General features: G+C 44.4%; 2 protein-coding genes, 1 long non-coding RNA gene and 1 pseudogene across 6 annotated transcripts; 3 read left to right on the forward strand and 1 right to left on the reverse strand.

The window, feature by feature from the left end:
- The first annotated feature begins 2,215 nt into the window (after positions 1–2,215).
- Positions 2,216–130,927, forward strand: HK3 (hexokinase 3). The gene is made up of 19 exons (XM_073651366.1): positions 2,216–2,302; positions 10,061–10,129; positions 81,160–81,322; positions 92,235–92,377; positions 101,818–101,937; positions 107,932–108,027; positions 108,107–108,206; positions 108,310–108,493; positions 111,567–111,722; positions 112,631–112,864; positions 119,397–119,701; positions 119,786–119,934; positions 120,817–120,936; positions 121,014–121,109; positions 121,198–121,297; positions 122,964–123,147; positions 126,609–126,764; positions 127,368–127,601; positions 130,644–130,927. The coding sequence occupies exons 2-19, from the start codon at positions 10,097–10,099 to the stop codon at positions 130,792–130,794; spliced, it is 2,724 nt and encodes a 907-aa protein (XP_073507467.1). The 5' UTR covers positions 2,216–2,302; positions 10,061–10,096; the 3' UTR covers positions 130,795–130,927.
- A 39,547-nt stretch (positions 130,928–170,474) lies between these two features.
- Positions 170,475–768,834, reverse strand: UNC5A (unc-5 netrin receptor A). Of its 4 annotated transcripts, none has more exons than XM_073651368.1 (16): positions 768,226–768,834; positions 481,470–481,721; positions 406,027–406,170; positions 334,826–334,929; positions 325,013–325,193; positions 298,305–298,472; positions 297,437–297,601; positions 263,916–264,101; positions 260,737–261,012; positions 260,148–260,235; positions 259,523–259,691; positions 201,939–202,172; positions 199,214–199,363; positions 197,664–197,828; positions 186,580–186,758; positions 170,475–171,581 (listed from the first exon to the last, which is right to left on the reverse strand). In XM_073651368.1, the coding sequence occupies exons 1-16, from the start codon at positions 768,323–768,325 to the stop codon at positions 171,416–171,418; spliced, it is 2,727 nt and encodes a 908-aa protein (XP_073507469.1). In that variant the 5' UTR covers positions 768,326–768,834; the 3' UTR covers positions 170,475–171,415. The 4 variants fall into 4 exon arrangements, with proteins under 4 accessions (XP_073507469.1, XP_073507468.1, XP_073507471.1 ...); XM_073651367.1 differs by having other exon boundaries at positions 263,916–264,108; positions 297,435–297,601; XM_073651370.1 differs by lacking the exon at positions 481,470–481,721 and having other exon boundaries at positions 263,916–264,108; positions 297,435–297,601; positions 768,226–768,833.
- On the forward strand, positions 495,117–540,706 carry LOC141165598 (polymerase delta-interacting protein 3-like; annotated as a pseudogene).
- Positions 768,835–950,040: 181,206 nt separating the features above from the next.
- Positions 950,041–951,010, forward strand: LOC141165008 (uncharacterized). Its single transcript, XR_012251027.1, has 3 exons — positions 950,041–950,146; positions 950,263–950,477; positions 950,858–951,010. It is a non-coding gene; the product is annotated as an uncharacterized lncRNA (long non-coding RNA).
- The last annotated feature ends 202,423 nt before the right edge of the window (positions 951,011–1,153,433 follow it).

Here is a 1,153,433-nt window from a genome sequence, read left to right on the forward strand (position 1 = left end):
CTGGGGAGGGGAGCTCTGACCAAGCTCGACCCAGAGAAAAGCACGAGAAACCGGACACCGGAGTCCGTGGTTGTTCGGGTACTGAAGTCCCGGCAACTAAGTGCGGAAGGCAGGAGACTGCAGGTCTCCTGGCCCCACAAAACACCCGGCCGCTCAGCAGCATACTAGAGCCTGGAGCTGCCACGAAGGAGCAACACCTGTAAAAGGCTCAAGGTGCCTGCCATACCGGCTAGGATTTAACGATTGCTCAGGAAAGAGGGCCGCAGCATAGCTTTAGGCAGCAGGGCCAAAGAGGACAACGAAGAAGGAAGGCCTGCAACTCCACCTGGCGAGGTGGATCACCAAATTGCTTCTAGGCCGCCTGTACCTCCATTACCTTCTGTTATCCCGGTCTACACCATCAAACCTCAAGTAAACGTAGAGGAAACCACCATTCTTGTGTCATCTGGTCGTTATCTGCACCCTCAGTCCTGCACCCCAACATCCACAGCCCCTCTACATAAACCGTACCAGCAGCCCTGGGGCCCCGCTCTACCAGTGGTGAGCAAATCCATCCCAGCTGCGTCACCAATGGCCCCAGCGGTCTCTTTCAGCAGTGGCGGCCACCTATAGCTGCATACCACTGGTGGCGTCACAAAACTTTTCCCCTAAACAAACTGTCCTTGCTTTTTAATGACCGCCTAGGGCCCCGGACTGGGTCAAGCCCAAGGAACCGACCGACACGGTGGCGAGTACCCCATGGTCCTAGGGGTTGTCATTATCACAAAATAAAATCTCAGAATATTTTAAGTTTATGATTTTGCGTTGGATTGGGCCACGTTCATACCCATCCTGAGCTGCAGGTTGGGCACCCCAAAAACAATCGGGGCTATCCGATGAGCAGTATGTCTGAACTCGATGATGTACATTAGGGTTAGGAAATAAAACTGGCATGCTGATGAATGAAAAGCGTGCGAAAGTGAACAGAGAGAGAAGAGGCTGCTGGATCTGGGAGATGTTGGAGTTCTAAATAGTTAACGTACATAATCCAAAAGTGGATACCTAATCCAAATTATAATGGAAGCACTCTGTAAGCAAAAGTGAGCATTCTAAAAAAACATTGACAAGGTTTTCTGTGGATTATTGTTTTCCTTCCTATCTTCCCAGCTTTACAGTCTTTTTCTGATCTTTTTACTGATCCTAGACTTTATCTGGGATGTGGGTTTTGTGATAATTGTTTCATTAGGTCTCTTGTAAACGACAATACTGACATTAACATGATAACCATCTGCCAATCCTATCTTAAAATGACCAGTGGTGACATGTGAAATAATCTTTCTTTTCGTGCTGTATCTCAAAGTAGGTAGACTGTCTCCTGAATAAGTGTATGCTAACTACACTACATTGTGATTATCTGGAATGCTCATATCCCAATAATCGCGCAGTGTAAACAGGCTGCCGATTACCTGTCAAACGAACAAGATGCTTGTTCATCAGGTGAAATGATCTTTTCGATTGCTTAAAATCATCTTTCTCTGCAGCAAATTGTCCTTTGTAAATAAGACACATGCTGTTGAAGACAATAATAGCCTATGTGCACAGAACGATCTATTAACAATCGTTCTGTGCGCATCAGAAATGCAGATCTCATTTTCTAGAACTGGCTATTAAATCAGATTATATGTGGCCGAGCTGCGGGCGCTTGCAGGTCTGCCAGTGTAAACAAGTGCTAACTCTTAAACTTAGATTTAACTATGCAAAAACTTTTTAAATGAATATTTCAAGGTAACAATCTAGGTTTCATATATAAAAAGCAAGCGTAATCAAAATAAAGAAATTACTAATGACAACCAATTAGATAACTCCATTTTTCTTCTTGTTTGTGTTAGAAAAACAGAAGATGTAACCTAATTGGCTGTTTTATATGCACTTTCTTAGATGAAATCTCATTTGTTCATGCACTTTTGAGAAAATCATATTAAAAAAAAATGGTATCACTATTTTATACTTCCCTTCCAATGATCTGCAGTAGGTATGACACAGTGACTCATTTAGGTGGACTATTATCCAGTCCTCTAAATCTAGATTCTTTACTGTTCAGCACATATTAGTATAAGTGTGTACACAATCCCTAGGTATTTGGCTTTGTTCCTTATTTTGGTGCCAGGGGTAGGAGTGATCCATTAAAATGTTGGAGGGAGGAGTGATGCATTGTGATACAGAGAGAAGAGGATGGCACAGCACAGAGGGTGTGTATGAGAAAAAAGTATATGATGAAAGAAACTAATCCTGCAAGTATAACTCACATTCCACTTGGCTGTAGGTAGGTATCAGTACTGGAGGATCCTCTCTTCCTCTGCTTTCCAGCTGATGTTTTGTATTACTTACTGCCTAAAACTGTTTATTTTAGTAGGGTGCTTATAAACTGTGGGGTGTTGTGGATTTCACTATTTGTTTTTATTGCACGTGTTATACTTTTAGTTTGTGAACTTGGGAGGATATGAATCTAGCTGTGTATAATTTTTCTAACAGCTGGTTAGCTGTGTCACATGTTTTACAACATTTTATTATTATTATATTATCTTTTTTGCTTCTCAATGTTATTCAATATTTCCTCTTGTTAGGCTCAGTTCATACCACTTCTGTGGTGTTTGTCCGCATATAAACCGCATTGTATATTGCATATTTATTGTACATTAGTAGCATTTTCATTTGCAGCAGTATGATAATGTCAATCATTAGATTCAATTGATCGGTGGGGTTACAGCTATGGTATATACACTGTATACAGCAGGTTTCAGAAAGGCAGTTTTGTCTAGTGTTTGATGTAAGGCTCCTTTTACAAGAAGTTACCAAATATTCTGTATGGTGCAGGAGGTGAACAGAGAAGCATATGGCAAAGGATAATGAAAATCTAGAAGAATACTGCTTGTGACTTCTGTGCATCCAAATGGAAATAATTATAGCATAATATACGTATTGGGATATTCAAAATCTTTAATAAGCCTCTTCAGCTGCAATGCAAGCTTTAAAGGCTTCTGCAATTTTAGGAGATAATGTTCATTCAACTAAGCACAACTGCTGGGAGCTTGTTATGTATGTCTTCTTGTCAAAATTCAGTCCTGATGCTGAAGTATCAGGGAATGGAGCTGCAGACTCAGGGCTTGCTCACATTACACGGCCAAGTGCTAGCAATGTTTTATTGGATACCACTCGGACCAGTATTAAACTATGGGGCAGTGCCGACTAGCGCTTTCTTTCTCATGCCAATTCGGCATGAGAAAACAATCGCAGCATGATGAGATAATCAGACCATGCGCACCCATACAAGTCCAATTGATGCTGGCACTGACAATGGAGAAGATGGAGCTTTGAAGTTGTCCCTCTTCTCCACTCCTGTGATATGATTCTCTTGTGAGAGGGAATCGGATCACACCCAGGTGACACTAGGATCAAACTCTGACAGAGCTTGAGCAGAGTGTCACTTGCATAATCGATCGGATTCTCTCGCATGAGAGAACATACAGCCGCCTGTGTATATAGGATGTGCTGTGTAACTGGCCACCTAAAATACTATAAGGTCAACACACACTTATGTATTGGAGTAGCCAGTGGCCCAATTCATGTTAAAGGGAACCTGGCAGCTGCCTTAACTCCATTAAACCACTACCATATATTTATAGCAACCTTTTCCTGCATTCTAGCAACAACCTATATGTGGCTTATCGATTGCTGAATTAATATAAAATCAACTTTGAAGTTGCAATCGCACTATGCAAACTAGTGGTTGACTAGTCAGGGGATGTGCATTGATTTCCCCAGGTTAGCCCTTTCTCTCAACATGTAAGCACTCCCCTGTGGGTGTGAGCAACATAATTTGCGAGAGCAACATCCCTGCCAGCTCCTTGCTAATCTTGCAATGTTCCCCCTCTCCTTGGGAATGCGCAGCAAAGCCGAGTGTAAGTCCCAAGCTTCATCAATGCACTGCACATTGACAGCCATGGAGGAGCTCTACATTTACCAGCCAAAAATGAAAGGCTTGTCTTAAAGCCCTCATATGCTACTAATGAAACACATGAACCATCAATACTTATATTTAAAATTGAATATACTTATCTTGGCATGCGCAGTGCGCCAATGAAGCTGGGGAAATACACCCAGCTTCATTGCGCATTCCCTGTGAAAGAGAATGTGTAGCACATGCTCGAGATCTCCAAAGTGCTGGCTGTTACATCGCTTTTCCAAATCATATTGCTTATGCCCACAGAGGCGTGCTTACATGATGAAATGGAGGATTAGTCCGCTGAAATTGATCCCCACTCTCCGTTTCCGACTATTCAAGAACTAATCTGCATAGTGCGAACACAGCTTCAAAGTCAATTTTATATTAATTCAGCAATCAATAAGACACAAAAAGGGGCTTGTTAGATTACAGAATTACTTTCTTATAAGTGATAGTGTAGCACCCTGAGGATTCGGCTGCTACAGGGGTATTGCACCTCAAGCCAGAGGTGTGATATTCCACTCCCGGGTAAGGATGGAGTGTGGAACTGAGCTCAGTAGGCTGCATACACTACATACATCCCATTTCCGGGGGACAGATCAACGGTACTCCCACCAGTTTATGTGCAGGTACGATAGTGTCTGTCCCTGGCTGGAGTGGGAGGGGGGTGGAACATCCCAGTAGTGTAGGGGCAGATAGGGGGAGCAGGTTGGGTAATGCTAGGAGCTCATTGGGTGCTGGTCACCTGAGCTCACACATAGAGGGAGTATATAAGGTGGGAACCATCTTAGATCAGGCTCAGACAGGCAGACAGCTACTAGTCAGTCTGTTGTAGAGGGTCAAGCAGTCCTGAAAGAAGAGAGAGAGAGGAGTCAGAAGGACCCAGAGGGGAAGAAGAGGGAACCCCAAGAGCCCAAATACAAGCAACAGGGTGAAGGGTTGGCACAAGGGTACCGGATCCCAAGCTGGTGGAGGGCACTAATCCTCAGCCAGAGACCGGAGGTTGTGGGCAGGATCTGCCACGACCCCCCACTAAATCCACCAGGAAGGCAGACCAAGTATAGGGTCAGGGAACCCAGAGGAGGTGTACCCACCAAGAGACCCGAGGGAGCCGGACATAGGTGGATCCCTGGTGGGGAAGGCCAGAGAAAAGGAACGTCAGAAAGGGAGCTCAGGATCACGCTCCAGAATTACCTGGGGGTTGGCCGAGTCCAGGACCTGGTGGACGCAGCACGGCTCGGGCGGTCACTCAAGGCCGGAGTGACCAGAACAACAGCAGTAAGTAAACACCCTGAACTGCACAGCCCGACTCTAAGTCTTAATACCATCCTCACTGCACCACCACAACCACCACCCTCTACAACTGACCCCCTGAGGCTATACCCCTCCCGTTGGGGGTTATACCACCAGAAGCTGCACACACACCACCAGCCTCAGCGGACCCTTCTGCAGCAGCGGCCGTATTGACCGCAAATCAACGGGTGGCGTAGTCGACACTAAAGAACATCCAGCAACATCTGTAGGACTGCCACACACTGAGCTTGACACCCTGGGCACGGACCGGGTCACCGCCACTCGGAGACTACAACCCCCATCTGATCCGGCTCCGGGTATCCCCCAAACAACACTGGCACAGGGGGCGCGTCAACTTTGGCGTAGTCGGCAGGATCACGTGCCCGCAACCACCGGGTACTGCGTGCCTGAAGAAAAGTTCACCGTTACCTCAAAAAGAAGTCTCCCGCCGGTTCCGGAGGGTCCCCGCCAACGGACCCCATCACAGGTCGTTTCCCGCCGGTTGTCCGCCATTTGCAGCTTTTTCCCGCCATCCATGGAGTTTCCCGCCACTGGGAGACGATTCCCGCCATTTCCAAAGATTTCCCGCCTTGGAAGAGCGGACGCCATTATGGGCGTGCCAGAGGGTGGCAAGAGGCCACCTCCCATCGTGGGCCAGGTCGAAGAATGGCGCCAAAAGCGGAAACCGCGCCCACCAACAGAGACTGTGATGCTGGAAGTGTCCATCAGCGTAAGAGAACTGCCCCTGGAACTGACAATCACAAAGTTGCCCCGGGACCACCCTCAATGTGGGCGGAGACAGAAGAAAAGAACGAAGATGGGTGCAGCCTGGAGGAGTCTGGAGAGAGCGCACCCGGAGACAAGAAGTCTGGAGAGGACTCCGGAGAAGTCGTACCCGAAGATGGAGGGAGAGACAGGCAGCACCGACCCAGTGGTCAGGAGCCTGCTGCAAGCAACAACGCCACTAGGCTTAGTGGAAATCCTAGCACAGCTCCCCCGAGACCGGGAGTGTGCACAGACCGCGCTGGAGGGCCTCGCACGGAGGATGGCCCAGGTGCAGCAAGACACGCTGACGGAGTGGAGCCGTGAGATGGCCCAGCAGACCGGAACCCGTCAGCGGAGCATGCCACCCGAGACGAGGAGACAGACCGCCTCTGAGGATGGTGCAGGAGGAGTGAAGGCCGGAGACGGCGCCGAGAAGGGAGCTGGACAACTGGAGGCAGGTAAAGGGGACGTCTCTACCCCGAGCCGAGAAACCGTGTACCTGTCCCGGCTCCCCGTCGCAGAGCCCGAAATTCCCCCTGCCATGCCCGTCGCTGCATCGTCACCGTGCCAGACTAGGCCTCAAGTAGAAGCCGCGGCCGCGACCCCTGTGACGTCACACGCCTCAACCCTGAGCGCGACCAAACAGGAAATACCAACGGCCTGGTCGCAAGGCCTAGTATCCCCGGGCGCCGCAATTCCAACAGCGCCCCCTACCTCCGCGGAGCCACCGGCCTGGTCGCAGGGCCGAGTAACCCCGGGCGCCGCCGTCCTTACGGTGCCCTTTACCTTTAGGGTGCCCCAAGCCTGGTCGCAAGGCCTGGTCAATCCGGGCGCCGCTTCCATCAACGCGCCCTCAACATCTCGAGTGCCGCACCTGGGCGAAGATCTATTTGCCCAGCACACGTGCCCGGATGGGCAGCCCTTTGTATGGCCCCAGGAGCACTACCAACTGGAACTCCAAAGAGCAAGGCCCCTGTGCGAGCCCCTGATTCCGGCTCCGAAGCCCGTCAGGAGAACCCCGCTCCCGCTAGAAGAAGCACAATTCGAGTGGGACCCCACCGGAGGAGATCTCATGGGGTTCACTCAAGAAACGCGGGCAGCCGCAGCAGAGCGAGTGGAGTGCTGCCGCCAGCAGTTGGCAGACTTCGAGCGAGAACGGAGAGAGAGGCGGGTCCGAGAGCAGCGGCTGCAAGAACAGAGCGCAGGGCAGAAGAGCCGGACCAGGAGGAACCCCCGTGTAGCTCATGGTCCCCGTACCACCGGGACTGTGATTAAATTCAACCTGCAGCATGGGTGGGGCTTCATAAAAGACCATCATACCCCCGGCGACGTCTTTGTAACTCGCAGAGACGTAGAAAGCCATCTGCCGGAGGGACACAGAGGTCGTGACCTGTACGTAGGGGACGAGGTCACGTTCACCCGGCACAAATGTGCCAAAGGACCCTACGCCCTCCATGTGCATCGCCTGACGGAGGAGGAGCTGCGGTGTGAAGAGGAGCAAGAGGATCCGGACGGGTCTGAAGGAGAAGCAGGAGTACGCCGTCATTAAAGTACGGTAAAGAGACTGTACATAGTTACCCGTCAGGGTATATGCCATGCTGCTAACTTAAAATAAGGTCCCCGTTGGGACAAGTGTGAACTGTTCCAGTGTGTCCCATCTCCCCACAGGCTGAGGACTGTGAGCAGCCATCCCTTTTCCCCACTGGCCGAGGACTGAGAGCGGCCATACCTTCCCTTGTATATAGTTGCGCTTTCTAAGGTGCCCCCTACCGGTTTTATAGGAAACTGTTGTTTTTCTTGAAGAGACTGTCGCACTTTTCCCGGTCACAAGTTGCACCGTGGCCGGAGGAACAAGAATGTTATTTATGAAAAGTTTATGCTGATATATATATTGTTTTATATGTTTATGTTTTATGAAAAAAATTTGTATGTTTTGGATGTTTATTCTCTTACAGCCCGAGGACGTGCTGTGATTTACCAGGGGGGAATGTAGCACCCTGAGGATTCGGCTGCTACAGGGGTATTGCACCTCAAGCCAGAGGTGTGATATTCCACTCCCGGGTAAGGATGGAGTGTGGAACTGAGCTCAGTAGGCTGCATACACTACATACATCCCATTTCCGGGGGACAGATCAACGGTACTCCCACCAGTTTATGTGCAGGTACGATAGTGTCTGTCCCTGGCTGGAGTGGGAGGGGGGTGGAACATCCCAGTAGTGTAGGGGCAGATAGGGGGAGCAGTCTGGGTAATGCTAGGAGCTCATTGGGTGCTGGTCACCTGAGCTCACACATAGAGGGAGTATATAAGGTGGGAACCATCTTAGATCAGGGTCAGACAGGCAGACAGCTACTAGTCAGTCTGTTGTAGAGGGTCAAGCAGTCCTGAAAGAAGAGAGAGAGAGGAGTCAGAAGGACCCAGAGGGGAAGAAGAGGGAACCCCAAGAGCCCAAATACAAGCAACAGGGTGAAGGGTTGGCACAAGGGTACCGGATCCCAAGCTGGTGGAGGGCACTAATCCTCAGCCAGAGACCGGAGGTTGTGGGCAGGATCTGCCACGACCCCCCACTAAATCCACCAGGAAGGCAGACCAAGTATAGGGTCAGGGAACCCAGAGGAGGTGTACCCACCAAGAGACCCGAGGGAGCCGGACATAGGTGGATCCCTGGTGGGGAAGGCCAGAGAAAAGGAACGTCAGAAAGGGAGCTCAGGATCACGCTCCAGAATTACCTGGGGGTTGGCCGAGTCCAGGACCTGGTGGACGCAGCACGGCTCGGGCGGTCACTCAAGGCCGGAGTGACCAGAACAACAGCAGTAAGTAAACACCCTGAACTGCACAGCCCGACTCTAAGTCTTAATACCATCCTCACTGCACCACCACAACCACCACCCTCTACAACTGACCCCCTGAGGCTATACCCCTCTCGTTGGGGGTTATACCACCAGAAGCTGCACACACACCACCAGCCTCAGCGGACCCTTCTGCAGCGGCGGCCGTATTGACCGCAAATCAACGGGTGGCGTAGTCGACACTAAAGAACATCCAGCAACCTCTGTAGGACTGCCACACACTGAGCTTGACACCCTGGGCACGGACCGGGTCACCGCCACTCGGAGACTACAACCCCCATCTGATCCGGCTCCGGGTATCCCCCAAACAACACTGGCCCAGGGGGCGCGTCAATAGATCTTGTGTCTCAGTTGTGACAATGGCTTTATAGTATATGCTAGCTGTACATAATTGGTGACTTGATTTGTTCTGTACACTAAGAAAAATATTTTAAATGCTCAGAATGGATAAGAATAATTATCCACCACTTTTATTCCAATACTGCCTGATCTGCCACCAGTGTATACACCCTGTATTGATGACATCATGACATAGGCACGTGTGACTACTGCAACCAATCAATGGCTGAGATGGGTCACCACTGCAGCCAGTGATTGGCTGAGAAGTCATTTCTTGTGCATCAAGAGGGATCAGAAAGTAAAGCCCTGGGGTTGTAACCAGGGACAGGTACGAATGGGAACAGCGGGGGGTCACTTATTCTATTTATCCATTCTATGAAAAAATAAAATTGCAGACAACCTCTTTTTCTGGCAGACTATTATGTTTGGAGATTGTTGTAATCTAGCCAAAAGCAAAAAAAAAATCCTAATACCTGCCTGATAATTTCTTGGCTATATCACCATCCTCTTGTCAATCCCTCATCTCTGGTCCCTGTAGGTGGCTTGTTAATACAATTGTTTCCTTTCAGCTGAAGGTCATGCTAACTCATCTTATTGCTCCATTTCATATATGAAGGCTTTTTTATTATCACTTCCTCTTATGAAGCTGTAGCCATGCCTTGTGATTGTGTGACTTACGGGAACTGCTCTAGGAATTGCAGCCCATGTGATCACTATTTAACAGTTGACACTTATAGTTTGCATAATTTGTGCTATTGCCAATATTTCTTGGTGTATCCTGTTTACACCAGTGACTTTTTCCTGCTCATTCTGCACTGTTTCTTTTTATACTAGAAACATAAAGCTATAGAAAAAACAGAGGCAGGTTCAATGGAGAACGCCCAGCAGTCAGCCTGTGAGGAGGTGAGCACAAATCTATACTCATTGCCTTTAATTCCATACATTTTCACTTTATGTCTTTATCTTTGTGCAAAAAAACAACAACATAGGGACGTGACATATGTCACCATGTCACAAGAACACTTCCCTTTTTTCATGAGATATATATGAGCTATCATTACTATGAGGAAAATGACATAATCAGTTAAAGGGGTTTTCCACTTTCATATAAATAAACATGGGTTTGCCAATTTAAAACCCTTTATTTTTAGCCCCATTTAGGTTCCCTAATGATAAGTTGTCCCCTTCTTTTGATTGGTTTATAATAACCAGAAAGCACAGGTAATCATTTCATAATGAAGACTGAGATTGCAGACTTTGTGCTTTCATTTCTTTTTTTTTTCAACATCTCTGTTTGCTGTTAGGGGTATTCTTCTTTTCTAAATGCTGAAACCGTTCAGAACTCAGACTCTTAGATCTGGGATTTAATCTACCACCTATCATCTGTAAGAAATATTAGGTATGTACAGGTTTTCAGTATCAGAATGCAAACAAGGATCTTGAAAGATTAGGGCTTTAAAATAATATATATTAATATGCAGTAGACATTTTTTTATTCAATGATTTAAGTAGTTAAAGTCATAAACTTAAAGGGAACCTGTCGGCGAGATACACAGCTTCACTGCGCACTCGCGGGGAGCATAGCGCGTGCGCAGTGAAGCTGTATATTTCGCCGCTTCACTGTGCATGGGCTACGATGCTCTGTTCCCCGCGCGTGCGCAGTGAAGCTGCGAACTACACAGCCTCACTGTGCAGGTGCGGGACCCGCGGCCACGCACGTACAAATGCGCATGCGGGCCACAATAATAGCGCTTGCCAGGACCAATGTTCAAATACATGGGCGGCGCCAGCAGTAACTGAATGTGGCGCCGCACATGACTGAATAAGAGAATCACACCCCTATCACTGAATACGAGCAGGTAGGACAAAGTGTATATAAAACATTATAACATGATTATACTACCACCGATTTTAATGAAAAAAGCTTGTTAGTGATGCACATTGCATCACTAGCATCGCTATGGGGGCAGTATACAAAGCAACTAGGATGTGACAGGTTCCCTTTAAACATGAAAACTTAGGAACCAGCAAAATACCTTTCAGATGATAGGTGATAAGTGTCTGATTGCTGGAAGTTTCACTATTCATACACCCTCCGACCACAAGAAAGGGGGATCTAAATGGAACATAAGTCAAGCATGTGTTCTGCTGCTGTATTCAATGTCTAATTATTGATTAGACCACCACTTCAGCGTTTTTTTTTTCAGTGATGGAGTGGTATCACTAGTCTAAATTCCCTGTCTCTAGTCTTATACTTATCAGTCGCCATCTTCAGCTGTTCCCTGCGCCGCTTCAGTCACCTCCAGCAGTTTGTGACCTACTGATTTCTCCAGTGACAACTCAGTGTAAGTGTCATGCAGTGACTTGGGACTGATGGCGCTAACCAAGTCCCTAGAACTAGGGGCGCCATAGTCTTTCCCTGTCCCCGTATTACTCATGAAGGTGAAGACGCCGGGTTCATGTGCCTTGCTATGCTCCTATAGCAACCCTTATCTGTCCCCTCCCCTACACAGGGAGGTGGGAAGCCAAAGTGTATAGGATAACACTAACCAGACAAACAAGGGAAGATGGACAGGATAAATGAAAATAACTATCATACAAAAAAACACTCACCAAACAACAGAGTGGAACACAGGGGAGTTAAAGGAAGGAGAAACCAAATAGGAGATAATGAGGATGTGCACACAAACAAAACTCTAAGCAACAATCTCCTGAACAAATCTCCAAACGCCAACTCCAACCCCGAACTACACCTCCAACTCCTAACTAGGCAGTAAGAACTAACACTGGAAATCCCTAAGTGCCAGAGGAGAGCATATATAGCAGAGGGGAGCGGCCAATGCTGAACAGCTGAGACAATCCAAGTAGGAAAGCTCCAGGAGCTTCAACTGAACTAACCCTTGCCTTCCAGCAAGATAAAAACCTGCAGTTTAATAAGGTGGTGAAGTACTTCTAACCAGTGCAGGAGTTCGTGAAACCAGACACTGCGATCTTCTGGCCCCTCTCTGTCACGGTATCCTCATGACTGTAAGTTTATAAGAGTCAAAACAAGGCCAAAATGAGGCTCTCATAACATTTAGAGCTTGTGACCGTTAGCTCTGACCTCCGTTCAGGCAGACGTTGCATTCACAAGATGGCGCCAGGAAGAGCTAAAGACAGCGACCGGTGAGTATATTACTTGTATCAGGGAACTTAGGTTAGTGGCACCACTCCAGCGCAGCAATAAAAAATTGCGGAAGTGGAGCTTTAATGATTTAATGGAGCTAGTCAATTGATGTTCTTGGATATCTCAGTCAGTCCCCGTAGACTTTGAATTGAAGGGTAGCACTCATGTTGAACTGCCATTCTGTTCATACAGAGGAATAACGGACATAGTATCACCTTTTCAACATGTCACGGTATTTGAAGGCTAACATACGAAGAGATCTTGGACTTTTCTTATCTCTGTTGCAGATGAGGGGGAAAGAGTATAATATAGAGTATAAAATATAGAGGTGGAATTCATTTATACACAGAATATCTATAGAGAGGAATATATTTGTGTTGGAGTACATTATTGCTATTTCTTTAATACTGTAAAGTAATACTTATCTTAGTCAAGGTTGGGGATGGGAGGAGGGATTGTAGAGGGTATTGTATATGCTTACTTATTATTTATAACAACAATGTATTACGTTTTGCCTTGATTTTTAATTGTTTGTCTTGTATACATAATACAATTTTCTACTAATTAAAAGAAAAAAAATTAAAAAAGGAAAAAACATCCATCTGTCAATTGCAGTGATTGCAACATGGAAACGGATTTCTGAAAGACATTTCCATAATAGGAAATAGAAAGGTGTTACTTTAGGACCATTACAACATATGAGGAAGAAGAGAATATCTGTTGTCGTAAATGTCTCAGACCAATTTAATAATCCGTAAAGCCCCCCCATACACGTTAGACTAATTTCGGCGGCACCCACCGATATCCACAGGTTTGGTGGACACTCTAATGTGTATAGGGCATTGGCTAACTAATTGAACTAATTGTTGGGGGAATGTTGATTGGGCATGTCCAATGTCTCATAGAGAACACAGAAGCATTCAGCTGATGAAGTGCTCCTTTGTATGGGACATGGCCAAGAGAGCTGTAGGCCGATTAATTATTCCGATGACAGCCTTCTAATGTGTATAGGGGGCTTTACATTGGTCTTATTGGGCAGAAATTAGCCAAATATCTGTAGCCAGTCTTTAGGGATAAAAAGTTGAGCAGACCTTTAATGTCCATTTACACTGCAAGATTATTGTGAACAAGTGCTCCTAGGAACCCTCGTCCATGATTATCTTGCAGTCTAAGCAGGCTACCAATCATTCAACGAACAAGCGTTTGTGCTGCAAAAAAGAACATTGTTCTCGGCAGCTCATCATCCTGTGTAGACAGGACTAATGCTGCCAAGAACAATGGCAACCTATGCACATTGAATAATCTATTCTAGATCGTTCAGTGTTCATCTGAGCAAGGTTGGCCTGTGTACGCAAGGTAGTAAATCAATAAGCAAACAAGCAACTGATCGCTGATCATTTAGCATCCCAAGTCAAGGGATCATTAAGGCCCCGTCACACTTAGCGACGCTGCAGCGATCCCGACAACGATACGACCTGTCAGGGATCATTGCTGCGTCGCTATGTGGTCGCTGGTGAGCTGTCAAACAGGCAGGCTCACCAACGATCAGGGGAGCAGCGACATCGTGGACAGAATCTTTCCATGATGTCCTGCTCCTGGTTGCCAGCCTGCTGAAGCAGGAGCAGGCTGGTAACCATGGTAAACATCGGGTTACTAGGGGCACACGCGCCCCTAGTAACCCGTTGTTTATCATGGTTACCACTCTGCTACGGTGAGCGGGAGGTTACCGCTCACTTTAGCAGGCTCGTAACCATGATAAACAGCGGGTTACTAAGTGCGCGTGTGCCTCTAGTAACCCGCTGTTTATCATGGTTACCAGCCTGATCGCTGCTCCCGCTGATCACACACAGCGATGTGTGCTGACCAGCGGGAGGGCAATGACCAAAAAAAGGTCCAGGACATTCTGCAGTGATCAGCGACCTCACAGCAGGGGCCTGATCGCTGCAAAGTGTCACACATAGCGACATCGCTGGTGAGGTCGCTGTTGCGTCACCAAAACCGTGACACAGCAGCGATCTCGCTAGCGATCTCGCTATGTGAGACGGGGGCTTTATATATATACAGTTGAAACCAGAAGTTTACATACACTATATAAAAAGACACATATGCATGTTTTTCTCAATATCTCACATGCAATCAGAATAAACCTTTCCCGTTTTAGGTCAATTAGGATTGCGATAATTTTTAATATTTGCCAAATGCCAGAATAATAAGAGAGAGAGAATGTTTTAAGGCATTTGTATTACTTACTTATATACTTAACAAAAAAGTGTGAAACAACTGAAAATATGTCATATTCATCAAGAGAATGTCAAGAGTGTGCAAAGCAGTCATCAAAGCAAAAGGTGGCTGCTTTGAAGAACCTAGAATATAAGACATATTTTCAGTTGTTTCACACTTTTTTGTTAAGTATATAATTCCACATGTGTTAATTCATAGGTTTGATGCCTTCAGTGTGAATGTACAATTTTCATAGTCATGAAAATACAGAAAAATCTTTAAATGAGAAGGTGTGTCCAAACTTTTGGTCTGTACTGTACATATATATATTAGAATACTATCATGTATATATAATTATAGATAAAATCATAAAAAAATATTTTAGTTTATAATGTGAAATCTGGTAGCTTAAAAAAAAAGAATATTAAAAAAGAAAATAAATCAAAAATAGTTAAAAATATCAGAAAATTCAGACTGTGGGGGTTAAAAAAACAAGCAAAATGTAGAGTTCAAGTATAGAACAGTGCATAAACAAAAATGTTTCCTTTTTCCCTTACAACAAAAAATATGCCTTTTGAGAAGTGCATCATACTTATCTACTCTTTTGATAATGAGAACCCCTGCTGCCTCACCAGATGCGCCATCAGCAGAATACAGGCACGGGCATTGTTAAACTGTACTTATGACAGCTTAGTTCATATTATATGGATTCATAATACACTGGCCATAGATGCATAGATAATTCTGTATGTATTATTTTAGTGTTTATGGTAACAAATAATAAAACAAGAAGCATTTTTTTTCATATGTCATCTGAGGCATTTAAAGAGGAGGTTTCACCAGTTTTAGCATGTTAAATTGGCCACATGAGGGTCTGCAGTGCTTAGTAAAACTTAGTTTTAATTTATTAATTTATACTCTCTCATTGCAAAGATATTCGGTTGTAACATTTAGATTATAATTTATGTTATAGTTCAACAGGATGTTACCAGAGATTTGTCTCTGGATGGATCTACTTCTTCCCCTGTATTAGGATCACCAATGATAAGCAGGCAGCATCATACAGGTGAGAAAAGAATATGTCCTCCTCTTCTTACTGATCTCTGCAGCTACTATGCAGAGTTACAGCAGAGCTGAGTTATGAATAATTACAAACCCTTCCAGATCTCATCTCGCAGTGCTGTCAGCTCTCACCCACCCCCACACGGACTGCCATGAGATGAGATCTGGAAGTGTTTGTAATGATACTCAGCTGTGCTGTATCTCTACACACTAGCTGCAGAGATCAGTGAGTAGAGGAGGGCTTGTTCTTTTCTCCCTTGCATGATGCTGCCTTTTTATGATTGGTTTACCTAATGCAGTGGAAGAATTACATTCCCCAAGACAAATCTAAATAAAAATGAGCTATACAGCCACTATTGCATGATGTGGCCAGTGTAACATGGTGGGACTTGGAAAAGGTCCTATTGAAATGGAACTTGACATAAGATTCATGCTATGCATCTTAGATGACTATTTTAAGGCAGATCCATTTGCCCCACTTCCCTAGACTCAGAGGCCAATCACTATAGGACTCTGTCAAGGTACTATCACTCAAAGTGATCAAGACAGGGAAAAGCCATCAATGACTTGCTTTGGACCAGTTATCTCAGACACATATGCCCCTTAAGGAGATGCATTCAGGAATAAGACGCGGCAAATTTATTGAGAGACATACCTCACTTAATTCAGTGCATCTTATTAGTGGTGTGCGCCACACCAGAAATGTTACTCCAGTCAATGACTGAAGAAATATTTCTGATGCTCTGTACGACACCATTTTTAATTAATTTGTCAGGCAGATGTTGCCACACCATGGCTCCTCCCCAGTTCCACCCATTTTAGTGAAGCTGGCCAAAAGTGGAATGAAAACTCCAAAAGTTGCAATTATATTTGAGAAACTTCATGTTGCGCCAAAAAATTGGAACTTTTGAAAGAGTTTTATTCCAGAATTCTGACATAATTGGGGCCATAGTCCTCAGGTTGCTTTACAAAGTATATTTGCTCTGAAACGCTGTACTGTTTCAGCGTACAACACACATGGCTGCATAGTGCCAGTGGTTCGGGCAGCATAAATCAGATGATAGGTTCCCTTTAACAACAAAAAGTTTAATAAACTTGAAGAACACAGAGCTCTCCCAGTAAATAATAGGGATATTAAATTATGTCACGCAGTGCTGCACTGATCCTGAGGAGCAGTAGACATTACGACCATGAATGATATTTGGATCTTTGATATTTGGATTTAATGGTTACAGACAGTGATAAGAATTCTTTCTTGTAACACATTTCTTTTGCAGTCAAATCCCTAAGAGTGTTGTGTGGATTACATTGGGCTTAATCATTAAAATGTTCTGCAGCTTTTTAATATACTTAGTGTTTCATTTTTTCATAATCTACAGGATCTATATATTTTGAATTATGCAGAAATACAATGTATAAATTTGTTTTGCATATATGCATAATATGACACTCATCAGTGGGTCAGTACTACATCTCTGTGAGCATCTGTGTAATGCACACGCCCGGAATGACTGGCGTGTGCGTGTTTATGTAGTGATTCCACTGTGCCATGAACCGGAGAGTGCCTGGAGGGGCGTAACTAAGCATCTGCCCGATCCGACCAAGGTCGCACGACGGCATACGACGCCAGTGCACCAGGGAGGAACCGAGCAGAGGGACCAGGGTCTACTCCTGGTCAGACTCCGGACACGGCTGTTGACCCACACCGGGGAATACAGGAACAGGCAGACTAGAGCGCAGGCTGGGTAGGGTTCAGTACAGACTGGGAGACAAATTCGAAACCGCAGACGCGGTGGACAGGACTGAGCAAAGCGAAACCGCAGACGCGGTGGACAGAGCTGAGCAAAGCGAAACCGCAGACGCGGTGGACAGAGTTGAGCAAAGCGAAACCGCAGACGCGGTGGACAGAGCTGAGCAAAGCGAAACCGCAGACGCGGTGGATAGGGTTGAGCAAAGCGAAACCGCAGACGCGGTGGACAGGGCTGAGCAAAGCGAAACCGCAGACGCGGTGGACAGGGCTGAGCAAAGCGAAACTGCAGACGCGGTGGACAGGGCTGAGCAAAGCGAAACCGCAGACGCGGTGGACAGGGCTGAGCAAAGCGAAACCGCAGCCGCTGTGGACAGGGCTGAGCAAAGCGAAACCGCAGACGCGGTGGACAGGGCTGAGCAAAGCGAAACCGCAGACGCGGTGGACAGGGCTGAGCAAAGCGAAACCGCAGCCGCTGTGGACAGGGCTGAGCAAAGCGAAACCGCAGACACGGTGGACAGGGCTGAGCAAAGCGAAACCGCAGACGCGGTGGACAGGGCTGAGCAAAGCGAAACCGCAGACGCGGTGGACAGGGCTGAGCAAAGCGAAACCGCAGACGCGGTGGACAGGGCTGAGCAAAGCGAAACCGTAGACGCGGTGGACAGGGCAGAGCAAAGCGAAACCGCAGACGCGGTGGACAGGGCAGGGCAAAGCGAAACCGTAGACGCGGTGGACAGGGCAGAGCAAAGCAAAACCGCAGACGCGGTGGACAGGGCAGAGCAAAGCAAAACCGCAGACGCGGTGGACAGGGCAGAGCAAAGCAAAACCGCAGACGCGGTGGACAGGGCAGAGCAAAGCGAAACCGCAGATGTGGTGGACAGGGCTGAGCAAAGCGACACCGCAGACGCGGTGGACAGGGCTGAGCAAAGCGAAACCGCAGACGCGGTGGACAGGGCTGAGCAAAGCGGAACCGCAGACGCAGTGGACAGGGCTGAGCAAAGCGAAACCGCAGACGCGGAGGGGACAGGGCTCTGTTCACACGGAACAGACTAGAAGGGAAAGGCAGAACCAGATACCCACAGGGTTCTTTCAGAGAAGTAGCGAGTGGACCACAAACTCACAAACGGAAGTACAGTGACAACGAGCAGGAGTTAGGTACGAGTTCAGACTCTGCAGAAAAAGGGAAGGTACGGACATAGAGAAAAACAAAACAGGCTAGGAGAGTATTCAGACAAGAACAGACACAGCAGCAAGATACAGGAGCGGGTCTAGGTATGCGGCCCCTAGAAGGCAGAACGAATAGGCAGGAGTGAGTTCACACAGGCCTGGAAATACAGCCTCCGGGATAGGCAGAAGACAACAGGCTAGAAGATAATACAGACAGGACACAGTTCAGACACGGGAACTGATACCGAAGGCAGGAAACATAAACGGGACCTGGCATATCAGTGACCAAAGGCCAACTGACAGAACACAATGCTCAGGCAGGGATTCATTGGAGCAGCTGGGTTAAATACCAGATGACAGACAGCAATAGGCTGAGGACGCACAAGGGGTGTGCCTGCAGCAGGTACAAAAAGCAGGAAGTGATCGGGTGCCGCCCTTAAGCAGCAGACACAGAGGCAAACAGACAGCATGGAGGGAAGCCAGGCCAGCAGACTGGACCGGAGATCAAGTGCGCGCTCTTGTACAGTGGGAGATGGACCACTATGTAAGGACGCTGCCAGGTATGTTACAGTATCCCCCCCCTTACGCCCCCTCTTCTTCAGGCCTGCCAGAATGTTCCGCAGGGAATTTGAGGGCCAATCTTTTACTTCAAGGAGATCACTTCCACTGTCCACCGGAAAAACTGGTCTCCTCTGGGTAGCTAGGATGCTACCTCCTATCCAGCTATCCTCAGCAACAGACGAAACGGGTGAAGTACCAGGAATAGCACACAAGGAAGTCTCTCTCCACTTATTATCAGGTAGCACCCCAGAGGGTTCAGGAGACAACTGGAAGCCCTCCACCGGGTTGGAGGGGTGCAGAGACTCGGGGGTAACCTCTGCTTCGGGGTACATCTTGTCAAGCTCACAGGATGAAATGGGCGAGGTATCAGGTACAAGGTGTAGAAAAGTCACTGTCTCTTTGTTATCAGGTGGTACCCCGGAGGATTCAGGAAACAACTGGGGGTCCTCCGCTGGGTCGGAAGAGTGCAGAGACTCGGGGGTAACCTCTGCTTCGGAGTACACTAGGTCGGACTCACTGGAAGAAGCGGGCGAGGTATCAGGTACCGAGTATAGGAGAGTCTCTGTCCATTAGCTATCAGGTAGCACCCCGAAGGGTTCAGGAGACAACAGGAGGTCCTCCGCCTGGTCGGAGGGGTGTAGAGACTCGGGGATAACCTCTGCTTCGGAGTACACTAGGTCGGACTCACTGGAAGAAGCGGGCGAGGTATCAGGTACCGAGTATAGGAGAGTCTCTGTCCATTCGCTATCAGGTAGCACCCCGAAGGGTTCAGGAGACAACTGGAGGTCCTCCGCCTGGTCGGAAGGGTGTAGAGACTCGGGGATAACCTCTGCTTCGGAGTACACTTGTTCAGACTCACTGGATGAAGCAGCCGAGGTATTAGGTACCGAGTATAGGAGAGTCTCTGTCCATTCGCTATCAGGTAGCACCCCGAAGGGTTCAGGAGACAACTGGAGGTCCTCCGCCTGGTCGGAAGGGTGTAGAGACTCGGGGGTAACCTCTGCTTCGGAGTACACTAGGTCGGACTCACTGGACGAAGCGGGCGAGGTATCAGGTGCAGAGTATAGGAAAGTATCTGTCCATTCGCTACCAGGTAGCACCCCGAAGGGTTCAGGAGACAACTGGAGGTCCTCCTCCTGGTCGGAGGGGTGTAGAGACTCGGGGGTAACCTCTGCTTCGGAGTACCCTTGGACAGGCTCACCGATTAAAGTGGGTGAAGTTTCAGACACCAGGTGCAGAAAGTCCTCCTGTGTGGATTTTGGGTGGGCAGCAGTCTCTTCGGGCAGGAGAACTGGTGCGCTACCCACGCACATTACCCGTCGGGGCTGCTCCGGGATACTGGGAAATGAAGCTTCCACAGGGACTTCAAGATTGGGATCAGGAGGTCTTTGGGAGGACAGACCCTGGCGTGACTGCTTGCCTCTACGCCTAGCACGTCTGGACTGCCTCTTGAGGTTGGGAGAAGTATTCCGGAGAGCGTAGTCATCCTGTGTGGATTCTGGGTGGGCATTAGTCTCATCGGGCAGGAGGACTAGTGCGCTACCCACACACATTACCCATCGGGGCTGCTCCGGGATATTGGGAAGTGAAGCTTCAGCAGGAGCCTCCGGATTAGGGTCATCAAAGACCATTAGAAAGGCCACGAGGAGGGCCTGAAGGTCCAGGAGGATAGGATCCTGTGTTTCCCATAGGGGGTTGATCCATTCCAAGGCATCACCAGCTAGGTTAGACATCATGAATCCCACCTTAACCCGATCGGTGGGAAAATAAAGAGGGTAGAACTTGAAGTATAGCAAGCATTGCTCCACAAATGCACGACTCAGTCTTGGATCCCCATAGTACCATGGCTGATCCACAGGAACAAATGCTGATAGATCCATCTGAACAGGTGCGTAATTCGCCTGGGCCATAGCTAGAGAAAAAAAAAAAATAAATAATTTTTTTTTTTATTTATTTATTTTTTTTAATTAATTTATTTTTAATGCACGTATTCGCTAAAAAACGTCTCAGAGAGCGAAGGCCATGGGGCTCAACGGGAACCATGGCCTGAGCATACTGTAATGCACACGCCCGGACTGACTGGCGTGTGCGTGTTTATGTAGTGATTCCACTGTGCCATGAACCGGAGAGTGCCTGGAGGGGCGTAACTAAGTATCTGCCCGATCCGACCAAGGTCGCACGACGGCATACGACGCCAGTGCACCAGGGAGGAACCGAGCAGAGGGACCAGGGTCTACTCCAGGTCAGAGTCCGGACACGGCTGTTGACCCACACCGGGGAATACAGGAACAGGCAGACTAGAGCGCAGGCTGGGTAGGTTTCAGTACAGACTGGGAGACAAATTCGAAACCGCAGACGCGGTGGACAGGGCTGAGCAAAGCGAAACCGCAGACGCGGTGGACAGGGCTGAGCAAAGCGAAACCGCAGACGCGGTGGACAGGGCTGAGCAAAGCGAAACCGCAGACGCGGTGGACAGGGCTGAGCAAAGCGAAACCGCAGACGCGGTGGACAGGGCTGAGCAAAGCGAAACCGCAGACGCGGTGGACAGGGCTGAGCAAAGCGAAACCGCAGACGCGGTGGACAGGGCTGAGCAAAGCGAAACCACAGACGCGGTGGATAGGGCTGAGCAAAGCGAAACCGCAGACTCGGTGGACAGGGCTGAGCAAAGCGAAACCGCAGACGCGGTGGACAGGGCTGAGCAAAGCGAAACCGAAGACGCGGTGGACAGGGCTGAGCAAAGCGAAACCGCAGACGCGGTGGACAGGGCTGAGCAAAGCGAAACCGCAGACGCGGTGGACAGGGCTGAGCAAAGCGAAACCGCAGACGCGGTGGACAGGGCTGAGCAAAGCGAAACCGCAGACGCGGTGGACAGGGCTGAGCAAAGCGAAACCACAGACGCGGTGGATAGGGCTGAGCAAAGCGAAACCGCAGACTCGGTGGACAGGGCTGAGCAAAGCGAAACCGCAGACGCGGTGGACAGGGCTGAGCAAAGCGAAACCGCAGCCGCAGTGGACAGGGCTGAGCAAAGCGAAACCGCAGAAGCGGTGGACAGGGCTGAGCAAAGCGAAACCGTAGACGCGGTGGACAGGGCAGAGCAAAGCGAAACCGCAGACACGGTGGACAGGGCAGGGCAAAGCGAAACCGCAGATGCGGTGGACCGAGCAGAGCAAAGCAAAACCGCAGACGCGGTGGACAGGGCAGAGCAAAGCAAAACCGCAGACGCGGTGGACAGGGCAGAGCAAAGCGAAACCGCAGACGCGGTGGACAGGGCTGAGCAAAGCGAAACCGCAGACGCGGTGGACAGGGCTAAGCAAAGCGACACCACAGACGCGGTGGACAGGGCTGAGCAAAGCGAAACCGCAGACGCGGTGGACAGGGCTGAGCAAAGCGAAACCGCAGACGCGATGGACAGGGCTGAGCAAAGCGAAACCGCAGACGCGGTGGATAGGGCTGAGCAAAGCGAAACCGCAGACGTGGAGGGGACAGGGCTCTGTTCACATGGAACAGACTAGAAGGGAAAGGCAGAACCAGATACCCACAGGGTTCTTGCAGAGAAGTAGCGAGTGGACCACAAACTCACAAACGGAAGTACAGTGACAACGAGCAGGAGTTAGGTACGAGTTCAGACTCTGCAGAAAATGGGAAGGTACGGACATAGAGAAAAACAAAACAGGCTAGGAGAGTATTCAGACAAGAACAGACACAGCAGCAAGATACAGGAGCGGGTCTAGGTATGCGGCCCCTAGAAGGCAGAACGAATAGACAGGAGCGAGTTCACACAGGCCTGGAAATACAGCCTCCAGGATAGGCAGAAGACAACAGGCTAGAAGATAATACAGACAGGACACAGTTCAGACACGGGAACTGATACCGAAGGCAGGAAACATAAACGGGACCTGGCATATCAGCGACCAAAGGCCAACTGACAGAACACAATGCTCAGGCAGGGATTCATTGGAGCAGCTGGGTTAAATACCAGATGACAGACAGCAATAGGCTGAGGACGCACAAGGGGTGTGCCTGCAGCAGGTACAAAAAGCAGAAAGTGATCGGGCGCCGCCCTTAAGCAGCAGACACAGAGGAAAACAGACAGCATGGAGGGAAGCCAGGCCAGCAGACTTAACGGGAGATCAAGTGCGCGCTCTTGCACAGTGGGAGATGGACAACTATGTAAAGACGCCGCCAGGTATGTTACAGTACCCCCCCCCCCTTACGCCCCCTCTTCTTCAGGCCTGCCAGAATGTTCCGCAGGGAATTCGAGGGCCAATCCTTTACTTCAAGGAGATCACTTCCACTGTCCACCGGAAAAACTGGTCTCCTCTGGGTAGCTAGGATGTTACCTCCTATCCAGCTATCCTCAGCAACAGACGAAACGGGTGGAGTACCAGGAATAGCACACAAGGAAGTCTCTCTCCACTTATTATCAGGTAGCACCCCAGAGGGTTCACGAGACAACTGGAAGCCCTCCGCCGGGTTGGAGGGGTGCAGAGACTCGGGGGTAACCTCTGCTTCGGGGTACATCTTGTCAAGCTCACAGGATGAAATGGGCAAGGTATCAGGTACAAGGTGTAGAAAAGTCACTGTCTCTTTGTTATCAGGTGGTACCCCGGAGGATTCAGGAAACAACTGGGGGTCCTCCGCCGGGTCGGAAGAGTGCAGAGACTAGGGGGTAACCTCTGCTTCGGAGTACACTAGGTCGGACTCACTGGAAGAAGCGGGCGAGGTATCAGGTACCGAGTATAGAAGAGTCTCTGTCCATTCGCTATCAGGTAGCACCCCGAAGGGTTCAGGAGACAACTGGAGGTCCTCCACCTGGTCGGAGGGGTGTAGAGACTCGGGGATAACCTCTGCTTTGGAGTACACTTGTTCAGACTCACTGAATGAAGCGGGCGAGGTATCAGGTACCGAGTATAGGAGAGTCTCTGTCCATTCGCTATCAGGTAGCACCCCGAAGGGTTCAGGAGACAACTGGAGGTCCTCCGCCTGGTCGGAAGGGTGTAGATACTCGGGGGTAACCTCTGCTTTGGAGTACACTAGGTCGGACTCAATGGACGAAGCGGGCGAGGTATCAGGTGCAGAGTATAGGAAAGTCTCTGTCCATTCGCTACCAGGTAGCACCCCGAAGGGTTCAGGAGACAACTGGAGGTCCTCCGCCTGGTCGGAGGGGTGTAGAGACTCGGGGGTAACCTCTGCTTCGGAGTACCCTTGGACAGGCTCACCGATTAAAGTGGGTGAAGTATCAGATACCAGGTGCAGGAAGTCCTCCTGTGTGGATTCTGGGTGGGCAGCAGTCTCTTCGGGCAGGAGAACTGGTGCGCTACCCACGCACATTAACCGTCAGGGCTGCTGCGGGATACTGGGAAATGAAGCTTCAACAGGGACTTCAAGGTTGGGATCAGGAGGTCTTTGGGAGGACAGACCCTGGCGTGACTGCTTGCCTCTACGCCTAGCACGTGTGGACTGCCTCTTGAGGTTGGGAGAAGTATTCCGGAGAGCGTAGTCATCCTGTGTGGATTCTGGGTGGGCAGTAGTCTCATCGGGCAGGAGGACTAGTGCGCTACCCACACACATTACCCATCGGGGCTGCTCCGGGATATTGGGATGTGAAGCTTCAGCAGGAGCCTCAGGGTTAGGGTCATCAAAGACCATTAGAAAGGCCACGAGGAGGGCCTGAAGGTCCAGGAGGATAGAATCCTGTGTTTCCCATAGGGGGTTGATCCATTCCAAGGCATCACCCGCTAGGTTAGACATCATGAATCCCACCTTAACCCGATCGGTGGGAAAATAAAGAGGGTAGAACTTGAAGTATAGCAAGCATTGCTCCACAAATGCACGACTCAGTCTTGGATCCCCATAGTAGTGTGGCGGATCCGCAGGAACAAATGCTGATAGATCCATCTGAACAGGTGCGTAATTCGCCTGGGCCATAGCTAGAGAAAAAAATAAAAAAATAATTTTTTTTTTAATTTTTTTTTTTTTTTAATTATTTTATTTTTAATGCACGTATTCTCTAAAAAACGTCTCAAAGAGCGAAGGCCGTGGGGCTCAACGGGAACCATGGCCTGAGCATACTGTAATGCACACGCCCGGACTGACTGGCGTGTGCGTGTTTATGTAGTGATTCCACTGTGCCATGAACCGGAGAGTGCCTGGAGGGGCGTAACTAAGTATCTGCCCGATCCGACCAAGGTCGCACGACGGCATACAACGCCAGTGCACCAGGGAGGAACCGAGCAGAGGGACCAGGGTCTACTCCCGGTCAGACTTCGGACACGGCTGTTGACCCACACCGGGGAATACAGGAACAGGCAGACTAGAGCGCAGGCTGGGTAGGGTTCAGTACAGACTGGGAGACAAATTCCAAACCGCAGACGCAGTGGACAGGGCTGAGCAAAGCGAAACCGCAGACGCGGTGGACAGGCCTGAGCAAAGCGAAACCGCAGATGCAGTGGACAGGGCTGAGCAAAGCGAAACCGCAGACGCGGTGGACAGGGCTGAGCAAAGCGAAACCGCAGACACGGTGGACAGGGCTGAGCAAAGCGAAACCGCAGACGCGGTGGACAGGGCTGAGCAAAGCGAAACCGCAGACGCGGTGGACAGGGCTGAGCAAAGCGAAACCGCAGACGCGGTGGACAGGGCTGAGCAAAGCGAAACCGCAGACGCGGTGGACAGGGCTGAGCAAAGCGAAACCGCAGACGCGGTGGACAGGACTGAGCAAAGCGAAACCGCAGACGCGGTGGACAGGGCTGAGCAAAGCGAAACCGCAGACGCGGTGGACAGGGCTGAGCAAAGCGAAACTGCAGACGCGGTGGACAGGGCTGAGCAAAGCGAAACCGTAGACGCGGTGGACAGGGCAGAGCAAAGCGAAACCGCAGACGCGGTGGACAGGGCAGGGCAAAGCGAAACCACAGACGCGGTGGACAGGGCAGAGCAAAGCAAAACCGCAGACGCGGTGGACAGGGCAGAGCAAAGCAAAAACGCAGTCGCGGTGGACAGGGCAGAGCAAAGCGAAACCGCAGACTCGGTGGACAGGGCAGAGCAAAGCGAAACCGCAGTCGCGGTGGACAGGGCTGAGCAAAGCGAAACCGCAGACGCGGAGGGGACAGGGCTCTGTTCACACGGAACAGACTAGAAGGGAAAGGCAGAACCAGATACCCACAGGGTTCTTGCAGAGAACTAGCGAGTGGACCACAAACTCACAAACGGAAGTACAGTGACAACGAGCAGGAGTTAGGTACGAGTTCAGACTCTGCAGAAAAAGGGAAGGTACGGACATAGAGAAAAACAAAACAGGCTAGGAGAGTATTCAGACAAGAACAGACACAGCAGCAAGATACAGGAGCGGGTCTAGGTATGCGGCCCCTAGAAGGCAGAACGAATAGGCAAGAGCGAGTTCACACAGGCCTGGAAATACAGCCTCCAGGATAGGCAGAATACAACAGGCTAGAAGATAATACAGACAGGACACAGTTCAGACACGGGAACTGATACCGAAGGCAGGAAACATAAACGGGACCTGGCATATCAGTGACCAAAGGCCAACTGACAGAGCACAATGCTCAGGCAGGGATTCATTGGAGCAGCTGGGTTAAATACCAGATGACAGACAGCAATAGGCTGAGGACGCACAAGGGGTGTGCCTGCAGCAGGTACAAAAAGCAGGAAGTGATCGGGTGCCGCCCTTAAGCAGCAGACACAGAGGCAAACAGACAGCATGGAGGGAAGCCAGGCCAGCAGACTGGACCGGAGATCAAGTGCGCGCTCTTGCACATTGGGAGATGGACCACTATGCAAGGACGCCGCCAGGTATGTTACAATCTGTTTCATACACATATGAATCCATGAAAAACAAAATTGGAACATAATCCATAGCATGCTGTATTCCTAGAGAAAAACACTTAATGATCTCATTGTGTCAAAAGAATTAAAATAAAATAATAATTTATAGCAGTTTATGGATGCCCTATACTTGGTAACTTATGATTTGATAATTTGTCAGATGTAATGAGCAGGTCAATAATTTGACTTTTTATGTCCAATGGTGCCATCAGCATAGCATTAAATATCACACACAAAAATTATGGTAAACTTGTCCGCTGATAGCTGTTTACCTACTCCTTGTAGCCAATGTCCAATACTCTTCGCTCTTCTTGACTTCTATGCTCTCCACCTAACTTCTTAAGGAACATTCTTGTACTAAATTCAAATACTACTCAGCAAGTCACTGGAAAATCTACAATATTTAAAAGGTTATTCTCATTAGAGACATTTATAGCACATCCCATTCTTGAAGTCCCCAAGCACCTTGTTATGTGCCCACCTGATGCCGGATCTAGGGAATAAATGGCGAGGTGGCCGCTCATGTGTTTGCCGATTTCTGTTTGCCGAGAGTTATGAAAACTACCTAGAAGGCTTCCTGTGGGCACTATTATCTTGGTACTATACAACAAAGCTCCAGTCCCAATGTTCCCCAACTCCAGTCCTCAAGAGCCACCAACAGATCAAGTTTTCAGTATTTCCATAGTATTGCACAGGTAATGTATCATCATTTCAGGTGAAGTATCATCATCTCTCTTTACCTTTATGGACCAACTCCCTGGTCTAGCCTTCTCTAAATATATTTGCAACCCAGTGGGTCCCACCATCTGTCTGTTGGCCAATTCCACATAACCATCAGTTCTGACTGTTGTAGATTTAATTTGGCTGTGACTGTTTTTCTTAGCGCAGCCAAGATTTTTAACAATAGTCATCTATGTCGGTTCAAGCCACAGGAGATGACAATCTCTGGTTTCCTTCCAGTGGAAGATAGCTATTTCTGTGAAACAAAGTAGGTTTTAGCAGAGGTTTGACTCAAATCAAATTCTTTCTTGTGTACACCAACTTCTTGAAAAATACACAGCAATAAACAATAAATTTAGTTATCACCTATATATTACCCCTGGGCAATGCTACAAATGATCCTGCAGCCATCTCCTGACTGCAAGGCAATGAACAGTAAGAACTTAGTATTTCTCCACAGTGTGTGGACAGGGGAGTGCGCCATTAATTAATTAGACTGGCCTGAATCCTAAATCAATATGACATGTTTCTGCTTGTTAATTTCATCAACTAAAATCATTTGTATTAAGTTCTGCGATTTGAGCGCCGCTTTCACGGCAATCCTTGTTCAAGCTGGTATTAATTGTGACACTTTACCTTTACGTCGTCCTTTTTTCTCACAGTTCATTTGTATGATTACATGCATCACTAGCTGAGATTTATTCTGATTGGGCAGACCTCTGACCATTAAACACGATTAATATATATCATATGTGTGTGATTCGAAATCATGTAAATGTCAGTATTATTTGGATACACGAACATTGCCCAAGGCATTGAGAGAAGCTGTTAAAGGTTTACATCTGGACGAAGGTATTCTCGGTCAGAAGCATGGCTTTCTGGCAGAGGATGTCTTCGTACATAGGGACAGAACTTGTTTGACTTGCTATCAACTTGAAATTAAGTCTTGTACCGTTGGATGAAGTGTACAGGTTGTTAATGGATCCCTAGCCCATAATTGAAAGGACGCTACTATGGATTGTGCTAAAAATGACACACAAATAAGTGATAAAACAAAGACAAATATAACACAGGTATGCAAAATTTGGGTTTCTGAAAATGTTTTCAAATCCAATGACTGTTAAGTTTTCTTATGCCCTGTTTTAAAAGAAACATTTCTTTATTTAACTATCACGTATGGATATGGCACAAAACGCGCGTGAAATTGCGTACATGTGAGATGAGCAGGAAAAATTGTAGCCAAAAATGTACACAATATTATATATAAATATTGTGTATCTTCAAGTTTCCCCGGAAATGAAGGAACAAGTATTACTGAACCGTGAGGCACAGGGCAAATCTCTGATGAAGGGCCCAGATATATAATTTCCTTCTTGTTTTTTTACATTGAATCCCTCCACGTTGCATATACAAAATTAGCAGTTTTCACTATGATTTTGCAGTTCCCTCCAGATCATAGGCACACCAAAATGAAAGCTCTCTTGACTCCAGTATTGTAGAGGCTTCCCCTCCAACTGCCCAATGCTACCACCCAACAATTTCACACCACCACCCCACTCCCACGGATCTCATCCCAGTGAACATTCATACCACCGTTCTTTGGATTAATTAGCCAAATCGATCTTCTATACAAACATCACAATAATAAATAACTTGAAAGTAGGTTCTTGGAGCTCCAAAACCTGGTGGAAGCCAATATTATTATATTAACCCCTTTCCGACGTGGTACGTAATAGTACGCACCACGTCGGCACCCCTGTTCAGTGCGGGCTCTGGCGCTGAGCCAGCACTGAACCAGGCACATGTCAGCTGCCCGCAACAGCCGCGGGTGGAATCACGATCCACCCGCGGCTGTTAACTAGTTAAATACCGCCGGATGTGCGTCACTTACCCTGGCCATCAGTGACCCCATCATGTGATCGCGGGTCACCGATGCGTGGGCATGACAACCCGGGGTCTGCAGCAGACCCCTGTGGTTGTCATGTAAAGATTGCTATGAGCACCACCTAGTGGTCGACGCTCATAGCACAGGAGCATTTCTACTACATAGAGGCGATCTGGTCATCGCCTCTATGTAGCAGAGGTGATCAGGTAATTGCTGCTTCTAGTCTCCTATGGAGACTATTGAAGCAAGCAAAAAGTGTAAAAAAAATGTTTTTAAAAATATTAAAAAAATGTAAAAAATATAAAAGTTTAAATCACCCACCTTTTGCCCCATTCAAAATAAAATAATAAGATATAAACCCCACATACACATATTTGATATCGTCACGTTCAGAATCGCCAGATCTATCAATATAAAAAAATAATTAATCCAATCGGTAAACGTCATAACAAGAAAAAAATTCCAAACACCAGAATTACGTTTTTTGGTCGCTGCAACATTGCAATAAAATGCAATAACGGGCGATCAAAACATTGTATCTACCCCAAAATGGTATAAATAAAAATGTCAGCCTGGCACGCAAGAAATAAGCCCTCACCTGGCACCATATCACAAAAAATGGAGACGCTACGGGTCTCGGAAAATGGCGCCATTTTTTTTTTTAAGCAAACTTTGAAATTTTTTTTCACCACTTAAATAAAAAGAACCTATACATGTTTGGTGTCTACGAACTCGTAATAACCTGGAAAATAATAGTGGCACGTCAATTTTATCATTCAGTAAACGTGGTAAAAAAACAAAACAAAAAACAACTGTGGAATGGCATTTTTTTTCCAATTTCACCGCACTTGGAATTTTTTTTCCCATTTTCAAGTGCAAGATATGGTAAAACTAGTGATGGCGTTTAAAAGTACAACTCGTCCCGCAAAAAATAAGCACCCACATGGCCATATTGAGCAAAAAATAAAAAAGTTCTGGCTCTGGAAAGAAGAGGAGCAAAAAATGAAAATGCAAAAACGGAAAATGCTCCGCCACAGCGAGCATTACCTGACTCCTCATAATGCGAGTCACCCCACCAGACCCATAAATCAATCCAAATTGTATTCAAGTGCACACCATTGTGCCGCCAAAAGTTTCCCTTCCCAGATTTCAAATCCGTGAGCCTCACTACAACCGCTCAGCTCCTTGCAATAAAACTTCCAACTGCCCTGTTCACTTTTATACTGGTCTTATTAATCCTGTCCACAGACCGGGCAGCGTGGCAAGTTTTTCTGAGCATGATATCCAACCACAGTAGCTTCATTTTAAGTTGTCCATAAATGCAAAAAATCATGGCGGATGTCCCTAATCAAATCCCTACCCAGATCATTTCCCCCCACATGCAACACCAGCACAACAGGGAAACGATCTAACCAAGCAAAACTGAAAATCAGGCAACACCTGTCTCCAATTCATGCCTCGAACTCCAATCCATCTCACTACAAACTCATTTCTCGGAAAACCCAACTGGTGCCCGTTTTTTTTTCATGTCAGCCCTCAAAGCCTCTCAATACACAAAAGGCCGCCCCAAAATCCACACTAACTGTGCGCCTCCTATGGGGAAGAAAAGAGAGAGGACGGGAATTGTCACAAATAATTTGGAGATCTGTGGCAACTCTGGTTATGTTGTAATTTAAATGTAGTTTTTTCCTGTTGGTCCAGCAAGGGTTAATATTAGTCTCTTGATGGTAGCCTTTTGTTAATGGTCAGCTGATGTTGGTTGGTGCTACTCCCACCTCCCTTTAAATAGCTACATGATCCATCAGCTGACCACTGGTTATAGTTCATTCTATGCTGACCTCTTTGAAGGAGCCTGTTTCTGGAGAAGCTGTGGAGTTGCAGTTGCAGCTGAAGTTTCCTGTTGGAAAGCTAAGTGTATTTTATGTTGTTATCTTCCCATTGTTTGTCTTACCTTTCTCGTGTTGTCCTATTGTAGTGGTGAAACTAGTGTCTCGCTGGCCTGCTCACTAGCCAGGCTAAGTCCAGGACCAGCGAGGGCTGAGGAACGTGATCGCACACGGGGGGAACAACCCATCTAGGGACATTAGGGGGCTTAGGAACAGACACAGGTTGGTGTCAGGAGGTGTCCCTTCCATCATTCCCTACTGCTAGGGCTCCCCTTCCCCCTCTATTATCCCGTTGTATCCGTGTGTTGTGCCATCCGCCGGACATCACCTTGTCATTCCGTGACATGAGGGGGAGGGAAAAAGGGAGGTGAAAACAAAACAACTAGATCTGTATGCATGAATATACATTTTAAATCCTTAATATAAAAACAAGAGTCTCCTATTCAACCATGTCCCCACTCCACCCCTCCATCACTCCAAATGAGGACGTACATAAAGTTAATGATCTCCTAGACTCCCCCTTAACTGTCTTTTGAACTACCTCAGCCGGGAGTCTCCATCATTCAGCCTCAGTTGTGGCCCTGATATAGAAGGAATGAGAGAAGAACCTGTCCACCTCCAACCACAAAGATTCCAGACACTTCCTGAAAATTGCCTGATGCCGAGACAGAAAAGACCCGTCTTTGTTCTTTAACAATGGGCCCGAACAATCCACTCCTAAACCTAAATAGCTATTAAAACACTCCAGCAGACACATAGGGGACCCCCTCAACACCCCCAAAATAGCCCTTTTCCCTCTTCCAGCTTGATCTGTTTTGGACCAATGCACCCAAAATTCAATGGAATCAATGAAATCAACCGCATGCTGACCCAATACACCACCCCCTTTAACCGAGGATGGAGACACCAACTCCCCTAGTCTCATGGCCCCAAAAAAATGACCATGAAAAAGTCAACCGAAACAATGTAACCTCAAACTGAGAGCTGCACAGTTGCACCAGACGGACCCCAAATTCCTCCAGAAGCTTAAATGAAATTGGCCTACGAGTGTCTGTCCTAGTGAGCCCCTTCCTAAAATCCTTCAGTGCCTGATCCGCAAGGAAATGCTTTGTGATATCCACCAAACCCCTATACTTACAACCAAATGCTATCCCCGCCATAAAAAAGATTAACTTTTGATATAGATCACCTTTCCGTCTCCACCTGACTTAGCCAACGAAGCAATGCACCAAGAGGTCTTCCTAGGACCTTAACTTGCCAAATTTCCCCCTCCAGGCCTTCCATTCCCTCCAAGGTGCTTCGTACCCTACCCATGTACTGTCTGCAAAGTCCGAAAATGGTCCCACTGCAACCGAGAGAGAAAATCAGCAATTGAATTCTTGACCTCTGGTACATGAACCGCCACCACCCATACATTGAGGCAAAGACACCACAAAACAAAATACGTCAGCAAATAAACCACAGGGGGTGAAGACTAGGATAAAATATTGATTGCCATTACCACCGACATATTATCACAGTGAAAGCGTGTCTTCCTATTGCTGAATTGCTCACCCCAAATTAACAACACCACTACTATTGGGAAAAACTCCAATAAAGTCAGATTTTTTGTGAATCCTGCCTCTATCCAGGACCCCGGCCATTCGCCAGCACACCATTGGCTCTTGCAATAGGCTCCGAAACTTGTACAGCCCACCGCATCAGTAAACAACTCACAAAGTCCTCTACCAACTCATCATTAGTGACCATCCATTATACTTATCCAGAAAACCTTCCCAAACTGACAAATCATCCCTGAGTTCCCTTGTTAAACCAATATAATGCCTAGGGGACGATGCTCTTGCCATTGACGCCACCAGGCTACGTGAAAAAACCCAGCCCATGGCCACAATCCGGCAAGCAAAATTAAGCTTCCTCAGCAAAGATTGAAGGTTCTTCAACTGTTTTTTTTTAAACCGGGCTGCATTACGGACCTCTGTGCACAAAGCCACAATTTTTTCCTTGGGTAACCTGCACTCCATCCGTATGGTATCCATGGTGATAGAAAAAAACGAATACAGGTACAGGGAACTTACTTCTTTTCTTGTACTAAAGGAACTCCAAAATGACAAGCTATCCATTCAATAGATCTCAACAATAACTGGTAAATCGTGGAACCGGGCAGTTCAATGAAAAGAAAGTCGTTGAGGTAGTAAGTAACCGATGTTATCCTTGATATATCGCATACAAGCAATTCCAGAAAATAACTAACTGATTCAAAATAAGCACAAGAAATTGAGTAGCCCATGGAAAGATACCTATCTACAAAATAAGCACCCTCCCAAAAGCAACCAAACAAATGCAAACTCTCCGGGTGTACCGGCATCAAACAGAAAGCAGACTCAATATTGGTTTTAGCCAACAACTGCCTTTAAGGAATTTTTTTCCCCAATGTGAAGCTTAGTGTTTGCCACATGGTTTTTTTTGCCTTCCTCTGGATCAACATGTTAGACTATGGGTTGAACTAGATGGACTTAGTCTTCCTCCAACCTTAAAAACTATGTTACTATGTTATCCCGCTTCTGATACCTATTTAGACAAGGGGCCATCGCAGGAATACTCACTGAACTCGTTCCCTTTTGCTGAATCCCCTTCAGATCTACTTTTCCCTTTTTTTGAAACAACGAATGTGATGAACCACCACATCTGGTTCTTAAATTTATAATTCCCCCCCAACTTGCACTGGCCCTTGTTGAACTTCCAACTTGCTACCAGCTTTGGTCCTGCAAGCCCAGTTTGGGGCATACACCCTCCTGAAAAATGTTGGCCGGATACCCCGGCCCACACCTGAAATGACTGACTGTAACTGGAAGGTGCCATCACCTTCAGCCATAGATCTATGCCTTTCTGGTCCCAACGTATGCTATTCCTTACTGAGTTCCTCTGCCAAAACTACTTTTTGTATTTTAACCAAGTGTGCACTCCATAAGTATCATGGGTCTCACCTATAGCACCATGTAGCAGGAAAGCCCAGAGAAATGTTCTGGAGCCTTCTCACCTATAACACTGGCTAAAATGGCAAGAGCCTGGAGCCAATTAACAAAAGTCTAAGGAATTACCCGCCACCTCCGCTTTTCTGCCTCTTCCTTTTTACTTTCATCTTTCTTTCCCCTATCCAAGTTAAATTTTTCTAAGGGAAGGATGGAAAATATTTCCATGTACTCATCCTTTAAGATCTCATCTTTCACCTCCTTTTTTAAATGGGCTCCGAAGGGACCAGCCATACATCGAATAGATTTCCAAATTCCCAAGAACATGGGGAATGTCCGCCTGGGTCTCAACCCTGCCTATCACATAGGGAGATACACGGCACAGCCATCTGGAAATCCCTAGGACCATTGTGTTTAGTCTCCACGCATAGCAGGGGCTCATCTGGACTCGATGACACTAGAACCGGCTCACTAGGACCGTCCATTCAGGAGCTGTGACCCATATTCATTTCTGGAGTTCATAGCTTCTAGAAGCCAGGGATGGAGATTTGGAAAAGATATATCTGCTTATATCTTTTGTGCCACTACTATTATGCTTGCATCTCTGACAATTATGTATGTATAACCCTTATGTACTGTTTATAGTGTATTGTCTAGTGTGCCCTTAAGGTGATTAAATATATAATTTAACCTTGGGCTGCTCTTTTATCTCGATCCACGAATCCACGTGTCTGTTGCTTGGTTCAACTCACACACTTCCGGGGCTGGTTTCTGGCCCAATATAATTCCCTTTAGGGACCAGGGCTTATGTCTAATAGGACCTGGCGGCAGCTCTACCAGGCTGATAAGGTTCTGTTTCACTGGGGTCAGTGAGAGGGGCCTCTCAGCCTGTCAGGGGTGTGAGTGAGTGAGGTGCCACATCAGTGACTGAGCAGGCCACCTCTTCTCACTCTCGGTACCTTCCTGAACCCGTGAGGACAGGGGATGTCTGTAGAACTGTACCAATATGACCTTATGTCACGTTGGTGCAAAGTACGGATTCATATTTCGTGATCCGTCTGACGTAATAACAACGTCAGGCGGGGGCACGGTGGGGATTTTTCACATGTGGTGGCAACAGTGGGATTCTGTGAGATCTCTCTGGTGCCAATCGTCACATGTGGTGGCAGGGGAGGGATTCTGTGTTATCTCTGTGGTGCCAATCTTAACACAGGCTGTCCCACTGACAAGAGGATTGCTAGGAAGGACCGCCGTCATCTTGTAGCAGCCTGAAACACTTGAGGCAGCAGGCCCAGCTGGGGGCCTGCCCACTGCCGCAGGCCTCGACTGCCTGGAAAGATTCCTCCCACATCCAGACCTGCAGCTTGGAGTAGAAGACGGCAGGTCCTGACAAGAAGAGTTCCCAGAGGGGCTCATGAGGGCCTGCTGAAGGCTAGGAACCGCGTCAGGGAAAAGTCTCTCTGGTGCTCTCACCCTGCGTGCGCTCCAGGCCGACGGAAGCGCTGCCTCGCCTCCAGCAGCCGGACCTTCCAGGATCTCCTGCATCAGTGCCCTGACTGATGCTGCATCCACACCATCAGCAGCAGCCTTCAGCTGCTCAAGCATGTCCTGGATCATTGCATTCCTGAGGCAGAATAACGGAGACCAGATGAGGAGGGCACAGGAATCTTTTGACTTGGTGCCTGTGTGCCGTTTAGGAGACCCAATCCCCTCCCCTAAATATATATAGGACTGCTCTGTCAACACCCTCCCGCCCTTTTTCCAACCCCCTTAAACTTTTGACCCCACAAAGCCCTCTCTTTTCCCATTTAATTTATTTAACCCTTGCTTGCCTTACAAAGCAGAGTCATGGGTCACTACATCCATGGCTCTGCTGGGGGCTTCGTTTATCCTTTCTTCCCTTCAGACCACTGTTGTAGTTCTTCTACACAAACTGAACACACTACATGTGGAGCCCACAACTTGTCCTGATCACCTAGTTTTACATCAAAGTACGCATAATACACTTTTCTAACAATGTCTGTCATGTTACTTCATTGTTTCTTCGCTACAAAACAACCGCAAATGTAGCAAAAGTTGTCTGATGAATTACGACACCCTCTTGTAGCCATTTCGATCACGTTGTTAGAAGCAGAAGCTTAATTCACCACAACTGCTAAATACTGAAAGGAGGCATGGTAAGCACTCCACCACACTCTTATGAACTCTGTCTAAAAGAAAATTTGCCTTTGCTCCCGATAGCAACCAATCATAGTGCAGCTTTCAGTTCTTAAACTGCGGAAGTAAAATGAAAACTGTGCTCTGATTTGTTGCTATAGACACCATCACACTAGTGATGAGCGAGCACTAAAATGCTCGGGTACTCGTTGCTCGGGTCGAGCACATTGGAATACTTAGGTGCTCGACCCGAGCAATGAGCCCAATGTACGTCTATGGGAAACTCGAGCATTTTTCAGGCGGCTCCTCCCGGCGGTCTGCAGAGGGCCTAAAAATTGCCCAAATCGATGGGAACAATGCTCAAATGACATGGGAACAGCATGTGGAAGACCCTGGAAGCATCTCTGACTCCCAGATCACTGCTGTCAACAACGTTGTCAGAGTATTACGCCACTTTTACGGACTCACAATAAAACATACAAAAACGAAACCAAAATGGATTTTCCTGAGAAATATGTTAAGGAACATCCTTTCCAGGGTAATGACTTGTATATAAGGCAAAATAAATAACCAAAAACAAAAATACTCCTCCACACTTTGGGCTATGTTCACATGTAGCGTTTTTTGATGCATTTTTGCACTTTTGCATTGCTTTCAACCAAGACAAATGCATTCACCAGGAAATGTCATTTTAACATTTTACAACCTTATCTGGCCATGTGGTGTGTGACACATCATCAGACACACGCATACAGTGCTGAAAAGACATGGGAACAGCATGAGGAAGACCTCTGGATGCATCTCTGACTCCCAGGTCACTGCCTAAAAGTGTGCCCATCATAAGTGATCCTTGGCGCATGCGAAGATGCCTCCTGCCATGCACTTGTCATTGCAACAATCACCGTCCATGTCCTTGTCCCAGTGCAGTGTTCAGTTGTCCCTACCCCATTCCTTGGAATGCAAGTGCAAGTATGCAGCCAGCCACCCACCAACCCACAGGCTGCAATACTATACTGACAAATTTTTGACAGCTGCTTGCACATGAAATGTGGCCTTTTAGGCTTGTGGTCCCCAGCCGCCACTATTTGTCCCGGTCTCGTCTCCGCCTTCCACAAGCACGGGTCCACAACATTACCTGTGCCCTCCCCAGTGCACTTACTGGGAAGGACCGCCTAACCACAAACACGTGGACAGGGGAATGTGGCCAGGGACGGTACGGAGCCAGTCCACAGCTTTTTTTGCTGAGTTGTATTTCACCACAGCCATATTCTTTAGCTTGATGAAAGGACTTGGGAAACCATATCTACCCAGCTGTCATTTCTCCCTGGAAGTCCTCTAAAGCTGCTTTCACTTGAAATGTGGCCTTTTAGGCTCGTGGAGGTGGAAGCTTTTCATAACCTCATGCCGTCAGCGGCCGGGTGTCCATACTCGGTCTCCAGCCGCCACTATTTCTCCCGGTGTCGTCTCTGCCTTCCACAAGCAGGGGTCCCACAACATTACCCATGCCCTCCCCAGTGCACTTACTGGGAAGGACCGCCTAACCACAAACACGTGAACGGGTGAATGTGGCCAGGGACGGTATGGAGCCAGTCCACAGCTTTTTTTGCTGAGTTGTATTTCACCACAGCCATATTCTTTAGTTCGGTGAAAGGACTGGCATAGAGGGAAACCGTATCTACTCTGGGTGTCATTTCTCCCAGTAAGTCCCTCTAAAGCAGCTTTTGCAAAAGCAATGGCAGCCCGTTCAACATCAACTCGCACTTCTCGGTGGTGCTTTGACACACAAACATCTTTCTTTGCTCATTTAATTTCATGACTACAGAGTTGGGCAATGGCCTGATCTGCAATCCGGTTTGAGAAATAACATGCATTAGCATGTCCGATCCACATTAAAAAAACAGCCATAGAGTGTCCCGGAACCTTCCCCCACACTTTTCTTAGCCAGGGCTGCTGCCCAGCAGGGTTGGACGGACCCACCAGAAAAACTCCTCCGGTGGGCCCTGGCTTCTCCTTCAGGAGTATTCATAGTGCCGAAGTGAGGCCAATGATGATGATAGAGGCCATCATCTGCTTAGTTTTCTGTTACTTGGAATGCAAGCGCAAGTATGCAGCCAGCCACCCACCCACAGGCTGCAATACTAAACTGCCAGATTTCTGGGCAGCTGCTTGCACTTGAAATGCGAACTTTTAGGCTCATGGAGGCGGAAGCTTTTCACAACCTCATGCCTCATGCCTCATGCCTCGTGTCCATACTTGGTCCCCAGCCGTCACTATTTCTTCCGGTGTTGTCTTCGCCTTCTACAAGCGCGGGTCCCTGAACATTACTGCTGGTACTTTTCTGTGGGAATTTGTTTGCCTCCTACCAGCCTGAAATATTTCCAGTAAACTATGGTACGACGCCATGGTATTAGCACTGTCCCCAGTACCAGTAGCGAAGCCATCCCCAATTTCCTTCTCAGGAATTTTATTTGGTAGACTGAGTGGCTGCCCAAATACATTAGTTTCTCACAAAGGAGCTGACGAAAGTGGCAGTAGGTGCAAGTTTCTCCAGCCTGTTAGATATTAGAGGGTGAACGGCAGCACATTGGATCAGTGGTTAGCACTGAAGCCTTGCTGCGCTGGGATCCTGGGTTTCCCATCCCAGCAAGGACAACATCTGCAAGGACTTTGTATGTTCTCCCCATGTTTGTGTGGGTTTCCACCTCAGTAAAAAAGCAGCCATAGAGTGTCTGGGAGCCTTCCCACACACTTTTCTTAGCCAGGACTGTTTCTTGGCAGGGTTGGACGGTCCCACCAGAGAATCTTCTGATGTGCCCTGGCTTCTACATCAGGAGAGTTCATGATAGCGCTAACTTTGCAGCTGCTATGGGGCTCTTGAGTGGGGGAGAAAGGTAAGCCCTCAGAATCAAATTCTCTGGTGGGCCCAAAGTTTTTCAATCTGAAACAGCTTCTCAGTGGGAGTTGTATTTCACCACAGCCATATTCTTTAGATCAGTGAAAGGGCTGGCATAGATGGAAACCGTATCTACTCCAGCTGTCATTTCTCGGTCACCAGGTTCCGCCCATTGTCACACACGACTATGCCTGGCTGTATGTTCAGCTGTGAGAGCCACAGATCAAGCTGCTGTGTTACAGCTTTCAACAACTCTGCAGCGCTGGGCGGTTTGTCACCTAAGCAGTAAGCATGTTATCTTCAGCACAGCCTGTTGCCGCTTGGCCAAGGCAGTGCTGCAGTACTTTCAGCTTGTGACTGATGTGGTCATTTCGGAGATGGAGGAGGAGGTGCAGGAGCTGAACAATGTGATTACATTGAGGTTACATTGGCGACTCTGTTTTTATACTAAAAAATGATCCTACTGTTTTTTTTTTTACGTTATTTTTTAAGGCAAATGCATTCACCGGGAAATGTCATTTTAACATTTCACAACCTTTTCTGGCAATGTGGTGTGTGACACATATTCAGTCACATCCTGTTTCATTGATGATGGAGGGACTCTGAAAGACACATAGAGCAAGGCCGCAGTAACGAGTACGACATGTTCTCATTAGAAAGGAGAGAGTCTGCTGTACAGTTATAGGGTATGCAGTGAGTCCAACGGCTGACCAAATTTAGGAAAAACCCCACTAAGAATTTAAAGACACATAGAGCAGGGCCACAGTAACAAGAACGACATGTTCCCATTAGAAAGGAGAGGGTCTGCTATACAGTTATAGGGTATGCAGTGAGTCCAATGGCTGACCAAATTTAGGAAAAACCCCACTAAGAAATTAAAGACACATAGCGCAGGGCCACAGTAACGACAAACTCCCATTAGAAAGGAGTCTGCTATACAGTTATAGGGTATGCAGTGAGTCCAACGGCTGACCAAATTTAGGAAAAGCCCCACTAAGAAATTAAAGAGACATAGAACAGGGCCACAGTTTTGACAAATTCCCATTAGAAAGGAGAGAGTCTGCTATACAGTTATAGGGTATGCAGTGAGTCTAATGGCTGATCAAATTTAGGAAAAACCCCACTAAGAATTTAAAGACACATAGAGCAGGGCCACAGTATCAAGTACGACATGTTCCCATTAGAAAGGAGATTGTCTGCTATACAGTTATAGGGTATGCAGTGAGTCCAACGGCTGACCAAATTTATGAAAAACACCGCTAAGAAATTAAAGACACATAGAGCAGGGCCATAGTAATGACATATTCCCATTAGAAAGGAGAGAGTCTGCTATACAGTTATAGGGTATGCAGTGAGTCCGCCGGCTGACCAAATTTAGGAAAAACCCCAATAAAAAATTAAAGACACATAGAGCAGGGCCACAGTAACAAGTACGACATGTTCCCATTAGAAAGGAGAGGGTCTGCTATACAGTTATAGGGTATGCAGTGAGTCCAACGGCTGACCAAATTTAGGAAAAACCCCACTAAGAATTTAAAGACACATAGAGCAGGGCCACAGTAACAAGTACGACAAGTTCCCATTAGAATGGAGAGGGTCTGCTATACAGCTATAGGGTATGCAGTGAGTCCAATGGCTGACCAAATTTAGGAAAAACCCCACTAAGAATTTAAAGACACATAGAGCAGGGCCACAGTTTCGACAAATTCCCATTAGAAAGGAGAGAGTCTGTTATACAGTTATAGGGTATGCAGTGAGTCCAACGACTGACCAAATTTAGGAAAAACCCCACTAAGAAATTAAAGACACAAAGAGCAGAGCCACAGTAACGACAAATTCCCATTAGAAAGGAGAGAGTCTGCTATACAGTTATAGGGTATGCAGTGAGTCCAACGGCTGACCAAATTTAGGAAAAACCCCACTAACAATTTAAAGAGACATAGAGCAGGGCCACAGTAATGACAAATTCCCATTAGAAAGAAGAGAGTCTCCCATAGTGTTGGCCTATGCAGTGAATGCAAAGGCTGCCAAAAATTTGGAGGCACTCCAATGCCCCTTGGAAGAGACGTGTTGGAGGGCCTCATAAAAAATGTTCCCATTAGAAAGGAGCGGGCCTTCTATACTTGTAATGCCCATGAACTAAGTGTATGGGCTGATAAACATTTACCCCTGGGGGGTATACATGAACATACTGTCTAAAAAATTTTTTTTACCGGCATCATAAACACCCTTTAAAAATATTATGTGGGTGTTGCATCACGGACCACGGTCACCCTGGTGATATGGTGGTGGAGGATGAGGAGAAGGAGGAGGACAAGAGCAAATAGCCAAAATCAGGAAGCGTATACCCATGTCTGGGTGTGAAAAGGTGCATGGGAATACACCTCCCAAGAAAAGACACTGGATTTGAGTTTATGTTATGCTGCTATCATTCGTTGGTGTTGAGAAGTCTGGCCCAATCGAGCCCTTGTTCATTTTTATAAGAGTCAGCCAGTCAGCATTTTCAGTTGACAGGCGGATGCGCTTATCAGTTATAATTCCACCAGCGGCACTAAAAACCCTCTCTGATAAAATGCTGGCGGCAGGGCAGGCCAGGACCTCCAAGGCATAGAGACTAGAGCCAGTTCATTCCACGTATCCAGCTTGGATACCCAATAATTATATGGCACAGAGGAATCACGGAGGACATTGGTACGGTCGGCAAGGTACTCCCTCAGCATCTTCCCAAACTTTGCACTCCTTGTGAGAGTACCCCACGCCTCAAGGCCTGTGCGATGGGAGGGGTTGAGAAAACTCTCCCAGAACTTTGACAGTGTTCCCCTGCCTCTGCTGGATTGAAGTTGTGTCTCTCTCACCTGTACTCCTTGGTTGTCCAACGAAGTGTGCCCTCTGCCGCCAGCGTTTTCAGATGGGAATTTTTTTAATAGTTCCACAACAAGGGCCTTCTGGTACAGCCCCATTTTTGTAAACCTGTCCACCTCAGGAATAAGAGATATAAAGTTTTCCTTGTAGCGTGGGTCTAGAAGTGTCACCAACCAGTAATGACTGTCACCCAAAATTTTGAGAACGCGAGGGTCCTGGGAAAGGCAAGGTAACATAAACTCAGCCATGCATACCAGACTACTAACAGGCAAGACTTCCGTGTCCTCACCAAGAGGATGACTGACCATGCTCTCCTCCTCCTCCTCCTCTCTGTCCTCTGGCCATCCACGCTGAACAGACGGTATGACAGCTGTGCAGGTAGTACCGTCTATAGCGCATGAAACTAGCTCCTGTCCTTCCTCCTCCTCTTCCTCATTGTCACCCAATCCACGTTGGGATGAGATGAGGCTGGGCTGTGTGTAATCACCCGGTATGGTTCTTTGCTCCATCTCATCGTGCTCCGCCTGCAATGCATCCTCTTTGATTGTGAGCAGAGAGCACTTCAGAAGACAGAGAAGCGGGATGGTGATGCTAATTATGGCATCATCGCCACTCACCATCTTGGTGGAGTTCTCAAAGTTTTGGAGGATGGTACATATGTCTGACATCCCTGTCCGCTCCTGAGGTCTTATGTGTGGAGTCTGAACTGAATACCGACGGCCTTGTTGATGCTGGTACTCAACAACTGCCCTCTTCTGCTCACAAATCCTTCCTAACATCTGCAGTGTAGAGTTCCAACGCGTGGGGACATCACACACCAGTCTGTGAGCCGGAAGCTGCAAACGCTGCTGAAACACTACAAGAGCGGCGGAAGCTGTATCTGACTTTCTAAAATGGGCACACAGGTGGCGTACTTTAACAGGCAGATCCGGGTAGGATTTGAGAAACCGCTGAACCATGAGGTTAAGCACATGGGCCAGACATGGTACGTGTGTGTGCTCGCCTCGCCTCAGAGCCGCCACCAGGTTCCGGCCATTGTCACACACGACCATGCCTGGCTGTAGGTTCAGCTGTGTGAGCCACAGATCTTTCAGAGCTGTCCACAACTCTTCAGCATTGTGCGGTTTGTCACCTAAGCATATTAGCTTCAGCACAGCCTGTTGCCTCTTGACCGAGGCAGTGCTGCAGTGCTCCCAGCTTGTGACTGATGTGGTCATTTCGGAGATGGAGGCTGAAGAGGAGGAGGCTGAGGAAGATGAGGTGCAGGAGCTGTAGATCGTGGGGGCAGCCCTGATTGACCTAGGGCCCTCAATCCTTGGCGTCGCGAGGATGTGTTCTGTCCCAAGGTCCGACTGGGTCCCGGCTTCCACTATGTTAACCCAGTGTGCCGTCAGCGAGATGTACCATCCCTGCCCACAAGCACTTGTCCACGTGTCCGTGGTTAGGTGGACTTTCCCGGTAACTGCGTTGCTGAGGGCACGGCTAAAGTTTTGGGACACGTGCTTGTGTAATGCGGGGACGGCACACCGGGAGAAATAGTGGCGGCTGGGGACCGAGTACCGAGGGACGGCCGCCGCCATCAGGTTGTGGAATGCTTCTGTCTCCATGAGCCTAAAAGGCAACATTTCGAGCGCAAGCAGTCGTGAAATGTGAGAATTTAGTAGTGTGGCCTGTGGGGCATTGGCTGCATATTCGCGCTTGTGTTCCAAGGACTAGGGTATGGACAACTGAATGCTGCGCTGGGACAAGGACATGGACGTGCTTCCTGATGCTGCTACTTGAGAGTGCGCAACGAGAGGTGCAGGGCAGGAGGCATCTTCGCATGCACCATGGACAGGTGATTGGCTTGCATGCACAACAGAGGAAGAAGCAATGGTGCTACCTGCAGACACTGTTCCTGGACCTTGGGGTTCGGCCCACAAAGTCGGGTGCTTTGCTGCCATGTGCCTGATCATGCTGGTGGTGGTCAGGCAGGTTGTTTTGCCACCCCTGCTGATGCTGGCCTGGCAGGTGGTGCAAATGGCCTTTTTGGGGTTATCGGCAGAGTCTTTAAAAAACAACCAGACTCGGGAAGACCTAACAGTTGTACTGGCAACTTCCTTCGTGTTGGTGTTACGGGGATCGGTTGCCTGCCTTTTGTCTGCGGCCACCACACTGCTTCTTCCTGCCTGTTGGGGTGCTCTGCCTCCCTCCCCCTGTGTGCTGCTGTCCTCGCTCTGCATGTCCTCCTGCCAGGTTGGGTCAGTTACTATATCATCCACCACCTCGTCTTCCACTTCCGCACCCTGGTCCTCCTCCTGACTTTCTGGCAATTGTGTCTCATCATCGTCCACCTCTTGTGAGACTTTCCCACCGTCGCCTTCGTGTGACCGTGGCTGCTCAAATATTTGGGCATCACTACACGCAATCGCCTCTTGCCCCGCTTCAAGTGGACCGGGCGAGAGGCCCGAATCTATAAATGGAAAAGTGAACAGCTCTTCAGTATCCAAGTGTGGGATGAGTTGTCTCCGGGCACTCGGCATGGTGGGAGGAAGGAGGATCAGGGTGAGGAATATGCGGTCCAGACTCATGGCTACTGAGACTTGACCGTGTGGAAGACAGGGTGGTGGTGGTGGTGTTGGCTAAGTGACTGGAAGCATTATCCGCTATCCAGCCAACAACCTTTTGACACTGCTCTGGGTTCAATAGTGGTGTGCTTCGAATTGGGACCGGAAGGTCGGGCGAGAAGATGTGGGTGTTTGTTGTGGCACAATTTCAGCTTGCCCATGGCCTTGTCCTCAGCCTCTGCATGCACCATTACCATCACGTCCAGTTCCCCGTCCCTTGCCACGTGCCTTGCCCATTTTAAATGGAGGACAGTATCTTCCACGCTCACTACAAATGACTGAGTTTGGAGCGAACTTATATGTGATCCGTGTGACGGAGAAAACAGAGTTTTAAATACCTGGCCTGTAGGTAGCTAGTTTGAACAGCAAACTGGTGTCAAAAACTTCGCTGACACAGTGAAAAAAATTGGAATGGAGGCCAAAATGGCAGATCCGTGTGACGGAGAAAACACAGTTTTAAATAGGTGGATTTCTAGCCCTGTAATATGGAAAGGACCTGGCTGTATTCTGCCGTGCCAACAAGCAAATGCCGCAGAAAAACTGTGTTCTCTGGATTGCTTTTTAAGAAAATAATGAGGATTAAGATCCAAAAAAAAGTATTCCTGGCTCCTGAGACCTGGGCCTTTGTATAGAAATATCTAACAGCAGCAGAAGGCAGAATTGGAATGGAGCCTCTTGAGCTATATGCACTGCAGTCTGCTATATACCCTGCCTGCCTATATACACTGCCTGCCTAATATCTCTGCAGATGGATTAGTTAGTCCTCAAAAGTTCTGTTTGTTAAGATGGATATGTGTAATATACGGTTTTTCTCCCTACACTACCTAATACACAAGCAAATCTCTCCCTGATGCAGCAGCACCTCTCCCTACACTGTCTGATTCCAGAGTGACTGTGACAAGCACAGCGGCGCCAGGTCTGATATAGACCTGATGACGCTATGCGGCCATCCAATCACTGTAATGCCACAACCACCATGGCTGCGGCCTTACAATGAGTGGCAGGTAGTGATGAGAGAGTATGTTTTGTTAACCCTTTCGCCGAGTATGCTCGGCCGAGCACCGAGTATTTATAGCGTGCTCGGTGATATGTTTGAATCACTCCCGTCTGCATGATTTGCGACGGTTTGACAGCTTTAATACATGTGAGGAATGTGTAAGAAGCAGACATTTCTCACATGTATCAAATCTGTCAAAAAGTCGCAAATCATGCACACGGGAGTGATTCAAACATATCACCCAGCACGCTATAAATACTCGGTGCTCGGCCGAGCATACTCGGCGAAAGGGTTAACAAAACATACTCGCTCATCACTAGTGGCAGGCAATCCCTGCATTTTGATTGGTGCTCTAAAGAGCGCCAAACATGCAGGGAGGGGACCCGAGCTCCCGCCGAGCAACCCCGGAAATACTCGGCGAGCACCGAGCAATAGCGAGCATGCTCGCTCATCACTACATCACACTATTATGAACTGTGACTAAAAAAAATCTGTCTTTACTGCCCATAACAACAAATCACAGTACAGCTTTCATTTCTTAGACTGCTGAGGTAAAATTAAAGATATGCTATGATTGGATGCTATGTACACCACCACACTCTTTGGAAGCTGGGCTAAGAAAATCTTCTCTGCCCACATCAACCAATCACAGCACCCAATTTCTAACCAATCTAATGACACAAAAATCCATAGCTCCCAACCGTCCCAGATTCAGTGGGACTGTCCCACTTTGAGGGCTCAATCCCGCCACATCAGAGCTTTGTTCTGGCTTCTAAATACTCACCTCTCTCTGATGTCTTCACTCCATAGCTTATTTTCCTTCTCGGGGGGCAGGGGACCCTCCTCTCTGCTCAGTGTATAAATTAAATTATATATTCACTGCTTCTTCTCCTGTGATCAGGCTCCTCGAGAACTCAGATTCACATCTCAATGCTCATAGGCAGCAGCTTTATTTATGAGCCACAGCTCGTAATGATGTAGATAGGAGAATTTGGCAATCTTGACCTATATTACAGGTAGTAAACCCAGAAGCAGATTATGTATGTACATAGAGATACATTGTATATTTCATTGTATTTTTATGTTCCCTGTATACTGAGGTGAAGAAAAAGTCAGATTTTCTTTGTTCCTATAAGGCTATGTGCCCACGATGCAGAAATGAAGCAGAAAATTTCTGCAGCATTTCTGCATCTCCCTGGCAGAAAAAAATGCATGCAGATTGTGCATGGGGATTGTGCATGCATTTTTCCTGCAGAATACATGCGGAGTACATGCGGATTCACATGCGTACCCACATGCGTTAACGCATGTGTTTCCGCATGCGGACTGACAAGCACTTTCCAGGCGATTAGCATCACTTAGAAAGTGCTTGACAACTAGGTCACATTATATAAATCCATGCAAAAGGCATGGATTTATATAGTGTGACTGTAAAAATAAAAAAATAAAGCTATACTCACCCCCGATGCCCCACCGCGTGTGCTGTCGTGCTCGTCCTGGCTTCTTCCGGGTTGCCGGCATCTCGCGAGACAGCCTGCGGTCACATGACCGCGACGTCATCTCAGGTCCTGGAAGGTAAGCGCTGCAGGGGCCGCCGGACAGGTGAATATAAACTTTATTATTTTATTCTTTTTTTCACAGGTACAGTGGTACCCAGGTCTGGATGAGAGTCTCCTCTCCTCCAGACCTGGGTACCATCCGCACATAAAGACGCATATAATCCGCTTGTACAAATGTACAGACACGGATTCTATGCGTCTCAATGCAAGTCAATGGCGGTGCTTCCGCTGCGCTTTCGCAAAATTAATGAACATGCTGCGGATTTATTTGCGCTGCAGAAACGCTGCGGAAAAATCCGCAGCATGTGCATTGACATTGCGGAATTCCATTGGGGACCATGGGGTGCGGATTACCATGCGTTTTTGATGCGTTTCCGCTGCGGAAATTCCGCAGCATAAACGCATGAAAAACGCATCGTGTGCACGCAGCCTCAAACTGCTAAAAATAATAAAAAGCAATTACTTTTTTTTTTCTGTGAGTCTCCCCTGTAATCGAATCCACAACCCTTAACATTTCAGGCAGGAGTTAAAGCAATTGAGTCTGCAAGTTCTGGTGGTGTAATAGGGAGAATTTTGTGTATGTGATTGATATATTGCAGGCTCTGATTCCACAGGCAGATTGTACTGATACATTGTGCACAGCAGTGTTTCTATATGTATTTTTATTCCAGAGTGAGAATAAAAGAGATTTTTTTATCCTATAAAATTACAAAAAAAAATAATGAAAAACACCTAAAATTTTTAATGCGCTTATTTAAAAAATAATGAACATCACAAGTCAGCAAATAACATGGACATATTTGGTGTCCCTGTAATCGTAACAACCTCCACTTCACAGTGATTAAATTATTTACGGGCATAGGTAAATAGTGTAAAAAATGACATGATTGATATTTTTCTCTATTAAAGTCATTAAAAATGTAATAAGAATGTTACTTTGAGGCCATGTTCACATGTAGAGTAAATGCTGCATTTTTTCTGCATATGTCCTCACCACACAACGCAATAACAATCTTCTTTGATTATTGCGTGTTTGCTGCGTTTCTTTTATGTGTGTTCCCACATATTTGATGTGTTTTTGGTGCTTTTTTTTAATACTACAGGAAAGTGTTTTTTTTCAGAAGAAGCCTGTAGAGAAAAAAATGCACCAAAGCTGCAGAGTTCAACAGTGACGTACCTAGTGTGGAGATTTTATGAAATCACATCCTCTTTGCTTAGACATTTAGACAGTGTTTACATGTAGCATAAGGCTGTGTGCTCACGATGCAGATTTAATGTGTTTCCGCAGCAGCATTTCCACCGCGGAAACGCATTAAAATCGCTTGTTAAGATGTTTCCCAATGATAATCCGCTTGTGCTGTGCACATTCTGCGGAAATTTCTGCTGAGGATTATCAATGCAGAAAAATCCGCAGCACAGCCAATTTGTATACATGTATACATGCGGATTCAATGCGCAGATGGTACCCGGGTTGGGAGAAGAGGAGACTCTCATCCAACCCGGGTACCATCGTACCTGCAAGTTAAAAAAGAATTATAAAGTTTAAAATAAAAAAAAAATATTCATACTCTCTGGTGGCCCTCGGTCTCCTAAAGGCAGCGATCCTCTCTCCTCGGCGGCCCGTGGAGTTCTGCCAGGACCGGCAGTGACATCATTTAGTCAGCTGATGGTCAGGCAACCATCAGCTGACCGCTGACGTCAGCGGTCGCGTGACCATCAGCTGACTAAATGACGTCACCGCAGGTCCTGCCAGTACACCGCGGGACTTTCTGCTGAATTTCTCTCACTACCACCATCCCTGTGACATCTCCTTCGGCCGGGTGAGAAAGAAAATGTAAATGGGCGTGGATTGGGGTGTGGCCATGGGCGTGTATAATTTATCCCTCTTTCTGATCTTCAAAAGTCTGGAGGTATGCCAAAATCATCCACCAAAGGTCATGCAAAGGGGTTACAGGATAGTGCAAGAAAAAGCCTATGGAATCAGTGTTTGTGAAAAACTGTACGATATATAATTTTTTTCGATAGCGATCGAAAGTATATAAAAATCACTGCTTACTTTTCAAAAATTTTACGCTTGCAGACCTGTGTAATCAATCTCTGCTAACACGGCCATTTATAAACACTAGATAATAGTCAACCTAGTTAGCATTTTTGTGCATGAATTTCTCAGTATTTACATAAGAAAAAGGACACTGGTCATACATATAAGATAGCTGCTGGTCAAATGACAGTTATCTTACTCATTCACATGGGCAGCTGGGTAGGGCTGAGTGTTCACCTATTTATAATGGCTAGAGGGGAAATAGCTGCTGCCAGACATCTTTGGCAGTAGCTTACCTCCCTGAAAAAAAAAGATTTTCCGTTAACATTTCAGCTGCCCGATCCATCTTCTCCTTGACATGATCTCTCGGGGAGAGTCGGGAGGCCCCATACACATCTGATGGCTAGCCGGCCCTGCCGAAATCAGCAAGTTGAGATAACTCTCAGCTATTCTGTATTTGAGACTTTAGTATGACAACTCTGGGGAAACCCTTCACATTTTAATTACCAATTTAATTTACCAATATAAATTACTGCCATCACCTTTACCGCCTTTTTTACAGTATCCTTAGATGTATATGAGTCTCCAATCCCCTCTGCATGGCCCCAAAAATATATTTTCTAATGACACCATATGTCGCAGTCTCGTCTGATGGGCGTCTTTGGTCTTGATCCGATGCCTCCTCTCTGGCTGCAAATGTCGTCCTCTTTCTTGCTTCATGCAGATGATGCACCCTACGTCATCCACACAGTGGATCACGCTCCTACGCAGGTGTACTTACCTCTGCCCTGCTGAGTGCAGATCAAAGTGCTGTAGTCCGCATGCACCGGCTTTACTTCTGGGTCATTGGTGCTCTTGGGCCTTCCCGGCGCATGCACATTACAACACATTATAGTACTTTGCTCTGTCCTACTGAGGGCAGAGTGAAGTACGCCTGCACAGGAGAACAATACGGGATACTGTGTGGATGAAGTAGGGCATATCATCTACATGAAGCAGGGAAGGAGGACGGGGTTTGTGATCGGAGAGGAGATGTTGGTTTAAGACCAGAGATGCCCATCTGATTGAACCGCCCGATATGGGGCATTATAAAAGATATTTTTGGGGCTATGCACTGGGGGTTTTAGTATTCCTAAAATATTGTAAAGCAGGCAGTAAAGGTGATGGCAATACTTTGTATTGAGTAAACCTGGTGACAGTTTTTTTTTAACCCTTACATTTAACAACACATACTTTGTATAGATGAGCAGACTGATCCACTACGAATTGACTTAGAGACAAATTTTCTGAAATTCTCAGATCCTAGCTAATTTTAATACTTTGCGATTGGGTTAGTGAGGACCAAAAAAAAAATGTCCTGCACCATTTTACACACTGATGACAATTGAATCAGCCAGAGAGCAGGCTCATAATGTCAGGCGTCGCCATGCAGATTTCCACATAATGCCTTACATATATCACATCACATGGTCAAGCGCAGTTAATCAGGTGGTACTATCAAAAGTACTCTAAAAGAAGAGGACAGGGAAAGCAATAGCCGTTTTAGGATTTTACAGCCTAGGGATAGGAAGTCAGTCCTCACAGCTTATTACACACAGGAATAGAAAAAGGCATAAATCTGATTGTGGTATAATACTTCAGTGCTGAAAAACATTGAAAATCAGAGTGGTAGTCACAGTCTGTGAATAATAATACAAAGATTCAAGTGATTGGGAGGTGCAGGACTTGTAGAGTCAGTGTGACTGTGGAATGATTGATCTGTAATAAATTTCAGTACAGCACAGCCCCACTATCAGTATTTGTTCAGTATTCGGTCAGTATTTTTTCTCAAGAGTGGGAGCTAAAACCAGGAGTGGGTGATAAATGCAGAATTGGTGACTTGTTTCTATTATACCTTTTCTCTGATTGTTCCTCACCTGGTTTTGGCTCCCACTCCTGAGGAAAAATACTGACCGAATACTGACCAAACACTGATAGTGGGGCTGTGGCCAGGGCCGGCGTCAGCACCCGGCGCACCCGGGCAAGTGCCGGGGCCCTGAGCAGGCAGAGGGGCCCACTGGCGGTTGCGCACCCCGGCGGGCTATGGGCAGAGGAGAGCGGTCTCAGCGCCCGCTCTCTCAGGGTCCCGGCAGCCGGATACTTACCTCTCCCCGTGCCTCCGCAGATCCGCTGTCTTCCTGCTCTGCGTTCCCTGTGACGTCTCAGGTCAGAGGGTGCGGTGACGTCTTTCCACTGCGCCCTCCCCTGAGCCGTCACAGGGAGCGCAGAGCGGGAAGATACCGGCGACGCTGGAGTCCGGACCCGAGCAGCTGCAGTAGGTGAGGAGGAGTGAGGTGAGTATTTGATTTTTTTTTTTTAATGTATGGAGGCATGGGGCACAATATGGGGGGGGGGCAACATCCTGCATGGGGCATAATATGGGGAGCTGGTGACATCCTGCATGGGGCATTATAAAGGGGGGGTGACATCCTGCATGGGGCCTTATAAAGAGAGGGGGTGACAACCTGCATGGGGCATTATAAAGAGAGGGGGGGGGTGACATCCTGCATGGGGCATTATAAAGAGAGGGGGGGTGACATCCTGCATGGGGCATTATAGAGAGAGGGGGTGACATCCTGCATGGGGCATTATAGAGAGGGGGTGACAGCCTGCATGGGGCATTATAGAGAGAGGGGGTGACATCCTGCATGGGGCGTTATAGAGAGAGGGGTGGTGACATCCTGCAAGGGGCATTATAAAGAGAGGTGGGGTGACATCCTGCATGGGGCATTATAAAGAGAGGGGGTGACATCCTGCATGGGGCATTATAAAGAGAGGGTGGTGACATCCTGCATGGGGCATTATAAAGAGAGGGGGTGACATCCTGAATGGGGCATTATAAAAAGAGGGGGGTGACATCCTGCATGGGGCATTATAAAGAGGGGGGGTGACATCCTGCATGGGGCCTTATAAAGAGGGGGGGTACATCCTGCATGGGGCATTATAAAGAGGAGGGGTGACAGCCTGCTTGGGGCATTATAAGGGGGGAACAGCCTTCATGGAGCATTATAAGGGGGGGGGGACAGCCTGCATAGTGCTTTATGTGGGGGGAACAGCCTGCATGGAGCATTATAAGGGGGCGGGACAGCCTGTATGGGGCATTATGTGGGGGGTAACAGCCTGCATGGAGCATTATATGGGGGCCAGTATCCTGTATGGATCGTTATAAGGGGACCAGTATCCTGTATGGAGCGTTATATGGGGGCCAGTATCCTGTATGGAGCTTTATAAGGGGACCAGTATCCTGTATGGAGCGTTATATAGGGGCCAGTATCCTGTATGGAGCTTTATAAGGGGACCAGTATCCTGTATGGAGTGTTATATGGGGGCCAGTATTCTGTATGGAGCCTTATATGGGGGCCAGTATTCCGTATGGAGCCTTATATGGGGGCCAGTATTCCGTATGGAGCCTTATATGGGGGCCAGTATTCCGTATGGAGCCTTATATGGGGGCCAGTATTCCGTATGGAGCCTTATATGGGGGCCAGTATTCCGTATGGAGCCTTATATGGGGGCCAGTATTCCGTATGGAGCCTTATATGGGGGCCAGTATTCCGTATGGGACCTTATATGGGGGCCAGTATTCCGTATGGGGCCTTATATGGGGGCCAGTATTCCGTATGGGGCCTTATATGGGGGCCAGTATTTCGTATGGGGCCTTATATGGGGGCCAGTATTCCGTATGGGGCCTTATATGGGGGCCAGTATTCCGTATGGGGCCTTATATGGGGGCCAGTATTTCGTATGGGGCCTTATATGGGGGCCAGTATTCCGTATGGGGCCTTATATGGGGGCCAGTATTCCGTATGGGGCCTTATATGGGGGCCAGTATTTCGTATGGGGCCTTATATGGGGGCCAGTATTCCGTATGGGGCCTTATATGGGGGCCAGTATTCCGTATGGGGCCTTATATGGGGGCCAGTATTCTGTGTGGAGCGATTCGCCGGTTTCTGAGCTATTGTGGAATTTACAATAGATATCGCTCATGTAATGTAAGAAGTGAAATCTTTGCATTGTACTATGTATATATTTCTCTGCGGTATCTGTGCATCATGAATCGTGGCATGTGTTAAAGGGGCCCATTGAGACTCTTTCGCCCGGGGCCCAGAAAAACCTGGTGCCGGCCCTGGCTGTGGCCATAGGGTGTTATACACATCTCTTCTGGGCAATTATATGTTTTCCAGTTTTGAAATTCCGAGCTAATTTATTCGCTATAAATACATTTTGGGGGGAAAATTTGGCAAAGCTGCTAAATTTGAATTTCCAAAGATCCGCTCATAACCAATACTTCAATAAAGAGCAATTTACATTGAACAAACAATCAACACATTTAAAAAAGATGATTTCTATAATATCAAATGTTTGCAGTGCCTGTAGTGTGGATTATTTGTCTGCATTTCAAAATGAACTTCAGCGACATCTATTTAGAAGTGGAGTGTCAGCTTAGGGCCATGACCCCACTATCAGTATTCGGTCAGTTTTCAGTCAGTATTTTTTCTCAGGAGTGGGAACCAAAACCAGGTGAGGAACAATCAGAGAAAAGGTATAATAGAAACAAGTCACCAATTCTGCATTTATCACCCACTCCTGGTTTTGCAATAGTCCAGCAGTGTGTATGAGGCCCTATGGTGAACATTTGAGTACTAAGCTTGTATTCAGTATAAGAACGTCTTAATACATTATTTTGTCTGAACCGTAAACTAATTTAACAACAAAGCAAAAAAAAGCTAAACATTATTCATTTTACTTGTCATTTGCAACTGTATTTATTCAGATGTGTGGCAGCTTGAAACCCCTTTTTCAATGAAACAGGGAAGACGTCAGGTGTCATAACGCAACGTACATTATTGCTAAATGACCTCTAAGTGAAAGTTACTGAACCATAATTATTCATCTCCTCAGTTTCAATCTCCTTCCTTCCTTCAAGTCATAAAGTAGGTTTCGTGTGGAGGTTCCCTTATGTTTTATTTCTGATGAGAAGGGACGGATGCAAATTTCTTAGAGCTGATAAATTTGCCTCACCGACTCGGAGGCTCTGAAATAAAAGGTCAATCTCATAAGTTGTGTACAAGGCAATACGAACTCTTAAAACCCGACTGCCACATTACATAATGGAAGGCATCAGTTTAGATGTGTAGACAAAATATAAATGATGCGGTGACTGTGTTAAAAATATAAGCAGATCGTATTTGTTACAGAAGCTGGAAACAGTACAAGGCTGCCATATATGGAATAGGTATATTACCATAAATCTGTAAAAGTATGCAAAATGTATGAAGACATTCAAACTCCAGTGGTCATTTACTTATTGTCAGTGCATGTGTCAACTTGTCCCGAATATATGGTCACCCACAGGTTGACCTCTATAGACTGCGCAGTGTGGCCGGAGACAGAAAGACACATCCCAGACAGGGAGGAGGACAATTCTGGAGGAGGAGTGTGGCGCCAGAGATAGCAGTATGCGTAGGCGCTGACCCATACCGCGATCTCCAGCACCAGTGGAACATACCGTGATCTTCAGAGACGCCGGAGGAGGAGAGTGGCGCCAGAGTCCGCGCCTGTGCATAGCGCAGACAATACAAATAAAATGGCACAGGAATCAGCGGGTGCGCATACTGCGCTATCCGGTGCCATTTTGTTGAAGATGCTACAAATTTGTTTTCAACAGAATGGCACCGGAGATTGCACTATGCGTAGGCGTTGATTCCGGCACCACACTCCTCCTTTGGCTTCTCTGGAGATCACAGTGTCTTCAACAAAATGGTGCCGGATAGCACGGTATGCACACACACTGATTCCGGGCCCATTTTATTTAAATAATGCAGGCGACGTGCTGCAGGTGAGTGGTGGAAAGGGGAGTAGGAATGTTTTTTTTGTTATTTATGGATGGATGGATGAGGAGCCTATACCAGGATGGAGGACCAGGATTGGGGAGCATATATCAGGGTGGGGGACCAGGATTGGGGACCATATACCAGGATGGGGGACCAGGATGGAGGAGCATATACTAGATGGGGGAGCATATACCAGGATGGGGACCAGGATTGGGGAGCATATACCAGGATGGGGGGAAGCATATACCAGGATGTGGGAGCATGGAACAGGATGGCGGAGCATGTATCAGGATGGGGGACTTGGATTGGGGAGCATATACCAGAATGAGGGAAAGCATATACCAGGATGGGGGAGCATGGACCATGATGGGCGACCCGGATAGGGGAAAAATATACCAGGATAGGGTAGGATGAAGGAGAGTGTAACAGGATAGGGGACCAGGATGGGGAGGAGCATATACCAAGATGGGGGAGCAAATACCAATATGGGAGATCAGGATGGGGGAGCATATACCAGGATGGGGGACTAGGATGGGGGAGCATATATCAGGATGGAGGACCATATACTAGGATGCGGAACCATGTACCAGGATGAGGGAGCATATACCAGGATGGGGGCATATACCAGGATGGGGCCATATGCCAGGATTGGGGAGCATATATCAGGATGAAGGAGCATATACCAGGATTGGGGACCATATACTAGGATGGGGAACCATATAACAGGATTGGGGAGCATATACCAGGATGAGGGAGCATATAACAGGATGATGGACCAGGATGGGGAGCATATACCAGGATGGGGAAGCATATACCAGGATGGGGAAGCATATACCAGGATGGGGGAGCATATTCCAGGATGGGGGAGCATATACCATGATGGGGGAGCATATACCATGATGGGGGAGAATATACCAGGATGGGGGGAGTATATACCAAGATGGGGGACCAGGATGGGGGATCATATGCCAGGATGGGGGAGCATATACTAGGATGGAGTACCAAGATGGGGGAGCATATACCAGGATGGGGGAGCAGGATGGGGAGCATATACCAGGATGGGGGACCAGGATGGTGGGAAACTTATACCAGGATGGGGGAGTATGGACCAGGATGAGGCAGCATATACCAGGAAGGGAGACCAGGATGGGGGAGCATATACTAGGATGGGGGAGCGTATACCAGGATAGGGGGCCAGGATTGGGGAGCATATACCAGGATAGGTGACCATATACCAGGATAGGAGACCATATACCAATAAAAATGCTCACCATTCGGGCGTAGAACGGGTTCAATAGCTAGTTAGATGATATTGAGATTAGGGCTCTGTGGGAGCCATATCATCACTTGAAGGATTCCTTGTTCTTCTTTATGGTGAAGTTCTTAATAACATTGGATATATGTTTGGGGTAGCTGTACTGAGGCAGAATAAATTTGGAGCCAAACTGACACCTCCCTGATGTTACTGCATGAGTTCTATATTTTTCAGGATTGAGGACACCACTAATCCATTACTAACATTTCACATTTTTACTCATCAGCCCAGAGCACCTGCTGTTGTTTTTTTTCACCCAGTTTCTGTCTCCATGCATCCCATGGCCTAGTTTCTATGTATAAGGTATGTTTTTTTTGGCTGCAGTTCTTCCATGAACACCACTTCTGGCAAGAATTCTCCACACAGTAGATGGGTGTAGCTGGGTCTCCCTGGTTGCTGCCAGTTCTGAGCTGATGGCACTATTAGACATCTTCCAATTTTAAGGAAATAAGCATAATGTGTCTTTCATCTGATGCACTAAGTTTACTTGATTAACTACTATATCAAGGGTCCTCCTGTGACATGAAACTGAAACCTCACTTTTGTAGCAGAGGTTTGCTGTTCTTCACTCAGTTTTAAGCCTCCTACACAGCTGTATCTGTTTCAGAAAATTAATGTGTAACGCCGGTGGATGTGGACCCACTGCAACACGGGCCGGGCTTACACTGGAGAGGCATAACTAAGTGACTACCTGGTATTCACTAGAGCCTCTGGTGGTGATAATAGACTTGGCTGCAGCTAGTCAACAGGTGTCACTCAAGGGCAGTCCCCAGATGACAAAGTACAGGAGGGCGAGACATAAGCATAGTCAGACGGTCCGAGGTCAGGATAGGCAGCACGGGTTCACTATACAAAGCCAGGGTCAGGAATAGAGAGATCAGAATAGATGAGTAGACAAACTGGATCGATAACACAGAACACTAAACAGAGGTACACCTTCGCAGGAAGCTAGAGACCTAAGCTCAGGCAAAAATGAGGAGGGAGGAGCTGCCTAATATATCCTTTGCATGTCAGGGGATAGGCTAGGGAAGACAAACCCTGCAGGACACAGCAGGGTTAAATTCCTGCAGGTTCTGGCCGCGCCTTCCTATAGCCAGGTGGAGACAACATTGATATGCAGCAGAGCTTGGAAGTGCTGCATGAGAACTCAGAGCGGTGAACACAGTGAGTAGGGTGCCGCTGAGAAGGCGTGAGACAATATGATTCAACCTGCATTTGAAAAAAAAAAGGTTATTATAAACAGTGTGGTATAATTAGTTACTCATAAGCTTAGCTATAGTTTTTTCATTCACTTTGCATTTTGTTAATTGATAAAAATAAACTATTAACATCTCTATTTTTATAGTTTTCTTACTTTGCAGAATTTTTTCCCATGCCTTTCTAAAACTTTTGCACAGTAAAGCACAGTATTGCAATACAAAGCATTGTCATGGTGAAAAAAAGCTCCTCGGACACTTTGGAGAAATTTTCGTACTGCTGGTTTCACCATCAAATCAATGCAAAGTCAAGTTGTTAGTGTACCTGGAATGAAGACTAGAGGTGTCTAATCAACATACATTATATCACCCCACACCATCAGCAGGCATTTGGCTGACATTGGCCTACAAGCCAGCTATCCAGCTACAGGTGTTCCATTGGCTACACGCCATCGCTCTCAAAGGCTATCATAATGCAGAACAAGATGGCAATGGAAGCTGAAATGGAGGTCTACCCTTTTCTTTGGAGGGTCCCGCTTTTGTCTTGGATGCAATGATAAAAGGAGATTTTGTCTGAGACAAAAGCGAGACTCATTGCTGAAGAGGATAGACCTCCATTCTAGCCTCTACATTATGATAACCTTTGAGAGCGATGGTGGGAAGTCAATGGACCTGTAGCTAAACATCTGGCTCATAGCCCAATGTTAAGTTAATGCCTTCTGATGGTTTGGGGTGGCATAAAATATGGTTGCCGGATCCCTCTACTCTTCCTTTCAGGTACACTAACAGCTTGACGTTACTTTGATTTGGTCGAGGAATCAATGATGTCCTGGGAGACATTTTTCAATACCATAATGGCAAGCCGCATGTTGCTTGTGCTACTGTCAGCAGCCCGTGTGGCCTAAACATGTGGACAACCATTAATAAACTCATTGATGGCATGCCAAGGTGTATAAGTGTGTGCATTTCTGCATGTGGCGCTTTTACTCAATACTAAATAAATTGAGATGTTTTTAAAATTTTGTTTCTATTTTTTTATCATTATAATATCATAGAATATATATATATATATATATATATATATATATATAAATACATGTATACATTTACATTCTTTTAAAATATGATTTGAAAAAGTTTTCCTTTTACAAATATTTATGTAAATGTCTTTAAAAGTTAATTTTTCATTGTAATAGAGGAATTAACAAGTACCAGTTGCCGTAGGAACAGAAAAATGCAACCTTGCAATAATAGCATTGACAGTGGTGTAGGAATGCAGGAAATGGATACTATCTTCTATTCATGCCAACTTTTATTTGCTCTCAGCACTTGAAGCACACCAGTAAGCAACATTGACTTATGTACCCAGCACATTGTAAGTTTAACACATTAATTGACTTCCTATTTGCCACATATTACTTATTTGTTATCCTTGTTGATCACTGGTGATACACAATGAAAATATACCTTCTCTATTTATCCTTTTTTCATGCAAGGGTCCTTGCCCAAAACAGGTAAATATTGAGAAAGATGAATGAAGCCGAAAAAAAGAAATAGAGGTATAGCCCAGAATTGTAGAATTCTAACACTTTAATAAACACAATTATACATATAAGCAAAACAGTACATTAAAAAGTTGAAAAAGGTGAAAAAATGAGAAGATGGGATATAATAGCTATATAATAGCTTATATATAGGGAGACATATTAAGTGGCATAATAGACATAAAAGTCGATGAGAGCATCAGTAAACACATATGAAATAGATCATGATCATTAGTGTTGATCGAGCACTAAAATGCTCGGGTGCTTGAAGCTCGGGCCGAGCTCACCGTGATACTCGGGTGCTCAGCCCGAGCAATGAGCCCAATGTTAATCTATGGGAGACCCGAGCATTTTTGAGTGGTGGAGGTCGCAGTGGAATAAAAAGACAATATCATTGCCCCTTGGAAGAGACGTGGAGGTCACAGTAGCTTAACAAGATGATTTTAATGCCCCTTGGAAGAGACGTGGAGTTCAGAGTGGTTTAACAAAACAGTTTTAATGCCCCTTGGAAGAGACGTGGAGGTCACAGTAGCTTAACAAGACGGTTTTAATGCCCCTTGGAAGAGACGTGGAGGTCCCAGTGGAATAAAAAGACAATATCAATGACCCTTGGTAGAGACGTGGAGGTCACAGTAGCTTAACAAAACAATTTTAATGCTCCTTACAAGAGCCATGCAGTACAGTATATTAAAAACATTATTCCCATTATTGGGGAGTGGGTCTCCCCTAATCTTTGCCTATGCCTTCCAAGCAAAAGCTGCCAAAAATTAGGATGGAGGAACTTGCAATGCCCCTTACAAGAGCCATGCAGTACAGCATATTAAAAACATTCCCATTATTGGGGATTGGGTCTCCCATAGTCTTTGCCTATGCCTTCCAAGCAAAAGCTGCCAAAAATTAAGATGGAGGAACTTGCAATACCCCTTACAAGAGCCATGCAGTACAGCATATTAAAAACATTATTCCCATTATTGGGGAGTGGGTCTCCCATAGTCTTTGCCTATGCCTTCCAAGCAAGAGCTGCCAAAAATTAGGACGGAGGAACTTGCAATGCCCCTTACAAGAGCCATGCAGTACAGCATATTAAAAACATTATTCCCATTATTGGGGAGTGGGTCTCCCATAGTCTTTGACTATGCCTTCCAAGCAAAAGCTGCCAAAAATTAGGACGGAGGAACTTGCAATGCCCCTTACAAGAGTCATGCAGTACAGCATATTAAAAACATTATTCCCATTATTGGGGAGTGGGTCTCCCATAGTCTTTGCCTATGCCTTCCAAGCAAGAGCTGCCAAAAATTAGGATGGAGGAACTTGCAATGCCCCTTACAAGAGCCATGCAGTACAGCATATTAAAAACATTATTCCCATTATTGGGGAGTGGGTCTCCCATAGTCTTTGACTATGCCTTCCAAGCAAAAGCTGCCAAAAATTAGGACGGAGGAACTTGCAATGCCCCTTACAAGAGTCATGCAGTACAGCATATTAAAAACATTATTCCCATTATTGGGGAGTGGGTCTCCCATAGTCTTTGCCTATGCCTTCCAAGCAAGAGCTGCCAAAAATTAGGACGGAGGAACTTGCAATGCCCCTTACAAGAGCCATGCAGTACAGCATATTAAAAACATTATTCCCATTATTGGGGAGTGGGTCTCCCATAGTCTTTGACTATGCCTTCCAAGCAAAAGCTGCCAAAAATTAGGACGGAGGAACTTGCAATGCCCCTTACAAGAGTCATGCAGTACAGCATATTAAAAACATTATTCCCATTATTGGGGAGTGGGTCTCCCATAGTCTTTGCCTATGCCATCCAAGCAAAAGCTGCCAAAAATTAGGACGGAGGAACTTGCAATGCTGGCAACACGGACCACGGTCACCCTGGTGGTATAGTGGTGGTGGAGGCTAAGGATAAGGAGAAGAGCAAAAAACAGCCGAAATGAGGAAGCGTATACCCATGTGTGGGTGTGAAGCGGTGCATGGGAATACACCTCCCGAAATAACACAGTGGATTTGACTTTGTTACTCTGCTGTCATTTGGTGGTGATGAGACGTCTGGCCCAATCCAGCCCTTGTTCATTTTGATAAGGGTCAGCTTGTCAGCATTGTCAGTTGACAGGCGAGTGCGCTTATCAGTTATAATTCCCCCAGCGGCACTAAAAACACGCTCCGATAACACGCTAGCGGCAGGGCAGGCCAGGACCTCAAAGGCGTACAGAGCGAGTTCATTCCAAGTGTCCAGCTTGGATACCCAATAATTAAAAGGCACAGAGGAATCATGGAGGACGCTGCTACGGTCGGCAAGGTACTCCCTCACTATCTTTTGAAACTTTCCACTCCTTGTGAGAGTACCCCACGCCTCAGGGCCTGTAAGCTGGGCGGGTCTCAGAAAACTGTCCCAGAATATTGACAGTGTTCCCCTGCCTCTGCTGGATTGGAGTTGCGTCTCTCTCGCCTGTACGCCTTGGTTGGGCAATGAACTGTGACCTCTGCCGCTAGCGTGTTCAGATGGGAATTTTTTTAACAGTTCTGCAGCAAGGGCCTTCTGGTACTGGCCCATTTTTGTAGACCTCTCCACCTCAGGAATAAGAGAGTGAAAGTTCTCCTTGTTGCGGGGGTCTAAAAGTGTCACTAACCAGCAATGACTGTCACCCAACATTTTGACAACGCGAGGGTCACGGATAAGGCAGCGTAACATAAAGTCAGCCATGACTGGTAACGGGCAAGACTTACGTGTCCTCACCAAGATGATGACTGACCATGCTCTCTTCCTCTTCCTCCTCCTCCCCCCTGTCCTCAGGCCACCCACGTTGAACCGACAGTATGACAGTTGTACAGGTACTACCGTCTACAGCGCATGATACCAGCTCCTGTCCTTCCTCCTTCTCCTCCTCCTCTCCCTCATTGTCCCCCAATGCACGTTGGGATGAGATGAGGCTGGGCTATGTGTAATCGCCCGCTACGGCTTCTTGATCCATCTCATCATATTCTGGCTGCAATGCCTCCTCTTTAATTCTCTGCAGAGAGCGTTGCAAAAGACAGACAAGTGGGATGCTGACGCTAATGATGGCGTCATCGCCACTCACCATCTTGGTGGACTCCTCAAAGTTTGTCAGGATGGTACATATGTCCGACATCCAGGTCCACTCCTGAGGTCTTATGTGTGGAGTCTGACCTGAATATCGACGGCCTTGTTGCAGCTGGTACTCCACAACTGCTCTCTTCCGCTCACAAATCCTTTGCAACATGTGGAGGGTAGAGTTCCAACGTGTGGGGACATCACACACCAGTCGGTGTGCAGGAAGCTGCAAACGCTGCTGCAACACAGCAAGAGCGGCGGAAGCTGTAGCCGACTTCCGAAAATGAGCTGACAGGCGGCGTATTTTGACGAGCAGATCTGGCAACTCGGGGTATGATTTAAGAAACCGCTGAACCACGAGGTTAAGCACATGAGCCAGGCATGGTACGTGTGTGATCTCGCCTCGCCTCAGAGCCGCCACCAGGTTACGGCCATTGTCACACACGACCATGCCTGGATGTAGGTTCAGCGGTCTCAGCCACAGATCTGCCTGCTCTTTCACAGCTGTCCACAACTCACCAGCAGTGTGAGGTTTATCACCTAAGCTTATGAGTTTCAGCACAGCCTGTTGCCGCTTGGCTGAGGCAGTACTGGAGTGCTTCCAGCTTGTAACTGATGTGGTGATATCTGAGATGGAGGCTGAACATGAGGAGGAGGAGGAGGATGATGCACAGGAGCTGTACACTGTGGGGGCAACTCTGACTGACATAGGGCCCGCAATCCTTGGTGTGCGGAGGATGTGTTCCGTCCCAAGGTCCGACTGGGTCCCGGCTTCCACTATGTTTACCCAGTGTGCCGTCAGGGAGATGTACCGTCCCTGGCCACAAGCACTTGTCCACGTGTCCGTTGTCAGGTGGACTCTCCCAGTAACTGCGTTGTGGAGGGCACGGCAGATGTTTTGGGACACGTGCTTGTGTAGTGCAGGGATGGTACACTGGGCAAAATAGTGTCGGCTGGGGACCGAGTACCGAGGGACGGCCACCGCCATAAGGTTGTGGAAGGATTCCGTCTCCACCTGCCTAAAAGGCAGCATTTCCAACGCAAGCAGTCGTGAAATGTGCGAATTTAGGACTGTGGCCTGTGGGGTGTTGGCTGTGAATTTGCGCTTTGGTTCAAAGGTCTGGGATATGGACAATTGAACGCTGTGCCGGGACGTGGACGTGGACTTTGATGCTGTTTCTTGAGAAACTGCCATAACAAGTGAAGACTGAGAGGAGGGGGCATTTTTGCATGCAGTATGGACAGGGGATTGCCTGGCATGCACAACAGGGGGTTCTCTTACACGCACAACAGCGGAAGAAGCAGTGGTGACACCCGCTGACACTGGTCGTGGACCCTGGGGTTCGCCCCACAAAGTCGGGTGCTTTGCTGCAATGTGCCTGATTATGCTGGTGGTGGTCAGGCTGGTAGTTTTGTCACCCCTGCTGATGCTGGCCTGGCAGGTGGTACAAATGGCCTTTTTGGGGTTATCAGCAGAGTCTTTAAAAAAATTCCAGACTCTGGAAGACCTACCGGTTGTACTGGCAACGTCGCTCATGTTGGTGTTACGGGAAACGGTTGGCCGCCTTCTGTCTGCGGCCACCACACTGCTTCTTCCTGCCTGTTGGGGTACTCTGCCTCCCTCCCCCTGTGTGCTACTGGCCTTGCTCTGACGTTGGGTCAGTTACAAGAACATCCACCACCTCCTCCTCTTCCACTTCCGCACCACGGTCCTCCTCCTCACTTTGTGGCAATTGTGTCTCGTCATCGTCCACCTCTTGTGACAAATTGCCAGCGTCGCCTTCCTGTGGCCGTGGCTGTTCAAATATTTGGCCATTGCTACATGGGATCTCCTCTTCCACCACTTCAAGCGGAGCAGGCGAGGGGCCCAAATATGGAAATGGACCAGTGAACAGCTCTTCAGAGTGTCCAACTGTGGGATCAGTTGCTGTCTGACGACACTCGGCATAGTGGGAGGAAGGAGCATCAGGGTGAGGAGGAGTATGCGGTCGAGACTCACGGCTACTAACACTTGACCGTGTGGAAGACAGACCGGAGGTGGTGGTGCCCAGGTGACTGGAAGTATTATCTGCTATCCAATTAATAACCTGTTCACACTGATCAGTTCGCAATAGTGGTGTTGTGTGCTTCCCTAGTAATTTGGTCAAGAACTGGGAGCGAGAAAATGTGGCTGTTGGTTGTGGCACATTTTCACCTTGGCCACGGCCCCATCCTCTGCACGCACCATCACCAGAACGTCCAGTTCCACGTCCCTTGCCACGCGCCTTGCCCATTCTAAATGAAGTAAAATAGCCTACACTCACACTATCAATGGCAAAAGGGTAATAAAAAGGAGATTAGAACCGTGGAAGAGGAAAACCACAGTTCTATTTCTCTGGCCTACACCAGAATCTTTTAAACAGATATATTTGTGTCTGAACAGTCAGCAAGGCACTCAAACTATTTTTTTTATGGAAAAAAGGCAAAAAAGTGGATAATACAGAGATTTGAACCGTGGAACTGCAAAACCACAGTTCTAGTTATCTGGCCGAAACTAGACTCTTTTAAACAGATATATTTGTGTCTGAACACTCACAGACACACTCAATTTTTTTTTTTTTTTGGGGGGGGGGCGATTTTTCCTGGCCCCTGAGACCTGAGGCTAAGCCTAGAAATTTGAGAAGCAGCACACAGGACTGTAATGCAGTGTTTGTTGGTATAACCACTGCGTCTCCTATACAGCCTGCCTGCCTGCCTGATATCTGGGATGGATATTAGTCCTCAGAAGGACTGTTTGTTTGATTTTGCAGGCTTTAGAGACCCTACACTACTTATTTCGCAGTATAAATCTCTCCCTAGCTCAGCAGCAGTCTCCCTAAACTGTCTGATCCGGAGCGACTGTGTCCAAGATGGCGGCGCCCGATTTTAAATACTCGAGGTGACACTGTGCGGCCAGCCAATCACTGTAATGCTCACAACCAACATGGCTGCGGCATTACAGTGACTGGCTGGCAATCCCTACATGTTCATTGGCTCTGTAAAGAGCGCCAAACATGCAGGGCGGAGACCCGAGCTTCCGCCCGAGTAACCAGAAAATGCTCGGTGCTCGCCGAACATTCCGAGTAGTGAGATGCTCGGGCGAGTACCGAGCAGTGTCGAGCATGCTCGCTCAACACTAATGATCATGAAGTAAACTCAGTAGTTATAAATTAGTACAAGTTAAATGTTATTTGTATATTTAACAGCACTCTGAAAGCCATCTACTATAGAATACCTGTTGTCAAAGTAGTAAAGCTATGTCAGCGTCTCCCCACCCAAATAAAGGAAACCTAGACGAGCGTTTTGTTGTATTAAATAACTTTGTCAGGAGGTAGAGAGTGCTATGACAGGGGGATATATATATATATATATTGGCGTGCTTACCGATGGCCACAATTGGTGCGCATTCATCATGATGTTCCTCGGCATGATGGCCAGAAACCCAGCACCTGGAGGACTCACGCAAGTGGAGTTGACAACATAGAAATGACATTTGTGGTGGATGTGCTTTTCTCCTCCACCTTCTTGTCTGATACACCCTCAAATATCCATACCTGATTATGTGGTCAGGAATCAACCATATGCTCTCAGTCATCCACGTGAGTGCCAACTCAACTCCTATCCATTCCAGTTGCTGGTAGTGCAGTCGTAGCCGCCAGGGGTGGATTAAGAGTAGCAAGGGCCCATGGCAGTTTAGAAGGCGCGCCCCCCCCCCACACACCTGATGTATCACATGACATGTCACATGATTCCCTGTGATAGATCATGTGATAGTTCACGTAAAATTAATTTGGCACAATATTAATATATTAATTATAATATTTTTTTTTTTACATTAATTGTATGACTTAATATTGAGCACAATTAAGTATGCTGACATCCCCTATATACAGTATGAGACCCTACACACAATATGAGCTGCCACAATCCTCCCATACACAGCAGGAGGCTGCACGTAGCCATCTATACACAGCTGGGGGCCACACGTAGCCATCTATACACTGTGTTCCAAATTATTATGCAAATAATATTTTCTCAGATTTTCCCAAATTACCTATATGAATTGCAGTCATTGTAATTTTCCAGTCAAATAACTATTAGAGTACAATTGAAAGGTTTTTGTACAAACTGCCTATGATAACAGTATATTTTTAAAAAAATAAAACACTCAAACTGCACTCAAAATGCATGCTCCAAATTATTATGCACAGCAGAGTTTTCAACCTTTTCATTTTAATAAAGATAAAAAAATGGTCATTTTTGAAATTATAAGCATTAGCAGGTTATTACAAACTGAAATCAAACAGTTTTCAACTCAAAACTTTATTCTAGGTGATGTTACATTTGTACATAGGACTGCTTGTTCGAAAGGAGCTTCTGAACTCTCTCATTCATTGAATTTGTCAGGTTTTGGATGGTTTCTGCTTCAATTGTTTTGCATGAGGACAGAATACCCTCCCAGAGCTGTTGCTTAGATGTGAACTGCCTCCCGCCATCATAGACACTCCTTTTGATGATGCTCCAGAGGTTCTCAATGGGGTTGAGGTCAGGGGAGCATGGGTGCCACACCATAAGTTTGTCCCCTTTTATGCCCATATCAGCCAGAGATGCAGATGTGTTATGTGCAGCATGAGACGGGGCATTATCATGCATGAAATGATCTCGATGGTCCAGATGGATGGAGTGGAGGATGGCTGGTTGATGGACACCCCATGCAAACACGGCTATGGCGCTAACAAGGAGGAGGTGGAGTAATGTTTTGGGCTGGAATCATGGGGAGAGAGATTGTCGGCCCCTTTAGGATCCCTGAAGGGGTAAAGATGAACTCCATAATGTATGTTGAGTTTCTCAAACAGCACTTCCTTCCATGGTTCAGGAAGAAGAACCGTGCATTCCGCAGCAAGATCATTTTCATGCATGATAATGCCCCGTCTCATGCTGCATGTAACGGGTCCGGGAGGCGGACTGTAACGGGTCCGGGAGGCGGAACCTCTGAGCTACTATACAAGGGGGCGGCCCTTGTAAGGGAGCGGGTGGCAGTCTCTGGGTGAACGGACAGGGAGTTACGGCAAGTGATCAGGGCAGTCTCTGGGTAAGGGGTAGGTACGACCTGTGATGGCTGAACCTCCGGGTAGGCTAGCAGGCAGGTGGTAGATGTGTGCTCCCAGGTGAGCAAGCGAGAGTCTCTGGAATAGCAGGTGGTCACGGCACGTGACGGCGGAACCTCCGGGCTGGCAGGCAGGTAGGTAACGGAGAAGCGCTCCCAGGTGAGCGGGCAAGAGTCTCTGGAATAGCTGATGGTCACCGCACGTGACAACGGGACCTCCGGGCTGGCAAGCAGGCAGGTAACGGAGATGCGCTCCCAGGTGAGTGGGCAAGAGTCTGGAGTAGCTGGTGGTCACAGCACGTGACAACGGAGCCTCCGGGCTGGCAAGCAGGCAGATAACGGAGAAGCGCTCCCAGGTGAGCGGGCAAGCTGGTCCATAGACAGACTGACCGGAGTAGTAAGGCAGACCGTCGGACCTCAGGCAAGCAGGCAGGTAGCTGATATGCGCTCCCAGGTGAGCGGGCAGGCTGGTCCTTTAGACAGACTGACAAGAGTAGTAAGGCAGACCGTCGGACCTCAGACTGGCAGACAGGTAACAAGTATTCAGGCAGGAATCAGGCAGGTAACTGGCAGGTACTGGCAGGTAACTAGCAGGAAACTGGCAGGAAACTGGCAGGTAACTGGCAGGTAACTGGCAACGGGACCTGAGGGCTGAAGCACAGGTGAGACACAGGTGCAAACAACAGTGCTCGGGCACCTCCATTTTGGAGGAGGTGCCTTATATATGATGAAGTCCTCCGGCCATTGGCCGGGGACTCTTTAGGGCGGCGCGCGCGGTCCCTTTAAGAGGAGGGGAGCGCGCGCGCGCGCGCCCTAAGCACAGGGGCCGGTAAGGAGCGCGCGCTGAGAGCAGAGCAGGAGGAGGACGCCGGGACGGAGCGCGCGCTGACAGCAGAGCGGGGGGAGGAAGCCGGGCACGGAGCAGAGCGGTGAGAGGAGCAGCGTCCCTGCCTAGCAGAGGGCAGGGACGCCGGCACTACATTACCCCCCCCTTTAGGCCCCCCCTTTTTTAGGCCAGACAGAAATTTAGCTAGGATGAGAGGGGCATGGATGTTCTCCCGGGGCTCCCACGTTCTCTCCTCAGGACCAAACCCCTTCCAATCTACCAGGAAAAAGGTCTTTCCTCTTACCCTTTTGGTGGCAAGAATGTTCTCTACCTCAAACTCGTCCTCAGCAGAAACCGGAGCAGGAGGCGTACCTGTAGACTTGGAAAAAGAGTTAAGTACAACAGGTTTGAGGAGAGACACATGGAAGGAGTTAGGGATCCGTAAGTTGGCCGGGAGTTTCAATTTATAGGCCACCGGGTTGATCTGACTGATGACCTCCAGTGGGCCGATGAACCGAGGCCCTAACTTATAGGAAGGGATCTTGAGCCGGACATATTTGGACGAGAGCCAGACTTTATCCCCAGGGCGGAATTGAGGAGGGTCCAGACGTTTTTTGTCAGCGTGTCTTTTCATACGCTCGGATGACAGAAGGAGTGCGGACCGGGTACTCTCCCATATGGAGGAAAATTTGTTAACAAGAGATTCCGCAGCCGGATTGTCCGCCGAGGTGGAGACGGGAAACGGGATCCGAGGATGCTGACCGTAGACTACAAAAAACGGGGATTTGGAGGAAGACTCGCTCTCGTGATTGTTGTACGAGAATTCGGCCCATGGCAGGAGATCCACCCAGTCAGAATGGTGGGCATTAACGAAGTGCCGAAGGTAACTGGTCAGGTTCTGATTGATCCGCTCCACTTGACCATTAGACTGTGGGTGGTAAGCGGAGGAGAAGTCCAGGGTGACGTCCAGCAATTTACAAGTGGCTCTCCAGAAACGGGAAGTGAACTGTACCCCACGATCCGACACGATGTGACGGGGCAGGCCATGAAGACGGAAGATGTGGCGGATAAAGTCTTTAGCCAGCTCGGGTGCAGACGGAAGACCTGGCAGTGGAATGAAGTGAGCCATCTTGGAGAAGCGGTCAGCGACCACCCAAATGACCGTACAACCGGCAGAGACGGGCAGATCAGTAATGAAGTCCATCGCTATATGCTGCCAGGGGGCAGCAGGTACTGGCAGAGGTAGGAGGCGGCCGGCCGGCAGGTGTCTCGGAACTTTGTTGCGGGCGCAGGACACACAGGCAGAAACAAAGTCTATTACATCCTTGTGCAGGTTAGGCCACCAGTAGTGCCGGGTAATAAGCTGGAGGGTCTTTTTCTGACCGGCGTGGCCAGCTAGTTTAGACGAATGACCCCAGTGTAGAATCTTCTCCCGATCAGGTACTGGTACGAACGTCTTACCAGGAGGAAGACGATTTAGACTCACGGGAGCCACCTGCATTACTCTGGCGGGATCGATGATATGTTTCGGATCCTCCTCGAGATCAGACACCAGAAAGGATCGAGACAAGGCATCCGCCTTGACGTTTTTGTCAGCCGGGCGAAAATGAAGGACAAAATCAAAACGAGCAAAAAACAAGGACCACCGGGCTTGGCGCGGGTTAAGTCTCTGGGCATGCTGGAGGTAAGCCAAGTTCTTGTGGTCAGTGTAAATTATTACCGGGTGAAGAGCCCCCTCGAGCAGGTAACGCCACTCCTCCAATGCCAGTTTGATGGCCAATAACTCTCGGTCTCCTATGGAATAGTTGCGCTCAGAGGAGGAGAAGAGTTTAGAGAAGAAGCCACAAGTTACCATCCTCCCGGAAGATGATTTTTGAGTAAGTACCGCTCCGGCTCCAGAGGAGGAGGCGTCAACTTCCAGGAAGAACTGCTTGTTGCCATCTGGGCGATGCAGCACCGGGGTGGAAGAGAAGGCCTGTTTAAGGGAAAGAAAGGCCTCCTCTGCTTCGGGTGGCCACTCTTTGGGATTAGTACCTTTACGGGTGAGCGCAGAAATTGGGGCCGTCCGGGAAGAGAAGTGTGGTATGAAGAGGCGGTAGTAGTTGGCGAAGCCCAGGAAACGCTGAATGGCCTTCAACCCCTCCGGTCGGGGCCATTTCTCGATGGCAGACAGTTTCTCAGGATCCATTTGAAGGCCGGTCTGAGAGATAATGTAGCCCAGAAACGGAAGCGAGGTCTGCTCAAAGAGGCACTTCTCAAATTTAGCGTAGAGATGGTTCTGCCTTAGCCTGAGCAGGACCTGACGAACGTCCCTCCGGTGAGTCTGGAGATCCGGGGAGAAGACCAAGATGTCGTCCAGGTACACCACTACGCAGGAGTAGAGAAGGTCCCGGAAGATGTCATTGACCAACTCTTGAAAGACGGCAGGAGCGTTACAGAGACCAAAGGGCATTACCAGGTATTCATAGTGGCCGTCCCGGGTGTTGAATGCCGTCTTCCATTCATCCCCCTGACGAATACGAACCAGGTTGTACGCCCCACGAAGGTCCAGTTTGGTGAAGATCCTAGCCCCCCTCAGACGATCAAATAATTCTGGAATGAGCGGAAGGGGGTACTTATTCTTCACCGTGATCAGGTTTAGGCCTCTATAGTCTATACAGGGACGGAGAGAGCCGTCCTTCTTTTTGACGAAAAAGAAGCCTGCTCCCGCCGGGGAGGTAGATTTCCGGATGAATCCTCTGGCCAGATTCTCCTCAATATATTCGGACATTGACCGGGTCTCAGCAGCGGATAAAGGATAGATACGCCCACGGGGAGGAGTAGTACCGGGTAGCAGATCGATGGGACAGTCGTATGGTCTATGTGGTGGTAATGTCTCTGCCTCCTTTTTATTAAAGACATCTGCATAAGACCAATAAGGAATCGGAAGTCCAGGTAGATTAGCTGGGGTAGGAGAGGGACGGACGGGATGGACGGGAACCAGGCAGGTTTTATGACAGTCTTGTCCCCAGCGAAGGACCTCTCCGGTTTGCCAGTCTAGCACGGGTGCATGTCTCTGGAGCCAGGGCAGACCTAGCAAGAGGGCGTGAGAGAGTCCAGGCAGAACATGAAAGGAGATACTTTCAGAATGCAGCATTCCCACCTGCAGGGTAATGGATTCGGTGATGAGTTGAATGGGGCGAGGTAAGAGGCCCCCATCCACGGCAGCGACAGACAAGGGTACAGCCAGAGGTTTGGTGGGGATGCGGTATTTCTCAACCAGGGACTGTGAAATAAGGTTCCCGGCTGCTCCAGAGTCAAGTTGGGCTAGTTCGAAATAACGGTTCTCCCCGTAGATGATCGAAACTGACAACAGCAGGGATGGAGAGGATTTATTCTTGTCTAGGTGGACCTCTCTGAGCGAACCTAGACACAGGCGTTTCCCGACCTCTCCGGGCAGGCACGGATCCGGTGCTCCTTACTGCCACAGTAGAAGCAGCTCCCCTCGGCACGGCGTGAGTCCTGACGGGTTTTGACCATCTTGGTCTGGTCGACCTGCATAGGCTCAGGAGAGTGTACTTGGGGAGAGATGGAGGGAATGACGGGTTTCTGGAAAGTAGGAGCTAAACGTGGAATCCTTCTCTCACGGGTGACCTCTTTGGCACGCTCCTGAAACCGTAGGTCAATTCGGGTGGCAAGAGTTATTAAGTCATCGAGAGTGGTAGGAATGTCCCGACCGGCAAGTTCATCTTTAATACGGCCGGACAGACCCTCCCAGAAGACGGAAACCAGAGCGTCGTTATCCCAGGCCAGCTCCGAGGCAAGGGTACGGAACCATATGGCATATTGGCCCACGGTGAGACTCCCCTGACGGAGGCGTAGCAACGATGATGCAGATGAGGTCTTCCGTCCGGGTTCGTCGAAGACTTTCCAGAAAGCCGTGAGAAAAGCAGGCAAGTTGGACACCAGGGGGTCTCCTCTCTCCCATAGAGGATTCAGCCAGGCCAGGGCCTCCCCGGTGAGATGGGACATGATGAAGGCAATTTTGGCCCGGTCGGAGTTAAACTGGTAGGACAAAAGTTCAAAATGCAGGGTGCACTGATTCAAGAAGCCCCGAGCCTGGACGGGGTCGCCTCCGAAGCGAGGAGGTGCAGAAAGCCGGGGTCCGGGGTAGGATACCATAGTATTAGTGAGCAGCGGAGCCGCCGGATTGCAAGATATGGCACTGGCGGAGGTTGTTGGTGGATCAGACAGAGTGTTCAGGCGAGTATTAACATTCCGCAGGTGACCCAGGATGGCCTCCTGTTGGGACCTCTGACGGGACAGTTCAAGACCGAGGTCCGAGAGCGAGGGAGCTTGGGTGCCACCGGGTTCCATGGCCCGAGCAAACTGTAACGGGTCCGGGAGGCGGACTGTAACGGGTCCGGGAGGCGGAACCTCTGAGCTACTATACAAGGGGGCGGCCCTTGTAAGGGAGCGGGTGGCAGTCTCTGGGTGAACGGACAGGGAGTTACGGCAAGTGATCAGGGCAGTCTCTGGGTAAGGGGTAGGTACGACCTGTGATGGCTGAACCTCCGGGTAGGCTAGCAGGCAGGTGGTAGATGTGTGCTCCCAGGTGAGCAAGCGAGAGTCTCTGGAATAGCAGGTGGTCACGGCACGTGACGGCGGAACCTCCGGGCTGGCAGGCAGGTAGGTAACGGAGAAGCGCTCCCAGGTGAGCGGGCAAGAGTCTCTGGAATAGCTGATGGTCACCGCACGTGACAACGGGACCTCCGGGCTGGCAAGCAGGCAGGTAACGGAGATGCGCTCCCAGGTGAGCGGGCAAGAGTCTGGAGTAGCTGGTGGTCACAGCACGTGACAACGGAGCCTCCGGGCTGGCAAGCAGGCAGATAACGGAGAAGCGCTCCCAGGTGAGCGGGCAAGCTGGTCCATAGACAGACTGACCGGAGTAGTAAGGCAGACCGTCGGACCTCAGGCAAGCAGGCAGGTAGCTGATATGCGCTCCCAGGTGAGCGGGCAGGCTGGTCCTTTAGACAGACTGACAAGAGTAGTAAGGCAGACCGTCGGACCTCAGACTGGCAGACAGGTAACAAGTATTCAGGCAGGAATCAGGCAGGTAACTGGCAGGTACTGGCAGGTAACTAGCAGGAAACTGGCAGGAAACTGGCAGGTAACTGGCAGGTAACTGGCAACGGGACCTGAGGGCTGAAGCACAGGTGAGACACAGGTGCAAACAACATTGCTCGGGCACCTCCATTTTGGAGGAGGTGCCTTATATATGATGAAGTCCTCCGGCCATTGGCCGGGGACTCTTTAGGGCGGCGCGCGCGGCCCCTTTAAGAGGAGGGGAGCGCGCGCGCGCGCGCCCTAAGCACAGGGGCCGGGAAGGAGCGCGCGCTGAGAGCAGAGCAGGAGGAGGACGCCGGGACGGAGCGCGCGCTGACAGCAGAGCGGGGGGAGGAAGCCGGGCACGGAGCAGAGCGGTGAGAGGAGCAGCGTCCCTGCCTAGCAGAGGGCAGGGACGCCGGCACTACACTGCACATAACACATCTGCATCTCTGGCTGATATGGGCATAAAAGGGGACAAACTTATGGTGTGGCACCCATGCTCCCCTGACCTTAACCCCATTGAGAACCTCTGGAGCATCATCAAAAAGAGTGTCTATGATGGCGGGAGGCAGTTCACATCTAAGCAACAGCTCTGGGAGGGTATTCTGTATTCATGCAAAACAACTGAAGCAGAAACCATCCAAAACCTGACAAATTCAATGGACGAGAGAGTTCAGAAGCTCCTTTCGAACAAGCGGTCCTTTGTGCAATTGTAACATCACCTAGAATAAAGTTTTGAGTTGAAAACTGTTTGATTTCAGTTTGTAATAACCTGCAAATGCTTATAATTTCAAAAATGACAATTTTTTTGTTCTTTATTAAAATGAAAAGGTTGAAAACTCTGCTGTGTATAATAATTTGGAACATGCATTTTGAGTGCAGTTTGAGTGTTTTATTTTTTTAAAAATATACTGTTATCATAGGCAGTTTGTACAAAAACCTTTCAATTGTACTCTAATAGTTATTTGACTGGAAAATTACAATGACTGCAATTCATATAGGTAATTTGGGAAAATCTGAGAAAATATTATTTGCATAATAATTTGGAACACAGTGTAGACAGCAGGAGGCTGCACATAGCCATCTATACACAGCGGAAGGCCGCATGGTGCCATCTATACACAGCGGGAGGCCGCACGTAGCCATCTATACACAGCGGGAGACAGCACGTATCCATCTATACACAGCGGGAGGCCCCACGTAGCCGTCTATACACAGCGGGAGGCCGCACGTAGCCATCTATACACAGCGGGAGGCCGCACGTAGCCATCTATACACAGCGGGAGGCCGCACGTAGCCATCTATACACAGTGGGAGGCCGCACGTAGCCATCTATACACAGCAGGGGGCTGCACGGTGCCATCTATACACAGCAGGAGGCCGCACGGTGCCATCTATACACAGCAGGAGGCCGCACGTAGCCATCTATACACAGCAGGGGGCTGCACGGCGCCATCTATACACAGCACGGGGACGCATGGCGCCATCTATACACAGCGGGAGGCCGCACAGCGCCCCCCAGATACATCGGGAGGCCGCACGGCGCCTCCCAGAGACAGCGGGAGGCCGCACGCAGTCTCGCACACACACACAAACATATACAGACATATACATACATACACGCATAAACACATTTGAAACACAAAAATACATATAAACATACATCACACAATGATATCTGCACACAAACACTCACACAAACTCACACACACTCACACACACACACTCACTCACTCACCATCCCCCGGCTCCCGTCGTCCAGCTCCTCTCCGGTGGTAAGTAGCAGTGCAGGGAGCTGTGTCTCCGGGCCAGCACACAGGGAAGTTAGCAGGTGCAGTGCTTGCCCAGCCGAAGAAGAAGCAGCGGCAGTGCGCCGCTGCTGGGGGAGTGGTCCAGGGGCCCCCCGAATCTGATTGCCTGTATGTGCCGCGGCGCCGCACATATTATAATCTGGCCATGGACCCCCTGGGTAGGTAGCCCAGATTGCCCTCATTATAATCCGCCTATGGTGGCCGCCTTACCACTTAGTGGGTTTCACTGCCTTTTGTGAAATTATGTGATGAGTTCAGTCTTTCTGGAAGATACCGTTTCTATAAAGGGTGCACGATCTGTGTGGCTAGCTTGAGGAAGAAATCAGATCAATTTTGAAACACGTTGCTCTCATTTATCAATGGCTGATTCCAATGATTAACTAAGTCGTAACATCTGCCGGCATTTCCTGCCTTTATGGTAAATGTTGCTTATGACAAGTAAGCACACCATGTTTGACTGACACTGATTTCAGATGGTTTATTTCTGTGGCTTTCTCTTTCTAGTGCATTAAGGATGAAGAAAAAATGTGTAATTGTAATTCTAATGCAGCAAGACACATGGCAGCTACATTATACCACTGATCAATCACACTGACTCTTGGCACTTATGCTGGCACCTCTCCTTTCTCTTTCTCCCCTATCAATTGAATCTATATATTATGTGCAGACTACTACACTCGACTTCTTCACTGCTGCAATTGTATAACACAATACTGTCTGGAGTATTTGTCTAATGTTATAGAGCTTTCTCTTTCTATCTCTTTTGCAGAGCTGTGAGCTCTGAAGTCCTCTCACTATTCTAAATCACTCTAAAATGGCTGACTCATTTCTTGCCTTGGCTTTTTATCCAAAGTAGACAATCCTTCCTGATTGACTGTGCTATAAGATTTGATGTGATAACTGCAAGGCATTATGGGGATGCCCTCACAGTCTGAAGTCACCTGAGCCTTCTGTGGCTGAAGCAGTCTTCTGCAATGTGTAAAATGGTAGCTAGTACTTGTTGGCATTTCACAAGAATCAAATTGCAAATTGTTCAAATTTGCTGGGACCTGCTAATTTAATAAAATTTGGAATAAATTTGATTCTCATCAAATTGTTTTGCTTATTTCGGGTTCTTACCATTTTCTTTCATAGTATTTCTCTTTCATAGACGAATCCAGCAATACTTTTATATGTCCAATCCATTCTTAACATCACTGAGAAATCTGTGTTTGAATTGATATGAAAATGAGGCTGAAGAGCTATTTGTACATCTGAAGCCTTTGTCACTCCAGCTTCATTCCCCACCCAGTGCCACCACCTCCTGCTTGACTGACAGCCTCTATGTTGTGTGACTTCAGATAAAGGAGTCATCAGTCAAGCAACGCTGGTCGAGAAATAGAGCTGGAGTGGCAGAGGCTTCAGATCTATCATAGCTCTTCAGCCTCATTTGCATATCAATTTAAACACTGATTTCTCAGTAATGGAGGAACGTACTGGTCATGTAAACTTATTCCTGGACTTGTCTTTGAAAAAGTTACATGCACATATAAATAATTTGGGGGGTGAAATCCTGCTGACAGATTACCTTTAATAGATGACACTATTTGAGATAAAGTTATATATAGGCACATAAATTATACCACCCAGTGAGCAACTAAATGCAAAACTTTTGAAAAATACACAGATACTATTTACTGAGCTGTATGACTTGCTGGGATGTTATTGGATTTATGATGCAGTATTTAGCCTAAAATGTCTAGAACGCTAGTGAATAGAAAACATGCATCAGTGTGAGTGCGCATAGTCTGTATTAATGAGACCGTAATTTTATATATTTTTTTATAATTACTTGAGCAGGAAAAAGAAAACTGAAGGCAGTCTTTGTGGCTTAGTGAGCCAGATTGCTTTTTCCCCTTGGTAGGTTTTTGATAATCAGTGTTCAATACTCAGTTATTGTTGCCAATTGACAGTGTGCGATGGAAAGCTGCCAGTTTCTCAGAATAATACCAGCAGTTAAGATTTTGTGTCAATATGCCTTCCGAATTTCTTGGCAAATGAGACAGAGCAGCAACTCTTTTATTTATCCTAGGTATAGTTCAGTGTGACTGCATTGAACAGCATTGGGCAGTCTGTCATATTTAACTCCTAAATGACCAGGCTTGTTTGAGAACTACTTATTATTTTTTCTTTTTTCCGCAGCCATAACAGTTTGATTTTTCCTTTAGTGTGCTCATGTTTTATATGGAAGAAATGGTGTTTTTTTTACTGGACTGGTTAGTGGTGCATATACAGTATATAACTGTGTAATTGATTTAATTTTTTTGTTATTGCGTAACTTTGAAAAGTAAAGCAACTTTTTGCCATCATATTTTTCATTTATTTTTTTATAATACTTAACCTATTAAAAAAGAATATCAGCAGAAAATGACTGTTCAAACCAAGCACAGATGCTCAGTGCACTATTGGTGTATCCAAGCCGCTCAGCGCACATTCACACCTACTTGTTTTACATCAAACTACGTCCTTCTCTTCCTTGATTGTCTGCTCTGGCTTTATAAGAGTGAAAGAATGGCGGAGATAGTTGTAAAACAAGTAGGTAGGAAGTTGCACTGAGCCGTTTGGCCACACCAAGGGTGTACTGAGCCCATGTGCTTGGTTTGAACAGTCATTTTGTGCTGACAGACTCTCATTAAAATTCTACTTACTACAGTCCTGTAGAGGTTTGTTGTTTTTAAGTAAGGTATGTGCAAGGTATACTGCTCCTTGGGACACTTAGAAATCACCTGGAATCTGCAAGGAACTCTCTAGCAACTGTGAATAATTTCCTTGACTCACCAAAGGAAAAATGAAGCATTACACAGTGCCCATATTCAATTAATAAGCTCTCCAAATGGTGCATGGACAAGTTGGGCTCCCAAAAGAAAAAGTGGAACCTGCTAAAGACCGCATTCTATATCTCTGAATTCACAATATAATATATTAAATTGGGGTTTCTAGACCAGACAACCTCATTTTACAGTAATCTGAATTATTTAATTTTGATATCTTATTAAAATGTATGGCATATTAGGAAAATGAGATTAGATCAAACGAGACTTACATATATTTTTGTGTACAATGTACAAATTACCACTTATTACAGTAAAAAAAAAAGTTAACATTTTTCATAAACTTCTCTGGTGCATGAACCAGAGTACTGCGCTGTGGGTTCAGCCTGGACTATTTTAATAAGTAATGCAATATTTTAGTTGTATTTGACCCATAAGCTCATATTTAGGGACATAGCTGGAGGCATACACGTTCCTCCAAGGTCCCATAGTTTGACTTTTCAAGAGGCAACCTAAGGCAAAGGAAAATCTATATATAATTCATGTAAACTGTGTCTAGTTAAAAATCAACATTTCAGCAGTGGTGATTATCCTAGATATTACTTATGAGACAGTAGAGGCCCTTTAGCCGTTTTGGGGCTTATTTTATAATGTGCATTGCTAATGAAAAACACTTTTTGAATACTGCTGTACACAAAAACTCTGATGACAACCTGATGGACCAAGTAAACTCCAAGAAGTAGACTTTTTTCTCAGGCTTCGGTATACATTAAAAAGTACCTATCACCAGGCTGAGGTTGTAAGTTTTATTTAATAAAATAGTGGGCAGACCCACATTGGTGATAGGAACTCTTTAGTCTTTAATACAGTGACTTGGCTGAGAACATACTTTAGGCTCTTGTCAGATGATGGACACAATTGGTCCCCAACAGATCCCATTGACTTGCTGTGCTATTGTTCCTGTCATATATGATAGTCTTCAACCACACCTCTGATGAAGATGTTAATACAATCTTACACTGTAATTGAGTTGTTGAATTTGAATGCTTTGTACCTCATCTTATTCTAGTTGATATATGGACTCAGTGACGTAATTTGAAGCAATGCTAAAATCTCCAACAGGGACTCCAACTATCACGGGTCTTCAATAATATCGATCTTCTCATATGAGCCAAAGGGACATTTTGGGGCATCTAGTCGACAGCACCCATGTGTGTCTGCACCCCTGCACCCACTATAGCTATGCCCCACATAGGGTAACTTAAGAGAAAGGCTTTACTGCAAAAACTATGATGAAACTGACAATCCTTGGACAAAGCCCCACTGTCTTTATTGGCACTTATTGGGCTACTAGAAGGTTAAATTATTATTATTATTATTATTATTATTATTTATTATTATAGCGCCATTTATTCCATGGCGCTTTACATGTGAAAAAGGGGTATACATACAAAAACAATTACAATAATCTTGAACAAAACGTGACGGCGACTGGTACAGTAGCCTGCCTGCGAGGGCTCACAGTCTACAATGGATGGGTGAGGATACAGTAGGTGAGGGTAGAGCTGGTCATGCAGCGGTATTGTGGAGCAAGGGTTACTGCAGGTTGTAGGTTTGTCGGAAGAGGTAGGTCTTCATGTTCCTTTTGAAATCATCAAGCAATGTGAACTGAGGTCTAAGATGGTACACATGCAAGAAATAAGAGCATGTTCACACTAGCAAAAGGATACAAAACCAACAAAAGACAAAAATTATATCACATACCCTACCATCATTATATATATAAATGTAAAGCAAAGTAGCATATGAAATATAGGGTACTTAGTGAACTATTTTTGATCAAAAAAAGTATACAAGCCGTCCCACCAGCGACAAGGTGACCCTAATTGGGACGGTCCTACACTGTCTACATTAAAAACCTTACTGTATATCAGAGTTGAAGTAATGTATATAAAAGAGTAGACAAATAGAACCGGGTCCCAATATCAGACCACCTGAGCCCGTGGTAAGCTACATATATACTGACCAGCTCAACAAGGGGATTGCCACACCCCTAATTTGCACAGAATGCAAACAAGACAAAAAACCAAGCAATGTGAACTGAGGTCTAAGATGGTACACATGCAAAAAATAAGAGCATGTTCACACAAGCAAAAGGATACAAAACCTACAAAAGACAAAAAATATATCACATACCCTACCATCATTATATATAATTGTAAAGCAAAGCTGCATATGAAATATAGGGTACTTAGTGAGCTATTTTTGATCAAAAAAAGTATACAAGCCGTCTCACCAGCGACAAGGTGACCCTAATTGGGACGGTCCTACACTGTCTATATTAAAAACCTTACTGTATATCAGAGTTGAAGTAATGTATATAAAAGGGTAGACAAATAGAACCGGGTCCCAATATCAGACCACCTAAGCCCGTGGTAAGCTACATAGATACTGACCAGCCCAACAAGGGGGATGCCACACCCCTAATTTGCACAGAATGCAAACAAGACAAAAAAACAAGCAATGTGAACTGAGGTCTAAGATGGTACACATGCAAGAAATAAGAGCATGTTCACACTAGCAAAAGGATACAAAACCTACAAAATACAAAAAATATATCACATACCCTACCATCATTATATATAAATGTAAAGCAAAGTTGCATATGAAATATAGGGTAGACAGTGTAGGACCGTCCCAATTAGGGTCACTTTGTCGCTGGTGAAACGGCTTGTATACTTTTTTTGATCAAAAATAGTTCACTAAGTACCCTATATTTCATATGCAACTTTGCTTTACATTTATATATAATGATGGTAGGGTATGTGATATATTTTTTGTCTTTTGTAGGTTTTGTATCCTTTTGAAATCATGTATAGGTTTATTTTAAGGCAGTTTACAGATCTCATGACACAAATTTCTTCTTTTTTTGCAGGTTCAGAAATGTCTGCAGCCATTATTTCTGACCCAGAAGCAGCTAGAAGCTGTGAGGGATCTCATGGCAGTCAACATGGAAAGAGGACTAAAAGCAGAACCAGACCACCCATCAACACTGAGAATGCTCCCTACATATGTCCGCTCAACTCCACATGGCACTGGTGTGTTGCATTATTCTTTCACAGCCTTTAACATGTTGAAATATTTGGGTATACAATATATTCCATTGTAGTCTTATCTTGAATATACAACAGTTTCAACAGCTCTTCTAGGAGTGCTGAGTGAAACCTGTGCTTTGCTGAAAGGGCAGCTGTGGATTTACAATTTGCCTTATTTTTCTCCATTATATATGACTATATTTGTGGACATTTAAAGCCAGCCAGCATTATGGATATTAAGCTTTTATATAGGGTTAGCCGGGTTCAAATGATAGTAGGTATAGTTTTCTTTGCTTTGTGAATAAGTCTTTGGGTGTGCAGCATGCCAGTTGAAAGTCGTGGTCACATGTTTGTTTGAGAAATACTTGGAATGGATCCCAGATCCCTCTTCATTTCTGGGATCCATTCCAAGTATTCTAAATAAAAGAAAATATTAAATGAACATTGTGTAGACCTAGCCTATAGGTAAAGAATAGTGTTGAGCGAGTATGTTCTATTAACCCTTTCGCCGAGTATGCTCGGGCCGAGCTCCGAGTATTTATAGCTGCTCGGTGATATGGTTGAATCGCTCCCGTGTGCATGATTTGCAACTGTTTGACAGCTTTATTACAAGTGATGAATGTGTAAGAAATAGACATTCCTCACATGTAATAAAACTGTCAAACAGTTGCAAATCATGCACATGGGAGGTATTCAACCATATCACCGAGCAGCTGTAAATACTCGGAGCTCAGCTCGAGCATACTCGGACAGAACATACTCGCTCAACACTAGTAAAGAATAAAAGCCTCTAGAATTGACAAGGACAGACCTGTGGATGGATGGCACTTGATCATGGACACCAACATGCTTTTTTAAAAATACAGAGAGAAGCTCCTGCGGTGGTTATTAAAAGTCTACACACCCTTTTAATAATCCCAGGAGACTTTTTGTAATTTATTTATATGTGAAAAATACTAATGGCACACTGACCTTGATGATGTACTGATCCAAATCCCTGATGACACCGGTACCATTTTTTTTGCGTACGTGAAAAATACTGACGTCTGAATGAGGCTTGAAGCTAAGGGCACACTGTGTCAATGGACAACCATTTTAAGTTGAAATATAGCAGTAAAATATGAACTATGAGGCAACGTTGACATGTTCAGTATTTGGTCAGTATTTTACCTCAGTATTTGTCAGAGAAAACCAGGAGAGGAACAATCAGAGGAAAAGTATAATAGAAACACGTCACCACTTCGGTATTTATCACCCCCTTATAAATACTGATGTGAAATACTGACCAAATACTGAACGTGTGACCGTGGTCTAAAAGTTTCTGGGGCAGCGTGAACTCCTGGCTGGCTTTTCTATGGATAGGAGCGATCTTCCAGCCTCCTTCATACACAACACTGGTCACATCCCAGGGGTACTCAGGCAGAAGAGGGCCCCTTATGCAAGAAACGTACATGGACCCTTTGCAGTCATAGTGTAAGGAAAAACTCTGGCCAAGGAGTGTTTCTGTGTCCCTAAACACCAGATACATGGGTCCCTGGGTTTGTGTGCCTGATGTTCTTTCACTTGGACTGACTTTCAGACTGACTGTACGGCAGACAGAGTCCACAGGATTTGATTACATAGTTACATAGTTAGTAAAGCCGAATAAAGACTTGCGTCCATCAAGTTCGACCTGTTAGTTCTGTAATTGCTAAAGTTGATCCAGATGAGGCCAAAAACCCCAAATGATTTGGCCAATCTTCACCTGAGGAAAAATTCCCTCCCGACTCTGAAACCAGCAGTCAGAATAAATCCCTGTATCAACCTACTATTTTATTCTATTTTTAAGTATATGCAGAAATCTGCCCGGTATCTAGAAATGCATCCAGTCCCCGCTTGAACTGGTTTAGTGAATCCGACATTACCGTCTCCTCACTCAGTGAATTCCATATTCTCACTGCTCTTACCGTAAAGAACCCCTTCCTATGCTGGTGCTGAAACCTTTTCTCTTCCAGTCTTAGTGAGTGCCCTCTTGTTACCGTAATATCCCTCCTTTTGAACAAATCCCGGGCAAGATCTCTATACTGTCCCCTAACATATTTGTACACATTTATTATGTCCCCCCTCAACCTTCTCTTTTCCAGGCTGAATAGTCCTAGTTTTGCCAACCTCTCTGGGTATTGCAGTCCCTCCATTCCCCTTATTAATTTTGTTGCCCTCCTTTGTACCTTTTCAAGCTCATTTATATCCTTTCTATATATTGGGGCCCATAACTGAGCACAGTATTCCAAGTGTGGTCTGACCAGTGCTTTGTACAGTGGAAGAACAATGTTCTCATCCTTTGCAGCTATACCTCTTCTGATACATCCCATTACCCTGTTTGCCCTTACAGCAGCGGCCTGACTTTGGGCACTCCAATTTAGTTTGCTATCAATCAAGATGCCCAAGTCCTTCTCCATCTCTGAATTCCCCAATGATTTCCCATTCAGTGAGTACTGGTGACTTCCATTTTTCCTTCCCATATGTATGACCTTACATTTCTCCTCGTTAAACCTCATTTGCCATTTAATGCTCCACCTACCCAGCTTATCCAAATCCCTTTGTAGGTCTTCACTATCCTCTTTTGTATTAATTGTTTTACATAACTTTGTGTCATCTGCAAATATTGATATTTTACTATTTATCCCGTTGACTATGTCGTTAATAAAGATATTAAATAACATTGGCCCACTAGTGACGCTTACCCAATCTGAGTATATTCCATTTATAACCACCCTCTGCCTTCTATCCTTTAGCCAGTTAGCTACCCACTTGCAGACATTTTCCCCCAGCCCCATCATTCTCATTTTGTATACCAAACTATTATGTGGCACGCTATCGAACGCTTTTGAGAAGTCGAGATACACGACATCCACTGGTTCCCCCTGATCTACTCGAGAGCTAACCTCCTCGTAGAAGTCAATCAGGTTTGTTTGGTAGGAGCGATTCCTCATGAATCCATGTTGGTTCGGGGTTAATAGATTATTAGCATCAAGATGCTCCATGATTGCCTCATTAATAAAGCCTTCAAAAATTTTGCCCACAACGGACGTCAGACTCACCGGCCGATAGTTTCCGGTGTTACTTTTTGCTCCCTTTTTGAATATTGGCACTACATTCGCCTGTCGCCAATCAAGTGGTACAGACCCAGTCTCAACAGAGTCCTTAAATATAAGATATAACGGTCTGTCTATCACATTACTTAGTTCCCTTAGTACCCGTGGGTGTATGCCATCAGGTCCTGGTGATTTGTTTATTTTAATGTTACTGAGGCGTTTCTGTACCCCAGCTTGGGTTAGATTTGTCATACTTAGTGGAGGATTAAGTTTGTCACTTCTCATTTCGCCTGTTAGTTCTTTTTCCTTTGTGAAAGTTGACGAAAAAAATTTATTTAATAGATTAGCTTTATCCTCATCTTTCTCTATGATTTTGCCTTCATCACTTTTTATCGGTCCAATATTATTCGATTTAATCCTTTTACTATTTATATACGTAAAGAACAGTTTGGGATTTGATCTACTTTCCCTAGCAATACGTCTCTCTGTTTCCTCCTTCGCTATTTTTATTTGTTTCTTACAGGTTCTCGTTTTTTCCTTGTAACACATTAGTGCCTCCTTGCTGTTTTCCTGTTTTAATCTCTTGAATGCCTCTTTTTTGCTATTTAACGCCCCTTTTACGTTCTTATTCAACCATATTGGTTTCCTCTTATTTCGGGCCCTTTTATTCCCATACGGTATATACCTCTCGCACTGAGTATTCAGAATTCTTTTGAAGGTTTCCCATTTACTATTCGTATTTCCTTGATTAAGAACTTTGTCCCAGTCTATAAGTTGAAGGTTTTCTTTCAGCTGATCAAACTTCGCCCTTCTAAAGTTTAATGTTTTAGTTGTTCCCTTATTGATAACCCTACTGAAGGGCATTTTGAAATTGATAATATTATGGTCGCTATTACCTAGGTGCCCCCCTATCTGTACCTCAGTTATTCTATCAGGCCTATTAGTCAATATTAAGTCCAACACTGCCTTCCCTCTCGTTGGTTCCTGCACTAGTTGGGAGAGATAATTATCCTTGATATTTGTCAAGAACCTTTTTCCTTTCTGCGATCTACAGGTTTCTGTTTCCCAGTCAATATCCGGGTAGTTGAAGTCCCCCATTACAATCACCTCATTATGTTTTGCTACTTTGTCTATTTGTCCTAATAGCAGTTTCTCATTCTCCTCTGTTATATTAGGTGGCTTATAGCAGACCCCCAGTAATATTTTATTATTATTTTTTGCCCCCTCTATCTCTACCCACATGGACTCGACCCCCTCTTCTCCCTCTCCTATATCTTCCCTTAGTCTGGGCTTTAGACGTGACCTTACATATAAGCAGACTCCTCCGCCCTTCCCCTGTTTCCGGTCCCTTCTAAATAAACTATAATCTGTTAAATTTACCGCCCAGTCGTAGCTATCGTCTAGCCAAGTCTCTGTTATACCTACGATGTCATACCTCTCCTCCGATATAAGCGCCCGCAGCTCATCCGCCTTATTGGTCAGGCTTCTTGCGTTGGTCAGCATGCAAGATAAAACTTTGGGGTTATTTAGCATCCTATTCTTCTCTAACGATCTAACTGTACTATCCCCACCCCCCTCTCCACCCTCATTATATTCACTTCTCCCCTTCCCCCTTGCTTGCCTCACATCCCACCTATTTCCTTGGTTCCCCCCCCCCGTCTCTAGTTTAAAAACTCCTCCAACCTATTAGCCATCTTCTTCCCCAGCACCGCTGCACCCTCCCCATTGAGGTGCAGCCCGTCCCTACGGTAGAGCCTGTAGCCGACAGCGAAGTCGGCCCAGTTCTCCATGAACCCAAACCCTTCTGCCTTGCACCAACTCTTTAGCCACTTATTCACCTCCCTAACCTCCCGTTGGCGCTCCTGTGTGGCTCGCGGGATTGGTAGTATTTCTGAGAAAACTACCTTGGAGGTCCTTGCCCTAAGCTTCCTACCTAGATCCCTGAAATCATTTTTAAGGACCCTCCATCTACCACTCACTTTGTCATTGGTGCCAATGTGGACCATGACCGCTGGGTCTTCGGCAGCCCCACCCAGTAACCTGTCAACCCGATCCGCGATGTGCCGGACTCGAGCGCCAGGGAGGCAGCACACCGTTCGGCGATCCCGGTCTTTGTGACAGATTGCCCTGTCTGTCCCCCTAATAATAGAGTCACCCACTACCAGGACCTGTCTAGCCTGCCCTACACTTCCCCCCTCCCCCTCATTACTGGAGCATACACTCCCCCGGCGGTCAGAGGATCTGTCGTGCTCCAATAATGCCGGTTCTGAACCAGCCTTCCTATACTTCTTCCCTCTATCCCTTCTAACTGTTACCCAGCTCCCTGCCTGTTCAGCCTGCGCTTCCCCACTAAGCTCCACCCCCAGTGTTGACCCATTGAGTGTCTGCTCGGTGAGCAGCAAACTCCGTTCCATGTTGTCGATGCTCCTCAGTACCGCTATCTGGGCACTTAGATCCAGGATTTGGGCTTCCAAGTGCACGATATGCTCACATCTCTCGCAGCAGTATGGATCCCTGAGCGGTAGCTCAGGGAATGCATACATTGCGCAAGATGTACACTGCACGGCTCCGGCCAACATGGACGTCATTCTAAATATGGGGATACAGTCAGTATATATGTACAAGTACAAAACACAATTATTTATATATAGGTGTATGGACGGGGATCAATTAGGGATGTGCAAGTGTATCGATTAGATATCGGCGCGGGATCAGTTAAGTATGGACGGGGGATCAATTAAGTATCAATTAAGTATGGACGGGGGATCAGCTGAGTGGGTCAGGTGGATTAATTAAGTATGGACGGTGTGTCAATTAACTATGGACTGGGATCAATAAGTATGGACTGGGGAAATAATTAATTGTGGACTAGGGAATCAATCAATTAATTATGGACAGGGGGTTTAATTAAATAGGATGGGGGGTAAAGCAAATAAATAGGTATGGACGGTGGGTCAATTAACTAAGGACTGGGGATCAATAAGTATCAATAATATCAATAAATATGGACTGGGGAAATAATTAATTGTGGTCTGGGGAATCAATCAATTAATTATGGACAGGGGTTAATTAAATATGGTGGGGGATAAGGCAAATAGATAGGGACTGGGGATGAGTAAAAGTGGACAAGGGGAATCTATTAAATAGGACAAGGGGGATCAATCAATTATGGGCTGGGGGGGTCAATCATTTAAATGTGGTCAGGGGGATCACTTTAATATGGACGGGGGGTGGTCGGGGATCAATTAAATGAGGACGGGGGGGGTCAATTTAATGTGGTCAGAGGGATCAGTTAAATATGGACGGGGGTGTTCAGGGGAATCAATTTAAATATGGACGGGGGTGATCAATTAAATATGGACGGGGGGTAATCAATTAAATATGGACTAGGGAATACAATACAATTACAATACAGATACAAATACAATACAGTACAGTACACACTTGGGTTCAGTAGGGCCGCTTATCGCGGCCTCCTGCCCCTCACTCACCTCCTCTAGGGACGCTGCACGCTATCACAGCGCGCTTGTCACTCCGGTCGCCTCTTACCGGTCCTCCTGATCACCTCCTGGTCACCACCACCTGGCACCCTCCGCTGGCCGGCACTGCACAGTGCCACAGCGCTCTCTTGCGCTCGTCCCTCCGGTCGCCTCCTACTGGTCCTCCCGGTCAGCTCGGTCACCTCCGCCTGGCTCTCCTCCCTTCCCAGGGGATTCTGGGTAAAATCCGTCAGAAAAAGATTGGAGAGGTGGAGAGTTTTTTTGAAAACTCAGCAAAAAAAAAACCTTAGGGTATGTGCACATGGTGTTATTTAGCCACTGAGTTTTCCCAGGCAAAGCCACTTCAGGAAAAGTAATTTTCTCAAGGCAGCTTTACAGTCGTTTATGAGATGGCATCACCAGCTATACTGTTAAGTATACGAAGAGACCAGAAGAATGAGGATGTCACTTTTAGGAAACGTTCCCACAATGAGCTTTTGGAGCATTTTTGATGCTGCGTAATTTTGCTATGTCAAAAACGCAGAGTCTTACAGTTTCATCAAAGTGGATGAGATTCCTAGAAATCTCATTCTCACTGTGCTTCTTTTTAATTCTGCGTAAACTGACCTGCGTTGGGTTTTTTAAATCCACAGCATGTCAATTTCTCTTTCTGGTACGCAGAGTTTTCTGTATGGATTTTCCCCATAGACTTACGTAAGATGCAGAAAATCCACAGTAAAAAAAATTCACATGCGTTTTTAGTATGTGCGCATAAAAAACGCATGTAATCTGCACCTTATTATGTGAATAAAGTTTTGTCACAACAAAAAAACAGGAAGTATCAAAAACAAAGCAGCTGTATTTAAAGCATGAAACATCAACAAGAGACAAAAACTGCAGCATCAAAAATGCATGATAAAAAACGCACACAAAAACGCAATGAAAAAAACGCAAGCAACCTAATTTACATAATTGGTGCAGAAATTTTGCTACATCATATACGCAGCGAAAGCTCATTGCTGAAACGTGGCCTTATTTGCCGCTATTCACCCTGTAGCGGTTAAAAGAAGTGAAAAGCGATGGAACATGTGCATGTTGTTTTGACATTGCTGTCCACTAAGTTCAATTTACAGGGAGCTCTTGATGTACTTTTTCCTGGAGATTCTGGGTAAAATCCGTCTGAAAAAGATGCCATGTGTACACCCCCTTAGGGCTCTTTCACACGTCCGGATATTTCCGGCACTGGAAAAGCCAGTACTGGAGATATCCGTGTCCATGTGTACCTGTGTGGCACACGTGTGGCAACTGTGTGCTGCCTGTGTGCTGCCCTTGTGCCGCATCAGGAGCACACGTACCAGCGTTTGGGAATCAGCGGTACAGTTTGCACTGTTCCCAAGCGCAGGGTGAACACTGCCCTCATCATTGTTCCCTGCTGGCGCTGCGATCAGCACCAGCAGGGGACCATGATGAGAGCAGCATTCTGCTCATGCAGTGTCCACCTGTAAAAATAAAATAAAATAATCCATATACCGTACTCACCTGTCCTAAGTGTCCCCTGCTGTAATCCATGCGACCGATCACACTAAGGAGCCAGGGAGCGAGCCCCAGACCTCCACTGAGCTCAGTGAGTGACAGGACACTGCTCGCTGAGTGCAGCTCCGGGGCCCACTCGCTGCAGGAGTCATTCTCCCCGGATCCTCGGCGTGAGCGGTGATGAGCGTGCATGCTCGTTTAATCCTTTAAACGAGCATGCTCGGGTACTCGCTGAGATTTTGCGGCGTGCTCGGCATCTAGGTTTGATCCGCCACTGCGGCATTTGTCGCGGCTGTTAGACAGCTGCAACACATGCAGGGATTGCCTGTTTGTTAGACTGCAATGTCTGCAACATGGTAATTTCTCTTGCTGGTACGCTGAGTTTTATATGTGAATTTTTGGACATAGACTTGATTTGGATGCAGAAAATCCACAGATAAAAACTGCACATGCGTTTTTAGTGCGTTTCCACTGAGAAAACGCATCAAAGCTGCATGTAATCTGTACATGACTGTATCAATACAGTTTTGTCAAAGCCAAATACCAGGAAATATAAAAAACAAAGCAGCTTTATTTATACAAATAGCATATGGACAAGAGATATAAAATGCAGCATCAAAAGCGGGATTAAAAGGTATTTAAAAAACGCACTAAGAGGTTTTGAAAAATGGCTGGTAAAAAGAAAAGTGCATGTCACTTCTTTTTACCGTCTCCTGGTGGAATCCATTCCAAATTATGCATTGTCAAATCAAAAGGTTGCAAAAAAGGTTAATGGAAAAAAAAAATCTTTTAAAATTCTTCAAAACCACTTCAGGTAAAGAAAAGCTCCTCCGAAATCTCCCCAAAATGGAGTGTTTCATGAAGTTTAGTGGTTTCCACTTGACAAACATGTAATTTTTGAACCCCTCAAAAACTATATGTGAGCATAGCTTTGGGATGTATTTACATTTTTTTCTGTTTTTTTTTTCATTGCTTGTTTAAATTGTTACTATAGTTCTGATAAACAGCATTTTTTTTTATCAAAAAAGTTTTCTAGCAATCATGAAAAATACATATATCTATCTCCCTCTCTATCTCTATCTGCTTGTCTATCTATCTATATGTACTTTTTCATGATTGTTGGAGAATTTTTTATATAAAAAATGCTATAACAAAGCTATTTAAATATTTAAAGCCATGTACAGTATATAGAAGTTTTCATATATATATATATATATATATATATATATATATAGATATATAGATATATATATATATGAGATATATATATATATACATATGAGAGAGATATGTCTACATATATATCTATATCTATAAATATCTATTAAAATAGGCAGCTCTCCAAAAATAACAAAGAGAAAACGACATTTAATAGCTCACGTAGCATGTCAATTATTGGTAGTATTCCATTATATATATATAATTTATTTATTTATTTATTTATTATCTATATATACACATATATATACAGTACAGACCAAAAGTGACTACCTCTTGAAGCTCATCAAGAGAATGCCAAGAGTGTGCAAAGCAGTCATCAAAGCAAAAGGTGGCTACTTTGAAGAACCTAGAATATAAGACATATTTTCAGTTGTTTCACACTTTTTTGTTAAGTATATAATTCCACATGTGTTAATTCATAGTTTTGATGCCTTCAGTGTGAATGTACAATTTTCATAGTCATGAAAATACAGAAAAATCTTTAAATGAGAAGAGGTGTCCAAACTTTTGGTCTGTACTGTATATATATATATATATATATATATATAACTTATATATACATAGCTTTAAGTAGCTTTGTTATAGTTTGGCAATCATAGAGTTAACGTATAAATGAGATTCACTAATTAAATAGGGCTTTTCCGGTCTGGTGTGGAGACAAGTGAGTACTTGTTATGCCGGTCTCTTTATGGTAAGGTGATTCACTGAGGGTTGTTATTAACAAGGGATATAAGGAACTAGAGGTTCTCCATACAGTATATGTCCCAATGGCTTTAAGGATATGTGGCAAGTCATTTCCTCTTTTCTTGCGCAGCATAGTGTGCTACAACTAGTGGCCTACGTGGCTGTTGCCATAGTTGGACTTCTGTATATGGGTCTGAGAACTGAAATATGAGTAATGAACATCCAGTAAATGTATACGTGACTGTCCCAGTTATTGGGAAAAACCGGTGCAATGAGAAATTGGAGTCTTTGCCCATTAGACCTGCATTGTGACCCTTAGCGCTACAGAATAATTTTTAACTAGAAGTGGCAGCTGCCGTCCACCCAATTGCATACAACTCAATGTGTTGCGTTGGGCTGTAGCTAAATAGTTAAATCAGTAGCGCTACAAAAAGTCCAAGGGTAGCACAGACCTAAGGCCACGTTCACATGTTCGATATTTGGTCAGTATTTTACCTCAGTATTTATAAGCCAAAACCAGGAGTGGAAAAATAGGGTTCGGATAGAAGGCTGGGATTCTCTGATATTTGGCTCAAATTTTATGGTTGGATTTTGAATGAAGGAATGAAGGCCAGAAAGAATTGTTCCACCTAGCTTATGTAAAACCTAAAAACGCTGTGTGGTTGTAATAATTCTCACTTTTTTATTCTTTATTTATGAGTGACACTTTGCTGCTGTGGCAGCCTCGATAGATAGATAGATAGATAGATAGATAGATAGATAGATAGATAGATAGATAGATAGATAGATAGATAGATAGATAGATAGATTGGGACTCTGGCGCATATCATTTATTAACTTTAACCGTTTGTGCTGACAGCCTGATTACATAGTTTGACTGTTCAATATGTCTTTCATTTTTCTCCATTGTTAATTTTGTTACAGAATGTGGTGAATTCTTGGTGCTGGATCTTGGAGGAGCCAAATTCCGAATTGTTTACGTCATACTGGATGGCTCTCGTGGAGTAGAGATGGATAATGAAGTGTATGACATTGCGGAGGATATAATAACCGGAACTGGACAAAAGGTACATTTTAAAAGCATTAAGAAAATGGGAAAATCCTGCTTCTAGTAGTTCTTTGTGAAGACAATGTCCAATTTTTACATGAGTGGTTTTCATGACTAGCGCTCATACCTGTGATAGTCTATGGGGCCATTCATATGTCTGTGATTTCACGGAGTGATGTCGAATCAAAATCGTCAATGCAAGTCAATGGGTTCGTGAAAAAAATCACACAACACTCAGATGTAATCCAAGTGTGGCCCTTTTTTCACGGACTGTTAGAAAAGAGAAGATGGAAAAACTTTTTTTTTTAAAATTTCTCCATGTACGATAAAAACTGGTGACACTCAGACCACACTCTGATGAAAATAGTCTGTCCACCTCTACGTGAGAAAAATCGGATGTGTGAATGAGCCCTTAGGCTACATTCCCACAATGAGCTTTTGGTGCTGTATATTTTTGCTGTGTCTAAAATGCACGGTCTTACAGTTCCAGCAAAGTGGATGGGATTTATAGAAACGCACATGTTTTTAGTGCGTTTCCAAGGCGCAAATTCATCAAAAGTGCATGTAATCCACACCTAAGTATATCACTAAAGTTTTGTCAAAGCCAAATACCAGTGCTCCCATGGGGCGTGGGGAGCACTGAATATTCATGCTCCTTAATAGCGGCACACAGTGTAGCCGCGTTGAGGCTCCTGCTGCTGCCGGAATCGCCTATGCCCGCTGTTAAAGGGTATGAATATTCAACCTCTCTCCACGCCCATGGGCGTGGGGAGGGGGTGAATATTCATGCCTTTTAATGAGTGGGCACACAAGATAGCCGGCAGCAGCAGGAGCCACATTGCGGCTCCGCTGTGTGCCGGCTATGAAGGAGAGTGAAGTCACTGCTCCTCGCGCACACAGTCCCTGATCTCTCCTTGTGAGCCGCACATGGCAGTGACGTCATGCGCGGCTCACATGTAGATATCAGTGCAGGCAGACAGGATGCAGCGCTGGAGGAGAGAAGAAATTTGAGTAGGAGTGTTTATTTTTTTTTTATGTGCAGCATGATTCGGATTAGGGGGACCATGCATACTAGGATAGGGATTAGGGGTGTCATGTATACCAGGATAGGGATTAGGGGTGCCATGCATGCCAAGACAGGGATCAGGGGTGCCATGCATACCAGGCCAGGGATGAGGGGTGCCATTCATACCAGGATAGGGATTAGGGGTGCCATGCATACCAGGATAGGGATTAGAGGTGCCATGCATACCAGGATAGGGATGAGGGGTGCCATGCATACCAGGATAGGGATGAGGGGTGCCATGCATACCAGGAAAGGGATGAGGGGTGCCATGCATACCAGGATGGAGAGGTGCCATGCATACCAGGATGGAGGGGTGCCAGGCATACCAGGATGGGGATGGGGACCACGTATAAAAGGAAGGGAGGGGGCATATATACCAGGATGGGGGATATTGTCAGAATTGGGGGAAATTACCCCTATACCAGTGTCAGCAGAAGACCCCCTCCCCCTTTAAAGTGCATCATGACCACATTTTTTGCTTAAATTTTTTTTTTCCTCCTCTAAAACCTAGGTGCGTCTTATAGTCTGAAAAATACGGTATATTAAAATAATATAATTATATAACTTTCAGAAATGACAACAGTCGCTGACTAAGTAGCTATTAGGCAAAGATTTGTGTTCTTGTTTTTATACTAGATTCCTTAAACTAATAATATATAAAATCTGCCTCGGCATGAAAGTAGGGCTATCATGCTGGCTCGTTAGGCCTCAATTACCAGTATTAAGCTTGATGACAGACATGCCATTATTTATAAAGGCTTTTTTTTCTTTTGCAATAATTTGTGTAAGTAGAAGTGTACGTCGACTCGAAATTTCACAACGCTTATGTTAATACAATGGTGAAATGCCAACGACCTATAGTTCAGTAATTGCTAAATTGTAATGTGTTTTATGAGAGATAAAAAGAAACTTCTTATTATTGTACAGTCTTAAATTACATTTTAAGTGAAATTTTATGGTTTTGCAAAAATCCCAAGTTTGTTTATTTAGATGTATACATTCTTCTTTCCCTTAAATTATACGTATAATATATTTATTAAACCAGGGGCGTACATGGAAATCATGGGGGCCCCATAGCAGAAGCTCTAATTGGGTTCCCCCACCAAAAAAAAAATAAAAATTTGTCTGTGTCACAGAAGAGCAGATCTCACACCTTTCCAGCCTTTACTTAGTAATTCTCCTCCTGCTGAAGTACTAGATCCCCCTTTCATTGCCCCCATAAAGTATGATGGCAATAAAAGTGCCCCCCAAACACAGTTTGATAACCCCATGGTGCATTCCTACACATTAGCCTCCACATGCACAGTATAATGACCCTATCGTACCCCACTTCAACTCCCAAGGCAAAGTATGGTGACCCTAACACAGTATGATCCCCCAACTGTGACTCACACACAGACCACCATACAGTATAATGGCCCGTTAGCCCTCCAAACAGTATGATGGACTTCACACTGCATAATTGCTTTCATACACTATAATGGCCCACCACATAGCCCTCAAAATATTATAATGGCCCCACATAGCCTTCCATATAGTATAATGCGCCCCCCATAATCCTCCATATAGTATAATGCCCCCCCCATAATCTTCCATATAGTATAATGCACTCCCCATAGTCCTCCAGACAGTATATTACACATCCCATAGGGTAAAATGCAGCCACCATATAGTATAATGCACCCCACAGTCCTGCAGTATTATGGGCACCACGTACTCGCTGATTTAAAAATACCGTATATTTTAAATAAGCCGACCCGAGGCCCCTAATTTTGCCACAAAAATCTGGGAAAACTTATTGACTCGAGTATAAGCCTAGGGTGGGAAATGCAGCCGCTGCTGGTAAATTTCCCCATCCTGGTATGCTTGACCCCCTCATCCCCCAATCTTGGTATGCGTGGGCCCATTACTGCACACACAAAAAAATAAACACTTATACTCACCTTCCTTCCTCACTTCTGCTCCAGCGCTGCTGTGTCCTGTCTGCCAGGCAGCTCATGTCAGCATCTGAGCAGCGCGCGCTCTCAGATGCTGAGGTGAGCTGCTGCCGGCATATTCACTCCTCTTAACGCAGGGACTATGGGCGAATACACTTTCTCTTTAGCAGAGGGCACTGTCAGCAGGAGCTGCGGCTGAGTGCTCCTCAGTGCCCGCTGCTAAAGAGAATGAATATTCATTCTTCTCCACACCCATGGGAGTGGAGGAGAGGGGATATTCATTTCCCATTAGCAGCGGGCACACGTGGTAGGTGCCTCAGCGGCTACTGTGTGTGCACCGCTCCACCGCCGCAACTCCCCCCCCCCAATGCTCGCCTATCTTTCTCGTTCCCCTGCTGCTTTGGGGCCTTCCAGGCTCACGGGTCCCATAGCAGTGACTATATGACGTTGGTATTTCACCATTGCATTAATATAAGCATTGTGAAATAATAACTTTGATTGGATGGCATCCTAAATCTCCTTCCTTAAATAGGTCCTAAATCCTGTAAAGGGTGAATGGGGATAAAATGCTAAAGAGATGAAAGTTTCCAAAATATACATGGGGATGGGGGGGGGGGGACATATATATTTTCAAAGAAGATGTTCTTAAATTATTGAACTTTACCAGATTCTGTCCAGAAGTAGATATAACTTTGTTTTTCAATCTTTTGATCTTGGGGACCCAGCATGGGGATTTCCAACTGATCGATATTTTGAATTACCTGGTGGCACCCACAATGTCATAGTAATACTGACACTTGGCAATACAGTACATATACAGTATGTGTATAATATATACAGTACAGACTAAAAGTTTGGACACACCTTCTCATTTAAAGATTTTTCTGTATTTTCTTGACTATGAAAATTGTACATTCACACTGAAGGCATCAAAACTATGAATTAACACTTGTGGAATTATATACTTAACAAAAAAGTGTGAAACAACTGAAAATATGTCTTATATTCTAGGTTCTTCAAAGTAGCCACCTTTTGCTTTGATGACTGCTTTGCACACACTTGGCATTCTCTTGATGAGCTTCAAGAGGTAGTCACCGGAAATGGTCTTCCAACAATCTTGAAGGAGTTCCCAGAGATGCTTAGCACTTGTTGGCCCTTTTGCCTTCACTCTGCAGTCCAGCTCACCCCAAACCATCTCGATTGGGTTCAGGTCTGGTGACTGTGGAGGCCAGGTCATCTGTATTTTTTCTGTATTTTCTTGACTATGAAAATTGTACATTCACACTGAAGGCATCAAAACTATGAATTAACACTTGTGGAATTATATACTTAACAAAAAAGTGTGAAACAACTGAAAATATGTCTTATATTCTAGGTTCTTCAAAGTAGCCACCTTTTGCTTTGATGACTGCTTTGCACACTCTTGGCATTCTCTTGATGAGCTTCAAGAGGTAGTCACCGGAAATGGTCTTCCAACAATCTTGAAGGAGTTCCCAGAGATGCTTAGCACTTGTTGGCCCTTTTGCCTTCACTCTGCAGTCCAGCTCACCCCAAACCATCTCGATTGGGTTCAGGTCTGGTGACTGTGGAGGCCAGGTCATCTGGCGTAGCACCCCATCACTCTCCCTCTTGGTCAAATAGCCCTTACACAGCCTGGAGGTGTGTTTGGGGTCATTGTCCTGTTGAAAAATAAATGATGGTCCAACTAAACGCAAACCGGATGGAATAGCATGCCGCTGCAAGACGCTGTGGTAGCCATGCTGGTTCAGTATGCCTTCAATTCTGAATAAATCCCCAACAGTGTCACCAGCAAAGCACCCCCACACCATCACACCTCCTCCTCAATGCTTCACGGTGGGAACCAGGCATGTAGAGTCCATCCGTTCACCTTTTCTGCGTCGCACAAAGACACGGTGGTTGGAACCAAAGATCTCAAATTTGGACTCATCAGACCAAAGCACAGATTTCCACTGGTCTGATGTCCATTCCTTGTGTTCTTTAGCCCAAACAAGTCTCTTCTGCTTGTTGCCTGTCCTTAGCAGTGGTTTCCTAGCAGCTAATTAACCATGAAGGCCTACTGCACAAAGTCTCCTCTTAACAGTTGTTGAAGAGATGTGTCTGCTGCTAGAACTCTGTGTGTTATTGACCTGGTCTCTAATCTGAGCTGCTGTTAACCTGCGATTTCTGAGGCTGGTGACTCGGATAAACTTATCCTCAGAAGCAGAGGTGACTCTTGGTCTTCCTTTCCTGGGGCGGTCCTCATGTGAGCCAGTTTCTTTGTAGCGCTAGATGGTTTTTGCAACTGCACTTGGGGACACTTTCAAAGTTTTCCCAATTTTTCTGACTGACTGACCTTCATTTCTTAAAGTAAATATGGTCATTTGTTTTTCTTTACTTAGCTGCTTTTTTCTTGCCATAATACAAATTCTAACAGTCTATTCAGTAGGACTATCAGCTGTGTATCCACCAGACTTCTGCACAACACAACTGATGGTCCCAACCCCATTTATAAGGCAAGAAATCCCACTTATTAAACCTGACAGGGCACACCTGTGAAGTGAAAACCATTTCCGGTTGACGAGGGTCAGGATGCTACTTGGACCCTACTTCATCCTGCCCCGGATCCAATCTAAAAAAATTTTGGGCATCGGTAGTAGATGCTTTCCTCCTCTTGACTCTGTGAATGTTTGGAGTACGCTTCTAAGGCCCATGGTACAGAATGTGTGAACAGCTCTGTAGACGCGCCCATCTGTGGTTCCCTATAGTCAGTTGGGCAGTTGGAAAGTTGTGACGTGGGGGGGGGGTGGAAACAAGGGCATTTGGGGTGCCACCTCTGTGGACTGTACAGTGTGTGTGATTTTGAGGTGGAGGAAGAGGAGGATAGGCCACTTGATGCAGTGCTTACCATCCACTGGAGCACATTCTCTTTCTGGCCCTCATCTACAAGGTGTACTGCTGTGCGGCTGCCAAAGAAAGGGAATGGAGTAGCCGTCCTGTAACAGAAGTTGTCAGCTGTCTTTGGCTAGGACGTGATGGTTCACTAGTGCTTTCACTAACATTAGCACCTACCCCACATATACCTTGAACACCAAGCTTAATCCCCCTTCCACCACAACCTCGCTTTTTCCCACTCATGTTGCTCAGATAGTGTGGTAGGAGCACGCTATTAGCAACAAAAAAATAGATTTTTTTACTCTGCACACAACTGAATTTCAGCGCCACTAAATGAGAAGGCGAGCTATAGCTTGCTGAATAACATTAGTAATGGAAAAAAAATAGATTTTTAAAGGTGTACTCCTGCATGGAGTACAATAGAAGCAGTGCATAACAGAGTTCTATAAAAATGTGCCCTGCTGTTTTTTTGTCTGGACCTCACTAATGTTCCAACATATTATATATATATATATATTTTTTTGTAAGGTCGATTTCACATCCACACAGGACATGAACTATGTAAACTATCTGACTTGGAAGCCACCGCCTAGCTCATTAGCTAAAATCTGTCAGTATCCAGGAGCAGACCGAGAGCAGCCTCTCTGACCTGCTATAGTAATAAAATGTCGCTAAAACCACATGTCTTTTCTTTATATCGAGAGGGACATGTGATTTCAGCAGCCAATGGCACAAGCCCTTGTGTATGGACATTGTGGATGGTTCCTGTACCCTGATTGGCTAGCACACATTTGCACACATAGTTAGGAAAAAAAAAATTACAAGCACGACACTCCTCCGAACCTCTCCCCCCTCCCCTCTTCAAACACGTCCTCCAAACCCTCACTCTCATCATACACCACCACTATCCTAGGCAAAGTGATAAAAAAATACTTTAGTGGTAAAGCAATCATTTCCCGGACTTTTACCGAATTTTGCAGATTTTAAGAAAAAATGCTTAAGTGCCCGATCACGAATCCGAATGTGCCGAATTTGAAATTGGCAATCGTTTTCGAACATATTCGCTCATCTCTACTTGTTACCTTTATAAAAGACACCTGTACACACACCCAATCAATCACACTCGAACCTCTCCACCATGGCCGAGACTAAAAAGCTGTCTAAGGACACCAGGGACAAAGTTGTAGACCTGCAGAAGGCTGGGATGGGCTACAGGACAATAGGCAAGCAGCTTGGTGAGAAAGCAACAACTGTTGACACAATTATTAGAAAATGGAAGAAATACAAGATGACTGTCATTCTTCCTCGGTCTGGGGCTTCATGCAAGAGCTCTCTTCATGGGGTTAAGGGTGATTCTGAGAAGGGTCTGTAATCAGCCCAGAACTACATGGGGGGGCGGCTCAATGACTTGAAGAAAGCTGGGACCACAGTCTCAAACATTACTGTTAGTAACACACTATGCCGTCATGGTTTAAAATCCTCCAGGGCACGTAGGGTCCCCCTGCTTACGCCAGCACATGTCTAGGCCCTTTAGAAGTTCGCCAGTGACCACCTGGATGATCCAGAGGAGGCATTGGGAGAAGATCAGATGAGATCAAAATATGACTTTTTGGTATCAACTCCACTGGCTGTGTTTGGAGGAAGGATGAGTACAACCACAAGAACACTGACCCATCCGTGAAGCATGGTGGAGGAAATGTCATACTTTGGGGGTGCTTTTCTGCAAAGGGGACAGGGCGACTGATCCGTATTGAAGGGAGAATGGTTGGGGTCATGTATTGTGAGATTTTGACCAACAACCTCCTTCTCTCAGTAAGAGCATTGAAGATGTGTCGTGGCTGGGTCTTCCAGCGTGACAATGACCCAAAACACACAGCCAGGGCAACTAAGGAGTGGCTCCATAAGAAGTATTTCAGGGTCCTGGAGTGACCTAGCCAGTCACCAGACCTCAACCTAATAGAAAATCTTTGGAGGGAGCTGAAAATCAATGTTGTCCAGCGACAGCCCCGAAACCTGAAAGATCAGGAGAAGATCTGTATGGAGGAATGGGCCAAAATACCTTCTGCAGTGTGTACAAACATGGTCAAGCACTACAGTAAACATCTGACCTATGTAATTGCAAACAAAGGTTTCTGTACAATTAAGTTCTGTTTTTCTGTTGCATCAAATACTTAATTTGCATTTTATTGCATGAAATATGTAGAAATAATACAGTGTGTGTGTGTGTGTGTGTGTGTGTGTGTGTGTTACAGGGAGTCTATCTGTTCAGACAAAGCACAAGCACTCATTTCCCTTGTAACGGGGCACAGGGTGATTGCCATGGGCGAGATACTTGTCTTCAGCGCCCCAACATGCTGCATGAAAGTGGGGGCCCTGCCTGAATGTGGTTGTGCTGCGGACACCTTCAGGTTCAGCTCTGCCACGATTTGTGCGGCGCCGGACCCCTTTAACCCCACGATAAGGAAACCAGACCAGCTTGTAAAAGTGAAGTCCTTTTTACTGACACTAAAACTTGCGTACAGAGGGTAGCAAGAAATAAGCTTGGTGTTTTGTTATGCACAATATAGAGACACATTCTTGGTGGTTATGGACAGCGACACAATGCTTGAAATGAATGTTACTGTAGAATTGCAAGTTAAGCTGAGGACCTCCATCATCCCAGTGCCACCTCGGTTGATATGTTTCACTATGACCACTACGCTCAAACTACACTTCCTAAGAACAACGTAAAGAAGCTTCTCCGGCTGTCGCCTTACTAAATGTGCCCCAGCCTAGCTGACACTGCCTCACTGATGGCAGCTTCCATGTCTGGCCAACACTAAAGACGTTCCTAAAAGTCTTTTTGTAGGTACTCCGACTTGCCTGCTAAAGGATGAACACTGCTGCCACTGAAGATCCCTCGCTCAAATTTGCACGCTTTTTCTGGTCTCAACCACATACACCAGGTGTGGATCATCTTCCTCTAAGGGTGTCATTTCTTTTCTCTCCCTTACTATCAGCTCCTTCCCAAAACATGAACTGATAACACAGGTCCCAAATCCTCCTCCCCACTATGGGCTGGCCCTACAGTTAACCCCATCACCTCTGACACACAGGAACTGCAGACTTCAGGAGAATAACATACAATACATTTAAAACAGAGGTTTCCATAGAGATGCCATGTCATCCTCTACCCTCTCCTGCCATAGCTGAACCGCTCAGGGCTCTCCCCACCTACTTGTTTTGCATCTATCTCCACCTTGCTCTTCCTTTGAAAACTCTGTTAAAGGACCAAAGAAGGGTGGAGAAGGGTGGAAAGAGGCTGAGAGCTATTTGGCAGCACCAATAGGTGCCAAACTATGCTTGAGCCTATGCTTGGTTTGAAAGTAATTTTGTGCCGACACCATAATATCTGCATGTCCTATTTGAAAGTTGGATAGAAATAGTTGGGGCCTCTGGTGAGTTGTGTACATGTATTACAAGGACGTATTGTAGTCAATCTGGTATTTTCATTGCCAAAACCAGGAGTAGATCTTAAACATAACAAATATAGTAAGTTTCTTTTATTGGCTGTTTTCTCCACAGCTGTTTGATCACGTTGCTGAATGTCTTGGCCGGTTCCTTGAAAAACGAAACCTCAAACACAGAATTTTCCCACTTGGATTCACTTTTTCATTCCCTTGTCAGCAGAGTCAGTTGGACAAGGTAAGTGGGTTACATAGAAATGTTCCTAGTTTAAGGCTATGTTCACATGACAATATTGTGGAAAGCGTTTGCAAACCATCTGACTTCTTAATAATCAGTAGGCCCTAACCGCCTGATAATAAGGTTAATTAATGGCCAGAATTGTGTGGAAATACCACCTTAATACCCAACTTGCTTTAATGCTATGGAAATGCCATTATTTTTCCATATAAAATCCAATACCATACATGACATCTGTAGATTATAGTGTTAGTATTTCAAACAATCTAACAATATATAGTTGCATGTCTTTTTACTTTGATAAGTTTAGCAATGCCAACTATTTATGCGATGTATAAGATGCAACAGATTTGCTGTACTGCAACCATATGAAAGACCTGGACTTTCAGCTCTATCAGTTGAAGTCAGACCCATGCAAAAGAGTAGTGCTGTCTAGAGGAATACTTATGCCATAGCTGGATAGCAAATGTATGAAGGGGGTGAGTAGTACTTGCTATTAGGGCTGTAAAAGTGCCAAAGAGAACATGAAAATGGCTCCTGCTTGAACTGCGGTCAATGCTGATTACTTAAAGGGTTTTTCCCATGAACTAAAGTTCATTTTAATCAATGGCTGTGTCTGACCGTGTACGGAACATGGTCTGATCATGCCACAGCTCCTGGGCAGGGGAGGACGCAAAAGAGTATACAGACACTATAGCATGGGATCACAGTTTAGTATTTCTTAAAGCCCTAAAGTTGCCATTTGAAATGACTTTAGTTTTGTGCCATGTCTGTGATCTGCTTTTTTTCAACAACATTAAACAACTGAATGAACATCCTCCGAGCTCGGTGATTCTATAATTTTTGCCCGGGGTTGTATATTGAGTGGACTAGTGCCTGTGCAGGTGGTGCAGAGGTGTGAGAAAGTCACAAGTGAAAACACACTCAAGTGGTGCTTACTTCTGTAACTTGTTCAACGAGCAATAGACCAAATGGCACATGGCACACATCAACTAAAGGTACCACGTATAATCAGCAGTTCATTCCTTCTAGCCAACTTTTTTTCTGAGCCAGGGATGGTCTGAGGTGCAGTATTACTACCCATTGTAAGTTGTACTGAGTGTACATGTGTAGCACCCCGAGGGCTCGGCTGCTACAGGGGTATTGCACCTCAAACCAGAGGTGTGATATTCCACTCCCGGGTAAGGATGGATTGTGGACCAGGACTCGTTTAGCTGCATGCACCACACACACCCCATTTCCGAGGGACAGGTCAACGGTGCTCCCACTAGACAGAAGTGCAGGCACGACAGCATCTGTCCCTGGCTGGAGTGGGGCGGGGGGTGGAATACCCAGTGGTGTAGGAGCAGATAGGGGTGGGTTTCTGGGCATAGGTAGGAGCCCATTGGTTGCTAGTCACCTGGGCTCGGGTGTTAGAAGGAGGTATATAAGGTGGGCACCATCTTAGATCTTAGTTCAGTTCAGTCAGTGTTAAGAGTGAGAGGAGAAGACTGGAAGCAGAGCCTCTGCATGGGCTCTGCTCCGCAGGCAGGCCTTGTCAAAAGGCTGGAGCCTGAGAGAGAGAAGAAAGAACAGAAAGGAAAGTAAGAAAGGAACTGGAACAGAGGAGAAAGGAAGCAAGGAACACAGAGAAAGGCCCAGAGACACGAGGACAGAAGGAACCCCATATGCCCAGAAGATACAGGGTGAAGGGTTGGCAGAACAGGGTACCGGAACCCAAATTGGTGGAGGCAATAGATTCCTCAGCCAAAGACCGGAGGTTGTTACCACATCTTGGTGCGACCCCTCACTACATCCACCAGGAAAGCATACCGCATAGGGTCAGGGAAACCGGAGATAGGTTTCGCCAAGAGAAGGCCCAAGGGAGCTGGACAAAGGTGGGTCACTGGTGGGGACGGCCAGAGAAAGGAAAGGAAGAGAGCCCTGTGCCACGCTCTGGAATTGCCTGGGAGTTGGTCGAGTCCCTTGCCTGGTGAACGCAGCACGGCTCAGGCGGTCCCTCATGTGCACAAGTGACCAGAATAACAACCGTGAGTAAAGCATTGGAAACTGCAATTACAAGTCTCTGTGTTTCATCGCCGCACCAGCACCATCAGTACTGGGACGCTCACACCATCATTCTCAGCATCCACACTAGCTGCCCTGAGGCAATACTTCTCCCGTGGGGAGTTATTCCATACTTGGCTGCGCAAACTACATCAGCCTCAGCGGTCTGCAGCGCAGCGGCGGTCCCCACTGACCGCAATCCACGGGTGGCGTAGTCGGACACTTAGTATAACACCAATAGACTGCTGCTGGTTTGACCACCCTGGGCACGGACCGGGTCGCCGCCACACGGAGACTACAACCCCCAGCATCTTACAGAAGGCCCGGCTCCGGGTATCCCCCTGCACAACACTGGCCCAGGGGGCACGTCAACTTTGGCGTAGTCGGCAGGATCTTTACCAACCCGCCACAAGCGGGTATTGCGTGCCTGAAGAAGATTGTGCATGTACCTTGAAAAGAAATCTCCCGCCATTTCCAGAAGTTTCCCACCGTCCGGAGTCGTTTCCCGCCATCCGGAGCCGATTCCCGCCATCAGACGCCATTTTGGACCGTTTCCCGCCTTCTTCATCCGTTTTTCCCGCCCTGGCAGAGTGGACGCCATTATGTGCGCACCAAAAGACAGCAGGAAGCCGCCTCCCATCGTGGGCCAGGTCCCAGAGTGGCGCCAAAGGAGGGGCCCGCCCCCAGCAACAATGAGTGCAGCAATGGAGATGTCCATCAACGTGGGGGGGCTGCCCCTGAAGGTGATTGTCAGCAGATGCCCCCAAGATCACCCCCCATGGGGGCGGATAGGAAAGAAAACTGTGGGGCCGGGCGCAGCCTGGAACAGTCTGGACCTGCTGCACCCGGAGATGGAGGGAGCAGAGAACTCCACCAGCACCCTGGCCCGCAGCCTGCTGCAAGCTGAGCCACCCTGCAGCCTGACAGAGTTGCTAGCCCAGCTGCCCAGGGACCCGGACAGTGCGCGCGCAGCGCTGGAAGACCTGAACAGGAGGATGGTCCGGGCGCAGCGGGATGTGTTTGCCGGGTGGAGAGAGGAGATGCCCCGGCAGCACGAAGGCAGCCAGCAGAGGACCCCGCAAGGACCGAGTAGCGCGCTTGCAGCTTGGCGCGGAGAAGAGGGACCGGCGGTGGCAGACAACGCCGCGGAGGAGGCCGTCAAGACCAAGGCAGGTAACGGGGATGACACCACCCCAAGCCCTGAGGCCGCAAGCCTGCCCCCACCCTCCGTTGCGGGACCCGAAGCCCTGGGGACCGTACCTGAGACCACGCCTCCACCGCCACCAGCTAGGCCTCAGGCAGCAAGCACCGTCGTCACGCCCCGCCCCGCGCTGTGCCCTCTGAACCCGGGCGCCGCTGCCTCACTAGCGCCCCCTGCCTTGGCGGTGTCATCCCCGGGCGCGACCAACAGACGACCACCGGCCTGGTCGCAAGGCCGAGTGCACCCGGGCGCTGTCACACGCCCGAAGCCCGTGGTGCCACCCCTGGGCGCGGACCTCTATGCGCAACATACCAGCCCGGACGGGCTACCCTTCGAGTGGCCATCGGAGTTCGTCAACCCCCGTCTCCGGAGAGAACAACCCCTGAGCGAGCCTCTGATCCTGGCCCCGGAGCTCGCCAAAATCGCTCCACCCCCGCTGGAGGATGCCCAGTTTGCATGGGATCCCACCGGCGAGAGTCTCATGGGGTTCACCCAGGAGACCCGGGCGGAAGCAGCCTGTCGCCTGGATTGCTCCCGTCAACAGCTGGCCACCTTTGAAAGGGAGCGGCGGCAGAGGCGCATCAGGGAGGAGCGACTCCAAGCCCGGAGCGCGGAGCAGAAGAGGAGGGCCCAACAAGACCCCCACGCCATCCGCGGTCCCCGAGCCACCGGGACCGTAGTAAAGTTCCAGCTGGAGCACGGCTGGGGCTTCATCAGAGACCCGGAGGCTGACACCGACGTCTTCGTCACCAGGAGAGACGTAGAAAGCCACCTGCCGGAGGGACATCACAGACGTGACCTGTACCCCGGTGACTTGGTCACCTACACCCGGCACAAGGGCGCAAAGGGACTGTACGCCCTCCATGTCCACCGTCTAACGGAGGAGGAACTGCGGTACCGCCCAGACATGGACTACCCTGACGATCCGGTCGGAGCTGAAGACTACCCGGAAGAGCGAGGAGGACACCGTTACCAGTAAACGGTAAAATGGAACTGTTCCCGTTTGTGAAAGTGCGGTCCCCGTTGGGACACATAGTGAAACTGTTGACTCTGTGAACGTTACCTGTGTGCCCCTAATCCCTAACCAGGCTGAGGACTGTGAGCAGCCACTCCCTTATCCCCACTGGCCGAGGACTGAGAGCGGCCACCCTTGTAAATAGTTGCGCTTCTTAAAGCGCCCCCTACTGGTTTTATACAAAAACCGCAACGTCTACCTCAAGGCGGATTAAATGGACTGTTGCACCTTTACCTGGTCGCAAGTTGCACAGCGGCCAGAGCTCAAGAATGTTTTACTTGAAAAAGTTTTATATTGAAAAGTTTGATATGCTGCTAAAAGAGTTTATGGTATTTTATGTGTGTGAAGAAAATCTTATAATGTTTATTAATGTTAATACCAGAAACGTTGGAAAGAAAAGATATTCTAAGTGTGTTCCAGCTGCTGTGGTGAGCGGTAACTTAACTGATGTCACCGCTCATCACAGCATCCTGATGTAGTAGAGTCGGGGATCGTCCATATTATGGATTACAGCGGACCCTTTGGATTTATTTTTTTATGGTATTAAATGGGTAAGAGTAATTTTCGGGGAGTGCTTTTTAAAATTTAAAGGACTCGTGTGTCTGTGTGTGTGTTTTTTTTTTATCTATACCTTACAGGGTTAGTAATGGGGGTGTCTGACAGACTCCTCTCCTCCATTATTAACCTCTGGGCTTGAATTCAGCAGACATTACGCAGTTGACATCAACCTCAAAACCCGATTGGCAATGCACCAGGGCAATTGGGAAGAGCCAAGGCTAAGCGCCATTTCTGGGGTGGCTGAGTACTCGTGTTATTCGTCTGGGAAGGGGCAATATCCATAGCCCCCTTCCGGCCTATTAATGTCAGTCCGCAGCTGTCTGCTTAGCCTTTGCTGGTTATTAAAGACAGGAAGGGGGCCCACGTAATCTTATATATTTTTTTCATTTATGTTTATATTTATTAGCTAAATACATGTACAGTAAACTACATACGCACTGAAATATCTCATTATCCTCTTTCTATCTATTCTGACGATTCACACTGTGAACTTGCTGCACTTGGCTGATGAAATGTCGAGTTCCCTATGAGATGTGTGCGTAAAAATTGGATGGCATACGCAGTTTCCATGTGGTGTGCATTGTCATTGAATAACATTGGTGTGAGTGCAATGATTTTTTTTTTCTTCTCACATTGGACTCACTAATTTTATACACAGATATGAGCGAACCCTTTATTGTTTGCGGTTTTTAGCCGCAGTAGCTTTCAGTGTCTGCTACTCTAGGGCTACTGTATGTGCATAATATATTACCTGGAGGTTAGTAATAATTTCCAATATAAATTTAATCTACTTATTTATTCTACACAACCCTTTGATGGTTTCCTTTTGTATAATTCTTCAAATTTTATGTACTTATTATTTATTAAAGAAAAGATCAATTTGTATGGTTTGGTTAATAGTCCTGGGTCAAACACTGAAGTCATTGGCTATCTCTGCTATAGTTGTTTGTGTATTTGTCTAATATTGTCTTTAGATTGCGTTTTCTATATGATGATCTGTTAGATTATTTTAATTCTTCCTCCCTCCCTTACAATCCCAATATACTGTAATCAACAGTGCTACTACTGGACATCTTTTAACGGTACATAGTAATAGATTACTTGAATGCTTTGAATGAAAAAAAAAAAATCCTAGTGAGTTGATCTGGTCTAACCCTATGATTGATTTACACAGAGCGTTCTCATTTCTTGGACCAAGGGATTTCACTGTTCTGGTGTGGAGGGACAAGATGTGGTTCAGTTGCTAAAAGATGCTGTTCATAGGCATGGGGTAAGTCTTGCATGCAGCCCTCTGATAGTATTAGACTTCTTCTAGAGTGTTAACTTTAATTATCTTCTAACTCTTCCAGGAATATAATGTTGATGTTATTGCCATTGTCAATGACACTGTTGGGACAATGATGAGTTGTGGCTACAAAGATCATAGCTGTGAGGTTGGCTTTATTGTTGGTAAGTTACCTGGGAAATATTTTATTATAATACATAATATATATAATTTTTTTTTCTTGTGGCATCAGATGTACAATTCATGATTAATGGTGCTTTTTCTCAGGTACTGGTACTAATGTCTGCTACATGGAAGAAATGGGTAATGTAGAGTATGTAGAGGAAGATGAAGGTAAAATGTGCATTAATGTGGAATGGGGAGCACTTGGTGACAACGGAGAGTTAAGAGAGATTGAAACAGAGTATGACTGTCAAATAGACCAGATGTCCCATGCACCTGGAAAGCAAAGGTAGGCAAAAGGCAGAGCGTATTATAATCTTTTAACGTTCTGTTCAAGTTTGTCCAGTTAATTAAAAACTTTTAAAATATAGAAAAAAAAAAACAAAGAAAACTTTTAATGACTGTTGCTGGAACAATTTTCATGTTTTTAATTTTTCTTTTTTTGTGTAGCAGTTGCATACACACGGAATGAAAATGATTGATTTTTTTTTTTAGGAATTGGCAGTTCAATATTTATACTGGTAAAGACGCAAGTAATTAACTTCTATTCCCTACCTATATATTTATTTTTTGAAGAAATCAACTTGGGTGGTTAGATCAGTAATTGCAGCTTTAATGTGTACTAGAAAATACATATGCAATACAGTTGAGTAAACCTTCCTTTAGAATAATTTACACTTGTGGGTCCAAGGATACTCCATCCCAACACTTAAGGGCTCATTTGTCACGCCGGAGCAAGGAAATGCCCAGCATGCGGTGCAAAAGAGGGAAAGAAAGTAAGGGGTGCCCTGATGATGGGGAGAGGGGACCCCTAAGCACTCACTTGACTTCACCCTGCGCTCCCTATTGTCACTAGATGGGTCTACCCTGTACACAATCACGTGCCCAAAGGCAGAGCCAGACGGCTGTGTTTCTCATGCGAGGATCGCATTGTAAACCTCGTACTGGCTGGCACCTCTCCTGACCTGAGCTTGACAGCTGCATAGAAATCCATCATGGTGTCATGCTCGGGTCAGGAGAGGTACCGACCAGTCCGCTCAGTGTGATGCGATCAACGCACAAGTTATACGGCAGTCTGTCTCTGCCTTTAGTCTTGAGCTAGCCCTAACTAGTGAGTAGGGCAGCAAGACACTAGTCTCACTACTAAAGTAAGGAAACGCAGGTAGAAAACAAACAACAAATGGCAGTCCACAGCTTAAACTGGAACTTCTCCAAGGAGGTCAGCATAGAAAACCTATAACTGGCATAGAAGTTTAAATAATGGAAAGGAGTGACAGCAAAATGTAGCAGCTGAGATAAGAGCCATATGGAATCCCAGCAGGATCAAAAGGAGCTCTTAACCCCTTCCACACCAAGTGAAAATCAATCGGCTCCACTCAAGTTAAACGCCGAGCAGACTCCAAAGAGGACCTGCGATCTGCCAATCACTGCGACCTTCTGATCCCAGAGACCCCAAAGATCTCAGCAGGATGCAGCACATTTGTGACATCATTCAGATGAGCATATTACACGTACGTGTTCTGTCTGTGTTAAAAAACGCATAGCACATGGTCCAAATTTATGTTTATCAATAAGGCTGATCACAGGAGGTTTTTTTCACACCGATTGAGTAGCCATATAGAAAAAAAAAAAACAACAGCATGTACTATTCTCATCTATATTTTTGCATGAGACTTGCCTATTCAAGTCTATGGGCGTGAAAGAAAAAAAAAATCAGCTCCCATATCCGTATCCGTATCCGTATTTCATCCAATTCTTACAGCTGCATTGCCATTATTAACCTAGGAAACTGTATTTGATCATGTACAGTTTGTAAAGGGAACATGACAGCTGATACATCCGGTCCATGGCCCGGGCAGCATGCATCAGCCACTGGGTGTAGTATCCCAACCACGTAGTTTTACTCTGAAACACTTCGGTGTTTCAGAGAAAAACGTGCTTTAATAGATGCTGGGGACCGAGACATCGCTGTAGATTAAACAGGCGGGTCCCCGGCGGCTTCTCCCTACCCGCTGCCAGTGACTGGCAGGTTTCTGCCTATACACACAGACACAGGCGGGGAAGCTACAGTCAGTGGCTGATGCATGCCGCCCAAACCATGAGCAGTGTGCATCAGCTGTCATGTTCCCTTTTTAAATTGTTGTATAAATATGGATGCAATACAGTTGAAAAGTGTGTTTTTTTTTTTTTTTTGACACTATTTCATACGTTCATCTGAACCACTGCATCCGAAGACATGTCAGAAGACAAATGTTGCCCACAAAGTTGTAAAATGTTAGAGCATGTTGTATTATTGTAACCTAAGAACTTTGATTTGGAAACCCAGTTAGTTCAACCAAATACCTTCCATACTGTGCAAACTGCAAGGGGCGATCAAAATTCCAAAACCTTCATCTTCAAATGTGGAGAATAATACGATAGAAAGACTTTGCTAGGAGTATAATTATCTCTTAGATGTTCACATATTTTATACCTCTCCAATAAGATGTTGATCTCCAATTAACTGTAGCAAAATGATCTAAGTAGTGTGGGATGTTACTGTGTGAAGACACTATTATGGAACATCTTTGTTTTAACCTCAAAAGAAAATGTAATTATGCAGGTGGTCAGACAGGGAAACAAAGTATTGGACAGAGCCATTCCTTTGCTTTAATTCATTAAAGTTCCGCATATTCTTTAAGGAAAGCTTTTAGCAAGAATGTGAAAAATAACTTCTTCAAAAATCATCTTTTCTAATAACTCATTTTAACTCTGGGAAGTATAATTTTATTCTAATGGTCCTCACATTTTCTTAGTAGCCTAGAAAAAGCTCATTGGTAATTGAAAGTGGAACTGGTTTCGCGCTTAGTGGGGGTGGATTTTTGTTTTGTGGGGGTATTGAAAGGCTTTTAATGAGGTTTTCTGGCCTTAGAGTCACTGCAGACTTGTAGCCTAAGTGACTGCAGACTTATGAATCCTTACATCACACACATTTGGAGCTTGACCGCAAGTATGTGATTTTTCAGAAAAGCGGTCACATGCCAACTATATGGGTACAGCCTCACTCAATGCAAGTGTTTTGAGCGAGGCTGGACATGTCCAGTCTGAATGTGGTTGCAAATATGCAAATCACATACCTGCGGTTATATTACTGCCTGCTACTGGAATAATAATAATAATATTTATTATTAATTTTTTTTGGCAATGTGTGAATGGGGTTTTGAAAATCTGATTCACTTGTATTATAATTTCATATGGTTTCAGGCCCTGAATGTAAACCTGTTTCCATTCATCAACAGCAAGTATTGTTTGAAAGGTGAACTAATTGACATGGCGTTATAAAAGGCACTTTACATATTTGCCCTTCTCTTGTTTGCATGTAGGTTTGATAAGATGATTAGTGGACTGTACATGGGAGAAATTGTACGTCAAATAGTTATTAAACTGGCAAAGAAAGGTCTACTATTTGGCGGCACAACGACACCTCAACTACTTGCCAAAGAAGCAATACACACCCAAGATGTATCAGACATTGAGAAGTAAGTATTTTAACATGCATTTCATTATGCTGCAGTTACTCATTTATTTCCTTTCACATTTTATTTTCAGAAAGCCAGATATTGTAAAACTGTTCATATGTAGAGGTTTTTGTTGCGTTTTCTTTTCTGCATAAAATACCGCAGGGTATAGCCATGAAACTACAATGTATGTTGCGATATATTTTGGTGCTAAGCCATCTTGATCTCAACAGGGGAAAAACTGCAGTAAAAATTCTGAATGAATTAACATGCGGAATTTCTTTTTAAAAAATCACGATAGGTAAAACACAAATTTATTATACATATAAATATATATATATATATATATATATATATATATATATATATATATAAATATTATTTTTGGGGGCATCAGAAAAGCATGTTTAGAAGAGGAAATAAAAAAACACAGGTCAGATCCTAAAGATTTTCAATGACGTCTTTTTTCAGACAGATTCCGTTTGGAACCTACCTGGAAAGAGCATAAAAAAAAAACTCCAAAAGGAATCAACACATGCACTGCATCCATAAAAACAACTTGCTGTGCATATGTTGGCTTATTGAACTTTTTTTAACAACGTCAGGCTTTTGAAGTTGTTAAAAGAAGTGACTTCTGCTTGGAAGTCGCTCTCTATGAAGATGTGAATTTAGAATAAATTGCTGGCAGTGGAGCCACAGCAAAAAGTGTCAAACACGTCAAAAAACCCTCCAGGAAAACCACTTCATTGCCCTGAAGAGTCTCCTACTTCAAAAGTCAGTGGGTATGCCGGCATCTAAGGCTCCATATGCACATACCCTAAGGTTATCGGGGAGTTGCCATTATTCCAATATTCAATATTTCACAAATATTTTCTGCTTTTAGATTCTAAATGTTCATGTAAAATTGTGTGCATTTTTTTTTTGTGCAGTGATTCCTCTGGTCTAGGAAAAATTAAAACTCTCTTGGTTTCCTTGGGATTAAACCCGACTGAGCAAGACTGTGCCCTGGTGAAAAATGTATGTAGTGCTGTGTACATGAGATCTGCAAAGCTGTGCGCTGCTGGCCTTGCTGCAGTTGCCAACCGCGTTAAGAATAATCATCATGACCCAATGGGATGGATCACTGTTGGAGTGGACGGTTCTGTTTACAAGACAAACCCAAAGTAAGATACTAAAATGTTTGTCAGACATTATGTTCTTTAGTATAATACCATAGCTTCACTATTGGACACTTATCTATTGTCCAAAAAAAACAGAATTTGTACCACTTGGTACTAAGCAAGCTACCATTTTGTCCTTCGTGGATGCAGTTCTGAGTCTGAATGCAGACTGGCACAAATAGTATTTTCAGAGCCCATATGAAATTGCAGGGCATAGCTGACTTTATTGGTCCCATGTTGACTACAATCTTCTTTTCTCCAGATCAGTAGTACAGGCACAAGTCTAAATTTTTTTGCATTGAGCCATCACAGAATAAATTAGTAACACAAGATCTATTGTGTGATAAGAAAAGATTAGAGGAAGATCTTTAAAAACATTTGGTATAATAGTGGGGGCAAACAGCGGCAACTAGTATATGGGCTACTTGAAGGGGAAGGTATATGACGCGCCCCCTGGGCCTGTGTTGTGCAGGGGAACCCGGAACCGGGCCTGTTGTAGAATGCTGGGGGTTGTAGTCTCCGTGTGGCGGTGACCCGGTCCGTGCCCAGGGTGGTCAAACCAGTGGCAGTTTTAATGTATAGCAAATGTCCGACTACGCCACCCGTGGATTGCGGTCAGTGGGGACCGCCGCTGTGCTGCCGATTTCTGAGGCTGATGTTGTTTGCGCAGCCGAGTATGGGATAACTCCCCACGGGAGAAGTATTGCCTCAGGGCAGCTAATGTGAGAGATGATGGGAGTGATGGTGTGAGGGTCCCAGTGCTAATGGTGCTGGTGCGGCAAGGAATCACAGAGACGTGAGGTGCAGTTCAGGGTCTTTACTGATGGTACAAGGCAGACCCTCCCGGGAGTACTGGCTAGTATAAGGGGCCTGGTCAGTCTGCAAGCAAGCAGGAGTTCCCCTGGCCAGGTGGAGTTGTAGGCCTCCCCGTTTATCTGCACTCTTCCTGGCTACCTTGCTGTCAGCGGTTACAAGTAGCCCACGTCCCTGAGTATACCGTGTGGTGCTCACCCGTATGGCTGGTGACTTGGGGCCTTCTGTTAGCCTCCGCTCCTGGATGGCGGCGCTGGTCCCTTCTTTGTGACTGAGCCTCCGGGCTTCTATGGCCAGAGGACCTGGAATCCCCTGCCGGCTGGTTTCTGCTGCTGGGTATATATCAGTCCCCACAGCCTCGGACTCCTGTGTCCAGTTTTAGTAACTTCAGCCAGGGCGAGCTATATCTCTGCTCACAGCCCCTGGCCTTCTGCCTCTGCTCCTACAGAGCTCCTGATGTATCTTTTCCTGTGTCTGTAGCTTCACTCTAGGCTCTGACTGCTCTGCTTGTTCTGCAGGCTCTGTCTCCGTCTAACCTAATCCCGCCCCAGACCCAGTTTATAAGGGCAGATTCCTCCCCTCCCAGGTCTGGGTGGGCCGTGTTGCATGCTTAGGGCTCCTGACCAGAGAAACCTCCCACTTGCTCTCAGACATAATATCTCTATTACTGTGGCAACCAGACCCCTGGGGTGTCACATATACTCAACTGGTGTTTTTAAAGGAGAAGTAAGATAGATATATTATATACACTGCTCAAAAAAATAAAGGGAACACTCAAATAACACATCCTAGATCTGAATGAATGAAATATTCTCATTGAATACTTTGTTCTGTACAAAGTTGAATGTGCTAACACCAAAATCACACAAAAATCATCAATGGAAATCAAATGTATTAACCAATGGAGGCCTGGATTTGGAGTCACCCCCAAAATTAAAAACACATTACAGGCTGATCCAACTTTGATGTAATGTCCTTAAAACAAGTCAAAATGAGGCTCATTATTGTGTGTGCGGCCTCCACTTGCCTGTATGACCTCCCTACAATGCCTGGGCATGCTCCTGATGAGGTTGCGGATGGTCTTCTGTGGGATCTCCTCCCAGACCTGGACTAAAGCATCCGCCAACTCCTGGAAGTCTGTGGTGCAACGTGATGTTGCTGCGTGGATTGAGACATGATGTCCCAGATGTGCTCAATCGGATTCAGGTCTGGGGAATGGGCGGGCCAGTCCATAGCTTCAATGCTTTCATCTTGCAGGAACTGCTGACATACTCCAGCCACATGAGGTCTGGCATTGTCCTGCATTAGGAGGAACCCAGGGCCAACTGCACCAGCATATGGTCTCACAAGGGGTCTGAGGATCTCATCTCAGTACCAAATGGCAGTCAGGCTACCTCTGGGAGCACATGGAGGGCTGTGCGGCCCTCCAAAGAAATGCCACCCCACACCATTACTGACCCACTGTCAAACCGGTCATGCTGAAGGATGTTGCAGGCAGCAGATCGCTCTCCACAGCGTCTCCAGACTCTGTCACGTCTGTCACATGTGATTAGTGTGAACCTGCTTTCATCTGTGAAGAGCACAGGGCGCCAGTGGCGACTGCCAATCCTGGTGTTCTGTGGCAAATGTCCTGCACGGTGTTGGACTGTGAGCACAACCCCCATCTGTGGACGTCGGGCCCTCATACCACCCTCATGGAGTCGGTTTCTAACCGTTTGTGCAGACACATGCACATTTGTGGCCTGCTGGAGGACATTTTGCAGGGCTCTCGCAGTGCTCCTCCTGTTCCTCCTTGCACAAAGGAGGAGGTAACGGTCCTGTTGCTGGGTTGTTGCCCTCCTATGGCTCCCTCCACATCTCCTGGTATCTGCTCCATGCTCTGGACACTGTGCAGACAGACACAGCTACCCTTCTTGCCACAGCTCGCACTGATATGCCATCCTGGATGAACTGCACTACCTGAGCACTTCTGTGGGTTGTACTGTAGACACCGCCTCATGCTACTGTACCTCTAGGGATGAGAGCAATGGCAAAATGAAAAAGTGACCATAACAACAGCCAAAAAGGATGAGAACAGAGAAATGGTGTGTGGTCACCACCTGCAGAACCACTCCTTTATAGGGGGTATCTTGCTAATTGACGATCATTTCTACCAGTTGTCTGTTCCATTTGTACAACAGCATTTGAAATTGATTCACAATCGGCGTTACTTCATAACTGGACAGGTAGATTTCACAGAAGTGTTATTGACTTGGAGTTACATTGTGTTGTTTAAGTGTTCCCTTTATTTTTTTGAGCAGTGTATTTTTCTGTGTGATTGCGTTCTCACAATTACCAGCAAGAAAAGATATATTGAGTTATAAGGTTGTACTTGTAGTTTCTTTCATCCTGTGAAAAAGTTTGTATAAAATTCATTAGTGTTACGCCCACCGGTGGCACACATGGATTAGTAGACCCACTGTGCCACAGGGCTGGGCCTGTCTAGGTAGGGGCGTAGCTAAGTGGCTACCAGGTGTTTACTGCAGCTCCACATGGTGGAGACAGACTGGGCTGCAGGTAGCAGCCAGGTACCACTCCTAGACAGATGCCTGTACTGCAGCAGCTGACCTCAGGGGTCAGGTTAGCTGACACTGATTAGGACTCTGTTTAGACACATCGGTCTAGGATATTTGATCAGGGACTTGCTGCTTACAGACTAAGGGACAATGTTCAGACCCTGGCCACACCAGGACTAGGGGACAATGTTCCGACACTGGTCTACCAGGGACTTGGGTTCAGGACCTGGCCACACCGGGACCAGGGGACCTCCACAACTGCACTAGTAGAACACCACACTACCTAATGACTAAACTTAAAAAAGGGAGAAGAAATGAGTATTGCGGCATAACAGACATGATTTTATTAAGTGAAAATTACATAATGACATGTGCACAAATTTTCATTAGCATCACAAAGGGAATAAAGTGCAAAGTGCCGGATATCAGAGGATAGCATGAGTGATAGGGCAAACGGACTAAATAGGTGTATATAGCCACACATGTATGCTGGAGGTGAGCATGGGTAGATACATCAAAAAAGATTATAATGACAGGAACCACTACTAAGTATTAAGCTGCTTAGTGCAAATAGTATGAAATTAGACCAGAGTATATGAATATAAAAGCGGTCCCACTTGTAACCCAGTCCACCCCTCTAAAATCAAAGCAATATCACATGTGAAACTCACCCACATTATGTCCGCAAGGCCCTCGACTCACTGAGACCCCCCAACACAGGTAATGATGAAGGCAGCGCGCCCCGATGCGCATTTCGCTGATCTTTATCAAGATGTATCTTCCCATGCTCACCTCCAGCAAGGTGTACTTGACGCGCCCCCGGCGCCGTGGGGTACTCTGTGCCGGGCCGGTCGTTGCTAGGGGAGATGTCACAGTGGCGGTGACCCGATCTGTGACCCAGGGCAGTCAATCCAAAGGGGAATATTTACAGGGGATTTATAGTTTTTATATACAGTTTGTGACGCCACCTGTGGTATGCGGCTAGAGAGAGCCGCCACTGCGGAACCGGTCCTCTGGAGCTGATGTCAGTGCAGCAGAGTTGGTTTAGCTCTCCACAGGTAGAGCTTAGCTCCAGGGCAGTGTAGATGTTGCGGTGTAGTGCAGGGGGTGATGGCGCAGCAATAATTTCGCAGAGACAGTGGGGTGCAGTCTTCAGAGTTTACTCACAGTTGATAAGTTCCTCAGGTTACACTTTCCGGATTGCGACCTCCCACGTTGCGCTGCATTCACCAGGCAGGGGTTCAGCAAACTCCCAGGTGTTTCAAGAGTGCCTGACAGGACCCCCTTCGATATGCCCTTCTCAGCCGTCTTTCTGAGCTGGCCCTCACCCTTCTTGCCCTGCGCCTCGCCAAACAATGTCCCAAGCCGGTATCCTCGGATCTTTCTTGGCAACCTGGAGTTTCCTGGATCCTATGTGGTTACCTTTTTGGCGACTTGAGTGCGGATGTGGCAACTGCACCCTGAAAGTACAGAAGCCTCCGGTTTCCAGTTGAACCTTGTAATTCTCACTGATTAGGGGCCAGTCCCCTCTGCGGCTTGATCCCTCCACCGCCTGGCAGATTCGGGCGTACGGGTGGCCTCCAGCACTGCCCATACCCCTGGGATCCCTTCTTCGTTCCTGGAGCCTTTCTCCTGCTCCTCTCCTCCTCAGTCTGTCCTGGGCCTCTCGGGCTAGGCCCTCCTCCTGAGCAGAGCTCCTACAGAGCTCCTGCTCCTCTCACTTTTCTCCTCTGACTGAACTGAACTCCCAAGATGGCTTCTCTCTATATACTATCCCTAACAAGTGGCTCCCCTGATTTACTTCCTCCACCCACACCCACTACATGGTTGCCCCCGCTCCAGCCAGGGACAGGGCTCAGCAGGAAAGCAACGCATCTTGCCCTTCCTGCTGGTCTGGAGTAGTGTAGTGTTGGATGTAGGTGTTAGGGTCCCGGGCAACACTCTATCCTTACCTGAGAGTGAGATATCACACCTCTGGGTGAGATGCAGTACCTCTGTGGCGACTGAACCCTCAGGGGCGCCACATACTCATTATGCTGAATGCTGCTCTGCAACAAGCTGAGGGCATTTAGGATATGCTTGCACTGCCCTTTTAAGAGCAGGGGAGCATGTGCACTAGGCACTGCCGGGAACTGCGGCGCCAACATCAGCAGATCACAAGGAGCATGCCAGGGACCACGCCAAGGGCTGGGGTGTTGAGTAAGCTGATATCCCTGCATGGAGGGAGGTGAGGACACCATGCAGGGGTGCCGTCCATAGTGCTACAATTAGCACAGTGTATTAGGGCAAGGCCGGTTGTGGTGGCCATTGTGGAGCGAACAAGGAAGCAGAAAAAAACTGTCATGCCACATTAGGACTTTCTTGTGGATTGGCAGCATAGTTTTACTCTGCAAAAGATGAAATCTGCTACAGAATTTTAGATCGAAAAAGAGTGCAGTACTGGTGCATCTCTTTGATTTTTCAGTATAAGTGGGGGTTCCAGATATTGACTCTGCAAACATCAGTTGATTGCATGTTCTATAGAAGTTGCATCACTTACTGGCTGGGAAATATTTAACAGACTTTCAGTATGTTCTCCTTTGGCTCATAATAATTATTTATATAGCACCAATATATTCAGCAGCACTTTACAATTAAAGTGCTGTTCATTCTTCAATTATGAATTCATTAAAAAAAAAGGCTAGAAGTGCTTTCTCGCTTGATCAGCACATTTAAGTAAAAAAAAACATAAGTGAATATGTTCACTTTTATTTAGTATTTCAGAACTGAAGCAGTGCAAGAATTATACACGCGAATATACAGCAGCCATGTTACATCATTCCTGGATCTTCTGACCTAACCCAATGGTCTCATAGGTATACATAAGAAGAATATTTTTTACATCAGAAGACTCTCTGTTGGACTGGGAATATCGGCTGTAAAATGGCTGTTTATACATTTGTGTGACGAAACCTTTATTCAGACATCCGTTTTTTGTAAGGCATTTCATTGGTAATCCCAAATTTTTTAAACACTTTTTTTTTCTCATTTTGTTGATTTTACTTCTGCTCTTGCCTTACAAATACTGATGTGTGGGAAACGGCTAACTTTGATGCTGGCCATGTTCTTCATGATGCTAAACAGACTGTAGTTGATACAATCCAAGGACTCTATTTGTTTTATTTCAGGTTTGGTGAACATCTCAATCAGACTCTGGAGAAGTTGGCTCCAGGCTGCAAAATTAAGTTTCTAGTGTCTGAAGATGGAAGTGGAAAAGGCACAGCAATCGTAACGGCTGTAGCACAGCGTCTTGCTGACCAAAGACAATTAATTGATAAAATCTTAGAACCCTTTATTATGACCCAGGCAAAACTAAAAGGGATTCAAAAACGCATGCGAAATGAAATGGAAATTGGTCTTCAAAAATGGACACAACCTGAAGCTATTGTCAAGATGCTTCCCACATTTGTGAGGGCTACTCCAAATGGAACGGGTAACTAATAAACTAAATATCTTCTGCATCCATATAGCAAATTGTTGCAAACTGTAAAACTAGGACATTTTTAATCCTATATAGAAAGAGGAGAGTTTCTAGCTCTCGACTTGGGAGGAACAAACTTCCGTGTTTTGTATACCCACGTGGGTGTAAAGAATGACGGGGGAGTACAAATGAAAAGCAAAACTTTTGCCTTGCCGACTGAAAAAATCCAAGGAACTGGAGAAGAGGTATGGGTTAATGATTTATGACCTCCTGCATATGGTAACCTGCCACATTTTAATAACCTAAATTGAATTTATTAATCACTACTACGTATAACTGAGTAAGAAGAGTCTCAGGACCATGGTCTGGCATCCACTTTGGTAATTCAAGTCCAATGCAAATGTAGTGACATCGCATGAAGCCTAGTTATCGTTGCCCTGGTCTAGCTGCCATCCTATGCTTGGTTAATTGCACCAAGTCAGAACCTTTATTTTTGTGGTAGTACTGTATTTTATATTTGAATATTGGAGAATGTTCACAAAACGGCATAAAAGCCACTATGAATTTCTCCATCAGAAATACGAGATTGACATGTGAATTTCTACTTCTGAGTGTGCAACAGATCTACATGACCATTAGTCCCAAAGGCGTTCATTGGGGCTAATTTTTGGCATTTCTGTCCAAAAATTGAATATATTTTTTCCTATTGCATGTGAACAGAAATGCAGAAACCCCATTTACATGTATAGGATGCAGATACCAAAATCCAAATCTCAACATGCCTTTAGTGGACCTTTTTCAGATGTTATAAATGTTACCTTTTGAAGTACTTAAAATCCTCGCTAAATTAGAGAAGTTTTTCTTCTGCTTGATATATACTATTGTTAATTTATACTCATTTGCACATTTATATTAGATGCTTGCAACCATTTTGGTTGAAAACTAGTTGTGGGACATTGTATAAATGGTCATGCATAGTATCTTTCTGTCCTGGAAGGTAAAACCTGACCTCAATCTTTTCATCTTCACCACTAGAAATATAACGCATTAAAAAGTATGGGACTGTGAAATTGCTGATCTTGAGTTTTCTTTCAAACTAATTATTTTCCCTTTTCCTCTCTTCTCAGCTCTTCGATCACATTGTGAATTGCATCACAGAATTTCAAAAAGAGAATAATCTTCAAGGGAAAAGATTGCCCTTGGGTTTTACATTCTCCTTTCCTTGTAAGCAGAACAGTCTAGATCAGGTAAGATACTAAAAAAAGATGTGCTTGTCCCTAAACCAACTGCACTGGTATACTTAAGAGTTTTCTTGCCTAAATAGGGCATCCTGATTTCTTGGACAAAAGGTTTCAGTGCTTCAGGATGTGTGGGAGAGGATGTGGTTAGGCTACTCAGAGACGCTGCAATACGGAAACAGGTAATGGCAGTTTGATTAATGCATTCTGTCTTGTTCAGGTTCCCTTTTTTCCCCCGCATGGTGATTATTTGAGCTCTATATTTTACAGAACTCTGACTTCTATGTTATTGCACTTGTGAATGATACTGTGGGAACAATGATGTCCTGCGGATATGATGACCCAGCCTGTGAAGTAGGCCTAATAGTAGGTAAGATATACTAGAAGAACAAAAGTATTGGGACATGTAAACATTGCACTTTCAGGAGCTCTTATGACACTCCAATGGGAATTTTCTCTAAGTTTTTTGAGTGTGTCTCAGGGAATTTTTGCCCATTAATCCAAAATGTCAGACACTGATTTTGGACAAGAGGGTCTGGCTCTTAATCATGTTCAGGTTAATCCTAAAGGTGTTTGATAGGGCCAGTTAAGATCTTCCATAGCAAATGCTCTCAACAAAGTCTTAATGGATTTTGCTTTTTTGGGGCCCAGTCATGTTGGAAGAGAAAAAGGAAAACCTCCCACAAAGTTGGGAGCATAAAATTGTTAAAAATGACTTGATATCCTGAAGCAATAAGATTTTTCCATCATTGTAACTAAAGGGCCTAGGCCAACCTCTGTGAAAAAACAGCCCCATAGCATTATCCCTCCCCCCTCAAACTTTACAGTTGCAAAATGCAGTCAACCAGGTAATCTTTGTGTTCGACAAACTTGTCCATTGGGGTAGTATCATTGGTCACTCCACGGACAGCTCGGGAGTTGAGTATGTGGCATGCTTTATATCACTACATCAGACACATGGCAATTGTGCTTTGTGATGAACAGCATGCAACTGCTCACCCATGGAAACCCAAGGCTATAAGCTCCCAGGACAGTTTGTGCCCTGATGGTAATACCAGATGAGGTTTGTAACTTTGTAGTTATTGGGTCAGCAGAACATTGGTGACTTTTATGCACCCTGCGCCTCAACACTTGGTGACCCCACCCTGTAACTTTATGTGGTCTCCTCTTTGTGGCCGAGTTCCTTTCGGTTCCTAAACAGTTCTATGCTTCAATAAGCTCACTCAGTTGATGATGAAATATTTTAAAAGGAAAGAAATTTCACAAACTGACTTGTTGCAGTGGTGTCATCCTCTTACAATACCATGCTCTATATCCGTGAGCTATTCAGATCAAACAATTGTTTCACAAATGTTAGTAAAGTCAAACTGCCGTGGTAGGTGCTTGATCTTCTACCCTTCAAATGGAATTCAGTGACTGAGGTGTGTACTAATATTTTTGTCTACATGGTGAACATCATACTGTTTCCAATGTCATCCATTACATTGTGCCACAGGTCCTCATCTGATAGTGTTGATGTATCCTGAATATAAAAAATGATCAAGTTTATCAAGTATGTATCATGAACACAATACCCCTGAAGCAGAGGACAAGTCACTATAAGGCACCCCAACCGCCACCCTTGTCAACGGGCTGCATAGTCATTTTGTTTACTGTGACCCACAAGAAACTGAGCCTGACATCTGTAGAAATGTTAAGGGATTGCCTCCTTGTGGCCATTCTAGACTTTCCCTGTGTTAAGTCAAAGCATTTTGTCTGTTTCTTTATCCTTGTCACTCTGCCACCTCGGCTTACAGACTCCTCCTTGGATGGCTGGCAACCCTAGCTATTTCTGCCATTCAGGCAAGCAAAAAGTCGTTCCATTCTGATATGCCAACTAGAAATGGTGAAGCCAGGTCGTGTACATGTAGAATAAAGGATTTATTCTCTTCCTAATCCATTTTCAGATTGTGTCTTGTCTAGAAGATTGTTGTAGTAATATTGAATTACAAATTACATTTTATAATGGTCTAAGCTGCATATCCTATATTTTACAGGTACTGGCACTAATGCTTGTTATATGGAAGAGATGAAAAATGTGGAGCTTCTGGATGGAAATGATGGACTAATGTGTATTAATATGGAATGGGGGGCGTTTGGAGACAATGGATGTCTGAATGATATCATTACATCTTTTGATCAAGATGTTGACAACCACTCTATAAATCCTGGAAAACAAAGGTGCATGATCAATCTTATCCAGTATTTCAGTATTGTTTATTCAAAAAAAAAAACTTTCTACAGTTCCATGTGAAAACTATCTTTTAAGGTTCATTTAAACTGCAAGATTATCATGAATGAGCACTCCTAGGAACACTCGTGTCACGATACTTTTGCTGTTTAAGCGGGCTACCAATCCCTTGATGAAAGAGAAAAATGCTAGTTTGTCAGACTAATTTTTAAGCTGGCTTAAAAATCTTCATTCTCGGAAGCTCATCATCCTGTGCAAACGGGTCTTACGCTGCTGAAAACGATGGAAGCCTATGTGCACTGAATTACCTATTACAGATCATTCAGTGCACAATGGCAGGGTAGTCTACCTGCATAAATGGGCAATTAAACAGCTGATCAGACAAATTGCTGATTGCCGTTAAGTGCCACATCAACTAATGTAAATGGATTCTTGGCTTAAAGGGAATCTTTGTCAGCAGATTTTTACTCTGCAATCTGAGGGCAGCATGATGTAGGGACAGAGTCTGATTCCAATGATTTATCACTTACTGACTGCTTGGTGTAGTTTGGATAGAATCCCTGTTTTCTCTGCTGTAGAAATATCAGTGGTCAGAATACTGAACTATGTATAACTGCTCCCACACCACCTTGCTGACAATGTACAGTGCACACAGGAAGCTTTCAGTAGGTGGTGGTGGGAGGGTGGGGGGTTTACACAGATTACCCTGACTGGCCTGCATGTAAGATCTGGTCCTCTAATGACAATCTCTTGCTGATAAAACACTGATTATATTGAATCTATAGCACATGGCCTAGAAAGTAACATATTGCTGGAATCAGGCTCTGTCCCTACAACATGCTGCTCTCAGAATGAATGGCAAAAACCTGATGACAGATTCCCTTTAAGGCTGTGTGCCCACAATGCGGATTTAATACATTTCCGCGGCGCCATTTCCTCTCCGAAAACGCATTAAAAGCGCATTCTAAGTTGTCTGCCATGTTTCCCAATGATAATCCACATGTGTGTGCACATGCTGCGGAAATTTCCACTGCTGATTATCATTGCGGAAAAATCCGCAGCACAACCATTTCTTGTGCGGAATTCGCCGCCATTGACTTGCATTGAATCGCATAACATCCACATGTATGCATGCGGACGTTATGTGGGTCAATGAGTGTATGGTACCCGAGTCTGGAGAAGAGGAGACTCTCCTCCAGACCCGGGTATCATTAGTAAAAAAAGAATAAAACGTAAAAAAAAAAACATTATACTTGCCTCTCCAGCGTCCCCCAGTCTCCTCTCCGGTGGCGTCCTCTATCATCAGTGTCCCGCGGTGTTCTGAAAGGACCTGCGGTGAAGTCCTTTAGTCATGTGATGTTCACGTGACCGCTGACATCGGCGGCCCCATGTCCTGTCAGCTGACTAAATGACGTCAGCGCAGGACCTTTCTGAACACTGCGGGACGCCAAGGACAGAGCACGCCACCGGAGAAGGAGACCGGGGGCCGTCGGAGAGGCAAGTATAATGTTTTTTTATTTTTTTATTTTTTTACTATTGATGCATTTAAAGCAGCTTAGTTGGTCACACACTATAAATCCATGCCAGTTGTCAAGCCCTTTTCCAAGTGATGCTCAAAATCGCTTGGCAAAGCACTTGAAAAAAAACGCATGCGGAAATGCATGTGAAAAACGCTTCTCTCTGGCAGAAACAACGCATGTAAAATCCGCATGCTTTTTTCTGCCAAGTAGATTAAGAAATGCTCAGAAATTTCTACTTCATTTCTGCATCGAGGGCAGATAGCCTAAAAGGTTATTGGAAATTCTAAAAAAGCAGCATGTGTTTTTTTTTTTTTTTATTATAATTTTGTATAAAATTGTTTACACTCTCCCTCTGCTCCCTGCAGTTCAACAGTCTCCAAGTGATTGTGAAAGCTTCCTACTAGTGATGAGCGAGTATTCTTCATTAACCCTTTCAGTGAGCATGCTCCGGTGCTCGCTGAGTATTTTGGCGTGCTTGATGCTTCATACATTGTCGCCACGTCTGCAAGTGTCACGGCTGTTAGACAGCTGTGACACATGCGGAGATAGCCTGTTCACCAGGCACCGTGACACTTTCAGGTGTGGCGACAATGAATGAAACGCCGAGCACCCAAGCGTGCTTGCTGAAAGGGTTAATGATGCATATTCGCTCATCACCTCTTCCTACTTATTTCTGTATTGAAGTACATATAGGTCATGTGGTTTGGTGTAAAGAGTACCAAAGCACAGACTCTGCACCAGTTTGCTTGATCCCTGTAGCTAGCCATACATGATGGTTATGGCTCGCTTAGATGAGCCAATAATCATGGAGCAAGCACTCATAGAAATGTTCGTTTCAAGCTATCAGCCTATATACACAGGCAGCCCAACAAACGAGCAAAATGTTTATTCATCAGGTAATTGATTTTTAAGCTGGCTTAAAAATGCTAGTGATGGGCTGCCTGATGCCCCATGAACACAGATGATGTGGTGCCGATAACATGGCATTCTATGCGCACAGAACGATCATAATAATGATCGTTCTGTGCACTTAGTGTTCGTTAGCCTGTCTGGACTGACCAGCAAATGACCACTGCTAATCATTTTGCATGTAGCTGATTGGCAGTTGTTCAACAATGATTGGCTATGTAAAAGAGGCATTATTCACTTGTAAAATGAAGAAAAACTGGGAAAAAAAACTAAGCACAATAGGGTCTTATCTGGTGTAAAAGGAAATCGGGGTGCTGCTAATTACTCACCTGATCGAGTTACGCGAAACCCAACAACTCGAGTAGCTTAGAAAGTCTGCTTCTACAGACCCATCGTTAGATCCAAAAGGAAAAGAACAATATAAAATAGGGTTCACTGCACTGCGGTTGTTAACCGATGGATGAGACCAAGGATATTTTATATGCGATTTATTATCAACTCGTTTCAAAGTTATCAAACGTCTTTATCAGGACAAACCACGATGGGCAATGTAAAAGAGCCATTATTCCCTTGTAGATGAAGACCAATCGTCTCATGAGTTGTCCAAAGAGATGGCAAGAATTAGTCATATTGGGTTTTAGCCTACTAATACGTGCACTTGCCTATGTGACTTTAAGTTGTATTTTTAGTTTTTTCATCCATGTATGAAAGAAGCATTGATGAAATCAACATCTTGATCAGCAGAGACATTCAGTTAGGAAACTAACAATTAAAGTCAGCAGTACTGGTCTGGAAAACACGGATGCCAATATTGCCAGCATATTATTGAAGCTTTGAGTCTATTTAGATTGTTCTATCAGAAAGCCTGAGCTCAAACCAGATTAAAGATCCAAACAAAAATAATCTACACTGATTTATAGAGCTAAAAAAAATGATAAAATGGTGGAGACACAATTCAAGTTACAACCACCGGCATCATACACTCAGTAAAAGTGACTGTTTCCATATGCCTAATTTTTCAGATACGAGAAGATGATCAGCGGAATGTACTTGGGAGAGATTGTGCGCCAAGTTCTAATAAAACTCACCCAAGAAAAAGTTCTCTTTGGTGGCAGAATCTCTGACAAACTGAACACGAGAGGTCTCTTCCCTACTAAGTTTTTATCAAGTATTGAAAGGTATGTCACTTTATAATGTATGCAATAAATTTTCCTTATTTTGTTTCTCCTGAAATATACTATGTATCTATTTATGTATGAGATGATGGAAGTGCAATGGTGAGCACCCCCTAAAACTAAAAAAATAACAGCTTTTAGCGCTTTTTTTCTTTTTTTAGATATGCATTCAATTGCTTATAGTAAGTGTTAACTTTAGAACTTTTTTTTCAACTTTAACAATATTGAACCTACCGCAACATCACACTTCTGTAAAAATGCAAGACCATGTAGATTGACTGTTACAGCAATGGACGGGTTAATGAAAAGTGAGCATAATGTTTATTTTTAATCAAATTCTCAGCTAAACCATTCTTACGCATTCCAAAAAACAAGCAAACACTCAATTTTGTGCACGTCTGTGTACCGCGATGTGTGCTTTTGTTTTTGATTGACTCTAAAATAAACCACAGAAATGATTTATTTTTCTGTCATGCCATATTAACATATTTCTGATTAGTTTCCTCCTTTGAATTATGTCATGCTGAGATTGTTGTTTTTCTGTGAATTGTGCCGGAGGTGATACAGACTTGTAGACATTTACATAGGCTTCTGTTTCCTCGGCAGTGATACCCTTGGCCTGCTGCAGGTTCGCTCCATTCTAGATCAGTTGGGTCTGAAGAGCACATGTGACGATACAGTGCTAGTGAAGGAGGTTTGTATCACTGTATCAAGAAGAGCAGCTCAACTATGCGCTTCTGGCATTGCTGCTGTTGTAGAGAAGATCAGAGAAAATCGGGGCCTTGAGCATCTCAGAATCACAGTAGGAGTGGATGGAACCTTGTACAAGCTGCATCCCCAGTAAGTGGATAGAAATTAAAGGTAATCTGTCAGTAGGATCAACCCTCCCTAATCAATGTACTTGGGCATGTAGGGCATAGAAAGCTAAATAAAAATAATACCTTGATATCTGCGATCCAATGTCTTATTAAGAAAAAAGTGGATTTCTCTGGAATATGTAAATGAGTTCTTAAGCTCTATGGGCTGGACAAAGATTTCCCTCGAATCTGCCTCTAGCGCTTATTTTATATGAATAAAGGCATTACACATGGATCAGGAGAGAAGACTGTCAGTCATTACATGTCTCCCACTAGTAACACTCCCTTTCACTTAAAGTAAGGCAAACTCTCAGAAAAATCTGTGTCTGGCCAATAGAGCTTAACAGCAAATTTATACATTAAGAAAAATGTGAAATTTTCTGGAATAAGAAATCGGATCGCAGAGATAAAGGTATCATTTTATTTAATCTTTTATGCCCATGAATATTGAATAGGAGGGTTTATCCTACTGACAGATGCACTTTAATATATTAGGCAGTCTCTTAATAATCAAATATATGTTGAATTTAAAGGGAACCTATCAGAGATTGACATGTTTAAATTAGGTTTTTAGAATGTGTGTATAATGTATTTCACATTGTTTATTAACTCCTTGTTACACTGCGCATACAAAATCTTTTCTGACCTTCCCCTTTACACTGATCACTTGAGCTATTTTTTCCTGCTCTTTAGCCCATTTGTTGCTGTGTAGACTTGACCAAAGTCAGTAGAGAACTAGAAAATGTAATGGTTCTATGGTAATTCTGGAGACCTACATAAGATAAAATGACAACACTTTACAGACAAACAAGGCAATTTAAATGGGGTTGTCCAGCCTTGGGCCACAAGTCTACAGTCACTTTATGTGATTGCAAACTTGTGAAACCCCATGTCTTGCGTGCTGTGAGGATTCTCCAATCCCGGGAGCAGCGGGCACGTGACCGCAAGTATTCTGTTTGCATAAATGCGGTCACATGCCAACTAGATGTGTGTAGCCTAGCTCAATGAAAGTGTATTGAGCGAGGCCCAACAAGTCTAGTTGGAATGTGGCTGAAAGTATGCAAATCGTGCAGGATGTGAGGATTCACAAGTCTGCAGTCACATATTGCAATCCCTTCAAGGATTTCCTCTCAGTCACTGATGTGGGAATTGGCTGTACCATTGCAGACATCACATCTTGAGAAATGGTATTAGTCTATAGACTTTTCTGTGACCATTGACCATCACCGTCTCTTCTTGCTGACTTTTTGGCTTAGATTATAATTGTAAATATTAGTAGTTATTTGAGCCATGTAGTCATGCAAAATGAGACTCTACTATGCCCAGTTCCTGTGTGTGCACCACTGGGGATAGATGCTGTCGGCACTTACAGGCTTGGTCATATAGTTTTATATCTGAATATTCTGACTGCGATCCATCGTTTTCTGAAATGGGTTATTTTTACTGCAATCCTTAGCCTGAATGTAAAACTGACATTTATATTACTGTGCTTGGAGCTTGGCTGGACTGTGAAGCTGGAATTATTTAGCAGTCCTTTGAGAACAATGAGTCAACTCTCTATCTAGATGTTGTGACTTGTAGACTTGGAGTTCAGTTGCTAAAAGTTGTACAGATTGCTGTTTATTTTTTTGTCCTTGTCATTTTATAATGTACAGTGCATTTGTTTTGAGAAACGTGTGCAATAAAGTTTCCCAGGTCTTCTTAAGGAAGCTCATGTTCATATTATGAAATGTTAGCAAATTCCCTTCTTTGATTAAATCTTGATGTTTTGAAAGTCTCCAGTGATATTATTCCTACAAACCACAACTCCATCGGACACTTTAGACTTAAAGGAAAAAATGACATCAGAAAACTACCTACTGTTTGATAAGGTTTAAAAAATAAAAACTTAATTTAAAGTCTGTCAAATTTTTACTTATTTTATTTTTAGAGGATTTTTTTATCATCTGTATTATCTTGCAATTTTCATAATAGGTGCTAGGCCTAATATTGGACTTCTGTTCTTTTCAGCAGCCCAGGAGGTCCTAAGCAGCTTTAGATGGGGTCTGATCCTTTTGGAGGTTGTTTTGGGTAAAGGTCATTGTTGAGGGAGGATGAGGAGATGAGATTTGACCATCGGCTGTTGTAAATGGTGGATCCTGTTTTATCTACATTTAATTATTGTAGGTATAATGTATCCTTAATTGTAATGATAATGAGACTAATAAAGTCTCTTGTAAAGAACTGCAAGAATGAGTCTAAAATTAGGCCCAGTGCCCACTGTGACGATTACAAGATTTCAGATTTGTTTTCTTATTATTAGAGTGATTAGAAAAATTGAAATGAAAAACATAATTTTTATTAAAGGTAATCTGTCACCCCCCTGGGATGTATATAACCTATTAATATGGGCATATAGGTGATAGAAATTTTAGTCTAGTCCTACCTGTGTGCCTCATATTAGTGGTCTTTGTGGTTAAATCTTATATTATATCTTTGTTAATCATTCTTTCCAGGCCCCGGGGCATAAGGGGCCCAGAAAAATCCCCACTTCCTCTCCATTATAAATGTGCTGTGTCGTGCAGTTGCGGCGCTGTAATCCTGCGCCTTTGAACTCCCTCCACGATCTTCCCTTCTATGGGAATAAGTCTCAGTGACTCACTGGCGCCTGCGCAGAAGATCACAGAATACCCTAATCAGTTATCTTCTGCGCCGGTGAATCAAGGAGACTTTCTCCCATAGAAGGGAGGATCGTGGAGGGAGTTCAAGGCGCAGGCTTGGGATTACAGTGCCGCAAATGCACGTCACAGGACACTGACGTGCAAGGGAGGGGGGTACTATTATAATGAAGAAAGGTGGTGGGGATTCTTTCCGGGCCCCTTATTCCCCGGGGCCTGGAAAGAATCCCAGGGGGTGACATATTCCCTTTTAAATACATTTTAACATTTAAAGCAATAGGTAATTTTCTGAGGACACGTACCCTTTAAGTCAGTATGCTGTCAAAGGATGCATTGATGAGGTTTGTCTTTTTTGTCTCAATTTGTAGCTTTGCTGGAGTGGTTGAGAAAACTGTGAAGATGCTGGCCCCAGAATGTGAGGTTACGTTTCAGCTTTCTGAAGATGGGTCTGGAAAAGGGGCGGCTTTAATTACTGCAGTTGCCTGTCGTGTTGCTGGTGCTGAGCCACTGCCAGCGTAAGAGGGAACAAGAGACCCAAGTACCAAGAGACCCAAATTGTTGAACTATTGCACTTCTACTAATTAATAAGCGTTTGTCTTTTAAATGTTCTATTTATATGGCGTTAGAAAATAAAATATTTTTGCATGGAGAAGTTTTTCCATTGTATTCAAATGGGTGCAATATCTGTTAATGCTGAATACTTAGCGGCACCAAAACAGAATTGGAGCACATCATGGGAAATGTTTTCATACATTACAATAATGACCTCTGATCCCAGTTTTGACCCTAAATATAAGGCCTTGACTCCCAGGAATATGACTCTGTGAATAAAGGTACCAAAGAACAATTTAAAGTACTGTGCAAACCTTGCCAATTGCACATTAGGGTATATTGTATTTTTGTCACACTAATATTTTATATATCTATGTTCCCCCAACTGCAGTCCTCAAGAGCCACCAGCACATCATGTTTTCAGGATTTCCTTATTACTGCCTGTGCAATACTAAGGAAATCCTGAAAACCTGATCTGTTGGTGGCTCTTGAGGGCTGCTGTTTGGGAATACTGTTATATATTAATGCAGAGGCGTAACTAATCCAGTGGGCTGCCAGGCAAAATTTGAACCTGGGCCTCCCAATCACTTGCATGCTGCTCAGATGCATGGCATTCAGTAATGTTTCTATAGTCTCTATAAAGACGTGTTTAGTCCCCATAAAAGGGGGGGGGGGGGAGTACAGATAAAATATAGAAATCTCATAGAAAATGCTGCAACATGATCATTTGAAGTAATACTTTTAAATAGTCATACAGTTGCCAAATGATGATTTTCCATATTTAACAAATTCCATAATACCACCATAGAAGGCAAAAAAAAATAAAAAATGGCACAACACCATGACTATTACCGCCGCATAATGTCTGATCATAACTACCCTCCTGTTACTGAACAAAACCTGCTTTTTAAAAAAGACCAATATACCACACACAAGCAACACATACTGTCACACCATGACCTCCATTATCAAATACCAGCTTTCCTTACTGAAAACCACAGTACGAAGACCAATATTGCACCAATACAGTGACCTTCTAGTGTTATAGTGCAGTTCTATAAAGGAGCTCTGTAGCTAGTATAAGTCTATGTTCCCACAACGAGTTTTTGGTGAGTGTTTTTACATTGCATATTTTCGAAAAAATGCAAGTAACCTATTTTACTTAATGGGTGCAGAAAATCTGCAACATCAAAAACTCACCAAAAGCTCACCGTGGGAACGTAGCCTAAGCAAATACAATGCAGGTAATTTCCAGTGACTTCTCCAGTCGGAGGCACTCATTTTAAATTTACTAATTCATTCCGCGCAAACCAATATGACTTCCTCCAGTCATGACTTGTCTCTGCAGAATGTTACACAGACCTTTATGGCTGATCACTTCTAGAGCACTCTAACCCCAATTGGTCACTGAAATAACTTGAAACCAACAAAAGTAATTTTCAGTTTAACCCCTTCACCCCGAAGCCTGTTTTCACCTTCCTGACCAGGCCATTTTTAAAATTCTGACCACTGTCCCTTTTTATGAGGTAATAATTCTGGAACGCTTCAACGGATCTCACTGATTCTGAAATTGTGTTAATAAATAACATTTACCACGTGTCTAGAAGGGTTAAAAGTTGACCAGCAACTTCTCATTTTTACAACAAAAGTTACAAAACCATTTTTTTAGGGACATCATAACATTTGAAGTGACTTTGAGGGGGGTCTATATGACAGAAAATACCACAAGTGACACCATTCTAAAAACTGCACCCCTTAAGGTGCTCAAAACCACATTAAAGAAGTTTATTAACTCTTCAGGTGCTTCACAGGAATTAATGTAATGTGGTAGGAAAAGATGAATATTTTACTTTTTAGTCACAAAAATTATTTTTCAGCCCCATTTTTTTTATTTTCACAAGGGTAACAGGAGAAAATGGACCCATAAAGTTGTTGTGCAATTTCTCCTGAGTACACTGATACCCCACATGTGCAGGAAAACCACAGTTTGGGCGCACTGCAGGGCTCAGAAGGGAAGAAGTGACATTCTGAAATGCAGACTTTGATGGAATGGTCTGTGGGCGTCATGTCGCGTTTGGAGAACCCCTGATGTGCCTAAACAGTGGAAACCCCCCACAAGTGACCCCATTTTGGAAACCAGACCCCCCAAGGAATTTATTTAGATGTGTGGTGAGAACCTTGAACCTCCAAAATTTATAACGTTGAGTTGTGAAAATAAAAAATAAAAAAAATCACATTTTTCCAGAAAAAAAAGTGATATTTTAGCCCCAATTTTTTATTTTCACAAGGGTAACAGGAAAAAATGGACCCTAAAAAACAGTTGTGCAATTTCCCCTGAGTATGCCGATGCCCCATATGTGGTGGAAAACTGTTTGGGGGCTCTGTAGGGAAGGAGTGACTGTTTGGAGCGCAGACTTTGATGGAATGGTTTGCAAGCATCATGTCACATTTGGAGAGCCCCTGATGTGCCTAAACAGTGGAAATCCCCCACAAGTGACCCTATTTTGGAAACTACACCCCTCAAAGAATTTATCTAGAGGCATAGTTTTATAGTAATGATTGCAATGCTTTTTGGTTTTACTGGTGTATGAATTTATAATGTGGTGTTGTGAAGAATACATCAGATTATAAAATTGTGTTGTGTCTAGTGTTGAGCGAGCACTAAAATGCTCGGGTGCTCGAAGCTCGGGCCGAGCTCACCGAGATACTTGGGAGCTCGACCCGAGCAACGAGCCCAATGTTAGTCTATGGGAGACCTGAGCATTTTTATTGCGGCACCCCCGGCAGTCTGTAGAAAGCCTAAAAAGTGCCCAAAATGATAGTGACAGTGCTCAAATGACATGGGGACAGCATGGGGATCGCCCCAGGAAGCATTTCTGACCCCCAGGTCACTGCTGTCAACAATGTGGTCAGAGGTATTAAGCCACTTTTACGGGCTCACAATAAAACGTTCAAAAACGAAACTGAAGCGGTTTTCCTGTGAAATATGTTAAGGAACATCCTTTCCAGGGTAAAGACTTGTGTATAAGGTAAAATAAATAACCAAAAACAAAAATACTCCTCCACACCTTGGGCTATGTTCACAAGTAGCATTTTTTATGCGTTTTTGCACTTTTGTATTGCTTTCAACCGTGACAAATGCATTCACCGGGAAATGTCATTTTAACATTTTACAACCTTATCTGGCCATGTGCTGTGTGACACATGCATACAGTGCTGAAAAAACATGGGAACAGCATGGGGAAGACCACATCTCTGACACCCAGGTCACTGCCTAAAAGTGTGCTCATCAGAAGTGATCCTTGCCGCATCAGAAGATGCAGACTTGCAACTATCACCGTGTAAATCCTTGTCCCAGGGCATTGTTCAATTGTACCTCCCCCATTCCTTGCAATGCAAGCGCAAGTATGCAGCCTGCCACCCACCCACCCCCAGGCTGCAATACCATACTGCTTGCTTGCACTTCAAATTGGGCCTTTTAGTCATGTGGAGATGGAATCTGGCCACCACGTCATGGTTGCGTCGGCAGCCTGGTATCCATGCTCAGTCCCGAGCCGCCCGGCGGCCTGGTGTCCATGCTTGGTCCCCAGCCGCCTGGGGGCGGCCGGGTGTCCATAAACGGTCCCCAGCCGCCCCTATTTGAAGGACAGCCTAACCACAAACACGTGGACAAGTGAATATGGCCAGGGATGGTCCATCTGACTGACGCCTTCACACTGGGTTAATATTGTGGAAGCCGGGACACAGTTGGACACTGGTATGCAACACGTCCTCCAGACATAGAGGATTGCGGGTCCTGGGTCAATTAGGCTTCAACACAAAGTTCAGAAGGTAGACAGCAGCAGTGGTCGGCCTCCTACACAATGAGTAAATTATTCATGATCATGAGGCCATCCATCTCCTTTCTGTTCCTTGGAATGCAAGCGCATGTATGTAGTAGCGGCTAGGCCTGAGGTGGTCAGCGTTTTGGCGCATATCCTACCTCCTCCGAGGATTGCTGGATGTTTTCCTGCTACTATCCCAGTTCTCCCGTTAAAACAAAGCTTCAGGTGATGAATGATGGATGAGGTGGTGGCAAAGGAGAAAGAGCAGGAGGAACAGGGACCATTCACATCAATATCAGGCCAGTCAACCTCACATGTCTTGTAGGATATGTTTCTGTACCAAAAGGAGCGGTTCGGCTACACAGTTATAGGGCATACAGTGAGTGCAATGCCTACCAAAAATTTCGGGGCACTCCAATGCCCCTTGGAAGTGACATGGAGGTCAGAGGGCCTTAACTAAACCGTTTTTTCCATTTATAGCAACTGGGTCTCCTGTACACTGTTGGCCTAAGCAGTGAATGAAAGGCTTTCCAAAAATTATGAGGAACTGCAATGCCCCTTGAAACAGACGTGATTTACAGCGTACTAAAAACCTTCTACCCATTATTGGGGAGTGGGTCTCCCTTAGTGTTCGCCTATGCATTGAAAAGCAAAAGCTGACTAAAATTAGGAGGAAATGCAATGCCCGTTGGAAGAGTCGTGGAGCTTAGAGGTAATTAAAAACAACATTTCAATGCCCCTTGGAAGAGACGTGGAGGTCAGAGTGGTTTAACAAGACGGTTTTAATGCCCCTTGGAAGAGTGGTGGAGGTCACAGTAGCTTAACAAGAAGGTTTTAATGCCCCTTGGAAGAGTGGTGGAGGTCACAGTAGCTTAACAAGACAGTTTTAATGCCCCTTGGAAGAGACGTGGAGGTCAGAGTGGTTTAACAAGACGGTTTTAATGCCCCTTGGAAGAGTGGTGGAGGTCACAGTAGCTTAACAAGACAGTTTTAATGCCCCTTGGAAGAGACGTGGAGGTCAGAGTGGTTTAACAAGACGGTTTTAATGCCCCTTGGAGGAGTGGTGGAGGTCACAGTAGCTTAACAAGACGGTTTTCATTGCCCCTTGGAAGAGTGGTGGAGGTCACAGTAGCTTAACAAGACAGTTTTAACGCCCCTTGGAAGAGACGCAGAGGTCAGAGTGGTTTAACAAGATGGTTTTAATGCCCCTTGGAAGAGTGGTGGAGGTCACAGTAGCTTAACAAGACAGTTTTAATGCCCCTTGGAAGAGATGTGGAGGTCACAGTAGCTTAACAAGATGGTTTTAATGCCCCTTGAAAGAGTGGTGGAGGTCACAGTAGCTTAACAAGACAGTTTTAATGCCCCTTGGAAGAGACGTGGAGGTCAGAATGGTTTAACAAGACGGTTTTAATGCCCTTTAGAGACATGGAGGTCAGAGTGGTTTAACAAGACAGTTTTAATGTCCCTTGGAAGAGTGGTGGAGGTCACAGTAGCTTAACAAGACAGTTTTAATGCCCCTTGGAAGAGACGTGGAGGTCCCAGTAGCTTAACAAGATGGTTTAATGCCCCTTATAAGAGTGGTGGAGGTCACAATAGCTTAACAAGACAGTTTTAATGCCCCTTGGAAGAGACGTGGAGGTCAGAGTGGTTTAACAAGACGGTTTTAATGCCCCTTGGAAGAATGGTGGAGGTCACAGTAGCTTAACAAGACGGTTTTAATGCCCCTTGGAAGAGTGGTGGAGGTCACAGTAGCTTAACAAGACAGTTTTAATGCCCCTTGGGAGAGACGTAGAGGTCAGAGTGGTTTAACAAGACGGTTTTAATGCCCCTTGGAAGAGTGGTGGAGGTCACAGTAGCTTAACAAGACAGTTTTAATGCCCCTTGGAAGAGACGTGGAGGTCAGAATGGTTTAACAAGACGGTTTTAATGCCCTTTAGAGACATGGAGGTCAGAGTGGTTTAACAAGACAGTTTTAATGTCCCTTGGAAGAGTGGTGGAGGTCACAGTAGCTTAACAAGACAGTTTTAATGCCCCTTGGAAGAGACGTGGAGGTCCCAGTAGCTTAACAAGACGGTTTAATGCCCCTTGGAAGAGACGTAGAGGTCAGAGTGGTTTAACAAGACGGTTTTAATGCCCCTTGGAAGAGCGGTGGAGGTCACAGTAGCTTAACAAGACAGTTTTAATGCCTCTTGGAAGAGACGTGGAGGTCACAGTAGCTTAACAAGATGGTTTTTATGCCCCTTGGAAGAGTGGTGGAGGTCACAGTAGCTTAACAAGACGGTTTTAATGCCACTTACAAGAGCCATGCAGTACAGCATATTAAAAACATTATTCCAATTATTGGGGAGTGGGTCTCCCATAGTTTTTGCCTATACCTTCCAAGCAAAAGCTGCCAAAAATTAGGATGGAGGAACTTGGAATGCTGGCAACACGGACCATGGTCACCCTGGTGGTATAGTGGTGGTGGAGGCTGAGGATAAGGAGAAGAGCGAAAAACAGCCAAAATGAGGAAGCGTATACCCATGTGTGGGTGTGAAGCAGTGCATGGGAATACACCTCCCGAATTAACACAGTGCATTTGACTTTATGTTACTCTGCTGTCATTTGGTGGTGATGAGAAGTCTGGCCCAATCCAGCCCTTGTTCATTTTGATAAGGGTCAGCTTGTCAGCATTGTCAGTTGACAGGCGAGTGCGCTTATCAGTTATAATTCCCCCAGCGGCACTAAAAAGACGCTCCGATAACCCGCTAGCAGCAGGGCAGGCCAGGACCTCCAAGGCGTACAGAGCGAGTTCATTCCAAGTGTCAAGCTTGGATACTCAATAATTAAAAGACACAGAGGAATCACGGAGGACGCTGGTACGGTCGGCAAGGTACTCCCTCACCATCTTTTGAAACTTTCCACTCCTTGTGAGAGTACCCCACGCCTCAGGGCCTGTAAGCTGGGCGGGTCTCAAAACTGTCCCAGAATGTTGACAGTGTTCCCCTGCCTTTGCTGGATTGGAGTTGCGTCTATCTCGCCTGTAAACCTTGGTTGGTCAACGAACTGTGACCTCTGCCGCTAGCGTGTTCAGATGGGAATTTTTTTAACAGTTCTGCAGCAAGGGCCTTCTGGTACTGCCACATTTTTGTAGACCTCTCCACCTCAGGAATAAGAGAGTGAAAGTTCTCCTTGTAGTGGGGGTCTAAAAGTGTCACCAACCAGTAATGACTGTCACCCAACATTTTGACAACGCGAGGGTCACGGTTAAGGCAGCGTAACATAAAGTCAGCCATGTGTGCCTGACTGGTAACGGGCAAGACTTCCGTGTCCTCACCAAGATGACGACTGACCATGCTCTCCTCCTCCTCCTCCTCCTCCCCCCCTGTCCTCAGTCCACCCACAGTTAACCAACGGTATGACAGTTGTACAGGTACTACCGTCTACAGCGCATGATACCAGCTCCTGTTCTTCCTCCTCCTCCTCTCCCTTATTGTCCCTCAATGCACATTGGGATGAGATGAGGCTGGGCTGTGTGTAATCGCCCATTATGGCTTCTTGATCCATCTCATCATACTCTGGCTGCAATGCCTCCTCTTTAATTCTCTGCAGAGAGCGTTGCAAAAGACAGACAAGTGGGATGCTGACACTAATGATGGCGTCATCGCCACTCTCCATCTTGGTGGACTCCTCAAAGTTTGTCAGGATGGTACATATGTCAGACATCCAGGTCCACTCCTGAGGTCTTATGTGTGGAGTCTGACCTGAATATCGACGGCCTTGTTGCAGCTGGTACTCCACAACTGCTCTCTTCTGCTCACAAATCCTTTGCAACATGTGGAGGGTAGAGTTCCAACGTGTGGGGACATCACACACCAGTCGGTGTGCCGGAAGCTGCAAACGCTGCTGCAACACAGCAAGGGCGGGGGAAGCTGTAGCTGACTTCCAAAAATGAGCTGACAGGCGGCGTACTTTGACGAGCAGATCTGGCAACTCGAGGTACGATTTAGGAAACCGCTGAACCACGAGGTTAAGCACATGAGCCAGGCATGGTACGTGTGTGATCTCGCCTCGCCTCAGAGCCGCCAGCAGGTTACGGCCATTGTCACACACGACCATGCCTGGATGTAGGTTCAGCGGTCTCAGCCACAGATCTGCCTGCTCTTTCATAGCTGTCCACAACTCACAAGCAGTGTGAGGTTTACCACCTAAGCTTATGAGTTTCAGCACAGCCTGTTGCCGCTTGGCTGAGGCAGTACTGCAGTGCTTCCAGCTTGTAACTGATGTGGTGATATCTGAGACGGAGGCTGAACAAGAGGAGGAGGAGGATGATGCGCAGGAGCTGTACACTGTGGGGGCAACTCTGACTGACATAGGGCCCGCAATCCTCGGTGTCGGGAGGACGTGTTCCGTCCCAAGGTCTGACTGGGTCCCGGCTTCCACTATGTTAACCCAGTGTGCCTTCAGCGAGATGTACCGTCCCTGCCCACAAGCACTTGTCCACGTGTCCGTTGTCAGGTGGACTCTCCCAGTAACTGCGTTGTTGAGGGCACGGCAGATGTTTTGGGACACGTGCTTGTGTAGTGCGGGGATGGCACACCAGGCAAAATAGGGTCGGCTGGGGACTGAGTACCGAGGGACGGCCACCGCCATAAGGTTGCGTAAGGATTCTGTCTCCACCAGCCTAAAAGGCAGCATTTCCAACACAAGCAGTTGTGAAATGTGAGAATTTAGGACTGTGGCCTGTGGGGCGTTGGCTGCGAATTTGCGCTTTCGTTCAAAGCTCTGGGATATGGACAATTGAACGCTGCGGTGGGACGTGGACGTGGACGTTGATGCTGTTTCTTGAGAAACTGCCATAACAAGTGAAGACTGAGAGGAGGGGGCATCTTTGCATGCAGTTTGGACAAGGGATTGCCTTGCACAGGGGGTTCTATTACACGCACAGCAGCGGAAGAAGCAGTGGTGACACCCGCTGACACTGGTCGTGGACCCTGGGGTTCGCCCCACAAAGATGGATGCTTTGCTGCCATGTCCCTGATCATGCTGGTGGTGGTCAGGCTGGTAGTTTTGTCACCCTTGCTGATGCTGGCATGGCAGGTGGTACAAATGGCCTTTTTGGGGCTATCAGCACAGTCTTTAAAAAAATTCCAAACTCTGGAAGACCTACCGGTTGTACTGGCAACGTCCCTCATGTTGGTGTTACGGGGAACTGTTGCCCGTCTTCTGTGTGCGGCCACCACACTGCTTCTTCCTGCCTGTTGGGGTACTCTGCCCCCCCCCCTGTGTGCTGCTGGCCTCGCTCTGCGTGTCCTCCTGCCACGTTGGGTCAGTTACTAGATCATCCACCACCTCCTCCTCTTCCACTTGCGCAGCACGATGCTCCTCCTCACTTCGTGGCAATTGAGTCTCGTCATCATCCACCTCTTGTGACAAATTGCCAGCGTCGACTTCCTCTGGCCGTGGCTGTTCAAATATTTGGGCATCGCTACATGGGATCTCCTCTTCCACCACTTCAAGCGGAGCAGGCGAGGGGCACAAATATGGAAATGGACCAGTGAACAGCTCTTCAGACTGTCCAAGTGTGGGATCAGTTGCTGTCTGACGACACTCGGCATGGTGGGAGGAAGTTGCATCAGGGTGACGAGTAGTGTTGAGCCACCCCCGTAGTGTTCGAGTTCGGTTCGGTTCGTCGAACACCCGTATGTTCGCCGAACTGTTCGTCGAACTGTTCGTAGAACACCTTCGAACACTGTTAAAACCAATGACAGGCAAACAAAAACACATAGAAACACATAGAAAACACCTTCAAAGGTGTCCAAAAGCTGACAAACTGCTCAGAAGACACAACTAACACATGGAAAAGTGACAAGTACATATAGTCATGCGAAAAGAAAAGAGGTGGAGGAGTAAAAGAAGGGGGAGACACAGATAGAGGCATGTCATGCCCTTCTAAAACCCAAAAAGTGCGAAGCCGACACGGCCAGTCCGTTCCTGTCCGTGCGACCTCCGTGTCGCCGGGTTTGTGCCAGAGCCGCGGTGGACCCTGACGGCCAGCCCTGCTCTCCCAATACTGGTGCCCGTCCGCTGGTGGGTCGAGCGAGCCCCCCTGCGGTGGAGGCAGGTCTAATCTTTTTAATTTAAATTGTCTCTCTAATTTGAATGAGTACACTTTAAATACATTTACAAGGATCTATTGGAGGGCAAGTCTCATGACAGCAGCCGCGTAATTCCAGCTCCAGTAGCGTCCACTAAAGCTGCTGCAGTTAAAAAGCTTTTATAAGGATCGAGCTCGGCGGTCCACCGCAAGGCGTCCTACCGCCAGTCCCAGCCCCTATACCTTGGGGTGCCTCCCCGATGCTCTTCACTGAGTGTCCTGGGGGCCCGAACCATTTCCTTTGAAAAAATTAAGTGTCCAAACTACAGGTGGTGTAGCTTGCTTAACAGCTGGGTTAATCCGCTGACTAGCAGACACTGCTACTAGGCACAAAGTATTTCCTGGGCTAGATGCAGTTAAAAATTTGTAATTAGATACTCTCGTTGGATGCTGAGAAAGCATTCCATAGGGTCTCCTGGCACACCATATATTATTCTGTTAAAAAGCTTGGGGTAGGGGTCTAGGGGACCCTTTTATAGCCAAAATCATGGCCCTGTATCGCAATAAGTCACCTAAGCTGAAGATAAATGGAACATTTTCATCACCTTTCATAATCACCAATGGGACAAGGCAGGGATGTCCTCTGTCACCTCTCTTATACATCCTAGTGACGGAGCACCAGTCCTCATCAATTCGCCATAACCCCAATATTAGGTGGATTGAGGTGGGAGGCACCGAGTACAAGTGCTCTGCATTTGCTGATGATGTCCTAGTATATATCACTCAATCACATATATCCATCCCTGCTGTTATGGCTGAAATAGATCACTTTGTTACATGGTCAAATTTTAAAATCAATGCAGCAAAGTCTGAGGCCCTCGATGTCTCCCTTCCCAAATGCATACAGGATTCCATCCAATCCAACTTTCCCTTTGCCTGGCCCTCACAGGGTATAAAATACTTAGGAATTCGTATTCATAGAGACCTCTCCCATCTATTTAATCTAAATTTTGGGCCCTTTATTGAACAACTCCATACAGACCACGGTTGGCAAGTTAGAACTGTAAGATTCACTAAGTGAACCACTGGTGTTTTGTGGAAAAGCACATGTACACTGTGTTCCAAATTATTATGCAAAAAGTGTTTAGGAGTGATAAGGTAAGAATTTTTTTGTTTGTCAGTTAAACTCATTGATGGTGATGTGTGTCAGGGCTCTTTATATCACTGTAAGCAATTGCAGACACCTGTGCTAATTAGTTTGGCAGGTGTGTCCAATGAAAGGCAAGACTACTTAAGAAGGCTGTCCCACATTATTAAGCAGCCTACATTTTCTGCCAAAATGGGAAAGAAAAAGGATGTGTCGACTGCTGAGAAGCAACAAATTGTGGAGTGTTTAGGTCAAGGCATGACTACAATCAACATTGCCAAGACACTTCATCCTGATCATCGCACAATCAAGAAGTATGTAGCTGATTCACAGTACACACGTGTGCGTGCTGATAAGAGAAAATTGAGGACTCTTTCCTACAGGCAATTACGTCAGATTAAAAGAGCAGCAGCAAAAAAGCCTTGTCATAGCAGCAGACAAGTTTTTGAAGCTGCTGGTGCCTCCAGCGTCCCCCGAACAACAAGATGCAGAGTACTTAAGAAGTTTGCAGCTGTGTGTAAGCCATCCTGTCGACCTCCTCTATCCACTGCACACAAGCAGAAACGGCTCCAGTGGGCCAAACAATACATGAAGACTGACTTCAAAACTGTTTTACTCACCAATGAGTGCCATGCAACGCTCGATGGTCCAGATGGATGGAGTGGAGGATGGCTGGTTGATGGACACCCCATGCAAACACGGCTACGGCGCCAACAAGGAGGAGGTGGAGTAATGTTTTGGGCTGGAATCATGGGGAGAGAGATTGTCGGCCCCTTTAGGATCCCTGAAGGGGTAAAGATGAACTCCATAATGTATGTGGAGTTTCTCAAACAGCACTTCCGGCCATGGTTCAAGAAGAAGAAGATCATTTTTATGCATGATAATGCACCGTCTCATGCTGCACATAACACATCTGCATCTCTGGCTGATATGGGCATAAAAGGGGACAAACTTATGGTGTGACCCCCATGCTCCCCTGACCTCAACCCCATTCAGAACCTCTGGAGCATCATCAAAAGGAGTGTCTATGATGGCGGGAGGCAGTTCACATCTAAGCAACAGCTCTGGGACGGTATTCTGTCCTCATGCAAAACAATTGAAGCAGAAACCATCCAAAACCTGACAAATTCAATGGACGACAGAGTTCAGAAGCTCCTTTCGAACAAGGGGTCCTATGTGCAAATGTAACATCACCTAGAATAAAGTTTTGAGTTGAAAACTGTTTGATTTCAGTGTCTAATAACCTGCTAATGCTTATAATTTCAAAAATGACCATTTTTTTGTTCTTTATTAAAATGAAAAGGTTGATCGAAGAGTGTGGGGATCTAAGAGTGTGGCAACCCAGTAGTCAGGATTATTAAGAATTCTGACAATCTGAAGGTCATGTTGCAGGTAGTGCATCAAGAAGGCACTCATGTCTCTTGCGCATCTAGGAGCCCCAAAATTATTTTCCGGGCTAGATGCAGCTAAAGATTATTATTAATTTGAAAGCTGGTGGAGCTTAGTATAGATGGCCTAATAGGATCAGTGCTGCAAACTGCTACAAAGCCCAAATTATTTTCCAGCCAAGATACAGATAAACATGATTAGTAATTGGAAAGCTTAAAAAGGTTGGTGAGGTGATTTTAACCAATCATCAAGCTTTTACTCTCCCCAGGATGACACAGGGGTAGAAAAGTCGTTTCGGATCCATGATTTGTTCATCTTTATGAACGCGAGTCTGTCTACATTATCAGTGGAGAGCCACGTGCGCTTTTCTGTCAGCACACCACCAGCAGCGCTGAACACACGTTCAGACAGAACGCTGGCTGCGGGGCATGACAAGATCTCTAGGGCGTAAGTGGCGAGCTCCGGCTATTTATCAAGATTGGAAGCCCAAAAAGAGCAAGGGTCCAGTGACACAGTCATGGCTTCAGTGTTTACTTGGAGATACTCCTGTACCATCGTCTCTAGGCGTTGACTATGTGTCAGACTTCTTGTCTCCTGTGGCCTTGCAAAGGATGGGCTAAAAAAGTGGTGAAATGATTCCGCAAAATTGAAGCTACCAGCAAATACTGTGTTTCTGTTACGTTTTGAGTGCTGAACACTCGACGGTCCTCCGGTTGGCAAGTTGGAACTGTGAGATTCACTACGTGCACCACTAGTGTTTTGGGGAAAAGCACATGTAAGATTCTGCAACAGTCTCTGCTGATACTCCTGCATGCGTGCATCTCTTTCTATGGCAGGAATAATTTCTGCAAATTTAATTTTGTACCGGGGATCTAACAGTGTGGCAACCCAGTAGTCAGGATTATTTCTAATTCTCACAATTTGAGGGTCATGTTGCAGGTAGTGCAGCAAGAAGGCACTCATGTGTCTTGCAAATCCAGGAGCACCAAGTCCCTGTTGTGTTGGTGGCGAGGTAACAATCATGCTTCCTTCCTCTGCCCTCTCCCCCCAACCTCGCACAACAGAAATGTGATCAAGGTCTCCCTCATCTGATGAATCTTCCATTAGTTCGTTCTCCACTTCTTCCTGGGCTACTGCACCTTCCTCACTAGTTTGGCTGCTACCATGCGCCCTGGTAAAACCATCTCCCCCACCCTCACATGCCTGCCGCCTTGGTGCTGCCGACCGTCTGGACCTTGCAGATGTTAGCCATTCCGCATACAACTCCTCCTCTACTTCCTCCACCTCCTCTTGTGCCACCACCTGACTCCGAATTCTGTTTAACATGTGCTCCAGCATGTAAATCACCGGAATAGTCATGCTGATAATGGCATCGTCAGCACTAAACATCTTCGTCGCCATTTCAAAACTGTGCAGAAGGGTGCATAGGTCCCTGATCTGAGACCACTCCTCCAGCATGATTTGCCCCACCTCTGGATCTCGTTGGCCCAGGCTACACGTCACAACGTATTGCACCAGGGCTTGTCGATGCTGCCACAGTCGCTGCAACATGTGCAGAGTTGAATTCCACCAAGTAGGCACATCACATTTTAGCCGATGAAGTGGCAGGCCCAACGACGTCTGTAGAGATGTAAGTCGCTGAGCTGCGGGATGCGAATGGCGGAAGTGAGCACACAGCGACCGTGCCCTCTACAGAAGGCCATCTAGTCCGGGATAGTGGGCTAAAAATTGCTGGACAACCAGGTTCAACACGTGAGCCATACAAGGCACGTGTGTGACATTGCCCCGGCGAAGGGCCGCACCGCGGTTTGCAGCATTGTCGCACACGGCCTTCCCTGGTTTCAGGTCCAGTGGAGACAACCATTCATGAAACTGGTTCTCCAGAGCTGACCACAACTCCTCAGCTGTGTGACTCACATTTCCCAGACGTTTAAAAGTTAAAACCGCCTGATGACGTTGAGCCCTGCTGCCAGCATAGTAAGGAGGTGTGCAGGATCCCTTCTGCGCAGTTAGAAAGCTTGTGGCTTGACCAGGCAGGCTTTGGGTGCAGGTGGAGGACCGAGAGGAGGTTGAGGAGGCAGAAGCAGTGCAGGAATTTTGAGATAAAGAGGATTGACGCACAACTCGTGGGGACGGCAAGACTTGGACAGCAGCCCCTTGTTCTGCTGTCACCATAGTTACCCAGTGCCCAGTCAGCGACATGTAACGCCCCTGTCCATGCCTACTCGTCCAAGTGTCTGAGGTGCAATGCACCCTGTCACACACAGAATTTCTCAAAGAAGCGGTGATGTTGTGTGCGACATGCTGGTGGAGCGCAGGCACACCTTTCTTTGAGAAGTAGTGCCGACTGGGCATCTGGTACTGGGGCACTGCGACGGACATAAGGTCTCGAAAATCCTCTGTGTCCACCAGGCGGAAAGGAAGCATTTCTGTAGCCAAGAGCTTGCAGATGGTGAAATTCAACCTCTTAGCTTTCTCATGGCTAGGAGGAAATGGTCTTTTACTTGTCCACATCTGAGGGACCGAGGGCTGGCTGTTGTGCTTAGACGGGGTTGAGAAGGGTGTCCCCGGCAAACTGCCGGTCTGTGAGGAGGATGCAGGCGGACATGTTAGGTTGCCTTGATCCAAAGGTGGTGCTATCGATGCTGGACAGCGCTGAAGACTAGCTGGTGTTTCCACCTCCAAAGAAAATGATGACCTGCCAATCACGCTGTCTGTTGCGGGTAAAGAGGTGGCAGGTCTGCGTCCCAAAACAGGTGTGACTGCTGTTCCCCCAGTCACAGAGGATGAAGAGGCCGCGGATGCACAAGATGTGGCAGACGGTGGTTGGCCCGGCCGGCTAGGCCGCATTGTAGCACATTGAGCTTCCCACTGCAACTTATGCTTCATATCCATGTGCTGGTTCATGCATGAAGTACTCAAACTATGTATTTCTTGGCCTCTACTTAGCTTTTGCTGACAAATCTTACAGATAACACGAGTTGGGTCATCTTTATCGATCTGAAAAAATGCCCAGGCTATGCAAGACTTAGCACCCATGCGACCTGAAGAGCCACCACGACTTGTGGTGAGAGGCTGAGTTGTGTTTGAGGATGCAGTTGTTGACGTGCTTCCAGTACTACGTCTCTGTCCAGGAAGGCGCAACCTGACCTCGTCGTCACTAGCATCCTCCTCCACCTCCTCTGCTGACCTCATCTCTTGGCTGACTGTGGGTTGACAGTAAGTGGGATCTCCAACCTCGTCATCATCACCTTGTGTGTTATCACACCCGTCGTCCTCAGAGCCAACCTCTTCCTGCCCTGACAAAAAACTAAAGTTGTCGCTCCAATCAGGTATTTGAGTCTCATCATCATTTTCCTCATTGTCTCCACCAACAGGAGTTACAGTTTGGGAACGAGGGTCTACATTATGGTCAGAACCTTCTGCATCTGGTCCTGGATCCGACTCATAAAGATTCTGGGCATCAGTGCAGATCATTTCCTCGTCTGGATTCACAGAAGCTCTGGAGCCGACCTCTGATTCCCAGGCTATAGTATGAGCAAACAGCTCTGCAGACTCAACCATCTGTTCTACCCCATACTCAGACGGGCAGCTGGAGACTTGGGAGCTGTGAGGAAGCAAGTGCGATTGGGGTGAGACCTCTGAGGACTGGAGTATTTGTGATGTTGAAGTTGAGGTGGAGGAGAGCCCACTTAAAGGAGCACTTGATATCCGTTGAAGCACCTGCTGTTTTTGTGCCTCATCTGGAATTTGTAGCGATTGGCGTGGCCGTAAGAAAGGGATCTTATCACATTGTCCGCTAAAAGAAGTAGACATCTTAGTTTGGCAGGAAGATGGTCTTTCTTCTGCAGATGTTACTGTTGCTTTAACACCTACCCCATGGACACAACCTTTTTTTCCCTTCCCAACACGCCTATTCCCCTTTCCACCAGCAGCAGGCCTTTTTCCACTCATTTTGGTGGTTAACTAATTCACAACTCTGGAGTTGTTTGCACAAAAAACAATGGATGGGAGCCGAGCAGAGCTGAGTGGCCAAACTGTAGTATTAGCCCAAAAGTATTGGCTGGGTTAGATGCAGATAAAAATTAGATTGAATTTGCAACCTGGTGGAGGTTAGTATAGATGGACTAATAGAACAAGTCCCACACACTGCTACAAGCCGAAATATTTTTTCAAAGCTAGATGCAGATAAAAATTAGATTGAATTTGCAACCTGGTGGAGGGTAGTATAGATGGACTAATAGAACAAGTCCCACACACTGCTACAAGCCGAAATATTTTTTCAGAGCTAGATGCAGAAAAAAATTTGATTGAATTTGCAACCTGCTGGAGGTTAGTATAGATGGACTAATAGAACAAGTCCCACACACTGCTACAAGCCGAAGCCCAAATATTTTTTCAGAGCTAGATGCAGATAAAAATTATTTTGAATTTGCAACCTGCTGGAGGTTAGTATAGATGGACTAATAGAACAAGTCCCACACACTGCTTCAAGCCGAAATATTTTTTCAGAGCTAGATGCAGAAAAAAATTATATTGAATTTGCAACCTGCTGGAGGTTAGTATAGATGGACTAATAGAAAAAGTCCCACACACTGCTACAAGCCGAAGCCCAAATATTTTTTCAGAGCTAGATGCAGATAAAAATTATTTTGAATTTGCAACCTGCTGGAGGTTAGTATAGATGGACTAATAGAACAAGTCCCACACACTGCTACAAGCCGAAGCCCAAATATTTTTTCAGAGCTAGATGCAGATAAAAATTATTTTGAATTTGCAACCTGCTGGAGGTTAGTATAGATGGACTAATAGAACAAGTCCCACACACTGCTACAAGCCGAAGCTCAAATATTTTTTCAGAGCTAGATGCAGATAAAAATTATTTTGAATTTGCAACCTGCTGGAGGTTAGTATAGATGGACTAATAGAATGATGCTATGCCCAAAAGGTTTTACTTCACTAGGTGCAGTAAAAAAATTGTATTCTATACACAGGTGGTGTAGCTTGAAACACAGATAGGCTTCTCCACTGATTAACACACACTGCAAGAGGACAAAAAGGATTAGCTTTGCTAGATTTAGCCAAATGCTGTGAAAAAAACTTGCACAGCACTGGCACAGACCTGCCTGGCAAAAAGTGATAGGAACTGATGTAACCTTGCCCTGAAAAGGACTGCAATTACAATTAGTCTTTACTCCCAACCTATCTATTTAAGAGCACAGACCTGCCTGATAAAAGTCATTGGAAATGATGTAACCTAGTCCTTAAAAGGACTGCAATCACAACTATTCCCTACTTCCAAGCTATCTGTAGATTTGTGCGAAAATTGGCTGGAAATTAACAAAGTATAGCGCACACAGCAACAGCGGTGCCGTCTAACACGCAGCTGCAGCAGTGAGAAAATGGTGGCGACGGGGAAAATGGCTGGGTCTTATAGGGCAAGGACATGTGACATACACTGCCAATGACACATGTCCTTGCTTGTGTGAAAAAAAACATTTCGCTCTGTGTGTGCGCTGCTGATAGGCTGACAGATTGCACCTCCCCACTGTAAATGCGGGAAAGAGAAAAAAAATGGAGATCTTCATTATTTCTGCAGAGATCCATCCCCTGCCCCTCCCCCCACCCCGCTGTACACTCAAACTGCGTATTAACATTCATTTTCAGCATTACTGAGAAAAAATCCAGTTATGATTTTGGTGCACGAACAGTTATCGAACATAACCTCGAACAGCCGAATTTTTTTCAAATTGTTCAGGTTCGCCGAACGGCTCGAACACCGCCCAAAACAGCTCGAATTTGAGATTGGCGAACAGTTCGAGTCGAACACAGCTCATCTCTAGTGAGGAGGAGTATGTGGTCGAGACTCACGGCTACTAAAACTTGACCGTGTGGAAGACAGACCGGAGGTGGTGGTTTCCAGGTAACTGGAAGTATTATCTGCTATCCAATTAATAACCTGTTCACACTGATCAGTTCGCAATACTGGTGTTGTAGTGTGCTTCCCTAGTAATTCGGTCAAGAAGTGGGAGCGAGAAGATGTTGCTGTTGGTTGTGGCACATTTTTACCTTGGCCACGGCCCCGTCCTCTACACGCACCATCACCAGAAAATCCAGTTCCATGTCCCTTGCCACGCGCCTTGCCCATTGTAAATGAAGTAAAATAGCTTACACTCGCATTATCAGTGTCAAAAGGGTAACAAAAAGGAGATTAGAACCGTGGAAGATGAAAGCCACAGTTCTATTTCTCTGGCCTACACCAGAATCTTTTAAACAGATATATTCGTGTCTGAACACTGAGCGAGACACTCAATTTTTTTTATTTTTTATGTGAAAAAGGCAAAAAGGTGGATAATACAGAGATTTGAACCGTGGAACTGCAAAACCACAGTTCTAGTTATCTGGCCTACACCAGACTCTTTTAAACAGATATATCTGGGTCTGAACAATCAGGGAGACACTATTACTGTTTTTTTTACGGAAAAAATGCCAAAAGCAGGATAATACAGGGATTTGAACCGTGGAACTGCAAAACCACAGTTCTAGTTATCTGGAATACTCCAGACTCTTTTAAACAGATATATTTGCTTCTGAACAGTCAGGGAGACACTATTACTGTTTTTTTTTACGGAAAAAATCCCAAAAGCAGGATAATACAGAGATTTGAACTGTGGAACTGCAAAACCACAGTTCTAGTTATCTGGCCTACACCAGACTCTTTTAAACAGATATATTTGTGTCTGAACAGTCAGGGAGACACTATTACTGTTTTTTTTTACGGAAAAAATCCCAAAATCAGGATAATACAGAGATTTGAACCGTGGAACTGCAAAACCACAGTTCTAGTTATCTGGCCTACACCAGACTCTTTTAAACAGATATATTTGTGTCTGAACAGTCAGGGAGACACTATTACTGTTTTTTTTTACGGAAAAAATGCCCAAAGCAGGATAATACAGAGATTTGAACCGTGGAACTGCAAAACCACAGTTCTAGTTATCTGGCCTACACCAGACTCTTTTAAACAGATATATTTGTGTCTGAATAGTCAGGGAGACACTATTACTGTTTTTTTTTACGGAAAAAATGCCAAAAGCAGGATAATACAGAGATTTGAACCGTGGAACTGCAAAACCAAAGTTCTAGTTATCTGTCCTACACCAGACTCTTTTAAACAGATATATTGGTGTCTGAACAGTCACAGACACACTCAATTTTTTTTTTCGGGGGGGGGGGGATATCAAAGGGTTAGTAAGACGCGTATTTGTACAGTCTGACTGAGGGAAAAAAAATACAGGATTTAGATGAAAAAAAAAAGGATTTTTCCTGGCCCCTGAGACTGGGGAATAAGTCTAACAATTTGATCAGCAGGAGCACACAGGACTGTAATGCAGCATTTGTTGGTATAACCACTGCGTCTCTTATACAGCCTGCCTGCCTGCCTCATATCTGGGATGGATATTAGTCCTGAGAAGGACTGTTTGTTTGATTTGGCAGGCTTTAGAGACCCTACACTAACTATTTCGGAGTATAAATCTCTCCCTAGCTCAGCAGCACTGACCCTATACTGGCTGATCTGGAGCGACTGTGTCCAAGATGGCGGCGCCCGGTTTTAAATACTCGAGGTGACACTGTGCGGCCAGCCAATCACTGTAATGCCAACAAACAACATGGCTGTGGCATTACAGTGACTGGCTGGCAATCCCTGCATGTTTATTGGCTCTGTAAAGAGCGCCAAACGTGCAGGGCGGAGACCCAAGCTCCCGCCCGAGTAACCTGGAAATGCTCGGTGCTTGCCGAACATCCCGAGTAGTGAGATGCTCGGGCGAGTACCGAGCAGTGTCGAGCATGCTCGCTCAACACTAGTTGTGTCAACAGGATAAAAACAAATTTTTATTAATTTGTGGTACGCTTTAAAGCAATCCTTAATGCAAAGGTCAGGTTTCTCAGGGCAGGTTTCCAATGGTAAATTGTCTTTTCGGATTCCTCTCTTGGAGCATGCTATGCACTGCTTCTGTGATCTTCCCTTCTTTGCTGTTTGAGGAACTTCTCCTGGAAAATGTTGACCTGGGACGATACGGGCACTATCTGTTTCAGTACTGGGACCCTCACCTTCCTGAGTGCCAAACATTAGGACCTCCTGAAACTGAAGGAAGGTCAGAGATAATAACCCTTATCCAGCAGTGGGTGCAGCAATTTATACACAATTTTCCCAACTTGACCCCAGGACAGGGGAGCATTCAGGGGGGGTCAATCTGGGTGTCCTTCACGTCGTAGACCCGAAATCTGTGGGTGTACCCTGAGGTACTCTAGCACAGCTTGTACAGTTTAATTCCATACCTGGACCTCTTGTTGGACAGGTATTGTCGGAATTTTTGCCTCCCTTTGAAATGAACCAGAGATTCATCTATAGCGATGTCTCTTTGGGGGTTGCACGCCTCAGCAAATTTTCTGCTGAAGTGTTCAACTACTGGCCAAATTTTGTATAGACAATCAAAGTTCAGATGCTCTCGGGGAGGACACTGCTCATTATAATGCAAAATTTTTTGGTTCACTTCACATCATGTCCTTGTCATGGCCATATGGAATACCAGTGTGCTTTAGAGAATATCAGTACTCCAGTATTGCCGAATCTCTGGTTTTCTGACTATGCCCATATGCAGCACAATACCCCAAAAAATGTCGTCCTCTCTGCTGCATTTACAGAGGTCCATCTGAGGTATGATGACATGGGATTTTGGTGAAAAATTGATGGCCATACAAATTTGTCTAGACCACCAGAACATTTATTATTTCCTGAAAAAGAATTTGAAGAAGTCAATTTCAGTGAGGCCTGTAACGTCAAAGTGGATTCCTGAGCTAAATCCGGAATAACAGTCTAATAATTTTTAGGGGGGAGTGGGGGTACAGTCCATATGGGATCGATTGCTGTGGGGGTTGCCTAGGTCCTGGGACGTTTTGCTGGGGGTCCTTCCTTGCTGGATGAGAAGGAGTGTGGGACCTTCCTCACTGGCTGAATCTGTGACTGAGGCAAGGAAGGTATACACCTCCTCTGGTGAATAGCGTCTTCTTGACGAAAGAGCCATTTTTATTTTTCAAAACACTGGGGATGTGCGTGTAAGTGGTGCTTTTACATGTGTATTGTGTGGGGCTTGTGTACAGGGTACTATTTATTATAAAAAGCAGAGAGGTAAAAAGGGAACAATTTAGAAGAAAAAAACGAAAAGAAAAATCAGATGTAGAAAAAAAAAGTTTGTACAAAAAAAATTAGTGACGATCACTACACAAATGCCCTACCTATAAATTTACTCAGCTGTAACTTTTTTCTTTTTTTTTTTTGCAACAGGCAAACGAATGTCACTAACAATGCGCGTACGCTCCCCTAATGCACTACTTAAGAAAATTAAACAACGATAACAATTTTTTTTTTAATGCAAAAGAAAGATGCTACTCTGTACTATTTTTTTTTTCTCTAAAACACAATCTGATGTCACCTAACACTGTGACATCCGCTATTCTAATTCGCTACCTATGAAGCTACTCTGTACTTTTTTTTTTCTAAAAAATAAATAAATAAATAAATAAATCAGACGTTACTTACACTACTCTAACTAAAAAAGTTCCTTGGCGCAGACTCTGATCTGCAGCAAAACTGATCAGAGCACTACGGCCACGGGAAGAGCACAAATGCTCGGCGCAAGATGTCGTGCGCATGAAAAAAATGCCAAAAAGTGCGGCAAAAATTAAACTGGGAGTGGGAGGGGTGGAACAGGGATTGGTGAACTGCTGCTGTGATCACAGATCAGTCACACAGCAGACAGCACACAGCACAGCAGGAGATCACCGCACAGCAGTATATCGCAGGAGGCACAGATCGCAAAAGGATCACACTGGTCACTATCCCAGGTACACAGAGGGGGTCTCACAACCACTCTGCATGCCAACTCTGAGGTAAAGATGGCGTGCAGAGTGGTGATTGCTATTTTAGATTAACCCCTATGGCGCTGATTGGTCTTAATCAGGAGAGGTGACGGTCGCGATCAACCCACCCATTGTGACTACTGTGGTTGGTGCGGTGCCAATCACAGCGATTGCCGATGCGGTGGGTGGTACAGGGATGGCCATCTTAACCTGGTCACCGAGCTGCAATAGCGGAAGTAGCAGCACCATATATGTACTTCTCTTTGCAGCTCCTGCAGAGTGGTATATTAAAGGCTCATGTTGGGAAGGGGTTAAAATGAACTGAATTAACTTATGAAAATCATACAATCATAGATTGTTAGAGTTGGGAGGGACCTCCTGGGTCATAGTGTCCAACTCTACTACTCAATGCAGGATTCACTAAACCATCTCAGACAGATGTCTGTCCAGCCTCTGTTATAAGGAGAACTCACCACCTCTGTTCCACTCATTGATCACCATCAATGTTCAATTTTTTTTTCTAATATCTAATCTGTATCTTCTCCATTTCAGTTTAATTCCATTTGCATCTTGTGTTTCCTTGTGCAAATGAGAATAAGGATGATCCCTCTATACTGTGACATCCCTTCATATATTCGTAGACCGCTATTAAGTCTGATCTTAGCCTTCTTTTTTACAAGCTAAACTTTCCCAGATCCTTTAACCGTTTTTTTGTAAGACATACTTTGCAGTCCGCTCACCATCCTGTAGCTCTCCTCTGAACTTGCTCCAGTTTTTTGTCTTTTTTTTTTTAATGTAGTGCCCATAACTGGACACAGTATTCTAGATGAGGTTTGATCAAGGAGGAGTAGAGGGGGATAACTACTTCACTTGATCTAGACTCTGCTTCACTTAATACATCCCAAAACTGTTTGCTTTTTTGCTGCTGCATTACACTGTTGACTTATGTGCAGTCTGTAATCTATTAGTATACCCAAGCTTTTTTCACACGTGCTGTTACTTTCTTCTATACCCCTACCTGGCTTCCCATAATTGGGCAACGTTGTAACAGCATCCTGTTCTACACCCTAACACAGTTGAGCAGCAGTATTACACTCACAGTTCGGTAGCGCTTAGAAGAAATTCTGGTAGCTGCTTGGTCCTGAAGTAGTGGAGCTCAGTTGTTGTGTTGAGCTCTTCCTTCAGGTTAACTGATCCATCTTCTTCCGGATCCCGGCAAGTCTCATTCCCACTTTCAATGCTGAGAGATTACTGGTACTACAGCGGTGTTTCCTCTCTCAGGTTACAGGTGCTCGGGGAGAATTACCTTGGCTGCCTGGCAATCGATCCTGCGTTAACCGGGTACCATCTTCTCTCTTGAAGCCGTTAGTTTATTTACCAGCCTCTCGTTGTTGGGACACACTTATTGTCCTGCCTGTCACTCACAGGCACGAGGCTCCCTCGCTACTTCCTGCTTCTTTTTCAAAACCAACACACAGCAAGCTGCAGGGGAGAAAGGACTTTGTCCAAGTGCGCACAAATCAGAGGGTAGCATTGTCACAGTGTAATTCAATTCTTAGCAGGGGCTGACCCCTACACAGATTCCAGACACCTTGTGCCAGATCCAGTAAACCATCCACAAAATGTAACAGAGTCACCTCCCATGCTTTACAGTAGGTATAATGATTATTTCTTTGTATTCTTCATTTTTGTGTCTGCGAACATACAGCTGATGCGACTTGCCAAAAAGCTCCAGTTTTGTCTCCTCCTTCTTTTCAAAGCACATTCTCCCAGAAGCTTTGTGGCTTGTCTAAATGCATTTTGGCAAATTCCAGTCTCCGCTTTTTTTTAATGATTTTGCTTTCCTCCTCAGTCATGTTCCATGAAGTCCACTTTGGCCAAGACTGCAAAGTTTGGTGAGATATCATGCGTATGTACACTGATGTTTCTTGAATCAAGCGTACACCTACAATATTTTTGGAAGTTGTTCTGAGTTCTTTTGTTACCATTCGTATTATCAATCTCTTCAATCTGTCAATTTTACTCTTCTTGCCATGTCCAGGGATGTTGGCTACAGTCCGATAGACTTTAAACGTCTGAATAAAATGTGCAACTGTAGTAATGGGAACATAAAGCTGCTTGTATATGGTCTTATAGCCTTCATCTGTATCATATTTGTCCTATAATATCTAGTTTCCTAACACAACTCTCTTCTTGGCTTTCTTTTGGTCCATGTTCATTGTAATACACATCATGATACCAAACAGTACAATGACTACTTTTCACTAGTGTTGAGCGAGTATGTTTCATTATCTCTTTCCGGCGAGCATCTGTCGAACACACAAACTCTGCATGTGTCACAGCTGTTTAACAGCCGTGAACCTTGCAGCTGCGGCGACAGTAAAAGAAATGGCGAGCAGGCTAAAGTACTCGACGAGCACCCGAGCGTGCTCTCTGGAAAGGGTTAATGAAACATACTCGATCATCACTACTTTTCACCCTTTAAATAGGCAGACTGACTGCAAGTTTGAAGACACTTGTGATACTAATTACAGAGCACACCTTAGTTTGAAGGGAACATGCCAGGTCTGATAACCCTATTCACTTACAGATATAGGATTAATCTGCAGGTTAATGGCGTTATGAAGGTGCCTGGCTGCTTTACTAACAGCGCGGCATCTGGGAGAAAATAAACTTAATTTCTCTTGGGAGCCGCCAGCTTTCACTCATGCAGCTGTGCCTGGAATAATTAGTCACTAGTGGTGATAGAGCATGTTCTATTAACTCTTTCTGGCGAGCACCCGAGCGTGCTCGCCGAGTATTTTGGCGTGCTTAGGGTTTCATTCAATGTCGCTGCGCCTGCAAGTGTCACAGCTGTTTGACTGCTGTGACACATGCAGAGAGAGCCTGAAGAACAAGCTATCTCTGCATGTGTCACAGCTGTCAAACAGCCGTGACACTTGCAGGCGCGGTGACAATGAATGAAACCCCGAGCACGCTAAAATACTCGAGTTAATAGAACATACTCGATCATCACTATTAGTCACCCCTCACAGCACTGAGAGTGGTGGCTTTAAGCATGTTCCGGCACTGACTGACACCCATCTATGCAGTGCACAGGGCAGAGTAAGAGATCAAAAACTGCCAGGCATGCTTTCAGTCACGATTCGCAGTGCTGAGTGATGATTGTAATTGCTCCAGACATGACTGAAAGCTGGTGGCTTACAGGAGAAATAGTTAATTTTTTAATGTTGTTAACCTGCAGATTAACTATATATCCGCAGGTTAAAAAGAACATGTTGTCTCTAAAAACGCTTTTAACCTGCAGATATGGGGTGATGCACTACGAAGATGGATGTCAGTCAGTGTTGGGGATGGTTACAGTTGCCACTCACTATTTACTGAATGGTGACTGAAGCAGCACCTCTATGACTGAAAGCCGGAGGAATAAAATTAATTTGCTCCTGGTAGCTTGGCTTTCAGTATGGAGGTCGCACAGCTTTAGAATGATTTTAATCTACAGATTAACCACATATTTGCAGGTTAATAGCATTATTGGACATGACAGTTCCCTTTAACATGTCCCTATGGTGAAATTGTTTCAATATTTTCTAGGGTTACTATCATTTTTGTCCTGGCCATGTTTGTCAATTATTTTTTTTTCTTTTTATGTTTAACCACAATTAAAAAGAAATGTCTGATTTTCATTAGTTGATATTCAGTAAATTTTAATTGAAAATTACTTTTGTCATTTTCAAGTTATTTCACTGATTTCTTTTTCTTCCGTCTTTAACAGGTTACCATCAATATTATCCACATGTGTAGTAATGATATCCATCTTTGTGCGCAAACATATTGGCCGTGGGCCTCTCCCCTGTGGCACCTATGCAGTAGTAATTTACAGCTTTTCTGTCCTCATACAGAATAGCGTTTAACCTTTATTCAGTTGTAACATCCCCCATTATGACCCCAGACGCTAATGTTCCCCAATGTGGTCCCCATCCAGTAACAACCCCTCCCCACACCCCCACATTAAGTAGTCTTCCCTAGCAGTACGTGTGGTGTTCATTTCCACACGTACTGGAGACACTGACACACGTGGACCCATTCCAATGAATGGGTCTGTGCACATGTCAGTGTGTTTCCATGGACCGTGTGTCCGTGGGCAAAACACGCTGACATATCTGTTTTTTACCCGCAGCATGGGCCACAAAACGTCGTGCACACTGATGACACACAGATGACATCCGTGTGCCATCAGTGTGACACGTACCGGCGCCTGGGAATCAGTGGTACACTTAGTGTTGTTCCCCTGTCGCCGAGTGCTGCAGTTATCTGTCATCATTGTCCCCTGCCGGAGCTGCGATCAATACAAACAGGGGACAATGTTGAGAGTAGTATTCTGCTATGGCACACGGTTCTCACATGTATAATACACACAGACGTGGATATCTCCAATACTGTTTTTTCCCGTACCGGACGTGTGAAAGAGGCCTAATATAAACACAGCCTTAGTAATATCAAAGTGAGCTCACCATTGAAACGGATGGTCATCCTATAATAACCAACAGCCCATTTGATAGCACAGCTAATTGACAAACTTTTCACGTGTTTTTAAAAAAATTATTCCTCTTACTCATCTGTGATCAGCTAGAACATTCTGTACAAAGCACTAACCCAAACTGACGGGGGTCACTGTTAAAGATAATATAATCCCGCTGTGACTGAAAGGAATGGGCCATATATTCCATAATGTCCTCTACTTCCTGCCCATTAATATGCTTGCCATAGGCAAAAAGGAGTCCAATTGTGACCTGCGTTGGGTTGAACTTTTTCCTTGACAGCTGGTGCCAGTGGCTCTTTTGCTTTTAGTTGCTTACATATGCTCTCATATTCAACAATTATATGTTTATTTGTTTTTTCTTTTAAACTACCCCATTCATTTTTTTATTGCCACTTTTTCTTTTACCCTAGATCTTGAACAACACTTTTGATAATCTTTTCAACACTTGCCAAAAAGGACATAATAAGAAATGCTAGGTAGATACATGTACAGAAAGCACAATGTGTTAGCAGGCCGCAGTATAGGTGTTGAGTGCATGGTTGTCAATTTAGACTAGTAAAACACGTGTGCAAAATGTCTACACTTTTTTTTCCAACAAATTTCAACCATTTTCCCAAAATGAAGAAATTTAGAAATGATAGGTGCTCATCCAAAAAGTCAGCACCTGGAACAAGCTCCTGTATTAGTGTGGAGTGCATGTACTGTAAAATTTGACAGGTAAAACAGATGTGCAAAAAAAATTGTTTGCTACTGACTCGTCCCCTGGGCTGCGTGGGGAACCCGGAACCGGGCCTTTTGTGGGATGCTGGGGTTTGTAGTCACCGTGGCGATGGCCCGGTCCCGTGGCTCAGGGTGGTCAAACCAGTGGCAGTCTATTTATGGGGTTTTTATGGTTTAATGTCTGACTACGCCACCCGTGGATTGCGGTCAGGATGAACCGCCGCTGCAGGGCAGACCGCTGAGGCTGGTGTTGTGGGTGCAGCAGAGTGTAGTACAACTCCCCACGGGAGGAGTATAGCCTCAGGGCAGTGTAGAGTGATGATGGTGGTTGTGGTGCGGGGCGTCCCAGTACTAGTAGTGCTGACGCGGTGAGAAAGCACAGAGACAAGGTGTTGCAGTTCAGGTTCTTTACTCACAATTCTCATCCAGGTCACTTGTGCACAGGTAGGACCGCCTGAGCCGTGCTGCGTCCACCAGGCAGGGGGCTCGATCAACCCCCAGGCAATTCCGGAGTGTGGAACAGGACTCCCTTCTATCCTTTCGTCAGCCGTGCCCCACCAGTGACACTACTTCTGTCCAGCTGCCTTGGGTCTTCTCCTGGGAGGACTGGGTGCCCACTTCCCTGACCCTATGTGGTGTGCCTTCCTAGTAGGTGTAGTGAGGGGTCGCACCAGTAAATGATCACGACCACCGGTTCTTGGTTAAGGATTAGTCACCTCCACCAACTTGGGATCCGGTACCCTGTTCAGCCCGACCCTTCACCCGTTATCTCGTGGATTCTTAGGGTCCCTTCTGCCTTCTTGTTTCAGGAGCCTTTCTACTCCTCTTTCTGTCCTCCTCTCTTCTCTCGGGCCCCGGCCTCTACTCTAGGCCTGGCCCTGGAGCAGAGCTCCTGCAGAGCCTCTCCTCACAGATTGCACTTCTTCTCTGCAAGACTGAACTCCACCTAGTCCTAAGATGGTGCCCACCTCTTATACCTCCCTCTCTGTGTATGAGCCCAGGTGACTTGCAACCAATGGGCTCCTACCTATGCCCAGAAACCGTCCCCTCCTGCTCCTACATCACTGGGTTTTCCTCCCCCCTCCCCACTCCAGCCAGGGACATGATCTGTCGTGCCTGCATTACTGTACTAATGGGAGCACCGTTGAGCTGTCCCCCGGAAATGGTGTGTGTGTGATGCATGCAGCTGAGTCCTGGTCCACACACCATCCTTACACGGGAGTGGGATATCACACCTCTGGGTGAGGTGCAATACCTCTGTAGCGACCGAACCCTCGGGGCGTTACACTACAATTTGTGAGATAGTCGCATTCTTGCCTTTTAGTTTGGTTAATAAAACCTATAGCATTACCTTTATCAACTAAGCCTGTGGTGAGCCCCTGCCAATAAGACCTAGGCTCTAAAGTATGAACTGGAAAACTGGTTCCCATTCTGGGGTTCATGTTTGAGTTATGTAATCGTTAAAACCCCATAAAAATCGGTGGGATCGGCAAATCCTCTATCTGTAAAGCCTCATTAACACTTCCGTGTTTAAGCACGTACATAACCAAAAAGATATTTTTTTCACAGACAGATAAATAAATTACAAATCTTCTCTTATTATTTGCAATGTTAAATATGGACAACACACAAATGCCATCCGTGTGCTGTTCGTGTCTTTTATAGACCCATAAGTTTTTCACTGACAAAGAAAACAAACAATTTACTAAGACCATTATTACCACGAATTATACACGTGCTCTGGAAACTGTATAGCTGTATACCGTACAGGTATATCCAGTGATTCACCGGTGACCTATCCAATTGGATTTACTTTTTCTTCTCTTCATCCAGTGCAGATGGATATGACAATCCTCATTTCTTTGCCAACTTCTATGCAAATTCCATAGTTCCCTACACCATAACAGTAGACCCCTCTCCCCCAACAGTAATATATAAACTGTCTGCATTGCACACAAATAATGTTTCTCTTAGCGCCCTACTAATGTACACCATGGTACCAATTGCATAGTAAAATGCCTCTTGTGCCCTCTAGGTGGTAAAATTTGCCCTCTACCAAATATTAATACACCGTACAAGTGTCCTAGAAAATAGTGCCCACATTCCTCCCCTGAAAGTAATAATGCCCTATGTGTATCTTTGACATTCACAATACCCTGAGTGTCCCTTTAACAATGATTTCTTTTTTTGCTACTTAACATTTTAGTAATGTGCCCTGAGTCCCCCATTTGCAATAATAATGTTTCCTGAGTTCCCCACAAACAGATTTCTTATACATCGTGTGATGCCCCTACAACTTCCCAATGCACTGTATGATGTCCCTACAACTCCCTGTATATACAATTAGATGTCCGCACAGCTCCCCTATGTGCAGTATATTGTTTCCACAGCTCCCCTAAACATAGCATGATTTCCCCACAGGTCCTCTATACATAGTGTAATGTCCCCACAGCTCTTTTTTGACAATTTGATGGTCCCACATTTGCCCTATACAGCGTATAGTGTCCCACTGCTTCCTATATACAGTATCATGGAGCCACAGCTCTGATATACTGTATACAGTATGATGTCCCACAGCTCCCTATGTACAGTATGATGGGTTCACTCTTCCCATGAACATAGTATCATGCGCCCTCAGTTCCATTTTACACAGTATATTACCCGACACACCATACGATGCTTTCACAGTAGTCTCCACACTGTATGATACCTGCACAGTAGTCCCGACACTATACGATGACCACAAAGCAATCCCCATATTGTATGGTGCCCCCACACTGTATTATGACCTCTATGGTAGTTCCCACACTGTGTGATGCCCCAACAGTACTCCTACAAGTACTATTAAAATATAAAAAAAAAATAAAAAATAAACATCACATACTCACCTAACTCAGGATCTTGTCAAATCTGCTAGCGGACAACAGCAAGGTGCAGGTGGACCAATGAAGTGATCTCATTGCGCCAAAGCACATACAGGTAGTATGTCATCATCACGTTGCTCTACACCTGTCTGATGCTCACCCTATGCATCACCCTGCCGTTCGGTTGGCTACAGGCCTAAAGTGATCTGCGGCCTACAGAATGGAGAGCGGTAATGCAGGGAGACCATGTTTCCCTGAACTACTGTAGAGTTTAATTGTGTTTGGTGTGCACTGCAAAGAGTGGCGTAACTGTAACTGTACTGGTGTGTAGTTAAGATTGGCGGTTGGTCTGAGTGGGACAATCGGAGAAACTAACCCATCTGCCCTCTGATAGCTATGCTACTGACTTCTACATTTAATTTCCCCTTATAATAGTAGTGTCCACTTTTCTGACCCCATATCAAGTAGTAATTATCCCTCTTTGTGGCCCCACACAGTACCACAGTTTGAGCATCTGTAGCACCCTGAGGATTCGGCTGCTACAGGGGTATTACACCTCAAGCCAGAGGTGTGATATTCCACTCCCGGGTAAGGATGGAGTGTGGAACTGAGCTCAGTCAGCTGCATGCACTACACACATCCCATTTCCGGAGGACAGACCAATGGTACTCCCACTTAATAATGTGCAGGTACGACCGAGTCTGTCCTTGGCTGGAGTGGGAGGGGGGTGGAATATCCCAGTAGTGTAGGGGCAGATAGGGGGAGCAGCCTGGGTAAAGCTAGGAGCTCATTGGGTGCTGGTCACCTGAGCTCACACATAGAGGGAGTATATAAGGTGGGCACCATCTAAGATCAGGGTCAGTCTGTCAGTCTTTTGTCAGAGCAGAGCAGAGGAAGAGAGCAGAGGAGCAGAGCAGCCCCAAGGCCAAGAGTGAGAGAGGAGAAAGAAAGACCCAGAGGGGGAGAAAGAAGGAACTCTGAGAGCCCAAACTAAATCAAAGGGTGAAGAGTTGGCAACAGGGTACCGGATCCCAAGCTGGCAGAGGCTACAGCACACCTTAGCCAGGAACCGGAATCTGCCACGGCCACCCACTATATCCACCCGGAAGGCAGACCACGCATAGGGTCAGGGAACCCAGAGACAAGGGTTTACCACCAAGAGGCCCGAGGGAGCCGGACATAGGTGGATCCCTGGTGGGGAAGGCCAGAGACGAGGACAGGACAGAAAGGGAGCTCAGAACCACGCTCCAGAACTACTTGGGGGTTGGCCGAGTCCAGGACCTGGTGGACGCAGCACGGCTCGGGTGGTCACTCAAGGCCGGAGTGACCGGTACAAGAACAACTGCAGTAAGTAAACAAACCCTGAACTGCACAACCCGACTCTGACTCTCATTACCATCTTCACTGCACTTCCACAACCACCATCCTCTGCACCTGACCCCCTGAGGCCATACCCCTCCCGTTGGGGGTTATACCACCGAAGCTGCGCAAACACCATCAGCCTCAGCGGACCCTGCTGCAGCGGCGGCCGTAGTGACCGCAATTCAACGGGTGGCGTAGTCGACATAAAGAACTTTAGTAACATCAGTAAGGACTGCCACACACTGAGTTTGACACCCTGGGCACGGACCGGGTCACAGCCACTCGGAGACTACAACCCCCATCTGATCCGGCTCTGGGTATCCCCCAAACAACACTGGCCCAGGGGGCGCGTCAACTTTGGCGTAGTCGGCAGGATTACGTGCCCGCAACAACCGGGTACTGCGTGCCTGAAGAAAAGTACATCGTTACCTTAAAAAGAAGTCTCCTGCCGGTTCCGGAGGGTCCCCGCCATCGGGCCCCATCACAGGTCGTTTCCCGCCGGTTGTCCGCCATTTGCAGCTTTTTCCCGCCATCCATGGAGTTTCCCGCCACTGGGAGACGATTCCCGCCATTTCCGAAGATTTCCCGCCTTGGAAGAGCGGACGCCATTATGGGCGTGCCAGAGGGTGGCAAGAGGCCACCTCCCATCGTGGGCCAGGTCGAAGAATGGCGCCAAAAGCGGAAACCGCGCCCACCAACAGAGACTGTGATGCTGGAAGTGTCCATCAGCGTGAGAGAACTGCCCCTGGAACTGACAATCACAAAGTTGCCCCGGGACCACCCTCGATGTGGGCGGAGACAGAACAAGAGAACAAAGATGGGTGTCGCCTGGAGCAGTCTGGAGAGAGCGCACCCGGAGACAAGACGTCTGGAAGAGAGTCCAGAGGAAGCACACCCGGAGATGGAGGGAGAGCCAGGCAGCACCGACCCAGTGGTCAGGAGCCTGATGCGGGCTGCCACTCCAGGCAGCACCGACCCAGTGGTCAGGAGCCTGTTGCATGTCGCCACTCCAGAAGGCCTGCTGGAGATCCTAGCACAGCTCCCCCGAGACCGGGAGTGTGCACAGACCGCGTTGGAGGGCCTCGCACGGAGGATGGCCCGGGTGCAACGAGAGACGTTGGCGGAGTGGAGCCGAGAGATGGCCCAGCAGACCGAAATCCGTCAGCGGAGCACGCCACCCGAGACGAGGAGACAGACCGCCTCTGAGGATGGCGCAGGAGGAATGAAGGCAGGAGACGGCGCCGAGAAGGGAGCTGAACGGACGGAGGCAGGTAAAGGGGACGTCTCTACCCCGAGCCGGGAAACCGCGTGCCTGCCCCAGCTCCCCGTCGCAGAGCCCGAAATTCCCCCTGCCGTGCCCGTCGCTGCAACGTCACCGCCGCAGACTAGGCCTCAAACGGAAGCCGCGACCCCTGTGACGTCACACGCCTCGACCCCGAGCGTGGCCAAGCAGGAAGTACCATCGGCCTGGTCGCAAGGCCTAGTACCCCCGGGCGACGCAATACCAACAGCGCCCCCTACCTCCGCGGAGCCCCCGGCCTGGTCGCAGGGCCAAGTAACACAGGGCGCCGCCGTTCTTACGGTGCCCTTTTCCTTTAGCGTGCCCCAAGCCTGGTCGCAAGGCCTGGTTAACCCGGGCGCCGCTACCACCACGGCACCCATAACACCTAAAGTACCGCACCTGGGTGAGGACCTGTTCGCCCAGCATACGTGCCCGGATGGGCAGCCCTTCGTATGGCCCCAGGAATACATCCAGCTGGAGCTGCAAAAAGCAAGGGCCATGTGCGAACCCCTGATCCTGGCTCCAAAGCCCATAAAGAGGATCTCGCCCCCGCTAGAAGAGACCCAGTTTGAGTGGGATCCCACTGGAGAAGACCTCATGGGGTTCACTCAGGAGACTCGGGCAGCCGCAGCGGAGCGTGCAGAGTGCTGCCGCCAGCAGCTCGAGGTCTTTGAGAGGGAGCGGAGAGAGAGGCGGGTCCGGGAACAGCAAGCGCAGATAAGGAGCGCGGAGCAGAAGAGCCGGACCAGGAGAGACCCCCGTGCAGCGCATGGTCCCCGTACCATCGGGACTGTGATAAAGTTCAATCTGCAGCATGGGCGGGGTTTCATCAGGGATCACCGCACCCCAGGCGACGTCTTCGTGACCAGGAGAGACGTTGAGTCCCACCTACCGGAGGGACACAGAGGTCGTGACCTGTATTTAGGGGACGAGGTCACCTTCACCCGGCACAAGTGTGCCAAAGGACCCTACGCCCTTCATGTGCATCGCCTGACGGAGGAGGAGCTGCGGTGTGAGGAGGAGCAAGAGGACCCGGACGGGTCTGAAACTGAAACTGTCCACAAACAAAGAGCAGGAGGACGCCGTTGTTGAGTACGGTAGTGAAGAGAGTGTATAAAGTTACCCGTCAGGGTATAAGAACTGCTACGTAGTTAAAATATAGTCCCCGTTGGGACCAGCCAAGAGTGAACTGTTAACCCCGTGTGTCCCTATTCCCACTGACCGAGGACTGAGAGCGGTCAATCCTCCCTAATACCTGGCCGAGGACTGAGAGCGGCCATATCCCCTTGTATATAGTTGCGCTTCCTAAAGCGCCCCCTACCGGTTTTATAGGAAACCGTGTTTCTTCAAGAGACTGTCGCACTTTACCCGGTCACAAGTTGCACAGTGACCGGAGGAACCAGAAGACAAGAATGTTTTTATGAAAAGTTTTTATGAAAAGTTTTATATGATGTTTTATTATGTTGTTTTATGAAAAAAAATGTATGTTTGTGGATGTTTATATCTTACAGCCCGAGGACGTGCTGTGATTTACCAGGGGGGAATGTAGCACCCTGAGGATTCGGCTGCTACAGGGGTATTACACCTCAAGCCAGAGGTGTGATATTCCACTCCCGGGTAAGGATGGAGTGTGGAACTGAGCTCAGTCAGCTGCATGCACTACACACATCCCATTTCCGGAGGACAGACCAATGGTACTCCCACTTAATAATGTGCAGGTACGACCGAGTCTGTCCTTGGCTGGAGTGGGAGGGGGGTGGAATATCCCAGTAGTGTAGGGGCAGATAGGGGGAGCAGCCTGGGTAAATGTAGGAGCTCATTGGGTGCTGGTCACCTGAGCTCACACATAGAGGGAGTATATAAGGTGGGCACCATCTAAGATCAGGGTCAGTCTGTCAGTCTTTTGTCAGAGCAGAGCAGAGGAAGAGAGCAGAGGAGCAGAGCAGCCCCAAGGCCAAGAGTGAGAGAGGAGAAAGAAAGACCCAGAGGGGGAGAAAGAAGGAACTCTGAGAGCCCAAACTAAATCAAAGGGTGAAGAGTTGGCAACAGGGTACCGGATCCCAAGCTGGCAGAGGCTACAGCACACCTTAGCCAGGAACCGGAGGCCGTGGGCAGAATCTGCCACGGCCACCCACTATATCCACCCGGAAGGCAGACCACGCATAGGGTCAGGGAACCCAGAGACAAGGGTTTACCACCAAGAGGCCCGAGGGAGCCGGACATAGGTGGATCCCTGGTGGGGAAGGCCAGAGACGAGGACAGGACAGAAAGGGAGCTCAGAACCACGCTCCAGAACTACTTGGGGGTTGGCCGAGTCCAGGACCTGGTGGACGCAGCACGGCTCGGGTGGTCACTCAAGGCCGGAGTGACCGGTACAAGAACAACTGCAGTAAGTAAACAAACCCTGAACTGCACAACCCGACTCTGACTCTCATTACCATCTTCACTGCACTTCCACAACCACCATCCTCTGCACCTGACCCCCTGAGGCCATACCCCTCCCGTTGGGGGTTATACCACCGAAGCTGCGCAAACACCATCAGCCTCAGCGGACCCTGCTGCAGCGGCGGCCGTAGTGACCGCAATTCAACGGGTGGCGTAGTCGACATAAAGAACTTTAGTAACATCAGTAAGGACTGCCACACACTGAGTTTGACACCCTGGGCACGGACCGGGTCACAGCCACTCGGAGACTACAACCCCCATCTGATCCGGCTCCGGGTATCCCCCAAACAACACTGGCCCAGGGGGCGCGTCACATCGACTTCATACTGTAGTAATATTTAGGCGCCGCAGTGGAGTGACCTCATTGTGCCACCTGCGACGGGGGACTGATATACTCTTGTGCTGAGGATGTCCATCCAGTTGAAAATAGAGCTAGTCACCAGCAGGCCAATTCCTCCTCCATGCAATGGGGGACTGACATACTCTTGTGCTGAGGATGCCCATCCAGTTGAAAGTAGAACTGGTCATCATGAGCAGGTCAATTCCTCCTCTATGGACCAAGTTGCAGAGCCTGCAGCCACTTTAATTTTGTCCTGCCTTGGGTTACATCTTTGCAGAGTCCTGGTTACCTATCAGCCCAGAATCTAGCCAGTTCTGATTTTAAAATGTGTGGAGTGGAGTTAATGCTCTGTTTTTAACTAAAAGGGTTGTCATTAGTGTTGAGCGAGTATGTTCTGTTAACCATTTCGCCGAGTATGCTCGGGCGAGCACCGAGTAGTTACAGCTGCTCGGTGTGATGTTTGAATCACTCCCATGTGCATGATTTGCGACTGTTTGACAGCTTTAATACATGTGAGGAATGCTTAAGAAATAGACATTCCTCACATGTATTAAAGCTGTCAAACAGTTGCAAATCATGCACACGGGAGCGATTCAACCATATCACCGAGCAGCTGTAAATACTCGGTGCTCGCCCGAGTATACTCAGCGAAAGGGTTAACAAAACATACTCGCTCATCACTAGTTGTCATCATTCTGTAAAGCAGAAGTGCACCTCTTTCTAACCTCCTGATTACTGTGGGCGTGGAAGCTCCTGTTTGAAAACCAGTCCACGTCAGTAGTATCGTTGTGCCACTAGCCTGAACTGTCTGCACCCTGATGCTGATGGATCTATATATATATAATGATCTATTTATAATTTATAGATCTATGTATATATTATATAATGTAGGCTTAGCTGGAAAAAGCGTGTAAGAATTGCACATCATCAACCACTCGTAAAAGTCCCATTCATTGTACATTTTGTGCAGTCGAGTACAGGAGCTGTTTTCAGTTTTTGGGAAAAAACATAAATAATTTGAGAAGATTGCAAATGAAAATTCTCTTTGTATATTCCATGCATGATGGTTGAAGCTTCATTTAGATCTAGGTAAGGTAGGTTGCCATTTGCATGCAATGTGTTCATCCTTTTTTGTTTTATTGTGTGGCAACATTAAATCAATGGATTAAGTTTGGATTTTTCAACACCGACCGCAGAAAAACTCATTAAAGAAAAACTAAATATGTCATGCACATTTATTGCAGTCCGGCATTTAATTATCCTATGGTTTATTGCAGTATAAATACACCTGTAATGAGATGGTCTAACTGAACCGACAATGAATCTTTCTATAGTAGGTTAATAACTACTTCTTACAACAGCATGACAAAAATATATTGAAAAGTATAAGATTGCATTCACACATCTGTGTGCTACCATCCAATACAAGTGAACCTTTTTTTTTCTCAGGTGCCATCCTAGTTGCATCCATTTTTCTTTTACTGAAGCAGATAGACTATCTGAACTTTTTTTTTTGTTAATAATGGATAAGATACATGTGACGCTCTCAGCCCTCCCCTGGGAAAAGATGGTGGGGGTACTCGGAACCGGGTCAGATGTTAGCGGGGATGCAGTCGTGGACCGGACCCGTCCCGTGCCCAGGGCTATCACATTAAAAATGATGTTAGGGCATTCAGGCTTGAGTGGTATTAATGACTACGCCACCTGTAGTGTCTGGTGATACGCCACCAGCGCTGCTAGCAGTCCTCTGAGGCTGGATGTGTTGGCACAGGCGGAGCTGGGCCTCAGGGCAGATGTGACAGGAGGATGGGGAGAGTAGTCCTGGGTGGCCTAGGCGCAGTGTGGTGCAGTGCGTAATAAAGAGTCCGGAGGCCGCAGGGTTAGTCTTCCAGGTTTTTTTTACTCACAGTTCTTTTAGCCAGCGGCAAGGCTTCTCCCTGCTCCTCACGGATCACTGCGGCCACCAGGGATGAGGGCTCAGCGCACGCTGGTGCTTCAGGTGCCTGGATCAGGACCCGCCGAGTGTTCCTAACAGTCCCCTTTGAACCTCTCCTGTCCGTGTGCGTGCAAAGGCTGGGTCTCCCTCTGGACTATGCACAGATATAGGGTAAGGCGGCAATTCCCTTCCGCCTGTCACCCGACAGGATCCACTGTAGCCTACCGGGCTTCTCTGACAGAGACGTGAAGTGGCAAAGTCAGATGTCGGGGGCCGGTACCCCTCTTGCAGCAGGAGTCCCTCTGGCAGGGCCAGAATGGAGAGTACAGGTGGCGTACGCCGCTCCGTCCGTGCTCCCTGGGATCCTTTTGCTTGTGGAGCTGTTACCATAGCTCCCGACCTTCTTAAGCAAGGGAACTTGACCGGGGTAGAGACAACGTTAACTCATACCCGCTCCTCGTGTCAAGGTCAGAGCACGAGGACCGTGCATCTTCAACATGCTGCAGGCTCCAACACATGGCCGCTGCCAGCTGTCAAGATCACACTCCAAGAACTAAGAATCAAGAACCAGGAATCAAGAACCTTGTGCTTAAGATGGCTGGCTATTATATATGAAACTATGTGTGTAACTAAAAGTGTGTTCTACACCCTTCACCCACTACATGGTTCTCTTAACTTTTGGTTCCCCCACTCGTGATCCTGCTGAGGCAGCACTATGGTGCATACTTGCCTCCCATAGGTCAGGAGTGTGTAGTGTTGAATGTAGATTCAGGGTCCTGACCAGTGCACCTTCCTTACCTGGGTGAGGAGACACTACACCTGATGACAGGCTGCAGTATCCCCCCTTGTGGCGACCGAACCCTCAGGGGCGCCACATTACACATGGATGGAACTCTGAAGCACAAAGTATATCTTCTGTTTTAAAAGGATCCCCGTAGTTTTTAATTGCCTAATCTGATCCACAAATTGGATAAGAATTGGATATGCTCTGAGCCTCACGGGCCGGTGACATGGACCTGTTTTGAAAACTAATTTTAAAACTCTATATACAGTGTCACACAGAAAAAGCCAGTTCTAAGCTTTTCTGGAGGCGTGTTTTTTTTTCCCCTGCTTGACACCTCCTACTTATGATTGGTCAATGTTATATAGAGGAAAAAGTCAATATCAGAGATTTATCTCTCAGGCTAACACCTCCTTGGTCATATCATAAATTACAATCTAAACTTTACAAGCTTTACAAGCTAATACAAGAGAAATTAAAAAATAAAGACTTATGTTTTATTCAGCTCTGCAGTCACTGTTCCATGATGTGGCCATTTTATCATGCTAAAAAGTCCTTTTTAAATAAGAATTTCAGAATGTTCTATTGGTAAAATTAGCATTAATTCTTGTATACGTTTCATCTTTTGTTTCATTTCTGATTCTTGCACAGATGGCAACGACTTAGCCAAATATTTTTCAACTCAATTGTTTCACAAGAACGATGCTTAACAAAAAAACTCCTGTTTGTTAAGTAAAACAAAAGGAAGCTTGCTGAGAGTAATTGTTTAGCAAAGGATTCGATAAAATTCACTTTATTTTAACATTGTCACTATTTGCAATCTGCCCCAGCTCATTATCTGTACACACAACAAACCAACATCGCAAAAGAAGTCTTAGAAAAACGGGCAATGATCTTTTCTTTCAATCAAAACATATAGACTGTTTAGCAATATATATAATTTATTTACATTCAAGTCACCTAAAAGTACTATACACCTTCAGCGGAATGAACAGAATATATACATAAGGCCAAGTGTAAATACTTGAATGCACTTTAATACAGAATGTAGAAAAAAAACACTGATCATTACACATTTTTATTGTTCAAATGACTTTTTCTTGGTCTGAAAATAAAAACAACACTTGTGCACACGCGTCCACAATCAAACACACGCATTCATCCACTTCTGGAGCAGGGAGTGCTCTCGTTTTGCATATACAGCTGGCTTGAGGGGTGAAAGGGCCAATGAATTCTATTTGGGAGTTCTCCCTTGTTTGGGTAAAAAAAATGACCTCTGATGCACCCTCTAAGGTTTGTATGGCTATTAAGTAGGGGATGGATCTATGTTTAGTGGCAATCATTTCTTTTTAATATTGTACCTGTCTTCACTTACCTGGGTATGGGTGGAACAACAGAACAACACAAACACTGGGTGTCACTGTCGCACCTTCACTGACAAGGTAGCAATACAAGACACTTGGTTTAGAGAGAGAGAGAAAAGGAATGTCTTTAGTGATTGAGAAGTTGACTTCCAAAGGGTCTGTGGTGCCTTTGCTCTCCAGTGCAATATATACCAGGTGGTGTTGGTGTTCTTTAGTAGGGTCCACAGAAATTAACAAAAAAACATTATGGACAATGCCTCCTTCAAATATGGGTGTCAGTTCAAGTTTGACCTAATGAAAAATGATGAGAGCAGCATTTTTTGTTAATGCATTTGGCCTCACACAGTTGATTGTGGCGTCAGGCTCCTTTTCTGATCATCCTGCTCTGCATAAAGGAGCGGGACAAATCATTAACCCTTTCACTTGCAGAGGGGATAAAACTATGAAAAGATATGTTTCAAGCCCTCTAACCCACAGTCGCCAGGGAAGGGCCATTTTCTTGAGTAAGCCCACAGACCGATGATGGGAGTTTGAGCCCCTTGGCCAAGCTTGGACATGGGACTTGCTGGAATAGAGCAGGTGTCTGGTAAACCTTCAGCACTCTGCTTCTGACATCATGTACATTAGAGAGTCTTGCTTTCCGATCTCCGCCACAGCAGATGCCAGTCGTGCCAGGTTCCCATTAGGGAAGTTCTGTGCTTCCCAAAAATTTAGGAGAATGGCAGTTGGGCTTGATTTGGAGATGAAGAAACCTAAATGGCTGTGAAGTAGAAATGAAAGAACCCATTAGAAATCATTGAAATTATATGGTAAAGTTCTCACATTTGGATAAGTGAAGAGGAGGGATAAGACGCAGGCTGAGGGAGACGTCAGAAGAATCAATGTAAAGCTGGTTATACACATTAGATGGCGTTTGGCTAAACGATGTATCAGCCAATTGTTCAGCCGACAGCCATCTCAGCCAACGCTACCATACACCATTATCCTTCTTTATACACAGGAACACTTATTCATCAGAGGGCTCCTATGTTCTCCACGAGAAAGACTAGTCGCCGGCAGCTTATCTCCAGGAGAACAATGTAATTGGAAAATGGACATGCAACATCTACCCCGACCAACAGTCAACTGGTGCCCCCATACACATTAGACCATAGGCCGAACATATCAATATTGTCAGGTTGGGCCAACATAAGGCTAATGTGTATATGGCTCTTTAGTATTGGTGGTGCATACCCTGCTAAAGCACAACGTCTCTACTAGATATAGCTGAGAGTTTATCTGAGCTGTGATATACAGATATTCTCTCCTATCAGGCTCCTGTCTCTTCTTATAAATAATGGCCAGAATAGGATTTGTGTTCAGGAATGTGATGGCAGACATTTTGAAAAAAATCATAATAATTGCTCACTAGACAAGATGGGTGCCAAGAAATTATTAAAAGTATTTTGCAATTTATAATAACATATTTTTTCATGTATTCGTTTTTTCTATTTCCCAGAGAACCCCTTTAATAATATGAGTATTGTAATCTATTAATTGTAATCGAATAGCCGTAGATGGGTAAATTTAATTCATGATTAACCAAATGTTTAAAATCATGGACGACTAGAAAATGAAGATCGAAATCTTAACAATTTCACGCCTCTCATGATTCATCTACAATGAACAACCATGTCCAAAGCCAAGAATAAATGCATAGGATCCATTTAATCGTAAGTACAGTAAGCATTGACATGGAGAACTCTTCACAGTAATTTCAAGAATCTTTCTATATCAATTTTGTGATCATTCTTCGAGCTCAGGGTTAAACAGAGTAAAGCAAATTGGCCATGTAATGGTACAAACATTGATTTCTAGATTGAGGCATGACTCAAATAGACTTACATTCACATGAATTATTTTCTTATGCCCCTGCAGGCACTCATTCACCTGCCTACATAGCACAGTATGACTTCCTGTTCACATAATAGACAAGTGTACTTTCTGACCATGGTCCCTGATAAATGTTTGTACATAGTGAATAAGTACAATAGGGGACAATGCTTGTACATCAGACATCAGGAGCATGTCACGTGAAGCACACTTGCTGCTCACACTCCATTACTTGCAATGACTGCATTGTGAAGGGTAGTCATCAAAAATGGTGTTCTATATTTGTTTACTGTTAGTACCATTTGCAGATAAAATTAAAGCATTAATCTCATCTAAGTGGATAATTTCGGACAGTGCTTGAAAATTCAAGCAATTTTGAAGTTTACTGACAGATATTAACACTTTTTCTTATCTTTTGTTTGAAGCTCATTGCCTTGGAGACCAACGCCTGTGGCTAGACAGCAGAACATGCACAATGCTTACAAGCTCTTGTCTCTTGAGCTTGTAAGCACTGGTTTGAAGCCAGAAAATATTACTGGAGAGCATCGTTATCTCCTAATCTCTACCAGCTTTACCACAGTGATCACAAGCTAGACAGCAGCAGTGGTCGGTCTCCTAGGAAACAAGTTGTAAACAGTAGAAAGCAAAAGTTTTAAAGGGAATTTCTCATCAGGTTTTTGCCACGTAATCTGAGAGCATCATAGTGTAGAGACACAGATCCTAATTCCAGTGATGTATCACTTACTGGGCTGCTTTGATAAAATCACTGTTTTAACAGCAGGAAATTATCATTAGAGGACTAGTAAACCTACTGCCAGGTAGTCAAGCATATTCGGGAGCTCGGAATAACCCCTCCCCCACCACTGATTGGCAGCTCTCTGCACATGTACAGTATGCACAGAAAACTGCCAATTAGTGCTGAAGGCGGTTACACAGAACTCAGCATTCAGAGAACTGCTAAATCTGCAGCTGATAAAATAGTGATTGTTTTTCAAAATGACAGCAAGCAGCTCAGTAAGTGTTCACTAGAATCAGGATCTCTGCCTCTACTTTATTCTGCTCTCCTATGGAGTAGCAAAAACCGAGTGACAGGTTCCATTTAACATCTCAAGAATGACTGCAAAATTTCATAAACAAACTGCAAAAATGCTTGTTTTTACAAAAGCTATCCGACAATAACAGTCTATGAAGATGGGAAAAACCATTTTAAGGGACTCTATCAGCACAGGACGACTATTATAAGCAAGTACAGGCGCTTGTTGCATTATGAAGTGGCCAAACATTTAACTACACCTTCCCACCTGCTTGTTTTCCCTCTAGCTACACTGCAACTCTGATTGACAGTTCTGACTTTATAGAGCCAGAGAAGGGTGGAAACAGATGGAAAACAAGGAACTGGGAAGTTGTATTTAAATGATTGGTGACGCCTTGATGCACAGAGCGCCTGTACTTGATTGTAAGCACAGATTGACCGTTCTAACCAGAGTCCCCTTAAGAACGGTTTTGGTTAACCCCCTATTTTCTTGGAAAACATCTATTTTGCCCCAATAACAAATTTTAAGATTCTAATTAGAGATTGCATACATTAGAAATATTTTTTTCTTAGTTTTGTGTACTTACAAAAAAAATATATGTCAGAATGGTTATATAATCCTGGATTCCACAGCCATTCTGACATAGATTTTTTTTTTTTTTTTTTTAAAAAGTACATCAGCCTCATCAGGACCAAAAATCTATTTGTGTATGCAGTTTGTATTGTGAAATCTAGTGACATATTAATTTCAAATACACGAAAAACATTATCTATGTCTAAATCTTTGATGTTTACAGAAAAGGCTATTTTTTTAAACATTAGACTAACACAAAAAAAAGAATTTCCTACTCTGAATCCACTTTATCTTTATTTTAACAAATGTGTTGGGCGCATGAATTTGCTCCACTTATATAACCTAATACTACAAGTCCTTCTCTTCCACTTATTAGTACAGCCTTCCTCATAGTCCACCCAGGTCTACTTTTGTCAAAATGGTTGCTGAAAGAAAGGCATGCGATTAGATTTGTCCATCATCCACGATATGAACATGATGCATGGGTATATAGTGGGCACTTAAAGGATATCTGTCAGCATGATTTTGTAATGTAAAAGCAAATACAAGTCTGTAATCACACTTGTGGTTCTTCTTTAACCACCATTTGAAGTTTTCTGTTAATTAGATTTTGGTGCACAGGGGACAGACTTCTCCTCCCTGTCTGTGATTCCCGGCCCCTCCGCCTGCTCCCTTAAAATGACAGTTCACTATTGAGATCTCAAACAGAGGAGGCAGGAGGAGGGTCAGGAATCACAGACAGGAAGGAGAAGACCCAGTGCCCAGTCCAGCCCCTATTCACCAAAATTGACCCGTACCTGTTCAATTTTCAGTCGATGGAACTGTGTGAGGGTTTATTTCTTTTTTCTTTTATTGATACCTTTTTTGGGTACATACGATGTTTTGATCCCTTCTTATTGCATTTTTTTGCCCTACTGTGACGGCCGAACAACTGTAATTTTGACGTTTTCATTACCAATTGATTTAATTAATCTTATACTTCGATTGATCAGACTTTCACAAACATGAATACACAACATGTGTATTTTTACAATTTTTTCATTTCCTAATTGTTAGTCAGGAAAAAGCGAATGATTTCAACTTTTCAATTTTTTTAAATTTTGCTCATATTTTTAAAAACTTTTTTTTTTTTTTTTACTTTTCACTGTACTTTACTTTCCCCTTACAGAACTTGAACCTGTGATCATCTGATCACTTGTACTGCATACAGAAATATTACAATATGGCTGTATATAGCGAAAATCATGGTCCCCTATGAAAACCAGTCGCAAGCTAGCTTTTATAGTAGTATAATCGTGACAGGCATGTTTTTTTTTAGCAGACCCTCAGTTACCATGGCAACCAATCAACATCCCGCAATTGTGTTGTGCAGGTGCCAATTGGCTATTAAAAGGCAGATATTGTCTGAGGAACACAGCCATCATCTGCCTGCAAAAATGCGGGCTCAGTTTCTGAGCCTGTATCAAAGTCAGAGAGCCGACATATAATGTAACTGTACATCGTATGTCAGTAATGGGTTAATTTGAAATATTACTTTCTGGGGAAGAATGCCCAAATCAGTCTTCACCCGGAGTGGATTTTTTCCTGTTTTTTTTCTTCATTAAAGGAATGTTTTTATCTTACAATAGGGAAGTACTGATATTTCAGACATATAATTTTTCATTTATCAAAACCACTATTTAGTTCCTTGAATATTTCTTACAATTATTTTGTTTGAATGGAAGATATCAGCACTTTTATTCTGCTCTGAGGACAGAATGAAGAAAGGACAAACACTAATTTGTCAGACATTTTTCATTTATGCGTTACTGTACTTTTGTAGTGCTTTTTTATTACCTTACAAAAATCACACTATGCTGCAACTAGTAAAAAACAAGTTTCTCAATATATTATATTATATTATATTATTATTCACAGATAAAAAACCACATGGCTGAAATGAGGGTGCCTGTCACTACTTCACACTGACCTAAGAGAGGGCAGTATAAACATGTCGACAGGTTCTCCTTGATTATGTTAATATTTTCTAACGTATAGTAAGTAAATGTTTCCTTTAACTCTAGTATGAATAGCTAAGGGTCTCTGCAGATTCTGCACTCATTATCTGACAGTACAAAATTTTAAAAAAATTAAACTTACTTAATTCCTGAAAGCAAGGGTGGACATAGCTGTCCAAGACTTTCAGTGGCAAACTATGAAGTGCTATTATTTACTAAGCATCGGCTTGGACCATCAGCGTCAAGAGTCTACTTGAGAAGTGCTAGAAATAAAACATGGATCCTTTGATTGCAAAATGTACAGCCATTACACACGGCATAATTCTTAAAGGGGTTATCTGGTGTAACAGGCCAAATTAACCCCTGTCCAGATTAAACCGGGTATAGTTTGGCCCAGGCCAGAGTATACCCCGGGGAATAAACTGCCTTAGGCCAAACTATACCCAGGGGTGTAAAATAGTCTAGGCCAAACTATACCCTTCCAGGCTACAATATACCTCTCTATTTTATGAGCCCTTGTAAATGAGAGATTTTAGAAGCCATTTTTTTAATAACTTAAAACTTGAGATTACTGTCATGCAGTGTGTGGGAAAGACTTAGTACAACACAGAGGGAAGAGAGAAAGAGAGTCCAGACACTAAGGAGAGGGGGGAGTGGAGACCACCTAGTCTGGTCTAGTGTCACCCTGTCTCAACTAATGTCCCTATATTGGCTCTTCACCAATCGCCACATGCGTGCCTCGCCCTGACTTTCCCTGGCTAAGGCTAGAGAAGGAAGGAGATGAGCACTAGTCGATCTCCACTAAACTCTATAGACAACAAGGGTAGGCAAACAGGGGGGAATTGCTTAGCTTTAGATGACTCCAAACAAATGCACACGTGGCCTCAAGCTTCACAGAGGACGAAGTACTGCTCTTGCTAAAGCCTCACAAGTAGTAATGAATATCGCTGGCACCTCCCTCTCAGACACACCAGGTATTTATACACCCAGGCCAGGGAGCCAATTAGCCAGAGGGAGGTAACACAGGGAATTCAGTGGAATCGAGACAGTTTGTGCCACAATTCGGCAGTCTGCAGTCACATAGAAAGACTGCAGCTTCTTCATGTCAGCCCAAAAAAATTATTTATTAAAGCAAACAGATTGCATGGCAGCATAACTATAATAACACAACAAATATAATTCCCAAATTGGGGGACTTGGCAACTTTGGATGCTTTATTTATGTTGCATTTCAATTGTTTCATATCTATAAGAACCTGTCGCCATTGTTTTGCATATAGAAGTAATGTTATGGCTGTGTAGGCGCTTGTCCCCCAATAAAAATGAAACCTGGGAGTCCAATGGGTGTTTGTCAGTGCACTGAAGATGCATGATTATTGAGAACAAGCAGCAGTGTAAACAGGCAGCAAATCACCTTATGAATGAGCAATTAAAATCGTTGTTGTCAGCAGCAAATCGCCTTGTATAAATAGAACACTGTGCTGCAGAGTACAATGACCGCATATGTGCACAGAACGACATATTAACAATCTTTCTGTGCGCATCTTAAGAGCAGTCTGCTTTTCTAAACAGACTATTAAATGACCACCGATAGGAAAACAAGTACCTGCTCAACAGCCATTTATAGCCTCAAGTCGTCTAATGTAAATGCATCATTCAACTACTTATTCCAAGAGCATTAACACTCTCCCAGCGCACTTCTACTCTGAATTACATATGGCTTCTACTCTAAATTTTTCGATTGGCATATCAGAGGTCTACAAAAACAGTATTATTTTACTTGGGGATAAGTACCTACACAGCCAGACCACTACTTCTTTATGTAAAACCATGCTAACAGGTTCTCTTTAAAGAGGACTTTCCTCAAAATTTTCACTATGTATTAGTGGCTGCAGAGTGGAATAAAGCTTTTTTTTGCCCCTCTGTTGCAGAGACATTAGCAATAAAAGTTTTGGCGTCTAATAAATCAACGTTTTCAAAGTCCAAGTGGGTGTTATCAAACTTTTCACTGGAAGTGTGTACTTCTTCTCCCTGTAAGATGCTGACTAATCATAAGAAAGAAGCAAAACTCAAAGGAAAGATTAACACGTCCCCTCCATAACTTATAACCAGGGAGATGTAATGCGGTGCAGGTGAGTTTAGCTGTGTCACATTGCAAACCCTTCTATCAGCTCTCATTGTGATGTCAACTTTGCTGCACTGCCCCTCCCCGACAGTACTTGTCCATAGATGAGAGCTCAAAGTGTCACTATCACAATTATGTCTGTTGTGTTTAACTTGTAATCACTCTGCAATGAGATGATAGTCATTACTCCTCACACAGGAGTAGTCCACAACAGGCTGCTCTTGTGTGAGCTATAATGATAGTCCTGATCTCACTGAAGAACAATTACAAGTTGCCTGGGCACAGCAGATATAAGTGGGATTACTGACACTCAGTAATCAGGAGAACTGATAGAAGGGTTTGTAATTTGACACTTCGAAACTCAGCTGCACCATCCCTCTACCACACTGACTCATGCAGGAAGTTACACCAGGAGATCAGAGCTGTATCATCACATTTCACACACTGTGAAATATACTGTAATCTATTGTGGCATTCTTCTTTCCTTTGAGTGTTGCTGCTTCATGCAGGGAGAAGAAATACACGCCCCCAGTAAATACTTTTTGTTTACACCCAATTGGTCTTTGAAAAAGTTAACTCATTAGGAGTCAAATACTTTGATCGAATAAGTTTATTCCACTTTGCAGCCACTATTACATTGTGTGTCCATTTCAACATGAACAATTTGGTGAAATGTTCTCTTTAAAGGGACTCTATCAGTAAAGGATGACTGTGCAAACCAAGTACATTTGCTCGATGCATCAAGGCATGGCCAATCATTTATGTGCATGTTCCCATCTGCTTTGTTTCCATCCATCCCTGACCTTCTCTGGCTTTATGAAGTCAGAGCTGTAAATCAAAGAAGAGGGTGGTGGAGACACAGGGGGGAAAAAGACAGGTGGAAGGGTGTACTTAAAGTGGGTTTCCCAACAACAAAGTACATTTTAATTAATAGACCTTTGAATAAAAATAAGTTCCACAATTTCAATGTGTTAAAAAAATATTCCTGTGCTGAGATAATCTTGTGAATGTTCCCCTGCTATGTACTGTCTAATGATGTGTCTGACTCTGCAGGAACATGGTCTGAACATACCATAGTGCCTGGGCTGGAGAGGACTCCAAAGAGAGTATACAGACAGGACAGCATCGGATTACAGATAATTCTTTTTCTGAGGCAAAACATTTCACTGCCTGTTTTTAAGCAATGTTTTACCTGTATACTCTCTTTTGCATCCTCCCCTGCCCAGGAGCTGTGGAATGTACAGACCATGTTCCAGCCCTAATTAACTTTATTCATGGAAAACCCCTTTAAATGTTTGGCCATGTCAAAGGTGCACCGAGTTCCTGTGCGTGGTTAGAGCAATCATTCTGTGCTGATGAAGTCCCTTTAAGGATTTGTACTATCACTATTTTAAGGCACCAGTTATCTTTCTCATTTCATAATTTACAATGTGATGAATGATCTTTTTCTAGGATATACAGTATCTTCCTTGCAAGCAATGAGATATGGAAAACAGCCATGTCTATTAGACCTTTTATGTGTAAAGGGCGTTTTAGATTTTTGTGAAAATGTTTTTTTTTTTGTGGGTACATAAATTGATTTTAATGGGAACCTGTCATCTCAAAAAACACTAAATACCTGCAAATGTCATGATAATCTGCAGGTAAATAGTATTTTAAAGGGGTTTTCATATGAACAAAGTTAATTTTAATCAACATTTTAATCAATCAATTAATCAGCCATTACACGGTACATAGCAGGTGCACATTTATAAGATTATCTCAGCACAGGAACATTTTTTTAACACATCCAATTGTGGAACGTATTATTATTGCAAAATTTATTAATTAAAATGTACTTTGTGGGAAAATCCCTTTAATCATGACTGGCTGGTTAACTGGAAGAAATAATACAGGGAGAAAATGAAATTATAGCTCGCGTGCAGTCATCATGGTGGTGCAGGGGGCAGTTACGATTTCCACTCATTACACAGTGAGTGCACTGCAATCACTCCCTGACACACTGATTGACCGTCTGCTCTGCACACACATGCTGCACAGCACGCTGTCAAAGTGCCAAGAGTGATTACATAATGACTTTTCCTTCTTGGTGTTGCAATGGTGTACAATATTATCATGGAAACCAACATATAATATACCACAATAACACATTGGATATTTTCATTATATCTCTATCATAATTGTAAGTACATGGGAACCTGAGCTAGAACAAAATCAAAGGGTAGTAATTATCTGTAGTAAATCTATTTAATTGCATTTATATATTCTTATAATAGTGAGGGATTTTGTACAAAAAATCATTTGTGTAATTTTTTTACTTTTCTCCCCTCATATATTATAAGCGATGTTTACATGAGGGAATATGCTGATGGCAAGCAATAGTTTTTGTCTGCATAATAGAACTGGACACTTCTACCTGGTGACAGGTTGGAACTCCTTAAAGGCGGACATATTATTCAGTCAGGGTAATTCTTTAGATAACAGGGTAAGGCTAAGATGTAGACACTGCTGGTGTACAGTCGAAAATAAACTTTAAACTATTTCATAGTGCCAGTAAAAACCGTGTCTGTCAGCACAAGTAAAATTAGAAATCCATCATAGGTGATATGAGATGTAGACTGTATAAAAATGAATCTGTGCTAATCCATGAGAGCTAGTGAAGGCAGCAGCATCTTGGAGTCAGGGTACTTCAGGCACAGCATGTCTTACTAGGAGGGAAAACCTCACATAAGCAAAGTCTGAAATATGAACTTAAACAAGCCCTTCCATGACTTTTCCCCCCCTAAACATGTGTATATGTGCATGTGGTGTACTGTCAGTGTGCTAATACACTCACCCTTTGCCATCTTCTCTGGTACCTAGTGCCATTCCAACATTCTTTCTGAGTGACGTCACTGCTCTTCAAAACAAGGCACAGAGTGATCTAGATAGCCTGAAGAGTGGTGACCTCCTTGAGAAGAGGAGCAGAATGGCGCTAGATACTGGAGAAGGCGGTGGTAGGTTAGTATGTTAACACACATTATACTACATACATATATACACATGTTTAGAGGCAAAATCCGACAAGGGCTTCTTTCATTTCAGTCAATCTGAAAATAATAAGGTAATGAAGCTAGAAACTTTAAATTTTACACTCATGGTAGCCACTGACATTAGTTAAAATCAGTTTTCAACATGAAAATATGTGCATAGGTTTAAAGGGCGGTCCGGTATCTAAAATGTATTTTCTAAATACCTATCCTTACACCCTAACCACATTTGTAATTTTCTTTATTACACAATACCCTACACTTTTCCCTATTTTGCTAATCCCTAAATGTGTTTTTTTTTCACTGTATTTCCTATGACGTTTAGTTTGAGAGGAGTCTCGAACTTGATATCACTGGAGGCTGGGGCTGCATTCACTCCCCGCAGCATCCATCGCCCCTCCTGGAAGAGTATGTCACAATGTCACAAGGGGCAGTGATGCAATTGTTCACTAGTTACTTGTATCGCGGCCCCCTCTGAATATGTCCTGGATCCTGGGTGATAGACACTGTGGGAGATGTGATTGCAGCGCCAACGCTCTGCTTCTATCTCCGCCTCTGAGATAGAAGTAGTGAGTGACACCAGCACTGCCCCACAACTTTTAGCACCGCCCTCAAATGAGTCGTCAGCAGGGGGTGGTGATACAAGCAGTGAGTAATACTAGCGCCACCCACTGATGACGATTCTTTTGAGGGCAGTGCTAGAAGCTGTGGAACGGCACTGGGGTCACTCACTGCTTCTATCTCCACCCATTGACGTCTTCTTTCAATTAGAAGGTATGGCAGAGATAGAAGCAGTGTGCCGACACTGCACTCACATCTCCCACAGCATCCATCACCCAGGATCCAGGATATCTTCAGAGGGGGCAGCAATGCAAGAAACTAGTGAGTAACTGCTGTGCTGCGACCTGTGACATACTGTTCCAGGAGAGGAGATGAATGTTGTGTTAACAGGTATGTGGATGCAACAGCTCAGAAAATGAGGATACAGTGGTAAGTAAACCAACAACTATTTACTTGATTAACACAATCAAAGGGGTGCCTATGGCACAATATCAGGGGATAATGCAAATGGCGAAAATGAAGCAAGTTATGTTACAAGGAAAATACAGCTATTCGGATAAACAAGATATTAACACAATGCTAGTAACACACTATTGTTCTATTATTGCAATTTAACAGCTGTAATCATCAGTGATATCTTAGTCCAGAGATGCACAACTCCAGTCCTCAAGGGCCACCAACAGTGCATGTTTTCAGGATTTCCTTAGCATTGCACAAGTTGTTTGAATCATTACTTGTGCAGGTGATTAAATTATCAAAAAAAATCCTGAAAACATGCACTGTTGGTGGCCCTTGAAGACTGGAGTTATGTACCCCTGTCTTAGTACCCTAACCTAAAGGGCACCGCCGTCACTATCAGGCCCGTCACTGTCGTCACTCTTTAAGCAACACAAAACGTAACCCAGGCCCTAACAGGGGTCAACAATACTACCCTTTAGGCTGCAAATCCCAGAATGATGAGTCACTTGGCACACCCGCCCCGCTGGCTACCTTCCTTCCCTCAAGCATGGCCTTGGTCCCCACTTTGTACCGTATGACTACACTGGAAGTGATGGCCCACACAAAAGTGCTTCTGCTGTGGCCTGGTCGTCTTTCTCTCGCCCCTGACCCTGCTCACTCCGGCCTCATTGCCTCTGGTTCTGGTCACCCGGCTCTGGTCTTTCGGTTCCTCACTTTGATCTGGTCTTTCAGTGCTTTCAACCGGATCTGGTTTCTTGGTTCCTTCACTTGGATCTGGTCTCTTGATTCCTTCACTCAGATCTGGTTTCTTGGTTAATTCACTTGGATCTGGTGTCTCGATATCTTCACTCAGATCTGGTCTTTTGGTTCCTTCACTTGGATTTGATCTCTCTGTTCCTTATGCTCAAGCCTTGTCACTGGCAATGGCGGCTATAAGCCAACTCTGCTGCCTAACACATCTGTCCTGCTACAGGTCCAGGCGTCGACTCCTCCCCTTGACTATCCTCAATAAACTTTTATAATTATTAACTGCGCCACAGCTGTCATCTGACCTTGTGTCTCTTCGAATCTCTCCCGCTCATGAACCATGTATTTTATTTTGAAGTTCCTGCTGATGCAGCTCTTGCTACTTTCTCTTGTCCTTTGATATTTAACCAGTAGATGATGGTGCAAGCTTGCAGACACTGTGTTAGGCCTCACACTGTGAGAATCTCTCATCTGTCCACCTCCTTACAGTTGTGGGGAGTGAGTGCAGCCCCAGCTTCCTATGGTATTATGTTTAAGACTCCTCTCAAACAAAACTTCACAGGAAGTACAGTAAAAAAACAACATTTAGGGATTAGCTAGATAGATGAAAGTGTAGGGTGTAACGATGGATATTTAGAAAATACATTTTAGGTGCTGGAGTATGCGTTTGAGGCTTTGTGAAAGCAGCTGTCTGCTTTACTGGGTTTTTGTGGACTCTAGGGTGTGAGTCTGTCTGTTGTGATATATAATATAATAATTACCAAAATTATCAAGTAATAAACATTGCTCAAAAATTCCATTTGTCACAATATTGAGCTTTGTTGCAGGCAGTAATTACACAAGTCTGTAATCAGTTGTGTTTTTGCATTTGTTTTGCATTGTACTTTTGGTGAAAAGTTTGAAAATTCTTTTAGGCTGCCAAGAAAACAAAATAATTTTGGAGGGATATCTAATAACTGACATTTTCATTTACAGTTTTGCTGCACAAGATACATGCTGGGCCAAAGAAATGACTGGTTGCTATGGTTTTTGAGCTGGAGCTCTTATCTGTAGATTGTAAAAGTGATATAGGTGAGAAGGACAAGCATTTCACAACAGAAAAAAACTTGTTTGATAAAGCGGAAGTGTGGTGTCACTAAATCAGTGTCTAACAAAACATTTTCAGACAAATGGTAACAAGTACAAGTGTGAAGATTCCCCAGATTTACAGATCCAAAGTCTGCTAAATGGTAACAGTGAGTGTGGTATCCTTAGACGTTCTAGTTGAGGTTCACAAGTACTGACAATTACACTAGAGATATAATAAAAATATACTATATCTTAATGCGGTATCTTTTTTATGTTTTTTCCATGATAATATTGTATATATGAAATTTATAGGTATCAACTGTAGAGCAATGACACAATGGACACATACACTAGTCTATCCATTACTCTGTCTCTATAGCTACTTCTTACTAAACACACAGATGCTTGTGTAACACCTGCAGTGAGAGCAACGTGTACAGAAACTACTGCTGCTGCTGGGATTCCACAGACATTCACAGCAGTAGACAATGCTTATTTTGCTGCACTGCCCTGGACTACAACTCCGAGCATACTTTACTCTTCTTTACATCCTGGAAGAAGAGGAGTAGCAGAGGAAGAGACTGATTTGCTGAGCAAGTTGGAGAAAAAGGGAGGATCTAGCTGGGAACAAGGACCTGTGTGTACTTCTCTATTGCCGACTGAGGAGAGCCTGATACTGGAGAGCAGAAAACAGGGTCACAGAGTGAGTGCTGACAGCCCAGCAGCTCAGTGTGTGAGGAAGGAAAAAGATCCTGGAGCTGAACCATGTCCGCAGACCAGCCAGGTTACCAAGAGATGTTTACAGCCCACTTGTCTACCCCAGATAAGGATCCTGCCAGCACTCCATGTGTTGCCAGGTATGTTAAAGCTGCAGCGTCAAGCTGGAGATCAGTGTGATCAGAGAGTTGCTGTATCAAGAAGTGAGTACATCCTGCTGGGATTTGTGGTTCCACTACTTAGGAATCTATAACAAAACTGTTGTTGAGGGGATATTACTGGAACTTGTGGTTCTACTGTTAAGACGTTCATGAGAGAACTGTTATTAAAGGGATTATGCTTTGATTGTGACATTAAAGTGCATCCATGGCTCCTGTGCTTGCACCAACATCCGCGGCAACTGAGCCACAATCGTTGAACTGTGTTACTTGCACTGCTGCAGCCATTTCTGGTTTAAGTGTTATTAGCTAAGAGTGTGTTTGCCGTCACTTAAAGGGAAAGTGTTATCCTTAACTGTGGGCCAGCAGCATATGTAGAATTTGGGAACTTATGATCTGTTAGCTATACTGTTGTAGCCCCTAGGAATTGTCCTGTGCAATCACAACATTCAGGCCTGCTGCAAAGTATATTCTTTACTTTTAAGAATGTCACACACTGTATCTGTTATGTTTGTGTGATATCATTTGTTTTCTGTTCCTTGTTATGCCCCCTGCCTTTTGCACCTTTTAACCCATGTACAATAAATCTGCTGGGTTGTTTTAATCTCATCTCTTGTGAGTGTGTAGAAGCATGGACAGGGGTTTCCCGAGTCGAATACTGGCAGAAGAGGAGGACCCTCCTGCATTCCCCTTCAGCTCCCAGCAAGATTCAGGTTGAAGCACTATGCAATACTAAAGTAAGAACTACTGGAAACACTGTCCACAGAGGCAGCTTAAAGGGATGTTACACTTGGATCAACGCATCCATGTCCGTAAAACAGTACTGGACATAATAATTACAAAATTAAATGAGTGCCCATATAACTAGATTTTATTACCCCATAATAGTAACAGACAGAGTCCTGAGATTGGATACTGTACTGATAATGAACGTACCACTAATATAAGACCAGGTACTAAATTTAATCTTTTGCTTGTTATCACACAAACATACTGTCTGCAGTCACCACTAGCGGGAGCTCACTGCTTAGAGATTAGCAAAATAGTATAAGGTAACTCTATGACTGTGTGAAAGGAACAACAATAGGGGACTTAGGGCTCTTTATTAAAATTGCTGCTCTCACCTAAATTCTATATCTTTTCACAATTTTCTTTGCTAATAAAAATGATAACAAAGAGACAAAGGATTTTTCATATGGCAAGGCTGTTAATTTGCTTTCTGCGCCTTTGCTAAATATTAGTAAATAGCATTTTGGCCAAGGTTCTAATATTTTGGCAACAGAGGAATCACTTCTGGATTTCATTGGCAGACTGAAGACTATTGCAAACATCTCTTCCCGACAGACCGTGGTTACCTTGTTGTAGGTTGTCAGGTCATTTACAGTAAATTGCCCACAATGTAATTTTTAATTACTCTACCTGTCCAAATTTAGCTTTTGAGCTAACACTCTCCATTCGGCACCATGGGAAGATGGCTCATCTAAGCTTGTTATGATCTTCTGTCTCATCAGGAAGGGGATCTTGAATGCGCTGGGACCCACCAAAGCTACTGCTTCTTTCTCTCCTTCATCTAACTGTATTTCTGATGGACGATTTTCCTAAATTAAACACATTTAAATCACATAATTGATAGCAAAGATATCAGTCACAATAGGAAACATGGTGTAATTAAGGTGCGGGTGAGGCACTTGCCTTGGAGACAGTTAAGTTAAGATGTGGATGGGGGCAAAGGATGAGGGTGTCTTGAGATCCAGGCCTTACCTCTTCCACTACTGTGTTAATCAATTATAATATAATAACAATCCTTTAAGGGTTATTCTTATATTATAATTAAGGAACACAGTCAGGAGTTCTCCTTTGGAAGAAAGGTATTTTCTTACCTCCATCCTGGAATATTGATGGGCATGATTAACCCTTTCACCCCCAGCCTGTTTTCATCTTCCTGACCAGGCCAATTTTTTTCAATTCTGACCAGTGTCACTTTAGGAGATTATAGTTCTGGACCGCTTCAACATACCCCAGTGATTCTGAGACAGTTTTTCGCAACATGTTGTACTTCATGTTAGTGGTAAATTTTGATCCGTATGATCGAATTATTAAAATATCGAAAATTTGACAGAAAAAATTGAAATGTTCAATCTTTGAATTTTAATGTCTTTAAACCAGATAGTTATATCACACAAAATAGTTAATAAATAACATTTACCACACATCTACTTCACATCAGCATCACTTTTGAAACATCATTTTGTTTTGTTAAGAAGTTAGAAGGGTTTGTCGGCAATTTCTCATTTTTCCAAAATTTACAAAACCAATTTTTTTAGGGACCACATTCCATTTGAAGTGACTTTAAGGGGCCTATGTGACATAAAATATCCAAAAGTGACACCATTTTAAAAACGACACCTCTCAACGTGCTCAAGACCACATTCAATACATTTATTAACCCTTTAGGGGCTTCACCGGAATTAAAGCAATGTAAGGAAAATATTAAAATTTAATTTTTTCCTGAAAAAATGTTGCTTCAGCCTCAAATTTGTCATTTTTACAAAGGTAACAGGACCATACAATTTTTTGTGGAATTTCTCCTGAGTACAAAAATACCCCATAATTACAGTTTGGGGGCATGGCAGGGCTTGGAAGGGAGGGAGCATCATTTGAATTTTTGAGCGCAAAATTGTCTGGAATAGATTACGAACGCAATGTTGCCCTTACAGAGCCCCTGATGTGCCTAAATAGTTGAAACCCCCCATAAGTGACCCCATTTTGGAAACTATATCCTTCAAGGAACTTATCTAGAGGTGTGGTGAGCATCTTGAACTCACAGGTGCATCACGTTCAGCCGTGAAAATGAAAAAATAAATTTTTCCCCCATTTTTTTCATTTTTCACAAGGGTAACTGGAGCCCACAATCTGTTGTGCGATTTCTCCTGAGTACACTGATACCCTATATGTGGTGGAAAACTACTGTGTGGGCACACGACAGGGCTTAGAAAGAAAGGAGCACCAATTTAATTCTGGAGCGCAATTTTGGCTGGAATAGATTGTGGATGCCATGTTACATTTAAAGAGCCTTTGACATGCCAAACCAGAAGAAACTCCCATAAGTGAAACCATTTTGGAAACTAGGAAATTTATCTAGGGGTGTAGTGAGCATTTTTAACCCTCAGGCAATTCATAGAATTGTATAAACATTGGGATGAGTCATTGGAAAATTACTGTTTTTTTCCACTAAAATGTTGCATTGGCCCCACGTTTTTAATTCTCAAAAGGGATGGTAATAAGAGAAAATAAATGGTACTATTTGTTGCGCAATTTCTCCTGAGAACACCAATACCTGATATATGGTCGAAAACTACTTTTAAGGTATAGTGCAAAGCTCAGAAGGGAAGGAGCGCCATATTGGAGTTCAGATTTTGCTGGAATGGTTCGAGGTTGCCATATCACATTGGCAGAGCCCCTGAGGTGCCAGAACAGCAGAACCCCTCCAGAAGTGACTCTATTTTACAAACTACACTTCTCAATGAATTCATCTAGGGGTGCAGTGATTATATTGACACCACGGGTGTGTCACAGAATTTTATACCAATGGGGAGTGAAGAAAAAATAATTACATTTTTTATCACAAAAAAATTTACCCAGAGATTTAAAATTTTCACAAGGGGAAATGGGTAAAAATGGCAACAAAATTTGTCACACAATTTCTGCTGAACGTGGCAATACCCCATGTGTGGCTGTACGGTACTGCTTAGCCACACGGTGAGACTCGTAAGGGAAGGAGTTACCCCATTTTGGAAATTAAACTCCTTTGGGAATTTATTTACTCTTGACTCTGGGGATTTACGGGGATTTTGACTCTGTGGATGTTTTCCAGAAACAAGCAGCAATGGATGTTCCTGAGTGAAAATTGTAAATCTGCCTTTGTAGTGACTAGTATGCTGTAATGCCTGTACATTTTAGTGCCCCTACATTGTTGTGCCCACCCTGTGCTTCTGGAGACATGAACCCCATAAATTAAGCAGGCTGTCATTGCTACAGAAATGCCGAACATGTTGACATTAAATGTGGTTTAAGAACATTGTGGGGATATGAAGGGAGGGAGGCATTTGGAGTTGTGAGTGCAGAAGTCACTAGATTTCTTTTGGTGGGTGAGGAGCTATAGCGATTTTTCATAGCATTTGTGCCACCAGTAATGTGGAAGCCACCTATATTTGATGGACCTGAGCAGCGAGTTGCTTTTTTTGTGAATTGGGTCAAAGCTGGTATTGGGAACATTTTACATAACATTTTGGATCACATTAATCCAGCGCTCTACATTTATCCAGCGCTGAGCACATACATCGGGATTTCTATCAAAATCTCCAAATGACGTGATTCAGATGAACCCCCAAATGATCCATTCACTATAATGCGGAAGCAGAGTTACTTGGGACTCAGTCTGGTCTTTGTTCTGTGGTGTCCTTTTTTTCAGAGCTACACAAAACTGTGGCTGACCGCGCTTTTAAAAAGACGGACACCACAGGATCATAGGCCAGACGGCGACCAACAGTGTCGCCATCTGCCTCATTATAGGGCATCGTCCACCAGGAGTGCTGTCTGAATCACATATTTCAGAGATTTACATGGAAACCTCGGTGTAAGCATTCTGCATAGAGCGCAGGATAAATGTGAGCCGAGCCTTACTACGATCTTTGGGAGACAGAATGAACAAATCAACAGCATGTCAAGATTTGGTTTTATTTATTTTTTATGCCGTTCACCATGTGGTATAAGTGATTAGATGGATTTATTCTTCGGGTTGGTGTGATTACCAGATTTATATATTTTTTTATATTTGGCTGATATCACACACTAAAATACGCTTTTTTTTTGCATCGCCATATTTTGAGAGCTATAATTTTTCCCTATTTTGGCTGACAGAGCCATGTGAGGGCTTGTTTCTTGATGGACGAGTTGACTTTTTTTTTGGGACCATTTTCGGGAACATAACATTTTTTGATCGCCTTCTATTGCGATTTTTGGGAGGCAGTATGAACAAAAACCAGCAACTCAGGAATTTTTTTTTTTTTTTTTAAATATTTATGCCATTCATGATGTGTTCAAAGTGATAAGGCAGCTTTATTCTTCGGGTCAGTGAGATTACAGCTATACCAAATTTAGGTTTTGTTTTTTTTTTAGATATTTTGCTGCTTTTACACAATGAAATCTATTTTATAGAAAAAAATAATTATTTTTGCATTGCTATATTCTGAGAGCTATAACTTTTTTATTTCTCTGTCGATAGAGCTTTATCGAGGGTCAAAATGACATTTTTGCCACGTTTTTTATTTTTAATTTTTTACGGTTTTCACTGAAGGGGTTAACTAATGTGACAGTTTTATGGGTCATGCTGTTCTACATAGGGCAATACTAAATATGTGTACTTTTGTTTATTTTTGTTTTTTATATAACTCTACCTATTTATTGGTATCATTTTTTTTAATTTTTTTAATTCTGTAATTTTTAAAAAAAATTTTTTTACTTTTTTCTTAGTCCCTCTATGGGACTTTAACTTTTATTATTCTGATTGCTGGTATAATGCATTGCAATACACCAGAATTGCAATGCATTATACCTGTCAGTGCTGAACTGACAGAAGCGTCTTAGACCATGCTCCTCCTGGCATGGTCTAAGCAGGCTACCATAGCTGGGAGACCTGAAGGTCATCCTGATGACCTCAGACGATCGGTCCTTCACGATGAAGTCTCAGGGGGTCCTGATCAGAAGGGAGAAGGAGCTGCCTCCCTCTCCTAGCCTCACAAATTCTATGATCATTTAGGGGGTTAAACAGCCAAGGGCAGTGCGGACATCGCTCCTGACTGACAGGGGCTCAACCATCATGTCAGTCGAGCTTCCGGCGGTAACCGCATGGGCACAGCTCCTGTGCCACACATGATCGCTATAATGTACCTATACATCAAGGGTCAGGAACCCCTACCCGACCATGACTTAAACATATGTCAAAGGTCATGAAGGGGTTAAGGAGGCTTACTGTCCAGAATGCTAGGAGGGATCACATGGACCTATTCCCACACTTGAAAATTTAGGTGAGAATATTCCATTTTTCTTTATGAGATGGGCGGTTGCCATATGCCATCTTATGTATGATTATTTTGGAGATGAGTATTTCCTATCTTGTCCCTGAAATAGTGTTCACTGACATGAGTAATTCTGAGGCATAGAAACCCCAGTTATTAAGTGGCGGTCTGATACTGCGGTGTGTAGAAAATAAGTGGAATACTGCTGTATCTCATTAGATAGATAGGTACTATTGGAATCAACATAGACATGACGGCAGTGACCCATGAGGAGGGGCGGTCTCTGATCTTCCCGCATGCGCCATGGTAGGTCCATCCTGATGACGCATTGCATACGTGTTTTACCCTGTGATACTTGATTATGTGGGCTGTTGTTGTAATGGTATCAACATCTGTAGGTATTCTGTACCAAGATCTGAATGAGCCGATAAATTTGAACTCTGTGTTTTTACATGTATCATTTGTTTCATGTCGTATATCAAAATATTAGGCCATATTTCAACATTGAATTTAATAAAAGTTAGTTTTTAAATTATCCCACTAATTACTATATCACGTTTTGACAAGTGGACTACTTCTATTACCCTTTCTATATAGATGCCCAGCTATCTTTATTTCAACATTTAATCAATAGAGGATAATTTTGCTGCAACCTGAATTTCTTGGCAAAGTCCACGCAATTTGGAAAATTCAAAATTTGCTAGACCAACTCATGTCTAGTGCTACTGAATGTGTATTACAATACTTCGGGCACTTTGCAGTGTTCTTACAGAGCACAAGATACCATCACCACATGGTAGCACCATCAATGCGTATTTGAACTATAATGTATGTATATATGTGAGTTTTTTCATCTTGATGATAATTGCTGACTATTAAACTTTATACATTAAAAAGTAGAGAAGCCCTTTAATTTGTACAAGCTCTTCCTACTTATAACTTCCTAGGTATTCACATAAACTCATATACAATTATTTTCCATGGTTTCCTGAACATATTAAGTCCATATAGATCTATATCAACCTTTTTCCATGAATGAAATAGCTTCTATAATTATACTTAAGTTCAAATGGTATCTAAAATGTTACCATAGATATGATGCGCCCCCTGGGCCGCGGGGTACTTGGTAGCGGGGCCGGTCGGTGCTGGGGGTGTCACAGTGGTGGTGACCCGGGCCGTGACCCAGGGCGGTCAATAAAAGGGGAATAAAGAAAAGGGAATAAAGTTTTTATATATAATGTTCATGATGCCACCTGTGGTATGCGGCTACATGGAGCCGCTGCTGCGATGCAGATCCTCTGGAGCTGATGGTGACGCAGCAGAGTTGGTTCAGCTCTCCACAGACAGAGCTAAGCTCCAGGGTGGTGCAGTGATGATTAATGAGGTAGATGTTGCTGTGCAGTGTAGTGCAGGTGATGGCGCAGATAATAATTCTAGGATACAGTGGGGTGCAGTCTTCAGATTTACTCACAGTTGTTGGACTCCAGGTTCCCAGTACCAGGGTAACCTCCCACGCCGTCCTGTGTTTACCAAGGCAGGGGTTCAGCAATCTCCCAGGTGTTTCAGGAGTACGTAACGGGACCCCATTCTGTGTGCCTTCCTCGGTCGTCTTCCTGCGCTGGCTCTCACCCTCCTGCCCTGTGCCTCGCAACCAGTGTCCCAAGCAGGTAACCTCGGATTTTGGTGGGCAATCTGCAGTCCCTTGAATCCTATGTGACTACCTTTTTAGCAATTTAGTTGCGGTTGTGAGCAGCAGCACCCTGAAAGTACAGAAGCCTCCGGTTTCTAGCTGTGCCTTGTAGTTCTCCACTAGTTAGGGGCCAGTCCCCTTTGCGGCCTGATCCCTCCACGTTCTGGTATATTCGGGCGCACAAGTGGCTTTCGCACTCACCGTGCCCCTGGGATGCCCTCACTCCTGGAGCCTTCCTCTGCTCCCTTCCTCTTCTAGCCTGTCCTCCTGGGCCTCTCAATCTAGGCCCTCTTCTCTGAGCAGAGCTCCTACAGAGCTCCTGCTCCCACTCCTTCTCCTCTCAGACTGTCCTGAACACTCCCAAGATGGTTCCCTTTTTGTACTCCTACTCAAAGTGCTCCCCTGTCCTGCTTCCTCCACCCACACCCACTACATGGTTCCCCCTCTCTCGGTTCCCCCCACTTCCAACCAGGGACAGAGCTCAGCATAAGCCAGTGCATCTTGCCCCGCCTGCTGGTCTGGAAGGGTGTAGTGTTAGATGCAGGTGGGTGGGTCCCGGGCAGTACTCCATCCTTACCTGAGAGTGGGATACCACACCTCTGGGTGAGATGCGGTACCTCTGCAACGACTGAACCCGCAGGGGCGCCACAGATATACCATGTTGAACAAATCACCCTGTACGTTTACACCATGGTGACAAATATGCCCGCTAAAGAATTTTCATGTAATTTACAGTATTGACTTTCATGTTATTCAATATTTAAACAGTTTACCATTTTTTTCTTTTTGTCTAAGACTGGTTAGTATTTTCAGGAAAAAAATATGGATGATCTACAGTAGAGTTAAAAAGTGTTTGCCCCCTTCCTGATTTCTTATTCTTTTGCATGTCTGTCACTCTTAAATGTTTCAGATAACAAAACAAATTTAAATAAAAGACAAAGATAACACAAGTAAACACAAAATGCTGTTTTTAACTGAAGGTCTTTATTATTAAAGAAAAAAGATATTCAAAACTACAGGGCCCTGTGTGAAAAAGTGCTTGCCCCCTAAACCTAATAACTTGTTGGGCCACCCTTAGCAGCAACAACTGCAATCAAGCATTTGAGATAACTGGCAATGAGTCTTTTACAACGCTCTGGAGGAATTTTGGCCCACTCATCTTTGCAAAATTGTTGTAATTCAGCCACATTGGAGGGTTTTCAAGCATGAACCGTGTTTTTAAGGTCATGCCACAGCATCTCAATCGGATTAAGGTCAGGACTTTGACTAGGCCACTCCAAAGTCTTAATTTTGCTTTTCTTAAGCCATTTAGAGGTGGACTTGCTGGTGTGTTTTGGATCATTGTCCTGCTGCATAAGCTAAGAGCGCTTCACCTTGAGGTCACGTACAGATGGCTGGACATTCTCCTTAAGGATTTTTTGGTACACAGCAGAATTCATGGTTCCATTTACCACAGATAGTCTTCCAGGTCTTGAAGCAGCAAAACAGCCCCAGACCATCACACTAGCACAGCCATATTTTACTGTTGGTATGATGTTCCTTTCCTGAAATGCTAGATGTAATGGGACATACACCTTCCAAAAAAGTTCAACTTTTGTCTCGTCAGTCCACAGAGTATTCTCCCAAAAGTCTTAGCGATCATCAAGATGTTTTCTGGCAAAACTGAGATGAGCTTTTATGTTCTTTTTGCTCAGCAGCGGTTTTCATCTTGGAACTCTGCCATGCATGCCATTTTTGCCCTTCTTATGGTGGAGTCATGAACACTGACCTTAACTGAGGCAAGTGCGACCTACAGTTCTTTGGATGTTGTTGTGGGGTCTTTTGTCACCTCTTGGATGAGTTGCCTCTGCACTCTTGGGGTAATTTTGGTTGGCCGACCACTCCTGAGAAGGTTCACCACTGTTCCATGTTTTCACCATTTGTGGATAATGGCTCTAACTGTGGGTCGCTGGAGTCCCAAAGCTTTAGAAATGGCTTTATAAGCTTTTCCAGACTGATAGATCTCAATTACTTTGTTTCTCATTTGTTCCTGAATTTCTTTTAGTCTACTTCACTTTGTCAAGCAGGTCCTATTTAAGTAATTTCTTGATTGAGAACAGGTGTGGCAGTAATCAGGCCTGTGTGTGGCTAGGGAAATTGAACTCAGATTCCCAAAGAGGAGATAAACCACACTTAATTTATGTTTTGAGGGGGGGTGGGGGCAATCACTTTTTTCACACAGGGCCCTGTAAGTTTGGATTTCTTTTTCCCTTAATAATAAGACCTTCAGTTAAAAACTGCATTTTTTGATTACTTGTGTTTTCTTTGTCTTATATTTAAATTTGTTTTGTGATCTGAAACACTTAAGTGTGACACACATGCAAAAGAATAAGAAATCAGGAAGGGGGCAAACACATTTTCACACCACTGTATGTTTTGGATAGTAGAAGAACATAACCACGGCACTCCAAAAGCACTCAATAGATCAGAAAATGAATTTAAACTTTGTTGAAGTGTCATCATAAAGCTCCAATATGTATAATAGCCAATGTTTCGGTCATCTGTGGACTTTGGTCACGGCCTGTCTTTATTAAGGAGCTTATCCTGCAGTGCTGACCATAAATATTCTTAGGGATCTTTATGCTGACACTTCAATAAAGTTTAATTTCATTTTCTGATTGCATCCCTTGGAATAGATATTTTCTTCTACATTTTGGTGGACCTCCACTACCACTGTAGCACCCTTAGTGAACCGGTAGTGCCCAACTATGATATCTAGTGATCTATGTTTTGTATAGGCCATCATTGTGTGATTGGTGGGAGTTTTGACATCTGGACTCCAACCGATCAGTAGTACAGAGGGGCTTCTATGTACTGAACTCAAGCACATTGGCTTGATTTTATACTTAGTTGAGCCTGCTAGTGTTAATTAGTGGGTGCCACAGGGTTTGGATCTCCAGTTGAAGCCTACTCTACATCCCGTGGCACTGTTGCATTGGTCATCGACATTCATTGTATAATGAACAGGCAGAATAGACAAAACCTGCTTTTGCTGTCTTCGAGGCTGTTACTTTATTTCATGTAAAAATAAAAAAAAGAATAATAGGACATACAGTACAGACCAAAAGTTTGGACACACCTTCTCATTTAAAGATTTTTCTGTATTTTCATGACTATGAAAATTGTATATTCACACTGAAGGCATCAAAACTATGAATTAACACATGTGGAATTATATACTTAACAAAAAAGTGTGAAACAACTGAAAATATGTCTTATATTCTAGGTTCTTCAAAGTAGCCACGTTGTGCTTTAATGACTGCTTTGCACACTCTTGGCATTCTCTTGATGAGCTTTAAGAGGTAGTCACCGGAAATGGTCTTCCAACAATCTTGAAGGAGTTCCCAGAGATGCTTAGCACTTGTTGGCCCTTTGCGGTCCAGCTCACCCCAAATCATCTCGATTGGGTTCAGGTCTGGTGACTGTGGAGGCCAGGTCATCTGGCGTAGCACCCCATCACTCTCCCTCTTGGCCAAATAGCCCTTACACAGCCTGGAGGTGTGTTTGGGGTCATTGTCCTGTTTAAAAATAAATGATGGTCCAACTAAACGCAAACTGGATGGAATAGCATGCCGCTGCAAGATGCTGTGGTAGCCATGCTGGTTCAGTATGCCTTCAATTTTGAATAAATCCCCAACAATGTCACTAGCAAAGCACCCCCACACCATCACACCTCTTCCTCCATGCTTCACGGTGGGAACCAGGCATGTGGAGTCCATCCATTCACCTTTTCTGCGTCGCACAAAGACACAATGGTTGGAACCAAAGATCTCAAATTTGGACTCATCAGACCAAAGCACAGATTTCCACTGGTCTAATGTCCATTCCTTGTGTTCTTTAGACCAAATTTGTCTCTTCTGCTTGTTGCCTGTCCTTAGCAGTGGTTTCCTAGCAGCTATTTTATCATGAAGGCCTGCTGCACAAAGTCTCCTCTTAACAGTTGTTGAAGAGATGTGTCTGCAGCTAGAACTCTGTGTGGCATTGACCTGGTCTCTAATCTGAGCTGCTGTTAACCTGCGATTTCTGAGGCTGGTGACTCGGATAAACTTATCCTCAGAAGCAGAGGTGACTCTTGGTCTTCCTTTCCTGGGGCGGTCCTCATGTGAGCCAGTTTCTTTGTAGCGCTTGATGATTTTTGCAACTGCACTTGGGGACACTTTCAAAGTTTTCCCAATTTTTCGGACTGACTGACCTTCATTTCTTAAAGTAATGATGGACACTCGTTTTTCTTTACTTAGCTGCTTTTTTCTTGTCATAATACAAATTCTAACAGTCTATTCAGTAGGACTGTCAGCTGTGTATCCACCAGACTTCTGCACAACACAACTGATGGTCCCAACACCATTTATAAGGCAAGAAATCCCACTTATTAAACCTGACAGGGCACACCTGTGAAGTGAAAACCATTTCTGGTGACTACCTCTTGAAGCTCATCAAGAGAATGCCAAGAGTGTGCAAAGCAGTCATCAAAGCAAAAGGTGGCTACTTTGAAGAACCTAGACTATAAGGCATATTTTCAGTTGTTTCACACTTTTTTGTTAAGTATATAATTCCACATGTGTTAATTCATAGTTTTGATGTCTTCAGTGTGAATGTACAATTTTCATAGTCATGAAAATACAGAAAAATCTTTAAATGAGAAGATGTGTCCAAACTTTTGGTCTGTACTGTACATTATACAAAATGATTAATCTCACCTTATTTAGGTTAATATTGATGTTAAAACTCTGACCATCTCCTTCCACTTGCCATATCCAAACCCTGCAGGACAGGTCACAAGTGCTGAGACTGAAGCGCTCCAATGTGAAAGTACAGTGAAGATTCCCATGCACTCCATTCCAGATATGATAGAACGGGATCTCCTGTATAAAGACAAAGAATCATTACGAGGTGATAAGCAATCCCATAGTTATTGTGCTTTCATCTCATTGGCAGATCTAATCCGAATTATGGACTCCTGAGAATTATATGATTTGAATCGCATGATCACAAGCTCTTGATTCATTTTCCACTACAACATATAGGTCATGTTGTGAAAATATGTCCAGTGGGGGTTGGCTGATTTTATCCAATGGAGCAGATCTGTGACCAAGGCTTGGCACCTAGTGCTAAAACTGAAGCTATCATGTCAGTGATATTTGCAAAATGCAGAAATGTTAAAGAGTAATTCCCATGTCAGTCATCCAGATTCTGACCAATAGAGGTGAGAGAATCAGAGCTATGTTAATATTTCAATAACTCCCATTCATTTATTGAGTGTTAGAGAAACAGTAGCTCCGAAGTTCTCTGCTGTTTCTGTCAATCCACGTCCAGTGGTCGGTGCCTTTGTGGAGTTACTTCTGTCTTAGACAGGAAGACTGAGATGGGAATAACTGTTTATGACATGCTATATATCCAGAATTCTGTTAGTATTTATTCTTGGAATCCTGCAGATATTCCACAGACAACGCATGCATATGGGATATTTTATACTCCATTCATATACTCCAGAAGTAGTCAGGGTGGAATGATGACATGTTTATTATTAATGTGGACTCCGAGCAGAAAAGTTGCAAATTAACCAGACGGAATTGCAAGGGACTAATTTGCCCTCTGGTCTGCTGGCCAATCTGTTGTATAAGCCAAATATAAAGTATGGATTTCTGCTACACATTTTCTATTACACATAGTTTGATAGTATTAAAGGGGTTTTGCAGATGATGGATGACTTGTTAAAAAAAACAAAGCCAATCAGTTGCTGTGGGCTAATGCTGAGAGGGCTTTTCTTGTGTATAGAGGATAGGACTATTATTTAATATGCTCACTTATATAGCATCATTAATTTCACAGCACTTCACAGATACTAACATCACTGTCACCATTGGGGCTCATAATCTAAAGTCCCAATCTGTATGTTGTATGGGTAGAAACCAGATTACCCGGAGGAAACCGAAGCAAACATGAGAAGAACATACAAACTCCTGGCAGATGTTGTCCTTGGTGGGATTTGAACCCAGGACCCCAGGCTGGAAAGCAACAGTGCTAACCACTGAGCCACCGTGCTGCCTGGTGGCTGAGGAAGAAGAGACCAATTGACTACAAAAGTGCCAGAAAAGGATATCAGCTATGGTGACTATAATTTTAGATACTGTATCATTTTTAACTGGTTTAAGTCCTTTTAAGACTAAATTTCATTTGCTGCAAAACCTGGAAAGTGAAGTATAAAGGCTTGAACCCTTTCTGATGCAGAGTAAGACAACGATTATACCTGGTAGCTGGCCAAGAGCTTGCTCTTCCACATGGTGCTGTGCATGTCATGCACAGAAAGGCGTAGATTGTGATAACTATCCTTAAAATGTAAGATTCGCGGCTCATCTAACATCTGCCCCCCCTGTTGTTTCTCCAGCTGTATGACCTCCTGTGGGAAAAACACACACAATTATAGAGATAAAACATGTTGTACATGATTAATGCATTTGAAGAAACTGGTCCGATAGCATAGCCGTATTATTACAGCTACATGCACCTAGCTCTTTGTCTGTACAGGCAATTTGCATCCATCATACATAGCTTGATGTATTATGTGGTGCTTACATCTGTTTGTTTCTAAGCTTCCAGTGTGTGTTGAGGGTCAGTGACCCTACAGTGGAGTCTGGCTACCATCCTCGAGGGTACAAATGCCTGTTTGGGCACAGCTGCTTTTCTTACCCAGCTGATAAACAATCTTGAGTTGATGAGAAACAAAGTTCAAGTGAGAACTATCTAAAGAGGCCAACAATGCACATCCTAATAGACGGATGTAACTGAGCTTCTGCGATAAGTGGTTTCTTACATTCATAAACAATGAAATGCAGCACAGTACCATTGAAATTGTAAGGATTAATTCAAGGAGTTTACCATTTCCTTGTCTTTACTGAAGAAGGGCACTTTTGCTTTCTATATATTTTTGCTTTCAAAACCTGAAAAAAAATGGTCTCTACAAGGTGAATAGGTAAAAGGCACACCCAGGCCCGATGCCTTTTTGAGCCTTAGACCATGGCCCCAGGTGAGGAACAATCAGAGAAAAGGTATGATAGCAACAAGTCACCAATTCTGTATTTATCACCCACTCCTGGTTTTATCTCCTACTCCTGAGAAAAAATACTGACCGAATACTGACCAAATTATTTGGTCAGTATTTGGTCAGTATTTTTTCTCAGGAGTGGAAGCCAAAACCAGGTGAGGAAAAATCAGAGAAAAGGTATAATAGAAACAAGTCACCAATTCTGTATTTATCACCCACTCCTGGTTTTGGTTCCCACTTCTGAGAAAAAATACTGACCGAATACTGATAGTGGGGCCATGGCCTAAAAGGGCTTTTCTGGTACAGAAGTGGAGACCACCATTGTGAATGGCACAAGGAATAGGCAGACATTGGTAGGGGCGGACCATGATACACTTCCATTGGGGCCATAAAGGTTCAAGTTATGCCTCAGTGATTTAGCCGTTATGTTTTTTTTCAAACAATACTTTAGAAAAAATGCCCACATAATTGTGTATAGTGTATTTTACCCCTGTATAAAGAAAACCTGACAGCTGATTCATGCTACCAGGTCCAGGGGAAGCATGTATCAGGCACTGGCTCCACAAGCTCAGCCAGGTATTTTTGACTTTACCATATTTTAAAAGCCGCTGGGGACCAGCCTGTCCAATTGGTCTCCAGCGCGGCTCAATCACCGGATGCTTCTTCCCTCCCACAGCCAATGAGTGACAAGTCTCTCCCTATATGTGTGTATAGGGGGAGACCTGTCTCTACAGGGGAGCAGGTGCAGAGAAAGTATCTGACTAGTCCCCAGCGGCTTTTAAAGTACGTTTTTCCCTGAAATGCCGCAGCAATTTAGAGTCGATCATACAGCCAGTGTCTGATACATGCTGCCCGTGGATCGAGCAACATGTACATGCTGTCAGTTTCTCTTTAAGTGGCAAATATAAGTAATGACACAGAGGAGATCTATGTCTTTGTTAAATGCCATCAGATGTATGGATGGGTACCCCATTGTTACAGACCAATAAATCTTCATTTTTAAAAATTAAATCATGCTTCATAGCTACAATTTGGTGGCGGGATGATGGTTTAGCCAATGCTTGCTCAATGAAAACAACATGGCAGCACTCCTTTTATGCAATCAATTCCTATACACTTATTACAACACAGATGGAATAATGTATAATAGAATACGTACAATAATGTATAATACTAGGATAATGTTACGCCATGTTTATAAAATATTCAACATTGAAATTGCAATGCCTAGAAGGAAAAGTCAAAGAATTAAGAAAATCACAGGATCCACAGACATATTAATGATATGCGAATGCTGAAAAAATGTAAGCAACATCTGCTAAACCTCTCGATTTATTAAGTATTGAGTATGATACCAATTGCATTCAGTGTAACATAACATTCATCAGACAACCATTAATAACCTTGAAAACATGCCAAGACATGTAAGTGCGTGTATTTCTGAGCATGACGCTCATACTCGATGCTGAAAAAACGAGGTGTTTTGAAAATTTTGTTTCCATTTTTTCCTAATTTGGACATCACTAACATGTCTATCGATCCTGCATTTTCCATAACTCCATGACGTTTCTTTCTTGGTATAACAATTTCGATGTTGAGGAGTGTATCTTCTATCTTCTGTAAATTGGTTTAATGCGTGATACACCAATTAAGAAGTTTGGACGATGTACATTGCCAAAGTTTCATTATTTTTCTTTTCTTTTTTAACAAGGCCAATGCTTTGACTTTGCTTCCCTAATACCTACAACCCTCGCATTATTCTCCTAAGCGCTTAGGTAGACCATCTCCCTCAATGGAGCAAGTAATGAATTATAGCTTTACATCATGTTTTATGGGCTCCATAATCAACAGTCTCCTGTCGTTACAGTCAGTGAACCACATCCCTTCTTTAATAGTTGTGCTTTATGTGTGGCTTTCCCCTTTCACTCACCTTCATGGCATCTTGTGTGTCAGGGATGCAGTACACTCGCAGGCTGTACTCCAGACTCGTACATGAGGTGGGGGCAAAGAGCAGCAGCTTTAGGCGCTTTGTGGCTACCATGCTGAGAGACTCTCCCACCAGAGCAAAGCGTCCCAGCTGCTCTGTGAATAGGTAACAGTTGTGGGACTCCAGGTGGCAGTAATACGTGTGCGATGGACTTCCCCCGTCAAGTTGCAAGACATCCTGTTAAAAACAAGTCATATACTCAACATCAAGAGATTATTTAGGGCTCTCAGGCCAAGTTGAATATTTTGTGAGTTTTTAGTAATATTTGCACTAGTTCAGTATTTGGTCAGTATTTTACTTCAGTATGTGTAAGCCAAAACCAGGAGTGGAACAGTCGGAGGAAAAGGTATAATAGAAACACGTCACCACTTCTGTATTTATCACCCACTCCTGGTTTGACTTACAAATACTGAGGTAAAAAATTCACCAAAGACTCAACATCTTCATGTGGCCTAAGGCTACGTTTCCACAATGAGCTTTTGGTGCGTTTTTGACCCTCCATATTTTTATTGCATCAAAATGCAACGTCTTACAGTTCCAGCAAAGTGGATTTATAGAAATCTCATGCCCATTGTGCTTTTATTTTACTCAGTTTTAAGCAGACCTGCGGTGCGTGTCTCAAATCCGCAGCATGTTAATTTCTCTTGTGGGTACGCTGAGTTTTCTGTGTGGATTTTTCCTATAGACTTGCATTAGAAAATACGCAAGTAAAAAACACACGTGCGTTTCCGAGGCAGAAACTGATCAAAAACGCGTGCAATTTGCACCTAAGCATATCAATAAAGTTATATCAAAACCAAATAGCAGGAAGTATCAAAAATAAAGCAGCATTTTTTTAAAAGCATGACTCGACAAAAAGAGACAAAAACCGCAGGGTCAAAAACGCGATGAAAAACCGCAAGTAAATAATAGGTGCAGAAATTCTGTATCGTCAAAAACTTACCAAAAGCTCATCGTGGGAACATAGCCTTACAGTCATCCGTGTATGCGATGGAACCGGCATATCACTGATCAATCACTCATCTTTTCCAGATTCAGATTTAAATAAGAAATGGATGAACAGACTTTTAACAACTTCATACAAGAGGACACCACAAGTGAATATATTTCCTGGGATTTTTTCTTATTTGGTCTACATAGGTCGATATTCTTTCGTACTCTATATGCATCCAAATTTAGAAATGAATCCAGCCACAGTATTTTTTTCATCACAATGACATACAGAATCTGTAAAAGCAAAGCTCCATACGTCTCGGTATAAAATGGAAGACACATGCAGACACAAATAGTCTATGACAGCTGTACTGCAGATCTGTCCAACACAGGTCTGTAAAACAGCCGTTTGCATCTTGGAAGATGCCCAGAAAAAGAAGATTTGCTTAGGTTATGTTTTAAGGCCGAAACCCAAAGTCTTTAGTAAATCAATAAAATGCAAGGTATAATCAATCCTTATACTGCAATAATAAACGCACTTTCAGTCTCCTCAGCTTCTTCTCCGCTCTAACATGACAGGACACCATGTTCAACGTAACCTACAGTCTTCCTCCCGGCAGACAGAAACATGTCTTCTCTACATAAACTTGGGAGCAGATGGTCAGTGTTTGACAGTCTCCATACAGATTAGATTGTGAAAAATCTAAGTTACATAGCAGACCAATATTTTCTATTTCTACCGATGGTATAAAATCTAAAGTGTAGCTATAGTTCACATTTTTTTCCAATAAATTATTACTGAATGAAAAAATAACCTTTGCATTATAACTGGTTCAATAGCTCTTTCTCTACTTATAAGACATTTGTCTAATTCCATAATGGCTTTTGTGTCATCTGTAGCCATTCTGAACTCACTGAATTAGACAACTACTGTATAACATGCAAAATCAAACTTCTTATTGCATGCTTGTATTACATACAGAATAGACAGTGTGGCTTAGACTGTCCCACAGGAGAATAGGAGAATCCTCCGGTGGGCCCCTGTGCAAGAGTGGGCCACCACCCTCTTATATGAGCAGTACTTGGCACAATATACTTGAATCACTATGTACAGACAAAGGCAGCATCTTATTCATGTAACAATCTACCAGTTCATTGTTATATAAATTTGTGATTGAGGATAATGTCACATTTGCATGTAGCTGAAAAGTGGGGCCTTGGAGTAGGTTACTGGTGGGCCCTTGGCACAGTGTGTGTTGGTGGGTGAGACAGGGGTACACATATTAATATAGATCATCTCACTCTAAGGATCGATTGAAAGCAGAATTTTTTTATTGGAAGTTCCAAATACTCAACTGCTGTGATATATGTGAGACCAGATGATCACAGCATTGAGGCTGGGAGAATATGGGGAGCTTATCCAGGATACTTGTAAGAATTTTGTGCTTGTTCTTTAGAAACAAACACATAATTGTAAAAATGCAAATAAATTTATCTAATTTATACAATGTGATTTTCTTTATATTTTTTTCGGATATTCTATCTCTCAATGTTAAAATTAACCTACCGTTAAAATTATATTATATTCATGTCTTTGTCAGCGGTCAAACTTACAAAAACAGCAGCATGATCAAATAATTATTTCCTTCACTGTAGGTCTGGAGTTTGACTGGTTCTGGCTTTGATCTAAACCATTCCATTGTAGCTCTAGCAGTATGTTTAGGATCTGTATTCTGCTGGAAGGTTAACCTAAGCTCCAGTCTCAAGTCTTTTGCAGTTTCTAACAGGTTTTCTTCAAGGATTGCCCTGTATTTAGCTCCATCCATCTTCCCATCAACTCTGACCAGCTTCCCTGTCCCTGCTGAAGAAAAGCATCCCACAGCATGATGCTGCCACCACCATGTTTGACGGTGGGGATGGTGTTTTCAGGGTGATGTGCAATGTTACTTTTCCTGCAACACATAGAGTTTTGCAATTAGCTCAAAAAGTTCTAATTTGGTCTCATCTGACCAAAGCAATTTATTCAATATGCCATGTAGGGGATACAGCTAGCTGTGGAAGAAGGTGCTCTGGTCAAATGAGACTAAAGTAGAACTTTTTGGGCTAAATGTAAAACTTCTGCTGTGGCTCAGGTTGAGCCCGGGTATACTGCATGCAAGTATTCACTGTATACAGATATTCTGCTTGCTAAGTACAAACTTGTCCTATCTGAAACTCCTTGGTCCCCACCCCATAGACAAAGAGAAGAGAAGTCACGTGCAGTGTATGAATCTTCCTACAGTGGCTTGCAAATGTATTCACCCCCTTGACTTTTAACCTATTTTGTTACATTACAACCTGTGTTTAAATATTTTTAATATGATTTGTGTGTTATGCATTAGCACTAAATAGTCTAAGTTGGTGAAGTAAAGTGAGAAAAATATAGGCATAAATTAAATTTATGGGATCAAATAACTAAAAATTGGCACGTGCATATGTATTCACCTCTTTTATGATTAAGTCCCTAAAAAAATTTCTGGTGCAAGAAATTACCTTCATAAGTACAGGCTTAGTGAAAGAAAGTTCACCTGTGGACAATCTAAATGTCACATGGTCTGTCAGTAAATACACACCTCTTCTGAGAGGCCACAGAAGCTGCAACCCCACTAAGCAAGAGATACCACTAACCAAACAACACAATTAAGACCAAAGAGATCTCCAAACAAGTTAGGGAGAAAGTTGTTGAGAAGTACAAGTCATGTTTGGGTTATAAAAATATCCCAGTCTCTGAGGATCCCGTAGAGCACCATCAAAACCATTATCATCAAATGGAAAGAACATGGTACCACAACAAACCTGCCAAAAGAGGGCCGCACAGGCAGAACAGAGACCAAAGGTAACCCTGAAGGAGCTACTGCGTTCCCAAGCAGAGACTGGAATATCTGTCCATACGACCACAATAAGCCATACACCCCATAGAGTTGGACTTTATGGAAGAGTGGGCAGAAAAAAACTTTCACTTACACACAAAGATTGTAAGGCTTGTTTTGAGTTTGCCAAAAGACATGTGGGAAACTCCCCAAATGTATGGAGGAAGGTGCAATTGAACTTTTTGACCACCAAGGTAAATGCTATATCTGGCACCAAACCAACACCGCTCATCACGCCAAGAACACCATCCCCACAGTGAAACGGGGTGGTGGCAGCATCATGCTTTTGGGATGTTTTTCAGCAGCAGGGAAAGAGAAAATGGTCCAAGTCGAGGGGAACATGGATGGGGTGAAATTCAGGGATATTCTTGAGCAAATCCTGTTTCAGTCTGTCTGTGATTTGAGATTGGGACGGACGTTCACCTTCCAACAAGACAATGACCCAAAGCATACTGCTAAAGCAACACTTTGAGTGGTTAAAGGGAAAATATGTAAATGTTTTGGAGTGATATAGTCAATGCCCAGACTTTAATCCAACTGAGAATCTGTGGTCAGACTTGAAGATTTCTATTCACCAGAGGAAACCATTTAAGTTGAAGGAGCTGGAGCTGTTTTGTCTTGAGCAATGGACAAAAATCCCAGTGACAAGATGTGGAAAGCTCAGAGACTTATCCCAAGCGTCCTTCAGCTGTAATTGCCGCAAAAGGAGACTCTACAAAGTAGTGAATTTAGGGGGTGAATAGTTATACACACTGAAGTTTTCATATATTTTGTCCTATTTGTTATTTGCTTCACAAGAAAAAGAAAATCAATTGTTCACAGTTGCAGACATGTTCTTTACATGAACTGATCCAAACCCTCAAAAAAAACCCCAGTGAAATTCTAGGTTGTGAGGTAGCAAAACACAAAAAAAAGCCAAGGGGTGAATACTAAAGCAAGCCACTGTAAGCATGAACTGAACAGTTAAAATGGCTCTGAAGTATGGAGTTTGGGAGAGCAGTAAGGTAATGACATATACTACAATAATTCATAACTTTGTAATGCCTGAACAATAATTAGATTTGATAAATTATTTACCCTTTATTTGTTGAGTTTTCTTATAATAGTATTTGGATGTACTTGAATGTACTTGGTTGATGTGGGCTCCATCACTTTTTGTAACGCCTTCACATATCTGTCTTTCCGAATCCATTAGATTTGTGTATTTGAACAATTTGTATCATAATGGTCAGCGAATACAATAGGTTGTAGCAAACAAAAACAATCTTATTGGATCAAAGTATTTAATTGCTACTCGAAAATAGAGAATCAAAGAAAGGATAAGCGTTAAAGACAAAAGCAGTGCCGCCACACAGTCCTGAAAAGCTGACAATTATTATATTAATACAATTTAACCTGTGGGCACCAAATGACAGCTTGCAAATACTGAAAAATATTACTTTTTAAGTAGCCGGAAGCCCATGTCAACTGTCATCAAACTTAATGTTGAACCTAATGTCTAGGCATCATTATCCAACAGCCAGAACATGACGTTATAAATGTGGAGACTGCACGGTACATTTTCTGCATCCTTCAAATCCAGTGTCTATGTGATTCATAGTATGCACTGTAAACCTGCAGCCTGTTCAATAAACACCATCAGCCAGGGACCTACGCTATTCTCTGGGAATGTCTCTTATCAAAGTACAGCCGCAAGACATGAAGCGTTATTATTATAATGACATTCCGTAGGCAAGACATCAACTTTGTGTGCCTTAGACATTCAGCACTTGTGTCCTTACAATCTTACATGCAGCACACAGTCAAAAATCTCTATGGGACTATCTCACCAACTATGCAAATACACAATTTACAGTTAAATGGAAGCTATCATCAGAAAATGACTTATTGTTTAAATCAGGTTTTTATGGTACATGGTATTCTTTTAAAATTTTGGTAATTCTTTTATTTCATATCACATGCTTTATTAAAAAACTAAAATCTTGCATTTTTCACACTGGCCACTCGGGCTATTTTAGGCTGTCCTTTGAGGAAGAGTTTGTAGCGGTTTCCTTATCATCAGATACAGGACTACCATGACAGGTAACTAGTGTTGAGCGAGTATGTTCTGTTCCGTGCATGCTCGGGCCGAGCTCCGAGTATTTACAGCTGCTCGGTGATGTGTTTGAATCGCTCCCGTGTGAATGATTTGCAACTGTTTGACAGCTTTATTACATGTGAGGAATGTGTAAGAAATAGACATTCCTCACATGTAGTAAAACTGTCAAACAGTCGCAAATCATGCACACGGGACTAAGTGCCAACTCGGACTGACCCTGGCCACACGGCGGCTTAATCGACTCCGTAAACCAGGGAGGGACCGGGCAGGTGGACCAGGTGCTACTCTGGGACCGAAGTTGTGTGAGAGCAGGTGACTCCCATGGGTCAGATGGCTGAAGCTGACCGGTACAGCGAATGAGCATGGCAGGTAGCTTGACAGGGGGGTCCGGGTAGGCAGGCAGGTGGGCTCAGCAGGAAGCCAGACAGGTGATCCAGGTAGGCAAGCAGGCGGACACGGCAGGTGGCCTGACAGGTGATCCGGGTAGACAGGCAGGCGGGCACGGCTGACAGACTGGCTAGCGGGCACGGCGGATAGGCTGGCAGGCACGGCTGATAAGCAGGCTGGCGGGCACGGCTGATAGACAGGCTGGCGGGCACGACTTATAGACTGGCTGGCGGGAATGGCTAACAGACTGGCTGGCAGGTACTGGAACCTGAGGGCTGAGGAGAGTGTTAGCACACAAACAACAACCTTGCACAGGCACCTCCATTTTGGAGGAGGTGCTTTATATAGGATTGGTCCTCCGGCCATTGGCCAGGGACTTTTTAAGACGGCTCGCGCAGCCCCCTTCAGAGGGAGGGAGTGCGCGCGCGCCCTAAGCACAGTGCCCGGGAAGCTGTGCGCACAACAGCAGCAGCAGGGGAGCTGGAGGACGCTGGACCGGGACCGCGGCAGGGAGGGGAACGGTGTCTCTGCCCGGCAGGAGGCAGAGACGCTGACGCTACAGTACCCCCCCTTTACGCCCCCTCTTCTTTAGGCCCCCAAGAAATTTTTCAAGAAGACGAGGGGCATGAAGGTTCTCCCTGAGCTCCCAAGATCTCTCCTCAGGACCAAACCCCTTCCAATCCACAAGAAAGAAAGTCTTTCTTCTTACCCTCTTGATGGCCAAAATGTTCTCTACCTCAAAGATGTCCTCAGCGGAGACAGGAGCTGGAGTGGTACCTGGATCGTCAGAGAAAGAATTAAGGACAACAGGTTTGAGGAAAGACACGTGAAAGGAGTTGGGGATCCGTAAGGAGGCCGGGAGTTTCAGCTTGTAAGCCACTGGATTTATTTGATTCAGGATCTCGAATGGACCGATGAACCACGGACCCAACTTCTATGATGGAATCTTGAGACGGACATATTTGGAGGAAAGCCAGATTTTGTCTCCCGGACGGAATTGAGGCGGTCCAGACATCTCTTATCAGCATGCTTCTTCATCCGCTCGGAGGACTGAAGAAGCGCAGATCTAGTGTCCTCCCAAATTGCAGAAAATTCACTGACGAGAGACTCCGCGGCAGGATTGTCCACTGAAGTGGAGACGGGAAACGGAATCCGAGGGTGTTGACCTTAGACCACGAAAAACTGAGATTTAGCAGAGGACTCACTCACATGGTTGTTATAGGAAAACTTGGCCCAGGGCAGGAGCTCAACCAAATCGCTATGGTGAGCGTTGACAAAGTGCCGAAGAAATCTGGTAAGGATCTGTTTGATATGTTCCACTTGACCATTGGACTGAGGATGGTAGGCAGAAGAGAAATCCAAAGAGACATCCAGCAGCTTGCATGTGGCTCTCCAAAAGCGAGAAGTGAACTGAACTCTTCAGTCCGAGATAATGTGGAAGGGTGGGTAAGCCGTGGAGACGGAAGATGTGACGGATAAAATCCTTAGCCAGCACAGGTGCAGATGGAAGATCAGGTAGAGGAATGAAGTGAGCCATCTTGGAGAAGTGGTCGACGACCACCCAAATGACAGTACAACCGGCCGATACAGGAATATCCGTGATGAAATCCATTGCAATATGTTGCCACGGAGAGGAAGGAACGGGAAGAGGCAGAAGACGATGGGCTGGAAAGTGCATGGGTATCTTGTTATGGGCACAAGAAGAACAAGCCGCAACAAAATCTGCAACATCCTTGCGCAGGGTGGGCCGCCAATAGTGCCGGGAAATAAGCAGAAGTGTCTTCCTCTGGCTGGCATGGCCAGCCAGTTTGGACGAATGGCCCCAGAGTAAGACCCTCTTCTGATCCTGAGCCGCTACAAAGTTCTTACCAGAGGGAAGATGAGACAGGTCAAATGGAGCAACAGTCATTATTCAGGAGGGATCAATGATGTGTAGACGCTCCTCCTCCAGGTCGGAAGACAGAAAAGAGTGGGATAGAGTGTCGGCTTTAATGTTCTTGTCTGCCGGGCGGTAATGGAGGTTGAAGCAGAACCGAGCAAAGAATAAAGACTATCTGGCCTGACGCGGGTTTAGTCTCTGGGCGGTCTGCAAATACGGAAGGTTTTTGTGGTCAGTGTAGATGACCACTGGGTGCAGAGGCCCCTCAAGCAAGTAGCGCCACTCCTCTAGCGCTAATTTGATGGCCAGCAGTTCACGATCTCCTATGGAGTAATTACGCTCAGCCGGAAAGAAGAGTTTGGAGAAGAAGCCACAGGTCACCATATGCCCGGACGAGGATTTCTGGGTGAGCACTGCTCTGGCTCCGGAGGAAGAGGCATCAACCTCCAGGAAGAACTGTTTATTGCCATTAGGACGGTGTAGCACAGAAGAGGAGGAAAAGGCTTGTTTTAGAGAGATAAAGGCCTTCTCTGTCTCGGGAGACCATTCCCTGGGATTTGCTCCCTTACGGGTAAGAGCAGATATGGGAGCTGTCCGGGAGGAGAAATGAGGAATGAAGATGCAGTAATAGTTAGTGAATCCCAGAAACCGCTGAATGGCCTTCAACCCCTCAGGTAGGGGCCACTTTAAGACAGCAGACACCTTCTCGGGATCCATCCGCAGTCCGGTCTCCGAGGTGTAATACCCCTGAAATGGCAGGGAGGTCTGCTCAAAGAGGCATTTATCTGGAGCCTCAGCAGTACCTGACGAACATCCCTCCGGTGAGAGGGCAGATCAGGGGGGAACACCAAGATATCGTCCAGGTACACCACCACGCAGGAATACAGGAGATCTCGAAAGATATCGTTTACCAACTCCTGGAAGACGGCTGGAGCATTGCAGAGACTGAAGGGAATCATGCGGTACTTGTAGTGACCATCCCAGATGTTGAATGCCGTCTTCTATTCGTCTCCCTGGCAGATCTGCACCAGATTGACGCAGGTCGAGCTTAGTGAAGACCTTGGCGCCCTTTAGGCGGTCAAACAGCTTGGAGATGAGAGGCAGGGGGTACTTATTCTTGATGGTAATCTTGTTTAGACCCCTATAGCCGATACAAGGACGAAGAGAGCCTTCCTTCTTCTTGAAGAAGAAGAATCCTGCTCCAGCCGGAGAGGTGGATTTCTGGATAAATCCCCTAGCAAGATTCTCTTCAATATATTCAGACATGGCACGGGTTTTGGCCAGTGACAAGGGGTAGATTCGCCCGCGAGGAGGTGAAGCACCAGGTATTAGGTCGACGGGGCAATCATAAGGCCTATGAGGTGGTAGTGTCTCTGCCTCCTTTTTCTCAAAAACATCCGCATAGGACCAGTAGGGTGCAGGCAAGCCTGGTAGGTTAGCCGGAGTAGACGGGGGTCGAGCAGGACGAACTAGAACCAGACAGGTCTTATTGCATTCCTGCCTCCAACTGAGCACTTCTCCCAAGCTCCAATTCAGGACGGGCTCATGTTTCTGTAACCAAGGCAAGCCAAGCAAGATGGGATGAGAGAGACCGGACAGTACATAAAAGGAGATCTTCTCCGAGTGCAGCATTCCTACCTGAAGAGTTACCGGCTCAGTGACCAACAAGATGGTCTCAGGGAGAAGTTTTCCATCCACAGAGGAGACAGCTAAAGGATCCGCCAGATGTATGGTAGGAATCTGAAAACGCTCCACAATGGCCTGTTGAATGAGATTCCCAGTGGCTCCGGAATCCAGATGGGCAGTCTCGAAGAAGCGGGTCTCACCACTGGTAACGGAAACGGACAGAGTCAAGGGTGAAGAGGAAGAACTCTTGTCTAGGATGACCTCTCCGAGTGGTTCTAGACACTGGAGTTTCCCAGTATCACAGGGCAAGAGCGGACCTGATGCTGTATATTGCCACAATAGAAGCAACTCCCCACGGCACGAGGGGTCTCCTGGCGAGACTTGACCATCTTGGTTAGGTCAATTTGCATCAGTTCTGGAGAAGACACTCGGGGGAGTGCAGGTTGCGAGACTTGACTTTGGAAGACGGGAGCGAGACGTGGAGGTCTCCTCTCACGCGTCATCTCCTTAGTGCGTTCCAGGAAACGGATGTCAATCCGGGTAGCTAATGACACCAGTTCATCCAGGGAGGGTGTATGTCATGACCGGCTAGCTCATCCTTGATACCTCCGGAAAGGCCCTCCCAAAAGGTTGACACCAGGGCCTCATTGTTTCAAGCAAGTTCAGATGCGCGTGTTCAGAAAAGCACGGCATACTGGCCCACAATGAGACTCCCTTGGCGGAGATGGAAAAGTGAGGAGGCAGTAGAAGATTTTCATATGGGCTAATCGAACACCTTCTGGAAGGCAGTGAGGAAAGCCTGAAGATCGGACACTGGGGGATCCCCTCTCTCCCACAGAGGGTTAAGCCACTCCAACACCTCTCAGATAGGACAGGATAGTATTCTGTTGGGATCTCTGGCGAGAGACCTCTTGGTACAGGTCTGAGAGCGAAGGAGCCTGGGAGCCACCAGGTTCCATGGCCTGTGCAAACTGTTACGGGTCCGGGTGGTGGAACCTCTGTGCTGAGATGCAAGGAGGGACCAGAGGGGCATAACTAAGTGCCAACTCGGACCAACCCTGGCCACATGGCGGCTTAATCAACTCCGTGAACCAGGGAGGGACCAGGCAGGTGGACCAAGTGCCACTCTGGGACCGACCTTGTGTGAGAGCAGGCGACTCCCATGGGTCTGATGGCTGAAGCTACGGTAGGTAGCTTGACAGGTGGTCCGGGTAGGCAGGCAGGCGGGCTCGGCAGGAAGCCAGACAGGTGATCCAGGTAGGCAAGCAGGTGGACACGGCAGGTGGCCTGACAGGTGATCCGGGTAGACAGGCAGGCGGACACAGCAGGTGGCCTGACAGGTGATCCGGGTTTGACAGGCAGGCAGGCACGGCTGGCGGGCACAGCAGATAGACAGGCTGGCGGGCATGGCTGATAAACAGGCTGGCGGGCATGGCTGATAAACAGGCTGGCGGGCATGGCAAACAGACATGCTGGCAGGTATTGGAACCTGAGGACTGAGGAGAGTGTTAGCACACAAACAACAACCTTGCACAGGCACCTCCATTTTGGAGGAGGTGCTTTGTATAGGAGTGGTCCTCCGGCCATTGGCCGGGGACTCTTTAGGACAGCGCGCGTGGCCCCTTTAAGAGGGAGGGAGCACGTGCACACCCTAAGCACAGTATTCGGGAAGCTCCGCGCAACAGCAGCAGCAGGGGAGCTGGAGGATGCTGGATCGGGACCACGGCTGTGAGGGGAGGCAGGAGGCAGAAACGCCGACGCTACAATGTCACTGCTTTCCCTCCCTTCACAATGACCTTTGCACTTGTTCATTAGATGCTTCAATTCTGAGTCTGTTCACTGCTGCTAAAATACATGTAAATTACCTGAAACAGGAAGTTAAATCTATACAAGTCCAAATGACCTGTGTGAAAATTGCAAGATTTCTAATTTGCATTTTTAATAAAGATTGTTATATGTGTAAAGTGCCAGAGAGCAGTAGCCGTGGGTGAGTTGCTGCTCCATGTCGCCCTGGCACTTTACAGAAAAATCATGTCTCAATCCCGATGTGCTGGCATCTGGGGTTTACGTTACATTCATCTGTAGGGCGCAGACCTTCGCTGTTTCCAGGTCTCCATCTTCCGGAGCCACCGCAGATAAATCAGGGGATACCCAGTTCATTTCAACACACAGAAGTTTGCTGGACAGTTCAAGTTCATCAGATTGTAACATGCAGTATAGGGCACAACACTTCTCAATTCTTTTTTCCTTAATACAGTACATTTTCAGCATTTCTATCCGTTCTTCCCTGACTATCCCTACGCCCACTGATCCTGTTAACTCCAGTTCCATATTACACCCGAGATCCGTTACCTTCCCCACATACAGTTCCAAGTCTATCTTCCTCTGTTTGCCAGGGGATGAGGTACTCTTAGTAGCAACTATATTGAGCCTTGAGCTCCGGACTTTGCAGGAATGTCTGCAGGGGATTCTATAAGGCCTCGTGCTTCCCAGAACATTAGGTCCTCGCTTTTGATATCTGCACACTGCACCTTGAACTTGACCCTGTCACCTTAGATAACGGATTCCCTATCTAACCAACTATCAGGAAGCAGTCTCTTTTTACAGGAACTAGCCCCTCTCACTATGGGCTAGATCCGAACTTTAACTATATCTGTCCTTACAATCTGTAACTGGGCAGATCTCCCTCATAAACTGTATGCATTACATTTCTATACATTTACAATGCTTACCACACTCTATCTTACTGTATACTTATTCCATACTGCACACTACTCACACACATGCACACTTTACATTACCTACACATTATATCACAGGATTACCCAATACATTGCAAAACCGCAGGACTTAATTTACACTTCACAAAACACTTTACAGTGGTGGCCAAAAGTATTGGCACCCCTGCAATTCTGTCAGATAATACTCAGTTTCTTCCTGAAAATGATTGCAATCACAAATTCTTTTGTATTATTATCTTCATTTAATTTGTCTTCAATGAAAAAAACACAAAAAGAATTGTCCTAAAGCCAAATTGGATACAATTCCACACCAAACCTAAAAAACGGGATGGACAAAAGTATTGGCACTGTTTGAAAAATCATGTGATGCTTCTCTACTTCGTGTAATTAACAGCACCTGTAACTTACCTGTGGCACCTAACAGGTGTTGGCAATAACTAAATCACACTTGCAGCCAGTTAACATGGATTAAAGTTGACTCAACCTCTGTCCTGTGTCCTTATGTGTACCACATTGAGCATGGAGAAAAGAAAGAAGACCAAAGAACTGTCTGAGGACTTGAGAAACCAAATTGTGAGGAAGCATGAGCAATCTTAAGGCTACAAGTCCATCTCCAAAGACCTGAATGTTCCTGTGTCTTCCGTGCGCAGTGTCATCAAGAAGTTTAAAGCCCATGGCACTGTGGCTAACCTCCCTAGATGTGGATGGAAAAGAAAAATTGACGATAGATTTCAACGCAAGATTGTGCAGATGGTGGATAAAGAACCTCGACTAACATCCAAACAAGTTCAAGCTGCCCTGCAGTCCGAGGGTACAACAGTGTCAACCCGTACTATCCGTCGGCGTCTGAATGAAAAGGGACTGTATGGTAGGATACCCAGGAAGACCCCACTTCTTACCCCGAGACATAAAAAAGCCAGGCTGGAGTTTGCCAAAACTTACCTGAGAAAGCCTAAAAAGTTTTGGAAGAATGTTATCTGGTCAGATGAGACAAAAGTAGAGCTTTTTGGCAAAAAGTATCAACATAGAGTGTACAGGAAAAAAAAGAGGCATTCAAAGAAAAGAACACGGTCCCTACAGTCAAACATGGCAGAGGTTCCCTGATGTTTTGGGGTTGCTTTGCTGCCTCTGGCACTGGACTGCTTGACCGTGTGCATGGCATTATGAAGTCTGAAGACTACCAACAAATTTTGCAGCATAATGTAGGGCCCAGTGTGAGAAAGCTGGGTCTCCCTCAGAGGTCATGGGTCTTCCAGCAGGACAATGACCCAAAACACACTTCCAAAAGCACTATAAAATGGTTTGAGAGAAAGCACTGGAGACTTCTAAGGTGGCCAGCAATGAGTCCAGACCTGAATCCCATAGAACACCTGTGGAGAGATCTCAAAATGGCAGTTTGGAGAAGGCACCCTTCAAATATCAGGGATCTGGTGCAGTTTGCCAAAGAAGAATGGTCTACAATTCCAACAGAGCATTGTAAGAAACTCATTGATGGTTACCGGAAGCGGTTGTTCGCACTTATTTTGGCTAAAGGTTGTGCAACCAAGTATTAGGCTGAGGGTGCCAATACTTTTGTCTGGCCCATTTTTGGAGTTTTGTGTGAAATGATCAATGATTTGATTTTTGCTTCATTTTCTTTTGTGTTTTTTCCTTGCAAGCAAATTAAATGAAAATGATAATACCAAAGAATTTGTGATTGCAATCATTTTCAGGAAGAAACTGAGTATTAACTGACAGAATTGCAGGGGTGCAAATACTTTTGGCCACCACTGTATATACATGACATTATTCACATGATGCGATTGATGTCTTCAGGGGCAGGAACGCAATAGTACAGTCCACCACCCTTACATTCGGAAAAAACGTTGCCAAAAATATTTAAAAATGTTTAAAAATACATTTAACACAAAAAAGTGTATTTAAAGAACAAGTTATTTTCTGATGACAAATTTGACTAAAGTGAAATAAAACAAATATCAGTAAGTTCAGTCCATCAAACTGTTACAAATTCTATTCTTTTATACTTTTTATCCATTTCTGAGAACCAATATGGTTCATCTTTCTGCTTTTTTTAAAACTTTTTGTGACAAAATTAGCTTGTTTATTCAACAATATTGGAGGTTGTGAATATATCAATGAATAACAAGGGAATTTGCCATTCAGAAGTTTATAAAAGTTGGAATAGCTGTGAGATGCAATGCCATACTGGCTGTCACCCAATCAATGATAAGCTGTAGTATCTTGAGTCCATCAGGGAAAATAATTCAGACTTTTATGGCATTTGTAATTAATAGTTTCATATTAAAGCCACAGTTGCAATCGCCTGTTGTAGGTCTGGTACCTTACAATGCCTTTTTGTCTTTACATTACCCTATGGGAGATTTAAAGAGATAAGCCACTTTGCATTTATTTTAACAAATGTGTCGCATTCATAATTTTGTGACACTGATTAATATAAAGGTATTACACATTTAGAACTAATTAGTTCTCACATGCAGTGTTTTTCAATTGGGAAGTCTGGTCACATTCTCCTCCATCAGTAGCCACTTTGAGAACAGGAGAGCTATGCTGGCTGTAAGTCGACTGCATTGACAAGTGAGTGGCGCTTCACAAAAGAGATTAGTGCTGATCCCGTAATACCTACATGTTAGTAGGTGCCTAAATCATGTCAACATATTTTTTATATTGAAGAGAAAGTATGGGGTGGCACCCCAGTAGACGTAAGGCAAGGGGTGGGAACCCCAGTAGACTGTTGTAGACATTTTTGGTGCAAAGCACAAGGTAGATATTTTTCTTATGCAGAAACACAATATTATCTCTTTAAATTGGTACATGATGTTTAAAACGTTATTCCCATCATTATTATAGGTTATCTTTGGGTAGACATTGCAGAAAAAAATGTATTTGCTATTTATTTGCTGTTTAAATTCCACTTTGATCTCCAAAAATGTTCAGTGCCATCTAAGAGTAGGGGGCAAACGTGTGCACTGCTTACAAGTTATTTTCTGCTGAGCTTGTAAGTGCTGCACTTACTGTGCATTCTGAAGCTTCAACCCAAAACCAGGGGAGGAGTCCTGAGGAGATAATTTGCATATTCCCACTGCATTTTGGGGTAAGTGAAGAGTCTCCGCGAGCTCAAAGAACACTGGATTTTGGCTGTTGGAGCTGAAAAGAGGACATCGGTAAACCAGGGGAGGAGTCCTGAGGAGATAATTTGCATATTCCCACTGCATTTTGGGGTAAGTGAAGAGTCTCCGCGAGCTCAAAGAACACTGGATTTTGGCTGTTGGAGCTGAAAAGAGGACATCGGTAAACCAGGGGAGGAGTCCTGAGGAGATAATTTGCATATTCCCACTGCATTTTGGGGTAAGTGAAGAGTCTCCGCGAGCTCAAAGAACACTGCATTTTGGCTGTTGGAGCTGAAAAGAGGACATCGGTAAACCAGGGGAGGAGTCCTGAGGAGATAATTTGCATATTCCCACTGCATTTTGGGGTAAGTGAAGAGTCTCCGCGAGCTCAAAGAACACTGGATTTTGGCTGTTGGAGCTGAAAAGAGGACATCGGTAAACCAGGGGAGGAGACCTGAGGAGATAATTTGCATATTCCCACTGCATTTTGGGGTAAGTGAAGAGTCTCCGCGAGCTCAAAGAACACTGGATTTTGGCTGTTGGAGCTGAAAAGAGGACATCGGTAAACCAGGGGAGGAGTCCTGAGGAGATAATTTGCATATTCCCACTGCATTCTGGGGTAAGTGAAGAGTCTCCGCGAGCTCAAAGAACACTGGATTTTGGCTGTTGGAGCTGAAAAGAGGACATCGGTAAACCAGGGGAGGAGTCCTGAGGAGATAATTTGCATATTCCAACTGCATTTTGGGGTAAGTGAAGAGTCTCCGCGAGCTCAAAGAACACTGGATTTTGGCTGTTGGAGCTGAAAAGAGGACATCGGTAAACCGCGCGCCTGCTGGCGCGCGCATTTTGAAGCTTTTTTTTTAAGCTTTTTTCACTGTTTTCAGAACATTAACAATAAGAACATGGAAGAGTCCAGGAGCCATTTGGTGAGCTGCATATCCTGCTACATGTTCACAGACTTGCCAGTGGAAAAGCCAGACTTCACATGCCAGAAATGCAAGCTTGTGTCCCTGTTGGAGGAAAAGTTGCGAAATCTAGAAGAGAGGTTAACTACCTTGAAAATCATTAAGGAAGGTGAAGAGTTCTTAGACAGAGCAGAATTATCTCTTCATGATTCAGAAAGAGAAGAAATTCGAACTGCACCTGACGAAAAAGAGGAATGGAAGCATGTGACCCACAGAAGCAGGAGGATCGAGAGGCAGTCAGCACCCATACTGCTCAGGAACCAGTACCAGGCTCTCACACAGGAGAACCATGAAGAAATACAGCAAGATAAGACTTTGCCAGCAATGAATAACCTTGTAAGCCCTCAGAATCCTCCTGGATGGAGAAAGAAGAATGTTGTGAAGAAAAAACGGAGAGTGGTGGTCATGGGGGATTCCCTGTTAAGAGGAACAGAGGCCGCTATCTGCAGACCAGACATAACCTCAAGAGAAATGTGCTGTCTTCCAGGAGCAAAAATTAAAGATGTGTCTGACAGGATATCAAGACTCTTCAGACCTACAGATCACTACCCATTCCTGCTAATACATGTGGGGACAAATGACACCGCAAGAAAGGACCTGGAAACCATCTGCAGTGACTTTGAAGACTTAGGCAAGAAAGTGAAAGAATTGGGAGCGCAGGTGGTCTTCTCATCCATCCTCCCAGTGGATGGCCATGGAACAATGAGGTGGAATAAGATTCTACAGGTGAACAACTGGCTACGTCGATGGTGCCGTCAACAAGGATTTGGATTTCTGGATCACGGAATGAATTACCTATACGATGGACTACTTGCTAGAGATGGGGTGCACCTTACGAAGACTGGAAAACATGTATTTGGAAGTCGCCTTGCTACACTCATCAGAAGAGCTTTAAACTAGAACAATGTGGGAAGGGAAGCAAAAGGCCAGAAAAAGCCATACAGCTGACAAATACTATTGAGATCTCTGCTACTGGAAGTGGAAAAGAAGAACAAAGACAAAAAAATCTAAATAATAAAAATATGGGAGGAAGAGAAACCAATCACAAACTAAAATGTTTTTATACAAATGCACAAAGCATGGGCAACAAACAAGGAGAATTGGAACTACTAATGCAGGAAAAGGAATATGATGTCATTGGAATCACTGAAACTTGGTGGGACGATACACATGATTGGAATAAAAGGCTAAAAGGATACAACTTATTTGCAAGAAACAGACTTGATAAACGAGGAGGAGGTGTTGCATTGTATGTTAGAAAAGCGTATATCTGCACAGAGATTGAAGCTTCAGAGACTGGGAGTTCTGTGGAAACTGTTTGGGTAAGAATACAAGGAGAGAACAATGGAAAGGACACCATTGTAGGCATTTACTACAGGCCACCTGGGCAAGCTGAAGATATGGATGAACTCTTTATGTATCAAATGACCAAGTTCTCCAAAAAATATGACGTAGTGGTCATGGGAGATTTCAACTATCCAGACATTTGTTGGGAATCTCTCTCAAGTAAAACTAACAGGTCAAGCAAATTCTTATCCTATCTTGCTGACAACTTTATCTTCCAAAAGGTAGGGGAGAAAACAAGGGGATCTGCTACTTTGGATCTAATTCTTATAAACAGGGAGGAAATGGTTGAGGAGGTAAAGGTGGCTGGGACCCTAGGAGGCAGCGATCATGCTATTATAGAATTTTGGATAACTAGAGGAGGAAGACATGTGAAGACTCAAACTTCAAGGTTAGATTTTAGAAAGGCAGATTTTAAGAGACTCAGAAAGAGAATAGGAGGGATCCAATGGCTGGATGTCCTTAAGGACAAAAATGTCCAGGAAGGATGGGAAATTTTTAAAAATGAGATTCTCAAAGCACAATCGTTAACAATCCCGAAAAGTAGGAAGAATGGGAAGCATTTAAGGAAACCAGGATGGATGAACACAGAACTTAAACACATGCTAAAAAGAAAGAAAGAAATGTTTATTAAATGGAAAGAGGGAGGCATATCTAAAGAAGATTATAATGCAGTCTGCAGATCCTGCAGGGCACGTATCAGGTTAGCTAAAGCTGACAATGAATTAAGGCTTGCAAGAGATGTCAAAAGCAATAAAAAAGGATTTTGGGGGTATGTCAAAAGTAAAAGAAAAGTCAAAGATGCTATAGGATTTTTACAGGATGAAAATAGAGAAATGGTAAGAGAGGATGTTGAGAAGGCCGAACTTTTTAATTCCTATTTTGCATCTGTTTTCTCTCAGAAAGAAAATGTAACATCAACTGATCTTCACTGTCCTTTTAAAGAAATAGAGGAATCCAAGTTATCAGTAAACAGAAAGATTGTGAGGGAATATTTAGCTAACATAAATGAGTTCAAGTCTCCAGGTCCAGATGAATTACACCCCAGAGTACTGAAGGAGATTGTAGAAGAAATTTTAGAACCACTCTCCATAATCTTTGAAAATTCTTGGAGAACAGGAGAAGTCCCAGAAGACTGGAGAAGAGCAAATGTTGTTCCTATCTTCAAAAAGGGGAAGAAGGTGGACCCAGGGAACTATAGGCCGGTGAGTCTGACTTCTATACCAGGAAAGATCTTTGAACAAATTATTAAACAACATGTATGTAAGTACATGGATAAGAATGAAGTGATTAACCAGAGTCAGCATGGGTTTGTAACTAACAAGTCATGTCAGACTAACTTAATTTCCTTCTATGACAGAATCACTGACTGGGTGGATCAGGGAAATGCTGTAGATATAGTATATCTTGACTTCAGCAAAGCATTTGACAAAGTATCTCACATCATCCTTATTGAAAAAATGACCAAGTATGCAATGGACCAGGCAACTGTTAGGTGGATTCATAACTGGCTTAGTGATCGGACTCAAAGGGTGGTTGTAAATGGCTTCACATCCAGCTGGATGAATGTCTCAAGTGGGGTACCACAGGGCTCCGTCCTGGGACCTGTATTGTTCAACATCTTTATCAATGATTTAGATGAAGGAATTGAGGGTAAACTGATTAAATTTGCTGATGACACAAAGCTAGGAGGGATAGCTAATACTAGAGAAGAGAGAGAGGATTCAAAAAGACCTAAATAAACTGGAGCAGTGGGCAGCAACCAACAGAATGGTTTTTAACAGGGAAAAATGCAAAGTACTACATCTGGGCAATAAAAATGAAAAAAGCATATACAGAATGGGAGGAATAGAGCTAAGCAACAGTACATGTGAAAAAGACTTAGGTATACTAATAGATCATAGACTGAACATGAGTCAACAGTGTGATGCAGCAGCAAAAAAGGCAAATACAATTCTGGGATGTATTAACAGAAGCATACAGTCTAGATCACGTGAAGTCATTATCGGTCTTTACTCCTCTTTGGTCAGACCTCATCTGGAATACTGTGTACAGTTTTGGGCACCACATTTTAAAAAAGACATAGACAAACTGGAGCAAGTTCAGAGAAGAGCGACCAGAATGGTGACTGGTCTGCAAACCATGTCCTATGAGGAACGGTTGCAGGATTTGGGAATGTTTAGCTTGCAAAAAAGAAGACTGAGAGGAGACTTAATAGCTGTCTACAAATATGTCAAGGGCTGTCACATTGTAGAAGGATCATCTTTATTCTCATTTGCACAAGGAAAGACTAGAAGCAATGGGATGAAACTAAATGGGAGGAGACACAGGTTAGATATTAGAAAAAACTTTTTGACAGTTAGGGTGATTAATGAGTGGAACAGGCTGCCACGAGAGATGGTGAGTTCCCCTTCAATGGACGTCTTCAAACAGAGGCTGGACAGACATCTGTCTGAGATGATCTAGTGAATCCTGCTTTGAGCAGGGGGTTGGACCAGATGACCCAGGAGGTCCCTTCCAACTCTACCATTCTATGATTCTATGATTCTATGATCTCTCTCCAGCCCCACTGTGCTTCCGATGATGCAGAGGTTATCAAGGCTGCCGCCTAGAGTGAACTGTCACTCAAGCAGGAAGGGCTGCCCACACAGCAACCAGGAATTCAAGAGGCTGGGGAACAGTGTACATCTGCATCAGAAGGCATATTATTGGCTGCAGGTTTTGTATGATGGAAACAGGTGACAACGTATAACAATATCTGCTGTTGGCACACACTTTATTCTGACAACCCTTTAATATTTAAAAAGGAATTAGTTGCACAACTCCAATATCCCTCAGTACTGGATAAGGCAGTTTCTTTACTGGGACCCATAGGACTATGCACCGCACCAGACTGATGGCTTCTTCCCTAACCCACTGTGCCTCTATGGCATACTGAGGCTGTCACCTACAACAACCTGCACCTCTTATGGTTCAATATCAAATAGTCCAGTCATCTGTAGACACTACATCTTATTCCTTCCTATCTCACACATTCGTTTTAAGAGCTTTTTGCTATGGCCTGTGACCCATCTATTATGATACGGAATGCACAAAAGACAACTAATGGTATGGTTCCTATACAACAAACTCAACAGCACTCTTGCTTCACTCAATGAAGCCTCAAGAGCCCCAATATGCTTGCTTTTACAAGCTATCCAGATCAACAGGTCCCTTCAGACAGAACACATGATGGGCCCTCAGCATAACTGCTTGTCAGGACCTTTACAATTTACAACTGTTCTCAGGCTTTCTATCACACTCTTTCAGCCCATCGGCATGCTCTTTGATGGCTGGCACACAGGCTAAGACTTCTGTATGTTTAAAGGGAACCTGTCACCAGGTTTTCCCCATATGAGATACGGCCACCACCACATCGAGCTTCTGCGCAGGCGTACTCCTCTGCCCAGTAAAGGTCAAAGAGCCACATGCGCACTGCAGTACTTTACTCTGCCCTAGTCAAGGCAGAGATGTACGCCTGCGCAGGGGCGCAATGCCGAGGACCCAGTATGGATCATGTAGGGATGCATCATCCACACGAAGCACAGAAAGAGGAAGGCTTCTCAAGAAGATTGGAGGTGCCAAACCAAGACCAGCGACACTCATCTGACCAGACGGCCCTGTAGGAGAGTAAAATAATAGGTGTTTTTCTTTTGTTGCAGGCCAGATCGGGAGCATATACACAGCATATTAGTATGCTGTATATGAGGGCTGAAAGGTGGTGGCCGTATCTCATATGGGGCAAACTTGGTGGCAGGTTCCCTTTAAACAGTAGGTCCTTCTACAAGCCATGCACATCACCACGCACACACTCACTTACTTGGCACCAAACACATACTATTAAGATGCTCCTCACCACTCCACCATAGGGCACAGTGCCCTCACTAACACCAACAATAGCAGGATCTGACAATACCACCGCACATGGCAGTTCTCCAACCCCTTTAAAACAGGTGAAAGTTGTATACATATAATACTACTTGTAAGTGGGCATATGAAGGTTACTTAAGGTCCACTTGCATTAATAACTGCATTACAATGGCTGCTGAGCAGATTTCCATTCTAGCTTATAGAGTTCCAAGTTAGGGGCTCCCCTCGATGATGGGTAAATGCCCCAAATGATGGCAAACATAGCAAAGCACCGGAAAGCTTTACAGAAACCCAGATAGCACCTGAACACAAAAGGAAAGCAGGGGACCGTGTATTGTGCTAACTAAAAGTACACTACAATAAAAGATGACCTTCCTTCATGTTGTCAGTGTTCATCTCCTTCTGAAGTATGCCATGTACAGCTGCGGCTCTAAGGACAAGACAGCCCTCGCTGCCACGTTCTGATATAATATGGTATGAGATTTAATAAAGCATCTGTGACTGAGTTGTGCAATCTTTCATTGGCCTAAAGACTAGTGGCAAGATACAAATCTACCATGATGACCGCTTTGAGCATTCATTTCCTCCAGGTTATTATTATGTTTATTCATTTGACAGACATTTTATGTGTAAAGAAAAAAAAAGAAATGAGACGGTGATATTATTATCAGATAAAAGGAGAGCATTGTCGGCAGCTGTGAATGGATGCCACTTCCATTGTGTTCCTGGTGGCCAAGGCCAAATAAAATACTCTGCAGAAAGACAGAAACACTATGCACAGCGAGATAATGAAGATGAGCATCAGAGGAACATCTTCTCAAAAGTAACGGCAATTTAAGCCACTCTGTTTTGTCCCTTAAACAATAGACGTGGCAGCCACATCATAGTGTGACTCCTTGGAAGCCGCGACTGCAGCTTGTCCTAAACTGCTAATTAGTGTTGTCCTTTTTATTTATGCCACTATATTATTACACGAAGTGTTCAAAGATATTTCCAGGATCTTTGGTAAATGCTGTTGGATATGGAGCTGACTTGGAAACTGTTAGATTTAGCAGTGCTGGAGTTAATATAATGCCGCTAGCTATTGAACCCGTTCTATGCCCAGGTGGCGAGTATTTTTATTGGTATATGCTCCCCCGTCCTGTTACGTGTTGCCCCCATCCTGTTACATGCAGCGCCCATCCTATTATGTGCAGCCCCCATCCTGATACGTGCAGCCCCCATCCTGAAATGTGCAGCCCCCATCCTGTTACGTGCAGCCCCCATCCTGCGCCCCCATCCTGTTATGTGCAGCCCCCATCCTGCTATGTGCAGTTCCCATCCTGCTCCCCCATCCTGTTATGTGCTTCCCCCATTCAGAGGACGAGGGAGGAATGTGGCGCCAGAGTATGCGTGTGCCCATACTGCGCTGTCTGGCGCCAATGTGTCTTCAGTAAAATGGCGCCGGACAGTGCTCTAGCGTTATATTATAGATGGGTTGGTTTCCAAAGGGTTAATGACTAACGGTCCGATTACACACAGTGACCAGTGGTATGACACGTAAACTTTTACCTATGAATGCCTGTTTACATTGGTAGACCAAAGTAAACCATGAGCACTGAGCGATTTATACTTGATCACTAAGTGTGCATTGTTCTTGGGAGTGCAAGTCCTGTTAACAGAGGATGTTACACCGCCTAGAGCGTTGATATTTTATGCTGCATAAAAAATAATTTCATCCAACGAGCAAGAGTTTTGCTCGTTCATCGTGTGCTCGTCAGCTTGTTTACATGGCAATATAATAGTGAAGCAAGCATTTTTTGACAACGCTCATCCACGATTATCTTGTAGTGTAAATGCCTCTGAAGGGTGCATTTTAACTTCTGTGAAACACAGTCTGTGTAGGGCATATATGAGAATGGTGAGTTCAGAATGGAAGTCTCCTAGTCATCATTAAGTGAAGTCAAATGTTATCCCTTATTGTGATCTCTTACCTTTAGAGGAGTTGACCGAACATAGCAAGTTGTCACCTGCCCACAGGATAGGTGATAACTTGATAATTGCAGAAAGGATCCCACCACTGGGACTCCCTGCGATCTTGTGCAAAGCCCCATTTGAATAGAATGATGGGCGCACATTCAGGTACCCTCTCTATTCATGACCAGCTCATTCTATTACACACATGGACTATACACAGTAGCATGTAAAAGTTTGGGCACCCCAGATCAAATAATACTGTTATTGTGAACAGTTAAGCAAGTTGGAGATCAAATAATCTCTAAAAGGCCTAAAGGTAAAGATGACACATTTCCCTTGTATTTTAAACAAAAAAATATGTATATTGTAATTTTTTACATTTTAAAAATTACAGCAAGGAAAATGGGCGAATACAAAAGTTTGGTCACCCTTGGAGATTTGTGTGCTCAGATAACTTTGACCAAGGTTTCAGACCTTACTTAGCTGGTTAGGGTTAAGGCTTGTTCACTATCATCGGTAGGAAAGGCCAGGTGATGCAAATTTCCCAGCTTTATAAAACCCAGTCTTCTCTAACCTTGTGCCAAAAACAGCAGCCATGGTTTCTTCTAACCAGCTGCCTAGCACTCTGAAAATGAAAATAGTGGAGGTTCACAAAGCAGGAGACATCTATAAGAAGATAGCAAAGCATTTTCAAGTTGCCCTTTCCTCAGTTCGAAATTTAAATGTAAGAAATGACAGCAGGAACAGTGGAGGGCAAGATAAGGTCTGGATGACCAAGCAAAATTTCAGTGAGAGCTGCTCGTAGGATTGCTAGAGAGGCAAATCAGAACTCCCACTTGACTACAAGAGACCTTCAGAAAGATTTATCAGACTTTGGAGTTGTGGTACATTGTTCTACTGTTCAAAGACACCAGCACAAATATGGCCTTCATGGAAGAGTCATCAGAAGAAAACCTTTCCTGCGTCCTCACCATAAAATTCATTATCAGAAGTATGCAAAAGAACATCTAAACAAGCCTGATGCATTTTGGAAACAAGTCCTGTGGACCGATGAGGTTAAAATAGAACTTTTTGGCCACAATGATCAAAGGTATGTGTGGAGAAAAAAGGGCACAGAATTTCAGGAAAAGAACATCTCGCAAACCATTAAGCATCAGAGTGGATCAATCATGCTTTGGGGTTGTGTTGTAGCCAATGGCACAAGGAACATTTCACGGGTAGAGGGAAGAATGGATTCAATGAAATTTCAACACATTCTTGATGCAAACATAACACCATCTGTAAAAAAGCTGAAGTTGAAAAGAGGATGGCTTGTACAAATGGATAATGATCCTAAACAGACGTCAAAATCCACAATAGGACTAACTCAAAAGGTGCAAGCTGAAGGTTTTACAATGGCCCTCACAGTCCCCTGATCTGAACATCATTGAAAATCAGTGGCTAGACCTCAAAATAGCAGTGCATGCAAGACGACCCTGGAATCTCACAGAACTGATAGAATTTTCAAAGGAAGAATAGATGAAAATCCCTCAAACAAGAATTGAAAGACTCTTGGCTGGTTATAAAAAGCATTTACAAGCTGAAATACTATCAAAAGGGTGCTACTAGGTACTAAGCATGCAGGATGCCCAAACTTTTGTATTCGCCAATTTTCCTTTTTGTAATTTTTAAAAGGTAAAAGATGAAAAAAAAGTATATTTTTTGCCTAAAATACAAAGGAAATGTGTCATCTTTAACTTTAGGCCTTTTAGAGATCATGTATCTTCAACTTGCTTAACTGTTCACACTAACAGTAATTTTGATCAGTGGTGCCCAAACTTTTACATGCCACTGTATTTGAGGCATTTTGACTCTGATATTAGGGCAGTAGCACTCCTTGAGCTTTTGAACAGTTTTATCTAGACTACACCCAGTATAAACATGTCTTGAGTAGGCACTCTGTGCCAAAAGTAAAAGGGTTAGGTTATTTAACACTTATTTCTCTCATTTTTACTGTTTGACACTCTTTTCCTCTACCTTGTTTATGTGACCGTGCTTCAAATTGTGTACATGCTTATACTACCTCTATATGGCTATGTCTGGTTGTGTTGCCCCAACCTGTTGTACCTGTTAGTGACTGTCACAGTCCAATAGATCCCAACCCACTGAGGACGCAGAAGCACGACAGGGAGGGTTGGTTTAGAGTGTTAAACAGGGGAACTAATTGCCAGCTCTTGTAAAACAGGTATGTATTACAGACATAATCATACTGGATCATAAGAATTTAATGAAGGGATGGGTATCAAAAGTGAAGTTTTAGATTAAGTAGGTGGAAATTTGGCATTAATTTGTCTTTAGGCAATTGGAATTATCTATCTTCTCTGCATTATGCTGTCCAAAATTGGGGCTCTATTCAGGTGGGGCATCACCGCAGACCGAAACAAAGTCAGATACTTACAGGGGTGTAATATAGTGAGGCTGAGGAGCAAGAAGGGGGGACGGAGATGCATAGAGTACAGCAGGCCTGTTATAGCCCCAGAACCACGAACCAGTGGGCTGAAGACAAAAACTTGGACTAAGTGGTGTGGAAAGGGGATTTTCCACTATTTGGCCTAGGACCATTCTCCTATTGTTGCACAGAAAAATATGACACTTGTACATTCTATGTTTGCAGCTAAATTTGTGTTCTATGGAAGCGTAAACCATTTCAACACAAAGTGACTGGTGCACTCCGTGTATTGGCATAGTAGGCTGTAGTGTGTGCAGGGTAACCTCTGAAAGACCCATAGTAGCATGCTAGGATAGGCTGTGGAGAACATAGACAAATTGGTTAAGCCTAACTGGGTGATATCTCCTGGGAGTTTCAGATTCCTGATCACAGATTAAGGACAGCTGTATGTTGTCTTCCAACTTGATAACAAAAAGATGTTAATCTACAACATCTGTCAAACAAGTTCACACTAATAAATTGTTCTTCTGTGTTCTGTACTGAGAAGGGGTGGAAACTAAAACCAAAAATCTAAGGTAAAATGTATGTAATTTCCATTAGCTGAACTTAGAAGATCAGACGAAACCTGTACTATTCTGTATTCCATAGATAAGGGTCAGTGTTCAGGGGTTGATGCAGGATCCATCACTCACAGCCATTGCTGTCCAGATGGAAACTACAAGGTCAAGTGCTCTGCATATTAATTCCTTTAGATTTTTAATCATATATGACATAGCACGCATACTGGCATTTCTTTTTCTGTTAACAGTTGTCAGGTCACCAATGTTCAGTATTCTTTTCCACATACAGAAAAGGGCCCATGTGCAAGAACATTATGCGGGCTCTTTGTAATGTAATAATGTGTCTGTAACATGCAGCTTTGGAGTTAGAAGTGTGCTCCTTTACCTTTCGGGCCCCTGTGCAGCTACACAGGTTGCACTAATTGTATGTCCACCCCTGATATGTAACCCATTGAATTCATATTGTTATGAAACAACTTCGTATTGTATTTAGATTCTTACACAGATGTCTCGCATGAATTGAGATTACATGTCTTTAGCCTACAATAGGACTGATGTATGCCTTAAGAGTGCATTTTTGGCATTCATCTGGCTAGCATACTAATTTTTTTTTAGTAAGTGTTGTGTGAAAGATGAATGGATCTTTTGAAATTTGAATTCACCAGGTTCACTGAATTTGTTCCCAAAAATTAGATTGCATTTAATAAATTCACCGCAAATCACAATACTGAAAAACCACTAAATGCCCAGAATAAGAGGAGGTGGTGAGAGAGAAAGAAAAACAGAGAAAACAGAGAACTGAGGGGTTTAATATTGCCCTCCTTGTTTTTATAGAGGGTGAAAAATAAAAAAGGCTAAACAGGTACAGCACTACCCTTTACTACTTGAATTTTTGGATTATTATTCACATTCTCAGACTACCACTCCCATTTTCAATGTATTTCAGCACTACAGTAGTACACCACAATCAGATTAGGTCTTTTTGTATCCCTATGTGGAATGAGCTGTTCAGTCTGACCTCCTATCCCTACACTGTACAAGCATAAAATTGCACCGTTCAGCTGGCCATCATCTTTTATACTGACTGTGATAGCCTTCCTGATTCACTGCACTACAACCATGTGATACCATGTCTACAGGGCATTAAGATATAGTCTGGCTGCACAAAATGTCATTAACCTACTCACTGATGCTTCAGCATTGTGTGAAATGGCACCAGTCATTGTTTTCATAAAGTGTTTGAATTTGCTGGGACCTGCAAATTTAAGGAAATTTGAAGCAAAGTTGATCCTCCGCTGATCGTTCAGCTCATTTCTAATTGGAATGTGTAACCAGCTATTCATACCAATGCAAAGACATCTATTTAAATGTGTAGCAGCTGCAGCTGAGAAATAGAGGCTAGGGTCTAATCAAGAGTTTAGGAGCTAATAATTGCTGCTTGTTAGGGTGCTGGGTGATTGATGCCCACCAAACTTGTATCCTATCCAGTAGATGACCTATCCGGAGGATTGTAATCAATATTTTATCCCCGGGCAACCCCTTTAATATAACGTTAAGCAACTGCAACTATACAGATGACCAGTGAAATATCTACAAACACTAGACCAATGTAACCTACAGGTCAATTTGTGCAAAATGATTTCAATTTTCCCCAATTCATTCAAAATAAAATCTTTGTTTCAATTCTTATAGAAATTGTTATACTTAGCACAAGTATATAATACAAATAGTTGATTTAATGGTAATTTTAAGAATATTTCACACATTTAATGTGTAGGTATAGTTAAGAAAATTTGCCAGTAATTTATTTTGGATTATTTTCTTTAGTTTTTTTTTAACCATCACATAGATATTAACTTTCATCCTGCTAGTTGCTCTTGGAAACTGGCAGCAGGAACACTGTTATCTTAGAAATATAGTGAAATCTGTAGTCATCATTTATAGAGTAGGTCAGAGAAGATGAATAGATACATAGTTTTGTAGAATGAGATTTGTTATACCTTATTTCATAGATTTGAATTCCTGCTTTTCTGGGCACTGAAGTCCAGTGGGCGGTTCTAATCAGTGATTGACAGCTTCACTCTATAAATGTGCATACAGAATTATTAGTGAATCAATAATTAGAACTGCCCACTGGACATCGATGCTGAGAAAAAACAGATATTTCAATGCATAAAATACAACTTATACTAAGTTTTGACTCACAAGCCTGTATATTAATCAGCTCAGCTCCACTTGCTCTATAACATGCTGTTTATAAATTGCACAGTATTTCACAACTGACAGGTTTCCTTTACCTTCTGTCACATGTCCACCAGGACCTGCTTCTGTGACATCTGCTTCTGTGGCCAAGTGTCGCCATATTCATTCTGGTGACAAAAGAAATGTTGGAACCAGAGGATCTTGATGATGTAGGCTCTATCTAGCCACTAAGTTTAGGGTGGTTTGCTGTCCAATTGGAGTTATCAGCTACCTTCTCCAGCCAATTGGAAAGCACCCCAACCTACCTAAGCTTCCAGCTTATTGCTGGAAGCTGCAAGATATAACCTTGGGTTCCTCTGGTTTTGTCATATCTGTTCAGCTCCTGTGTACGTAGAGTATTTGTTTCCTGTTTTGACCTCAGCTTGTTTTACTACTTTTGCATCTGCTGATTTTGTACTTTTTCTGCCCTCTTGATTCTGACTTGGCTACCTGACCACTCCTGCCAGCTTGTACCACTGAACAGTAGCTTATTCCATGGCCTCAGTCCATTTGCCCTTGTTTAAGTCCAGATTCCTATACAGGGTTGAATGGGTGAAGTCCTGGGATCTGGTATGCGAAATAGCTTGAGCTAAGCTTGTCCATGGTAGCCATTTTAGAGTTGTCACACATAGAACCTAATATTTTAGTTGACACACGTTATAGTTTAGAAAATTGAATTTATATCATCCTGCTTTACTTACTCCAGATATAACTGGCACCAGAAGCACCAGCTGCTTATCTCCTTCCCTCTACTGAAATAAACATGTTCAGCTGGGTTAGAAAAACTTATCAGGGAGCTAGAGTGCATAGTCAACAGCTCTCCGAAGTCCCCACATACATTAGACTGGAGTCAACTGAACCTGTCTATATTGGTGGAATCAGGGTGCTTACTAATGTGTATGAGGTCTTTCGACTCTCTTCCAACAGATGATATCGGAGAGTAGGATCTAGCCTAAAGAATTTTAGTGGCTGACCTGTTTGTCCTGCAAGCAGATAAGATGCTGTTAGAGGAGTCTGTCAGCAACTCTCACATAGAGAACTCTTCTGTGAATGAGGAGTTGGGAGAGATAGCTATTGGCCAAACCACCATTTGGCCGACCGCTCTCTAATGTGTAGGTAGGCCTTAATTTGTGTGGCCATAAACATAAACCTGAGTTCCTCCACCAGTTATTTTGTCTGACAGCTATGTTTCCTGACAATCCATAAAGATCCATACCTAGATCAGCTAAACATGCATGATTATTTCAGTGAGGAGATGGAGATTATCTGCTTATACAATTTCTTGCTTGAAATTCAACATTGTGAACCTTGTTCCCTGTGGCATCTCAAGGGCAATCAAAGACCACCATAAAGATTAGATCAGTGCTTTTCAATTTTATTACTGAAGGGGAACCCACAAAAAAGGTTTCCATTCCTAAAGCTAGCCTAATACTAGTATGACCTCAGAGATGCTTGCTGTGGGGGCAAGTAAAGTATTCCATAATTCTTGCCCAGTGCTTTCATTTGGCTAACATACAGTATGCTTACTGCTTTGCAATGCATCTTGAGCAGATGAAATCAGTTTGCATTCTCGACTGTAAAAGTGACAGGTCTTGATGCTGTGTTCTGTGGAATGGGATCAGGTCTCAAGGAACTCCAGCATTTCTAGAATTCCTGTTTGTGAAACATTGCATTAGATTGTCAGCAGATCCTAGAGATTTGAAATGAGATCCAACAGCATTAATCTCATGGAACTCAGAATCAGCAGATTAAAAAAAGCAATAAAGCATAATCGCTCTGCATTTTATGTTGTTTCTAAATGTATAACGCTGTAACTTGGTTAATCACAGAGCTTATTTTAAAATACTGGATTTCTCTCTGTGTTCTGCTGTTTTTTAGATTTCCGATAGATTACATAGTCAGTCTTCCCTTCTTTTTTTGTTATTGTTAACTCTCCCCTTGTGAACTTCATTTATCCTTTAATGAATGAGCCTGGAGATATAACCACCTTAAAACTTATTTCTAGAAATGTTGAAATCATAAAAAGGAAATTGTATCATTGAAGCTGAGAGTACCTACTCTAAAATTCCCATGAATTATTGACAGTTATTATATTAGTTTAGCATTACCTAGGGACATCCAACAATAGATTACAACTAGTGATATACAACATTACAACTAGCCTCTGGCCTATGTAAGCCATCATCAACCTTTATTGTGCACCTGCTGTCTAGACATCATTATCTAACAGCAGAACATGGCATTATAAATGTTGAGAGTGCACAACACATTACCTACAACCCATCATAGATGCCTCAACTTGCAGCCTGTTCAATAAATACAACTAGCCAGGGACCCAGCACACTCCCTGGAAATATCTATATCATGCCACAGCTTCCAAATGTTATTATATCAGCATGACCAGTCTTCACGGATGAAGCTATTTTCTGGTCATTTTACCAGTAAAAAGACGCAAACAATATACACCTTGATGTGATAAACCACAAATAGACAAATAGGTTGTATGTTGTTTTTTTAATGATTAACATTTTGCAGTGGTCAATTAAAGGGAACCTGTCACCAGTAGTGTTGAGCGAGCATGCTCGACACTGCTCGGTACTCGCCCGAGCATCTCACTACTCGGGATGTTTGGCGAGCTTCGAGCATTTCCGGGTTACTCGGGCTGGAGCTCGGGTCTCCGCCCTCATGTTTGGCGCTCTTTACAGAGCCAATGAACATGCAAGGATTGCCAGCCAGTCACTGTAATGCCGCAGCCATGTTGGTTGTGGGCATTACAGTGATTGGCTGGCCGCACAGCGTCACCTCGAGTATTTAAAACCGGGCGCCGCCATCTTGGACACAGTCGCTCCGGATCAGACAGTGTAGGGAGAGTGCTGCTGAGCTAGGGAGAGATTTATACTGTGAAATAGGTAGTGTAGGGTCTCTACAGCCTGCAAAATCAAACAAACAGTCCTTCCGAGGACTAATATCCATCCCAGATATCAGGCAGGCAGGCAGGCAGGCTGAATAGTAGACGCAGTGGTTATACCAGCAAACACTGCATTACAGTCCTGTGTGCTGCTGCTCAAATTGCTAGACTTAGCCCCCGGTCTCAGGGGCCAGGAAAAAAACTTTTTTTTTCATCTAAATCCTCTTTTTTTTTTTTTTCCTCAGTCAGACTGTACAAATACCCTTGTTATTAACCTTTTGGTATTTCCCTTCCCCCCAAAAAAAAAATTTAGTGTGTCTGTGAGTGTTTAGACACAAATAAATCTGTTTAAAAGAGTCTGGTTTCGGCCAGATAACTAGAACTGTGGTTTTGCAGTTCCACAGTTCAAATCTCTGTATTATCCACTTTTTTGCATTATTTCCATAAAAAAAACAGTTTGAGTGTCTCGCTGACTGTTCAGACACAAATATATCTGTTTAAAAGATTCTGGTGTAGGCCATAGAAATAGAACTGTGGTTTTCCTCTTCCACGGTTCAAATCTGGGTGTAATCCACCTTTTTGCCTTTTTTGCATAAAAAAAAACAGTTTGAGTGTCTCGCTGACTGTTCAGACACAATTATATCTGTTTAAAAGATTCTGGTGTAGGCCAGAGAACTAGAACTGTGGTTTTCCTCTTCCACGGTTCAAATCCAGGTGTAATCCACCTTTTTGCCTTTTTTACATTAAAAAAACAGTTTGAGTGTCTCGCTGACTGTTCAGACACAAATATATCTGTTTAAAAGATACTGGTGTAGGTCAGAGAAATATAACTGTGGTTTTCCTCTTCCATGGTTCAAATCTGGGTGTTATCCACCTATTAGCCTTTTTTCCATAAAAAAAAAACAGTTTGAGTGTCTCGCTGACTGTTCAGACTCAAATATATCAGTTTAAAAGATTCTGGTGTAGGCCAGAGAACTAGAACTGTGGTTTTCCTCTTCCACAGTTCAAATCTGGGTGTAATCCACCTTTTTGCCTTTTTTACATAAAAAAAAAGTTTGAGTGTCTCGCTGACTGTTCAGACACAAATATATCTGTTTAAAAGATTCTGGTGTAGGCCATAGAAATAGAACTGTGGTTTTCCTCTTCCACGGTTCAAATCTGGGTGTAATCCACCTTTTTGCCTTTTTTACATAAAAAAAAACGGTTTGAGTGTCTCACTGACTGTTCAGACACAATTATATCTGTTTAAATGATTCTGGTGTAGGCCAGAGAACTAGAACTGTGGTTTTCCTCTTCCACGGTTAAAATCTAGGTGTAATCCACCTTTTTGCCTTTTTTACATAAAAAAAACAGTTTGAGTGTCTCGCTGACTGTTCAGACACAAATATATCTGTTTAAAAGATACTGGTGTAGGTCAGAGAAATATAACTGTGGTTTTCCTCTTCCATGGTTCAAATCTGGGCGTTATCCACCTTTTTGCCTTTTTTCCATAAAAAAAAACAGTTTGAGTGTCTCGCTGACTGTTCAGACACAAATATATCTGTTTAAAAGATACTGGTGTAGGTCAGAGAAATATAACTGGTTTTCCTCTTCCATGGTTCAAATCTGGGTGTTATCCACCTTTTTGCCTTTTTTCCATAAAAAAAAACAGTTTGAGTGTCTCGCTGACTGTTCAGACACAAATATATCAGTTTAAAAGATTCTGGTGTAGGCCAGAGAACTAGAACTGTGGTTTTCCTCTTCCACGGTTCAAATCAGGGTGTAATCCACCTTTTTGCCTTTTTTACATAAAAAAAACAGTTTGAGTGTCTCGCTGAATGTTCAGACACAAATATATCTGTTTAAATGATTCTGTTGTAGGCCAGAGAACTAGAACTGTGGTTTTCCTCTTCCACAGTTCAAATCTAGGTGTAATCCACCTTTTTGCCTTTTTGACATTAAAAAAACAGTTTGAGTGTCTCGCTGACAGTTCAGACACAAATATATCTGTTTAAAAGATACTGGTGTAGGTCAGAGAAATATAACTGTGGTTTTCCTCTTCCATGGTTCAAATCTGGGTGTTATCCTCCTATTAGCCTTTTTTCCATAAAAAAAAACAGTTTGAGTGTCTCGCTGACTGTTCAGACTCAAATATATCAGTTTAAAAGATTCTGGTGTAGGCCAGAGAACTAGAACTGTGGTTTTCCTCTTCCACGGTTCAAATCTGGGTGTAATCCACCTTTTTGCCTTTTTTACATAAAAAAAAAGTTTGAGTGTCTCGCTGACTGTTCAGACACAAATATATCTGTTTAAAAGATTCTGGTGTAGGCCATAGAAATAGAACTGTGGTTTTCCTCTTCCACGGTTCAAATCTGGGTGTAATCCACCTTTTTGCCTTTTTTACATAAAAAAAAACGGTTTGAGTGTCTCGCTGACTGTTCAGACACAATTATATCTGTTTAAATGATTCTGGTGTAGGCCAGAGAACTAGAACTGTGGTTTTCCTCTTCCACGGTTAAAATCTAGGTGTAATCCACCTTTTTGCCTTTTTTACATAAAAAAAACAGTTTGAGTGTCTCGCTGACTGTTCAGACACAAATATATCTGTTTAAAAGATACTGGTGTAGGTCAGAGAAATATAACTGTGGTTTTCCTCTTCCATGGTTCAAATCTGGGCGTTATCCACCTTTTTGCCTTTTTTCCATAAAAAAAAACAGTTTGAGTGTCTCGCTGACTGTTCAGACACAAATATATCTGTTTAAAAGATACTGGTGTAGGTCAGAGAAATATAACTGTGGTTTTCCTCTTCCATGGTTCAAATCTGGGTGTTATCCACCTTTTTGCCTTTTTTCCATAAAAAAAAACAGTTTGAGTGTCTCGCTGACTGTTCAGACACAAATATATCAGTTTAAAAGATTCTGGTGTAGGCCAGAGAACTAGAACTGTGGTTTTCCTCTTCCACGGTTCAAATCTGGATGTAATCCACCTTTTTGCCCTTTTTCCATAAAAAAAAACAGTTTGAGTGTCTCGCTGACTGTTCAGACACAAATATATCAGTTTACAAGATTCTGGTGTAGGCCAGAGAACTAGAACTGTGGTTTTCCTCTTCCACGGTTCAAATCTGGGTGTAATCCACCTTTTTGCCTTTTTTACATAAAAAAAACAGTTTGAGTGTCTCGCTGACTGTTCAGACACAAATATATCTGTTTAAAAGATACTGGTGTAGGCCAGAGAACTAGAACTGTAGTTTTCCTCTTCCACGGTACAAATCTGGGTGTAATCCACCTTTTTGCCTTTTTTACAAAAAACAAACAGTTTGAGTGTCTCGCTGACTGTTCAGACACAAATATATTTGTTTAAAATATTCTGGTGTAGGCCAGAGAATTAGAACTGTGGTTTTCCTCTTCCACGATTCAAATCTGGGTGTAATCCACCTTTTTGCAGTTTTTACATAAAAAAAAAAACAGTTTTAGTGTCTCACTGACTGTTCGGACACAAATATATCTGTTTTTAAAAGATTCTGGTGTAGGACAGAGAAATAGAACTGTGGTTTTCCTCTTCCACGGTTCAAATCTGGGTGTAATCCACTTTTTGTCTTTTTTACATTAAAAAAAACAGTTTGTGTGTCTCGGTGAGTGTTCAGACAAAAACATATCTATTTAAAAAAGTCTGGTGTAGGCCATAGAAATAGAACTCTGGTTTTCCTCTTCCACAATTCAAATCAGAGTGTTATCCACCTTTTTGCCTTTTTTCCATAAAAAAAAAACAGTTTGAGTGTCTCAGTGACTGTTCAGACACAAATATATCTATTTAAAAAAGTCTGGTATACGCCAGGAAATTAGAACTGTGGTTTTCCTCTTCCACGGTTCAAATCTGGGTGTTATCCACATTTTTTGCCTTTTTTTACATAAAAAAAACAGTTTGAGTGTCTCGCTGACTGTTCAGACACAAATATATCTGTTTAAAAGATTCTGGTGTAGGCCATAGAACTAGAAATGTGGTTTTCCTCTTCCACGGTTGAAATCTGGGTGTAATCCACCTTTTTGCCTTTTTTACATAAAAAAAACAGTTTTAGTGTCTCGCTGACTGTTCAGACACAAATATATCTGTTTAAAAGATTCTGGTGTAGGTCAGAGATCTAGAACTGTGGTTTTCCTCTTCCACGGTTCAGATCTGGGTGTAATCCACCTTTTTGCCTTTTTTACATAAAAAAAACAGTTTTAGTGTCTCGCTGACTTTTCAGACACAAATATATCTGTTTAAAAGATTCAGGTGTAGGCCAGAGAACTAGAACTGTGGATTTCCTCCCTCTTCCACGGTTCAAATCTCCTTTTTATTACCCTTTTGCCATTGATAGTGCGAGTGTTAGCTATTTTACTTCATTTACAATGGGCAAGGCGCGTGGCAAGGGACGTGGAACTGGACGTTCTGGTGATGGTGCGTGCAGAGGACGGGGCCGTGGCCGAGGTGAAAATGTGCCACAACCAACAGCCACATCTTCTCGCTCCCAGTTCTTGACCAAATTACTATGGAAGCACACAACAACACCACTATTGCGAACTGATCAGTGTGAACAGGTTATTAATTGGATAGCAGATAATACTTTCAGTCACCTGGGCACCACCACCTCCGCTCTGTTTTCCACACGGTCAAGTGTTACTAGCCGTGAGTCTCTACCGCATACTCCTCCTCACCCTGATGCTCCTTCCTTCCACCATGCCAAGTGTCGTCAGACAGCAACTGATCCCACAGTTGGACACTCTGAAGAGCTGTTCACTGGTCCATTTCCATATTTGGGCCCCTCGCCTGCTCCGCTTGAAGTGGTGGAAGAGGAGATCCCATGTAGCGATGGCCAAATATTTGAACAGCCACGGCCACAGGAAGGAGACGCTGGCAATTTGTCACACGAGGTGGATGATGACGAGACACAATTGCCTCGAAGTGAGGAGGAGGACCGTGGTGCACAAGTGGAAGAGGAGGAGGTGGCGGATGATCTAGTAACTGACCCAACATGGCAGGAGGACACGCAGAGCGAGGCCAGCAGCACACAGGGTGAGGGAGGCAGAGTACCCCAACAGGCAGGAAGAAGCAGTGTGGTGGCCGCAGACAGAATGCGGGCAACCGATCCCCGTAACACCAACACGAGGGACGTTGCCAGTACAACCGGTAGGTCTTCCAAAGTCTGGAATTTTTTTAAAGACTCTGCTGATAACCCCAAAAAGGCCATTTGTACCACCTGCCAGGCCAGCATCAACAGGGGTGACAAAACTACCAGCCTGACCACCACCAGCATGATCAAAACATCTGCCGTGCCCTCAACAACGCAGTTACTGGGAGAGTCCACCTGACAACGGACACGTGGACAAGTGCTTGAGGCCAGGGATGGTACATCTCCCTGACAGCACACTGGGTAAACATAGTGGAAGCCGGGACACAGTCTGACCTTGAGACGGAACACATTCTCCCCACACCAAGGATTGCGGGCCCTATGTCAGTCAGAGTTGCCCCCACAGTGTACAGCTCCTGCGCATCATCCTCCTCCTCCTCCTCATGTTCAGCCTCCATCTCAGGTATCACCATGCCTGGCTCATGTGCTTAACCTCGTGGTTCAGCGGTTTCTTAAATCGTACCCCGAGTTGCCAGATCTGCTCGTCAAAGTACGCCGCCTGTCAGCTCATTTTCGGAAGTTGGCTACAGCTTCCGCCGCCCTTGCTGTGTTGCAGCAGCGTTTGCAGCTTCCGGCACACCGACTGGTATGTGATGTTCCCACACATTGGAACTCTACCCTCCACATGTTGCAAAGGATTTGTGAGCAGAAGAGAGCAGTTGTGGAGTACCAGCTGCAACAAGGCAGTCGATATTCAGGTCAGACTCCACACATAAGACCTCAGGAGTGGACCTGCATGTCTGACATATGTACCATCCTGACAAACTTTGAGGAGTCCACCAAGATGGTGAGTGGCGATGATGCCATCATTAGCGTCAGCATCCAATTTGTCTGTCTTTTGCAACGCTCTCTGCAGAGAATTAAAGAGGAGGCATTGCAGCCAGAGTATGATGAGATGGATCAAGAAGCTGTAGCGGGCGATTACACACAGCCCAGCCTCATCTCATCCCATCGTGCATTGGGGGACAATGAGGGAGAGGAGGAGGAGGAAGAACAGGAGCTGGTATCATGCGCTGTAGACGGTAGTACCTGTACAACTGTCATACCGTCGGTTCAGCGTGGGTGGACTGAGGACAGGGGGGAGGAGGAGGAAGAGGAGGACAGCATGGTCAGTCGTCATCTTGGTGAGGACACGGAAGTCTTGCCCGTTACCAGTCAGGCACGCATGGCTGACTTTATGTTACACTGTCTTAACTGTGACCCTCGCATTGTCAAAATGTTGGGTGACAGTCATTACTGGTTGGTGATACTTTTAGACCCCCGCTACAAGGAGAACTTTCACTCTCTTATTCCTGAGGTGGAGAGGTCTACAAAAATGGGGCAGTACCATAAGGCCCTTGCTGCAGAACTGTTAAAAAAATTCCCATCTGAACACGCTAGCGGCAGAGGTCACAGTTCGTTGCCCAACCAAGGCGTTCAGGCGAGAGAGACGCAACTCCAATCCAGCAGAGGCAGGGGATCACTGTCAATGTTCTGGGACAGTTTTCTGAGACCCGCCCAGCTTACAGACCCTGAGGCGCGGGGTACTCTCACAAGGAGTGGAAAGTTTCAAAAGATGGTGAGGGAGTACCTTGCCGACCATACCAGCATCCTCCGTGATTCCTCTGTGCCTTTTAATTATTGGGTATCCAAGCTGGACACTTGGAATGAACTCGCTCTGTATGCCTTGAAGGTCCTGACCTGCCCTGCCGCTAGCGTGTTATCGGAGCGTGTTTTTAGTGCCACTGGGGGAATTATAACTGATAAGCGCACTCGCCTGACAATGCTGACAAGCTGACTGTTATTAAAATGAACAAGGGCTGGATTGGGCCAGACTTCTCATTACCACCAAATGACAGCAGAGTAACATAATCCACTGTGTTATTTTGGGAGGTGTATTCCCATGCACCGCTTCACACCTACACATGGGTATACGCTTCCTCATTTCGGCTGTTTATTGCTCTACTCCTTATCCTCAGCCTCCACCACCACTATACCACCAGGGTGACCGTGGTTCGTGTTGCCAGTATTGCAAGTTCCTCCGTCCTAATTTTTGGCAGCTTTTGCTTGGAAGGCATAGGCAAAGACTATGGGAGACCCGCTCCCCAATAATGGGAATAATGTTTTTAATAAGCTGTACTGCATGGCTCTTGTAAGGGGCATTGCAAGTTCCTCCATCCTAATTTTTGCAGCTTTTGCTTGAAAGGCATAGGCAAAGACTATGGGAGACCCACTCCCCAATAATGGGAATAATGTTTTTAATATGCTGTACTGCACGGCTCTTGTAAGGGGCATTGCAAGTTCCTCCGTCCTAATTTTTGGCAGCTTTTGCTTGGAAGGCATAGGCAAAGACTATGGGAGACCCACTCCCCAATAATGGGAATAATGATTTTAAAATGTTGTACTGCATGGCTCTTGTAAGGGGCATTGCAAGTTCCTCCGTCCTAATTTTTGGCAGCTTTTGCTTGGAAGGAATAGGCAAAGACTATGGGAGACACACTCCCCAATAATGGGAATAATGTTTTTAATATGCGGTACTGCATGGATCTTGTAAGGGGCATTGCAAGTTCTTCCGTCCTAATTTTTGGCAGCTTTTGCTTGGAAGGCATAGGCAAAGACTATGGGAGACCCACTCCCTAATAATGGGAATAATGTTTTTAATATGCTGTACTGCATGACTCTTGTAAGGGGCATTAAAATCATCTTGTTAAGCTACTGTGACCTCCATGTCTCTTCCAAGGGTCATTGATATTGTCTTTTTATTCCACTGCGACCTCCACCACTCTTCCAAGGAGCATTAAAACTGTCTTGTTAAGCTACTGTGACCTCCACGTCTGTTCCACGGGGCATTGATATTGTCTTTTTATTCCACTGGGACCTCCACGTCTCTTCCAAGGGGCATTGATATTGTCTTTTTATTCCACTGGGACCTCCACGTCTCTTCCAAGGGGCATTGATATTGTCTTTTTATTCCACTGCGACCTCCACCACTCTTCCAAGGGGCATTAAAACTGTCTTGTTAAGCTACTGTGACCTCCACGTCTCTTCCACGGGGCATTGATATTGTCTTTTTATTCCACTGTAACATCCACAACTCTTCCAAAGGGCATTAAAACCGTCTTGTTAAGCTACTGTGACCTCCACGACTCTTCCAAGGGGCATTAAAACCGTCTTGTTAAACCACTCTGAACTCCACAGCTCTTCCAAGGGGCATTGAAATGTTGTTTTTAATTACCTGTAACATCCACAACTCTTCCAACGGGCATTGCATTTCCTCCTAATTTTAGTCAGCTTTTGCTTTTCAATGCATAGGCGAACACTAAGGGAGACCCACTCCCCAATAATGGGTAGAGGGTTTTTAGTACGTTTTAATCCATGTCTGTTTCAAGTGGCATTGCAGTTCCTCATAATTTTTGGAAAGCCTTCCATTCACTGCTTAGGCCAACAGTGTACAGGAGACCCAGTTGCTATAAATGGAAAAAACGGTTTAGTTAAGGCCCTCTGACCTCCATGTCACTTCCAAGGGGCATTGGAGTGCCTCGAAATTTTTGGTAGGCATTGCATTCACTGTATGCCCTATAACTGTGTAGCCGAACCGCTCCTTTTGGTATAGAAACATATCCTACAAGATATGTGTGGTTGACTGGCCTGATATTGATGTGAATGGTCCCTGTTCCTCCTGCTCTTTTTCCTTTGCCACCACCTCATTCATCATTCATCACCTGAAGCTTTGTTTTAACGGGAGTCATAGAACTGGGATAGTAGCAGGAAAACATCCTGCAATCCTCGGAGGAGGTAGGATATGCGCCAAAACGCTGACCACCTCAGGCCTAGCCGCTACTACATACATGCGCTTGCATTCCAAGGAACAGAAAGCTAAGGATATGGATGGCCTCATGATCATGAATAATTTACTCGTTGTGTAGGAGGCCGACCACTGATGCTGTCTACCTTCTGAACTTTGTGTTGAAGCCTGATTGACCTAGGACCCGCAATCCTCTATGTCTGGAGGACGTGTTGCATCCCAGTGTCCAACTGTGTCCCGGCTTCCACAATATTAACCCAGTGTGAAGGCATCAGTGAGATGGACCATCCCTGGCCACATTCATTTGTCCACGTGTTTGTGGTTAGGCTGTCCTTCCCACTAAATGCACTGAGGAGGGCACAGGTAATGTTTTGGTATGCGCGCTTGTGTATAAGGCGCACCGGGACAAATAGGGGCGGCTGGGGACCGTTTATGGACACCCGGCCACCCCCAGGCGGCTGGGGACCGTGTGTGGGCAACCGGCCGCGGGCGGCTGGGGACCGAGTATGGACACCCGGCCGCCCCCTGGCGGCTGGGGACCAAGCGTGGACACCCGGCAGCCGGCGGCTGGGGACTGAGTATGGATACCAGGCCGCCGACGCAGCCATGACGTGGTGGCCAGAATCCGCCTCCACATGCCTAAATGGCCCAATTTCAAGTGTTCAAGTGCAAGCAAGCAAGCAGTATGGTATTGCAGCCTGCGGGTGGGTGGTTGGCTGCATATTTGAGCTTGCATTGCAGGGAATGGGGGAGGTACAATTGAACACTGCCCTGGGACAAGGACTTGCATTGGGATAGTTGCAAGATCGGCATCTTCTGATGCGGCAAGGATGACTTCTGATGGGCACACTTTTAGGCAGTGACCTGGGTGTCAGAGATGCTTCCAGGGGTCTTCCCCATACTGTCCCCATGTCTTTTCAGCACTGTATGCATGTGTCACACAGCACATGGCCGGATAAGATTGTAAAATGTTAAAATGACATTTCCCGGTTAATGCATTTGTCACGGTTGAAAGCAATACAAAAGTGCAAAAACGCAAAATGCTACTTGTGAACATAGCCCAAGGTGTGGAGGAGTATTTTTGTTTTTGGTTATTTAATTTACCTTATACACAAGTCTTTGTCCTGGAAAGGATGTTTCTTAACATATTTCACAGGAAAACAGTTTCAGTTTCGTTTTTGAACATTTTATTGTGAGCCCGTAAAAGTGGCTTAATACATCTAACCACGTTGTTGACAGCAGTGACCTGGGGGTCAGAAATGCTTCCTGGGGCGATCCCAATGCTGTCCCCATGTCATTTGAGCACTGTCACTATCCTTTTGGGCACTTTTTAGGCTTTCTACAGACTGCCGGGGGTGCCGCCGCAAAAATGCTCGGGTCTCCCATAGACTTACACTGGGCTCGTTGCTTGGGTCGAGCACCCGAGTATCACGGTGAGCTCGGCCCGAGCTTCGAACACCCGAGCATTTTAGTGCTCGCTCAACACTAGACACCAGGTTTGATCGATATGAGGTACGTCCACCACCTTTCAGCACTCATATACAGCATTCTATAATGCTGTATATACGTCCCCAATCCGATCTGCAAGACAAGCAAAAGAGCTTTTATTATACTCACCTGGGGGGGCAGTCCAGTCCAAGGGGTGTCGCAAAGAGCCTCGGCGCTTGTGCACTGCAGTAATTTGCTCTGCTCTCATTAGGGCAGAAAAATACGCTAGCGCAGGAGCTCAATTCCGGGGTGACTGTGTGGATGACGTAGGACACGTCATTCACATGAAGCACAGAAGGAGGACAGCATCAAAAGAAGACGGGAGGCGCAGAACCAAGACGAGCGACGCCCCTCGGACCATAGTATGCTGTATATGAGGGCTGAAAAGTGGTGGCCGTAACACATATCGGTCAAACCTGGTTCCCATTGAGTAAAAATGTAATAAGTAAATTTAGTATTCTCCAATTCAAGACACCTCGATCATCATCCATGGTTGATGTCTTTAGACTGAGTTTTCTAACATTTAGTAAACATTATTCCATGCCAGGCTGGACTCCCATTACACCTGGAATGGAATAGTTAGTATGTGTATGACTACTGTCACTGCTGCAGATGTATTCATGTGCTGAGTGGCGTGCAGCAGAAATAATAAAAATATGATGTAAATGTTTGTTTTCTACTCTTTCCTTATAAAATAAGGGTTTATTGTTGATTGCCGTGGGCATAGGCGGATTATAATGAGGGCAATCCGGGCGACAGCCCGGGGCCCCGAGCCTGCAGGGGGCCCGCGGCTCCGGGCGGGGTTTCTAATGCCGGATTGCCCTCATTATATGTGCGGGCCGCCGCGGCACATACCGGTAGCAGTGGCGGGGCCCCGGACCGCTCCCCCAGCAGCGGCCGCTGCTACTTCTTCATCGGCCGGGCAAGCACTGCAGCAGTTAACTTCCCTGTGCTGGCCCGGCCGCGTCACTGCTAGGAGACACGGCCCTGTTCGCGGTCGTGTCTCCTAGCTGTGACGTCACGCAGTGCGCGCCCGGCTTGTACTGCTACTTACCACCGGAGAGGAGAGAGAACAGGCAGGAGGAATGGAGCCGGGGGATGGTGAGTGTGTGTGTGTGTGTGGGCAGATGTGTGTGTGGGCAGATGCGGGCAGGTGTGTGTGTGTGTGGGCAGGTGTGTGTGTGTGTGTGTGTGGGCAGGTGTGTGTGTGGGCAGATGTGTGCGTGGGCAGATGTGTGTGTGGGCAGATGTGGGCAGGTGTGTCTGTGTGGGCAGATGTGTGTGTGTGTGTGGGCAGGTGTGTGTGTGTGGGCGTGTGTGTGTGTGTCTGTGTGGGCAGGTGTGTGAGTGTGTCTGTGTGGGCAGGTGTGTGTGGGCAGATGTGTGTGTGTGTGGGCAGGTGTGTGTGTGTGTCTGTGTGGGCAGGTGTGTCTGTGTGGGCAGGTGTGTGTGTGTGGGCAGGTGTGTGTATCTGTGTGGGCAGGTGTCTGTGTGTGTGTGTCTGTGTGGGCAGGTGTGTGTGTGTGTGTGTGTGTGGGCAGGTGTGTGGGCAGGTGTGTGTGTGGGCAGGTGTGTGTGTGGGCAGGTGTGTGCGTGTGGGCAGGTGTGTGTGTGTCTGTGTGGGCAGGTGTGTGTGTGGGCAGATGTCTGTGTGGGCAGGTGTGTCTGTGTGGGCAGGTGTGTGAGTGTGTCTGTGTGGGCAGGTGTGTGTGGGCAGATGTGTGTGTGTGTGGGCAGGTTGTGTGTGTGTCTGTGTGGGCAGGTGTGTCTGTGTGGGCAGGTGTGTGTGTGTGGGCAGGTGTGTGTATCTGTGTGGGCAGGTGTCTGTGTGTGTGTGTCTGTGTGGGCAGGTGTGTGTGTGTGTGTGTGTGTGTGGGCAGGTGTGTGTGTGGGCAGGTGTGTGCGTGTGGGCAGGTGTGTGTGTGGGCAGGTGTGTGCGTGTGGGCAGGTGTGTGTGTGTCTGTGTGGGCAGGTGTGTGTGTGGGCAGATGTCTGTGTGGGCAGGTGTGTGTGTGTGGGCAGGTGTGTGTGTGTGTGGGCGTGGGCAGGTGTGTGTGTGTGTGTCTGTGTGGGCAGGTGTGTGTGTGTGGGCAGGTGTGTGTGTGTGGGCAGGTGTGTGTGTGTGTGTGGACAGGTGTGTGTGTGTGTGGGCAGGTGTGTGTGTGTGTGTGTGTGTGTGTGTGTGTGTGTGTGGGCAGGTTAGAAAGTCTTGCCCTGTTGAACACTACACCTGACTTGAGGCCACCACCTCTTGGTTGTCCAATGTTCTTGCTTCTCTAGGGCTCTTCTCAGATATTCATTATACCAGCTCCCCAGAATACCAAAGCTAGGGTGGGTGACCGCGAGCCCTGGTGGTGGTCATAACTGCGGCCACCCAGGGGCAATACTCCATAACAACAATACCCTGAGGTGGTGTAGGATGTAAGGACCTATTCACACTACATCCAGCGCTGCATTCAGGTCTTTACACAAGGCTTACAACTGAATCCCTGAAATTCAGGATTGTGCTGTCTGAAATTAGACATCTGAAAGCAGAGCAAATGGAGCCTAAAGATTCAGACTTTAGCCTCGGTTTGCCTTTGCTCAAATCAATGACTATGTCAAGGCCCATCTGAATGCCATTTTTCAGGGATTTAGATAGAAGCCTGGAAAGAGGAGATGAATGCATTGCAAAATTCAGTGTGAATAGGCCCTTATATCTGGAGTCTTGATATTGATGCCACATGCATTTTACTTGTTTTTAACTTAAAAAAAATACACACACACAAATTATACACACACACACACACACACACACACTATACATACACACACACACACACACACAGATGTGTGTGTGGGTAGGTGAGTGTGTGTGGGCAGGTGTGTGTGTGTGTGTTTGTGTGTGTGTGTGGGCAGATGTCATTGTGTGATATCTGTTTGTATGTATTTTTGTGTTTCAAATGTGTTTATGCGTGTCTGTATATGTTTGTGTGCGTGCATGACTGCATGCGGCCTCCTGCTGTGTATAGTTGGCGCCGTGCGGCCTCCTGATGTCTCTGGGGGGGGCGCCGTGCGGCCCCCCGCTGTGTATAGATGGCTACGTGCGGCCCCCCGCTGTGTATAGATGGCTACGTGCGGCCCCCCGCTGTGTATAGACGGTGCCGTGCGGCCCGCCGCTGTGTATAGATGGTTACTTGCGCCCCCCGCTGTGTATAGATGGCTACGTGCGCCCCCCCGCTGAGTATAGATGTCGCCGTGCGGCCTCCCGCTGTGTATAGATGGCTACGTGCGGCCTCCCGCTGAGTATAGATGGCGCTGTGCGGCCTCCTGCTGTCTCTGGGGGGAGCGCCGTGCGGCATCTATACTCAGCAGGAGGCCGCACGTAGCCATCTATACACGTATACTCAGCAGGAGGACACACATAGCCATCTATACGGTGCCATCTATACACAGCGGGAGGCCGCACGGCACCATCTATACACAGCAGGAGTCTCAGTGCTTTGCAAGAGCAGTCAATAAATTCTGCTTGACTAATTCTGAGCACCTTCTCACCTGCTGTCTTCATTTTCAGCTTGCTGAATTCTAACTCATTTACTATCATTCGAGACGATGCCTTTGCTGGTCTCTTTCACCTTGAATACCTGTAAGTGCTCCACTTAATGTCATATTTTTTATTCTGTTCTTCTTCATCTTTTGGCATGTGCAATTGTATGAGCAAGTATTCATATGAATTTATGACCTACTTAAACCTTCGAGGACCTTAAATTTTATTCAATCAAATTTTTTTCCAGTTTAAAACTATGGAACATATATGTGCCTTGGTCCTCAAAGGGTTTTTAAAGGGGCTGCAAACATAAATACGAAAAAAATAATTCAATTAGTGCTTTTTGTGTTCATTTAATTTTTATTTGAAGTCCATTTTTTATATACCTTGAAATTAAGCCCTACCCCATGGAATGAAGCCCTACCTACATGACATCTGAGAGCTACATGGATCCCGCTTGTGAGGTGCCTGTCCGTCACTACTATTCAGTTTTAGGGTCCACTCACTAAGCCATATACTCTCTCATGCAAGAGAATAGGGCCAATTATGCTAATGACACTCGGCTCAAACTCTGTCAGAGCTTCAACTGAGTGTGATCTGATTCTCTCGCAGCACAGATATGGAGAAGATGGAGAACTTAATTTCTCCATCTTCTCCATAGTCTCTGTGAGTGTTCATCGGACTGCACTTGGATGACATCCGAGTGCAGTCCAATATTTTACGTGCACCCATAGACTTGTATGGGTGCGCATGGTCCGAATATCGAATGAGATTATTTTCTCATGCCAATAATCGCAGATCTGCACTGTCCCATAGTATAACATAGGGCCGAGTCCTATCCGATAAAACATCACATAGCATTCGGCCGTGTTATACGACAGTGTGAGCGAGCCCTTAGAGTCAAGGAATATTTACATGCAGATGATGATATTACTCTCCAAGTGTATATTTTTTTAAGCGAGTTCATAGTAAATGCTTTGCCTTTTTGACATGTGATCAACTAAAGAGCAAGAAAGATTTAGGACCTCCCCTATAGAGAAACGGAAAATAGTTTGGAGGACTTGCATGTCCTTTTTTATTTATTATGAGAAAATCATAAAAGATCCCGTTTTTTAACCATGCTGTGACTTTCTGCTGAGGGAGAGGGAGAGAGCTGCCCTATTAAGAGTCTGTAATAAGACCTGCTGACAAAAGTGTTGAAGATACAGTCTAATGTGAATTAACAATGAAAAAAAGTTAATTTCACAAATGGCTTGTATTTTTTTAATACAAACTTTTTTTGTGTTTACAGCTCCTTTAAAGGGAATCTGTCATCAGGTTTTTGCCACCTAATCTGAGATCAGCATAATGTAGGGTTAGAGGCACTGATTCCAGTAATGTGTCACTTACTGGGCTGCTTAATGTTGTTTTGATAAAATCATTGATTTGTCAGAAGGTAATTATCACTAGATGACTAGTAAGTTCTGTAGGACCCCACCCCCATCACTGATCAGTAGATTTCTGTGTACACTGAGCATGGGCAGAAAGCTGCCAATCAGTGGTGTGGGTGGGGCTATACAGAGCGCAGCATTCAGAGAGCTGCTAGAGCTGCAGCAGATAAAACGGTGATTTTCTCAAAATGACAACAAGCAGCTGAAAAAGTGACACATCGCTGGAATCAGGGTATCTGCCCCAATATTGTGCTGCTCTCAGATGAGGCAGCACAATTAATATTGTGCCAAATTAATTTCCCGTGAACTATCACATGATCTATCACAGGGGATCATGTGACATGTCACGTGATAAATGAGGTGGGGGGGGGCCCGCGCCTTCTAAACTGCCCGGGGCCCTTGCTACTCTTAATCCACCCCTGGCCGTGGGTACTGTTATTTCAGCACTGTTGGTAACAATTTTATGTACCGTATATACTCAAGTATAAGCCGACCCGTGTGTAAGCCAAGGTACCTAATTTTACCACAAAAAACTGGAAAAACGTATTGACTCGAATATAAGCCTGGGTGGGAAATGCAGCAGCTTCTGATAAATTTCCCCATTCTGGTGCACATTGCTCCCTCATCCCCAATCCTGGTATACATAGTCCCCTCATCCCCAATCCTGGTATGCATGGCACCCTCATCCCCAATTCTGGTATGCATGGCACCCTCATCTCCAATCCTGATAATGCATGGCCCCCTCTTCACCCAATCCTGGTGTGCATGTCCCCCTCATCCCTCAATCCTGGTACGCATGGCACCCTCATCCCCCAATTCTGATATGCATGGCACCCTCATCCCCAATCCTGATATGCATGGCACCTTCATCTCCAATCCTGGTAATGTATGGAACCCTCATCACGAATCCTGGTATGCATGGCCTCCTGATCCTCAATCCTGGTATGCATGGTCTCCTCACCCCCCAATCCTGGTATGCATGGCACCCTCATCCCCAATCCTAGTATGCAGGGCACCCTCATCCCCAATTCTGGTATGCATGGCATCCTCATCCCCAATCCTGGTAATGCATAGCTCCCTCATCCCCCAATCCTGATATGCTTGGCACCCTCATCCCCAATCCTGAAATGCATAGCACCCTCATCTCCAATCCTGGTAATGCATGGCACCCTCATCACCAATCCTGGTATGCATGGCCTCCTGATCCCCAATCCTGGTATGCATGGCCTCCTCACCCCCCAAATCCTGTATGCATGGCACCCTGATCCCCAATCCCGGAATGCATGGCACCCTCATCCCCAATCCTGGTATGCATGGCAACCTCATCCCCAATCCTGATATGCATGGCACCCTCATCTCCAATACTGGTAATGTATGGCCCCCTCATCTCCCAATCCTGGTATGCATGGCCCCCTCACCCCCAATCCTGGTATGCATGGCCTCATCATCCCCCAATCCTGGTATGCATGGCCTCCTCATCCCCCAATCCTGGTATGCATGGCACCCTCATCCCCAATCCTGGTATGCATGGCACCCTCATCCCCAATCCTGAAATGCATGGCACCCACATCTCCAATCCTGGTAATGTATGGCCCCCTCATCCCCAAATCCTGGTATGCATGTCCCCCTCATCCCCAAATCCTGGTATGCATGTCCCCCTCATCCCCCAATCCTGGTATGCATGGCACCCTCATCCACAATCCTGGTATATATGGCACCCCTTATCCCCAATCCTGGTATGCATGGCACCCTCATTTCCAATCCTGGTAATGTATGGCCCCTTCATCCCCCAATCCTTGCATGCATGGCCCTCTCATCCCCAATCCTGGTATGCATGGCCTTCTCATCCCCCAATCCTGGTATGTATGTCACTCCTCATCCCCAATCCTGGTATGTATGGCCTCCTTATCCCCCATTCCTGATATGTATGGTCCCATCACTGCACACATAAAAGATAAACACTTATATTCACCTTCTTTCCTCACTTCTGCTCCAGCGCTGCGGCCTGTTCAGCTGCAGGAGCTCATGTCAGTATCTGAGCAGCACATGGCGTCACAGCCATGCGCTCTCAGACACTGATGTGAGCTGCTGGCATATTCACTCCTCTCCATGCCGGGACTATGTGCGTGGAGAGGAGTGAATATGCATTCTCTTAAGTAGGGGGCACTGTCAGCAGGAGCTGCGGCTCAGCGCTTCTACCCTGCCCGCTACTGAAGAGAATGAATAATCATTCTTCTCCACACCCATGGGAGTGGAGAAGAGGGAATATTAATTTCCCTTTAGCAGCAGGCACACGTGATAGGTGCAGCAGCGGCTACTGTGTGTGCCCCGCTCCTCCACCGCCGCAACCCCCCCTCTGCTATCCACCAATGCAATATGTATATACTCGAGTATATACCCGAGTATAAGCCGAGGGGGGCTTTTTCAGCATAAAAAATGTGCTGAAAAACTTGGCTTATACTAGAGTATACACGGTATTTATCTTATATGAACCCAAATCTAACCTCTAGTTTAACTTGTCTGTCTCAATTAACACACGTTTAATTTACAGTGGAATTATGACTTCTGCTGGAAGAATAGTCGCCTGCCCTGAATACTATAAACCTTGCTCAGATTTTCATAAAAATAAATTTTGCTGGACAAACTCTTTAACAACTAAAGGAATATTAAAAAACAAACAGACCCATCAATGTGCCTTCATCAATAATGGAAGAATCTCATACAGCTAAGTCTGTCCCACAAGGCTCTCCCTTAAAACAAATCTGTCAGAATAGTGTCCCAATCCACAGTGAGAGGAATTTATCTAGACTTGCGTTTCACATGCCAACCTCGAAATTATAGACTACTATAATATGGTGCATTATATTTATTAAAAGGTGCACCCCTACTAATAAGCAGGGTTGCCAACCATCCAGAAAATCCTGGACAGTCCGTAAAAATAGGGCATTTTTTTTCCCTTTCCGTGAAAAAAATTTGAGCCATCTGTGATTTTTTCGAAACTGAAGATATTTTTACAGATTACTTTGACTGTAGTTATCATTTTACAATTTACAGTGAATGCAGCTGATGTCTTCATATCAGAATTATAGGCTGTAGACATGTATCACTTATAATCATAATGATTTATTATGGTTTTCCAATGTATCCATAAAAAATATTGTCTGTCCGCGATTTTTTGATAAGCTGTCCAGAAAAAAATGAAAGTCAAATTGGCAACATTGCTAATAAGTTTGGCGCATCTTTGCACCACCAGAAAATTAAATATACATAAGCTATGAACTGGTATAGATTTCAGCTACAAAGTATAAAAGTTTTGTGCTAGTAAATTTGTCCCTTAGTGCAGGGTTCCCCAACTCCAGTCCTCAAGGCCCACCAACAGGTCATGTTTTCAGGATTTCCTTCGTATTGCACAGGTGATGGAATTATTGCCTGTGCAGGTGATGCAATTATCACCTGTGTAATACTAAGGAAATCCTGAAAACATGACCTGTTGGTGGGCCTTGAGGACTGGAGTTGGGGAACCCTGCCTTAGTGGTAGACCATACCCCCTTTTGCTAACTTCCACCACTTTTTGAAAAAGTTCCAACAGGGGAAAACAGTGTGCAAATACAACTTGCGATAAATTTTGCAACTTTTTGACCCCAGAGGATTAAAAATTGTCCAAAATATTGACAGCAGTGCCTGCTGCCATAGAGTTCAACAGGAAATTCTGCCTTAGTTCGAGCTCACGTGATATATCTTTATACAGCTTGTGATCATTATAAAGTCATATGTACCAATCGCTGCCTAGTGGTAGCTGCCAACAGTATTTTGCAGATTTGCCTGTAATACCTGGAGTTTGGGACAGCTAGAATATCTTCCCTGTTTCTAAAAACTATAGAAAATCCATTCCATCTGGTTTTCATGCAATGGCAAAAGAAAGCATGGACTATGGCTGATACAACCAGTTCCTCCGTGAGCGTTTTACATTTAGGCTTAATGTATTTAGTAAGACTTGCAGATCAGCATTTATATATTCAGGCAGGAAAGTGTGTGAGAATAGAAAATCCATTAGATGTAATTGTTGTCTGCTGAACAATATGAAAACTAAGTGCACGCTTAATAAAATGTCACCATTGTCACCCAATCTTTAGTAGAACAGTAGTTTCTTATACTTAAACTTCCTGCTCAGCATTACAGCCTGTAAATGTTTCCTTCCGAGACATTCATTAGTAGATGTACATTAAACAGTTACTACCCTACTGTGTATATGCAAAGGTCACAAATGCAGGTATATGTAAAGGTTGTGGGAAATGATCTTCCCTGATGATATTTAAAAGAACCTTTGTGCAGAGAAGATTTTATTCTAGTCCTTTGTGTAACCACATCTTGTTGAAAAAGAGCTGAGTTAAAGGAAGCCTACCAGTCGATACATGTTGCCTTAAACAAGGGCAGCATGAATCACAACCTGGCTGCAGTCAGGTATGTTTTTCTCTAAAAAGCTCTGGCATTTCAGAGAAAACCTATTTTGAAGACCCGGCTGGCTGCTACTCACACTGCTGTAGTTGATTGACAGGTCTCTTCATTGTGAGTTCATAGGGAAAGACCTGTCAATCAACTGGAGCCAAGAAGGGAAAAGCCGGCAGGAGGTGGTGCAGGACTGATCTCGTCTCTGCCTATGGACCCCGGCCAGATCTTTAAAGAAGATGTCCAGTACTTTTTACTATGGCCCAAATGTCCCCAATATATTTACCCTGTTCAGATAAGGGTTTTTGCAAATACCTTTCTTTGTTCTTCTTGAATATATGAGAAAAAAGTGTTTTTTCAGCTCACCATTAGATGAATTCCTGTGGCTTTGGGTGTGGACTCCAGGATGGTGCTCGGATAAGGCGGCTGTGGTAATCAACAAAAAACAGGGATCCAGCGACAAACATCCAAAAAGGAATCTGAATGTGTGTTAAAACTTCATATTTATTTGAATTCCTTTAAAATCATGCTGTTAAAATTATAAATCCAGGGGATTACGCGTTTCGAACAAAAATGTTCTTAGTCATAACCATTGTTCTTCTTGCCTGTGAGTGGCGCTATCACTGGCCACTCACAGGCATCACGTGACCCCCGGCTGCAACCGACTGTGACATCAGCTGATGTCACGTCAATTTTTGGCTGCAGCCGGGGGTCACTCACTGCTGCGTTCCACGGTGAGTGATGGGTTGTGGGCTGGGTAACCCCACCCACAACCCAGCATCCAGCGCGTCACTGATGTCACGCCTCACTTGACGTGACATTAGCTGAATAAAACGGCGGGGGTCACGTGATGCCTGTGAGCGGCCAGTTATAGCGCCGCTCACAGGCAGTAACAGCAACATAAGGTATTTACAAATAAACTACTTTTCACCATAAAAATAGATTGAACAATTATTAATAGTAGTGGACAACCCATTTAATTATGGGTAGCACTAATAGGAAAACTCTTTGATATTTGAAACAAGAGCCAGCTAAAAATGTTCATTGTCAGATTTGAATTCAGGAGGTCAAAATCATTAACAAACGGCTCATTTCATAACTGAACCTGACAACTTTTGAAAATATGTAGAACAGTGTTATTTGGTATAATTGATAGGTATAGTTGGAGTCAATGGTGTAGGTTGGATATCCAGGACTACAGTGATAATGACTTCAATAACCAATATCTTATATGATGTGTATAACTTTAGAAATACATTGCAATACTTAAAGGGAAACTGTCTGTTGGATCAATCCTCCTGCAATCTCCCAGCTGTGGAGTCTGCTTAGCTTGCTGATTGTGAATCAGTGATCGATCATGTACAAAATAGTTTTTAGTCATTATGGATATCATTGGCCATGATATGGGACATGAAAAAAATGACCTTCTGCTGATCGTAACAATAATAGATGGTTTATCTTTTACAATTGAAATTGCTTTGTCTATGACCTGCTCAATGACTTGCTCAATAAAATAGCAAGAATGATAAGGTCCACTTATTGAGTCTTTTTTTCCAGACCTAAAGATATTCCGTCTTTATGTTTCTTTTGTTAAAATAAATAAAGTTATTCCCTAGAGTTCTGAGTATCGCAGGGAACTCTATAGACGTTTCTCACAAAACATGTCAACAATCGTTCTTTTTGAGGGAGAAGCCTCTTTTCAGGGACTTAAGTAGTTTTTTTTCTCAGTCTTCCAAGATGCCCTCAAGCAAGGTGAAAGGAAGGTTGATCCTTTGTTGGCTTTCTTAATGGATAGTTCCCAGCAGACGGACAGTTCTAACATTCATCACCAGAGTGGTTTCAGAAAAATTGGAATCAGAAATCATACCAACATTTAAACACTATATATTTGGCAACTAAACTGATGAAACTATCATCTTTGACTATACGGAAGCCCTTGAGAGGTCATCAAGAGATCAGCTTTCTTTTCATGCTTGACATTCATTGTTCATTTGTGCTCTCACATTTTTACAGACTGTTCAAAAACAACAATAATGTCTACAGACATCTGGTTGTCACTAAAATGTCACAGAGAAAAACTGAATTTATACAATGACTTGCATTTATTTGAGCCTGTAAGTCTTTTTTCTGCCAAAGTGACAATGATTTTACAATGAAATCCAACTGGACAATACATGTGATTGCCAAATGTAATTAGGGCTGGTTATTTTGTGCACAGACTGCTTTGCCAGAGTAGGAGGCTTTCCTGTACTTTTACTATGGATTTGCAGATGGTCTTCCATACACCCTGATCTTGATTAACATATAAACCAACACATGAGCTTAAAAGACATAAATCAAGCTTAATGATTATTATCAAAGAAAACATTTTATTGATACACAAATATAAACAATAATAAATAATCCAATACACAAAACACACAAAAAAAAACTTTTTTTGTGTATGTTGTCTTGTGTGGTCTGTTTTGTTTATTGGATAATTAATTTTGAGTATAATTGTGCATGAATAAAGTGTATACTTTAATATTAATCTTTAAGAGTAATTTATAATAATTTTATGTATTTTTGTGTATCAATAAAGTGTATACTTTGACATTAATCATTAAGTGTGATTTATGTTTTTTTAAAGCTAGAATGCAGATATATATTTACATATGTTGCTGGCTTGTTTTGAAGCTGTTTTTGGCGGATTGTAGGAAATATATGGACTGGTATTGCAATTTCTTATGAACAATTTTTCTTTTAAAAAGGCAATCAAGTGTTAATACTACTTTTTTTAAGTTAAAATGTTTAGACTAACTAATAAGAACTATGACACAAAAACTCCATGAACAGAATCGGGCTGGTTACATTGCAGTCTTAAAGGCAAATCTATATGTGATGGCAAATCTATATGTGATGTCAGAAGAACATCTTCTTGTAGTTTTAATTAGAAGTTTTGTGGAGAAGGAATATTGACGAATGCAGCAGCAGTATACAGTTGTGATTTTCTCCCTTTTGGATATATTAGACTAGTCGTATCCAAGTCTTAGCCAAATCTTGTCTACCAAAATCATTGCCCAACTTAACTAATTTTCTTCTGACTGAATAGACAAGAATGACCATCAGAGTTTCTAAGACAGATACAGTAGATATTGTAATAAAAGTAATGCCATGCATGGTTTGCTCTGATAGTAACAGGTAATAAATTAGTAATCACCCACATAAACTACTCTTAAACATTCTTTAACATGACTACTATTCCACCATTTGAAGATGACCAGGATCTATAAGTTAAATTATCAAGGCTCTATCAATAATGAAAGTGATTGTTTCATTTGTCCATTTGTCGACACCACTGACAATAAGTTGATTTTGCTTGGGGAAACCTTTTTTTTTGGCTTCTACAAGAAAAAATGTAGTATTACATAGTGGCCATTTTAGGGACTCTCTACGGATAGTCAAAGAAAGGAGAGACAAAAAGAAAGAGAGAGAAAGAAAGAAAGAAAGAAAGAAAGAAAGAAAGAAAGAAAGAAAGAAAGAAAGAAAGAAAAAAAGAGAAAGAAAGAGTGGAAGAAAGGGAAAAAGACTGCAAGAAGGAAAGAAAGAAAATGTTATGAAAAAATTACTAAATACCTTTAATTAGCAAATTTATTTTGTATAAGGTGTTACTCACAATAGTACATTAAAATGGCCCCCTTCTTGTTATACTGACAGAAATTAAAGTTGTCATAAAATGTTAATAAGACAGGTGCTTGTGAGCATGTGCAGTAGGAAGCTCTTCCCCAAAGGATGTGCTATTAGTGGATATTCTGTTCTAATATTGGAGAAATCAAACGTGCTCAGGTAAGAAGAGGCTGCTCACACTGCTGTCTACTCTGTCTTTCTGATCTAATACTGGAGATACCAGGGGTGCTCTGGTAAGATGAAGCTGTTCACACTATTATTCATCCTTTCTATCTGATCTAATACTTGAGATAGCAGGTCTGCTGTCAAAAGAATAGGCCACTCACTCTGCTATCCAGCCTGTCTATCTGTTCTAATACTAGAAATTCCAAGGGTGCTGAGGTAAGAAAAGGCTGCTCACACTGCTGTCCACCCTGTTTTTCTGATCTAATACTGGAGATACCAGGGGTGATGTGGTAAGAAGAGGCTGCTCACATTGCTGTCCACCCTGTTTTTCAGATCTAATACTGGAGATGCCAGGGGTGATGTGGTAAGAAGGGGCTGCTCACACTGCTGTCCACCCTGTCTGTCTGATCTAATACTAGAGATACTAGGAGTGCTGAGGTAAAAGAAGCTGCTCCTAGTGATGTTTCCTAATTCTCTCAATGCAGAATGGCGGCTGAGACTTGAAGATAAGGTGACAATATGTGTTAAAGGTTGTCTCCAGGTTAAAGCCACGGAGCTTCCTTTTGCACAAGCTCACAGGCACCTTGTTTCTGTCAGTGTAACAAGATGGCAATAATTTTATATACTTTGCTGATTATCTCCCAAGACAAAACAAAAGCTAATTACAGGTATTTAGGAATTTTATCATAATTACATTATCTTTCTTTATATTTTTCTATTCTCTGAAAACCCTGTTAGGATAAATGGCCATTCATGTAAAAAGTACATCTGGTGAAGCCGCTCTCACAGAATGGCTCTCTGTTCTGTGTCTAAAAGGGTATTCTTTAGTGGGAAAACCCTCTATGATACGATATGCCCTAGCATTGTGTAAATGGATGGCGTTATTTTTATTAGATAATCCCTGAAGAGGGTTATCAAATTATGGTTTACTGTCTAATATGAACACCCCAGAACATGCATCAGCTGCTCACTTGTGACAACATATCATAATTAGTTTGGGTAAAATGGCCTGGTGTTTTCCTAACTCGAACTTGAAATAAATGGACAGGAATAAAGAAGGAATAACGTTATACAATAAAGGAATAATTGTATTACCATCATTTGTAAATTGCTTTTACTGTTGCAATACTATTCTATTGTGGTGCCCTCTGCCAGTTAAAGTGGAAACTATTTGCAATAGTGTAAAATGTGAAAGCATGGGATAGTGTCTAGAACAGGGGTCCCCAAACTGTGGCTCGGGAGCTGTGTGTTGCTCACGGGGACATGTTGTGTGGCTCGCAGCTGTGTATCAGCTTGATGTGTTAGCACCAGGTTTAGCAAACAACTATGAAGAGAAGGTCATTAGATGGTGACTTTTATGGGAAGCCCTGCACATAAGAGCAGATCTGGATGTGTGTATACTGATGGGGAAGGGAGCATAAGTACATTAAACTGGAGATAGGCTGATACTTCCATTTAGAGGGGTGCTTGAATCTAGGTGCAATAGTTCAGTGAATGGACTTGATGCAAGAATACCAAAAAAGGAGTAAAGCAAGAACTGCTGGACATAAATTTTGTGCCAATAAGAGAGTGGGGCACAAGGTTTTGGGGTGCTTTCTATGAGGAAGCTTTGACTTTCATTACATCAGGACTATGGGGTTCTTGGTGTCACAATGGTGTAAGTGGTAGTGGTCCAGCTGAATGTTGGTCATGACCATCTGTCAGACTTGAATATGGTTCTCAAGGTAAGAATGTTTGGGGACCACTGGTCTAGAGCCATATTGACATTTCAAGTTGCATGTATGTGTGACTGGCGCTAGGCCTGTTATGTCTAGTGCGCTTGCACCCAGTTTCCTGTCATTGTCATTGTGCTGCTGTAACCTACCTCCCAGCTACCTTCACAAGACTGTTTCTTCAGGCGCACAGTCCAGTTCTCAGGGCCGGGTTCTAGGCAGTGGTCCATTGACAAGATAACAGGCTGTGTAAGTAGGACTCCAGGGGGTCCACAGCTGACGATGGGACCCAAAAGGGTCTGGCAGCCAGCTAGAGGTAACCTCAAAAAGAGAAAGGAAAGGTAGATGAAAATGAATCACCAGTTATCCCTAATGAAACTGATGTACTATACGTCGGACACTTACTACAGTACAAACTAGCATAAATCAAGAGGTAAATTCTGGGTTTAAGGTGAAGAGGGGAAAGGAAGCATGACTGTAGAATCAGACTACACAGGGTTTGTTTGTAGTCTGTAACCATGGAGACACATAGGTCTGTAGTAAGGGATTTTTAATAAAGACTTTTTACAAAGATGCTTCATTTTCTAATTTTAATTACACTGAAGTTTATTAAAACTAAATTTTTACTGTAAAAAAACAGATGGATGGCTTTAGCTTTAATCTTATTCAGTGTTTCAGATTCATGACAAAATATTAGCATAATGTTTAATACTTCCCTTTTACAAAACGCAATTAAAAAAATGTGAGATAAATTATAAAATGTCTTCAGGGACCTACCTTACATCTTCCTGTTTGTGAAGTGTCAGGTAGATTTCATAGATTTTTCCCCTGGGAATGGCATCTGGAGGTATAAGTAAACTGAGGCCTGAGGTAAAGCAGAGTCACTATTACAAATACACAATCCCAAATGTTTTAGCGATCTAATTAAATACAAAAGGAGTCACATCACACTAATATTTAAGAAAATATATAGAATACTACACAGTTGTGAAGAAAGCCTCAAATTGTACGACAAACTGATCATTTAATTTGGCCAAATCTTCACCACATTACAGACTAAGGCAATAAAGTTCTGGCATACTCATAACAACTTCTCAGATCTACTGCAGATCAATCAATTTACTAAGTATTCTGTATAAATCTATTAAAGGGATTGTCTCATTAAAGATAACCTATTTCAGAAAGTGGGGGCAACTGCACTCAGCTGGCAACTGCAAGTCCAGTTCAAAGAGAGGTATTCCTCAATGACTTCAATATTTCTAATAGCATATGGACATATATTAAAAAAAAAGCATTATATCATGGTTCAAGACTATTTCTAGAATGTCAATTATGCATGAAAAGCATAAAATAAAAGTGAAATTACCAGTATTTGGAATCTTAAGACGTCCTCCTAAAAAGTTGAAGGTACCATACGCCATATTACTTGATCCGCGTGGCAGAGTACGGAAATAGTTTTGGGTGGAGAGTCTTGGTAATGTGTGACTATGCTCCCTTGGTAGACCAGGCCCCATAGGTGGAAGAAGATGTCCATTGGTTAGCTGGAATTTATTGCCACCATCTTGTCGTAGGCACAAGGATCCCTGATAGGTCATTGTTGCTGTGCTGAGATCAGGCTGAATAGTCAATAGATGAGCTTGACCTAAAAATATAAAAAAAATATGCTTACATTACAAAAATGTGATCAAGTATTCCAGGGTTTAACATAATTCAACGATGAACCGTGTATAAAGAATTAGTTATATATTGATCTGATAATTAAATCCAATCCTCTGGTATACTTAGAAGAAAGTTAATGTAAAATCTTTGAGGAAAGATTTGTGTATGTAAATGAGCGCTTTACTAAATACTTTGCGTAATTCTTGTTGTACTACTTTTTTGAAATACAATGATAATTACTATGATAATTTCTAACTGTCGCATAAATGTATGAATATATTAAAATAAATCTACAGAAATAAAATGTATCAACAGCAGTCAATCATTTACTCTCAAATCTTTCATGCCTATTGTCTCAATATGCAGAGATCATGAAGACACTTCCTACGGCTTTTCTTTTGGTCTCAACACCAACTGGTAATCTATGGAGTGTTGTTCTGGTCCTAGGAGCATAGCCTGGGTGTAGCTGTTGGGACATCTGCCAACAAGTCACGCTCAATGCTGCAAGTTTTATAGAGAACCTACAAGCCTTACCAACAAGTCAGTTTTGTTAAATACTTGTATCTCCTATGAAATAAGGATACTGAACTACCTCTTCTCAGAACTGTGCATTGTGCTCTTCTTCTGTAATTCATCCTGTAAATGTCTGAATGTATTGGTAACTGGGTGCTTTCATCTCCTTGTCAAAAGAATGTGCACCCTTCAAAGTTTGATAGTGTCAACCTTGATTGAACAGTGTCAGAGAGTCCACTGAGACACAACCAACTGCAAGGACCCGGATGACAATTTATTCCTACACTTTCAAGAGGAATAACAAGGGAACAGCACAGGGCAATGAAAAACAGCTCCAGAATTGTTATTTTATGGGGAATACTAGTCTTAATTTAAGGCTGCAGCTGTCGTAGACTCCAACAAAGGGAGGTCTATCCACTCTTTCCCAGAGCTCCTTTTCTCTGTAATGTTGATTAGATGGTGAATTTATTTATAGAGAGAACATGCATACCATGACCCTACTACTTACTGATGCCAATGGCACCATAAGCTACAACAAGTGGGCAAGGAGAAGGCTATACTCGATGTATTATCTAACTTAGCAGCATGTTAAGGAAAAGTATTATGATTTTGGTAAGGGAATGAAATTGAATGCAAGTAGCAAGGAGTTGTGAAGCAAGTTTATCTCTCCACATTCCTTTGGTTTTGTAAATGGTGGTGGAAGCAAAACTTTCCTTACATTACTCTTCCTTCCTTGAATAAATTCTTGGTCATACAGGAGATCCTGCAAAAATTATGTGTATATTTTCTAACTCAAGTTTGCTGAGGGTGCTCGGGTATGCAGCGAGTATCGCGGGTGCTCAAGTGACATGCTCGAGTCCCCACGGCCCCATGTTTCTCGGCTGTTAGACAGCCATAAAACATGTGGGGATTGCCCGACAAACACGGGCAATCTCTACATGTTTTGTGGTTGTCTAATAGCCGAGAAACATGCGTCCACTGGGACTCGAGCATGTCACTCGAGCACCAGCGATACTCGCTGCGTACCCGAGCACCCTCGGCAAACTTGAGTAATGAGCACTTGCACTCATCACTAATAAGGAGTTAATGGGCGATCTATCAATTCAGTTGCCTTCAGCTGCATATTTTAAGCTGTGGATATAGGTTCATCAAATGCATCAACATTTGGCAAGATCAAAATCTGAGCAGAGTTGTATGTTCTGGAAATTATGTATATTCACTTGTCCAGTATTTTTTTCTATTTTTGGTTCCTTTTTTGGGACCCTAAGTTCAGAAATAAAATGTTCCTGTACATGACCCATTCATTTAAATTGGAATGGAAGTCAAATAAAACGTCTTTTGTTTTCCTCATTCCCAGCTGCTATCTGCTTTTTAGCTAGATCAAAAAACTTAGTACAACTTTTTTGTATGACCAAAAGAATCTGATAGGAACTGGATCCATTTTTTTTTAACATTGAAGTCTATGGGAAGCAGGTAATAATGGATGGTTATCTGTTATACAGTCCGTTAACAGATCCGCTTTCAAAAAACAGATGGTTTCCATTGAGCATCTGTTTTAGTTCAGTTTGTATTGGGTCCAATTTTTTTTAAATACTAGAGAAAACATAGTTTGAAAGGCCGACTGGAAACGACAGAGAAAGACCTGACTGGCTGGCTTCTCCTTGCTCCACTCCAGTTTATTGATAGGTTTCACCCAATCTCTTCAATCTGATAAGGATGCTGTATTTATTTATGATCCATGTTTGGATGGCTGTTTAAGACTTTGTGAAAGTTTAACTCAATCTCTGCCCACCTAGCCAGATTGACAGCTCCTCAATGTCCTTCTTCCTGCTGTGATCTCCCACTGCTCAGTACAAGCTGCAGTTGTCAGTCAGGCTCTGCGGATGGAGATTCAATGCATTTGGACATACATTTCACATATTTCTTTCTATAGTTGGACTATAATTGGATTATTCAGATATTCTGACAGGGATTTTCAATGTAAGCACACTGACCTCATTGGGTCTAAAGATCTATTCCATAATGTTTATAGTTTGCATTGTGAAATCTGGTGGCAGATCCGCCTTAAAGGGGTTGTCCACCCTTGAGTAAATCTTTGGCAACCTGTATGCGATTTGCATACTCGCTGTTATTTGCTGACTAGAGTCTCAGCCACTTCGCTCATTGTTCTAGGGGCAGAGCTCTAGTCGGCATGTGAATTCACATACTTGTAATTGTATGATGATTGCTGGATCTGGCAAGTGGAGCTGAATCATAGATGTGTACACATTCCACAATGTTACTATACAAGCTGAATGGCTTCTAAAAATTTACTGAGGGGTGGACAAGCCCATTGACATATATTTTGTGCAAGCTTTTCTTATTAGTTCTTACCTGCTTTGCCAGGTTTGAGACTGACAGGCTGGAATGCAGCCGTTAGGATGGAGGAGTCAGCCACATCAGCATCTAGGCCTTCCTTCCTGCGCCAGCATACCAGTATCACGGCTAGTAACAGCACTAGGAAAACCGCTACGGCCACTACTCCTACATATAGGGCCACGTCCTCGGGGGCGCCTACCGCTGCAGCACCCAAAGAAAGAAAGAAAAACTCAAATGAATAATCGTGTTTGAAATAACATAAATACGTGCAATGACTCATTTATCTGTACTGGGTGTAAGGTTCCTGCACGCATGCTGTCATAGGCTTAGAACAAGGTTACATTTTGAATGGAGTCACCATTTATAGTATTTAATTTAACTCTGTTTTATCCAGGTAATGATTGATTGTATATTTGCTTAAATATTAATGACATCAAACTGGTCATTTTGGAACCAAAGACATTCTCTAGTAACTAATATTTCCTCAATTCTATCTATCTATCTATCTATCTATCTATCTCCCATCTATCTCCTATCTATGTCTTTATAGCTATGTCATATACATGTATCTACCGTAATATCTATCTATCTATCTATCTATCTATCTATCCATCTATCTATCCATATATCTATCTATCCATATATCTATTATCTATCTATCTATCTATCTATCTATCCCATATCTATCTATCTATCTAACCAATATCTATCTATCTATGTATCTATCTATGTATCTATGTATCTATCTATCTATCTATCTATCTATCTATCTATCTATCTATCTATCTATCATCTCCCATCTATGTCTTTATAGCTGTGTCATATACATGTATCTACCGTATTATCTATCTATCTATCTCAAATCTAGCTCCTATCTATGTCTTTATATCTATCTGATATATATGTATCTACTGTATTATCTATCTATCTTACATCTATCTATATGTCTCGCATCTAGCTCATACCTATGTCTTTATATCTATCTCATATACTGTATATGTATCTATCGCATTATCTATCTATCATCTCTCCATCTATTTATGAATTATTGATTTCTCATGTATTCCATCACTATATTTTATTGTGAGGTTATTTATTTAGAAAGCTTCATTATGGTGATGACACGTATAAATATATTTTGTTACATGATATATACTCCGCTATCCTCATCACTTCTTATTGAACAGTAAATCCTTCTTGTTGCTCACATAAGACAAATCTGATACATACAAATTACACACAAAAACGAGAGAGTTCGTTCACAATGAAATTATTTTTATACTTTATGTGCGCTGTCTTATTTGTGTTTATATTTGACATCAGCACAAAGCTAAAATATACATCTCCCTTGTGCCTAATGTACGTGTGACTGCTTTGCCTGAGATGGCAATTGTACCCTGTAGGTACTGCCAGTCTGGTTTCTTTGCATAGCTCTCATGTGCCAGAGCAAAGTCATGTCTAATTACTGCCTACCTGCGTTCCATTAGTCAACCCTTCTCATTAAATCACCATTAATGTAATATAGACATTAGATGCATCTACTGACTGCACAGAAAAACCCACAGTGTGCCGGCCCATTCCTGTCTCCATCCACCTGTACACACACAGCAGAGGACAGTATTGTACTGGATATAAAGAACACATAAATTCTGTACCTCTATGTCGTAACCTTTAAACCACATTTCCAGTTACAATACCATTAAATAGAAATTATTGTTCTTTTTTACAAAACATATATTGGTGTAACAGATGGGTTTTCATTTCATAGGTAGCAACCATTAATAGCAGCCATTAGCAGATTTGGATTACAAACCATAGGTAAAATATAAATCAGTATTGATATGCAATTTAAAGGGTTATACCTTTTATTTTACTATAATATATATAATATTATATTTAATTTTTTTATATTATTTTACTCATTATATAACATTATTTTCATTTGAAAAGTCGTGCAACTTTTTAATATCATTTGATCATTTGTGTATGAATTCCTGACCGCTTTCAAGATATCTGCTTGCTGGATTGCACCTTTGTGATCATCACATGACTTGACACATTTTAAAGAAGAAAACAAGGAAGTCTGCCATTTATTACCATCTAGAATTGCTATTTATCTGCACTGTCTCCAAAGGGATTTCATAAAGAGGCATAGTGCGTCTGTGCTAAGCCGCCCGTTCTAAGACGTTAATAGTAGTTTCATACATATCACACTTTTGACGCAGTTTTTTAAGCCCAAGAAAAAAATAACAGAATAGGAAAAATATAGAAATCACATATACTTCTCATTCTTGCTGAATCCACTTTATGCTTGCGCTCATAAAATTGTATCAATTACTACAGTGACATTCTCAAAAAAAGCCTGTGTGTGAAAGCACCCTACAACCTAGACATAATAGTTTCATATTTCTGCCAGGAAATTAGTTTAAAGGGGTTTTTCAATGAACAAAAGTACATTTTAATCAACAGATCTTGGAATAAAAATAAACTCCACAATTTGATGTGTTTTTTATTTTTTTTTCCTGTACGGAGATAATCTTATAAATGTGCCCCTGTTGTGTACTGTGTAATGACCGTGTCTGACTGTACAGGAACATGGTCTGATCATACCACAGCTCCTGGCCAGGGGAGGAGGGAAAAGAGTATACAGACAGGACAGCAGGGGATCTCAGCTAATTCTTTCTGTTAGGTAAAACATTTCTTAAAAACAGGGAGGGAAATGTTTTACTCACAAAAAGAATCAGCTGTGATCCCCTGCTGTCCTGTCTGTATACTCTTTTGCTTCCTCTCCTGCCCAGGAGATTCCCTTTAAGGTTGTGCCATGATCACCCATAGGTGGAAAAGGGTCAAGAACGATGTCCATTGGTTTGTGTTTTAATTCTTATGATTAAAATATTTCTAACAATTGGTATATCACAAGGACTCCTTTACTCACAGATTGGCTGCCTCAGTGATAGCAATCACTGGGATTGACAGTTATAATTAAAGGGTTGCTTCATGAAGACAACTACTTTTCGAAAAGAAACAGTTACCGCAATTGGCTGGTAACCACAGGCGAGGCTTCTTCCCACACTGGCAATTATGTTATCACTGGGGAAGCAGTGCTGATTTAAATTAATGGGTCTACCCTGATAGACCAATCCATTAGACCATAAATTAAATATTGTTAAAACAAGTACGGTATGTCTCATCATCAGTATTGAGAGTAAATCTGTAACACAAGGTGGCCTTCTGTTATAGAGTTCTTACGCAGCAGTCATTTTATTATTGTATTTTTTTTCCGTTTTCATCTTAATTGTTATTATATGTTATAGTTGCATGAAGGCGGAGAAAAAAAAGGTAAGTACGTCATGGTCCAGGATACACACATATATATTATTTCTTAAGTATGGGTAAAAATAACATAATTTAAGGGCTTGACAGCTGGCAGGTTTTTTTAGTTTGTATAAGGGATTTTAATCCATTGGAGCTATTTTATAGCAGATCATTTTCATAACCTCATTTATTCTCCCAAAATACTGTCTTAACATTGTGGGATTAAGAGACCTCCAGTAGACTGAGACACAGGCTTTAGCAGCATTTAAAAGTTGTCAGAGAAAGGACTTCTATTATCTCAAAGTGCTGAGAATAATGTAAAATAAATAAGGCCGATTGTCCGGCAGATGGCAACCAGTAGTCATGAAAATAATCCCAACTGTGGACCAGAAGGGCTTGATATTGGAGCAGCTCCAGAATACGCAATGAATTGCGCTTTCATCCACTCCACAGCTCGAGCAGAGGCAACACATAGGCAGAAAAATTATTTGTGATCACATCTCCCCTACTGTAGACCAGAAGTCCTGATCTTGGAGAATCTCCAGAAAACGTGAAGGATAGTGCTTTCCCCAAACAGAAGTGCCAGCAGAAGCAAGACATCTTCCCAGGGAATGGGAACTTGATACTACCAAAAATAAGATTTTGCAATTTGTTCTCTTATTGTGAATAGTTGTTTTATAGATTTATGGATGACTTGTGGGCAATTAATATGATAGAAATGATTAGTATGAATGGATACACTGAACAACCTTTCCCATTTAAGAAAGAAAGAGGACATCTCATGTTAAGATCAGGAAATAAAAAGTTTAAAAATAACGGAAAGAGGATCTTGAAACATTTCAAACAGCATATTCGGTTTGAATGAAAGCTTGAGTTGATACAGGGCGTGTAAGAAATGCAACAGGTGGTGCTTATGCCAATGTGACAGACAACAGCTCCAAAGGGTTTGAGAGACTTAAACCCCCACTCACCCCCATCACCAGGCCCGGATGGCAAGTACCACAGGAATTAAGTAATGTGATAGACGGACCATTGTTTAGATTTTTCAAAGATTTCGTAATAAGAGGGTCTGTACAAGAGGACTAGTGCTGGTGGTACCAATATTCAAAAAGGGGTCAACAATTGAACCAGGAAACTATAGGCCTGTTATTTTAATCTGTGTTGTGGGCAAAATCTTTGATGGTTTTCTGAGAGATACTGTCTTGGAGTATCTCAATAAAAATAACCTCATAACCCAGCATCAACATGGGTTTATGAGGCATCGGTCCTGTCAAACTAAATCGACAAGCTTCTATGATAAGATAAGTTCCAGACTGGACCATGGTAATGTCATGGCTACCTGGACTGTTCAAAGGCATTTGATACAGTGCCATATAAAATAAGAGCAATGAGACTATGGGGAAAGACGTGTAATTGGGTAAACGATTGGATCCGTGATTGGAATCAGTGATTGGAAAAAAAAATGGTTATTAATGGATCACACTCTGATTGGGTTACAGTGAAGTACCCCAGAGGTCAGTAGAGTGAGACCTCTCCTTTTTAATATATTTATTATTGACCTTGTAGGGGACATGCAGGGTAGAATTACAATATTTACAGATGATACTTAACTGTGAAAGGTAATCAACACAGAGGATAATGTAATATTACATAGGGATTAATAGAAGCTTGGGGCTTGGGCTAAAAGATGGCAATTGAAGGTTAATGTAGATAAATAAAAGGTCGTGCACTTGGGCCAATAAAATAAAATGTATACTTATATTCTATATTGTAAATCACTGGCTAAAATGCTTACTGAAAAAGACTTAGGTGTATGGGTGGAAAACAATCTCAACTTTAGTGACCAGTGTCGAACATCTGCTGCCAAGGCAAATAAAATTATGGGATTTTAGATGCTCATGACGAGAACATAGCTTTACTGCTATACAAGTGCGGCCACACTTAGAATACTGTGTATAATTTTGGGCTCCAGTGTATAAGAATAATATGGATGAACTAGGTGCAGAGAAGAGCGACCAAGCTTATTAAAGGGCATCTGTCAGTAGGATCTCCCCTCATAAGCCGTCTATATGGCAAAATTTGACGGAGGTCATAGGAACTGAATAAAATGATACATTGATATCTGCGATCTGGTGTCTTATTCCACATTTTTATTATATGTAAATGAGCTGTTCCAGGCTATGGAGAGGATGCTACCTGGAAGATAACTCCACCTACAGAGATTGTTTAACATGAAGGGGGAGTTACCAGTGTGAGACAAGTAACTAACACAGAACAGGAGAAATTAAATTTGTCTTCTTGTAAACACATTTTTCGCAGCTCTCTGAGCTCTGCTGTTTTGGAACAATATTACAACCCTGTCTGCCTGTGAGGTGGAAGCTCAAGCTGAGAGGAATCTGTAGATGTGTCAGATATAATCACACACAGCTCTGCAGTGGGATCAGGAGAGCAGAGAGCGGCCATCACACATCACACTGGTAACAATTACATATCACACTGGTAACACTGGCAACCATTACACATCACACTGCTAACACTAGTAACCATTAAACATCACACTGGTAACACTGGTAATCATTACACATGACACTGGTAACCATTACACATCACACTGGTAACACTGGTAACACTGGTAACCATTACACATCACACTGCTAACACTAGTAACCATTAAACATCACACTGGTAACACTGGTAACCATTACACATCACACTGGTAACCATTACACATCACACTGGTAACAATTACATATCACACTGGTAAAACTGGTAACCATTACACATCACACTGGTAACACTGGTAACCATTACACATCACACTGGTAACACTGGTAACCATTATACATCAAACTGGTAATACTGGTAACCATTACACATCACACTGGTAACACTGGTAACCATTACACATCACACTGGTAACCATTACACATCACACTGGTAACAATTACATATCACACTGGTAACCATTACACATCACACTGGTAACACTGGTAACCATTACACATCACACTGGTAACACTGGTAACCATTACACATCACACTGGTAACACTGGTAACCATTACACATCACACTGGTAACCATAACACATCACACTGGTAACAATTACATATCACACTGGTAACACTGGTAACCATTACACATCACACTGGTAACACTGGTAACCATTACACATCACACTGGTAACACTGGTAACCATTATACATCAAACTGGTAACACTGGTAACCATTACACATCACACTGGTAACAATGGTAACCATTACACATCACACTGGTAACACTGTTAACTATTACACATCACACTGGTAACATTGGTAACCATTACACATCACACTGGTAACCATTACACATGACACTGGTAACACTGGTAACCATTATACATCAAACTGGTAACACTGGTAACCATTACACATCACACTGGTAACACTGGTAACCATTACACATCACACTGGTAACTATTATACATCACACTGGTAACAATTACATATCACACTGGTAACACTGGTAACCATTACACATCACACTGGTAACACTGGTAACCATTACACATCACACTGGTAACACTGGTAACCATTACACATCACACTGGTAACACTGGTAACCATTACACATCACACTGGTAACCATTACACATCAGCTGTAGGCGCTTATATCGGAGGAGAGGTATGACATCGTAGGTATAACAGAGACTTGGCTAGACGATAGCTACGACTGGGTGGTAAATTTATTAGATTATAGTTTATTTAGAAGGGACCGGAAACAGGGGAAAGGCGGAGGAGTCTGCTTATATGTAAAGTCATGTCTAAAACCCAGACTAAGGGAAGATATAGGAGAGGGAGAAGAGGGGGTCGAGTCCATGTGGGTAGAGATAGAGGGAACTAAAAATAATAATAAAATATTACTGGGGGTCTGCTATAAGCCACCAAATATAACAGAGGAGAATGAGAATCTGCTATTAGGACAAATAGACAAAGTAGCAAAACATAATGAAGTGATTGTAATGGAGGATTTCAACTACCCGGATATTGACTGGGAAACAGAAACCTGTAGATCTCAGAAAGGAAAAAGGTTCTTGACAAATATTAAGGATAATTATCTCTCCCAACTAGTGCAGGAACCAACGAGAGGGAAGGCCGTGTTGGACTTAATATTGACTAATAGGCCTGATAGAATAACTGAGGTACAGATAGGGGGGCACCTAGGTAATAGCGACCATAATATTATCGACTTCAAAATGCCCTTCAGTAGGGTTATCAATAAGGGAACAACAAAAACATTAAACTTTAGGAGGGCGAAGTTTGATCAGCTGAAAGAAAACTTTCAACTTATTGACTGGGACAAAGTTCTTAATCAAAGGAATAGTAAATGGGAAACCTTCAAAAGAATTCTGAATACTCAGTGCGAGAGATATATACCGTATGGGAATAAAAGGGCCAGAAATAAGAGGAAACCAATATGGTTGAACAAGAACGTAAAAGGGGCGTTAAATAGCAAAAAAGAGGCATTCAAGAGATTAAAACAGGAAAACAGTAAGGAGGCACTAATGTGTTACAAGGAAAAAACGAGAACCTGTAAAAAACAAATAAAAATAGCGAAGGAGGAAACAGAGAGACGTATTGCTAGGGAAAGTAGATCAAATCCCAAACTGTTCTTTACGTATATAAATAGTAAAAGGATTAAATCGGATAATATTGGACCGATAAAAAGTGAGGAAGGCAAAATCATAGAGAAAGATGAGGATAAAGCTAATCTATTAAATCATTTTTTTTCGACAACTTTCACAAAGGAAAGAGAACTAACAGGAGAAATGAGAAGTGACAAGCTTAATCCTCCACTAAGTATGACTAATCTAACCCAAGCTGGGGTACAGAAACGCCTCAGTAACATTAAAATAAACAAATCACCAGGACCTGATGGCATACACCCACGGGTACTAAGGGAACTAAGTAATGTGATAGACAGACCGTTATATCTTATATTTAAGGACTCTGTTGAGACTGGGTCTGTGCCACTTGATTGGCGACAGGCGAATGTGGTGCCAATATTCAAAAAGGGAGCGAAAAGTGACGCCGGAAACTATCGGCCGGTGAGTCTGACGTCCGTTGTGGGCAAAATTTTTGAAAGCTTCATTAAAGAGGCGATTACGGAGCATCTTGATGGTAATAATCTTTTAATCCCGAACCAACATGGATTCATGAGGAATCGCTCCTGCCAAACAAACCTGATTGACTTCTACGAGGAGGTTAGCTCTCGAGTAGATCAGGGGGAACCAGTGGATGTCGTGTATCTCGACTTCTCAAAAGCGTTCGATAGCGTGCCACATAATAGGTTGGTATACAAAATGAGAATGATGGGGCTGGGGGAAAATGTCTGCAAGTGGGTAGCTAACTGGCTAAAGGATAGAAGGCAGAGGGTGGTTATAAATGGAATATACTCAGATTGGGTAAGCGTTACTAGTGGGGTACCACAGGGGTCTGTACTAGGCCCAATGTTATTTAATATCTTTATTAACGACATAGTCAACAGGATAAATAGTAAAATATCAATATTTGCAGATGACACAAAGTTATGTAAAACAATTAATACAAAAGAGGACAGTGCAGACCTACACAGGGATTTGGATAAGCTGGGTAGGTGGAGCATTAAATGGCAAATGAGGTTTAACGAGGAGAAATGTAAGGTCATACATATGGGAAGGAAAAATGGAAGTCACCAGTACTCACTGAATGGGAAATCATTGGGGAATTCAGAGATGGAGAAGGACTTGGGCATCTTGATTGATAGCAAACTAAATTGGAGTGCCCAAAGTCAGGCCGCTGCTGTAAGGGCAAACAGGGTAATGGGATGTATCAGAAGAGGTATAGCTGCAAAGGATGAGAACATTGTTCTTCCACTGTACAAAGCACTGGTCAGACCACACTTGGAATACTGTGCTCAGTTATGGGCCCCAATATATAGAAAGGATATAAATGAGCTTGAAAAGGTACAAAGGAGGGCAACAAAATTAATAAAGGGAATGGAGGGACTGCAATACCCAGAGAGGTTGGCAAAACTAGGACTATTCAGCCTGGAAAAGAGAAGGTTGAGGGGGGACATAATAAATGTGTACAAATATGTTAGGGGACAGTATAGAGATCTTGCCCGGGATTTGTTCAAAAGGAGGGATATTACGGTAACAAGAGGGCATTCACTAAGACTGGAAGAGAAAAGGTTTCAGCACCAGCATAGGAAGGGGTTCTTTACGGTAAGAGCAGTGAGAATATGGAATTCACTGAGTGAGGAGACGGTAATGTCGGATTCACTACACCAGTTCAAGCGGGGACTGGATGCATTTCTAGATACCAGGCAGATTTCAGCATATACTTAAAAATAAAATAAAATAGTAGGTTGATACAGGGATTTATTCTGACTGCTGGTTTCAGAGTCGGGAGGGAATTTTTCCTCAGGTGAAGATTGGCCAAATCATTTGGGGTTTTTGCCCTCCTCTGGATCAACTTTAGCAATTACAGAACTAACAGGTCGAACTTGATGGACGCAAGTCTTTATTCGGCTTTACAAACTATGTTACTATGTTACCATGTTACACTGGTAACAATTACATATCACACTGGTAACACTGGTAACCATTACACATCACACTGGTAACACTGGTAACCATTACACATCACACTGCTATCACTAGTAACCATTAAACATCACACTGGTAACACTGGTAACCATTACACATCACACTGGTAACCATTACACATCACACTGGTAACAATTACATATCACACTGGTAACACTGGTAACCATTACACATCACACTGGTAACACTGGTAACCATTACACATCACACTGGTAACACTGGTAACCATTATACATCAAACTGGTAATACTGGTAACCATTACACATCACACTGGTAACACTGGTAACCATTACACATCACACTGGTAACCATTACACATCACACTGGTAACAATTACATATCACACTGGTAACCATTACACATCACACTGGTAACACTGGTAACCATTACACATCACACTGGTAACACTGGTAACCATTACACATCACACTGGTAACACTGGTAACCATTACACATCACACTGGTAACCATAACACATCACACTGGTAACAATTACATATCACACTGGTAACACTGGTAACCATTACACATCACACTGGTAACACTGGTAACCATTACACATCACACTGGTAACACTGGTAACCATTATACATCAAACTGGTAACACTGGTAACCATTACACATCACACTGGTAACAATGGTAACCATTACACATCACACTGGTAACACTGTTAACTATTACACATCACACTGGTAACATTGGTAACCATTACACATCACACTGGTAACCATTACACATGACACTGGTAACACTGGTAACCATTATACATCAAACTGGTAACACTGGTAACCATTACACATCACACTGGTAACACTGGTAACCATTACACATCACACTGGTAACTATTATACATCACACTGGTAACAATTACATATCACACTGGTAACACTGGTAACCATTACACATCACACTGGTAACACTGGTAACCATTACACATCACACTGGTAACACTGGTAACCATTACACATCACACTGGTAACACTGGTAACCATTACACATCACACTGGTAACCATTACACATCAGCTGTAGGCGCTTATATCGGAGGAGAGGTATGACATCGTAGGTATAACAGAGACTTGGCTAGACGATAGCTACGACTGGGTGGTAAATTTATTAGATTATAGTTTATTTAGAAGGGACCGGAAACAGGGGAAAGGCGGAGGAGTCTGCTTATATGTAAAGTCATGTCTAAAACCCAGACTAAGGGAAGATATAGGAGAGGGAGAAGAGGGGGTCGAGTCCATGTGGGTAGAGATAGAGGGAACTAAAAATAATAATAAAATATTACTGGGGGTCTGCTATAAGCCACCAAATATAACAGAGGAGAATGAGAATCTGCTATTAGGACAAATAGACAAAGTAGCAAAACATAATGAAGTGATTGTAATGGAGGATTTCAACTACCCGGATATTGACTGGGAAACAGAAACCTGTAGATCTCAGAAAGGAAAAAGGTTCTTGACAAATATTAAGGATAATTATCTCTCCCAACTAGTGCAGGAACCAACGAGAGGGAAGGCCGTGTTGGACTTAATATTGACTAATAGGCCTGATAGAATAACTGAGGTACAGATAGGGGGGCACCTAGGTAATAGCGACCATAATATTATCGACTTCAAAATGCCCTTCAGTAGGGTTATCAATAAGGGAACAACAAAAACATTAAACTTTAGGAGGGCGAAGTTTGATCAGCTGAAAGAAAACTTTCAACTTATTGACTGGGACAAAGTTCTTAATCAAAGGAATAGTAAATGGGAAACCTTCAAAAGAATTCTGAATACTCAGTGCGAGAGATATATACCGTATGGGAATAAAAGGGCCAGAAATAAGAGGAAACCAATATGGTTGAACAAGAACGTAAAAGGGGCGTTAAATAGCAAAAAAGAGGCATTCAAGAGATTAAAACAGGAAAACAGTAAGGAGGCACTAATGTGTTACAAGGAAAAAACGAGAACCTGTAAAAAACAAATAAAAATAGCGAAGGAGGAAACAGAGAGACGTATTGCTAGGGAAAGTAGATCAAATCCCAAACTGTTCTTTACGTATATAAATAGTAAAAGGATTAAATCGGATAATATTGGACCGATAAAAAGTGAGGAAGGCAAAATCATAGAGAAAGATGAGGATAAAGCTAATCTATTAAATCATTTTTTTTCGACAACTTTCACAAAGGAAAGAGAACTAACAGGAGAAATGAGAAGTGACAAGCTTAATCCTCCACTAAGTATGACTAATCTAACCCAAGCTGGGGTACAGAAACGCCTCAGTAACATTAAAATAAACAAATCACCAGGACCTGATGGCATACACCCACGGGTACTAAGGGAACTAAGTAATGTGATAGACAGACCGTTATATCTTATATTTAAGGACTCTGTTGAGACTGGGTCTGTGCCACTTGATTGGCGACAGGCGAATGTGGTGCCAATATTCAAAAAGGGAGCGAAAAGTGACGCCGGAAACTATCGGCCGGTGAGTCTGACGTCCGTTGTGGGCAAAATTTTTGAAAGCTTCATTAAAGAGGCGATTACGGAGCATCTTGATGGTAATAATCTTTTAATCCCGAACCAACATGGATTCATGAGGAATCGCTCCTGCCAAACAAACCTGATTGACTTCTACGAGGAGGTTAGCTCTCGAGTAGATCAGGGGGAACCAGTGGATGTCGTGTATCTCGACTTCTCAAAAGCGTTCGATAGCGTGCCACATAATAGGTTGGTATACAAAATGAGAATGATGGGGCTGGGGGAAAATGTCTGCAAGTGGGTAGCTAACTGGCTAAAGGATAGAAGGCAGAGGGTGGTTATAAATGGAATATACTCAGATTGGGTAAGCGTTACTAGTGGGGTACCACAGGGGTCTGTACTAGGCCCAATGTTATTTAATATCTTTATTAACGACATAGTCAACAGGATAAATAGTAAAATATCAATATTTGCAGATGACACAAAGTTATGTAAAACAATTAATACAAAAGAGGACAGTGCAGACCTACACAGGGATTTGGATAAGCTGGGTAGGTGGAGCATTAAATGGCAAATGAGGTTTAACGAGGAGAAATGTAAGGTCATACATATGGGAAGGAAAAATGGAAGTCACCAGTACTCACTGAATGGGAAATCATTGGGGAATTCAGAGATGGAGAAGGACTTGGGCATCTTGATTGATAGCAAACTAAATTGGAGTGCCCAAAGTCAGGCCGCTGCTGTAAGGGCAAACAGGGTAATGGGATGTATCAGAAGAGGTATAGCTGCAAAGGATGAGAACATTGTTCTTCCACTGTACAAAGCACTGGTCAGACCACACTTGGAATACTGTGCTCAGTTATGGGCCCCAATATATAGAAAGGATATAAATGAGCTTGAAAAGGTACAAAGGAGGGCAACAAAATTAATAAAGGGAATGGAGGGACTGCAATACCCAGAGAGGTTGGCAAAACTAGGACTATTCAGCCTGGAAAAGAGAAGGTTGAGGGGGGACATAATAAATGTGTACAAATATGTTAGGGGACAGTATAGAGATCTTGCCCGGGATTTGTTCAAAAGGAGGGATATTACGGTAACAAGAGGGCATTCACTAAGACTGGAAGAGAAAAGGTTTCAGCACCAGCATAGGAAGGGGTTCTTTACGGTAAGAGCAGTGAGAATATGGAATTCACTGAGTGAGGAGACGGTAATGTCGGATTCACTACACCAGTTCAATCGGGGACTGGATGCATTTCTAGATACCAGGCAGATTTCAGCATATACTTAAAAATAAAATAAAATAGTAGGTTGATACAGGGATTTATTCTGACTGCTGGTTTCAGAGTCGGGAGGGAATTTTTCCTCAGGTGAAGATTGGCCAAATCATTTGGGGTTTTTGCCCTCCTCTGGATCAACTTTAGCAATTACAGAACTAACAGGTCGAACTTGATGGACGCAAGTCTTTATTCGGCTTTACAAACTATGTTACTATGTTACTATGTTACACTGGTAACAATTACATATCACACTGGTAACACTGGTAACCATTACACATCACACTGGTAACACTGGTAACCATTACACATCACACTGGTAACACTGGTAACCATTATACATCAAACTGGTAACACTGGTAACCATTACACATCACACTGGTAACATTGGTAACCATTACACATCACACTGGTAACCATTACACGTAACACTGGTAACACTGGTAACCATTACACATCACACTGGTAACACTGGTAACATTTACACATCACACTGGTAACACTGGTAACCATTACACATCACACTGGTAACACTGGTAACCTTTACACATCACACTGATAACACTGGTAACCATTGCACATCATACTGGTAACACTGGTAACCATTACACATCACACTGGTAACACTGGCAACCATTACATATCACAATGGTAACACTAGTAACCATTACACATTATACTGGTAACACTGGTAACCATTACACATCACACTAGTAACATTGATAACCATTACACATTACACTGGTAACCATTACACATTACACTGGTAACCATTACACATCATACTGGTAACACTGGTAACCATTACACATCACACTGGTAACACTGGCAACCATTACATATCACACTGGTAACACTAGTAACCATTACACATTACACTGGTAACACTGGTAACCATTACACATCATACTGGTAACACTGGTAACCATTACACATCACACTAGTAACATTGATAACCATTACACATTACACTGGTAACCATTACACATTACACTGGTAACCATTACACATCATACTGGTAACACTGGTAACCATTACACATCACACTGGTAACACTAGTAACCATTACACATTACACTGGTAACACTGGTAACCATTACACATCATACTGGTAACGCTGGTAACCATTACACATCACACTAGTAACATTGGTAACCATTACACATCACACTAGTAACACTGGTAACCATTACACATCACACTGGTAATACTGGTAACCATTACATATCACACTGGTAACACTAGTAACCATTACACATTACACTGGTAACACTGGTAACCATTACACATCATACTGGTAACACTGGTAACCATTACACATCACACTGGTAACATTGGTAACCATTACACATCACACTGGTAACACTGGTAACCATTACACATTACACTGGTAACCATTACACATCACACTGGTAACACTGGTAACCATTACACATCACACTGGTAACCATTACACATCACACTGGTAACACTGGTAACCATTACACATCACTCTGGTAACCATTACACATGAGACTGGTAACATTGGCAACTATTACACATCACATTGGTAACATTGGTAACCATTACACATCACTCTGGTAAACATTACACATCAGACTGGTAACATTGGTAACTATTACACATCACACTGGTAACATTGGTAACCATTACACATCACACTGGTAACCATTACACATCACACTGGTAACACTAGTAACCATTACACATTACACTGGTAACACTGGTAACCATTACACATCATACTGGTAACACTGGTAACCATTACACATCACACTGGTAACATTGGTAACCATTACACATCACACTGGTAACACTGGTAACCATTACACATTACACTGGTAACCATTACACATCACACCGGTAATACTGGCAACCATTACATATCACACTGGTAACACTAGTAACCATTACACATTACACTGGTAACACTGGTAACCATTACACATCATACTGCTAACATTGGTAACCATTACACATCACACTGGTAACACTGGTAACCATTACACATCACACTAGTAACCATTACATCACACTGGTAACAATGGTAACCATTACACATCACACTGGTAACACTGATAACCATTGCACATCACTCTGGTAACCATTACACATCAGACTGGTAACATTGGTAACTATTATACATCACACTGGTAACATTGGTAACCATTACACATCACACTGGTAACCATTACACATAACACTGGTAACACTGGTAACCATTACACATCACACTGGTAACATTGGCAACCATTACACATCACACTGGTAACACTGGTAACCATTACCATCACACTGGTAACCATTACACATCACACTGGTAACCATTACACATCACACTGGTAACATTGGTAACCGTTACACATCACACTGGTAACACTGGCAACCATTGCACATCACACTGGTAACCATTACACATCACACTGGTAACACTGGTAACCATTACATATCACACTGGTAACACGGGTAACCATTACACATCACACTGCTAACACTGGTAACCATTACACGTAACACTGGTAACCATCACATATCACACTGGTAACACTGGTAACACTGGTAACCATTACACATCACACTGGTAACACTGGTAACCATTATACATCACACTGGTAACACTGGTAACCATTACACATCACACTGGTAACCATCATATATCACACGGGTAACCATTACACATCACACTGGTAACATTGGTAACCATTATATATCACACTGGTAACCATTACACATCACGCTGGTAAAAATTACACATCACACTGGTAACCATCACATATCACACTGATTATCATTACACATCACACTGGTAACACTGGTAACCATTACACATCATACTGGTAACACTGGTAACCATTACACATCACACTGGTAACACTGGTAACCATTACACATCACACTGGTAACACTGGTAACCATTATATATCACACTGGTAACCATTACACATCACACTGGTAACACTGGTAACCATTACACATCACACTGGTAACACTGGTAACCATTATACATCACACTGGTAACTCCCCCTTCATGTAAAATAAGATCTGAATGCAGAGTTATCTTCCAGGCAGCATCCTCCCCATAGCCTGGAAGAGGTAATTTATATAAAGTGATAAAAGATGATTTCTCAACAAGACATGTGATATGAGTCCTTCAGGGATCACTCTCCTCAGAAGTCTAGAACCTGTATGCCCATATTAATAGTTTAGATAGGTCACATGTGGTGACAGATTCCCTTCAAGGTAATGGGTGCACTCCAATGCCAAGGCAGGTTATCAAACTTGGGGTTATCCAGTTTGGACAAACAAAGGCTTAGGGTTGATCATATTGCAAGGTATGAATATATGAAAGGACAGTACAGAGATCTTTCTAATGATCTTTTACACCCTGTAACGATGACAACGGAGCATAATCTACATCTAGAGGAAAGAATGTTAATCATCAACACATATAGCGATTCTGTGCGACTATGGAAATCTCTGACATATGATGTTGTAATGGTTGATTCACAAAAAAAAATTTCAAAGAGGGCTTGGATGCCTTTCCAGAAAAATTATATGACTATGGATTCTACACTCTGTGATGGGATTTTGATCCAGGGAACTGGATTTTTCTCCCTACAGTTACCATGTTACTCATGCGATTTTTGCCTTCCTCTGGATCAACATGTTAAAGGGAGTCTGTCAGGAGATTTTTGCCATGTAATCTGAGGACAGCATGAGGTAGGGTTTAAGACTGAATTCAACGATGTGTCACATGTCTGGCTGTGTGGTGTTTTTTAGTTAGACAGAAGCTTTCAAAACTTGGTGATTAACATGGCTGTGACTAACAGGCATGCAATTCTGAGTCCGACACCACCCCCTCCCTCTGTGATAAGCAGCTCACTGTCTATAGACAATGTACATACAAAGCCTGGTGTAGGTGGGGTTAGCTTTCTCAAAATTTACCATTCTCCTTCATGCTAAACCTAAAAGCTCTGATTTGTGTCAGAATGGCTGCACTCAGTAAACTAAGTGATACATCATTGGATTCAGCTTCTCTTTTCCTACATTATGCTGCTCTCAGGTGAGGTAGCAAAAAACTGCTGACAGATTCCCTTTAAGGTTACTTGTGTCATCTTTCAACCTTAAAGCTATGAAATTATCTCACCACCTGACATTGCTCACATCACTCTCCAACCTATGCAGCACTGAATTCAATTGTGTTGCAGTGCCAAAAGTCAGACGAGACTCAGTGAAAATGCTTTTGCTGCAAATACTTGTGGTCGTTCTTCACCAAATGAGAGAGGCTAAAATGCCGGCACACTCTTCTAGCGTTGAGCACCATACTATTCAAGCGGGTCTATTTTTTAAAAAATGTTGCATAATCCAATTGAGGACATGTGGTTATGCAGAGATCATGTATTACTTTAGCCAAGCGAATTGCAGCCACGATGTTTCTGACATTGCAAATCATTGAGTTACTCAGTTGTATAGTTGACAGGTAATTATCCAGTTTGTCATGGGATACTTTGATACAATGTTATGCTCTGTTGGTGGGGCCTGGGAGATATCCATTGAGGAAGATGTGGAGAAGGTGAAGGAGGTACATAATCACCACCTGGAGACCAGCAGTCATCACTTGGCTTGCTTAGTTAGTGCATCGCTGCAGTTAAAAAAACATATGGGTCACGAAAGACATGTACTATCCCTAGCCATAATTACTGCTGTTGCAATTCCAAATAGATGCCCATGGACTATGTATTGCGATTGTACAAAACAGGGATGACTTTGTGACCAGTGGCAAGCATCTGATGTCAAGGCAAATGAAGACACAGTGGCTACTAAGTATCCTTTATCAACGCTCAGCGCACACCATCATGTCACAGAAGGCACTAGAATCCACGTGACATGCGATGACTATGGTAAAGTTTGAACACGTGGGAGATGATTTTCCACACAGATGAATGAATGGATGCATGATGATTCCAGGCCAAATATCAATAACTGACAATAAAAGGGAGGAAGAGGAGGAAGACTATGAAAGTAGTAGATGATAATGGAAATGGGGATGAGAATAATGACCATTCATTACTTGAGGATGCTGCTCACCACCAGAAAGATGATTACAATGTGAAGATGTAGTACAGGTCATATTGCCGACCTTGCTCATATTGCCACTCAGTTTGATATACCCACATGAGCTGATGATGGTGCTTCATGTGCTAATGGAGAGATGTAGTTCCTACTTAATTTGTCCCAGCATGTCCACTGCTTATTTTGTGGCTATGCATAATGCAATAAGCTAGTCCTCTGTTAACATAGAAAAGAATTCTGACACCCAAAATGGCCATACAGACGACTCAGCATCACCACGGCGAGGACTAGAGCTTTTAGGCACAGTTGAACCTGCTCCACTAACAGCAGTTTTATCACTACATGCAATAGGGCAGACCACAGAAGAATTAGATTTGTCCCAGGAATATCTTTTGGCCGGACATCTCCCCTGCTGTTGATCACTGAGGCTACCACTCTCCTCATGTGATGACTGACTGTCGCGGGTGTCAGGTGTCAAAGACCATCGCTCTGGCTCTGGCTGTAGAAGGTCACTGCGTTTTGCATTACAGATGCCTTCTTAATCCTTCTGCCTTTAAGACCCAGCGGCGACCTCCCTCCTGCTGCTGATTGACACACCCTTGCCTAGGAGTTAAAAACACTCAGTTTGCTCTAGGGAATTACCGATGATACTTCTATGTACAGGTTTGGAGCACTAGCAATCGGCTAGCTTCTTCTCTGGTGCCCTTGGAGGACAGTTGGCATTACTCCTCTCGTGTCTGCTCAACCTAAGTTGATCCCCTTAGTTTTTCTACCTTGTTTTCTTTAGTTTGTAGTGGGGCCTGACCAGTGCTCACCCCTCCCCTCCCTATCTAGGGCCTAGCTCTAGGGATATACAGGGCTTAGGGTCCGGCTCGGCAATAGGTGTGATACCTGTATATGGATGGTAGGTTAGGCAGGGTGATATTAGAGCTGCCTAGGGGTTTGCACTGCCCCTTTCCCCAGTGTCTGGGCTTCCTCCCCCTCTTCCCTTCGTGTTGCACTTAGTCTTTCCTACACCTTGCGTGACAATGATGACATCACCTCCTCATGACCTCAATCTAGTTTTCAGGGCCCATCCACCACAAAATTATTATCATCATCCTTGACTTGAATTACTGTTGTCTCAATGTGAGGAATGTTGTGAGCCTCTTACCCCCTTCTTATTCCCAATTTCATATTTGCCCTCAATGCCACTAACACTTCAGCTGCCACTGCCAGTTTTCCTACCACCATGGTTGATAGTGCCACTACTACTACCACTACCAAAACAAAAAGGAATTTAAGCAATGTCCTCCACTTCTGTCTCATCTAAGTTCAAACACTTAGTGCTCCCATTCAATGCATCAACTCGAAGATGTTGTTGAGACATATCTTTCTTAGCACCAGGAGTGCAGTGGCTTGTGAAACTAGTGGTCAGAAAAATCAGAGTGGTCATTGATGCAATTGTAAGTCTGAAATAGAAAAGATTAACTGTTATGTCCATGGAGAAAGAGGAAAGTGCAGAAGAGTAACAAACAGATAGTATCACTGTAAGATGTACAGCCCCCGTCTCACATAGCGAGATCGCTAGCGAGATCGCTGCTGTGTCACGGTTTTGGTGACGCAATAGCGACCTCACCAGCGATGTCTCTATGTGTGACACTTTGCAGCGATCAGGCCCCTGCTGTGAGGTCGCTGATCGCTGCAAAGTGTGCTGGACCATTTTTTGGTCGTTGCCCTCCCGCTGGTCAGCACACATTGCTGTGTGTGACCAGCGGGAGCAGCGATCAGGCTGGTAACCATGATAAACATCGGGTTACTAGGGGCACACGCGCACTTAGTAACCTGCTGTTTATCATGGTTACGAGCCTGCTAAAGTGAGCGGTAACCTCCCGCTCACCGTAGCAGAGTGGTAACCATGATAAACAACGGGTTACTAGGTGCGCTTGTGCCCCTAGTAACCCGATGTTTATCATGGTTACCAGCCTGCTCCTGCTTCAGCAGGCTGGAAACCAGGAGCAGGACATTGTGGAAAGAATCTTTCCACGATGTCGCTGCTCCCCTGATCGTTGGTGAGCCTGCCTGTTTGACAGCTCACCAGCGACCACATAGCGACGCAGCAACGATCCCTGACAGGTCGTGTCGTTGTCGGGATCGTTGCAGCGTTGCTAAGTGTGATGGGGCCTTAACACAACTTTGCACCACCTCCTCCTGTAAGGATCAATCGTATGTGGAAACCTGACAGCTCTTAACAAAGCTTCCACAGACAGTGTTTATGTAAGCCACTACACTTAGTAGGTCGCAGAAGTACCCTGGCCTGTGTCCTTTAACCCATATTAAGAGATCTGGATTTACAACAAGGACCCCTGGATTGTGTCCACATTGTAGCCACTAGCTGGTGGAGTGAGTTGGAATATGAAAGTCTGGTCACAACTAGAGATGAGCGTTGTTCTACTCGAACTGTTCGCCAATCTCAAATTCGAGCTGTTTTGGGCGGTGTTCGAGCCGTTCGGCGAACACGAACAATTTGAGAAAAATTCGACTGTTCGAGGTTATGTTCGATAACTGTTCGTGCACCAAAATCATAACTGGATTTTTTCTCAGTAATGATGAAAATTAATGTTAATACGCAGTTTGAGTGTACAGCGGGGTGGGGGGAGGGGCAGGGGATGGATCTCTGCAGGAACAATGAAGATCTCCATTTTTTTTTCTCTTTCCCGCATTTGCAGTGGGGAGGTGCAATCTGTCAGCCTATCAGCAGCGCACACACGGAGCGAAGTGCTTTTTTTCACACAAGCAAGGGCATGTGTCATTGGCAGTGTATGTCACATGTCCTTGCCCTATAAGACCAAGCCATTTTCCCCGTCGCCACCATTTTCTCACTGCTGCAGCTGCGTGCTAGACGGCACCGCTGTTGCTGTGTGCGCTATGCCTTGTTAATTTCAAGTCAATTTTCGCACAAATATACAGATAGCTTGGGAGTAGGGAATAGTTGTGATTGCAGTCCTTTTAAGGACTAGGTTACAGCATTTCCTACGACTTTTATCAGGGAGGTCTGTGCTCTTAAATAGATAGGTTGTGGGAGTAAAGACTAATTGTAATTGGAGTCCTTTTCAGGACTAGGTTACATCAGTTCCTATCAGTTTTTGCCAGGCAGGTCTGTGCCAGTGCTGTGCAAGTTTTTTTCACAGCATTTGGCTGAATCTAGCAAAGCTAATCCTTTTTGGCCTATTGCAGAGTGTGTTAGTCAGTGGAGTAGCCTATCTGTGTTGCAAGATATACCACCTGTGTATAGAATACCAATTTTTTTACTGCACCTAGTGAAGTAAAATCTTTTGGGCATAGCATCATTCTATTAGTCCATCTATACTGACCTCCATCAGGTTGCAAATTAAAACTATTTTTTATCTGCATCTACAGTACCTCTGAAAAAATATTTGGGCTTCTACCTGTGTGTGGGACTTGTTGTATTAGTCCATCTATACTGACCTCCATCAGGTTGCAAACTGAATATCATTTTTTTCTGCATCTAGCTCTGAAAAAATATTTGGCCTTCTAGTAGTGTGTCGGACTTTCTCTAATAGTCCATCTATACTGACCTCCATCAGGTTGCAAACTGAATATAATTTTTTTCTGCATCTAGCTCTGAAAAAATATTTGGCCTTCTAGTAGTGTGTCGGACTTTCTCTATTAGTCCATCTATACTGACCTCCATCAGGTTGCAAATTAAAACTAATTTTTATCTGCATCTACAGTACCTCTGAAAAAATATTTGGGCTTCTAGCTGTGTGTGGGACTTGTTGTATTAGTCCATCTATACTGACCTCCATCAGGTTGCAAACTGAATATATTTTTTTCTGCATCTACCTCTGAAAAAATATTGGGCTTCTAGCTGTGTGTGGGACTTGTTGTATTAGTCCATCTATACTGACCTCCATCAGGTTGCAAACTGAATATATTTTTTTCTGCATCTACCTCTGAAAAAATATTGGGCTTCTAGCTGTGTGTGGGTCTTGTTCTATTAATCCATCTATACTGACCTCCATCAGGTTGCAAACTGAATATAATTTTTTTCTGCATCTAGCTCTGAAAAAATATTTGGCCTTCTAGTAGTGTGTCGGACTTTCTCTATTAGTCCATCTATACTGACCTCCATCAGGTTGCAAATTAAAACTAATTTTTATCTGCATCTACAGTACCTCTGAAAAAATATTTGGGCTTCTAGCTGTGTGTGGGACTTGTTGTATTAGTCCATCTATACTGACCTCCATCAGGTTGCAAACTGAATATATTTTTTTCTGCATCTACCTCTGAAAAAATATTGGGCTTCTAGCTGTGTGTGGGACTTGTTGTATTAGTCCATCTATACTGACCTCCATCAGGTTGCAAACTGAATATATTTTTTTCTGCATCTACCTCTGAAAAAATATTGGGCTTCTAGCTGTGTGTGGGTCTTGTTCTATTAATCCATCTATACTGACCTCCATCAGGTTGCAAACTGAATATAATTTTTTTCTGCATCTAGCTCTGAAAAAATATTTGGCCTTCTAGTAGTGTGTCGGACTTTCTCTATTAGTCCATCTATACTGACCTCCATCAGGTTGCAAACTGAATATAATTTTTTTCTGCATCTAGCTCTGAAAAAATATTTGGCCTTCTAGTAGTGTGTCGGACATTCTCTATTAGTCCATCCATACTGACCTCCATCAGGTTGCAAATTAAAACTAATTTTTATCTGCATCTACAGTACCTCTGAAAAAATATTTGGGCTTCTAGCTGTGTGTGGGACTTGTTGTATTAGTCCATCTATACTGACCTCCATCAGGTTGCAAACTGAATATATTTTTTTCCTGCATCTACCTCTGAAAAAATATTGGGCTTTTAGCTGTGTGTGGGTCTTGTTCTATTAATCCATCTATACTGACCTCCATCAGGTTGCAAATTCAAAATAATTTTTTTCTGCATCTAACCCAGCCAATAGTTTTGGCCTAATACCACAGTTTGGCCACTCAGCTCTGCTCGGTTACCATCCATTGTTTTTTTGTGCAAACAACTCCAGAGTTGTGAATTAGTTAACCACCAAAATGAGTGGAAAAAGGCCTGCTGCTGGTGGAAAGGGGAATAGGCGTGTTGGGAAGGGGAAAAAAGGTTGTGTCCGTGGGGTAGGTGTTAAAGCAACAGTAACATCTGCAGAAGAAAGACCATCTTCCAGCCAAACTAAAATGTCTACTTCTTTTAGCGGACAATGTGATAAGATCCCTTTCTTACGGCCACGCCAATCGCTACAAATTCCAGATGAGGCACAAAAACAGCAGGTGCTTCAACGGATATCAAGTGCTCCTTTAAGTGGGCTCTCCTCCACATCAACTTCAACATCACAAATACTCCAGTCCTCAAAGGTGTCACCCAAATCGCACTTGCTTCCTCACAGCTCCCAAATCTCCAGCTGCCCGTCTGAGTATGAGGTAGAACAGATGGTTGAGTCTGCAGAGCTGTTTACTCATACTATAGCCTGGGAATCAGAGGTCGACTCCAGCGCTTCTGTGAATCCAGACGAGGAAATGATCTGCACTGATGCCCAGAATCTTTATGAGTCGGATCTAGGACCAGACGCAGAAGGTTCTGACCATAATGTAGACCCTCATTCCCAAACTGTAACTCCTGTTGGTGGAGACAATGAGGAAGACGATGATAAGACTCAAATACCTGATTGGAGCGACAACTTTAGTTTTTTGTCAGGGCAGGAACAGGTTGGCTCTGAGGACGACGGGTGTGATAACGCACAGGGTGATGATGATGAGGTCGGAGATCCCACTTACTGTCAACCCACAGTCAGCCAAGAGATGAGGTCAGCAGAGGAGGTGGAGGAAGATGCTAGTGACGACGAGGTCAGGTTGCGCCTTCCTGGACAGAGACGTAGTACTGGAAGCACGTCAACAACTGCATCCTCAAACACAACTCTGCATCTCACCACAAGTCGTGGTGGCTCTTCAGGTCGCATGGGTGCTAAGCCTTGCATAGCCTGGGCATTTTTTCAGATCGATAAAGATGACCCAACTCGTGTTATCTGTAACATTTGTCAGCAAAAGCTAAGTAGAGGCCAAAAAATACATAGTTTGAGTACTTCATGCATGAACCGGCACATGGACATGAAGCATAAGTTGCAGTGGGAAGCTCAGTGTGCTACAATGCGGCCCAGCTGGCCGGGCCAACCACCGTCTGCCATATCTTGTGCATCCGCGGCCTCTTCATCCTCTGTGACTGGGGGGACAGCAGTCACACCTGTTTTGAGGCGCAGACCTGCCACCTCTTTACCCGCAACAGCCAGCGTGATTGGCAGGTCATCATTTTCTTTGGAGGTGGTAATACCAGCTGGTGTTGAGGGCTGTCCGACATCGATAGCACCACCTTTGGATCAAGGCAACCTAACATGTCCGCCTGCATCTTCCTCACAGACCGGCAGTTTGCCGGGGACACCCTTATCAACCCCGTCTAAGCACAATAGCCAGCCCTCGGTCCCTCAGATGTGGACAAGTAAAAGACCATTTCCTCCTAGCCATGAGAAAGCTAAGAGGTTGAATTTCACCATCTGCAAGCTCTTGGCTACAGAAATGCTGCCTTTCCGCCTGGTGGACACAGAGGATTTTCGAGACCTTATGTCCGTCGCAGTGCCCCAGTACCAGATGCCCAGTCGGCACTACTTCTCAAAGAAAGGTGTGCCTGCGCTCCACCAGCATGTCGCACATAACATCACCGCTTCTTTGAGAAACTCTGTGTGTGACAGGGTGCATTTCACCACAGACACTTGGACGAGTAGGCATGGACAGGGGCGTTACATGTCGCTGACTGGGCACTGGGTAACTATGGTGACAGCAGGACAAGGGGCTGCTGTCCAAGTCTTGCCGTCCCCACGAGTTGTGCGTCAATCCTCTTTATGTCAAAGTTCCTCCACTGCTTCTGCCTCCTCAACCTCCTCTCGGTCTTCCACCTGCACCCAAAGCCTGTCTGGTCATGCCACAAGCTTTCTAACTGCGCAGAAGGGATCCTGCACACCTCCTTACTATGCTGGCAGTAGGGCTCAACGTCATCAGGCGGTTTTTACATTGAAATGTCTGGGAAATGTGAGTCACACAGCTGAGGAGTTGTGGTCAGCTCTGGAGAACCAATTTCATGAATGGTTGTCTCCACTGGACCTGAAACCAGGGAAGGCCGTGTGCGACAATGCTGCAAACCTGGGTGCGGCCCTTCGCCGGGGCAATGTCACACACGTGCCTTGTATGGCTCACGTGTTGAACCTGGCTGTCCAGCAATTTTTAGCCCACTATCCCAGACTAGATGGCCTTCTGCAGAGGGCACGGTCGCTGTGTGCTCACTTCCGCCGTTCGCATCCCGCAGCTCAGCGACTTACATCTCTACAGAAGTCGTTGGGCCTGCCACTTCACCGGCTAAAATGCGATGTGCCTACCCGGTGGAATTCAACTCTGCACATGTTGCAGCGACTGTGGCAGCACCGACAAGCCCTGGTGCAATACGTTCTGACGTATAGCCTGGGCCAACGAGATTCAGAGGTGGGGCAAATCACGCTGGAGGAGTGGTCTCAGATCAGGGACCTATGCACCCTTCTGCACAGTTTTGAAATGGCGACGAAGATGTTTAGTGCTGACGATGCCATTATCAGCATGACTATTCCGGTGATTTACATGCTGGAGCACATGTTAAACAGAATTCGGAGTCAGGTGGTGGCACAAGAGGAGGTGGAGGAAGTAGAGGAGGAGGAGTTGTATGCGGAAGGGCTAACATCTGCAAGGTCCAGACGGTCGGCAGCACCAAGGCAGCAGGCATGTGAGGGTGGGGGAGATGGTTTTACCAGGGCGCATGGTAGCAGCCAAACTAGTGAGGAAGGTGCAGGAGCCCAGGAAGAAGTGGAGGACGAACTGATGGAAGACTCATCAGATGAGGGAGACCTTGATCACATTTCTGTTGTGCGAGGTTGGGGGGAGAGGACAGAGGAAGGAAGCATGATTGTTACCTCGCCACCAACACAACAGGGACTTGGTGCTCCTGGATGCGCAACACACATGAGTGCCTTCTTGCTGCACTACCTGCAACATGACCCTCGAATTGTGAGAATTAGAAATAATCCTGACTACTGGGTTGCCACACTGTTAGATCCCCGGTACAAAAGTAAATTTGCAGAAATTATTCCTGCCATAGAAAGGGATGCACGCATGCAGGAGTATCAGCAGAGACTGTTGCAGAATCTTACATGTGCTTTTCCACAAAATACCAGTGGTGCACGTAGTGAATCTCACAGTTCCAACTTGCCAACCGTGGGACCGTCAAGTGTTCAGCACTCAAACCGTAACAGAACCACAGTATCTGCTGGTAACATCAATTTTGCGGAATCATTTCACCACTTTTTTAGCCCATCCTTTGCAAGGCCACAGGAGACAAGAAGTCTGACACATAGTCAACGCCTAGAGACGATGGTACAGGAGTATCTCCAAGTAAACATTGAAGCCACGACTGTGTCACTGGACCCTTGCTCTTTTTGGGCTTCCAATCTGGATAAATGGCCGGAGCTAGCCACTTACGCCTTGGAGATCTTGTCATGCCCCGCAGCCAGCGTTCTGTCTGAACGTGTGTTCAGCGCTGCTGGTGGTGTGCTGACAGATAAGCGCACGCGGCTCTCCACTGATAATGTAGACAGACTCACGTTCATAAAGATGAACAAATCATGGATCCGAAACGAGTTTTCTACCCCTGTGTCATCCTGGGGAGAGTAAAAGCTTGATGATTGGTTAAAATCACCCTACCAACCGTTTTAAGCTTTCAAATTACTAATCATGTTTATCTGTATCTTGACTGGAAAATAATTTGGGCTTTGTAGCAGTGTGCAGCACTGATCCTATTAGGCCATCTATACTAAAGCTTCACCAGATTTAAAATTAAAAATAATTTTTAGCTGCATCTAGCCCGGAAAATAATTTTGGGGCTCAGAGATGCGCAAGGCACATAAGTGCCTTCTTGCTGCACTACCTGCAGCATGACCCTCATATTGTCAGAATTCGAAGTAATCATGACTACTGGGTTGCCACACTCTTAGATCCCCCAAACTTTTCGATCAACCTTTTCATTTTAATAAAGACCAAAAAAATGGTCATTTTTGAAATTATAAGCATTAGCAGGTTGTAAGAAACTGAAATCAAACAGTTTTCAACTCAAAACTTTATTCTAGGTGATGTTACATTTTCACATAGGACCCCTTGTTCGAAAGGAGCTTCTGAACTCTCTCGTCCATTGAATTTGTCAGGTTTTGGATGGTTTCTGCTTCAATTGTTTTGCATGAGGACAGAATACCCTCCCAGAGCTGTTGCTTAGATGTGAACTGCCTCCCGCCATCATAGACACTCCTTTTAATGATGCTCCAAAGGTTCTGAATGGGGTAGAGGTCAGGGGAGCATGGGGGTCACACCATAAGTTTGTCCCCTTTTATGCCCATATCAGCCAGAGATGCAGATGTTTTATGTGCAGCATGAGATGGTGCATTATCATGCAGAAAAATGATCTTGCTGTGAAATACACGGTTCTTCTTCTTGAACCATGGCAGGAAGTGCTGTTTGAGAAAATCCACATACATTATGGAGTTCATCTTTAGCGCCTTCAGGGATCCTAAAGGGGCCGACAATCTCTCTCCCCATGATTCCAGCCCAAAACATTACTCCACCTCCTCCTTGTTGGCGCTGTAGCCGTGTTTGCGTGGGGTGTCAATCAACCAGCCATCCTCCACTCCATCCATCTGGACCATCGAGCGCTGCACGGCACTCATCCGTGAACAAAACAGTTTTGAAATCAGTCTTCATGTAATGTTTGGCCCACTGGAGCCGTTTCTGCTTGTGTGAAGTGGATAGAGGAGGTCGACAGGATGGCGTATGCACAGCTGCAAACCTCTGAAGGACCCTGCATCTTGTTGTTCGGGGGATGTTGGAGGCACAAGCAGCTTCAAAAACTTGTCTGCTGCTATGACAAGGCTTTTTTGCCGCTGCTCTTTCAACCTGACGTAATTGCCTGTAGGAAAGAGTCCTCAATTTGCCCTTATCAGCATGCACACGTGTGTACTGTGAATCAGCTACATACTTCTTGATTGCCAAGACACTTCATCCTGATCATCGCACAATGTTGATTGTAGTCATGCCTTGACCTAAACACTCCACAATTTGTTGCTTCTCAGCAGCCGACACATCCTTTTTCTTTCCCATTTTGGCAGAAAATGTAGGCTGCTTAATAATGTGAGAGAGCCTTCTTAAGTAGTCTTGCCTTTCATTGGACACACCTGCCAAACTAATTAGCACAGGTGTCTGCAATTGCTTACAGTGATATAAAGAGCCCTGACACACATCACCATCAATGAGTTTAACTGACAAACAAACAAATTCTTCCCTTATCACTCCTAAACACTTTTTGCATAATAATTTGGAACGCAGTGTACATGTGCTTTTCCACAAAACACCAGTGGTTCACGTAGTGAATCTTACAGTTCTAACTTGCCAACCGTGGTCTGTATGGAGTTGTTCAATAAAGGGCCCAAAATTAAGATAACATAGATGGGAGAGGTCTCTATGAATAGGAATTCCTAAGTATTTGATACCCTGTGAGGGCCAGGCAAAGGGAAAGTTGGACTGGATGGAATCCTATATGGATTTGGGGAGGGAGACATCGAGGGCCTCAGACTTCGCTGCATTGATTTTAAAATTTTACCATGTAACAAAGTGATCTATTTCAGCCATAACAGCATGGATGGATATATGTGATTGAGTGATATATACTAGGACATCATCAGCAAATAGAGAGCACTTGTACTCGGTGCCTCCCACCTCAATCCACCTAATATTGGAGTTATGGCGAATTGATGAGAGCAGGTGCTCCGTCACTAGGATGTATAAGAGAGGGGACAGAGGACATCACTGCCTTGTCCCATTGGTGATTGTGAAAGGTGATGAAAATGTTCTGACGCACCCCCTGGGCCTTGGGACACCCGGAGCCGGACCCTTTTTGGTGGATGCTGGTGGTTGTAGTCTTCGTGGCGGCGACCCGGTTCCGTGGCTCAGGGCGGTCAAACCAGTGGCGGAACTATTTATGTGGTTTTGATGTTTAAATGTCCGACTACGCCACCCGTGGATTGCGGTCAGAGTGAACCGCCGCTACAGGGCAGACCACTGAGGCTGGTGTTGTGGGTGCAGCAGAGCGTAGCATAACTCCCCACGGGAGGAGTATAGCCTCAGGGCAGTGTATGCGGAGGATGGGGGTGATGGTGCAGGGCAGCAGCAGTAACGACACGGAGTCAGTGATGCAGTTCAGGGCCTTTACTCACAGTTCTTATTATCCAGACCACGTCTGCAGGTAACGGCTGCCCACGTCGTACTGTGCTCACCAGGTGAGGGGCTCAGACAACTCCCAGATAACTTTGGAGCACTTCACAGGACCCCCTTTGTGTGTCCTTTGTCTGGCCTTTCTTACCAACACTTCTGTCCGGCTGCCTCGGGCCTCCTCTTGGTAAACTTGGCGCCAGTTTCCCTGACCCTATGTGGTGCCTTCCTAGCGGGTGTAGCGAGGGGCTGCGCCACATAAAATGTCAGAGCCTCCGGTTTCTAGCTGAGGGTCGTTTCCTGCCTCCACTAGTTTTGGGGACCGGTCTCCCCCTTTGGCCTGACCCCTCCACGCAGGTGGATTCGGGCGTGCGGTGGCGACTCGCCCGTCCGCACCCCTGGGATCCCTTCATTCCTCGTTCCTGGAGCCTTCTCCGCTCCTCTTCCTTCCTTCTCCCTCTTCCAGGCCTGGGCCTCTGTTACTAGGCCCGCTTCCGGAGCAGAGCTCATGCAGAGCCCCTGCTCCCTGCCACTTCTGCTCAGACTTCTCTGCACTGAACTAAGATGGTGCCCACCTTTTATACTCCCTTCTCAATGCACCCAGGAACTGCTTCCTCCCTGCTCCTGCACTACAGGGTTCCCCTTCCTCAGTGTTCCCTCCCCCCACTCCAGCCAGGGACAGGGACTGTCGTGCCCATCTCAGGGGCATATTGGTCGCCCTGCCCCACGGCAATGTGGTGTAATGCATGCAGGTGTCGGGTCCTGATCCACACTCCATCCTTACCTGAGAGTGAGATATCACACCTCTGGGTGAGGTGCAATACGTCTGTAGCAACCGAGCCCTCAGGGTGCTACAGTTCCATTTATCTTCAGCCTAGGTGACGTATTGCGATACAGGGCCGTGATTTTGGCTATAAAAGGGTCCCCTAGACCCCTACCCCAAGCTTTTTAAGAGAATCATATATGGCGTGCCAGGAGACTCTATGGAATGCTTTCTCAGCATCCAACGAGAGTATCTAATTACAAATTTTTAACTGCATCTAGCCCAGGAAATACTTTGTGCCTAGTAGCAGTGTCTGCTAGTCAGCGGATTATCCCGGCTGTTAAGCAAGCTGCACCACCTGTAGTTTAGACACTTAATTTTTTCAAAGGAAATGCTTCGGGACCATGGGATACTTAGTGAAGAGCATCAGGAGGCACCCCAAGGCATAGGGGCTGGGACTGGCAGTAGGATGCCTTGCGGTGGACAGCCGAGCTCGATCCTTATAAAAGCTTTTTAACTGCAGCAGCTTTAGTGGACGCTACTGGAGCTGGAATTACCGCGGCTGCTGGCATGAGACTTGCCCTCCAATAGATCCTTGTAAATGGATTTAAAGTGTATTCATTCAAATTAGAGAGACAATTTAAATTAAAAAGCTTAGAGCTGCCTCCACCACAGGGGGGCTCGCTCGACCCACCAGCGGACAGGCACCAGTATTGGGAGAGGGGGGCTGGCCGTCAGGGTTCACCGCGGCTCTGGCACAAACCCGGCGACACGGAGGTGGCACGGGCAGGAGCGGACTGGCCGTGTCGGCTTCTCACTTTTTGGATTTTAGAAGGGCATGACATGCCTATATCTGTGTCTCCCCCTCCTTTTACTCCTCCACCTCTTTTATTTTCGCATGACTATATGTACTTGTCACTTTTCCATGTGTTAGTTATGTCTTCTGAGCAGTTTGTCAGCTTTTGGACACCTTTGAAGGTGTTTTCTATGTGTTTCTATGTGTTTTTGTTTGCCTGCCATTGGTTTTAACGGTGTTCGAAGGTGTTCGACGAACAGTTCGACGAACAGTTCGGCGAACACACGGGTGTTCGACGAACCGAACCGAACTCGAACACTACGGGGGTGGCTCAACACTAGTCACAACCAGTGAGGACAGGTACAAGATAAATCAATAGATAAAAAAACATAGTCAGGGAATAAGCTGGAGCCAGATACCAGTTGGTCAGATAAAGCCATGTCAGACTATCCAGGATCAAAAGTTAGGTCAGAATCAGGGTCAGAGCAACAGGAAAACCACTAATGAACCAGAAAAATACCATGGAATAACTGGCAACTTCCATAGAGAACTTCTCCCATGACAAGGAATGATGGTGAAGAAGAGGAACAAGAGGCCATGGCTGGTGTGAAGAGATGATGACTGAAGGAGTCGTAAGTCGATGCTGATTTTCTCCTCCTGGGCATTTTTAAATTTTGGGGCAATTAAAAGCAGGATGAGTAAGTATTGTCTCATTTCTGATTTCTGGTATAATTGGATTCTGCAACAGCTCTCTAATATATTGAGACCACACACATAATTGTGGTTTTTAAAATGTTACACAGGCATAATAACAGTCAATTAAATTAAAGAAAATCTGTGCATTTCCAAGGTACATATCTACACTGATTTTATAATGTTGAAAGGCATGATTACAGCTGCATGAAAAGAAAATGTATCAACGTGGAAAAGAATCAACATTCCACTCCCTGAGGACACTTAATCAGAATTAGATTTTAAGGGGGGAATTAATTACTGTAATCTCTAAAAAGTCATGTAACTCTTCCATTACAGTAGACATTAGCAGATGATTTATCTTGGTGGAATCAGGTTTGTTTTTTGCTGAGATAGATCATGAATTATCACTGATTAAACTGAACAAATATTATAAGAACAGCTACAAAGATAGATAACATTCGAGGAGGAACTGGTTGCCTAGGAATAAGAAACCTCAGCAAAAAGTCTACTTTCCACAAAGACGAGTACAATTTTTTTCTATTTAGTCCGTCCTTAAGATTTATAATGTTTAGATTAATGGGTCAGCCTGTAATAATATTAGCAGGTCATCTTCGAAAATGGTTTAGAACCCTATTGTACATATCTTGCTGACAGAATATCTGATATATGTAATTGGCATTTCCAAAATCTTCTATAGCACCAATAAAAGAGAAAATTACACCGAAGCTGTATACCCAGCTAACATATACCCCAAGGGATACCAGCCTGAAGATAGCAATCTCTAAGTTGCAAGGAATGCTTGCAGCAAAACAGTAGTTTGATCCACTAACATGAAACATCACCCTGTTTTTTTTGCAGATGAAATTATGTCTCTTGAGAGCTGATTCCACAGAGAACAAAGTTATTAAGTATGAAATGTTTTCAGATTCAATTCCCTTTGAAGTCAGGATGAAATATGGAATCATTAAACTGGCCAAACTAGGGATGAAAATCAACTCTACTCTGACTCCAGACGGGCAATTTGTGAATTTTGTTGACCAGTGTCATAAAGAAAAGATATTATTATATGCAGTTATTATAAACAGTGGAAATTGATATCATGCACCTATTTGTAAGGTTCGTTGAAATATTATCTATCCAATTAGAGCTATTTGTGGCTGCCAAAGTGGCAACACTTACTGTGCATGCAGAGTTCACTGGTGCAGTTTCGGGTCTCTGTGTCAGGCCCTTGACACTGTAGCCCACCATTCCTTGGGGCTGGCTGGGTACAATCTCTGCTTCTCCAGTGGGTGCAATCAGAAGTACAAGAAGACCAGTAGCTCCACTCTGCCCATCCTCCACTCACTGTGTACATATCCAACCAGCAAAATAAAAGCAAAAAATAAATACTCGTCTAAAATACCTAATATTGTCTTCCCATTTCATGCAAGTGCCAAGCATTCATCATACATTATTTCTAAATCCTCCATCTGCTCTGCCTGTATAATGGAGGTGTCCTGAGCTTGCATCTATCTACTAATAAGCAGTTTCCTCATATTCGGAAATTCAAACTTCTTATACGTTGATGACAATTCTAGCCAAACCCCAAATTCCAACTTTAAGAGATCTGTCCACTTTACTCATCACCCCACAAGTCTGAAGAAGTCTGGGATCGATAGTGTTCATACAATGCTTTGGCTGTCTCTGTGCCTATAAAACTGATACGGGGAGTATTAATGGGGGGATTGTATTGTCCAGTATTTTAGGCATAGGAAGTTTAAGCAGCACTCCACTGACGACTCTCATAGAACTCCTGAAGCTTCGGAGTGAGTGTGAGATTAAGGGTTGATATTAGCTCATATCAGTTCTAAAATGTCTCACTCTAAAGTTCATTATAAAATATGTCCTTAATCCAGATCCTTTAACACCATGCTCTTCTTCTACCCCATTACGTTTCTCTTGGCATGCTTTGACCTATCTATCCATTACCTACACGTAAACTATGCTCCCTGTTTTAAAATCTGCACTCTCTTTCAGATTAATATATTTAACATATAGTCCCACTTACCAGGACAAAGGGTTGTACAGGCTGTCTTCTGGATATTCTGACCCTCGCAAAATGATCCTCCATTTAATGGTGTGGGGTTGGTGCAAGTTCGACTTCTTTTCTGCCAGCCTCTACCACAGGTTGTGCTACATGGAGACCAATCAGTCCATGATGACCATCCTCCATTAACTTGAAAGAAACATATACAGAGGGTTACAAAGGTTGCAAAGAAATATATGAAAAGGTAAAGAAGTACTCCCATCAAAATGTTAATACTACTGTATTAGTAAACTGCAATCATCATATTATATAGCACTATGTACTTACAATTGCTCATTATGCCTTTCTGCTAAGCTAATTGTTCTCTTTTCTACTAGGTCTATGAAATCACATGATTAAAAATTGACTAGGTGAATCCTTTCACACTGTGTTTTGGCACCTGTTCGTTGGTCCCATCGGAGCTTACTTCCGAACCCCCCACAAAATGGAATTCGGGCGTATACATAAATGGGGCCATAGATTATGGCCCTTTCTGAGTGTAGGTGTATACGCCTGAAAATTATGCAAGTCAGAGTGCATGTTCGCTCTGCCATCACCATTATAGTCTATGGCCTCGTTGGCGCATGCATCCGAATCCCGTTTTGCGGGAGGTTCAGGCGTAAACCCCGATAGGACCCACGAACGTGAAGATAAGCGCAATGTGAAAGCACCCTAAGCTCTTTGTAGAAACAGGAAGATTTCCTGTGTGTGTCATAAGTCACTGCAAAAGTCCCTGGCAGGTGGAGGATGGAGCAGCTGGGTAAGGAGTTGAAGAGGAGGATGATAAATGTAGGAACAAGAGACTTCCTGTTTCTACATGGAGCAGAGAAAAAAGAAGAATTAGCTGGGTAGAAAGGCAAAATGAGCAATTATAAGTACACAGTACAGTATATTGATGACTGCAATATATTAAGAGGATACAAATTTTGATGGGAGGAGTGCTTCTTTAGTACTGACTAAAGAATCAATATGAGCTATTGCATCATATCTAAATGTTACACAAGTAATCAACTGTGTATTTCTGGTACTACACTATATAGTACAATGTACAAGAGTAGACATTGTCTCTAAAAGCAAGTATATGCTGAATACATTTTTTTAAGTCAACTTCTTTATTTTTCTGTTACCGTAGTTGTATTCCATATAAGTATACTTTTTAAAATTCATTTTTTGTGCTATACTTATTTTATTTTTAATTTCATGAAGTTGTGTGAAGGCTTGTTTTTTTGTGAAATAAGTTCAAACTTTGTTTTACAATTTGGGAAATTTGGGAAGAACATATCACTTGATGGATTGTTTTTAATTTTTTTTTTTTTGGGGGGGGGGGAATAAACAAAAAAAAACAGCAATTCAGGCAATTTTTCTTAATTTTACATTTTTACTGCATTTACCATTCTGGTTAAATATTGCAATAATTTAATTATACATAACAGTGTCTATGTGATCAGAGTGCAAGAACAGTAAAGCGCTGGTGAATTGAAGATTCCTGCCAGTGCAGTACTTGTGCTGTTGGTCAAATGACATTAACTCATTCTGTATTATTAGTCCTTTTAAAGATGAAACAATTTTTAAATGGAATGTGTTATCAGAAAACTAGCAATTTTTTAAGTCAGGTTTTGTGTTAAAAGTTTTATTTTTACATTTTTGCAATGTTTCTTTTTTCATATTACAATCAGTATTAAAAAAATAGAAATAGAAAAATAAAAGTAGCACTTTTCCATACAAAGATGGGTCCAAAACTATCAAACCATTATCTCTTGCTTAGAAAAAAATGAAAAAACCCCTGATATTTTGAGGTTTTAAAAAAAATATATATAGAAATTTTACAACTTTCACACTGGTCACTGGGCTACTCTAGACTCATGCTTCCTGTTCTTTCAATAAATCTACATGTACAGTAGCAGCAATTTTATTGAGTGGCTCTCATAGCTTGCACCTGTTCACATTTGTCTTTCTGTGTGGAAGGGACGGTCAGTTTTTTGATATTTGCATTATCAACAATAGGCCAACTCCTTCCCTTTTTAATAGAAATATCAAATGAGCATGTAGAGCATGCAAAGGTCATTGTTGTGCATTGAAGGGTAGCAGGGTCAGCTGTGACTTCACCTGTTGTAAATGGTGGATCCTGTGTTATCAGCTGTGCATATAGGTTTCACCTGTCATTGTAATCCTACCTCTGATGATAATGAGTCTACTGAAGACTAGTGATGAGCGAGCACTAAAATGCTTGGGTACTTGTTGCTCGGGTAAAGCAAATTGGAATACTCTGGTGCTCGACCCGAGCAACGAGCCCAATGTAAGTCTATGGGAAACTCGAGTATTTTTCAGGCGGCTCCCCTCGGCGGTCTGCAGAGGGCCTAAAAATTGCCAAAATTGATGGGAACAGTGCTCAAATGACATGGGGACAGCATGGGGTAGACCACTGGAAGCATTTCTGACTCCCAGGTTACTGCTGTCAACAACGTGGTCGACGGCGGCCGGGTGTCCATACTTGGTCCCTAGCCGCCACTATATTTCCCGGTATCGCCTCCGCCTTCCACAAGCACAGGTCCCACAACATTATTCGCGCCCTCCCCAGTGCACTTACTGGGAAAGAAAGCCTAACCACAAACATGTGGACAGGTGAATGTGGCCAGGGACAGCACGGAGCCAGTCCACAACTTTTTTGCTGACAGTTGTATTTAGCTCGGTGAAAGGACTGGCATAGAGGGAAACCATATCTACCCTGCGTGTCATTTCTCACAGGAAGTCCTGTAAAGCTGATTTCACTTGAAATGTGGCCTTTTAGGTTCGTGGAGGAGGAAGCTTTTCACAACTAGTGTTGAGCCACCCCCGTAGTGTTCGAGTTCGGTTCGGTTCGTCGAACACCCGTGTGTTCGCCGAACTGTTCGTCGAACTGTTCGTCGAACACCTTCGAACACCGTTAAAACCAATGGCAGGCAAACAAAAACACATAGAAACACATAGAAAACACCTTCAAAGGTGTCCAAAAGCTGACAAACTGCTCAGAAGACACAACTAACACATGGAAAAGTGACAAGTACATATAGTCATGCGAAAAGAAAAGAGGTGGAGGAGTAAAAGGAGGGGGAGACACAGATAAAGGCATGTCATGCCCTTCTAAAATCCAAAAAGTGAGAAGCCGACACGGCCAGTCTGCTCTGCCCGTGCAACCTCCGTGTCGCCGGGTTTGTGCCAGAGGTGAACCCTAACGGCCAGCCCCCCTCTCCCAATACTGGTGCCTGTCCGCTGGTGGGTCAAGCGAGCCCCACTGTGGTGGAGGCAGCTCTGAGCTTTTTAATTTAAATTGTCTCTCTAATTTGAATGAATACACTTTAAATCCATTTACAAGGATCTATTGGAGGGCAAGTCTCATGCCAGCAGCCGCGTAATTCCAGCTCCAGTAGCGTCCACTAAAGCTGCTGCAGTTAAAAAGCTTTTATAAGGATCGAGCTCGACTGTCCACCGCAAGGCATCCTACTGCCAGTTCCAGCCCCTATGCCTTGGGGTGCCTCCTGATGCTCTTCACTGAGTATCCCGTGGTCTCGAAGCATTTCCTTTGAAAAAATTAAGTGTCCAAACTACAGGTGGTGTAGCTTGCTTAACAGCCGGGATAATCCGCTGACTAGCAGACACTGCTACTAGGCACAAAGTATTTCCTGGGCTAGATGCAGTTAAAAATTTGTAATTAGATACTCTCGTTGGATGCTGAGAAAGCATTCCATAGAGTCTCCTGGCACGCCATATATGATTCTCTTAAAAAGCTTGGGGTAGGGGTCTAGGGGACCCTTTTATAGCCAAAATCACGGCCCTGTATCGCAATACGTCACCTAGGCTGAAGATAAATGGAACTGTAGCACCCTGAGGGCTCGGTTGCTACAGAGGTATTGCACCTCACCCAGAGGTGTGATATCTCACTCTCAGATAAGGATGGAGTGTGGATCAGGACCCGACACCTGCATGCATTACACCACATTGCCGTGGGGCAGGGCGACCAATATGCCCCTGAGATGGGCACGACAGTCCCTGTCCCTGGCTGGAGTGGGGGGAGGGAACACTGAGGAAGGGGAACCCTGTAGTGCAGGAGCAGGGAGGAAGCAGTTCCTGGGTGCATTGAGAAGGGAGTATAAAAGGTGGGCACCATCTTAGTTCAGTGCAGAGAAGTCTGAGCAGAAGTGACAGGGAGCAGGGGCTCTGCATGAGCTCTGCTCCGGAGGCGGGCCTAGTAACAGAGGCCCAGGCCTGGAAGAGGGAGAAGGAAGGAAGAGGAGCGGAGAAGGCTCCAGGAACAAGGAACGAAGGGATCCCAGGGGTGCGGACGGGCGAGTCGCCACCGCACGCCCGAATCCACCTGCGTGGAGGGGTCAGGCCAAAGGGGGAGACCGGTCCCCAAAATTAGAAACGACCCTCAGCTAGAAACCGGAGGCTGTGACCTTTTATGTGGCGCAGCCCCTCGCTACACCCGCTAGGAAGGCACCACATAGGGTCAGGGAAACTGGTGCCAAGTTTACCAAGAGGAGGCCCGAGGCAGCCAGACAGAAGGGTTGGTAAGAAAGGCCAGACAAAGGACACACAAAGGGGGTCCCGTGAAGCGCTCCAAAGTTATCTGGGAGTTGTCTGAGCCCCTCACCTGGTGAGCACAGTACGACGTGGGCAGCCGTTACCTGCAGACGTGGTCTGGATAATAAGAACTGTGAGTAAAGGCCCTGGACTGCATCACTGACTCCGTGTCGTTACTGCTGCTGCCCTGCACCATCACCCCCATCCTCCGCATACACTGCCCTGAGGCTATACTCCTCCCGTGGGGAGTTATGCTACGCTCTGCTGCACCCACAACACCAGCCTCAGCGGTCTGCCCTGCAGCGGCGGTTCACTCTGACCGCAATCCACGGGTGGCGTAGTCGGACATTTAAACATCAAAACCACATAAATAGTTCCGCCACTGGTTTGACCACCCTGAGCCACGGAACCGGGTCGCCGCCACGGAGACTACAACCACCAGCATCCACCAAAAAGGGTCCGGCTCCGGGTGTCCCAAGGCCCAGGGGGTGCATCAGAACATTTTCATCACCTTTCACAATCACCAATGGGACAAGGCAGGGATGTCCTCTGTCCCCTCTCTTATACATCCTAGTGACGGAGCACCTGCTCTCATCAATTCGCCATAACCCCAATATTAGGTGGATTGAGGTGGGAGGCACCGAGTACAAGTGCTCTCTATTTGCTGATGATGTCCTAGTATATATCACTCAATCACATATATCCATCCATGCTGTTATGGCTGAAATAGATCACTTTGTTACATGGTCAAATTTTAAAATCAATGCAGCGAAGTCTGAGGCCCTCGATGTCTCCCTCCCCAAATCCATGCAGGATTCCATCCAGTCCAACTTTCCCTTTGCCTGGCCCTCACAGGGTATCAAATACTTAGGAATTCCTATTCATAGAGACCTCTCCCATCTATGGTATCTTAATTTTGGGCCCTTTATTGAACAACTCCATACAGACCACGGTTGGCAAGTTAGAACTGTAAGATTCACTACGTGAACCACTGGTGTTTTGTGGAATAGCACATCTACACTGTGTTCCAAATTATTATTCAAAAAGTGTTTAGGAGTGATAAGGGAAGAATTTGTTTGTTTGTCAGTTAAACTCATTGATGGTGATGTGTGTCAGGGCTCTTTATATCACTGTAAGCAATTGCAGACACCTGTGCTAATTAGTTTGGCAGGTGTGTCCAATGAAAGGCAAGACTACTTAAGAAGGCTGTCCCACATTATTAAGCAGCCTACATTTTCTGCCAAAATGGGAAAGAAAAAGGATGTGTCGGCTGCTGAGAAGCAACAAATTGTGGAGTGTTTAGGTCAAGGCATGACTACAATCAACATTGTGCGATGATCAGGATGAAGTGTCTTGGCAATCAAGAAGTATGTAGCTGATTCACAGTACACACGTGTGCGTGCTGATAAGGGCAAATTGAGGACTCTTTCCTACAGGCAATTACGTCAGGTTTAAAGAGCAGCGGCAAAAAAGCCTTGTCATAGCAGCAGACAAGTTTTTGAAGCTGCTGGTGCCTCCAACGTCCCCCGAACAACAAGATGCAGGGTCCTTCAGAGGTTTGCAGCTGTGCATACGCCATCCTGTCGACCTCATCTATCCACTTCACACAAGCAGAAACGGCTCCAGTGGGCCAAACATTACATGAAGACTGATTTCAAAACTGTTTTGTTCACGGATGAGTGCCGTGCAACGCTCGATGGTCCAGATGGATGGAGTGGAGGATGGCTGGTTGATGGACATCCCACACAAACACGGCTACAGCGCCAACAAGGAGGAGGTGGAGTAATGTTTTGGGCTGGAATCATGGGGAGAGAGATTGTCGGCCCCTTTAGGATCCCTGAAGGGGTAAAGATGAACTCCATAATGTATGTGGAGTTTCTCAAACAGCACTTCCTGCCATGGTTCAAGAAGAAGAACCGGGTATTCCACAGCAAGATCATTTTTATGCATGATAATGCACCATCTCATGCTGCACATAAAACATCTGCATCTCTGGCTGATATGGGCATAAAAGGGGACAAACTTATGGTGTGACCCCCATGCTCCCCTGACCTCTACCCCATTCAGAACCTCTGGAGCATCATCAAAAGGAGTGTCTATGATGGCGGGAGGCAGTTTACATCTAAGCAACAGCTCTGGGAGGGTATTCTGTCCTCATGCAAAACAATTGAAGCAGAAACCATCCAAAACCTGACAAATTCAATGGACGAGAGAGTTCAGAAGCTCCTTTCGAACAAGGGGTCCTATGTGAAAATGTAACATCACCTAGAATAAAGTTTTGAGTTGAAAACTGTTTGATTTCAGTTTCTAATAACCTGCTAATGCTTATAATTTCAAAAATGACCATTTTTTTGGTCTTTATTAAAATGAAAAGGTTGATCGAAAAGTTTGGGGGATCTAAGAGTGTGGCAACCCAGTAGTCAGGATTACTTCGAATTCTGACAATATGAGGGTCATGTTGCAGGTAGTGCAGCAAGAAGGCACTTATGTGTCTTGCGCATCTCGGAGCCCCAAAATTATTTTCCGGGCTAGATGCAGCTAAAAATTATTATTAATTTTAAATCTGGTGGAGCTTAGTATAGATGGCCTAATAGAATCAGTGCTGCACACTGCTACAAAGCCCAAATTATTTTCCAGCCAAGGTACAGATAAACATGATTAGTAATTTTAAATCTGGTGGAGCTTAGTATAGATGGCCTAATAGAATCAGTACTGCACACTGCTACAAAGCCCAAATTATTTTCCAGCCAAGATACAGATAAACATGATTAGTAATTTTAAATCTGGTGGAGCTTATTATAGATGGCCTAATAGAATCAGTGCTGCACACTGCTACAAAGCCCAAATTATTTTCCAGCCAAGATACAGATAAACATGATTAGTAATTTGAAAGCTTAAAACGGTTGGTGAGGTGATTTTAACCAATCATCAAGCTTTTACTCTCCCCAGGATGACACAGGGGTAGAAAAGTCATTTCGGATCCATGATTTGTTCATCTTGATGAACGTGAGTCTGTCTACATTATCAGTGGAGAGCCGCCTGCGCTTATCTGTCAGCACACCACCAGCAGCGCTGAACACACGTTCAGACAGAACGCTGGCTGCGGGGCATTACAAGATCTCCAAGGCGTAAGTGGCTAGCTCCGGCCATTTATTCAGATTGGAAGCCCAAAAAGAGCAAGGGTCCAGTGACACAGTCATGGCTTCAATGTTTACTTGGAGATACTCCTGTACCATCGTCTCTAGGCGTTGACTATGTGTCAGACTTCTTGTCTCCTGTGGCCTGGCAAAAGATGGGCTAAAAAAGTGGTGAAATGATTCCGCAAAATTGATGTTACCAGCAGATACTGTGGTTCTGTTACGGTTTGAGTGCTGAACACTCGACGGTCCCACGGTTGGCAAGTTGGAACTGTGAGATTCACTACGTGCACCACTGGTGTTTTGTGGAAAAGCACATGTAAGATTCTGCAACAGTCTCTGCTGATACTCCTGCATGAGTGCATCCCTTTCTATGGCAGGAATAATTTCTGCAAATTTACTTTTGTACCGGGGATCTAACAGTGTGGCAACCCAGTAGTCAGGATTATTTCTAATTCTCACAATTCGAGGGTCATGTTGCAGGTAGTGCAGCAAGAATGCACTCATGTGTGTTGCGCATGCAGGAGCACCAAGTCCCTGTTGTGCTGGTGGCGAGGTAACAATCATGCTTCCTTCCTCTGTCCTCTCCCCCCAACCTCGCACAACAGAAATGTGATCAAGGTCTCCCTCATCTGATGAGTCTTCCATCAGTTCGTCCTCCACTTCTTCCTGGGCTCCTGCACCTTCCTCACTAGTTTGGCTGCTACCATGCGCCCTGGTAAAACCATCTCCCCCACCCTCACATGCCTGCCACCTTGGTGCTGCCAACCATCTGGACCTTGCAGATGTTAGCCCTTCCGCATACAACTCCTCCTCCTCTACTTCCTCCACCTCCTCTTGTGCCACCACCTGACTCCGAATTCTGTTTAACATGTGCTCCAGCATGTAAATCACCGGAATAGTCATGCTGATAATGGCATCGTCAGCACTAAACATCTTCGTCGCCATTTCAAAACTGTGCAGAAGGGTGCATAGGTCCCTGATCTGAGACCACTCCTCCAGCGTGATTTGCCCCACCTCTGGATCTCGTTGGCCCAGGCTATACGTCAGAACGTATTGCACCAGGGCTTGTCGGTGCTGCCACAGTCGCTGCAACATCTGCAGAGTTGAATTCCACCGGGTAGGCACATCGCCTTTTAGCCGGTGAAGTGGCAGGCCCAACGACTTCTGTAGAGATGTAAGTCGCTGAGCTGTGGGATGCGAACGGCGGAAGTGAGCACACAGCGACCGTGCCCTCTGCAGAAGGCCATCTAGTTCGGGATAGTGGGCTAAAAATTGCTGGACAACGAGGTTCAACACGTGAGCCATACAAGGCACGTGTGTGACATTGCCCCGGCGAAGAGCCGCACCCAGGTTTGCAGCATTGTCGCACACGGCCTTCCCTGGTTTCAGGTCCAGTGGAGACAACCATTCATGAAATTGGTTCTCCAGAGCTGACCACAACTTCTCAGCTGTGTGACTCACATTTCCCAGACATTTCAAAGTAAAAACCGCCTGATGACGTTGAGCCCTACTGCCAGCATAGTAAGGAGGTGTGCAGGATCCCTTCTGCGCAGTTAGAAAGCTTGTGGCATGACCAGACAGGCTTTGGGTGCAGGTGGAGGACCGAGAGGAGGTTGAGGAGGCAGAAGCAGTGGAGGAACTTTGAGATAAAGAGGATTGACGCACAACTCGTGGGGACGGCAAGACTTGGACAGCAGCCCCTTGTCCTGCTGTCACCATAGTTACCCAGTGCCCAGTCAGCGACATGTAACGCCCCTGTCCATGCCTACTCGTCCAAGTGTCTGTGGTGAAATGCACCCTGTCACACACAGAGTTTCTCAAAGAAGCGGTGATGTTGTGTGCGACATGCTGGTGGAGCGCAGGCACGCCTTTCTTTGAGAAGTAGTGCCGACTGGGCATCTGGTACTGGGGCACTGCGACGGACATAAGGTCTCGAAAATCCTCTGTGTTCACCAGGCGGAAAGGCAGCATTTCTGTAGCCCAGAGCTTGCAGATGGTGAAATTCAACCTCTTAGCTTTCTCATGGCTAGGAGGAAATGGTCTTTTACTTGTCCACATCTGAGGGACTGAGGGCTGGCTATTGTGCTTAGACGGGGTTGATAAGGGTGTCCCCGGCAAACTGCCGGTCTGTGAGGAAGATGCAGGCGGACATGTTAGGTTGCCTTGATCCAAAGGTGGTGCTATCGATGTCGGACAGCGCTCAACACCAGCTGGTGTTACCACCTCCAAAGAAAATGATGACCTGCCAATCACGCTGGCTGTTGCGGGTAAAGAGGTGGCAGGTCTGCGCCCCAAAACAGGTGTGACTGCTGTCCCCCCAGTCACAGAGGATGAAGAGGCCGCGGATGCACAAGATATGGCAGACGGTGGTTGGCCGGGCCGGCTAGGCCGCATTGTAGCACAGTGAGCTTCCCACTGCAACTTATGCTTCATGTCCATATGCCGGTTCATGCATGAAGTACTCAAACTATGTATTTTTTGGCCTCTACTTAGCTTTTGCTGACAAATGTTACAGATAACACGAGTTGGGTCATCTTTATCGATCTGAAAAAATGCCCAGGCTATGCAAGGCTTAGCACCCATGCGACCTGAAGAGCCACCACGACTTGTGGTGAGAGGCAGAGTTGTGTTTGAGGATGCAGTTGTTGACGTGCTTCCAGTACTACGTCTCTGTCCAGGAAGGTGCAACCTGACCTCGTCGTCACTAGTATCCTCCTCCACCTCCTCTGCTGACCTCATCTCTTGGCTGACTGTGGGTTGACAGTAAGTGGGATCTCCAACCTTATCATCATCACCCTGTGCGTTATCACACCCGTCGTCCTTAGAGCCAACCTGTTCCTGCTTTGACAAAAAACTAAAGTTGTCACTCCAATCAGGTATTTGAGTCTCATCATCGTCTTCCTCATTGTCTCCACCAACAGGAGTTACAGTTTGGGAATGAGGGTCTACATTATGGTCAGAACCTTCTGCGTCTGGTCCTGGATCCGACTCATAAAGATTCTGGGCATCAGTGCAGATCATTTCCTCGTCTGGATTCACAGAAGTGCTGGAGTCGACCTCTGATTCCCAGGCTATAGTATGAGTAAACAGCTCTGCAGACTCAACCATCTGTTCTACCTCATACTCAGATGGGCAGCTGGAGATTTGGGAGCTGTGAGGAAGCAAGTGCGATTGGGGTGACACCTTTGAGAACTGGAGTATTTGTGATGTTGAAGTTGATGTGGAGGAGAGCCCACTTAAAGGAACACTTGATATCCGTTGAAGCACCTGCTGTTTTTGTGCCTCATCTGGAATTTGTAGCGATTGGCGTGGCCGTAAGAAAGGAATCTTATCACATTGTCCGCTAAAAGAAGTAGACATTTTAGTTTGCCTGGAAGATGGTCTTTCTTCTGCAGATGTTACTGTTGCTTTAACACCTACCCCACGGACACAACCTTTTTTCCCCTTCCCAACACGCCTATTCCCCTTTCCACCAGCAGCAGGCCTTTTTCCACTCATTTTGGTGGTTAACTAATTCACAACTCTGGAGTTGTTTGCACAAAAAAACAATGGATGGGAACCGAGCAGAGCTGAGTGGCCAAACTGTGGTATTAGGCCAAAACTATTGGCTGGGTAAGATGCAGAAAAAATTATATTCAATTTGCCACCTGATGGAGGTCAGTATAGATGGACTAATAGAACAAGTCCCACACACAGCTAGAAGCCCAAATATTTTTTCAGAGGTAGATGCAGAAAAAATATATATTCAGTTTGCAACCTGACGGAGGTCAGTATAGATGGACTAATAGAGAAAGTCCCACACACTGCTAGAAGGCCAAATATTTTTTCAGAGCTAGATGCAGACAAAAAATTATTTTTAATTTGCAACCTGATGGAGGTCAGTATAGATGGACTAATAGAGAAAGTCCCACACACTGCTAGAAGGCCAAATATTTTTTCAGAGCTAGATGCAGATAAAAATTATTTTTAATTTGCAACCTGATGGAGGTCAGTATAGATGGACTAATAGAGAAAGTCCCACACACTGCTTGAAGGCCAAATATTTTTTCAGAGCTAGATGCAGATAAAAATTATTTTTAATTTGCAACCTGATGGAGGTCAGTATAGATGGACTAATAGAGGAAGTCCCACACACTGCTAGAAGGCCAAATATTTTTTCAGAGCTAGATGCAGATAAAAATTATTTTTAATTTGCAACCTGATGGAGGTCAGTATAAATGGACTAATAGAGAAAGTCCCACACACTGCTAGAAGGCCAAATATTTTTTCAGAGCTAGATGCAGATAAAAATTATTTTTAAATTGCAACCTGATGGAGGTCAGTATAGATGGACTAATAGAGAAAGTCCCACACACTGCTAGAAGGCCAAATATTTTTTCAGAGCTAGATGCAGAAAAAAATTATATTCAGTTTGCAACCTGATGGAGGTCAGTATAGATGGACTAATAGAACAAGTCCCACACACAGCTAGAAGTCCGAATATTTTTTCAGCGGTAGATGCAGATAAATATAATTTTTAATTTGCAACCTGATGGAGGTCAGTATAGATGGACTAATAGATAAAGTCCCACACACTGCTAGAAGGCCAAATATTTTTTCAGAGCTAGATGCAGACAAAAAATTATTTTGAATTTGCAACGTGATGGAGGTCAGTATAGATGGACTAATAGAACAAGTCCCACACACTGCTAGAAGGCCAAATATTTTTTCAGAGCTAGATGCAGATAAAAATTATTTTTAATTTGCAACCTGATGGAGGTCAGTATAGATGGACTAATAGAGAAAGTCCCACACACTGCTAGAAGGCCAAATATTTTTTCAGAGCTAGATGCAGAAAAAAATTATATTCAGTTTGCAACCTGATGGAGGTCAGTATAGTTGGACTAATAGAACAAGTCCCACACACAGCTAGAAGCCCAAATATTTTTTCAGAGGTAGATGCAGATAAAAATTATTTTTAATTTGCAACCTGATGGAGGTCAGTATAGATGGACTAATAGAGAAAGTCCCACACACTGCTAGAAGGCCAAATATTTTTTCAGAGCTAGATGCAGACAAAAAATTATTTTTAATTTGCAACCTGATGGAGGTCAGTATAGATGGACTAATAGAGAAAGTCCCACACACTGCTAGAAGGCCAAATATTTTTTCAGAGCTAGATGCAGATAAAAATTATTTTTAATTTGCAACCTGATGGAGGTCAGTATAGATGGACTAATAGAGAAAGTCCCACACACTGCTTGAAGGCCAAATATTTTTTCAGAGCTAGATGCAGATAAAAATTATTTTTAATTTGCAACCTGATGGAGGTCAGTATAGATGGACTAATAGAGAAAGTCCCACACACTGCTAGAAGGCCAAATATTTTTTCAGAGCTAGATGCAGATAAAAATTATTTTTAATTTGCAACCTGATGGAGGTCAGTATAAATGGACTAATAGAGAAAGTCCCACACACTGCTAGAAGGCCAAATATTTTTTCAGAGCTAGATGCAGATAAAAATTATTTTTAAATTGCAACCTGATGGAGGTCAGTATAGATGGACTAATAGAGAAAGTCCCACACACTGCTAGAAGGCCAAATATTTTTTCAGAGCTAGATGCAGAAAAAAATTATATTCAGTTTGCAACCTGATGGAGGTCAGTATAGATGGACTAATAGAACAAGTCCCACACACAGCTAGAAGTCCAAATATTTTTTCAGAGGTAGATGCAGATAAATATTATTTTTAATTTGCAACCTGATGGAGGTCAGTATAGATGGACTAATAGAGAAAGTCCCACACACTGCTAGAAGGCCAAATATTTTTTCAGAGCTAGATGCAGACAAAAAATTATTTTTAATTTGCAACCTGATGGAGGTCAGTATAGATGGACTAATAGAACAAGTCCCACACACTGCTAGAAGGCCAAATATTTTTTCAGAGCTAGATGCAGAAAAAAATTATATTCAGTTTGCAACCTGATGGAGGTCAGTATAGATGGACTAATAGAACAAGTCCCACACACTGCTAGAAGCCCAAATATTTTTTCAGAGCTAGATGCAGAAAAAAATTATATTCAATTTGCAACCTGATGGACGTCAGTATAGATGGACTAATAGAATGATGCTATGCCCAAAAGATTTTACTTCACTAGGTGCAGTAAAAAAATTGGTATTCTATACACAGGTGGTATATCTTGCAACACAGATAGGCTCCTCCACTGACTAACACACTCTGCAATAGGCCAAAAAGGATTAGCTTTGCTAGATTCAGCCAAATGCTGTGAAAAAACTTGCACAGCACTGGCACAGACCTGCCTGGCAAAAACTGATAGGAACTGATGTAACCTAGTCCTGAAAAGGACTGCAATTACAATTAGTCTTTACTCCCATAACCTATCTATTTAAGAGCACAGACCTGCCTGATAAAAGTCGTAGGAAATGCTGTAACCTAGTCCTTAAAAGGACTGCAATCACAACTATTCCCTACTCCCAAGCTATCTGTAGATTTGTGCGAAAATTGGCTTGAAATTAACAAGGTATAGCGCACACAGCAACAGCGGTGCCGTCTAACACGCAGCTGCAGCAGTGAGAAAATGGTGGCGACGGGGAAAATGGCTTGGTCTTATAGGGCAAGGACATGTGACATACACTGCCAATGACACATGCCCTTACTTGTGTGAAAAAAAGCACTTCGCTCCGTGTGTGCGCTGCTGATAGGCTGACAGATTGCACCTCCCCACTGTAAATGCGGGAAAGAGAAAACAAAATGGAGATCTTCATTATTCCTGCAGAGATCCATCCCCTGCCCCTCCCCCCGCCCCGCTGTACACTCAAGCTGCGTATTAACATTAATTTTCATCATTACTGAGAAAAAATCCAGTTATGATTTTGGTGCACGAACAGTTATCGAACATAACCTCGAACAGCCGAATTTTTCTCAAATCGTTCGTGTTCGCCGAACGGCTCGAACACCGCCCAAAACAGCTCGAATTTGAGATTGGTGAACAGTTCGAGTCGAACAACGCTCATCTCTATTCACAACCACATGCCTCATGCCTCGTGTCTATACTTGGTCCTCAGCCGTCACCATTTCTCCCGGTGTTGTCTCCGTCTTTTACAAGCGCGGGTCCCTGAACATTACTGCTGGTACTTTTCTGTGGGAATTTGCTTGCCTCCTACCAGCCTGGAATATTTCCAGCAAATTATGGTACGACGCCATGGTAATAGTACCAGTAGCGTAGCCATCCCCAATTTCCTTTTCAGGATTTTATTTGGCTGCCCAAATACATTTTCTCACAAAGGAGCTGAAGATAAAGTGGCAGTAGGTGCAAGTTTCTCCAGCCTGTTAGATATTAGAGGGTGAACGGCAGCACATTGGATCAGTGGTTAACACTGAAGACTTGCAGCGCTGGGATCCTGGGTTCAAATCCCAGCAAGGACAACATCTGCAAGGACTTTGTATGTTCTCCCTGTGTTTGCGTGTGTTTCCTCCTCAGTAAAAAAGCAGCCATAGAGTGTCCGGGTACCTTTCCACACACTTTTCTTAGCCAGGACTGTTTCTTGGCAGGGTTGGATGGTCCCACTAGAGAATCCTCTGGTGTGCCTTGGCTTCTACCTCAGGAGAGTTCAAGATAGCGCTAACTTTTCAGCTGCTATGGGGATCTTGAGCAGGGGAGAAAGGTTAGCCCTCAAAATCAAATCCTGTGGTGGGCACAATTTTTTTCAATCTGAAACAGCTTCTCAGTGGGAGTTGTATTTCACCACAGCCATATTCTTTAGCTCAGTGAAAGGACTGGCATAGAGGGAAACCGCCCATTGTCACAAACGACCATGCCTGGCTGTATATTCAGCGGTGAGAGCCACAGATCAGGTTGCTGTGTTACAGCTTTCAACAACTCTGCAGCGCTGGGCGGTTTGTCAATTAAGCATTAAGCATGTTATCTTCAGCACAGCCTGTTGCCGCTTGGCCAAGGCAGTGCTGCAGTGCTGTCAGCTTGTGACTGATGTGGTCATTTTGGAGATGGAGGAGGAGGTGCATGAGCTGAACAATGTGATCACATTGTTGTTAAATTTGTGACGCTGTTTTTTATGCTAAAGAAAGATCCTATTGTTTTGTTTTTTTTACGTTTTTTTTTTTTACGTTTTTTTTAAGACAAATGCATTCACCGGGAAATGTCATTTTAACATTTTACAACCTTATCTGGCAATGTGGTGTGTGACACATCATCAGACACATCCTTTTTTATTTATGATGGAGGGACTCTGAAAGTCATAAAGCCTATTTTTATAGGGACATCAGACGGTCCTTACTATTCTTAAAAGGCCAGCAGTCGGCTCTAGCTATTGTTAGAGAGCCATCAGCCGGCTATGCTTTGTTGTTCCTATTATTAACAAGTGGGTCTCCTATACTGTTATTGCGTATCCAGTGACTGCAAGGGCTGCCAAAAATTTGTACGCAACCCAATACCCCTGTGAAGAGACATAGAGGAGGGTCTCAGTAAAAAAAATGTTCCCACTGTAAAGGAGTGGGTCTCCTATAGTGGTAATGCCCATACTGTGACTGCAAGGGCTGCCAAAATTTTGGAAAAACCCCACTAAGAATTTAAAGACACATGGAGCAGGGCCACAGTAACAAGGTACGACATGTTCCCATTAGAAAGGAGAGGGTCTGCTATACAGTTATAGGGTATGCAGTGAGTCCAACGGCTGACAATTTTAGGAAAAACCCCACTAAGAATTTAAAGACACATGGAGCAGGGCCACAGTAACAAGCACGACATGTTCCCATTAGAAAGGAGAGAGTCTGCTATACAGTTATAGGGTATGCAGTGAGTCCAACGGCTGACAATTTTAGGAAAAACCCCACTAAGAATTTAAAGACACACAGAGCAGGGCCACAGTAACAAGTACGACATGTTCCCATTAGAAAGGAGAGAGTCTGCTATACAGTTATAGGGTACGCAGTGAGTCCAATGGCTGACAATTTTAGGAAAAACCCCACTAAGAATTTAAAGACACACAGAGCAGGGCCACAGTAACAAGTTACGACATGTTCCCATTAGAAAGGAGAGAGTCTGCTATACAGTTATAGGGTATGCAGTGAGTCCAACGGCTGACCAATTTTAGGAAAAACCCCACTAAGAATTTAAAGACACACAGAGCAGGGCCACAGTAACGACAAATTCCCATTAGAAAGGAGAGAATCTCCCATAATGTTGGCCTATGCAGTGAATGCAAGGGCTGCCAAAATTTTAGAGGCACTTCAATGCCCCTTGGAAGAGATGTGGAGGAGGGCCTCATAAAAAAATGTTCCCATTAGAAAGGAGCAGGCCTCCTATACTTGTAATGCCCATGCACTAAGTGTATGGGCTGACAAACATTTACCCCTTGGGGGTACACATGAACATACTGTATAAAAAAATTCTTTTACGGGCATCATAAACACCCTTTAAAAAAATTAGGTGGGTGTTGCATCACGGACCACGGTCACCCTGGTGATATGGTGGTGGAGGATGAGGAGAAGGAGGAGGACTAGAGCAAATAGCCAAAATCAGGAAGTGTATACCCATGTGTGGGTGTGAAAAGGTGCATGGGAGTACACCTCCCAAGAAAAGACACTGGATTGGAGTTTATGTTACGCTGCTATCATTCGGTGGTGTTGAGAAGTCTGGCCCAATCCAGCCCTTGTTCATTTTTATAAGTCAGCCTGTCAGCATTTTCAGTTGACAGGCGACTGCACTTATCAGTTATAATTCCACAAGCGGCACTAAAAACCCTCTCTGATAAAACGCTGGCGGCAGGCCTGGCCAGAACCTCCAAGGCATAGAGAGTCAGTTCATTCCACGAATCCAGCTTGGATACCCAATAATTATAAGGCACAGCAGAATCACGGAGGACGTTGGTACGGTCGGCAAGGTACTCCCTCAGCATCTTCCCAAACTTTGCACTCCTTGTGAGAGTACCCCGCGCCTCAGGGCCTGTGCGATGGGAGGGTCTGAGAAAACTCTCCCAGAACTTTGACAGTGTTCCCCTGCCTCTGTTGGATTGAAGTTGTGTCTCTCTCGCCTGTACTCCTTCGTTGTCCAACGAAGTGTGCCCTCTGCTGCCAGCATTTTCAGATGGGAATTTTTTTAATAGTTCCGCAACAAGGGCCTTCTGGTACAGCCAAATTTTTGTAGACCTGTCCGCATCAGGAATAAGAGATATAAAGTTCTCCTTGTAGCGTGGGTCTAGAAGTGTCACCAACCAGTAATGACTGTCAACCAAAATTTTGAGAACGCGAGGGTCATGGGAAAGGCAGCGCAACATAAATTCGGCCATGCGTGCCAGACTACTAACAGGCAAGACTTCCGTGTCCTCACCAAGAGGATGACTGACCATGCTCTCCTCCTCCTCCTCCTCTCTGTCCTCTGGCCATCCACGCTGAACAGACGGTATGACAGCTGTGCAGGTAGTACCATCTATAGTGCATGAAACTAGCTCCTGTCCTTTCTCCTCCTCTTCCTCATTGTCACCTAATCCACGTTGGGATGAGATGAGGCTTGGCTGTGTGTAGTCACCCTGTATGTTCCCTTGCTCCATCTCATTGTGCTCCGCCTGCAATGCATCCTCTTTGATTGTGAGCAGAGAGCATTTCAGACGACAGAGAAGCAGGATGGTGAAGCTAATTATGGCGTCATCGCCGCTCACCATCTTGGTGGCGTCCTCAAAGTTTTGGAGGATGGTACATATGTCTGACATCAATGTCCTCTCCTGAGGTCTTATGTGTGGAGTCTGAACGGAATACCGACGGCCTTGTTGATGCTCGTACTCAACAACTGACCTCTTCTGCTCACAAATCCTTCCCAACATCCGCAGTGTAGAGTTCCAACGCGTGGGGACATCACACACCAGTCTGGGAGCCGGAAGCTGCAAACACTGCTGAAACACTGCAAGGGCGGCGGAAGCTGTAGCTGACTTTCTAAAATGGGCACACAGGTGGCGTACTTTAACAAGCAGATCCGGCAGCTCTGGGTAGGATTTGAGAAACTGCTGAACCACGAGGTTAAGCACATGGGCCAGGCATGGTACGTGTGTGAGCTCGCCTCGCCTCAGAGCCACCACCAGGTTCTGGCCATTGTCACACACGACCATGACTGGCTGTAGGTTCAGCGGTGTGAGCCACAGATCTGCCTTCTCTTTCAGAGCTGTCCACAACTCTTCAGCATTGTGCAGTTTTTCACCTAAGCATATTAGCTTCAGCACAGCCTGTTGCCGTTTGGCCAAGGCAGTGCTGCAGTGCTTCCAGCTTGTGACTGATGTGGTCATTTCGGAGATGGAGGCTGAAGAGGAGGAGGAGGCTGAGGAGGATGAGGTGCAGGAGCTGTAGACCGTGGGGGCAACCCCGATTGACGTAGGGCCCACAATCCTTGGCGTCGGGAGGATGTGTTCCGTCCCAAGGTCTAACTGGGTCCCGGCTTCCACTATGTTAACCGAGTGAGCGGTCAGCGAGATGTACCGTCCCTGACCACAAGCACTTGTCTACGTGTCCGTGGTTAGGTGGACTTTACCGATAACTGCGTTGTTGAGAGCACGGCTAATGTTTTGGGACATGCGCTTGTGTAATGCGAGGACGGCACACCGTGAGAAATAGTGGCGGCTAGTGACCAAGGACCGAGGGACGGCCGCCGCCATCAGGTTGCGGAATGCTTCCGTCTCCACGAGCCTAAAAGGCAACATTTCGAGCGCAAGCAGTTGTGAAATTTGATAATTTAGTAGTGTGGCCTGTGGGGTGTTGGCTGCATTTTTGCGCTTGCGTTCCAAGGACTGGGGTATGGACAACTGAACGCTGCGCTGGGACAAGGACATGGACGTGCTTCCTGATGCTGCTACTTGAGAGTGTGCAACGACAGGTGCAGGGCAGGAGGCATCTTTGCATGCAACATGGACAGGGGATTGGCTTGCATGCACAATAGCGGAAGAAGCAATGGTGCCACCCGCAGACACTGTTCCTGGACCCTGGGGTTTGGCCCACAAAGTCGGGTGCTTTGCTGCCATGTGCCTGATCATGCTGGTGGTAGTCAGGCTGGTCGTTTTGCCACCCCTGCTGATGCTGGCCTGGCAGGTGTTGCAAATGGCCTTTTTGGGGTTATCGGCAGTGTCTTTAAAAAACAAACCAGACTCGGGAAGACCTAACAGTTGTACTGGCAACTTCCTTCGTGTTGGTGTTACGTGGAACGGTTGCCTGCCTTCTGTCTGCGGCCACCACACTGCTTCTTCCTGCCTGTTGGGGTGCTCTGCCTCCCTCCCCCCTGTGTTCTGCTGTACTTGCTCTGCATGTCCTCCTGCCATGTTGGGTCTGTTACTATATCATCCACCACCTCGTCTTCCACTTCCGCACCCTGTTGCTCCTCCTGACTTTCTGGCAATTGTGCCTCATCATCGTCCACCTCTTCTGACACTTTCCTACTGTCGCCTTCATGTGACCGTGGCTGCTCAAATATTTGGGCATCACCACACGCGATCTCCTCTTGCCCCGCTTCAAGTGGACCGGGCGAGAGGCCCGAATCTATAAATAGAAAAGTGAACAGCTCTTCAGAGTGTCCAAGTATGGGATCAGTTGTCTCTGGGTACTCGGCATGGTGGGAGGAAGGAGGATCAGGGTGAGGACTATGCGGTCCAGACTCACGGCTACTGAGACTTGACCGTATGAAAGACCGGGTGGTGGTGGTGGCGGCTAAGTGACTGGAAGCATTATCCGCTATCTAACCAACATCCTTATGACACTGCTCTCGGTTCAGTAGTGGTGTGCAGCGGTCCCCTACAAATTGGGACAGGAAGGTCAGGCGAGAAGATGTGGTTGTTTGTTTTGGCACAATTTCGGCTTGCCCACGGCCTTGTCCTCGGCCTCTGCATGCACCATTACCATCACATCCAGTTCCCCATCCCTTGCCACGTGCCTTGCCCATTTTAAATGGAGGACAGTATCTTCCACGCTCACTACAAATGACTGGGTTTGGAGTGAATTTATATGTGATCCGTGTGATGGAGAAAACAGTTTTAAATACCTGGCCTGTAGGTAAGTAGTTTGACCAGCAAACTGCTGTGAATTGCTTCACTGACACACTGAAAGAAATTTTGAATGGAGGCCAGAAATTGCAGTATTTTCTGACAACGTATATGTGAGCCTTGTGACGGAGAAAACACAGTTTGAAATACCTGGCCTATAGGTAACTATTTCGAACAGCAATCTGGTATCAATTGCTTCACTGTCACACTGAAATTTTTTTTTAATAGAGGCCAGAAATGGCAGTATTTTCTGAAAACGTATATTTAATTTGTGTGATGGAGAAAACACTGTTTTAAATAGATGGATTTTTAGCGCTGTAATATGGAAAGGACCTGGCTGTATTCTGCAGTGCCAACAAGCAAATGGTGCAGAAAAACCGTGTTCTCTGGATTGCTTTTTAAGCAAATAATGAGGATTAAGATGCAAAAAAATTATTCCTGGCCCCTGAGACCTGGGCCTATTTCCAGAAATATCTAACAGCAGCAGAAGGCAGAATTGGAATGGAGCCTCTTGTGCTATATGCACTGCAGTCTGCTATATACCCTGCCTGCCTATATATACTGTCTGCAGATGGATTAGTCCTCAGAAGGTCTGTTTGTTAAGATGACTATGTGTAATGTACGGTTTTTCTCCCTACACTACCTAATACACTATCAAATCTCTCCCTGACACATAGTAACATAGTAACATACATAGTAACATAGTTTTTAAGGTTGAAGGAAGACTAAGTCCATCTAGTTCAACCCATAGCCTAACATGTTGATCCAGAGGAAGGCAAAAAAAAAACATGTGGCAAACACTAAGCTCCACATTGGGGAAAAAAATTCCTTCCCGACTCCATACGACAATCAGACTAGTTCCCTGGATCAACGCCCTATCAAGGAATCTAGTATATATAACCTGTAATATTATACTTTTCAAGAAAGGCATCCATGCCCATCTTAAATTTTAATAGTGAATCACTCATTACAACATCATGCGGCAGAGAGTTCCATAGTCTCACTGCTCTTACAGTAAAGAATCCCCATCTGTAATTATGATCAAACCTTCTTTCCTCCAGACATAGAAGATGCCCCCTTGTCCCCGTCTCTGGCCTCAGAGTAAAAAGATCAGTAGAAAGGTCTTTGTACTGTCCCCTCATATACTAGTACATAGTAATAAGATCACCCCCTAAGCCTTCTTTTTTCCACACTAAATAACCCCAAGTGTTATAACCTGTCTTGGTATTGCAGACTCCCCAGTCCTCTAATAACCTTGGTCGCTCTTCTCTGCACCCTCTCTAGTTCAGCTATGTCTTTCTTATACACCCGAGACCAAAACTGTACACAGTATTCTAAGTGTGGTCGCACTAATGACTTGTATAGAGGTAAAATTATGTTCTTCTCATGAGTATCTATGCCTCTTTTAATGCACCTCATTATTTTATTTGCCTTTGCAGCAGCTGCCTGACACTGGCCACTAAACGTGAGCTTGTCGTCCACCAATACACCCAGGTCTTTTTCAGTTACAGTTTTGCCCAGTGTTTTACAATTAAGCATATAATTATACATTTTATTTCCTCTGCCCAAGTGCATTACCTTACATTTATCCACATTAAAGCTCATTTGCCATTTATCAGCCCAAGCTTCTAGTTTACATAGATCTTCGTGTAATATAAAATTGTCCTCCTCTGTATTGATTACCCTGCAGAGTTTAGTGTCTTCTGCAAATATTGAAATATTACTCTGTATGCCCCCTACAAGGTCATTAATAAATATGTTAAAAAGAAGGGGGCCCAATACTGACCCCTGTGGTACCCCACTGTTAACTGAGACCCAGTCTGAGTGTTTTCCATTAATAACCACCCTTTGATGCCTATCACTGAGCCAATTCTTAACCCACAATCATATATTTTCCCATATCCTCATTGTTCTCATTTTATGTATCAACCTTTTGCGTGGAACCGTATCAAAAGCTTTTGAAAAGTCCATATACACAGCATCCACTGCATTTACTTGGTCCAGTCCAGAACTTGCCTCCTCATAAAAACTGATCAGATTAGTTTGACAGGAACGGTCCCTCGTAAACCCATGTTGATATTGGGTTATGAGGTTATTCTTCTTCAGATACTCTGTTATAGCATCTCTTAGGAAACCCTCCAGGATTTTACCCATAGTAGAGGTTAAGCTTACTGGCCTATAATTTCCAAGTTCAGTTTTTGTCCCCTTTTTGAATATTGGCACCACATTTGCTATACGCCAGTCGTGTGGTACAGACCCTGTTATTATGGAATCTTTAAAGATTAAAAATAATGGTCTATCTATGACGTTACTTAATTCCTGCAGTACTCGCGGGTGTATCCCATCTGGGCCCGGGGATTTGTCAACTTTAGTGGTTTTTAGACGCCGCCGTACTTCCTGCTGGGTTAAGCAAGTGACATTTAATGGAGAATTTTTGTTATCACTAATCATGTTTTCTGTCATGAGATTTTCTTGTGCAAATACGGTTGAAAAAAAATCATTTAGCATCTTGGCTTTTTCCTCATCCTCATCCACCATTTCACCCAGACTATTTTTAAGGGGGCCAACACTATCATTTTTTAGTTTTTTACTATTTATGTAGTTAAAGAATATTTTGGGATTATTTTTACTTTCTCTGGCAATGATTCTCTCTGCCTCAATCCTTGCTGCCTTGATTTGGTTTTTACAGAATTTATTTAATTTTCTATATTTATTTAATGCCTCATCACTACCTACTTGCTTTAGTTCTCTAAATGCTTTCTTTTTGTCACTTATTGCGCCCCTTACAGCTCTATGTAGCCATAGTGGTTTCCTCCTATTTCTAGCATGTTTATTCCCAAAGGGTATATATTGTGCACAGGTCCTATTCAGGATGTTAATAAATGTCTCCCATTTGCTTTGTGTAGCTTTATGTCTCAGGATATCGTCCCAGTTTATTGCACTAAGATCATCTCTCAACCGTTGGAAATTTGCCTTCCAGAAGTTTAGTGTCCTTGAAATCCCTCTACTACACATCTTATTAAAGGTTACATGAAAACGTATTATTTTTTGATCACTATTACCTAAGTGATCCCCAACTTGTATATTTGATATGCGGTCTGGCCTATTGGTTAATATTAGGTCTAGCAGTGCACCCCTTCTTATTGGGTCCTGAACCAGTTGTGAAAGGTAATTGTCTCTCATAGTTGTCAAAAACCTATTACCTTTGCTTGAACTACATGTTTCTGTCCCCCAATGTATTTCAGGGTAGTTGAAGTCTCCCATAATAATGACTTCTCCTTAAGTCGCTGCTTCATCTATTTGCTTTACGAGGATATTCTCCACTACTTCCATTATTTTTGGAGACTTATAACAAACCCCTATCAGTAATTTATTATTTTTTCCCCCTCCCCTTATCTCCACCCACAGGGACTCTACGTTTTCATTAGATTCACCTATATCCTCCCGCAAGATGGGTTTTAAAGATGATTTTACATATAAACACACACCTCCCCTCGCTTGTTTGTACGGTCATTTCTGAACAGACTATAGCCCTGTAAAATAACTGCCCAGTCATGGCTCTCATCCAGCCACGTCTCAGATATCCCTACCATGTCATAATTATTTTCCAACAAAATTAATTCTAATTCCTCCATTTTGTTGGTGAGGCTTCTGGCATTAGTGTACATGCATTTTATGTATCTCTCTGTACCTCTATTCCTTCTTACTTTATTGACTGTTCTAACCCCACCCCCAATTTCTTTATTTGTGCCCAGGTCACTATCTGCACTATCTTCCCCACATATAAAATGAATACCCTCCCCCCCAATCCCTAGTTTAAACACTCCTCCAACCTTCTAGCCATTTTCTCCCCCAGCACAGCTGCACCCTCCCCATTGAGGTGCAGCTGGTCCCTAGCATAGAGTCTGTAGCCAACTGAGAAGTCGGCCCAGTTCTCCAGGAACCAAAATCCCTCCTTCCCACACCAGTACTTGAGCCACTTATTTATCTCCCTAATCTCCCATTGCCTCTCTGGCGTGGCACGTGGTACCGGTAGTATTTCAGAGAATATCACCTTGGAGGTCCTTGCTTTCAGCTTGCAGCCTAATTCCCTGAAATCATCTTTAAGGACCTTCCACCTACCTCTAACTTTGTCATTTGTGCCAATGCGCACCATGACCGCAGGGTCCTCACCAGCCCCTCCCAGTAATCTGTCAACCCGATCAGCGATGTGCCGGACTCGAGCGCCAGGTAGGCAGCACACTTTTCGACGATCCCTGTCTTTGTGACAGATTGCCCTATCTGTTCCCCTAATAATTGAGTCCCCCACTACCAGCACCTGCCTGGCCTGCCCTGCTCTCCTATTTCCCCCTTTACTGGAGCCGACACTCCTCCGGCTTTCAGGGGACATGCCTTGCTGCAGCAGTGCTACCCCTGTACCGTCACTCCCCTCATCTGCCAACTTTGCCAACTTATTGGGGTGTGCCAGATCAGGACTAGCCTCCCTGGCACTCTTCCCTCTACCCCCCCTTCTAACTGTCACCCAACTAACGGCCTGACTGTCCTGCAGCTCCCGACTACCACCCTCCTCCACATCTAACCCAGTGAGCTGCTGCTCAGTGAGCAGCAGACTCCTTTCCATATTGTCAATGGATCTCAGTGTTGCCAGCTGCTTATTTAGATCCAGTACCTGGGCTTCCAAATGCACAACGTGCACACATCTCGCACAGCAGTAAGCAACCCCGACCGGCTGTTCAAGGAATGCATATATGTGGCAAGATGTACACTGGATAGCATTGTCAATAACGGAGCTCATTTCCTAATGGGGATTGCAATAGACAGAATGTTAAGTAAAAAGAAAAGTAAAGAATTAATAAAATACAGACAGCAATTCAGTCCAAAGTCCTCCCTTCCAAACTCCCTGAATCCAAAGTCACTGAAAAACAAGTCACACACTTACTTTCGTTCGCACTTATGCTCCGGTCAGACTCAGCTCGTTCACACTCGCAAACTAAGAGATTTAAAGAGTTTTTTTTTGTTTTTTTTTCCCCTTTTCCAGCAATGCACCCTACAGCTCAATGCACTTCCAAATGACTGGATGCCCAACCAGCTGCCCCTTATAAACCCTTAATTATGACCCCTCCCCCTTAATTAACCCCTTGTGAGTATAGCTATACCTCAGGAATTTAGTGCAATGTAGTTAACCCTTAAATACACAGGTAGTAAACTAAGAAACTTTAAAACTGTAGTGAGAAAATAGGTTTTAAAAAGCCCAATAAAACTAAACAGGTAGAAAAGCACTCAGCAGGTCACAGTGCAGCAACTCACCGCAATTCACACAGGTATTTGCTGCAGGATTCCCAAATACCTCTTCACTGAAAAACAAGTCACACACTTACTTTCGTTCGCACTTACGCTCCGGTCACACTCAGCTCGTTCACACTCGCAAACTAAGAGATTTAAAGAGTTTTTTTTTCTTTTTCCCTTTTCCAGCAATGCACCCTACAGCTCAATGCACTTCCAAAGCAGCAGCAGCTCTACCTACACTGTCTGATCCGGAGTGACTGTGACGAGCATGGCGGCGCCAGGTCTGATATACACCTGATGATGCTGTGCGGCCAGCCAATCACTGTAATGCCCACAACCAACATGGCTATGGCATTACAGTGCATGGCAGGCAATCCCTGCATGTTCATTGGCTCTCTAAAGAGCGCCAAAAATGCTCGGGCGAGTACCGAGTAGTGCCGAACAAGTTCGCTCATCACTACTGAAAACTCTTTTTTAAAGAATAGCTAGAGTGGCCAGTCGGAAAATTGCAATATTACTAGTTTTATTTTTTTTAATACAGATCGGGATATGGAAAAAAACCATTGCCAAATTAATCTAAACATCTAACACAAAAACCTGAATTGAAAGCATGTAATTTTCTGATAAAACATTCCCTTTAGCCTATTATTGAGGGAATCAATGCCAACTTACCATAAACAGTGATAGCTGCTGAGTTACTCCTCCGCCTAGCAACTATATTTTTGGCCACACACGTATAATTCCCGGTGTCGGCTAGGCGAGCTTGTCTTAAAACAAGGCTGTGATCTGTTCCAATGAAAATATTGGAATCCGTATCAGGGTTTAATATGTCTTCATTCCTCAGCCACTCCACCTTAGGCAGAAGAAATAAAGTTTTGGTGAAATATGAGAGAAAGAAAAGCAGTGAATGATGATGTGTCATAAATCAAATATACCTAGATATAAAAAGAACAATATAAAGCTGTATAATATATATCAAAGGTATCGATATGCTCTCATATATACTGCAGTTTAGTTTGACCAATATGTTGTTGTAGTCCTCAAATGACAGCAATTATTGATTAAAGATGACTTCTAAATTTGATATAATTCTGGCTTTTTTGGAAGAAGATGGAGTTATCAGTGGCAATGGATATGCAAAGTTCGCCACACGTGTCTCCTACTGAAAAATACTTGTCTTTACAGTTTGTAAAGTTTAACTCAATGGTTTCAGAGTAAATAAGATGGTTACCATTGGAGGTTCACGGGATGAGACAAATTGCTGGACTTGATAGTACACAATATCGTACACATTTGATGCTGTTTTATGTTTCAGTATAAAGTACAATTTATAGTATAGTAATCACATATTATTATAATAAATGTATATTTTATCATAAAATATTTATCACATTGGGAGAGATTAATGAAACAGTTTAAGGCCATGTTCACACGCTCAGTATTTGGTCAGTATTTTACATCAATATTTTTAAGCCAAAACCAGGAGTGGAACAATCAGAAGAAAAGTATAATAGAAACACGTCACCACTTCAGTATTTATCACCCACTCCTGGTACTAAGCAAATACTAAACATGTGAACGTGGCCTAAAAATTAAACTTAGTCTAACCCACAATAAGCAATCATAGCACAGCTTTAAGAAGGGGTAAGACTGGGTGGGCCCCCCTTTGACCCACTAAATGGACCCCTTTCCAGGATTTAATCACTAAGTTGCCACTGTCAGCAATTCACTGTGACATCTAAGGGTCTAAAGAGCAGATGTTAAGGAATGTTGACACATGTTTTGAAGCGGGTCCAACCCAAAATCCACCTTCAAAACTGCTTCAAAAACGGATTGAAAACTGTTCCAAATCATTTCTATGGGAAATCCACTTTCGGGAATGTACACATTGAGTCTTAATGCTGACTTTATGGAGCAGAAACTGAGCAGGAACTCAAAGGCTTTGAGGAGTTTTGAGATTCGGTGGATGATTTGCAGAGTTTCTACTTAGTTTCCACTAAGATTTTGCTCTAAAAACTCAGTATAAAAACTCTGTGTACTCCGAGCCTTAGGGTATGTGCTCACAACTTCTTTTAGAAGCCGGTTGTGTTTTCCTTTTTTTTCTCCTTCATCCTTGTTGCAGTGGTTTTGCCTCTGGCACCTTTTCATATAGCGGCGCCTACCAAGCAGAAGCCATCTGAAGAATGGACTGGTCACTTCTTTTAGCCACTTTACAGCTTTCAAAGCCTGAAGCAGTTAAAAGAAGTTACCAAAGATGGCACAAATGCACAACAATGTTATTTTGACATTGGTGTAAATGTGGCGCCCCTGAGGGTTCAGTCGCCACAGAGATACTGCACCTCACCCCGAGGTGTGGTGTCTCCCTTCTCTCAGGTAAGGAGGGAGTGCTGCACGGAACCCCAACCACCTACATCCAACACAACACTGCTCCAGGCCAGCAGGAGGGGCAAGATGCAATGTAGTTTTCTGCTGAGCCCTGGCCCTGGCTGGAGTAGGGGGGAACCCAAAGGTAGGGGGAACCAATAGTGGGTGTGGGTGGAGGAAACAGTTACACGGAGCACAAATACAGTAAGTATATAATAGGAAGCCATATTAGGTCTACAGTTGAGTCAGTGGAGGACAGAGTTCAGTTCAGTCCGGGAGCAGAGGCTCAGTCAAAGCTCTGCTCCACAAGTAAGGGCCCAGGATAGAGGCCCCAGAGGGGAGTAGGGAGCAGGCTCCATTCTACTTAAAGGATCCCAGGGGGTACAGCGCGTGCAGGACGGCACCCGTACGCCCCGCTCCTGCCAGGTGATCAGGAGGGATCGGTTGCTACACTCAAAACCCCAGGGGGTCAGGTTGGTCCCGGATCCGACGTACAGGAAGGATTTCAGCATACCCGAGCGGGAATGAGAGTGAGCAGCGTAGGGCAGCAGTGAGAAGGACCGAGTGTGGAAAAGGTCAAGATAGGTACATATGAAAGTGGGGTTCCGCCAGGCATTCCTAAATTTGCTGAGAAAGGACTGAACCTCTGCTCGGTGAACGCAGCGCGACGAGGGAGGCCTTCACCTGCAAAGTGCATTTGTGACTTGCCTAAGGACTGTAAGTAAAACCTTGGATGACTGCATCGAACAGCCTCTGTCTGTTTCTTCACCGGCGTCGCTGATCCTCACCACACTACAACGCCCAGCACACCATTCCACCATCCATCTGTTTACATTGCCCTGAGGCCCGCTCCACCTGTGGGGAGCTGTACCATCTTTAGCTGCCTTGTCACCTGCCTCAGAGGACTGCTGCAGCGCTGGTGACTTTCACCAGACACCACAGGTGGCATCACGACAAATCCCCTATAAATATCCCCTTTTTGTACTGACCGCCCTGGGTCACGGACCGGGCCAGCCCCCGTGATATCCCCCAAGAGCAGCTATAAGGCCCGGCTGCCGAGCACCCCACGGCCCTGGGGGCGAGTCATATACGTGTTCATCATTTTGAACATTTATTGAGCGATTTTTCATGTGTGTTCCAGGTGGGAACCGCCTCAAAAAGATGTCATGTGCACATTACTATTAGGTGACTTATTTTAGGCTGGTGTTTCTCAGCTTCAGTCCTCAATTACTATACCACATGTAACTCATGATTGCAGTTTATCCTATGAAGAAGGGAAATATAGAATCATAGAAAGGTAGAGTTAGAAGGGACCTCCAGGGTCATTGTGTCCAACCCCCTGCTCAATGCAGGATTCACTAAACCATCTCAGACAGATGTCTGTCCAGCCTCTGTTTGAAGACTTCCATTGAAGGAGAACTCGCCACCTCTCGTGGCAGCCTGTTCCACTCATTCATCACCCTCACTGTCAAAAAGTTTTCTCTAATATCTAATTTGTATCTTGTCCCATTGAGTTTCATCCCATTGCTTCTAGTCTTTGGTAATACTTATACAAAGGAAATGACCTTCTGGAGTTATAGGGACTGCCAATAAGAATTTGCCCTAACCAACTTGCGCAAAATTGGCCTAAATTATAAAAATTCCAATCAAGGCACACATGCACATCCTTTAAGTAAAAATTAAATAAATCTACCTGACAAAAATGTTGATATAAAGTATACCAATAAATAATGCAGCAACCTAACAAATTGTGGGTCAGAATGCCATACTTATAAAGAGTTTTAGCATGCTATACAGTGGCAATAGGCATTATTGACTCTTCTCGTAGTAGGACAATGCTTATGCACTGTTGTTCTGGAGTGAATTTCTAAATGCTGGAGTTTGCCTCAGTGATCTTACTTTAAAAGGATTGTCTGCATGCATCCCATTACTTTAAAGAGCATGCACAGACAGTTTATCATGTATCACTAAAAGATTGTTTCCGTGGATTACACATTTGAGTTTCAGTCCTTTCTTTTGTAAACTAGTGGCAAAGAGTCTGGCAAAGCGCATTCAGAGAGACAGACATTTTCCTGTGTACTCGAAACCATATTTGCTGCGTGTCAGGGACTTTTTATCTGTCATAAAAGAAATAATGTCTATGTGTTTTGTGGAAAAGAATGCCTTAGAAATGAATTTTCTCTAACAGAAGACTGGAATTTGCATCAACTAGATCTCCATTTATGTGTGGATAATGTCAAGGTCTAACTACATGAGAAAAAGCCCATGTTTATGAATTCCCTAAAAAAAGAGATAAAACTATATTGAAGTACTCCAGCAATAGCTGTAAGCTTAGGTTTACCAAAGCGCTCCAATACACATTAGATAAAAGTCAGCCAAACCTGCTAATTCTGGCAGGATTCATCTACCATATAATGTGTTTGGGGCCTCCAGACTCTACCCCAACAAATTATTTCGGAGGAGAGAAGGATCTAGACTGTGGATTTTCAACTGGTCAACCTTTTTTTCATCAGGGAAGTAAGCCACTGCCAGATGGTTCTTGAGTTAGCACTCGAATTAAAGAACACAAGGACGAGCTGAGCGGTCCTGACGGTGTTGGGTGGAAAAGGTGCCGGCCAGACGATCATTCAAATGACAGTTAGCAAAAGTGTATGATCAGCTTAAAGCCAGATTCACAAGAGTATATGCAAATCATCCATTTTTCATCCAGAAAAAATTTACATTTTGTATCTGTATTGTATTCCATATGTTAGTTTTGCATATCCATACTGCATTCGTAATGTCCGCTTTTTACATCAATGTGCCATTGTATGTCTGTTTTTTACTTCCGTGTCCCATCCGTATGTCCGTTTAGTCCATGCATATGGCATACAGTTTTTACATCCACAATTTCATAAATAATAAAGGAAAACTGCAGTTTCCTATACTAATAATTATAATGGATCTGTGAAAAAATGCATGGCATACAAATGGTCCCTCGTATGTGATCAGTTTTTTGAGCACTCATTGAATTACAATGGAGTTTTTACGTGCAGACCATCGGTCCGTGTGTTAAAACGTTCTTGTGAACTACCGCATTGACTAGCATTGATCAGTGTGCTGTCCATATGCTACCCGTTTTGCATATTTACAGCAAACAGACATTTAATACGTTCATCTGAACACAAGAAACACAAGTGGCGAGCACTGCATATCCATTGCCACTGATAACTGCATCTTCAGCCAACAAAGCCAGAATAAGATCAGATCTGGAAGTCATTTGCTGTAATCTGAGGTGTATAGCAACAAAGTGATCAACCCTAACTTCAAAATTCATGAACCAACCTACAACTTTGAAATATATATATATATATATATATATATATATATATATATACAGTACAGACCAAAAGTTTGGACACACCTTCTCATTTAAAGATTTTTCTGTATTTTCATGACTATGAAAATTGTACATTCACACTGAAGGCATCAAAACTATGAATTAACACATGTGGTGGAATTATATACTTAACAAAAAAGTGTGAAACAACTGAAAATATGTCTTATATTCTAGGTTCTTCAAAGTAGCCACCTTTTGCTTTGATGACTGCTTTGCACACTCTTGGCATTCTCTTGATGAGCTTCAAGAGGTAGTCACCGGAAACGGTCTTCCAACAATCTTGAAGGAGTTCCCAGAGATGCTTAGCACTTGTTGGCCCTTTTGCCTTCACTCTGCGGTCCAGCTCACCCCAAACCATCTGGATTGGGTTCAGGTCTGGTGACTGTGGAGGCCAGGTCATCTGGCGTAGCACCCCATCACTCTCGTACTTTGCTTAGTACGAGATCTATTACTATGAACCCTGGATTCCATGATTCTATATACATGAGTTAATATTATCATGAGAGTATTATATATATATATGTTTTGAATATATGGATTATATACACATGTATAAGTGACTCTCGATAGATTATTATTCTGGTTAGCTGTATGCTGCCACGGTTTCACATGTTTTTGTATTGTATTTTTGTCTTCATCAATCTGTCCCCTTGCTGCTGATTACTTAAATATAAATTTCATATATATATATATATACATGTGTCAATAAAAATATTTTGTACAATTCTTAAATGAACTTTAGTGGCCGTCACTTTTTCTGTTATGCAGAAATTCTCCAGTAGTATTGTATGATGGTCCGTCCGAATTTTAGGTCACTTTTGCAGTAATATGGATCTATATCGATTATGTATAGTTATTTTGTGTTTATTGCTTTGCTGTTTTTCCAGCCATTTATCTGTCATATTTATATATACAGTACCGTGCTAAATTTTCAAGGCAGGTAAGGCTGTAAATAAGAAAGTTTTCGCAAATTGAAGTGTCAGCATTTGGTTAACTAATAAAACTAAACTATTAAGTAAATAAACAGAAGAAAAATCTAAATCATATCAAAATTTGATGTAATCACCTTTTGTGTTCAAAATAGCATCAATGCATCAATTCTTCTACGTATACAGTACAGACCAAAAGTTTGGACACACATTCTCATTTAAAGATTTTTCTCAATTTTCATGACTATGAAAATTGTACATTCACACTGAAAGCATCAAAACTATGAATTAACACATGTGGAATTATATACTTAACAAAAAAGTGTGAAATAACTGAAAATATGTCTTATATTCTAGGTTCTTCAAAGTAGCCACCTTTAGCTTTGATGACTGCTTTGCACACTCTTGGCATTCTCTTGATGAGCTTCAAGAGGTAGTCACCGGAAATGGTTTTCACTTCACAGGTGTGCCCTATCAGGTTTAATAAGTGGGATTTCTTGCCTTATAAATGGGGTTGGGACCATCAGTTGTGTTGTGCTGAAGTCAGGTGGATACACAGCTGATCGACCTACTGAATAGGCTGTTAAAATTTGTATTATGGCAAGAAAAAAGCAGCTAAGTAAAGAAAAACAAGTGGCCATCACTACTTTAAGAAATGAAGGTCAGTCAGTCCGAAAAATTGGGAAAACTTTGAAAGTGTCCCCAAGTGCAGTTGTAAAAACCATCAAGCGCTGCAAAGAAACTGGCTCACATGAGGACCTCCCCAGGAAAGCAAGACCAAGAGTCACCTCTGCTTCTGAGGATAAGTTTATCCGAGTCACCAGCCTCAGAAATCGCAGGTTAACAGCAGCTCAGATTAGAGACCAGGTCAATGCCACACAGAGTTCTAGCAGCAGACACATCTCTTCAAAAACTATTAAAAGGAGACTTTGTGCAGCAGGCCTTCATGGTAAAATAGCTGCTAGGAAACCACTGCTAAGGACAGGCAACAAGCAGAAGAGACTTGTTTGGGCTAAAGAACACAAGGAATGGACATTAGACCAGTGGAAATCTGTGCTTTTGTCTGATGAGTCCAAATTTGAGATCTTTGGTTCCAACCACCGTGTCTTTGTGCGACGCAGAAAAGGTAAACGGATGGACTCTACATGCCTGGTTCCCACCGTGAAGCACGGAGGAGGAGGTGTGATGGTGTGGGGGTGCTTTGTTGGTGACACTGTTGGGGATTTATTCAAAATTGAGGGCATACTGAACCAGCATGGCTACCACAGCATCTTGCAGCGGCATGCTATTCCATCCGGTTTGCGTTTAGTTGGACCATCATTTATTTTTCAACAGGACAATGACCCTAAACACACCTCCAGGCTGTGTAAGGGCTATTGACCAAGACGGAGAGTGATGGGGTGCTACGCCAGAGGACCTGGCCTCCACAGTCACCACACCAGAACCCAATCGAGATGGTTTGGGGTGAACTTGCCCGCAGAGTGAAGGCAAAAGGGCCAACAAGTGCTAGCATCTCTGGGAACTCCTTCAAGATTGTTGGAAGACCATTTCCGGTGACTACCTCTTGAAGCTCATCAAGAGAATGCCAAGAGTGTACAAAGCAGTCATCAAAGCAAAAGGTGGCTACTTAGAAGAACCTAGAATATAAGACATATTTTCAGTTTTTTCACATTTTTTGGTTAAGTATATAATTCCACATGTGTTAATTCATAGTTTTGATGCCTTCAGTATGAATGTACAATTTCCATAGTCAAGAAAATACAGAAAAATCTTTAAATGAGAAGGTGTGTCCAAACTTTTGGTCTGTATTGTACTTGTACACAGTTTTGAAGGCACTTGGCAGGGAAGTTGTTCTAAACATCTTGTTGAAATAACCACAGATCTTCTGTGAATAAACGCTTGGTCAAATCCTTCTTTCTCTTCAAGCAACCCCAGACAGACTCAAGTGATTTGAGACCAGGACTCTGTGGGAGCCATATTACCATTTCCAGGACTCCTTGTTCTTACTTACACTAAAAATAGTGTTTTTAATTCTGGCTGTATGTTTGGGGCTGAATAAATTGGGAGGCAATCAGGCGCCTCCTTGATGGTATTGTTTTATGGATAAATATCGGCCTGTATTTATTAGCATTGAGGACACCATTAATGCTGATCAAATTCACAACCCCATTTGCTGAAATGTAGCCCCAAACTTACAAAAAACATCCACTGTGCATTACTGCTGCCTGTAGATACTCTTTATTGTACTGCTCTACCACACTTTGGCACACAAACAGCTTTCTGTTACAGCTAAATATATTTAAAATTTTGCTCATCAGTCCATAGCACCCGCTGCCATTTTTTCGGCACCTGAGTCCCTATGTTTTCTTGTACAGTTGAGTCACTTGGACTTGTTTCCATGCCTAACATGTTTATTGGCCACAATTCTTCCATGAAGACCTCTTTTGACCAGATTTCTCCAAACAGTAGATTTGTGTAGCTGGGTCCCACTGATTGCTGCCAGTTGTGTGTGATAGCACTGCTGGGCATCTTCCAACTTCTAATGGAAGTAAGCATGATGTGTCTTTCATCTGTTGCACTAAGTTTTCTTGGCTGACCACTGCATCTATAGTTCTCAGTGTTGCCCATTTTTCGTGTCCTCAATCCTGAGAAATACAGGCAGATATTTATCCATCATGCAATACCATCGGAGAGTCATCTGATTAAGTCCAAATGTATTCATCAGCAGGAAAACCACCCAAGCATACAGCCAATGTCATTAAGAACTATTTTCAGCATAAAGAATAACAAATGACTCCTGGAAGTGATGATATGGCCCCCAGACATACTTGATGGCTGATACTTGATACTGATAGCTACAGAAGATCTAAGGTTGGTTCTCCAAGATGTTTGCAACAACCTCCCTGTGAGTTCCTTCAAAAACTGATGCAACTGTATCTAGAAGTGATACTTTCATGCTGTTCTGAAGGCAAAGAGAGGGCACTAGTGTTGAGCGAGCGTGCTTGTCTAACCCTTTAAACGAGCACGCTCGGGTGTTCGCCGAGTATTTGCGCCGTGCTTGACATCTATGTTTAAGCTGCGGCGGCTACATGTGTCATGGCTGTTATACAGCCGTGACACACGCAGTGATTGCCTGTTTATTAGTCAATCCCTGCATGTGTCACAGCTGTCTAACAGCCGCGGCGGCGCAAACATAGATGCCAAGCACGCCGTAAATACTCGGCGAACACCCAAGTGTGCTTGTTTAAAGGGATAAACGAGCATGCTCGCTCAACACTAGAGGTCACATCAACTATTGGTTTGATTTAGATTTTTCTATTCTTCATTTACTTTGTACTTTGTTAATTGATACAAACAGCACTATTTTAGAAATTGTTCTTACTTTTCAGCATTTTTTCCATGCCTGCCTAAAACTTTTGAACAATACTGTATATAAATGCACCAATCACTGCCTTGACTAACATTTTACCAATAGGAAAAAACATATTCAGATAATTGTAAGCACATCAAAGCAACGGTGTTAGCACTAGCGATATTCTACATATGACAACTAATTCTCTGAGCAGAATACCTTTACATACCAACATCCTTCCATTAATTCTTCATTTGTTTGTGACTATGTTATCCATGATAGCGCTGCCTCATGTGTACGCAAATCTAAGCCTAACCTATTTGAGCCTTATAAAACCAAGTAAAGTCACGTGCAGGGAGAACAAGCTAGAATAAATGTTTAGGTACTTGGCTTGACATGCAGATATGTGAAAGAAATGCGCACAGGGGAGTAATGTTTGGTGACACATTTGCAGCACTCACCTCCGCAGGAGGAATCCCCTCAGGTGGCTGACATAACAAAGTCACCTCCTGATCCAAAGACACTTCCCTCGATAATGGCTCCTTCTCGAAATTCTTCCTGAGGTCTTAATGAAGAAAAAAAAATAAAACGTGATATTACAAAGGTAAGGATAAATCAAATATAAAATATAAGTATGTGAATTAGAAAGGCTTTAACATCAGGTAAGTCAGATGCACAGCGACATTGAAACGCTGGTGGAGAAGTAGAGAAGCAGCCAGATTGCGTTGGCTCTCCGGTGCAGCTCCTGCCAGCTATGCATAACCACATATTACAGTGTGACAGTGATAGAGAGTGACACAGAAGGATGTATACATAGTGCCTTCCCCTCCCCTTGGGGTCCGCAGGTCTAAAATAAACTGAATTCCACATTCATTTAGCCTGTTCATCTACATTTTTGTTTCTCCTTGCTGAATCCCTGCTTAGAGCACACAAGGCTGGATTGCAAGTGACAGAAATTGACGTGGGGATGCACGGCCCCTCATAGCGCTGCTATACTGGCACCCTGTGGCAAAACATACCAGCTCAGTAATAACACAGGCCACCTCTTTGCTCACCTGTCTTCTCATGTTTGCTTTTAGTGCTGGAAAAGGAGCCTGACAATTTTGTTCTAGGCAGAGAAAATGCTCGCTTGTATTTACTGTTAGGAAAGAATAGGCGCCCCGCTCAAGGATTGTCAGCAGCCCCATCACGCACCCTATATCTATGATGTGATACTACGGAATAAATAGACACATGCCTTGAGGAGCTTACAGTCTGTAAGGCACTGGAGTGAGGTGACATGGTGGCAATGACATGGAAATACAGTGCAAAATCAAAGCCTGATCCATTCTGGAATAAATGTGTTGATGGCAAGGCTAAGCAGACAATACCGAATATCTGGAGGCATACATTAGCATTGATGAAAGTCATTTAACAGAATGATCTTTTAACATTTATAAAACCGAGAAAAGGAAAAAAAAACTGTTATGCAAGCCATAAAACAAGAACAAATCACAGGAAAAGCAATGAAGTTGTAGCCTAGAAACAATTAATTGGAAAACATTAATGATCGGCAAAGGTGTGATTTTCTAATTAATGATCTTATATTCTCTCATTCTTTATCCACAGAGATTGCTTTATATGAAGAGGATTCTTTTTCATAGTTATGTAGGTTGAAAAAGGCACAAGTCCGTCAAGTTCATCCTTTCACAATCAATTATTCTACATTCATCATTAGATTATTATAATTCTCAATAACATTTGCTTTAAAAAAAAATCATACAGCCCTTTTTAAAATGCTTACATAGCATTTGATGTTACGAACTATTATGGTAGGGCATTCCACAGCCCGACTAACTGTAAAGAACCCTTTCCTACGGTATATAGATGTCATCATTTATCTTTCCTCTCAACGTGTAGGGAATTATCCTTTGTCTTTTCTAAAGTTCTTGGAAGTAATAAATAATGCATTCTTTGTATTGACCACACATGAAATACATGTTGTTGCCTATGCTTCCAGCTTATCCAGTTCTTCGGTAATATACCTAATTAGGCAGAGTTTTAAATATTCTACAAAAAGATTTAAAAAAAATTGGGACTAACAGAGATCCTTGTGGTACCTATCTACTTACTTTAGCCCATTTATGGAAAGAACTATTTCCAACCCTTTGTTTACTATACCTTTAATATACAGTATATGGTCCGATCGTCTCTTGTTCTGAAGATTCAGTACAAGGCTGTTACATTGTTTAGTATTAAATGTGTTTACAAGGACAGACTCCACTATTAGAAGTGCAAATTAGAGCTTCCTCCTTTCCTCTCGTCGGTGGCCCTCTCTATAATGCTTACGTTTCATAGGATAATAAGTGCTACTCAACCCCACCTCTAGCTAGCTATGATGCAGACACTCTGCCTTCCACTTATTGTACCATGCTGGGTCTGACCTCTACTGGAGGGAAATGAAAAACAGGTCTGCGCTCTGTACAACCCCCATGGCCATACTAATGTGTTGACCCTAAACTGTCCAATTCCACTAAGAAACTCAACAAACAAAATGACCTAAAAGGGGTTGTCTCATCATCTTAAATTAGTAAAATTGCAATGTCCTCGCAAAACCCAGCAACTCTGCAATTTCTTTGCAGTTAAAAATCCTCTCTCAAGAGCTCAGAGATTTTTAATTGTATTCTTGCCTAGGTTACCAGCCACCTCTGTAGTCTGTAGCAGTGGTCAGCAAGGAATTCAGCACATACAAGCTCTTTTTCTATAGAGCCTGTAAGCACAGCCCTGAAGCTGGCAAGATTGACATCCAGACATCTCCAGTACAATTCCGCTTCCCTAGAGGCTGCAAAGGCAAAGTTTCCTATGCTTACATCATCATCAAGTGCATGATTTGGGCTGGCAGCAGAAATGTTCATTAATCAGGAGCTGACTGTCCATATGCTAACCCTGGCAACCAGAGAGCTGGAAGGCAGTGGAACAATGTCCTTATGTTCCACAACATGAGACAACCACTTTAATTATTCATTATACATTTTCAAAGCAATTTATGGCGCTCCTACCATGGATGGCAAATAGGACATTGCTAGCTTTATGCAGCATCCACTTATACTGACCTCTGGTGTCGGCGTCGTTCCAGCGGTGTTGGCATTTGCTCTTCCGGGGCTTGATTGAGATTGTTATGTCACGATAGCCCTTCACTCAATCAGCGCTGGTGTCACACCAGCAACTTGCATGCCTTCTCAGCGCTGTCCTACTCACTGCATTCAATGCTCTGCTCCTCCCCATGTTAGGCTATCTTGCTGAGCTGCCTCTTGCAGCACTTGCAGCTCCATTGCTTCCTCCTTCTGTTTCTGCCTGGCTATAGGGAGGCTCAGCCAGACTCTGCATGAATTTAACCGTGCTGTGTCCTTCAGAGTTTTGACTTTCTGACCTATCCCCTGCCAGCAGGAAATATATTAAGCAGCTCCTCCCTCCACACCTTGCCTGAACTTAGGTCCCTAGTTTCAGTACGTCTCCTGTATTCTGTCAAGGTGCATTATAGTGTTGTCTCTCCTGTTACCGACCCGGCTTGTTTTCTTGTTTTGTCTGACCTCTCCGCTCCTGACCCCGGCTTCGTATATTGATCCTATGCTGCCCGTCCCGACCTCGGATTGTCTGACCATGTTTCTGTCTGTGCTCTCTGTGCTTTGCATTGTTCCTCTGACCCGTAGGTCAGCTGCTGCAGGTTGGGCTACTCTATTGGCCCAAGCCTATACTCACCATCAGAGGCTGTAGTGAAGACCAGGCAGCTACATAGTTACGTCCCTCCAGGGTAAGCCCGGCCAGTGATGCAGTGGGTCCACACCAACCACTGTCACAGCTGACATCACTCTTCCTGCCTTTTGGAGAAATCAGACGTCAGGAGGAAATCAGACATGCGACTGGCTGCTCACTCCTCTTGATGTCTGATATGCGGGCAAATGTGCTGATTGAGAAGGGACTGTCCCAGTCATAGTACCATTTTAATGTATTATACAGTATAATTATTATGCACACTTATTGCACACGGATCTACCCAAAGAATAATTCTCAGAATTACTTGTATAATTTAGAGGCTATATATCCTTCCAGAACAATGTTGATCTCATCCTTCAGTCGAAATCAAACCGATAAAAGCTATCCATATCCTGCCACTTGATGTTCAGGACCAGTTGATACTTTTAGCTTGTATAACCCAGTACAGAAAAATCTCTTACTTTTTCATTTACCCACTAGTACACTTCAGTTTCAATTGCTATATATATATATATATATATATATATATATATATATATATATATATATATATATATATACAGTGGGTACGGAAAGTATTCAGACCCCTTTACATTTTCTCATTAAAGTACTCTCTGCACCCCATCTTGACTGAAAAAACAGAAATGTGGAAATTTTTGTAAATTTATTAAAAAAGAAAAACTGAAATATCACATGGTCATAAGTATTCAGACCCTTTGCTCAGACATTCCTATTTAAGTCACATGCTGTCCATTTCCTTGTGATCCTCCTTGAGATGGTTCTACTCCTTCATTCGAGTCCAGCTGTGTTTAATTAAACTGATAGGACTTGATTTGGAAAGGCACACACCTGACTATATAAGACCTCACAGCTCACAGTGCATGTCAGACCAAATGAGAATCATGAGCTCAATGGAACTGCCCAAGGAGCTCAGAGACAGAATTGTGGCAAGGCACAGATTTGGCCAAGGTTACAAAAGAATTTCTGCATTACTCAAGGTTCCTAAGAGTACAGTGGCCTCCATTATACTTAAATGGAAGAAGTTTGGGACCACCAGAAATCTTCCTAGTCCAGCCAAATTGAGCAATTGTGGGAGAAGAGCCTTGGTGGGAGAGGTAAAGAAGTACCCCAAGATCACTGTGGCTGAGCTCCAGAGATGAAGTAAGGAGATGGGAGAAAGTTCCACAAAGTCAACTATCACTGCAGCCCTCCACCAGTCGGGCCTTTATGGCAGAGTGGCCTGACAGAAGCCTCTCCTCAGTGCAAGACATATGAAAACCCGCATACAGTTTGCTCAAAAACACATGAAGGACTCCCAGACTATGAGAAATAAGATTCTCTGGTCTGATGAGACGAAGATAGAACTTTTTGGTGATAATTCTAAGGGGTATGTGTGGAGAAAACCAGGCACTGCTCATCACCTGCTCAATACAATCCCAACAGTGAAACATAGTGGTGGCAGCATCATGCTATGGGGGTGTTTTTCAGCTGCAGGGACAGGACGATTGGTTGCAATAGAAGGAAACATGAATGCGGCCAAGTACAGAGATATCCTGGATGAAAACCTCTTCCAGAGTGCTCTGGACCTCAGGCTTGGCTGAAGGTTCACTTTCCAACAAGACAATGACCCTAAGCACACAGCTAAAATAACAAAGGAGTGGCTTCAGAACAACTTTGTGACCATTCTTGACTGGCCCAGCCAGAGCCCTGACCTAAACCCAATTGAGCATCTCTGGAGAGACCTGAAAATGGCTGTCCACCAATGTTCACCAACTGGAGAGGATCTGCAAGGAAGAATGGCAGAGGATCCCCAAATCCAGGTGTGAAAAACTTGTTGCATCATTCCCAAGAAGACTCATGGCTGTACTAGCTCAAAAGGGTGCTTCTACTCAATACTGAGCAAAGGGTCTGAATACGTATGACCATGTGATATTTCAGTTTTTCTTTTTTAATAAATTTGCAAAAATTTCTACATTTCTGGGTTTTTTTCAGTCAAGATGGGGTGCAGAGAAAAAAAATGAACTTTTTAGAATTTACCAAATGGCTGCAATGAAACAAAGAGTGAAAAATTTAAAGGGGTCTGAATACTTTCCGTACCCATTGTAGCTGTGCTGCTGTGGCTGTATAATCAGTCTACTGACAACCATATATAATACGCCATACTGTGAAGTGCACAAAAGACAGATGCCCTCGCACGAATCTCTAGGTTGGTTACTGGTAAAATAGGTTTGTTATGATGCCATTCTCTTCATGGAGGAAGGTATCTTCGGCATGTAGAGAGATGGATACTATTTATAAGTGTGGAGCAAGTTGAAACATTAGAAAATCACTTAGGGTATCCATAGAAACCAAATGTTCTATGTATGTTTACTAACGTTTGGAATATCTGAATATTTTTATGTTTTAAACAATGGAACAAGTTGTCCTGTTGTTCTGCAAAAAAATATATCTTTTTAGGTTGTGGGTTTACCAGAATGAATCTCTTTATGCTTAAAGAGAATCTGTCAGCAGGTTGTTGCTATGTGATCTGTCTGCAGCTCAATGTAGGGGCAGAGACCCTGATTCCAGCCATGTATCACTTAGTTTACTGGGTGCAGCAGTTGTGATAGAATCAGTTTTCTCTGCTGCAGATCTAGCAGAGCTCAGATGTTGACTTGTGTATATCCCCATCCACACCACAGTTTTCTGTGTACATTGTATAGTGACAGAGAGCTGCTAACCAGTGCAGGGGGCAGGTTTGGATGAGGACACAAGTGAGCAGCTTGTCCTGTAGTGATAATCTCCTGCTGATAAAACACTAACTGTATTCACACAGCAAAACACAGCTTAGTAAGTGTCTCATAGTATATCATGGTGTTCTCAGATTACATAACAAAAACCTGGTGACAGATTCCCTTTAAACGAAGCCTCTAAGCTCTAAGCCTCCAAGACAATGGCCATATTCTTCCCTTTTCATATATTTCTAAAAGATTAGCTCTAGGATTAGGCATTCTATACAATACATTTTTTAAATTAGTCACGACCACTATGCTAATTGTCCTCTTCTAGTCATAACAAACTATAAGGGGAAGGAAAAGAGGAAAGATGTGAATTAGTGTTGAGCGAGTATGTTTTGTTAACCCTTTCGCCGAGTATGTTGGGCAAGCACTGAGTAGTTACAGCTGCTCGGTGTCATGTTTGAATCACTCCCGTGTGCATGATTTGCGACTGTTTGACAGCTTTTATACATGTGAGGAATGTGTAAGAAATAGACATTCCTCACATGTATTAAAGCTGTCAAACAGTTGCAAATCATGCACACGGGAGTGATTCAAACATAACACTGAGCAGCTGTAACTACTCGGTGCTCGCCCGAGCATACTCGGCGAAAGGGTTAACAAAACATACTCGCTCATCACTAATGTGAATATATAAAATTAATCTTTATTAGAAAAATATATTAAAATTGTTGATAATAAAAATGTTTTAATTCTCATGCATATATAGATGCATATAAGGTCACCGTCTAAAAGTAGTTAGACAGTACCCACAATATTCACAGTTGCACAGTGTGTTGAGAACGTTGTTAATGGGAATACCTAACCCGGTCCCTATTAATATATGGGTTATGGCTGTATATTATACACATTTATTATTACCTGCTTGATAAGTAATAGCTATCTCTATTCATGTTGCTATAATATGCACTGATAGATCTCATAGGACAATAGGTATTTCCATATGTACCCCAAATATATAGCAGGCATATATTGCAATAACGAACTGTCTGTTATCAAATATATTCCCACATGGGTAAAAAACTGGTTAATTGACTGGGCAAAGTCATTGTCCGTATTGGTCACTCACTATCCAGGGCACATAGATTAAATAAGTGCTTATATGACCAATACAATATATACCATGATTTCATGAATACAGATAGCTTAAATGAAATGAGCCTCTATAGTGGCGGGTTGTGCCATCTATCCACACTACAGTCTGCAGTTTGCATCTGACAGCATGAATAAAACAGCGCAGCTGATCACTGCAGGTGAGTATGTCGATCACCCGGCTAGAGAAAGTTGAGCGGTGATGGTGTCAGGGCAAGGAAGGGTCCGTAACATACCGGACCACACTGTTAGAACCTTGCTGTTAGGTTTTTTTTCCTTTGCTGGTCACATGACCTTGTTGGCCTATTTAATCCTGCTCCGCCCTTCTGGCTTTGCTGGACTTTATTGTATATCTACTTTCTAGCTAGCCTGTGCTCTGTATCTAACTCTGTTAGTTTGCTTGGTCTACGGACCTCTATGTTCTATCTATTTTGTTTGTTCGTCTGTCTGCTACTATTTCTGTTAGGAGGTGTCCCATATTCCTCCCAGTCCTTAGTACTTGTAGGGATTCCCTCCTCACATCTATAGGTCTCCGTACAGACTAGATTAGGACTTTAGCAGGTCTGATCGCAGGATCAGGTTCCCTGTTACATCGTAGGGATTCAGCTGAGTCTTATAGTAGGGACAGATCTCCTCTCTTTCCTTAGCTTTGGTAGCAGAACATAACAGTAAGTCCAGCCTGCAAATTCTCTAAGGAAAGATTTTTTTTTTTTTTTTTTTGTTCCATCATGGTGTCGGTTCAGGATTTGGCTAAACACCTGCAGGGACTCTCTCTGGAAGTGGCCGAGCTCCGTCAGCACGTGAGTAACTGTCCTGGAGCATATTTCTTGGAGCCTAAGGTATGTTTGCCGGATTTATTTTTTGGTGAACATCGAGAATTTTTTTCATTTAAAAATGCTTGCTTATTGTATTTTCGTTTGAGACCCAAGTCCTCTGGGGATGAATCCCAGCGCGTAGGGTTCATAATGTCACTTTTGCGCAAAGAGCCTCAGGAGTGGGCCTTTTCTTTGCAACCTAGTGATACATGCTTCAGATCAGTGGATAGTTTTTTTTCTGCTTTAGGACTATTATATGATGATCCTGACCGTGTGGCATCAGCTGAGACTGAGTTGAGACGTTTAAAACAAGGATCAGGTAATGTCGAAAAATATTGTACTCATTTTCGTCGTTGGTCCACTCAAACAGGGTGGAACGATTCTGCTCTGAAAAGTCTATTTCTTGCTGGGCTCAGTGAAAGGGTTAAAGACCTGCTAATTGCTTATCCTACACCTGAGGATTTGCAACAGGCTATGCAATTAGCTATACGGGTGGATAGAAGACTGCGTGCTAGGGTTAATGAGAGCAAATCCTCTGCTATGTCAGTTTCTGGTTATGATAATGTGTGTACTAACAGTGGTGAACCGATGGAGATTGGATCGGTGGTACCTCGCTCTCAAGAAAAAGACCGTCGTTTTTCAGAAGGCTTGTGTTTCTATTGCGGAAAATCTGGTCATTTGATTAAAGGCTGTGAGCTTCGTATGAAGAAAGAAAAAAAAAAGGTCAGTCACGCCCGTATTGCCTGTTTAAATTCCAAGGGTATATTTTTAGCTGCTTCCACGATTGCTCAGGAAAAATTAATGGAATTTCGGGTGTTTGTTGATTGCGGGTCTACACTGAATGTAATTGATGGGGGATTCGTGGAAAAACTCAATTTAAAACCTGAACCTTTATCATCCCCCATTGCTGTGGTTTCTGTGGATGGCTCCCCTTTGAAGAATATTACTCTCAAGGTCAGTGAATTTCCTCTCACTATTAATGGTGTTCACCATGAGAAATTGGATTTGGTAGTGTTGAATAACTTGCCTTCTCCAGTAATATTGGGTTTGCCCTGGTTAAAATTTCACAATCCTGTACTGGATTGGTCTACCAGTGAAATTAAATCCTGGAGCCATAAATGTTATGACAAGTGTTGTAACGGGCGTATTGCAGCTTTGGATAGGGGAGAATTGCCTGTTCCTATTCAGGATTTTTGGAGAGTTTTTTCTGAGAAGGAATCGCAGGTTTTGCCTCCCCATAGAGACTATGATTGTTCTATTGAATTTGTCCCTGGAGCGACTCTTCCTAAAAGTCGTTTATTTAACCTTACCATTCCTGAGAGGAAGGCTTTGGAGGAATACATACAGACAAGTTTGGCCGCCGGTCACATTAGGCCCTCTAAGTCTCCTGTGGCGGTTGGATTTTTTTTTGTAAAAAAAAAGGACGGCGGTTTACGTCCTTGTCTGGATTTTCGTGAGATTAACAAAATTACGGTACGCAATCCTTACCCACTGCCATTGATTCCTGATCTGTTTAACCAGTTATTGGGGGCCAAGTGGTTCTCTAAAATTGACCTTAAGGGGGCATACAATCTGTTGCGCATGAAGGAGGGTGATGAATGGAAGACTGCTTTTAACACTCCTGTGGGTCATTTTGAGAATCTGGTTATGCCTTTTGGTCTTACTAATGCTCCTGCATTTTTTCAGAATCTGATTAATGACATCCTTAGACCTTTGATCGGTAAAAATGTGGTTGTGTATTTGGATGACATTTTGATTTATTCGCCAGATCTGGAGTCTCATTGGCGGAGCGTGCGTGAGGTATTACAGTTATTAATGGACAATTCGCTTTTTGCTAAGCTGGAGAAATGTGAGTTCGCTGTACAGAGAATTAGTTTTTTGGGCTACATTATCTCCAGCAAAGGTTTTGAGATGGATCCGGTTAAGGTTCAGGCTGTGCAGGAATGGCCTAGGCCTATTGGTTTGAAATCGATACAGAGGTTTTTGGGTTTCGCCAATTACTACAGAAAATTCATAAAAAATTTTTCTAGTATTGTCAAACCTCTGACTGATCTCACCAGGAAAGGTGCTGATGCGGTTCAGTGGTCTTCTGAGGCCATTGAAGCTTTTGTGTATCTCAAGGAGAGGTTCACCTCTGCTCCCATCCTTATGCAGCCTGATGTTACTAGGCCGTTTTTGGTTGAGGTTGATGCTTCCTCTGTGGGGGTTGGCGCAGTATTGTCTCAGGATAACGGGGATGGATTACATCCCTGTGTCTTTTTTTCAAAAAAATTTTCGGAGACTGAACTGAATTACGATATTGGTAATCGGGAATTATTGGCTATTAAACTCGCATTTGAACACTGGCGCCACTTCTTGGAAGGTGCGAAATTTCCCGTTCAGGTTCTTACGGATCATAAAAATCTGATATATCTTGATGCTGCCAAGCGCCTGAATGCCCGTCAGGCTAGGTGGGCACTGTTTTTCTCGCGGTTTAATTTCTCCGTTACTTACATCCCTGGTACTAAGAATGTTAAGGCGGATGCCTTGTCTCGCAGTTTTTCTCCCATAGTCGGTGCTGAGAAAGAGGAAAACATTTTACAAGAAGGTGTTGTGATAGCTGCTTTAGACTCCGTTTTGGAAGATGAGATTCTTAAAGCTCAGGAGAATGCCCCATCTAACACTCCTCATGGGAGGTTGTTTGTGCCTGGGACCTTTAGGAGAGATTTGTTTGTTGAGTGTCACGAATCTCGGTTGGCAGGTCATCCCGGAATCTCTGAGATCAAGAGACTGGTGGGTCGCAGTTTTTGGTGGCCTGGATGGCAGAAGGAAGTCATTAAGTGGGTGCGCCAATGTACTATATGTGCTAGATCTAAGTCCTCACATACTCCTGCTGCGGGGTTGCTTTGTCCTTTGGAGGTCCCCAGTGCTCCTTGGACACATTTGGCTATGGACTTTATAACTGACCTTCCCTTCTCTGAGGGTTTTACTGTCATCTGGGTGGTCGTGGACCGTTTTAGCAAGATGTGTCACTTGGTTCCCTTCGTCAAACTGCCCTGCGCTAAAACTCTCGCTAAGGCCTTTGTCAAGGAAATTGTCAGACTTCATGGCGTTCCTACTGACATTGTTTCTGATAGGGGTCCTCAGTTCGTGGCTCGTTTTTGGCGTGCCTTTTGTGACAGGTTGGGAATTCATTTGTCGTTTTCGTCCGGATATCATCCTGAATCTAATGGCCAGACAGAAAGGAAAAACCAGGATGTTGAGCAGTTCTTGCGTTGTTTTGTGGCAGACAATCAAGAGGGGTGGTCTGAGTTTCTGCCACTTGCCGAATTTGCTCTGAACAATCATACATCTTCTTCTGCTGGTTGTTCGCCTTTTTTGTTGTTGTTCTGGGAGACATCCGTCGTTTGGGTCGTTCTCCAAGTTGGGATCTGCCGTGCCTGAGGAGGAGAATTTTTCCGGTGATTTGGAAAGAGTTTGGACGGATGTGCGTGGTAATCTTCAGGAGGCCAACAGAAAATCTAAAGACTACTTTGATAGGAAACGACAGGAGGTTTTGTTCGCTGTTGGTGACATGGTTTGGTTGTCCTCTAGGAATCTGCGGTTGAGGATTCCTTCTAAGAAATTGGGTCCCAAGTTTGTAGGGCCCTTTAAGGTGCTTCAGGTTGTCAACCAATCTGCTGTTAGGTTGGAGGTTCCTACCTCCTGGAGAATTAATCCGGTCTTTCATGTCTCTCTGTTAAAAAAAGCTGTTGTGTCGGATGGTGACGCCTCTGCCTCTGTTCCTCCGGTGGTGGAGGACGGGGAATATGAAATTTCTCGCATCCTTGACTCTAGACGGTATAGAGGTAGTTTGCAGTATCTTGTGGCCTGGAAAGGTTTCGGACCCGAGGATAACTCTTGGGTGAGGTCAGATGATGTTTCCGCGTCCAGACTTATCAGAGCGTTTCACAGGAGATTTCCTGATAAGCCTGGTCCTAGGGGATCCGGAGGATCCTCTTAGAAGGGGGGGTACTGTTAGAACCTTGCTGTTAGGTTTTTTTTCCTTTGCTGGTCACATGACCTTGTTGGCCTATTTAATCCTGCTCCGCCCTTCTGGCTTTGCTGGACTTCATTGTATATCTACTTTCTAGCTAGCCTGTGCTCTGTATCTAACTCTGTTAGTTTGCTTGGTCTACGGACCTCTATGTTCTATCTATTTTGTTTGTTCGTCTGTCTGCTACTATTTCTGTTAGGAGGTGTCCCATATTCCTCCCAGTCCTTAGTACTTGTAGGGATTCCCTCCTCACATCTATAGGTCTCCGTACAGACTAGATTAGGACTTTAGCAGGTCTGATCGCAGGATCAGGTTCCCTGTTACATCGTAGGGATTCAGCTGAGTCTTATAGTAGGGACAGATCTCCTCTCTTTCCTTAGCTTTGGTAGCAGAACATAACACACACCATGCATCTCTGACTCCACTACCTTTGCTTGCGGTCGGCGTACCCGACCCGAACAGCTGATCGCTGCGGCTGTGAGTACACGCTCACAGCGGCTGTGCTATCACAGTATGAGCAATGCCATTGCGTGTGCTGACATTGGGCTAATATATTAGGGTTATGATTCCCTCTCTAACATCACTGACAAACAAAGGACACAATCCCTGACGCGCATTTCACCGGTGTACTGGCCCTTTTCTAAGTCGTTTGCTATCTTTTGAGTCTCTTGGTAAGGCTCATTCTTCTGTAGATTTTAAGCTCTTATGAACAGCGGGCTGCTCTCACTTCCCTCTAGCGTGTAAGTTCTTATGGTCAACAAGTTCCTCTCTTTCTCTCTCTTCTGTGAAGTTTAAGCTCTTATGATCAGCGGGATCCTCCTCCTGTCTTTTCTATATAGTGTAAGCTTTTATGGTCAGCAGGGTCTTCTCTCTTTCTTTCTCCTCTGGAGTGTAAGCTCTTATGGTCAACAAGTTCCTCTCTTTCTCTCTCTTCTGTGAAGTTTAAGCTCTTATGATCAGCAGGATCCTCCTCCTGTCTTTTCTATATAGTGTAAGCTTTTATGGTCAGCAGGGTCTTCTCTCTTTCTTTCTCCTCTGGAGTGTAAGCTCTTATAGTCAGCAGGGTCTTCTCTCTCTCTTTTTCTCCTGTAGAGTATAAGCTCTTATGGTCAGCAGTGTCCTCTATCTTTCTTTCTCCTGTAGTGTGTAAGCTCTTATGGTCAGCGGGGTCCTTCTTCTATCTTTTTTAATGTGTAACCTCTTATGGTCAGCGGGGTCCTCTCGGTCTCTCTCCTGTAGAGTGTAAGTTCTTATGATCAGAGGGGTTTCTTCCTCCTCATCCCATGTGTATTTTCCAATCAATTGGCTTTCCAGAACAAAGATGCACAAGATTTTATTCACACTTAACCCAAACTGTTTTCCAAAAATACAGCGAAGCCTGACAATTGGACTCTCAGAAGATCGGCTCATCTTTACCTTTCAGTCCATAACGAGAACTTGACCTCACAAATTGTCTTTTGGTGTAACTGAATACAGAAGAGTAGAAACTGTTACAACTGCAAAAGGTTGCACAACAACATATAAAGACTGGTTTTGGAATGGGATGTCCATTGTGCTCATAAAGGTGATTATCAGGTGTACACATAGTGTGTACTGTATATAATTGTTTTTATTTGTAGCATTTGTGATCATGTAAAGATATTTAGGAAACCTTTTAAGAGTTTCTATGTTCTCATTAAAGTCACATTGTGCTGGTACAGCAAATCCTACATTTCAGCAGAATCCCTATCTTCACAGATTTTTCACTGTTCATTTGCTCTGTTTACATGGCATTACTCAATTAGTGGATGAATATTTATAAGCCAGGCTGCAGTGGTGATCATTCCTCTTGATGTATAAGACAACTACTCCAGTCCTTGTCAACCACTCTTCCTATACAAACCCCTTCATTCAGCTCATGCTAGCAATAAAGATGTGGTAAAACATTTATTAACATGTCCACATTATCTCAAAAACATTCATGAACCTGAGAGTGTTTCAGTCAATGAACTAGATTAATGACACGGGGAAAGATTTATTAAAGTATGTTTGCGAGTTTTCTGGTGAATTCACTGAAAAAAAGAAATATATTTATTAATATTTATTCAATTTGCCATTTTCTGTCATGAGAAGCAAATTCTCATGACGTGTTTATCAAATTGCAACCTGTTGATGAATTTGTCACATACTGCATTAAGGAAAAGAATCATGCTCCGCTCTTATAATAGTCTGGAATTGATAAATCTCCTTCAGTTTTCATCCCATATATATTTTGCATTACATTTTAGTGCAGCCTGTTTTAGTGAATCAGATATCAGTAAAGTTTAATATGTATGGTCTTGACATGAAAAGTACATAAGTTAGTGAGTGTAAATAATAAAATAATATAATAATTTTATTTCTATAGCGCCAACATATTCCGCAGCACTTTACAATTAACTGGGGACATGTACAGACAATAAAGACATTACAAAGCACATAGTTCACTAGTTACAGTGCTGGTCACCATTATTGGCACCCCTTCATTTTTTTCACAGACCGTACAATATCTTCAGAAATAAATGGAAATGTACCAAAGTTATACCCTCAGGATTTTTTAATTAGTGGTCCAAAGTAATACAACAATAAAACATTGTTTTTTAACTTCCATGTTGCAATTTCAAAGAAAAAAACAGAATAAACAGCATGTGAAGCAATAAAGCCACCCCTAATTAATACTTGGTTGCACACCCTTTGGCATTGCTGACAGCCTCCAAACATTTCTTGTAGCCATCTATAAGCTTCTTGCACTTCTCATGTGGAATTTCCCCCACTCTTCCTTTGCAGTTTGTTCAAGCTCTTGAATGTTTGCAGGGTTCTTTTTCCCAATGGCAGATTTCAGCTCACCCCAAAGATTTTCAATGGGATTGAGGTTAGGACTCATTGTGGGCAATTTTAAAACAGTCCAGTTTTTCTTTTTCAAAAATTCCTATGTACTTTTGGATGTGTGCTTTGGGTCATTGTCTTGCTGGAGGACCCATGATCTTTGACTCAAACAAAGTTTTCTTACATTGGGTAGGACATTTTGCTCTAAAATCTCTTGATAATTCTCTGATTTCATGATTCCTGTGATACAGTCAAGGCCTCCAGTACCAGATGCAGCAAAACAACCCCACAGCATTATGGATCCTCCACCATGCTTAACTGTTGGTAAGGTGTTCTTTTCCTTATAAGCTTCATTGTGCCGTCTGTAAACAAACTGTTGCTTTGCATTGCCAAAAAGCTCTATTTTTGTTTCATCTGTGCACAGAAGATTTTCCCAGAAGGATTGTGGTTTGTCAAGGTACTCTTTGGAAAAGATCAGACATTCCTTTTTATGTCTTTTCTTCAGCAATGGTTTCTTCCTTGGCCTTCGCCTATAAATCTCTGCTTGGTTTAGTGTGTGGCATATGGTACTTGTTAAAACCATGACCCCAGACTGTTCCAGGTTGGCCTTCAGGTATTTGGATGTTTGACGTGGTGTTTTTTCCACCATTCGCACCAACCTTTGAAGACATCTCTTGTCGATTTTCCTCTTCCCCACACATCCAGGGAGTTTCTTGATGGTTCCATGCTTGGCAAACTTCTTAATAACATTGCGCACTGTTGAAACTTGGATACAAGGTCTTTAGAGATGACATTATACCCTTTGGAAGTCTTGTGTTTGCTAATAATAGCAGTTCTGATCATAGAATCATAGAATGGTAAAGTTGGAAGGGACCTCCTGGGTCATCTGGTCCAACCCCCTGCTCAAAGCAGGATTCACTAGATCATCTCAGACAGATATCTGTCCAGCCTCTGTTTGAAGACGTCCATTGAAGGGGAACTCACCACCTCTCGTGGCAGCCTGTTCCACTCATTAATCACCCTAACTGTCAAAAAGTTTTTTCTAATATCTAATCTGTGTCTCCTCCCATTTATAGGAGGATTTATGTTCTCAGATAGCTCATTTGTCTTCATTGTGACAAAGGAACAAGACCTACCATGTGGCTTTTTAAAACACTGAAGTCATCATTCATTGGCTAATTCATGTCACATGGACACCGACAATTAATCACATGTGAATCTCTTTTGTTATTTACTACAGGCGAGTCAAAATATATTTCCATACTAAATTAATATAAAGGGTGCCAATATCACTAACACAGCAAGCTTTAAGTTTTTCTATTTTTCCCTCCCATTGTTTTTTGCTTTAAATTATTGTTGTTTATCATTTGCTATTTTGTATTTAACACAAGTGCTCTGTACAAAAAAACTGTTTCACTTGATTCACTTTTTTCAGGAGATTTTCCACATTATGTACTTAAATTTCATGGGTGCCAATAACGTACAGTACAGTAGGGCTCTGAAAAGGGACCTGATCAAGAGAAAACTGGTGTACTATGAAAATGATAAGTAACCAAGACCAATAGATTATATCAAGTAAGAGTCATAGTTTATTTGTATGAATGATCTTGACATGAAAAAAAATTACCCACCACCATATTACACATTTCAGAAGTCTGCATCAGTCTCAAAAGGCTGACATTACCTCAGGCATGACCTTGAGAGCGTCCAAAAAATGCTTTCAGGTATCACATCACATGGTATAATGGAGCCAGTTAGGAGGGGCTATCATTGCCTGTGTGAGGAGCTGGCCACGGGCTAAAGTCTATTGGACCACTTGTTGTATGTTAATTTGTGGAATGCCTGCTGATTACGTATTGCATCAGCTCTCTGCAGTTTACTAATCTACACAACTTAGGACAAATATGCAGGTTAATTGGATAATTGAACAATGAGGAATTACCCCCTCACCTTCCCTCAATCCTGTGGAAGAAAATAATGAATAGGAGCTGTGGGTATAAAGTCTTCGGCTCCCTCTGCAGAAGGACTCTTCAGGAACAGCCCAAGGGAACCATGGGTCCATCTGGTGGAATACAGATCTGCTTCAATGCCCATGACTGAATCCACGAAGACGTTTGGAGGACCCAAGTTGGGACACCCAGATCACCTGGCCACATACCTCATTGCGCTTGGTCAGCCTCCTAAGCTTGCCACTACCTCCTCTCTGTGGGTGTCCACCAAAATCAGGATACTTCTAGTAGGAGTAGTTGGCGCTGGATGCCCCTAAATCGCAGAGGATCGAATCCCCGGCGAGCCAGCAGAAGGGTGAGACTCTGTAATTTGCACCATCTTGTGTACTTGCTGGGACTGTACTAAATGTTATTGCTGGCTGGAGCTGGATACATGTACTATGGTCCTGGTATCCGTCATCTGGAGAAGCATGAACTGTGACTACAGACTATACTGGTGGGAGATACAAAGGCTGTAGGTCAACCAAAAGTTTGGAGACAGTGGGTATCTCCTCGTAAGGGGGCAGTGGAACTACCGGCCCAGAATTGGGATCTTGTGGACTGGGGGCATTGTAGTTTAATCATCTACCTGGAGTTGCTGTAAGACCATGGACGTAAAGAATAAAAAATAGCTGCCTATGTGATTATTATAACCCACTATCTTAGCTCTTCAAAGCCTGCATAAAACTCTAGGCAGGGAATGCAGCAGCCAGAGTGATTGATTAATAAAATGATCTAACTGACATCTGTGCTGCTGCATTTGATTTCCATTTGCACATTTTTATTTCTTTATTATTAATGCACTAAAAACCAAAAGGAAGGCAGCACAATAGTTTTCACATAAAAACAAATATTAATTCAGTGTGAGACTATGCTTGCTAGTCACAAGCGACTCTAGTGAGTTTTCCATTTTTTGTGCAATGAGTTTTGTGAAAGGAGGAATAATTGTTTTTAACCCCTTTCTGACGTATGACCTAATAGTACGTCATGGTGACCTGGGCCAATTGGACCAATGACGTATTATTAGGTCATACGGCGATCGTGCCCACACACAAGCGGTGCGGGGCGATCGCCGCCGGGTGTCAGCTGATTTTCACAGCTGACACTCGGTACTATGTACAGGGAGCAGTCCCGCACAGCTCCCAGCACATTAACCCCCTCAATGCTGCGATCGAAGTCGATCGCAGCATTGTGGTGGCATGGGGAGGTGATCAGGATACTCACCTCCTCTTCCAGCCTCCAGTGCTGTCTGCCGCGGCTTCCCGGATGTTGCCATGACGACCCAATGTCGTCATGACAACATCCGGGTCACCAGACAGCAAGAAGATTCTTTGGTCATGTGCAGTACATGACCAAACTATCTTCTCCCTGTGCAGCACTGACAGCCTGTATAGCACAGGAATGGTGCAGCATTCCTGTGCTATACAGGCGATCAGAATAAAAAAATGAAAGTCCCAGAATGGGACACAGAATAAAAGACCAAAAAGTATTAAAAAATGAAGAAAAAAAAAATTGTAAAAATATAAAAATAAAAAAAATAATCCACCAAAAATAAAAATATAATGTACCCATCAATAAATATTATTATGAAAAAAAAACAAAAAAAACAATAAAAGTACACATATTTGGTATCGCCACGTCCGGAACGACCTGACCTATAAAACTGTCCAACTAGTTAACCCCTTTAGTGAACACGGTAAAAAAAAAAAAAGCGAAGCAAAAAACAGTGCTTTATCATCATACCGGCAAACAAAAAATGAAATAACACGCTATCAAAAAGATGAATATAAATAAAAATGGGATCGCTGAAAACGTCATCTTTTCCCACAAAAAACAAGCTGCCATACAGCTTCATCAGCCGAAAAATAAAAAAGTTATAGCTCTCAGAATAAAGCGATGCAAAAAAATATTTTTTTCTATAAAATAGCTTTTATTGTGTAAAAGCTCCAAAACATAGAAAAACGATATAAATGTGGTACCACTGTAAAAGTACTGACCCGAAGAATAATGCTGCCTTATCAATTTTACCACACGTGGAACAGCATAAAAAAAAAACATAAAAAAAATTCTGGATTTGCAGGTTTTTGTTTATTCTGCCTCCCAAAAATCGGAATAGAAAGCGATCAAAAAATGTCAAGTGCCTGAAAATGGTACCAATAAAAACGTCAAGTCATCCCACAAAAAACAAGTTGTCATATGACTCTGTCGGCCAAAATATGGAAAAATTATAGCTCTCAAAATATGATGATGCAAAAACTAGATTTTGCAAAAAAATGCGTCTTTTAGTGTGTGACAGCTGTCAGTCATAAAAACCCGATATGATTCTGGTATCGCTGTAATCGCACCAACCCGAAGAATAAAGTCGTCTAATCACTTATACCGCACGAGGAACGGCGTAAAAAATAAACTCTAGGGTTAGGGTTGTGTTAGGGTTAGGGTTGGGCTAGGGATTTTTTTCAATAGTAAAAAAAAAAAAAGATGACGATATGGCGACTAGTGTTGAGCGCAAGTGCTTACTACTTGAGTTTGCATCGGGTGCATGAGTGACATGCTCGAGTCTCTGCCCCATATGCTTCGTGGCCAAAAAAACCTCGCGGGGATTGCCTGCCATGCATGAGCGATCCCCGCATGTTTTTTTTTGGGTGTGTAATAACCGTGAAACATGCGGGCAGGGACTCGAGCATGTCACTCGAGCACCCGTGATACATGGTGAATACCCGTGTACCTGATGCAAACTCAAGTAGCGAGCACTTGCGCTCAAGACTAATGACAACTTACTCAATATGATGACCTAATTTTATCAAATTCTGTGTCGTACCTGTGGATTCAAAATGTTCACTATACCCCTTGATAAAATCCTTGAGGGGTGTAGTTCCCAAAATGGGGTCACTTGTGTGGGGGTTTCCACTGTTTAGGCACATCAGGGGTTCTCCAAACACGACATGGCATCCGCTCTTAATTCCAGCCAATTTTGTGTTCAAAAAGTCACACAATGCTCCTTCCCTTCTGAACTCTGCCGTGTGCCCAAACACTGTATTTTCCCCACATATGGGGTATTGGCGTTCATACTCAAGAGAAATTGCACAACAGTTTTTAAGGTCCATTTTCTCCTCTTACCCTGGGGCTAAAACATTATTTTTGTGGAAAAAGTTTGATTTTTTTATTTTCACGGCTCCATGTTCTAAACTTCTGCAAAGCACTTGGGGGTTCAAGGTGCTCACCACACATCTAGATAAGTTCCCTGAGGGGTCTAGTTTCCAAAATGGTGTCACTTGTGGGTTTTTTCCACTGTTTAGGCACATCAGTGGCACATCCCCTAAGTATTCAAGTAAATTTTACATTCAAAAAGTCAAATGGCGCTCCTTCCCTTCCGAACCCTGCCGTGCGCCCAAACAGTGGTTTGATTTGCTTACTCAGGAGAAATTGCACAACAAACTGCATGGTGCAATTTCTTCTGTTACCCTTATGAAAATGCAAAAGTAGGGGCTGAAAAACATTTTTGTGGAAAAAATGTGAAAATTTTATTTTTACGGCTCAATGTTCTAAACTCCTGTGAAGCACTTGGGGGTTCAAGGTGCTCACCACACATATAGATAAGTTCCCTGAGGGGTCTAGTTTCCAAAATGGTGTCACTTGTTGGGGACTCCACTGTTTGTGCACATCAGGGGCTCTCCAAACGCAGCATGGCGTCCGCTAATTATTCAAGCAAATTTTACATTCAAAGGTCAAATGGCGCTCTTTCTCTTCCGAGCTCTGCAGTGCGCCCAAACAGTGGTTTTCCCCCACATATGGGATATCGGCGTGCTCAGGAGGAATTTCACAATAAATTGCATGGTGCAATTTCTCCTGTTACTCTTATGAAAATGCAAAATTGGGGGCTGAAAAACATTTTTGTGTGAAAAATGTGAAAATGTTATTTTTACGGCTCAATGTTTTAACCTTCTGTGAAGCACCTGGGGGTTCAAGGTGCTCACCACACATCTAGATAAGTTCTCTGAGGGGTCTAGTTTCCAAAATGGTGTCACTTGTGGGGGGTTTCCACTGTTTAGGCATATCAGGGGCTCTCCAAACGCAACATGGCGTCCGCTAATTATTCAAGCAAATTTTACATTCAAAAAGTCAAATGGCGCTCCTTTTCTTCCGAGCTCTGCCGTGCGCCCAAACAGTGTTTTTTCTCCACGTATGGTGCTCAGGGGAAATTGCACAACAAATTTTGGGGTCTATTTTTTCCTGTTACCCCTGCAAAAATAAAAAAATTGGGTCTAAAGTAACATTTTTGTGAAAAAAGTTAAATGTTAATTTTTTTCTTCCACATTCCAAAAATTCCTGTGAAGCACCTTAAGGTTAATAAAGTTCTTGAATGTGGTTTTGAGCACCTTGAGGGGTGCGGTTTTTAGAATGTTGTCACTTTTGGGCATTTTCTGTCATAAAGACCCCTCAAAGTGACTTCAAATGTGATGTGGTCCCTAAAAAAATGGTTTTGTAAATTTTGTTGGAAAAATGAGAAATCGCTGGTCATCTTTTAATCCTTATAGCTCCCTAATAAACAAAATTTTGGTTCCAAAATTGTGCTGATATAAAGTAGACATGTGGGAAATGTTATTTATTAACTATTTTGTGTGACATATCTCTCTGATTTAAGGGCATAAAAATTAAAATTTTGAAAATTGCAAAATTTTCAAAATTTTCGCCAAATTTCCATTTTTTTCACAAATAAACGCTAGTGATATTGAAGAAATTTTACCACAATCATGAAGTACAATATGTCACGAAAAAATAGTCTCATAATCAGCGGGATCCGTTGAAGCGTTCCAGAGTAATTACCTCATAAAATGACAGTGGTCAGAATTGTAAAAATTGGCCCGGTCATTAACGTGCAAACCACCCTCGCCGGTAAAGGGGTTAAAAATCCAAAAGAAAATTCAAGACATTTAATTGAAAGTTTCTACCTTTACAAAGTGTGTGTGTCTCACAATTTTTTTTTGCACATCTGTTTTACTATTATTTATTATTATATCGCCATTTATTCCATGGCGCTTTACATGTGATAGGGATATACATAGCAAAAACATTTACATAATCTTAACAAAATGAGTCAGCGACTGGTACAGGAGGAGCGAGGACCCTGCCCGCGAGGGCTCACAGTCTACTAGTTAAATTTCAAATCTGTGTACACTATAATAATACACAGCCCTGTTGCAGGTGCTGGCTTTTTGGTCGTGTATCTACCTAGCATTTATATTGTCATTTTGCCATCTATGTTGTGGCCAATTGCCACATTTTGCTTTCTGCACATGTACCCAAGTATCTCTCATTTCTTGTTACATACTTTTTGGCAAGGGTTAAATAATTTGGGTTGAACAATTTATCAAAAATTAATTATAGTGTTATACAAAATGTATGGTGAAAGAAAAAGTGGCAATCGATGGGGTAGAGTAAAGGAGAAAATGCCCGTAGCATGGCTAAGAATGTGGGAGCTGCTAGCAGATTCACCATCACCACCATTGGCACCAGCTCTCTGGGCAGTTGTACTATCAAACGCATGTCACAATTGTCCTCCTTTGCCTCTGGCAAGGCCTTAGTGGAGAAGAAGCAGATGGTATTATGCAGTGTATGGCACATCACTCATCTCAATTACAGCAGGCTGATGCTACTGTGGTACCCAAGTCTGTAGCGCCACAAAATGCCTGCTTGTGTAATATAATTCATATGTATTGCCAGTTATGGTGAGGATAAGTTCTCTACTGTTATAATTGCATCCACACATTGTTACCGGATACCTTACTGAAGGACTGTGCACTTTTGCCTAAACCAGGAAGTTGTGCACGTTCCCTCAGAGTGGAGAGGGGGTGCTTTAGAAATTTTAGTGTGAGAAAGAAACAAGTAGCATCATAAAGGTCCTCTGCAAGGGAGAGAAGTGTGCTCTCTGCAACGGCAAGCCGCACAATGTCGCGTCTCAGTCCCGAGAGCACAGAGACTTCCAGGGTGCGTGCGAAACTGAAAGACTGCTCAGTCTTTATGACTTGCAGAAGAGTGCTTTTTCCTAGGGGCTCAGCAGTGCATAGAATCAGGAACACTACTTAGGAGAAAGTAGGTGTTTTCCACAGAATTGAAGCTGCCTGCTCGCTAGTGATCACAGATCAAGTAACTGTTTACCTTGAACCCATGGGGATCCAAGGAATCGTCTACCAGAGGTATAATTAGCAGCAGGAAGGCTACACAACCTCACAGCTGAGAATCTGAACTCTCACCATGCAGGCCTGACCAAAACCCTGTATGTGAACTGTATAGAAGCTTCTGGAACGGTTTGCAGAACTCCAGTAAAAGGTACAAAATGATTATTATCCTGTCTCAAGCTGATTATTCCCTGCTGTGCCATTCCTGCTCCAACTACCCTGGGAGCCAGCCCTGGTTGGGAAGGGTTAATCATCGGGCACTGCTCATCACCACCTAACTCCCAGGGGCCCTCATCAGTGCCCGGCCATGCCAGGGCGAACATCCCAACTGGCTTCATGAACCTTTTTATTATTTTATTATTAACCCCTACAATTCAACATTACATTTAAAGATGACACATTTCCTTTGTATTTGAGGCAAATAAAAGTATATTTTCATCTTTTCCATTTTAAAAATTACATAAAGGAAAATGGGCCTATGCAAAAGTTTGTGCTCTTTGTATGGTTAGTACCTAGGAGCACCCCATTCTGAAAGTATCACATCATGTAGGTGCTTTTTGTAGCCAGCCTAGAGTCTTTCAATTCTGTTTGAGGGATTTTCATACATTCTTCCTTGGAAAATTCTTCCAGTTCTGTGAGATTCCTGGGTCGTCTTGCATATACTGCTATTTTGAGGTCTAGTCGCAGATTTTCAATGATGTTCAGATCAGGGGACTGTGAGTGCTATTGTAAAACCTTCAGCTTGCACCTTTTGAGTTAGTCTATTGTGGATTTTGACATTTGTTTAGAATCTTCATTATCCTTTTGTAGAAGCCATCCTCTTTTCAACTTCAGCTTTTTTAAAATGATGTTATGTTTGCATCAAGAATTTGTAGAAATTTCATTGAATCCATTCTTCCCTCTACCCGTAAAATGTTCCCGTTCCATTGGCTGCACAAACCCCAAGGCATGAGTGATCCACCCCCATGCTTAATGGTTGGCGAGATGCTCTTTTCCTGAAATTCTGTGCCCTTTTTCTCCTCAAATACCTTTGATCATTGTAGACAAAAAGTTCTATTTTAACCTCATCAGTCCACAGGACTTGTTTCCAAAATGAATCAGGCTTGTTTAGATGTTCTTTTGCATATTTCTGATGCTGAATTTCATGGAGGCGATGCAAGAGAGGTTTTTTTCTGATGATTCTTCCATGAAGGCCATCTTTGTGCTGGTGTCTCTGGACAGTAAAACAATGTACCACAACTCCAGAGTTTGCTAAATGTTTCTGAAGGTCTTTTACAGTCAATCAGGGGTTCTGATTTACCTCTCTAGCAATCCTACGAGCAACTGTCACTGAAATTTTGCTTGTTCTTCCAGAACTTATCTTAACCTCCATTGTTCCAGTTAACTGCCATTTCTTAATTACATTTTGAACTGAGGAAAGGGCAACTTGAAAATGCTTTGCTATCTTCTTATAGCCTTCTCCTGCTTTGTGGGCCTCCACCATTTTCAATTTCAGAGTGCTAGGCAGCTAGAGGAGGCTGGGTTTTTATAAGGCTAGGAAATTTGCATCAATTGGCCTTTTCTAAAAATGATAGTAAACAATGCATAACCTTAACAGGCTAATTAAGGTTTGAAATCTTACTCAAATTTTTCTGAGCACACAAATCTCCAAGGGTGCCCATTTTCCTTTTTGTTATTTCTGTACCTTTAGGCCTTTTAGAGATCATTTCATCTTCAACTTGCTTAACTGTTCACAATAACAGTAATTATGACCAGGGGTGCCCAAACTTTTATATACCACTGTGTTTTGATATTACTAGGACTGTGTTAGATGGACATCTATGGTTTGATGTCTTTGCTTGTGTTGATTGGATGGGTTTTTTTCTGACATCTGGTGAGAATTTCACGTCAATAGCACCTTTACATAGAAAATTGGTGAAGTGTTCGATGCTTATTTCTCCCCCTGTATACACGAGTATGCTTGTGTTCAGGTCTTAAGCACACTAAAATTATATATTTAGTCCATGCTGCCTCTTGTAAACTTGCATATCCTCTATTATAAAGCGCACTCATGCAGAAGCGTGAAAGAAAAATTGATAGTAATTAGCAGAGCAGAGGTTCTTAGCCTTTTCTAAACCATAACACGAATTAAGACTGGGAATCAGGTTAGGGTAGCATGGTTCCTTTTAGAAATAATAACGCGATTCATAGTAATTCATTTACCCTTCACTGTTTGTTTTTTTTCCCACAACATTTGAATGGTAATGCTTTGTGTTGTGCACAGTATTTATGTCTTCAGACATGATTATTAATTTGTTTGTTCATTTCCTGCACTACTGTATTATGTTTTTTTCAAAGAAAACAATGAGGGCACAGGATAATAGGGGTACAGACAGTATAACAATGGAGACATCTTCTAGAATTAAGCGTTACGAATCATACAAGTTTAAATATTTCTACAATATACAACATTCTTGTTATTTTTGTTGTTTAGATAAAAGCTCTTCTCTCAATGAAGCAGAATATTATTTTTTTTTAGATTTTCCCAATAGGATTCATGCAATGAAGAAACAATTATAATACATTTCTACTTAAGAGGTGATGAAAAGTAGAAATATGTTCTTTATGGTTTTCCACTGTTTTGGATTCACCCATAGTGTTGGCGCTACATTATGTGTATATGCATATTGTATATTCATTAGGATAATGTGCATATTATATGTTGCAATGGTTAGACCATTGAAACACTATCAAAAACTACAATATCATTCTTAAAAAAAAATGCAGATCCTGTTAAACATGGCTTATATCTAAATAGTCTTTTATGACGCTGCCAAATTTGCATATGTTTTGTTTAAGCATTTTATTATTATCCAAACACACAAAGCCTGGATTATGTCGGAATCAGCCTTTCCTCTGATATTATTCACTTCTTAAACTACTAAAGGATACATTCTCAGATTTTCCAAAATGACTCTGAACCTGCCAAGTTACATACATAACCTTTTTTTTCCTTTTGTTTTTCTCTCTTTCGCTAGCAAGAAGGGTTTAATATAAAAGAAACAGCACAATAAAACAAAAATAATAAGCCCATACAGTATCAAGTGGCAAGTAACCTGTAAGTAAAGACAAATAAAAACTGCATTAAATAAAATAGAAGTATGCTGGGATTGATACATTATAAAACGAGACAAATGTCTATTTGCGCTCAAGGCGTAATAAAACACAGCAAACACAACATAAAGCAATTCTCAAAATAGCCACTATGAATAATGTATAGCGAATGGAAGTACTCTTAAGTATTAACGTATTGTTTCAAGAGTGACCTTCAGATATACAGCAAACCTAAAGATGTACAATTCAAAAATTTTGCTAGGAATAAATTGTTCGATTTTTGCTTAGATGACATTGTAAACCTAGAGATTAACAATGAGCCTCCATGTGTTGTGGGTGATATATTCTATGATTTTCTCCCTCGGGGACAAATAATGCGCTACTAATAGATACATACACATATATACCATCAAAAGACTACTTTGCATCTTTCACTTGTAAGAAGTAATAATATACCACCTGCAGCCACCTATTAGAATACAGGCAGAAGGAGAATAATGGGCTAGGTAGTTAATTATGACATCAGGTCTTAGATGAATGCTCATCTACATAAATGCAGTGGAATTGCTATTGATACATTTCCTAGCATTTTAGACTATAAAAAATGCACATTTATGGTTTTGATATAAAGACTGTACTATAAATAATTTAAAACATATAAGGAAATATCTTAAAGGGATATAGTGGATGCTCTGAGCACATGAGCGAATATATACTGAATATTACTATAAGGCCGGGGTCACACGAGCGTATTTTCTTTCAACTGAGAGATTTGGGTCAATTATGGAAATCAGAGTTTGATCAGAGTGTTTGCTCACAGTGTGATCTAAATCTCTCGAATGAGGAGAAGATGGAGAGAAAAGTTTCTCCATCTTCTTAATTGTGTCAAATGTCATCTGTGTCAAATGTCATCTGAGTACTGTCCATTGTTTTGTTTAACTTGCATAGCCAAGTGCGATCTAAATATGGGATCAAACTCAGGCATGCTGCGATTTTTTCCCTAGACCGGCTCGATCCGAGGAAAAAATTGGACATGTGCACGTCCCTATAGAATAACATTGGTTCGAGTGCGATTTGATGTTTTGTTGGATGGCACTTGGACCAAAAATACGGTCATGTGCACTTGGCCTTACTGTTCTCCTGTGTTATGCCAATCTATGTTTTTAGCTACCAAGGATAATACAACAATTTTTAGCATGTTTTGCATATTCAGGCATTGTGCCTTTAAAATTAATAAAGATGAATATTTCACTGTGTGCTGGAGGATAAATAATGGTTTCTTGTTGAGCACAGATGCAGATCAATGCTAGTATGGCGCTGAACTATATAGTGAAGTGTTTTTGCTCATCCTGGGGTCAGGCAGTCAGATCCATGTGTGACACAGATAGTGAACCTGATTGTTGTAACTATGATCCCAGGTCCGTCCTTAGGCCAGTACAAGTGGTACTATAATCAGGGAAAAAATTAAATGAATGATTCCCAGATGACATTAGATCATAGACGGAGCTTAGCAGGGTGACGGGTGTCGGGCCTCAATGGCAAGTGTGTAGGGCTCATGTGCACATTGGATCTACTGCCCCAGAATAATATTCGGGTAAGTATTACAATATGATTTAGTCATGTTTACTATGTGTTCAGCTGACTTGAAAAATAGAACATGTGCCGTGTGTGTACTCTCTCTGTCTAATATCTAAGCGGTTTGTGTATGCTGTATTTGTCTAATACAGTGGCTTGCAAAAGTATTCACCCCCTTGGCATTTTTTGTGTTTTGCTACCTCACAACCTGGAATTTCACAGTTTTTTTTGAGGGTTTGTTTCAATTCATGTAAAGAACATGCCTCCAACTGTGAACATTTGGTGTTCTTTTTATCGTGAAGCAAAGAACAAATAGGACACAATAACTGAGAACTTCAGAGTGCATAACTATTCACCCCTATAAAGTCAGTACTTTCTAGAGCCTCCTTTTGCAGCAATTACAGCTGCAAGTCGCTTTGTATAAGTCTCTATGAGCTTTCCACATCTTGCCACTGGGATTTTTGCACATTCCACAAGGCAAAACTGCTCCAGCTCCTTCAAGTTAGATGGTTTCATCTGGTGAACAGCAATCTTAAAGTCTGACCACAGATTCTCAATTGGATTAAGGTCTGGTCTTTGACTACTCCAGTCCAAAACATTTACACTGTTCCCCTTAAACTACTCAAATTTTACTTTAGAAGTATGCTTTCAATTATTGTCTTGTTGGAAGGTGAACCTCTATGCCAGTCTCAAATCACTGACAGAATGAAATAGGTTTTGCTCAAGAATATCCCTGTATTTTGCACCATCTATCTTCCCCTAAACTCGGACCATTTTTCCTGTTCCTGCTGCTTAAAAACATCCCAGCAGCATGATGCTGCCACCACCATGTTTCACTGTGGGGATGGTGTTCTTGGGGTGATGAGCGGTGTTGGTTTGGTGCCAGACATAGCATTTACCCTGGAGGCCAAAAAGTTAAATTTTGGTCTCATCTGACCATAGCACCTTCCACCACACATTTGGGGAGTCTCCCACTTAAAATGAGCCATACAATTTTTGTGCGTAAGTAAATGCTTTTTTCTGCACAAGGCTAAAGGCTACCTCTATGGAGTTTACGGATTTTTGTGGTCATATGGACAGATACTCCAGTCACTGCTTGGGAACTCTTCAGCTCCTTCAGGGTTACCTTTGGTCTCTGTGCTGCCTCTCTGACTAATGCCCTCCTTGCCCAGGCTAAGAGTTTGGTGTGTGGCCCTCTCTTGGCAGGTTTGTTGTGGTACCATGTTCATCCATTTGATGATGATGGATATGATGGTGCTCCGGGGGATCCTCTGAGATTGGGATATTTTATTTACAACCCAACCCTGACTTATACTTCTCAACAACTTTGTCCCTGACTTGTTGGGAGATCTCCTTGGTCTTCATGGTGTTGTTCGGTTAGTGGAGCCTCTGTGTTGCAGCCTCTATGGCCTTTCTGAAAAGGTGTGCATATACTGACAGACCATGTGACATTTAGATTGCACACAGGGGTACTTCCTCTCACTAAGCATGTAACTTATGAAGGTAATTACTTGCACCAGAAATTTTTAGGGGCTTCATCGCAAAAGGGGTGAATACATATGTACATGCCAATTTTTTGTTATTTGATCCCATAAATTTAATTTATGTCTATATTTTTCTCACTTCGCTTCACCAACTTAGACTATTTAGTGCTGATGCATCACACACAATTCTGATTACTAAAATATTTAAACACAGGTTGCAATATAACTAAATAGGGAAAAACCCAAGGGCATGAATATTTTTGCAACCCACTGTATGTAAAGATAAATTAACATGTCCATTTAGACATTCAATTTGTATGTTCTGTGTTAAGAATAGACAAACTGTCCTAATGTCCAAAACGGATCTGGTATATGACTGATGTAAAAGGAAGGAGAGTGGCCCCATTATGATTATTATGGGGTACATATAGGCTCCATTATGTGTCTATTTCAGAACAGGAGAAAATGTTGTACATGCTATGCTTTTTCTTTCCAATTTAAAAACTGATACCAAGAAGAAATCAGACAGATCCCATAATAATGTTTATACCAGCTATGCAAGGAAACAGAAATCTAGAACTCCCAAACAGGAATGTGAACAGAGCTTAAGCAGTGAACGGTGTTTTCCCTACATATGTCAAAAATTTTAGCAGTGTGTGTGCTACATATATCTAGTGTGTAAAATCTGTGTGTAATGTGTGTGCTAATATTGAGTGGTCTGTGTAGTGTGCATTCCATATGGGAACAGTGTGTGTGCATTGTATTTGTCTAAGGTTTCGATGAGAATCGTGAATAAAAAGGTTTATGTCGGAAACTCACACGGTTGATTAGCGTCATCCAAGACACTGCGTGCACTGCTCTGCTCCTTCCAGTGTCACACCAGCTCACTGAGCTGCCTCGTGCAAACACTTCCAGCACTCCTACATCTCTATACTTTTGCTTGTCTCTGTTTTTTCTCTGTCTAGTGGCCTTATGTGAACATGCATTTACATTTTGCATGCACATCAATTTACGCTTCAGTTCAGACTCCCAGGTTTTTTCTTTGTAGTTTAGTGTGCTTCAGTGCATATAAGGGTGTGGCCGCCCTTTGTCTGAGCTGAAAGGTTCATTCTGCCTATCAAGTCTATGCTTCTACTAGGGGTTCAGTCTCTCTGCCCTTATCCATATGTATGTCACTTGACAAATGGTAAGGTTTTAATATTAGAGTTAGGACTGTCCCATAAGGGTTGCCGTGACGTGGCGGGATGGCTTGTACATTATTTTGATCAAAATTATGTTAACTAAATACCCTTTATTATCTATCATCATTTTTGCACTGCGCGATTTATCCATTTACTTTCAGTTATTTGGGTATTTTGCTTGTCTTTGGTTTTTCTCTGTCTAGTGGCCTTATGTGAACATGCATTTACATTTTGCATGCACATCAATTTACGTTTCAGTTCAGACTCCCAGGTTTTTTCTTTGTAGTTTAGTCTGCTTATGTGCATATAAGGGTATGGCCACCCTTTGTCTGAGCTGAAAGGTTCATTCTGCCTCTCAGGTCTATGCTTCTACTAGGGGTTCAGTCTCTCTGCCCTTATCCATATGTATGTCACTTGACAAATGATAAGGTTTTAATATTAGAGTTAGGACTGTCCCATAAGGGTTGCCATGACGTGGCGGAATGGCTTTTACATTATTTCGATCAAAATTAAGTTAACTAAATACCCTTTATTATTTATCATTATTTTTGCACTGTGCGATTTATCCATTTACTTCCAGTTATTTGCATATTTTGCTTGTCTTTGGTTTTTCTCTGTCTAGTGGCCTTATGTGAACATGCATTTACATTTTGCATACACATAAATTTATGTTTCAGTTCAGACTCCCAGGTTTTTTTCTTTGTAGTTTCATGCGTCAGTGCATATAAGGGTGTGGTCGCCCTTTGTCTGAGCTGAAAGGTTGATTCTGCCTCTCAGGTCTATGCTTCTACTAGGGGTTCAGTCTCTCTGCCCTTATCCATATGTATGTCACTTGACAAATGGTAAGGTTTTAATATTAGAGTTAGGACTGTCCCATAAGGGTTGCCGTGACGTGCCGGGATGGCTTTTACATTATTTTGATCAAAATTATGTTAACTAAATACCCTTTATTATTTATCATTATTTTTGCACTGTGCGATTTATCCATTTACTTCCAGTTATTTGGGTATTTTGCTTGTCTTTGGTTTTTCTCTGTCTAGTGGCCTTATGTGAACATGCATTTACATTTTGCATGCACATCAATTTACATTTCAGTTCAGACTCCCAGGTTTTTTCTTTGTAGTTTAGTGTGCTTCAGTGCATATAAGGGTGTGGCCTCCCTTTGTCTGAGCTGAAAGGTTCATTCTGCCTCTCAAGTCTATGCTTCTACTAGGGGTTCTGTCTCTCTGCCCTTATCCTTATATATGTCACTTGACCAATGGTAAGGTTTTAATATTAGAGTTAGGACTGTCCCATAAGGGTTGCCGTGACGTGGAGGGATGGCTTTTACATTATTTTGATCAAAATTATGTTAACTAAATACCCTTTATTATTTATCATTATTTTTGCACTGTGCGATTTATCCATTTACTTCCAGTTATTTGCGTATTTTGCTTGTCTTTGGTTTTTCTCTGTCTAGTGACCTTATGTGAACATGCATTTACATTTTGCACACACATAAATTTACATTTCAGTTCAGACTCCCAGGTTTTTTTCTTTGTAGTTTCCTGTGTGTCAGTGCATATAAGGGTGTGGTCGCCCTTTGTCTGAGCTGAAAGGTTCATTCTGCCTCTCAGGTCTTTGCTTCTACTAGGGGTTCAGTCTCTCTGCCCTTATCCATATGTATGTCACTTGACAAATGGTAAGGTTTTAATATTAGAGTTAGGACTGTCCCATAAGGGTTGCCGTGACGTGCCGGGATGGCTTTTACATTATTTTGATCAAAATTATGTTAACTAAATACCCTTTATTATTTATCATTATTTTTGCACTGTGCGATTTGTCCATTTACTTCCAGTTATTAGGGTATTTTGCTTGTCTTTGGTTTTTTTCTATCTCTATACTGCTGGAGAGTCTCCACCCAGCTATAGGGAGGAGCGGCCAGGCTCTGCCGGAATTTAAACCCACTGTGTTCTGCAGAGTTTTGCTTCCATGACTCATTCCCTGTCCAGCAGTGGATATATTAGGCAACTCCTCCCTCCACACCTTGCCTGAGCTTAGGTCCTAGTTGTAGTAATCTCTACACTGTGTTCCAAATTATTATGCAAATAATATTTTCTCAGATTGTCCCAAATTACCTATATGAATTGCAGTCATTGTAATTTTCCAGTCAAATAACTAGTAGAGTACAATTGAAAGGTTTTTGTACAAACTGCCTATGATAACAGTATATTTTTTAAAAAATAAAAAACTCAAACTGCACTCAAAATGCATGTTCCAAATTATTATGCACAGCAGAGTTTTCAACCTTTTCATTTTAATAAAGAACAAAAAAATTGTCATTTTTGAAATTATAAGTATTAGCAGGTTATTACAAACTGAAATCAAACAGTTTTCAACTCAAAACTTTATTCTAGGTGATGTTACATTTGCACATAGGACCGCTTGTTCGAAAGGAGCTTCTGAATTCTCTTGTCCATTGAATTTGTCAGGTTTTGGATAGTTTCTGCTTCAATTCTTTTGCATGAGGACAGAATACCCTCCCAGAGCTGTTGCTTAGATGTGAACTGCCTCCCGCCATCATAGACACTCCTTTTGATGATGCTCCAGAGGTTCTCAATGGGGTTGAGGTCAGGGGAGCATGGGTGCCACACCATAAGTTTGTCCCCTTTTATGCCCATAGCAGCCAGAGATGCAGATGTGTTATGTGCAGCATGAGACGGGGCATTATCATGCATGGAAATGATCTTCCTGCGGAATGCACGGTTCTTCTTCTTGAACCATCGAAGGAAGTGCTGTTTGAGAAACTCAACATACATTATGGAGTTCATCTTTACCCCTTCAGGGATCCTAAAAGGGCCGACAATCTCTCTCCCCATGATTCCAGCCCAAAACATTACTCCACCTCCTCCTTGTTAGCGCCATAGCCGTGTTTGCATGGGGTGTCCATCAACCAGCCATCCTCCACTCCATCCATCTGGACCATCGAGATCATTTCATGCATGATAATGCCCCGTCTCATGCTGCACATAACACATCTGCATCTCTGGCTGCTATGGGCATAAAAGGGGACAAACTTATGGTGTGGCACCCATGCTCCCCTGACCTCAACCCCATTGAGAACCTCTGGAGCATCATCAAAAGGAGTGTCTATGATGGCGGGAGGCAGTTCACATCTAAGCAACAGCTCTGGGAGGGTATTCTGTCCTCATGCAAAACAATTAAAGCAGAAACCATCCAAAACCTGACAAATTCGATGGACGAGAGAGTTCAGAAGCTCCTTTCGAACAAGGGGTCCTATGTGCAAATGTAACATCACCTAGAATAAAGTTTTGAATTGAAAACTGTTTGATTTCGGATTGTAATAACCTGCTAATGCTTATAATTTCAAAAATGACCATTTTTTTGTTCTTTATTAAAATGAAAAGGTTGAAAACTCTGCTGTGCATAATAATTTGGAACATGCATTTTGAGTGCAGTTTGAGTTTTTTATTTTTTTAAAAATATACTGTTATCGTAGACAGTTTGTACAAAAACCTTTCTATTGTACTCTAATAGTTATTTGACTGGAAAATTACAATGACTGCAATTCATATAGGTAATTTGGGAAGATCTGAGAAAATATTATTTGCATAACAATTTGGAACACAGTGTAGTCCCCTGTCAAGGTGCTTTATTGTTTTTTTTCTCCTGTTCCGGTTTAGGCTTGTATACTCATTCTGTCTGATGTCTCCACTCCTGTCCTCAGCTTCATATTCTGAAACAGTGCTGCACGCTCTGCCTCGGACTTTCTGACCACGTGTCTGTCTTTGTCCTTTTTGCTATGTATTCTGCCATCGACCCATAGGTCAGCTGCTGCAGGTCTGCCCTGGAGTGGCACCTGGTGACTACACTAACAGCTCAAGCCTATCCTCACCATCAGAGGGTCTAGCAAAGACCAGGTATTCACTTAGTTACGCCCCTTCACTGTAAGCCTGGCCAGTGGTTCTACACCCACCGCTGTCACAAGTGAAATAGTGAATATATTCAAGTGGAATTGAATATTACAAAATTCTCCATTCACCCCAAAAATTTTTGCAATTCGCTTCCGAGCGGATTCAGCAAAATGGCGGCTGGCTGGCCACCATTTTGCAGAACTGTTAAGAGACAAAAATAGGTTAAGGAATAAAAAATACTTATACTTACTTTGCTAATCACCTCTCTGGCCCCTCTGTTCTGCACAGTCTCCAGTCTGGTCTTTGGCACATTTTCTTATCACAGCCACAGAGCGCTGAATTCCCATTTCAGCGCATATGCGTGTAAGGTCTCCTGGCATCATGATGTCCTGACTTAGCATATTTGGGGCTTGGCAGCGGTGATAAGGAGATGCGCCGAGGACTGAACAGGGGAGGTGAAGAGCAGTGAATAAAAGGTAAGGAGAGTATAAGGATTTATCTAATTTTTTACATCTTATGTTTATTATTATGCTATGAAGTCTGGAGAGTCTCCAAAGCGTTATAAAGGACATTCAATGCATGGAGAATATCTTTGCTACAATTTGAATTTCTCTGGAAAATTTACGGGAACAGGGAAATTGGAATTTTGTTAAATTTACTCAATAGCACTGAATAGCGATTGTTACATTATAACATCAAATACTGTACACTGTGTTCACACAGACAGATAATCTGAAGCGTAGGTTTGTTCAACGTTCAAACCCCATAAGTGATACTAATTATTTAGAATACATGAATTCATAAAGTATTGTACAAACATTTCTGTTCTTACTATGCAAAGAAAATGTAATCCAATTAGTGATAAAATGTTCTTTTATCAATTTCATAGTTTTTTATGAACAGTAGCATTTGCAATAATAGCGATAAACAATATGACATGAATATGTACTCATTCCAATGCTCCAACTGCTACTGAGCAATTGCTTTGCAACACAAATATCCAACTGAATTCATACCTGTTTAGGACTTGAATTTCCACTCCTCCTTTTTGTCGGTCTGTTCATTGAACCAGTGAACAATCTCCATTTCCATTGCACAATTTTCAACAGATGAACGAGAATTTTTTCGTTTGCAAAGACAATTTCATGCACAATGAATAAGCGTTTTTGGACACTGTTTTCAGTCACTCAATCTATTGATATTATACAATTATCGTGAACGATCAGTGTGGTTTGCCCAACGCGCGGTTTGCTTGCAGCTTTCATGAGGGAATAAACAAGTAAGTTAGGGACTATTTATTGTTTCACTTGTGAAAGCTGCAGGCGAAATGTCCGTTGGGCACAGCACACTGATTGTGGAGGTTTGTATTCATTTAATCAACTATTGATTGTATTTCTGTGGGCATGTATGTTTGCACTGACTTATCAACATAGACTTACCAGGTTTATATACACATGATTAGTTACAGTATCTTCATATTTATTAGTTTGATGTTTCCTCATAGCATTTGTCACTTTATACTTTATTCACTAATTATGATATATATCCTCAGTGACTAACTATATACAGTGGCATGTAAAAGTTTGGGCACCCCTCTTCCAAATTACTGTTATTGTGAACAGTTAAATAAGTTGAAGATATATTGATCTCTAAAAGGCCTAAAGTTAACAATGATACATTTCCTTTGTATTTTAGGCAAAAAAAAAATATATATATATTTTCATCTTTTACATTTTAAAAATTACAAAATGGAAATTGGCCGATGCAAAAATTTGGGCACCCTGCATAGTTAGTATCTAGTAGCTCCCCCTTCTGAAAGTATCACAGCTTGTAAACACTTTTTGTAGCCAGCCGAAAGTCTTTCAATTCTTGTTTGAAGGATTTTCATCTATTCTTCCTTGGAAAATTCTTCTAGTTCTGTGAGATTCCTGTGTTGTCTTGCATGCACTGCTATTTTGAGGTCTAGCCACAGATTTTCAATGATGTTCAGTAGTCTATTTTGACGTATTTAGGATCATTATCCATTTGTAGAAGCCATCCTCTTTTCAACTTCAACTTTTTTACAGATGACATTATGTTTACATCAAAAATTTGTTGAGATTTCATTGAATTCTGAAGGTCTTTTGCAGTCAAGCGGAGGTTCTGATTTGTCTCTCTAGCAATCCTACAAGCAGCTCTCACTGAAATTTTGCTTGGTCTTTCAGACCTTATCTTGACCTCCACTGTTCCAGTTAACTGCCATTTCTTAATTACATTTTGAACTGAGGAAAGGGCAACTTGAAAACGCCTTACTATCTTCTTATAGCCTTCTCCTGCTTTGTGGGCCTCCACCATTTTCATTTTCAGAGTGCTAGGCAGCTACTTAGAAGAACCCATGGCTGCTGTTTTTTGGCACAAGGTTAGAGTAGGCTGGGTTTTTATAAGGCTGGGAAATTTGCAACACCTGGCCTTTCCTAGCTATGATAGTGAACAAGCCATAACCTTAACATTCTAATTAATGTCTGAAACTTTGATCAAAGTTATCCAAGCACACAAATCTCCAAGGATGCCCAAACTTTTTCATCTGCCTATTATCCTTTTTGTAATTTTTAGAATGAAAAAAATTACAAAATATATATTTTTTTGCCTAAGATACAAAGGAAATGTGTCATCTTTAACTTTAGGCCTTTTAGAGATCATTTCATCTTCAACTGTTCACAATAACAGTCATTTTGACCAGGGTTCCCAAACTTTTGCATACCACTGTATATAAAGCTGTAAAACATTGAAAGAAGCTTTTTTATGCTCTTAGTTCGATGTGTAATAAGACTTGAACTAAAGACCAAGACAGGTTCACACTACGTCACCACCCCTCAATGAGGTACATGTATTCTTGCTGACACCATAGAATTGAAAAAAAATCTAACAATATAGAAACAAGTTGATCAAGTTTAAAGAAAGATATATGATTGAAGAAAGTAGGCCCTCCAGGCAGGAAACTGTTAAAGACAGGGTCGTTCAATCGTTTCTTCAATATACTGAGTTTGGATGGGTTGTTTATTTGTTCTTTATGGTTGAGACACTTGCGCTTCTAATGTTAGTCCTTATTGCAGCCGCTGCTTAGGATAGTTCCCTGTGGGTTAAGTAGAAATCTTTCCACTAGAAATGCTCTTTTGATGAATGTGATGCCACTTTCTGCAGAACTTCAGTATGCATTTTCACATCAGAGAAACTTTGTAGCATGAGATTGTTAATAAGTGTGTCATCAATCATCAGCAAAACAAATTAGCCAGCTCGTCTTTTAGATCCCGACACTTAAGAAAAACACATAGCTGCATGCGAACTGTTGCTGCTTTACATTGTGCCTTCCGTCACGCCGTCACATTACTTATGATCTGGTTCATAGGCAACGGGACAAGATTCATTCGCAAAAGAATAAACATCAGAAAATATAGGTCTCTGAGTTCCCCTCTTCTATTAAACTCTAAACTCCTTAATGACCATCATTTTTGGTCCTAAATGACCAGCCATTATTGGCGTTATTATACAAGTAGTGGTCATTTTCTGTTTTGGAATTTTCTTTTTCTCTTCCCTTTCTTCCAAGAACTATAGATTTTTTTTATTTTTCCGTCAATGTAGCCGTATGAGGTTTGTTTTTTGTGGAGCAAGTTATAGTTTGGAATGACTTTATTCACTTTACCATATAATGTAATGAAAATTAAAACATAATTCCAAGTGGGGCGAAATTATGAAAATAAAGGCAATTCTGACATTGGATTTTAGGTTTTATTTTTATGGTGTTCATTGTGCAGTATGAATGACTGAGCAACATGTGATGTAAGGTCAGTGCAATTATGGTGATGGTAAATTTGTATAGTTCTGAGACCTGTACGTTTTTCATTTTTCTGTCTGTCGACCTGTGTGATATCTTGTGTCTTGTGCATCAAGCTCGAGTTTTTATTGATAACATTTTCAGATACGTATAAAGTTAAAATCGATTGTAATGCTATTTTGGTGGGGTACAGTGATCGAAAAATGACAATTTTGACATTTTTAATTTTTTATATCATTTAACTTATGGGTTTAAAAAATTATATTTTCATAGATCGTACTTGTAATACCAGAAATGTTTATATTTTGAATATCTTTAAGTTTGAATTGGGAAACAGAGGTTGATATAAACTTTTATATATGTTTTTATATTTTTTTATTGATTTTCAGTTTATTTTTAGTTCTTCCTTAGGGAATTGGACCCATACCTTCCAACTTTTGAAGAACAGAAAGAGGAACAAATCTTGTGGTGGGCGTATAGGGCTGTGGCAAATGGTTACCACACCCATAACCATGCCCAATTACCATTTCGTTCTAATCTGGCAGGAAGAGATGTCAAAGGGGCTGTGGTAGTAAGGGACATTCAGCAGATGCCCAAGACTGCAGGGTGCAGACCCAAATCTGGGACTGTCCGGCTGCATCCAAGACGTTGGGACTAGAGATGAGTGGATCGATTCATGAGACACCAATGCAGTGTCCAGATCAGTGGTACCTGGTGGCTGGATGAGAGGCCCATAAATCTCTAACCTTCCAGCATCCCCGATGAGGCTTTTGATTAGCTACGGCTGGCACAACGTCATCGGTGCATCATAATCATCTCTAGTTTAGACCTATGGATTTATTCTTTGATCATTTGACGCGCCCCTGGGCCTGCTGTGTCGCGCGGCATCGCGCGCACGGGGGCTTGCCCGGAGCCGGATCAGATGGGGGTAGTAGTCTTGTGGCGGTGACCCGGTCCGTGCCCAGGGAGTCAAACTGAGCGGCAGTATTTAGCAGTAGATGTTAGAATGTTCGACTACGCCACCCGTGGATTGCGGTCACGGAACCGCCGCTGCACGGCAGTCCACTGAGGCCGGTGTTGTTTGTGCAGCTGAGAATGAGATGACTCCCCACGGGAGGAGTATGGCCTCAGGGCAGATCTGTTAGAGATGATGATGGGAGTGATGGTGCGGGTGTCCCAGTGCTGAGGGTGCAGGTGTGACGGCAGGAACACAGAGGCGGGAAGTGCAGTTTCAAAAGCTTTACTCACAGTTCTTTATCAGATCCTTGTGCACAGTAGGACCACCCGAGCCGTGCTGCGTCCACCAGGTCAGGGACTCGGCCAACTCCCAGGCGATTCCAGAGTGTGGTCCAGAGCTCCCCTCTCTTCCTTCCTACTGGCCGTCCTCACCAGGGACCCACCTATGTCCGGCTTCCTCGGGCCTTATGGGGCAAAACCTCTCTCCGGCTTTCCTGACCCTATGTGGCGTGCCTTCCTGGTGGATGTGGTGAGGGGTCGTGCCAAAGCTTGACCACGACCTCCGGTTCCTGGCTAAGGATGATTGACCTCCACCAGTTTGGGATCCGGTACCCTTCTCTGCCAACCCTTCACCCGTTTTAGTTCACTCGTGGGATCTCAGGGTTCCTTCTGCTTGCGTCTCTGGGCCTTTCCTTGTGTTCCTCTTCTTCCTTCCCTCTCTATGCTTCAGGCCTGGCTCTGGAGCTGGGCCCAGACGGAGCCACAGCTCCCCCTCAGCCCTCTCTGGCTGAGCTCCTTTCTCCACTCCTCCAGGCTGAACAGACCCTGTCTAAAGATGGTGCCCACCTTATATACTCCCTCTGACACCCGAGCCCAGGTGACTAGCACCCAATGGGCTCCTACCTATGCCCAGAGTCCCTCCCCTATCTGCTCCTACACTACTGGGATGTTCCTCCCCCCCCCCCACTCCAGCCAGGGACAGACGCTGTCGTACCTGCACATCTATCTGGTGGGAGTACCGTTGTTCTGTCCCCCGGAAATGGGGTGAGTGTAGTGCATGCAGCTATCTGAGCTCTGTCCCACACTCCATCCTTACCCAGGAGTGGAATACCACACCTCTGGTTTGAGGTGCAATACTCCTGTAGCAGCCGAGTCCTCGGGGTGCTACACATTCATTCACAGTTGTAGCAGCCAGATCTTTCTTATCTCTATGTAGCTTCACTATACAACATCTGGCTTTTTGGCGTCTGTAAGGCCGTGTTCACACGTAGCATAAATTCAGTGTTTTTTGTTTTCTGCAGGTGTCTGCACTAAACTACACAAAACAATCTTCTCTGATTGTTGCATTTTTTATGCCTTTTTCCCATTATTTGATGCGTTTTTTTGTGCAGATGTGAAGCCGCATTTTTAAGTTTTTTTTATAGTACAGAAAAACTTTGATTCTGCACTTATAAAAGCAACTGCAGTTTTTTACATGTATTTTTTTAGGTTCCACATAGAAGTCTCTGGAAAAAAGTTCAGCAGCATCTTTAGATGCACAGGAGGCGCAGTTTTCATGATATTACATCCAGTTTGCTTGGACAGTTAAACACAGCAAGATTTCTGTGAAAAAAAGCAGCAAAAAAAGCACATTTACGCTACTTGTGAACATGGCTTAATTATCCAAGCAAAGTGGATGTGATTTCATGAAAACTCCCCCTGTGCATCTACAGATGCTTTTGTACTGTGCAGTTTTGGTGCTTTTTTCTCTAGAAGGCCAAGCTCACACGTTCAGTATTTGGTCAGCATTTTACCTCAGTATTTGTAAGCCAAAACCAGGAGTGGGTGATAAATGCAGAAGTGGTGACTAGTGTTGAGCCACCCCCGTAGTGTTCGAGTTCGGTTCGGTTCGTCGAACACCCGTGTGTTCGCCGAACTGTTCGTCGAACTGTTCGTCGAACACCTTCGAACACCGTTAAAACCAATGGCAGGCAAACAAAAACACATAGAAACACATAGAAAACACCTTCAAAGGTGTCCAAAAGCTGACAAACTGCTCAGAAGACATAACTAACACATGGAAAAGTGACAAGTACATATAGTCATGCGAAAATAAAAGAGGTGGAGGAGTAAAAGGAGGGGGAGACACAGATATAGGCATGTCATGCCCTTCTAAAATCCAAAAAGTGAGAAGCCGACACGGCCAGTCCGCTCCTGCCCGTGCCACCTCCGTGTCGCCGGGTTTGTGCCAGAGCCGCGGTGAACCCTGATGGCCAGCCCCCCTCTCCCAATACTGGTGCCTGTCCGCTGGTGGGTCGAGCGAGCCCCCCTGTGGTGGAGGCAGCTCTAAGCTTTTTAATTTAAATTGTCTCTCTAATTTGAATGAATACACTTTAAATCCATTTACAAGGATCTATTGGAGGGCAAGTCTCATGCCAGCAGCCGCGTAATTCCAGCTCCAGTAGCGTCCACTAAAGCTGCTGCAGTTAAAAAGCTTTTATAACGATCGAGCTCGGCTGTCCACCGCAAGGCATCCTACTGCCAGTCCCAGCCCCTATGCCTTGGGGTGCCTCCTGATGCTCTTCACTGAGTATCCCATGGTCCCGAAGCATTTCCTTTGAAAAAATTAAGTGTCTAAACTACAGGTGGTGTAGCTTGCTTAACAGCCGGGATAATCCGCTGACTAGCAGACACTGCTACTATGCACAAAGTATTTCCTGGGCTAGATGCAGTTAAAAATTTGTAATTAGATACTCTCGTTGGATGCTGAGAAAGCATTCCATAGAGTCTCCTGGCACGCCATATATGATTCTCTTAAAAAGCTTGGGGTAGGGGTCTAGGGGACCCTTTTATAGCCAAAATCACGGCCCTGTATCACAATACGTCACCTAGGCTGAAGATAAATGGAACTGTAGCACCCTGAGGGCTCGGTTGCTACAGAGGTATTGCACCTCACCCAGAGGTGTGATATCTCACTCTCAGGTAAGGATGGAGTGTGGATCAGGACCCGACACCTGCATGCATTACACCACATTGCCGTGGGGCAGGGCGACCAATATGCCTCTGAGATGGGCATGACAGTCCCTGTCCCTGGCTGGAGTGGGGGGAGGGAACACTGAGGAAGGGGAACCCTGTAGTGCAGGAGCAGGGAGGAAGCAGTTCCTGGGTGCATTGAGAAGGAAGTATAAAAGGTGGGCACCATCTTAGTTCAGTGCAGAGAAGTCTGAGCAGAAGTGGCAGGGAGCAGGGGCTCTGCATGAGCTCTGCTCCGGAGGCGGGCCTAGTAACAGAGGCCCAGGCCTGGAAGAGGGAGAAGGAAGGAAGAGGAGCGGAGAAGGCTCCAGGAACGAGGAATGAAGGGATCCCAGGGGTGCGGACGGGCGAGTCGCCACCGCACGCCCGAATCCACCTGCGTGGAGGGGTCAGGCCAAAGGGGGAGACCGGTCCCCGAAACTAGTGGAGGCAGGAAACGACCCTCAGCTAGAAACCGGAGGCTGTGACATTTTATGTGGCGCAGCCCCTCGCTACACCCGCTAGGAAGGCACCACATAGGGTCAGGGAAACTGGCGCCAAGTTTACCAAGAGGAGGCCCGAGGCAGCCGGACAGAAGGGTTGGTAAGAAAGGCCAGACAAAGGACACACAAAGGGGGTCCTGTGAAGCGCTCCAAAGTTATCTGGGAGTTGTCTGAGCCCCTCACCTGGTGAGCACAGTACGACGTGGGCAGCCGTTACCTGCAGACGTGGTCTGGATAATAAGAACTGTGAGTAAAGGCCCTGGACTGCATCACTGACTCCGTGCCGTTACTGCTGCTGCCCTGCACCATCACCCCCATCCTCCGCATACACTGCCCTGAGGCTATACTCCTCCCGTGGGGAGTTATGCTACGCTCTGCTGCACCCACAACACCAGCCTCAGCGGTCTGCCCTGCAGCGGCGGTTCACTCTGACCGCAATCCACGGGTGGCGTAGTCGGACATTTAAACATCAAAACCACATAAATAGTTCCGCCACTGGTTTGACCACCCTGAGCCACGGAACCGGGTCGCCGCCACGAAGACTACAACCACCAGCATCCACCAAAAAGGGTCCGGCTCCGGGTGTCCCAAGGCCCAGGGGGTGCATCAGAACATTTTCATCACCTTTCACAATCACCAATGGGACAAGGCAGGGATGTCCTCTGTCCCCTCTCTTATACATCCTAGTGACGGAGCACCTGCTCTCATCAATTCGCCATAACCTCAATATTAGGTGGATTGAGGTGGGAGGCACCGAGTACAAGTGCTCTCTATTTGCTGATGATGTCCTAGTATATATCACTCAATCACATATATCCATCCATGCTGTTATGGCTGAAATAGATCACTTTGTTACATGGTCAAATTTTAAAATCAATGCAGCGAAGTCTGAGGCCCTTGGTGTCTCCCTCCCCAAATCCATATAGTATTCCATCCAGTCCAACTTTCCCTTTGCCTGGCCCTCACAGGGTATCAAATACTTAGGAATTCCTATTCATAGAGACCTCTCCCATCTATGTTATCTTAATTTTGGGCCCTTTATTGAACAACTCCATACAGACCACGGTTGGCAAGTTAGAACTGTAAGATTCACTACGTGAACCACTGGTGTTTTGTGGAAAAGCACATGTACACTGCATTCCAAATTATTATGCAAAAAGTGTTTAGGAGTGATAAGGGAAGAATTTGTTTGTTTGTCAGTTAAACTCATTGATGGTGATGTGTGTCAGGGCTCTTTATATCACTGTAAGCAATTGCAGACACCTGTGCTAATTAGTTTGGCAGGTGTGTCCAATGAAAGGCAAGACTACTTAAGAAGGTTGTCTCACATTATTAAGCAGCCTACATTTTCTGCCAAAATGGGAAAGAAAAAGGATGTGTCGGCTGCTGAGAAGCAACAAATTGTGGAGTGTTTAGGTCAAGGCATGACTACAATCAACATTGTGCGATGATCAGGATGAAGTGTCTTGGCAATCAAGAAGTATGTAGCTGATTCACAGTACACACGTGTGCGTGCTGATAAGGGCAAATTGAGGACTCTTTCCTACAGGCAATTACGTCACGTTGAAAGAGCAGCGGCAAAAAAGCCTTGTCATAGCATCAGACAAGTTTTTGAAGCTGCTTGTGCCTCCAACGTCCCCCGAACAACAAGATGCAGGGTCCTTCAGAGGTTTGCAGCTGTGCATATGCCATCCTGTCAACCTCCTCTATCCACTTCACACAAGCAGAAACGGCTCCAGTGGGCCAAACATTACATGAAGACTGATTTCAAAACTGTTTTGTTCACGGATGAGTGCCGTGCAGCGCTCGATGGTCCAGATGGATGGAGTGGAGGATGGCTGGTTGATGGATACCCCACGCAAACACGGCTACAGCGCCAACAAGGAGGAGGTGGAGTAATGTTTTGGGCTGGAATCATGGGGAGAGAGATTGTCGGCCCCTTTAGGATCCCTGAAGGTGCTAAAGATGAACTCCATAATGTATGTGGATTTTCTTAAACAGCACTTCCTGCCATGGTTCAAGAAGAAGAACCGTGTATTTCACAGCAAGATCATTTTTCTGCATGATAATGCACCATCTCATGCTGCACATAAAACATCTGCATCTCTGGCTGATATGGGCATAAAAGGGGACAAACTTATGGTGTGACCCCCATGCTCCCCTGACCTGTACCCCATTCAGAACCTTTGGAGCATCATTAAAAGGAGTGTCTATGATGGCGGGAGGCAGTTCACATCTAAGCAACAGCTCTGGGAGGGTATTCTGTCCTCATGCAAAACAATTGAAGCAGAAACCATCCAAAACCTGACAAATTCAATGGACGAGAGAGTTCAGAAGCTCCTTTCGAACAAGGGGTCCTATGTGAAAATGTAACATCACCTAGAATAAAGTTTTGAGTTGAAAACTGCTTGATTTCAGTTTCTAACAACCTGATAATGCTTATAATTTCAAAAATGACCATTTTTTTGGTCTTTATTAAAATGAAAAGGTTGATCGAAAAGTTTGGGGGATCTAAGAGTGTGGCAACCCAGTAGTCATGATTACTTTGAATTCTGACAATATGAGGGTCATGCTGCAGGTAGTGCAGCAAGAAGGCACTTATGTGTCTTGCGCATCTCGGAGCCCCAAAATTATTTTCCGGGCTAGATGCAGCTAAAAATTATTATTAATTTTAAATCTGGTGAAGCTTTAGTATAGATGACCTAATAGGATCAGTGCTGCACACTGCTACAAAGCCCAAATTATTTTCCAGTCAAGATACAGATAAACATGATTAGTAATTTTAAATCTGGTGGAGCTTATTATAGATGGCCTAATAGAATCAGTGCTGCACACTGCTACAAAGCCCAAATTATTTTCCAGCCAAGATACAGATAAACATGATTAGTAATTTGAAAGCTTAAAACGGTTGGTAGGGTGATTTTAACCAATCATCAAGCTTTTACTCTCCCCAGGATGACACAGGGGTAGAAAAGTCGTTTCGGATCCATGATTTGTTCATCTTTATGAACGTGAGTCTGTCTACATTATCAGTGGAGAGCCGTGTGCGCTTATCTGTCAGCACACCACCAGCAGCGCTGAACACACGTTCAGACAGAACGCTGGCTGCGGGGCATGACAAGATCTCCAAGGCGTAAGTGGCTAGCTCCGGCCATTTATCCAGATTGGAAGGCCAAAAAGAGCAAGGGTCCAGTGACACAGTCGTGGCTTCAATGTTTACTTGGAGATACTCCTGTACCATCGTCTCTAGGCGTTGACTATGTGTCAGACTTCTTGTCTCCTGTGGCCTTGCAAAGGATGGGCTAAAAAAGTGGTGAAATGATTCCGCAAAATTGATGTTACCAGCAGATACTGTGGTTCTGTTACGGTTTGAGTGCTGAACACTTGACGGTCCCACGGTTGGCAAGTTGGAACTGTGAGATTCACTACGTGCACCACTGGTATTTTGTGGAAAAGCACATGTAAGATTCTGCAACAGTCTCTGCTGATACTCCTGCATGCGTGCATCCCTTTCTATGGCAGGAATAATTTCTGCAAATTTACTTTTGTACCGGGGATCTAACAGTGTGGCAACCCAGTAGTCAGGATTATTTCTAATTCTCACAATTCGAGGGTCATGTTGCAGGTAGTGCAGCAAGAAGGCACTCATGTGTGTTGCGCATCCAGGAGCACCAAGTCCCTGTTGTGTTGGTGGCGAGGTAACAATCATGCTTCCTTCCTCTGTCCTCTCCCCCCAACCTCGCACAACAGAAATGTGATCAAGGTCTCCCTCATCTGATGAGTCTTCCATCAGTTCGTCCTCCACTTCTTCCTGGGCTCCTGCACCTTCCTCACTAGTTTGGCTGCTACCATGCACCCTGGTAAAACCATCTCCCCCACCCTCACATGCCTGCCGCCTTGGTGCTGCCGACCTTCTGGACCTTGCAGATGTTAGCCCTTCCGCATACAACTCCTCCTCCTCTACTTCCTCCACCTCCTCTTGTGCCACCACCTGACTCCGAATTCTGTTTAACATGTGCTCCAGCATGTAAATCACCGGAATAGTCATGCTGATAATGGCATCGTCAGCACTAAACATCTTCGTCGCCATTTCAAAACTGTGCAGAAGGGTGCATAGGTCCCTGATCTGAGACCACTCCTCCAGCGTGATTTGCCCCACCTCTGAATCTCGTTGGCCCAGGCTATACGTCAGAACGTATTGCACCAGGGCTTGTCGGTGCTGCCACAGTCGCTGCAACATGTGCAGAGTTGAATTCCACCGGGTAGGCACATCGCATTTTAGCCGGTGAAGTGGCAGGCCCAACGACTTCTGTAGAGATGTAAGTCGCTGAGCTGCGGGATGCGAACGGCGGAAGTGAGCACACAGCGACCGTGCCCTCTGCAGAAGGCCATCTAGTCTGGGATAGTGGGCTAAAAATTGCTGGACAACCAGGTTCAACACGTGAGCCATACAAGGCACGTGTGTGACATTGCCCCGGCGAAGGGCCGCACCCAGGTTTGCAGCATTGTCGCACACGGCCTTCCCTGGTTTCAGGTCCAGTGGAGATAACCATTCATGAAATTGGTTCTCCAGAGCTGACCACAACTCCTCAGCTGTGTGACTCACATTTCCCAGACATTTCAATGTAAAAACCGCCTGATGACGTTGAGCCCTACTGCCAGCATAGTAAGGAGGTGTGCAGGATCCCTTCTGCGCAGTTAGAAAGCATGTGGCATGACCAGACAGGCTTTGGGTGCAGGTGGAAGACCGAGAGGAGGTTGAGGAGGCAGAAGCAGTGGAGGAACTTTGACATAAAGAGGATTGACGCACAACTCGTGGGGACGGCAAGACTTGGACAGCAGCCCCTTGTCCTGCTGTCACCATAGTTACCCAGTGCCCAGTCAGCGACATGTAACGCCCCTGTCCATGCCTACTCGTCCAAGTGTCTGTGGTGAAATGCACCCTGTCACACACAGAGTTTCTCAAAGAAGCGGTGATGTTTTGTGCGACATGCTGGTGGAGCGCAGGCACACCTTTCTTTGAGAAGTAGTGCCGACTGGGCATCTGGTACTGGGGCACTGCGACGGACATAAGGTCTCGAAAATCCTCTGTGTCCACCAGGCGGAAAGGCAGCATTTCTGTAGCCAAGAGCTTGCAGATGGTGAAATTCAACCTCTTAGCTTTCTCATGGCTAGGAGGAAATGGTCTTTTACTTGTCCACATCTGAGGGACCGAGGGCTGGCTATTGTGCTTAGACGGGGTTGATAAGGGTGTCCCCGGCAAACTGCCGGTCTGTGAGGAAGATGCAGGCGGACATGTTAGGTTGCCTTGATCCAAAGGTGGTGCTATCGATGTCGGACAGCGCTCAACACCAGCTGGTGTTACCACCTCCAAAGAAAATGATGACCTGCCAATCACGCTGGCTGTTGCGGGTAAAGAGGTGGCAGGTCTGCGCCCCAAAACAGGTGTGACTGCTGTCCCCCCAGTCACAGAGGATGAAGAGGCCGCGGATGCACAAGATATGGCAGACGGTGGTTGGCCCGGCCGGCTAGGCCGCATTGTAGCACACTGAGCTTCCCACTGCAACTTATGCTTCATGTCCATGTGCCGGTTCATGCATGAAGTACTCAAACTATGTATTTTTTGGCCTCTACTTAGCTTTTGCTGACAAATGTTACAGATAACACGAGTTGGGTCATCTTTATCGATCTGAAAAAATGCCCAGGCTATGCAAGGCTTAGCACCCATGCGACCTGAAGAGCCACCACGACTTGTGGTGAGAGGCAGAGTTGTGTTTGAGGATGCAGTTGTTGACGTGCTTCCAGTACTACGTCTCTGTCCAGGAAGGCGCAACCTGACCTCGTCGTCACTAGCATCTTCCTCCACCTCCTCTGCTGACCTCATCTCTTGGCTGACTGTGGGTTGACAGTAAGTGGGATCTCCAACCTCATCATCATCACCCTGTGCGTTATCACACCCGTCGTCCTCAGAGCCAACCTGTTCCTGCCCTGACAAAAAACTAAAGTTGTCGCTCCAATCAGGTATTTGAGTCTTATCATCGTCTTCCTCATTGTCTCCACCAACAGGAGTTACAGTTTGGGAATGAGGGTCTACATTATGGTCAGAACCTTCTGCGACTGGTCCTGGATCCGACTCATAAAGATTCTGGGCATCAGTGCAGATCATTTCCTCGTCTGGATTCACAGAAGCGCTGGAGTCGACCTCTGATTCCCAGGCTATAGTATGAGTAAACAGCTCTGCAGACTCAACCATCTGTTCTACCTCATACTCAGACGGGCAGCTGGAGATTTGGGAGCTGTGAGGAAGCAAGTGCGATTGGGGTGACACCTTTGAGGACTGGAGTATTTGTGATGTTGAAGTTGATGTGGAGGAGAGCCCACTTAAAGGAGCACTTGATATCCGTTGAAGCACCTGCTGTTTTTGTGCCTCATCTGGAATTTGTAGCGATTGGCGTGGCCGTAAGAAAGGGATCTTATCACATTGTCCGCTAAAAGAAGTAGACATTTTAGTTTGGCTGGAAGATGGTCTTTCTTCTGCAGATGTTACTGTTGCTTTAACACCTACCCCACGGACACAACCTTTTTTCCCCTTCCCAACACGCCTATTCCCCTTTCCACCAGCAGCAGGCCTTTTTCCACTCATTTTGGTGGTTAACTAATTCACAACTCTGGAGTTGTTTGCACAAAAAAACAATGGATGGGAACCGAGCAGAGCTGAGTGGCCAAACTGTGGTATTAGGCCAAAACTATTGGCTGGGTTAGATGCAGAAAAAAATTATATTCAATTTGCAACCTGATGGAGGTCTGTATAGATGGATTAATAGAACAAGTCCCACACACAGCTAGAAGCCCAATATTTTTTCAGAGGTAGATGCAGAAAAAAATATATTCAGTTTGCAACCTGATGGAGGTCAGTATAGATGGACTAATACAACAAGTCCCACACACAGCTAGAAGCCCAATATTTTTTCAGAGGTAGATGCAGAAAAAATATATATTCAGTTTGCAACCTGATGGAGGTCTGTATAGATGGATTAATAGAACAAGTCCCACACACAGCTAGAAGCCCAATATTTTTTCAGAGCTAGATGCAGAAAAAAATATATTCAGTTTGCAACCTGATGGAGGTCTGTATAGATGGATTAATAGAACAAGTCCCACACACAGCTAGAAGCCCAATATTTTTTCAGAGGTAGATGCAGAAAAAAATATATTCAGTTTGCAACCTGATGGAGGTCTGTATAGATGGATTAATAGAACAAGTCCCACACACAGCTAGAAGCCCAATATTTTTTCAGAGGTAGATGCAGAAAAAAATATATTCAGTTTGCAACCTGATGGAGGTCTGTATAGATGGATTAATAGAACAAGTCCCACACACAGCTAGAAGCCCAATATTTTTTCAGAGGTAGATGCAGAAAAAAATATATTCAGTTTGCAACCTGATGGAGGTCTGTATAGATGGATTAATAGAACAAGTCCCACACACAGCTAGAAGCCCAATATTTTTTCAGAGGTAGATGCAGAAAAAAATATATTCAGTTTGCAACCTGATGGAGGTCTGTATAGATGGATTAATAGAACAAGTCCCACACACAGCTAGAAGCCCAATATTTTTTCAGAGGTAGATGCAGAAAAAAATATATTCAGTTTGCAACCTGATGGAGGTCAGTATAGATGGACTAATACAACAAGTCCCACACACAGCTAGAAGCCCAATATTTTTTCAGAGGTAGATGCAGAAAAAAAATATATTCAGTTTGCAACCTGATGGAGGTCTGTATAGATGGATTAATAGAACAAGTCCCACACACAGCTAGAAGCCCAATATTTTTTCAGAGCTAGATGCAGAAAAAAATATATTCAGTTTGCAACCTGATGGAGGTCTGTATAGATGGATTAACAGAACAAGTCCCACACACAGCTAGAAGCTCAATATTTTTTCAGAGGTAGATGCAGAAAAAAATATATTCAGTTTGCAACCTGATGGAGGTCTGTATAGATGGATTAATAGAACAAGTCCCACACACAGCTAGAAGCCCAATATTTTTTCAGAGCTAGATGCAGAAAAAAATATATTCAGTTTGCAACCTGATGGAGGTCTGTATAGATGGATTAATAGAACAAGTCCCACACACAGCTAGAAGCCCAATATTTTTTCAGAGGTAGATGCAGAAAAAAATATATTCAGTTTGCAACCTGATGGAGGTCAGTATAGATGGACTAATACAACAAGTCCCACACACAGCTAGAAGCCCAATATTTTTTCAGAGGTAGATGCAGAAAAAAATATATTCAGTTTGCAACCTGATGGAGGTCAGTATAGATGGACTAATACAACAAGTCCCACACACAGCTAGAAGCCCAATATTTTTTCAGAGCTAGATGCAGAAAAAAATATATTCAGTTTGCAACCTGATGGAGGTCTGTATAGATGGATTAATAGAACAAGTCCCACACACAGCTAGAAGCCCAATATTTTTTCAGAGGTAGATGCAGAAAAAAATATATTCAGTTTGCAACCTGATGGAGGTCTGTATAGATGGATTAATAGAACAAGTCCCACACACAGCTAGAAGCCCAATATTTTTTCAGAGCTAGATGCAGAAAAATATTATATTCAATTTGCAACCTGATGGAGGTCAGTATAGATGGACTAATAGAATGATGCTATGCCCAAAAGATTTTACTTCACTAGGTGCAGTAAAAAAATTGGTATTCTATACACAGGTGGTATATCTTGCAACACAGATAGGATACTCCACTGACTAACACACTCTGCAATAGGCCAAAAAGGATTAGCTTTGCTAGATTCAGCCAAATGCTGTGAAAAAAACTTGCACAGCACTGGCACAGACCTGCCTGGCAAAAACTGATAGGAACTGATGTAACCTAGTCCTGAAAAGGACTCCAATTACAATTAGTCTTTACTCCCACAATCTATCTATTTAAGAGCACAGACCTGCCTGATAAAAGTCGTAGGAAATGCTGTAACCTAGTCCTTAAAAGGACTGCAATCACAACTATTCCCTACTCCCAAGCTATCTGTAGATTTGTGCGAAAATTGGCTTGAAATTAACAAGGTATAGCGCACACAGCAACAGCAGTGCCGTCTAACACGCAGCTGCAGCAGTGAGAAAATGGTGGCGACGGGGAAAATGGCTTGGTCTTATAGGGCAAGGACATGTGACATACACTGCCAATGACACATGCCCTTGCTTGTGTGAAAAAAAGCACTTCGCTCCGTGTGTGCGCTGCTGATAGGCTGACAGATTGCACCTCCCCACTGCAAATGCGGGAAAGAGAAAAAAAAATGGAGATCTTCATTGTTCCTGCAGAGATCCATCCCCTGCCCCTCCCCCCACCCCGCTGTACACTCAAACTGCGTATTAACATTAATTTTCATCATTACTGAGAAAAAATCCAGTTATGATTTTGGTGCACGAACAGTTATCGAACATAACCTCGAACAGCCGAATTTTTCTCAAATTGTTCGTGTTCGCCGAACGGCTCGAACACCGCCCAAAACAGCTCGAATTTGAGATTGGCGAACAGTTCGAGTAGAACAACGCTCATCTCTAGTGGTGACGTGTTTCTATTATACTTTTCCACTGATTGTTCCACTCCTGATTTTGGATTGCAAATACTGATGCAAAATACTGACCAAATATTGAACATGTGAATGTGGTCTTAGCTTCTATGTGGAGTCTAAAAAATGCATGTAAAAAAAATGCTGTTGGATTTTTAAGCAAAATCAAAGCTTTTCTTTACTATTAAAAAACGTTAAAAATGTGGCTTCACATCTGCACCAAAAATGCATCAAATAAGAGGGAAAAAACATTAAAGAAATGCAGCAAGCACACAATAATCAGAGAAGATTGTTATTGCATTGTGTGTTGGGGACACCTGCAAAAAACAGCAGTATAAAAAGCGCAGCATTTAGGCTATATGTAAATACGGCCTCAACGTTACATTTTCATGTGATGTTACGATTACAGGGACACGAAATATGTCTATGTTATTTTCTGATTTGTAGTGTTTATCATGCGCGGCTCTCATAGTGAGAGTGTCAGCAGCAGAGCGGGACAGCGCTAGAGGAGAGAGGATGTGAGTATGATTGTTTATTTTTTTTTTTTGTAGGCAGCTTGATGGAGGCTCAAAGTGTGCCATGCATACCAGGATGGGGGCTCAAGGGGTGCCATGCATACCAGGATGGGGGCTCAAGGGGTGCCATGCATACCAGGATGGGGGCTCAGAGGGTGCCATGCATAGCAGGATGGGGGCTCAGAAGGTGCCATACATACCAGGATGGGGGCTCAAGGGGTGTCATGCATACCAGGATGGGGGCTCAGAGGGTGCCATGCACATCAGGATGGGGGCTCAAGGGGTGCCATGCATACCAGGATGGGGGCTCAAGGGGTGCCATGCATACCAGGATGGGGTATCAAGGGGTGCCATGCATACCAGGATGGGGTATCAAGGGGTGCCATGCATACCAGGATGGGGGCTCAAGGGGTGCCATGCATACCAGGATGGGGGCTCAAGGGGTGCCATGCATACCAGGATGGGGGATAAAGGGGTGCATTCATACCAGGATGGAGAATCAAGGGGTGTCATGAATACCAAGAAGGGGTATAAAGGGGTGCCATGCATACCAGGATGGGGAATAAAGGGGTGCCATGCATACCAGGATGGGGGATCAAGGTGTACCATGCATATCAGGATGGGGATGAGGGCCAGGAATACCAGGATGGGATGGGAGCCACTTATACCAGGAAGGAGGGGCCATACATACCAGGATGGAGGATATTAACAGAATTGGGGGACATTACCCCAATGCCAGTGTCAGCAGCAGACCCCCTCCCCATAACAGGGCATCATGACCACATTTTTTGCTTACATTTTTTTCCCTATTTTCCTCCTTTAAAACCTGGGTGCGTCTTACGGTCCGGTGCATCTTATAGTCCGAAAAATATGGTATATAGCACCATTAATTCCACAGCGCTTTACAGAAATTATTGGCACTGTCCCCATTGGGGCTCACAATCTAGACTCCCTGTCAGTATGTCTTTGGAGTGTGGGGGGAAACCCACGCAAACATGGGGAGAACATACAAACTCCTTGCAGATGTTGTGCTTGGTGGAAGTTGAACCCAGAGCTGCAAGACTGCAGTGCTCACCACTGAGCCACCGTGCAGCCCATAATTGTCACATCAAAAGGAGCCTCAGTTAGAGAAAAAATAACTCTTTATAGTATTTCAGTCACTGGCTAAGTTGATCTAAGTATACTAAGATCCAGTAGCTTTGTCAAATGGGGGACCTGGCAATCACATTGTTCTGTCTGCTTACACGTTCTCAAGGTGTGCAATCTGACATACAGCATAAGCCTTCTCTGTCTTCCAAAATAAGCAGACCATTCTCTGTAGTCTAACTTGTTTATTAGTCAAAAGATGGATGTATAGAATCGGAATGTATGAATGTGAGGTAAAACTACAACAATACAAATAACAGGTATACGTATTGAGCTTAGAATATCACATAACTATGACATTTGCAATTAACAGTGGAAGCACAGAGCAAAATGCAGCTTGTACATGTGAACACATGACTTAATAACAATCACCTGATTTAACAACAGTTCTGAATACAAAATACCACAGAACAGAGATAGTTCCCTTACCAGATATACTTTATCCAGGATTATGGAGTTTTAGTAACATAATGCAGGAGAACGTTTTACATAACTTCTGCTAGACTGCTTCTTACAAAATGACCGCTTCACCAGGACCTTCTTACCCAAAATACATGGGTTTCTCCCACAATGCAATTGACATCTTTACAGAAAAACAACATGTAGTACAATTAAACATCACCAGATGGTGCTATTACCCCATTAGACCTCACTAACAACAGTAATTTTGACCTTGTCTTTTGCCCTAATGTGAAGGACACACATGATACAGGCAATACTACTACAAGCCACATATTAATGACTCCAATACACAGAACTCTCATGATTGTACTGAACTGGGCATCCTCATTGGATCCCAGAGTGATTCTAATATACGTACTGATGTGTTCAAGCAATACAGCCATCTTAAATCAGCCTAATGTAAAAATACATCCCTCAATCCACATTTGCTGCTTTGTTAATCAGATGTCCAATTCAAGAGTTAAGGAAACCTGAGGGACCTGCAGCTATGAGTTATACTGATCATCACCAAGTTTTATCAAAAAAGCTATGTAACTGAATTGCATTTTAATAATCTCATAGAAGAGAGGATACATAAAAATTTTATATTTACCATTGATTGTTTTTATTTTTGGTGGAAATCTGCTTTACAGGGGTTATCCGGTCACAAGATATTGGAACTGGTCATCAATATAAGATTGGTAAGGGGTCTGACAATGTTCAATTTGTTTTTATCTGGCTGCTGCCGGAGCTTATTATTGATGATCAGTGAGGGACTGGGTGTCGGGCATCAACATACTGTTATTGATAACTTAACCTCAGGATCGATCATCAATATCTTGTAACCAAACAACCCCTTTAACTGTATTTTTGAAGAAATAATAGTTTAATGTGCTAGTCTAAACCCAGACATAATAAGGTAGGATTGAAAGCAATGACAATATTGTTATTTGAGACAGAAAACCTATCCACTGCATTAAACATTATTTTGTATGTGTATACTGTCTCATACCTGCTGCTCCACCTCCCCTCTCACAGCATCCTGCTTCAGTTTCTCCTTTTCCTTCCTGTCTTCTATTTACACCATGTTCACAAACAAGCAATCGCTGCATGTGTCACAGCTGCCTAACGGAGTCTAATGGAGGCTCAAACATAGATGCCGATCACGCCAAAACTACTCGGCGAGCACCTGAACATGCTCATTTAAAGGGTTAAACGATCGCGCTCACTCAACTCTAGTGCCACGGATTATACTCATGGTTGATTTGTCTTAGGGAGATCCAAGCTAAGTAAACATGGCCTCTTGATGATTCAGGAGATTCTGTCAACATTTATTGAGAATTTGAATATGTCTCTTTTCACATTCAGAGACAGACATACCATGGTGTAAACACTGCACCAAGAGGTAAGGGGGTGTAATGTCCCACAGGGAATCATACAGTATTGTATTGTATTGTTGCTGTTGCAATTGCTATGCAATAAGGTTTGCCCTTTAGAAGTTTGTCCCCCCTCTCTCTCTGTCTTCCTCCCTAGCTCTGATGTCAGTAACATCTCCTTTCTTCCTCATTCTGAGCATGGCAGCCATGTTAAGAAGCTCATGTCTTGCATTTGTGGTTCAGAATAGCCTTTTTTACCTATTGTATTTGTGCATAACTACAAGAATTCAGCTTGAAAATAAACCTTCTTCTGGAATCTTCATACTTGCCTCTGCAGTCAAGTCAACCTATCTGATGAAATCTGTTCGTGTGAGTACTGATACATAAACACAGTCAAGAACCAGTGTCTCAAGAGCCCCATACTCACAGCCTAGTTATGGAGTCAGAATAGGGGACCCACATCCATCTCTAAAGCAGAGGTAATTGTGCATTATGGGTTATTGAGCTATGAGCTATTGGACTGCAAAGGGCCCATATATTGTCTTGCACAGAAGTTGTTTTCAGTCTGTGGGTGCTTCTGATAAGATCTATTGTAAAACGCACCCCAGCCACAATGTTTTTATGGTGTTTTGGTTTTGTGTTCAAAATAAAAGTGGTACCACTGCTGCAAAGATGAATATACTCCTCAGTACATAATATTATGGATGCTAAATACATTGTGTATAAATGACCTTTTGTAAAAAGTTTCTGCTAAGCACTAGAGATGAGCGTTGTTCTACTCGAACTGTTCGCCAATCTCAAATTCGAGCTGTTTTGGGCGGTGTTCGAGCCGTTCGGCGAACACGAACAATTTGAGAAAAATTCGGCTGTTCGAGGTTATGTTCGATAACTGTTCGTGCACCAAAATCATAACTGGATTTTTTCTCAGTAATGATGAAAATTAATGTTAATACGCAGTTTGAGTGTACAGCGGGGTGGGGGGAGGGGCAGGGGATGGATCTCTGCAGGAACAATGAAGATATCCATTTTTTTTTCTCTTTCCCGCATTTGCAGTGGGGAGGTGCAATCTGTCAGCCTATCAGCAGCGCACACACGGAGCGAAGTGCTTTTTTTCACACAAGCAAGGGCATGTGTCATTGGCAGTGTATGTCACATGTCCTTGCCCTATAAGACCAAGCCATTTTCCACGTCACCACCATTTTCTCACTGCTGCAGCTGCGTGTTAGACGGCACCGCTGTTGCTGTGTGCGCTATACCTTGTTAATTTCAAGCCAATTTTCGCACAAATATACAGATAGCTTGGGAGTAGGGAATAGTTGTGATTGCAGTCCTTTTAAGGACTAGGTTACAGCATTTCCTACGACTTTTATCAGGGAGGTCTGTGCTCTTAAATAGATAGGTTGTGGGAGTAAAGACTAATTGTAATTGGAGTCCTTTTCAGGACTAGGTTACATGAGTTCCTATCAGTTTTTGCCAGGCAGGTCTGTGCCAGTGCTGTGCAAGTTTTTTTCACAGCATTTGGCTGAATCTAGCAAAGCTAATCCTTTTTGGCCTATTGCAGAGTGTGTTAGTCAGTGGAGTAGCCTATCTGTGTTGCAAGATATAACACCTGTGTATAGAATACCAATTTTTTTACTGCACCTAGTGAAGTAAAATCTTTTGGGCATGGCATCATTCTATTAGTCCATCTATACTGACCTCCATCAGGTTGCAAACTGAATATAATTTTTTGTTGCATCTAGCTCTGAAAAAATATTTGGGCTTCTAGCAGTGTGTGGGACTTGGTCTATTAGTCCATCTATACTGACCTCGATCAGGTTGCAAATTAAAAATAATTTTTTTCTTCATTTAGCTCTGAAAAAATATTTGGGCTTCTAGCAGTGTGTGGGACTTGTTCTATTAGTCCTTCTATACTGACCTCCAGCAGGTTGCAAATTGAATATAATTTTTTTCTGCATCTAGCTCTGAAAAAATAGTTGGGCTTCTAGCGGTGTGTGGGACTTGGTCTATTAGTCCATCTATACTGACCTCCATCAGGTTGCAAATTAAAAATAATTTTTTTCTGCATCTAGCTCTGAAAAAATATTTGGGCTTCTAGCAGTGTGTGGGACTTGGTCTATTAGTCCATCTATACTGACCTCCATCAGGTTGCAAATTAAAAATAATTTTTTTCTGCATCTAGCTCTGAAAAAATATTTGGGCTTCTAGCAGTGTGTGGGACTTGGTCTATTAGTCCATCTATACTGACCTCCATCAGGTTGCAAATTAAAAATAATTTTTTTCTGCATCTAGCTCTGAAAAAATATTTGGGCTTCTAGCAGTGTGTGGGACTTGGTCTATTAGTCCATCTATACTGACCTCCATCAGGTTGCAAATTAAAAATAATTTTTTTCTTCATTTAGCTCTGAAAAAATATTTGGGCTTCTAGCAGTGTGTGGGACTTGTTCTATTAGTCCTTCTATACTGACCTCCAGCAGGTTGCAAATTGAATATAATTTTTTTCTGCATCTAGCTCTGAAAAAATAGTTGGGCTTCTAGCGGTGTGTGGGACTTGGTCTATTAGTCCATCTATACTGACCTCCATCAGGTTGCAAATTAAAAATATTTTTTTTCTGCATCTAGCTCTGAAAAAATATTTGGGCTTCTAGCAGTGTGTGGGACTTGGTCTATTAGTCCATCTATACTGACCTCCATCAGGTTGCAAATTAAAAATAATTTTTTTCTGCATCTAGCTCTGAAAAAATATTTGGGCTTCTAGCGGTGTGTGGGACTTGGTCTATTAGTCCATCTATACTGACCTCCATCAGGTTGCAAATTAAAAATAATTTTTTTCTGCATCTAGCTCTGAAAAAATATTTGGGCTTCTAGCAGTGTGTGGGACTTGGTCTATTAGTCCATCTATACTGACCTCCATCAGGTTGCAAATTAAAAATAATTTTTATCTGCATCTACAGTACTTCTGAAAAAATATTTGGGCTTCTAGCAGTGTGTGGGACTATTTGTATTAGTCCATCTATACTGACCTCCATCAGGTTGCAAATTCAAAATAATTTTTTTCTGCACCTAACCCAGCCAATAGTTTTGGCCTAATACCACAGTTTGGCCACTCAGCTCTGCTCGGTTACCATCCATTGTTTTTTTGTGCAAACAACTCCAGAGTTGTGAATTAGTTAACCACCAAAATGAGTGGAAAAAGGCCTGCTGCTGGTGGAAAGGGGAATAGGCGTGTTGGGAAGGGGAAAAAAGGTTGTGTCCGTGGGGTAGGTGTTAAAGCAACAGTAACATCTGCAGAAGAAAGACCATCTTCCAGCCAAACTAAAATGTCTACTTCTTTTAGCGGACAATGTGATAAGATCCCTTTCTTACGGCCACGCCAATCGCTACAAATTCCAGATGAGGCACAAAAACAGCAGGTGCTTCAACGGATATCAAGTGCTCCTTTAAGTGGGCTCTCCTCCACATCAACTTCAACATCACAAATACTCCAGTCCTCAAAGGTGTCACCCAAATCGCACTTGCTTCCTCACAGCTCCCAAATCTCCAGCTGCCCGTCTGAGTATGAGGTAGAACAGATGGTTGAGTCTGCAGAGCTGTTTACTCATACTATAGCCTGGGAATCAGAGGTCGACTCCAGCGCTTCTGTGAATCCAGACGAGGAAATGATCTGCACTGATGCCCAGAATCTTTATGAGTCGGATCCAGGATCAGACGCAGAAGGTTCTGACCATAATGTAGACCCTCATTCCCAAACTGTAACTCCTGTTGGTGGAGACAATGAGGAAGACGATGATAAGACTCAAATACCTGATTGGAGCGACAACTTTAGTTTTTTGTCAGGGCAGGAACAGGTTGGCTCTGAGGACGACGGGTGTGATAACGCACAGGGTGATGATGATGAGGTCGGAGATCCCACTTACTGTCAACCCACAGTCAGCCAAGAGATGAGGTCAGCAGAGGAGGTGGAGGAAGATGCTAGTGACGACGAGGTCAGGTTGCGCCTTCCTGGACAGAGACGTAGTACTGGAAGCACGTCAACAACTGCATCCTCAAACACAACTCTGCCTCTCACCACAAGTCGTGGTGGCTCTTCAGGTCGCATGGGTGCTAAGCCTTGCATAGCCTGGGCAGTTTTTCAGATCGATAAAGATGACCCAACTCGTGTTATCTGTAACATTTGTCAGCAAAAGCTAAGTAGAGGCCAAAAAATACATAGTTTGAGTACTTCATGCATGAACCAGCACATGGACATGAAGCATAAGTTGCAGTGGGAAGCTCAGTGTGCTACAATGTGGCCTAGCCGGCCGGGCCAATCACCGTCTGCCATATCTTGTGCATCCGCGGCCTCTTCATTCTCTGTGACTGGGGGGACAGCAGTCACACCTGTTTTGGGGCGCAGACCTGCCACCTCTTTACCCGCAACAGCCAGCGTGATTGGCAGGTCATCATTTTCTTTGGAGGTGGTAACACCAGCTGGTGTTGAGCGCTGTCCGACATCGATAGCACCACCTTTGGATCAAGGCAACCTAACATGTCCGCCTGCATCTTCCTCACAGACCGGCAGTTTGCCGGGGACACCCTTATCAACCCCGTCTAAGCACAATAGCCAGCCCTCGGTCCCTCAGATGTGGACAAGTAAAAGACCATTTCCTCCTAGCCATGAGAAAGCTAAGAGGTTGAATTTCACCATCTGCAAGCTCTTGGCTACAGAAATGCTGCCTTTCCGCCTGGTGGACACAGAGGATTTTCGAGACCTTATGTCCGTCGCAGTGCCCCAGTACCAGATGCCCAGTCGGCACTACTTCTCAAAGAAAGGTGTGCCTGCGCTCCACCAGCATGTCGCACACAACATCACCGCTTCTTTGAGAAACTCTGTGTGTGACAGGGTGCATTTCACCACAGACACTTGGACGAGTAGGCATGGACAGGGGCGTTACATGTCGCTGACTGGGCACTGGGTAACTATGGTGACAGCAGGACAAGGGGCTGCTGTCCAAGTCTTGCCGTCCCCACGAGTTGTGCGTCAATCCTCTTTATGTCAAAGTTCCTCCACTGCTTCTGCCTCCTCAACCTCCTCTCGGTCTTCCACCTGCACCCAAAGCCTGTCTGGTCATGCCACAAGCTTTCTAACTGCGCAGAAGGGATCCTGCACACCTCCTTACTATGCTGGCAGTAGGGCTCAACGTCATCAGGCGGTTTTTACATTGAAATGTCTGGGAAATGTGAGTCACACAGCTGAGGAGTTGTGGTCAGCTCTGGAGAACCAATTTCATGAATGGTTGTCTCCACTGGACCTGAAACCAGGGAAGGCCGTGTGCGACAATGCTGCAAACCTGGGTGCGGCCCTTCGCCGGGGCAATGTCACACACGTGCCTTGTATGGCTCACGTGTTGAACCTGGTTGTCCAGCAATTTTTAGCCCACTATCCCAGACTAGATGGCCTTCTGCAGAGGGCACGGTCGCTGTGTGCTCACTTCCGCCGTTCGCATCCCGCAGCTCAGCGACTTACATCTCTACAGAAGTCGTTGGGCCTGCCACTTCACCGGCTAAAATGCGATGTGCCTACCCGGTGGAATTCAACTCTGCACATGTTGCAGCGACTGTGGCAGCACCGACAAGCCCTGGTGCAATACGTTCTGACGTATAGCCTGGGCCAACGAGATTCAGAGGTGGGGCAAGGTCTCAGATCAGGGACCTATGCACCCTTCTGCACAGTTTTGAAATGGCGACGAAGATGTTTAGTGCTGACGATGCCATTATCAGCATGACTATTCCGGTGATTTACATGGTGGAGCACATGTTAAACAGAATTCGGAGTCAGGTGGTGGCACAAGAGGAGGTGGAGGAAGTAGAGGAGGAGGAGTTGTATGCGGAAGGGCTAACATCTGCAAGGTCCAGACGGTCGGCAGCACCAAGGCGGCAGGCATGTGAGGGTGGGGGAGATGGTTTTACCAGGGCGCATGGTAGCAGCCAAACTAGTGAGGAAGGTGTAGGAGCCCAGGAAGAAGTGGAGGACGAACTGATGGAAGACTCATCAGATGAGGGAGACCTTGATCACATTTCTGTTGTGCGAGGTTGGGGGGAGAGGACAGAGGAAGGAAGCATGATTGTTACCTCGCCACCAACACAACAGGGACTTGGTGCTCCTGGATGCGCAACACACATGAGTGCCTTCTTGCTGCACTACCTGCAACATGACCCTCGAATTGTGAGAATTAGAAATAATCCTGACTACTGGGTTGCCACACTGTTAGATCCCCGGTACAAAAGTAAATTTGCAGAAATTATTCCTGCCATAGAAAGGGATGCACGCATGCAGGAGTATCAGCAGAGACTGTTGCAGAATCTTACATGTGCTTTTCCACAAAATACCAGTGGTGCACGTAGTGAATCTCACAGTTCCAACTTGCCAACCGTGGGACCGTCAAGTGTTCAGCACTCAAACCGTAACAGAACCACAGTATCTGCTGGTAACATCAATTTTGCGGAATCATTTCACCACTTTTTTAGCCCATCCTTTGCAAGGCCACAGGAGACAAGAAGTCTGACACATAGTCAACGCCTAGAGACGATGGTACAGGAGTATCTCCAAGTAAACATTGAAGCCACGACTGTGTCACTGGACCCTTGCTCTTTTTGGGCTTCCAATCTGGATAAATGGCCGGAGCTAGCCACTTACGCCTTGGAGATCTTGTCATGCCCCGCAGCCAGCGTTCTGTCTGAACGTGTGTTCAGCGCTGCTGGTGGTGTGCTGACAGATAAGCGCACGCGGCTCTCCACTGATAATGTAGACAGACTTACGTTCATAAAGATGAACAAATCATGGATCCAAAACGACTTTTCTACCCCTGTGTCATCCTGGGGAGAGTAAAAGCTTGATGATTGGTTAAAATCACCCTACCAACCGTTTTAAGCTTTCAAATTACTAATCATGTTTATCTGTATCTTGACTGGAAAATAATTTGGGCTTTGTAGCAGTGTGCAGCACTGATCCTATTAGGCCATCTATACTAAAGCTTCACCAGATTTAAAATTAAAAATAATTTTTAGCTGCATCTAGCCCGGAAAATAATTTTGGGGCTCCGAGATGCGCAAGGCACATAAGTGCCTTCTTGCTGCACTACCTGCAGCATGACCCTCATATTGTCAGAATTCGAAGTAATCATGACTACTGGGTTGCCACACTCTTAGATCCCCCAAACTTTTCGATCAACCTTTTCATTTTAATAAAGACCAAAAAAATGGTCATTTTTGAAATTATAAGCATTAGCAGGTTGTTAGAAACTGAAATCAAACAGTTTTCAACTCAAAACTTTATTCTAGGTGATGTTACATTTTCACATAGGACCCCTTGTTCGAAAGGAGCTTCTGAACTCTCTCGTCCATTGAATTTGTCAGGTTTTGGATGGTTTCTGCTTCAATTGTTTTGCATGAGGACAGAATACCCTCCCAGAGCTGTTGCTTAGATGTGAACTGCCTCCCGCCATCATAGACACTCCTTTTAATGATGCTCCAAAGGTTCTGAATGGGGTAGAGGTCAGGGGAGCATGGGGGTCACACCATAAGTTTGTCCCCTTTTATGCCCATATCAGCCAGAGATGCAGATGTTTTATGTGCAGCATGAGATGGTGCATTATCATGCAGAAAAATGATCTTGCTGTGAAATACACGGTTCTTCTTCTTGAACCATGGCAGGAAGTGCTGTTTGAGAAAATCCACATACATTATGGAGTTCATCTTTAGCGCCTTCAGGGATCCTAAAGGGGCCGACAATCTCTCTCCCCATGATTCCAGCCCAAAACATTACTCCACCTCCTCCTTGTTGGCGCTGTAGCCGTGTTTGCGTGGGGTGTCCATCAACCAGCCATCCTCCACTCCATCCATCTGGACGATCGAGCGCTGCACGGCACTCATCCGTGAACAAAACAGTTTTGAAATCAGTCTTCATGTAATGTTTGGGCCACTGGAGCCGTTTCTGCTTGTGTGAAGTGGATAGAGGAGGTCGACAGGATGGCGCATGCACAGCTGCAAACCTCTGAAGGACCCTGCATCTTGTTGTTCGGGGAACGTTGGAGGCACAAGCAGCTTCAAAAACTTGTCTGCTGCTATGACAAGGCTTTTTTGCCGCTGCTCTTTCAACCTGACGTAATTGCCTGTAGGAAAGAGTCCTCAATTTGCCCTTATCAGCACGCACACGTGTGTACTGTGAATCAGCTACATACTTCTTGATTGCCAAGACACTTCATCCTGATCATCGCACAATGTTGATTGTAGTCATGCCTTGACCTAAACACTCCACAATTTGTTGCTTCTCAGCAGCCGACACATCCTTTTTCTTTCCCATTTTGGCAGAAAATGTAGGCTGCTTAATAATGTGAGAGAGCCTTCTTAAGTAGTCTTGCCTTTCATTGGACACACCTGCCAAACTAATTAGCACAGGTGTCTGCAATTGCTTACAGTGATATAAAGAGCCCTGACACACATCACCATCAATGAGTTTAACTGACAAACAAACAAATTCTTCCCTTATCACTCCTAAACACTTTTTGTATAATAATTTGGAACGCAGTGTACATGTGCTTTTCCACAAAACACCAGTGGTTCACGTAGTGAATCTTACAGTTCTAACTTGCCAACCGTGGTCTGTATGGAGTTGTTCAATAAAGGGCCCAAAATTAAGATAACATAGATGGGAGAGGTCTCTATGAATAGGAATTCCTAAGTATTTGATACCTTGTGAGGGCCAGGCAAAGGGAAAGTTGGACTGGATGGAATCCTATATGGATTTGGGGAGGGAGACATCGAGGGCCTCAGACTTCGCTGCATTGATTTTAAAATTTTACCATGTAACAAAGTGATCTATTTCAGCCATAACAGCATGGATGGATATATGTGATTGAGTGATATATACTAGGACATCATCAGCAAATAGAGAGCACTTGTACTCGGTGCCTCCCACCTCAATCCACCTAATATTGGGGTTATGGCGAATTGATGAGAGCAGGTGCTCCGTCACTAGGATGTATAAGAGAGGGGACAGAGGACATCACTGCCTTGTCCCATTGGTGATTGTGAAAGGTGATGAAAATGTTCTGACGCACTCCCTGGGCCTTGGGACACCCGGAGCCGGACCCTTTTTGGTGGATGCTGGTGGTTGTAGTCTTCGTGGCGGCGACCCAGTTCCGTGGCTCAGGGCGGTCAAACCAGTGGCGGAACTATTTATGTGGTTTTCATGTTTAAATGTCCGACTATGCCACCCGTGGATTGCGGTCAGAGTGAACCGCCGCTACAGGGCAGACCACTGTGGCTGGTGTTGTGGGTGCAGCAGAGCGTAGCATAACTCCCCACGGGAGGAGTATAGCCTCAGGGCAGTGTATGCGGAGGATGGGGGTGATGGTGCAGGGCAGCAGCAGTAACGACACGGAGTCAGTGATGCAGTTCAGGGCCTTTACTCACAGTTCTTATTATCCAGACCACGTCTGCAGGTAACGGCTGCCCACGTCGTACTGTGCTCACCAGGTGAGGGGCTCAGACAACTCCCAGATAACTTTGGAGCACTTCACAGGACCCCCTTTGTGTGTCCTTTGTCTGGCCTTTCTTACCAACACTTCTGTCCGGCTGCCTCGGGCCTCCTCTTGGTAAACTTGGCGCCAGTTTCCCTGACCCTATGTGGTGCCTTCCTAGCGGGTGTAGCGAGGGGCTGCGCCACATAAAATGTCAGAGCCTCCGGTTTCTAGCTGAGGGTCGTTTCCTGCCTCCACTAGTTCGGGGACCGGTCTCCCCCTTTGGCCTGACCCCTCCACGCAGGTGGATTCGGGCGTGCGGTGGCGACTCGCCCGTCCGCACCCCTGGGATCCCTTCATTCCTCGTTCCTGGAGCCTTCTCTGCTCCTCTTCCTTCCTTCTCCCTCTTCCAGGCCTGGGCCTCTGTTACTAGGCCCGCCTCCGGAGCAGAGCTCATGCAGAGCCCCTGCTCCCTGCCACTTCTGCTCAGACTTCTCTGCACTGAACTAAGATGGTGCCCACCTTTTATACTCCCTTCTCAATGCACCCAGGAACTGCTTCCTCCCTGCTCCTGCACTACAGGGTTCCCCTTCCTCAGTGTTCCCTCCCCCCACTCCAGCCAGGGACAGGGACTGTCGTGCCCATCTCAGGGGCATATTGGTCGCCCTGCCCCACGGCAATGTGGTGTAATGCATGCAGGTGTCGGGTCCTGATCCACACTCCATCCTTACCTGAGAGTGAGATATCACACCTCTGGGTGAGGTGCAATACGTCTGTAGCAACCGAGCCCTCAGGGTGCTACAGTTCCATTTATCTTCAGCCTATGTGACGTATTGCGATTCAGGGCCGTGATTTTGGCTATAAAAGGGTCCCCTAGACCCCTACCCCAAGCTTTTTAAGAGAATCATATATGGCGTGCCAGGAGACTCTATGGAATGCTTTCTCAGCATCCAACGAGAGTATCTAATTACAAATTTTTAACTGCATCTAGCCCAGGAAATACTTTGTGCCTAGTAGCAGTGTCTGCTAGTGAGCGGATTATCCCGGCTGTTAAGCAAGCTGCACCACCTGTAGTTTAGACACTTAATTTTTTCAAAGGAAATGCTTCGGGACCATGGGATACTTAGTGAAGAGCATCAGGAGGCACCCCAAGGCATAGGGGCTGGGACTGGCAGTAGGATGCCTTGCGGTGGACAGCCGAGCTCGATCCTTATAAAAGCTTTTTAACTGCAGCAGCTTTAGTGGACGCTACTGGAGCTGGAATTACCGCGGCTGCTGGCATGAGACTTGCCCTCCAATAGATCCTTGTAAATGGATTTAAAGTGTATTCATTCAAATTAGAGAGACAATTTAAATTAAAAAGCTTAGAGCTGCCTCCACCACAGGGGGGCTCGCTCGACCCACCAGCGGACAGGCACCAGTATTGGGAGAGGGGGGCTGGCCGTCAGGGTTCACCGCGGCTCTGGCACAAACCCGGCGACACGGAGGTGGCACGGGCAGGAGCGGACTGGCCGTGTCGGCTTCTCACTTTTTGGATTTTAGAAGGGCATGACATGCCTATATCTGTGTCTCCCCCTCCTTTTACTCCTCCACCTCTTTTATTTTCGCATGACTATATGTACTTGTCACTTTTCCATGTGTTAGTTATGTCTTCTGAGCAGTTTGTCAGCTTTTGGACACCTTTGAAGGTGTTTTCTATGTGTTTCTATGTGTTTTTGTTTGCCTGCCATTGGTTTTAACGGTGTTCGAAGGTGTTCGACGAACAGTTCGACGAACAGTTCGGCGAACACACGGGTGTTCGACGAACCGAACCGAACTCGAACACTACGGGGGTGGCTCAACACTACTAAGCACACAATTTCTATACTCTTTTGCAACTTAGTGCCAAAGCAAAAGTAAGTGAGTTATTAAAGTTACCCTGCCATTCTGATAGTTGTTCCTTAATTTTCTTTCCCGTTTCCTGCAGCCCATAATACATTTTTAATGTATTTTTTTAGCAGTTAATGACATTAGTGAACATTAATTTGGTTTTAAGCGTTTTGATAATTGATGCTATAATAGTATGATAATTTGCACTTAAAGGTTTTAATTGGATGGTTACATAAATCTCTGCCATCTCGCTCTTGATATAGACCTAAGGTGGCTTTGAAAACTTCACCAGTCCACCACCACTATTTTCTCATCCGCACTGATATGGTTGTTATACTTTATTAAAACATCACATCTACTTATATTTCATGAATTGTTCACTCACTCTTAGAAAGGCTTCTGGCCAGACAGTGTTTTGGGACCCCTCTATTTAGCATGCAGTCAGTTAACTTTGCTGGATATATCCCTAAGCAAAGCATTTGCATTAGGTCTTGTTTAGTGATTTCATTTTGCTTCAGCGCCAGTAAAATATTCTGTACAGATAACTTCTGTTTTGGAAATTCTTAAAGCTGCCTTCAAACTGTTGAAGTTTTCAGAGTATTGTTGGAAAAAGAAAGAAGAAATATATTGATCCTTTGAGTCCTGTGAGGATAACCTGCCTGAAGACACTGTTGAGAGCCTAGTGATTGAGATCACTCCTTCAAAACCTTCAGGCCACAATATAAACCAAAGTGCAAGATTAAAGGACACTTGAAGTAAGATGCGAATGAACACAGGTGGAATAATCCGGACGGAGTCAGTATGACCAATAGTTCTGAGATAAGAATCAGCTGCTTCCATGTAACAATATAAAGAAAATTGACTTATTACTGCTTTATGTGTATATTGGACCTTCAAGTTGTACCACTGGTATTAAACTAACTCTTCAATCTATACCATTTAAAGCAGAAAGATGAAACTGCCAACAAAAATCTGAGCTAAAAAACAAAGCTCAAAATGAGTCAGTGCGTAGATACTGTCTGCAATAGTCATGACACCACCATGTTACTACATTGTAATAATATATACAGTGGTGGCCAAAAATATTGGCACCCTTGCAATTCTGTCAGATAATACTCAGTTTCTTCCTGAAAATGATTGCAATCACAAATTCTTTGGTATTATTATCTTCATTTAATTTGTCTTCAATGAAAAAACACAAAAAGAATTGTCCTAAAGCCAAATTGGATATAATTCCACACCAAACCTAAAAAAGGGGGTGGACAAAAGTATTGGCACTGTTTGAAAAATCATGTGATGCTTCTCTAATTCGTGTAATTAACAGCACCTGTAACTTACCTGTGGCACCTAACAGGTGTTGGCAATAACTAAATCACACTTGCTGCCAGTTAACATGGATTAAAGTTGACTCAACCTCTGTCCTGTGTCCTTGTGTGTACCACATTAAGCATGGAGAAAAGAAAGAAGACCAAAGAACTGTCTGAGGACTTGAGAAACCAAATTGTGAGGAAGCATGAGCAATCTCAAGGCTACAAGTCCATCTCCAAAGACCTGAATGTTCCTGTGTCTTCCGTGCGCAGTGTCATCAAGAAGTTTAAAGCCCATGGCACTGTGGCTAACCTCCCTAGATGTGGACGGAAAAGAAAAATTGATGAGAGATTTCAATGCAAGATTGTGCGGATGGTGGTGGATAAAGAACCTCGACTAACATCCAAACAAGTTCAAGCTGCCCTGCAGTCCAAGGGTACAACAATGTCAACCCGTACTATCCGTCGGCGTCTGAATGAAAAGAGACTGTATGGTAAGATACCCAGGAAGACCCCACTTCTTACCCCGAGACATAAAAAAACTTACCTGAGAAAGCCTAAAATGTTTTGGAAGAATGTTCTCTGGTCAGATGAGACAAAAGTAGAGTTTTTTGGGAAAAAGCATCAACATAGAGTGTACAGGAAAAAAAAGAGGCATTCAAAGAAAAGAACACAGTCCCTACAGTCAAACATGGCGGAGGTTCCCTGATGTTTTGGGGTTGCTTTGCTGCCTCTGGCACTGGACTGCTTGACCGTGTGCATGGCATTATGAAGTCTGAAGACTACCAACAAATTTTGCAGCATAATGTAGGGCCCAGTATGAGAAAGCTGGGTCTCCCTCAGAGGTCATGGGTCTTCCAGCAGGACAATGACCCAAAACACACTTCCAAAAGCACTATAAAATGGTTTGAGAGAAAGCACTGGAGACTTATAAGGTGGCCAGCAATGAGTCCAGACCTGTATCCCATAGAACACCTGTGGAGAGATCTCAAATTGGCAGTTTGGAGAAGGCACCCTTCAAATATCAGGGACCTGGAGCAGTTTGCCAAAGAAGAATGGTCTACAATTCCAGCAGAGCATTGTAAGAAACTCATTGATGGTTACCGGAAGCGGTTGTTCGCAGTTATTTTGGCTAAAGGTTGTGCAACCAAGTATTAGGCTGAGGGTGCCAATACTTTTGTCCGGCCCATTTTTGGAGTTTTGTGTGAAATGATCAATGATTTGATTTTTGCTTCATTCTCTTTTGTGTTTTTTCCTTGCAAGCAAATTAAATGAAGATAATATTACCAAAGAATTTGTGATTGCAATCATTTTCAGGAAGAAACTGAGTATTATCTGACAGAATTGCAGGGGTGCCAATACTTTTGGCCACCACTGTATGTTTCAGATCACAGCATAGACTAACTTCTCACGGCATAACATAGGTTCGGATTACCCTATAAGTAAGAGAGTGTCATACAGTTCACCCAAGTTGAAGTAGCCAGCAAATCTTCAGCTCAGATGAAAACAACACTCCTGCTTGGTGGTATCAATAGGAAAAATACGGATATTCAGATGTTTTTTGAATAAAAAAATTAGTAGGGTTGTTGCACTCAGCTGGACTGTTTAAAGGGAACCTGTTATGTCCTATCTACTATCTACACTGTCCCCATCACGAACACGCTTTTTTCATTAAAATTGGTGGTAATATAATGAGTAGATAACACTTCATATACTTATATCCTACCTGCTCGTATTAATCATTGGGGTGTGATCCTGGTATTCAGTCATGGGCGGGCGCCGCATTCAGTCAGGGCTGGCACCACCTACGTATTTGAATTTTGCTCCCAGTGAGCACTGACATAAGTGGGGCGCTTGCACAGTTTTACATGGCCAGCCTCGGCTCCCTGCGCATTTGAAGTGAGTCTGTGTAGTTCACAGCTTCACTGCGCATGCGCCGTGACGAGCGGCTCCTCGCGCGTGCGCAGTGATGCTCTGTAGTTCACAGCTTCACTGCGCATGCGCTGTGACGAACGGCTCCTCGCGTGTGAACAATGAGGCTTGTAGTTCACAGTTTCACTGCACATGCGCTGTGACGAGAGACTCCCCGCGTGTGCACAGTGAAGTTTCCAGCTTAACTGTGTGTGGCCGGAACCACTCGTCACAGCACATGCGCAGTGAAGCTGTGAACTACACAGCCTCACTACGCACATGCAGGGAGCCGAGGCTGGGGATATAAAACTTCACAAGCTCCCCACTTATATCAGCGCTAGCCGGGCGCAAAATTCAAATACGTGGGCGGCGCCAGTCCTGCCTGATGTGGCACCACCCCTGACTGAATACCAGGATCACACCCCTATGACTAAAATGAGGAGGTATGATTATAAGTATATAAAATGTTACATACTCATTATATTACCACCAATTTTAATGAAAAAAGCATGTTAGTGATGCACATTGCATCACTAACAACGCTATGGGGGCATTGCAGATAGTAGATAGGACATGACAGGTTCCCTTTAACTCTCTCAGTGACCAGCATCTATCTAAAGAACATGGGTTGACCCACCTCAATCTCTTGGTCAGTGGAAGGTCAGACAAAGAAATGAGACTCACTTCAAAACACATGTGACTTACTTTATGACTACACAAATAGGAGAGCAAAATATAAATGTCAGATATATGCCAGAAATATCTGAAATGGGAAAATCCCATTTATTGATATTCTATAGACCTGTCTAGTGAAATTCCTAGTTTATAAACTATTTGTAGAAGCTACAGTAACTATAATGCGAATCTTGCTTTAGAACAATACAAACAACATTTTATTTCCCTTTGGTTCTTTTTTTTAACTTTTTGTTAATTTGATAAACTGCCATAAACATTAATATAATATCTTGTCTTAAGACTTAGATGATTTAAAATGCATTTCATATTAGTCATTCTTTATTGTGCAGCCTAGAATACTTACAGGCAATTCGGATAAATGCCTTCTGACTTTTGGAGGTTCCAGAGGAGCTCCAAGCTACACAATGACACCAATATTCTTCCAGCCCAAAAATCTTCTCCACTTGCTGCCTAGAGATGTCAATTCTCACTTCCATTACAGGGAGACCTAAATAATAGAGATAAAAAAATCATCAGTGGACAGTAACAATAAATAAATGCATACATTGTATCATAAATCTTATCCACTATACAGCTGTGTTACACTGTAACCTGTTTCTACGGCCAAAATATCCCGGGATGTATGATGCAAGATGATAAACAAACATAAAAAAGTCTTTGATTTGGCTGTGGACCAACCATTACCAAGAGGCTCCCAAGGTTAAGAAAAGTATCTGTTAATCCTTCTGCTATCCCTCAAAAAGTAGGTAGAGAGGAACCAGGATAAGGCGCTTCCACTGAAGTAATGAGGACTCCAAAGATAGGAAAATTAGCTAAATTCCAACGAAACGTGGATAGAACATGGAGTGGATAACTCCAACAGTATCAGTATATATATATTTTCATTTAAAAACCGTTACGGTTAAAAACAACGCGCTTCAGCTAACCAGCCTTCATCAGGTGTATAAAGTAAAATATCAAAATCAACCCACTTATACTTTTTCTGTTCTAAAGTGGACAGGATCTTCAAGATGTTAATTCACTCATTTGATTCTTTTTTTTTATATATACTGTGACATGCAGAAGTAGCGCTGTTGCTTTAAAAGCATTCAGCAATTATTAGAAGTAACACAAGCACATGAGACGGCAAGTGTTGTGCTCCAGAAGCATACAGCAACTAGAGGGGTTAAAACAGTCACAGGAGAAGGGGAGTGTTTTAGCAGAGCCCCAAGGGGATTGTGGGGAAGTTGTTTACTGTCTGGCTGGAGCCAAAGAGAAAGGTGGTGTGTGTGATTTGTATCTCACAGAACCGCCCCTGCAAGTAAAAAGGATTCAAGTCAGGAGTGAAGCTAAGCACAGGTCAGGTAGAGTTCCTGAACTTGCAGTGCAGAGTATTGTCAGACAGAAAGATAAGGACTGGAAGAAATGGTGTCACAGGGATCATCTCCCTCAGCAAACCCTCCCCCCTCCTCCATCTCACTGTGCTGGAAAGAATGCTGTGTTCATTAATGTGCACTTGCATTAGAACTGTGCTGTCCTGTACTACCGGGAAGATTGTGAACTGCTGTGCTGTTTGTCACTGGAGCCTGTTGCTCATAAGACTTAACTTGCACTGGGTGTGCGGCTTCTTATTAAATGCTACTGTTGTACCGTTTATGAGGACTGTTGTCAAGTGTGTCTGGTCAGCAAGTGAAACAACCTACGTGTCTGAGCCTGAGGGTCAATACCCCTGTGTGCCTGAGAGAAGCTGCAGTACATGGTCCATGGTTGATCTGAGTAACGGTTCCCCCAGGATTCCAAAGAATTCATGTAATCTGTCTCACCCCTATCTGAACCTAGCGGTATGCGTGTAACAATACAGTTGAAACCCGAAGTTTACATACACTGTATAAAAAGACACATATGCATGTTTTTCTCAATATCTGACATGAAATCAGAATAAACCTTTCCCGTTTTAGGTCAATTAGGATTACCATAATTTGTAATATTTGCCAAATGCCAGAATAATAATAAGAGAGAGAATGTTTTAAAGCATTTGTGTCTTTTTATATAGTGTATGTAAACTTCTGGTTTCAACTGTATAAACACATATCAACAGAACAAAACTATACAAACACTACTAATTAAATATTAAAGAAATCAAAAATATTTACTACAATTAAGACATAAATCCAATAGTGAATATATAGACAAATGTATGTCTGCGTTACTTTGTTGCAGTCCATATGTAAGATATGGAAACCTACAGGACCCAACAAAGTAAGGAAAGCATTGTCCCTTTTAAAAAACAGACACCCTAAATCATGAATAGATTACAAGTGTATAGGGGCATTTTTGTTTAACACAGTTCCCCTGGATACAACACACCGTCGCACAGCAGATATTCCACTTATCATGCTATAAACGGCGCCAATAAATCATGAATGGCGTACAAGTATATTGGGGCATTTTTATATAGTGCAATTCCCCTGGACACCACACACCGCACCCGGATGATGTAGTGGTGTCTCTTATCCATGTTGGGTTTGGTAGTTGATTGATCTGGACTCCGGGGTGGAACAAGTGGAATGTTGCTTATTCCCTATATTTTAAATACTACGCTTAGATAGCGCTGTCTTATAGCTATAATATATAACTTAAAAAAAGATATAATTTTTACTGATAATATTATTTAGACACTGCACACATAGAAGTCATCTAAACGTGAAAAAATAAAAAAGTTTGTTTCCATTAGAAAATGGATTAATGAATCAAACTCTGGATTTTTTTAAAAGGGATCTTGTCATGTTGGATAATGCTATTAACCTGCATATATAGGGTTAATCTGTAGGTTTGGAGGGCTAGCGCGGGCCATTATACAGTGTGAGACCATTATACTGTATGGAGGGCTGTGTGGGGGTCACAGTTGGGGGATCATACTGTGTTGGGGTCACCATACTTTGCCTTGGGAGTTGAAGTGGGGTACAATAGGGTCATCATACAGTGCATGTGGAGGCTAATGTGGAGGAATTCACTATGGGGGTATCATACTGTGCTTGGGGGCACTTCTGGTGGCATCATACTGTATGAGAGCAATGAAAGAGGAATCTAGGACTTCAGCATAAGAAAATTACAATGTAAAGGCTGAAAAGTTGTGAGATCTGCTCTTCTGTGAACCTGACAAATATATATATATATATATTTTTTTTTTTTGGGGGGGGGGCCATTTAGAACTTCTGCTGTGGGGCCCTATTATTTCTATGTACGCCTCTGCACACGCAGTATGCTGTGATTGTTTTTTCATGCCGAATCAGATCTTAGCTGCCTCATAACATAACATAACATTGGTCCAAGTGCTTTAGGATAAAACATCGCACTCGGTCGTGTCATACGCTCATGTCAGCGAGCCCTATGACTGAAAGAGGTGGCTCTCAGGAGGAATAACGTTTGTTTTCTCCTTAGAGTCACACTTTTGTATAGTGACACTGGCACCTTTCTAATGCTATTAACCTGCAGATTAACCTTCCATCTGCAGGTTAATAGTGTTATCTCACGTGACAGGTTCCCTTTAACTGGCAATCAATTTCTTTCCATTGAAAGATATAAAACAATAAAGAAAAAATGATGGACCCCCTCCCTCTAAATCATTTAATGCAAGAAGTTTGCCTAATTTTATATTATTGTAAAGTATCAAGACTTCATCCATTGCCAAGTACAAATGCAATGCTCTTTGTAGGGTCATGCAGTGGCATAAAAGGCCATCTTTTTTTAGCTCCTTACTACTCCTTGGTTGATAAAGCATTTGGATGTATTCCTATTATTACTGGAAGCAAGTCTCAATACATACATATATTCAAGATCATTGTCTGTTTTCCGTGAATGAAAATAACTGGTATTCTATCAGATGCTTAGAATCTCGACACATCTAGTCCTGTTTACAGCACAAAGTTGAATACAACTGCATGTAGTGTAGATAATCCTCTGTGAGCCAAGCAGCCTTGACTTCTGGTGTACATACTTTGTCTAAAGTGTTACATTGTGGCAAGCTAAACACCAATGTTCCCTTTATGCTGAGCAATCTGGAAAGGAAAGGGTTAAAATATACCAATGATGTAAAGAAGGCCAATTAGAAATAAAGCTGTCTGCAGTGTGTGATATGTTTTAACTATCATTTCCAGAGCTCACAGTTTAAAGGAAACCATGATTAGGACTGGACAAGATATTACACATAAAGAGTTATTCTAATAATAATAATAATATAATATGTTTTTTTATTTCTAAAGCACTAACATATTCCGCAGCACTTTACATTTCTCAGGTTGTCTCTTTAGCATAACACAGCTCCAGTCTCTTGTTGCTGGTGTGGGGGGGTGGGCACTCCTCTGTGAGTGACAGTTCTGGTTCAGTAGCTTCGTCCTACTGCTGAGCTTATGCTACTGCCACACATTATAGGTCTGTTAGTACTTGGTTGTAGTCAGCACTATTATCATTATATTTACACACAGAGATAACTGGGCCTTTGAACAAGTGAACTGTGATTAGGAGAACTGCTCTGGAAAATACCAATGCTGGGGGCTGGTGATTTGCAGGACTGATAGCAGGTCAGGAGAGGGAGGGTGAGAAATGATGTACTGCATATGAAGGCTGAATGCAGGGGATGAGGAGCAATGCATTACATATGAATGCTGTATGTAGTTGCTGAGGAGCGTGTACTACAGACAGAGGCAGTATACAGAGGCTGAAGAGCATGTACTGTAGATGGAGGCTGTATACAGGGACTAAGCAGCATGTCCTGAAGATGAAGGCTGTGTATAGAAAGGCTGAGGAGTGATGTACTACAGATAGAGGATGTATAGAGGGGCTGAGGAGCATTGTACCACAGATGGAAGAATGATGTATGGAGATGGAGGCTGTATACAGTAGCTGAGGAGCATGTACTGCATATTGAGGCTGTATACAGGGGCTAAAGAGTGAAGTACTGCAGATGAAGGCTGTATAGAGAGGCAGAGGAGTGATATGCTGAATATAGAGGCTATATATGGTAGAGTTGAGAAGCAATGTACTACATATGGGGGCTGTATATGGAGGAGGTGAGGAGTGAAGTACTGCATGGTGGGATTATATATAGAGGAGGCTGATAGGAATAAATCTGAAGCCTCATCACAATCTTTAAGATGTGGTCATGGAGCTGCACACCTCTTCATGCTTCCTACCGGAGCACAGAACTTGTGGGCAAGGAGACGGCATTGTCAACTGCTTTGACGTTTGGTAGGTGTGATTGATCACTCGTACAGTAGTACTCAGGTTGTTGAACACTGCTGCCAGTCGGCTACTGGTTTGTCTGCATCTGGTTGTTTTACACTGGTGGTATTGCTCAACTGGTTATGTATTTAATAAGACAAAGTGATCTGGATCTTTTGGGATGGAATATGGCGATTGATTTAGGTAAAATATATCTAATTATACTACAGGTGTACACTGTGTGGGATGTTATAATCTGGGGGGTGGTTAAAAGGTTAAACAAATAAAGCTATCTATTGTTCATAGAATAGGAGATAATTTGATTATCAAGGGGGTCTGACCATTGGGACCCCCAGTGATCCTGAAACCATCCTGAATGGAGCAAAGGTGCACATGCTCAGCCTTTCCCCATTTATTGTGTATGAGACTGCTGGAAATAGCTGGGAGTCTTTGTATATGCAACTACACTGTATTGAGGAGGACCGGATTCCAGAGCCCCAGTGATCGGCATGTTATCCTCTGTCTTATAGATAGAGGATAACTTCATTTTTTGGGAATAACCCTTTAATTAATTTTACAGGAGTTGGGTGATTATAATCCCAGGGGTAGAAGAATAATTATTGTAGGGAGGTATGTTACAGTCTAGGGGGTTGATGAATTATTATGTAAAGAGGGAGTGGGATTACAATCCAAGAGAAGTGGTGGCTGACTACTGCATGGGGTGGCCTGTTATAACATGGGTAGTCAGGATTAATTATGCAGGGGGGTTGTTATACTTTGGGGTGGGGGTTTTATACTTCAAGGGTCTATGTGATTGTAATGGTGTGGTGTCTCAAGTTGAAAGTCGTTCTATGTAGAATTAGAAATCAAGTGCAAATTCATTGCTTATTGTTACTGGCTGCATAATTTTGTTGAAAGTACACAGCTATTAACAACACAAATATAGACAGAAACAACTACTACCGCGCTAAACAGGGAATGTACTGCACTGCTTGGATGCATACACGGAAGTTAGGAAGGGGGTGGTGATGGATTGGGGAATAATGTAAGTGATTCCTACCAACACGTTTGATTAAAGTGTAACTGCACACTGGTTATTCGTAGTATGTGCACTATAGGTAATCCTTTTTGAAGTGCCTCAAGCCTGTGATTGAAAGGAGATGCACTAAAGTTAAGGGTTAATATTTTCTTAAACCCGCTGGTGATATACAGTAGGTGCCCAATATAGTGCAGCTAAAGAACAGTAAGTAGAATTACTTACTGTGAGAAGACAGGTCAGCCCCAAAAAAGATTGGCCCAAGTAATAGAGTCTTTGTGCGGCTGTGGGATCTAAGGCTGTGGCTTTCATCAGTAGGCGGTGCGCAATATGCCTGTGCTGGTCTTACTTGAGCCGGTGGTATGGAACAGGAGTGTCCTCCCATAAATATCCCTCCCTCCAGCTCTGCGGAGATGTTTGAAAAGCGACGCCCTACGCCAGAAAGAGCTGTCGCGTACTCGCGGGGCTGGTAGGGGGCATGTGGCAACGTGACATCACAGCCGGGAGTATGGAGTCTGGTAAGTCCACAAACAACCGACGCGTTTTGAAGGACGCGGTCCTTCTTCCCCAAGTTGTGGCTTACCCAGACAAACGGTCTATAAATAGCCTTGCTCATAAGACTGGCCTACTGTTACCCAATGGAGCCGCAAATGTGATAAAGGAGCCCATAGAGCCCCATGAAAAGCCATATAGAAGATAGTGAAGAAAATGTAAAAGGGCATACCAGAGAGGACAAACATTTAAAAGAGACATGCATTTAGAGGAGACAAGCCCTCCAAAATTGAAGACAGGATGTGCAGAATCTTTAAGCAGTCAAAGTAGTTAAAAACAGTATTTATTAAATACATTAAATTAAAACCCATTGAAATGTATGTGTGCTTTAAAATGTCCTGCAAATACAGTTCAGTGTCTGATTAATTGCAAACTTTCTTATTTTCCTGCTGTCTAACTATTCCAATTTCATAACATGATCCAGGGGGAGTTGGAAAAAATGAAGTTTATCCGGGCACTGCCATAAAGGGAGACTCGTGGGGATGAGCGGACCCGTGGAAGTTCAGATTCTGGTAACCTCCCCGAACTTTATTCCAAAGTTCGGTTTGGGTACCAGAACTGTACCCAAACTTCAACCAGAACCAGAACCCCATTGAAAAAAATGGGGACCTGGACTTTTGAGCTGCAAAATTCTCTCTCTCCCTCTGCAACAGACTTTCCCGAAACTCAGACCATTGCAATAGACTTCCGGGGAATGTCTGTGTTCAGTGTTTAGCACTAGACTGTAACTGTCTAGTACAAATGCCATACTTTTCGGCTTCGCTCATCTCTAGTGATGAGCCGGATGGTAAGTAAGAATTTTTTATTATTTTCTAATGGTAACAAGACTATGTGTTTCTGGGACGATCTGTCCCCTTCATCAGGTATAGTTAGACAAGAAGCCAGTCACTGTTTTTTCTATCAATCTGTAACATCATACCAGGAGTGGTGGATTCTTTACTTAACTTGTTCCTGACAGAAACACTATTATGAACAATTTAAAAATCCAAAATGATTCTCTACTTGCCAGCCTTTGGAACCTATCATAAAATTTCTCTGAAATCTGTTCTAGCATCAGTAATCTCAAACTGTCGGGATTCTTTCAATGTATGTGGAAAAAATTTCCTGGACAAACTATGATTTGTTACTCCATTTCTTATATTTGATCCATGCTTGTTCATTCTGATGTGAACAGATAGGATAGTACGTCCAACATATTGCAAGTTGCAACTACATTGAAGTAGTAGTATCACAATTTAAAAATTGCTTGATTAAAAAGGTTTCCCCTGTGATCATAGAAGAAAAATGTTAACACCCATGTACAACCATTTTACAACTTTAGCATTTAGATCCATCACAGTTATAAGTCCCTGTGAGTTCGGGAAAAAGGGTTAACTGGTTACTTGTTTGCACCTCAGGTCTCTTATTGCTAAACTGTAATTATATTATATTATATTTATCAAGGGGGATTGTCTTTCAAAACAATTCAGGGAGGATCACTCGCAAAAGAAGAAAAGTTCTCTAACTGACACTACTTTCAATAAATCACATGAGACAATCAAAAATTCTAGTTCTATCAAAAATCTTACCTGAAAGTCCCAATATAGTTTTTAGGAGGAATATGAACCTAAAAAAACATATTGCATCAAGCTGGATTAGCAATAAGAGACATATGGTGCAAACAAGTAACCAGTTAACAATTTTTCCCGAACTCACAGGGACTTGTGGGGGATCTAAATGCCAATGTTGTAAAATGGTTGTACATATTGGAGTTTTTTCTGTCTCTCTGTTAGGGTTCATGCAGATGGAGCTTTTTGAATGCAGTCAAAAACAACTAGTTTTCTAAAGGAAACAGCTCTAGGAAATGCTCTTCTTTGAAGAGTTCTTGGAGGAGTTTTTGGTTTCCTGATGCATTTCCTAAAATGGTTTTGAAAAGTTTTTGAAGCATTTTGGAAGAGTTTTTTTTCCCTGAAGCATTTTTTGCATCCATTTGACTAGACAGTGCCTACTTTGGAGTGGATTCCATCAGAAGATGCTTCAAAAAAGTGACATGCATTTTCTTTTTTTAACCACTGGGCGTTTTTTTTATACCTGAAGAGGAAAAAATGCTCAAAAGACTGAACATATTTACAGCAAAGCGGATACAATAGAAATGAATAAGACATTTTTTCAAGCATTTTTAAGTGATTTTTGAGGCATTTTTTGAACTCAAAAAAACTCAAAAAACTAAATATGCACAAACTATTATAATACCTGATAGAAATAGAATGTGTCATGTTTCACTGGATTCCTCCAGGACAGAAAACCTGGTATCATATTAAAACATTTGTCACGGGCATATCAGTTTCTACACACAGTTCTGCCATGTGGATGAACCCTATAAAAACTATTATTATGCTATAATATAAGAGGTAGTCCTCTCTTTAGGGCATATACACGTCAGAGAGGCTTTTCCCCTTCTATATGATTCCTGTGGATCAATCATGTTGATTGGGAGCCATATAATATTACATTTTTTCCATTCTGACCAATGTAGAGGAATAGTATGTCTGTCTACGTCCACCGTCCGCCATGTCAGCTGTTCAGTGATGGGCAAGGAGATAGATATATCAACTAATTGCTGCGCCAGTTTTTTTTTAAATAAAAAGAAGTTGTTATAAACCATTTAATCTTTATTTATATAAATCCATAAAACCACTTTTTAAGAGCAGAGGAAAATATTTAGTGCACTGAAAAAAATTATGTAGATATAGTATCCAATCTGCAAATTGCCAGGAAAATTCTAGAGGTCCGATGGAAGAGACTTTACTTATTGAAATCACTTAAAGTTGACTACTTGACAATTTATTATTTTTTAACTGCATGCACTTGAAGCCCAGGCTGAGAAGTTGAAGAATAAGTAGCTGGTACATAGATTTAGTTTAAAATTTATGCCACATAATTCTGTAGATACAACTGAAAATCCAGATTTGCCGCCAGGACTGACAGGTGAGCTGTGCTTTTGTATGAGGAGTTAGATTTAAACCTTATTTTTTGCGGAAAAGGAGACATGAAAATAAAGAGATGAGGATTAGAGTATGAAGAGCATAAATAAAATAACTCTCATGAATTTAAAGTGTACTGTGGTAGAATATAACCTACAAATTCTTAGTAATTGAATAAATGTGCTTTGATCTATTATTGCATTGTAGAAGCGGGTATTCGGCACAGTGTGCCGCCATTGTAGCTGCCGGGGTGCATCTTCTGAACTCTCCTCAAGGAAGAGTAAGCAGAGTTCAATGCGGTATTTGCTGATTTAAATACACTGCTCAAAAAAATTAAGGGAACACTTAAACAACAGAATATAACTCCAAGTAAATCAAACTTCTGTGAAATCAAACTGTCCACTTAGGAAGCAACACTGATTGACAATCAATTTCACATGCTGTTGTGCAAATGGAATAGACAATAGATGGAAATTATTGGCAATTATCAAGACACCCTCAATAAAGGAGTGGTTCTGTAGGTGGGGACCACAGATCACATCTCAGTACCAATGCTTTCTGGCTGATGTTTTGGTCACTTTTGAATGTTGGCTGTGCTTTCACACTCGTGGTAGCATGAGACGGACTCTACAACCCACAGAAGTTGTTCAGGAAGTGCAGCTCATCCAGGATGGCAGATCAATGCGAGCTGTGGCAAGAAGGTTTGCTGTGTCTGTCAGCGTAGTGTCCAGAGGCTGGAGGCGCTACCAGGAGACAGGCCAGTACACCAGGAGACATGGAGGGGGCCGTAGGAGGGCAACAACTCAGCAGCAGGACCGCTACCTCCGACTTTGTGCAAGGAGGAACAGGAGGAGCACTGCCAGAGCTCTGCAAAATGACCTACAGCAGGCCACAAATGTGCATGTGTCTGCACAAATGGTTTGAAACCGACTCCATGAGGGTGGTATGAGGGCCCGACGTCCACAGATGGGGGTTGTGCTCACAGCCCAACACCATGCAGGACGCTTTGCATTTGCCACAGAACACCAGGATTGGCAAAGTTGCCACTGGCGCCCTGTGCTCTTCACAGATGAAAGCAGGTTCACACTGAGCACACGTGACAGGCGTGACAGAGTCTGGAGACGCCATGGAGAGCGATCTGCTGCCTGCAACATCCTTCAGCATGACCGGTTTGGCAGTGGGTCAGTAATGGTGTGGGGTGGCATTTCTATGGAGGGCTGCACAGCCCTCCATGTGCTCGCCAGAGGTAGCCTGACTGCCATTAGGTACCGAGATGAGATCTTCAGACCTCTTGTGAGACCATATGCTGGTGCGGTTGTCCCTGGGTTCCTCCTAATGCAGGACAATGCCAGTCCTCATGTGGCTGGAGTGGGTGAGCAGTTCCTGCAAGATGAAGGCATTGAAGCTATCGACTGGCCCGACCATTCCCCAGCCCTGAATCCGATTGAGCACATCTGGGAGATCATGTCTCGCTCCAAACACCAACGTCACGATGCACCACAGACTGTCCAGGAGTTGGCGGATGCTTTAGTCTAGGTCTGGGACGAGATTCCACAGGAGACCATCCGCAACCTCATCAGGAGCATGCCCAGGCGTTGTAGGGAGGTCATATAGGCACGTGGAGGCCGCAAACAATACTGAGCCTCATTTTGACTTGTTTTAAGGACATTACATCAAAGTTGGATCAGCCTGTAGTGTGTTTTTCCACTTTAATTTTGGGCGTGACTCCAAATCCAGGCCTCCATTGGTTAATAAATTTGATTTCCATTGATGATTTTTGTGTGATTTTGGTGTTAGCACATTCAACTTTGTACAGAACAAAGTATTCAATGAGAATATTTCATTCATTCAGATATAGGATGTGTTATTTGAGTGTTCCCTTTATTTTTTTGAGCAGTGTATAAAGGATCTCATATTTTTGGCCCATATTCACAGAAAAAATACTATAAATATAATATATTAAGGTGGTGGATGATATCTCATGTGACATAACATATATCAGGTTACTTGTCTTCATATACATAAATGTTTCCACCTTTAACTTTTCTCGAATTTTGCTAAGAGCACATTTATATTATATTAGTGCTCAGTGCTGAGTATTTTGTTTGAAGTTTACATTTTAATACCCGAAAATTATTCAAACGTACCCCATGGTGTATCCATTCACTTTGTTGGGAGAACCTAATTTGTCCTCCCGACCAGTCCCTTTTTATGGGTGGCAGATGGCTAAGAAATGATATGTGGAATAGGCATTTGTCACAACCAGAAAGTAAAAATATTTACATGTTATTGTGTGTTTTAAAAGAGTTATTTCCCCTAAAAAACAGGTTAGCCCCTAGTTAGAATATAGAAGATAACTTGCTGATCACTGTGGGGGCGACCATTGAGACCCCCAGCAATTTCGAAAATGGCATTTATAGGATGGGGATAGCTTGTTTTTTGGGGAATAACCATTAACATTTGCATTATAGGTGATGAAAAGCTAATGCAAAAGAGAAAGAAATTCGCAGGCACCATTCAATCTCGTGTACATTAGTGCAGCCTCCTGGAACTGATTACAGCTTGCAAACGCTAGGATCAACAGGTGCACCACTCAAGTATTTCAAAGTCTCTGTGAAGTCAAAAAAGTAGAGGACAGGATGGCACTCTGAATTCCCATAAAAACTCTTCTTTATTGTCTCAATTTAAAACATGGATGCAGGGGAGCGGGTCACCATCAGGACGACGGCTGTTTCACATCTAACCAACTCTTCAATGGGTCCAGGTTGATGAATAGCTAATGAATGGCATCCGTCAAGTCGCCTCATTGAACATACACATTTTTTGTTTAGGATCTTGCACCCAATACTTGGGGATATATCAGATTTAGAAACAAAGAAAGAATTGACACACAAAACCACACACACATATTCCATTTATGTATATATTATACAGAATATACTGAACAGAGGGGGGCATGACAATTTCTTCTTTTGCTGAATGTGACCTTGAATCAATGATCAAAGTTGATTCTGCAGGTAATCAATCATTATATAATAGCATTATTTCTGCGCTAAATGGCTGAATACAACAGGAACTGTATAGAAGCATTATTTGACATTATATGTCAATATTCGGGTATAATTTTTTGGCCAAAATTATTGTCTATATTGATACACGAAATGGCCCTACTTTGCCCTCAATACAAGAAACTGAATTGACTTATTGGCTTTCTACCCTGTCTCATACATGAGTTTCCAAAAATGTATATCCCTTTATAAAGTCAACACAGATTAATAGGGCATATACAGTGCTGCTTGTCATTATTGGAACCCCTTCATTTTTTCATAGACTGTACAATATCTTCAGAAATAAATGGAAATGTACCAAAGTTATAACCTCAGGATTTTTTAATTAGTGGTCCAAAGTAATACAACAATAAAACATTGATTTTCAACTTTCATGCTGCAATTTCAAAGAAGAAACAGAATAAACATCATGTGCAGCAATAAAGGCACCCCTAATTAATACTTGGTTGCACACCCTTTAGCATTGTTGATAGCCTTCAAACATTTCTTGTAGCCATCTATAAGCTTCTTGCATTTCTCAGCTGGAATTTTCTCCTAATCTTCCTTTGCAGTTTGTTCAAGCTCTTGAATCACCCCAAAGATTTTCAATGGGATTGAGGTCAGGACTCATTGCTGGCCATTTTAAAACAGTCCATTTTTTCTTTTTCAAACATTCCTGTGTACTTTTAGATGTGTGCTTTGGGTCATTGTCTTGCTGGAGGACCCATGATCTTCAAATCAAACCAAGTTTTCTTACACTTCACTCTAAAATCTCTTGATAATTCTCAGATTTCATGACTCCTGTAATACAGTCAAGACCTCCAGTACCAGACACAGAAAAGCAACCGCACAGCATTATAGATCATCCATCATGCTTAACTGTTGGTAAGGTGTTATTTTCCTTATAAGCTTCATTGTCTGTAAACAAACTGTTGCTTTGCATTGCTAAAAAGCTCTATTTTTGTTTCATCTGTCCACAGAACATTTTCCCAGAAGGATTGTGGTTTGTTAAGGTACTCTTTGGCAAAGATCAGTCATTCCTTTTTACGTCTTTTTTCAGCAATGGTTTCTTCCTTGACCTTCGCTCATAAAGCTCTGCTTGGTTTAGTGTGTGGCATATGGTACTTGTTGAAACCATAATCCCAGACAGTTTCAGGTTGGCCTTCAGGATTTTTGACATGGTGTTTTTTCCACCATTCGCACCAACCTTCGAACACATCTCTTGGCAATTTTCCTCTTTCCCTTTGTTTATCATTTGCTCTTTTATATTTAACACGAGTGATCGATACAAAAAAACTGTTTCACTTGATTATTTTTTTTCAGGAGATATTCAACATTATGTTCTTAAACATAAAAAACAAAGGCTTAGGGGTGATCTTATTACTATGAACAAGTATATGAGGGGACAGTACAAAGACCTTTCTACTGATCTTTTTACTGATCCCCTGAGACGGGGACAAGGGGGCATCTTCTACGTCTGGAGGAAAGAAGGTTTAATCATAATCACAGACGGGGATTCTTTACTGTAAGAGCAGTGAGACTATGGAACTCTCTGCCGCATGATGTTGTAATGAGTGATTCACTACTAAAATTTAAGAAGGGCCTGGATGCCTTTCTTGAAAAGTATAATATTACAGGTTATATATACTAGATTCCTTGATAGGGCGTTGATCCAGGGAACTAGTCTGATTGTCGTATGGAGTCAGGAAGGATTTTTTTCCCCAATGTGTAGCTTGGTGTTTGCCACAATGTTTTTTTTTTTGCCTTCCTCTGGATCAACATGTTAGGCTATGGGTTGAACTAGATGGACTTAGTCTTCCTTCAACCTTAAAAACTATGTTACTATGTTACTATGTAAACTTCATGGGTGCAAATAACGATGAGCAGGACTGTATATGGAGACTGCCTTGATAAGACAAGTTTTTTAAAGAATAGTTGTATTATTTTGATTTCATAAATTGATACTACACAGGAAAATAAGCAACTTTGTAATATATCAGAGAATTTATCAGAGAAAACTGCTTCTTTCTCCTCCAGGATTGATCTTTCATTCTCACTCCATGGGTAAAATCTATTTTCAGTGAAGACGGATTTTCACATTACTTAGATGACAGTTGGTGCTCTTAAAATGATATGGATGGAGGGCGTAGCTAGAGGCAGACAGACATTCTGCTGAAAGTTCTCCTGAAACGACAGTTATGACGCAGTCAGAAGGCCATATAGCAAGGACGACTATTACATCACAATGCTTGGAATGTCCGTCAGCTCTCCTGACCCGAGCGTGACAGCTGCATAGAAATACATGAAGCTGTTATGTTCGGGTCAGGAGAGCAAATTGCCAATCCAAGCATTGCAATGCAATTGTCATCTATGTTATACAGCCATCTGACTGCACCCTTACAGTCATTCATAAAATGTTATAAGCACCAACTAACATCTCATATCTAAGTAATGGGAAAATCTGTATTCACTAAAGACAGATTTTATCAATGAATTTAGAATATTGAAAATGAAAGAACAATTCAGGAGTAGAAAGAGTCTTAGACTGGGGTACCAAAGGCTCTTCAGTAATATTGAATCCTCTCCTTAGCTACAAATAAATATTATTGGCTGGGGATGGAGGATACTATGTTGATTTTATGTCATTTCAGCCTATGCTTCCATAAATTAATGCAATGGGTAGTTTGTTAAAAATGATATGCTGCCTTTTTCTACACATAGTACATCAAGTGTTCTGTGCCAAGCATTGATCATATGGGGGGCCCACCAGGAATTTCACCTGTTTCCCTGTGGGCCAGTCCAAGCCTGAGGAGAAAGAAGCAGATTTCGCTAATAAAATATATTACAAAGTTTCCTATTTTCTCCTGTTTTATTGATTTCCGAAAAAAAAATAATTAAAAGAACGGATACTCTTTAAGATTTACTATTGAGTAAAGATGGTTTCCTTATGGAGAGCCGTTGATAGAAATTCAATTTCAATAGTGTCTGTAGTCCTGACATTATACAGATTACAACACTCCCCTCATTTCACTCATTTACATCTCTAATTAACCTTTATCAGTCTCACCTCCACTGCTCACTAGATTCACATGCTTACATGGTTGAGCAGTAAATATGTAGAGTATTCATTGAACAGAACTCTTATGTGAAGCAGCTGCTGATCTGAGGACGTAGCACGTACATCACCACAGACATTGAAATTGCTTTTTGTACATTGATACAGCCAAGGATAATTTACTTTGTCTCCTATAACTTGCTCACGCATGATCGTGCTATTTCTCTGTGGGATTGCTACTTGTCCGCTGGATGCAAGTGCCGATTGTCATTAAGTAAGAAGTAACCTCTTAGTAAACGAAGACAAAACTAGATGTGGAGCGATTTTGCTCAAATAAGCAATGTGATTTGTGAAGATTTCTCACAGAATAATATCTACTTAAATGTCTTTATGTTTCTGTGAGTGCGTTGCCATAGCTGTGTGCTGTGGGTGTATGTCTGCTCTTTATCTCCACCACATTCTGCTCTGCAATCTTGTTTTTGTGATGGTTATATAGGATTATTTGTGTAGCGCAGCTGTGTAGTGTTGGCATTTTTATTCTTTATCCAAAATCACTAAGGAAAAACAGACAAAATTAAGAGGTGACCTAATGCCCTATGGGACTTTCTGGATGATTATCACTTTTGGTATTAGAATATTTTTCTCTGGACAATGGCGTGAGCTATGTCAGCAAAACGCTTCAGGCAGAATGTCAGATGCAGTAAATCTTGGTGAGTAATGCTGTCCTAAGTTGACCTGTATTTTCCAAGATCTATTCAATCTGAAAAAAATGAAACAAGATGGATGATAAATATTAGTGTTGAGCCACCCCCGTAGTGTTCGAGTTCGGTTCGGTTCGTCGAACACCCGTGTGTTCGCCGAACTGTTCGTCGAACTGTTCGTCGAACACCTTCGAACACCGTTAAAACCAATGGCAGGCAAACAAAAACACATAGAAACACATAGAAAACACCTTCAAAGGTGTCCAAAAGCTGACAAACTGCTCAGAAGACACAACTAACACATGGAAAAGTGACAAGTACATATAGTCATGCGAAAAGAAAAGAGGTGGAGGAGTAAAAGGAGGGGGAGACACAGATATAGGCATGTCATGCCCTTCTAAAATCCAAAAAGTGAGAAGCCGACACGTTCAGTCCGCTCCTGCCCGTGCCACCTACGCGTCGCCGGGTTTGTGCCAGAGCCGCGGTGAACCCTGACGGCCAGCCCCCCTCTCCCAATACTGGTGCCTGTCCGCTGGTGGGTCGAGCGAGCCCCCCTGTGGTGGAGGCAGCTCTAAGCTTTTAATTTAAATTGTCTCTCTAATTTGAATGAATACACTTTAAATCCATTTACAAGGATCTATTGGAGGGCAAGTCTCATGCCAGCAGCTGCGGTAATTCCAGCTCCAGTAGCATCCACTAAAGCTGCTGCAGTTAAAAAGCTTTCATAAGGATCGAGCTCGGCTGTCCACCGCAAGGCATCCTACTGCCAGTCCCAGCCCCTATGCCTTGGGGTGCCTCCTGATGCTCTTCACTGAGTATCCCATGGTCCCGAAGCATTTCCTTTAAAAAAATTAAGTGTCTAAACTACAGGTGGTGTAGCTTGCTTAACAGCCGGGATAATCCGCTGACTAGCAGACACTGCTACTAGGCACAAAGTATTTCCTGGGCTAGATGCAGTTAAAAATTTGTAATTAGATACTCTCGTTGGATGCTGAGAAAGCATTCCATAGAGTCTCCTGGCACGCCATATATGATTCTCTTAAAAAGCTTGGGGTAGGGGTCTAGGGGACCCTTTTATAGCCAAAATCACGGCCCTGTATCACAATACATCACCTAGGCTGAAGATAAATGGAACTGTAGCACCCTGAGGGCTCGGTTGCTACAGAGGTATTGCACCTCACCCAGAGGTGTGATATCTCACTCTCAGGTAAGGATGGAGTGTGGATCAGGACCCGACACCTGCATGCATTACACCACATTGCCGTGGGGCAGGGCGACCAATATGCCTCTGAGATGGGCACGACAGTCCCTGTCCCTGGCTGGAGTGGGGGGAGGGAACACTGAGGAAGGGGAACCCTGTAGTGCAGGAGCAGGGAGGAAGCAGTTCCTGGGTGCATTGAGAAGGGAGTATAAAAGGTGGGCACCATCTTAGTTCAGTGCAGAGAAGTCTGAGCAGAAGTGGCAGGGAGCAGGGGCTCTGCATGAGCTCTGCTCCGGAGGCGGGCCTAGTAACAGAGGCCCAGGCCTGGAAGAGGGAGAAGGAAGGAAGAGGAGCGGAGAAGGCTCCAGGAACGAGGAATGAAGGGATCCCAGGGGTGCGGACGGGCGAGTCTCCACCACACGCCCGAATCCACCTGCGTGGAGGGGTCAGGCCAAAGGGGGAGACCGGTCCCCGAAACTAGTGGAGGCAGGAAACGACCCTCAGCTAGAAACCGGAGGCTGTGACATTTTATGTGGCGCAGCCCCTCGCTACACCCGCTAGGAAGGCACCACATAGGGTCAGGGAAACTGGCGCCAAGTTTACCAAGAGGAGGCCCGAGGCAGCCGGACAGAAGGGTTGGTAAGAAAGGCCAGACAAAGGACACACAAAGGGGGTCCTGTGAAGCGCTCCAAAGTTATCTGGGAGTTGTCTGAGCCCCTCACCTGGTGAGCACAGTACGACGTGAGCAGCCGTTACCTGCAGACGTGGTCTGGATAATAAGAACTGTGAGTAAAGGCCCTGGACTGCATCACTGACTCCGTGTCGTTACTGCTGCTGCACTGCACCATCACCCCCATCCTCCGCATACACTGCCCTGAGGCTATACTCCTCCCGTGGGGAGTTATGCTACGCTCTGCTGCACCCACAACACCAGCCTCAGCGGTCTGCCCTGCAGCGGCGGTTCACTCTGACCGCAATCCATGGGTGGCGTAGTCGGACATTTAAACATCAAAACCACATAAATAGTTCCGCCACTGGTTTGACCACCCTGAGCCACGGAACCGGGTCGCCGCCACGAAGACTACAACCACCAGCATCCACCAAAAAGGGTCCGGCTCCGGGTGTCCCAAGGCCCAGGGGGCGCGTCAGAACATTTTCATCACCTTTCACAATCACCAATGGGACAAGGCAGGGATGTTCTCTGTCCCCTCTCTTATACATCCTAGTGACGGAGCACCTGCTCTCATCAATTCGCCATAACCCCAATATTAGGTGGATTGAGGTGGGAGGCACCGAGTACAAGTGCTCTCTATTTGCTGATGATGTCCTAGTATATATCACTCAATCACATATATCCATCCATGCTGTTATGGCTGAAATAGATCACTTTGTTACATGGTCAAATTTTAAAATCAATGCAGCGAAGTCTGAGGCCCTCGATGTCTCCCTCCCCAAATCCATATAGGATTCCATCCAGTCCAACTTTCCCTTTGCCTGGCCCTCACAGGGTATCAAATACTTAGGAATTCCTATTCATAGAGACCTCTCCCATCTATGTTATCTTAATTTTGGGCCCTTTATTGAACAACTCCATACAGACCACGGTTGGCAAGTTAGAACTGTAAGATTCACTACGTGAACCACTGGTGTTTTGTGGAAAAGCACATGTACACTGCGTTCCAAATTATTATGCAAAAAGTGTTTAGGAGTGATAAGGGAAGAATTTGTTTGTTTGTCAGTTAAACTCATTGATGGTGATGTGTGTCAGGGCTCTTTATATCACTGTAAGCAATTGCAGACACCTGTGCTAATTAGTTTGGCAGGTGTGTCCAATGAAAGGCAAGACTACTTAAGAAGGCTGTCTCACATTATTAAGCAGCCTACATTTTCTGCCAAAATGGGAAAGAAAAAGGATGTGTCGGCTGCTGAGAACCAACAAATTGTGGAGTGTTTAGGTCAAGGCATGACTACAATCAACATTGTGCGATGATCAGGATGAAGTGTCTTGGCAATCAAGAAGTATGTAGCTGATTCACAGTACACACGTGTGCGTGCTGATAAGGGCAAATTGAGGACTCTTTCCTACAGGCAATTACGTCAGGTTGAAAGAGCAGCGGCAAAAAAGCCTTGTCATAGCAGCAGACAAGTTTTTGAAGCTGCTTGTGCCTCCAACGTCCCCCGAACAACAAGATGCAGGGTCCTTCAGAGGTTTGCAGCTGTGCATACGCCATCCTGTCGACCTCCTCTATCCACTTCACACAAGCAGAAACGGCTCCAGTGGGCCAAACATTACATGAAGACTGATTTCAAAACTGTTTTGTTCACGGATGAGTGCCGTGCAGCGCTTGATGGTCCAGATGGATGGAGTGGAGGATGGCTGGTTGATGGACACCCCACGCAAACACGGCTACAGCGCCAACAAGGAGGAGGTGGAGTAATGTTTTGGGCTGGAATCATGGGGAGAGAGATTGTCGGCCCCTTTAGGATCCCTGAAGGCGCTAAAGATGAACTCCATAATGTATGTGGATTTTCTCAAACAGCACTTCCTGCCATGGTTCAAGAAGAAGAACCGTGTATTTCACAGCAAGATCATTTTTCTGCATGATAATGCACCATCTCATGCTGCACATAAAACATCTGCATCTCTGGCTGATATGGGCATAAAAGGGGACAAACTTATGGTGTGACCCCCATGCTCCCCTGACCTCTACCCCATTCAGAACCTTTGGAGCATCATTAAAAGGAGTGTCTATGATGGCGGGAGGCAGTTCACATCTAAGCAACAGCTCTGGGAGGGTATTCTGTCCTCATGCAAAACAATTGAAGCAGAAACCATCCAAAACCTGACAAATTCAATGGACGAGAAAGTTCAGAAGCTCCTTTCGAACAAGGGGTCCTATGTGAAAATGTAACATCACCTAGAATAAAGTTTTGAGTTGAAAACTGTTTGATTTCAGTTTCTAACAACCTGCTAATGCTTATAATTTCAAAAATGACCATTTTTTTGGTCTTTATTAAAATGAAAAGGTTGATCGAAAAGTTTGGGGGATCTAAGAGTGTGGCAACCCAGTAGTCATGATTACTTCGAATTCTGACAATATGAGGGTCATGCTGCAGGTAGTGCAGCAAGAAGGCACTTATGTGTCTTGCGCATCTCGGAGCCCCAAAATTATTTTCCGGGCTAGATGCAGCTAAAAATTATTATTAATTTTAAATCTGGTGAAGCTTTAGTATAGATGGCCTAATAGGATCAGTGCTGCACACTGCTACAAAGCCCAAAATATTTTCCAGTCAAGATACAGATAAACATGATTAGTAATTTTAAATCTGGTGGAGCTTATTATAGATGGCCTAATAGAATCAGTGCTGCACACTGCTACAAAGCCCAAATTATTTTCCAGCCAAGATACAGATAAACATGATTAGTAATTTGAAAGCTTAAAACGGTTGGTAGGGTGATTTTAACCAATCATCAAGCTTTTACTCTCCCCAGGATGACACAGGGGTAGAAAAGTCGTTTCGGATCCATGATTTGTTCATCTTTATGAACGTGAGTCTGTCTACATTATCAGTGGAGAGCCGCGTGCGCTTATCTGTCAGCACACCACCAGCAGCGCTGAACACACGTTCAGACAGAACGCTGGCTGCGGGGCATGACAAGATCTCCAAGGCGTAAGTGGCTAGCTCCGGCCATTTATCCAGATTGGAAGCCTAAAAAGAGCAAGGGTCCAGTGACTCAGTCGTGGCTTCAATGTTTACTTGGAGATACTCCTGTACCATCGTCTCTAGGCGTTGACTATGTGTCAGACTTCTTGTCTCCTGTGGCCTTGCAAAGGATGGGCTAAAAAGTGGTGAAATGATTCCGCAAAATTGATGTTACCAGCAGATACTGTGGTTCTGTTACGGTTTGAGTGCTGAACACTTGACGGTCCCACGGTTGGCAAGTTGGAACTGTGAGATTCACTACGTGCACCACTGGTATTTTGTGGAAAAGCACATGTAAGATTCTGCAACAGTCTCTGCTGATACTCCTGCATGCGTGCATCCCTTTCTATGGCAGGAATAATTTCTGCAAATTTACTTTTGTACCGGGGATCTAACAGTGTGGCAACCCAGTAGTCAGGATTATTTCTAATTCTCACAATTCGAGGGTCATGTTGCAGGTAGTGCAGCAAGAAGGCACTCATGTGTGTTGCGCATCCAGGAGCACCAAGTCCCTGTTGTGTTGGTGGCGAGGTAACAATCATGCTTCCTTCCTCTGTCCTCTCCCCCCAACCTCGCACAACAGAAATGTGATCAAGGTCTCCCTCATCTGATGAGTCTTCCATCAGTTCGTCCTCCACTTCTTCCTGGGCTCCTGCACCTTCCTCACTAGTTTGGCTGCTACCATGCGCCCTGGTAAAACCATCTCCCCCACCCTCACATGCCTGCCGCCTTGGTGCTGCCGACCGTCTGAACCTTGCAGATGTTAGCCCTTCCGCATACAACTCCTCCTCCTCTACTTCCTCCACCTCCTCTTGTGCCACCACCTGACTCCGAATTCTGTTTAACATGTGCTCCAGCATGTAAATCACCGGAATAGTCATGCTGATAATGGCATCGTCAGCACTAAACATCTTCGTCGCCATTTCAAAACTGTGCAGAAGGGTGCATAGGTCCCTGATCTGAGACCACTCCTCCAGCGTGATTTGCCCCACCTCTGAATCTCGTTGGCCCAGGCTATACGTCAGAACGTATTGCACCAGGGCTTGTCGGTGCTGCCACAGTAGCTGCAACATGTGCAGAGTTGAATTCCACCGGGTAGGCACATCGCATTTTAGCCGGTGAAGTGGCAGGCCCAACGACTTCTGTAGAGATGTAAGTCGCTGAGCTGCGGGATGCGAACGGCGGAAGTGAGCACACAGCGACCGTGCCCTCTGCAGAAGGCCATCTAGTCTGGGATAGTGGGCTAAAAACTGCTGGACAACCAGGTTCAACACGTGAGCCATACAAGGCACGTGTGTGACATTGCCCCGGCGAAGGGCCGCACCCAGGTTTGCAGCATTGTCGCACACGGCCTTCCCTGGTTTCAGGTCCAGTGGAGACAACCATTCATGAAATTGGTTCTCCAGAGCTGACCACAACTCCTCAGCTGTGCGACTCACATTTCCCAGACATTTCAATGTAAAAACCGCCTGATGACGTTGAGCCCTACTGCCAGCATAGTAAGGAGGTGTGCAGGATCCCTTCTGCGCAGTTAGAAAGCTTGTGGCATGACCAGACAGGCTTTGGGTGCAGGTGGAAGACCGAGAGGAGGTTGAGGAGGCAGAAGCAGTGGAGGAACTTTGACATAAAGAGGATTGACGCACAACTCGTGGGGACGGCAAGACTTGGACAGCAGCCCCTTGTCCTGCTGTCACCATAGTTACCCAGTGCCCAGTCAGCGACATGTAACGCCCCTGTCCATGCCTACTCGTCCAAGTGTCTGTGGTGAAATGCACCCTGTCACACACAGAGTTTCTCAAAGAAGCGGTGATGTTGTGTGCGACATGCTGGTGGAGCGCAGGCACACCTTTCTTTGAGAAGTAGTGCCGACTGGGCATCTGGTACTGGGGCACTGCGACGGACATAAGGTCTCGAAAATCCTCTGTGTCCACCAGGCGGAAGGCAGCATTTCTGTAGCCAAGAGCTTGCAGATGGTGAAATTCAACCTCTTAGCTTTCTCATGGCTAGGAGGAAATGGTCTTTTACTTGTCCACATCTGAGGGACCGAGGGCTGGCTATTGTGCTTAGACGGGGTTGATAAGGGTGTCCCCGGCAAACTGCCGGTCTGTGAGGAAGATGCAGGCGGACATGTTAGGTTGCCTTGATCCAAAGGTGGTGCTATTGTAACGGGTCCAGGAGGCGGACTGTAACGGGTCCGGGAGGCGGAACCTCTGAGCTACTATACAAGGGGGCGGCCCTTGTAAGGGAGCGGGTGGCAGTCTCTGGGTGAACGGACAGGGAGTTACGGCAAGTGATCAGGGCAGTCTCTGGGTAAGGGGTAGGTACGACCTGTGATGGCAGAGCCTCCGGGTAGGCTAGCAGGCAGGTGGTAGATGTGTGCTCCCAGGTGAGCAAGCGAGAGTCTCTGGAATAGCAGGTGGTCACGGCACGTGACGGCGGAACCTCCGGGCTGGCAGGCAGGTAGGTAACGGAGAAGCGCTCCCAGGTGAGCGGGCAAGAGTCTCTGGAATAGCTGATGGTCACCGCACGTGACAACGGGACCTCCGGGCTGGCAAGCAGGCAGGTAACGGAGATGCGCTCCCAGGTGAGCGGGCAAGAGTCTGGAGTAGCTGGTGGTCACAGCACGTGACAACGGAGCCTCCGGGCTGGCAAGCAGGCAGATAACGGAGAAGCGCTCCCAGGTGAGCGGGCAAGCTGGTCCATAGACAGACTGACCGGAGTAGTAAGGCAGACCGTCGGACCTCAGGCAAGCAGGCAGGTAGCTGATATGCGCTCCCAGGTGAGCGGGCAGGCTGGTCCTTTAGACAGACTGACAGGAGTAGTAAGGCAGACCGTCAGACCTCAGACTGGCAGACAGGTAACAAGTATTCAGGCAGGAATCAGGCAGGTAACTGGCAGGTACTGGCAGGTAACTAGCAGGAAACTGGCAGGAAACTGGCAGGTAACTGGCAGGTAACTGGCAACGGGACCTGAGGGCTGAAGCACAGGTGAGACACAGGTGCAAACAACATTGCTCGGGCACCTCCATTTTGGAGGAGGTGCCTTATATATGATGAAGTCCTCCGGCCATTGGCCGGGGACTCTTTAGGGCGGCGCGTGCGGCCCCTTTAAGAGGAGGGGAGCGCGCGCGCGCGCGCCCTAAGCACAGGGGCCGGGAAGGAGCGCGCGCTGAGAGCAGAGCAGGAGGAGGACGCCGGGACGGAGCGCGCGCTGACAGCAGAGCGGGGGGAGGAAGCCGGGCACGGAGCAGAGCGGTGAGAGGAGCAGCGTCCCCGCCTAGCAGAGGGCAGGGACGCCGGCACTACAGTACCCCCCCCTTTAGGCCCCCCCTTTTTTAGGCCAGACAGAAATTTAGCTAGGATGAGAGGGGCATGGATGTTCTCCCGGGGCTCCCACGTTCTCTCCTCAGGACCAAACCCCTTCCAATCTACCAGGAAAAAGGTCTTTCCTCTTACCCTTTTGGTGGCAAGAATGTTCTCTACCTCAAACTCGTCCTCAGCAGAAACCGGAGCAGGAGGCGTACCTGTAGACTTGGAAAAAGAGTTAAGTACCACAGGTTTGAGGAGAGACACATGGAAGGAGTTAGGGATCCGTAAGTTGGCCGGGAGTTTCAATTTATAGGCCACCGGGTTGATCTGACTGATGACCTCCAGTGGGCCGATGAACCGAGGCCCTAACTTATAGGAAGGGATCTTGAGCCGGACATATTTGGACGAGAGCCAGACTTTATCCCCAGGGCGGAATTGAGGAGGGTCCAGACGTTTTTTGTCAGCGTGTCTTTTCATACGCTCGGATGACAGAAGGAGTGCGGACCGGGTACTCTCCCATATGGAGGAAAATTTGTTAACAAGAGATTCCGCAGCCGGATTGTCCGCCGAGGTGGAGACGGGAAACGGGATCCGAGGATGCTGACCGTAGACTACAAAAAACGGGGATTTGGAGGAAGACTCGCTCTCGTGATTGTTGTACGAGAATTCGGCCCATGGCAGGAGATCCACCCAGTCAGAATGGTGGGCATTAACGAAGTGCCGAAGGTAACTGGTCAGGTTCTGATTGATCCGCTCCACTTGACCATTAGACTGTGGGTGGTAAGCGGAGGAGAAGTCCAGGGTGACGTCCAGCAATTTACAAGTGGCTCTCCAGAAACGGGAAGTGAACTGTACCCCACGATCCGACACGATGTGACGGGGCAGGCCATGAAGACGGAAGATGTGGCGGATAAAGTCTTTAGCCAGCTCGGGTGCAGACGGAAGACCTGGCAGTGGAATGAAGTGAGCCATCTTGGAGAAGCGGTCAGCGACCACCCAAATGACCGTACAACCGGCAGAGACGGGCAGATCAGTAATGAAGTCCATCGCTATATGCTGCCAGGGGGCAGCAGGTACTGGCAGAGGTAGGAGGCGGCCGGCCGGCAGGTGTCTCGGAACTTTGTTGCGGGCGCAGGACACACAGGCAGAAACAAAGTCTATTACATCCTTGTGCAGGTTAGGCCACCAGTAGTGCCGGGTAATAAGCTGGAGGGTCTTTTTCTGACCGGCGTGGCCAGCTAGTTTAGACGAATGACCCCAGTGTAGAATCTTCTCCCGATCAGGTACTGGTACGAACGTCTTACCAGGAGGAAGACGATTTAGACTCACGGGAGCCACCTGCATTACTCTGGCGGGATCGATGATATGTTTCGGATCCTCCTCGAGATCAGACACCAGAAAGGATCGAGACAAGGCATCCGCCTTGACGTTTTTGTCAGCCGGGCGAAAATGAAGGACAAAATCAAAACGAGCAAAAAACAAGGACCACCGGGCTTGGCGCGGGTTAAGTCTCTGGGCATGCTGGAGGTAAGCCAAGTTCTTGTGGTCAGTGTAAATTATTACCGGGTGAAGAGCCCCCTCGAGCAGGTAACGCCACTCCTCCAATGCCAGTTTGATGGCCAATAACTCTCGGTCTCCTATGGAATAGTTGCGCTCAGAGGAGGAGAAGAGTTTAGAGAAGAAGCCACAAGTTACCATCCTCCCGGAAGATGATTTTTGAGTAAGTACCGCTCCGGCTCCAGAGGAGGAGGCGTCAACTTCCAGGAAGAACTGCTTGTTGCCATCTGGGCGATGCAGCACCGGGGCGGAAGAGAAGGCCTGTTTAAGGGAAAGAAAGGCCTCCTCTGCTTCGGGTGGCCACTCTTTGGGATTAGTACCTTTACGGGTGAGCGCAGAAATTGGGGCCGTCCGGGAAGAGAAGTGTGGTATGAAGAGGCGGTAGTAGTTGGCGAAGCCCAGGAAACGCTGAATGGCCTTCAACCCCTCCGGTCGGGGCCATTTCTCGATGGCAGACAGTTTCTCAGGATCCATTTGAAGGCCGGTCTGAGAGATAATGTAGCCCAGAAACGGAAGCGAGGTCTGCTCAAAGAGGCACTTCTCAAATTTAGCGTAGAGATGGTTCTGCCTTAGCCTGAGCAGGACCTGACGAACGTCCCTCCGGTGAGTCTGGAGATCCGGAGAGAAGACCAAGATGTCGTCCAAGTACACCACTACGCAGGAGTAGAGAAGGTCCCGGAAGATGTCATTGACCAACTCTTGAAAGACGGCAGGAGCGTTACAGAGACCAAAGGGCATTACCAGGTATTCATAGTGGCCGTCCCGGGTGTTGAATGCCGTCTTCCATTCATCCCCCTGACGAATACGAACCAGGTTGTACGCCCCACGAAGGTCCAGTTTGGTGAAGATCCTAGCCCCCCTCAGACGATAAAATAATTCTGGAATGAGCGGAAGGGGGTACTTATTCTTCACCGTGATCAGGTTTAGGCCTCTATAGTCTATACAGGGACGGAGAGAGCCGTCCTTCTTTTTGACGAAAAAGAAGCCTGCTCCCGCCGGGGAGGTAGATTTCCGGATGAATCCTCTGGCCAGATTCTCCTCAATATATTCGGACATTGACCGGGTCTCAGCAGCGGATAAAGGATAGATACGCCCACGGGGAGGAGTAGTACCGGGTAGCAGATCGATGGGACAGTCGTATGGTCTATGTGGTGGTAATGTCTCTGCCTCCTTTTTATTAAAGACATCTGCATAAGACCAATAAGGAATCGGAAGTCCAGGTAGATTAGCTGGGGTAGGAGAGGGACGGACGGGATGGACGGGAACCAGGCAGGTTTTATGACAGTCTTGTCCCCAGCGAAGGACCTCTCCGGTTTGCCAGTCTAGCACGGGTGCATGTCTCTGGAGCCAGGGCAGACCTAGCAAGAGGGCGTGAGAGAGTCCAGGCAGAACATGAAAGGAGATACTTTCAGAATGCAGCATTCCCACCTGCAGGGTAATGGATTCGGTGATGAGTTGAATGGGGCGAGGTAAGAGGCCCCCATCCACGGCAGCGACAGACAAGGGTACAGCCAGAGGTTTGGTGGGGATGCGGTATTTCTCAACCAGGGACTGTGAAATAAGGTTCCCGGCTGCTCCAGAGTCAAGTTGGGCTAGTTCGAAATAACGGTTCTCCCCGTAGATGATCGAAACTGACAACAGCAGGGATGGAGAGGATTTATTCTTGTCTAGGTGGACCTCTCTGAGCGAACCTAGACACAGGCGTTTCCCGACCTCTCCGGGCAGGCACGGATCCGGTGCTCCTTACTGCCACAGTAGAAGCAGCTCCCCTCGGCACGGCGTGAGTCCTGACGGGTTTTGACCATCTTGGTCTGGTCGACCTGCATAGGCTCAGGAGAGTGTACCTGGGGAGAGATGGAGGGAATGACGGGTTTCTGGAAAGTAGGAGCTAAACGTGGAATCCTTCTCTCACGGGTGACCTCTTTGGCACGCTCCTGAAACCGTAGGTCAATTCGGGTGGCAAGAGTTATTAAGTCATCGAGAGTGGTAGGAATGTCCCGACCGGCAAGTTCATCTTTAATACGGCCGGACAGACCCTCCCAGAAGACGGAAACCAGAGCGTCGTTATCCCAGGCCAGCTCCGAGGCAAGGGTACGGAACCGTATGGCATATTGGCCCACGGTGAGACTCCCCTGACGGAGGCGTAGCAACGATGATGCAGATGAGGTCTTCCGTCCGGGTTCGTCGAAGACTTTCCGGAAAGCCGTGAGAAAAGCAGGCAAGTTGGACACCAGGGGGTCTCCTCTCTCCCATAGAGGATTCAGCCAGGCCAGGGCCTCCCCGGTGAGATGGGACATGATGAAGGCAATTTTGGCCCGGTCGGAGTTAAACTGGTAGGACAAAAGTTCAAAATGCAGGGTGCACTGATTCAAGAAGCCCCGAGCCTGGACGGGGTCGCCTCCGAAGCGAGGAGGTGCAGAAAGCCGGGGTCCGGGGTAGGATACCATAGTATTAGTGAGCAGCGGAGCCGCCGGATTGCAAGATATGGCACTGGCGGAGGTTGTTGGTGGATCAGACAGAGTGTTCAGGCGAGTATTAACATTCCGCAGGTGACCCAGGATGGCCTCCTGTTGGGACCTCTGACGGGACAGTTCAAGACCGAGGTCCGAGAGCGAGGGAGCTTGGGTGCCACCGGGTTCCATGGCCCGAGCAAACAGTAACGGGTCCGGGAGGCGGACTGTAACGGGTCCGGGAGGCGGAACCTCTGAGCTACTATACAAGGGGGCGGCCCTTGTAAGGGAGCGGGTGGCAGTCTCTGGGTGAACGGACAGGGAGTTACGGCAAGTGATCAGGGCAGTCTCTGGGTAAGGGGTAGGTACGACCTGTGATGGCAGAGCCTCCGGGTAGGCTAGCAGGCAGGTGGTAGATGTGTGCTCCCAGGTGAGCAAGCGAGAGTCTCTGGAATAGCAGGTGGTCACGGCACGTGACGGCGGAACCTCCGGGCTGGCAGGCAGGTAGGTAACGGAGAAGCGCTCCCAGGTGAGCGGGCAAGAGTCTCTGGAATAGCTGATGGTCACCGCACGTGACAACGGGACCTCCGGGCTGGCAAGCAGGCAGGTAACGGAGATGCGCTCCCAGGTGAGCGGGCAAGAGTCTGGAGTAGCTGGTGGTCACAGCACGTGACAACGGAGCCTCCGGGCTGGCAAGCAGGCAGATAACGGAGAAGCGCTCCCAGGTGAGCGGGCAAGCTGGTCCATAGACAGACTGACCGGAGTAGTAAGGCAGACCGTCGGACCTCAGGCAAGCAGGCAGGTAGCTGATATGCGCTCCCAGGTGAGCGGGCAGGCTGGTCCTTTAGACAGACTGACAGGAGTAGTAAGGCAGACCGTCGGACCTCAGACTGGCAGACAGGTAACAAGTATTCAGGCAGGAATCAGGCAGGTAACTGGCAGGTACTGGCAGGTAACTAGCAGGAAACTGGCAGGAAACTGGCAGGTAACTGGCAGGTAACTGGCAACGGGACCTGAGGGCTGAAGCACAGGTGAGACACAGGTGCAAACAACATTGCTCGGGCACCTCCATTTTGGAGGAGGTGCCTTATATATGATGAAGTCCTCCGGCCATTGGCCGGGGACTCTTTAGGGCGGCGCGCGCGGCCCCTTTAAGAGGAGGGGAGCGCGCGCCCTAAGCACAGGGGCCGGGAAGGAGCGCGCGCTGAGAGCAGAGCAGGAGGAGGACGCCGGGACGGAGCGCGCGCTGACAGCAGAGCGGGGGGAGGAAGCCGGGCACGGAGCAGAGCGGTGAGAGGAGCAGCGTCCCCGCCTAGCAGAGGGCAGGGACGCCGGCACTACAGCTATCGATGTCGGACAGCGCTCAACACCAGCTGGTGTTACCACCTCCAAAGAAAATGATGACCTGCCAATCACGCTGGCTGTTGCGGGTAAAGAGGTGGCAGGTCTGCGCCCCAAAACAGGTGTGACTGCTGTCCCCCCAGTTACAGAGAATGAAGAGGCAGCGGATGCACAAGATATGGCAGACGGTGGTTGGCCCGGCCGGCTAGGCCGCATTGTAGCACACTGAGCTTCCCACTGCAACTTATGCTTCATGTCCATGTGCCGGTTCATGCATGAAGTACTCAAACTATGTATTTTTTGGCCTCTACTTAGCTTTTGCTGACAAATGTTACAGATAACACGAGTTGGGTCATCTTTATCGATCTGAAAAAATGCCCAGGCTATGCAAGGCTTAGCACCCATGCGACCTGAAGAGCCACCACGACTTGTGGTGAGAGGCAGAGTTGTGTTTGAGGATGCAGTTGTTGACGTGCTTCCAGTACTACGTCTCTGTCCAGGAAGGCGCAACCTGACCTCGTCGTCACTAGCATCTTCCTCCACCTCCTCTGCTGACCTCATCTCTTGGCTGACTGTGGGTTGACAGTAAGTGGGATCTCCAACCTCATCATCATCACCCTGTGCGTTATCACACCCGTCGTCCTCAGAGCCAACCTGTTCCTGCCCTGACAAAAAACTAAAGTTGTCGCTCCAATCAGGTATTTGAGTCTTATCATCATCTTCCTCATTGTCTCCACCAACAGGAGTTACAGTTTGGGAATGAGGGTCTACATTATGGTCAGAACCTTCTGCGTCTGGTCCTGGATCCGACTCATAAAGATTCTGGGCATCAGTGCAGATCATTTCCTCGTCTGGATTCACAGAAGCGCTGGAGTCGACCTCTGATTCCCAGGCTATAGTATGAGTAAACAGCTCTGCAGACTCAACCATCTGTTCTACCTCATACTCAGACAGGCAGCTGGAGATTTGGGAGCTGTGAGGAAGCAAGTGCGATTGGGGTGACACCTTTGAGGACTGGAGTATTTGTGATGTTGAAGTTGATGTGGAGGAGAGCCCACTTAAAGGAGCACTTGATATCCGTTGAAGCACCTGCTGTTTTTGTGCCTCATCTGGAATTTGTAGCGATTGGCGTGGCCGTAAGAAAGGGATCTTATCACATTGTCCGCTAAAAGAAGTAGACATTTTAGTTTGGCTGGAAGATGGTCTTTCTTCTGCAGATGTTACTGTTGCTTTAACACCTACCCCACGGACACAACCTTTTTTCCCCTTCCCAACACGCCTATTCCCCTTTCCACCAGCAGCAGGCCTTTTTCCACTCATTTTGGTGGTTAACTAATTCACCACTCTGGAGTTGTTTGCACAAAAAAACAATGGATGGGAACCGAGCAGAGCTGAGTGGCCAAACTGTGGTATTAGGCCAAAACTATTGGCTGGGTTAGATGCAGAAAAAAATTATATTCAATTTGCAACCTGATGGAGGTCTGTATAGATGGATTAATAGAACAAGTCCCACACACAGCTAGAAGCCCAATATTTTTTCAGAGGTAGATGCAGAAAAAAATATATTCAGTTTGCAACCTGATGGAGGTCAGTATAGATGGACTAATACAACAAGTCCCACACACAGCTAGAAGCCCAATATTTTTTCAGAGGTAGATGCAGAAAAAAATATATTCAGTTTGGAACCTGATGGAGGTCAGTATAGATGGACTAATACAACAAGTCCCAAACACAGCTAGAAGCCCAATATTTTTTCAGAGGTAGATGCAGAAAAAAATATATTCAGTTTGCAACCTGATGGAGGTCTGTATAGATGGATTAATAGAACAAGTCCCACACACAGCTAGAAGCCCAATATTTTTTCAGAGGTAGATGCAGAAAAAAATATATTCAGTTTGCAACCTGATGGAGGTCTGTATAGATGGATTAATAGAACAAGTCCCACACAAAGCTAGAAGCCCAATATTTTTTCAGAGGTAGATGCAGAAAAAAATATATTCAGTTTGCAACCTGATGGAGGTCTGTATAGATGGATTAATAGAACAAGTCCCACACACAGCTAGAAGCCCAATATTTTTTCAGAGGTAGATGCAGAAAAAAATATATTCAGTTTGCAACCTGATGGAGGTCTGTATAGATGGATTAATAGAACAAGTCCCACACACAGCTAGAAGCCCAATATTTTTTCAGAGGTAGATGCAGAAAAAAATATATTCAGTTTGCAACCTGATAGAGGTCTGTATAGATGGATTAATAGAACAAGTCCCACACACAGCTAGAAGTCCAATATTTTTTCAGAGGTAGATGCAGAAAAAAATATATTCAGTTTGCAACCTGATGGAGGTCAGTATAGATGGACTAATACAACAAGTCCCACACACAGCTAGAAGCCCAATATTTTTTCAGAGGTAGATGCAGAAAAAAATATATTCAGTTTGCAACCTGATGGAGGTCTGTATAGATGGATTAATAGAACAAGTCCCACACACAGCTAGAAGCCCAATATTTTTTCAGAGGTAGATGCAGAAAAAAATATATTCAGTTTGCAACCTGATGGAGGTCTGTATAGTTGGATTAATAGAACAAGTCCCACACACAGCTAGAAGCCCAATATTTTTTCAGAGGTAGATGCAGAAAAAAATATATTCAGTTTGCAACCTGATGGAGGTCTGTATAGATGGATTAATAGAACAAGTCCCACACACAGCTAGAAGCCCAATATTTTTTCAGAGCTAGATGCAGAAAAAAATTATATTAAATTTGCAACCTGATGGAGGTCAGTATAGATGGACTAATAGAATGATGCTATGCCCAAAAGATTTTACTTCACTAGGTGCAGTAAAAAAATTGGTATTCTATACACAGGTGGTATATCTTGCAACACAGATAGGCTACTCCACTGACTAACACACTCTGCAATAGGCCAAAAAGGATTAGCTTTGCTAGATTCAGCCAAATGCTGTGAAAAAAACTTGCACAGCACTGGCACAGACCTGCCTGGCAAAAACTGATAGGAACTGATGTAACCTAGTCCTGAAAAGGACTCCAATTACAATTAGTCTTTACTCCCACAATCTATCTATTTAAGAGCACAGACCTGCCTGATAAAAGTCGTAGGAAATGCTGTAACCTAGTCCTTAAAAGGACTGCAAACACAACTATTCCCTACTCCCAAGCTATCTGTAGATTTGTGCGAAAATTGGCTTGAAATTAACAAGGTATAGCGCACACAGCAACAGCTGTTCCGTCTAACACGCAGCTGCAGCAGTGAGAAAATGGTGGCGACGGGGAAAATGGCTTGGTCTTATAGGGCAAGGACATGTGACATACACTGCCAATGACACATGCCCTTGCTTGTGTGAAAAAAAGCACTTCGCTCCGTGTGTGCGCTGCTGATAGGCTGACAGATTGCACCTCCCCACTGTAAATGCGGGAAAGAGGAAAAAAAAATGTAGATCTTCATTGTTCCTGCAGAGATCCATCCCCTGCCCCTCCCCCCACCCCGCTGTACACTCAAACTGCGTATTAACATTAATTTTCATCATTACTGAGAAAAAATCCAGTTATGATTTTGGTGCACGAACAGTTATCGAACATAACCTCGAACAGCCGAATTTTTCTCAAATTGTTCGTGTTCGCCGAACGGCTCGAACACCGCCCAAAACAGCTCGAATTTGAGATTGGCGAACAGTTCGAGTAGAACAACGCTCATCTCTAATAAATATATGAGCAACTGACTGCTGAGACCCCCACCAATCCAGTGAATGGGGAACCCAAAGTCCCCTTGTAAATATGCAGTGTCACCGAGCATGTGCAACCATCATGTTTATTATAAACAGTGAATTTAGCATCAGTGTCACGCAAGTTGAGGGAAAGACTAAGTGCAACACGAAGGGAAGAGGGGGAGGAAGCCCAAACACTAGGGAAAGGGGAAGTGGAGACCCCTAGGCAGATCTAATATCACCCTGCCTACCCTATCATCCCTATATAGGTTCCACACCTATCGCCGAGCAGGAACCTAAGCCTTGAATGTCCCTAGAGCTTGGCCCTAGATAGGGAGGGTACAGGGTGAGCACTAGTCAAGCCCCACTATAAACTAAAGACAACAAGGTAGACAAACAAAGGGGATACACTTAGCTTGAGAGATAATGCCAACTGTCCGTTAAGGGCACCACAGAAGAAACTAGACGACTGCTAGGGCTCCAAGCCTACACAGAAGTACATAGAACTATCACTCTTGACTCTCTGGAGAAACTGAGACTATTTAACTACCCAGCAAGGGTGTATCACTCAGCAGCAGAAGGTGGAGGTCACTGCTGGGTCCTAAAGGAAGAAGTAACTATAATACGGAGATGAGGGAATTAAGAAGGCATCTGCAATGCCAAGCACAGTGACCTTCTCCAGAGGTCTGTCACACTTGACACACCCAGGACAGTACCCTCCCTTCTCCCTTCTACAAGTGGCCTCCGGACACTCAGGACCAGGTTTCTCAGGATAAGAGGTGTGGAACAAACGAACCAGCCTGGGTGCATTCACCTCTGATGCCGAAACCCACATCCTTTCCTCTGGACCATAACCCTTCCCGTGCACCAAGTACTATAGGGAACGACGCTGGAAGCGAGAATCTACAATCCTAATAATCTGAAACTCCAAACTACCATCAACCATGATTAAGGGTGGTGGCAAAAAAGAGGACTCAAGAGGTTCTAGATATTTCTTGAGCAGAGACCTGTGAAACACATTAGGGATCTTAAGGGTATGGAGAAGCTCAAGACGAAACGCTGCTGAGTTTATGACGGCGGTTATTTTATAGGGACCTATAAAATATCTAGGTCCCAGCTTCCAGGAAGGAACCTTCAACTTGATATTCCTGGTAGACAACCACACAAAGTCATTCACACTTTGGTCCGAACCTGACGAGCCTTTCCTGTCAGCCATATGTTTGCACCTGTCTCCCATGATCTTCAAATTACTCTGAACCCCCCGCCACACAGAGGAGAGCAAGAAAGGAAAACGTTCCTCCTCAGGAACTCCCGAAGCCCCGCCCCCACTAAAAGTACCAAACTGTGAATGGAAACCGTATGCACCAAAGGACGGTGACCTGCCGGTAGATTCTTGGCGATGATTACTAATAGCAATTTCTACCAATGGTAAGTAAGATGTCCAATCCTCCTGGTTTTCGGAGACAAAACATCTGAGGTAAGTCTCTAAATTCTGATTAATGCGCTCGCTCTGCCCATTCGACTGGGGATGTGTAGCGCCCCGAGGGTTCGGTTGCTACAGGGGTATGGCACCTCAACCAGAGGTATTCCACTCCCAGGTAAGGATGGAGTGTGGACCAGGGCTCAGTTAGCTGCATACACACACTCACCCCATTTCCGGGGGACAGCGCGACGGTGCTCCCATTTATGCAGGCAAAACTGACCATGTCCCTGGCTGGAGTGGGGAGGGGGGAGAGAACCCAGTGATGTAGGAGCAGAGGGGACGGTTTCTGGAGCATAGGAAGGAGCTCATTGGGTGCAGGTCACCTGAGCTCAGACACAGAGAAGCAGATAAAAGATTGGGACTGACCGGTACAGCCAGCTCGCCGGACCTGATGGAGAGCCGGTCCCTGTACCAGAGGGGTGGGTCCACCCTTATCTCCGGGTGGCCCTGTCCGCAGAGGACGGAGCCCTGCTTCGTCCACTCCTGCCTGCTCCACAGCCCGTTGATGTCCCCCAGCTCTCGATCGAAGAGGTCCAGTACGAGTGGGACCAGGCCGGGGAGGACCTCATGGGGTTCTCGCAGGAGACGCGGGCGGCCGCAGCCCACAGGCGGGAGTTCTGTCACCGACAGGTGGCGCAGTTGGAGAAAGAGAGGCGGGTGCGGCACCAGAGGCATGAGCAGCTGCAGGCCCGGAGCGCGGAACAGAAAATGCGCGCCCGGCGAGACCCCCAAACCGCACGCAGTCCCAGAATCATAGGGACGGCGGTGAAATTCCAACAGGAGGAGGGGTGGGGTTTCATCAGGGACCAGACGACGAACACGGATGTGTTTGTTACCCGGAGGGACGTGGAGAGCCACCTGCCAGAAGGTCACCAGGGGCGAGATCTGTTCCTGGGAGATCGGGTGTCCTACACCAGACACAGAGGTCTGCGGGGGTGGCATGCCCTTAACATCCGGAGGGTAATGGAGGAGCAACACTACCCCGAACCCGGCTACCCAGATGACCCCGACGGGTCTGGAGAATATTATGAGGAGGAAGAAGGTGCGCAAGGAGGACACCGCTACCAGGAGCGGCAGCGTACAAATGTATATAGTTACCCGTCAGGGTAAAGAGACTGTTACATAGAGTTACCCGGCATCGGGTCAGTTAAAACCGGCTGAGGACTGGGAGCAGCCAACTTAGTGAATTATCCGGCCGAGGACTGGGAGCGGTCAATCTTGTACATAATTGCACTTCTTAAAGTGCCCCCTACTGGTTTTATAAGAAACTACAACAACTGACATCAGAACAAAGACCCGTTGGAGGTGGCCGAAGATGAGGTCCAGCAGGTGGATCAGCTATGCCCTGCAGCCACCCCAGGGCCTACGTTGAGGGTTTACGAACGGGTCCCTCCTGTTAAAAGTTTTTGCCAAGTTTGCATTCTATGGAAAAATGGACACCTGGTCGCAAGTTGCACAGTTGCCAGTGAAAAAGAGAATTTACTTAAAAAAATGTTTTACCTGAAAAAGTTTTATATATAGAATTGTTATATATGCTGCTAGGAGAGTTACATGATATTGAAAATGTTTTGCATGATGGCTGATAAAAGAGTTCCGGTGGTATTAAAGATGCAGTATAATGTTTCGTAAAAAAAAACAAACAAAACTTTAATTCTGCATATCTTGTAAATCAATTGTTTTTACTCTTTTCCAGCCCGAGGACGTGCTGTGGTTTACCAGGGGGGAATGTAGCGCCCCGAGGGTTCAGTTGCTACAGGGGTATGGCACCTCAACCAGAGGTGTGATATTCCACTCCCAGGTAACGATGGAGTGTGGACCAGGGCTCAGTTAGCTGCATACACACACTCACCCCATTTCCGGGGGACAGCTCGACGGTGCTCCCATTTATGCAGGCATAACTGACCATGTCCCTGGCTGGAGTGGGGACGGGGGAGAGAACCCAGTGATGTAGGAGCAGAGGGGACGGTTTCTGGCGCATAGGAAGGAGCTCATTGGGTGCAGGTCACCTGAGCTCAGACACAGAGAAGCAGATAAAAGGTGGGAGCCATCTTAGTTCAGTTCAGTTCAGAGAAGCAGAGCAGAGTAAAGGAGTAGAGAGTTGACAGGGAGCCGAGGCTCAGCCTGAGCTCAGCTCCACGAGGCAGACCTAGAGAGAAGGCCGGGGCCAGAGAGGAGAAGAGAAGGAGAAGGAAGGAAGGAGAATAGACAGAGGAGTAGAAAGGCTCCAGAAACAAGAAGGCAGAAGGAACCCTAAGAGAGCAGAATGGACAGCAACCATTGCAAACCCGCATTATATCGGGTGAAGGGTCAGGCTGTGGAAGGGTACCGGATTCCCAAGTTAGTGGAGGTAAATCATCCCTCAGCCAAGAACCGGAGGTCGTGATCATTTATTGGTGCACCCCCCACCAAACCTGCTAGGAAGGCGCCATATAGGATAGCGGGAAGCGGAGGCCAACGCTTACCCGACATGGTCCGCGGTAGCTGGACAGAAGTTTGGTCACTGGAGGGGCACGAGAGGCCAGAGAAAGGACAGAAGGGGGTCCTGTGCCATGCTACTGAGCTGCCTGGGGGTTGACCGAGCTCCTCACCTGGTGGACGCAGCACGGCTCGGGCAGTCCTTGCTGACAGAAGTGACTTGGATAACAACTGTGAGTAAAAGACCCTGGACTGCATCATTGGACTCTGTGTGATTTCTGCTGCGCCTGCACCATCACCCTCAGCATCCACTTACACTGCCCTGAGGCTACACTCTTCCCGTGGGGAGTTATCCTACCCCTGTGCTGCACACCAACACCAGCCTCAGCGGTCTGCCTCGCAGCGGCGGTTATCCCTGACCGCAATCCCCGGGTGGCGTAGTCGGACATTAATAACCACCATAAACATAGACTGCACGTGGTTTGACTACCCTGAGCCACGGGACTGGGTTGCCACTACTACTCCCCAGCGACACACAGAGACTCGGTTCCGGGTACCCCACGGCCCAGGGGGCGAGTCAGATGGAAGGCAGAGGAAAAGGACAATTGCTCCCCCAGTCGAGAACAGAAAGCTTTCCAGAACTTAGAAAGAAACTGGGTCCCCCGATCTGACACCACTTTGGAAGGAACCTCGTAAAGCTTCACGAGCTCATTAATAAATACCTGAGCAACAGGCTTGGAATTTGGAAGTGCCGGTAATGCAACAAAGTGAACCATTTTACTGAATCTCCAACCACCAAAACCACAGTTTTGCCTGAAGATACCAGTAGGTCAGTAATAAAATCCATGGACAAGTGTGTCCTTGGCCTGCTAGGGATAGGTAGCCGAAGAAGAGTACCAGACAGACAGGTATGTGATACTTTAGAACGCGTGCAAATAATACAAGCAGATACAAGTTCAACCACAACCCAATGCAACCACAGCCACCAAAAACGAACAGAAAGGAGGTCTGCATTTGCCTTACCACCTGGATGACCAGCAAGCACAGAGTTGTGATGTTCCCTAATTATCTGACACACCCGTGACTATCAGTTGCACATGCTCACTACAGTTCAATAAGCACAGATGACTTTAAGACCCTTGTTCTCATGTTCAGTGGGGGTTCCAGTAGGTGGATTATCAGCAATAATACATGCATTAGCTATTCTATTTTGTAAAGAAGTAAAATATATGTTGTTTATGGGAGAGTCCCTTATTGTGATAAAGCTCAGAAAGGTAGACTTATAACAAATGCAAACATTAGTACCTGCTTTAGAACTTTTACTGCTATATTTCTGCTGGTGCTGTTTAATAATATTGGTGCTGTGCTTGTATTTTGCTTGTATTTATTAATTTTAATTGCTCATATACAAGGGTGTGAATATAATAGGTGCAGGGGTTGCAATCGCACCCAGGCTCTGGAGCCTAATGGCCCCAAAAAGTCTCTTTGGCCTTTATGAAAAGACCAGAACTATGAAGGACTTTTAATAATTAGGGGTCTCGTTGGAGCCCATGAGCTTCAAATTACACCACTGCTTATACAGCTCCATTAATTCCAATGGTGCTCACAATCTAAATTCCACATTAGCATATTTTTGGGGGGAAACCCACGCAAATAAGGGGAGAACATACAAACTCTTTACAGATGTCATTGGTGGGATTTGAACCCAGGACCCCAGAGCTGCATGTGCATGGCTACAATGTCAACAATTGAGCCATCATACTGCCTAATGGACTCCATATGCCATGCTCCTTTGGATGCTATATGTAACCCTATGAGGGCAGCATAATGTCTCAGTGGTTGGCTTTGTAGACTTCTAATGCTGGTGTCCTGAGTTCAGATCCCACCAAGGACAACATCTGCAAGGAGTTTGTATGTTCTCCCCATGTTTGCGTGGGTTTCCTCTGGGTTCTCCAGTTTCCTCCCACGCTCCAAAGGCATAGTGATAGAGAATTTAGATTTGAGTCCAAATGGGGACAGTGCTGATAATGTCTGTAAAGCGCTGTGGAAATAATGGCTATATAAGCATAATAAATAAATAGGTGATTATTTTACTTGTAGAATGCATTCCATAAAAAAATAGCAACTATGCATACAGAAAGATGCAGGTACCATATTCAGATTTTCTCACCTAAATTACTATCTAGGTTGCAAGGATGACTGGTTTTAAAGTAAAAACACATCAGAACTCATGCGGTGTCTATATAGAATACCATATGGAAGTTATACGATGCCTGTACAGAACACCACATGAATAAAATATGGAAATATGACATATGGTAGAGATTTTTCATATGGTTGTTTGCATGCTGCCTTTTCGTAAGAAAACCAGAATAGTCATTGACTAGGACTTTTCCCTCATTCTTCTTCTGTAATTAGCACGTCAGTAAGAATATGCGTTTTTTTTTTTACATATAATCTTTTTCATTATTTTTCAAATAATTGTGACTGGATATCTCATATTTCACTGTGACTCACTGTATATGTAAATGCTGGTGAATCAGCTGTATCCACTCTATGCATGATCAGATCTTTAAAATTTTCTTCTATTTTTTTTTAGATTTTCCCAAATTAAAACTTGGATCTCGTGAATTGATTCTCCTATATCTGTAATTGTGGCTTTTTGTTGTTTTTCTGTAATATACTGAACTCAGCTACAACATTTTTTTAGAAATAGTGATGCTTTAAAATACAGGTCATCTTTGAGTATGTGTCCTAAACCCCCTCACCTCATCTAATTATACTCCTGACATCGGGTTTTTGTAATTTCCCATAGATTTCAAATGGGTGGATGGCTACGAGAAAGATCCAAATATGAACCAGGCAGATGATACTGAGTGGCATACATCAGCCTCATCCAAGCCTATGGATACTGTATACAGTATTGGTTAACATTTTACATACCGTAATGGCTAAATGTGGTGTGAACATAACCTGACCAGAGTCCAGGAAGCTGAGATATAAAAGTACTAGATTTTCACACTGCATCTTTTAACCCCTTTACCCCCGAGGGTGGTTTGCACGTTAATGACCAGGCCAATTTTTACAAATCTGACCACTGTCACTTTGTGAGGTAATTACTCTGGAACGCTTCAACGAATCCCCCTGATTCTGAGATTGTTTTTTCGTGACATATTGTACTTCATGATAGTGGTAAAATTTCTTTGATATCACTTGCGTTTATTTGTGAAATTTGGTGAAAATTTAGTAATTTTCAAAATTTGAATTTTTATGCCCTTAAATCAGAGAGATATGTCACACAAAATAGTTAATAAATAACATTTCCCACATGTCTACTTTACATCAGCACAATTTTGGAACCAACATTTTTTTTTTGTTAGTGAGCTATAAGGGTTAAAAGTTGACCAGCGATTTCTCATTTTTCCAACAAAATTTACAAAACCATTTTTTTAGGGACCACATCACATTTGAAGTCACTTTGAGGGGTCTTTATGACAGAAAATACCCAAAAGCAACAACATTCTAAAAACTGTACCCCTCACGGTGCTCAAAACCACATTCAAGAACTTTATTAACCCTTCAGGTGCTTCACAGGAATTTTTGGAATGTGGAAGAAAAAAATTAACCTTTAACTTTTTTCACAAAAATGTTACTTTAGATCCAATTTTTTTTATTTTTGCAGGGTAATAGGAAAAAATGGACCCCAACATTTCTTGTGCAATTTCCCCTGAGCATGCAGATACCCCATATGTGGGGAATAAACTCTGTTTGGGAGCCCGGCAGGGTTCGAAAGGGAAGGAGCGCCATTTGACTTTTTGAATGAAAAATTTGCTTGAATAATTAGCGGACGCCATGTCGCCTTTGGGGAGCCTCTGATGTGCCTAAACAGTGGAAACCCCCCACAAGTGACACCATTTTTGGAAACTAGACCCCTCAGGGAACATATCTAGATGTGTGGTGAGCACCTTGAACCCCCAGGTGCTTCACAGAAGTTTAGTACATTGAGTCATAAAAATAAAATTTTCACATTTTTGCAATAAAAATGTTTTTCAGCCTCCAATTTTGCATTTTCATGAGGGTAACAGGAGAAATTGCACCATGCGCACGGCAGGGCTCGGAAGGGAAGGAGCGCCATTTGACTTTTTGAATGAAAAATTTGCTTGAATAATTAGCGGATGCCATGTCGCCTTTGGGGAGCCTCTGATATGCCTAAACAGTGGAAACCCCCCACAAGTGACACCATTTTTGGAAACTAGACCCCTCAGGGAACATATCTAGATGTGTGGTGAGCACCTTGAACCCCCAGGTGCTTTACAGAAGTTTAGTACATTGAGTCATAAAAATAAAATTTTCACATTTTTGCAAGAAAAATGTTTTTCAGACTCCAATTTTGCATTTTCATGAGGGTAAGGCTATGTGCCCACGTTGCATTTATGAAGCAGAAAATTTCTGCTGCATAAATGCAAGTCCTCTCCCGGAAAAACGCATGCGGAATTCCGCACGCGTTTATCGCGCATTTTTCGCACGTTTATCACGCGTTTTCCACATGCGGAATTGCCTTGCGTTTTTTATGCATTGGACAAAGGCAATTCTGCTTGCGGAAACGCAAAATTAAATGACATGCTGCGGATTTTTGAACGCGGCATAAACGCTGCGGAAAAATCCGCAGCATGTGCATAGAACTTGCGGAATCCCATTGGGGACCATGGGGTGCGGATATACATGCGTTTTTCAAGCGTTTACGCTGCGGAAATTCCGCAGCATATACGCTTGAAAAATGCTACGTGGGCACACAGCCTAACAGGAGAAATTGCACCATGCGCACGGCAGGGCTCGGAAGGGAAGGAGCGCCATTTGACTTTTTGGCTTAGTGCCCACGATGCAGAAATGAAGCAGGAATTTTCCTGAGCATTTCTGCATCTCCTTGGCAGAAAAACGCATGCGTTTTTTACATGCGTTTTTGACGCGTATTTGATGCGTATTTGCATGCGTATTTGCCATGCGTTTTTCCAATGCATTATATAGGCAAATATGCATGCAGAAACGCACAAGAATTGGTCATGTCCGTATTTTTTCTGTGAGTAAAATCTGCGCAGAAAAAATACGGACCATGTGCACAGAACTTGCAGAATGTCATAGGAAGTCATGGGATAAGGTATGCAATGCGTTCCTGGAGCGTTTACGCGCTGCAAATACGCAACAAAATACGCACCAAAAACGCATCGTGAGCACACAGCCTTTGAATGTAAAATTTGCTTGAATAATTAGCAGACGCCATGTTGCGTTTGGAGAGCCCCTGATGTGCCTAAACAGTGGAAACCCCCCACAAATGACACCATTTTGGAAACTAGACCCCTCAGGGAACTTATCTAGATGTGTGGTGAGCACCTTGAACCCCAGGTGCTTCACAGAAGTTTATAACATGGAGCCGTAAAAATAAAATTTTCACATTTTTTCTCACAAAAATGTTTTTCAGCCCCCAGTTTTGCATTTTCAGTAGGGTTACAGGAGAAATTGCACCATGTAACTTGTGCAATCTCTCCTGAGTAAGCCGATACCCCATGTGTGGGGGAAAACTACTGCTTGGGTATCCTGCAGGGTTTGGAAGGGAAGGAGCTCCATTTCACTTTCTGAATGTAAAATTTGCTTGAATAATTAGTGGATGTGCCTCTGATGTGCCTAAACAGTGGAAAACCCCCACAAGTGACACCATTTTGGAAACTAGACCCCTCATGGAACGTATATAGGTGTGCGGTGAGCACCCTGAACCCCCAAGTGCTTTGCAGAAGTTTATAACATGGAGTCGTGAAAATAAAAAAATCAAACTTATTCCACAAAAATTATGTTTTAGCCCCAATTTTTTATTTTCACAAGGGTAAGAGGAGAAAATGGACCCCAAAATATTTTGTGCAATTTCTCCTGAGCACACAGCAGAGCTCGGAAGGGAAGGAGAACTGTGTGACTTTTTGAATGCAAAATTGTCTGGAATTGAGAGCGGATGAAAAGTCGCGTTTGGAGAGCTCCTGATGTGCCTAAATAGTGGAAACCCCCCACAAGTGACCCCATTTTGGAAACTACACCCCTCAAGGATTTTATCAAGGGGTATAGTGAACATTTTGAACCCAGAGGTACGACACAGAATTTGATAACATTAGGTCATCATATTGAATAAGTTGTCATTAGTCTTGAGCGCAAGTGCTCGCTACTTGAGTTTGCATCGGGTACTCAGGTATGCACCATGTATCACGGGTGCTCGAGTGACATGCTGGAGTCCCCGCCCACATGTTTCACGGTTATTAGACACCCAAAAAGAAAGATGCGGGGATCGCTCGTGCCTGGCAGGCAATCCTCGCAAGGTTTTTTTGGCCGCGAAGCATATGGGGCAGAGACTCGAGCATGTCACTCGAGCACCCGCGATACTCAGTGCATACCCGAGCACCCGATGCAAACTCAAGTAGCGATATCGTCATCTTTTTTTTTTTACTTTTGAAAAAAATCCTAACCCCAACCTTAATACAACCCCAACCCTAACCCTAGCCCAACCCTAACCCTAACCCTAACCCTAGAGTTTATTTTTTTACGCTGTTCCTCGTGCGGTATAAGTGATTAGACGACTTTATTCTTCGGGTCGGTGCGATTAGAGAGATACCAGATTCATATCGAGTTTTTATGATTGACAACTGTCACACACTAAAAGACCCTTTTTTTTGCAAAATCTAGTTTTTGCATTGCCATATTTTGAGAGCTATAATTTTTCCATATTTTGGCTGACAGAGTCATGTGATGGCTTGTTTTTTGCGGGACAAGATGACGTTTTCAGTGGTACCATTTTTATTTATATTCGTCTTTTTGATCGCGTGTTATTCCATTTTTTATTTGGAGGTATGATGATAAAGCATTGATTTTTGCTTCGTTCTTTATTTTTTTTACCGTGTTCACTAAAGGCGATACCAAATATGTGTACTTTTATTGTTTTCTTATTTATAAAAATATTTACTGATGGATACATTATATTTTTATTTTTGGTGGATTATTTTTTAATTTTTTTTTTTATATATTTTTACAATTTTTTTTTCTTCATTTTTTAACACTTTTTTTTACTTTTATACTTTGTCCCACTATGGGACTTTCACTTTTTTTACTCTGATCGCCTGTATAGCAAAGGAATGGAGCACCACCCCTGTGCTATACAGGCTGTCAGCGATGCAGATGATACTTTGGTCATGCACGGCGCATGACCAAAGTATCTTCCTGTTGTCTGGTGATCCGGATGTTGTCATGACGACATCAGGTCATCATGGCAACATCCGGGAAGCTGCGGCAGACAGCGTTGGACGCCGGCAGGAGAGGTGAGTATTGCGATCACTTCCCCTTGCCCCCGCAATGCTGCGATCGACTTCAATTGCCGCATTGCGGGGGTTAATGTGCGGGGAGCGGTGCGGGACCACTTCCAGCACATAGCACCGGGTGTCAGCTGTGATTGTCACAGCTGACACCTGGCGGCGATCGCGCCCGCACAGCCTGTGTGCGGGCAAAATCAACAGGGCGTACTAATACGTACCTGCCTCTTAAAGTCCAGGGTGCAGGTATGTATTAGTACGCTTTGGGCTTTTAAGGGGCTAAAAGTAAAAAAAAAAAACTTTTTTTTTTTTTTTTTAACAATTATTGGCACAGATGAATCAGATGTAGGTGCAGGATTAAAAATTCTAAGATGTAATGAATCCACCAATTTCTAAACCAGCTTTCTGCATATGTGAGAATATAAAATGAAGGACAAGAAATGCTACTGTACAGTTAAACTCCCAGCTCAATTTTTAGTTTTGAAAGGCAATCTATCACCACCAGGTTTTGCCACCTAATCTGAGAGCAGCATGATGAGGGCAGAGACACTGATTTCAATGATTTGCCACCTACTGGGCAGCTTGCTGTTATTTCTGCTGCAGTGCAGATCTAGCAGTTCTCTAAATATTGATCTCTGTATAATCTGATCTCTGGGTTATACAAAGCTCAGCATTCAGAGAGATGTCAGATCTGCCACAGATTAAACTGATTTTATTAAAGCCGCAGCAAGCAACCTAATAAGTGATTCATTGCTGGAATTTGCCCATGCTGGTCTCAGATGGGGTAGAAAAAAAACTGGTCACAGAATTTCTTTAAGGCCGGGATCACATTAGCGTATAGAATCAAATGCGAGATGCTAATGGCAAACAGCTCAAACTCTGCTGCGAGACGGAGCTGAGTGTCATTGCACTGTGCTCCGATTGTCTCCCATGAGAAAATGGCAGCACAGGTGCAGAGGAGACGGAGAAAGTAATTTCTCCATCTCCTCCATTGCCGGCGTCTGTGGGAATTACACTGCACTCGGATGATATCTGAGTGCAGTCCGATGTTTTACACATAGCCATAGAATGGAATGGGTGCATGCCGTCTGATATACGCTGCCAATCACAGCATGCAGCGACTCGGCATGAGAAAATAAATGCTAGTCAGCACTGCTCCATATTATAACACTGGAGCGAGGACTATCCGATGGAACATCATATAGCAATCGTCCGAGTTATACGCTGGCTATACGCCAGGCTGAGCGATCCCTAACTGTTAAAAAGTAGACTGCAAATCATCACATTAGTTAAAAAGCGATGTGCGAGTTGTGCAACTCTTTGATTTTCCAACAGCAATTGAAAAAGCATAAACTTAGCTAACGTCCGGACGTGCTTTTTAATTGGGAAAGCGCAATCAAGTTACTAAGTCTTAAAAGAAAACCGACTGTACCACTTCAGGTCATAATATCAGTGGTATAGAAGCCTATATCTAAATAAAAAAATGACTAATTGGGTATAAACAAATTGTTTATGTTCTTCATTAGATGAAACACGACATCCAAGGTGTAAAGCTAAGGTATAGTTTTACATTAAGGAAGTAATAATTGCTTGTCTCTAGTGGCGAAGGAGTTAATGATGCAATGCTCTGCAGATTACCGCAGTTAAAACTGAGACCTAGAAATCTCCAGAGGTAAATACTGTATCTTCATGCGGCAATTTAGGATGCTGTTAATGATGCAAGACTTTGAAGATCTTCCATGAGCAGGGAAGAGGTTAATGATGCTGTAACTAACTGTGGGTGGTTAGAAGAGCAGAGGTAGGGACGCCAGAGAGAAGTAATAATATGAGGGGCGAAAAGAAGCGGAGGGAAGGTGATTATTGCTCTGAAAGTTGTTTATTAGTGCTCTTAGCAGTTCAGAGTCATAAACTGCTAATATACAAGAACATACAGTAAGAAGCACTACATTTAGATTACACTGAATTTACACGGAGTAATTGCGGTAGCTACTTACTAGCCACTAGTACTAGAGTATGAGTCCCGTATGCCATGTTTATCGAGAAGGATAAGTCTGGATTGGAAAAGTATCTACTTGTATACTGTGATGTACCCAGACTGTAAGCTGGCGAGCAGGGCCCTCACTCCTCTTTATGTGTTATTCTGCAATGTCTTTATTATCTGTACAAGTCCCCTCTAAAATGTAAAGTGCTGCAGAATATGTTGGCGCTATAGAAATAAAAAATATTATTATTATTACCTATAGCTTTATGGTTCTTTCAGCTTTATATTTGATAAATAAACGAGATGGTCCGCCAATATTGGCAAACTTTCTCTGTTAATATTTTTAGATTTTATATAGTTTATTTGCATGTCTTTGGCACTGCAAGAAGTTAGGATGCGGTACTGTTAAAAAAGCCCTCCCATGTATATTTTTTTATTAAATGTGTTTATATATGCATGTAATAATAATAATAATAATAATAACGATTATTTTTATGTCTATAGCGCCAACATATTCCGCAGCACTTTACATTTTAGAATGTAGTGTGAGTGCATTAATATACTCACCTACCGCCACCCTCTCCGGGATGCAGCGCCGTTCTTCTCCTCTTCTCAGAGATGTCACCTCTATTGCAACTAACCGGATCACTCTATGCTCTATGTGTGAGCTGGAGGTCTCTTTTACAATGAAAGCCTATGGAGCCTTGTTTTTACACTCCATAGACTTACAATGTAAAAGCCCCTTCCGGGTCACAAAGAGCTCAGTGTGACCCAGTGTAACAGACCAGACTATACCCCCGTCCAGATTAAACCCGGGTATAGTTTGGCCCAGGCCAGAGTATACCCTGGGAATGAACTGTCCTTGGCCAAACTATGCCTGGGGGTATAAAATAGCCTAGGCCAAACTACACCCTTTTAGAATATACCCCTCTATTTTATGAGCCCTTGTAAATGAGATAGATTTTCAGTGACGTTTCAGTGGTACCATTTTTATTTACGTTCGCCTTTTTGATCGCGCTTTATTTAACTTTTTGTTTGGCAGTATTTTTATTTTTTTTGTTTATTGTTTTTTATTATTTTTTTTACCATGTTCACTAAAGGGGTTAACTAGTTGGACAGTTTGATAGGTTTGGTCGTTCTGGACACGGCGATACCAAATATGTGTAATTTTATTGTTTGTTTGTTTTCACAATAATATATTTTTTTCACAATAATATTTATTTTTTATACTATTTAATGATTTTTTAAAAAATATTTTTACAACTTTTTTTTCACTTTTTTTACCTATTTACTTAGTCCACTATGGGACTTTCACTTTCTGCAGTCTGATCTCTGTTATAAGGTACAGCAGTTCAGGATCACTGTTATACCTTATAGCTGCAGACACAAGATACTTAGATCATGCACTTCGCATGATCTAACTACCTTGCTAGTGCCTGGAGACCTGGATGTCGTCAAGACAACATTAGTTCACCGTGGCAACGAACGGGACCCCACGATGATGTCACGGGGTCTCCGATTCCAAAGAAGAGGGGCTTTTGTCTCTCTGCCTGCTCTGTAAATGGTGTGATCGCAGCATTTAGTGCGTTAAAGTGCTGGGAATGGTGCAGGCAACGCTCCTGGCACTGAGTGCCGGGTGTCAGCTGTCAGAATCCGCTGACACCCGGCAGCAATCGCGTGTACAGCCTCTGTGAGCGCAAAATCGCCGAGACGTGTCCACACGTCCCAGGTCGGTAAGTACCAGGCCACAAGGACGTATGGATACGTCCTATGTCAGAAAGGGGTTAATAACTTATAACTGACTTCCACGTAGAAGGAAGGTATTTGTGTGGTTAATCACATGATGAAGATTGATCTTACAATACAATGTGACTGGGAAGTCTAACATCTGAGATGTGTCATGTTTGTTGTAATGACTCAGATGTTAGAGATCCACATCTATGTGTTTAGAACTTTAAGATTTAAGTCAGTTATCTTCTCACATAACTTACCTGACAAACCTGAATCTCCATTAAGATGTTTAAAAATTAAGTAATTCATGTGTGTATCATTGAACGCTGCTGATATGAAATGGCCTAGGCCAATTTATACCTCGGAGTATAGTCTGGACTCGGGATATACTCTTACCTGTTACATCGGGAGTCTGCAGAGAGATGACATCACTGAGAATAGGAGCAGAACGGCGCTGGATTCCAGAGAGAGCGGCGGTAGGTGAGTATATTAATACACTCCCACTACATTACATGCATATATACACACATTTAATAAAAAAAATTACATGGGACTGTTTCTTTAAGATTTTAGGTAAAAGAGTATTCACAGCATATAATGTTTTGACATTTTGCTAGGATGTGCCATAACATCATGATCTGTAGGTGTCTGACTTTTGTGACTCCAGCTATTCAGCAGCATGATAAGGATAGGGAATGTATTGTTCCCTACAAAGCAGGTGGTCAGGAGAATCATCGGTCGTCAGTCACGCAACTCCATCAGCCAAATATTGTCCTTGACGGAGATGCTCATGTGGCGCCCCTGCTGCGCATTGGTGCCACAGAACCTGGAAGGGTGCATAGATGGATTTCTCCACAAGAGGCCCTCACTACATGCAAACACCTCCACCTTCCACCTCATACCAGCAGAGGGAGCCCTGATAGGGATATATAAAGGGAAGGTGGAGCCAGACAGCTCAGTCAGTGTTCAGTCTGCAGAGAGACAGGATGTAGCTGCACGCAGGCTGCTGTGTGAGGCAAACTAGGCCTCCAGCAGCCCTGAAGCCTAGTGAGGGCCCCGAGCGGCCGAAGGCAAGTGGAACTAAGGGGGCAGAGGAGCATAGTAAGCTCACCCCTATTTATATACCGGACACCGGGTCCGCGCCTACAGGCATCTTTATGACCCGTAGGAACAACCGGAATCCCTGGAGAATTACAAGTCCCAGGTTAACCAACCACTGACCACAGCAACAGGGTTAGGTACCACTAAGGCTCCAGCGACCAGGAATAGTGGGAACCAGGAGAAAACCCTACCGCCAGGTCAGTAGGTACAAGAAGGAAGCAGTAAGCAAGCCAAGCCTAGCTCCAGGCTTCCGGAGTCACGAACAGGATTTCGTGCCTGCTGCAACGAAGGAGTATTGTGCCCGTTGCCACCAGGTACTGTGCACCTTTAATAAGAACTGTGTGTTTAAGTGTGGCGAAGATCGCCGCCATTACTGTGTTGCCGCGCGGGAAGAAGGACGTAACCGTGGGAAACTGAGAGGCATACCTGCTGAAGAGCACGAAGCCCAGGACACGCCCCATGCCGCAACGACGAACCAGGAAGCGCAAGGTACTGGAAGTAGTCCAGTGAGCGCCCTGACGTCAGACGCAAGTGACGCAAGGTCCTGAAAGAAGACCGTCGCCTGCGGAACAGCGGTCTACCGGAAGAAAAGTAAAGAAGTTAGGCCACGGTTCACTAGGGGGGCGCAGCGATGTTCGAAGCCCAGCAGAACGCCACGGCCCTCGACAATGCCCCTGCAGGAGTCTCTTCGTCCGTTGCTGCTCAGGCAGGAGCAGTCGCAGCACCAGCAGGAGCTGTGGCACGGATGGTGCCCATGGCTCTACAGCATGCCCTAAATGTTCAGAGGGTGAGGGAACTGTTGGAACCGGACACCCTGACTGAACGGGAGGATAACCAGGATGGGTCACCCACCTCCCATAACCAGGCACAGCCCAGGAGGAGGCGCCCTTGAGCTACTAGTTTCCAGGTAGATCTCATGTAACCTGAACTTGGAGTCCGGGAACTATGAGCGGTCCCACCATTGTACGTAGTTTGCACCTCCTGAGGTGCCCCCTGGTGGTTTTCACAAGACCACCACCACTAAAACCTGCTTGGCATGGCCAAACCAGTGGTCCTACACCAGTCCTGCAGCCCGCCCAGGACCTTTGTTGGGGGTTTGGAGCAGGTCCCCCACAAGCCAGCTTACGATGAGAGGGACACACCCGAGGAGGGATCTCATCAAAACTGGTCGTTGCAGAGCGTAAAGTTGTGTTGCTGCTAATGTGCGTGTGCAGCCCACAAACTGTTTCCTTGTACATAATTGCACTCCCTGGAGTGCCTCTAAAGCTACCTATGCAGTGAAATGGACACCCTGTTAGGGGACTCGCTAACATTTGCTCAAAAACTTTAACTATTGTATATATGTGTATTATTGATTATGTTTTTGCAACGTTCAAGAAAAGTGTCTCCTATAAAGGGAAGAAATGTTATTGTTAACCTGTTATGAAAGTTGCTGCAGTCCAGGAGTTCTGAGTTTTACTAGAGGGGAATGTGGCGCCCCTGCTGCGCATTGGTGCCACAGAACCTAGAAGGGTGCATAGATGTATTTCTCCACAAGAGGCCCTCACTACATGCAAACACCTCCACCTTCCACCTCATACCAGCAGAGGGAGCCCTGATAGGGATATATAAAGGGAAGGTGGAGCCAGGCAGCTCAGTCAGTGTTCAGTCTGCAGAGAGACAGGATGTAGCTGCACGCAGGCTGCTGTGTGAGGCAAGCTAGGCCTCCAGCAGCCCTGAAGCCTAGTGAGGGCCCCGAGCGGCCGAAGGCAAGTGGAACTAAGGGGGCAGAGGAGCATAGTAAGCTCACCCCGATTTATATACCGGACACCGGGTCCGCACCTACAGGGATCTTTATGACCCGTAGGAACAACCGGAATCCCTGGAGAACTACAAGTCCCAGGTTGACCAACTGCTGACCAAAGCAACAGGGTTAGGTACCACTAAGGCTCCAGCGACCAGGAATAGTGGGAACCAGGAAAAAACCCTACCGCCAGGTCAGTAGGTACAAGCAGGAAGCAGTAAGCAAGCCAGGCCTAGCTCCAGGCAGGTCTGAAACTTAGAGAGTAAAAGACAGATCAGGAGGCCTTATACCCGCTCACTGGGGGGAGTCCAGAAATGTACCCTTTGCCCTGAGTGCCCTGGACCGTACCTGCATCACCACCAGTAAAGGTATTGAAGTTTGTCCTTGTGTGTGTGCCTGTACTTCCTCTGGGACCGTCCTGCTGTCTCTCTCCTGCTTCCACCATCTTTCTACACCTCTACACTGCCCTGAGGCCCGCTCCACCTGTGGGGAGCCGTTCCATCATAGCTGTCCCTAACATCAGCCTCAGTGGACTATCGCAGCGCTGGAAACCTCTTACCAGAATCCACAGGTGGCGTCACAAATTATTCTAAAACCCCTATAAATATAATCATTCCCCATTTTGTTGACCGCCCTGGGCCACGGACCGGGTCAGCCACCGTGATTTCCCTCAAGCATCTGAAGGCCCGGCTGCCGAGTACCCCACGGCCCTGGGGGCGCGTAACTTACAGGTATTGCATGTGATTGTTGAGACAAGTAATTGGCTGCAGTGGTGATTGATGTACATAATATCACAGCAGAACCAGCTTGGAATTTAACATGTACGTATTTTTTTTAACTTATTTATACCATTTGTTTCTCTTAGGCAACATTCTTAAATCCAAAATATTCCCTTTGACAACTTTTTTCAGGATTAGGGAAGAATTATTGACGTAAAAAAAAAATATGTGCCATGTTTGAGTTGGGATTTTTTTACCCTAATAAATGATAATACAATAGAACTTGATATTATTATATTCTCTGACTTACACTGTATAAAAAAGATTATAACTGTTTTTTGGGTGCGACTTTGTCAAAATGTATACCTGGCCAATAAACTTTGACTAACATTTTTCAATTTATTGCTGAGATCACTTAACCAAGAATGCATTTAGTAAGGTCTTGTAAGAGGAAATTGATGTATCCCCTAGGAAAAATTGAACTGAAATTGCTTCTTCCAATGATGTTAGTTTATAGTCTGTTCAGGAATTAACTCAAAAGTCAAAACAACTTTGCAGTTAAAAATTCTGGACCCCTCATTGGCTTTTAAAAATATCCTGGCACACATGGCATGGAATCAGAAAGACAGCAGACGGGTCATTACTTTCTATTACAGGGGTAAGTGACCCGCATGAAAGACTATCAAAATGTTTGCCCACTTTCTAGCTTTGTTTTATATGTTAGAAAAGTGAATTTTCGACATTTTGCCCCAACCTTTAGAAATAATATGGTTCCCAATCCAACTAATATTTTGGAGAAGGCATCCAGGAATGAAACAGTGTAACATCTTACACGGAGGAAAGCAGATGTCCACTGAGTATTTAATAATTTCTGTAGTTCAAGGGAAAGCATGGCATTTCATACAGCTAATATACACGTGCATTAACCCACATAATAAAGATTCAAGCCATGAGATGGATAAGTGCCACTGTGCCCTGAAAGCCAATTAGTAAAAAAAATATTACTGTAACACCACAGATGATTGTGTCAAGATCCTACAGATCAACCTTAAATTGACTTTTTGCAGGGCAGTCAAAATCTTGTTATCTACGAAGTGAGCAAAAAATGAAGATCTGACCTGTCTCCTCTATATGGACTTCAATAAGATGATGTAGTCTGATACCTAAGTGAGATGACAATCCATCATGTCTTGAGTAAGATGGGTTTTCGCTGTATTTTACAATCTGGTGTTTGAATTCAGTCTGCCAAACCCATCTTTCCCCTGTCATGATCTGTAGGGGAAGAGTAAGGAGGCCTCCATACACATTAGATAGTTTGCTAATCCTGCCTACATTGGCTGAACTTAATCTAATGAGTATTGGGCCTTGAGGTTAGTCTGTCACCCCCAAAACTTAAATTGAACTATTTAGTCCTTTATATAGGAGTCTGAGCCCTTTTAAAATTGATACTTGAACTTGCGTGGCCAAGTGGTTGGTTGGGGCACCATTGTGCCCTCTCAATTATCATCCTCTGTTCCTACCCTTATTATTAACAGCTCTTGCATTGGAGCACTGCCTGATCTAAACCCTCAACCTTGCACATATTGACACTGAAGGGGCCAAGTGCATGTACTATGTGGCAGGGACCTTGTTCTTATCCCTCTCCTGTGTACAGCGGCCGTTTGCTGCACACAATATTACACAGCAGTTTTCGGACAGTGCTGACAGGAAGATGAGAACACGGACACACTGTCACTGTGTGTGCACGCATTCCTCCCCAGCATGTTAATGTGTGTGCTATCTCATCTCCCTGTCCTGTGTGCAGTGACCGCTCGCTGCACACAGCATCTCACAGAAACAAACACACAGTAGAGTGAGATGAGAGCACACACACAGTAGAGTGAGATGAGAGCATGCACACAGTAGAGTGAGATGAGAGCACACACAGTAGAGTGAGATGAGAGCACACACACAGTAGAGTGAGATGAGAGCACACACACAGTAGAGTGAGATGAGAGCAGACACACAGTAGAGTGAGATGAGAGCACGCACACAGTAGAGTGAGATAAGAGCACACACACAGTAGAGTGAGATGAGAGCACACACACAGTAGAGTGAGATGAGAGCACACACACAGTAGAGTGAGATGAGAGCACACACACAGTAGAGTGAGATGAGAGCACACACGCACTGACATTGTGGGAGCACTCATCGCACTCTCCTCTCAGCATCGCCGCCCACTGCTTTGGGATCTTGTGTGCAGCAAGCATATGCTACACAGTGGAAAGAGGGAAGATAATTCAACTCCTGTAGACACTGACACTTTGTGTGCATGTGCTTGGCCATTCCAGTGTCAGCATGTATAGAACTGTGGATTTAGATCAGGCAGCACTCCAAAGCGAGTGCTGTCAAATATCATAAGGAGAGGGGCAGAGGATAGCAATTAAGGGGGCAGAATAGTGCACTGACCACTTGACCACACCAAGGGTGGACCAGGGCCTTCTCATTTACATATGTATTAAAACAGTTTTTTTTACTGTATAAAACAAAGTTACTAAAATCTACTGTGTAAGGATTTTTATGCAGAAAAAAGTCATATGAATTTCTAAATAATTACATTTCAGTTTTGGGGGTAACATACCCAATGATCAATAAGAAACGATATAACCTAGTAATCTGCCAACCCTTCGACTACTTGGAAAACACCTTTCAAAGCACCACTCCAGCATTTTTGTTTTTTTAAATTTCACCACTGAAGCGAAAGACTTGAGAATAAGACCAAGGACAGGGAACTAACTTTAGAAGTACCGATGGAGTGGTGCTTAAACCCTTTTTACCTCTGGTTAATGACCAGGCCAATTTTTTCAATTCTGACCACTGTCACTTTATGATGTAATAACTCTGGAATGCTTCAACGGTTCCCACTGATTCTGAGATTGTACTTTATGACTGTGGTAAAATTTATTCGATATGACTTGCGTTTATTTGTGAAAAAAATCGGAAATTTGGCAAAAAGTTTGAACATTTTGCAATTTTCAAACTTTGAATTTTTATGCCCTTAAATCAGAGAGATATGTCAAAAAAGTTAATAAATAACATTTCCCACATGTCTACATGTCATGTTTTGGAACCAAAATTTTATTTTGTCAGGAAGTAATAAGGGTTAAAAGTTGACCAGTGATTTCTCATTTTTCCAACAAAATTTACAAAACCATTTTTTTAGGGACCACATTAATAATATATATTTATAATAATATTTTTTTATTTTTATAGCGCCAACATATTCCGCAGCACTTTACAATTTTAGGGGGGACTTATACAGACAATACAGAATAAGCATATCTCAAATCAAAAGGCGTGAGGGACCTGCTCACAAGCTTGCAGTCTATGAGGAAATGGGGGAGACACAAAAAGTAAAGTGTACATATATTGTATAATGCAGCCTTGCTATACTAAATAGGATAAATAATAATACATGGACTGGTCACCAGCCAGTATGTGTACAGTCCTGACCAAGGCTATTAAGTACATGGATGGTATGAACCTGAAATTGAAGATTTTAATATGAGGGAAAACTGGGACGAACAGATAGTGTGTTTAGGCAATACGCCAGTCTAAAGAAATGGGTTTTTAGGGTCCGCTTGAAACTGTGGGTATTGGGAATTAATCGAACTGTCCTGGGTAGTGCATTCCAAAGAATTGGCGCAGCACACGAGAAAACTTGGAAACGGGAGTGTGAAGTTCGGATTATGGAGGATTTTAGTTTTAAGTTATTGGCAGAAAGGAGGGCATGTGTAGGGTGGTAGACTGAGACAAGGGAGGAGATGTAGGGGGGTACTGAAGCATGGAGCGCTTTGTAGGTAAGCGTGATAAGTTTAAATTGAACTCTATATTGGATGGGTAACCAATGCAATGACTGGCACAGGGAAGAGGCATCAGTGTAGCGGTTGGCGAGGAAAATGATCCTTGCTGCTGCGTTAAGGACGGACTGGAGAGGGGAGAGTTTAGTAATAGGGAGACCGATTAGTAGAGAGTTGCAATAGTCGATACGAGAATGAATAAGAGCTACAGTAAGAGTTTTTGCCGAAGGTGTCAAAGGTGAGAAATGTCCTGATTCTTGAGATGTTTTTGAGGTGTAGATGACATGAACGAGCGAGTGATTTGATGTGAGTAGTGAAGAAAAGATCTGAATCATTACATTACATTTGAAGTGACTTTGAGGGGCCTTTATGACAGAAAATACCCTAAAGTGACACCATTCTAAAAACTGCACCTCTAAAAGTGCTGAAAAACACATTCAATAAGTTTATTAACCCTTCAGGTGCTTCATAGGAATTTTTGGAATGTGGATGAAAAAAATGAACATTTATTTTTTTTCACAAAAATGTTACTTTAGACCCAATTTTTTTTATTTTTGCAACAGTAACAGGAAAAAATGGACCACAAAATTTATTGTGCAATTTCTCCTGAGCATGCAGATACCCCATATGTGGGGAAAAAACACTGTTTGGGCACACGGCAGGGCTTGAAAGGGAAGGAGCGCCATTTGACTTTTTGAATGTAAAATTTGTTTGAATAATTAGCGGACGCCATGTCGCGTTTGGAGAGCCCCTGATGTGCCTAAACCGTGGAAACCCCCCCACAAGTGACACCATTTTGGAAACTAGACCCCTCAAGGTACTTCTCTAGATGTGTGGTGAGCACCCTGAACTCACAGGTGTTTCACAGAAGTTTATAACGTAGAACCGTGAAAATAAAAACAATCTAACTTTTTCCACAAAAATGATCTTTTAGCCCCAATTTTTTTATTTTCACAAGGGTAAGAGGAGAAAATGGACCCCAAAACCTGTTGTGCAATTTCTCCTGATTATGCCGATACCCCATATATGTGGATAATACACTGTTTGGGCACTCAGCAAGGTTTAGAAGGGAAGGAGCACTGTGTGACTTTTTGAACGCAAAATTGGCTGGAATCGAGAGCGGACGCCATGCCGCGTTTGGAGAGCCCCTGATTGTGGAAATCCCCCACAAGTGACCGCATTTTGGAAACTGCACCCCTCAATGATTTTATCAAGGGGTATAGTGAACATTTTGAACTCAGAGGTACAACACTGAATTTGATAACATTAGGTCATCGTATTGAATAAGTTGTCATTAGTCTTGAGCGCAAGTGCATCGCGGATGCTCAAGTAATCCCCGCTCTGCATGTTTCATGGTTATTAGACACCCAAAAAAACATGCAGGGATCGCTCGTGTATGGCAGGCAATCCTCGCACGTTTTTTTTGGCGAAACATGTGGGGCGGAGACTTGAGGACGTGACTTGAGCACCCACGATACTCGGTGCATACTCGAGCACCCGATGCAAACTCAAGTAGCGAGCACTTGCGCACAACACTAGTCGCCATATCGCCATCATTTTTTTTTTCTTTACTTTTGAAAAAATCCCAACCCCAACACAACCCTAACCACAACCCTAATACAACCCCAAACCTAGCACAACCCTAACCCTAGCACAACCCTAACCATAGCACAACCCTAACCCTAGCACAACCCTAATCCTAGCACAACCCTAACCTTAAACCTAGCACAATCCTAACCCTGACCCTAGCACAACCCTAATTCTAGCACAACCCTAACCCTAGCACAACCCTAACCTTAAACCTAGCACAACCCTAACCCTAAACCTAGCACAACCCTAACCCTAGCACAACCTTAACCCTAGCACAACCCTAACCCTAGCACAACCCTAACCCTAACCCTAGCACAACCTTAACCCTAGAGGTTATTTTTTACACCTTTCCTCGTGCGGTATAAGTGAATAGACAATTTTATTCTTTGGGTCGGTGAGATTATAGCGATACCAGATTGATATCGGATTTTTATGATTGACACTTGTCACACACTTAAAAACCCTTTTTTGCAAAGACTAGTTTTTGCATTGACATATTTTGAGGGATAATTTTTGTATATTTCGGCCAACAGAGTCATGTGGTGATGGCTTGTTTTTTTGTGGGACAAGTTGAAGTTTTTATTGGCTCCATTTTCGGGCACGTAACATTTTTTGATCGCTTTCTATTTCGATTTTTGGGAGGCAGAATAAACAAAAACCAACAATTCAGCAATTTTTTTGTTTGTTTTTTTTATGCCGCTCCGTGTGTGGTAAAATTGATAAGGTAGCTCTATTCGTCGGGTCAATACTTTTACAGCGGTACCACATTTATATAGTTTTTTTTGTGCTTTGGCGCTTTTACACAATAAAAACTATTTTATAGAAAAAAAAAATTTTTGTATCGCTTTATTCTGAGAGCTATAACTTTTTTATTTTTCAGCTGATGGAGCTGTATTGCGGCTTGTTTTTTACGGGATAAGATGACGTTTTCAGCGGTACGATTTTTATTCACATTCATCTTTTTGATCACGTTTTATTCCATTTTTTGTTTGGCGGTATGATGATAAAGCATCGTTTTTTGGGTTGTTTTTTTTTTTTTTACCGTGTTCACTAAAGGGGTTAACTAGTGTGACAGTTTTATAGGTCATGTTGTTCTGGACGCTGAAATACCAAATATGTGTACTTTTATTGTGGTTTTTTTTTTCATAATAATATTTATTTATGGGTACAGTATATTTTTATTTTTTGGATTATTTTTTTCGTTTTTTTTTAATATTTTTTTTTAAAACATTTTTTTCACTTTCTGCTACTTTTTTTTACTTTTACACTTTGTCCCACTATGGGACTTTCACTTTTTGCAGGCTGATCACTTGCATAGCATGGAGATGCAGCATCATCTCTATGCTATGCTGCGTGTTAGCGCTGCACACTCAGAAGTTACTTTGATCGCGCACTGCGCATGATCAAAGTAACTTCCTGTTGCTTAGTGACCCGGATGTCATCATGACGACATCGGGTCACCATGACAACTACCGGGACCCGGCACAGACAGCGCGGGATGATGGAGAGGAGGTAAGTAGGTCTTGCTTACCTCCCCTTGCTCTCGGAATGCTGCAATCGACTTCGATTGCAGCATTTCTGGGGTTAATGTGCCGGGAGCAGTGCTTGTGAGAATCAGTTGACATCCGGCTGCGAATGGCCCGCACCGCTTGTGTGTGGGGGCGCGATCGCAGTGCGCGTAATAGTACCTGGTCTAATAGGTCCGGGCCAGTGCGAGGTACTATTACTGAGCAAGTCAGAAAGGGGTTAAACAGTTACCAATGTACAGAAACCACTCTATATAACCATATGTTTATCACTATTAATTTATAATTAAGCTCATGTAAATAAATTATGTCAACAAAGAGAGAAGTAACTTCCTTGATTCTTTCTAATACAGAGTTCATAGCTATTCATATTTTCCAAATGGAAATAAGAGGGTCCCAACAGTATGATTCAGTATTTCTGCACTTCAAGGAAAAGCATGAAACTGCACACAACAAATGTACATGTGCATTAGCCCACAGAAAAAGGTTTCACTAAAGGCATGAGCAGGATTAGTGACCTTGTGACCTACTAGCTGATTATTTTTGAGTCAAAGCAAATATATATCCCTGTAACACCAGAGATGAGTGTGTCAGGAATCAGAACTCAGGACCCTATAGGTCAACCTCAACAGAATTTTGAAATTAACTTTTTGCTGGGCAATCAAAATTATGTGAGCTAGGAAGTAAGCAAACAAGCGAGCTGGAAAATGGGGATATCAGGGACATGTGAAGAGTAATATAGTTGAGAATGGTGGAGATTTTTGTCAGGGGAGGATTAAAAAGAGATTTAATCATGAACACTCAACCCAATAATATTTTATAGTTTTATACATTTCTTCTTGAGAAAAGAAGTCACCATTGCTGTATACTTCTGATTAAGCGTGGTTTACTATGTAACATACCATTTCCCTTGGGGGTAGATTGGATACATTCTATTTGCCTAATGTCACTTTGCTGAAGATATAGGCAACAATTCATCAAGAATGATGTTTTATACGCTAGATTTAATGAGGGATGTGCAGGAATAAAATGCGTCAGGTTCACGCCACTTAATGAAGTCACCAAATCTTAGTGGTGTGCACCTTTGTGCACCTCAGGAACTGGAGTAATATTTGTGGAGTAAGAAATGCCATCACTTCAGAAGAATCTGACAAGTAGGTGTAGTTCCATGTAGTCTTCCCACCTCAGTCCTTTTGGTAGAGCTGCCTGAAACTGGTGTAAAAATGCCAAAAGCTACAAAATTTGTGTGCAACTTTGCTTTACGTAAATATGTCATCACCTTTTAAAGTGTTTCACCCCAGTTTTCTGGCGTAAACACTTTGATGAAAGGGGACCATAGTTTTTTAAGCTTTAGCACCAACCACTATTAATGAGTAATTCTTGGCTTAGAAACTTGCCCCATTGGGTGCAATGTTTTTGTATTGCAACTACTGTTCTTTCCAATTACACGTATCTGAAATGTACAGCAAAGCTGAATAGATAAGGTATATCAGATGAGAAAGAATGAGTTAATATATTTGTCTGTTCACCTTACAATATTTTTGGATTATCAATTTTGAAGTTGCTTTTGTCCCCATTGGTGTCACCCACCATCTACCTTTTAGAGACATACTTCCTTATTACTAATATGTCAGTGTGACTGAATCACTGACACCAGAGGACTTGGCGGGATTATGAGAAGGGGTGAATATTAATTTTGTATTTACAGTACATAGGGTTGACTTGTCAGCCCGTGACTATAAATTTTCCAGGATGTACAGCAACCCAACGGGCAATGCACAGCAATAAAATTTACATATCCTGAAAGGGCTGAATTTTAGTCCAAGTCTGTCCCTGACTAGTCCCCAAAGGCTATATTATATTTCTGTCTCAAAGCACACCCCTGCTCCTCCCCAGCTCTACCCATTTTGGCCTAAGTTTTTTAAATGCCAAAAGTCACAAAATGTTTGTGCAAGTTTGTGTTGTTTAAAAAATGTTGTGAATGTTCAAAGCCTTTAACCCCAGATTTGTGGTGTAAAAGTTTTAATGAATACAACCCCTGGCAAAAATTATGGAATCACCAGGCTCAGTGGATGTTCATTCAGTTGTTTAATGTTGTTGAAAAAAAGCAGATCACAGACATGGCACAAAACTAAAGTAATTTCAAATGGCAACTTTAGGGCTTTAAGAAACACTAAAAGAAATCAAGATTAAAAATGTGGTACACAGTAAGGGTATTTTTTTCAGACCAAGCAGAGGGAAAAAATTATGGAATCACTCAATTCCAAGGAAAAAATTATGGAATCGCCCTGTAAATTTTCATTTCCAAAACTAACACCTGCATCAAATTAGATCTGCTCGTTAGTCTGCATCTAAAAAGGAGTGATCACACCTTGGAGAGCTGTTGCACCAAGTGAACTGACATGAATCATGGCTCCAACACGACAGATGTCAATTGAAACAAAGGAGAGGATTATCAAACTCTTAAAAGAAGGTAAATCATCATGCAGTATTGAAAAAGATGTTGGTTGTTCACAGTCAGCTGGGTCTAAAATCTGGACCAAATACAAACAACATGGGAAGGTTGTTAAAGGCAAACATACTGGTAGACCAAGGAAGACATCAAAGCGTCAAGACTGGAAACTTAAAGCAATATGTCTCCAAAACAGGAAATGCACAACAAAACAAATGAGGAACGAATGGGAGGAAACTGGAGTCAATGTCTGTGACCGAACTGTAAGAAACCGCCTAAAGGAAATGGGATTTACATACAGAAAAGCTAAACATAAGCCATCATTAACACCTAAACAGAAAAAAACAAGGTTACAATGGGCTAAGAAAAAGCAATCGTGGACTGTGGAAGACTGAATGAAAGTCATATTCAGTGATGAATCGCGAATCTGCATTGGGCAAGATGATGCTGGAACTTTTGTTTGGTGCCGTTCCAATGAGATTTATAAAGATGACTGCATGAAGAGAACATGCAAATTTCCACAGTCATTGATGATATGGTGCTGCATGTCAGGTAAAGGCACTGGGGAGATGGCTGTCATTATATCTTCAATAAATGCCCAAGTTTACATTGATATTTTGGACAGTTTTCCTATCCCATCAACAGGATGTTTGGGGATGATGACATCATTTTTCAAGATGATAATGCATCCTGCCATAGAGCAAAGACTGTGAAAACATTCCTTGAAAGAAGACACATAAGGTCAATGTCATGGCCTGCAAGTAGTCCGGATCTCAATCCAATTGACAATCTTTGGAAGTTGAAGAAAATGGTCCATGGCAAGGCTCCAACCTGCAAAGCTGATCTGGCAACAACAATCAGAGAAAGTTGGAGCCAGATTGATGAAGAGTACTGTTTGTCACTCATTAAGTCCATGCCTCAGAGACTGCAAGCTGTTATTAAAGCCAGAGGTGGTGCAACAAAATACTAGTGATGTATTGGAGTGTTCTTTTGTGTGTTTGTTTTTCATGATTCCATAATTTTTTCCTCAGAATTGAGTGATTCCATAATTTTTCCCTCTGCTTAGTCTGAAAAAAATTACCCTTACTGAGTACCACATTTATAATCTTGATTTCTTTTAGTGTTTCTTAAAGCCCTAAAGTTGCCATTTGAAATGACTTTAGTTTTGTGCCATGTCTGTGATCTGCTTTTTTCAACATTAAACAACTGAATGAACATCCTCTGAGCCCGGTGATTCAATAATTTTTGCCAGGGGTTGTAGCACCTTTAATGTTTTTTCACCTTTGAACATAACACATAACACTCATAGAGGGAAAATGTTGTAAGAACCTGAGGGACTACTCTTAAAGTTGGAACAAAAACACTTAAGGTTGAAGTTTTCCTCATTTCCATGTATATTTTTTGTGTATTAAGGGAAACACCTTGTGCATCTTTTTACTTCTAATTCTCCTTCACCATAAAAGTAGATATCCAACTACACTTAAAAGAGGAGTGAAATTCAGAAGAAACTCATTCCCTGTTCCATAATCATAAAGCCATGCTTCTCACAGCAGGTCTTCATTGCCCTTGTAAGATCTTTTCTGTGTTGCCAATGCAGTAGGAAAAAAAGTACTCGCATAGTATAGTAATTGTTAGAAGGGATTAATGATGATTACACCACAGGTTTTAAACTGGAGGGGATTTATAAAGCTTTAGTCTGTAGTTTGCAGAAAAAAATAGGATAAAAGCCTATAAAAATAGATCTTTCTTATCACGGCATCTATTACCATTAAGTTAGATGTTAGTGACAACTTATATGTTCAGATTTTCCGTATTTATCCATATAGAACAAAAATGTATTGTTCAGCCGTTCTCTTTTTTTGTGACAGTGCCACAGTAAGTCATGTGTGCTCAGGGTCATAGAAAATCTTCAGAATAGGAGAACCGCAGCAATATCAAAGGCTCAGCCTCACTAAAACATATAATGTTATAGTTGTTCATCATTTATACTTGTTTTACATCAATGCAAATACAATGTAATGCTATTCTAATATAGATATACCCATCTGGTACAGCATTAGGGAGGATATACTAGTAGTTCAGTAATCTTTCTAATGGGGTTTTCCATCAAAAACACAATAGGGACACGATGCCTGGTTTTGGCATTCATCACGATATCAGAGGCTTTGGGTAGAGATGAGCAGATCTTTCCGTGGAGGAACGAATTTGAGTCTAATTTCCTGAAATTCACAGTTTCACATGAATTCAAACATTTTGAGATTAGATTTGAAAAAAAAAAAAAAAGAAAACTTGCCAGGCACCATTTCCCACACTGCTGAAGCATTAGAGGCCAGGCAAATATCATTCTGTGTTGCCACGGGGGCTTCCACATACTGTCCAGCATCTATGACATCTAGCGGATTACCATACCTTGTACGCTGGTGGTCAGTACCTAGACCATCACAGATCAGCAGTTCCCAGTAGAGAACAGTTTGTACAGCAGAGTTGCTTTCCATCTCCAGAGTCACTAGGTAAGTCTCTCCTCTTATAGTGTAAGCTCTTATGGTCAGGGGGTCCTCTCTCTCCTGTAGAGTGTAATCTATTATGATCAGTGGGGTCCTCTCTATCTCCTGTAGAGTGTAATCTATTATGATCAGCGGGGTCCTCTCTCTCTCATGTAAAGTGTAATTTCTTATGGTCAGTGGGGTCCTCTCTCTCTCTCTCCTATAGAGTGTAATCTATTATGATCAGTGGGGTCCTCTCTATCTCCTGTAGAGTGTAATCTATTATGATCAGCGGGGTCCTCTCTCTCTCATGTAAAGTGTAATTTCTTATGGTCAGTGGGGTCCTCTCTCTCTCTCTCCTATAGAGTATAATCTATTATGGTCAGTGGGGTCCTCTCTCTCTCCTGTAAAGTGTAAGCTCTTATGGTCAGCAGGGTCCTCTCTCTCATGTAAAGTGTAAGCTTTTATGGTCAGCAGGGTCCTCTCTCCCTCCTGTATAATGTAAGCTGTTATAGTTAGAGGCGTCCTCTCTCTCTCCTGTAGAGAGTAAAAGTTTATGGTCAGCGGGGTCCTCTCTCTCTCCTGTAAAGTGTAAGCTCTTATGGTCAGTGGGGTCCTCTCTCTCTCCTGTAAAGTGTAAGCTCTTATGGTCAGCGGGGTCCTCTCTCTCATGTAAAGTGTAAGCTCTTATGGTCAGCAGGGTACTCTCTCTCTCCTGTATAATGTAAGCTCTTATGGTCAGAGGGGTCCTCTCTCTCTCCTGTAAAGTGTAATCTCTTATGGTCAGTGGGGTCCTCTCTCTCCTGTAAAGTGTAAGCTCTTATGGTCAGCAGGGTCCTCTCTCTCATGTAAAGTGTAAGCTCTTATGATCAGCAGGGTCCTCTCTCTCTCCTGTATAATGAAAGCTGTTATAGTCAGAGGGGTCCTCTCTCTCTCCTGTAGAGAGTAAGAGTTTATGGTCAGCGGGGTCCTCTCTCTCTCCTGTAAAGTGTAAGCTCTTATAGTCAGTGGGGTCCTCTCTCTCTCCTGTAAAGTGTAAGCTCTTATGGTCAGCGGGGTCCTCTCTCTCTCCTGTAAAGTGTAAGCTCTTATGGTCAGTGGGGTCCTCTCTCTTTCTCATGTAAAGTGTAAGCTCTTATGGTCAGCAGGGTCCTCTCTATCTCCTGTATAATGTAAGTTCTTATGGTAAGAGGGGTCCTCTCTCTCTCCTATAAAGTGTAAGCTCTTATGGTCAGTGGGGTCCTCTCTCTCCTATAAAGTGTAATCTCTTATGGTCAGCGGCGTCCTCTCTCTCTCATGTGAAGTATAAGCTCTTATGGTCAGTGGGGTCCTCTCTCTCTCCTGTAAAGTGTAAGCTCTTATGGTCAGCGGGGTCCTCTCTCTCCTGTAAAGTGTAAGCTCTTATGGTCAGTGGGGTCTTCTCTCTCTCCTACAAAGTGTAAGCTCTTATGGTCAGTGGGGTCCCCTCTCTCTCCTCTAAAGTGTAATCTCTTATGGTCAGAGGGGTCCTCTCTCTCTCATGTGAAGTATAAGCTCTTATCGTCAGCAGGGTCCTCTCTCTCTCATATGAAGTGTAAGCTCTTATGGTCAGTGGGGTCCTCTCTCCCTCCTGTAAAGTGTAAGCTCTTATGGTCAGCGGGGTCCTCTCTCTTACTTTCATGTAAAGTGTAAGCTCTTATGGTCAGCGGGGTCCTCTCTCTCTCTCTCCTGTAAAGTGTAAGCTCTTATGGTCAGCAGGGTCCTCTCTCTCTCATGTATAATGTAAGCTCTTATGGTCAGAGGGGTCCTCTCTCTCTCCTATAAAGTGTAAGCTCTTATGGTCAGTGGGGTCCTCTCTCTCTCCTATAAAGTGTAATCTCTTATGGTCAGCGGGGTCCTCTCTCTCTCTCTCTCCTGTAAAGTGTAAGCTCTTATGGTCAGCGGGGTCATCTTTCTCTCCTGTAAAGTGTAAGCTCTTATGGTCAATGGGGTCATCTTTCTCTCCTGTAAAGTGTAAGCTCTTATGGTCAGCGGGGTCATCTTTCTCTCCTGTAAAGTGTAAGCTCTTATGGTCAGTGGGGTCCTCTCTCTCTCCTACAAAGTGTAAGCTCTTATGGTCAGTGGGGTCCTCTCTCTCCTATAAAGTGTAATCTCTTATGGTCAGACGGGTCCTCTCTGTCTCTCCTGTGAAGTGTAAGCTCTTATGGTCAGCGGGGTCCTCTCTCTCTCTCTCTCCTGTAAAGTGTAAGCTCTTATGGTCAGTGAGGTCCTCTCTCTCTCTCTCTCCTGTAAAGTGTAAGCTCTTATGGTCAGCAGGGTCCTCTCTCTCTCCTGTATAATGTAAGCTCTTATGGTCAGAGGTGTCCTCTCTCTCTCCTCTAAAGTGTAAGAGCTTATGGTCAGCGGGGTCCTGTCTCTCTCTCTCCTGTAAAGTGTAAGCTCTTATGGGCAGAGAGGTCCTCTCTCTCTCTCTTTCTTATACAGAGCTGAGTTCTCTGTCTCTTTCTATCATCTCCTCTATGTCTAGTTTACAACCAATTACATGCTTTCTAGTATTGAAATTCTCTCAAATTCTGCAAAGTTGGTGAATTCAAATAGAATGTGAAAGTGTATGGCACTGATAGAGACACCCCAGTACAGTGTACAATGCATGAAGTGGCAGGGTCCATGCATAACCATTGCTCTTGATAAAGGAGTCCTCAGTCCTACTCCTCCTCAGCAGCCATTTTAGAGCCTTTGGATCTAGACTGCATTTTGTGTTTGGATTTCTTTGTGCGCAATGAAGGAGAAGAAACTTATTGGTGTTACAGCACATTGCTTGTGTCCAAGCTACAACCTGCCAATTCCAAGAAATGGCTGAACACAAGCTGATACCATCAGAACTGTATACGTCATAAGCAGTAGTGTGTCTATGATGATAAGAATAAGCTCATAGAAATGTATTGATCTTGAATATGTGACTTGGCATGACTTAGTAAGTTTCCATTGAAGCATATTGATCTAACGTTGTATAATTAAAGCTGTCAGACACTAGACTGGCAGGAACCTGAGTGTGAACCAGACTACCTGATTGAGTCTCCTTTTATTCCTCCATTGCAACAACATCTACCTGCACCACGTGTCTCTATCCGTATCATAGCAGACAATCGGTTTGCCATGACACTCTATATACATTTCCTCTAGGATGGGGACTTGAGCCCTCTATTATCGTGATCGGTGAATGTTCTAGTGTAGCCTCCAATGAACATACATTTATCAACTCCCTTAATCCCTTTCTAGCCAATAACGTACTAATAGGTATCTGGGCCCTGGGACTTAAGAGCCAGATACGTATTAGTACGTCATGGCGATTTTGCTCAGGTTGTGCGGGCGAGATCACCGCCGGGTGTCAGCTGATCGTCATCATGCGCAGTGCACGATCAAAGTATCTTCTGCTTGCAGCGCTGACAGTCTGCATATAGCAGCCTGATCTATACAGACAATCAGTCTGTAAAAACTGAAAGTCCCATAGTGGGACAAAGTGTAAAAGTAGGAAAACTGTCTAAAAGTGAAAAAAAAAAAATCCCCCAAAAATAAAAATATAATATACCCATCAATAAATATTATTATTATTGTAAAAAAAAAAAAAAAAAAGTACACATATTTGGTATCACCGCATCCGGAATGACCTGACCTATAAAAGTATCCCACTAGTTAACCCCTTTAGTGAACATGGTAAAAAAAAAAAAAACGAAGCAAAAAACGATGCTTTATCATCATACCACCAAACAAAAAATGGAATAAAACGCAATCAAAAAGACAAATGTAAATAAAAATGGTACCGCTGAAAACAAAAGAAACAATTCCTGAATTGTTGGTTTTTGTTTATTCTGCCTCCCAAAAATCGGAATGGAAAGCGATCAAAAAATGTCACGTGCCTGAAAATGGCACCAATAAAAACGTCAACTCGTCCTACAAAAAACAAGCTGTCAGATGACTCTGTCGGCCAAAATATGGAAAAACATAGCTCTCAAAATATGGCGATGCAAAAACTATTCTTTGCAAAAAAAAGCGTCTTTTAGTGAGTGACAGCTGTCAATTGTAAAAACCCGATATGAATCTGGTATCTCTGTAATCGCACCGACCTGAACAATAAAGTCATCTGATCACTTATACTGCACGAGGAAAGGCGTAAAAAATAAACTATGGGGTTAGGGTTGTGCTAGGGTTAGAGTTAGAGTTGTGCTAGGGTTAGGGTTGTGTTAGGGTTAGGTTTGTGCTAGGGTTATGGTTAGGGTTGTGCTAGGGTTAGAGTTGTGCTAGGGTTGTGTTAGGGTTAGGGTTGTGCTAGGGTTACGGTTGCTCTAGGTTTAGGGTTGTGCTAGGGTTCAGGTTGTGCTATGATTAGGGTTGTGTTAGGGTTGAGCTAGGGTTGTGTTAGGGTTAGGGTTGTGCTAGGGTTAGGGTTGCATTGGGTGCTCAGGTATGCACCGAGTATCGCAGGTGCTGGAGTGACATGCTCGAGTCTACCCCATATGCTTCGTGGCCAAAATCCTTGCGGCGATTAACTGCCATGCACGAGTGATCCCTGTATGTTTTGTTTTAGGTGTCTAGCAACTGTGAAACATGCAGGGCGGGGACTCAAGCATGTCACTCGAGCACCCGCGATACATGGTGAATACCCGAGTACCCGATGCAAACTCAAGTAGTGAGCACTTGCGCTCAAGACTAATGACAACTTATTCAATATGATGACCTAATATTATCAATTTTTGTGTCGTACCTCTGGGTTCAAAATGTTCACTAGACCACTTGATAAAATCCTTGAAGGGTCTAGTTTCCAAAATGGGGTCACTTGTGGGGGGGTTTCCACTATTTAGGCACATCAGGGGGCTCTCCAAACGCGACATGGCGTCCGCTCTCAAGTCCAGAATTTTGCGTTCAAAAAGTCACACAGTGCTCCTTCCCTTCTGAACCCTGCCGTGCGCCCAAACGGTGTATTTTCCCTACATATGGGATATCAGCGTACTCAGAAGAAATTGCACAACAGTTTTTGGGGTCCATTTTCTCATCTTACCATTGTGAAAATAAAAAATTTGGAGCTAAAACATCATTTTTATGGAAAAAGTTTGATTTTTTTTATTTTCACAGCTACATGTTATAAACTTCTATGAAGCACCTGGGGGTTCAGGGTGCTCACCACAAATCTAGATAAGTTTTCTGAGGGATTTAGTTTCCAAAATGGTGTCACTTGTAGGGGGTTTCCACTGTTTAGGCACATCAGGGGCTCTCCAAACGCGGTATGGCGTCTGCTAATTATTCAAGCAAATTTTACATTCAAAAAGTCAAATGACGCTCTTTCCCTTCCGAACCCTGCTGTGCACCCAAACAGTGGTTTTCTCCCACATATGGGGTATCGGCTTACTCAGGAGTAATTGCACAACAAATGGCATGGTGCAATTTCTCCAGTTACCCTTATGAAAATGCAAAATTGGGGGCTGAAAAACATTTTTGTGGGAAAAATGTGAAAATTTTATTTTTCGACTCAATGTTCTAAACTTCTGTGAAACACCTGGGGGTTCAATGTGCTCACCACACATCTAGATAAGTTCCCTAAGGGGTCCAGTTTCCAAAATGGTGTCAGTTGTGGGGGGTTTCTACTGTACATCAGGGGCTCTCCAAATGCAACATGGCGTCCGCTAATTATCCAAGCAAATTTTACATTCAAAAAGTCAAATGGCGCTCCTTCCCTTCTGAACCCTGCTGTGCGCCCAAACAGTGGTTTTCCCCCACATATGGGGTATCGGTGTGCTCAGGAGGAATTGCACAACAAATTTTTTCCTGATACCCTTGCGAAAATAAAAAAATTGGGGTCTAAAGTAAAATTTTTGTGAAAAAAGTTAAAGGTTAATTTTTTTCTTCCACATTCCAAAAATTCCTGTGACGCACCAGTAGGGTTAATAAACTTCTTGAATGTGGTTTTGAGCACCTTTAGGAGTGCAGTTTTTAGAATGGTGTCACTTTTTGGGTATTTTCTGTCATAAAGGCCCCTTAAAGTCGCTTCAAATGTGATGTGGACCCTAAAAAAATGGTTTTGTAAATTTTGTTGGAAAAATGAGAAATTGCTGGTCAACTTTTAACCCTTATAGCTTCCTAACAAAAAAAATGTTGGTTCCAAAATTGTGCTGATGTAAAGTAGACATGTGGGAAATGTTATTTATCAACTATTTTGTGTGACATATTTCTCTGATAAAAGGGCATGGAAATTCAAAGTTTGAAAATTGTGAAATTTTCAACATTTTTGCCAAATTTCCGTTTTTTCACAAATAAACGCAAGTGATATTTAAGAAAATTTACCACTATCATGAAGTACAATATGTCACGAAAAAACAATCTCAGAATCAGGGGGATCCGTTGAAGTGTTCCAGAGTAATTGCCTCATAAAGTGACAGTGGTCAGAATTGTAAAAATTGGCCTAGTCATTAACGTGCAAACCACCCTCGGGGGTAAAGAAGTTAAAGGAGTTTTCCCATGAACAAAGTACATTTTAATCAATAGATCTTGAAATAATAATAAGTGACACAATTGAATGTGTTTAAAAAATATTCCTGTGCTCAGATAATCTTATAAATGTGCCCCTGCTGTGTACTGTGTAATGGCTGTGTCTGACCTGTACAGGAACATGGTCTGATCATACCACAGCTCCTGGACAGGGGCGGAAGCAAAAGAGTATAGAGACATTACAGCAGGGGATCACTGCTGAGGCTTTCTGTGAGATAAAACATTTCACTGCCTAGTTTTAAGCAATGTTTTGCTTCATAGAAACAATCAGCTGTGATCCCCGGCTGTCCTGTCTGTATACTCTCCTTTGCTTCCTCCCCTGCCCAGGAGCTGTGGTATGATCAGACCATGTTCCTGCATGGTCAGACACAGCCATTACACAGTACACAGCAGGGGCACATTTATAAGATTATCTCAGCACAGGAACATTTTTATAAACACATCAAATTGTGAATCTTATTATTATTCAAAGCTCTATTGATTAAAATGTTGATCAAAATTAACTTTGTTCATGGGAAAACCCCTTTAAGGACACTTGTTTTTCCATAGGCTAACCCCTTAATGTTTGCAGGCTCCATGATAGTTAATATATTATTGTTTACAGTCTGTATAATCATCACATAAGTCTGCATAGGAATTGTATGCACAAAACACAGGATTTTTTTTTTTTTAAATCTAAACTATTTGAAAAGTTACAATAAAACAAATAGTGACAATAAAAGAAATAGTTTCTTGAGTTCCTAGGAATATTTAAGATAGCGCAGTATGGGGAATTTCTATTCACTGCTTTGATTTTTTGCAAATTGTAAATTAAGGAAAGAGCCCAGGTTTATCAAGCAAGTGCAGGTGAACTATTCAACGTCCACAGGCTGCTTGCCTTAAAGTCTTTTGTAATAGGAAAAAGGCGAGAGGTAGCTGCTGTGCCCTATATCCCCTATGCCTATCTTTCTTCTGCCTGCCTTTTGTTCTAGGCTCATTACAAGTGAGCAGCAGAATGGTCTTATTTAGAGTTTAATTAATTAACAAAAGAGAAAAACAAAAACCTGTTACTTCTTTTGCTCACCCCTTCCCCTCATTTTCTTCTCTCCTTGGTATAGCATTGTGAAATATGATAAAGAAAAAATGCGGAGCCTAGTGGCATGGCTCCCAGTTACTGTCAATTGTCAAGCTCCGAGCCATGAACCTCTGTCTCCTTCTCCCTATTGTAAGGAGAATGAGAGGTGGGAGCTGGTGGTGTGTATGGGATGGGGGGATAAAATGGATAAAAGAGAATGAACTGTCAATGCCTGGAAGACTTATCCATTGCTCAGGAAAAAAAATCTTCAGTAATGCAGCCAATTTCCAGTGAGCGGGAAAGGGTATACACAGATAACCCAGTAATCCGGAGCAGAAATTAGAGCTTATTACATCTGCTATATGCAAGCTAATTGACTGCGGTAGCTAGTGACACAGAATAATAAGTACACGCCATATATGTGTAGTGGTTCATTATTAAAGGGAGTGAAGCCACCATTGACACTAATGTGAATTAAAAGCTCCGTGGTCTTAAAGATTGAAAAATTGTTGTTCAACTGAATAATTTACATTATACAACTGAATGGTTTTATAGTTTCCTGAAGTGATACAGTGAAGTTTAATGTGCAGTATATTCACATGTGGGTGTTATTATAATATTTCTCTCTTTACTAGGGATCTAAATGATTTAGAAGATTTGGATAATAGTATGTACTGCACTTTTATCATTTATGTTCTTTAATTAAAAATATTAAATGTCCCCATGGAATGAAATATATATATATATATATATATATATATATATATATATATATATATATATATATATATATATATATATATATATACAGTACAGACCAAAAGTTTGGACACACCTTCTCATTTAAAGATTTTTCTGTATTTTCATGACTATGTAAATTGTACATCCACAATGAAGGCATCAAAACTATGAATTAACACATGTGGAATTATATACTTAACAAAACAGTGTGAAACAACTGAAAATATGTCTTATATTCTAAATTCTTCAAAGTAGCCACCTTTTGCTTTGATGACTGCTTTGCACACTCTTGGCATTCCTCTTGATGAGCTTCAAGAGGTAGTCACCGGAAATGGTTTTCACTTCACAGGTGTGCCCTGTCAGGTTTAATAAGTGGGATTTCTTGCCTTATAAATGGGGTTGAGACCATAAGTTGTGTTGTGCAGAAGTTAGGTGGATACACAGCTGATAGTCCTACTGAATAGACTGTTAGAATTTGTATTATGGCAAGAAAAAAAGCAGCTAAGTAAAGAAAAACGAGTGGCCATCATTACTTTAAGAAATGAAGGTCAGTCAGTCCGAAAAATTGGGCAAACTTTGAAAGTGTCCCCAAGTGCAGTTGCAAGAACCATCAAGCGCTACAAAGAAACTGTCTCACATGAGGACCGCCCCTGGAAAGGAAGACCAAGAGTCACTTCTGCTTCTGAGGATAAGTTTATCCGAGTCACCAGCCTCAGAAATCGCAGGTTAACAGCAGCTCAGATTAGAGACCAGGTCAATGCCACACAGAGTTCTAGCAGCAGACACATCTCTTCAACAACTGTTAAGAGGAGACTTTGTGCAGCAGGCCTTCATGGTAAAATAGCTGCTAGGAAACCACTGCTAAGGACAGGCAACAAGCAGAAGAGACTTGTTTGGGCTAAAGAACACAAGGAATGGACATTAGACAAGTGGAAATCTGTGCTTTGGTCTGATGAGTCCAAATTTGAGATCTTTGGTTCCAACCACCGTGTCTTTGTAAGATGCAGAAAAGGTGAACGGATGGACTCTATATGCCTGGTTCCCACCATGAAGCATGGAGGAGGAGGTGTGATGGTGTGGGGGTGCTTTGCTGGTGACACTGTTGGGATTTATTCAAAATTGAAGGTATACTGAACCAGCATGGCTACCACAGTATCTTACAGAGCATTGCTATTCCATCCGGTTTGCGTTTAGTTGGACCATCATTTATTTTTCAACAGGACAATGACCCCAAACACACCTCCAGGCTGTGTAAGGGCTATTTGACCAAGAGGGAGAGTGATGGGGTGCTACGCCACCTGACCTGGCCTCCACAGTCACCAGACCTGAACCCAATCAAGATGGTTTGGGGTGAGCTGGACCGCAGAGTGAAGGCAAAAGGGCCAACAAGTGCTAAACATCTCTGGGAACTCCTTCAAGATTGTTGGAAGACCATTTCCGGTGACTACCTCTTGAAGCTCATCAAGAGAATGCCAAGAGTGTGCAAAGCAGTCATCAGGAAAAGGTGGCTACTTTGAAAAACCTAGAATATAAGAAATATTTTCAGTTGTTTCACACTTTTTTGTTAAGTATATAATTCCACATGTGTTAATTCATAGTTTTGATGCCTTCAGTGTGAATCTACAATTTTCATAGTTAAGAAAATACAGAAAAATCTTTAAATGAGAAGGTGTGTCCAAACTTTTGGTCTGTACTGTATATATATATATATATATATATATATAAAACATAACAAATAGTGTCTGTCATTCTACTGAGTATATAAGATCTATAAAGTTTGGAGCTACTGTATGAACCAGCACTAACCCTGTATTTGGCCTTGTGAAAAGAGTAAAGTGAGTACACAGAACCTGTGTGGCTGAGCTTTATACTGCGGCGGAGCCATAGGCACTTCATGTGCTGCAGTATGTTGTCTCCATATGGCACTGTGCTATGGAGATACAAGCAATATGTCTAGGGGAGAATACCTTTACAATATGGAATTGAATTAAGCACATTAAGGGCTCATGCAGGCAATCATATAACTTGGAAGAGTGCAATCTATGGTTTTGATGCATAGCACTTGTCCCTATGTTATTCAATGAGGCAGTGCACATGTCCGATTTTTTCCTCAAGCATAGTGGTCTGAGGAAAAAAAATCGCAGCATGCACGATTTGCCTCCGATAATCGGATGGCACTCGCCCATTCATGTCTCTGGGTCCGTGGAAAAACATCCGATCACACTTGGATAACATCTGATAGACTGATTGGAGAAGATGGAGAAACTTTTTTTTTTACTTCTACACATCTGAGAAAATTGTTTCCCACTCTGCCTAATTGTGTGTTAAATCACCAGTATTAAATTAAGCGAAAATTGAGAAATATTCTTTGGCCCCGAATTATCAAAGTGTTTGTGAATAATACACTTTGAAAAGTTGCCAACCTCTAGTGCAAAAATGTTGTGACTTTTAGCATTTTCACGCCATTTTTCGTTAGTTCTGTGAAAATGGGTAGAGCTGTGGAGGGACTGGGGTGGAGTGGGCCATGGCAACGGCCGATTGTCTAATGCATAACAATTTGTGGTGTACGTTATGCCACAAATCTTACTCCAGTCTCTGATTTAGTTGTGTTGCGAGGTACGTGAAGGTGCATGCCACTTTTAAGAAGCGCCTGATTCATTAAGAGGCATGCATCCCTTAATAAATCAGGCGCCTCTGATTCCACCATGCCCCCCATCAAAACCTGTGTGAACAATGCTGGTCTTGATGAATCAGGGCCGGCTTTGTATTTTTGCAATGAACGATATAACTGCTTGTTTGTCTCCTGTTTTCCACTTAGGACAGAATGGCCACTAACATCGGCCAAACCTGATGATTTTGAGGAGTTTGACCAACATGTGTATGGGAGCCCGGGACAGAAGATTGTCAGGGGAGTTAAGGATTCAACAGGTCTGATTTTGGACTGCTGAACCTTTGTTCTCTCCAGAGATGTCTGACAGTGCCTCTCTCATAGAGAACATAGAAGCACTCAGCAGAACGAGTGCTCGTGTGTGTAGGAGAGACGGGCGAGATAGATGTCAGACAAATAAGTACAACCATCAGATGTATGGGGGCATCAGACATTGTGTATAGGGAACTTGTGGTACAAAATAGAAATGACTTTATTATATTATAATGGACACAATTTAAATGGAAGAGTATGAGTATTTTTACCCGTACTGCGGTCTGCACTGTGCTGAATCACGTGGTCACTCTGGTGGACCCACTCTCCATTGCATTTGAAGTAGACTTGCGTGGCTGGGGTTGCTTTGCAGCTCAGGGTCACCGGCTTGTTCTTCACAATGAAAACATCCGTGGGTTCTAGGAGAAAGTGCGGTAGCAATTCCCCTCCTTGTCCTCCCAGACTTGCTGAACCAGGCATTGGCATGGGAAAAGGATTCACTGGCCCCGAGCTCTGCTGGCATCCTGAAATCAGAGAACATGAGGAGGCTATTGAGTGTATTGCTTGGCTGCTGCCTGCACATTGTACGCATTAGCACTGCTCCACATCTTTTCTTATCTTTCTCAATCACCTACACGCCGCAAGCTATGTTACACTGCTATATTCATCTTGCTATTGATTTTCATGTTTTAAGCAATGACAAATGTTGCATTAAAAGATGCATTTAAAGCAAAGGACATTAAATTAAACTATATCCATGTTACACATTCACACACCACTGGTTTAAAAATGGTTCATTTGCTTAACTGTTTGCATCCCAGAAGCTGACCAATATACAATTTGTTCAATATAAAGGGCACCCATTTGAAATGTTTTATATATATATATATATATATATATATATATATATATATATATATATATATATATATATATATATATATATATATATATATATATATATATATACATGTATATCAGAATAGGGAATGAAAAGTAAGCCCTCAGTCTAGTTATTATTTCGCTCCTGATTGCCCAATGAGAAACAATTCTAATACAATATCCAGTCTGGATCACGTTACTCCATTAATAGTGTCGTACAATGCAATTGTAGTAAAATAGTCAGAGCATGTCCTCATCTCTATTCCAATACTGAATATAAAAGCCCCTTCTGCTGCAGCTATCCATATCCCATGTCAAGGTCATGATACCATCACTGAGATTGCGGGTATGGAGATTTGGACACACGCTCCCATAATGTCCAGAAGAATAGATTACTATGAAAGTGTCAGTGCTCCAAACATCATACTCTCCTGACAACCCTGCCCTCTTGTGACAGTTACTGGTATAATTATCACATTCTTTAAAGGCTCCAATTACTGTTCTATTGTGACTATGTTTCTTGCTTTACACATCAAAATACTACACCCTGATCTGTTGGAAATGTTGCTCATTTCCAGATCAGTTGGAGGTTACTACATTGCTGATCCGTCATCAAAGGAATCAATGGCCTCTGAATACCAGACAGCAGTCGACAGTATAAAGGATTAACTCCCACACTGGAAAAATTGACATATCTAATCGTCAACTCCAGACTGAGCTAAAGAGAATAATATAATATCCTTAGGATAGATCATAAAAGAACATAGTTTTGCCTCTATGCAATCACTAGTGTGGCCACACTTAAAATTCTGGATACAATTTTGTGATCAAGTGTATAAGAAGGACATAGCTGAACTAGAGAAGAGAAGAGCGACCAAGATTATTAAAGCAGTTATCCAGGACAATTTTTTTTCTTTATGGGCCTAACAACTACCTACATTCCAGTTTTGCCTGAGGCCAATCTCCACCAGCTCAGAGTGGTCACTGAATGCTCCTACATGCAATTCTGTGCATTCCGGTGATGTCACATCGACAAAGCAGCTGCTTCTCTTCCGCTCTGCTCTGTTGACAGGGCGTGACTGCCAATGTCATGCTGATTAACAGATGGCTCTACACTGAATAACTGCGGGGAGCCGGTTGTCAATCAGCATGATGTCTGCAATTATGACTCATTGACAGAGCAGAGCAGAAGAGGAAGAGCTGCACTGTTGACATGAAGCAGCAGTATTGCCAGCAGGAGCGGTCAGTGACCACTCTGAGCAAGCGGCGGGCAAAACAGGTAGGTAGTTAGCAACTACGTGTCTGTCAGTTCTTAGCTTAATAGGAAAAAAGTAAAATAGTCCTTGATAACCCTTGTAATTGAGTGGGTGGACTTCAATGTCAGGACAGGTTATCAAACTTGGGGTTATTCAGTTTGGAAAATGAAGGTTTAGGGGTGATCTTATTATAATGTACAAATATATCATAAGACAGTACAAAGACCTTTCTAATGATATTTTTACACCTAGGCCTGCAAAGGTGACAAGAGGCCATCCTGTACGTCTGAAGGAAAGAAGGTTTAATCATAATCACAGACACGGATTCTTTACTGTAAGAGCAGTAAGATTATGAACTATCTGCCACATGATGTCGTAATGGTTGATTCATCACAAAAGAACAAGGAGGGTCTGGATGCCTTTCTTGAAAAACATAATATTACAGGTTATGTGTACTAAATTCTAAGATGTTGATCCGAGGAACTAGTCTGATTGCCGTATGTGGAGTCGGGAAGGAATTTTCCCCTACTATGGAGCAATTAGCTTTTGCCTCATGGGGGTTTTACCTTCCTCTGGATCAATATGTTATGTCATAGTATAACCTACAGTAGAAGGAATGTAGCCCTGATCAAAACATACAAATGTGCAATGAAGCACTAAATCAAGCCGACTAATTAACCATAAACCCTAAAAACTGCTTGGAAAAATCATTAAATAATCCAAAAAGGGGTTGAACAATTAAACACTTTATGAAAAAGCATTACTGCCCGGGTTTCTAATGGAAATGCTGCTGCTGCCCCTCACTCCAACGCACGTAATCACTCCCTGAGGAAGCTTGTGTGAAACGCGCGTTGGAGTGAAGGACAGCGGCAGCAGCTCCACCATGAACCCGGGTCAGTAATGCTTTGTCACCATTTCTTATTATCCACACCTGTGGTTTTTGATCTACATCTCACTATTCCCACGTATAACCTCTACCTTTACAAACTTTTGCCTCTGGTGCACTTGCACATGATATATGAGTACATTTATTTGTTATACTGTGGATAAATGATCATGTATAGTTCATGGTGCTCATGTTCCTCTGCCTTCCAATCTTTATTTTAGCATTGCTTTTAATTTTGTCTTGTTTTATGTTTTTTATATTGTCTTGTAAAATGTATGCTTTTACATTAAAGTATTTAATTGTTCAACCCCTTTTTGGGTTATTTAATGATTTTTCCAAGCACTTTTTTAGGGTTTATGTTAGGTTATAGGTTGAACTCGATGGACTTATGTTTACCTTCAGCCTTAAAAAGCGGGGAAATATGAATGTGTGATTGGTGGGGTGAACGACCGATAAATTGCAACTCATGAATCTAACAATGTATTAGGAAAACATAAAAGGATTTTTAACACTCCTGCAGCACCTATATTCTTCTGATCGGTAGGAGTCCCCCAAGATTGGACTGTCTCTGTCCTGAGGGTAGGCCATCAATGTGTCTAAATTCGCTCTATGATATAGCATAGCTGTAGAGTTTCACAGTGACTTCTGATAACATTTAGAAGTGACATAAGGGAATACATTATGCGATATTTGCAATATTAGTTTTTTTTCCCCCGTGTATGAATCAAATCTTCACGTAAAGCAATAAGGTGATAATGATCTGCAGCCTTTCTCCTCTAGCTTTACTTAAGGCACAGACTCTTTTATCTGAAAGTGTACTCACATTTCATTTTGAAACATACACATTTTTCTGTGTGATGTCTAACATGATTTATTCTTTCATTTCTGTGCTATAATCTTCCAGTCGTCACTGCTTGTCACTTTGCACTTTTTCAATGCTTTTTTTTTTCCTTTTTCAAATAGATGATCTTGTGTCATTAAAGTATCTGGTTCACAGGTATAAGTGGGATAGTTTTGGTTTTCTATGTATAAAACTGATTGTGTCTTCATAGGAGCATTATTTAAAGGGCTGTTTCCACTATAAGAACGAATGCTTTATCGCGGGGGTATGCCATCAATTCCTAATCTCTAGGGCTCCAACTTCACACTTCATGATCCTAAGAATCACAGGTGGCAGAGCACAGTGAATTAGAGTCTGACCCTTGGGACCCCTGCTAATCTCGCAAAAGAAAGGACAATGGTTCTACCTGATTTTTTTTCTGCAGTACGGCACTTGTGTTACCTGCTTGAGAATCCCAGCCAAATACATTGTACTTTAAATTGCTGCAGTTATTTATTTGAGATTTGGAGCAAATACTACCATGTCAAAATGTGCCTTTAATGTTAATTTTTTTGGCTTTGCGGAATGTAGCTTTTTTTTGCATTTTCAAATGTTTTCCAAATTTGAATTTGTTATACCGATTGAACAAAAAGTAAGACCATCTATGGAGTATATTGACACGTGGCATTTTTGCAGTGTTTTTTTCTGCATGGCTGGCAGGAAAAGTGTTGCGCAAAATATGCCCTTTTTTACGAGTTTTTACATGCATTCTTGATGCGTTTTTACTTGCATTTTTCCCCCTATTATTTGAAAAATGCTGCAAAAACTCTGAAAGAATTGACACGTTACACATTTGAAAAAACGCTCTGATGGTTCAAATCCGCAAAGGAAAAAGTAATCAGCATGTGCATTAAATTTCAGAAATCTCATTCACTTTGCTGGTAATATAAAACATTTTTCCAAGGCAGAAACATGCCAAAATGTTGCAAAAATGCCATATGTGAACCAACCTTTATTTGGTTTGGTTTATATAAAGGAATTAGATACAAATCAACTGTTTACATAATCCTAACATTGGAATCATTCACTTAATGAAAGAAGAAATTTTGATTATAGAGCAGACAGTCCTTTGGAAAACTGCATTGATAAATGGCAGCCTGCATTCTGGATTGTCAGACTGAAATGGTCACTGGTCATATACGAATACCGAACACATCTTAAGGTAGAACTCTTGCTCTACTGATTTTATTATCAGTGCATACATATTCAGGAAACATCGCCCTTGGCTGGCTGCATCAGATAACAGATAGCAGTAGACTGCTCAGTAACTGATGTCTAAACTGATAATGATTTGTACACAGTCTCTAAACAACCATCCTTGTAGTATTGGGAACAAAACAGTTCAATAGTCTTAAGGCATGTGCACATAACATCAATTTCAGGTGGCTTATGACGAGCCCCCGGGGCAATGGGGTACTCGGCAGCCGGGCCTATGGATGCTGGGGGGGATATGTCACAGTGGCTGGCCCGGTCCGTGGCCAAGGGCGGTCAACCAAAAAGGGGATTGTAACTTGGATAGAAAATAAAAATAAAGTAAATAGTTTGTGACGCCACCTGTGGTACCTGGTAAGGTTTACCAGCGCTGCTGCAGACCTCCGGGGGGTGATGGGATGGCAGCTGTGGTGTTTCTGCTCCCCACAGGTGGAACGGGCCCCCGGGGCAGTGTGGAGTTTGGTGGGTGGTGATGCTGGGACTTGTAGTGCAGGCGGGATGGCGCAGCAGGATTAATTGACAGAGACAGGGGATTCGCTTCAATACCTTTACTGGTGTGGATGTCAGGTACGGTTCAGGGTACTCAGTAGGATGGGTGCACTTCAGGACTTCTCCCCAGTGAGCGGGTATAAGGCCTCCTGGTCCGTGTCTGCCTCTCTGTATGCACCTGGCCAGCCTGCAACTGGGCCTAGCTTATGTGTCGTGATATTCCTTCACCTGTCGCTTGGTAGTAGGACTTTCTGCTGGCAACCACTATCCCTGGTAACGCTGGGGCCTTCGTGGTTCCTGGTCCTGTGATGGGTCTAGCTTCAGGTCTGCCAGGGACTTGTAGTCCTCCTGAAATGCCGGTGGTCCCTACAGGGTATAAAGGACCCTGTAGGCCTGGACCCGGTGTCCAGTTTGTATATTCGGGGTGAGCCTATTATGCTCCTCTGCCCCCTTCAACTCCTCTCTCCTCTCCTCCTTGCCGTCGGCCACACTTGGGGCCCTCAATACGGCAGCAGACATGCTGCGTCTTCGCTGCTCTCAGCGTCAGCACGCTTTCAGACTCTCTGACTCTGTCTGACTGACTCACTGACTGCCTGGCTCCACCCTCCATACATATATCCCTATCCGGGGCTCCCTCTGGTGGTATGAGGTGGAAGGGTGGAGGTGTTTGTATGTAGTGAGGGCCTCTTGTGGAGAAGTCCATCCATGCACCCTGGGTCCTGTGGTACCTGTGAACAGCAGGGTGCCACACTTACACATAGAAAAAGCGTAGCAAAAGCACCCCGTAAAATTAACAAACTGCAGAGCAATGTCAAAACTACATTGCTGTGCACATGTTTCGATTTCAGAAACCCTGAAGTAGTTTATTAAAGAAGTTATAAGCAGAGATGAGCGAACCCGAACTGTAAAGTTCGGAGTTCGTACCATCCGGTGGTAAACTCCGAACACAGACTTCTCCTGGAAGTCCGTTTTAGTGTTCAGAGTTCCGGGAGGAGATAGAGAGAGATACCAGTCCTTACGAAGACCATTTTACAACACCAAAGTTCAGGTCCCCATTGACTTCTTCGGGGTTCGGGTTCTGGTTAAAGTTCAGGTACAGTTCTGGTACCAGAACCAAACTTTGGACTAAAGTTTGGGCGAAACAGGCAAAACCAAACTTCCACAGGCCCGCTCATCCCTAGTGACAAGCTTATTCTTCTGAGGCTTCTGCTCGGACGCCGCCTGCTCTACGTACTTCATGTTATAGAGTAAAAGACACCAGAGCCGCAAGAACGATAGCAAAACCGCCTATGAAGTTATTTTTTCTGAAGTTTACTCAACTTGACGACTGCGCCGATGTCTCACAGATGCTGTGTGTACATGGCCTCACACTTTAAACTGACCATTGGTATAGTAGGTTCCTGGTGAATATGGTGAAGGTTCAATACATATCTCTGATGGTTCTGATGACTTTTTTCCTCTGTTTTATCGGTGCAACCTCTGAGGCTATGTTCACATGTCCAATTGGGATCCATTTTGTAATGGATCCAGTTAAAAACAAACTGTAATAACAAAAGATACAAACAAATATCAAATGTTTCAATTTTTAAATGTATTAATTTGACAGATGGTTTCCATTTTGTATTCATTTGTGTTACAGATCCGGGTGGTGGAACCTCTGTGCTGCGGTGCAAGGGGGGACCCAGAGGGGCGTAACTAAGTATCAACTCGGACCGACCCTGGTTGTACGGCGGCTAACGACTCCATGACCAGGGAGGGACCGAGCAGAGGGACCAGGTACTACTCTGGGGACGACCTTGTAAGAGAGCAGGTGACTCCCACGGGTCAGATGGCTGAGACTGACCGATGCTGCAGATGGGCACAGCAGGCAGGCTGACGAAAGGTCCGGGTAGATGAACTGACAGAGACAGCAGGCGACAGACAGAAGTCTCTAGGTAGGCTGTCAGGTGGTCACGGCAAGTGACGGGAAGGAGCCTCCAGGTAGGCTGACAGGTGGTCACGGCAAGTGACAGGCAGGAGCCTCTAGGTAGGCTGTCAGGTGGTCACGGAAAGTGACAGGCGGGAGCCTCCAGGTAGGCTGACAGGTAACAGGCAGATGCTCCCAGGTAAGCAGGCGGGCGAAGCCCATAGACAGACTGGCGGACTGAACGGAAGACAGACTGTCGGGCTGGACTGATAGGCTGACGGGCAGGACTAGTAGTCAGGCTAGCAGCGGGACATGAGGGTGGAAGCAGGGGTAAGTACACTGTGCATCAACTATTGCTCGGGCACCTCCATTTTGGAGGAGGTGCCTTATATATGGGAGGACCTCCGGCAATTGGCCGGGGACTCCTTAGGGCAGTGCGCGGCCCCCTTAAGACGAAGTGAGAGCGCGCCCTAAGCACAGTGCCCGGGAAGCTGCGCGCGCCGGCAGCAGAAGCAGGAAGAGGAGCGCTGGAGGACGCGGGGCAGGGAGCACGGCGGTGAGAGGGACGTCGTCTCTGCCTGGCAGAGGGCAGAGACGCCGATGCTACAATTTGCATCAGTTTTTGCTTAGTTATGAATATCTCAGTTTTCACTAGAAGTCTCTCATAACACCTCTGATGTTGTGCGCCTACATAGTGCTTAAAAGCAGATCTGCTAAATGGATGACATATCAAGATCATAAAATTTTGCCCAAAAACGGATATTTCAGATTGCTCCATATCATTAATGGATCATGTTACGTTCGTGCTCAGACTGTTAAGTGCAAGTGTTGATCGTAGTCCCACTGTGCTGTGGACCGAGGAGAGCCTGGAGGGGTGTGACTACATGCCACACCAAGACTGACCTTGGAAGCACTGCAACTGACAGTGCCGTGATTCGAGGAGAGCCCGGGGAGGGCGAGACCAGGGGCTACTCCAGGGTATACACATGGCAGCTGACCCTCAAGGAGCTATACAGACTGGCACAGCTGATTCACACAGAGGTGGGTACAGGTAGCCATGGCTGGTATACTGACAGGCGAGTACTGGCAGACACAGCTGATATACAGGCAGGCAGATGTAGGACCCAGTTCAGATTGGATGGGCAGAAACAGCTTCAGGAAGAACTGGGTCACTGGCAGATACGACTGGAATACGGGGATAGGTAGGACCCAGTTCAGACTGGACAAACAGTAACGGCTTCAGGAGGGTTCAGGCCTGAGTATTAAACCCCCAGGGTGGCAAGAACAGATTCAGGAAGAACTGGGTCTCTGTCAAGGGGGAACTGGACCGCAGGTGCAGACAGGCAGGGAACCGCAGGTGCGGACAGGCAAGGAACCGCAGGTGCGGACAGGCAAGGAATCACAGGTGCACACAGGAAAGGAATCACAGGTGCACACAGGAAAGGAATCACAGGTGCACACAGGCAAGGAACCACAGGTGCACACAGGCAAGGAACCACAGGTGCACACAGGCAAGGAACCACAAGTGCACACAGGCAAGGAACCACAGGTGCACACAGGCAAGGAACCACCGGTGCAGACAGGCAGGGAGACCCAGGTTCCCTCTGGACATACAGGAGCAGGTTCACATAGAACAAACAGGGTCAGATTCACACAGGATGAACATAAGGACAGGTACACACAAGATAGACAAAGCCAAAGTCACACAAGGTACTTACAATGAAGTAGCAAGTGAACACACAAGCCACTAATGTTGCACAGAGGTAACAGATTAGAGATAGGTACTGGTTCAGACACTGCAGGTTTTAGAGATAGGTACAGATTCAGACACGGGGAATTTAGGAAAAGATCCAGACTTAGATACAAACAGGTTCCGGGATTGGTCCTAATTCAGACAAGGACAGACTCAGGTTCAGGGTACAGGCCTGGGTATACAGCCCCCAGGGTGTCAGGAACAGGCAAGATCAGATACAGGTACAGATTCAGGGTTCAGGTCTGGGTATTCAGCCCCCAGGGTGGCAGGAAACAGGTTCAGAGACAGAAACAGGACAGGATCTGGTAACTCAGTAGTTGCACAAACACACTGAAAGAGAATGCTGCTTAGGCACCTCCCAACAGGTTGAGGTGCTTTGAGTACGAAGTGCCTTCCAGCAATAGGCTGGGGACACATTAGGAATGTGCGCACTGTTTCTTTAAGAATCAGAAAGTGCACACGCAGGCACCCTAAGCATGCAGCCAGGATACAAGCAGAGGACAAGGAGATCTCAGCACACAGCAAGCAGAGGACAAGGAACACACTGCATGGCCTGGAGTGGTGAGTAAGTCGATGTCTCTGTATGAAGGGGGGGGGGGGGGAAGCCATGCAGGGATGCAGGCAGTGGTTTTACAAATCATAGTGATAAAACCCCATAGGAATGTTTTGTAGGAATGCTGGTTCTCGATTATGGGCCCATCTAAATAGACCGAAAATCATCTGACCACCAAGAAAAATGCTCTTTCTCCAGATGATTAAAAATCATTGTTAACGGTAGCACTTTATCTCTAAAGATATGCTCCTGATAACATGATATTCTGTCAATACGGAATCACATTAAATGGGTTGTTCTGTAGAAATAAATTATCACCTAATCACAGGATAGATCATGGAATTTTTATTCCCAACAAAGAACATTTATCCACATTACAAAATGATGTGGAAAGTCGGACGCCAGACTGCTGCTCCATTTACTCTCTAAGGGGCTGCCAGAAAAAGCTGAGTGCAGCGCTTGGCAGCCCCAAAAAATAATCAATGGAGCACTGCTGCTACATTCTGACGTGGAAAAAAGTGCCCTGTTTGGCCGATTAGTGCAGTTCCCAATGGTCGGACCCCCACCGATCACCGATCAACAAAGTTATCACCTATTTTATGGATATATGATAATTGCTTTCACCGGCTAACCGTTAACGATCATTCGGTGTGCATAGACTTCTTGTCGGCCTTTCTAAACAGGCCAGAAGCTGCTAGCTTATGGGCAGTCAGTGGTGGTTTAACGACTGTGGTCGGCGTGTGTAAATGGGCCATTACTTTCAATGAAATTCCTTAAATTAAAAGGAGAGATTCACTAAAGCCAAGCTGATACTGTAAAATCTAGTCTGTTAATCAACAACTGTCAAAGAAACAAAAAAAGGAAATTAACCTGATTAGTGGATAAGGAGACTCGGCCTATGGGGTACACTGCCCTTTCGATTGTTAGCTAGACCACTGAGATTTATGCAGATATTGACTTATAATTAGCAGGAATATATCTATGTTGTGTCAGTCTGATATTTTGAAATGACACTTTACATAAGACACAATTGAGGAGAACATATAATCACAGTACCTTCAATCTTACAGGGCTGTTCTGTTTTTACCTCTGCAAACCTTCAACTAACCCCATCATCATTATTTTATGATTTGTTAATACAAGTGCACTGGGAGCTTTATCCTCTTTATAACTATTCAGTGTTTTCTCTGCTTTCAGAAATACAAGCACCATTAATTCATAGAAGCTGAAATCTGGTTACATTAGTGAAAGAATTCAGCTGTCCTTTAGAATTGGAACACAAAGCCCAATAATGACAAGTAGGCTGTACCCAATGAATGAGTAGAATAAAGGGAAGGCTGGTTTTCTCTCCAAGATGGGGATGTGTATTAATAGCTTTCATAAATGCAACTTAAAAAAAAAGATCCGGGGAAGCATTTCTGTATATTTTTGGATATGTTTCTTAATAATTATGGAAAAATTAAATGTGTCAGCAAACATTTTGCTGTTGCAAAAGAAGTGTGAGGGCTTTAGCAACTTCTTTTATAGAGCCTTTTTAATTCATATCCAAGTAGAAGTCATTAAAAACCAAGGTGGTGCCCAAACAAAGCTTGGAAAAATGCCAATTATCCCACAAGAGTGGTAACCACTGTATCACCATAATAGTGCCAGTAAAAAGACTCATGTCGCAGCAGCTCTATACTACATTTCTTGTCCTTAAAGGGGCAGAGCGCACATGGTAAATGCCTCCAGCCAACAGATGGGAGGCACTTAGTAATGGGTTCACCTGCATGGTGTCTCCCAGCCATTAGCTGGGAGGCATCTTGTATATAACGCACACTCCCCAATAGGGAAGTGTCTGGGCAACCCCTATAGTTACTATTTGGTGGTTAAGTGTGTGCAACTGTATGTTGCCAGGTCCCCCCATCCTTATTCTGTTAAAGATATTCCTGTATCCTGTGTCCCATTAGTCCAGTATAGTTTGTCCTTGTTGCCTGCGACCGCTTCGGCGGTATCCGAATCCTGTAACCGCATCTGTGGTATCTTTAACCTGTGGCGGCATCAGCAGTATCTGAACAGTTTACCCAGTGGCCGTTCTGTCTGCACGGTCTGAACCTGTCCCAGTGACCATCCAGGCTGCACAGTCTGAACCTGTCCCAGTGGCTGTCTTGTCTGCACAGTCTGAACCTGTCCCAGTGGCCATCCAGGCTGCACAGTCTGAACCTGTCCCAGTGGCTGTCTTGTCTGCACAGTCTGAACCTGTCCCAGTGGTCATCATGTCTGCACAGTTCGTTCCTGTCCCAAGTGGCCGTCCTGCCCTGTCTAGTAATCTGAATTAACGTCTTGACCCTTGGGGTCCACTGCTACTGCTGGACACCACCCAGGAGTGGCACCTGGCAGCTACCTGCCACACAAGCCTGACCTCACCAGTAGATGCTCCAGTAAACACCAAGGTAGCTGCTTAGTTACTCCCCTCCAGGGCATGTCCGGTCCGTGACACAGTGGGTCCATGAACCATGTGCACCACCTACAAGCGTAACACTCTGCATTCTTACTATCTAGCATCATGATTATTCCAGTTAGGTTTCCACCGTAAGGCTATGTTCACATGTTTTTGCTGCATTTTTCTCTGCAGGCAAAACCTGCTCTCTTAGCAGTAAGAAAAGCACTCATAAAAAAAGCAGGTTTTGGTGCACTTTTGCTGCTTTTTTTGATGTATTATATGCTGTTTTTTATGCAGATTGCATATGTCATTTGTCTACAGTACATGTTTAATAAAGTTAGTTTTATTCACCAAAAATGCAGGGTTGCATTTTTCCAGCATTTCAACACTTTCTCGCTGTTTTTCATGGTGCAAAAGTGCTGAAAGAATTGACAGGCTGCAGATTTAAAAAAAAGCAGCAGTTTTCCAATTAAGTCAGGAAAAAAAGCAAGCGTGCATAAGATTTCTGAAATCTCATAGACTTTGCTGGTGATGTAAAAAGCAGCTTTTAATTTTCATTAAAAAACATTGCAGAAAAACGCAGCAAAAATGCAACATGTGAACATAGCCTAATGCTTACAGGAGTAGTCTCATGGCATGAAATTGTTATAGTTAGACAACATGAAAATAAGCAAGTTTGTTATTATTTTGCTTTTTCTATCTGCTGTCATTCTTGTGCTGTGAGACCTTTTATCTTTCATATTGTACAGCTTATTTCCAAGGAGATCAACCACTAGAACTTGGCCGAGTATGCACAGTAAACCAAGAGAAGGCGTTAACTCGTGAGATACCACCCACCTCTCTCCAGCCCATTAATTTCTATAGAGCAATAAGCTGCCCACCTTTCCCCACCCCTCTCTATTTTCCCCCGTATCCATCACCATGAGCAGTTTTCATTTGGCCATGCTTGTTTAAAGTCTCTGTTATCTCTGTATGAAAATATAGTGATAACAGTGAAGACTTAATAAAAAGCACTGACAGATCGTTAATGTTTTACAAAAGCATATGCTCAGCTGTATGATGAAGCTGTGGGAGAACTGTCATTCAAAGAGAAGTGCCCACTTCCCAGCAATAAGGAAGTAAAGAGACTGGAAAGCTGTGTGCTGCTCAAGACACAACCTGAGAATAACCCTTAAAAAAGGTATTCTCAAGTTATTTTTTGAACAGCTAAGAGCTATGCAGTGTCTTTACAGTCTTCTTACTTCCTGGTTTCTGGCAAGGCGGGCACTATAACATAAGTGACAGTTCTGGTTAGAAGAACTGTAGTATTAATAGAACTATAAAGCTCAGCACAAGTTCTGCTATAACTCATTCATCTATTAGCGGTTTGTTCTGAGTTTTCATTATTATCACAATATTTACACAGAGATAACAGGGCATTTGAACAAGCACACAACTGAAGACAATGAGAGCCCTTATTAGAGCAACTGCTATGGGACAAGAGAATGCTCTGGGCTGGTGATTTTGCAAGATTTATAACAGCAGCTTGTCAGGAGCTGAGAGGGAGGGGAAGGGAGTTGAGCAGATAACTTCTGTGTAAAAATCAATGGGCTAGACATAGGTGCCTGGGATGATAGGGGTTAATTTCTCTCCTGGAATATAACTATTGCACACACTCGGCCAAGATCTGGCCAGGCACTAATGGCCAAGATCCATGAAAAACAGCTGGACATCATGAAAGATAAAAGCTCCCATTGCAGGAGTATAAGCACAGATAGAAAAAGTATTTCAAGGGCAAACTTGCTTATTTCATGCTGTCGAACTAATTACAGCAAGTATTTGATAATACCCATTTAGTTATGCTATGTAAAAGTACATATTTTTTTTTAGTTGTTGCCATGTAATATGTGATCCTGCGACTGAAGTGCTACAAATGTGTGGCATATTGTATGATAAATTCAGGAGTGCCAAATACATGTGGATTACATGTTTAATGGGAAAAATACCCCAGGTAAGTGATGCCTGACAGGATGCTTATGATATAATTTATTAAGCCTGATATGCCAATCATTGGAATCAATGGTTGCAATGTGTCCTTTCAAAGTCATAGACTGATATCCATATCAGTAGTAGTCGTAGAGAAAAGAGAGAGATACAATTGGTGTTATAAAATGAAGGGGTTGGTTAGTCCCCAAAATACAGTCAATAAGGAACACATTCACGACAATCATCTGATATCTTCCTTATTGGATAAGGTGTCGACCATTAAATCCCTCTTTTTTACCCTATGGCTGCTACTCATTACCAGACTCCGACGAGGTAGTTGGCGATGAGAGGTTTGACAGCCATCCACCTTCCTACAGACTCTTCTGGCTCTTATGCTCCCAGCAAAACTTCACAAGGTTAGAGTCTCATCACTAACATTCTAATATTGTATCTAATTCTATACAGAATAGCTCTACGAAGCACATTCTTTTCATTTTCTATATATATCAGCCACATCACTGATACCTTATGGTTAGGGACTGATATACAGGGACTACATAAATAGAGCTAAGGCTTTTGCAAAATTGCCAGACACACCATAGAAGTGCATTGCTGTCTAAAAAGGTGACCGAGAGGGAGGCTGAAGCAAGCACTATGAGAAAGTGCTTTGAGAGAGACACATAGAATGTGAGGCTGTGTGCCCATGATGCGTTTTTTAAGCGTTTCTGCAGCAGCAAAAACGCTGCAGAAAAGCTTAAAAAATGCATGGTAGAAGGCCTGCCATGTCCCCCAATGATAATCCGCATGTGCTGTGCACATGCTGCGGAAATTTCCGCTGTGGATTATCATTGCGGAAAAAAACGCAGCACTACCAATTATTTTGCGGAAGTGCTGCGTTTTCGCCGCCATTGACTTGCATTAGAACGCGCCAATTCCGCATGACTGCATCTGTACTTGCGTAATTGGCACGTTCTAATGTGCGGATGGTACCCGGGTGTAAAGGAGAGGAGAGTCTCTTCCACACCCAGGTACCATTAAAAAAGCTGTAAAAAAAGAATAAAATAAAAAATAATATATACTTACCTTCTGGCGGCCCGAGCTGCGCTCCTCCTTGCTTCCCGGCACTTCGCGTTGGAATGAAGGACCTGCGCTGACGTCAGAGTCATGTGACGGGTCACACGACGCTGACGTCGGCAGGTCCTTCAATCCACCGCTGCCGGCAGCCGGGACGGTGAAGCAAGACGGCGCAGGCCATCGGAGGGTAGGTGTGTGACGCTGGAAGCCCTACCCTGGGAGATAGGGGACTCAGAGCCGGGTCCTATGTTGTCGATGGGGTGCAGCCGTGGCCCGGACCCGCTCCGTGCCCAGGGCCGTCACATTAAAAAGGGTGGTACGGGCTTATCCGGGTTGAGTGGCTGATCTCGACTACGCCACCTGTGGCACCTGGTGAAGGCCACCAGCGCTGCTGCAGTCCGCTGAGGCAGGATGTTATGGCAGCCGTCGTTGGTACTACTCCCCACAGATGGAGCAGGGCCTCAGGGCAGAGAGACAGGATGGAGGGGTTGTAGTGTAGGAGGTCTGGTGCTCCGAGTAAGTCAAGTGTTCAATCAGGACCCCGCACCAGAGTGTTCCGAGACTTCAGACCGGGTCCTTTCCTGTCTGTGTGTGTGTAGATAGGCCGGGTCTCCCTCTGGACTTCGCTGAGAAAAAAGGTACGGGTGGCAGTTCCGCTCCTTCCGTTAACCGGTGGGATCCTCTTGCAGCCAGAATCCCTCTGACTAGATCAGAATAGCAAGGACAGGTGGCGTATACCGCTCCGTCTGCATCCCCCTGGGATCCATTTGCGGTGGAGCTACACTTCTGAGCTCCCGGCCTTCTGGGTCATGGTCCTTGACCGGGCTGAGACATACATTATCTGCAACCTGCCCCTCGACCCAAGGCCAGGGTACGAGGGCCGCGTCTCCATCCGCTGCAGGTCCACACAGGATCCATGTTCAGGGCGGGAGATCACAATCAAAAGACCAAGAACCAAGATGGCTGTGTATTAAATATCAAATTTAACCCCTTAATAACATCTGATGTACTAATACGCGTCTGTGCCCTGGGACTTAAGAGCCAGACCCGTATTAGTATGTCATGGCGATAGCGCGCGCGCACACAGGCTATGCGGGCGCGATCGCCGCCGGGTGTCAGCTGATTGTCACAGCTGACACCCGGTACTATGTGCAGGGAGCGGTCCTGCACCGCTCCCAGCACATTAACCCCCGCGATGCTGCGATCGAAGTCGATCGCGGCATTGTGGGGGCAAGGGGAGGTGATCGGCGATACTCACCTCCTCTTCCGGCTTCCAGCGCAGTCTGCAAAGGCTTCCCGGGTGTTGCCATGACGACCCGATGTCGTCATGACAACATCCGGGTCACCAGAGAGCAGGAAGATTGCTTGGGCATGCGCAGTGCATCTCCAAGCAATCTTCACACTGTGCACTTCTGACAGCCTTCATGGCATAGGGATGGTGCTTCATTCCTGTGCCATGCAGGCGATCAGAAAAAAAAAAATGAAAGTCCCAGAGTGGGACAAAGTAATAAAGTGTATAAACTGTGTGAAAGTGGAAAAAAAAGAAAAAAAAATGTGCAAAAATATTATAAAAAAAGAAAAAAAAAATACACCAAAAATAAAAATATAATGTACCCATCAATAAATATTATTATAAAAAAAACAATAAAAGTACACATATTTGGTATCGCCGCGTTCGGAACAACCTGACCTATATAACTGTCCCACTAGTTTACCCCTTCAGTGAACAAGGTAAAAAAAAAAAAAAAAAAAACGAAGCAAAAAACAATGCTTTATCACCATACAGCCAAACAAAAAGTAGAATAACACGCGATCAAAAAGACGCATAAAAATAAAAATGATACCGCTGAAAACGTCATCTCGTCCCGCAAAAAACAAGCTGCAATACAGCTCCATCAGCAGAAAAATAAAAAAGTTATAGCTCTCAGAATAAAGCGATGCTAAAAAATATTTTTTTCTATAAAATAGCTTTTATTGTGTATAAGCGCCAAAACATAGAAAAATGATACAAATGTGGTACCGCTGTAAACGTACTGACCCGAAGAATAAAGCTACCTCATCAATTTTACCACACGCGGAACAGAATAAAAAAAAAAAAAAAAAAATTCCTGAATTGTTGGTTTTTGTTTATTCTGCCTCCCAAAAATCGGAATAGAAAGCGATCAAAAAATGTCACGTGCCTGAAAATGGCACCAATAACAACGTCAAGTCATCCCGCAAAAAACGAGCTGTCACATGACTGTCTGCCAAAATCTGGAAAAATTATAGCTCTCAAAATATGGCGATGCAAAAACTAGATTTTACAAAAAATGCGTCTTTTAGTGTGTGACAGCTGTCAGTAATAAAAACCCCATATGATTCTGGCATTGCTGTAATCACACCGACCCGAAGAATAAAGTCGTCTAATCACTTATACCGCACAAGGAGCGGCGTCAAAAATAAACTCTTGGGTTAGGATTGGGCTAGGGTTAGGGCTGGGTTTGGGGCTAGGGTTGTGCTGGGGCTAGGGTTGTGCTGGGGCTAGGGTTGTGCTGGGGCTAGGGTTGTGCTAGGGCTAGGGTTGTGCTAGGGCTAGGGTTGTGCTAGGGTTAGGGCTGGGGTTGGGATTTTTTTCAAAAGTAAGAAAAAAAGATGACGATATGGCGACTAGTGTTGAGAGCAAGTGCTCGCTACTTGAGTTTGCATCGGGTGCTCTGGTATGCATTGAGTATCGTGGGTATTTGAGTGACATGCTCGAGTCTCTGCCCCATATGCTTCGCGGCCAAAAAACTTTACGGGGATTGCCTGCCATGCACGAGCGATCCCCGCATGTTTTTTTTTGGGTGTCTAATAACCGTGAAACATGCGGAGCAGGGACTCGAGCATGTCACTCGAGCACATGCTGTACATGGTGCATACCTGAGTACCCGATGCAAACTCAAGTAGCGAGCACTTGCGCTCAAGAATAATGACAACTTATTCAATATGATGACCTAATGTAAACAAATTTTGTGCCGTACCTCTGGGTTCAAAATGTTCACTATACACCTTAATAAAATCCTTGAGGGGTATAGTTTCCAAAATGGGGACACTTGTGGGGGAACTCCACTGTTTAGGCACATCACGGGCTCTCCAAACGCGACATGGTGTCCACTAACAAATTGAATGGAAAATCGGCTCAAATTGTTAGCGGACGCCATGTTGCGTTTGGAGAGCCCCTGTGTGCCCAAACATTGGAGCCCCCCCACAAGTGACCCCATTTTGGAAACTAGACCCCCCAAGGCACCTATCTAGATGCATAGTGAGCACTTGGAACCCCCAGGTGCTTCACAAATTGATTCGTAAAAATGAAAAAGTGAAAAAAAAAACACTTTTTCATTTTTATGAATCAATTTGTGAAGCACCTGGGGTTCCAAGCGCTCACTATAAATCTAGATAGGTGCCTTGGGGGGTCTAGTTTCCAAAATGGGGTCACTTGTGGGGGAGCTCCAATGTTTGGGCACACAGGGACTCTCCAAATGCAACATGATATCCGCTAACAAATTGTCGGCTCAATTTGTTAGCGGATATCATGTTACATTTGGAGAGTCCCTGTGTGCCCAAACATTGGAGCTCCCCCACAAGTGACCCCATTTTGGAAACTAGACCCCCCAAGGCACCTATCTAAATGCATAGTGAGCACTTGGAACCCCTAGGTGCTTCACAAATTGATTCGTAAAAATGAAAAAGTGTTTTTTTTTTTCACTTTTTCATTTTTACGAATCAATTTGTGAAGCACCTGGGGGTTCCAAGTGCTCACTATGCATCTAGAAAGGTGCCTTGGGGGGTCTAGTTTCCAAAATGGGGTCACTTGTGGGAGAGCTCCAAAGTTTGGGCACAGAGGGGCTCTCCAAACGCAATGTGGTGTCTGCTAACAATTTGAGCCGATTTTCCATTCAATTTCTTAGCGGATACCATGTTGTATTTAGAGAGTCCCTGTGTGTCCAAACATTGGAGCTCCCCCACAAGTGACCCCATTTTGGAAACTAGACCCTCCAAGGCACCTATCTAGATGCATAGTGAGCACTTGGAACCCCTAGGTGCTTCACAAATTGATTCGTAAAAATGAAAAAGTGTTTTTTTTTTTTCACTTTTTCATTTTTACGAATCAATTTGTGAAGCACCTGGGGGTTCCAAGTGCTCACTATGCATCTATAAAGGTGCCTTGGGGGGTCTAGTTTCCAAAATGGGGTCACTTGTGGGGGAGCTCCAAAGTTTGGGCACACAGGGGCTCTCCAAACACAACATGGCGTCCGCTAATTATTCAAGCAAATTTTACAATCAAAAAGTCAAATGGCGCTCCTTCCCTTCCGAGCCCTGCCATGCGCCCAAACAGTGTTTTTTCCCCAAATATTGGGTATCTGCGTGCCCAGGGGAAATTGCACAACAAATTTTGGGGTCCATTTTTTCTTGTTACCCCTGTGAAAATAAAAAAAATTGGGTCTAAAGTAACATTTTTGTGAAAAAAGTTAAATGTTCATTTTTTTCTTCCACATTCAAAAAATTCCTGTGAAGCACCTGAAGGGTTAATAAAGTTCTTGAATGTGGTTTTGAGCACCTTGAGGGGTGCAGTTTTTAGAATGGTGTCACTTTTGGGTATTTTCTGTCAAAAAGACCTCTCCAAGTGACTTCAAATGTGATGTGGTCCCTAAAAAAATGGTTTTGTAAATTTTGTTGGAAAAATGAGAAATCGCTGGTCAACTTTTAACCCTTATAGCTCCCTAACAAAAAAAAATTTTGGTTCCAAAATTGTGCTGATGTAAAGTAGACATGTGGAAATGTTATTTATTAACTCTTTTGTGTGACATATCGCTCTGATTTCAGGGCTTAAAAATTCAAATTTTGAAAATTGCAAAATTTTCAAAATTTTCGCAAAATTTCCGTTTTTTCACAAATAAACGCAAGTGATATCGAAGAAATTTTTCCACAATCATGAAGTACAATATGTCACGAAAAAACAATCTCAGAATCAGAGGGATCCGTTGAAGCGTTCCAGAGTAATTACCTCATAAAGTGACAGTGGTCAGAATTGTAAAAATTGGCCCGGTCATTAACGTGCAAACCACCCGCGGGGCTTAAGGGGTTAAAGTGTCACTAAAATGTGAATCCTCCACCCTCACCCACTAGTTGGTTCCCCTATCTCTTGGTTCCCCAGTCTCCCAACTTCCAGTAGGGGCAGCACCTAGTGCCTACTAGCCCCCTCTGGTGGGAGAAGTGTGGTGTTGGATGTGAAGGTGGGGTCCTGACCATCACACCGTTCTTACCTCAGACGAGGAACACCACACTCCATTAGAGAAGTGCAGCATCCCTTTGGCGGTTGAACCCTCAGGGGCGCCACATAAGTATACATTTATTTTTTTATTTTTTGACATTCTCTCGGTTACACTATATAAATCCATGCCGGTTGCATGGATTTATATAGTGTGACCAAGTTGTCAAACACTTTCCATGTGATGCTAAAATCGCTTGGAAAGCGCTTGTCAACCCGCATGTGGAAATGCATGTGAAGAACGCTTCACATCCGCATGTCTCTGGCAGGAAAACGCATGTACAATCCGCATGTACAATCCGCATGCGTTTTTTTCTGCCAGGGAGATGCAGAAACGCTCAGGAAAAAATCCGGAGCATTTCTGCATCGTGGGCACATAGCCTGATGGAGGAAAACAGTGTTGTTCAGATTAGTAGATTGCCACCAGACTGTATAAATTGTTGCAACTGTCAACCCAAGGTTGTTGTGTATAACAATCTCTGTTGAAGTCACTTTCTCTTGAGAAATTGCATGTAACCACAAACACATTGCCTCCTAAGAGATTCTGTAACCATCAAACTGTCTCCTGTATATATCTGCCCTCCTTCTGCAAGTGTGGAAACCTCTCTACTATTAAGTCCCACTCTGACCTATAATTAAATGGGCATAACCCCTTCCACACAAGCCGTGCAACCACCCCTTACACCTTCATTAAGGCCAATCAGAATGTCCCCATAATTATAAGCCAGAGTATCCTCATGCATTCCAGCCATATGGCTTCTATCAGAATTGGGATATTACATATAAGCAGATATGAGCGGGTACTAACTTTTTGCTCCACCTGTGATTATAATGATTAGTGCAGGAGAGAAATTGGATTTTATTAAGTTTCAAATGGATTGCTTGGATATCACAATTTAAAGGGGCTTTCTTACAAGAAAAATATTTGCCTCTCTTCTAACAAAATATGTAATCAATGTTATATCAAGACAGATTTTTTTATGGAAGTCAACTTAAAATGTTTCAATTCACTGATTGCAAATAATTTAAATGTATACCTGATTAACATTTTATTATTCACTGGTTACATCAGCAAAATATATCACTTTAAGTTAAATTAAATCAGTAAAATAATGTTAAGGTGGTATTAATATTGTATGATTTGCAATTTTGTGAAAATGGTGGCATAAAAATGTGATATGATCGCAACATATGAAAATACCCTAATAGTATTTTAAAGCTTAAAAGGGTTGTCTTATGATCCTATCTTCAGGAGCGCTCGACTCCCCTACCTCCTGGCGTCCTGCTGCCGGGGGGCGGTGCACTCCTGAAGATTGACAGTTCGGGCCAGCAGCATCGCTGAGTCTCTTGCCTAAAACTGTGCGCTCTCCCCTGCTGCTAGCAGAGCCAGTGTTGTCTCTGCAGCATGGGGGAAGCATAGGGACACCGCGGCTGCAGGACAGCAAACAGTTTGCAAATGTATGCTACTTGCCTAGGAAACTGTGACCGGTAACCTCGCCTTTACACTACTAATGAAAAATCCCTGAGAACAAAGAAGATTTTTAATAAAAAGTAAATTGCAAAGTTGCATGTTTTTACACGCAAATTGAAACTTTACTCGTTTAATAAGATGAGACAACTCCTTTAATCTTCAGCATTTATAGTCTTCCTTAATTACAGGGTATTAATAGTTTGCTAGATACTTGTTCAAATGTAGATGATAAACTATAGCAATTAATTATAATAAAAATAATGGTATCATGGTAACTAAACCAAGATACAAACAACACCTGCAAGAAGCTGACTATTAACAGAAACTGATATTCATAATCTGTGGAAAATGAAAATAAATATCTCCTTTCACTGTATAATGTCTATTGTCATTAATGGCCATACACTGCTAAACCTTCCCCTCCCGCCTCTTCACTCTTATTTAATCCTTTGAGAGAAAAGGTCATATTTACAGCAATGCTTCTGGGTAGCCCAGCTCATTCTCCTAATTGAGGACACCTCACTGTGTTTCTTTCACAGCTAAGAATTTGCATGGAGGGGCCTGTCAATTTTTCTTGCCACCCTTTGTGATAAACGCACTAGATCACTATTGGTTTTTGCATTTAATAGAGATAGCTAGCTAAGCGATAACCCAAATGGTGTTGGAGCTCCACCACATTTTTGACAATCTAGTTATTCGTATGGTGGCTAATTCTGAAAAAAAAAAAACACATTATTTATATCTGCTTTTTATTATGAACATGTTTTTCAACATTATTTGTCTTAAAGCACATACCCTGCCACACTAAATGCACATCATGCTCCATACAGACAATACAGTAAAGACATGGAGGACACCATTATGAGAGTATTAAAAAGCACAAATAGCTACGACCATTCGAAAATATAATAAATACCTCATTCCTCTTCTATATAGAAGGGTTGTCTCGCTTTTAAAGTTAAACCAATGAAGTCCCTAATGATTAGTTGTTAAAGTGTAAAAATCAGGAGAACTTGCAGCAGAATGTTAGTGTCTGCCTGTAGCCCTTCCCTCCTCTCATCTCCATAGAACTTTATGAGCACCAACTGCCATCCCCTATCTCAGTAATGGGAAAATCTGTCTTCACTGAATACAAATTTTACTACTGAATTGAGAATGAATGATCAATACAGGAGGAGAAAGAAGCAGATTTCTGATATATTACAGTTTCCTATTTTCATATGTAGTATTGATTTATGAAATAATGAATAAAAATACAGCCACTCTTTAAAGGGGTTGTCCACTATCCAGACAACCCTTTCTCAATCTCTTAATTCCCCCTTATAAAATAATAACACCTATACTCAACTTCAGCGCCGGGTATATTCCAGCTGGGTAGACACAATGTCATGTTATCCCTGCGGACAATCAGAACTGGCTTTGCTGTGCAAGAAAAATGAACTTGTCAATGCACTGTAAATATGTGCCCCTTCTACGTTCTGGATTCATCACTGGTTCTGAGTCAAATAAAGTAACATTTTCAGAAAATCTTGCACTCCATAAAATCAATTTATTTATTTGAAAACAATAAAATAGGTATACAGTCTGTCATATGCGTTTCGAGTGTTACCGCCCTTAATCATAGACCATCTACGATAAAGGGCGGTAATGTTTGAAATGTGTATTATATATACTATTTTTACATTTTTTCAAATAAAGAAATTGATTTCATGGAGTGTCGGATATTCAGAAAACTTTGCTGGCCTCACTGTCCCCTCCTATGGACAAATCAGACATCTGTAGGAAGTAAGAAAGCGGCCCAGCTCCGACTTCCTATGGATGTCTATTTTGACAGAATGAGGGGACATTGAAGCTGCCGCTGATTGTTCGCAGGGATCGTGTGACATAATGTCACATGAGCCCCAGTAAAGCCAGTGCCAGCACCCCTGGAATATCACAGGCACCGGAGGTGAGTATAGGTGTTATTATTTTAAAAGTGGAAAACATAGTAATCGAGAAGGGGTTGCCCAAGTAATGAACAACTCCATTAAGCCACAGATAGCCTTTTTAGGAAAAGTTTTGGCGATGGACAATGTAATAAAGGGTTGTCCAAGTAATGCATCGAAGGGTCAAGTTGATACTGCCAGATTCTCTCCTACTAGATATCTTTTTGTTTGTTTCTGAGAGGGGGATTCAGAGTTAAGGACCTCCTTCATAATGTCCATATTCCTTAACAATGCTAATAGATTGGGTTCTTCATAAGGCAACCATTAAAATTTTATATATTAAGACCAAAACCTTTCTCCAATTCATGACTACATATTGTAAAATTACATCAGGTGGTCATTATAGGTGTATGTAGTGGGTTCAAGAACTCAGTTCATGACATCACTTGCTGGGGTGGCACTAGTCTCTGCTCACTCGTTCTCTTCTTACAATGAGTACTAACAGTGCGCTCATCACTTCTGATCAGAGGCAGTGAAAGAGCGCATTGTTACCGTGCACTGAGAAGAACAGTGTACAATGACAAGATCCTACTGACTATACATTGGAATTGACAACCGAACAACCAAAGAGAAAGATAGATCCTTAAAATTTTTATTTTACTAATATTTTTAAAAGTATATAGCACTCATCATTCTAAAACACATAGCAGACAGAGATACTGTAGGGTATAGATGAAATATTCTCAGGGTTAGTCTTGTTTTTCCAGGCAGCAATAGATATTGACCTATCAAGTCCCTAGTCGTCCCTTCTTTCTCTCCCTTCCTGGCAACGGAGGTTGGCACCCTAATTTTTGCCCCCGCTCAATGTCGTTATCTATCGTAACCCTATTTTACCTTATCCAGATTCAAAAAGGACACAGTACAGATAGTAAAAAGATAGAAAAAAGTACACATACAGTATGTATATCAGAAATCAGCTGACATAATTAATACCGATGATGTACAGCCACGTCAGCATTCAGATTAAGCATCGATAGAGTGTGACTGAGAAGGGGGGTTTCCTTGATTGATGCAGGGGATTGATACAATTAATGAGGCCCTATCTATTTATTTATGATTTGGTGTTGACGAATTGGCAATCGACCCATGGTCAGTAGAGCAGAGACTCGCCTAGCCCCTGAAACGGACGTCACTGATGATGCTTTGTTTTTTTTAGCTATATAGGGGTTAAACAGCAACATCAGCTAATAGATTTTCAGCTTTCAGATACTATTCTTCCCTATAGCCAATAATGCAATATTCTACATCAGTCAATGCTTACTTGTTTTCCTTATCTCATTGTTCCTCTTGCATGTTGGTTACATACATATCCATTAAATATATCTATATATTGCATTCTTATTATTTCCTTTGATAAAACTACATTACTGTTCATTCATTACCTCTCTTGATATCTTTATTATGCCTTAAGCAATCTCCATACTTTTAGAACTGCAAGCAAAAATGAATCCATCGGTCAAAAAATAAAAAATCCCTTTTACAATAGCATTCTTAGAAAAGTGATAAGCATAATGCACTTTAATGTATCATAGAGGCTTACGAATCAGTATGAGCGGCACTGAACCGAGCTGGCAGGCATGAGTCACAACACAATGGAAACAGGTAGGAGACGAACACATTGCAACGCTGGATACCAAAACACAATGAAACTACATAGGGAAAGTTTCTCTTGTTTTTTTTTTCGCTTTTGTCTTGGTTTGTTTTTGTTGTTATAGTCTTCTTACATTTTCTCTTATACAAATTAGATTGTAAATCGACCGTAATTTCCTTTTAGTATTAATTAATGAGCATGAAAGCACAGGACCCGTGTGAGCATTGATGTTTACTGCCTATATGAATTCATATTATACATTACAGCAATATAATCCACCATTATTTGTATAGATAAAGATACAATGCAAGTAGATGGTGGCAGATAACGTAAAAGGGACAGTAAGAAAAGATGGTGTACTGAAAATCAAATCAATGGGAAGTTAAACTATAACTGAACAAAATATAAAATAGGAATGAAAAAGTATTTGGGATTGGGGCTGACTTTTTTGTTTAATAAAAGAGGGGGCAGCCACAGACTGGTGATTTTTTTAAATATAAGTTATTGACAAAAGTATGCAGAACAGTCCATATTGTCTCCGGAAAGGGTCAGATTTTCTAGCAAAAGCTTATTTATTTTACTCACTTATATAGCGCTATTGATTCCACAGAGCTTTACAGACATCAGCATCGCTGTCCCTATTGGGGCTTACAATCTAAATTCCCTAAGAGTATGGAAGGAAACCAGAGGGAGGTGGGGTGGCAAAACAACTTTAATTCTGGCATTTTGATTTTTATACTCTTTACTGGTTAACTAATGTTATATCTTGATAATTTTGATACACTGGACTTTTATGGATGCTTCAAAATGTAAGCATACATATTTAAACACACATGAACACAGCACACACACGTACATGGCACACACTAATACACAAACACGTACATGGCACACACACATAACACACATTTTCATGGCACACACATACACACACACTTATACATATACGTACAAGGCACACATATGTACAAGGCACACACACGTACAAGGCACATACACACGGCACACACACGGTACACACATACACACACGAACAAGGCACACACACATGTACAAGGCACACACACGGCACACGCACGTACAAGGCACACACATGGCACACCACACACAAGGCACACACACACACAAGGCACACACACGTACAAGGCACACATACATGGCACACATGTACAAGGCACACACAAGGCACACATTTATAAGGCACACATACACGGCACACACGTACAAGGCACACATGGCACACACACGTACAAGGCACACACACACACAAGGCACACACACACACAAGGCACACACACACACAAGGCACACACACACACAAGGCACACACATTTATAAGGCACACATACAAGGCACACACATACAAGGCACACACGGCACACATGTACAAGGTACACACATGTACAAGGCACACACACGTACAAGGCACACATACACGGCACACATGTACAAGGCACACACACATGGCACACACACACGGCACACACACGTACAAGGCACACATACAAGGCACACACATGGCACACACACGTACCAGGCACACACACACATACAAGGCACACACACGTACACCGCACACACATGCTGCACAACAAATGCTCAGTAGATACACACATTACACACAGCACAAGTATGCAGGACAACACATGTACATATAAACACATACAAATATCTCACAGGCAGCACACACCTCACATACACAGACTGCTTTATAGTGCAGGAGCAGCACAGAACACAGGTGGACACAGGAGCACTTATCTGGCAGCTCAGGTTGTCTTTGGCTCCCCCTCCCCCTCAGAGGTCCATGGAGGAGGACGGGAGCACACTCCTCTTTCAATGTCAGGCCCTCATCAAAGGTCCTGAAGCTCCCCAGACTGCAAGACCTGGGGTGACATAATGGTCACATGACAAGTCACATGATCGTGATGTCACTACAGGTCCTCAATGAGTCTCTACATCAGAAGCTTCACTGACAATGCTGTTATCAGTGAAGCTCCTGCTGTAGACAGTGGGGGCCCGATGCGGGGGAGGGTCCGATGCGGTAGGGGTGGGGCTCCGATGAGGGTGCTGGCACCTGAGTGGAGTTCTGTGCCCATTACTGAACCAGTCACAAGCCCATCTATCTGGTCTCTCAAGAATCACTCATCTTAACAGTCCATAAAACCTTTAAAAAATTATTCTAAAAGACTTAAAGCCAACAGTGAGTTAGGTCTTCGTCCCAATATTTGATTCTTACTGATACTTTTGTGTTTTTGGCATTGACAGTACTTTCTGGTAATGATCTAAAGGCCTTAGTATAAAAGCAGTGAAGCTTCTTTGGTGTTGCTCTCTACTTGATATGATTATAAGTGTCCTGCTTATTGATGTCTTTTCTGAAAGGTCTTTGTGCATTCTATTAATCTTTCTTTGTGTCATCACTTAGAATTTGTACATTGAAATTATTTAGCATACATACTATAGGTTGAGATGTTCTATAAGATATTTTTTTCTATGTTTGTTCCAAATACAGTCAGGGACTATTTTCTTATATTGATCTTTCATTTATCCTATCAGATATTTGGAATTCACAATTCAGTGTCTTTTGAAGATCTTTAACTTTCTGTATTTTTCATTTTTCGCCAGTTTTTTTTTTTCCAAATCTAAGTTCTCTCTGCAATTGGTTCGTTTATAAAATCAGACTACTATCATAAATCTATTTTGATGAAGACAATGGGTATATTTTTGCCATATAACATGATAATCCTTCACGTCCTGGAGAAATCTATGTACATTGTTTACAGATTAAAGTCCAAATAATGAAATACTAAAATAAATACTGGGATCTCTACTGATACTGGAAATAGGAATTTGAGCTCCCCATTTGAATGGAACAATGCACCTGCATTTGCACCACCATTCCATTAATGGTCTTTCTGATTGATGCAGATGGCTGGGTACTAGTGATGAGCGAGTGTGTTCGTTTAACCCTTTCGCCGAGCACGCTCGGTTGCTTTCCGAGTATCTTCAGCGTGCTCATATATTAAGTTCGAGTCCCTATATCTGCATGATTTATGACTGTTAGTGAGCCTCAACACATGTGAGGATTCCCTAACAAACAGGCAATCTCTGCATGTGTTGAGGCTGACTAACAGCTATAAATCATACAGACGCAGGGACTCAAACTTAATATACGAGCACACCGAAGATACTCAGAAAGCACCCGAGCGTGCTCGGCGAAAGGGTTAAACGAGCATGCTCGCTCATCACTACTGGGTACAATGATCAGCTAGCTATCTTTGTCTGCCTCATAGGTAATAAAGCAAGTGATTCTGCACATGCTTGACCATTGCTTCATCCAAATGAGGCACTTTAGAGCCCTGGTTTTAGGATCAGTGGGAGACCTTGAGGTGATCAAAAACTCATAATCAATGGGTGCGATTCATTAAAACTCCCAAAGAGAACATGAGCTACAATTTTCCCATTATGAGATTGTATGTGGAATCTGGCAATTCTTAATAGGTCTTCTGAAAGTCTTTTTACTAGCCTCACCGTTTAGCAGGTCCCAGGGAACTCATTAGTGTTCACTCTTTCACAAGGAGCTAGACTTTACTGCAAAGGCATTTTGGATTCTGTCCACTGCTGGCCAGTGGAGCAAGTTGGCAGCAGGGTAGTTAACAAGCTGGGTCAAAAACAAAGGGACAAAATCAATCACAGAATCCACTGAAAGGGAGTGAAAAATGGATGTTAAAACTGTTTCTTTACAATTAATGTAGTTTTATTTGACATTGAAGCCTCATTAATCCATTCTTAATATCAATCAATAATGCTAAAATCCTACTTTAATTAACATTGGTAGAAGCAAAATTGCCATCTGCATAACTACATTGATTCTGAAGCTTTGTATAAGATTGTTTCTATCAGGCATATCCTCTTTACTGTTGTCACTGCTGTTGTGACACTCTGACTATTGACAATTATTGTAGATCAGTGAAATTCTATTCACTATGTTCTTAAAAGGTCAACTGATCACGGGATTGTGCCCACCATGCTTCAGCCCTATTCAACCCTAATAAAAAAAACAGCGATGATCGATCATGTCCAAAACCACTTGCCTCATTGCTTATGTGGTTGACAGAGATAGCTAGTTGAGCACTGTACCCAGCTATCTGCGTCAGCCCCAATTCTCCATTCAAATGGGGCGCTCATATCCCTATTCCTGGTATTGGTGGAGATCCCAGTAGTAGATGACATGTATTTGTTTCATTATTTGGACTTCTGTCTATAAACAATGTATATTGATTTTTTCAGGATGTGAATGATTATCATGCTATATGGCAAAAATCTGAAATATTTAATAGTTGCATTCTTTCATATGGAAATATCCCCGGAGATTGGTTTTAAACTCTGTGAATGAGGTGACAATAATACTGACTGTGAAATATTAAAGGATGTCCAAAAAATTTTTAACCAGTGAGCGGGTGTTTGATCCAGGGAATATGCGCATTTTCCAAAGGTGACCAAAGAGAGCCTTCTTTAATACATACCTAGATCTGCTATAAAAGCACAGTAGAGGTAACATTTGTTCTCTTTTGTTACACTCGGATTTAACATGAGATTTATTTTGCCCCAATATATGGATATTTTTGTCCTTATCAAGTGGTTTCTTCTTTCTGTATTTATCAGTAAAAATAAAGAACAATATCCAATTGACAAATGCAAGGTGACATTTGCTATATCATACAATGGCTGCCATGAATGCAAATCATTCCCACTATGGGTTTGTAGTGGTAAAATCAGATGACAAACTAATATTACCACAAAGTGTGACAAATGAAAATAACGACTTTCATTCATGAACAACTAATTTTAAGGAGTTTGCCAACTACGTAGACGACCTGTTCTAAAATACTGTAGTTCCCTGTGCAAAAAAACACCTAAAAACCTTAAACTCATCTCACGGACCAGTAATGTTGGCGCTTGTGTGCCACTGTTATGCCGTGTGCCCACTACTATTAATCAGAGGCTGCTGATGGACTGCTTTGCTCATACTTCCTTTGGATCTACGATGGAAGGGTGAGTAAAGCAGCCTATCAGTAGCCGCTGATTGGCTGCAGTGCTCACATCCGACATTGGTAGAACAGATGAGTATAAAGATTTCAATTTACATCGAAGACTCCAGCATTTAAGAAGGGGCTGTCCAAGTAGTGGACAACCTCTTTCATTAAGAATAAACTCAATTTGTTGAACCCCAACATTCAAGAACACGCTTTACATCTGGATTCACGTGTGCCAAGTAGTGGCTCAAAAAAGGAACAAAAAGAAAAAAAAAGGATATTTTCTTTCATATGTGTTCTCTTTTTAAATTAAATTCCCACTTCCCTTGTTATATGCATAGTGTTCGATGAAGCGCTGTGTATCTGGTGGCTGAGAACATAAATTAGTAATTGACTGCTTATTCTTTCGCTCCTGGGTGTCCGGCATCCTCTAACAGGTGGACATCAGACTCTCATCTGCGCAATATTCTGGACAGCTGTTATTTGAGTGTGCTATAAAGAGACACATTAGTGGCTATTGAGGAGTTAAGACGCCTCCCTTACAGTTATAGAGAGATATAACTGCCTTTTTATCTCATCTCAAGTCCACAGTCCATAAACCGGAATAACCCCACCAACAGTCACTTGACTACTGCCCCTCTGCCTCTTGGTTCTACTTGCACCTCCTCTTACTTGCAGGGGAAAAAACTACAGATGCTCAAACAGTACCAGTTACTGTCTGGTGTGGTCATCTGTAGGCATCATACCTGTCTTCTTCATGTCACAATATACGCTTTCTCATAATTGGGCTATACCAATCTGAACTTGCTGACGCTTGAGGATAATCTCTGAGGACGCATCTCAAGGCTCCTAGTTTGAGGACCAGTCTATTTCCCTCTCCCTCACGCTGCCTTCATATGGTACTTAGATAAGCTCCATGCCTCCTGTGGTTTCAGTCACTCCCTTTGGCCACTGCTGTGCTCCTCAGTGCCTGATTAACTCCAGACTTCTGCCCAGTATCACAGCAGGTGCCAAACACACAGGGTTATATAATAATAATGCTCTTTATTTTTATGTAGCGCCAACATATTCAGCAGCACTTTACTGACATTATCATCACTGTCCCCATTGGGGTTCACAATGTAGATTCCCTATCAGTATGTCTTTGGAGTGTGGGAGGAAACCGGAGAACCCGAAGGAACCCGGAGGAAACCCAAGCAAACACGGGGAGAACATAAAAACTCCTTGTAGATGTTGTCCTTGGTGGGATTTGAACCCAGGATCCCAGCTCTGCATGGCTGCAGTGCTAACCACTGAGCCACCGTGCTGCCCTATATAAACACACTTCCACCCTATCCTACAGATGTGTTATCCCAAAAAGAGGTTATTCCAGGCCCGTATGATGTTTGCAGTTTAATTAATAAAATATATATGTATATTTATTTTAATATAAATATACTGTTATTCATTGCTTTTTGTCACAGTGACTATGCACTTTTGTTTTGGTGGATCTCCTCAGTAGTTAGACTGGGAAATCTCCTTATTCTGTCAAATGAGTGTTGTTATGTTAATAAGTAAACTACAGCCCATAGATGAATCACAGGATTTCAGCTATCTTGCGTAGATCTTTTGCTATGTAGACACATTCCTGCACACCCCATGAAATTCTTACCAGAGTGTAACCCTACTATGAGGAGACAGAAGAGAATTGGAGAACACCTAATGATCACCTTGGTGGAGAACCACATCAGTATGTGGTGGATTCATTGCTGTTTGTAATGCTTAAGCCTGTGCCTCTATGTCAGAAGATGTAACTGTCAATCTTTATTATCTCTTCTCCGGGACTTTTATTAAAATGGGGTACACCATACAAAACACCACTTGGGGGAACAGTACAGCCCAAGAGTCACCCGCTTCTACTTAACTGTTTCTTACTAGCAAGGAGAATTGGTTCATTTACCACCATTATGGTGGTTAGTGTTATGATCTGCAGCAAGAACTAAGGAAAGATAGGGGAAAGCCGTCCCTACAATAAGACTAAGCTGAATCCCTATGATGTAGCGGGCTGCCTGTTCCTTGTGAACAGACCCGCCTTAGTCCTCGGCTAGTCTGAACGAAGACCTATAGAAATAAGGGAGGGGTCCCTAAAAGAACTAAGGACTGGGACAAAAATGGGACACCTCCTAAACAGAAATTGTTGTAGAACACAAAAGAAAAACTGACAAAAAGTACTAGTCATCCAAGAGGACCAAGCTAACTGACAGAGATAGGCACCAAAGCACCTGGCTAGCAAAACAGTCAAACAACACTGAAGTCCAGCAAAGCCAGAAGGGCGGAGCTGGAATATATAGGCAGATGGTCACGTGACCGCAAAACACAAGATAGAAAAACTAACAGGAGGGTTCTAACAGTTAGCTTCTGCATGAAATTACTTCAATAGCACCATCCCTTGGCCATATTCTCAAAACCATACAAAGACACAGCAGCAAAACTCTTCTAGCATTGGCACTTCCACCATGGTGTCAGATGCAAGGAACCACGCAATATCCCTTTTGAATAACACCTTTACTTTCTGTAGGATAACATACAGGAAAAGCTTTCCTGGTGTCATCAGTTAAAATAGAAATGATTACACCATTAAGAAACAGTTCTCTAGCTCCTACTGAGTGAGCAGTGAACTAAAGGGTGTCTAGACTTGGTTGGCACATAACATAAACAATACACTACTGTATTCAAGTAGTTCTCTGGTGGGGAAAAATTGCTCTGAAAATGCTAAAAAATGTTCAGAATGGTTAAAAAAAAATAAAAAAAGCAAACAATACTTACCTTACCACACTCCCTCCCATTCCAATGCTTCCCAGTCCTTTGCTGGCCTTTATTTCATGCTGCAGCAATAATGTCCACAAGAACATATCACCACTGCAGTCAATCACTGGACAGGGTTTTTTGTGATGGCGAGTATTACTTCTTTAACTTTTAAACTTATTGTAAAAAGGTTCATAAAAAGCTCAGAATAGGTTCGAAATAAAGAAACTTGTAGCTCAACCTTCTTGCAGAAGGCTTAGGAAGTTAATTTAAAAATGGTCTTGACTAGGGTTGAGCGAGTATGTTCTGTCCGAGTATGCTCGGGCCGAGCTCCGAGTATTTACATCTGCTCGGTGATATGGTTGAATCGCTCCCGTGTGCATGATTTGAAACTGTTTGACAGCTTTATTACATGTGAGGAATGTGTAAGAAATAGACATTCCTCACAAGTAATAAAACTGTCAAACAGTTGCAAATCATGCACACGTGAGCGATTTAACCTTATCACCGAGCAGCTGTAAATACTCGAAGCTCGGCCTGAGCATACTTGGCGAAAGGGTTAATAGAACATACTCGCTCAACACTAGTCTTGACTAAAAAGATCCTTCAATTTTGTGTATACAGTTCCTCTGCAGACCTATGTGTCTATATGGTAAGAGACTAGAAACAACCGTATGCTTAGTCACATCCTGCAATCATGTGTTATTCCTTTAAAACTGACGCCTACCCCATTCTGCTTCATGTTGACCTGCAGTAAGCCTCTAAATTAGGTTTGTAAACTCGAGTTTGGAAATAGGCTCTGCACTTAGAAATGAAGCTGTATATTCCGTTAGATTTTGTTCTCACCCAAAACCTTTTATATTTCTTTGTAAACTAAATGACTTTTTATAGTCTCTCTCCAAAGGCTGTCAAGAAATGGATGTCATCTGCTGGATGTGATACCAGAGAGGAAGCCTTGTTGTTCTTTAGTGACGGCCTCGTCTTCTTATTTTCAGTCTTTTTTCTACTCATGCACTTACTATTTACCATCTTGCTTTGTTAGTTCTTTCCCACTGTAGTTGCACTTTGACACGTCTGGTTAGGTGCAGAACCTTTTTTTTCTCTACTTTTTATTGTGGCGCTTCCTTTGATAGTATCAGTAAATGCATTTTTAATGGTGTTTCGCAGGCCAGATATGTCTTCACAAACAACCTTGTTTTTCGGCAATGAAAGAATTTCAGCATTGCTTTTCTCTAGGTAGGCTCTATAAATTTCGGCAGGTACTTGCAGCCCTGCTGCTTGCCCTGTTTGATCCTGCCAGAGGCTCTCCCACTGCCCGCAGCCTTTCAATCAGGCAAAGGCGGCTGGATGCTGAACTCTCCTCCATCGCTCATGTCCACACTTAACTTCTAATGAAAAACAAACGTAGTGTGACCAACGAGGGACATTTCTCACATCGCCAGGGGAGGAAGGTGGTCATGGCATGCTGACTTCAGCACAAGCTTGATGGAGCATAAACCCCTCCTTTATCGAGAAAAGGCCAAAGGCAGCAACAGAGACACCAAACCTTTAGGCTTTGTCTGTCCCTTTGCCTGAATGTTTGTTTCTATGTCCTGTCTTTTCCCTTTATGTCTTAACGTCACTGTCTCGAGCCAAGATCTACAGTCTGTTCCTCCTATTCCGGCACCCTAAGAATAAATTGTATCTTTCCCAAAATAAAAGATTAAATCTCCATCCATCAAGTGAAGAGACCAGTGCTCTCTGGAAAACATATGCACAAGCACGTAAGGATGATTTGTTCATGTCTCACTGTGTTAAAAGCTTAACAAATGCTCAAGTGAGACAAAGTTGCGAAACACCCTACTATTCGTGTAATTGCATTAAAGACCAATTTTTATTTTATTTTTTTGCAAATTCGCTATCAATCATAAAACCCTGGTAGTAATAAAATTCAATGTGATTATTTAGCATATTTCATATACCCCCCCTAGGGATATTACACAGATATCACATCATCGGCACCGGACAGTTGTCTTTGCCTTCCATAAACATGTTCACATGAACGTTGGATATGGAATAGTGTGCGAATCATGTGGTTGAACAAGAAAGCCATTGAAGACAAATTATATGCTAAGCGCCTGTCTCTTCATTGCAGTAAACTTAAATAGAAAGGAGAGCTATGAAATAAGTATAATTGCTGTCATCATAATGAGCCCCGCGAATATTGTTTTACATCAAGAGATAACTAGCAGAGGATCTTATGCAGAGGTGTTCGTTCTAGGTGAACAAAAAGGAAACAGCAGGACTGAGATTGGTCCAGTGTGCACTGCAAAATGAATAATGAGAAAACATGGTTAGCAAAATCTTCTCTATTGTTCTATAAAATACCAATAGATGCTTGCGGATTCAGTTTTTTTTCACTTATATGCTCCTTAGTTTTCATTGCCACTCTTTTCAAAGTGTATAGCACTGATGGAAGCAGCAAAGCGCTGTACTAGGCTATTTCTGTCAGAGTGATACAGTTTCAATGGAGCAGCCAGGTGTATGCCGTTCCATTTAAATTCCTCTTAATCATTGGTCTTAAGGCTAGAGGGAATATAGGGAGGAATATAGGGAGAAATATAGGGAGGACACTAAAACCATTTTAGTAGAGAACAGCAAATTGATTACATTTAAAGGGAACCTGTCACCAGAAATAACGTTATTAACCTGCAGATATGCAGTTAATCAGCAGGTTAACAGTGTTATTATGCTGCCCGGCGCATGTAGCCTAATGCTGCGGGGAGAAAATGAACTTTATAACCCCTCACCTGGCCCCAGATCCCGAAAAATGGAGAAGCTACGGGTATTTTAGCAAACTTTGGATTTTTTTTTCACCACTTAAATAAAAAAGAACCTATACAGGTTTGGTGTCTACGAACTTGTAATGACCTGGAGAATAATAATGGCAGGTCAGTTTTAGCATCCAGTGAACGTGGAAAGAAAAAAAAAAAAAGAAACAACTGTGAAATTGCATTTTTTTTGCAATTTCACCGCACTTGGAATTTTTTTTTCCCGTTTTCCCGTACACGATATGGTAAAACCAGTAGTGGTGTTTAAAAGTACAATTCATCCCACAAAAAATAAGCCCTCACACGGCCATATTGCCCAAAAAATAAAAACGCTATGGCTCTGGGAACAAGGGGAGCGAAAAACAAAAATGCCAAAACGGAAAATCCCAAGGTAGTAAAGGGGTTAAAACAACAAACACTACATTTAACACTAGTGGATCAGTCAATCTGGTCCTTCCAGTGCCGTTGGTATTTGTCACGCAATTTTTATTCCTCATCATGTTACTATTTATATTTTGATGTATATGGTGTATTTTATGTAGGCAACTGTATCGTTTCTTAATTGATGTTTTTATTGTATTGACGATTTAAGGATAGGATTTTGTGCTCATTTTGTATTTGGTAAATTTCTGTATTTTATCACTATCGTAGATTATTGACCCTGGTGCTAGTTTAGATAGTGTATCTGTAAATAATGATTCTATATTTGACAGGCTTGTTGAACTTAGTACAATACGAATGGGTTAAAAAGCTCCATTTCTTATGCACCCTTTGTAAATCTCTCCTCCCTTGTGTATACTAGATACACACGGTTAGAAATATTCTTCCCTGTGCACCAAAATTCTGAACAAAAAAAAATCAGCGCTAGCACTTTTTATGCTGTCGAAACAGTTTTAAAAATGTCTGAGGCTCTAAATAAGCATGTGATTACCAAAGAATAGACTAGTTACCGTGTCAGTGAATTAAACAGGGATTGTTGCTGATAATTAGCCGGTTAGAATTTATTAAGCATGCAATTAAACTGAATGGAATTCATAGCAATTAGGAGCTCTCCTTTCATCAAATAAAGAGAGAATAAAACCGCCCCCTGAGAATTCACACATGAATCCTTTACAGATCTCTGCTCTCTTACCAATGAATTGGGGCGACTAAAGATGAAACATGGGTGGGAAACATTTAAGCCCTTGTCCTTTGTTCCTTATAAAATGATTAAGGACAGGATACAGATGTGATTATTATTGTAGCTTTTCTTATAGGAAATCTCATTTACATATGAACCTGTAATTTTGATATTCAGTTTTTTGGTGCAGCTTTAACACCTAGAATTCTATGGCTCTTCAAAATCCTTTTTCAGGTACACTTATTTAAAAAGCCAAACTTGGGAACAGCTGGGTAACTTTACAAATTACATGACATATTTTGGACTTGATTTAAAATTCAATTAATACTTTGCTAATACATTTTTATAGTGAATGGCTTTAGAATCTCCAGAAAAGGATTAGCCAAAGAATCAAGAGGGAAGAGCTTTATCTTAGACCCTTTTTAAATCAACTATTGAACACAGGGAAATATTCCTGGAAAACCTATGAGAAAACATTCCCTGAAAATGAGTGTTTTTCTGCCTCATTATTTGAATCGGATGTTTCATATTTTTATATAAAATCGGATAGATTCATCAGTAAATTAAAGTTCTTGTGCCCCCCAAAAATCCGTAACAGATCCTCCAATTTACCATATCCTACTTATAATACTGGTATCCTCCTATATGGAGGATTCTTTCCTTTGTGACTGATTCTCCTGATTGCTACACCCCTGAGGAAATGCAGGACTAAGGGCCGCCCTACACATGAGATGACAATCCAATGATGAATGAATGTTCATTGTTCATACGAGACTTAATTTATACGACTCCACCATACACATGTTCGATTACATTGTTCAAATATCTTTAAGAAGATATACAATTTCAATGTACAGCGAAGGAAAACATTTGATAATATTAACTTGATACACACAAGGGTAAAGTTAGAAATAACACATCGTTCGTTTTCCAAACGATCATTCATTATGCCGCGGACAATAGTCATACAAGAAAATATTAGATCGATCTTTCAGATGACTGAACATTCGTCGCCCAAAAGTCAATTGTTTGCCATCTAAAGAACTGAACAATGAAAGATCGATTTGGTCGAAATCGTCCATTTGGTACAACTTAGGTCTAATGTCTATGGGGGCCTTTAAGAGAGGAGTATTAGTTGCATATAGCTTTCAAAGAATTTGGTCATTTAATTTTCCACGGGATCTCTGAGAAGTGGGATCTGGCATATGATTCTGGTTTCTTTCAAATTCTCCATTCACTTAAGCTTTCTTGTATGTACACATTGAGCATACTATGAGTTTTGCTCCTAGTACTTTTACACCAAAGTTGCTTGTTTTTTTTGTGTAGCTTTCTGAAGCTACCTTTTCTAGAAAGACACTAAAAATAAAAAATACTATAAAGAAATAGGTGTTGATTCATTAACATGTTTATGCCAGAATTCTGTTGTAATACGGCATAAGAAGTCAAAATATTTTTGCACAACTCAAAAGTTAAGCAAAAATATTGCGACTTTTTGGTATTTTCACACCCGTTATGGCCAGCTAAGCGACAAGGCATGGCTAAGTACGCCCATCAAATTCATGAAATTCACTTCAGTGGTGTAACTTACTCCAGAAATGTACACCAGTCCATGAATGAAGTACATCTCTGGTGGAGGCGCATGCCACTTTTAAGTCGCACTTAACTCATTAATGATTTAGGGGCATCTGACTACAGCAGTTCCATTCATTAAAGGGATTGTCTGTCCTTAGGGAACAAGTCTGGAGTCACTCTATGTGACTACAAACTTGTGAATCTTCACAAAGCGCACAGTCAGGGTGTTGGCATTGAGAGCGGTGGCCACATGAACCCAAGTATTTGATTTGCATACAAGCGTCCATGAGCCGACTAGACGTGCATGGCCTCGCTCAATGCAAGTGAAGTGAGCAAGGCCGGACATGTCTAGTCAAATTACACTGTGTTCCAAATTATTATGCAAATAATATTTTCTCAGATTTTCCCAAATTACCTATATGAATTGCAGTCATTGTAATTTTCCAGTCAAATAACTATTAGAGTACAATTGAAAGGTTTTTGTACAAACTGCCTATGATAACAGTATATTTTTAAAAAAATAAAAAACTCAAACTGCGCTCAAAATGCATGTTCCAAATTATTATGCACAGCAGAGTTTTCCACCTTTTCATTTTAATAAAGAACAAAAAAATGGTCATTTTTGAAATTATAAGCATTAGCAGGTTATTACAAACTGAAATCAAACAGTTTTCAACTCAAAACTTTATTCTAGGTGATGTTACATTTGCACATAGGACCCCTTGTTCGAAAGGAGCTTCTGAACTCTCTCTCCATTGAATTTGTCAGGTTTTGGATGGTTTCTGCTTTAATTGTTTTGCATGAGGACAGAATACCCTCCCAGAGCTGTTGCTTAGATGTGAACTGCCTCCCGCCATCATAGACACTCCTTTTGATGATGCTTCAGAGGTTCTCAATGGGGTTGAGGTCAGGGGAGCATGGGTGCCACACCATAAGTTTGTCCCCTTTTATGCCCATAGCAGCCAGAGATGCAGATGTGTTATGTGCAGCATGAGACGGGGCATTATCATGCATGAAATGATCTCGATGGTCCAGATGGATGGAGTGGAGGATGGCTGGTTGATGGACACCCCATGCAAACACGGCTACGGCGCTAACAAGGAGGAGGTGGAGTAATGTTTTGGGCTGGAATCATGGGGAGAGAGATTGTCGGCCCTTTTAGGATCCCTGAAGGGGTAAAGATGAGCTCCATAATGTATATTGAGTTTCTCAAACAGCACTTCCTTCCATGGTTCAAGAAGAAGAACCGTGTATTCCGCAGCAAGATAATTTTCATGCATGATAATGCCCCGTCTCATGCTGCACATAACACATCTGCATCTCTGGCTGCTATGGGCATAAAAAGGGACAAACTTATGGTGTGGCACCCATGTTCCCCTGACCTTAACCCCATTGAGAACCTCTGGAGCATCATCAAAAGGAGTGTCTATGATGGCGGGAGGCAGTTCACATCTAAGCAACAGCTCTGGGAGGGTATTCTGTCCTCATGCAAAACAATTGAAGCAGAAACCATCCAAAACCTGACAAATTCAATGGACGAGAGAGTTCAGAAGCTCCTTTCGAACAAGGGGTCCTATGTGCAAATGTAACATCACCTAGAATAAAGTTTTGAGTTGAAAACTGTTTGATTTCAGTTTGTAATAACCTGCTAATGCTTATAATTTCAAAAATGACCATTTTTTTGTTCTTTATTAAAATGAAATGGTTGAAAACTCTGCTGTGCATAATAATTTTGAACATGCATTTTGTGTGCAGTTTGAGTTTTTTATTTTTTTAAAAATATACTGTTATCATAGGCAGTTTGTACAAAAACCTTTCAATTGTACTCTAATAGTTATTTGACTGGAAAATTACAATTACTGCAATTCATATAGGTAATTTGGGAAAATCTGAGAAAATATTATTTGCATAATAATTTGGAACACAGTCTATGGCCGGAAGTATACAGATTGCATACTTGTAGTCACATGGCCGCCTGCTCCTGGAGACGGCACTGGAGAATCTTCATAGTGCGTAGTGCGTGCAATGTGAGGATTCAGAAGTCTGCAGTCACATTGAGTGACTGCAGACTTATACCCCATGCCACAGTAGTTTTATGGGTCAGAGGTATAAAATAAAGACCCCTATAAAGGGGTTGTTTAGTCCAAAATGAAAAGCCTGCAGTCACTCTGTGTGCATTGCCCCAGCGCGCGCACTATGCGCTGCAGGGATTTGCCAGTTTCTGAGCAGGTACGGGTGCATTATGTATACTCTCGGCCAGAGCCAAACTAGTAGGTGCAGCCTCGTTCTATACAAGTGTATGAAGCGAGGCTGCGCCCACTAGTCGGGCTCTGGCCTGGAGTATGAATAATGCATATGTACCAGTCGGTCCCGACTCAGAAGCCGGCAAATCCCCGCAGTGCACAATGTGTGCACTGAGGCAATGTACACAGTGTGACTGCAGACTTTTCATTTTGGACCAGACAACCCCTTTAAGACCCAAGACCCTAGTGTGACAGCAGCCTCTGTACTACCTATAGATGTGTCCCAATATAGCAATATGTGCTTAATTGGTGGCCACCCAGACAAGTCATGCATTTACTAGGCAACCCGACCTTCAGAATACCCTGAGCTTGCACTATGTTTCAGAAAATGCATGTGATACTAAATACACAACCTGCATACATAAACTGCAGTGCAGATAAGCAGGTTAATGACATATTGTTATTCATGACCAGTATGATATTCACAAAAGAAACTCTTTAAGAGGTATTTTGCGAATTTTCCACCATTTATTTCAGTCACAGCAGATTTTGGATAGTCTAGATTATTCCTTCATTCTGATATTTTCAATTGCTATAAGCCATTTAAGCGTAGAATGGGTTTAAGATTGTTTTCATTATGGTCATAAAGTGGTTATTAAATGTGCTCTGAAAAGACACTCTAATATTGTGATATTAATTAGAATGAAACCCTGAAAAAGATAAATGGTGACGCACAAAATAGTAGAAAGTTGCATTTATCCTTCCTAATGAAATAGATCATTTTATACCAGGAGATGCATTGATATTTACAAAAACACTATTCCATCAAAAGCAGGTCATAGAGTATTTTATAAAAATTAATATACAGCAATTTACAAAAAATTGCTCTTGAGTATTAGAAAAAAAAGCTTGAGATGGTTTATTTTAAATATACCAATGAGACTAAGATTCTGATTTTCAGAGTTTACAGCATGTTCATTCCGGATAAAATGTATTTTTATGTAATATTATGACATATGAGAGATGTTTTATGAGAAAAGTTACAAAGACTAAGTGTGGAACTGAGTTCAGGTAGAATGCAGGTTTTTGTTTCCATCATATCCACAATATGGAGAAAACTATTATGACACAACTCAATCACTGTATTCAGGTTTTCAATCAGTCTTGATGGCACAGGTATATAATATCCAGGCCCTAGCCATGCAGTCTGCCTTTACAAACATTTGTGAAAGAATAGGTCCTCCTAAAGAGCTCACTAAATTTGAGCATGGTCCTGTAATAGGATACCACTAGTGATGAGCAAGTATGTTCTGTTAACCCTTTCAGCGAGCATGCTCGGGTGCTCGTTGAGTATCTTCAGAGTGCTCAGGTGTTATCTTTTAGTCACCTAAGAAACAGACATTCCACAAATGTATTAAACCTGTCAAACAGTCGCAAATCATGCGCACGGCGTGACTCAAACATAACACCTGAGCACGCTGAAGATACTCATTAAACACCCGAGCATGCTCGTAAATCTCAAGTAATGAGCATGCTCGGTCATCACTAGATACCACCTTTGAAACAAGTTTGCAAGTGATATTATTGAAAAGCGGAAGTGTGGAACCACAGCAACTCAGCCACAAAGTGGGTTGCCGAGTATTGAGTCAAAAACTGCAGAATTCCAAACCTTCCCTGACATGGAAGAAGCACTGCTCCTGTCAAAATTTTTATCCTCTTAATATATTGCAATCACCATATTATATAGCACTATGTATTCACAATTGCTCATTTTGCCTTTCAACACAGATAATTCTTCTCTTTTCCATTAGGTCTATAACATCACCTGATTAAAACCCGACTAGCTGAATGCTTCTAAGCTCTATGTGGAAACAGGAGGTCAATTTTCCCTGTACAAGTCATGAGTCACTGCAAAAGTCAATGGCAGGGGGTCAGGAGTTGAAGAGGGGAATGATTTATTCAAGGACAAGAGGCTTCCTGTTTCCACATAGAGCAGAGAAAAGAGAAGAATTAGCTGGGTAGAAAGGCAAAATGAGCAAATGTAAGTATACAGTGTTACATAATATGATGATTGCAATATATTAAGAAGATAAAAACTTTGATGGGAACGGTTCTTTAACAGCACAAAAATTGTGCACTGGGAACTCCATGCATAAGTATTGATGCTAAATAAAAGCTTTACATCGCCAAGCATGATGGCAAGCATTGGATGGAGTGGTCTCCCCTATACACAGCAGAGAAGAGAGAGAGGCATTCCCGGTCTTCACTCCTTAGTTAGCACACAGATAGATGTAGCAGAAGTATTTAGGGCATTATACAGCAGTACTGAGCATTGTAGATATGCATCCAGCTCTATGGTGAGGCAAAATATAATGCTCAGCACAATCTTTCTGCGCCGTCTTCAATTCTTCTACACCTTCTAACATAGAGTAAAATAAGCTGTTGAACCTGGCACCACAGTGAGCTGGCAGTCTGTTTTGTTTTCAGCAAGATGTAGTTGAGCTTTTTCAGGGTAGATGGTGAGTTCAGGAAAATAATTCATAAGCAGAGAAAGAATCAGACTTCTCTGCCGATATTCAAATTTTCTATTGATTTATGCAAAGTTTGCTAAAAAGTACAGTTTCCAATTAATGTTTCAGCATAAAAATTCATTTTGGACAATTATATGCTTTCTGTTCTAGCATGACTGTGTCACAGAGCAAATAGCCAGGTCCATAAGGACATGGTTGGGTGAGTTTGGTGTTGAAGAACATGACTGGCCACACAGAGCCCTGACCTCAACCCCATAGATCTAAAACAGTTATTGGAAGCCAGATCTCTCACTCAACATCAGGATCTGACCTCATATTGAATAAATAGGCAAAAATTCCAATGCACACACTGCAAAAAGCCTTCCAAAAGGAGTGGTAACTGTTATATATAAAATGCTGGCACGTCTTTTTGTGCTGTCCATACACCAGGAAATGAAATTGATGGCAGCCATGACGTGAACTTTTATGAGCTGATGTAGATTTCAGCTACAATGTATGCAGTTTTCTGGTGTCCAATATCACAAAATTGTCACTTTTTGCTTAACCTCTTTTAAAAAAGCGAAAAATACTTTTTGGTGCCAGTTTTTCTGGTGAAGAGGGGATTATAAATTTTCTACCAAACATCAAAACACTTGAGGAATGGAGGAAAGATGCAATGCTCTCAATTATACAGCAGGTGAAGGCTTTTTGCTATAAACAATTGCAAGGTAATTAATTGTTCTATGAAGTTCTATAAAGTTTAGCTGTTTGGACTTCATGTTCTTTGGCTTATGGCACCTTTTGTGGAATAGGAAGAAGTTACATAGTTACATAGGTTGAAAAAAAGACCTAGGTCCATCAAGTTCAACCTTCTTCCACCAATTGTACATAGTTACATAGTTAGGTTGAAAAAAGACCTAGGTCCATCATGTTCATCCTTCCTCCATCAATTGTACATAATTACATAGATAGGTTGAAAAAAGACATAGGTCCATCATGTTCAGCCTTCCTCCATCAATTGTACATAATTACATAGATAGGTTGAAAAAAGACATAGGTCCATCATGTTCAGCCTTCCTCCACCAATTGTACTTAGTTACATAGTTACAAAGGTTGAGTTGTCTGCCTAGGTTTTCATGGGGGCTCATTTATCAATCACTTGGTGTCCCAGAGTGTCCCCCTCTCCCTTCCCTAGGTCTCCCTGGCAGTTCATGATTGTGATCCCCCTCATTGATTGTAGAGTAAATCTAATCTCTGAAAAGTAAAATCGATCACACTAGTAGAAGTGCGCCATGTACATTATTAACGACCGTCGATCGTCATCATGTTTGACATTTGGGGGTCATTTAATAGCCTGTTTGCACAGGCCAACCTGGCTACAGTAATAGATCCTTTTGTGTGCATGATCTTTTGTGTAGCCCATTTCTGTTAATTGCTGCTTAGACTGCATGATTATCATCAAAAAAGCCATTCCTATGAGAACTCGTCCACGATAATCTTGGAGTGTAAATAGACCTTAACATTGTGAGAGGAAGAAACTAACTTCCATTATTAGTTTTTTAATATAAATCAATATAGTGAATAACCTATGGCTTAATGTAATTCATGGGAATTTTCACAAACAATGGAGAATTTTTTGTAGTTCATCCTGAGACAGTTACCTTGAACTTATGTTCAAATTTCTGGAAATATGCTTACATTTATTTTTATAATTTAACCTCACTAATGTTTAATAGAATAAGGTTTTTCTAAGTGCCACACAACATAATGTCATTGTATCCAACAATCTAACATTTTTATTATACATTGAATATTTTATTGCAAAAACAAACTTCTTTGTTAAAGAGCCAGTCACTGTTTCCCATGCCTTGTTACAATCAGTTTATGTATATGTTTTACTCTGAAACTCTACGTCATTTTAGAAATTAGAGTATACAAATAAGACAGAGTTAGGAGTCAAGGATGTGGTTCCCCAGCAGCTTCTTCTAACCTCGTTAGAATGATTGATTGGTTTCTCCCTATATCCAAACAAGTAAGCGTTTGTCAATCAAGCCAAACTGGATGGGATGAAGCTTAGGCGGTTCTGTTCCTTTGACTCTTCTCAATGTTACCGGCTCATTTTCAACCTGTATTTTTCCAGAATTACCACAGCAGTGTGTAATGGGGCTCTGTCAGTGGTCACCGGGCAGCTCTAAAATGGCTACCACGAACTGGCTTAGTGAAAGCCACTCCACTTACCAGATCCTATGGATTACCCTGGCCTTCACATGGGGCCATGGGATAAGCTGCCGTACTTTGGTGCAGGCTAGCAAGAGTGGTCAGGTAGCTAAATGAGAACCAAGGGGGCAGAAAAAGTATAAAATCATAAGATGGAAGAACAGTCAGTAAAACAAGCTGCGGTCAAAACAGGAAACAAATACACTTCACAGTAGCTGATCAGACAAGACTAAACCAGAGGAACACAAGGCTATATCTGGCAGTTTCCAGCAGTAAGCTGGAAGTTTCAGTAGGGTGTGGTGCTTTCCAACTGGCTGAAGTATGACGCTGATAACTCCAGCTGGACAGCACATTTCCAACTGGCTGAAATATGACGCTGATAACTCCAGCTGGACAACACACACCCTTACTGCCAGACTGGAAGGCACTGCAGGTCCGAGCCACCCTAAACTTAGTGGTTGGACAGAGTCTGGGCCATTCAGAGCCTCTGATTCCAAAGTCTCTTCTATTACCAGCGCTGCCCATCGAATTAATATGGCAGCACCTGGCAACAGAAGCAGACATCGCAAGAGCAGGTCCTGGTGGATATGTGATACAGTGGTTAGGACAAGTTCACTTTAAGTTTAGATTTGGTGGCAAAAAAAGATAATAAAACTTATTTAAATAATTCATTTAAAAAATTGAATAAATGTACATGCACTGGTAAAGATATGTTTTGTTCTGTGTGTGCACCATAATTCTGAAAGTCCTTGCCATAATATGATCATTCTTGCTCCTTGACAAAAATTCCTTGCTCAGCCTCTCACATATTAGTCTCTGAAGGTATTACTCCTAATTTACAGCACAAAGATAAATGGGAGCCATAATGCCACGTTTACTACCCATCAGCATTTTTACAGTGTCGTTGGCAATTAATTCAATTAAAAAAATCCTGTCCTGGGTAGAAAGCCATTTCATATTTCACTGGTTTAACAACATGACCCCATCTGCATGCAGAGTGAGAGATGGCTGATTTATCTGCATGTTAGCGTTGGTAATGGACACTTGGGAATGCGGCTTGTAACTGCTGCTCATGACGGGACATGCTCTTTGTAGACTTCTGGCAAAAATACACTAACACTTGCTCTTAGAAATGAGACTCCTATTAACACCAGGCAAGTTTGTTAAGATGTAGAAAAGCTGGGAGCTTGACACTGTAACACACATGAGATTTGGTCGTAGACACAGGGCTGCTATTACCGCCAGAAAGATATGTTACTATGTTTGTAAAAGTGTTGCTTGACGCTGGTATATGCTTTAAACCCGCCTTGAAATATGTATCAGTTCGACTCCAATAATATCTATTGGCTAATTTCACTATGTGGTCTCATTATTCCAGCTTCATAGATCAATCTTATGGATCATTTCTAGGTAGCGTTTATATTACAGAATCTTAAAAGAAGACTTGTCATTATTCCTGGTATGAAATAAAGAACACTGGAACACTAGAGATGGTGCAAATTGATTCATAATACCCAGTTCAGCGACCACAGCAGTAATCTGTGGTCAACGGAAAGGAGCCCTGCGAATCGCATCTTACCTGATGCATTCCCAGCAGTCCCTCTCTTGATTAGCCGGCCTGGTGCAATGTCATTGTTGCAGTGTGACGCACATTTGAAGTCACGCTTGGCCGGCTAATCAAAATATGAGCCGTGGATTACTGGTGTAGCCATTGGACCATGTCCTGCGAATTGATTTGCACCATCTCTATGGAGCAACTTTTAAAAAATTTTGTACCATCTATATGGAACAACTTTTAAAAAATTCTGGGTTGTGAAAATCCTGATATTATTGCTGAATATTTCTGGATACATTGACAATTGGACATTGCCTTTCCTCTTTTCCAATGGGTCTATACAAAGTCTACCAATGTTAGCACTGATTGGACAGTGTGTGACTGAACAAAGCTCCAAATGGTGACCCCCAGTTGTCAATGTATTCATAACTTTTAAAGGTAAATAACAGAGCGACAGCACAACATAGAAATCCAGCAAAAGATGATCCAGAATCATTAAAGGGAATCTGTCAATAGGATCAACCCTCCTAAGTCGTCTATATGGGCATGCAGGTCATAGGAAGCTGAATAACATGATACCTTGATATCTGAGATTGGATGTCTTATTACAGAGAAATACACTTTTTTATGCAAATGAGCAGTTAAGTACTATGGGCCAGACACTATTCTGCATGAGAATCTGCCACCAATAATAGGGGGAGTTACCAGTGTGATATGTGATGGCCGCTCTCTGCTCTTCTGATATCACTGCAGAGCTGTGTGTGATTATACCTGACCCATCTGCAGGTTCCTCTCAGCTTCCATCTCACAGGCAGACAGGGTTACAGCAGAGCTGTGAGAGCTGCAGCTGCTAATGTGTTTACTAGGAGTCAAAGTTCAGTTCTACTGTACTGTGCTAGTTACATGTCTCACACTGATAATGCTCCCTTTAATTAAAAATTAACTCATGCAGATTCTCATGCAGATCAGTGTCCAGCCCATAAATCTTAACAGCTCATTTACATATGAGAAAAAAGTGGATTTCTCTGGAATAAGATATCAGATCGCAGATAACAAGGTATCACTTTATTCAGCTTCCTATGACCTACATGCCCATATAGACGGCTTAGGAGGGTTGATCCTACAGACAGAATCCCTTTAAAGGGAATCTGTCAGTAGGATCAACCCTACTAAGCCATCTATATGGGCATGTAGGTCATAGAAAGTTAAATAAAATGATACCTTAATGTCTGCAATCCAATGTCTTATTCCAGAGAAATCCTTGTTTTTCTTAGTATGTAAACGAGCTGTTAAGATCTATGGGCCGGACACAGATCTGCATGAGAATCTGCCTCCAGAGATTATTGTAAATGCAAAGGGTGTATTACTGATGTGAGACATGTAGATTAGGATAGCAGACTGTCAGTCATTACATGTCTCTAACTGGTAACACCCTCTTTCATTTAAAATAAGCTCTGGATGCAGATTCTCATAGAAATGTATATCTGGCAAATAGATCTTAATAGCTCATTTATTTCATTCATTGGATCGTAGATATCAAGGTATCATGTTATCCAGCTTCCTATGACTTACATGCTCATTTCTAGACAGCTTAGGAAGATTGATCCTACTGACAGATTCCTTTAAGTCATGGGAATATTGCTTAGTCATATTGTTACTTCTAACTGCAGATGGATGAAGCCACACATGTAGTCAGTAGCAGCCTGGATATCTACTAATGAATGAATCCTAGATTGCTCAATTAATTATATTACTTGGTAAACACAATAAATCACTTTCATCTTGTGTTCTCTTCAATGGTCATAACACGTGGCTTGGTTTTTTTTTCAAGCTCGTTGCTGAACCCACGCAGACCAAAAAAACGTTGATGTTGAAAGAAAAGTTAAAGGAGTAACCATCATTTTCATTTTAATTTCATAAATCAATAGTTCACATGAAAATAAGCACAATTTATTATCAGAGAGATTTTCTTCTTCCTCCTTGTGGACTGATCTTTTACTCTCAATTTATGGGTAAAATCTGTAGCAAAGACAGATTTTCGCATTACTGAGATAGGAGATGGCAGTTGGTGCTTTTAAAATTCTATGAAGAAGGGAGGAAGCTAGAGGCAGACACAGACATCCCGCAGTAAATTCTCCTGAAATGACAGTTACATTCTCCATAGAACTTTATGAGCACCAACTGCCATCTCCTATCTCAGTAATGGGAAAGTCTGTTTTCACTGAATACATGTTCTTCCCATGAATTGAGAATTGTGACAATGAAAGATCAGTCCCGGAGGAGAAAGAAGCAGATTTCTCTGATAAGATATATTACATAGTTTCTTATTTTCACATGTACTATTGAGATATGATTAAATAAATAAAATTATAGTTACGTTTTAGGCATTGGACATAAACAGTTAAATGCCCAATTGACCTCTGTCTTCATCATAGCATTTCTTAAACCCTTTTGTTTGTTTGCAAGACTTTTTTTGATTATGGAGAACTCTATTAAGGCTTTTTTTTTCTCTTAATGGCTTGAAAGTAAAATCATATCTTATGATGAAATGTAAAATCTTCCAACAAATAAATGATCAACTTTATTTTTTCATTTTCTTTATATTCAGAGAATACATATTTTACGTATTGTAATGAGTTTTTACGTTTCCATAGCCTGCATTATGAAATGTCATTAATAAAATACATTTTATAAAATATTTGTATAGTAACTGATTCCTATTTTACAATGACTTATTTGGATCATTTCTTTGCCCCTTGATTGCACATTAAATAGACAAATACGACTTTTGAACTTGACTGATTCTCATTGACACATGATGAATGCAAAGGATTTGCGAGCATTAGTTCTAATATAAGGCAAGACTATTTTCTTAGTCTTAGTATTATTAATATTAAACATCTGAATAATTCAGAGCTTGACTTGAGGAATATATCATATTAAGGGTATGTGGTTTCTTCACTTTTTATTTAGCTATGTATTTTTTTCAGACAAGGACTATAGCTTATATGCTTTATATGTCTTTGCTGCCTTATTACTGTTTGCATTTCTTCTAGAATTATTCATAATATTGTGATTTGTATCATGTGCAAAAATGTTCTTAAAATTGTCTAATAAAACATCGTAGAGACAAATGTGTTCATAAGTTGTCTTCACCTTGAACTTCCGCTGTATTTTCATTGCCCCCTTTAACTCATTAAATTAATGGTGGCGGCAGAGAAACTGTGAAACTATATGAGACACCATGTATTACACAAACACCTGATGGCATTTTCTCCTTCATTACGTTCCAGTATTGAGACCCATATCCGCTCTTTAATAGACCAACAGTATACTTCTCTATAATTTACGCTGCTTATTTTTCTCACTTCTTAGGAAGTCAGTAGTTGTGTGAAAGGTGCAAAGCACATGCTATTTATGACGTGGCTGTTAACTGAATAAATAGACTTAATACTATGAATCTTTTTAGACACTTATACCCCAATGAATATTGGATTTAGCAATAATGCATCTAAAATCCTACAATATGTATATATTTACATGGTTGTGGACTGATATGCCTGAATTATCTTGTTATAGCTTGTAATCCAACAACCGATATATGATCCCATTAAGCACTCGGTCTCTTTTCCATATATTGAATTAAAGGCTGTATACTACATAAATAGGAGGATTTGCCCATTAAAAATAAAAATAGGGCCTTTAGAGGGAAAATTGTTATTTTAAAAATATTAAAGAAAATATTAACTTAGGACAGCCATCATTTCAGCCTAGCGTGGTTTAGCTGATCTACTAGTCCTAAGGATAACCATAAACCATACGTAGGAAGTCTTCTACTCTATCTGGACTAAGAGCTCCAGGACAGAGCTATCATTGGAAGGTGATGACTCATAGACCATGTGCACAAGTTCAGTATTTGGTGAGTTCTTTACCTCAGTGTTTATAAGCCAAAACCTGGAGTGGGTGATAAATACAGAAGTGGTGACGTGTTTCTATTATACTTTTCCTCTGATTGTTCCATTCCTGGTTTTGGCTTATAAATACTGAGGTAAAAAACTCACCAAATACTGAACGTGTGACCATGGCCTTGTAGTCAAAATGTTGGGTTTCACTCCAGGTCTCAGCTGGGTGATGTACCTCTTTGATGGTCATAGTTTTTTCTATCTTTTCTTCACGTAATGTGGACAACTAAAGAAATCAACTGGAGCTTTTTAATCCCTTATGTAATGAGTCCACCCCACCTTAACCTGACATAAATAAGAATTATATTTCCTTCTTATAGTTATTTCTCCTGGGACTGAACCGGCAAGAAGGACTCCTATTTGACTGTAGTATGTCCTGCAATGGCCCAGATGACCTAGAAAATGTTAATATATAGTATGTTTTCCAACACGGACAACCCAGGCAGCTCCGCCACAAGTGTAATGACAAATGGTCACACTATAATTATTAGTATAATAATTAATGCAGCTAGGTATTGCACATTTTTCTGCCTCTCTTTGTCGGTGATAAATCCCTCATGACTTTACTTACAAAAATGTGATAAATTTTATTTATTTTTAGATGCAGACATTCAGTAAGTATTAATAGAAGACCTTATGTTTCCAGGAACAAACAGCTGCTAATACAATCAGCATATCCTGTTTTTATTACCAATTATTTTTGTAAAATGATTGGCTTTATACAATTTTTTTAGAAATTTCACTGTAGATTAAAAAAATACTGGGGGAAAAAAAGGAGCGTAATGTTACAGACCAATTCTGAAACTATTTAGTAGTTTAAAAAAAGTTTTCCTGTTTAGAAAACCCACTATTAAATGTCCTCTTTGAGATTTTTAAGTATTTTGCCTCAGTATTCATAAGCCCAAACCAGGAGAGGAACAATCAGAGGGAAAGTACACCCACTCCTGGTTTTGGCTTACACATACTGAGGTAAAAAACTCAAGTGCTCATAAATTACAGTAGATGCCCGGATGACTGATTAGACCATTCTCTACCACTGTTTCATATATTTTTAATTGTTTTTGTTGCTGCTCTTTGCCACTTTAATCTGAACAATAAAGGAAATTTTTTGTGGAATATTACGAGTGCTGGCTCCTACGTGGATCTACCCAGATTACAACATTAGATTTGTTTCATAATTATCCTGTGCTCTTTGTTGAGCACTTGAGCTATTTCGTATAATAAGACACACTGTGTTTCGCCTTAGTTCAGGCAATGTCCCGTCTTTTTTGTGTGGGCACAAAAGTCGAGTCTATGGACACCGTGCTAAATTTAGGTCACTGTATAAATATGAACCTAGCCTTACATGTGTGACAATGACAAGCCTAAGGCTAAGTTCTCACGATGAATATTTGCTTGCATTTTTTCCGCTGCATATTTTCGAGCACAAAAAAAGCCGTGTTTTCGGCCTCATTCAGGTGTCTGAGAGTCACGTATGTGTTCTTTCCATGGTTTTCACTAATAAAACATATACTCATTATAATCTATAGGGATGTTCACATGACTATTTTTCTTTTCAGACCGATTGGTCTGCAAAAATTCTAGAAGACATGTCAAAGTCATGGATCAAAATTACCTAAACAAGTCTATTGGTCCTCATGGATAGCAGAAGAATGGCATCAATATGCAGTGGAAGGAAGAAGCTTTAGGCCTTATTCACATGTCATTTTTTAATGTATGAGGGCTACCTGTTTTTTCAAAGATCGCACTCATACCTATAAAAGTCTATGGGGCTGGGCTGTTCACGTGTCCATGATTTTTTTGTGAACTGAGTGGTCTGTGCAAAATCGCAGATACATGGCTTAAAGCCTCAGTTTTTTCACTGATGAGAAAAAAAAAGTTTCTCCACCTTCTCCTATTTATAAATCAATGAAATATGGATTTCACATGGATGGCATACGAATGGTGTTAGAGTTTGTCATGCACTCATAGACTTTCACTGCTGAGGTTGATCCGACATTCGGCTCAATATTGGACATGTCTTTTTATTTTTATTTGAACCACTTGGTCCGCAAAAATTCACAGACATGTGAACAGCCTCATAGACTGTCAAAAGTTCAAGTGCTATCCATGAAAAAAAACGATAGCACTCATGTGAATGAGCACTTACACTTTTTTTATCAGTGAAAATCACTGATGAAACACTAATAATAAAAGCTGACACTGACCAAATGTTGGTAAAACTTGGAACCAAAACAGTTTTATTTAAAAAATAGCAACCCCAAAAAGAGACAAAAACTTCAGCTAAAAACATGCTAAAAACTCAAGTAAAAATGCACTCAAAAATGCAATGAAAAAATAAAAGTAAGTCAATTTAGCTTTTTAGTATTATAAGAAATTTGGGAGGGAAATGGGGGTGCATCTTATAATCCGAAAGTAGCCTACCGGGGGGGAGGACAGCGGTGGAGTGGGGTCACAGGAGGCAGGGAGACTGCTGCAGGAAGCCGGTGGAGGCAGTAGTTGGGCGAATTTGCGGGCCATGGGGGTGTGAGGCTGTGGGCCCTGGGCTTCAAGAGAATGTCAGAGGCAGGAGTAGAGTCCATTGATTTCCCGGTGATGGGCTTCAGGAAAATGGTGGCTGGAGGTGGCGCATGCACAGATTGAAATCTCAGCTCAATATTGAGCCGGGAAATCAATGGACCCCATAAGCTACCGTTAATTTGCACTAGAAGATGGACCCCCATTTTATTAGAAAATCTTTTTTCCTACTTACGTCATCAAAATTTGTGGTGTGTCTTATGGTCTGGTGCGTCTTATAATCCGCAAAATACGACAATGGTTGCAAAAATGCTGTAAAAAATCTGCAAAATCAAAAATTCACCAAAAGCTCATGGTGGGAACTTAGCCTAATGTGACCTAAGGTATTATTCATAGCAGCTACTGGCTGTGCCAAGGTGACGGGGATAGTGTGCTAAACTGCAGTATGCTGAGAGCAGGCCGAAGAACTGAGCTTATTCCTGATCACGTGCACAGATAGTCTACAAGACCAATTGTAAGCCTATGGATCCATGCACCACTCTCACAGAATGATGTCTGCCACAAAATAAAAAGTAAACAACGTCAAAATTGTTTTTTATTCATCCCACCTCCCCAAAAACATATTAATACTGATCAATAATCTGCATTTACCTCAAAAATGGTACCAATGCCGAAAACTACAGCTCATCCCACAAAAAACGACACTCATACAGCTCCACCAATGGAAGAACAGCTTCTGAGTCTTAAAATTTAGAGACACAAAAACAATTTAAAATACCATATATGCTGCTGCCAGACACTAGCAAAGCTTTTGCACCTTTGTACAAGTATGCATGTGTATGGGAAAGTCTGGAGGGATAGCTTTTGGAATAAGGCTACGTTCCCACGATGAGCTTTTGGCAAGCACTTTTGATGTTGCAGATTTTCTGCAATATTTCTGCACCAATTATTTACATTAGATTACATGCATTTTTACATGTGTTTTTATAGCGCATTTGACGCTGCGACTTTTGTCTCTGTTTGGTGTGTCATACTTTTTTGTCATTCGCCGAGGAAACACACTAAAAACACGTCGTTTTTTACATGTGGATTTTCCGCATCTAATATAAGTCTAGGGGGAAAATCTGCACAGAAATCTTAGCTTTCCAACAAGAGAAATTGACAAACGCGCCGCAGGTCAGTTTACGCAGCATAATGAAGAAGCACAGATGAGATTTCTATAAATCCCATCCACTTTGCTGTAACTGTAGGACACTGCGCTTTTGACGCAGGGAAAAGACGCAGCATCAGAAACATGATAAAATTCCCTGGTTACCGTTTGTGCAATTGTGAAATTTCCATCTCCAAAAAGCTTGTCGGCAGAGGGAAGCATGAAGTGCTCTAAAATTTCCTGGTAGACGGCTGCGCTGACTTTGGTCTTGATAAAACACAGTGGACCTACACCAGCAGATGACATGGCTCCCCAAACCATCACTGATTGTGGAAACTTCACACTAGAACTCAAGCAGCTTGGATTGTGAGCCTCTCCACTCTTCCTCCAGACTCGGGGACCTTGATTTCCAAATTAAATGCAAAATTTGCTTTCATCTGAAAACAACAACTTGGACCATTGAGCAACAGTCCAGGTCATTTTCTCCTTGGCCCAGGTAAGACACTTTTGGCATTGTCTATTGGTCATGAGTAGCTTGACACAAGGAATGCAACCCTTGTTGCCCATGTCCTGGATAAGTCTGTGTGTGGTGGCTCTTGAAGCAATGACTTCAGCAGCAGTCCACTCCTTGTAAATCTTCCCCAAATTTTTGAATGGCCTTTTCTTAACAATCCTTTCAAGACTGCGGTTATCCCAGTTGCTTGTGCACCTTTTTCTACCACACGTTTTCCTTCCACACAACTTTCCACTAATATGCTTGGATACAGCACTCTGTGAACGGCCAGCTTCTTTAGCAATGACCTTTTGTGGCTTACCCTCCTTGTAGAATGTATCAATAACTACCTTCTGGACATCTGTCAAGTCAGCAGTCTTCCCCATGATTGTGGAACCTACTGAAACAGACTAAGGGACCTTTTTAAATGTTTCGGAAGCCTTTGCAGGTGTTTTTTGTTAATTATTCTAATTTACTGAGATAGTGACTTTTGTGTTTTCATTGGCTGTAAGCCATAATCATCAACATTAACAGAAATAAACACTTGAAATAGATGACTCTGTTTGTAATGACTCTATATAATATATGAGTTTCATTCATTGAATTGAAGAACTGAAATAAATTACCTTTTTCTTGATATTCTAATTTAGTGAGAAGCACTGATATTTGACATTTGTATATAGTGTAACTAAACTATAAACAAACAATTTGTGTTTTGAATACATAAAAATCATAATGTGAAGATCAGGATTGATGTTATTTATGTAATGGTGTCAAACGGTGTGCTTATTTAGGTGAGCCATATTAGAGGAGCACAAGAAAGTCAAAAAATATATATATATTAATGAAAATAAGAAGTGAATAAAATGTATTATTTGAAAAAAAAATCATTTAATGAGATTAAATATGCTAAAATATGATTCTAAAAATATCTTGAATTGATGATTAGTGAATATATTATATTATATTTATTAGGCAATATATTAAATTACATTAATTGAAAAAAGTTGGTATTGTGCAGTATTTGTATTTTTTATTTCACTGCGTTTTCGAGCTGGGTTTTTTAAAAGTGTTTTTGAGTCTGTTTTTTTTTATTTCATGTGCTTTTTGTCTGTTTTTTTTTTGTATGTCATGTTTTAAATAAAACTGCTTTGTTTTTGATACTTCCTGATATTGGCTTTGACATAACTTTATTGATACATGAAATGAAATGTTGCAGATTTCAGTTCACGCCATGTAAGAAAATATGGAGAGTGGGTATGAGATTTCTATAAATCCCATCCACTTTCCTGGAACAGTAGGAAGCTGTGTTTTAAAAAACTCATCGTGTGAACTTAATCCCCCCGATTCATTTATATTACAATTATATTAGTCACTTTTCTATTTTAGTCTTGAATTTGGTACAAAATAAAAATGATCTTTAATGTTGCCTTTAGCCATTTTTAACTTTTTAGGGCAAAAGTCACAAATTCTTTAAAAAGTTGCAGGTTTGGCTAAAGATGAGCCAGATTAAAAACTCTCAATAAAGGACCGGATTAGAAGTGTTCCTGCGCTCTCTGGAATTATGACACGAGTTATAGTAGATAAAATTTGCAGGTTTAATGTCAACACATTTCAGAGTCCAGCGACTCCTTCCTCAGGACAAGCATACAAAAAATAAAATAAAGGCTATTTTTGTATGGTTGTCCTGAGGAAGGAGTCTGTGGACTCTGAAATGCGTCGACATTAAACCTGCAAATTTTATCTACTATAACTCGTGTCATAATTCCAGAGAGCGCAGAAGCACTTCCAGTCCGGTTACCTTTGTTGATATTTCATGGATCTTCTGCATCTGGTCTTTAGGCTCTTTAAGTGTTGTGTCTCGCACAACCTTACAAGGTGAGCGGTTTTACCTTTATTCATCTTAATTTTAACCCGGATAAGACCCTATTGCACTCTTGCATTTCTTTACAACTTAAAAGCTCTGCAAGAATCTTTACTCCGGGATGGGACTGGAGACAGATTTACCAAAAAATGAAACATTTGGTAAGAGTGGCATTTTTGGAATCTGCCTAAAACATCTGAATGAGCAACGCTGTCTAGGAAAAATATAAGGAGACGTAAAAAAGAAGACAACAAAAAAGAGCAAATTATGCCAGAAAGCTGGAAAAACAACAATGGTGAATCAGGGCCTAAATGGAACCCTGTTTCAGTGCATTCGAAAAAATTAATTATTTGGAATAATGTACAAACCCTTTCACAACCATAATACTGGACATAGAACTTTTCTTTACAAAGTCTAGATAAAAACAAGTATAATTGCTTTTTGAAAGTTTTGATCTGGTACATTCTTCCCAGCAAGACATGAACTGCAAACTTCATTCACCTTCCCAGTTCTGTTGCTGAAAGCGCAGTAGCCTAGATCAAGGTGTGATGGATCGCTATAGACTTTGAAATATTTGAAACATTGTTTTGAACAGAAATGTCAAAAACATTGCCAGGGTCATTCTGCTGATTGCCAATTACTGCCCTTTACCCTCTGCATCAGTGGAAAATCAACCCGTCTGGTGAAAATGTTCTGTTGTCATGCCTGATCCTCTGCAGATGGGGACTTAGGCTTAAATAGCTCGGATCAGAACCTGCAGTACATGTGGAGGAAAAGTCATTTATTATATTAAATATATGACTTTGAAGTGTATTTTTCTTTGATAAATCTTCAATGTTTTATGTTTCTGTTTTTTAGTTAAGCACGATTCTGTGGTTAATCAAAGCAGTCATTGAAAAAGAAAAACGAGGAATGACCCTTCTTGAGATCTTTTAATGATTGCTTGAAGAAGCAGCATGGCGTGTTTTCCTTGATAAGAATTCAGAACTTTGGGGCTAATGTGTATACGTGTATAAATTAGGACAGATCAGGCACAAAATAAGAAGAATACTTGCTTTAATTGCACAATTTACTTTACCATGTTGACCATTATTTGATTTAGGAACAACACCACTACTAGTGTGAGGACTAGGGCAACAGGCTAGGTCAGACGACATAGTTCAGTTCGAGGGACTCGTAGTAGAAAAAAAGGAAAACTCTTTGATATCATAGAAACAAGAGCCAACTAAAATTTTTCATTGTCAAATTTGAATTCAGGAGGCCCAAATCATCCAGAAATGTCTCATTTAATAACTCAACCTGACAAGGTTTGAAAATATGTAGAACAATGTTACCAGTGAATGTTTGATGTTAGGTGTAACAGATACCTATTTGAATCCAAGGATAAAAGCCGTCTGTGAGAAATTGGTTGCCAAAAATGCACATTTACTTATAAAGAGTGAATTCTAGAAAGCAGTAGGTGGCTTTTGGAGGAGAGCCGACCACAGTGATGGACACTCTTCAAAAGTTAAGCTTAAGAGGAGTGCGCCAGTCATAACTAATACCTCACCCAAGGTTCCTCTGCTATAAACATTAACAAGACTATCCAGAATTCACAGCCGGAGACAATTTCCTCAGGTGTAACTAACACTGTTAAAGGAACGCAAGTAAGTATTGTCATCCATCAACCTTGGAAACAGTTTTCCTCTTCCAAGATATACTGTTGATGATGATGATGATGATATGTAAGATGAGCTTAAACTTTTCCACATCCACTCCAGATAGTTGAAGAACACAGGTGCTAACACTGTGCAGAAAATGTGCGGAATGTCTCGATACTCATTCTCACTTGGGAAAACATTACCTTTTATTGAAGTGGTACAGAATGATGCATACACAGCTCCTATTTCTATGCAGGTCGAGACTGCATTACCTTTATTATGCACTAAGACTCTAACTAATGAGTCACAAACACTTTTCACAAAGTAGGCTAACTCTTGAGTATATCTGATTCCAAGTGAGTCAGTTTTCAGCCTTTTAGAAAGTCCAAAAATTACCATAAATAATCCACAGCCAAGAGTCACTTAGAAAACCTCCACAATTTTTCCCTAAGTACAATGTGAGTGTGTCCACTTACTGAACCCTGGAGATGCACAGGTTGAGTTTGTGAGAAAGGAAGGTGAAGTTGGTACATGAAGAAATGTTTATGGATATGTCTCCCTCCAATGCTGCTTCTAACCCTCCAGCTGAAGTCATCCCTAATAGAATCCTAAAAGCACTCTTTAAATCCTCAGTATCACCAGTGGTCCAGACAGCTGCATTCAAGATTACGATGAACAGAAATTGCAGAGAAATTTGCAACATTTTATTCTGACCTACCTTCCCATATTCTACTGCATACATGAGGCATTACATTTACATTCACTTCTTCCAGGTTTATGTTGGCCTTTAGGCATCAGTGTCCCAATGGACCCCTCTTTGTATTTGATTTTTTTCCTATTTGCTTTCCAAGAGCCCTAACTTTTTTTTTATTTTGTAACAATAGAGTTGTATTAGGCCTTGGTTATCTGAGGTATGAGCTATAGTTTTATCATTACCATTTTGGAGTCCATATGACTTTTTGATCTCTTTTTAAGCTCCTTTTATTCTCTTTTAGGTAGGTCAAGTGAACAAAAAAAGTGAGTCTGTTTTTTTTTTATTTCAGTGTTCTTAATATGAGGATAAATATGATATTTTATTATTTTGGAAAATGTTTTTTTTTAGTTCCAGGAAAAAGGGCTGATATGAACTTTTATATTTTTTAAGAAATAGTTTTATTTTTTCGTTAACCCTTTTCCGACCTATAACGTATAGGTACATCATAGGTCACCTCCCCCTCTTTGATGCGGGCTCCGACGTTGAACCCGCATCTTTTCAGGCACATGACAGCTGATCTGATCCGCTGTCATGTGCCCTTAACAGTCGCCAGTGGAATCACGATCCACCCGCGGCTGTTAACATGTTAAATGCCGCTGTCAATCTATGATTGCGGCAATTAACATGCGCGCACCAGAAGAGCATCACTAACTCCACACATCGGCGCCTCTGTGACATGATCCCATTTTCCAGTACACTATATGGTAAAATCAATGATGTCGTTCAAAAGTACAAGTCATCCCACAAATAGCAAGCCCTCACATGGCCATATTGATGGAAAAAAAGAAGTTATGGCTCTTGGAAGAAGGGAAGCAATAAACGAAAATAAAATGGAAGATCCCAAGGTGGTGAAGGGGTTAATTTTTTTTATTAGCTCTCCTAGGGGACTGCATTCAGTTGATCTCATATATAATAAACTTTAAACTATAATATTGCAGTGTATTGTAAATTTACTCTTCTATGAAGCTGGGTCACAGGTTGGGCTTCGCAGGAATATAAACACTGCAGATAGGGAGGCTATCAGTAGGATCCATGGGTGCCAAGACACTGTCATTGGCACAATACAGTCAGGTTAAAGGGGGTTCAATGGGCATCAGAAGGTACACTTTCTTGCAATTCCAAGCTCTTGAATATTCCTGTCACAATTGATATCAGCACTGTAGGACACAGACAGAAAAGGGCCCCCGTGCAAGAATAATATATGGGCCCTTTGCAGCCCAAGAGCTCCTAGAAACACAAAATTGCACCTGTTTTGATGGTAGAAATGGGCCCCCTTACCTCTTGGGCCCCTGTGCGGCCGCAGAGGTTAATAATAATAAATAATCTTTTTATTTATATAGCACTTTACAATTCAGACAATTTACAGACATTATCGGCACTGTCCCCATTAGGGTTCACAATCTACATTCCCTATCAGCATGTCTTCGGAGTGTGGGAGGAAACCCACGCAAACACGGGGACAATATACAAACTCCTTGCAGATGTTGTCCTTGGTGGAATTTGAACGCAGGACTCCAGCACTACAAAGCATCAGTGCTAACCCCTGAGCCACCATGCTGCCCAAAGTTGTACCAATGATATGTCCCCCCTGGACTGCAGAATCTAAGAGGTTGGGATCAAAATTATCTTTCTTTGCTCGCCACAGTTAGACTTGAGTACTGGCAAAATATGGAATGGTCTCAACTCCTCAGACTGGTCAGTTCCTGAGCCTGCTCCATTTCTCCAGTTCACACATCTGCTGTATATGTCCATGGGCTCTGGAACTTGCTTGGGTTTTCCAGGACCCTACCTGCTACTCTGTTATGCTTATTAAATTGATTAGGTGTCTTAGTAAATTTATTTCATTTGCTACAACTGGCTGTTTATACAGTTGTGTAATATATATAGGTTATTCAAAGGAGTACTTATGGTTAAAAAATATTCTTCTTTTATTAGCTGTTATACTCCAAAAAAAACCAACCTGTTTTAAAAGACATAGAGAATGAAGAACTGTTCCAGACTAAAAAGCGTTTCTTGAAAATGAGTTTTGACTACACGATGCACTGGTGGGTTTATTAAGGAGAACATGCTGACGCTTGGGAGAAGATCGAGCAGCTGCATGCCTGCGGAGTTCTTCAGTGTGCTACGTATTCATTCACCACAGTCTTATTGCCCTCTACCTGCTCTCGCACTCCATGATGGAGTAGACGTATTGATTATAGTGTAAGGGAAATGTACACTGTTTCTGCAAGACCAATCACTAAGCCACATACCTCCAATGACAAATGGACCTGCGGGTGTTATTTCTGGGTGCTTGCTAGGATACTGTCCTCCCCTTGTAAAGATAAGAAATCACGGAGGATCTTGACAGCAGTAAAGGAGCTGGGGCCAATTAGCCCTCACCCACTTTAATTACCCTGTGTCCAAATAATTAACTTCTTGTTTATTTCATTTAACAAAACGGATCTTTTGCTAGTAATGATTTCTTGTCTTTGTTTTTATTCATTATCTCTCCAGCTCAAGTTTCAGGGGCATTATTTCTCTTTAATGAGGTGGAGAAGAAGGGAAAGTGAAGCGAGAGTAAGAACAACACAAGGTACAAGATGCACTGTGCGCAAAGGGAGGGGGACAATAAATGAGATTGAAGTGAATTATGTTCATCGCAGGTGCTTAAAACTATTTGTGCACAAAACCAATATTAAGCTCGTGGACTATACCACTTTATTTCTGAGCATTTTCTGGTTTGTGATTCCACTTTGATGCGAAGAAGCCTAATATCAAAAATAATTCTTTCTCTTCATTGCCATCTTTTTTGTATTTTGCTTTGGTTTTAATTGGTAATTTTATACATATTTTATCATTTATTATGATAACATTTGAATTATAGAAACATAAGATTGCTAATAGAGCCATACCCCATTGTGAACTTGTTTTTCTGTAAACTGTTGATGACAGTCTCCCTGCGACAAGTTTGTAACTCTGTTAGGGATAAATTTCAGAAACTCTTTGTGGAAAAAAAAAATGTTATGGAGTAAGTATTTTCATCAGCCAACAAACCAACAAGTTGTGAAAAGTCATAAGGATTGGATTCAGGGCCATACATTAAGTGGAAGGTGCCCTTAGGAGCATAGATGTAGAGTACTGTGCAAAAGTTTTAGGCACAGTACTGTACTGTAAGAATGCGTTCAAAAGTAGAAGTGATAGTTTTTTTTTATCAATTAACAAAATGGAAAATGAATGAACAAAAGAAGAATCTAAATCAAATCAATAGTTGATGTTACCATTCTTTGCCTTCAACACAGCATCAATTTCTTCTAGATACACTTACACACAGTGAAGGAACTCGGTAAGGAGGTTGTTCCAAACATCATGGAGAACTTGGAGAACTAATCACAGATATGTGACGTGCCCCCTGGGCCTGTGCTGGTGCAGGGGATACCCGGAGCCGGATCGCTGGGGGTTGTAGTCTCAGTGTGGCGGTGACCCGGTCCGTGCCCAGGGCGGTCAAACCAGTGGCAGTCTTAGGTAATAACAATGTCCGACTACGCCACCCGTGGATTGCGGTCAGTGGGGACCGCCGTGCGCTGCAGACCGCTGAGGCTGATGTAATTTGCGCAGCCGAGTATGGAATAACTTCCCATGGGAGAAGTATTGCCTCAGGGCAGCTAATGTGGATGATGGGAGTGATGGTGTGAGCGTCCCAGTAGTAATGGTGCTGGTGCGGCGATGAAACACAGAGACATGTGGTGCAGTTCAGGGTCTTTACTGATGGTATAAAGCAGACCCTCCCGGGAGTACTGGTTAGCAGTAGGGGCCTGGTCAGTCTGTGAGCAAGCAGTATCTCCCCTGGCCAGGTGGAGTTGTAGGCCTCCCCGACTATCTGCACTCTTTCCTGGCTACCTTGCTGTATGCGGGTAGAAGTAGCCCACGTCCCTGAGTATACCGTGTGGTGCTCACCCGTATGGCCGGTGACTTGGGGCCTTCCGTTAGCCTCCGCTTCACGATGGCGGTGCTGGTCCCTTGCTTGTGACCGTGCCTCTGGGCTTCTAAGGCCAGAGGACATGGAATCCCCTGCTGGTTGGATTCTGCTGCTGGACCTGGATGTCCCCACAGCCTCGGACTCCGTGTCCGGTATTAGTGTCTTCAACCAGGGCGAACTCTGCTCAGCTCCAGTCCCTGGTATTCAGCTACTGTTCCTACAGAGCTCCTGGTTCTTACTTTCCCTCTCCAGGCTCTGATTGCTCTAATCCCGCCCCAGACCCAGTTTATAAGGGCAGATTCCTCCCCTCCCAGGTCTGGGTGGGCCGTGTGGCATGCTTAGGGCTCCTGACCAGAGAAACCTCCCACTTGCTCCCAGACATAATATTTCTATTACTGTGGCAACCAGACCCCTGGGGTGCCACATTTGATTGCCTTCAAATTTATTGCGCGGCAGGACAACGACCCCAAATATACAGCCAACGTCATTAGGAACTATGTTCAGTGTAAAGATGAAAAAGAAGTCCTAGAAGTGATGATACGGCTCCCACCGAGCCCTGATCTCAACATCAAGGAGTTTGTCCAGGATTGCATTTAGAGGCAAAGGATTTGCACAAGCCTACATCCACAGAAGATCTGTTGTTATTTCTCACTAGTGGCCTTTACTGTGGTTAGTGCCTAGGCTTGTTACTTACTGTAGCACTGATAGGTAGGATTTGTACAAAATTGAGAATTTTTTAATATCAACCTGTTACCAAATCCAAAATGGTCACATTTTGATCTAGTTTAATTCACGTTGCTCCACTGACTATCAATTTTTATTTTATTTTATTGTTGTGGAAATACAGATCTAATTTAGTGCAAATTCTGATGATCATTTTGATGGATAATTATGCAGAGCAGCCTAAAGACACACCCAGATAATCCTGTGAGCCATGCCCCTTGCTAAAGACCATAAAATTAGCACCAAATAGGCCCATATCTCTGGGACAAATGAAATAAAGGATTACTAAGGGGAGCAGCAGGAATTAAATAGGAACAAAAACTGGCCACGTTTAACCCCTTCACGCCGCCACAGTTTTCCGTTTTTGTGTTTCTTTTTTGCTCCTCTTCTTCTCAGAGCCATAACTTTTTCATTTTTAGGTCAATATGGCTGTGTGAGGGCTTGTTTTTTGTACTTTTGAACAACACCATTGGTTTTACCATATTGAGTTTGCAGATACCAAACATATATAGGTTCTTTTTTATTTAAGTGGTGAAAAAAAAATCCAAAGTTTGTTAAAGAAAAAAAAAATGGTGCCATTTTCCGAGACCCGTAGCGTCTCCATTTTTTGGGATCTGGGGCTGGGTGAGGGCTTATTTTTTGTGCGCCGAGCTGTTCTTTTTATTGATACAATTTTGGGGTAGATATGATCGTTTGATCGTCTGTTATTACACTTTATTGCAATGTTGCGGTGACCAAAAAAAACGTAATTCTGGCATTTTGATTTTTTTTCTTATTTCGCCGGTTACCGATCGGATTAATTCTTTTTTATATTGATGGATCAGGACGTGGCAATACCAAATATGTGTAGTTTTGATTTTTTTTTTTGTTTTATTTTGAATGGGGCGAAATGGGGTGATTTGATCATTTATATTTTTTTAATTTTTTAAATATTTTTAAAATCTTTTTTTTTTTTTTTTTACTTGCGTCAATACTAGTCTTTATGGGAGACTTGAAGCTGTGATTATCTGATCACCTGTGTTACACATAGCAGGGCTTCAGCCCTGTTATGTGTGACAAAGGTGCTCATCTGCTACGAAAGCTGACCGCTGGGCAGCGCTCATAGCAGATCAGCTATGACAACCACAGGGGTCTCTTGCAGACGCCGGATTGTCATGCCAACCCATCAGTGACCCGCGGTCATGTGAGACGAGCACCAATGGGTGGAGCTAGTGACGTGCTTTCGGCGCGGAGATGTTAAATGCCGCTGTCAGACATTGACAGCGTCATTTAACATGTTAACAGCCGTGGCTGTTAGGGGCACATGTCAGCTGTACAGATCAGCTGTCATGCGCCCGGAAAAGTACAAGCTCAGCGCCAGAGCCCATATCAAAGGGGGTGACATGACATGTGCCGTACACAGACGGTGCATGTCGTGAAGGGGTTAAAACACCACTTTGGCGTTTTTTTTTTTATTCTACCTCTGGAGTGGTTTTTCTAATCTGTTTTCTCTGCCCCCAGTATTATACTTACCAGTTGCCGTCTTCATCTGTTATCAGCACCGCTCCGGCCGTATTCTGCAGTTTGCGATCTGCCTGACCGCTCCAGTTTTTGCTGGGTGAGCCGGAAGTCACTACTCAATGTAAGTCTATGAGACCCAGAACGAGGATCTCATAGACTTGCATTGAGAACTTGTGATTGTTAGCTCTGACTTCCGGAAGTTGGGGTCACAAGATGGTGCTGTTGGGACCAGAGTGGTGCCCAGAACAGCTAAAGACAGCAAGTAAGTATATTACTAGGGGCAGGGAACTTAGATTAGAGTCACCACTCCAGTTCTGAAATAAATAAAAAAATGCTAAAGTGGAGCTTTAACCTGGTGGACTGATACACAATCAATTTCAACCCTGGATTTACATACATGAAATACGTTGGAGATTGCATAAAGGTGGATGAGATTGGAAAGAAAATTGCAGTGGAAATTGATTTGTAGCATGTCAATTTTTTATTTAAATTTTCATCATAGAAATCCGCAACATTTTTGCATCAATCATCAAAGATTTTTTCTCATGCGGATTTTATCAGCCTCCTGTTGCTATACCCTCAAGCAGTTAGCAGTGTATCTGTCAAGACAGTCAAGACAGTGTTGATGGATTCTTTGTGGCAACCAGCAGAAATTTCAATAGATTGATAATTGTGAAATGTCAAGGACGCGACAGAACTAGGATTTAATAGTGAGTATAATCATAACTTGAATAAATCGACAAATCGTAACAGTAGTGCCCAACCTCAACATACAGTAAAGTTTGCAATTGAAGAAGTACAAAGAATGGTCTGCGGCATGAGAAGGGGAATGGGCTTGGTATGTAGCCCATGTATATAGGAATATATTAGGTATTCTCTCGCTGGATTAGATTTCATTTTGCAGGTCACATCTAAAAGATGCTACGGGAGATTCTTCAAAGTAAATGATCATATTGACTGAGATGGTAAGCTCATATATAGATTACAGGATAAGAAAGCCAGTACAGAGAGTCGTAAAGTGCCTGCGTCCATGCAGATGGGCTCGGAAACCTTTATTAGCACAGTATCATGAGCACCGGCTTTGCTCAGTTTAGACCACTGCCTTTTCTCACCTGCTCAGCGGTTGTCATGGCAACAAGAACGATGCTTATTATGTCGCCTTGGTATATCTCAAACATTTTTCACTTCAACGAAGGGGGAGGGAGCATGGCTGCAAAAAAAACGGAATATGAAGCCTGATGGACAGAAGAAGAGGAAAATAACAAGCATCCATAAAGCGGAAAGGTAACAATAGCAGGGTAGTAATAGAACGCAATGTTTCAGGTGTGAGGATCGTTTCTAGAGTAATATTGACTCTTAGGTATCAGATCTCTTTATATTGGGGCATCTATAAAATGTTGCCATAGAATATCATAGATTAAGCACACATATCATATATCTGTATTCTCTGGCTATAGCATGGCATGGGCAGAGTGTACTTGCTTTTGCCTTCTTTTCCATATAACTTACTAGGCAAAACTTACGTTGATATTTATGGATGGAATTAATATAATTTATTATAATATAGGTAATGTTAAAGCATAACGGAAATATTTATTAATATCATTACAAGAAGGTACAGTAGTTTCAGCAGGTTCACCATTCTCAGACTATTAAGGTTATTTTGATCACCGAGAATTATTAAAAAAGACATTTTTAATATTTGCTCTGTACTCCTCATATAAAAAGTTGATTAAACCCTTGTGAAATCACTTTTCTGTAAGCGGATGAAAAAATGAAAAGATTCTGATGCATCCGTCTCCCAAACTTCCATTAATGATCATACTGTGCATGTGGTAGGCATGATAGATATCTGTAGTGGCAGGCAGTTACTCACCTGTCATACAGTGATTGTGGGATACATTTTACACCTGAAGTATATCCAGGGCTGACGTCTCTATAGTGTTGGTCCTTATTTGGTAATTCCATTTTTGAAGAAAGAAGGGCCCTGTAGGCCTAATTACAAATGAAGGCCCCAATTCATCAAAACCAGCGTTGTTCATGCCGGTCTTGATGATGAGATGTCCTGGAGTCAGACACTCCTGATTCATGAAGTCGTATGCCTCTTCATGAATCAGGAGCATCAGACGAGCGGCGTAAACCTTGGTATGCGTCTCGACACAAATTCTACAGCAGTCCCTGTTGGAGGGAATGTAACGGGTCTCATTTGCCCTGTCCTGCTTCAGCTCTACCTTCTTTGTTGGAACTAGGCAAAAATTAACTCAACAATTTCCATAATCTTTGCAAAATTGTGCCAAAATTATGAGATTTTTCAAAGTTTTTTACGCCAAGCGCTTTGATGAATTAGGCCCTAAAAGTTTGTCTATTTTCAGCAGAGCTCATGCTCAATAATGGATCAGTAATGCACATGCTCAACTAGCTCTCCAAATAAAAACTTTTCTTCATTGTAATTATGCTGGAATGGAGATTATGGCCAATCTAACACTTATCATTTATCAAGGGTTTAAAGCCTTATTGGGTCTCATGTATCAAAACTGATTCACAGTAAAATGTCTCTTCTGCTTTAGCTACATTAATCAGGCTTAGCTATTATTTTGGCATAAGGAAAATTACATTTGGACCCTTTCTTGCTAAGGACAAGAAAGCAACACATCCAGACAGGTTTCAAAATGTACTTGTATCAGACCTTCTAGGTATCGCATTGTTGCCTAAACAACTGTACTGTACCCCCCGGCATGTGCCCCTTCCATTCCACACATCAAATCTCGAGAGAGAAAGAATGTGGTTATCCACATTTGACTGCATCTTTTTGGAAAATGAAAGCACAATTCTAATTTTTTATTATTTTTGTTATACCATTAAGGCTGGGTTCACATTATGTTTCTGCTCTATATTCATGACTCAGGGGTTTCATCTGAATCCCCGAAAAATGTGACTCAAGCAGAACCCTCGACTGGGCCATTGAGTATAATGTGGCAAACTTAATACAAATTCTCCATCCTAGGGACTCCATCATGTCTCTTTTCCTGCAGTATCTGCCTTTATAGCCAGACAAAAGCGCGTAGTCCGCTATTATGCAATTTCACAACATGCAATGAAAAAGATTCATAGATGCAATTGGTTCATGACACAACAAAGTTCTCTTGGTGTATATGAGATCACTCAAATATTGGAGGTAAGAGATAAATATAAGGTGAATATATATACACTGTGTTCCAAATTATTCTGCAAATAATATTTTCTCAGATTTTCCCAAATTACCTATATGAATTGCAGTCATTGTAATTTTCCAGTCAAATAACTATTAGAGTACAATTGAAAGGTTTTTGTACAAACTGCCTATGATAACAGTATATTTTTTAAAAAAGAAAAAACTCAAACTGCACTCAAAATGCATGTTCCAAATTATTATGCACAGCAGAGTTTTCAACCTTTTCATTTTAATAAAGAACAAAAAAATGGTCATTTTTGAAATTATAAGCATTAGCAGGTTATTACAAACTGAAATCAAACAGTTTTCAACTCAAAACTTTATTCTAGGTGATGTTACATTTGCACATAGGACCCCTTGTTCGAAAGGAGCTTCTGAACTCTCTCGTCCATTGAATTTGTCAGGTTTTGGATGGTTTCTGCTTCAATTGTTTTGCATGAGGACAGAATACCCTCCCAGAGCTGTTGCTTAGATGTGAACTGCCTCCCGCCATCATAGACACTCCTTTTGATGATGCTCCAGAGGTTCTCAATGGGGTTGAGGTCAGGGGAGCATGGGTGCCACACCATAAGTTTGTCCCCTTTTATGCCCATAGCAGCCAGAGATGCAGATGTGTTATGTGCATGGACGAGAGAGTTCAGAAGCTCCTTTCGAACAAGCGGTCCTATGTGCAAATGTAACATCACCTAGAATAAAGTTTTGAGTTGAAAACTGTTTGATTTCAGTTTGTAATAACCTGCTAATGCTTATAATTTCAAAAATGACCATTTTTTTGTTCTTTATTAAAATGAAAAGGTTGAAAACTCTGCTGTGCATAATAATTTGGAACATGCATTTTGAGTGCAGTTTGAGTTTTTTATTTTTTTTAAAAATATACTGTTATCATAGGCAGTTTGTACAAAAACCTTTCAATTGTACTCTAATAGTTATTTGACTGGAAAATTACAATGACTGCAATTCATATAGGTAATTTGGGAAAATCTGAGAAAATATTATTTGCATAATAATTTGGAACACAGTGTAAATGTTCAAAATAATTTTATAAAGAAAACCTTCTTTTTTCTTCTTCACACTCATTTGTTTATTTCCTACCTCGGGCTGTTTCTGCCGCATGTGCATGTGAACCTACTAATACCAATATTTCCTGAAGTTCAAAACAATTTCTTAAAGAGGTTGCCCCAGTAAATGTTAACTTCACCTATCCACGGGAGAGGTCACCTACTCTAGTATACATATCCTCTGTTCTTGGGATTGATATGGATGCTAGAGTAATCCTCTGTGTGTGAATGGAGCACTAGTGAATGAGTAACTATTGTTGTATTTACTTCTATGGGACTGATAGAACAGCTATCTCAAATAGTCCTATAGTAGTGAGTAGAGCAGTGGTCATGTTTTTCACTAATCTTCCGTTCACATGAACACAGCTGTACAATTGAATCCAAACTTGCAGAAGTAGGACTTTCTTTGCCTAAGGGCATGGCAGACAACTATATTTTTGGTCCTAGTGCAATCCGTCACAGAAGAAAATGGCAGCATGCACGATTTGCATCCATAAATCAGATCGCACTCGGCTATACAAGTCTATGGGTCCATGGAAAACATCGGACCACACTCAGATGACATCCGAGTGTGGTCCAATTTTCACAGATTGACAGAACGGAGAAGATGGAGAATTTTTTTCCTATCTTCTCCACCTCCTAGAAAATCAGATCACACTCTGATCACACTCTGATCAAAGTCTGATCAATCCGATTCTCTCGGATGAGAGAAAATAAGGTGGTGTGAACTTAGCCTTATTATACTTAATGACCCCATCATGGGTTCAGACGGGACCTCCAACTGAGTCATGGATGTAGGGCAGAGAGTTCAGTATAATTTATTTGCCTTTACATATTGATAAAATGTTTTGTATATTCATTAGTAATACAAGATTTAGACTACAACAATAAAAATAGCAATGAACATCATTTCTATGACTCTCCACAAACTGTGATCTTCTAAGAGCTCTGTATGTGTAATCAAGTAAACCAGAGCATAGAAAGACCAGCTATTAGAGGATGCATGTGCATTAAATAGAAACGCGTAGACTAGAAACTTGTTGTCCTAGACAAAGAGAAAATGGATTATGTCCCAGAGAGAGTTCCTTAATGAATCGCCAATAATTGCATGCGCAATTAAAGCCGAGTCCAAAGAAACGAATGTGGTAACCTGGGGCGGTCTGTTCTGTATTGTCCTCTGCAGGGTATTTATTGCATGGGAGCAGCTACTCATAAAGCTGAATGGGGCTCAGTGAACATGTTGTTATCTCTGCTGCTAATGGGTAATTGGGAGTCGGGAGCTGCTATCAGCAGATATAAATTACCCACTGCAAACCCAGAGCATTAAGTCAGACTTTATTACCTATTATCCACAGCTCCTTCTCTTTAGTAGAAACTTGAAGTATATTAGGGAGAAAATGTATGCTTTGTAATTAATAGGAAGATAAGACATTCCAGTGGTCTAATATCTGACTCACCCTAATCTGTTTCGGGGATTTTTCATACTGCAAGCACAGAATGCAGTAAACTTGGGAATTTTTAATGATGCAAATATCTTTTGAAGCTCACATTTGTAACTGGTGTTAAATAGCCTTGGATGTCAATGTGTTCCACTAATTTGATAGATTTGCATTCCTCGGAGGAAAGTCTAGAAATACATTACTATTGAAAGGAAGCCTATTGGGAATTGTGCATAAAGTCGACAATGTATTTGTTATGTGTGATAAATATGATTTACCGTTGTGTCCTTGAGTGTCAAATGGAAGGACCATTTGTCACACTTGATGCCTTTAATGCATCATTGTAGCCACCGAGGAGTGACTTACGGTTTCTTGGTTCTGTACGTCTAGAACCTATTTTGAATACATTGCTTCTGTTGTTCCCTATCTACAGTAGAATCCATGTGTGTTATAAGCTATAAAGTACATTACATGATTACTTAGAAGCAAAAACAGAAAATCCATTTATTTCTGTTCTGAAAATATGCAATTAGAAAGATTCATGGATGCAATTGGTTTCTGACAGAACTTCAAGTACTCTTGGTTTTTATGGGATCTCCTAAACATTGGGGGTTAGACTTAGGTAATTATAATTCTGTACATTATACGTTCAAAATAATTTTAGAAGCAACAGTTTTCTTGTTTTCTTCTTCATGCTCATTGAAATGTGACTGTCAGAAATTTCTGCAAAACATCTACAGCATTTAAAGGGGATACACGGAAAACTAAATAGTGGCTAAGCAGTAACAGGCAGTTAGTTGCTACCTACCTACCTACCTACCTGTTTTGCCCGGCGCTGTTCTTCCCTGGCACAGAGTGGTCACAGACAGCTCCTACCGGTGATTCAGCTGCCTCTGCTGATGTCACATCTTTTACAGACCGCCCCGCCGGTGATTCAGTTGCCTCTGCTGATGTCACGTCTTTTACAGACCGCCCCTGCCGGTGATTCAGCTGCTTCTGCTGTTGTCACGTCTTTTACAGACCGCTCATGCCGGTGATTCAACTACCTCTGGTGATGTCACATCTTTTACAGACTGCCCCTGCCGGTGATTCAGCTGCCTCTGCTGATGTCACGCCTTTTACAGACCACCCCTGCCAGTGATTCAACTACCTCTGGTGATGTCACGTCTTTTACAGACCGCCCCTGCCGGTGATTCAACTACCTCTGGTGATGTCACGTCTTTTACAGACCGCCCTTGCCGGTGATTCAACTACCTCTGGTGATGTCATGTCTTTTACAGACCGCCCCTGCCGGTGATTCAGCTGCCGTTGCTAACGTCACGTCTTTTACAGACCGCCCCTGCTGGTGATTCAGCTGCCTCGGCTGATGTCACGTCTTTTACAGACAGCTCCTACCGGTGATTCAACTACCTCTGCTGATGTCCCGTCTTTTACAGACTGCCCCAGCCAGTGATTCAGCTGCCTCTGCTGACGTCACTACTTTTACAGACACTTCCTCCCGGTGATTCAGCTGCCTCTGCTGATGTCACTTCTTTCACAGACAGTTCCTGCCGGTGATTCAGCTGCCTCTGCTGACATCATTTCTTTTACAGACCGCCCCCGCCGGTGATTCAGCTACCTCTGCTGATGTCACGTCTTTTACAGACCGCCCCAGCCAGTGATTCAGCTGCCTCTGCTGACGTCAAGTCGACAGAGCAGCAGATTCTTTTCCGCCCTGCTCTGTCGATGGGGGTGACTGCTGAAGTCGTGCTGATTGACAGCCGGCTCTCCCAGTTAGGCAGTGGGAATCTGGCTGTCAATCAGAATGACGTCAGCAGTCCCACCTGTTAACAGAAAAAAGGGCATGAAAGAAGCTGCCGCTCTGTCAATGTGATGTCAGCAGAGGCAGCTGAATCTCCGGCAGGAGCGGTCTGTAAAAGATTTTGTGCTGTTATATTTTTAAAATTATTGTCCCTAAAAACATATGTCAACTGTCCACAGGATAAGAAAACTATTCACACAACACTAGTCCCCTTCACTGATCCCAACAACATGGGTTCTAAAACACCCTGTGGAAATGGAGCAGTGGTATGCATATGTGTTTACCTTTTACTTTTGTGGGATTGACCAGACTGCTACCTAGAACCATAGGCGGATTATAATGAGGACGATCTGGGCTACCGCCCGGGGCCCCGAACCTCCAGGGGGCCCGGGGCTCCAGGGGGCCCATGGCCAGATCGTCCTCATTATATGTGCGGCGCCCCAGCACATACCGGCAGACAGTGGCGGGGGGGGCCCGGACCGCTCCCCCAGCAACGGCGCACGGCCGCTGCTTCTTCTTCGGCCAGGCCAGCACTGCAGCAGTTAACTTCCCTGTGCTGGCCCGGCCGCGTCACTGCTAGGAGACACGGCCCTGTGCGCGGCCGTGTCTCCTAGCTGTGACGTCACGCAGTGAGCGCCCGGCCTGCAGTGCTGCAGCGGAAAAGAGCAGAACTGGAGCCGAGCCGGGGGATGGTGAGTGTGTGTCTGTGTGTATGTGTTGTGTGTGTGCAGGCAGATATCATTGTGTGATGTCTGTTTATATGTATTTTTGTGTTTCAAATGTGTTTATGCGTGTATGTATATGTCTGTATATGTTTGTGTGCGTGACTGCGTGCGGCCTCCCACTGAACATAGATGGTGCCGTGCGGCCTCCTGCTGTCTCTGGGGGGGGGCACCGTGCGGCCTCCCACTGTGCATAGATGGCACCGTGCAGCCTCCCGCTGTGTATAGATGGCGCCGTGCGGCCTCCTGCTGTCTCTGGGGGGGGGGCGCCGTGCGGCCTCCTGCTGTGTACAGATGGCTACGTGCGGCCTCCTGCTGTGTATAGATGGCTACGTGTGCTCAATATCGAGTCATACAATTAATGTAAGGCTATGTGCCCACGATGCAGAAATGCTCCGGATTTTTTTTGAGCGTTTCTGCATCTCCCTGGCAGAAAAACGCATGTGGATTGTACATGCGGATTGTACATGCAGATTGTACCTGCGTTTTTCCTGCCAGGGACTTGCTGATGTGAAGCTTTCTTCACATGCATTTCCGCATGCGGGTTGACAAGCGCTTTCCAAGCGATTTTAGCATCACTTGGAAAGTGCTTGACAACTTGGTCACACTATATAAATCCATGCAACCGGCATGGATTTATATAGTGTGACCGTAAAAGAATGGTAAAAAATAAATATATAATTACCTTCTGATGGCCTGCCGACGTCAGCGGTCGCGTGACCCATCACATGACTAAATGACGTCACGGCAGGTCCTTTTCAGACCATCGCGAGGTGCCGGCAAGCCAGGACGCATCGGATAAAGACACCGGGGGCCATCAGAAGGTAAGTATATTTATTTTTCATTTTATTCTTTTTTTACAGGTTCTATGGTACCCGGCTCCGGAGGAGAGTCTCCTCTTTTCCAAACCCGGGTACCATCCGCACATAGAAACGCATGGATTCTGCATGTACAGATGCAGTGATGCGGATTCCATGTGTTCCAATGCAAGTCAATGGCGACGAAAAATAATTGGTAGTGCTGCGGATTTTTCCGCAATGATAATCCGCAGCGGAAATTTCCGCAGCATCTGCACAGCACATGCGGATTATCATTGGGAAACATGGCAGCCCTTCTACCAAGCCTTTTTAAGCATTTCTGCAGCGGAATTGCCGCTGCGGAAACGCTTAAAAAAGGCATAGTGGGCACACAGACTAAAAAAAATTATTATAATTAATATTGTGCCAAATTAATTTCACGCAAACTATCACATGATCTATCACAGGTGATCATGTGACATGTGATACATCAGGTGTGTGTGTCTGTGTGTGTGTGTGGGGGGGGGGGGCGCCTTCTAAACAGCCCGGGGCCCTTGCTACTCTTAATTAGTGTTGAGCCACCCCCGTGTGTTCGCCGAACTGTTCGTCGAACACCTTCGAACACCGTTAACACCAATGGCAGGCAAACAAAAACACAAGGATCTATTGGAGGGCAAGTCTCATGCCAGCAGCCGCGTAATTCCAGCTCCAGTAGTGTCCACTAAAGCTGCTGCAGTTAAAAAGCTTTTATAAGGATCGAGCTCGGCTGTCCACCGCAAGGCATCCTACCGCCAGTCCCAGCCCCTATGCCTTGGGGTGCTTCCTGATGCTCTTCACTGAGTATCCCGTGGTCCCGAAGCATTTCCTTTGAAAAAATTAAGTGTCCAAACTACAGGTGGTGTAGCTTGCTTAACAGCCTGGATAATCCGCTGACTAGCAGACACTGCTACTAGGCACAAAGTATTTCCTGGGCTAGATGCAGTTAAAAATTTGTAATTAGATACTCTCGTTGGATGCTGAGAAAGCATTCCACAGAGTGTCCTGGCACGCCATATATTATTCTCTTAAAAAGCTTGGGGTAGGGGTCTAGGGGACCCTTTTATAGCCAAAATCACGGCCCTATATCGCAATACGTCACCTAGGCTGAAGATAAATGGAACTGTAGCACCCTGAGTGCTCGGTTTCTACAGAGGTGTTGCACCTCACCCAGAGGTGTGATATCTCACTCTCAGGTAAGGATGGAGTGTGTATCAGGACCCGACACCTGCATGCATTACACCACATTGCTGTGGGGCAGGGTGACCAATATGCCCCTGAGATGGGCACGACAGTCCCTGTCCCTGGCTGGAGTGGGGGGAGGGAACACTCAGGAAGGGGAACCCTGTAGTGCAGGAGCAGGGAGGAAGCAGTTCCTGGGTGCATTGAGAAGGGAGTATAAAAGGTGGGCACCATCTTAGTTCAGTGCAGAGAAGTCTGAGCAGAAGTGACAGGGAGCAGGGGCTCTGCATGAGCTCTGCTCCAGAGGCGGGCCTAGTAACAGAGGCCTAGGCCTGGAAGAGGGAGAAGGAAGGAAGAGGAGTGGAGAAGGCTCCAGGAACGAGGAAGGAAGGGATCCCAGGGGTGCGGACGGGCGAGTCGCCACCGCAAGCCCGAATCCACCTGCGTGGAGGGGTCAGGCCAAAGGGGGAGACCGGTCCCCGAAACTAGTGGAGGCGGGAAACGACCCTCAGCTAGAAACCGGAGGCTGTGACCTTTTATGTGGCGCAGCCCCTCGCTACACCCGCTAGGAAGGCACCACATAGGGTCAGGGAAACTGGCGCCAAGTTTATCAAGAGGAGGCCCGAGGCAGCCTGACAGAAGGGTTGGTAAGAAAGGCCAGACAAAGGACACACAAAGGGGGTCCTGTGAAGCACTTCAAAGTTATCTGGGAGTTGTCTGAGCCCCTCACCTGGTGAGCACAGTACGACGTGGGCAGCCGTTACCTGCAGAAGTGGTCTGGATAATAAGAACTGTGAGTAAAGGCCCTGGACTGCATCACTGACTCCATGTCGTTACTGCTGCTGCCCTGCACCATCACCCCCATCCACCGCATACACTGCCCTGCGGCTATACTCCTCCCGTGGGGAGTTATGCTACGCTCTGCTGCACCCACAACACCAGCCTCAGCGGTCTAACCTGCAGTGGCGGTTCACTCTGACCGCAATCCACGGGTGGCGTAGTCGGACGTTTAAACATCAAAACCACATAAATAGTTCCGCCACTGGTTTGACCGCCCTGAGCCACGGAACCGGGTCGCCGCCACGGAGACTACAACCACCAGCATCCACCAAAAATGGTCCGGCTCCGGGCGTCCCAAGGCCCAGGGGGCGCGTCAGAACATTTTCATCACCTTTCATAATCACTAATGGGACAAGGCAGGGATGTCCTCTGTCCCCTCTCTTATACATCCTAGTGACGGAGCACCTGCTCTCATCAATTCGCCATAACCCCAATATTAGGTGGATAGAGGTGGGAGGCACCGAATACAGGTACTCTCTATTTGCTGATGATGTCCTAGTATATATCACTCAATCACATATATCCATCCCTGCTGTTATGGCTGAAATAAATCACTTTGTTACATGGTCAAATTTTAAAATCAATGCAGCGAAGTCTGAGGCCCTCAATGTCTCCCTCCCCAAATCCAGGATTCCATCCAGTCCAACTTTCCCTTTGCCTGGCCCACACAGGGTATCAACTACTTAGGAATTCCTATTCATAGAGACCTCTCCCGTCTTTGTTATCTTAATTTTGGGCCCTTTATTAAACAACTCCATACAGACCACGGTTGGCAAGTTAAAACTGTAAGATTCACTACGTGAACCACTGGTGTTTTGTGGAAAAGCACATGTACACTGTGTTCCAAATTATTATGCAAAAAGTGTTTAGGAGTGATAAGGGAAGAATTTGTTTGTTTGTCAGTTAAACTCATTGATGGTGATGTGTGTCAGGGCTCTTTATATCACTGTAAGCAATTGCAGACACCTGTGCTAATTAGTTTGGCAGGTGTGTCCAATGAAAGGCAAGACTACTTAAGAAGGCTGTCCCACATTATTAAGCAGCCTACATTTTCTGCCAAAATGGGAAAGAAAAAGGATGTGTCGGCTGCTGAGAAGCAACAAATTGTGGAGTGTTTAGGTCAAGGCATGACTACAATCAACATTGTGTGATGATCAGGATGAAGTGTCTTGGCAATCAAGAAGTATGTAGCTGATTCACAGTACACACGTGTGCGTGCTGATAAGGGCAAATTGAGGACTCTTTCCTACAGGCAATTACATCAGGTTAAAAGAGCAGCGTCAAAAAAGCCTTGTCATAGCAGCAGACAAGTTTTTGAAGCTGCTGGTGCCTCCAACGTCCCCCGAACAACAAGATGCAGGGTCCTTCAGAGGTTTGCAGCTGTGCGTACGCCATACTGTCGACCTCCTCTATCCACTGCACACAAGCAGAAACGGCTCCAGTGGGCCAAACAATACATGAAGACTGTTTTCAAAACTGTTTTGCTCACGGATGAGTGCCGTGCAACGCTCGATGGTCCAGATGGATGGAGTGGAGGATGGCTGGCTTATGGACACCCCACGCAAACATGGCTACTGCGCCAACAAGGAGGAGGTGGAGTAATGTTTTGGGCTGGAATCATGGGGAGAGAGATTGCCGGCCCCTTTAGGATCCCTGAAGGGGTAAAGATGAACTCCATAATGCATGTGGAGTTTCTCAAACAGCACTTCTTGCCATGGTTCAAGAAGAAGAACTGTGTATTCCACAGCAAGATCATTTTCATGCATGATAATGCACCGTCTCATGCTGCACATAACACATCTGCATCTCTGGCTGATATGGGCATAAAAGGGGACAAACTTATGGTGTGACCGTCATGCTCCCCTGACATCTACCCCATTCAGAACCTCTGGAGCATCATCAAAAGGAGTGTCTATGATGGCGGGAGGCAGTTCACATCTAAGCAACAGCTCTGGGAGGGTATTCTGTCCTCATGCAAAACAATTGAAGCAGAAACCATCCAAAACCTGACAAATTCAATGGACGAGAGAGTTCAGAAGCTCCTTTCGAACAAGGGGTCCTATGTGCAAATGTAATTTCACCTAGAATAAAGTTTTGAGTTGAAAACTGTTTGATTTCAGTTTCTAATAACCTGCTAATGCTTATAATTTCAAAAATGACCATTTTTTTTGTCTTTATTAAAATGAAAAGGTTGATCGAAGAGTGTGGGGGATCTAAGAGTGTGGCAACCCAGTAGTCAGGATTACTTCGAATTCTGACAATCTGAGGGTCATGTTGCAGGTAGTGCAGCAAGAAGGCACTTATGTGTCTTGCGCATCTCGGAGTCCGAAAATTATTTTCCGGGCTAGATGCAGCTAAAAATTATTATTAATTTTAAATCTGGTGGAGATTAGTATAGATGGCCTAATAGAATCAGTACTGCACACTGCTACAAAGCCCAAATTATTTTCCAGCCAAGATACAGATAAACATGATTAGTAATTTTAAATCTGGTGGAGCTTAGTATAGATGGCCTAATAGAATCAGTACTGCACACTGCTACAAAGCCCAACTTATTTTCCAGCCAAGATACAGATAAACATGATTAGTAATTTGAAAGCTTAAAACGGTTGGTGAGGTGATTTTAACCAATCATCAAGCTTTTACTCTCCCCAGGATGACACAGGGGTAGGAAAGTCATTTCGGATCCATGATTTGTTCATCTTTATGAACGTGAGTCTGTCTACATTATCAGTGGAGAGCCGCGTGCGCTTATCTGTCAGCACACCACCAGCAGCGCTGAACACACGTTCAGACAGAACGCTGGCTGCGGGGCATGACAAGATCTCCAAGGCGTAAGTGGCTAGCTCCGGCCATTTATCCAGATTGGAAGCCCAAAAAGAGCAAGGGTCCAGTGACACAGTCATGGCTTCAATGTTTACTTGGAGATACTCCTGTACCATCGTCTCTAGGCGTTGACTATGTGTCAGACTTCTTGTCTCCTGTGGCCTTGAAAAGGATGGGCTAAAAAAGTGGTGAAATGATTCCGCAAAATTGATGTTACCAGCAGATACTGTGTTTCTGTTACGGTTTGAGTGCTGAACGGTTGGCAAATTGGAACTGTGAGATTCACTACGTGCACCACTGGTGTTTTGTGGAAAAGCACATGTAAGATTCTGCAACAGTCTCTGCTGATACTCCTGCATGCGTGTATCCCTTTCTATGGCAGGAATAATTTCTGCAAATTTACTTTTGTACCGGGGATCTAACAGTGTGGCAACCCAGTAGTCAGGATTATTTCTAATTCTCACAATTCGAGGGTCATGTTGCAGGTAGTGCAGCAAGAAGGCACTCATGTGTCTTGCGCATCCAGGAGCACCAAGTCCCTGTTGTGTAGGTGGCGAGGTAACAATCATGCTTCCTTCCTCTGTCCTCTCCCCCCAACCTCGCACAACACAAATGTGATCAAGGACTCCCTCATCTGATGAGTCTTCCATCAGTTCGTCCTCCACTTCTTCCTGGGCTCCTGCACCTTCCTCACTAGTTTGGCTGCTACCATGCGCCCTGGTAAAACCATCTCCCCCACCCTCACATGCCTGCCGCCTTGGTGCTGCCGACCGTCTGGACCTTGCAGATGTTAGCCCTTCCGCATACAACTCCTCCTCCTCTACTTCCTCCACCTCCTCTTGTGCCACCACCTGACTCCGAATTCTGTTTAACATGTGCTCCAGCATGTAAATCACCGGAATAGTCATGCTGATAATGGCATCGTCAGCACTAAACATCTTCGTCGCCATTTCAAAACTGTGCAGAAGGGTGCATAGGTCCCTGATCTGAGACCACTCCTCCAGCGTGATTTGCCCCACCTCTGGATCTCGTTGGCCCAGGCTATACGTCAGAACGTATTGCACCAGGGCTTGTCGGTGCTGCCACAGTCGCTGCAACATGTGCAGAGTTGAATTCCACCGGGTAGGCACATCGCATTTTAGCCGGTGAAGTGGCAGGCCCAACGACTTCTGTAGAGATGTAAGTCGCTGAGCTGCGGGATGCGAACGGCGGAAGTGAGCACACAGCGACCGTGCCCTCTGCAGAAGACCATCTAGTCCGGGATAGTGGGCTAAAAATTGCTGGACAACCAGGTTCAACACGTGAGCCATACAAGGCACGTGTGTGACATTGCCCCGGCGAAGGGCCGCACCCAGGTTTGCAGCATTGTCGCACACGGCCTTCCCTGGTTTCAGGTCCAGTGGAGACAACCATTCATGAAATTGGTTCTCCAGAGCTGACCACAACTCCTCAGCTGAGTGACTCACATTTCCCAGACATTTCAAAGTAAAAACCGCCTGGTGACGTTGAGCCCTACTGCCAGCATAGTAAGGAGGTGTGCAGGATCCCTTCTGCACAGTTAGAAAGCTTGTGGCATGACCAGACAGGTTTTGGGTGCAGGTGGAGGACCGAGAGGAGGTTGAGGAGGCAGAAGCAGTGGAGGAACTTTGAGATAAAGAGGATTGACGCACAACTCGTGGGGACGGCAAGACTTGGACAGCAGCCCCTTGTCCTGCTGTCACCATAGTTACCCAGTGCCCAGTCAGCGATGTTATAGCAGAAGATGGAGTCCCTCAAGTTTAAAGGCCCCATCTATGCTATATAAGTCTGACAGTTATTTTAGGTGAAAACAACAGCTATGAATGTTCCTTCTTGTATCAATAGCGTGTCCTTGCTAAAAAGATAACGTGATTCTCCCTGGCCAGATGTTTCTTCTTGTAGCAATAATGTGTTCTTGCAGAAAGATGAAATGACCTTGCTAACTAGATAAGTCTAATTAAATATTTTAAAGCATACAGAAACTAGCTTTTTTCGCTTGTTCAGCTAAACTGTATAATCGAACCATATATGGCAAATCCGTTTCCTGCCTTTAGGTTATATATTAGCCCTGTGTTTTGTAATAAAGTTTTTAGAGTATGTTTAGACACAAACATCCTGTCCTGTGTCTTCATTCTCTCCGAGCTCGTAATCCAAACGATAGTAGACCCAAAATTCAGTGACGACAGCTGGCGCCCGAGCAGGGACCTTGAGTTAATCTACCCAAGGGTGCTCGACCGGTCCGAGACATGGGACGAGTAAAGCTCTCTGTTGGTGATATATACAGCGCTGAGGTAAGAATAACTGTTATATTCTACCTAATTATATCACTGCATAGAAGAGACTCCCTCACCCCCGAGCGGTCGGCTCCCCAGGTAATTCAACAGATTGTTGTCTGGCTTGGGTCCCTTTGAACCAGTAGAATCCCTCAGATAAATTGACAGTCCTGCCTTCTATCCTTTTGAGAATTTAAGAATGAAAGTATGGATCCGATGATTGTGTTGTGGATGTGTCCCGGGATTGATGTTTTTGGTCTGTTTTTCTGGTTGGCGTATAAGTCCTAGAGAGGCTAGTAGTGGAATGGTTCAGAAACCTTTGTGGCCCATTGTCTAAGTGACCATTGTCTAAGTGACTGAGGAGTCTCTTCTAGGTGAGGAGAACCGAAAAAAATGGGGAACCAAAATGCCAAGGAAGGCATTATAGCCAAAGACTTAGTGGTACGCAGAGAAGGGAAACAGGCACTGATTGGAATTGACAAAATATTGTGTAAAGCGGGAATGAATGAGAATGGAGAGAAATGGAAATCCTTCTTTAACTCCTATCATGGATGGTTGAAAGATAAGGGTCTGTTAGGGACAGTAGATGTATGGATGAATGCATGCGCTTATTTTGAAGGAAAGATTGAAGAATTAGGAGATGGACATTACAGACTGACAAAAACTGGAATGACAGATTTTCCTCCCTGTCCGCTCCTGACGTCACCCCCACCCCAGTACCAGAATTCCCAGGAACCTAATTGTTGGGTTTGCCCCAGATGTGGACAACAGAACCCCTTGACAGTAGACATCTGTGTGGCATGTGGAGGACCGAGACCCCACCCAGCTAGACAATTCCCAATGAGGACGGTAGTTGTGCCAGGAGCACCAGGAGCAGCAGCAGCAGCAGCAGGGGGGGATGCAGTGGTTCCAGGTCAGGAAGCTCGCACAATGTTAATGTATAGACCATGGAGTCCTTCAGAGCAGTTGGCACTGATCTCCCAGCTGCCACACCCATCCCAGTCCCCTATGGGTTTCGCTAGAATGATCACCACCATACAGGATACGTATCATGCCAGTAGAATAGATCTGCAGGGGGTAATTAAGGGAAAATTGGCAGATGAAGCCCGCTATGATAGGTTGATAGATGAGACAAAAAAACAGTATGCCAATAGGACCGGACCCGTAGATGCAGAATCTAATGATGCAGCAGCTGGAGTCCTATTCGCAGCAGCGTTGGTAAAAGCATGTCAAGACAGGCAAGCAGAAAAGCAAGTTACACTAGAAGATAGAGTGCAGGGAAAGGAGGAAGATCCTAAGGATTATTTCTATGCACTAAAGAAAACCTGGTCAGAAATGGGGTTCAACCCCAGGAATAAGACTAGTGAGAGGGTATTAGCAAGTGCTTTCATGAATGGACTAAAGAAAGAGATTGCAGAGAAGGTAAAAGCAAGTAGACCGGACTGGAGATCAGTGAAGGCAGAAGATTTAGCTAGAATAGCTCAGGGGGCACAGCATGACATAGCGCAGGCAAAAAGAGCTGCCAGAATACATATAGTAGAGACGACCCCCAGAAACAACAGAGGCAGAGGACGGACTGAAAGAGGAGGACAGAAACTGTGTTACGGATGTAAAAAGCCAGGACATTTTAGAAAGAACTGTAGGACCAACCCGTATCCAAATGCTCAGAGTACGGGTCCTCCAGCCGACCAAACAACGCCCCCATAGGATGAGGGTAGCTTGCACATGAACCCCCTCATCTCCTTACCCCCAACTCCCAGTTGTATAGTGCAGGTGAACCTACCAGGAGGACATGAAATCGATTTCCAAGTAGATACGGGGGCCGACAATTCAGTAATTACGCAAGGTGATTGGCCATATACTGACACTGATTTTTCACATCATGTCATTGCCACCCCCTTCAATTCCCCGTCTGTCCTGCTTCCAGTCACTAAAAGAATTCCCCTGCAAATTCAAGGAGCTACTGTACATAGCCAGCTCATGGTATCGCCCCGAGGCCAATGTAACCTTTTGGGAAATGATGTGTTGTCCCAATTACAAGCACATATTGAGTATCATCCCGATGGCACTGTCACCATGACCCCAGGTTTAAAACCAAGTACCCTTTGCAAAATTATGTCACTAGATATTGCCAGCATAGAAGAGACAAATGAGTTTCCCCCGATATTGGAGCAGGCTGTACCACATGATTTTTGGGCCTCAGACAAAACAGATGTTGGTAGGTTAAGAGTTCAACCAGTAATGGTGAAATTAAAACCAGGAGCCATCTTGCCTCAACAGAGGCAGTATCCCCTTAGCTCGGCTCAGGAGAATGCGATAGCCCAGCAGGTCCAAAAATTACTACAGAGAGGAGTCCTAGTCAAAACCCAGTACCCTTGCAACACTCCCCTGTTCCCAGTAAAGAAAAAGAGCGTGCCAGGACAACCAGCCGCATATAGAATGGTCCATGACCTCCGGTTGGTTAACAAAGCCACAGAACTTCTAACACCAGTTGTGCCCAACCCACATACTCTTCTGTCACAGATACCTTCTAACTCTCTTTGCTTTTCAGTGGTTGATTTGGCAAATGCATTTTTCAGTGTACCATTACATCCTGACTGCCAGTACCTGTTTGCTTTCACATTCCAGGGTAGTCAATATACATGGACAGTGTTGCCACAGGGTGCCCAGAATTCACCCACAATGTACACTGCAAGTCTGCAGGAAATACTGGAGGGATGGTCTGAACCACATATCGTTGTTTTGCAATATGTCGATGACCTGCTCATTTGTGCCCCCTCCAGGAAACAATGTCATAGTGCAACTATATCGCTTATGTTGTTTCTCTATCACGCTGGCTGCAAGGCATCGAAAGATAAGCTTCAGTTTTGTAAATCTTCAGTCACCTTTTTGGGACATTGCATTACACCAGGAGCTCGTCATTTAACAAATGCATGCAAACAAGCAGTACAGGCATTCACCGTCCCCATTAATGTTGCAGCCCTCAGAACTTTTCTTGGACTTGTTTCCTATTGCAGACAGTGGATTCATGCCGTCTCTGTTTTAATGCAGCCCCTCTATGACTGTCTTACCCCAACACCTTTTGTACTAACATCAGAGGCAATAGACTGTTTTTATTCTCTCAAGAACCGTATTTTGGCCGCTCCAGCTTTGGGTACCCCTAATTATGAGCTCCCATTTACTCTGTACCTTCATGAACAAGCTGGACATGCAGCAGGAGTTTTAACTCAAACACACGGTGATAATCAGAGACCTGTTGCCTACTTTAGTGGCAGATTGGATGCGGTAGCCAGATGTGCACCATCCTGCGTACGTGCTCTGCATGCTGTCGGACTATTACTCCATAAATCCGCAGACATTGTTCTTGACCACCCGCTCACCGTTCTAACACCTCATGATGTCTGCACTATATTGAATCAAGTGCAACTCGCTCACCTCTCAGCAGCACGTCATCTTAGGTTACAATGTGCACTGTTAATGCCTCCCAATGTTTCTTTACAGAGGTGTACTACCCTGAATCCAGCAACTTTGTTACCTCTCTCGGATCTAAAGGAGGAGTCAGGTACTGTGCTTTTTAAGGAAGATCCAAGAGAGGAAGTTCCTCATGACTGTGTACAAATGATGGCACAAGAAACGGCAGGTTTACCTACTGTATTTGAACATGAATTACAAAAGGCAGATTTTGAATTTTTTGTAGATGGATCCCGTCATCAGGACGATTCAGGTACCTTCCATACTGGATATGAAGTTGTCTCCCTCAATGCAGTAATCAAGGCAGAACCAATGCTCCCACACCAGTCGGCTCAAGAAGCTGAACTTAGGGCCCTAACCGAGGCCTGTAAACTAGCGGAAGGTAGTATTGTTAACATTTACACAGATTCTAGGTACGCATTCGGTATATCGCATGATTTTGGTCCAATATGGAAGTCAAGAGGTTTCCTGACGGCAGCAGGACACCCCATTAAGAATGCTGATGCGGTCCAGCAGTTAATTGATGCGCTACAACTACCCAAACAAGTAGCTGTCATAAAGGTAAGAGCACATACCAGACGCACCGACCAGGTAAGCAGAGGAAACGCGATGGCAGATGCAGCGGCAAAAACAGCAGCCTGTAAGCCGCAACAAGGGTCAACAGTACGTCAGTTAAGTGCCCCTAAAAACCCCTTTGTGTCGGAGGACATCTTATCACAAATGCAGGCTCAGGCTCAAAAGGAGGAGGTCGATAAGTGGTTAAAGGAAGGTGCATGCCTGAATGAAGCAAATGGGGTATGGGGGAAAGGGACACAACGATGCCTTCCAAGGGCACTGTACCCAGCAGCTGCCCAGATACTACATGGGCCGACACACCAATCTAAAACGGGTGTGATGAGTGTGATGCAGAAACATTGGGTGGCACCAGGATTCTCCACCTGTATTGAAAACCTGGTACAAGGGTGCATGATATGTGCTACACATAATCAGGGTAGAGTAGTTAAAACACCACCTAAACACACCCCCGGCCCCTCTATCCATTCCAGAGACTGCAAATTGATTATATTCAGCTGCCAAAGTCAGGATCATGGGAATATGTGTTGGTCTGTATTGATTTGTTCTCAGGATGGCCAGAGGCTTTCCCGATTGCCAAAGCCACGGCTGCGGCAACCGCAAAGAAACTGCTTGCGGAGGTGGTCTGCAGGTATGGGGTACCAGAGGTAATTGAGAGTGACAGAGGTACACACTTCACAGGTGAAATAATGAATGAAGTCATGTCAGCTCTAGGAATTCAACAAGCATTCCACACCCCATATCACCCACAAAGTAGTGGTAAAGTGGAAAGACTGAATGGGACATTGAAATTAAAAATTCAGAAAGCCATGGCTGAGACAGGAAAACCATGGCCGGACTGTTTACCACTTGCTCTGTTTTCAGTAAGATACACGCCTAATAGAAAGACTGGACTCTCTCCATATGAGATATTGTTTGGCAACGTACCCAGCCTAGGGTGTTTCTATCCGCAAGCATTAGAAATGAACAACCATGTGCTAAGTTCCTATGTGAGGGCTTTACACAAAAAGATTAAGCAAGTACATGATAATGTCTTCAGTTCTCTTCCAGATCCAGATCAAGACTCTAGCAGCCATACGCTGCAACCTGGAGACTGGGTGGTTATAAAAAGACAAGTGAGGAAGAGCCTAGATCCACGGTTTGATGGACCCTTTCAAGTTCTGCTGACCACAAGTACAGTCGTTAAGCTAGAGGGAAAAGAGACCTGGATCCACGCGTCCCATTGCAAAAAGATACTAGGAGAACCAGCGGACAAAGAATGATGACATTGTTTATACTTACCTGCATCCTTGCGACCACAGGTGCATGGACTAGGTTAGGCACCATGGATGGAGACGACAATAGATTCATTAGACACCATCTTGCTCTAATCGATGGACTAAAGGAGCAAAATCAGACCATTGCTAATTGTTGGATATGTACACATGCCCCTGTGACGTCCACTAGCATACCCTTTCTCGCTGTCCCGGTCTCATGGGAAGAGATAAACTTTTGAGTGAACTGTTCAGATACTTTGGCCAATAATTCCACACAGAGATTTTCCTTTCTAAATCCCGCAAATTGGTTTAAAGGTATTGGTGGGTGGTTGGCTGGTATAGTACAAGCTATTTTACAGGTTTTGCTAATGTGTCTTGCGGTTTATTTGGTTTTTAAGCTTTTTTTAATGTGTATTCAGCGTTGTACTAAAAGAAAACATAGAAATTCGTATTGATAAATGAAGGAACAAAAGGATGGAATGTTATAGCAGAAGATGGAGTCCCTCAAGTTTAAAGGCCCCATCTATGCTATATAAGTCTGACAGTTATTTTAGGTGAAAACAACAGCTATGAATGTTCCTTCTTGTATCAATAGCGTGTCCTTGCTAAAAAGATAACGTGATTCTCCCTGGCCAGATGTTTCTTCTTGTAGCAATAATGTGTTCTTGCAGAAAGATGAAATGACCTTGCTAACTAGATAAGTCTAATTAAATATTTTAAAGCATACAGAAACTAGCTTTTTTCGCTTGTTCAGCTAAACTGTATAATCGAACCATATATGGCAAATCCGTTTCCTGCCTTTAGGGTGTATATTAGCCCTGTGTTTTGTAATAAAGTTTTTAGAGTATGTTTAGACACAAACATCCTGTCCTGTGTCTTCATTCTCTCCGAGCTCGTAATCCAAAGGATAGAAGACCCAAAATTCAGTGACGACAGCGACATGTAATGCCCCTGTCCATGCCTACTCGTCCAAGTGTCTGTGGTGAAATGCACCCTGTCACACACAGAGTTTCTCAAAGAAGCGGTGATGTTGTGTGCGACATGCTGGTGGAGCGCAGGCACACCTTTCTTTGAGAAGTAGTGCCGACTGGGCATCTGGTACTGGGGCACTGCGACGGACATAAGGTCTCGAAAATCCTCTGTGTCCACCAGGCGGAAAGGCAGCATTTCTGTAGCCAAGAGCTTGCAGATGGTGAAATTCAACCTCTTAGCTTTCTCATGGCTAGGAGGAAATGGTCTTTTACTTGTCCACATCAGAGGGACCGAGGGCTGGCTGTTGTGCTTAGACGGGGTTGATAAGGGTGTCCCCGGCAAACTGCCGGTCTGTGAGGAACATGCAGGTGGACATGTTAGGTTGCCTTGATCCAAAGGTGGTGCTATCGATGTTGGACAGCGCTCAATACCAGCTGGTGTTACCACCTCCAAAGAAAATGATGACCTGCCAATCACGCTGGCTGTTGCGGGTAAAGAGGTGGCAGGCCTGCGTCCCAAAACAGGTGTGACTGCTGCCCCCCCAGTCACAGAGGATGAAGAGGCTGCGGATGCACAAGATGTGGCAGACGGTGGTTGGCCCGGCCGGCTAGGCCGCATTGTAGCACAGTGAGCTTCCCACTGCAACTTATGCTTCAAGTCCATGTGCCGGTTCATGCATGAAGTACTCAAACTATGTATTTTTTGGCCTCTACTTAGCTTTTGCTGACAAATGTTACAGATAACATGAGCTGGGTCATCTTTATCGATCTGAAAAAATGCCCAGGCTATGCAAGGCTTAGCACCCATGTGACCTGAAGAGCCACCACGACTTGTGGTGAGAGGCAGAGTTGTGTTTGAGGATGCAGTTGTTGAAGTGCTTCCAGTACTACGTCTCTGTCCAGGAAGGCGCAACCTGACCTCGTCGTCACTAGCATTCTCCTCCACCTCCTCTGCTGACCTCATCTCTTGGTTGACTGTGGGTTGACAGTAAGTGGGATCTCCAACCTCATCATCATCACCCTGTGTGTTATCACACCCGTCGTCCTCAGAGCCAACCTGTTCCTGCCCTGACAAAAAACTAAAGTTGTCGCTCCAATCAGGTATTTGAGTCTCATCATCGTCTTCCTCATTGTCTCCACCAACAGGAGTTACAGTTTGGGAATGAGGGTCTACATTATGGTCAGAACCTTCTGCGTCTGGTCCTGGATCCAACTCATAAAGATTCTGGGCATCAGTGCAGATCATTTCCTCGTCTGGATTCACAGAAGCGCTGGAGCCAACCTCTGATTCCAAGGCTATAGTATGAGTAAACAGCTCTGCAGACTCAACCATCTGTTCTACCTCATACTCAGACGTCAGACGGGCAGCTGGAGATTTGGGAGCTGTGAGGAAGCAAGTGCGATTGGGGTGACACCTCTGAGGACTGGAGTATTTGTGATGTTGAAGTTGATGTGGAGGAGAGCCCACTTAAAGGAGCACTTGATATCCGTTGAACCACCTGCTGTTTTTGTGCCTCATCTGGAATTTGTAGCAATTGGCGTGGCCGTAAGAAAGGGATCTTATCACATTGTCCGCTAAAAGAAGTAGACATTTTAGTTTGGCTGGAAGATGGTCTTTCTTCTGCAGATGTTACTGTTGCTTTAACACCTACCCCACGGACACAACCTTTTTTCCCCTTCCCAACACGCCTATTCCCCTTTCCACCAGCAGCAGGCCTTTTTCCACTCATTTTGGTGGTTAACTAATTCACAACTCTGGAGTTGTTTGCACAAAAAAACAATGGATGGGAACCGAGCAGAGCTGAGTGGCCAAACTGTGGTATTAGGCCAAAACTATTGGCTGGGTTAGATGCAGAAAAAAATTATATTCAATTTGCAACCTGATGGAGGTCAGTATAGATGGACTAATAGAAGAAGTCCCACACACTGCTAGAAGCCCAAATATTTTTTCAGAGCTAGATGCAGATAAAAATTATTTTTAATTTGCAACCTGATGGAGGTCAGTATAGATGGACTAATAGACCAAGTCCCACACACTGCTAGAAGCCCAAATATTTTTTCAGAGCTAGATGCAGAAAAAAAATTATATTCAATTTGCAACCTGGTGGAGGTCAGTATAGATGGACTAATAGAACAAGTCCCACACACTGCTAGAAGCCCAAATATTTTTTCAGAGCTAGATGCAGAAAAAAATTATATTCAATTTGCAACCTGGTGGAGGTCAGTATAGATGGACTAATAGAACAAGTCCCACACACTGCTAGAAGCCCAAATATTTTTCAGAGCTAGATGCAGATAAAAATTATTTTTAATTTGCAACCTGATGGAGGTCAGTATAGATGGACTAATAGACCAAGTCCCACACACTGTTCGAAGCCCAAATATTTTTTCAGAGCTAGATGCAGAAAAAAATTATATTCAATTTGCAACCTGATGGAGGTCAGTATAGATGGACTAATAGAACAAGTCCCACACACTGCTAGAAGCTCAAATATTTTTTCAGAGCTAGATGCAGATAAAAATGATTTTTAATTTGCAACCTGATGGAGGTCAGTATAGATGGACTAATAGAACAAGTCCCACACACTGCTAGAAGCCCAAATATTTTTTCAGAGCTAGATGGAGAAAAAAATTATATTCAATTTGCAACCTGATGGAGGTCAGTATAGATGGACTAATAGACCAAGTCCCACACACTGCTAGATGCCCAAATATTTTTTCAGAGCTAGATGGAGAAAAAAATTATATTCAATTTGCAACCTGATGGAGGTCAGTATAGATGGACTAATAGAATGATGCTATGCCCAAAAGGTTTTACTTCACTAGGTGCAGTAAAAAAATTGGTATTCTATACACAGGTGGTGTAGCTTGCAACACAGATAGGCTACTCCACTGACTAACACACTCTGCAATAGGCCAAAAAGGATTAGCTTTGCTAGATTTAGCCAAATGCTGTGAAAAAAACTTGCACAGCACTGGCACAGACCTGCCTGGCAAAAACTGATAGGAACTGATGTAACCTAGTCCTGAAAAGGACTGCAATTACAATTAGTCTTTACTCCCACAACCTATCTATTTAAGAGCACAGACCTGCCTGATAAAAGTCATAGGAAATGATGTAACCTAGTCCTTAAAAGGACTGCAATCACAACTATTCCCTACTCTCAAGCTATCTGTAGATTTGTGCGAAAATTGGCTTGAAATTAACAAGGTATAGCGCACACAGCAACAGTGGTGCCGTCTAACACGCAGCTGCAGCAGTGAGAAAATGGTGGCGACAGGGATAATGGCTGGGTCTTATAGGGCAAGGACATGTGACATACACTGCCAATGACACATGCCCTTGCTTGTGTGAAAAAAAGCAGTTCGCTCCGTGTGTGCGCTGCTGATCGGCTGACAGATTGCACCTCCCCACTGCAAATGCGGGAAAGAGAAAAAAAAATGGAGATCTTCATTATTCCTGCAGAGATCCATCCCCTGCCCCTCCCCCCACCCCGCTGTACACTCAAACTGTGTATTAACATTAATTTTCATCATTACTGAGAAAAAATCCAGTTGTGATTTTGGTGCACGAACAGTTATCGAACATAACCTCGAACAGCCGAATTTTTATCAAATTGTTCGTGTTCGCCGAACGGCTCGAACACCGCCCAAAACAGCTCGAATTTGAGATTGGCGAACAGTTCGAGTCGAACAACGCTCATCTCTACTCTTAATCCACCCCTGCCTAGAACAGTCCCATAGAAGCAGAATAAAGGAGCTGTCACACTTGAACGCTACCACTCTATTCACTCTGGGAATTTTGAGACTCCTGCTCTCAGAATTACTAAGGCTTACACTATTGGACCCCCAATAATCCTATTTTTATTACTTATCCTGTGACCAGGGGATAAATGTATTTAGTGGGATAACCCCTTCATATATATTTAAAGGTGTCTATGCTCTGTTTTCCCAAACTGACATCTAAATCTCCTATGTAGACATAAAGTTACATTTTTAAAATGCAAGATGCCTGCAGTCACCAGTTGCAGAAGCCTAAAGGGGTATTCCAAACTCTAAGACCCTATCCCAAAATGTAGTAGGTGTAATAATATTAATATTAGCAAATACCTCGTATTAGAAATGTACTATTTCTTCTGATTCTCTATGTTGCTCACCTCATGTGCAGGGCATTGCAGTAGTTTAGATATCCATGGTTACGATCACTAACAACTAACTATCAGTGTATGAGTGGTCAAAACGATGGGTACCAAAGCAACTGCAATGCCCTGCACATGGGGTAAAAGACATAGCTAATCAGAAAAACTATACTACATTAATAATTGGAGGTATTTGCTAATATTATTATTATTACACCTACTACATATTGGGACAGGATCTTGGAGATGGGAATACCCCTTTAAAGGAGTTTTCTAGGACTGAACAATTGATGAGCTATCTGTAAGATATGAGATTGATGGAGTCTGACATCTCAGCACCTCCACCGATCAATAGTATTCTGAACTGGCAGAAGGCAGAAATATGTTATATATGGGGCAGAACACAGCAGGCCTTGGTGGCCTCTCCCATTCAAGTTTATGAAAGCCCCCTACATTGGAAAATAAAGCACAGTACATTGGCTACTAACCAATGAGAAGGGCTGCTGGGTTCCACTCCATACATTGCTTACTTATGGCCATTTTCAGAGCAAATTACAGCTCAAAGGTGGGGATGGCAAGTGGCGGATCTCCATGTTCTCATATTGATCACTTGAATGGGAAACAAACAGTAGTATTCAGTAGTTGGCCACTAAGCAATGTACAAGGCTGCTGTCTCTCACCCAATACATCGATTACTTCCAACACAAATTACAGTCAATATGTGGACGTGCCAGTTGTAGGACTGGCGATGATAATTGGTGTCTCCATAGAATTTTAATAGCACCAACTGTCATCTCCTATTTTGCTAATGGGCACATTTGCCTTCACTAAATCCAGTTTTTACCCATTATTTGATAGTACAAGATCAATCCAGGAGAAAGAAACAGATGCCCTGATAAAATATAATTCAAAAATTTCTTATTTTCACATATACTATTGATTTATGAAATAAAAATTAAAACGACTATTAAATCTGTTATGAAATGAATTCTCCTCCTCTAGCTGTTTTGCATCTATGTGAAATAATGTTAATGATAAAACCACTTGTGTGTATAACTTATCTACCAGATTTAGTTAGATTTGAGGCTGATTTTAATCACTTTAATGTCCTTCTCTATTTCTGTTAGACGTCTTTACAGCTTACACATATTATATCCTCCTGTTAAATTCACCATGGGGTGCACATTAATGCTCAATGTTTTAGGCTTTACAGCAGAAGCTAAGAAAATTCTTCTCCGCACACACACATATATATTGGGAGATTTCGCCAGTAGTATGCCACCGAACATCATTAGAAATGACACCTTCCTGGACGTTGGCCTAATCTAATTGACCACAAAGCATTATTTGGCACAGCTCTTCAGCCCTGTCCCAATAGGTAACTATGTACAATGAAGTTATAATAAACATTCATTTCAGATTAATTAGATTTGATGGGTCGCTGTCAGGGAGATCATCAGTAGGATTATTTCTTGTAGACCATCCATGTAGACCAACTTATAAGGTTATTTGCTCTTGGCAAGGATACCAATGTAGATCTCTAGAGTTAGGACTGTGTTTTTTCCTTCTCAATCATCCCTTCGTTGTCATTCCAGCTACTAAGAAGTATGTTTTCAAGCAATTAAACTGAAAACAGATCTGATAAAGGAGAACATTCCTCCCTCCTCCTGTGACACAGCGTCTCGGGGTCCTAGTAATTCCCCTTGTCAGCACTGACAGGCTCATCACACTGGGAGGACTGACGGAGCATTATTACTGGGACTCCGAGAACTGCCTCCCACTGGGAGATAGATGTATGTGTGCAGTGCCATCCAATGTTAACATAGTGGGTACAATTTATCTAGGCTCCTTAGAGGAAAGTCAGCAATGTATTTTTTTTAACTATTTCACGCACGTAGCAATGTGTGTTTGGAGCTGAGAATACAAAGCATTACGCTTTAGTTATTGGAAGCAGATGCCTCTGGATTTCAAAATGTCACATCTCATGCAGAGTCCCAGATAATTATATAAATTCCAATTTTAACAAGGCTGATTCCCTTTGCATTTTATCCACCAGAATACAAAAGTAAAATGCAATTTCTCAGCTCTGCGGATTATAACGATTGCACTAAAAGGCCAGTTTTTATGTGTTTGCAGAGATGAAAAATGTCTTCGCGGAAGATTCAAGCCGAGAAAACAGTTGTGTTACAGAAAGAAAAAAAAATGATGGAAATAAGCTGAGCAAATTGTCTTACACTAATACAATCTGAAAAACCATACCAATTGCATTACATTTGCTGATTATGGAGTTTCTGAAGAACATTACAACTAACCTGGTTCCATTCATAATGGAATCAGATTGGACAATCTGAGCAATAATACAATTGCTCTCCTACGATCAACCCCTACATTGACAGCTTGATGGGACAGCTCTTAATATCTGAGATCCCTTGGGCCAATATTGTAAGATAATAACTAGTGATGAGCGAGGACTAAAATGCTCGGGTGCTCCAAGCTCGGGTCGAGCACATTGGAATACTTGGGTGCTCGACCCGAGCAACGAGCCCAATGTAAGTCTATGGGAAACTCGAGCATTTTTCTGGCTGTCCCGCCCGGCGGTCTGCAGAAGGTCAAAAATTGCCCAAATCGATGGGAACAGTGCTCAATTAAACGTCAGGCAGGCACAATATATAGGCAGACAGGCAGGCAGGGTATATAGAAGGGTGCATGAAAAACACAGCAGGGCACTTGGAACACACTAGTGCCCTCCAATTTTCATGCACCCGTCTCTTTAAAAAAGACGGCCGGCAATTCATCAGTGGCATACACCGGTACCCGACAATTTAGAACAGAAAGAATAGAGAATCACACATAAATTAGATAGATAGAAACATGTCAGTCACATATATAATAAGTACAGTGACAGTGTTAGTTACTGTTCTTGTCATTTAGTGTTAAAATAAAGCATTTATTAAAAAAAAAATTGGCGTGGGGTTCCCCGTAATTTTAGTCTCTAGCGAAGGTTAAGCAGACGGCTGGGGCAGATGTTTGAAGCCGGGGAAGGGGGTAATACCCACAGAGCTTCCCAGGCTACTAATATCAGCCCCCAACTGAATACCTAGCCTTTACTAGCTATTAAAATGGGGGACCCCCCAAAAAAAAGATGATTAATAGCTAGCAAAGGCTAAGCAGACAGCTGGCGGCTGATATTAATAGCCCAGGAAGGGTGCCATGAATATTGGCCCCCTCCCAGGCTAGAAACACCAGCCGTCAGCCGCCCCAGAAATGGCGCTTCCCAGGCTTCAAACATCTGCCCCAGCCGTCTGCTTAACCTCCGCTAGAGACTAAAATTACGGGGAACCCCACGCCAATTTTTTTAAATAAATCCTTTATTTTAACACTAAATGACAAGTACAGTAACCAACACTGTCACTGTACTTATTATATATGTGACTGACATGTTTCTATCTATCTAATCTATGTGTGATGCTCTATTCTTTCTGTTCTAAATTGTCGGTACCGGTGTATGCCGCTGATGAATTGCCGGCATTTCATGTTTCACTGTGAGCACTGTTCCCATCGATTTAGGCAATCACTGTAATGCCACAACCACCATGGCTGTGACATTACAGTGAGTGGCAGACAATCCCTGCATGATTGGTGCTCTAAATAGCGCCAAACATGCAGGACGGGCACCCGAGCTCCCGCCCGAGCATCGTGCAAGTACTCGGCGAGCTCCGATGATCTCGAGTACTGAGATGCTCGGGCGAGTAAAGAGCAGTGGTGAGCATGCTCGCTCATCACTAATAATAACTGCTAATTTCCATGTATTATTTCCGAAATATGTTTTCTAATCTCGACATTAAAATGCACCTGTCATTTCAGGTAACTTTGCAGAATAAGCTGTCATGTTTGTGTAAATGAGAAATAACACAATTTCTGGCCATTATATGACTAGTATTGTGTATTTTTCGGTTATAGGAAGTCTTGCCCCCAGCAGTTCGCCCCCAGCAATTTGTCCCCAGCAGTTCGCTCCCATCTGTTCGCCCCCAGGTACATTTCGCTCCTATCATTTCGCTCCCAGGAAGATTCGCCCCCGCACATTTTGCCCCCGCAAGTTTCACCCCCGGACGTTTCGAACTGGGGGCGATATGTGCAGGGGTGAGATGTGCAGGGGCAAAACATCCTGGGGGCCAAATGCTGGGGACGAAATGTGTGGGGGCGAAATGTACCCGAGGGCGAATTGCTCGGGGCGAACTGCTGGGGGCGAACTGCTGGGGGAGAAACATCCAATTCCCGCATTTTTCACCACTTTTTACTTCTCCAGGCTCTAATTTTCTGTTGTCTGAACTAGTGGGTGGAGACTAGCTGCTGTGATGCCCCCCATACAAGGAAATAGAAATTTCCTCTCTTCTTACTCTGCTTAAGAAATACAGTGGCTTGCGAAAGTATTGACCCCCATTGGCTTTTTAGCTATTTTGGTACATTACAATCTGTGTTTAAATATTTTTGCAATCCGATTTGTGTGTGATGCATCAGTACTAAATAGTCTAAGTTGGGAAAGTGAGAAAAATATAGGCATAAATTACATTTATGTGCATATGAATTCACCCCTTTTGCGATGAAACCCCTAAAAATTTCTGGTGCAAGCAATTACCTTCATAAGTCACATGCTTAATGAAGGGAAGTCCCCCTGTGTGCAATCTAAGTGTCACCTGGTCTGTCACTATATAGTATACCTTTTCTGAAAGGCCATAAAGGCTGCAACACCAGTAACACCATTCACAAGCCACTGTACATAGAAGTAGTAGCATGGACAATATTTTACAGCAATCCTGAGCAGTGTAACTGTGAATACAGCTCAGTGATATCCTAAGTCACTCACTAATAGCAGCATGAGCTGCTTGTGTCTGTCTACATGTTTTCTCACTCTTTTCCTCCTCTCCCCTCCCTTCTCCAAAGGCCTAGATTGCTAGTAGTAGCCTGACACCTCACTGAGCTGGATTACTTTAGTCATGACAAATTGGAGCTGTTTTGACAGAGTGGATGTACAGAAAGAAAGAAAGAAAGAAGTGGCTCATAAGTGGAGAAAGAAACAATATTCTCTGAAATATCATTAAGTTTCTTATATACACAGTATATGGACTATTAAATTATGCAAAGGTTGTTATAGAGATAGTAAATGGATTGTTTATCATTTACAATCCCTCTTGTGAGAAAGATGTACCAAAAAATGCAGTATCCCAATAATCCGCTGTTTGTAGAAAAGCATTCAACTCACTAGCAGTGCCACCACAGAGAAGAGGAAGTATTACATGGTGCCAACTGCAATTGATGTGCCAAATGTGTAATATAGGAGTAAGCGGGGTCCTTCAGACAGAGAAACATAGTCTGCTACTGTTCGTTGCTGCAGTTATTGGGGGCCCCACACTATTGACTCTTTAATACCTTAGAATGTACTGTACTAATGGACGTATTTAAGAATTGTTTTTCTAAAGTAGATAACTATTCCAGCTTTCGCATGTAGATTTGATTATATAATATGAACATTTACATCGGTTTGGGTTGACTTTAATTAACTAGAGGACACATTTACCAATGGTTAACATTAGGCATACATATTAAACTTATATTAGCAAAATTATAAAAACAAACTGACGAAAACACCTGCCTTTTTTTCAATCTAAAATTAAAGAAATAAGTATGTGAAAATAAAAAAATAATTAAAGTAATAAAATATGCATATTTCTTATCCCTTATAGTAAATAGCAACACTGTGGTTGTTCAGTTATCTCAGCTCCAAAAAAAATAGAATAAAAAGAGACCAAAAAGTCATATGTACCCCAAAACGGTAGCACTAAAAACTATAGTTTGCTCCACAAAAAAACCCTTAGGCTGTGTGCCCACGATGGGTTTTTTAAGCGTTTCCGCAGCGGCAAAAACGCTGCAGAAACGCTTAAACGCATGGTAGAAGGCCTGCCATGTTCCCCAATGATAATCCGCATGTGCTGTGCACATGCTGCATAAATTTCCGCTGCGGATTATCATTGTGGAAAAAAACACAGCACTACCAATTATTTTGCGGAAGTGCTGCGTTTTCGCCGCCATTGACTTGCATTAGAAAGCATGGATTCCGCATCACTGTATATGTAGATGCGCATTCCATGCGTTCTAATGTGCGGATGGTACCCAGGTCTAGAGGAGAGGAGACTCTCATCTGGACCCGGGTACCATAGAAACTGTGAAAAAAAGAATAAAATAAAAAATAAATATTATATTTACCTTCTGGCGGCCCCCGCTCTCCTTGTCTTCACTTGCCGGCAGCTAGCGATGGACTGGAGGACCTGCGCTGACGTCATAGTCATGTGACGTCGGCAGGTCCTTCAGTGTACCGCTGCCGGCAAGGGAGAACGGAGGGAATCAAGACACCGGGGGCCATCAGAGGGTAAGTATATATTTATTTTTTATTTTTAACCATTCTTTCGGTCACAGTATATAAATCCATGCCGTTTGCATGGATTTATATAGTGTGACCAAGTTGACAAGCACTTTTCCAAGTGATGCTAAAATCGCTTGAAAAGCGCTTGACAACCCGCATGCGGAAATGCAAGTGAAGAACGCTTCACATCCGCATGTCCCTGGCAGGAAAACGCATGTACAATCCGCATGTACAATCCGCATGTGTTTTTTTCTGCCAGGGAGATGCAGAAACGCTCAGGAAAAATCCGCAGTATTTCTGCATCGTGGGCACATAGCCTTATACAGCTCCATTGGATGGATGGATGGAAAAATAAAAAGTTACAGTGATACAAATGTTTTAAAAGCAGTAAAATATAGAACAGGTATGTGGGTGTGTGTATATACATAATTCCCAAGGTCAATATGATTGCAGAAATACCAAATATGCATATATATATATTTGGTATGTCTGTAAACATACTGACCTTGGGAATTATGTTACCAGCTGTAAAAGCAAAACCGAAAAAACAATGGCAGAAATGTGTATTGCTACTTCCATAAAGCAACCTATTTGGTAAATGGCAGAATTACCATATTTTTCGGACTATAAGATGCACCGGACTTATTTTTTATAAGATGGGCATCCGTCTTATAGTCTGAATAGGTACCTTACCTGGGGGGCATTGGAGCGAGGGTCACAGGAGGCAGGGTCCTTCAGGAAGCCGGCGGAAGTGGGACCTGGGGCTTGAGGTGGGGCCTGGGGCATGGGCCTGTGGTGGGGCCTGGGCCTGTGATGGGGCCTGGGGCCTGTGGTGGGGCCTGTGGTGGGTCCTGGGCCTGTGGTGGGGCCTGGGGCCTGTGGTGGGGCTTGTGGTGGGGCTTGGGCCTGTGCTGGGGCCTGTGGTGGGGCCTGGGGCCTGTGCTGGGGCCGGGGGCCTGAGCCTGTGCTGGTGCCTGTGCTGGGGCTGGGGCTTGGCTGGGGCCTGTGGTCTGGATGGGGCCGGGACCGGGTCCTGGGCCTGTACTAGCTCAAAAGGGTACTTCTACTTAATACTGAGCAAAGGGTCTCAATACTTATGACCATGTGATATTTCAGTTTTTCTTTTTTAGTAAATTTGCAAAAATTTCTACATTTCTGATTTTTTTTCAGTCAAGATGGGGTGCAGAGTGTACTTTAATGAGAAAAAAATGAACTTTTTAGAATTTAGCAAATGGCTGCATTGAAACAAAGAGTGAAAAATTTAAAGGGGTCTGAATACTTTCCGTACACACTGTATATATATATATATATATATATATACAGTACAGACCAAAAGTTTGGACACACCTTCTCATTTAAAGATTTTTCTGTATTTTCATAACTATGAAAATTGTACATTCACACTGAAGGCATCAAAACTATGAATTAACACATGTGGAATTATATACTTAACAAAAAAGTGTGAAACAACTGAAAATATGTCTTATATTCTAGGTTCTTCAAAGTAGCCACCTTTTGCTTTGATGACGGCTTTGCACACTCTTGGCATTCTCTTGATGAGCTTCAAGAGGTAGTCACCGGAAATGGTCTTCACTTCACAGGTGTGCCCTGTCAGGTTTAATAAGTGGGATTTCTTGCCTTATAAATGGGGTTGGGACCATCAGTTGTGTTGTGCAGAAGTCTGGTGGATACACAGCTGATAGTCCTACTGAATAGACTATTAGAATTTGTATTATGGCAAGAAAAAAGCCGCTAAGTAAAGAAAAACGAGTAGCCATCATTACTTTAAGAAATGAAGGTCAGTCAGTCTGAAAAATTGGGAAAACTTTGAAAGTGTCCCCAAGTGCAGTTGCAAAAACCATCAAGCGCTACAAAGAAACTGGCTCACATGACGACCGCCCCAGGAAAGGAAGACCAAGAGTCACCTCTGCTTCTGAGGATAAGTTTATCCGAGTCACCAGCCTCAGAAATCGCAGGTTAACAGCAGCTCAGATTAGAGACCAGGTCAATGCCACACAGAGTTCTAGCAGCAGACACATCTCTACAACAACTGTTAAGAGGAGACTTTGTGCAGCAGGCCTTCAAGGTAAAATAGCTGCTAGGAAATCACTGCTAAGGACAGGCAACAAGCAGAAGAGACTTGTTTGGGCTGAAGAACACAAGAAATGGACATTAGACCAGTGGAAATCTGTGCTTTGGTCTGATGAGTCCAAATTTGAGATCTTTGGTTCCAAACACCGTGTCTTTGTGCGACGCAGAAAAGGTGAACGGATGGACTCTACATGCCTGGTTCCCACCGTGAAGCATGGAGGAGGAGGTGTGATGGTGTGGGGGTGCTTTGCTGGTGACACTGTTGGGGATTTATTCAAAATTGAAGGCATACTGAACCAGCATGGCTACCACACCATCTAGCAGCGGCATGCTATTCCATCCGGTTTGCGTTTAGTTGGACCATCATTTATTTTTCAACAGGACAATGACCCCAAACACACCTCCAGGCCGTGTAAGGGCTATTTGACCAAGAGGGAGAGTGATGGGGTGCTACGCCAGATGACCTGGCCTCCACAATCACCAGACCTGAACCCAATAGAGATGGTTTCGGGTGAGCTGGACCGCAGAGTGAAGGCAAAAGGGCCAACAAGTGCTAAGCATCTCTGGGAACTCCTTCAAGATTGTTGGAAGACCATTTCCGGTGACTACCTCTTGAAGCTCATCAAGAGAATGCCAAGAGTGTGCAAAGCAGTCATCAAAGCAAAAGGTGGCTACTTAAAAAAACCTAGAATATAAGACATATTTTCAGTTGTTTCACACTTTTTTGTTAAGTATATAATTCCACATGTGTTAATTCATAGTTTTGATGCCTTCAGTGTGAATGTACAATTTCCATAGTCAAGAAAATACAGAAAAATCTTTAAATGAGAAGGTGTGTCCAAACTTTTGGTCTGTACTGTATATATATTCACACTGAAGGCATCAAAACTATGAATTAACACATGTGGAATTATATACTTAACAAAAAAGTGTGAAACAACTGAAAATATGTCTTGTATTCTAGGTTCTTCAAAGTAGCCACCTTTTGCTTTGATGACTGTTTTGCACACTCTTGGCATTCTCTTGATGAGCTTCAAGAGGTAGTCACCGGAAATGGTCTTTCAACAATCTTGAAGGAGTTCCCAGAGATGCTTAGCACTTGTTGGCCCTTTTGCCTTCACTCTGCGGTCCAGCTCACCCCAAACCATCTCGATTGGGTTCAGGTCTGGTGACTGGAGGCCAGGTCATCTGGCGTAGCACCCCATCACTCTCATTCTTGGTCAAATAGCCCTTACACAGCCTGGAGGTGTGTTTGCAGTCATTGTCCTGTTGGAAAATAAATGATGGTCCAACTAAACGCAAACCGGATGGAATAGCATGCCGCTGCAAGATGCTGTGGTAGCCATGCTGGTTCAGTATGCCTTCAATTTTGAATAAATTCCCAACAGTGTCACCAGCAAAGCACCCCCACACCATCACACCTCCTCCTCCATGCTTCACGGTGGGAACCAGGCATGTACAGTCCATCCGTTCACCTTTTCAGCATCGCACAAAGACACGGTGGTTGGAACCAAAGAACTCAAATTTGGACTCATCAGACCAAAGCACAGATTTCCACTGGTCTAATGTCCATTGCTTGTGTTCTTTAGCCCAAACAAGTCTCTTCTGCTTGTTGCCTGTCCTTAGCAGTGGTTTCCTAGCAGCTATTTTACCATGAAGGCCTGCTGCACAAAGTCTCCTCTTAACAGTTGTTGTAGAGATGTGTCTGCTGCTAGAACTCTGTGTGGCATTGACCTGGTGTCTAATCTGAGCTGCTGTTAACCTGCGATTTCTGAGGCTGGTGACTCGGATAAACTCATCCTCAGAAGCAGAGGTGACTCTTGGTCTTCCTATCCTGGGGCGGTCCTCATGTGAGCCAGTTTCTTTCTAGCGCTTGATGGTTTTTGCAACTGCACTTGGGGACACTTTCAAAGTTTGCCCAATTTTTCGCACTGACTGACCTTCATTTCTTAAAGTAATGATGGCCACTCGTTTTTCTTTACTTAGATGCTTTTTTCTTGCCATAATACAAATTCTAAGAGTCTATTCAGTAGGACTATCAGCTGTGTATCCACCAGACTTCTGCACAACTCAACTGATGGTCCCAACCCCATTTATAATGCAAGAAATCCCACTTATTAAACCTGACAGGGCACACCTGTGAAGTGAAAACCATTTCCGGTGACTACCTCTTGAAGCTCATCAAGAGAATGCCAAGAGTGTGTAAAACAGTCATCAAAGCAAAAGGTGGCTACTTTGAAGAACCTAGAATATAAGACATATTTTCAGTTGTTTCACACTTTTTTGTTAAGTATATAATTCCACATGTGTTAATTCATAGTTTTGATGCCTTCAGTGTGAATGTACAATTTTCAAAGTCATGAAAATACAGAAAAATCTTTAAATGAGAAGGTGTGTCCAAACTTTTGGTCTATACTGTATATATATATATATATATATATATATATATATATATATATGTATATGTATATATACATATATATATATACTGTATATACACACAGTGGAGAAAATAAATATTTGATACAAAGAATAGAGGGGTCTGTAATTTTTATCATTGGTACACTTCAACTGTGAGAGACAGAATCTAAAAATGAAAAGCGAAAAAATTACGTTGTATGGTTTATAAATAATTAAATTGCATTTTATTGCATGAAATAAGTATTTGATCACTTACCAACCAGCAGGAATTCTGGCTCTCACAGACCTGTTAGTGTTTCTTTAAGAAGCCCTCCTACTCTGCACTCATTACCTGTATTAATTGCACCTGTTTGAACTCGTTACCTGTATAAAACACACCTGTCCACACACTCAATCAATTGCATTGCAACCTCTTCACCATGGCCAAGACCAAAGAGCGGTCTAAGGACACCAGGGACAAAATTTTAGACCTACACAAGGCTGGGATGGGCTACAGGACAATAGGCAAGCAGCTTAGTGACAAGGCAACAACTTTTGGCACAATTATTAGAAAATGGAAGAAACACAAAATGAATGTCAATCTTCCTCAGTCTGCGTCTCCATGCAAGATCTCGCCTCATGGGGTAAGGATGATTCTGAGAAAGGACAGGAATGAACCAAGAACTACATGGGAGGACCTGGTCAATGACCTGAAGAGAGCTGGGACCACAGTCTCAAACATCACCATTAGTAACACACTACGCCATCATGGATTAAAATCTTGCAGGGCACGCAAGGTTTCCTTGCTAACGCCACCACATGTCCAGGCCCATTTGAAGTTCACCAATGACCATTTGGATAACCCAGAGGAGGCATGGGAGAAGGTCATGTGGTCAGATGAAACCAAAATTTACTTTTTGGTATCAACTTCACTTGCAATGTTTGGAGGAAGAAGAAGGATGAGTACAACCCCAAGAACATCGTCCCAACAGTGAAACATCATACTTTGCGGTGCTTTTCTGCAAAGGGGACAGTACCACTGCACCCTATTGAAGGGAGAATGGATGGGGTCATTTTACCAACAACCTCCTTCTCTCAGTAAGAACATTGAAGATGGGTCATGGCTGGGTCTTCCAGCATGACAATGACCCAAAACACACAGCCAGGGCAACTAAGGAGTGACTCTGTAAGAAGCATTTCAAGGTCCTGTAGTGGTCTAGCCAGTCTCCAGACTTGAACCCAATAGAAAATTTTTGGAGGGAGCTGAAACTCAATGTTGCCCAGTGACAGCCCCGAAACCTGAAAGATCTGGAGAAGATTAGTATGAAGGAGTGTTCCAAAATCCCAGCTTCAGTGTGTGCAAACTTGGTCAAGAACTACAGGAAACGTCTGACCTCTGTAATTGCAAACAAAGGTTTCTGTACCAAATATTAAGTTCTCTTTTTCTACTGTATCAAGTACTTATTTCATGCAAATTAATTATGTAAAAATCATACAATGTGATTTTCTGGATTTTTTTTAAGATTCTGTCTCTCACAGGTGAAGTGTACCTACAATAAAAATTACAGACCTCTCCATTCTTTGCAGGTGGGAAAACTTGGAAGATCGGCAGTGTATGAAATACTTATTTTCCTTGTTGTATATATACATATAGCTGCTGTAAACTTGTATTGCTGTGTACTCACTTAGTGAATAATTTTTACTGCCCAATTGACAGTCACACCCAAAACCCCAAAAAATGAGGGCAGTATTGTGCTTTTTTTCGTCATCATTTCATCCTATTTGAAAAATTTTCCCCATTTTTAGTAAAATACATGTTTAATTGAATTGTGTAATTTAAAACTGCAACTCGTCCCACAGAATATGAGCCCTCATTAGTTTTTTCAGCACAAAAAAAATAAAGTCATGATTCTTGGAAGAAGGAAAGGAATAGGTAAAATCATAAAAAAAAATGGCCCCGTTGTGGATGGGATAAATTTGATATGACCTTGACTGCGGAATAAACAGCCCTTTTTCAATGTGATCTTCAAAATAATGGCTTGCGATATTGAAGAACAAAAAATGACCTACTGCTAAATCCACTTCTATGGAATTCTAGAGAAATTACATATATTGACAAGGTCATGAAAAAAGTCTTATTTCTTATAAATATTATAGTAAAAGGTCTAGAGGTCTGTAATTGTACTGATGTACATCGATAAATGGACTTGCTTAAAATACTAAGTGGTGGCACCTTTAAGCTGCATGAGCCCATTTTGCTTTCAGTAGGTTTTGGGGACATTTATTTAAATTGTAAATGGCTTTGTCAGGGCGAACAATTCAGTTACTTGTTTTGCATCTCAGACAATTCAATTTAACTTGTGAGCATGACTGTAAAAATAATTTATGTACATTGTCAACAATATAAAAGGCATGACTACTTATTGAGCACTGCAGTCCCACAGTACAAGGCAGCGCACAATGATTTGTAAATTGTTCTTGGTGCCCGGACCTTGGCTGTATTCTCTGGAAAGAAATGTTATTTTTTACTGAACAATAACAAAAAATGACCATTAAATGTAGACCCCTGAGTTTCAACACCGCCGACTGTTATAGCCTTTTTTTTATTTTTTTCTGTTCCATTTTTCTCTAAAAGGTTGAAGAAAACTGAAGTATAAAAATATGCTGTTGTTTTCAATTAGATCAAATAGGGCCATTTTTATGACCCACCATCATTTTTTTACCTGACATAGAAACTTTGCCAGCAGCAAAATTTTGTCTGTGGGTATCAATGTCTGGTCAAATTGGAACAAATTGTGTCTGTCATTCCCATCCAACCAGAACAGATGCCATGTCAGAAATGTATGAACAAAGACTATTCTGTTTCTGGAAGGCTGGGAGACAATCATGGTGCTTTCACTTGTCACAGGACGGTTTATCCTAAGCTTTCTGTGGATTTTGGGGGTGAGGTGCTCCGGTGCAACGCGTTGTGGCTAGTCATTAGGGGAAAGCACTGGTGGACACAGACAGAAAAGGGCCCCTGTGCAAGAACAATATATGGGCCCTTTGCAGCCTGAAATGCTAAATTGCACCTTCTATGGAGGTAGAAATGGGCCCCCTTACTTCTTGGGCCCCTGTGCGTCCCCACAGATTTCACCACTGATATGTCCACCCCTGGGTGAAAGTCTATAGTAATTTCCCCAAGACGGCACCACTGTTATTAAGCAATATCCCCCAGACTCAAAAATCAGGCTGCAAAGTTTCACGTAGAGCTGTATGGAAAACAAATGTTCTTCCTGTCAGTTTGGTTAAGGATAAGGTGAAGAACAAGTTACCATGTGTAAAATGAATAATTACTAGAAACAACAGTATTAAGGCTTTTACTTGGACCTGGCAGCCCAGGATAGACTATACAGTGTATGCCTACCTGATTTGGATGGGCTCCTGACGTCCAGATCTTCTTATGTGGAGGCAATGGACCTGTACCTCCACTTCCTTAATGTTTTTCAATAATTGTATTATTGCATATTCTTGAACCATTATAATAAAGGGAATCTGTTACCAGTTTTTTTCCACCTAATGTCAGAGCAGCATAATGTGGTGGCAGAGACCCTGATTCTAGTGGTGTATCACTTACTGGGCTGCTTAGTGTAGTTTTGAAAAAAATACACTGTTTTTCATTGTTGAAAATTGTTGCCTATCTGAGCAATGCTTGCTCGTAGTGATCTACGTTATCACATTCCATCTGATGTAACTACAATGTGTACCATGAATATAAATAGAGCCCGTTAGAGGACAGTTTTCAAGGTGTTTTGCTTTTCCTCTGTTCTGTAAAAACTTGTAGAGAAATTTGCTGAAAGTCTATAGTAAAATATGATAATGCCTCCATACACAGCATTGAAGGCCATTTTAGCGGCATTTTCATACTCAGTGGTTTTATTTGTGTTAAAAAATGACACAATGAATATAAAAAATGCCATAGGAAAATCGTTTAATCTGCAGAGAATGTTATGGATGTCTTACAGAGCAGTACAATAAGTCTAGTTATTTGTGAACTTGGAGAGAAAAGGCGTATTACAGCTTTAATCAGCATAATTTGTGAAAGGTGGAGGTCGAAAGCATGGCACTCTCCACAGGATAAGTGATTACTTGTGAATTGGTTAGTGTTCAACTATTGGGCCCCCACCAATTCTGAGAATGAGGCTCTGAAATGCCTCGCAAGAAGGGAGTCGAGACTGTCCATGCACGCCATCACACCATTCAATAGCTATGGGATTGCCGAAAAAAGCCAAGTGCCGTACTTGGCTATCTTCAACAGTCACATATACAATGCAGACTCCATTCTGACAGTTCATTTCAGAACCCCCTTCTTAGTATACAGTGGGATCTGTGTATACATGATAACTTTAATTGTTGGGGCTAACCCTTTAAACTGATTTGACTAAGAAATGGCTAGATTCAAGATTCAAGAGCCTATTGTTAGGTGCAGAAATATTTGGACAGTGACCGAATCTTCGTGATTTGGGCTCTGCAGGCCACTATTTTTTATTTAACATAAAACAACTGAGATGCAATTGAAGTGTAGACTTTCTGGTTTAGTTAAAAGGGTTGAACAGAAATATCCTGTGAGGCTGTGTGCCCACTATGCATTTTTTAAGCGTTTCCGCATCCGCAATTCCGCCGCAGAAACGCTTAAAAATACTTGTTAGAAGGTCTGCAATGTTCCCCAATGATAATCCGCATGTGCTGTGCACATGCTGAGGAAATTTCCGCTGCGGATTATCATTGCGGAAAAATCCACAGCACTACCAACTATTTTGCGTAATCGCGGCGATTTCGCCGCCATTGACTTGCATTGAACCGCTTAATATCCGCATGACTACATGTGCACATGCAGATATTAAGCGATTCAATGTGCGGATGGTACCGGGGTCTGCAGAAGAGGAGACTCTCCTCCAGACCCGGGTACCATAGTACCTGTAAAAAAAAAGAAGAATTTAAAATAAAAAAATACATTATACTTACCTTCTGATGGCCCCCGATCTGCTGTATGATGCGTCATGGCTCCCCGGCAGCTCGCGATGGTCTAAAAGGACATCGGCGGTCACGTGACCTGTCACATGACTAAATGACGTCATGGAAGGTCCTTTTAAACAACCGAGAGACACCGGGGAGACCGGACGTATCGGATAAGGAGACCGGGGGCGATCGGAAGGTGAGTATAATGTTTTTTAAAATTTTTTACATTTTTTATCTTTTTTTTTAACTAACTTGGTCACACTATATAAAATCCATGCCGGTTGCATGGATTTATATAGTGTGACCAAGTTGTCAAGCACTTTCCAAGTGATGCTAAAATCGCTTGGAAAGCGCTTGACAACCCGCATGCAAAATCGCATGTGCAAAACGTGTGACAAACGCTTGTTTCTGGCAGGAAAAGCGCATGTAAAATCCCCATGCGTTTTTTTCTGCCAGGGAGATGCAGAAATGCTCAGGAAAAATCCGGAACATTTCGGCATCGTGGGCACTTAGCCTGAAACATTTAGGAATTGCAACCATTTTTCTACAAAGCCTCCTCATTTCATGGGCTCAAAAGTAATTGGACAAATTCACTTTACCATAAATAAAATGTTACTTTTTAGTACTTTGTAGAGAGTCCTTTGAAGGCAATGACTGTCTGAAGCCTGGAATCCAAGGACAATATCAAACGCTGTTTCCTCCTTTGTGATGCTTTGCCAGGCCTTTACTGCAGTTCACTTCAGTTGTTGCTTGTTTGTAGGTCTTTCTGCCTTACGTTTTGTCTTAAGTATGTGAAATGCTGCTCACTGGGGTTGAGATCTGGTGATTGACTCAGCCATTGCAGAATATTCCACTTCTTTGCCCTAAAAGGCTCCTGGGTTGCTTTCGCAGTATGTTTTGGGTCATTGTCCATCTGTACTGTGAAGCGCTGTCCAATCAACCTTGCTGCATTTGGTTAAATCTGAGCAGAAAGTATCGCCCTGTACACTTCACAAATCATCTGGCTGCTTCTATCTTCAGTCACATCATCAATAAACATTAGTGACCCAGTGCCATTGGAAGCCATGCATGCCCATGTCATCACACTGCCTCCACCATGTTTTACAGAGGATGTGGTGTGCTTCGGATCATGAGCCTTTCCATGCCTTCTCCGTACTTTATTCTTCCCATCATTCTGCTGCCGGTTGATCTTCATATCATCTGTTCAAAGAATGATTTTCCAAAACGGGACTGGCTTCTTTAGATTTTTTGGCAAAGTCTAATCTGACCTTTCTATTTTTTAGGTTGATTAATGATTTGCACCTTGTGGTGAACCCTCTTCTTCTTTTTATGGTATTTAGATAGTGAGACACCTACTTCCTGTAGAGTGTTCATCATTTGGGTGGAGGTTGTGAAGGGGTTTTTCTTCACCATGGAAAGGATTCTGCATTCATCCACCACTGTTGTCTTCAGTGGACATCCAGGCCTTTCTGAGTTCCCAAGCTCACCAGTGCACATTTTTTTTTGCAGAATGTACCAAACTATTGATTTGGCCAGTCCTAACATTTCTGCTACCTCTCTGATGGATATGGATTATATAAATGTATCTTGAATATGTTTTGGTAAACAGTTAAAATGTCAAAACTTGTGTCACTGTCCAAATATTTCTGGACCTAACTGTATACTTTTAGGATTTTTCACGCCAGGATATCCAAGGGGTAACATTTCTCCTTGCGGAGAGTGACTTGTTAAGCATGTCAAGGTGAGGAGACTTTTAAGCCGCAATGCTCCTCTGGGAAATATGAAAATTGTCTCTTCAGAGAGGAAGAGCACTAGAACTCTAGTGCCACCTACTGTATAGGAAGTAGCAATCCTAAAAGTAAATAGTGACTCTCCAACGAGCCTTGCCACGTGACTTAGGATAATAGCCAAAAGAGATTTTGATTTTGGCTATTATGCTAAGTCATGTGACAAGGCTCATTGGAAAGTCAATAGTGACTTTTAGGATTGCTACTTCCTATAGGTGGTACTAGAGTTCTAGCTCTCTTCCTCTCTGAAGAGACAATGTGCATTCATCATGTCAGGATGAAATACTTGTGAAACCAGTACCAAATTATTCACTACAACAAGTGTTTAGTTATATTCCTAACATTACCTATCTGTGTTTCTTTCCCATTATCTAACGTATGCTCTCAAATAGTCCATTGCTGCATGCTCCCTCCCTTACACTCCTTTGTATTCTCACTCCTGCCCCCACTCTGAATTTTTAAGAGATCCAAAGTGTCATAAGATGACCTTTAGCAAACACTTTGCAAATGTGCAATCATTTGTACGATTTTTATTCCACTAATAGACTATTTCATATAATTTCCATATGGTTGTAATTTATTCTTTTGCATGTGTCACATTCAATGTTAATTCTCCACCGTGGATTTAAATATCAAGCTGTATCCGAATACGGGCTTACTGCTAAATGGACTCTGTGATAACGTTTGCATCTGTACGGTGCGAAGTACATTTGTGAAATGTTCTTACTAACCTCTCTTAGGTGGTAAGAAAACGGCAATCTGAAGAAACGATTTTCTCAGATTTAAATAAGTAGTTTTCAATTGCTTACATTAAATCATCCATGGTTGTTTGGAAATCATGTAATGCCAAATGCCTCAAGTGATTATTTATGCTTGAATACAATATTTTTAATCTAAATAGGTCCATACTTATGTGATTATGTGATTAATGTAATTTTGAGATAATTCACACCAAATCTTCTATATGGACAGAGTTAAAGAGGACCTTTCACTGGAGTAGCTCCTACAATTGTTACCGCTACACTGTTTCTGGAACACTTTCTTTTTTCTGTGCCCTTCCATTCCAAAGTTATGTCCCCTAGTAATAATGGTGAAAATTATCACTACAGCCTAGTAGGCATGTATCCCAGAACTCTGTAGGTGCGACCATGTTTTACAGCCATGTGCAGCATACAAGGTGAAATAGCAAACACTCACAAGCAAGTTCGGCAGTATATGCCCATTTAGTTGAAAGAAAAATTTGCACTATTATTACCAGGGGGCATTACCTTGGAGCAAAACAAAAACTGTTCCAGAATCAGTGGAGCAGCGCCAATTGGCTGTCTGTTGCTACAACTCATGAATATTTCCGATAATATATTTTTATACAATAAAGTTTATTGTATAAATGTATGCAATACTCTTCTAAACTTCCCTAGTGCCCTGAAAAATTCAGAGGAGAGCAAGACAAGCGGTACTCACCACTGGCAATTTCAGAAAATGTTCTTTTTTTCTATTGCAGGGTAGCAGAGACATTAGTGAAATGATCAACAGCTGTTTCACGTGAGTATACGCTTCTTCTGGCTCACACTGTCACTGTCTATATCAGAAATACTAAGCTATCACTACTATATGGATTTACCAAGTAAGTATTCAACACCAAGTGGACCTAAAAAGACTTGGGGCCTTATTTCTTATTGCATTTGCCTTTTTTTTTTACTTTTTTTTGTGTTTTTTTCATTTGCGTCATATTCTTTTTTTTTAATTTTCTCCTTTTTTAAGGGCATTTTATATTTGTTTAGCTTTTTTTTAAGGTTTGTCATTATGAGTGGGCTTTGGCAGTTCCAATTTTTTCCAGCTGATTCTTGAAATGTGACTTTTTAAAAAGTCGTACATTTTTTTGTTCAAATGTACTGCAGTCCCCCTTCCTGGAGGGATTTTATATATATATTTATATATATATATATATATATATATATATATATATAAAATCTTTATGCAAATTGTACCATATTAGCAGAAAGGGTGACTTTTTGAGTGAAAAAGTTGCAACAAAGTTCAAAGACAAAAATAAAGAGCATTTTTCATGTGCAAAATTCATGAACCTCGTGCACCATTTTTTAAGAATTTGGCACACAAACAAAAGTCAGCGAGTACCACATTACAAAAAAAAGAAAAGTGACTTATAAAAAACAACAATGATGAATTGGTCCCTTGGTCTTGGATATTAAATTTAGACCACATTTTTGCTCACATAGAGTGTTATGTCAGGTCAGGGTTCGATATGTGGAAGATTAGGTCCAAAATAGACATCTACTTGTGCTCAAATTGTTCTCAAATAACTTTAATTAATAAAGTGGGCATTTTCCTTGCATGAACCTTATGTAAAAATGGTATAAAAAAATAGGGTGGGTCAGCTCACCACTAAGATTAGGGAGGCTCTGATGATTTAGGAAACTTGCATGGACCAGCCAGAGAAGCTTTGAGATCAACAACCTATAAGTAGAAAGGTCCAGCATAGAAGATAGATCCTGAGCCTATTAAAACTTTATCTTTAATGTTGAAATATTAAAAACTCCATACTGTAATAAGCTTAGTAACAAATCTACACGTTTCGGCAGGTAGCCTTAGTCATGGTAAGATCTTACAAGGTGTTACCATTAGAGATGAGCGGTGTTCGACTAGAACTGTTCGCCAATCTCAAATTCGAGCTGTTTTGGGCGGTGTTCGAGTTGTTCAACGAACCCGAACGATTTGCAAAAAATTCGGCTGTTCGAGGTTATGTTCGATAACTGTTCGTGCACCAAAAGCGTGTCCTGCATGTCTGGCGCTATTTAGAGCACCAATCATGCAGGGATTGTCTGCCACTCACTGTAATGCCACAGCCATGGTGGTTGTGGCATTACAGTGATTGCCCAAATCGATGGGAACAGTGCCAACAGTGAAACATGAAAAGCCGGCAATTCAGCAGCGGCATACACCTGTACCCGACAATTTAGAACCGAAAGAATAGAGCTTCACACATAGATTAGATAGATATAAACATGTCAGCCACATATATACGAAGTACAGTGACAGTGTTGCTTACTGTACTTGTCATTTAGCGTAAAGGATTTATCAAAAAAAATAATAGTGTTTTCATGCACGGTCTCTTTAAAAAAGCCGGCCGGCAATTCAGCAGCGGTACCTGACAATTTATAACAGACAGAATAGAGCTTCACACATAGATTAGATAGATAGAAACATGTCAGTCACATATATATGAAGTACAGTGATAGTGTTGGTTACTGTACTTGTCATTTAGTATTAAAATAAAGGATTTATTATTAAAAAATTGGCGTGGGGTTCCCCTTAATTTTAGGCTTTAGCGGAGGTTAAGCAGACGGCTGGGGCAGATGTTTGAGACCTGGGAAGGGGGTAATACCCACGGAGCTTCCGAGGCTACTAATATCAGCCCCCAGCTGAATACATAGCCTTTACTAGCTATTAAAATGGGGGACCCCCCCAAAAAAATGACGTGGGGTCCCCCCTAATTTAATAGCTAGCAAAGGCTAGGCAGACAGCTAGGGGCTGATATTAATAGCCCAGGAAGGGAGCCATGAATATTGGCCACCTCCCAGGCTAGAAACACCAGCCGTCAGCCGCCCCAGAAATGGCGCATTCATAGGATGCGCCAATTCTGGCACTTAGCCTCGCTCTTCCACGCTGCCCTGGTGCGGTGGCAGGGGGTAATAGGGTTGGGGTTGATGTCAGCTTATAATGCCAGCTGACATCAAGCCCAGGTTAGTAATGGAGAGGCGTCTATAAGACACCCCCATTACTAACCCCATAGTCAAAGTTAAAAAAAACACAAACACCCAGAATAAAGTCCTTTAATTGAAATAAAGACACAATCCTTTATTGCTCTAAATTAAACCATACTTACCGTCACGCCCATTCCAGCTGAAGCCAACGATCTCCTGAAATAAAAGAAAAATAATAAAGCAACATCATCCTTACCTTTCCATGGTTCCCATGACAGCTTCAGCTCTGCTACATCGAGATGACAGGCTGGACCGCAGCAGAACGCTGCCATCCAGCCTCTCATCCCGCAGACACTGAGAAGCGCAGGCTTGCTTGCGCTGCTCAGCGTCTCTCTGTGACGACATCCAGATGAGCCGAGTTCATGTCCAATGAACTCGGCTCACCTCATGCACGTCACTGACAGCGTGGGAAAATTCTCACGCTGAAACGGTGAGTGCAGGAGAATTCTCCCACGCTGTCAGTGACGTGCATAAGGTGAGCTCATGTCCAATGAACTCAGCTCAACTCCTGCACGTCACTGACAGCGTGGGAGAATTCTCCTGCACTCAGCGCTTCAGCGTGAGAATTCTCCCACGCTGAAGCGCTGAGTGCAGGAGAATTTTCCCACGCTGTCAGTGACGTGCATAAGGTGAGCTCATGTCCAATGAACTCAGCTCACCTCCTGCACGTCACTGACAGCGTGGGAGAATTCTCCTGCACTCAGCGCTTCAGTGTGAGAACTCTCCCACGGTGAAGCGCTGAGTGCAGGAGAATTTTCCCACGCTGTCAGTGACGTGCATGAGGTGAGCCGAGTTCATTGGACATTAACTCGGCTCATCTGGATGCCCTCACAGAGAGACACTATGGAGCGCAAGCAAGCCTGCGCTTCTCAGTGTCTGCGGGATGACAGGCTGGATGGCAGCGTTCTGCTGCGGTCCAGCCTGTCATCTCGATGTAGCAGAGCTGAAGCTGTCATGGGAACCATGGAAAGGTAAGGATGATGTTGCTTTATTATTTTTCTTTTATTTCAGGAGATCGTTGGCTTCAGCTGGAATGGGCGTGATGGTAAGTATGGTTTAATTTAGAACAATAAAGAATTGTGTGTTTATTTCAATTAAAGGACTTTTTTCTGGGTGTTGTGTTTTTTTAAATACTTTACTAGAAATTCATGGTGGTCATGTCTAATATTGGCGTGACCCCATGAATTTCGGGCTTAGGGCCAGCTGATAATGCCAAGCTGGCCCTAACCCCTTTATTACCCAGTGAGCCACCGCATCAGGGCCCTGGATGAGTTGGGTACAGCGCCAGAAGATGGCGCTTCTATGAACGCGCCATTTTCCGGGGTGGCTGCGGACTGCAATTTGCAGCGGGGGTGGCCCAGAAAGCTTGGGCCTCCCTGCGCTGCGGATTCCAGCCCCCAGCTGCCTAGTTGTACCTGGCTGGACACAAAAACAGGGCGAAGCCCCACGTCAATTTTCTTTAAATTATTTCATGAAATAATTAAGAAAAAAAGGGCTTCCCTATATTGTTGTGTCCGGCCAGGTACAAATAGGCAGCTGGTGGATGGGGGCAGCCCGTTCCTGCCTGCTGCACCTGACTGGACACAAATATAGTGCGAAGCCCCACGTCAATTTTTTTTTAATTATTTCATGAATTTCCTGAAATAATTTAAAAAAATTGAAGTGGGGCTTCGCACTATATTTGTGTCCAGCCAGGTACAGCAGGCAGGAACGGGCTGCCCCCATCCACCAGCTGCCTATTTGTACCTGACCGGACACAACAATATAGGGAAGCCCTTTTTTTCTTAATTATTTCATGAATTTCATGAAATAATTAAAAAAAAAGTACGTGGGGCTTCGCCCTATTTTTGTGTCCAGCCAGGTACAACTAGGCAGCTGGGGGCTGGAATCTGCAGCGCAGGGAGGCCCAAGCTTTCTGGGCCCCCCCCCCCGCTACAAATTGCAGTCCGCAGCCACCCCGGAAAATGGCGCGTTCATAGAAGCGCCATCTTCTGGCGCTGTACCCAACTCATCCAGGGCCCTGGTGCGGTGGCTCACTGGGTAATAAAGGGGTTAGGGCCAGCTTGGTATTATCAGCTGGCCCCAAGCCCAAAATTCATGGTGTCACGCCAGTATTAGACATGACCGCCATGAATTTCTAGTAAAGTATTTAAAAAAAACACAACACCCAGAATAAAGTCCTTTAATTGAAATAAAGACACAATTCTTTATTGTTCTAAATTAAACCATACTTACCATCACACCCATTCCAGCTGAAGCCAACGATCTCCTGCAATAAAAGAAAAATAATAAACCAACCTCATCCTTACCTTTCCATGGTTCCCACGACAGCTTCAGCTCTGCTACATCGAGATGACTGGCTGGACCGCAGCAGAACGCTGCCATCCAGTCTGTCATCCCGCAGACACTGAGAAGCGCAGGCATGCTTGCGCTCCTCACTGTCTCGCTGTGACGGCATCCAGATGAGCCGAGGTCATGTCCAATGAACTCGGCTCACCTCATGCACGTCACTGACAGCGTGGGAAAATTCTCACGCTGAAGTGCTGAGTGCAGGAGAATTCTCCCACGCTGTCAGTGATGTGCATGAGGTGAGCTCATGTCCAATGAACTCAGCTCACCTCCTGCACGTCACTGACAGCGTGGGAAAATTCTCCTGCAATCAGCGCTTCAGCGTGAGAATTTTCCCACGCTGTCAGTGACGTGCATGAGGTGAGCCGAGTTCATTGGACATGAACTCGGCTCATCTGGATGTCGTCACAGAGAGACGCTGAGCAGCGCAAGCAAGCCTGCGCTTCTCAGTGTCTGCGGGATGACAGGCTGGATGGCAGCGTTCTGCTGCGGTCCAGCCTGTCATCTCGATGTAGCAGAGCTGAAGCTGTCGTGGGAACCATGGAAAGGTAAGGATGAGGTTGCTTTATTATTTTTCTTTTATTGCAGGAGATCGTTGGCTTCAGCTGGAATGGGCGTGATGGTAAGTATGGTTTAATTTAGAACAATAAAGGATTGTGCCTTTATTTCAATTAAAGGACTTTATTCTGGGTGTTTGTGTTTTTTTTAACTTTGACTATGGGGTTAGTAATGGGGGTGTCTTATAGACGCCTCTCCATTACTAACCTGGGCTTGATGTCAGCTGGCATTATAAGCTGACATCAACCCCAACCCTATTACCCCCTGCCACCGCACCAGGGCAGCGTGGAAGAGCGAGGCTAAGTGCCAGAATTGGCGCATCCTATGAATGCGCCATTTCTGGGGCGGCTGACGGCTGGTGTTTCTAGCCTGGGAGGGGGCCAATATTCATGGCTCCCTTCCTGGGCTATTAATATCAGCCCCCAGCTGTCTGCCTAGCCTTTGCTAGCTATTAAATTAGGGGGGACCCCACGTCATTTTTTGGGGGGGTCCCCCATTTTAATAGCTAGTAAAGGCTATGTATTCAGCTGGGGACTGATATTAGTAGCCTGGGAAGCTCCGTGGGTATTACCCCCTTCCCAGGCTTCAAACATCTGCCCCAGCCGTCTGCTTAACCTCCGCTAGAGCCTAAAATTAAGGGGAACCCCACGCCAATTTTTTTAATAATAAATCCTTTATTTTAATACTAAATGACAAGTACAGTAACCAACACTATCACTGTACTTCATATATATGTGACTGACATGTTTCTATCTATCTAATCTATGTGTGATGCTCTATCTTTCTGTTCTAAATTGTCGGGTACCGCTGTTGAATTGCCGGCCGGCTTTTTTAAAGAGACAGTGCATGAAAACACTATTATTTTTTTAAATAAATCCTTTACACTAAATGACAAGTATAGTAAGCAACACTATCACTGTACTTATTATATATGTGACTGACATGTTTCTATCTATCTAATCTATGTGTGAAGCTCTATTCTTTCTGTTCTAAATTGTCGGGTACAGATGCTGAATTGCCGGCCGGCTTTTTTAAAGAGACGGTGCATGAAAACACTAATATTTTTTTTAATAAATCCTTTACACTAAATGACAAGTGCAGTAACCAACACTGTCACTGTGCTTCTTATATGTGTGACTGACATGTTTCTATCTATCTAATCTATGTGTGATGCTCTATTCCTTCTTGTCTAAATTGTCGGGTACCGGTGTATGCCGCTGCTGAATTTGCCGGCCGGCTTTTTTAAAGAGAGTGTCTTCTGAGCAGTTTGTCAGCTTTTGGACACCTTTGCAGGTGTTTTCTATGTGTTTTTGTTTGCCTGCCATTGGTTTTAACGGTGTTCGACGGTGTTCTAAGGTGTTCGACGAACAGTTCGACGAACAGTTCCTCGAACATCCCGGTGTTCGACGAACTGAACCGAACCCGAACACTACGGGGGTGGCTCAACACTAGTTAGCATGACTAAGGCTACCTGCCAAAACGCATAGGTTTGCTACTAGGTTTATCACAGTATGGAGTTTTGCATACAGTGCATTGTGAAAGTATTTGGCCCCCTTGAACTTTTCTACCTTTTGCCACATTTCTGGCTTCAAACATAAAGATATAAAATTCTAATTTTTTGGGAAGAATCAACAACAAGTGGGACACAATCGTGAAGTGGAAAGAAATTTATTGGATATTTTAAACTTTTTTAACAAATAAAAAACTGAAAAGTTGGGCGTGCAATATTATTCGGCCCCCTTGAGTTAATACTTTGCAGCGCCACCTTTTGCTGCGATTACAGCTGCAAGTCGCTTGGGGTATGTCTCTATCAGTTTTGCACATCGAGAGGCTGAAATTCTTGCCCATTTTTCCTTGCAAAACAGCTCAAGCTCATTGAGGTTGGATGGAGGGTGTTTGTGAACAGCAGTTTTCAGCTCTTTCCACAGATTCTCGATTGGATTCAGGTCTGGACTTTGACTTGGCCATTCTAACACCTGGATACGTTTATTTTTGAACCATTCCATTGTAGATTTTGCTTTATATTTGGGATCATTGTCTTGTTGGAAGATAAATCTCCATCCCAGTCTCAGGTCTGTACATTTATACAGGTTTTCTTCCAGAATGGTCCTGTATTTGGCTCCGTCTATCTTCCCATCAATTTTAACCATCTTCCCTGTCCCTGCTGAAGAAAAGCAGGTCCAAACCATGATGCTGCCACCACCATGTCTGACAGTGGGGATGGTGTTTTGAGGGTGATGAGCTGTGTTGCTTTTACGCCAAACATATCGTTTTGCATTGTGGCCAAAAAGTTTGATTTTGATTTCATCTGACCAGAGCACCTTATTCTACATGTTTGGTGTGTCTCCCAAGTGGCTTGTGGCAAACTTCAAACGAGACTTTTTATGGATATCTTTGAGAAATGGCTTTCTTCTTGCCACTCTTCCATAAAGGCCAGATTTGTGCAGTGTACGACTGATTGTTGTCCTATGGACAGACTCTCCCAGCTCAGCTATAGATCTCTGCAGTTCATCCAGAGTGATCATGGGCCTTTTGGCTGCATTTCTGATCAGTCTTCTCCTTGTTCGAGATGAAAGTTTAGAGGGACGGCCGGGTCTTGGTAGATTTGCAGTGGTCTGATACTCCTTCCATTTCAATATGATCGCTTGCACAGTGCTCCTTGAGATGTTTAACACTTGGGAAATCTTTTTGTTTCCAAATCGGGCTTTAAACTTCGCCACAACAGTATCTCGGACCTGCCTGGTGTGTTCCTTGGTCTTCATGATGCTCTCTGCACTTGAAACAGAACCCTGAGACTATCACAGAGCAGGTGCATTTATACGGAGACTTGATTACACACAGGTGGATTCTATTTATCATTACCAGTCATTTAGGACAACATTGGATCATTCAGAGATCCTCACTGAACTTCTGGAGTGAGTTTGCTGCACTGAAAGTAAAGGGGCCGAATAATATTGCACGCCCCACTTTTCATTTTTTATTTTTTTTTAACGTTTAAAATATCCAATAAATTTCATTCCACTTCACGATTGAGTCCCACTTGTTGTTGATTCTTCCCAAAAAATAAGAATTTTATATGTTTGAAGCCAGAAATGTGTCAAAAGGTAGAAAAGTTCAAGGGGGCCAAATACTTTCACAATGCACTGTATAGCACCATTAAAGATAAAGTTTTAACAGGCTCGGGATTTATCTTCTATGCTGGACCTTTCTACTTATCATCACATTTATGCAACAATGCACTTGCATGGCAAAGAATTTCTTTCCTCACAGTTGCCCGAAAGGCCAGTAAAGTGCCATTTTGGGCTGGCAGGGAAGCCCAAGACATTTGAAGAGATTTACTGTTCTGATATCTGAGGAACTTTGCTTACATGAGAATGATATCAAAAAACTAAATTTTACAATAAGGCACTGTTTTTACACAATGGTCTGTTTACATGGACTGACCAGTGGCACAATATGACTGACAATTGGCAAACTTTTACGCAGGTTGATTGAATGCCACAGGCAGACCAAAGTAAACCATGAGCACTGAGCGACCTGTACTGCCATTGTTCTTGGCAGGGTGAGTCCTGTTTACACAGCACAATGTACCACCAAGAACGATGATCTATGATGCTGCTCAGAAGATTATTTCACCCAATGAAGAAGTGTTGTGCTCGGTCCTCAAGTGATCGGCAGCCTGTTTAGTTGGCATGATATTCATGAAAAGACAACACTTATTCACAATTATCTATTAGTGTAAAAAATGTTAAACTTTTTTTTCTACATCTTCAGCTGCCAGGTACGTGGAATAACGTAGATTTTAAAATAAAGACTCCTGGGTGATTTGCATATCTATCTGGGAATGGGATTTGTATATGCTTTGTTTTTTTTCTACACTTTGAATTATGTTCAAGTGCATTGAAAAAAATCTAATACCCATAGTTTTTATATGAAAAAATACTTTGAATTACACCTTGATGATTAGTTACATATGTATTACAGAGCCAAATAATTGTCATTGTGTCACATTCTAACCTTTTGATTGTATTGTACCATAGAAAAGGTTCAACTTTTCACTCAAGATTAAACACAGAATTATGGAGGATCAAAAAATTCAGTCTTTAGAAATGTAGAGGGCCTGGTCCAAATCTGCAATCTCTCCCTTAAAGTGCAGATAAACAATTCAGTACCTTTGCCCAGGGTCAATATTGCGGTAAAGGCAAATCTTACATAAGAACATCACAAGCGCATAGAAGCACTCATTGCAAGAAAATGACAGGGGATTATTATACGTATTATTTCTTATAAGTGCATTCGTGAGATAAGGCCATTTGGAAAGACTCTAAAGCTTACTTGAAAGTTGTGGATATTTCTGGTGTGAGATGCTGCAAAGTAAATGACTGCAATTATATCAAAAACTATTTTTTTTCTATAAATTCATTAGCATATTGATGTATCATAATTCCAGCTACAATTTTCAGCAAATATATTATACTAAACATTTGCATATCATAATTAGCTAATGTTTCTTTGGTCCACAAAGGCCAGTTAACACACACAATACGATGTGCATGAATTTGGCAGTTACATTAAATCATATCGAGTGAAGAACGATGGTGCTATATTGCATTGCATTCATGTAGCGATACCAATAAATGATTATGGCATGGGGTGGAAATTGGATAAATCAAGAAAAACACTTCACCTGCTGAACTTCAAATATTTCTTTTCTTCCACTCCTGTATCAGATCAAATGTACTGTTACATATATCATTTTGAAGTTAAAATCAAAATGGAAACGTATGGCTGCAAGCAACCTATTATTTCACCAAAATCCTTCACATTATCACATCCATTCCCAAAGTACATGGAAACTTCTTAATCCTTCCATTCTAGGGCATGGATATGTGTACTAATCTGAATCCACCACCTTCAAGCGAAAATCAGCCTGAGCCATACAGAAGTTTACATAGAAAAGTAGGAACCCTATTACAAAGATGAAACTGGGCTTTCTATGAAATTCTGGGTTTGTACCGACTACAAGATAAGGGGCATTTTTTCATCGACTTGCCTCCTAAGCAGTAGTCCTACAGAAGATGAGGTTATGGTAGCACTCTGGTGGTTAGTAATTGATAGTGTGAGGGATACACACTCACTTATGGAGTGGGAGGCAGCCATAAGTTCCACCAGTTCAGGAAGCGCGTGAGTGATACATAATCTATGTCCCAGGAGAGAGCAGGTGTGAGGACCGATAGAGGAAGGTTGTAACACAGCAATTATTGAGATACCTTTATTCGAAGTCTTCAAAACGTTTTTCCGCTCCGGACCTGAGCCTTTGTCAGGTGACTCAAGTATTGAGATACCTTTTATATAAGTCTTCAAATCGCTATCTGGTTTTCGTCTCTCTGGACCAGAGCCTTCATCAGATGAATCGTACTCACTTGAAGAAGGCTCCGATCCAGAGCCAGAAACCGGTTTGTGCTTTGAAGATTTTGAATAAAGGTATCTCAATACTTGAGTCACCTGACAAAAGCTCCGGTCCGGAAAAGAAAAATGCTTTGAAGACTTTGAATAAAGTCTTTGCTTTGAAGACTTCGAATAAAGGTTTCTCAATACTTGCTGTGTTATCACCTTCCTCTATTGGGCAGCGCACCTGCACTCTCCAGCGACATAGATTAAGCAATAGTCTTGAGAGGGAAATTTAGGACGGATTCTTGTCACATGGTAACAAATAAAATGCGACCAGTTGGGACTAGGCACTTCTTTTCATAGCATTGTTTATGGTACAGCCATGCCCTTCTCTCTTTCTCCAGCTTTCTTCAGTTGTGGCATTACAGATGTTTTCAGCATTAGTTACTACAATATATATCAAATACATAAAAAATATATGAACTTAAGGTTTCTAAGGATTTAAGGAAACTTCTATATTGCTCTAGGACTTATATAAGCCCACTAAGAATTTAGCACCATTGATTTTAGCACCATTGATCTGCAAGTTGGTATTAACAATTAATTTCAGTAGACTGCCATTTCATCATCCTGATCATAAATAATTTAATGTTAGCACAGTTCAGCCCAAGTTAGCTAGAGGATTTAAAAATATTGCTTCTTAACAGGGGAGAATTGTATAGAATGTGATCCCTTTGTTGATAAGTGTTAAAAAATGGAAATAATGGATTTGTGTAGTATGGATCCATACTATCTTACCCCATAGACTGCCTGGGATTAATACTACACCTCTGAGCTGTATATGGAAGTACACAAAAGTTCAATTATATTTTTCTATTCCATATAAATCTGTAAAATATAAATAGTTGCATGCAGCATTGCAATACAGTGTTGTAATATTATGCTTATAAGGTAGAATAAAGTGGTACAAATCAACCACTCATAATACAATATGGGTCCATAATACAGATTCATTCCAACTCTGTGTGCAACCATACAACAGGGTCAGTGTACAGTGGGGAAAAAAAGAATTTAGTCAGCCACCAATTTCAAGTTCTCCCACTTAAAAAGATGAGAGAGGCCTGTAATTGACATCATAGGTAGACCTCAACTATGAGAGACAAAATGAGAAAACAAATCCTGAAAATCACATTGTCTGATTTGGAAAGAATTTTTTTTCAAATTTTGGCGCAAAATAAGTATTTGGTCAATTGCAAAAGTTCATCTCAATACTTTGTTATATATCCTTTGTTGGCAATAACAGAGGTCAAACGTTTTCTGTAAGTCTTCAGAAGGTTGGCACACACTGTTGCTGTTATGTTGGCCCTTTCCTCCATGCAGATCTCCTCTAGAGCAGTGATGTTTTGGGGCTGTCACTGGGCAACATGGACTTTCAACTCCCTCCAAAGGTTTTCTATAGGGTTTAGATGTGAAGACTAGCTAGGCCACTCCAGGACCTTGAAATGCTTCTTACGAAGCCACTCCTTTGTTGCCCTGGCGGTGTGCTTGGCATCATTGTCATAATGAAAGACCCATCCACGTTTCATCTTCAATGCCCTTGCTGATGGAAGGAGGTTTGCACTGAAAATCTCACGATACGTGGCCCCATTCATTCTTTCATATACACGGATCTGTCGTCCTGGTTCCTTGGCAGAGAAATAGCTCCATAGCATAATGTTGCCACCTCCATGCTTCACAGTAGGTATGGTGTTCTTTGGATGCAACTCAGCATTCTTTCTCCTCCAAATATGACGGGTTGCGTTTCTACCAAACAGTTCTACTTTGGTTTCATCTGACCATATAACATTTTCCCAATACTCTTCTGGATCACCCAAATGCTCTCTAGCAAACTTCAGATGGGCCCGAACATGTAATGGCTTAAGCAGGGGGACACGTCTGGCACTGTAGGCTCTGAGTCCCTGGCGGCGTAGTGTGTTACTGATGGTAGCCTGTGTAACATTGGCCCCAGCTCTCTGCAGGTCATTCACTAGGTCCCCCCCCCGTGTGGTTCTGGGATTTTTGCTCACTGTTCTTGAGATCATTTTGACTTCACGGGATGAGATCTTGTGTGGAGCCCCAGATCGAGGGAGATTATCAGTGGTCTTGTATGTCTTCCATTTTCTAATTATTGCTCCCACAGTTGATTTCTTCACACCAGGCTGGTTGCCTATTGCAGATTCAGTCTTCCCAGCGTGGTGCAGGGCTACAATTTTGTTTCTGGTGTCCTTCGACAGCTCTTTGATCTTCATCATAGTGGACTTTGGAGTGTGAATGTTTGAGGTTGCGGACAGGTGTCTTTTATACTGATAACAAGTTCAAACAGGTGCCAGTACTACAGGTAATGAGTAGAGGACAGAGGAGTCTCTTAAAGAAGAAGTTACAGGTCTGTGAAAGCCAGATATCTTGCTTGTTTGTAATTGACCAAATACTTATTTTCCACCAAATTTGTAAAAAATTTCTTTCCAAACCAGACAATGTGATTTTCAGGATTTGTTTTCTCATTTTGTCTCTCATAGTTGAGGTCTACCTATGGTGTCAATTACAGGCCTCTCTCATCTTTTTAAGTGGGAGAACTTGCACAATTGGTGGGTGACTAAATACTTTTTTTCCCCACTGTATGCGGAATACCAAGCGCATGGACCTTAATTTCTGGAATGATCCAGGTGGATATATTCCAAATTGAAGTTGATAAATTTGATTCAAGTTGTGTCTGGTCAATTTAATTTCTGTCCTTATCTCAGGAAAATGTTTTGCAATAAATTATCCAGCAGTGTCTAAGTCAACAGTATGTAGAACTAATGACAGGGGTCTTGCAAGGCTTGCATACACCACTGTGCACAGAGAAAACTGTATGCATATGATGTGATAATTACTGGTCAAATGTGACACTGTAAATGATTGTAAAAATGAGTCATACCTCACCCAGCTGAGAAATAACCTGAGTTAGGACATGTGCTTGTTTTTGTGTTGACCACATCTCCAGGGTAGGCGCCATCTGTCTAGCTCCAGACAACCCTAAAACATGTTTTCAGCTTTCTGTGCCAGCCAAGTGAGAGAATAAATAAACTTGAAGTTTCAGAAAAATCAAAGCCTCTTTCTTGTAGTTGCAAGTAGAATGGAAAGCCTATTTTTTATATTTGTATATAACTAAGCTGCTGTCCATGGTCCTTCAACCTCTGCATATTATAAATGTACTGTCCATGGTACCTTTATTTGTAATATAATTGCTGTTCATGGTCCTTGGCTGTGTAGCTAAAAAAATGCTGTTTTAAATTTTTAATTTACCATTGGAGAGATTAGCTAATAACGTTTATATGCTATTTTTGCTAACACAAAGGGAGTGTCACCAGAGGTTTATCTCTGGGCGTAGGTACTGTTTACACTGCATGAAGTTGACTAATCATAAGAAGGGGACATCACACAAGGGGAAAAAAGAACATGGCCCCAAAGAATATCAGACCCAGCTTTTCTCTGAATGAGACATGTAATGACACAAAGCCCTGCTCTCCTCACTGATCTCACTACTGGCACATACTGTGATTACAAGCGGGGGAGTAGAACAGAGCTGTGTCTCATTACAAACACATCTTACAGTTCTCCTATCATAGCACTAATAGCTCTTCTCTACTACCCTATTCCCCACACTGACTGCTGCTGAATGAGAGCTGCAAGAAGTGTTTGCAATGCCATAAAGCTCTGCTCTACTCCTCTCCCACCACACTGCTGTGAAATGAGAGCTGCAAGAAGTGTTTGTAATGACGCACAGCTCCGCATTACTCCCCTCCCACTATTCCTTGATTTGACCAGTTTTATATGCTAAAACTGGTGAAAGATCTTCTTTAATTCTAAACAAACAAGTAAAGAATTCCAATAGCATTCACCAAAACTCTTCATATGCACTCATTCTTTATACAGCATAGACTGTATAAAATTCAGGATTATATCTATATAATATACAACTTGACACTTAATGTGCTATAAATTCAACAGAAGATTAGATTAAAACTCCTATTGTGTATAGACTTCAGCAGCTGAGAACAGCCACTACACAGTATATGGAACAATGCTGGTTCGGATATTGATAAACTACAGTGTGGTCATCAATGTGTAAGTCTGTGACAACTCCTGTATGCGTAAAATTTATGATTGTTACATCTGTATAGCTTATCTGTTGTCCATGGTGTTTTTTGATTATAATTGATCAGATCCTATCTTTAGAACTGACCTGCCGCCCATGGTCCTCCTATCTACATAACTATATAGAACTGTCCTTGCTGCTTCTACCTAAATGAATGTATAGAGATATTCTGCTGTCCATGATGCTATATGTTATTATTTATTTTTTGTGATTTACTTATATAGCGCCATCATATTCCGCAGCATTTTACAGACATTATCACTACTATCCCCATTGGGGCTCACATTCTATATTCCCTATCAGTATGTCTTTATAGTGTGGGATGTACCTGAAGGAAACCCACGCAAAGACGGGGAGAACATACAAACTCCTTGCAGATGTTGTCCTTGGTTGGATTTGAATCCCGGACCCCACCGAGCCACTGTGCTGCCCATTGTCCTTGATCTATATGTTACATCATAGTCTGTAACTCATTAAGTGTCAAATTGACAATTGTTTATCTGTTGTTCATGTTCCTTCAATCTACAGTGCATAATTAATACCATGATACTTCTATCAATATACTTGTACTAGCTATTGAGCCCATTCTACGCCCGGGTGGCGAGCATTTTTATTGGTATATGGTCTCCCATGCTGGTATGTGCTGCCCCCTCCTGGAATTTGTGCTGCCCCCAACCTGTCCCCACCATCCTATCCTGGTATGCATGGCACCCCTCATCCCTATCCTGGTATGCATGGCACCCCTCACCCCCAATCCTGGTATGCATGGCACTCCTCATCCCCAATCCTGGTATAGATGGCACCCCTCAACCCCAATCCTGGAAGGCATGGCACCCCTCATCCCCAATCCTGGTATGCGTGACACCCCTCATCCCCTATCCTGGTATGTGTGGTACCCCATCCCTCATCCCTATCCTGATCCCTATACTGGTATGCATGGTACCCCATCTCTCATCCCTATCCTGGTATGTATGGTATCCCTCAACCTGGTATGCTGGGATCCTCACCGCCAATCCTGGTATGCATGGCACTCCTCACCGCCAATCCTGGTATACATGGCACCCCTCACCCCCAATCCTGTATGCATGGCACCCCTCATCCCCAATCCTGGTATGCATGGCACCCCTCATCCCCAATCCTGGTATGCATGGCACCCTCATCCCCTATCCTGGTATGCATGGCACCCCTCATCCCCAATCCTGGTATGCATGGCACCCCTCACCCCCTATCCTGGTATGCATGGCACCCCTCATCCCCAATCCTGGTATGCATGGCACCCCTCATCCCCAATCCTGGTATGCATGGCACCCCTCTTCCCCAGTCCTGGTATGCATGGCACCCCTCATCCCCAATCCTGGTATGCATGGTCCCTCATCTCCAATCCTGGTATGCATGGCTCCCTCATCCGCAATCTGGTATGCATGGCTCCCCTCATCCCCAATCCTGGTATGCATGGCACCCCTCTTCCCCAGTCCTGGTATGCATGGCACCCCTCATCCCCAATCCTGGTATGCATGGCTCCCTCATCTCCAATTCTGGTATGCATGGCTCCCTCATCCGCAATCTGGTATGCATGGCTCCCCTCATCCCCAATCCTGGTATGCATGGATCCCCTCATCCCCAATCCTGGTATGCATGGCTCCCTTCATCCCCAATCCTGGTATGCATGGCACCCCTCTTCCCCAGTCCTGGCATGCATGGCACCCCTCATCCCCAATCCTGGTATGCATGGCTCCCTCATCTCCAATTCTGGTATGCATGGCTCCCTCATCCGCAATCTGGTATGCATGGCTCCCCTCATCCCCAATCCTGGTATGCATGGATCCCCTCATCCCCAATCCTGGTATGCATGGCACCCCAAATCCCCAATCCTGGTATGCATGGCACCCCTCATCCCCATTCCTGGTATACATGGCTCCCTCACACCCATCCTGGTATGCATGGCACTCCTCATCCCTATCCTGGTATGCATGGCACTCCTCATCCCTATCCTGGTATGCATGGTACTCCTCATCCCTATCCTGGTATGCATGGCACCCCTCATCCCCAATCCAATCCTGGTATGCATGGCTCCCTCATCCTCAAGCTGGTATGCATGGCTCCCCTCATCCCCAATCCTGGTATGCATGGCTCCCCTCATCCCCAATCCAATCCTGGTATGCATGGCTCCCTCCTCCCTAATCCTGGTATGCATGGCACCCCTCATCCCTAATCCTGGTATGCATGGCACCCCTCATCCCCAATCCTGGTATGCATGGCACCCCTCATCCCCAATCCTGGTATGCATGGCTCCCCTTATACCCAATCATGGTATGCATGGCTCCCCTCATCCCAAATCCTGGTATGCATGGCACCCTTCATCCCCAATCCTGGTATGCATGGTACCCCTCATCCACAATCCTGGTATGCATGGCACCCCTCATCCCCAATCCTGGTATGCATGGCATCCCTCATCCCCAATCCTGGTATGCATGGCACCCCTCATCCCCAATCCTGGTATGCATGGCTCCGTCACCCCCATTCTGGTATGCAGGCACTCCTCATCCCTATCCTGGTATGCATGGCACTCCTCATCCCTATCCTGGTATGCATGGCACTCCTCATCCCCAATCCTGGTATACATGGTACCCCTCATCCCTATCCTGGTATACATGGTACCCCTCATCCTGGTATGCATGGCACCCCTCATCCCTATTCTGGTATGTATGGTACCCCTCATCCTGGAATGCATGGCAGCCCTCATCCCAATTCTGGTATGTATGGCCTCCTCCTCCCAGAAACCTGGTATGCATGGCACCCAATCCCTCATCCTAGTATGCATGTCACCCCTCATCCATATCCTGGTATGCATGGTACCCCTCATCCCTATTCTGGTATGCATGGTACCCCTCATCCTGGTATGCATGGTACCCCGCATTCCTATCCTGGTATGTATGGTACCGCTCATTCTTATTCTGGCATGCATGGCACCCCTCACCCCCCAATCCTGGTATGCATGGTCCCCTCACCCACCAATCCTGATATACATGATCTCCTCACCCCCCAATCCTGGTATGCATGGTCCCCTCACCCCCCAATCCTGGTATGCATGGTCCCCTCACCCCCCAATAATGGTATGTGTGGTACTTTTCATCCTGGTATGCATGGTCCCCTCATCCCCCAATCCTGCTATGTGTGGTACCCCTCACCCCCCAATCCTGGTATGCATGGTCCCTTCATCCCCCAATTCTGGTATGCGTCGTCCCCTCACCCCCCAATCCTGGTATGTGTGGTACCCCTCATCTTGGTATGCATGGTCCCCTCACCCCACAATCCTGGTATGTGTGGTACCCCTCATCCTGGTATGCATGGTCCCCTCACCCCACAATCCTGGTATGTGTGGTACCCCTCACTCCACAATCCTGGTATGTGTGGTACCCCCCACCCCACTATCCTGGTATGTGTGGTACCTCTCACCCCACAATCCTGGTATGTGTGGCCCCCTCACTCCCCAATCCTGGTATGTGTGGCCCCCTCACCCCACAATCCTGGTATGTGTGGCCCCCTCATCCTTTTCACGCTGTACACACATACAAAAAATAAACACTTATACTCACCTTTCTTCCCTGTGCTCCAGCGCTGCTGCGTCCTGTTCTGTCAGAGGCCGGGGAGGAGTGTGGCGCCAAAGTACGCGTGTGCCCATACCGCGCTGTCCGGGGCCATTTTGCTGAAGACACACTGAAAATGTGTCTTCAGTAAAATGGCGCCGGATAGCGCTATGCGCATGCGCCGATCCGACGCATCACTCCTGCCCCGGTCTCCGGCGAAGAGAGGTGCCCCATTCAGGTAAGTATGTAAGTATGGCACCAGAGATCGTGGTATGCATTCAGTGTCTACGCATACCGTGATCTCCGGCGCCATACACTCCTCTTACCTGTAACGACTGGATGCGGTCTTCTGTCTGAAACCAGACTGCGCGTCACTCATGCGCAGTCTATAGAGGCTTCAGACAGAAACACGCATCCCGGTTATATTATAGATATAACTGATCTGCTGTCCATGGTCCATATCTATAATATAATCGGCTAAGCGTCCCTCTGTCTGAAGCCTTTATAGACTGCGCATACGCGATGCGCAGTCTGGCTCCAGACAGAAGAACGCTTGGAGCCATTACAGGTAAGAGGAGTGTTGTATGGCGCCGGAGATCACGGCGAAGGCGTCGGATTCAGCGCATGCGCATAGTGCTATCTGGCGTCATTTTACTGAAGACACGTTTACAGTGTGTCTTCAGAAAAATGGCGCTGGACAGCGCGGTGCTCCGGCGCCGCACTCCTCCCCCGGCCTCCAGCAGAAGAGGACACAGCAACGCTGGAGCACAGGGAAAAAAGGTGAGTATAAGTGTTTATTTTTTTTTTATGCGTGTAGAGGATACCATGCATACCAGGATTAGGGGGATGAGGGGTACCATGCATACCAGAATTGGGGGATGAGGGGTACCATGCATACCAGGATTAGTGGGTGAGGGGACCATGCATACCAGGATTGGTGGGTGAGGGGGCCACCTTTACCAGGATTGGGGGATGAGGGGTACCATACATACCAGGATTGGGGGTGAGGGGTACCATACATACCAGGATTGGGGGATGGGGGTACCATACATACACGGATTGGGGGATGAAGGGGGCCATGCATACCAGGATTGGGGGTGAGGGACCACACATACCAGGATAGGGGGATGAGGGGTGCCATGCATAGCTGGATTGGGGATGAGGGGTCCATGCATACCAGGATTGGGGGTGAGGGTACCAAGCATACCAGGATTGGGGTATGAGGGGTATCATGCATACCAGGCTTGGGGTATGAGGGGTACCATGCATTTCAGGATTGGGGGGTGAGGGGGCCACACATACCAGGATTGGGGTATGAGGGGGCCACACATACCAGGATTGGGGGATGAGGGGGCCACACATACCAGGATTGGGGGATGAGGGGGCCACATATACCAGGATTGGGGGATGAGGGGGCCACACATACCAGGATTGGGGGATGAGGGGTACCACACATACCAGGATTGAGGGATGAGGGGGCCACACATACCTGAATTGGGGGTATAAGGGGACCATGCATACCAGGAATGGGGGATGAGGGGACCATGCATACCAGGATTGGGGGGTGAGGGGACCTTGCATACCAGGATTGAGGGATGAGGTGACCATGCATACCAGGATTTGGGGATGAGGGGGCCACACATACCAGGATTGGGGAATGAGTGGTACCATACATACTAGGATTGGGGGATGAGGTGTACCATGCATACGAGGATTGGGGGATGAGAGGTACCATGCATACCAGGATTGGGGGAAGAGGGGTGACATGCATACCAGGATTGAGGGGTGAGGGGTATCATGCATACCAGGATTGGGGGATGAGGGGTAACATGCATACCAAGATTGGGGGATGAGGGGTACCATGCATACCAGGATAGGGATCTGGGGGGGGGCATGCATGCCAGGATTCAGATGAAGGATGCCATGTATACCAGGATGGGGATGAGGGATGTCATGCATACCAGGATGGGCATGAGGGGTGCCATGCATACCAGGATGAGGATGAGGGGTACCATGCATACCAGGATGAGAGAGCCATGCATACCAGGATGAAGGGCACCATGTATGCCAGGATTGTGGATGAGGGGTGCCATGCATGTCATGATTGGGGATGAGGGGTGCCATGCATACCAGGATTAGGGATGAGGGGTGCTATGCATACCAGGAATGGGGGTGAGGGGTGCCATGCATACCAGGATTGGGGGTGAGTGGTGCCATGCATACCAGGATAGGGATGAGGGGTGCCATTCATACCAGGATTAGTGGTGAGAGGTGCCATGCATACCAGGATTGGGGGTGAGGGGTGCCATGCATACCAGGATTGGAGGTGAGGGGTGCCATGCATACCAAGATAGGGATGAGGCGTGCCATGCATTTCAGGATAGGGATGAGGGGTGCCATGCATACCAGGAATAGTGGTGAGATGTGCCATGCATACCAGGATTGGGGGTGAGGGATGCCATGCATACCAGGATGGGGATGGGGGGAGCCATGCATACCAGGATGGGGATGAGTGGTACCATGCATTCCAGGATGAGGGATGAGGGAGCCATGCATACGAGGATGAGGGGCACCATGCATGCCAGGATTGGGGATGAGGGGTGCCATGCATGCCAGGATTGGGGATGAAGGGTGCCATGCATACCAGGATTTGGGATGATGGGTGCAAGGCATACCAGGATTGGGGGTGAGGGGTGCCATGCATGCAGGATTGGGGGTGAGGGGTGCCATGCATACCAGGATTGGAGGTGAGGGGTGCTATGCATACCAGGATTGGAGGTGAGGGGTGCCATGCATACTAGGATAGGGATGAGAGGTGCCATGCATGCCAGGATTGGGGATGAAGGGTGCCATGCATACCAGGATTTGGGATGAGGGGTGCAAAGCATACCAGGATTGTGGGTGAGGGGTGCCATGCATACAGGATTGGGGGTGAGGAGTGCCATGCATGCCAGGATTGGGGATCAGGGGTGCCATGCATGCCAGGATTTGGGATGAGGGGTGCAAGGCATACCAGAATTGGGGGTGAGGGGTGCCATGCATACCAGGATTGGAGGTGAGGGGTGCTATGCATACCAGGATTGGGGATGAGGGGTGCCATGCATACCAGGATAGGGATGAGAGGTGCCATGCATACCAGGATTTGGGATGAGGGGTGCAAGGCATACCAGGATTGGGGGTGAGGGGTGCCATGCATGCCAGGATTGGGGAAGAGGGGTGCCATGCATACCAGGATTTGGGATGAGGGGTGCAAGGCATACCAGGATTAGTGGTGAGAGGTGCCGTGCATACCAGGATTGGGGGTGAGGGGTGCCATGCATACCAGGATTGGAGGTGAGGGGTGCCATGCATAGCAGAATTGGGATGAGGCATGCCATGCATACCAGGATAGGGATGAGGGGTGCCATGCATACCAGGATTAGTGGTGAGAGGTGCCATGCATACCAGGATAGGGATGAGGGGTACCGTGTATGCCAGGATGGGGATGAGGGGTACCATGCATACCAGGATGAGGGATGAGGGAGTCATGCATACCAGGATGAGGGGTGCCATGCATGCCAGGATTGGGGATGGGGGGTGCCATGCAGGCCAGGATTGGGGATGAGGGGTGCCATGCATACCAGGATTGAGGATGAGGGGTGCCATGCATACCAGGATTGAGGATGAGGGGTGCCATGCATACCAGGATTGGGGTGATGGGTGCCATGCATACAGGATTGGGGGTGAGGGGTGCCATGCATTCCAGGATAGGGATGAGGGGTGCTATGCATACCAGGATTAGTGGTGAGAGGTGCCATGCATACCAGGATTGAGGGTGAGGGGGGCCATTCATACCAGGATTGGAGGTGAGGGTTGCCATGCATACCAGGATAGGGATGAAGGGTGCCATGCATACCAGGATTGGGGGTGAGGAGTTCCATGTTTACCAGGATTGAGGATGAGGGGTGCCATGCGTACCAGGATTGATGGTGAGGAGTGCCATGCGTACCAGGATTGAGGGTGAGGGTTGCCATGTGTACCAGGATTGAGGGTGAGGGGTGCCATGCGTACCAGGATTGATGGTGAGGGGTGCCATGCATACCAGGATTGAGGGTGAAGGGTGCCATGCATACCAGGATTGGGGGTGAGGGGTGCCATGCATACCAGGATAGGGATGAGGGCAGCACATAACAGGATGGGGGAACAGGATGGGGAAGCACAAATACCATAATGGGGGCAGCACAAATACCTGGATGGGAGACCATATACCAATGAAAATGCTGGCCACCCGGGTGTAGAACGGGCTCAATAGCTAGTATCTATATAACTGTTTATAGCTGAGCTGCTGTTCATTTTCCATCTACACACAACTGATTGCTGTCCAACGTTCTATTGAAATACCTACATATAACTGATTGCTGTCCATGTCCTAGCTATACACAGTAATTATATATAACTGATCGCTGTCAATGGTCCTAGCTATGTACAGTAATATATAACTGGTTGCTCTCCAGGGTCCTAACTATATAATTATATATAACTGATCGCTGTCCATGGTCCTAACTATATACAGTAATTATATATAACTGTTCATGTCCATGGTTCTTTCATCTGTATTACTATGGACAGCGATCAGTGGTGTGTAATTATAATTAGTATGTAATATAATCATTACATTGCAAATTACATCATATCATTCAGTAATATATACTGCAAATAATAGAGATAGAGAGAATATTATAACATTCTAATAATTACTCATATAGTCTTTTTAATGAGCCGAGTGCTTGCTTGCTCTCTAGTAGTAAGCTGTAGAAATTACATTAAGCTATAGGTTTGTATTCAATGCAAATTATATGTTTTGGTCACAAATACTCAAGAAATAGACAACTGCTATATAGTATGATCTTATTAATAGTGATTGTGAGTTATTTAGTCAATATCACGATACTATGTAATTGCCGATTAAGCAAGTCCAAATATATTTTGTAAAGCGGTAGAGCTGTCGGGGTTACCTGGTTTTACATAATACTACAGGTAAACCTACTGCATTATGCATGCTTTCTACTAAGGCATAGTAGAGAGGGCTGCGTGACAAAATCCAAAAATAAAAACATATCTATAACATTTTTCATGCAAACATGTACAGTAGTATGGCAAATGGTTCTCTATCTCTCATAGACTTACATTGAGTTGTGGTTCAAAGCTTGTGAGGAGCTGAAACCTTCATACAGATACTGTATAAAAGAATCAAGAATCACGTTACATGTGAGTGCTGGGAGTTCTTCACCTATATGTTACATTCAGTTGAGACTCCCAGATCGCCCTCAAGCACTGGAGCGGTCCGGCAGGTCACAATCTGCAGAAGACCAACCGGAGTGGCGCCGATAACAGATGAAGCTGGTGGATGGTAACTATAGTACTAGGGGCACGGAACTTAGAGTAGCGGCACCACTCCAGCACTGCAATAAAAAGCAAAAAATGCTGGAGTGGTGCTTTAAGTACTTGGGTCTTGTTCTTGCATTTATAGCATGTGTCAAAATGTATATACATGTGGTTGAGCAATGAGCCTATCTTTTATAATTATGGATCTATAAACGGTATAAATGATCTCGTTATCGCTAACTGTAATTGAACTTGACGTCTGTATATCATCGATTACTTCACAAGGTTTTTATTAACACACAACAATATTTATTCCTGAGTAGGTTTTCAACCTGACGTGTGATTACGTACAGTGATATTTAGGACTGTATTATAATCATCTCTCCATATATTCAGGAATAAAATTTGAATTGAAAAATCGAGATTAATACTGAAGTCAAATGTCATAAAGCTTTAGGCTCTAAACCTGTCAAGTGACATACGACATAGAAGAAAATCAGTTTTTTAATGCCAAAAAAGCTCTTTATAATATCACTTGACCCTCTAGATGCCAGTGAAGATTACTGTCAGATAGAGACATGTTGACTTCTGCTTTAGTTTACAGTTGGTTTATGTTACATGAAGGCAGTGGCACACGGTAAAAATTGAGCTACTTGCTTTTTCCTAAGTAGAACTGTGCTGATTTGTCCCTGCTGTACAGAAGCTGTTAATGACCTGTCATAGGAATGGCAGCAGATGGAGCAGGAGGACAGCCCTGTTTGAGGGTACTCTTCTCTGCCTCTAAATTATTAATGCCAAAGCGCTGTCACATCTTCGTGGCACTGTCCCAGAACATTGCCAGGATATGTTTTAGCACTGTCAGACAGTATATATGAAATGTAATATCCAAAAGTCCCATAATAGCCACATACACATTACCTGTTGAGCATGATCTAGAAGAAGAATATATTTGTTTGATCACTTGTTAGTAGTGTTGAGCCACCCCCGTAGTGTTCGGGTTCGGTTCGGTTCGTCGAACACCGGGATGTTCGAGGAACTGTTCGTCGAACTGTTCGTCGAACACCTTAGAACACCGTCGAACACCGTTAAAACCAATGGCAGGCAAACAAAAACACATAGAAACACATAGAAAACACCTGCAAAGGTGTCCAAAAGCTGACAAACTGCTCAGAAGACACTCTTTAAAAAAGCCGGCCGGCAAATTCAGCAGCGGCATACACCGGTACCCGACAATTTAGACAAGAAGGAATAGAGCATCACACATAGATTAGATAGATAGAAACATGTCAGTCACATATATATGAAGTACAGTGACAGTGTTGGTTACTGCACTTGTCATTTAGTGTAAAGGATTTATTAAAAAAAATATTAGTGTTTTCATGCACTGTCTCTTTAAAAAAGCCGGCCGGCAATTCAGCATCTGTACCCGACAATTTAGAACAGAAAGAATAGAGCTTCACACATAGATTAGATAGATAGAAACATGTCAGTCACATATATAATAAGTACAGTGATAGTGTTGCTTACTGTACTTGTCATTTAGTGTAAAGGATTTATTTAAAAAAAATAATAGTGTTTTCATGCACTGTCTCTTTAAAAAAGCCGGCCGGCAATTCAGCAGCGGTACCCGACAATTTAGAACAGAAAGATAGAGCATCACACATAGATTAGATAGATAGAAACATGTCAGTCACATATATATGAAGTACAGTGATAGTGTTGGTTACTGTACTTGTCATTTAGTATTAAAATAAAGGATTTATTATTAAAAAAATTGGCGTGGGGTTCCCCTTAATTTTAGGCTCTAGCGGAGGTTAAGCAGACAGCTGGGGCAGATGTTTGAAGCCTGGGAAGGGGGTAATACCCACGGAGCTTCCCAGGCTACTAATATGAGCCCCCAGCTGAATACATAGCCTTTACTAGCTATTAAAATGGGGGACCCCCCAAAAAAAATGACGTGGGGTTCCCCCTAATTTAATAGCTAGCAAAGGCTAGGCAGACAGCTGGGGGCTGATATTAATAGCCCAGGAAGGGAGCCATGAATATTGGCCCCCTCCCAGGCTAGAAACACCAGCCGTCAGCCGCCCCAGAAATGGCGCATTCATAGGATGCGCCAATTCTGGCACTTAGCCTCGCTCTTCCACGCTGCCCTGGTGCGGTGGCAGGGGGTAATAGGGTTGGGGTTGATGTCAGCTTATAATGCCAGCTGACATCAAGCCCAGGTTAGTAATGGAGAGGCGTCTATAAGACACCCCCATTACTAACCCCATAGTCAAAGTTAAAAAAAAACACAAACACCCAGAATAAAGTCCTTTAATTGAAATAAAGACACAATCCTTTATTGTTCTAAATTAAACCATACTTACCGTCACGCCCATTCCAGCTGAAGCCAACGATCTCCTGCAATAAAAGAAAAATAATAAAGCAACCTCATCCTTACCTTTCCATGGTTCCCACGACAGCTTCAGCTCTGCTACATCGAGATGACAGGCTGGACCGCAGCAGAACGCTGCCATCCAGCCTGTCATCCCGCAGACACTGAGAAGCGCAGGCTTGCTTGCGCTGCTCAGCGTCTCTCTGTGACGACATCCAGATGAGCCGAGTTCATGTCCAATGAACTCGGCTCACCTCATGCACGTCACTGACAGCGTGGGAAAATTCTCACGCTGAAGCGCTGATTGCAGGAGAATTTTCCCACGCTGTCAGTGACGTGCAGGAGGTGAGCTGAGTTCATTGGACATGACCTCGGCTCATCTGGATGCCGTCACAGCGAGACAGTGAGGAGCGCAAGCATGCCTGCGCTTCTCAGTGTCTGCGGGATGACAGACTGGATGGCAGCGTTCTGCTGCGGTCCAGCCAGTCATCTCGATGTAGCAGAGCTGAAGCTGTCGTGGGAACCATGGAAAGGTAAGGATGAGGTTGGTTTATTATTTTTCTTTTATTGCAGGAGATCGTTGGCTTCAGCTGGAATGGGTGTGATGGTAAGTATGGTTTAATTTAGAACAATAAAGAATTGTGTCTTTATTTCAATTAAAGGACTTTATTCTGGGTGTTGTGTTTTTTTTAAATACTTTACTAGAAATTCATGGCGGTCATGTCTAATACTGGCGTGACCCCATGAATTTTGGGCTTGGGGCCAGCTGATAATACCAAGCTGGCCCTAACCCCTTTATTACCCAGTGAGCCACCGCACCAGGGCCCTGGATGAGTTGGGTACAGCGCCAGAAGATGGCGCTTCTATGAACGCGCCGTTTTCCGGGGTGGCTGCGGACTGCAATTTGTAGCGGGGGGGGGGGCCCAGAAAGCTTGGGCCTCCCTGCGCTGCAGATTCCAGCCCCCAGCTGCCTAGTTGTACCTGGCTGGACACAAAAATAGGGCGAAGCCCCACGTACTTTTTTTTTAATTATTTCATGAAATTCATGAAATAATTAAGAAAAAAAGGCCTTCCCTATATTGTTGTGTCCGGCCAGGTACAAATAGGCAGCTGGTGGTTGGGGGCAGCCCGTTCCTGCCTGCTGTACCTGGCTGGACACAAATATAGTGCGAAGCCCCACTTCAATTTTTTTTAATTATTTCATGAAATTCATGAAATAATTAAGAAAAAAAGGGCTTCCCTATATTGTTGTGTCCGGCCAGGTACAAATAGGCAGCTGGTGGATGGGGGCAGCCCGTTCCTGCCTGCTGTACCTGGCTGGACACAAATATAGTGCGAAGCCCCACTTCAATTTTTTTAAATTATTTCAGGAAATTCATGAAATAATTTTAAAAAAATTGACGTGGGGCTTCGCACTATATTTGTGTCCAGCCAGGTACAGCAGGCAGGAACGGGCTGCCCCCAACCACCAGCTGCCTATTTGTACCTGGCCGGACACAACAATATAGGGAAGCCCTTTTTTTCTTAATTATTTCATGAAATAATTTAAAGAAAATTGACGTGGGGCTTCGCCCTGTTTTTGTGTCCAGCCAGGTACAACTAGGCAGCTGGGGGCTGGAATCCGCAGCGCAGGGAGGCCCAAGCTTTCTGGGCCACCCCCGCTGCAAATTGCAGTCCGCAGCCACCCCGGAAAATGGCGCGTTCATAGAAGCGCCATCTTCTGGCGCTGTACCCAACTCATCCAGGGCCCTGATGCGGTGGCTCACTGGGTAATAAAGGGGTTAGGGCCAGCTTGGCATTATCAGCTGGCCCTAAGCCCGAAATTCATGGGGTCACGCCAATATTAGACATGACCACCATGAATTTCTAGTAAAGTATTTAAAAAAAACACAACACCCAGAAAAAAGTCCTTTAATTGAAATAAACACACAATTCTTTATTGTTCTAAATTAAACCATACTTACCATCACGCCCATTCCAGCTGAAGCCAACGATCTCCTGAAATAAAAGAAAAATAATAAAGCAACATCATCCTTACCTTTCCATGGTTCCCATGACAGCTTCAGCTCTGCTACATCGAGATGACAGGCTGGACCGCAGCAGAACGCTGCCATCCTGCCTGTCATCCCGCAGACACTGAGAAGCGCAGGCTTGCTTGCGCTCCACAGTGTCTCTCTGTGAGGGCATCCAGATGAGCCGAGTTAATGTCCAATGAACTCGGCTCACCTCATGCACGTCACTGACAGCGTGGGAAAATTCTCCTGCACTCAGCGCTTCAGCGTGGGAGAATTCTCACACTGAAGCGCTGAGTGCAGGAGAATTCTCCCACGCTGTCAGTGACGTGCAGGAGGTGAGCTGAGTTCATTGGACATGAGCTCACCTTATGCACGTCACTGACAGCGTGGGAAAATTCTCCTGCACTCAGCGCTTCAGCGGGAGAATTCTCACGCTGAAGCGCTGAGTGCAGGAGAATTCTCCCACGCTGTCAGTGACGTGCAGGAGGTGAGCTGAGTTCATTGGACATGAGCTCACCTTATGCACGTCACTGACAGCGTGGGAAAATTCTCCTGCACTCAGCGCTTCAGCGGGAGAATTCTCACGCTGAAGCGCTGAGTGCAGGAGAATTCTCCCACGCTGTCAGTGACGTGCAGGAGGTGAGCTGAGTTCATTGGACATGAGCTCACCTTATGCACGTCACTGACAGCGTGGGAGAATTCTCCTGCACTCACCGCTTCAGCGTGAGAATTTTCCCACGCTGTCAGTGACGTGCATGAGGTGAGCCGAGTTCATTGGACATGAACTCGGCTCATCTGGATGTCGTCACAGAGAGACGCTGAGCAGCGCAAGTAAGCCTGCGCTTCTCAGTGTCTGCGGGATGAGAGGCTGGATGGCAGCGTTCTGCTGCGGTCCAGCCTGTCATCTCGATGTAGCAGAGCTGAAGCTGTCGTGGGAACCATGGAAAGGTAAGGATGAGGTTGCTTTATTATTTTTCTTTTATTGCAGGAGATCGTTGGCTTCAGCTGGAATGGGCGTGACGGTAAGTATGGTTTAATTTAGAACAATAAAGGATTGTGTCTTTATTTCAATTAAAGGACTTTATTCTGGGTGTTTGTGTTTTTTTTAACTTTGACTATGGGGTTAGTAATGGGGGTGTCTTATAGACGCCTCTCCATTACTAACCTGGGCTTGATGTCAGCTGGCATTATAAGCTGACATCAACCCCAACCCTATTACCCCCTGCCACCGCACCAGGGCAGCGTGGAAGAGCGAGGCTAAGTGCCAGAATTGGCGCATCCTATGAATGCGCCATTTCTGGGGCGGCTGACGGCTGGTGTTTCTAGCCTGGGAGGGGGCCAATATTCATGGCTCCCTTCCTGGGCTATTAATATCAGCCCCCAGCTGTCTGCCTAGCCTTTGCTAGCTATTAAATTAGGGGGGACCCCACGTCATTTTTTTGGGGGGGTCCCCCATTTTAATAGCTAGTAAAGGCTATGTATTCAGCTGGGGGCTCATATTAGTAGCCTGGGAAGCTCAGTGGGTATTACCCAATTCCCAGGCTTCAAACATCTGCCCCAGCCGTCTGCTTAACCTCCGCTAGAGCCTAAAATTAAGGGGAACCCCACGCCAATTTTTTTAATAATAAATCCTTTATTTTAATACTAAATGACAAGTACAGTAACCAACACTATCACTGTACTTCATATATATGTGACTGACATGTTTCTATCTATCTAATCTATGTGTGAAGCTCTATTCTGTCTGTTATAAATTGTCGGGTACAGATGCTGAATTGCCGGCCGGCTTTTTTAAAGAGACGGTGCATGAAAACACTATTATTTTTTTTGATAAATCCTTTACACTAAATGACAAGTACAGTAAGCAACACTGTCACTGTACTTATTATATATGTGGCTGACATGTTTATATCTATCTAATCTATGTGTGATGCTCTATTCTTTCTGTTCTAAATTGTCGGGTACAGGTGTATGCCGCTGCTGAATTGCCGGCTTTTCATGTTTCACTGTTGGCACTGTTCCCATCGATTTGGGCAATCACTGTAATGCCACAACCACCATGGCTGTGGCATTACAGTGAGTGGCAGACAATCCCTGCATGATTGGTGCTCTAAATAGCGCCAGACATGCAGGACACGCTTTTGGTGCACGAACAGTTATCGAACATAACCTCGAACAGCCGAATTTTTTGCAAATCGTTCGGGTTCGTCGAACAACTCGAACACCGCCCAAAACAGCTCGAATTTGAGATTGGCGAACAGTTCTAGTCGAACACCGCTCATCTCTACTTGTTAGAACCTGATCAAACACCAGCACTGATGTCCAGAGTACTCGTTTCTTTTACCCGTTTCCCAAAACTGTAATCCCAGTTGTGGGACCCCAAGTGATCTAACATTTATCACCTATCCTGCAAAAAAAGGTGAAATTGGATATAATTTTTCCAAACCGTTCAGCTAAAAAATAACAAACACAATGCTTAGATCAACTGCATTTCACACAAAAGCGGTATGTATCAAGTCTCTACGGAGAACAAACTATCATCGGTGCAGCAATGTGTCATGATCCTTCATCAAAGCGCTGCAGCAAAATGGAATTTTATAGGGAAGACTTTCCAAAGAAACATATTGTTTGCCACTATGGGCGGTGCCATGTTAACATAATGCGCTGCTACCTGATCATGCATTGAAAATGTGTTGCCAGAATACAAAAGGGGTTGTCCATGCATTTTCAACCCCCTTCTGACTGGCCAAATTTCATTTCCTGCACGTTCATTTTTTCCTTGCTGTCTCCAAAGAGCCATAACTTTTTTGTCTTTCCATTGACATAGCTATAAAAGGGCTTATGTTTGTGGGATATACAATGTGCTGGAAAAAGGGGAGAAAAATTCAAAGTGTGGAGAAAAAAGTAACTCCAACATTTTTGTTGAGCTTTTATTTTTTCGGCGTTCATTATGGAGCAAAAGTGACCTGCAATCATGATTCTTCACATCAGTACTATTACAACGATATCAAACTTGTAATGTTTAATTTTCTTATTTAAGTGGTGAGAAAACAAATTTAAATTTGGTTTGTGGCAAACCATCAACTCCACAAGAATGTTTCTTGGAGGACTGATGGATGCATGGAACGGCGCGCCTCCCTGACCTTGACATGGCCTAACATTTAGGTTCACCTTTCCACCTGCTTGTTTTCCCTTTATCACCACCCTCTCTGGTTTGATTGACAGCTCTGGCTTAACAGTGCTAGAGAAGGGCAGAGATAGATGAAAAAAAGCAGGTGGGAAGGCGCCCTTAAATGGTTGGCCCCGCCAAGATGCACCAAGAGCCTGTACTTGATTTTGCACATGGTCATGTGATCCGACACTCCGGAGACATAGAAATAAGGTAGGCAGCCGACAGCTGGGACACAGGCAGTGCATGGGCGCAGGGGCAGTCCAATGTGCACCAAAAAAGATAGCATGGGCAAAGTGCACCGGAAGAATAACATGATTTAAGACAAGACGGTAAAGAAGTAATATGAGATGTAAATTCAGGGAACTTAAGAGCATGCCATGTCAGTCTTGTTTTTTATTATATCACTTGCAAGAATATATGACCACTGCAACCAACCACTAGCTGTAGAAGGGAGGTGTTAGTTGCTGATACAGCCATTGTTTGGCTCTAGTGGTACCATGTCCTTCCAGATGGAACAGGAAGTATAGAGACTGGATGGGAACTTGCACAGATTCAATTAAGTACTGTATGTCTGGTTAGGATTGAGGTGGATGAAAAATATAAAAAATAGTCATTCACCAGTCTATACAGCTGATAATGGCAGCTGTAATTTTTTGATTTACAGATTAACAATCACCATTACAAAATTCATATACAAATATGTATATATATACTGTATATATATATATATATATATATATATATATATACATTTTGACTATTCATATATCTTATACATATATATATATATATATATATATATATATATATATATATATATATATACTGTATATGCTTATTTATCTATGGATCTATCTACCTATCTATCCATTTAACTGCATCTCTGGTCATCGTCTACCTATTCAACAATTCTTTTTCATATCAATCTCATATCTATCCATCCATCCATCCATCCATCTATATATCTTTTCAATGCTGATAGCATTTTGTTTTTCATTGAGATGTCCAGTGCAATAGTAATCGTATATGAAGCACTGCCAATCTTTTTGCATCTAAGCTCCTAGTCCAATCTAGCCAATGGCCTCTTGCTAACTGATGTAAACTAATTGTTTATGTGATCCCATATTTGTGAGCTGACGCCAGGTTAACCATGTGGTAATGATTCACAGTCAGACAAATCATTCTTGAAGGCTGTGGCCTATTAAAGCAAAATTGTTAACAGGACAGAAAATTGAACTATGCACAAGATCAGAGACGTCTCCTGGCCGCACAGATAACCCTATGTTCATTAACAAGGAAGTGATCCTGCTTTGTCCTCTCAAGATTAAAAAGCTCTGTGTGTCTCGCTGTAGCCCTTGTGAAAAAAGTGCAGAGTTGTTAAATGAATTGGTAATTGGTTACTTTATGGAGAACAGGGGAAAAGAATTAAATTGGATGAAAATGCTGTTGTTATCGGATTATTTTATGAACATATAAAGATAAATGTTGACACAAAAATGACTAGAGATCTGACACTTATTCTCTCCTCCATCCACTGGTAGAAAACATATTTCCTTCTTTTAACAAAAGGCATTGTGCTGGAACTGCAGTTTTTAATTAATTGCCCCAATGGGCTTTCTCAAAGCTGTGTCAGCCATTCCAGAAAAGCATTATTTAGCCATGTTGTTCAGCTTCTTGTTTTCGTACTGAAACAGTTAACCCTTCTGCTGTTGAGAGAGCCCATGGCATTTTTGTCACACAATGCTGGAGGGTTTTCTGCCACTGATTAGACTGAAGGATGTGTGCTGCGAGAGTAAGGAACAGTGGGGGGTATAGTCAGGTAATTACAGATCCATACTTCTGTTAAGGGAAAAAAATAAACAAGTACAATCTTGGGTCATGTCTTCATGATGTCTATGTGTCAGGTGATTGAATCTTGTTTTCATATCCATATATCAGATGATTCTTTTTATGATTGACAGCATCTTTCCATAAGAGGCGAGAAAGAATCATATAGTGTCTTACTCAGACAATGCTATCTGCATCTGAATAAAACAACTTTTATTTTTTAATTTCTCATCTCTATTGCAGAGATATTAGGTTGAAAAGTTTAGATCATTATTTATGTAATAATTTAAATCCAAAGGAAAGTTACCATATATTCTTTTCTGGGGGCATGGACTTTTTCCCATGCATGATCTAAAGCAATCATAGCCAGTAAACATTATGCAGATGGAAAGAAAATAATTAACATACTCCCATAAGGTCAGAAGAACATACTTTCTCCTTTAAGAAGTAATGATAGAAAGACCTGATGTCTATAGCTATTCCGCGTAGTACAGCAGAACTTAATGTCATTACAAACACATCCAGATCTCTTCTCAAAGCAGTCAGTGTGAGAGAATACAGAAGAGATGAGTGTCATTACAAACACTTCTGTACTGTCAGCTCAAATTTTTCATACTGCCCCCACAATGACTGCCACAAGATGAATGTTAAAGGTGTAATTACATTCAGTTTGTTGTACTCTACCATATCCAATACTGACTGCCATGAGATGAAAGCTAGAGGTCTTTGTAATCATACTCAGCTCTGCTCTACTCTACATAATAGGTGAAGAAGTCAAGGCTGAGAGTAGGGCTATATATCACTACATCTCATCAGAGAAAGCATGTTCTTCTGACCTTCTAGTGGCATGTTCTTTTTTCCGCTGCATGACATCGCTTTCTTTTGATTGGTCATTGTCATGCAGGGGGGGGAAAGTACCTACTCCCAAAGACAAACAATTTGCTGCCCCATTGGGCCTAATATAAATTATAACCTAAACTTTACTAGCTGATATTCCCACAAAGGAGAGGAGAAATAAAAAATATGTTATTGATCTCTACAGTCTCTATTCCATGATGTATCCAGTTTAACATTCCAATACTGGAAAAGGGTCGCCTTAAAAGAAGGTGGTTAACAGCCAATATGACTAAACATCTATCAAGTTATGTGGCGATAAGTCCTCTATTTCATAAGTCTGCAGATTTGCTTTCAGGCATCTATGAAAGATAGTGCACAAGCACAGGTGGGATACAATGGTGCCTGCATTGATTTTAATTTGCCCAGACATGCTTTTGAATAAAGAATGATATTCTGTCAACATTTAGTTCATTCAATAAGTTACTATAAACCATTTTTCCCTTTAAATGCTTTGACTCCTCAGTTATTTTTTTGTATACTCACCAGCAGCAATACTATAATGTACATGAGAACATCAAAGCCTTAACATTGAGTAACTTTGTCAAAGATTTAAATTTCTCATTTTCTGATACAACTTCTGAGAAATATCAAAGGAATATCCAAAGATACAGACTATCCAATGTAAATTTCTGAAATAATTGCTGTTTTTAGAAGGGAAAAAAAATTCCTGTCGACATATGGCCAGTTTCGTCATTTTCTCTCCTGTGACCATGTGATAATGAGAGTGTCGCTGGAATAAAAATATGCGTAAAATGGATCCATTCTATTTATTCCTTCTATTAGCATTTAAAGTACTAAAGTACAGCAAATGTAAAATAATTTTAGAAGCAAAGGAAAATAGGGCTTTTTATTTTTGGTATCTGCTTTTTTGCACCAGATTTATTAACACTTGTCCACCATAAGAGCATTATCTCTGCTCCCTGTAGCGTATGCGTGACTGATCAATCTGCTATAAACTTAAAATATCATATTGGACTTGGCATTAACCTTTATAAATAAGTCACACTTGACATTAGACTGAAGATTTGCCCAGTGGTGCAGTGGTTTCATTAATATGGTGTTTGGCCCAAACAATGCACTTATGCCAGGAGCTAGTGTGAACACATTACATGTTCATGAGTTATATGAGAAATCAATGTGGAATAATGTGATATTTGGGGGATATGATATTTAATACCGTGAATTGTCATAACATACAATGAGTTTTGGACTTACTTTATTGCAAATAGCTCGTTTATTAGCACAGGCAAGTCCCCAGGGTAATTCTCCCACACCCACACACAAGGATTGACAGCTTGTCTGCCTACAGACCTGTTAGAGCAGAGAAGATACGTCAATCTCTGAGGCTTTACAGCTACGTCATGCCGCCTATAGAAAGGGCAATATGATTAGCCTGACGAGTCCACCCAAAATTCAATGTATGACTTTGAAAACAATCAATATCCCAGATGCAAAAGAAATGGATTGTTGTAATTGTTCCAATGTAAGACTAAGATGATTATGTCTCATGTATTTAGCACCACAATTCTGAGAAAATGAAAATGTGTGACATTTTACCTCTGTAGTGATTATCATATATTTTTTACTGCTGTACATCAGCAGGCATACAGATGTCCACCCTTAATGTTACATTTATTTTGTTTAGGGTACAAATGTAATTCATTATCCGAACACGTTACTAGTACTCTGACAGGGTGCAATTCGGATTACAACCAATGGGCCACCAGATATAGACACATAAAACATAAACATCTCCTGATACAGTATGGCCAAATCGTTGTTTTTTTGTTGCAAAGCTGGTCATCTCATGCCACTCACCTAGGGATATGTCAAGCGGAGAGGAAAAATAAGGAAGGACATACAGTATGTTAAAGCGGTTGTTCCATACTGTAATTTTTTTTTCCATTCATTATGTTTTTAAAATAACAAATGTAGGAATACTCACTTTCCATTACTCTGTGGATCACTTTCTAAGATCACATTGAAGGTCTGCATTAACTCCAGGAAGGATGTCTGTGCTGGCTTTGGAAGGGATGTGTTACACACTTGTCCCAAGTATCACGGTCTCCGCTCCCTTCTTCTTGGTCCGCGGTCCTCTGTTGTGCTCCAAGTTGGGTTTTGCAGATATCCATGGATGGATCTATGACTTCACCTCACTAGACCTATTTGTAGCTCATTAACACACACACCTGTGTCTTTGGATTGTGTTTCAAGACTCTTGGTTTGTGTACTCCAACTCCTTTGAACATTGTGCTAACCTGCTTCTTTCTGTGACGCTAGTCACTATTAACGGACTAACCATGAGGCAGAGTGGTCAAGAGGTCCTAGGTCAAAAGCCAGGAAGGTATGTCAAAGACAGAGGGATAATACAAATAGATAGTCAGGGGCAAAGTCTGGGGTCTGGTAACTAAAGTCAAAATACGTCAAAGGCAAAAGGGGTTATACAAACGGGTAGTCAAAAGGCAAATCCAAGATCCAGTAATAAAAGATCAGAATATCAAAATACAGATCACAGAGTAAGCACACCACTAAGCTGAAGCTGCAATTGTCAATGATCTAAATAGCCTGGAAATTTTCTTGAAAGTAAGAAAATTTAGATTTGATAGTCCTCAGTGGTTGATACCTTTTAATGGCTAACTGAAAAGATGGTAACAGGTTGTAAGCTTTCGAGCCTCTTCATCAGGCTAACACGGTACAAAAATATATATATATACTAGATGGTGGCCCGATTCTAATGCATCGGGTATTCTAGAATATGTATGCGGCTGACCGGGCGCGACTAATCAGCGAAGCAGTGTTTAAATGGGTTGTGCCCTACTTTAAATTAACCCCCCAATGTATCCCCCCGGGGCCCCTAATGAATTTTATAATTACGTCATGTTGTCAATACTGCTTGTGACAACATCGCTGACCACGCACAGCCAGCATGTAATTCCCCCAGCTACAGCCGGCTCTTGCTTCCGCTTACATCACGACTATTTGCGGCTGCAGCCAGGGGTCTCCTGTTCCATGTACCACGGTGAATGACGGGCTGTCGACGGGGTTAGCGCCGGTCATCTCCCTGCTGCATCGCCGCTGACCTCCATGTGGCTACCGTCGGGAGATCAGCGGCTAGGGCCGCTGATCTCCCGACGGCAAGTGTGAAGGGAGGACCGGGGAGCGAGGCCGCCGGCCGGGGTACTTCTGCTGCGAGCAGCCGGGAGATGACTGGCTAGCACCGGTCATCTCCCGGCTGCGTTGCCGCTGATCTCCCGACGGTGGCCTGCGTGTTTCAAATCCGGCGCCAATTCACGGCTGGGCTGAGCAAGTCATTGATTGGTCGCGGCCGCAACCAATCAGGACAGCGGTGTTTTAAATTTCGCGCCAATATCACTGATTGGCCACGGCCTGCTAGTGAGGACCGGGGAGCGGCACTGCCTGTGCGGGTACTTCCGCTGCGAGCAGCCGGGAGATGACCAGCTAGGGCCGGTCATCTCCCGGTTGCATCGCCGCTGACCTCCATGTGGCTACCATCGGGAGATCAGCGGCTAGGGCCGCTGATCTCCCAACGGCAAGTGTGAAGGGAGGACCGGGGAGCGGCGCCGCCTAGGCTAGCGCCGGTCATCTCCCGGCTGCATCACCGCTGACCTCCGTGCGGCAGATGAGCCGCTAACGGCCGCCATCTTGTTCTGAAATCCCGCATCGCTTATTGGCCGCGGCCGGACCAATCAGCGACGCGGGATTTCCTGGACGGACAGACAGACGGGATAAGCCGATTATATAGTAGATATATTTTCCCTGTCTTGAAAGTAAAACACCTGGAGGAAACCCAAACACAACACTGACAGCCCAACACGCTCCTGTTATCCTGTTATCCATAGGACAGCTGAGCTGTCATTGTCAGTCCGATACATTCCTGCTATCCATAGGATGGTTGAGTTGTCACTCACAGCACTGACACCACTGCTACACCACCACAGGGCAGATGAACTGTCCCTCACAGAGTCCCTAAGACACAGCGAGTGGCGGAATCGTGAAACTTTCCTCGCCTTGCTGACTTCACTGCATCCGTCCAGCTGCTCCTTATATTCTTGAGTGTACCTCGTCCTCACTCCCCACGTGACATCATGCCAGCTGCACTGACGCATATGCTCGCAAGTAGACCTGGGAAAGGTGAGTTCAGCGCATTTTGTTTCTTTATAATAACCTGCTGCCAGGAACATTCATTTACTAAAAGGGATCAATCCTTTTAAATTTATAAAAAATATAACTGGGGACTTAGCCTGGCAATGTATAGATTAGTTTTAATCCAGTAAAATATGACAGCTTTTTTTAAGATACATGAGCATCATAATTAATTTGTCTCATTTTTGGCTTTCTGTGTGCCAGAAAAGCTAATGTATACCTGCTATGAGCAAGCATAGATTTGCACCATAGTTTACCGCAGGTTCTGGTGTAAACTATGCTGTATAAGGCTTGCAAAAGTATCTGTTCTCCCTTCACTAAGGCTCACCCACTGTGAAAAATGTTAAAAGCTCAGGAAAAAAGAAAAAAGTCAAATCTTTGAGCAAGGGATAAGTTGACCAAGATGTCAAAAGTGTTGATGTTTTTCCCACAAAAAACTTTTGCAAGTAGCTTAATCAATCTCCCCATAATGTGTCATAAATGTGACATATTTGCATAAATTCTAAAACGTATAAAATGATGCAGTAATTTTATGATATATACTGTCATAGCAACTACTGTACCTTTCTGCTCTTGTCAAATCCCCAATTATTTGTAAAGTGTGTTAAAACGAAGTTAATTGAAAAATACGTTCAGATATTCTAATGAGAAAGAAAATCATCCTTTCACCACAAATCAAAAAAGGAAAGTAGCGGTAATTTACATAGCTTTAATCAGAGTAAACAGCTCTGAAAAAATCTTTGTACAGACAACTAAATTGTTTTGGTATTTAAACCAGAATAACAAGGGCATATGGAGACGAGCATTGTGAATGTATCTTAATGTATCCTTTCCTATTGGACGCTGCTTTACGGAGTTCTTACCCAGAATGCTTTGTGGCATTTTAAAACAGGTCGCGGGGTGAAGGCATTAAGCGGAGAGAACAGAAATTGAAAGGATTGAAAAGGTTGACGAGGAGATATTTATCTTCAGCAGATGCCATTTTGTGCCAGTTCTTAGCAGAATAGAATTGGCATGCTGGTGTGGAAATTAAAGCATGAAAGAGCAATTAAAATCTGAAAAAAAGGAGAAGATTTAAAAGGTAATTTCAGAGAATATTTTAAAAGCTGCAGATATCAAAAGGATACGATGCATTCCCCTGCAGGCCAGCTCCCCGGAGTCATTTATGAATCAAAAAAGTCTTTTTTTTTACAAGCAAAATTAAGTTGCCAGATGTAAGCCAATAAATCCAGCCTTCCACACGACAGGCCAGACACTCCATTAAAATGAAAGATTTTATCTCGCTTTACAACCTTTCTGCCTTGTACCATGACAGCAGGTAATTAAAACAATAAGTGTTTTCTGATGTAGCTTTTGCAAAACAATAAAAAAAAAAAATCAACTTTTTTTCTCTAGTCTCTTTCCCGGGAGCGGTTAAATATGACGTTCACCGAGTCTTCTTCTCTCCACCCATCTACTTGATGTTTTCTTAGGACATACTGAGGCATGTGTATAAAAACTGGTGTAGATCGGTAATGTTAGCGCCGTACACACATATTCATGAAGTTTCTGGCTGTTTTTGACAGTTATTGATGGTCGCAGATGCAACATTTGAGAGTTTAGTGAGTATACGACAGAGGTATTAAAGGGGTTTTCCCACGAACAAACTTCATTTTAACCCCTTAACGATCAAAGACATGTCATGAGCAGGTGTCAGTTCCCACATCATGACGTGCTATACCCGTCATGTCTTTAAGCTATCACACACAGTGACAGCTCTGTGCTGACAGCAGTCACTGACAGCTGGGCGGCATGGTTAAAGATGCAGGGACCCATTTCAGCGCTCCCCGCTCTCTCATTGCTGTGATCAGTCAGTCATACTGACTAACTGATCACAGCATGTGATCACAGGAGGTGCACTTCCCTGCACGATCACCGCCTGGAGTTTGGTTCATCTGAAAGCCGAGCTCCTGCGGTAACAGTCATGGCTGGTGCCCACACCGCCACTAGCTGATTAACCCTTCAGGTGCCACGATTAATAGTCATTGCAGCATTTGAAAGGTTGTGAGAGGGAGTGGTCTCCTTCTCTTACCCCCATTGGCACTCCTCTGATGAAATCCAAAATACTTGTCATGGCATCCAGAGGTCAAACAATGACCTCCTGGTGTGCCAGGCATGGTGGGCCTGTGAGACCCAGCCAAAAACAGGGTCTAACAGGTGTTCTGCCTATGTAATATCACAGGTCTCATGCATTGCAGTATATAAGCATTGCAATGCATGAGACCAGTGATCAGACTAATAATAGTTAAAGTCCCGTAGAGGAACTAAAAAAGTAAAAAAAAAGTTAAGAAGATTGGACAAAATTATTAACAAAAACAAAAATCCACAAAATAAACAAAAAATATTACAGTGGGGAAAAAAGTATTTAGTCAGCCACCAATTGTGCAAGTTCTCCCACTTAAAGAGATGAGAGAGGCCTCTAATTGACATCATAGGTAGACCTCAACTATGAAAGACAAAATGAGAAAACAAATCCTGAAAATCACATTGTCTGGTTTGGAAAGAAATTTTTTTCAAATTTTGGTGGAAAATAAGTATTTGGTCAATTACAAAAGTTCATCTCAATACTTTGTTATATATCCTTTGTTGGCAATGACAGAGGTCAAACGTTTTCTGTAAGTCTTCACAAGGTTGGCACACACTGTTGCTGGTATGTTGGCTCATTCCTCCATGCAGATCTCCTCTAGAGCAGTGATGTTTTGGGGCTGTCAATGAGCAACATGAACTTTCAACTCCCTTCAAAGGTTTTTTATAGGGTTTATATCTGGCGACTGTCTAGGCCACTCCAGGACCTTGAAATGCTTCTTACAAAGCCACTCCTTTGTTGCCCTGGCAGTGTGCTTGAGATCATTGTCATGCTGAAAGACCCATCCACGTTTCATCTTCAAATGCCCTTGCTGATGGAAGGATGTTTGCACTCAAAATCTCACGATACATGGCCCCATTGATTCTTTCATGTACACGGATCAGTCGTCCTGGTTCCTTGGCAGAGAAACAATCCCAAAGCATGATGTTGCCACACCCATGCTTCAGAGTAGGTATGGTGTTCTTTGGATGCATTCTTTCTTCTCCAAACATGACGAGCTGTGTTTTTACCAAACAGTTCTACTTTGGTTTCATCTGACCGTATGACATTCTCCCAATACTCTTCTGGATCATCCAAATGATCTCTAGCAAACTTCAGACAGGCCCGGACATGTAATGGCTTAAGCAGGGGGACACATCTGACACTGCAGGATCTGAGTCCCTGGCGTCGTAGTGTATTACTGATGGTAGCCTGTGTAACGTTGGTCCCAACTCTCTGCAGGTCATTCACTAGGTCTCTCCGTGTGGTTCTGGGATTTTTACTCACCGTTCTTGACCCCACGGGGTGAGATCTTGTGTGGAGCCCCAGATCGAGGGAGATTATCAGTGGTCTTGTATGTCTTCCATTTTCTAATTATTGCTCTCACAATTGATTTCTTCACACCAAGCTGCTTGCCTATTGCAGATTCAGTCTTCCCAGCCTGGTGCAGGGCTACAATTTTATTTCTGGCGTCCTTCAACAGCTCTTTGGTATTCACCATAGAGGAGTTTGGAGTGTGCCTGTTTCAGGTTGCGGACAGGTGTCTTTTAGACTGATAACAAGTTAAAACAGGTGCCAGGTAATGAGTGGAGGACAGAGGAGCCTCTTAAAGAAGAAGTTACAGGTCTGTGAGAGCCAGAAATCTTGCTTGTTTGTAATTGCCCAAATACTTATTTTCCACCAAAATTTGAAAAATTTTCCAAATCAGACAATGTGATTTCCAGAATTTGTTTTCTCATTTGGTCTCTCATAGTTGAGGTCTACCTATGATGTCAATTACAGGCCTCTCTCATCTTTTCAAGTGGGAGAATTTGCACAATTGGTGGCTGACTAAATACTTTTTTCCTCACTGTACATCATAAATACATGTTATAGTGTAATATATGTTTATGTAAAAACAAAAATAAATAAAAAAAAAGTAAACATATTTGGTATCGCCATGTACAGAATGACTGGATCTATGAAATTGTCTCACTAGTCAACCCCTTCGGTGAATGGCATAAAAAAAAGTGGCAAAAAAACATGTTTTTTAATCATACCGCTGTAAAAAAGAGTCGAGTAAAACAAGATAAAAATTTTGAATATAAATAAAAAGTGTATCTCTGAAAATGTCATCTTGTCCTGCAAAAAACTAGCCACCATACAGCTCCGGTGGAAAAATAAAAAAAGGTTTTAGGTCTCAGAATAAAGTGATGCAAAAACAATATTTTTTCTATGTAATTGTTTTTATTGTGAAGAAGCAGACAAATATAAAAAATTATATAACGTATTTTTCGGACTATAAGACGCACCGGACCATAAGACGCACCTAGGTTTTAGAGGAGAAAAATAAAAAAATAAAAATTTAAGCAAAAAATGTGGTCATGATGCACTTTTAAGGGTGGGGGGTCTTCTGCTGATAATGGTATAGGGGTAATGTCCCCCAATTCTGACAATATCCCCCATCCTGGTATATATGCCACCCCCCTTCCTTTTATATGTGGTCCCCATCCCCATCCAGGTATGCCTGGCATCCCTCCATCCTGGTATGCATGGCACCCCTCATCCTTATCCTGGTATGCATGGCACCCCTCATACCTATCCTGATATGCATGGCACCCATCATCCCTGTCCTGGTATGCATGGCACACCTCATCCCTGTCCTGGTATGCATGGCACCCCTCATCCCTGTCCTGATATGCATGGCACCCCTAATCCCTGTCCTGGTATGCATGGCACCCCTTATCCCTGTCCTGGTATGCATGGCACCCCTCATCCCTGTCTTGGTATGCATGGCAACCCTCATCCCTGTCCTGGTATGCATGGCACCCCTAATCCCTATCCTGGTATGCATGGCACCCCTAATCCCTGTCCTGGTATGCATGGCACCCCTCATCCCTGTCCTGGTATGCAGGCACCCCTCATCCCTATCCTGGTATGCATGGCACCCATCATCCCTATCCTGGTATGCATGGCACCCCTCATCCCTGTCCTGGTATGCATGGCACCCCTCATCTCTGTCCTGGTATGCTTGGCACCCCTAATCCCTGTCCTGGTATGCATGGCACCCCTAATCCCTGTCCTGGTATGCATGGCATCCCTAATCTCTATCCTGGTATGTATGGCACCCATCATCCCTATCCTGGTATGCATGGCACCCCTAATCCCTGTCCTGGTATGCATGGCACCCCTAATCCCTGTCCTGGTATGCATGGCACCCCTAATCCCTGTCCTAGTATGCATGGTCCCCCTAATCCCCATCAGGCTGCACATAAAAAAAAAATAAACACTCCTACTCACCTCTCTTCTCTCTCCTCCAGCGCTGTGTCCGGTCTGCCTGCACTGATCTCTTCATGTGAGCCGCGCATGACGTCACTGCCATGCGCGGCTCACAAGGAGAGATCAGCTGCCGGAAGTCACTTCTCCCCACACCGGGTCTGTGTGCACGGGGAGCAGTGACTTCACTCTCCTTCATAGTCGGCACACAGCGGAGCCGCGCTGCGGCTATCTCCTGTGCCCGCTCATTAAAGGGCATGAATATTCACCCCCTCCCCACGCCCATGGGCGTGGAGAGAGGTTGAATATTTATGCCCTTTAACAGCGGGCACAGGAGATAGCCGGCAGCAGCAGGAGCCGCAGCGCGGCTACACTGTATGCCGCTATTAAGGAGCATGAATATTCAATGCTCCCCACGCCCCATGGGCGTGGGGAGCAGTGAATATTAATTTTCTTTAGCAGCGGGAACAGTGTAGGCTGCAGTAGGTGGCTGCTGCCTCCTGTGCCCCGCTCCTCCACCCATACCGCTCCCCCCACACCACACATAAATATACACCCCCCCAACATTCGGACTATAAGACGCACCCCCCATTTTCCTCCAAAATTTTGGAGGAAAAAAGTGCGTTTTATGGTCCGAAAAATACGGTAAGTGTAGTGTAACTGTAATTGTCCTGACCCGAAAAATAAAGCTGTTTTATCACTTTTACCACACGGTGAACTGCATAAAAAAAGATCTAAATACAATCTCTGAGTTTGCTGTTTTTTGTTCATTATACCTCCCAAAAATTGGAATAGAATGCGATCAAAAAATGTTATGTGCCCGAAAATTGTACCAATAAAAATATCAACTTGTCCCACAAAAAAGAAGCCTTCTCATGACTCTATGGGTAAAAATATAATATGGCAATGAAAAACTTGTCTTTCGAAAAAAAGGGTTTTTTAGTTTCTGATAGCAGCCAAACATAAAAAAATGAGATAAATATATATATAAATCTGAAATTGCTGTAATCGCATGGACCCACAGAAAAAGTAATCTAATTACTTATACCGCATGGTGAACGGCATAAAACACAAAAAAAAATTCTTCACCTGCTGTAGATTTGTTTATTATGCTTCACAAAGATCTCAGTAAGGTTTGGCTCATATTTATCCTGCGCTCTACACTAGACGCTTACACCGGGGTTTCCGTATAAATCTCTGAAATACGTGATTCAGACTGAACCTCTGACAGATTTCCTATAATGAGGCAGATGGAGACACTGTGGACATTGTCTGGCCTATGATCCGGCCATTCCCGTCCTTTTAGGTGTGCATAAAAGTGCGGTCGGCCATAATTTTGTGCACCTCTTAAAAGAAGAACACAGACGAACAAAGCTACACAGAGTCCAGAGAATCTTTATTGCATCATTAGTGAATGGATCCCTCGGAGGTTTCATCCAAGTCATGTACAGTATTTTGTGGATTTAGATCGAAATCCTTATATAAGTGCTCAGGGTAGAGCACAGGATAAATGTGAACTGATCCAAAATGTTCTGTACCCCAAAATGCCTCCAATAAAAACTCCTATTTAACCCACAAAAAACAAGTCCTCACTCAGGTTTGTCACCTGTTATCAGAAATACAGGGGGTGCCCACATTACTGGCAGCACAAAAGGCTCTAGAAAAGTGACGTGGCTCCCAGTTAAAGAAATCCAGTGAAATCTAAGCTCCCAAATCCTTCCCTTCTGAGCTTTACACTGTGCCTAAAAAGTAGTTTTTGACCACACACGGGGTATTGCTGTAGTCTAGAGTAACACATTATGTGTTCTATTTTCTCCTATTATCCCTTTTGAAAATTAAAAACTTGGTGCTCAAGCAACATTTTAGTGGAAAAAATGTAACTCTTCATTTTCACAGCCCAATGTTACACAATTCTGTGATATACCTGTGGGTTTAAAATGCTCACTACTAGTGTTGAGAGAATTTGTTCGGCATTTCAAATTTGGGTTCATTTTCCGGGTTCCGGCTTGTTCGCGCCAAAAAATCGGCTCCGCCTATGAACATTCCTGATTTGCCATGCTGTCCACAGATGTTATCATAAAAATTCCAATCTTTATTATTCCATCAAATTCTGCTGAAACGCGTCGGTCGGTATTTCACGGATTTGTAGTGGTGTCTGCATGTTTTTTATCGTCTCCTGATGGAATAAAGATTGGAGTTTTTATGATACTTTTTTACTGGAGGATTTTTTCCATTTTTTGTTATTATTGCCTACGTCCCAGATTAGGACATCTACGGGTGAATACTACTGAGGATTTCAAGCTGTCAAGCAACAACATAACTTGGTGAACTGATCTTTCCTTTCCCCTTTTTCCTTCAAGTTACAGTTTTTAAAATGGTGTCACTTTTTTCTGTCACATAGGCCCCTCAAAGTCACTTCAAACGTGATACGGTCCCTAGAATAATTGGTTAATAAACTTTTAACCCTTCTAACTTCCTAACAACAAAAAAATATTTTCAAAAATGATGCTGATGTAAAGTAGACATGTGAGAAATGTTATTTATTAACTATTTTGCTTGATTTAACTCTCTGGTTTAAGGGAATAAAAATTCAAAGTTTTAAAATTGAGAAATGTTCAAATTTTTTATCAAATTTTCAAGATTTTCATGAATAAACACAAATGATAATGACCAAAATTTACCAATAACATGAAATACAATGTGTCATGAAAAAAAATTCACAGAATCACTGGGATGTCTGGAAGTGTTCCAGAGTTATTACCATATAAAATGACGTTGGTCAGAATTGTAAAATGAGACGCGGTCATTAACATTCATAACGTACAAAGTGGCTTGGTCTTTATAGGGGTAAATCAACATTTTATTCAATAGATATTTGAATAACAATAGGTTCTATAGTAGGATGTGTTTAAAAAAATGTTCCTGTGCTGAGATAATCTAATAAATGTGCCCCTGCTATATACTGTGTAATGGCTGTGTCTGACCATATAGGGACATGATCTGATCATACCACAGCTCCTGGGCAGGGGAGGAAGCAAAAGAGTATACAGACATTACAGCATGGGATCACAGTTGCTGCTTTCTCTGAGGTAAAACATTACTTAAAAACAGACAGTGAAATGTTTTACCTCACAAAAAGAATCAGCTTCGATCCCATGCTGTAATATCTGTATATGTTTTTGCTTCCTCCTCTGCCCAGGAGCTGTGGTATGATCAAACCATGATCCTGCAGGGTCAGACACAACTATTAAACAGTACATAGCAAGGGCACATTTATAAGATTATCTCAGCACAGGAACATTTTTTTTAAACACATCCAATTGTGGAACTTATAATTATCCCAAGATCTATTCATTAAAATGTACTTTTTTTTCATGGGAAAACCCCTTTAAGTATGGTACTAAGCTTTACTCCTACACTATGGATGGAACAGGTATGAAGCCATTGCTCCTGGAATTAATCAAGACCAGGATAGGCTGTCAAATATAGACAGATGCAATAGAGAAAAGACAGACGTGTTTACAGCTTTTGTCTTCTCAATAAGCATTGTGACTCAAACTGTGAGAATGGCACCCCAGATGGGACATCCCTAAAGGCATCCATACACATTAGACTATTGTCGGCCGGATCTGCCAATATCAAACTATTGAGCCAAAGGTCTAATGTGTATGGGACGCCGGCCAACTGATCGTTGGTGTAGATATTGATAGGATATATCCGATTTCGGACTGCCGGTCGTGTTGTCTCTCGGAGACATGTCAGTCAACAGCTTTATAGAATGCAATAGTGAATAGAAGAACGAGCGCTTCCGTGTATGGGAGAGTTGAATGTCATAGATGTTAGCTGAACGATCAACCAAAGCATCATTCGGTTGACAACAATCTAATGTGTATGGCTGCCATTAGTTGCTATTAAAGTGCATCTGAAAGGATATTTTTATGGGAGTGATTATATTGATCCATAGACAAAATAAATAAAAGCCAAATCACCGGTAAAATAATCAGGGCATTCTGGGGCTTGGAATCACGCCATTGTCCTAGTAGAATTTTCATTAATTCACAAAAGATAGATGCTATATAAAATCTTCAGAGCCTTATTCAATCATCATATAAAAATAGAGCAACAAGAACCTAAACCCCCATGTCAACGCATTTTGGCATACTAGACAACCTTAATAAAGGTTAAGAGAGTCTAGTACACGAAATGTGTTGGTGGAATGGGCATTTAGTTTTTTGCTGCGCTATTTTTATATGATAATTGAATAAGGCTTTGAAGATTTTATATGGCATCTCTGTGAGCTGGATCTATCTTTATATTGATCCATACTGCTGCAATGTCTCATTTTGTGATTAATTGGAAAGGTTTTTTTTAGCTAAAAAGAATTGAACTTGAATTTATTTGAAATAATAAGTTATGGAACATACTAATATCATTCTTGTCTGAAAAATTCCATTATCTTCAGCTTTAAACTCTGGTCCCAAGAGGTCCTCTTCTGATTTGTGAATGACAAAGGACAGTGTTTCTTGTGTTGGCAGATAAGCAGAGCTATGTGTGAAAGGGGCTGGCTGAGTTCTCATTTCAATAGCTAAGTCAGCCTTCTCTATACATTGGATGTGATAGAAAGAGTTAATTACGCTACTAAAATGAGCAATCAGCTGGTCTCCTTCATGCACAGCACTGGTCACCTTCTGAGGCAGATAATTTTGACATGGATTGGACTGAAGTTGAAGATCACAGCAACATTCAATCAGAAACCATATTAGTAAGCTATATACCTTACTAATTGAGGAAGATTTAAGAACAAAGTTTAACAAAATACCCCATTTAATATTAAAGCCTTTTTGGAGCAAAAAATAAAAATGAATTGAGCAATATTATTTATTCTGGGATACACGTTGACCACTGTTGAGGCTCAGGCATCATCATGTTCTTGCTGGTAAAGTCTCATTAGAAACAAACACTGAGAAGTTTATTTTGGGCTCAATGTTACCAGTATAACTGCAGTGTGACAAAAAAACATATTGCTCAATTGACTCTCAATTTTTTGTGACCTCTTGGGGAGACGTATTACAACACATTTAAAACACTGTTCTATTAAATAAGATTTATAAAAATAAGAAAACTCAAACTAACAATGCAAACCATATCCATACAATAATTGTTTAGCTTCCATATATTTGAACTAAATTAGCACCAAGGGCTCCAAGCTTAGGAAATTTTAGGCCAAAATCACTATAAGGTTCAACTTGGTGAGGTGGATCCTCCAAGCTCCAGGTATTACAAAGACACAGTTGTGTGTCTTGGTGGGCCTTATATTGGCCTAGGTAGATTATCACATGGGAGCACACCGGGCTACTTGCAAAGCCTGAAGTGGAACACAAGAGAGTTTTGCGGATCGGGTTGAAGGGAGTAGAGCCCAAGCCCAGGAGAGATGTGTAATAGTGTTGAGCATTCCGATACTGTAATATCGGGTATCGGCCGATATTCGCGGTATCGGAATTCAGATACTTAATTCCAATACTTTTACAATATCGAATACCGGAATCGGAAGTTCCCATAATGCCTGCGCTCTGCAGTGTCTGTGAAGGATGACAAGTTGGATGGCAGCGCGATCCAGCCTGTCATCAGAATGCCATCCCAGCGGGGGAGAATTCTCCTGATTGTTTAAAAGCTGGCGCGCGGTAAAAAGCCGCCGGCTTTTAAACAATCACACAACCCCATACTGCTTCCCCGCAGCCTCCCACCCCGATCCTCCGCTCCCCTCGTCACCTCCAATCCCAATCGTAAATTAGGACCGGGCGGGGAGCGCAGCACCAAGGAGCGAAGGACCCGGGCGGGGAAGCCGGCAGTGAAAAGACTTCACCGCCGGCATTCCAGTTCTGTGCTGCGCTTTCCCGCCGGTTATTTCAAATAAACAGCTGAGGTATCAGGTGATGCCGATCAGCTGTTCATTTGAAGTAGCCGCGGTGCCCTCAGAGGGTTCATGTGAGTTCATGCTTGACTGCATGAACTCACATGAACTTTCCCACGGCCGCACAGGTCAGCTTCACCTCCCAGACCATCAGACCGGTCATGATTAGTGTGTGTGCGGGGTGTGTGTGCGGGGTGTGTGTGCGGGGTGTCTGTGCGATGTTTGTGCGATGTTTGTGCGGGTGTGCGCGGTGTCTGTGCGTGCAGGCAGACATAGGCCGATGTGACACTACTACTCCCATCGGCCTATGTCTGTCCCCCGTCCACTCGTGTCAGCAGGATCAGCTCGATGGGAGCAGTAGTTCCCATCAGCCTGATCCTGCTATTTAAATTGCCCTACTGTGCCCCAATAAATTTTAAATACATGTCATTGGTGGCCAGTGGTTACCTAAAAGAAATTAGTTCATACATTACCTGTCCCCGCCGATCGCCACCTAAAATAAAGTAAAAAATAAAAAACTACACCTATACTCACCTAGACACCTAATTCCCCGAAGCCATCGATCTCCTGTAATAAAATATAAAATAATAAACCACAACCTTATCCTTACCCCTCCGTAGTAGTCCACGAGTGTCCCACGATGATCTCCAGTTTAGAGCAGCCACATAGAATGTGACCGCTCTAAACCGCTGCCGCCGCTAGAATGACAGGGCAGTAAGGGTTCACAGGAGTTCAGGCAGCGCTGCTCCGGTTAGCTCCTTTACGGCCCTGCTGTATCGTGAGAAATTCCCACGGTACAGCAGTGCCGTAAAGGAGGTCTCCGGAGCTGCGCTGACTGAATGCACTCCGGTGACCTCAGTCAGTGGCTCCCGCTGCCGGGAGCGGACGTGTTCCCGGCAGCGTAAGCTTACAGCACCCATGCACAGCTGTCACCATCTCCAGATGTGACAGCTGTTCATGGGAGATTAGCGCAGAAACGTGGACAGGTAACTATTATTTTTAGTAAACTAAGAATTAAATAAAATGGTGTGTTTTATTTCAAATAAATTATTTTTTTCTGGGTGTAGTGTGTTTTTTCTTTTTAACACTTTGTAGGTTAGTAATGGGGGTGTCTTATAGACGCCCATCATTACTAACCTGGGCTTCATGGCAGCTGGCGCTGACATGAACCCCACCACTATTACCCCCTGCCACCGCACCAAGGCAGCGTGGAAGAGCGAGGCTAAGTGTCAGAATTGGCGCATCCTATGGATGCGCCATTTCTGGGGCGGCTGACGGCTGGTGTTTCTAGCCTGGGAGGGGGCCATTATTCATGGCACCCTTCCTGGGCTATTAATATCAGCCCCCAGCTGTCTGCCTAGCCTTTGCTAGCTATTAAAATAGGGGGGACCCCACGTCATTTTTTTGGGGGGGGTCCCCCATTTTAATAGCTAGTAAAGGCTAGGTATTCAGCTGGGGGCTGATATTAGTAGCCTGGGAAGCTCCGTGGGTTTTACCCCCTTCCCAGGCTTCAAACATCTGCCCCAGCCGTCTGCTTAACCTCCGCTAGAGACTAAAATTATGGGGGATCCCACGCCATTTTTTTTTTAAATAAATCCTTTATTTTAACACTAAATTACATTTGAGGAGTTAATAAAGATGCAGTCCCTAAATTATTATTTATTTTTTAATTAATTTTTCCCAAAACTTTTGACGTGGGCTTCGGCCAAATTTTTGTATGCCAGCCAGGTACAGCATCCAGCTTCTATGAACGCGCCATTTTCCGGGGCGGCTGCGGACTGCAATTTTCAGTGGGGGGGGGGGGGCAGAAAGCTTGGGCCTCCCTGTGCTGCAGATTCCATCCCCCAGCTGCCTAGTTGTACCTGGCTGGACACAAAAATAGGGAGAAGCTCCACGTTTTTTTTTTTTTTAATTATTTCATGAAATTCATGGAATAATTAAGAAAAAAAGGGCTTCCCTATATTGTTGTGTCCAACCAGGTACAAATAGGCAGCTGGTGGTTGGGGGCAGCCCGTTCCTGCCTGCTGTACCTGGCTGGACACAAATATAGTGCAAAGCCCCACGTCAATTTTTTTTTAATTATTTCAGGAAATTCATGAAATAATTAAAAAAAAATTATTTGGGGCTTCGCCCTATATTTGTGTCCAGTCAGGTACAGCAGGCAGGAACGGGCTGCCCCCAACCATCAGCTGCCTATTTGTACCTAGCCGGACACAACAATATAGGGAAGCCCTTTTTTTCTTAATTATTCCATGAATTTCATGAAATAATTAAAAAAAAAAATACGTGGGGCTTCGCCCTATTTTTGTGTCCAGCCAGGTACAACAAGGCAGCTGGGGGCTGGAATCCGCAGCGCAGGGAGGCCCAAGCTTTCTGGGCCCCACCCGCTGCAAATTGCAGTCCGCAGCCGCCCCGGAAAATGGCGCGTTCATAGAAGCGCCATCTTCTGGCGCTGTACCCAACTCATCCAGGGCCCTGGTGCGGTGGCTCACTGGGTAATAAAGGGGTTAAGGCCAGCTTGGCATTATCAGCTGGCCCTAAGCCCGAAATTCATGGGGTCACGCCAATATTAGACATGACCGCCATGAATTTCTAGTAAAGTATTTAAAAAAAACACAAACACCCAGAAAAAAGTCCTTTAATTGAAATAAAGACACAATTCTTTATTGTTCTAAATTAAACCATACTTACAGTCACGCCCATTCCAGCTGAAGCCAACGATCTCCTTCAATAAAAGAAAAATAATAAAGCAACCTCATCCTTACCTTTCCATGGTTCCCACGACAGCTTCAGCTCTGCTACATCGAGATGACAGGCTGGACCGCAGCAGAACGCTGCCATCCAGCCTGTCATCCCGCAGACACTGAGAAGCGCAGGCTTGCTTGCGCTCCTCAGTGTCTGGCTGTGACGGCATCCAGATGAGCCGAGGTCATGTCCAATGAACAGGCTGCCCCCAACCACCAGCTGCCTATTTGTACCTGGCCGGACACAACAATATAGGGAAGCCCTTTTTTAAAAAAATTATTTCATGAAATAATTAAAAAAAAATTGACGTGGGGCTTCGCACTATATTTGTGTCCAGCCAGGTACAGCAGGCAGGAATGGGCTGCCCCCAACCACCAGCTGCCTATTTGTACCTGGTTGGACACAACAATATAGGGAAGCCCTTTTTTTTCTTAATTATTCCATGAATTTCATGAAATAATTTAAAAAAAAAATGCGTGGGGCTTCGCCCTATTTTTGTGTCCAGCCAGGTACAACTAGGCAGCTGGGGGCTGGAATCCGCAGCGCAGGGAGACCCAAGCTTTCTGGGCCACCCCCGCTGCAAATTGCAGTCCGCAGCCGCCCCAGAAAATGGCGCGTTCATAGAAGCGCCATCTTCTGGCGCTGTACCCAACTCATCCAGGGCCCTGGTGCGGTGGCTCACTGGGTAATAAAGGGGTTAAGGCCAGCTTGGCATTATCAGCTGGCCCTAAGCCCGAAATTCATGGGGTCACGCCAATATTAGACATGACCATCATGAATTTCTAGTAAAGTATTTAAAAAAACACAACACCCAGAATAAAGTCCTTTAATTGAAATAAACACACAATTCTTTATTGTTCTAAATTAAACCATACTTACCGTCACGCCCATTCCAGCTGAAGCCAACGATCTCCTGCAATAAAAGTAAAATAATAAAGCAACCTCATCCTTACCTTTCCATGGCTCCCACGACAGCTTCAGCTCTGCTACATCGAGATGACAGGCTGGACCGCAGCAGAACGCTGCCATTCAGCCTGTCATCCCGCAGACACTGAGAAGCGCAGGCATGCTTCCACTCCTCAGTGTCTGGCTGTGACGGCATAAAGATGAGCCGAGGTCATGTCCAATGAACTCAGCTCACCTCATGCACGTCACTGACAGCGTGGGAAAATTCTCCTGCACTCAGCACTTCAGCGTGAGAATTTTCCCACGCTGTCAGTGACGTGCATGAGGTGAGCTGAGTTCATTGGACATGACCTCACCTCATGTATGTCACTGACAGCGTGGGAGAATTCTCACGCTGAAGCGCTGAGTGCAGGAGAATTTTCCCACGCTGTCAGTGATGTGCATGAGGTGAGCTGAGTTCATTGGTCATGAACTCGGCTCATCTGGATGACGTCACAGAGAGACACTGAGGAGCGCAAGCATGCCTGCGCTTCTCAGTGTCTGCGGGATGACAGGCTGGATGGCAGCGTTCTGCTGCGGTCCAGCCTGTCATCTCGATGTAGCAGAGCTGAAGCTGTCGTGGGAACCATGGAAAGGTAAGGATGAGGTTGCTTTATTATTTTTCTTTTATTGCAGGAGATCGTTGGCTTCAGCTGGAATGGGCGTGATGGTAAGTATGGTTTAATTTAGAACAATAAAGAATTGTGTGTTTATTTCAATTAAAGGACTTTATTCTGGGTGTTTGTGTTTTTCTTTAACTTTGACTATGGGGTTAGTAATGGGGGTGTCTTATAGACGCCTCTCCATTACTAACCTGGGCTTGATGTCAGCTGGCATTATAAGCTGACATCAACCCCAGCCCTATTACCCCACTGCCACCGCTACAGGGCAGTGGGAAGAGCGAGGCTAAGTGCCAGAATTGGCGCATCCTATGGATGCGCCATTTCTGGGGCGGCTGACGGCTGGTGTTTCTAGCCTGGGAGGGGGCCAATATTCATGGCACCCTTCCTGGGCTATTAATATCAGCCCCCAGCTGTCTGCCTAGCCTTTGCTAGCTATTAAATTAGGGGGGACCCCACGTTATTTTTTTGGGGGGGTCCCCCATTTTAATAGCTAGTAAAGGCTAGGTATTCAGCTGGGGGCTGATATTAGTTGCCTGGGAAGCTCCGTGGGTATTACCCCCTTCCCAGGCTTCAAACATTTGCCCCAGCTGTCTGCTTAACCTCCGCTAGAGCCTAAAATTAAGGGGAACCCCACGCCAATTTTTTTTAAAATAAATCCTTTATTTTAACACTAAATGACAAGTACAGTAATCAACACTGTCACTGTACTTCATATATATGTGACTGACATGTTTCTATCTATCTAATCTATGTGTGATTCTCTATTCTTTCTATTCTAAATTGTCGGGTACAGATGCTGAATTGCCGGCCGGCTTTCTTAAAGAGACGGTGCACGAAAACACTAATATTTTTTTAAATAAATCCTTTACACTAAATGACAAGTACAGTAAGCAACACTGTCACTGTTCTTCATATATATGTGACTGACATGGTTCTATCTACCTAATCTATGTGTGAAGCTCTATTCTTTCTGTTGTAAATTGTCGGGTACCGGTGTATGCCGCTGATGAATTGCCGGCTTTTCATGTAATACATTCTACATTATTCTTAGTTGTTTTCCTTCATGTAGAATTAACCTACAAGGAAAGAAAGGGTTTATTTTCATTCCGATATTTGTGTCCCATTGACTTGCATTGGTTTCCGGTATCGGAATCGGCGATATCCGATACTTTTTGGGTATCGGCCCGATCTAATCCGATACGATATTTCCTGATATCGGAAGGTATCGCTCAACACTAATGTGTAACCATCACACTTCCAAGAAACACAAACCTTACTCGGATTGTAATACTAAATCCAATATATGCCTATGAGCCAGTAGAGCCAGATATTGCCTTATGAGCAACAGTTTGTTGCACAGATTGGAATTTGGCCTTACTGATAGCATCTTCTGACATGTCACTCACTATGTTATGTCTAAAGATGTGTATAATTTGGGTCTGTTTATTTGACGTCGTCTCTGTCATTTTTACAAGCTTTTTGTACAATAATAAACCAGTCCTTAAGGTGGGTAACATTTATCTAAGTATCTCTAGAATAGGCAAGAGACCAATGTGTCTAATTTACCCTGTTCAAATTGAGAAGACTTTTAAAGGGAAGTTTTTCTACCGGTTATTCTCCTCCTGGCAATCATTTTTCCACTGCTCAAATAGCAGAAAGCCTTCTGTTGGGAACAGAATCATTTTACAATTTGTCCTCTAATGCATGACTACCATTACAAGATAAATTGCTACATGTATCACTTACCAAACATGGTTTAGGACCACTTGTACAATTAAAATGAGAACTTACTGTAATATGGTCCTGATGGTTAAGGATGTTAGGAACACATAGTTCACATTGTACTCACTCTCCATGATGGTTACTGTTCAGTTAAGACAGGTTTTGTCAGCGAAGAAAGAATTGCTCTTATGTCTTATCTTATTATTTATAGTATTTTTATAAGCAACAAGAATCTTGAAAAAATATTTTTCTGATGTTAATGTAATTTAGTTTTGAACCTTTCAAATAGACACCATCTATATATTACGACCTTATTAGTACTTGAACGGAACTCAATTTACTACATGGGGTTAGGTCCATTACTGCTTTTTCATTCTCGTCTTCATATCACAAATATTCGTTGAGGTTCACATAGCACTTTGTAAATATGGAGAATGAGCATACCCCTCAGTGTGTGCTTGTCTAGGACTATTAAGGTTGATTTGCTCCCTGCTTCAATTCTTCTTTATAACTTAGGTCAGTTCATCAATGTTTTATGTTTGTCGATTTTCCCATGCCTTTTACTCTCTGTCTGAATCATAGATCATGGATGTGAATTTATGGCATGTGCTAGCATTGAACAACTGCTTGGCTCTTCTATCTATCCATTACACAAAAAACTTTAGGCATAAATCTGGGCAGCAGATCTGTCCAATGTGACTCTTAGGGGCTACCGGCAGACCCAAATTTAATTAGAGAAGTCCTAAAAACTCTGGCAGTTAGATGTCCCCTGGAGCTGAGTTGGACAACTCTTTAATATCATGTATAAATAAAAAAAAAACACAGGTTTTAAGTTAATAATGAGACAATCTCTGATATACAACTTGGATCGAGATTGTCGCCTTAGGGGTTAAGATTTTGTGGAAGTACAAACACTAGTATGACAACGAGAAATGGAAGAATAGGCAAGGATGCAGCAATATAAAAAGCCTAATAAGAGGAAATTGAAGGGCAGTTCAAGTGGAACAGATGGAATTTAGTGTCATAGAGATAGAACTCTATGCACCATGAACATTGTATGAGAATACCAATGTTAAAATTTTTCTTTTCCAGAAAATAGGGAGAAACATACAATGGAGCTCTCAATACAGGGAGAAATGTGGAAAGCATCATTCTATAGACATCCCCAAAGACGACATTACGCAGTGATGTTATGCAGTTATCTCTGCAAAGAATGACCCCAGTAAATAACATATTTTATAGGCTTCTCCACAGGGAGTTGAGCTACAAAACAATGCCCTGCAAAATTATCTACAAGGAACGAGGCCTGAGAGCAAAGCTCTGTAGATCTGTGTAAACGGTATTAGACTTGTGAAGTCATGCAGGGTTGAGTAAGCAAACCAATGGAGTGCAAGGATGAAGTAAGTAAAGTAATGAGTTGCAGAGTTATGGCCAACAGAACAATGAACTAGAGGTCAGAGACTTAACCAAGGCTACTTTATCTGACTTGAGTACCTTCTCACATTTATAGAGATTTTATAACGTCTTTTCAAAACCACTCGCTCTCTTCTGTATTACAAGAACAAACAAGCATGACCCTTTCACCTTTCATTTAATAGTGTTCTCCTGTACTTTATATCTGAATTGTATATGTTGGCATTATAAAAATAAAGGATACATTGTTTTTCCGATGCCTATTAGATTGTCCCTGTACACTGACATGTTTACGTGCAATGGGAAAAGGTTTATGTAAAACTAAATGGCTAAAGATTTTAACAAATATGATACTAGTCATTTTTATTAGGTTACTAGGAGTCAAGAATTATACACAAGAATAAAAAGAAAAGTTCTGTGGAAGCAGGGTTGAAAAGCAATGTCTGACTTTCATTTGTTCATTTTCATAGATTATTAATTTATTATTACTTTTGTCAGATTCAAGTTATTTCTGTAACCATTGTGGGTTTTTCTTTCATTAAACGAGGGGTACCAAAAATTTTGACCACGTTCTTAAACACTTTGGCATCCCAGTTTGCAGTCACTTTTCTAGTTGGTCTTACTGGAGTGCTGGACAAATTTAAAGGGAACCTGATAGTACATTTATGCAGTCTGAAGCACGGCAGCATGAATCAAACACTATCTGCGTTATAGCAGAAAAGAGAATTTTTCTCTGAAATACTGAGGCATTTCAGAGAAAACATTCTTTGAAAAGCGGTCTACGGACTATGTGTTGAGATGGCTAGTCCAAGAGGCGGGTTCCTGACAGCTTCTCGCCATTGTGCTCTCTTAGACTAACAGGTCTCTCTCTCTATGTAATCACATAAGGAGCAATCTGTCAGTTTAGGGAAGCAGTGTGGGGAGAATCTTAGGGTAACGGTCTCAGACTTATCATCAAAGATGCATAGTCCTTATGACTAGCCCAGGGGATGGGGATGACTCGGTACCCGGGCCTTTGCCTTGGGGATGTCGCGGTGGTCGGCTCCCGGGCCCGTACCCTGGGGTCAGCTTTTAAAAGGGGATTGTTTGTTAATTTTCTGAAAGTTCGTGACGCCACCTGTGGTTTCTGGAGAGAATCACCAGCGCTGCGGCAGTCCACTGAGGCCGGTGATAAGGCAGCTTGATGGTATAGCTCCCCACAGGTGGAGCTAGGCCTCAGGGCCACGTACGGAGAGGGGGGATGCAGGACAGGCGAGACCCAGCCGGGTCAGAGCAAGAACGGGGACGGACACGGTAGTCACTTCAGTACCTTTTACTGGTGGTAATTCAGGCACATCCTGGAGCACTGTAGGGTGAAGGGTACATATCAGGATCCTCCCCAATGAGCGGGTGTAGGGCCTCCTGTTTCTTGCCTCTACGTAGTAAGTTTCTGACCTGCCTGGAGCTAGACCTAACTTTGTCTCTGTCCTGCACCGACTGACGTTGTGGTAGGGCCTTCTCTTGGAGTGAATGCTCCCAGCTTACGGGGCCTATGTGTCTCCTGGCTCTGTTACGTATCAGCTCTCTGGTGAACCTGGGACCTGTAGTTCTCCAGGGATTTTGGTTATGCCTTACTGGGTCGTAGAGGTCCCGGTAAGCTCGGACCCGGTCTCCGGTATATGTTTCGGGGTGAGCTGGGTAAGCTTCTCTGCCCCCACTGCTACTCACTTTCCACTCACCTTCGGTCCCGCTCGGGCCCTCACTAGGCTACACACACTGCAGCCGGGACGCTGCTCTTCTTCGCCACTCTCAGAGTGTCGGCACACTCCTAGCTCTCTATCCTGAGCTCTGTGAGTTCTAGTCTGGACTCACTCTACAGACTATACTGAACTCTTTCTGCAGGAACTGCTAGGCTCTGGCTCGACTGCACTGACTCCTTCTGTGTCTGAGCAGGAACTGCTGAATCACTCACTCACTCACTGAGCTGCCTGGCTCCACCTTCCCTTTATATATCCCTAACGGGCTCCCTCTGGTGGTCTGAGGTGGAAGGTGGAGGTGTGTGAATGCTTATGAGGGCCTCTTGTGGAGGAATCCGGCAATGCATCCCTCTAGGATCTGTGGTACCAAGCGCAGCTGGGCGCCACACTTAGTTAACTTTTCAAATTATGTTTTTTCTGAAACACCACAGTGTTTCCAGAAGACTGGAAAACATGTATTTGGAAGTCACCTTGCTACACTCATCAGAAGAACTTTAAACTAGAACAATGTGGGAAGGGAAGCAAAAGGCCAGAAAAAGCCATACAGCTGACAAATACTATTGAGATCTCTGCTACTGGAAGTGGAAAAGAAGAACAAAGACAAAACAATTTAAATAATAAAAATATGGGAGGAAGAGAAACCAATCACAAACTAAAATGTTTTTATACAAATACACAAAGCATGGGCAACAAACAAGGAGAATTGGAACTACTAATGCAGGAAAAGGAATATGATGTCATTGGAATCACTGAAACTTGGTGGGACGATACACATGATTGGAATAAAAGGCTAAAAGGCTACAACTTATTTGCAAGAAACAGACTTGATAAACGAGGAGGAGGTGTTGCATTGTATGTTAGAAAAGCGTATATCTGTACAGAGATTGAAGCTTCAGAGACTGGGAGTTCTGTGGAAACTGTTTGGGTAAGAATACAAGGAGAGAACAACGGAAAGGACACCATTGTAGGCATTTACTACAGGCCACCTGGGCAAGCTGAAGATATGGATGAACTCTTTATGTATCAAATGACCAAGTTCTCCAAAAAATATGACGTAGTGGTCATGGGAGATTTCAACTATCCAGACATTTGTTGGGAATCTCTCTCAAGTAAAACTAACAGGTCAAGCAAATTCTTATCCTCTCTTGCTGACAACTTTATCTTCCAAAAGGTAGGGGAGAAAACAAGGGGATCTGCTACTTTGGATCTAATCCTTATAAACAGGGAGGAAATGGTTGAGGAGGTAAAGGTGGCTGGGACCCTAGGAGGCAGCGATCATGCTATTATAGAATTTTGGATAACTAGAGGAGGAAGACATGTGAAGACTCAAACTTCAAGGTTAGATTTTAGAAAGGCAGATTTTAAGAGACTCAGAAAGAGAATAGGAGGGATACAATGGCTGGATGTCCTTAAGGACAAAAATGTCCAGGAAGGATGGGAAATTTTTAAAAATGAGATTCTCAAAGCACAATCGTTAACAATCCCGAAAAGTAGGAAGAATGGGAAGCATTTAAGGAAACCAGGATGGATGAACACAGAACTTAAACACATGCTAAAAAGAAAGAAAGAAATGTTTATTAAATGGAAAGAGGGAGGCATATCTAAAGAAGATTATAATGCAGTCTGCAAATCCTGCAGGGCACGTATCAGGTTAGCTAAAGCTGACAATGAATTAAGGCTTGCAAGAGATGTCAAAAGCAATAAAAAAGGATTTTGGGGGTATGTCAAAAGTAAAAGAAAAGTCAAAGATGCTATAGGATTTTTACAGGATGAAAATGGAGAAATGGTAAGAGAGGATGTTGAGAAGGCCGAACTTTTTAATTCCTATTTTGCATCTGTTTTCTCTCAGAAAGAAAATGTAACATCAACTGATCTTCACTGTCCTTTTAAAGGAATAGAGGAATCCAAGTTATCTGTAAACAGAAAGATTGTGAGGGAATATTTAGCTAACATAAATGAGTTCAAGTCTCCAGGTCCAGATGAATTACACCCCAGAGTACTAAAGGAGATCGTAGAAGAAATTTTAGAACCACTCTCCATAATCTTTGAAAATTCTTGGAGAACAGGAGAAGTCCCAGAAGACTGGAGAAGAGCAAATGTTGTTCCTATCTTCAAAAAGGGGAAGAAGGTGGATCCAGGGAACTCCTATGAGGAACGGTTGCAGGATTTGGGAATGTTTAGCTTGCAAAAAAGAAGACTGAGAGGAGACTTAATAGCTGTCTACAAATATGTCAAGGGCTGTCACATTGTAGAAGGATCATCTTTATTCTCATTTGCACAAGGAAAGACTAGAAGCAATGGGATGAAACTAAATGGGAGGAGACACAGATAAGATATTAGAAAAAACTTTTTGACAGTTAGGGTGATTAATGAGTGGAACAGGCTGCCACGAGAGGTGGTGAGTTCCCCTTCAATGGACGTCTTCAAACAGAGGCTGGACAGACATCTGTCTGAGATGATCTAGTGAATCCTGCTTTGAGCAGGGGGTTGGACCAGATGACCCAGGGGGTCCCTTCCAACTCTACCATTCTATGATTATATGATTCTATGAAAACATATCTGGCTCTAATAAGTCTGTGCCTGTAGTTTGAGCAGCATGAATCAAATGACAGGCTCCCTTTTACTTAAATGAAAATGCTTACAACTCAGCTTAAAATTGTAATATTTTACAGGCTTCATGCTGAATTTGGTTAATGTAGTTGACACAAGGCTAACTGATATGGAAAATATCTCATTTATGTGCCTTCAATAAGACCATTACTCATGATCTTTGGTTTGGGTTCTTGGTCATATTTTCTTGTCCCCTATTTTCTTGTTCTTGTTATTTTTCATACTTGTCATATTTTCTTGCCCCCTATTTTCATGTTCTTATTTTCTTGGCTAGTCTTTTTGTCCCCCACTATTTATTCTTGAGTACTACATGGTGAACTAGTAGTTCTAAATGTTCCTTGTATGAAATTCATGAAAACCATAAGGTTAAAGCCTGTAGGCCTTCTATGCAAGTTCTCCTGACAAGAACACCCTGGAAGTCATATATTTCATCCATTTGATATATACACAAAGAAAAACCTCACAGCATGGACTTAGAAACTATTATCATTTACTGTATATAGTACCATCATTTTCCATTGTACTACTAAAGTTTTATAGGTTATTGGTATAAATATCAATACAAAAACAAAATCCAGTAAAAAAAAAATCATCAAAAAATGTTAGAATCCATAGGCATTAGTATGGATCTGAAAGACTAATGCAGGATCTGCACCATGTTGGAACTACATTTCCCTGATGAAGGATTGAAACGTTGGGATGTTCCGTGGATCGGCTTATCACCCTTAATATAGGGGGAATATATAGAAAGACCCCGGGTGAGATTATTCCAGTACTCATGTGAGGATATAATGCCTGGATGGTAATAGAAGGCTCCTCATACGTCTGGTTTGATTGATATAGACATACCTGCTGTTTGGATAATTGCTTGTTATGTTATTAATAGTGGTTACAGGCGTATTTAGGTATGATCACCAAATCTACTGTTACACATATTAGTAAATTCAGCGGGTATTACTGCTGATATTTACTTGGGCTAATATTGCCGTTGTAGGGGCTTTTGGATTTTATAGCCAAGCACCTTTTGGGGATTCATATCTTTCTCTGACCTAATAAGGTTTTATTGTTGGAGCCTTGTTTTTTATAGATGCTTACATTATGCTTTATGATTAGGTCTATACTTGGCATAATTTAGGTTCAACGTGTTTGTACCTTTATACTATCTATTTATATTTACGGTGTACATTACATACCATATGGGCATTTGGCACTACACTTTTTAATTAATATATAATAAAAGTTATTTTTTAAATGTACCTATTTGCTGTATCGATGCGGTAATTTATTTATTTGCTCTTGGCCTTGGCTGATTTATATTTATACACTCTATTCCCCTGTTTCCTTCTACATTGTGAGGTTAAACCAAAAAAAAAGAGAAACTAGTGCATTATTTTCCATTGTAGAACAAAAGTATTATAGTAACACTAAAAAGTTGATACAAAAACAAAAAAAATGAAAAAACTTTGCCAAAACTCAAGTAAAAATGTTACAATCAGATCATGTTAAAAATGTTTTAGGCACAAAATGAATTAAAATTCAAAATTAGAAACCTATTAATGTATTTCCTAGGAGTTATACAAGGTGTTTCTTTGTTTGCTTCTACAAATTTGTGATGTTAAAACAGAAACCAATAATGCAATGGATGCCATTAACTAAAATTAACTAAAATATTCTATCTTTATTAATTCATGCTTAATTACATCCTATAAAGTTTAATACAGACACAAAAAGTTTAATAAACCTGATGAAACTATCAATCTCAATACAAACATATATGGGTAAAAATTAGTGATGAACAAACGTGCTCAGATAAGGGGTTATCCGAGCACGATCGGGTGCTAACTATATTCGACGTGCTCAAAAAATAGGTTTGAGTTGCTGCAGCTGCATGTCTGGCGGCTGTTCGACAGCCATAACACATGCATGGATTGACCAACAAACAGGCAATCCATGCATGTGTTGCAGCTGTCGAACAGCCGCGAGACATGCAACTGCGGCGACTCAAACCTATATTTCGAGCACGTCGAAGATGCTTGGTTAGCGCCCGAGCGTGCTCAGATAATCCCTTATCTAAGCACGTTCGCTCATCACTGGTAGAAATATAAAATCAGTATTGTATATTGAGGGATTTGATATTTTCCTATATTACACTCATAAGAAATAATTTGTATATTTCAGAAAAGTTTTTTATTTATCTGAAAAACTTTAAAGTATCACTGTGTCATAAATTACTTTTTCCTCATCGGGCAACAGGCCAGTTCACACCAGAACATTTAGATGTACGATGTTGGAGAGAAACGGATGTATAAATGAATTCCTTGTTCCCAGTGGGAACTGTTTGAGAACCAAAAGTGAACAAAAAGCCTTAAAATGTTGCATTTTAAAAGGTATGTGGTCATTGATATTTATAGCAGATTAGTTTTGGAATATTGTTGTTTTGTCATTACCATCTACCTAGGGTTTTTATAAAACCAGAGTAAATTAAACTTTTTCTTTATCTTAATGGTGATGAAAGGAGTGTATTTAAAAGTCATACATAATACTAAAGGTAGACAATCAGCGCTGCATTCATCATGTGGAATATTGAGCATTGATCCCTGCGTAGGAGTGCACAGAGAATTCAATACAAAGCCTTGATGAACTATTGCCATAAGAAAGCACACCATACTAGAGCATCATTAATATGCTGTCACCCATTTAATAGACACTAGTGTCTACTGACCTTTCTCCGGTAATAAGGATCAGTAATAAATATATTCTGTGTCCATAAAAGATCAACTCCTGCAACCTATCTGCAGCCACCTATATCTCAGACTATGTGTAAAACATTTAAAAGACAACATTGAAAAAAATCCATATATACAAGTTACATAAAGTGAAATGATTGATTGTAACATGACTGTTATAAAGAATAAATGTTCATGGGAAAAAAATCTAAAAATTGAAAATGCTCTGATTAGATGATATACAGTAAAAAAAAGTAAGGATCCAGACAAGTACACAAATATATAATAAGTGTGCGGATAAAGATGGAGAGCTAGTAGTATGCAATTATATAAGTGATCAGATGGAAAGCTGGGAGAGCACAAGAGTCTATTGATCCAGATGGTGAACTAGGGGCTCACAAATACATAGGTGTTAAGATAGAATGCTATAAATACAAAAGTATGTAAGTGGAGGTCAAAAACTCATTAAAATTAAAATATAAAGCAAATTAGATTTCGATTGTCCTTTCACAATTTACATTGATAAAACCTTGCTGTAGGGAGTTCAGAGTTAACTCTTAAAACATAGCACTGGTGCCATGAGGGTGCCCATTGGCTTCTCATAAGAAAACTTCTATTCAGTACATGGTAGGTCCGATTTTGTATTGTGGCCCAAGAAGAGATGCTAGAAACAGCATTTACTTTCTGGAAGGACTTGACACAATCAGATATGGTTGCAGCAGATACCAGAATGATAGCTGCTATGGCTATATTGCAACACCTCTACACTATTATATAGCACACCACTTATTATTCAAGTGAATGCGAATGTCTGTGCTATAGAAACAGCATATATCGCATGGCGTGCTATGCTATTAACATAGTACCCCAATTGTATTGCGCCACCCCATAGCGACACATGTCACGTTACCAATAGTGCTGCATTCTGAGGATCACATGTGAACCGCATTCGGCAATCAGTTCTGATGAAGGTCCGATTTCAGGACAGAAACGTTAACAAATCTAAGGATTGCCAATAAAATATTGTTTCATTGACTGCATCTGTATTTTATGGTCACCTAATCATGTGAATGGGCATTGTGTAATTCTACATTTTCCATTCAGTAAACGACACCAGCTAGACAAAGGTGGAAAACCCAACAGGGCTGCATCCAGAAAGGAAGGTTGAAAGGGGACAGAACCCAATAAATATACCTATATAAAATGTCCTAAAACCTACAAATTATTTTATTTGAAAAATAAGTTAGATGCTAAACTTTTATGATGGGTTTATTTTTATGTTATTATGGTTAAATGCCATATTATTTGCATATGCTATTTAATAGGCTTCCATTTATTCCTGCTGAAACTTCTAATTTAAAGCATATTTCCTAGTAGAGCATATGTTGAATTGGACCTAAACAGTGCCATTTCTATGTTTACATTTACTAAAGGCGAGCCAGATGTTTTATAGTACTTTTATATAAATTGTCGTTTGGCAGGTGGAAACCAGTATATAACTTGCGAGACTGGAAAAGCTTGCATTGAAAATCAACAGGATTCATGCATTCTTAGATACATAAAGGCTGCCCTGCAGATCCAAATGAAGTCTTTTCTTTGACTGAATCAGAGCCCTACACCATAGCTGGCTAATGTATTTTAACCATACAAAGCTTCCATGGCATCATGCTTTATCTCTGCAATCTCCATTAGCACAAAACACCTTCGATTGACCATTAAATCCCATTAAATCCTAACATGATTCAGTTCAGAGCAAAGGATGGGAGAAATTGCTTGTGTGTCTCCTCTTTTTTATGCCTTTTATGATTACGGATTGAAGAGGGGGTGAGAGATCTTTCTTTAAATATATTGTACAGCTGCCACTGGTTCTTTAAACACCTTGAAAGGTCAGAAACAATTTTAAGGCAGAAGTCATCATGTCCAAGATCTGTATGTATTTGTGAACTATATTCAAGACCTGTACTTAATCTCTTTGATTTTCACTTGTTCTCACACTGCCAGGTCTCACTTATTTGGGCAGAAGGCTGACTTTGTCACAAATCTCACTGACTTCACTAAAGTCAACGCAGCTTAACTTATCATAAGTCTCATTAACTTCAGCTGAATATAAATCTCCCAGGTCATATATTTTCAACTAAAATTAATCTGTGATGTACAGCCAGAAACTTAAATAATATGAGTAATTAATTCTCTTCTTTTTAATTGAACTTCCATAGAAGGCTAAAATGTGGTTTCAAATCATTTTGGACACCTACAAGTTAAAAGCCTAAATCCTCTTATAACTTATAAGCACACTAAACAAAATCTCAAGTAAAAAGTAATGTTCTATTCTATTGGACATTGTTCCTAGCTTTTCTATTCTTCTACATAGTACCTCCATAATGTAACAAAAAAGCCTGGTGACCTTCTTCTGGACCATGTAAGGATCATGGTGGTCAAGGTAATTGTGGCCATTCCTTTTGCTAAGCAATTTTCCCAATGTATTTTGACTCTGTGAAGCAAACATTGTGCTTGCAAAGCATATTCTTTAATTAGTCCGAATATCCCACTAATGAATAATAAGCAACAAAGATATTTGCATTGTTTCCACTAATCATCTCCTTCCTGACTTTCATACTAACAAGCTTTTTTGGTTCCAATAGGGAACTACAAGGTGGGCCATTTATATGGATACACCTAAATTAAATGGGAATGGTTAGTGATATCAACTTCCTGTTTGTGGCACATTAGTATATGGGAGGGGGAAAACTTTTCCAGCTGGGTGGTGACCATGGAGTCCATTTTGAAGTTGGCCATTTTGGATCCAACTTTATTTTTTTCAATGGGAAGAGGGTCATGTGACACATCAAACTTATTGAGAATTTCATAAGAAAAACAATGGTGTGCTTGGTTTTAATGTAACTTTATTCTTTCATGAGTTTTTTACATGTTTATGACCACTTATAAAATGTGTTTAAAGTGCTGCCCATTGTGTTGGATTGTCAATGCAACCCTCTTCTCCCACTCTTGACACACTGATAGCAACACCGCAGAAGAAATGCTAGCACAGGCTTCCAGTATCCCTTGTTTCAGATGCTGCACATCTCGTATCTTCAAAGCATAGACAATTGCCTTCAGATGACCCCAAAGATAAAAGTCTAAGGGGGTCAGATCGGGAGACCTTGGTGGCCATTCAACTGGCCCACGACGACCAATCCACTTTCCAGGAAACTGTTCATGTAGGAATGCTCGGACCTGAGACCCATATTGTGGTGGTGCATCATCTTGTTGGAGAAACTCAGGGAACGTGCCATCTTCAGTGCATAAAGAGGGCAACACATCATCATGTAGCAATTTCAGATATCCAGTGGCATTGAGGTTTCCATTGATGAAGAATGGCCCCACTATCTTTGTACCCCATATACGACACCATACCATCAAGATATGAGATGTGCAGCATCTGAAACAACGGATCCTGGAAGCCTGTGCTAGCATTTCTTCTGCGGTGTTGCTATAAGTGTGTCAAGAGTGGGAGAAGAGGGTTGCATTGACAATCCAACACAATGGGCAGCACTTTGAACACATTTTATAAGTGGTCATCAACTTGTAAAAAACTCATGAAAGAATAAAGTTACATTAAAACCAAGCACACCATTGTTTTTCTAATGAAATTCTCAAAAAGTTTGATGTGTCACATGACCCTCTTCCCATTGAAAAAAATAAAGTTGGATCCAAAATGGCTGACTTCAAAATGGACGTCATGGTCACCACCCATCTGGAAAAGTTTTCCCCCTCCCATATACTAATGTTCCACAAACAGGAAGTTGATGTCACTAACCATTCCCATTTAATTTAAGTGTATCCATATAAATGGCCCACCCTGTATTTTGATGTGTACTTGACTTTCTTTTATGCAGAGGTAAAACTGTGATTACTGATGGATTTCTTCCACTAGTTATCCAAAATACTGACTCAGCAGGGTCAAGGAATCACAAGTACATTATTTCATCTTTTCAGAGGAGCTATTTTGTTATGTCAGCTTCCTGGAATCTTAAGATTGTGTCATTGATAAAGTGGCATATTGGGGTTAAGTAGAGTAATGTCTGAGTTTTCCGAGTTTTAGAGATAGGTATTAATTGTTTGGAGGACATTAGTCCCATAACTAGCATGGGATCAAACCAACTTTAGTTTTATGACTACAGCTTGTTCAAATGAGTACAGTATGTGATTTCTGAAATAGTGCCTTTGGGACTATCTGCAATATGTTGTTCACATGAATTGAGGTGCTTAGTGCTAAACTAGCCACTAATGTTGGAAATCACGCAGACTATTTTCAGGCATTAGTAGTCAATTTAGTACTCTGAAGTGATGTTTATGTGAAGAATGTAGATGCTCGTTCAATGAAAGTACAATGCCTAAATGATACTGACAAAATAAATAAATTCAAACACGTGTAGAGTCCTAAGTAAATCTATCTAATTTGGTAATAAATGATACCTTGATCTGAAACCAAAACATGCAACCCCTTTAACATAGAAGCCATGAAAGGTCCAGTTTCTGGCAAACAATTCATTTTGCTGTTGAAATCTAAACATTTTTGATGCAGCGTGGTATGTAATATTACATGGTTGTATCTCACTAAATGTGGTCCTACATTCCATTCAGATAAAAGGCTACTATATATGGGTGGCTTAAATCCACCAGAGCACCTCACTAATCCGGGTTTGAGAAAATGGTCCAGAGACAATGACCCATTAAATTGTTTATATGCCCTAATACGAGTTGTCTTAAGATATATCCTATAATAACCCTGTTGAATTTGATTTAGTGTGACTATAGAGTGCAGTATAAAAATGAAATAATAAAAGCCATTTAACAATATATTTTGCACATATATGTATTGTACAACATCAGTTCCAAGAATGTTGAAAGGCTGTGTAAAATTGTAACTAACACAACATTGCAATGATTTGGAAATCTCTTATAACCATATTTTATTCACAACAGAACATAGAACACACATCAGAAGTTTAAAGTTATACATGTTTCCAGTTAAAAAAGCACTCCCATCAAAATTGTTATCCTCTTAATATATTGCAGTCATCCTTTTATATAGCATAGTGTACTTACAATGGTTCATTTTGCCTTTCTACCCAATAAATTCTTCTCTTTTCCATTAGGTCTATCAGATGATTAAAAACAGGCTAGCTGAATCCTTCTAAGCTCTATGCAGAAACAGGAAGTCTATGTTCCCTGCATGAGTCATCATTAGATCTACAATTCTACTCACTTCAAAGTCCCTGGCAGAGGAAGGAGCAGAGCAGCTGGGTCAACAGCTGAAGAGGGTGATGACTCATGCACGGAGAATAGACTTCCTGTTTCTATCTAGAGCTTAGAAGGATTCATCTAGTTAGTTTTTAATCATGTGATGTCATAGATCTAATAGAAAATAGAAGAATTAACTGGGTAGAAGGGCCAAATGAGCAATTGTACATATTAAGTGCTTTAAAGTATGATGATTGCAATGTATTAAAAGGAAAAAAACTTTGATTGGAGTGCTTTAATTTTTAAAAAATTTACACACTTAAAAATTGATGGTAGATATACAGTACAGACCAAAAGTTTGGACACACCTTCTCATTTAAAGATTTTTCTGTATTTTCATGTACATTCACACTGAGGGCATTAAAACTATTAATTAACACATGTGGAATTATATACTTAACAAAAAAGTGTGAAACAACTGAAAATAATGTCTTATATTCTAGGTTCTTCAAAGTAGCTACCCTTTGTTTTGATGACTGCTTTGCACACTCTTGGCATTCTCTTGATGAGCTTCAAGAGGTAGTCACCGGAAATGGTGTTCCAACAATCTTGAAGGAGTTCCCAGAGATGCTTAGCACTTGTTGGCCCTTTTGCCTTCACTCTGCAGTCCAACTCACCCCAAACCATCTCGATTGGGTTCAGGTCTGGTGACTGTGGAGGCCAGGTCACCTGGCGCAGCACCCCATCACTCTCCCTCTTGGTCAAATAGCCCTTACACAGCCTGGAGGTATGTTTGGGGTCATTTTCCTGTTGAAAAATAAATGATGGTCCAACTAAACGCAAACCGGATGGAATAGCATGCCGCTGCAAGATGCTGTGGTAGCCATGCTGGTTCAGTATGCCTTCAATTTTGAATACATCCCCAACAGTGCCACCAGCAAAGCACCTCCACATCATCACACCTCCTCCTCCATGCTTCACGGTGGGAACCAGGCATGTAGAGTCCATCCGTTCACCTTTTCTGCGTCTCACAAAGACACGGTGGTTGGAACCAAAGATCTCAAATTTTGACTTATCAGACCAAAGCACAGATTTCCACTGGTCTAATGTCCATTTCTTGTGTTCTTTAGCCCAAACAAGTCTCTTCTGCTCGTTGCCTGTCCTTAGCAGTGGTTTCCTAGCAGCTATTTTACCATGAAGGCCTGCTACACAAAGTCTCCTCTTAACAGTTGTTGAAGATATGTGTCTGCTGCTAGAACTCTGTGTGGCATTGACCTGGTCTCTAATCTGAGCTGCTGTTAACCTGCGATTTCTGAGGCTGGTGACTCGGATAAACTTATCCTCCGAAGCAGAGGTGACTCTTGGTCTTCCTTTCCTGGGGCGGTCCTCATGTGAGCCAGTTTCTTTGTAGCGCTTGATGGTTTTTACAACTGCACTTGGGGACACATTCAAAGTTTGCCCAATTTTTTCGGACTGACTGACCTTCATTTCTTAAAATAATGATGGCCACTCGTTTTTCTTTACTTAGCTGCTTTTTTCTTGCCATAATACAAACTCTAACAGTCTATTCAGTAGGACTATCAGCTGTGTATCCTCCTGACTTCTGCACAACACAACTGATGGTCCCAACCCCATTTATAAGGCAAGAAATCCCACTTATTAAACCTAACAGGGCACACCTGTGAAGTGAAAACCATTTCCGGTGACTACCTCTTGAAGCTCATCAAGAGAATGCCAAGAGTGTGCAAAGCAGTCATCAAAGCAAAAGGTGGCTACTTTGAAGAACCTAGAATATAAGACATATTTTCAGTTGCTTCACACTTTTTTGTTAAGTATATAATTCCACATGTGTTAATTCATAGTTTTGATGCCTTCAGTGTGAATGTACAATTTTCATAGTCATGAAAATACAGAAAAATCTTTAAATTAGAAGGTGTGTCCAAACTTTTGGTCTGTACTGTATATCTAAAAACAAGTTGGGATAGGGCCATGTCTACCATTGTGTAGCAACCTCTTTTTTACATCTGTTTGTAATCATCTGGGAGGTGAAGAGTAGAGATGAGCGTTGTTCTACTCGAACTGTTCGCCAATCTCAAATTCGAGCTGTTTTGGGCGGTGTTCGAGCCGGTCAGCGAACACGAACAATTTGAGAAAAATTCGGCTGTTCGAGGTTATGTTCGATAACTGTTCGTGCACCAAAATCATAACTGGATTTTTTCTCAGTAATGATGAAAATTAATGTTAATACGCAGTTTGAGTGTACAGCGGGGCGGGGGGAGGGGCAGGGGATGGATCTCTGCAGGAACAATGAAGATCTCCATTTTTTTTTCTCTTTCCCGCATTTGCAGTGGGGAGGTGCAATCTGTCAGCCTATCAGCAGCGCACACACGGAGCGAAGTGCTTTTTTTCACACAAGCAAGGGCATGTGTGATTGGCAGTGTATGTCACATGTCCTTGCCCTATAAGACCAAGCCATTTTCCCCGTCGCCACCATTTTCTCACTGCTGCAGCTGCGTGTTAGACGGCACCGCTGTTGCTGTGTGCGCTATACCTTGTTAATTTCAAGCCAATTTTCGCACAAATATACAGATAGCTTGGGAGTAGGGAATAGTTGTGATTGCAGTCCTTTTAAGGACTAGGTTACAGCATTTCCTACGACTTTTATCAGGCAGGTCTGTGCTCTTAAATAGATAGATTGTGGGAGTAAAGACTAATTGTAATTGGAGTCCTTTTCAGGACTAGGTTACATCAGTTCCTATCAGTTTTTGCCAGGCAGGTCTGTGCCAGTGCTGTGCAAGTTTTTTTCACAGCATTTGGCTGAATCTAGCAAAGATAATCCTTTTTGGCCTATTGCAGAGTGTGTTAGTCAGTGGAGTAGCCTATCTGTGTTGCAAGATATACCACCTGTGTATAGAATACCAATTTTTTTACTGCACCTAGTGAAGTAAAATCTTTTGGGCATAGCATCATTCTATTAGTCCATCTATACTGACCTCCATCAGGTTGCAAACTGAATATAATTTTTTTCTGCATCTAGCTCTGAAAAAATATTTGGGCTTCTAGCAGTGTGTGGGACTTGGTCTATTAGTCCATCTATACTGACCTCCATCAGGTTGCAAATTAAAAATAATTTTTTTCTTCATTTAGCTCTGAAAAAATATTTGGGCTTCTAGCAGTGTGTGGGACTTGGTCTATTAGTCCATCTATACTGACCTCCATCAGGTTGCAAATTAAAAATAATTTTTTTCTTCATTTAGCTCTGAAAAAATATTTGGGCTTCTAGCAGTGTGTGGGACTTGTTCTATTAGTCCTTCTATACTGACCTTCAGCAGGTTGCAAATTGAATATAATTTTTTTCTGCATCTAGCTCTGAAAAAATATTTGGGCTTCTAGCGGTGTGTGGGACTTGGTCTATTAGTCCATCTATACTGACCTCCATCAGGTTGCAAATTAAAAATAATTTTTTTCTGCATCTAGCTCTGAAAAAATATTTGGGCTTCTAGCAGTGTGTGGGACTTGGTCTATTAGTCCATCTATACTGACCTCCATCAGGTTGCAAATTAAAAATAATTTTTTTCTTCATTTATCTCTGAAAAAATATTTGGGCTTCTAGCAGCGTGTGGGACTTGTTCTATTAGTCCATCTATACTGACCTCCATCAGGTTGCAAATTAAAAATAATTTTTTTCTGCATCTAGCTCTGAAAAAATATTTGGGCTTCTAGCAGTGTGTGGGACTTGGTCTATTAGTCCATCTATACTGACCTCCATCAGGTTGCAAATTAAAAATAATTTTTTTCTGCATCTAGCTCTGAAAAAATATTTGGGCTTCTAGCAGTGTGTGGGACTTGGTCTATTAGTCCATCTATACTGACCTCCATCAGGTTGCAAATTGAATAAAAAAATTTTCTGCATCTAGCTCTGAAAAAATATTTGGGCTTCTAGCGGTGTGTGGGACTTGGTCTATTAGTCCATCTATACTGACCTCCATCAGGTTGCAAATTAAAAATAATTTTTTTCTGCATCTAGCTCTGAAAAAATATTTGGGCTTCTAGCAGTGTGTGGGACTTGGTCTATTAGTCCATCTATACTGACCTCCATCAGGTTGCAAATTAAAAATAATTTTTTTCTTCATTTAGCTCTGAAAAAATATTTGGGCTTCTAGCAGTGTGTGGGACTTGTTCTATTAGTCCTTCTATACTGACGTCCAGCAGGTTGCAAATTGAATATAATTTTTTTCTGCATCTAGCTCTGAAAAAATATTTGGGCTTCTAGCGGTGTGTGGGACTTGGTCTATTAGTCCATCTATACTGACCTCCATCAGGTTGCAAATTAAAAATAATTTTTTTCTGCATCTAGCTCTGAAAAAATATTTGGGCTTCTAGCAGTGTGTGGGACTTGGTCTATTAGTCCATCTATACTGACCTCCATCAGGTTGCAAATTAAAAATATTTTTTTTCTGCATCTAGCTCTGAAAAAATATTTGGGCTTCTAGCAGTGTGTGGGACTTGGTCTATTAGTCTATCTATACTGACCTCCATCAGGTTGCAAATTAAAAATAATTTTTTTCTTCATTTAGCTCTGAAAAAATAATTGGGCTTCTAGCAGTGTGTGGGACTTGTTCTATTAGTCCTTCTATACTGACCTCCAGCAGGTTGCAAATTGAATATAATTTTTTTCTGCATCTAGCTCTGAAAAAATATTTGGGCTTCTAGCGGTGTGTGGGACTTGGTCTATTAGTCCATCTATACTGACCTCCATCAGGTTGCAAATTAAAAATAATTTTTTTCTGCATCTAGCTCTGAAAAAATATTTGGGCTTCTAGCGGTGTGTGGGACTTGGTCTATTAGTCCATCTATACTGACCTCCATCAGGTTGCAAATTAAAAATAAATTTTTTTCTGCATCTAGCTCTGAAAAAATATTTGGGCTTCTAGCAGTGTGTGGGACTTGGTCTATTAGTCCATCTATACTGACCTCCATCAGGTTGCAAATTGAATAAAAAAATTTTCTGCATCTAGCTCTGAAAAAATATTTGGGCTTCTAGCGGTGTGTGGGACTTGGTCTATTAGTCCTTCTATACTGACCTCCATCAGGTTGCAAATTAAAAATAATTTTTTTCTGCATCTAACCCAGCCAATAGTTTTGGCCTAATACCACAGTTTGGCCACTCAGCTCTGCTCGGTTACCATCCATTGTTTTTTTGTGCAAACAACTCCAGAGTGGTGAATTAGTTAACCACCAAAATGAGTGGAAAAAGGCCTGCTGCTGGTGGAAAGGGGAATAGGCGTGTTGGGAAGGGGAAAAAAGGTTGTGTCCGTGGGGTAGGTGCAGAAGAAAGACCATCTTCCAGCCAAACTAAAATGTCTACTTCTTTTAGCGGACAATGTGATAAGATCCCTTTCTTACGGCCACGCCAATCGCTACAAATTCCAGATGAGGCACAAAAACAGCAGGTGCTTCAACGGATATCAAGTGCTCCTTTAAGTGGGCTCTCCTCCACATCAACTTCAACATCACAAATACTCCAGTCCTCAAAGGTGTCACCCAAATCGCACTTGCTTCCTCACAGCTCCCAAATCTCCAGCTGCCCGTCTGAGTATGAGGTAGAACAGATGGTTGAGTCTGCAGAGCTGTTTACTCATACTATAGCCTGGGAATCAGAGGTCGACTCCAGCGCTTCTGTGAATCCAGACGAGGAAATGATCTGCACTGATGCCCAGAATCTTTATGAGTCGGATCCAGGACCAGACGCAGAAGGTTCTGACCATAATGTAGACCCTCATTCCCAAACTGTAACTCCTGTTGGTGGAGACAATGAGGAAGACGATGATAAGACTCAAATACCTGATTGGAGCGACAACTTTAGTTTTTTGTCAGGGCAGGAACAGGTTGGCTCTGAGGACGACGGGTGTGATAACGTACAGGGTGATGATGATGAGGTCGGAGATCCCACTTACTGTCAACCCACAGTCAGCCAAGAGATGAGGTCAGCAGAGGAGGTGGAGGAAGATGCTAGTGACGACGAGGTCAGGTTGCGCCTTCCTGGACAGAGACGTAGTACTGGAAGCACGTCAACAACTGCATCCTCAAACACAACTCTGCCTCTCACCACAAGTCGTGGTGGCTCTTCAGGTCGCATGGGTGCTAAGCCTTGCATAGCCTGGGCATTTTTTCAGATCGATAAAGATGACCCAACTCGTGTTATCTGTAACATTTGTCAGCAAAAGCTAAGTAGAGGCCAAAAAATACATAGTTTGAGTACTTCATGCATGAACCGGCACATGGACATGAAGCATAAGTTGCAGTGGGAAGCTCAGTGTGCTACAATGCGGTCTAGCCGGCCGGGCCAACCACCGTCTGCCATATCTTGTGCATCCGCGGCCTCTTCATCCTCTGTGACTGGGGGGACAGCAGTCACACCTGTTTTGGGGCGCAGACCTGCCACCTCTTTACCCGCAACAGCCAGCGTGATTGGCAGGTCATCATTTTCTTTGGAGGTGGTAACACCAGCTGGTCTTGAGCGCTGTCCGACATCGATAGCACCACCTTTGGATCAAGGCAACCTAACATGTCCGCCTGCATCTTCCTCACAGACCGGCAGTTTGCCGGGGACACCCTTATCAACCCCGTCTAAGCACAATAGCCAGCCCTCGGTCCCTCAGATGTGGACAAGTAAAAGACCATTTCCTCCTAGCCATGAGAAAGCTAAGAGGTTGAATTTCACCATCTGCAAGCTCTTGGCTACAGAAATGCTGCCTTTCCGCCTGGTGGACACAGAGGATTTTCGAGACCTTATGTCCGTCGCAGTGCCCCAGTACCAGATGCCCAGTCGGCACTACTTCTCAAAGAAAGGTGTGCCTGCGCTCCACCAGCATGTCGCACACAACATCACCGCTTCTTTGAGAAACTCTGTGTGTGACAGGGTGCATTTCACCACAGACACTTGGACGAGTAGGCATGGACAGGGGCGTTACATGTCGCTGACTGGGCACTGGGTAACTATGGTGACAGCAGGACAAGGGGCTGCTGTCCAAGTCTTGCCGTCCCCACGAGTTGTGCGTCAATCCTCTTTATGTCATTTTTCCTCCACTGCTTCTGCCTCCTCAACCTCCTCTCGGTCTTCCACCTGCACCCAAAGCCTGTCTGGTCATGCCACAAGCTTTCTAACTGCGCAGAAGGGATCCTGCACACCTCCTTACTATGCTGGCAGTAGGGCTCAACGTCATCAGGCGGTTTTTACATTGAAATGTCTGGGAAATGTGAGTCACACAGCTGAGGAGTTGTGGTCAGCTCTGGAGAACCAATTTCATGAATGGTTGTCTCCACTGGACCTGAAACCAGGGAAGGCCGTGTGCGACAATGCTGCAAACCTGGGTGCGGCCCTTCGCCGGGGCAATGTCACACACGTGCCTTGTATGGCTCACGTGTTGAACCTGGTTGTCCAGCAATTTTTAGCCCACTATCCCAGACTAGATGGCCTTCTGCAGAGGGCACGGTCGCTGTGTGCTCACTTCCGCCGTTCGCATCCCGCAGCTCAGCGACTTACATCTCTACAGAAGTCGTTGGGCCTGCCACTTCACCGGCTAAAATGCGATGTGCCTACCCGGTGGAATTCAACTCTGCACATGTTGCAGCGACTGTGGCAGCACCGACAAGCCCTGGTGCAATACGTTCTGACGTATAGCCTGGGCCAACGAGATTCAGAGGTGGGGCAAATCACGCTGGAGGAGTGGTCTCAGATCAGGGACCTATGCACCCTTCTGCACAGTTTTGAAATGGCGACGAAGATGTTTAGTGCTGACGATGCCATTATCAGCATGACTATTCCGGTGATTTACATGCTGGAGCACATGTTAAACAGAATTCGGAGTCAGGTGGTGGCACAAGAGGAGGTGGAGGAAGTAGAGGAGGAGGAGTTGTATGCGGAAGGGCTAACATCTGCAAGGTCCAGACGGTCGGCAGCACCAGGGCGGCAGGCATGTGAGGGTGGGGGAGATGATTTTACCAGGGCGCATGGTAGCAGCCAAACTAGTGAGGAAGGTGCAGGAGCCCAGGAAGAAGTGGAGGACGAACTGATGGAAGACTCATCAGATGAGGGAGACCTTGATCACATTTCTGTTGTGCGAGGTTGGGGGGAGAGGACAGAGGAAGGAAGCATGATTGTTACCTCGCCACCAACACAACAGGGACTTGGTGCTCCTGGATGCGCAACACACATGAGTGCCTTCTTGCTGCACTACCTGCAACATGACCCTCGAATTGTGAGAATTAGAAATAATCCTGACTACTGGGTTGCCACACTGTTAGATCCCCGGTACAAAAGTAAATTTGCAGAAATTATTCCTGCCATAGAAAGGGATGCACGCATGCAGGAGTATCAGCAGAGACTGTTGCAGAATCTTACATGTGCTTTTCCACAAAATACCAGTGGTGCACGTAGTGAATCTCACAGTTCCAACTTGCCAACCGTGGGACCGTCAAGTGTTCAGCACTCAAACCGTAACAGAACCACAGTATCTGCTGGTAACATCAATTTTGCGGAATCATTTCACCACTTTTTTAGCCCATCCTTTGCAAGGCCACAGGAGACAAGAAGTCTGACACATAGTCAACGCCTAGAGACGATGGTACAGGAGTATCTCCAAGTAAACATTGAAGCCACGACTGTGTCACTGGACCCTTGCTCTTTTTGGGCTTCCAATCTGGATAAATGGCCGGAGCTAGCCACTTACGCCTTGGAGATCTTGTCATGCCCCGCAGCCAGCGTTCTGTCTGAACGTGTGTTCAGCGCTGCTGGTGGTGTGCTGACAGATAAGCGCACGCGGCTCTCCACTGATAATGTAGACAGACTCACGTTCATAAAGATGAACAAATCATGGATCCGAAACGACTTTTCTACCCCTGTGTCATCCTGGGGAGAGTAAAAGCTTGATGATTGGTTAAAATCACCCTACCAACCGTTTTAAGCTTTCAAATTACTAATCATGTTTATCTGTATCTTGACTGGAAAATAATTTGGGCTTTGTAGCAGTGTGCAGCACTGATCCTATTAGGCCATCTATAATAAGCTTCACCAGATTTAAAATTAAAAATAATTTTTAGCTGCATCTAGCCCGGAAAATAATTTTGGGGCTCCGAGATGCGCAAGACACATAAGTGCCTTCTTGCTGCACTACCTGCAGCATGACCCTCATATTGTCAGAATTCGAAGTAATCATGACTACTGGGTTGCCACACTCTTAGATCCCCCAAACTTTTCGATCAACCTTTTCATTTTAATAAAGACCAAAAAAATGGTCATTTTTGAAATTATAAGCATTAGCAGGTTGTTAGAAACTGAAATCAAACAGTTTTCAACTCAAAACTTTATTCTAGGTGATGTTACATTTTCACATAGGACCCCTTGTTTGAAAGGAGCTTTTGAACTCTCTCGTCCATTGAATTTGTCAGGTTTTGGATGGTTTCTGCTTCAATTGTTTTGCATGAGGACAGAATACCCTCCCAGAGCTGTTGCTTAGATGTGAACTGCCTCCCGCCATCATAGACACTCCTTTTAATGATGCTCCAAAGGTTCTGAATGGGGTAGAGGTCAGGGGAGCATGGGGGTCACACCATAAGTTTGTCCCCTTTTATGCCCATATCAGCCAGAGATGCAGATGTTTTATGTGCAGCATGAGATGGTGCATTATCATGCAGAAAAATGATCTTGCTGTGAAATACACGGTTCTTCTTCTTGAACCATGGCAGGAAGTGCTGTTTGAGAAAATCCACATACATTATGGAGTTCATCTTTAGCGCCTTCAGGGATCCTAAAGGGGCCGACAATCTCTCTCCCCATGATTCCAGCCCAAAACATTACTCCACCTCCTCCTTGTTGGCGCTGTAGCCGTGTTTGCGTGGGGTGTCCATCAACCAGCCATCCTCCACTCCATTCATCTGGACCATCGAGCGCTGCACGGCACTCATCCGTGAACAAAACAGTTTTGAAATCAGTCTTCATGTAATGTTTGGCCCACTGGAGCCGTTTCTGCTTGTGTGAAGTGGATAGAGGAGGTCGACAGGATGGCGTATGCACAGCTGCAAACCTCTGAAGGACCCTGCATCTTGTTGCTCGGGGGACGTTGGAGGCACAAGCAGCTTCAAAAACTTGTCTGCTGCTATGACAAGGCTTTTTTGCCGCTGCTCTTTCAACCTGACGTAATTGCCTGTAGGAAAGAGTCCTCAATTTGCCCTTATCAGCACGCACACGTGTGTACTGTGAATCAGCTACATACTTCTTGATTGCCAAGACACTTCATCCTGATCATCGCACAATGTTGATTGTAGTCATGCCTTGACCTAAACACTCCACAATTTGTTGCTTCTCAGCAGCCGACACATCCTTTTTCTTTCCCATTTTGGCAGAAAATGTAGGCTGCTTAATAATGTGAGAGAGCCTTCTTAAGTAGTCTTGCCTTTCATTGGACACACCTGCCAAACTAATTAGCACAGGTGTCTGCAATTGCTTACAGTGATATAAAGAGCCCTGACACACATCACCATCAATGAGTTTAACTGACAAACAAACAAATTCTTCCCTTATCACTCCTAAACACTTTTTGCATAATAATTTGGAACGCGGTGTACATGTGCTTTTCCACAAAACACCAGTGGTTCACGTAGTGAATCTTACAGTTCTAACTTGCCAACCGTGGTCTGTATGGAATTGTTCAATAAAGGGCCCAAAATTAAGATAACATAGATGGGAGAGGTCTCTATGAATAGGAATTCCTAAGTATTTGATACCCTGTGAGGGCCAGGCAAAGGGAAAGTTGGACTGGATGGAATCCTATATGGATTTAGGGAGGGAGACATCGAGGGCCTCAGACTTCGCTGCATTGATTTTAAAATTTTACCATGTAACAAAGTGATCTATTTCAGCCATAACAGCAGGGATGGATATATGTGATTGAGTGATATATACTAGGACATCATCAGCAAATAGAGAGCACTTGTACTCGGTGCCTCCCACCTCAATCCACCTAATATTGGGGTTATGGCGAATTGATGAGAGCAGGTGCTCCGTCACTAGGATGTATAAGAGAGGGGACAGAGGACATCCCTGCCTTGTCCCATTGGTGATTGTGAAAGGTGATGAAAATGTTCTGACGCACCCCCTGGGCCTTGGGACACCCGGAGCCGGACCCTTTTTGGTGGATGCTGGTGGTTGTAGTCTTCGTGGCGGCGATCCGGTTCCGTGGCTCAGGGCGGTCAAACCAGTGGCGGAACTATTTATGTGGTTTTGATGTTTAAATGTCCGACTACGCCACCCGTGGATTGCGGTCAGAGTGAACCGCCGCTACAGGGCAGACCGCTAAGGCTGGTGTTGTGGGTGCAGCAGAGCATAGCATAACTCCCCACGGGAGGAGTATAGCCTCAGGGCAGTGTATGCGGAGGATGGGGGTGATGGTGCAGGGCAGCAGCAGTAACGACACGGAGTCAGTGATGCAGTTCAGGGCCTTTACTCACAGTTCTTATTATCCAGACCACGTCTGCAGGTAACGGCTGCCCACGTCGTACTGTGCTCACCAGGTGAGGGGCTCAGACAACTCCCAGATAACTTTGGAGCGCTTCACAGGACCCCCTTTGTGTGTCCTTTGTCTGGCCTTTCTTACCAACACTTCTGTCCGGCTGCCTCGGGCCTCCTCTTGGTAAACTTGGCGCCAGTTTCCCTGACCCTATGTGGTGCCTTCCTAGCGGGTGGAGCAAGGGGCTGCGCCACATAAAATGTCAGAGCCTCCGGTTTCTAGCTGAGGGTCGTTTCCTGCCTCCACTAGTTCGGGGACCGGTCTCCCCCTTTGGCCTGACCCATCCACGCAGGTGGATTCGGGCGTGCGGTGGCGACTCGCCCGTCCGCACCCCTGGGATCCCTTCATTCCTCGTTCCTGGAGCCTTCTCCGCTCCTCTTCCTTCCTTCTCCCTCTTGCAGGCCTGGGCCTCTGTTACTAGACCCGCCTCCGGAGCAGAGCTCATGCAGAGCCCCTGCTCCCTGCCACTTCTGCTCAGACTTCTCTGCACTGAACTAAGATGGTGCCCACCTTTTATACTCCCTTCTCAATGCACCCAGGAACTGCTTCCTCCCTGCTCCTGCACTGCAGGGTTCCCCTTCCTCAGTGTTCCCTCCCCCCACTCCAGCCAGGGACAGGGACTGTCGTGCCCATCTCAGGGGCATATTGGTCGCCCTGCCCCACGGCAATGTGGTGTAATGCATGCAGGTGTCGGGTCCTGATCCACACTCCATCCTTATCTGAGAGTGAGATATCACACCTCTGGGTGAGGTGCAATACGTCTGTAGCAACCGAGCCCTCGGTGCTACAGTTCCATTTATCTTCAGCCTAGGTGACGTATTGTGATACAGGGCCGTGATTTTGGCTATAAAAGGGTCCCCTAGACCCCTACCCCAAGCTTTTTAAGAGAATCATATATGGCGTGCCAGGAGACTCTATGGAATGCTTTCTCAGCATCCAACGAGAGTATCTACTTACAAATTTTTAACTGCATCTAGCCCTGGAAATACTTTGTGCCTAGTAGCAGTGTCTGCTAGTCAGCGGATTATCCCGGCTGTTAAGCAAGCTACACCACCTGTAGTTTGGACACTTAATTTTTTCAAAGGAAATGCTTCGGGACCACGGGATACTTAGTGAAGAGCATCAGGAGGCACCCCAAGGCATAGGGGCTGGGACTGGCACTAGGATGCCTTGCGGTGGACAGCCGAGCTCGATCCTTATAAAAGCTTTTTAACTGCAGCAGCTTTAGTGGACGCTACTGGAGCTGGAATTACGCGGCTGCTGGCATGAGACTTGCCCTCCAATAGATCCTTGTAAATGGATTTAAAGTGTATTCATTCAAATTAGAGGGACAATTTAAATTAAAAAGCTTAGAGCTGCCTCCACCACAGGGGGGCTCTCTCGACCCACCAGCGGACAGGCACCAGTATTGGGAGAGGGGGGCTGGCCGTCAGGGTTCACCGCGGCTCTGGCACAAACCCGGCGACACGGAGGTGGCACGGGCAGGAGCGGACTGGCCGTCTCGGCGTCTCACTTTTTGGATTTTAGAAGGGCATGACATGCCTATATCTGTGTCTCCCCCTCCTTTTACTCCTCCACCTCTTTTCTTTTCACATGACTATATGTACTTGTCACTTTTCCATGTGTTAGTTGTGTCTTCTGAGCAGTTTGTCAGCTTTTGGACACCTTTGAAGGTGTTTTCTATGTGTTTCTATGTGTTTTTGTTTGCCTGCCATTGGTTTTAACGGTGTTCGAAGGTGTTCGACGAACAGTTCGACGAACACACGGGTGTTCGACGAACCGAACCGAACTCGAACACTACGGGGGTGGCTCAACACTAGTGAAGAGACCAATTGTTGGAGTTTTGGGAGAAGATTGTTGTCCCATTGTCCTGATGTAGGAATCTAGTTGCTCAACAGTCTTAGGTCTTCTTTGCCAGATTTTTCTTCTCATGATGCACCAAATATTTTCTATTGGTGAATGGTCTAGACTGCAGATGGCCAATTCATTACCTAAACTCTTCTTCTGTGATGTCATGCTGTTGTGATGGATGCAATGTGTACTTTAGCATTGACTTGCTGAAATAAACTGCCCATGCCATAGGCACTAATACAACCCCATAGCATCAGAAAAGCAGGCTATTGAATTGTGTGCTGTTGACTAGATGTATGGCCCCTCTCCACTTGAGTCTGAAAGATGCAGTATCAGTGGTTTCTATAAAGAATTTAAAATTTTGAGCTTTGGCCCAGAGAAGATGGTAAATTTTCTGAATTGTCATGTTAAATTATTTATTTTTTTGCATCCTAGAGCTTTAACTTGTATTTGTAGATTGCATTGCCAAATGTGTTGACAGTCAATGATTTCTGAAATTATACCCGAGTCCATGAAGTGATTTGCGTGACTGAATCATGCCTGTTTTTAAGTTAGTAGCCCATCAGGGCCTATAGATTACAAACATCCAATATTGACTGTTGGCTTGTCCATTGTGCACATGGATTTCTCCAAAGTCTCTTAAAGCACCACTCCAGCATTTTTTTTATTTCACCGCTGGAGTGGTGCTTTAAATGTAAGTCCCCTGTCATACTCAGCGTCTAGCATTTTTATCTGTTTTTGCCGCCGCTCCCATTGGTCTCCTGTGAAAAGTGATCTGCTCGCAGCTCCATTGTTTCATGTAGCTTCCCGGAGGTCACTCTTACAATGCAAATCCATGAGAGCCTTATTCTGCCTCTCATCGACTTGTATTGCGCTCTTATGACTTAGCTTCTGACTTTCAGCTAGTCAGAAGCTGCTCTTACAAAATGGCGCAGGGGGATCGGAGCGGCACCGAAAAAGCTGTGAAGATGATGGATGGTGAGTATATGATGAAAGGCAGGGAGCTTTCATTTAAAACGCAACTCCAGCGCTGAAAAAAAAAAAACAAATACTAGAGTGGTACTTTAATCTTTTGATGAAGATGTAATTTAGTTGGTGGGATATTGAAAAAGTCTTTACAATTTAAAGCTTAGGAACATAGTTCTGAAATTATTCCACAATTTTTAGATGCAGTTGTTCACAGAAAGGTGAACCTCTGACTATCTTTGCTTATAAAAGACTCTGCCTCTATAGCCTTCTCTGTTTATACCTAGTCATGTAACGTAATTTTAAATTTAACCTTCTAGCTAATTTTCATTAGTACTACTTACTTTTCCAGCCTTTTGTTAACCTCAACTTTTTTCCAAATGAGTTAATTTTCTCAAAGGAAATAAAAAAAATGTCTGAATTTCAACTTCTGATTTGTGTTTTGTGTTTTATTGTGAATAAAATATGAATATAATAGACTTCCAATTCATTGCATTCTTGTTTACTTTACATTTTACACAGCTTCCCAACATTTTTTTTTGGAATTGGGCATGTATATAGTCTTGTAATATTTTCATATAAGGCTACTACAGAAACAATGCTATGCAATATAATTTGCTTAATAAATTGCTCGTACCACTTGAGCATATTCCTCAGTCCTGTATGGTATTACTGTACTGATCAGGTAACTAAAACAAAAACTTCTGGTAATAAAAAACTTTGTAAATAACACATGGTAATTGGTAAAGCTTTACTTTAAAAGTCTTTCATCTTCTTCTAGTGAATTTTTACTTCACTACTTCTGTATTTTGACATAAACTTCCCTGACCCAGTTAAAAAATATCATGTACCTCAGAATACAGTTCTACAATTATATAAGAAATCAATAATAATTCCTAAGGCACAAAATGCACTAACAGCAATACAGATCTGCAGTATAAACTAATGTTTTAGTCCATCTGGCCTCACGTAGTGCCTAGTACACGACTGTCTGTGACAGCATTCTGTATGACTTCTATTTGTAAAGTGGCAGGGTTGCCAATTGGAGGCACACAGAAGCTTAACTAGACTCCACAGAAAACTGTGCAGATCATCTAGTATATATAAAACAACAAACTTGTATATGAAACTATATCATAAGTCCTCTGTTCTGTAATTAGAGTTGAATGAACATTTTGAAATTTGAATTCACCAACTTTGAATTGAAAATAATGCAAAGCCTAAAATTACATCGAAAAGAGGTGTATGACACTCTGACGTCTCCAAGAGCTGTATCCAACCCCTTTCAAACTCTTGGTAAATGGATGATTGTTCTTCACTTCTGTGCTGTCACAAATTATCTGTACAGTTTATTCAGTGTTTCATGGCTTTCTCTCTCCATCTATAAGGCTACAATGTGACATCCTCTCATTATCCAGATTCACCATAAAATGGCTAGTGCATTCGCTTCTTCTAATTGATACAGGCTATGATAGTCCCTCCTGATTGATTGTTCTATACCATATGGTGTCATAGCTCCAAGGTATTGTGGGGAAGCCAACCAGGCATTGGCCTGATGTCATATGATCCTTCTATGGCTGATGCAATCTTCTGCAAGGTATAAAATTTTAGTTGATTAGCATAAATATTTTGAATTCGCCAGGATAAGTGATTTCCCGAAAACCTTTCACAAATTCAATTCACTCATCTCCATCTATAACTTTTTTCTTTTCAGGACATGAAGCATATATATATTTATATATAGTGTTCATCAGAAATAAGTAAACCCCTTTGAAAAATAAGATTTTAATCAATATCTCACTGAACACAAAAGCAATTTCTAAAATTTTTAAACGATTGAGTTTCATAGAACATTATTTTAACCCATAACATGAAACCAATTTTAATAATATAACTTGCAATACAAAATCTTCAGTATCTTCAGTTTTACTCTAGTTAGTTGGTGCAAAAATGAATACACCCCATATCAAAAATTCTACATCTAGTATTTTGTATGACCTCCATGATTTTTTAAGGACATCACCAAACACAGTAATGTTTCTGCCTTGAAATGGGGTTTATTGTACTAACAGAAAATGTGCAATCTGCATTCAAACAAAATTTGACAGGTGCATAAGTATGGGCACCTCACCAGAAAAGTGACATTAATATTTAGTAGATCCTCCTTTTGCAAAAATAACAGCCTCTAGTCACTTCCTGTAGCTTTTAATGAGTTCCTGGATCCTGGATGAAGGTATTTTTGACCATTCCTCTTTACAAAACAATTCCAGTTCAGTTAAGTTTGATGGTCGCCGAGCATGGACAGCCCTCTTCAAATGATCCCACAGATGTTCAATGATATTCAGGTCTGGGGACTGGGATGGCCATTCCAGAACATTGTAATTGTTCCTCTGCATGAATGCCTGAGTAGATTTGGAGCGGTGTTTTGGATCATTGTCTTGCTGAAAGATCCATCCCCTGCGTAACTTCAACTTTATCACTGATTCTTGAACATTATTGTCAAGAATCTGCTGATACTGAGTGGAATCCATGCGTCCCTCAACTTTAACAAGATTCCCGGTGCCGGCATTGGCCACACAGCCCCAAAGCATGATGGAACCTCCACCAAATTTTACTGTGGGTAGCAAGTGTTTTTCTTGGAATGCTGTGTTTTTTTGCCGCCATGCATAACACCTTTTTCTATGACCAAACAACTCAATCTTGGTTTCATCAGTCCACAGGACCTTCTTCCAAAAAGAAATTGGCTTCTCCAAATGTGCTTTTGCATACCTCAGCCGACTCTGTTTGTGGCGAGCTTGCAGAAACGGCTTCTTTCGCATCACTCTCCCACACAGCTTCTCCTTGTGCAAAGTGCGTTGTATAGTTGACCGATACACAGTGACACCATCTGCAGCAAGTTGATGCTGCAGCTCTCTGGAGGTGGTCTGAGGATTGTCCTTGACTGATCTCACCATTCTTCTTCTCTGCCTTTCTGATGTTTTTCTTGGCCTGCCACTTCTGGCCTTAACAAGAACTGTCCCTGTGTTCTTCCATTTCCTTACTATGTTCCTCACAGTGGAAACTGACAGGTTAAATCTCTGAGACAGCTTTTTGTATCCTTCCCCTGAACAACTATGTTGAATAATCTTTGTTTTCAGATCATTTGACAGTTGTTTTGAGGAGCCCATGATGCCACTCTTCAGAGGAGATTCAAACAGGAGAACAACTTGCAAGTGGCCACTTTAAGTAGCTTTTCTCATGATTGCATACACCTGGCTATGAAGTTCAAAGCTCAATGAGGTTACAAAACCAAAAAAAGTGCTTTAGTAAGTCAGTAAAAAGTAGGTAGTATTTAAAACAAGAAAATGATAAGGGTGCCCATATTTATGCACTTGTCAAATTTTGTTTGAATGCAGATTGCACATTTTCTGTTAGTACAATAAACCTCATTTCAAGGCAGAAACATTACTGTGTCCAACAGTTATTACATATATCAAACTGAAATAGCTGTTGCAAAAACACCAATTTTTATAAAACATTAAGCTTAAGATTAATAGGGGTGCCCAAACCTTTTTACATAACTGTATATGGAGAGTGATTCCCATTTTTTTAAAATATGGATAGTAACTTGGAAAATTAAAATGAAAAAAAAAATCACAAAAATGATTACAATGTTTATTGAGACATTTAGTCATATTTTTCACGTTGAACTGAACACATGATGTAATATTGACTACACAGCAGAATAAAACTTATTTTTTTAATTTCTTCTCTCTGTTGCAGAGATATTAGCAGTCAAAGTATTTGGAAAATAAATAAATTAACTTTTATTTAGTCCAAATGGGTATTATATTATAGTTTTCACTGGAGGTGTGTACTTCTTCTCCCCCTATGAGCTGCCCAATCATAGCTTAGAGCAAGTTTTTCAGTGTGTGAGAGGTAATGATACAGCTCTGATCTCCTGGTCTAACCTTCTGTATGATTAAAAAAGTGCTGGGAGAACATATGACTCAAACATTTTAAATAGGGTCATTATATGAGCAGAACAGGCTGTCATTCTATGCCTTACACAGGAGTATCTTTCCCTGCTCTCACTGCAGAGCGATTACAAGTTGCTTTGAACACAACAGACATAAATGTCACACATCTCTGGACAGGTAGTATAGGGGAAGGGACAGTACAGCAGAGTTGACAGCACTATGAGAGGAGAGCTGATAGAAGAGATTGTAATGTGACACAGCTGCACCTACTCCTACATCAACCTTATTTGAAAGAGGGTTAATCATCTGCTCTAATCTACCATGTCTTCTTAATAATGCAAGAGGTTAGACCAGGAGATCAGAGCTGTATCATTACATCTCACACACTTAGAAACCCGCTCTAAGCTATTGCTGGGGTGTGTTCTTCTTTCTCTTGAGTGTTGCTGAGGCCATTATACTATTTGGAGGGCTATGTGGGGGCCATTATACTATTTAGCGGGCTATGTGGAGGCCATTATACTATTTGGTGAGATATGAGGGGGCCATTATACTATTTGGTAAGGTAGGTGGGGGCCATTAAACTGTTTAGTGGGCTATGTTGGAGCCATTATACTGTTTGAAGGGCTTTGTGACTGCCATTATACCGTTTGGAAGGCTATGTTAGAGCCATTATAAAGTTTGAAGGGCTATGTTTGGCATTAAACTATTTGAAGGGTTATATGGAGACCATTATACAATTTGGAGGGCTATGTTGGGTTGCCATTATACTGTGTTTGGATGCCTGTGTCAGGGCCATTATACTATTTGGAGTGCTCTGTGGGGGCATTACAATATTTAGCAGGCTGTGCGGGGGCCATTATATAATTTGGAGGGCTATGTTGGGTGCCATTAAACTATTTGCAGGGCTATATGGGGGCCTTAATACCATTTAGAGGGCTATGTGGGAGCTATTAAGCTATTATAGTGTTTGGAGGGTTATGTTGGAGCCATAATACTGTTTGAAGGGCTATGTGGCTGCCATTATACTATTTGGAAGGATATGTGAGGGTCATTATACTGTGTGGAGTGCTGTGTGGGGGCCATTAGACTATTTTAAGGGCTACATGGAGGCCATTATACTATTTGAAGGGCTATCTGGGGGCCATCATATTGTGTGATGAGTATTATATTGTTTGGAGGGTGTGATGAACCCGCACCTCGCCATTCCCGCACCAACACAGCCCTCCACACAATATGATAGTTCCTATACAGCCACACAGTATAATGACCCTCCAAACAGTAAATGGCTCCAACACTATCCTCCACACATTATGATAGACCCCATACATCCATTCAAACAGTATGATGTACCCCACACAACCCTCCATGCAGTATAACGGCTCCAACACAGCTCTCCAAACAGTACAATTGGCCCCCACATAACTATCTAAACAGTATAATTGGCTCCCACATAGACCTTCAAACTATATAATTGGCCTCCATACAGTATAATTGGCCCCACACAGCCCTCCATACAGTATAATTGTCCGGCACAAAGCCCTCTGTGAAAGATATGGGGGGATGGCAGCACAGTGGCTCAGTGGTTAGCATTACAGCCTTGCAGCCATACAATATAATTGTCCCCCACAAAGCCCTCTGTGAAAGATATGGATGGATGGCAGCAAGGTGGCTCAGTGGTTGCAGCGCTGGGGTCCTGGGTTCAAATCCCACCAAGGACAACATCTGCAAGGAGTTTGTATGTTCTCCCTGTGTTTGTGTGGGTTTCCCCCGGGTTCTCCAGTTTCTTCCCACACTCCAAAGACATACTAATAGGGAATGTAGATTGTGAGCCTCAATGGGGACAATGCTGACAATGTCTGTAAAGAGCTGTGGAATGAATTGCGCTATGTAAGTGAGTAAGATAAATAAAAATAAATTTAATGGTAGACAAATCTGAATATTTCTGCAATGGAGTGATGCATTACAAAATGGAGAGAGTAGCAGAATTGGAGGAGCTCAGAAATTTGTACAAAGTATTTAACTAATTTTTCTTGAGCAAGCGACTGGTCTTCATTAATTCTGCTTAATAATAATAATAATAATAATAATAATAGTAATAATAATAATAATTTTATTATTAATTTTATAATTTTATCTTTCAATACTACTTTATACTAATATTTAGTTTATTGCTTAATTTTGAGCAGAATGAAGTATGTGGACTAGCTGGAACTAGTTTACATGTTATATTAGGGCTTATGCACATAATCAAATACATATGATTTACAGCTTTTTATAAATTTTATAAAAAGAAGGGAAGGTAAATCATACTGATCCTGTCAATCATCCTTATGTATAATAAACATAGATGTACATTAATCAGCTGTTATCTTTGCTATGATCTTTTCCAGTAACTTTATCCTTGTCACAATCTCTGTACCTTTCCCACTCTTTGTTTTCTTTCCCGTTTCACTATTTTTTCTCTTGATCATCTTCCTTTTGCTAGTTTCTCCAATGCCATGTGTTCAACTAACCTGTGTCTATGGGTTTGGTCTCCTGGGTCTGTGCAGGTCAAGTCCACGTTACGATGCTGCCAGCACTGCACTGCCACGTTGCATTTGAATTCTAGTCCTTTGGCTCTCCCACTGTGACACCGTTTATTCAGGTCTGACTTAGTGAATATTGTTAATACATTAAATAAAGTAATCAGTAAGATAATAAGTAGAGATGAGCGAATCTTTGAAATTCAATTTTGACAAATTGAATTTGTGGCAAATAAATTTGCTTGAATCTCAATCCTGGAAATCTTGTAATTGCTTGGAAAATATACATGGGGTAAAGAAAGAACCATAAGGCTGTGTGCCCACTATACGTTTTTTAAGCGTTTCCGCAGCAGCAATTCCGGTGCAGAAACGCTTAAAAAACGCTTGGTAGAAGGTCTGCCCTGTTCCCCAATGATAATCTGCATGTGCTGTGCACATGCTGCAGAAATTTCCACTGCGGATAATCATTGCGGAAAAATCCGCAGCACTACCAATTATTTTGCGTAATCGCGGCGTTTTTGCCCCCATTGACTTGCATTGAATCGCATAATATCCGCATGACTACATGTGCACATGCGGATATTAAGCGATTCAATGTGCGGATGGTACCCGGGTCTAGAGAAGAGGAGACACTCCTCCAGACCCAGGTACCATAGTAGCTGTAATAAAAAATAATAAAAAAAAAATATATACATAAATATACATAAATATACATTACATTCCATAGAGATCCGTCCTGGCTTCCCGGCAGCTCGCGAGGGTCTAAAAGGAACTGCCATGACGTCATTTAGTCATGTGACGGGTCACATGATCGCTGACGTCGGCGGTCGCGTGACCCGTCACATGACTAAATGACGTCATGGAAGGTCCTTTTACACAACAGCGAGACACCGGGAAGACCAGACACATCGGCTAAGGAGACCGGGGTCATCAGAAGGTAAGTATAATATTTATTTTTTATTTTTTACCATTCTTTTACGGTCACACTATATAAATCCATGCCGTTTGCATGGATTTATATAGTGTGACCAAGTTGTCAAGCACTTTCCAAATGATGCTAAAATCGCTTGGAAAGCGCTTGACAACCCACATGTGAAATCGCATGTGCAAAACGCTTCAATTATGCTTGTCCCTGGCAGGAAAAACACATGTAAAATCCACATGCGTTTTTTCTGCCAGGGGAGATGCAGAAACGCTCAGGAAAAATCCGGAGCATTTCTGCATCGTGGGCACATAGCCTAAGAGCTTACACAGTACAAAATAGAGAGGAGACCACTGATCATAAAACTGCTCACTCTACAGTAGAGAGTGGACTCCACTGACCATAAGAGCTTACACAGTACAGAAGAGAATGGACCCCACTGATTATAACAGCGCACAATCTACGGTAAGGAGAGGACCTCGCTGACCATAAGAGCTTACACTTCACAGAAGAGGGAGGACCCTGATTATCAATAGAGCTTACACATTACAGGAGAGAGCGGCTTATCCAGTGACTCTAGAGATGGAAAACGACTCTGCCAAACAAACAGTGGTTCACTGGAAATCGCTGATCTCAGATAGTCCAGCTACTGACCACAACTGTACAAAGTATGGTAATCCGATAGATGTCACAGCTGTAGGGCATATTGGGGAGGTTGTCCTGCTCTCTGATGTTTCAGCAGTGTGGGAAATGGTGACGGGCAAGTTTTTTTTTCAGCAAATCATAAATCGAATGTCAAAATGTTTGTATTCATGTGAAAATGCAAATTTCAGGAAATGCCTTTGCATCTCTCACCTCCTACAGATGTCATGGACGTGATGTACAGTACAGACCAAAAGTTTGGACACACCTCATTTAAAGATTTTTCTGTATTTTCATGACTATGAAAATTGTACATTCACACTGAAGGCATCAAAACTATGAATTAACACATGTGGAATTATATACTGAACAAAAAAGTGTGAAACAACTGAAAATATGTCTTATATTCTAGGTTCTTCAAAGTAGCCACCTTTTGCTTTGATGACTGCTTTGCACACTCTTGGCATTCTCTTGATGAGCTTCAAGAGGTAGTCACCGGAAATGGTTTTCACTTCACAGGTGTGCCCTGTCAGGTTTAATAAGTGGGATTTCTTGCCTTATAAATGGGGTTGGGACCATCAGTTGTGTTGTGCAGAAGTCTGGTGGATACACAGCTTATAGTCCTACTGAATAGACTGTTAGAATTTGTATTATGGCTAGTAAAAAGCACCTAAGTAAAGAAAAACGAGTGGACATCATTACTTTAAGAAATGAAGGTCAGTCAGTCCGAAAAATTGGGAAACTTTGAAAGTGTCCCCAAGTGCAGTTGCAAAAACCATCAAGCGCTACAAAGAAACTGGCTCACATGAGGACCGCCCCAAGAAAGGAAGACCAAGAGTCACCTCTGCTTCTGAGGATAAGTTTATCCGAGTCACCAGCCTCAGAAATCGCAGGTTAACAGCAGCTCAGATTAGAGACCGGGTCAATGCCACACAGAGTTCTAGCAGCAGACACATCTCTACAACAACTGTTAAGAGGAGACTTTGTGCAGCAGGCCTTCATGGTAAAATAGCTGCTAGGAAACCACTGCTAAGGACAGGCAACAAGCAGAAGAGACTTGTTTGGGCTAAAGAACACAAGAAATGGACATTAGACCAGTGGAAATCTGTGCTTTGGTCTGATGAGTTCAAATTTGAGATCTTTGGTTCCAACCACCGTGTCTTTGTGAGATGCAGAAAAGGTGAACGGATGGACTCTACATGCCTGGTTCCCACCATGAAGCATGGAGGAGGAGGTGTGATGGTGTGGGGGTGCTTTGCTGGTGACTCTGTTGGGGACTTATTCAAAATTGAAGGCATACTGAACCAGCATGGCTACCACAGCATCTTGCAGTGGCATGCTATTCCATCCGGTTTGCGTTTAGTTGGATCATCATTTATTTTGCAACAGGACAAAGACCTCAAACACACCTCCAGGCTGTGTAAGGGCTATTTGACCAAGAAGGAGAGTGATAGGGTGCTACGCCAGAAGACCTGGCCTCCACAGTCACCAGACCTGAACCATATCGAGATGGTTTGGGGTGAGCTGGACCGCAGAGTGAAGGCAAAAGGGCCAACAAGTGCTAAGCATCTCAGGGAACTCCTTCAAGATTGTTGGAAGACCATTTCCGGTGACTACCTCTTGAAGCTCATCAAGAGAATGCCAAGAGTGTGCAAAGCAGTCATCAAAGCAAAAGGTGGCTACTTTGAAGAACCTAGAATGTAAGACATATTTTAAGTTGTTTCACACTTTTTTGTTAAGTATATAATTCCACATGTGTTAATTCATAGTTTTGATGCCTTCAGTGTGAATGTACAATTTTCATAGTCATGAAAATACAGAAAAATCTTTAAATGAGAAGGTGTGTCCAAACTTTTGGTCTGTACTGTATATGTTAGGAGATGAAGGATTATTGCCATCATGCTTTTTTAATAGTCTAGCTGATTTATATTTTTATTTATGATTATCCTCCAGGCATTGGAAAGTTAGGAATAATTATCACTACCTTATTTTGTTTACTTCTCTCCTAAACACAATGCTCCAGTGTTGTTTCAATGCCTAAGTTCATACCCCTATAGAAGCCCCTTTCAACTGCTGCTCCACCAAGATTTTTACAGAATATTCAGACAATTACAGTAGGGAATTTCCGTCGGAGTACAGGGGTGGGATTCAGAGAGGCTCAGAGTGAGAAAGTCTCATACAGATACTGTTTGAATATAGTGTACAGATTTTTGCTGAGAAACAGTTGAAAGCAACTTCTAAAGAAACATGCAAAGGGCATTGAAACAACCCAACAGCATAGTGTTTGGGAGAGAAGGAAATACAATTAAAAAAAACAATATCTATGAGTATACATGTAGCATTTATGAACCTAAAATTCGTGTTAACTATACCATAATGCAGAAAAATATTTTGAAGTGGAAAACTGTAAGTTAACATTTACCATAGTACAAATCAACAAACATATCAAATTAGGTGTTGGTATGTTTGACAAGTTAGAAAATACTACATCTCTATAGGCTATCACTGTAGTAATCACATGAAAGCATTTATTTTGAATCAATTTGGGTTATATAGGTATCAGTGCATGGCTTTAAGGCAGTATATATGCATATGTGTAGATAACAATAGAACATGAGAGCCCATGGACAATGCAGTCACATGATAAAGTCATGTTACAGTGGATATGATATCTGTAGGATGCCCTATACTCCTAGTCCATATAGTTTCCATACTGTATATAATCAGCATGACACAATATAGCTGATTCGCTCCAAACTCCTTCTCCCTCCATTTACCACAATTTTTCCATACCCTTAACTCCCTCTTTCTTAACAAACATACACGGGAGACATATTCTTTTTGGATAAAATTGACCACATCGGCCATTTATTTAACAAATAATACAATAACAATAACTTTTGTACATTACCTGGGAAAAACAGAGGGAGATCCTTGGAGATACCAAAAGATCTGACACACCTTTCTAATTATTTAAATTAAAACTTTCACAGTAGAAAGCCCCTAAAATGGCCACATTGCCTTATATATGCCTCTTATATCCCCTCCCCTTTTATTTGACTTCAAAACCTTTTCCACCAATTCCATACTTCTTTTGCTCCCAGCCCAACCCTGTCATGTGAGGTCTCCACTTAACTTGATCAGTTCCGCCCCCTGTCTTTTGAGAAAGTGTTAGATCATGAAGTATATTGGTAAATGTTCTTGATTTTGTCCAAAACCTCCACAGACAACGAATAGAGTGGAGGTCAAGCATGGGATTTGGGTTACAGAGCCTTGTTCTCGGGATCACTGGGAGTCTCAAGGGTCAGACGCCAAGAGTTAAGTTAGTGACCCCCCCATGGATAGGGAATAGCTTACAATTTTGGAAATGCAATAAGCCTTTAAAGAGGAATCTGGGTTAAATAAGTTGACAGCATTTCTTACAGGAGAGCACTGACTGCATTTCCCAAAATTAATTTTTTTAATATTCATAACCAGGGCCATAGCTATAGGAAAGTCTGAGGTAGCAGTTCCACCTGGGCCATGGTGCTTGAAGGGCTACCCTTTGTCAAATAAGATGACATCAGTATACTGTAATTGATAGTTGGCAGGTGAGGTGGGGGAGCCCTGTTACAGATTTTGCTTTGGGACTCATGAACGTCAAATTACATCTCTGTTAATAACTATTATCATTCTGTTTTATTTTTCACCACAGTACAGTGTATCATGGGTTGGGGTGTTGTAGTCATGAGTTAGGGCTCGAGAAGAATAGTTCTTTATCTAGAGATGATTTAATTGTGTAATATATTTTTTAAAATTCCCCTTCAGAGGTTCCACAGGATATAATATATGTCTATATATAAGAGAATGAGCTGTTTCTGTTATAGTGGACATCCCTGTTGGGTAGAAGTATACATAATTTGTCAGGAGACAATGCTCACAGGAAATCTGCAGGATGTACTTTAGCTATGGACTCAGTGTTAATAAATTCAAAGGAACACTACGTTCCTTTCACACCACATCATGATTATTGGCCTTTTATGCCTATTACTGAAATCTACACAGAGACAGCGCTGTCACATTCAAGTGTGGGGTCGTGAGCAGAAAAGCGGAACTAGGCCTTGCACCAATAATCACATAAATGAGGATTTGTGGGGGACAGCTCCTAAGTGAAGACACAAGAATTAATTTGTGTGGTTTTGTTCAATATAAATATTCAAGAGGTGGATCAGTTAATACCAGCAATGAAAATGAACTACTTTCTTGGAAACATGTCGAGGAACGATGCAAGTTGTAAGACGGATTAATAAAATTACGTATCGTGGCCTTCATTTAAAAACAATTCAGTTCTGCCATGTTATATCCATGTGTAAAATGCAATGTCAGAGCAACAGGATGTGTAGAGAAGAAGAAAAGAAGCTGTAATGACATCGAGAACAGAATTATATCCAGAAAAAAGGAAGGTGTAGTGCACCAAAGAAAAAAACAAGGGAAATCTTTCACAGTGGCTGATGAAGCCCTAATTATTAATGCAGTTATATGTTTAGGTTAAGATGGTTGCTTAATACTCAAAGCATGTCGAAAAATCAGACTGGGACAATGTTATGTAAATAGCGCTTTGGTGTCAATTCTCTTTTTTATTTATGAAAGCTAAATAATCATTTTATCTACAGATGTGCTCAAAAGTTTACATACTCCGGCAGAATTTTTCTTTTCTTGGCCTTGTTTCAGAGAATATGAATGATAACAAAAAAACTTTTTCTCCACTCATGGTTATTGGTTGGGTGAAGCCATTTATTGTCAAACTACTGTGTTTTCTCTTTTTAAATCTTAATGACAACCAAAAACATCCAAATAACCCCGATCAAAAGTTCACATACCCTGGTGATAACAAGCACAACATTTGACACAAATGGGTTTGAATGGCTACTAAAGGTAACATCCTCACCTGTGACCTGTTTGCTTGTAATCAGTGAGTGTGCATAAAAACTGAGTGAGTTTCTGGGATCCAGACAGACTCTTGCATCTTTCATCGAGCCACTGACGTTTCTGGATTGTGAGTCATGGGGAAAGCAAAATAATTGTCAATGGATATACGGGAAAAGGTAGTTGAACTGTATAACACAGGAAAATGATACAAAAAAAGATCCAAGGAATTGATAATGTCAGTCAGCAGTGTTCAAACTGTGATTAACAAATGGAAAATCAGGGGCCCTGTAAAAACCAAACCACGGTCAGGTAGACCAACAAAAATTTCAGCCACAACTGCCAGGAAAATTGTTTGGGATGCCAAGAAATACCCACAAATAACATCAGCTGAAATTCAGGACTTTCTGAAAACTAGCGGTGTGGCTGTTTCTAGATGCACAATAAGGAGGCACTTGAAGAAAAATGGGCTGCATGGTCGAGTCGCCAGAAGAAAGCCATTACTGAGCAAATGCCACTAAGTATCTCACCTACAATATGCCAAACAGCACAGAGACAAGCCTCAAAACTTCTGGAATAAGGTAATTTGGAGTGATGAGACCAAAATTGAACTTTTTGGCCACAACCATAAACGTTACATTTGGAGAGAGGTCAACAAGGCCTATGATGAAAGGAACACCATTCCTACAGTAAAGCACCGAGGTGGATTTATGATGTTTTGGGGAGGTGTGAGCTACAAAGGCACAGGGAACTTGATAAAAGTTGAAGGAAAGATGAATGCAGCACGTTATTAGCAAATACTGGAGGCAAATTTGCACTCATCAGCCTGGAAGCTGCACATGGGACGTACTTGGACGTTCCAACATGACAACGATCCAAAACACAAAGCCAAGTCGACCTGTCATTGGCTACAGCAGAGCAAAGTGAAGGTTCTGGAGTGGCCATCTCAGTCTCCTGACCTCAATATCATTGAGCCACTCTGGGGAGATCTCAAGCGCGCAGTTAATGCTAGACAGCCCAGGAATTTACAGGAACTGGAGGCTTTTTGCCAAGAAGAATGGGCAGTTTTACCACCTGAGAAAATAAAGAACCTCATCCACAACTACAACAAAAGACTTCAAGCTCTCATTGATGTTAGAGGGGGTAATACACGGTATTAAGAACTGGGGTATGTGAACTTTTGATCAGGGTCATTTGGATGTTTTTGGTTGTCATTAAGATTTAAAAAGAGAAAACACAGTAGTCTGACAATAAATGACTTCACCCAACCAATAACCATGAGTGGAGAAAACTTTTTTTGCTATCATTCATATTCTCTGAAACAAGGCCAAGAAAGCAAAAATTCTGCCGGGGTGTGTAAACTTTTGAGCACAACTGTATATAATAATATAGCACCAACATATTCTAAAGCACTGCATGGAGATTATCATTCTTATTTCCATATATTCTAGTCCATATTTAGGTTCATAATCTTGGGGCTAACAACTAAGGATGAGCGAATTTTCAGAAATTGAAATTTGGAATGTTTGGTTGAATTATGCCAGGAAATTCGATCTGCGTTGAATCAATTTGATGTGAATCAAATGTGCTATATCATAATCGGAGGTCTCTCCAGATCCCAGAGCAAAATAAGCATAGATAAATCAAAGAATTAAAGAAAATGATGCTTACCGAGCCCTCACATGTCCTGTACAGCTCCACTTAGGTCTAGTTTGTACCCAAGATCCATGTGTTAATTAGGACCAATGTACCCAATGTACCCAAGACCGGCTTAAATGTAAAGTGCTGTGGAATATGTTGGCGCTATATAAATAAAAATTATTATTATTATGTGTTGAAAAGAAACAGTATTAACTACTGAGCCATGATACAGTCCACACTTAATAAGCCTTTATGGGTAATAGCAGACACACAATCTACCTTGACTGGTTCCGTAAATCCAACACATCTTGCTTAACCTCTACATCATATAAACCTCCTCAATTTGGTTGTATTGCTGTGAGAAGGTGGGTTCTTCTATCAATTGATTGATGGGGTCCCGGCAATTGAATGCCCACTAATCTAGCAATTACTATTAGAGATGAGAAGTTAGAATTCTATGATCAGTGGAAAAGAGTTCCGCAAGTCACCTATTAACTAATAGCATCCGCGGCTTCCCTTTGATTTTGATGCAACATCGTCATTGCGATGTGACACGCACACAACATCAGGCCAGTCTGGCTAATCAAAAGAAGAGCCACAGATTCTGGCAGGTAAAAGGTGACTGAAGTCTTTCCATCTAATGGTCATGGAGCACTGGCCTGGCTTCTGGAACAGGGTTCTGTGAAACAATCCTCTCATCTCTATATCCTACCTATTTTTGTAGTGTAAGAGGTTGTCCCAACTGGGCAACCTTACTCCAGAATGAATAGCGTTAATAAGCTTCTGCTGATCTGGCTTCTCCAACCAGGAGAAATCAGCCATAATGGTTGAAAGAGAATGTGTGTCAATTCTTCTGGCTTAGTAGAGTCCTGAGTGTGGACCCCCACCATGATGTCAAGTGGCACTATAAAAATGGTTGTCCACATGGGACAAGCCTATTAACTTTATAAACATACTTTATTGAGGTATTTTCTGTTAGTGTCAATTACAGTAAAACAATATGAGTATATATCATTCGTAAGCGTTTTTTTATTTTTTATTTTGAAGGCCCTTAAATGTCCTGCAGATCAGTGTGGATCTGGGTTGTGAGAGCACCACTGATCAATCAAAATACTGTTCAGAGTTTCACAACTCTGGAAGCAGAACCGCTCAGCTCCAGCGTATGTGCGCGATAAGAGTAGTACGGTTGAAATAAAAAGTCTACGGGTCAGCACCCCGCTCTATGAATTCTCTGAGAACCCAGATCCAGGACGTTTAAGAGCCTATGAAATGTATATAAAAAGCAATTTCATCCAGGAAAAATAATTGTTGCAAAACACAAGAATCTGAGCCCTATAGTGGAAGAGAGGAGTGATTCAGAATACTAAATTCTTTTGTTCTTAAGATGCAACTCTAGACTCTAGAGAAAAGTCATTTAGAAAGAGAGAAACCAAAGACTTTACATTCAATGTTTCATTTGTGTGTTGAAATTACTCTTTAAGCCTGGGTTTACATTATCTGCATATGTCAATGGTTAGAATACTTGTAAAACCATTTGGGAAATATATGTTTGTCTATGTAGCTCCCTGACATCTCCAGTCATTAAATTAAATAATATCCTTCACTATAGTGTACATTTTAACATTTAACTCATCTATAGTGACAGAGATAATATAGTTGACATTTGCTTCTAATATTTGAACAAGACCTATTGCTTCTCTGCTGCCTCCATCAAATGTTGCTCAGACAGACATTAAAGTGGGAATTTATTAAGATAGGCATTTTATACGCAAGTCTTAGGTGGATAGGCATAAGATGCACCAAATGTACTAGTAAAAGTACAAATGTTGCACATCTCTGGCTGTACATGTGACAGAAAGTTTCATCTATGCCAACTACAGGCGCCAATTTTTAGCTTACATTGTAATAAAGTTCTCATGCCTCAGAAGCTCGTACCTTCTCAAAATCCCATCCACTTTTAGAACTATATGGTTGTACAAAACAAAAAAAAGTAGCAAATTTTTGCGCAAGTGGTTCTGGCATAAAGCCCTTAATAACTATTCTCCTAGGAGTAATTGAACAAGGTATAAATGTATCGCCTAGTTCTAAACTAACCCCTTCACAACCTATGACATATATATACATCATAGGCCGTGTCCCTGCACTCCATGCGGGCTCCAGCGTTGAGCCTGCATCTTTCCCGGAGCACAACAGCTGATCTGATCAACTATCATTTGCCCCTAACAGCTATTGTTGGAATTGCAATCCACCCGCAGCTATTAAGATGTTAAATGCGGCTGTCAATCTCCGAAAGCGGCATTTAACATGGCGGTGCCGGAAGCGTGTCATAAGACCCGCCCATCGGCTCACCCGTCATATGATCCGGGGCGCGGATAGGTTGGCATGACAACAAGGGGTCTGCAGGAGACCCTGTGGTTATCATAGCCGATCTGCTATGAGAATCGCCCAGTGACCGTCATTCATAGCAGATGAGCACTTTTGTTACACATAGCAGGGCTTTAGCCCTGCTATGTGTGGCACAGGCGATCAGATGATCGCAGCTTCTAGTCTCCTATGGAGACTATTGAAGCATATAAAAAGTAGAAAAAAAAAGTTTTTAAAAATATTTAAAAAATTCAAAAAATATAAAAGTTCAAATCACCCCCCTTTGCCCCATTCAAAATAAAACAAAAAAAAAACAAAATCGATCAAAACATCGTATCTACCCCAACATGGTATCAATAAAAAACGTCAGCTAGGCATGAAAAAATAAGCCCTCAACTAGCCCCAGATTCTGAAAAATGGAGACGATATGGGTCTCTGAAAATAGCACCATTTTTTAAATAAACTTTAGATTTTTTTTTCACTAATTAAATAAAAAAATAACTATACAAGTTTGTTATCTACGAAATCGTAATGACCTGTAGAATCATAATGGTAGGTCAGTTTTAGCATTTAGTGAACATGGTAAAAAAAAAAAAAAAACACTTGTGGAATTGCACTTTATTTGCAATTTCACCACACTTTTAATTTTTTTCCCATTTTTCAGTACATGATATGGTAAATCCAACAGTGTTATTCTCAAGTACAACTCGTCCTGAAAAAAACAAGTACTCATATGACCATATTCACTAAAAAACAAAAAAGTTATGGCTCTGGGAAAAAGGAGAGTAAAAAACGGAAACGCAAAAACGGAAAAACCCAAGGTCGGGATAGGGGATAAATTTAATCAAAAGTACTTATGTCTGACATTGTATAATAATTTCTGGATAATAAACTATTGTTTGGAGCCCAAAAGCATGTCCAAAGGTATATGGCTATAAAGGCATCTATAGCTTAGTTGAGGAGTATGGGATTTTGAAACATGACAATTAAAGGCAGATAGCTTATCCCTATTCACTTTAATGGGGCCTAGCTTCAATACCAGACATAACGTATTCATATGAGCGGTAAATTGGTAATGCTTTTTAATCTCAAAAACTATTTTAACTTTATGCAACCATAAAAAAGGTAAATGATAAATAAATAGCATGATAAATCCGAACAATGTGTAATCCAACCCTGTGCCAGTCATTGCACTTGTTACCCATGTACAACATAAACTTAACACTTTCACCCTTCAAAACTCTCAACAATTCTGCATTGCCTTACATTCCCTTACACATTTTTGTCTACCTCCCTACCTTCCATAATTCAAACCAACCACTCCTGTCCCCAAGCCTTCATCTGTGTTGGGCCAATTCTCTGGAATGGATTATGCCGGTCAAACCGGTTAATACCCAGTATTCACAGTTTTAAAAGTCCTCCAAATCATCTCTCTTTATACAAGCCTATCGCCTCACCACACAATATTCTAACTGATCTAAGTTTTCCTTTCCTAAATTTTCCTCAGAATCGGGTCCTTTCTAACATCTGATTCATCACCCTCCATGCACTCAGTAGCACTTTGTATCTAGACATATACAGATAACGATGAGTGAACAGCTCATACAGATTTACTTGAATACCCTGATTTATCATTAAGTGGCTGGTCAATGTACTACAAACACTTTTCACCTTGTTTATTCCATATTTCCTTATATGTTGTAAGCTTTCAACCAGAACCTTCACGCCTTTTGTTTAAATTGTAGAATTATGTGTTACTCTGTAATGTCTGATATTTTTTGCTCATGTACCCTATTAACTGTTAAGTTCTGTAGATCATGTTGGCACTATATAAATACAATAACTATGAATTTTTACACACTGTTAGAATTTGGCTCAGCTTGCTGGTTCAGGAGGTTGTCATGTAACCGTAAAGTTGTGATTTGCATACTTGTGGTCATGTACCGACTAAACATTGAGAGAAGTAGAAAGAGAAGTTTGTCGGCATGCAAATCCAAGTATGCATTGGAACTATAAATGATGACCGCAAGTAGACATTATAACTAAAAATGATTGCCAAAGACGCTGTGTAATTGAGGAATGGACTGTCATACTATTGTTCCTAATTGCTCTAGTGGAGTTTCAGATGACAAGGCGGAGATCCGGCACCTGACACGTTCCTGGCGCTCACAGGCGCCCTTAGTCATAGGTCCTATGAATAAGGGCACCTGTAAGTGTCAGAAACGAGTCAGCTTTAACATTTAATTTTGGATCCTGAGTTTTTTAATGGCTTCACAATAAAGTGTTTTTTTTCGATGGATGGTGTGCCAGATCTCCTACTTGTCTTCTTGATTACCAACTGTATCTCACCAGCAGGATTGACATCCCCCATTCAGACTTGAACCGCGGTATATGAACTACAGAACATGGTGAGCGCTACAATTTTTCCCTTTTCTGGAGTTTCATACGTACACTATATTCTTAGAAATTGAGCAAAGAAACCACTAGATATTAAAGGGGCTTTTCCAGGCTAGGGCAAACTATCAGTAAGCACTGTAGCATACAGAATCCTACATCACAATATGCACACTGTTAGGATTCAGCTCTGCTTGCCAGTTCTTGGGATCATTCTGTGATTGCAAATATGTGATTTGTTCATTGAGAGAAGAGATAAAGATAGCAGGTGAGCACAATTATGCAAATTTCTTACTAGCATTTATGTGATGACTACAAAAAGTCGAATCCCAACAGTGTACATAAACCACTATTCTGCATGCTACTGATCTTGCCGAATGTTTGCTCTAGCCTGCAAAACCCTTTAAATATCCAGTAGATTTTTTAAATTCCATAACTAGACGAGTACAGCATGTACAACTCCACTAGAGAAATTACGGTAGTCTATTCCTTGGATGTGCCTTGAGTAAACAGTGTGTCTGGCAATCATTTATAGTCCTAATGCCTTACCCTAAGACAAAGAAATATTTCATTTAATTAGTGAACCGACATTTGTAGAACTAACCCCATGCAGGATGCTTAGGAAATGTTAAAGCCTTCAGAGATTATTTGGACCTGATAAGTAAATCCTTAAACATAGAATGGCACCACAACAATTTTAATTTGCATATTAATTATCAGCCCTAGATGAGCAAGGTTGCTGGAGAATAATTATGTTTTTGGAGGGCTATGTGTGATGGTTGGGGACTTTGTTCAGTGTGTGCGTGGGTGGATGTTTCTTTGTGCTTATGTGTGTATACACTGACGACACTAAATCTCAGGAATTTTATAGATATGAATGACAGGTATAAATGACTTATTATTACACCATTATGTTGGTGTAGCAAAATATAAGTCAATTATGAAAAGGCTATCAAGGTAAACTAACATTGTACTGTAGGTAGCCTTTGTGGCACACTGTGCATTATATTCAAGGTTATAAACTTTATACAAATCCAATAAAATAGGAGTTTGAATGCAACATTAGAAAATAGAGTCCAACAAATGAAGCGTATTGTACAGCACCCATATATCCTACTGTGGTGATTATTATTTATCTAATGTGCCTCTGAACACAGAGAAAGGTTTTCTATTGGCTCTATTCACACTGACGTCATGAGACTATGCTGGATCAGTTATTGGACAGATCTGAACTGCATACTGTAGTTTTCTTGCTTTCAAAAATAATTACAACCCCTTAATGGAATTTGCAAGAATTGTATTAAAATCTGTAGATAATTAAAATATGCTATAATAAAAGTTGTATTAATGAGTTTAATTTAAATTAAAGGAATATATATATCTGATGTTCAGTCTACCCAGACTGACTACAAGGGGGCCCATTATTTTTAAACTATAAATGTACAGTACTTTTTGGTGAGGGTTTTGCAGGATAGAGATGTACAATGAGCCCTTCACCTTTTGGCAGCTGCTAAGAGAGGACATGTAACAGGCAGTGCAGAAATTACTGAATCCTTTGTAGTATGCCTTGAGCATGTATAGCCCCCTGGTTAAGAAAAGAAACCAGCAAGATTTTGAATAATTTGTCTTTATAAATTTCCAATATGGAAGCACAGTTATTTGTAATGCTGGGGGCTCAATAAACTTCTCAACTATGCACAGTCCTTCTTCTCTCGTTGTCTGTACTGGTTCACTTGAGCTTGCATTCCCAAGAATGCAATGTTAAACTTCACTCACCTTAACAAACTCAGTTGCATACCTGATTCTTGCTTTTCCTCTTTGCTCACATTTTGAAATTTTGACTTGCATACTTCTGGTGCCTCCAGTACCCACACATGGATGGTCCTTTCATGAATGACACTTCAAGGCCCTCGCCTACTGGCCACACTCACTTTTTCCAGGCAGTGCCTGGGATGATGTGAAGGTGTTGCCTACATTCCCCCTTTAAGATATATGATGTGATGTAATACATTATGATGTTTATATGTCTATTAACTTGTATTGTTAGTATGGGAAGTTGCGTTCTGCCAGCACTAGGTAATTGACAGGTATAGTCAGAATGAATATCTAGGACTAGCTCAGGGGAAGACTAAGTGAGGGCACAATAGAGAGTTTTCGGGTAGAAGGTGAGATAGGGATGAGCTATAGCCGACCTCAGGTCTGGCCGAGTAGCAGAACTACATGCAGTGGGTGCTTTTGTGTCAAGACAGAGACGATAGAGGCAGGTAGTAAGCTCCTATGAGAGAAGTGACAATGAGAAGGAAGTGAGTAGTGTCCGGAGTCGGTCCAGAGCTAAAGAGAGAAAGCTAAGTAGTGGCCATATTGGCATAGAAAACTTTCCTAAGAGGAGAAGGACGTGGAACCACAGCTGGAACTATAGTACTCTTGCTTGCTGGACTGTAGTGCTTTATTGGGGATGAGGAGGCTCCCTGAATAGAGTGCGATGGGCTGTGTTGAGGCAGAAGAGCTAAAAGAAGTGGAGAGTGAGAGTGACTCCAGGAAAGAAAGGAGAAAATTTGTGATAATGTTCCATGTCATAACAGAAACGTTCGCGAAGATGAACACTTACTACCTGCTGTACTCAGTTCCTCAAAAGTTATTGTTCAGTAAAAATATGTTTAGTTATGAACTATGGTCTCCGTCATTGAATTCGGTGACATTTGGTCCTGGTCGGCCGCCACCACAGCTAAAGTCCACACGCCCAGCCAGGACCACCATTTTCATGTAACATGCCGGGCGTGAAGCATGAGTACCTCGCCCATGGCTACTGCCCCGCGCCACATTACATGGCCACCTGGACTTCTAACTTGTGCACCTTTCCGTAGCCCACTCTTGGCTTTCAAGATGCCCCAACATACTCCTCCTACTTTATCCTACTTAAACCATGCCAAAATACAAAAGGAGATAGTTCAGACTCAGATCTCCTTTTGTATCCTGCATCATTTTGGGTCTTACAGGTAACCCAGGTTCAGTATGGTAACACTGAAATCTTTTTTGGATTCAGTAGACAAAGGTGGTCTGTGCATACTAGTTTTTAGATAAAACGTGGACCTGGGAGAAATTAAAAGTGGAGCCCCAAATGCTAAGTTATAGCACCATGACACAGAAACATTTAGGGTACATTTACACTTCCAATTTCAGGCCAATAAATGAGTGCTGATTGACTATATACACATGATTGGAGATAGTTTACTGGACTTTTCACACAAGCAGATGAACAGTGATGGGGACAGAAACATTGCTAATACAATTCTTCTGTCCCCATATACAAACATGTTGCCATAAGCAAATTCTTTGTTTACACAGAGAGACATGATGCAGATAACGATGATTTTCATGCTATTATAAATGATCCAATCACAGCATGAACAAGACATTCGTCGGGTGATTTCCAGCATGTTTACAGCGACAGATAAACAGGAATGACTGTTCCAACTTTTTAAATGTGGACTTTGTTAAAACGGTTGTCCAGTCCAAAACGATAAGTCTCCAGGCACTCTGTGTGACTGGAGACTTACGAATTTCTCCAGCGCACGCACAGTGTACTGCGGGGATTCGCCGATTTCTGGGGAGCTAACTGTAATGGTGCAACCCTTCCATAGAATCTATGCTATCCACATCTCCCTGGATGTGGATGACAGAGAAAAATTGATGAAAGGTTGAAAGGCAGGATAGCCTGGATGGTGGATAAGAAGGAGGACCAGGAGGAACCCACTGCTGACACAGAGACATAAAAAAGCAGTTTACCAACATGTATGTGAGTAAGCCAAAATCCTTATGGGAAAGCATATTGTTAACAGATGAGTCCAAGATAGAGCTTTTTGGTAAAGCACATCATTCTACTGTTTGCCAAAAACAGAATGAGACCTACTAACAAAATAACACAGTACCTACAGGTTCAAATATGTTTTTTGGTTGTTTTGCTGCCTCTGGCACTGGGTTCCTTGACTGTGTGCAAGGCATCATGAAATCAGAAGATTACTAAAGAATTTTGGGTCGCAATGTAGTGCTAGTTTCAGAAAGCTGGTATTGCTTCCTAGGTCATGGGTCTTCCAGCAGGACAATACAACATACTTCAAGAAGCACCCATTAATGGATGGAAACAAAGTGCTGGAGAGTTCTGAAGTGGCCAACGGTGAGTCCAGATCTAATTCCCATTTAATACCTGTGGAAAGATCCTAAAATTGCTGTTGTGAGAAGGCACTATTCAAATATGAGAGAACTGGAGCAGTTTGCAAAAGGAGAGTGGTCCAAAACTCCAGCTGTGTAAGAAGCTTGTTGATGGTTATAGGAAGCGATTGATTGCAATTATTTATTCCAAAGGGTGAGGAACCAAATATTAAATTGAGGGAGCCAACAATTTTGTCCGGCCCATTTTTGGGGTTTTGTGTGAAATTATGTGCAATTTGCCATTTTTACTTTTTTTTGTGTGTTGTTCCACTACACACAAAGGAAATAAACATGTGCATAACAAAACATGTGTAATTGCAATAATTTTCTGGGAGAAATACTTAATTTTCTGGAACAATTTCAAGGGTGCCAACACTTTCGGCCATGACTGTATCTACTAGACCCTTAGTGTGCCTTGAACAGGATCCATACATCTGGCAAATACGGTTCATATGGATTGCGACGTTGGCAAATAGCAATAACAAATAAATATAAGTTACCGTAATTGTTTTTTTTTATAAAATATATATTTTCATTGATACCTACCTGTCTCTTTCTTTCTTCTTAGCAATTTTCCTTTTATTGTATGCTCCAGATGTTTTATGCAGATCACATGTTATTTTATAAAGGGAAAAGCCTTTCTTCTATAGATTTGAAAGAAGGAGTGAAAATGTAATAATAGTCTGTCTATCCATGAAAGAGTATGATCACTTGAAATGACCCTACAGGAATATATGAGGAAAATTGAATAAATAGCAACTTCCTAACAGTGTTATCTGGATTACTCTTTTGTATGTATAATGATAATGAATGCAAACCTATGGATAACTTTGATTTTCTTGCAAATTTTCCTTTTCTTGCCTTGGGACAATGACAAAGGAGACTAGTGCAGACAGTATTTCACGATCGCTGATGGTGTTAATGGCAGGTTAACTACATGTTTTCATTAAACAATCTGCAGCCTGTGGATAGACTTCTTTTTAGTGGATTTTGTTATTTTAAATCCATTGCTATACTTAATATCAAACCATCAAATATTGACAATCCAGACCATATCTTAATAACTATGCAGATTTTTTTCAGCATTATATGAATGTTTTTTTGCACAAAATCTAAGATCTAATATATAAGAGCTCACAGTAAACCTGCTTCCCTAGTCAAAAGGGAGATCAAGCAAGTTCCACAAACACTCCTACAATGAAATATGTCTTTTTATTCATTTGGGTTATAATAAGCAAACTTACAAGCTTGAGTATGAGTATATATTTACAGGCTTTTAAAAGAAAAATGAAACTTTCTGCTGTCATAGTTAAATGGTCACTGTCAGTTCAGCAAACTTTGCATAAAATCAATAGCACCAGCGAATATGAGAACCTTTGCAATATATCTTATTAGATAAATCAACTTTTCTTTCCACTTATGAGCCACTTATTCCCCACCCCTGTCTCTTGAAGTCATCATCCCCAGCTAAAATTCACTGTTCTTTTTTTGTCAGTAGCACACAGATAAAAGCAGCAGTAGAAGCATTTTACAGCACTGAACTGTGTGGCTGTGAATCCAGACCTGACATGAAATAAATTTGCTAGAAGCTGGTGCACAACCTGACTGTATCTGACTGATTTCTCACTGCTCTGAGTATCCAGTAGTCCTCTTCTTGCTTTGATCAAGACAATCCATCTTTCTATGTCTTCTGTATATGGGAGACGTCATAGCAGATAATGTCCACCCAGCAGATCAACTGAAAATTAGAGATAGAGTGTGCAGAAGTGGATAGCTGGTGAACAATTGCAGCATAAGTCAAACAATGGCCCAAAATATTGTTATTTATCATGTACACAAACATGACAGCTGATTCTGAAAAGTTACCTGAAATAACAGAACAACATTGAAGATCTGACAAATCTTTTAAAGGTGTTGTCCAGGCTTGGAATTCAAGTCTGCAGTTACTCCTGTGACTGCAGACTTGTGAATCCTCATAGCGTGCAGTGTGCACTGTCAGGATTCTCGAGTGCCTGGATTCGGATGCGATTTTCATACTTTGGCCACATTCTGACTAGACATGTCTTGCCTCACTCATTTCACTCGTATTGAGCGAGAACGCTCATGTCTAGTCGGCACGTGACTGCATGTATGTAAATCGCCTGCCCACTCCCGGCGCCGAGACCAGACAATCCTGAAAGAGTGACTGCAGACTTGAACCCCAAGCCTGGACAACCCCTTTAATTTGGATCAGAATTTAAAAAATTGCCTAAAAGAAAAGCTATCTTTATTTCCGATAGCAACCAATCACAATGCTGCTATCATTTTTCAAGAGAACCATACGAAATGAAAGCTGCACTGTGATTGATTGCAATGGGGAATAGTCAGTTATTCTTAAATCAGTTTTTATAAAATACAGGTGCCTTTTTTTTTTAATTAAAAATACAAAATTTAAAGATAACATATGCAAATTGCCTTGTGCAGTCTTCTAGTCTAAAGTGTCAGGGTTGAATAATTTATAAAAACGCCAACCAATTATATATTTCCTGACTTTTTCGAAAAACTGTGGATTGCATTTACTATACATTGATGGCTTAGAAAAGCAGGGTTCTCGTCAATTACTGATGCAAGTGATACACCCTTCCATGTATGACTGCTTGTAGTTTCAAATTATTCTGTTACAAATGGTTATACTATATTGATTTGAGCTACATTTGTAAAAAAAAAATCTCTTTTCCTTCCAGAAACAGCACTAGTCTGGTCCTGGGCTGTGTGGTACTGCAGGCCAACACCATTCAAGTGAATATGGCAATGCTAGACACTGCCCATGATATCACCAGAGCCAGACATCCCTTTAAGATACGGAACGTTGCACATTGCAAAAAGAGCAATAGTAACAGATAAATCTGTTGTTTCAAGAAATATTACAAGCAGAGACAGTAAGTTCAGTAGTCATTTTTTCATGATTCTTGCAGCAGTATGTCTGATCCTGTAGACCAGTGTTCCCCAACTCCAGTCCTCCAGGCCCCACAACAGGCCATGTATTCAGGATTTCCTTAGTATTGCTCAGGTGATCATTACATCACCAGCACAGGCAATAATTCCATTACCTGGACAATACTAAGGAAATCCTGAAAACATGACCTGTTGGTGGTCTTGAGCAGAGGTCCCCAACCGCCGGTCCGTGGACCAGGACCGGGCCGTTGGGGTTTTTCAGCCGGTCCGCGGGGAGAGGGGGCCCCTCCAGCCTCCAGCAGGGCCGCCATCAGGGCATGACTGCCCTGACTCCAGTATGGGGCCCGGCCGGTAGGAGCCCCCTCGGAGCCCCCCTCTTGTGCGTCTCTCTCCTCATGGGGCCCCCGGCCGCATGCTAAGCGCCGGGTCCGGGACATCTTAGCGCTGCGCTGCTGCGGCAGCACCTTCATGATTCCCCTGACTTCCTGTCATGTGACGGCGCCGTCACATGGCCGGAAGTCAGGAGAACCTGGTGTCAGCGATTTGGACGAGCGCCAGGATTCTGCAGGGATCGCATGGGGGTAAGTATAACAAGTTTTATTTTTTTTTAAATACAATTAACTAGGAGTGGGGGGAATGGGAGATGCACATGGGGGGAGGGGAGAGATGAGAGATGCACATGGGGGAGGGGAGAGATGAGAGATCCACATGGGGGGAGGGGAGAGATGAGAGATGCACATGGGGGAGGGGAGAGATGAGAGATCCACATGGGAGGGAGGGGAGAGATGAGAGATGCACGGGGGGGTGAGAGATGCACGGGGGGGTGAGAGATGCACGGGGGGGATGAGAGATGCACGGGGGGTGGATGAGAGATGCACGGGGGGGTGAGAGATGCACGGGGGGTGGATGAGAGATGCACGGGGGGGTGAGAGATGCACGGGGGGGTGAGAGATGCACGGGGGGGATGAGAGATGCACGGAGGGGATGAGAGATGCACGGAGGGGATGAGAGATGCACGGGGGGGTGGATGAGAGATGCACGGAGGGGGATGAGAGATGCACGGAGGGGGATGAGAGATGCACGGGGGTGAGCTGCACATGGGGGGGTGAGAGATGCACATGGGGAGGTTATGTTTACATAACTTTGTTGCCTTATGAAGGGCGGGGGGGGCCCCCAAAAATTTCTTGCACAGGGGCCCACTACAGTCTGTGTCCGCCCCTGGGATGAAGTAAATGCAGCTGAACAGCAGCTGTCAGGACAGCTGCCCTGTCCTGCTGCAGGGCGTGATGGGGCCTCAGTGATGCGGCTCCTGGCACAGCACATTATGTGGGGCTCCTGGCATAGCTCCTGGCGGGGACCTGGTCTACACTATATGATAAGTATGCACTAAACTCCAAATCCCTCCATTACCCCGCCCCCATATGACCAAAGCCCCGCCCACCTCACCCCCTCCTTGCTGGGCCATGGAAAAATGATCTTGCTTCAAGCCAGTCCCTGGTGCAAAAAAGGTTGGGGACCACTGGTCTTGAGGACTGGAGTTGGGGAACACTGGATTAGACCACGTACAAATGTTGAGTATTTGGTGAATTTTTTACGTCAGAATTTGTAAGATTGCTCCAGGAGTGGAACAGTCGGAGAAAAAGTATAATAGAAACCCGTCACCACTTCTGTATTTATCACCGACTCCTGGTTTTAGCTTACAAATACTGAGGTAAAATACTGACCAAATACTGAACGTGTGAACGTGGCCTTAGGCTGTGTTCCAACATTGAAATTTTATCTCAATTTTGATGCTGCATGTTTTCCTTGCATCAAAAATGCAGCGTCATACAGGTCCAGCAAAGTGGATGGGATTTCTAGAAATCTCATTCCCACTGTGCTTTTTAACGCACAATGTTTCAAATCTGCAGCATGTCAATTTCTCTAGCGAGTACACTGAGCTTCTTGTACTGATTTTCCCCATAGACTTGCATTAGATGCAGAAAATCCGCAGGTAAAAACTGCACATGTGTTTTCATGCCAGAAACCGACCAAAAGTGCATGTAATCCGTACCTAAGTATATCAATAAGGTTCAGTGGATTCAAAATACCAGGAAGACAAAGTAGCTTAGGCTATATTCACACGTGGCGCTTTTGGTGTGTTTTTTTCTGCACCAAAACCTGCTCTCTTGGCAGTCAAGTCTCTGCCTCCAAAAAGCAGGTTTTCCTTGATTTTTGCTGCGTTGTTTGCTGCATTTTGCCGTGTTTTTGGTGCATTTTTTACAGCGTTTTTTCACTGTCAATTTGTCTCTTGTGCATGCTGATAACTAGTGATGAGCGAGCACTAAAATGCTCAGGTGCTCGATGCTCGGGTCGATCACATTGGAATACTCGGGTGCTCGACCCGAGCAACGAGCCCAATGTAAGTCTATGGGAAACTCAAGCATTTTTCCGGCGGCTCCCCCCGGCGGTCGGCAGAGGGTCTAAAAATTACCCAAATCGATGGGAACAGTGCTCAAATGACATAGGGACAGCATGGGGAAGACCCCTGGAAGCATTTCTGACTCCCAGGTCACTTCTGTCAACAACGTTGTCAGCGGTATTATGCCAGTTTTACGGACTCACAATAAAACATACCAAAACCAAACCAAAATGGATTTTCCTGGGAAATATGTTAAGGAACATCCTTTCCAGGGTAATGACTTGTATATAAAGCAAAATAAATAACCAAAAACAAAAATGCTCCTCCACACCTTGGGCTATGTTCACACGTAGTGTTTTTGATGCATTTTTTCACTTTTGCATTGCTTTCAACCGTGACAAATGCATTCACCAGGAAATGTCATTTTAACATTTTACAACCTTATCTGGCCATGTGGTGTGTGAGATATCATCAGACACATCGTGTTTCATTTATGAAGGAGGGACTCTGAAAGTCACAAAGCCTATTTTTATAGGGCCATAAGGCGGCCTTTACTATTCTTAAAGGGCCAGCAGTCGGCCTTCATTATTCTTAGAGAGCCATCAGCCGTCTATGTTTTATTGTTCCCATTACTAAAGAGTGGGCCTCCTATACTGTTATTGCGTATGCAGTGAGTGGCAGGGCTGCCCAAAATTTGGACGCATCCCAATACCACTTTGAAAATTTGGATGTACCCCAATACCCTTTTGAAGAGACTTAGAGGAGGGCCTACTGAAAACAATGTTCCCATTATTAGGAAGTAGGTCTCCCATTGTGTTTGGCAATGCAGTGAATGCAAGGGTTGCCAAAAATTTGGAGGCACTCCAATGCCCCTTGGAAGAGACGTGGAGGTCAGAGGGCCTCTTAAAAACAATGTTCTCATTATTAGGAAGTGGGTCTCCCATTGTGTTTGCCTATGCAGTGAATGCCAGGGTTGCCAAAAATTTGGAGGCACTCCAATGCCCCTTGGAAGAGACGTGGAGGTCAGACGGCCTCCTGAAAACAATGTTCCCATTATTAGGAAGTGGGTCTCCCATTGTGTTTGCCTATGCAGTGAATGCAAGGGGTGCCAAAAATTTGGAGGCACGCCAATGCCCCTTGGAAGAGAAGTAGAGGAGGGCCTCATAAAAAAATGTTCCCATTAGAAATGAGCGGGCCTCCTATACTTGTAATGCCCATGCACTAAGTGTATGAGCTGACAAACATTTACCCCTGGGGGTATACATGAACATACTGTATAATAAATTTTTTTTACAGGCATCATAAACACCCTTTAAAAAAATTATGTGGGTGTTGCAGCACGGACCACGTTCACCCTGGTGATATGGTGGTGGAGGATTAGGATGAGGAGAAGGAGGAGGACAAGAGCAAATATCCAAAATCAGGAAGCGTATACTCATGTGTGGGTGTGAGGAGGTGCATGGAAATACACCTCCCAAAAAAAGACACTGGATTTGAGTTTATGTTACGCTGCTATCATTCGGTGGTGTTGACAAGTCTGACTGAATCCAGCCCTTGTTCATTTTTATAAGAGTCAGCTTGTCAGCATTTTCAGTTGACAGGCGGATGCGCTTATCAGTTATAATTCCACCAGCGGCAATAAAAACTCGCTCTGATAAAACGCTGGCGGCAGGGCAGGCCACGACCTCCAAGGCATAGAGAGCCAGTTCATTTCACATATCCAGCTTGGATACCCAATAATTATAAGGCACTGAGGAATCACAGAGGACATTGGTACGGTCGGCAAGGTATTCCCTCAGCATCTCCCCAAACTTTGCACTCCTTGTGAGAGTATCCCGCGCCTCAGGGCCTGTGCGATAGGAGGGGCTGAGAAAATTCTCCCAGAACTTTGACAGTGTTTCCCTGCTGGATTGAAGTTGTGTCTCTCTCGCCTGTACTCCTTAGTTGTCCAACGAAGTGTGACCTCTGCCGGCAGCGTTTTCAGATGGGAGTTTTTTTAATAGTTCCGCAACAAGGGCCTTCTGGTACAGCCCCATTTTTGTAGACCTGTCCGCCTCAGGAATAAGAGATATAAAGTTCTCCTTGTAGAGTGGGTCTAGAAGTGTCACCAATCAGTAATGACTGTCACCCAAAATTTTGAGAACGTGAGGGTCATAGGAAAGACAGCGTAACATAAACTCTGCCAAGCGTGCCAGACTGCTAAGAGGCAAGACTTCTATGTCCTCACCAAGAGGATGACTGACCATGCTCTCCTCCTCCTCCTCTCTGTCCTCTGGCCATCCACGCTGAACAGACGGTATGACAGCTGTGCAGGTAGTACCGTCTATAGCGCATGAAACTAGCTCCTGTTCTTCCTCCCCCTCCTCTTCTTCCTCATTGTCACCTAATCCACGTCGGGATGAGATGAGGCTGGGCTGTGTGTAATCACCCTATATGGTTCCTTGCTCCATCTCATCGTGCTCCACCTGCAATGCATCCTCTTTGATTGTGAGCAGAGAGCATTTCAGAAGACAGAGAAGCGGGATGGTGATGCTAATTATGGCGTCATCGCCGCTTACCATCTTGGTAGATTCCTCAAAGTTTTGGAGGATGGTACATATGTCTGACATCCATGCCCACTCCTGAGGTCTTATGTGTGGAGTCTAAACTGAATACCGACGGCCTTGTTGATGCTGGTACTCAACAACTGCCCTCTTCTGCTCACAAATCCTTCTCAACATCTGAAGTGTAGAGTTCCAACGCGTGGGGACATCACACACCAGTCTGTGACCTTGAAGCTGCAAACGCTGCTGAAACACGGCAAGGGCGGTGGAAGCTGTAGGTGACATTCTAAAATGGGCACACAGGCGGCATACTTTAACAAGCAGATCCGGCAGCTCCGGGTAGAATTTGAGAAACTGCTGAACCACGAGGTTAAGCACATGGACCAGGCACCGTATGTGTGTGAGCTCGCCTCGCCTCAGAGCCGACACCAGGTTCCGCCCATTGTCACACACGACCATGCCTGGCTGTAGGTTCAGTGGTGTGAGCCACAGATCTGCCTGCTCTTTCAGAGCTGTCTACAACTCTTCAGCATTGTGCAGTTTGTCACCTAAGCATATTAGCTTCAGCACAGCCTGTTGCCGCTTGGCCGAGGCAATGCTGCAGTGCTTCCAGCTTGTGACTGATGTGGTCATTTCGGAGATGGAGGCTGAAGAGTAGGAAGAGGCTGAGGAGGATGAGGTGCAGGAGATGTAGACCATGGGGGCAACCCTGATTGACCTAGGGCCCGCAATCCTTGTCGTCGGGAGGACGTGTTCCGTCCCAAGGTCCGACTGGGTCCAGGCTTCCACTATGTTAACCCAGTGTGCCGTCAGCGAGATGTACCGTCCCTGCCCACAAGCACTTGTCCACGTGTACGTGGTCAGGTGGACTTTCCTGGTAACTACGTTTTTGAGGGCACGGCTAATGTTTTGGGACACGTGCTTGTGTAATGCGGGGACGGCACACCGGGAGAAATAGTAGTGGCTGGGGACTGAGTACCGAGGGATGGCCGCCGCCATCAGGTTGCGAAATGCTTCCGTCTCCACGAGCCTAAAAGGCAACATTTCGAGCACAAGCAGTCGTGAAATGTGAGAATTTAGTAGTGTGGCCTGTGGGGCGGTTGCTTCATATTTGCGCTTGGGTTTCAAGGACTGGGGTATGGACAACTGAATGCTGAGCTAGGCCACAGATGTGGACGTGCTTCCTGATGCTGCTACTTAAGAGTGTGCAACGACAGGTGCAGGGCAGGAGGCATCTTCTCATGCACCATGGACAGGGGATTGGCTTGCATGCACAACAGCGGAAGAAGCAATGGTGCCACCAATACAGACACTATTCCTGGACCTTGGGGGTTCGGCCCACAAAGTCGGTTGCTTTGCTGCCATGTGCCTGATCATGCTGGTGGTGGTCAGACTGCTAGTTTTGCCACCCCTGCTGATGCTGGCCTGGCAGGTGGTGCAAATGGCCTTTTTGGGGTTATCAGCAGAGTCTTTAAAAGCAACCAGACTCGGGAAGACCTAACTGTTGTACTGGCAACTTCCTTCGTGTTGGTGTTACGGGGAACATTTGCCTGCCTTCTCTCTGCGGCCACCACACTGCTTCTTCCTGCCTGTTGGGGTGCTCTGCCTCCCTCCCCCTGTGTGCTGCTGTCCTCGCTCTGCATGTCCTCCTGCCAGGTTGGGTCAGTTACTATATCGTCCAGCACCTCGTCTTCCAATTCCGCTCCCTGGTCCTCTTCCTGATTTTCTGGCAATTGTGTCTCATCATCATCCACCTCTTGTGACACTTTCCCACCGTCGCCTTTGTGTGACCGTGGCTGCTCAAATATTTGGGCATCGCTTCATGCGATCTCCTCTTGCCCCGCTTCAAGTGGACCAGGAGAGAGGCCCGAATCTATAAATGGAAAAGTGAACAGCTCTTCAGAGTGTCCAAGTGTGGGATCAGTTCTCTCTGAGCACTCAGCATGCTGGGAGGAAGGAGGATCAGGGTGAGGAATATGCGGTCCAGACTCACGGCTACTGAGACTTGACGGTGTGGAAGACGAGGTGGTGGTGGTGGCTAAGTGACTAAAAGCATTATCCGCTATCCAACCAACAACCTTTTGACACTGCTCTGGGTTCAATAGTGGTGTGCTGTGGTCCCCTAGGAATTGGGACAGGAAGGTCAGGTGTGAAGATGTGGGTGTTTGTTGTGGCACAATTTCAGCTTGCCCACGGGCTTGGCCTCATCCTCTGCATGCACCATCACCATCACGTCCAGTTCCCCGTCTCTTGCCACGCGCCTTGCCCATTTTAAATGGAGCACAATATCTTCCACGCTCACTACAAATAGCAGTATTTTCAGCGCAATTATATGTGATCCGTGTGACGGACAAACCACAGTTTTAAATAGCTGGATTTTTAGAGCTGTAATATGAAATGGACCTGGCTTTATTCTGCAGTGCCAACAAGCAAATGGAGCAGAAAAACGGTGTTCTCTGGATTGCTTTTTAAGCAAATAATGAGGATTAAGATCCAAAAAAACTATTCCTGGCCCCTGAGACTTGGGCCTTTGTCTAGAAATATCTAACAGCAGCAGAAGGCAGAACTGGAATGGAGACTCTTATGCTATATGCACTGTAGTCTGCTACAGTTATGTTCATATATATTTGGACAGAGACAACATTTTTCTAATTTTGGTTCTAGACGTTACCACAATGAATTTTAAACAAAACAATTCAGATGCAGTTGAAGTTCAGACTTTCAGCTTTCATTTGAGGTTATCCACATTAAAATTGGATGAAGAGTTTAGGAGTTTCAGCTCCTTAACATGTGCCACCCTGTTTTTAAAGGGACCAAAAGTAATTGGACAATTTACTCCAAGGCTATTTCATGGACAGGTGTGGGCAATCCCTTCGTTATGTCATTCTCAATTAAGCAGATAAAAGGCCTGGAGTTGATTTGAGGAGTGGGGCTTGCATTTGGAAGGTTTTGCTGTGAAGTAAACATGCAGTCAAAGAAGCTCTCCATGCTGATGAAACAAGCCATCCTTAAGCTGCAAAAACAGAAAAAACTCATCCGAGAAATTACTACAATATTAGGAGTGGCAAAATCTACAGTTTGGTACATCCTGAGAAAGAAAGAAAGCACTGGTGAACTCATCAATGCAAAAAGACCTGGGCGCCCACGGAAGACAACAGTGGTGGATGATCGCAGAATAATCTCCATGGAGAAGAGAAACCCCTTCACAACAGCCAACCAAGTGAACAACACTCTCCAGGAGGTAGGCATATCAATATCCAAATCTACCATAAAGAGAAGACTGTATGAAAGTAAATACAGAGGGTTCACTGCATGGTGCAAGCCACTCATAAGTATCAAGAATAAAAAGGCTAGACTGGACTTTGCTAAAAAAACATCTAAAAAAGCCAGCATAGTTCTGGAAGAACATTCTTTGGACAGATGAAACCAAGATCAACCTCTACCAGAATGATGGAAAGAGAAAAGTATGGCGAAGGCGTGGTACAGCTCATGATCCAAAGCATACCACATCATCTGTAAAACACGGCGGAGGCAGTGTGATGGCTTGGACATGCATGGCTGCCAGTGGCACTGGGTCACTAGTGTTTATTGAAGATGTGACACAGGACAGAAGCAGCCGAATGAATTCTGATGTATTCAGAGCCATACTGTGTGCTCAGATCCAGCCAAATGCAGCCAAACTGATTGGTCGTCGTTTCATACTACAGATGGACAATGACCCAAAACATAAAGCCAAAGCAACCCAGGAGTTTATTAAAGCAAAGAAGTGGAATATTCTTGAATGGCCAAGTCAGTCACCTGATCTCAACCCAATTGAGCATGCTTTTCACTTGTTAAAGACTAAACTTCAGACAGAAAGGCCCGCAAACAAACAGCAACTGAAAACCACTGCAGTGAAGGCCTGGCAGAGCATCAAAAAGGAGGAAGCACAGCGTCTGGTGATGTCCATGAGTTCAAGACTTCAGGCAGTCATTGCCAACAAAGGGTTTTCAACCAAGTACTAGAAATGAACATTTTATTTACAATTATTTAATCTGTCCAATTACTTTTGGTCCCTTTAAAAAAAGGGTGGCACATGTTAAGGAGCTGACACTCCTAAACCCTTCATACAATTTTAATGAGGATACCCTCAAATGAAAGCTGAAAGTCTGAACTTCAACTGCATCTGAATTGTTTTGTTTAAAATTCATTGTGGTAATGTCTAGAACCAAAATTAGAAAAATGTTGTCTCTGTCCAAATATATATGGACCTAACTGTATATACACTGCCTGCCTGATATCTCTGCAGATGTATTAGTCCTCAGAAGGACTGTTTGTTGAGATAGATATGTGTAATGTTCTTGTTTTCTCCCTACACTACCTAATACACAACCAAATCTCTCCCTAGCTTAGCAGCACCTTTCCCTACACTGCCTGATTGCGGAGTGACTGTGACGAGCATGGCGGCGCCAGGTCTGATATAGACCTGATGACGCTGTGCGGCTAGCCAATCACTGTAGTGCCACAACCACCATGGCTGCGGCATTACAATGAGTGGCAGGCAATCCCTGCATGTTAATTGGCGCTCTAAAGAGTGCCAAACATGCAGGAAGGGGACCTGAGCATCTCGCTAGTACTCGGCGAGCTCCGAGCATCTCGAGTACTGAGATGCTCAGGCGAGTACCGAGTACTTGCGACTATGCTCGCTCATCACTACTGATAACTTTTAGTGACAAAAAAAATAACCTAATTCAACTTCCCCAGGTTTTGGAACCAAAAAGGCAGCAAAACCAGATACTTGCGTTTTTGCAGGGTTTTTTGTACTACCCATTGAAAGCAATGGGTTAAAAAAAATGCTGCAAAAACGCTGAAAGAAGTGACATGCTGCATTTTGCAAAAACACAGCTCTTTGACAAAACAGTCAGGAAAAAAAAACAATGCGTGTGTATGAGATTTCTGAAATCTCATAGATTTTTCTGGTACTGTAAAACGCAGCTGAAAATTTGCATAAAAAAAGCACCAAAAACGCCACTTGTAAACATAACCTTACAGATATAGAACTGTTGCAGAAATTTTGCAACATCAAAAACTCACCAAAAGCTCACTGTGGGAGGTCATTTAGGCTATGTTTCCACAATAATCTTTTTTGGTGAGTTTTTGATGTTGTGGATTTACTGTACCATTTCTGCACCTATTAAGTAAAATAGGTTACTTGGATTTTTTTTAAATACGCAGCATAAAAAACTCATTGTGGGAACGTAACCTTACAGAGTTTTTCAGGTGGTTGAAAACCACAAGTTTTTTAGGGGAAACTGCCTCAATCAAAAGTCCTTCTTAGGGTATGTGCACATAACATCTTTTTCAGGCAAATTGTTGACTGAAAAAGCGCCATCAAACTACTGCAAAAAGTGAATATAATGTAAAAACAACATTACTGTGCATATTGTCAGTTTTTTGTTGCTTCTTTTAACCTCTTCAGGGTTCGGGAAGCATGTTTATTCTTCTGGTGGCTTCTGTTAGGAAGCCACTCACTAGTTGTAGTTTAAATTATAGAAAACAAAGCTGCAAAAACTATGGCAAATCAGCAAGCAAAGCCACTTCAGGAAAATGACCACCGGGTTTTTCTTGATGCAGCTTCATCTTTTAAAACCTCAGCTAGTCCCCTGGAGTCTTAAAGATGCTGTGTGCACGTACCCTATAGGGAGTTTTTAAATGCGTTTTTACTTTTCTGAAGAGTTTTTGAAGCAATTTGAAAGAATATTTGTTCCTAGAAAATTTTTTTTGCTGCTTTTTGATTGGACAATCAGGAGTGGATTCCATGAGGAGCCATTTCAAAGATCTAACACCTTTTTTACGCTTTTTTTTATCATTTCCTAAGCCCTTTTTTTCCCCACTAGATTTTTTTTGCCTCATTTTCTCTGCATTTTTTTTACTAACATTTTACAGAAGATTTTTGAAATCCATAAAGCAAAGGAGAAAACTAGTTTTCTTGGCCACGTAAATAATCACAAAATGCATCAAAAAATGTTTGGGCATCTTCTGGGTAATTTTTTTAGCCTTCCTATTATTAACTTATATTGTAAAGTATTGTTCATGTTCCTAGCGGAAACAACTGAAGAATGGTCATCACTTTTTTTAAACATTAAGTGGTTTTGAAAGTGTAAAGCATTTAAAAGACACTCAAGAGCTTGAAAATATCTGCAGGAAGCCATTTTTCCAAATAAACCAGTAGGACTATTCTTTTGAGAACTTTTTGATCGATTTTCAGCTGTTTTTAGGAGCAGAGATGCTCAAAATGGTGGAAAAGATACAGTGTGAACTTATCCTCAGAGTCTGCGTAAACTGAGTTTTTAGGAGGGTTTTACTTTAGAGCAGGGCCTCTCCAAAGTCCTCCTCAAAATACTCCTTTTAAAAAAAGGTGGAAAGCTCTTTTAATTCAATTCTATGGGAAATCCTTTGCTGTTCATATAATTCATATAAGCTGCTTCTTGAAGACTGATATAAAAAAGAAAGAACATGTCACATTTTTGAATAGATCCTGAAGGAAGTCTTTCCCTACTAAGCTTTGTCCAATCAAAAGACTGCAAAGAACGCGTCAGGAAAATCGTCAAAAACTCTTGCTAACCTCTTCAAAATCATTTCAGGAAATGATTTAAGAGAAGAAAAACTCTTCCAAAAACTTTAAAAAACAGGAGAGTTTCCTTAGGGTTTGTGCACATGATTCCTTAATTTCGATGGCAGAACCACTGAGCTTTCCCTAGGCAAAGCCACTTCTGGAAAAAAAACATTATTTTTTTTTCCACAGCTTGACTGGCAGTTTATGCAATCGTTTTTTTAGGCTGTTACACTACCGACATTTTTTCCATATCCTGTCCACTATAAAGAGCAACAAGTTTCCAAGTGAAGCCACCAAAAGAATGAACGTTACTTTTTTAACCACTCTACAGTTTCCAAACACTGAAGAGGTTAAAAGAAGTAACAAAAGACTCAACATATGCGCAATAATGTCATTTTTATATTGACGTAAACTATGTTCATTTTTTTCCAGCAGTTTTCCTTCACATTTTCAGACTGATTTTATGTGGAATCCACCTGATAAATACGTTGTGCGCGCAAACCATTTAGCAGTATCTATTTGAAAATCTTTTTTCAAATGGATGAAATTTTTTGAATGGATCAAAAAACTCTGTGTGCAAATACTCTTAGGGTACGTGCACAAGACATCTTCAAGATGCCGGTGCACCCACTGAGGTTTTCCTAGGCAAAGCTGTCTTTTTCCTGAAGTGGCTTTGCTGGCAGTTTTGACATAATTTGCTTCACTGGCATCTTTTTTCTCTAGTTTCAACTAACAGCTTCCTTCAAGTGGTTAAAAGAAGTAACAAGAGACAGCACATGTGCACAGCAATGTCGTTTTGAAATTGCTGTGCACTATGATAATTCTTTGTGGTGCTTTTTCAGGTGGTTTTCAACGTGGAATATGCCTGAAAAAGACATTGTGTGAACATGGCCTTAGGTTAAACAAAGGTTCAGGTTTTAAGTTCTTAAGCCTTAATCGAGAGGCACATGGTTCTGTGACAGGAATTGTGCTAATTAATCTGAAAGGAAGAAAATAGTCACTGTTTCAGCCATTTCTAATTACAGATAATTTTACTCACAAATACCTGAAAGGGCCGAAAACAACTGGTTTTGTTGTGATTGGAACACCAAAGAAACTATTGGCGTAAAAGAGGAAATATGTGATATTCATAGAGTCTATATATGACCCCCCCAATTTATCTAGTCCCGATTGTCGTCTGCTACATTTCCACTAAATAACCTCTTTAAGGCCTCGGCCCCACTATTGGTATTTGGTCACTATTCAGTCAGTATTTTTTCTCAATAGTGGGAGCCAAAACCAGGTGAGGAACAATCCGAGAAAAGGTATAATAGAAACAAGTCACCAATTCTGCATTTATCACCCATTCCTGGTGTGACTCCCACTCCTGAGAAAAATACTGACCAAATACTGATAGTGGGGCCGTGGCCTAAATTATATACTAGCAACAATGTCTAGTAAATCAATTATCAAAGGAAATGGCAGTAATAGAAGCACCAATATATGGAAACAATGAAAATACATATTTGATTTTGGAATTGCCCTCTACTCGGAATACTTCATCACGTTGCCATAGTAATGTTAGTTGGAGATTATCTTGACATTTTCTCATGGGAACATCTTTTTTAGATTTCATTTTTATTCATATTTTCTATTTTTCACTTATGATGTACAATGCCATAGTGCTGTGGTTATTGACGTGTACTGGAAGCACAATAATGACTATGCTAGTAAAATGGCCAGCAAACTATTGATTTACAACTTTATTGTACCGTGTGCTCTTTTAGAAAGAAAAGGTCTTTGTACACTAAGTAAGAGTGGCTTGAGATCTAGCAGACTCTTTCCTATTCATATATCACATAGTCATGTTTGGCCAAATATAGCAGCTGTTATTGCCATGGATTTTAGAAGCCAGACTCGTGACTAGTGCCCAATCGGCAGGGAGAGTACCCCTGATATGTAGCTGGCATCTAGCAGCAGATCTCAGGAAAAAAGAGGCTTAGTACAAAGCTCATGGACTCTTCTTAAAAAAAGGAAAACATATTAGTCACGCCTTTTTGCTTAAGCAAAGAAAATTGCTCTGCTTCGGCAAAGATGAATTGGTGCCGGCATTGGCTGTTCGAGGATGGGCAGCAAAATTATTATAATTTGCTAACAGCCTAAAAATTTCAATTGTCTGGTACTTACTTCTTTTATATTTTGGGCTGTCTAACGTCCAGGAGGTTCTTTACTATTACAAATAATATTAGATATTTTTCTATGACAGTTTGATAATCCACGACTTTAGATAATCTTGCTCTTCTCAGCTTCTGTCTATGCATAATTAGAGGAATTTCAATGGAAATTTAATACAATAGAAATAACAGAAGTCAGTTTGCAGAAGCTTTACAGCAAGTAAGTTTGACCAATGCACTATTGCTGGTTTGTAATTAGAGATGACGAGCGAATCTTTTGAAATTGGAATTTGCCAACTTTGCCAAATTTCCCCTAAATGTTTTATTTGTGGCAGATAAATTCGTACTAATTTCAATACTAGAAAACTTGTACTTGCTTGTACAATACACATGGGGGAGAGGAAGGAGAGGACCCTGCTGACCATAAGAGCTTATGTGGGAGTGGTGAAGATAGTCTTCCACTCTCTGGCACCCCAAGTGGTTAAAAACAGTAATGGATATTATCTGAAAGGAAATCCTCTTGGGCTGCAGTATAGCCTACACAGGGTTAACTGTAATGGCTGGCCCAGATTGGGGAGGAGAATTGAAGGTGAGGAAAGGGAAGTGTTAAGTCAGTTTGAGAGACTGTGGTGAAGATTGCAGAGGTCAACATGAGCCTGTTAATCGTGGCAGTGGATTGCCATATAATCATTCCACGCGGATCCATCTGTCGGCCCTAGGACCTCGAGTTGGGCGTCAGAGCCTTTAGGCATTCCAAGCCTGCGGTGCTGCAGGGAAAGATGGACTTATACTCTCAAAGGTGGAAGGTAATGGAATCAGGGTGCACTGCCTTTGATGGAGAAGAATTCCTTGTGCTAGAGGAGTTATCAAGAGGGATGCTCTACCCAGACCGAGTGCTAGGGCCGAAGTTATGTCTGATATCTGTGGGAAAGCCTGTAACCTGTTGTGCCCTATCCCGCCTGCTTTGTTGTAATGACTGCAATCTGCTCAGTAGACGTTTGACTGTTCTAAAGCATTTGGTGTCCCCTGGATTGTGTGCTGCGATTCTGGAAGATGGAAGCCTGGAGCCAGAGGAGACCTATGGGCCACAAGTAAGTGTGAAGCACCCCACACACAGCAGCACACCGGGACTGGGACACGATTTTCCTATAGGGTGCCAGGGCGTGCAGAAGCACCAGTTCATCCACAACTACCCTGCTTTGGCACTTTACATTTACACTTTATAGGCGAGAAAGAGAGGACCCCTCTGACCATAAGAGCTTTCACTTTACAGGAGAGAGAGGACCCTGCTGCCCTTAAGAGTGCACACTGTACAGGAGAGAGAGGACCCCTCTGACCATAAGAGCTTTCACTTTACAGGAGAGAGAGGACACCGCTGCCCTTAGGAGTGCACACTCTACAGGAGAGAGAGGACCCCACTGACCATAGGAGCTTTCAGTCTATACCAATGAAAAAGAGAGAGGACCCAGCTGACCATAGGAGCTTACACTCTACAGGAGAGAGAGACATATCAGTGATTCGGAGATGGAAATCGACTCTGACGTACAAGCTGTGCTCTACTGGGAACCGCTGGTCTGTGATGGCCCAGGTACTGACCACTCCGGTACAAGGTATGATAATCCGCTAAATGTCATAGCTGCAAAGCATTATGGGGAGGCCTGCGAGGCAACATGAAATTACCTTTGCCTGCTCTCTGATGCTTCAGTTATTTGGGAAATGGTGATGGGCAAGGTATTTCTTGTGAATCTCGATTCAAATCTCAAAATGTTTGAATTTGCGTGAAACTGGGAATTTCAGGAAATTCCACTGATCTGAAAATCGATCCGCTCATCTGTTTGTAACCCGTGGTGGACAATATCATAATTACAACATAATGATTTTGGTGCAAGCATTATGTCTTCAAATATAGTTACTTTTGAACATATATTGTTACTCTTCAACATTTGTATGTAAAATATATTTAAAGGAGAAAAAAAATAAAAAAGCTGTAATAGATTTACTGTTATTTAAATGGTAATTTTCCAACTCTAGTAAATAATTGTATCAGATTGCCATAATTTGATAATACTTTTGAATATATGCCGAGGAAAAATTGGTTAAATTTGCTAAATTCACTACATTAATCTACCAGCCCTCTAAAGACAGAAACTAGACCACCTGGCTCCACTTTACATGTGCCTGGCCAAGGTTTTCAAGTGGAACATGAGATTTAAAATCCTGGCAAAACACTGTGTATTCATGTAGAAATGGCTTCAATAAAAATTGAAATTCAACACTTTTTTTTAAATGAATTTCTCTTCCTAATGCAAACCACAAAGTGTCCCCTTCTATTATAGGTCCATGTGGAGACCAATATTCTGATAGACCCAAGGTATTCATGCCAAAGCAAGACCTTAGCAATCTCATATGAAGCTGGAATGTGTATTGATTTATACAATAATGTAACTGCTCTTGAAGTATAAGGGTTAATGGCTGAAGCACACTGGAGGCGGAAGCATAGTCACAGCTTTGACTCTGTAGAACATTTGCCTCAAGGACTTTGAAGGTCACCCTGATCTAGTGAGTGCTAGCAGCTTGCGGAGAGGAATGGCAGGAAGGGGCAGTAGTAGAGAGACAGACACTGTTGTTTTTAGATTCGTGTTTTCATGAAGAGAGCTTCGCATACGAGGACAGCTGGGAACGGCAGAAATCAGGGGTAGAAGCTATAGTCAAATTCATGCAATTTTTGTTTTTACTAGAAAATGTCATCATCCTCGTCAAACTTTACCCTTGTGACCGTCGGATTTTATGCAGGACAGCACTCCACTGTTGGGTTACCTTGAGTAAATGCCACACAGAATGACTTTTTGCAGACCACTTTCTTGCCACACTACAGACAATAGCTGCTTATTATTTTACCAGTTTATAAAATGCTGTTATCTCTCCCTTTTATGTCATCCCTCTCTGGCACAGCATGTTATCTTGTTAAAGCCAGCAGAGAATGTGAGTGAGCTACACAAAAGCGAACAGCATTAGTCGGCCCTTGCTTTGTGCTCCTAGCGGTCGCCTGCGTTATCCTGCTCTCCTTTCCCTTATCAGCCGACTCCTCTAATTCTTCTCTATATTTCATTTGCTTTATCAGACTTTGCTTCGATTTACAGTTTAGACAGGGTCTAAAATGTTTATTAGTGTTTCTAGGAATAAAACCCATTTTACATTCCATTCACCAGCGTATAGCCTTGGGCTTTAAATGTTTTAAGAATATTATAGACATTTGTATTATGGTACTTTATCTTTGTAAAGCCAACAAGATGTATAAAAATTATCCTTGTCACTTTTTACTAATCCATCCCAATATAAACCCTCTTGTGCTGTGACTTCAGGCTATGTTGTAACAAAAACTGCTAAGTACCCATGAAGATAATGCAGGTTTGGGTTATGCAGGTGGAATAGCTGGCCATTATGATCTATATTTCCAAACAATGGCTCGGGAACGTTCTCATTGCTTCTCAAACTGTGAGATGCCCTTGTTTCCTGATATGTGGCACACCTTCCAAGAGCCCCTCATTTTAAAGGACAATGTGGCTGTGCTAGGACATGATGCTTGGGTCATGGAAGTGACAATCTGTCTTGGATCACTTAATTTGGTAAAACATTCTACAGCGCAAGGGGCAGAATGGTTAGTGCTGTGCGACTAAGCCACATTGGGTGTTTCTAGAAGCTTTGGTGCACCATTGTTCAAACTAAGGACATTGTGACTATCACTTTACCACTATTATTGGGGTTCTGTGGGAGTATGGCAACAGCACAATATTCACACAACATTTATATGTTCCTCATGATTATCAACTGCTTATGAGGCCCATAGATTTATATTGATAGGCTGGTAACCTAAAGAAAACATGTTTCTGTGTTAATACTTTATGGCTTTGGTCAAAATTCATTTAGGTTTCAGGTGTAGGGCCTGATTAACCTAGAGGTCTGATTTGATGTCCGGATTTATTTAGGGGTGTAGTTTGGGGTTTCATTCATTTAGGTGTTTGTTCTGGGATCTGCCTAATTTAGGGATCTGGTCTAGGATAATATAAATGTAATGATCTGGTCTGGGGCCCAGATAATGTAGGGATAGTGTTTAGGATAATATAAATGTAATGGTCCAGTGCCCAAATAATGTAGGGATATTGTCTTGGATAATGTAAAAGTAATGGTCTGGTGCCCAAATAAGGTAGGGATATTGTCTAGACGTCTGAATTAATTTAAGGATCTGGTACCTGATTAAATTACTGCTCTCTCCAGGAGTCTGGATTAATTTGGGGGTTTGGCCTGAGGCCTGAATCTATGAGAGATAAGTATATATGTGCATCAACAAAAAAAGAGCAGCACTCCATCAGTGAAACAATCCCCCTATGTAGGTGTAGCACCCTGAGGAGTCGGCTGCTACAGGGGTATTGCACCTCACTCCAGAGGTGTGGTATTCCACTCCCGGGTAAGGATGGAGTGTGGGACTGAGCTCAGTAGGCTGCATGCACTACATACATCCCATTTCCGGGGGACAGAACTACGGTACTCCCACCAGTATATGTGCAGGTACGACAGCGTCTGTCCCTGGCTGGAGTGGGAGGGGGGTGGAACATCCCAGTAGTGTAGGGGCAGATAGGGGGAGTAGTCTGGGTAAAGCTAGGAGCTCATTGGGTGCTAGTCACCTGGGCTCACACATAGAGGGAGTATATATGGTGGGCACCATCTAGGACAGGGTCTTTTTAGCCTGAGGAGCAGAGCAGAGGAGTTCAGCCAGGAGGGCTGACAGGGAGCTGTGGCTCCGGCTGGGCCCAGCTCCAGAGCTAAGCCTGCAGAGGAGAGAGGAGAAAGAAGGACCCAGAGAGAAAGACAGAGGGAACCCCAAGAACCCAGAAACAGACCAGAAAGGGTGAAGGGTTGGCGGACACGGGTACCGGAACCCGAACTGGTGGAGGCCACTTATCCTCAGCCAGGAACCGGAGGTCGTGGTCAAGATTTGCCACGACCCTCACCAAATCCACCAGAAAGGCACACCAAGTATAGGGTCAGGGAGCCCAGAGGAGGTTTGACCACTAAGAGACCCGAGGGAGCCGGCCAAAGGTGGATCCCTGGTGGGAACGGCCAGAGACAGAGAGAGAGAAGGGAGCTCAGGACCACGCTTCGATACTGCCTGGGGTTTAGCCGAGTCCAGGACCTGGTGGACGCAGCACGGCTCGGGTGGTCACTCAAGGCCATAGTGACTGAGAGAACACTTGTGAGTAAAACCCCTGAAACTGCATCTCCTGACTCTGACTCTTCTTACTGACCGTCACAACCCCCATTATCTTCACATGCTGCCCTGAGGCCATACCCCTCCCGTTGGGGGTTATACCATCATCGCTGCACCCATACCACCGGCCTCAGCGGACTGTTCTGCAGCGGCGGCTGCAAAGCCGCACTCAACGGGTGGCGTAGTCGACATCCAAGTTAACATCTACTGCCATAGACTGCCACTTAGTTTGACACCCTGGGCACGGACCGGGTCACCGCCACAAGGACTACTACCCCTATCCAGATCCGGCTCCGGGTATCCCCTGAACATGGCCCAGGGGGTGCGTCATAGGCTCATTTCAGCACCTGCTGTAGCCATTTTAAGTGCAATGTAGATGAAAAAAGAAGCAGCAGCATGTTTTTTACAGATGGTAGAGTGCCGCTGTTATTCTATGCTGATCTGACAATAGAACTGTTTGGACAAGGTTTATTTTAGCTACATACTTAAAAACCATTGTTTTTACTTTTTATGTCAATAGTTCTCATGAAAATAAGAAACTTTGTAATAAATCTTATCTTCTTTCTCTGCCAGGACTGATCAATCATACTCAAAATTCTCTTTTCACCTGTTAAATCTGTATTCCGTGAAGACAGATCTTTTACATTACTGAGATGAGTATTGATAAGATTCTGATAAGATTCTATGCAGAGGGGCGGGTGTAGGAGGATAGAGGAACCAGAGTCAGAGCTTCTCCCTTCTTATCCACCCTGCCATCTACACAGACTCTTATCAGCACCAGCTGACATCTCCTGTCTCAGTAATGTAATAATCTGTCTTCACTGAAGACACATTTTACTTGTGATTTTAGAATTTTGTGGATGACTGATCAGTCTTGGAGGAGAAAGAAACAGATTTCTCTGATAAGATATATTACAATGTTTGTTATTTTCATGTGAACTATTGACTTATGAAATTTAAAAGAGCAGTTACTCTTGAGGTATAAACAAAATAAAACAGCACCCCTTTCCCTCTCATCCTGGCCATCAGAAGAAGCTAAATAGGCTCTGCAGTCACGCAAAGTAAGGCAAAGTAAGTGCAACACGAAGGGAAGAGGGGAAGGAAGCCCAAACCCTAGGGAAATGGAGAGTAGAGACCCCTAGGCAGATCTAATATCTCCCTGCCTACCCTACTATCCCTATATAAATTCCACACCTATCGCCAAGCAGGAATCTAAGCCTTGAATGTCCTTAGAGCTTGGCCCTAGATAGGGAGGAGACAGGGTGAGCACTAGTCAAACCCCACTACAAACTAAAGACAACAAGGTAGACAAACAAAGGGGATACATTTAACTTGAGCAGACATCAGAGATATAATGGTGATTGTCCTCCAAGAGCACCAGAGAAGAAACTAGCCAACTGCTAGTGCTCCAAGTCAATGCAGAGGTACATAGAACTATCACCGGAAACTCTCTGGAAAAACTGAGAGTTTTTAACTACCAAACAAGGGTGTGTCCATCAGCAGCAGAAGGTGGAGGTAGCTGCTGGGTCCTAAAGGAAGAAGGATATAACAATAGAGATGAGAGAATCAAGAAGGCGTCTGCAATGCCAAGCGCAGTGACCTTCTGCAGCTGGCTCTAGAGCGACAGTCTGTAACACTTGACACATCAGTGACATCTACAGACAGTTGTGCCTATTGATAAACAGTGGATCCTCTTGTATATCAGGTCACAATTGGGCTGATGGTACATCCTTCAGAATATACTGTGCATTTTTATCACAAAATGGATCTCTATCATAAATATTATATTTATAGGCATGATAAAACATCACTATTACTTTAGCTATGTGCAAATCTCACAATGATGTTAACAATGTATTGTCTTTAGATAATTCCAATTTCAGATGCTTCTCCTTTAAAGGGAATTTGTCAACAAGTTTTTGGTACCTCATCTGAGAGCAGCATGATGTAGGCAAAAGAGACCCTGAATCCAATGATGTATCAGTTAGGTTACGGGGTGCAGTCGTTCTGACACAATCAGAGAATTTAGATTTAGCAATGCAGCCGAGCTAAGAAAGCTAATCTCACCCAAACTAGGCTTACTGTGTACATAGCCATAGACAGTGAGCTGCTTATCACAGAAGAGGCGGAATCTGATGAGAGCCTGTATGCCAGCTAATCACAGCAATGATAATCACCAGGTAATAAAACCCTCAGTGTAAGTAAACAGCACATAGCCTGACATGTCACACATCCTTGAATTCTGTGTTTTAGCCCCTACCTTATGCTGTACTTAGATTACATAGCAAAATCCTGCTGACAGTTTCCCTTTAACTATATTATTATTAACTTACTTTCTGCAGCTTTGAATATGTCCATATGCCTTTCTTTATAAGAAAACTGCATTTTAAGACAGGATAAATTTGCAGCCTCAGTTTGGCCCGTTACTTAGAATTTTTTAAAAAGTGCCAACAAAGGAAACCCTATGACTGACTTTGCTTAGCTTAGCATTATTTGGACCTAATAGTACTGGAAATTATAGATGGTATATGCTTTATGCTAATGTTATTTTTCATATAGAATGTGGGTCAGAATACGAGAAAGCGATCCATATTTGTCAATGTAATTGTTTCAATACAATTGATGAAACGGGTTCTGTTGATAAATATGGAGCAATCACTTTGCCCCAGATATGCTCCAGCTTTGAAGTGATAAATAGCCCAGCTGGAGAAGACTGTTAAGAGAAGTCTATTCCAAACATCTAAAGAACAAAAAAGTTAAAGATTTTCTTCAAAAAGGAAAAATAACAACTGTAAGTATTGCCCTTATTATCTTGTACTGCATACGTAATAGAAAATAGTAATAGATAATACAACATTCTGGGCAGATCTCTCACCATCATTAATATGCATTCAATTCATATGTAAATATATAAGAAAACAGCATATATTACAGACACATATATCCATAATAATATTAAGCATTGGATATCTACTGAAGTGGTACTATGAAAACGGATCATATACAATGAGGGTAATGGATTCACCAGGCTTGCTATTTCTAAATTATAATTTGCATTAAAGGGTTTATTCATAAAAATAAATGTCAAAAGTCAAGTATGAATATATATACATTGTATTGTTTATCTTGTATTCTTCCTGAGTTATAACCTGTGTTATAGTCTAGAGCTGTATTCAATATTCTGCAGTATAGACATATTCTGCAATAGGTGTAGAAAAGATACATAATTAAAAGGAATCTGTTACAAGGATTTTGCTGCGCCATCTGAGAGCAGCATGATATAAGGACAGAGACCCTGATTCCAGCAATGTGTCACTTATTGGGCTGCTTGCTGCAGTTTTAATAAAATCACAGTTTTATCTGGGCAGATGTAGCAGTTCTCTGAATCCTGCGGTCTGTATACAGAATTAAAAAAGTTATGTGCCTAGGAATATGGCAACCCCCCAAAAAAAATATTAAAATAAAAAATGGTGCTACTTAAAAAAAAACTACATAAATTTGGTATCATTGTATTGACCTGCAGAATAATGTTAAGGGTATGTACACAGTATTTAGTGCAGAGATTTCACCATTTCTGCATCTCTTGGCAGGAAAAACACAGCGTAAAATAGGCTAATTTTTGCCTCATTTTTTCCCCCACTCATTAGTATGAAATCTGCAGCAAAAAACAGAATATGGCTACACAAAAACTGTTTTTTTTTCGAATAATGTATGTATTGTAGAAAAGTAGTAAAATCTAAATAAAAGTATGTAAATCTGGCATTGTGCTGATACCTAGTGTGTAGTGTACCATTTTTAATGTAAATGAAGAAAAGAATAATTGCTGTTTTTTTATATTTTTTGCCCACTAAAAGTTAATAAAAGTTAGGAAATAAGTTATATGTATCCCCAAATGCAGCCATTGATGTGTTAATCCTGTCAGTCCTGTCCTTTCTGTGCTCTCTATCCGTCCTCCCGGCGGCTGCTCGCCCTTCCTCCTGCTTGGATTGACGCAGGAGACCTCATCCACATTGCTGGGCCAAATCACGTGCCTGTGCAGAGAAATTGCGGCTCGCGCCTGTGCGCTATGTTTTGCTCTACTGCGGGTGCATGCGCACTTATGTGTAGCCCTAGTGAGCAGGCGCGAGACACAATTTCTCTACGCCGGCACGTGATTTCACCAGGCAATGTGGATGACGCAAGAGGCGTCATCGACATCAATCAGAGCAGGAGGATGGCGAGCAGCAGCCAGGGGAAGGGATAAAGAGCACATAAAGGATGCTTATGGGACCAGACCGATAGGATTAACACACAGTGCAGGAGAACTTTAAAAGGTTTTTGGGGGATATATAGGGGGAGTCAGGGGGTAATAAAACCATTTATGGAATGCAGCACCGGCGCTGAATCAGGTTATAGTTTTAGTTGATGTATGACAAAAAAGGTGACAGGTTCCCTTTAAGGAGTTAATACTGGATGTAGTTAGGAAAAAATAGATGTACAGTAAAATGGATTGCTTTGTGTTATGGAGCAGCAAGAGGAAAAAAAAACTAGAAACAGCAACTACAACCCTGTGTAGTCTCGGCTCCTGGATGAAGGTGAGATACATTTATGCCTGATTTGCTTTTTGCTGACTTATTTTTGCTGTATATCTGAGAAAAATAGGAGAATCATTTCTTCTGACAGAATCGTGAGACAGGCCAAATCCTGCTAGGTTTGAGCACAGGGCTCCATTTACCATTCAGGTGATGCATACAATCCCCTCTTCGCACGTCTATTTGTACGTCCCAGAGAAGAGAATCTCTACAAATGTTGAGCACATTCCGCTCCTCTATAGTGAGAGAAAAATCTGTGTCCATGTAAAGTCGGGTTCACACAGCGCATTTTTCAGCAATGCCCAGTCTGACTATGTGTCCATGAGGTTGTAAGTTTGGGTGGGGAGACCCGCCGTCTAGTATTGGTATTGTGGTCCGTAGACGAACCATAAAATACTCTCGTGTGAACCCGGCCTGATACTGAGAGAACACATCAGAATTGCTAATAATACATATTTTAGAAGTTTTATGATTACATCTATTGTCATTTTTTAGTTTTTTCTCATAACCGATAGATCCTTTGAAAACTATAAAAAAAAAATTACAAAACAACTACATTTTTAAGTAAAGCAAAAACCTTGAAATAGGGATCGTATGCTTTTAAGAGCTGATGATGGTATAATTCAGAAGACTGTATTATTATTTTGCCTCTTTTATTATATAATCCACCAGTTGCCCTTCCTGTAGGAGAGGCTACAAGAGCCATTGTAAGCTCTATTAACGGGAATATCGGAGACATTTTCATCATCCTATTTTTGATAAAAGTAACATGGATAATAAAGATCATTATAGAGATGAACTTATCATTATAAATTCTCCCTTCCATTGATTCTCCACAATCACTCTAATTTGCTGAGCGAATCGAACCTGGTAAATCAATTCTACCATCTCTAATGAAAAGTCTGCAGAGCAACATGTGCTGCCAAGTAAGATGCTGTTTTAATATCATTGCATAGCAATATCAAGTCCTAGCTAAATCATTGTATTATACACTGCTCAAAAACATAAAGGGAACACTCAAATAACACATCCTCAACATCATCAATGGAAATGAAATTTATTAACCAATGGACGCCTGGATTTGGAGTGACCCCCAAAATTAAAGTGGAAAAACACTCTACAGGCTGATCCAACTTTGATGTAATGTCCTTAAAACAAGTCAAAATGAGGCTCAGTATTGTGTGTGGTCTCCACGTGCCGCCAACTCCTGGACAGTCTGTGGGGCAACGTGACGTTGGTGGATGGAGCGAGACATGATGTCCCAGATGTGCTCAATCGGATTCAGGTCTGGGGAATGGGCAGGCCAGTCCATAGCTTCAATGCCTTAATCTTGCAGGAACTGCTGACACACTCCAGCCACATGAGGTCTGGCATTGTCCTGCATTAGGAGGAACCCAGGGCCAACCGCACCAGCATATGGTCTCACAAGGGGTCTGAGGATCTCATCTCGGTACCTAATGGCAGTCAGACTACCTCTGGCAAGCACATGGAGGGCTGTGCGGCCCTCCAAAGAAAAGCCACCCCACACCATTACTGACCCACTGCCAAACCAGTCATGCTGAAGGATGTTGCAGGCAGCAAATCGCTCTCCACAGCGTCTCAAGACTCTGTCACGTCTGTCACATGTGCTCAGTCTGAACCTGCTTTCATCTGTGAAGAGCACAGGGCGCCAGTGGCGACTTTGCCAATCCTGGTGTTCTGTGGCAAATGCCAAGCGTCCTGCACGGTGTTGGGCTGTGAGCACAGTCCCCATCTGTGGACGTTGGGCACTCATACAACCCTCATGGAGTTGGTTTCTAACCGTTTGTGCAGACACATGCACATTTGTGGCCTGCTGGAGGTAATTTTGCAGGGCTCTGGCAGTGCTCCTCCTGTTCCTCCTTGCACAAAGGCGGAGGTAGCGGTCCTGCTGCTGGGTTGTTGCCATCCTACGGCCCCCTCCACGTCTCCTGGTGTACTGGCCTGTCTCCTGGTAGCGCCTCCAGCCTCTGGACACTACGCTGACAGACACAGCAAACCTTCTTGCCACAGCTCGCATTGATGTGCCATCCTGGATGAGCTGCACTACCTGAGCAACTTCTGTGGGTTGTAGAGTCCGTCTCATGCTGCCACGAGTGTGAAAGCACAACCAACATTCAAAAGTGACCAAAACATCAGCCGGAAAGCATTGGTACTGAGATGTTGTCTGTGGTCCCTACCTGCAGAACCACTCCGTTATTGAGGGTGTCTTGATAGTTGCCAATAATTTCCATCTATTGTCTATTCCATTTGCACAACAGCATGTGAAATTGATTGTCAATCAGTGTTGCTTCCTAAGTGGACAGTTTAATTTCACAGAAGTTTGATTTATTTGTAGTTATATTCTGTTGTTTAAGTGTTCCCTTTATTTTTTTGAGCAGTGTATATTAATCCAATGTTTTACAGCCAAGAAAGGGTTCAAAATAAAGCAACATCCCAGACTAGTCCAAGCAGATATGTCTAATTCTAAAGGAAAATAAGACATTTTTAAGGGTTTTTTCTCAGAAGGATTTCATTCCACAAACTATTTATATGTGCATGTAGCTCTTTCAAAGACAAGTCCAGCAATACCTTTACATGGCCAGTCCATTGCTGAGAAATCAAAGATTTAATTGATTTGCAAATGAGGCTGAAGATCTGAAGCCTCAGTCACTCCAGCTCTATTCCCCACTCACAACCGATTCATAGGAGATGTCATAGAGCTGGAGTGACAGAGGCTTGAACTCTAAAACCTCATTTGCATATCAATTCAAACGCTATTGCGCAGGAATGGAGGAACAGAGTGGTCAATGTAAATATATCGCTGGACTTGTCCTTGAAAGAGCTGCGTGTGCATATAAACAGTTTGGGATGTGAAATTCTGCTGACAGACTTCCTTTATAGACTACCTATGACCAATCCAGGGCTGCCCTCTTTAATTAAGAAAACAATGAGCAACTGAAGATAGTTGTTAATTAGTAAAATAACCAATTAAAAAATGGTAGCAAGTTTCAAAAATGGTCTTCTAAGGACTTGGTTTTCTAATTAAAAGTCAGACGCAAACTTCCAGGTTAGAGGATCCTAACATGCAGAGCTGTATCCCACAACCCTCTCATCGTAAAAACGGAAGGTCTCGAATGTTATCCTAGGGTCTTGCTCTTCGAACTAAACAAGCTACATCCTTTAGGGTGCTTTCACATTGCATTCTGTGTCCCCGTTGGGGAATACATCCTAAATCCCCCGTAAAACGGGGTCTGGACGTATGCTGTGACGGGGGCCATAGACTCCAATGGTGACGGCAGAGCGAGCGTGAGCTCTGCCGTGCACTTTTTTCGGGAGTGTACGCCCACAGGAGGCATTCGATATTTGGCACAACTCATTCGACATTTTATGAAAGGATTATCCATTTTTTTTCACTTCCCTGAGGGCCCTAGAATGCTATAAAAATAAAAAGCTTATAGACCCCGCCACTCCTCCGTATTGCTGCCTGAGTACCCCGCCAGTCTACTTTTCATCTGACACTGTCTGCCTGTGACTAAAGCTGCCAATCAGTGACCAAACCACCACAATTGCTGTGCACCTGTCCTAATCTAATGTAAACAGGTACACAATTCATGTGAATCGCACATACATATGCTGACGGGTCTCAGTAGATCTGATAACACCAGAACGGCGTTCCTCCCAATGCACAATTGAGGGAGCCAAAATACTCCTGGAAGTAAAACGGTTAGCATTAGATACAATCCAAAATTTTTGCAAATGGACTTCCAAAAATGAACTTGTAGGTTTAAAAAAAGGTAATGAAATTTAACACGCCATTTTCTTGACTGTGTTCTCAGAACATATTGGATTTTTTTAAGCCGGGAAGCCTTTGATTTGGATATGTGCCTTTCTTAATGTAATTATCTTTAGCATGACTCAAAGCTTTAAATGGAACCTGTCACGTCCTAGTTACTATTATCACTGCCCCCATTGGTTTGTTAGTGATGCAATATGCATCACTAACAAGCTGTTTTCATGAAAATCGGTGGTAGTATAATGATGTTATAATGTTTTATATACTTTGTCCAGCTGCTTGTATTCAGTCATAGGGGTGTGATTCTCAGATTCAGTCATGGGCAGCACCGCATTCAGCTAGTGCTGGCGCCACCCATGAAGTTTGAATACTGCTCCTGGCAAGCGCTAGGTTTGAGGGGTGCATGCGCATTTTCACACATCGGGCCCCTGGTCTGGCGCGTGCTCACTGAGGCTGTGTGATTACCACTGCAGTGTCACTGCGCATGGGGTGACCGCAAGATACATTGACTGTGGACGCGCCAGGAGCCACAGGACACAGCGCGTGCGCACTGAAGCTGGTAATCACACAGCCTCAGTGCGCATACGGTGGGAGCCACAGGACACAGCGCGTGCACACTGAAGCTGGTAATCACACAGCCTCAGTGCGCACGCGCCAGGAGCCACAGGACACAGCGCGTGTGAACTGAAGCTGGTAATCACACAGACTCAGTGCGCACACACCGGACCAGCAGCCCAATGTGTGCAAATGCTCATGCGCCCCACAAACATAGCGCTTGTCAGGAGCAGTATTCAAATGACTGAATTTGAGAATCACACCCCTATGACTGAATACGAGCAGGTAGGACAAAGTATGTAAAATGTTAGAAAAGCATTATAATTAGGGTTGAGCGAGTATGTTCTGTCCGAGTATGCTCAGGCCGAGCTCCGAGCATTTATAGCTGCTCAGTGATATGGTTAAATCGCTCCCGTGTGCATGATTTGCAACTATTTGACAGCTTTATTACATGGGAGGAATGTGTAAGAAATAGACATTCCTCACATGTAATAAAGCTGTCAAACAGTTGCAAATCATGCACACGGGAGCGATTTAACCATATCACTGAGCAGCTATAAATGCTCGGAGCTCGGCCCGAGCATACTCGGTGAAAGGGTTAATAGAACATAGTCGCTCAACACTAATTATAATACCACCGATTTTCATGAAAACAGCTTGTTAGTGATTCACATTGCATCACTAAAAAACCAATGGGGGTAGTGATGATAGTAACTAGGACGTGACAGGTTCCCTTTAAGACGTCATATTTCAGGCTAAAGTCTGCAATTTCATAGCCACTGTTAAAGTATTCTGTGGAAAAATTATGACTCATGGGTAATTTCGACAGAATCTAGTCTACCACTAATAATAAGAAAACATAGGTATGGTTGATAGGTTCAGGAGAATTATTATGGATGTTTGGATTAAAAAGACAGGTGACTCATCTTCACTTGAGGATTTTAATCATCTATTAACCTTTAAGGAATACTACTGAAAAAAACTGATACTTTTTGTTATACCTGGAAATTCACTAAAAACAGATAGTATACATAATTCCCAAAATTTAGTTGTCACTGGAAGGATTATTTAAGGTTCTTCATAATAAAGCTCCTCTTCAGCAGTCTGCTGTTACCCAGAAGTATAGCTTAAAATCAACTAAATAAATAATATACATTTCTAGAAATGAGTGAATCAATTCACAGGACCCTAGTCCAGTGGCCACATCATTATTCCGTGTCCACCACATAGAAGCCCTGTGAACTGCCTTCTACCTGCCAACATCTCTGGCGCCTCTTCTGGTCAGTAGGCCTGGAGTGGCATCACGTGTGCATGATGCCACAACAGTGACGTCACATTGGGCGTACAAATTAGAGGTTCCAGGGATTTCTGTAGGTAGGAAGCAGTTCACAGTGCTCTCGGCCTGCGGCCAAGGAATACTGCCTTGGCTACAGGATCAGAGTCCTGTGAATTTATTCTCTCCTCTATAAATTACATATTATTTTACATATATTTGATAAGTTTCAATGTAAGGAGCATAAAACCATGCTGATACAATGTAAACCCAATGCATTTTGTGTTGCTACTTTCCAAAAATGCAGCAAAAGCTTTTTTCCACTTTTTAAGAAAACTGCGGCAAAAGACGCGTAGCACTCTTAAACAGAGATTTTGATTAAATGCTCTGTTGATTAGGAAGTATGTTTAAAAAATATATGAAACTAATACATTAAAAAAATATAGGGATTTTTAATGTTCTCATTTACTGCTCATTGCCTAAGCTACTTGCGACTGCTTCTCTTTCTCTCTCTCTTGAGAGAGAGAGAGAGAGAGAGTAGGACTCCTAGACTGGTAAAGCCTATGCATTAATTGCAAGGGCTGAAAAACATTTACCCCTGGGGAGTATACATATATATGTGTTAGAGAATTGTAAAAGTAGACCTCATACACATGCTGTAAAAACTATGAAGGAGGGCATCATATATACCCTGAAAAAATTAAGAACGAGGGCCGCCTGATGACCCTCTAAAATTTATGAACGAGGGCCACCGATATACCCTCTAAAAATTACGAGTGAGGGCTGCCTAATGACCTTCTAAAATTATGAGAGAGCCGCCTGTTTACCCTCTAAAAATTAGGGTAAGTGAGGCTAGAGAGACTGGACCGTGTGGAAGACAGGGCGGAGCTGGGAAACATACTGGAAGCATTATCTGTCATCCAACCGACCACCTGTTCACACTGTTCTGGCTTCAAGAGTGGTCTCCCGCATCCCTCCTGAAGAGTGGGACAGGAAGCTAGGTGTCGTGGATGAGCGTGTTTGTTGTGCTCCCATAGGAGGCACAGTCTCACCTGGCCCATGGTCGTGGCCTCTGCGAGTACCATCAGCAGCGTGTCCACTTCTCCATCCCTTACTGCATGCCCTGCGCATTTTAAATTTGGTATATAATATATGCCTGCAAGGTATTAATAGGGAAAAGAAAATATGTATCCCTGAAAAGGACTTTTGTTTTTAGGTTGCAGCAGCAGTACCCCTATAGAATGACTGTAAAGCAATAAACCCTGCCTATATGCCTCTAATCCCTTCTCCACCAGCTATCCCTACACTGAATGCAGGTAACAGCGGTTTTATTCGAGAAAGTACAGTATGTAGCCCTGAAACTTTTGTTTATATAAGACCCGATGACGTGATGCAGCTTGCCAATCACTGTTATGCCAGTAGTCAACATGGCATTACTGTGTATAGCAGGCAACCCCTGCATGTTTATTGGTTGTCTAACAGCCGCAAAACATGCGGGGCGGGGATTCAAGCATGGCGCTCGAGCACCCGCGATATTCGATCGAGTAACGAGCATGCCCAAGTACGAGCAGTAGCGGAAACGCTCGCTCATCACTATTGAACACTATTCCTTCAGTCCCCCTGTACACATGTGTGTTCATTTCTTCTGAGCCTATATATTGTTCTGAATGGGGAGAGGGATGTAGGCATCTGTCAGACATTTCTAGAGGAGTTATATCTCTCTTGGGAGAATTATCATGTCGATCTTCTCACCCCGGTTTTGGGCTGTGCTAACTGAAATGAAGATCCTTGATTCAATAATATTAAGGAGCTATTTTTGTTCCAAAAATCGTTTACTTGGCCTACTGGCGTCTTTCTCAAGTGTAAAAACCAACTGTACCAGGTACCAATCTTCTTACTCAAGTTAATCTCTTGGGTAGAGTCATGAAATCTCCATACACATGAAACGGTAGGCCGAAAACAGCAGATTTAGACAACAGTATTCTTTAAAGGTGTTGTCTACTCATTGTTAGATGGGACAAAGCTGATCGCATGTCCATGGATCCATAGAAACTAGCTATAACCTGTACAAGAAGGTGGCAGCAAGTGTTCAATTCCTCTTCAGCGCCACCATAGTTTAAATGAAACATTACACAATTCTCATTGCAGTTAATGAGCTGTCTGGGTACAGACATGTCCGGTCCTCAACAGCAAGAGGACTAATCAATGAGGGTTGCAACCCAGACGACCCTTTAACTGTTTCCCTCTGATCCTTCTGTTTTCTTTCATTAACGTGTAGTGTTGTTCGAGCCCATGCAGTGACTTAACTACTGATTTTTTTTTTTATCTCATCTCATTAGATAGCATAATTAGTTGTCTCAGTTGCAGCGCTCACCAGCTGTCTAGCGTCGGTGACTGTCTTTCACCTCTCACGCACAATGTGCACTGTCTACTTTTTATCTCTCGCCTGTGATCGCCACTTCTCTCGCTTATCATTGTCCCCTTGCTTGTTAGCCATCTCTTCCCCTGTTTTTACATTATATCTGTCTCTCACTGCTGTCTTCTGCCCATTATTTCTTTGTCTTGGTGAAATGGAGCTGATTTTATTGTTGTTTTTTATTCGATAGTTTTTATTAGCTGTTTCATTACTGAACACTGCCATCTGCTTCCGTCCTTCCCTCCTTGCTGTGGTCTTCTTGCCTATACTTCTCGTTGCTTTTCCTGGTGTTTATTATTACATGTTGGTAGACAGTTTCTTATTGTGCAGCCCGTTGCTTTATTTTATTGTTTGCCGGGCTCTGTATCATTTCTTTTCCTATTGTGTTAACTGTCCTTGATAGCTGTCTTTTCACCTTCATATTTCCAGCTTTTACAGGCTGCCTCATTTCCCGTCTGTCTATGTCACCCATTGGTAACTGTCCTTAAATAATGCCCTGCGGGTGCTGCTGTCACCCCTCGGTCTGTGTGTTTACTGTGCCAAGATGACAGCTCCCTCGCTCGGCCCATCACTCAAATTCCCTTGTTAAACACACAATAACATCCGACATTGCCTATCAAACAGCTAGTGGGAATCTTGTTGTGCTAATGGCTGATTTCATGTTTAAATATAAATTAACAATGTACTGTTAATGATGACAGCCGTGCTAATAGCCCACTCTCGGAGACTGCCTGCCAGATTGGGGAAGTACATAGTGACTCCCTTCCCTCCTGAGCAGAGGCATAAGCAGTTCCCATGATGTTTGTGCATGTCCCTGGTGCACTGCTACAGTTTTGTAAAGAATGAGCTGCAGGGACAAGCAAAATGCTAATGATTTTTCCTGAGTTACATACCAACAGCACAGAAATGGAAAAATTTCAGGCACCCAACTAAATCATGCATACAGGCTTAGACTAACTTAGTAAAATACAGAAGCGATTCCGACTTACATAGAGATACATTCCCGTATGTTCTGTGATATGCAAACACAGGTTTTAGGGGGTTAAAAGTGGAAAGATTTATACAGGTGCTGCCAGCATGGAACGAATAAGATTGGAAATGCGTTGAAGATTTTATGCCAATTATAAAATTACTTGATCTTGATATACTGGAGATTGGCCATACAAGCCTCATTGACTGCTAAACACTAATTTCAAAGCTGATACAATATTTCTTAAAGGAATACAGAGGACCCGATTCATCAATGGTAAGTTGCTTTGAAAAGTTGCAAAATTGTTGCGCAATGGGGAGTTGCATAAAAATGTTGCGGCTTTTGCTGTTTTCACAGCAGTTTCGCCCCACTCTGAAAAAATTAGCGGAGATAGGGCTAGGCAAGGGCGCAACAGGCGGTGTGACGCCATAGCTTGTCTAATGTTTGAGGCAAGCTGTACACTACTTTTCAGATGCGCATGAATCATTAAAGGGGTTTTCCCACAAGCAAAACATGATTTTAATCAATAGATCTTGGAATAATAATAAGTTCCACAATTGAATGTTTTTAAATAAAATGTTCCTGTACTGAGATAATCTTATAAACGTGCCCCTGCTGTGTACTGTGTAATGGCTGTGTCTGACCGTACAGGAACATGGTCTGATCATACTACAGCTCCTGGGCAGGGGAGGAAGCAAAAGAGTATAGAGACATTACAGCACGGGATCACAGCTGAATCTTTTTGGGAGGTAAAACATTTCACTGCCTGCTTTTAAACAATGTTTTACTTCAAAGAAAGAATTAGCTGTGATCCCATGCTGAAATGTCTGTATACTCTTTTGCCCCCCACCTCCCCAGGAGATGTGGTATGATCAGACCGTGTTCCGTACACGGTCAGACATGGCCATTACACAGGGGAACATTTATAAGATTATCTCAGCACAGGAACATTTTATTTAAATACATTCAATTGTGGAACTTATTATTATTCAAAGATCTATTAAATAACATGAACTTTTGTTTGTGGGAAAATCCCTTTAAGAGGTGTGCAATCTTAATGAATCAGGAATGTCTGACTCACCCACTCATTAAAATTGATATTGTTCATGCAGGTCTTGATTATTCGGGGCAAAAGAGGGGTAAGGAAAAATGCAAACCCAAAGGAAAATTAGCTACGTTTTTTACAGTAACACAACCTTTCTAACTTTTTTTATATATACACTGCTCAAAAAAATAAAGGTAACACTTAAACAACAGAATATAACTCCAAGTAAATTAAACTTCTGTGAAATCAAACTGTCCACTTAGGAAGCAACACTGATTGACAATCAATTTCACATGCTGTTGTGCAAATGGAATAGACAATAGATGGAAATTATTGCCAATTATCAAGACACACTCAATAAAGGAGTGGTTCAGCAGGTGGGGACCACAGACCACATCTCAGTACCAATGCTTTCTGGCTGATGTTTTGATCACTTTTGAATGTTGGCTGTGCTTTCACACTCGTGGTAGCATGAGACGGACTCTACAACCCACAGACGTTGATCAGGTAGTGCAGCTCATCCAGGATGGCACATCAAAGCGAGCTGTGGCAAGACGGTTTGCTGTGTCTGTCAGCGTAGTGTCCAGAGACTGGAGGCGCTACCAGGAGACGTGGAGGGGGCCGTAGGAGGGCAACAACCCAGCAACAGGACTGCTACTTCCACCTTTGTGCAAGGAGTAACAGGAGGAGCACTGCCAGAGCCCTGAAAAATGACCTCCAGCTGGCCACAAATGTGCATGTGTCTGCACAAACAGTTAGAAACCGACTCCATGAGGGTGGTATGAGGGCCCGACGTCCACAGATGGGGGTTGTGCTCATAGCCCAACACGGTGCAGGACGCTTGGCATTTGCCACAGAACACCAGGATTGGCAAAGTCGCCACTGGCACCCTGTGCTCTTCACAGATGAAAGCAGGTTCACACTGAGCACATGTGACAGATGTGACAGAGTCTGGAGATGCTGTGGAGAGCGATCTGCTGCCTGCAACATCCTTCAGCATGACCGGTTTGGCAGTGGGTCAGTAATGGTGTGGGGTGGCATTTCTTTGGAGGGCCGCACAGCCCTCCATGTGCTCGCCAGAGGTAGCCTGACTGCCATTAGGTACCGAGATGAGATCCTCAGACCCCTTGTGAGACCATATGCTGGTGCGGTTGTCCCTGGGTTCCTCCTAATGCAGGACAATGCCAGACCTCATGTGGCTGGAATGTGTCAGCAGTTCCTGCAAGATGAAGGCATTGAAGCTATGGACTGGCCCGCCCGTTCCCCAGACCTGAATCCGATTGAGCACATCTGGGACATCATGTCTCGCTCCATCCACCAACGTCACATTGCACCACAGACTGTCCAGGAGTTGGCAGATGCTTTAGTCCAGGTCTGGGAGGAGATCCTACAGGAGACCATCCGCAACCTCGTCAGGAGCATGCCCAGGCATTGTAGGGAGGTCATACAGGCACGTGGAGGCCACACACAATACTGAGCCTCATTTTGACTTGTTTTAAGGACATTACTGCAAAGTTGGATCAGCCTGTAGTGTGTTTTTCCACTTTAATTTTGGGGGTGACTCCAAATCCAGGCCTCCATTGGTTAATAAATTTGATTTCCATTGATGATTTTTGTGTGATTTTGTAGTCAACACATTCAACTTTGTACAGAACAAAGTATTCAATGACAATATTTAATTCATTTATATTTAGGATGTGTTATTTGAGTGTTCCCTTTCTTTTTTTGAGCAGTGTATATTTCAGTGCCCTTTTAAATGTAAGTAGATAGGTGGGGGTCCAGGTCCTGAGATCCCCACCGATTGCTCAAAACCACCCTTGAGAAGAATACAGCTAAGTAAGAGGAGAAAGAGAGAATGCGTACCATGCTATGTGTGCCCACCTCTCAGGAAGGGGTTAAGTGAAGTGTAGAGGGGTCGTCTCAGGAAGTGGACCACCACCGATCTGCTTGCAATTAAAAGGGCACTCAAATATAAAAAGATAAGGGTATGTTTACACGTAGCATAATTGCAGCAGATTTTTCTGCACCAAAATACATTGTTGCCAGGAAAAAGCAGTATGCAATACGTACATTTTTAACATGGTTTTACATGCATATTTACATGAGTTTTCACAGAGATTTGATTTGAGTTTTTTTAATTCATTTGAATGAGTGAAACATGTTACAAAAATTCTTAAAGAATTGAGTTTTGCCAAAATGCAGCATGACTCCAAATACTCACGAGGAAAAAAAAAAAGCAGTGTGTGCTCGAGATTCCAGAATTCTCATTGATTTAGCTGGTACTGTAAAACGTTGCTTATTTTAACTACCAAATACACTGCGTAAAACACTCAGTAAAACACTGCAATTTTGCCAGATGTGAACATAGCCTTATAAAGGTTTAGTTATTCCTTAACTGTTCGTGGCGGGAGCCCTTACTCACTACTCTACCTGCTAAAAACATGGGAGTAAACCATAGATGAAGGTGAACTGTTCACCTTGTGGCCGCAGGAGACTGATAATCTACAGGTGCATCTCACTAAATTAGAATATCATCAAAAAAGTTAATTTATTTCAGTTCTTCAATACAAAAAGTGAAACTCATATATTATATAGAGTCATTACAAACAGAGTGATCTATTTCAAGTGTTTATTTCTGTTAATGAATATTGATTACGACTGTTAATTTAATACATAAAGGAACAATACTATACATGAACATGTATATATGCATTTACGTATGATCATGTGTGTGTATATAATTTAATATAATACGTAATTAATGTTAATTTAATACGTAAAGGAACATTACTATAGGGGGTTATATAACTAAATAAATGATAAAAAGAACAAAAGAGCAAGAATTGCAAGCATTATAGAAGAACATGTGATGTCAGGCTTCTAGAAATAGGATGTGAAGATAAAACGCTTGTATTCGTCACATACAGCTGTATTGTATATCTATATCAATTGAGACATGTTTGTCACACAAGATAAGGGACCTACATAAGGACTCATCTCTTTTGTCAGAAAAGAAGACACATACCCGGCACACAGAGCCAATTTGTGTAACAGTCCATCAAGCGCTTAGCCTCTCATATAAACATACACTTGCAGATGGATTTCATGTTATTAAGGCTTCTAGCTGCATCTGTGATCCAGATTATTTATACTGCGCCTTGAAACACTCACTGATTCCAACAACTGAAATACGCAGGTCTTGAATTTGATAAGAAATCAATAGCAGATACTGAGAAATATAAGAAGGCGGCCGTGGCTTACATTTGAAATTTTTGTAATTTTTAAAATTTCATTTTTTAAATATTTACAATTAAATGTTCTCGGGTCTTTAAAACTGCTGCTTTCAACATTAAATGCTAGTACAGTGTGGGGAGATTGTGTGTAAAAGGGTTTGCATTTGCTGGTTGTGAGAAATTATACAAAACATAAGGAGTCCTTGGAGATATTTTTTTACAAGATTATTTTAATAGATGCTGAGTTAGAATTGTCAGGTCTCATGCAGGAAGCCCAGCCTATTATCACTATTCCATGTGCCTTTGTTCCCAGGAAGAGGGAGAATTGTAAGAATGATTTTATGTGTAAACTTTTTCCTTTAAATTAAAGCTCTTCTTTTTTGATGAGAAGATGCTAAGATACTGACCTGTGCTCTTCACAGTCGCATTTTTATGATATTATTCTACAGAACGAATCCAAAGACGTTAAATGTAATTCTGTTAGATCAATGTAATACTGTAACATCTCATATGTTTCTTTTCTCTGTTCTTCTCATGGGACTTTATGCAGCTTTGGTAATATATTTTGCAACTAATAAGACTATTACATTGTTGCCGCCATTTAAAGGTGACATTACGAATGTTCCCTTTAAGCCATTTCAGCTAATAAGCAGAATAATAAGAAGTCTTGGCACTGTTCCTTCTAAAACTGGCTGATTCAATGCAGCATCAAATAAATATTGCCATATAATGCTAATATAAAAAGACCTACAAAAGCAAGACACTCAATATCATATAATGTCCACGTAAAGTTTTATACTGTGCCTAGATTTGCAGTTGTATAGTGTTTATGTCAATGTCCCTAGTGGTCTAAGGCAGTGAATGGGTTTGTACTAGTGAAAGGACAAATGCCAGCTCCTCTGATGAGTAGATATGGGTTTAACATACACATTTATTTTAGCTTAGACAAGATAAATGGTCACTATTTCATATCGGATTTCTAGTAATTTCAACACCTTCCCAGACTTTAGTGTTGTGACCATAACAAGAGTGACAGTTTTGTGAAACGTTTTTCGATTTTTCATTCATTCAATGGCATTAGGATGTTTATTAGCCCTGTGGGGTTATGTACACATTTGCACAGCACAGCTCCGCAGATGGAATAGTGGCCAAAGCCAGGAACTACACATCCGCCACCTATTCAAACCAGTAGGGGGTGGATGTGCAGCACCCGGTCGCGGCTACTATTCTGTCGAATGAGCTGTGCTGTGCACCAGGAACAGCTGATTGGCGGGGGTGCTGGATGTTGCACCCTCCGCTATTCAGACATTGATGACCTATCCTAAGAATAAGCCATTAATGTTAAAGTCCTTGACAATCACTTTAAGATATTTAGGGCTGATTCATCACGATCGTCTTGCTGGATTAACAGGCACCAAATACATTAAATGGTGAATGCCACTTAATAAATTCGGCACCTCTTCTGAGTGGCATGCTTCTCCGTGGCCACTGCAGAAAAGCTATCAGTAGCCTTTCTGGCATGTAAAAAGCTGACACATCTAATGAATTTGATTGGTGTGTGTGGCCACGCCCCCATCTTGCCTCCTCTCAAGCTCCTCCCATTTTGGCAGAGCTGAATCAAACTGAATGAAAACGCCAAGAGTCACAAGATTTTTGAGCAATTCCATGTTGAGCAAACAAAATGTTGCTACTTTTCAAAGCTTTTCATCCAGTTTTCTGGCGTAAAAGATTTGATAAATTGGCCTCAATGTGTTTTTTTGAATTACCAGTCACAGGGTATTTGTGTCTTGTAAATCTGTCAGCTTTTATAGAGAGCCTTCACTATGCGAATTAAGGGATCTATTTTGTAATAATTTATTCACTGCCACTCTCTACATTATATATTCAGTGTTCAATCACTGTCTGTTTTGGGTGGCCGGTTGTCCCTGACTTCTATGACTATCAGAACTGTATGATTTCTTATGTAATGAGGTTGATTAAGCAGCGGGCAGATCAAAGACTCTTATTTCCCAAAGTGAAAAGATATTGGGTGGTCAAGAGTTAAGATTGATGACAAATAATTGAAAGATTATGACAGCCCGGAATTAATGCTAATAACATGGGCAATGGCTAACTATTCAGTTATTGCCTAACAAGTTACTTTAAATGTCTAGGGGCTAATTCAGACATCAGATTTTTTGCGTACAAGATCTATCTGTGTTTTTAAATGGCTACAACTTGAATCTATTATAGCCTATAGATCTATACAAATGTCCATATATTTTCTGGCCCAAGTGGTCCATTCAGAAACATTGAGACATGTCCTATTTTGATCCAATCCACAGACCACCTTAACAAAAAAAAATTGGACGTCAGTCTGAGGCCACGTTCACAAGTTCAGTATTTTATATCAGTATTTGGAAGCAGAGATGAGTGGACCCCAACTTTAAAGTTTGGGGTTCGTACCGCATACTTAGTGTCCGATGCTGAACCCCGAACACAGACTTCTCCAGGAAATCCATTTTAATGTTTGGGGTTCTGGGGGAGGGAGAGAGAGAGACTCTGTAGTTCGGATAACCATATATTTCAATGGGGTTCGAGTTAATGTTCAAGTTCTGGTACCCAAACTGGACTTTGGACATAAAGTTTAGTCGGGTCCCAGAATCCGAACTTCCACGGGTCAGCTCATCCCTATTTGTAAGCCAAAACCAGGAGTGGAACAATCAGAGGAAAAGTATAACAGAAACACGTCACCACTTCTGCATTTATCACCCACTACTGGTTTTGGATTACAGATACTAAGGTAAAATACTGACCAAATACTGAACTTGTGATCGTGGCCTGAAAGGGGTTATCCACTATTCGGACAACCTCCTCTCAATCAGAATGTTGTGAATGGTGGATCCTGAGTCAGCTGTGTATCAGATATTGCAATCCTGCCTCTGATGATAAGAAAACTGCTGTAAATTGCTCCTGAAATGACAGGAAGTTAAAGTCTAAAATAGTCTCAGTAGCCAGTGTGAAAATGACAAGATTACTAGTTTTACTTTTTTATAAAGTTCTCATAATTTAAAAAAAAAAATGATTATGAAAAATGTATTTTTAAAAATAAATTTACCATAAAAACTGATTTAAACAGCATGTCATTATCTCACGACATATTCCCTTTAACGGACTAGACATTTCTATTCAGTCTTGACAGCTATTTATAAAAATAAAAAAAATAAGCAGCAGATGAGAAAATTAGAGCTGGAAATAGATAACAGAAAAGTCAATAAAGGACGGTGAAACAATAGAAATACTCTGGAGGAGGACTGAGCAGCATCCTGTCTTCCTGACAATACTAACAGCAAATTACAGAGATCTTAATTGTCTGTAGGTTGGGAAGGAGGGAGAGCTGTGACATGAAATGAGCGACGGCTAGGCAGTTTCATCCATAGTGATGAAGCCTCTTGTTTATTGAGATCCTTATGTGTCAGCAGGAGAGGAAGACACTGCACTGGAGAGATACAGACCTTTGATCGGGTTCTTGAGCCCTGAGGACTATGGAGCAATTAGTAGAAGGGAAGATCCCAGAGCAGTCTTTTAAGGTGCTTGAGTCTAGGAGCAGTCTGCAGTGATATATTTGTATAAAGTTATCAAATGAATATATAGTAATGAACTCAGAATATCATGTCTACATCGTTATCGTTCAAGTAAAATCATATATTAATAAGGGCTCTTTAAGATGTCCGCGATCATCGGCCCAATTTCAGATAGCAATATACAGACTGGCAGAGCGTCTCCCCACCAGAGCGTGACCGCTTCATATGTTTCTATGAGGTTGCCACACTCAGTTCAGGAGATTCGCTGTCAGTCCGTGCATTGTGATCCGAGATCGGAACAGATGATCCCAGACGAGATGTCTGAAAGAGTCCTAATGGATACATTTACTTTTACTTATATTACACTGTATAATTTCCAAGAGCAATATCCTAAAGTGGTATTCCCATCTTATTAAGGGAGTGCTTGATCTGAGATTGGACCTCTAGCTATTATTAAAGGAATATTCTCTTGTTATGAAATGAGTATAGTTAGTTAAACCGCATGAAAATAATCAAGTTTGCAAGTGACTTGATGTTTTTATCTACTGTCATTTTCCTGCAATGAGAGCTTTTGTCTTACATTTTTTACAGCTTGTTGATAAGGAGATCAACTGACAAAGCCTGACTGAGTATGAGCAGTCGTTACCTTGCAGGCTGAGGAGTACACTCCTAAGATCCTAACCAGTGTTCCCCAGCCCATTGACTACCATACAGCACTTAGTTGCCCACCTTTTCCTCTCTGTCATCTCCAGACAGAGCTTCTATTAGTCCTGCAAAATCACAAGTCCCCAGCATCAGAATTTTCCAAAGCAGCTCTCTTAAGACTCTCACTATGTGACAGTAGCATAATCTCAGCAGTAGTACAAAGCTACTGAACCAGAGCTATCCCTCGGGGAGGAGTCCCTGCCCACAGCAACAAGGAGATGAAAGAGACTGGAGAGGTGTGCTGCTGAAGACACAACTTGAGAATAACCCTTTAAGTGATCCTAACCATATGCCATCACTTACCTAGATAGAAATATACAATATCTTCAAGGAGATATTTATGGATCCAATTATCTATGTTAAACATATTTTTTTACAATTGGACAGTTGTTTGTATAATTTTCTACATTGTTATATTAATATAAATTTTGAAATATTGTAATTTTCACATTGTCACTGAGCTCTCACAGTTTTGATGAGATGACTTTTCAGCTTAGATGTTTATACTATTACAAAGCTGAAGGCAGATAGCATAGGATATGCCATTGACAGATGAAGGATATGACGCGCCCCTGGGCCTGTGTCGCGCTGCGTTGCGCACGCGGGAGCTTACCCGGAGCCGGATCTCTTGAGGGTTGTAGTCTCGTGGCGGTGATCCGGTCCGTGCCCAGGGAGTCAGACTAAGTGGCGCTGTATCAGCGGTAGATGATGGACGACTACGCCACCCGTTGAATGCAGCTATGGAGCTGCCGCTGCTGAGGCCGGTGGTAGGATAGTGCAGCGTAGATGGTATAACCCCCAACGGGAGGGGTATGGCCTCAGGGCAGCCGACGTGGATGATGGGGGTAGCAGGAACTACTCAGAGACGATGCGGTGTAGTTCAGGGTCTTTACTGGTGACAAAGATAGACCCTCCCGGAGTACTGGCTAGCGATTGGGGCCTGGTCAGTCCTTGAGCAGATGGGATCTCCCCTGGCCAGGCGGAGTTGTAGGCCTCCCAAACTGACTGTACTCTTCTGGCTACCTTGCTAGAAGCGAGTATAAGTAGCCCACGTCCCTGAGTGTACCGTGTGGTGCTCACCCGTATGGCCGGTGACTCGGGGCCTTCTAGTAGCTTCCGCTCCACGACGGCGGTGCTGGTCCCATGCGTGTGACCGTGCCTTCGGGTTTCTTGGCCAGAGGACCTGAAATCCCCTGCCTGACGGATTCTGCTGCTGGGTAGGAGTTAGTCCCCACAGCCTCGGACTCCGGGTCCGGTAAGAAATCTTCTCAGTCAGGGCGAGCTCTGCAGCTGCCAGCCCCTGACTCTTTGTAACACTGCTCCCACAGAGCTCCTGTTGTTTCTTCCTATGCTTCTTCTCTTCTCTACTTCTGGCATGGCCCAGGAGCTGGGCCCAGCCGGAGCCACAGCTCCCTGTCAGCCCTCCTGGCTGAACTCTCCCTCTCAACTCTCTAACCCTGCCTCAGCCCCAGGTTTATACAGGGGAAGTTCTTCCCCTCCCAGGACTGGGCAGGAGGTGTGGCATGCATAGGATTCCTGACCAAGAGACCTCCCACCTGCTCTCAGACATAACATTGCCGTTACTGTGGAAACCAGACCCCTGGGGTGCCACATTCCCCCCTAGTGAAATTTAGTACTCCGGGACTAAACATATTTTTAGAAAAACATAACAAGGTATAAACAATAATAATACAATAAGAAAAACACATAAAGATGGTTACGGCGTGTCCGCAACCGGGTGCAGTCTTTGAAGAAAAGCAAGGTGTCCATTTCACCAAAACAGGGAGACGTAACCAGGTAGGGGTCTGTCCTGCCCCGAGTCCTTAACAGTCTTTAGTCCGTCCTGGGTTACGCTCCAACTATGTACAAAGGATTCCCGGCAAATCCACCAAAGACTCCCATAAATTACTAGAAACACATAATTATTTACAGGATATGGCCGCTCTCAGTCCTCGGCCAGTGGGGATAAGGAATGGCTGCTCACAGTCCTCAGCCTGGTTTAAGATAGGGGCACATGGGGAACAATTCACTAATCCCAACGGGGACCATATTTTAATTAGCAGCAGTCCTTGTACCCTTACGGGTAACTATTTACAGCTCTTTATTCACGCTACTTCCCTTCAGTAGATATGTCCTCTTTGTGCTCCCTCCTGAGGGTAGTCCTCAGACCCGTCCGGGTCCTCTTGGCTTTCCTCGTATTGGTAGTACTGCAGCTCCTCCTCGGTTAGCTGGGTTAGTATCTCTGCGACAGTCCTCCTCCCAGGTGGCCAGGACTTTACCTCCCTTTGGGCTGCCCCAGTTAATTGGGCCACCAGGATGCTCACTTTTTGCTCCTCTGTGAGGGGGTACACCTGGAAGAGGCTATCCAGCTTTTCTCTAAACTCATGCAGGGTATGTGACTCCCCTGAGTACTGGGGTAGCCAGGCTGCCCCCGGGATATAGGGCATGGTGAAAGGCATGACCGCAACAGCGGTGGCGCTGGCGGGGATTGAAGCGGTGAAGCTCTCCTCCGTATCCGGCATCCTTCTCCCCCCTAGTGGACCGTGGCCTACCTTGCGATGATCCTCTTCCATAGGCCGCGGCTCCGCAGTGGATCGTCAGGGTTGAGGACCTTCCGTCGCGCTCCTGTGACGTCGGCGTCTGCTGGGCTCCTTCCAGGACCTTACGCAACGTCCGGACGTGAGGCGGGGCTTCAGTTCTCGCGCGCTTTCGGAGTCCACGCCCCTCTTCTTCCCGCGCGGCGTCCTCAAGATGGCGTCCAATGGCGGGAAAACTCCACGTATGGCGGGAAGAAGGCTGAAGATGGCGCCGGATGGCGGGAATCTTCACCACAGGTAAGTTTGAACAGTCTTTTTCAGGCACGCAGTACCCGGTGGTTGCGGGCACGAAATCCTGCCGACTACGCCAAAAGTTGACGCGCCCCTGGGCCTGTGTCGTGCTGCGTTGCGCACGCGGGAGCTTACCCGGAGCCGGATCTCTTGAGGGTTGTAGTCTCGTGGCGGTGATCCGGTCCGTGCCCAGGGAGTCAGACTAAGTGGCGCTGTATCAGCGGTAGATGATGGACGACTACGCCACCCGTTGAATGCAGCTATGGAGCTGCCGCTGCAGGGCAGACCGCTGAGGCCGGTGGTAGGATAGTGCAGCATAGATGGTATAACCCCCAACGGGAGGGGTATGGCCTCAGGGCAGCCGACGTGGATGATGGGGGTAGCAGGAACCACTCAGAGACGATGCGGTGTAGTTCAGGGTCTTTACTGGTGACAAAGATAGACCCTCCCGGAGTACTGGCTAGCGATTGGGGCCTGGTCAGTCCTTGAGCAGATGGGATCTCCCCTGGCCAGGCGGAGTTGTAGGCCTCCCAAACTGACTGTACTCTTCTGGCTACCTTGCTAGAAGCGAGTATAAGTAGCCCACGTCCCTGAGTGTACCGTGTGGTGCTCACCCGTATGGCCGGTGATTCGGGGCCTTCTAGTAGCTTCCGCTCCACGACGGCGGTGCTGGTCCCATGCGTGTGACCGTGCCTTCGGGTTTCTTGGCCAGAGGACCTGAAATCCCCTGCCTGACGGATTCTGCTGCTGGGTAGGAGTTAGTCCCCACAGCCTCGGACTCCGGGTCCGGTAAGAAATCTTCTCAGTCAGGGCGAGCTCTGCAGCTGCCAGCCCCTGACTCTTTGTAACACTGCTCCCACAGAGCTCCTGTTGTTTCTTCCTATGCTGCTTCTCGTCTCTACTTCTGGCATGGCCCAGGAGCTGGGCCCAGCCGGAGCCACAGCTCCCTGTCAGCCCTCCTGGCTGAACTCTCCCTCTCAACTCTCTAACCCTGCCTCAGCCCCAGGTTTATACAGGGGAAGTTCTTCCCCTCCCAGGACTGGGCAGGAGGTGTGGCATGCATAGGATTCCTGACCAAGAGACCTCCCACCTGCTCTCAGACATAACATTGCCGTTACTGTGGAAACCAGACCCCTGGGGTGCCACAGATACAACTCGGCTTTTCACCTTCCCTGCATAATAACCTATGGAAATGTTACATGCCCACATCACTCTCCCATAAAAGTGAAAAGGTTGTTTTCAAACTTTCTTTTGTAAAGGTGTCTGTTTTAAAGTAATCTCTGGAGCTGCAGTGAGTAATACAAAGTCAAAATGGCTGACCCCATATTTCCATAAAGACTACACCATAAACTACTTGGTATATAAAGGGTGCATTACAGTATTCATTCATTTTAGCTCCCAATTAATATACATTATACAGATAGTTATTTTCACGGGTGTGTCAGGTGTAGCAAACAGTCATTCTGCAGCGGGTTACAGAAGGTCACTTCATTTGGCATTACAGACGCCTTCTTAAATCTGTCTTACTTTAGGACCCATCGGCTACCCTCTCCTGCTCTAATTGACACCCTGGCCTAAGTGTTTAAATACTTTCAGTTTGCTGCAGGGAGGGGCCGGTGATATTCACATGTTCCCTTGTGAAGGCTTGGAGCTATTGCAGTCAGCTTATTTTGTCTTTGGTGCTCTGGAGGACATTTGGTGTGATCTCTCTGAAGTCTGCTCAAGCTAAGTTTCTCCCCCCTATGTTTGTCTCCCTTGTTGTCTTCAGTTTATAGTGGGGACTAACAAGTTCTCATCCCCCCTTCCCTATTCAGGGCCTAGCTCTAGGGATATACAGGGCTTAGGTTTCCTGTTCGGTGATTGATGAGGAACCAATATAGGGATGGTAGGAGAGACAAGGTGATATTAGATCAGCCTTGGAGGTCTCCACTCCCCCTTTCCCTAGTGTCTGGGCTCCCTTCCCCTCATCCCTTCATGTTGCAATTTGTCTTTCCTACACTGTGCGTGACAGTTATGCCTTCACTCTCTTCTTACAATCAAGTGAGTCCCTTTTATCCATGAAAGTAATGCCTATTGTAGCGCATATATTAATATTCTGTCTGTTCTAACTATGGCATTCCTCTAAAAAGACACTTCAGAACTTACTAGTAACTAGAGAACATGAGAAAAGGTACTGATATAACAAGTGGCAACATTATTGACACAGCATGCTATGGCGATTGTGCAGAGTGCCTACGTCGTTTGCGTAAGTCACATTTTTCCATAGGCAAAACATGCGCTACACAAACAGTGCAGAGAATGTTAAAGTAAAAGATGCATGAATATTAATTTGCTGCTTACCACTTCTATACAATAAGCTAATCCTAAAAACAGATTCCAACTGATTTTCTTGCTACTGTGTGAAACTGGATGTTCCCATTAATTTCCCCTGTGTAGAAGGAAATATTGAAGAGAAAATGTAGTATTGCTTGCACATAGATACCAACACTGGGGTTGGCAATTTACGGAGTCAGGACAGTTTAATTCTGCCACACATTGTCCCAGTCCTGGCCAAAAATGACCATTCATGGGTTGAACTTTGTGCAAAGCCCATTCCCTTCTATCCTAGGACACCAAGGAATTGTTGGAACCATTTTTGACAAAAAAACCCAAAATTTAGGAAATACCAGCAAGTTAGAGACAGTTATCTATGTCTGCACATGTGTAATTTAAAGGAAATCTGTCACCAGGTTTTTGCTACCCCATCTGAATCTGTCACCAGGTTTTTGCTACTCCATCTGAATCTGTCACCAGTATTGATGAGCAAACGTGCTCGGTACTCGCCCGAGCATCACTGTGCTCGACGAGCTCGGCGCTCGGCGAGTGTTGCTCGGGCGGCAACTCGGTTCCCCTCCCTTCATGTTTGGCGCTCTTTAGAGAGGCAATGAACATGCAGGGATTGCCTGCCATGCACTGTAATGCAGTAGCCAAGTTGGTTGTGGGCATTACAGTGATTGGCTGGCTGTACAGCGTCATCAGGTCTATATAAGACCTGGCGCCGCTATGCTCGTCACAGTCTATCCCGGAAACAGGCAGAGTAGGGAGAGGTGCTGCTGTGTCAGGGAGAGATTTGCTTCTTTATAGTTAGTATCGGTATTCCACAACATATATACAATATATATCTATCTGAACTAACAGTCCTTCTGAGGACTAATCCAGCTGCATATATTCAGTGGTGATAGAAGGAATTAGGCAGGCAGGCTGTATATGTGGCAGACTGCAGTGCATGATACAGCACAAGAGGGTCCATTGAACGTCCTGCCTGTTAGTATAGGTATTCCACAACATATAAATATATATCCATCTGAAATAACAGTCCTTCTGAGGACTAATCCAGCTGGATATAATCAGTGCTAGGTAGGCAGGCAGTGTATGTGGCAGACTGCAGTATATGATGCAGCACAAGAGGGTCCATTGAACATCCTGTCTGCTGCTACTGTAATAATTACAGATATGTGTAGACATAGCCCCAGATATCGGGGGCCAGGGAAATTTTTTTTTTATCTTAATCCTGGTTATTTGCTTAAAAAGCAATCCAGAGTACACCATTTTTCTTCTCCATTTGCTTGTTCTCACTACAGAATAAAGCCAAATCTGTTCCATATTTCAGCGATAAAAATCAAGAAATTTAAACTGAAGGTGGAAAATATTGGCCTCTTTTTCCATTCTGTTGCAGTGTGTCGGTCAAGCTATTCACACTAGGGGTCTACTCGGTCCCCAGCCGCCACTATTTCTCCCGGTGTGCCATCCCGGCATTACACAAGCACGTGTCCCAAAACATTAGCCGTGCCCTCAACAACGCAGTTACCGGGAAATTCCACCTAACCACCGACACATGGACAAGTGCTTGTGGGCAGGAACGGTACATCTCTCTGATGGCACACTGGGTTAATATAGTGGAAGCCGGGACTCAGTCGGACCTTGGGACGGAACACGTCCTCCCGACGCTGAGGATTGCGGACCCTGGGTCAATCAGGGTTGCCTCCACGGTCTACAGCTCCTGCACCTCATCCTTCTCTTCAGCCTTCATCTCCTAAATGACCACATCAGTCACAAGCTGGAAGCACTGCAGCACTGCCTCGGCCAAGCGGCAACAGGCTGTACTGAAGCTAATATGCTTAGTTGACAAACCGCACAACTCTCAAGAGTTGTGGACAGCTCTGAAAGAACAGGCAGATCTGTGGCTGACACCGCTGACCCTACAGCCAGGCATGGTCGTGTGTGACAATGGCCGGAACCTGGTGAAGGCTCTAAGGTGAGGCGAGCTCACACACGTACCATGCCTGGCCCATGTGCTTAACCTCGTGGTTCAGCGGTTTCTCAAAACCTACCCGGATCTGTCAGATCTGCTTGTCAAAGTACGCCGCCTGTGTGCCCACTTTAGAAAGTCATCTGCAGCTTCCGCTGCCCTTGCCGTGCTTCAGCAGCATTTGCAGCTTCCAGCTCACCGACTGATTGTCGTATGGAGTCGGGAAGGAATTTTTTTCCCCAATGTGGAGCTTAGTGTTTGCCACATGGTTTTTTTTTGCCTTCCTCTGGATCAACATGTTAGGCTATGGGTTGAACTAGAAGGACTTACTCTTCCTTCAACCTTAAAAACTATGTTACTATGTTACTATGATCTGCGATGTCCTCATGGATTGGAACTCTACATTAAAGATGTTGGGAAGGATTTATGAGCTGAAGAGGGCAGTTTATTGACTACCAGCATCAAGAAGGACGTCGGTATTCAGGTCAGATTTCACACATAAAACCTCAGGAGTGGATATGGATGTCAGACATATGTACCATCTTCCAAAACTTTGAGGACTCCACCAAGATGGTAAGCGGTGATGACAGCATAATTAGCATCACCATCCCGCTTCTCTGTCTTCGGAAACTCTCTCTGCTCACAATCAAAGAAGATGCATTGCAGGTGGAGCACGATGAGATTGAGCAAGGAACCATACAGGGAGAATCCACACAGCCCAGCCTCATCTCATCCCAACATGGATTGGGTGACAATGAGGAAGAGGAGGAGGAGGAGGAAGAACAGGAGTTTGTTTCCTGTGCTACAGACGGTACTACCTGCACAATTGTCATACCGTCTGTTCAGAGTGTGTAACATCCCTGGCGGCATGCTGGCATGGCTTACCACCTCCCACCATGTAAGACCGCCATTTTACCTATCATTCCAGGCTGCACATTTTGCTCCAGTACCTGCTGTGTCTCTTGTCTGATTACTTAGGGCGGCGCCGTGGCTACTGCCTGATTCTTATAGTTACAGTGTGCGCACTCCTAATGCCTCCCCAGCCTATTGCTGTGAGTCACTGGATACTTAGTCACTGAGTAGGAGGTGCCTGAGCAACACTTTCATTCAGTGTGTTCTGTGCAACTGAGTTGCCAGGTCCTGTCCTGCATCTTGTCTGTTTCCGCCCCTGGGGGCTGTATACCCAGGCTTGTTACCTGTATCTGTGACTTCTAGTCTGTCTCTGCCACAATGGGGGCTGAGTTCCCAGGCTTGTTCTTGTATCTTGTTCCCAGTTCAGTTCCTGTCTGAACTGTGTCCTAGCCCGTTACCTGCTTCTCTCTATGTCCAAACCTTCCCTTTTCCTGCAGTGTCTGAACCTGCACCTAACTCCAACTTGTTGTCTCTGAACTTCTGTTTGTGAGTTTTGTGTACACTCGCTACTTCACTGTAAGTACCTTGTGTGTATCTGGTTCTGCTTGTTCACCGCACCTGCGGTTTCGCTCTGCTCTGCTTGTTCACCGCACCTGCGGTTTCGCTCTGCTCTGCTTGTTCACCGCACCGGCGGTTTTGCTCTGCTCTGATTGTTCACCGCACCTGCGGTTTCACTCTGCTCAGCTTGTTCACCGCACCTGCGGGTTTTGCTCTGCTCTGCTTGTCTACCGCACCTGCGGGTTTTGCTCTGCTCTGCTTGTCTACCGCACCTGCGGGTTTTGCTCTGCTCTGCTTGTTTACCGCACCGGTGGGTTTTGCTCTGCTCTGCTTGTCTATCGCACTGGCGGGTTTTGCTCTGCTCTGCTTGTCTACCACACCTGCGGCTCCGTTCTTGTATCCCAGTCTGTACTAGTCCCTATCCTGCCTGCGTTTCTACCTGCCAGTACCCACCTGTCTGCATACCAGCCGTGCCTGCCAATACCCACCTGTCTGCATACCGGCCGTGCCTGCCAGTACCCACCTGTCTATATGCCAGTCTAACCTGCCTGTTCCTGCATTCCCCGGTGTGGATCAACAGCTGTGACCGGGGTCTGACCTGGAGTAGCACCTGGTCCCTCTACTCGGTTCCTCCCTGGTTCACGGGGTCGACTGAGCCGCCGTGCGACCTTGGTCGGACCGGGTTGATACTTAGTCACTCCCCTCCAGGCACTCCTCGGTTCATGGTTCAGTGGGATCACTAATTATGCTCACGCCAGTCAGTCCGGGCGTGATTGTAACACGTGGATGGCCTGAGGACAGGGAGATGGAAGAGGAGGAAGATGAGGAGGAGAGCATGGTCAGTCGTCCTCTTGGTGAGGACACAAAAGTTTTTCCTGTTAGCAGTCTGGCACACATGGCTGAGTTTATGTTACGCTGCGTTTCCCGTGACCCTCGCATTGTCCAAATTTTTGGGTGACAGTCATTATTGGTTGGTGACACTTCTAGACCCACGCTACAAGTAGAACTTTCTGTCTCTTATTCCCTTGCAGGACAGGTCTAATAAAATGGTGCAGTACAAGAAGGCCCTTGTTGCGGAATTACTAAAAAATTCCCATCTGAAAACGCTGGCGGCAGAGGTCACAGTTCGTGGGACAACCAAGGAGTACAGGTGAGAGAGACACAAATGCAATCCAGCAGAGGCAGGGGAACACTGTAAAAGTTCTGGGACAGTTTTCTCAGACCCTCCCATCGCACAAGCCCTGATGCGCGGGATACTCTCCCAAAGAGGGAAAAGTTGAGGAAGATGCTGAGGGAGTACCTTGCCGACCGTACCAATGTCCTCTGATTCCTCAGTGCCTTATAAATATTGGGTATCGAAGCTGGACATGTGGCATGAACTGGCTCTCTACACCTTGGAGGTCCTGGCCTGCCCTGCCACTAGCATTTTGTCAGAGCTGGTGTTTAGTGCCGCCGGTGGAATTATAACCAATAGGCACATCCGCCTGTCAACTGAAAATGCTGACAGGCTGACTCTTATAAAAATGAACAAGTGCTGGATTGGGCCAGACTTCTCAACACCACCGAATGATAGCAGCGTAACATAAACTCAAATACAGTGTCTTTTTTTTGGGAGGCCTAACTTTATTTCCATGCACATCTGTCTTCACACCCAGACATGGGTTTTCCCTTCCTGATTTTGTCTATTTGCTCTTGTCCTCCTCCTTCTCCGCATCCTCATCCTCCACCACCATATCACCACCATATGTACCATATCAACATATCTACGTCTCTTGCAAGGGACATTGGAGTTCCTCCAAATTTTTGGCAGCCGTTGCTTCACTGCATAGGTCAATAGTATGGAAGACCGACTTCCTAATAATTGGAACATTGTTTTCAGGAGGCACTCTGACCTCTACGTCTCTTGCAAAGGGCATTGGAGTTCCTCCAAATTTTTTGCAGCCGTTGCTTCACTACATAGGCAAACAGTATGGGATACACACTTCCTAATAATGGGAACATTGTTTTCAGGAGGCCCTCCGACCTCTACGTCTCTTGCAAGGGGCCTCCAAATTTTTGACAGTAATTGCAGTCACTGCATAGGCAAACAGTATGGGAGACCCTGTCCTTTCTGATGTGAATATGTCATTGCTGAGGCCCACCTCTACAGTATGTGTCTTTAAATTGTTAGTGGGGTTTTTCCTAAGATTGGTCAGCCATTGGACTCACAGCATACCCTACAACTGAATAGCAGACCCTCTCCTTTCTAATGGGAACATGTCTTTACTGTGGCCCAGCTCTATGTGTCTTTAAATTGTTAGTGGGATTTTTCCTACATTTTGGCAGCCGTTGGATTCACTGCATACCCTATAACTGAATAGCAGACCCTCTCCTTTCTAATGGGAACATTTTTTTACTGAGACCCTCCTCTGTCACTTCAAAGGGGTATTGGGTTGCGTCCAAATTTTTGGCAGCCCTTGTAGTCACTGCATATGCAATAACAGTATAGGAGACCTACTTGTTAATAATGGGAACAACAAAGCATAGCCGACTGCTGGCCCTTTAAGAATAGTAAGGGCCGCCTGATGGCCCTATAAAAATAATCTTTGCGACTTTCAGAGTCCCTCCATCATAAATGAAACAGGATGTGTCTGATGATGTGTCACACACCACATTGCCAGATAAGGTTGTAAAATATTAAAATTACATTTCCTGGTGAATGCATTTGTCTTGGTTGAAAGCATTGCAAAAGTGCAAAAACGCATCAAAAACGGTATGTGTGAACATAGCCCAAGGTGTAGCGGAGCATTTTTGTTTTTGGTTATTTATTTTGCCTTATATACAAGTCATTACCCTGGAAAGGATGTTCCTTAACACTCGAGCATTACAATTTGCTCGACTCGAGCAATGGGTACCTGAGCATTTTAGTGCTTGCTAATCACTAGTCACCAGGTTTTTGCTACCCCATCTGAATCTGTCACCAGGTTTTTGCTACCCCATCTGAGAGCATCATGATGTAGGGAAAGAAATCCTGATTCCAGCAATGTATCACTTATTGTTCTCTCTGCTGCAGATCTAGCTATTCTCTGAATCCTGACTTTGTATAATCCCTCCCACATCACTGATTAGAAACTTTCTGTGTACACTGTACATAGGCAGAAAACTACCAATCAGTGGTGGGGGCGTGGTTGGACTAACTGGCAGCAGGTTTACTAGTCCTCTAGTTATAATCTCCTGCTGTTAAAAAAGTGATTTTATAAAAACTACACTGAGATGAGTAAGTGACACATCACTCAGAGTCTCTGCCCGTACATTATGGTGCTCAGATTAGGTAGCAAAAACCTGGTGACAGACTTCCTTTAAAGCTCTTGAGTCCTAATGCAATCTTCTTTCTGCTGATGTGGCAGAAGGGACTATAGGTCCTATTCAGGTTTCAGGACCTGGGTGCAGTTGCTACCGCTGCACCCTCTATTATCTGACCCTGTGATACATACTGGCTCTGGGGAATCCCAATCAGAGTTAGGGCTCTTTCAGATGTCCATGATCATGAGTCTGATCTTGGATCGCAATGCACGGACTGGCTGCATGTCTCTCGACCTGAGTGTGAAAGCTTCATATATTCCTATTAGGCTGTGACGCTCAGGTTGGGAGACTCACTGGCCGTCTGTGCATTGCGATCCAAGATCATGCAGATAATCACGGACATCTGAAAGAGCCCTTACTTAGTGCAGAAGGGTCTTGACATGGACATTTAAATATGTTTATTTTACTTAGAAGGTTAAAAAAAAAACATAGCTTCTGGTTTCCATGTATGGCCATTTTTAAGTTTTGGGTAAAAATGTTTCCTAATCCAATCTCTTTTATACTGTCTCCTCTTTAGCTACGAGTAAGCAGTATATATGCCAATGAAAGGAAATATTTTACTGACACAAATGACCCCTTCCCATTTCTTCCGGAAAATAGTGTAGACTGAGTCCTTAATAAGCAGCATGCAATTTTAATAAAGTAAATGGGGAGGAAGAGTATACAGATTTCAGCAAATATTTCTGACAGCACATACTTTATGGTGAAAAGGCTGTCAGATATTTTAATTTCCCTCTGGAATATTCTATTACAAACTGTAGATTGTAGATACAATTTCCATTTAGCCGGAGTTCTGCATGGCACGGAACGAGCAGCAACGTGTAGCGTAACCAGTGTCGTATGCCTACTTATGCAGCCATTAATGACTCCACATCGTGGTGCTACAAGGGTGAAGTCACGACTTAATCATAGCTGACATTTTTGCAATGAACACATTTGAATTCGTTATCCCTGAATTACTGAAATGTCAATACACGTGTTATACCGTATTTTTTGGACTATAAGACGCACCGGACCATAAGACGCACCCCAAATTTTGGGGTGGAAAATAGGAAAAAAAACATTTTTTATAAGATGGGGGTCCGTCTTATAGTCTGAATAGGTATCTTACCTGGGGAGCGAGGGTCACAGGAGGCAGGGTCCTTCAGGAAGCCGGCGGAAGTGGATGAATGCTGTGGACCCTGGATGCGAGAAGCTGGTGCTCCAGCAGCGGGGAGGTGTGGTGGTGGTGGAGCACGATTGCAGGGCCCTCAGTTCCCTCCCTCAGGAACCTGGCGGCTGCAGCAGAAGAGGTGAGATGCTGCGGGGTTGGGGCCTGTTGTGGGGCCTGGGGTGGGGCCTGTGGCTTGTGGTGGGGCCTGGGGCCTGGGCCTGTGGTGGGGCCTGTGGCCTGTGGTGGGGCCTGGGGCCTTTGCTGGGGCCTGGGGCCTGTGGTGGGGCCGGAGCTTGGCTGGGGCCTGTGGTGGGGCTGGAGCCTGGCTGGGGCCTGTGGTCCGGATGGGGCCGGGTCCCCGGCCTGTAATCGGCGTGCGCTGCTGTCTGGTGGCTGCGGCTGTGCAGCGGTGTGGCAGACCGGTGGTGGGTGCTGTGGTGCGGCTTTCCGGTGGCCGCGGCCATCTTCATGAAACTGTGATCCACAGAAAAATGGCCGCCCGAGCTCCCAGACGGCCATTTTCCTGTAGATCACTGTGCACCCACCACCGCTCTGCCTCGCCGCCGCAGCGCTGCACATCCACTCTGCCTCGCCGCCGCACAGCCGCTCTGCCTCACCGCCACACCCACCCCTGCTCTGCTGCATCAGCCCTGCCGCCGCACCCACCACCGCAAGTATCTGGTAAGGTTCGACCATAAGACGCACCCCTCATTTTCCTCCTAAATTTGGGGGGTAAAAAGTGCATCTTATGGCCCGAAAAATACGGTATATCATATTCTGAGTACCAGCAGGTACATCTAGCTCAATATCTTGATGAATTCAGAGTTCATTAACGATTGTTATTTTTCCCCACACATTGGTAGTATTTACAAGGCAAACAAAGTACACAGACCAGAGTTATTTCTCCGGCAAATTTACACTGCTGCAAACAGGTTTCTCCAAGATCTTTTTCACTTGATTATAGTCGAGTCTCGGCTAAAAGGCACGTTCATTGTTTGTTATCAAATTTAATTACATGTTTACATGCAAACTTTAAGTGGGTCAGACACACGTGCTGGTTTTAGCCTCCTCAACAATTTACTGAAGCAGCCACGTTACGTTATAGAAAACTGGATTAAACACATTTGTCAGTATTGTCGTAAGAACTACAATGTACAAATCACTGTGAACCAGCGCAGTTCAATAGGCAGTGTCATTATATATGGGTGTAAACAGAGATATCCAGTTAAGCGGATGCTACCTGGTTTCTTTGATTTTTGAGAACATTTTTTAGCACATTTTAAGATCTAGTTCTCACTTTGATAGTTTTTTAAATGCAGCTTCCCCCCTTCCCCCAGAAAGCACAAGTAGGTCTGAATGGGTCACTCATTATATAACGGGTGTAAACAGTAAACAGAGATATCCAGTTAAGTGGATGCTACCTGGCTTCTTTGATTTTTTAAGAACATTTTTTAGCACATTTTAAGATATAGTTCAGACTTTAATAATTTTTTTTAAGGAACCCCCCCCCCCAAAATAGCACAAGTAGGTCCTAATGGGGATGCAGAAGAGGTCCATGCTTGGCATTTCACAACTGTCTTTATGCTCTGTTTTTATGTGACGGAGAAAGTGTAGCAGATGCTACACAAGTTTGAATGTAAATAAGGTTATTTTTTTAAAAATAATAATAATCAGTACATTTTTACATATGAAAACTGCACGTTTTTAGACACTATATAAAAAACCATAATTGCAATCAAAATGTTAAGTATGATTCAATGCAGTTTCCAATGGAAATTGTATCAGCAACAACTGGAAATTTACCAAAGAAAATGTACACAGCTCTCCCAGAAATATATGTTCTTATTTTTAAAGGTAGCCACTCAGATGGTAGGTTTTATAAAAGCTGGACATTTTTCTATTTGCAACTCCTATATTTTGCAAGATTTGTACAGATTCACAGAAACATGACTGAGTGCTTTCCAACAGTCTCAGACTCGTGCACAGGTTATGTGTGGTATTACAGCTTTGCTCCATTCACTTCAACTGTTTTCAGGGACAATATAAGACACAACCTAGACAGAGGAGGGGGGCACTATTTCCAGAATAAAGTCTTTTGTTTTTTCTGTACATCCCATTTTAATATGCAATGTAGCATTATCAACACATCTGCAGTCAATATGTCAGGGGGTCTCTTTCATTGAGAGTAGGTTCACATGAGCGGATAAAAAAATCGTTCAGAGTTTCATCTAGATTTTTTTTTCTCACTTGTCATCCATATGCAATCAGTTTTTTTTACAGCAACTATTAATCATTTTCAGGACCATTTATAGTTTTCTATGTTACAGAATTGCAATGTATCAGTAAGAATCAGATTTTATACTATGGCCTCATATGGAATCCAATTTTTTCACGCACTCATAGACTTGAATGAGTGAGTCTCATCTGATTTACTGAAGAAACTAGTGCACACTCCAATTTTTATCACACGTAGAATAGGTTGGTGAAAGGAACCGTACATCTGCCATACACAGTAATGCTGTAGCCATGTTAGCTACTGGCATTACTTTGACTGCATCACGTTATCAGGTCTTATATAAGACATATTGATGCGATGCTTGGCATCCTATAGAAGCAGTTCAGGGAGAGTTGATCTAGGAGGGAGAGCTTATATTAGAGCAGCCATATAGGCATACAGGCAATGTTTAATTGCTATTGCAGTACTTGTATAGCGCTGCTGCACCATTAAAACAAAAGTCCTTTTCAAGGCTACATACTGTCCTTTCTCTAGTAAAACTGCTGTTGCCTGCATTCAGTAGAGGGATAGTTTTGGATTAGAGGCATACAGGGTTTATAGCCTTACAGTCCTTCTATAAGGGTACTGCTGCTGCAACCTAAAAATAAAAGTCCTTTTAAGGGCTACATATTTTCTTTTCCCTATTAATACCGGAAAGTTTGCAGGCATATATTATATATCTAATTTAAAATGCGCAAGGCGTGCAGTAAGGGACAAGGAAGTGGACATGCTGCTGATAGTGCATGTAAAGGCCGAGGCTGTGGGTCAGGTGAAACTGTGCCTGCTGGTATGTGGTTCATGAGAAATATTATTAGGGGGAATAGGGTATATAGCTCATGGTTTCTTCTTTTTCTTGTTCTCCTCCTCCTCCACCATATCAACAGGATCATCATGTGGCCCTCACTCCAAATTTTTTGAGGGTCATCATGCGGCCCTCGCTCAATTTTTAGAGGGTTATCATGCGACCCTCGCTCATAATTCTTAGAGGGTAAACAGGTGACCCTCGCTCATAATTTTTAGGTCATCAGTTGGCCCTCACTCACAATTTTTAGAGGGTCATCATGAGTCTCTTGCTCTTAATTTTTTCAGGGTGTGTATGATGCCCTCCTTCATAATTTTAACAGGATGTGTATGAGGCCTACCCCTACAATTCTCTTACATGTATATATGTATACCCCCCAGGGGCAAATGTTTTCCAGCCCTTCCACTTCCACTCTTTTTAAAATTCAAACAAAATTTATTCTGAGGCCATCTTCTAGTATCTTCCAGGGTGTATTGTAATCCCTCCTTTAGATTTTTGCTAGGTCTTGCACTTAGTGCATAAGCTTTACCAGTCTAGGAGTTCCACTACTTAATAATGGAAAAAAAATGTTTTTCTGAGGCCCTCCTCTGTGTCTTCCAGGGTGTATTGCAGTCCCTGCTTCTAATTTTTGGCAGCACTTGCACTTAGTGCATAGTCTTTGTGAGTCTAGGAGGCCCTCCTTTATGTCTAATACAGGTTATATCAGAGTTTGTTCTAATTTTTGGCAGTTCTTGCATTGTCTGCATAGGCTTCGCGAGTTACATAGTCCCTCTTTCATAAGTTAAACAGGATGTGTCTGACCGTGTCACACACACCACATGAACAGATAAGGTAGTATAATTTTAAAATTACATTTACTGGTGACTACTGGTGGGTGTAGTTTTATTTTCCCTTCTACAATGTCATCTACTGTCGTCATAGGCGACGGGGAAATACGGTGAGAGATGGCCCGGCTATTAAGGGGTGGAAGAGGCATTTTTTTTATCTTTTTAATTTTGCCTTATGTGCAAGTCATTATACAGGAAAAAATGCTCGGGTTTCCTATTGACTTCCATTATACTCGGTAATCGAGTTGAGCCCATCCGAGCATCCGATCTGCTCGAGTACCGAGCACTCGAGTATTTTAGTGCTTGATCATCACTAGTCTTTAATATTATACTGGTGGGGTCTTACTTCTGCTACCCTCATAATCAGCTGATCAGGCACAGCTTTATACATAGTGACTGTGTCTGATATATCAGCTAACTGCAGATGAGACTCGTGAATGAACAGCCACTTTCAAATGTATGGAACTGTGTCTGGGAAATAGTGATGGTGGATATAGTGCTGTTTGAAGTGCAATGACCTCTTCAATCACCTGATAAATGAAGGTGCAAGAATTCCATACTAGTCTGATATTATTAGCCTGCCCTAATTATCAAAATCCCAAAAACTCTGTGTAAAAAAAAAACAAAAAACATTCACTATTCTCTTCTAATTGGATGACACTCACCTAATTGTCTATGGATGAGCAAAAAATAAAAATTGAATCTCATATGGAACATCGGTACTGCATCCAATTTTTATGGTTATTTTGCCATTATTAAGTTAGGACACTATATTTTATCATGTATATTTAAAAATATTGATGTATAAAAACAGATGCTACATGAATGTAAAATACAGACTCACTGATGGCATACGGTTACAATGCAGATGGAAATCATCAGGGTTTTATCGATGAAAATCGTACAATTTTTCAAACACTTATCTAGCCCCAGTTTAACAGTGAATCTTTGGTCTGACATTGGCTCTGTGTTCTCTTTATTTTGTCTGCTTTATTACTATTCACACATAATCACATGCAAAAAAGGACAATATTTTCTTTTTTTTTTCGTTTTGGATATTTGTCCTACATTTCTCCTTTTTGTATGATGTTAATAATAAAAGTGACATAAACAACACTCCAGAAGGCAATGATGTGACAAAAATATCTAGTTGTTTCGTAAAATAAATGGCACACTTCAGTTATTCTTACATTTATTTTCTTTTGATCATATGAATGTACTTTACCATATTCCACTTTGACTCTATGAATAATGAAGGCTAAAGGGCATGCCCAGGGTTCACAGGAAAATGAGGCTAACCGCTTAAAAATAAAAATCTTTTAAGAATCTTGTTTGTGAAAAAATGTATACAAATACATATGATATTTTTTAATATCTAGGTAGATATAGCTAAGTTGATAAGCATGGAAAGGATGATTAGTAGTGATGAGCGAGTATGTTCTGTTAACCCTTTCGGCGACCATGCTCGGGTGCTCGCCGAGTATCTTCAGCGTGCTTTGGTGCTATGTTTTAGTTGCGCTGTGTGGCATTCTTCACATGTATTAAAGCTGTCAAACAGTAGCAAATCATGCACACAGCGTGACTAAAGCATAATACCCGAGCACCCTGAAGATACTCGGGAAACACCCGAGCATGCTCGTAAATCTCGAGTAACGAGCATGCTCGCTCATTACTAATGATTAGGTGAACCGTAAATTTATTGGACCTATTGATTTGAATAACTGAAATGGGCAACAGGGTTGAGGATAGATTGGATGGGCACAAGAGTGCTGGCTCGGTGGCCATAGAGAAGGATGTTGCAGTAATCTAGGTGGGATATAATGAGGGCATTCACTAACCTTTTTGATGAGTCAAAGGTGAGCAAAGAGTGTATTCTTTTAATGTTTTTGAGTTTGAGGTGGCAAAAGATGGTAAGGGCATGAATATGTGGTTTGAAGGGTAAGATAGAATCAAAGGTTTCCCAATTTCATCCAACTTGGGAAAGTGTAGAGCCATTAGGTTTGATGGTAGGGAGGTTTGAGTGAGATGGCAAAAAGATGTGCATTTTATGAGAAAACATAGAACTTGTGTATAACTGGTACATCATGAGTAAGGGCTCTTTCAGACAAGTGTAATAAATGTCCAGCCTAACTGAGCCAATGACACAATCACATATATCATCGTGTCACAATTACTGCCAAAACATCTCCACCTTTCTGTGAGACCACACAGTTTTGTGAATGGAGACACTAAATTTTGAACATTATATTGAAATTGTATATTGGAATTTCAATTGCATCTCATTAGCTAAAGTAATGATTTATGTTACTGAGAGTATGAGAAAATGTACTGGGGCTTGGACGAACTAACCATTGGCCAACTGCTACTGTACTGTATATAAAGTGTCCAGCCCTTAGCTTACACACAAAAGAAAAGTGGGGTTTAACATTTTAATATTTATGAAAATGTATTTTTAAATAACCTTCATGAGTATGTATATGACATTGAATGAATCTAAAACTGCTAGTACAATACAGTCACATAGTAATCATCTTAGGCAGATTTCACATGTCTGACATTCACGGTTTGAGTACGGTCTACGATGTCCTGCCGGTGACATCTCTCCTGACCCAAAGTCAATGGCCTCATGAGAAAGTTAGTTGGGGTCAGGAGACCCACGGTTGGTCTTAGGATTGTGGGATGAATACAGACCATGAAACATGAGCATGTGATTACAACCTAAGAAAAAGATTTAACTGGAATTGCTGTAAAGGTACCATCATTTTCCTAATTTTATTTTTATTTAATATTACAATTTCAAGGGACAGGTTGACCCTTTCTGAATTCTGGAAATATGATACATCTGCAAAATCTTTTCTAAGCTCCAGTATAACAGTGATCTTATATTTCGATGTCATATGTGATTTATCTTCACTGAAGTGTAATGAGAATAGGACTGTGTCTCCTCTGGACACATATAGATTCATAGGCATAGCGTAAACCCCTTGGGTTCGTGGTGCAAAAGCTATAAGAGTACTCACTACTGAGGTTACTAAGTCTGCTAAAACAATAAACTATTTATATGCACAGTAAATTATCGTTATATGGCATTAACATAATATGATATTAGGCTCCTATTGCCTTATTTAGAGAGTAGACCAATGTTTTTATGATATTTCATTTCCAATATATCATTTCATTTGCGTCATATTCATGATCTTCTTTGACCTCTACTTGATCAGTATCTGCTTTTCTCTATTTTGGAACAAACATAAATAAATAGGAGAACAAGTGTTTTTCGGTCCTAAGATACTATGCTCTTATGCCTAAAGGTCATACTATGGCCTTACTATCTATTATATATTTATATACTGTATACTGGGAGTATTTTATTATATTTTAACTCTTTGATTGTGAGCCTTTGCATTTTAATGTTATGCCAGACTCTTTCTATACACTTTTTTGCATGCATATAGTATGATTAAAAGGTGTATCTCCTTACATATTTTATAGTTATATGTACTGGATATACAGGGATATGTTGTTATGTATTGATCATTATAATGTCCTGCTGGATTATCTTTAGTTATTCTTTCACTATTATATATGCAGATAGCTAATATCGTATTATCTTTCTGTTTTTTGACCATTAAAGGCAATGTGGATCAATTATTTATATAAGACCAGGCATTGATCTAGTATTGGTGTGGCATATAGTGATTATTAGGGATAGGCTTCATGTGCCTGTAGTGTTAGGCTAAAAAGATCTACCCTTGGTTTTAAGATATGTGTTGTATTGATTATTGCATATTTAATAAAGCAAATAGATTTTTTTTCTATTATGTAATGGTTTCATTCTCTGCTTTTTCCCTTTGGAGTTTCACACTATAGAGGTTTGTTGTGATTTTTTTCATAGGTAGTACAAACCTAAGTAAATAGTTTGAACTTGTAATTGACAGTAAAATGCTGAATAAAATATATGTGAAAGCCCTGTTTTTGGATTATGATATGATTGAATGTATTATGTCATAAATGATTGACCCAGGTTATCCAGGTCACAGCCTTCAAAGGTTTTTCTGCCATCACCAGCAAGAAAAATAGCACGGTATTCAATAAATGAGATTATGTTGTATCTTATCAAGCTGCCAGTTCCCAAACACATATATTACATATGAAACGTCTTCATAAAAACCTGGGATGATTCTATATTATATTGATGATGGAAGAGGAGACATACAGAGTTGAATAATAGATCTCTTATATTATTTATTACAGCTGACTGTCTCTGATATCATTACACTACTGTATTAGCGGCTGATAAGTTTATTCAGCAGTGTAATTGTTTCTACATGATAAATATTCATCTCTGCAAAAAAAAATACTATGGCTGAGACGAAGATTAGTGGGCGATTCTTGATGTAAGAATTGTGTGCTGATGCTTTGATAGCGCTGGGACATTTTGATAACATTTCTTTTTTTTCCCTGATGTTGGTTGGGCTGTTGGTTGGTTCCCAATGTGTTACTATAGGTAGAAATTTAATCAGTTAAATGATAAATGATACAAGATTAATAGTATTCACATGTCTAGTCCTTGCGTTAAGTAGGATGGAAGGGCACCAATTTCCCAATTTTGTCTTTAGACCAATTTCACGGACTGCAAAAAAAAGTTAGAGCCTGTTTAGGCTTCTGGCAAAGAGATCTCAGACTCAGTCCTTTAAATTTTCGAGACACCGGATTTCACTTTTTGAGAATTGATGCTGATTCTGATGGCTATGAATTGTGGTAAAGTAAACCTAGATGTTTGTATTTATGTGGTCAGCACTTACATTTATTGCATAGTCAGAATCGATGCCTATGTGGCACGAATCAACATTTTATACCATTGAATGTTAGACACGGTGTATATCTTCTAGTTTTCCTGTGGAGACCCAATAAATCATTTCCACCTCTGTATAGATAGTCAAAGGAAGACCGATTTAGAAGAGTAATGCAAACAGACTGGATAACTCTCCTCTCTTTATAAAGAACAGGTGCTAACATGCGCCGTCTATACGTAATATGGTTAAAATGTTGGGTTTCTACATACTTTGATCGAAATATGACATTCAAAGACATAGGATCATATTTCTATGTGTATTTAAAAGACATTCTGAGAATCATATATGTGTAATATATATATATGTTTATATATATTAAACACATATATATATACATATGTGACTGTATATATCTATAGTCATATCTGTGTTTTATAAAGAACTGTTCGTGTGTCTATGCTGAGAATAATAAATATGATAACAGGCACTCACATTATACTGTAGTCCATTGATATTTATACATGTACATTAGCATCTTTATGTGTCTACACAGTGCACATTGTTGCTTCATTGAGCAGGAACGTACTCACAGAGAGCTAGACACATCACGTTCACCAGACACGGTCACACGTTTTCCCAGTGATATGGTACAGCTACTACAAAGAATGTGGGCATACGCATTCATGATTTCACAACCTACACATACCGTTAATTCAAGGGTCTATTATAAGCTGGTTATGATCACAGCATAAAATGAGATGGGAAAAAAAAATCACAGTACACAAGCTAGCGTTGCACTGCAATTATACAAATGATTGACAGCTATCACCTAATTATAGACCACCCCATAAACAATTGTTAGAAAGCAAACAGTAACTTACTCCATCAACCATAAATACCCTTCTATCTTTCCTTAGATATGCAATAAGCTCAGATGGACCCATATGAATAGGTAGGAAAAAAAACATTCACAATGTGTTTCTGCCCTCTAAATGGATAAACCTTGAACCCGAATTAAGACGCAAGCCTACATCATGAAGGAATCTATGCTTCTCCAAGGACTGACACCAGCAAGTAAATATATCTGTGCACGGTAGGTTTGCTTATATAGGCTCACAGCAGTAGCACAATGTGCTTTACAATAAACATACATATGAGCACTACAGAACTAGAGAGGGAAGCATAGGAGAAGATCTCTACAAAGATGTAGCTCCTATCGAAGCCACACTGAGCAGATTATAACCAAACCGAGACGTGTATTATGCAGTAGTCGCATATAAATGACACCATACAGCAAGAAGTGTCTTCGGAGCAGATTAAGTTTTTATAGCCTGGCATAACATCATTTCATTAAGATCTCTTATATGCCTCAGGATGGCTAAAAATCATGATCTGCAGCCACCTGCATTGTAAAACATTCACCCTGAGTTGCACTAAATCAGCCAAGAGTGCAGTTTCTGGCCCTGTTTCCAATGAGTTATTAACAGTGTTTTCTACAAGGGCAGCGATCAGTAAATAATACGCCAAAGTGAATCCTTGGCTTTCTGACCTCATCTAGAAAAGCTTGTCTCTTCTCACAGATGATGATGATGATACTACGGCAAATCAGGCCACTCAGACCAGTGTAGAAGAATACTACTTGGACATTTCTGGGAGAAGATTTGATTCATTCACCTGTCTTCTTTTTCTGTCCCATTACTATTGTAAGCTTCGTAGAATATATATGCATAATAGGAAATGTTTTTCAGATGACCACCCAAAATTGCGTTGAAAAGTGGTCTTCGAATGAGTGAGCCTCACAGAGAAGATGGCCATTGTGCATATTATATGGTGGAACTAAAAATTTGTCACAGGAAATCTGTTCTGGACAAGTATTCTCTTCTCATAGAGGTAGTCTTCCAGAATGGTATCACAAATTACTGGCTTCACATTTCTAGGTAGCAGCGTACAGCAGCTAAACCCTGAACCACCATGTAATCACCTGCTCCAGTCTTCACTCACACACAAGGTTGAACATGTAATCTCAGTGATTTAGTACATTTCTATCTGCCCCTATCTATACTTCACATGTGCCTTGTCTGCCTTAGCTTTGTGCCCACAGACTGCATGCACCTGCTGTTACTATGCCTCATTCAGTGTTTCCCATGGGAGAGACCGGAGGTGAGAGGCTAAAGCAGCAGAGAAGAGCACTTCATGACATTGACAACCCAGAAGGGATAGCATTCATAAAAAGGCACATAAATCTGCCAGGTATGCCATTACATCATGGCAAGCATGCAAGGGACCAACTCCTCCTTTGTAAGTGGTAGATAAGTTGAAAAAGGTCAAACTTACCAGAAGGAGGAAGGTGCAAGCTGAGGAAACCACTGACCAGCAAGAAACATGCTGCCCCCATCCTGATGTCCAGACTGGATTCCCCCAGCCATGAGCCCATTGCAGGACAGAAGTTAAGGTGTCACTAAATGTGAACAAGAGAAGTGTCAATGTGACAAATTTCAGGGTATTCCTCCATTCTGCAGTACATGGCAGCACCTCTTCCCTGTTGAATGATCCATATGGACCCTCTTAACCGTTACCCCTTCGCCAAGAGAACCTGACTTTTCCAAGAGTGAGCGTAGGACCAGGTTATGTCAAGCAGCTCATAGCAAAGATCCACTTGCCAAAAAACAACAGGCACAGTTCTTGTTCCCCCTGTTCTCCTCTCTCTGTCTTGGCTTATGTGGGCTCCACAGCAATGCAGAGCAGTGAAAGGAGAATGAGCCAGTGAGCGAGAGAGAGAAAAGGACATGCAGACATAGGCTGGAAAAACACGGTCTGGATCACAGCTGGTTGGATGGATTGGAGGAAACGCAACAGCTGGTTAAAGTGGCAGCTTCTGTGATGCTGATGGGAGGAAACAGGATTGCTGCAGCCGCAGGCATCCTAACCCCAGCTGCTGTCTGTCAGGGATGGCGGAGGAGGGGTGTGCATTTAATGCACAAAGAGATTGAGATTTATGCAAGGGAGGACAGCAAGCAATTCCTTCACAGCAAGAAATGTGCAATGTTTATGCAAATGTTAGAAAAGGAACATCATTCTAAGGCAGGGAGATATCTCTGTGGACCACTGAGTGCTGGATTGGCCTTTTACTGCTAGAAAACCAATAAAATATAGTGAAAAACATCATTTTCCTCTATGGTATTGTATGCTGGGAATGAAATGTTGTCAGGGGAGCAGCATTTTGTCTCCGGGAAATGTGGAGCAGAATGTTACAAACTGTGATGTCGCATTCGGTGCAACGATATATCTGTAAATACACTAAAATCCCACCGTGACACTGTACCGCCAGAACTGACGGACAGCTCCTGCCCTGCTCTAGGACTTGGGACCCCAATTCAAAGTCTCCCCATTCTCCTTTCCCCAGATCTGTGGAGATCTACTTTATGAGAGTGGGGATATGACTGATGAACGAGAGGGGGCAAAACAGCCATTAACCATTCCGTCCCAGGATGAGGAGATGTGGTGGTCTGAACCAGCACCAGGAGGGGGGGCTCCTTTTATTCCTTTTCTCTATGAGTGTCCCTACGGTATATTATACCATGTTGAGAGTTGTAGTTTAACAAAAGATTCCAAGAAACAATTTCAAGTGAATTATCTTATACTGCATGTTATTTCTTTCCATGCGCAGAATATATACTTTCTATACCAATATATTGAGGTAGGAGGTATTGTAGCAGCTGGCACACCTGCCAGTACATCTGTTCCTGTTAGACCTCACTTCTCATATACCTCGTAGGCAATACACTATACAAGTGACCCGCACACATGTTCTGTATCATTCTTCATTCAAAACCTGTGATAAAAAAAGAGCGCAGAATTCCTTATGGAATAAATGAGAGGTAGAGAGAAGGACTACTATAATTAATCTAACTGTGGATGTCCTGCATGTTAGAATTGTACTGAATTATGGAATTCATACCTAAAGCAAAGATTTCACCCATGGATTCTGGCTACAAGGAGGGCAGTGTGAAATATCAGACTTTCATTTAAATATTAAAACCCCACTACATTATAGCCTGTGATACTGTATATAAGATTGAATATATTGCAATTTTGCAGTAATCCCTAATCACACACCAGTTTTGTAATGATCTCTGCCAGCTATGGCTCCTGGTTCTTCACGATAGATTGTCTGCCTACATTGCTGTCTCCCATTGCAAGCAGTGCCAGCTGCTACCCTAGAGGGACTTCAACTTGCAGGCCGTCCTACCCTGATCTGACACTTTTTTGTGGAAAGCTTTGATAAAAAATGTAGGGGTAATTAGACTCTATGCCTATGCTAGCACTAATGCAAAATGCTGCAAGGTAATCAACGCATTCGGCTCCAATAAGTATGTGAACCTTTAAGTTACTTAGTAGTGACTAAACTGTATAGTCAGTGCCTATAAAACAGGGCCAGATATATAGATAGTGTTATGAAGTGTTCATTATTAAAGTAAAAGTGGTTTTCCCAAGAACAAGGTACTTTTAATCAATAGATCTTGGAATAATAATAAGTTCCGCAATTGGATGTGTTTAAATAAAATGTTCCTGTGCTGAGATAATCTTATAAATGTGCCCCTGCTGTGTACTGTGTAATGGCTGTGTCTGACCGTGCAGGAACATGATCTGATCATACCACAACTCATCGGACCCCGACCAATCAGACATCCTAAGGATAGGTAATCACTGATAAAGTAGTGGACAACCTCTTTAATCTCTATACAGATATGTCAGGAATAGCTGTGTCCATGGAGTAGTTCATCACACCATTTATGTCCATTTCACTGTGCACTTATAATAGTGCCAATCTGTGTCAACCATTGACATCCAGACCACTATGTACGAGCATAAACTCTTTGTCTGCTCATAGATATAGTTCTGTTTACGTAGATATTCCTGCAGTAGAAAATGGATGCAATATGGTAGTAGAAAAACATGGGTCAGCCCTATATAGTATAGGAATCACAATATGGTGGCAGAAAAAAATGGACCAGTTCTATACAGTATATGAATTACAAAATGGTGGCAGAAAACATGTGCCAGCCCAAAAACAATATATGAATCGCAATATGGTGGCAGAAAAACATGGACCAGCTCTATACAGTATATAAATGATAGTATGGAAGCAGTAAAACATGGATCAGACCTATGCAGTATAAGTATTGCAACAGGCCCGGCGCCAGCACTCGGCGCACCTGGGCAAGTGCCAGTGCCCTGAGCAGACGGGGGGTCCATTCGCTGTCGGATATCCTGGCGCGCTATGGGAACCATGAGCTTAGTAGAGCATTGCCAGCAACCCCCCTGCACTTGCTCAGGGTCCTGGCACAATGCTTACCTCTCCCTCCGCAGCAGGTCCTGTATCTTCCGCGGCTGCTGCAATGGGACGTCTCAGGTCTCCTGAGCAGTCACAGCGCAGAGAAGGAAGACGGCGATGTGGCTGAGGAGTCTGGAGCAAAGCAGTGGCAGCAGGTGAGGAGAAGTGAGGTGAGTATTTGATTTTTTATGTATGGAGGCATGTGGCATTATATGGGGGGAGACGTGACATCCTTCATGGGTCATTATATGGGGGTAGAGGTGACATCCTGCATGGGGCATTATATGGAGGGGTGACATCCTTCATGGGGCATTATATGGGGGGAGAGGTGACATCCTGCATGGGGCATTAAATGAGGGGGAAAGGTGACATCCTTCATGGGGCATTATATGAGGGGGAAAGGTGACATCCTGCATGGGGCATTATATGGGGGGGAGAGGTGACATCCTGCATGGGGCATTATATGGCGGGGGAGAGGTGACATCCTGCATGGGGCATTATAAGGGGAGTGACATCCTTCATGAGGCATTGTATGGGGGGGTGACATCCTGCATGGGGAATTATATGGGGGGGGTGACATCCTACATGGGGCATTATATGGGGGGGAGGTGACATCCTGCATGGGGCATTATATGGGGGGGAGAGGTGACATCCTGCATGGGACATTATATGTTATATGGGGGAGAGAGGTGACATCCTGAATGGGGCATTATATGTGGAGGGGTGACATCCTGCATTGGGCATTATAAGGGGGTGACATCCTGCATGGGGCATTGTATGGGGTCAGAGGTGACATCCTGCATGGGGTATTATATGGGGGGGGTGACATCCTGCATGGGGCATTATATGAGGGGGAGAGGTGACATCCTGCATGGGGCATTATATGGGGGGAGATGACATCCTGCATGGGGCATTATATGGGGGGAGAGGTGACATCCTGCATGGGGCATTATATGGGGAGAAGAGGTGACATCCTGCATGAGGCATTATATGTTATATGGGGGGGAGAGGAGACATTCTGCATGGGGCATTAAATGGGGGGGTGACATCCTGCATGGGGAATTATATGTTATATGGGGGGGAGAGGTGACATCCAGCATGGGGCATTGTATGTGGGGAAAGTGACCTCCTTCATGAGGCATTATATGGGGGGTGACATCCTGCATGGGGCATTATATGGGGGGGTGACATCCTGCATGGGGCATTATAAGGGGTGAGGTGACATCCTACATGGGGCATTATATGGGGGAGAGGGGTGACATCCTGCATGGGGCATTATATGGGGGGGAGAGGTGACATCCTGCATGGGGCATTATATGGGGGGAGAGGTGACATCCTGCATGGGGCATTATATGGGGGGAGGTGACATCCTGCATGGGGCCTTATATGGGGGAGGTGACATCCTGCAAGGGGCATTACATATGGAGGGGTCACATCGTGCATGGGGCATTATAAGGGGGGTGACGTCCTGCATGGGGCATCGTATGGGGGGGTGTCATGCTGCATGGGGCATTATATGGGGGGGAGGTGACATCCTGCATGGGGCATTATATGGGGGGAAGAGGTGACATCCTACTTGGGGCATTATATGGGGGGGAGAGATGACATCCTGCATGGGGCATTATATGGGGGGGAGGGGTGACATTCTGCATGGGGCATTATATGGAGGAGAGAGGCGACATCCTGCATGGGGCATAATATGGGGGGGAGAGGTGACATCCTGCATGGGGCATTATATGGGGGAGGAGGTGACATCCTGCATGGGGCATTATATGGGGGGAGAGGTGACATCCTGCATGGGGCATTATATGGGGGGAGGTGACATTCTGTATCTGGTATTATATGGGGGAGGTGCCATCCTGCATGGGGCATTATATGTGGAGGGGTGACATCCTGCATGAGGCATTATAAGGGGGGTTACATCCTGCATGGGGCATTGTATGGGGGGAGGTGATATCCTGCATGGGGCAGTATATGGGGGGGTGACATCCTGCATGGGGCATTATATGAGGGGGAGAGGTGACATCCTGCATGGGGCATTATATGGGGGGGAGAGATGACATTCTGCATGGGGCATTATATGGGGGGGAGAGGTGACATCCTGCATGGGGCATTATATGGGGAGAAGCAGTGACATCCTCCATGGGGCATTATATGTTATATGGGGGGGAGAAGTGACATTCTGCATGGGGCATTATATGTTTTATGGGGGGGAGAGGTGACATCCTTCAGGGGGCATTATATGGGGGGGAGAGGTGACATCCTACATGGGGCATTGTATGTGGGGGAAGTGACCTCCTTCATGAGGCATTATATGCGGGCTGACATCCTGCATGGGGCATTATCTGGGGGGGAGAGGTGACATCCTGCATGGGGCATTATATGGGGGGGAGAGATGACATCCTGCATGGGGTATTATATGGGGGGGAGAGGTGATATGCTGCATGGGGCATTATATGGGGAGAAGAGGTGACATCCTGCATGGGGCATTATATGTTATATGGGGGGGAGAGGAGACATCCTGCATGGGGCATTAATTGGGGGGGAGGTGACATCCTGCATGGGGCATTATATGTTATATGGGGGGGAGAGGTGACATCCAGCATGGGGCATTGTATGTGGGGGAAGTGACATCCTTCATGAGGCATTATATGGGGGGTGACATCCTGCATGGGGCATTATATGGGGGGAAGGTGACATCCTGCATGGGGCATTATATGGGTTAAGGTGACATCCTACATGGGGCATTATATGGGTGAGAGGGGTGACATCCTGCATGGGGTATTATATGGGGGGGAGAGGTGACATCCTGCATGGGGCATTAATTGGGGGGGAGGTGACATCCTGCATGGGGCATTATATGCTATTTGGGGGGAGAGGTGACATCCAGCATGGGGCATTGTATGTGGGGGAAGTGACCTCCTTCATGAGGCATTATATGGGGGGGTGACATCCTGCATGGGGCATTGTATGGGGGGAAGGTGACATCCTGCATGGGGCATTATATGGGTTAAGGTGACATCCTACATGGGGCATTATATGGGTGAGAGGGGTGACATCCTGCATGGGGCATTATATGGGGGGGAGAGGTGAAATCCTGCATGGGGCATTATATGGGGGGAGAGGTGACATCCTGCATGGGGCATTATATGGGGGGAGGTGACATCCTGCATGGGGCCTTATATGGGGGAGGTGACATCCTGCAAGGGGCATTACATATGGAGGGGTGACGTCCTGCATGGGGCATTGTATTGGGGGGTGACATCCTGCATGGGGCACTATATGGGGGGAAGAGGTGACATCCTGCATGGGGCATTATATGGGGGGGAGAGATGACATCCTGCAAGGGGCATTATATGGGGGGAGAGGTGACATCCTGCATGGGGCATTATATGGGGGGGAGAGGTGACATCCTGCATGGAGCATTATATGGGGGGGAGAGGTGACAGCCTGCATGGGGCATTATATGGGGGGGAGAGGTGACATCCTGCATGGGGTATTATATGGGGGAGGTGACATCCTGCATGGGGCATTTTATGTGGAGGGGTGACATCCAGCATGGGGCATTATATGTGGAGTGGTGGCATCCTGCAGGAGGCATTATAAGGAGGGTTACATCCTGCATGGGGCATTGTATGGGGGGGAGGTGACATCCTGCATGGGGCAGTATATGGGGGGGTGACATCCTGCATGGGGCATTATACGAGGGGGAAAGGTGACATCCTGCATTGGGCATTATATGGGGGGAGAGATGACATCCTGCATGGGGTATTATATGGGTGGGAGAGGTGACATCCTGCATGGGGCATTATATGGGGAGAAGAAGTGACATACTGCATGGGGCATTATATCTTATATGGGGGGAGAGGTGACATTCTGCATGGGCCATTATATGTTATATGGGGGGGAGAGGTGACATCTAGTGTTGAGCGAGCACTAAAATGCTCGGGTGCTCGAAGCTCGGGCTGAGCTCGCCGTGATACTCGGGTGCTCGACCCGAGCAATGAGCCCAATGTTAGTCTATGGGAGACTCGAGCATTTTTGCGGTGGCACCCCCGGCAGTCTTTTAAAAGCCTAACAAGTGCCCAAAACGATAGTGACAGTGCTCAAATGACATGGGGTCAGCATGGGGATCGCCCCAGGAAGCATTTCTGCCCCCCGGGTCACTGCTGTCAACAACGTGGTCAGAGGTATTAAGCCACTTTTACAGGCTCACAATAAAACGTTCAAAAGCGAAAGTGAAACTTTTTTCCTGTGAAATACGTTAAGGAACATCCTTTCCAGGGTAAAGACTTGTGTATAAGTTAAAATAAATGACCAAAAACAAAAATACTCCTCCACACCTTCGGCTATGTTCACAAGTAGCATTTTTTATGCATTTTTGCACGTTTGTATTGCTTTCAACTATGACAAATGCATTCACCGTGAAATGTCATTTTAACATTTTACAACCTTATCTGGCCATGTGCTGTGTGACACATGCATAAAGTGCTGAAAAGACAAGGGAACAGCATGGGGAAGACCCCTGGAAGCATCTCTGACTCCCAGGTCACTGTCTAAAAGTGTGCCCATCATAAGTGATCCTTACCGCATCAGAAGATGCAGACTTGCAACTATCCCCATGCAAGTTCTAGTCCCAGGGCAGTGTTCAATTGTACCTCCCCCATTCCTTGCAATACAAGCTCAAGTATGCAGCCTGCCACCCACCCACCCCCAGGCTGCAATACCATACTGCTTGCTTGCTTGAACTTGAAATTAGGCCTTTTAGGCATTTGGAGGCGGAATCTGGCCACCATGTCATGGCTGTGTTGGCGGCCTGGAATCCATACTCAGTCCCCAGCCGCCCGGCGGCCGGGTGTCCATACTCGGTCCCCAGCCGCCTGGGGGCAGCCGGGTGTCCATAAACGGTCCCCAGCCGCCCCTATTTCTCCTTGGAACATCCCCCCACACACTTTTCTTAGCCCGGCCTGCTTTAGGCAGCATTGGACGAGCCCACCAGAGAACCAGACTCCTCCGGTGGGCCCTGACTTCTCCATCGGTGGAGTTGAGAGTGCCAAGGTGAGGAGCATGATGATGATGACAGAAGTTAGCATCTGCTATGTTTTCTTTTAATGCAAGTGTAAGTGTGCAGCCTGCCACCCACCCACCCCCAGACTGCAATTCCATACTGCTAGCTTGCACTTGAAATGGGGCCTTTTAGCTTGGAGGAGGCCAAAGCTGGCCACTACCTCATGGCTGCTTCGGCAGCGAGGTATCCATACTCAGTCCCCAGCCGCCCATATTTGTCCTGGTGTGCCTTATACATAAGATTAAGCGCGTATACCAAAACATTACCTGTGCCCTCCCCAGTGCATTTAGTGGGAAGGAGAGCCTATTCCGCTGTAGTGTGTGCAAGCCAAACCGCTGTTCATGGTACATGCGAAGATGCCTCCCACCTTGCACCTGTCGTTGCAGACTTGCAACTATCCCCATTCAAGTCCTTGTCCCAGGGCAGTGTTCAATTGTACCTCTCCCATTCCTTGCAATGCAAGCGCAAGTATGCAGCCTGCCACCCACCCACCCCCAGGCTGCAATACCATACTGCTTGCTTGCTTGCACTTTAAATTGGGCCTTTTAGGCATGTGGAGGCGGAATCTGGCCACCACGCCATGGCTGTGTCGGCGGCCTGGTATCCATACTCAGTCCCCAGCCGCCTGGTGGCCGGGTGTCCCCACTTGCTCCCCAGCCTCCAGGGGGTGGCCGGGTGTCCATACTCGGTCCCCAGCGACCCCTATTTGTCCCGGTAACCTTTCCCACACTTTTCTTAGCCTGGCATGCTTTAGGTCAGCATTGGCCGAGCCCACCGGACTATCAGACTCCTCCGGTGGGCCCTAGCTTCTCCATCAGGGGAGTTGAGAGTGCCAAGGTGAGGAGCATGATGAGGATGATAGAAGTTAGCATCTGCTTTGTTTTGTTGTAATGCAAGCGCATGTATGTAGTAGCGGCTAGGCCTGAGGTGGTCAGCGTTTTGGCGCATATCCTACCTCCTCCGAGGATTGCTGGATGTTTTCCTGCTACTATCCAAGTTCTATGACTCCCGTTAAAACAAAGCTTCAGGTGATAAATGATGGATGAGGTAGTGGCAAAGGAGAAAGAGCAGGAGGAACAGGGACCATTCACATCAATATCAGGCCAGTCAACCAGATATGTCTTGTAGGATATGTTTCTGTAACAAAAGGAGCGGTTCGGCTACACAGTTATAGGGCATACAGTGAGTGCAATGCCTACCAAAAATGTCGAGCCACTCCAATGCCCCTTGGAAATGACATGGAGGTCAGAGGGCGTTAACTAAACCTTTTTTTCCATTTATAGCAACTGGGTCTCCCGTCCACTGTTAGCCTAAGCAGTGAATGGAAGGCTTTATAAAAATTATGAGGAACTGCAATGCCCCTTACAAGAGCCATGTGTGGCACCCCAGGGGTCTGGTCACCACAGTAATAGAGATATTACGTCGGAGAGCAAGTGGGAGGTTTCCTGGTCAGGATCCCTTAAACATGCAACATCCTCCTGCCCCAATCCTGGGAGGGGAGAATTCTGCCCTTATAAATTGGATCTGGGGCGGGGTTGAGTGAGTCAGAGAACAGTCAGAGTCAGAGTGAGAGCAAGGGAAAGTAACAGCAAGGAGCTCTGTAGGAGCTAGGAGCTAAAGACCAGGGGCTGGAAGCTGAGCAGAGCTCGCCCTGGCAGAAGACAATAGGAACCGGACACAGGAGTCCGAAGCTGTGAGGACTTATATATCCAGCAGCAGAAACCAGCCAGCAGGGGATTTCAGGTCCTCTGGCCATAGAAGCCCGGAGGCTCAGTCACAAGCAAGGGACCAGCACCGCCGTCGTGGAGCGGAGGCTAACAGAAGGCCCCAAGTCACCAGCCTTACGGGTGAGCACTACACAGTACACTCAGGGACGTGGGCTACTTATACCCGCTTACAGCAAGGTAGCCAGGAAGAGTGCAGACAGACGGGGAGGCCTACAACTCCACCTGGCCAAGGGAACTCCTGCTTGCTCACAGACTGACCAGGCCTCTTATGCTAGCCAGTACTCACGGGAGGGTCTACCTTATAATCATCAGTAAAGACCCTGAACTACACTGCAAAGACTCTGAGTCATTCCTGCTGCGCTCGTGCACCATCACCCCCATCATCCACACTCACGGCCCTGAGGCTATACTCCTCCGGAGGGGAGTGATCCCATTCTATGCTGCACACACAACACCAGCCTCAGCGGTCTGCCTCGCAGCGGTGGTACTCCCTGACCGCAATCCACGGGTGGCGCAGTCGGACAATTAACCTCAAAACCTAAGAAAGACTGCCACTGGTTTGACCAGCCTGAGCCACGGGACCGGGTCACCGCCACGGAGACTACAGACCCCAGAGACCCGGCACCGGGTATCCCACACACGTGTACACACGGCCCAGGGGGCGCGTCACATGCAGTACAGCATATTACAAACATAAGTCCCATTATTGGGGATTGGTTGTCCCATGGTATTTGCTTATGCTTTCCAAGCAAAAGCTGCCAAAAATTAGGACGGAGCAACTTGCAATGCCCCTTACAAGAGCCATGCAGTACAGCATATTACAAACATAAGTCCCATTATTGGGGAGTGGGTGTCCCATAGTATTTGCTTATGCTTTCCCAGCAAAAGCTGCCAAAAATTAGGATGGAGCAACTTGCAATACCCCTTACAAGAGCCATGCAGTATAGCATATTACAAACATAAGTCCCATTATTGGGGAGTGGGTGTCCCATAGTATTTGCTTATGCTTTCCCAGCAAAAGCTGCCAAAAATTAGGACGGAGCAACTTGCAATGCCCCTTACAAGAGCCATGCAGTACAGCATATTACAAACATAAGTCCCATTATTGGGGAATGGGTGTCCCATAGTATTTGCTTATGCTTTCCCAGCAAAAGCTGCCAAAAATTAGGACGGAGCAACTTGCAATGCCCCTTACAAGAGCCATGCAGTACAGCATATTACAAACATAAGTCCCATTAATGGGGAGTGGGTGTCCCATAGTATTTGCTTATGCTTTCCCAGCAAAAGCTGCCAAAAATTAGGACGGAGCAACTTGCAATGCCCCTTACAAGAGCCATGCAGTACTGTATATTACAAACATAAGTCCCATTATTGGGGAGTGGGTGTCCCATAGTATTTGCTTATGCTTTCCAAGCAAAAGCTGCCAAAAATTAGGACGGAGCAACTTGCAATGCCCCTTACAAGAGCCATGCAGTACAGCATATTACAAACATAAGTCCCATTATTGGGGAGTGGGTGTCCCATAGTATTTGCTTATGCTTTCCCAGCAAAAGCTGCCAAAAATTAGGACGGAGCAACTTGCAATGCCACTTACAAGAGCCATGCAGTACAGCATATTACAAACATAAGTCCCATTATTGGGGAGTGGGTGTCCCATAGTATTTGCTTATGCTTTCCAAGCAAAAGCTGCCAAAAATTAGGACGGAGCAACTTGCAATGCCCCTTACAAGAGCCATGCAGTACAGCATATTACAAACATAAGTCCCATTATTGGGGAGTGGGTGTCCCATAGTATTTGCTTATGCTTTCCAAGCAAAAGCTGCCAAAAATTAGGACGGAGCAACTTGCAATGCCCCTTACAAGAGCCATGCAGTACAGCATATTACAAACATAAGTCCCATTATTGGGGAGTGGGTGTCCCATAGTATTTGCTTATGCTTTCCCAGCAAAATCTGTCAAAAATTAGGACGGAGCAACTTGCAATGCCCCTTACAAGAGCCATGCAGTACAGCATATTACAAACATAAGTCCCATTATTGGGGAGTGGGTGTCCCATAGAATTTGCTTATGCTTTCCCAGCAAAAGCTGTCAAAAATTAGGACGGAGCAACTTGCAATGCCCCTTACAAGAGACATGCAGTACAGCATATCACAAACATAAGTCCCATTATTGGGGAGTGGGTGTCCCATAGTATTTGCTTATGCTTTCCCAGCAAAAGCTGCCAAAAATTAGGACGGAGCAACTTGCAATGCCCCTTACAAGAGCCATGCAGTACAGCATATTACAAACATAAGTCCCATTATTGGGGAGAGGGTGTCCCATAGTATTTGCTTATGCTTTCCAAGCAAAAGCTGCCAAAAATTAGGACGGAGCAACTTGCAATGCCCCTTACAAGAGCCATGCAGTACAGCATATTACAAACATAAGTCCCATTATTGGGGAGTGGGTGTCCCATAGTATTTGCTTATGCTTTCCCAGCAAAAGCTGCCAAAAATTAGGACGGAGCAACTTGCAATGCCCCTTACAAGACCCATGCAGTACAGCATATTACAAACATAAGTCCCATTATTGGGGAGTGGGTGTCCCATAATATTTGCTTATGCTTTCCCAGCAAAAGCTGCCAAAAATTAGGACGGAGCAACATGCAATGCCCCTTATAAGAGCCATGCAGTACAGCATATTACAAACATAAGTCCCATTAATGGGGAGTGGGTGTCCCATAGTATTTGCTTATGCTTTCCCAGCAAAAGCTGCCAAAAATTAGGACGGAGCAACTTGCAATGCCCCTTACAAGAGCCATGCAGTACTGTATATTACAAACATAAGTCCCATTATTGGGGAGTGGGTGTCCCATAGTATTTGCTTATGCTTTCCAAGCAAAAGCTGCCAAAAATTAGGACGGAGCAACTTGCAATGCCCCTTACAAGAGCCATGCAGTACAGCATATTACAAACATAAGTCCCATTATTGGGGAGTGGGTGTCCCATAGTATTTGCTTATGCTTTCCCAGCAAAAGCTGCCAAAAATTAGGACGGAGCAACTTGCAATGCCACTTACAAGAGCCATGCAGTACAGCATATTACAAACATAAGTCCCATTATTGGGGAGTGGGTGTCCCATAGTATTTGCTTATGCTTTCCAAGCAAAAGCTGCCAAAAATTAGGACGGAGCAACTTGCAATGCCCCTTACAAGAGCCATGCAGTACAGCATATTACAAACATAAGTCCCATTATTGGGGAGTGGGTGTCCCATAGTATTTGCTTATGCTTTCCAAGCAAAAGCTGCCAAAAATTAGGACGGAGCAACTTGCAATGCCCCTTACAAGAGCCATGCAGTACAGCATATTACAAACATAAGTCCCATTATTGGGGAGTGGGTGTCCCATAGTATTTGCTTATGCTTTCCCAGCAAAATCTGTCAAAAATTAGGACGGAGCAACTTGCAATGCCCCTTACAAGAGCCATGCAGTACAGCATATTACAAACATAAGTCCCATTATTGGGGAGTGGGTGTCCCATAGAATTTGCTTATGCTTTCCCAGCAAAAGCTGTCAAAAATTAGGACGGAGCAACTTGCAATGCCCCTTACAAGAGACATGCAGTACAGCATATCACAAACATAAGTCCCATTATTGGGGAGTGGGTGTCCCATAGTATTTGCTTATGCTTTCCCAGCAAAAGCTGCCAAAAATTAGGACGGAGCAACTTGCAATGCCCCTTACAAGAGCCATGCAGTACAGCATATTACAAACATAAGTCCCATTATTGGGGAGAGGGTGTCCCATAGTATTTGCTTATGCTTTCCAAGCAAAAGCTGCCAAAAATTAGGACGGAGCAACTTGCAATGCCCCTTACAAGAGCCATGCAGTACAGCATATTACAAACATAAGTCCCATTATTGGGGAGTGGGTGTCCCATAGTATTTGCTTATGCTTTCCCAGCAAAAGCTGCCAAAAATTAGGACGGAGCAACTTGCAATGCCCCTTACAAGACCCATGCAGTACAGCATATTACAAACATAAGTCCCATTATTGGGGAGTGGGTGTCCCATAATATTTGCTTATGCTTTCCCAGCAAAAGCTGCCAAAAATTAGGACGGAGCAACATGCAATGCCCCTTATAAGAGCCATGCAGTACAGCATATTACAAACATAAGTCCCATTATTGGGGAGTGGGTGTCCCATAGTATTTTCTTATGCTTTCCAAGCAAAAGCTGCCAAAAATTAGGATGGAGCAACTTGCAATGCCCCTTACAAGAGCCATGCAGTACAGCATATTACAAACATAAGTCCCATTATTGGGGAGTGGGTGTCCCATAGTATTTGATTATGCTTTCCCAGCAAAAGCTGCCAAAAATTAGGACGGAGCAACTTGCAATGCCCCTTACAAGAGCCATGCAGTACAGCATATTACAAACAAAGTCCCATTATTGGGGAGTGGGTGTCCCATAGTATTTGCTTATGCTTTCCCAGCAAAAGCTGCCAAAAATTAGGATGGAGCAACTTGCAATGCCCCTTACAAGAGCCATGCAGTACATCATATTACAAACATAAGTCCCATTATTGGGGAGTGGGTGTCCCATAGTATTTGCTTATGGTTTCCCAGCAAAAGCTGCCAAAAATTAGGACAGAGCAACTTGCAATGCCCCTTATAAGAGCCATGCAGTACAGCATATTACAAACATAAGTCCCATTATTGGGGAGTGGGTGTCCCACAGTATTTGCTTATGCTTTCCCAGCAAAAGCTGCCAAAAATTAGGACGGAGCAACTTGCAATGCCCCTTACAAGAGCAATGCAGTACAGCATATTACAAACATAAGTCCCATTATTGGGGAGTGGGTGTCCCATAGTATTTTCTTATGCTTTCCAAGCAAAAGCTGCCAAAAATTAGGACGGAGCAACTTGCAATGCCCCTTACAAGAGCCATGCAGTACAGCATATTACAAACATAAGTCCCTTTATTGGGGAATGGGTGTCCCATAGTATTTGCTTATGCTTTCCCAGCAAAAGCTGCCAAAAATTAGGATGGAGCAACTTGCAATGCCCCTTACAAGAGCCATGCAGTACAGCATATTACAAACATAAGTCCCATTATTGGGGAGTGGGTGTCCCATAGTATTTGCTTATGCTTTCCAAGCAAAAGCTGCCAAAATTAGGACGGAGCAACTTGCAATGCCCCTTACAAGAGCCATGCAGTACAGCATATTACAAACATAAGTCCCATTATTGGGGAGTGGGTGTCCCATAGTATTTGCTTATGCTTTCCCAGCAAAAGCTGCCAAAAATTAGGACGGAGCAACTTGCAATGCCCCTTACAAGAGCCATGCAGTACAGCATATTACAAACATAAGTCCCATTATTGGGGAGTGGGTGTCCCATAGTATTTGCTTATGCTTTCCCAGCAAAAGCTGCCAAAAATTAGGATGGAGCAACTTGCAATGCCCCTTACAAGAGCCATGCAGTACAGCATATTACAAACATAAGTCCCATTATTGGGGAGTGGGTGTCCCATAGTATTTGCTTATGCTTTCCCACCAAAAGCTGCCAAAAATTAGGACGGAGCAACTTGCAATGCCCCTTACAAGAGCCATGCAGTACAGCATATTACAAACATAAGTCCCATTATTGGGGAGTGGGTGTCCCATAGTACTTGCTTATGCCTTTCAAGCAAAAGCTGCGAAAAATAAGGACGGAGGAACTTGCAATGCTGGCACCCTGGTGGTATAGTGGTGGTGGAGGCTGAGGATAAGGAGAAGAAGATTAAACAGCCGAAACGAGGAAGCGTATACCCATGTGTGGGTGTGAAGCGGTGCATGTGAATACACCTCCCGAAATAACACAGTGGATTTGACTTTATGTTAATCTGCTGTCATTTGGTGGTGATGAGAAGTCTGGCCCAATCCAGCCCTTGTTCGTTTTGATAAGGGTCAGCTTGTCAGCATTGTCAGTTGACAAGCGAGTGCGCTTATCAGTTATAATTCCCCCAGCGGCACTAAAAACACGCTCTGATAACACGCTAGCGGCAGGGCAGGCCAGGACCTCCAAGGCGTACAGAGCGAGTTCATTCCAAGTGTCCAGCTTGGATACCCAATAATTAAAAGGCACAGAGGAATCACGGAGGACGCTGGTACGATCGGCAAGGTACTCCCTCACCATCTTTTGACACTTTCCACTCCTTGTGAGAGTACCCCGCGCCTCAGGGCCTGTAAGCTGGGCGGGTGTCAGAAAACTGTCCCAGAACGTTGACAGTGTTCCCCTGCCTCTGCTGGATTGGAGTTGCACCTCTCTCGCCTGTACGCCTTGGTTGGGCAACGATCTGTGACCTCTGCCGCTAGCGTGTTCAGATGGGAATTTTTTTAAGAGTTCTGCAGCAAGGGCCTTCTGGTATTGCCCCATTTTTGTAGACCTCTCCACCTCAGGAATAAGAGAGTGAAAGTTCTCCTTGTAGCGGGGGTCTACAAGTGTCACCAACCAGTAATGACTGTCACCCAACATTTTGACAACGCGAGGGTCACGGTTAAGGCAGCGTAACATAAAGTCAACCATGCGTGCCAGACTGGTAACGGGCAAGATTTCCGTGTCCTCACCAAGATGACGACTGAACATGCTCTCCTCCTCCTCCTCCTCCTCTTCCTCCTCCCCCCTGTCCTCAGGCCACCCACGCGGAACCGACGGTATGACACTTGTACAGGTACTACCGTCTACAACGCATGATAGCAGCTCCTGTTCTTCCTCCTCCTCCTCCTCCTCTCCCTCATTGTCCCCCAATGCACGTTGGGATGAGATGAGGCTGGGCTGTGGGTAATCGCCCGCTACGGCTTCTTGATCCATCTCATCATACTCTGGCTGCAATGCCTCCTCTTTAATTCTCTGCAGAGAGTGTTGCAAAAGACAGACAAGTGGGATGCTGACACTAATGATGGCATCATCGCCACTCACCATCTTGGTGGCCTCCTCAAAGTTTGTCAGGATGGTACATATGTCAGACATCCAGGTCCACTCCTGAGGTCTTATGTGTGGAGTCTGACCTGAATATCGACGGCCTTGTTGCAGCTGGTACTCCACAACTGCTCTCTTCTGCTCACAAATCCTTTGCAACATGTGGAGGGTAGAGTTCCAACGTGTGGGGACATCACACACCAGTCGGTGTGCCGGAAGCTGCAAACGCTGCTGCAACACAGCAAGGGCGGCGGAAGCTGTAGCCGACTTGCGAAAATGAGCTGACAGGCGGCGTACTTTCACGAGCAGATCTGGCAACTCAGGGTACGATTTAAGAAACCACTGAACCACGAGGTTAAGCACATGAGCCAGGCATGGTACGTGTGTGATCTCACCTCGCCTCAGAGCCGCCACCAGGTTACGGCCATTGTCACACACGACCATGCTGGGATGTAGGTTCAGCGGTCTCAGCCACAGATCTGCCTGCTCTTTCACAGCTGTCCACAACTCACAAGCAGTGTGAGGTTTATCACCTAAACTTATGAGTTTCAGCACAGCCTGTTGCCGCTTGGCGGAGGCAGTACTGCAATGCTTCCAGCTTGTAACTGATGTGGTGATATCTGAGATGGAGGCTGAACATGAGGAGGAGGAGGAGGAGGAGGATGCGCAGGAGCTGTACAATGTGGGGGCAACTCTGACTGACATAGGGCCCGCAATCCTCGGTGTGGGGAGATGTGTTCCGTCCCAAGGTCCGACTGGGTCCCAGCTTCGACTATGTTTACCCAGTGTGCCGTCAGAGAGATGTACCGTCCCTGGCCACAAGCACTTGTCCACGTGCCCGTTGTCAGGTGGACTCTCCCAGTAACTGCGTTGTTGAGGGCACGGCAGATGCTTTGGGACACGTGCTTGTGTAGTGCGGGGATGGCACACCGGGCAAAATAGTGTCGGCTGGGGACCGAGTACCGAGGGACGGCCACCACCATAAGATTGCGGAAGGATTCCGTCTCCACCAGCCTAAAAGGCAGCATTTCCAATGCAAGCAGTCGTGAAATGTGCGAATTTAGGACTGTGGCCTGTGGGGCGTTAGCTGCGAATTTCCGCTTTCGTTCAAAGGTCTGGGATATGGTCAATTGAACGCTGCAGTGGGACGTGGACGTTGATGCTGTTTCTTGAGAAACTGCCATAACAAGTGAAGACTGAGAGGAGGGGGCATCTTTACATGCAGTATGGAGAGGGGATTGCCTTGCACACACAACAGGGTGTTCTATTGCACGCACAACAGTGGAAGAAGCAGTGGTGACACCCGCTGACACTGGTCGTGGACCCTGGGTTTCGCCCCACAAAGTCGGGTGCTTTGCTGCCATGTGCCTGTTCATGCAGGTGGTGGTCAGGCTGGTAGTTTTGTCACCCCTGCTGATGCTGGCATGGCAGGTGGAACATATGGCCTTTTTGGGGTTATCAGCAGAGTCTTTAAAAAAATTCCAGACTCTGGAAGACCTACCGCTTGTACTGGCAACGTCCCTCGTCTTGGTGTTACGGGGAACGGTTGCCTGTCTTCTGTCTGCAGCCACCACACTGCTTCTTCCTGCCTGTTGGGGTACTCTGCCTCCCTCCCCCTGTGTGCTGCTGGCCTCACTCTGCATGTCCTCCTTCCACGTTGGGTCAGTTACTAGATCATCCACCACCTCCTCCTCTTCCACTTGCGCACCACGATCCTCCTCCTCACTTCCTGGCAATTGTGTCTCATCATTGTCCACCTCTTGTGACAGATTGCCAACATCGACTTCCTGTGGCCGTTCAAATATTTGGGCATCGCAACATGGGATCTCCTCTTCCACCACTTCAAGCGTATCAGGCGAGGGGCCCAAATATGGAAATGGACCAGTGAACAGCTCTTCAGAGTGTCCAAGTGTGGGATCACTTGCTGTCTGACGACACTCGGCATGGTGGGAGGAAGGAGCATCAGGGTGAGGAGGAGTATGCGGTCGAGACTCACGGCTACTAAGAGTTGACGGTGTGGAAGACAGACCGGAGGTGGTGGTGCCCAGGTAACTGGAAGTATTATCTGCTATCCAATTAATAACCTGTTCACACTGATCAGTTCTCAATACTGGTGTTGTTCTGTGCTTCCCTAGTAATTCGGTCAAGAAGTGGGAGCGAGAAGATGTGGCTGTTGGTTATGGCACATTTTCACCTTGGCCACGGCCCCGTCCTCTGCACGAATCATCACCAGAACGTCCACTTCCACGTCCCATGCCACGCGCCTTGCCCATTGTAAATGAAGTAAAATAGCTTACACTTGCACTATCAATGGAAAAAGGGTAATAAAGAGTAGATTAGAACCGTGGAAGAGGAAAACCACAGTTATTGTTTACTGGGGTATACCACACTTTTTTAAATAGAGATATTTGTGGCTGAACAGTGAGCGACACACTCAAACTGCTTTTTTTTAGATACCAAAGGCCCAAAACTGGATAGTACAGCGATTTGACCTGTGGAACTGCGAAACCACACTGGGATGTTAGGCCTACACAAGACTATTTTCAACAGATATATTTTTGTGTCACAACAGTCAGGAGACACTACTGTTTTTCTTTACGGAAAAAACTACCAAAAGCTGAATAATAGAGATTTTTTACCGCAGGATGGCAAAACCACAGTTATTGTTTACTGGGGTATACCACACTTTTTTAAATAGAGATATTTGCGGCTGAACAGTGAGCGACACACTCAAGCTGCTTTTTTTTTAGATACCAAAGGCCCAAAACTGGATAGTACAGCGATTTGACCCGTGGAACTGCGAAACCACACTGGGATGTCGGGCCTACACAAGACTATTTTCAACAGATATATTTTTGTGTCACAACAGTCAGGAGACACTACTGTTTTTCTTTACGGAAAAAACTACCAAAAGTTGAATAATAGAGATTTTTTACCGTGGGATGGCAAAACCACAGTTATTGTTTACTGGGGTATACCACACTTTTTTAAATAGAGATATTTGCGGCTGAACAGTGAGCGACACACTCAAACTGCTTTTTTTTTTAGATACCAAAGGCCCAAAACTGGATAGTACAGCGATTTGACCCGTGGAACTGCGAAACCACACTGGGATGTCGGGCCTACACAAGACTATTTTCAACAGATATATTTTTGTGTCACAACAGTCAGGAGACACTACTGTTTTACTTTACGGAAAAAACTACCAAAAGCTGAATAATAGAGATTTTTTACCGTGGGATGGCAAAACCACAGTTATTGTTTATTGGGGTATACCACACTTTTTTAAACAGAGATATTTGCGGCTGAACAGTGAGCGACACACTCAAACTGCTTTTTTTTTAGATACCAAAGGCCCAAAACTGGATAGTACAGCGATTTGACCCGTGGAACGGCGAAACCACACTGGGATGTCGGGCCTACACAAGACTATTTTCAACAGATATATTTTTGTGTCACAACAGTCAGGAGACACTACTGTTTTTCTTTACGGAAAAAACTACCAAAAGCTGAAAAATAGAGATTTTTACCGTGTGATGGCAAAACCACAGTTATTGTTTACTGGGGTATACCACACTTTTTTAAATAGAGATATTTGCGGCTGAACAGTGAGCGACACACTCAAACTGCTTTTTTTTTAGATACCAAAGGCCCAAAACTGGATAGTACAGCGATTTGACCCGTGGAACGGCGAAACCACACTGGGATGTCGGGCCTACACAAGACTATTTTCAACAGATATATTTTTGTGTCACAACAGTCAGAAGACACTACTGTTTTTCTTTACGGAAAAAACTACCAAAACCTGAATAATAGAGATTTTTTACCATGGGATGGCAAAACCACAGTTATTGTTTACTGGGGTATACCACACTTTTTTAAATAGAGATATTTGCGGCTGAACAGTGAGCGACACACTCAAACTGCTTTTTTTTTTAGATACCAAAGGCCCAAAACTGGATAGTACAGCGATTTGACCCGTGGAACTGCGAAACCACACTGGGATGTCGGGCCTACACAAGACTATTTTCAACAGATATATTTTTGTGTCACAACAGTCAGGAGACACTACTGTTTTTCTTTACGGAAAAAACTACCAAAAGCTGAATAATAGAGATTTTTTACCGTGGGATGGCAAAACCACAGTTATTGTTTACTGGGGTATACCACACTTTTTTAAATAGAGATATTTGTGGCTGAACAGTGAGCGACACACTCAAACTGCTTTTTTTTTTTAGATACCAAAGGCCCAAAACTGGATAGTACAGCGATTTGACCCGTGGAACTGCGAAACCACACTGGGATGTCGGGCCTACACAAGACTATTTTCAACAGATATATTTTTGTGTCACAACAGTCAGGAGACACTACTGTTTTTCTTTACGAAAAAAACTACCAAAACCTAATAATAGAGATTTTTTACCGTGGGATGGCAAAACCACAGTTATTGTTTACTGGGGTATACCACACTTTTTTAAATAGAGATATTTGCGGCTGAAGAGTGAGCGACACACTCAAACTGTTTTTTTTTTTTAGATACAAATGGCCCAAAATGGATAATACAGAGGTTTGAACCGTGGAAGTGCAAAACAACACTTCTGTTTCTCTAGCCTACACCAGACTATTTTCAACAGTTATATTTGTGTCTGAAAAATCAGAGACACGCTTTTTTTTGTTTGGGGGGGGGACACACCAAAAGGTTAATAAGACGGGTATTTGTACAGTGTGAAGGAGGAAAAAAAAAAGGAGGATTTAGATGAAAAAAAAAGGATTTTTCCTGGCCCCCGACACCTGGTGCTAAGTCCAACAATTTCAGCAACAGGAGCACACAGGACTGTAATGCAGCGTTTGCTGGTATAACCACTGTGTCTCCTATACAGCCTGCCTGCCTGGTATCTGGGATGGATATTAGTCCTGAAAAGGACTGTTTGTTTGTTCTGGCAGCCTTTACAGACCCTACACTAACTATTTCGCAGTTTATATCTCTCCCTAAATCAGCAGCGTTGTCCCTACACTGTCTAATCCGGAGTGACTGTGTGCAAGATGGCGGCGCCCCGTTTTAAATACTCGAGGTGACGCTGTGCGGCCAGCCAATCACTGTAATGCCCACAACCAAATGGCTGCAGCATTACAGTGACTGGCTGGCAATCCCTGCATGTTCATTGGCTCTGTAAAGAGCGCCAAACATGCAGGGCGGAGACCCGAGCTCCCACCAGAGTAACCCGGAAATGCTCGGTGCTCGCCGAACATCCCGAGTAGCGTGATGCTCGGGCGAGTACCGAGCAGTGTCGAGCATGTTCGCTCAACATTAGTGACATCCTGTATGGGGCATTATATGGGGGGGAGAGGTGACATCCTACATGGGGCATTGTATGTGGGGGAAGTGACCTCCTTCATGGGGCATTATATGGGGGCTGACATCCTGCATGGGGCATTATTTGGGGGGAGGTAACATCCTGTATGGGGCATTATATTGGGTGAGGTGAAATCCTGCATGGGGCATGATATGGGGGGAGGGGTGACATCCTGAATGGGGCATTATATGAGGGAGGGGGAGGCGACATCCTTCATGGGGCATTATATGGGGGGGAACATCCTGCATGGGGCATTATATGGGGGAGAGGTGACATCCTGCATGGGGCTTTATATGGGGGGAGAGGTGACCTACTGCATGGGGCATTAAATGGGGGGAGATGACATCCTGCATGGGGCCTTAAATGGGGGAGATGACATCCTGCATGGGGCATTATATGTGGAGGGGTGACATCCTGCATGGGGCATTTTAAGGGGGGTGACATCCTGCTTGGGGCATTATAAGGGGGGTGACATCCTGCATGGGGCATTATATGGGGAGAAGAGGTGACATCCTGCATGGGGCATTATATGTTATATGGGGAGAGAGGTGACATCCTGCATGGGGCATTATATGGGGGGGAGAGGTGACATCCTGCATGGGGCATTTTATGTTATATGGGGGGGGAGAGGTGACATCCTGCATGGGGCATTATATGGGGAGAAGAGGTGACATCCTGCATGGGGCATTATATGTTATATGGGGAGAGAGGTGACATCCTGCATGGGGCATTATATGGGGGGGAGAGGTGACATCCTGCATGGGGCATTTTATGTTATATGGGGGGGGAGAGGTGACATCCTGCATGGGGCATTATATGGGGGGGAGAGGTGACATCCTGCATGGGACATTGTATGTGAGGGAAGTGACCTCCTCCATGGGGCATTATATGGGAGGTCACATCCTGCATGGGTCATTATATGGGGGGAGGTGACATCCTGCATGGGGCATTATATGGGGGGAGGTCACATCCAGCATGGGGCATTATATGGTGGGGAGGGGTGACTTCCTGCATGGGGCATTATATGAGGGGGAGGTGACATCCTGCATGGGGCATTATGTGGGGGGAACAGCCTGCATGAGGCATTATGTGGGGGACACAGCCTTCATGAGGCATTATGCGGGGGGCACAGCCTGTATGAGGCATTATGTTGGGGGCACAGCCTGCATGGGGAATTATGTGGGGGCACAGCCTGCATGGAGCATTATATGGGGGCCAGTATTTTGTATGGAGCGTTATATGGGGGCCAGTATCCTGTATGGAGCATTATATGGGGGCCAGTATTCTGCATGGAGCATTATATGGTGGCCAGTATACTGTATGGAGCATTATATGGGGGCCAGTATTTTGTATACAGTATAGGAATCGCAATATGGAAGCAGAAAAACATGGATCACCCTATACAGTATAGGAATAACATTATAGTAGTAGAAAAACATGGATCACCCTATACAGTATAGGAATCGCAATATAGTAGTAGGAAAGCATGGATCAGCCCTATACAGTATAGGAATTGCAATATGGAGCAGAAAAACCTGGACCAGCTCTATTTAGTATATACAGCTGCATCTCACTAAAGTAGAATATCATCAAAAAGTTTATTTCAGTTCAGACCCAACAATGCAGACGAGCTGAAGGCTGCTATCAAAGCAACCTGGGCTTCCATAACACCTCAGCAGTGCCACAGGCTGATCGCCTCCATGCCACCCGCATTGATGCAGTAATTGAAGCTCGACCAAGTATTGAGTGCATTTACTGAACATACATTTCAGTACACCAACATTTCGGGTTTTAAAAACATTTTTCAAGCTGTTATAAAGTATTCTAATTTACTGAGATAATGACTTTTGTGTTTTCATTGGCTGTAAGCCATAATCATCAACATTAACAGAAATAAACACTTGAAATAGATCACTCTGTTTGTAATGACTCTATATAATATATGAGTTTCACTTTTTGTATTGAAGAACTGAAATAAATTAACTTTTTGATGATATTCTAATTTAGTGAAATGCAACTGTAAATCCCAATATGGTAGTAGAAAAACATGGATCACCCTATACAGTACAGGAATGACATTATAGCAGTAGAAAAACATGGATCAGTCCTATACAGTATAGGAATCGCAAAATGGTAGCAGAAAAATATGGATCAGTCCTATATAGTATAGGAATCGCAATATAATAGTAGAAAAACATGGATCACCCTATACAGTATAGGAATGACATTATTGTGGCAGAAAACAAGGAACAACTCTATACAGTATATCCATGGTAGTTGAGGTGTATGTGTGACTGCACAAACAAAGCAGACAGAAAATGCAGGTCATCCATGAAAACCAGCTCAGATAAGTAATGTTGCCAAAAGCAATCAGATTCCAACTCTTCAATAGAGGTTTAGGAAATAACAGCAAACGTTTTATTGTCCGCTAAGGGCACACTTCTGTTCTTCTTTTGCTTGAATGGGTTTTATAGTCAGGGTTTGCTGAGAATATACGATATATGCATATTAGCAGGTTGTACAGAAAAGCCTTGTATAATGCACTACCTATTCGTCACTGGAGGGGCCGTTACCTGAGCTACCACAGTGGGGGGAGGGGGAGGAAAATGGATTATACAGTAAATTAGAATGGTAATAGACTGGTATAGCCCATAATAGCCCATAATGATTAAAGAGATTCACAATATTGTTCTACAGAAGGGTAAAATATGAATACAATGATTTGTTGCTATAGGACATTTCTCTGCATTTCGTTTCCACTCGCCTTTACTAGGAGCTGATCAGATTGATGCACATTTTTGTGGGAAAAGTTTGTAAACTTGTATTTTATTCATTGAAATTCCTGCTGTTTGCATGATTGATGCCAGTGGGTGGTCCTATTCAGTGATTGACAGTCTTTCCTGTAGGAATGCCCACTTGACTTGTAGGCATACAAGCAACAAGGATTTCAATAAAATACAAGTTATATTGAATCTTTTCCAACAAACCTATATAATCATTTTGCTCAGCTTCTCCTTCTCAATACCATGTTGTCCACAGATCGAACTGTATGTATAATGTGAAAGGTTTATCTGCAATATTTCCTAGCCAGTGAAGACTTAAAGTGTTATTGACACCCTTGAAATTGTTCCTGAAAATGAAGTGTTTCTCCCAAAAAATTATTACAATTAGGCTATGTGCCCACGATGCAGAAATGCTCTGGATTTTTTTCTGAGCTTTTCTGCATCTCCCTGGCAGAAAAAACGCATGCGGATTGTACATGCGGATTGTACATGTGGATTGTACATGCGTTTTTCCTGCCAGGGACATGCGGATGTGAAGTGTTCTTCACTTGCATTTCCACATGCGGGTTGACAAGCGCTTTCCAAGCGATTTTAGCATCACTTGGAAAGTGTTTGACAACTTGGTCACATTATATAAATCCATGCAACCGGCATGGATTTATATAGTGTGACCTTAAAGAATGGTAAAAAATAAAAAATAAATATCATACTTACCTTCTGATGGCCCACGGAGTCTTTACTCGATCCGTCCTGGCTTGCCGGCAGCTCGCGGTACACTGAAGGACCTGCCGTCACATGACTAAATGACGTCAGCACAGGCCCTTCAGTCCACCACGATCTGCCGGCAAGATAAGCATACCGCGGGCCATCAGAAGGGAAGTATAAAATGTATTTTTTATTTTATTCTTTTTTTTACAGGTACTATGGTACCATCCGCACATTGAAATGAATGGCATGCGCATGTACAGATCCAGTGATGCAGATTCCATGCGTTCCAATGCAAGTCAATGATGGTGAAAACGCAGCGCTTACGCAAAATAATTGGTAGTGCTGCGTTTTTTTCTGCAATGATAATCCGCAGCAGAAATTTCCGCAGCATGTGCACAGCACATGCGGATTATCATTGGGGGACATGGCAGACCTTCTACCAAGCTTTTTTTAAGCGTTTCTGCAGTGGAATTGCCGCTGCAGAAACGCTTAAAAAACGCATCGTGAGCACACAGCCTCACACATGTTTTGTTATACACATGTTTATTTCCTTTGTATGTATTGGAACAAAACAAAAATACAGAGAAAAAAGGCAAATTGGACATAATTTCACACAAAACCCCAAAAGTGGGCCTGACAAAATTGTTGGCACCCTCAACTAAATATTTGGTTGCACACCTTTTGTAATAAATAACTACAATCAATCACTTCCTATTATCATCAACAAGCTTCTTACACCTCTCAACTGGAATTTTGGACCACTCTTCTTTTGCAAACTGCTCCAGGTCTCTCATATCTGAAGAATGCCTTTTGCGAAAAGCAATTTTAAGATCTGTCCACAGGAATTCAATGGGATTTAGATCCAGACTCATTGCTATCCATGTCAGAACTCTCCAGTGCTTTGTTTCCATCCATTTCTGGGTGGTTCTTGAAGTATGTTTGGGGTCATTGTCCTGATGGAAGACCCATTACGTAGGATGCAAAACCAGCTTTCTGAAACTGGGCAATACATTGCGACCCAAAATCAATTAGTAATCTTCAGATTTCATGATGCCTTGCACACAGTCAAGGCACTCATTGCCAGAGGCAGCAAAGCAACCCCAAAACATCTTTGAACCTCCATCATATTGGACTGTAGGTACTGTGTTCTTTTCTTTGTAGGCCTCATTCCATTTTTGAGAAACAGTAAAATGATGTGCTTTACCAAAAAGCTCTATCTTGGTCTCATCTGTCCACAAGGCACTTTTCCAGAAGGATTTTGGCTTATTCAAGTACAATTTGGCAAACTGCAGTCTAGCTTTTTTGTGTCTCTGTCAGCAGTAGGGTCCTCCTGGATCTCCTGCCATAGCGTTTCATTTCTTAAAAATGTTGACGGATAGTTTGCGCTGACACTGATGCATCCTGAGTCAGCAGGACAGCTTGAATTTCTTTGGAACTTGATTAGGGCAGCTTATCCACCATCCGGACTATCCTGCATTACAACCGTTCATAAATTTTTCTCTGCCATCCACGTCCAGGGAGATTAGCTACAGTGCCATGGGTTGTAAACTTCTTACGTTGTTCACCATGGACAAAGGAACATCAAGATCTCTGAAGATGGTTTTGTAACCATGAGATTATTGATATTTTTCAACAATTTTGGTTCTCAAGTCCTCAGACAATTCTCTTCTCCTCTTTCTGTTCTCCATGGTTAGTGTGGCACACACAGACACACAATGCAAAGATGGAGTCAACTTATTCCCCTTACTCCCTTTATATTTGGTTTCAGTTACTTATTACTTGCTACAGGTGAGTTTGAATGAGCATCACCTGCATGAAACAAAGTTGTTTACCCACAATTTGGTAAAGGTGCCAACAATTTTGTCCAGCCCATTTTTTGGGTTTTGTGTGAAATGCTGTCCAATTTGCCTTTTTTTTCTGTTTTTCTTGTTTTGTTCCAATACACACAAAGGAAATAAACATGTGTATAATAAAACATGTCTAATTATAATAATTTTCAAGGGTGCCGACAATTTGGACCATGACTGTATACATATATATATGCATATATAATGGTTTGCCTGGTCTAAGGAATAACAGTCTTCTGGGTGACTGACATACTTGTGCCCCCATGCTGATAGGAAGGGGCATGGTAGAGCCTATAAAAGGTGCAGATTTGACATCAGTCTCAGGATTGTGGACTTGGGTGCTGAGGGTATGTACAGTATAATGCCACGTTCAAACATTCAGTATTTGGTCTGGATTTTATCTCAGTATTTGTAAACCAAAACCAGGAATGGAACTATAACATGGGTTGTGGCCGTAGTCGTGGGCGAGGTACTCATATTTCATGCCCTGGCATGCTACATGAAAATGGAGGTAATGTTTGTGTGTGTGGACTTGTGCTATGGGGTCGCTACGTACTTGTAGGCCGCATGTTACCAATGACTTTGGTTGGCCAGGACCAGATGTTGAGGACTTAAATGAAGGAGACTACCAGTCGAAAATAAACTTTTTACTCAGCGATACTTTGTGGGAATTATGAACAGTAGGTAGCTTGTACACAACTTTATGCACAATTCTTACACCATACGGAGCATCTTCCCACACATTCTCTGTTCCTTTCTCTTTACTCGTTTGTTCTCTATCTCCACTGTTAGACTTTACTTCACCACTACCCAGCTCAGTTCTACAGTCCAGTTAGCAAGAGTCCTATTCTCAACCCATGGTTCCGCATCTTCTTTCCCCTCAAGAGAACTATGTTGCCAATATGGCCAATATGGCTGGTACTTCGCTTCTCTGCTACTGATGCTCCTGGAACTCCCTCTCAGGGCACTCTCTTTATCTCACATACTCTGTGCCGTCTTGCTGGTCCTCTCCCAAGACTCTATCTTCATGTCAGTTTTCCTTCTCTCGTTACTCCAATTCACGCTAACTACTGTCTTGGTCTCTCCTCACTTCAGGGACACCCACATCATGCGGCACTGCCTACTGTCCAGAACTTAAGTCTACTTCAAATGCGCAATGGGCCCTAGCTGACGTTCTGAAACTATCTCTGTCCCTTCACCATAGCCCCTCCCACTATGGGCTAGTTCCAATCATTAACTCCAATTCTCCCTTTTGTCAAGTAGAAAACAATATAAACACTATTAACGCATGTCACAGTTCACATTACACAATACAACAATACACATGTTCTTCAAGGGGGAATGTTTGCAGTATGTCCATCTCCTTACAGAACTATCGTAAGTAAAGTATAATAGAAACATGTCACCACTTCTGTTTTTATCACCCACTCCTGGTTTTGGCTTACAAATACTGATGTAAAATACCAACCAAATACTGAACGTGTGAACGTGGCCTAACTAAGCGATATGGAGTTAATCACCAGTTGGAGTAAGGTCGTCTCCCTCCAGAGATAAAGTAAAGACTGGAGGGTGTGGCTGTAGAGATGGTAAGCCAGTGTGTAGCAGAGGTGCAATGCGGTCGAGCAAGAGTAATTGAGCCTTGGAAAAGGACAAGGTCTGACGTATTTTTCAAGAGGGACATGGAGTATAAGTCAGAGCTGATGAGGAAACTCTCTAGACCTCTGTATTGCAACCCTATCTCACAACATTTGGAGAAATAAGAGGGTGGTGGCTTATACAATGCAGCTCATGTTAATTTCTTCAGTACCCTTTTGTAGATGGACTATTGCTCCATTAATTGTTGTTAAGTGCATCTGTAACAGTCGTCACCACAGGGTATCCATATGACAGATACAGTGCCCTTAGAATAGCCAAATTATATGCCCCCAGTCTAATTTCAGCCAGACACTGTACCACCGGAGCAGGAAGACAGCCATATGGATCCCATAACATGTACAGCCAGTTACAGTGGCTTGCAAAAGTATTCACCCCCCTTGGCATTTTTCGTGTTATGCTACCTCGAATTTCACTGTTTTTTTTAGGGTTTTCATCATTTCATGTAAAGAACATGCCTACAACTGTGCACATTTTGTTTTTATTGTGGAGCAAACAACAAATAGGAAAAAAAAAACCTCAGTGTGCATAACTATTCACTCTCATAAAGTCAGTACTTTGTAGCAGCTCATTTTGCAGCAAATACATCTGCAAGTTTCTTTGGATAAGTTTCTATGAGATTTCCACATCTTGCTACTGGTATTTTTGCCCATTCTTCAAGGCAAAGCTGCTCCAGCTCCTTCATGTTAGATGGTTTCATCTGGTGAACAGCAATCTTCAAATCTGACCACAGATTATCAATTGGATTAAGGTCTGGGTTTTGACTAGGCCTCTCCAAAACATTTACACATTTCCCCTCATTCCACTCGAGTGTTGCTTTTCGCGTTTGGGTAATTGTCTTGCTGGAAGTTGAATCTCTGTCCCAGTTTCAAATCTCTGACAGACTGAAACAGGTTTTGCTCAAGAATATCCCTGTATTTCGCATCATCCATCTTGCCTTCAACTCGGATCATTTTCTCTGGCCCTGCTGCCGAAAAATATCCCCACAGCATGATGCTGCCACCACCATGTTTCACTTTGGGAATAGTGTTCTTGGGGTGATGAACTGTGGTGGTGTGGCGCCAGACATAGCGTTTACCTTGGTGGCCAAAAAGTAAAATTTTGGCCTCATCTGAACACAGTACTTTCCTCAATATATTTGGGTAGTCTCCCACATGTCTTTTGGCAAACTCAAAATGAGCCTTACAATTTTTGTGTGTAAGTAAATGCTTTTTTCTGCTCACTCTTCCATAAAGGCCACCTCTATGGAATGTATGGCTTATTGTGGTCGTATGGACAGATATTCCAGCCTCTGCTTGGGAACTCTGCAGCTCCTTCAGGGTTGACTTTGGTCTCTGTGCTGCCCCTATGATCAATGCCCTCCTTGCCTGGGCTGAGAGTTTTGGTAAGTGGCCTTCCTTGCCAGGTTTGTTATGGTACCATCTTCTGTCCATTTGATGATAATGGATTTCATGGTGCTCCGGGAGTTCATCAGAGATTGGGATATTTTTTTATAATTCATCCCTGACTTGTACTTCTCAACAACTTTGTCCGTGATGACTTGTTTGGAGATCTCCTTGGTCTTCATGGTGCTGTGTGGTTTGTGGTGTCTCTTGCTTAATTGTGTTGCAGCCTCAGTGGCCTTTCAGAAAAGGTATGTATATACTGACAGACCATGTGACACTTCGATTGCACACAGATGGACTTCCTTTCACTAGGCTTGAGACTTATGAAGGTATTTGCTCGCACCAGAAATTTTTAGGGGCCTCATTGCAAAAGGGGTGAATACATATGCACATGCCAATTTTTAGTTATTTGATCCCATAAATGTAATTTATGCCTATATTTTTCTCACTTCACGTCATCAACTTAGACTATTTAGTGGTCATTAGTGTTGAGCGAGCAATAAAATGCTTGGGTGCTCGAAGCTTGGGCTGAGCTCACCGTGATACTTGGGTGCTCGACCCGAGCAACGAGCCCAATGTTAGTCTATGGGAGACCCGATCATTTTTGCGGCGGCACCCCCGGCAGTCTGTAGAAAGCCTAAAAAGTGCCCAAAACGATAGTGACAGTGCTCAAAAGACATGGGGACAGCATGGGCATCACCCCAGGAAGCATTTCTGACCCCCAGGTCACTGCTGTCAACAACGTGGTCAGAGGTATTAAGCCACTTTAACGGGCTCACAATAAAACGTTCAAAAACAAAACTGAAACGGTTTTCCTGTGAAATATGTTAAGGCAGAGGTCCCCAACCGCCGGTCCGCGGACCAGGACCGGGCCGTTGGGGTTTTTCAGCCGGTCCGCGGGGAGAGGGGGCCCCTCCAGCCTCCAGCAGGGCCGCCATCAGGGCATGACTGCCCTGACTCCAGTATGGGGCCCGGCCGGTAGGAGCCCCCTCGGAGCCCCCCTCTTGTGCGTCTCTCTCCTCATGGGGCCCCCGGCCGCATGCTAAGCGCCGGGTCCGGGACATCTTAGCGCTGCGCTGCTGCGGCAGCACCTTCATGATTCCCCTGACTTCCGGTCATGTGACGGCGCCGTCACATGGCCGGAAGTCAGGAGAACCTGGTGTCAGCGATTTGGACGAGCGCCAGGATTCTGCAGGGATCGCATGGGGGTAAGTATAACAAGTTTTATTTTTTTTTAAATACAATTAACTAGGAGTGGGGGGAATGGGAGATGCACATGGGGGGAGGGGAGAGATGAGAGATGCACATGGGGGAGGGGAGAGATGAGAGATCCACATGGGGGGAGGGGAGAGATGAGAGATGCACATGGGGGAGGGGAGAGATGAGAGATCCACATGGGGGGGAGGGGAGAGATGAAAGATGCACATGGGGGAGGGGAGAGATGAGAGATCCACATGGGGGGGAGGGGAGAGATGAGAGATGCACATGGGAGGGAGGGGAGAGATGAGAGATGCACATGGGGGGAGGGGAGAGATGAGAGATGCACATGGGAGGGAGGGGAGAGATGAGAGATGCACGGGGGGGTGAGAGATGCATGGGGGGGTGAGAGATGCACGGGGGGGATGAGAGATGCACGGGGGGTGGATGAGAGATGCACGGGGGGGTGAGAGATGCACGGGGGGGATGAGAGATGCACGGGGGGTGGATGAGAGATGCACGGGGGGTGAGAGATGCACGGGGGGGTGAGAGATGCACGGGGGATGAGAGATGCACGGAGGGGATGAGAGATGCACGGAGGGGATGAGAGATGCATGGGGGGTGGATGAGAGATGCACGGAGGGGGATGAGAGATGCACGGAGGGGGATGAGAGATGCACGGGGGTGAGCTGCACATGGGGGGGTGAGAGATGCACATGGGGGGGTTATGTTTACATAACTTTGTTGCCTTATGAAGGGCGGGGGGGCCCCCAAAAATTTCTTGCACAGGGGCCCACTACAGTCTGTGTCCGCCCCTGGGATGAAGTAAATGTAGCTGAACAGCAGCTGTCAGGACAGCTGCCCTGTCCTACTGCAGGGCGTGATGGGGCCTCAATGATGCGGCTCCTGGCACAGCACATTATGTGGGGCTCCTGGCATAGCTCCTGGCGGGGACCTGGTCTACACTATATGATAAGTATGCACTAAACTCCAAATCCCTCCATTACCCCGCCCCCATATGACCAAAGCCCCGCCCACCCCACCCCCTCCTTGCTGGGCCATGGAAAAATGATCTTGCTTCAAGCCGGTCCCTGGTGCAAAAAAGGTTGGGGACCACTGTGTTAAGGAACTTCCTTTCCAGGGTAAAGACTTGTGTATAAGGTAAAATAAATAAGCAAAAACAAAAATACTCCTCCACACCTTGGGCTATGTTCACAAGTAGCATTTTTTATGCGTTTTTGCACTTTTGTATTGCTTTCAACCGTGACAAATGCATTCACCGGGAAATGTCATTTAAACATTTTACAATCTTATCTGGCCATGTGCTGTGTGACACATGCATACAGTGCTGAAAAGACATGGGAACAGCATGGGGAAGACCCCTGGAAGCATCTCTGACACCCAGGTCACTGCCTAAAAGTGTGCCCATCAGAAGTGATCCTTGCCGCATCAGAAGATGCAGACTTGCAACTATCCCCATGCAAGTCCTTGTCCCAGGGCAGTGTTCAATTGTACCTACCCCATTCCTTGCAATGCAAGCGCAAGTATGCAGCCTGCCACCCACCCAGCACCAGGCTGCAATACCATACTGCTAGCTTGCACTTGAAATGGGGCCTTTTAGTTTGGAGGAGGCCGAAGCTGGCCACTACCTCATGGCTGCTTTGGCAGCTAGGTATCCATACTCAGTCCCCAGCCGCCCGGTGGCCCGGTGTCCACGCTCGGTCCCCAGCCGCCAGGGGGTGGCTGGTTGTCCATACTCGATCCCCAGCCGCCTCGCTGCCTGGTGTCCACACATGGTCCCCAGCCGCCTGGGGGCGGCCGGGTGTCCATAAGCGGTCCCCAGCCGCCCCTATTTATCCTTGGAACTTCCCACACACTTTTCTTAGCCTGGCCTGCTTTAGGGCAGCATTGGATCAGCCCACCAGAGAACCAGACTCCACCAGTGGGCCCTGGCTTCTCCATCAGGGAAGTTGAGCGTGCCAAGGTGAGGAGCATGATGATGATGATAGAAGTTAGCATCTGCTTGAAATTGGGCGTTTTAGGCATGTGGAGGCAGACGCCAGCCACCATGTCATGGCTGCGTCGGCGGCCTGGTATCCATACTCAGTCCCCAGCCGCCCGGCGGCCGGGTGTCCACGCTCGGTCCCCAGCCGCCAGGGGGCAACCGGGTGTCCACACATGGTTCCCAGCCGCCTGGGGGCGGCCGAGTGTCCATAAACGGTCCCCAGCCGCCCCTATTTCTCCTTGGAACTTCCCCCACACTTTTCTTAGCCTGGCCTGCTCTTCGGCAGCATTGGACGAGCCCACCAGAGAACCAGACTCCTCCAGTGGGCCCTGGCTTCTCCATGAGGGGAGTTGAGAGTGCCAAGGTAAGGAGCATGATGATGATGATAGAAGTTAGCATCTGCTTTGTTTTCTTGGAATGCAAGCGCATGTATGTAGTAGCGGCTGGGCCTGAGGTGGTCAGCATTTTGGCGCATATCCTACCTCCTCCGAGGATTGCTGGATGTTTTCCTGCTACTATCCCAGTTCTATGACTCCCGTTAAAACAAAGCTTCAGGTGATGAATGATGGATGAAGTGGTGGCAAAGGAGAAAGAGCAGGAGGAACAGGGACCATTCACATCAATATCAGGCCAGTCAACCACACATGTCTTGTAGGATATATTTTCTCAAGTGGGGTACCACAGGGCTCCGTCCTGGGACCTGTATTGTTCAACATCTTTATCAATGATTTAGATGAAGGAATTGAGGGTAAACTGATTAAATTTGCTGATGACACAAAGCTAGGAGGGATAGCTAATACTAGAGAAGAGAGAGAGAGGATTCAAAAAGACCTAAATAAACTGGAGCAGTGGGCAGCAACCAACAGAATGGTTTTTAACAGGGAAAAATGCAAAGTACTACATCTGGGCAATAAAAATGAAAAAAACATATACAGAATGGGAGGAATAGAGCTAAGCAACAGTACATGTGAAAAAGACTTAGGTATACTAATAGATCATAGACTGAACATGAGTCAACAGTGTGATGCAGCAGCAAAAAAGGCAAATACAATTCTGGGATGTATTAACAGAAGCATACAGTCTAGATCACGTGAAGTCATTATCGGTCTTTACTCCTCTTTGGTCAGACCTCATCTGGAATACTGTGTACAGTTTTGGGCACCACATTTTAAAAAAGACATAGACAAACTGGAGCAAGTTCAGAGAAGAGCGACCAGAATGGTGACTGGTCTGCAAACCATGTCCTATGAGGAACGGTTGCAGGATTTGGGAATGTTTAGCTTGCAAAAAAGAAGACTGAGAGGAGACTTAATAGCTGTCTACAAATATGTCAAGGGCTGTCACATTGTAGAAGGATCATCTTTATTCTCATTTGCACAAGGAAAGACTAGAAGCAATGGGATGAAACTAAATGGGAGTAGACACAGATTAGATATTAGAAAAAACTTTTTGACAGTTAGGGTGATTAATGAGTGGAACAGGCTGCCACGAGAGGTGGTGAGTTCCCCTTCAATGGACGTCTTCAAACAGAGGCTGGACAGACATCTGTCTGAGATGATTTAGTGAATCCTGCTTTGAGCAGGGGGTTGGACCAGATGACCCAGGAGGTCCCTTCCAACTCTACCATTCTATGATTCTGTACCAAAAGGAGCGGTTCGGCTACACAGTTATAGGGCATGCAGTGAGTGCAAGGCCTACCAAAAATTTTGAGGTACACCAATGCCCCTTGGAAGTGACATGGAGGTCAGTGGACCTTAACTAAACATATTTTTCCATTTATAGCAACTGGGTCTCCTGTGCACTGTTGGCCTAAGCAGTCAATGGAAGGCTTTCCAAAAATTATGAGGAACTGCAATGCCCCTTGAAACAGACGTGGATTACAGCATACTAAAAACCTTCTACCCATTATTGGGTAGTGGGTCTCCCTTAGTGTTCGCCTATGCACTGAAAAGCAAAAGCTGACTAAAATTAGGAGGAAATGCAATGCCCGTTGGAAGAATGGCGAAGATCGCAGTAGAATAAATAGACAATATCAATGCCCCTTGAAAAAGTGGTGGAGGTCGCAGTAGCTTAACAAGACGGTTTTAATGCTCCTTGGAAGAGACGTGGAGGTCGCAGTAGCTTAACAAGACGGTTTTAATGCCCCTTGGAAAAGTGGTGGAGGTTGCAGTAGCTTAACAAGACGGTTTTAATGCCCCTTGGAAGAGACGTGGAGGTCGCAGTAGCTTAACGAGACGGTTTTAATGCCCCTTGGAAAAGTGGTGGAGGTTGCAGTAGCTTAACAAGACAGTTTTAATGCCCCTTGGAAGAGACGTGGAGTTCGCAGTAGCTTAACAAGACAGTTTTAATGCCCCTTGGAAGAATGGTGGCGGTCGCAGTGGAATAAAAAGACAATATCAATGCCCCTTGGAAAAGTGGTGGAGTTCGCAGTAGCTTAACAGATGGTTTTAATGCCCCTTGGAAGAGAGGTGGAGTTCAGAGTAGCTTAACAAGATGGTTTTCATGCCCCCTACAAGAGCCATGCAGTACAGCATATTCAAACATTATTCCCATTATTGGGGAGTGGGTCTCCCATAGTCTTTGCCTATGCCTTCCAAGCAAAAGCTGCCAAAAATTAGGATGGAGCAACTTGCAATGCTGGCAAACAAGAGCCATGCAGTACAGCATATTAAAAACATTATTCCCATTATTGCGGAGTGAGTTTCCCATTGTCTTTGCCTATGCCTTCCAAGCAAAAGCAGCCAAAAATTAGGACGGAGGAACTTGCAATGCTGGCAACATGGACCACGGTCACCCTGGTGGTATAGTGGTGGTGGAGGCTGAGGATAAGGAGAAGAGCAAAATACAGACGAAATGAGGAAGCGTATACATATGTGTGTGTGTGATGCGGTGCATGGGAATACACCTCCCGAAATAACACAGTGGATTTGACTTTATGTTACTCTGCTGTCATTTGGTGGTGATGAGAAGTCCGGCCCAATCCAGCCCTTGTTCATTTTGATAAGGGTCAGCTTGTCAGCATTGTCAGTTGACAGGCGAGTGCGCTTATCAGTTATAATTCCCCCAGCGGCACTAAAAACACTCTCCAATAACACGCTAGCGGCAGGGCAGGCCAGGACCTCCAAGGCGTACAGAGCGAGTTCATTCCAAGTGTCCAGCTTGGATACCCAATAATTAAAAGGCACAGAGGAATCACGGAGGACGCTGGTACGGTCGGCAAGGTACTCCCTCACCATCTTTTGAAACTTTCCACTCCTTGTGAGAGTAGCCCGCGCCTCATGGTCTGTCCGAAGGGAGGGTCTGAGAAAACTGTCCCAGAACGTTGACAGTGTTCCCCTGCCTCTGCTGGATTGGAGTTGCGTCTCTCTCGCATGTACGCCTTGGTTGGGCAACGAACTGTGACCTCTGCCGCTAGCGTGTTCAGATGGGAATTTTTTTAACAGTTCTGCAGCAAGGGCCTTCTGGTACTGACCCATTTTTGTAGACCTCTCCACCTCAGGAATAAGAGAGTGAAAGTTCTCCTTGTAGTGGAGGTCTAAAAGTGTCACCAACCAGTAATGACTGTCACCCAACATTTTGACAATGGGAGGGTCACGGTTAAGGCAGCGTAACATAAAGTCAGTCATGCGTGCCAGACTGGTAGCGGGCAAGACTTCTGTGTCCTCACCAAGATGACGACTGACCATGCTCTCCTCCTCCTCCTCCTCCTCCCTGTCCTCAGGCCACCCACGCTGAACCGACTGTATGACAGTTGTACAGGTACTACCGTCTACAGCGCATGATACCAGCTCCTGTTTATTCTCCTCCTCTTCCTCCTCTCCCTCATTGTCCCCCAATGCATGTTGCAATGAAATGAGGCTGGGCTGTGTGTAATCGCCCATTACGGCTTCTTGATCCATCTCATCATACTCTGGCTGCAATGCCTCCTCTTTAATTCTCTGCAGAGAGCGCTGCAAAATACAGACAAGTGAGATGCTGACGCTAATGATGGCGTCATCGCCACTCACCATCTTGGTAGACTCCTCAAAGCTTGTCAGGATGGTACAGATGTCAGACATCCAGGTCCACTCCTGAGGTCTTATGTGTGGAGTCTGACCTGAATATCGATGGCCTTGTTGCAGCTGGTACTCCACAACTGCTCTCTTCTGCTCACAAATCCTTTGCAACATGTGGAGGGTAGACTTCCGTGTGGGGACATCACACACCAGTCGGTGTGCCGGAAGCTGCAAACGCTGCTGCAACACAGCAAGGGCAGCGGAAGCTGTAGCCGACTTGCGAAAATAAGTTGACAGGCGGCGTACTTTGACGAGCAGATCTGGCAACTAGGGGTACGATTTAAGAAACCGCTGAACCACGAAGTTAAGCACATGAGCCAGGCATGGTACGTGTGTGATCTCGCCTCGCCTCAGAGCCGCCACCAGATTACGGCCATTGTCACACACGACCATGCCTGGATGTAGGTTCAACGGTCTCAGCCACAGATCTGCCTGCTCTTTCACAGCTGTCCACAACTCACAAGCAGTGTGAGGTTTATCACCTAAGCTTATGAGTTTCAGCACAGCCTGTTGCCGCTTGGCTGAGGCAGTACTCCAGTGCTTCCAGCTTGTAACTGATGTGGTGATATCTGAGATGGAGGCTGAAGATGAGGAGGAGGAGGAGGATGATGCGCAGGAGCTGCACACTGTGGGGGCAACTCTGACTGACATAGGGCCCGCAATCCTCGGTGTGGGGAGGATGTGTTCCGTCCCAAGGTCCGACTGGGACCCGGCTTCCACTATGTTTACCCAGTGTGCCGTCAGGGAAATGTACTGTCCCTGGCCACAATCACTTGTCCACGTGTCCATTGTCAGGTGGACTCTCCCAGTAACTGCGTTATTGAGGGCACGGCAGATGTTTTGGGACACGTGCTTGTGTAGTGCAGGGATGGCACACCGGGCAAAATAGTGTAGACTGGGGACCGAGTACCGAGGGACGGCCACCGCCATAAGGTTGTGGAAGGATTCCGTCTCCTTAAGCCTAAAAGGCAGCATTTCCAACGCAAGCAGTCGTGAAATGTGCGAATTTAGGACTGTGGCTAGTGGGGCGTTGGCTAATACAGGATAATACAGAGATTTGACCCGTGGAACTGCAAAACCACAGTTATAGTAATGTGGCGTACACCAGAATCTTTTAAACAGATATATTGGTGTCTGACCAGTCAGGGAGACACTATTATTGTTTTTTTTTACGGCAAAAAATGCCAAAAGCAGGATAATACAGAGATTTGACCCGTGGAACTGCAAAACTACAGGTCTATTTCTCTGGCCTACACCATTTTCTTAAACAGATATATTGGTGTCTGACCAGTCAGGGAGACACTATTACAGTTTTTTTTTACGGCAAAAAATGCCAAAAGCAGGATAATACAGAGATTTGACCCGTGGAACTGCAAAACCACAGTTCCATTTGTCTGGCCTACACCAGACTTTTTTAAACGGATATATTGGTGTCTGAACAGTCAGGGAGACACTATTACTGTTTTTTTTAAGGCAAAAATTGCCTAAAGCAGGATAATACAGAGATTTGACCCGTGGAACTGCAAAACCACAGTTATAGTTATGTGGCGTACACCAGAATCTTTTAAACAGATATATTGGTGTCTGACCAGTCAGGGAGACACTATTACAGCTTTTTTAATGGCAAAAAATGCCAAAAGCAGTATAATACAGAGATTTGACCCGTGGAACTGCAAAACCACAGTTATAGTTATGTGGCGTACACCAGAATCTTTTAAACAGATATATTGGTGTCTGACCAGTCAGGGAGACACTATTATAGTTTTTTTTTTTCGGCAAAAAACGCCAAAAGCAGGATAATACAGAGATTTGATCCGTGGAATTGCAAAACCACAGTTCTATTTTTCTGGCCTACACCAGACTCTTTTAAACAGATATATTTGTGTCTGAACAGTCAGGGAGACTCTATTACAGTTTATTTTACGGCAAAAAATGCCAAAAGCAGGATAACACAGAGATTTGACCTGTGGAACTGCGAAACCACAGTTATAGTTATGTGGCGTACACCAGAATCTTTTAAACAGATATATTGGTGTCTGAACAGTCAGGGAGACACTATTACTGTTTTTTTAACAGCAAAAAATGCCAAAAGCAGGATAATACAGAGATTTGACCCGTGGAACTGCAAAACCACAGTTATAGTTATGTGGCGTACACCAGAATCTTTTAAACAGATATATTGGTGTCTGACCAGTCAGGGAGACACTATTATAGTTTTTTTTATGGCAAAAAATGCCAAAAGCAGGATAGTACAAAGATTTGACCCGTGGAACTGCAAAACCACAGTTATAGTTAATAGTTATGTGGCGTACACCAGAATCTTTTAATCAGATATATTGGTGTCTGACCAGTCAGGGAGACGCTATTACTGTTTTCTTTTATGGCAAAAAATGCCAAAAGCAGGATAATACAGAGATTTGACCCGTGGAACTGCAAAACCACAGTTATAGTTATGTGGCGTACACCAGAATCTTTTAAACAGATATATTGGTGTCTGACCAGTCAGTGAGACACTATTACTTTTTTTTTTTTTTTTTTACGGAAAAAAATGCCAAAAGCAGGATAATACAGAGATTTGACCCGTGGAACTGCAAAACCACAGATCTACTTTTCTGGCCTACACCAGACTCTTTTAAACAGATATATTTGTGTCTGAACAGTCAGGGAGACACTATTACTTTTTTTTTTTTTACGGAAAAAATGTTAAAAGCAGGATAATACAGAGATTTGACCCGTGGAACTGCAATACTACAGTTATAGTTATGTGGCGTACACCAGACTCTTTTAAACAGATATATTGGTGTATGACCAGTCAGGGAGACACTATTACAGTTTTTTTTATGGCAAAAAATGCCAAAAGCAGGATAATACAGAGATTTGACCCGTGGAACTGCAAAACTACAGTTATAGTTATGTGGCGTACACCAGAATCTTTTAAACAGATATATTGGTGTCTGACCAGTCAGGGAGACACTATTATTGTTTTTTTTTACGGAAAATAATGCCAAAAGCAGGATAATACAGAGATTTGACCCGTGGAATTGCAATACTACAGTTCTATTTCTCTGGCCTACACCAGACTCTTAAACAGATATATTGGTGTCTGACCAGTCAGGGAGACACTGTTACAGGTTTTTTTTACGGCAATTAATGCCAAAAGCAGGATAATACAGAGATTTCACCCGTGGAACTGCAAAACCGCAGTTCCATTTGTCTGGCCTACACCAGACTCTTTTAAACAGATATATTGGTGTCTGAACAGTCAGGGAGACACTATTACTATTTTTTTTACGGCAAAAAATGCCAAAAGCAGGATAATACAGAGATTTGACCCGTGGAACTGCAAAACCAAAGTTCTATTTTTCTGGCCTACACCAGAATCTTTTAAACAGATATATTGGTGTCTGACCAGTCAGGGAGACGCTATTACTGTTTTTTTTATGGAAAAAAATGCCAAAAGTAGGATAATACAGAGATTTGACCCGTTGAACTGCAAAACCACAGTTCTATTTTTTTGGCCTACACCAGAATCTTTTAAACAGATATATTTGTGTCTGACCAGTCAGGGAGACGCTATTACTGTTTTTTTTTTATGGCAAAAAATGCCAAAAGCAGGATAATACAGAGATTTGACCCGTGGAACTGCAAAACCACAGTTCTATTTCTCTGGCCTACACCAGACTCTTTTAAACAGATATATTGGTGTCTGACCAGTCAGGGAGACACTATTACAGTTTTTTTTATGGCAAAAAATGCCAAAAGCAGGATAATGCAGAGATTTGACCCGTGGAACTGCAAAACCACAGTTATAGTTATGTGGCGTACACCAGAATCTTTTAAACAGATATATTGGTGTCTAACCAGTCAGGGAGACACTATTAGTTTTTTTTTATGGCAAAAAATGCCAAAAGCAGGATAATACAGAGATTTGACCCGTGGAACTGCAAAACCAAAGTTCTATTTTTCTGGCCTACACCAGAATCTTTTAAACAGATATATTGGTGTCTGACCAGTCAGGGAGACGCTATTACTGTTTTTTTTATGGAAAAAAATGCCAAAAGTAGGATAATACAGAGATTTGACCCGTTGAACTGCAAAACCACAGTTCTATTTTTTTGGCCTACACCAGAATCTTTTAAACAGATATATTTGTGTCTGACCAGTCAGGGAGACGCTATTACTGTTTTTTTTTTATGGCAAAAAATGCCAAAAGCAGGATAATACAGAGATTTGACCCGTGGAACTGCAAAACCACAGTTCTATTTCTCTGGCCTACACCAGACTCTTTTAAACAGATATATTGGTGTCTGACCAGTCAGGGAGACACTATTACAGTTTTTTTTATGGCAAAAAATGCCAAAAGCAGGATAATGCAGAGATTTGACCCGTGGAACTGCAAAACCACAGTTATAGTTATGTGGCGTACACCAGAATCTTTTAAACAGATATATTGGTGTCTAACCAGTCAGGGAGACACTATTAGTTTTTTTTTATGGCAAAAAATGCCAAAAGCAGGATAATACAGAGATTTGACCCGTGGAACTGCAAAACCAGAGTTCTATTTTTTTGGCCTACACCAGAATCTTTTAATCAGATATATTGATGTCTGACCAGTCAGGGAGACACTATTACTGTTTGTTTTACGGCAAAAAATGCCAAAAGCAGGATAATACAGAGATTTGACTCGTGGAACTGCAAAACCACAGTTCTATTTTTCTAGCCTACACCAGACTCTTTTAAACAGATATATTGGTGTCTGAACAGTCACAGACACACTCAATTTTTTTGGGGGGGAGGGAAATACCAAAAGGTTAATAAGACGCGTATTTGTACAGTCTGACTGAGGGAAAAAAAAAATACAGGATTTAGATGAAAAAAAAAAAGGATTTTTCCTGGCCCCTGAGACTGGGGGATGAGTCTAGCAAGTTGACCAACAGGAGCACACGGACTGTAATGCAGCGTTTGCTGGTATAACCACTGCATCTCCTATACAGCCTGCCTACCTGCCTGATATCTGGGATGGATATTAGTCCTGAGAAGGACTGTTTGTTTGATCTGGCAGCCTTTACAGACCCTACACTAACTATTTCGCAGTATATATCTCTCCCTAACTCAGGATCACTCTCCCTACAATGTCTGATCCCAGCCGTCTGTGTCCAAGATGGCGGCGCCCGGTTTTAAATACTCGAGGTGACTCTGTGCGGCCAGCCAATCACTGTAATGCCCACAAATAACATGGCTGCGGTATTATAGTGACTGGCTGGCAATCCCTGCATGTTCATTGGCTCTGTAAAGAGCGCCAAACATGCAGGGCGGAGACCCGAGCTCCCGCCCGAGTAACCCGGAAATGCTCGGTGCTCCTGAACATCCCGAGTAGTGAGATGCTCGGGCGAGTAACGAGCAGTGTCGAGCATGCTCGCTCAACACTAGTGCTCATGCATTACATACAAATCAGATTACAAAAATATTTAAACACAGGTTGTAATGTAACAAAATAGGTATAAAGCCAAGAGAGGTGAATACTTTCGCAATCCACTGTATATGCTCAGCCTAATGACATATCCTTGCTTCTTTCATTTTTCTGTACTGTTTTCTTTCTCTGGCAAATGCTTGATATGGAGAGGACGAAGTGTTCCACAAGGGTCAGCGAGTCTAGTAATAAAGGATTATTGCGCCATATTTCATCATTTTTAAAGCAGTAATGCCACTTTCTGATAGAGTCAAGTTCATGGACCCTCTGCTAAGAATCGCTACAATCCTAAATGTAACTTTCTTCAGCTTTTCTAAAGACAGTATTTCTGCCTAGTACCTTGCCAGTAAGGGCTCATTCAAATGAGCATATTATATGGATGTATGGTGTTCGAGTAAAAATATTGACCAAAGTCAATAGGACTGTTCAGATGATAGTTTGCTCATTTGGATCCAGTGTCTGTGTGAAAAAATAAATCGCAGCATGCACTATTCTCTACTGTAGATCGAATAAGACGATCCTGTTCAAGTCTATGGATGCAGAAAAAAAAAAGAAGAATTGAATCCCCTACGGATCAATCATATCGCATCCAATTTTCATATACATTGCCATTAACACAAGAAACTCGATTTGATCGTGTACATTTTAAAATGTTAATGTAGAAATACGGATGCCATACAGATGTCACACGGATGTAACGTACGGATGCCTTACAAACAAGGATGTAAAATACGGATGCCATACAGATGTCACATGGATGTAAAATACGGATGCCATACTGTTGTCACACGGATGTAAAATACGGATGCTATACAGATGTCACACAAATGTAAAATACAGATGTCATACTGATGTTACATGGATGTAAAATATGGATGCCTTACAAACACAGATGTAAAATACAGATGTCATACAGATGTCACACGGATGTAAAATATGGATGTCATACTGATGTCACACAGATGTAAAATACGGATGCTATACTGATGTCACAGATGTAAAATACGGAAGCCTTGCAGATGCCACATGGATGTAAAATACAGATGTCATACTGATGTCACACGGATGTAAAATACGGGTGTCATACTGATGTCACACGAATGTAAAATACAGATGTCATACTGATGTTACACGGGTGTAAAATATGGATGCCTTACAAACACAGATGTAAAATACGGATGCCATACAGATGTCACATGGATGTAAAATATGGATGTCATACAGATGTCACATGGATGTAAGATATGGATGTCATACTGATGTCACACAGATGTAAAATACGGATGCTATACAGATGTCACACGGATGTAAAATATGAATGTCATACAGATGTCACGGATGTAAAATACAAATGCCATACTGATGTCACACGGATGTAAAATACGGATGCCATACTGATGTCACACAGATGTAAAATATGGACATACGTATTGCACATGGATGACAATACGGATGAAAATGTCTGAGTTTTATAGCTGAAAATTGGACACGTCTTCATTCCCCCCAGCCTAAGTTGTGTGAAGGCTGACATTTCCTACCAAGCCATTCATTGCTGCACATCTGCTCTTTGCAGAGGAGGCTGAGGAGTAAACTAAAATGACAGATTTTATTAATTTTTCAACCACAAATATCTCAAAAACACAGCTTATGCATTCAGGGTATAATATCACACACAAGAATGTATTTTTAATGCCTGCCCGGAGAATCCCTTTTACAGACAGATCTAGTTGTCCTGGTACTGGACGGTGACTGGGTCGGCTGATGCGCTCGCGGATGAGACGGTATCTTTTGCTGGCTGTGAGCATTTCATCTCATGCAGCGTTTTGGAGAATACTACAGAGATCAGAATTCTCTTCTAAAATCCCCTATCAAGGTGTAAATGAATGTGACAGCATGTTAATGATAATACATATTGTTATGTTCGGCATCCCTGCCGTTTGTCTCCCGCATTGTACTGTGACTAATAAAGTAGCACCTTACCAATAAACGATAACAAGTATTGTTTATGATTTATTTATACAGCGGAGTAATTTCCCATGCCGTAGCACGATATGAGGATCAGAAAGAGGAGCGAGTAACATGCATAATTATTCATGAATACCCTGACACACACAAATAAAAGGGGTGGAGAGGTCTCCGCTCTGGAGAGTAGACTATCTGCGCTGATTGTTAGATATGGCGCTTAACCCTTTGTGCTGCGTCTGCATTTTTCAGCTCCCTCCTTCGGCACAGGGCTCTTTTTCCTTGTAAGATGAAAATTTACAGTTGCTCCCTCACTAGCTGATAGCACTGCGTGCCAAGGTTAATTAAACTGGTAATTAGAAAGAGAGATGCTTAATCTATCCGATTAATAAAATTACCCCTTCTCTCCACAGCCCATATACATACTCCAGGAACCCGAAGACATATACTTAGCGCACAGAAGACACCAAGGTGTGCGTCTTCCTTAACAAGGCAGCCATATGGGTGGATGTACCCTGTGTGACCTTCACCATGCTTCGCACATACAGTATTCGCCAGCCAGACTCCTCTTTCTCCCAGCCGCCTCAATCCACTATTTAATATTACATTCTTTAATGACTTGCAGCATATTGCACAATATAGGCTTTCCAGACAGGCTGTTTTTCAGGCAAGCATAGTTTATAAATGCAATTGCAGTAGACACAAAAATACATATAATCAAATGGATGTCAAGTAACTTTGCTCCAGCTATCTCATCTTATTGCTCTATCTAATAACTTTCTAAATCGCTTTCTACTGCAAGCAAAGCAAAAGCAAGGCAACATAACTAGAAGTGTTAACATTACTGCACGTAATAGATCATTTTCCAAACATTTTATGCAACATTCTGGCTTTATGTTCTCCTTTATATTCTGACTGCATTGCACAATGATGAATGCGGCATTAACGGCTTTATCTTTTTTGCTAATCCAACATATTGTGTGTTTACATGACGCCTAGAACTTGCAAAGATTAACCCCTTCCCTAATGGGCGATTTTTTTTGTTTTTTCACTCTTGTTTTTTAACTCCCCTTCTTCCAAGAGCCATAATTTTTTTTATTTTTCCATCTGTAAAGTGCCTGAGCAAGGTAGTCATGGACGAGCTGCTGTTTCTGCACACCCTGGCACTCTAGAGGAAAATCCTGTCCCAGTCCCAGTGTGCTGCGGTGTTTGGGGTGCATCACACTTACTTGTGGCCCATAGGTCTCCACTGGCTCCAGGCTTCCTTCTTCCAGAACCACAGGACGTAATCCAGGGGACACTGAATACTTTAAAACAGTCCAACTTTTACTGAGCAGTTTACAGTCATTAGAAAGAAGCATGTAGGATAGGGCACAACAGGTTACAATCTGTTCTCAGTCTGGGGTCTGGGTAGAGCACTGCTAACTCCTCTATCACTAGGAATTCTTCTCCTCCACAAGCAGTGCACCCGGATTCCATTACTTCCCATCTCTGAGAGTCTGAGTTCGTCTTTCCCTGCAGTATCGCAGGCTCAGTGCGCCCAAAGGCCCAGACGTCCATTTCGAGGTCCCCAGGCAGACAGACGGATTCGCTCAGAAGGGTTTTATGTCAATCCACTGCCCCAAGTAACAGGCTCATGTTGGCCCTAGCAGCCCACTGCCTATGACCACTGCTATCACTTCACCACACTTTCTCTAACTGACCTAACGCTTCCTGAACTTGACATTAAATCTCAGTTCCCCATCCCTAATCTAGGCCGGCCATTACAGTTAACCCTGTCTAAGCTATACTGCAGCCCCAGGGAGTTTTGCTTTCAGATAACCTACATTGCTATCAAATACATTTAACCACTTTGGGTGTCAGAGAGTGGAACATCATCTCCACCACTCCCACACATCAACAGCCATGTTTAGCTATATGTATATGACACCATTCATTTTACCATTTAATGGACTGAAAAATGGAATAACAATTCCAAATTGTTTTGTGCCATTCATTGTGCAGTAAAAATGACCTGGCAACATGATTCTTCCGGTCAGTATGATAGCGACAATAGCAAACTTAAAAGTTTTTATTAATATATTTTAGAGGATAAAAAAATTTGAATTTTCTAAAAAAAATTGTCTTGATTTGTCTTATTTGGAGACTCGTAACTTTTTGACCTTTGTGAGGAATGTTTTTTGGAGTGCTGAGGTTGAGTTTTCATGTACACCATTTTGATGTACATATGAGGTTTTCATTGATATTGAATTTTCGGGTTAAGTATAGTGACAGAAAAATCGCAATTTGGGAGTTACTTTTATTTCTTTTTTGCATTTAACATAAGGGTTAAATGTTTTATTTTCATAGTATTCCACCATTTGACATTTCAGAGTCAAACATACCTGGCTAAGATAATAGAGCCAGTGCCTGATACATGCTGCCCGTGGATCGTGGATCAGGCAGCATGTATCAGTTGTCAGGTTTCCTATAAGAGTCTATATCCCACCAAGTGCATATAACCACTAAGATTGTGTTCTACTCAGTAGCATAGCTACCGGGAAGGCAGAGGAGGCGGTCACCTGGGTGGAGGGATGTGATGATATCATTCCTCTGGTATTCTGATATTCTGTCCAAGTCCAAGCAAGATGATATCACCACATCTGTCTGCCTCCCTCCGTCTGCAAGTGGACTCACTGGGGTTAGGTGAGAATATGTTTTTTTCATTTTGATATTGTGTGAGAGCCATCATACACAGTGGGGGCATCTAAGGGGGCCAACATACAGTGTAGGGTCTACTAAAGGGGCCCTGATATAGAGTGGGGGCTACAAAGGAGGCCCTCATAGAGTGGGGGCTAGTAAGAGGGTCTTCATACAAAGCGGGGGCTACTAAAGGGGCCATAATATATTATTGGGGCAACTAAGGGAGCCATCATATAGAGTGGAGGCTACTAAGGAGGTCTTGATACAGTGTGGGGGCTACTAAGAGGGCCCTTATACAGAGTGGGGGCTACTCAGGGAGCTATAGTACAGAGTGGAGGCTACTAAGGGAGCCCTTTACACATGGTGGGCTAATGAGGGGGCCATAATAGAGCAAGGGGGCCATTATACAGCATGGGGGCTACTAAGCGGGCAATCATATAGTGTGGGGGCTACTGAGGGGACCATTATACAGCATGCAAGTCATAATACAGTATGGCAGCTACTGTGGATTCCATGATATTGCATGGGGGCTACTAAGGGAGACATAATATAGCGTGGTGGCTTCTAAGGGGGCCATAATATAGTATGAAGACTACTAAGTGGGCCATCATAAAGAGTGGGGGCTACTAAGAGGGGCATCATACAGTGTTTGCTCTACTAAGGAGGCAATCATACAGTGTAGGGACCATCATACAGTGTGGGGGCTACTGTGGAGGCCATCCTACAGTGGGATGGCTACTAAGGAGGCAATCATACATTGTGGTGGCTCCAAAGGGGGTCATCATACAGTGTGTGGGCTATGTATAATGGAGTTGGGGGGACATCGTACTGTGTGTAAGAGAGTTATATGTTCCTTCATAAAGCTTTTGCAACATTCCAGCTGGGTGTTCCCAACTTCTGTATGCCACTTAGCACATTGAATCATAGTTCATATGGTATGTGTTCTTTTCAGAAATTCTCAAACTATACATGTAGGTGACTTTTCATGTCAACATTTAAATTGGATAGGAGAAACCTGTATGTTTTTTGTAAGATCATGATTGCATACAGAATTTGTTTTTACACTACTACATATGTGAAAAAAATGATACGTTTTACAATGTGTTTTATAGTTCAAGGTTAGAGTGGACAAACTAGAGGAATTCATTCATTATCACCTTTATCTGTGACGGACATTGATATCTAGTTGTCACACGTGTGAAAGCCATCCTTACAGAATATTTGTCTGATTGCTAGCACAGTATTCATCAACTCATTATGTTAGTTGTAATTCATAATGAATGGATGATGAATACCTGTTATTTTGGGAAGTAATACACTGTGATGATTAGGATTGAAATAATACATGAGAAGTTTATATATATATATATATGTATGACTTTGATGAACACTAACCTCTGCATTTTAGTTGGAGCACTGGCATCTAAGCCTTATCTTGTGACTTACCTTCTTTATATCATTGCATTTTCATAGGCGCAAAATTCATGCCCTTCAACTACCCTATTTGCTGGTTACTGAAGTAGATCTTGTCATGAAGGTACTGTTTGTGGTCATCTGGCATTTCTATAAATGGCTACAACAAACTGGCTTGGTGCTAGCCACCCCATTTACCAGATCCCATGCATTACCCTGGCTTTCAAGCTTTAACCCCTGTACAACTGCTGTTCAGTGGTGCAAGCTGACAACATGAATAGTCAGGTAACCAGGTCAGAACAAGGAGATATGGCTACTTGGTTAGGTACAAATTCGACAGGCAGGAGAATAATCAGTAAACATCATAACATCAGTAACAAATCAGAATTAGGAATACGCACTAAGATACAGGAACTGAGATACACACAAGAACACAACATATGGGTAGACTATAATTAGTAGCGGGAGCTGATTCTCAGGGGTTTAAAGGTTGTTCACTACTTTGACAACCACTTCTCTATTACTATACCCCCCATTTAAAATAAAAACAGCCTGTACTCACCTCCAGTGCCGGCACTGGGTCTTCCAGGTCTCGTGGGACTTCACACTCACTTCCTTTGGACATAACTGACATCTGGGGGGAGTCAGACAGTAACATCTGCTCTAGATGTCAATTACATCTGAAGGAAAGGAGAGTATAGTGACTCATTAGCCACCACCAATTGGCTGCAAAGCTCACATGACATAAAATCACATGAGCCATAGAAGCCCCTGCTTTGCAGGAACAGTGGGGGCACCAGAGGCAAATATGGGCTGTTTTTATTTTAACTGGGGAATATAGTAATTGAGAAGAGATTTTCCAAGTAGTGGACAACCCCTTTAAATAGCAAGCAGCCCAGCCAGAGCTGACAGCAAAAGTTAACGCAGTTAACTAGAATTTAACCCCTAAAGTACTGGAATGAGTAAAAAGTCCCAGAAGCAAAACAGAGCTAACGAGCACTCACCCCCATTTCGACTGACTATTGAAGCGGCAATCGAGGGGACAGGCACCGACACACATGTAATAGTATCCCCATTCTTATGAGGGGCCTCCAAACCCTTGTTACAGGGCTTGTCAGGGAAAGACTAATGAGACTGTTAGCATTGGTGTTGTTAGCTGACACCCAAGATCTTTCCACTGGAACATATCACCACCAATGTATCAAGCATTGCAAAGACTCCCTTACTTTCAAACTCAAGGTTACCTCTTAACAACACATTGGTGGGGATTGTTTAAAGGGGTATTCCCACGAACAAAAGTTCATTTTAAAAATTGGCCGTATACGGAACATGCAACAGCTCCTGGGTAGGGAAGGAAGCAAAAGACAATGCAGACATTACAGCAGGGGAGCGCAGAGGATTCATTTTGTGAAGTAAAACATTGTTTAAAAAAAGGCAGGGAAATGTTTTACCTCACAAAATGAATCCCCTGCAATTCCCTGCTGTAATATCTGTACACTCTTTTGCTTCCTCCCCTGCCCAGGAGATGTGGTATGTTCCGTACACGGTCAGACACAAACAATTTTTCAAATGTTGCTCGTGGGAAAATCCCTTTAACTAGCTGCATAGGCAAATGATATGACTTTAGCAAGGATTTGTGGGAAACATCAGAAACCCAGAAGAAAGAGCTAAAACCTCAGATATCTCATGAAAGATACTGATGAACTTTGTTCCAGCCTTAGCGGTGTGGACCTTGAGTTTCATATTTCTGGCAGATGACCATACCCGGTCTTCAATATCAAACCTTAGCCCATCTGTCTGCGTCTTATTAGCGTAAGAGGTCTATCTACGCTGTGCCCTTCTGAGGTTTTCTCTTACTTTACACCAGATAGGCTCCTTCTTGTCCACAAATTTCACAGCTTTTGAAGTATCAAATTCAGAGCCCAAAAAGGGACTAAAACATGCATGATACCTTAGATTACAGATAAATGGAAAGGTCTTGAAAGACTCGTAAAGCTGATTAATGGCAAACTCAGCTAATGACTGGTGTTCCACCCAGTTTGACTGGTCATCAGAAGCATATTGTTCGAGTTTTTGGTTGGCACATTCGGTCTGACCTCTGATATCTGGGTGACAAGCTTATGAAAAGGAAATCTCAATGGTGATCTTATTACAAAATTCCCTCCAGAATTTAGAAACAAACTTGGTTGGAAACAATATTTTTCTGAATGTCATGTGGATGCACAATGTGTTTAAAGACAACTTACTTAAGGTATGAGAGTTAGGTCACCCAGGCAAAAGAAACATAATGACTCTGTTTGCTAAATCTGTCCACCACCACCCAAATAGCAGTGTTCTCTTCGAAGGATAGCAGGACCAGAGGGATGAGTACCAGGGGTATTTTGGCTCGGGCACAGATATTTGCAAGCAAGCACTTACTCATTACAGTCTTGAACTATCATTGACCACCAGAAATACTTGGCCAGAAGTCAACAGATATTGTTAATCCCAGGGTGACCTATGAAAACTGAGTCATAAGACTCCTGCAGAACTTCCAGGCTGAACTGAGGAGGAACAAACAATCTTTAGGTCGATATATATTGTCTGAAGACAGTTTATACTAAGATCTGGAGAAAACTCAGAAATGCATCATAAAACTGAATGCTATAATGATAAGTGGCCTGGATATGAAGCATGTACAGTAGCTGTAAAGCATCAAAATAGTCGTAGCCAATAAATATCCATACGAAATGCAAAGTGAACAAAAAGACTGTTGCATGGGGACTATATTATATACAAAAGAATATTATTAGAGATATAATAACTAGTGATGAGCGAGTACTAAAATGCTCGGGTACTCGTTACTTGGGTCAAGCAAATCGTAATGTGCGGGTGCTCGAGCATTTTTCCGGCGACCACCTCTGGAGGTCTGGAGGGGGTCTAAAAATTGGCCAAATTGAAGTAAAAAGGGCTGAAATTACATGGGAACAGCACGGGGAAGATCCTTGGAAGCATCTCTGACAATGTCAGAGTATTACGCCACTTTTATGGACTGACAATAAAACATACAAAACCGAAGAAAAAATGGATTTTACTGGAAAGAATATTAAGAAACATTCTTTCCAGGATAATGATTTGTATATAAGGCAAAATAAATAAGAGAAAAAAAAATGCTCTTCCACACCTAGGGCTATGTTCACAAGAAGTGTTTTTGCACATTCGCATTGCTTTCAATGGTAAATTTAAACAATTTGCTATATTAGATTTGTGTGTATCACCAAAAAATGCCAGCCTCCATTTTACACATTGCAGAAGATTGCATCAATCACAGAAAGTTAACAAGACCAGACGTGGGCTTCCCTATAATGCCTTGCAGCTATCACATCACCTGGAATTTCACAGCTAATAAGGAGGAACTATCATAGTCTGTATAAAAGCCTAGGCAAGGAAAGTAGCAGCCATTTTAGGGTAATTTTATAATAGTGAGAGTTCGTCAGAGCTCTTAGCTCAGCAATAATGACCGGAAAGGAAAGCATTTAAAATTTTGGACAAATAGTCCAGATAGTAATATATTGAATAACAGCAACAATGAAGAAGATGAGAGTAACACTCTGTGAATAATATAGAGATTCAGACTCTGAGTGATTAATCAGGGATATGGTGTGTCCTCACTTGTTACAAGTGACTATACTTAGTTTTTATATCTCTTGTGCAATCATTTTCGTGAAGGGGGAACATTTCTTTTTTTAAGGCTATGTGCCCATGATGCAGAAATGCTCAGGATTTTTTCCTGAGCGTTTCTGCATCTCCCCTGGCAGAAAAAAACGCATGCGGATTGTACATGCAGATTGTACATGCTTTTTCCTGCCAGGGAAATGCGAATGTGAAGCGTTCTTCACTTGCATTTCCGCATGCGGGTTGACAAGCGCTTTCCAAGCGATTTTAGCATCACTTGGAAAGTGCTTGTGACAACTTGGTCACACTATATAAATCCATGCAACCGGCATGGATTTATACAGTGTGACCGAAAGAATGGTAAAAAATAAATATATACTTACCCTCTGATGGCCCCCGGTGTCCTGCTTTCCCTTCGTTCTCCCTTGCCGACAGCGGTACATCGCGAACAGTCGGCATGCGAGGAGGAGTGCAGCGGGGGCTGCCCGAAGGTAAGTATATATTTATTTTTTATTTTATTCTTTTTTTTTACAGTTTCTATGGTACCCGGGTCCGAAGGAGAGTCTCCTGTCCTCTAGACCCGGGTACAATCCGCACATTAGAACGCATGGAATGCGCATCTACATATACAGTGATGCGTAATCCATGCGTTTCAATGCAAGTCAATGGCGGCGAAAACGCAGCGCTTCCGCAAAATAATAGGTAGTGCTGCATTTTTTTCCACAATGATAATCCGCAGCGGAAATTTCCGCAGCATGTGCACAGCACATGGGGATTATCATTCGGGAACATGGCAGGCCTTCTACCATGCGTTTTTTAAGCGTTTCTGCAGCGTTTTTGCCGTTGCAGAAACGCTTAAAAAACGCATCGTGGGCACACAGCCTAAGAAGAGAAAAGAAAATCCCCAAAAATCAAGATATTTAGTTGTCTACTTCACAAAGTATTTGAATTGCAAACCATAGATTCATAATTGGGGTTGAAAAGATTGTCAAAACGTAATCATAGTGTTGTACAACATGTAAAAGAAAAGTGACAATGGCAATGGATGGGTTAATGTAAAAGAAAAAAAACCTCATACCACAGCTAAGAATGCAGGAGGTGATAGCAGCAAAAGCACCAACACTATCTATACCAGCAGTCCAGGCAGAAGTTTTTCCTAACACAGGTCACAATTTGCCTCCTTTGTCACTGGCAAGCGTATTAGTGGACAAGAGTTATGGAACACCACTTGTTTCAGTTACAGCAGAATGCTACAATCTCAGACAGTGTTTTGCACAGAACAGTCGGCTTTATCACAAAAGAATAAGGCTGTGATTCATCTTTTTTTTTTTTTTATAGGCCACTTTTATTTTTTTGCCTTGAAGTATTCGCTGATGTTTGTTGCGCCAAATTCATCAAAATTGCGCACACGATTCATGAACTTGACGCAAAGTAAAAAAGAAAGGGATTCTTTCCAGCCATTTACTATTTTTTGCGACTTTTTGAGCAAAAAGTTGAATCTTTTTCAAAATGTGACAGAAAGATGCAACTTTGAAGCCCATACATAAACTACACTTAGGGGACTAGAGTAGAGTTGCACCAAATTTTGAGACTTTTTAAAAAATCACAAATGATGAATCAGGCAAAAACATCTGGAATGAAAACAAAACAACAAAAAACAGAAGAGCACATATTAGACTTAAAAAAAGGCACACATAGAATAATGAATTGCGTGCAAAGAAAAAAGGGCACAAACCACACAAAATTAGACAAAAAGCAGATGCAAAGGCAATGATGAATCAGTGCCTAAGAGGGATAATTTTTGGACCATATTTTTAATTTAATAAAAACATGAAAATTTTGTCAGTGCAGTGTGTTATTAAATGGACCATTGCCTAATACCGGGTTCCCACCTGTTTCTATGGTGAGGTCACTTTGACATTACAAAGGCTGTGTTTATGATAAAGGAATTAAAATGGGTTGGATGCGGTCCTAGGAGTCCTCAGAGTCTCAGAGTGTTGTATACATATTTTTAGGAAACAATTAAAGTATTTGTGATTCAAATATTTTTGTGAAAATTTGTCCGAAACTGTCAAATTCAAATTTTAAAAGATTTGATTATCTCATCTCTATTTAAGACTTTTAATTATATTCTTATAGATGGATGGCTCATTGTAAACATGTAATATTATCTTATATGGGCACCATTGTGACACCAGTAATCGCATTCTATAAGAAATGAATAATGGATAAGCATATACATTTGTGCAGAACAGTGCAAAAATATAACCTGATTATGTCTGAAAACATAATATGGTTGAAATAGATATCACATCAATTTAAGCATTACACATTTCAATGTATTTTTTCTGGGGCTATAAAAATGTTTTTTTAAGGGAGATATAAAGATTTTGGAAATGAATACTTTATATTTGAATAAGTTTGCTATGAACTTGACATTTGCAGGAACTCTTTACTCGGTTTTTCTTTTGCCATTACGGCAGTTATGGGTTGGGGATCTTTCCATTTGCCTCAGAATATACAGTGTAAGGACCACATTAGTATGTGAAATGTTAGTCAAATAAAATGAACTGGAGAGGAAAGCAATCAGATGCCAATTAGAAACTAGCGTAAGATATCCAACTTTTTACCAACTGTAAGCTTCCCCTGGGCCCCAATAAGACACCACTACTTAAATCCAATTTTCATTTCTAGCTTATACTGATTATATAGGTTTCATAATCAAAGAGGTAGGCTACCAGTCTCACCCCTCTAAACCATTGTAAAGTAAGGTGTCAGAGAAACAGATTCTGATTAACACATACAAGGAAAGTTTATTTCCGGCATACAGCTAATGTTTTTCAGTGGACGAAGGCTACGTTCCCACAATGAGCTTTTGGTGAGTTTTAGATGTTGGAGATTTTCTACACAACTTCTGCACCCATTACTTGCATTTTTTCTAAAATATGCAGCGTAAAAAACTTCAACAAAAGCTCATCCTGGGAATTAGCCTTAGGCTTTGTTCACACATCATTTTTTACGTCACAAATCTGCAGCAAAACTTTATCTTCAGGGGCATTTTGTTCAGTATTTTTCTTGCAGTTTTGGTGCTTTTTTGATGCATTTTTTCAGTGTTTTTTTTTCACTGTCCTTATATCTCGATTTATGCATGTGCATAAAGTTCTGTGAAAAAAATAAATCCCATTCTATTTTGCCATCAAAAATGCTGAAAAAACACTGATGCAAAATTTGGTGAGTTTTTTCAGCGTTTTTTTCACCACCCATTACTTCCTATGGGTGAAAAAAAGCTGAAAAAGCGCTGCAAGAAATGACATGCTCTATTTTCAAGAAAAGCATGCAAGGCACAAAATACGGAACAAAAAAAACCATGATGTGTGAACAGAGAATTCTGGTTTCTCATAGACTTTGCTGGTACTGCAAAACGCAGCTGAAAATTTCCATAAAAATCTGTAGCTAAAAACGCTGAAAAAATCATGATGTGTGAAGATAGCCTTACAAGTAGAGGTTAGGGATATCATGAAAATGGGCAGCTCTGGTGGCTGGGTCATTTTTATAGCTAGGCCAACACCCTTCTATGTCTATAAATCCACCTTGATAGAGAAGCTGCTGAAATGAGCGACTCAGCCTGTCGGGTCAGCTTTCTTAATTAAGTATATTACTAAGTTGTTGCTTTTTTTCACTTTACAGACATTAATACACTTTTTTTTTCTAGCGAGACAGCCTTTGAAAAGACAGATTTCTATAATTTTCTTAAATGGTTAAATGTAGTATATCTTGATAGGACAAACAACATACAATATGCAGATAGGTAAACTGATGAACCATGAACAACTTTTCTACTTTACTGTAGGTTGACACGGGCATATAAAAAAATCTTTCATCCAAAAAAGTGGGACAATTTTTTTCTCATTTGCTCCCTGTGTGCATTCCATATACAATCTATTTCTTACAGCAGCAGATATTGGTAATTTAGAAGACCATTTACAGTTTCATGTGTTAAAGAATTGCAATGCATCTGTAAAAATTGGACGCTAAACATCCAATTTTTTTCACGCTCCTATAGACTTGAATGGCCGAGTCTCATCTGATTTACTGAAGAAACCAGTGCACGCTGTGATTTTTTTCACACGCAGATTCGGTCAATGAAAAAAATTGGTCATCTGTACTGTCCCATTGAATAACATTGGTCCAAGTGCTCTACATTTTTTTCACGGACAGTATGCTGATCAAAAATATGATTGTGTGAATGAGCCCTTACTGTGACACTTATACCAATATTTTGCAATGTTTTGCAGCATTTCAAATAATCACAAAGGGACACTTAACGCCTTCATGCTGGGGCCAATTTCCATTTTTTTGTTTTTATTTTTTCCTCCCCTTCTTCCAAGAGCAATAACTTTCTTTTTTCCATTCACATAACCATATGAGGCTTGTTTTTGTGGGAAAATTTGTACTTTTAAATGGCACCACCCATTTATTATCTGATGCACTGGAAAGTGGGAAAAATTCCAAGCGCGTTGAAAGTGCAAAGAAGGTACAATTCCACAATTTCTTTTTGTTGGTTTTTTATTTAGCATGTTTACTATATGGTAAAACTGACCTGGGGATATGATTCTCCAGGGTCAGTACGAGTACACAGATACCAAACATGTATAGTTTTTTATTTTATTTAAGTGGTGAAAAAAATGTGGAAATTTGTAAAAAAAAAAATATATATATATATTTGCTTATGTTGCCATTTTCTGAGACCGTAACGTTTAGCAATTCTCAGAATTTGGGTTATGTTTTTGCACTCTGAGCTTGTGTTTTTACTGATACCATTTAGAGGTCGAAGCAATGTTTTTATCGCCTCTTATTCAATTTTATTGCAATGCTGCTGCGTCCAAAGAACATAATTCTGGTGTTTTGATCTTTTTTCTCATTATGCCATTTACCAATCAGATTAATTTCTTTTATATTTTCATAGATCAGACTTTTACAAATGCAACGATATCACGTATGTACCGTATTTTTCGGACTATAAGACACTCCGGACCATAAGACGCACCTAAGTTTTAAAGGAGGAAAATAAGAAAAAAAAATTAAGCAAAAAATGTGGTCATGATGCCCTGTTATGGGGGAGGGGGTCTGCTGCTGACACTGGTATAGGGGTAATGTCCCCCAAATCTGTTAATATCCTCCTTCCTGGTATGTATGGCCCCTCCTTCCTGGTATAAGTGGCCCCCATCCCATCCTGGTATGCATGGTACCCCTTGATCCCCCATCCTGGTATGCATGGCACCCCTTTATCCTCCATCCTGGTATGCATGTCACCCCTTTATTCCCCATCCTGGTATGCATGGCACCCCCTTATACCCCATCTTGGTATTCATGACACCCCTTGATTCCCCATCCTGGTATGGATGACAGCCCTTGAGCCCCCATCCTGATATGCATGGCACCCCTTGAGCCCCCATCCTGGTATTCATGGCACCCCTTGATACCCCATTCCTGGTATGCATGGCACCCCTTGAGCCCCCATCCTGGTATGCATGTCACCCCTTGAGCCCCCATCCTGGTATGCATGGCACCCTCTGAGCCCCCATCCTGGTATGCATGGCACCCCTTGAGCCCCCATCATGGTATGCATGGCACCCCTTGAGACCCCATCCTGGTATGCATGGCACCCCTTGATACCCCATCCTGGTATGCATGACACCCCTTGAGCCCCCATCCTGGTATGCATGGCACCCTCTGAGCCCCCATCCTGGTATGTATGACACCCCTTGAGCCCCCTTCCTGGTATGCATGGCACCCCTTGAGTCCCCATCCTGGTATGCATGGCATACCTTGAGCCCCTATCCTGGTATGCATGGCACCCCTTGATACCCCATCCTGGTATGCATGACACCCTTTGAGCCCCCATCCTGGTATGCATGACACCCCATGAGCCCCCTTCCTGGTATGCATGGCACCCATTGAGTCACCATCCTGGTATGCCTGGCACCCTCTGAGCCCCCATCCTGATATGCATGACAGCCCTTGAGCCCCCATCCTGGTATGCATGGCACCCCTTGAGCACCCATCCTGTTTTGCATGGCACCCCTTTAGCCCCCATCGTGGTGTGAATGGCACCCCTTGAGCCCCCTTCCTGGTGTGCATGGCACCCTCTGAGCCCCCATCCTGGTATGCATTACACCCCTTGAGCCCCCATCCTGGTATGCATGGCACCCCTTTATCCCCCATCCTGGTATGCATGGCACCCTCTGAGCCCCCATCCTGGTAAGCATTACACCCCTTGAGCCCCCATCCTGGTACGCATTGCACCCCTTGAGCACCCATCCTGTTATGCATGGCACCCCTTGAGCCCCCATTCTGGTATGCATGGCACCCTCTGAGCCCCCATCCTGGTAAGCATGACACCCCTTGATCCCCCATCCTTGTATGCATGGCACCCCTTGAGCCCCCATCCTGGTATGCATGACACCCCTTGAGCACCCATCCTGTTATGCATGGCACCCCTTGAGCCCCCATCGTGGTGTGCATGGCACCCTCTGAGCCCTCATCCTGGTATGGATTACACCCCTTGAGCCCCCATCCTGGTATGCATGGCACCCCTTGAGCCCCCATCCTGGTATGCATGGCAGCCTCTGAGCCCCCATGCTGGTAAGCATGACACCCCTTGAGCCCCCATCCTGGTATGCATGACACCACTTGAGCCCCCATCCTGGTATGCATGGCATCCCTTGAGCACCCATCCTGTTATGCATGGCACCCCTTGAGCCCCCTCCTGGTATGCATGGCACCCTCTGAGCCCCCATCCTGGTAAGCATGGCACCCCTTGAGCCCCCATCCTGGTATGCATGGCACCCCTTGAGCCCCCATCCTGGTATGCATGACACCCCTTGAGCCCCCATCCTGGTATGCATGGCACCCCTTGAGTATATCACGTATGTACCGTATTTTTCGGACTATAAGACACTCCGGACCATAAGACGCACCTAAGTTTTAAAGGAGGAAAATAAGAAAAAAAAATTAAGCAAAAAATGTGGTCATGATGCCCTGTTATGGGGGAGGGGGTCTGCTGCTGACACTGGTATAGGGGTAATGTCCCCCAAATCTGTTAATATCCTCCTTCCTGGTATGTATGGCCCCTCCTTCCTGGTATAAGTGGCCCCCATCCCATCCTGGTATGCATGGTACCCCTTGATCCCCCATCCTGGTATGCATGGCACCCCTTTATCCTCCATCCTGGTATGCATGTCACCCCTTTATTCCCCATCCTGGTATGCATGGCACCCCCTTATACCCCATCTTGGTATTCATGACACCCCTTGATTCCCCATCCTGGTATGGATGACAGCCCTTGAGCCCCCATCCTGATATGCATGGCACCCCTTGAGCCCCCATCCTGGTATTCATGGCACCCCTTGATACCCCATTCCTGGTATGCATGGCACCCCTTGAGCCCCCATCCTGGTATGCATGTCACCCCTTGAGCCCCCATCCTGGTATGCATGGCACCCTCTGAGCCCCCATCCTGGTATGCATGGCACCCCTTGAGCCCCCATCATGGTATGCATGGCACCCCTTGAGACCCCATCCTGGTATGCATGGCACCCCTTGATACCCCATCCTGGTATGCATGACACCCCTTGAGCCCCCATCCTGGTATGCATGGCACCCTCTGAGCCCCCATCCTGGTATGTATGACACCCCTTGAGCCCCCTTCCTGGTATGCATGGCACCCCTTGAGTCCCCATCCTGGTATGCATGGCATACCTTGAGCCCCTATCCTGGTATGCATGGCACCCCTTGATACCCCATCCTGGTATGCATGACACCCTTTGAGCCCCCATCCTGGTATGCATGACACCCCATGAGCCCCCTTCCTGGTATGCATGGCACCCATTGAGTCACCATCCTGGTATGCCTGGCACCCTCTGAGCCCCCATCCTGATATGCATGACAGCCCTTGAGCCCCCATCCTGGTATGCATGGCACCCCTTGAGCACCCATCCTGTTTTGCATGGCACCCCTTTAGCCCCCATCGTGGTGTGAATGGCACCCCTTGAGCCCCCTTCCTGGTGTGCATGGCACCCTCTGAGCCCCCATCCTGGTATGCATTACACCCCTTGAGCCCCCATCCTGGTATGCATGGCACCCCTTTATCCCCCATCCTGGTATGCATGGCACCCTCTGAGCCCCCATCCTGGTAAGCATTACACCCCTTGAGCCCCCATCCTGGTACGCATTGCACCCCTTGAGCACCCATCCTGTTATGCATGGCACCCCTTGAGCCCCCATTCTGGTATGCATGGCACCCTCTGAGCCCCCATCCTGGTAAGCATGACACCCCTTGATCCCCCATCCTTGTATGCATGGCACCCCTTGAGCCCCCATCCTGGTATGCATGACACCCCTTGAGCACCCATCCTGTTATGCATGGCACCCCTTGAGCCCCCATCGTGGTGTGCATGGCACCCTCTGAGCCCTCATCCTGGTATGGATTACACCCCTTGAGCCCCCATCCTGGTATGCATGGCACCCCTTGAGCCCCCATCCTGGTATGCATGGCAGCCTCTGAGCCCCCATGCTGGTAAGCATGACACCCCTTGAGCCCCCATCCTGGTATGCATGACACCACTTGAGCCCCCATCCTGGTATGCATGGCATCCCTTGAGCACCCATCCTGTTATGCATGGCACCCCTTGAGCCCCCTCCTGGTATGCATGGCACCCTCTGAGCCCCCATCCTGGTAAGCATGGCACCCCTTGAGCCCCCATCCTGGTATGCATGGCACCCCTTGAGCCCCCATCCTGGTATGCATGACACCCCTTGAGCCCCCATCCTGGTATGCATGGCACCCCTTGAGTACCCATCCTGTTATGCATGGCACCCCTTGAGCCCACATCCTGGTATGCATGGCACCCCTTGAGCTCCCATCCTGGTATGCATGACACCCCTTGAGCCCCCATCCTGGTATGCATGGCATCCCTTGAGCACCCATCCTGTTATCCATGGCACCCCTTGAGCCCCCTCCTGGTATGCATGGCACCCTCTGAGCCCCCATCCTGGTAAGCATGGCACCCCTTGAGCCCCCATCCTGGTATGCATGGCACACCTTGAGCCCCCATCCTGGTATGCATGACACCCCTTGAGCCCCCATCCTGGTATGCATGGCACCCCTTGAGTACCCATCCTGTTATGCATGGCACCCCTTGAGCCCACATCCTGGTGTGCATGGCATCCTCTGAGCCCCCATCCTGGTATGCATTACACCCCTTGAGCCCCCATCCTGGTATGCATGGCACCCCTTGAGCCCCCATCCTGTTATGCATGACACCCCTTGAGCCCCCATCCTGGTATGCATGGCACCCCTTGAGCCTCGTCCTGGTATGTATGCCACCCCTTGAGCCCCCATCCTGGTGTGCATGGCACCCCTTGAGCCCCCATCCTGGTGTGCATGGCACCGCTTGAGCCCCCATCCTGGTATGCATGGCACCCTCTGAGCCCCCATCACGCTGCCTATAAAAAAAAACACTCATACTCACCTCCTCTCTCCTCCAGTGCTGTCCCGCTCTGCTGCTGACACTCTCACTATGTGAGCCGCACATGGCAGGGTGCGCATGGTGTCCTTGCCATGCGCCCTCACACAGTGGGAGACGCTGTGCTGGAATAGTCACTGCTCCCCACTCCGGGACTCTGTGCTGGGGAGCAGTGACCATTCAGTCTGATTAATAGCCTGCATAGTGTACCGCAGCGTGGCTCCTGCTGCCTCTCTGCGGTCTGTGTGCCCGCTATTAAAGACCATGGCTATTCACTACAACCCATGCGAGTGGGTATTAGGGAATATTCATGAGCTTTAATAGCGGGCACACAGACCACAGAGCGGCAGCAGGAGCTGCGCTGCGGCTCCAGTGTGCCGGCTATTAAGAAAAATGAATATTCATTGCTCTCCACGCCCATGGGTGTGGGGAGCAGGGAATATTCATTTTCTTTAGTAGCGGGCACAGGATAGGCTGTAGCAGGCGGCTGCTGCCTCCTGTGTCCCGCTGATCCCCCGCTGCCACTCCCCCACACCCACCTCCACGCATAGCCATGTATCTAGTATTCAGACTATAAGACGCACCCCCCACTTTCATCCAAAATTTTGGAGGAAAAAAGTGCATCTTATAGTCCGAAAAATGCAATATATTTTTAATTGCTTTATTTTTAAAGGGGTAAAGGGGGTGTTTAGAACTTTTGTATTTTTTTTCCATTGAACATCTGATTGCTGGTTTTATACACAGAAGTGCATCAGCACTGCTATGTATAGTGAAAATCACGGTCTCCTTTGAACGCCAGCTAAACTACTTGGAGAATGACCGAATCTCACTTCCAGGGATCAGCAAAATGACGGCCCTTGTGAAATACCTCAGGCCAACACATGAGTCCCTCCTGCTGGTTGCTCATGGGGCACATGTCCCACATGCTCCTCCTAGTTTTTGTCACTGCTGCTGCATATTTACAATGAGTCTCTCATAGTAGACTTCAAAATTTCTATTTAGGTTTCGCATCGAGAAAACCAACTTGTGTTATATTATAAGGTTGTTATGTCTTACTGATAGCATTGGACTACACTGAACCACCTACAACTAAATCAAAATAAATAACAGTACTTTTAGGCCAAATGCATACATCCTCTGTTCACAGTCCAAGTACAGACAGCGGATCAACCACAGATTTATTGACCTGAATTCAATACCTTCATATACTGAGACCCATGGCTAGTCCAGATATTGCCGTGTGTCTCTACTCAGACAGTGAAAGTTGGATGGGTGAAACCAACTTTTGGGTTATCACTAGGAGTTTTAATTGCAATTTCAAAGGGTGTTTCATAAGTTTTGTTTTGAGCAACACATAACACTCCAGTCTCCTTACTTTCTGGTACCTGGCATAAAGACATCCCACTTTGATTAACAGTTATGGCCAGTTTTCTTCTGCTGAGCTTATGTTACAGTGACACATTTTTCTGGAGCCAACACTGTTATCACTATATTTGTATATAGAGATAACAGAGCCTGTGAACAATCGTGCAGCAATTAGGAGAACTGCTCTGAAAAATGTCAATGCTGGAGGCTGGTGATTTTGCAGGACTGATAGCAGCAGCACAAGTGCTGAGAGGTAGGGGGAAATAGTTAAGCAGCTTTTTTAGAAATCAAAGGATAGGAGAAAACTGACTGCTATCTCATCAGTTAACGTCTCAGTCTACAATGTAACTACAGCACATGCTCAGCCAGGCTCTGGTGGTCAATCACTTTGGCAACAACCTGTACACAAAGTAAGATAAAAGCTCTCATAGTTGATGAATAACTGTAGATAAAAAACAAGTCAATTGCAAACCTGCATATTTTCATATTGCTCGACTAACAATACCAATCTTCTAACATGAGAAAATACCGCTTTAACTCTTTTTTTGTGTGCTTTTTTAGTAAATAAAAAAGCATGTAAAAATGCCTGTTCTTTTAAAGCATTTTTATGTACTTTACCAGTAAAGAATCTGTCACCAGATTTATGCTACCTCATCTGAGAGTAGCATGATGTAGGGGCCTAATTCCAGCGATGTATCACTTACTGGGCTGCTTGGTTGTATTTTGATTAGATCCTTATTTTCTCTGCTGCAGATTTAGCTGTTGTCCGAATGATGAGCTTAGTATAACACTGCCCTCACCACTGATTGTTAGCTTTCTGTGTACACTGTGCATGGGCAGAAAGTTGCCTATCAGTGGTGGGGTGTGGTTATACAGAGCTCATGAATATGGAGAATTCCATCCTTTAGTGATAATCTCCTGCTTTTAAAACAATGATTTTATCAAAACTACAGCCAATAGCCCAAAAAGTGACAGATCATTGCAATCAGGGATTTTGTCTCTACATTACGCTCTTCTCAGATTAGGTTGCAAAAACCTGATGACAGATTCCCTTTGCAAGGCAATTAAAAAGCCCAATGATGACCTTGCCTAATTGATCGACCTGTTACTAAAAGCTAGACCATATTTCTTTTAACATTTTTTTGACTGTGGCTGGAATTAAACCTTGTTATCTTTTCTCGCGGGTAAACATGTGAAGAATGGGCCACTATTAATGGGCCAGTGCTATCTGCTTGCCCCCCAGACTAAAATTTGCCATCCAGCCCCTGTGATTGTCTCTTTAACCCCTTCAGGACCCAGCCTATTTTGACCCTAAAGACCTTGGCATTTTTGTCAATTCTGACCAGTGTCCCTTTACGAAGTAAAAACTCTGGAACACTTCAACGGATCCTAGCGATTCTGAGATTGTTTTTTCGTGACATATTGGGCTTCATGTTAGTATTAAATTTAGGTCGATAATATTTGCGTTTATTTGTGAAAAAATCAAAAATATGGGAAAAATTTTGAAAATTTTGCAATTTTCAAATTTTGAATTTTTATTCTGCTAAACTAGAGAGTGATGTGACACAAAATAGTTAATAAATAACATTTCCCACATGTCTACTTTACATCAGCACAATTTTTGAAAAAAAAAAAATTTTTGGTAGGAAGTTAGAAGGGTTCAAAGTTCATCAGCAAATTTTCTTTTTTCCAGCAAAATTTGCAAAGCCATTTTTTTTAGTGACCACATCACATTTGAAGTCCCTTTGAGGGGTGTACATGACAGAAAACACCCAAAAGTGACACCATTCCAAAAACTGCACCCCTCAAGCTACTCAAAACTACATTCAAGAAGATTATTAACCCTTCAGGTGCATCACAGGAACTAAAGCCACATGGAAGAAAAAAATGAACATTTTTATTTTTCTAACAAAAATTTTCTTTTAGCCTAAATTTTTTAATTTTCACATGGGTAACAGGATAAAATGCATCCTAAAATTTGTTGGTCAATTTCTCCTTAGTACACTGATACCTCATATGTGGTCATAAACCACTGTTTGGGCACACGGCAGGGCTCAGAAGGGAAGGAGCGCCATTTTACTTTTTGAATGGAAAATTAGCTCCAAAAGTCAAATTGCGCTCCTTCTCTTCTGAGCCCTGTCATGTGCCCAAACAGTGGTTTACGACCACATATGAGGTATCAGTGTACTCAGGAGAAATTGACCAATACATTTTAGGATGCATTTTATCCTGTTACCCATGTGAAAATTAAAAAATTTAGGCTAAAAGAAAATTTTTGTGAAAAAAAAAGTACTTTTTTGTTTTCACAGATCATTTTGTGAAGCACCTGGGGGTTCCAAGTGCTCACTATGCATCTAGATAGGTGCCTTGGGGGGTCTAGTTTCCAAAGTGGGGTCACTTGTGGGGGAGCTCCACTGTTTAGGCACATTAGGGGCTCTCCAAACGCAACATGGTGTCCGCTAACAATTTGAGCCGATTTTCCATTCAATTTGTTAGCGGACACCATGTCGCGTTTGGAGAGCCGCTGTGTGGCCAAACATTGGAGCTCCCCCACAAGTGACCCCATTTTGGAAACTAGACCCCCCAAGGCACCTATCTAGATGCACAGTGAGCACTTGGAACCCCCAGGTCATTCACAAATTAATCCGTAAAAATAAAAAAGTGTTTTTTTTTCCACTTTTTCATTTTTATGAATCAATTTGTGAAGCACCTGGGGGTTCCAAGTGCTCACTATGCATCTTGATAGGTGCCTTGGGGGGTCTAGTTTCCAAAATGGGGTCACTTGTGGGGGAGCTCCAATGTTTGGGCACACAGCGGCTCTCCAAAAGCAACATGGTGTCCGCTAACAAATTGTCGGCTCAAATTGTTAGAAGACACCATGTTGCGTTTGGAGAGCCGCTGTGTGGCCAAACATTGGAGCTCCCCCACAAGTGACCCCATTTTGGAAACTAGACCCCCCAAGGCACCTATCTAGATGCATAGTGAGCACTTGGAACCCCCAGGTCCTTCACAAATTAATCCGTAAAAATAAAAAAGTGTTTTTTTTTCCACTTTTTCATTTTTATGAATCAATTTGTGAAGCACCTGGGGGTTTCAAGTGCTCACTATGCATCTAGATAGGTGCCTTGGGGGGTCTAGTTTCCAAAATGGGGTCACTTGTTGGGGAGCTCCAATGTTTGGGCACACAGGGACTCTCCAAACGCAACATGGTTCCAATTTGTTAGTGGACACCATTGTGTAGTGTATGTCAGGTTGGTGTGCGGTGTGGTATATTGTAGTGTATACACCACACACACACACACACACACTACAACACACACACCAACCTGACATAGCCTACTAAGCTGAGTACGCCCTAGACTGGGATGAGTGGGACGGGCGGGACATTTTGTGTGCTGTGTGCGTGTGTAAAAAAAAAAAAAAAAAATCGAAACTTTATTATAGTGTGAGTGTACGTGTGTGTGTGTGTGTGCTTGGTGTAACCTTCTGCAGTCACGTGTGGGGGCTGTCAGGCGTAGGGGGCTGTCAGGCGTAGGGGGCTGTCAGGCGTAGGGGGGCTGTCAGGCGTAGGGGGGCTGTCAGGCGTAGGGGGGCTGTCAGGCGTACGGGGGCTGTCAGGTGTACGGGGGCTGTCAGGCGTACGGGGCTGTCAGGCGTAGGGGGGGGGCTGAAGAGATGGAGGAGCCAGCAGCTGCAGCAAGGGGGGTGATCACTGGGGCAGGAGCCGGCAGTAGCAAGGGGGGTGATCACTGGGGCAGGAGCCGGCAGTAGCAAGGGGGGTGATCACTGGGGCAGGAGCCGGCAGCAGCAAGGGGGGTGATCACTGGGTTTGCGGGGGGGGGGGATGATCACTGGGATGGGGGGGTGCACACTGGGGATGGGGAGTGAACACTGGGGACAGGGGGGGTGAACACTGGGGGGGTGAACACTGGGGTCAGGGGGGGTGAACACTGGGGACAGGGGGGTGAACACTGGGGACAGGGGGGGTGAACACTGGGGACAGGGGGGGTGAACACTGGGGACAGGGGGGGTGAACACTGGGGGAGGGGTGATTATTGGGAGGTGGGGGGTGATATCACTGGGACTGGGGGATGGTGGGTTTGATCACAGGAGCAGGGCATTTACACTGAGCCTGCTGCTGCTGTGATCACAGTCCACCGGCTGTCAGAAGGAGAGCAGCAGCCGGTGGATGAAGACGTGGGAGAGGGAGCAGAGGGAGCGGAGGGAGCGGAGGTCGGGGTGCAGGTATGAAAGTGGAGGGGGGGTCGGGGGTGGAGGGGGGGGCAGGGTGGAGTGGAGGGGGGGTCGGGGGGGAGCGGGGGCAATACTACCTGATGCAGATCAGCGGCGGCAGCAGGCGATCAGCGGCGGCAGCAGGCGATCCACGGGGGGGCAGCTGCAGAGGGTCCACGGGGGGGCAGCAGCAGAGGGTCCACAGGAGGCAGCAGCAGAGGGTCCACAACGGCCGGCACCCGATCCATGGACGGGCAGTTGCGGCCATCATTAAAAACTCCCTCCACATCTGATTGGGGCTAGTATCCATGTGACGCTAGCCCCCCAATCAGATCTGGGGGGAGGGGGGGACAGAGGTGACACTCCCCCCAGCCAATGGCTGATGCTGTAAGCATCAGGCCATGCCCAGATTTAAATATTACACCAATTTTCATTGGTGAAATATTTAATTCATACCGATTGGCAGTTTCATTAAAAGTGAAAATGAAACAGCCAATCGGAGGGGTCCCAGGCACGGGGGGGTTAATCCACCCCCCGGGGGGTCGACTTCAGGATGTCCAGTTGCAGTAGCAACTGTGACACCTGAGCGACCCCGCTCGCAGGCGCTGCAGGGGGTCTTTCCCTCCATGTCACAGACGCTGTGACATGGGTCGGGAACGAACTGTTTTCCATGTCACAAACGGTGTGACACGGGTCGGGAAGGGGTTAAATGATGGATGCTTAGAAGAAGGATTTGTTTGAATTTCAACGTCAATTAATTTTTAATTTTTGCTGTAAAATAAATATTTCTGACTTTTAATGTCTGACATAACCCCTTACATAAAAGAGAAAACTTAAATAATTTTTTAGTTCTCCATATTAAATTTTAAACCACTGGATGAGTCATGCAGCACACTTCCATAAACTTACTTATTCCTTGCTTTTGATTGTCCAGAAACAGAACAGTTGCTCCGACAAAGGTTTCTGCTATTTATAGTCAGAATATTTCTGGCGATTGAGGCAGGTTCATGAAATGGAACATTATGATATTGCAGAGAAGCGCTCCCGAACATTCGGAAGTTATAACATTCCTTGTGTTCACTCTCTGTTTTGCCTTAACCCATTTGTTATCAGTGGGAACAGCAAAGCATTGTAGGATAAGTCTATAGGCGTGGGGGGAGTTAGAATGTGTGCAGGTCCCTAAGGTCTGTAAAGCTGAGGTGGGCAAGTCTTTTTTTATTCTTCCAGGAGATACAATCCTTAACTTTAAGTGAAGAAACCAAGCAGGCAGACATCCAAGCAGAAAGGACAAGCGAGTAGCAGAAATAAAACAATTAAACCAGTCAACAGGATAAATCAAGTGAAGGAGAAGACCCTGCTGTACTGCAAAATACAATAAATGCTTAAAGAGACTGCAAGAAACGAAAAACCACAAACAGAAGTTTTAGAGAGGAAATGAGTTCTTTGACTGCATGTAGGTCAATGTTATCACTTACAAACACCCATTTGAGTCTAAAGTTCTGTGCTTTTAAAAGGCTGCTATGGTCAAGTAGAACATGAAATGAGTTATGAGGTTTTGTATTATAAAAACTCAGTAACTTGTGAATATAAGGCCAAGTGAATGTGTGGAACCCCAGGGGTCTGGTTACCACAGTAATAGCAATATTACGTCTGTGAGCAGGTGGGAGGTCTCCTGGTCAGGAATCCTAAGCATGCCACACCTCCTGCCCAGTCCTGGGAGGGGAAGAACTTCCCCTATATAAACTGGGGCTGAGGTGGGGTTAGCAGGAGAGAAGAACACAGACAGAGACAGAGTCACAGTCTGGTCTGTTGTGGAGCAGTTGCAGGGAAAGTGACAACAGGAGCTTTGTAGGAGCAGGAGTGAGTGCCAGAGGCTGGAAGCTAGATAGCTCGCCTTGGCTGAAGAGATCTCACCGGACACGGAGTCCGAGGCTGTGGGGACTGTTCCATACCCAGCAGCAGAAACCGACCGGCAGGGGATTTCAGGTCCTCTGGCCAAGAAACCCGAAGGCACGGTCACACGCAAGGGACCAGCACCGCCGTCGTGGAGCGGAGGCTACCAGAAGGCCCCGAGTCACCGGCCATACGGGTGAGCACCACACGGTACAATCAGGGACGTGGGCTACTTTTACCCGCTTCTAGCAAGGTAGCCAAGAAGAGTACAGTTAGTTGGGGAGGCCTACAACTCCGCCTGGCCAGGGGAGATCCTGTCTGCTCACGGACTGACCAGACCCCGACCGCTAGCCAGTACTCCCGGGAGGGTCTATCTTTGTCACCAGTAAAGACCCTGAACTACACCGCACCGTCTCTGAGTGGTTCCTGGTGCCTGCGTGCAATTCTATCATCCCTTTCATCCACGTCCGCTGCCCTGAGGCCATACCCCTCCCGTTGGGGGTTATACTATCCATGCTGCACAACCGTACCACCGGCCTCAGCGGTCTGCCCTGCAGCGGCAGTTTCATAACCGCATTCAACGGGTGGCGTAGTCGAACAATATCACATCTGCCACTAAAAACATCGCCACTTAGTTTGACACCCTGGGCACGGACCGCGTCACCGCCACGAGGACTACCACCCCCAACGGATCCGGCTCCGGGTATTCCCCAAACATGGCCCAGGGGGCGCGTCAACTTTTGGCGTAGTCGGCAGGATCTCGTGCCCGCAACCACCGGGTACTGCGTGCCTGAAAAAGACTGTTAAACTTATCTGTGGTGAAGATTCCCGCCATCCGGCGCCATCTTTTGCCTTCTTCCCGCCATCCGTGGAGTTTTCCCGCCATCCGACGCCATCTTTTGCCTTCTTCCCGCCATCCGTGGAGTTTTCCCGCCATTGGACGCCATCTCGGGGACGCCGCGCGGGAAGAAGAGGGGCGTGGACTCCGAAAGCGCGCGAGAACTGAAGCCCCGCCTCACGTCCGGACGTTGCGTAAGGTCCTGGAAGGAACCCAGCAGACGCCGACGTCACAGGAGCGCGACGGAAGGTCCTCAACCCTGACGATCCACTGCGGAGCCGCGGCCTATGGAAGAGGATCATCGCAAGGTAGGCCACGGTCCACTAGGGGGGAGGAGGACGTCGGATACGGAGGAGAGCTTCACTGCTACAGCCACCACCAGCACCACCGCTGCTGCGGTCATGCCTTTCACCATGCCCTACATCCCGGGGGCAGCCTGGCTACCCCAGTACTCAGGGGAGTCCCATACCCTAAATGACTTCAGAGAAAGGCTGGATAGCCTCTTCCAGGTGTACCCCCTCACAGAAGAGCAAAAAGTGAGCATCCTGGTGGCTCAATTAACAGGGGCAGCCCAAAGGGAGGTAAAGTCCTGGCCACTTGGGAGGAGGAGGACTGTCGCAGAGATACTAGCCCGGCTGAAGGACACCTTTGATACCCGTACCTCAACCGAGATCAAGCTTAGATTCTACGGGTGCAAGCAGCGAGCATATGAGAATATAAGGGACTATGCGCTAAACCTACAAGAGGCCCTGAGAGCCATTAAGCAGGCCGACCCTGACGGCGTGGGAAACGAAGACAAACTGTTGACTGAACAATTTATAGAGGATCTACATTGTAATGCCCACCGAACCCAGTTGCGGGCCATGGCCTTACAGGACCCTCATCTGGACTTTGCACAGTTCAAGGACAGAGCCATCCGGGTGCTCCGAGAACCGGCACCAGGTGGCGCTGTGACCCACAAACGCCCTGCTACCACTTACCACCAGGAGACGGCGCCCTTGTCGGCAGGGCCTGTGGGAGCTGATGCGCAGGCTTTAAACAATGACCCGGCTACAGACCTGCACCATCAGGTTCAAGAGCTAACTAAAAGCGTTGCCGCGCTAACCCGAACTGTGCAGTCTTTACAGGTTTCTACTCCAGAGAAGATCCAGCTGGCATCCGGACCGGAGGATATCCCATGGCGCCGACCAAGGAGGACCCCACCGGCCAGAGGAAGACCCAGCGACCGATACAACGAGGACGGACAACCCATCTGCCGCCGCTGCAATCAACCCGGACATATGGCAAGGTACTGTCCTTTAAACTGGCACAACCTGGGGTAGAGGGCCAACCCCTAGGAATAAGATCACCAGGCCCATCGAACTGGCGTGACAAATACGTGGGAGGACGTCCAGTCTTGCCTGTAGTACTGGATGGCATTCCCATGAGTGCCCTACTTGACACCGGGTCACAGGTCACCACCATCCCGTACGCGCTCTTCAAGCAGTACTGGAATGACTCGGATATAACCCGCTACCCAGACGACGACTTGAGTATCATCGCCAGCAATGGTCAGCCCGTGCCACAGATCGGATTTAAAGAGATGACCATTAAAATCGGTAAAGTCGAACTGGCAGCACAGGGACTGATCATTGTGGACATTGACAAGCGCGAGAGTCACCCAAAGATAACTCTAGGAACTAATGTGATTGAAAATTGTCTTGCAGAGGTGATTCTCATTTTACAGCAGGTTGCCAAGAACGCCAGCTCCGGCCAGCAGCGAGTGCTCCAAAAAGAGATCCAGGCACTGATGCGACGGCAACAGGTGGAACTCTACGGTGGTGAGATTGGTAGCGTGAGAATGTGTGACCCTTTCCCTATTGCCATGCCCCCGAAAAGTGAAATGATGATTTGGTGCCGGGCAGCTATTGGTCTGAGAGGTAGAGATTACCAGGCAATGGTAGAACCAGTCTACTCAGATAGTAGGCCCACCATTTTGACGGCACGGGGGTGGTTGATGTACGCCATGGGGGGGTGCCCATTCGCATAATAAATATCGGGAAGAGGGAAGTGTACCTGCCCCGGTATGCTACGCTAGCCAAATTGTATACCATCAACCAAAATTCTGTACAGTCCGTGGAACCCTTGCCTCCATCTCATCCAGAGGAAGGTAACGGCTCTAAGCAACAAATGGAGGACTGGTGTCAGCAACTGCATTTGGGTACTGACTCCACTCCCTCACACCAGAAACAGGGAGTCTATCGGGTGGTTCGAGAGTACGAGAGAGTGTTTAGTAAACACCCGCTAGACTTCGGGCGAGTAAAGGGGGTAGAACACCACATCCCCACGGGAGACCATCCTCCCATAAAGGAGAGATACCGACCCGTACCCCCTGCACACTACCAACACGCCAAGGGGATGCTTAGAGACATGAAGGAGGCTGGGGTAATCAGGGATAGCTGTAGCCCCTGGGCAGCTCCACTAGTCTTGGTTAAAAGGAAAGACAACACTATGAGAATGTGTGTAGATTACCAGAAAATCAACCGTATCACACACAAAGATGCGTACCCCTTACCAAGGATAGAGGAGTCTTTGGCTGCTTTAAAATCTGCTAACTTCTTCTCCACTTTGGATCTCACTAGCGGGTACTGGCAGGTTCCTGTAGCAGAGGCGGACCGGGAGAAGACCGCATTCACCACCCCGATGGGACTTAGCGAGTTTACCTGCATGCCTTTCGGACTCTGCAACGCACCAGGAACCTTCCAACGATTGATGGAATGCTGTCTGGGACACCGGAACTTTGAGACGGTCCTGCTGTACCTGGACGATGTTATAGTTTATTCCAAAACCTACGAGGACCACCTGAAACACCTGGCGGAGGTGTTTGAAGCCCTGGCAAACTACGGTCTGAAGGTGAAACCGTCGAAGTGTCACCTGCTAAAACCAAAAGTGCAGTACTTGGGACACGTGGTGAGTGCTGACTGAGTGGCCCCCGACCCTGATAAGATCACCGCGATTAAGGAATGGCCAAGACCCTCCAGCGTAAAGGAAGTGCGGCAGTTCCTCGGGTTGGTAGGCTACTACCGAAGATTCATTCCCGGTTTCACCAAAAAGGCAGCTCCTATGCAGGACCTCCTGATAGGCCAGTCCAGGAAGGCCAAGAACCAGAAGCCGCCCTTCAGATGGGAGAAGCTGGAAGAAGAGTCCTTCCGCCAGCTGAAGATGGCCCTCACGGGGGATGAAATCCTGGCGTACCCTGATTACAGCCAGCCCTTTATCCTCTACACCGACGCAAGTAACATCGGGCTGGGAGCCGTACTGTCCCAGATCCAGCAGGGGAGAGAACGGGTAATTGCTTACGCCAGCCGAAAACTGCGACCCACCGAAAGAAACCCTGAGAATTACAGCTCATTCAAGCTAGAGTTCCTGGCAGTGGTGTGGGCAGTCACCGAACGCTTTAAGCACTACCTCGCCTCTTCCCGGTTCACCGTGTACACGGATAACAACCCGTTGACACACCTGGACACTGCAAGACTCGGTGCCCTGGAGCAGAGATGGATGGCCCGCCTGTCCAACTATGAGTTCACGATCAAATACCGGGCAGGACGCTCCAATACCAACGCGGATGCCTTGTCCAGAATGCCAAACCTACCGGACGTAGGGGAAGATCCAGGGGAACTGGAAGAAGTTGAACTCCCCACGTTTCACCGTCATGGGACTACCCAGTATTCCCACCATGTAAGGGGTAAGCAATCCGCTACGTTCAACCCCTTACCTCATTACAACTGGGCAGAAACGCAAGACAGTGACCCCGCCGTCCGACTGGTGAAGGAGATGCTGACTCAGCCAGATGCCCGCCTTGACCCAGACGCTCCGGAGGAGACCAAGCAACTGTGGGCTGAGAAGAGTCGACTGTTCCTTTACAAGGGGAAGTTGTGCCGCAGAATGGTTAACTCCCGGACGCATGAACTGGTCTGGCAAGTAGTGGTGCCAAGAAGAGACGCGGCAATGGTACTGGAGGCATACCACGACGGAGCTGGGCACTTCGGATGGAAGAAGCTGGAGTTCCTGCTGCGCGGGCGGTTCCACTGGGTAGGCATGAGAGGAACCATCGAGAGGTGGTGCAGAGACTGTGGCCCATGCAACCTAAGAAGGAAGGACCGTGCCAGCCAGAAGACTCCCCTGCAGTCCATCGTCACCAGGCAGCCGTTGGAACTGGTAGCCTTGGACCATGTAAAACTGACCCCCAGCAGAAGTGGCTACGTCTATGCGTTAACCATCGTGGATCACTACTCCCGGTTCTTGGTTGTAGTCCCCGTCAAGGACTTAACGGCTCAAACAGCAGCTAGAGCCTTCCAGCAGCACTTCTGCCGTCCACACGGATACCCAGAGCAGGTGCTGACGGACCAAGGACCTGCCTTTGAAGCGGAAGTCTTCCAGGAGTTCTGCACTCTGTATGGCTGCCGGAAGATAAGAACAACACCCTATCATCCGCAAACCAATGGACTCTGCGAGAAGATGAACCAGGTGGTGATAGACCTTCTGAAAACATTGCCCCTGGAAGAACGCAGTCTGTGGCCTGAGAAACTGCCTGATCTGGTGGACCTACCAACTGTACCCCGGCTTACCTAATGAGAGCAAGACCTGGTAAGCTGCCTGTTGATCTGGATATGGGAGTCCTGACACCCGAGGACACTTCACCAGAAGCAGACTGGGACACAGAGAGGCAGCAGCAGTACCGGAAAGTACAGGAGAGCGTTGAGCGAAGTCTCTGTCAAGCAAGAGAAAGACAGGAGAAGACTTACAACCAGCATGCTCCCGCTGTTCCCCTGGTACCTGGAGAGCAGGTCTTGAAGAGGAAAAGACGGCTCCACAAGTTGGACGACCAGTGGGAGAAGGACCCGTACACCGTACTGCCATCAAGCCATGAAAACCCAAAAATCTGCACAATCAGTAAGGATGGAGGAGAAACCACAGCCATTGTCTCCCGAGATCACCTGAAGAAGTGTCCCGAGCAACTACGAAACCCTGAAGAAGATCAAGAAAACCCTCGACCCGCAGAGGAAAGGGAAGAGATGGTCAGTACTGTACTCGGAGACTTCCCTCGGTCTTGGACACAAGTAAATGGCGCTGTTGTGGTACCCGTCCTCACCTTCCTCCAGCCAGCATCCCAAGTGCCTACGGAAAAACAGGTAGAGCTGGAAGAGCAGCCGGTCCAGGAGGCAGAAGACCCCACACAAGCAGACCAGGAGAATCGACCCTCTGCTTATAGTGAGCCTGCCGTGCCCCTAGTGAGCCAAAGAGTCCGTAGACAGCTGCTCAGCTTACCTTTGACAGCTCCTACACCCTGTAGCTCAGGACCGGTCAGTAAGCTCCGTAGGTCTACTAGGGCCACTAGAGGCCAGTTGCCCGTACGTTGGAGGATCTAAAGTGTTCAGACTGTTTTATTGGTATTTACCTGTTTACTGTTGCTTGTAAATAATTATGTTTTTCCAGTTATTTTATAGGTATCTTTTGTGGATTTACTAGAACTCTGTTGTATATATGTTTGGAGCGTAACCCAGGAACGGACTATAGACTGTTAAAGACTCGGGGCAGGACAGACCCCTACCTGGTTACGGCTCCCTGTTCTTTGGTGAAATGGACACCCTTTTTGTTTCAAAAATTGCACCCGGTTGCGGACACGCCGTGACCACTTTAACATGTTTTTCCTTATTGTTTTGTTCCTGTTTATACCCTGTTATGTTTTCAAAAAAAAAAAATATATATGTTTAGTCCCGGAGTACTAAATTTTACTAGGGGGGAATGTGGAACCCCAGGGGTCTGGTTACCACAGTAATAGCAATATTACGTCTGTGAGCAGGTGGGAGGTCTCCTGGTCAGGAATCCTAAGCATGCCACACCTCCTGCCCAGTCTTGGGAGGGGAAGAACTTCCCCTATATAAACTGGGGCTGAGGTGGGGTTAGCAGGAGAGAAGAACACAGACAGAGACAGAGACACAGTCTGGTCTGGTGTGGAGCAGTTGCAGGGAAAGTGACAACAGGAGCTCTGCAGGAGCAGGAGTGAGTGCCAGAGGCTGGAAGCTAGATAGCTCGCCTTGGCTGAAGAGATCTCACCGGACACGGAGTCCGAGGCTGTGGGGACTGTTCCATACCCAGCAGCAGAAACCGATCGGCAGGGGATTTCAGGTCCTCTGGCCAAGAAACCCGAAGGCACGGTCACACGCAAGGGACCAGCACCGCCGTCGTGGAGCGGAGGCTACCAGAAGGCCCCGAGTCACCGGCCATACGGGTGAGCACCACACGGTACACTCAGGGACGTGGGCTACTTTTACCCGCTTCTAGCAAGGTAGCCAAGAAGAGTAAAGTTAGTTGGGGAGGCCTACAACTCCGCCTGGCCAGGGGAGATCCTGTCTGCTCACGGACTGACCAGACCCCGACCGCTAGCCAGTACTCCCGGGAGGGTCTATCTTTGTCACCAGTAAAGACCCTGAACTACACCGCACCGTCTCTGAGTGGTTCCTGGTGCCTGCGTGCAATTCTACCATCCCCATCATCCACGTCCGCTGCCCTGAGGCCATACCCCTCCCGTTGGGGGTTATACTATCCACGCTGCACAACCGTACCACCGGCCTCAGCGGTCTGCCCTGCAGCGGCGGTTTCATAACCGCATTCAACGGGTGGCGTAGTCGAACAATATCACATCTGCCACTAAAAACATCGCCACTTAGTTTGACACCCTGGGCACGGACCGGGTCACCGCCACGAGGACTACCACCCCCAACGGATCCGGCTCCGGGTATTCCCCAAACATGGCCCAGGGGGCGCGTCAAATGCAACAGAGTCGTGTGCACAGAGCCAGTACATGGAACACCTAAGGCACTGTAATACGGAAGGTACTGTATGCAATGGAAAATAACATTTTTTTTAACGTCATGAGTATGAATTCAAGAGAAAAAACGTGGTATCCCTCCATAGGAAATTAAAGGCAAAGGATGGTGCAGTGGGGGCCATAAAACATGTATGGATGCCATATTACAGCTATGTACTTAGTGAACAATAATATGAATTGCATTAGGTCCATGAGCATGTGCGCACAACGACTTTTTCAGGTGGGTATGCTCATCTGAAAAAGTGCTAAATAAACTCTGAAGATTGAACATATGTTCTGCTATGTAAATAGACTTGCTGTATGTATGTTCAGTCCACTGGAGGACACAGACAGAAGAGGGCCCATTAGCAAAAACAATATATGGGCAGTCCAATAGCTTATCAAAATGCACAATTCCACTTGCTTTGAAGGTAGAAGTGAGCCCCCTTACCTCTTGGACCCCTGTGCGGCTACAGACTTTGCACCTATGATATGTCTGGCCCTGGTTCAGTCTTTTGAGCTTCTTTTAACCTAATTAGGTTTCCAAAGACATGAATAGAAGTGACCTGACCATTCTTCAGGCTGTTTCCGCTATTCTAGTCAATAAAAGTGAAAAAAAGATTGGCGGTCAAAGACGTCGTTAAAAAATTACCTAAAAGATGACAAAGAAGAGATGCTTCAGGACGAAAGATGCAAGTGTGTCCTGAAGAGTCTTCCTCCTGAAAAACTCTCTGGGTTTGCATATCTCTAAATGATTTCATGTCGACATATTCTAAAATTGGTTTTAGAAATAAGTGCATCAGTGACTTTGAAATTTGTGAATTTTTTGAGTAAATTGATGGATTATATTCTAGTCAGTCCATTAGACTAAAATTTACTGTCTCCCGGTGTGTTGCTGCTATTTCTACGTTTTTGACATAATGGGTGTAGTGCCGGCGTCCCTGCCCTCTGCTAGGCAGGGATGCTGTTCCCCTCACCGCTCTGCTCCGTGCCCGGCGTCCCTCTCCCGCTCTGCTGGCAGCGCGCGCTCCTTCCCGGCCACTGTGCTTAGGGCGCGCGCGCGCGCCCTCCCTCCCTCTTAAAGGGGCCGCGCGCGCCGTCCTAAGGAGTCCCCGGCCAATGGCCGGAGAACTTTACCATATATAAGGCACCTCCTCCAAAATGGAGGTGCCCGAGCAATGTTGTTGCACTGTTCACTACTCTGCTTCAGCCCTCAGGTCCCGTTGCCAGTTACCTGCCAGTTACCTGCCAGATTGCTGCCTGATTATCTGCTACCTGCCTGCTAGTCTGAGGTCCGACGGTCTGCCTTGCTACTCCTGTCAGTCTGTCTAAGGACCAGCCTGCCCGCTCACCTGGGAGCGCACATCAGCCACCTGCCTGCTTGCCTGAGGTCCGACGGTCTGCCTTCCTACTCCCGTCAGTCTGTCTATGGACCAGCTTGCCCGCTCACCTGGGAGCGCTCACCTGCTACCTGCCTGCTAGTCTACCTGGAGGCTCCGCCGTCACATGCTGTGACCACCTGCCTGTCCAGTGACTCCTGCTCGCTCACCTGGGAGCGCTCATCTGCTGCCTGTCTGCTAGCCTACCTGGAGGCTCTGCCGTCACGTGCTGTGACCACCCGCCTGTCCAGAGACTTCTGCCCGCTCTCCTGGGAGCGCTCATCTGCCGCCTGTCTGTTGGTCTTCCTGGAGGCTCCGCCGTCACATGCTGTGACCACCCGTTTATCCAGAGACTCTCGCCTGCTCACCTGGGAGCTCAAGTCTACCATCAGCCGCCACAGGTCGTACCAACCCTTTACCCAGAGACTGTCCCGGTCACTTGCCATGACCACCTGCCCGTTCACCCAGAGACTGCCCCAGTCACTTGCCGTGATCTCCTGCCCGTTCTTCCAGAGACTGTCCCGGTCACTTGCCGTGACCATCTGCCCGTTCACCCAGAGACTGCCCCAGTCACTTGTCGTCATCTCCTGCCCGTTCTTCCAGAGACTGTCCCGGTCACCTGCTGTGACTGCCTGCCTGGTCGCCACCCGCTCCCTTACAAGGACTGCCCCCTTGTATAGTAGCTCAGAGGTTCCGCCTCCCAGACCCGTTACAGTTTGCTCGGGCCATGGAACCCGGTGGCACCGAAGCTCCCTCGCTCTCGGACCTCTGTCATGAACTGTCCCGTCAGAGGTCCCAACAGGAGTCCATCCTGGGTCACCTGCGGAATGTCAATTCTCGCCTGGACACTCTGACTGCTCCAGCAGCAACCACCGCCAGTGCCATGACTCGCAACCCGGCAGCTCCGCTGCCCACCAATACCATGGTATCCTACCCCGGACCCCGGCTTTCTGCACCTCCTCGCTTCGGAGGCGACCCCGCCCAGGCTCGGGGCTTCATTAATCAGTGCACCCTGCACTTTGAACTATTGTCCCACCAGTTTAACTCCGACCGGGCCAAAATTGCCTTCATCATGTCCCATCTCACCGGGGAGGCCCTGGCCTGGCTAAATCCTCTATGGGAGAGAGGAGACCCCCTGGTGTCCGACCTGCCTGCCTTCCTCACGGCTTTCCGGAAAGTCTTCGATGAACCCGGACGGAAGACCTCATCCGCATCGTCTCTGCTACGCCTCCGTCAGGGAAGTCTCACCGTGGGCCAATATGCCATACGGTTCCGTACCCTTGCCTCGGAGCTGGCCTGGGATAACGACGCTCTGGTATCCGTCTTCTGGGAGGGTCTGTCCGGCCGTATTAAAGATGAACTTGCCGGTCGTGACGTTCCTACCACTCTCGATGACCTAATAACTCTTGCCACCCGGATTGACCTACGGTTCCAGGAGCGTGCCAAAGAGGTCACCCGTGAGAGGAGGTTTCCACGTCTAGCTCCTACTTTTCAGAAACCCGTCACTCCCTCCGTCTCTCCCCAGGTACACTCTCCTGAGCCTATGCAGGTCGACCAGACCAAGATGGTCAAAACCCGTCAGGACTTACGCCGTGCCGAGGGGAGCTGCTTCTACTGTGGCAGTAAGGAGCACCGGATCCGTGCCTGCCCAGAGAGGTCGGGAAACGCCTGTGTCTAGGTTCGCTCAGAGAGGTCGACCTAGACAAGAATAAATCCTCTCCAACTCTGCTGCTGTCAGTTTCAATCGTCTGCGGGGAGAACCGTTATTTCGAACTAGCCCAACTGGACTCTGGAGCAGCCGGGAATCTTATTTCACAGTCCCTGGTAGAGAAGTACCGCATCCCCACCAAACCTCTGGCTGTACCCTTGTCTGTTGCTGCCGTGGATGGGGGTCTCTTACCACGCCCCATCCAACTCATCACCGAATCCATTACTCTGCAAGTGGGAATGCTGCATTCTGAGAGTATCTCCTTTCATGTTCTGCCTGGACTCTCTCACGCCCTCCTGCTAGGTCTACCTTGGCTCCAGAGACATGCACCCGTGCTTGACTGGCAGACCGGAGAAGTCCTTCGCTGGGGACAGGACTGCCATAAGACCTGTCTGGTTCCCGTCCATCCCGTCCGTCCTTCTCCTACCCCAGCTAATCTACCTGGACTTCCGATTCCTTATTGGTCTTATGCTGATGTCTTTAATAAAAAGGAAGCAGAGACACTACCCCCTCATAGACCATACGACTGCCCTATCGACTTGTTACCCGGTACTACTCCTCCCCGTGGGCGTATTTATCCATTATCCGCTGCTGAGACCCGGTCGATGTCCGAATATATTGAGGAGAATCTGGCCAGGGGATTCATCCGGAAGTCTACCTCCCCGGCGGGAGCAGGCTTCTTCTTCGTAAAAAAGAAGGACGGCTTTCTCCGTCCCTGTATAGACTATAGAGGCCTTAACCAGATCACGGTGAAAAATAAGTACCCCCTTCCGCTCATTCCGGAGTTATTTGATCGTCTGAGAGGGGCTAGAATCTTCACCAAACTGGACCTCCGTGGGGCTTACAACCTGGTTCGTATCCGTCAGGGGGATGAATGGAAGACGGCATTCAACACCCGGGACGGCCACTATGAATATCTGGTAATGCCCTTTGGCCTCTGTAATGCTCCTGCCGTCTTTCAAGAGTTGGTCAATGACATCTTCCGGGACCTTCTCTACTCCTGCGTAGTGGTGTACCTGGACGACATCTTGGTCTTCTCTCCGGATCTCCAGACTCACCGGAGGGATGTTCGTCAGGTCCTGCTCAGGCTCAGGCAGAACCATCTCTACGCTAAATATGAGAAGTGCCTCTTTGAGCAGACCTCGCTTCCGTTTCTGGGCTACATTATCTCTCAGACCGGCCTACAAATGGATCCTGAGAAACTGTCTGCCATCGAGAAATGGCCCCGACCAGAGGGGTTGATGGCTATTCAACGGTTCCTGGGCTTCGCCAACTATTACCGCCTCTTCATCCCGCACTTCTCTTCCCGGACTGCCCCAATTTCCGCGCTCACCCGTAAGGGTACTAATCCCAAAGAGTGGCCGCCCGAAGCAGTGGAGGCCTTTCTTTCCCTAAAACAGGCCTTCTCTTCCGCCCCGGTGCTGCATCGCCCGGACGGCAACAAGCAGTTCTTCCTGGAAGTTGACACCTCCTCCTCTGGAGCCGGAGCGGTACTTACTCAAAAATCATCTTCCGGGAGAATGGTAACTTGTGGCTTCTTCTCCAAACTCTTCTCCTCTTCTGAGCGCAACTATTCCATAGGAGACCGAGAGTTATTGGCCATCAAGCTGGCGTTGGAGGAGTGGCGTTACCTACTCGAGGGGGCTCTTCATCCGGTAATAATTTACACTGACCACAAGAACTTGGCTTACCTCCAGCATGCCCAGAGACTTAACCCACGCCAAGCCCGGTGGTCCTTGTTTTTTGCTCGCTTTGATTTTGTTCTTCATTTTCGCCCGGCTGACAAAAACGTCAAAGCAAACGCCTTGTCCCGATCCTTTCTGGTGTCCGATCTCGAGGAAGAACCTAAACATATCATCGATCCCGCCAGAGTAATGCAGGTGGCTCCCGTGAGTCTAAATCGTCTCCCTCCCGTTAAGACGTTTGTTTCAGTACCTGATCGGGAGAAGATCCTACACTGGGGCCATTCGTCTAAACTAGCTGGCCACGCCGGTCAGAAAAAGACCCTCCAGCTTATTGCCCGGCACTATTGGTGGCCTACCCTGCACAAGGACATAATAGACTTTGTTTCTGCCTGTGTCCTGCGCCCGCAACAAAGTCCCGAGACATCTGCCAGCCGGACGCCTCCTTCCGCTTCCTGTACCTGCTGCCCCCTGGCAGCATATAGCAATGGACTTTATAACAGATCTTCCCGTCTCTGCCGGTTGTACGGTCATTTGGGTGGTCGCTGACCGCTTTTCCAAGATGGCTCACTTTATTCCCCTGCCAGGCCTTCCGTCTGCACCCGAGCTGGCTAAAGACTTTATCCGCCACATCTTCCGTCTTCATGGCCTGCCCCTCCACATCGTGTCGGATAGTGGGGTACAGTTCACCTCACGTTTCTGGAGAGCCACTTGTAAACTACTAGACGTCACCCTGGACTTCTCTTCCGCTTACCACCCACAGTCCAATGGTCAAGTGGAGCGGATCAATCAGAACCTGACCAGTTACCTCCGGCACTTCGTTAATGCCCACCATTCTGACTGGGTGGATCTCCTACCATGGGCCGAGTTCTCTTATAATAATCACGAGAGCGAATCCTCCTCCAAATCCCCGTTTTTTGTAGTCTTTGGTCAGCATCCTCGGATTCCTTTTCCTGTCTCCACCTCTGTGGACAACCCGGCTGCGGAATCTCTCGTTAGCAAATTTTCCTCCATATGGGAGAGTACCCGGTCCGCACTCCTTCTGTCATCCGAGCGTATGAAAAGACACGCTGACAAAAAACGCCTGGATCCTCCACAATTTCGTCCAGGAGATAAAGTCTGGCTCTCATCTAAATATGTTCGACTCAAGATACCTTCTTACAAGTTAGGGCCTCGGTTCATCGGTCCTCTGGAGGTCATCAGTCAGATCAACCCGGTGGCCTATAAATTGAAACTCCCGGCCAACTTACGGATCCCTAACTCCTTCCATGTATCTCTCCTCAAACCCGTGGTGCTTAACTCTTTTTCCAAGTCTACAGGTACGCCTCCTGCTCCGGTTTCTGCTGAGGACGAGTTTGAGGTAGAGAACATTCTTGCCACCAAAAGGGTAAGAGGAAAGACCTTTTTTCTGGTAGATTGGAAGGGGTTTGGTCCTGAGGAGAGAACGTGGGAGCCCCGGGAGAACATCCATGCCCCTCTCATCCTAGCTAAATTTCTATCTGGCCTAAAAAAGGGGGGGCCTAAAGGGGGGGGTACTGTAGTGCCGGTGTCCCTGCCCTCTGCTAGGCAGGGGCGCTGTTCCCCTCACCGCTCTGCTACGTGCCCGGCGTCCCTCTCCCGCTCTGCTGGCAGCGCGCGCTCCTTCCCGGCCACTGTGCTTAGGGCGCGCGCGCCCTCCCTCTTAAAGGGGCCGTGCGCGCCGTCCTAAGGAGTCCCCGGCCAATGGCCGGAGGACTTTACCATATATAAGGCACCTCCTCCAAAATGGAGGTGCCCGAGCAATGTTGTTGCACTGTTCACTACTCTGCTTCAGCCCTCAGGTCCCGTTGCCAGTTACCTGCCAGTTACCTGCCAGATTCCTGCCTGATTATCTGCTACCTGCCTGCTAGTCTGAGGTCCGACGGTCTGCCTTGCTACTCCTGTCAGTCTGTCTAAGGACCAGCCTGCCCGCTCACCTGGGAGCGCACATCAGCCACCTGCCTGCTTGGCTGAGGTCCGACGGTCTGCCTTCCTACTCCCGTCAGTCTGTCTATGGACCAGCTTGCCCGCTCACCTGGGAGCGCTCACCTGCTACCTGCCTGCTAGTCTACCTGGAGGCTCCGCCGTCACATGCTGTGACCACCTGCCTGTCCAGTGACTCCTGCTCGCTCACCTGGGAGCGCTCATCTGCTGCCTGTCTGCTAGCCTACCTGGAGGCTCTGCCGTCACGTGCTGTGACCACCCGCCTGTCCAGAGACTTCTGCCCGCTCTCCTGGGAGCGCTCATCTGCCGCCTGTCTGTTGGTCTTCCTGGAGGCTCCGCCGTCACATGCTGTGACCACCCGTTTATCCAGAGACTCTCGCCTGCTCACCTGGGAGCTCAAGTCTACCATCAGCCGCCACAGGTCGTACCAACCCTTTACCCAGAGACTGTCCCGGTCACTTGCCGTGACCACCTGCCCGTTCACCCAGAGACTGCCCCAGTCACTTGCCGTGATCTCCTGCCCGTTCTTCCAGAGACTGTCCCGGTCACTTGCCGTGACCATCTGCCCGTTCACCCAGAGACTGCCCCAGTCACTTGTCGTGATCTCCTGCCCGTTCTTCCAGAGACTGTCCCGGTCACCTGCTGTGACTGCCTGCCTGGTCGCCACCCGCTCCCTTACAAGGACTGCCCCCTTGTATAGTAGCTCAGAGGTTCCGCCTCCCAGACCCGTTACAATGGGGAGTATATGTTCAAAACATACTGTATTACAAAAATGGATTGTTGGAGCACATTAGCTAAGATCCCAAGGTACTGGTAGAAAAAAAGAGCTGAGGTGCACTAGTACATAGACTCACTACAGCACAACCCTTTTGTTCAAGCAATCAGTAGGGGGTTTCAAGTCAAATCTCAATGATTGGCTAAATTATGTTGACAAATTGTAATAGCAATATATTATAAATTTGTATAGTCCCCTCTATGAGTATACAGTTCGACCTTATTTTCTAACAATAATATGCAGTTATGCAGTTTGTATTGTGAAATCTGGTGACACGTCCGCTTTAAGAAAACTTTTTATCTTTTACAGTTAATGACGATTGTCATCATTTTTGAAGCAATAAATTAATTTTCTTTTTGTCTAATATTAGTTTTGATAATCTTACAAACAACAATATAAGCAACAGGAAAGATACAGAACATTTGAACAAGAAACAAGGAACATGTATAACCCCAAGCTAAGCTTATGTTCTTATCTGAAACAAAGAAAACTACAGTGGATACGGAAAGTATTCAGACCCCTTTAGATTTTTCACTCTTTGTTTCATTGCAGCCAACTTGGTCAATTCTAAAAAGTTCATTTTTTTCTCATAAATTTACACTCTGCACCCCATCTTTACTGAAAAAACAGAAATGTAGAAATTTTTGCAAATTTTTTTAAAAAGAAAAACTGAAATATCACATAGTCATAAGTATTCAGACCCTTTGCTCAGTATTGAGTAGAATCACCCTTTTGTGCTAGTGCAGCCATGAGTCTATTTCGGAATGATGCAACAAGTTTTTTACACCTGGATTTGGGGATCCTCGGCCATTCTTCCTTGCAGATCCTCTCCAGTTCCGTCAGGTTGGATGGTGAACGTTGGTGGACAGCCATTTTCAGGTGGACAGCCATTTTCAGGTCTCTCCAGAGATGTTCAATTGAGTTTAGGTCAGGGCTCTGGCTGGGCCAGTCAAGAATGGTCACAGAGTTGTTCTGAAGACACTCCTTTGTTATTTTAGCTGTGTGCTTAGGGTCATTGTCTTGTTGGAAGGTGAACCTTTGGTCAAGTCTGAGGTTCAGAGCACTTTTGAAGAGGTTTTCATCCAGGATATGTACTTGGCCGCTTTCATGTTTCCTTCAATTGCAACCAGTCGTCCTGTCCCTGCAGCTGAAAAACACCCCCATAGCATGATGCTGCCACCACCATGTTTCACTGTTGGGATTGTATTGGGAAGGTGATGAGCAGTGCCTGGTTTTCTCCACACATACCGCTTAGAATTATCACCAAAAAGTTCTATCTTCATTTTATCAGACCAGAGAATTTTATTTCTCATAGTTTGGGAGTCCTTCATGTGTTTTTGAGCAAACTCTATGCGGGCTTTCATAGGTCTTGCACTGAGGAGAGGCTTCCGTCGGGCCACTTTGCCATAAAGGCCCGACTGGTGGAGGGCTGCAGTGATAGTTGACTTTGTGGAACTTTCTCCCATCTCCCTACTGCATCTCTGGAGCTCAGCCACAGTGATCTTGGGGTTCTTCTTTACCTCTCTCATCAAGGCTCTTCTCACACGATTGCTCAGTTTGGCTAGACGGCCAGGTCTAGGAAGATTTCTGGTGGTCCCAAACTTCTTCCATTTAAGGATTATGGAGGTCACTGTGCTCTTGTGGAACCTTGTGTACTGCAGAAATTCTTTTGTAACCTTGCCTTGCCACAGTTCTGTCTCTGAGCTCCTTTGACAGTTCCTTTGAGCTCATGATTCTCATTTGGTCAGACATGCACTGTGAGCTGTGCAGTCTTATATAGACAGGTGTGTGCCTTTCCAAATCAAGTCCTATCAGTTTAATTAAACACAGCTGGACTCCAATGAAGGAGTAGAACCATCTCAAGGAGGATCACAAGGAAATGGACAGCATGTGACTTAAATATGAGTGTCTGAGCAAAGGTTCTGAATACTTATGACCATGTGATATTTCAGTTTTTCTTTTTTAATAAATTTGTAAAAATTTCTACATTTCTATTTTTTTTCAGTCAAGATGGGGTGCAGAGTGTACTTTAATGAGAAAAAAATGAACTTTTTAGAATTTACCAAATGGCTGCAATGAAACAAAGAGTGAAGCATTTAAAAGGGTCTAAATACTTTCCATACCCATTGTATATTTACTTTTTGCATGGAGGAAGACTTGGGATGTATAGGTGTTTGCAAGTAAAAATCTAAGTTAAGGGAGTGTAAAGGAACAAAAATCAATGTCATTGTGTGAGTCGACAGAAGGAGGCATGTATGAAGATTCCAGAAGGTTTAATTTCAAGCTGAATTCTTGCAGTTATGCACAATTACAGTAGCAGTAGCTGTAACAACTGGAATAGATAAAAAAGACTGTTCTGAACCAGAGCTGCAATGCATGAGGTTCTTAAGATGGCAGACATACAGAGAATGAGTAAGAATAAGGGAGGGGTTACTGGCATCAGAGGTAGGGAGGCAGACAGGGAGAGGGGGAGGACAAACTTCCCAAAGGCAAACATATCGCATAGCAACACAACAGCAAGAATACAATACAATACTGAATGATTCCCAAGTCATGGGACATGACACTCCCTGTCTGAAATCTTTAGCTTTCACGATGATCCAATCTTGACATGTCCTTTCATGATGTCTGCCGCCATTCCTGGAACCTAAAAGACAAAAATAAACCCACAAACATGCAACAATATAACTGCAAACAACTGTAAAGTCCAAATATATGGTTGGTAGCTTTTAGTCCAAAACCGTAGATATATCTAAGTTCCATGGGAAACCCATCTTCAGATTGGGGAAGCCGCAGCATGCAAACACTTCCACCAACCCAATAATTAAAGTGGAGAATGATTGACGTTTCAACACAGCTGAAGGTATCTTCCCCACTGTGAGCTGTGTCCAGTAAATGTACTTATTCGTGTGATGCCTTCTCTCCTTAAGCTCTTGGCAATGTACATCAGGTGGGTACAAGCCTGCACGACCGATGACCAGCTCAAGCGACGCCCAAAGCAATGAGACCTCAGCTTCATCCTTGGTACCACGGATGTGCAGCATGTAGAGATGGCTGGCTTGATCTTCCTGTTGAACTCTGGTTCCACAAGCTCATATGCACTGGTGGCCTCAAGAGAGCAAGGATACTCATATAGGAAGCTTGGATGTGACAGCCACTTGATGCTGCTAAGACTTGATCCAGGCGTGAGACCTGTTCCTTGATCCGCTAGGCCCAGGCCAGTGGAGATGTGGTGCAATTTCCACTGGAGGTACAGCAGCACAAAGTTCAAGCCTTAGTACAGAGTGTGCAGGTTTTGGGGTTAGTTTGGCCTTACACGAATCCACAATGTATCTTGTTATTGGCTTCTGAGCTCTTCAGATCTACAACTGTAGCTATGGCCTCTGTAGCTGCATCAGAGAAAATGTGATCTTCTCTTCTGATGGTAGCTGAAAGGGACTTTAAGGAATAACAACGTGGGACTTTGAGATGTTGTAAGATCTTCAGAGACTTCATCCATGTCTCCCACCTTTGTTTTTTCTGGGACGGTAGGGGAGTGTCCCAGTCTGTGTTCTCAGCAGTAAACTGTCTAAGCAGTATTTTGCCTTGAATGGTGATAGGTGCTAAAAACTCAAGAAGATCGAGTGCAAAATCTTCTAATCACGTCAAGGTGTACCTAAATATGGATGATCCCAATTACTTATTTCCTAATTCTTCATGAGCCAAACCAGGACTCATATAAATGGGGAAGTGAAAAGAACACTAGCTCACAATGAAAACCTTGTATGGGAAGAATGTACAGATAAGTGTGCTGAGTCCTGGAGGGAGCCACACTCCCCAATACGTCTGACAGAAAAGAAAAATAGGGCCCACATATCTTTAGTATTAAACTAATGTATAGGTGCAAAAATATGCTATGTGGCCACATACTGTACATACACTATGCATCAGCACACTGCAATTAATGAATAACTGTACTCCACTATTGACTATTTATGTGGTTGGATAGCTTTTTACAGTCTTTGATCAAAAAATATTTAATAAGAACCTTATGTTTTTAATTATTACAGAAATATTGGAATTCATGTATTCATTAATCGCAGTGTGCTGACACATAGTGTATGTAAATGTTGATATATTGGCCACAGTGTATTTGTGCACCTTTACACTAATCTATTGCTAAAGTTTTTTTTGTAGTTTGCATTGGGGAGTTTGGTGCTCTCAAGTGCTCAGCACCCTTATCTACACATCTTTCCAAGACAAGGTTTTATTTATGAACTACGCCTAATTTGCTTTCACTTCCCCATTCAGATGAGGCCTGGTTTGGCACATGAAGACGACATTAGTGATAAGAACCATCCATATTTAGGTTCACCTTGACATGGTTGGATCGCTTTTGCACTTTTTGATAAAAAAAAAGTACCTTACGTCTTTAACTTTTACAGTAATAGTGGAGTTCATGTATTCATAAACAGCAGTGTGCTGACACACAGTGTACTGTAAGTATATGTAAGCCTATGGCTTTACTGTAGGAAAAACATAGATTGTGGACTATTGGTCTAGTATCAGAATAGATATAAGAAATACACAACACAATTACAGTTATGGCCAAAAGTGTTGGCACTCTTGAAATTGTTCCAGAAAACGAAGTATTTCTCCCAGAAAATTATTGCAATTACACATGTTTTGTTAGACACATGTTTATTGCCTTTGTGTGTATTGGAACAACTCAAAAAAAAAGAATAAAGACAAATTAGACATAATTTCACATAAAACTCCAAAAATAGGACAAAATTGTTGGCAACCTCAACTTGATATTTGGTTGCACACCCTTTGGAATAAATAACTGCAATCAATCGCTTCCTATAACCATTAACAAGCTTCTTACACCTCTCAACTGGAATTTTGGACCACTCTTTTTTTGCAAACTGCTCTAGGTGTTATGCTCTGCAACATAAACTAAGGAAAGATAGGGGAAAGCTGTCCCTACAGTAAGACTAAGCTGAATCCCTATGATGTAGCGGGCTGCCTGTTCCTTGTGAACAGACCCACCTTCGTCCTCGGCTAGTCTGAACGAAGACCTATAGAATTAAGGGAGGGGTCCCTAAAAGAACTAAGGACTGGGACAAAAATGGGACACCTCCTAAACAGAAGTTGTTGCAGAGCACAAAAGACAAACTGACAAAAAGTACTAGAGGTCCAGAGGACCAAGCAAACTGACAGAGATAGGCACCGAAGCACCTGGCTAGAGAGACAGTCAAACAACACTGAAGTCCAGCAAAGCCAGAAGGGGACGGAGCAGGAATATATAGGCAGCTGGTCACGTGACCGCAAAACACAAGATAGAAAAACTAACAGGAGGGTTCTAACACTAAGTCTCTTCGACCCATGATCTAGTATGCCTATTACTTGCCACAGGTGAGTTTGAACGAGCATCACATGCTTGGAACAAAGTTTTCTCACAATTTTGGAAAGGTGCCAACAATTTTGCCAGTCCCATTTTTGGGGTTTTGTGTGAAATTATGTCCAATTTGACTTTTTTTTCTCTGTTTTTTAGTGTTTTTCCAATACACACAAAGGAAATAAACATGTGTATAACAAAATGTGTAACTTCAATAATTTTATGGGAAAAATACTCCATTTTCTGGAACAATTTCAAGGATGCCAACACTTTCAGCCATGACTGTACATGGTAATGCTTTACGTTTCAGTACCATTCACCAACCTGCAAGCTTTTAAGTCTTTATCACAAAGCACACAATATAACTGAACACAGTAGAAATCAGATTTGGTCACATACCCAGTCTAATATACAAGTTTAGACACTGTCTCTTGATTGTTTATTTCTATTTTTTATTTTTCCTCTATGAGGCCCAGTTAGTTATGAAAGATTGTGCCTGCCTACAACTCTTATCTAGTTTGCTATCTGAATATCCTGGGTTAAAAATATTCTTTCCCTTTTTATAGCTCATGACCTCCTTCTGCTATCTACACCATTATATCTACACATAGATTCCAGTTCCTGGAAGCATGTCCCTTACCATCTGATAATGAATGGTCCTTCAGGTAGTACATTTCTGCCAATCCATAAGTCATATACTTTCAACTCTTTTGAGTAGGGCATTTTTCCTTTAAGCAAAACATCTTCCTCGCTTTTATCTCCGTTTGTTTCCAATCACATAATCTATAATAATTGTATTTTGAAGGGGTCTTCCAAAATAGATAGCAGGCATAATCTGGAATGAATAAAGTGATTAGATAATCATGATCGTGATTTTTAAACAATAGGGTATTGAAATTGATGCATACTTGCCAGTAAGACTGAGGTAGTTATAAAATACACTTAAAGGGAATCTGTCACCCCATGGGACTTTTCAGACCGCTAATATGGGCATACAGGTTATAGAAATGTGAATCTATATTTACCTGTAGCGCCCATATTAGCGGTCTGGTTTCTGTGTAATCGCATTTGTATTAAAAGATTTCTACTAAGCTTGGCATCCCCTGGACGCCAAGAAATCCCCACCTACTAGTCCTATTATCATACTTACCCCACCTCTCCTGCTTGTCACAGAGCCCTGTGACGTGCAGTTCACGGCCGGATCCCGCGTCTGGCCTGGGCCATACAGGTAGGTATAGATTCACATTTCTATAACCTGTATGCCAATATTAGCGGTCTGAAAAGTCCCAGGGGGTGACTGATTCCTTTTCACAGAATATAAACCTAAAGGGGTATTCTCATGCTATTAAATTGCTTTAGTTAGACAGCATGAAAATAAGCAAGTTTGCAAATGACTTGCTTTCTTCTGCCGTCATTCTCCTGCAATGATAATCTTTTATTACATAGTGCACAGCTTTTTCCATGTACTTCAGCCACCAGTGCCTGGCTGAGTGCTTGTTTAAAGTCTTTGTTATCTTTTTATGTAAATAGAGTGACCATAAGATAGACTCAGAACAAACACTGACTGTTAAAACCTAGTAGCAGAATAAAGCTACCTACCAGAACTGTCACTCAGGGAGAGTGACCAAGTAACCAGGAAATAAGGAGACTGTAAGGAGATAGCAGGGCTTTAAGCTGCTCAGGAGACAACTTGAGATTACCCCTTAAGATTACAGTTAAAGAAAAACTGACCTTTTTTTTTAAATTTAATTATTGATCAATCTTTACAAAGACTGATCAATACCTCCGATACTTTATCTTGCTTCCTTTTCTCCCAATTTCCATGCTGTTTCAACTGTCTTATTAATCCACTTTATAGTATCTGTTTTGAACTGCAGGTCTCGCAAATGACCATACTCCAGTGCGAGCATCTCTGCTCTCTTCTCCCATGCTCAGATAGGGATATAGTTTGTAAATCATGTCTGAACATGGGGTAAGTGGAGCAGAGAAGCTCACACTGGAGTACGATTAATTGGTAGTCTTCTAGTCTTGCATTTCAGAACAGCTATAATGCATGAAATTTTCAACATGGAGTTTGGGTGAAAAAGAAGCAATAAAAGTGATAGAGTATATGTAAGGCGACAAGACACTCTGGAACCAGATCAGCATGGAGTGTGGCAGAAGGGAGGAGTTTGATCACGACTATGGGTACAGTGTTGTGAGGGAAATGAGCTGAGGAGAAAAACAGCACCTACAAGGTTTTGTGTGCAAGTTCTGAGGTGATTCTGACGCGTCCAGGGGATGGGGACGACTCGGCGCCCGGGCCTTGTTGTTGCCTGATCTTGGGGGATGTCACGGTGGTCGGCTCCCGGGCCCGTACCCTGGGGTCACTCTTAAAAGAAAGGGGGGAAGTTGTATGGGATAGGGATGTTCGTGATGCCACCTGTGGTGTCTGGTGAGGATCACCAGCGCTGCGACAGTCCTCTGAGGCCGGTGTTTAGGCAGCTTGGTTGGTACGATGCCCCACAGGTGAAGCGGGGCCTCAGGGCAGTGTAGGTGAAGAATGCAGGACAGAGGGGACCCAGCTGGGTCAGAGGAAGAATAGGCACACACACAACAGTTCACTTCAGTACCTTTACTGGTGGTGTTTCAGGCACGATCCAGGGCACTTTAGGGTGAAGGGTGCATATCTGGACTCTCCCCAGTGAGTGGGTATAGGGCCTCGTGTTCCTTGCCTTTCTTGGATGAGTTTCTGACCTGCCTGGAGCTAGGCCTAACTTGGTCTCTGTATTGCACCTGCTGACCTGGTGGTAGGGACTTCTGTTGGAGTTCACACTCCCTGGTCTCTGGGGCCTCCGTGACTCCTGACCCTGGTATAACAGTCAGCTTCTGGTGAACCTGGGATGTATAGTTCTCAGAGGGGTTCCGGTTATTCCTGCTGGGAATATAGGCCCCCCCATAGGTGCGGACCCGGTGTCCGGTAAATGGTTTTGGGGTGAGCTGGTTAAGCTCCTCTGCCCCCTATGTTGCTTGCTTACTAACTCGCCTTCGGCCATGCTCGGAGCCCTCACTAGGCTTCACACGGGCAGTAGGCCTCGCTACTCTTCGCCGCTCTCTGAGCGTCGGCACGCTCCTGGCTCACTAATCTGAGCTCACTGAGTCTGAACTCTCTCTAGAGGAACTGACTGAGCTCCACTGCAGACTGACCTCTCTCAGGCTCATCTTCTGCAGGAACTGGAACTAACTCTGTCCCCTGAGGAAACTGTTCTCTAGACTGCCTGCCTAACTCCACCCTCCAGTATATATATCCCTATCCGGGCTCCCTCTGGTGGCCTGAAATGGTAGGGTGGAGGTGTGTGAATGCTATGAGGGCCTCTTGTGGAGAAGTCCATCCATGCACCCCTCTGTGATCTGTGGCACCAATGCGCAGCAGGGCGCCACAATTCTGACACTGAAGAGAGAGACAGGAGGAGCAGCAGCAGTGTCCGGAGCTCCTGTTAGGAAGAAAAGTGCCACATATCCACCCAGTCCAGACGTCGACGGTCAAATCCCGAAGACCCAAGCGACACCAGTCAAGGTTCCCAGCCCAGACATCGACGGTCAAGCCCCCAAGATCCGAGTGACGCCAGTCAAGGTTCCTCACCCAGGTGACGTCGGTAGACAAAACGGAAATGGGTTGAGGCAGCACAATTCTCAGACGTGTGCGCTAGTGAGAGGACGTCGCAGAAACTCTGAAGGTGTCAGTTCGGATATTCACAGTCGGGTTGGCGACCAGGAAGGACACGCGTGACGAGCCATTACCTCTTACAGAGACATATGGTCTGGGCACGGATAGAGGGAAAGACAGAAGTCAGACGGGGACCAGCAGATGCCAGAGCCGCATCGCGAAGGTGGATAGAGAGTGACGGGGGAAACGGGCAGCGAGTTGTGATGGGAACAGAGTATTGCCAAAGCTTTAAAATACTGCCTCTTGCTCGGTATAGTTAATGACAATCTAGTTCCCCTTCACTCCAGTAGGTCATTTTAAACTAGCAGCCCCTGAATTCTAGTGTATTCTGATATTTTATTCTGTTATGTGATTTCCTGCTTATTTTACTGTCAAACGTTGTAAAGAAATTGCCATATTATACATGTTTTACAATTAATATTCGTTGTTAAATAAAAGAAATATACTTTTGATCCGCCTGTGTCTCTGCTGTTGCATACTGTTTACCTGCATTATGTATATTATTAAGATTCAAAACTTTGGAAAGGTGTATCAATAATTAAATGAACAAAAAAGAGATTAGTAAGTTCTACATGTATTTTAAATTGTATCACTTTGAATTTTGCCTAGTTTACCTTATTTTTCTTAGGCCTAGAGAGGATAGCCCCATTAAAGCACATTTCACAACTTAGATCTAGTCTAAGTAGATCCACCAAAGTAATGAATTGAATTAAAGAATTTGGGATCATTCTTGGAGATGTGAGATGATAATCACTGTCGATTCGAGTAATGCTTTTCCGTTTTTTTTCATTTTTGATTGCTTCTGTATGGTAGGAGGCAGGATGCTGAGAAAAAAACTGCAAAAAATTAGAGTATACTGTTAGCTTAATGGACTGCAATAGTAGTCCCACCATAGTTGTGGACAATTGTACTTTTCCCCTTCTTTATCATTTTTGCTTGATTTTAATAGGGCATTTGTGTATAGAGTGAATATGCTTTTACCTGCTGAAATTGCTTCCAATAATGTTTTACCTCTTGTCGACTGGGGAGGTAAAACGCCTCTTTGAAAAACTATCTAAGCGCTTGCTTGCTTATTTTCCTCTTTTCTGTAGCTAGATTTTTTTTTCAGAGGAACATAGAAACCTTGTATACAGGTATTACTATAATTACTCTAAATCAACATATGCGCCCTTCTGTTTACCTATCCCTCAGTGCATACACATAATTTCAGTACATCCATAGAGTCAGCACAATAAGCCCGTAAAAACATTACTGTGATCTGCTTTCTATAAATAATTACAGTACTGCTCACTTTGCCAATGCAAACTTAGAGCACACACAAGCATTTCTGTATTGTTCTGCAAATAAATAAAAGCGATTTATTACAGGTGAACTTAGACCTAACCAAAAAAAAATTTTTTTTAAGGTATTACAAAATAGAGTCATGTGATATATCAAAGCACTTGGCCTTACATGTTGATTTCACCAATTAGTGAAATTGCAGGTAGCGTCTATAGTAAAATAATAAATGAAGGGACTTGGCACTCAAAATTGCAGTGAGTCAAACAATATTTTATTGGCAATCCATATAGTTGTTAATGTTTCGGTCCTAACAGACCTTCATCAGAACTGATTGGCGTGTGTAGTGTTCTTGTAATCTGCACAGTGCAGCGCTGTATGGCAGGGCGATATACATTGTTATGGCATGGCGACGCATGTCCCACTGCCATACAGCGCTGCACTGTATGGATTACAAGAACACTACACACGCCAATCAGTTCTGATGAAGGTCTGTTAGGACCGAAACATTAACAACTATATGGATTACCATTAAAATATTGTTTCATTCACTGCAATTTTGAATGCCAAGTTCCTTCATTTATTTTACTACGTGTTGGAACCCTACTTGGTCGCCTCATCTACTCACCAGGATATTTTCTTAAGTATATAGTAAAATAATAATTATTGTACCTCATAGTACAAGCTATTGAACTTACAAATAATATATAAAGTTAGCTACTTAGCTTATATAATGTTGGATATCGTATTATAAAGCACCACCATATTGCGGAAATAATGCCACCCATAACATCCCATAGTACAGGCCCCCAAAGTAGTAAAAGAAGAGATATATATAAAAGAGAGAGCGAGAAAGAGTGAGAAAGAGAGAAAGCAAAATGTATGCCTAAACCATTATTTCATAGAGATCTTCTGCGCATTTTCATAAAGGTGGGAGTATAAATGAAAGAATGACCCGTCCTACTCATTATCTACATGAATACAGTAATTTGTGGTCTTATGGGTCTGCTACAAATGTGTGAAATGCACTTAACTGACCAAGATCTTGACCACTGTAAGCTTTATAATTTAGCCACCAGAATTCATCTACTGGAAGTGTGAGTAGAAATCTGCATTAAATATTCATTCCTTGCTCTGGCGAAACACATTTATTGGTAGATACCACATAAAGCCTTACCTTATAAAAGCCAATGCTTAAACGTCAGTCTTGTAATGAAAAGCAATTCCAACTTAATCCACTTTGTGAAATATTGCCATTGAAAACGTATGGGTAATTGCGAACTCGCAGCAGATTTACTATAGAGACTCGATCACGTTTGCGTTTTTTTGAACTGACCAGCTGTTTCCTATGAAACCTTATTTTTAAGGCTTTGCACTAAAGCTGTGAATATAATAATTTTTGGGGGTTAAAAGCCTCAAGTGGTATATTTTGAGAAATGAAAATCAGAGCTGGGAACGTAAAATAAAATTTTGATGTGGCAAAGCCATACTTATAATAAGTCTATCAATGACATTCTTTTGTTCTTTAAGTAGTAAGGGATCGTAACCGCGGCACTTCATTTTAACTAGATGCAATAAGACTATAGTGCAAAATCTTCTGAAAAGCAGCCATTCTGTCAGTAGCCTGCTGTTACTAGCAATCGGCATTGCCTGTCAAGTGTATCACTACAAAAGAGTGAACATAGAGTTTAATATACGTATACAATAAAGTTGGATGCTCGGCATTAATAGATTTAGCATTGAAACCATTTTCACTTATATGTAAAGTAATGGATGCAATATTTCAATGTAATTTACAAATGCAAATTGGTGCTGGACAGCTGTAGATCATCTGCACAATATTCGCTATTTGTATCTGCATAGTAAAATCTTCAATCTAAGAGACCATAAAAATAGTAGTGTACACTTTAAAGAATTGCCTTTACAGTACACAGAACAATAACATCAGATACTGTAAATGCATTGAATAAGCACAGGAAGTCTGGGAAGTTGGTAAGTATTTAAAAAAACAAACCACTAAACCTCAAAATTGAAATTTCCAGATATGATCATGGAGTTAAAATACTCTGTCTAGCACTATGCTTATGTTTCACTGAAGCTCTATTACGTCCTTTTAAAAGACCAAAGCCAGACTTTCCAAGAGCAAAGTATTTGTGATTAACTCACTTTACTAAAAGGGAAATGTTTCATTTTTAAAGAAAAAAAGTACAAAGACAAAGGGAAGGTGGAGTAGGAGGTTACTAAGGGATCTATTAAGAGGAGAGCAAAACAAAACAAAAAAATAATGTCTTTGTACAGCAAAAATATATTTTTGTACCGTGTTAGCCAGTAGATAGAAAAATATTACAATTTGAGAGTCCTCAGTGATTGATACCTTTTTAATGACTAATTGTAAATATGGTAACAAATAGCAAGCTTTTGAGACTGGTTGGGATAATATGTTTTATGAAGAGGACTGAGTAGTCTCGAAAGCTTGCAATTTGTTACCATCATTTCAGTTAGCCATTAAAAGGTATTAACTACTAAGGACTCTCAATTTTTTTTTTTTTTTTGTACAGTCATTGAGTATTAGTATCGGAGTGGCTTGACGTACAATAGATGTTGGCAACACTAAAGCACTGATAAGAAGATTAAGCTATACAATGTAATAGAAGTCAAAAAGCCTTATGTCATCTGCTGGTTGACCGCAATCAAACGGAACCAAGATGCCTTAGGAATGTTGAAGGGGGAACAGATTTGAACGTGAGATCCGGTCAGGTGATGTCCAGTGAGGAGTTTTTAAATATAACGTTCGAGAGCTCCAAACCTGAAGTGATTTCGGCGCCAAGCTGCAGAGAGAAGGAGACACGCGCAGGATGCACAGAGGAAACCAGCCTGACAGGTCGGAGTCAGAGACCTACGAGGCAGGACAGACGGACTCCGGTGAACAAATGCCAGATTCACCGCAGAGGTCCCCCGAGTACCGGGGCCGCTGAGGAGAGCTGGGATCTGCTTGTGGTGATGAGTGACTTCACAGTACCCGACATTGCCCGTCAATCGACAAGGTCTGGACTCCGCTATCCAAGGCACGAGAGACCACCCCCAACGGCCGAGCAAAGAGGAGATAAGAGAGAACTGCGTCAGAGGAGTCACGCCAGCAGAAACAGAGGAGCTGCATTGCTGAACAGGGCCGTCACTTCAAATGATCATCCATGGTACAGGGAACAGTGGGGTTTAGGATGTCAGCTTGGGAGGGGGACGGGCGAAGTGGAAAAAGCCAGACTGGATTTAATTGACTTTGTTAGAAAAAGCCTTGCGGCCTAGCGGGAATAACCGGTGACCCCCGCTAGGGCCATTCACAGAATTAAAGAACTGCTGTGGTGACTCCCACACCAGGGCGCATCACATTATTTTGGGAGATTGTTCATTGTCATTGTAAATTACCTATTCATTCTTGTTACTAACCCTTTGTTTAAAGCCTTAAAGCCTGGTTTTATATATACAGTACAGACCAAAAGTTTGGACACACCTTCTCATTTAAAGATTTTTCTGTATTTTCATGACTATGAAAATTTTACATTCACACTGAAGGCATCAAAACTATGAATTAACACATGTGGAATTATATACTTAACAAAAAAGTGTGAAACAACTGAAAATATGTCTTATATTCTAGGTTCTTCAAAGTAGCCACCTTTTGCTTTGATGACTGCGTTGCACACTCTTGGCATTCTCTTGATGAGCTTCAAGATGTAGTCACCAGAAATGGTTTTCACTTCACAGGTGTGCCCTGTCAGGTTTAATAAGTGGGATTTCTTACCATGGGTCATGGTACTGAATAGTGCTGCGGTGCCATGTCTTGTCTAATGAAGAAGGTAGAAGCATCAGGTCAAATTCTGTGGGGCCTATTACTGAAGTGGATGTGGGTTTTAATCACTTGTGCACAACACTGAATAAGGGGCAAAGAGGACAGATGTAATGGTTATGCTGCCAAGGGGATGCGTGTGGTGTTTGGAGACCCTGTTATTTGCCTATTGTAAATAGGCTTGTAAGTTATGAGAAGCTTGGCTGTCTGAAGGCAGCTGCTCAGATATTTGGAGCTATAGGACTGTGGACCATGTACCAGGGTGGTCTCTCCCAAAATACAGCGAGCCGAGGACAAAGAACACAACCAGGCAATTTGTTAAGGAACTCATTTTTACTAACAACGAAAACGGTTACCCCGGAAATGCAAGAAAGAAACACAGATAATTTTCACACACACTTAGCCCAGGTCAGCTAGAACCTGCACAACCTATAGGCCCAGTATATTCTATTGGATACACTATAATTTTTCTGACTTGTGGTTCTGACTAATGCAGTAACCGGAGTAACCCAGAGTAAGAATGTAAATAGATGAGTGTAAAAGGCGGCCCCTGCAGTGGTGCAGCGCAGAGATTCACAAACTTAACAATTCTCTAAAATTACAATTCTGTTATGCTATCTATACACAAGCTCACCCACTGAGGGGAGTATCTAGCTAAGGTTCACACAGCCTTATTTGCAAACAATGACTCTAAACGAGAATCTATGTTTGGCGCCAAACTCTCTTTATAGTCTGTGTGCACGCTCCCACTGGGATCCCTGTGGTGGGGCCTGAGCTCAGGACTTACCAGCCGTAACCTGATCACTGAACAGGCTGCCTGATCGTCCGTTCGGCCGTTTAGGTGGGAGGCCGAAAAGTGGATCCTGGACTTGTCACCTGGAGCGTAGTTTTAGCCTGACAGGCTAGCAGAAGGCCATTCACGTCATAGCAGATGCCTTGGGAGGAATCCAACTCTGCATCCAACAGTAGTCATCCCCCAAGGTAATTCTTCCTCTCAGACAGGAGTCACAGGAACAGTTGCACCTTTCCTCAGTAATCTGACCAGCTATTAGCACACTGCACACACTGAGCTTTCAGGATCTTATACTAATGTCCTGCTCAGTCAGCTTCCTTTTCCAACTAAAAGATCGTCCTGTCAGCCATAGAGATCAGGTCAGCCATAGAGTCTCTTCCAGAGGCAACAGTGACCTCTTGTGACTGGAGTCCGATACTGCAACAATGTCCAAACATTCCCATCTCACAGGACTAATTTTTAAATTCCACAGATGGCTTTCCAAACTACACTGAAAGTTCTCTACAGGGAGTATCATATACATTTTACTCCAATCACCCTGCCCATTCTGAACCATTTGCACGGATACCAGCAACCCACAGCAGGATTGTCAGTGAACGTGTTGAGATACTCTGCAATACGGATTCATTCACTCACTTTTTGGACAATTTGAACTCTAGACTATTAAGCTAGAAAGTGGGACATTTCATAACCAGTATATTCAACTATTATATGCATAGTTTTAGAGGTGGAACCACAACGCACATTAAATTTTTTGCTTATTGACTTTTGTATCCTATTGGCATAGGTTTGGCAGATCCCTTGCCGCTTGTTGCAGCAGTGGTGCACTCACCTGGGTGGTGGGAGTGCCAGGTTTTACTGTCCGTTTACAGTTTATTTAGTTTTAATGAAAACTGCAGCACTCAGTAAAGTAGGTGAGACATCGCTTGCATCAGGGTCTCTGCTCTTATGCTCCTCTTAAATGGAGTAGCAAATACCTAGTGTCACGTTCCCTTTAACAATCATTCTGTATGCATAGCAGTGTGATTGGCTTGTCTAAAAATGCCATTAAACAACCACTGATGAGCTTGCATGTAGCTGGTTGTCAGGGGTCAAAGAAGCCGGAGTCGTTCGAATCTATAAACAAGAGATAGATAACACTAGACACAATGTAAATGTGCAGAGAAGGTCATAAAGACATAGCTAAAAAAAGCGAAAAAAATAAAAGCAGGACTATTCTATAGCTGATGAGAAAGTTTGAGAGGAGACTTGATATAAATGTCTGCTAGTCATAATCCTGCCCGAGCTGTGTGTCTCATGGGAGAGAAAGTCTGCTGCACTAACAGGACCTGTGAGCTGAGTCATACAGAACTCATCGCTTATCAGGATTAGCATGGACACAGACAAAATAGTCAATTAAAAACAGATTAGCATAAATGATACTGATTGGGAATCCACAGAGCTGTTTATCTGCATAATAGGAGAATGGGCTTACTATTTGCTTGCATACATCACCTTTTCAGTTCCCAAATAGGCTTTTAAAGGTCCATTTACATTAAGTAGTTATTTCACAGATCCAAATGATTACAACCATTCAATATCACAACTGCCTTATGGAAATAATCATCTATGAACAATAAAAATATTGTTGACAAAATGAGTCATTCATAGTTAAACATTTGGATGCTGTCCAATGCATGGTGCTTTATCTCAACACTTGTTAATGGTATAGAACTGTTATCAATTCGAATGATATTGCTATTGTGAAGGTGTTATCGCCAAAAGAAAATCCTACATTTATAAAAGCATATGTTGCCTAGTACTTTTTGTGCTATGAAAAAAATTACACATAATGCCATAGAATGAAAACATAAAAAATGTCAGTGCAACGAAGAAGACTAGAGATTAGTGAATCAATTTTGAACAAATCGAAGTTCCTAAAAACTTTCCAAAAATGTCCCCCAAGTTTCCCAAGAAGTTATCAGAATTTTTTTGATTTGAACATTTTGCTTTACTCTTTTGAAGGCCAACAGGGAGTTAAAATAAATGAAAATATTAAGCTCACCTCTCCTTCACCTGCCTGCTGCCACACCTCTCCACAAAGTCCTCTGCTCTCTCCCATCAGTCTTCCGACACTGACCACCAGGTCTCACACACATCGGGCAGCAGCAGTAAAGGTGGGGGCAAAGTCACTGAAATATTTTATTATTATTAACCCCCTTTCTTCCCTTCCATGTAGTATGCTTTGGGGTCTGGAGACGACATATAAACATATTTTTATGGCAATTGAGTCATTCCATGCAAATCAAATTTTTGGGGCGAATCGGAGCCAAATTGAATTTTGGGAGATTCATTCATCTACAAAGAAGGAAATTTATAGGGCTGTGTGGTAAACCACATTTATGAGGTATATAACCATGACAATTAGGCGCTATGGCACTTTGTTGAATAATGCAGTGTAGACCACAAATTTTTATATAAAAATGGTTTAAACTCCAAGAATCTCAATTATGGGTCAATGTTAGTGTCGAGCATTCCGATACTGAAATATCGGGTATCGACCGATATTCGCTGTATCGGAGTTCCGATACTTTTACAATATCGAATACCGGAATCGGAAATTCCCATAATGCCTGCGCTCTGCAGTGTCTCTGAAGGATGACAAGTTGGATGGCAGCGCTCAGCTGCGATCCAGGCTGTCATCAGAATGCCATCCCAGCGTGGGAGAATTCTCCTGCTAAAGCGCTGACATTACATTATCTCCCATACATTACAATTAAATGGAATAGCAGGAATTAATATTTTTTTAAGACGTTAATGCCACAGCCATGGTGGTTGTGGCATTACAGTGGTTGCCCAAATCGATGGGAACAGTGCTCACAGTGAAACATGAAAAGCCGGCAATTCATCAGCGGCATATACCGGTACCCGACAATTTAGAACAGAAAGAATAGAGCTTCACACATAGATTAGATAGATAGAAACATGTCAGTCACATATATAAGAAGTACAGTGACAGTGTTGCTTACTGTACTTGTCATTTAGTGTAAAGGATTTATTTTAAAAAATAATAGTGTTTTCATGCACCGTCTCTTTAAAAAAGCCGGCCGGCAATTCAGCATCGGTACCCGACAATTTAGAACAGAAAGATAGAGCATCACACATAGATTAGATAGATAGAAACATGTCAGTCACATATATAATAAGTACAGTGACAGTGTTGGTTACTGTACTTGTCATTTAGTGTTAAAATAAAGGATTTATTAAAAAAAAAATTGGCGTGGGGTTCCCCGTAATTTTAGTCTCTAACGGAGGTTAAGCAGATGGCTGGGGCAGATGTTTGAAGACTGGGAAGGTGGTAATACCCACGGAGCTTCCCAGGCTACTAATATCATCCCCCAGCTGAATACCTAGCCTTTACTAGCTATTAAAATGGGGGACCCCAAAAAAAATGACGTGGGGTCCCCCCTATTTTAATAGCTAGCAAAGGCTAGGCAGACAGCTGGGGGCTGATATTAATAGCTCAGGAAGGGTGCCATGAATATTGTCCCCCTCCCAGGCTAGAAACACCAGCCGTAAGCCACCCCAGAAATGGCGCATCCATAGGATGCGCCAATTCTGGCACTTAGCATCGCTCTTCCCACTGCCCTGTAGTGGTGGCAGTGGGGTAGTATAGCTGGGGTTGAGGTCAGCTTATAATGCCAGCTGACATCAAGCCCAGGTTAGTAATGGAGAGGCGTCTATAAGACACCCCCATTACTAACCCCATAGTCAAAGTTAAAAAAAGCCACAAACACCCAGAATAAAGTCCTTTAATTGAAATAAACACACAATTCTTTATTGTTCTAAATTAAACCATACTTACCGTCACGCCCATTCCAGCTGAAGCCAACGATCTCCTGCAATAAAAGAAAAATAATAAAGCAACATCATCCTTACCTTTCCATGGTTCCCAGGATGGCTTCAGCTCTGCTACATTCACATGACAGGCTGGATTGCAGCAGAAAGCTGCCATCCAGCCTGTCATGCCGCAGGCAGACACTGAGAAGCGCAGGCATGCTTGCGCTCCTCAGTGTCAGGCTGTGACGGCATCCAGATGAGCCGACAATGAACTCAGCTCACCTCATGCACGTCACTGACAGCGTGGGAGAATTCTCCTGCGCATGCGGTGAGCGTGAGAGACTCGGCTCATCTGGATGCCGTCACAGCCTGACACTGATGAGCGCAAGCATGCCTGCGCTTCTCAGTGTCTGCCTGCGGCATGACAGGCTGGATGGCAGCTTTCTGCTGCGATCCAGCCTGTCATCTCGCCGTAGCAGAGCTGGAGCTGTCCTGGGAACCATCAAAAGGTAAGGATGATGTTGGTTTATTATTTTTCTTTTATTGCAGGAGATCGATGGCTTCAGCTGGAATGGGCGTCATGGTAGGTATGGTTTAATTTAGAACAATAAAGAACTGTGTGTTTATTTCAATTAAAGGACTTTATTCTGGGTGTTGTGTTTGTTATAAATACTTTACTAGAAATTCATGGCGGTTATGTCTAATATTGGCGCGACCCCGTGAATTTCGGGCTTAGGGCCAGCTGATAAAACCAAGCTGGCCCTAGCCCCTTTATTACCCAGTGAGCCACCACACCAGGGCCCTGGATGAGTTGGGTACAGTGCCAGAAGATGGCGCTTCTATGATTGCGCCATTTTCCGGGGTGGCTGCCGACTGCAATTTGCAGCGGGGGGGGGGGGGCAGAAAGCTTGGGCCTCCCTGCGCTGCGGATTCCAGCTCCCTGCTGCCTAGCTGTACCTGGCTGAACACAAAAATAGGGCGAAGCCCCACGTATTTTTTTTTTTAAATTATTTCATGAAATTCATGAAATAATTAAGAAAAAAAGGGCTTCCCTATATTTTTGTGTCCAACCAGGTACAAATAGGCAGCTGGTGGTTGGGGGCAGCCCGTTCCTGCCTGCTGTACCTGGCTGGACACAAATATAGTGTGAAGCCCCACGTAAATTTTTTTTAAATTATTTCAGGAAATTCATGAAATAATTAAAAAAAAATTGACGTGGGGCTTCGCACTATATTTGTGTCCAGTCAGGTACAGCAGGCAGGAACGGGCTGCCCCCAACCACCAGCTGCCTATTTGTACCTGGCCGGACACAACAATATAGGGAAGCCCTTTTTTTTTAAATTATTTCATGAAATAATTAAAAAAAAATTTACGTGGGGCTTCGCACTATATTTGTGTCCAGCCAGGTACAGCAGGCAGGAACGGGCTGCCCCCAACCACCAGCTGCCTATTTGTACCTGGCCGGACACAACAATATAGGGAAGCCCTTTTTTTCTTAATTATTTCATGAATTTCATTAAATAATTAAAAGAAAAAAATACGTGGGGCTTCGCCCTATTTTTGTGTCCAGCCAGGTACAACTAGGCAGCTGGGGGCTGGAATCTGCAGCGCAGGTAGGCCCAAGCTTTCTGGGCCCCCCCCCCGCTGCAAATTGCAGTCCGCAGCCACCCCAGAAAATGGAGCGTTCATAGAAGTGCCATCTTCTGGCGCTGTACCCAACTCATCCAGGGCCCTGGTGCGGTGGCTCACTGGGTAATAAAGGGATTAGGGCCAGCTTGGTATTATCAGCTGGCCCTAAGCACGAAATTCATGGGGTCACGCCAATATTAGACATGACCGCCATGAATTTCTAGTAAAGTATTTAAAAAAAAAAACACAACACCCAGAATAAAGTCCTTTAATTGAAATAAACACACAGTTCTTTATTGTTCTAAATTAAACCATACTTACCATTACGCCCATTCCAGCTGAAGCCAATGTCTTCTGCAATAAAAGTAAAATAAAAAAGCAACATCATCCTTACCTTTCGATGGTTCCCAGGACAGCTCCAGCTCTGTTACATCGAGATGACTGGCTGGAGCGCAGCAGAATGCTGCCATCCAGCCTGTCATCCCACAGACACTGAGAAGCGCAGGCATGCTTACGCTTCTCAGTGTCAGGCTGTGACGGCATCCAGATGAGCCGAGTCTCTCACGCTCACCGCATGCGCAGGAGAATTCTCCCACGCTGTCAGTGACGTGCATGAGGTGAGCTGAGTTCATTGTCGGCTCATCTGGATTCCGTCACAGCCAGACACTGAGGAGCACAAGCATGCCTGCGCTTCTCAGTGTCTGCCTGCGGCATGACAGGCTGGATGGCAGCGTTCTGCTGTGGTCCAGCCTGTCATCTCGATGTAGCAGAGCTGGAGCTGTCCTGGGAACCATCGAAAGGTAAAGATGATGTTGGTTTATTATTTTACTTTTATTGCAGGAGATCGCTGGCTTCAGCTGGAATGGGCGTGATGGTAAGTATGGTTTAATTTAGAACAATAAAGAATTGCGTGTTTATTTCAATTAAAGGACTTTATTCGAGGGTGTTTGTGTTTTTTTTAACTTTGACTATGGGGTTAGTAATGGGGGTGTCTTATAGACGCCTCTCCATTACTAACCTGGGCTTGATGTCAGCTGGCATTATAAGATGACATCAACCCCAACCCTATTACCCCACTGCCACCGCTACAGAGCAGTAGGAAGAGCGAGGCTAAGTACCAGAATTGGCGCATCCTATGGATGCGCCATTTCTGGGGCAGCTGACGGCTGGTGTTTCTAGCCTGGGAGGGGGCCAATATTCATGGCACCCTTCCTGGGCTATTAATATCGGCCCCCAGCTGTCTGCCTAGCCTTTGCTAACTATTAAAATAGGGGGGACCCCACGTCATTTTTTTGGGGGGTCCCCCATTTTAATTGCTAGTAAAGGTATTCAGCTGGGGCCTGATATTAGTAGCCTCAGAAGCTCTATGGGTGTTACCCCCTTCCCAGGCTTCAAACATCTGCCCCAGCCGTCTGCTTAACCTCCGCTAGAGACTAAAATTACGGGGAACCCAACGCCAATTTTTTTTTAAATAAATCCTTTATTTTAACACTAAATGACAAGTACAGTAACCAACACTGTCACTGTACTTATTATATATGTGACTGACATGTTTCTATCCATCTAATCTATGTGTGATGCTCTATTCTTTCTGTTCTAAATTGTCGGGTACCGCTGCTGAATTGCCGGCCGGCTTTTTTAAAGAGACGGTGCATGAAAACACTATTATTTTTTTAAATAAATCCTTTACACTAAATGACAAGTACAGTAAGCAACACTGTCACTGTACTTCTTATATATGTGACTGACATGTTTCTATCTATCTAATCTATGTGTGAAGTTCTATTCTTTCTGTTCTAAATTGTCGGGTACCGGTATATGCCGCTGCTGAATTGCCGGCTTTTCATGTTTCACTGTGAGCACTGTTCCCATCAATTTGGGCAACCACCTCCCCTAATACATTCTACATCATTGTTAGTTGTTTTCCTTCATGTAGAATTAACCTACAAGGAAAGAAAGGGTTTATTTTCATTCCGATATTTGTGTCCCATTGACTTGCATTGGTTTCCGGTATCGGAATCGGCGATATCCGATACTTTTTGAGTATCGGCCTGATCCAATCCGATTCGATATTTCCTGATATCGGAAGGTATCGCTCAACACTAGTCAATGTATAAAAATACCGTCACTCACATAAATTGCAGTGATTTCAAGGTTTATTCCACTGTATCTTCAAAACAACATTATATGTATGATGCGTTTTGGCTTAATCAAACCTTTTTCAAACAAGATCTTTGAAAAATGCTTTAATTAAGCTGAAACGCATCACATATGTGATGTTTTGAAGATACAATGGAATAAACCTTGTAATCACTGCAACTTAAGTGAGTGCCATTATTTTTATATATTTACAAGTGGAATGCCAACACTAGACATGAACACCGCTACTTCCCTGAGTGCCGACTGGAAACGTATGCATTATGGGTCAATGGGCTCCATCAAATGTCGATATTTAAAGCTATAATGCTAGTTAGAGCAGAGGCTTAGTTGTGCAAATTCTTTACTCTGATCAGAGAAAGTTAAAAAGGAAGAATTGTTATGATACGGTAAATAAAAATTTTCTTTGGAGAAGATTTACTTTCATGTATCGATCCCTATTCATTTTTAACAATCATCAACCATGCAGCTTACAGGACGATCCTTAATTGAAGATGGTAACATCATCAGGTACCTCCTAATATTAGTTGGTTTATAGTTTGGTAATAGGAACTAAACTACTAAAGCAGCAGCACCACTTCAGTCACTGTATTGTATCCTGGTACTTTAGGAATATTGTCTCTATCCTTTCTACTAACTGTATTTTCCTAATCAAGCAATGTGACGGTGGGTGTGCGCCACTAACCAGGCTTATCCTTGAGGGGCATAGCTAAGTAACTACCTGCTTTTTATTAGCGTCTCTGATGGTGAGGATATGCTTGGGCCATTAAGATAGTCACTAGGTGACAGTCCAGGGCAGTCCCTGGACAAGCAGCAGCTGACCTGTGGGTCAAAGGCAGAACTATGAGACACAGAGGACGAGAGCAGAGACGTGGTCAGACAGTCTGAATTCGGGGTGGGCAGCACAGGTTCAAAATATGAAACCCGGGTTCAGGAGCGGAGAGATCAGACAAAACGAGTAAACAAGCTGGGTCAGTAACTGGAGGGTCAAAACAGGAATGCACCTAGACAGGTAACTAGAGACAAACTGTAGCTAGAACCTAAGCTCAGGCAGGTTGTAGAGGGAGGAGCTGCCTAATTAATCCACTGCTGACAGGGGATAGGCCAGGGAAGAAAACCTGCAAGACACAGTGGTTTTAAATTCTTGCAGAGTCTAGCTGCACCTCCCTATAACAGGGTGGAAACTCTCTAGGAACAGGAGGATGTAGCAATGAGTAGGATGGCACTTATAAACTGTGCAAGTCACCAGCTTGACAGTTTCCCCCCATTACACCCCCTCCTTTTTTGGCCAGACCAACGGAGAAACATCTTAAGAATGGTAGGGGCAAATATCTTCTCAGCAGGCTCCTAAGATTTCATCTTATGACCAACATCGTCTTTCCAATCGAACCAATAGAAGGTCCTCCCCTGAACCTTCTTAGAATACAGAATGTCCTTTACTTGAAACACATTCGAGGGACGCTTAGCAACAAAAGTAGATGCAGGAGTATGGGCTTTAGAGAAGCGATTCAGGAGCGAGAAGTGGAATGAATTCGGAATCCGTAAATTCACCGAGAGCTGAAGACTGTAGGTCACCGAATTGACTTGAGAATATAAAACTAATAAATGGATAAAGGGGACAAATAAGACGTGTAAATAATTTACTTTCATGTCTCACCAGATTGACTTGTCTAAGGATTATGAATGGTACATGGTTCCAGATTTGGAAGTCCTTGCCATATGAGGAATCAACTGCTGGTACCCCAGATGAAGAAATCATAGGAGAGGTTACTTGAGGATGCTGGGAGTATACAATAAAGAATTGAGATGCTGCGCAAGACTCCGAAACCTGATTGTTGTAGGAAAATTCTGCTCAGGGAAGTAATTGCACCCAATCATCCTAACGGGCACAGATAAAGTGGCTTAGGTAGTTCTCAAGAACCTGATTGACCCATTCCATTTGCTAATTTACTCTAAAAAGGACTCAAAAATTCCATAGACAAACAACAATAATACTCCTAATGATAGGACATCAAGAATTAGGTAATACACCGCCGGGGGAGAATACAAATTAATCCTGTCCCTATTCTGTCCCTAAATCCTCTCCCTTCCTGACAGCGGAGGTTGGCAACCTAATTTGTACTTCGTGGCGCCCTGGCTCCACGTCGGTGTCCCTAATGTCCCTACAAAGACCCTTATCTTAATTTTAACAAAACCACAATGGTGAGAAAGGGTAGAAAAAAGTGAACGTATAAGTAAAGAAGCCGATAATTATTAATCAATAGTTATAGATGTGCCCCTGAGTTGGTGGTAATACTTCACATTGTATAGAAAAAAGTTGTGTTGCAGGACAAAATCCAAGAGTTCTAAGAGAAATTTGTTATGTGGCCCCAGATGCGTCCCTCTGCTTTTCAGATAATATTCAGCTGCTGCTAAACCCACCTCGTGTCGAATAATACTATCCTGGCCTCAACTGATGTTGAGGCCTTGTATAGTAGCAGAGTCAATGGACACACCTTCTAATTTGGGGAGAGGGATTGATGTCCTCCCCAGGTCCCCTGATGAACCCTGGTGGAAACTAGGGGGAAACGCGTTGGGACTACTAAGGATAAGTGTCATTTTTTACTTACCAATGAAAATTTATCTCTTTGCCATTTCTAGTCGTTTGAAAAGGACTAGGGACTATTAATGATAAGTGCCATTCTTTGTTTACTAATGAACATTTATGATTGATAAAATCTGGATCTGACATTATGTTATAGATGTGATGCCTCTTTAGATACTAGTGCCAGAATCCCATTTTATGTATGGTGAATAGTGTTGAGCGATACCTTCCGATATCGGGAAATATCGGATCGGATTGGATCGGACCGATACCGAAAAAGTATCGGATATCGCCGATTCCAATACCGGAAACCAATGCAAGTCAATGGGACAGAAATATCGGAATGAAAATAAACCCTTTCTTTCCTTTTAGGTTAATTCTACATGAAGGAAAACAACTAAGAATAATGTAGAATGTATTGGGGGAGGTGGGGGAGACAATAAAGGCATAGAGGTTTAGCCCAATCAAATGGAATAGCAGGAATTAATATTTTTTTTAAGACGTTCTGAGTTACGGAAATATTGACTATGTTAAGTATTTTTATATTTTGTCAGATATTTATGTTTCACTACTTCCATGCTCTTCACCTTCTTTTTTACTTCTCCCACACTTTCTCCTTCATCATCCTCAGCATCTTTTTCATCCACTTCTTCTTCACCTTCTTCATCTTCTTCTTCTTCACCTTCTCCGTATTATTCTTTTTTTTTACATTCTTCATATTCTACTTCTTCATCTTCTTCATATTCTTCTTCTTCATCATATTCTTATTTGTGACAGGCATTCCTGTAGTTGTTATCTATAAAAGGTTGGACATTACACCTTTCGTTCTACCCGTCACAAAAGATTTACAACAGGATTTGTCCGCGTTCAGTTTGGCCTGCAGAAGCAGGTCTTTTCCAGGGGCACCACGAGGAGGAACGGACTCACCCCCATACACTGCTTAGTCATCTTCTGCTTATAATTTAGATATTATCTTTTGCTCTGATTTTTAGTCTTATGCTTAATGTTCTTCCGCTTTTTGTTCTGCAGCTTCTTGCATTTCTGCTTCTTGGTTTTCTGTCTCTTGTTCTTCTGTATCTTGGTGCTTGTCTTCTCTTCATTGTCCTCTTGGTCAACTTCTTCAGGGTCATCTTCTTGGTCTTCTTCGGGGTGGTCTTCAGGGTCGTCGTCTTCGGGGGTCGTCGTCTTCGGGGTCGTCGTCTTCTTCGGGTTGGTCTTCTGGGTCCTCGTCTTCGGGGTCCTCGTCTTTTTAGGGGTGGTCTTCAGGGTCCTCGTCTTCTTCGGGGTGGTCTTCAGGGTCCTCGTCTTCAGGGTCATCGTCTTCGGGGTCCTCGTCTTCTTCGGGTTGGTCTTCAGGGTCCTCGTCTTCAGGGTCCTCGTCAGGGAGATCCAGAGTGATTACCAAGAACCATTTCAAAAAGCTTGAACTTGGAAATGTAGCAGAAGGTACAAGAAGGCTGAGGAACTACCGAGGACCAGCTGACGGTACTGGAACCGGATGGGTAGCAGAAGGTACAAGAGCCAATGGAACTACCGAGGACCAGCTGACGGTACTGGAACTCGGTTACTAAGCAGGAGGTACCTGTGCCAGAAAGCACTACCAAGGACCAGCAGACGTTGGTGGAACTTGGATTCCGAGAAGGAGGCACCTAATCCAAAGGCACTGCCGAGAACCAGCTGATGGTACTGGAACCCGGATGGGTAGCAGAAGGTATCCATGTAAAATAAAGTTTCAAGGCCGCGAGCCGGCCACAGTTACCAAAACCCACAGTCCTACAGGGGGTGCTTGTCCTATTGGCACTATGGAACCAGCCTTCATTGCCAGATCCCGCAGCCCACATAGGAGTCACCTAAACTGCAGGCACCATAGAGTCGGCTAACCCGACCGCAACACGACAGGACAATGCATTGGAGGCAAAGTGACGTTGACACTACCCGGAAACAGCTGGCGTGCTGGAACCAGGCTGGGCAGGAGGGAGTACCCGTGCCAAAGACACTGCCGAGAACCAGCTGACGGTACTGGAACCCGGATGGGTAGTAGAAGGTACAAGAGCAAATGGAACTACCGAGGACCAGCTGACGGTACTGGAACCCGGATGGGTAGCAGAAGGTACAAGAGCCAATGGAACTGCTGAAGACCAGCTGACGGTACTGGAACTCGGTTACTAAGCAGGAGGTACCTGTGCCAGAAAGCACTACCAAGGACCAGCAGACGTTGGTGGAACTTAGATACCGAGAAGGAGGCACCTAATCCAAAGGCACTGCCGAGAACCAGCTGATGGTACTGGAACCCGGATGGGTAGCAGAAGGTACCCATGTAAAAATAAGTTTCAAGGCCGCGAGCCGGCCGCAGTTACCAAAACCCACAGTCCTACAGGGGGTGCTTGTCCTATTGGCACTATGGAACCAGCCTTCATTGCCAGTTCCCGCAGCCCACATAGGAGTCACCTAAACTGCAGGCACCATAGAGTCGGCTAACCCGACCGCAACACGACAGGACAACGCATTGGAGGCAAAGTGACGTTGACACTACCCGGAAACAGCTGGCGTGCTGGAACCAGGCTGGGCAGGAGGGAGTACCCGTGCCAAAGACACTGCTAGGAAACAGCTGGCGGTGCTGGAACCCAGGGTAAATACTAAAAACAGAGTGGAGCCAGAGGCGTAATTGGAGCAACTTTAAAATCTGTAGAAGTGTGAATGTGGACAGAGCAGGAGTATTTGCCGAACACACAGCTGGGGAACAGCTGACGTTACTGAACCCAAATAACACTGGAGCAAGCGTTGACTGTGCAGACGGCACTTCTGAGCAGCAACTAGCGGTATCGGAGCCCAGGGTAAATACTAAAAACAGAGGAGCCAGAGGTCTAATTGGAGAAAGTTTTAAATCAGTAGTACAGTGGATGTGGACAAAGCAGGAGAATTTGCCAGACACACAGCTTGGTAACAGCTGACGTTACTGAACCCCAATAACACTGGAGCAAGCGTTGTATGTGCAGACGGCACTTCTGAGCAGCAACTAGCAGTATTGGAGCCCAGGGTAAATACTAAAAACAGAGGAGCCAGAGGTGTAATTGGAGCAAGTTTTAAATCAGTAGTACAGTGGATGTGGACAAAGCAGGAGAATTTGCCGGACACACAGCTGGGGAACAGCTGACGTTACTGAACCCCAATAACACTGGAGCAAGCGTTGACTGTGCAGACGGCACTTCTGAGCAGCAACTAGCGGTATTGGAGCCCAGGGTAAATACTAAAAACAGAGGAGCCAGAGGTGTAATTGGAGTAAGATTTAAATCAGTAGTACAGTGGATGTGGACAAAGCAGGAGAATTTGCCGGACACACAGCTGGGAAACAGCTGACGTTACTGAACCCCAATAACACTGGAGCAAGCGTTGACTGTGCAGACATCACTTCTGAGCAGCAACTAGCGGTATTGGAGCCCAGGGTAAATACTAAAAACAGAGGAGCCAGAGGTGTAATTTGAGCAAGTTTTAAATCAGTAGTACAGTGGATGTGGACAAAGCAGGAGAATTTGCCGGACACACAGCTGGGGAACAGCTGACGTTACTGAACCCCAATAACACTGGAGCAAGCGTTGACTGTGCAGACGGCACTTCTGAGCAGCAACTAGTGGTATTGGAGCCCAGGGTAAATACTAAAAACAGAGGAGCCAGAGGTGTAATTGGAGCAAGTTTTAAATCAGTAGTACAGTGGATGTGGACAAAGCAGGAGAATTTGCCGGACACACAGCTGGGGAACAGCTGACGTTACTGAACCCCAATAACACTGGAGCAATCGTTGACTGTGCAGACGGCACTTCTGAGCAGCAACTAGCGGTATTGGAGCCCAGGGTAAATACTAAAAACAGAGGAGCCAGAGGTGTAATTGGAGCAAGTTTTAAATCAGTAGTACAGTGGATGTGGACAAAGCAGGAGAATTTGCCGGACACACAGCTGGGGAACAGCTGACGTTACTGAACCCCAATAACACTGGAGCAAGCGTTGACTGTGCAGACGGCACTTCTGAGCAGCAACTAGCGGTATTGGAGCCCAGGGGAAATACTAAAAACAGAGGAGCCAGAAGTGTAATTGGAGCAAGTTTTAAATCAGTAGTACAGTGGATGTGGACAAAGCAGGAGAATTTGCTGGGGAACAGCTGACGTTACTGAACCCCAATAACACTGGAGCAAGCGTTGACTGTGCAGATGGCACTTCTGAGCAGCAGCTAGCGGTATTGGAGCCCAGGGTAAATACTAAAAACAGAGGAACCAGAGGTGTAATTGGAGCAACTTTAAAATCTGTAGTAGTGAGAATGTGGACAGAGCAGGAGAAATTGACGTCCGCACAGCAGGGGAACAGCTGACGTTACTGAACCCCAATAACACGGCAGCAAGTGTTGACTTTGCAGATGGCACTTCCGAGCGCCAACTGGCGGTGTTGGAGCTCAGGGATAATACTGAAAACAGAGGAGCCAGAAGTGTAATTGGAGCAACTTTAAAATCTGTAGTAGTGAGAATGTGGACAGAGCAGGAGAAATTGCCGTCCGCACAGCAGGGAAACAGCTGACGTTACTGAACCCCAATAACATGGCAGCAAGTGTTGACTTTGCAGACGGCACTTCCGAGCGCCAACTTGCGGTGTTGGAGCTCAGGGATAATACTGAAAACAGAGGAGCCAGAGGTGTAATTGGAGCAACTTTAAAATCTGTAGTAGTGAGAATGTGAACAGAGCAGGAGAAATTGCCGTCCGCACAGCAGGGGAACAGCTGACGTTACTGAACCCCAATAACACGGCAGCAAGTGTTGACTGTGCAGACGGCACTTCCGAGCGCCAACTGGCGGTGTTGGAGCTCAGGGATTACAGTTCAGGTGGTAGAAACATGAACACAACAGGAGACCTGAATACTGTTTCCAACCAATTATTTATTCTGGAAGAGGACTGGCAAATTCATGAGAGATCCAGGCCTTGTTCATTTTGAGAAAAGTAAGCCGGTCAACGTTATCGGAGGATAGTCGCATGCGACGGTCTGTTAGTACACCACCTGCGGCACTAAAGACGCGTTCCGATAATACACTAGCAGCAGGGCAAGCTAGCACCTCCAATGCATACTGACTAAGCTCTGGCCATGTATCCAGCTTACAGACCCAAAACTTGAAGGGAGAAGAGCCGTCTGGGAGTACACTTAGAGGGCAAGACATGTAGTCTGTCACCATCTGATGGAAACGTTGCCTCCTGCTGACTGGAGCCGTCTGTGATGGTGTAGACATTTGTGGCGGCGGGGACACAAAACTTTGCCACATTTCGGCCATACTAGTCTTGCCTTGTGCTGAGGCGCTGCTTCTGCTCCCTCTTTGTGCAGAGCTTCCTCCACTGCCTCAACGCACTGAGCTGCTTTGTAAAGCACTAGCAGCACTGCTCTCGGTTGGAATGGAGAACATGAAGGAATGCACCAGTGCGTCTTGGTACTCCCGCATTTTACGCTCCCGGTTCAACGGTGTTATGAGGCTTTGTAAGTTGTCCCGGTAGCGAGGATCTAGGAGGGTGGACACCCAATAATCAGCCGTGTTGAGAATGTGGGCGATGCGGCGGTCATTTCTCAGGCACTGCAGCATGAAATCAACCATGTGCTGCAGACTGCCAACTGGCCAAGAAACGCTGTCCCCTGCTTGAGGCGTGATCTCTGCCTGCTCTGCATCACCCCACCCTCGTTCTAGATACTGACTACTAGAGCATTGTGTACCTCCCTCCTCTGGACAGATGTCTTCCTCATCCATTGACTCCTCCTCATCCTCCTCACAAAGTGTCCCCTGCCTAGGCCTTTGTGAGGAACCACGTTGCGCAGACTGTAGAGAAGCAGATGGCATTTGTGACTCCTCATCCTCCACCTCTTCCAAAACCTCGTCCCTTAGTGCTTGCAGTGTTTTTTCAAGCAGGCAGATAAGGGGGATAGTCATGCTGACTAGTGCATCATCTGCACTCGCCATAAGCGTGGAATAATCGAAGGCACGCAAAACGTGGCAAATGTCCTTCATAGAGGCCCACTCAGTGGTGGTGAAGTGTGAACGGCGCGCACTGCGACTTGTTTGCGCCTGCTGCAGCTGGTACTCCATTACTGCTGCCTGCTGCTCACACAACCTCTCCAACATATGTAACGTTGAATTCCACCTGGTGGGTAGGTCACATATGATGCGATGTTCCGGAAGACGTAATCGGCGCTGCAGAGCTGCCATGCGTGATCTTGCGTTGCTGGAACGCCGCAAGTGAGCGCACTCTATGCGGACCTTGTGAAGCAGTGCATCAAGATCCGGATAGTCCCTCAAAAAACTCTGCACGACCAAGTTGAGCACATGTGCCAGACATGGGATGTGAGTGAGGTTGCCTAGGCCCAGAGCTGCCACCAGATTTCGGCCATTGTCACACACTACCATGCCTGGCTGGAGATTCGCTGGCACAAACCACACGTCGCTCTGCTGCTTGATGGCATTCCAGAGCTCCTGCGCTGTGTGGCTTCGATTCCCCAAATAAATTAATTTTAATACGGCCTGTTGACGTTTGGCCACGGCTGTGCTCATATCGGTCATCATAACAGGTAACCGTTCACGGGTCGATGTGGAGGTAGACCGTGACGGCTCCTGCAGCGCTGATTCAGAGGAACTGGAGTATGAGGAGGAGTCAATGTGTACAGACTGGATTCCTGCAATCATTGGAGTTGGCAGAACACGTACAGCGCCACTCTCAAGATCTGTACCCGGCTCCACAACATTTACCCAATGGGCAGTGAGGGAAAGGTATCGTCCCTTTCCATGCTTACTGGTCCACGCATCGGTGGTCAGGTGGACCTTGCTACTGACGGCGTTTTGTAGCGCATGTTTAATTTTTCCCTCCACATGATGTTGCAGGGCAGGGACGGCTTGCCTGCTGAAATAAAAGAGGCACGTTGTATTGTGGGACTGCCAATGCCATAAAGTTACGGAATGTGTCAGTCTCCACCAGCCTGAATGATAGCATTTCAAGGGCCAGTAGTTTAGCAATGCCAGCATTCAGAGCCTGTGCTCGGGGGTGGTTTGCCGAGTATGGGCGCCTTTTCTCCCATGCCTGTGCTAACGATGGCTGTAGACTGGCCTGGGAGTGTGAGGATGACTGGGAAAGTGGTGCTGTGGGTGGAATTACACTGTGTCTCTGTACAACAGTGCCAGAGATTCTTCCATGGCGATCCTGTGAGGAAGCCGAACCAGCTGTGTGTGAGCTGGAGGAAGAGGCTACAACACGAGCTGAGGAGGTGGTAGGTGGCGCTGTAAGTTGGCCTAGGTCTTCAGTGTGTTTTTGTAACTCCACCATGTGCTTGGTCCGCACATGTTTCCACATATTTGTGGTATTGAGGTTGCTGACACTTTTCCCTCTTTTCACCTTCTGATTACACAGCTTGCATTTGACAAAGCAAATGTCATCTGCAACTGTGTCAAAAAAGGACCAGGCACTGCAAGTCTTGGGAGCACCCGCTTTGGATTTTGGAAGAGCCATGCTCCTAATGGGTGCCGAAGTGGAGGCTACAGGCAACCAAGTCTGCCCCCTCCCTCTCCCTCCTTTTTGGGCTGTTCGGGGAATCTCTTCCTCAGAGCTGCTCCCACCACCTTCCTGTCCCTCACGCCATGATGGGTCAAGGACCTCATCATCTACACCACCCTCTTCAAACAACTGCTTCTCCTGGGCAGTCTCGACAGCACAGTACGCACCAGAAAGTGGCACCTGAGTCTCATCATCAGATGCATACTGAGGTGTGCAGCTGACCATAGGCACTGGCCCACCCGCCTCTTCAGATTCAGAGAGACAAAACGGTTGCGCATCACTGCATACTACCTCTTCTTCAAATTCTCGAATTCTGCTTGGCTGGCCCCCTCTTTCCAAGCCAAGAGATTCAGAGAACAGAAGTAGAGATGGCTACTGTCCAGGGCTCTCTGACTGCCTGGGCAATTTGGCAGGTGGTGAAGAGACAGATGGGTGCTCTTCAGTGCTCAGGACCTGAGAGGATCTGGAACTAATTGAAGTCGATGCGTTAGCTGCCATCCATCCGACAACTGCTTCAATTTGGTCCTCCCACAGCAGTGGGGTACGGCTAGCTCCTACAAAGCTGCGCATAAAGGACTGTTCCCTGGTAAAACTGGGGGATGCTGAGTCACTGGTGCCCGCAGCAGGCACAGAATCCCCACGTCCTCTCCCTGCAGGCACAGAATCCTCACATCCTCTCCCTGCAGAAGCTCCACGCCCACGCCCACGACCACATGCCTTACTCCCTGCCTTCTTCATCTTAGTAGACTGATAAAGATAGGCAGAAAAGTACTAAGGGCTTAGTGTGCTTATTCCTGAACAGCTGCTAACAGGTATAAGAAACACTAATTTTATAAAGTGTGGACTAGACTTTAACATGAGCTAATTTGGCCTACACAACTGTAAAGTGAAGTGTTTGGTGAGCTTTATTTAGGTTTTTTTTGTTACAAAAAGACACTGGATGTGCCTAAAGATGTAATACCGATAGTATCACAAACTTTTTGTAGCTATTACAATGCAGGAAGGTAACCTACAATGCAATAGATGAGGCTACAAAAAATAGGCTAATACTAATCTGGCTGGGGCTGCAGGGCCCAATGCTGCAGAAAGGCTCCTCTAACTAGTCCTATATAGTGTGTTTGGAACCAATTTAGCTGAATACGGATGGAACCACCACACTAATAGGAGAAATCAGGAAAAATTATGAATTGGCAAAAAAGGACAATGTATGAAGCAGTGACACACACTGAGTGCACTACAACCAGACGTGGCTGAAGCACACACTACAGGGTGAGCTGCACTCACACACACAGACCTTGCAGACAGCGGTGAACAGTACAGATGCAGAGCACTGTGCACTAGCGCTGCAAGACCAAAAAAATTTCTCTATCTAGTCCTATATAGTGTGTTTGGAACCAATTTAACTGAATAAGGATGGAACCACCACACTAATAGGAGATATCAGGAAAAATTATGAATTGGCAAAAAAGGACAATGTATGAGGCAGTGACACACACTGAGTGCACTACAACCAGATGTGGTTGAAGCACACACTACAGGGTGAGCTGCACTCACACACACAGACCTTGCAGAAAGCGGTGAACAGCACAGAGAACTGTGCACTAGCGCTGCAAGGCACAGCGATTTATAAAGTAGCTTGGGTAAAGCAGAATAGACCAAATAGGTAGCTAAAACTGTCCCTCAGAACAACAGCGTCCTATCCCTAACTGAATTCACAGCAGAGTGAGCTCAAAATGGCGGCGGCGGATTTTATAGTGCATCATGACATCATTTCAGCAGCCAATCACAGCCATGCCATTAGTTAAGATGCCTACATGCCTAACAGGATGTGCCCACACTTCTTAGGATCCTCATTGACTGAATAAAATGAAACTGGCTCATTGCATTATGGGAACTTCCGATTCCGGTATACGATATTGCAAAAGTATCGGAATTAAGTATCGGAATTCCGATACCGCGAATATCGGCCGATACCCGATATTTCAGTATCGGAATGCTCAACACTAATGGTGAAGCAACAAGGAATATGTGTCTGTGTTGATTTTATTACTGTGTGGCATATATTTATTTGGGTGGGATTTTGATATTGGAGCCCTTTAGGGTACATAGCTGGATAACCAATGTGGAGTATGTGTCCATAAATTGATTGACTGCTCTGGCTGCCATTTGATTGATTTGGTTAAGGCAAAATAAACATTGTACTGCTTAATCCTAGAGCACTGATATATACCCTACTATATGAATTTGGCCATCTATAACTATTGATTAATAATTATCGGCTTCTTTACTTATACGTAGTGTTGAGCCACCCCCGTAGTGTTCGAGTTCGGTTCGGTTCGTCGAACACCCGTGTGTTCGCCGAACTGTTCGTCGAACTGTTCGACGAACACCTTCGAACACCGTTAAAACCAATGGCAGGCAAACAAAAACACATAGAAACACATAGAAAACACCTTCAAAGGTGTCCAAAAGCTGACAAACTGCTCAGAAGACATAACTAACACATGGAAAAGTGACAAGTACATATAGTCATGCGAAAATAAAAGAGGTGGAGGAGTAAAAGGAGGGGGAGACACAGATATAGGCATGTCATGCCCTTCTAAAATCCAAAAAGTGAGAAGCCGACACGGCCAGTCCACTCCTGCCCGTGCCACCTCCGTGTCGCCGGGTTTGTGCCAGAGCCGTGGTGAACCCTGATGGCCAGCCCCCCTCTCCCAATACTGGTGCCTGTCCGCTGGTGGGTCGAGCGAGCCCCCCTGTGGTGGAGGCAGCTCTAAGCTTTTTAATTTAAATTGTCTCTCTAATTTGAATGAATACACTTTAAATCCATTTACAAGGATCTATTGGAGGGCAAGTCTCATGCCAGCAGCCGCGTAATTCCAGCGACCAGTAGCGTCCACTAAAGCTGCTGCAGTTAAAAAGCTTTTATAAGGATCGAGCTCGGCTGTCCACCGCAAGGCATCCTACTGCCAGTCCGAGCCCCTATGCCTTGGGGTGCCTCCTGATGCTCTTCACTGAGTATCCCGTGGTCCCGAAGCATTTCCTTTGAAAAAATGAAGTGTCCAAACTACAGGTGGTGTAGCTTGCTTAACAGCCGGGATAATCCGCTGACTAGCAGACCCTGCTACTAGGCACAAAGTATTTCCTGGGCTAGATGCAGTTAAAAATTTGTAATTAGATACTCTCGTTGGATGCTGAGAAAGCATTCCATAGAGTCTCCTGGCACGCCATATATGATTCTCTTAAAAAGCTTGGGGTAGGGGTCTAGGGGACCCTTTTATAGCCAAAATCACGGCCCTGTATCGCAATACGTCACCTAGGCTGAAGATAAATGGAACTGTAGCACCCTGAGGGCTCGGTTGCTACAGAGGTATTGCACCTCACCCAGAGGTGTGATATCTCACTCTCAGGTAAGGATGTAGTGTGGATCAGGACCCGACACCTGCATGCATTACACCACATTGCCGTGGGGCAGGGCGACCAATATGCCCCTGAGATGGGCACGACAGTCCCTGTCCCTGGCTGGAGTGGGGGGAGGGAACACTGAGGAAGGGGAACCCTGTAGTGCAGGAGCAGGGAGGAAGTAGTTCCTGGGTGCATTGAGAAGGGAGTATAAAAGGTGGGCACCATCTTAGTTCAGTGCAGAGAAGTCTGAGCAGAAGTGGCAGGGAGCAGGGGCTCTGCATGAGCTCTGCTCCGGAGGCGGGCCTAGTAACAGAGGCCCAGGCCTGGAAGAGGGAGAAGGAAGGAAGAGGAGCGGAGAAGGCTCCAGGAACGAGGAACGAAGGGATCTCAGGGGTGCGGACGGGCGAGTCGCCACCGCACGCCAGAATCCACCTGCGTGGAGGGGTCAGGCCAAAGGGGGAGACCGGTCCCCGAAACTAGTGGAGGCAGGAAACGACCCTCAGCTAGAAACAGGAGGCTGTGACATTTTATGTGGCGCAGCCCCTCGCTACACCCGCTAGGAAGGCACCACATAGGGTCAGGGAAACTGGCGCCAAGTTTACCAAGAGGAGGCCCGAGGCAGCCGGACAGAAGGGTTGGTAAGAAAGGCCAGACAAAGGACACACAAAGGGGGTCCTGTGAAGCGCTCCAAAGTTATCTGGGAGTTGTCTGAGCCCCTCACCTGGTGAGCACAGTACGACGTGGGCAGCCGTTACCTGCAGACGTGGTCTGGATAATAAGAACTGTGAGTAAAGGCCCTGGACTGCATCACTGACTCCGTGTCATTACTGCTGCTGCCCTGCACCATCACCCCCATCCTCCGCATACACTGCCCTGAGGCTATACTCCTCCCATGGGGAGTTATGCTACGCTCTGCTGCACCCACAACACCAGCCTCAGCGGTCTGCCCTGGAGCGGCGGTTCACTCTGACCGCAATCCACGGGTGGCGTAGTCGGACATTTAAACATCAAAACCACATAAATAGTTCCGCCACTGGTTTGACCGCCCTGAGCCACGGAACCGGGTTGCCGCCACGGAGACTACAACCACCAGCATCCACCAAAAAGGGTCCGGCTCCGGGTGTCCCAAGGCCCAGGGGGCGCGTCAGAACATTTTCATCACCTTTCACAATCACCAATGGGACAAGGCAGGGATGTTCTCTGTCCCCTCTCTTATACATCCTAGTGACGGAGCACCTGCTCTCATCAATTCGCCATAACCCCAATATTAGGTGGATTGAGGTGGGAGGCACCGAGTACAAGTGCTCTCTATTTGCTGATGATGTCCTAGTATATATCACTCAATCACATATATCCATCCATGCTGTTATGGCTGAAATAGATCACTTTGTTACATGGTCAAATTTTAAAATCAATGCAGCGAAGTCTGAGGCCCTCGATGTCTCCCTCCCCAAATCCATATAGGATTCCATCCAGTCCAACTTTCCCTTTGCCTGGCCCTCACAGGGTATCAAATACTTAGGAATTCCTATTCATAGAGACCTCTCCCATCTATGTTATCTTAATTTTGGACCCTTTATTGAACAACTCCATACAGACCACGGTTGGCAAGTTAGAACTGTAAGATTCACTACGTGAACCACTGGTGTTTTGTGGAAAAGCACATGTACACTGTGTTCCAAATTATTATGCAAAAAGTGTTTAGGAGTGATAAGGGAAGAATTTGTTTGTTTGTCAGTTAAACTCATTGATGGTGATGTGTGTCAGGGCTCTTTATATCATTGTAAGCAATTGCAGACACCAGTGCTAATTAGTTTGTCAGGTGTGTCCAATGAAAGCCAAGACTACTTAAGAAGGCTCTCTCACATTATTCAGCAGCCTACATTTTCTGCCAAAATGGGAAAGAAAAAGGATGTGTCGGCTGCTGAGAAGCAACAAATTGTGGAGTATTTAGGTCAAGGCATGACTACAATCAACATTGTGCGATGATCAGGATGAAGTGTCTTGGCAATCAAGAAGTATGTAGCTGATTCACAGTACACACGTGTGCGTGCTGATAAGGGCAAATTGAGGACTCTTTCCTACAGGCAATTACGTCAGGTTGAAAGAGCAGCGGCAAAAAAGCCTTGTCATAGCAGCAGACAAGTTTTTGAAGCTGCTTGTGCCTCCAACGTCCCCCGAACAACAAGATGCAGGGTCCTTCAGAGGTTTGCAGCTGTGCATACGCCATCCTGTCGACCTCCTCTATCCACTTCACACAAGCAGAAACGGCTCCAGTGGGCCAAACATTACATGAAGACTGATTTCAAAACTGTTTTGTTCACGGATGAGTGCCGTGCAGCGCTCGATGGTCCAGATGGATGGAGTGGAGGATGGCTGGTTGATGGACACCCCACGCAAACACGGCTACAGCGCCAACAAGGAGGAGGTGGAGTAATGTTTTGGGCTGGAATCATGGGGAGAGAGATTGTCGGCCCCTTTAGGATCCCTGAAGGTGCTAAAGATGAACTCCATAATGTATGTGGATTTTCTCAAACAGCACTTCCTGCCATGGTTCAAGAAGAAGAACCGTGTATTTCACAGCAAGATCATTTTTCTGCATGATAATGCACCATCTCATGCTGCACATAAAACATCTGCATCTCTGGCTGATATGGGCATAAAAGGGGACAAACTTATGGTGTGACCCCCATGCTCCCCTGACCTCTACCCCATTCAGAACCTTTGGAGCATCATTAAAAGGAGTGTCTATGATGGCGGGAGGCAGTTCACATCTAAGCAACAGCTCTGGGAGGGTATTCTGTCCTCATGCAAAACAATTGAAGCAGAAACCATCCAAAACCTGACAAATTCAATGGACGAGAGAGTTCAGAAGCTCCTTTCGAACAAGGGGTCCTATGTGAAAATGTAACATCACCTAGAATAAAGTTTTGAGTTGAAAACTGTTTGATTTCAGTTTCTAACAACCTGCTAATGCTTATAATTTAAAAAATGACCATTTTTTTGGTCTTTATTAAAATGAAAAGGTTGATCGAAAAGTTTGGGGGATCTAAGAGTGTGGCAACCCAGTAGTCATGATTACTTCGAATTCTGACAATATGAGGGTCAAGCTGCAGGTAGTGCAGCAAGAAGGCACTTATGTGTCTTGCGCATCTCGGAGCCCCAAAATTATTTTCCGGGCTTGATGCAGCTAAAAATTATTTTTAATTTTAAATCTGGTGGAGCTTATTATAGATGGCCTAATAGGATCAGTGCTGCACACTGCTACAAAGCCCAAATTATTTTCCAGTCAAGATACAGATAAACATGATTAGTAATTTGAAAGCTTAAAACGGTTGGTAGGGTGATTTTAAACAATCATCAAGCTTTTACTCTCCCCAGGATGACACAGGGGTAGAAAAGTCGTTTCGGATCCATGATTTGTTCATCTTTATGAACGTGAGTCTGTCTACATTATCAGTGGAGAGCCGCGTGCGCTTATCTGTCAGCACACCACCAGCAGCGCTGAACACACGTTCAGACAGAACGCTGGCTGCGGGTCATGACAAGATCTCCAAGGCGTAAGTGGCTAGCTCCGGCCATTTATCCAGATTGGAAGCCCAAAAAGAGCAAGGGTCCAGTGACACAGTCGTGGCTTCAATGTTTACTTGGAGATACTCCTGTACCATCGTCTCTAGGCGTTGACTATGTGTCAGACTTCTTGTCTCCTGTGGCCTTGCAAAGGATGGGCTAAAAAAGTGGTGAAATGATTCCGCAAAATTGATGTTACCAGCAGATACTGTGGTTCTGTTACGGTTTGAGTGCTGAACACTTGACGGTCCCACGGTTGGCAAGTTGGAACTGTGAGATTCACTACGTGCACCACTGGTATTTTGTGGAAAAGCACATGTAAGATTCTGGAACAGTCTCTGCTGATACTCCTGCATGCGTGCATCCCTTTCTATGGCAGGAATAATTTCTGCAAATTTACTTTTGTACCGGGGATCTAACAGTGTGGCAACCCAGTAGTCAGGATTATTTCTAATTCTCACAATTCGAGGGTCATGTTGCAGGTAGTGCAGCAAGAAGGCACTCATGTGTGTTGCGCATCCAGGAGTAGAGATGAGCGTTGTTCTACTCGAACTGTTCGCCAATCTCAAATTCGAGCTGTTTTGGGCGGTGTTCGAGCCGGTCGGCGAACACGAACAATTTGAGAAAAATTCGGCTGTTCGAGGTTATGTTCGATAACTGTTCGTGCACCAAAATCATAACTGGATTTTTTCTCAGTAATGATGAAAATTAATGTTAATACGCAGTTTGAGTGTACAGCGGGGCGGGGGGAGGGGCAGGGGATGGATCTCTGCAGGAACAATGAAGATCTCCATTTTTTTTTCTCTTTCCCGCATTTGCAGTGGGGAGGTGCAATCTGTCAGCCTATCAGCAGCGCACACACGGAGCGAAGTGCTTTTTTTCACACAAGCAAGGGCATGTGTGATTGGCAGTGTATGTCACATGTCCTTGCCCTATAAGACCAAGCCATTTTCCCCGTCGCCACCATTTTCTCACTGCTGCAGCTGCGTGTTAGACGGCACCGCTGTTGCTGTGTGCGCTATACCTTGTTAATTTCAAGCCAATTTTCGCACAAATATACAGATAGCTTGGGAGTAGGGAATAGTTGTGATTGCAGTCCTTTTAAGGACTAGGTTACAGCATTTCCTACGACTTTTATCAGGCAGGTCTGTGCTCTTAAATAGATAGATTGTGGGAGTAAAGACTAATTGTAATTGGAGTCCTTTTCAGGACTAGGTTACATCAGTTCCTATCAGTTTTTGCCAGGCAGGTCTGTGCCAGTGCTGTGCAAGTTTTTTTCACAGCATTTGGCTGAATCTAGCAAAGCTAATCCTTTTTGGCCTATTGCAGAGTGTGTTAGTCAGTGGAGTAGCCTATCTGTGTTGCAAGATATACCACCTGTGTATAGAATACCAATTTTTTTACTGCACCTAGTGAAGTAAAATCTTTTGGGCATAGCATCATTCTATTAGTCCATCTATACTGACCTCCATCAGGTTGCAAACTGAATATAATTTTTTTCTGCATCTAGCTCTGAAAAAATATTTGGGCTTCTAGCAGTGTGTGGGACTTGGTCTATTAGTCCATCTATACTGACCTCCATCAGGTTGCAAATTAAAAATAATTTTTTTCTTCATTTAGCTCTGAAAAAATATTTGGGCTTCTAGCAGTGTGTGGGACTTGTTCTATTAATCCTTCTATACTGACCTCCAGCAGGTTGCAAATTGAATATAATTTTTTTCTGCATCTAGCTCTGAAAAAATATTTGGGCTTCTAGCGGTGTGTGGGACTTGGTCTATTAGTCCATCTATACTGACCTCCATCAGGTTGCAAATTAAAAATAATTTTTTTCTGCATCTAGCTCTGAAAAAATATTTGGGCTTCTAGCAGTGTGTGGGACTTGGTCTATTAGTCCATCTATACTGACCTCCATCAGGTTGCAAATTAAAAATAATTTTTTTCTTCATTTATCTCTGAAAAAATATTTGGGCTTCTAGCAGCGTGTGGGACTTGTTCTATTAGTCCATCTATACTGACCTCCATCAGGTTGCAAATTAAAAATAATTTTTTTCTGCATCTAGCTCTGAAAAAATATTTGGGCTTCTAGCAGTGTGTGGGACTTGGTCTATTAGTCCATCTATACTGACCTCCATCAGGTTGCAAATTAAAAATAATTTTTTTCTTCATTTAGCTCTGAAAAAATATTTGGGCTTCTAGCAGTGTGTGGGACTTGTTCTATTAGTCCTTCTATACTGACGTCCAGCAGGTTGCAAATTGAATATAATTTTTTTCTGCATCTAGCTCTGAAAAAATATTTGGGCTTCTAGCGGTTTGTGGGACTTGGTCTATTAGTCCATCTATACTGACCTCCATCAGGTTGCAAATTAAAAATAATTTTTTTCTGCATCTAGCTCTGAAAAAATATTTGGGCTTCTAGCATTGTGTGGGACTTGGTCTATTAGTCCATCTATACTGACCTCCATCAGGTTGCAAATTAAAAATATTTTTTTTATGCATCTAGCTCTGAAAAAATATTTGGGCTTCTAGCAGTGTGTGGGACTTGGTCTATTAGTCCATCTATACTGACCTCCATCAGGTTGCAAATTGAATAAAAAAATTTTCTGCATCTAGCTCTGAAAAAATATTTGGGCTTCTAGCGGTGTGTGGGACTTGGTCTATTAGTCCATCTATACTGACCTCCATCAGGTTGCAAATTAAAAATAATTTTTTTCTGCATCTAACCCAGCCAATAGTTTTGGCCTAATACCACAGTTTGGCCACTCAGCTCTGCTCGGTTACCATCCATTGTTTTTTTGTGCAAACAACTCCAGAGTTGTGAATTAGTTAACCACCAAAATGAGTGGAAAAAGGCCTGCTGCTGGTGGAAAGGGGAATAGGCGTGTTGGGAAGGGGAAAAAAGGTTGTGTCCGTGGGGTAGGTGCAGAAGAAAGACCATCTTCCAGCCAAACTAAAATGTCTACTTCTTTTAGCGGACAATGTGATAAGATCCCTTTCTTACGGCCACGCCAATCGCTACAAATTCCAGATGAGGCACAAAAACAGCAGGTGCTTCAACGGATATCAAGTGCTCCTTTAAGTGGGCTCTCCTCCACATCAACTTCAACATCACAAATACTCCAGTCCTCGAAGGTGTCACCCAAATCGCACTTGCTTCCTCACAGCTCCCAAATCTCCAGCTGCCCGTCTGAGTATGAGGTAGAACAGATGGTTGAGTCTGCAGAGCTGTTTACTCATACTATAGCCTGGGAATCAGAGGTCGACTCCAGCGCTTCTGTGAATCCAGACGAGGAAATGATCTGCACTGATGCCCAGAATCTTTATGAGTCGGATCCAGGACCAGACGCAGAAGGTTCTGACCATAATGTAGACCCTCATTCCCAAACTGTAACTCCTGTTGGTGGAGACAATGAGGAAGACGATGATAAGACTCAAATACCTGATTGGAGCGACAGGTCGGAGATCCCACTTACTGTCAACCCACAGTCAGCCAAGAGATGAGGTCAGCAGAGGAGGTGGAGGAAGTAGAGGAGGAGGAGTTGTATGCGGAAGGGCTAACATCTGCAAGGTCCAGACGGTCGGCAGCACCAGGGCGGCAGGCATGTGAGGGTGGGGGAGATGATTTTACCAGGGCGCATGGTAGCAGCCAAACTAGTGAGGAAGGTGCAGGAGCCCAGGAAGAAGTGGAGGACGAACTGATGGAAGACTCATCAGATGAGGGAGACCTTGATCACATTTCTGTTGTGCGAGGTTGGGGGGAGAGGACAGAGGAAGGAAGCATGATTGTTACCTCGCCACCAACACAACAGGGACTTGGTGCTCCTGGATGCGCAACACACATGAGTGCCTTCTTGCTGCACTACCTGCAACATGACCCTCGAATTGTGAGAATTAGAAATAATCCTGACTACTGGGTTGCCACACTGTTAGATCCCCGGTACAAAAGTAAATTTGCAGAAATTATTCCTGCCATAGAAAGGGATGCACGCATGCAGGAGTATCAGCAGAGACTGTTGCAGAATCTTACATGTGCTTTTCCACAAAATACCAGTGGTGCACGTAGTGAATCTCACAGTTCCAACTTGCCAACCGTGGGACCGTCAAGTGTTCAGCACTCAAACCGTAACAGAACCACAGTATCTGCTGGTAACATCAATTTTGCGGAATCATTTCACCACTTTTTTAGCCCATCCTTTGCAAGGCCACAGGAGAAGAGAAGTCTGACACATAGTCAACGCCTAGAGACGATGGTACAGGAGTATCTCCAAGTAAACATTGAAGCCACGACTGTGTCACTGGACCCTTGCTCTTTTTGGGCTTCCAATCTGGATAAATGGCCGGAGCTAGCCACTTATGCCTTGGAGATCTTGTCATGCCCCGCAGCCAGCGTTCTGTCTGAACGTGTGTTCAGCGCTGCTGGTGGTGTGCTGACAGATAAGCGCACGCGGCTCTCCACTGATAATGTAGACAGACTCACGTTCATAAAGATGAACAAATCATGGATCCGAAACGACTTTTCTACCCCTGTGTCATCCTGGGGAGAGTAAAAGCTTGATGATTGGTTAAAATCACCCTACCAACCGTTTTAAGCTTTCAAATTACTAATCATGTTTATCTGTATCTTGACTGGAAAATAATTTGGGCTTTGTAGCAGTGTGCAGCACTGATCCTATTAGGCCATCTATAACAAGCTTCACCAGATTTAAAATTAAAAATAATTTTTAGCTGCATCTAGCCCGGAAAATAATTTTGGGGCTCCGAGATGCGCAAGACACATAAGTGCCTTCTTGCTGCACTACCTGCAGCATGACCCTCATATTGTCAGAATTCGAAGTAATCATGACTACTGGGTTGCCACACTCTTAGATCCCCCAAACTTTTCGATCAACCTTTTCATTTTAATAAAGACCAAAAAAATGGTCATTTTTGAAATTATAAGCATTAGCAGGTTGTTAGAAACTGAAATCAAACAGTTTTCAACTCAAAACTTTATTCTAGGTGATGTTACATTTTCACATAGGACCCCTTGTTCGAAAGGAGCTTCTGAACTCTCTCGTCCATTGAATTTGTCAGGTTTTGGATGGTTTCTGCTTCAATTGTTTTGCATGAGGACAGAATACCCTCCCAGAGCTGTTGCTTAGATGTGAACTGCCTCCCGCCATCATAGACACTGCTTTTAATGATGATCCAAAGGTTCTGAATGGGGTAGAGGTCAGGGGAGCATGGGGGTCACACCATAAGTTTGTCCCCTTTTATGCCCATATCAGCCAGAGATGCAGATGTTTTATGTGCAGCATGAGATGGTGCATTATCATGCAGAAAAATGATCTTGCTGTGAAATACACGGTTCTTCTTCTTGAACCATGGCAGAAAGTGCTGTTTGAGAAAATCCACATACATTATGGAGTTCATCTTTAGCGCCTTCAGGGATCCTAAAGGGGCCGACAATCTCTCTCCCCATGATTCCAGCCCAAAACATTACTCCACCTCCTCCTTGTTGGCACTGTAGCCGTGTTTGCGTGGGGTGCCTTGACCTAAACACTCCACAATTTGTTGCTTCTCAGCAGCCGACACATCCTTTTTCTTTCCCATTTTGGCAGAAAATGTAGGCTGCTTAATAATGTGAGAGAGCCTTCTTAAGTAGTCTTGCCTTTCATTGGACACACCTGCCAAACTAATTAGCACAGGTGTCTGCAATTGCTTACAGTGATATAAAGAGCCCTGACACACATCACCATCAATGAGTTTAACTGACAAACAAACAAATTCTTCCCTTATCACTCCTAAACACTTTTTGCATAATAATTTGGAACGCGGTGTACATGTGCTTTTCCACAAAACACCAGTGGTTCACGTAGTTAATCTTACAGTTCTAACTTGCCAACCGTGGTCTGTATGGAATTGTTCAATAAAGGGCCCAAAATTAAGATAACATAGATGGGAGAGGTCTCTATGAATAGGAATTCCTAAGTATTTGATACCCTGTGAGGGCCAGGCAAAGGGAAAGTTGGACTGGATGGAATCCTATATGGATTTAGGGAGGGAGACATCGAGGGCCTCAGACTTCGCTGCATTGATTTTAAAATTTTACCATGTAACAAAGTGATCTATTTCAGCCATAACAGCAGGGATGGATATATGTGATTGAGTGATATATACTAGGACATCATCAGCAAATAGAGAGCACTTGTACTCGGTGCCTCCCACCTCAATCCACCTAATATTGGGGTTATGGCGAATTGATGAGAGCAGGTGCTCCGTCACTAGGATGTATAAGAGAGGGGACAGAGGACATCCCTGCCTTGTCCCATTGGTGATTGTGAAAGGTGATGAAAATGTTCTGACGCACCCCCTGGGCCTTGGGACACCCGGAGCCGGACCCTTTTTGGTGGATGCTGGTGGTTGTAGTCTTCGTGGCGGCGATCCGGTTCCGTGGCTCAGGGCGGTCAAACCAGTGGCGGAACTATTTATGTGGTTTTGATGTTTAAATGTCCGACTACGCCACCCGTGGATTGCGGTCAGAGTGAACCGCCGCTACAGGGCAGACCGCTCAGGCTGGTGTTGTGGGTGCAGCAGAGCGTAGCATAACTCCCCACGGGAGGAGTATAGCCTCAGGGCAGTGTATGCGGAGGATGGGGGTGATGGTGCAGGGCAGCAGCAGTAACGACACGGAGTCAGTGATGCAGTTCAGGGCCTTTACTCACAGTTCTTATTATCCAGACCACGTCTGCAGGTAACGGCTGCCCACGTCGTACTGTGCTCACCAGGTGAGGGGCTCAGACAACTCCCAGATAACTTTGGAGCGCTTCACAGGACCCCCTTTGTGTGTCCTTTGTCTGGCCTTTCTTACCAACACTTCTGTCCGGCTGCCTCGGGCCTCCTCTTGGTAAACTTGGCGCCAGTTTCCCTGACCCTATGTGGTGCCTTCCTAGCGGGTGGAGCAAGGGGCTGCGCCACATAAAATGTCAGAGCCTCCGGTTTCTAGCTGAGGGTCGTTTCCTGCCTCCACTAGTTCGGGGACCGGTCTCCCCCTTTGGCCTGACCCCTCCACGCAGGTGGATTCGGGCGTGCGGTGGCGACTCGCCCGTCCGCACCCCTGGGATCCCTTCATTCCTCGTTCCTGGAGCCTTCTCCGCTCCTCTTCCTTCCTTCTCCCTCTTGCAGGCCTGGGCCTCTGTTACTAGGCCCGCCTCCGGAGCAGAGCTCATGCAGAGCCCCTGCTCCCTGCCACTTCTGCTCAGACTTCTCTGCACTGAACTAAGATGGTGCCCACCTTTTATACTCCCTTCTCAATGCACCCAGGAACTGCTTCCTCCCTGCTCCTGCACTGCAGGGTTCCCCTTCCTCAGTGTTCCCTCCCCCCACTCCAGCCAGGGACAGGGACTGTCGTGCCCATCTCAGGGGCATATTGGTCGCCCTGCCCCACGGCAATGTGGTGTAATGCATGCAGGTGTCGGGTCCTGATCCACACTCCATCCTTATCTGAGAGTGAGATATCACACCTCTGGGTGAGGTGCAATACGTCTGTAGCAACCGAGCCCTCGGTGCTACAGTTCCATTTATCTTCAGCCTAGGTGACGTATTGTGATACAGGGCCGTGATTTTGGCTATAAAAGGGTCCCCTAGACCCCTACCCCAAGCTTTTTAAGAAAATCATATATGGCGTGCCAGGAGACTCTATGGAATGCTTTCTCAGCATCCAACGAGAGTATCTACTTACAAATTTTTAACTGCATCTAGCCCAGGAAATACTTTGTGCCTAGTAGCAGTGTCTGCTAGTCAGCGGATTATCCCGGCTGTTAAGCAAGCTACACCACCTGTAGTTTGGACACTTAATTTTTTCAAAGGAAATGCTTCGGGACCACGGGATACTTAGTGAAGAGCATCAGGAGGCACCCCAAGGCATAGGGGCTGGGACTGGCACTAGGATGCCTTGCGGTGGACAGCCGAGCTCGATCCTTATAAAAGCTTTTTAACTGCAGCAGCTTTAGTGGACGCTACTGGAGCTGGAATTACGCGGCTGCTGGCATGAGACTTGCCCTCCAATAGATCCTTGTAAATGGATTTAAAGTGTATTCATTCAAATTAGAGGGACAATTTAAATTAAAAAGCTTAGAGCTGCCTCCACCACAGGGGGGCTCTCTCGACCCACCAGCAGACAGGCACCAGTATTGGGAGAGGGGGGCTGGCCGTCAGGGTTCACCGCGGCTCTGGCACAAACCCGGCGACACGGAGGTGGCACGGGCAGGAGCGGACTGGCCGTCTCGGCTTCTCACTTTTTGGATTTTAGAAGGGCATGACATGCCTATATCTGTGTCTCCCCCTCCTTTTACTCCTCCACCTCTTTTCTTTTCGCATGACTATATGTACTTGTCACTTTTCCATGTGTTAGTTGTGTCTTCTGAGCAGTTTGTCAGCTTTTGGACACCTTTGAAGGTGTTTTCTATGTGTTTCTATGTGTTTTTGTTTGCCTGCCATTGGTTTTAACGGTGTTCGAAGGTGTTCGACGAACAGTTCGACGAACAGTTCGGCGAACACACGGGTGTTCGACGAACCGAACCGAACTCGAACACTACGGGGGTGGCTCAACACTATTCAGGAGCACCAAGTCCCTGTTGTGTTGGTGGCGAGGTAACAATCATGCTTCCTTCCTCTGTCCTCTCCCCCCAACCTCGCACAACAGAAATGTGATCAAGGTCTCCCTCATCTGATGAGTCTTCCATCAGTTCGTCCTCCACTTCTTCCTGGGCTCCTGCACCTTCCTCACTAGTTTGGCTGCTACCATGCGCCCTGGTAAAACCATCTCCCCCACCCTCACATGCCTGCCGCCTTGGTGCTGCCGACCGTCTGGACCTTGCAGATGTTAGCCCTTCCGCATACAACTCCTCCTCCTCTACTTCCTCCACCTCCTCTTGTGCCACCACCTGACTCCGAATTCTGTTTAACATGTGCTCCAGCATGTAAATCACCGGAATAGTCATGCTGATAATGGCATCGTCAGCACTAAACATCTTCGTCGCCATTTCAAAACTGTGCAGAAGGGTGCATAGGTCCCTGATCTGAGACCACTCCTCCAGCGTGATTTGCCCCACCTCTGAATCTCGTTGGCCCAGGCTATACGTCAGAACGTATTGCACCAGGGCTTGTCGGTGCTGCCACAGTCGCTGCAACATGTGCAGAGTTGAATTCCACTGGGTAGGCACATCGCATTTTAGCCGGTGAAGTGGCAGGCCCAACGACTTCTGTAGAGATGTAAGTCGCTGAGCTGCGGGATGCGAACGGCGGAAGTGAGCACACAGCGACCGTGCCCTCTGCAGAAGGCCATCTAGTCTGGGATAGAGGGCTAAAAATTGCTGGACAACCAGGTTCAACACGTGAGCCATACAAGGCACGTGTGTGACATTGCCCCGGCGAAGGGCCGCACCCAGGTTTGCAGCATTGTCGCACACGGCCTTCCCTGGTTTCAGGTCCAGTGGAGACAACCATTCATGAAATTGGTTCTCCAGAGCTGACCACAACTCCTCAGCTGTGTGACTCACATTTCCCAGACATTTCAATGTAAAAACCGCCTGATGACGTTGAGCCCTACTGCCAGCATAGTAAGGAGGTGTGCAGGATCCCTTCTGCGCAGTTAGAAAGCTTGTGGCATGACCAGACAGGCTTTGGGTGCAGGTGGAAGACCGAGAGGAGGTTGAGGAGGCAGAAGCAGTGGAGGAACTTTGACATAAAGAGGATTGACGCACAACTCGTGGGGATGGCAAGACTTGGACAGCAGCCCCTTGTCCTGCTGTCACCATAGTTACCCAGTGCCCAGTCAGCGACATGTAACGCCCCTGTCCATGCCTACTCATCCAAGTGTCTGTGGTGAAATGCACCCTGTCACACACAGAGTTTCTCAAAGAAGCGGTGATGTTGTGTGCGACATGCTGGTGGAGCGCAGGCACACCTTTCTTTGAGAAGTAGTGCCGACTGGGCATCTGGTACTGGGGCACTGCGACGGACATAAGGTCTCGAAAATCCTCTGTGTCCACCAGGCGGAAAGGCAGCATTTCTGTAGCCAAGAGCTTGCAGATGGTGAAATTCAACCTCTTAGCTTTCTCATGGCTAGGAGGAAATGGTCTTTTACTTGTCCACATCTGAGGGACCGAGGGCTGGCTATTGTGCCTAGACGGGGTTGATAAGGGTGTCCCCGGCAAACTGCCGGTCTGTGAGGAAAATGCAGGCGGACATGTTAGGTTGCCTTGATCCAAAGGTGGTGCTATCGATGTCGGACAGCGCTCAACACCAGCTGCTGTTACCACCTCCAAAGAAAATGATGACCTGCCAATCACGCTGGCTGTTGCGGGTAAAGAGGTGGCAGGTCTGCGCCCCAAAACAGGTGTGACTGCTGTCCCCCCAGTCACAGAGGATGAAGAGGCCGCGGATGCACAAGATATGGCAGACGGTGGTTGGCCCGGCCGGCTAGGCCGCATTGTAGCACACTGAGCTTCCCACTGCAACTTATGCTTCATGTCCATGTGCCGGTTCATGCATGAAGTACTCAAACTATGTATTTTTTGGCCTCTACTTAGCTTTTGCTGACAAATGTTACAGATAACACGAGTTGGGTCATCTTTATCGATCTGAAAAAATGCCCAGGCTATGCAAGGCTTAGCACCCATGCGACCTGAAGAGCCACCACGACTTGTGGTGAGAGGCAGAGTTGTGTTTGAGGATGCAGTTGTTGACGTGCTTCCAGTACTACGTCTCTGTCCAGGAAGGCGCAACCTGACCTCGTCGTCACTAGCATCTTCCTCCACCTCCTCTGCTGACCTCATCTCTTGGCTGACTGTGGGTTGAGAGTAAGTGGGATCTCCAACCTCATCATCATCACCCTGTGTGTTATCACACCCGTCGTCCTCAGAGCCAACCTGTTCCTGCCCTGACAAAAACTAAAGTTGTCGCTCCAATCAGGTATTTGAGTCTTATCATCGTCTTCCTCATTGTCTCCACCAACAGGAGTTACAGTTTGGGAATGAGGGTCTACATTATGGTCAGAACCTTCTGCGTCTGGTCCTGGATCCGACTCATAAAGATTCTGGGCATCAGTGCAGATCATTTCCTCGTCTGGATTCACAGAAGCGCTGGAGTCGACCTCTGATTCCCAGGCTATAGTATGAGTAAACAGCTCTGCAGACTCAACCATCTGTTCTACCTCATACTCAGACGGGCAGCTGGAGATTTGGGAGCTGTGAGGAAGCAAGTGCGATTTGGGTGACACCTTTGAGGACTGGAGTATTTGTGATGTTGAAGTTGATGTGGAGGAGAGCCCACTTAAAGGAGCACTTGATATCCGTTGAAGCACCTGCTGTTTTTGTGCCTCATCTGGAATTTGTAGCGATTGGCGTGGCCGTAAGAAAGGGATCTTATCACATTGTCCGCTAAAAGAAGTAGACATTTTAGTTTGGCTGGAAGATGGTCTTTCTTCTGCAGATGTTACTGTTGCTTTAACACCTACCCCACGGACACAACCTTTTTTCCCCTTCCCAACACGCCTATTCCCCTTTCCACCAGCAGCAGGCCTTTTTCCACTCATTTTGGTGGTTAACTAATTCACAACTCTGGAGTTGTTTGCACAAAAAAACAATGGATGGTAACCGAGCAGAGCTGAGTGGCCAAACTGTGGTATTAGGCAAAAACTATTGGCTGGGTTAGATGCAGAAAAAAATATATTCAATTTGCAACCTGATGGAGGTCAGTATAGATGGACTAATACAACAAGTCCCACACACAGCTAGAAGCCCAAATATTTTTTCAGAGGTACTGTAGATGCAGATAAAAATTATTTTTAATTTGCAACCTGATGGAGGTCAGTATAGATGGACTAATACAACAAGTCCCACACACAGCTAGAAGCCCAAATATTTTTTCAGAGGTACTGTAGATGCAGATACAAATTATTTTTAATTTGCAACCTGATGGAGGTCAGTATAGATGGACTAATACAACAAGTCCCACACACAGCTAGAAGCCCAAATATTTTTTCAGAGGTAGATGCAGAAAAAAATATATTCAGTTTGCAACCTGATGGAGGTCAGTATAGATGGACTAATACAACAAGTCCCACACACAGCTAGAAGCCCAAATATTTTTTCAGAGGTACTGTAGATGCAGATACAAATTATTTTTAATTTGCAACCTGATGGAGGTCAGTATAGATGGACTAATACAACAAGTCCCACACACAGCTAGAAGCCCAAATATTTTTTCAGAGGTACTGTAGATGCAGATAAAAATTATTTTTAATTTGCAACCTGATGGAGGTCAGTATAGATGGACTAATAGAGAAAGTCCGACACACTGCTAGAAGGCCAAATATTTTTTCAGAGCTAGATGCAGAAAAAAATTATATTCAGTTTGCAACCTGATGGAGGTCAGTATAGATGGATTAATAGAACAAGACCCACATACAGCTAGAAGCCCAATATTTTTTCAGAGGTAGATGCAGAAAAAAATATATTCAGTTTGCAACCTGATGGAGGTCAGTATAGATGGACTAATACAACAAGTCCCACACACAGCTAGAAGCCCAAATATTTTTTCAGAGGTACTGTAGATGCAGATAAAAATTATTTTTAATTTGCAACCTGATGGAGGTCAGTATAGATGGACTAATACAACAAGTCCCACACACAGCTAGAAGCCCAAATATTTTTTCAGAGGTACTGTAGATGCAGATACAAATTATTTTTAATTTGCAACCTGATGGAGGTCAGTATAGATGGACTAATACAACAAGTCCCACACACAGCTAGAAGCCCAAATATTTTTTCAGAGGTAGATGCAGAAAAAAATATATTCAGTTTGCAACCTGATGGAGGTCAGTATAGATGGACTAATACAACAAGTCCCACACACAGCTAGAAGCCCAAATATTTTTTCAGAGGTACTGTAGATGCAGATACAAATTATTTTTAATTTGCAACCTGATGGAGGTCAGTATAGATGGACTAATACAACAAGTCCCACACACAGCTAGAAGCCCAAATATTTTTTCAGAGGTACTGTAGATGCAGATAAAAATTATTTTTAATTTGCAACCTGATGGAGGTCAGTATAGATGGACTAATAGAGAAAGTCCGACACACTGCTAGAAGGCCAAATATTTTTTCAGAGCTAGATGCAGAAAAAAATTATATTCAGTTTGCAACCTGATGGAGGTCAGTATAGATGGATTAATAGAACAAGACCCACACACAGCTAGAAGCCCAAATATTTTTTCAGAGGTAGATGCAGAAAAAAATATATTCAGTTTGCAACCTGATGGAGGTCAGTATAGATGGACTAATACAACAAGTCCCACACACAGCTAGAAGCCCAAATATTTTTTCAGAGGTACTGTAGATGCAGATAAAAATTAGTTTTAATTTGCAACCTGATGGAGGTCAGTATAGATGGACTAATAGAATGATGCTATGCCCAAAAGATTTTACTTCACTAGGTGCAGTAAAAAAATTGGTATTCTATACACAGGTGGTATATCTTGCAGCACAGATAGGCTACTCCACTGACTAACACACTCTGCAATAGGCCAAAAAGGATTAGCTTTGCTAGATTCAGCCAAATGCTGTGAAAAAAACTTGCACAGCACTGGCACAGACCTGCCTGGCAAAAACTGATAGGAACTGATGTAACCTAGTCCTGAAAAGGACTCCAATTACAATTAGTCTTTACTCCCACAACCTATCTATTTAAGAGCACAGACCTCCCTGATAAAAGTCGTAGGAAATGCTGTAACCTAGTCCTTAAAAGGACTGCAATCACAACTATTCCCTACTCCCAAGCTATCTGTATATTTGTGCGAAAATTGGCTTGAAATTAACAAGGTATAGCGCACACAGCAACAGCGGTGCCGTCTAACACGCAGCTGCAGCAGTGAGAAAATGGTGGCGACGGGGAAAATGGCTTGGTCTTATAGGGCAAGGACATGTGACAATACACTGCCAATGACACATGCCCTTGCTTGTGTGAAAAAAAGCACTTCGCTCCGTGTGTGCGCTGCTGATAGGCTGACAGATTGCACCTCCCCACTGCAAATGCGGGAAAGAGAAAAAAAAATGGAGATCTTCATTGTTCCTGCAGAGATCCATCCCCTGCCCCTCCCCCCACCCCGCTGTACACTCAAACTGCGTATTAACATTAATTTTCAGCATTACTGAGAAAAAAATCCAGTTATGATTTTGGTGCATGAACAGTTATCGAACATAACCTCGAACAGCCGAATTTTTATCAAATTGTTCGTGTTCGCCGAACGTCTCGAACACCGCCCAAAACAGCTCGAATTTGAGATTGGCGAACAGTTCGAGTAGAACAACGCTCATCTCTACTTATACGTTCACTTTTTTCTACCTTTTCTCACCATTGTGGTTTTGTTAAAATTATGATAGGGGTCTTTGTAGGGACATTAGGGACACCGACGTGGAGCGGGGGCGCCACGAAGTACAAATTAGGGTGCCAACCTCCGCTGTCAGGAAGGGAGAGGATTTAGGGACAGAATAGGGACAGGATTAATTTGTATTCCCTCCCGGTCGGTGTATTACCTAATTCTTGATGTCCTGTCATTAGGAGTATTATTGTTGTTTGTCTATGGAATTTTTGAGTCCTTTTTAGAGTAAATTATTAAAAGGTATTTTTTAGGGGGGCTCTGTGTCTGCTGGTTGTCTCTGTTTATTAGGCCCCTCATGTGATATTCTGTTTGGGTGTTTAACCCATTCCATTTGCCCATTGGTCTAAGGATGATACGCGGAGGAGCAATCTAGCTGGACAATCAGCAGCTTGCAAAGAGCTCTCAATAATTTCAACGTTAACTGCATCCCATGATTAGAGACAATGTGGAGCTGAAGATCATAGAGACAAATCACATGCAGAAAGAACTGCGTGGCGAGCTAGGGAGCAGTGGGAAGAGTGACTAGTGAAATAAAGTGAGCCATCTTGTAAAAACGGTCCACCACAACAAAGATGGTGTTGTAATCGTCAGAGAGGAGCAGGTTCGTGATGAAATCCATGGCAATATGTTGCCAGGGGATAGAAGGAACAGGCAGAGGCTGAAGGACACCAGTAGGCTTATTCCAGGGAAACTTGCTTCTGGCTCAGTAGACTTACGTATGCCCACATAGCCATACAGCTTGAATTTGTGCCCTCAGGACTGAATTCTTCTCCTGGTAGCAGTAGAAACAAAGTTCTTACCTAGAAGAATGTCTTTTAACCCCTTCGACCCAAAGTCTGTTTTCCCTTTCCTGACCAGGCCAAATTTTACAGTTCTGACCAGTGTGGCTTTATGTGGTAATAACTCTGGAATGCTTCAACTAATCCCAGTGATTCTGAGACTGTTTTTTTGTGACACATTGTACTTTATGTTAGTGGTAATTTCAGGTTAATTTTTTTTGCATTTATTTGAGAAAATATTGGAATTTTGGCAAAAATTTTGCAATTTTCTAATTTAAATTTTTATATCCTTAAACCAGTTATTCATGTTGTAAAAATAATTTATAAATAACATTTCTCATATGTCTACTTTATATCCCCATCATTACTGATATTTTGTTAGGAAATTAGAAGGGTTAAAAGTTTATCAGCAATTTCTCATTTTCCAGCAACATTTATAAAACCATTTTTGTTTAGGGACCATATCACATTTGAAGTGACTTTTAGGGGTCTATATTACATAAAATACCCAAAAATGACACAATTTTAAATACTACACTCCTCAAAGTGCTCAAAATCACATTTAAGAAGTGTAATAACCCTTCATGTGCTTCACAGGAATTGCAGCAATGTGTAAAGAAAAAATTAACATTTTAATTTTTCAAACAAAAACGTTCATTTAGCCCAAAAATTTGCACTTTTATATGGGTAACAGGAGAAAATGGACCATACAGTTTGTTGTTTAATTTCTCCTGAGTAAACTGATGTCCAATATGTGGAGGAAAACTACATATTATGGCAGGGCTTAGAAGGAAAAAAGTGACATTTGACTTTTGGAGAGCAAAATTGGCTGGAATAGATAGCGGACACCATTTCGCATTCGCAACACCCCTGATGTGCCTAAATAGTGGAAACCCCCCACAAAGATCCACTTTGGAAACTACACCCCTCAAGGAATTTATCTAGCGGTTTGGTGAGCACCTTGAAGACGCAGGTGCTTCACAAAATTTTCTAACATTGAGCTGTGAAAAAATAAATTTTTCCCATAAATATGTTGCTTTAGCCCCAAATATTTAATTGTCACAAGGGTAACAGGAGAAATTGGACCACAAAATTTGATGAGCAATTTTTCCTGAGAACGCTAATACCCCATATGTGGAGGAAAACTACTGTTTGGGCGCACTGTAAGGCTTGGAAGGGAAGGAGCAACAAATGACTTTTGGAACGTAAAATAGCTGGAATAGATAGTGGACGCCATGACGTTTGCAGAGCCCCTGATGTGCCTAAACAGTGGAAACCTCCAAGTGACCCCATTTTGGAAACTACACCCCTCAAGAAATTTATTTAGAGGTGTGGTAAGCACCATGAACTCATAAGTACTTCACAGAATTTTATAACGTTAAGCCATAAAAATGAAAAAATATATTTTTCCTACAAACATGTTCTTTTGACCCAAATTTTTCATTTTCTCAAGGGTAACATGAGAAAATGAACAACAGAACTTGTTATGCAATTTGTCCTGAGAACACTGATACTCCATTTGAGGTGGAAAACTACTGTTTGGGCACATGGCAGGGCTCGGATGGGAAGGAGCAGCAATTGAATTCTGGAGTGCAATTTTGGCTGAAACAGATTGCGGATGTCATGTCACATTTGAAGAGACCCTTACATGCCAAAACAGCAGAAACTCCTACAAGAGACCCCATTTTGGAAACAACACCACTTGAGAAATTCATCTTGTAGTGTAGTTAACATTTTTAACAGAATTGAAAAACAGTGGGCTGAGTCAATGGAAAATTACCAATTTTTATACTAAAATGTTACTTTGGCCCCAAGCTTTCATTTTTCAAAATGGATAATAGAAGAAATTGGACCACAAAATAAGTTACGCAATTTCTCCTGAGTACGCCAATACCTCATATGTGGTTGAAAACTACTTTTGAGGCACAGTGCAAAGCTCAAAAGGGTACGAGCACCATATTATAATGCACATTTTGCTGGAATGGTTTGAGGTTATCATGTCACATTGGCAGAACCCCTAAGGCGCCAGAACAGCAGAACCCCCCATAACTTTCCTCATTTTACAAACTATACCTCTCAATAAAATCATCTAAGGGTGCAGTGATCATATTGACTCCACAGGTGTCTCACAGAATTTTATTCCATTGGGCAATGAAGAAAAAATATTTACATTTTTAACACAAAAATTTTGTTTTAGCCCCAGATTTTACCTTACCACATGGGGGAATAAGTAATGACTGTTCTGTACCTTTTTTCCTTTTTGTTTACTGTTATGCCAGAAACGCTATGTTTATGTTATGCACTTGGCCGTGATTTATGCTGCTTCTTATAATAAACCACCAAGTAATTTAAAGAGAAAGTGTCCTGTATCTACTTCCGAGTGCAGCAGAGCGAGCAACTCTACCACAGGTGGTGTTAGAATTGCGAGCAGCGTTCCCAGCGAACACGTGTGACTGTTACAAGACATGCTGCATGTCCTGGGTGAAGTCTGCCATAAGCCAGCAAGTGACACTGGACAAAATGGAGGATGTAATTAAGCATCTGGTGCAACCACGGCAGGCACAGCACCAAACAGTACCAGCAGCAGCTACAGCAGCACAGGGAGCAGCTGCAGCAACAGCAGATGGCGCTACTTATGCAGCAGCTCCAGCTCCGGCAACAACTGCAAAAGGACCAGTGTCGACAACAGCAGCAGCAGATTGATTTGCTCACTGAGGCGATTCGTGGCATGCCAACAGCTCCAGCTCAAAGGTCAGTGGTCGACTTTTCTATCCAGAAGGTGGTAAGGGGAACTCTTCAGAAACTGACCCTGGGTGATGACATAGAAGCCTTTCTGATGGTATTTGAGAGGGTCGCTGAGAGGGAGAAGCTTCCACCACAGCAATGGGCAGAGGTGCTGGCACCATACTTGATGGGGAAGCCCCAGAAGGCTTAATATGACTCGGCCTTGCAAGACGCCAAGGAATATGGAAAACTAAAAACTGAAATTCTGGCGTGCTTGTGGCTGACGATGACTGTCAGGGTGCAGCGGGTCCAACACTGGGCGTATTACCGGGACAAACCCCCTCGCTCCCAGATGTTTGACTTGTTGCACCTGGTCCAGTAATGGCTGCAGCCGGAGTCCTCTACCCCAGTGCAGATGCTAGAGCGAGTGGTGATGGACCGATTTGTGCATTCCCTGCGGAGACTGAAATAGACTTGGGTTTCCCAGGGTGATCCACAGAATGCTGATGAACTGGTCAAGAGGTATCAGGGGTCCGAGGGTTCCTTTGGAAAGCAGCCCACTCCATATTGGGGGTCTCAACCGGGGCAGAGGCCCAAAAGGTGGTAGGGCGTCCAAGGTCCCAAGGGATGGGAGAGGTAATGCCCAAGGTCCATGAGGGAGAGATTATATGTTGGAGGTGTCACTGCCCAGGCCATATAGCTGCCTGCTGTCCCCTATCCTCTGAGGAAATGGACTGTAGCCTGGGACTCTGCTGTTCCTACTATGCCTACTCCGCCTGCAGTGTGGACTATCAGCCCAGTGAGGGGCCACAGTCATGTCCCGTGACTATAAATGGGGTGTTGGTGGCAGGACTCTTGGGCTTGGGGAGTTTGGTGACTCTGATTAGGGCCGCACTTCCCCACCAGTTGATCCCCAGGAAACACGTGGGGGTATGCTGTATTCACAGGGACATCAAGGGTTACCCTGTGGCAAGAGTGACCATACAAACTAACTGTGAGGATGAGTCCCATGAGGTCGGGATGGTTAAGGACTTGCTACATCCAGTAATAATAGGGCGAGACTTTAGCCTGTTCTGGAACTTATGGCGGAAATCAGATGTACCATGTGACTCAGGAAGGAGTCGTTTCCACCATGATGAATTCCCAATGCAGTCAAAGGAGGATGAATTCCCCTCTATGTGTCCTTGCCGGTGATGAGGTCAAGACAGTGACCCAAGAGGCAGAGATTCCTGAATTGGGAGTTTCTGGGGGGAATTTTGGTACTACTCAAATGCAGGATCTTACCTTGAAGAATGCATTTGATAAAGTATCTGTAATCAATGGGGTTGCTCAAGAGCTGGGGGCTGACACCAGGTTCCCATATTTTACTCTCAATGGGGAACTTCTTTATTGGGTCACTAAGCCAAGGGGGAAGAGATAGAGCAGTTGGTTGTACCGGGACCCTATAGACGTAAGTTATTATACCTGGCCCATTCTCATATCTTGGTTGGGCATCTAGGGATAGACAAAACTCTGCAGTGTGTCCTGCAGAAGTTCTACTGTCCTATATGTCACTGAGAAATTGTGAATTACTACCGGTCTTGCCCCACCTGTCAGCTAACTGCCCCCGTTCCCACTTCCGCAGCCCCCTAGTACCGTTGCCTATTATAGAGATCCCATGTGACCATATTGCCATGGACCTTGTCAGGCCCCTGGTCAGGTCCTCCAGGGTGCACCAATACATCCTCGTAGTGTTGGACAATGCAATTCGGTATCCGGAGGCAGTACCATTGAGAAACTCCTCCGCCAGGAGTATCGCCAGAGAGCTTGTGCATATTTTCTCCCGGATGGGCCTGCCAAATGAGATCTTGACGTACCAAGGAACTTCTATTATGTCTAAGGTGATGAGGGAGTTGTGTAAGGCTCTCCAGATTACACAACTGCGGACACTGGTATACCATCCGCAGACGGATGGCCTGGTGGAGAGATTCAACAAGACCCTGAAGTCTATGCTGAAGAAGGTCGTGAAGAAGGATGGGCGAGACTGGGATTGCCTATTGCCATACCTGCTGTTCTCCATTAGGGAAGTTCCCCAGAGCTCTACAGATTTCTCACCATATGATCTGCTATACGGACTGCACCCTCGGGGACTTCTGTACATAGCAAAGGAGACCTGGGAAGCGGAGATTACACCCCACCGGAGCGTCATTGAACATATGGCCCAAATGCTGGACCGGATCATGAGGGTGATGCCACTTGTGAAGGAGAGCCTTCCACAGGCACAAGAAGCCCAGGCAAGGGTCCACAATCAGGCCGCAACGCTGAGACAATTCACCAATGGAGACCAGATATCAGTATTAGTACCCATGTTCGAAAGTAAATTTCTGGCCAAGTGGCAAGAGCCATACGAGGTGGTCGAGAAGTTGAGTGAAGTCAATTATAAAATCCACCAGCCAGGAAGAAGAAAGCCATACCAGATATACCACATCTACTTGCTTAAGCCGTGGCGGGACAGGGAACCAGTGGAAGCTACATGTCTGGGGGCCAATCCTGAAGCCATGGTTGAGAATGTCACAGTGGCAGAGACACTATCACTGGCCCAAAAACAAGAGTGCCGAGAACTGCTGCAGAGAAACCGAGACCTGTTCTCAGAGTTACCCGGATGTACGCAGGTAGTGGAGCATGAGATCTTGACGGAAAAGCATGTAAGGGTGAACTAGAGGCCATATCGATTTCCAGAATCCCGCCGTGAGGTGATCTCCAAGAAGGTGCAGAGAATATTGAGCCTGGGCGTCATCGAGGAGTCTAAGAGCGGCTGATCCAGTCCCATTGTTCTTGTACCTAAGCCAGACAGAGAATTGCGCTTCTGTAACGATTTCTAAAAACTAAACGAAGTGTCTAAGCTTAAAGCCTATCCGATGCCCCGGGTTGATGAACTTATTGAAAGGCTGGGGACTGCCAGGTACATCACTACCCTGGACCTAACAAAGGGGTACTGGCAAATTCTCTTGTCCCCAGGCACCAAGGAGAAGACTGCCTTCTTTACACCCGACGGGTGTTTTCAGTACACCAGGATGCCTCGCACAAGAAGTACGCCACCCCTTACCTGGACGACATTGTGATCTTCAGCCCAGATTGGGGAAGTCACTTGCAGAAGGTCCAGGCAGTACTGGGGGCACTGAGAAAGGCTGGGTTTACCATAAACCCCAAAAAATGCGCCATAGGAAAAGAAGAGGCAAAATACTTGGGCTATGTCATTGGAAGGGGCGAAATAAAGCCGCAAGTGAACAAGGTGGAAGCAATCAGAATTGCCCGCAACCAGCCTCCAAGAAGCAGGTTCAGGTGTTTCTGGGATTCATGGGATACTATTGGCGATTTATCCCGAATTTCGCCATGATAGTGTGAAGCCCAGCTGTGCTTGGTATCACAGATCCTAGAAGGGTGTATTGATGGATTCCTCCACAAGAGGCCCCCATAACCATTCACACATCTCCACCTTCCACCTCAGACCACCAGAGGGAGCCCGTTAGGGATATAAAAGGGAAGGTGGAGCCAGGCAGCAGTTAGTTGGAGTCTTTTGGAGTCTAAGTGAGAGTCTGGTTTAGCAGTGAGTCCAGTACAGCCTGAGAGGAGTTACCTCAGAGGACAAAAGCCTGTTCTAGCTCCTGCAATTGCTATCCTGCAGTGGAGCTTATCCAGATCAAGACTCGGTGTAGCTCAGTGAGGTGAGCTTTAGGTGTGCTGGCGCCATAAGATCGGTGAAGAGCGGCACGCTGCCGTTAGTGTGAGTAGCCTATTGAGGGTCCAAGTAGGCCGAAGGCGAAAGAGTAGAGAGAGTTAGTTCATAGGGGGCAGAGGAGCTTAACTAGCTCACCCCGAAGAAGCAGTTACCGGCACCGGGTCCGAAGCTTGCCGGGATCTCCACGACCCAGAAAGATAAACCGGAATCCCTGGAGAACTACAGGTCCCGGGATCGCTAAAGTGCTGATACATACCAGAGCCAGGAGACACATTGGTCCCGTAGGTCGGGAGCATGCACTCCAAGAGAAGGCCCTACCACAAGGTCAGCCAGCGCAGGACAGAGACAAAGTTAGGCCTAGCTCCAGGCAGGTCAGAAACTTATTAGGCAGCAGCAAGAACCAGGAGGCCCAAAACCTACTCATTGGGGAGTATCCGGACATACATCCTTCACCCTACAGTGCTCCGGGGAGTGCCTGAATTTCCATCAGTAAAAGGTACTGAAGTGACTTTTGTGTCCGTCCCTGTTCTTGTTCCGACTCGGCTGAGTCTCCTTGTCCTGCATCCCCGTTCTTATACTGCCCTGAGGCCCTGCTCCACCTGTGGGGAGCTATACCATCAAGCTGCCTTATCATCAGCCTCAGTGGACTGCGCAGCACTGGTGATCCTCACCAGAAGCCACAGGTGGCGTCACGAACTCAACCAAAAACACCAACCCTTTTACAGGAGAGGCCCAGGGTACGGGCCCGGGAGCCGACCACCGCGACATCCCTAAAGGCCAGGCTAAAGGCCCGGGTAACGAGTTATCCCCATTCCTCTGGGCTAGTCAATAGCAGCACCCCTGATCGCCTGCTTTAAGGTACAAAGACGGCAATGGCCAAGTGGTCTTCTGAGGCAGAGGTGGCATTCCAAGAATTGAAGCTCGCCCTGTGTAAGCAGTCTTGATAGTGCCTGACTTCAATAAACAGTTTGTGGTCCAGATGGACGCCTCAGAGGTTGGCATAGGAGCAGTCTTATCCCAAGAAGTAAATGGGGAAGAACATCCCATTCTTTATCTAAGCAGAAACTATCGGCCTGCGAAAAGAACTATACTATTGTGGAAAAAGAGTGACTGGCCATCAAGTGAGCAATTGACACCCTGAAATGCTACTTATTAGGCTGGAAGTTCAGGCTAGTGTCAGATCATGCTCCATTGAGATGGATGAGGGAAAGGATGGGGAAGAATGCCCGGGTGACTAGGTGGTTTCTAGCACTCAAGGACTTTAGTTTTTCGGTGGATCACAGGCCCGGAAAACTACATGTTAACGCAGATGCCCTGTCCAGGCTTCCATGTGTAGCAAGTGAAGGTGCCAAAACCCCCGGCTTTGGGCAGAGGGGGGAGGATATGTGGCAAAGTCACTGGCAGAATACTGGAGGGGAGATGTGTTTCACTGAGGCTGTTAGCTTCAGTGATGTGAAACGTAGAAGTCTTCTCCTGCATCGTAGGTGCAGAGAGGGTTAATCGGCCATTTAAAAGGGCATGTTTTATAGGTCAATGACCATAGTGCGGGCGGGAGGTGATTCACCATATGTCCACCCCAGGGTGTGGTCTGGGCTTTAAATTGCCAGTCTTTTCACTCAGGTGTTGTTCAGTGTGTGGAAGCTAGCTCCTGAGAGAGAGGAGCTTATGTTTGTGTGCTAAACTGGACTGTGTGCTATTTCTAACCCTGAGTGGCCGGGCCTCGGTCAAAGTAAGGACTGTTCTGTACCTTTTTTTCCTTTTTGTTTCCTGTTATGCCAGAAAGGCCATGTTTATGTTATGCACTTGGCCGTGGTTTATGCTGCTTCTTTCAATAAACCACCAAGTCATTTAAAGAGACAGTGTCCTGTATCTATCTCCGAGTGCAGTAGAGCAAGCAACTCTACCACAGTACCTTATAGTCATCCATGTACTATAATGCACAGCCCATAGTCCTCTATAAAGTATAATGTACCTCATAGTCATCCATAAAATATGATGCACAGCCAGTTGTCATCGATAAAGTATAAAGCACAGCCCATAGTCATTCATACAGTATAATGCACAGCCCATAGTCATCCATAAAGTATAATGCACTGCCCATGGTCATCCATTAAGTATAAAGCACAGGGTATAGTCATCCATAAAGTATAATGCACCTCATAGTCATTCATACAGTTTAATGCACAGCCTATAGATATCAATGTAGTATAACGCACAGCTCATAGTCATCCATAAAGTATAATGCACAGCCTGTAGTCATCCATAAAGTATAATGCACCTCATAGTCATTCATACAGTATAATGCATAGCCCATAGTCATCCATAAAGTATATTGCACAGTCCATAGTTCTCCATAAAGTATAATACACAGCCGATTGTCCTCCATAAAGTATAATGTACAGCCCATAGTCATCCATAAAGTATAATTCACAGTCCATAATACTCCATAACGTATAATGCACAGCTAATGGTCATCAATAAAGTATAATGCACAGCCCATAGTCATCCATGTAGTAGTATAGTCACTGATTTAAAAAAACAACAACTCGCCTTTTCTTCGCTCCTCTGCCTTAAGGCATCCTCTGGGATAGGGAATACACCCGGCCCCGGGGTGGAGAAGTGCCAGACTGAAGATCGATGGAACAATTGTAAGGTCTGTGGCAAGACCTCAGCCTTCTTTTCACAAAAAACAGCTGCAAAGGCACAAAAATAGGTGAACAGGGAAGAAAGGTGCTAAGGCATGGAAAGCGGAGACTTGGCAAGTGTGACATGCAGAAGTAGTGCTGTTGCTTCAAAAACATCCAGCAACTATTACAAATAACACAAGCACAGGAGACAGGAAGTGCTGTGCTTCAGAATCATCCAGCAACTAGAAGGGTTAACACAGTCACAGGAGACAGGGAAAGTTTTAGCAGAGCCCCAGGGGGACTGCGGGGAACTTGTTATTGTAGTCTGGCTGAAGCCGATGAGAAAGGTGGTGTGTTAACTGGATCTAACGGAAGGCAACTAAACAGGATTCAAATCAGGAGAGAAACTAAACACAGGTCAGATAAACTCCCTGAGCTTACAATGCAGAGTATTATCGGGCAGGAAGATAAGGACTGTAAGGAATTGTGTCACAGAGATCATCTCCCTCATCAAACCCTCCCCCCTCCATCTCCATGCAGGATAAAGAATGCTGTATACTATTGTGTCCTTGTGAAGGAAAAGCCTGTGGTTGTGTATGCATAGAAGTGTGCTGCTAAGAGATCTAATCTATGCTGAATTATGCTACTGAAGAGACTGACATTACTGTACCTGCTTTATTAGACTGTACTATAATGAAGATTGTTGCTGTAATATCCCTGAATTGCACTGGCCGTGCTTCAGATTAAATTCCACTGTTAAACTGTTGAACAAGACTCTTGTCAGATGTGTCTGGTCAGCAACTGAATCTATCGTGTGCCTGAGAGAAGCTGCAACCTATGGTTGCCTTGAGTAACAGTTCCCCCAGGATTCCAACGAATTCATGAAACCTGTCTCAACCTATCTGAACCTAGCGGCTTGCGTGTAACACAAGACCTTGGCAAGGTAGTTGGTAGCACAAAACATTCCCCACTGAAGCATCTGTCCGGTGGACCAGTCAACAACCGACGCAACCATGTAGGGCCCAGAAAAACAGAGTTTACTGATTTAGATAGCACGTAGAAACAAATTCTTTCAGAATGCAGGATGCCAATCTGCAACGTGACTAACTGCATGATATTGGGTAGGCTCTGCCAGGAGTTGTCCGTCAATGGAGGAAATAACCAGCGTATGATCTAGCTGTTGTGTAGGGAGCTGAAGTTGATGAACCAGGTCCCAATGGATGAAGTTGGCAGCAGAACCGAAGTCTAAATGAGCTGCCTTGGAGAGAAACTTCTCTCCCCAGGACAGGGTGATGTCGGTTAATTGTTTTGGAGAGCCATCTTTCTCACCTAGGGTCATCTCTCTGGCCAACCCTATTTGTTGGAATTTCTGGAATTTCCCGGCCTCACTGGGCACTTACGAACATAATGTCCTTTGCCTCCACCATACATGCACTCGTCCTCCCTATACCTTTGCTGTCCTCTTGTACAGAAAGTTTGGACTGCTCAACTTGCATTGGCACTATAGCAGGAGGTTTGGCTTGTGGCAGCAAAGGGTACTGGAAGATTGGAGCCAGCCTGGATGGTATTTTGACACGAGACGATACTTAACATTGTTCCAGAGCTTGCTCATGGAAACAGAGATCAATCTTAATGGCCAGTTGTATAAGGGCATCCAGGGAGGATGATACATCTCTGCCTGCCAATTCATCCCTAATACGACCGAACAGACCCTGCCAGAAGATTGCCACCAGGGCTTCTTCATTCCAAGCCAGCTCTTCAGTCAGGGTATGGAACCGTAAAGCATACTGAGCTATGGTGTCCACTAGTGATGAGCGAGCATGCAAATTATTAGAGGTTTACGAGCATGCTCGGGTGTTTTCCGAGTATCTTCAGCGTGCTCGGGTGTTATGTTTTAGTCACTCCATGCTCATGATTTGCGACTGTTTGACAGCTTTAATACATGTGAGGAATGAGTTTCTTAGGCATTCCTCACATGTTTTAAAGCTGTCAAACAGTCGCAAATCATGAACACGGAGTGACTAAAACATAACACCCGAGCATGCTGAAGATACTCGGAAAACACCTGAGCATGCTCACCGAAAGGGTTAACAGAACATGCTCGCTCATCACTAGTGTCCATGCCTTGTCTTAGAGTCAAAAGGGATGAGGTGGACTGGTATTTCAAACACCGCTTGGGACTCCTTCAGGAACTTTTCTAACTGTAGGGTCTCTGGACCTCCATGCTCCCAAATGGGATTTTCCCCAGTCAGGGTTCATCCAGACAGCAGAGAGACCATAAATGCAATCTTGGTTTGGTCCTATAGAAAGAGATACATGTGGAGCATCCTTGGGGTCTCCATCATAGCGGGACGGAAGTGGAAGCTGGAGCTTAGCTGCTCCACCATAAACTGGAGATTTAAGCGGTTCCCCTGGAGAGGACGTCAATCCTGAAGAAGGATAGACTATCACTGTTGAGGCGCAGGATAGTGAGGAAACAGAGGTGGACAAATCCTGCATCTGAGTTGTCACCACATTAATTGCCTGCATCAGCTGACCTTGACACTCATGTTCGAATGAAACTCCTCATGCATGTACACTCGACATGGGGTCTCTAAGACCTGATTTGTCAGGGGGTCCATGGCCTGAGCTTACTGTGATGATGGTGGGTGTAATCCCACTGCGCCATTGGCCAGGCTTACCCTGGAGGGGCGTAACTAAGTGACTAGAGCCTCTGAAGATGGGTTTGGTCCTTTAGGGTAGTCACAAGGTGCCACTCCAGGGCAGTCCCCGGATCTGCAGCAGCTGACCTCCGGGTCAAAGGCAGAACTTTGAGGCACAGAGGACGAGGACAGAAATGTGGTCAGACAATCAGAGGTAAGGGCTGGCAGTGCAGGTTCAAAATACGAAGCTGGGGTCAGGACCGGAGAGATCAGACAAAAAATGGGTAAACAAGCCAGGTCAGTAACAGGAGAGTCAAAACAGGAATGCACCTAGACAGGTAACTAGAGACAAGCTGCAGCTAGTAACTATGCTCAGGCAAGGTGTAGAGGGAAGGAGATGCCCAATATATCCACTGTTGGCAGGGGATAGGCCAGGGAACCAAAACTCTATCCACACAGAGTCTGGCCACACCTCCTTGCAGCTGTGTGGAGACTCTCCAGGAAAAGGAGGATGTAGCAGTGATAAGGTAGCTTAGGGAGATTGTTTGACACTGTAAGGAGCAGAGCGGTGAACTCAGTGAATAACTGCCCTTATACACCGTGTAAGTTACAGGCATGACAAGTTGCTTTGTGCTAGTAAGCAAATTATTACATTCTTGCTACAATTTCTCACTGCCAACTATATTGGAAATGTAAAAGTTATCAACTTTAGAAGATATACCCTATTTTCCCCTGTATGTTTCCAATGCCTTGGTCTGTATAAATAATTGTGATAATCATCTTGGTTATATCATGAAACTATTAGGCTACTATTGGTGTAATTGCATCTCCAAAAGTTGCTTCAGCTTGACCTTTTAATATTGCAGGGTGTAAGAACTCCATTTACTAACCCTGCAAGATTCTCAGAAGAACAAACATTACTATTAATGGCAGCTTACATTTTGTCTCTTTGCAATTTGCGGACTGACACACTGTAGACTAGGATAGTAGGTATGATTACCTAGCACTTTACTGAACTTGCAATTAGGTTTCAAACAAATTTAAAGAAAGAAATGGTCAGTTAATGGAAGTTTACCACAGTTCCCAGTAATTTGGTTGAGAAATACTTTGGAGCTATTTAAATATTCCTTTCTGAAGATCATTAGTCTTTGAGCAGCAAGAAAAGTGATTTCTATCACAGTTCAGCACATATATAATAAATTTATCTTGTGCATCACTCTGGGACAAGATGATATGCAGCTGGACCACAGTCTGACCTGAATACAAGTTGTACCCCCTGGGATTTATTAAGTTTTCCCATTCTTCCCCCATCCCAATTATGAAGCCCTTTTTCAGTTCTTTTGATGCCTTCTTTATTGAATTCTTGGACACAAAATCTCAGCCATCCTGGTTATCTTGTGGTGATCTTCTTTTGGCAGAATTTCAGCAGCACTTAGTATGGGTAAGGTGTCTTCTTGTCAGCTGACCTGCTACGTGGCTGGTTCTGCCACAAATTCACAGAATTCTTGATCTTACGCAGCTCTGATTTTAATGATGTGCACAGATTACTTCATATTTGCTTACTTTCCCTGGATGTCTCTGAAGCTCCAGGACGAAAAGAAGACTTCCAAACAAATCTCCCAGTTTCCAACAAATCCTCCCACCTTGGATTTGTAATATCTTCTGGGAGTCAGGAAGGTTTGGCAAGTATGATGTAGTTTACTGCAATCTTGGAGTGAGAATTTTGCTTGGGTAACACTTAAATGCACATTCAGTTGGCATGTAAGAATTATGGATAGGGCATAGAGATAGTGCAGCCAAAAACAGGAGCATAACTGTAAATTAACTGTGATTCCTATGCTCCCAGATTATCATGATAAGCGTTTTGCAAGTATGAAGTGTAAAGATAGCATGATGACTCAGTGGTTAGCACTGTTGCTTTGTAACACTCTCATGGATCAAGGGCTGGGCACTGCTTCCATCTCTACTTGCTAGCTCTCTTTATTTTTCAGTGCTGCGCACACCTCTGACGACGTGTGTTCAGGACTTTTGTGTTAAAGGCGAGCTCTGGCAGCAGATCACTGACTGAGTATTCAAATAGTTGGCATCTATGTTTACTGTGGGCACTTTCCCTAGGTGTGCCTTCTGACATACCCAGTTCTGCTACATCTCTGGGATCTGCCACAAGTGTAACTCCTGACATATCAATAGTAATAAAAGGTACTCGGTATTCCAAAATTTGAAGAAAAAATATTTTTTATTTATTTGTAAGGCAATCGACAAAATGTCACTTTTCAACCCTAAAACCTGGGTCTTTCTCAAATGCTGTGTGCCAAAACAAACAGACCCAATATAAGAAAAAAGTAACATACATATCTGTATAATAAGGATAAACCATCCTATAATTACATAACAAAGAGACAAAATCTTCCTAAATAAGTAAATAAAAATAATTTATATTTTGCTGAAATAGTCACAACTGCTTTACTGTTGGGCTTTGCTGCATCACCAACAGTAGACATCTGATATACCCAGCCATGGTGTGCCACTGGTCTCTGCTACAATACTAAACTCAGCTCCACCTCTCCTTGCTTTCTCAGCTCTTCTATATCAATAACACTACTAGCTGTGGTCCGCTTCATCAGTCTTCCTACATTGAGTCAACAACCTCAGCCTCTCCAAGCTCTGCTGAAAAAAATAGTTCACCTCAATGCATTGGCATAATCAGTCCATGTTGCATTTCTTTCATTTGGACCAAAGCCTTTGAGGAACCCTCTTGGCAGGATAGGCTTAACACTTTCTTTCAAAAATGTCCTTAGGAATACTTTCTGAACTCGCAGGTCTCTCAGACTCACTGCTATGTTTGGAGCACATGACACAGGGTGTGATAATACAGTCTATGTATTTTTTTGGTACAGTAAGAACCAAGAGAATGGTGTAAACTTGATGGGAAGCAGACACATAGAGCACGAAACACCAGAAGACACAATGCTGGAAGTATACAGAGACACAGAAAGAAGTGTGCTAAGTACAGGAATTATTGAAATGTAATGTTATAAAATGCAGAGGAGAGTTTGATAAGCTTACAGCAGACAAAGGGTTAATTAACAAACCATGGCTAGATGCTGTCAGCAGAGATAAAGAAGCAAACTTCTTTAAAAAGAAGATATACTGAAATTCAGCAGCGTTTGAAGTATGAACAAGACCATAGAGGAGTTGGTTATGGTTACAGCAGATCAAGTCTTGAAGTGAACCTGTCAGCAGGATTTTGCTAAGTAAACTACAGGCAGATCTTTTCTTGCTGATCTGTCTTAGAGCACCAGGATAAGATCCTGCTTATAGTCCCGTCCTGGAGCACGGGCATATCATTAACTCAAAACTGCAAAAACTGATTACACAAGAACCACAAGACAAATTTCTTCACCTCAGGTATCGTATTAATCAGTGCTGCAGCCTCAACATGACACTGCCTGTAGTTTACTTAGCAAAATCCTGCTGACAGGCTCGCTTTAATCAGCAGGGCTGAGCCAGGAAGAAGATGCAGGTTACAGAAACCACAGGAGTTTGCAGAAAAGATAGCCAGCCAGGTGAACTTATGGAGGGAACCTTAGATACAGACAGTAACTGAATACTAGCTTACCCAATACTCAAACACAAATGACTTAGAGATCTGGCCTTAAAATGCCAAGGGTAATGGTGTCACGTGAGTTGGTCAGGTAACCTGTAAAACCCAGAGTAGACCACAGCAAAGGAAGGTGGCATCGGAGATCAGAGTAAAAACCAGCGCTAAAGCAGGTTGTTATGCACACGCCCGGACTGGCGTGTGCGTGTTTAGTGATCCCACTGGACCATGAACCGGAGAGTGCCTGGAGGGGCGTAACTAAGTATCTACCCAATCCGACCAAGGTCGCATGACGGCTAACGATGCCTGTGCACCAGGGAGGAACCGAGCAGAGGGACCAGGTGCGACTCCAGGTCAGACCCCGGACACGGCTGTTGACCCACACCGGGGAATACAGGAACAGGCAGGTTAGAGCACAGGCTGGGTAGGGTCCAGTACAGACTAGGAGACGGGTTCAGAGCCGCAGATGCGGTAATAAAGCAGAGTAAAGCGAAACATTAGGTGCGGTGGACAAGGCTGAGCAGATCGAAACTGCAGGTGCGGTGGACAAGGCTGAGCAGATCGAAACTGCAGGTGCGGTGGACAAGGCTGAGCAGAGCGAAACCGCAAGTGCGGTGGACAGGGCTGAGCAGAGCGAAACCGCAGGTGCGGTGGACAGGGCTGAGCAGAGCGAAACCGCAAGTGCGGTGGACAAGGCTGAGCAGAGCAAAACCGCAAGTACGGTGGACAGGGCTGAGCAGAGCGAAACCGCAAGTGCGGTGGACAGGGTTGAGCAGAGCGAAACCGCAGATGCGGTGGACAAGGCTGAGCAGAGCGAAACCGCAAGTGCGGTGGACAAGGCTGAGCAGAGGGGACAGGGCTCTGTTCACATGGAATAGACTGGAAGGGAAAGGCAGAACCAGATACACGCAAGGTACTTGCAAGGAGGTAGCGAGTGGACTCCAAACTCACAAACAAAAGTGCAGCGACAATGAGTAGGAGTTAGGTGCAGGTTCAGACTCTGCAGAAAAAGAGAGGAAACGGACAAAGGGATCAAACAGGTAACAGGTTAGTAGACAGTTCAGACAGGAACTGTACTGCAACGAAATACAGGAACGAGCCTAGGTAAAGCCAAGTGCTGGTTCAGACACTGCAGCAAAAGAGAGAAAAAGGAAATAGGGACCAAACAGGTAACAAGTTAGGAGACAGTTCAGACAGGAACTGTACTGCAACGAAATACAGGAGCTGGTCTAGGTATGCGGCCCCTAGAAGGCGGGACGAACAGGCTAGGAGCATGCTCAGACGGGCCTGGAAATACAGCCTCCAGGAAGGCGGGCAGACAGGCAAGAAAACACAGATAACAGATCTAGGTATGCGGCCCCTAAAAGGCGTAACGAACAGGCAGGGAAAAACAGAACAGGACCTGACACATTCAGAGTCAAGGAGCACACTGAATGTTAAAGTTGCTCAGGCCCCAGCTAGTATGTGGAGCTGGTTTAAATATCCAATGACTGACAGCAATAGGCTGAGGACGCACTAGGGGTGCGCCCACAGCAGCTACAAGATACAGGAAGTGACCAGGCCGCCGCCCTAAGCAGCCAGAACAGAGGCAAGCAGACAGCATGGAAAGAAGCCAGGCTAGCAGACTGGACTGATGATCAAGTTTGCGATCTTGCATAGTGGGAGATGGTGCCATATGCAAGAACGCCGCCAGGTATGTTACAGTACACCCCCCCTTTATGCCCCCTCTTCTTCAAGCCTGCAAGAGTGTTCCTCAGAGAATTTGGAGGCCAATCCTTCTCTTCAAGAGGACTACCTCTTCTGTCCACTAGAGGAAACGAAACTGATCTCATCATCTTGGTAACTACGATGCTTCCTCCCATCAAGCCATCCTCAGCAACAGATGAAGTGGGTGAAGTACCAGGAACAGCACACAGGAAAGTCTCTGTCCATTTATTATCAGATAACACCCCGGTGGATTCTGGAGACAACTGGAGGTCCTCCGCCTGGTTAGAGGGGTGCGGAGACTCGGGGGTCATTACTGCTTGAAAGTACATTTTGCCAAGCTCACTGGAAGAAGTGGGCGAGGTATCCGATACAGGGAGTAGGAAAGTCTCTCTCCATTCGTTAACAGGTAGCACCCCGGAAGATTCAGGAGGCAACTGGAGGACCTCTGCCTGGTTGGAGGGGTGCAGAGACTCAGGGGTAAACACTGTTTCGGAGTACACTTGGTCAAGCTCACTGGATGAAGTGGGTTAGATATCCGGTATAGGGTGTAGGAAAGTCTCTCTCCATTCGTTAACAGGTAGAACCCCGGTGGCTTCAGGAGACAACTGGAGGTCCTCCGCCTGGTTAGAGCGGTGCAGAGACTCGGGGGTAATTACTGCTTCGGGGTACATTTTGCCAAGCTTACTAGATGAAGTGGGCACAGGACCAGGTACAGGGTGTAAAAAAGTCTCTGTCCATTTGTTGACAGGTAGCACTCCGGTGGATTCGGGAGACAACTGGAGTTCCTCTGCCTGGTTGGAGGGGTGCAGAGACTCGGGGGTAACCACGGCTTCGGGGAACACTTGGTCCAGCTCACAGGAAGAAGTGGGCGAGGTTTCAGGTACAGGGTGTAGGAAAGTCTCACTGCAATTGTTACCAGGTAGCACCCCGGGGACTACAGGAGACAACTGGAGGTCGTCCGCCTGGCCGGAGGGGTGCAGGGACTCGGGGGTAACCACTGCTTTGGAGTACACTTGGTCAAGTTCACTGGAAGAAGTGGGCGAGGTATCCGATACAGGGTGTAGGAAAGTCTCTCTCCATTCGTTAACAGGGAGCACCCCGGAGGATTCAGGAGGCAACTGGAGGTCCTCCGCCAGGTTAGAGGGGTGAAGAGACTTGGGAGTATCCTCCGCCTCGATGGACATATCGCCAGATTCATTAAAGATGGAGAGTCCCTGCTTTGGGACCATCTTCAGTCTGGTTTCTGGGTGGGCAGCAGTCTCTTCGGGCAGGAGAACTGGTGAGCTACCCACACACATCACCCATCGGGCTGCTCCGGGACACTGGGAAGGGCAGCTTCAGCAGAGTCCCCAGGATTAGGGTCGTCGAAGACCATTAGAAAGGCCATCAAGAATGCCTGCAGGTCAGAGACGACAGGATCCCTTGCTTCCCAAAGGGGGGTGATCCATTTCAAGGCATCACCCGCTAGGTAGGACATCATAAATCCCACTTTAACCCGATCGGTAGGAAAATAGTGAGCATAGAACTGGAATTGCAGCATGCATTGCTCCACAAACGCACAACTTTGTTTAGGATCCCCATAGTACCGTGGCGGATCTGCAGGAACGGGTGCAGAAAGCTCCATTTGGACTGGTGCATACATCGCCTGTGCCAAAGCTAGAGAAAATTTTTTATTTTTTTTTATTTTAATGCACGTATTCACTGGACACGGATTCAAAATGTCTCTGAGAGCGAAGGGCCGTGGAGCTCAACGGGAACCATGGCCTGAGCAAACTGTTATGCACAAGCCCGGACTGACTGGCGTGTGCGTGTTTAGTGATCCCACTGGACCATGAACCAGAGAGTGCCTGGAGGGGCGCAACTAAGTATCTACCCGATCCGACCAAGGTCGCACGATGGCTAATGACGCCTGTGCACCAGGGAGGAACCGAGCAGAGGGACCAGGTGCGACTGCAGGTCAGACCCCGGACACGGCTGTTGACACATACCGGGGAATACAGGAACAGGCAGGTTAGAGCACAGGCTGGGTAGGGTCCAGTACAGACTAGGAGACGGGTTCAGAGCCGCAGATGCGGTAATCAAGCAGAGTAAAGAGAAACATTAGGTGCGGTGGACAAGGCTGAGCAGAGCGAAACCGCAGGTGCGGTGGACAAGGCTGAGCAGAGCGAAACTGCAGGTGCGGTGGACAGGGCTGAGCAGAGCGAAACCGCAAGTGCGGTGGACAAGGCTGAGCAGAGCAAAACCGCAAGTGCGGTGGACAAGGCTGAGCAGAGCGAAACTGCAGGTGCGGTGGACAGGGCTGAGCAGAGCGAAACCGCAAGTGCGGTGGACAAGGCTGAGCAGAGCAAAACCGCAAGTGCGGTGGACAAGGCTGAGCAGAGCGAAACGGCAGGTGCGGTGGACAAGGCTGAGCAGAGCGAAACCGCAGGCGCGGTGGACAAGGCTAAGCAGAGGGGACAGGGCTCTGTTCACACGGAACAGACTGGAAGGGAAAGGCAGAACCAGATACACGCAAGGTACTTGCAAAGAAGTAGCGAGTGGACTCCAAACTCACAAACAAAAGTAAAGCGACAACGAGTAGGAGTTAGGTGCAGGTTCAGACTCTGCAGAAAAAGAGAGGAAACGGACAAAGGGATCAAACAGGTAACAGGTTAGGAGACCGTTCAGACAGGAACTGCACTGCAACGAAATACAGGAACGAGCCTAGGTAAAGCCAAGTGCTGGTTCAGACACTGGAGCAAAAGAGAGAAAACGGACATAGAGACCAAACAGGTAACAGGTTAGGAGACAGTTCAGACAGGAGCTGTACTGCAACGAAATACAGGAACGAGCCTAGGTATAGCCAAGTGCTGGTTCAGACACTGCAGCAAAAGGGAGGAAACGGACATAGGGACCAAACAGGTAACAGGTTAGGAGACAGTTCAGATACGAACTGTACTGCAACGAAATACAGGAACGAGCCTAGGTAAAGCCAAGTACTGGTTCAGACACTGCAGCAAAAGAGAGAAAACGGAAATAGGGACCAAACAGGTAACAGGTTAGGAGACAGTTCAGACAGGAACTGTACTGCATCGAAATACAGGAACGAACCTAGGTATAGCCAAGTGCTGGTTCAGACACTGCAGCAAAAGGGAGGAAACGGACATAGGGACCAAACAGGTAACTGGTTAGGAGACAGTTCAGATAGGAACTGTACTGCAACTAAATACAGGAGTGGGTCTAGGTATGCAGCCCCTAGAAGGCGGCACGAACAGGCTAGGAGCGTGTTCAGAAGGGCCTGGAAATACAGCCTCCAGGAAGGCAGACAGACAGGCAAGAAAACACAGATAACAGATCTAGGTATGCAGCCCCTAGAAGGCGGAACGAACAGGCAGGGAAAAACAGAACAGGACCTGGCACATTCAGAGTCAAGGAGCACACTGAATGTTAAAGTTGCTCAGGACCCAGCTAGTATGTGGAGCTGGTTTAAATATCCAATGACTGACAGCAATAGGCTGAGGACGCACTAGGGGTGCGCCCACAGCAGCTACAAGAAACAGGAAGTGACCGGGCCGCTGCCCTAAGCAGCCGGAACAGAGGCAAGCAGACAGCATGGAAAGAAGCCAGGCTAGCAGACTGGACTGATGTTCAAGTTTGCGATCTTGCATAGTGGGAGATGGTGCCGTATGCAAGAACGCCGCCAGGTATGTTACACAGGTACAGGTACGTAAAATCTGATCTCAGTGTTTTGACTGCAGTGATGACATCACATCATATGATTGGTTGCAGCGGTATGTGATTTGTTGACATAACATCATTGCTGCAGCCAAAACAAAAAGGTCAAAACAGTGGCGGGGAACCCACAATGATGTGGAGAAGGTGAGTACTATTTGACTTTGTTATTTTACCTTACAGGAATCATTTGAGGTCCACGTTTCTAAAGTGGAAATTCCCCTTTAAACATCCCTGCAAATAATAGTGTATGCTGATAGTACTTTAGATGTAAGGCATAAACCACAACGCATGAACAGTATCTGCCTATCAAGTTGTGCTTTCAACCATTGGATCCATCACTTGTTATTTTCTTTTCAGCTTGTCTGGTTATTTTGTGCTCGTTCTGCATCTAATGGTACCTAACCACCCGTGTCCCTTCTCATGTCCTTATGCTGCTTACATGCCTGTCACCGCTGTTGTGCATGTACTTAGTGCCACCCTCTCATTCACGTGCTTTCACTCCTTTGTTTCTACGACCACAGAAGTCATCTTCGATAACAATACAACTGTTTTTCCTCCATTTTATACTACAGTCAGAACACATATAAATGCATTTACATCTGGTGTGTCTTGACAACGCTATTCTCCTGTGAATGACACTATTATTTTCTCCAGCTAGTTTGACATTTAAAGAGCAAATCTTCCTATCTCCGATCTTGTTAATACGTGGAGGAAGTGCCTCTGCATCTTTACCCTTTCCACACATACCAAGCTGAGACCCTACTTACCACCGCAGCTAGGTCTCCACACAAGGCCCCCAAACACCATTAATCAGGTGCAAAATAATAACTCTGCATCCCACTGCCATACCTAGATACAGCAACTCAATTAACCTTATGGAAGATTGTGCCACAGACCCACTAAACTAGTTTCCACCTTGGGTATTACTGATCCTATTATGAACATGAATGCTGGATTTTTGTGCTCGATTCATATCTAGATTGAAATAAAATGATGGAAGGAAATCGCTGTTCAATAAGCCATTTAATATATTGGTATAGCACTGCAAGGTGGGCGTATTAAAGTAGCGCTGTGCTGCAGGCAATGCATAGAATATGGTATAAACCAAGATTATAGAAATGATAGCAACATTTGGAATTAATCATTGCTGATTTTTATTCTCCTAAAGAAAGTAAATGCTGACAAACAATTGGTAAAAAAAACAGCGCTGAGTGAAATTGAGCTGAACATTGTCTTTTATAGCAGCTGCCTAATAAATCCCTTTGCTTCCATGTAGGTTAAATTGGATAAAGGTTTGACAAGGACATTTCTTTGTACTCAGGTCTATGAGGGACACTGTAAATGAATTAGCTAAAATGAATGTAATTTTCTTCTTCTTTACGTTGCTTAATAGCCCTATTAAAGGAAGATGCACTTGCTACAGATAGCCTCACCGTGTCCTGAAAGAGTTAAAGGCCTTATATTAATCCATGAGCAGCTCCCAGAGGATGAGAGATATTAAAAAATGTTCTCTCTTCAAGGTGTGAGAAAAACTGGACGTCAAGTTGGCGATATAGATTAAAAGAATGCTTTGAATATCAATGAAATCAAATGCTTGGCTGGCTACACGAGGGGCAGGTGAGGGGTATATAGCGATGTGGGGCGAAGGCTGGCACAGTTCTTCTCCCAGCTGTTCCCACTAAGATGTCACATTTAAGGTGTTTCAGTTTGCTGGCATTAGGCAAGAGAGCAGGTGGCGATGACATCACCATTCCCTGCCAACTTGAGAAAAAGACAGTCAAACAACTCCCATCTCCTACCTTACACTAGGCTCAGGACTAAGTCATACTAGCCATGCAAAAGGATTTTTATGCTTAGCCATCTTTCCTTTATGGAATTCTGCATATACAGTAATAGTTTCCTTGTGCTTTTTCTGTTCTTTTATTTGCACCACTCACAGTGACATCAGATGTTTTCTGACATTTTACATAGGACTGCGAGCAAACCTGCTATACAGTGTTGAATAATATCTATCTATCTATCTAGCTATCTATCTATCTATCTATCTGTAATGCCCTTGCATGGTTCTCCTTCCCCTTTCATGCAGGGCCACCGACATACTCACCGCCTCGGCATGCTCCCAGCTTCCTTCCTGTTCTGAGTTCTGTGTCCCAGCGGCATTCCTAGGGCGCGTCTGCTCCCCCCTGCTCTTTACTCATATAGTAAAATGCCCTCAGCCTATAACAGAGAGGTAATTACTGTAAGTGTTCAACTGCAAGATGGCTCTCCGCTAATAGCTGGGAGGCATCTTGTTTAAAAGGCACCGTCCCCAACAGGGAGGTGCCAAGCAACACATTCAGTCATTAGGTAGTGTGGTGTTCTACCTGTGAAGTTGTGAGGTCCCCTGCTCTCATTGTGGCCAGTGTCCTCTACGAGAATTCCTGGTCCTAGTGTGGCCAGTCCTGAATCTGAAGTCCCAGGTCCTAGTGCGGCTAGTTCTCAATCTGAAGTCCCTGGTCCTAGTGCAGCCAGTCCTGAACCCGAAGTTCCTGGTTCTAATGTGGCCAGTACCTGTACATCTCCAGACTGCAGCAACCAGTCTCCGAATACTAAAGCCTCATCGGCAGCACCTGTATCCTGAAGCCGCTCCGGCGGTACCTGCATCAGTCCTGTCTCTACATGTTAGTAACCATTCTGCCTGAGGATCCTGAACATATTACTCTGAACAGAACCCAAGTCCGTATCAGTAACTGCAGAAGATCCACAATCTATAAGTCTGAACAGTGTCTGAGTCCTATCTGTGTCTGTATACCTGACCACTGGGGTCAGCAGCTGCGGTACTGGAGACTGCCTAGGACTGGTACCTGACGGCTACCTGCATCCAAGCCTGACTCCAACCTCCAGTGAATGCCTGGTAGCTGCTTAGCTACGCCTCTCCTAGGTAAGCCCGGCCCTGTGGCAATGTAAGGTGCCTGGGTGAGGTAGTCATGGGCGAACTGCTGCTTCTGCTCGCGCTGGTTCCCTACAGACAAAATGTGTCCCCTACATACTCACTATGTGCACTACATACACTATTTATGTATCTACAGTATTTTGCTCAATTTATCTACAATACTTGTGTCTATCAATTAATCTATAATGTGTCTATATAATATGCCTATCTACAACGTTTGTATTCATCCAATGTGCCTATCTATCTCAGGGGTTGACACTCACATAAGAGGACTCCTGTGCAAGAACAATATATGGGCCCTTTGTAGTCCATCATAATGCACAATTCTGCCTGCTTTGGAAGTAGATATGTGCCCCCTTACCTCCTGTACCCATGTGTGGCTGCATAGGTTGCATCAGTGATATGTCCATCCCAATCTATCTATGATATGTCCATCCCTATCTATCTATTTATCTATCTATCTATCTATCTATCTACCTATTGTGATGCAGCGGCTTGCTGCATTGCTAGAATGTCCAGGGGGTGTGCTCTAGCTGACCATTTACCTCCCCCTCAGGTGACTGATCACGTGACCGTGACATCATCACAGGTCCTGTGTGCACAAAGGGATATATAAACCCTGGTAGTTTGGAAACAGGGTGAGAAATAGTGGCCTGGTGAGGCCTAGAAAGAGAGGCCTGGTGAAGCCTGGAAGGCAGAGGCTGGATCCCCCTGTGTTTAGGATACCAGTAGCCTTGGAGGGCAAGAGGCCTGGTCCCTGTGTGGGACTCCACTAGCCTGGAAGGCAGAGGCTGGATCCCCCTGTGTTTGAGATACCAGTAGCCTTTGAAGGTATGTGGCCCGGAGGCCCCATCTGGGAAGCCTTAAAGCCACAGCTGTGGCAGAACCGAGCTGACTGAAGCAGCTACGACCTGGAAAAGGTAAAAACACGGCTTGATGTGGACATTGATATTGTTACCTCGCTGAAGGCTGTGTCTGGAGCCAAGTGGGCATGTCTGTCACTAGAAAGGCTCTGGGATATTATGTGTAACATGTCGGCGAGCCACTGAGATGGACTATGTTATGAGCGGTTTATGAGATGTAATAAACTACTGGACTGTGAATTACCGAAAAACCCTTGCATGTGTGCTTTAATTAACCCGGTGAAGCGGGTGCCCCCAGCGTGATGAATAGCGCTACCTTACTCTATCTATCTATCTATCTATCTATCTATCTATCTATCTATCTATCTATCTATCTATCTATCTATCTATCTATCTATCTCATGTGTCTATCTAGCTACCATAGTATGTGCCCAGCTAGTTACAACCTTGCAGCCACACCAGACATCTGCCAGTGCCAGTGAAGTACCCACAGGCTCACGGATGGTTTACTTTAGGCTTTCTGAAATGTTGTCATAAAAAACAATTCATAGTCCTCAATTTATTTACATCTTGCAGCTGAAAGCGCAGAAATGTTCATTACGATCCTCGAGTGTGTACAAGCTACTGATAATTTAGAAAAAATAAGGAGTAAATCACATGAAGCCAATGTACTGCATATCTTTGTCATTCTATGCAGTGAGGTCCCTGATGGTCACCTGGATGAGCCTAGTTACCTGTGGATGGGTAACATATAGTTATCACTTTGCCCTTCTCTTGCGCCTGACATGAGACACCGGGTGTATACAAATATGTACAATAGCTATATTGGCGCAGGGCATCAATGTGACAATACATGATGTGTAATAATAGAGAGTCAAGGTTATGACCACAGCCAAAATCTAGAGATGGTTCCATGATCTTGGCACGATGCTGGGTATAAAAGAAGAGATTTCCTATGGATTTGCTTCCTTTCTAACATTCATATGGCAGTCTTTAAATGTTCTTAAAGTGATCAAGGCAGATCCTGAGGATGGGATTAAGGAAAGCAGGAGATAATGACGATGTGGTGCTTGCAAACATCATGCACCCTATAAATATTCATACCGAATGTGATTGATAACATGGGCGATATGAAGAAGGACAGCTCAGGCTTCTACTATTGTATTATTATAATAAATAAGTCTTAATACGGTGCAGCCAAATACAGGTGAATCCAAGAACACAAAACTGTCATAATTGGGTTGGTTTCAAATTTAGATATTTGGAGAGACTAACTTTTGAAAAGCGAAATCCTGGACATGTTCTGCAGCGCTGCGGCATTTATTTGGTTAATGTGAACATTTCAGCAATTACTTTTTTTTCCGCTTTTTGACCCACTGCCTTTTTGTGTTTAGGACTGCAGCCAAAACCTGTCTTTGCAGCAGAATGGCAGAAGAGGACCCTGAGCGCAGGCTGGGCACGTTTTACCTGCCACTGATGCCTTTTGGCAAGTGCTTGGCTAATGTCTGGAGTACTGTATTGCTAGCCAGGAAAAGGACTTCAGTCAATGTGAACTGCAGCCCCACACAACCTCTTTTTTCTCACCGGTATTGCAGACAGCAGGAAGCGAGACAAAGGACCTCTCTCCTAGAAAATTCATTGATGTACAAGACATTACATTCTGCAGCTGTTACTGGGTATATATGTACAGGAAAACGTTGGCTCATTCAAAGAGCAGAAGTTTTAACTCATTCACGTCTAGATGCTCACTACTCCTGAACCAAACGTGGGCAGCATTATGTGCCAATTACTCCTTTGAAGGATGGAGAAGAAAAAAATGCACCTGCTGATAATTGAACCCATGCAGTGTTTTAGCACCATTAAAGCCAGATATGCTGTCACTGAGTCATGAATGACGATTAAGGAGACGAATTTGTGAATATACAGTTCTATCCAGCTGCTGGTGATGTACGGTCAGGACTTTGGTTAATTAATTATAAGCCTGTGTTAGTTGCCCTTTTCTGAAAAGTAGGAGAATTGTGCACAAAGAGCATTGTTTCATTTGTTATTGGTGCTTGTTGTATCTCAAGGCTCAGCAGATCTGTCCAGAATAAAGGAATGCTACATATTTAAAGGGGTATTCCCATCTCCAAAATCCTATCCCAATATGTAGGGGTAATAATAATAATATTAGCAAATACCTCCAATTAGAAATGTAGTATAGTATTTTTGATTCGCTATCTCTCTTTCCTCATGTGCAGGCAATGCAGGACCTTAGGTATCCATGGTTACGACCACTAGCAAGTAGCTAAATAACTGTGACTTGATCAGTGGACATAACCATGGATACCTAAGGTCCTGCAATGCCTGCACATGAGGAAAGAGAGAGTGAATCAAAAATACTATACTACATTTTAATTGGAGGTATTTGCTAATATTATTATTATTATTACTACACCTACTACATATTGGGATAGGATCTTGGAGATGGGAATACCCCTTTAAGTCATTGAATACCACTACTACCACTATTTCCATCAGTATTACAATACTACAACTAATGCTCTACTACTTCTAATATTACTACACCACTTATACTATAGTGCTACCACTAAATAAACTGGTCCAGCCTCAGGCAAAATGGTGCCAAGTGTCAAACCTCCATTTGGTGCCCCTGTTAAGGAGTGGAGAAGCTGCTCATACCCCCTTGAAAATCATATGGTTACATAATGCATTGACATGATTGAAATGTAGTTTTGTCTGGTTTGTGTTCTGCAACAGTGAGTTTGCTGCAGATTGGGTTAACTATCGAGGCCAGCCCAGGATGGGCAGAGTTACATGGGCAAAAGGAGTATCTCTTGTTGGGCATGTCATTTGCAGAAGTAGTGCTTTTGCAGAGGGTGACATGCAGAAGTAGTGCTGGTGCTTTAAAAGCATCCAGTCCAGCAATGAGAGGGGTTAACACAGTCACAGGAGAAGGGGAGTGTTTAGCAGAGCCCCAGGGGGATTGTGGGGAAGTTGTTTACTGTCTGACTAGCGCCGAAGAGAAAGGTGGTGTGTGTGATCTGTATCTCACAGAAGCGCCCCTGCAAGTGAAAAGGATTTAAGTCAGGAGTGAAGCTCAGCACAGGTCAGGTAGAGTTCCTGAGCAGTGCAGAGTATTGTCAGGCATAAAGATAAGGACTGGAAGAAATGGTGTCACAGGGATCATCTCCCTCAGCAAACCCTCCCCATCCTCCATCTCACTGTGCTGTAAAGAATGCTGTGTTCATTAATGTGCCTTTGCATTAGAACTATGCTGTCCTGTTCTACTGGGAACTGCTGTGCTGCTAACGAAACTGTACTATTTGTCACTGGAGCCTGTTGTTCATAAGACTTAACTTGCACTGGCTGTGCGGCTTATTATTAAATGCTACTGTTCTACCGTTTATGAGGACTCTCGTCAATTGTGTCTGGTCAACAAGTGAAACAACCTACGTGACTGTGCCTGAAGGTCAATACCCCTATGTGCTTGAGAGAAGCTGCATCACATGGTCTATTGTCACCTTGAGTAACGGTTCCCCCAGGATTCCAAAGAATTCATGTAACCTGTCTCACCCCTATCTGAACCTAATGGTGTGCACGTAACAGGCAGATAGGGAAAAGTATTGAGAAGTAAAAAGAACAATTTTATTGTTGCTCACAGACCTGCATTGAAACGGGTGTTTGTGTGCCAAAGAGGGAGACCATATCGGAGAGCACATTCTAAAGGAAACCAGGATTAAGTGGCAACAGGATTACTTATCTCAGGCAAGAGAGCCTAATGAAAGGACTAAGTCAAGGAAGGATTCCTTATCCCAGGCAAACGGGTATTAAGCAAACAATTATCTATACCAGCTAGGATGTAGCAAGGACTGAGGGTCACAAAGAAAAGATGGCCAGGCTGGGATACAAGTTCTGCTACAGGGAGCTGAAGATGCAATGGCACCACAAGGAGCATATGGGCCTCATTGAATGCACTTGAAGATCAGTAGTGATGTTTCTTACCAACGTACCTCAGCCTGAGATTTCCTCACAAATCAACTGGGAGTTGGGACTGGTGGTGAAGGACTGTAGCGACACACCTTGACCCATGTGGTCCTCACAGGGGAATATGGAGGTTCCCATAATGGTTTGCTGGACTGATGTAACTTGTAATGGAAGTAATATACCATCACGTGTAATTGTAAAATTCCTGCCTCTGGATTGTGCAGAAGTATTCTTGAAATGTTGTGCCTGGTATCTACAGTATATACTTCTCATCAAAATGTTCAGTAAAGAAAAGGTTATATTTGGACATTGGACTTCCTCATTCATCTCTATCCCATCTGGTTCTGGCCTGCCAACTCAAGTGGCAACATGTAGAGGCGTATTGCCAAGGTAACAGCATCATACACACCCAGCCAGGATTTTCCTGTAGCATGGTTGGGCAAAGATGCGCACCTCGGCCACAGCTGCTGCCCCGCCCATCACACCCCCAACCCATTGTTTTTTTTATACAGTTTTCCCAGGACACATGCAAGGGAAGGAGACTAGCTTCTTTATTCTAGGAAAACTGATTTATTCTTTTTTCATAGTTTTTTTTTTCTGTCGTGAACTGACCCCACCAACTTATAAAGTACTGTAAACTGTTGTGGTGTGGAATCTACACCATAAATCTACATCAAATCCAAATCGTCCTTAAAGGGGTATTCTCAAATTGTACATTTATGGTATTTCCATAGGATATGCGACATGTGTATAGGTGCAGATTAGTGATGTGCGAGTGTGCTCGCAACTGCTCAGTACTTGCCCAAGCATCTCACTGTTCGAGATGCTCTGCGCTCGGCGAGTACTTTCTGGATGCTTGGGTGAGAGCTTGAATCCCCACCCCACATGTTTGGCACTGCTTAGAACAAACATGTGGGGATTGCCTACCAGTCACTGAAATGCCGCAGCCATGTGGTTGTGGCATTACAGTGATTGGGTGGCCGCATAGCGTCATCGGGTCTATATAAGACCCGGTGACCCTATGCTCATCACAGTCTACCCTTCAGACAAGCAGAGTAGGGAGAGCTGCAGTTGAGTGAGGAAGAGAATTGGCAGTTTATTTAATGAGGTATTTCACAGCAATATACATCTAAACTAAGAGTCCTTCTAAGGACTAATCCAGATGCATATCAATCCTGGTGATAGCAGGAGCTGGGCAGGCATAATTTTTGGAAAGTGTATAGAACAGAATAGGGTCCATTGCATGTTCTGTCTGCTGCTGTTACTGATATCCATTTTTGAGAACATGACAAATATTATACTCCATTGAAAGTCTGACAGTTGTATGTTGCTCAAACCAATTCACATTTGGTCGCTGACCAATATTATACTAAAAGGTCACTGCCTAAAACCGTGGTCATCAGACGTGATCTGATATTAGTGCAGTAATAATTCTGACAATTTTGGGAGTGTTCCAAATATTATACTCCATTTAAAGTTTGCCAGTTATATGTTGTTCAAACATACAGTGGGGAAAAAAAGTATTTAGTCTGCCACCAATTTTGCAAGTTCTCCCACTTAAAAAGATGAGAGAGGCCTGTAATTGACATCATAGGTCGACCTCAACTATGAGAGACTAAATGAGAAAACAAATCCTGAAAATCACATTGCCTGATTTGAAAATTATTTTTTTTCAAATTTTGGTGGAAATTAAGCATTTGGTCAATTACAAAAGTTCACCTCAATACTTTGTTATATATCCTTTGTTGGCAATGACAGAGGTCACACGTTTTCTGTAAGTCTTCACAAGGTTGGCACACACTGTTGCTGGTATGTTGGCCCATTCCTCCATGGAGATCTCCCCAGTGATGTTTTGGGGCTGTTGATGGGCAATACGGACTTTCAACTCCCTCCAAATGTTTTCTATAGGGTTTAGATCTGGAGACTGGCTAGGCCACTCCAGGACCTTGAAATGCTTCTTACAAAACCACTCTTTGTTGCCCTGGTGGTGTGCTTGGGTTCATTGTCATGCTGAAAGACCCAGCCATGTTTCATCTTCAATGCCCTTGCTGATGGAAGGAGGTTTGCACTCAAAATCTCACAATACATAGCCCCATTCATTCTTTCATGTACATAGATCAGTCGTCCTGGTCCCTTGGCAGAGAAACAGCTCCAAAGCATGATGTTGTCACCCTCATGCTTCACAGTAGGTATGGTGTTCTTTGGATGCAACTCGGAATTCTTTCTCCTCCAAACACGACGAGTTGTGTTTCTACCAAACAGTTCTACTTTGGTTTCATCTGACCATATGACATTCTCCCAATACTCTTCTGGATCATTCAAATGCTCTCCAGCAAACTTCAGACGGGCATGGACATGTAATGGCTTAAGCAGGGGGACACGTCTGGCACTGCAGGATCTGAGTCCCTGGTGGCGTAGTGTGTTACTGATGGTAGTCTGTGTAATGTTGGTCCCAGCTCTCTGCAGGTCATTCACTAGGTCCCCCCCTGTGGTTCTGGGATTTTTGCTAAGCGTTCTTGAGATCATTTTGACCCCATGGGGTGAGATCTTGTGTGGAGCCCCGGATCGAAGGAGATTATCAGTGGTCTTGTATGTCTTCCATTTTCTAATTATTGCTCCCACAGTTGATTTCTTCACACAAAGCTGCTTGCCTATTGCAGATTCAGTCTTCCCAGCCTGGTGCAGGGCTAATATTTTGTTTCTGGTGTCCTTCGACAGCTCTTTGGTCTTCACCAGAGTGGAGTTTGGAGTGTGACTGTTTGAGTTTGCGGACAGGTGTCTTTAATACTGATAACAACAGGTGCCAGTACTACAGGTAATGAGTGGAGGACAGAGGAACCTCTTAAAGAAGAAGTTACATATCTGTGAGAGCCAGAAATCTTGCTTATTTGTAATTGACCAAATACTTTTTTTCCACCAAAATTTGAAAAAGATTTCTTTCCAAATCAGACAATGTGATTTTCAGGATTTGTTTTCTCATTTTATCTCTCATAGTTGAGGTCTACCTATGATGTCAATTACAGGCCTCTCTCATCTTTTTAAGTGGGAGAACTTGCACAATTGGTGGCTGACTAAATACTTTTTTCCCCACTGTATTTACACTTGGTCAGTGACGGTGAAGAATGTTGTAGATATAATTCCATGTCAATCAGTATATCCTGTTTGGCAGGGAATTATAATAGTTGTAACGGGTCTGGGAGGTGGAACCTCTGAGCAACGATACAAAGGGGCAGTCCTTGTAAGGAAGCGGGTGGCTCCCAGGGTAGGCGGGCAGGTAGTCACGGCAAGTGACGGGGACAGTCTCTGGGTAGAAGGGCAGGAGGTCACGGCAAGTGACGGGGACAGTCTCTGGGTAGAAGGGCAGGAGGTCACGGCAAGTGACGGGGACAGTCTCTGGGTAGAAGGGCAGGAGGTCACGGCAAGTGACGGGGACAGTCTCTTGACAGGCGGGTGGTCATGACAAGTGACGGCTAAGACTCCAGATAGGCTAGCAGGCGGGTAGCAGGTGGACGCTCCCAGGTGAGCGGGCAAGAGTCTCTGAACAGGCAAGTGGTCACAGCAAGTGATGGCTAAGCCTCCAGGTAGACTAGCAGGCAGGTAGCAGGTGGACGCTCCCAGGTGAGCGGGTAAGAGTCTCTGGACAGGCAGGTGGTCACAGCACGTGACGGCAGAGCCTCCAGGTAGGCTAGCAGGCAGGTAGCAGGCGGACGCTCCCAGGTGAGCGGGTAAGAGTCTCTGGACAGGCAGGTGGTCACAGCACGTGACGGCAGAGCCTCCAGGTAGGCTAGCAGGCAGGTAGCAGATGAGCGCTCCCAGGTGAGCGGGCAATCAGATCCATAGACAGACTGGCAGGGCTGGTAGGCAGACTGTCGGACCGCAGGAATGCAAGTAGAAAGACAAGTAACAGGCAGGTATCAAGCAGGAATCTGGCAGGTAACTGGCAGGTAGCTGGTAACGGGACCTGAGGGCTGAAGCAGAGTGATAGGCTATGCAACAACATTGCTCGGGCACCTCCATTTTGGAGGAGGTGCCTTATATATGGTGAGGTCCTCCGGCCATTGGCCGGGGACTCCTTAGGACAGTGCGCGCGGCCCCTTTAAGAGCACAGTGGCCGGGAAGCAGCGCGCGCTGCCAGCAGAGCGGGAGGAGGACGCCGGGCACGGAGCGGAGAGGTGAGGGGAACAGCGTCCCTGCCTAGCAGGAGGCAGGGACGCCGACGCTACAGAACCCCCCCCTTTAGGCCCCCTCTTTTTTAGGCCAGACAGAAATTTATCAAGGATGAGAGGGGCATGGATGTTCTCCCGGGGCTCCCACGTTCTCTCCTCAGGACCAAACCCCTTCCAATCCACTAGAAAAAAGGTCTTTCCTCTTACCCTTTTGGTGGCCAGAATGTTCTCTACCTCAAACTCGTTTTCAGCGGAAACCGGAGCAGGAGGCGCACCTGTAGACTTGGAAAAGAGTTAAGTACCACGGGTTTGAGGAGAGATACACGGAAGGAGTTAGGGATCCGCAAGTTGGCCGGGAGTTTCAATTTATAGGCCACTGGGTTGATTTGTTTGATAACTTCCAGTGGGCCGATGAACCGAGGCCCTAACTTGTAGGAAGGAATCTTGAGCCGGACATACTTGGACGAGAGCCAGACTTTATCTCCAGGACAGAATTGTGGAGGATCCAGGCGTTTTTTGTCAGCGTGTCTTTTCATCCGCTCGGACGACTGAAGGAGTGCGGATCGGGTACTCTCCCAAATGGAGGAGAATTCGCTAACGAGAGATTCCGCAGCCGGATTGTCCACCGAGGTGGAGACGGGAAATGGGATCCGAGGATGCTGACCGAAGACTACAAAAAACGGGGATTTGGAGGAAGATTCGCTCTTGTGATTATTGTAAGAGAACTCGGCCCATGGTAGGAGATCCACCCAGTCCGAATGGTGGGCATTAACGAAGTGCCGGAGGTAACTGGTCAGGATCTGATTGATCCGCTCCACTTGACCATTGGACTGTGGGTGGTAAGCAGAGGAGAAGTCCAGGGTGACGTCCAGCAGCTTACATGTGGCTCTCCAGAAGCGTGAGGTGAACTGAACCCCACGATCCGACACGATGTGGAGGGGCAGGCCATGGAGACGGAAGATGTGGCGGATAAAGTCTTTAGCCAGCTCGGGTGCAAATGGGAGACCCGGCAGGGGAATGAAGTGAGCCATCTTGGAAAAGCGGTCAGCGACCACCCAAATGACCGTACAACCGGCAGAGACAGGGAGATCCGTTATAAAGTCCATACCTATATGCTGCCACGGGGCAGCAGGTACTGGAAGAGGAAGGAGGCGACCGGCTGGCAGATGTCTCGAAACCTTGTTGCGGGCGAAGGACACACAGGCTGAAACAAAGTCTATTATGTCCTTGTGCAGGGTAGGCCACCAGTAATGCCGGGTAATAAGCTGGCGGGTCTTTTTCTGACCGGCGTGGCCAGCTAGCTTAGACGAGTGACCCCAATGTAGGATTGTCTTCCGATCAGGTACTGTTACGAACGTCTTACCGGGAGGGAGACGATTTAGATTCACGGGGGCCACCTGCATTACTCTGGCGGGATCAATGATGTGCTTAGGCTCCTCCTCTAGATCAGACACCAGGAAGGATCGGTACAAGGCGTCAGTTTGATGTTTTTGTCTGCCGGGCGAAAATGAAGAACGAAATCAAAGTGGGCAAAAAACAAGGACCACCGGGCTTGGCGCGGGTTAAGTCTCTGGGCACTCTGGAGGTAAGCCAAGTTCTTGTGGTCCGTGTAAATAATTACCGGGTGAAGAGCCCCCTCGAGCAGGTAACGCCACTCCTCCAGTGCCAGCTTAATGGCCAATAACTCTCGGTCTCCTATAGAATAATTGCACTCAGAAGTGAAGAAGAGTTTGGAGAATAAGCCGCAAGTTACCATTCTTCCGGAAGACGACTTTTGGGTAAGTACCGCTCCGGCTCCAGAGGAGGAGGCGTCCACTTCCAGGAAGAATTGTTTGTTGCCGTCCGGACGATGCAGCACCGGGGCGGAAGAGAAAGCCTGTTTTAAGGAAAGAAAGGCTTCCTCTGCTTCGGGCGGTCATTCTCTGGGATTAGTGCCCTTACGGGTGAGCGCAGAGATTGGGGCAGTCCGGGAAGAGAAGTGCGGAATGAAGAGGCGGTAGTAGTTGGCGAAGCCCAGGAACCGCTGAATAGCCTTCAACCCCTCTGGTCGGGGCCACTTCTGGATGGCAGACAGTTTCTCAGGATCTATTCGTAGGCCGGTTTGAGAGATTATGTAGCCCAAGAACGGAAGCGAGGTCTGCTCAAAGAGGCACTTCTCATATTTAGCGTAGAGGTGGTTCTGCCTGAGCCTGAGCAGGACCTGACGAACATCCCTCCGGTGAGTGAGAAGATCCGGAGAGAAGACCAAGATGTCGTCCAGGTACACAACTACGCAGGAGTAGAGAAGGTCCTGGAAGATGTCATTGACCAACTCTTGAAAGACGGCGGGAGCGTTACAGAGACCGAAGGGCATTACCAGGTATTCATAGTGGCCGTCCTGGGTGTTGAATGCCGTCTTCCATTCATCCCCCTGACGGATACGGACCAGGTTATACGCCCCACGGAGGTCCAGCTTGGTGAAGATTCTAGCCCCCCTCAGACGGTCAAATAATTCTGGAATGAGCGGAAGGGGGTATTTATTCTTCACCGTGATCTGGTCTATAGTCTATACAGGGACGGAGTGAGCCGTCCTTCTTTTTGACGAAGAAGAAGCCTGCTCCCGCTGGGGAGGTCGATTTCCGGATAAATCTCCGGGCCAGATTCTCCTCAATATATTCAGACATGGACCGGGTCTCAGCAGCGGACAAAGGGTAAATACGCCCACGGGGAGGAGTAGCGCTGGGCATCAGGTCGATTGGGCAGTCGTATGGTCTATGAGGGGGTAATGTCTCTGCCTCCTTTTTATTAAAGACGTCCGCATAAGACCAATAGGGAACCGGAAGACCAGGTAGATTGTCTGGGGTAGGAGAAGGACGGACAGGATGGACGGGAACTAAACAAGTCTTATGGCAGTCCTGTCCCCAGCGAAGGACTTCTCCGGTCAGCCAATCAAGCACGGGTGCATGTTTCTGAAGCCAAGGTAGGCCTAGCAAGAGGGCGTGAGAGAGTCCAGGCAGAACATGAAAGAAGATGCTCTCTGAGTGCAGCATTCTCACCTGCAGGGTTCTGGATTCGGTGATGAGTTGGATGGGATGTGGTAAGAGGCCCCCATCTACGGCAGCGACAGGTAAGGGTACAGCTAGAGGTTTGGTGGGAATGCGGTATTTCTCTACCAGGGACTGAGAAATGAGATTTCCGGCAGCTCCAGAGTCAAGTTGGGCTAGTTCAAAATAACGGTTCTCCCCGCAGATGATAGAGACCGACAGCAACAGAGATGGAGAGGGTTTACTCTTATCTAGGACGACCTCTCTGAGCGATCCTAGACACAGGCGTTTCCCGACCTCTCTGGGCAGGAACGGATCCGGTGCTCCTTACTGCCACAGTAGAAGCAGCTCCGCTCGGCTCGGCGTAACTCTTGACGGGTCTTGACCATCTTGGTCTGGTCGACCAGCATAGGCTCGGGTGAGTGCGCCTGGGGAGTAACGGGAGAAGTGACGGGTTTCTGGAAGGTAGGGGCTAGACGTGGAAACCTCCTCTCACGGGTGACCTCTTTGGCGCGCTCCTGGAATCGGATGTCTATCCGGGTGGCAAGAGTTATTAAGTCGTCGAGAGTGGTAGGAATGTCCCGACCGGCGAGTTCATCTTTAATACGGCCGGACAGACCCTCTCAAAAGACAGACACCAGGGCGCCGTTATCCCAGGCCAGCTCCGAAGCAAGGGTACGGAACCGTATGGCATATTGGCCCACGGTGAGATTTCCTTGACGGAGGCGTAGCAGAGATGATGCGGATGAGGTCTTCCGTCCTGGTTCGTCGAAGACTTTCCGGAAAGCCGTGAGAAAGGCTGGCAGGTTGGACACCAGGGGGGTCTCCTCTCTCCCATAGAGTATTTAGCCAAGCCAGTGCCTCTCCCATGAGATGGGACATGATGAAGGCTACTTTGGCTCGGTCGGTGGAAAACTGGTGTGCCAACAGTTCGAAGTGCAGAGTGCACTGGTTAATGAAGCCCCGTGCCTGGCTGGGATCTCCGCCAAAACGAGGAGTAGCAGAGAGGCGGGGACCGGGAAGAGATGCCATGGTGTTGATGGGCTGCAGCGGTGCCGGGGTAGTAAGTGTGCATGTGGAGGCAGCTTCCGAAGAGGAAGACAATGTATCCAGGCGGGAGTTAACACTACGCAGGTGACTCAGGATGGACTCCTGTTGGGACCTCTGACGGGAAAGTTCATGACACAAGTCCGAGAGCAAGGGAGCTTGGGTGCCACCGGGTTCCATGGCCCGAGCAAACTGTAACGGGTCTGGGAGGAGGAACCTCTGAGCAATGATACAAAGGGGCAGTCCTTGTAAGGAAGCGGGTGGCTCCCAGGGTAGGCGGGCAGGTAGTCACGGCAAGTGACGTGGACAGTCTCTGGGTAGAAGGGCAGGAGGTCACGGCAAGTGACGGGGACAGTCTCTGGGTAGAAGGGCAGGAGGTCACAGCAAGTGACGGGGACAGTCTCTGGGTAGAAGGGCAGGAGGTCATGGCAAGTGACGGGGACAGTCTCTTGACAGGCGGGTGGTCACGGCAAGTGACAGCTAAGCCTCCAGATAGGCTAGCAGGCGGGTAGCAGGTGGACGCTCCCAGGTGAGCGGGCAAGAGTCTCTGAACAGGCCGGTGGTCACAGCAAGTGATGGCTACGCCTCCAGGTAGACTAGCAGGCAGGTAGCAGGTGGACGCTCCCAGGTGAGCGGGCAAGAGTCTCTGGACAGGCAGGTGGTCACAGCATGTGATGGCAGAGCCTCCAGGTAGGCTAGCAGGCAGGTAGCAGGCGGACGCTCCCAGGTGAGCGGGTAAGAGTCTCTGGACAGGCAGGTGGTCACAGCCCATGACGGCGGAGCCTCCAGGTAGGCTACCAGGCAGGTAGCAGGCAGACGCTCCCAGGTGAGCGGGTAAGAGTCTCTGGACAGGCAGGTGGTCACAGCACGTGATGGCAGAGCCTCCAGGTAGGCTAGCAGGCAGGTAGCAGGTGGACGCTCCCAGGTGAGCGGGTAAGAGTCTCTGGACAGGCAGGTGGTCACAGCACGTGACGGCAGAGCCTCCAGGTAGGCTAGCAGGCAGGTAGCAGATGAGCGCTCCCAGGTGAGCGGGCAATCAGATCCATAGACAGACTGGCAGGGCTGGTAGGCAGACTGACGGACCGCAGGAATGCAAGTAGAAAGACAAGTAACAGGCAGGTATCAAGCAGGAATCTGGCAGGTAACTGGCAGGTAACTGGCAGGTAACTGGTAACGGGACCTGAGGGCTGAAGCAGAGTGATAGGCTATGCAACAACATTGCTCGGGCACCTCCATTTTGGAGGAGGTGCCTTATATATGGTGAGGTCCTCCGGCCATTGGCCGAGGACTCCTTAGGACGGCGCGCGCGGCCCCTTTAAGAGAGGGGGAGCGCGCGCGCCCTAAGCACAGTGGCCGAGAAGCAGCGCGCGCTGCCAGCAGAGCGGGAGGAGGACGCCGGGCACGGAGCGGAGAGGTGAGGGGAACAGCGTCCCTGCCTAGCAGGAGGCAGGGACGCTGACGCTACAATAGTCTACAGTGAACAGCTGTAACTGGACGCTGCTTCAGCTAAGAAAAAGGGAGGGTGCAGAGACAGTGAGTGACAAAGGTCTCACATCAGCTCTCAGCCAAGGAACTGCTACAGGAAGACCTGTTGTAGATCCAAGCCATGCGGCTCCCTTTGTGTCAGACAATCATAATTCAACACCGAGTTATGGGAATACATCCCAGCGATACACCAAATAGATTTTTGGAATCACACCAACATGTGGAATGTCACCCGGGCTTTCAGCACAGTCTAGCGCATAGGGATGAAGAGGTAAAGGGCACAACCTTTCTGAAACCCCTAGGGCCACTGTGTTTGGTCTCCCCGCAAAGCAGGGGCCCGGCTGGATCTAATAACACCAGAACCGGCTCCCTAGGACTGTCTATTAAGGAAGTAAAGCCCATTGTAGTTTTTGGAGTTTGTAGCTGAGAGAGACCAGGGGTGGAGATTCCATATGGTCCAGTCTCAGTAGCTGTGAGTCTGGACCACATATTCCTCACCCTGATCCTCTTTCTTCCCACCATTCTGACTGCCCAGAGACAAGTGATCCCACAATTGGACACTCCAAAGAGCTGTTCACTTTTCCATTTATAGATTCTGGCCTCTCGCCCGGGGCAAGAGAAGATCATATGTAGCGGTGCCCAAATATTTGAGCAGCCACATTCACACAAAGGCTACGGTGGGGTAAGAGCAACTACTGTCACAAGAGTTGGATATTGATGATGAGACACAATTGCCAGCAAGTTAGGAGGAGGCCCAGGGTGCGTACGTGGAAGACGAGGTGGTGGACGATGAAGTCACTGACCCAACCTGACAAAGTGACGTGCATAGCGAGGACAGCAGCACAGAGGGGGAGGGAGGCATAGCACCAGAATAGGCAGGAACAAGCAGTGGGGTGGCCAAAGACACAAGGTGGGCAACTATTCCCCAGAACACTAACACGAGGGAAGTTGCCAATCCAACTGTTAGGTCTTCCCAAGTCTGGCTCTATTTTAAAGACTGTCAAGTTAACCCCAAAAAGGCCATTTGCAACAACTGCCATGCCAGCATCCACAGGGGCAGCAAAACTGCCAGCCTTACCACCATCAGCATGTTCAGGCACATGACAGCACAGCACCCGACTAATTGGGCTGAACATCAGGGCCCAGAAACAGTGTCTGCGGGTGACACCACTGCCTGGTCCGCTGTTGTGCGTGCACACCAATCCCCTGTCCATGGCACAGGCGTAGATGCCTCCCGCCTCGCACCTGTTGTTGCACACTTGCAACCACCACAATCAGCAACGATGTCCACGTCCTTGTCCCAGCGCAGGGTTCAGTTGTCTCTACCCAAGTCCTTTGAACACAAGCAGAAGTATGCAGGAAGCGCCCCACAGGCCACAATACTAAACTGCCACATTTCTTGAATGCTTGCACTTGAAATGTTGCCTTTTTCATCATGGCGACAGTCGTCCCTTGGTACTCGGTCCCCAGCTGCCACTATTTTTCCCGGTGTGCCATTCCTGCCTTACACAAGCACGTGTCCAAGAACATTAGCCGTAACTGAGAAGGTCCACCTAACCACGGACACGTGGACAAGTACTTGTGGCCAGGGACAGTACATCTCACTTAATAAAGTGGACGCCGGGACCCAGTCGAACCCTGAGACGGAACACGTCCTCCCGACGCCGAGGATTGCGGGCACTGGGTCAATCAGGGTTACCCCCACATTCTAAAGCTCCTGCACCTACTCCTCCTCCTCTTCAACCTCCATCTCCGAAATGACCACATCAGTCGAAGCTGGAAGCACTGCAGCACTGCCTCGGCCAAGCGGCAACAGTCTGTGCTGAAGCTAATGTACTTAGTAGAGATGAGCGTTGTTCTACTCGAACTGTTCGCCAATCTCAAATTCAAGCTGTTTTGGGTGGTGTTCGAGCCGTTCGGCGAACACGAACAATTTGAGAAAAATTCGGCTGTTCGAGGTTATGTTCGATAACTGTTCGTGCACCAAAATCATAACAAGATTTTTTCTCAGTAATGATGAAAATTAATGTTAATACGCAGTTTGAGTGTACAGCGGGGTGGGGGGAGGGGCAGGGGATGGATCTCTGCAGGAACAATGAAGATCTCCATTTTTTTTTTCTCTTTCCCGCATTTACAGTGGGGAGGTGCAATCTGTCAGCCTATCAGCAGCGCACACACGGAGCGAAGTGCTTTTTTTCACACAAGCAAGGGCATGTGTCATTGGCAGTGTATGTCACATGTCCTTGCCCTATAAGACCAAGCCATTTTCCCCGTCGCCACCATTTTCTCACTGCTGCAGCTGCGTGTTAGACGGCACCGCTGTTGCTGTGTGCGCTATACCTTGTTAATTTCAAGCCAATTTTCGCACAAATCTACAGATAGCTTGGGAGTAGGGAATAGTTGTGATTGCAGTCCTTTTAAGGATTAGGTTACGGCATTTCCTACGACTTTTATCAGGCAGGTCTGTGCTCTTAAATAGATAGATTGTGGGAGTAAAGACTAATTGTAATTGGAGTCCTTTTCAGGACTAGGTTACATCAGTTCCTATCAGATTTGGCCAGGCAGGTCTGTGCCAGTGCTGTGCAAGTTTTTTTCACAGCATTTGGCTGAATCTAGCAAAGCTAATCCTTTTTGGCCTATTGCAGAGTGTGTTAGTCAGTGGAGTAGCCTATCTGTGTTGCAAGATATACCACCTGTGTATAGAATACCAATTTTTTTACTGCTCCTAGTGAAGTAAAATCTTTTGGGCATAGCATCATTCCATTAGTCCATCTATACTGACCTCCATCAGGTTGCAAATTGAATATAATTTTTTTCTGCATCTAGCTCTGAAAAAATATTGGGCTTCTAGCTGTGTGTGGGACTTGTTGTATTAGTCCATCTATACTGACCTCCATCAGGTTGCAAACTGAATATATTTTTTTCTGCATCTACCTCTGAAAAAATATTGGGCTTCTAGCTGTGTGTGGGACTTGTTGTATTAGTCCATCTATACTGACCTCCATCAGGTTGCAAACTGAATATATTTTTTTCAGCATCTACCTCTGAAAAAATATTGGGCTTCTAGCTGTGTGTGGGACTTGTTCTATTCACACTAGAACTACTGATGGAGTCATTTTGACTCCTTTCGTTTTTTATTTCTCTTCTGTGACTACATTTTTCAGAATTCCGGCTTGAAACTCGGTGACTTTTCCTCAAATATGATGTGAAAAAAGATTTTGTGAGAATAAATAATTTTGGTGAAAAATTTGCGCGTTTTTTTCAAAATTTACCAAGAACTACTGAAGGGAGTCATTTTGACTCCCTACTATATTTTGAGGTCCTTTTGTCACTAAATGTTGCTATAAAGTTTTGTGCATAATTTTTTCACTCTGTCTTATTTACCCTGATGTTCATATAGATGTAGTTCAATTTACATGTCAACTTTTCACATTTTCCTTGTGTTTTACCTGCTTGTATTACTGTGTAATGCTGAACAAAATAGCTTGTTTACTCTAGGCTCTTATTTTATGCTAATGAAGGGTGGTGTTTTTCTAAGGTCCTAGCAGGAGACAGTATTCTGGATAGTAACTTTACTTTCAGTTCAGCTGAAGAGACAAAGAGAACAGACGCAGACATACGAGCTCTGAAGACTCATACAGGTATGAATTGTTATGAAATAGTTTAGCTGTCTGTCAACTGATTCAGCCCACCTACTTTTGAAGGTGGCAGAACAGTTATTATTTCTTTTAGTTTTCATTTCATTTCTATTTTTCAGCAGGGAACTATATAGAATTATGGAATTTGTGAGGAATATGGAGAGAAGACGTTTGATAAAGCCTCAGGATATTCTGGCTACTTTGCAATCCATACCGGAGGATGAATCGGAATCCGAATTGCAGGAACATGTATTTGATTCTGACAGTGATGAAGATTTCATTCCTCAGAACATATCAAGTGAATCTGAAGACTCAGAAGGAACAAATCCAGAAGGTAAGTAGTTATGTGTATTTATTTGTTCTTCCACACACTGAGTTAGGGCCTGTGCACACTAGCAGAATTCATCCATCTGGATATTCTTGCCGCAATACAGGCCGTACCTGCCCGCTCATGCCTGAAGCTCCGCTCCGAACCCCGGGCTGGAGCCGCTGTCAGGGACAGAGCAGCGCTTGCTTACGCGCGAGCACGGCTCCGTCCCAGACAGCGGCTCCAGCCCGGGGTTCGGAGCGGAGCTTCAGGTATGAAACTCCGCTCTGTACCTGAGCGGGCAGGTACGGGCCGGATTGTGGTGAGAATATCCGGTCGCTAATCCAGCCAGTGTGCACGGACCCTTACAAAACAAAAATTCTAAATATTCATCAACTTTTTTACAGATATTCCAAGCACATCAACTGGGGATCGGGCTCATGCAGTTATGTTGCCTCGTGACCATCCTCCTGGTCGTGGACAGAAAAAATCAGCAAAACGTCCCAGAAATGAAAGAACAACAGATAATGATGGCGGCGAAGGTAATGCAACAACAAACACCAGAGAAGGCGAATCTGAAGGAATACTAGTTTCAGCGGATGGTATTCAATGGAAACCTGTTGAAATTGGAGACCACTTGCCTGGTAGGCGTGACAGCCAAAATATTCTTCGAGAAGCACCTGGCCCTACAGGATACGCCAGAAGAAATATCATTATCGATAGTCCTTTGAGCGCATGGCGTTTATTTTTTGATTCATATATATTGACACATATAAAGAACTGTACGCTTGCAGAAGCATGCAGGAATAATTATTAATAAATAACCACAAATGAAACTCTAAAAATAAACGAAAACAAGCAAGGAGTCAAAATGACTCCTTTCAGTAGTTCTAGGTGGGGTCACGAGTCCAGTAGTCCTAGTGTTAATCCATCTATACAGACCTCCATCAGGTTGCAAACTGAATATATTTTTTTCTGCATCTACCTCTGAAAAAATATTGGGCTTCTAGCTGTGTGTGGGACTTGTTGTATTAGTCCATCTATACTGACCTCCATCAGGTTGCAAATTAAAAATAATTTTTATCTGCATCTACAGTACCTCTGAAAAAATATTTGGGCTTCTAGCTGTGTGTGGGACTTGTTCTATTAGTCCATCTATACTGACCTCCATCAGGTTGCAAATTGAATATAATTTTTATCTGCATCTAGCTCTGAAAAAATATTTGGCCTTCTAGCAGTGTGTGGGACTTTCTCTATTAGTCCATCTATACTGACCTCCATCAGGTTGCAAACTGAATATATTTTTTTTCTGCATCTACCTCTGAAAAAATATTGGGCTTCTAGCTGTGTGTGGGACTTTCTCTATTAGTCCATCTATACTGACCTCCATCAGGTTGCAAATTAAAAATAATTTTTATCTGCATCTACCTCTGAAAAAATATTTGGGCTTCTAGCTGTGTGGGACTTGTTCTATTAATCCATCTATACAGACCTCCATCAGGTTGCAAACTGAATATAATTTTTTTCAGTATCTAGCTCTGAAAAAATATTTGGCCTTCTAGCAGTGTGTGGGACTTGTTCTATTAGTCCACCTATACTGACCTCCATCAGGTTGCAAATTCAAAATATTTTTTTGTCTGCATCTAGCTCTGAAAAAATATTTGGCCTTCTAGCAGTGTGTGGGACTTTCTCTATTAGTCCATCTATACTGACCTCCATCAGGTTGCAAACTGAATATATTTTTTTTCTGCATCTAACCCAGCCAATAGTTTTGGCCTTATACCACAGTTTGGCCACTCAGCTCTGCTCGGTTCCCATCCATTGTTTTTTTGTGCAAACAACTCCAGAGTTGTGAATTAGTTAACCACCAAAATGAGTGGAAAATGGCCTGCTGCTGGTGGAAAGGGGAATAGGCGTGTTGGGAAGGGGAAAAAAGGTTGTGTCCGTGGGGTAGGTGTTAAAGCAACAGTAACATCTGCAGAAGAAAGACCATCTTCCAGCCAAACTAAAATGTCTACTTCTTTTAGCAGACAATGTGATAAGATCCCTTTCTTACGGCCACGCCAATCGCTACAAATTCCAGATGAGGCACAAAAACAGCAGGTGCTTCAACGGATATCAAGTGCTCCTTTAAGTGGGCTCTCCTCCACATCAACTTCAACATCACAAATACTCCAGTCCTCAAAGGTGTCACCCCAATCGCACTTGCTTCCTCACAGCTCCCAAATCTCCAGCTGCCCGTCTGAGTATGAGGTAGAACAGATGGTTGAGTCTGCAGAGCTGTTTACTCATACTATAGCCTGGGAATCAGAGGTCGACTCCAGCGCTTCTGTGAATCCAGACGAGGAAATGATCTGCACTGATGCCCAGAATCTTTATGAGTCGGATCCAGGACCAGACGCAGAAGGTTCTGACCATAATGTAGACCCTCATTCCCAAACTGTAACTCCTGTTGGTAGAGACAATGAGGAAGACGATGATAAGACTCAAATACCTGATTGGAGCGACAACTTTAGTTTTTTGTCAGGGCAGGAACAGGTTGGCTCTGAGGACGACGGGTGTGATAACGCACAGGGTGATGATGATGAGGTTGGAGATCCCACTTACTGTCAACCCACAGTCAGCCAAGAGATGAGGTCAGCAGAGGAGGTGGAGGAAGATGCTAGTGACGACGAGGTCAGGTTGCGCCTTCCTGGACAGAGACGTAGTACTGGAAGCACGTCAACAACTGCATCCTCAAACACAACTCTGCCTCTCACCACAAGTCGTGGTGGCTCTTCAGGTCGCATGGGTGCTAAGCCTTGCATAGCCTGGGCATTTTTTCAGATCGATAAAGATGACCCAACTCGTGTTATCTGTAACATTTGTCAGCAAAAGCTAAGTAGAGGCCAAAAAATACATAGTTTGAGTACTTCATGCATGAACCGGCACATGGACATGAAGCATAAGTTGCAGTGGGAAGCTCAGTGTGCTACAATGCGGCCTAGCCGGCCGGGCCAACCACCGTCTGCCATATCTTGTGCATCCGCGGCCTCTTCATCCTCTGTGACTGGGGGGGACAGCAGTCACACCTGTTTTGGGGCGCAGACCTGCCACCTCTTTACCCGCAACAGCCAGCGTGATTGGCAGGTCATCATTTTCTTTGGAGGTGGTAACACCAGCTGGTGTTGAGCGCTGTCCGACATCGATAGCACCACCTTTGGATCAAGGCAACCTAACATGTCCGCCTGCATCTTCCTCACAGACCGGCAGTTTGCCGGGGACACCCTTATCAACCCCGTCTAAGCACAATAGCTAGCCCTCGGTCCCTCAGATGTGGACAAGTAAAAGACCATTTCCTCCTAGCCATGAGAAAGCTAAGAGGTTGAATTTCACCATCTGCAAGCTCTTGGCTACAGAAATGCTGCCTTTCCGCCTGGTGGACACAGAGGATTTTCGAGACCTTATGTCCGTCGCAGTGCCCCAGTACCAGATGCCCAGTCGGCACTACTTCTCAAAGAAAGGTGTGCCTGCGCTCCACCAGCATGTCGCACACAACATCACCGCTTCTTTGAGAAACTCTGTGTGTGACAGGGTGCATTTCACCACAGACACTTGGACGAGTAGGCATGGACAGGGGCGTTACATGTCGCTGACTGGGCACTGGGTAACTATGGTGACAGCAGGACAAGGGGCTGCTGTCCAAGTCTTGCCGTCCCCACGAGTTGTGCGTCAATCCTCTTTATGTCAAAGTTCCTCCACTGCTTCTGCCTCCTCAACCTCCTCTCGGTCTTCCACCTGCACCCAAAGCCTGTCTGGTCATGCCACAAGCTTTCTAACTGCGCAGAAGGGATCCTGCACACCTCCTTACTATGCTGGCAGTAGGGCTCAACGTCATCAGGCGGTTTTTACATTGAAATGTCTGGGAAATGTGAGTCACACAGCTGAGGAGTTGTGGTCAGCTCTGGAGAACCAATTTCATGAATGGTTGTCTCCACTGGACCTGAAACCAGGGAAGGCCGTGTGCGACAATGCTGCAAACCTGGGTGCGGCCCTTCGCCGGGGCAATGTCACACACGTGCCTTGTATGGCTCACGTGTTGAACCTGGTTGTCCATCAATTTTTAGCCCACTATCCCAGACTAGATGGCCTTCTGCAGAGGGCACGGTCGCTGTGTGCTCACTTCCGCCGTTCGCATCCCGCAGCTCAGCGACTTACATCTCTACAGAAGTCGTTGGGCCTGCCACTTCACCGGCTAAAATGCGATGTGCCTACCCGGTGGAATTCAACTCTGCACATGTTGCAGCGACTGTGGCGGCACCGACAAGCCCTGGTGCAATACGTTCTGACGTATAGCCTGGGCCAACGAGATCCAGAGGTGGGGCAAATCACGCTGGAGGAGTGGTCTCAGATCAGGGACCTATGCACCCTTCTGCACAGTTTTGAAATGGCGACGAAGATGTTTAGTGCTGACGATGCCATTATCAGCATGACTATTCCGGTGATTTACATGCTGGAGCACATGTTAAACAGAATTCGGAGTCAGGTGGTGGCACAAGAGGAGGTGGAGGAAGTAGAGGAGGAGGAGTTGTATGCGGAAGGGCTAACATCTGCAAGGTCCAGACGGTCGGCAGCACCAAGGCGGCAGGCATGTGAGGGTGGGGGAGATGGTTTTACCAGGGCGCATGGTAGCAGCCAAACTAGTGAGGAAGGTGCAGGAGCCCAGGAAGAAGTGGAGGACGAACTGATGGAAGACTCATCAGATGAGGGAGACCTTGATCACATTTCTGTTGTGCGAGGTTGGGGGGAGAGGACAGAGGAAGGAAGCATGATTGTTACCTCGCCACCAACACAACAGGGACTTGGTGCTCCTGGATGCGCAACACACATGAGTGCTTTCTTGCTACACTACCTGCAACATGACCCTCGAATTGGGAGAATTAGAAATAATCCTGACTACTGGGTTGCCACACTGTTAGATCCCCGGTACAAAAGTAAATTTGCAGAAATTATTCCTGCCATAGAAAGGGATGCACGCATGCAGGAGTATCAGCAGAGACTGTTGCAGAATCTTACATGTGCTTTTCCACAAAATACCAGTGGTGCACGTAGTGAATCTCACAGTTCCAACTTGCCAACCGTGGGACCGTCAAGTGTTCAGCACTCAAACCGTAACAGAACCACAGTATCTGCTGGTAACATCAATTTTGCGGAATCATTTCACCACTTTTTTAGCCCATCCTTTGCAAGGCCACAGGAGACAAGAAGTCTGACACATAGTCAACGCCTAGAGATGATGGTACAGGAGTATCTCCAAGTAAACATTGAAGCCATGACTGTGTCACTGGACCCTTGCTCTTTTTGGGCTTCCAATCTGGATAAATGGCCAGAGCTAGCCACTTACGCCTTGGAGATCTTGTCATGCCCCGCAGCCAGCGTTCTGTCTGAACGTGTGTTCAGCGCTGCTGGTGGTGTGCTGACAGATAAGCGCACGCGGCTCTCCACTGATAATGTAGACAGACTCACGTTCATAAAGATGAACAAATCATGGATCCGAAACGACTTTTCTACCCCTGTGTCATCTTGGGGAGAGTAAAAGCTTGATGATTGGTTAAAATCACCCTACCAACCATTTTAAGCTTTCAAATTACTAATCATGTTTATCTGTATCTTGGCTGGAAAATAATTTGGGCTTTGTAGCAGTGTGCAGCACTGATTCTATTAGGCCATCTATAATAAGCTCCACCAGATTTAAAATTACTAATCATGTTTATCTGTATCTTGACTGGAAAATAATTTGGGCTTTGTAGCAGTGTGCAACACTGATCCTATTAGGCCATCTATACTAAAGCTTCACCAGATTTAAAATTAATAATAATTTTTAGCTGCATCTAGCCCGGAAAATAATTTTGGGGCTCCGAGATGCGCAAGACACATAAGTGCCTTCTTGCTGCATTACCTGCAGCATGACCCTCATATTGTCAGAATTCGAAGTAATCATGACTACTGGGTTGCCACACTCTTAGATCCCCCAAACTTTTCGATCAACCTTTTCATTTTAATAAAGACCAAAAAAATGGTCATTTTTGAAATTATAAGCATTAGCAGGTTGTTAGAAACTGAAATCAAACAGTTTTCAACTCAAAATTTTATTCTAGGTGATGTTACATTTTCACATAGGACCCCTTGTTCGAAAGAAGCTTCTGAACTCTCTCGTCCATTGAATTTGTCAGGTTTTGGATGGTTTCTGCTTCAATTGTTTTGCATGAGGACAGAATACCCTCCCAGAGCTGTTGCATAGATGTGAACTGCCTCCCGCCATCATAGACACTCCTTTTAATGATTCTCCAAAGGTTCTGAATGGGGTAGAGGTCAGGGGAGCATGGGGGTCACACCATAAGTTTGTCCCCTTTTATGCCCATATCAGCCAGAGATGCAGATGTTTTATGTGCAGCATGAGATGGTGCATTATCAAGCAAAAAAATGATCTTGCTGTGAAATACACGGTTCTTCTTCTTGAACCATGGCAGGAAGTGCTGTTTGAGAAAATCCACATACATTATGGAGTTCATCTTTAGCGCCTTCAGGGATCCTAAAGGGGCCGACAATCTCTCTCCCCATGATTCCAGCCCAAAACATTACTCCACCTCCTCCTTGTTGGCGCTGTAGCCGTGTTTGCATGGGGTGTCCATCAACCAGCCATCCTCCACTCCATCCATCTGGACCATCGAGCGCTGCACGGCACTCATCCGTGAACAAAACAGTTTTGAAATCAGTCTTCATGTAATGTTTGGCCCACTGGAGCCGTTTCTGCTTGTGTGAAGTGGATAGAGGAGGTCGACAGGATGGCGTATGCACAGCTGCAAACCTCTGAAGGACCCTGCATCTTGTTGTTCGGGGGACGTTGGAGGCACCAGCAGCTTCAAAAACTTGTCTGCTGCTATGACAAGGCTTTTTTGCCGCTGCTCTTTCAACCTGACGTTATTGCCTGTAGGAAAGAGTCCTCAATTTGCCCTTATCAGCACGCACATGTGTGTACTGTGAATCAGCTACATACTTCTTGATTGCCAAGACACTTCATCCTGATCATCGCACAATGTTGATTGTAGTTATGCCTTGACCTAAACACTCCACAATTTGTTGCTTCTCAGCAGCCGACACATCCTTTTTCTTTCCCATTTTGGCAGAAAATGTAGGCTGCTTAATAATGTGAGACAGCCTTCTTAAGTAGTCTTGCCTTTCATTGGACACACCTGCCAAACTAATTAGCACAGGTGTCTGCAATTGCTTACAGTGATATAAAGAGCCCTGACACACATCACCATCAATGAGTTTAACTGACAAACAAACAAATTCTTCCCTTATCACTCCTAAACACTTTTTGCATAATAATTTGGAACACAGTGTACATGTGCTTTTCCACAAAACACCAGTGGTTCACGTAGTGAATCTTACAGTTCTAACTTGCCAACCGTGGTCTGTATGGAGTTGTTCAATAAAGGGCCCAAAATTAAGATAACATAGATGGGAGAGGTCTCTATGAATAGGAATTCCTAAGTATTTGATACCCTGTGAGGGCCAGGCAAAGGGAAAGTTGGACTGGATGGAATCCTATATGGATTTGGGGAGGGAGACATCGAGGGCCTCAGACTTCGCTGCATTGATTTTAAAATTTGACCATGTAACAAAGTGATCTATTTCAGCCATAACAGCATGGATGGATATATGTGATTGAGTGATATATACTAGGACATCATCAGCAAATAGAGAGCACTTGTACTCGGTGCCTCCCACCTCAATCCACCTAATATTGGGGTTATGGCGAATTGATGAGAGCAGGTGCTCCGTCACTAGGATGTTTAAGAGAGGGGACAGAGAACATCCCTGCCTTGTCCCATTGGTGATTGTGAAAGGTGATGAAAATGTTCTGACGCGCCCCCTGGGCCTTGGGACACCCGGAGCCGGACCCTTTTTGGTGGATGCTGGTGGTTGTAGTCTCCGTGGCGGCGACCCGGTTCCGTGGCTCATGGCGGTCAAACCAGTGGCGGAACTATTTATGTGGTTTTGATGTTTAAATGTCCGACTACGCCACCCGTGGATTGCGGTCAGAGTGAACCGCCGCTCCAGGGCAGACCGCTGAGGCTGGTGTTGTGGGTGCAGCAGAGCGTAGCATAACTCCCCACGGGAGGAGTATAGCCTCAGGACAGTGTATGCGGAGGATGGGGGTGATGGTGCAGGGCAGCAGCAGTAACGACACGGAGTCAGTGATGCAGTCCAGGGCCTTTACTCACAGTTCTTATTATCCAGACCACGTCTGCAGGTAACGGCTGCCCACGTCGTACTGTGCTCACCAGGTGAGGGGCTCAGACAACTCCCAGATAACTTTGGAGCGCTTCACAGGACCCCCTTTGTGTGTCCTTTGTCTGGCCTTTCTTACCAACCCTTCTGTCCGGCTGCCTCGGGCCTCCTCTTGGTAAACTTGGCGCCAGTTTCCCTGACCCTATGTGGTGCCTTCCTAGCGGGTGTAGCGAGGGGCTGCGCCACATAAAATGTCACAGCCTCCTGTTTCTAGCTGAGGGTCGTTTCCTGCCTCCACTAGTTTCGGGGACCGGTCTCCCCCTTTGGCCTGACCCCTCCACGCAGGTGGATTCGGGCGTGCGGTGGCGACTCGCCCGTCCGCACCCCTGGGATCCCTTCGTTCCTCGTTCCTGGAGCCTTCTCCGCTCCTCTTCCTTCCTTCTCCCTCTTCCAGGCCTGGGCCTCTGTTACTAGGCCCGCCTCCGGAGCAGAGCTCATGCAGAGCCCCTGCTCCCTGCCACTTCTGCTCAGACTTCTCTGCACTGAACTAAGATGGTGCCCACCTTTTATACTCCCTTCTCAATGCACCCAGGAACTGCTTCCTCCCTGCTCCTGCACTACAGGGTTCCCCTTCCTCAGTGTTCCCTCCCCCCACTCCAGCCAGGGACAGGGACTGTCGTGCCCATCTCAGGGGCATATTGGTCGCCCTGCCCCACGGCAATGTGGTGTAATGCATGCAGGTGTCGGGTCCTGATCCACACTACATCCTTACCTGAGAGTGAGATATCACACCTCTGGGTGAGGTGCAATACCTCTGTAGCAACCGAGCCCTCAGGGTGCTACAGTTCCATTTATCTTCAGCCTAGGTGACGTATTGCGATACAGGGCCGTGATTTTGGCTATAAAAGTGTCCCCTAGACCCCTACCCCAAGCTTTTTAAGAGAATCCTATATGGCGTGCCAGGAGACTCTATGGAATGCTTTCTCAGCATCCAATGAGAGTATCTAATTACAAATTTTTAACTGCATCTAGCCCAGGAAATACTTTGTGCCTAGTAGCAGTGTCTGCTAGTCAGCGGATTATCCCGGCTGTTAAGCAAGCTACACCACCTGTAGTTTGGACACTTAATTTTTTCAAAGGAAATGCTTCGGGACCACGGGATACTCAGTGAAGAGCATCAGGAGGCACCCCAAGGCATAGGGGCTGGGACTGGCAGTAGGATGCCTTGCGGTGGACAGCCGAGCTCGATCCTTATAAAAGCTTTTTAACTGCAGCAGCTTTAGTGGATGCTACTGGAGCTGGAATTACGCGGCTGCTGGCATGAGACTTGCCATCCAATAGATCCTTGTAAATGGATTTAAAGTGTATTCATTCAAATTAGAGAGACAATTTAAATTAAAAAGCTTAGAGCTGCCTCCACCACAGGGGGGCTCGCTCGACCCACCAGCGGACAGGCACCAGTATTGGGAGAGGGGGGCTGGCCGTCAGGGTTCACCGCGGCTCTGGCACAAACCCGGCGACGCGGAGGTGGCACGGGCAGGAGCGGACTGAACGTGTCGGCTTCTCACTTTTTGGATTTTAGAAGGGCATGACATGCCTATATCTGTGTCTCCCCCTCCTTTTACTCCTCCACCTCTTTTCTTTTCGCATGACTATATGTACTTGTCACTTTTCCATGTGTTAGTTGTGTCTTCTGAGCAGTTTGTCAGCTTTTGGACACCTTTGAAGGTGTTTTCTATGTGTTTCTATGTGTTTTTGTTTGCCTGCCATTGGTTTTAACGGTGTTCGAAGGTGTTCGACGAACAGTTCAGCGAACACACGGGTGTTCGACGAACCGAACCGAACTCGAACACTACGGGGGTGGCTCAACACTATTGGTTATGACAAATGGTGGATTAGTCCGAATGTATTGGGTTCTGTTTTTGGCACGACTCCCAATGGGGAAACCACTACATCTTGTAAGGAAAGTGTTGTGAATGGAACCGCCATTCTACCTAAAGATATTTCTTTTTTTAATTTTCTTTTCACGACGTCTGGGTGTTGGTAGGCTGATTTTAGATTTTTACTCCAGCCTTTCTTGATTTTAGAAGGGCATGACATGTCTATATCTGTGTCTCCCCCTCCTTTTACTCCTCCACCTCTTTTCTTTTCGCATGACTATATGTACTTGTCACTTTTCCATGTGTTAGTTGTGTCTTCTGTGCAGTTTGTCAGCTTTTGGACACCTTTGAATGTGTTTTCCATGTGTTTTCTATGTGTTTCTATGTGTTTTTGTTTGCCTGCCATTGGTTTTAACGGTGTTCGACGGTGTTCGACGAACCGTTCGATGAACCGTTCGGCGAACATGCCGGTGTTCGATAAACTGAACTGAACCCGAACACTACGGGGATGGCTCAACACTAATTATGAATTAAACGTTTTACACTGATGAAGACTTTCCTCTCCTTTACTTGATATGAAAGTATATTATGGCTAAAGCACTACAAGCCAAGGCCTAATTTTCTACTCTTTTAAGAAATGCAGTGGCATTTTTTGTGTTTGTCTTTTAAAGTCTCTTATGTGATGAAGCTCATTAAAGGTAAATATATATGAACAAGGTTAAGGTTAGATAAGGAAGTAGTTTAAGAGAGGAGATGGGTATTTGACAAACAAAGACATCATGCAGGAATACAGGGGGAGATACAAGCAGAGATATAAAAGGGAGCAGTGTTAATGGCCTTGATGTTAAGGAGGATTTAGAGGAAGCTTTAATGCAATTTACTCTTTACTAGGAATGTTCCGTTTGAAGGTTCATGAATGACCTTATGAATTTCATCTTTGTTTTCAGATTCATTACTACAGTATGTATATGGATTTTACACTGAATGTCAGATATAAAAGTAAAGCTGTTAGAAGTTAGAAATAGGGGTTACATTTCACATTTTTCAAAAGTATTTCCCATATTATCCACCAAATATTTAATATTTTGTCCATCAATATATTTAAAGAGGATCTTTCACTACTTTGAGCATGTAAAAATGGCCACATGATGGAATAAGGGCTGTAGATAAGGGCTGATTAAAATAAGGGCTGATTAAAACGTACATTTAATTTTTTTTTTTTTTCTCTTACAACTCAACTGGACATGCCATAGATTAGTCTCTGTGGGCATGTATTTCTCCCCTGCATTAGGTTGACCAATAATAAGCAGGCAGCGTCATGCAGGAGAGAAAACAACATAACCTACTCCCCTCACTGATCTCTACAGTTATTGTGTTGAAATACCGCACAGTTGAGTTACAGTGGCTTGTGAAAGCTTGGCAAGTTTCGTGTTTTGATACCTCACAACCTGGAATTTCACTGTTTTTTTTGAGGGTTTGCATCAGTTCATGTAAAGAACATGCTTACAGCTGTGAACATTTGGTTTTCTTTTTATTGTGAAGCAAAAAACAAATAGGACAAAATAACTAAAAACTTCAGTGTGCATAAATATTCACCCCTCTAAAGTCAGTACTTTGTAGAGTCTCCTTTTGCAGCAATTACAGCTGCAAGTCGCTTTAGATAAGTCTCTATGAGCTTTCCACATCTTCCACTGGGATTTTTCCCATTCCTCAAGGCAAAACTGATCCAGCACCTTCAAGTTACAGTGGCATGTAAAAGTTTGGACAACCCTGGTCAAAATTACTGTTATTGAGAACAGTTAAGCAAGTTGAAGCATAAATGGTCTCTAACAGGCCTAAAGTTAAAGATGACACATTTCCTTTGTAGTTTAGGCAAAAAAACATATATTTTAATTTTTTTTCATTTTAAAAATTAAAAAAGGGAAATGGGCCGATGCAAATATTTGGGCACCCTGCATCTTTAGTACCTAGTAGCACCACCTTTTGAAAGTATCACAGCTTGCAAACGCTTTTTGTAGCCAGTCAATAGTCTTTGAATTCTTGTTTGAGGGATTTTCATCCATTTCCAGTTCTGTGAGATTCCTGGGTTGTCTTGCATGCACTGCTATTTTGAGATCTAGCCACAGATTTTCAGTGATGTTCAGATCATTTTTAAAGGATCTCCCTCATCATAATGGAGAAGGGCATATCACCCATTCGCCTCCTCCCCCCAAAATCCAAAAAGAAAGAGTGAACAAGTAGCTAGACCCAGAAGAGGCAGTAATCACATCCAACTTTTTAAACAAGAGGAAGCTTACTGGATACACACCCTTCAAACATTGGCTTCTAAGGGTCTCAATAGGGAAATTGCCTACCTTAACTTTTTAAAGAATCCCCTTATTCCTACAGACACGCTGACCTGGCTATTCTTGAACACACACTACCCATTAGGTAAGTGCTTTAACATTGACATGTAATCATGACATCAAGCTGTAAGCAAACCCCTTCCCTCCCCCCTCTTCAACTGGTTTTCCTACAGTCCTCCTAGGTTTTTTTCTTCTTTTGCTTCAGTTCTCCTTAAGTTTCTCCCTCCACAGTAAGGGTACATGGCCATCCATGCCCATCACTTCATTTTGACACAAACCATAGCATTACGCCTGAACCCCCCCCATCTCTTGCACCTCACAAAGTGTGGCCAGTGACATACTTTATTACATGTTTTTAGGGCCAAACCGCTACAGCACAAACGTGGGCATCCCTGCTAATATGGCAACCATTAGCTCATATTGTGCTATATACACGCATGCGCGGGTATGCCCGCTTCCATGACCACCTCATCTACCTCAGTTAATGAGTGGCCAATCACTGCAGCTGGGATGCAGCTTCCGGGGCGTGCCTCCATTGCCGTACTTCTGGTCCGGCAGTGAACGCCAGCTTTTTAACACCACATTATGCTCTCCTTACCACACCATGCCTTCATGGTGAAGAGAGAAAGACATGTGCGTTACTTTCCTACATAATGCCTCCTGCTTATGATTGGTCAACCTCATTCAAGGGAAGAAGTACACACCCCACAGAGACAAATTTCTGGTGACACCTAGTTGAACTATATCACAAGTTAAAACCAAAGCTTTACACGCTAATATCTCAGATATGCAGGCACAATTCCATGATATGGCCAGTTCAAAATGCCCAAACTGGTCAAAAGTCCTTTTAAAGTAAGGGTATGTGCACACGATCAGTGTTTGTTCAGACTTTGATGCAGGTAAATTTTAGCATGAATTTCGCATCTTCACTCACTTGCGTTTTTAATGAATTTTTGTATGCGGCTAAAATGCACGCATTTTTGTAAAGTATATGTAGATATGTGGTGCCCCTGAGGGTTCAGTCACCACAGGGGTACTGCACCTCAGAACGAGGTGTGGTATCTCCTCTCCCAGGTAAGGATGGAGTGCTACACAGGACCCCAACCACACACTCAACACTACCCCACTCCAGTTCTGAAGGGGGCCTAAAGCACCATAGTGCTGCCCCGGGCCTGAATGGAGGAGTTGGGGGGAACCAAAGTTAGGGGGAACTATGTAGTGAGTGAGGGTGGAGGATGCATTTTACTTAAGCACTTTATTAGAATTCTATATAACTGGAGGCCATTTTAATAACAAGGTCTTTGGTCGTAGGTCTTTGGGACAGCAAGTCAGCTCAAGGCTGCAGCCGGCTGAGGGTCCACGGTTCCCGGTCTCAGGCCTCGAGATGGGGGGTCGGGGCAGAGTTATAACCGGCTCTGTCCCCGGTCAGGGTCCAAGCAAGAAGGCCCAGGAGGGGAGCAGAGGAGATAGGCTCCACAGGCGAAAGGATCTCAGGGGGTGCGGACGGAGCGGAGTCGCCACCTGCATAACTAATTCTGGCCCAGCCAGAGAGACCCTGCTGCAAGAGGGGGTACCGGTCCCCGATTATCTGACTTTGCACTTCACCTCTCTGTCGGAAAAGTCCGGAGGCTTATGTGGATCCCAGGGGGATACGGACGGAGCGGAGTCGCCACCTGTATGCCCTAATCTGAGTTTATCCAGAGGGACCCGGCCTTATGCTACGTTCTCACCATCAGTCACCAATAAGGTCACCCAGTCGGTCCGGGAACTACATGTTACCCACAAGGGACATCGCAGTACCCGTACGGGACTCAGTGGGGGACACAAGGTGGGAGAAGTTCAACAGGAGAGGAACACACTAGAGCGGGGGTCCTGACAAGTGCTCCTGAACTACCTGGAGTGTGCTGAACCCCACCCTGGCGGCCGCAGCTCGCCGTGTGACAGCAGAGAGCAGCTCTGAGCTGACTACGCACCAAAGTGAGTAAAGCCTTGGATGACTTCAACTACCGCCTCTGTCTGTTCTTTCTCTCCGCGGCTCTGCACCTGCCAGCGCTCTATTCTACACCCTCTCTACGCTGCCCTGAGGCCTGCTCCACCTGTGGGGAGCCGAACCATCTGTAGCTGCCCTGACACCTGCCTCAGAGGACTGTTGCAGCGCTGGTGACCTTCACTAGACACCACAGGTGGCGTCATGAACATTCCCCTATCCCATATAACTTCCCCCCTTCTTTTAAAGAGTGACCCCAGGGTACGGGCCCGGGAGCCGGCCACCGCGACATCCCCCAAAGTCCGGCAACAACTAGGCCCCGGCGCCGAGTCGTCCCCCATCCCCTGGGCGCGTCAGATAGATAGATAGATATGGGATAGATAGATATGAGATAGATAAGGTATAGATAGATAGATAAATATGGGATAGATAGATAGATAGATAGATAGATAGATAGATAGATAGATAGATAGATAGATAGATAGATAGATAGATATTCGTGAGATTAAGTAGTGCGGGCTTATATTATTAGGCTGGGAAGGTCCATGGTTGAAAGAGAGAGTTAAAGAAATAAAAAACAAAACTGATTTATTATTAAAAGAATGCCCCTGCAGCTCTGACGTGATCCATTGCAATACTACGACATCCAGCGATTATGTACAGCAACCTATAGAGAATCGTTCTGAGAATGACGCTTCATATGTCACTTCCATGTCTCACAAGCGATGACATCAGTAACTCGGTAACGTCATCATTCGTGAAACATGACCGGGCGTGACCTATGAAGAGTCGTTCTGCTCTATAGGTTGCTGGACATCGTGGGATCACGTAGGAGCTGTGGTATTTTTTTTTTTATAACAAAATTGGCGAATTAGGGACTGTCTCTTGTTTTAATTCCTTTAACTATCTCTTTTTATGTCTATACTACTTCTGATTCGCTGGATGACGTTGGATCTTCATGTTTTTAGCTTTTTAATAAATTGGTGAGCGAAGTGTGGGAGAGTGTTTTTAAAAATAAACTATTTTTTTTCCTGTTTTTTTTTTTGATTACTGGGTTAGTAATGGGGGTGTCTGATAGACACCTCTCCATTACTAACACCTGGGCTTGATGCCAGCTGACAATACAAAACTGCTTGCTCTTCATAAACGCACTTTACAATGCATGTCCTTTTTTTTAACTGCGGATTTACCGCATCTAATGCAATTCTATTGGGAAAGTCCGCACAGAAGACTGAGCGTTCTCGCAAAAGAAATGCTGCGGCTCGGAAACCCACACCTCAGGTGAGTTTACGCAGTGTTAAAAAGAAGCATGGTGGGCATGGGATTTCTATTAATCCCATCCACTGTATTTGTATTGTGCAACGCAGTGTTTTGGAAGCAGCGAAAATATGCTGTGTTCAAAATGCTACTATTCTTGATCGTGGGCTCACAGCTTAAGACCACCATTCTACAGTGCAAATGTAGATAAGAATATTATATATTCAACAAAAATAATATAATCAAATCACTGTAATAGGCATCATATATGTTGAAGCAGAGTAAATAGTGATTGAAAGTGTTTACGTCAATAAAGAAAAGCAAGTGACATAAGAAATAGAATTATAGAAAGAGGGAAATGAAGAAAAGAGAAGTAATTTTGAATAGTAGGGGTTTACTGCTGAAACCCTCACTGGTGACACATTTATGGTTTATAAAAACTAATATGTGCTAACTGTAAAAAAAAATTCACTGTAAAAAAAAAATTCAAATAGGTTTTCTAAAAGCACTGTTTTTTGTAAAGTAATATGGGTAATTCTCAAAGAAGTTTATTGACGAAGATAAGACTCTAAAGACCCCATACACATTAGACTAAAAACAGCCAAACCCACCAATATCGGCAGGATTAGCAGACAGTCTAATATGTTTTGGGGGGCCTCACGACTGCTTCCGGACAGATGATGTCAGGATGGAGAAAGATCCACTCTTAGAATTCTAACATCCAAACCTTTAGCTTCTAGAGATGAGCTGCGGAAAAGTATGGCAACAGCTCTCTAATTGAGAACACAGAACACCACAATCGAGCTTAGCATCTTTATGTATGGTCAAGCCTGAGGACATAGCTGTTGGCCGAACGATTGGTTGGCCAATAGCCATCTAATGTATATGGTGGCCAAATTATTTGTGAGTGTGGAAGTTGACTGCACATCAGCCTTAGGTTGAAAAGCCAGGGGCCTCATAATGTAATGGATAGCAAACACAGCAAATTCAATAAGCACACAGAATGATTATAGTCTTTTATTAAAGAACACAAGTACTAAAAGTTTGTGATAGAAGTAAAATTTATAGTATTTACTTGACTAACTAATTGCCATCTGACTTCATTTCCAGATTTTAATTGCAAATGTCAATTATCTATGACCTTACATGTTAGATACCTGTACAACACCACTAAATAAGCACTAGAGTAAACTCTTGCTAGGACAGTATTAAAGTTGGCTGAGGTCCTGATATAAAAATTTGGTTGTAGCCCCTGCAGGAATGGGGACTGTCTTACCCTATTCCTGCTCCTGAAGACAACAGACGCACTATCTGAATACCGTCATGCAGTTTTAAATGTGAAGCAATGTATGTCTAATGTAATACAATTATGGTGATGTACAGTATATAAAGTGTTAGAGCATAATGTGAGCATAAGGATAAGTTTAGGACAGTATAGGATATACAGTGGCATGGAAAAGTTTGGGCACCCCTGGTCAAAATTTTTTTATTGTGAACAGTTAAGCAAGCTGAAGATGAAATAATCTCTAAAAGGGATATAGTTAAAGATGACACATTTCCTTTGTATTTTAGGCAAAAAAATATATATAGTCATTTTTTCGATTTTAAAAATTACAAAACGGAAAATGGCCACTCTCTGTTGCATCACATGTTGCTTATCCAGAGCATTAGGTATTACCTGTATCCTTGTGCACACTGCAATCTGTCTGACTGATGAAAGTCATTATATGACCGAAATGTCTTCTTTATTTTTGGATTGCCTACACACAATAAAATTATCTTCTTACAACAATTTACCTGAGTGCCAAGTGAATGTGATGCACCACACACCCTACAGCACACTGGACCGGGACACCCCTTGTCTGTAAGTGCCAGAGAGCAACCAGATAGCAGTTCCATCACGATTACCGCTCTGCAGAACTTTACATTTTGCGTCGTCGGCAGGATTAAGAGTCCTCTCATATAAAAGGCCAAGATGGCGGATGTCAGAAGACCCAAGATGGTTGATAATGGCGCGGAGGCCGAAGGAAGCTACGCCCATCTTGGCCATCCTAGCGGCAAGAAAATCCATTTGGCCTGGGCAGTGGCCTTTGCTCAGAAGACTGCCCATCGTGAGCGGTACCCACCCACTGTGGGTGCAGTGAAGAAGGAATAAACCCTGTCCGTTGCTGCAAGTCCCTGAAGAATGGGCAGGGACTTGGAAAGAATGGGTGGAGCTACTGGAAATGACTTCACCCAGGGATGGATGGGGTTCAGAAGAAAATCCCCTTGTGCTAGGCAGCTCGGCACCATTACAGGAGAGGACAGCAGACAGTATGCATCGTACCAGCATGTCTTTCAGAGGCGGTATCGACCTGCACATGGCGCACAAGGAGCGAGAGCAACGACTTGGAGGCCTACGTGAGGCGGAGGTCTCCAACAAAGACCCCACAGATGACCCTCTCCCAATATTGGTGGCTAGGATCTCACTAAAATGGCCAGATGCGGAGAACAAAAATGGCTGTGGAATAGTTGCGGCCGTGGCACGTGGTGAGTTAGTTACAAGCCCCTGTCCCCAAACCGCTCAGACAGAGGCGTCGCCCAAACCCCCTCAGCGCCACACTCCCTGGGGAGAGAGTCAGGAAGGGGAGTGGAGAGTCCTCATCTAGTGACTCATCGGGGACCACCTTGATCATTGGCAAGGAACTGGGAGCGGCCGCTTACTTTGGCCGTGAATTCAAGGAAACCCTTGTCTGAATGTCGCCACTTTAAAGCAAAAATGGTGGCTGAATTGGTAGTTTTGCCAGTTGCATGGAAAATCAGGGACCGTTCTGCATCCATGAGGACAGAGAGCCCTAAAGAAAAGCTGGAAACATCCGGCCAGCACGGCCACGGTTAAAAGGAAAAAAAATTTGCTTTTGTGTGTTTTTCCCCATCCCAGTTCTTTTGCACACATTTGTGCACCCCCCTGCTGGATTGCGGGACTGCGGACTGTTTAAGGGACTGATACCCTATGAACTGTGTACACTGCCCCCATGGACTCTGTCCCATTGCCCCTATGGACTCCACCCCTATCTTTCATGAACTTTTCTGCAGGGAATTATGGGTGCCAAATTGTACAGCTTCAAGGGGCCGTGGCTCGCAAAAAGGAAGGAGGGGGAAAAGGGAACGGATGACTCAAGGATCAAGATGGGTCAGTGCTCCTGGACTGTCAGAGCGGTTGTAAGTTGGCCAACGGGCCATTGTCTTTTGAAACTGGACACTCTGTTGGGTCTCCAGGTCAGTGGGACCAGGGTCAAGCAAACCCATGGTAAAAGGAACTTGGAAACTCTGTCGGATCCTCGGACCTGATGTGCCAGGGTCATGTCGACGCTTTTAGCAAAATGGATGACCCAATGTGCATGCCTGGTTGAAGAGGAGAAGGACTGAATCCATGGACGTTTGGGTGATTACTTTTGTTGGCCAAAGGGCTGGTTTAATAAAAGAACTTAAACCTGTGTGTTCCAGTGTCCCAATCAAATGGGGCCAGGACCAGTCCTGACCAGGAGCAGGGCCAGTGGTAGTCGACAAAGAATGGACACTTGTTGTTTTAGGTAAAAAGTAACTGTTATTTAAAATGTGGTTATATGTATGTGAATGCTTTGGTATTTTTCAGGTACCATTATGATCGGGGACGACCATATTTTAAGAGGGGAGGAATGTTGGAATATGGACTGTCTTGCCCTGTTCCTGTCCCTGATAGACGAACAACGTGAATACCGTCGTGCGATTTTATATGTGAAGTAGTGTGTGTCTAATTTAATGCGATATAATGTATTATGGTGATGTGAATAAAGAGAAAATTTCAGCTCACCCCTGAGATATAATCCCAGTCTGGCATGGAGCATGGCGTCCTCGCTGCTGCACAGCACCTGGGTCAATGAGGAAATGAAGATGGATCCAGCTCAACACACCGGGCAATTAATTAAAATTCAACAATCTTTATTGGCAAATCCTTTTAAAAACTTGTAGAAACGACAAAAAATTGACATCTCAGACGACAAAGCATATATTATGGGGTGGTGTGTATAAAATATATCATATGCGTTTCGAGTGAAAAACTCTTGAACACTGGCTTCTTTGTCTGTTCTACAAGTTTTTAAAAGGATTTGCCAATAAAGATTGTTGAATTTTAATTAATTGACCGGTGTGTTGAGCTGGATCCATCTTCATTTCCTCATTATGGTGATGTACAGTATATAAAGTGTTAGAGCATAATGTGAATATAGCATAAGGATAAGCTTAGGACAGCATAGGTTATAAAACAGGTTAGCATGTAGATAGGAAATGGTTAAGGTTAGGATTAGCCCAGTGGGAGAACACTAGAGCTGAAGGGGAAGCACTTCCTGGTTAGAGTATTTGGAGATTAGATTGAGAGATAGATAAGATTAGTAAATGTTCAAGTTCAAGGCCAGAGGGCTGGAGGGCACAAGAAGTATGGATTGTTCAGTCAGTATGAGAGCGTTGGCAACTGTCTTCAGCGGGCATTCCTGAAACATCCGGGGTTACGATCCAATATAGGCCCTGGGGAGCATGCCTTATTCCCTTCCAACAAGTGGAAGCTGGACGGGGAAACACGTGAGGGAGATGGGACAGGTGTTAAGGAAACTGTCAAGCCGGACGGAGTATCCCGGGGGCCGAAGGAGCAATTAAACAAAGAGATATCTCAGGCTGAATTAATGGAGAACTTGTAAATGTACTGTGCTGTAGCATCAATTGAAATCGGACTGTTAAGTAAAGTTGAAGTGTTTGATAACAAGCGAGTGTTCCTTGATTTGTGTGTGACTGTTTCTGGACCAAAGGACGTGGATGCAGCAGAGGCCTCCAGCCTGAATGTAAGTACACTGCATTGTACACAGTGTAGCACTAAGGGACTGGGACACTGTTTATTTGTGGGATGCCAGGGTGTGGGAACGCAACCCCTTGACCATGACTACCACGTTGTGCACCTTACACCCCCGTCTTATGTCTAGAGCTAAGAACTCACCTGACATGCTATTGCAAATATATGTAGGGTATGTTTGGACACAGCTAAGGCAGCTACTCCCATAGACTTTAATGGAAAGAGCCACAGACAGGCCTGTCCAAAGGGATCTCAATTTTCCTGAGAAGTGGGGAATCTAGACATGAGCAATGCATATGACGCACCCCTGGGCCTTCTGTGTCGTGCGGCATCGCGTGCACGGGGGCTTACCCGGAGCCGGATCAGATGGGGGTAGTAGTCTCGTGGCGGTGACCCGGTCCGTGCCCAGGGAGTCAAACTAAGTGGCGAGTCTATTAGCAGTAGATGTTGGATGACTACGCCACCCGTTGAATGCAGCTTTGGAGCTGCCGCTGCAGGGCAGACCGCTGAGGCCGGTGGAAGGATGGTGCAGCGGGGATGGTATAACCCCCAACGGGAGGGGTATGGCCTCAGGGCAGCCGACGTGGATGATGGGGGTAGCAGGAACCACTCAGAGACGATGCGTGTAGTTCAGGGTCTTTACTGGTGACAAAGATAGACCCTCCCGGAGTACTTGCTAGCGATCGGGGCCTGGTCAGTCCTTGAGCAGATGGGATCTCCCCTGGCCAGGCGGAGTTGTAGGCCTTCCCAGCTAACTGTACTCTTCTGGCTACCTTGCTAGAGGCGGGTAAAAGTAGCCCACGTCCCTGAGTGTACCGTGTGGTGCTCACCCGTATGGCCGGTGACTCGGGGCCTTCTAATGGCTTCCGCTCCACGATGGAGGTGCTGGTCCCACGCGTGTGACCGTGCCTTCGGGTTTCTGGGCCAGAGGACCTGCAATCCCCTGCCGGTCGGTTTCTGCTGCTGGGTAAGGATTAGTCCCCACAGCCTCAGACTCCGGGTCCGGTGATAACTTCTCAGTCAGGGCGAGCTCTGCAGCTGCCAGCCCCTGACTCCTTGTAGCACTGCTCCCACAGAGCTCCTGTTGTTTCTTCCTATGCTGCTTCTCTTCTCTACTCTTGTTCTCTCTCCCTCAACCCTGCCTCAGCCCCAGGTTTATATAGGGGAAGTTCTTCCCCTCCCAGGACTGGGCAGGAGGTGTGGCATGCATAAGATACCTGACCAAGAGACCTCCCACCTGCTCTCAGACATAATATTGCTATTATGTGGAGACCAGACCCCTGGGGTGCCACATTCCCCCCTAGTGAAATTTAGTACTCCGGGACTAAACATATTTTACAAAAACATAACAGGGTATAACAACAACAATAAAATACGATAAGGAAACACATAAAGATGGTCACGGTGTGTCCGCAACCGGGTGCAGTCTTTGAAGAAAACAAAGGTGTCCATTTCACCAAAACAGGGAGACGTAACCAGGTAGGGGTCTGTCCTGCCCCGAGTCCTTAACAGTCTTTAGTCCGTCCTGGGTTACGCTCCAACTATACACAAAGGATTCCCGATAAATCCACCAAAGACTCCTGTAAATAACTAGAAACACAAAATTATACACAAGCAACAATAACAGATAAACATTAATAAACAATCTAAACACTTAGATCCTCCAGCGTACGGGTAACTGGCCTCTAGTGACCCTAGTGGACCTACGGAGCTGGCTGACTGGTCCTGAGCTACAGGGTATAGGAGCTGTCAAGGGTAAACTGGGCAGCCGTCTACGGACTCTTTGGCTCACTAGGGGTATGGCAGGCTCACTATAAGCAGAGGGTTGATTCTCCGGGTCTGCTTGTGTAGGGTCTTCTGCCTCCTGGACCGGCTGTTCTTCCAGTTCTACCTGTGTCTCCGTAGGCACTTGGGATGCTGGTTGGAGGAACGTGAGGACGGGTACCACAACAGCACCATTGACTTGAGTCCAAGACCGAGGGAAGTCTCCGAGCACAGTACTAACCATATCTTCCCTTTCCTCTACGGGTCGAGGGTCTTCTTGTTCCTCTTCAGGGTTCCGTAGCTGTTCGGGACACTTCTTCAGGTGATCCCGGGATACAATGGTTGTGGTTTCCCCTCAGTCTTTGCTGATGGTACAGACCTTCGGGTTGTCGTGGCTTGAGAGCCACTGGTCGTCCAACTTATGGAGCCGTCTTTTCCTCTTCAAGACCTGCTCTCCGGGCACCAGGGGAACAGCGGGAGCATACTGGTTGTAAGTCTTCTCTTGTCTTTCCCTAGCTTGACAGAGACTACGCTCCACGCTCTCCTGTACTTTCCGGTACTGCTGCTGCCTCTCTGTGTCCCAGTCTGCTTCTGGTGAAGTGTCCTCGGGTGTCAGGACTCCCATCTCCAGGTCAACAGGTAGTTACCAGGTCTTGCCCTCATCAGGTAAGCCGGGGTACAGTTAGTGGAACCTACCGGGATGTGGTTGTATAGGTCCACTAGGTCGGGCAACCTCTCGGGCCACAGACTGCGTTCTTCCAGGGGCAATGTTTTTAGAAGATCTATCACCACCTGGTTCATTTTCTCACAAAGTCCATTAGTTTGCGGATGATAGGGTGTTGTCCTTATCTTCCGGCAGCCATACAGAGTGCAGAATTCTTGGAAGACCTCCGCTTCAAAGGCAGGTCCCTGATCCGTCAACACTTGGTCCGGGTACCCGTGTGGACGGCAGAAATGCTGCTGGAAGGCTCTAGCTGCTGTTCGAGCTGTTAAGTCCTTGACGGGGACGACAACCAAGAATCGGGAGTAGTGATCCACAATGGTTAGTGCGTAGACGTAGCCACTTCTGCTTGGGGTCAGTTTTACATGATCCAAGGCTACCAGTTCCAACGGCTGCCGGGTGACGATGGACTGCAGGGGAGTCTTCTGGCTGGCACGGTCCTTCCTTCTTAGGTTGCACGGGCCACAGTCTCTGCACCACCTCTCGATGGTTCCTCTCATGCCCACCCAATGGAACCGCCCGCGCAGCAAGAACTCCAGCTTCTTCCATCCGAAGTGCCCAGCTCCGTCGTGGTATGCCTCCATCACCATAGCTGCGTCTCTTCTTGGCACCACTACTTGCCAGATTAATTCATGCGTCCGGGAGTTAACCATTCTGCGGCACAACTTCCCCTTGTAAAGGAACAGTCGACTCTTCTCAGCCCACAGTTGCTTGGCTTCCTCCGGAGCGTCTGGGTCAAGGCGTGCATCTGGCCGAGTCAGCATCTCCTTTACCAGTCGGACGGCAGGGTCACTGTCTTGCGTCTCCGCCCAGTTGTAATGAGGTAAAGGGTTGAACGTAGCGGATTTACTCCTTACACGGTGGGAATACTGGATAGTCCCATGACGGTGGAATGCGGGGAGTTCAACTTCTTCCAGTCCCTCTGAGTCTTCCCCTACGTCCGGTAGATTTGGCATCCTGGACAGGGCGTCCGCGTTGGTATTGGAGCGTCCTGCCCGGTATTTGATTGTAAACTCATAGTTGGACAAACGGGCCATCCATCTCTGCTCTAGGGCACCGAGTCTTGCTGTGTCCAGGTGTGTCAACGGGTTGTTATCCGTGTACACGGTGAACCGGGAAGAAGCGAGGTAGTGCTTAAAGCGTTCGGTGACTGCCCACACCACTGCCAGGAACTCTAGCTTAAATGAGCTGTAATTTTCAGGGTTTCTTTCGGTGGGTCGCAGTTTTCGGCTGGCGTAAGCAATTACCCGTTCTTTCCCCTGCTGAATCTGGGACAGTACGGCTCCTAGCCCGATGTTACTGGCGTCGGTGTAGAGGATAAAGGGCTGGCTATAATCAGGGTATGCCACGATTTCATCCCCCGTTAGGGCCATCTTCAGCTGGCGGAAGGACTCTTCTTCCAGCTTCTCCCATCTGAAGGGTGGCTTCTGGTTCTTGGCCTTCCTGGACTGGCCTATCAGGAGGTCCTGCATAGGAGCTGCCTTTCTGGTGAAACCGGGAATAAACCTTCGGTAGTAGCCTACCAACCCGAGGAACTGCCTCACTTCCTTTACGCTGGAGGGGCTTGGCCATTCCTTAATTGCGGTGATCTTATCAGGGTCGGGAGCCACTCCGTCAGCACTCACCACGTGTCCCAGGTACTGCACCTTTGGCTTCAGGAGGTGACACTTAGAGGGTTTCACCTTCAGGCCATAACTTGCCAGGGCTTCGAACACTTCCGCCAGGTGTTTCAGGTGGTCCTCATAAGTCTTGGAATATACGATGACATCGTCCAGGTACAGCAGGACCGTCTCGAAGTTTCTGTGTCCCAGACAGCACTCCATTAATCGTTGGAAGGTTCCTGGTGCATTGCAGAGTCCGAACGGCATACAAGTAAACTCGCTAAGTCCCATCGGGGTGGTGAATGTGGTCTTCTCCCGGTCCGCCTCTGCTACAGGAACCTGCCAGTACCCGCTAGTGAGATCCAAGGTAGAGAAGAAGTTAGCAGATTTTAAAGCAGCCAAAGACTCCTCTATCCTTGGTAAGGGGTACGCATCCTTGTGTGTGATTCGGTTGATTTTCCGGTAATCTACACACATTCTCATGGTGTTGTCTTTCTTTTTGACTAAGACTAGTGGGGCTGCCCAGGGGCTACAGCTATCCTTGATTACCCCAGCCTCCTTCATGTCTCTAAGCATCCCCTTGGCGTGTTGGTAGTGCGCAGGGGGTACGGGTCGATACCTCTCTTTTATGGGAGGATGGTCTCCCGTGGGGATGTGGTGTTCCACCCCCTTGACTCGCCCGAAGTCTAACGGGTGTTTACTAAACACTCTCTCGTACTCTTGAACCACCCGATAGACTCCCTGTTTCTGATGGGAGGGAGTGGAGTCAGTACCCAAATGTAGTTGCTGACACCAATCCTCCATTATTTTCTTAGAGCCGTTACCTTCCTCCGGGTGAGATGGAGGCAAGGGTTCCACAGACTGTATAGAATTTTAGTTGATGGTGTATAATTTGGCTAGCGTGGCATACCGGGGTAGGTACACTTCCCTCTTCCCGATATTTATTATGCGAACGGGCACCCTCCCATGGCGTACATCAACCACCCCCCGGGCTGTCAAAATGGTGGGCCTACTGTCTGAATAGGCTGGTTCTACCATTGCTTGGTAATCTCTACCTCTCAGACCAATAGCTGCCCGACACCAAATCATCATTTCACTTTTCGGGGGCATGGCAATAGGGAAAGGGTCACACATTCTTACGCTACCAATCTCACCGCCGGAGAGTTCCACCTGTTGCCGTCGCATCAGTGCCCGGATCTCTTTCTGGAGCACTCTCTGCTGGCCGGAGCTGGCGTTCTTGGCAACCTGCTGTAAAATGAAAATCACCTCTGCAAGACAATTTTCAATCACATTAGTTCCTAGAGTTATCTTTGGGTGACTCTCACGCTTGTCAATGTCTACAATGATCAGTCCCTGTGCTGCCAGTTCGACTCTACCGATTTTAATGGTCATCTCTTTAAATCCGATCTGCGGCACGGGTTGACCATTGCTGGCGATGATACTCAAGTCGTCGTCAGGGTAGCGGGTTATATCCGAGTCATTCCAGTACTGCTTGAAGAGCACGTACGGGATGGTGGTGACCTGTGACCCGGTGTCAAGTAGGGCACTCATAGGAATGCCATCCAGTACCACAGGCAAGACTGGACGTCCTCCCACATATTTGTCGCGCCAGCTCGATGGGCCTGGTGATCTTTTTCCTGGGGGTTGGCCCTCTACCCCAGGTTGTGCCAGTTTAAAGGACAGTACCTTGCCATATGTCCGGGTTGATTGCAGCGGCGGCAGATGGGTTGTCCGTCCTCGTTGTATCGGTCGCTGGGTCTTCCTCTGGCCGGTGGGGTCCTCCTTGGTCGACGCCACGGGATGTCCTCCGGTCCGGATGCCAGCTGGATCTTCCCTGGAGTGGAAACCTGTAAAGACTGCACAGTTCGGGTTAGTGCAGCAACGCTTTTAGCTAGCTCTTGAACCTGATGGTGCAGGTCTGGAGCCGGGTCATTGTTCAAAGCCTGCGCATCAGCCCCCACAGGCCCTGCCGACAAGGGCGCCGCCTCCTGGTGGTAAGTGATAGCTGGGCGCCTGTGGGTCACAACGCCACCCGGTGCCGGTTCTCGGAGCACCCGGATGGCTCTGTCCTTGAACTGTGCAAAGTCCAGATGAGGATCCTGTAAGGCTATGGCCCGCAACTGGGTTCGGTGGACATTGCAATATAGTCCCTCTATAAATTGTTCGGTCAACAGCCTGTCCTCGTTTCCCACGCTGTCGGGGTCGGTCTGCTTAATGGCTCTCAGGGCCTCTTGTAGGTTTAGTGCATAGTCCCTTATACTCTCATGTGCTCGCTGCTTGCACCCATAGAATTTAAGCTTAATCTCGGCTGAGGTGCGGGTATCAAAGGTGTCCCTCAGCCGGGTTAGTATCCCTGCGACAGTCCTCCTCCCAGGTGGCCAGGACTTTACCTCCCTTTGGGCTGCCCCGGTTAGTTGGGCCACCAGGATGCTCACTTTTTGCTCTTCTGTGAGGGGGTACACCTGGAAGAGGCTATCCAGCTTTTCTCTAAAGTCATTCAGGGTATGTGACTCCCCTGAGTATTGGGGTAGCCAGGCTGCTCCCGGGATATAGGGCATGGTGAAAGGCATGACTGCAGCAGCGCTGGCGCTGGCGGGGGTTGAGGCAGTGAAGCTCTCCTCCGTATCCGACATCTTCCTCCCCCCCAGTGGACCGTGGCCTACCTTGCGATGATCCTCTTCCGTAGGCCGCGGCTCCGCAGTGGATCGTCAGGGTCGAGGACCTTCCGTCGCGCTCCTGTGACGTCGGCGTCTGCTGGGCTCCTTCCAGGACCTTACGCAACGTCCGGACGTGAGGCGGGGCTTCAGTTCTCGCGCGCCTTCGGAGTCCACGGCCCTCTTCTTCCCGCGCGGCGTATTCAAGATGGCGTCCAACGGCGGGAAAACTTCACGGATGGCGGGAAGAAGGCAGAAGATGGCGCCGGATGGCGGGAAAACTTCGCGGATGGCGGGAAGAAGGTAGAAGATGGTGCCGGATGGCGGGAAACTTCACCACTGGTAAGTTTGAACAGTCTTTTTCAGGCACGCAGTACCCGGTGGTTGCGGGCACGAAATCCTGCCGACTACGCCAAAAGTTGACGCGCCCCTGGGCCTTCTGTGTCGTGCGGCATCGCGTGCACGGGGGCTTACCCGGAGCCGGATCAGATGGGGGTAGTAGTCTCGTGGCGGTGACCCGGTCCGTGCCCAGTGAGTCAAACTAAGTGGCGAGTCTATTAGCAGTAGATGTTGGATGACTACGCCACCCGTTGAATGCAGCTTTGGAGCTGCCGCTGCAGGGCAGACCGCTGAGGCCGGTGGAAGGATGGTGCAGCGGGGATGGTATAACCCCCAACGGGAGGGGTATGGCCTCAGGGCAGCCGACGTGGATGATGGGGGTAGCAGGAACCACTCAGAGACGATGCGTGTAGTTCAGGGTCTTTACTGGTGACAAAGATAGACCCTCCCGGAGTACTTGCTAGCGATCGGGGCCTGGTCAGTCCTTGAGCAGATGGGATCTCCCCTGGCCAGGCGGAGTTGTAGGCCTTCCCAGCTAACTGTACTCTTCTGGCTACCTTGCTAGAGGCGGGTAAAAGTAGCCCACGTCCCTGAGTGTACCGTGTGGTGCTCACCCGTATGGCCGGTGACTCGGGGCCTTCTAATGGCTTCCGCTCCACGATGGCGGTGCTGGTCCCACGCGTGTGACCGTGCCTTCGGGTTTCTGGGCCAGAGGACCTGCAATCCCCTGCCGGTCGGTTTCTGCTGCTGGGTAAGGATTAGTCCCCACAGCCTCGGACTCCGGGTCCGGTGATAACTTCTCAGTCATGGCGAGCTCTGCAGCTGCCAGCCCCTGACTCCTTGTAGCACTGCTCCCACAGAGCTCCTGTTGTTTCTTCCTATGCTGCTTCTCTTCTCTACTCTTGTTCTCTCTCCCTCAACCCTGCCTCAGCCCCAGGTTTATATAGGGGAAGTTCTTCCCCTCCCAGGACTGGGCAGGAGGTGTGGCATGCATAAGATCCCTGACCAAGAGACCTCCCACCTGCTCTCAGACATAATATTGCTATTATTGTGGAGACCAGACCCCTGGGGTGCCACACATACACTACACACTACTCTCATAGTGATTGCCACACTTGTGTGGGAAGTAGATGCCAAACTACAATTAGTAGATACCTCCTTTGCCCCAATGGAAAACTGGTTCTTTTTTTAACAGCTGGATATGAATAAACAATCTACAGATCTAGCAAAGGCTACCTTGACTCAGATAACGCATTACGGGGATATCACAGCATAAAAAAGGGTAATTCAACACCAAGCTTACTATTGGTCAAAGGCTTATAGAATATTAGGTTATCTTAATCCTCTTAAGTGAGATAACCTTCTATGACAAGTCATCATGATGGTGCCGTTAAAAGTCATGATAACCTTTGTCATGTCTGTAGGGAGCATTGATGCATGATGAAAGTCACCTAGGTCCTCATGGTGGTGGAGGCCCTGGGGCAAGAACTTTGTTTGTACTCCAATCTTCCTCTTGCTAGAAAATTTAATAGTTTGCATTAAAAACTCTATAAAGTTTGATTATTACATGTTGGAATTAGAAAGAAAATTGTAATCTGAAGCAATTTTTGATTGTACATAATCAGATGATAATAACTAGTCTTCCTAAACCATTATACTACTGAATGGCATTAACAAAATATGACCAACAACACCTTTAGTATTAAATTAATGTAAAGGTGCACAAATGCGCTATGTGGCCAAAATACTAACGTACACATGCACAATGCATCAGCACACTGCGACTGATAAACACATTGTATTGAATACATTTAAGGTACTTAGTTAACATTTTTTGATCAAAAAGTGTAAAAGCAATCCATTCTTTTTGGTAATAAATATTCGCGGGTGGCCCCTCCAAAGCTCAGCACCCTTATCCACTAATCTTTCCTAAGCAAGGTTACACCTGGTTAAACCTACAAGCTACACCTGGTTTCCTTTCTCTTCCACAGTTCTAATGAGACCAGGCTTGGAACAGGGACCTTAGTAATAGGAACCAGCCATATTGCGGTGTATTGTGTTTTTAGATAACATTTTTTTAGCAAAAAGTGTAAAAGCTAAGTATCTTAGGTTTTCAACGTTTACAGCAATATTGGAGTTCATGTATTCATTAGTCGCAGTGTGCTGACGCATCATGTATGCATATATAGAATTTTTACTCCTATATTTCAAAATACTATACATGGTCACATAATGGATAAAAATGTAATCTTGCAGTCTATTACCATCAGATAACAGCTTTCATAATCATAATCTTCACCAAAGGTTGAAGGGGTCTATCCCACACAATCAGCTCTTTATTGAAAGGTCCACCACAGAGGAAGTGGTTATCCAAACTGGAAAACCCCTCTTGCTCTAGAAGAAATTATATTGCTAATAAATTAGTTTTATAGTTTTAGAAACAGCTCTAGCCCCCAGATACAGTTTGTTAAAAAAAAAAAAAAAAACTTGGCCAGGGCCAGCTCCACTTTTTTCTGGGCCCCGGGCAAAAGAGTCTCAGTGGGCCCCTTTAACACATGCCACGACTCATGATGCACAGATACCGCAGAGAAATTTAGTACAATGCCGAAGATTTCACTTCTTACATTACATGAGCGATATCTATTGTAAATTCCACAATAGCTCAGAAACCGGCGAATCGCTCCACACAGTATACTGGCCCCCATAAAATGCTCCATACAGAATACTGACCCCCATAAAATTCTCCATACGGAATACTGGCCCCCATATAACGCTCCATACGGAATACTGGCCCACATATAACGCTCCATACAGAATTCTGGCCCCCATATAACGCTCCATACAGAATACTGGCACCCATAAATGCTCCATACAGGATACTGGCCCCCATATAACGCTCTGTACAGGATACTGGTCCCCTTAAAATGCTCCATACAGGATACTGGCCCCCATATAATGCTCCATGCAGTCTGTTCCCCCCACATAATGCCCTATGCAGGCTGTTTCCCCCTTATAATGCCCCATGCGAGATATCACCCCCCATATAATGCCCCATGCAGGATGTCACCCCCCATATAATGCCCCATGCAGGATGTCTCTTCTCCCCCCACATAATGCCCTATGCAAGATGTCCCTTTCCCCCCATATAATGCCCCATGCAGGATGTTCCTCCCCCCATATAATGCCCCATGCAGGATGTTACTCCTCATATAATGCCCCATGCAGGATGTCCCTTTCCCCCCATATAATGCCTCATGCAGGATGTCCCTTTCCCCCCCATATAATGCCCCAGGCAGGATGTCTCCCCACCCCCTATATAATGTCCCATGCAGGATGTCCCTTTCCTCCCATATAATGCCCCATGCAGGATGTCCCTTTCCCCCCCATTTAACGCCCCATGCAGGATGTCCCCCCCATATAATGCCCCATGCAGGATGTCACCTCCCCCCCATATAATGCCCCATGCAAGATGTCACCTCCCCCCCATATAATGTCCCATGCAAGATGTCCCTTTCGCACACCATATAATGCCCCATGCAGGATATCACCCCCCTCTCTTTAAAATGCCCCATGCAGGATGTCACCCCCCCATATAATGCCCCATGCAGGATGTCACCCCCATATAATGCCCCATGCAGGATGTCACCCCCCATATAATGCCCCATGCAGGATGTCACCCCCCCATATAATGCCCCATGCAGGATGTCACCCCGCCTCCCCCATATAATGCACCATGCCTCCCATACATAAAAAAAATCAAATACTCACGTCACTTCTCACCTTTTGCCCCTGTTCAGGTCCAGACTCCAGCGTCACCAGCGTCTTCCCACTATGGGCTGCCTTGATGGCTCAGGGGAGGGCGCGGTGGAAAGACGTCACCGCACCCTCTGACCTGAGACGTCACAGGGAGTGCACAGCAGGAAGACAGCGGATCTGTGGAGGCACCGGGAGAGGAAAGTATCCAGCTGCCGGGGCCCTGAGCAAGCAGGGGAGAAGGGTGGGCGCTGGCACCGCTCTCCTCCGCCCATAGCTCGGCGTGGTGCCCGACCGGAACTTGCCTGGGTGCGCCGGGTGCTGACGCCGGTCCTGAACTTGGCTTTACTCATGCTCCCCATGTCCCACAGTAACTCTCTGTTGCTGCTCTCAGTGTATGTTATTGTCTGCAGTGCTGACATCATGACAACAGCACTGCAGTCAGTAACAGGAGTTGACAGCACAAGATGCTCAGAGCATTGATTGCAGGACTATCATCATGATAACAGAACTGCAGACAATAACATAAACCAGTAGCAGCCATCAAGACTCAGTGCTGGACCCAGGGAAGGTGAAGAAAAACAGTTTCCTTTTTAAAACAAACTGCAGCCGAAAGCAGAAACCCCTTTAAGTTAGTGTGTATTCCCATCATTGGATGTTAAGGTATGAGCCATGATCCATAAGGATTAGTGATGAGTGAGCAGGTATTGTTAACTCTTTCTGTGAGCACGATCGGGTGCTCGCCGAGTATTTGCGGCGTGCTCGGCATCTATGTTTGTGTCACCGCGGCTGCATGTGTCACGGCTGTTAAACAGCTGTGACACATGCAGGGATTGCCTATTTGTTAGGCAATCCCTGCATGTCTCACAGCTGTTTAACAGCCGTGACACATGCAGCCGCAGCGACACTTCCCAAAATATTAATGGGTAAACGTTGGCATAGTCTAGCTATATATCGTTATATACTGTTATGGAAAAACCTCTTAATGGGTTATTCCCAAAATATTACGTTATCACTTATCAATGGGATAGGGGACGATTTACTGGTCGCTGAGAGTCTAACCACTGGAACCCCCACATTCCAAAGGTTGGGACTCTGGAACATGGGTGCCAGGTTCCAAAACTCTTATCTCGAGATCATTTAAGGGGTATTCTGGAACTTTAACATTCATGGCCTAATCCTTAGTATAGGTCATTAATGTCTGATCTGTGGAGATGCGACACCCGACACCCCCGCCGATCAGCTGTTCCTAGTGTCATTGTCGGCTGGAACTGCTCAGTTGCCGTTGCTGCACAGCTCCGTCAACTGTATAGCGGCCGCTCTATTCTAGTGACAGAGCAGTTCTGTGCAGCTCTGCAACTGATAAGCTCTGGCCGATGCCTGCACCAGCAACAACTTATCGGTGGGGATGCTTGGTGTCGCTCCCCCACCGATCAGACATTGATGACTATCCTAAGGATAGGCCATCAATGTTAAAGTCCCGGACAATCTCTTTAAGGGTCCCAGAGGTCGAATCCCAGGTATAAATAAGTAATCACCTTTCTCATAGATAGAAGAAAATGTAATATTTTGAGATTAACCCTTTTAGTTTAACTTGAGTCTAATTTTTTTTTACCATATATTATGGTATGTGTGTTTTTGATGTGGGGTAATAGGAATTTTTGGGACTTCATCAAATGTTATATTATTCTTATCAACATACAGTGTCTGCACTGAGATGTATGATACTGTATATGAATTCACAATGTCTATACATGCCTGTAGTGTACTGTAGGCTTAAAACAAACAGGAATCTAGATGAACGTGAAAACACTATCCATAAATTAAGGTCACTGACAAATGTAGTAGCAGGAGCAGAGCACTGGGGGATTGTTTCTAATATTGAGATATTAATAATTCTAGCATGTACTTTTCCTCCTTTACACCTGCTCCTAATGTAGCTATGTAATTATAAATCAACCATAATTATATATCAAATATATCATCCATCCCTTTGTTTACACTCCCCCCTCCTCATTCATGCTGCTATATCTCAGCTATTTATTAATGCTGTTCGCATTTGTAAATGTCTGCTAATATATCCTGTAGCCTAAGTCTAAGATATATACGTCTCTGTATTTTTAATTATTACTGAAGGCCATTAAAACTAACTGGATATGCCCCTTAGGAAGTTTAAACGCACCATACTATAACTCTATTAAAGTGCATCAGGAAGGAGCAGCGCTCCGAGATAACTTTGCTTTATACTTCCCACAGCAAGAGCGCGAGCGACTCTGTCCTGATTTACAAGGTAGCCGCATAAACAAAATAAAAGCTGCTTCACTTTCATGACACCAGACAAACAAAGAAAAATGAAAGCCAAATCTAAAAACGAGCCACCAAGGAAATTAAACAGCACGCAAGGACCTCCTTGCTGAATATTGCACACACATTAAAGAGCTTCTGCCATATAAACACTAAGCACTTAAACTGTTATATTTACAGTAATTACCTTTATCCTTAACGTTCGCTCTGTTCGACGCCTGCCACGCATTCCCTGCTCTGTACCTCTATGGATGCAAAGGTATTATCACCAAGTCTATAGCACCTCTGCAACATCTGAACGTCAGACGAGGATCTTATGGGTCATTAATTAAAATGATGAATGATACGTATGATAATCATACAGAATCATTTGTCCTTTCTATGCAAAATAAAGCTTTTGTAATGGTTTCCTACCAGTATGGTATGTGCAACTTCTGTCATATGAGCCAGCAACATAATTATGTATTGTGCCGGACAATGGTAGTTACAGCTAAGGCTATGTCATTGCAGACTCTCCACATTTACATATTTAGTGGTGGAATGTTTTAATCCCTGCCACCCTGTTCAAAACTGGATTGACCCTAGAATTGCCCAAAAATAATCATATTATGCAAATCTGTATGAAACTCACCATAAGAAGTTCATTTTTTTCAGTAATACAGACAAATCCTGAAGCAGTCCTGTTTTTCAAAAATCTGAACTTCCTATGGTGGGTTTCATACAGATTTGCATAATAAGATTAATTATGGGCACTTTTAGGGTCAATCCAGTTTTGAACAGGGTTTATGTATAGTTGTCCTGAATAAGCAGTCAGATGATTGTGAAACGCGTTGACAATAAACCTACATTTTACCTTACTATTGGATTGTCGCTATTCCAGAGAGCGCAGTATTATTCCATACCCCCGCTGTTTTAAATCTGATAATTTTTATGGAAATTGCAGCATCTGGATTACAAGCTTTTTAGATGTTGTGTTTTACACAACCCCACAAGGTGAGCGTGTAGACCGTGTCCCAGGAAGGTCTCACTCAGAATACAGTGGGCCGAGGACAAAGGATACTAGCTGACAATTTGTTAGGGAATAACCTTTTTACTAAGAACAGAAACTGGGTTGCCCCAACAACGCAAGAAAGGAACACAGATAGACTTCACACACACCTAGCTCAGGACAGGTAGGACCCCTGTGCTGCACAACCAACAGGACTAGGATGTACTAAAAGATAAACTATAATTAGCTTAAACAGTGGCTCCACCTAATGTGGTAACCAAGTGTTACCCAGAGCATGGATGTAATCAGATGGGTGCAAGAGGCGGCCCCTGCAGTGGTGCAGCGCAAAAGTTCACAAACTTAACAACTTTCTACGATTACAATACTGTTATACTATCTATGCACAAGCTCACCCACTGAGGGGAGTATCTAACTAAGGTTCACCCAGCCCTGTTAGCAAACAATGTCTCTAACTGAGAACCTATGTTTGGCACCAAATTCTCTCTGTAGTCTGCGTGCACGCTCCCACTGCGATCCCTGTGGTGAGGATTGAGCTCAGGATTTAGCGGCCATTAACTGATCTCTGGAGAGGCTGTCTGATCGTCCAATCAGCCACTTAGCTGGGAAACTGAGGAGAGGGTCCTGGCTTGTCACAGGAACACAGTTTCAGTCTGACAGGCTAGTAGAAGGCCATTCACGTCACAGCAGATGCCCTGGAGAGAATCCAACTCTGCATCTAACCTTAGTTGTTCCCCCAAAGCAATTCTTCCTCTCTGGATGGAGTCACAGGCAAAGTTACACCTTTCCTCAAAGTTCTGCTTAGTTCCCTGCACACTGCACACACAGAGCTTTTGGATGCAGCACCCTCTTCTCTCTCTACTTCCTGCTTTTCACTGACTACAACACCATCCTCCCAGCCATAGAGATCATGTCAGCTATAGAGTCTCTTCCAAAGGCAACAGTGACCTCTTGTGGCCGGAGTCCGATACTGCAACAATGGCCAAACATTTCCCTCTCACAAGTGGTTCTACTTATCTATTATCACCTTACTGTCTGGATAAGACCTTATTGCACTTTTGCATTTTTTTCCAAATATGAGGTAGAAGCTTTGGGAAAGCCTTTTTCTGTTTAAATGGAATCCTTCAGCAGGATTTACTATGTAATCCGAGTGCAGCATAATATAGTGCAAGAAACCCTGATTCCAGGGATGTGTCACTTACTAGCCTGTGTGTTTCGGTACAATCAGTGTTTTATCAGCAGGAGATTATCACTACAGGGCTAGGTGTAGCCTAGTCCTCCTGCTGGGTATCATCCTGCCCCCAATACTGATAGGCAGCTTTCTATCATTTTACAGTGTACACAGAAAACTGACAATCAGTGATGGGGAAGGGGTTATACAGGGCTCAGAATTTTGGGGACTGCTAGATCTGCAGATCAGAAACAGGGATTCTATCAAAACGACCGCATGCATCCCAGCAAGTGACATCACTGCAATCAGTGTCTCATCCGTAACATCATGCTGCTCTCAGATTACATAGCAAAAATCTAATGACAGATTCCCTTTAAATGAACGTCATTAAAGAATAAGCTACTGTTTCAATCAAGTGAAATATTAGAATTTGCATACAGAATATTCCTTTAAATGTTTGCTAATGTTTTTATTTTTTCCATATGAAATTCTGTATTTAAAGGGAATCCATCAGCTGATTTATGCTGCCTGGACCATGGCATTGCCAACATTGTGTTTTACTCTGATACACAGCAGCATTTCAGGGAAAATATACTTTGTAAATCCTGCAATGAGTCTCGGATGACTAGTACCAGGTTGGTCTCCGGGAGCTTCTCCCTGTCATGGTCCCCTAGACAAACATGACTCCTTCTTATAATCAGTGTAAGACATCGAGGTGGGGAGAAGTTACCAGTGACCAGCCTAGAATTTGCCTTCGGCTGGCTTTTCACAGGCATGTATTCTCTGAAATGCAGCAGTATGTTTTCTGTGAAACACAATAAAATATACACAGTTGTAATAATGAAGCCATTATCATGTTGACCATGATTAGGGCAGCACAAATCTCCTGGCATACTTCCTAAAAAAATCCAGAAATCTTGCTTTACTCTGACCACTAAGCTTTATAATACACTGATATATAAATGGCCCACTTACAATAGGTGATAGTAACAGCTTATCTCTCCCATACTCCTGCACAATTACACAGGACATGCTTGAGAAATGTCCTTTAGATGTCAATGAACATCTTCAGCCTATTATTTCCTATTGAAACCTCTGAGTGCTACTAATGGTGGTTTAAAGGAGTTGTCTCAACTACTTAAAATTGTAAAGTGCTTGTAAATATAAGGAACTTAGCAATTTACCACTAACCTCCTACTAACCTCCTACAAGTGTTGAATGAGCGTGTATTGTTAACCCTTTCGGTGAGCATGCTCGGGTGCTTGCCAAGTATTTTCGGGGTGCTCAGCATCTATGTTAGTGTCACTGAGGCTGCTTGTGTCACAGCTGTTAGACAGCTGTGACACAGGCAGGGATTGCCTATTTGTTAGGCAATCCCTGCATGTGTCACAGCTGTTTTACAGCTGTGACACAGGCAGTCGCAGTGACACAAACATACATGCCAAACACGCCGAAAATACTCTGCCCCCAGCAAATAGGAAGCCAGGAGCCAGGAGAATGGTGCGCTCATGAAGAAGGAAGATTAGAACAACCCCTTTAGCATTATATCTAACCCCATAATCAAGTACAGAAAATGAAATAAAAAAAATCTACCAGCAGAAAATAAAAGCAGATCAGAAAAAAGTTATTTATAACTTTCTAATTTTAACAAGCAAAAATTATTGACAATATCTCCTTGCTCAATATAATGACCATTGTTTGATTACTCTGAACAGATGAACATGTAGAATAACTGAATGAATAGGTACAATTGTTCGTCAGATCTTCTCGCTTAACATCAGGGGCATAAAGGAAGTGTTCCTTTTCAAATATAACCAACACATAAAGTAGCACTCTGTAGCGCTATAGTATGCAAACATGAAATATATGAAATCTGATTAGCAATACTGCTCAAGAAAATAGAAATAAATGAGAATTCTTGGCCAATTCATGTTTACCTGGTAGCCGCAATAAGGCGACTCTCGTTGCTGGGAACCTACCTAATATGAATCCTCTCTTAGACTAAAGTCTACATGTATATGGGAAGGTAAGATCCTGCTATAATTAAAACCGCCTGAGGCTTAGGGGTGGAGTGCTCAGTCAGAAAGCCTACATATACAAATATCAAAAGACTGACCATCACTTCCAAAACAGAAAACTGGTGTGTACAAGTGCTTACTCAATGCAATTCAAATGTCATATATTTCATGCTTGCATGCTATAGAGCTACAGAGTGATACTTCATTTGTTAGTTATGTATGGAGATGGCTACTCTTAGTAAGCACCTGTACACACTAGATTTCTGTTTTTGAAGTGTCGGTTAGTTTTTTGATATTCCTTTTCAAATGTAATTTGTCCCTTGACTGGTTCAACTGGAATTTGCAAAATTTGTGAGGCAGATTAATGTGATAATTAAATTTTTAATGAGGGCATACATAAAGCTTGGAAGTTACAGTGCAATACAGAGGCAAAGTTACACGACAATATTGTGGACACTGGGCTCAGCAGTTAGCACGCCTCTCTTCTTACCTTTGGCGCATGATGTCCTCTCGGGGCATCTTTTCTCTGAACTTGGGCTTCCAGCAGAAAGTAGGCTTCTTATGTCACAAAGCACATCACATATCAAGAAGCCATAAAAGGCTTCGCCTGAGACGCTAACTAAATGTCATGGCATGGGTGCAGAAACCACAAGCCAAGTGATACATAGCTAAAATCAGGGTCTCTGCCCCTACATCATGCTGCTCTCAGATGGAGTAGCAAAAACCTGGTGACAGATTCCATTAAACTCCAAAATGGTCAGCTGTTTCATTCTGTGGCTCAGCTGCACAATACGGTAATCACTCTAATCAACCACGTTCTACTGAGCAGGAGGCACGGTTGCCACCTCTTTTTATACTCTAGCCCCACATACAGAAAAAACTGTGCAGTGCAACACTTTAGCATCTACACGTGTGAGTTGTGACCTCAACCAGTCTGTGCATCCACGGCTCAAAAATACAAATCAATAGCACGGAATTTGCAGCTTGAATCTTGACATGCATTCCTTGCAATTAAAAGCTTCATAGCACTCATTAATACATGCTGGTATGCCTGGCTCACAATATTCACAATGGTGGTACTTAGGAATTTCATTCACGTTGCAAGGGTGCATAGAGGACCACATTACTTTTCTACAATAAGAGTAAACAAGAAACAAAAAACATTAAATAATATTCAATATGATCAGTTACTTCATTGACCTTTAACTGCTCAAGGATATGACGCGCCCCCTGGGCTGTGGGGTACTCGGTGCCGGGCCGGTCGTTGCTAAGGGAGATGTCACAGTGCCGGTGACCCGGTCCGTGACCCAGGGTGGTCATTCAAAAGGGGATTTTTATAGGGGAGTTATGTACAAAGTTTGTGACGCCACCTGTGGTATGCGGCCAAAGGGAGCCGCCGCTGCGGAGCAGGTCCTCTGGAGCTGATGTTAGTGCAGCAAAGCTGGTGTGGCTCTCCACAGGTAGAGCTTAGCTCCAGGGCAGTGTAGATGTTATAGGTGATGCTGGGCGTTGTAGTGCAGGGGTGATGGCGCAGATAATAATCTCAGAGATGGTGGAGTGCAGTCCTCAGGGTCTTTACTCACGGTTATTGCAGTCCAAGTTACAGGTACCAATGTAACTTCCCTCATCGTGCTGCGCTTACTCAGGGAGGGGTTCAGTCCACCCCCAGATATCTCCAGACTACTTAGCGTGACCCCCTTCTGTGTGTTCTTTCTCTGGCCATTTCCCTGCACCTCATACCAAGTGTCCCAATCTGGTACCCGCGGGCCTTGTCGGGCGACGTCTGTTCCGTCCCCTGCATCCTCTATAGCTACCTGGTGAGACTGATATGGACTGTTGGCTGCAGAACTTGAAATACTGCAGCCTCCGGTTTCTAGTTGAGACATAAAGTGCTCCGTTAGTTGAGGGACCGGTCCCCTTTGTGTGGGTTGACCCCTCCACCTCCTGGTAGATTCGGGCGTACAGGTGGCCTCCAGCACTGCCCGTACCCCTGGGGTCCCTTCCTCGTTCCTGGAGCCCTTCCTGCTTCTCTCCTTCTCTTTCAGTCCTGGGCCTCTCCTCAGGCCCCACCTTCTGAGCAGAGCTCCTACAGAGCTCCTGCTCCCAACTCCTCTCACTGTAGACTTTACTCTGACTGTCCTGACTAAACAAGATGGCTTCTCTATATATACCTTCCTTTCATGTGCTCCCCTAAGCTACTTCCTCCACCCACACCCACTACATAGCTCCTCCCAACAGCTAGGGACCCGGGACTGTGCTCTCCCTTAGGAGCAATCTCGCCCTGCCCCCACTACGGGTATGTGTTGGATGCAGGTGTTAGGGTCCCGGGTAGTACTCCATCCTTACCTGAGAGTGGGATACCACACCTCTGGGTGAGATGCAGTACCGCTGTGGCGACTGAACCCGCAGAGGCACCACAGATACGTCTTTTATGACAATGTCAGGCAGTAGTCATAGTCACTCCACCTTTTTCTGCCTCCTCCCTTCCTTACCAGAAATGATTGACATGTTGCTGTGTGACTGCATCGATGCATAGGAGGCATCAATCTCTTCTGACAAGGTCAATAGGAGGTGAGTAGAAGTGCAGGGACACTTGCTCGTGAACATTGTGGACTCATGACTTTGATGCTACTATGTTGTTTGGTTCCAGACCTGAGCAGCAGAATATTGTGATAGATCATGTATACAGCAAGGGTTATAACCAAAGCCACATTAATTAGAATAGTGTGCTTACATTTATAATGTGTTTTCTGTCATCATATTTGTTATGTAGCAAAAAAAGAAAAAATGCATCTTGTTTCCAGTTATTGTAGTCATAAATCTTCCAGCTTCTTCAAAAACAGTATTAAATCCATAAGACCTGGAAAATAAAATATCATTATTGAGGAGAAACAAAGAGAGAAAAGGTTTTTCCTATTTTTTTTCCGCACTGACAGGTGCAACCATGACAAAATGTGCGTATTGTCATGTTAGTCACGCATATAGTGTCCTTTGTATAAAACAAGCGTTGGGCACTTGAGTGGATTAAATTGGCCACAGCAGGTTTTTTAATGCACAAGATACAGGAATAAGCATTTAAAATCGCTGGACAATCCCGATTTCTATAATCTCATTAATACCCTGATAACATATACGTTGTATATAACAAAGGAGTACTATAAAGATGACCTGATGAGGGAAGCCCTAGAAAAGCCATATACTCTGAGCAACGCTTATCACCTCTAACCATTGGGTGGAACCACTTATCTTAGTTCTTTTGGTGCTCTACATAATAACCCTAAACACCTCCATGGGACCTAGCCTATTCTAGATCCATAGAGGCAAAGTTACAAGCTCTACAACCAACAACCTGGGGTACTTTTTGCAACCTGAGAGAGTCAAACCTTTACCTAAAATCAGCCTCACTCTCTCCAAAATTTGAGGACACCCAACAGCACCCAAGCTTGACACCTTAAAAATATCTTTCCCTCCTATATCTAAATGTGACTTCAATACCCCCATGTCACTCAATGCAACAGAGAGAAATCCCACACACCTCCAGAAGTCAACTATATCATCCACCAGTTCTGAAAATGCCACCGCAAGTGCTCGGGTTCCTAACATTAACCTCTATATTGCCCTTTTTGCATTAATTGTAAACTTATTTCGCCTCTCCCAGTGAGTGAGCCTTTCTCCATGTCTCCTAGTAACAATATTGTATATTTGACCATATCATCACCAAACCAGGAAAAAGCACCTACAAGCACTGCTCAAGTTTACTATTGGTCCACTGGAAACTTTTACAGATAGCAGAAACATGCCACTCTACATTGGTTCATCTCCAATGCTATCACCCTGAACTGTTTGGCTACGGATGTGAAAGGGAGTTAGTGAGGTTATTATGAATTCTTGAAACATGAACCGCTACAATCAGTTCCTCAAGAGTTGAACATTCAAGGACCAGACACTATGGCAATTTTACAATTGTGGATGAAGAAGCAGTATAGTGATTGATGACCATTACCACCTCCAGATTATCACAATGAGAGCACAATTTCTTATTCCCAAACCTATCTCTTTACACTAAAGCCAAATTCTAAACTAAGCCTTGTCACACCTAATCCCCTTGCCACTGCTACAATTAATTCATCAAGATATAAACATTTAAGGACCAGACACTGCGCCAATTTCACAATTGGTGACAAAGAAGCAGTAAGGCGATTGATCGATATTACCACCCCCAGACCTATGTATTTATAGCAATGCCAAATTCTAGCCAAAGCCCTGCCACACTGAATCCCATGGCCACAGGCTCATGCACCAATTACTTTGGCAATAGACCCCAAAACCCATACCACCTGCATTAGTATAAAGCTCAATACCAAAAGAATCAATGGCTTCTGACACACACAAGGTTCATTTTAATGTTTCCAGCGTACTGGTTACTTACTATACAGATTTGTAATATTTAGGAAATGCAACTGTTATACACATCACATAGGAGTTCATCCATGATCTATGACTTAATGGATTCATGCACTGTACAGCATAACCGGTGCCATTACAAGATGCCGTTACACTACAGGGTCAGTAGATTAATGGTACACTAGGCTTTATAGGAAGACGCTAGAATGGAATGTAATCACACATTGCAAGAAATGGAACTGCTTAATGAATTTTCACGGACAGGCAAATTTTGACAGAGATTTTTGCTTTTGGCAAACCACACGTAATAACACACTGACAAAGCTAAGTAAATTGATGCTACTACATAAATGGAAGCATTGGGTTAGTACACTTTACTGCAAGATGCATTTGACAACTGAAAGTTAGAGATACACGAACGACCCATCAACTATACGCTCGACATAATAATGGAGTTAAGCCAAATACCATAAGAGTTTTCTAGCCGTAGACATTCGCTAAAGTAGAACACAGATAGATGTAGTTTGTCACTACAGCACTGCCCTAATGAATGGGCAAAGGATCCCGCACTGTGCATGGCAGTTTGTTGCAAGTCAAATGCTGTAGTACAAGTCAGCCGAGAAATAAAGAAAAAACATGTCTATGGGTTTAAGATGCAGCTTGTTAGTCTTCTTGAAAGATTGATTGATTTTTTTGGTATTTACTTTAGCACGACTTTCTGTCTTGTTTCCTACAGTGATGCTAATATGGTTGAAATTGAATCACATAAGAGCCAGCAGAAGGAAACATCTAAAATGCAACAAGAAAGACAAAGCACTTAACATGCAGCTCAGGTTAAGGAGAAAAACATTACTGGACAGCACTAAAGACAAGTTCTATACAGATCGCCTGGAGCCTAAGAATCCTGATTTACCTGAGTCTAGGGCTGAGATAATAACACCGCTGAACACGTGTAGGAAGAGACCTTTATGACTAATGATGATGCTCGCATCCTATTCAGTAAAACCAACAAAATTGTCAAACAAGTAAAGACGCAGCTATTTTTTTTATGTTTGCAACAAAAAATGACCACTGCGTTAAAGAAAAAGATTTCATAATTTTCAGAGATAAAATTTTTTTTAAATCTGTAGGGAGAGGGTAAGTTTGATGTAGATCAGATACACATGTAATTAAAGATGTTCACCTTGTCATGGGTATTGCAGAAGCACAATAACTACTTTCATGCTATGGTTAACTGCTGAGGACTCAAGCGAAAAAAAGAAATCATAGCACAGTCAGAATATGTTTTTGATTATGCTTCACATATCCCTTATCCCACAGCAATGTTATAAATTATAGAGCATAGCCAAAAGAATAATTGTAATCACACGCCTCTGGACCCTGACGAATTGCTGCTGTTATTTCTAGATAGTGTCTTTATTGTCATAGAGCCCATGCTTCTTAATATCTTGACTTTTCGTATCCCGTTTGTGGTTAGGGATGAAGCAATAGAATTGCTTTTGGGGGTCCAAGGTCCCTTTGCTCTGGTGATATACGGTGGGGAAAATAAGTATTTGATACAGTGGGTACGGAAAGTATTCAGACCCCTTTACATTTTTCACTCTTTGTATCATTGCAGCTATTTGGTAAATTCTAAAAAGTTCATTTTTTTTCTCATTAAAGTACACTCTGCACCCCATCTTGACTAAAAAAAAATGGAAATGTAGAAATTTTTTGCAAATTTATAAAAAAAAAAAAACTGAAATATCACGTGGTCATAAGTATTCAGACCCTTTGCTCATACACTCATATTTAAGTCACATGCTGTCCATTTCCTTGTGATCCTCCTTGAGATGGTTCTACTCCTTCATTGGAGTCCAGCTGTGTTTAATTAAACTGATAGGACATGATTTGGAAAGGCATACACCTGTCTATATAAGACCTCATAGCTCACAGTGCCTGTCAGACCAAATGAGAATCATGAGCTCAAAGGAGGGGCCCAAGGAGCTCAGAGACAGAATTGTGGCAAGGCATAGATCTGGCAAAGGTTACTAAAGAATTTCTGCATTACTCAAGGTTCCCAAGAGCACAGTGGCCTCCATAATCCTTAAATGGAAGAGGTTTGTGACCTCCAGAAATCTTCCTAGACCTGGCCTTTCAGCCAAACTGAGCAATCGTGGGAGAAGAGCCTTGGTGAGAGAGGTAAAGAAGAACCCCAAGATCACTGTGGCTGAGCTCCAGAGATGCAATAAGAATATGGGAGAAAGTTCCACAAAGTCAACTATCAGTGGCCAGACGGAAGCCTCTCCTCAGTGCAAGACATTTGAAAGCCCGCATAGAGTTTGCTCAAAAACACATGAAGGACTCCCAGACTATGAGAAATAAGATTCTCTGGTCTGATGAGACAAAGATAGAACTTTTTGGTGATAATTCTAAGCAGTATGTGTGGAGAAAAACAGGCATTGCTCATCACCATTTTTGCCTGGCCCAGCCATAGCCCTGACCTAAACCCAATTGAGCATCTCTGGGGAAAACCTGAAAATGGCTGTCCACCCACGTTCACCATCCAACCTGATGGAACTGGAGAGAATCTGCAAGGAAGAACGGCAGAGGATCCCCAAATCCAGGTGTGAAAAACTTGTTGCATCATCCCCAAGAAGACTCATGGCTGTACTAGCTCAAAAGGGTGCTTCTACTCAATACTGAGCAAAGGGTCTGAATACTTATGACCATGTGATATTTCAGTTTTTCTTTTATAATAAATTAGCAAAAATTTCTACATTTATGCTTTTTTTCAGTCAAGATGGGGTGCAGAGTGTACTTTAATGAGAAAAAAATAAACTTTTTAGAATTTAACAAATGGCTGCAATGAAACAAAGAATGAAAAGTTTAAAGGGGTCTGAATACTTTCCGTACACACTGTACACTGCCAATTTTGCAAGTTTTCCCACCTACAAAGAATGGAGAGGTCTGTAATTTTTATTGTAGGTACACTTCAACTGTGAGATAAAGAATCTAAAAAAATCCAGAAAAACATATTGTATGATTGTAACCTAATTAAATTGCATTTTATTGCATGAAATAAGTATTTGATACAATAGAAAAACAGAATATAATATTTGGTATAGAAATCTTTGTTTGCAATTGCAGAGGTCAGACGTTTCCTGTAGTTCTTAACCAAGTTTGCACACACTGCTGCAATAATTTTGGCCCACTCCTCCGAATAATAATACGGAGCCACTCCTTAGTAGCCCTGGCTGTGTGTTTTGGGTCATTATCATGCTAGAAGATCCAGCCATAACCCATGTTCAATGCTCTTACTGAGGGAAGGAGGTTGTCAGCCAAAATCTACATGACCCCATCCATCCTCCCTTCAATACGGTGCAGTCATCCTGTCCCCTTCGCAGAAAAGCACCCCCAAAGTATGATGTTTCCCCCACTATGCTTCACAGTTGGGCTGGTATTCTTGGGGTTGTACTAATCTTTCTTTTTCCTCCGAACACAGCAAGTGGAGTTGATACCAAAAAGTTCAATTTTGGTCTCATCTGACCACATGACCTTTTTCCATGTCTCCTCTGAATCATCCAGATGGTCATTGGTGAACTTCAAACGGGCGTGGACATGTGCTGGCATGAGCAAGGGGACCTTGCATGCAGGATTCATGACAGCGTTGTGTATTACTAACAGGACTGTTTGCGACTGTGATCCCAGCTCTCTTCAGGTCACTGACCAGGCCTTCTCATGTTTTTCTGGGCTGATTTCTGACCTTTCACAGAATCATCCTTACTCCATGAGGCGAGATTTTATGTGGAGCCCCAGAACGAGGAAGATTGACAGTCATCTTGTGTTTCTTCCATTCTCTAATAATTGTGCCAACCGTTGTTGCCTTCTCAACAAGCTGCTTGCCTATTGTCCTGTAGCCCATTCCAACCTTGTGCAGGTCTACAATTTTGCCCCTGGTGTCCTTAGACAGCTCTTTGGTCTTGGCCATGGTGGAGAGGTTGGAGTGTGATTTATTGAGTGAACAAAAAACAGGGATCCAGCAACAGACATCCAAATGAGAATCTGAATGTGTGTTAAAACTTCATGTTTATTAGAATTCCTTTAAAATCATGCTGTTAAAATTGTAGATCCAGAGGATTACGCGTTTCGAACAAAAATGTCCTTAGTCATAACCATGTCTTCTAAGGACATTTTTGTTCGAAATGCGTCATCCTCTGGATCTACAATTTTAACAGCATGATTTTAAAGGAATACTAATAAACATGAAGTTTTAACACACATTCAGATTCTCATTTGGATGTCTGTTGCTGGATCCTGTTTTTTGTTGATTACCACAGCCGCTTTATCCGAGCACCATCCTGGAGTCCACACCCAAAGCCATAGGAATTCATCTAATGGTGAGCTGAAAAAAACACTTTTTTTCTTTATTGTGATTTATTGAGTGTGTGGACAGGTGTCTTTCAGACAGGTAATGAGTTAATACAGGTGCAATTAATACAGGTGAGTGCAGAGTAGGAGGGCTTCTTAAAAAAAAAACAGGTCTGTGAAAGCCAGAATTCTTGCTGGTTGGTAGGTGATCAAATACTTATTTCATGCAATAAAATGCAATTTAATGATTTAAAAATCATAAAATGTGATTTTCTGTTTTTTATTTCTAGATTCTGTCTCTCACAGTTGTAGTATACCTACTGGTGATGAGCGAGCACTAAAATGCTCGGGTACTCATTGTTCGAGTCGAGCAAATTGGAATGCTCAAGTGCTCGGTCCGAGTAACGGGCCCAATGTAAGTCTATGGGAAACTCGAGCGTTTTTCCGATGGAACCCGCCCCCCCCCCCCCGGCGGTCTGCAGAGGACCTAAAATTGATGGGAACAGTGCTCAAATGACATGGGAACAGCATTGGGAAGATCCCTGGAAGCATTTCTAACTCCCAGGTCACGGCTGTCAACAACGTTGTCAGAGGTATTAGGCCATTTTTATTAAAACAGACAAAAACTAAACCAAAATGGATTTTCCAGGGAAATATGTTAAGAAACATCCTTTCCAGGATAATGACTTGTATATAAGGCAAAATAAATATACAAAAACAAAATGCTCCTCCACACCTTGGGCTATGTTCACACGTAGCGTTTTTTTCTGCGTTTTTGCACTTTTGCATTGTTTTCAACCAAGACAAATGCATTCACCGGGAAGTGTCATTTTAACATTTTTCAACCTTATCTGGCCATGTGTTGTATGGCATGGGAACAGCATGGGGAAGACCCCTGGGGCTGGAAGCATCTCTGACTCCCTGGGCACTGCCTAAAACTGTGGTCATCTCATCAGATGTGATATTATATAACTGCGGTAATAATACAGACATTTTTGGCAACATGACAAATCTTAAACTCCATTTAAAATGGGCAAGTTGTGTGTCAAGGGACGGGAAAGTGGACGTTATTGTGATGGTGATATTGCATGTAGAGGCCATGGGCAAGATGAAACTGTGCCTGCTGAGGGAGCACAACAAACACCCACATCATGTCAAACTACCTTCCTGTCCCAATTTCTAGGGGGGCCGCAGAACACCACTATTGAAGCCAGAGCAGTGTGAAAAGGTTGTTGGTTGGATAGCAGATAATGCTTCCAGTCAGTTTCCCACTACCACCACCCTGTGTTCCACATGTTCCAGTCTCAGTAGATGTGAGTCTGGATCACATTATTATTATTACTTTATTGCCATTTATTCCATGGCACTTTACATGTGAAAAAGGGGTATACATCACAAAAACAATTACAATAATCTTGAACAAAAATGTGACAGCGACTGTTACCAGAGAGGAGAAGACCCTGCCTGCGAGGGCTCAGTCTACAAGGCATGGGTGAGGATACAGTAGGTGAGGATAGAGCTGGTCTTGCAGCGGTATGGTGGAGCGAGGGTTACTGAAGGTTGTACGCATGTCGCAAGAGGTGGGTCTTCAGCTTCCTTTTAAAGGTTTCAACAGTAGGCGAGAGTCTGATATGTTGGGGTACACAGTTCAAGAGTAGAATAGATGCACAGGAGAAATCTTGTATGCGATTGTGGGAAGAGGAGAGAAGACGGGAGTAGAGAAGGAGATCTTGTGAGGATCGGAGGTTGCGTGCTGGAATTTAACGGGAGACTAGGTCACAGATATATGGAGCAGGCCGGTTGTGGATGGCTTTGCATGTCTTGGTTACGGTTTGTAACTGAAGTCTCTGGCCAATGGGGAGCTGCAGATCATCAATATGGGGGTCTCTGCTGGTAGGTGGAAGTGGAGGAACCTTTGCAGTTAGGGGGTGTCTCTACATCATACATCTCCCCGGAGATTCGCAAGCAAAAAGACGTATTTTTTTTGTGGGAAAAAGAGACACTTTGTTGGGACTTGTCCTTCAATTCCTAAATAAAAAGAGACTTTATTAACTCTCAGTAGTCTGGAGTTGGATAAACAGGGGGTGCATTTGTGGCCAAACTGCAGTTCCCGCTTTGTCCTGACTGCAGAGGTGGTGCTACTAGAGAGTAAAATCAAAAAAAATTCTGTGTTTGTTGACAGTGGAGCCGGGGTCAGCATGATTGATGCTGAGTTTGTGAAAACTCATGGTCTCACTTGCTGTGCTTTATCTGAACCTATTTCCATCTTTGCCATTGACTAGGCGCCACTTGCACAGAAAGCATTTACTCAGATTGTACATAATGTGAAACTGAGGGTGGGGTCAGTTCATTGTGAAATCATTCCTCGTTATGTTTTGGAGAATCTCCCTACTCCGATTGTTTTAGATATACCCTGGCTTGTTAAACTTAATCCATTGGTGGATTGGCCAGTCGGGAAGATTATTGAATGGGGAGATTACTGGAATGAGAACTGTCTGAATGTTTCCATTGCTGCTGTCTCTACGGAGTTTCTGCCTGCTTTTCTGTCTGGCTTTGAGGACGTTTTTTCTGAGAAGGGGTGTCAGGATTTGCCTCCTCATCATGCTTATGACTGTCCTATTAACCTGACCCCTGGAGCTAAACTACCCAAGTCCAGACTGTACAATATTTATGGCCCTGAGAGACAAGCCGTGAATGATTTCATTGCGGAAAGTCAGGAGAAGGGACATATCAGACCCTGATCTTCGCCCATGGCGGCAGGGTTCTTCTTTGTGAAGAAAAAAAGATGGCGGTCTACGTCTCTTTAGATTTCTGTGAATTAAATCAAATAACCATCCGTGATCTATACCCTCTTCCTCTGATTCCTGATTTGTACAGCCAGGTTGTGGGAGCTAAGGTTTTCTCCAAGTTGGATTTAAGGGGAGCCTACAATCAGGTTAGAATCAGAGAAGGGGATGTGTGACACCCAGGGGGAATATAGGGGACTCGGTACCCGGGCCTTTTACCTTGTTTATGAGGTCACGGCAGTCAGCTCCCGGGCCCGTACTCTGGGTCTCTCTTTAAAAAGGGGTTTTGGTGTACAGTTTGTCTCGTGACGCCACCTGTGGTTTCCGGTAATGGTTATCGGCGCTGCTGCAGACCTCCGGGGGTGATGGGATGGCAGCTGGGATGTTCCTGCTCCCCACAGGCGGAGCGGGCCCCCGGGGCAGTGTAGGTGCAAACGGTGGTGATGCTGGGGCTTGCAGTGCAGGAGAGATGGCACAGCAGGATTAACTGACAGAGACAGGGGATTCACTTCAGTACCTTTACTGGTGTGGATGTCAGGTACGGTCCAGGGTACTCGGTAGGAAGGGTGCACTTCAGGACTTCTCCCCAGTGAGCGGGTATAAGGCCTCCTGGTCCATGTCTCCCTCTCTCGAAGCTCCTGGCCAGCCTGCAACTGGGCCTAATTTCTGTGTCGTGCTGTTCTTTCACCTGTCGCTTGGTAGTAGGACCTTTTTCTGGCAACCATTATCCCTGGACACCGGGGCCTTCATGGTTCCTAGTCCTGTCAAGGGTTTAGCTTCAGGTCAACCAGGGACTTGTAGTCCTCCTGGTATGCCGGTGATCCCTACTGGGTATAAAGGACCCTGTAGGCGCGGACCCGGTGTCCGGTTTGTGTCTTGGGGTGAGTCTATGATGCTCCTCTGCCCCCTCAACTCCTCTCTCCTCTCTTCTTTGCCTCCGGCCACACTCGGGGCCCTCAATACAGCAGCAGATGTGCTGCATCTTCACTGCTCTCAGTGGCAGCACACTCTCTGAACAACTAACTCTGACTCTGACTGAACTGCCTGGCTCCACCCTCCATATATATATCCCTAACAGACTCCCTCTGGTGGTATGAGGTGGAAGGGTGGAGGTGTTTGTTTGTAGTGAGGGCCTCTTGTGGAGAAGTCCATCCATGCACCCTTTTGGGTCTTGTGGTACCTATAAGCTGCAGGGTGCCACATTCCCCCCTAGTACAATTCAGTACCCCTGGACTGAAGCATTTTGTAACAGGTTACAACAATAACAATAATTATAATAACAATAATAAAGTTAGGTAAGTCCCGTAGCCCGGTGTCCATTTCACCGAAGAAAGCGTAAAATGAGTAACATGAGGGACCCGCCTGAAAACCCTTAACGAAGGCCCTGGGCGTGGCTACAGGGCATAAGTGATCCAGGTGTTGGACCAAGTCTTCTGCCACGCCAAACGGGTTTTGGTTCAGTGGTCAAGTAAGGGGGCACTTTGATAAGTGCAACTATTTACAAGGACAGTTTTTGGCTGCTCACAGTCCTCAGCCTACAAGTCTTTATACCCTTACGGGTAGCTAAATGAACACATATTATTTCAGTTCATACAATAAACAATAGGCAATACCCAACTGGGTAACTATTTATAATGTAGGCACTTTGTGCTTATTCCCTAAACCTGGCAGGGATTTGTCCTTGTGTGCTGCTTGTGGACCTTCGTAGCACTGGGGTGATACTGGTGTCTGTGCATGCACTCTCTGCTAACCTATCAGGTGTGTGTGCTGGTAGATTATAAAACTGCCTCATTCTCTCTATGGGACTGGCAAGTGCACTGATTACTGGGCCTTCAGGCTCTGCTTCAACGGGTGATCCTCCTCTGAGTGGGGACTCTTCCTGTTCCTGACCAGGTTCCTCTAGGGCGCTCACAGGTTCTTCTTGTGGTTGATAGAAGTGTATTACTGGTATAATCACTGCTCCATCAAGTTGAGGCCAGTCCGCTGGGAAATCTCCTAGAACTGTGTGAAGCACATCTTCCTTAGGTTCTTCCGGTGCTATAGGAGGTACTTCTTCCTCCGTTGTCTTCAGTAGACCTGGGCACACTTTCAAGTGGTCTCTTGAGACTGTTGCAGTTGTCTTACCTCCATCCTTACTAATCAGGCAGGTTTTACTGTTGTAAAATCTGGAGTTTATCACAGTGTAGGGCTCTCTTTCCCACTGGTCATCGAGCTTGTGACCTCTTCTTTTCCGCTTTAGCACTATCTCTCCAGGTGCCAAGGGTTCTGCTGGTGCGTGTTTGTTATACTGCTCTTCCTGTCTTTCCCTCACCTTGTTTAGACTGTCTCTCTATGGGACTGGCAAGTGCACTGATTACTGGGCCTTCAGGCTCTGCTTTAACGGGTGATCCTCCTCTGAGTGGGGACTCTTCCTGTTCCTGACCAGCAGGTTCCTCTAGGGCGCTCACAGGTTCTTCTTGTGGTTGATAGAAGTGTATTACTGGTATAATCACTGCTCCATCAAGTTGAGGCCAGTCCGCAGGGAAATCTCCTAGAACTGTGTGAAGCACATCTTCCTTGGGTTCTTCCGGTGCTATAGGAGGTACTTCTTCCTCCGTTGTCTTCAGTAGACCTGGGCACACTTTCAAGCGGTCTCTTGAGACTGTTGCAGTTGTCTTACCTCCATCCTTACTAATCAGGCAGGTTTTACTGTTGTAAAATCTGGAGTTTATCACAGTCTAGGGCTCTCTTTCCCACTGGTCATCGAGCTTGTGACCTCTTCTTTTCCGCTTTAGCACTATCTCTCCAGGTGCCAAGGGTTCTGCTGGTGCATGTTTGTTATACTGCTCTTCCTGTCTTTCCCTCACCTTGTTTAGACTGTCTCTCTATTGGACTGGCAAGTGCACTGATTACTGGGCCTTCAGGCTCTGCTTTAACGGATGATCCTCCTCTGAGTGGAGACTCTTCCTGTTCCTGACCAGGTTCCTCTAGGGCGCTCACAGGTTCTTCTTGTGGTTGATAGAAGTGTATTACTGGTATAATCACTGCTCCATCAAGTTGAGGCCAGTCCGCAGGGAAATCTCCTAGAACTGTGTGAAGCACATCTTCCTTGGTTCTTCCGGTGCTATAGGAGGTACTTCTTCCTCCGTTGTCTTCAGTAGACCTGGGCACACATTCAAGTGGTCTCTTGAGACTGTTGCAGTTGTCTTACCTCCATCCTTACTAATCAGGCAGGTTTTACTGTTGTAAAATCTGGAGTTTATCACAGTGTAGGGCTCTCTTTCCCACTGGTCATCGAGCTTGTGACCTCTTCTTTTCCACTTTAGCACTATCTCTCCAGGTGCCAAGGGTTCTGCTGGTGCGTGTTTGTTATACTGCTCTTCCTGTCTTTCCCTCACCTTGTTTAGACTGTCTCTCTATAGGAATGGCAAGTGCACTGATTACTGGGCCTTCAGGCTCTGCTTCAACAGGTGATCCTCCTCTGAGTGGGGACTCTTCCTGTTCCTGACCAGCAGGTTCCTCTAGGGCGCTCACAGGTTCTTCTTGTGGTTGATAGAAGTGTATTACTGGTATAATCACTGCTTCATCAAGTTGAGGCCAGTCCGCAGGGAAATCTCCTAGAACTGTGTGAAGCACATCTTCCTTGGGTTCTTCCGGTGCTATAGGAGGTACTTCTTCCTCCGTTGTCTTCAGTAGACCTGGGCACACTTTCAAGTGGTCTCTTGAGACTGTTGCAGTTGTCTTACCTCCATCCTTACTAATCAGGCAGGTTTTACTGTTGTAAAATCTGGAGTTTATCACAGTGTAGGGCTCTCTTTCCCACTGGTCATCGAGCTTGTGACCTCTTCTTTTCCGCTTTAGCACTATCTCTCAAGGTGCCAAGGGTTTTTCTGATGCATGTTTGTTATACTGCTCTTCCTTTCTTTCCCTCACCTTGTTTAGACTGTCTCTCTATGGGACTGGCAAGTGCACTGATTACTTGGCCTTCAGGCTCTGCTTTAACGGGTGATCCTCCTCTGAATGGAGACTCTTCCTGTTCCTGACCAGGTTCCTCTAGGGCGCTCACAGGTTCTTCTTGTGGTTGATAGAAGTGTATTACTGGTATAATCACTGCTCCATCAAGTTGAGGCCAGTCCGCAGGGAAATCTCCTAGAACTGTGTGAAGCACATCTTCCTTAGGTTCTTCCAGTGCTATAGGAGGTACTTCTTCCTCCGTTGTCTTCAGTAGACCTGGGCACACTTTCAAGTGGTCTCTTGAGACTGTTGCAGTTGTCTTACCTCCATCCTTACTAATCAGGCAGGTTTTACTGTTGTAAAATCTGGAGTTTATCACAGTGTAGGGCTCTCTTTCCCACTGGTCATCGAGCTTGTGACCTCTTCTTTTCCGCTTTAGCACTATCTCTCCAGGTGCCAAGGGTTCTGCTGGTGCGTGTTTGTTATACTGCTCTTCCTGTCTTTCCCTCACCTTGTTTAGACTGTCTCTCTATAGGAATGGCAAGTGCACTGATTACTGGGCCTTCAGGCTCTGCTTCAATGGGTGATCCTCCTCTGAGTGGGGACTCTTCCTGTTCCTGACCAGCAGGTTCCTCTAGGGCGCTCACAGGTTCTTCTTGTGGTTGATAGAAGTGTATTACTGGTATAATCACTGCTCCATCAAGTTGAGGCCAGTCCGCAGGGAAATCTCCTAGAACTGTGTGAAGCACATCTTTCTTGGGTTCTTCCGGTGCTATAGGAGGTACTTCTTCCTCTGTTGTCTTCAGTAGACCTGGGCACACTTTCAAGTGGTCTCTTGAGACTGTTGCAGTTGTCTTACCTCCATCCTTACTAATCAGGCAGGTTTTACTGTTGTAAAATCTGGAGTTTATCACAGTGTAGGGCTCTCTTTCCCACTGGTCATCGAGCTTGTGACCTCTTCTTTTCCGCTTTAGCACTATCTCTAAAGGTGCCAAGGGTTCTGCTGATGCATGTTTGTTATACTGCTCTTCCTGTCTTTCCCTCACCTTGTTTAGACTGTCTCTCTATGGGACTGGCAAGTGCACTGATTACTTGGCCTTCAGGCTCTGCTTCAACGGGTGATCCTCCTCTGAGTGGGGACTCTTCCTGTTCCTGACTAGGTTCCTCTAGGGCGCTCACAGGTTCTTCTTGTGGTTGATAGAAGTGTATTACTGGTATAATCACTGCTCCATCAAGTTGAGGCCAGTCCGCAGGGAAATCTCCTAGAACTGTGTGAAGCACATCTTCCTTAGGTTCTTCCGGTGCTATGGGAGGTACTTCTTCCTCCGTTGTCTTCAGTAGACCTGGGCACACTTTCAAGTGGTCTCTTGAGACTGTTGCAGTTGTCTTACCTCCATCCTTACTAATCAGGCAGGTTTTACTGTTGTAAAATCTGGAGTTTATCACAGTGTAGGGCTCTCTTTTCCTCTGATCATCGAGCTTGTGACCTCTTCTTTTCCGCTTTAGCACTATCTCTCCAGGTGCCAAGGGTTCTGCTGGTGCATGTTTGTTATACTGCTCTTCCTGTCTTTCCCTCACCTTGTTTAGACCGTCTGCGACACAGGCCTGTACCTTCCTGTACTGCTCTTGCCGACTTGTGTCCCAGTCTTCAGTGGACGTCTCTGCAGCAGGTTCTACCACTCCGAGCTCCAGGTCCATGGGCAATTTTCCAGGTCTTGCTCTCATAAGGTACGCTGGGGTACAATTAGTAGAACTCACGGGTATGTGGTTATACAGGTCCACTAGGTCAGGTAGCTTTTCTGGCCACTGGTTCCTTTCTTCCAAAGGTAGGGTTTTCAACAGGTCTATAACGATGTTGTTCATTTTCTCGCACATACCGTTGGTTTGTGGATGATATGGCGTAGTCCGGATCTTTTTGCATCCATACAGATGGCAGAATTCCTTGAATAGCTCTGCTTCGAAAGCAGGGCCTTGATCTGTGAGCACCTTTTCCGGATATCCATGGGGTCTGCAGAAGTAGGCTTGGAACGTTCTTGCTGCAGTTTCTGCTGTCAGGTCCTTGACAGGGGCTACCACCAGGAACCGGGAATAGTGATCCATCATGCTCAGGGCATAGGAGTAGCCTGATCTGCTGGGTGACAGTTTGACATGATCCAGAGCAACAATCTCCAGGGGTTGGGTTGTTTTGATGGACTGCAAGGGTGCTTTCTGGCTGCCATAGTCTTTTCTTCTAAGGCTACAGGGCCCACAATTCCGGCACCACCTTTCTATGGAGCTCCGCATTCCAACCCAATACAACCGGTCCTTCAGCAGGGTTTCCAGCTTCTTCCAGCCAAAGTGACCTGCTTGATCGTGGTAGGCCTCCAATACCATCTGGATATCCGTCCTGGGTACAACAATCTGCCACACCATTTCATGGGTCTTGGGGTTGACATACCTTCTGCACAGCTTCTCTCTGTAGATGAACAGCCGGCTTCTCTCATTCCACAGGTGTTTGGCTTGTGGAGGAGCATCCTTCTACAGGTGAGAACCTTCTTGGGTTATCAGTCTTTTGATGAGGCTGACAACCGGGTCACTGTCCTGGGTCTCCTTCCAGCTGCGATGAGGTAGAGGGTTTGGCATCCTACCATGACATCTTCTGGAGGCATGTTGCTCGTGGACCATTCCATTTCTGTGGAAAGCAGGTAGTTCAATTTCTTCGAGATCATCCACTTCATCCTCGGTGTCCGACTGGTGGGTCATTCTCGACAAGGCATCAGCATTGGTATTCTTGTGACCTGCTCGGTACTTGATTGTGAACTGATAATTCGACAGTCTCGCCACCCAACGCTGTTCCATGGCTCCCAACCTGGCTGTCTCCAGGTGTGTCAAGGGATTATTGTCGGTAAAGGCTATGAACTTAGTTGAGGCTAGGTAATGCTTGAATCTTTCAGTGATAGCCCAGACCAAGGCCAGGAACTCCAGCTTGAAGGAACTGTAATTCTCCGGATTCCTCTCAGTAGGGCGAAGCTTCCTACTGGCATACGCAATTACCTTCTCTCTGCCGTTTTGCTTCTGGGACAACACAGATCCCAATCCCTCGTTGCTGGCGTCGGTGTACAACAGGAAAGGCTGGCGGTAGTCAGGGTAAGCCAGGATTTCTTCACCAGTTAGTAATTCCTTCATTGATGCAAAGGACTCAGCCTGTTCCTTACCCCACTGGAATGGGGGATTTTTACCTCTCTTGGACTTTCCTACCAGGAGATCTTGCAAAGGTGCTGCCTTTTTGGTATAATCCTTTATGAACCTCCTGTAGTACCCGACCAGTCCCAGAAACCGACGTACTTCCTTGATGTTTTTCGGTTCAGGCAACTTCTGGATGGCAGTGACCTTCTCCGGGTCTGGTGCTACTCCCTCTGAGCTGACTACGTGTCCCAGGTACTGAACCTTCTGTTTGAGCAGGTGGCACTTGGAAGGTTTTAGTTTCATCCCATACCGGGACAATGCTTCAAATACCTCCGCCAGGTGCTTGAGATGGTCTTCATACGTCCTCGAGTACACGATAGCATCATCCAGGTACAGCAGCACTGTCTCAAAGTTCCGGTGTCCCAAGCAACACTCCATCAACCTCTGGAACGTTCCGGGTGCGTTGCAGAGTCCATACGGCATGCTGTTGAATTCGCACAGTCCCATCGGGGTGGTGAAGGCTGTCTTCTCCCGGTCTTCCTCAGCAACAGAGACTTGCCAGTAACCGCTAGTGAGATCCAATGTAGAGAAGTAATTGGCAGATTTTAGTGCAGCCAGGGATTCCTCTATACGGGGCAAAGGGTATGCATCTTTATGTGTTATTCGATTAATTTGTCTATAATCTACACACATCCTCATGCTACCGTCCTTTTTCCTGACCAGGACCAGGGGAGCTGCCCAGGGGCTACAGCTATCCCTTATTACCCCTGCCTTTTTCATGTCATGCAACATTTCCTTGGCTTTTTGGTAATGTGCTGGTGGTATGGGTCTGTAACACTCTTTAATGGGTGGATCGTTACCGGTGGGTATGTGGTGTTGTACCCCTTTAACCCTTCCAAAATCAAGTGGGTGTTTACTAAACACTTGTTCATATTCCTGAACCACTCTGTAGACATCGTGTTTTTGATGGACAGGAGTGGCGTTGTGGTGCCCCTGAGGGTTCGACCGCCACAGGGATGCTGCACCTCTTCAATGGGGTGTGGTGTTCCTCCTTCGAGGTAAGAACGGTGCGATGGTCAGGACCCCACCTCCACATCCAACACAACACTTCTCCCGCCAGAGGGGGCTAGTAAGCACTAGTGTGCTGCCCCTACTGGGAAAAATGGGAGACTGGGGAACCAAGAGATAGGGGGAACCATGTAGTGGGTGAGGGTGGAGGACACACATTTAGTTACACTTAATATTTCATATTTAATAAACAGCCATCTTGGGCTCATGGTTCTTTGATTGTGATCTCCATCCCTGAACGTGGCTTCTGGGTGAACCTGCAGCGGATGGAGACACGGTCCTCGTACCCTGGCCTTGAGTCAAGGGGCAGGTTGGCGTTAACGTATGTCTCAACCCGGTCAAGGACCATATCCAAGAAGGCCTGGAGCTTGGGAGTGTAGCTCCACCACAAAAGGATCCCAGGGGGATGCAGACGGAGCGGTATACGCCACCTGTCCTCGCTATTCTGGCCTAGTCAGAGGGATTCCGGCTGCAAGAGGGGTACCGGCCCCCGACACCTGACTTTGCTACTCTATGTCCTAGTCATGGAAGCCCTGCAGGCCCAGAGGATCCCACCGGGTAACGGAAGGAGCGGAGCTGCCACCCGTACCCTTTTTCTGAGCATAGTCCAGAGGGAGACATGGCCTATCTACACACACAGACAGGAGAGGACTCAGTCTGAAGTCTAGGAACACTCTGGTGCGGGTTGCTGATTAAGCCCTTGAATTACTCGGAGGTTGTCGGACCCCCGTCTCTGGTGACCGCAGAACTCCGTGAGGAGCAGCGAGAAGCCTTGCAGCTGTACTCTCCACCGTGAGTAAAAACCCTGGAAGTCAACCCCTATGGCCCCCGGACTGTTTATTTCTGCACTGCACCGCACCACGCAGCACCACACCTCCTACACTACAACTCCCTCCATCCTCGTCTCTGCCCTGAGACCCTGCTCCGCCTGTGGGGAGTAGTATCAACGTCGGCTGCCACAACATTCCGCCTCAGAGGACTGCAGCAGCGCTGGTGGCCTTCACCAGGTACCACAGGTGGCGCAGTCAATAAGAACCACTCAACCCTGTAAGCCCATTACTTTTATGTGACGGCCCTGCGCACGGAGCGGGTCCAGGCCACGACTGCTCCCCCAACATCTCACCCGGCTCTGAGTTCCCCGTCTCCCAGGGAGGGCTGTGAGCGTCACAGCGTCAGTCCCAACATGGAGCTGTTGACACCAATCCTCCAGTTGAGCTTCGGAGTCATTGTCCTCCACTGTATCTGGTGGGGTCAAGGATTCCACTGTGTGTATGGCATCATTATTCACAGTATACAATCTGGCAACAGTGGTGTATCTTGACAATTTGACTTCCTCCTCCCCACAATTTAGGAGACGTACGGGTAAATCAACTACCCCTCTAGCAGTTAGGTGTGTAGGTCTGTGCTCTGAGCTAATGGACTCCACTACCGCCTGGTAGTTCTGTCCCTTGAGACCTATTGCTGCCCTACACCAAATCAGCATTTCACTCATGGGGGGAATCACAATGGGTATCGGGTCTGTCACCCGTACATTACCAATCTCACCACCTGTTAGTTTTACCTGTTGCTGGTACATGAGGGCTCGAATTTCTTTCTGGAGCACCTTCCTCTGCCCTGGTTTGGCAGTATCAGCCATCTGTTGGAGTAAGAACAACACTTCTCCCAAACAGTTACCAACCACATTTGTATCAAGTATCATATACAAGTCTGTATCACGAGGGTTAGTGTGACGCCTACTTCGCTACTCGCTAGCCCACCCTGAGAGATAGGGGTACTCGAAACCGGGCCTCCAGGTGGAAGGTGGATGCAGTCGTGGCCTAGGCCCAGCCCGTGCCCAGGGTTGTCACAATCAAAAATAAGGGCTAGGAGGGACGGTGGTAATTGAGTGGATTCAATGACTACGCCACCTGTGGAGTCTGGTGATTCGCCTCCAGCGCTGCGGCAGTCCTCTGAGGCAGGATGTAGTGGCAGCAGAAGATGGTACTACTCCCCACAGGCGGAGCAGGGCCTCAGAGCAGAGAGGACGGATGAGGGGGGTCGTAGTGGGTGGTGCGGTGTGGTGTCGCGCTGAAATAAGGGACCGGAGGCAATGGATGCAGTCTTCCAAGCTTTACTCACGTTGTTAGGTGTCAGCTGCAAGGCTTCTCCTTGCTCCTCATGGCGCGCTGCGGCCACCAGGAAGGGGTTCAGCACACTCTGGGTAGTTCGGGTGCATCAATCAGGACCCCCTGCACTAGAGTGTTGCTAGACTTTCCACTAGGTCCTCTCCTGTCCGTATGTGGTGCATGTTACAAACCTGGGTATCCCTCTGGCTATACACAGAACCAGGGTACGGGTGGCGACTCCGCTCCGTCCGTTACCCGGTGGGATCCTCTAAGCATCCGGGCTTTTCTGACTAGGACATGAAGTACTGTAGCAAAGCCAGATATCGGGGGCCGGTACCCCTCTTACGGAGCTTTTCTCCTCTGCTCCCCGCCTACGGAGCTTCCTCCTCTGCTCCCCGCCTTGGCCTTCTTGCTTCTGGGACCCTGGCCGGGGTGTAGGCGCCAATACTCCACCGCCGATCACTCCACCCCGCTCCTCGTCTCGAGGCCTGAGACCGAGGACCGTAAGCCTCCAGTCAGATGAGGCCCTGCGCTGCCTTCCAGCCGAAGACCCACAACCAAAGACCCTGAACTTAAGATGGCCGCTGGTTAAATATGAATTGGATGAGTGTAACCTAAAGGTGCATCCTCCACCCTCACCCACTACATGGTTCTCCCTATCTTTGGTTCCCCACATCTCCTCTATCCCGGCTGGGGCAGCACTATGGTGCCTTAAAGCCCCTCTCCTGAGAGGTGCTCCACCTTACCTCGGAGAGAAGATACCACACCTCGGTCTGTGGTGCAGTTCCCCTGTGGCGACTGAACCCTCAGGGGCGCCACATTCCCCCCTGGTGAAACACAGCACGTCCGCGGGCTGGAATAGAGCAAAACATGGTACAGACTTTTTTTAAATTTTTGCATAACAATAAAACCATCTTCCCTTTATGGGAGGTACTTTCTTAAACGTTGCAGATTAAATAATATAAATGTATAAAACTCAAAGAGACATTATGCAAGTAGACGGATTAGTAGAAAAAGAGTCAGTTCAGCAGCAAGAGGGACCTGTCCCAAACCCTCAACGTGGGCCCTGGGGTGGCTGCAGGGCATGGAGATCCTGAGTTGGACCTCTGGTAGAGCCACTCCAGACAGGTTTTACTTCTGAGGTCAAACGTTGGGCTTATAAAACAAACCCCCCCCCGGTTGTCCCGTCCACACTCCTCTCCTCCTGGGCAAGCAACCGGGGGCACTGGCAATGGCGCCAACAGGGGCCACTGTTGGTCCTCCACTTTGTGCGGACCAGTCCAGGTTGGGGCAGATGGTCAACCCAAAAAAACGTGGGATCCTCTGAACCAGGAGTCAGAAGGCATAGAAGGCTTCCAGAGGCTGCGGCGGCTTGGACCTCAGGATCCGGGGCGAATAACTGCTCCCAGGATAGGGCCCGGGGATGGGGGTGCCGGCATAAGATCCAGGAGGGCCACGTTGCGTCCCACGCCCGGAATAGGGGCTTTCTCCTTACCCATTCCGGGGCTGCACGGTGCCTCCTGGGCTTCCTCCGCCTGGGCTGCGGACTCTTCGACCCTCCGTATCAGGTCCTTTGTTTCTCCACAGAGGAACTCGGCCTCCTCCGGGGTCAAGTGAATCCCTTCCATTCCACGGAAGGTGGCAGCTTGTGGACCAGCGTTGGAGGGCTTAAAACTACTCTCCTCGGCGGTGTCCATCACTGCTGCAGGGTGCGGTGAGTCTGGGATTGTTGCGGCCACACCTCGTTGTTGCCTTTGTCTCCTCCTCTTTTCGGGGCAGCTCCAGGGCGGCTGGCTGACGGGCATTCCCAGGGACATCCCATCCGCTTTGACGGACATTACCTTGCGGAAAGTCTCTACTGAAGGGGGCGGTCAGCACTTTTGGCGCAATGGGGAAGCCTGGCCCACGATGGGAGGTGCTGAGTCGCTGTCCTTTTAGCACATAATGGCGTCCGTTCTTCTTGGGCGGGCGCCACATGGAATGTGAAACGACAGTCTTTCTTTAAAGGCGCGCAGTACCCGGTAGCAATGGGGACAATTTCTTCCGTTGCTGCGGGCGCGCAATCCTGCAGACTATGCCAAGTTGTGACGCCTACTTCGCTACTCGCTAGCCCACCCTGAGAGATGGGGGTACTCGGAACCGGGCCTCCAGGTGGAAGGTGGATGCAGTCGTGGCCTAGGCCCGGCCCGTGCCCAGGGTTGTCACAATCAGAAATAAGGGCTAGGAGGGAAGGTGGTAATCAAGTGGATTCAATGACTACGCCACCTGTGGAGTCTGGTGATTCGCCACCAGCGCTGCGGCAGTCCTTTGAGGCGGGATGTAGTGGCAGCAGAAGATGGTACTACTCCCCACAGGCGGAGCAGGGCATCAGGGCAGAGAAGACGGATGAGGGGGGGTCATAGTGGGTGGTGCGGTGTGGTGTCGCGCTGAAATAAGGGACCGGAGGCAATGGATGCAGTCTTCCAAGCTTTACTCACGTTGTTAGGTGTCAGCTGCAAGGCTTCTCCTTGCTCCTCACGGCGCGCTGCGGCCACCAGGAAGGGGTTCAGCACACTCTGGGTAGTTCGGGTGCATCAATCAGGACCCCCTGCACCAGAGTGTTGCTAGACTTTCCACTAGGTCCTCTCCTGTCCGTATGTGGTGCGTGTTACAAACCTGGGTCTCCCTCTGGCTATACACAGAACCAGGGTACGGGTGGCGACTCCGCTCCGTCTGTTACCCGGTGGGATCCTCTAAGCCTCCGGGCTTTTCGGACTAGGACATGAAGTACTGTAGCAAAGCCAGAAATCGGGGGCCGGTACCCCTCTTACGGAGCTTTTCTCCTCTGCTCCCCGCCTATGGAGCTTCCTCCTCTGCTCCCCGCCTACGGAGCTTTCTCCTCTGCTCTCCGCCTTGGCCTTCTTGCTTCTGGGACCCTGGCCGGGGTGGAGGCGCCAATACTTCACCGCCGATCACTCCATCCCGCTCCTCGTCTCGAGGCCTGAGACCGAGGACCGTAAGCCTCCAGCCAGATGAGGCCCTGCGCTGCCTTCCAGCCGAAGACCCACAACCAAAGACCCTGAACTTAAGATGGCCGCTGGTTAAATATGAATTGGATGAGTGTAACCTAAAGGTGCATCCTCCACCCTCACCCACTACATGGTTCCCCCTATCTTTGGTTCCCCCCATCTCCTCTATCCCCGCTGTGGCAGCACTATGGTACCTTAAAGCCCCTCTCAGGACAGGAGTGGTGTAGTGTTGAATGGATGGCTGAGTCCTGAGAGGTGCTCCACCTTACCTCGGAGAGGAGATACCACACCTCGGTCTGAGGTGCAGTACCCCTGTGGCGACTGAACCCTCAGGGGTGCCACATTAGACTCCACTACAATCAGCCCTTGGTCCTTTAGTTCCGCTCTCCCCACCTTCACTGTCACGTCCTTAACCCCTACTAGGTTAAGAGGAAGGCCATACACAGAGAGATTTGGGGCTGGCGGATGGAGTTCATCTAAGGACCAGTACCTTTTGTAGAGGATGTCAGGTATGATGGTTACCAGTGACCCGGTGTCCAGTACTGCAGGTGTTGCTATTCCGTCCAGCACGATGGACAGGAAAGACCTTCCTCCTACAAATCGGTGGTACCAGCTTGATGGGCCTGGTTGGTCTACTCCTGGGTGTCGGCCCTCGGCCCCAGGGTTTGCCCGTTTAAAGGACAGTTCCGCGCGGTGTGGCCTGCCTTGTGCAACGGTAGCAGATGAATTCTCCTGGAGGGCGACGTTGGTCGTTGGTCCTCCCACGGGGTGGCGTTGTCCTCCTATGGGGTGGCGTTGTCCTCTTCCTTCTCCTCATCCAGGGGACATCCTCAGGACTGTCGGCGAGTAGGATGCTTCCTTCTGGCTCATGCTCCGTCTGTAGCTGCAGGGTGCTCAGGACAGAGGCCAGGGTTTTACTTAGCTGACACACTTAAGAGCGCAGGCTGTCCAGCTTGCTAGAGTGCACTGTTTGCATTTTTGTTTCAGCCGTTAATGAAGGAGCAGTGGGTGCTGTGGGCACTGGGGTGGCCCCACCCTGGTAACGCTGGATAACAGTATATGATGGTTCAAGGGGCTGCAGACCCTTAATAGCCATGTACTTCAGGGCGTCAAAGGTGGCATTTGGATGATCTAAGGCCCACCACCGTACTGTTTTGCTCTCCTCCTGGGACCTCAACCCCCGGATGAACTGTTCTGCCAGCATTTTGTCCTCACCATGTATGCTGGCTGGACTAACCTGTTTCAGGGCCTGCAGGGCTTCCTGTAAGCGCCAGGCATAGTCCCGGATACTGTCGTCAGGTTTCTGGGTACAGTGGTAGAACCTCATGTGGAGATCTGTCTCAGTGCGGTTTTCAAACACAGTTTGCAGTCTCTTAAAGATAATGAATACTGATTCCTGGTCTGCGGCTGGCCAGGTTTCAACTTTTTACCTTGTTTAGGAGGTCACGGCAGTTGGCTCCCGGACCCGTACTCTGGGTCTCTCTTTAAAAAGGGGTTTTGGTGTACAGTTTGTCTTGTGACGCCACCTGTGGTTTCCGGTAATGGTTACCAGTGCTGCTGCAGACCTCCGGGGGTGATGGGATGGCAGCTGGGATGTTCCTGCTCCCCACAGGCGGAGCGGGCCCCCGGGGCAGTGTAGGTGCAAATGGTGGTGATGCTGGGGCTTGCAGTGCAGGAGAGATGGCACAGCAGGAGTAACTGACAGAGACAGGGGATTCACTTCAGTACCTTTACTGGTGCGGATGTCAGGTACGGTCCAGGGTACTCGGTAGGAAGGGTGTGACGCGCCCCCCTGGGCCGTGTGTGTGTGGGGATACCCGGAACCGGACCTTTTGTGGATGCTGGGGGTTGCAGTCCTCGTGGCGGCGATCCGGTCCGTGCCCAGGGCAGTCAAACCAAATGGCAGTCTATATGCTGAATGTCCGACTACGCCACCCGTGGATTGCGGTCAGAGTGAACCGCCGCTGCAGGGCAGACCACTGAGGCTGGTGTTGTGGGTGCAGCAGAGGGTAGTATAACTCCCCACGGGAGGAGTATAACCTCAGGGCAGTAAATAGGGATGTTGGTGGTGATGGTGCGCAGGAGCAGCAGTAACCACACGGAGTCTGTCATGCAATTCAGGGTCTTTACTGTTGGTGGTATTAAGGGGACCCGTCTGGAATACAGGTTAACAATGGAGGCCTGGTCAGTCTGAGAGCAACTGGGAAATCCCGCTGGTCAGGGGGAGTTTGTAGGTCTACCGTGCTGACTTCACTCTTTCTTGGCTATCCTGCTGTAGTGTAGTGGTAGCCCACGTCTCTGAGTGTACCGTGTTGTTCTCACCCGTATGACTGGTGACTCGGGCCTTCTATACTTCTCACCCCTCCGGGGCAGTAGTGGTCCCTCTCGTGTGGCTGAGCCTCTGGGCTTCCTTGGGCCAGAGGACTTGAAGTCCCCTGCGTGGTGGTTTTCTGCTGCTGGGCTTATAACCCTCACAGCCTCGGACTCCAGTGTCTGGCTTTGTAAGTCTCTAGCCAGGATGAGCTCTGCTGGCTCCCCTCCTGGCCTCGTGTTCCTTCTCTGCCTACAGGGACTCCTCAGCCTGCTGCTGACCTGTCCCTATCTGCAACTTCACTGGAGCTTGTCTGGCCCTTCTCTCTCTAACCCCGCCCCAGATCCAGTTTATAAAGGGCAGGTTTCTCCCCTCCCTGGACTGAGGCAGGAGGTGCTGCATGCTAATTGTCCCCAACCAGGGATCCTCCCACTTGCTCTCAGACATGACATTGCTGCCACTGTGGAGACCAGACCTGGGGTGCCACAGGTGCACTTCAGGACTTCTCCCCAGTGAGCGGGTATAAGGCCTCCTGGTCCATGTCTCCCTCTCTCGAAGCTCCTGGCCAGCCTGCAACTGGGCCTAACTTCTGTGTCGTGCTGTTCTTTCACCTGTCGCTTGGTAGTAGGACCTTTTTCTGGCAACCACTATCCCTGGACGCCGGGGCCTTCGTGGTTCCTAGTCCTGTCAAGGGTTTAGCTTCATGTCGACCAGGGACTTGTAGTCCTCCTGGTATGCCGGTGATCCCTACTGGGTACAAAGGACCCTGTAGGCGCGGACCCGGTGTCCGGTATGTGTCTTGGGGTGAGCCTATGATGCCCCTCTGCCCCCTCAACTCCTCTCTCCTCTCCTCTTTGCCTCTGGCCACACTCGGGGCCCTCAATACAGCAGCAGACGTGCTGCATTTTCACTGCTCTCAGTGGCAGCACACTCTCTGAACAACTAACTCTGACTCCGACTGAACTGCCTAGCTCCACCCTCCATATATATATCCCTAACAGGCACTCTCTGGTGGTATGAGGTGGAAGGGTGGAGGTGTTCGTTTGTAGTGAGGGCCTCTTGTGGAGAAGTCCATCCATGCACCCTTTTGGGTCCTGTGGCACCTGTAAACAGCAGGGTAGAACAGATGAATGGAAGACAGCGTTCAATACCCCGGAAGGTCATTTCGAGAGTCTGGTTATGCCTTTTGTCTTGACCAATGCACCTGCAGTATTCCAGCATTTCATAAAATATATTTTTCATCATTTGGTGGGGAGGCTTGTGGTGGTCTATCTGGATGATATTTTGGTTTATTCACCTGATTTTGAGACCCATCAGGAGGGGGGGGGGGGCATGTTAAGCAGGTGCTTCAGATACTAAGGGATAACAAACTCTATGCCAAACTAGAGAAACGTGTTTTCGCTGTTCAGCAGGTGCAGTTTTTGGGGTACTTGTTGTCTTCTTCAGGTTTTCGGATGGATCTGGAGAAGATCCGTGCAGTCCTTGACTGGGAATGTCCTGAGAACCTGAAGGCACTGCAACGTTTTCTGGGCTTTACTAATTTTTACAGGAAATTCATCCAAAATTACTCTGTTGTAGTGAAACCCCTTACTGACATGACTAAGAAGGGGTCTGATTTTTCCAAATGGTTGGATGCTTCCCTCCAGGCTTTTTCTTCCTTAAAGAATAATTTTGCCACTGCACCTATACTCAGTCAACCCACTGTTTCTCATTCATTTATTGTGGAGGTCGATGCTTCGGATGTCGGGGTTGGGGCTGTGTTGTCTCAGGGTTCGTCCCCTGGTAAATGGCATCCATGCTCCTTCTTTTCTAAAAAATTGTCTTCAGCTAAGAGAAATTATTACGTGGGTAATAGGTAACTTTTGGCGACCAAAATTGGCGTTCGAGGAATGGTGACACTGGTTGGAGGGGGCTGTCCATCCTAATTCCTGTTATTACTGACCATAAGAACCTGTCATATCTCCAGTCAGCTAAACATCTCAACCCAAGACAAGCAAGATAGTCCCTGTTTTTTTTACTAGGTTCAATTTTGTTGTCACTATTCGTCCTGTTGTCAAAAACGTCAAGGCTGATGCTTTGTCCCGGTGCTTCCCTGGTGATGGTGACCATGAGAAGCCTGCTCTGATATTACAGAAAGTGGTAGCTATTTCAGCTCTTTTTCCTAAACTGTATTTGTACCACCTGATCAGCACCGTAAAGTAATCAAGGAGCATCATAACTCTGTGCTTGCTGGGCATCCAGGTGATAAGGCTACCGCGGACCTCCTCTCTCGTTGTTTTTGGTGGCCGGAGTTGCATTGGGATGTAATTGTAACTTTGAAAGTGTTCCTCTGCCTTTGCTGGATTGAAGTTGTGTCTCTCTCGCCTGTACTCCTTGGTTGTCCAATGAACTGTGACCTCTGCCGCCAGCGTTTTCAGATGGGAAATTTTTTAATAGTTCCGCAACAAGGGCCTTCTGTTACTGCCCCATTTTTGTAGACCTGTCCGCCTCCGGAATAAGAGATATAAAGTTCTTCTTGTAGCGTGGGTCTAGAAGTGTCACCGACCAGTAATGACTGTCACCCAAAATTTTGAGAACGCGAGGGTCATAGGAAAGGCAGCGTAACATAAACTCAGCCATGCGTGCCAGACTGCTAACAGGCAAGACTTCCGTGTCCTCACCAAGAGGATGACTGACCATGCACTCCTGCTCCTCCTCTCTGTCCTCTGGCCATCCACGCCGAACAGACGGTATGACAGTTGTGCAGGTAGTACCATCTATAGCGCATGAAACTAACTCCTGTTCTTCCTCCTCCTCCTCCTCTTCCTCATTGTCACCCAATCCACGTTGGGATGAGATGAGGCTGGGCTGTGTGTAATCATCCTGTATGGTTCCTTGCTCCATCTCATTGTGCTCCGCCTGCAATGCATCCTCTTTGATTGTGAGCAGAGAACATTTCAGAAGACAGAGAAGCGGGATGGTGAAGCTAATTATGGCGTCATCGCCGCTCACCATCTTGGTGGAGTCCTCAAAGTTTTGGAGGATGGTACATATGTCTGACATCCATGTCCACTCCTGAGGTCTTATGTGTGGAGTCTGAACTGAATACCAATGGCCTTGTTGATGCTGGTACTCAACAACTGCCCTCTTCTGCTCACAAATACTTCCCAACATCTGCAGTGTAGAGTTCCAATGCGTGGGGACATCACACACCAGTCTGTGAGCGGGAAGCTGCAAACGCTGCTGAAACACGGCAAGGGCGACGGAAGCTGTAGGTGACTTTCTAAAATGAGCACACAGGCGGCGTACTTTAACGAGCAGATCCGACAGCTCCGGGTAGGATTTGAGAAACTGTTGAACCACGAGGTTAAGCACATGGGCCAGGCATGGTACCTGTGTGAGCTCACCTCACCTTACAGCTGCAACCAGGTTCCGTCAATTGTCACAAACAACCATGCCTGGCTGTAGGTTCAGCAGTGTGAGAAACAGGTCTGCCTGCTCTTTCAGAGCTGTCCACAATTCTTCAGCATTGTGCAGTTTGTCACCTAAGCATATTAGCTTCAGCACAGCCTGTTGCCGCATGGCCGAGGCAGTGCTGCAGTGCTTCCAGCTTGTGACTGATGTGTTCATTTCAGAGATAGAGACTGAAGAGGAGGAGGAGGCTGAGGAGGATGAGGTGCAGGAGCTGTAGACTGTGAGGGCAACCCTGATTGACCCTGCAATCCTTGGCGTTGGGAGGACGTGTTCCGCCCCAAGGTCCGACTGGGTCCTGGCTTCCACTATGTTAACCCAGTGTGCCGTCAGCGAGATGTACCATCCCTGCCCACAAGCACTTGTCCATGGTTAGGTGGACTTTCCCGGTAACTGCGTTGTTGAGGGCACGGCTGTTTTGGGACACGTGCTTGTGTAATGCGGGGACGGCACATCGGGAGAAATAGTGGCGGCTGGGAACCAAATACCGAGGGACGGATTCCGCCATCAGGTTGCAGATTGCTTCTGTCTCCACGAGCTTAAAAGGCAACATTTCGAGCGCAAGCAGTCGTGAAATGTGGGAATTTAGTAGTGTGGCCCGTGGGGCGTTGGCTGCGTATTTGTGCTTGCGTTCCAAGGACTGGGGTATGGACAACTGAATGCTGCCCTGGGACAAGGACATGGAGGTGCTTCCTAATGCTGCTGTTTAAAAGTGTGCAGCGAAAGGTGCAGGGCAGGAGGCATCTTCGCATGCACCATGGACAGGGGATTGGCTCTCATGCACAACAGCGGAAGAAGTAATGGTGCCACCCGCAGACACTGTTCCTGGACACTGGGGTTTGGCCCACAAAGTTGGGTGCTTTGCTGCCATGTGCCTGATCATGCTGGTGGTGGTCAGGCTGCTAGTTTTTGGTCCTGCTCCTGACTTTCTGGCAATTGTGTCTCATCATCGTCCACCTCTTGTGACACTTTCCCACCGTCGCCCTCTTGTCACCGTGGCTGCTCAAATATTTGGGCATCGCTAGACGCGATCTCCTCTTGCCCCACTTCAAGTGGACCGAGCGAGAGACCCGAATATATAAATGGAAAAGTGAACAGCTCTTCAGATTGTCCAAGCGTGAGATCAGTTGTCTCCGGGCACTCGGCATGGTGGGAGGATCAGGGTGAGAAATATGCAATCCAGACCCCCGGTTACTGAGACTTGACCGAGTGGAAGACAGGGTGGTGGTGGTGGTTGTGGTGGCTAAGTGATTGGAAGCATTATCCGCTATCCAACCAACATCCTTTTGACACTGCTCTGGGTTCAATAGTGGTGTGCTGTGGTCCCCTAGGAATTGGGACAGGAAAGTCTGGCGAGAAGATGTGGGTGTTTGTTGTGGCACAATTTCAGCTTGCCCACGGCCTCGGCCTTTGCATGCACCATCACCATCACGTCCAGTTCCCCGTCCCTTGCCACGCGCCTTGCCCATTTTAAATGGAGGACAATATCTTCCACACTCACTACAAATGGCTGAATTTGGAGCGAAGTTATCTGTAATCCGTGTGACTGAGAAGCCGCAGTTTTAAATACCTGGCTTGTAGGTAACTATTTTGAACAGCAAACCGGTGTCAAAAACTTTGCTGACACACTGAAAACAAATTTGAATGGAGGCCAAAAATGGCAGTATTTTCAGCGCAATTATATGTGATCCGTGTGACAAACAAACCACAGTTTTAAATAGCTGTATTTTATTACTGCTGTTTAATGGTGACTATCCCCCTTTTTTGCCATGCACTCTGCACTTTAGCGGTTCTTTTGAGCCTCTGTGATAGCTCAATATATATGTATCTCCCACTTCAGCGACTTTTTTGTCATTAATCTACATCATGTGTTCGTTTACATGTTAGCTATTTTTTAACCTTGGATAATAATAAACTTTGTATTTTTTAATATCATCATGTTCTCGTACGTCATTTTCTTTATTTGAATTATTATTTGAGACGTTGAACAGATTCTGTTTTTTTGATATGTGACCTATAAGGTCAAATTACTTTGCTTCAAATCTCTCCCTATCTCAGCAGCACCTCTCCCTACACTGCCTCATTGCAGGGAGGGGACCCGAGCATCCGCCCGAGCATCTCGCAAGTACTCGGCGAGCTCCGAGCATCTCGAATACTGAGATGCTCGGGCGAGTACCGAGTACTTGCGAGTATGCTCACTCATCACTAGTAAAGAAAGATCCTACTGTGTTTTTTTTTTATTTTTTTTATGTCTCTTCAAATGTGCATTGGAGTGTGTCCTAAATTTTTGCAGCCCTTGAAATTGTTGCGTATGCAATAACAGTATAGGCAACACACTCCTTAGTAATGGGAAGCTCAATTCAAATAGATTCTATGTTCTAGAATATTATCTGTCTTATCTGAAATTCTTTTACAGGTGAGGTATCGCAGTATGGATATTACACCGATCCAGCCAGGTATTATTACCTTATACTGCATGCTGCTGGTGCTGCCCAAAAAAATGTAAAATCTATTCTATTCCCTATCGATAACGCTGTTAGATGCATTTACAATAGGAACAGGTGCTGCTATGTGGTATCATCACCAGCTACACATGAGAGTTCATTTTGGTCACATAAATGTCTTCCACAGTCTATAACTTTTTTTTTTTATTTGTTTGGCCTTATATACAAGTCATTATCCTGGAAAGAATGTTTCTTAACATTTTTTCCATTTTAGCTTGTTTTTTGTATGTTTTATTTTTTTCAGTCCGCAAAAGTGGCGTAATACTCTGACAACATTGTTCACAGATATGCTATTTGTCAGCGGTCAACCGAGAATAGGTTTGAACCCTCAACTGCAATACTTTAAATGGAGTGTAATATTTGACACGCTCACAATAGTTGCTGGATTATTAGGGCAGTCAAATGGGATAACGTCTGATGGCCACAGTTTCAGGCAGTTGTCTAATAGTATAATATTTGTCAGCGACTAAGTGTCAATTGGTTCAACAAAACACAGGTGGCTGACTTTAAGGCTGAGTGCCCACTATGCGTTTTTCAAGCGTTTTTGCCACGGAATTTATACGTGCCCCATGGTCCCCAATGATAATCCGCATGTGCTGTGCACATGCTGCTGAAATTTCTGCTGTGGATTATCATTGCGAAAAATACGCAGCATGTCCATTAATTTTGCAGACACGCAGCGTAATTGTCGCCATTGACTTGCATTGAAACACTTGATATCCGCATCACTACATGTGCACACGCGGATATGAAGCGAATCAATGTGCGGATGGTACCCAGGTCTGGAGAAGAGGAGACTCTCATCCAGACCCGGGTACCATGGTACCTGTAAAAAAAAAAGAATTTAAAATAAAAAATAATGATTATACTTACCTTCCCATGGCCCCTGGACTCCTCAGCGATGCGTCCGGTGTGTTGGGCGGCTCGTGGTGGTGTGAAGACCTGACATGACGTCATTTAGTCATGTGACAGGTCACGCGAGCGCTGACGTCGGCGGTCGTGTGACCTGTCACATGACTAAATGACGTCATGGAAGGTCCTTTTACACAAACGCGAGACACTGGGGAGACCGGACGCATCAGAGAAGGAGACCGGGGGCCATCGGAAGGTAAGTATAATCTTTATTTTTTATTTTTTACCATTCTTATTCTTTTTTTTTTTAACTATTACTTGGTCACACTATATGAATCCATGCTGGTTGCATGGATTTATATAGTGTGACCAAGTTGTTAAGCACTTTTCCAAGTGATGCTAAAATCGCTTGGAAAAGCGCTTGATAACCCGCATGCAGAAATTCATGCAAAAACGCTTGACAAACACTTCTACCTGGCAGGAAAAATGCATGTAAAATCCGCATGTGTTTTTCCTGCCAGGGAGAAGTGGAAAAAATATGCAGCATTTCTGCATCGTGGGCACATACTGTAGCCTATAAGGAGTGTACTGTTTGGCACACTCCATAAAATTTCTGCATTATTACGGCAGTCATATGGATCAAGTGCGTCTGATCATTGAAAAAAGTTCCTCTGCTTCCACAATACAGTAATATGAATAAACAAAAAAAATCTGGCTGTATTCTGCGAAGAAGCAAATGGAGCTTTAAAATGGTGTACACTGCTACAATCTATAAATGGAGGACAATATTTTCCACGTTCACTACAAATGGCTGGATTTGAACTGCAGTTATATGTGATACATCTGACAGAGAACCACGGTTTTAAATAGCAGGCCTGTAGTTTACTAATATTATTCTACACAGAGATCAAGTGTGAATAACTTGGCTGACACACTGCAGTGAAATGAAAATGGAAGAAATGGCTGATTTTGGAACACTCTTATAGGTGATATGTCTGACAGATTCACGGTTTTAAATAGCAGGCCTGTAATTTACTAATACTATTCTTCACAGACACCAAGTGTGAATAGCTTGACTGACACACTGCAACAGAATGGAAAAGGAGGCCAACATTTTCCATGTTCAGTTTCAATTTCTGGATTTTTATCACTGAAATATGGAACAGTTCTGGCTTTATTCTGCGGTGCTAACAAGCAAATGGAGCAGAAAAATGGTGTACTCTGGATTGCTTTTTAAGCAAATAACCAGGATTAAGATAAAAAACAAATTAACCCTGGCCCCTGATATCTGGGGCTATGTCTACAAATATCTGTAATTATTACAGCAGCTGCAGACAGGACATTCAATGCACCCTCTTGTGCGGTATCATACACTGCAGTCTGCCACATATACAGCCTGACTGCCTAGCACTGATTATATGCAGCTGGATTAGTCCTCAGAAGGACTGTTAGTTCAGATGAATATATATATATATATATATATATATATATATATATATATATATATATATATATATATATATATATTGTGGAACACCTATACTAACTATAAACAAGCAAATCTCTCCCTGACGTAGTAGCAGCTCTCCCTGACGAGCATGACATCACCCGGTCTTATATACACCTGATGATTCTGTGCACTGATCCAATCACTGTAATGCCACAACCAACATGGCTACGGCATTACAGTGCATGGCAGGCAATCCCTGCATGTTCATTGGGTCTTTAAAGAGTGGCAAACATGCAGGGAGGGGACCTGAGTTCCCGCCCAAGCAACCCAAATATACTCACCGAGCGCGGAGCTTGTTGAGCACAGTGATGCTCAGGCGAGTACTGAGCAGTGGTGAGAACGTTCGCTCATCACTAGTACCTACGTTAAGAATTACAGACCTCTGTATTCTTTGTAGGTGGGAAAACTGTCAGTGTATCAAATACTTGTTTTCCCCACTGTATAAGTTTAGCATATTTGTTAGGCTACAATTATTAAGACTTTTTTTAGGCTTAAGCCGATTTTACAGTTTATGGGGCCGATTTATCAAGCTCAGGTTACACCAATCTTGATGGGACTGAATTCATTAGGAAATGTACGCCATTTAATTAATTTGGAGCCTCTTGTAAATATATGGCCTTTGTACACTGGGCCAGAAATGCTACTCCAGTCAGCGACTAGAGTAGCATTTCTGAAGTAAAAAAATGCAGACACTTTTCATGAATCACATGGGTGGGCATAACCACGCCCAACCCTTCCCCAGCTATGCCCATTTACTCAGAGCTGATCCAAAGTGGCATAAAAATTCCAAAAGTGGCAAAATCTTTGCTCAAGTCTGCATTGCACAAACATTTTGCGACTTTTCAAAGTTTTTGCGCCGTTATATATTTATGCCTATGAGGCAGTTAGCTCAGGTCAGGAGATCCGGAGGTAAGGCAGGGTAATACAAATCAAGTATGGTGCATATTGCACTGACGTGTGAAACCGGCTTTAGGTTTAGAGTATGCTTTTTATGATAAAAGAATAAAAAAAGATCATGCCAAACCACATTCCTCCTTTCTTCTACTGTACAGAGTACATCAAAAGTACATTTTTATCAATCTCCATCAGTTCAATCATAATACGTTTTTTTGCAGGATAAGTTTTGGATGAGAGGTTGTTTTGTGCTAACATACAGTACAGACCAAAAGTTTGGATACACCTTCTCATTTAAAGATTTTTCTGTATTTTCATGACTATGAAAATTGTACATTCATACTGAAGGCATCAAAACTATGAATTAACACATGTGGAATTATATACTTAACAAAAAAGTGTGAAACAACTGAAAATATGTCTTATATTCTAGGTTCTTCAAAGTAGCCACCTTTTGCTTTGATGACTGCTTTACACACTCTTGGCATTCTCTTGATGAGCTTCAAGAGGTAGTCACCGGAAATGGTTTTCACTTCACAGGTGTGCCCTGTCAGGTTTAATAAGTGGGATTTCTTGCGTTATAAATGGGGTTGGGACCATCAGTTGTGTTGTGCAGAAGTCTGGTGGATACACAGCTGATAGTCCTACTGAATAGACTGTTCGAATTTGTATTATGGCAAGAAAAAGCAGCTACTGTAAGTAAAGAAAAACGAGTGGCCATCATTACTTTAAGAAATGAAGGTCAGTCAGTGCGAAAAATTGGGAAAACTTTAAAAGTGTCCCCAAGTGCAGTTGTAAAAACCATCAAGCGCTACAAAGAAACTGGCTCACATGAGAACCACCCCAGGATAGAAAGACCAAGAGTCACCTCTGCTTCTGAGGATAAGTTTATCCGAGTCACCAGCCTCAGAAATCGCAGGTTAACAGCAGCTCAGATTAGAGACAAGGTCAATGCCACACAGAGTTCTAGCAGCAGACACATCTCTACAACAACTGTTAAGAGGAGACTTTGTGCAGCAGGCCTTCATGGTAAAATAGCTGCTAGGAAACCACTGCTAAGGACAGGCTACAAGCAGAAGAGGCTTGTTGGGGCTAAAGAACACAAGGAATGGACATTAGACCAGTAGAAATCTGTGCTTTGGTCTGATGAGTCCAAATTTGAGATCTTTGGTTCCAACCACCGTGTCTTTGTTCGACGCAGAAAAGGTGAACGGATGGACTCTACATGCCTGGTTCCCACCGTGAAGCATGGAGGAGAAGGTGTGATGGTGTGGGGGTGCTTTGCTGGTGACACTGTTGGGGATTTATTCAAAATTGAAGGCAAACTGAACCAGCATGGCTACCACAGCATCTTGCAGCGGCATGCTATTCCATCCGGTTTGCGTTTAGTTGGACCATCATTTATTTTTCAACAGGACAATGATCCCAAACACACCTCCAGGCTCTGTAAAGGCTATTTGACCAAGAAGGAGAGTGATGGGGTGCTACGCCAGATGACCTGGCCTCCACAGTCACCAGACCTGAACCCAATCGAGATGGTATGGGGTGAGCTGGACCGCAGAGTGAAGGCAAAAGGGCCAACAAGTGCTAAGCATCTCTGGGAACTCCTTCAAGATTGTTGGAAGACCATTTCCGGTGACAACCTCTTGAAGCTCATCAAGAGAATGCCAAGAGTGTGCAAAGCAGTCATCAAAGCAAAAGGTGGCTACTTTGAAGAACCTAGAATATAAGACATATTTTCAGTTGTCTCACACTTTTTTTGTTAAGTATATAATTCCACATGTGTTAATTCATAGTTTTGATGCCTTCAGTGTGAATGTACAATTTTAATAGTCATGAAAATACAGAAAAATCTTTAAATGAGAAGGTGTGTCCAAACTTTTGGTTTGTACTGTAGGTATTTAGACTTTGCATTTTGTTTTGGGAGTCCAGTGGGTGGTCCTTCTGATTGATTGCTATCTATGTATGCATACTCCTATAGGAAAGACTAAGCCAATGATGCGGACCACTCACTGGACTTCAAAGCGAACAATAAGCAGATATGTACAGTAGATCAATGAATACAAAGCTAGGCCACGGCCACACTATCAGTATTTGGTCAGTATTCAGTCAGTATTTTTTCTCAGGAGTGGGAGCCAAAACCAGGAATAGGTGATAAATGCAGAATTTGTGAACTTGTTTCTATTATACCTTTACTCTGATTGTTCCTCACCTGGTTTTGGCTGCAAGGCCTGAGAAATAATACTGACCGAATACTGACCAAATACTGGCATTTTACTGAATCTTTTCCTTCAAAACTATATACAGTCATAGCCAAAAGTGTTGGCACCCTTGAAATTGTTCCAGTAAATGAACTATTTCTCCTAGAAAATAATTGCAATTACACATGTTTTGTTATACACATGCAGGGCCGGCGTCAGCACCCAGCGCACCTGGGCAAGTGCCAAGACCCTGAGCAGGTGGGGGGGCCCACTCACCATCGGGCACCCCGGCGAGCTATGGGACCTGAGAGCGGTGTGGTGCCGGTGTCAGCGCCAGCTTCGCCCCACTTGTTCAGGGCCCCGGCAGCCGGCACAATACTTACCTCTCCCTTGGCCTCCGCAGCAGCTCCGGTCTCTTCCACGGCTGCTGCATTGTGATGTCTCAGATCAGAGGACGCGTGACGTCTTTATGCCACGCTCTCTCCTGGGCAGTCACAGGCAACACAGAGCGGGAAGACGCAGGCGTGGGTGGAGGGTCCGGAGCAGCGGCAGAAGGTGAGAAGTGAGGTGAGTATTTGACTTTTTTTTATATGTATGGAGGCATGGAGCCTTATATGGTGGGGGGGAACAGGTGACATCCTGCATGGGGCATTATATGAGGGGGAGAGGTGACATCCTGCATAGGGTATTATATGGGGGGGAGAGGTGACATCCTGCATGGGGAATTATATGGGGGGGGCGAGAGGTAGCATCCTGCATGGGGCATTATATGGGGGGAGAGGTGACATCCTGCATGGGGCATTATATGGAGAGGTGACATCCTGCTTGGGGCATTATATGGGGAGAGGTGACATCCTGCTTGGGGCATTATATGGGGGGAGAGGTGACATCCTGCATGGGGCATTATATGGGGGAGTGACATCCTGCATGGGGCATTATATGCGGGGAGAGGTGACATCCTGCATGGGGCATTATATAGAGAGGTGACATCCTGCGTGGAGCATTATATGAGGGGAGAGGTGACATTCTGCATGGGGCATTATATGGGGGGGGAGAGGTGACATCCTGTATGGGGCATTATATGGGGGGAGAGGTGACATCCTGCATGGGGCATTATAAAGGGGTTGACATCCTGCATGGGGCATTATGTGGAGGCCAGTATTCTGTATGGAGCATTATAAGGGGGCCAGTATCCTCTATGGAGCATTATATGGTGGCCAGTATCCAGTATGGAGCATTATTTGGGGACCAGTATCCTGTATGGAGCATTATACGGGGATCAGTATCCTTTATGGAGTGTTATATGGGGACCAGTATCCTGTATGGAGCGTTATATGGGGACCAGTATCCTGTATGGAGCGTTATATGGGGACCAGTATTCTGCATGGAGCAATATATGGGGCCCATAATACTGTATGGAGGACTATACTGTCCGGTCTGCACTGTGCGTTGAGAGAATTTGCCGGTTTCTGAGCTAATGTAGAATTTACAATAGATATCGCTCATGTAATGTAAGAAGTGAAATCTTCGGCATTGTACTACATATATATTTCTCTATGGTATCTGTGGATCATGAATCGTGGTATGTGTTAAAGGGGCCCACTGAGACTCTTTTGTCCAGGGCCCACAATGACCTGGAGCCAGCCCTGTACACATGTTTAGTTTCTCTGTGTGTCTTCGAACAGCACAAGAGAAAAACAGAGAAAAAAAAAGCCAGGCAAAATTGTTGCCACCCTCAACTTAATATTTGGTTGCACACCCTTTAAAATAATTAACTGCAATCAATCACTCCCTGTAACCATCAACAAGCTTCTTACATCTCTCAACTGGAATTTTGGACCCCTCTTCTTTTGCAAGCTGCTCCAGGTCTCTCATATTTGAAGGGTGCCTTCTCCCAACAGCAATTTTAAGATCTCTCCACAGGTGTTCAATGGTATTTAAATCCAGACTCATTGCTGGCCTTGTCAGAACTCTCCAGTGTTTTGTTTGCATCTATTTCTGAGTGTTTCTTGAAGTATGTTTGGGGTCATTGTCCTGCTGGAAGACCCAAGACCAAGGACACAAACTCAGCTTTCTGACACTCGTCATTACATTGTGACCCAACATCCTTTGGTAATTTTCAGATTTCATGATGCCTTGCACAGTCAAGGCATCTCGTGCCAGAGGCAGCAAAACAACCCCAAAACATCTTTGAACTTCCACCATATTTGACTGTAGGTACTGTGTTATTTTCTTTGTACGCCTCATTTTGTTTTCAGTAAACTGTCGAATTATGTGCTGTACCAAGCAGCTCTATCTTGGTCTCATCTGGCTACAAGACACTTTCCCAGAAGGCTTTTGTCTTACTCATGAACATTTTGGCAGTCTAGCTTTTTTATATCTCTGTCAGCAGTGGAGTCCTCCTGGGTCTCCTGCCATAGCGTTTAATTTCATTCAAATGTCAACAGATAGTTTGCACTGACACTGATGCACCCTGAGCCTGCAGGACAGCTTAAATTTATTTGGAACTTGATTGGGGCTGCTTATCCACCATCTGGACTATCCTGAATTGCAACCTTTCATCAATTTTTCTCTGTCGTCCACATCTAGGGAGATTAGCTACTGTACATTGCAATGGGTTGTAAATTCTTGATTATGTTGCGCACCATGGACAAAGGAACATCAAGACCTCTGGAGATGGACTTGTAACCTTGAGATTGCTGATATTTTTCAACAATTTTTGTTCTCAAGTAGGGATTGGAGGACCGCTGGAGGTTTGGGTTCTGGCAGCAGACCTGAACTTTTGCGAAAATTCGGTTCGGGTACCAGAACACTAGACAAACTTCCACCAGAACCCGAACCCACTGAAATGTCTCTCTCTCTCACTTACCCCAAACACTGCACCAAGCTTCAGGTGAGAGTCCACGTTCTGAGTTAAGCATAAGCAGTGCCTGTCCGGTACGAATGCCAAACATTTCTGTTCTTGTTCGCCCATCTTTATTCTCATCTCTGTTCTATCCTTCTCCTCTTTCTGTTCTTTATGTTTAGTGTGGCACACACAATGCAAAGATTGAGTAAACTTCTCTTTTTATCTGATTTCAGGTGTCATTTTCATTTTACCCATACTTGTCACTTGCCATGGGTGAGATTAAATGAGCATTACATGCTTGAAACAAAGTTGTTTACCCACAGCTTTGGAAAGGTATCAACAATTCTGTCTCAAACATTTTTGGGGTTTTGTGTGAAATTATGTCCAATTTGATTATTTTTCTCTGTTTTTTTGTGTTATTCCAATACACACAAAGGAAGTACACATGTGTTTAACAAATCATGCATAATTTCAATAATTTTCAGGGACAAATACCATGCTTTCTAGAATAATTTCAATGGTGCCAACACTTTTGGCCATGACTGTATGACAAGCTTTGTTATACACATGTTTATTTCCTTTGTGTGTCTTGGAACAACATAAAAAAAGGGGAAAAAAGGCAAATTGGACATAATTTCAAGCAAAACCCCAAAAATGGGCCAGACAAGATTGTGGGCATCTTTCCAAAAGTGTGAGCAAACAACTTTGTTTCAAGCATGTGATGCTCGTTCAAACTCACCTGTGACAAATAACAGGTGTGGGCAATATGAAAATCAGACCTGAAACCAGATAAAAAGGGGAGAAGTTTACTCAGTCTTTGCATTGTGTGTGTGTGTGCCACACTAAGCATTGAGAACGGAAAGAGAAGACGAGAACTGTCTGAGGACTTGATAACCAAAATTGAAGAAAAATATCAACAATCTAAAGGTTACAAGTCCATCTCCAGAGATCTTGATGTTCCTTTGTCCACAGTGCGCAACATAATCAACCTGTTTACAACTCATGGCACTGTAGTTAATCTCCCTGTCATGTGACAGGTTCCCTTTAACAGCTTCATGGTCAAAACATCATATCACCCAAAAATGGTACCAATAAAAATTACATTTGAGAATGGAAAAAAATCAAGCTCTTATATGGCTATGTGAATTGAAAAATGAAAAAGTTATGGCTCTTGGCAGAAGAGGAGAAAAAAATGAAAGCTGAAAAAACAAAAATTGTATTTTAACAAGTTTAGCTATGTTCTAGCGTTATCTATCTCTTGTTTATAGATTCAGGCAACTCTGACTTCTCTGACATCTGACAACCAGCTACATGAAAGCTGATCAGTGGTCGTTCAATGGCTTTTTTAGGCAGGGCGATCACACTTCCGTGCAAACAGAATAATTGTTAAAGGGAATCTGTCACTAGGTGTGAAGAAACGGCACCAGGGGGACCCCACAGAATCTCTCTGTTGTCGCTACTTGTGATGGATCCACACCCTGTCACCCGCCAGACGGAGCACGTGATACGAATCTACCCTTTGCACCAATGTGACGTTCAGCACCCCCCTCAAGGACGCATAAGGTCAGATTGGTACAGTTCTACACAGTCACCTCCTGTCCACATGGGTACAGAGAGGCACCAGGGAACGAGAAAAGGTGGTCTACTCAGTCACTGATGTGACCCCACACTCACTCACACCCCTGACAGACTGAGAAGCTCTTTTACTACTCCAGTGAAGCAGAGCCTTGTTGGCCTGGTAGAGCTGCCACCAATCTCTATTTGATATAACAGACTTATATGGGTCTAGAAACCAGCCCAGTAGCATGTTCGTTGGACTGAACAACAGACGTAATGTTCGTGGATCGAGATAAAAGAACAACCCAAGGTTAAATTATATATTTAAACGCCTTAGGGGCACGCTAAACAGTCTACTATATACATAAGGGTTATACATATACTGTGGTCAGAGTTACAAATACAAAAGCATGGTACAACAAGTATAAGCAGATCTTAAAGTCAATTACTAGATAGTTGGAAGGTATGGCTCGGGGGATGGGCGGCCACATGGGGAGGTTGTGGGCCCTCACTTGGTTGGTGGACTTCTCTCACATGTCTTGATGTCTTGATGTCATGAGCTCCCCAGAAGAAAAACAGTGGGAGGAGATCTGTTTTGAAACTCTCTGGGTCACTCCCAGGGCTGGACCTAACTCTCCACCCCCTGGTCTAAGCTTGCTACTATCTCCAGAAACCAAAATGGGCTACAATTCCTTACTGGATGCTCCTAGGGAGCCGGTTCTGGAGTCATCGGATCCAGCAGGGCCCCTTCTACATGTTGAGACCAAACACAGGGATCTTAGGGGTTTTTAAAAGGCTGGGGCATGTATCTCTTCATCCCTACATGCTAGACTGGGCTGGGATGCAGTCTGGCATTTGCTATCTCCCTCTGAGCTAGAAAATCCATTTTGTGAAAAGCTGGGACATATAGTTCTTCCACAACTCGGTATTGAAATATAGTACCTTAACAAAAGAGCACATGTTAGGGATCACTACAGAGGGTCCTTCCTGTCAGCTCAGCTCACAGTTGCAGAGAGACACTCCTACTGAAGCCCCCATCCCTCCTTTCTTACAGCTGCGGGACGGATTACACTGTGCCTGGAGATCTCTATAAGACCTAACAACCAGATGTAACGGGTCTGGGAGGTGGAAGTCCTTGTAAGGAAGCGGGTGGCTCCCAGGGAAGATGGGCAGGTAGTCACGGCAAGTGACAGGGACAGTCTCTGGGTAGCGGGGCAGGTAGTCACAGCAAGTGACAGGGACAGTCTCTGGGTAGAAGGGCAGCGGGCTGGTGGCTGGTGAGCGCTCCCAGGTGAGCGGGCGAGAGTCTCTGGACAGGCAGGTGGTGACGGCAAGTGACGGCAGAACCTCCAGGTAGACTAGCAGACAGGTAGCGGGTGGACGCTCCCAGGTGAGCGGGCAAGAGTCTCTGGACAGGCAGGTGGTCACGGCAAGTGACGGCAGAGCCTCCAGGTAGGCTAGCAGGCAGGTAGTAGGTGAGCGCTCCCAGGTGAGCGGGCAAGAGTCTCTGGACAGGCAGGTGGTCACGGCAAGTGACGGCAGAGCCTCCAGGTAGGCTAGCAGTCAGGTAACAGGTGAGCGCTCCCAGGTGAGCGGGCAGGCTGGTCCATAGACAGACTGACAGGAGTCAGAGAGCAGACCGTCAGACCGCAGGCTTGCAAGCTGGTAAGCGGGTATCAGGCAGGTATCAAGCAGGAATCTGGCAGATGACTGGCAGGTAACAGGCAGGAATCAGGCAGGTGACTGGCAGGTAACAAGTAGGAATCTGGCAGGTGACTGGCATATAACTGGTAACGGGACCTGAGGGCTGAAGCAGAGTGAAGGCTTTGCAACAACATAGCTCGGGCACCTCCATTTGGAGGAGGTGCCTTATAAATGGGAGGTCCTCCAGCAATTGGCCGGGGACTCCTTAGGACGGCGCGCGCGGTCCCTTTAAGAGAGGGGGAGCGCGCGCGCGCCCTAAGCACACTGCCGGGGATGGAGCGTGTGCCGGAAGCAGCAGGGAGAGAAGCGCTGGAGGACGCCGCGCCGGGAGCGGAGAGGTGAGAGGGACGGCGTCTCTGCCTAGTACGGGGCAGAGACGCCGATGCTCCAGTACCCCCCCCTTTAGGCCCCCTCTGTTTTTGGCCAGAAAGAAATTTCTCAAGGAGAAGCGGGGCATTGATGTTCTCCTTGGGTTCCCAAGTTCTCTCCTCAGGACCAAACCCCTTCCAATCTACCAGAAAAAAGGTCTTTCCTCTTACCCTCTTGGAGGCCAGAATACTCTCTACCTCAAAGACATCATCAGCGGAAACCGGAGCAGGAGGGGCACCTGGATTATTGGAAAAAGAGTTAAAGACAACGGGTTTGAGGAGAGATACGTGGAAGGAGTTGGGAATCCGTAGGGTGGCCGGGAGTTTTAATTTGTAGGCCACAGGGTTAATTTGCCTGAGGACTTCAAAGGGACCGATGAATCGAGGGCCCAACTTGAAGGAGGGTACTTTGAGCCGCACATGTTTGGACGAGAGCCAAACCTTGTCTCCCGGACGGAATTGAAGCGGATTCAGACGTCTTTTATCAGCATATCTCTTCATCCGCTCAGAGGACAGAAGAAGAGCGGACCTGGTACTCTCCCAAATAGTAGGAAATTCGCTGACAAGAGACTCCGCAGCAGGGTTGTCCACAGAAACGGAGACAGGAAGTGGAATCCGGGGATGTTGGCCACCGACTATAAAGAACGGGGATTTGGAAGAGGATTCGCTCTCATGGTTATTGTAAGAGAACTCGGCCCATGGTAAGAGATCCACCCAGTCCGAATGGTGTGCATTAACGAAATGCCGGAGGTAACTGGTCAGGATCTGATTGATCCGCTCCACTTGACCATTGGACTGTGGGTGGTAAGCGGAGGAGAAGTCCAGGGTGATGTCTAGCAGCTTACATGTGGCTCTCCAGAAGCGTGAGGTGAATTGAACCCCACGATCCGACACGATGTGGAGGGGCAGGCCATGGAGACGGAAGATGTGGCGGATAAAGTCTTTAGCCAGCTCGGGTGCAGATGGGAGACCAGGCAGGGGAATGAAGTGGGCCATCTTAGAAAAGCGGTCAGCGACAACCCAAATGACTGTACAACCGGCAGAAATAGGAAGATCGGTGATAAAGTCCATTGCAATGTGCTGCCAAGGAGCAGCAGGTACGGGAAGGGGGAGGAGATGGCCGGCTGGTAGATGTCTGGGAACTTTGTTACGGGCACAGGATGAGCAGGTCGCGACGAAGTCTACCACGTCCTTACGCAGGGTAGGCCACCAGTAATGCCGGGTAATGAGTTGGAAGGAATCAGGCAGGTGACTGGCAGGTAACAAGCAGGAATCTGGCAGGTGACTGGCAGGTAACTGGTAACGGGACCTGAGGGCTGAAGCAGAGTGAAGGCTTTGCAACAACATAGCTCGGGCACCTCCATTTGGAGGAGGTGCCTTATAAATGGGAGGTCCTCCGGCAATTGGCCGGGGACTCCTTAGGACGGCGCGCGCGGTCCCTTTAAGAGAGGGGGAGCGCGCGCGCGCGCCCTAAGCACACTGCCGGGGAAGGAGCGCGTGCCGGAAGCAGCGGGGAGAGAAGCGCTGGAGGACGCCACGCCGGGAGCGGGGAGGTGAGAGGGACGGCGTCTCTGCCTAGTACGGGGCAGAGACGCCGATGCTACACCAGAGCACATGTGATTATTCTAAAATATTCTTCACACTAGGTTTCTGCTATTCTATCTGAAAGGACCATGATGTAGAGGCCGAGACCCTGATTCCAGCGATGTCACTTACCGGGTTGTGTTTTTCTGTACTAATACAATCAGTGTTTTATCAGCAGGAAATTATTGCTACAGGACTAGCTGGCTTCATGCCTCCTAGTCCAATAAAGCTCCCCACTGATTAGCAGCTTTTTGTCAATATACAATGTACATAAAAAGCTGTTAATTAGTGGTGTGGGGCAGAGTTACACAGGGCTCAACATTCTGAGCTCTGCTAAAATGCAGTAGAGAAAGCTACTTTTGGCAGCTTTTGCATTCACTGCATAGGCAAACACTATGGGAGATCCACTTCCTAATAATAAGAACATTGTTTTTAGGAGGCTCTCCGACCTCTACATCTCTTCCAAGGGTAATTGGAGTGCCTCCAAATTTTTGGCAGCTTATGCATTCACTGCATGAGCAAACACTATGGGAGACCCACTTCCTAATAATGAGAACATTGTTTTTAGGAGGCTCTCTGACCTCTACATCTCTTCCAAGGGGAATTGGAGTGCCTCCAAATTTTTGGCAGCTTATGCATTCACGGCATAGGCAAACTCTATGGGAGACGCACTTCCTAATAATGGGAACATTGTTTTCAGGAGGCCCTCTGACCTCCACGTCTCTTGCAAGTGGCATTGGAGTGCCTCCAATTTTTTGGCAACCCTTGCATTCACTGCACAGGCAAACACAATGGAAGACCCACTTCCTAATAATGGGAACATTATTTTTAGAAGGCTCTCTGACCTTTACATCTCTTCCAAGGGGAATTGGAGTGCCTCCAAATTTTTGGCAGCTTATGTATTCACTGCATAGGCAAACACTATGGGAGACCCACTTCTTAATAATGAGAACATTGTTTTTAAGAGGCTCTCCAACCTCTACGAGCTTCCACCTCCACGAGCCTAAAAGGCCACATTTCAAGTGCAAGCAGCTTTAGAGGACTTCCTGGGAGAAAAGACAGCTGGAGTAGATCCGGTTTCCCAAAAGTCAGTCCTTTCACTGAGCTAAAATATATGGCTGTGGTGAAATACAACTCACTGACAAGCTGGGGACTGGCTCCGTACCGTCCCTGGCCACATTCATTTGTCCACGTGTTTGTGATTAGGCGGTCCTTCCCAGTAAGTAAACTGGGGAGGGCACGGGTAATGTTGTAGGACCCATGCTTGTGGTAGGCGGAGATGACAGCGGGTCAAATAGTGGCGGCTGAGGACTGAATATGGATACCCGGTCGCCGCCGCCATAAGGTTGTGGACAGCTTCCAATGTGCTTGACCCGAGCATCGAGCACCCGAGCATTTTAGTGCTCGCCCATCACTATTAGCAGAGCTTTGATACAGCAACCACGAAATACTGACATGGTTACAGGACCAGAGTTCTGTGAATGGATCCACTCATATCTGCTATGGGCATACCACTCATAGTGGCCTCGATAGGGTCCGTGAGTCAGTGAGCCCAGTACTGCTTGGTCATGGGCACCTCCCTCCCCCGTCGCACAATTTCAGCAATATCCTCAGGATGCAAATATCACTGAACAGAATGGTGGATCAGGGAGTCAAGGGATTCCTGATCCACCATTCAACCTGTGTCTGTCAGTCTGAGAATCCGTTCAATGCAGTCACAATGCCATCACTATATCACACCTGATGTGTGGAAGCCTCAGTGCTTACACTTCACAGACTCCAGATGCATGTTGGGGGAACAGGGTGAAGTGAGTAGTGTTTTTTTCTTTAAGTGTCAGTAGTTGTGGGGGCCATCATACTATGTGGGGAGCTGTGAGGACCCTCATACTGAGTTGTTTACTGTGGCACCATGATACTAAGTGGGGTGTGGGCTGTGGAGACATCATACTAAGAGTGATCTATTTCAAGTGTTTATTTCTGTTAATACAAAAATACAAAAAAAAATAAAAATACAAAAGTCATTATCTCAATAAATTAGAATAATTAAAAAAAAACACCAGCAAAGGATTCTGAAGTGTTTAAAAAGGTCCCTTAGTCTGTTTAAGTAGGCTCCACAATCATGGGAAAGACTGTTGGCTTGACAGATGTCCAGAAGGCAGTCATTGACACACTCCACAAGGAGGGTAAGCCACAAAAGGTCATTGCTAAAGAAGCTGGCTGTTCACAGAGTGCTGTATCCAAGCATATTAATGGAAAGTTGAGTGGTAGAAAAAGGTGCACAAGCGACCGGGATAACCGCAGCCTTGAAAGGATTGTTAAGAATAGATCATTCAAAAATTTGGGGGAGATTCACAAGGAGTGGACTGCTCCTGGAGTCATTGCTTCAAGAGCCACCACACACAGACATATCCAGGACATGGGCTACAAGTGTCACATTCCTTGTGTCAAGCCACTCATGACCAATAGACAATGCCAGAAGCGTCTTACCTGGGCCAAGGAGAAAAAGACCTGGACTGTTGCTCAGTGGTCCAAGATGTTGTTTTCAGATGAAAGTAAATTTTGCATTTCATTTGGAAATCAAGGTCCCAGAGTCTGGAGGAAGAGTGGAGAGGCACACAATCCAAGCTGCTTGAGGTCTAGTGTGAAGTTTCCACAATCAGTGATGGTTTGGTGAGCCATGTCATCTGCTGGTGTAGGTCCACTGTGTTTTATCAAAACCAAAGTCAGCAGAGCCGTCTACCAGGAAATTTTAGAGCTCTTCATGCTTCCCTCTGCCGACAAGCTTTTTGGAGATGGAAATTTTATTCTTCAGCACCTGTCCACACTGCCAAAAGTCCAAAAGTACCAATACCTGGTTTAAAAACCACAGTATCACTGTGCTTGATTGGCCAGCAAACTTGCCTGACCTTAACATCATAGAGAATCTATGGGGTATTTTCAAGAGGAAGATGTGAGAGACACCAGACCCAACAATGCAGATGAGCTGAAGGCAGCTATCAAAGCAACCTGGGCTTCCATAAAATCTCAGCAGTGCCACAGGCTGATCGCCTCCATGCCACACCGCATTGATGCAGTAATTGATGCTCCGACCAAGTATTGAGTGCATTTACTGTACATACATTTCAGTAGGCCAACATATCGGGTTTTAAAAACATTTTTCAAGCTGTTGTTATAAAGTATTCTAATTTACTGAGATAATGACTTTTGTGTTTTCATTGGCTGTAATCCATATTCATCAACATTAACAGAAATAAACACTTGAAATTGATCACTCTGTTTGTAATGACTCTATATAATATATGAGTTTCACTTTTTGTATTGAAGAACCAAAATAAATTAACTTTTTGATGATATTCTAATTTTTGAGAAGCACCTGTATTCTACTCTTTTTTAAAAAAGGTAGTGAGATATGACTCCACTGAATATATTTATATATACAGGCTCGGACTGCCTCACAGGAGAACAGATGAATTCCCAGATGGGATATTTGATTCTCTATGTAAAGACAAAAATAGTATCTCATCATTCATCCAACAAATTACTTAGTTTATTATATAGAAGTATAAGTAAATTTGTGAATGAGAGTATTGTAATATTTGCATGTACCTGAACAGTGAGCCCCCAGAGTCAATGTTACTAGTGGGCCCTTGCCACCTCAGTCCGACACTATTATTATTGCATCTTCACCTGTTTTTGCTGGGCTTTTGGCGTTTTGCGCCTTTTTTTGCTGTGAGCACCAAATTCATCCTTCCATTTACGCCTTGTTTGAAGTCTATTTTTCTATGTATTTGCCTGTTTTTTTATAGATCACCACTGGGGGTGGAATTTAGGGTTTCCAGATATTTTCATCTAATTCATAATTTTCAGTGTCTTTTCAAAAAGGTTCAAAATATTTTGGAAATGTACCCCAGTCCCCCTCCAGAGTGAGTCTGTGTACGAGAGAAATTTTGAGCAACTCTTGTGTCTTTTTGTGAAATGTGTGACTTTTTGCGCTGAAAGGCAAGTAAAAAAAGATAGAAAAATTCATAAACCATTTGTGCCATTTTGATGTATTTGGTGTAAAAAAAAACAATCAACTAGTTCCACAAGCTAGTACATATTTTTCACAGCAGAAAGTATCTTAGTAGTAATGTGGTAAAGTTCATCATAAACTATTTGTTTTTAGAAAGAAAAAAAGTCAGTTGAAGGGTTGCTGCCCTTTCGTGATGGTAACGAGTTTGAGAGATTTAGTTAAGATTGTAGGAATCTATGGAAGGTTGATTGTGTGAAGTAATAAGTGTGTGAATAATACATTATTGGAAAATGTATTACAAACAGTTGATTTATTCCCCATGAATAGATAATTGCAGAGATTGTTTAGTGACCTGTCATTTAAGATGCAGAATTGAGGTCCCTATACTTAGTGGGGGGCCGTGAAAGCCCCCATGCTGAGTAGGACGACATGAGGTCCCACAAGCTGAGTGGGGGAATATTGAGGCCACTATACTGAGGAAGCCATCATTCTGAGTAGGGGGCTGTGGAAACATACTGAGTGGGTGGCTGTGGGGATCGCCATACTGAGCATGGAGTAATTTGCAAAATCAAAGTCCCAATATTACAGTCAAGTAGATTTAATAGATGTATCCAAGAAATGTTATAGTCTGTCATATAAGGAAAAAAGGAAGAACTTGGGATGTCGCTTCCGTTTGAATGTGGAGATCAGACAGTTCATATATTGATATTGAATTTATTGGTTTTAAAAACAGATTTTTACTGTCAAACCACATTTACCATAAAAAAACTTTTAAAAACACTGTCTGTAATAGTCTGAAATATGTATTGACGAGCTAATTGTTTTAAATTTGAATTCACAGGAGAGTGATAGATCTCTGCTGACCATAAGAGCTTACATTTTACAGGAGAGAGAGATTGAAAGATAGAAAGAGGGAGAGAGAGAAAGCGAGGATCCCACTGACAATAAGAGCTTACACTCCACAGGAGAGAGAACCATGCTGATCATAAGAGCTTACACTCTGCTCTACAGAAGAGAAAGAGAGGACCCTGCTGACCATAAGAGTTAACATTTTTCAGGCAAGAGAGAGAAAGAGGATACCGCTAACCATAAGAACTTACACTTTACACAAAAGAGAGACTTACTCAGTGACTCTGAAGATGGAAAATGACTCTGCCATACAAACTGTGCTCCGCTGGGAACCGCTGAGCTGTGACGACACAAGTACTGACCACCACTGTACAAGGTATGGCAATCCGTAAGATATCATAGCTGCAGGGTATTACGGGGAGGCCAGTGCGGCACTGCAAAATATTAGCCTGTATTCTGATGCTTCATCAGTGTAGGAAATGATACGCTGCATGTTTTTTTCGAGAATCGCGAATAGAATCTCAAAATGTTCGAATTTGCCTGAAACCGTGAATTTCAGGAAATTCGACTCAAACATCCTGTTAGGTTTTAGGCTCATAGTAAAATTCTTGGATAAATCCTTTAACCCCTTTATGACCTTGGACCCATAGGTACGTCCAAGGTCATCTCCCTCCCTTTGACGCAGGAACAGGCGCTGAGCCAACATTTTTCCAGACACATGACAGCTGATCCCTAACAGCTGCTGATGGAATTAGTTTTAGCATTTAGTGAACATGGTAAAAAAAACAATTGTGGAATTGCACTTTGTTTTGCAATTTCATCACACTTGGAATTTTTTTTCCCCATTTTCCAGTACATGATATGGTAAAACCAATGATGTCGTTCAAAAGTACAACTAGTCCCGCAAAAAACAAGCCCTCACACGGCCATATTGACAGAAAAATAACAAAAGTTATGGCTCTGCGAAAAGGGGAGCAAAAAACAAAAACCCAAAAATGGAAAAATTCAAGGTGGTAAAGGGGTTAACATAGGACAAATCAAACATGTAATCTGCCTAAAAAATGCAGCAAAATATTCATCTATTTACTGTGTTTTATACATATATTTTTACTGCCAAGAGTGAAGGTTTTGGATGCCGAAAAAAAAACGCTGTAAACAAAACTTTAGGTAGACAAATGAAAAAAGCAAGAAAGGAAGGATTGTGCACTTGTTGATTTACTTCTGCTATGACAAAGTCAACATAAGGTAGCAAAAAGCAGACTTTTAGGCAATCACGCTGCAATCTCCATAGTTACAGAGAATACTTTCATCTGAGTGAGGCTTTCAGCCAATTGTAAAGTACTGATTCTAATATTAGCCAAGTACTCTTACAAATGGGAAAATCTATGGAAGCGAGGTCCACAAATAATTCACAGCACAGAAATCGCCAGCTTGTCTTCCTATGTTTTGATATCACACAATGCAGCATAATTTGTTGATGCTTTCCAATTAAATATAACAGTAACACAGGAATTTTTACAATATTTGAAGAAAGTCTGATTAATGACGTACTGTCAACAAATGTAACATTTTATTATGTTTTTGATGTTGTTTCTATTTTTCAATCATTGTCAGTATTTGAAAGAAATAGGATAGCTGATTTTGACAGATTTTATTATAGCTTTATTTTTATTCTATATGTGGTTTGTGCGATTATTACCCATGATAATGAAGCTGATTAATTCAGGTCTAATTAACATATTTCTATCTGCATTGGTTCCTAATTTGTTAATTATCAGGGTGTGCTAAGCCAATCACATTTATAGCCGCTTCACAATGATTCACTTAATTCTCCAAGGGCCAAGTCAGTTGCGGGACTAGGCTACAGCTGCATGGCAACATGTGTCGTGTGACATTGAACCTGTTGATTCTCCATGGTGTCTTTTGCAACCTGCGACCTACGGTATCTCAAATGTGTTGGTCACAAGTTGCATACAACTCCCATGCCATAGCATTCATTGCAATGATAATCTGCAAATTATCAATTTCTTTTTACTGTAAAACCACAGAGCTAAAATAATTGTGTGACAGCAAACAAGTTGTACAGATGTTTTTGGTCGCATGACTTGTGTGAGAATTAATGTTGCACATGTCACTGTATAGCCCTAGCCTTAAGGGACTGACAAGTATAAGAAAAGAAACTTCTTTTCTCTTAGAAACAGCACCACATAAGTTTATAGGTTGTGTCTGGAATAATACTCCCATTGCATTAGACATAAGAGTCTGATGACAAAAGCATGGAAAGTTATATACACAGTCATATGTTGAGGCAGGGGTGGGCAATTAATTTTCCTAAGGGGCTACGTGAGAGACTGTGACTGTTGTGGAGGGCCGAACCAACAACCTGAACTTAATTTTGCTTATTATTATAATGACTATTATTTTGCACTAAATGTGTCACTTAATATTGAGCAGAATTAGGTATTTAGACTAGCTGCTACTATATATTCGTAATCGTACTAGATAATCAAAACCATATAATTCAGTAATATAAGTAGTAAATCATACTTCTCCTTTAATTCAGCCCTTTTACATTGAACAACTCCACCACACACAGTGGGATGCCCCCATACACCCTTACAGAATTGTGCCCCCACAGAAAATATGTTGTCCCCACAGCTCTCCACACACAGTATGAATAATAGACTCCATGCCCCCACACAGTATGGTTCCCCCACAGGCATCTACACAGTTTTAGGGATCCTACAGTTCCCCACACAGCATGATGCACCATACAGCCCACACACACAATATTTTGCTCCCACAGCCACATACACACATTATGATGGACCTCACAGCCTCCACATACAGTATGATTCCTACATATTATGAGGCTATATTGCTCCTACAACCCCCCACATACAGTATGATGGTCCACACAGCACTTCACACACAGTATGATGTTTCCACATTCCCTTTTAGTATGATGTCGTCACAGCCCCCCACACAGTCCTCACTGCCACGACGCACACACAGTATGATTCCCCAACAAGCCCACATACACTATGATGGCCTATTCGGCTCTCGAATCACAATATGTTGCCCTTAAAACACTACACACACAATATGATGTACCCCACACCCTTCACACAGAGTATTATTCTCCCACAGGCCTCCACACAGTATGAGGCTGTGCTGCCCCCATAACCCCACACACAGTATGATGGCCATCACATCCCTTTCACACAGTATGATGCCCCCAAAACTTCACACAAACAGTATGATGGCCTCTACAGCACCTCATTCACAATATGATGCAACCCACAGCCCCCCGCATAAAATATAATGCCTCTACAGCCTCCCACAGAGTACAATGCCCACACAGTTCCCCACATTGTATGATGTACCCCACAGCCCCCAACCACAGTATTATTCACCCCACAGACTCTCACACACACAGTATGATGCTACCACATCCATTAACAAATAGTATGACTGCTCCTACAGCTCCCTACACAAAGTTTGATGGCTCACACACAGTATTATGACCCTAAAGCCTCCTACAGAGTGCAGTACTCCCACATTCCCCTTACAATATTATGTATCCCACAGTCCCCCACAAATAGTATGATTTACCCATAGACTTTCACACACATTATGGTGCCCCACATCCACCCACACACAGTATGATGGCTCCCCAGTACCACACACACAGTATGATGCCCCCAGAACCCCACACACAGTATGATGGCCAACTCAGCTCCCCAAAAACAGTATGATGGCCCGCACAGCTCCCCACATAGTACAATGCTCCCACAACTGCACACACAGTGTGATGGGCTATACAGCTCCTAACCCACAATATGATGCAATCCAGAGCCCACCACACACAGTATGATGCCACCACAGCCTCCCACATAGTATGATGCCCCACGGCCCCACATACAGTGTGTTATAGCCAACATCATCCAACACAGTATGATTCCCCCTCATAGATCCTACAGCCTCCCAGATAGTATAATGCTTCCACAGTTCCTCATATAGTATGATGTACCCCACAGCCCCCAAACACAGTATGATTCTCCCATAGACTCTCACACACAGTATGATACCCCCACATCCACTCACATTTAGTATCATGGCCCCTACAGCTCTCACCACATAGTATGATAGGCTGAATGTCCTCCACATGGTATGACCATACGCAGTATGATACAACCCAAAGCCCCCACATACTGTATGATGCACCCACAGCCTCTCCTCTCACACAGTATAACGACTTCACAGCACCTCGCGTACAGTATAATGCCCCCACAGCTCCCTCGCAGTGTAATGGCTCTATGGCCTCCCCATAAAGTATGATACACTCCAAGCCCCCTACATTCAGTAGGATGGCCTTCACATATCCCCACTCAGTGTGATGAGCATTCCACATGTCACAACCTGATGAACTTGAACTGACCAGTAAACGTTTGCTTGTTGCAATGAACTTGGTGTCCCCTGAGTTGTGTACCGTGGTTCCTGAGGATAAAGGCCTGGAGATAGCAGAGGCTTGTGGCCTACAAGTGAGTGTGATGCACCTCACACATGACAGCACACTGGGACAGGGACACTGTTTACCTGTAAAGTACCAGAGCATAACCAGACAGCAGCTTTGTCATGACTTCCGCTCTTGGCAACTTTACACTGATTTGGCAAACTCGCCTGTTTTCAGGCTTTAGGGTGCCTGGGTCAGGTGCTACAAATTCCCATTTGTGGCAAATTAAGTGAGGGTGAAACTCATGCTGCGAAGTTGGACAGAGGATGCCCGCCACTAGTCCATTTTTGAAGTTTAGTGCCAGGCAGTGCCCAGACAAGAGTTTCTATTTTAAATGCAAACTTACACATGTGCACGCCAATCATGGCTGGTGGCAAAACTGGTAAAGATTCTGGCACATCTATAGCAAGTTTTGTTACTCACTTTTGAAGAGCAGGATTGGAGTTTCCAGTGGGTCGTACCCATCGTCTTCTGAAAAACAGAACTACCAGTGATGGAACAACTGCAGTTTACACAACAATCCTGGAGTATCTTAATTCTGAGGTTCTTAATTTGGCAGGAAATGCTTTAAAAGATCTCAAAGTGAAATGTATTGCACCACATGATCTGCAGCTCGCCTAAAGGAGGAATGAATAACTGGATGCCATAATTAAGGATATCATTGCTCGTGGTCGTGTCATTCCCCATATTCACGAGTCCTTGATTATGCAAAAGAAGGTTATCTAACTGAACCATCAAACATGGCTGTGTGTGGACTTGATGTTTCTGAAATGTCAGTTTCCATCTGAGATGCAGCCCGACATTTGGAATATAGTGCCTATGTAATATGGCAGTAGGTTTGAGCACCAACTAAGGAGAGCAGCAACAGTAATGAGGATATGCTTATGCAACAAAAGGGGAGCTCTACTTTTATTTTGAGGACTTTTAGAGGTTCATTAAAAGTAAGGAAGCAATAAGGGAAATATGTAGAAATACTTTCCCTTTTTCCTTTTGAGAAATTTTGGATAGGATGAGAAAGGATGAAGGGAAAAAAAGGAAAAACTACAGACTTTGACTGACATGGTTTATATTTTTAACCCCTTCCTAGTATGTGATATACAGGTGCATCTCACTAAATTAGAATGTCCTCAAAAAGTTAATTTATTTCAGTTCTTCAATACAAAAAGTGAAACTCATATATTATAAAGAGTCATTACAGACAGAGTGATCTATTTCAAGTGTTTATTTCTGTTAATGTTGATGATTATGGCTTACAGCCAATGAAAACACAAAAGTCATTATCTCAGTAAATTAGAATACTTTATAAAAACAGCTTGAAAAATGTTTTTAAAATCCAAAATGTTGGCTTACTGAAATGTATGTTCTTTAAATGCACTCAATACTTGGTCGGGGCTACTTTTGCATCAATTACTGCATCAATGCGGCGTGGCATGGAGGCGATCAGCCTGTGGCACTGCTGAGGAATTATGGAAGCTCAGGTTGCTTTGATAGCAGCCTTCAGCTCGTCTGCATTGTTGGGTCTCTCATCTTCCTCTTGACAATACCTCATAGATTCTCTATAGGGTTAAGGTCAGGTGAGTTTGCTGACCAATCAAGCACAGTGGTACTGTTGTTTTTAAACAAGGTATTGGTACTTTTGGCAGTGTGGACAGGTGCCAAGTCCTGCTGGAGAATGAAATTTCCATCTCCGAAAAGCTTGACGGCAGAGGGAAGCATGAAGAGCTCTAAAAGTTCCTGGTAGATGGCTGCACTGACTTTGGTCTTGATGAAACACAGTGGACCTACACCAGCAGATGACATGGCTCCCCAAACCATCACTGATTGTTGAAACTTCACACTAGACCTCAAGCAGCTTGGATTGTGTGCCTCTCCACTCTTCCTCCAGACTCTGGGACCTTGATTTCCAAATGAAATGCAAAATTTACTTTGCATTTACTTAGTGTGTCAATGACTGCCTTCTGGACGTCTGTCAAGTCAGCAGTCTTCCCCATGATTGTGGAGCCTACTGAAACAGACTAAGGGACCTTTTTAAACGCTTAGGAAGCCTTTGCAGGTGTTTTTTTGTTAATTATTTCAATTTACTGAGATAATGACTTTCGTGTTTTCATTGGCTGTAAGCCATAATCATCAACATTAATAGAAATAAACACTTGAAATAGATCACTCTGTTTGTAATGACTCTATATAATATACGAGTTTCAAATTAACTTTTAGATGATATTATAATTTAGTGAGATGCACCTGTACATGTTGCTGAGAGTGGTGTATTAAGCAGGATCAAAAGCTGAGATCGCCCCATACACTGCAGATTCTGGCTGTGATACTCAGCAGGCATCTGCCTATAATAGCAGCAACCAGGATGAGCTTGGATCGATAATGTTCAACCATTTAAATGCTGCTACCAATCACTCTCAGCAGCATTTAAATGGTGCAATTTCCAGGGAGCACGTGCATTATTTTCATGGCAGCCAGTGGCTTGCTGTTATTTTAGGCATTTTAATTATGTTCTACAATACAGTAATATTGCAGTATATATAAAAATCAAACAATAGCTGGTTCAAGTCCATTTAAGGAGACTAAAAAATAAAGTAGTAAATTAAAAAAAAAGGAAAAAATCATGAAAATTAGAATTTTTCCAATTAAAAATAAAGAAAAAAAAACGTAACATAAATAACCATAGTTAGTATCAAAAAAATCTGTAAAAGTCTGATTTATATAAATATAAATTTAATTCACCAGTATGGTAAATGCTGTCAAAAGAACAAAAAACAAAATGCCAGGAATGTGGTTTATCAGTTGCTGCACCTTCCTACAAATGCAATCATCATTTATAGCGCAATATGGTGTCAATAAAATCATCAACATGCCAAGCACAAAACAATCCCTTATAAAGCTCCATCAGCTGAAAACGAAATATTGACAGGTCTAGGAAAATGGTCACACATATCAATTTTTTTTTAATTTCATTTGTATAGTATTTTTTTTATTTAAGTTTGGTATCACCATAATCATACCGACTTGGAAAATCTTGTTGCCAGGTCATTTTTAACACCCAATGAACATCATACAAATAAAACACTAAAAAACAATGATAAGATGAATAGTGTCAATCAAAGCTACAACCAATTCTTCAAAAAACAAGCCCACATACAGCTATATAAACAGAAAACTAAAAAAAAAGTTATGGCTCTTGGAAGAAAGGAAAGAATAAAAGAAAGTGCAAAGAACTGAAAATAGTCCCTAAGAATTGCTCGGCTATTTTTTTGCTTTATAAATGCAATTGAAGATTCACTTATTGTGTTTAGGGAAGATAGGCCGTATTACGGTATGAAGAGCAGTTTAATCAAAATAAGGCAGTTCAGCCATGCATTACTTGTTGTGACCCCAAGGATATTGCCCAGTACAACTGCAAAAGGGGGAGACTCCTGTGCAGCTGGATGAGATGGGTCCGTTTCTGAGTAGGTATCCAGCCGGGACATTTAGCTTATTCTTGAATCAGGTGGCAAGTGACAATTCAGGATTCTCCACCTTCATCTGTCACCCGGATAAATTCTTGTGCATTGAACCAAAGGATTCCAACATTTATTTGCTGTTGCTGCACCTAATGGAGAGTGTTTGATACATCTTGGGATTCCTTTATCACCTGACAAAGCAGAAAAGCCAATAACTATACTGGTTTTCTTAGGTTTCATCATTGAAAACAATTAAGATAGAAGGTGGTTGAAGATGTAGAAAATAAGGTAGAAGATGCAGGTTGAAAAATTGGCACATTAACAAATGGAATTAATGCTGGATAAGGGCAATAGGGAGAGTGCTTTGTCATAGGCTAGAAGCAGCGATGTCTGGAGAAACTGCACCTCACCATTATATGAAGCTGTGAAATTAGAGGGACGAATCTTCTGTGAAGCTTTACAGCAGCAAGTCCTTGGTTTGATGTTTTGTGACCAGTGCATCACGCCATATACCCTCTACTGTAAAAGTTCCTCCACTCACCTAATGTGTAACAAACCTGACAAAATTGCCAAATAATTCTACTCACAATTATTGAATTGAATACTAATCACAATTATCTGCCTGTATTAGTCCTTCATTATAGTCAGTGGGATCTGATGGAGGCTGCTGGTGTCCAACTGTCCATCATCTGAAAAATCCAGCACTGCCATCAATTTCGTTGTTCTGTTCTCATGATAGATGATGGAAGAACACGGGAATAGAAAAGAAATCTAAGACTTTCATAGGAGGGTAAAAGAGAAAGACACTGAGGTAACAGTTGGGTAGTGAATTTAAGAAAATGAGCTATTAGCATGAGAAGACTATTATCGCAGCACAGCAGTGACTTGGGCACCATGACCCAATAGCTTTTTCAAACATTATGATGAGCCTTTTTGAAAGTAGAAAATATGCACATTACTTCACTCTTCATTAAGAAGATAATAAGGACATGACCTAATTTACTTGCCATGTAATGAGTAGGAATTGCTTGAAAAGATGTTTACTGATCTGACATGAAGAATCTAACTGAAGAAGAAATATGATAACGCATACCATGATGGAGCTGGTAAATCTATTCATTATAAGTCATCTAAACACGGTTTACATCTGTACATTCAAATAATAGAAATGCACAAGATACAGATAGATATGAATGGAGGTAACTGGTTTGGCCCAAAATCCAAAGACAATGCAGCTTATATTGCCTTTTCTTTTTTTGGTGTCAAATAACCAACTTAGAAGATTAAAATAAGTTAAAATGACTTTTTTCAACGGAACTGAAAAGTATCTATACCTTTCACATATATAGTCACCCAGCCTGGTGCCCACATGTTTGTCTCGGCTGCAGTCTCCACTCCAGTAGGCCTTCCTTTCCTCCTGTTTCCAAGCTGCGCACCATAAAGGCACGAGGAGTGCATGGCAAGTCTAAATAATTTCTCCCCTGCCTTTACTGTCCCACAGATCAAGAAAGGTAGGGATGACATGGTTTAAACTTACCACTGCACTCTCTAAATCACAACCATCTTTAAAGCAGGAGTAACAAAATGCCGATCTGAAGAGGCCGCAGGAGGCAACTCGAGAGCAAAAAATACTGTATAGACACTTTTTAGTCCCAGGGTGGTGGGGGAATCACTTAAAGTTTTACACATCCCTAAGCATCTTACTTGTGTGCACTTCTACTTTCAGAACATGAAAGGAACAATAAATTATTATATTCAATGGGATCCTCCCCCATTTCATATTCATTTATAACAGTCTTTATATGAATTATCATGTATAATAAAATGAGCATTCCTCACATTTTATGTAATGTACATAACATAAATTGAAAATATTCTCTTTAGTTATGGTATCATCTATTTCCTACAGGAAGTTACAGTCATTTTCTATGATATTATCCAATTCAACATAGATGCTGGCATACACTACTGTCCACTGTACAATTGCATGTCGGGGTAACTTACCATCTATAATGTTGTGCACAGTTTCACAACGGCAATATTCATCAGACAGCACTGACATACTTGCCGGTAGGGTTAGGTACTCCGCCACGACTCTGTTTGATAAATATGAATGCAATCTGCTGATCTAAATAACGTTGACCTTGATGGTGAATAGGCTGTTTGTTATGATATAGCTCACATATAAATGCTTATTGGTAGAGTATATAACAGTTGAGGGGGTGCCATTTAATTTGCAGCCTCAGGCAGAAGAATAAGTATAAGCCCTCCTGGGAAGTCAGTACCATATCTATATATACTTCATATAGATATTTTATTCTGTGGACAAGTTTATGTACGTAATAATATACATTTTGATCTTTGCTGAGCTAGAAAGTTCCAATAAAAGCCACAATTAGTCACCATACTATGTCATTACCGTATCTCTCCAGCAGCAGACAAAACAGGGAAGAATGGGACTATGTTACATGCAATCCAGGTTGCCAGAAAGAAAAAAGAGATGAAACTATTGGAAAGACTGTGCATAGAAGCGAAAATAGAAAACCTAAGGGAAAAGCGGCTTTTAATTGGACACTAGAATATTGCTTGCAGGACACTGCTGGTGAAATCGGCCTTTGTTGTATATAGTACCTGAAAAACTGTATACCTGAAAATACTCACTATTAGTTATGATAGCAAAATATCATCAAGGCATACTGAAGCATTTATAAGATATTCTAATGACCTTTATCATTACTGATCTAAGATTACCAGTCACAGTATTCTCAGATAACTATCAAACAGGGTGAAAATAAACATTATTAATGTATTACCATATAGAACAATTCATTGGGGAAAAACATTTTCGAGCCAAAGCCAAGAGTGAAAAGAAAAGGAAAGAAAAAACATAAAGATTCATTCTTCTCATCTGTCAAAAATAAAGAAACCAAATATCAGCTCACCAGTATAGGAAATCCATAAACATGGGTGCAATGCAAGGAGACTTCAAGCCGGTTCCTGAGCAATGTGAGCCATTGAGAGAAGAGGAAAAAAAGTTCAGCAGCCACAGAAAAATAGGAAACATTATGTATTAAAAAATCACATTTATTTAGTATGTTAAAACCAGGGATAAAAATAAAACCACATGATGGGAGGGAAAAGACACCGGGTCTTAGCGTTTTGAGCTACTCGTTTAGGATTAAGAGTGAGTAGCTTGTAACGCAAAGACCCGGTGTCTTCACCCTCCCCTCATGTTTTGTTTGTATCCCTGGTTTTAACTTACTAAATACATGTGATGTTTTAATACATAATTTTTCTTACTTTTCTGCGGTTGGTGGACTTTTTGCCTCCTCTCTTCATGTCTCACACCTCATCTGAACCCGCCTGCTTTGCATTATGGTATAGCGCTGTCTTCCTTTCTGCCTCTGTTTAATATGGATGGCTGTCTCACACTCGCCTTTAAGCATAATATCATCATTACTTGGTGGCCTGATTCACAGCATTTAATTTTTTTACTTTTTCAAAAAACTGGGAATGGGTCCAAAAAAAAAGGAAGAGGAATAGATCTTTCAATTATTTTACTCTCTTCCATTGGGCTCCATTCCTATTTTGGTTAATAAAAAAAAAATCATGCAAACCATCTGCTTCAAATACAAAGTACAGCACAGACCTCTAATGCCACTAGTACCAGGTAACAGCATTCGTTCATTTTTTTTGCATTTTTTTGCTTCATTAAGAAAAAGAAAAGAACCGGTTCACTAGTTGTCATAGAACTGTAGTTATTTTGTGTGTATAAAATATGCATAAAATACTAATTGACTCCATACTGTATATACTATACTGCACTCGGTTTTGTAGTAGTTTGTAAAAGATGTAATAAGAGTGAGTATTCTTCAATTAAATATATTAAAGGAGTTGTTCCCTTTCAGTAAATGAATGTCACCTACCTTGGGTTATTATAAAGAAACAAAGAGCTCTGTACTCCCCTTTCCAGGGTCCAGCGACGAGTCTCCTCCACTGCTCCCAGTGTCTGTCCTTGGCATCTGTCAGCCAATCAGTGAGCACAGTAGCACTGCAAGTGTGCCCCCTTCAGCGACGCTGAACACATTGATTGGCTGCCACGCTATTGACGTGACGTTGGCGCAGCACACAAAAGCAGACGATGCTTCAGGAATCACTCCTTTTTTTCTGGAGCACTGCAAGTCTGAAAAATATATATTTTTAGCAGGTATATTTTGCATTTTTGGGCATGTTTTTACTGTCGTTTTCTGGACATTTTTTTTTAATTCCATTAAACAATGAAGAAGACACTTAAATGTAACTTTTTTTAAAGTTCTGGAGTCTTTTGAAAGCCTAAACAGAAGATCAAGACTGAAGATATGAAAAGTAAATTGTTTTTAAAAAAAAATTGCAGAAAAAGACACAGTTTTAAAATGCTTTAATGCTTCTGTTTATTTTGCCATTCTGGTTTCAGTCTGTGTAGTAATTGTTACAGTCAATCAGTGAGTTTAGCGGCTCAGTACAGCTGCGATCACTTATTGGCTGCCGTGCCTTCAAGGTGACATCAGCGCCACAGTCAATGTCAGACATCGGATCCAGCGGTGGAGACTCGCCGGTGGACCCAGAGAAGGTGGGTACAACACAGTTTGTTTTTGATAGCAAACTGCAACAGGGGAGAAATGTAATTGAAAGGTAACCACCCCTTTAGGGGCAAATGTGTCTACCCTCTTGCAGTCTATTGTTTCCTTTCTCTTTACTTCTTACCATTCAAGATAATGTCTAGCGATAAGAACATGATGATACGCAGAAGCCATAAGAGTTTAACTATAGTTTTGCTTTGTCTACAAATAGTAGTTTGCACCTTTCAACATAATTGTATAATTCAACATATGCACAAAAGATTTGACTACATATTGTAGAGTGGCCAAAATTGACTGTTAATCAAAAACCGGTATATATTCATGTGGCTTAAAAGTATTAATACTAAACTTGAAATAGAATAAAGGGAACCAGTTAGCTGATACATGCTGCCCAATCCACGGGCAACATGTATCAGCCCCTGTCTGTAGTATCTCACTCAAGTATGTTTGACTCTGAAATGCTGCGGCATTTCAGAAAAAAACATATTTTAATAGATTCCTGGACCACGCTGTAGACTAGTTGAACAGGCAGGTCCCTGGCGGCTTTTCCCCTCCTGCTGTCAGTGCACGTATAGGCATAAACCTGTCACTCCTGTGCAGTGGGTGGTGGTTAAAGTACGTTTTTCTCTGAAATGCTGAAACATACCTAAGGCCACGGCCCCACTATCAGTATTTGGTCAGTATTCGGTCAGTATTTTTTCTCAGGAGTGGGAGCCAAAATCAGGAGTTGGTGATAAATGCAGAATTGGTGACTTGTTTCTATTATACGTTTTCTCTGATTGTTCCTCACCTGGTTTTGGCTCCCACTCCTGAGAAAAAATACTGACCGAATACTGACCAAATATTGATAGTGGGGCCGTGGCCTAACTGAGATAATACAGACAGTGCCTGATTCATGCTGCACATGGATTGAGCAGCATGTATCATCTGACAGATTCCCTTTAAATTGAAATGTCACCTTAGATATTTTTTTGTAAATGTGATAGCTATGTAAAGTATACTGCCCAACTATGAAATAGTGCAATAACTATCAGCTTTTCTATACAAAGCAGATAGTGGTAAGTAGGTTTCAGAGATTTACTATTCCTATATTTAGACCCATCTTGCATACTTAGCATATGTGCATAGCAGGAGCTGTCATATGGTCATCACACCCTATTAGGGCTCATCTATTAATGTAGAGTCGCACAATATTAATTGCAATGTGACCATGATATTATCATTAGCGCAGTACAAATTAACTACCATCTTGTCCCTTTCTGTTACAAGTCCACTTTCTGCTGTTAGGTTCCTCCTCCTGTGTTTTGCCGGACGTAGCTTAGATATCGCAATCCTCCAGCGAAACCCATATGTAGAGGCTTTGGATCTGCTCAAACAACAAGCTGAAGTGAATAACATTGATTTTCTTCTGACAATGTCATGTGTCAAGGGGTGGGATATACTAGGCAGAAAATGAACAGTCAGTTCATGTAGGCAGTGAGTTACAGGAGGAAAAATGGTCAAGCAAAAGGATCCTAGCAACACTGATAAGGGCTAAATTGGGATGTCTAGATAACACAGTCAATGTATCTCCAAATTTGCAGGTCTTGTGGTTGTGGTGTTTTCATAGTATGTAGTAGTGGTCACTTACCTGTACAATGAAGGATAATTGGTGCACCATGCTTCCAAAGCACATTGATGTGAATGGGGAAAAAACTTGTCTGAGGTCATACAACCCCTGGCAAAAATTATGGAATCACCGGGCTCAGAGGATGTTCATTCAGTTGTTTAATGTTGTTGAAAAAAAGCAGATCACAGACATGGCACAAAACTAAAGTAATTTCAAATGGTAACTTTACAGTAGGGCTTTAAGAAACACTAAAAGAAATCAAGATAAAAAATGTGGTACTCAGTAACAGTAATTTTTTTCAGACTAAGCAGAGGGAAAAAATTATGGAATCACTCAATTCTGAGGAAAAAATGATGGAATCACCCTGTAAATTTTAATTTCCAAAACTAACACCTGCATCAAATAAGATCTGTTCGTTAGTCTGCATCTAAAAAGGAGTGATCACACCTTGGAGAGCTGTTGTGCCAAGTGGACTGACATGAATCATGGCTCCAACACGAGAGATGTCAATTGAAACAAAGGAGAGGATTATCAAACTCTTAAAAGAAGGTAAATCATCACACAATGTTGCAAAAGATGTTGATTGTTCACAGTCAGAAGTCTAAAATCTGGACTAAATACAAACAACATGGGAAGGTTGTTAAGGGCAAACATACTGGTAGACCAAGGAAGACATCAAAGCGTCAAGACCGGAACCTTAAAGCAATATGTCTCCAAAACAGGAAATGCACAACAAAACAAATGAGGAACGAATGGGAGGAAACTGGAGTCAATGTCTGTGACCGAACTGTAAGAAACAGCCTAAAGGAAATGGGATTTACATACAGAAAAGCTAAACATAAGCCATCATTAACACCTAAACAGAAAAAAACAAGGTTACAATGGGCTAAGGAAAAGCAATCGTGGACTGTGCATGACTGGATGAAATTCATATTCAGTGATGAATAGCGAATCTGCATTGGGCAAGGTGATGATGCTGGAATTTTTATTTGGTGCCATTCCAATGAGATTTATAAAGATGACTGCATGAAGAGAACATGCAAATTTCCACAGTCATTGATGATATGGGGCTACACGTAAAGTAAAGGCACTGGGGAGATGGCTGTCATTACATCTTCAATAAATGCCCAAGTTTACATTGATATTTTGGACAGTTTTCTTATCCCATCAATTGAAAGGATGTTTGGGGATGATGACATCATTTTTCAAGATGATAATGCATCCTGCCATAGAGCAATGTGAAAACATTCCTTGAAAGAAGACACATAAGGTCAATGTCATGGCTTGCAAATAGTCCGGATCTCAATCCAATTGAAAATCTTTGGTGGAAGTTGAAGAAAATGGTCCATGACAAGGCACCAACCTGCAAAGCTGATCTGGCAACAGCAATCAGAGAAAGTTGGAGCCAGATTGATGAAGAGTACTGTTTGTCACTTATTATGTCCATGCCTCAGAGACTGCAAGCTGTTATTAAAGCCAGAGGTCGTGCAACAAAATACTAGTGATGTATTGGAGTGTTCTTTTGTGTGTTTATTTTTCATGATTCCATAATTTTTTCCTCGGAATTGAGTGATTCCATAATTTTTTCCCTCTGCTTGGTCTGAAAAAAATTACAGTTACTGAGTACCACATTTTTAATCTTGATTTCTTTTAGTGTTTCTTAAAGCCCTAAAATTGCCATTTGAAATTACTTTAGTTTTGTGCCATGTCTGTGATCTGCTTTTTTTCAACAACATTAAACAACTGAGTGAACATCCTCTGAGCCCGGTGATTCCATCATTTTTGCCAGGGGTTGTAGAAAAGGTATTGTAACACAAATTTCTAAAAAAAAAATATTGATAGAAATAATAGAAAGCAGTTAGAATGCACAGTACATTACAGTTTGCCGCAGACTGGTCAGAGTGCTCATGCATCTACTATTGGCACATGAGCATCAGAACTGAAAATGAAGGAATGAAAGAAGGTCGCATGGTCTGATTAATCTAATTTTCTTGTACATCACGTAGATGGAGAGGTACATGCGCATCACTTACCTGGGGTAGAGATAGCATCAAGATCCACTTTGGGAAGACAGCAAGTTGGTAAAGTCAGTGTGATACTCTGTGAATTCTGGCAATTATGTGGATATTACAGTGACATGTGCCATCCACCTAAATATTATTGCCAACCTAGCACACCCCTTTATGGCAGCAGTTTTCCCTAATTCTTTTATAGCATGATAATGACGCACCCCTGGGCCTGTGTCGCGCAGCGTTGCGCACGCGGGAGCTTACCCGGAGCCGGATCTGTTGAGGGTTGTAGTCTCGTGGCGGTGACCCGGTCCGTGCCCAGGGAGTCAGACTAAGTGGCGCTGTATTAGCGGTAGATGTTGTACGACTACGCCACCCGTTGAATGCAGCGAAGGAGCTGCCGCTGCAGGGCAGACCGCTGAGGCCGGTGGTAGGATTGTGCAGCGTGATAGTATCACCCCCAACGGGAGGGGTATGGCCTCAGGGCAGCCGACATGGATGATGGGGGTAGCAGGAACCACTCGGAGACGGTACGGTGTAGTTCAGGGTCTTTACTGGTGACAAAGATAGACCCTCCCGGAGTACTGCTAGCGATTGGGGCCTGGTCAGTCCTTGAGCAGATGGGATCTCCCCTGGCCAGGCGGAGTTGTAGGCCTCCCAAACTAACTGTACTCTTCTGGCTACCTTGCTAGAGGCGGGTATAAGTAGCCCACGTCCCTGAGTGTACCGTGTGGTGCTCACCCGTATGGCCGGTGACTCGGGGCCTTCTAATGGCTTCCGCTCCACGATGGCGGTGCTGGTCCCACGCGTGTGACCGTGCCTTCGGGTTTCTGGGCCAGAGGACCTGCAATCCCCTGCCGGTCGGTTTCTGCTGCTGGGTAAGGATTAGTCCCCACAGCCTCGGACTCCGGGTCCGGTGATAATGTAGCACCCTGAGGATTCGGCTGCTACAGGGGTATTGCACCTCAACCCAGAGGTGTGATATTCCACTCCCGGGTAAGGATGGAGTGTGGAACTGAGCTCAGTTAGCTGCATGCACTACACACATCCCATTTCCGAGGAGCAGACCAACGGTACTCCCACTTAGAAATGTGCAGGTACGACCGAGTCTGTTCCTGGCTGGAGTGGGAGGGGGGTGGAAAATCCCAGTAGTGTAGGGGCAGATAGGGGGAGCAGCCTGGGTAAAGCTAGGAGCTCATTGGGTGCTGGTCACCTGAGCTCACACATAGAGGGAGTATTTAAGGTGGGCACCATCTAAGATCAGGGTCAGTCTGTGAGAGGTCAGTCTGTGAGAGGTCAGTCAGCCTTTTGCAGAGTCAGAGGAAGGAAGCAGAAGAGCAGAGCAGCCCCAGAGAGAGTGAGAGAGGAGAGCAAGAAAGACCCAGAGAGGAGGAGACAGAAGGAACTCTGAGAACCCAAGTACAACCCTAGGGTGAAGAGTTGGCAAAAGGGTACCGGATCCCAAACTGGTGGGGGCTAAAGCATACCTCAGCCAGAGACCGGAGGCCGTGGGCAGGATCTGCCACGGCCACCCACCACATCCACCCTGAAGGCAAACCACGTGTAGGGTCAGGGAACCCAAGGCCAAGGGTCTCCCAACAGAAGGCCCGAGGGAGCTGGACCTAGGTGGATCCCTGGTGGGGACGGCCAGAAGAAAGGACAAGAAGGAGGGCTCAGGGACACGCTCCGGACTTGCTTGGGGGTTGGCTGAATCCAGGACCTGGTGGACGCAGCACGGCTCGGGTGGTCACTCAAGGCCGGAGTGACCGGAATATCTGCAGTAAGTAAACACCCTGAACTGCACAACCCGACTCTGTCTTTAATTATCATCTACGCTGCACCACCACAACCCCCACCCTCTGCACCTGACCCCCTGAGGCCATACCCCTCCCGTTGGGGGTTATACTATCTAAAGCTGCACCAACACCATCAGCCTCAGCGGACCCTGCTGCAGCGGCGGCCGTAGTGACCGCAATCCAACGGGTGGCGTAGTCGACATAACGAACTTTGTAACATCTGTAGGACTGCCACATACTCTGAGCTTGACACCCTGGGCACGGACCGGGTCACAGCCACTCGGAGACTACAACCCCCATCTGATCCGGCTCCGGGTATTCCCCTAAAGAATATGGCCCAGGGGGTGCGTCAATAACTTCTCAGTCAGGGCGAGCTCTGCAGCAGCCAGCCCCTGACTCCTTGTAGCACTGCTCCCACAGAGCTCCTGTTGTTTCTTCCTATGCTGCTTCTCTTCTCTACTCTTGTTCTCTACTCACTAACCCTGCCTCAGCCCTAGGTTTATATAGGGGAAGTTCTTCCCCTCCCAGGACTGGGCAGGAGGTGTGGCATGCACAGGATCCCTGACCAAGAGACCTCCCACCTGCTCTCAGACATAACATTGCTGTTACTGTGGAAACCAGACCCCTGGGGTGCCACATTCCCCCCTAGTGAAATTTAGTACTCCGGGACTAAACATATTTTTAGAAAAACATAACAAGGTATAAACAATAATAATACAATAAGAAAAACACATAAAGATGGTTATGGCGTGTGCGCAACCGGGTGCAGTCTTTGAAGAAAACAAAGGTGTCCATTTCACCAAAACAGGGAGACGTAACCAGGTAGGGGTCTGTCCTGCCCCGAGTCCTTAACAGTCTTTAGTCCATTCCTAGGTTACGCTCCAACCATGTACAAGGATTCCCGGTAAATCCACCAAGGACTCCTATAAATAACTAGAAACACATAATTATACACAAGCAACAAGAAAAACAGGTAACCACAAATAAAACAATTTATACACTTCAAATCCTCCAACGTGCGGGTAACTGACCTCTAGTGGCCCTAGTGGACCTACGGAGTTGACTGTCTGGCCCTGAACTACAGGGTGTAGGAGCTGTCAAGGGTAAACTGGGCAGCTGTCTACGGGCTCTTTGGCTCACTAGGGGTACGGCAGGCTCACTATGAGCAGAGGGTTGATCCTCCTGTTCTGCTTGTGTGGAGTCTGCTGCCTCCTGGACCTGCTGCTCTTCCAGCTCTACCTGTTGCTCTGTAGGCACTTGGGATGCTGGTTGGAGGAACGTGAGGACGGGTACCACAACTGCACCATTGACTTGAGTCCAGGATCGAGGGAAGTTTCCGAGCACAGTACTAACCATATCTTCCCTTTCCTCTACGGGTCGAGGGTCTTCTTGCTCTCCTTCTGGGTTCCGTAGCTGTTCGGGACACTTCTTCAGGTGATCCCGGGATACAATGGCTGTGGTTTCCCCTCCGTCTTTACTAATGGTACAAACCTTTGGGTTGTCGTGGCTTGAGGGCAGTACGGTGTACGGGTCCTTCTCTCACTGGTCGTCCAACTTGTGGAGCCGTCTCTTCCTCTTCAAGACCTGCTCTCCGGGTACCAGGGGAACAGCGGGAGCATACTGGTTGTAATTTTTCTCTTGTCTTTCCCTAGCTTGACAGAGACTTCGCTCCACGCTCTCCTGTACTTTCCGGTACTGCTGCTGCCTCTCTGTGTCCCAGTCTGTTTCCGGTGAAGTGTCCTCGGGTGTCAGGACTCCCATTTCCAGGTCAACAGGTAACTTACCAGGTCTCGCCCTCATTAGGTAAGCCGGGGTACAGTTGGTGGAACCTACCGGGATGTGGTTGTATAGGTCCACCAGATCGGGCAGCTTCTCAGGCCACAGACTGCGTTCTTCCAGGGGCAACGTTTTCAGGAGATCCATTACCACCTGGTTCATTTTCTCACAAAGTCCATTAGTTTGCGGATGATAGGGTGTCGTCCTTATCTTCCGGCAGCCATACAGATTGCAGAATTCCTGGAAGATCTCCGCTTCAAAGGCAGGTCCCTGGTCCGTCAGCACTTGGTCCGGGTACCCGTGTGGACGGCAGAAGTGCTGCTGGAAGGCTCTAGCTGCTGTTTGAGCCATTAAGTCCTTAACGGGGACGACAACCAAGAACCGGGAGTAATGATCCACAATGGTTAACGCGTAGACGTAGCCACTTCTGCTTGGGGTCAGTTTTACATGATCCAAGGCTATCAGTTCCAACGGCTGCCGGGTGACGATGGACTGCAGGGGAGTCTTCTGGCTGGCACGGTCCTTCCTTCTTAGGTTGCACGGGCCACAGTCTCTGCACCACCTCTCGATGGTTCCCCTCATGCCTACCCAGTGGAACCGCCCACGCAGCAGGAACTCCAGCTTCTTCCATCCGAAGTGTCCAGCCCCATCGTGGTATGCCTCCATCACCATGGCTGCGTCTCTCCATGGCACCACTACTTGCCAGATTAGTTCATGCGTCCGGGAGTTAACCATTCTGCGGCACAACTTCCCCTTGTAAAGGAACAGTCGACTCTTCTCAGCCCACAGTTGCTTGGCTTCCTCCGGAGCGTCTGGGTCAAGGCGAGCCTCCGGCCGAGTCAGCATCTCCTTTACCAGCCGGACGGCAGGGTCACTGTCTTGCGTTTCCTCCCAGTTGTAGTGAGGCAAGGGGTTAAACGTAGCGGCTTGCTTACTCCTTACCCGATGGGAATACTGGATAGTCCCATGACGGTGGAACGCGGGGAGTTCGACTTCTTCCAGTCCCTCTGGATCTTCTCCTACGTCCGGTAGGTTTGGCATCCTGGACAGGGCGTCCGCGTTTGTATTGGAGCGTCCTGCCCGGTATTTGATTGTGAACTCGTAGTTGGACAGACGGGCCATCCATCTCTGCTCTAGGGCACCGAGTCTTGCCGTGTCCAGGTGTGTCAACGGGTTGTTATCCGTGTACACGGTGAACCGGGAAGAAGCGAGGTAGTGCTTAAAGCGTTCGGTGACTGCCCACACCACTGCCAGGAACTCTAGCTTAAATGAGCTGTAATTCTCAGGGTTTCTTTCGGTGGGTCGCAGTTTTCGGCTAGCGTAAGCGATTACTCGTTCTTTCCCCTGCTGGATCTGGGACAGTACGGCTCCTAGCCCGATGTTACTTGCGTCGGTGTAGAGGATAAAGGGCTGGCTGTAATCAGGGTACGCCAGGATTTCATCCCCCGTGAGGGCCATCTTCAGCTGGCGGAAGGACTCTTCTTCTAACTTCTCCCATTTGAAGGGCGGCTTCTGGTTCTTGGCCTTCCGGGACTGGCCTATCAGGAGGTCCTGCATAGGTGCTGCCTTTTTGGTGAAACCGGGGATGAATCTGCGGTAATAGCCTACCAACCCGAGGAACTGCCGCACTTCCTTTACACTGGAGGGACTTGGCCATTCCTTAATTGCGGTGATGTTATCAGGGTCGGGAGCCACTCCGTCAGCGCTCACCACGTGTCCCAGGTACTGCACCTTTGGTTTCAAGAGGTGACACTTGGAGGGTTTTACCTTTAAGCCGTAGCTTGCCAGAGCTTCGAACACTTCCGCCAGGTGTTTCAGGTGGTCCTCATAAGTCTTGGAATATACAATGACATCGTCCAGGTACAACAGGACCGTCTCAAAGTTTCTGTGGCCCAGACAGCACTCCATTAATCGTTGGAAGGTTCCCGGTGCGTTGCAGAGTCCGAACGGCATGCAGGTAAACTCGCTAAGTCCCATCGGGGTGGTGAATGCGGTCTTCTCCCGGTCCGCCTCCGCTACAGGAACCTGCCAGTACCCGCTAGTGAGATCCAAGGTAGAGAAGAAGTTAGCAGATCTTAAAGCAGCCAAAGACTCCTCTATCCTTGGTAAGGGGTACGCATCCTTGTGTGTGATACGGTTAATTTTCCGGTAATCTACACACATCCTCATGGTGTTGTCTTTCTTTTTGACTAAGACTAGTGGAGCTGCCCAGGGGTTACAGCTATCCCTGATCACCCCAGCCTCCTTCATGTCCCTAAGCATCCCCTTGGCGTGTTGGTAGTGTGCAGGGGGTACGGGTCGATACCTCTCTTTTATGGGAAGATGGTCTCCCGTGGGGATGTGGTGTTCTACCCCTTTGACTCGCCCGAAGTCTAACGGGTGTTTACTAAACACTCTCTCGTACTCTTGAACCACCCGATAGACTCCCTGTTTCTGGTGTGAGGGAGTGGAGTCAGTACCCAAATGTAGTTGCTGACACCAGTCCTCCATTGTTTCCTTAGAGCCGTTACCTTCCTCCGGGGAAGATGGAGGCAAGGGTTCTACGGACTGTATGGAATTTTGATTGATGGTATACAATTTGGCTAGCGTGGCATACCGGGGCAGGTACACTTCCCTCTTCCCGATATTTATTATGCGAACGGGCACCCTCCCATGGCATACATTGACCACCCCCCGTGCTGTCAAAATGGTGGGCCTACTGTCTGAGTAAACTGGTTCTACCATTGCCTGGTAATCTCTACCTCTCAGACCAATAGCTGCCCGGCACCAAATCATCATTTCACTTTTTGGGGGCATGGCAATAGGGAAAGGGTCACACATTCTTACGCTACCAATCTCACCACCGGAGAGTTCTATCTGTTGCCGTCGCATCAGTGCCCGGATCTCTTTCTGGAGCACTCGCTGCTGGCCGGAGCTGGCGTTCTTGGCAACCTGCTGTAAAAGGAAAATCACCTCTGCAAGACAATTTTCAATTACATTAGTTCCTAGAGTTATCTTTGGGTGACTCTCGTGCTTGTCAATGTCTACAATGATCAGTCCCTGGGCCGCCAGTTCAACCCTACCGATATTAATGGTCACCTCTTTAAATCTAATCTGTGGCACGGGCTGACCATTGCTGGCGATGATACTCAAATCGTCGTCAGGGTAGCGGGTGATATCCGAGTCATTCCAGTACTGCTTGAAGAGCACGTACGGGATAGTGGTAACCTGTGACCCGGTGTCCAGTAGGGCACTCATAGGGATGCCATCCAGTACCACAGGCAAGACTGGACGTCCTCCCACATATTTGTCGCGCCAGTTCGATGGGCCTGATGATCTTTTTCCTGGGGTTTGGCCCTCTACCCCAGGTTGTGCCAGTTTAAAGGACAGTACCTTGCCATATGTCCGGGTTGATTGCAGCGGCGGCAGATGGGTTGTCCGTCCTCGTTGTATCGGTCGCTGGGTCTTCCTCTGGCCGGTGGGGTCCTCCTTAATCGACGCCACGGGATGTCCTCCGGTCCGGATGCCAGCTGGATCTTCCCTGGAGTGGAAACCTGTAAAGACTGCACAGTTCGGGTTAGCGCGGCAACGCTTTTAGCTAGCTCTTGGACCTGATGGTGCAGGTCTGGAGCTGGGTCATTGTTCAAAGCCTGCGCATCAGCTCCCACAGGCCCTGCCGACAAGGGCGCCGCCTCCTGGTAGTAAGTGGTAGTGGGGCGTCTGTGGGTCACAACGCCACCGGGTGCCGGTTCTCGGAGCACCCGAATGGCTCTGTCCTTGAACTGTGCAAATCCCAGATGAGGGTCCTGTAAGGCCATTGCCCGCAACTGGGTTCGGTGGGCATTGCAATATAAACCCTCTATAAATTGTTCAGTCAACAGCCTGTCCTCGTCTCCCACGCCGTCAGGGTCGGTCTGCTTAATGGCTCTCAGGGCCTCTTGTAGGTTCAGGGCATAGTCCCTCATACTCTCATGTGCCCGCTGTTTGCACCCGTAGAATCTAAGCTTGATCTCGGCTGAGGTGCGGGTATCAAAGGTGTCCCTCAGCCGGGTTAGTATCTCTGCGACAGTCCTCCTCCCAGGTGGCCAGGACTTTACCTCCCTTTGGGCTGCCCCGGTTAATTGGGCCACCAGGATGCTCACTTTTTGCTCCTCTGTGAGGGGATACACCTGGAAGAGGCTATCCAGCTTTTCTCTAAAGTCATGCAGGGTATGTGACTCCCCTGAGTACTGGGGTAGCCAGGCTGCCCCCGGGATATAGGGCATGGTGAAGGGCATGACCGCAACAGCGGTGGCGCTGGCGGGGGTTGAAGCAGTGAAGCTCTCCTCCGTATCCGACATCTTTCTCCCCCCTAGTGGACCGTGGCCTACCTTGCGATGATCCTCTTCCGTAGGCCGCGGCTCCGCAGTGGATCGTCAGGGTTGAGGACCTTCCGTCGCGCTCCTGTGACGTCAGCGTCTGTTGGGCTCCTTCCAGGACCTTACGCGACGTCTGGACGTGAGGCGGGGCTTCAGTTCTCGCGCGCTTTTGGAGTCCACGCCCCTCTTCTTCCCGCGCGGCGTCTTCAAGATGGCGTCCAACGGCGGGAAAACTCCACGGAAGGCGGGAAGAAGGCTGAAAATGGCGCCGGATGGCGGGAATCTTCACCGATGGCGGGAAGAAGGCTCAAGATGGCGCCGGATGGCGGGAATCTTCACCGATGGCGGGAAGAAGGCTGAAGATGGCGCCGGATGGCGGGAATCTTCACCACTTGTAAGTTTGAACAGTCTTTTTCAGGCACGCAGTACCCGGTGGTTGCGGGCACGAAATCCTGGCGACTACGCCAAAAGTTGACGCACCCCTGGGCCTGTGTCGCGCAGCGTTGCGCACGCGGGAGCTTACCCGGAGCCGGATCTGTTGAGGGTTGTAGTCTCGTGGAGGTGACCCGGTCCGTGCCCAGGGAGTCAGACTAAGTGGCGCTGTATTAGCGGTAGATGTTGTACGACTACGCCACCCGTTGAATGCAGCGAAGGAGCTGCCGCTGCAGGGCAGACCGCTGAGGCCGGTGGTAGGATTGTGCAGCGTGATAGTATCACCCCCAACGGGAGGGGTATGCCCTCAGGGCAGCCGACGTGGATGATGGCGGTAGCAGGAACCACTCGGAGACGGTACGGTGTAGTTCAGGGTCTTTACAGGTGACAAAGATAGACCCTCCCGGAGTACTGCTAGCGATTGGGGCCTGGTCAGTCCTTGAGCAGATGGGATCTCCCCTGGCCAGGCGGAGTTGTAGGCCTCCCAAACTAACTGTACTCTTCTGGCTACCTTGCTAGAGGCGGGTATAAGTAGCCCACGTCCCTGAGTGTACCGTGTGGTGCTCACCCGTATGGCCGGTGACTCGGGGCCTTCTAATGGCTTCCGCTCCACGATGGCGGTGCTGGTCCCACGCGTGTGACCGTGCCTTCGGGTTTCTGGGCCAGAGGACCTGCAATCCCCTGCCGGTCGGTTTCTGCTGCTGGGTAAGGATTAGTCCCCACAGCCTCGGACTCCGGGTCCGGTGATAACTTCTCTGCAGCTGCCAGCCCCTGACTCCTTGTAGCACTGCTCCCACAGAGCTCCTGTTGTTTCTTCCTATGCTGCTTCTCTTCTCTACTCTTGTTCTCTACTCACTAACCCTGCCTCAGCCCTAGGTTTATATAGGGGAAGTTCTTCCCCTCCCAGGACTGGGCAGGAGGTGTGGCATGCACAGGATCCCTGACCAAGAGACCTCCCACCTGCTCTCAGACATAACATTGCTGTTACTGTGGAAACCAGACCCCTGGGGTGCCACAATAATACACCAAGCCACACTGCAGAAAATGTTCAGGAATGGTTTTAAAAGCATAATAAGTGTTGACTTGTTCAGTTACTTCTCCAGATTTATATCCAATTGCATATCTATGGAATGCACTGAAAAAAAACATTCAGAGGCATGAAAGCCCTAACTCCCAACTGAAGAGATCTTAAAGAAGCACTCCCATAAAAGTGATTGGCGAGTATGTTCTGTTAACCCTTTCGGCGAGCATGCTCGGGCGAGCACCGAGTATCTTGAGCCGTGTTCGAGTGTTATGTTTCAGTTTCTCTGTGTACATGATTTGTGACTATTTGACAGCTTTAATACATGTGGGGAATGTCTAAGGCTATGTGCCCACGATGCAGAAATGAAGCAGAAAATTTCTGCAGCATTTCTGCATCTCCCTGGCAGAAAAAACGCATGCAGATTGTGCATGCGTTTTTCCTGCAGAATACATGCGGATCCACATGCGGATTCTAATGCGTTTCCGCATGCAGATTGACAAGCGCTTCCCAGGCGATAGCATCACTTGGAAAGTGCTTGACAACTAGGTCACACTATATAAATCCATGCAAACGGCATTGATTTATACAGTGTGAACCGTAAAAATTAAACAAATAAAGCTATACTCACCCCCGTGGCCCCGGTGTGTGCAGCAGCGCTCGTTCCTGTCTGGTTCCCGGCTGCCGGCATATCGCGAGACAGAGCGGTGAAGGGCCTGGGGCCTGCGGTCACATGACTGTGATGTCACCGCAGGTCCTCAAGCGATTCCGGCATTCAGAGAGAAGCTGCCGGACAGGTGAATATAACTTTATTTGTTATTTTATTCTTTTTTTACAGGTACAGTGGTACCCAGGTCTGGATGAGAGTCTCCTCTCCTCCAGAACTGGGTACGATCCGCACATAGAGACGCACAGAAGCCGCTTGTACAAATGTACAGTCGCGGTTTCTATGCGTTTCAATGCAAGTCAATGGCGGGAGTTCCACTGCGCTTCCGCAAAATTAAATGACATGCTGCGGATTTTTGTACGCAGCATAAACGCTGGGGAAAAATACGCAGCATGTGCATAGAACATGCGGAATCCCCTTGGGGACCATGGGGTGCGGATTACCTAGCGTTTCACAAGCGTTTATGCTGCGGAAATTCCGCAGCATAAACGCTTGAAAAATGCTACGTGGGCACCCAGCCTAAGAAACAGACATTCCTCACGTGTATTAAAGCTGTCAAACAGTTGCAAATCATGTACACAGAGAGACTGAAACATAACACTCGAACACGGCTCAAGATACTCTGTGTTCGCCTGACCATGCTCGCTGAAAGGGTTAACAGAACATACTGTACTCACTCATCACTACTCTTAATATATTGCAGTCATCATATTATATAGCACTATGTATTTATAATTGCTCATTTTGCCTTTCTACCAAGTAAATTATTATTTTTTTCTCTGTTCTATGTAGTAATAGGAAGTCTCATTTCTTTGCAAAAATCATTCCCCTCTTGGACCCAGCTGCTCCCTCCTCCCCTCCTCCATGTCAGGGACTTTTGCAGTGACTCGTACAGGGAAAATTGTCCTCCTGTTTCTACATAGAGCTTAGGATTCAGTTAGTCAGTTTTTAAACATGTGATGTCATAGACCTAATGGAAAACAGAAGAATTAAGTGAGTAATAAGACAAAATGAGCAATTGTAAGTACACAGTACTATATAATATGGTGACTGCAATATATTAAGATGATAAGAATTTTGATGGGAGGAGTGCTTCTGTAAGGGATTTATCTACAGCTAGTGTTTTGGTGCCAGATAGCACAAAGCTTTAAAGCTGTTTTGGGGGCTTAACATCAGTATATAATTTTTTTTTATTTTTAAAGAAGCAGGAATATCGTTTGGAATATTTATTCCCAGTTCTCTTGCCAAGGCTTGTGGACATGTGATTAATATACCTGCACATGTGCCTGCATGGTGCTGCAATGTTCCGCGTATGCATAGCACAGGCATTTCAATCACTCTTTCCAGGACGCTACAGTAAAAGGCCGTCTCTCGACGTAGTAGCAAATAGTCTAGAAAAAAAATAAATTATTCATTAAAAATAACATTATATTCCAGCTCAGCCTGCATATTCCTCTGTCGACTTTGCACAGTGTATCTTTCTCGCTGCCTGCCGGTGTGGAGATGATTATTCTGTTGAACAGTGAAACCTCTCTAAGCCAGCATGGTAATAGCATCCTGTTCTGTAATATCTCTTGGAGGAAACAAACTTCAAACAATGTAGCGAGAAACAAAAAACATTTCATGTTATTCTTCTTTCAGGTGCAAATGAAGTGCAGCTGGTAGCGCCTACAGTGGGGGGTTTCTTGTATTGTTCGAGAACCTTAGTGCCTGTGGGTGGACACTTCAAGCATAGAGTTATTTTCATACCTCAACCTGGCTTCCCAACATCCGCAGCTTCATCTTCAGGGCCATGTGGAATATGACATGCCCCAGCTCTCAGTGCATCTTTGCACAGTACCATATGGAATTTTCTTGTCCCCGTACATCCGTCTTTCCTGGCTCCCTCCACCTACACTTCACATCAGACAGGCAGCAGCTGCTGGTGAGATTAATTAAAAGCTACAGGTGGTCATCTGACAAAAGAAAGAGCAAGGTGAGGGAAGGAAGAGGAAAGTCATGAGTGAATTTCGAGTGTATCTAGTGTGAAAGATGATTACTCCTGTGGCTGAAATGGCACAAGTGACTGCTGTAGGAGAGCAATTAAAAAAAGCACTTCAGCATGAAATCTGCCCAACATCTCAGGGAGGAAACCTACTTGGCACCAATTTACAGCCATGATCTGTGCACCTGTGCAGGAAGAATGGTGACAAAAGAGTCACAGCTTTCAGGGCACTGCAGGGAGTTCCATTTAACAGCAATTTGGACTGCAGCCTTGCTTTCTATAGCTGAAAACCTGCAGACTACTACCTTCAAATGAGTTGCTCTGACCATTAGTTGCCGGTTGGAGTTCAGTTGACTTTTTTTTATTTTTTTACTTGAATTAGTGTCGATAGGTGACTTTAAATTTGGGGTGCTGAATGGCATTCCCACTGTGAAATGTTCTAGCAGAGTTATTGAGCCCTGGAGAGTTCAATGTGACCTTTTCTAGTTAAATTAGTCAGACTCAGTCTATTTATCAGTAGGAATCCTCTAAACGTCTACACTGTGGAGTTAGGGTGCCAATCAGTCATTTTCTAATCAATAAAAATAAACTGGTTGGAGTGACAAGTAGCAATTCTTGACTTGGCAAAAATATTAAATTATGTTGGGTTGTTATGGAAACTTCCAATGTAAAGCCTTATTGGCTAGTCCATGAAACTGACATTTCAGACGCTTTTCTTGAAATAAACTATTATCCTCAATTAACATAGAAAAATCAGTATGGCAGCAATCTCTAATTCATTTGGAATGGATTTCAAAATGACATCTGCTCTTTAGTTTTCAGATATTTTTGGACAAAATGGAGCTCACTCACACTTTACATGTAAACATTGTCTAGCCATATCTATTTAAAGGGGTTGTCCACGCTGAAATTAAACGACTGCAGACTGCCGAATTATGACAGTGTGCGATGTCTACATTATCAATTCCTCTGTACTACCTATGAGCGTGGGTGGTCACATCACTACATGTATGTGATTTTCATACTTGCAGTCACCTGATGACTAGACTCCTCAGGCTTCTCTCAATAGAAGAGAATTGAAAGAATTGCAGGAGTAAATTATGCAAATTGTGCACCAGCACAAGAAATATAGGGGTATCATGGAAGTGTTTAGAGGGGCTTTACTAAATATAATTTCTGTTCAGACATCTCAGTAAAACACCATAGCAGTTATAGGGATTCATGTTCTCGGGTAGCTCTTTGGAACATAAAGCCACCTGTTTTTTAAATAAAAAAAACAGGATAATACTTATTTCCACTGGTTGCACAGAACGGAAAACAAGACCATAAACACAAAATCCTTAGCCTTGTCCAGGTGCTAACTAAAGAATACAGAACCGGGCTACTCAGACACAGCTGAGCTAGTCTCAATTCGGTCACACTAACCAGCTATTATCCGTAGAAACCAGTGATACTTGCAGTTTTGTGCACACGGTCTTTGCAGTCTCTTCTCAGAGAGATTCTGGCTTATCTCTTTCCAGATCCAACACAACCCACTCTTCTTAACTTCCCCCAGTTGACTGACCAGTGAACATAGTTTTAGTCATAGCTATCCAGGTACACCTAATCAGGACCTGTAGTGCTAGGATTTAACAGCATACCTGACTTTCCTACATATCCCTTCCTCTGCCCAAAGCCAGGAGTCTGGGCACCTTCTGCCAGCCCACAATGCCTACAGGGGGTCAGTTTTGTATAGCCTCTTTTGAGACTATCTCCCTGTATGCCTCAGAAATCGATGACGTGAGGGTAACCTAGTAATTCTGAGAACTGGCCCCTATTTTTGGGTGCAATTTTCTGACCATGCTGTTTTTGGGAAAATGACAAAGTTTCTGCCACTCTGGCATCCGCAATGTTAGCCCCTGACTGGGCCAAAAAGCAATGAGTTTGGTGTGGGTCCCTATCCTGACAGGATTTTAGCAGGTTGTCGTAATATATGGGGAAGGGCTTCCTTAATTTATCACTGGTCGGTGTTATCTCTTCCACCACCTCAGAGTCCCTGCTACTTGGTAAGGCATTGGCTCTCCACTGTGGGTACTAACACAAATACCCAATCCTCAGACCTAAGTTGTTTCACTCGAGCTTACCGATTATAACCCCATTTTTACTTTTTGGGCATTGAGGAGGCAGTCTTTTACTCTGTCCTTCACTTTGGTCCCTCGAGACAATAGATCATTATTCCTGGCCAATTGTGGAAAATGATTAATGGCTCCTTGCTCATGGGAAACACCATTTAACACATTTATAGTTTCCAGAGTACCTACATCTCTTTGCTGGGCAGTCCCAAAGTTGTCCTGGGACTCTTCCAAGTCAGGGATATTGGCTTTAGGGAGTGTTCCCTTATCCTCTTTTGTAGCCAGTACAGTGAAAGGAAATTCACCATTTCATGTGACCTTTTTACATAGCCGATTCCTGGCTGCATTCTGGAATACTGGGTGCTACAGCTTTAAGCCACAAGTTCCAGAACAACCGAAAGTCACTTCCAACAATTATAGCATGCGATAAGTCTTTGACCACTCCTACTTCGTGGGACATGAAGCCACAGTCTGTCTGTATGTTGACCCAGGTCATGGGATAGTTCTTGGCATCTCCATGAATACACTTTACTTCCCACCCTCTTACCAGGAACTAGCACATGCAAAAGTTTGGCCATTACCAGAGTCAGCAAACTTCCTGAATTCAATAGTCCAGACCCAGTCACCCCATTCGCCATCACCTGACACAGCTGAGGTACTGCACTGCATATAGAATGTGCAAAAAATGAGAAGCGTCGACCTATGGAGCAGTCCATTGTTTCAGAGATCAATGGACAATGGACTCATATATGATCTAGGGCACGACACCTCCAACAGACAATAGTATGAGATGTACCCTTTGAACCCTGCACTTACTGCTCCTGGGTCTTTGGGCACCCCGCAGACATGGAATTGAAACATTCTTTTGGTTCTCCCAGAAATGTGACCTCAGGCTTCCTTGATTGCTCAGAGAGTTCTGCACAGTCAAGTATCTTTTCACAAAGCTCACAAAGTCATCTGCATTCTGTGGATCTCCCTGGGCAACCCAGCTTTGCACGGATTTACCGTATTTTTCGGACTATAAGACGCACCGGACCATAGGATGCACCTAGGTTTTAGAGGCGGAAAATGGGAAAAAATGTAAGCAAAAAATGTCATCATGATGCCCTGTTAAGGGGGAGGGGGTCTGCTGCTGACACTGTTATAGGGGTAATGGCCCCCAATTCTGTTAATATGGCCCATCCTGGTATATATGGCCCCCTCCTTCTTGTTATACGTGGCCCTCATCCCCATCCTGATATGCATGGCACCCCAATCCACCATTCTGGTATGCATGGCACCCCAGTCTCCCATCCTGGTATGCATGGCCCCCTCATCCCTCTTCCTGGTATGCATGGCCCCCTCATCCCTCTTCCTGGTATGTATGGCACCCTTCATCCTGTTATGTATGGCCCCCCTCACACCCATCCTGGTATGTATGGCACCTTCATCCCTCTTCCTGGTATGTATGGTACCTTCATTCCTCTTCCTGGTATGTATGGCACCCTTCATCCTGTTTTGTATGGCCCCCCTCACACCCATCCTGGTATGTATGGCACCTTCATCCCTCTTCCTGGTATGTATGGTACCTTCATTCCTCTTCCTGGTATGTATGGTACACTTCATCACTGTATGTATGGCCCCCCTCATCCTGGTATGTATGGCCCCCTTCATCCCTGTATGTATGGGTGTGAGGAGCAGTGAATATTAATTTTCTTTAGTAGCGGGCACAGGGTAGGCTGCAGCAGGCGGCTGCTGCCTCCTGTGCACCACTACTCCGCTACTGTCGCTTCCCCCACATCCCCACCACCCACACCCACAGTATTTATGTATATCGGACTATAAGACGCAACCCGCACTTTCCTCCAAAAGTCCGTACGTTTTGGACTTATAGTCCGAAAAATATGGTAGATAGTGACTGGATAAACTGGTCCACTACCACTCTATCCACCATCTGTGATAGAGAGCAGGTCTCAAGCAGCAGCCATTTTTTCACCAGGTATTACAGGTTGAACATATGTCCCTTTGAATGCTCTAAACGTGTAATATGCTCTGCCTTCATCTTGCCATACTCCTTTGCATCCTGTAGGGCAAGATTTTAGTATGTTTTCTGCAGTTCCCTAGTAAGGTATGGTGCTAAGACCTATACCCATTTAGTGGCAGTTTCTCCATGTCTGCCACCCTCTCAAAGATAGTCAGGAAAGCCTTGGTTACCTTCACTGTGGGTTGCGGGACCTGCCATCTCCCTGGCCCGGACATTTTCTGCCAAAAGAGCCATCTGCTGCTGAATCTGCTGTTGCTGCTGCTGAAACTGTTGTTGCTGCAGCTAAACATGTTGTAACTGCTGGATCTGGAATTTGTTAATTTCTTGTTAGGCCTGCTGCTGCTGCCACTGCTGCCGCTGATGCCACTGCTGCTGCTGTTGCATATTGGACTGGAACAGCTGCTTAACAAGCTCCTCCAGACTGTCTCTGTCTAAACAGGTGATCAGATCCAAAAGCACAGAAGATGAGAACAATGATAACTTAACCAAAGATTATCTCTGTCCTAATAACCTGGCCTATAGTAAGCCACAATTAGTCTTGATCTCTTCACCATCGTCACTTAGTCTGTAAGTCAGTAGTAGCAATCACAGTATGGGCCCTAACAGGAGTTAGTGGTGCTGCTGCATTAGACCACAAACCTCTTATCGACTAGTCGCTTCAGCAATGCCTTTACTCCGGTCGCCTCCATTTTCTAAAGTGCGGACCACCGGTCCCCTCTGTACCGTAATTTATACCACAGTTATCTGATTTCCTTTGGTCAGTTCTTTCTCTCCGGTCATCTCAATTTCTCTGGTCAGTTCTCTCTCTTGGATCCTTCTTCCTCACTCTAGGCTGAGGCTTCGATGCACTGGTAGTTGCGGCTATAAGCCGGCTCAGCTACTTCCATACGTCTGTCTTGATACAGGTTCAGTCGTTCACTCCTCCCCTTTTCTGCCACCCTGGGCCTTATAGTACCTAACTGCGACATAGCTATCACCTGACCTGGTGTTTACTCCAATCTCTTTTCCCAGGGAACATGCACTTCACTCTACAGTTCCTGGTAATACAATTCTCTCTGCTTTCCATTTTCCTATAATCATAGACAACCCTTTTAACTATGTGGGTCTTCTTACTTTTCCATCTCCTTAAATTTGCAATGCATTCAGTCTTTAAATTGTAAACACATGTGCTCTTTGGGACTTCCTGTAAACACCAATTGTAGGGGTTCACGCACTCAGGTAGCCAATTGGAATACGTAGCCACAAGGTTTTTATGTATCAAAAACGGAATAATGTTTATTTGCACTGGTTGCACAGTACCGAAAATAAAACCATTAACATAAAATTCGTAGCCTTGTCCAGGCGCTAACTAATCAATACAGACATTAGCTACTCAGACACAGCTGAGCTAGTCTCATTTTGGTCATACAAAATTGCTATCATCCATATCAACCAGTGATATTTTCAGTTTGCTGCACACGGCCTGTACAGTCTCTTCCCAGAGAGATTCTTGCTTGTCTTCAGCTGCAACACAACCCATTCTGCTCAGCTTCCCCCAGCTGACTGACAAGTGAACATGGTTCTAGTCATAGCTATCCAGTTACACCTAATTAGGACCTGTAGTACTATGATTTAACCTTAGCCTACCTGGCTTTCCTACACAGCACAAACAATTCTTTATTGGCAGATGAGCTTGTAATCTATTGGCAATTCAGTTACTTTATATAAAATCCTTTACAGCCGAATTCAGTTGATCATAGGTTTTATACAACCTTTCAGCAGCTATTAAGTGAAATACACTTGTGTCATAATCTCTGTTAATTGCTCACACATGGCTTCTTCTATACACTGACATTTCTTTCAACAGCATTTACCATATTCATATTTTCTATCTGATGCCACTGCTGTTTTCTTTTTATTACTGCAAGGTTTTGGCTAAACCAGGTTAAGTCACCAACTCATCCTACTCTCTCTGTTCACTGGCAGCAACTGAACTCCATTTACATTTGGAACATTTCAACCAGTCAGATCACAGGCTTCACCAACATGGAATGCACACATACAGAAACAGCAGACACAGACACAGGACATACTGCAGACTAATAGCTGACAGAAAAATAGGAAGACAAGGAGGACAAAAGAAACAAGAACTACATAGATACTCCATTTATCCAACCATAGCCATCCATCCAACCCTAACCATGACATACAAAGCCATCTGCCACCTGTCTCCTCCATATATCTGTGACCTAGTCTCCCAGTACTTACCTGCACGCAACTTCCGATCCTCACAAGATCTCCTTCTCTCCTTGTCTCCTCTTCCCACAATCGCATACAAGATTTCTTCTTGCATCTTCCCTGGAACTCTCTACCACAAAATATCAGACTAAAGTGGAAACCTTCAAAAGGAACCCGAAGACCTACCTCTTCCGACAAGCGTAGATGCTGCTGTAACCCTCGCTCCATCATACCGCTACACGACCAGCTCTACCCTCACCTACTGTATCCTCACCCATCCCTTGTAGACTGTGAGCCCTCGTGGGCAGGGTCCTCTCTCCTCCTGTACCAGTCGGTGACTTGTATTGTTCATGATTATTGTACTTGTTGTATGCTATGTATACGCCTTTTCACATGTAAAGCGCCATGGAATACATGGCGCTATAATAATAAATACGAATAATTCACCCATGTTTATTCTTCTTACACACATGTCCGAGAATTAAAGGGACTCTGTCAGCACAGAATGACTGTTCAAACCAAATAGAGGCGTTCGATGCACCATTTACGTAGCCAATCATTTAAATACATCTTTCCACCTGCTTGTATTTCCTCTATCTCCACCCTTCTCTTGCTCTACGTAGCCAGAGCTGTCAATCAAAGATGAAGGAGTTAGAGCGAAAATAAGCTGATTGAAAGATGTATTTAAATGTTTGGCCATGCCTTAGTGCACCTTGTGCTTCTGCCTGGTTGGAACAGCCATTCTGTGCTGACAGAGAATCTTTAACGGGTGCAGTCTACTCGAGGCTCGTGTGCATGATTCTACACAGGTATTCAGATTTTGTGCAATAGTCAATGGTAGAATCAATTAATATTTTGATTGTTCTGGCTTTATGTGTGTAACAACATCACGGGTAACCATCTCTTCTTCTGGCACTTTAGAAGCCTTTATGATACTCTGGCTTGCTTTTTAGTTGTGCTAGACCCTTTTGTTCACAGCTCTGGACAGCTAGATAACTACTCTGACTTATAGATCAGTCACAAGACCAGCCTTTTCAAGGGTTGTCTTGGTGGTCCTGTTATTGTCGCGCTCAGGGGATGGGGAGGACTCAGCGCCCGGGCCTTGTTGCCTGACTCTGGGGGATGTCGCAGTGGTCGGCTCCTGGGCCTGTACCCTGGGCCTCTCTTTAAAAGGGGGTGATGGATAAATATACGAAAGTTCGTGACGCCACCTGTGGTGTCTGGTGAGGCTCACCAGCGCTGCGGCAGCCCACTGAGGCCGGTGTTAATGCAGCTTGCGTGGTATAGCTCCCCACAGGTGGAGCTGGGCCTCAGAGCAGCGGGGATGTAAGGATGCAGGACAGATGTGACCCAGCCGGGTCGGAGCAAGAACAGGGACAGGCACGATAGTCACTTCAGTACCTTTTACTGATGGAGATTCAGGCACATCCCGGAGCACTGTAGGGTGAAGGGTGCATAACAGGATCCTCCCCAGTGAGCGGGTATAGGGCCTCCTGTTTCTTGCCTTTGTGTAGTAAGTTTCTGACCTACCTGGAGCTAGGCCTAACTTTGTCTCTGTCCTGCACCGGCTGACTTTGTGATAGGGCCTTCTCTTGGAGTACGCGCTCCCAACTTGCGGGGCCTCCATGACTCCTGGCTTTGGTACGTATCAGCTCTTGGGTGATCCTGGGACTTGAAGTCTTCCAGGGGTCTCCGGTTGTCTCTACAGGGGGGTATGCGGCCCTGTAGACGTAGATCCGGTGTCCGGTATATGTTTTCTGGGGTGAGCTTGTACAGCTCCTCTGCCCCCGATGCTACTCACTCCTCTAGCCTTCGGCCTCACTCGAGGCCCTCACTAGGCTACACACACTGGCAGCTAGCTGGCTGCTTCTTCTGCCGCTCTCTGAGCGTCGGCATGCTCCTAGCTCACTAACCTGAGCTTCTTGAGTCTAGCTTGCAGGAGCCTGGTGCTCCACTGCTGAACCTTTAGCTGTGTTCTGGCTAGACTGCAAACTGAAACTAGGCTGAGCTCCACTGCAGACCGACTTGTTCTGTGTCCAACTCTGCAGGAACTCTTCAGAGGCACTGCTTACTGCCTAGCTCCACCTTCCCAATTTATATCCCTAACGGGCTCCCTCTGGTGGTCTGAGGTGGAAGTTGGAGGTGTGTGTGTGCTGTGAGAGCCTCTTGTGGAGGAATCCGTTCATGCACCGTTCCAGGATCTGTGGTACAAAGCGCAGCTGGGCGCCACATTATCTTTCAGCTTTTTCTTCCATATGGTTCAGCAAAATATTAGACTTCAGTCCATATTTACTTTTCTGCTTGTACATAGCTAGAGGAGGACATATGCCTAGATTAGAATGGTATTGTGGGTATATTCCCAGTGTGTGTGCACTCTCACCATTAACTCTTCTTTTCCAATGAAAATGTCCATAACCTCCCCATTTACTTGATGCAAATTTTCTTCCTTTCACAGGCACACCAGCTAGATCTGTAACGTTGATAGCTAGAGCAGCTTTGGCTCCTTCCACCACATCAAACTCAACAGCCTTCTCCGTCACTAATACTGTGTAGGATTTTAGATGGGCTGTCCCTGGTAATTAGTGATGGCAGTGTGGTGCAAAAACAAGGGCATAACAATGGGGACTGTGTGGGAGAAGGGCACAACAACACCAGTGCCTATATTCGCTCTCACTTCCTCAGGATGTATGTGATTTGTCCAAAGGTTGGGAGAATGAAGCCGGTGCTGATTGCAGGGATCGCATGATATAACAATGTTATACGATCCCTAGGAGAGACAGTGCCAACACCACTGGAACAGTGCTGGCATCGGAGGTGGGTATAAGTGTTATTTTACAAAGGGAAAATATAAGGACTGAGAAGGGGTTGTCTTGTCCAAGTAGTGGACAACCCCTTTAAACCACTTGATTATTTCAAGTAATTCGGAGGTTAGCAATTTCATTCTCGCTTCTATAAATACCTGTCTATGATTTGGACTTGGATATGCTTCCCTTGTACCATGAACATTAGCTATGGCATTCCTAAAAGATAATTGTTCAATTCTGGCTGCTCTACCTCGGCTGCACTGACCAGCTAGGTGGCCTGGCTGTTTACTTTTCCAGCCGCGTATTGAGCTTGTGTGGCACCCCTGAGGGTTCGACCGCCACAGGGATGCTGCACTTCTCTAATGGAGTGTAGTGTTCCTCCTCTGAGGTAAGACTAGTGTGATAGTCGTGACCCAACCTTTGCATCCAACACCACACTTCTCCACTAGAGGGAGCTAATATGCACTAGGTGCTGCTCCCCTGGTTACGGGGAGACTGGGGAACCAAGAGTTAGGGGAACCAGTTAGTGGGTGAGGGTGGAGGACTTACAAGGTAGTTACACTTTAAATTTCATATTTAATAGACAGCCATTTTTAGTTCTTGGTCTTTGGTATTGTGATCTCCCTCCCTGAGCGTGGATCCTGTGTGGGCCTGCAGAGGACGGAGACATGGCCCTCGCACCTTAGCCTTGGGGTTGAGGGGCAGGTTTCAGATAATAAAGGTCTCAACCCGGTCAAGGACCATAATCAAGAAGGCCCGGAGCTCAAGATTGTGGCTCCATAACAAATGGATGCCAGGCAGTATGCAGACGGAGCGGTGTACGCCACCTGTCCTCACCATGCTGATATATTCAGAGGGACTTCGGCTGCAAGAGGGGTACCGGCCCCCGACACCCGACCTTGCTACTCCATGTCCTGGTCGGGAAAGGCCGGTAGGCCCAGAGGATCCCACCGGGTATCGGACGGAGCGGAGCTGCCACCCGTGCCCTAGTTCTGAGAGGAGTTCAGAGGGAGTCCCGGCCTATTTGCACACACACGGACAGGAAAGGATTCGGTTTGTAGTTCAGGAACACTCTGCTGTAGGGTCCCGACTGAATGCTGGACTTACTCGGAGGTTGTCGGACCCCCGTCTCTGGTGAGCGCAGGACTCCGCGGGGAGCAGGGAGTCGCCTTCCTTTGCCATCTATGTGAGTAAAGCCTTGGAAGTTCACCCCTATGTCCTCCGGACTCTTCATTCTGCGCCACACCGCGAGACACAGAACCCGCACTACTCTACTACTACCCCCTCCATCCTGTCCCTCTACCCTGAGGCCACGCTCCACCTGTGGGGAGTAGTAATAACTTTGGCCGCCATAGCATCATGCCTCAGTGGACTGCGGCGGCGCTGGTGGCCCTTCACCAGGCACCACAGGTGGCATAGTCGTTATCCAGCCACTCAACCCGGATAAGCCCACACCATCTCTTTTAACTGTGACGGCCCTGAGCACGGGTCGGGTCCGGGCCATGGCTGCACCCCATCTCTCCATCATAGGACCCGACACCGAGTCCCCCCATCACCCAGGGTAAACACGGGCTTTACGAGTAAGAGGCGTCACACTTGCAAAAGGGGGTTGGGCTGAAAAGTATGGTGCAGGATTAATATGATTTGCATGCCTGCAATCTCCTGCTGTATTGCATGAACAGTGTCTCCCAACTCTCGGGTCAAGTTCTAGATCAGCCTGGAAACTGGCTCAAACATGTGTGGCGCCCCTGCGGGTCCAGTTGCCACAGAGGTACTGCATCTCATCCAGAGGTGTGGTACCCCACTCTAAGGTAAGGAGGGAGCACTACCCGGGACCCACGCACTCACATCCAACACACACCACTCCTTAGGGAAGGGCGAGATTGCTCCTGAGGGAAAGCACAGTCCCTGTCCCTGTCAGGAGGGTGGAACTAAGTGGAGGAGGTGGGTGGAGGAAGAATTTCAGGGGAGCACTGAAAGAGCAGTATATAAGCAAGGGAAGAAACATCTAGAAGGGGGAGTCCTGCTCAGGAGAGCAGTGCAGAAGGGTCCATTTTCCTGGCTCCCGTGCTTGGAGCAGGAGTTCAGTGGAGAGTGAGGAGTAGGGCCCAGTGAGAGGGGCCCAGCAGGAGGAGAGTGAGGAGAGAACACCGGAGCAGTGGGAAAGGCTCCAGAGAGAGAAAGGATCCTAGAGGCACGGGAAGTGTGGAGTCCATCCATGCGCTGGAGTTCACGCTGACGTGGAGGGATCAAGCAGCAGTAGGGGACCGGCCCCAGCCTAGTGGAGAACTTTAGGTCTCAGCTAGCAAACCGGAGGTTGCAGCATTTCAGGTGCTGTAGTCACACTCCACAATTACATCGCCGAAAAGGTGGACACATAGGGTACAGGGGACTGAGAGTAAGTCACCCGACAAGGACTGTGGCCACTGGCTTGGGACACTGATTGTGAGGTGCAGGTCAGGAGGGCGAGAGCCAGCGCAAAGAAGACGACCTGGGATGGTACACTTGAAGGGGGTCCCGATCAAGTGCTGCCAAAACATCTAAGAGTTGGCTTGATCACTTCCCCGGAGGACACAGGATGACGTGGGTGGTTACAAACCAGTGACTGTAACCTGGAGAACTTAACAACTGTGAGTAAAACCTGAAGACAGCACCCCACTGTGTCCTTGAATAATTGCTGCGTCATCACCTGCATTACACCGCACCAACAACATCTACCTCCATAATTCATCAGCTTAGCTCTGCCTGTGGAGAGCTGAACCAACTCTGCTGCGTTACCATCAGCTCCAGTGGATCTGCACCGCAGCGGCAGCCCCATATAGCGGCATACCACAGGTGGCATCACAAACATTATCTTCAAAAACTTTATTCCCCTTTTACTTTTCCTTTAATTGACTGCCCTGGGTCATGGACCGGTTCATTGCCACCGTGACATCCCCAGCTCCAACCAGACCGGCACCGAGTACCCCACGGCCCCAGGGGGCGCGTCACATGGAATACACTATACTCATGGACTATCACAATCATTTAGTGGTTGGGCAGATGCCATCCTCTTCCTCTTTTTCCAGTTGCATACGGTTTATACAATCTTTCAGCATCCAGCAAGTGAAGCACACTTACCAATATCAGTTGCTCACACAGAATTTCTATACTTTGACATTTCTTTCAACAGCGCTTACATAAAAAATTCTCCTATTTCTATTGATCTGATGTCACTGCTGATTGTTCATTGTTACTGGAAGGGTTCAGGTAGATCAGGTCACTCACTTTCGGCTTACACCTCATCAGCACATCCTCCTCTTCTCTCTGTCCACTGGCATCAACTGACCTTGATTGACAGTTGGAACGCTTCATCTAATCAGATCACAGGCTTCACCAACATGGAGGCTGCACATAAAGAAACTTCAAACACAGACAGAAGACATACTGACTAACTGCTCACAGGATAATAGGAAGAGATGGAGGGCACACATAGAGAATCTGCAAACGCAGGACATACTGACAGACAACAGAGAAACAAAAAGAACCTCCACATATCCACTCCAGTCATCCATGTACGTATATCCTCCTAACAAAGGTGCCGATGGCACACTGTGACAATTTGGCAGTTTGCAGTTACATAGAATGATTGCCAACTTAAATTAAAATTTCAGCCCACACAACTTCTTTAAAGGGGTTGTCCACTAATTGGACAATCTCTTTGGAATCTGTATGTTCCCCCCAGTAAAATAATAACCCCTATACCTCTGGTGCCATTCCAGTGATGTTGGCAGCATCACTCTCCTCACTTATGGACATAATGGACATCCGGAGGAAGTGAGAGAACAGCAGCTCTCACTTCTGGATGTTTTGATTTGTCCGAAGGAAGGGAGGGTGAAGAAAACACTGATTGGCTGCAGGGATTGCAAGCCACGGGAGACCCAGTGCCAACACCGCTGCAACAATGCCAGTGTGGCACCCTAGGGGTCTGGTTGCCACAGAAATAGAAATATTATGTTTGAGAGCAAGTGGGAGGTTTCTCTGGTCAGGAGCCCTAAGCATACAACACGGCCCACCCAGACCTGGGAGGGGAGGAATCTGCCCTTATAAACTGGGTCTGGGGCAGGATTAGTGAGTGAAGTCCCAGACAGAGACGCAGTCTGGTCTGGAGGACAGCAGACAGAGGGAAAGTGAGAACAGGAGCTCTGTAGGAGCAGGAGCAGAAGACCAGGGGCTGTGAGCAGAGATAGAGCTCGCCCTGGCTGAGGACACTAAAACCGGACACAGGAGTCCGAGGCTGTGGGGACTGATATATACCCAGCAGCAGAAACCAGCCGGCAGGGGATTCCAGGTCCTCTGGCCAAAGAAGCCCGGAGGCTCAGTCACAAAGAAGGGACCAGCGCCACCATCCAGGAGCGGAGGCTAACAGAAGGCCCCAAGTCACCAGCCAAACGGGTGAGCACCACACGGTATACTCACGGACGTGGGCTACTTGTAACCGCTGACAGCAAGGTAGCCAGGAAGAGTGCAGATAAACAGGGAGGGCTACAACTTCGCCTAGCCAGGGGAACTCCTGCTTGCTCGCAGACTGACCAGGTCCCCTTATACTAGCCAGCACTCTCGGGAGGGTCTGCCTTATAACATCAGTAAAGACCCTGAACTGCACCACACGTCTCTGTGATTCCTTGCCGCACCAGCACCATTAGTACTGGGACGCTCCCACCATCACTACCATCATTCACTCTAGCTGCCCTGAGGCAATACTTCTCCCGTGGGGAGTCATCCCATTCTTGGCTGCGCATATAACATCAGCCTCAGCGGTCTGCAGCGCAGCGGCGGTCCCCACTGACCGCAATCCACAGGTGGCGTAGTCGGACAATTACAATACAAATAGACTGCCACTGGTTTGACCACCCTGAGCCACGGACCGGGTCACCGCCACACGGAGACTACAACCCCCAACATCCTACAACAGGCCCGGTTCCGGGTTCCCAGCACAGGCCCAGGGGGTGCGTCAACTTTGGCGTAGTCGCAGGATTTCGTGCCCGCAATCACCGTGTACTGCGTGCCTGAAAAAGACTTTTGTAACTTACCTGTGGCGAAGTTTCCGCTGTCCGGAGTCGTTTCACGCCATCCGGAGCCGATTCCCGCCATCAGACGCCATCTCGGACCGTTTCCCGCAGTCTTCCCGCCATCCGCAACTGCTTCCCGCCATCGGACGCCATCTTCAGGATGCCGAGGAGGAAGAAGAGGGGCGTGGACGCCGAAAGCGCGTGAGACCCGAAGCTCCGCCCCACGCACCGACGCTGCGCAAGGTCCTGGAAGGGAGGAAGAGCGACTCTGACGTCATCGGAGCGCGACGCCAGGTCCTCGACCCCGACGATCGACTGCGGAGCTGCAGCCTACGGAAGAAGAGCATCGCAAGGTAGGCCACGGTCCACTAGGGGGGAAGGAGGATGTCGGACATCGAGGGGAGCTCCACCGCCACACCGGCCGCCAGCGCAACCGCTGCTGCGGTCATGCCTTTCACCATGCCCTATATCCCGGGGGCAACCTGGCTACCCCAGTACTCAGGGGAGTCACATACCCTAAGTGACTTTAGGGAAAGACTGGATAGCCTCTTCCAGGTATACCCCCTCACGGAGGAGCAAAATGTAAGCATCCTGGTGGCCCAGTTAATCGGGGCAGCCCAAAGGGAGGTAAAGTCCTGGCCACCTAGGAGGAAGAGAACTGTCAGAGAAATACTAGCCCGGCTGAAAGGCACATTTGACACCCGCACTTCAGCCGAAATAAAGCTCCGATTTTACGGGTGCAAACAGCGGGCCCATGAGAGTATAAGAGACTATGCTCTAAACCTACAAGAGGCCCTGAGAGCCATTAAGCAGGCAGACCCTGACAGCGTGGGAAATGAAGACAAGCTGTTGACCGAACAATTTATTGAGGGTCTACTGTGCAATGCCCACCGAACCCAGTTGCGGGCAATGGCCTTACAGGACCCTGATCTGGACTTTGCACAGTTCAAGGACAGAGCCATCCGGGTGCTCCGAGAACCGGCACCTGGTGGCGCTGTGACCCACAGGCGCCCTGCTATCACTTACTACCAGGAGACGGCGCCCTTGTCTGCAGGGCCTGTGGGAGCTGATGCGCAGGCTTTAAACAGTGACCCGGCTACAGACCTGCACCATCAGGTCCAAGAGCTGACTAAGAGCGTTGCCGCGCTAACCAGAACTGTGCAGTCCTTACAGGTCTCTTCTCCAGGAAAGATCCAGCTGGCATCCGGACTGGAGGACGTCCCGTGGCGCCGACTGAGGAGGACCCCACCGGTCAGAGGAAGACCCAGCGACAGATACAACGAGGATGGACGACCCATCTGCCGCCGCTGCAATCAACCCGGACATATGGCAAGGTACTGTCATTTAAACGGGCACAACCTGGGGTAGAGGGCCAACCCCCAGGCATAAGATCATCAGGCCCATCAAACTGGCGTGATAAATACGTAGTGGAACGTCCAATCTTGCCTGTGGTACTGGATGGCATTCCTATGAGTGCCCTACTAGACACTGGGTCACAGGTGACCACCATCCCGTACGTGCTCTTTAAGCAGTACTGGAATGACTCGGACATAACCCGCTACCCAGATGACGACCTGAGTATCATCGCCAGCAATGGTCAGCCCTTGCCGCAGGTGGGATTCAAGGAGGTGACCATTAAGATCGGTAAAGTCGAACTGGCGGCACAAGGACTGATTATAGTGGACATAGATCGTCATGAGTAGTGTTGAGCCACCCCCGTAGTGTTCGAGTTCGGTTCGGTTCGTCGAACACCCGTGTGTTCGCCGAACTGTTCGTCGAACTGTTCGTCGAACACCTTCGAACACCGTTAAAACCAATGGCAGGCAAACAAAAACACATAGAAACACATAGAAAACACCTTCAAAGGTGTCCAAAAGCTGACAAACTGCTCAGAAGACACAACTAACACATGGAAAAGTGACAAGTACATATAGTCATGCGAAAAGAAAAGAGGTGGAGGAGTAAAAGGAGGGGGAGACACAGATATAGGCATGTCATGCCCTTCTAAAATCCAAAAAGTGAGAAGCCGAGACGGCCAGTCCGCTCCTGCCCGTGCCACCTCCGTGTCGCCGGGTTTGTGCCAGAGCCGCGGTGAACCCTGACGGCCAGCCCCCCTCTCCCAATACTGGTGCCTGTCCGCTGGTGGGTCGAGAGAGCCCCCCTGTGGTGGAGGCAGCTCTAAGCTTTTTAATTTAAATTGTCCCTCTAATTTGAATGAATACACTTTAAATCCATTTACAAGGATCTATTGGAGGGCAAGTCTCATGCCAGCAGCCGCGTAATTCCAGCTCCAGTAGCGTCCACTAAAGCTGCTGCAGTTAAAAAGCTTTTATAAGGATCGAGCTCGGCTGTCCACCGCAAGGCATCCTAGTGCCAGTCCCAGCCCCTATGCCTTGGGGTGCCTCCTGATGCTCTTCACTAAGTATCCCGTGGTCCCGAAGCATTTCCTTTGAAAAAATTAAGTGTCCAAACTACAGGTGGTGTAGCTTGCTTAACAGCCGGGATAATCCGCTGACTAGCAGACACTGCTACTAGGCACAAAGTATTTCCTGGGCTAGATGCAGTTAAAAATTTGTAAGTAGATACTCTCGTTGGATGCTGAGAAAGCATTCCATAGAGTCTCCTGGCACGCCATATATGATTCTCTTAAAAAGCTTGGGGTAGGGGTCTAGGGGACCCTTTTATAGCCAAAATCACGGCCCTGTATCACAATACGTCACCTAGGCTGAAGATAAATGGAACTGTAGCACCGAGGGCTCGGTTGCTACAGACGTATTGCACCTCACCCAGAGGTGTGATATCTCACTCTCAGATAAGGATGGAGTGTGGATCAGGACCCGACACCTGCATGCATTACACCACATTGCCGTGGGGCAGGGCGACCAATATGCCCCTGAGATGGGCACGACAGTCCCTGTCCCTGGCTGGAGTGGGGGGAGGTAACACTGAGGAAGGGGAACCCTGCAGTGCAGGAGCAGGGAGGAAGCAGTTCCTGGGTGCATTGAGAAGGGAGTATAAAAGGTGGGCACCATCTTAGTTCAGTGCAGAGAAGTCTGAGCAGAAGTGGCAGGGAGCAGGGGCTCTGCATGAGCTCTGCTCCGGAGGCGGGCCTAGTAACAGAGGCCCAGGCCTGCAAGAGGGAGAAGGAAGGAAGAGGAGCGGAGAAGGCTCCAGGAACGAGGAATGAAGGGATCCCAGGGGTGCGGACGGGCGAGTCGTCACCGCACGCCCGAATCCACCTGCGTGGAGGGGTCAGGCCAAAGGGGGAGACCGGTCCCCAAACTAGTGGAGGCAGGAAACGACCCTCAGCTAGAAACCGGAGGCTCTGACATTTTATGTGGCGCAGCCCCTTGCTCCACCCGCTAGGAAGGCACCACATAGGGTCAGGGAAACTGGCGCCAAGTTTACCAAGAGGAGGCCCGAGGCAGCCGGACAGAAGTGTTGGTAAGAAAGGCCAGACAAAGGACACACAAAGGGGGTCCTGTGAAGCGCTCCAAAGTTATCTGGGAGTTGTCTGAGCCCCTCACCTGGTGAGCACAGTACGACGTGGGCAGCCGTTACCTGCAGACGTGGTCTGGATAATAAGAACTGTGAGTAAAGGCCCTGAACTGCATCACTGACTCCGTGTCGTTACTGCTGCTGCCCTGCACCATCACCCCCATCCTCCGCATACACTGCCCTGAGGCTATACTCCTCCCGTGGGGAGTTATGCTACGCTCTGCTGCACCCACAACACCAGCCTTAGCGGTCTGCCCTGTAGCGGCGGTTCACTCTGACCGCAATCCACGGGTGGCGTAGTCGGACATTTAAACATCAAAACCACATAAATAGTTCCGCCACTGGTTTGACCGCCCTGAGCCACGGAACCGGATCGCCGCCACGAAGACTACAACCACCAGCATCCACCAAAAAGGGTCCGGCTCCGGGTGTCCCAAGGCCCAGGGGGCGCGTCAGAACATTTTCATCACCTTTCACAATCACCAATGGGACAAGGCAGGGATGTTCTCTGTCCCCTCTCTTATACATCCTAGTGACGGAGCACCTGCTCTCATCAATTCGCCATAACCCCAATATTAGGTGGATTGAGGTGGGAGGCACCGAGTACAAGTGCTCTCTATTTGCTGATGATGTCCTAGTATATATCACTCAATCACATATATCCATCCATGCTGTTATGGCTGAAATAGATCACTTTGTTACATGGTCAAATTTTAAAATCAATGCAGCGAAGTCTGAGGCCCTCGATGTCTCCCTCCCCAAATCCATATAGGATTCCATCCAGTCCAACTTTCCCTTTGCCTGGCCCTCACAGGGTATCAAATACTTAGGAATTCCTATTCATAGAGACCTCTCCCATCTATGTTATCTTAATTTTGGGCCCTTTATTGAACAACTCCATACAGACCACGGTTGGCAAGTTAGAACTGTAAAATTCACTACGTGAACCACTGGTGTTTTGTGGAAAAGCACATGTACACTGTGTTCCAAATTATTATGCAAAAAGTGTTTAGGAGTGATAAGGGAAGAATTTGTTTGTTTGTCAGTTAAACTCATTGATGGTGATGTGTGTCAGGGCTCTTTATATCACTGTAAGCAATTGCAGACACCAGTGCTAATTAGTTTGGCAGGTGTGTCCAATGAAAGGCAAGACTACTTAAGAAGGCTCTCTCACATTATTCAGCAGCCTACATTTTCTGCCAAAATGGGAAAGAAAAAGGATGTGTCGGCTGCTGAGAAGCAACAAATTGTGGAGTGTTTAGGTCAAGGCATGACTACAATCAACATTGTGCGATGATCAGGATGAAGTGTCTTGGCAATCAAGAAGTATGTAGCTGATTCACAGTACACACGTGTGCGTGCTGATAAGGGCAAATTGAGGACTCTTTCCTACAGGCAATTACGTCAGGTTGAAAGAGCAGCGGCAAAAAAGCCTTGTCATAGCAGCAGACAAGTTTTTGAAGCTGCTTGTGCCTCCAACATCCCCCGAACAACAAGATGCAGGGTCCTTCATAGGTTTGCAGCTGTGCATACGCCATCCTGTCGACCTCCTCTATCCACTTCACACAAGCAGAAACGGCTCCAGTGGGCCAAACATTACATGAAGACTGATTTCAAAACTGTTTTGTTCACGGATGAGTGCCGTGCAGCGCTCGATGGTCCAGATGGATGGAGTGGAGGATGGCTGGTTGATGGACACCCCACGCAAACACGGCTACAGCGCCAACAAGGAGGAGGTGGAGTAATGTTTTGGGCTGGAATCATGGGGAGAGAGATTGTCGGCCCCTTTAGGATCCCTGAAGGCGCTAAAGATGAACTCCATAATGTATGTGGATTTTCTCAAACAGCACTTCCTGCCATGGTTCAAGAAGAAGAACCGTGTATTTCACAGCAAGATCATTTTTCTGCATGATAATGCACCATCTCATGCTGCACATAAAACATCTGCATCTCTGGCTGATATGGGCATAAAAGGGGACAAACTTATGGTGTGACCCCCATGCTCCCCTGACCTCTACCCCATTCAGAACCTTTGGAGCATCATTAAAAGGAGTGTCTATGATGGCGGGAGGCAGTTCACATCTAAGCAACAGCTCTGGGAGGGTATTCTGTCCTCATGCAAAACAATTGAAGCAGAAACCATCCAAAACCTGACAAATTCAATGGACGAGAGAGTTCAGAAGCTCCTTTCGAACAAGGGGTCCTATGTGAAAATGTAACATCACCTAGAATAAAGTTTTGAGTTGAAAACTGTTTGATTTCAGTTTCTAACAACCTGCTAATGCTTATAATTTCAAAAATGACCATTTTTTTGGTCTTTATTAAAATGAAAAGGTTGATCGAAAAGTTTGGGGGATCTAAGAGTGTGGCAACCCAGTAGTCATGATTACTTCGAATTCTGACAATATGAGGGTCATGCTGCAGGTAGTGCAGCAAGAAGGCACTTATGTGTCTTGCGCATCTCGGAGCCCCAAAATTATTTTCCGGGCTAGATGCAGCTAAAAATTATTTTTAATTTTAAATCTGGTGGAGCTTATTATAGATGGCCTAATAGGATCAGTGCTGCACACTGCTACAAAGCCCAAATTATTTTCCAGTCAAGATACAGATAAACATGATTAGTAATTTGAAAGCTTAAAACGGTTGGTAGGGTGATTTTAAACAATCATCAAGCTTTTACTCTCCCCAGGATGACACAGGGGTAGAAAAGTCGTTTCGGATCCATGATTTGTTCATCTTTATGAACGTGAGTCTGTCTACATTATCAGTGGAGAGCCGCGTGCGCTTATCTGTCAGCACACCACCAGCAGCGCTGAACACACGTTCAGACAGAACGCTGGCTGCGGGGCATGACAAGATCTCCAAGGCGTAAGTGGCTAGCTCCGGCCATTTATCCAGATTGGAAGCCCAAAAAGAGCAAGGGTCCAGTGACACAGTCGTGGCTTCAATGTTTACTTGGAGATACTCCTGTACCATCGTCTCTAGGCGTTGACTATGTGTCAGACTTCTTGTCTCCTGTGGCCTTGCAAAGGATGGGCTAAAAAAGTGGTGAAATGATTCCGCAAAATTGATGTTACCACCAGATACTGTGGTTCTGTTACGGTTTGAGTGCTGAACACTTGACGGTCCCACGGTTGGCAAGTTGGAACTGTGAGATTCACTACGTGCACCACTGGTATTTTGTGGAAAAGCACATGTAAGATTCTGCAACAGTCTCTGCTGATACTCCTGCATGCGTGCATCCCTTTCTATGGCAGGAATAATTTCTGCAAATTTACTTTTGTACCGGGGATCTAACAGTGTGGCAACCCAGTAGTCAGGATTATTTCTAATTCTCACAATTCGAGGGTCATGTTGCAGGTAGTGCAGCAAGAAGGCACTCATGTGTGTTGCGCATCCAGGAGCACCAAGTCCCTGTTGTGTTGGTGGCGAGGTAACAATCATGCTTCCTTCCTCTGTCCTCTCCCCCCAACCTCGCACAACAGAAATGTGATCAAGGTCTCCCTCATCTGATGAGTCTTCCATCAGTTCGTCCTCCACTTCTTCCTGGGCTCCTGCACCTTCCTCACTAGTTTGGCTGCTACCATGCGCCCTGGTAAAACCATCTCCCCCACCCTCACATGCCTGCCGCCTTGGTGCTGCCGACCGTCTGGACCTTGCAGATGTTAGCCCTTCCGCATACAACTCCTCCTCCTCTACTTCCTCCACCTCCTCTTGTGCCACCACCTGACTCCGAATTCTGTTTAACATGTGCTCCAGCATGTAAATCACCGGAATAGTCATGCTGATAATGGCATCGTCAGCACTAAACATCTTCGTCGCCATTTCAAAACTGTGCAGAAGGGTGCATAGGTCCCTGATCTGAGACCACTCCTCCAGCGTGATTTGCCCCACCTCTGAATCTCGTTGGCCCAGGCTATACGTCAGAACGTATTGCACCAGGGCTTGTCAGTGCTGCCACAGTCGCTGCAACATGTGCAGAGTTGAATTCCACCGGGTAGGCACATCGCATTTTAGCCGGTGAAGTGGCAGGCCCAACGACTTCTGTAGAGATGTAAGTCGCTGAGCTGCGGGATGCGAACGGCGGAAGTGAGCACACAGCGACCGTGCCCTCTGCAGAAGGCCATCTAGTCTGGGATAGTGGGCTAAAAATTGCTGGACAACCAGGTTCAACACGTGAGCCATACAAGGCACGTGTGTGACATTGCCGCACACGGCCTTCCCTGGTTTCAGGTCCAGTGGAGACAACCATTCATGAAATTGGTTCTCCAGAGCTGACCACAACTCCTCAGCTGTGTGACTCACATTTCCCAGACATTTCAATGTAAAAACCGCCTGATGACGTTGAGCCCTAATGCCAGCATAGTAAGGAGGTGTGCAGGATCCCTTCTGCGCAGTTAGAAAGCTTGTGGCATGACCAGACAGGCTTTGGGTGCAGGTGGAAGACCGAGAGGAGGTTGAGGAGGCAGAAGCAGTGGAGGAAAAATGACATAAAGAGGATTGACGCACAACTCGTTGGGACGGCAAGACTTGGACAGCAGCCCCTTGTCCTGCTGTCACCATAGTTACCCAGTGCCCAGTCAGCGACATGTAACGCCCCTGTCCATGCCTACTCGTCCAAGTGTCTGTGGTGAAATGCACCCTGTCACACACAGAGTTTCTCAAAGAAGCGGTGATGTTGTGTGCGACATGCTGGTGGAGCGCAGGCACACCTTTCTTTGAGAAGTAGTGCCGACTGGGCATCTGGTACTGGGGCACTGCGACGGACATAAGGTCTCGAAAATCCTCTGTGTCCACCAGGCGGAAAGGCAGCATTTCTGTAGCCAAGAGCTTGCAGATGGTGAAATTCAACCTCTTAGCTTTCTCATGGCTAGGAGGAAATGGTCTTTTACTTGTCCACATCTGAGGGACCGAGGGCTGGCTATTGTGCTTAGACGGGGTTGATAAGGGTGTCCCCGGCAAACTGCCGGTCTGTGAGGAAGATGCAGGCGGACATGTTAGGTTGCCTTGATCCAAAGGTGGTGCTATCGATGTCGGACAGCGCTCAAGACCAGCTGGTGTTACCACCTCCAAAGAAAATGATGACCTGCCAATCACGCTGGCTGTTGCGGGTAAAGAGGTGGCAGGTCTGTGCCCCAAAACAGGTGTGACTGCTGTCCCCCCAGTCACAGAGGATGAAGAGGCCGCGGATGCACAAGATATGGCAGACGGTGGTTGGCCCGGCCGGCTAGACCGCATTGTAGCACACTGAGCTTCCCACTGCAACTTATGCTTCATGTCCATGTGCCGGTTCATGCATGAAGTACTCAAACTATGTATTTTTTGGCCTCTACTTAGCTTTTGCTGACAAATGTTACAGATAACACGAGTTGGGTCATCTTTATCGATCTGAAAAAATGCCCAGGCTATGCAAGGCTTAGCACCCATGCGACCTGAAGAGCCACCACGACTTGTGGTGAGAGGCAGAGTTGTGTTTGAGGATGCAGTTGTTGACGTGCTTCCAGTACTACGTCTCTGTCCAGGAAGGCGCAACCTGACCTCGTCGTCACTAGCATCTTCCTCCACCTCCTCTGCTGACCTCATCTCTTGGCTGACTGTGGGTTGACAGTAAGTGGGATCTCCGACGTCATCATCATCACCCTGTGCGTTATCACACCCGTCGTCCTCAGAGCCAACCTGTTCCTGCCCTGACAAAAAACTAAAGTTGTCGCTCCAATCAGGTATTTGAGTCTTATCATCGTCTTCCTCATTGTCTCCACCAACAGGAGTTACAGTTTGGGAATGAGGGTCTACATTATGGTCAGAACCTTCTGCGTCTGGTCCTGGATCCGACTCATAAAGATTCTGGGCATCAGTGCAGATCATTTCCTCGTCTGGATTCACAGAAGCGCTGGAGTCGACCTCTGATTCCCAGGCTATAGTATGAGTAAACAGCTCTGCAGACTCAACCATCTGTTCTACCTCATACTCAGACGGGCAGCTGGAGATTTGGGAGCTGTGAGGAAGCAAGTGCGATTTGGGTGACACCTTTGAGGACTGGAGTATTTGTGATGTTGAAGTTGATGTGGAGGAGAGCCCACTTAAAGGAGCACTTGATATCCGTTGAAGCACCTGCTGTTTTTGTGCCTCATCTGGAATTTGTAGCGATTGGCGTGGCCGTAAGAAAGGGATCTTATCACATTGTCCGCTAAAAGAAGTAGACATTTTAGTTTGGCTGGAAGATGGTCTTTCTTCTGCACCTACCCCACGGACACAACCTTTTTTCCCCTTCCCAACACGCCTATTCCCCTTTCCACCAGCAGCAGGCCTTTTTCCACTCATTTTGGTGGTTAACTAATTCTCAACTCTGGAGTTGTTTGCACAAAAAAACAATGGATGGTAACCGAGCAGAGCTGAGTGGCCAAACTGTGGTATTAGGCCAAAACTATTGGCTGGGTTAGATGCAGAAAAAAATTATTTTTAATTTGCAACCTGATGGAGGTCAGTATAGATGGACTAATAGACCAAGTCCCACACACCGCTAGAAGCCCAAATATTTTTTCAGAGCTAGATGCAGAAATTTTTTTTATTCAATTTGCAACCTGATGGAGGTCAGTATAGATGGACTAATAGACCAAGTCCCACACACTGCTAGAAGCCCAAATATTTTTTCAGAGCTAGATGCAGAAAAAAATTATTTTTAATTTGCAACCTGATGGAGGTCAGTATAGATGGACTAATAGACCAAGTCCCACACACCGCTAGAAGCCCAAATATTTTTTCAGAGCTAGATGCAGAAAAAAATTATTTTTAATTTGCAACCTGATGGAGGTCAGTATAGATGGACTAATAGACCAAGTCCCACACACCGCTAGAAGCCCAAATATTTTTTCAGAGCTAGATGCAGAAAAAAATTATTTTTAATTTGCAACCTGATGGAGGTCAGTATAGATGGACTAATAGACCAAGTCCCACACACTGCTAGAAGCCCAAATATTTTTTCAGAGCTAGATGCAGAAAAAAATTATTTTTAATTTGCAACCTGATGGAGGTCAGTATAGATGGACTAATAGACCAAGTCCCACACACCGCTAGAAGCCCAAATATTTTTTCAGAGCTAGATGCAGAAATTTTTTTTATTCAATTTGCAACCTGATGGAGGTCAGTATAGATGGACTAATAGACCAAGTCCCACACACTGCTAGAAGCCCAAATATTTTTTCAGAGCTAGATGCAGAAAAAAATTATTTTTAATTTGCAACCTGATGGAGGTCAGTATAGATGGACTAATAGACCAAGTCCCACACACTGCTAGAAGCCCAAATATTTTTTCAGAGCTAGATGCAGAAAAAAATTATTTTTAATTTGCAACCTGATGGAGGTCAGTATAGATGGACTAATAGACCAAGTCCCACACACCGCTAGAAGCCCAAATATTTTTTCAGAGCTAGATGCAGAAATTTTTTTTATTCAATTTGCAACCTGATGGAGGTCAGTATAGATGGACTAATAGACCAAGTCCCACACACTGCTAGAAGCCCAAATATTTTTTCAGAGCTAGATGCAGAAAAAAATTATTTTTAATTTGCAACCTGATGGAGGTCAGTATAGATGGACTAATAGACCAAGTCCCACACACTGCTAGAAGCCCAAATATTTTTTCAGAGCTAGATGCAGAAAAAAATTATTTTTAATTTGCAACCTGATGGAGGTCAGTATAGATGGACTAATAGACCAAGTCCCACACACCGCTAGAAGCCCAAATATTTTTTCAGAGCTAGATGCAGAAAATTTTTTTATTCAATTTGCAACCTGATGTAGGTCAGTATAGATGGACTAATAGACCAAGTCCCACACACTGCTAGAAGCCCAAATATTTTTTCAGAGCTAGATGCAGAAAAAAATTATTTTTAATTTGCAACCTGATGGAGGTCAGTATAGATGGACTAATAGACCAAGTCCCACACACTGCTAGAAGCCCAAATATTTTTTCAGAGCTAGATGCAGAAAAAAATTATTTTTAATTTGCAACCTGATGGAGGTCAGTTTAGATGGACTAATAGAACAAGTCCCACACGCTGCTAGAAGCCCAAATATTTTTTCAGAGATAAATGAAGAAAAAAATTATTTTTAATTTGCAACCTGATGGAGGTCAGTATAGATGGACTAATAGACCAAGTCCCACACACTGCTAGAAGCCCAAATATTTTTTCAGAGCTAGATGCAGAAAAAAATTATTTTTAATTTGCAACCTGATGGAGGTCAGTATAGATGGACTAATAGACCAAGTCCCACACACTGCTAGAAGCCCAAATATTTTTTCAGAGCTAGATGCAGAAAAAAATTATATTCAGTTTGCAACCTGATGGAGGTCAGTATAGATGGACTAATAGAATGATGCTATGCCCAAAAGATTTTACTTCACTAGGTGCAGTAAAAAAATTGGTATTCTATACACAGGTGGTATATCTTGCAACACAGATAGGCTACTCCACTGACTAACACACTCTGCAATAGGCCAAAAAGGATTAGCTTTGCTAGATTCAGCCAAATGCTGTGAAAAAAACTTGCACAGCACTGGCACAGACCTGCCTGGCAAAAACTGATAGGAACTGATGTAACCTAGTCCTGAAAAGGACTCCAATTACAATTAGTCTTTACTCCCACAATCTATCTATTTAAGAGCACAGACCTGCCTGATAAAAGTCGTAGGAAATGCTGTAACCTAGTCCTTAAAAGGACTGCAATCACAACTATTCCCTACTCCCAAGCTATCTGTATATTTGTGCGAAAATTGGCTTGAAATTAACAAGGTATAGCGCACACAGCAACAGCGGTGCCGTCTAACACGCAGCTGCAGCAGTGAGAAAATGGTGACATGTGACATACACTGCCAATCACACATGCCCTTGCTTGTGTGAAAAAAAGCACTTCGCTCCGTGTGTGCGCTGCTGATAGGCTGACAGATTGCACCTCCCCACTGCAAATGCGGGAAAGAGAAAAAAAAATGGAGATCTTCATTGTTCCTGCAGAGATCCATCCCCTGCCCCTCCCCCCGCCCCGCTGTACACTCAAACTGCGTATTAACATTAATTTTCATCATTACTGAGAAAAAATCCAGTTATGATTTTGGTGCACGAACAGTTATCGAACATAACCTCGAAGAGCCGAATTTTTCTCAAATTGTTCGTGTTCGCCGACCGGCTCGAACACCGCCCAAAACAGCTCGAATTTGAGATTGGCGAACAGTTCGAGTAGAACAACGCTCATCTCTAGTCATGAGAGTCACCCTAGAATAACCTTGGGAACTAATGTGATTGAAAATTGTCTTGCAGAGGTGATTATCATTTTGCAGCAGGTTGCCAAGAACGCCAGTTCCGGCCAGCAGCGTGTGCTCCAAAAAGAGATCCGGGCACTGATGAAGCGGCAACAGGTGGAACTATCTGGTGGTGAGATAGGTAGCGTGAGAATGTGTGACCCGTTCCCTATTGCCATGCCCCCGAAAAGTGAAATGATGATTTGGTGCCGGGCAGCTATTGGTCTAAGAGGTAGAGACTACCAAGCAATGGTAGAACCAGTCTACTCAGACAGTAGGCCCACCATTTTGACAGCACGGGGGGTGGTCGATGTACGCCATGGGAGGGTGCCTGTTCGCATCATAAATATCGGGGAGAGAGAAGTATACCTGCCGCGGTATGCCACGCTAGCCAAATTGTTCACCATCAACCAGAACTCTGTACAGGCCATGGAACCCTTGCCTCCATCTCAGCCAGAGGAAGGTAACGGCTCAAAGAAACCACTGGAGGACTGGCATCAGCAACTGCATTTGGGTACTGACTCCACTCCCTCACACCAAAAACAGGGAGTCTATCGGGTGGTTCAAGAGTACGAGAGAGTGTTTAGTAAACACCTGCTAGACTTTGGGCGAGTAAAGAGGGTAGAACATCACATCCCCACGGGAGACCATCCTCCCATAAAGGAGAGATACCGACCCGTACCCCCTGCACACTATCAACACGCCAAGTGGATGCTAAGAGACATGAAGGAGGCTGGGGTAATCAGGGACAGCTGTAGCCCCTGGGCAGCTCCACTAGTCTTAGTGAAAAAGAAAGACAACACTATGAGAATGTGTGTAGACTACAGGAAGGTCAACCGTATCACACACAAAGATGCGTACCCATTACCAAGGATAGAAGAGTCCTTAGCTGCATTAAAATCTGCTAACTTCTTCTCTACTTTGGATCTCACTAGCGGGTACTGGCAGGTTCCTGTAGCAGAGGCGGACCGGGAGAAGACCGCATTCACCACACCGATGGGTCTCAGCGAATTTAACTGTATGCCGTTCGGGCTCTGCAACGCACCAGGAACCTTCCAACGGTTGATGGAATGCTGTCTGGGACAACGGAACTTCGAGACGGTCCTGTTATACCTGGACGATGTCATCGTCTATTCCAAGACCTACGAGGACCACCTGAAACACCTGGCAGAAGTGTTTGAAGCTCTGGCAAACTACGGCCTAAAGGTGAAACCCTCCAAGTGTCACCTCCTGAAACCAAAGGTGCAGTACCTGGGACACGTGGTGAGTGCTGACGGAGTGGCTCCAGACCCTGATAAGATCACCGTGATTAAGGACTGGCCAAGACCCTCCAGCATAAGGGAAGTGCAAGAGTTCCTCGGGTTGGTAGGCTACTACCGAAGATTCATTCCCGGTTTCACCAAAATGGCAGCCCCTATGCAGGACCTCCTGATAGGTCAATCTCGGAAAGCCAAAAATCAGAAGCCGCCCTTCAGGTGGGAAAAGCTGGAAGAGGAGTCCTTCTGCCAGCTGAAGATGGCCCTCACGGGGGATGAAATCCTGGCATATCCAGACTACAGCCAGCCCTTTATCCTCCACAAGGACGCAAGCAACATCGGGCTAGGAGCCGTACTGTCCCAGATCCAGCAGGGGAAAGAACGGGTAATCGCTTACGCCAGCCGAAAGCTACGGCCCACGGAGAGGAACCCTGAGAATTATAGCTCATTCAAGCTGGAGTTCCTGGCAGTAGTGTGGGCAGTGACTGAACGTTTCAAGCATTACCTTGCCTCCTCCAAATTCACCATGTACACGGATAACAACCCGTTGACACACCTGGACACTGCAAGGCTCGGTGCCCTGGAACAGAGATGGATGGCCCGCCTGTCCAACTTTGAATTCACCATCAAATACCGGGCGGGACGCTCAAATGCCAACGCGGATGCCCTGTCTAGAATGCCAAACTTACCGGACGTAGGGGAAGATCCAGAAGATCTGGAAGAAGTCGAGCTCCCTGCGTTCCACCATCATGGGATTACCCTGTATTCCCACCGTGTGAAGGACAGGTGCTCCGTGACGTTCAATCCCTTGCCCCACTACAACTGGGCGGAGACGCAAGACAGTGATCCCGCAGTCCATTTGGTGAAGGAAATGCTGACCCAGGCCGATGCCAGTCTTGACCCAGATGCTCCGAAGGAGACCAAGCAACTGTGGAAGGAGAAAAGTAAGCTGTTCCTCTACAGGGAGAAGCTGTGCCGGAGAATGGTTAACTCTCGAACACATGAGTTGACCTGGCAGGTAGTGGTCCCAAGACGAGACGCGGCTATGGTTCTGGAGGCATACCACAACGGAGCAGGACACTTCGGATGGAAGAAGCTGGAGTTCTTGTTGCGTGAACGGTTCTACTGGGTAGGCATGAGAGGAGCCATCGAGAGGTGGTGCAGAGACTGTGGCCCGTGCCACCTGAGAAGAAAAGACCGTGCCAGCCAGAAGACTCACCTGCAGTCCATCATCACCAGACAGCCACTGGAACTGGTAGCCCTGGACCATGTGAAACTGGCTCCAAGCAGATCTGGGTATGTCTACGCCCTCACAATCATAGATCATTACTCCCGGTTCCTGGTGGTGATCCCGGTCAAGGACTTAACGGCTCAAACAGCAGCTAGAGCCTTCCAGCTGCACTTCTGCCGTCCACACGGGTACCCGGACCAAGTGTTGACAGACCAAGGACCAGCCTTCGAAGCGGAGGTCTTCCAGGAGTTCTGCAACCTGTATGGCTGCAAGAAGATAAGAACAATGCCCTATCACCCGCAGACCAACGGACTATGTGAGAAGATGAACCAGGTGGTGATAGACTTGTTAAAAATGTTGCCCCTGGAAGAACGCAGTCTGTGGCCTGAGAAACTGCCCGATTTGTTGGACTTGTACAATCACATCCCTGTTGGTTCCACCAACTGTACCCAGACTTACCTAATGAGAGCAAGACCTGGTAAGCTGCCTATTGACCTGGATATGGGAGTCCTGACACCTGAGGACACCTCGCCAGAGGCAGACTGGGATACAGAACGGCAGCAGCAGTATCGGAAAGTACAGGAGAGCGTCGAGCGAAGTCTGTCTCAAGCTAGAGAAAGGCAAGAGAAGGCTTATAACCAGTATGCTCCCGCTGTTCCCCTGGTACCTGGAGAGCAGGTCTTGAAGAGGAAGAGGCGGCTCCACAAGTTGGACGACCAGTGGGAGAAGGACCCGTACACTGTACTGCCCTCAAGCCATGAGAACCCAAAAATCTGCGTAATCAGTAAGGATGGAGGAGAAACCACAGCCATTGTCTCCAGAGACCACCTGAAGAAGTGTCCCGAGCAGCTGCAAAGCCCTGAAGAAGATCAAGAAAACCCTCAACCCGCAGAGGAAAGGGAAGAAATGATCAGTACCGTACTCGGAGACTTCCCCCGGTCTTGGACACAAGTAAACGGCGCTGTCGTGGTACCCGTCATCACCTTTCTCCAGCCAGCCCCGCAAGTGCCTACAGAGGAACCGGTAGAGCTGGAAGAGCAGCCGGCCCAAGAGGCAGAAGAGTCCACACCAGCAGTCCAGGAGGATCAACCCTCTGCTAGTAGTGAGCCTGCTGTGCCCCTAGTGAGCCAAAGAGTGCGCAGACAGCTGCCCAGCTTACCCATAACATCCCCTACACCCTGTAGTGCAGGACCAGTTAGTGAGCTCCGTAGGTCCACTAGAGTCACTAGAGGTCAGATGCCCGCTCGCTGGAGAATATAACTAATGCACTGTGAATTTATCTGTTAACTGTTTATGGTTTTTGTTGTTGTCTGTTACTAATTATGTTTCTCAGTTACCCAGCAGATTTATTTGGACTAACAGGTTATGGACGTTGGATAACCGGAACAGTTTTGTAGATAGTTGCACCTTGGTGCCTCTTGTGAAGACGGCCGCGGAAGAGAAAACCTGTCTGGCGTGGCCTCCTTGCGGCCCAAAGTAGCTAGCTCCAGCCTTGCAGCCACGCCCAAGGCCAACGCAAGGGGTTTGCTTTGGACAGTTCCCCTACTTCGCTTAAAGATTCACCTTGGGTGACATGGACACCCTCCAGTTACACAAACTTCACCTTGGGTGATATGGACACCCGGTTACGGACACGCCGTGACCTCTACAGACTAAAGTTTCTTGTAAATATGTTGTCTTGTTATTGTTATACCTTATATTTATGTTTCTTTAAAAATGTGTTTAGTCCCGGAGTACTAAAATTTACTAGGGGGGAATGTGGCACCCCAGGGGTCTGGTTGCCACAGTAATAGAAATATTATGTCTGAGAGCAAGTGGGAGGTTTCTCTGGTCAGGAGCCCTAAGCATACAACACGGCCCACCCAGACCTGGGAGGGGAGGAATCTGCCCTTATAAACTGGGTCTGGGGCGGGATTAGTGAGTGAAGTCCCAGACAGAGACGCAGTCTGGTCTGGAGGACAGCAGACACAGGGAAAGTGAGAACAGGAGCTCTGTAGGAGCAGGAGCAGAAGACCAGGGGCTTTGAGCAGAGATATAGCTCGCCCTGGCTGAGGACACTAAAACCGGACACAGGAGTCCGAGGCTGTGGGGACTGATATATACCCAGCAGCAGAAACCAGCCGGCAGGGGATTCCAGGTCCTCTGGCCATAGAAGCCCGGAGGCTCAGTCACAAAGAAGGGACCAGCGCCGCCATCCAGGAGCGGAGGCTAACAGAAGGCCCCAAGTCACCAGCCATACGGGTGAGCACCACACGGTATACTCAGGGACGTGGGCTACTTGTAACCGCTGACAGCAAGGTAGCCAGGAAGAGTGCAGATAAACAGGGAGGCCTACAACTCCGCCTGGCCAGGGGAACTCCTGCTTGCTCGCAGACTGACCAGGTCCCCTTATACTAGCCAGGAACTTCCTTTCCAGGGTAAAGACTTGTGTATAAGGTAAAATAAATAACCAAAAGCAAAAATACTCCTCCACACCTTGGGCTATGTTCACAAGTAGAATTTTTTATGAGTTTTTGCACTTTTGTATTGCTTTCAACTGTGACAAACGCATTCACCGGGAAATGTCATTTTAACATTTTACAATCTTATCTGGCCATGTGCTGTGTGACACATGCATACGGGGCTGAAAAGACATGGGGACAGCATGGGGAAGACCCCTGGAAGCATCTCTGACACCCAGGTCACTGCCTAAGAGTGTGCCCATCAGAAGTGATCCTTGCCGCATCAGAAGATGCAGACTTGCAACTATCCCCATGCAAGTCCTTGTCCCAGGGCAGTGTTCAATTGTACCTCCTCCATTCCTTTCAATGCAAGCGCAAGTATGCATCCTGCCACCCACCCACCCCCAGGCTGCAATACCATACTGCTAGCTTGCACTTGAAATGGGGCCTTTTAGTTTGGAGGAGGCTGAAGCTGGCCACTACCTCATGGCTGTTTTGGCAGCGAGGTATCAATACTCGGTCCCCAGCCGCCCCGCAGCCGGGTGTCCACACACGGTCCCCAGCCGCCTGGGGGTGGCCAGGTGTCCATAAACGGTCCCCAGCCGCCCCTATTTCTCCGCGGAACATCCCCCCACACTTTTCTTAGCCCGGCCTGCTTTACGGCAGCATTGGACGAGCCCACCAGAGAACCAGACTCCTCCGGTGGGCCCTTGCTTCTCCATCAGGGGAGTTGAGAGTGCCAAGGTGAGGTGTATGATGATGATGATAGAAGTTAGCATCTGCTTTATTTTCTTGGAATGCAAGCGTAAGTGTGCAACCTGCCACCCACCCACCCACTCCCAGGCTGCAATACCATACTACTAGCTTGCACTTGAAATGGGGCCTTTTAGTTTGGAGGAGGCTGAAGCTGGCCACTACCTCATGGCTGCTTCGGCAGCGAGGTATCCATACTAAGTCCCCAGCCGCCTGGCGGCCAGGTGTTCATGCTCGGTCCCCAGCCGCCAGGGGGCGGCCGGGTGTCCATAAACGGTCCCCAGCCACCTGGGGGCGGCCGGGTGTCCATATCACCCACCCATCCACCCCCAGGCTGCAATAACATACTGCTTGCTTGCACTTGAAATGGGGCCTTTTAGTTTGGAGGAGGCCGAAGCTGGCCACTACCTCATGACTGCTTCAGCAGCGATGTATCCATACTCAGTCACCAGCCGCCCGGCGGCCTGGTGTCCACGCTCGGTCCCCAGCCACCAGGGGGCGGCCGGGTGTCCATACTCGGTCCCAGCCACCCCGCGGCCGGGTGTGCACACGCGGTCCCCAGCCGCCTGGGGGCGGCCGGGTGTCCATAAACGGTCCCCAGCCGCCCCTATTTGTTGGACAGCCTAACCACAAACACGTGGACAAGTGAATGTGGCCAGGGATGGTCCATCTCACGCCTTCGCACTGGGTTAATATTGTGGAAGCCGGGACACAGATGGACACTGGGATGCAACACGTCCTCCAGACATAGAGGATTGCGGATCCTGGGTCAATCAGGCTTCAACACAAAGTTCAAAAAGTAGACAGCAGCAGTGGTTGGCCTCCTATTCAACGAGTAAATTATTCATGATCATGAGGCAATCCATCTCCTTAGCTTTCTGTTCCTTGGAATGCAAGCGCATGTATGTAGTAGCAGCTAGGCCTGACGTGGTCAGCGTTTTGGCGCATATCCTACCTCCTCCGAGGATTGCCAGATGTTTTCCTGCTACTATCCCAGTTCTATGACTCCCGTTAAAACAAAGCTTCAGGTGATGAATGATGGATGAGGTGGTAGCAAAGGAGAAAGAGCAGGAGGAGCAGGGACCATTCACATCAATATCAGGCCAGTCAACCAAACATGTCTTGTAGGATATGTTTCTGTACCAAAAGGAGCGGTTTGGCTACACAGTTATAGGGCATACAGTGAGTGCAATGCCTACCAAAAATTTGGAGGCACTCCAATGCCCCTTGGAAGTGACATGGAGGTCAGAGGGCCTTAACTAAACCTTTTTTTCCATTTATAGCAACTGGGTCTCCTGTGCACTGTTGGCCTAAGCAGTGAATGGAAGACTTTCCAAAAATTATGAGGAACTGCAATGGCCCTTGAAACACACGTGGATTACAGCATGCTAAAAAACTTCTACCCATTATTGGGGAGTGGGTCTCCCTTAGTGTTCGCCTATGCATTGAAAAGCAAAAGCTGACTAAAATTAGGAGGAAATGCAATGCCCGTTGGAAGAGTCATGGAGGTTAGAGTTAATTAAAAACAACATTTCAATGCCCCTTGGAAGAGCTGTGGAGTTCAGAATGGTTTAACAAGATGGATTTAATGCCCCTTGGAAGAGACGTGGAGGTCGCAGTAGCTTAACAAGATGGTTTTAATGCCCCTTGGAAGAGACGTGGAGGTAGCAGTAGCTTAACAAGATGGTTTTACTGCCCCTTGGAAGAGACGTGGAGGTCGCAGTAGCTTAACAAGACGGTTTAAATGCCTCTTGGAAGAGATGTGGAGGTCGCAGTAGCTTAAAACGATGGTTTTAATGCCCCTTGGAAGAGACGTGGAGGTCGCAGTAACTTAACAAGAAGGTTTAAATGCCCCTTGGAAGAGATGTGGAGGTCGCAGTAGCTTAAAAAGACGGTTTTAATGCCCCTTGGAAGAGATGTGGAGGTCACAGTGGAATAAAAAGACAATATCAATGCCCCTTGAAAATGTGATGGTGGTCGCAGTAGCTTAACAAGACGGTTTTAATGCCCCTTTGAAGAGACGTGGAGGTCACAGTGGAATAAAAAGACATTATCAATGTCCCTTGAAAATGTGGTGGAGGTCGCAGTAGCTTAACAAGACGGTTTTAATACCCCTGGGAAAAGTGGTGGAGGTCGCAGTAGCTTAACAAGACAGTTTTAATGCCCCTTGGGGAAGTGGTGGAGGTTGCAGTAGCTTAACAAGACGGTTTTAATGCCGCTTGGAGAAGTGGTGGAGGTCGCAGTAGCTTAAAAATACAGTTTTAATTCCCCTTGGAAGAGACATGGAGGTCGCAGTAGCTTAACAAGACTGTTTTAATGCCCCTTGGAAGAGACGTGGAGGTCACAGTAGCTTAATAAGATGGTTTAAATGCCACTTGGAACAGACGTGGAGGTTGCAGTAGCCTAACAAGATGATTTTAATGCCCCTTACAAGAGCCATGCAGTACAGCATATTAAAAACATTATTCCCATTATTGAGGAGTGGGTCTCCCATAGTCTTTGCCTGTGCCTTCCAAGCAAAAGCTGGCAAAAATTAGGACGGAGGAACTTGCAATGCTGGCAACACGGACCACGGTCACCCTGGTGGTATAGAGGTGGTGGAGGCTGAGGAAAAGAAGAAGAGCAAAAAACAGCCGAAATGAGGAAGCGTATACCCATGTGTGGGTTTGAAGCGGTGCATGGGAATTCACCTCCCGAAATAACACAGTGAATTTGACTTTATGTTACTCTGCTGTCATTTGGTGGTGATGAGAAGTCTGGCCCAATCCAGCCCTTGTTCATTTTGATAAGGGTCAGCTTGTCAGCATTGTCAGTTGACAGGCGAGTGCGCTTATCAGTTATAATTCCCCCAGCGGCACTAAAAACACGCTCCGATAACACGCTAGCGGCAGGGCAGGCCAAGACCTCCAAGGCGTACAGAGCAAGTTCATTCCAAGTGTCCAGCTTGGATACCCAATAATTAAAAGGCACAGAGGAATCACGGAGGACGCTGGTACGGTCGGCAAGGTACTCCCTCACCATCTTTTGAAACTGTCCACTCCTTGTGAGAGTACCCCACGCCTCAGGGCCTGTAAGCTGGGCGGGTCTCTGAAAACTGTCCCAGAATGTTGACAGTCTTCCCCTGCCTCTGCTGGATTGGAGTTGCGTTTCTCTCGCCTGTACGCCTTGGTTGGTTAACGAACTGTGGCCTCTGCCGCTAGCGTGTTCAGATGGGAATTTTTTTAACAGTTCTGCAGCAAGGGCCTTCAGGTACTGCCACATTTTTGTAGACCTCTCCACCTCAGGAATAAGAGAGTGAAAGTTGTCCTTGAAGCGGGGGTTAAAAGTGTTACCAACCAGTAATGACTGTCACGCAACATTTTGACAACGCGAGGGTCACGGTTAAGGAGGCGTAACATAAAGTCAGCCATGCGTGCCAGACTGGTAACGGGCAAGATTTCCGTGTCCTCACCAAGATGATGACTGACCATGCTCTCCTCCTCCTTCTCCTCCCCCCTATCCTCAGGCCACCCACGCTGAACCGACGGTATGACAGTTGTACAGGTACTACCGTCTACAGCGCATGATACCAGCTCCTGTTCTTCCTCCTCCTCCTCCTCTCCCTCATTGTGCCCCAATGCATGTTGGGATGAGATGAGTCTGGGCTGTGTGTAATCGCCCGCTATGGCTTCTTGATCCATCTCATCATACTCTGGCTGCAATGCCTCCTCTTTAATTCTCTTCAGAGAGCGTTGCAAAAGACAGACAAGTGGGATGCTGACGCTAATGATGGCGTCATCGCCACTCACAATCTTAGTGGACTCCTCAAAGTTTGTCAGGATGGTACATATGTCAGACATCCAGGTCCACTCCTGAGGTCTTATGTGTGGAGTCTGACCTGAATATCAACGGCCTTGTTGCAGCTGGTACGCCACAACTGCTCTCTTCTGCTCACAAATCCTTTGCAACATGTGGAGGGTAGAGTTCCAACGTGTGGGGACATCACACACCAGTCGGTGTGATGGAAGCTGCAAACGCTGCTGCAACACAGCAAGGGCGGCGGAAGCTGTAGCCGACTTCCGAAAATTAGCTGACAGGCGGCGTACTTTGACGAGCAGATCTGGCATCTCGGGGTACGATTTAAGAAACCACTGAACCACGAGGTTAAGCACATGAGCCAGGCATGGTACGTGTGTGATCTCACCTCGCCTCGCCTCAGAGCCGTCACCAGGTTACAGCCATTGTCACACACCACCATGCCTGGATGTAGGTTCAGCGGTCTCAGCCACAGATCTGCCTGCTCTTTCATAGCTGTCTACAACTCACAAGCAGTGTGAGGTTTCTCACCTAAGCTTTTGAGTTTCAGCACAGCCTGTTGCCGCTTGGCTGAGGCAGTACTGCAGTGCTTTCAGCTTGTAACTGATGTGGTGATATCTGAGATGGAGGCTGAACCTGAGGAGGAGGAGTAGGAGGATGATGCGCAGGAGCTGTACACTGTGGGGGCAACTCTGACTGACATAGGGCCCGCAATCCTCGGTGTGGGGAGGATGTGTTCCGTCCCAAGGTCCGACTGGGTCCCGGCTTCCACTATGTTTACCCAGTGTGCCGTCAGGGAGATCTACCGTCCCTGGCCACAAGCACTTGTCCATGAGTCCGTTGTCACGTGGACTCTCCCAGTAACTGCGTTGTTGAGGGCACGGCAGATGTTTTGGGACACGTGCTTGTGTAGTGTGGGGATGGCACACCGGGCAAAATAGTGTCGGCTGGGAACCGAGTACCGAGGGACGGCCACCGCCATAAGGTTACGGAAGGATTCCGTCTCCACCAGCCTAAAAGACAGCATTTCCAACGCAAGCAGTCGTGAAATGTGCGAATTTAGGACTGTGGCCTGTGGGGCGTTGGCTGCGAATTTGCGCTTTCGTTCAAAGGTCTGGGATATGGACAATTGAACGCTGCGGTGGGATGTGGACGTGGACTTTGATGCTGTTTCTTAAGAAACTGCCATAACAAGTGAAGACTGAGAGGAGGGGGCATCTTTGCATGCATTATGGACAGGGGATTGCCTTGCATGCACAACAGGGGGTTCTATTACACGCACAACAGCGGAAGAAGCAGTGGTGACATCCGCTGACACTGGTCGTGGACCCTGGGGTTCACCCCACAAAGTCGGGTGCTTTGCTGCCATGTGCCTGATCATGCTTGTGGAGGTCAGGCTGGTAGTTTTGTCACCCCTGCTGATGCTGGCATGGCAGGTGGTACAAATGGCCTTTTTGGGGTTATCAGCAGAGTGTTTAAAAAAATTCCAGACTCTGGAAGACCTACCGGTTGTACTTGCAACGTCCCTCGTGTTGGTGTTACGGGGAACTGTTGCCCACCTTCTGTCTGCGGCCACCACACTGCTTCTTCCTGCCTGTTGGGGTACTCTGCCTCCCTCCCCCTGTGTGCTGCTGGCTTCGCTCTGCGTGTCCTCCTGCCACGTTGGGTCAGTTACTAGATCATCCACCACCTCCTCCTCTTCCACTTGCGCACCACGATCCTCCTCCTCACTTCGTGGCAATTGTGTCTCGTCATCGTCCACCTCTTGTGACAAATTGCCAGCGTCGACTTCCTCTGACCGTGGCTGGTCAAATATTTGGCCATCGCTACATGGATCTCCTCTTCCACCACTTCAAGCGGAGCAGGCGAGGGGCACAAATATGGAACTGGACCTGTGAACAGCTCTTCAGAGTGTCCCACTGTGGGATCAGTTGCTGTTTGATGACACTCGGCATGGTGGGAGGAAGGAGCATCAGGGTGAGGAGGAGTATGCGGTCGAGACTCACGGCTACTAAGAGTTGACCGTGTGAAAGACAGACCGGAGGTGGTGGTGCCCAGGTGACTGGAAGTATTATCTGCTATCCAATTAATAACTTGTTCACACTGATCAGTTCGCAATAGTGGTGCTGTTGTGTGCTTCCCTAGTAATTCGGTCAAGAACTGGGAGCGAGAAGATTTGGCTGTTGGTTGTGGCACATTTTCACCTTGGCCACGGCCCCGTCCTCTGCACGCACCATCACCAGAACGTCCAGTTCCACGTCCCTTGCCACGCGCCTTGCCCATTGTAAATAAAGTAAAATAGCTTACACTCGCACTATCAATGGCAAAAGGGTAACAAAAAGGAGATTAGAACCGTGGAAGAGGAAAACCACAGTTCTAGTTCTCTGGCCTACACCAGAATCTTTTAAACAGATATATTTGTGTCTGAACAGTCAGCGAGACACTCAAACTGTTTTTTTTTATGTAAAAAAGGCAAAAAGGTGGATTACACCCAGATTTGAGCCGAGGAAGAGGAAAACCACAGTTCTAGTTCTCTAGCCTACACCAGAATCTTTTAAACAGATATATTTGTGTCTGAACAGTCAGCGAGACACTCAAACTGTTTTTTTTTATGGAAGAAAGGCAAAAAGGTGGATAACACCCAGATTTGAACCGTGGAAGAGGAAAACCACAGTTCTAATTTCCTGGCGTATACAAGACTTTTTAAAATAGATATATTTGTGTCTGAGCAGTCACCGAGACACTCAAACTGTTTTTTTTTATGGAAAAAAGGCAAAAAGGTGGATAACACCCAGATTTGAACCGTGGAAGTAGAAAACCACAGTTCTAATTTCCTGGCGTATACCAAACCTTTTTAAATAGATATATTTGTGTCTGAACAGTCAGCGAGACACTCAAACTGTTTTTTTTTATGGAAAAAAGGCAAAAAAGTGGATAATACAGAGATTTGAACCGTGGAACTGCAAAACCACAGTTCTAGTTATCTGACCGAAACCAGACTCTTTTAAACAGATATATTTGTGTCTGAACACTCACAGACACACTCAATTTTTTTTTTGGGGGGGGGGGAATACCAAAAGGTTAATAAGACGAGTATTTGTACAGTCTGACTGAGGGAAAAAAAAAAAAGAGGATTTAGATGAAAAAAAAAGGATTTTTCCTGGCCCCTGAGACCTGGGGCAAAGTCTAGCAATTTGATCAGCAGCAGCACACAGGACTGTAATGCAGTGTTTGCTGGTATAACCACTGCGTCTCCTATACAGCCTGCCTGCCTGATATCTAGGATGGATATTAGTCCTCAGAAGGACTGTTTGTTTGATTTTGCAGGCTTCAGAGACCCTACACTACCTGTTTTGCAGTATAAATCTCTCCCTAGCTCAGCAGCACTCTCCCTACACTGTCTGATCCAGAGCGACTCGAGGTGATGCTGTGCGGCCAGCAAATCACTGTAATGCCCACAACCAACATGGATGCGGCATTACAGTGACTGACTGGCAATCCCTGAGTGCGCATTGGTGCCACAGAACCCAGAAGGGTGCATGAATGGACTCCACAAGAGGCCCTCGCACATTCACACACCTCCACCTTACCACCTCAGACCAGCAGAGGGAGCCCGTTAGGGATATATATAGGGAGGGTGGAGCCAGGCAGCTCAGTCTTCAGGTAGAGTTTGGAGTCAGACTGAGAGAGGGTCTGAGAGCGTGCTGATGCTCAGAGAGCAGCGAAGAGGCAGCGCTGGCTGCTGTGTTTAGGCGAGCCAAGGCCTACAGCAAGTGTGAAGGCCTAGTGAGCGCCTTGAGTGGGCCGAAGGCGAGAGTAGAAGGTAGAAGTAGCGAGGGGGCAGAGGAGCATACCAGGCTCTCTCTGATATATATACCGGACACCGGGTCCGCGCCTACAGGGACCCCTTTACACCCAGTAGGAACCACCTGAACCCCTGGAGGACTACAGGTCCCAGGTTTACCAAACGCTGACTACAGTACCAGGGCTATTAGTCACGGAGGCCCCAGCATCCAGGGAGAGTAATCTCCAGGAAAAGGCCCTACCACCAGGTCAGCAGGTGCAAGGAGAGAGAGAGTTCCAAGCTAGGCCTAGTTCCAGGCAGGCCAGAAGCTTAGCGAGTAAAGCCAGGGATCAGGAGGCCCTATACCCGCTCACTGGGGAGAGTCCAAAAGTGCACCCTTTGCCTGGAGTACCCTGGACCGTGCCTGCACCATCACCAGTAAAGGTACTGAAGCTTTCCCCCGTGTGAGTGTCCGTCTTTCCTCCGGGACCGTCCTGACGTCTCTTCCCTGCACCACCATCCATTACACCCCACGCTGCCCTGGAGCTAGCTCTACCTGTGGAGAGCCACACCATCCCTGCTGCAGTAACATCAGCTCCAGAGGACTGCTCCGCAGTGGCGGCACCCCTTAGCCGCATTCCACAGGTGGCGTCACAAACTTTCCAAATCCCCTATAAATATCTCACTTTTTACTGATAGCCCTGGGTCATGAACCGGGCCAGCCACCGTGATATCCCGCATACCGGCATCCGTAAGAGGCCCGGCTGCCGAGTACCCCACGGCCCAGGGGGCACGTCACCTGCATGTTCATTGGCTCTATAAAGAGCGCCAAACATGCAGGGAGGAGACCCGAGCTCCCGCCTGAGTAACCTGAAAATGCTCGGTGCTCGCCGAACATCCCGAGTAGTGAGATGCTCGGGCGAGTACCGAGCAGTGTCGAGCATGCTCGCTCAACACTAATTATAACATGTTGGGGATATCAGAGACATGGCTGGACAAGAGCCATGACTGGGCAGTTAAGTTACAGGGCTATAGTCTGTTCAGAAATGACCGTACAAACAAGCGAGGGGGGGTTTGTGTTCATGTGTAAAATCATCCTTAAAACCCATCTTGCGTGATAATATATGTGAATCTAATGAAAATGTAGAGTCCCTGTGGGTGGAGATAAGGGGAGGTGGAAAAAATAATAAATTACTGATAGGGGTTTGTTATAAGTCTCCAAAAATAATGGAAGCAGCGGAGAATATCCTCATAAAACAAATAGATGAAGCAGCGACTCAAGGAGAAGTCATTATTATGGGGGACTTCAACTACCCTGAAATACATTGGGGAACAGAAACCTGTAGTTCCAGCAAAAGTAAAAGGTTTTTGACAACTATGAGAGACAATTACCTTTCACAACTGGTTCAGGACCCAACAAGAAAGGGGGCACTGATAGAGCTAATATTAAACAACAGGCCAGACCGCATATCAAATATACAAGTTGGGGGTCACTTGGGTAATAGTGATTACAAAATAATAAGTTTTCATGTATCCTTTAATAAGATGTGCCTTAGAGGGGTTTCAAGGACACTAAACTTCAGGAAGGCAAATTTCTAACGGTTGAGAGATGATCTTAGTGCAATAAACTGGGAAGATATCCTGAGACATAAAACTACACAAAGCAAATGGGAGACATTTATTAGCATCCTGAATAGGACCTGTGCACAATATATACCCTATGGGAATAAACATGATAGAAATAGGAGGAAACCACTATGGCTAAATAGAGCTGTAAGAGGCGCAATAAGTGACAAAAAGAAACCATTTGGATAACTAAAGCAAGTAGGTAGTGATGAGGTATTAAATAAATACAGAAAATTAAATAAATTCTGTAAAAACCAAATCAAGGCAGCAAAGATTGAGGCAGAGAGACTCATTGCCAGAGAAAGTAAAAATAATCCCAAAATATTCTTTAACTACATAAATAGTAAAAAACTAAAAAATGATAGTGTTGGCCCCCTTAAAAATAGTGTGGGTGAAATGGCAGATGAGGATGAGGAAAAAGCCAATATGCTAAATGATTTTTTTTCAACAGTATTTACACAAGAAAATCGCATGACAGAAAACATGATCAGTGATAACAAAAATTCTCTATTAAATGTCACTTGCTTAACCCAGCAGGAAGTACGGCGGCGTCTAAAAATCACTAAAGTTGACAAATCCCCAGGCCCAGATTGGATAAACCCGTGAGTACTGCAGGAATTAAGTAACGTCATAGATAGATCATTATTTTTAATCTTTAAAGATTCCATAATAACAGGGTCTGTACCATATTGCAAATGTGGTGCCAATATTCAAAAAGAGGACAAAAACCGAACTTGGAAATTATAGGCCAGTAAGCTTAACCTCTAATGTGGGTAAAATCCTGGAGGGTTTCCTAAGAGATGCTATACTAGAGTATCTGAAGAAGAATAACCTCATGACCCAATATCAACATGGGTTTACGAGGGACTGTTCCTGTTCCTTTTATGAGGAGGCAAGTTCCGGACTGGACCAAGGAAATGCAGTGGATGTTGTGTATATGGACTTTTCAAAAGCTTTTGATACGGTTCCACGCAAAAGGTTGATACATAAAATGAGAACAATGGGGATAGGGGAAAATATATGTATGTGGGTTAAGAACTGGCTCAGTGATAGGAAACAAAGGGTGGTTATTAATGGAACACATTCAGACTGGGTCTCAGTTAACAGTGGGGTACAACAGGGGTCAGTATCGGGCCCACATCTTTTTAACATATTTATTAATGACCTTGTAGGGGGCATATAGAGTAGTATTTCAATATTTGCAGATGACACTAAACTTTGCAGGCTAATCAATACAGAGGAGGACAATTTTATATTACAGGAGGATCTATGTAAACTAGAAGCTTGGGCTGATAAATGGCAAATGAGCTTTAATGGGGATAAATGTAAGGTAATGCACTTGGGCAGAGGAAATAAAATGTATAATTATATGCTTAATTGTAAAACACTGTGCAAAACTGTAACTGAAAAAGACTTGGGTGTATTGGTGGACGACAAGCTCACGTTTGGTGGCCAGTGTCAGGCAGCTGCTGCAAAGGCAAATAAAATAATACATGCACTAATAATGCAATATGCATTAATTGCAATAATGCAATAATAATGCACTACAGATACTGGCTGGTGATAAGCTCATGCAGCCTTTATCTATCCCTCATCCCCTCAAGATGGCTGGACCATCCTTGTAAATAAGCCATTGTACTTTGTGTCACCCCCACCTCATTGTAGATTGTAACCTCTTAGGAGCAGGGTCGTCATTATTTTTGCTGTAATTATTGTATTATCTTTAGCTATGTTACTTATGACTGTTGTACATGAACCTTTAAATTGTTTAGCGCTGCGGAATATGTTGGTGCTATATAAATAAAGATTATTATTATTATTATTATTAAATAATGGGATGCATTAAAAGAGGCATAGATGCTCATGAGGAGAACATAATTTTACCTCTATACAAGTCACTAGTGCGACCACACTTAGAATACTGTGTACAGTTCTGGTCTCCGGTGTATAAGAAAGACATAACTGAACTAGAGCGGGTGCAGAGAAGAGCGACCAAGGTTATTAGAGGACTGGGGGGTCTGCAATACCAAGACAGATTATTACACTTGGGGTTATTTACTGTGGAAAAAAGAAGGCTTAGGGGTGATCTCATTACTATGTACAAGTATATGAGGGGACAGTACAAAGACCTTTCTACTGATCTTTTTACTCTGAGGCCTGAGACGAGACAAGGGGGCATCTTCTACGTCTGGAGGAAAGAAGGTTTAATCATAATCACAGACGCGGATTCTTTACTGTAAGAGCAGTGAGACTATGGAACTCTTTGCCGCATGATGTTGTAATGAGTGATTCACTACTAAAATTTAAGAAGGGCATGGAAGCCTTTCTTGAAAAGTACAATATTACAGGTTATATATACTAAATTCCTTGATAGGGCATTGATCCAGGGAACTAGTCTGATTGTCGTATGGAGTCAGGAAGGAATTTTTTACCCCAATGTGGAGCTTAGTGTTTGCCACATGTTTTTTTTTGCCTTCCTCTGGATCAACATGTTAGGCTATGGGTTGAACTAGATGGACTTAGTCTTCCTTCAATCTTAAAAACTATGTTACTATGTTACTATTTTGCAAGGATCTGGCAGTACTCCTCCTGTTCCTCCTTGCACAAAGGCGTAGGTAGCGGTCCTGCTACTGGGTTGTTGCCCTCCTACGGCCCTCTCCACGTCTCCTGGTGTACTTGCCTGCCTCCTGGTAGCACCTCCAGCCTCTGGACACTACGCTGACAGACACAGCAAACCTTCTTGCTACAGCTCGCATTGATATGCCATCCTGGATGAGCTGCACTACCTGAGCAACTTCTGTCGGTTGTAGAGTCCGTCTCATGCTACAACGAGTGTGAAAGCACAACCAACATTCAAAAGTGACCATAAAATCAGCCAGAAAGCATTGGTACTGAGATGTGGTCTGTGGCCCCCACCTGCAGAACCACTCCTTTATTGAGGGTGTCTTGATAATTGCCAATAATTTCCATCTATTGTCAATTCCATTTGAATAACTGCATGTGAAATTGATTGTCAATCAGTGTTGCTTCCTAAGAGGACAGTTTGATTTCACAGAAGTCTGATGTACTTTGAGTTATATTCTGTTGTTTAAGTGTTACCTTTATTTTTTGAGAAGTGTAAATATAGGTGCATCTCACTAAGTTAGAATATCATCAAAAAGGTCATTTATTTCTGTTCTTCAATACAAAAAGTGAAACTCGTATATTATATAGAGTCATTACAAACAGAGTGATCTATTTCAAGTGTTTATTTCTGTTAATGTTGATGATTATGGCTTACAGCCAATGAAAACACAAAAGTCATTATCTCAGTAAATTAGAATACTTTATAACAACAGCTTGAAAAATGTTTTTAAAATCCGAAATGTTGGCCTACTGAATTGCATGTTCAATAAATGCACTGAATACTTGGTCGGGGCTCCTTTTGCATCAATTACTGCATCAATGCGGAGTGGCATGGAGGCGATCAGCCTGTGGCACTGCTGAGGTGTTATGGAAGCCCAGGTGGCTTTGATAGCAGGCTTCAGCTCATCTGCATTGTTGGGTCTGGTGTCTGTCATCTTCCTCTTGACAATACCCCATAGATTCTCTATGGGGTTAAGGTCAGGCGAGTTTGCTGGCCAATCAAGCACAGTGATACTGTTGTTTTTAAACCAGGTATTGGTACTTTTGGCAGTGTGGACAGGTGCCAAGTCCTGCTGGAGAAAGAAATTTCCATCTCCAAAAAGCTTGTAGCCAGAGGGAAACATGAAGTGCTCTAAAATTTCCTGGTAGACGGCTACGCTGACTTTTGGTCTTGATAAAACACAGTGGACCTACACCAGCAGATGACATGGCTCCCCAAACCATCACTGATTGTGGAAACTTCAAAGAGACCTCAAGCAGCTTGGATTGTGTGCCTCTCCACTCTTCCTCCAGACTCTGGTACCTTGATTTCCAAATGAAATGCAAAATTTACTTTGTATTTACTTAGTGTGTCAATGACTGCCTTCTAGACATCTGTCAATTCAGCAGTCTTCCCCATGATTGTGGAGCCTACTGAAACAGACTAAGGGACCTTTTAAATGCTTAGGTAGCCTTTGCAGGTGTTTTTGTTAATTATTTTACTTTACTGAGGTAATGGCTTTTTGTGTTTTCATTGGCTGTAAGCCATAATCATCAACATTAACAGAAATAAACACGTGAAATAGATCACTCTGTTTGTAATGACTCTATAGAATGAGTTTCACTTTTTGTATTTAAGAACTGAAATAAATTAACTTTTTGATGATATTCTAATTTAGTGAGATGCACCTGTATATATACAGTGGTGGCCAAAAGTATTGGCACCCCAGCAATTCTGTCAGATAATACTCAGTTTCTTCCTGAAAATGATTGCAATCACAAATTCTTTGGTATTATATATCATTTCACACAAAAATCCACAAATGGGCCAGACAAAAGTATTGGCACCCTCAGCCTAATACTTGATTGCACAACCTTTAGCCAAAATAACTGCGAACAACCGCTTCCGGTAACCATCAATGAGTTTCTTACAATGCTCTGCTGGAATTGTAGACCATTCTTCTTTGGCAAACTGCTCCAGGTCCCTGATATTTGAAGGGTGCCTTCTCCAAACTGCCATTTTGAGATCTCTCCACAGGTGTTCTATGGGATTCAGGTCTGGACTCATTGCTGGCCATCTTAGAAGTCTCCAGTGCTTTCTCTCAAACCATTTTATAGTGCTTTTGGAAGTGTGTTTTGGGTCATTGTCCTGCTGGAAGACCCATGTCCTCTGAGGGAGACCCAGCTTTCTCACACTGGGCCCTATATTATGCTGCAAAATTTGTTGGTAGTCTTCAGACTTCATAGTGCCATTCACACTGTCAAGCAGTCCAGTGCCAGAGGCAGCAAAGAAATCCCAAAACATCAGGGAACCTCCGCCATGTTTGACTGTAGGGACCGTGTTCTTTTCTTTGAATGCCTCTTTTTTTTTCCTGTACACTCTATGTTGATGTTTTTTCCCAAAAAGCTCTACTTTTGTCTTATCTGACCAGAGAACATTCTTCCAAAACGTTTTAGGCTTTCTCAGGTAAGTTTTGGCAAACTCCAGCCTGGCTTTTTTATGTCTCGGGGTAAGAAGTGGGGACTTCCTGGGTATCCTACTATACAGTCCCTTTTCATTCAGACGCCGACGGATAGTACGGGTTGACACTGTTGTACCCTCGGACTGCAGAGCAGCTTGAACTTGTTTGGATGTTAGTCGAGGTTCTTTATCCACCATCCGCACAATCTTGCATTGAAATCTCTCGTCAATTTGTCTTTTCCGTCCACATCTAGGGAGGTTAGCCACAGTGCCATGGGCTTTAAACTTCTTGATGACACTGCGCACGGAAGACACAGGAACATTCAGGTCTTTGGAGATGGACTTGTAGCCTTGAGATTGCTCATGCTTCCTCACAATTTGGTTTCTCAAGTTCTCAGACAGTTCTTTGGTCTTCTTTCTTTTCTCCATGCTCAATGTGGTACACACAAGGACACAGGACAGAGGTTGAGTCAACTTTAATCCATGTTAACTGGCTGTAAGTGTGATTTAGTTATTGCCAACACCTGTTATGTGCCACAGGTAAGTTACAGGTGCTGTTAATTACATGAATTAGAGAAGCATCACATGATTTTTCAAACAGTGCCAATACTTTTGTCCACCCCCTTTTTTAGGTTTGGTGTGGAATTATATCCAATTTGGCTTTAGGACAATTCTTTTTGTGTGTTTTTTCATTGAAGACAAATTAAATGAAGATAATAATACCAAAGAATTTGTGATTGCAATCATTTTCAGGAAGAAACTGAGTATTATCTGACAGAATTGCAGGGGTGCCAATACTTTTGGCCACCACTGTATATATAAAGCATAACAATGTTTTTTTCCATGTGATATTTTGAAATTGTTTTGGACTTTTTACTGAGATGTTTTTAAAATCTTAATATATCTTTCTCTTTCTAAAGTATCTACAGTTTACAGCAACAGCCCTGCATAGAAAAAGATAAAACGTACATAGAACACAATGTGACCTTATACTACACATCCCCTTTAGTCATGTTATTGGTTATTACATGTTTCAAGATCAATAGTAATTATATTTGTTATAGTCTAGGCAATACATTGTAGCAACAGGAAAACACTGAAACCCTTAACACTAAAAAACAAAGAAATAAAATAGCCCATGGTATGTTGACAATTATTGTTTTTATACTTGTAATTCCCTTCAAAAACAAGAAAATTACAAAAGACCCCGCTAACAAGATTCCTGCCCAGGATCCAATAAGGGCACTCACTGTTTTTCTTTCTCGTTATGTCTGCTTCTTTCAAGAGCTATCCCCTAGTGCCCACACTAAGCAATACTGGAAGTCAGCAATATATCCATATAAAGATGCAACCACTTCAGACTGCTGTTATTGAGAGGAAAAAATAGAACTGTTTGTTCTATGCACTATCCTACATGCCGAGTCACGATGCCTGCTGTAACACAAGACAAGGTCCTTTTGAACTTGGGGCAGTGTTTACCACAATAATATATTGTATAACTCCCTGATCAAAGACAAAAGTAATGTAAATCTTCTGTATAATACTTGTACAATGTGTGTTAACAAGTTATACTTAAAGGAGTTTTCATGATCCTTGAAAGAGATTTCAGATTTTTTTTCATCTAGCATGGTGTAATGTGCTGTGAATGAGATTAGTTTGCAGTACACAAATCTCAGGTCGCATACATATTTGCTAAATATAGAGAAACCAAGAACAAGAAAAATACCCAAATAACTGAAAGTAGATGTATAAATAGCACAGTGCAAAAATAATAATAAATAATAAAGGGTATTTAGTTAACATAATTTTGATCAAAATAATGTGAAAGCCATCCCCCCACTTCACGGCAATCCTTATGGGACAGTCCTAACTCTAATATTAAAAACCTTACCATTTGTCAAGTGACATACATATGGACAAGGGCAGAGAGACTGATCCCTAGTGTAAGCATAAAACCGAGGCAAAATGAGCGTCTCAGCCCAGACAAAGGGCGGCCACACCCTTTTATATGCACTAAAGCATACTGACTGCAAAGAAAAAACCTGAAGGTCTGAACTGAAACGTAAGTTGATGTGCATGCAAAATGTAAATGCATGTTCACACAAGGCCATTAAACAGAGAGAAACCAAGAATAAGAAAAATACCCAAATAACTGAAAGGGGTATGGCCTCAGGGCAGCCGACGTGGAAGATGGGGGTAGCAGGAACCACTCAGAGACGGTGCGGTGTAATTCAGGGTCTTTACTCGTAACAACGATAGACCCTCCCGGAGTACTTGCTAGCGAACGGGGCCTGGTCAGTCCTTGAGCAGATGGGATCTCCCCTGGCCAGGCGGAGTTGTAGGCCTCCCAAACTGACTGTACTCTTCTGGCTACCTTGCTAGAAGCGGATATAAGTAGCCCACGTCCCTGAGTGTGCCGTGTGGTGCTCACCCGTATGGCCGGTGACTCGGGGCCTTCTAATGGCTTCCGCTCCACGATGGCGGTGCTGGTCCCACGCGTGTGACCTTGCCTTCGGGTTTCTGGGCCTGAGGACCTGAAATCCCCTGCCAGTCGGCTTCTGCTGCTGGGTAAGAGTTAGTCCCCACAGCCTCGGATGCCGGGTCCGGTAAGAAAGCTTCTCAGTCAGGGCGAGCTCTGCAGCTGCCAGCCCCTGACTCGTAGTAGTATTGCTCCCACTGAGCTTCTGCTGTTTCTTCCTATGACTGTTTCTCGTCTCTACTCTCCTTGACTCCTAACCCTGCCTCAGCCCCGGGTTTATATAGGGGAAGTTCTTCCCCTCCCAAGACTGGGCAGGAGGTGTGGCATGCACAGGATCCCTGACCAAAGGACCCCCCACCTGCTCTCAGACATAACATTACATTACTGTGGAAACCAGACCCCTGGGGTGCCACATTCCCCCCTAGTGAAATTTAGTACTCCGGGACTAAACATATTTTAGAAAAACATACCAAGATATAACAACAATAATAGTACAATAAGAAGAAACACATAAAGGTGGTCACGGCATGTCTGTAACCGGGTGCAGTCTTTGAAGAAAAGCAAGGTGTCCATTTCACCAAAACAGGGAGACGTAACCAGGTAGGGGTTTGTCCTGCCCCGAGTCCTTAACAGTCTTTAGTCCGTCCTGGGTTACGCTCCAACTATGTACAAAGGATTCCCGGTAAATCCACCAAGGACTCCTACAAATAACTAGAAACACAAAATTATACACAAGCAACAATACACAGGTAAACATAAATAAAACAATTTATACACTTCAAATCCTCCAACGTGCGGGTAACTGGCCTCTAGTGGCCCTAGTGGACCTACGGAGCTGGCTGTCTAGCCCTGAACTACAGGGTGTAGGAGCTGTCAAGGGTAAACTGGGCAGCTGTCTACCGGCTCTTTGGCTCACTAGGGATATGGCAGGCTCACTGCAAGCAGAGGGTTGATCCTCCTGGTCTGCGGGTGTGGGGTCTTCTGCCTCCTGGACCAGCTGTTCTTCCAGCTCTACCTGTTGCTCCATAGGTGCTTGGGATGCTGGTTGGAGGAAGGTGAGTACGGGTACCACAACTGCACCATTGACTTGAGTCCAAGACCGAGGGAAGTCCCCGAGCACAGTACTAACCATATCTTCCCTTTCCTCTACGGGTCGATGGTCTTCTTGTTCCTCTTCAGGGTTCCTCAGTTGTTCGGGACACTTCTTCAGTTGGTCCCGGGATACAATGGCTGTGGTTTCCCCTCCGTCTTTACTGATGGTACAAACCTTCGGGTTCTCGTGGCTTGAGGGCAGTACGGTGTACGGGTCCTTCTCCCACTGGTCGTCCAACTTGTGGAGCCGTCTCTTCCTCTTCAAGACCTGCTCTCCGGGTACCAGGGGAACAGCGGGAGCATACTGGTTGTAAGTTTTCTCTTGTCTTTCCCTAGCCTGACAGAGACTTCGCTCCACGCTCTCCTGTACTCTCCGGTACTGCTGCTGCCTCTCTGTGTCCCAGTCTGCTTCTGGTGAAGTGTCCTCGGGTGTCAGGACTCCCATTTACAGGTCAACAGGTAACTTACCAAGTCTTGCCCTCATTAGGTAAGCCGGGGTACAGTTGGTGGAACCTACCGGGATGTGGTTGTATAGGTCCACCAGATCGGGCAACTTCTCAGGCCACAGACTGTGTTCTTCCAGGGGCAACGTTTTTAGAAGATCCATTACCACCTGGTTCATTTTCTCACAAAGTCCATTAGTTTGCGGATGGTAGGGTGTCGTCCTTATCTTCCGGCAGCCATACAGATTGCAGAATTCCTGGAAGACCTCCGCTTCAAAGGCAGGTCCCTGGTCCGTCAGCACTTGGTCCGGGTACCCGTGTGGACGGCAGAAGTGCTGCTGGAAGGCTCTAGCTGCTGTTTGAGCCATTAAGTCCTTGACGGGGACGACAACCAAGAACCGGGAGTAATGATCCACGATGGTTAACGCGTAGACGTAGCCACTTCTGCTTGGGATCAGTTTTACATGATCCAAGGCTACCAGTTCCAACGGTTGCCGGGTGACGATGGACTGCAGGGGAGTCTTCTGGCTGGCACGGTCCTTCCTTCTCAGGTTGCACGGGCCACAGTCTCTGCACCACTTCTCAATGGTTCCCCTCATGCCTACCCAGTGGAATCGCTCGCGCAGCAGGAACTCCAGCTTCTTCCACCCGAAGTGTCCAGCTCCGTCGTGGTATGCCTCCATCACCATGGCTGCGTCTCTTCGTGGCACCACTACTTGCCAGAGTAGTTCATGCGTCCGGGAGTTAACCATTCTGCGGCACAACTTCCCCTTGTAAAGGAACAGTCGACTCCTCTCTGCCCATAGTTGTTTGGCTTCCTCCGGAGCGTCTGGTTCAAGGCAAGCCTCCGGGCGAGTCAGCATCTCCTTCACCAGTCGGACGGCAGGGTCGCTGTCTAGCGTTTCCGCCCAGTTGTAGTGAGGTAAGGGGTTCAACGTAGCAGCCTGCTTACTCCTTACCCGGTGGGAATACTGGATAGTCCCATGACGGTGGAACGCAGGGAGTTCAACTTCTTCCAGTCCCTCCGGATCTTCTCCTACGTCCGGCAGGTTGGGCATCCTGGACAGGGCGTCCGCGTTGGTATTGGAGCGTCCGGCACGGTATTTGATTGTGAACTCGTAGTTGGACAGACGGGCCATCCACCTCTGTTCCAGGGCACCGAGTCTTGCCGTGTCCAGGTGTGTCAACGGGTTGTTATCCGTGTACACGGTGAACCGGGAAGAAGCGAGGTAATGCTTAAAGCGCTCGGTGACTGCCCATACTACGGCCAGGAACTCTAGCTTAAATGAGCTGTAATTCTCGGGGTTCCTTTCGGTGGGTCGCAGCTTTCGGCTGGCGTAGGCGATTACTCGTTCCTTCCCCTGCTGGATCTGGGACAGTACGGCTCCTAGCCCGATGTTACTGGCGTCGGTGTAGAGGATAAAGGGCTGGCTATAATCCGGGTACGCCAGGATTTCGTCCCCCGTGAGGGCCATCTTCAGCTGGCGGAAGGACTCTTCTTCCAGCTCCTCCCATTTGAAGGGCGGCTTCTGGTTCTTGGCCTTCCGGGACTGGCCTATCAGGAGGTCCTGCATAGGTGCTGCCTTTTTGGTGAAACCGGGAATAAACCTTCGGTAGTAGCCTACCAACCCGAGGAACTGCCGCACTTCTTTTACGCTGGAGGGGCTTGGCCATTCCTTAATTGCGGTGATCTTATCAGGGTCGGGAGCCACTCCGTCAGCGCTCACCACGTGTCCCAGGTACTGCACCTTTGGTTTCAGGAGGTGACACTTGGAGGGTTTCACCTTTAGGCCGTAACTCGCCAGAGCTTCGAACACTTCCGCCAGGTGTTTCAGGTGGTCCTCATACGTCTTGGAATAGACGATGACATCGTCCAGGTACAACAGGACCGTCTCGAAGTTTCTGTGGCCCAGACAACACTCCATTAGTCGTTGGAAGGTTCCTGGTGCGTTGCAGAGTCCGAACGGCATGCAGGTGAACTCGCTAAGTCCCATCGGGGTGGTGAATGCGGTCTTCTCCCGGTCCGCCTCTGCTACAGGAACCTGCCAGTACCCGCTAGTGAGATCCAAGGTAGAGAAGAAGTTAGCAGATCTTAAAGCAGCCAATGACTCCTCTATCCTTGGTAAGGGGTACGCATCCTTGTGTGTGATACGGTTGATTTTCCGGTAATCTACACACATCCTCATGGTGTTGTCTTTTTTTCTGACTAAGACTAGTGGAGCTGCCCAGGGGCTACAGCTATCCCTGATCACCCCAGCCTCCTTCATGTCTCTAAGCATCCCCTTGGCGTGTTGGTAGTGGGAAGGGGGTACGGGTCGATACCTCTCTTTTATAGGAGGATGGTCTCCCGTGGGGATGTGGTGTTCTACCCCCTTGACTCGCCCGAAGTCTAACGGGTGTTTACTGAACACTCTCTCGTACTCTTGAACCACCCGATAGACTCCTTGTTTCTGGTGTGCGGGAGTGGAGTCAGTACCCAGATGTAGTTGCTGACACCAGTCCTCCATTGTTTTCTTAGAGCCGTTACCTTCCTCCGGGTGAGACGGAGGCAAGGGTTCCACAGATTGTATAGAATTTTGGTTAATGGTATATAATTTGGCTAGCGTGGCATACCGGGGCAGGTACACTTCCCTCTCCCCGATATTTATTATGCGAACGGGCACCCTCCCATGGCGTACATCAACCACCCCCCGTGCTGTCAAAATGGTGGGCCTACTGTCCGAGTAAACTGGTTCTACCATTGCCTGGTAATCCCTACCTCTCAGACCAATAGCTGCCCGGCACCAAATCATCATTTCACTTTTTGGGGGCATGGCAATAGGAAAAGGGTCACACATTCTTACGCTACCAATCTCACCGCCGGAGAGTTCCACCTGTTGCCGTCGCATCAGTGCCCGGATCTCTTTCTGGAGCACCCGCTGCTCGCCGGAGCTGGCGTTCTTGGCAACCTGCTGTAAAAGGAAAATCACCTCTGCAAGACAATTTTCAATTACATTAGTTCCTAGAGTTATTTTTGGGTGACTCTCATGTTTGTCAATATCTACAATGATCAGTCCCTGTGCTGCCAGTTCGACTCTACCGATTTTAATGGTCACCTCTTTAAATCCGATCTGTGGCACGGGCTGGCCATTGCTGGCGATGATACTCAAGTCGTCGTCAGGGTAGCGGGTAATATCCGAGTCATTCCAGTACTGCTTAAAGAGCACGTACGGAATGGTGGTGACCTGTGACCCGGTGTCCAGTAGGGCACTCATGGGAATGCCATCCAGTACCACAGGCAAGACTGGACGTCCTCCCACATATCTGTCGCGCCAGTTCGATGGGCCTGGTGATCTTTTTCCTGGGGGCTGGCCCTCTACCCCAGGTTGTGCCCGTTTAAAGAACAGTACCTTGCCATATGTCCGGGTTGATTGCAGCGGCGGCAGATGGGTCGTCCGTCTTCGCTGTATCGGTCACTGGGTCTTCCTCTGGCCGGTGGGGTCCTCCTTGGTCGACGCCACGGGATGTCCTCCGGTCCGGATGCCAGCTGGATCTTCCCTGGAGTGGAAACCTGTAAAGACTGCACAGTTCGGGTTAGCGCAGCAAAGCTTTTAGCTAGCTCTTGGACCTGATGGTGCAAGTCTGGAGCCGAGTCATTGTTCAAAGCCTGCGCATCAGCTCCCACAGGCCCTGCCGACAAGGGCCCCGCCTCCTGGTGGTAGGTGGTAGTGGGGCGTCTGTGGGTCACAACGCCACCTGGTGCCGGTTCTCGGAGCACCCGGATGGCTCTGTCCTTGAACTGTGCAAATCCCAGATGAGGGTCCTGTAAGGCCATTGCCCGCAACTGGGTTCGGTGGGCATTGCAATATAAACCCTCTATAAATTGTTCAGTTAACAGCCTGTCCTCGTTTCCCACTCCATCAGGGTCGGTCTGCTTAATGGCCCTCAGGGCCTCTTGTAGGTTTAGTGCATAGTCCCTTATACTCTCATGCGCTCGCTGCTTGCACCCGTAGAATCTAAGCTTAATCTCGGCTGAGGTGCGGGTATCAAAGGTATCCTTCAGCCGGGTTAGTATCCCTGCGACAGTCTTCCTCCCAGGTGGCCAGGATTTTACTTCCCTTTTGGCTGCCCCGGTTAGTTGGGCCACCAGGATGCTCACTTTTTGCTCTTCTGTGAGGGGGTACACCTGGAAGAGGCTATCCAGCTTTTCTCTAAAGTCATGCAGGGTATGTGACTCCCCTGAGTACTGGGGTAGCCAAGCTGCTCCCGGGATATAGGGCATGGTGAAGGGCATAACTGCAGCAGCGGTGGCGCTGGCGGGGGTTGAGGCAGTGAAGCTCTCCTCCGCATCCGACATCTTCCTCCCCCCTAGTGGACCGTGGCCTACCTTGCGATGATCCTGTTCCGTAGGCCGCGGCTCCGCAGTAGATCGTCAGGGTTGAGGACCTTCCGTCGCGCTCCGGTGACGTCGGCGTCTGCTGGGCTCCTTCCAGGACCTTACGCAACATCCGGACGTGAGGCGGGGCTTCAGTTCTCGCGCGCTTTCGGAGTCCACGCCCCTCTTCTTCCCGCGCGGCGTCCTCAAGATGGCGTCCAATGGCGGGAAAACTCCACGGATGGCTGGAAGAAGGCCGAAGATGGCGCCGGATGGCGGGAAAACTTCGCGGATGGCGGGAAGAAGGCAGAAGATGGCGCCGGATGGCGGGAAACCTCACCACTGGTAAGTTTGAACAGTCTTTGCTTTTCAGGCATGCAGTACCCGGTGGTTGCGGGCACGAAATTCTGCCGACTACGCCAAAAGTTGACGCGCCCCTGGGCCTGCTGTGTCGCGCAGCGTCTCGCGCACGGGGGCTTACCCGGAACCGGATCAGATGAGGGTTGTAGTCTCCGAGTGGCGGGGACCCGGTCCGTGCCCAGGGAGTCAAACTCAGTGTGTGGCAGTCTTGATAGGTGTTATTTGAGTGTCGACTACGCCACCCGTTGATTTGCAGCTATGGAGCTGCCGCTGCAGGGCAGACCGCTGAGGCCAGTGTAGAATTGTGCAGCGTGATAGTATAACCCCCAACGGGAGGGGTATGGCCTCAGGGCAGCCGACGTGGAAGATGGGGGTAGCAGGAACCACTCAGAGACGGTGTGGTGTAATTCAGGGTCTTTACTGGTAACAACGATAGACCCTCCCGGAGTACTTGCTAGCGAACGGGGCCTGGTCAGTCCTTGAGCAGATGGGATCTCCCCTGGCCAGGCGGAGTTGTAGGCCTCCCAAACTGACTGTACTCTTCTGGCTACCTTGCTAGAAGCGGATATAAGTAGCCCACGTCCCTGAGTGTGCCGTGTGGTGCTCACCCGTATGGCCGGTGACTCGGGGCCTTCTAATGGCTTCCGCTCCACGATGGCGGTGCTGGTCCCACGCGTGTGACCTTGCCTTCGGGTTTCTGGGCCTGAGGACCTGAAATCCCCTGCCGGTCGGCTTCTGCTGCTGGGTAAGAGTTAGTCCCCACAGCCTCGGACGCCGGGTCCGGTAAGAAAGCTTCTCAGTCAGGGCGAGCTCTGCAGCTGCCAGCCCCTGACTCGTAGTAGTATTGCTCCCACTGAGCTTCTGCTGTTTCTTCCTATGACTGTTTCTCGTCTCTACTCTCCTTGACTCCTAACCCTGCCTCAGCCCCGGGTTTATATAGGGGAAGTTCTTCCCCTCCCAAGACTGGGCAGGAGGTGTGGCATGCACAGGATCCCTGACCAAAGGACCTCCCACCTGCTCTCAGACATAACATTACATTACTGTGGAAACCAGACCCCTGGGGTGCCACAAGTGCACTGCATATGATCAACCAGGGCCACTTGAACTGATAGAGAATGGTTCCAATGGCAACTGGACGGTAAATAGGGCCTGGAGGGTCATCCTAAGGGTTCGCTCACAATGGCGTATAAAAAAAATCAGTCTCATTCTCATCCAGAAAAATGGGATGATTTTTTCTCACTTGACACCATGTGTCAAAAATTACCTCGATGTTAATAAGGTCCAAGCAGGACCAGGACTCAACTATGGACACCCAGCAATGGAAAGATACATCTTGGCATTGATGGGATGTCTTTTATGGTTTATTTTTAACAAAAACAGTGTTTACTAAGTACCCAATGTTATCTATGTACACTGTTGCTTTTTAATTACTTATAGCAGGAAATATCCTGGGTAGAAAGATATGGAGTGTAGTAAGTAGAGACTAAAAAATTTTAAAGAATATAAAATATTTTATGCTCATCTGAGCAAGTTGTGCTGATAGGCAATACTCTATTTGAGGAATTTGTCCGTTATTAGGGTTCTCAGACCATGGTTTGCAGCTCTTCCATAGACAGCAGGACAATGCCCCATGCTACACAGCTAGGTCAATCAATGTGTGGATGAAGGAGCACCACATCAAGACCCTGTCATGGCCAGCCCAATCTCCAGACCTGAACCCTATTGAAAACCTCTAGTATGTAATCTCAAGAGGAAGATTGATAGTCACAAGCCATCAAACAAAGAAGAACTGCTTAAATTTTTGTGCCAGGAGTGGCATAAGGTCACCCACAAGCTATGTGAAAGACGGGTGGAAAGCATGCCAAGACGCATGAAAGCTGTGATTAAATATCATGGTTATTCCACCAAATATTGATTTCAGAACTGTTCCTGAGTTAAAACATGAGTATTGTTGTTTCTAAATGAATAAGAACTTGTTTTCTTTGCATTATTTGAGGACTGAAAGCACCTCACACCTCCTCCTCCATGCTTGACGGTGGGAACCAGGCACGTACAGTACAGACCAAAAGTTTGGACACACCTTCTCATTTAAAGATTTTTCTGTATTTTCATGACTATGAAAATTGTACATTCACACTGAAGGCATTAAAACTATGAATTAACACATGTGGAATTATATACTTAACAAAAAAGTGTGAAACAACTGAAAATATGTCTTATATTCTAGGTTCTTCAAAGTAGCCACCTTTTGCTTTGATGACTGCTTTGCACACTCTTGGCATTCTCTTGATGAGCTTCAAGAGGTAGTCACCGGAAATGGTTTTCACTTCACAGGTATGCCCTGTCAGGTTTAATAAGTGGGATTTCTTGCCTTATAAATGGGGTTGGGACCATCAGTTGTGTTGTGCAGAAGTCTGATGGATACACAGCTGATAGTCCTACTGAGTAGACTGTTAGAATTTGTATTATGGCAAGAAAAAAGCAGCTAAGTAAAGAAAAACGAGTGGCCATCATTACTTTAAGAAATGAAGGTCAGTCAGTCCGAAAAATTGGGAAAACTTTGAAAGTGCCCCCAAGTGCAGTTGCAAAAACCATCAAGCGCTACAAAGAAACTGGCTCACTTGAGGACCGCCCCAGGATAGAAAGACCAAGAGTCACCTCCGCTTCTGAGGATAAGTTTATCCGAGTCACCAGCCTCACAAATCGCAGGTTAACAGCAGCTCAGATTAGAGACCAGGTCAATGCCACACAGAGTTCTAGCAGCAGACACATCTCTACAACTGTTAAGAGGAGACTTTGTGCAGCAGGCCTTCATGGTAAAATAGCTGCTAGGAAACCACTGCTAAGGACAGGCAACAAGCAGAAGAGACTTGTTTGGGCTAAAGAACACAAGGAATGGACATTAGACCAGTGGGAATCTGTGCTTTGGTCTGATGAGTCCAAATTTGAGATCTTTGGTTCCAACCACCGTGTCTTTGTGCGACGCAGAAAAGGTGAATGGATGGACTCTACATGCCTGGTTCCCACCATGAAGCATGGAGGAGGAGGTGTGATGGTGTGGGGGTGCTTTGCTTGTGACACTGTTGGGGATTTATTCAAAATTGAAGGCATAATGAACCAGCATGGCTACCACAGCATCTTGCAGCGGCATGCTATTCCATCCGGTTTGCGTTTAGTTGGACCATCATTTATTTTTCAACAGGACAATGATCCCAAACACACCTCCAGGCTGTGTAAGGGCTATTTGACCAAGAAGGAGAGTGGTGGGGTGCTATGCCAGATGACCTGGCCTCCACAGTCACCAGACCTGAACCCAATCGAGATGGTTTGGGGTGAGCTGGACCGCAGAGTGAAAGCAAAAGGGCCAACAAGTGCTAAGCATCTCCGGGAACTCCTTCAAGATTGTTGGAAGACCATTTCCGGTGACTACCTCTTGAAGCTCATCAAGAGAATGCCAAAAGTGTGCAAAGCAGTCATCAAAGCAAAAGGTGGCTACTTTGAAGAACCTAGAATATAAGACATATTTTCAGTTGTTTCACACTTTTTTGTTAAGTATATAATTCCACATGTGTTAATTCATAGTTTTGATGCCTTCAGTGTGAATGTACAATTTCCATAGTCATGAAAATACAGAAAAATCTTTAAATGAGAAGGTGTGTCCAAACTTTTGGTCTGTACTGTAGAGTCCATCCGTTCACCTTTTCTGCATCGCACAAAGACACGGTGGTTGGAACCAAAGATCGCAAATTTGGACTCATCAGACCAAAGCACAGATTTCCACTGGTCTAATGTCCATTCCTTGTGTTCTTTAGCCCAAACAGGTCTCTTCTGCTTGTTGCCTGTCCTTAGCAGTGGTTTCCTAGCAGCTATTTTACCATGAAGGCCTCCTGCGCAAAGTCTCCTCTTAACAGCTGTTGTAGAGATGTGTCTGCTGCTAGAACTCTGTGTGGAATTGACCTGGTCTCTAATCTGAGCTGCTGTTAACCTGCGATTTCTGAGGCTGGTGACTCGGATAAACTTATCCTCAGAAGCAGATGTGACTCTTGGTCTTCCTTTCTTGGGGCGTTCCTCATGTGAGCCAGTTTCTTTGTAGCGCTTGATGGTTTTTGCAACTGCACTTGGGGACACTTTCAAAGTTTTCCCAATTTTTCGCACTAACTGACCTTCATTTCTTTAAGTAATGATGGCCACTCGTTTTTCTTTACTTAGCTGCTTTTTTCTTGCCATAATACAAATTCTAACAGTCTATTCAGTAGGACTATCAGCTGTGTATCCACCAGACTTCTGCACAACACAACTGATGGTCCCCACCCCATTTATAAGGCAAGAAATCCCACTTATTAAACCTGACAGGGCACACCTGTGAAGTGAAAACCATTTCCGGTGACTACCTCTTGAAGCTCATCAAGAGAATGCCAAGAGTGTGCAAAGCAGTCATCAAAGCAAAAGGTGGCTACTTTGAAGAACCTAGAATATAAGACATATTTTCAGTTGTTTCACACTTTTTTGTTAAGTATATAATTCCACATGTGTTAATTCATAGTTTTGATGCCTTCAGTGTGAATGTACAATTTTGATAGTCATGAAAATACAGAAAAATCTATAAATGAGAAGGTGTGTCCAAACTTTTGGTCTGTACTGTATGTATACATATTTATATATGTAGTGAAGAATATTTCCATAGAAAACTATGTGTAAATGACCTAGACAATTCCCCTATGTAAAAGCCCATGTTAAAATCTCATTGAAATCGAATTGCATACGCATGGCAATCTGATGTAAATCGGATGCTAGGTGAGAAAATCACATAGCACTCGCATGAAAATCGCATGACAATCGTCCTTTTTTTCGGTACAGATAACGGAACTTTTTTGTCTCACATATGGGTATGAGCCCTAAGGCTAAAACAAACACTGGTGTTAAGCTAAAATTGAAGCATTACTGCAATGTGACCTAGTGTTTAATGTAAAATAAGTCAGGAATTGCATTGTGGTCACATTAATGGCACAATTTTACAATGTCTCAAGCATGGCAAAATGTTGTCCTATCCTTAGTAGCTCCTAACTTATTTTTCTGGTTGGATTTTGAACTTCCTCTGATCACCTGAAAAAAATAATGTTATATTAAAATGACAGCTGTGTGAGGCATTCAACGTATCTACCTACACCAATAAATAAGGATAGAGGACCGATGGTTGCAGTTGAAAGAGGGACTAGCCGTCTTTTAAACTCTTCTGGCATGCTATGGGAGCTATTGGCATTAATTTTCTCCTTCCTCTTGTCTTAAGGTTAAATGACATATTAGTATTAGATACTGGAATTCAGTATAGTAGTTCCAAATGTCTGTATCTTGGGGAATGATAGATTACCTGTTTGGCTTTCCTGCACGGGGAGTTTTAAACCAATCATCTTTCAGATATGAGCTGACTTTGCTTCATTCAGCAGTTTATAGAATCAAAATTTTGCTTTAAGCTGACCCTTTAATATTGATGAACAGTGAGCCTGAGGACCAATTTCTCATATATGTCTGTAGTATATTACCAATATCCCCTCATTTGTCATTTTACATTTTCTTTTGTAGTGCTTATTATAATTACCTTTATCATTATAATGAAAATCAATCATTAGTTATAGACAGGATTGGAAAGTTATTCCCAGGGTAATGCTATTGTTTAGATGCGTATACCATGAGAATCATTCGAGGACTTTTTCAGGTAAAAAAAGGAAAAAGCGACCAATGTTGTGACACATATTTTTAAAGGGAACCTGTCAGGTCCCCCATGCCCTCCAATCCAGCAACAGTCAGCAATGCGTAATTAAACTCCTTGTCTAACCAGCCCTGTATAACGTAATTAAGGTATATAAATGCTTTAAAAAAGCATTTATAATGTCCCCGTTTGCCATGCTAATGAGGGCTTTGACTAGTCAATGGGGCATTAGTTCTCCAGACTAGACAGCCCTCTTTCAAAGTTATCACGCCCCTGTGGGAAGACAAATTACCGCACTCATGGTAGATGGTGGTGCTCAAGTAGAGTCCAAAACCTAATATATATTTGAAGAAGAACTTGACACTCAAGTAGACTTAGAAAAACTTGAAAATTTTAAGGATGATAAGGTAGTACAAAAAAACAGACGTTTCAGTCTAGTAAGATCTTCATCAAGGTACGCATTGCTTAGAGTAAGGTATGTGCATATGGGAATATGCAGTGTTCAGCATCAGTGTTTTCAGGTTTACAGCTCCAGTGAGGGAAAGAGCCGGTGGTGGGAATGCGGCATCCACCACTAGTTCAATGATGACGGTATCATGGCATAATGGCATGACAAGCCAGACTCATCGCCAGCTCATGCAAATTTGTGCACGCGCGCCACTCATTTCGGCAACATCACTGCATCTCTGAAGCTAGGTGTATGCTTCCCTGTGCGCACTGCCCATGTCCGGAGGTTCAGGAAATGGCTTTCGGTCATGCGCACTGCGCTTCTGAAGCCAGGAAGTGTACACCTGGCTTCAGAGACGTAGTGACGCTGCCGGAATGACTAAATCTAAAAAAAAATACTAAATCTAAAGAGATAAACATATTGTAACATTATTTAAATTGTACTTTAAACACAAAATGAATAAAAAATTAAACAAAAGAATTGCTGTTTGTTAGTTGTGGCATTTCACCAAAAACATGCAACAAAAAGTGATCAAAATGTTAAAAGTACCCCAAAATGGTATCAATCAAAACTGCAACTCATAACACAAAAAAAGTCCTCACGCAGTTCCTTTGATAGAAAAATAAAATAGTTACTGGTCTCAGAAAAGTTTAATTTAGTATTACTAGTGCTTTAGTAGTACTAACCTGAGGAATCATGCTGCCAGGTCATGTTTACAAGACAATGAATGCTATAAGAACAAAATCCACAAAACAATAGTGGAATTGTATGTTTTTTTTTCACCATTTCACCCAACATGGAACTTTTTCCCATTTTTAGTACATTATAGAGTAAAATGAATGGAGTCGTTCAAAATTAATATTCATCCTGCAAAAAAAAATAAAAAATCCTCATACGGTCACATTGATGGAAAAACAAAAAAGTTATGGATCTTAAAAGAACATGAGGATAAAACGAAAGACCAAAAAGAGAATAATTTCATCTTCACCATATGGTGAAGAGAAAAAGAAATACAGACGTTTCTTTTTTTTTGTATCCCAAATGCGCTCAAAAACTAATAAATATTAAATATTAATCCTTTTGGAACCTGATGATTTTTTTTCTATGTGGTTTCATTTTCCATCCCCTTCTTCTATAACTTTTTTATTTTTTCTTAAATATAGACATATAAGGCCTAGTTTTTTGAAGGACACAATTAATTTTACTATACTGAAAAAAAGGGCCAAAAAATTTCCAAGTGGTGTGAAAAAAGATGCAATTCCCCCATGTTTTTTTGGGTTTTATTTTTACGAAATTCATTGTGCAGTAAAAATGACTCGGCTACATAATTCTCAAAGTCAGTACAATTACAGTGGTACCAAACTTGGATAACTTGCATACATGTTTTAGTAGTGAAATTTCCATGCAGAGCTCTTGCTGTCATTGACACAATTTTGGGGTACACACGACATATCGATAACTTTTTATTGCATTTTTGTTGGGAGCTACAGTCACTTAGAAGCTACAAATCTGTCATTTTGGTTAATTTTTGTTTTCAGCATTCAGTGTAAGTTTTAAAATGTTTTTTTTTATTACTTTATTTTAAAGGGAACCTGTCACGTGAAAAAAAACACACTATTAACTACTAAGAGAGTTCTGAACCTGCTGGCACTTACAGCCCCGCTTCCGGGAGCAAATTAACTTTTCCTCTTGGTAACGTTCGGGTTTCAGTTACCACTCTTTGTATAGAGAACGGCGGCTGTAACTGCGCCCGTGATACTGAATGACAAGTGGCCTTAATGCTAAGCTGCCGTCATTCAGTGCCATGACCGCGGTTACGCTGCCGCTCTCTATACATGGAGCGGAGACTGAAACCCCCGTTAGTCCCCTTTGGAGACTTTAGCCTGCCATCCTTTGATCGCTTATACTATATATTACAATACTAAAGTTGCAGTACATAGTATATAGTATAAATCATGGTCTACATTGAAACTTATCCTTTGGTAATCCATCTCTCACCTGAAATCATGTCGGGGAGTGCTGGAGAAGTCGGCTATATATTACAACTGGCACCTGTCCTTTATGGAGCAGGCACAGCTTCCTAGCCCGATCCACACATGCGCATCCTGATCATGAAATAAATGTAGGGCAAGGTGCATGAAGAGGTTAATGTTTATGTATCTTAAACAAGTCCTTATGCTGTTAAGTTAGAAAAGATATAAAAATGGTTATAGCTATTGAAATATGTTGAAGAAAAAAACAAAAAAAATTGCTGTGATTTTAAAAGGATCTTCCACCACTTTTTGCATAAACTGGATACTTCATGGTAAAGGGACTGAAGAGCTGAATAAAAGGGAACCTCTCACCTCGAAAATGCAGTCCAATCTGCAGGTACCATGGTATCAAGCAGGGGGAACTGAGCAGAATGATATATAGTTTTGTGGGGAAAAAATCAGTATAACCTGTGTTTTCATCATTTAATCCTCTGCTCTTTCTGAGATTTTGGGTCCAGTGGGCGGTCCTATCAGTGATTGACAGTTATCTCTGTATGCACACTTATAGAAAGAAAGCTGTCAGTCACTGATAGGACCGCATATTGGACCGAAAAATTCCCAGAAAGAGCAGAGGATTAAATGATGAAAACACAGGTTATATGGAATCTTTTCTCACATAACTATATATCAATCTGCTCATCTCCTCCTGCTTTATAACAAGATGCCTGCAGATTGAACTGCATTGTCATGCTGACTGATTCCCTTTAAATGTAGTTTTCAATTTTTTTTAACTTCTCCTCTTCATTGCAGAGATATTGGCTTCTAGAATTTAGGGCTCCTAATATGATCATTTCCTCTCCAGCCAAAGAGGGCTATAGCAGAGATTCTTCTCTGTGGGCATTTATTTTTTCCTTGTATAATGTTGCCCAGTCATAAGAAGGCAGTGTCATACAAAGGATAAAAGCAAATGCCTCCAGAAAAAGTCAGAACTGGCTTTTTTATTGTGTTAAAACTGATGTGTCTAACGTCATCACAGTGAGATCTCCTCACTCCCTGCACTTAATGACATTACAGTGCTGGGAGAAGAGAAGAGCTGCATGTAATGTTATTATTAAAACACTCTGGATCTATCCCATGTATTGGGGAATAAGGATCTGATACCTGGGATAGATTCAGAGCATTGTATCTGTCATACACAGATAGCACAATCATTTTCAACGCTGCAGCTCTCCTCTCCCGACACTGCAATTAGATTTATAATCTAATGACATTACAACTATGTGAGAGGAGAGCTGCTGTGTCAAAGCAGTGATGAAGATGATGGCATGAGCAGTGACTCACATACAATGCTCTGCACATGCAGAGCGTTTTATATAACATTACAGTGCAGTAGTCAATGAAAGTGGGGAGATCTCAGAGTGATAAGGTTAGAAACATCAGCCTCCCCAGATCACACTGCAAAAGCCTATTCTGACCTTTTCTGGGGACATTTGCAATTTTATTTCTTCTTATGATTGAGAAACATCATACAGGGGAAAAAGTAAATGCTCACAGAGAAGAGAAGAATTTCTACTAAAGTTTTAACTTCCCCACTACCTAACATCACCAGACTGTGATTCTTACTGAGAAGTTCTGCAAATGATTATTGATATCTCTTATTTACATGATATTTTACAAATGTCACCTAAACTTTTGCTTATAGTTACTAATTATTAACACTTTTCTAGAGAGCTTTCATATGACTCTAAACATGACTAATAATGAAAAATAAATTAAAGGCAATGTGTCAGTAGAATCATCCATCCTAAGCCATTTATATGGGCATGCAATTCATAGAAAGTTTAATAAAATGATACCTTGATATCTGTTATATCTAGCAAAGTATGTGGTATATACATACATGGTCAAAATTGTTGGTACCCCTCGTTTAATGAAAGAAAAGCCCACAATGGTCACAGAAATAACTTAAATCTGGCAAAAGTAATAATAAATTAAAAATCGATGAAAATGAACAAATGAAAGTCAGACATTGCTTTTCAACCCTGCTTCCACAGAATTTAAAAAAAAATTAAACTCATGAAATAGGCCTGGACAGAAATTATCATACCCCTGAAAATAATGTGACAAAAGGAACATGTTAAATCAAGTTGTGTCCACTAATTAGCATCACAGGTGTCTACAATCTTGTAATCAGTCAGTGGGCCTGTATATAGGGCTACAGATACTCACTGTGCTGTTTGGTGACATGGTGTGTACCACACTCAACATGGAGTGTACCACACTCAACATGGACCAGAGGAAGCAAAGGAAAGCGTTGTCACAGGAGATTAGAAAGAAAATTATAACAAGCATGTTAAAGGTAAAGGTTATAAGACCATCTCCAAGCAGCTTGATGTTCCTGTGACTCCAGTTGCACATATTATATTGCACAGAGCTGGTGTGTCACTCTTCATAAGGAGAAACGCTACCCCTTAGACCTCAGTCCAGAGCCTCTCACCTAGCCAAATCAGTTCTCATACTTTGTACTGATGAGGGCCAACAGCCTGCAACACCGTGTCTGCAAATTGAGATTCTGATTTGGCTTTTATCCTAAGTCATATTGCATGACTCGTTAAAGGGTTGATTGTGACTTGTAGGATTGCTACTTCCAATAGGTGGCGCTATAGAGTACAAGTCGTCTTTTTCTGTGAAGAGGCAATTTGCATATTAAATTTCCCAGAGGAGCATTGCATGGCGAATAAGCCTCCTTACCTTGATGTGCCATAGTTGGTGTGTCACTCTCCATAAGGAGAAACGCTACCCCTTAGACCTCAGTCCAGAGCCTCTCACCTAGCCAAATCAGTGCTCATACTTTGCACTGATGAGGGCCAACAGCCCGAAACACCGTGTCTGCAAATTGAGATTCTGATTTGGCTTTTATCCTAAGTCATATTGCACGACTCATTAAAGGGTTGATTGTGACTTGTAGGATTGCTACTTCCAGTAGGTGGTGCTATAAAGTACAAGTTCTCTTTTTCTCTGAAGAGGCAATTTGCATACATATTGTTCAGAAATTTAAGATCCATGGGACTGTAGCCAACCTCCCTGGATGTGGCCTCAGGAGGAAAATTGATGATAAATCAAAGAGACGGACAATACGAATGGTAACAAAAGAATACAGGATAACTTCTAGAGAGATTAAAGGTGAACTTGTTTGATCCAAAGTGGATTTTATGGGAGATGACCAAGGAGAACACCATTGTTGAAAAAAAATCATAAAAAAGCCAGACTGGAATTTGCCAAACTACATGTTGACAAGTCACAAAGCTTCTGGGAGAATGTCCTATGGACAGATGAGACAAAAATTGAAGTTTTTGGCAAGGCACATCAGCTCTATGTTCACAGACGAAAAAATGAAGCATATCAAGAAAAGAACATGGTCCCTACTGTGAAACATGGAGGAGGCTCTGTTGTGTTCTGGGGCTGCTTTTCTGCATCTGGCACAGGGGGTCTTGAATCTCTGCAGGGTACAATGAAATCTCAAGACTATCAAGGGATTCTAGAGAAATATGCTGCCCAGTGTCAGAAGGCTTGGTCTCAGTCGCAGGTCATGGGTCTTGCAACAGGATAATGACCCAAAACACACAGCTAAAAACACCCAAGAATGGCTAAGAGGAAAACATTGGACTATTCTGAAGTGATCTTCTATGAGCCCTGACCTAAATTCTATTGAGCATCTTTGGAAAGAGCTGAAACATGCTGTCTGGAAAATGCAACCTTCAAATACGAGACAACTGGAGCAGTTTGCTCATGAGGAGTGGGCCAAAATACCTGTCGAGAGGTGCAGAAGTCTCATTGACAGTTACAGGAATCGTTTGATTGCAGTGATTGCCTCAAAAGGCTGTTCAACAAAATATTAAGTTAAGAATACCATCATTTCTGTCCAGGCCTATTTCATGAGTTTAATTTTATTAAAAATTCTGTGTAAGCAGGGCTGAAAAGTAATGTTTGACATTCATTTGTTCATTTTCATAGATTTTTAATTTATTATTACTGTTATCAGATTCAAGTTATTTCTGTGACAATTGTGGGTTTTTCTTTCATTAAACAAGGGGTACCAACAATTTTGACCACGTGTGTATATCCCATTGGTATCAAATATATATAATATAGCAGTAAGTGAGGATATTAAAAATAGCTTTTAATAGACACATTTTGATAAAACCTGGTCATAAAACAAATTATAGCAAAAAAACATCTTATGTGTCAAAAATGTGTAACATACACTAAAGATAAAAAATAGTATTCCAATAAAATCATGGTATATGACCCTGTTCTCAATAAATCCAACCTGATAGATACAATCTGCATGCATATTAGTGAAAAAACAGGGGTTATGCATAATATGGAGGCTCAGAAAAGTTATAAGTGAAAGAAACAATCTCACCCAAATGATATGAGGGTTTCCTCTATATCCTGTATGTCCCTTTTCCTTGGCACTGGAGGGGGTCCAGATACTCACAAACCAACAGTGACCAAGGGAATCATATTCTCCTGACGTGTTTCCTCAAAAGTGATTCATCAGGAGAGTAATGTATCTGTAATATCACATACAGTTTAGGCAAAAGATTAGTAAACATCTCCATCAGTGGTACAACCCATACTGACTCCCTTTATCTACTTATAGCTGCATCATGGTGAACCTGTTGGCACTGGGATAATTGAAAAACCTCAATTCTGGATGCCAGAGGTGTGCTGGAGCGCACTCTGAGTATGTGTGACATCACTTCCAGGCGGCCCGTGGAGCTCATCCTTGGACCGCATGTACTTAATTTCCAGTCACCATCATTCTCATGAAGCGCATTCGTTGGCTGCAAAGAACGTCACTTCCGGGTGCTATTGAATCCATGAGATGCACAGTGAATTGTAAAAACGTAATTTCCAGGCACCATAATAAAATGAAATGCACATATGAGACGCAATCGACGTCATCTCGGGGTACCATAATATAATGTAATAAAGTAGATCTGTGGAGCACAGAAACAGGATGCCTATATAGTAATGAGCCAATAAAAGTGTACATACAAAAGTAATATCAGTTACCACATAGGATAACTAGGTAAAAAACTCTCATATCACCCAGACAAAGAAGACCAAGAGGTTCATGTATTTCATGGTGGCATACGTGGGGATGGGGAAAAAATATATAATCCCATGTAAGACTGGATTTAAAGGCAGAAATGGATTCAGATGGTATTAACATGGATATAAAAGAGACCAAGGAAATTATATGATCATATGGAGACTTATGGGACTATAGGAGAGAGAGAGCATCAGGAGGGAGTTCAGCAGCATACCAAGGATAGGATACCTGATATGTATAATGGACAATATAACAGACAAGAGAATAGAAGGAAATAGAAAAATGTGACCCTATAAGGTGCACAATCTAAGTGCCACCTACCTAACTGTGGGGGTTGGCACGGCACTCATTGTGGCTGGCCCTCACTGTGGGATCGTAGGATAACCCTCAGATAAAGCAACAGAGGGAAAGTAGTTTGATTAGTCTTAGGGGGGTAAATCCATTCCATTCATGCTGTAGGAGCAACCTATCCCAATCTCCTTCCTATAGGGTATGCCATGAGGGTAATGCTTTTATAAAAAAAAAATATATATATATATATATATTTATTTTATGTGATCGTTCTGTGGTCCTTAAATACATGAACGTTGTCTGTGTGTGAACCTGTGTAAAGCACTATGTACACCTGGTCATCCTGGCATGTAGCTAGGATAACAGTGTAGACATATTTGAAATGAAATTTAAAAAGAATTGTAGCAAACACTTCCATTTGACCTTCTTTAAACCACTGATCCTTAAAGAATGTTGTTTTGTTCTGTTTATATAACACTGTATATTGATACAGTATATTCACCCTGTAGAACTTTTCATTTAAGCTTATTTTTTGCAACCCAAGGCATAAGCAGATAAAGTGACTTGTCAAAAGATGCCAGACAGAAATCAATTTTTATTGATGATCCTCATGCATTATACCTGCGTGCACTCTGTTCTCTGTGTGTGTATGCTCCATGACTTTATCGCATTTGTCACTTCTTATATAAATACCAATGTACTGTGTGAATGCATTTTTATTATTTGTTTATGCTGAACAGAAATTACTGGCTCGTCTTTCCTTAGTCTCAGTAATGCCAGTGCTTGCCACTCTCCGACTGTGCCACTCGATGCTGCAGAGTAATTGGCCCAAATGCGAAATACGGGTTCAATAGTCAAAAACTCCTCAACTGGCAATGACACTTATTTAACACGATATCAAGCTATACCAAGTGGTATACCACTGGCAGGTTGAGTTATATAATGTTAATTGCTATAATTATATATTATTATATTTTCTATTACATCTTATGCTGAAAATGCTTGAAAATTGGGAAGTGAAACAACAAGAGGTTTCACTATAAAAAGGGACTGTAGAGTTAATGGATCAAGGAATGCAGCATTCTACATTCTAGAAAAAATTTGTAAATATACTTGTAGGTTATAGAGAAGGAAATTATACCCATGCAAACTCCAACAGTATCATAGCGGAGGAGAACAGCTGATTATAAAAATTAAATAGCAAGAAATAGACATAGGTTTTCTAACACACAGGGCACAGTGACACTGAAGAAACTATGTATGAGAAAATTATGAAAGCGCAAAGACAAGACAAGGCTGTAGAAAAATACTGATACAAATAGATATGAAAAAATAAGATATCGAAAATAGTGATAAAGTGAAATCAATACCATACATTGGGGCTACTAAGGTTCATGCCAGCTGTGTTCAATGCATATTGCTACTTATTGTGGATGTATAAAAGACTTTATTACACCCTGCCTTAGGCAACATTTAACTTAAGGATATATGGGCGGTTATGAAATATTTCTAAAACTGCTTTTATTGGAAATTTGACCATGTTTACAAGCTATACAATCCAAGAAGTTATCAAAATGTCAAAAAAATTGTCAAAATCGAATGCCTAGACAACCTCAGGATCCAACGAACTACTCACATAGATACACTCTATGCAGCGAATTATCGCCCACTATAGAAATCGTTTTCTGAAGACTTGTCTCATTGGTCTTCCCGATCTTTCTCGTGGCTGGAGCGACCAAAATCACCACATTGCCCAAGGTATTGTACCTATTCCAATCTTTGCTGATCCCTGTACTTGCAGAAGACTTGCGAAGGTTACAATCGTTGTTTATAAAGCTTATCTGTGGAAATAGAACAGAAGAATCCATAGCCAAAATAGTTTAAAATGACCCACATTTCTCAACTACTTAGAATTTTTTGGGGAGTGGTTAATATGGACAGAGCTTGAGAGATTTGCACCCTAAGCTGTTTTTTTGATCGGGGCTTACTCTAGCTTTTCAGTTGCTCGAGGCAAAAACTGAAATGGCAACCCGCCCACCAAGAAAAAAATAAAAACGAGAGAAAAATACACAAAATTTGGGTTGTGTGCATAACTGCATACCACCAGTAAATAAACTTCATATCTATGGAGCAAAAAAACACCACACATTTAAGGCATTGTTTGACATAAATAATAATAACAATAAAAATGATATTTTTTTAGACATAGAAGGATACATAAATAATTTTATACCATATACAGAAATATATAGCAGCAGATAATGCTCTGAATTCATTTACACACAAACATTAACATATCTACCACATAAATACAGATGGCAGTAAATAAACGAATATCTATCTATATTGCACATATCACATACACATGCACACACATACAATAGGTACGGAAAGTATTAAGACCCCTTTAAATTTTTCACTCTTTGTTTCATCGCAGCCATTTGGTAAATTCCTAAAAGTTCATTTTTTTTCTCATTAAAGTACACTCTGCACCCCATCTTGACTGAAAAAAAACAGAAATGTAGAAATTTTTGCAAATTTATTAAAAAAGAAAAACTGAAATATCACATGATCATAAGTATTCAGACTCTTTGCACAGACACTCATATTTAAGTCACATGCTGTCCATTTCCTTGTGATCCTCCTTGAGATGGTTCTACTCCTTCATTGGAGTCCAGCTGTGTTTAATTAAACTGATAGGACTTGATTTGGAAAGGCACACACCTGTCTATATAAGACCTCACAGCTCACAGTGCATGTCAGACCAAATGAGAATCATGAGCTCAAAGGAACTGCCCAAGGAGCTCAGAGACAGAATTGTGGCAAGGCACAGATCTGGCCAAGGTTACAAAATAATTTCTGCATTTCTCAAGGTTCCTAAGAGCGCAGTGGCCTGCATATTACTTAAATGGAAGAAGTTTGGGACCACCAGAAGTGTTCTTAGACATGGCCGTCCAGCCAAACTAAGCAATCGTGGGAGAAGAACCTTGGTGAGAGAGGTAAGGAAGAACCCCAAGATCACTGTGGCTGAGCTCCAGAGATGCAGTAGGGAGATGGGAGAAAGTTCCACAAAGTCAACTATCATTGCAGCCCTCCACCAGTCGGGCCTTTATGGCACAGTGGCCCGACGGAAGCCTCTCCTCAGTGCAAGACCTATCAAAGCCCGCATAGAGTTTGCTCAAAAACACATGAAGAAATAAGATTCTCTGGTCTGATGAGATGAAGATAGAACTTTTGGGTGATAATTCTAAGCGGTATGTGTGGAGAAAATCAGGCACTGCTCATCACCTGCCTAATACAATCCCAACAGTGAAACATGGTGGTGGAAGCATCATGCTATGGGGGTGCTTTTCAACTGCAGGGACAGGATGAGTGGTTGCAACTGAAGGAAACATGAATGCGGCCAACTACTGAGATATCCTGGATGAAAACCTATTCCAGAGTGCTCTGGACCTCAGACTTGGCCGAAGGTTCACCTTCACATTATGGCCATGTGATATTTAAATTTTCCTTTTTTATTAAATTTGCAAAACTTTCTACATTTCTGTTTTTTTCAGTCAAGATAGGGTGCAGAGTGTACTTTAATGAGAAAAAAAATGAACTTTTTAGAATGTAAACAAAGAGTGAAAAATTTAAAAGGGTTTGAATACTTTCTGTGCCCACTGTATACTCTATATATGTAAGTATTCATAATATAACGCTGGATGTGTCCTTCTTTCCGAAGCCGGTAAAGAATGCGCCTCCGCAGTGTTACCAGAGTTAGAAGGACGCATCCAGATCGGGAGGAGGATGAGGCTGGAGGAGGAGTGTGGCGCCGAAGATTGTGGTATGCGTAGGCGCTGACCACATACTGAGATCTCCAGCGCCATGAGGACATACCGCGATCCCCGGCGAGCTGGAGGAGAAGTGTGGTGGCAGAGTCAGTGCCTGCACATAGCACGATCTCTGGCGCCATATTTTTGAAGACAAATTCGCACACAGTGTCTTCAACAAAATGGAGTCGGATAGCATGGTTTGCGCACATGCTGACTCTAGCACCATTTTATATAAATATTTAAAGCAGACAATGCGCTGCAGGAGAGCAGGGGAAAGGGGAGTAGGAGTGTTTTTATTTTGTTTGTATGTAAGGAACAACAGCAGCACAGGCAAAATGGGAAGCATATAATAGGATAGGGGAGCATATACCAGGATGGGGGACCAGCATAGGGGAGCATTCAATAGGATGGGGAAGAATATACCAGGATGGGGGAGCATATAATAGGATGGGGGACCAGGATGGGGGAGCAAGATGGAGGATCATATAATAGGATAGGGGACCAGGATGGGGAAGCATATACCAGGATGGGGTAGCATATACCATCATGGGGACCAGGATAGGCAAGCATATACCAGGGTGGGGGTCCAGGATGGGGGATCCTATAATAGGATAGGGGACCAGGATGGGGAAGCATATACCAGGATGGGGGAGCATATACAAGGATGTGGGACAAGGATGAGGGAGCATATACCAAGATGGGGGACCAGGATGGGGGAGCATATACCATTATGGGGGACCAGGATAGGTGAGAATATACCAGGATGGGGGAGCATATATTAGTATGGGGGAGCATATAAAAGGATGAGGGACCACGATGGATGAGTATATAATATAATAGGATGGAGGGCGAGGATGGGGGAACATATAATAGGATGAGGGACCAGGCTGAGGGAGCATATACCAGGATGGGGGAGCATATACCAGGATAGGGGAACATATACCAGGATGGGGGAAAATATAGAAGGATGAGGGACCAGGATGAAGGAGCATATAATAGGATGGAGGGCGAGGATGGAGGAGCATATAATAGGATGAGGGACCAAGCTGGGGTAGCATACACCATGCTGGGGGTGCATATACCATGCTGGGGGAGCATATACCATGATGGGGAGGCATATATCAGGATGGGGTAGCATATACCAGAATGGGAAGCATATACCAGGCTGGCGGAGCATATAATAGGTTGTGGGAGCTTATTTCGGGATGGCAGAGCATATACCAGGATGTGGGACCAGGATGAGAGCGCATATATCAAGATAGGGGACCAGGATGGGAGACCATATACCATGATGGGGGACCAGGATAGGCGAGAATATACCAGGATGGGGGAGCATATACCAGGATGGGGGAGCATATAAAAGGATGGGAGACCAGGATGGGGGAGCATATAATAGGATGGATGGAGAACCAGGCTGGGGGAGCATATACCATGCTGGGGGAGCATATATCCTGCTAAGGGAGCATATACCACGCTGGGGGAGCATATAATAGGCTGTGAGAGCGTATACCAGGTTGTGAAAGCATATACCAGAATGAGGAGCATATACCGAGATGAGGTTCATATATCAGTCTGGGACAGCATATACCACTCTGGGGGGCATATACCAGGACTAGCTATTGAACCCATTCTAAGCCCAGTTGGCAAGCATTTTTATTGGTATATTTTTGTGCAATGTTAAAGGGAACTGTCACCAGAAATAACACTGTTAATCTGCAGGTTAACGTTATTATGCTGCCCGGCGTCTGCACGCTGACTCCGGCGCCTTTTTATTGAAGTAATGCACTACAACGTCAACATAGCTGCGTGCATGCACCGCCCATTGCCATCATGCTTATGGCCGACACATGCGCAGTGCTATGTTGACGTTGTAGCACATTACTTCAATAAATGGTGCCGGAGTCAGCGCATACCGCAATCTCTGGCAGAGGATTTCCTGGAAGAATACTTGATGTCACCCATCAGTTTTGATGAGATATAACAGTCCAGAAGAAAGTCAGTAGGAGCCTGGGTATGTAGAGACTGGAACTCAATATCCACGGATTGTTCCCCAATCCAGGCATAGGTCTTTTAAATATTCGCCTAATAAAAGTTAGGTTTTATTCTTTATTATACATTATTCTCTCCCTGCTGGTAATATTGTCTGTTTTTGAGAGTATTCAGAACCTCCATTATTACTAGGGGTTTCTTTCTGCTATTTAGAGAGCCGTGGAAGCCATCATACTGTGTTGGGGTCTGTGGGGGATCATACTTTGTGGGGGATTACGGGTGACCATACTATGTAGGGGACTGTAGGGACAATCATATTATGTATTATACTGCATATCAATCAGACCTGTAGTGAATCAAGCTGCATATACAATCCAATTATATATCAAACTGCATTATACTGTGCGTGGGATCAAATCTTTTTGGGGAGCTTTGAATGCCATCATAATGTGTGGAAGGCTGTGAGGGATCACATATTGTAGGGGACAATAGGGGTCATCGCACTGTGTGCGGGAGAATCATAATATTTGTGGGGGGCTGTGGAGTCCAGCATGGAGTCCCAGTTGAGGACTTGGGGAGTCATACTGTATGGGGAGCTGTAGGGACATCATGTTGTTTTTGGGTAAGCTGTTGATTGCAAGGATGGAATTACAGGAGCAGTAAGATTTACTGCTTTTTATAAACTTTACAAAAAACCAATCTATTATATGGTTTTGATTAGCTGAAACAGATAAGAATACAAGCTACAAGTCCTATTGTAACATGTAATGGAAGTCAATGGACTTATTTCTGTTCAATATTAAGCAATCAAATGAATAGTAATACAAAATATTAATAGTAATAATATGTTAATATTAATATTAAACAGAATTAATTTCCGCATATTGGTTAATTGTCCACCCCTCCTGCATACCAACTGTATTCTGCTGTTTAAGCCTGCCGTCTCTTAAAGAAACTTTGTAACCATTAAGCTTGTTGCAACCCCATGAATAAAATCTTTTTGATCAGTATCCGCCTGAATTTTTTTCACCATTCCTGAGTGGAATGACCACTCTGTCCGTTAGGGTCAGTGCATACATAGTCTTTAAAGTAGCACAACATTCATCAGGACTAGTGTTGAGCGACCACTAAAATGTTCGGGTGCTCGAAGCTCAGGCCGAGCTCGCCGTGATACTCGGGTGCTCGACCCGAGCAACGAGCCCAATGTTAGTCTATGGGAGACCCGAGCAATTTTGTGGCGGCACCCCCGGCAGTCTTTTAAAAGCCTAACAAGTGCCCAAAACGATAGTGACAGTGCTCAAATGACATGGGGACAGCATGGGGATCGCCCCAGGAAGCATTTCTGACACCCAGGTCACTGCTGTCAACCACGTGGTCAGAGGTATTAAGCCACTTTTAAGGGCTCTCAATAAAACGTTCAAAAATGAAACTGAAACTGCTTTCCTGTGAAATATGTTAAGGAAGTTCCTTTCCAGGGTAAAGACTTGTGTATAAGGTAAAATAAATAACCAAAAAAAAAATACTCCTCCACACCTTGGGCTATGTTCACAAGTAGCATTTGTTATGCGTTTTTGCACTTTTGTATTGCTTTCAACCGTGACAAATTCATTCACCGGGAAATGTCATTTTAACATTTTTACAACCAGTGCTGAAAAGACATGGGAACAGCATGGGGAAGACCCTGGAAGCATCTCTGACACCCAGGTCACTGCCTAAAAGTGTGCCCATCCGAAATCATCCTTGCCGCATCAGAAGATGCAGACTTGCAACTATCCCCGTACAAGTTCTTGTCCCAGGGCAGTGTTCAATTGTACCTCCCCCATTCTTTGCAATGCAAGCGCAAATATGCAGCCAACCACCCACCCACCCCCAGGCTGCAATACCATACTGCTTGCTTGACCTTGAAATTGGGCCTTTTAGGCATGTGGTGGCGGAATCTGGCCACCATGTCATGGCTGCATTGGCGGCCTGGTATCCATACTCATTCCCCAGCCGCCCGGCGGACGGGTGTCCACACTCGGTCCCCAGTCGCCCCACGGCCGGGTGTCCACACACGGTCCCCAGCCGCCTGGGGGCAGCCGGGTGTCCATAAACGGTCCCCAGCCGCCCCTATTTCTCCTTGGAACATCCCCCCACCCACTTTTCTTAGCCCGGCCTGCTTTAGGGCAGCATTGGACGAGCCCACCAGAGAACCAGACTCCTCCGGTGGGCCCTGGCTTCTCCATCAGGGGAGTTGAGAGTGCCAAGGTGAGGAGCATGATGATGATGATAGAAGTTAGCATCTGCTTTGTTTTCTTGGAATGCAAGCGCATGTATGTAGTAGCGGCTAGGCCTGAGGTGGTCAGAGTTTTGGCGCATATCCTACCTCCTCCGAGGATTGCTGGATGTTTTCCTGCTACTATCCCAGTTCTATGACTCCCGTTAAAACAAAGCTCCAGGTGATAAATGATGGATGAGGTAGTGGCAAAGGAGAAACAGCAAGAGGAACAGGGACCATTCATATCAATATCAGGCCTGTCAACCACATATGTCTTGTAGGATATGTTTCTGTAACAAAATGAGCGGTTCGGCTACACAGTTATAGGGCATACAGTGAGTGCAATGCCTACCAAAAATTTTGAGGCACTCCAATGCCCCTTGGAAATGACATGGAGGTCAGAGGGCCTTAACTAAACCATTTTTTCCATTTATAGCAACTGGGTCTCCTGTACACTGTTGGCCTAAGCAGTGAATGGAAGGCTTTCCAAAACTTATGAGGAACTGCAATGCCCCTTGAAACAGACGTGGATTACAGCGTACTAAAAACCTTCTACCCAATATTGGGGAGTGGGTCTCCCTTAGTTTTCGCCTTTTCATTGAAAAGCAAAAGCTGACTAAAATTAGGAGGAAATGCAATGCCCGTTGCAAGAGTCGTGGAGGTTAGAGGTAATTAAAAACAACATTTCAATGCCCCTTGGAAGAGCTGTGGAGTTCAGAGTGGCTTAAGAAGACGCTTTTAATGCCCCTTTGAAGAGACGTGGAGGTCACAGTAGCTTAACAGGACGGTTTTAATGCCCCTTGGAAAAGACGTGGAGGTCCCAATAGCTTAACAAGACAGTTTGAATGCCCCTTGGAAGAGACGTGGAGGTCACAGTAGCTTAACAAGACGCTTTTAATGCCCCTCAGAAGAGACGTGGAGGTCTCAGTAGCTTAACAAGATGCTTTTAATGCCCCTCGGAAAAGTGGTGGAGGTCCCAGTAGCTTAACAAGACGCTTTTAATGCCCCTCAGAAGAGACGTGGAGGTCCCAGTTGCTTAACAAGATGCTTTTAATGCCCCTCGGAAAAGTGGTGGAGGTCCAGTAGCTTAACGAGACGCTTTTAATGCCCCTCAGAAGAGACGTGGAGGTCCCTGTAGCTTAACAAGACGCTTTTAATGCCCCTTGGAAAAGTGGTGGAGGTTCCAGTAGCTTAACAAGACGCTTTTAATGCCCCTCAGAAGAGACGTGGAGGTCCCAGTAGCTTAACAAGATGCTTTTAATGCCCCTCGGAAAAGTGGTGAAGGTCACAGTAGCTTAACAAGACGCTTTTAATGCCCCTCGGAAAAGTGGTGGAGGTCGCAGTAGCTTAACAAGACGCTTTTAATGCCCCTCAGAAGAGATGTGGAGGTCCCAGTAGCTAAGCAAGATGCATTTAATGCCCCTCGGAAAAGTGGTGGAGGTCGCAGTAGCTTAACAAGACGCTTTTAATGCCCCTCGGAAAAGTGGTGGAGGTCGCAGTAGCTTACAAGACGCTTTTAATGCCCCTTACAAGAGCCATACAGTACAGCATCTTAAAAATATTATTCCCATTATTGGGTAGTGGGTCTCCCACTGTCTTTGCTTATGCCTTCCAAGCAAAAGCTGACAAAAATAAGGAGGGAGGAACTTTCAATAATGGCAACACGGACCACGGTCACCCTTGTGGTATAGTGGTGGTGGAGGCTGAGGATAAGGAGAAGAACATAAAACAGCCAAAATGAGGAAGCTTATACCCATGTGTGGGTGTGAAGCGGTGCATGTGAATACACCTCCCGAAAAAACACAGTGGATTTGACTTTATGTTACTCTGCTGTCATTTGGTGGTGATGAGAAGTCTGGCCCAATTCAGCCCTTGTTCATTTTGATAAAGGTCAGCTTGCCAGCATTGTCAGTTGACAGGCGAGTGCGCATATCAGTTATAATTCCCCCAGGGGCACTAAAAACACGCTCCGATAACACGCTAGCGGCAGGGCAGGCCAGGACCTCCAAGGCGTACAGAGCGAGTTCATTCCAAGTGTCCAGCTTGGATACCCAATAATTAAAAGGCACAGAGGAATCACGGAGGACACTGGTACAGTCGGCAAGGTACTCCCTCACCATCTTTTGAAACTTTCCACTCCTTGTGAGAGTACCCTGCACCTCAGGGCCTGTAAGCTTGGCGGGTCTCAGAAAACTGTCCCAGAACGTTGACAGTGTTCCCCTGCCTCTGCTGGATTGGATTTGCCTCTCTCTCGCTTGTATGCCTTGGTTGGTCAACGAACTTTGACCTCTGTCGCTAGCGTGTTCAGATGGGAACTTTTTTAACAGTTCTGCAGCAAGGGCCTTCTGGTACTACCCCTTTTTGTAGACCTCTCCACCTCAGGAATAAGAGAGTGAAAGTTCTCCTTGTAGCGGGGGTCTAAAAGTGTTACCAACCAGTAATGGCTGTCACCCAACATTTTGACAACGCGAGGGTCATGGTTAAGGCAGCATAACATAAAGTCAGCCATGCGTGCCAGACTGGTAACGGGCAAGACTTCCGTGTCCTCACCACGATGACGACTGACCATGCTCTCATCCTCCTCCTCCTCCCCCTTGTCCTCAGGCCACCCACGCTGAACCGATGGTATGACAGTTGTACAGGTACTACCATCTACAGCGTATGATACAAGCTCCTGTTTTTCCTCCTACTCCTCCTCCTCCTCCTCTCCCTCATTGTCCCCTAATGCACTTTTCGATGAGATGAGGCTGGGCTGTGTGTAATCGACCGCTACGGCTTCTTGATCCATCTCATCATACTCTGGCTGCAATGCCTCCTCTTTAATTCTCTGCAGAGAGCGTTGCAAAAGACAGACATGTGGAATGCTGACGCTAATGATGGCATCATCGCCACTCACCATCTGGGTGGACTCCTCAAAGTTTGTCAAGATGGTACAGATGTCAGACATCCAGGTCCACTCCTGAGGTCTTATGTGTGGAGTCTGACCTGAATATCGACGGCCTTGTTGCAGCTGGTACTCCACAACTGCTCTCTTCTACTCACAAATCCTTTGCAACATGTGGAGGGTAGAGTTCCAATGTGTGGGGACATCACACAGCAGTCGGTGTGCCGGAAGCTGCAAACGCTGCTGCAACACAGCAAGGGCGGCGGAAGCTGTAGCCGACTTGCGAAAATGAGCTGACAGGTGGCGTACTTTCACGAGCAGATCTGGCAACTCGGGGTACGATTTAAGAAACCGCTGAACCACGAGGTTAAGCACATGAGCCAGGCATGGTACGTGTGTGATCTCGCCTCGCCTCAGAGGCGCCACCAGGTTACGGCCATTGTCACACACCACCATGCCTGGATGTAGGTTCAGCGGTCTCAGCCACAGATCTGCCTGCTCTTTCACAGCTGTCCACAACTCACAAGCAGTGTGAGGTTTCTCACCTAAGCTTAGGAGTTTCAGCACAGCCTGTTGCCCCTTGGCGGAGGCAGTACTGCAGTGCTTCCAGCTTGTAACTGATGTGGTGATATCTGAGATGGAGGCTGAACATGAGGAGGAGGATGATGCGCAGGAGCTGTACACTGTGGCGGCAACTCTGACTGACATAGGGCCCGCAATCCTCGCTGTGGGGAGGATGTGTTCAGTCCCAAGGTCCGACTGGGTCCCGGCTTCCACTATGTTTACCCAGTGTGCTGTCAGGGAGATGTACCGTCCCTGGCCACAAGCACTTGTCCACGTGTCCGTTGTCAGGTGGACTCTCCCAGTAACTGCGTTGTTGAGGGCACGGCAGATGTTTTGGGACACGTGCTTGTGTAGTGCGAGGATGGCACACCGGGCAAAATAGTGTCGGCTGGGGACTGAGTACCGAGGGACGGCCACCGCCATAAAGTTGCGGAAAGATTCCATCTCCACCAGCCTAAAAGGCAGCATTTCCAACGCAAGCAGTCGAGAAATGTGCGAATTTAGGACTGTGGCCTGTGGGGCGTTAGCTGCGAATTTCCGCTTTCGTTCAAAGGTCTGGGATATGGACAATTGAACGCTGCGGTGGGACGTGGACATGGACGTTGATGCTGTTTTTTGAGAAACTGCTGTGACGCTCACAGCCCTACCCTGAGAGATGGGGGGTACTCGGAGCCGGGTCAGATGTTGGGGGTTGCAGTCGTGGCCTGGACCCGTTCTGTGCCCAGGCCAGTCACAATAAAACATGTAATGGGCTTTCAGGGTTTGGTGTTAATCGAGTAGATGTAATGACTACGCCACCTGTGGTGCCTGGTGATTCTCCACCAGCACTGCGTTCTGTCCTCTGAGGCGGGATGTAGTGGCAGCAGAAGATGGTGCTACTCCCCACAGGTGGAGCAGGGCCTCAGGGCAGAGGGAAAAGGAGGATGGGAGTTGTAGTGGAAGATGTGGCGCTGTGTAGTGCGGTGCCGCGTTGCAATAAGGAACCGGAGGCCATAGGTGTAGTCTTCCAAGCTTTGCTCACGGTAGAAGGCACAGCTGCAAGGCTTCTCCCTGCTCCTCAGGGCGCGCTGCGGCCACCGGGACCGGGGGTCCGAAACCTCCGGGTAGTTCAGGTGCTTTGGTCAGGACCCCGCACCAAAGTGTTCCTAGACTTTCCCACTAGGTCCTCTCCTGTCCGTATGTGATGCGTGTACTAAGCCCGGGTCTCCATCTGGACTATTCACAGAACAAGGGTACGGGTGGCGACTTCGCTCCGTCCGCTACGCCATAGGGATCCACTGAGCCTCCGGGCTTCTCCGACTAAGACTTGAAGTGACAGAGTCATAAATCGGGGGCCGGTACCCCTCTTGCAGCAGGAATCCCTCTGACTAGGCCAGAATAGTGAGGACAGGTGGCGTATATCACTCCGTCTGCATCCCCCTAGGATCCTTTTGCCTGCGGAGCTTGTCTCCTCTGCTCCCCTCCAGGCCTTCTTAGGTAGGGACCTTGACCGGGTAGAGACAGCCGTTAACTCTTGCCCGTTCCTCGACTCAAGGCCAGAGTACGAGGACCGTGTCCCCATCAACTGCAAGTTCACACAGAAAGCCACGTTCAGTGATGAAGATCACAATCAAAGACCATAAGCCCAAGATGGCCGTTTATTAAATATGAATTTTGTACGTGTAACCCCTAAGTGTGTCCTCCACCCTCACCCACTACTAGGTTCCCCCTAACTTTTGGTTCCCCCATCTCCACTTATCCTGGCTGGGGCAGCACCCTGGTGCATATAAGCCCCCCCAAGGTGGGAGAGGTGTAGTGTTGGATGTAGAGGTGGGGTCCTGACAGCTGCACCATCCTTATCTCGAAGGAGAGATACCACACCTCATTAAAGAGATGCAGTACCCCTGTGGCGACCGAACCCTCAGGGGCGTCACACTGCCATAACAAGTGAAGACTGAGAGGAGGGGGCATCTTTGCATGCAGTATGGACAGGGGATTGCCTTGCACACACAACAGGGGGTTCTATTGCATGCACAACAGTGGAAGAAGCAGTGGTGACACCCACTGACACTGGTCGTGGACCCTGGGGTTCGCCCCACAAAGTCGGGTGCTTTGCTGCCATGTGCCTGATCATGCTGGTGGTGGTCAGGCTGGTAGTTTTGTCACCCCTGCTGATGCTGGTGACGCGCCCCTGGGCCTGTGTCGCGCTGCATTGCGCATGCGGGAGCTTACCCGGAGCCGGATCTCTTGAGGGTTGTAGTCTCGTGGCGGTGATCCGGTCCGTGCCCAGGGAGTCAAACTGAGCGGCGATGTATCAGCGGTAGATGATGGACGACTACGCCACCCGTTGAATGCAGCTATGGAGCTGCCGCTGCAGGGCAGACCGCTGAGGCCGGTGGAAGGATGGTGCAGCGTGGATGGTATAACCCCCAACGGGAGGGGTATGGCCTCAGGGCAGCCGACGTGGATGATGGGGGTAGCAGGAACCACTTAGAGACGATGCGGTGTAGTTCAGGGTCTTTACTGGTGACAAAGATAGACCCTCCCGGAGTACCGGCTAGCGGTTGGGGCCTGGTCAGTCCTTGAGCAGATGGGATCTCCCCTGGCCAGGCGGAGTTGTAGGCCTCCCAAACTAACGATACTCTTCTGGCTACCTTGCTTGAAGCGAGTATAAGTAGCCCACGTCCCTGAGTGTACCGTGTGGTGCTCACCCGTATGGCCGGTGACTCGGGGCCTTCTAGTAGCTTCCGCTCCACGACGGCGGTGCTGGTCCCATGCGTGCGACCGTGCCTTCGGGTTTCTTGGCCAGAGGACCTGAAATCCCCTGCCTGACGGATTCTGCTGCTGGGTAGGAGTTAGTCCCCACAGCCTCGGACTCCAGGTCCGGTAAGAAATCTTCTCAGTCAGGGCGAGCTCTGCAGCTGCCAGCCCCTGACTCCTTGTAACACTGCTCCCACAGAGCTCCTGTTGTTTCTTCCTATGCTGCTTCTCTTCTCTACTTCTGGCATGGCCCAGGAGCTGGGCCCAGCCGGAGCCACAGCTCCCTGTCAGCCCTCCTGGCTGAACTCTCCCTCTCCACTCTCTAACCCTGCCTCAGCCCCAGGTTTATACAGGGGAAGTTCTTCCCCTCCCAGGACTGGGCAGGAGGTGTGGCATGCATAGGATTCCTGACCAAGAGACCTCCCACCTGCTCTCAGACGTAATATCTCTATCACTGTGGCAACCAGACCCCTGGGGTGTCACACTGGCATGGCAGGTGGTACAAATGGCCTTTTTGGGGTTATCAGCAGAGTCTTTAAAAAAATTCCAGATTCTGGAAGACCTATCGGTTGTACTGCCAACGTCCCTCGTGTTGGTGTTAGGGGAATGGTTGCCCGCCTTCTGTCTGGCGCCACCACACTGCTTCTTGCTACCTGTTGGGATACTCTGCCTCCCTCCCCCTGTGTGCTGCTGGCCTCACTGCCACGTTGGGTCAGTTACTAGATCATCCACCACTTCCTCCTCATCCACTTGCGCACCACGATCCTCCTCCTCACTTCCTGGCAATTGTGTCTCGTCATCGTTCACCTCTTGTAACAAATTGCCAGCATCGACTTCCTGTGACCGTGGCAGTTCAAATATTTGGGCATCGCTACATGGATCTCCTCTTCCACCACTTCAAGCGGAGCAGGCGAGGGGCACAAATATGGCACTGGCACTATCAATGGAAAAAGGGTAATAAAAAGTAGATTAGAACCATGGAAGAGGAAAACCACAGTTCTATTTCTCTGGCCTACGCCTGACTCTTTTCAACAATCTGAACAATCAGGGAGAAAATATTACTGTTTTTTTTTTACAGAAAAAAAAGGCCAAAAGCAGGATAATAGAGATTTCTTACCGTGGAACAGCAAAACCACAGTTATAATTTACTGGTGTATGTATACCAGACTTTTTTAAATATATATATTTGCGGCTGAACAGTGAGCGACACACTCAAACTGTTTTTTTTATATACAAATTACCCAAAAGTGGATAATACAGAGGTTTGAACCATGGAATTGCAAAACCACACTTGTATTTCTCGGGCCTACACCAGACTATTTTCAACAGATATATTTGTGTCTGAACAATCAGGAGACACCATTATTTATTTTTTATGGCCAACAATAGCAAAAAGCAGGATAATACAGAGATTTGATCCGTGGAACTGCAAAACCACACTTGTATTTCTCGGGCCTACACCAGACTATTTTCAACAGTTATATTTGTGTCTGAACAATCAGGAGACACTATTATTTATTTTTTATGGCCAAAAATAGCGAAAAGCAGGATAATACAGAGATTTGACCCATGGAACTGCAAAACCACACTTGTATTTCTCGGGCCTACACCAGACTATTTTCAACAGATATATTTGTGTCTGAACAATCAGGAGACACTATTTATTTTTTACAGCAAAAAATGCCAAAAGCAGGATAATAGAGATTTTTTACCGTGGAACAGCAAAACCACAGTTATAATTTACTGGTGTATAGTATACCAGAGTTTTTTAAATATATATATATTTGCGGCAGAACAGTGAGCGACACACTCAAACAGTTTTTTTTAGATACAAATGGTCTAAAAGTGGATAATACAGAGGTTTGAACCGTGGAACTGCAAAACCACACTTGTATTT

The sequence above is a fragment of the Phyllobates terribilis genome, unplaced genomic scaffold (genome assembly GCF_046119375.1).
Source record: "Phyllobates terribilis strain yellow unplaced genomic scaffold, ASM4611937v1 Scaffold_11__3_contigs__length_659146591, whole genome shotgun sequence".
Classification (NCBI taxonomy): domain Eukaryota; kingdom Metazoa; phylum Chordata; class Amphibia; order Anura; family Dendrobatidae; genus Phyllobates; species Phyllobates terribilis.

Coding starts and splice junctions, on each gene's coding strand:
- HK3 (XM_073651366.1), top strand. CDS start 10,097: ATGGAGAACGCCCAGCAGTCAGCCTGTGAGGAG. Junction 119,702..119,785: donor GGCTACTCCAAATGGAACGG/GTAACTAATAAA, acceptor AATCCTATATAG/AAAGAGGAGAGTTTCTAGCT. Junction 120,937..121,013: donor AGCAGAACAGTCTAGATCAG/GTAAGATACTAA, acceptor TTGCCTAAATAG/GGCATCCTGATTTCTTGGAC.
- UNC5A (XM_073651367.1), bottom strand. CDS start 768,325: ATGGGCTCATGGCTGGGGGAATCCAGTCTGGACATCAGGATGGGGGCA. Junction 481,722..768,225: donor CTTGCACCTTCCTCCTTCTG/GTAAGTTTGACC, acceptor CTCTGATTTCAG/GATGCCAGCAGAGCTCGGGG. Junction 202,173..259,522: donor CTTGTGAAGGTAGCTGGGAG/GTAGGTTACAGC, acceptor TGTTTTTAACAG/GATGTCTTGCAACTTGACGG.